The 1,105,282-nt window shown below is 46.2% G+C and overlaps 2 protein-coding genes and 7 pseudogenes across 3 annotated transcripts; 4 read left to right on the forward strand and 5 right to left on the reverse strand.

The window, feature by feature from the left end:
• Window positions 1–96,542: 96,542 nt before the first annotated feature.
• XYLB (xylulokinase) lies at window positions 96,543–605,692 on the reverse strand. 2 transcript variants are annotated; one of them, XM_063921841.1, is made up of 19 exons: window positions 605,459–605,692; window positions 537,862–537,944; window positions 509,293–509,362; window positions 504,777–504,857; window positions 501,243–501,329; window positions 501,032–501,160; window positions 498,697–498,762; window positions 448,443–448,515; window positions 447,507–447,625; window positions 426,092–426,173; window positions 423,626–423,666; window positions 363,026–363,141; window positions 319,545–319,660; window positions 312,642–312,715; window positions 295,918–296,014; window positions 170,752–170,810; window positions 143,053–143,140; window positions 103,798–103,892; window positions 96,543–96,708 (listed from the first exon to the last, which is right to left on the reverse strand). In XM_063921841.1, the coding sequence occupies exons 3-19, from the start codon at window positions 509,302–509,304 to the stop codon at window positions 96,637–96,639; spliced, it is 1,407 nt and encodes a 468-aa protein (XP_063777911.1). In that variant the 5' UTR covers window positions 509,305–509,362; window positions 537,862–537,944; window positions 605,459–605,692; the 3' UTR covers window positions 96,543–96,636. The 2 variants fall into 2 exon arrangements, with proteins under 2 accessions (XP_063777911.1, XP_063777910.1); XM_063921840.1 differs by lacking the exon at window positions 605,459–605,692 and adding an exon at window positions 575,263–575,528.
• Window positions 266,483–266,601, reverse strand: LOC134930724 (5S ribosomal RNA; annotated as a pseudogene).
• Window positions 268,118–268,236, forward strand: LOC134930725 (5S ribosomal RNA; annotated as a pseudogene).
• On the forward strand, window positions 291,999–292,118 carry LOC134929783 (5S ribosomal RNA; annotated as a pseudogene).
• On the reverse strand, window positions 478,178–478,296 carry LOC134930333 (5S ribosomal RNA; annotated as a pseudogene).
• Window positions 485,132–485,250, reverse strand: LOC134930334 (5S ribosomal RNA; annotated as a pseudogene).
• LOC134930335 (5S ribosomal RNA) lies at window positions 492,109–492,227 on the forward strand (annotated as a pseudogene).
• On the reverse strand, window positions 532,234–534,663 carry LOC134928702 (NEDD4-like E3 ubiquitin-protein ligase WWP1; annotated as a pseudogene).
• A 31,002-nt stretch (window positions 605,693–636,694) lies between the features above and the next one.
• C5H9orf152 (chromosome 5 C9orf152 homolog) lies at window positions 636,695–711,037 on the forward strand. The gene is made up of 2 exons (XM_063921842.1): window positions 636,695–637,035; window positions 710,051–711,037. The coding sequence occupies exons 1-2, from the start codon at window positions 636,813–636,815 to the stop codon at window positions 710,593–710,595; spliced, it is 768 nt and encodes a 255-aa protein (XP_063777912.1). The 5' UTR covers window positions 636,695–636,812; the 3' UTR covers window positions 710,596–711,037.
• Window positions 711,038–1,105,282: the final 394,245 nt, after the last annotated feature.

Here is a 1,105,282-nt window from a genome sequence, read left to right on the forward strand (position 1 = left end):
CAGGGGCAGCGCAGGCCGGAGATGTGTCTCCTCGCGGAAGGAAGCCGCACCTGGGATGCCGGGAGCCAGTTGGACGAAGCTGAACAGACTGGCGGCGGCAACTGCGCCGGGTCTGTACCGCCATCACTCGCTCATGGACATCCCCCGCCGCTGTCATGACCGCCCGCACTCCCAGAAAGAGGATACCGACGGGTGAGTGCACGGCACACTGCCTACCTAATGTGTAAAAAATAAGGACTATGCTACCTGATGTGTAAAAAAGGGGGACTATGCTACCTATGTGTAAAAAAGGGGGACTATGCTGTTAAATGTGTAAAAAAGGGGAACTATGCTGCTTAAGGTGTAAAAAAAGGGGCACTGTGCTGCTTAATGTGTAATAAAAAATGGGACTACGCTACTGTATTTGTAAAAAAGGGGGACTATGCTGCCTAATGTGTAAAAAAGGGGACTATGCTACCTAATGTGTAAAAAAGGGGACTATGCCTCCTAATGTGTAAAAAAGAGGGACTCTGCCTGCCTAATGTGTAAAAAAGGGGACTCTGCTGCTGTAATGTGTAAAAAGGGGACTCTGCCTGCCTAATGTGTAAAAAAGGGGGACTTAGCCTGCCGTAATGTGTAAAAAGGGGGACTCTGCCTTCCGTAATGTGTAAAAAGGGGGACTCTGCCTGCCGTAATGTATAAAAGGTGTGACTTTGCCTGTCGTAATGTGTAAAAGGGAGCTCTGCCTGCAGTACTGTGTAAAAAGTGGACTCTACCTGCAATAATGTGTAAAAAGGGGACTATGCTAGCGTAATGTGTAAAAAAAAAAAAAGGAGACTCTGCCTGCCGTAATGTGTAAATGGGGAATATACCTGCCATAATGGGGAGCTGTGTGGCCATGCCCCCACCATGAAGCCACGCCCCTATATTTTTTGCACGCATCTACAGCGCGCGCTGGCCTTGTTTTTTATGTGGGGGCGCCAATGCTGATTCTTGCACACAGCGCTAAAATGGCTAATTACGGCACTTGCTGCCACTATTAGTATTAAGCACATATAAGATCTATTGCCTTTTATTTTTCAGGATTTGTGTATTGTTTTTTTTTGCAAGAGGTTCCATATACTGAGAGTGGCCACGAGAAACCTTATTTAAAATGCATGTAGCAATAGGGATCACTGTGCCTTATAACCAATGCAAGGAAATGGTACTGATGATCCCATCTGTGGGGGTCATTCCGAGTTGTTCGCTCGCAAGCGGATTTTAGCAGATTTGCTCACGCTAAGCCGCCGCCTACTGGGAGTGAATCTTAGCATCTTAAAATTGCGAACGATGTATTCGCAATATTGCGATTACACACCTCGTAGCAGTTTCTGAGTAGCTTCAGACTTACTCGGCATCTGCGATCAGTTCAGTGCTTGTCGTTCCTGGTTTGACGTCACAAACACACCCAGCGTTCGCCCAGACACTCCTCCGTTTCTCCGGCCACTCCTGCGTTTTTTCCGGAAACGGTAGCGTTTTTTCCCACACGCCCATAAAACGGCCTGTTTCCTCCCAGTAACACCCATTTCCTGTCAATCACATTACGATCGCCAGAACGATGAAAAAGCCGTGAGTAAAATTCCTAACTGCATAGCAAATTTACTTGGCGCAGTCGCAGTGCGAACATTGCGCATGCGCATTAAGCGAAAAATCGCTGCGATGCGAAGATTTTTACCGAGCGAACAACTCGGAATGACCCCCTGTATGTATATATCTGAGATTTTTTTTACCCCAAACATATAACAGGGGTAAGGTGCAATCAGGGAGATTGCTGGTCTATTTAGGGAGTCGGGAAGATTACTATTTCAGGGAGTCTCCTGGAGAATGCGGGAGGGTAGGCAACTATGGTGGTCATTCCGAGTTGATCGCAGCCAGCAACTTTTTGCTGCTGCTGCGATCAACTAGTCCACGCCTATGGGGGAGTGTATTTTAGCTTAGCAGGGCTGTGATTGCTTGTGCAGCCCTGCTAAGCTAAAAAATGTTCACACAAAACAAGACTAGGCCCACAGTATACATACTTACCCTGTGCGACGATCCCTACAACGCTGGAGCCGGCTTTGACGTCAGACATCCGCCATCCGTTCTTCTAGACACGCCTGCGTTTTACTCACCATTCCCTGAAAACGGCTCCAAACGGTACGGATCCGCCCTGGCACGCCTTCTTCCTGTCAATCTTCTTAGCGGTCGGCTCTGAAACCGCTTCCTTTGTTAGCCGCGACGTAACCCGGCGCCACTGTCGCTGGGCAACGACGCACACTGCGGCCGCCGCACATGCGCATTCCGCACCCGTTCGCACCGCAGCGATAAACCGCTGTTTGCGAATGGGTCGGAATGACCCCTATGTATCCCAAAGTATTATTAACCTCAATAACCAAAATTTCCACTCATTTCCAGTCTATTCTGAACACCTCACACTATTATTTTTAGTCCTAAAATTTGCACCGAGGTCGCTGGATGACTAAGCTAAGCGACCCAAGAGGCCGACACAAACACCTGGCCCATCTAGGAGTGGCACTGCAGTGTCAGACAGGATGGCACTCCAAAAAATAGTCCCCAAGCAGCACATGATGCAAAGAAAAAAGAGGTGCACCAAGGTCGCTGTGTGACTAAGCTAAGCGACCCAAGTGGCCGACACAAACACCTGGCATATCTAGGCACTGCAGTGTCAGACAGGATGGCAGAATTAAAAAATAGTCCCCAAACAGCACATGATGCAAAGAGAAAAAGAGGTGCAATGAGGTAGCTGTGTGACTAAGCTAAGCGACCCAAGTGGCCGACACAAACACCTGGCTCATCTAGGAGTGGCAATGCAGTGTCAGACAGGATGGCACTTCAAAAAATAGTCCCCAAACAGCACATGATGCAAAGAAAAAAAGAGGTGCACCAAGGTCGCTGGATGGCTAAGCTAAGCGACCCAAGTGGCCGACACAAACACCTGGCCCATCTAGGAGTGGCACTGCAGTGTCAGACAGGATGGCACTTCAAAAAATAGTCCCCAAACAGCACATGATGCAAAGAAAAAAAGAGGTGCACCAAGGTCACTGGATGGCTAAGCTAAGCGACCCAAGTGGCCGACACAAACACCTGGCCCATCTTGGAGTGGCACTGCAGTGTCAGACAGGATGGCAGATTTAAAAAATAGTCCCCAAACAGCACATGATACAAAGAAAAAAAGAGGTGCAATGAGGTAGCTGTGTGGCTAAGCTAAGCGACCCAAGTGGCCGACACAAACACCTGGCCCATCTAGGAGTGGCACTGCAGTTTTCTAACGAGAGGATGAGTACTTCCATCCTCATGTGAATCTGAACCACTAGCCATGAACATAGGCCAGGGCCTCAGCCGTTCCTTGCCACTCCGTGTCGTAAATGGCATATTGGCAAGTTTACGCTTCTCATCAGATGCTTTTAATTTTGATTTTTGGGTCATTTTACTGAACTTTTGTTTTTTGGATTTTACATGCTCTCTACTATGACATTGGGCATCGGCCTTGGCAGACAACGTTGATGGCATTTCAATGTCTCGGCCATGACTAGTGGCAGCAGCTTCAGCACGAGGTGGAAGTGGATCTTGATCTTTCCCTATTTTACCCTCCACATTTTCCCCCCCCATTTTTTTAATGTGTGGAATTATATGCCAGTAATATATCAATAGCAATGGCCTACTGAACCGTACTGCTACTGTATATATTATATACTGGTGGTCAGCAAAATTATGCACTGTCCTCCTACTATATATACTGCGCACAACAACTAAAATGCACCACAGGTATGGATGGATAGTATACTTGACGACACAGAGGTAGGTAGAGCAGTGGACTACTGTACCGTACTGCTATATATTATATACTGGTGGTCAGCAAAATTATGCACTGTCCTCCTACTATATATACTGTGCAAAACTGAAATGCACCACAGGTATGGATGGATAGTATACTTGACGACACAGAGGTAGGTAGAGCAGTAGACTACTGTACCGTACTGCTATATATTATATACTGGTGGTCAGCAAAATTATGCACTGTCCTCCTACTATATATACTGCGCAAAACTTAAATGCCCCACAGGTATGGATGGATAGTATACTTGATGACACAGAGGTAGGTAGAGCAGTGGACTACTGTACCGTACTGATATAATACTGGTGGTCACTGGTCAGCAAAGTTCTGCACTGTCCTCCTACTATATACTACAATGCAGCACTGATATGGAGCGTTTTTCAGGCAGAGAACGTAGATATTTTCAGCACACTGAGCACAGATATTTGCAAGCACACTGAGCACAGATATTTGCAGCACACTGAGCACAGATATTTGCAGCACACTGAACACAACTGAGAGAAAGCTGCACACGTCCTCTCCCTATCATCTCCAATGCAAGAGTGAAAGTGGCGGTGACGCGTGGCTCCTTATATAGAATACGAATCTCGCGAGAATCCGACAGCGGGATGATGACGTTCAGGCGCGCTCGGGTTAACCGAGCAAGGCGGGAAGATTCGAGTCCGCCTCGGAACCGTGTAAAATGGGTGAAGTTCGGGGGGGTTCGGATTCCGAGGAACCGAACCCGCTCATCACTAGTTATATCTGCCCCAGTGGACATGGAGGGGGAATATAATAGTGTGCCAAGCACATCAAGGCACCGTCCCCGAAGCATAGCGAGTGCAGCGAGCCATGCGAAGGGACGCGGTACACTTATACGGTGTCCATATCGACCTATGTCGACATACACACCAATTTTTAAAACAAAACTCGTGTCCACTTTTTTGACCTGTCGACATTTCACATGCCGGTATTTTGACTGTGTCAACATTTTAAATGTCTGCATTTTGACCTTGTCTGTATTTTGACCATCTGTCATTGGTTGTCGGTATTTTGATTGTAGGTAAATCATACTGATCCCTCCTGTACTATGGGGGTCATTCCGACCCGATCGCTCGCTGCAGTCTGTCGCAGGGCAGCAATCAGGTCGGAACTGCGCATGCACCGGCACCGCAGTGCGCCGGCGCATGGCAGCTTTCGTTGCCTAGCACTTCCTCTGAGACAGAGGCGGTCACTGGGCGGGTGGTGGCTGAACGGCAGCGTTAAGCCACCATGTAGGGGGAGCGGTCCGGCCAACGCAGGCATGGCCGGACCGTTGGGGGGACGGGAAGCGGCAGCTGCGTGATGTCTCAGGAGCTGCACTGGCCGGGAGTTACTCCTCAAATACAAGAGCATTGCCGCTTTGCGATGCTTTTGTATTTGTGCAGAGGGGGGGGGCGCCACTGACATGCGGGGTGGACTAGCCCTGTGCTGGGCGTCCCCCTGCATGTCAGAGAAGAAGATCGTAGCTGTGCTAAATTTAGCACAGCTACGATCAACTCGGAATGACCCCCTATGTTTTACTGGCATTGTAAATGAAAATGGAAATGGGTGCCTACTTTATACAGTTGTGCTGTACTTATGTTACTGCTAAATACTGAAGATAGGGAGCCTGGTATTCTTTCCCAGTAATGTTCATTTTAATATGTCAGATCACAAACGCATTTCTATATAGCTTATATATCAAATGTATTTCAATTAATATTCACATTTTGAAAATGTTCCATGTTAGTTTTAGACATTACATAATTTATCTGCTGTAAACGTTTTCCAATTATTCTATATGTTTAATATGCATAGATTTACTGAGTAGCAGAGAAAACATGCTGCATGGAACAGATGGCCACCAAAACAAATTTCAAGAGCAAATAAGGTTAAAAATAATTATCTACTGTATGTTGAACTACAGTATTCACTTCAAGGCTCAATGATGAAGGATGCATTACAGTAAGAGAGGGTAGCATGGGAGGGCGACACGATATAAGGGAAAGGCGAGGCACTGGGCATTTATTATGTGTTTAGTCCAGAGATGTATGCAATGGCGATTTAGTATTCAGTGGAGCAATTTTTTGCTACTGCCCATGCACCTACGGGGCTGGTTCAGAGATGGACACAGATCACACAGGAGCTGCGTCATTGAACTCAGACTGTGCGTCAATATGTCCATGTTGCAGGTGGCGTATTGTGTAACTAGATGCCTTCTGACGGCTTCTCTGATCCGCTGCTGCAACTGAGGATACCTCATCGGGTAATCTGTATGAATATCGGTTCCCTGGCCAAATCTCAGTCCTGGGGCCAGAGAAGCTGTGTCCAAGTACAAAGTCACTGGCCTCAGCAGCCCCCCCCCCCCCCCCCGTTTCCTGTAACGCTGCAAGTCATCACCCGCAAACGTTAACAACATGTCAATCATGCTGCAGCATTTGGGGTACTGTGAGGGACTTCTGAGTGTGTGCGGGTATAAAAACATCAGAGGTGTACTGTCTGTAAGCATCGGGTTTTGTATATCTCTGAATTAGGCCCTAAGTCAAACTGCGCATGTGCCACTACGGTCTTCCAATGGCAGTCACACAGAGAGGATTTATTTGCAAAGTGATTGACAGTTTGGGGCCTTTTGTGGTTGTGGCAAAAATGCAGGCATGCCATGAATATTGTGGGGGGGGGGGGTGCCTGTGCATTAACAGTGGCTCCAGTGTCTTACTTCCTGCGGATGCGCTGCACGACCATATGGCTACACAGAACTTTGATAATCCATTGATCTGCAAGCAATGTTACGTCTCTAGTCTCTACGCAGCTGCTGGGATTTGCACAGTCGCTAGTGAGCACCTCAATACAGATCCTGGTGCTTGCGACATTTGCATAATTTCACACAGTCGCTACATACAATGTGGCAGTCATAATTGGATTAGTGTGTGTGGAGGGTATTAACAAAAATGCAGGACAATTTGCTGACAAAGTGTCAGCAGTAAGAAGTTGGACTGCACATAGTAGCGAGGCAAACATACTGTAGCTAGTAGTAGCAAGGCTAAGAGAGAGCTAGTAGTAGCGAGCCAAAAATAACTGTAGTAGTGAGGCAAAGATAACTAGTAGTTGTGAGGCAAAGATTACTAGTTAGTAGTGAAGCAAATATACCTAGTAGTAGCGAGCTAAGACAGCTAGTAGTAGCAGCGAGGCAACGATAACTAGTTAGTAGTGAGTCAAAGATAACTAGTATGAGTGAGGCAAAAATAGCTAATATTAGCAAGGTTAACAGGTCTATTTATTAACATTATTTTTACTAAAATAATGTGAAAAAGGGTGTTTTCACACCCTTTTCACGTTATTTTAGTATCACCTAAATGTATTAAAGAACATTTGGAGCAGTTTTCATGAAAAACTGCTCCAAACTCCTTAATTTACTTTTTTTTAGTAACCCACATCACATTCCCCATACTTATAATGGGAAATGCGATCTGACCTGATATACTAAAAAAAAATGTGAAAAAAATACAGCAGTATGTCCTGTGATAAACTCGCCAGCTCAGGCTGGCGAGATCACGGGGCAGCACTGTGATAGGGAGGCATCTGCCCAGCTTTCTCTGCCCTTGGCAGAGAAAGCTGAGTGGGTCCCAGCTCCAGTGATCAGCTACAGATGTAGCCACCTTTATCTTGACTGGCTGAGGCGTTTGTCCCGATCGAGCATACACAGCGTTCCGGGGCCTAGGGAGGCGCGCCTAGTCACAGAGAGGCGTATCTAATCGCACGGAGGCAGACAGAGCGTTTCGCGTTACCTTTACGTGTAACACCTGCGATCATCCACCAGATGTCGCTTTTTACAATCACCACTGTGCATGCGTATGGCCTCCCGTAAAATACAATACTGAAATATATAGTAAGGACTACTTTACTAGTGCGTCTCATTATGCTGCATACAGTATGTACAGCGTCTCATTACGCTGCATTTATTTAATACAGTATAAACAGTACAGACGCAAATAGTACAGCATATATGGTCCATTTACAGTACTTTAGGAATATGTAAGCGTCCAAGTCCCGCAGACAAAGCAACATAAAACCAGTAGTGTACACTGACGCAAATGGACGTGTTAAAAGTTCATTATTGCCTAATGATATTAGGAATATTGTACAGTATGTTAGCATCCTAATCCCATAGCCATTATGGCATAATCAAAACCAATGGATTTATTCATCTGTCTGTGGTGAAGTGGTGAAGTGTTCCGCTTCCTATACTCAGAGTCCCGGGTTCGATTCCTAAAGTACGAATGCATGTTAGATTTTTCCAGACACTTTATTTTTTTTTTTTATTCACATAAACCAGGGCAAAGCTGCAGGAGCGGATGTACTGTTAAGGTTCTATGCACCATACGGTACACATACAATTCTGTAGCAGGGCAGACTCAATTGAAATGGCTACCGCCTGTGACTCCTTGCCCCATGGAGGCCCTCAGCTATGGAGCGAGTGACGGCATATGTTTTGCAGGCAACGGGGCAGTGCTGAAGGAGCGTCACAATCCCCTAGCTATAAAAAATACACAGGGGCGATAGGGATAAGCGAGGTCTATGCACATTACGGTACACAGGACTCGATCGCATAGCACACTGACAAAATGGCCGCCGCCCCTGAACCCCCACCACGTGGCAGGCAGCGCTCGGATATGGAGTGAGAGATGGCATAAGTTTTGCAGGCTACGGGGCAATGCTGAAGGAGCGTCACAATCCCCTAGCTAAAATACACAGGGGCGATCGGGATAAGCGAGATCTATGCACATTGCGGTACACCGGACTCGATTGCACAGCACACTGGCAAAATGGCCGCCGCCCCTGAACCCCTACCACGTGGCAGGCAGCGCTCGGATATGGAGTGAGGGATGGTGCAAGTTTTGCAGGCTACGGGGCAATGCTGAAGGAGCGTCACAATCCCCAAGCTAAAATACACAGGGGCGATAGGGATAAGCGAGATCTATGCACATTACGGTACACCGGACTCGATCGCACAGCACACTGGCAAAATGGCCGCCGCCCCTGAACCCCTACCATGTGGCAGGCAGCGCTCGGATATGGAGTGAGAGATGGCATAAGTTTTGCAGGCTACGGGGCAATGCTGAAGGAGCGTCACAATCCCCTAGCTAAAATAACAGTACACAGAAGCAATAAGGCCCCGTAGAATGATCAAATAATAAATGCTGTATAATGTACAGTATACAGACCCAATGCAAGGAGTTTAAGCAACAGTGTGGTTTATTAAAGTCAGGGACGTGGTACAGTACAGTAAGTCAGCGGCCAAGTCCCCTAGCCATTAAGGCTTACTATAAAGCCAATGGCAAGGGATCACTGCTTACTGTACATTTAGACATGAGCTTGTGTACAGTATCTGTCATGAGGTGTTTTTTTCACTGACACTATTATTTTTTTCTATTGTAATATACAGAGGCGGCAAACTAGCCAAATGGGGCACAATCAGCTTCTGCTGAATAAAATGAGATGCTACATGCCTATATTCTGTGTGTGACTGCAGCTCTATGAAATGAAATATGAAAATTGAAATATGAAATGCATTACTAATGTGCAGCATTATGTGTATAAGGTGTACTACAATATTTTCTGGCGTAACATAAAGAAAGGGCACTACTGCATGGTCTAATGTAAATAAAGATCAATGTGGTGGGGTGTAATGTGAATAAGGGGCAATACTGTGAGGGGTAATGTGGTACTATCATATGATGTAACGAGAATAAGAGACACTATTGCATGATATAATGTGAATAAAGTTGCAGTATTGTGTTGTGTCATTTCAACTGGGGGAATTATTGTGTGGCCATGCCCCTTCCCAGCAAGAACATGCACTGTTTTGGGCTGGCATTAAATGTGCACACTGTTCCTATTTAAAATATAGGGGGTAGGAGCGCCAAAATGGGTGATGGTGCTGGGAAAGGGGTGCAGGGTTAGAGGCGGAACTAGCATCTGTGCAAGGGGCATCAGCCAAAATCTAGCCTAGGGCATCATGATGGTCAGGTACGGCTCTGGTAATACTGTATACTGTACTGTTACTAGTGATGTGCACCGGGACATTTTTCGGGTTTTGTGTTTTGGTTTTGGATTCGGTTCCGCGTCCGTGTTTTGGATTCGGACGCGTTTTGGCAAAACCTCACCGAAATTTTTTTGGCGGATTCGGGTGTGTTTTAGATTCGGGTGTTTTTTACAAAAAACCCTAAAAAAACAGCTTAAGTCATAGAATTTGGGGGTCATTTTGATCCCATAGTTTTATTAACCTCAATAACCATAATTTCCACTCATTTCCAGTCTATTCTGAACACCTCACACCTCACAATATTATTTTTAGTCCTAAAATTTGCACCGAGGTCGCTGGATGGCTAAGCTAAGCGACACAAGTGGCCGACACAAACACCTGGCCCATCTAGGAGTGGCACTGCAGTGTCAGGCAGGATGGCACTTGAAAAAAATTGTCCCCAAACAGCACATGATGCAAAGAAAAAAAGAGGCGCGGCGCACCAAGGTCGCTGTGTGACTAAGCTAAGCGACACAAGTGGCCGACACAAACACCTGGCCCATCTAGGAGTGGCACTGCAGTGTCAGACAGGATGGCACTTCAAAAAAATAGTCCCCAAACAGCACATGATGCAAAGAAAAAAAGAGGCGCACCAAGGTCGCTGTGTGACTAAGCTAAGCGACACAAGTGGCCGACACAAACACCTGGCCCATCTAGGAGTGGCACTGCAGTGTCAGGCAGGATGGCACTTCAAAAAAATTGTCCCCAAACAGCACATGATGCAAATAAAAAAAAGAGGCGCACCAAGGTCGCTGTGTGACTAAGCTAAGCGACACAAGTGGCCGAAACAAACACCTGGCCCATCTAGGAGTGGCACTGCAGTGTCAGGCAGGATGGCACTTCAAAAAAATTGTCCCTAAACAGCACATGATGCAAAGAAAAAAAGAGGCGCACCAAGGTCGCTGTGTGACTAAGGTAAGCGACCCAAGTGGCCGACACAAACATCTGGCCCATCTAGGAGTGGCACTGCAGTGTCAGGCAGGATGGCACTTCAAAAAAATAGTCCCCAAACAGCACATGATGCAAAGAAAAAAAGAGGCGCACCAAGGTCGCTGTGTGACTAAGCTAAGCGACACAAGTTGCCGACACAAACACCTGGCCCATCTAGGAGTGGCACTGCAGTGTCAGGCAGGATGGCACTTCAAAAAAATAGTCCCCAAACAGCACATGATGAAAAGAAAAAAAGAGGCGCACCAAGGTCGCTGTGTGACTAAGCTCTGCGACACAAATGGCCGACACAAACACCTGGCCCATCTAGGAGTGGCACTGCAGTGTCAGGCAGGATGGCACTTCAAAAAAATAGTCCCCAAACAGCACATGATGCACAGAAAAAAAGAGGCGCACCAAGGTCGCTGTGTGACTAAGCTAAGCGACACAAGTGGCCGACACAAACACCTGGCCCATCTAGGAGTGGCACTGCAGTGTCAGGCAGGATGGCACTTCAAAAAAATTGTCCCCAAACAGCTCATGATGCAAAGAAAAAAAGAGGCGCACCAAGGTCGCTGTGTGACTAAGCTAAGCGACACAAGTGGCCGACACAAACACCTGGCCCATCTAAGAGTGGCACTGCAGTGTCAGGCAGGATGGCACTTCAAAAAAATTGTCCCCAAACAGCACATGATGCAAAGAAAAAAAGAGGTGCACCAAGGTCGCTGTGTGACTAAGCTAAGCGACACAAGTGGCCGACACAAACACCTGGCCCATCTAGGAGTGGCACTGCAGTGTCAGGCAGGATGGCACTTCAAAAAAATAGTCCCCAAACAGCACATGATGCAAAGAAAAAAAGAGGCACACCAAGGTCGCTGTGTGACTAAGCTAAGCGACACAAGTGGCCGACACAAACACCTGGCCCATCTAGGAGTGGCACTGCAGTGTCAGGCAGGATGGCACTTCAAAAAAATAGTCCCCAAACAGCACATGATGCAAAGAAAAAAAGAGGCACACCAAGGTCGCTGTGTGACTAAGCTAAGCGACACAAGTGGCCGACACAAACACCTGGCCCATCTAGGAGTGGCACTGCAGTGTCAGGCAGGATGGCACTTCAAAAAAATAGTCCCCAAACAGCACATGATGCAAAGAAAAAAAGAGGCGCACCACAGGTATAGAATGTAGATGGATAGTATACTTAATGACGACACAGAGGTAAGCACAGCAGTGGCCTTCCGTACTGCTATTATATATAGTATACTGGTGGTCACTGTGTCAGCAAACTGCAAAACTAAAATGCACCACAGGTATAGAATGTAGAAGGATAGTATACTTAATGACGACACAGAGGTAGGTACAGCAGTGGCCTTCCGTACCGTACTGCTATTATATATAGTATACTGGTGGTCACTGTGTCAGCAAACTGCAAAACTAAAATGCACCACAGGTATAGAATGTAGATGGATAGTATACTTAATGACGACACAGAGGTAGGTACAGCAGTGGCCTTCCGTACTGCTATTATATATAGTATACTGGTGGTCACTGTGTCAGCAAACTGCAAAACTAAAATGCACCACAGGTATAGAATGTAGATGGATAGTATACTTAATGTCAACACGGAGGTAGGTACAGCAGTGGCCTTCCGTACTGCTATTATATAGTATACTGGTGGTCACTGTGTCAGCAAACTGCAAAACTAAAATGCACCACAGGTATAGAATGTAGATGGATAGTATACTTAATGACGACACAGAGGTAGGTACAGCAGTGGCCTTCCGTACCGTACTGCTATATATAGTATACTGGTGGTCACTGTGTCAGCAAACTGCAAAACTAAAATGCACCACAGGTATAGAATGTAGATGGATAGTATACTTAATGAATGACGACACAGAGGTAGGTACAGCAGTGGCCTTCCGTACTGCTATATATAGTATACTGGTGGTCACTGTGTCAGCAAACTGCAAAACTAAAATGCACCACAGGTATAGAATGTAGATGGATAGTATACTTAATGAATGACGACACAGAGGTAGGTACAGCAGTGGCCTTCCGTACCGTACTGCTATATATAGTATACTGGTGGTCACTGTGTCAGCAAACTGCAAAACTAAAATGCACCACAGGTATAGAATGTAGATGGATAGTATACTTAATGAATGACGACACAGAGGAAGGTACAGCAGTGGCCTTCCGTACTGCTATATATAGTATACTGGTGGTCACTGTGTCAGCAAACTGCAAAACTAAAATGCACCACAGGTATAGAATGTAGATGGATAGTATACTTAATGGTTCCGGTATGAATGGTCGACCATGTTATGGTCGACGGTCATTAGGTCGACCACTATTGGTCGACGCTGACATGGTCGACATGGACACATGGTCGACACATGAAAATGGTCGACACGTGAAAGGTCGACATATGAAAATGTCGACATGAGTTTTTAACTTTTTTTTGTGTCGTTTTTTGCGTAAAGTGACTGGGAACCCCAATTAGTGCACCGCGTCCCCTCGCATGGCTCGCTTCGCTCGCCATGCTTCGGGCATGGTGCCTTCGCTCCGCTACCGCTTCGCTCTGCACACTTTACCGTTCCAATCGTAGTCCATGTGGATCGTAAAGTATGGAAAAGTTCCCCAAAAGAAAAAAAAGTTAAAAAACTCATGTCGACCTTTTCATGTGTTGACATTTCATGTGTCGACCATTTTCATGTGTCGACCATGTGTCCATGTCGACCATGTCAATGTCGACCAATAGTGGTCGACCTAATGACTGTCGACCATAACATGGTCGACCATGTGAACGGATACCATACTTAATGACGACACAGAGGTAGGTACAGCAGTGGCCTACTGTACCGTAATGCTATATATGATATACTGGTTGTCACTGGTCAGCAAAACTCTGCACTGTACTCCTCCTATATAATATTATACTGGTGGTCCCCAGTCCCCACAATAAAGCAGCACACTGAGCACAGATATGGAGTGTTTTTCAGGCAGACAACGTATACTGGTGGTCACTGTCAGCAAAACTCTGCAATGTACTCCTGCTATATAATACAGCTGCTCCCCAGTCCCCACAATTAAGCAGTGTGAGCACAGATATATGCAGCATACTGTGAGCACAGATATGGAGCGTTTTTTTCAGGCAGAGAACGGATAACTGGTGGTCACTGATCAGCAAAACTCTGCACTGTACTCCTCCTATATACAGCTGCTCCCCAGCCCTCCCCACAATTAAGCAATAGTGCACAGCACAATCAAGTTCAACAATAACGGAGAGGACGCCAGCCACGTCCTCTCCCTAACATTTCCAATGCACGAGTGAAAATGGCGGCGACGCGCGGCTGCTTATATAGAATCCGAATCTCGCGAGAATCCGACAGCGGGATGATGACGTTCGGGCGCGCTCGGGTTACCCGAGCCATACGGGAGAATCCGAGTATGGCTCGGACCCGTATAAAAAGGGTGAAGTTCGGGGGGGTTCGGTTTCCGAGAAACCGAACCCGCTCATCACTAACTGTTACTGTACTTTGCATTCAATAGAGATACTGTTTGCACACAGGTTTGACATGAATCATTGGCAATGCTGCAGGAGTGTCTCATTAGGCAATCTAAAATATACCACGACCATGGGTGGGGATACAGTAGGTAAGTTCTGTCACCATAAGCTATCTTCTGTGTATAGCAGATTTCCGTCTGGGATGCATTTGTGTGTTTGTAATAAGAAAATTTTTTTTTACTATACATTTAGTGTATACAGTATTTCTCCCCCATAATGGCACATCATACTGTACAGTTACCCCCATGTACTGTACCATACCATACTGTATAATGGAATATTTATTGGAAAAGCATCAATATTAATGTAAAAAAAAGTATTTATTACAACATCCGATTCCATGTACTGTACTGATCAAAAATGTACAGTACTCTTATTCAGGACTTGGCCCATGTGCCATTTTTCTGGAGCCCTGTGCATGCGCTGTAGACTCTGGCACTGTGCCAGAGTCTCTAGCGCTCAGTGCGCTAGCAGCGGCGGTGACGGCTACAGGAGAGGAGGGGGCCCACACACAGTCACTGATGGATGCCGGAAAGGTAAGTATAGAAGAAATGGGTGCGGTGTGGGCCCCCTCCAGACCCAGGGGCCCGTGTGCACCGCACACACTGCACCCATTATAGATACGCCAGTGGGTAGTAGTAGCAAGGCACAGATAGGTAGTATTAGCAAGGCACAGATAGCTAGTAGTAGCAAGGCACAGATAAGTAGTAGTAGCAAGGCACAGATAGCTAGTAGTAGCAAGGCACAGATAGGTAGTATTAGCAAGGCACAGATAGGTAGTAGTAGCAAGGCACAGATAGGTAGTAGTAGCAAGGCACAGATAGGTAGTAGTAGCAAGGCACAGATAGGTAGTAGTAGCAAGGCACAGATAGGTAGTATTAGCAAGGCACAGATAGGTAGTAGTAGCAAGGCACAGATAGGTAGTAGTAGCAAGGCACAGATAGGTAGTAGTAGCAAGGCACAGATAGCTAGTAGTAGCAAGGCACAGATAGGTAGTATTAGCAAGGCACAGATAGGTAGTATTAGCAAGGCACAGATAGGTAGTAGTAGCAAGGCACAGATAGGTAGTAGTAGCAAGGCACAGATAGGTAGTATTAGCAAGGCACAGATAGGTAGTATTAGCAAGGCACAGATAGGTAGTATTAGCAAGGCACAGATAGGTAGTAGTAGCAAGGCACAGATAGCTAGTAGTAGCAAGGCACAGATAGGTAGTATTAGCAAGGCACAGATAGGTAGTATTAGCAAGGCACAGATAGGTAGTAGTAGCAAGGCACAGATAGGTAGTAGTAGCAAGGCTGCTCCTCACATGGTCATTCTGTAAAAACTCTGCATAATCAAATTTTTGAACTGTTGCCAAAGAGATGCCCCCCATCAGACAAAATATGTGTTAGTTTGGTGTGTAAGACGGCTGCAAAGCATTGTCCTTCCCAGTATAGGGGGTCATTCCAACCTGATCGCTACTCGATGCGCACGCAAGCAGCGTTCGCACAGCAGAGATCACTGCACACGAGTGCAAACAAACGCCCTCCACTTACACTGCACACGAAATAGGCATGTATTAATATGCTTCGCATGGTAGCGATGCGTTCCCATAACTGCCAAACGCATCGCTAGCAGCACGGAGACTATCGTACATGTGCTGTTCCTTTTGTTAGATTGCAAATATTCGCACAGTCATTGGTTTGTGGGTTTTTCGATGGTTTTTTTTTTCATCCCATTCCTTGGTAAATTAAGACATCAATTAGCCAAAGGATTTTTAATGTGATTGAACAACTAAGTGATCAAAGTCTGCAAAATTAAGAGTTTGTCAACCTAATTGCACAATAACATTCAGCAATTAAGGCAACAAATATCAGATTTTAAGCTTTTAACATATTTTTTGGCCTATTTGCACAATACCCCAAAATGTCATAATTTGAACTGTACATTACACAGTTTAGCATATATTTTTCATTGTTTTTAATGTGTTAAAATGGGTAGTGGTAAAGTATCAAACAATCAACTCCTGTCATGTCAGTGGCTTTGATTTTTAAATGTCAGTTAGCAGTTGATTATCTATTAATTTTACCCTCTTCATTTTAACCCTTTACAAGTGATGACACATCTCTAGATATATGTAAATGACCTTTGACACAACATAACACTCAAAATGTTAATTTTAAGGTTTTTATTCTTTTGTTTCAAACAAGTAACAAATAAAGGTTTATATTTTCAAAATTAAATTAATCAAAAATGTTGCGCAAAATAATAACGCCATCCAGGAGCCCCCGGCAATTCTGCTACATGGTGGCAAGTGCTCGCCGAATTTCCTCATTTGGGTCTCCAACCGCAGCATCTGTAAGGAATGTTTGTAAATAATTCAAAATTAATATCACATATTACGCAATATATAAGTAAGGCACAAAGCACACTTAAAAAGCTCACTAGTTAGGTCAGAGATGTTGAACGTTTGGCCCTCCAGCTGTTGCTGAACTATACATACCAGTATGGGCTGCAATTGTTTGAAAAAATGTCCAGGAAAAAACTGTAGCAGGGCATGCTGAGATGTGCAGTTCTGCAACATCAGGAGTGGATACAGTTCACCATTTCTTGTCTAGGTCCAGGTTCAGAAACCTGCGGCTCTACATCTGCTGTGGAACTACACATCCAGTGACTCAGTGACAGTCTGCCTTAATAGTCCAACTATGGCAGGGAATGGTTGGATGTGGTTTCACACAGCAGCTGCAGGGACACAGGTTGAAGACACATGTAGTTGGATATTTTTAAACATGAAATGATTGGTCTTACTAGGCTCCAGATCTGGCCGCTCAACTACATCTTCTTCGAGGGCCAGAGTGGCCCACTCGCCATCATCCACTTTCTGGTCCCAAAGAGGGGGTGGGAGGTTGGATGGGGGAAGGGGCTTGAGAAGGGGAGGGAGGTTGGATGGATGAGGGAAGGGGCTTGAGAGGTGGTTGGAGGTTGGATGCAGGAAGGGGCTTGAAAGGGGGTGGGATGTAGGATTAAGGAGCCAGATTGCGGGGGTACGGGTGGTTGAGAGGGGGAGGAGAATGAGGAGGAGCCAGATTGAGGGGGTGCTGGGGCTTGAGAGGGGGAGGAGGAGAAGACAGATTGAGGGGGTGCGGGTCTTGAGAGGGGGAGGAGGAGGAGACAGATTGAGGGGGTACGGATGGTTAAGAGGGTGAGGAGGCTGATGAGGTGGAGGATTCAGATAGTTGGGGGGAGGGTAGTTGAGAGGGGGAGGAGGATGAAGAGGCGGAGGATTCAGATAGTTGAGGAGAGGGTGGTTGAGAAGGGGCGGATGGAGGAAGAGGGAGGGTGACTGAGAGGGGGAGGAAGCTGGGTCTTGAAATTGTGCCGGGACTCTGTGTTGCCTTCGTGCTCAGCCTAAGGAGAGGGAAACACAGATATATGTATTTTATTTATATTTATTTTTTGGTAAAAAGGGTCAAGAAGCAAAACTTTGTCAGTATAATTTGCCCAATGTTACTCAAATGTTAATATTCCATCATTTTTTCTTTTTACATTTTTTTACATTTATTATTATTTAGTAAATGATCTACATTCGTAACATGTTCTTATTTGTTCTTCACTTTTTGGTAACATTACAAAAGCAAAGGGTAAATGTTATCGTAAAAAAGGGTCATACAGACAGGGTTGTACTGGTCCACAGGGGGACACGAGATTTTCCTGGTGGCCCACTCTGGCTGGTTTACAACCTCCACCATAAGGGATCATGTTATAGGCTGGCCACTTGACTAAAACATAATACATTTGTAAACGTAGCCTACGCAGGATTTTGTAAATTTTTCTGCAGTGCATTGTTATTCTCACGCTTGCACTCGCAGTGTTTACTCTATGTATTAAGGTGGCCAGTCCATGCACTATTCAAACTTTTACCAAACAAATGTGTTGTTTTGCTACACCCTCTCTATAGAGTGGCCACACCCCTACACATGGGCCCCGACCACTGCATTCCCCGGTTTGACCTTCATGGGCTAGTCCTACACTGCCTACATACATACACTACAGCAGTCCTTTTAATTATTAATTTTCTGTCTAATATTGGCAAGTATTAAAATGCTAAAAAACCCACAAATGCATACACAAATGGTAGTGTGGAACAGTCACTTGCACTTATTTGCTGGCGCAGGTGCACCAGCAGATGCGGCTGGCGGTGCCGGAGGTCCAACCACCGACGCTCCAACTGGACAATGGTCCTCAGAAGCTTGGAAGCACACCTTTGTTACAAACATATGAACACACATATCTTACCTTGAATACTAGACAACTCTCTTTATACCTTGCATAACTCTCAAACTCCGACCAAACTCCTGCATACACCCACAAACACAGGCTGCATAGAACATGCTTAAATAGTGTAAGCAATCAAACCACGTGCACAATTCGGTATGCATCACCTGTGCTGATTCCCGCATAACCATGCATACGCAGGTATAAAAATGCACCACAGAGCCATACACACATGCTATCAGCATCATGGAGCATGAATCAGTGGAAGAGGAGATGGCCATGCTGAATGTAACGATGAGGGTCATCCTGCAAAGGAGCAGACAGCTGGCGCAACAAAGATGCCAGCAACAAACACCTGCCAGTGTAGAGGAGGAACAAGCAGAACCCAGTAGTGACCAACCCCCATCTACTGGCCCACAAACACAAGAAGAGGCTGGTGTGAGGTCACTGGCTGAGGAACATGTGGCACAAACTGAAGAATGTGGCCAAAATAACTAAACCCAGCAAACCCAGCCACAAAGTGAAGAGGAAGGTGGAAATACTTCTCAGGTTGATGCTTCGCAGGCAACAGGCAAAAAGAGAATACGACAACCCCCATTTACAAAGAGGGAGTTGGGAATTTTGGTACCACAGGCCATTAATAAAATCCATTTTGGTCTGAAAAACATGGGTGGTGGGACAAAGGACCGGATCTGGAGAGAAATCACAGAGAAATCTGAGAGAAATCTGTGAATACTGTTGGCCCAATTGTCCACACACCACAGGAAGTCAGAAAGACGGTAAGTACATAGTGAGCCACAATGACAAACACTATATTATGCATTAACTAATATTTAAGAAGCATTTTTGATGTTCTGATTCCTCTAGCAACCAATACTATGACATGTGCTCAAAAAGTATGCATCACTTTTACCTATGTTTAACTTCTTCTCCTTTCACCCAAACCACAAAACATATGTAGTTGTGTGACTTCAAGTCCTGCCTGAAGCAAAAAAAGGCTGCGCACTGGAACACTTCAAGGGCAAAAGGAGGAGGCCCACTCCCTGAGACTGTGGAGTTTACAGACCTGGGGGAGCTTGCTATGGTCTGTGTGTCCTATGAGGAGGTGGCAGGTGTGTCCGAAATGGACACCGACACACCTGCCATGGAAGGTCCACATGCCTTGGCAGGTAAGTTTACAAACATATATTTTCTATTTTTTTCTGTATACTTGAAGTAATTTTTAATAATTTGTTTTATTTTTACTAATTTTGTTTTTAAACACAGCAAAGGAGGGGCATCTCACTGAGGCTGAGGAGGGGGGAGCTAGTGACACCTCCAGTGTGGGGCAGGAAATACCACCAGCCCAGCCACACACTGGCACCCCCACCCAACCCTCTTGCACAGGGATTCTGGCTGAGCTAGCCAGTCATGGAGTTCGAAACACCCAATTCCATGACCAGATAATCCATGAGGTATGTGAGATGTCCTTTCAGCTCACTGACCTGACCACCTGTGTTCACCAAGGCATGTGCAAACTCAACTCCTCAGTCCAACAACTAAACACCACAACTGGCCGAGGAATACAGACCATCGCTGGCCTCCTTGCCCACAGTGTCAGGGAGGCACCAAAACCTGGACCATCCCCTACCCTTGCCCAGGAACAAGTTCCCACTGGGCAGGGCCATGCTCATAATAAACATGTGTGGTGCTTGTCAGTTTACCCTAATTTTGAAACATATAACATTATTACAGTTCCAGGTAGTGTAAATGTACGTACCATCTGTGAGAGTGCTAGAACTACAATGGCGTGTTGATGCATTTGCATGTCAAACACCTGCGTTCTATTGCCAATGATTAGCTAGCTACGCCCTGTCAGGTTCCTGTGGCGGCCGTTCGCTAGCTGTGCGCAGCCCTAGACCTACTCTTCTGCTGCGAATGCCTGGTGTGTACCGACAATGGGCAGCTTTGCAGCGGGGCGAAAACAACGCCTGCAGACAGTGCCGTAAGGACGTGTGTGCCGAGTGTGCGCTGCCCACAGCGCATGGGCACTGCAGGCGCAACCGGCACACTCGCTCTCCGCTCTCCCCCACCGCCGCCGCCCGCGCTGCCGCCTCCCGCATCCAGTGCACGCAATCGCGCCGCAGCCCGCCCTCTCACCCGCAGGTGGCCTGTGTCCCTGTTTAGCAGCTAAGCCATTGCCTGGGTGATGTGTAGAGCTCCGGTCTCCGGAGCTCTGCCTTGAACTCGGCGGCGGCACACGTGATTGCAGGAGCCGGAAGAAGTGCAGGAGCGGACCGTGGCAGTGTGGGGTGAGTAACAGAGACGGAGGTGGAGGGGGGAGGTTACAAGTGGCAGCCACAGCATTAACGCACACTTGGCTCGGCACTGGCAGCTCCACACTGACTGATGTCACCACGCACTGTTCCCCACACCCCAGTCTCTCTGCTCACCTCAGTGTCACCCACTTGCTCTTTTCCCATCACTCACTGATCCCTACACTCACCCTCACTGCTCCCTACACCCACTCTCTGCTCCCTACATACACTTGCTTTGTTCCCCTCACTCACTGATCCCTACACACACCCTCTCTGCTCCCTACACCCGCTCTCTGCTCCCTACACCCACTTGCTCTGTTCCCCTCACTCACTGCTTCCTACACCCACTCTCTGCTCCCTACACCCACCCTTTCTGCTCCCTACACCCACCCTCTCTTCTCCCTTTACCCACTTGCTCTGTTCCCCTCACTCACTGCTCCCTGCACTCACCCTCACTGTTCCCTACACCCACTCTCTCTGCTCCTCACTCTCACTGCTTCCTACACACACTCTCTACTCCCCTCACTCACTGCTCCCTACACCCACTCTCTCTGCTCCTCACACTCACTGCTTCCTACACCCACTTTCTGCTCCCCTCACTCACTGCTTCCTACACCCACTCTCTTTGCTCCTCACACTCACTGCTTCCTACAACCACTCTCTGCTCCCCTCACTAACTGCTTCCTACACCCACTCTCTGCTCTCCTCACTCACTGCTCCCTACACCCACTCTCTCTGCTCCTCACACTCACTGCTTCCTACACCCACTCTCTGCTCCCCTCACTCACTGCTCCCTGCACCCACTCTCTGCTCCCCTCACTCACTGCTTCCTACACCCACTCTCTCTGCTCCTCACACTCACTGCTTCCTACACCCACTCTCTGCTCCCCTCACTCACTGCTCCCTACACCCACTCTCTCTGCTCCTCACACTCACTGCTTCCTACACCCACTCTCTGCTCCCCTCACTCACTGCTTCCTACACCCACTCTCTCTGCTCCTCACACTCACTGCTTCCTACACCCACTCTCTGTTCCCCTCACTCACTGCTCCCTGCACTCACCCTCACTGTTCACTACACCCACTCTCTCTGCTCCTCACTCTCACTGCTTCCTACACCCACTCTCTGCTCCCCTCACTCACTGCTCCCTACACCCACTCTCTCTGCTCCTCACAATCATTGCTTCCTACACCCACTCTCTGCTCCCCTCACTCACTGCTTCCTACACCCACTCTCTCTGCTCCTCACACTCACTGCTTCCTACAACCACTCTCTGCTCCCCTCACTCACTGCTTCCTACACCCAATCTCTGCTCCCCTCATTCACTGCTCCCTACACCCACTCTCTCTGCTCCTCACACTCACTGCTTCCTACACCCACTCTCTGCTCCCCTCACTCACTGCTCCCTACACCCACTCTCTGCTCCCCTCACTCACTGCTCCCTACACCCACTCTCTCTGCTCCTCACACTCACTGCTTCCTACACCCACTCTCTGCTCCCCTCACTCACTGCTTCCTGTACCCACTCTCTCTGCTCCTCACACTCACTGCTTCCTACACCCACTCTCTGCTTCCCTCACTCACTGCTTCCTGCACTCACCCTCACTGTTTACTACACCCACTCTCTCTGCTCCTCACTCTCACTGCTTCCTACACCCACTCTCTGCTCCCCTCACTCACTGCTTCCTGTACCCACTCTCTCTGCTCCTCACACTCACTGCTTCCTACACCCACTCTCTGCTTCCCTCACTCACTGCTTCCTGCACTCACCCTCACTGTTTACTACACCCACTCTCTCTGCTCCTCACTCTCACTGCTTCCTACACCCACTCTCTGCTCCCCTCACTCACTGCTTCCTACACCACTCTCTCTGCTCCTCACACTCACTGCTTCCTACAACCACCCTCTGCTCCCCTCACTCACTGCTTCCTACACCCACTCTCTGCTCCCCTCACTCACTGCTCCCTACACCCACTCTCTCTGCTCCTCACACTCACTGCTTCCTACACCCACTCTCTGCTCCCCTCACTCACTGCTTCCTACACCCACTCTCTCTGCTCCTCACACTCACTGCTTCCTACACCCACTCTCTGCTCCCCTCACTCACTGCTCCCTACACCCACTCTCTCTGCTCCTCACACTCACTGCTTCCTACACCCACTCTCTGCTCCCCTCACTCACTGCTCCCTACACCCACTCTCTGCTCCCCTCACTCACTGCTTCCTACACCCACTCTCTCTGCTCCTCACACTCACTGCTTCCTACAACCACTCTCTGCTCCCCTCACTCACTGCTTCCTACACCCACTCTCTGCTCCCCTCACTCACTGCTCCCTACACCCACTCTCTCTGCTCCTCACACTCACTGCTTCCTACACCCACTCTCTGCTCCCCACACTCACTGCTTCCTACACCCACTCTCTCTGCTCCTCACACTCACTGCTTCCTACACCCACTCTCTGCTCCCCTCACTCACTGCTTTCTACACCCACTCTCTGCTCCCCTCACTCACTGCTCCCTACATCCACTCTCTCTGCTCCTCACACTCACTGCTTCCTACACCCACTCTCTGCTCCCCTCACTCACTGCTTCCTACACCCACTCTCTGCTCCCCTCACTCACTGCTCCCTGCACCCACTCTCTGCTCCCCTCACTCACTGCTTCCTACACCCACTCTCTGCTCCCCTCACTCACTGCTCCCTGCACCCACTCTCTGCTCCCCTCACTCGCTGCTTCCTACACCCACTCTCTCTGCTCCTCACACTCATTGCTTCCTACACCCACTCTCTGCTCCCCTCACTCACTGCTTCCTACACCCACTCTCTCTGCTCCTCACACTCACTGCTTCCTACACCCACTCTCTGTTCCCCTCACTCACTGCTCCCTGCACTCACCCTCACTGTACACTACACCCACTCTCTCTGCTCCTCACTCTCACTGCTTCCTACACCCACTCTCTGCTCCCCTCACTCACTGCTCCCTACACCCACTCTCTCTGCTCCTCACACTCATTGCTTCCTACACCCACTCTCTGCTCCCCTCACTCACTGCTTCCTACACCCACTCTCTATGCTACCCTTTCTGATCCCTACCAGGGCCGTAACTAGATTTGTGCCAATGGTGCCTTGCCCACAGGGCAAATGCACTGAGGGCGCACCATCTGGCAGCACACCCCTCACCCACATGGCTGCTATCCCCAGCCCGACTCACTCCTGCTGGCGCCTGTCTCCTGTCTCCTGTCTCCTGCTTCCTTTGCTGCAGGGGACTCAGTAGCGCTGGCTCAGTATGCGGGCAAGCAAGGTGATCGTCCGTGGCACTGCTGCTGCCTGCTGCAATCATCCTGCTAGCGCAGTCTAATCTGATGGCGCCCACTCACCACTATCAACTCCTCAGTGTCCAGGCTTCGCTGACCCAGCCCTCTGTTCTCCGCGGCTTCATTCAGCAGCGTCCCAGCCTCTGCACTGATCATCAGCACCAGCAGCGGGTGCTGGTGTTCTCAGACATAGTTGCGGCGATGGCTCCTTTACCTTCTCCCTGCAAGTTCCATATTTGTCGGTGCCGGGAGCAACTGCATCACGCCAGGGGAGCGGCCGCGGGGGGGAGAGGATAGAGGAGCAGCAGCTATGGCTCCCGAGTCCCGGGACATAAATGTTTGCTTCTGGATGCCAGATCGCCACCCCCTGCAACTCGGGAGAGACTGCACTGCGAGGAGCTGAGAGCTGGGGGAGGAGGGGAGGAGGAGGAGGCCTGCCACTCTGCCAGCTGGTCACAGTTATGTATAATACTTACACACACAAACACTATCACTCTCTCTCACACACACACACACACACACACACACACTCTCTCTCTCTCTCTCTCTCTCTCTCTCTCTTTCATGTAAAAAGGGGGACTGTGCTTCCTAATGTGTAAAATGAGACTCTTCCTGCTTAATGTGTAAAAAGAGGAATCTGCTGCCTAATGTGTAAAAAGGGGAACCTGCATGCTTAATGTGTAAAAAGGAGGCCTCTGCTGCCATAATGTGTAAAAAGGGGAACCTGCATGCTTAATGTGTAAAAAGGAGGCCTCTGCTGCCGTAATGTGTAAAAAAGGGGACTCTCTGCTGCCGTAATGTGTAAAAAATGGGACACTGCTGCCGTAATGTGTAAAAAGGGGACTCTGCATGCTTATTGTGTAAAAAGGGGGACTCTGCCATTGTACTACTTTCCCTTGCAGTCCCCCCTACCTGCTGCCTGCAGTTGCTTCTCGGGCCTCTTATACAGTATTTCTCTTTTCTCCACTATTTTCTGTATCTTAAAAATTTATATATTTACTCCATGTTGAAAAAAATACAATCACTTAGTACTAATATACATAGATAAAAACTGATATAATGTAATTTACATGTCACTCTCAATGGTCTACAATAAGTCTCCATTACCGTGCAGCCTCTAATTTTCTCTGCTTTACAGGAGTTTGTGGAGCAGTCCCAGATCAGATTGCAATAACATACAGTACTGTGCAAAAGTTTTAGGCAGGTGTGGAAAAAATGCTGCAAAGTAAGAATGCTTTCAAAAATAGAAGTGTTAGGTTTTTGTTTTTTTTAACAAGTTTTTAATGAACAGATGAGAAAACTAAATCAGTATTTGATGTGACCACCCTTTGCCTTCAAAACAGCATCATCTCTTCTAGGTACACTTGCACACAATTATTGAAGGAACTCGTCAGGTTTCCGAACATCTTGGAGAACTAACTACAGATATTCTGTGGATGTAGGTTTGTTCAAATCCTTCTGTCTCTTCATGTAATCCCAGACAGACTCGATGATGTTAAGATAAGGGCTCTGTGGGGGCCATATCATCACTTCCCGGACTCCTTGTTCTATTTTGCGATGAGACAGTTCTTAATGACATTGGCTATATGTTTAGGGTTGTTGTCCTGCTGCAGAATAAAATTGATGGTTTTGCATGATGGATAAGTAACTGTCTGTATTTCTTAATCATTTGTGAATGATTAAACTTGTTGCGTGTGATAAATGATGCTCTGGCCAAACAGCCTCTGTCATCTGTACGGCTCCTAACTGTCATGTGTTCAGTTCCTAGAGGTGGGTACACACTGGAAGATATATCTGCAGATCAATTGATCTGCAGATATATCTATAGTCGTATCGGGCAGTGTGTTGAGCATACACACTGCCCGATCCATTGGGGACTGACGTCATGAACTGGGCGGGCGTGTACACACGCTAGTCCAGTTCAGCTGTCAATCACCGCCGGCCGCTGCAGCATGTGTACGGGCGGTCGGCCGACCACCGTGCACACACAGCGACACGCCAATATATCAGTAGATATATTGGCCGTCGGCTGTGCTGCGGGGCCGACGCAATACGTCTGTGAACGATAGAGTTCACAGAAGTATCTGCCGTACACACTGGCCGACGGACCCGTGATATATCGGCCGTTCACAAGAACGGCCGATATATCGGCCAGTGTGTACGGGCATTAACTGTCATGTGTTCAGTAGTGATGAGCGGGTTCGGTTTCCGAGAAACCGAACCCCCCCGAACTTCACCCTTTTTACACGGGTCCGAGCCATACTCGGATTCTCCCGTATGGCTCGGTTAACCCGAGCGCGCCCGAACGTTGTCATCCCGCTGTCGGATTCTCGCGAGATTCGGATTCTATATAAGCAGCCGCGCGTCGCTGCCATTTTCACACGTGCATTGAGATTGATAGGGAGAGGACGTGGCTGGCGTCCTCTCCGTTTATATACGAGACAGTTGATCTGATTGCTTTGCTTGTTTATTTTACTATTGTGGGGAGGATTGGGGAGCAGCTGTTAGGAGGAGTACAGTGCAGAGTTTTGCTGATAGTGACCACCAGTTTTTTATCCGTTCTCTTCTCTGCCTGAAAAAAACGCTCCATACCATATCTGTGCTCAGTGTGCTGCATGATATATCTGTGCTGAGTGCTCACACTGCTTAATTGTGGGGACTGGGGAGCAGCTATAGCAGGAGTACAGTGCAGAGTTTTGCTGACAGTGACCACCAGTATACGTTTGTCTGCCTGAAAAACACTCCTGTGGCTTTTTTTTTTATACTAGTAGTTTAGCAGTTTGCTGACAGTGTCCACCAGGTCCATTATACTGTATATAGCAGTACGGTAGGCCACTACTGTACCTACCTCTGTGTCGTCACTCGTCATCCATAAAGTATACTATCCATCCATCTACATTGTATACCTGTGGTGGCTTTTTTTTTTATACTAGTAGTTTAGCAGTCTGCTGACAGTGTCCACCAGGTCCATTATACTGTATATAGCAGTACGGTAGGCCACTGCTGTACCTACCTCTGTGTCGTCACTCGTCATCCATAAAGTATACTATCCATCCATCTACATTGTATACCTGTGGTGGCTTTTTTTTTCATACTAGTAGTTTAGCAGTCTGCTGACAGTGTCCACCAGGTCCATTATACTGTATATAGCAGTACGGTAGGCCACTGCTGTACCTACCTCTGTGTCGTCACTCGTCATCCATAAAGTATACTATCCATCCATCTACATTGTATACCTGTGGTAGCTTTTTTTTTTCATACTAGTAGTTTAGCAGTCTGCTGACAGTGTCCACCAGGTCCATTATACTGTATATAGCAGTACGGTAGGCCACTGCTGTACCTACCTCTGTGTCGTCACTCGTCATCCATAAAGTATACTATCCATCCATCTACATTGTATACCTGTGGTGGCTTTTTTTTTCATACTAGTAGTTTAGCAGTCTGCTGAGTGTCCACCAGGTCCATTATACTGTATATAGCAGTACGGTAGGCCACTGCTGTACCTACCTCTGTGTCGTCACTCGTCATCCATAAAGTATACTATCTATCCATCCACATTGTATACCTGTGGTGGCTTTTTTTTTCATACTAGTAGTTTAGCAGTCTACTGAGTGTCCACCAGGTCCATTATACTGTATATAGCAGTACGGTAGGCCACTGCTGTACCTACCTCTGTGTCGTCACTCGTCATCCATAAAGTATACTATCCATCCATCTACATTGTATACCTGTGGTGGCTTTTTTTTCATACTAGTAGTTTAGCAGTCTACTGAGTGTCCACCAGGTCCATTATACTGTATATAGCAGTACGGTAGGCCACTGCTGTACCTACCTCTGTGTCGTCACTCGTCATCCATAAAGTATACTATCCATCCATCTACATTGTATACCTGTGGTGCCTTTTAGTTGTGCGCATTAAAATATGGAGAACAAAAATGTGGAGGTTAAAAAAATAGGGAAAGATCAAGATCCACTTCCACCTCGTGCTGAAGCTACTGCCACTAGTCATGGCCGAGACGATGAAATGCCATCAACGTCGTCTGCCAAGGCCGATGCCCAATGTCATAGTACAGAGCATGTAAAATCCAAAACACAAAAGATCAGTAAAATGCCTCAAAAATCTAAATTAATAGCTTCTGAGGAGAAGCGTAAACTTGCCAATATGCCATTTACGACACGGAGTGGCAAGGAACGGCTGAGGCCCTGGCCTATGTTCATGGCTAGTGGTTCAGCTTCACATGAGGATGGAAGCACTCATCCTCTCGCTAGAAAAAAGAAAAGACTTAAGCTGGCAAAAGCACAGCAAAGAACTGTGCGTTCTTCGAAATCACAAATCCCCAAGGAGAGTCCAATTGTGTCGGTTGCAATGCCTGACCTTCCCAACACTGGACGGGAAGAGCTTGCGCCTTCCACCATTTGCACGCCCCCTGCAAGTGCTGGAAGGAGCACCCGCAGTCCAGTTCCTGATAGTCAAATTGAAGATGTCAGTGTTGAAGTACACCAGGATGAGGATATGGGTGTTGCTGGCGCTGGGGAGGAAATTGACAAGGAGGATTCTGATGGTGAGGTGGTTTGTTTAAGTCAGGCACCCGGGAAGACACCTGTTGTCCGTGGGAGGAATATGGCCATTGACATGCCTGGTCAAAATACAAAAAAAATCAGCTCTTCGGTGTGGAATTATTTCAACACAAATGCGGACAACAGGTGTCAAGCCGTGTGTTGCCTTTGTCAAGCTGTAATAAGTAGGGGTAAGGACGTAAACCACCTCGGAACATCCTCCCTTATACGTCACCTGCAGCGCATTCATCATAAGTCAGTGACAAGTTCAAAAACTTTGGGCGACAGCGGAAGCAGTCCACTGACCAGTAAATCCCTTCCTCTTGTAACCAAGCTCCTGCAAACCACACCACCAACTCCCTCAGTGTCAATTTCCTCCTTACCCAGGAAAGCCAATAGTCCTGCAGGCCATGTCACTGGCAAGTCTGACGAGTCCTCTCCTGCCTGGGATTCCTCCGATGCATCCTTGAGTGTAACGCCTACTGCTGCTGGCGCTGCTGTTGTTGCTGCTGGGAGTCGATCGTCATCCCAGAGGGGAAGTCGGAAGACCACTTGTACTACTTCCAGTAAGCAATTGACTGTCCAACAGTCCTTTGCGAGGAAGATGAAATATCACAGCAGTCATCCTGCTGCAAAGCGGATAACTGAGGCCTTGGCAGCCTGGGCGGTGAGAAACGTGGTTCCGGTAGCCATCGTTAATTCAGAGCCAACTAGAGACTTGATTGAGGTACTGTGTCCCCGGTACCAAATACCATCTAGGTTCCATTTCTCTAGGCAGGCGATACCGAAAATGTACACAAACCTCAGAAAAAGACTCACCAGTGTCCTAAAAAATGCAGTTGTACCCAATGTCCACTTAACCACGGACATGTGGACAAGTGGAGCAGGGCAGACTCAGGACTATATGACTGTGACAGCCCACTGGGTAGATGTATTGCCTCCCGCTGCAAGAACAGCAGCGGCGGCACCAGTAGCAGCATCTCGCAAACGCCAACTCGTTCCTAGGCAGGCTACGCTTTGTATCACCGCTTTCCAGAATACGCACACAGCAGAAAACCTCTTATGGCAACTGAGGAAGATCATCGCAGAATGGCTTACCCCAATTGGACTCTCCTGGGGATTTGTGACATCGGACAACGTCAGCAATATTGTGCGTGCATTACATCTGGGCAAATTACAGCACGTCCCATGTTTTGCACATACCTTGAATTTGGTGGTGCAGAATTATTTAAAAAACGACAGGGGCCTGCAAGAGATGCTGTCGGTGGCCCGAAGAATTGCGGGCCACTTTTGGCGTTCAGGCACCGCGTACAGAAGACTGGAGCACCACCAAAAATACCTGAACCTGCCCTGCCATCATCTGAAGCAAGAGGTGGTAACGAGGTGGAATTCAACCCTCTATATGCTTCAGAGGATGGAGGAGCAGCAAAAGGCCATTCAAGCCTATACATCTGGCCACGATATAGGCAAAGGAGGTGGAATGCACCTGTCTCAAGCGCAGTGGAGAATTATTTCAACGTTGTGCAAGGTTCTGCAACCCTTTGAACTTGCCACACGTGAAGTCAGTTCAGACACTGCCAGCCTGAGTCAGGTCATTCCCCTCATCAGGCTTTTGCAGAAGAAGCTGGAGACATTGAAGGAGGAGCTAAAACAGAGCGATTCCGCTAGGCATGTGGGACTTGTGGATGGAGCCCTTCATTCGCTTAACCAGGATTCACGGGTGGTCAATCTGTTGAAATCAGAGCACTACATTTTGGCCACCGTGCTCGATCCTAGATTTAAAACCTATATTGTATCTCTCTTTCCGGCAGACACAAGTCTGCAGGGGTTCAAAGACCTGCTGGTGAGAAAATTGTCAAGTCAAGCGGAACGTGACCCGTCAACAGCTCCTCCTTCGCAACTGGGGGTGCGAGGAAAAGGCTAAGAATTCCGAGCCCACCCGCTGGCGGTGATGCAGGGCAGTCTTGAGCGAGTGCTGACATCTGGTCCGGACTGAAGGACCTGACAACGATTACTGACATGTCGTCTACTGTCACTGCATATGATTCTCTCACCATTGAAAGAATGGTGGAGGATTATATGAGTGACCGCATCTAAGTAGGCACGTCAGACAGTCCGTACGTATACTGGCAGGAAAAAGAGGCAATTTGGAGGCCCTTGCACAAACTGGCTTTATTCTACCTAAGTTGCCCTCCCTCCAGTGTGTACTCCGAAAGAGTGTTTAGTGCAGCCGCTCACCTTGTCAGCAATCGGCGTACGAGGTTACTTCCAGAAAATGTGGAAAAGATGATGTTCATTAAAATGAATTATAATCAATTACTCCGTGGAGACATTCACCAGCAGCAATTGCCTCCAGAAAGTACACGGGGACCTGAGATGGTGGATTCCAGTGGGGACGAATTAATAATCTGTGAGGAGGGGGATGTACACAGTGAAAGGGGTGATGAATCGGACGATGATGAAGAGGTGGACATCTTGCCTCTGTAGAGCCAGTTTGTGCAAGGAGAGATTGATTGCTTCTATTTTGGTGGGGGCCCAAACCAACCAGTCATTTCAGTCACTGTCGTGTGGCAGACCCTGTCGCTGAAATGATGGGTTCGTTAAAGTCTGCATGTCCTGTTTATACAACATAACGGTGGGTGGGAGGGCCCAAGGACAATTCCATCTTGCACCTCTTTTTTCTTTAATTTTTCTTTGCATCATGTGCTGTTTGGGGAGTATTTTTTTGAAGGGCCATCCTGCCTGACACTGCAGTGTCACTCCTAGATGGGCCAGGTGTTTGTGTCAGCCACTAGGGTCGCTTAGCTTAGTCACACAGCTACCTCATTGCGCCTCTTTTTTTCTTTGCATCATGTGCTGTTTGGGGACTATTTTTTTCAAGTGCCATCCTGTCTGACACTGCAGTGCCACTCCTAGATGGGCCAGGTGTTTGTGTCGGCCACTAGGGTCACTTAGCTTAGTCACACATCTACCTCATTGCGCCTCTTTTTTTCTTTGCATCATGTGCTGTTTGGGGACTATTTTTTTCAAGTGCCATCCTGTCTGACACTGCAGTGCCACTCCTAGATGGGCCAGGTGTTTGTGTCGTCCACTTGGGTCGCTGAGCTTAGTCACACAGCTACCTCATTGCGCCTCTTTTTTTCTTTGCATCATGTGCTGTTTGGGGACTATTTTTTTCAAGTGCCATCCTGTCTGATACTGCAGTGCCACTCCTATATGGGCCAGGTGTTTGTGTCGGCCACTAGGGTCGCTTAGCTTAGTCACACAGCTACCTCATTGCGCCTCTTTTTTTCTTTGCATCATGTGAGGTTTGGGGACTATTTTTTTCAAGTGCCATCCTGTCTGACACTGCAGTGCCACTCTTAGATGGGCCAGGTGTTTGTGTCGGCCACTAGGGTCGCTTAGCTTAGTCACACAGCTACCTCATTGCGCCTCTTTTTTTCTTTGCATCATGTGCTGTTTGGGGACTATTTTTTTCAAGTGCCATCCTGTCTGACACTGCAGTGCCACTCCTAGATGGGCCAGGTGTTTGTGTCGGCCACTTGGGTCGCTGAGCTTAGTCACACAGCTACCTCATTGCGCCTCTTTTTTTCTTTGCATCATGTGCTGTTTGGGGACTATTTTTTTTGAAGTGCCATTCTGTCTGACACTGCAGTGCCACTCCTAGATGGGCCAGGTGTTTGTGTCGGCCACTAGGGTCGCTTAGCTTAGTCACACAGCTACCTCATTGCGCCTCTTTTTTTCTTTGCATCATGTGCTGTTTGGGGACTATTTTTTTCAAGTGCCATCCTGTCTGACACTGCAGTGCCACTCCTAGATGGGCCAGGTGTTTGTGTCGGCCACTGGGGTCGCTTAGCTTAGTCACACAGCTACCTCATTGCGCCTCTTTTTTTCTTTGCATCATGTGCTGTTTGGGGACTATTTTTTTCAAGTGCCATCCTATCTGACACTGCAGTGCCACTCCTAGATGGGCCAGGTGTTTGTGTCGGCCACTAGGGTCGCTTAGCTTAGTCACACAGCTACCTCATTGCGCCTCTTTTTTTCTTTGCATCATGTGCTGTTTGGGGACTATTTTTTTCAAGTGCCATCCTGTCTGACACTGCAGTGCCACTCCTAGATGGGCCAGGTGTTTGTGTCGGCCACTTGGGTCGCTGAGCTTAGTCACACAGCTACCTCATTGCGCCTCTTTTTTTCTTTGCATCATGTGCTGTTTGGGGACTATTTTTTTCAAGTGCCATCCTGTCTGACACTGCAGTGCCACTCTTAGATGGGCCAGGTGTTTGTGTCGGCCACTAGGGTCGCTTAGCTTAGTCACACAGCTACCTCATTGCGCCTCTTTTTTTCTTTGCATCATGTGCTGTTTGGGGACTATTTTTTTCAAGTGCCATCCTGTTTGACACTGCAGTGCCACTCCTAGATGGGCCAGGTGTTTGTGTCGGCCACTAGGGTCGCTTAGCTTAGTCACACAGCTACCTCATTGCGCCTCTTTTTTTCTTTGCATCATGTGCTGCTTGGGGACTATTTTTTTCAAGTGCCATCCTGTCTGACACTGCAGTGCCACTCCTAGATGGGCCAGGTGTTTGTGTCGGCCACTTGGGTCGCTGAGCTTAGTCACACAGCTACCTCATTGCGCCTCTTTTTTTCTTTGCATCATGTGCTGTTTGGGGACTATTTTTTTCAAGTGCCATCCTGTCTGACACTGCAGTGCCACTCCTAGATGGGCCAGGTGTTTGTGTCGGCCACTAGGGTCGCTTAGCTTAGTCACACAGCTACCTCATTGCGCCTCTTTTTTTCTTTGCATCATGTGCTGTTTGGGGACTATTTTTTTCAAGTGCCATCCTGTCTGACACTGCAGTGCCACTCCTAGATGGGCCAGGTGTTTGTGTCGGCCACTTGTGTCGCTTAGCTTAGCCATCCAGCGACCTTGGTACAAATTTTAGGACTAAAAATAATATTGTGAGGTGTGAGGTGTTCAGAATAGACTGAAAATGAGTGGAAATTATGGTTATTGAGGTTAATAATACTATGGCATCAAAATGACCCCCAAATTCTATGATTTAAGCTGTTTTTTAGTGTTTTTTGAAAAAAACACCCGAATCCAAAACACACCAGAATCCGACAAAAAATTTCCGGTGAGGTTTTGCCAAAACGCGTCCGAACCCAAAACACGGCCGCAGAACCGAACCCAAAACCAAAACACAAAACCCGAAAAATTTCCGGTGCACATCACTAGTGTTCAGTTCCTAACTGTGATGTGTTCTGCTCCTAACTGTCTTGTGTTTGAAAAATGACAGTTGGGAGCTGTTTGGCTGGATCACCGTTTATTATACACAACGGGTTTTATCATCCACAAGAGTTTTATCACTCGTTGCTAAAAGGGCCCCTGGATGATTGCTCTAGAACTAAAATAATGATTTTAAATCTGGAGATTACTATTAAAATGCCATATTTATCAAACCCATTTTAAAGATAGTAATGTAAAATCATATTTAGATCTTTCAAGTTGTCACCAGTTGAGATGCACAGTAAAAAGTTCCTTTTGCCAATGTTTGTGCCTTAAGAAGAATAGAGATGGCACAATTTTATCCCAGCAGAGCAATTCCTATAGAGATGATTCTTAGAAAAGGGATATCCCCAAAAGATTATTTTTGTAAACAGTAGATACGGTAAGTAGACAAAGATATAAGAGATAAAGTGGAGAGATTTAAATACCACTCAATCAGCTCCTAACTGTCATTTTACAGGCTGTGTTTGAAACATGACAGTTGGAAGCTGATTGGTTTGTATTGTATCTCTCCTTTGATATATCTCCCCTTTGTTGGATTGTTCCAAAGTACTTTACATAAGAGCTCCAACCTTGAAGCAAATGTTATGCTGTGCTGTGCATCAATAGCAAATACTGAGCTCTACTCATCTGATATTATCAAAGAGGAATATAAAATAAAGTATTTCATTGAATATAAAACGGATCATGTCATATATCTATTGATGTGTTCTTGTGGCAAGCATTATATATGGAAACAAAAATTAAATTGCATTCAATAGAATATATAAATAATATTGAATAAAAGGTTACAAAATCAGCCCATTGCTTTCTCGTATCAATGTTCCATAACAATGACTTGTCCCACTTGATGAGAGAAGTTCTGAATGTAAAACATTGGCAGTAAATTACCTCAAATGAACCTGTTAATCTTATTCCTTTTTTCAGTAAATAGAACTGGATGTGAATACTGGATTCCATGGTTTGACGTGATGGAATCTCATCACCTTAGTACACATCAGAATTATAGCTGTTACAATGCATTGTAATGTCTTAGAATTTATAGTTGATTTTATATTCTGCAGTGTATTGTCTTCATAAATGTGTTTACTAAGATTTTTTCAATTATATAGTTGCATAATATTTTAGCAAAAAAGGTTTATTACAGCCCTTATATTATTGCCAATTTCCAGACACAAATTGGATGCGAGTCTAATATATGCACAAACAGATATGGGCGCATTTAAGGGCACATGCGCAATAGAGAATTCCACAGATATATATATGTGTGACCAACTCAATGAGACCCCATGCGTGTATAAATCAGATGCCTTGAACCATAAATATAACTCAATCCAATGCTGAAATTAAATAAAAGTAATATTTATCTTAACTTTACTGGAGTTGAAAAATCCATTAGTCCAACACAGCAATCCTATTTCTAAGGGTGGGTACACACTTATACGACAGGCGATCAAGCTAATGGTCGAGGTAATTCCCTTCACAACACACAATGCCAGATACACACTAGCCCGATCTAATGAATGAAGGAACGAATCTCATTCCGTCCTTCATTACACTGCACTGGGTCATATGCAATATCTCTTTCGGTTGGCCGTACAGCACGGCTGACCAGGAGATATCTCACTCGACCCACGAAAATGTGCAATCGGGCATACACACTGCCCGATATGTCTCTCCAATTTGGTAAGAACCGACATATCGTACTGATTTTGCATAGTTGTATACTGACACTTAATTGGTGTCTGAATTACCCCTTTTATCTGAGTATACTGAGTTACTGTAGAATCTCTGCAGAAAATCTGAGTCCCAGACCCTGGGCATGCTCTGTCCGTGTGTGGAAGTAAGGATGGCTGTCGTCCATCGATGTTTCAGAATCATTGATGGTCTATGACCGATGTTGAATACTTTTATAATTGATGGGGGTCCAGATGGTTTCCCAACATCGATGGTTCAGTGCTTCCGAATTGTTATTTTTTTCCTGAGTCAGGGCATGGAGCTTAGCCCCAACCCTGATACCCATGAAGCCACACACCCTGGCTCTGATAGGCCCGCAGTTAATTTTGCAGTAATGTAGGGGTGACCATCGATGGGAAAAACCATCGATGGTTCCCTTACAGAGGGTTGTACACCACTGATGTTATCCATCAATGGTACCATCCCTACATTGTCACTTTGGGTAACATATCAGCCACAGTTAGGTGCAGGTTACACTGACTCTATCACCACTGAATTGTTGTAACATGGGATTCCCTACATTGGGGAAAAATCTCTGATGACTTCACCTTTATCCATTAATACTCATTATAAGAACATGTATCCAAAATGATTTTATAAAATATAGTTTTTTTTAAAAAAACATCGGAACATCGTATAATCACCATCAGGCGCATCAGAAACCATTGCGTTTTGATTTCCCGAGAAGTTGCTCATCTGAGTAGCTAACAGGTACACAATGGGAGGGCTTGTGGAGGGGGGGAGTAATTTAAATTTCCCGTGTAGCTGTTCCTTTGTGCGGCCGCGGGGTGGGGGGTACTGTTGTGCTGACTGATTAGCAGTGATCAGCAGCACGGCAGGAACTGGGGGGAGGATGCAGGGAGGCAGAGGGGCCAGGAGGTCCCTCTGTTATTGGCGGCTGGTGAAAGATTATCTGTATGTGTATCTGACTGGTCACATCGTTTGCGACCAGATCATATAGCGCACCACTTGGTGTAATCGCAAATTATGTGACCATGCCAGGCAAGTGGTTAAATGGTGCGAACTAGCATCTGTGCAAATCCCAGCAGCTACATACAAGTAGCCCTAAGGTCACGCAGTATGGCCACAGGAAGTAAGACGCTGGAGCCATTGTAACTGCGTACGGATCGCAGTTGCAGCCACAAACGCACCCAAAGTGGTCACGACACTCCCAGTTACCTCCCCCAAATGATCCCTGACTGTCAACCACTTTGGAAATAAAACCTTTCTGCAACCATGTCAGGCAAGTGGTTAATACAGAACCAGCAAAATAAACTTTGTTAACAATGTTTTAATGGGTGTAAAGGAAAGATGTCAGTTGGAGGACCAGACTTGTGATTGGTCTTCTAACTCACTCCTTCCTTCTTGCCCTTGCTGGAGCTTTGAGAGAAACAGAGTTTTCCTATGTGGAAATGCAGCTTTAAAAACCTGCAATATTTAAAATTGTGCCTATTGTCATTTGTTTTGCGCAAATACACCTATTTGCTTAGTGCTTAACAAATTAACTTTGCCATCACCAAGAATGCACAGCCCTGGGGGCACACCATTGCTGCCCCAAAGCATTTGGCTTGCAGAGTGCCTTGAATCGCAGCCTACTGTACAGGCTGTATCGCTGCTGCAAAGCTGCTAAGAGTGTCCTTTGGACATTTCGGGAATGCACCATACATCATGTAGAGATGCCTGAAGTGTACTAAGGATGCTCCTAGCAGTGCTGTACTTTCTGGTGCCATCAGCCCCGCCACCTCCTCCTGACATCATGATGCCCTCTGTTCGGGGGCGAGGCCAGTAAAGAGCACAAAACTGACCTGCTCCGGCACTGCACAGATCCATATTCAACTTTTGGAACATTCCCCTTAAAATATGATGTGCTGTATTCTGGAGGCTTGTGGGTGTAAACAAAAATGCACATAGTGAAAAATGTTAAAAAGTCACTTGAAAGTCCATCGCACCTCCCCTTTAGGATGAACATATCATTAATATCAATGCATGTTTTTCTTGGGTGTGGTATAATAGATCTACAATGTCTGGGTAGACAGTCAATAGGTCGACCACAAATCTTCAATATGCATTAGGTCGACAGGTGCAAAAGGTTGATGGGTTCAAAAGGTCAACACATTTTTAAGGGTTCCACATACCCCCTCCCCCCAAATCTTGTATTTCTCATACGTCCTAGAGGATGCTGGGGTCACCATTAGAACCATGGGGTATAGACGGGATCCGCAGGAGACATGGGCACTTTAAGACTTTGAAAGGGTATGAACTGGCTCCTCCCTCTATGCCCCTCCTACAGACTTCAGTTTTAGAATTGTGCCCAGTGAGACTGGATGCACTGCAGGGAGCTCTACTGAGTTTCTCTGGAAAAATACTTTTTGTTAGGTTTTTTATGTTCAGGAAGGCTGCTGGCAACAGTCTCCCTGCTTCGTGGGATTTAGGGGAGATGAGTATGACCAACTTCCAGTGAGTTCAAGGGCTCTGCTTCTGGTTACAGGACACCATTAGCTCCTGAGGGTTTGATCGCTGGGTACGCTCAGATGTTCACTCCCGCAGCCTGCCATCACCCCCTTACAGAGCCAGAAGACAGGTGAGTAGATGAAGAAAAGAAGACTTCAGTGACGGCATTTATCTGAGGTACCGCAGCGCGCAGACGCTGCGCGCCAAGCTCCCACATACATGCAGCACTACAGGGTGCAGGGCGCGGAGAAAGGGGGCCCTGGGCAGCTAATAAATCCTCAGTGGACATCTAGCAAGAGGGGACATTAGTGCCGAGGCACTGTCCCGAAACTCCCGCCAGTATAATCATACAAGAAGCGGGACGGAAGCGCGCCATTAAGGGGGCAGAACTTCCTCCTCACAGCTCACTCTGTGCCATTTTCTCTCCATCAGGCTGCAGAGACGCTGGTCCTTCCTTCACACTGACAAGTATCAGGGTGCAAAACGGGGGGTGGGGGGGGGGGGGGCACTGGCTAAATTTGGTGCAATAAACTTTATATAAAAAAGCGCTATAGGCCTGGGGCATTTACTGGGCGCTTCAGAACCGCTGAGTGGGAGCTGGGGTGTGAGCTGGCAAATCCCCTCTGTGTCTCTCTGACAGGCTTTACTGTGGGTCTGTCCCCTATATGCCCGGTGTGTCTGTGGGTGTCGGGTGCACGTGTGTCGACATGTCTGAGGCTGAAGGCTCTTCCCAGGAGGAGGCTATATTAGGGCCACAAACGGCTGCGGGGGTGACCATGTCGGCACTGCCGACGCCTGATTGGGTAAATGTGTTGAACGCCTTGAATGCTAATGTGGCTCTTATTAGTAAGAGGCTAGATAAGTCTGAGTCTCAGACCCAGGCATGGAAGAAATCTGTAAAAGTCAGGGCCAATCAGGGTCACAGAAACGTACGCAGGCCCAATTGGCAGACACTGATACCGACACGGATCCTGATTCCAGTGTCGACTATAGCGATTCCAGATTAGATCCAAAATTGGCAAAAAACATTCAGTACATGATTGTGGCAGTTAAAGAGGTACTACATATCACTGAGGACCCGGCTGTCCCTGATAAAAGGGTCTGTATGTATAAGGAAAGGAAACCTGAGGTAACGTTTCCTCCCTCTCATGAACTGAACACGCTATTTGAAAAAGTTTCAGATTCCCAAAAGAATTATGCTATCTTATCCGTTTCCCTCGGCGGATAGGGAAAAGTGGGAGTCACCCCCCCACCGTGGACAAGGCCCTGTCACGTTTGTCTAAAAAGGTAGCTCTCCCGTCACCTGACACGGTGGCCCTTAAGGATCCTGCGGATCATAAACAGGAAACTACGTTAAAGTACATTTATGCGACCACAGGTACGCTACTCAGACCTGTCATTGCGTCTGCGTGGGTAAGTAGTGCTATCGAAAAGTGGGCAGACAACCTGTCTTCAGAAATAGATACCCTAGATAGGGATAGCGTCCTCTTGACGCTGGGTTATATCAAGGACGCTGCAGCATACCTTAAGGAAGCTGCGAGAGATATTGGTCTTTTGGGATCTAAGGCCAATGCCATGGTAGTCTCAGCTAGACGAGCGTTGTGGATGCACCAATGGAATGCTGATGCTGATTCCAAGAAAAGTATGGAATCTCTATAATACAAAGGAAAGGCCTTATTTGGTGACGGCCTTGATGATTTGGTGTCTACAGCTACTGCGGGTAAGTCATCCTTTTTACCTTATGTTCCTCCACAACAAAAGAAAACGCATCACTATCAGATGCAGTCCTTTCGGCCCAATAAATACAGAAAGGGCCGAGGTTCTTCCTTCCTTGCTACTAGAGGAAGGGGAAGAGCTAAACGATCGCCAGCCTTGTCAGGCTCCCAGGAGCAGAAGTCCTCCCAGGCTTCTGCCAATTCCACCGCATGACGTTGGGGCTCCTATGCGGGAGTCCGCACCGGTGGGGGCACGTCTCAAACTCTTCAGTCAGTTTTGGGTTCGTTCGGACCTAGTCCCATGGGTTTTACAAATAATATCCCAAGGGTACAAGCTGGAGTTTCAAGACGTTCCCCCTCGCGGGTTTTTCAAATCGGCCTTACCAGCGTCTCTTCCGGAGAGGAAGGTAGTTTGCGATACAAAACAAAAATTGTGTCAAAATCAAGTTATCGTCAGGGTTCCCCAGTCACAAGACGGAGAAGGCTTTTATTCGAGCTTGTTTGTGGTCCCGAAGCCGGATGGCTCGGTCAGATCAATCCTAAACCTGAAATCCCTAAATTTCTACCTATAGAAATTCAAATTCAAGATGGATTTTATGGTGTCGGTGGACATAAAGGATGCCTACTTACATGATCCTCAGCATCAGGCTTACCTGAGGTTTCCAATTAAGGATTGTCATTACCAATTTCAAACATTGCCGTTTGGTCTATCCACGGCTCAGAGGATTTTCTCCAAAGTGAAGGCGGAGATGATGGTTCTCCTTCGCAAGCAAGGAGTCACAATTATCCCATACTTGGACGATCTCCTGATAAAGGCGAGATCCAGGGACCAGTTGGTGTGAAACGTTGCACTTTCCCTGACAGTTCTTCAACAACATAGTTGGCTCCTAAACTTGCCAAAGTCACAGTTGATTCCGACGACGCGGTTGTCGTTTTTGGGAATGATATTGGACACAGAACTACAGAGAGTCTTTCTTCCAGTGGAAAAGGCTCTGGAACTTCAGAGTCTGGTCAAACTAATTCTGAAACCAGGAAGAGTGTCAATCCATCAATACATTCGGTGGCTGGGGAAGATGGTTGCAGCCTATGAGGCCATTCAGTTTTGCAGGTTCCATGCCAGAGTGTTCCAGTGGGAACTGTTGGACAAGTGGTCCGGGTCCCACCTACACATGCACCGGAGGATAATCCTGTCTTTCAAGACCAGGATATCACTCCTGTGGTGGCTGCACAGCTCTCACCTCCTAGAGGGGCGCAGGTTCGGGATACAGGACTGGATCCTAGTGACCACGGATGCATGGTATCCAGATCTTCAGGAATTACTCATAGGAGATCCCTGGCCTCTTCCTCTGCGCGAAGACCTGTTACAACAGGTGCTGTGCGTGTATCAGGACTTACCGCGGCTACGTTTGATGGTGTGGCAGTTGAGCGCAATATCCTAGCCCGTAAGGGTATTCCCAGTGAAGTCATTCCCACACTTATTCAGGCCAGAAAGGGGGTAACGTCTAAACATTACCACCGTATTTGGAGAAAATATGTTTCTTGGTGTGAATCCAAGATGGCTCCTGCAGAAGAGTTTCAGCTAGGACGTTTTCTCCATTTTCTACAAGCAGATGTGGATGCGGGCCTAAAATTGGGCTCAATTAAGGTACAGATTTCAGCCTTATCAGTTTTCTTTCAGAAACAATTGGCCTCCCTTCCAGAAGTTCAGACTTTCGTGAAAGACGTGTTGCACGTCCAACTTCCATTTGTGCCTTCAGTGGCACCATGGGACCTTAATGTGGTGTTGCAGTTCCTTCAATCACATTGGTTAGAACCTTTACGGAAGGTGGAGTTAAAATTCCTCACTTGGAAAGTGGTCATCTTGTTGGCCTTGGCATCTGCAAGGCGGGTGTCTGAGTTAGCGGCCTTGTCTCACAAGAGCCCTTATTTGATCTTCCATGAATATAGAGCTGAATTGAGGACACGTCAACAATTTCTGAGTCAAAATCTCTGGATGTGGTCAGAGCTTTGAAGATTTATGTCGCCAGAACGGCTCAGATTAGGAAAACAGAGGCTCTGTTTATCCTGTATGCTCCCAACAAGGTTGGGTGTCCTGCTTCCAAGCAGACCATTGCACGCTGGATCTGTAACATGATTCAGCATGCTCATTCCACGGCTGGATTGCCGTTACCGGAATCGGTGAAGGCCCATTCCACTAGAAAGGTGGGCTCATCCTGGGCGGCTGCCTGGGGAGTTTCGGCATTGCAACTTTGCCAAGCAGCTACTTGGTCGGGGTCAAACACATTTGCAAAGTTCTACAAGTTTGACACCTTGGCCGATGAGGACCTTAAGTTCGATCAATCGGTGCTGCAGAGTCATCCGCACTCTCCCGCCCGTTTTAGAGCATTGGTATAACCCCATGGTTCTAATGGTGACCCCAGCATCCTCTAGGACGTATGAGAAAATAGGATTTTAATACCTACCGGTAAATCCTTTTCTCTTAGACCGTAGAGGATGCTGGGCGCCCGTCCCAGTGCGTACTGTATCTGCAGTTATTAGTTGTGGCTACACACATGTTGTGTTACGTTTATTGTCAGCATGTTGCTGCAATTGTTCTTGCTGTTGGCTTGTGTTCTGTTGAATGCCACGTTGTGCGGCATGCTTGAGGTGTGAGCTGGTATGAATTAGAGATGTGCACTTGAAATTTTTCGGGTTTTGTGTTTTTGTTTTGGGTTCGGTTCCGCGGCCGTGTTTTGGGTTCGACCGCGTTTTGGCAAAACCTCACCGAATTTTTTTTGTCGGATTCGGGTGTGTTTTGGATTCGGGTGTTTTTTTCAAAAAACACTAAAAAACAGCTTAAATCATAGAATTTGGGGGTCATTTTGATCCCAAAGTATTATTAACCTCAAAAACCATAATTTCCACTCATTTTCAGTCTATTCTGAACACCTCACACCTCACAATATTGGCCCTCATTCCGAGTCGTTCGCTCGGTATTTTTCATCGCATCGCAGTGAAATTCCGCATAGTGCGCATGCGCAATATTCGCACTGCGACTGCGCCAAGTATCTTTGCTATGAAGATAGTATTTTTACTCACGGCTTTTTCCTCGCTCCGGCGATCGTAATGTGATTGACAGGAAATGGGTGTTACTGGGCGGAAACACGGCGTTTTATGGGCGTGTGGCTGAAAACGCTACCGTTTCTGGAAAAAACGCAGGAGTGGCCGGAGAAACGGGGGAGTGGTTGGGCGAACGCTGGGTGTGTTTGTGACGTCAAACCAGGAACGACAAGCACTGAACTGATCGCACTGGCAGAGTAAGTGTGGAGCTACTCTAAAACTGCTAAGTAGTTTGTGATCGCAATATTGCGAATACATCGGTCGCAATTTTAAGATGCTAAGATACACTTCCAGTAGGCGTAGGCTTAGCATGTGTAACTCTGCTAAAATCGCCTTGCGAGCGATCAACTCGGAATGAGGGCCATTATTTTTAGTCCTAAAATTTGCACCGAGGTCGCTGGATGACTAAGCTAAGCGACCCTAGTGGCCGACACAAACACCTGGCCCATCTAGGAGTGGCACTACAGTGTCACGCAGGATGGCCCTTCCAAAAAACACTCCCCAAACAGCACATGACGCAAAGAAAAAAAGAGGCGCAATGAGGTAGCTGTGTGAGTAAGCTAAGCGACCCTAGTGGCCGACACAAACACCTGGCCCATCTAGGAGTGGCACTGCAGTGTCACGCAGGATGGCCCTTCCAAAAAACACTCCCCAAACAGCACATGACGCAAAGAAAAAAAAGAGGCGCAATGAGGTAGCTGTGTGAGTAAGATAAGCGACCCTAGTGGCCGACACAAACACCTGGCCCATCTAGGAGTGGCACTGCAGTGTCACGCAGGATGGCCCTTCCAAAAAACACTCCCCAAACAGCACATGACGCAAAGAAAAAAAGAGGCGCAATGAGGTAGCTGTGTGAGTAAGCTAAGCGACCCTAGTGGCCGAGACAAACACCTGGCCCATCTAGTAGTGGCACTGCAGTGTCACGCAGGATGGCCCTTCCAAAAAACACTCCCCAAACAGCACATGACGCAAAGAAAAAAAGAGGCGCAATGAGGTAGCTGTGTGAGTAAGATAAGCGACCCTAGTGGCCGACACAAACACCTGGCCCATCTAGGAGTGGCACTGCAGTGTCACGCAGGATGGCCCTTCCAAAAAACACTCCCCAAACAGCACATGATGCAAAGAAAAAAAGAGGCGCAATGAGGTAGCTGTGTGAGTAAGATAAGCGACCCTAGTGGCCGACACAAACACCTGGCCCATCTAGGAGTGTCACTGCAGTGTCACGCAGGATGGCCCTTCCAAAAAACACTCCCCAAACAGCACATGACGCAAAGAAAAAAAGAGGCGCAATGAGGTAGCTGTGTGAGTAAGCTAAGCGACCCTAGTGGCCGACACAAACACCTGGCCCATCTAGGAGTGGCACTGCAGTGTCACGCAGGATGGCCCTTCCAAAAAACACTCCCCAAACAGCACATGACGCAAAGAAAAAAAGAGGCGCAATGAGGTAGCTGTGTGAGTAAGATAAGCGACCCTAGTGGCCGACACAAACACCTGGCCCATCTAGGAGTGGCACTGCAGTGTCACGCAGGATGGCCCTTCCAAAAAACACTCCCCAAACAGCACATGACGCAAAGAAAAAAAGAGGCGCAATGAGGTAGCTGTGTGAGTAAGCTAAGCGACCCTAGTGGCCGACACAAACACCTGGCCCATCTAGGAGTGGCACTGCAGTGTCACGCAGGATGGCCCTTCCAAAAAACACTCCCCAAACAGCACATGACGCAAAGAAAAAAAGAGGCGCAATGAGGTAGCTGTGTGAGTAAGATAAGCGACCCTAGTGGCCGACACAAACACCTGGCCCATCTAGGAGTGGCACTGCAGTGTCACGCAGGATGGCCCTTCAAAAAAATACTCCCCAAACAGCACATGACGCAAAGAAAAATTAAAGAAAAAAGAGGTGCAAGATGGAATTGTCCTTGGGCCCTCACACCCACCCTTATGCTGTATAAACAGGACATGCACACTTTAACCAACCCATCATTTCAGTGACAGGGTCTGCCACACGACTGTGACTGAAATGACGGGTTGGTTTGGACCCCCACCAAAAAAGAAGCAATTAATCTCTCCTTGCACAAACTGGCTCTACAGAGGCAAGATGTCCACCTCATCATCATCCTCCGATATATCACCGTGTACATCCCCCTCCTCACAGATTATCAATTCGTCCCCACTGGAATCCACCATCTCAGCTCCCTGTGTACTTTGTGGAGGCAATTGCTGCTGGTCAATGTCTCCACAGAGGAATTGATTATAATTCATTTTAATGAACATCATCTTCTCCACATTTTCTGGAAGTAACCTCGTACGCCGATTGCTGACAAGGTGAGCGGCGGCACTAAACACTCTTTCGGAGTACACACTTGTGGGAGGGCAACTTAGGTAGAATAAAGCCAGTTTGGGCAAGGGCCTCCAAATTGCCTCTTTTTCCTGCCAGTATAAGTACGGACTGTCTGACGTGCCTACTTGGATGCGGTCACTCATATAATCCTCCACCATTCTTTCAATGGGGAGAGAATCATATGCAGTGACAGTAGACGACATGTCCGTAATCGTTGTCAGGTCCTTCAGTCCGGACCAGATGTCAGCATCAGCAGTCGCTCCAGACTGCCCTGCATCACCGCCAGCGGGTGGGCTCGGAATTCTGAGCCTTTTCCTCGCACCCCCAGTTGCGGGAGAATGTGAAGGAGGAGATGTTGACAGGTCGCGTTCCGCTTGACTTGACAATTTTGTCACCAGCAGTTCTTTGAACCCCAGCAGACTTGTGTCTGCCGGAAAGAGAGATCCAAGGTAGGTTTTAAATCTAGGATCGAGCACGGTGGCCAAAATGTAGTGCTCTGATTTCAACAGATTGACCACCCGTGAATCCTTGTTAAGCGAATTAAGGACTCCATCCACAAGTCCCACATGCCTATCGGAATCGCTCCGTGTTAGCTCCTCCTTCAATGTCTCCAGCTTCTTCTGCAAAAGCCTGATGAGGGGAATGACCTGACTCAGGCTGGCAGTGTCTGAACTGACTTCACGTGTGGCAAGTTCAAAGGGCAGCAGAACCTTGCACAACGTTGAAATCATTCTCCACTGCGCTTGAGACAGGTGCATTCCACCTCCTATATCGTGCTGAATTGTATAGGCTTGAATGGCCTTTTGCTGCTCCTCCAACCTCTGAAGCATATATAGGGTTGAATTCCACCTCGTTACCACTTCTTGCTTCAGATGATGGCAGGGCAGGTTCAGGCGTTTTTGGTGTTGCTCCAGTCTTCTGTACGTGGTGCCTGTACGCCGAAAGTGTCCCGCAATTCTTCTGGCCACCGACAGCATCTCTTGCACGCCCCTGTCGTTTTTAAAAAAATTCTGCACCACCAAATTCAAGGTATGTGCAAAACATGGGACGTGCTGGAATTTGCCCATATTTAATGCACACACAATATTGCTGGCGTTGTCCGATGCCACAAATCCACAGGAGAGTCCAATTGGGGTAAGCCATTCCGCGATGTTCTTCCTCAGTTGCCGTAAGAGGTTTTCAGCTGTGTGCGTATTCTGGAAACCGGTGATACAAAGCGTAGCCTGCCTAGGAAAGAGTTGGCGTTTGCGAGATGCTGCTACTGGTGCCGCCGCTGCTGTTCTTGCGGCGGGAGTCCATACATCTACCCAGTGGGCTGTCACAGTCATATAGTCCTGACCCTGCCCTGCTCCACTTGTCCACATGTCCGTGGTTAAGTGGACATTGGGTACAACTGCATTTTTTAGGACACTGGTGAGTCTTTTTCTGACGTCCGTGTACATTCTCGGTATCGCCTGCCTAGAGAAGTGGAACCTAGATGGTATTTGGTAACGGGGGCACACTACCTCAAGAAATTGTCTAGTTCCCTGTGAACTAACGGCGGATACCGGACGCACGTCTAACACCAACATAGTTGTCAAGGCCTCAGTTATTCGCTTTGCAACAGGATGACTGCTGTGATATTTCATCTTCCTCGCAAAGGACTGTTGGACAGTCAATTGCTTGGTGGAAGTAGTAAAAGTGGGCTTACGACTTCCCCTCTGGGATGACCATCGACTCCCAGCAGCAACAACAGCAGCGCCAGCAGCAGTAGGCGTTACACGCAAGGATGCATCGGAGGAATCCCAGGCAGGAGAGGACTCGTCAGAATTGCCAGTGACATGGCCTGCAGGACTATTGGCATTCCTGGGGAAGGAGGAAATTGACACTGAGGGAGTTGGTGGGGTGGTTTGCGTGAGCTTGGTTACAAGAGGAAGGGATTTACTGGTCAGTGGACTGCTTCCGCTGTCGCCCAAAGTTTTTGAACTTGTCACTGACTTATGATGAATGCGCTGCAGGTGACGTATAAGGGAGGATGTTCCGAGGTGGTTAACGTCCTTACCCCTACTTATTACAGCTTGACAAAGGCAACACACGGCTTGACAAATGTTGTCCGCATTTCTGTTGAAATACTTCCACACCGAAGAGCTGATTTTTTTTGGTATTTTCACCAGGCATGTCAACGGCCATATTCCTCCCACGGACAACAGGTGTCTCCCCGGGTGCCTGACTTAAACAAACCACCTCACCATCAGAATCCTCCTTGTCAATTTCCTCCCCAGCGCCAGCAACACCCATATCCTCCTCATCCTGGTGTACTTCAACACTGACATCTTCAATCTGACTATCAGGAACTGGACTGCGGGTGCTCCTTCCAGCACTTGCAGGGGGCGTGCAAATGGTGGAAGGCGCATGCTCTTCACGTCCAGTGTTGGGAAGGTCAGGCATCGCAACCGACACAATTGGACTCTCCTTGTGGATTTGGGATTTCGAAGAACGCACAGTTCTTTGCGATGCTTTTGCCAGCTTGAGTCTTTTCATTTTTCTAGCGAGAGGCTGAGTGCTTCCATCCTCATGTGAAGCTGAACCACTAGCCATGAACATAGGCCAGGGCCTCAGCCGTTCCTTGCCACTCCGTGTGGTAAATGGCATATTGGCAAGTTTACGCTTCTCCTCCGACAATTTTATTTTAGATTTTTGAGTCCTTTTTTTACTGATATTTGGTGTTTTGGATTTTACATGCTCTGTACTATGACATTGGGCATCGGCCTTGGCAGACGACGTTGCTGGCATTTCATCGTCTCGGCCATGACTAGTGGCAGCAGCTTCAGCACGAGGTGGAAGTCGATCTTGATCTTTCCCTAATTTTGGAACCTCAACATTTTTGTTCTCCATATTTTAATAGGCACAACTAAAAGGCACCTCAGGTAAACAATGGAGATGGATGGATACTAGTATACTTATGGATGGACGAGCGACTGCCGACACAGAGGTAGCTACAGCCGTGGACTACCGTACTGTGTCTGCTGCTAATATAGACTGGATGATAATGAGATAAAATTAAAATATATATATATATCACACTAGTACTGCAGCCGGACAGGTAAATATTATGTAATGACGGACCTGCTGGACACTGTCTGTCAGCACTGCAGACTCCTAAAGTAAGCTACTAGTATCAAGAAGATAGAAAAAAAAAAACACGGGTAGGTGGTATACAATTATGGATGGACGAGCGACTGCCGACACAGAGGTAGCTACAGCCGTGGACTACCGTACTGTGTCTGCTGCTAATATAGACTGGATGATAATGAGATAAAATTAAAATATATATATATATATATATATATATATATATATCACACTAGTACTGCAGCCGGACAGGTATATATTAGTAATGACGGACCTGCTGGACACTGTCTGCAGAATGCGTTTATAAAAACACCACACGACGAGTGTTTAACTTTTTCAGGCAGACAATCACAATATACTGGTGGTCAGCAGACAATCACAATACTGGTGGTCAGTGGTCACTGGTCAGTCACACTGGCAGTGGCACTCTGGCAGCAAAAGTGTGCACTGTACTTAAAATATGTACTCCTGCTATAACTGCTCCCCAGTCTCCCCCACAATTAAGCTGTGTGAGCAGTGAGCACTCAGCAGTCAGATAATGATATACAGTATATGATGCAGCACACTGGGCTGAGCACAGATATGGTATGTGTGACTGTGTCACACTGTGTATCGTTTTTTTTCAGGCAGAGAACGGATTAATTAAACTGGTGGCACTGGTCACTGGTCACACTATCAGCAGCAAGTAGTACTCCTCCTATATGCTCCCCAAAATTTGTGTCTCTCTCTAGTACTAGTCACTCTAAACGGAGAGGACGCCAGCCACGTCCTCTCCCTATCAATCTCAATGCACGTGTGAAAATGGCGGCGACGCGCGGCTCCTTATATAGAATCCGAGTCTCGCGATAGAATCCGAGCCTCGCGAGAATCCGACAGCGGGATGATGACGTTCGGGCGCGCTCGGGTTATCCGAGCAAGGCGGGAAGATCCAAGTCGCTCGGCCCCGTGTAAAAAAAACTGAAGTTCGGGCGGGTTCGGATTCCGAGGAACCGAACCCGCTCATCTCTAGTATGAATCTCACCTTAGTTTAACAATAAATCCTTTCCTCGAAATGTCCGTCTCCCTGGGCACAGTTCCTATAACTGGAGTCTAGAGGAGGGGCATAGAGGGAGGAGCCAGTTCACACCCTTTCAAAGTCTTAAAGTGCCCATGTCTCCTACGGATCCTGTCTATACCCCATGGTTCTAATGGTGACCCCAGCATCCTCTACGGACTAAGAGAAAAGGATTTATCGGTAGGTATTAAAATCCTATTATTTCATATTCTGTGACCACCATCAGTAGAAATGTATACCCTCACTTCAGGCAAAGTTACTATTCCCAATTGTAGTCCATGTGGATAGTAAATCAAGTGAATATTAGGAAAACCTATACCTCCTGTAATGGAATAACAACTCCCCCAAGGCGTCGCTGGTATTTTCTGTCCTGCACGGCATTTAGCCACAACCGGAAGTGACGTTGCGGCCAAAAGCAGGAGCAGATGGCTGTTTTGTGTTCCACATTGCATTCCATTGATTAAAAGACCAGAAATCAGAAGTTTTCATAGCCATAATTGCGTTCCATCACGGATTTGTACTTCCATCTTAATTTATTAGATTCATCCTGGGGGCTATGTTCCAATAACAAAACCGGATTCCCAATCCACAGAGTCCACAAATAAAGTCCAATACATAAAACATAAAAACAAATATATAAAATATATTAGTAAAAACATGAAAAGCAGCAGGCACATACCTGTAGAAAAAGAAAAAAGTACGATCTCACTTTTGCGCTCAATGTCCAGAAAATTCAGTTTTGCCACAGTGGACCGATGTAGTTCATTCAATATGAAAAAGAAAAAAATGCAACATAGTATAATACTGCATTGAGACCAGATCTTTCACCACTGTGTAATACAGGGAATGGAAATGTGGATATAGTCCCAAAACTGGAAAGTTCAAGCTTCCACCTCTTTTTCAAGGCACCCAACGTGATATGCAGGATTTATGGTGATGGACGCTTACATGTAAGCTTACTTCTGTAAGATGTGATGAAAACTCATAAAGGTTTCTTTTGTTGGCCTTACGATCACTTCATATAGGTAGATGGACCCCAATATCCCTCGTAACAAATCAAAGCCAGAGATACAATCCAATTAGGACAAGGACACTCTTTATTAGAGTACAAACAAAAGATTAGGTAGGTTCTCTACCTGAACAGACAGGACACGCTGCACTCCAGGGTGATTACACACTGTGAATCTTGAAAAAGACGCTGCATAGCGTCGAAACGCGTCGACAGTGTGTTGTTGTGGGTGACAGATTTGACTATCCATAGTGGGGGATAAATAGCTATTGGTATCCGGACCCATTGCTATTGGCTATCAACATCATCCTGCCTTTTCCCACATGGTATGGTTTTTTTCTGTTCACTCTTTTGTTTATTTATTATTTATTTATGAGTTTTCATCACGTCTTACAGAAGTAAGCTTACATGTAAGCGTCCATCACCATAAATCCTGCATATCACGTTGGGTGCCTTGAAAAAGAGGTGGAAGCTTGAACTTTCTAGTTTTGGGACTATATCCACATTTCCATTCCCTGTATTACACAGTGGTGAAAGATCTGGTCTCAATGCAGTATTATACTATGTTGCATTTTTTTCTTTTTCATATTGAATGAACTACATCGGTCCACTGTGGCAAAACTGAATTTTCTGGACATTGAGCGCAAAAGTGAGATCGTACTTTTTTCTTTTTCTACAAGGTTGTATAGATTGGTGTTCTATTTAGTACTTTCCAGTGCAGCTCATTTGCGGCGCCCAGAGAGGAATTATTTTCTTATTGCTACATACCTGTAGAACAATATTATAAATAAGGGATACTAACATGAAATATTAAAACCGTTAAGGATTTCATCAATAACTTATCATATATTTTTATAAAGGAAGAGAAGACTATATTAGAGGAACCATTTGATTTTAAATTCACTCGTCTTTCCAATATAGACTAAACCACAGTTACATTCTAGGCCATAAATTACATATTTCAAATTACAAGTGATGAAGTCTTTTATATTGTAATTAAATCCATTTACTATGAATTCTTTTATTTTGCTGGATCCTTTTACCGCCCGATACACTGTACACATTCCACATCTGTGGAAACCCCCAACTCCTATTGCTCATTCTTTTTGGTGGATCTACAGCACTGCCTACTAATTTATCCTTCAATGATGGGGTCCTTCTGTAAATAAAAGAGGAATTCTCCGGTAATTGTTCTCCATTAATAGGGACATTTTTTAAAATACTGCAGTGTTTTTTCAAAACTACCTTAATATCTTTATGTTGTGAATTAAAATTACATATGAATGACCATTCAGAGTTTTTTCATTTTCATTTCCACCTTTTTAGTACAGAAGTTTCTTTCTTTCTATTATAGTGGCTTTTTCTTTTGCTACTTCAACTATCTCCCTATCATAGCCCTTTTCTAAAAATCTCCATCTGTTCATAACATAAATTTTCCTTAGTGCAGTTACGCTTTACCCCTAAAAATTGGCCAAATGGTATACCGTCCAGCCAATTTCTGTAATGCTGGCTGTTTTTTTCTATATAGCTATTCAAGTCTGTCATTTTCCTATAAATCTTTGTGCATAAAATACTATTCTTCACATATATACACAGGTCTAAAAAGGTTATTTTAGTTTGTTTGCGAAAGTGAAATTAATATTAAAATCATTCTGATTTAAAGAATCACAAGAAAGCTTAAGATCATCAACTGACTCACTCCATAAAAAAGGACGTCATCTATAAACGTTGCCACGACACCAGATTTGCCCCCCATCTGGCGCTCCTTCCATATTTCTTGCTCCTCCCAGAAAGTCAAGACATCCCTGGTATCTTTCAAGTAAGCTCTTGTACAGTTTTACTATGAGTTGCAGGTATGAATCTACTAGCTTTGATAAATTTGAGGTTATGCTATTTGTCCCCGAAACTATTGGTCTCTTACTTTATAAAAATAAATGATAAGATATTGATAAAATCCTTAATGGTTCTAATATTTCATGTTAGTATCCCTTATTTATAATATTGTTCTCTGTGCTCTCCTTTTTTTTATGTTTTTACTAATATATTTTTTATATATTGTTTTTATGTTTTATGTATTGGACTTTATTTGTGAATTCTATGGATTAGGAATCCAGTTTTGTTATCGGAAACATAGCCCCCAGTATTGATAAATTAAGGTGAAACGCACAAATCCGTGCTGGAAAGCAATCGCGGCTATGAAAACTTTCGTTTTCTGGTCCTTAAGTCGATGGAACGCGAAACGGCCATCTACTTCCACTTTTGGCCTTGACGTCACTGATGGTCACTGCTAAATGCCGTATAAGGCTGGAAACACAAGCGCCGCCCTGGGGGAATTGTTATTCCATTACAGGAGGTATAAATATGGAGTCTGAATGATAAATCACTATGCTTCTGATGAAGGATATTTGATCTGAAACACATTAAGCATCTGGTGGCTGTTTTATCTATTGGGGGTATCCACTGTTGAAGGATGCGCTCTGGAGGATGGGGGAACTGGTTCCTGGGACTATCCAGAATGGCGGTTTGAGGTTAAAAGAAAGAGGAACCCCCTTAACAACTTATGTGGTGATTTGCTTGTTCATTTATTTTTCTTGTGAGTGTGATGTATAAATAAATCTTCATTTATGTTTAAGGCAATATTGCACTATTTGTCTGTTCTCTTTTTTTGCATTTGAGATGAGGAGCACACCCTTGGGGGATTTATCCGAAAGAGCAATAGGAGGAAAGAGCCTAAAGCATTGGAAATATAAAACAAAATTAGGATTTCCGTTTAAAGTGTAAGCATCACATTCACTATCCATTAAAACTTTAGGAGTGACTGTTTTCTGCGCCATTTCTGGGCCAAATATCTGCAAAGTGCTGTGGAATATGTGTGAGCTATATAAATAACTGGTAATAAATAATATGTACACAAAACAGCTGTATTTTTGCGATGCACAATTACAAGTTGACTCATCAGATTTGTATACTCTCAAACCCTGTAATATCTTTTGACAAAACATATTTGAATTTTATTAGCAGAAATTATAATTCTATAAAATATATAAGAAACTGTTGTTAATAATAATAATAATAGACAGTAAAACTACAGTGCAGCAGACAGAAATACATATTCAAAAATAATACAACATATAGGATACCACTGGGTAAGCGCTGTCAGGAGGTCAAGGCCAAACGTATTCTTAAAGTCTTTTTCTCTTAGTTCGTCGAACCGGAAAAAGAAACAGAATTGTGGACTATAGTGCAGTACCTTAGGTTAAGGATTTTAATACACATCACACACAATAAAAAACAACATTAAGAACATCCCAAGTTAAAATGACACTTAAAATAAACAGCATCTGCTGTTAGGCATTCTTGAGTGGACTTAATCCGACATAGATATGGCAGTGGGTAATTACCAGATGTAAGTGGATAACAGGCAAAAAGCAGTTCCACAGGCGTAAAACACCAGACTTTTCCGGCTGCAGCAGGAGAGTTCTCTGATGTGAATAGGCCTTTCTACTCTGGCATAGATGTTTCCACGTTCTTCTCCAGTCAGATGAGTCCACTGGGGCACCCACGCGTTCCGACCCTGCCTGGGTCTTTCTCAAGGTCAGCTCCCTTTGTGAATGCCAAATACTCCTTTTCGTCCGGTTTAAAAGTCCCTCTCTCCCTTCTGATTGGTCCCGGCACAGCTGGTCTCTATACATTGATTAATCTATCAGTCTCTGACACTTGTGCGCCGGGATCCACCTCCCTATACTCCCCTTTCTGAACATATCCAATCAGGACGCTATAACGTCCTGTCATTCAGTTCACGTGGTTCGTAGAGGGGGCGTTGTTGTCTTTACTGATCCTCCCTCCTTCTCCCTTGATGTGCTGAAAATCTCCACCTCCGATCACATGGGAGGCGTGCGCGGATACGTCATCACGTTATCGCGTCATGTTGTTACTCGTTGTCACGGTAACTATCCACTTCCGTGGTTTATACAGCTTCAAGGGTTGTTATGGTAACCACGGACCAGCAGCTGTGACAGCGCACTGATATCTACCAAATTGGTATTTTACATATTCAAAAATGTTGTGATGTAGGGGAAATTACTTTATATTTATTATAAAGCAATAATACTTCTAGCCATACTTAATGAATGATAGACTACAAGCATAATAAAAAAACACATGAATATCTAAGGCTAAAAGTGAGCATGGGCACAATCATCTAACTGGAATCTAAATCCATAAACAAGCAATGATGAAGTATAAGCTGTGACAAATGGGTTAGATCATCAAGAAATCCATGCACAATGCATTCAATGGTGTAAGTCCCTTCTTGTGAGATAATGTGGCTTAAGCAAGAAAATCTCGCAATAAAGGCTGACAACGTACAGTACTGTATATTACCGACTTGAATGGCCTTTTCGGAACCTAAATGGCATCTTACCCAGAGCTTGTGATCCAGCATATTCCGGGTCACTGATGTAAAAGGTGAATCTGTGAAAGCTGGAAACTTGTGATCCAGGCTTAGTGGGCTTATCAGGCTGATTTATTACCATATGAGTTTGACCCCCTGATGAAATTGCTACTGGTGAAGAAATGCACAAGAGACTTTGCTTTAGTTTCTACTTCCTTTCTGCACTTTGGATTCGCTCATAATTCACTGAGACACGCCGTCCTAATTATCATTTGGATGCATTATCTCATCAGCATGACTGTAATGACTGACTAGATTACATCACACTAAAACCTGCCTTGCAAAAGTACAAACATCTCCCCAATGCCCTAATATTACATTTCACTCTCCATCAAACTTTAATATTTTTTTTACCAATATGCTGCTCATTTAACCTTCATTTCATTTAAAAATATAATAGAGAAAATCAGTGACTTATTGCATATTTTAAATGATATTTAAATTGCCTTTGTTAAAGCATCGCTTTACATATTTATATGTATTGTATCTTATAGGCGCCTAGATGGCACAAGGGATGTTTGTGTGAGTGGGAAGTGTATAGCTAGATTTCTCAAGTTGTCAGGGGATCAGCCAAACTGTAGGTTGAGAATGGGGGCTGAATGTAGGACTGCAAATAAATAATAATAATAATAATAATAATAATAATAATAATAATAATGTATTCTAGTATACACTTAACTGAACATCACCCAAAAAAAAAAAAGTATACTTTAATTATATTAGGTATATTACTTAGCTCATTAACACAAAAGTGATGTTCTGTATTAATGTTGATAGATAGATAGATAGATAGATAGATAGATAGATAGATAGATAGATAGATAGATAGATATTTTGTTTTTAAAAATAAAAGTTATTCTATACTGCAAAGGAGACATTCAAGAACATGCTACAGTATGTTATCTGACTTGCAATCCAGATTTCACCCAAACTCTACTGCATTTCAGTGCGGACGTGTCTTTTTCAATCTCATTTATCTAACTTTACAAATTTGAATTCATTTCAGAATTTCAAAGGGAATTGCAAGATGTCAAGTTGATTTTGAATCTAAGTGCACTTTAAAAGAAGATGTTTATTTTTTTCTGTAAGTGGTCATGACAGCATACTGCAACTGAAGAGCTCAGCCAATGCATTCATCCCGTCCAATAATTATCATCCTTCTCTGAATTATTTCTCTCTGGTTTTATAAAGGAACTAGAAATACAACAAAGCTACACCCAATGTGATATGTCAGAGATGCATGACAAGCACTGATTAGAACAATCCCGTAAGACAATGTCACTTTTTTAGGAGAGTTCATGAAGATGATAGTACAACCAGAAATCAGCCGCCACAATCAATAAGTGATCCTGAGCAAAAGGCAGGCGCCCAACATTTAAAAGGAAGAGCAAATGTATTAAATGTCAGACATCTTCAATTTCTATAAAAATAAAACTATATAACAATAAGATATTGAGTTTAACAGAGGGATGTACAAGAATATTTTTACAAAAATATGAGAAGATGACTTCCAGCACAGCTGCAGATAAGAATTAAAAATGATGTGCTCCTGAAGTTACTGTACATCGGGGGAAGGGGGGTTATGGGCAAGATACACACTTTTGCTCTTGTGAGTGCACACCAAATATACTATGCTATAGTTTGTAGTCTTTCCCATATCATTGTCTTGTATTTCCTTATGCTTGTAGAGGCATCAAGAATAGTGCTGTAAGTGTGTTCATTTAACTTCAGTGTAATTAGCAAGGAACACATCCCTATATTATACACAAAAGAGAAAGAAAAATGGTACTTGGTACCTCCTGGCGCCAATTTTAATGCTCAGTAATTTAAATAACAGTCTGTCTGCAGCTCTCTTAAATTAGAGGGACCACCACGCCCTCCACAGGTGAACAAGACAAAAGAAAAAAACTAAAAAAGCGCTGACAAACTGATCAATACTAAAAGTCAATTACCTTTATTAAAATATGTAAAATACATAAAAAGACTGTCCCTAGACCACCTTTATTAGCTATATTAATATAGTGATCCTAATAGGTCCCTATCGTTATATAAACAAACAAATATTCCCCATTCACAACACTAATTAGTGTATTTTGTGGCAGAAAAGAAATATATAATAGACATAAGCAGCAATATTAGTACACTCAATACAGCAGGATGTTTAAATTAGCAACAAAATAGATGGATAATCCTTATAGTAATAACTGTTGCAGTATTTGTTTTCTGCAGCACAAATAGTTACAAATTCACGAAGTTATCTCCAAATAGTGTAACAAAAGTTCCAATGGCTAGTTGTTGATTTGTCAAGCAGATGGAATTAATATGCATGCAAAATTGAGCTGTATTGCAGTTGTAATTAATAATCTCTATTAGGCATGGCCATGCTTTAAATATCAGTTTTGTTTTTACCGCAACCTCCCTCTGATAAACGGGTTCCAGTCCACTCCCGGCTCTGGTGCTCCACGACCTTGTATCAAGCCTTATCCGGAGTTGTTGACGGTCCGAAAAACATTGGAGGGTACAGCAAGGTACAGAGACAGAAGACCAGTGCGGGTCTCGGGTCACAGTCAGTATGAGACGCGTTTCCCCGCCTTAGAGCAATTCAGCATCGGCGGCTTGACTGTTTATATAACGATAGGGACCTATTAGAATCACTATATTAATATAGCTAATAAAGGTGGTCTAGGGACAGACTTTTTATGTATTTTACATATTTTAATAAAGGTAATTGACTTTTAGTATTGATCAGTTTGTCAGCGCTTTTTTAGTTTTTTTCTTTTGTCTATATTATACACATTTTAGGAGACGTATCTCATGCGGGTGCTGGTTAAATGATACGCATTGATGGTAATAGCTAGTGTAGCCCTATTTAGGCTTCCTAGTATGGCTGTTGGCAATGAATACCTCTAGCAGGTTGGGATTAAAATGCCGGCGGTCAGAATACCAACCGTGGCATCCCAATGATCAGAATCCCGACAGGGAACGGTAAGTATACTTACTATCCTCCACTAGTCCCCCCCTAAACCTAATCCCCTGGGGCAGCAGCCCAACCCTAACCTCCCCCCCTCCCTGTGACAGATGCTCATTCAGGATACCAGTGGTCAGGAGTCCAGTGTCGGGCTGGTGACCCTATTCAGGTTGCCTTCCGAGTAGTGTTGGGATTCCGGCTGCAGTATTCTGATTGCTGGGATCCTGACCAGATTCCCTTAAATCATTAGTGTCATAGCTATAATATATCAATTTGCATTTCTTAATTGACATTACAATGTGGACAACTGCATTTTTCCTGTTGATTTTTAACGGGGAAAACAATACATGTTTGATTTTCAATTGTTTTGTATTTATGCTTGTTGCAGTGTTTTTGGAACACTGCAGAAACATTGTCAACCATGTATTGACACATAGGGGTATATTCAATAAGAGTCGGTTCCATTCCGACATGCAGTTGTCGGAATGGACCCAACAACCGCTATTCAAAAGAGCGGCCAAATCCGACTGTCAGATTTGGCCGTTCCCTGTTTCCTGACCTGCTGCTGCTGTCAACGCTGACAGCAGCGGCAGAGGGAGCTGTCAGCGGCACCGGGGGTGAGGAGATGTCTGCGGCGGTGGGGGGAGCAGTGGAGGAGATGGAGTGGACGGGGAGAGGAGGAGCAGCGGCTGCAGCAGCGGAGGCTCACAGTGGCATCCACCGGGCTCCAGCAAGCGGGACCTTGCTTGCTGGAGCCAGGTGGACGTTGCCGCTGGGTTCCTGCTCTCCCCGCTGCAGCGCTGCTCCCCCCTTCCTGTCTCCTGGTCTCAGCTCCCTCATCTCAATCCGACTTTTTTTAAAGTCGGATTGAGATTGTCGGAAACGGGGCTAAAACCTGTCTGCGTGCATTCCGAAAAGCTCAGTGGAGTGGGATGACTTGAGGAGAGCTGTTAGCCAGAGCTGGGATCTGACCACCGCCGCTGAGGGGAGCCACCAGGGCAGCCGGAGCCTCGGACGCTGCACGGCACTAGGAGAGACAAACACCAGGTACCCACTGTTAATGGGCTGGAGACCCGCTAGTCACTGTCGCCGCTAACAGTTACTTGCTCCAGCCGCACTTTCACCCCAGCTAGTACCCTTCAACAAAAAGTGTCACTTCATATCGCTGAGCAGGGTAGAGGGGAGGGAGTAGAGAGAGAGACTGAGTTACTCCATCTAGTGCAGTTGAAACTTGAGAGTGCCTCTATCCATACTTGATATACCCTGCACCAGTGCTTGAAACAGCGTAATAGACAGCACGTTCCAAGGTTAATTGCAATTTACCTCAGGAGAGGCTGGCATCAGAGAAAACCCTGTACTCTTCAGTGTGTGAGTTAGAACAGGACTCTTTATGCACTAACAGGGCACCCTAAGACTTAAGGTGGGTACACACTAATAGATATCTCTGCTTATATCTATGGACGGATTGGGCAGTGTGCTGTGCATACACACTGCCCGATCCGTCGGGGACTGACGTCATGAACTGGGCGGGCGTATACACACGCCCGCCCAGTTCAGCTGTCAATCACCGCCGGCTGCCGCAGCATGTGCACGGGCGGTCGGCCTACCGCCCCGTACACACACAGCGACGCGCCAATATATCGGTAGATATATTAGCCGTCGGCTGTGCTGCACGGCCGACGCGATACGTCTGTGAACGACGGAGTTCACAGACGTATCGGCCGTACACACTGGCCGACGGTACCGCAATATATCGTCCGTTCAAGAGAACGGCCGATATATCGACCAGTGTATACGGGCCTTAACACTTACCAAGTTTACTTTCCACTTGTATAGAACTGTTGCTCTGCTTGTTTCTTATCCGAACATTGATACCTGCATGCCATCTGCTGATAGATTCTGCCAAACCCGCCTGCCTGTCTGTTTTGTCTGCTATAAATCTGCTCACTAATACTTGCCCTGGCTTATGAGAGGGTATCCGCTACAAACTGCTATGATCCCTCATAACCTGCAGTCACCTGCCTAGCCCTAGTACTGCAATATTTATTAATTTATTTATTTTAAAGAATATTTTATTAGGTAATGCAAAATAAGGTTACACCAAATGGAATAAACAACAGAAATAACAGAGAACCTCAAGCAAATCATTGTTGGCAATTGTAAACTGAATTTGAGGTCCAGTAGATATCGTCAAAAATAAGTAGTGGCGTAACATATCAAAGTATTGAAATAAAGTATAACATTTTGTCTATTTGAAGAAGAGTACACTGGTTAACAATTTGAACAGTGTGCAACAGAATACAAGAGAAAATATAACAGAACTTTAAGGAATATGTAAAGAGAGAAACAAGAGAGTAGAAAGAGTAGAAAGAGGGAGAGAAAAAGAAAGAGGGGGAGAAAGGGGGGGGGGGGGACAAGAGTCGGGAATTATGGAGTCAGAGAGATAGAAATAGGACAGAAGTAGGGGAGGGGGGGTAGCCAGTCGAGGCATGTGCGCCGCATTAGAGTAGTTTAGTAGTCCACAAAGTGAGATCAGATGGTCGACAAGGGAGGTTCGGCATCATTGTAAGCGGTCCAAGGTGACCAGACGCGAACAAATTGAGTCGGGGTATCATGGATAACTGAGGAGATTCGCTCCAATCTGTATGTTGACCATATGGCATTAATGGTAGCAGGGAGAGGAGAAGGAGCGGTAGATTTCCAATGTGCTGCAATTTGACATTTAGCGGTGTTAAGTATATGATTAATCAGTTTATGTGTCGGTCGTGAAAGGTTGGGGATCGGTCTAGCTAAAAGCGTAAAAAGGTGAAGAGGGCATTTCAAAGTCAGTGACATTTTTAATTAATTTGTGTATTTCCTTCCAATATTGGTTTATACTAGGGCATGTCCACCAAATGTGTAGTAAAGACCCTTCCTTGCCACATTGTCGCCAACAGAGATCCGAAGCATTAGGGTAAATGACACGGAGGCGGGTCGGGACTAGGTACCAGCGAGTGTAGAGTTTATAAGCATTTTCTTTAATACGCACTGAGATTGAACATTTCTAAATTGCTAACTTAATTTGAGACCATTCGTTAGGAGTCAGAGCCTCCCCAGTGTCATTCTCCCAGGCCAGTTCATGAGTTTCTTTAGAGGGTTGATTGTAGGATAGTAGAATGTTATAAATTGATGAAATGAGGCCTTTAGATAATTGGTGTGAACGACAAAGGGATTCAATAGCTGAAATAGGTGTAAAGGGCGTGCCTGGAGAGGGATGGTTAAGTGAGTGGTAAAAATGTTGGATTTGTAAAAACTGGTAGAAGACTCTGTGGGGAAGATTAAAGCGAGATTGTATGGTAGCAAAGTCTGGAAAGGTATGTAGGGGAGCTATGTCCATAGGGAATAAGATATTATGAGCAGTCCACAGTGGGAATTGACAGTGGTCCATACCAGGAGTGAAAGCAGGATTGTTCCATAATGGGGCCAGAAGGGGGTGAAGCGAGCAAAGCTTATAGGAACGTGTACAGAAATCCCAGGTGGATAGTGTGAACCGTATCGTAGGAAGAAGGGACGAAGTCGGAGGACGATGTGCGCGGGAGCACCATAACAGGGTAGAAGGGGAATAAACCGACAATGCATGGGCTTCGATATGCGTCCAAATTTTCTGGTTTGGAGGGGCATGCCAATGAATACAAGGGGCCAGATGGACAGCTCGATAGTATTTAATAAGATCAGGGATGCCCATCCCCCCTGAAGCCTGATGTTTTTGCAATATTCGCATCTTAACTCTTGGTTTCTTGGTTGCCCATATAAAATTTGAGATGTCCCGCTGTAAGTTCTTAAGAATGGAGGTGGGAATATGAATTGGGAGTGTCTGCCATAGGTATAATAAGCGGGATAAAACGTTCATTTTAACCGCTGCCGTGCGACCGAACCATGATATATATTGTTTGTCCCATGTGGAGAGATCCGATTTGATAGAGGCCAGTAACCTGGGGAAGTTAGCAGCGTATAACCGGGGATATGATTTGGTTAGATACACCCCCAAATATTTGAGTTTTTCGGGTTGCCACCGAAAAGGAAATTCAGTTTGAAGCTGTGTCAGATCTGAGTGTGGAATATTGATATCTAAAAATTCAGTTTTATCTGTGTTGATGTTATAGTTTGAATGGCAGCCGTAAGTGCGAGACTCAGCAAACAGGGTCGGAAGGGAGATAGTAGAATTGGTTAAAGTCAGTATTACATCGTCCACATATAGTGCTATCTTATGGTCCGAGTGTCCCACCTTGATGCCCATAATTATTATTATTACATTTTATTTATAAGGCGCCACATGTGTTTCGCAGCGCCGTACAAAGGACAGTACAGGGAGACAAAACATAGCATTACAGTAAATAAATAACAGAAATAGAGTACAGGTAACATAGAGCACCACACGTTCTCAAGACATAATACAGCTAAGATGTAAGTATTGAGGGAGTGATCATCATACTACTAGATGCTGGTGGTCATAGATGGAGGTGAGCCTTTACTAGCAGGATAAAGATGGTCGTTGAGTAGGGGAGAGCTGCGAGTGAAATGTGTCGAGATGAGGGCTTAGATAGCAAGAGGAAAGAGGGCCCTGCTCTGAAGAGCTAACAATCTAGTGGGGAGGGGCAACAGACAGATGACAAGAGGTGCAGGCAAGTGGGAGGTAGCCTGATGGCAGTATGCAAGCAAAGCTGAGATGTTTACGGCATGAGGCAGGGGGGTGGAGGCGCAGCTTCAGCACTGGGTTATGCATCGGGAGAGTATGCTTTGATGAATAGGTGGGTTTTTAGTGCCCGTTTGAAGCTTTGCAAGGTCGGGGAGAGTCTAATGGAGCGGGGGAGTGCGTTCCACTGAAGGGGTGCAGCACGGGCAAAATCCTGAACTCGTGCATGGGAAGCAGTGACCAGGGCGGTGGAGAGGCGACGGTCATTGGTCAACCGTAGGGGGCGGGAGGGAGTATGAAGGGAAAGGAGGTTGGAGATGTAGGGAGCAGTGGAATTAGAGATGGCCTTGTATGTGAGGGTGAGGAGTTTGAAGAGGATTCTGTAGGGGAATGGGAGCCAGTGTAGATTTTGTCGAAGGGGAGTGGCAGATGTGGTGCGGCGGGAGAGGAAGATAAGCCTAGCTGCGGTGTTCAGGACAGATTGGAGGGGAGCAATATGGGAGCAAGCGAGGCCAGTGAGGAGAACATTGCAGTAGTCGAGTCGTGAGATGACCAGTGAGTGGATGATGAGTTTAGTTGCACTCTGGGAGCGATATGGCCTGATACGATCAATGTTGCGTAGCTGGAAACGGCAGGATTGTGCCAGAGCTTGGATGTGGGGTGCAAAGGAGAGGGAGGAGTCAAGAGTGACGCCCAAGCAGCGGAGTTGGGGAACGGGGAAGATGGTGGTGTTGTCAACAAGGATAAAGATATTGGTCAGGGGTGTTGCTCTGGATGGGGGGAAGATGGACACCAACAGGAAGGATGGAAGGGTGTGAGGTGGTGCTGGAGGCAGACAGAGAAGGAGCGGTTAGTGAGGTAAGAAGAAAACCAGTCAAGGACAGTGCTAGAGAGGCCAGCGTTTTGGAGTGTGCGGAGGAGGAGAGCATGATCTACGGTGTCAAAGGCAGCAGAGAGGTCCAGAAGGATGAGCAGAGAGAAGTGGCCCCTGGATTTGGCCGAAAGCAGGTCATTGGTGACTTTCACCAGGGCAGTCTCAGTTGAGTGAAGTGGGCGAAAGCCAGACTGTAGTGGATTGAAGATGGAGTTGTCAGAGAGGTAGCTTGTGAGACGGCTGTAGACTAGTCGTTCAAGTAATTTGGAGGCGAAGGGAGAAGAGAGATGGGGCGGTAGTTAGTGGGTGATGAGGGGTCGAGGTTGGGTTTTTTGAGAATAGGTGAGACCAGAGCATGTTTGAATGGCGAGGGGAAGATGCCAGTAAAGAGGGACAGGTTAAAGAGGTGAGCAAGGTGGGAGCAGGCAGTGGGAGAGAGGGAGCGGAGAAGACGGGAGGGAAGGGGGTCCAGGGGGCAGGTGGAGGGGGGAGGATAAGATGAGGGAGTGGACTTCCTTTTCTGAAGTGCGACGGAAGGAGGACAGGGTGGGATAGATGGAGGGGAGGGATAAAGGGGGCATGGTGGTAGCAGAGGGGTGACGGCGGGAGATGTCGTGTTGGATGTCCTCAATTTTGGAGATGAAGAAGGAGGCAAAGTCAGTGACAGTGAGGGAGGATGGGAGGAGAGGAGGAGGGGGGCGAAGGAGAGTGTTGAAAGTTTCAAAGAGACGGCGTGGACAGGAGGACTGAGAAGAGATGAGTGCTTGGAAAAAGGATTGCTTGGCGAGGGAAAGAGCAGAGCTGTAGGAGGAGAGAATAAACTTCAAATGGAGGAAGTTCAGCGGAGCGTGAGCATTTTTGTAAGAAACGTGTTAGTTTGGTGTGCCAGGGTTGGGGTTTGGAGCGGCGGAGGGGGACAGAGGAGAGGGGGGCCACAGAGTCGAGAGCAGCGGTTAGGGAAGAGTTATACAAGGAGGCTGCCTGGTTGGGACAAGTTATAGTGGAAAGAGGAGATGAGGAAAGAGGAGATAGGAAAGTCTCGAGGGAGGACATGAAAGTGGGGTTGAGAGACCCGAGATTGCGTCTGGTGGTGGTGGGTCTGGGCGTGGAGAGGAGGATGAGAGGGTGAAAGAAAGCAGATGGTGGTCAGAGAGAGGGAAGGAAGAGTTTGAGAAATCAGAGAGATCACATCGGTGGGTGAAGACAAGGTCGAGGGAGTGGCCGAGATTGTGAGTAGGGGTGGAGGTCCATTGAGAAAGTCCAAAGGAGGTGGAAAGGGCGAGAAGATTAGTGGAAGCAACATTAGTGATGTCAATAGGGATGTTAAAGTCACCGAGGATGACAGAGGAAAGGTCGCAGGAGAGAAAGTGGGGAAGCCAGGCAAGGAAAGGTGAACAGTGGCCAGGGGGGCAGTAGATCACTGCCACAAGGAGGTGACTGGGGAAGAAGAGGCGGATAGTGTGGACCTCGAAGGTGGAGAAGGTGAGGGAGGGCTCAGGTGGGATGACACGAAAGGTGCAGTTAGGGGAGAGAAGGATGCCCACGCCTCCACCCTGGCGACCATCAGGTCTGACCGTGTGGGTGAAGGAGAGGCCTCCGTAGGAGAGGGCAGCAGGGGAGGTGGTGTCAGAGGAGGAGAGCCAGGTTTCAGTGATGGCGAGAAAGTTAAAAGTGTGGGAGATGAAGAGGTCGTGGATAGTTGGCAGCTTGTTGCAGATTGATCTAGCATTCCAGAGTGCACAGGAGAAAGGAAGGGAGGGGACAGGGGCGATAGGGATAAGGTTGGCTGGGTTCTGAGTGTATGTGGGTGATTTGGAATTTGGGGGGTGAGACCTGGCAGTGAGGATTGGTATGTGACCGGATCGAGGAGACATAATTTGGTACAGTAGTGTTCAGAGGAATAGAATGGTGTGGGTGTAATATAGAATGAACAAGGAGAATATGGGGTGTAATGTAAGCAAAAGACCGTGCAAACAGAATTTTAAGAAATAATGGAAGGAACGGAAAGGCTGAGATGGATACACAGTGGTTGTAGATTGTGTAACTGAGTGTGAGCAATGTGTGAGAGCAGTAGGGCTGTTACTTAATAGGACAGGTAGTTTAGTGTCCAGGCTGTGCAGGCTGCAGGCGTTGCTGTTAGTGGTGTAGGTAACTCACTGTAGTATGTTGTTTGCAGTTCTTTTGTGGAGGTGGGGGTGATAGTCTGCTGTCCTTCTGTTTCTCTCCTGTTTATCTCTGTATATCTCCAAAAATTATATCACACTTTGCACTACTTAGCAACAAAGATGCTTGCAGCCTAAGAGGCTTGCAGCCTTGATCTATACTAGTTAAATAAACATGCAGACATGGATACAGGGTTAATTGATAGCAGCACCCACCCCAGTAGCGGATCTTGCCACGGGCAAGCAGGACTTTTGCCCGGGGCGCCGCCTTCCGGAGGGCGCCGCACCATGGCAAGATCCGCTACTGCCCCAGCTGCCCGCCGCTACTGCCCCCAGCTGCCCGCTGCCGCTGCGAAGGGAACTAGATGCATAGCGTCTAGTTTCCCTTCATGGAGAGGACCTTTACTGTGCGGTGCGCGATGACGTCATCGCGCACCGCACAGCAAAAGTCCTCTCCACGAAGGGAACTAGACGCTACGCATCTAGTTCCCCTTCGTGGAGAGGACCTTTTGCGGCGCTACTCTACTGAACAGGGGGCGTAACTGACCACGCCCCCTGCATGAAGCCACGCCCCTATTTCCCGCCCGGGGCGCATAAAGCGCTGGAACCGGCCCTGACCCACCCTCTGAAAACTCCACCCACAACAAAAGGTTGCCTCAAGGTGTGAACAAACCACTATACCCCCACTAATACACAGTGAGAACAGACTATAGTCTGGCCTAGAAATCACTAATTAAAGATAAAATTGTCAATACCTAGCATAGTTCAAAAAGCATGTAATGGATGGATGTAAAAGTTGCAGCAGTGAGAGATTGTCAATACCTAGCATAGTTCAAAAAGCATGTAATAGCATGTAATACTGTCATTAAGTCTAATCCGCGCGGCAAGAAGCTCCATAACGAAAGCAAACAAAAGGGGAGAAAGGGGACAACCTTGTCGGGTGCCGTTCTTAATTTGAAAGTGTTCGGAGGAGAGGCCATTTACCAGTACGGAGGCTGAGGGGTTATGATAGAGAGAGTTAATCCCATTGAGAAAAGCGCCTCGAAATCCCATATGACATAGGGTTTGAGTTAAAAACGGCCAGGCGACCCTGTCGAAGGCTTTTTCAGCATCAAGCGCCACCACCAGGGTCGATAGCGAGCGAATTGTCGTTATATGAATAAGATTGATCAGTCGCCTCGTATTGTCGGAAGCTTGTCTGTTGGGGATGTATAGGGGTTAATCGCATGGCAAGAATCTTAGTGAAGAGTTTTAAATCAACATTTAGGAAAGAGATAGGCCTGTAATTGCCCATCTCAAGAGGGTCTCTCTGTGGTTTAGGGATAATTATAATGTTGGCCCTGGTGGTGGCATCATCAAGTGAACCGCCTTCTAGTAGCGAATTGAAAAGGGGGCGAAGCATAGGCAGCAGCGAATCAGTAAATTTTTTATAGTATAGGGCGGTGAAGCCATCAGGGCCTGGTGCTGCAGAGCAGCGTAACAATTTAATAGCTACTCTAATTTCTTCGTAGGTGATCGCTGCATTAAGGGTTTAAAGTTGAGTCGCGAATAACGTGGGCAAAAAGCAGGAATCTAGGTAGTGGCTAAGAGAGGTGGAATCTGGGAGCGAGGTGTCGGGGCTATGCGAGAGAGATTGTAAAGTGATTCAAAGAACTGACGGAATTGCCTAGTCATTACTTGTGGATCGTGAGTGGTAGTGCCGTCGAGACATTTCAGTGTAAGAATACGGTTACGAGTACGTTTAGCGCGAAGCTTAGGAGCCTTGATGGTGTCGGCTTTGTCAGATATGTCGTAGAAAGTTTATCGAACCCACAATAGAGTCTGCGCTGCCTTTTTAGACAAAATTTGCGACAATTGGCCCTTAGCAGCGAGTATTTTTAAGTAAGTGCATCTGGTAGGGTGCGTATGGTGAAAATCTGTTAGGAAGGCTAGTGATTTTTCAAGCTCTATTATTCGTGCCGTCTCTGCTATTTTAGATGCAGCCGCTAAACAGATAAGGGTACCCCGAAGTGTAGCCTTATGAGCTTCCCATAGGGTGGGTGGGGGGATACCAGGGGTGGCGTTGAGGGAAAAAAAATCTGTGAGGGCTGTGGTAATAACCTCAATATTGGCTTGTTTCAAGAGGAGGGATTTGTTAAGCCGCCAGTGGCGAGTAGGGCGCGGACCTATATGAATAGAGATTTCCAGTTCTACAGCTAAATGATCTGACCATGGGATAGGGAGGACCTGAGCGCCAAGAAGAGTTTGGGAAGTAGCACGATCAATAAAAAAATAATCTATGCGAGTGTGCAGGTCATGGGGAGGAGAGTAATGTGTGAATCCTCTCGCAGTGGGATATTGTATTCTCCATGCATCATATAGATCGTGGAGAGCTAGATGTGAAAGAAGCATCTTGGACGATTTAGCGTGTTGGGGGGTGTATCAGGGGAGCGAGATTTGTTGAGTTTGGAGTCTATGATAGTATTGAAATCCTCTCCTATGATGGTGAGTCCCCAGGGTAGCTGGGCAAGTCGATCGAAAAAGGTAGCGTAGAGAGAGATCCCTGTTGGCCGTTAGGGGCATAAACTGAGGCCAATATGATTGGGGATTGTTTGTACGTTCCCGTGAGGATAAGAAAGCGGCCCTGCGGATCAGAAACTGAATCGTGTATAGTGATAGGCGTGGTATGATGTATCAGTATCGCGGTGCCTTGACGTTTAGCATTCATGGAGGAGTGAAAGACCATGGGATATAGTTTGGATGCGAGGGATGGATGGGGAGTTTTAAGATGGGTCTCTTGCAGCATAACAATATTAGATTTACGTCTATGGAAATATTGAATGGCCATAGCTCTCTTGGTGGGGGAGTTGAGGCCGTTTACATTAAGAGTCAGAACAGTCATCTTCATGGTGGGTAAGAATAAAATGGGCTTAGCAATAAACAGGGCCTACACCTCGACTGGCAGGAAGAGCAGGGGAGGAGACCAAGAAGGGGGTAAAGATAATGAGAAAGGAAGTAAGAATTAGAGAAGAGAGAAGGCGACCTACTCCTATAGCGAAGACAGGTCCAGGGTGGAAAGAAAGAGTGTCGCTAAGACACATCCATCTTCTGGAGACATGGGTGAATAAGAACAACAAAATTCGCAGCAGATGAAGTATAGTGAACATACTAGGTAACAACAAGAACGAGATGACCTAAGGGGGAAAAAGGGCATGCATTGACACAATAACGCATGAAATAAGAACGGGTGAAAACATAAAAAATGTGAATCCAATGTATATATTGACAGCCAAAAAAGACAGGACTGAAAGAATAAACAATATTGAAATAGAGAAGAGCAAGTGTGACAGTTAGGTGCAGTTGAGCAGACACTTCCCCATAACAAATAGTAATTAAAGAGAAAATAAGAGCAGGGAGCTGGCGCAGCTAGAATCAATAGAAGAAAAAGAATTACCATTCAGTGTATTGGTAATAGTGCTCCAGTAGGGGAGCCTAACTTGTATCAAAAAAGCGTCAGAGCTGTCTAAAGATCAAATATGAAAGAAACATTAAACACAACCTTTAGTAACAACTGAAAAAGAAGAGCTAATATTCATTCTATAGAGCAGAAAGGTAAGAGTGCTCCAGTAGGGGAGCCAAACATATGACTAGGGAGCGTCAAAAGTGTCTAGAGAATTAACATTAATAAAATGTAAAGCATTACTTCCATAACAACAGAACAAGTACAATTAAGCCCTGGACCAGTCCGGGACGGCGCCACGGGTCTATGTGGTGAAACAGACTGTTGTCGGCATATTTCTGGAACGTCTTCTAGGAGACCAAGCAACTTCAGCAGGTCATAACCTTGGGCTGGAGTCTTAACAGCGTGAGTCGTACCATTTCTGGTAACCAATAATTGAAAGGGGAAGCCCCACTTATATATGATAGAGTGGGTTCTCAAAGTCTTGGTGACATTCAGTAGATCTCTCCGTTTCTTAAGTGTAGACGGGGCCAAATCCTGAAAAAGTTGGAGTTGAGACCCAGAGTAGGAGACCGTTGAGAGCCCTCTAACAGCGGTCATAATCTGCTCTTTCACTTTAAAGTAGTGAAAGCGGAGGATAACGTTCCGTGGTGGTTGAGTCGAGGGCGGTTTGGGGTGGAGAGCCCTATGGACCCTGTCAAGCTGGAAAAGATCCACAGAAATGTCAGGGACTAGTTGAAGAAAATGGCCCTCTAAGTAGGCAGGGAGTGAATCGGCAGTTTCCGTTTCCGGGATGTTGCGTATGCGGGTATTGTTCCGCCTATTTTGATTTTCAATGTCCTCGAGATGGTCTTTGTACGATTCCAAGTCAGCCCGTAGATCCGTAAATTCTTGGTCCATCACGCTCTGATATTGACAGATTTCATCTACCTTCTGTTCGAGAGTGTCCGTTCTGGAACCAAGATCAGCAAGTTCCGATTTAAAATCTGCAAGGGCTGACCTCATCTCTGATTGTATCGTTTTGGTAACTATAGAGATCACATCATTAGCCGAAAGAGGGGGGTCAGCAGAAGATACGCCGGCCATGGTCAGGGTACCTTCTTCCGCAGGCAGTTGTTTTGGGAGAGAACCGGCTTTTTCCCACGCCCTAATGATACTGGGTTTGAATGGAGCAGGGGGCCTTCCGGCACTTCTGTGGCATACCGTGCAAAAGACCATACACCAGAGCAAAAAGTAAAAAAAATAGCAGGGTGAGACAGATATTATGGGGCTTCCCTTAAAAGAATGGCAGTTACGGTCTCATGAAAACAATTGCAATGGAAGCAGTTGGCATCAGTAACAGAGACGTGCAGTTAGGCCCTTGCTCGGGTCAGGTCATCTCGTGAGTTAAAGGAGAAACAGCATCATGCGAGTTGAAGAGAGCACATGAAATGAGGAACTAACTACTAAAGTATAGGAATGGAGGACACAGGTGAGCAGCACTACACGGAGAAGCACATGACAGTACCCCTAATCAGCTGCGTCAAATACCTATTGGTATGTCGGCCAGGGCCTTGAGAGCTAATCGATCAGGTGAGACGTCTCCTGTGTGTGCTCCTAATAATACACTGTGGATGAAATAGGAGCAGGAGTGAGTCTTCAGCCACACTGAGTGACACAGTATACCTGGCAGACTGTAGTGGTGCCCTATTGTATAGGTCTAGCGCCTCCAGGCAACAAAGCGGCTCTCAGGTAATGGGCCACAAGGGGTATGTGCCAGGCCAGTGTGGGGGAGAGTAGAGAATTGTTGAGGGAGAGAGCGGAGCACAGGGCACAGGAACAGTCAGCAGTGGGAGGATGGGAGCAAGTCATACCTAACACCCACTCACCAGCCCAGTGGAGGCTTGCAGTACCCGGGATACATCTTGCGAGGTCCACTGAAGGGGAGTGCGGCCCTGGGGATGCAGGCAGAGCGGGTCCTGCAGTGTGGAGAGGTGAGCCGGGTCAGCTGTCCCCGCCACGCAGGCAGCGGCGTGTAGCGTACAGTGGGTGCCCGACACTCTCCAAGATGGCCGCCGGACGATCCGTACAGTGGATGGTGCGCCCAGCGCCGGCAGGGCGGGTGAGCCGAGGCAGCAGTGGGGGCCGGTGTGACAAGTCCAGCGGGTCCGGCGGTAGTTGGAGCTCGCGGTGGCTGGCCAGGACGTGTTATCCACTGCGTGCGGGGCGCCAGGGACCTGGATCCGGCTCAAAATTGAGGCCCCGGTCTGGAGGGAGCAGACAGGCCACAGTCCGCAGGAGCTCCAATAAGTTACTCCCCGACTCTGCAGCCGCTGTCCGGGCACCCCACTGGATGGTACAGGAGCAAGGCTGTAAGTAGGGGTATTTTATGGGCTGAGGTAGGGAAAATAAGGGTATTTAGTCCTCTTGGGAAACGGAGCTCAGGACAAACGTGTCCTTTCCTCTTAGCAGCCAGGCCACGCCCCCAGTACTGCATTATTCCTTGTCACTTAGAAGGAGCCGGCGCTGTTCCTCTACTGAGTTACCTGTTTTCTCCAACTACAGATTATACTTATATGTCAGCTTAATGCATGCTTTTACACTGACTGAGGGGTGTAGTATGGTATGCCGGCGGTCGGGCTCCCGGCGACCAGCATACCGGCGCCGGGAGCCCGACCGCCGGCATACCGACACCGTGGCGAGCGCAAATCAGCCCCTTGCGGGCTCGCTGCGCTCACCGCGCTACGGGCACGGTGGTGCGCTACGCGCGCCACGCTATTTTATTCTCCCTCCAGGGGGTCGTGGACCCCCACGAGGGAGAATATGTGCCGGTTTGCCGGGTGTCGGGATTCCAGCGCCGGTATACTGTGCGCCGGGATCCCGACATTCGGCAAACTGAAGACCACCCCTGACTGAGCAGTGTTAGGAACCTGCATGCCATTCTTTACCTGCACTGAGCTGCTTGCTCTGTCTATACTGTGTACCTGCTACTGCTAATCCACACTACGGAATTGTACTTTATATATACTGTGCTATTAATTCTTAACTACCAGCTTTACCTGCTATCCTTACGACTGTGGATTACAACAGGTTCTCTTAAATTGACTTCTCCGCTACTTAGGATAACTATAAACTGAGTACATACTTAAGTTTAGGAGCAGGTTAAATTGACAGTTGATGTAATGCCGCCACTGTGTGCACATGTTAGAATATTACAAGTGATTTGTACATGTACAGTCTAAGGAGGTAGTATACTAATACATTGTGACTTTATATTCTTGTTTTGTCATATGATTGCATATTCTTATTTGCATTGTTTCTTCATTGGTGGAATTGTATTCGCCTGATAACCTATTAATTCCATAGTGGTGACCAATTGTTCCCGAATAATAAATCATATGTCACCGTCCTAATGTATGGTGACTTTTTTATTGGGTCCTCTGGGGTTGGGGTTCCGCGCCTCTCTGCCTCGGGTTCCAGCGGGATGCAGTCAGTTTACCTCCAATCAAAATCCAGACGTTCAAAATCCCGACACCAATTGTCCGATGGTCAAAAACCCGACAAGGTCAAAATCTCGACATGGATAAAATACCGACATTTAAAATACCGCCGAGGTCAAAATACCGACATGTAAAATGCCAACAGGTCAAAATACCGACATGAGTTTTTCATGATTTTTTTCATTGAAACTGACTTGTTCATACTTTACCATCCCAGTGGACCTGGAGGGGGAATATAATAGTGTGCCGAGCGCAGCGAGGCACCGTGCCCGAAGCATGGCGAGCGCAGCGAGCCATGCGAGGGGACACGGTACACTTTATATGGTGCCCATGTTGACTTATGTCGACATTCACACAAAAAACAAAAATGCATGTCGGTATTTTGACCTGTCGGCATTTTACATGTCGGTATTTTGACCTTGTCGGTATTTTAAATGTCGTTATTTTGTCCATGTCGGGATTTTGACCTTGTCGGGATTTTGACCATCGGTCAATTGGTGTCGGGATTTTGATTGGAGGTATTTCATACCGATCCCGTTCCAGCAGTGAGATCCAGCTCAAGAAGTAATCCCGGGCAAAGAATTATTATTATTATTATTATTATTATCCTTTATTTATATGGCGCCACAAGGGTTCCGCAGCGCCCAAATACAGAAATACAGAGTACATATGCACATAATCAAAACAGGAAAACAGTGACTTACAGTTGATGACAATTTAGGACAAGTACATGGTAACTTAGCATAACTACACCAGTAAATGACAGAGAAGTTCCAGGTGGCCAAAAAACTGCTTGATTTGGGCAGTTGAGGATTATTAAAGTAAGAAAAGGATAAGCACATGAGGGAAGAGGTCCCTACTCGTGAGAGCTTACAATCTAAGGGGAGGGGTAGACAGACAGGGGTGACACAGATGGGGTACATAGAGAGCGTAGAACAGAGGGTTAGGATGAGATTTGGCTGGGTTTGGTAAAGAAATGGGTCTTAAGAGCCTGTTTGAAGTTTTGTAGAGAGGTGGAGAGTCTGAGGGGGAGAGGTAAATAATTCCAGAGGAAAGGAGCAGCACGTGAAAAATCTTGGAGATAGGAGTGGGAGGAAGTAATCAGAAGACAGGAGAGCCGGCGTGCATTAGCAGAGCGAAGAGGACGAGTGGGAGAGTAAAGGGAGATAAGGTCAGAGATGTAAATGGGAGAGGAGTGGGTGAGTGCTTTGTAAGTGAGAGTGAGAAGTTTGAATTGGATTCTGAAAGGGAAGGGTAGCCAGTGAAGGGCTTGTAGGAGAGGGGAGGTGGACGTAGTGCGTTTGGTGAGGAAGATAAGCCGGGCAGCAGTATTGAGGATAGATTGGAGTGGAGAGAGGTAATTGTCAGGGAGGCCAGTTAGGAGGAGATTACAGTAGTCCAGTCTGGAAATAATCAGTGAGTGAATAATGATCTTAGTGGCATCCTGGGTGAGAAACGGTCTGATCCTGGAAATGTTTTTGAGATGAAAATGACAGGTTTGTGAGAGGTGCTGAATGTGTGGTTTGAAGGAGAGGGAGGAGTCAAGGATTACACCAAGACAGCGTACTTGGGGGCTAGAGGAGATAGTCGTGCCATCAATGGATAATGAAATTGTGGGAGGTGAGGTTGTGCGGGAGGGTGGGAAGATGATCAGCTCGGTCTTAGACATGTTGAGTTTAAGAAAGCGCTGGGACATCCAGGAAGAGATAGCAGAAAGACAGTAAGAGGCACGAGTGAGGAGAGCCGTGGAGAGAGCAGGGGAGAAGAGGTAGATTTGAGTGTCGTCAGCATAGAGGTGATACTGGAAATTAAAAGAAATAATGAGTTCACCTAAAGAGGACGTATAGAGAGAGAAAAGGAGAGGACCAAGAACAGAACCTTGGGGGACACCAACAGTTAGTGGAAGTGGGGGCGAGGTAGCATCATGAGAGGAGACAGAGAAGGAACGATCAGAGAGGTAGGAGGACAGCCAGGAGAGGGTAGTATCGCGTAGACCAAGAGAGTGAAGGATTTGCAGAAGGAGAGGATGGTCCACAGTGTCAAAAGCAGCAGAGAGGTCAAGAAGAATAAGCAGAGAGTAGTGGCCCTTAGATTTGGCGGCATGGAGGTCATTGCAGACTTTTGTGAGGGCAGTTTCAGTGGAGTGGAGAGAGCGGAAACCAGACTGGAATGGGTCAAGCAGTGAGTGAGAGGAAAGAAAGGCAGTGAGGCGATTATAGACAATATGCTCAAGAAGTTTGGAGGCAAAGGGGAGGAGAGAGATGGGTCGATAGTTGGAGAGAGTGTTAGGATCAAGGGTAGGTTTTTTAAGAATAGGGGAGACAAGAGCATGCTTGAAGGCAGAGGGGAGAGTGCCTGATGAGAGGGAGGGATTGAGAAGGTGGGCAAGATGGGAACAGGCAGAAGGAGAGAGGTAGCGGAGGAGGTGGGATGGGATAGGGTCGAGTGGGGAGGTTGTGGGGGGGGAGTGTATGAGGGCCATGACTTCCTCGCCAGATATATGGGAGAAAGATGTCAGAGTTGGAAAGAGGGTAGGGGAGGGGTGGCAAAGGATGGGTGGTGGCTGGTTGCTGGACTGGTGGGATGTGATGTCCTGACGTATGGAGTCAATCTTGGATGTGAAATAAGTGGCAAAGTCAAGAGCAGACACTGAGGAAGGGAGAGGAGGTGGTGGTGGGCAGAGGAGGGAGTTAACAGTGGCAAAGAGGCGCCGGGGGTTGGAAGAGTGGGTGGAGATGAGGATTCTGAAGTATGATTGTTTAGCGAGGGAAAGGGCAGCACTGAAGGATGAGAGCATGAATTTGAAGTGGAGGAAGTCTGCTTGAGAGCGTGATTTCCTCCACTGTCGCTCGGCAGTACGTGAGCATTTTTGTAGATATCTGGTGCATTTGGTGTGCCAGAGTTGAGGTGTTGATCTGCGAGGGTGAATAGTGGTTGGCGGAGCAACAGAGTCAAGGGCTGAAGTAAGAGATGCACTGTATAGAGATGTGGCTTGTTCAGGGCATGTGAGAGAGAGAAGAGGAGAGAGAAGTGAGTCAAACAGGGAGGATAGGGATGAGGTGTCAATAGCCTCAGTGTTATGCTTAGTGATGGTAGCCTTAGGAGGGAGCGATGGGGGAGCAGAGATAGATAAGTTGAATGAGAGCAAGTGGTGGTCAGAGAGGGGAAAAGGGGAATTGGAGAAATCAGAAATATCACAGCGGTGAGTGAAAACCAGATCCAGTGAGCTCCCGTTCACATGGGAGGGTGAGGTGGTCCATTGGGAGAGACCAAGTGAAGAGGTGAGGTTAAGGAGTTTAGAGGCAGGTGGTTTTGTGGGGTTATCGATAGGGATGTTGAAATCACCTAGGATAATGGAGGGAATGTCAGAAGAGAGGAAGTGAGGTAGCCAGGAAGCAAAGTTGTCGAGAAATTTGGAGGAAATGCCAGGTGGACGGTAAATGACAGCAACTCGAAGATTAGTAGGTTGGTAGAGGCGAATTACATGGACCTCAAATGTAGAGAATGTAAGAGATGGTTCTGGAGGTATAAGTTGGTATTTGTAGCTTGAGGGTAAAAGGATCCCAACACCACCCCCATGACGACCCCCAGGTCGGGGGGTGTGTGAGAATGTGAGGCCCCAAGCAGAGAGAGAAGCAGGAGAAGCAGTGTCATAGGGAGTAATCCAGGTTTCAGTAATGGCCAGGAGGTGCAGGGAGTTGGATATGAAAAGGTCGTGAGTGGGGGCCAGTTTGTTGCAAACAGATCTGGCATTCCAGAGGGCACAGGATAGGGGGTAGGAGTTTGTGGGAGAGATGTGAATGAGATTATCAGGGTTGCTGTAGCGTTGAGGTAAGATTGATGTGGAAGGAAGGGATAAAGAGGGTGTATTGATGGTGCTGGGGCCTTGGCTAGGAATGGAGACTGCAGGAGTGAGGCAGGGAGGGAGTGTAGTATGATACTGGTGGAGGAGAGGTGAGGTGACAGGCAAAGGAGGGAGAGAGCTGGGTTGAGTGGTGGGGTATAAATGGTGTGAAGGGGCAGAAGTGAATTGCAGTGGGGAAACAGAAGAGGAGGGGAAGGGAGGCAGACAGAGGAGAGAGCATGAGATGTAGGAGACTGGGAGAGAGGGATAGAGGTGGTAACAGGGGACAGAAAAAAGGAATAGGAAGACAAGGATTAATGGGTGATGTTGCCAGCCTGGCCATAGTGTGGATGGGGTAAATAGTGGTAGCAAAATGAGAGTAGGAGGAGGAGTGGTGGCTGAATAAGAGAGCAGTGAAGTTTGCAGAAATAAAATTCAATTTTAAACTGTCATTAGTATCTACAGGTTAACAGTAACTCAAATATATGCTGATGTTAAATGGAAAATTACACAGTGTTGGCAAACTGCAAGTCAGTGTTACTTCATTAAATATGCTTCTCAGTGAAACATTTGTTTTCCAGGTATTTGCAGGGTCAGAGTAGAAGTTGCATTGCAGATGTTTGTGCAGAAAGTGAATGTATAGTTTCCCGAATAAGTGAGGTTTGGTGAATATTAGGAGTAAACAATCATTTGTAGCTGCAGTCCAAGTATTGGTGGTTTGTGATGGTATTTTCTTTTTTTTTTGCAATTGATGGTGTTTTCTTTCAGTTTCCGTCCAGTAGAAGTCCAGTAAAAGTCACAGATGACACCCTTAGAAATTTTCTCCCTTTGAAATCTTTCAACCCACACTGATTCAGCTACGCTGATTCAGCTAGACTACACACTAATATAGAGACCAACAAACATGTGTATGTGAGCACATTGATCCAGGTACGTCCACCGACACTTGTACTCACAGCAATACTCCACCATACCTACCTGCTATAGTTGCCTACAAATGGGGGGGGGCATTCATCTTTTGGCCTGAACCAATATTCAAGAAATGTAGTGTATCAATTGGGTTGAAACCAGAGGCATCACTAAAGCACTTGATGACTAATAATAATGAGGCAGGACAAACAGATATTCATGATACACTTGTTCTTAATAATATTCATGAAGAAATTCTTCCTAATAAATGGTTGGACTCATTGACTAATCATCGGTTTAAAGCTGAATAGTCACTAGAGTGACCAGCATTCGGGATGATTTAAGGGACGATTTTTATTGAACCGGATTGCAGCGCTGCCTTCCGGGCAATGTCGCATTGAATCTGGGCGTGCAAAATCCCCCATACACACTAAGCAATGTATGAAATGGCAAATAGTCCCAATATCGCTCCAGTGTGTAATAGGCGGCTTAGGTCCATAAAGGGGTTGTCTCCTCCTGCATTTTCATATCTTCATGCTTGCCTGTCTGAGTGATCTGGAAATGACAGTATTAAAACTGACGCACACAGCATCACCAGTGTATTTCAAAAGGAAGGGGAGGGCTTGCATGGTAGCCTAGAACTGATAGCCACGCCCCCTGCATTTGGTATCACCCACATCAATGGAGCCCCACATTCCTGACTTCAGACTGATTTGATCTGCCTACAGTATCACTTTCACCATATTTTACAAGGTGTCTTCTATAGTAGAGAGGTTTTGGGATTTTAATTGATGCATAAATACCGTAGCGAATGTGCATGTTGCACATAAAATAAATGGTTTACTGTACAGCATGGGGGCAAATGGGAATTCTGTGACAAGTGGCTGGAGTAAACCATATGCTACTGTTGCCAGTCAGAATGGATCTACCTCTCTGCACACAGACGGAAATTCCCTATTTTTGAGTAATTTACGCACATTTTGCGACCAAAACTGTTTCAGTTACTTTAATATCTAGGATTTTAAAATATCTTAAATTATTTAAAACATCTGCCAGTAATACTCATTTATTTCACTTTAGCAAAACAGAACACAGTGCAAACAACTTTGCAAAAATTCAGTATCTTTTCGATCAATACACTTTACACAGTTGTTCGGTTTTCTTGCCGCCTGTTATTAGCAGGATAAACTGCTCATAAAACACTGTTGTGCTAGTCAGTGCTCTGCCATTCTGAATGACCTGCCCTTTTGTCTGATTGATCGCTATGATGATAACATCATAAGGAATCTGCACCCTAAGGCTAGCACAAACTTATTGGAAATCAGATGTTATTTGCTGCACTGCATCTGCAAGCAGTTTGTTTCTTGGAAAATATTCAGGCTCTTACCGGCTTCATGTCCGTGTAAAAAACAGCAATTTCATATGTAATTTTTTTGTATTGCTTTTTCTGTAGTCTATTGTTTTTGTAAACTTTTATTTTTGGATGTTCTAACTAGCTTTTTATCTATAGTTTGAGATGTTTTGGTGATAATGGATGAGCGAAGAAAAAAAATCAGCTATTTCATAGTTATTTTTCTCATTTCCCCCTCCAATGGAATTCCCACAGGGGAGAGGCATTGGATCACAATGGGGGGGGGGGGGGGGGGGGGGGGGAGGGTGGAATGGTGTGTAAAAGTTGACAATATTTAAAAACCAGTGCAATTGTTAATGTAACCAGACGCAACTCTGATGAGAAGTGCGCCACTATACCTTAAATGAACACGTTACAAGTGTATTGGGACTGGAATAGCATATTTTAATGCTAGTAAAAACAAAAATCAAATGCAAACATGTTCAATGCACGTTTGATGTGTTTTTATGTGAATTATTTGTAGATTTTTAAGATGAGCCAATGCCTTCCAAAGTATGGAAATTGTTGAAATAGAAATTAACTAGGAGGTATTGGAAAAATGCTACCACTAAGCTGAAGAGTGCAAATAAAAATACCAGTGGGTACGGTAAGATTAGCTATAATAGTTTCTAGTTTTACTGTAGCTCCATTAAAAAAAAACATAGACAACACATATCACAGACGTCAGTGGCAATGTACCTTTACTGCAAAGTGAGGCGTAAGGACACATTGTTTGTGCGGCTTATTATCTAGGAACAAGCTATCAACAAAGAACTTGTGTCCACGTAGTAGCGGTGGCATTGTCAAGGAGCCTCTGAACTTCAGCGAGATGTATCAAAGCATTAGAGAGTACTAAAGCGGAGTAATTGCCCAACATCAGCGTTTAACGGTCATTCCAAATACTGTGCTAGGTAAATTTCAGGTACTGTAATAGTTCTGGTCAATTTCGCCACTTTATCTCTCTCCAAGGGCGGAATTCAATTGTTTACTCGTGCCAGATCTCTCATCTAAAGTGAGGGGAGATCGTGGGACGATATTCAATTGTTCCCCCTTATCGCACTGATTGCGCCCATAACAGTCGGGTTTAGCCACGTAAAGCGGCAAAACCCAACTAAACGAATGAGCACAATGCAAAAAGTCCATTTGGGCGCCCAAATGGGTCACTTTTCATGCATTTCAGCTCGTCACCCCTGGAGGTAGCGGCTGTAATGAAGTTCTCACGCCTGCCAGCATAAACATTTGAATAGCTGCTGGTAGGCACAGGGACCCACGATAACAACTGAATTATTCCCCAAGACTTGATACATCTCCCCCCATTATGTCATCTGGCTGTGAGCCCATGAACATAAGGCATTTCACCTTCCTTGAAGGCCATTCAGTTTTTAAGTTTTTCCATTCAAAAGGTAAGGGGTTAATGAGATTTTAAAATAGAAGTATAAATAGCCACAGCTATACATGATTACTGGGCACAGTTATTTCTATACAATTACTTGACGCTCTCCATCAAACTGATGTAAAATCACTGGGTCCAATCATATTTGTACAGAATAACAAAGCACAACACATAGTCGTATTTATACATAATCACCGGTTACGATCTGTCATCTTTACCTCTCACTCTGTATTTGACACAAATTGTTAGTTGTATTAATTAGAGATGAGCGCCTGAAATTTTTCGGGTTTTGTGTTTTGGTTTTGGGTTCGGTTCCGCGGCCGTGTTTTGGGTTCGAACGCGTTTTGGCAAAACCTCACCGAATTATTTTTGTCGGATTCGGGTGTGTTTTGGATTCGGGTGTTTTTTTCCAAAAACACTAAAAAACAGCTTAAATCATAGAATTTGGGGGTCATTTTGATCCCAAAGTATTATTAACCTCAAAAACCATAATTTACACTCATTTTCAGTCTATTCTGAATACCTCACACCTCACAATATTATTTTTAGTCCTAAAATTTGCACCGAGGTCGCTGTGTGAGTAAGATAAGCGACCCTAGTGGCCGACACAAACACCGGGCCCATCTAGGAGTGGCACTGCAGTGTCACGCAGGATGTCCCTTCCAAAAAACCCTCCCCAAACAGCACATGACGCAAAGAAAAAAAGAGGCGCAATGAGGTAGCTGTGTGAGTAAGATTAGCGACCCTAGTGGCCGACACAAACACCGGGCCCATCTAGGAGTGGCACTGCAGTGTCACGCAGGATGGCCCTTCCAAAAAACCCTCCCCAAACAGCACATGACGCAAAGAAAAAAAGAGGCGCAATGAGGTAGCTGACTGTGTGAGTAAGATTAGCGACCCTAGTGGCCGACACAAACACCGGGCCCATCTAGGAGTGGCACTGCAGTATGTATGTATAAAGAAAGAAAAAAAAACCACGGTTAGGTGGTATATACAATTATGGACGGGCTGCCGAGTGCCGACACAGAGGTAGCCACAGCCGTGAACTACCGCACTGTACTGTGTCTGCTGCTAATATATAGACTGGTTGATAAAGAGATAGTATACTCGTAACTAGTATGTATGTATAAAGAAAGAAAAAAAAACCACGGTTAGGTCACTGGTATATACAATTATGGACGGGCTGCCGAGTGCCGACACAGAGGTAGCCACAGCCGTGAACTACCGCACTGTACACTGGTTGATAAAGAGATAGTAGTATACTCGTAACAACTAGTATGACGACGGTATAAAGAATGAAAAAAAAACCACGGTTAGGTGGTATATAATACAATTATGGTTGGACGGACTGCCTGCCGAGTGCCGACACAGAGGTAGCCACAGCCGTGAACTACCGCACTGTACACTGGTTGATAAAGAGATAGTAGTATACTCGTAACAACTAGTATGACGACGGTATAAAGAATGAAAAAAAAACCACGGTTAGGTGGTATATAATACAATTATGGTTGGACGGACTGCCTGCCGAGTGCCGACACAGAGGTAGCCACAGCCGTGAACTACCGCACTGTACACTGGTTGATAAAGAGATAGTAGTATACTCGTAACAACTAGTATGACGACGGTATAAAGAACGAAAAAAAAACCACGGTTAGGTGGTATATATTATAATACAATTATGGATGGACGGACTGCCTGCCGAGTTCCGACACAGAGGTAGCCACAGCCGTGAACTACCGCACTGTACACTGGTTGATAAAGAGATAGTAGTATACTCGTAACAACTAGTATGACGACGGTATAAAGAACGAAAAAAAAACCACGGTTAGGTGGTATATATTATAATACAATTATGGATGGACGGACTGCCTGCCGAGTTCCGACACAGAGGTAGCCACAGCCGTGAACTACCGCACTGTACACTGGTTGATAAAGAGATAGTAGTATACTCGTAACAACTAGTATGACTGACTATGACGGTATAAAGAATGAAAAAAAAACCACGGTTAGGTGGTATATATTATAATAATACAATTATGGATGGACGGACTGCCTGCCGAGTTCCGACACAGAGGTAGCCACAGCCGTGAACTACCGCACTGTACACTGGTTGATAAAGAGATAGTAGTATACTCGTAACAACTAGTATGACTGACTATGACGGTATAAAGAATGAAAAAAAAAACACGGTTAGGTGGTATATATTATAATACAATTATGGATGGACGGACTGCCTGCCGACTGCCGACACAGAGGTAGCCACAGCCGTGAACTACCGCACTGTACACTGGTTGATAAAGAGATAGTAGTATACTCGTAACAACTAGTATGACACTATGACGGTATAAAGAATGAAAAAAAAACCACGGTTAGGTGGTATATATTATAATACAATTATGGATGGACGGACTGCCTGCCGACTGCCGACACAGAGGTAGCCACAGCCGTGAACTACCGCACTGTACACTGGTTGATAAAGAGATAGTAGTATACTCGTAACAACTAGTATGACTGACTATGACGGTATAAAGAATGAAAAAAAAACCACGGTTAGGTGGTATATATTATAATAATACAATTATGGATGGACGGACTGCCTGCCGAGTTCCGACACAGAGGTAGCCACAGCCGTGAACTACCGCACTGTACACTGGTTGATAAAGAGATAGTAGTATACTCATAACAACTAGTATGACTATGACGACGGTATAAAGAAAGAAAAAAAAATACCACGGTTAGGTGGTATATAATTATACAATTATGGATGGACGGACTGCCTGCCGAGTGCCGACTGCCGACACAGAGGTAGCCACAGCCGTGAACTACCGCACTGTACTGTGTCTGCTGCTAATATAGACTGGTTGATAAAGAGATAGTATACAACAATATACTACTATACTGGTGGTCAGGCACTGGTCACCACTAGTCACACTGGCAGTGGCACTCCTGCAGCAAAAGTGTGCACTGTTTAATTTTAAATTAATATAATATTATGTACTCCTGGCTCCTGCTATAACAACCTGCAGTGTTCCCCAGTCTCCCCCACAATTATTATAAGCTTTTATACATTGATGTGCAGCACACTGGGCTGAGCTGAGTGCACACAGACTGAGTCACACTGTGTGACTGCTGTGTATCGTTTTTTTCAGGCAGAGAACGGATATAGCAGAGAACGGATATATTAAATAAAAGTTAACTTAACAACAACTGCACTGGTCACTGTGGTAAACTCTGTCTGCACAATCTCTCTCTCTCTCTCTCTCTCTCTTCTAATCTATTCTAATGGAGAGGACGCCAGCCACGTCCTCTCCCTATCAATCTCAATGCACGTGTGAAAATGGCGGCGACGCGCGGCTCCTTATATAGAATCCGAGTCTCGCGAGAATCCGACAGCGTCATGATGACGTTCGGGCGCGCTCGGGTTAACCGAGCAAGGCGGGAAGATCCGAGTCGCTCGGACCCGTGAAAAAAAAAGTGAAGTTCGTGTGGGTTCGGATTCAAAGAAACCGAACCCGCTCATCTCTAGTATTAATTAGAGATGAGCGCCTGAAATTTTTCGGGTTTTGTGTTTTGGTTTTGGGTTCGGTTCCGCGGCCGTGTTTTGGGTTCGAACGCGTTTTGGCAAAACCTCACCGAATTATTTTTGTCGGATTCGGGTGTGTTTTGGATTCGGGTGTTTTTTTCCAAAAACACTAAAAAACAGCTTAAATCATAGAATTTGGGGGTCATTTTGATCCCAAAGTATTATTAACCTCAAAAACCATAATTTACACTCATTTTCAGTCTATTCTGAATACCTCACACCTCACAATATTATTTTTAGTCCTAAAATTTGCACCGAGGTCGCTGTGTGAGTAAGATAAGCGACCCTAGTGGCCGACACAAACACCGGGCCCATCTAGGAGTGGCACTGCAGTGTCACGCAGGATGTCCCTTCCAAAAAACCCTCCCCAAACAGCACATGACGCAAAGAAAAAAAGAGGCGCAATGAGGTAGCTGTGTGAGTAAGATTAGCGACCCTAGTGGCCGACACAAACACCGGGCCCATCTAGGAGTGGCACTGCAGTGTCACGCAGGATGGCCCTTCCAAAAAACCCTCCCCAAACAGCACATGACGCAAAGAAAAAAAGAGGCGCAATGAGGTAGCTGACTGTGTGAGTAAGATTAGCGACCCTAGTGGCCGACACAAACACCGGGCCCATCTAGGAGTGGCACTGCAGTATGTATGTATAAAGAAAGAAAAAAAAACCACGGTTAGGTGGTATATACAATTATGGACGGGCTGCCGAGTGCCGACACAGAGGTAGCCACAGCCGTGAACTACCGCACTGTACTGTGTCTGCTGCTAATATATAGACTGGTTGATAAAGAGATAGTATACTCGTAACTAGTATGTATGTATAAAGAAAGAAAAAAAAACCACGGTTAGGTCACTGGTATATACAATTATGGACGGGCTGCCGAGTGCCGACACAGAGGTAGCCACAGCCGTGAACTACCGCACTGTACACTGGTTGATAAAGAGATAGTAGTATACTCGTAACAACTAGTATGACGACGGTATAAAGAATGAAAAAAAAACCACGGTTAGGTGGTATATAATACAATTATGGTTGGACGGACTGCCTGCCGAGTGCCGACACAGAGGTAGCCACAGCCGTGAACTACCGCACTGTACACTGGTTGATAAAGAGATAGTAGTATACTCGTAACAACTAGTATGACGACGGTATAAAGAATGAAAAAAAAACCACGGTTAGGTGGTATATAATACAATTATGGTTGGACGGACTGCCTGCCGAGTGCCGACACAGAGGTAGCCACAGCCGTGAACTACCGCACTGTACACTGGTTGATAAAGAGATAGTAGTATACTCGTAACAACTAGTATGACGACGGTATAAAGAACGAAAAAAAAACCACGGTTAGGTGGTATATATTATAATACAATTATGGATGGACGGACTGCCTGCCGAGTTCCGACACAGAGGTAGCCACAGCCGTGAACTACCGCACTGTACACTGGTTGATAAAGAGATAGTAGTATACTCGTAACAACTAGTATGACGACGGTATAAAGAACGAAAAAAAAACCACGGTTAGGTGGTATATATTATAATACAATTATGGATGGACGGACTGCCTGCCGAGTTCCGACACAGAGGTAGCCACAGCCGTGAACTACCGCACTGTACACTGGTTGATAAAGAGATAGTAGTATACTCGTAACAACTAGTATGACTGACTATGACGGTATAAAGAATGAAAAAAAAACCACGGTTAGGTGGTATATATTATAATAATACAATTATGGATGGACGGACTGCCTGCCGAGTTCCGACACAGAGGTAGCCACAGCCGTGAACTACCGCACTGTACACTGGTTGATAAAGAGATAGTAGTATACTCGTAACAACTAGTATGACTGACTATGACGGTATAAAGAATGAAAAAAAAACCACGGTTAGGTGGTATATATTATAATACAATTATGGATGGACGGACTGCCTGCCGACTGCCGACACAGAGGTAGCCACAGCCGTGAACTACCGCACTGTACACTGGTTGATAAAGAGATAGTAGTATACTCGTAACAACTAGTATGACACTATGACGGTATAAAGAATGAAAAAAAAACCACGGTTAGGTGGTATATATTATAATACAATTATGGATGGACGGACTGCCTGCCGACTGCCGACACAGAGGTAGCCACAGCCGTGAACTACCGCACTGTACACTGGTTGATAAAGAGATAGTAGTATACTCGTAACAACTAGTATGACTGACTATGACGGTATAAAGAATGAAAAAAAAACCACGGTTAGGTGGTATATATTATAATAATACAATTATGGATGGACGGACTGCCTGCCGAGTTCCGACACAGAGGTAGCCACAGCCGTGAACTACCGCACTGTACACTGGTTGATAAAGAGATAGTAGTATACTCGTAACAACTAGTATGACTATGACGACGGTATAAAGAAAGAAAAAAAAATACCACGGTTAGGTGGTATATAATTATACAATTATGGATGGACGGACTGCCTGCCGAGTGCCGACTGCCGACACAGAGGTAGCCACAGCCGTGAACTACCGCACTGTACTGTGTCTGCTGCTAATATAGACTGGTTGATAAAGAGATAGTATACAACAATATACTACTATACTGGTGGTCAGGCACTGGTCACCACTAGTCACACTGGCAGTGGCACTCCTGCAGCAAAAGTGTGCACTGTTTAATTTTAAATTAATATAATATTATGTACTCCTGGCTCCTGCTATAACAACCTGCAGTGCTCCCCAGTCTCCCCCACAATTATTATAAGCTTTTATACATTGATGTGCAGCACACTGGGCTGAGCTGAGTGCACACAGACTGAGTCACACTGTGTGACTGCTGTGTATCGTTTTTTTCAGGCAGAGAACGGATATAGCAGAGAACGGATATATTAAATAAAAGTTAACTTAACAACAACTGCACTGGTCACTGTGGTAAACTCTGTCTGCACAATCTCTCTCTCTCTCTCTCTCTTCTAATCTATTCTAATGGAGAGGACGCCAGCCACGTCCTCTCCCTATCAATCTCAATGCACGTGTGAAAATGGCGGCGACGCGCGGCTCCTTATATAGAATCCGAGTCTCGCGAGAATCCGACAGCGTCATGATGACGTTCGGGCGCGCTCGGGTTAACCGAGCAAGGCGGGAAGATCCGAGTCGCTCGGACCCGTGAAAAAAAAAGTGAAGTTCGTGCGGGTTCGGATTCAAAGAAACCGAACCCGCTCATCTCTAGTATTAATACATTGTTTTGTGCCCTATACTTAGTGAGAGCTAAATATTACGGAATTAACCTGTGATTGTATATAAACATATATATCAATAAAGGTGTGTACACACTGGAAAGATATATCTGCAGATCAATTGATCTGCAGATATATCTATGGACGGATCGGGCAGTGTGTTGAGCATACACACTGCCTGATCTGTCGGGGACTGACGTCATGAACTGGGCGGGCGTGTACTGTACACACGCCCGCCCAGTTCAGCTGTCAATCACCTTCGGCCACCGCAGCATGTGTACGGGCGGTCAGCCGACCGCCGTACACACACAGCGACGCGCCACTATATTGGTAGATATATTGGCCGTCGGCTGTGCTGCGGGGCCGACGTGATACGTCTGTGAACGACAGAGTTCACAGATGTATCGGCCGTACACACTGGCCGACGGACCCGCGATATATTGGCCGTTCAAGAGAACGGCCGATATATCGGCCAGTGTGTACGGGCCTTTAGAGTGCCACCACTGCTACATACTGTAGGAACCTTGTGCACTTCTTCATTATGGAAGCAATATGTCACCTTGCTGTTTCATCATCGCTGGTGATTGTGTTGGTAACAGGGCACTGGAAAAGAGGGTCCCAGGGATTCCATACACTTCCACAGACTGGGATGCAATATGCTCTGAAACCACTGCATTTAGCGGTATCACAGAACAGTGGGTGTGATCCAGGTCCTGACGGAGCAGCGGGGCATGCTGCTATGTACCGATGTCCAATATAATGAAGTGGTGCTTCAATGACGGAAAAGTGAATCAAATAAGTGTTGGATAGCAGGGGAGATTGAAACATTGCTTTGGTGCAATGCTGGGAGGGAACCCAGAACAATGGGGGTCATTCCGAGTTGATCGCTAGCTGCCGCCGTTCGCAGCGCAGCAATCAGGCTAAAAATGGGCATTTCTGCGCATGCGTATGAGCAGCAATGTGCACGCGCATCGTACGGGTACAAAGTTTGTTGTGGTTGTGCACAGGTTGTAGCGAAGTTTTCAGTCGCACTGACGGCCGCAAGAAGATTGACAGGAAGGGGGCGTTTCTGGGTGTCAACTTACCATTTTCAGGGAGGGTTTGCAAAAGCGCAGGTATGTCTGAAAAAACGCAGGCGTGGCTGGGCGATCGCTGGGCGGGTGTATGACATCAAATCCGGACACTAATAGGCTGAAGTGATCGCAAGCGCTGAGTAGGTTCAGAGCTACTCAGAAACTGCACAAACTTTTTTTTGCAGACCCGGCTGCACAAGCATTCGCACTTCTGCTAAGCTAAAATACACTCCCCAGTGGGTGGCGGCATAGCGTTTGCACGGCTGCTAAAACTATCTAGCGAGCGATCAACTCGGAATGACCCCCAATACCAATCACAATCAGCAACCTAATAAGTCCCCTCCTATCCATTACATTGGAGAATGTGCAAAGTTTATAAAACGCACAAAATATAATTTTATATTAATACATATTGGTGATCTGGGTGGGTCGGTGAATAAAAAATCCCTGATGGGTGTATAACAAGAAAGTCTCCCACAGAACCCTTACACACATGAGTGCACTGTAATGATTCTGCAGAGGAGTCAGCTCCTAAATAGCTGTATACTGGGCTTCCTGCATTTATTTTACTGAAGGCAGGTGTTTCACTTTCCCCGTGATAGTAGTTGTTTCCTGCTATTTTCTGTCTGTTCCGACTATACATGACCCTGACTACTTTCTGTAGCGCCTCCTGCCCTGACCGTTTGCTTTTATATTGACCACGGTTTTCTGCCAGACTTCTGCTTGGACATTGGTTCTAATTTCAGTCTTTGTGATACCTGTATATCCCTTATTATATGATCCTAGGTACAGTTTGATTAGTGTATCAAAATATTCCTAATGCCAGTAGATATATCTGAAAAATCCTCTATTACTGTGTGCATAAGACCTGGGATAACTGAGTACTGGCGAATATGTCTAGCACTATGGGAAAGAGTGCCCCTACAGGCAAATCTGGGAATTAGGCATCTGGCATCGCAATATGATCTTCACATACTGTATATCAAAGGTGGGTAGCAAGTTACGGAATTGATTTTATTTCTTCATAAAGAGTACAGGGTAAAGGGAAATTGCTTCTTGAGTCAGCGTTATTTTTACAGGCGAGGTTCGGCACTGAGAGATAAAGTTATTGCTTTACTATTGTACTTAATGCTCAGTATTCAGCAATCTATATACAAAACTTTGTGTGCAGAATTTATTGGGTATAAATCAAGCTGAGACCTTACCCAAACAGGATTCAGGATAGAAAATATTAATACTAATATGCTATTTAATCGGGTACCAGTCTGAATGTCAACAGGTTCTGAATGGCAACATGGATATTAGATCGACACGTAAAATGTCCACATTTAATATGTTGACACCCGAATGTTGACAGTACATGTTTATGTTATTTTTAGGGTTAGAGTCAGGTTTATGGTTAGAATAAAATAAGCATAAAACTGTATGTCAACATGGTAAATGCCGTCATTATATACATATTGACATTTATGAAAGTTGACCATTTCTCTGTTGACAGTCTGAATGTCAACATTCAGAACCTGTCAACATTTTGGTGTCAGCATTCTGAATGTCAATTTCTGCAGCGGGGTACACTGGGCTCCACAAGGATAGACATAGGGGTGTAGAGTAGGCTCTTGATCCGAGGCACAAACAGGCTGAAAAGCTTTGACCTTCTTCCCAGAATGCACAGCGCCGCCTTCTCTATAACCCCGCCTCCCTGCACAGGAGCTCAGTTTTGTAGTTGGTGCCGCAGATAGCAGGCACATAACAGAGGGGCTGCTCCAAGCAGCCCTAAGAAGAGCTTTTTTGAAGAAAATGTGAAGACTACAAGAGCAGCAGCGGTGTGTAAATGTCAGAGACATTCACTGCTGCAGCTCCAGCTCTCCCCTGTACACTCCCGAGCCCTGGTTGCCGGGTAACTACAGCAGGAGGCTCCGGTTTTCTTCATGGTCAGGCACACACGACGGGGGCTCTCCGGGATCGCGTGGCCGCGCTTCGGGAGGTGGTGAGTGGGTCCCGCTTGTGGGACCCATACTTTATCGCGATCCGGCGTGGTCAGTGGGAGGCGGGCCGCGCGCGCTGGCGGTGGACACTGTGGCAGTACAGGCGATCCCACTAGATCACCAGGGCATGGGCGCAGGTCAGGTTTTCTCTCTAAACCATTTTAATAGTAGCCCACAGTACCCGGTGGTTTTGCCAGCAGGGGGATAAGGCTTAGACCTGGAGCCCCTCCCCCAGCCCCAGGGCGCCATTTCCCGCAAATGTTCCCGCCCTGGAGCGGCTTATCTGTCTCTCCCTCACTCCCTGTCAGTGTCTGGGCGCCATTTTTCTCAACTTCACTGTTCCTGGGACTGCTTGGGCAAATCCTCCTGTGTAAAGCCGCCTGGTTGTCAGTGCTGTGACTTTACATGACACTTAAGTATTCTACCTGCCTTTTTAGACAGTGTTAGTTAAGAAAGAGTGCATTTAGTCAGGGTTTTCTAGTACAATTACCCTGTGATATACATCCAGTTCTTACTGTGCAGTGTTATATCTATTGACTACATAGCTATATATATAAGCTAGTCCAGTGCAGTATTATTGTTAGTAATAACCTCTGCATTGTACAAACTGTGACTATCTGTGTGTGCATAAGCTAGCTGAGTGGTGTCCATTTCGTGTCTCTCACTCAACTTGCTATCCCAATATTCTATAACCTGAGGGGGCTTCGTGCGTCAGGTTTTATATTTAGATAGGATTTTCACAAAGATATACTTTAATACGTATTTTTCTCTGTTATTTTAGTCACCATATCTCTCCTTTATCTCTGCTAGTGCTGACTACACTGCGCAGGGGTAAGAGGTATTGTGCTGTTGCCAATTGTACTGTGTTACCTGATACTGCAAGTTACATCATGTCTGCTTCTGAGGGTAATGGTTCTGGGGCTGAACACACTGCCGGTGTTGCTGAAGCCACAGATCCCTATGAGGAGAATATAGCAGCTGTGGGCTCTGGTTCTGGAGGCTCCTTGCCCCCCAGTGGGACTGTGGCAACAGAGGTACTTAATGACTCACCGTGGGCCGCTTTTTCCACGCTTCTACATACGCTAGTTAATAAACTAACACCCCCTATGGGACCCCATATGCCGGTACAACCGTATGTGGTCCATGCAGCTAACCCGCCGTGGGCGGACAACTTATCTGCTCAATTGAAGAAGTTGAACCAGTCCCTGACTACTAAAAAGTCTGACCCTCGCTCGCCCAAGCCCAAGCGGTCCTCTAAGTGAGCTCTTATCTCCTCGCAATCCACTGCTGTCACTGACACCTCGTCCGATGAAGACGGCACTTACACTGACCCCACAGATTCTGACACAGATACTGCTGATGGGGAGGGTAGTTCACATGTGGATGTTCCTGATCTTTTGGAGGCTATTAAGTTGATTTTACAGATTACGGATGATCCCGAGCCATCCGTCCCTCCTAAGAAACCAGATAGGTTCAAGCGTCAGAAGGTGGTTAAACAAGTTTTACCTCACTCTGACCACCTAGTGGATATACGTCAGGAACCCTGGGAAAACCTGGATAAGAAGTTTGTGCCTCAAAAGAAGATGCTGGCTCTCTATCCCCTCGCGCCAGAGCTGTCTAAAAATTGGGAAACGCCTCCTCCAGTACACTCACATGTGGCAAGGATGGTGGTTTCCTCAGCTCTACCTGTCACTACCATCACGTCTCTAAAAGAGCCTACGTATAATCATGTAGAGGGTTCTTTGAAAGCGATTTACACCCTTACGGGTGCTGCACAAAGGCCCACTATTGCAGCAACATGGGCTGCAGAGGCTATTGAAGCATGGGCCTTGGAGTTAGAAGCTGAAATCTCTTCTGACCATGCTAGACAATGCTTGTCATATATTGTCACAGCTTCTCGCTATATTAAAGAGGCGGCTTCTGATGCTGGTATCCTAGCAGCCAAGGCCTCTACTACGTCAGTACTGGCTCGCCGGATATTGTGGCTGAGATCCTGGTCTGTGGATCTGGACTCTAGAAAAACCCTGGAGGTACTCCCTTTCAAGGGAAATATTCTGTTTGGGGAGGACTTAAATAAGATAGTGGCTGACTTGGCTACTGCCAAAACTGCCTGTCTGCCAAGTACCACTCCTTCTGTGTCAAAGGCTAAAGGTACTGTACTTCCTTTCGCCCCTTTCGTCCTTCAGGTAAAGCAAAAGGTCAGGCGTACAACAAGCAGAACCGCACTTCCAAACCTGGTAAGCCAAAGCCCAAAAGAGCCTGGGCGGACCGTCAGCCAGCTTCCAAGACCGATAAGCCTGCCGCATGACGGGGCGGGCCTCCCCCTGGGGTATCCCAGGGTGGGGGGCCGGCTTCTAGGGTATACCCAGGAATGGTTGAAGACCACTTCAGATGCCTGGGTACGGGAAGTCGTTACTCGAGGTTACACCATAGCCTTCAAAAACCGACCCCCTCATCGATTTTGCCGGACAGACATGCCGTTGGACCAGACAAACACTCTACATTCGGTGGTATAGACCCTCCTGGATACAGGAGTTGTAGTACAGGTGCCTCTTGCGCAGAGAGGCCGGGGTTACTATTCTCCGCTGTTTATAGTCTCGAAACCGAATGGGTCCTCACGGCCCATTCTCAACCTCAAGGCATTGAATAGGTTTGTGAAGGTTTCCAAGTTCCGTATGGAAACCCTTCGCTCTATAGTTCTGGCCTTGGAACCTGGGGACTACATGGTCTCCCTGGATATACAGGATGCTTACCTGCATATTCCTATAGCAACGTCACATCATCAATACTTGAGGTTTGTGATTGGCAACCTCCATTACCAGTTTTGGGCGTTACCTTTTGGTTTAAATACGGCTCCGCGAGTCTTCACCAAGGTCATGGCGGTGATGACGGTGGTACTCCGCCGTCAAGGGGTCAGGATACTGCCGTATCTGGACGACTTAATCCTGGCAAATTCCCCAGAACTTCTCCTACATCATCTGGATATGACGGTCCGGTTTCTACAAGCCCACGGGTGGCTCATCAACTGGAAGAAATCCTCCCTGGTCCCTGCTCAGAGCATGGTGCACCTGGGAGCGCTATTGGACACTCACAACCAGAGGTTGTTCTTGTCTCAGAATAAAGTCCTGAAGCTTCAGGACAGGATTCGTTGCTTCCTTTCTCATCCGCAAGTGTCGATACATTCGGCAATGCAGGTGCTGGGCCTCATGGTATCAGCATTCGACATGGTGGAGTATGCTCATTTCCATTCTCGCCCCCTCCAGAGGCTGATTCTAGCCAAGTGGGACGGCCTGCCTCACCGGATCAGGTCTCACATGATCTCATTGACTCCGGAGGTCCGTCTGTCACTGCACTGGTGGCTCCAGGACCAACGATTGTGCAGGGGCCATCCCTTCTGGATATCCGACTGGGTCCTGTTGACGACAGATGCCAGTCTCAGAGGTTGGGGAGCAGTGCTGGAGCAACACTCCTTGCAGGGTCGGTGGACCAAGGAGGAATCTCTCCTCTCGATCAACATTCTGGAATTGCGGGCGGTCTTCAATGCGTAGAACCTGGCCCAGCATTTAATTCAGAACCGTCCTGTTCAAGTACAGTCGGACAACGCCACCACAGTGGCTTACATAAATCATCAAGGCGGCACTCAAAGCCGTTTGGCAATGAAGGAAGTCTCACGGATTCTACATTGGGCGGAATGCCATCTACCGGCCATATCGGCAATATTCATTCCGGGAGTCCTGAATTGGGAAGCGGACTTTCTCAGTCGTCAGGACGTACACGCCGGAGAGTGGGGCCTCCATCCAGAAGTGTTTCAACTCCTAGTGGAAAAGTGGGGCCTTCCAGACATAGATCTGATGGCGTCTCAACACAATCACAAGGTTCCGGTCTTCGGAGCAAGGACAAGGGATCCTCAAGCAGCATTCGTGGATGCGCTGGCGGTGCCGTGGAGGTTTCGGCTGCCGTACGTGTTCCCTCCGGTGTCACTCCTGCCCAGGGTAATTCGGAAGTTCAAGCAAGAAAGAGGAATTCTGCTTCTCATAGCTCCAGCGTGGCCCAGACGGCACTGGTTCTCAGACCTGCAGGGCCTATCATCAGAGCGTCCAATTCTACTTCCACAACGCCCAGACCTCCTCGTTCAGGGCCCCTGTGTCAACCAGGACCTAGCCCGGCTGTCTTTGACGGCGTGGCTCTTGAAGCTTCCGTCTTAAGGGCTAAAGGGTTTTCTGAGGCGGTCATTCAAACTATGTTGCGGGCCCGGAAACCGGCTTCGGCTCGGATTTACTATAGGGTCTGGCATTCTTACTTTGTTTGGTGCACATCTAACCGTTATGACGCTTCCAAGTTTAATATAGCCAAGCTGATGGCCTTTCTTAAGCAGGGCCTGTACTTAGGCCTGCGTCTGGCCTCCCTCAAGGTTCAAATATCTGCCTTGTCGGTGTGGTTTCAGAGAAAGATTGCGACCTTACCTGATGTGCATACCTTTACTCAGGGCGTGTTGCGTATCCAACCTCCCTATGTCCCGCCTGTGGCTCCTTGGGACTTGCCGGTGGTTTTGGAGGCGTTATAAGAGTCTCTGTTTGAACCTCTTGGTTCAGCTGATCTTACGTGGCTTTCCCTTAAGGTGGTGTTTCTGCTGGCTATTGCTTCAGCTAGAAGAGTGTCGGATTTGGGTGCCTTGTCTTGTAGTTCCCCATATCTGATATTTCACCGTGACCGGGCGGTTCTTAGGACTCGTCCCGGATATTTACCTAAGGTGGTTTCTTCGTTCCACCTTAGCCAGGAGATTGTGGTTCCGGCACTTGTTTCTCCTGATCTGTCTCCCAAAGAGCGGTCTTTGGATGTGGTACGGGCTCTCCGTATCTATATGAAGAGAACTGCTTCTCTTAGAAAATCTGATTCTCTCTTTGTGCTGTTTGGATTTTACAAACGGGGCTGGCCTGCTCACAAGCAAACTTTGGCCAGATGGATTAGAAAGGTGATTGCACATGCTTATGTGAAGGCTGGTCTCTCGGTTCCTGCTCACATTACGGCCCATTCTACTCGGTCTGTTGGACCTTCTTGGGCGGCCCGCCGTGGTGTGACCCTTGAACAATTGTGCAAGGCGGCTACGTGGTCCTCTGTGAACACGTTCATAAGGTTCTATGCCTTCGATACTGCCGCTTCCCAGGATGCTTCCTTTGGACGCAGGGTTCTTGTGCCCGCTACAGTGCTTCCCCTCCCATAAGGAACTGCTTTAGGTCATCCCCTATGTCTATCCTTGTGGAGCCCAGTGTACCCCGCAGCAGAAAACGAGTTTTATGGTAAGAACTTACCTTTGTTAAAACTCTTTCTGCGAGGTACACTGGGCTCCACAAGGCGCCCACCCTGACGCACTTAGCTTCTTTGGGTTGGTATGGCATTAGCCGCTGACACTTCTCCTGTCGTGAGAGTGTGGTGTATGTGGCTACTAACCGCTGTTGTCTCTTTTTCTGCTACTGCATTGGCCTGGTTAACTAAAAACTGAGCTCCTGTGCAGGGAGGCGGGGTTATAGAGGAGGCGGCGCTGTGCATTCTGGGAAGAAGGTCAAAGCTTTTCAGCCTGTTGGTGCCTCGGATCAAGATCCTACTCTACACCCCTATGTCTATCCTTGTGGAGCCCAGTGTACCTCGCAGAAAGAGTTTTAACAAAGGTAAGTTCTTACCATAAAACTCGTTTTTTCCTTCCACACCCAGTTCATTTTAATATTAAAATAGCCATCTACTGGATTATCGCAAGTTGATTGTGTCTATATATTTCCATAATGATATGTTATTATAAAAATGTGGTAGTGGTGGTAATATAATATGATGGGCCATTTACTAGTAAAATGTGGCCAGTTCTACCCTGCCATACACTGGGCTGATTAGCACCTGTCTAATAAAAGCAACCATTCTATAGGCTGCTGTGGATGGTGTGATATTTATTTGTAAGTGTAACAAATAGATGTTTGCAAACCTCCAGGCTTTATCCATTTAAGAAACTATACAGTGTTTATGCATCAACCTTTAGTATTTGATTATCACTGTGCACAGTAGGCTTTCTTTAAATAAAATCATTGTATATAAATTGTTTCTCTCTCTCTCTCTCTCTCTCTCTCTCTCTCTCTCTCTCTCTGTATGTATATATATATATATATATATATACACATATACACACACACACACACACACACACACATTTTTATATACAAATTAAAGCAATTGAAACATTGAAAACCCGTCTGGCTATTGTGAAAACTCCTGTTGAGTGCCGCCTGCAGCATGGTATGTTCATGTTGGGGATCGAATCTCTACACCGGCAGGGCACCCAGGTAATAGCTTTATTATTCAAGGAGTGCCGATCTGCATGTTATTTAGATAGATAGATAGATAGATAGATAGATAGATAAATAGATAGATATTTAATGCCATCCCATCCCACGATTATGATTCCACACATTAACCTTTGCATGTTCTTTATTCATTTCAGCTTTCATTTCACATTTGCTTAGGGGAATGCTTATATTCTTATTTTCATCCATATCCGACATAATTACATGTTCTTGGACTCCTGAATCACTGCACTCTCACATTCTGCATAGCGCTTCATTAAAGGCTGGTAAATCTAGAGGAAAACAAGTGTCAGAGAAGGATAGACATTAACTTTCATTAATATGAACTAATACAGTTTTATTCATATTAGAGCGCTCCGGGCGCTTGATATCGTACAGTTAATAAAAATTGTCTCTGTAAAGTGCTTGAGGTATCGAGGTGAGTTGTATTTTCTATACAACCACTTGTCAGGATTATAACACACCGCTGTCCTATTGTTGGAGGAGGTCACTGTACAGAAGTTCCACTGTGTCCTATGCAGATGTGCAGGCACTAGACCTCAGTCTGTTATCCTAACCTCCAAGACTTCCATGTGATGTACAGTATCAAGGGAATGTCTGTGTGACCTCTTCAATTAATAGATACTGCACAGTCTCTCTGTATTAGTTTGTGCAATGTCTCTTATGAATGATTTATTATGGTAATTATTTTATACAGTCACTGTCCTAAGGCAATATGTACAGCAAAAAATCCACTGTGCCTTGCAGTCTGTACGTATGTCTCATTCTCGCTCCAAATAGGAGACACTGGAATTTTTGTACACTGACCTCAAACAACAGGACATCCTGGAGGTGTGAGCGGAATCATCCTATGGTAACTGGCACATAAATGCATACTGCGACAGTAACTCACATATAATTGAATATGCCCCTCTGAGCCACTGGCTCTTCTTGTTTCACCTGTGCCCTCAACCAACTAAAAAGTACACTCTACCATAAGCAGGGCCCTCCATAACCTTTGGTTTTATGTCTGCGTTCATTTTGTCTACACTGTAGGCCCTTGTTTTATGAATGTCTTATTCTGCCCTCCTCTCTGGCACTGCCGAGCACTGGTGGCACCTTGCAAATCTATGCTAATAATGGTATCCAGTCTTTAGGTCGACATTCATTAGGTCGACCACTATTGGTTGACATGGTCATTAGGTCAACATGGCAAAGGTCGACACATGAAAAGGTCAACATGAGTTTTTCACTACGTTTTCATACTTTACGATCCACGTGGACTACAATTGGGAATAATAACCTGTGCCGAGCGCAGCGGTAGTGGAGCGAGGCACTTTGCCTGAAGCATGGCGAGTGAAGCCAGCCATGCGAGGGTACACGGTGCACTAATTGGGGTTCCCGGTCACATTATGAAGGAAAAAAAAACAAAAATAAAATAAAAAAACTCATGTCGACTGTAAATGCATGCTGTGCATCATGGGAGATGATGTCATGCCGAGGTGACTCACTTCCTGTTTGTCTCCTGTTACTTTCACTTGGTGTTTGGCTCGTGCTGAGTAAAGACCTGTATTATACACTGATGCTGCAAGTGTCGTCCTGATTTTGTTGTTACACATCTACATGGTGTCAGAACTGGGATACCATGGCACAAGGTCTGAGGAGAATAGATCCACTGATATTTGATGAAAACGTGGCTGACAACTGGCTGAGGTGTAAAAGGGAATGGCACATATACTCCATAGCAGGCCTTTCACACAAATAAAAAAAAGTCCAGGCATACACACCACGGTGGATTAACCAGGTTGAAACGGAGCCAGGGTGTTAATCGGTTCGCATGATAGTGTAGACCACTTGAATGAAAAGGGCAAAATATTTATCAAACTGAGAACAAAGCATACGAACAAGGTGGCCATATTCAAACTAGACTCAGGAGCGAAGTGCAATGTCATATCCTACAAACAACTACGTAAAATAGATCCAACTGCACAGATAAACCCACGAGACAAGATCAACTTGATAGCTTATGGTGGCCAGATCATCACCACACTGGGTACCACAAAGCTAAAGTTTACCCGTGCTGATTTGCTATTCCACATTGTGCATCAAAAGGTTAAACCATTGCTAGGCCTCCCTGACAGTATGAAGCTAGGCATTCTCAAATTGGGGCCTGAGGTACACGCAATACAGATGACCGTCCCAGAGACAAAAGACTTTTGGGATTTATTTGATTGCAGTACAGTTGGCAAGCTTCCTGTTGTGTACCATATGAGGCTGGATGACTCCATTGTACCTACTGTCTGTGCCCCCCTGAGGGTCCCTATCGCAATGAAAGACAAAATCATTAAAGAGATCCACAGAATGACTCAATTGAGTGTCATTGCCCCCATAGAGGAAGCAACACAGTGGGTGTCCGCCATGGTGGCCGCATCAAAAAAAGGATGGGACTGTACGTCTTTGTATTGATCCAGTACACTTGAACAAAGCACTGCTGCGTCCATATCACCCTCTCAGCACCATCGAGCAAGTGATTGCTGACATGCCAGGTGCCACAGTTCAGTACCCTGGATGCAAAGTGCGGATTTTGGCAAATCCATTTGGACAGAGCTTCGTCCCTGCTCACCGCTTTCATGACCCTGATAGGGCGGTATGTCTTCCTTCGCATGCCCTATGGAATCACTACGGGCAGTGAGGTCTTCCAGCGTTGCATGGAGCAACTGTTTGCAGGCTAGCCCTGTGAAATCATCATCGATGACATCCTGGTATGGGGCCGCACCAAGGAAGAACACGACCAGCAGCTGCACCAGGTACTTGTAAAAAGGGCCCGTGCTTTGAAATTCAAGCTCAACCCAGACATATGCAAGTTTAGAGTTACAGAAGTGGCATATGTGGGCCACATGCTCACTAGTCTAGGCGTCAAACCGGATCCAAATAAAATCACTGCCATCCATTCCTGGGGATGACCAATTACCTGTCTAAATTTGTTCTGAAATACAGTGAAACCACAGCACCTTTGCGGCAGCTACTCCACCAGGACTGAGAATAGTGCTGGCTGAACGCATACAAGGCTGCTGTTAATCGACTGAAGACCATGCTGACAAATCCACTGGTCCTGCAATACTTCAACGTGCATGATCCGGTAGTCCTCTCTGCCGACGCTTCACACAGTGAAGAGGGGTCGTGTGCCTCCAACACCGCAGACCGGTGGCTTTTGCTTCCAGGGCTCTCACTGACACTGAAACCAGGTATGCACAAACTGAGAAAGAACTGTTGGCACCGGTGTTCGCCTGCAACCGTTTCCATGACTTCATCTATGGCCATCCTGTCACTGTGGAAACCGACCATCAGCCTCTCATCACCATACTGAAGAAGCCCATCCACTCTGCTTCTTCTCGTATTCAGGGCATGATGCTCAAGCTGCAGCGGCACAACCTGGATGTCATATATAAGCGAGGCAAAGAAATGTACGTTGCTGACGCTCTGTCTCGAGCCTTCCTTTCGACTACTGAAATGAACGCTGCTGAGGATGACTATGAGGTCATGGCTGTGGAGGTGCTCCCTACCAAGCAGCTGGAAGAGCTGTGTGCTGCTACACTTGCAGATGATCTTTACCAACGTCTCTCTGCTGTAATTCTCAAAGGCTGGCTTTCCTCTTCCAAGGAACTGCCGCACTGCCTTCGCTCCTTCTACTGTATGAGAGATGAGCTCAACGTGTCTGATGGTGTCATCCTGCGGGGTCATTGCTTCGTGATTCGAGCTGCCCTTCAGATATTCTACACCCAGAAGATGCACCAGGGCCATTGCGAACTGGAGGCTAACAAGCGTAGGGCCCATGAAACCACGTTCTGGCCCTCCATGTACGGTGACATTGACCGTGCTGTCTCATTTTGTGCACCCTGCAATGCCTTGCGTACACACCTGCCACGGGAGCCCATGCTGCTCCATGACATTCCTGATTTTCTGTGGTCCATTCTTGCGGCTGATCTATTCGAATGGAGGGGGAAGGAGTACCTGGTACTAGTTGACTCCTATTCAGGACATTGTCACATTGTTGCATTTGTTTCATCTATGTTCTGCATCCTTCCAGTTTGAAAGGAGGGATGTAAATGCATGCTGTGCATCATGGAAGATGATGTCATGCCGAGGTGACTCACTTCCTGTTTGTCTCCTGTTACTTCCACTTGGTGTCTGGCTTATGCTGAGTAAAGACCTGTATTACACAGATGCTGTAAGTGTCAGCCTGATTTTGTTGTTACACATCTACATCGACCTTTTTCCAAGTCGACCTTTACCAGGTCAACCTAATGACCATGTCGACCTATTTCAGGTGTCAACCTAGTCACTGTTCGACCAATAGTGGTCGACCTAATGACTGTCGACCTCGTTACTGTCGACTCAATGATCCACACCCGCTAACAATAGCATCTCTAGGGTCGATAATCAGACTGATGTAGCGGCACGACAGGATTGGCGGCAGAGCAGCATGGCAACTTGTTGCATTCTCCTGGCAAACAGCGGAAACATTGACAAAACTTAACAGCAAGCAGCAGTTTTAGTTACTATATCCATTAAGTAGTGTCAGAACGGTAAGAGGCTATATTCATAACAACCAGATTTTAGAATCTGATAGTCTGTGTATATGTAAATTACCAAATTGTCTACTCTAAATCATTTCCTCCATGACGCAAGGTGAGGCCCCTGTCTGCAGATGCCATCTGTTCATTGTAAAATGATTCAGGCTTAACTGTTTAAAAAACAATAAATACATTGGTGTACATTTATTTTTGATTACTGAAACCAATAATATTTTTACATTGATCATTTTTACAAATAGCTGCTAAATATCTTTATTTTTCTCTAGAAAGTCTGAAGAATTTATTTTAATGATTGTTTCTGGGAATTTTAGTCTTCAACAACAAACACAGAGAACCATTTCCATGACGTTAGATATAGTTGTAGGTACAGTATCTGCTATTTTGCTACATATTTTATCACACTTTACACATTGAGATGTATTAAAGCTGAACAGCTAAATTCAGTTGAGTAGGGATAGTGTCCTATGTCTGGGACTACGTGTGAAGACACTCATTAGGTTGACCGCTATTGGTCGACATTGACATGGTCGACATGGACAAATGGTCTACACATGAAAATGGTCGACACATTCAATGTCGACACATGAAAAGTTTGACATGAGTTTTTTTTTTTTAGTTTTTTTGGTGTAATTTTCTGCGTAAAGTGACGGGGAACCTCAATTAGTGCACCGCTTCGCACGCCATGCTTCGGGCAAGGTTACCATTCGTAGTCCACGTGGATTGTAAAGTATGAAAATGTTCCAAAAAAGGGATTTTTTTAATAAAAAAAATGCATGTCGACCTTTTCATGTGTCGACCTTTCATGTGCTGACCATTTGTCCATGTCGACCATGTCAATGTCAAACCATTAGTGGTCGACCTAATGAGTGTCGATCTTAACATTGTCGACCATCTGAACGGATACCAGGCAGCCCGCAGGCTGCAATTAAAAGGATTTTTTTGTCCGAAAAAAGGCTTGAAAAGAAATTAGCGTTAAAGATCCTGTTTGTAGGTGCAGCGACCGTGTTAATCCATAGGTCTGGGAACTTATCCCAGATTCTATGTGGTAATTTACCAGGCTAGAAAAAGGGTCTCTAATTGAATAGCTCTAGGCATTAAAGCCACAGGCTGCCACCCTGTATCACCTGGGGTAAATTACCGCTACATCTGAATTCCCCCCTATGAGTCATGAATCACAACTGTGTGACTTCCAAGCTCTATAATACATTACAGTAAGAGGTACATTATCCTTTAAAATATACCCATTTCCTAATGAACGCTACATCAATGATATCAGAACTCACAGATTATAAAACATGACATCCGCACTCACTTTTATTCAGATATTATGTAATACTTATACATTTATTAGCATCATGTGTATATATTACAGCAATGCGTAGAGGAGACATCATATTTAGAACTTAAAAAACTTATTTCAAAAGTTTCTTTGTTAATGAGTAATTTGGACATAATATGATACATTTAGAAAATGCACATTATCCTGTGTGGAATTAGACAATCATTATTAGAAATGTCACACAGGTAAATGTACCTTGCTATAATCTAGGATATCAGTGTCACTTCTCACATTACCATGATCTGTCCCAGCAACTGGTAATAAATGACCCACCCGGCCTGAGGCCAATTACTGTCTCTAGTCAGAGAAATATAATAATAATAATAATAATAATAATAATAATAATAATTTTATTTATATAGCGCTGTCTCCACCAGGACTCAAGGCGCTTTACAGACATCAAAAACAATGCACATGATACAGAGGATTTGAGTAATACAGCAATAGATCAGCAACACAGACATAAAAGAAAACCTTAAGCACACAGAAAGCATAATGCATGATTGGTGTAGGCATTTTGGATAATAACTTCCAAGGGTTGTGTATTCCACCCTCACAAGGTACCAGGTGTGGCAGCCATCTTGGGCGCACAGCGTAGGATTACCCAGGGTGGAATAGTCTACCCCTAGAAGAGATGACACAAAATGGGGGTGATTTCAGAGTCCTACAGTTCAGAGTAGGGTTCCATCAAAACCATTAGGCCTATGTATTTTTTATCCCCCCTTCCCCCTTCCCACCATCTATAAAAGGGGTGTAGTAAGGTATGCCGGCAGCCGGGCTCCCGGTGATCAGCATACCGGCGCTGGAATCCCGACCGCCAGAGCCGGCCCTAACCAATATGATGCCCTAGGCAAGATTCTGTCTGGCGCCCCCTAGCACCGCCGCTAGTCCCTGGCAGGAGTCAGCTGGCAGCTCTGCTAATGTTGGGACGCCTTTTGTTTATGAAAATGCTTTGCATTACTATTGGCTAGGATGCACAAGCAGCTTTTGCTGATTAAAATTATATGCAGCATGCCTATATTCTGTGTGCGTCTGCGGATGTATCTGCATATGAAATGCTACATTACAGTGATTTCCAGGAATACACTGCAACGTTTCATTTCATATGCACACAGACTATAGGCATGCCGGTATCCCGACAGCCGGCCACCTGAAGACCACCCCTATAAAAGTAATGACAGAGTCAATTCCATACTCAGCACAACATGGGTAATTCTGAATGCAATGTACTGGGTCAATTTACAATTTCAAGTAATAATAACATACAACATATTTCCTGAATCTTTTATTGCAAACGTTATGTTTCTAAAGATGCTGACATGTGTGTCAGTGTGCGATACATGATAACTTGTGGTCCCATGAACAAAATGTCACTGTAATCAGTTTCCCTGGCATTTATAAAAACATCCTATTTCAGTGAATGAATGTAGAAAAAAACTATTGGTTACCTTTTCTGCATCTGGTCTTGGGGTTACTACTAATCTGTGTTCAGCCGGTTTGAAGACATCTGTACCGGACAAGGGTGATGAATGCATAGCTAGTCCTGAAATACAGAAACAAATGCTGTCAGGACAGGAAGTTGCATAAGGAGCGACTGTACAAATGTACTGCTTCATTGAATGGTGTAACTCCTGCAGACAACATACCGTAGGTTAAGCCTCATAGTCGCCAGGTGTGTGGGAGGCACCAAGGGGGAAGGGTGGGTACAGAATACTGGAGTCCGCAGCCTAGAGTGTCAGGACATCTTTGTAGTCTGGGCCATGTGCTGCCTGTAGTGTTAGGGAGACTGTGTGTGGTCATCTACACAGGCTACACTGCTTACTGTACATCTAGGTGGCCTGCCATCTCTTGCACTTTATCTCATCCGCGCTGTACCCTACATAGAGAGTACAGAAGCCCTGCAGAGAAGGAAATGCAGGGCCTAATTCAAACCTGATCGCAGCAACAAAATTGTTCTCTAATGAGCAAACCCATGGGGGTCAATCCGACCTGTTCGCACGCTGCCATTTTTCGCAGAGCAGCGATCAGGTCACTACTGCGCATGCATACGCACTGCAATGCGCAGGCGCATCGTACGGGTACAAAGCGGATCGTTGCTGGCTTTAATGAAGAATCCATTCGCACAGGCGATCACAAGGAAATTGACAGGAAGAAGGCGTTTCTGGGTGTCAACTGACCGTTTTCTGGGAGTGTTTGGAAAAACGCAGGCGTGTCCAAGCGTTTGCAGGGCGGGTGTCTGATGTCAATTCCGTGACCAGACAGGCTGAAGTGATCGCAAGGACTGACTGAGTAAGTTAAGACGGGTGTGGATCATTAGAATGACAGTGTCTAGGTCGACATTATTTAGGTCGACCACTATAAGTCGACAGTCACTAGGTAGACAGGGTCAGAAGGTCGACATGTTCTAGGTCGACAGGTCAAAAGGTCGACATGAGGTTTTTTTGGTGTCGTTTTCTTCGTAGAGTGACCGGGAACCCCAACTAGTGCACCGTGTCCGCTTCGGGCAAGGTTTACCGATCCAATCATAGTCCACGTGGATCGTTAAGTATGAAAAAGTTTAAAAAAAAAGTTTTTTTTTTTAAATGTCGACCTTTTGACCTGTTGACCTAGAACATGTCGACCTTCTGACCCTGTCGACCTAGTGACTGTCGACCTATAGTGGTTGACCTAAACATTGTCGACCTAGACACTGTCGATCTTCAGACCGGATCCCGTTCAGACCTACTCAGTAACTGCACAAAATATTTTTGCAGAGCTCGGCTGCACCGGCGTTTGCACACTTGCAAAGCGAAAATACACTCCCCCATAGGCGGCGACTATCTGATCGCAGTGCTGCAAAAAAATAGCTAGCGTACGATCAACTCGGAATGACCCCCCCATGTGCAGTGCAGGTAGGCAGATATAACATGTGCAGAGAGAGTTAGATTTGGGTGGGTTATTTTGTTTCTATGCAGGGTAAATACTGGCTGCTTTATTTTTACACTGCAAATTAGATGTCAGTTTGAACTCACCCCACCCAAATCTAACTCTCTCTGCACATGTTATATCTGCTCCACATGCAGTGCACATGGTTTTGCCCAATACAGAACAATTTTGCTGCTGCGATCAGGTCTGAATTAGGCCCGCAGTCCAGTAGAACTGCTATCAGCAGGCCAATAAGAAACAGGTGATTGGGATGAAGATCTGCCGCTGGTGCCACCATTTCTGTGGGACTGCAGTCAGAGATGGGAATGTGCAAGCCCACTATTAAATATTTAGCCACCCTAATAAATTATCTTTTTTTGTCTTTCTCCTAAAATGCTGCTTATGCAATCCTCAGTAACATATATATATAGGTGGGGGTCCGGACGCACGGTGGGTGGGGGAGGAGCGGTTGCGGGGGTGCCACGGGTGGGGGAGGGGAGGGTGCGGGGGTGCTGCGGGTGGGGGAGGGGGTCCGGAGCCACCGCGGGTGGTGGAGGGGGGTGGTGTGGCTGTGCCACGGATGGGGCCCGGAGGTACTGTGAGGGGGGAAGGGGCGGGTAATGCTTCTCATGCTTCTCCTCCTGGAAGCAGCTAAGCTGCTGTCCTCCCTTTGGCAGTGGCTCTCCCGGAGACTCGCACAGCAGCCAAGCAGCCAGTCACTACTGTTAGCGCTGGTGTCCCAACCAGCCGCATTACAGGGAAGAAGATGCACTCAATAAACTACAGCTCCCAGCAGGTCAGTGCTAAGGGCTGCTGGGAGCTGTAGTTTATTTAGTGCGTCTACTTCCCTGTAATGCAGCGCGTTGGGACACCGGCGCTAACAATAGTAACTGGCTGGCAGAACTGACTGACTCGCTGAATCAATGTAAAAGGTGAGAGTGCTGTGCAGTGTCACTGCACACCCACTGCACTGCACAGTACTGTCACCTTTTACATTGATTCCGTGTCCAGACATTACCCCCCGCGATATCACCCACTCTATCCATTACATTAGCCATCTTGGGGATCCAAGCTGGCAGCCCAGGTGCTGTGTTGCAGAGTCAGTGCCTCTGGGTGCGGCTGTGGCGGGGAGGCACTTCTGTGACATCACGCGCAGCGGAGGCTCGGGGCTCAGAGAGTATGCGGCACAGGGAGGTCTATGAAAGCCTTCCGCTGCGCCGCTTTCATACACATCTATGCCGGTGGCCGCAGCAGCTTTGTTCCACCTGCGCCGCTGCTAGGGAGTGGGGTTTGTTGATGCTGGAGGGGGCAGGCGGACTGGCAGCAGGACATAGGATGCTGCAGTAAAAGGATTTCCCCCCCCCCCTAATCTACAGCGCAAAGACTTGCTGCAGATGCAGTGGCATACCCTCCAACTGTACCTTTTTGGCAGGTACAGTACCTTTTTTTTATGGTCTGTACCGATTTTTGGCTCTCCAAACTTCCATTGAAAGTATAGGAAAAGGGGTGCCCCCTTTTCGAATTTGTACCGATTTTTATGTGTAAATTGTTGGAGGGTATGTTGCTGTAGATGCAGTGGGCCTATTTTGGGGTATGCAAATTCATACCCCAAATTCAGCAATTCAGCCCCATTGTTAATCATGCTCTGGGAACACACAGCAGCCAAAGGGCAGAGCCTCCCATTGGATGTAACCTGTGTGGGAGGGTGTTACTTGCTCAATCAACTGTGGACTGGGTGTGATAGACCTGCTGCTAACCCAATGAGAGCTCTTAGCCAAGCCCAGCGTTATACACACATTCACTCTGGGCTATTATATAGGGTATATATATAAAATCTTATCTAGAGTCTTGGGATGAGATGACAGTGTTGGGGAATGTGGTACTCTGTCACTCACAAGATATATTGGCACCTTCCCCTACACTCTGAGCTCTAACTAACTTTGAATCCCTAACAGGGGAGAGATTGGGTGGGTTACGGCATGGGGGTAGATTGGCGACATATGATGATGAGGGGGATTGATTACATGAAATGACATGGGTGGTGCTAGAAACGCCCCAATGCCAGTGCTAGAAAGACACTTGCAGAGAATATCTCTCTCTTACTTTCCCTGGGTGCAGACTGTAATATGCTATGCATGCATATAAAGTAAACCCACTTTTTCATGCATTATTACTAATAAATTCTATTTTTTTTTCATAATTATATAAAGAATCAACAAACCCCTAAAATTCCTCCACAAAAAGAGATTTACCTGTTGCTAAATGATCACCTTCACCACCTAGCTAATTAACAACGTTTTCCTATTGAATGGCCAAGTACAAATATTTAGACAGATACATTTGTGAATGCTACTACAAAATGCCATTATTCACAAATAAGTTTGAGGCTAACTTCCAACAACTTAAGGGCCCTACACACTATGCGATCCCCCGCTGAGTATACGGCCGACGGGCGACCTGGCGGCAGGGGGGCAGTGACAGGGGGAGTGAAGTTTCTTCACTCCCCCCGTCACCCGGCTCCGTAGCAGTGCAGGCAAATATGGATAAGATCGTCCATATTTGCCTGCATGCACAAGCAACGGGGCCCCAACGATGAACGAGCGCGGGGTCGCGTATCGTTCATCGCTGGTGCCTCCACACTGAAAGATATGAACGGTATCTCGTTCATTAATGAACAAGATCCTTCATATCTTTCAGTAATATGGGCCCTCATTCCGAGTTGTTCGCTCGCTAGCCGCTTTTCGCAGCAGTGCACACGCTAAGCCGCCGCCCTCTGGGAGTGAATCTTAGCTTAGCAGAATTGCGAACGAAAGATTCGCAAAATTGCGAATAGAAATTTCTTTGCAGTTTCTGAGTAGCTCGAGACTTACTCTTCCAGTGCGATCAGTTCAGTGCTTGTCGTTCCTGGTTTGACGTCACAAACACACCCAGCGTTCGCCCAGACACTCCCCCGTTTCTCCAGCCACTCCCGCGTTTTTCCCAGAAACGGCAGCGTTTTTTCACACACTCCCATAAAACGGCCAGTTTCCGCCCTGAAACACCCACTTCCTGTCAATCACACTCCGATTACCAGAACGAAGAAAAAACCTCATAATGCCGTGAGTAAAATACCAAACTTCTTAGCAAATTTATTTGGCGCAGTCGCAGTGCGAACATTGCGCATGCGCAGTGAGCGGAAAATCGCACCGATGCGAAGGAAAATAACGAGCGAACAACTCGGAATGAGGGCCATCGTCCAGTGTGTAGGGCCTATTACAGTGAACAACATCTCTAAGTTTTCAACCTTAATCATTATTCAATACTATAACAATATACTGTACTGGCCGATGCAGTATTGCATTTATGCCCATTTGAGAAGGTGCTTCCTAGCGAAGGCACAAAAGTTGTTCCCCACGGATAGGGCTCGAGATTGGTTTTGCCAAATGGTCTGGTAATTTATGACCCCTGTGACCAGAGGCTATTGGTAATGGAGAGGACAAGAATTACTCTTTGATATGCCTATGGAAATTGAATATCTGGTACGCAGAATACCTATTTATATTATGCAAATACTGTGTTTTAGGAACTACTACACTAGGGTGCTTGTTCCATCTCTATTATCTAGACTGCAGTTAGGGTTAGGGCTTTAATGCTAGGTGTACTATGCGATACGTTGTTCCTTCAGCTGACGAGCGACATCCCGCATACTGCATCGGCAAGGGTGTACAGAAGATATGTCTGTGAACAACGTTGTTCACAGACATATCGCGTCAGCCCTACAGCACAGCCGATGCCGATATATATTGCAAATATACTGATATCTGACGCTCAGGATGTTGGTGGACAGAAGACCAGCACCGGAATCCTGATACCGCTCAGAATCCCAATGCAGATTTCCAACAGCCAACATCCCGAACGGAAGTTTCAGGGGGAGGTTAGGGTTAGGCTGCGAGATGGGAGTGTAGGGTTAGGCTGCGGGGGAGGGTTAGGATGCAGGGAAGGAGGGTTAGGGTTAGGCTATAGGAAGGGAGGGTCAGGGTTTGGCTGTGGTAGAGGAGGTTAAAATTAGGCTGCGGGGAGGGAGGGTTAGGGTTTGGCTGTGAGAGGGGAGGTAGGGTTAGGCTGCGGGGAGGGTTAGGGATAGGCTGCGGGAAGAGAGAGCTAGGGTTAGGCTGTGGGGAGGGAGGGTTAGGTTTGGGCTACAGGTAGGGAGGATTAGGGTTAGGGAGAGGGTAAGCAGTAGGCTTAACTTCCTTACGAAGAACTGTCAGGATGCCTGTGTCAGTTTTCTAACCACCGGCATCCTCAACGCTGGGATCTCGTATCACCCCCCTGTGGCCAGACATATCGGGCAAAGTATTGGTATGTGTGTATGCACAGAATCGTTTGTGCATAGCAATTACCAAATCGTATCGGTTGGCACATTGGTCGGGCAGCAGATCTATCACTCAGGCGAGTATCCAACATTACACTGTAAAAACACTAGGTCGGCATACACAATGTTGACATGTCACATGTCCAGGTCGCCATTCAGATCATGATGAGATTCTGTTGTTGACGTTACATGCCAGACAAGTACATAATATATTTCTTCTCTTTATATAGATATTTTATATTATAACCAGCCTATATTTGTAATGACAGCATACACAACTAAAATATGCAGCTTTGAATCTCATCAATGCTATTCCAGCAAAAAGCATAAAGCCTTGTAACAAATATAATAATAATAATAATAATATATTGTGTGTAACAGCGCAGAATTATAATGAAACAATATACTGTATTGAATTGATTCAATGCTAACTGTTTTAACCTGGATTAAAATATATAATTTTATGCTGATACTCGGCATTGTGTCTTTATGCTGATACTTGGCATTGTGTCTTTATGCTGATACTCGGCATTGCGTCTTTATGCTGATACTTGGCATTGTGTCTTACAGTATTTCCTTGTTTTTTGCCGACTACTGACAAATGTTTATTCACTGACCATATTGACCTGTTCCGCTGCTGACTGTCAAAAGAAGCACCAGGAATCCAAATGATTAAAAGGATCGGCTGTTAGAAGGACACCGATAATGAGGGAATAGTAAACAGGGTTACTTGGAAAATAGGATGCCGTTTATGAAGAAAGATAACTTGGCTTTCTTTAAACAATTTCTCACTCCTGTGATGTCTTCTTATAATCATGCACAATAGTGTCCATACACCTCACAGAATAACTCAACTCTTTATTTCCCTAAATCTTCTCTTTACCACAAATGTATTCATATGTCCCTGTGGGCAATTAGATCAACAATTAAACACACGTTCTAATCATATTTGTTGTCATTTTAATTAGTCTGCAGTTCGGTCACTATACACATATTTTTACCCCGAAACAGAATATTGTGGGAAATATTTAATAAAATTCCAGGTTCAGACCTTCATTGGGAATCGCGATCAGCTCTACCCTCTACCTTTTTGGCAGAGCTGCTCCACTGAGGTAAGCAAGCTAAAGATGACGTTAGCTAGCACCATGGGAAAAGTCAGAAGGATCAATAACCTGATTGGCCGGTCCAGAGGCCTGGATGTCTGAGCAAGCAGCGCCACCTGCTTTTGCACTGCCCATCACTCTCCACAAGCCTCTTCATGCATGGCCAAAGCCTCATTATGCATGGACCTCCTTCTCCCTGTGTGCTCGCTGCACATGAGAGATTCTGGGGCCTATTTTAAGCTGCGGTCCTTAAAAACTAAACATTGTGGAGCTTGTTACATATCCCCTAATGGCATTCCTATAGAAACCTACTAAGTGAATGACTCCTACAGTGATTTACATCAGAAAGCAGGAGATATCTTACTCTTTCTATCTTAGTAAAATTCTAGCAACAATTAATTCTGTTCTTAAACTTGCGGAAATTGTAATTTCTCTTACGTCCTAGAGGATGCTGGGGACTCCGTAAGGACCATGGGGCATAGACGGGCTCCGCAGGAGACATGGGCACTATAAAGAACTTTAGCTGGGTGTGCACTGGCTCCTCCCTCTATGCCCTTCCTACAGACCTCAGTTAGATCCTGTGCCCAGAGGAGACTGGGTGCACTACAGGGGAGCTCTCCTGTTTTTCTCTGAAAAATAATTTTGTTAGGTTTTTTATTTTTAGGGAGCACTGCTGGCAACAGTCTCCCTGCATCGTGGGACTGAGGGGAGAGAAGCAGACCTACTTCAATGATAGGCTCTGCTTCTTAGGCTACTGGACACCATTAGCTCCAGAGGGTCGGAACCAAAGGCGGATTGGCCATAGGGGTCACAGGGAAGATCCCCGGTGGGCCGACGCACCCGTGGGGCCTGTTTTGTTTGAGGACATGTGGTCCTATTTATAGACATAATGAATAAGATGCAAAATAATTTGCTTATATGAAAATTTCTTTGCCACTTAGCCTGTGATTGCAGATGATCTAGTGTATGCTCTGTCTGCCTGCTTGGCTGACATATAAGATTGAGTGAATAGTGATTGGGATAGTCGGTTAGTGTAATAAGCAAGAAAATATATCTTTCTAAAGAATTATATAGTTTCCTAAATTCTAAAGGTGTATCATATAATGTGCTCATAATATGTAATTTTATTTCTTTTTAACTTCCCCCTTGATGCTGGACATCCCCACTATCTTGAAAGTCTTGGGGGGAGGGTGCTGCTGCCAAGGCCCATGGCTAGACCTTACACCTCTGGTGCTGCCCATGTGGGGCCACTAGTACAAATCTTTCCAGGGCCGCTTTTTTTCTCAATCCGCCCCTGGTCGGAACGCAGGTCTCACCCTCGCCGTTCGTCCCGGAGCCGCGCCGCCGTCCTCCTCACAGAGCTGGAAGATAGAAGCCGGGTGAGTATAAGAAGAAAGAAGACTTCAAAGGCGGCAGAAGACTTCAGATCCTCTCTGAGGTAACGTACCATTGCTCCCACACACAACACACACAGCGGGCACTGAAGGGTGCAGGGCGCAGGGGGGGCGCCCTGTGCAGCAATAATAAACCTCTAGGGACTGGCTACCATGTATATAGGCTGCGAAGGCAGTATATTATATAATCCCCCGCCAGTATTGGAATTTTGAGCGGGATCGAATCCCGCCGCTGAGGGGGCGGAGCTTGATCCTCCAGCACTAACCAGCGCCATTTTCTCCACAGCACACTGCAGAGAAGCTGGCTCCCCGGACTTTCCCCTGCTAAACACGGTGACAGAGGGCAAAAAAGAGGGGGGGGGGCACTTTTAATTGGCGCAGTGAGTGTATATATATATATATATATATATTTACATAAAAGCGCTGTTTTATCTGGGAATTTTGTTTCCAGTGTCAGTTGGCGCTGGGTGTGTGCTGGCATACTCTCTCTCTGTCTCTCCAAAGGGCATTATTGGGGAACTGTCTCCATATAGATATATCCCTGAGTGTGTGGGGGGTGTCGGTATGCGTGTGTCGGCATGTCTAAAGCGGAAGGCTCATCTAAGGAGGAGGTGGAGCAGATGATTGTGGTGTCTCCGTCGGCAACGCCGACACCTAAGTGGTTGGATATGTTGAATGTTTTAAATGCAAATGTGTCTTTGTTACATCAGAGATTGCACAAAGCAGAGTCCAGGGATAGAACAGGGAGTCAATCCATGGCTTTGACTGTGTCACAGGGCCCTTCAGGGTCTCAGAAACGTCCCCTGTCCCAAGTATCAGACACTGATACCGACACGGATTCTGACTCCAGTGTCGACTACGATGATGCAAGGTTACACCCAAGGGTGGCCAAAAGTATTAATTATAGGATTATTGCAATAAAGGATGTTTTACATATTACAGATGACCCCTCTGTCCCTGACACGAGGGTGCACATGTTTAAAGAAAAGAAACCTGAGGTAACCTTTCCCCCTTCTCATGAGCTGAACGCGTTATTTAAAAAGGCTTGGGAAACTCCAGACAAGAAACTGCAGATTCCCAAAAGAATTCTTATGGCGTATCCTTTCCCTGCGCAGGACAGGTTACGGTGGGAATCCTCACCCAGGGTGGACAAGGCGTTAACGCGCTTGTCCAAAAAGGAGGCGCTACCGTCTCCAGACACGGGAGCCCTCAAGGATCCTGCTGATCGCAGACAGGAAACTACCTTAAAATCAATTTAAACACATACGGGTGCCTTGCTCAGACCGGCAATAGCGTCGGCTTGGGTTTGTAGCGCTGTTGCGGCTTGGACGGATACTTTGTCAGCTGACATTGATACCCTGGATAGGGATACCATTTTATTGACCTTAGATCACATTAAAGACGCAGTCTTATATATGAGAGACGATCAGAGAGACGTTGGTCTGCTAGGTTCGAGAGCCAACGCCATGGCGATTTCTGCTAGGCGAGCCCGGTGGACCCGCCAATGGACGGGTGATGCCGACTCAAAGAAACATATGGAAGTTTTACCTTACAAAGGTGAGGATTTATTTGGGGAAGGTCTCGCGGACCTGGTTTCCACAACTACTGCGGGTAAATCTACTTTTTTACCTTATGTTTCCCCACAGCAAAAGAAAACGCCGCAATATCAGATGCAGTCCTTTAGGTCGCATAAGTCCAGAAGAGGTCGGGGCTCTTCCTTCCTCGCCAGAGGTAAGGGTAGAGGGAAAAGACTGCCGGCTACGGCTAGTTCCCAGGAGAAGAAGTCCTCCTCGGCTTCTACTAAATCCACCGCATGACGGCGGGGCTCCACTGAGGGAGTCTGCGCCGGTGGGGGCACGTCTTCGACTCTTCAGTCACGTCTGGGTTCAGTCAGATGTGGATCCTTGGGCAATGGAAATTGTAGATACAAGCTGGAATTCGAAGACGTGCCTCCTCGCCGGTTTTTCAAATCGGCTTTACCAGCTTCTTCCCCAGAAAGGGAGATAGTTTAGCTGCAATTCAAAAACTGTGTCAACAACAAGTGGTTGTCGAGGTTCCCCTAGTTCAACAGGGGAAGGGGTACTATTCAACCCTATTTGTGGTCCCGAAACCGGATGGCTCAGTCAGACCCATTCTAAATTTAAAATCCCTAAATCTGTACTTGAAAAAGTTAAAATTCAAGATGGAATTGCTCCGGGCAGTTATCTCCAGCCTGGAAGGGGGGGATTTTATGGTGTCACTGGACATAAAGGACGCATACCTTCATGTTCCCATATATCCCCCTCATCAGGCGTACCTGAGATTCGCTGTACAAGACTGTCATTACCAGTTTCAGACGTTGCCGTTTGGGCTTTCCACGGCCCCGAGGATTTTCACCAAGGTAATGGCGGAAATGATGGTGCTCCTGCGCAGGCAGGGAGTCACAATTATCCCATACTTGGACGATCTCCTGATAAAAGCGAGATCGAGAGATCAATTGCTGTAAAGCGTGTCGCTCTCCGTGAGAGTGCTGCAGCAGCATGGCTGGATTCTGAATCTACCAAAGTCACAGTTGATTCCAACAACTCGGCTATCTTTCTTAGGCATGATTCTGGACATGGAACTGAAGAGGGTTTTTCTCCCAATGGACAAAGCCCAGGAACTCCAGAACATGGTCAGAGACCTGCTAAAACCAAAAAGAGTGTCAGTCCATCAATGCACTCGAGTACTGGGAAAAATGGTGGCGACCTACGAGGCAGGTTCCATGCGAGGACATTTCAGTGGGACCTTCTGGACAAGTGGTCGGGGTCCCATCTACAAATACATCAGAAAATAAGCCTGTCCCCCAGGGCCAGGGTGTCTCTCCTGTGGTGGCTGCAGAGTGCTCACCGTCTCGAGGGTCGCAGGTTCGGCATTCAAGACTGGGTTCTGGTGACCACGGACGCGAGCCTCCGAGGATGGGGAGCAGTCACATAAGGAAGAAATTTTCAGGGACTATGGTCAAGCCAGGAGGCTTGTCTACACATCAACGTACTGGAATTGAGGGCCATATACAACGGCCTACGTCAAGCGGAGAATCTTCTTCGTGACCTACCTGTTCTGATTCAATCAGACAACGTCACAGCCGTGGCTCATGTAAACCGCCAAGGCGGGACAAGGAGCAGAGCGGCAACGGCGGAAGCCACCAGGATTGTTCGCTGGGCGGAAAATCACGTAAGCGCGTTGGCAGCAGTCTTCATTCCGGGAGTGGACAACTGGGAAGCAGACTTCATCAGCAGACACGATCTCCATCCAGGAGAGTGGGGACTTCATCATGAAGTTTTTGCAGAGATAACAAGTCATTGGGGACTTCCTCAAATAGACATGATCGCGTCACGCCTCAACAAGAAGCTTCGGAGGTATTGTGCCAGGTCAAGGGACCCTCAGGCAGTAGCTGTAGACGCCCTGGTGACACCGTGGGTGTTTCAGTCGGTCTATGTGTTCCTTCCTCTTCCACTCATCTCAAAGATATTGAGAATCATACAACGAAAAAACGTGCGGACAATGCTCATTGTTCCAGATTGGCCTCGAAGGGCCTGGTATTCAGATCTTCAGGAAATGCTCACAGAAGATCCGTGGCCTCTTCCTCTCAGAGAGGACCTGTTGCAACAGGTGCCCTGCGTGTTCCAAGACTTACCGCGGTTACGTTTGACGGCATGGCGGTTGAACACCGAATCCTAGCTGGGAAAGGCATTCCGGAAGAAGTCATCCCTACCTGATAAAGGCTAGGAAGGAGGTGACGGCGAAACATTATCACCGTATCTGGAGAAAGTATGTATCTTGGTGTGAAGCCAAGAATGCTCCTACTGAGGAATTCCATCTGGGCCGTTTTCTCCACTTTCTACAGACATGAGTGGATATGGGCCTACAATTAGGCTCCATTAAGGTACAGATTTCGGCCTTATCAATTTTCTTTCAGAAGGAATTTGCTTCTCTCCCAGAAGTCCAGATTTTTCTAAAGGGAGTGCTGCACATACAGCCTCCTTTTGTGCCTCCAGTGGCACCATGGGACGTTAACGTGGTGTTACAGTTCCTGAAATCTCACTGGTTTGAACCTCTTCAAACGGTTGAATTAAAATTTCTCACTTGGAAGGTGGTCATGTTGTTGGCCTTGGCGTCTGCAAGGCGGGTGTCCTAATTGGCGGCTTTGTCTCACAAAAGCCCCTATCTGATTTTCCATGTGGATAGAGCAGAGTTGAGGACGCGTCCTCAATTTTTGCCTAAAGTGGTTTCATCGTTTCATATGAACCAACCTATTGTGGTACCTGTGGCATCGGGGGACTTGGAGGATTCCAAGTCCCTTGATGTGGTCAGGGCCTTAAAAATTTATGTAGCCAGGACAGCTCGGGTTCGGAAAACAGAGGCACTGTTTATCCTGTATGCAGCCAACAAGGTTGGCGCTCCTGCTTCTAAGCAGACTATTGCTCGCTGGATCTGTAACACGATTCAGCAGGCTCATTCTATGGCTGGATTGCCGTTACCAAATTCGGTAAAGGCCCATTCCACTAGGAAGGTGGGCTCTTCTTGGGCGGCTGCCCGAGGCGTCTCTGCATTACAGCTTTGCCGAGCGGCGACTTGGTCGGATTCAAACACTTTTGCAAAGTTCTACAAGTTTGATACCCTGGCTGATGAGGACCTCATGTTTGCTCAATCAGTGCTGCAGAATTATCCGCACTCTCCCGTCCGGTCTGGAGCTTTGATATAATCCCCATGGTCCTTACGGAGTCCCCAGCATCCTCTAGGACGTAAGAGAAAATAAGATTTTAAACCTACCGGTAAATCTTTTTCTCCTAGTCCATAGAGGATGCTCGGCGCCCGTCCCAGTGCGGACGTATTTCTGCAAGGCTTGTATATAGTTATTGCTTACATAAGGGTTATGTTACAGTTGAGATCAGTCTTTGGCTGATGCTGTTTTTGTTCATACTGTTGACTGGTTGTGTATATTCCAGGTTATACGGTGTGAATGGTGTGGGCTGGTATGAATCTTGCCCTTAGATTAACAAAAATCCTTTCCTCGTACTGTCCGTCTCCTCTGGGCACAGTTCTCTAACTGAGGTCTGGAGGAGGGGCATAGAGGGAGGAGCCAGTGCACACCCAGCTAAAGTTCTTTATAGTGCCCATGTCTCCTGCGGAGTCCGTCTATACCCCATGGTCCTTACGGAGTCCCCAGCATCCTCTACGGACTAGGAGAAAAATATTAACCAGTAGGTTTAAAATCTTATTTTCTGCATGCTTTAAAGCGAGAATTAGCTTGATAAATATGATCTTGTAAAAACAAATACACAAAACACCTACACACACACACACACACACACACACACACACACACACCAAGAACATTTATTATTGCAGTATAAGGTTGATAACAAAAGTACTGCAGTAATGTACACTGGTATTCATCATAAATATCACCTACATTTAAAAACAATGACATTTTGATGATATCGCTACAGCTTTTTTGATGGCTATTAAACTGGGTTTTTTACCTTTTTTCTAGCTTGGTTGTTTGAAACATCACTGCAATACAGCACAATTAACTTTAAGATTTTTTTCACACCTTAATACAGAAGGTAGGTTTAAAAACAAAAAGATCTGATAATAATGTGAATGCAGAGGGAAGATATTTAAAATGAATGAAGTAAACTGTGTTACGGAACAAATCTGACTGCCACCTAGATGGTGTTGAATTGCTAGGAGGCAACTCTACTGAAATCTATAGGTACTGTATGCGAGACCACAGGTCATTTGAGAAGAAGTGAAGGACTAAAGAGTTTTGTGATGAAGGTAAAAGAAACAGGTTGCAACAAACCCTCTGACATCACGAAGAAGTGCTGGTTACCAGTCATTTTGGCCAATCAGCTTGTGAGTCTTTTTGCTAATTAATTGAGCATGTAACGAAAAGCATAAGCACAGAATTTTAGAAATAAAGAAAGTTTCCTGGAGCTGGACAAAGCTGCTTGAGTCCAAAATAGGATAACCTTCGGAGGCAGCTACTGTACTTGAACTGGAGGGTCAAAGAAGAAAGATAGTTGCATCCAGTTTACCATTCTAAGTGCCCTGTTGAAAGGTGAAAACATGAGGAAACTAGAGGAGAAAAACGGAGACCAATGGCAGAGAGTCATACACTGGGGATAAAGAATGTTTATAGTACCATCTATCAGGGGCGTATTTAAGGGTCGGTCATACCCCTATCATGTCACTGCACCCTTCACGTTGGGGTTTCCCAACAGACAAAGCAGCACCCTCACCCCGCCCTTCACCTTCACAATTTACTGACCACAGCCCACTCACCCCTCAGCAGTTATAAAATAAAAAAACAAGCCATGATGAGAAAAAAAAGAATCACCTGGCCAGCAGCCTAGCAGGGCTCTCATGCAGGTCAGCATTCAGTACCGCCCCCCTAGCAAGTGTCATCTGTAGGCACGTACCTTCTAGAAGATGTTCCTATCTACAAGAGCAAATGTAATAAATAGTTATATGCAGAGGCATCACTCGCCTCTAAAACACCTGGTGCGGCCGATTGCAAAAGGGGTGTGGTTTCATGAGAAAGGAGTGTGGTATCCCAAGACAGGGGCATGGCTAAACGTACCGAACCCCGATTTGGTCACTGCGCGGGTCCAGGAGATGCAACCTGGCCCCAGAGACTGGCGTTTCTTCAGTGCCAGCTTCTACATGGTGACAGGAGCCGGGTTACTGCATGTAATATTACAGTGCAGCACCCGGCTCCTGTAACTGAGCAGGAACCGACTCTTTGGTGTCACCCACCGCACCCCCCTTGTGACGCCACTGGTTACATGTTATATTTAACCTCCACTGGTTGTAGTGTGCAAGAAAATTACACACAGATGCAATACTTTAGCTGAGAAAATATTGTACCCACTCCAAACGCAAAGGCATCCACCTTAAGTAACAACAGATATGCCACTACTGGTTGTAAATAAGTGACAAAACTTGGCTTTTTTCTGGGGGTTTTTTGCATCAAAACTTTGATAGGGACTACTAGAGAGAAATATTGCTTGACAAACTAAATATAATAATTTGCAAATCTTATGAAATGTTGGATGACCTTGGTCTAGGAAACACTATTTGTACTTGGGTAAGTAACTGGCTGGATAACAGGGAAGAGCGAGTGGTGGTTAATGGGATGTTTTCTGACTGCACCCCAGTACACAGTGGAATACCGCAGGGTTCAGTACTCGGGCCACTGCTATTTAACGTATTCATTAATGACCTAGGAGTGGGCCTGGAAAGCACAGTGTACATTTTTGCAGATGATACTAAACTGTGTAGAGTAATTAATTCAGACAAGGATGTTGAGTCTCTCCGGAACAACTTATCTAAACTGGAGATTTGGGCAGAAAAATGGAGAATGAGGATCAATATACAGTAGAACAAACTTAAAGTTATGCACTTTGGGACTAATACTGTGTACAGTTCTGGGCACCATACTACAAAAAAGTAGAGATGTGCACCGGAAATTTTTCGGGTTTTGTGTTTTGGTTTTGGATTCGGTTCCGCGGCCGTGTTTTGGATTCGGACGCGTTTTGCCAAAACCTCCCTGAAAATTTTTTGTCGGATTCGGGTGTTTTTTTTTACAAAAAACCCTCAAAAACAGCTTAAATCATAGAATTTGGGGGTCATTTTGATCCCATAGTATTATTAACCTCAATAACCATAATTTACACTAATTTTCAGTCTATTCTGAACACCTCACACCTCACAATATTATTTTTAGTCCTAAAATTTGCACCGAGGTCGCTGGATGGCTAAGCTAAGCGACACAAGTGGCCAACACAAACACCTGGCCCATCTAGGAGTGGCACTGCAGTGTCAGACAGGATGGCACTTCAAAAAAATAGTCCCCAAACAGCACATGATGCAAAGAAAAAAAGAGGTGCAACAAGGTCGCTGGATGGCTAAGCTAAGCGACACAAGTGGCCAACACAAACACCTGGCCCATCTAGGAATGGCACTGCAGTGTCAGGCAGGATGGCACTTCAAAAAAATAGTCCCCAAACAGCACATGATGCAAAGAAAAAAAGAGGCGCAATGAGGTAGCTGTGTGACTAAGCTAAGCAACCCAAGTGGCCGACACAAACACCTGGCCCATCTAGGAGTGGCACTGCAGTGTCAGGCAGGATGGCACTTCAAAAAAATAGTCCCCAAACAGCACATGATGCAAAGAAAAAAAGAGGCGCAATGAGGTAGCTGTGTGACTAAGCTAAGCGACCCAAGTGGCCGACACAAACACCTGGCCCATCTAGGAGTGGCACTGCAGTTTTCTAGCGAGAGGATGAGTGCTTCCATCCTCATGTGAAGCTGAACCACTAGCCATGAACATAGGCCAGGGCCTCAGCCGTTCCTTGCCACTCCGTGTCGTAAATGGCATATTGGCAAGTTTACGCTTCTCCTCAGACACTTTTAATTTTGATTTTTGGGTCATTTTACTGAACTTTTGTGTTTTGGATTTTACTTGCTCTCTACTATGACATTGGGCATCGGCCTTGGCAGACGACGTTGATGGCATTTCATCGTCTCGGCCATGACTAGTGGCAGCAGCTTCAGCACGAGGTGGAAGTGGATCTTGATCTTTCCCTATTTTACCCTCCACATTTTTGTTCTCCATTTTTTAATGTGTGGAATTATATGCCAGTATCAATAGCAATGGCCTACTACTATATATACTGCACACAACTGAAATGCACCACACGTATGGATGGATAGTATACTTGACGACACAGAGGTAGGTAGAGCAGTGGCCTTCCGTACCGTACTGCTATATATACTGGTGGTCACTGTCAGCAAACTGCAAAACTAAAATACACCACAGGTATAAAATCTAGATGGATAGTATACTTGACGACACAGAGGTAGGTAGAGCAGTGGCCTTCCGTACCGTACTGCTATATATACTGGTGGTCACTGTCAGCAAACTGCAAAACTAAAATGCACCACAGGTATAGAATCTAGATGGATAGTATACTTGACGACACAGAGGTAGGTAGAGCAGTTGCCTTCCGTACCGTACTGCTATATATACTGGTGGTCACTTTCAGCAAACTGCAAAACTAAAATGCACCACAAGTATAGAATCTAGATGGATAGTATACTTGACGACACAGAGGTAGGTAGAGCAGTGGCCTTCCGTACCGTACTGCTATATATACTGGTGGTCACTGTCAGCAAACTGCAAAACTAAAATGCACCACAGGTATAGAATCTAGATGGATAGTATACTTGACGACACAGAGGTAGGTAGAGCAGTGGCCTTCCGTACCGTACTGCTATATATACTGGTGGTCACTGTCAGAAACTCTGCACTGTACTCCTCCTATATAATACTGCTGGTCCCCAGTCCCCACAATAAAGCAGTGTGAGCACAGATATATGCAGCACACTGAGCACAGATATGGAGCGTTTTTCAGGCAGACAACGTATAATACTGGTGGTCACTGGTCAGCAAAACTCTGCAAAACTCTGCACTGTACTCCTCCTATATAATACTGCTGGTCCCCAGTCCCCACAATAAAGCAGTGTGAGCACAGATATATGCAGCACACTGAGCACAGATATGGAGCGTTTTTCAGGCAGAGAAGGGATAAAACTGGTGGTCACTGATCAGCAAAACTCTGCACTGTACTCCTCCTATATAATACAGCTGCTCCCCAGTCCCCACAATTAAGCAATAAGCACAAATATTTGCAGCAACATTAATAAACGGAGAGGACGCCAGGCACGTCCTCTCCCTCACGTCCTCTCCCTAACATTTCCAATGCACGAGTGAAAATGGCGGCAACGCGCGGCTCCTTATATAGAATCCGAATCTCGCGAGAATCCGACAGCGGGATGATGACGTTCGGGCGCGCTCGGATTAACCGAGCCATACGGGAGAATCCGAGTATGCCTCGGACCCGTGTAAAATGGGTGAAGTTCGGGGGGGTTCGGTTTCCGAGGAACCGAACCCGCTCATCACTACAAAAAAGATATCTTGGAACTTGAAAGGGTTCAAAGGCGACCCACCAAACTGATTAAGGGGTTAGAGGCACTGGATTATGAGGAAAAGCTTACAAGGTTGGATATGTTTACACTGGAAAAGAGGCGGATGAGAGGGGACATTATTAATATTTACAAATACATAAAAGGACAATACAAGGATCTATCAGGCAATGTGTTTATCAAAAAATCGTTACACAGAACACGCGGACACCCTCTGAGGTTAGAAGAGAGAAAATTTCATACACAATGAAGGAAAGGGTTCTTCACAGTAAAAGCAGTAAGGATTTGGAATTCTCTGCCAGGAAAGGTAGTAATGGTGGACTCAGTCAATATGTTTAAAAATGGATTAGATAAATTCCTAGCGGAAATATCCATGGATACAGCGTTTAAAGGAAGAAAATATTAGATCATGAATTTTAGTTGTTTATAATACAGCAGTGATCGCAAAATACGCGATATATCGCGTTTTTATGCGCTACAAGCAGAGGGGGACTCTCTTTTTTTAAATGAGCGGGTCCCGCGGGACGCGCTGTCTCTAACTGACAAGTGCGTCTCTGCCAATACCATTCTTCAGTGCCTCTCTCGCCATCAAATCGTCACCGGCAGCTTCTCCCTGTCCAATCGCACTGCCCGCAGCTTCTCCCTGTCCAATCGCGCTGCCGGCAATGTCTCCCCATTCAAGTGCGGCTGAGACGTGACGTCCCTCCTCCCTGTGCGCCAGCGTGCTGCTCCAAACTACAGTAAGAAGCAGCTGCGAGCAGGCACCGGGGCGGGCTGTGTTATGACACACAGTGGCTGCTCACTAGCCAGCGCAGCGCGATCATTGAAGAAGGCTGTGTCTCCTTGGCTGCATACGGCTACATTCCCTGGGGGATTAAGTTATACTTATAATCAACTAACAGAGGGAGCGTATGTGTGTGGGAGGGAGGAGAGTGTTGGCAGCTAATGATGCAAATATGGGGGATGGGGCAGTGCCCATCATACACTCTGCCCATACCTCCTCAGTGTCTATTATAAACACACCAAATACTCCCACAGTGGGCAACATACACCCCCCACACAGTGACCATCACATGCACACCCACAGTGGCCATTATATACTGCTAAACCTGGCGCAATGTGTATAATGTACTCTGCCTGGCACATAGTGTATAACATACTCTGCCTGGCGCAAAGTGTATAACGTACTCTGCCTGGCGCAATGTGTATAACGTGCTCTGCCTGGTGCAATGTGTATAACGTGCTCTACCTGGTGCAATGTGTATAACGTGTTCTAACTGGCGCAATGTGTATAACGTGTTCTAACTGGCGCAATCTGTGTAACGTGCTGTAACTGGTGGAATGTGTGTAACGTGCTCTACCTGGCGCAATGAGTATGATGTGCTCTACCTGGTGCAATGTGTATAACGTGCTCTACCTGGCGCAATGTGTATAATGTGCTCTAACTGGCGCAATCTGTATAACGTGTTCTAACTGGAGCAATCTGTGTAACGTGCTGTACCTGGTGGAATGTGTGTAACGTGCTCTACCTGGCGCAAAGTGTATAACGTGCGCTAGCTGGTGCAATGGGTATAAATGTGCTCTACCTGGTGCAATGTGTATAACGTGCTCTACCTGGCGCAGTGTGTATAGGTGGTTCTACCTGGTGCAATGTGTATAACGTGCTCTACGAGGCGCAGTGTGTAAAGGTGGTTCTACCTGGTGCAATGTGTATAACGTGCTCTACCTGGCGCAGTGTGTATAGGTGGTTCTACCTGGTGCAATGTGTAGAACGTGCTCTACCTGGCGCAGTGTGTATAGGTGGTTCTACCTGGTGCAATGTGTATAAGCGGCGCTACTCTGTGGTGTAATGTGAATTGGTACTATTATGTGGCCAAGCCCCTTCCCCACAAAGCCAGACCCCTACATTTTTTATGAACGCCTTCGCCGCGCGCTGTCCATACTTTGCGATATGGGAGGGGGACCACCAATTCACTTTCTGTCAAAGGGCACCAAAATGTCTAGGTACAGCTCTGGAGCAGTGTTCTGTATGCTACACAGCCCAGCAGCACTGTCACCCCCTTCTCCCCCTTGCAACACTTTTGTAGTGTCCAAATCAAGTTGTGGGGTTTCATATTTGAATCATTAATAAGATTAATAATAACCTTCATTCCGATGGGACCCAGAATAGGACAGGTAGGACCCCAATTTTTAAAAGTGAGGGGTCCCTGGGACCCACTTTTTTTCCGGCTCAGCGCGATCACTGAATACAGGTTGAAGTCAATGGACATTTTGCCTTTTTTTCAACCTCATTAACTATGTTACTATGTTACCTTTAGTCTGGAGGGTTGAGGACAATTCAGTAATGAATCCATTTTCCCATTAATCATCTGGAGACCAAACCCAGAAACCGTGTATCCCAAAAAAGGTAGTCAATGCTCAAATATGTATTTTTCAAGTTTACAGTAGTGATGATGAGCTCTCAGATGTTTTAACAAATCCACAACATGTTTACTTTGCATATTGGCAACGTGGGAGAAGACTAAGATACCGGGCCGGATGTAATGGCTTGTGAGACGGCCGCAGCTCCGAGACTCTGGCCGAACTCGTATGTTTACACTAAACGTTTACAAGTACCCATAGGGTCTGGCTTGGAGGAGTAGTCTACAGTAGTCATTGAGCCCCTGAGACATGTTAGAAGTGGAGAGCGCTACTGCGCAGTCTTCAATATGACTCCCCCATGAATGATGCTTCATTCCCTTACCAAGATGGCCACCACTATTATTACTGTGCATGCGCAGCACATCTTGTTACTGTTTATGAGTGACATAGTGGGAGACGGACATCTCCTCCTTAGCTCCTGAGATCACGACGCTATCACCCTCATTGACCACTGCTCCAACACACTGCACCACTACCACATCCCAGAGACAGTTACCTGCTGGTGATCTATCTGAATCTTGCTCCGCTGCAATCTCCACTTCATGCTTCTCTACAAGTGTAACAGTGAGTACGTGTGTACTACCAGTTGCTCAATAACCCGCACTGCCTAAGCTACTCACTGGTTACGTTACACTGGACTTTTCCTTGGGTCAAATCACATTCCGCTGGTGTATACATTAACTTTACTAAACTACCACTTGTAAACACATTTCCAAAAAGCCAGACATCCTTGTCATGAGTATCATCACGTTAGGTGATAGAAGTTGGATCACTGAGAATTGGGTAAACTTGAGAGGACCCCTACAGAGCACACTCTACAGGCAGCTGCACTTACTGGACCTATAGTTAGCCAGTGTACCCCTACTAACAACACTGATTTCAGTTGCAATCCACCGATATGTGAGAGGCAACATGAAGGGAAATGTAGAAGACCTATACTGACTGTCCTAGAAAAATCTGCTCCAGGCTTTCATTTAACATAATAATTACATTTTAATCGGGCTACGTTTAACCATGTTTGTAAATGCCACATAACTCTGAAACAGTTAATCTTGTTTGATCACTTTTTAAATATTGTTGAAGTGAAGATTGACTAATGAGGAGAAGCAAATATTGACAAAAGGAAGTTAAGGTCACCTTATAGCTTCAAGGACAATAAATCACATTGTTCTTTGGAACATGACTGAATACAGACATTGTTCTGCACATTCTGATCTTGTATTCACAGTATCAGTTTATTAGTATTTCACAAAGCACATTATAAATCTAGAACTTGAAAGACAAAGCAAACAGGGCAGAGAAACTGCAGGAAATGAATACACTGAAAATCCTAGCTGCTAAATAATTAGTAGAGTAACTTAAAGTACAAATGATTTTAACACAGCACGTTTATATGGCACAACAAATATTCCATCTATTTCTGAATGGAAGACGAAAACAATAAGAGTCAATTTACAAATTACAAAATCTGCCAACATGCTAACTTTTTATCATCCTTGTAAAATTAAATTTGTGAAACAGTATAAATATCACATCAAAGTTCAACGGAAATATATTACACGTGTCACTGCGTTCCCAATAACAATGGTCAAAGCCCACCTAGAAATGCACTTTGCCGCAAAGGTGCAATTGTGAGGTTCAAAATATGTCCCATTATTAGGGACCTGATTCTACTAACTCAGCGGTGGCACTGATTCGCAAGATTGTGTACTGGAAAAGGCTACCTTAAAGCAGGGAATATGCCTGAAAGTGTGTCTGTTATTATCATTTAAATAATTCTGCCTCATCAATTACACCCTTAAGCAACCCCCCCCCCACACACACACACACACACACACACACACACACAAACACACACACACACGCGCACACACACACACACACACACACACACACACACAACCCACATCTCTTTCCATTGGCAAGTGCAGATTATGCTAATTTTAGATCTGCTTTCCAGGCAGTGGCAGAACTTGTGAGTGGTGGTCCTAGGTGCAAAAATATGCCTTGGACCCACCTTCCTCCACCCCACCCCAAGTTTATTATATGCCACATGGCAGGGGATGATGGAGAGGAAGACAAGGAGAGGCAGAGGGTGACAAGCAGCACTGTAGATGACAAGGAGAGGTGGTAGTAGGTGACCCCAGGGACAGAAAGTTGGTGAGAGAGGGTGACAGGGAGAAACAATAGATGATGCCAGGTAGAGGCAGTGGGTGATAGGGAGAAGTTGGACGGCACATTTATGAAACACTGCCGCACAGCAGTGGCAGACAAGAAGATAGCAGTTTAATAAACTATATAACCCCATGAAAAGTAACCAAGAATATTTTCATTAATCAAGAACTACTGTAGCTCAGAGAATTATGGGAAGTACAAGAAATTGGAGATGGAGTAAATAGTGGAAGGCAGGTAAAAGAAAGATAGATAAATCGAACAGATAAAAAAGATTTATTTTGCAGAAAATTAGGAGAGAAAAGGCCAAAATAGAATACAACAATGATTGCTATTCTGCAGCAAACTAGGAAAAAACAGGTCAGAAAATACAAGAATTATTGATTGATTTATTAAAATGTACATGCGTGAGGCACCACATAATTTCTGGTTAAAAATATGTTGCAAATTATTACAGATTTTAGAGCAAAAACCAAACTAATAAAAATGTTTCTCTTTGCACGCATAATTATAAAAAAAGTGGAGCAAGATAGCATTATCCTTATATCCTTATGTCGTATATTAAAAAGGACATGCACAGTTTAACAAACCAAGCACTTCAGTGACAGGGACTGCCACTTTTGTGGCTGAAGTGCTTGGTTTGTTTGAGCCCTTTTGGAAAGTCTTCCTCTGATCACTATTGAGTGATCATGAAGATGTTCTCTCTTGCGCATTTTCAGGGAGAGGTGACATCTCTCCCAGCCCACTCATAGTGCTATGCACCATGAAGAGCTGCAGCGACAGAACAGGAGGGAGAGAAGGGCAGACACTGAGGCACAGCCACTGGCAGGTACTGAATCACTGAGCAGCAGCAGGACTTGAGTGACTCTCTCAGAGGTCCAGCAGCAAGGCAGGTCATGAGCCCAGCCACAGAAGCAACATATCCTACCCTGGCCTCATTCACAGAGAATGGGGTGGGGGTGGCAGATATTCAATGCCATGGTGTACAGTGAATGAATATGATTGACTCGCAACATCCTTGGGGGGGTATGGATTATTAAGGAGGCTTAGGTCATAAAAGAAAATAAAAGAGGGGCATGTGTGGCTGTGATGTGAATGAAACCCAGTGTGCTACAGCACTGCCTGTGGAGAAAGATGCTGTAAATAGACACACAGACACACACTCTCTCTCAATGATGTACCTGGCATAATGTGTATAAGGCACTCTACCTGGCGCAATGTGTTTAAGGGACTCTACCTGACATATATACGTTATGGGAAGTTGGGTTTGTTGTGGGGGAAATGGCGCACTGAGCTACCTTTCTATTGGTATTTTATGTATGGAAACCGGAATAAGAAGATAGTATCGTTCAAGAAATAATGATATCCGTTGCTAATGAGGAAAATTATGTACTAACTCATCAAATCAACAAAAAACCCGGTGGTGCTCCCTATTGTCACTTGTCAAAGACTTGTTAAGCTACGAGTGAGCCGCACAGTACTAATAGCGGCCCCACACATTGCACTTTGCCCTCATACATTTTCACTTGTTAAAGACTTGCTGAGCTACAAGTGAGCCGCACGGTACAAACAGCGGCCCCACACATTACCCAGCTAGGTGGACCGATCGGACTGCATATAAACAGTGATCTGCCGCTATTAGACCCGTTCATGGAGGATCACATCTAATATTTGTTAGTGATGAACAGCTTCCATCTCCTCCTATAGTAAGGAATTGGACGGGAAGAATAACCATCTGATCGAGTCCGTATGAAGTGACATGTATACTGATGACTTAATGAGGAGAGTATACAGCAGATAAGTAACGTTATATACATAAATTTTTTCGTATATATAATTTTCTTTTAATTCAGTATCCATTAGCATTAATTGCTTAATAAATTCTGGTATTTCATTTTCCCTGCTGTATAATAATGATGACAAAATTAACTAGATAATAACAAGGGAAGATGATTTCCTATATATTCTTTGAAAGTATTATTTGGTGATGCACAGATACATGATGCCGTTTTTTGCAAATATGATGCAACTCTGTTATTATTGCAAATATGATGCGAATTTCTTACACTAGACGCAACTATGAAATTAATATTACGCTTGTATTAAATATGTCACATAAAAAAATTGTGTTTCTGAAAACCCATTAACCAATATCCTATTGGTAACACTTTCCCCTGGTTTAATCAATTTAATTACTTTGAAATATAAGTGATATGTGGGAGTTCAAATTGGTTAAACATTAGGATATTTTACAGGTAATTATAACCTTTAGTGAACACACTCTTAGGACTATACTTATATTTATTGCATTATCCCTTCTCCCCTATATATATAATTTTTTTCCCTCTCTCTTTTTTTCTTTATTTCGGTGCTCTCTCATCGGCTTAACTCAATTTTTGAGATAACGACAGCAGAAGCACACTTTTTTCATATTGCACTAACACCGATAAGGACTCTCTCATCCTTGATTCGATATCAATGACATGATCAAGGACAGTAGACATCCTGGTCGTTATTGCATATGAAATCTGTATTTCATAGAGATTATTTCACTCAATAGCTATGCTACATATAATTCTGTAAGCAATTTTGTTTTATTTGTTTTTCCTTGGAGTGTTTTTCAAAGATGTTACACATTTCATTGTGAATCTACATAACAAGGTGAAATTATTATCTATTACGGTTGTGATCTATACTAATTTTAGGGCTTGTTAATAGTCAGTAATCTAGGTAATATATACTGGTTAGGGACTTCTTCCCTGCACTCTCATTAACTTTGCCCCTAATTGGGCAGATCAAGTTAACAGCAGATACAGGTCTTGGGAGTGGTGCATATGCTCCAGGTGGTTCTCTCATTGGGGATTCGATGCTTTTTAAGCAGATCTCCAAAAGCAGAAACCAGGCATTTAGACACCTATTTTCTCCCCATCTTCCTTCTGACTTTTTCTCTCTCTTCTATTTTTTCTCTCCACAACTTATAATCTTCTACAAGCACTAAATTAAGGCTATTCAGCTATAGATTAATACCATCAACTGATCACAAATTTTTGATCATAACATGTAATCATGAATGAAATATTATGGTAGCTGCTTCAAATCCACAGTTACATCAAGGGATTATTAATAGCAGGTTGACAGTTAATTGTCTATGATATATAAGGTGAATATATATACCTAAATCAACAAACCTTGCATTCGACAGTTTCCTTTAGGATACTTTACCTTCATATAACTCATTATAGCAGTAGAATTGATTTTTGTGGATATTTGGATTTAATTGGGACTGTAATATCTATATAGTGGGAAGGACGTTATATGGAGATTTTCTCAGGGACCTAGCCAGTCATACCATAAAATATTTAATAATCTTTTTATTTGATTTAATTCTTCATGTTGTATGTTAATGTGAGTCCGATTTCAATAAAAGTTACGTTTTAGAATTTCATTAAGAGTGCCCCATAAAAAGGAGTTGTCTTTTCTCTTCTATACCTATTTATATATACGTTATGGTAAGAACTTACCATTGATAACGGTATTTCTCCTATGTCCACAGGGTTCCACAGGATAACATTGGGATATGATGGAGCGACAGTGGATTGGCACCAAACGATCACAAGCTTTCTGGACTCTCAGAATGCACCGGGCTCGTCCATATAATCCCGTCCACTGACTCAGTCAAATCAGTTGTTTCCAAAGCATTTAGGCAGGAGCATTATGTAGAACCCTATTCAGGCGAGAAGAACACACATGCACACTCTTGCATGCAAAAGGGAAGAGTTTAGTGAGTATAAAGATTCTCAAATCAGGTGCGTCAGGGTGGGATCCCTGTGGAAACCTGTGGACATAGGAGAAATACCATTATTAACAGTAAGTTCTTACCATAACGTATATTTCTCCGGCAGGGTCCACAGGTTATCCACAGGATAACAGTGGGACTTCCCAAAGCAATTTTTAGTGGTGGGGACGCTCCTGATTAATAGGAGAACCTTACGCCCGAATTGAGCATCATGAGAGGTAAAGATATCCCAGGCATAATGTCTGATTGAATGTGTTTATTGGAAGCCATGTGGCTGCCTTACATATCTGTTCTGCTCAAGCACAATATTGTGCTACCTATGAAAGACCTTCCATGTAGAGTGAGCAGACATTAGCCGGGACAGGAAGATCAGCTTAAGAATATGTTTCTGAAATCGTCATTCGAAGCCATCTTGCTAGCGTCTGTTTAGTAGCAGGCCATCTCCTCTTGTGAAAACCGTACAGGATGAAAAGAGAATTTGTCTTTCTAATGGCACTGGTACGGTCCATGTAGATCCTTAATGCCCGGACTACGTCCAGCGACGCATCTCTCGCAGAAAATCCCGATTCCTGAAAAACCGGGACCATAATATCTTCATTAAGGTGGAATATAGATCACCCCTTAGGAAGATACCCAGACCAAGTTCTGAGAACTACTTTATCTGGATAACATCAGAAAAGGAGATTAACATGACAGTGCTCCTAAATCCGACACTCTTCTAGCTGATGCCATAGTCAGCCGAACGAGAACTTTAGCTGTCAAACATTTAAAATCCACTTCACTTAGTGGTTTAAACAGAGCAACTTGACAGGCTTTGAGGACTAGATTGATTCCCTGACCCTGTAGTAGGAAAAAGGGAAGGGTGAATGCGCAGCATTCCCTGGGAAACAGTGCGCACATCCTGCATTTTGGCATTTTTCTTTCGGAACCATACAGTCAATGCTGACACTTGTTTTTCCAAGGAAACCACCGCTAAACCTTTATCTATTCCTGTGTGAAGGAATGCTAAAACTCTGGAAGCTCTGCAAGATTTCGGGTCCATACCTCTTTCATTGCACCAATGAATATAAGCTTGCCATATTTGGTGATAAATACGAGTCAAGGAAGTTTTCCTTGCTCTGAGCATTTGTGAGAATCCTCTGGACCTCAGTATATAGATTTCAAGAGCCACGCCATCAAAACAGTTGATCCAGATATCTGTGATAATCAAGGACCCTGTCTTAGTCTGGGTGTAGAGGAAACAGAAAAGGTATTCAACATTTTCTGCGGATCCGTGTACCAACGCCTTCTGGGCCAAGCCGGGGCTTATTGGAATCCCGGCATCTTTGTTGTATTTTCCTCACTATCCTGAGTAGTAGGATGGTTTGAGAAACACGTAAGAGAAATAAAATTCCCATTAAAAAGACATCCACAAAGATCACTTCCTTTGTTCCTGACCCGATTATGGCTTTTCTTGTTCAGATGGCACACCATAAGAATTATCTCTGGCCAAGCCCATTTGTCTACCCGAGTCTGACACGACTTTAGGGTGTAAAGCCCATTCATTTACCTGAATGGCGTGTTGACTGAGAAATCAGCTCTTCAGTTTAGGACTCCCCGGAACAAACCCTGAGGACAAGACTGGAAGATGGAGTTCTGCACACTTTAGTATGTGATTTACCTCCTTTCTTGCTACAGATGTAGCCACCTTTATCTTGACTGGCTGAGGCGTTTGTCCCGATCGAGCATACGCAGCGTACCGGGGCGTAGGGAGGTGCACCTAGTCACAGAGAGGCGTACCTAATCGCACGGAGGCAGACAGAGCGCTTGGCGTTACCTTTACGTGTAATACCTGCGATCATCCACCAGATGTCGCCTTTTACAATCACCACTGCGCATGCGTGTGGTCTCCCGTAAAATACAATACTGAAATATATAATAAGGACTACTTTACTAAGCGTCTCATTACGCTGCATACAGTAAATACTCATTACGCTGCATTATTTAAAACAGTAAATACTCATTATGCTGCATTATTTAATACAGTATATACGGTACAGACGCAAATAGTACAGCATACAGTATATGATCCATCTACAGTACTTTATGAATATGTGAGCGTCCAAGTCCCGCAGACAAAACAACATAAAACCAGTAGTGTACACTGTCGCAAATGGACGTGTTAGAAGTTCACTATTGCCTCTTGAGATTAGGAATTTTGTACAGTAAGTTAGCGTTCTAATCCCGTAGCCATTACAGCATAATCAAAACCAATGGATTTATTCATCTGTCTGCGGCGAAGTGGTGAAGTGTTCCGCTTCCTATACTCAGAGTCCTGAGTTCGATTTCTAAAGTACGAATGCATGTTAGTTTTTTCCAGACACTTTATTATTTTTTTATTCACATAAACCAGGGCAAAGCTGCAGGAGCGGTTCTACTGTTAAGGTTCTATGCACCGTACAGTACACATACAATTCTATAGCAGGGCAGACTCAATAGAAATGGCTACCACCTATGACTCCTTGCCACACGGAGGCCCTAGGCTACGGAGCAAGTAACAGTCCAGATTTTGCAGGCTATGGGGCAATGCTGAAGGAGCGTCACAATCCCCTAGCTAAAATACACAGGGGCGATAGGAATAAGCGAGGTCTATGCATATTACGGTACACCGGAATCAATCGCACAGCACACTGGCAAAACGGCCTCCGCCCCTGAACCCCCACCACGTGGCAGGCAGCGCTCGGATATGGAGTGAGAGATGGCAAAAGTTTTGCAGGCTACGGTGCAATGCTGAAGGAGCGTCACAATCTCCTAGCCAAAATACACAGGGGTGATAGAGATAAGCGAGGTCTATGCACATTACGTTACACCGGGCTCGATCGCATAGCAAACTGACAAAACACAAGTTTTACATAAAGCAGGGCAAAGCTGCAGGAGAGTTTCTACTGTCAAGGTTCTATGCACCGTACAGTACACATACAATTCTATAGCAGGGCAGACTCAATTGAAATGGCTACCGCCTGTGACTCCTAGCTCCATGGAGGCACTCGGCTATGGAGCAAGTAACAGCACAGATTTTGTAGGCTACGGGGCAATGCTGAAGGAGCGTTAGAATCCCCTAGCTAAATACACTGGGGCGATAGGGATAAGCGAGGTCTATGCACATAACGATACACCGGACCCCATCGCATCGCAAAGTGACAAAATGTCCGAGGCACGTGAACCACTGCCTTGTGGCAGCACTCAGCTATGGAGCGAGCAACGGCATAGGTTTTGCAGGCTACGGGGTAATGCTGAAGGAGCGTCAGAATCCCCTAGGTAAAATACACAGGGGTGATAGGGATAAGCGAGGTCTATGCACATAAAGATACACCGTAAAGTTCCCCATGGTTTTGATTATGCCTTTTCTTTGAACACGGTATTTTCCACTGCCTCGCCCTACCCCCATCCCACTTTCCCCTTCCCCCCTGGGAGCCTGCAAAGTACATGCAGTAGACAGGGAGGGAGTTCCGATCAGGTTACAAGACATGTGCAACAGTATACCTGTACTACTGTATGTAGGAAAATCCCCCACCCACTCTGATTTATGTGAAACCTGTGTGCACCCTTCCATTGAATGTATAACAAAGACAAAATAATAATAAAGTGAATGTCACGGGAACATATATATTTAAAAAAAAAAGGTTGGCACTTTGGGACTCAAACCTGGGACTCTCAGCGTGGGAGGGGGAAGCCTTCATCGCTAGGTTGGTATGGAAGGGGAGACAATTAGCTGCCGGAGGGTACAACCCCAAGTTTCTGTGACCCCCACAAGGCTCTTGGCAAGCGTCAGAACCCATGGTGGGTCTGAATTAACGGGCCCATTATAGTCTATGGGAAAATGGGTCCACTTTGCGTACTGATATCTCTGGTTCTGGGTGTCCCAGAGACTTGGGACTGGTACCATTTAAAAGAGGAGACTCTTGGCTTTCGGGGCAGACCTACCACTAGTTTATGTGACACTGGAAAGGGAAACGGTAAGCAACCGTGTATTGGGTCCTCTCCAGTTGTCCGCCTAGCTTGCACAGGATGCAGGGTTTCTGGCTAGATAGGAAATACTGTACAGAAATGCTAAGCATGGTAATTTGACATCCAGGAACATAGGGAGGAGTTTTTATCTCTCTCAATTATACTTAGAAAAATTACACTTGCCACTGTAGGTTACAAGCTGTTCGTGCTAATTAGTACACTAGTAGAACATACTGTACAGAGATACTAAGTACAGTGATTTGGCATCCACGAATTTAGGGAGGAGCTTTAATCTCTCTCCATTGTAATCTTTCTAAGTATAATGGAGAGAGATAAAAACTCCTCCCTAAATTCCTGGGTGCCAAATAACCGTCCAGAGTATCGCTGTACTCTATGTTCTACTAGTGTACTAATTAGCACGAACAGCTTGTAACGTACAGTGGCAAGTTTAATCTTTCTATGTATAATGGAGAGATAAAAGCTCCTCCCTAAGTTCCTAGATGCCAAATCACCATCCTTAGTATCTCAGTACAGTATGTTCTACTAGTGTACTAACTAGCACGAACAGCTTTTAACTGGATGCCAAATCACCGTACTTAGTATCTTTGTACAGTATGTTCTATTAGGGTACTAATTAGCACGAACAGCTTGTAACGTACAGTGGCAAGTTTAATCTTTCTATGTATAATGGAGAGAGATAAAAGCTCCTCAGTATGTTCCTGGATGCCAAATCACCGTACTTAGTATCTCTGTACAGTATTTTCTATTAGGGTACTAATTAGCTGTTCGTGCTAATTAGTACCCAAATAGAAAATACTATACAGAGATACTAAGGATGGTGATTTGGCAACCAGGACCTTAGGGAGGAGCTTTTATCTCTCTACATTATACATAGAAAGATCAAACCTGCCACTGTACGTTACAAGCTGCTCGTGCTAATTAGTACACTAGAAGAACATGCTGTACAGAGATACTACAGACAGTGATTTGGCATCCAGGAACTTAGGGAGGAGCTTTTATCTCTCTCCATTATACTTAGAAAGATTACAATGGAGAGAGATAAAAGCTCCTCCCTAAGGTTCCTGGATGCCAAATCACTGTACTTAGTATCTCTGTACAGTATTTTCTACTAGTGTACTTACAGTCGGGGAAAGGGGTCCCATGTGTAAACATGGGGCCCCTTTCAGTGTGTGGTCGGGTTTCCGTTTTTTTATTTGCCAAGTACGTGGATTATACAAAGAACAGAAGGTACAATGGATTATGTGAGTATAATTTTTTCAACAGGTACCCCTAGGATTCTACATGGAGAAAAGGACCGAGCCTCGTGTGAACATAGGTAAGTATGGCTTTTATGAAACAGTAAGCGCAAACCTAGATCAGGGTAAAGACGTGGATGTAATCTTTTTAGACTTTGCCAAAGCGTTCGATACTGTACCACACATGAGACTTATCTACAAGCTACAAGAATCAGGGCTAGGAAGCACAATATGCACTTGGATCAAAAACTGGTTAGATAATAGGGAGCAGCGCGTTGTGGTTAATGGATCTTTTTCAACTTGGACTGAAGTGCTAAGTGGTGTGCCGCAAGGCTCAGTATTAGGACCGCTATTGTTCAATATTTTCATTAACGACCTAACAGAAGGTCTAGAGAGTATGGTGTCAATTTTTGCAGATGATACCAAATTGTGTAAGGCTATAAATACAGAGGAGGATGCCGAGTCTCTTCAGAACGACTTAGTTAAATTAGAAGCATGGGCAGCCAAATGGAGAATGCGCTTCAACACAGACAAGTGTAAGGTAATGCACTGTGGTAACAAGAACAAAAATTACACCTACCTACTAAATGGGGTAAAATTAGGGGATTCTGTACTGGAAAAGGACTTAGGTGTCCTCATAGATAGCAAGCTAAGCAGTAGTACCCAAAGTAGGACTGCAGCAAAGAAGGCTAATAAGATATTAGCATGCATAAAACGGGGTATTGATGCTAGGGACGAGAGTATTATACTCCCGTTATATAAATCACTAGTGAGGCCACACCTTGAATACTGTGTACAATTCTGGGCACCGTACGACAAAAAGGATATCCTGGAGCTTGAAAAGGTACAGAGGAGGGCGACCAAACTAATTAAGGGCATGGACATAGGAATACAAGGAAAGGCTTGAAAGACTAGGCATGTTTACATTGGAAAAGCGGAGACTAAGAGGGGATATAATCAACATCTACAAATATATAAGGGGACAATACACAGAGCTTGCGCGGGACCTGTTTTTGGTTAGATCAACACAGAGGACTCGTGGACACTCGCTCAGGTTAGAGGAGAGGAGATTCCGCACAATACGGCGTAAAGGCTTTTTCGCGGTAAGGACAATACGTGTTTGGAATTCCCTGCCCGAGGGAGTTGTAATGGCGGAATCTGTCAACACCTTTAAGAATGGGTTAGATAAATTCCTAATGGATAAGGATATCCAGGGGTATGGTGCATAGTCATGCATTACAGTTACTATAAATAGGGATAAAATGCAACGGCTGACAGCAGCATCAGTCAGAAATTTTAGTCAAATCATCATGCATAGGAGACCACAAATAGGTTGAACTCGATGGACAATTGTCTTTTTTCAACCTCAGATACTATGTTACTATGTACAGTATGTTTGGAGGTGTGCATGTATGTAATAAACTTATACTGTCACGGTGTGTGTGTCCTGTTTTTTTGGGGGGTATTTTTTTTAGTAGTAGTACTACAGGTACCAGCGGGCCCGGTTTTCCACCGCATGCTGGTACTTGTGGTTCTCCAAGTACCAGCTTGCGGGGGAGGCTTGCTGGGATTTGTAGTACTGCTACTAAAAACAATATTCACATTTTTTACACAAGGCTATCAGCCCCCCATCCGCCACCCTTGGATGGGGGGGACAGCCTCGGGCTTCACCCTGGCCCTTGGGTGGCTGGAGGGGGGGGACCCCTTGATTTAAGGGGTTCCCACTCCTCCAGGGTACCCCGGCCAGGGGTGACTAGTTGGGTATGTAATGCCAGGGCCACCGGGACCAGTATAAAAGTGTCCCCCGGCTGTGGCATTATGTACCTGGCTAGTGGAGCCCGGTGCTGGTTTCAAAAATACGGGGGACCCCTACGCTTTTTGTCCCCCGTATTTTTGGAACCAGGACCAGGCGCAGAGCCCGGTGCTGGTTTATGAAATATGGGGGAACCCCTGTCATTTTTTTCCCCATATTTTGTCAACCAGGACCGGCTCAAAGAGCCCGAGGCTGGTTTTGCTTAGGAGGGGGGACCCCACGCATTTTTTTTTCCTACTTTTACACTATTTTTAATTTTTTTAAAGATGCACAATAAAACCCTGCACGGATCTCACAGATCCGTCCGAGTTTCATTGTTGTAATGTCGGCAGTGTTTTACTATTCACTCCCGTAAAACACTGCCAAAAATTACGAATGACATCGACATCGGTAAACACGAAAATGTAAAATACGGCAGCTTAGTAAATGAGGCGTAATAAATTAAAAAAGTTGCAATTTTACACATTCGATGTCATTCGTGTTTGTACTTTAACCTCATTCTGAAAATTACGAATTTTAGTAAATATACCCCGCTGTTGGGGATATACCACAATCAGTGAGCAGCATGTGTTAATAATGTAAGAATTAACATTTCAGCTAAACTGTACAAGGTCTGTGTAAACATCGCCTCAATGGGTCTATCTATACCTGATGTAAATCAGGAATGTATTATGCTAAACAGCAAATCATTTTTACACATAACCATCCTGTACAACAGTGTTTCCCAACCTCGGTCCTCAAGGCACACTAACAGTCCTGGTTTTAGTGATATCCAGGCTTGAACACAGGTGACTTAATTAGTACCTCAGTTATTTTGATTTAACCATCTGTGCTGAAGCCTGGATATCACTAAAACCTGCACTGTTGGTGTGCCTTGAGGACCGCAGTTGGGAATGCCTGCTGTACAAGATCATAGAGGATATTACAGTTTTTGCCAAACAACAAAATATGAGTGTTTGCCGCCCTTAGACATGATAAATACTCAGCACTTTCACAGTGTACTACACAATTTGTGACTGTAATCACTTTTCTCTAAAGTTATATGTGTGACCCTTCCCATGCACCTGCATTAAGGATCAGAAGTATCAACCGACAATCATTTATTATTAAGTCAGCATCACACTATCAGTCATTCACATATCATACATATATATATATATATATAAGGTAAGGTGATGGGCGGCACTCCAAAGGATTTTCTATGAATAAAACAGCTCACCAGGCCGATTAGCGTGTCAACGTTTCAGGTGTCTTTATTCACACCTTTCGTCAGTATCCTGACGAAAGGTGTGAATAAAGACACCTGAAACGTTGACACGCTAATCGGCCTGGTGAGCTGTTTTATTCATAGAAAATCCTTTGGAGTGCCGCCCATCACCTTACCTTGTCTGCTGGGCCTTGCAGTGCCACGGGAAGGCACCCAGGTATTCAATCCTTGCTGTAGGAGTGCCGGTCACAATTGTTTTTTATATATATATATATATATATATATATATATACATCATATGAGCAGATTATCAACTACGAATACATCTCAAAGCATGTAGGAGTACATATTACTGAATTTTGTGCTATACAGATCTTTAAAGTATTCAGACGCATTGCGAAGAAAACCACAGTAATGTACATAAACCTCATATGCAATAGGCACTAAACTTAACTATTCATACTAACAAAAGTAGATAGAAATTTAGTGCTGTATAGCCCGTACTCAGTAGAGTGGGATACAGGGAGACTTACCCCACTTCCAGGATCGATCAATACGTTAGCGAATGCTGAGTGGATCCAGACGCTACTAGTGTACACTGCCGCTCCGGTAATTTTTAGTGGACACAGACGCTCATGTCTGCGACCCAGTCTCTTAGGGGTAAACTTTAGTGTATACAGACGCAGCGCCTATGCTGCGACCGAGTCCCCTCGTGGTAGCGTCTGAGTCGGAAGTGAGGCAATCAGTTCATGGCGGGAGACGCACGGTAACTGGTCATGAACTGGGGGGAGGGGCGACCAGGAGAGCGTCTGACTCCCCGCTGCTGACATCAACCCTAGGGATCGCAGCCTCAAACTAATCCTGGCGCCTTATGATCCCTAAGGCCTAGCGCTAGAGCACCCGTGGTGGTGGCGCGCCAGCTACTGTTTGGTAGTCTCCTCCCAAAACAGTGCGGCTGTGTCCGTATTCCCCTTCTAAGCGGAACCGATGCCTTATCTACTCCCCGTGCTCCGGCCACAGCCTGGTAACGTCTGCTGGACCTGCTAGTAACATCCGACACAGACGCCCGTCGAGACAGCATTTGTACCGTGGGTAAGTGTTTTTGCGACCCGGCGGAGAGTTTTTGGGGCGACTCTTTCCAATATGCGTGTAAGACGCTGTTAGGAAAGATCATTTGAAAAACATAGTAAGACTATAAAAATAATTCAAATAAAGCTTAGGGCTGCCAAACAAAGCAGCCCTGTGACCATGGTCCGGCTTCTGCCGCACCAAACAAAAAACTGATTTGACTGAGTCAGTGGGCGGGATTATATGGACGAGCCCGGTGCATTCTGGGAGGCCAGAAAGCTTGTGATCGTTTGGTGCCAATCCGCTGTCGCTCCATCATATCCCAACGTTATCCTGTGGATAACCTGTGGACCCTGCCGGAGAAAATGGGTTTAAGGGACTCTACCTAGCATAATATGTATAAGGGGCTCTATCTGGCATAATGTGTATAAGGGGCTCTACCTGTCGTAATTTGTGTAAGGGACTCTACCTACTGTAGCATAACATTTATAAGGGATATTACTGTGTGGTGTAATGAGAATAACGGACACTACTGTGTAGTGTAATGTGCATTGGTATTTTTCTGTGGCCACACACCTTCCCCAGAAGCCACGCCTCTATATTTTTGGCGCAACTGTTCCTATTTTAAATATGGGGTAGAGGGGCACCAACTCTTTCTGGCACAGGGCACCTAAATGCCTAGTTACGGCTCTGTGTATCCTACACTGTGCATTATAAAGCAATTCATCCACTCTACAGGGGATGATCATGGCTTGAAAATGAAAGACTCACCTTCAGAAAATGAACCTTGCTGGTTGTCTTCTTTGAAAAAATCCCAGGGTGTGCTTCATTTTAATGTCGCCAATGTAATTTAATGAGATATTCTTATGCCCACTAGTCCTCAGCTAAAGGGTTACTACTCATACCTTTGTAACAGATTAAAAGATAGAGGTCCCCCTTTTTTAAAATATTAATCTTAAAGAGGAGCTATTGATTTGTGACAGATTTTGCTAACTGGAGTCTATCCAAAGGCTACGGGAGTGTCTACAAATATCTAATGCAATAACATCACAGTGCCCAATTCCCACGAGAGAGGGGACGCTACTGTAGCTGCCACACTCCTTATGTTAACCATTTAACTTAAATTAATCACACCAATCAGTGTCTGTTCAGCCCTCTGCTCAACAACAGTACTAATGTAGAGTACGTATGGTGGCAGTCGCATCTCCTGAAAGGAGGAATTAAAAAAAACAAAAATTTTTAGCCTTTGAGTACCCTGTAGTTACTAAAAAATAATAATTTCTAATTCTTTGGAAAAAAAAAAGTTTTTAAAATATCGTATAAAAAAAATCACTAAGACTATCTAAGGCCCAGTGCTGAGTGCACCATAACATTTCTAAATCTCTCTTTCCCCTAATACTTTAGTTGCAGTTATACTAAAAAGCCCTAGCAGTATATTTACTAAAAGTTGATTTTGGGTATATTTACAATCGACCAGAATAGAACCAACATCCCCACAAAATCTACTACAGTGTTTCTATTCCAAATAGCTCATTTACTAAAAGTCGATTATTCAATCACTGGGTGATGTGAGTTCCATTTGAAGTTCTAAATGTGTTCTATTCACCTTAAATCGACCAAAAAAATCAGTCAAAAATCTACCCAAAACAGACAAAATTCTACAAAAGCATTCCTATTGGCCATGCACTGACACATGCACTGTATTACCCCCAAACACATTAATTCCTGTGCTAATTTGCATATCCACGATTTTTTTAAATCATTGCTGTGCCTTTAAATCCCATGTATTATGCAGCCAGCGTGCCCTACATGCTTCCCTCCCATGGTTTTTCCAACATTTTGAGGCTTCAGACAATTCCACATGATTTAAAGTCAAATAGAACTGTTTCTGATGGTTCTATTGAAAATGGTGAATTGTGGTCCATTTTTAGTAAATTTTCAAATCGACTATTAGTGAATATGGTTTAGGAATTGAACTTTAGGTTAAAGTATTGAAGGTTCTATTATAGTTCTATTTGAGTGTAAAGTTCTATTTCAGTGGATTTTGAGTCAATTTTGAGTTGATTTTGACTTTAGTAAATACCTGTTACACAAAATCAACTGAAAATCATCTGAAACCCAAAATCGATTTTTAGTAAATATACCTCCTTCTGTCACAAATGATAGTTCCACTATAGTTACTGACATAGCCAGATTAAGGGGCGGTGCACGTCATACCTTATCCTGGGCCCCCCCTTGCCAGGGGCCCCCCTGCCAAAGGACACTGGGCCTAATTCAGTTAGGATTGCAATTGCAAAGCTGCTTGCCGCTGTAAGTGGCATAGGGTCTAGAGCGAGACCTCTTGAGTCCTGTCCCAGTGTGTACAGAGGCTGCTGCTATTCTTGTATGTGACAAGACAAATTCTAGATTTTATTTATTTATTTATGTGTACTTTAAGGTTGTTTAAGTTGTCTTGGTTTCACTACAAAGAAATTTTAATTAAAAAAAGTCTATCAATTAGGAGGAGCTATAAACAGCTAGGCATTATCAAACTATTAGATTAAATCTAATACACATTGGTTTAAATTTGATATGCAAGATCCATACATCGCAATTTGACCAATTCCAGGAGGAACAAAATGTTCTAATGTTATGATTGCAATCACCTGTGTTGAAACCCCTTTCTTATCAATAGTTCTACACAGGTGACACCCATCATATATTTAGAGGGAAGTCCAGGTAGAGAGCATTTTGTCCCTCCTGGGATGGGTCATGTTGGGATGTACTGTATGCACAATATAATATACCCCCACCTTCCACCACGGTCCCCCTGTCTTAAGTGCCTTGGGCACCCCCAAGGCTTAATCCGGCCCTGGCTACTTATTTTAGTGATTGTCACTAAACCATTGAAACCATTGTACGTCTACAACCAATCTCTCTCTCTCTCTCTCTGACAATCTATTCCTGCAATAGACTTGCATTACAATGTTCATTTCTCAGTTAACAGCAATTAATTATTATTTCCCTGGATACCGCTATTTTTTCTAGAACCAACAAGGCTTGCTCATTCTGAGCTTTTGTCACTTGCAGATATTTACACGAGGAAAACAAATATGGGATCGCACAAAAGATTGCCTGAAATCTGCCTGTGTGACAGGCTTAACAAGAGGTTTGTGTATTGCAGGAGGATTAGACAGCAATAAAATACACAGTCTTTTTTAATGAGTCTTCTTACCATGAGCCGCTTGATATGCACATCCTAGACAGGCAGAGTTCGAGGTGGCAAGAGTGTGCACTGGAGCATTGAAAATATCTGACAAAACCTAAACATGTAATAGAAATTAGAAAACAAAATCAGTTTTCATCACAAAATAACATCTCTGCAACTAATGGCAAAAACATGTCTGCTCTCTCACTCTCTCATCTTACGTAATTATATAGGATACAGCTAAATTCGCAGACACTATTGTGACTCCAACTAACTGGCATACACTCTTCCATTCACATTTGTGTAATTATATGTATCCATCACTTTGATAGCTTCTGATTACAGAACAAAGTAATCATTTTGTTACTATCTAGGTTATTATTATTAGTAATAGAGGTACATTTAATTATTTGAAATGGAAATGCAGAATTCTGTAGATGTTTTTGAGTGGAATGAAGGCTTCTATTATATTAATATTCCCTCAGATGTCCATACGTAACCACTTTTCAGACAGTGGACAGAAAGCTGCAACTCTCCAGAGCATGGAAACACTTATATCAGTATGATACACATAACAACCTATTGAAATTGATAAGACTCTTATTGAGCATGCTATTAAATAGAAGATGACCAATATCTTGGCCTACTATGGTCATCTTACAACTGTAGTAGTAGGTGGCACTGGAAGCTGTCAAATTGGACAGTGATCCAGTCGCTTAGCTCCGGGACCAGAGAAGCAACACTGCAATGTCTGTGACCATCTTTAATATGAGTGTAGACCCTTTCAATGCATCTCTCAGGTAAGTAGCTCATGCCGTGGGGGCCACTAGTAAGAAAGGATGGCATCTAGAAGTTGAGGAAAAAGTTATGTAGGGTATAGATATTATAGATGTGAAACATGCCTTGTAGATGTAACATTTAACTTTAACACATTCAAACTTACTACAATCCACCACTAAACAGGGAATGCCCCACTAGATGCACCTTCTGTACCGATTAGAACCATTAATAAATAGCACAGGATGTGTAGTGTTCATTCAACGCCTTAGTTTTGCTCAGCTAACCTCAGCTCTCAGGACACGCTTTCATGACACAAACTAGAAGTGTGCCCAGGCTTGTGCAACTGCATTAAAACATTAACCTTCTAATACTTTGTTTAAAACCACAACTTACACAACATCTACGCAGTTGATACTCAAATCTACCTATCCTCCCCAGATTTGTCACCATCTGTATTGGTCAGGGTCACCGAATGCCTTTCTGCTGTTTCATCTTGGATGTCAGGATGTCATCTCGCCACCTCAAACTTAATATTTCCAAACCAGAGCTACTTATAATTCCACCGGCCAATAGTAGTTTCCAACCTGATATCTCTATCACTGTTGAGAACTCAACAATCAACCCTACCCCACAAGCTCGCTGCCTAGGTGTCATAGTTGACTCAGAAATTTCCTTTGCTCCCCACATTCAATCTGTCTCAAAATCACGTTACATGCATCTAAAAAACATATCTAAAATACGACCATACCTTACACAAGAGACTGCAAAAACTCTGATCCATGCTCTCATTATCTCCCGCATTGATTATTGCAATAGTCTTCTTACTGGTCTTACCAAAAAGAGACTCTCACCACTACAATCCATTCTGAATGCAGCTGCGAGGCTAATCTTCCTTGCTAGACGTTCATCGTCTGCTCTGTCAGTCCCTCCAGTATTCTACCGTATTCAATTTAAAATACTTTTACTCACACATAAGGCCATTAACCATACTACACCAATGTACATCTCTTTGCTCATCTCAAAATATTTCCCAACACGACCTCTCCGCTCTTCACAAGATCTACGTCTCTCACTCACACTCATTACTTGCTCTCATGCACGATTGCAGGATTTTCTTTGGGCTGCACCCACTCTGTGGAATGCCCTACCACGCACAATAAGGCTCTCCCCTAGTCTCCAAACCTTCAAAAGTTCCCTGAAAACTCACCTCTTCAGGCTAGCTTATCACATTCCAGAACCGCTCACTCAACCTTCATAAGCTTTCCTATCCGATTATATCCCCACTGTACAGTCCGCACATATACTCCACATTTTTTCTCTCTTCCTTTCCCTTCTTTCTGACTATGGTTTATAATTACCGTGATGTGATATCATGCAACCCACCTAGAACCATTGCAATCCAGTGGACAAATATGCAATAGTGCCTTTCCTTGTGTATCAATGCCTATTTCCCTATAGATTATAAGCTTGCGAGCAGGGCCTTCCTGCCTCTATGACTGTTTGTTTATTACGCAGTTTTGTTTTATCATTGTGTCCAATTGTAAAGCACAACGGAAAAAAAACTGTTAATTTAAAAATAATAAACTTACATTAAAGATAATATTATTCTAACCTACTAATTAAGGCTTAAATGAATGATGTGAGAAAGGGATATTAATAATGCAATTACTACATGTGGCAGTGTGTGTTGGAAAATGTGTTTTGCGTTGGGCAAAAATGTGCCTTTAGATGTGTTTCTCAACTAGAAAGTCAATATTGTAGAGCACTACAGGTTTATAACCAGAACCAGTGGGTTGGGTATGTGTGACCGGCGGTCACAATACCGATGTCAGGATCCCAGCTGTGAGATGGCTGGCGGGAGGGGAGAGCGCAACGAAACCCCTTGCGGGCTTGCTGCACTAACCACGCAGCGTGCTTGATGGCTTGCTGCACTCGTCATGGGTTCTTTTCCCACTCTATGGGTGTCGTGGACACCCACGAGTGGGAATAGTCCCTGTTGGTCAGCATGCCGACAGTCGGAATTGTGATGGTTCAGGATGTACTATATCCTGAACAAGAGACGTCACTAAGGGGTGCAGGCCACACCCAGGTGTCACACTTCGAGAGGTGACACCGAAATGCTGACTCCTCAGTGACAGTGGGCGGGTGCTGCACTATGACATTACGTGCAGCACTTGGCTCCTGACACAATGTAGAAGTCGGCAGTGCGGTCAGTCAAGTCTCCGGGGGCAGCCCACCAGTCCCGGGAATACTTGGCACACCATCGAAATAATGAAAAAAGGGTAAGCCTGCAAAGCCCCTTTCTCACAAGACCAGGCCCCCTTTTGGTCACACTTCGACGCGTGTGGGGGAGGAGAGGCTTGTCGGCACACCAGATGACTGACACAGGTCAATGACCCCAGTGACACCCCAGACGAGAACCACTCTGAGCAGATGCAAAATTCAAGCGGTCTGCATGGAGGAGATTACATCACAAAGAATGCCCTGAAATTATGAATTTGCTATTGCATTGCCCTGTAACAAAAGTGCTCTAAACATCCTAATTCCACCCATCTCCTACACTGGCTGATGCAAAGTTCTGCTCCTACACCGCAGACCCCTGTACTTTTACAGAGAACGAAGTACACATGCGCAGACTGAGGTGCCCTGCACCACCACAGAAGCTTGCAGTGCTCCACAGCCATTCTGCACTTTGGAACTAATACTCATTGTATCTCTTTTAAATGATATTGGGCCTGATTCACAGTTGTACACAATGCTGATGTTTTAGTAGCTGAGCGATTATCGACAAACCGCACATGCGTCACTTCTGCACATGCGCACACGCAGCAATTGATTTGCGATTAAGATCACAGTGAAGATTCATTAGCAAGTGATGAAGCAGGGTTTTGTGGGCGGTAACGGGGAAAGGCGGCAAAAACATGGGCGTGTTGGGACCACTTCCGGGGTGTGTATGAGCCGCCGACTGCAATCCTATACAAAGGAATCACGTCTCCGGCATGTCAGTTGCGGTGGCCATTCTGAGTGACCATAGACTTACTTTAGGAGTCGATGTTTTTCATATCTGCATCGATGCTGCGAAAGTGTGCGCAAGTACGCGCAGTCGCGAAAGCTATGGTGGGTGCCTCTATGCAAATCCCATTGGCTGTTCAATCAGCATACTTTCGCACATCCTCTGAGTCAAAAATTGCATCTGCGGCAGCATTAGCATACAACCTTTTTGAAAGGTACCAACTGTCAAAATTTGTGCATCCGAAGATGCAATCATTTGCACACCCAAGATAAACAGTCAACTTGACCCGCAAATCCTTTCCATAACATAAGGCACACTTGCGCACTTATAGGCAAACAATGTGTTAAAACTCAATTTGCACTGTATGTTCACACGTGTTCGTATTTTTTGCACAGGACCTCCATTGTGTGACTTTGATATGTACAGTATGATATATTAGTATCAGTTGTTCTATCATGAATAGTGAGCAGAATGGGTTACATATAATTATCATGATGGGCAAGTGGGAGTGTGTAAATCATGTATGAAACATATCGTTAATCCCCTCTGGTGCTAGCAGGGAGCGTGTCCCCTACCTCGTGCTGTAAATGCAACAAAGGACAAATGACAAAGTGAAACAGGATAAATGTAACATATCTATGGATCTGTTATGTATTGCTTGACAGTTGTGACACCTCTTTCCCACTGCTCTGGAGACTTGTTTTTTTTTCTGTGAATAAAACCTTTTTACTGTTAACTCTCATGTGTGTCCTTAATTGTATGCCCTTCAAAAGTTCAAAGCATCCCTTGTGAATCAAAAGGCTCTTTTATATAATGAGGTATAATGGCAATTTTACCCCGTAGTGTATGCAAAATTAATTATTGATAGATAAAAGTACATTAAGGGGAATAAAATAATTCAATATAAAAAGGGATATTTTATTAAGAAAGGCTGGCAAAGCATCTTATAAGGAGTAACATGTAATCAAATGTCTTAAATTCAAAATGATCCTTCTTTTAAGAGGTCCTAGAGCCCATAAAATATTGAAATGCTTATACTGTATAATGTACCACATAAAAATGTGAGTCATGGGAGTATATTTACTAAAGCTTCTAAAACAGGAAAGAGGCGGTATTTTCCACAGCAACCAATCAGATCATTACTCTGTTGCATTCTAGAAAATTATAGAATCTGATTGGTTGAATGATACAATATGATTGGTTGTAATGGGCAACACCACCACTTCTTTCTTATAGAAGCTTTAGTATATCTACCACCATTCTTTTATGTAGTCAATGGACTCCATCAAAATCTTGGCATTACATTGGAGGGCCTGGACGTTCAACTTTGCATGCCTACTCTCCGCTACTGGGCTAACTTGCATACCTACTCTACATTTGCTTACTCTCTCAGAATTTTCTGGAGTCCCAAATTCCTGGACTCAATAGAGAGTAGAGCAGGCTATCAGATCTGGGGCTTGATGATGTAATTTGCAGCACATCATAGCATTTTGTGTAGCCAGTTTTGAAAAGTGGTGGTACAGGCCATGATTATACAAATTGCACCTTGTGTCCTCCATCATCCTGCTCTGGCCTCCGCACCGTGGACCTTATTCAGAGATGAACGCAGATTGCTGCATACTCAGCTAGATCTGCGTTCATCTCCGCAAATGCTGGGGGCCACCCAGCACAGGGCAAGGCTGCCTAGCATGTGTGAGGCCACCTCCTGTCCGCAATTACATTGTACGCATTGGAACTAAGGTTGAACCCTGGCAGGGCAGACCCCAAAAATGGTCCCAGCCCGCCCCTATTCGGAGCGCCCCACCTCCCCAACGCCACGACAATGCCCCACCCTTCGATAGCCGGCCCTGTCAATTACACAGCGGCTGCAGTCTTTCTGGATGTGGCCGCAATGTGTAATGTCACGCATGGTTTTGCCCAACTGCTAACAAATTTGCTGCTACGATCAGGTCTGAATTATCCCCAATGGCTGGTGCGCATGTGCAGACCACCTGGATGCGGGGGCTGCGTATGAACGCACGGCTACGTCCAGGTCTGTAAAACCCCTGTATCTTCTGGATGGGAGACAGAAGTACAGTAGGTTAACATGCTATGAGTAGATGGCAGAAAAAGTAGGTAAACTCTTACATTTAATAACTGGTTGGCTCTCCTTTGGTAAAAATAACCACTACCAAACGTTTCCTGTAGCTTCCGATCAGACCTGCACGGGTCAGGAGGGTTATTGCTCCATTCCTCCTTACAAAGCTGTTTCAGTTCAGCAATTCTCATGTCCTTGGGATGTCTGGTGTGAACCGCTTTCCTCAGGTTATGCCACAGCATCTCAGTTAGGTCGGGGTCAGGACATCAAAGGGCAAATTTTCTTCTGATGAAGCCATTCAGTTGTTGATAGAGGTGAACTTTGCAATCCAAGTATGGCTATGGACTTCCCGCCTTTCTCGGATCCCAAATCAAGGCAGAATGTCATCATCCCGCTGTCGAATTCTCGTGGGTTTTGGATTCTATAAAAGTCACTGGTGATCAGCGCCACCTTCACGCCGGCTGTGGAGAGTGCACAGGATGGACGTGTCCGTCTCAGTACTGTATTGTCTGGCATGAGGTGCTCTGTCTGCTGTACCTAAAAGGGTTGCTCTGCTGTATCAGTCCAGGCGGGGTGCTCTGTCTGCTGTATCTGAAAGGGGTGCTCTGCTATAACAGTCCAGGAAGGGTGCTCTGTCTGCTGTATCTAAAAGGGGTGCTCTGTCTGCTGTATCTGAAAAAGGGGTGCTCTGCTGTATCAGTCCAGGCGGGATGCTCTGTCTGCTGCATCTAAAAGGGATGCTCTGTCTGCTGTATCAGAAAGGGGTGCTCTGCTGTATCAGTCCAGGCGGGATGCTCTGTCTGCTGTATCTAAAAGGGATGCTCTGTCTGCTGTATCAGAAAGGGGTGCTCTGCTGTATCAGTCCAGGCGGGATGCTCTGTCTGCTGTATCTGAAACAGGGGTGCTCTGTCTGCTGAACCTGAAAGGGGTGCTCTGTCTGCTGTACCTAAAAGGGTTGCTCTGCTGTATCAGTCCAGGCGGGGTGTTCTGTCTGCTGTATCTGAAAAAGGGGTGCTCTGTCTGCTGTATCTGAAAGGGGTGATCTGTGCATCCATCCAGGGGCTCCGCCCCAGTGTAAAATAAAATAATAAAAGCTAAAGACAAAAAGCCTAAAAACATAATTCTGAAAAAAAAAAATTTGCTTTTTTTGTGCCGTACCCCAGTGTACTTAACAATTTTTATTTTCATAAGTACTGTGACACTGCCGGTCAGACCGTAGTATATTATTTCCTACTCATACACGTATTGCGCGACACTGTTGGTGAAGGTCAACCTCAGTGTTCCATCACTATGGGGGTCATTCAGACCCGATCGCACGCTGCCTTTTTTCGCAGCCGTGCGATCGGTTCTGAACAGCGCGTGCGCTGCGAACGCTTTCTTTGTTAGTTCCGTCGCTCCATGGCGGCCGTTGCCATGAAGCGACGGAACTAACAAAGAAAGCATTCACAGTGCCGAATGCAAGAAGACTGACAGGCACAAGCCGTCCAGGGGTGTCAACTCACCGTTTTCAGGGAGTGTCCAGGAAAACGCAGGCGTGCCCGGCCATTTCCAGGGAGGGTCCCTGATATCAGCTTATTCCAGGATCATCGCACCCAGGCAGAAACTGCACCCCTGCACAGCGATTACCCCCTCCCCTGTAGGCGGCGATTACCTGGTCGCAGCAGTGCAAAAAATAGCCTGCGTGCGACCAGGTCTGAATTAGGCCCTATATCTGATGCACACATGTATTGTGTGATGCTGTGGGTGAAGGTGGTACCATAGTAATATATTTTATTTACTACTCATACACGTTTTGTGCGACACTGTTGGTGAAATTAAACCGCAGTGTTTGATTACTATTTCTGACTCATACTTGTATTGTGCGACACTGAAGGTGGTAAATTTTTTGTAGAAATTGTGGTGTGTGCTGTACCCCACTTCATTTGTGTTTGTGGATAGATATGGAGGATGAACAATTGAGAGGAGAGCAGGAAGCACATACTACTAGTGGTGCAGGTGCTACCACCAGTCATGACAATACAAGTCGGTCAGCATCATCTACTAAGGAAGATGCCCAGGGGCATAGAGGGCTAAAATCAGGGCATGTAAGATAAGGCAGTAAGACAAACTGTGCATTCAGAATTGAACCATCAGACATCAGGAATGTTTAGGAGTGTCCTTGTCAGCTATGTGTGAGTCTGACATTTCTCACACTGTCCTCAAAGAGAAGCCTCTTTTACCTCCTTCCACTAATTCTGCACCATTGGCACATGTGGGGAGCAGTACAAGTAAAGATGGTGATATGAGGAGGACAAAATAGAAATTGAAGATGTGTGTGGAAGTAGAATAGAATGAGCGAGGTATGTGTGTACTACTACTATCTGACACTGAGGATGTTGATGATGTTGTTTGTGTAAGTTAGTCACCGGTTGCTGCAGTTGTTGACCGTGATAAAAAGAACGCCATTGCGATGCCTGGGCATAAGACCCAAAAAGCCACCTCTTGGGTGTGGGATTATTTTTACCCCAGTCCTGACAATGTTTGTGAAAGCATCTGCTCCATTTGTGAGGCTAAAGTTAGTACATTAGCCATCTAGGCACCTCCTCCATGTTACGTTATTTGTGGCGAAGACATGAAATTTATTGTACAAGATTATAATGTAATTAACACCCTCATCATCAACGTCACTACTTATCGAAGGAAGTCCTTCAAAATAATTGTTTTGTGGGGGCCCAAACCAACCAACCAACCAACCAACCAACCAACCAACCAACCAACCAAACATTTCAACCACAATCATTCCTTGTTTCTGAAATAATTGGTTTGTTAAAGTGTGCATGTAATATATACAACATCATTTTCCAAGGACAATTCCATCTTGCCCCTCTTCTCTTTGCATTATGTGCTGTTTGGAGTATTGCTGTGATGACAAACATTTGTATAGTTTATTAAACTGCCACCCTGTCTGCCATTGCAGTGCCATTCTGTTTCCTAGATGTGCCATGTTGGAAGTTTAAGTGCCACATGTTTGTGCCGCCCACTGCTGTCACTTAGCTTAGTCATCCAGCTACCTCAGTGCAACCTTTTGGCCTAAACTGGATAAAAACAATACTGTGAGCTGCGAGGTGGTCAAAATCGACTGAAAATCTGTGGAAATTAATGTTATTGATGTTAATAATTCTGTAGGAACAAAAACAGGCCCAGATTCTGTGATTTTAGCTGTTTTTATGTTTTGGGGGGGAGGGGGGGGGGGGAATACAGATCCAAAACAAATACAGATCCAAAACTCGCAAGGGAGGTTTTGGCAAAACAGCATTGCAGAGTCAGCGCGGGGAAATCGATGGAGGGTTGGCGACATTTTTGGAGCGGCTGAGTGACGTCACATGCAGCCGCTCTGATGAGAAAAATGGCGGCTGAACGCCTGCATATGCAGCCTAGCTGCGGCTGCAGGGGGTCATCCACAGTTGCTGCGTCTGCAATTAAATTATGGTCACAGCCGCTGGGCAGGCCAGGATGGGACCATTTTCAGGGTGGCTGCATGATGTCACCCGTTCCAAATAAAAAATAGGGGCAGACCGCCTAACTGCGCAGTCAGGCTGCGCTGCCAGGGTTCAAACTTAGTTACAATGCATATAATGTAATTGCGGACGCATTGGGAGGCGGCCTCACACATGCTGGGTGGCCTTGCCCTGCGATGGTCGTCTCCCAGCAGGTTAAAGAAAGGATTGCAGATTCGACTTTTTAGCGGAATCTACAATTCATACTGAATAAGCCCCATAAAGCCTTATTCAGAGGTGTGTCCTGACGAAATGTTACTAATTAAAATGGAACATTGACCTAACCTGTTGTGCACTGGAACGCCTGTCTAAGATGCTGTGGACTGGTATGTAATACATTATTGGCTCTAACAAAGAGGCTAATTCAGACCTGATCGCTGCTGTGTGTTTTCGCACAGAGGGCGATCAGGTCTGAACTGCGCTTGCGCAGGGGCCGCAGTGCATCGGTGCATACCAGAGATGCGATTGACATCTCAGCCCAGCGATCGCCTCTGCCTGATTGACAGGTAGAGTCATTCGCTGGGCAGGAGGGGGCGGGGCGGGCCGGCGTTGTTGGGCCGCCGTTTTGGGGGGGGCGCCATCCGGGCAACGCAGGCGCACCCAGACCGTCCGGGGGGTGGCAGCTGCGTGATGTCACAAGCAGCCGCTGTGACCCGGATTGCGACGGGTATCTCCCTGCCAGCGTGCAGGAGCTGCGCTGGTAGGGAGCTACTCTTCAGGTACAAAAGCATCGCCGCCGTGCGATGCTTTTGTACCTGTGGGGGGGGGGGGCAGAGCCAGCCATGCGGGGCGGACTATCCCTGTGCTGGGCGTCCCCCCGCATGTCTGTGAAAGTGATCGTAGATGTGCTGTGTTTGATTGACTGATATATACACACCGTGTGTGTGTGTGTGTATATGTATATGTATATGTGTATATATATATATATATATATATATATACCCACAATATTGCATAGATGCACTCTCCACTCAATTTTCTTCACCGTGCAGGGTGCTCTTTAATTATTCCTCACCGGAAATGTCCATATCCACCAAAGTAAAGCAACTCACTACCGTTTTCATGTTTTAACAATACACAGTTGTTTTTATTCAATCTTCAGGCACAGCTGTATCAATCCGCTGTTTCAGTAAGCATGTTCATTAGCATGGGGTCACAAAGTTCAGCTTATCATATAAGTCACTTTCCATACATTTCAGTGATCATTGGAAAATCCTCCACTTATTGTAAACATATAATACTCCTTTATATGACTCCACATATTATGCCAACATGCTCTTCCTACTTTAAATATATCTTGTTTCTTTAATATGTCTGTTGACTTTGGCCGCTTACGTGCCTTATAAGACTCACATCTGTCAGGGCCGGATTCCCGGCGTGCGTTCCACCCAGCTGCGCATCAATATATATAAACCGTTGTTAAATCTCTTTCTGCAAGGTACACTGGGCTCCACAAGGATTAACATCGGGGTGTAGAGTAGGATCTTGATCCGAGGCACCAACAGGCTCAAAGGTTTGACTGTTCCCAAGATGCGCAGCGCCGCCTCCTCTATAACCCTGCCTCCGTGCACAGGAGCTCAGTTTCGTTAACCAGCCCAATGCAGTAGCAAGTACCAGAGACGACAATCGCTCGTAGCCAATTACACCACACACTCACTACAGGAGAGGGTGTCAGCGGCTAAACGCACAGTTCTTTAAACACAGCAGTAGTACTTTGCACGAATATAATAAATGCAGAAATAACCACAGTTCCTTAGAGGTTGCAGAATGGTGGCTGCCATAGGGCACTGGTAATATCAGGTACAGTTCTTATAGACCAGGAGTTGGTGTGTGTGCCCTTAACCAGAGAACCCGTCTGCAGGACACAGAAGTAGAAATGAGGAACTAGCCAGCAGGTGTTCCTTAGAAGCTGGCAATACTGGGTAATGTGGTAAGCTGCTGGGTGTACCGGACGGAACCGGTCAGATGACAAGGTAACAAGTACTGTGCTGGTATGATGCTAGAGTGCGATGAAGCAGTAGATAAACAGTGGCAGAGCACTGGTAATGTGAGGAGACAAACACCACTGTAAGCTTGGCGCTGGAAGCTGGTGTAACAATAGCCAGGAATGACAAAGGCAGAGCACTGGAGAGTCAGGCGGCACCGCAAGGTGGAAGGCTGGTGCGGGTCTCTAGTGGAGGTTGAGAGCAGGAGCTGGAAACCTGCAACAGCAATGTCCACAGCAAGGAGAGACCTGGTAACACAAGGTTTGACAACCAAAGCACTGACAGATTCTAGGCCCAGACACAGGATATTTATACCTGCAGGATGGCAGGCATTGGCTGAGCAATCATGCAGATTTCAGTGGAGCAGCGGATTCGAGTAAACTGAATTATGTGACTGAAACCAACATGGCTGCGCCCATGCAGCGCTTGGAGGGAAAAGTTCGTTTGAGAAAACTATGTGGAAAGTTCAGCAATAATGGCGGCGTATGCCGCAGAGAGCAAGAGCCGACACACAGACCACTTGTACACTGGAACTCCCAAGCGACATCAGAAGCCGCAGCAGACAATAGACGCTATCCTGAAGACTGTGTGAATTGCAAACATAGGAGCGGCGGTGGAGGCCGCGGCGGGCCGGAGACGCCAATCATGAGGCCGCTGTGACAGCGCTGCGGGATGACAGGAGGGAAATACAGATTATGGATCTCAGCTACACCGCTGAGATCCGGCCCTGGAATGCTGAGCCAGCCTCAGGAGACATTTGGATGGTAAGTAATGGTGCATGTCACGATCCGGGTAACTGGACGCCATGTCCAGTTACCCGGATTGTGACATTCACCATCCTCCTCAGAGGATGTGTCTGGAATAGCAGTGGATTGTGAGGAAGTAGCGTTCCGTTTAGAAGATGTCTTAGTCTTAGGTGGGCGAGAGTGAGATTTAGATTTAGTCAGTGACCGGTTCAAGTGCTGTAACTGAGTTGAGATTTGATCCGCCCATGGTGGATTGACTGCAGGGACCATAAACTGCTGCATTGGCACAGGTGGTCCCACAGGGGGCGTCAGTTTAGTTACTAGCGTATTTAACAGCGTGGAAAAGGTAGCCCAAGGTGGTTCATTTGTTGCCCCCGGTGCTACAGACCCACTGGGGGGGTAAGGAACCCCCTGAACCTGAACTCTCTGCTGCCAAATTTTCCTCAAAAGTGTCTGCAGCATCACCACCACGCAATGTGGGAGAAGCCCCAGCTCCGTTGCCTCGTTTCCCCAGGCATGCCTGCATTTTTACCTGACACGCCTGCATTTTTTAGCACACTCCCGGAAAACGGTCAGTTACCACCCAGAAACACCCACTTCCTGTCAATCACTCACCGATCAGCAGAGCAACTGAAAAGCGTCGCTTGACCTTGTGTAAAACTGGATAGTTTTTTGTGAAAGTACTTCGCGCGTGCGCACTGTGGCCCGTACGCATGCGCAGAAATGCAGATTTTTAGCCTGATCGCTACGCTGCGAACAACGGCACCTAGCGATCAACTCGTAATGACCCCCAATATCAGGCATCCTGGTACAATCGGAGCAGAGATATACAGTACCTAGCAAGTACTCCCAGTGTAGTGTGACTTTCCTGTCAGCACAAACCGGGAATCCAAGAGATATACACTGCTCAAAAAAATAAAGGGAACACTTAAACCACACAATGTAACTCCAAGTCAATCACACTTCTGTGAAATCAAACTGTCCACTTAGAAAGCAACACTGATTGACAATCAATTTCACATGCTGTAGTGCAAATGGAATAGACAACAGGTGGAAATTATAGGCAATTAGAAAGACACCCCCAATAAAGGAGTTGTTCTGCAGGTGGTGACCACAGACCACTTCTCAGCTCCTATGCTTTCTGGCTGATGTTTTGGTCAATTTTGAAAGATGGCGGTGCTTTCACTCTAGTGGTAGCATGAGTCGGAGTCTACAACCCACACAAGTGGCTCAGGATGTGCAGCTCATCCAGAATGGCACATCAATGCGAGCTGTGGCAAGAAGGTTTGCTGTGTCTGTCAGCGTAGTGTCCAGAACATGGAGGCGCTACCAGGAAACAGGCCAGTACATCAGGAGATGTGGAGGAGGCCGTAGGAGGGCAACAATCCAGCAGCAGGACCGCTACCTCCACCTTTGTGCAAGGAGGAACAGGAGGAGCACTGCCAGAGCCCTGCAAAATGACCTCCAGCAAGCCACAAATGTGCATGTGTCTACTCAAACGATCAGAAACAGACTCCATGAGGGTGGTATGAGGGCCCGACGTCCACAGGTGGGGGTTGTGCTTACAGCCCAACACCGTGCAGGACGTTTGGCATTTGCCAGAGAACACCAAGATTGGCAAATTCGCCACTGGAGCCCTGTGCTCTTCACAGATGAAAGCAGGTTCTCACTGAGCACATGTGACAGACGTGACAGAGTCTGGAGACTCCAAGGAGAACGTTCTGCTGCCTGCAACATCCTCCAGCATGACCGGTTTGGCAGTGGGTCAGTAATGGTGTGGGGTGGCATTTCTTTGGCGGGCCGCACAGCCCTCCATGTGCTCGCCAGAGGTAGCCTGACTGCCATTAGGTACCGAGATGAGATCCTCAGACCCCTTGTGAGACCATATGCTGGTGCGGTTGGCCCTGGTTTTCTCCTAATGCAAGACAATGTTAGACCTCATGTGGCTGGAGTGTGTCAGCAGTTCCTGCAAGATGAAGGCATTGATGCTATGGACTGGCCCACCCGTTCCCTAGACCGGAATCCAATTGAGCACATCTGGGACATCATGTCTCGCTCCATCCACCAACGCCACGTTGCACCACAGACTGTCCAGGAGTTGGCGGATGCTTTAGTCCAGGTGTGGGAGGAGATCCTTCAGGAGACCATCTGCCACCTCATCAGGAGCATGCCCAGGCATTGTAGGGAGGTCATACAGGCACGTGGAGGCCACACACACTGCTGAGCCTCATTTTGACTTGTTTTAAGGACATTACATCAAAGTTGGATCAGCCTGTAGTGTGTTTTTCCACTTTAATTTTGAGTGTGACTCCAAATACAGACCTCCACGGGTTAAAAATTTGATTTCCATTGATAATTTTTGTGTGATTTTGTTGTCAGCACATTCAGCTATGTAAAGAACAAAGTATTTAATAAGAATATTTCATTCATTCAGATCTAGGATGTGTTATTTTAGTGTTCCCTTTATTTTTTTGAGCAGTGTGTGTGTGTGTGTATATATATATATATATATATATATAGATAGAAAAATGGTGGCACTCGTCATCCTGATGACGTTATTAAATTAACGAAACGTTGATTCCTGACTTCTGACCGCTGCATCATTTATTACTGGTAACAAGCCCTGCGAGTGCCACCATTTTTCTATCTGTATCCGGTTGTGAGACCAGTTTGGGAGGCACCGAGGCATTGCAAAGTGTGAGGAGAGAGTGCCGGCTATTTCTGCCTATATATATATATATATATATATATATATATATATAAAACCGAAAAAGAATAGCAGCGGCACTCCGTTGAGATAGACAAAAAAACGTGTATTTCAAATATAACAAAACATCACAGTGGTCACATAAAGAACCAACGTTTCGGGGTCCTGGGACCCCTTTGTCAAGGCGTCACGCCTTGACAAAGGGGTCCCAGGACCCCGAAACGTTGGTTCTTTATGTGACCACTGTGATGTTTTGTTATATTTGAAATACACGTTTTTTTTGTCTATCTCAACGGAGTGCCGCTGCTATTCTTTTTCGGTTTTGTGGATCATTTACTGCGGAGGGCACCCGGATTCACCACAATACATTGGGAGTGCCGGGCATCACAATATTCTCTATATATATATATATATATATATATATATACTAGGTGCTTCATCACGCCCTACGGGCGCTCTTCACACCGTTGGAAGGGGCTGTGCCCCTTTAACCCCTGCAGAGACGCGGGGCGCCAGGGAGGGGACACAGAGAGGCGGGGCGCCAGGGAGGGTACGCAGAGAGGCGGGGTGGTGGGAGGGGACACAGAGACGCAGGGCTCCAGGGAGGGGACGCAGAGACGTGGGGCACCAGGGAGGGGAGGGAGGGGACGCAGAGACACGGTGTGACAGGGAGGGGATGCAGACACGGGGTGCCAGGGAGGGGAGACAAAGAGACGCAGGGAGGTGACACAGAGGCAGTTCGGCAGGTAGGGGACACGGCGGCAGGGAGGGGGACACAGAGGCAGGGCGGAGATGCAGAGACGCAGGGAGGGGACACAGAGGCAGGTCGGCAGGGAGGGGACGCAGAGGCAGGTCGGCAGGGAGGTGACGCAGAAACGCGGGGCGGCAGGGAGAAGATGCAGAGACGCAGGGCGGGGACGCAGAGATGCGGGGCGGCAGGGAGGGGACGCAGAGCGGTAGGGAGGGGACGCAGAGATGCGGCGCCAGGGAGAGGAAAGAGGCAGTGAGGGGACACGGTGGCAGGGAGGGAATGCAGAGATGCGGGCGGCAGGGAGGGAACGCAGAGATGCGGAGCGGCAGGGAGGGGACGCAGAGACGTGGGGCCGCAGGGAGGGGACGCGGGCGGCAGGGAGGGGACGCGGGGCGGCAGGGAGGGTACACAGAGACATGGGGCGGCAGAAAAGGGACGCAGAGACGCGGGGCGGCAGGGAGGGGACGCAGAGACGCGGGGCGGCAGGGAGGGGACACGGTGGCAGGGAGGGGATGCAGAGATGCGGCGCGGCAGGGAGGGGGCGCAGGGACGCGGGGCGGCAGGGAGGGGACGCAGATGCGGGCAGCAGGGAGGGGATTGAGACAGGTCAGCAGGGAGGGGACACGGTGGCAGGGAGTGGATGCAGAGATGCGGGGCGGCAGGGTGGGAACGCAGAGACGCGGGGCGGACGGGGAGGGGACGCAGAGATGCGGGCTGCCAGGGAGGGGACAGAGGCAGGTCGGCAGGGAGGGGACATGGTGGCAGGGAGGGGATGCAGAGATGCGGGGCGGCAGGGAGGGGATGCAGAGATGCGGGGCGGCAGGGAGGGGACGCAGAGACGCGGGGCGGCAGGGAGGGAAAGCAGAGTCAGGGAGGGGATGCGGGGCGGCAGGTCAGCAGGGAGGGGACGCGGGGCGGCAGGGAGGGGGCGTAGAGACGCGGGGCGGCAGGGAGGGGACGCAGAGAGGCGGGGCGGCAGTGAGGGGGCGCAGAGAGGTGGGAAGAGGACGCAGAGATACAGGCGGCAGAGAGAGGACAGAGGCAGGTCAGCAGGGAGGGGACACGGCAGCAGGGAGGGGATGCAGAGCGGCGGGGCGGCAGGGAGGGGACACAGAGGGGGGGCGGCAGGGAGGGGGGGCAGAGAGGCGGGCGGCAGGGAGGGGACACAGAGACGCGGGGCGGAAGGGAGGGTACGCAGAGAGGCTGGGCGGCAGGGAGGGGATGCAGAGACACGGGTGGCAGGTAGGGGACGCAGAGACGCCAGACGGCAGGGAGGGGATGCAGAGACGCAGGCGGCAGGGAGGGGACGCAAAGACGCGGGGCGGCAGGGAGGGGGTGCAGAGATGCGGGGCGGCAGGGAGGGAACGCAGAGACGCGGGGCGGCAGGGAGGGAACGCAGAGACGCGGGGCAGCAGGGAGGGGACGCAGAGAGGCGGGGCGGCAGGGAGGGGATGCAGAGACGCAGGGAGGGGACACAGAGGCAGGGAGGTGGCAGGGAGGGGACGCAGAGAGGTGGGCGTCAGGGAGAAGATGCAGAGACGCGGGGCGGCAGGGAGGGGACGCTGAGATATGGAGCGGCAGGGAGGGGACGCAGAGATGCAGGGCGGCAGGGAGGGGATGCAGAGCGGTAGAGAGGGGACGCAGAGATGCGGCGCCAGGGAGGGTAAAGAGGCAGGGAGGGGACACGGTGGCAGGGAGGGGATGCAGAGATGCGGGGCGGCAGGGAGGGAACGCAGAGATGCGGGGCGGCAGGGAGGAAACGTAGAGACGCGGGGCGGCAGGGAGGGGACGCAGAGATGCGGGGCGGCAGGGAGGAGACGTAGAGACGCGGGGCGACAGGGAGGGGACGCGGGGCAGCAGGAAGGGGATGCGGGGTGGCAGGGAGGGGACGCAGAGACGCGGGGCGGCAGGTAGGGGACGCAGAGATGCGGGGCGGCAGGGAGGGGACACGGTGGCAGGGAGGGGACGCAGAGATGCGGGGCGGCAGGGAGGGGGGTGCAGAGACGCGGGGCGGCAGGTAGGGGACGCAGAGATGCCGGCAGCAGGGAGGGGATGCAGAGATGCGAGGCAGCAGGGAGGGGACACGGTGGCAGGGAGGGGACGCAGAGACGCGGGGCGGCAGGGAGAGGACGCAGAGATGCGGGGCGCCAGGGAGGGGATTGAGGCAGGTCGGCAGGGAGGGGACACGGTGGCAGGGAGGGGATGCAGAGATGCGGGGCGGCAGGGAGGGAACGCAGAGATGCAGGGCGGCAGGGAGGGGACGCAGAGACGCGGGCGTCAGGGAGGGGACAGAGGCAGGTCGGCAGGGAGGGGACACGGTGGCAGGGAGGGGATGCAGAGATGCGGGCGACAGGGAGGGAACGTAGAGATGCGGGGCGGCAGGGAGGGGACGCAGAGATGCGGGGCGGCAGGGAGGGGACGCAGAGGCAGGGAGGGGACGTGGGGCGTTAGGTCGGCAGGGAGGGGACGCGGGGCGGCAGGGAGGGGACGCAGAGACGCGGGGTGGCAGGGAGGGGACGCAGAGACGCGGGGCGGCAGGGAGGGGAGGCAGAGACGCGGGGCGACAGGGAGGGGACGCAGAGAGGCGGGGCGGCAGGGAGGGGCACAAAGAGGCAGGGCGGCAGGGAGGGGACGCAGAGAGGCGGGGCGGCAGGGAGGGGACGCAGAGAGGCGGGCGGCAGGTAGGGGATGCAGAGACGCGGGGCGGCATGGAGGGGGCGCAGAGACGCGGGTGGCAGGGAGGGGGCGTAGAGACGTGGGGTGGCAGGGAGGGGACACTGTGGCAGGGAGGGGATGCAGAGATGCGGGCGGCAGAGAGGGGATGCAGAGACGCGGGGCGGCAGGGAGAGGACGCAGAGACGCGGGGCGTCAGGGAGGGGACGCGGGGCGGCAGGGAGGGGACGCAGAGACGCGGAGCGGCAGGGAGGGGACGCAGAGAGGCGGGGAGGGGACGCAGAGATGCGGGCGGCAAGGAGGGAATGCAGAGACACGGGGCGGCAGGGAGGGGATGCGGGGCGGCAAGGAGGGGACGCAGAGACGCGGGGCGGCAGGGAGGGGACACAGAGACACGGCAGGGAGGGGACGCAGAGATGGGGGGCGGCAGGGAGGGGACGCAGAGACGCAGTGCTGCCTGTGCACTCTCTCTTACCTGTGAGGTTGGTGCAGCGTCCACAGTAGCAGGCGCGCTGTCCCCTGTCTCTGGCCTGTGGAGCCGGCAGCCCAGTCCCTGTGGTGTGCAATCCGGGTCTCTGGGGATGGTGTCTTAGGTGTGCGGAGCAGGCGGCAGGTGTCTGTACGTGGCGCAGGGAGGGCTATGAAACCTTCTCCTGCGCCACCCGTCCCTCCTAATGTGTATGGCGGCGGCAGCAGCAGTCAGGCACGGGTGATGCTGAGCTGTAACCTCACTGTGTTCGTCCGTTGTGCGGACGGCGTCTGGCGGGACAGTGGGTCCCAGCCGCGGCTGCAATGCGGGAGCTGGTGCTGGTGGTGTGTGGAGGGCGGGAGGGGTGGTGCGGCCTGCGGCTGTCTGGTCAGCCATGGTGCAGGCGGCGGGGCCTAGCCACCGCGTCCGTGCCGCAGATGGCTGTGGGAGATGCTGGGCTTGTGCGGAGGGTGGGATCGTTATGCGTGGGGTGTGGGGGTGTCTGGGCCGTCAGTGGCTGCATGTAGGAGCTGGTGGAGGGTGGGTTTGGGGGTGTCTGGTGCGGGTGGCATTGGGATGTCCACGGTTACCTGGCACTGTGGTGTCCCCTGGCGGCTTCTGTTCTGTGTGGGTATGGTGGGTGGATTATGTGGCTGCTACTTCGTTCTGCTAGTGGTGTGCTGGGACAGGGCAGGAGGTGCTAACTCCACCTAGCATTAGAGTGCCAGGCACAGACTCACAAGGCAAATATATAGGATATATATATATATATATATATACTATATATATCTATCAAGTGACTGTAAATCACAAAGAAAAATACACAGCAAGTATATCTTGTGAAATACCTATATTATTCAGAAAAAACTGAAACACTTAGACCCCTCAGTTTACAGAATATAGGAGTAGCACGCTGAGCGAAATACCTGAGATGGCAGCCACGCAGCAGCTACATGCACACACACATATACACTGCTCAAATAAATAAAGGGAACACTCAAATAACACATCCTAGATCTGAATGAATGAAATATTCTTATTAAATACTTTGTTCTTTACATAGCTGAATGTGCTGACAACAAAATCACACAAAAATTATCAATGGAAATCAAATTTTTAACCCGTGGAGGTCTGGATTTGGAGTCGCACTCAAAATTAAAGTGGAAAAACACACTACAGGCTGATCCAACTTTGATGTAATGTCCTTAAAACAAGTCAAAATGAGGCACAGCAGTGTGTGTGGCCTCCACGTGCCTGTATGACCTCTCTAAAACGCCTGGGCATGCTCCTGATGAGGTGGCGGATGGTCTCCTGAGGGATCTCCTCCCAGACCTGGACTAAAGCATCCGCCAACTCCTGGAAAGTCTGTGGTGCAACGTGGCGTTGGTGGATGGAGCGAGACATGATGTCCCAGATGTGCTCAATTGGATTCAGGTCTGGGGAACGGGAGGGCCAGTCCATAGCATCAATGCCTTCGTCTTGCAGGAACTGCTGACACACTCCAGCCACATGAGGTCTAGCATTGTCTTGCATTAGGAGAAAACCAGGGCCAACCGCACCAGCATATGGTCTCACAAGGGGTCTGAGAATCTCATCTCGGTACCTAATGGCAGTTAGGCTACCTTTGGCGAGCACATGGAGGGCTGTGCGGCCCCCCAAAGAAATGCCACCCCACACCATTACTGACCCACTGCCAAACCGGTCATGCTGGAGGATGTTGCAGGCAGCAGAACGTTCTCCTTGGCGTCTCCAGACTCTGTCACGTCTGTCACATGTGCTCAGTGAGAACCTGCTTTCATCTGTGAAGAGCACAGGGCGCAGTGGCGAATTTGCCAATCTTGGTGTTCTCTGGCAAATGCCAAACATCCTGCACGGTGTTGGGCTGTAAGCACAACCCCCACCTGTGGACGTCGGGCCCTCATACCACCCTCATGGAGTCTGTTTCTGATCGTTTGAGTAGACACATGCACATTTGTGGCTTGCTGGAGGTCATTTTGCAGGGCTCTGGCAGTGCTCCTCCTGTTCCTCCTTGCACAAAGGCGGAGGTAGCGGTCCTGCTGCTGGGTTGTTGCCCTCCTACGGCCTCCTCCACGTCTTCTAATGTACTGGCCTGTCTCCTGGTAGCGCCTCCATGCTCTGGACACTACGCTGACAGACACAGCAAACCTTCTTGCCACAGCTCGCACTGATGTGCCATCCTGGATGAGCTGCACTACCTGAGCCACTTGTGTGGGTTGTAGACTCCGTCTCATGCTACCACTAGAGTGAAAGCACCGCCAGCTTTCAAAATTGACCAAACCATCAGCCAGAAAGCATAGGAGCTGAGAAGTGGTCTGTGGTCACCACCTGCAGAACATCTCCTTTATTGGGGGTGTCTTGCTAATTGCCTATAATTCCCACCTGTTGTCTATTCCATTTGCACAACGGCATGTGAAATTGATTGTCAATCAGTGTTGCTTCCTAAGTGGACAGTTTGATTTCACAGAAGTGTGATTGACTTGGAGTTACATTGTGTTGTTTAAGTGTTCCCTTTATTTTTTTAAGCAGTATATATAGTCACAAGTGTACCATGCAGGAATTATACAACCATAAACCTGCACTGGACTAGCAATACAAAGTAATACTCACTATAGCTATATATGTAAACAGTAGATATAACAAAGCACAGTAGATACTGGATGTATATCACAAGGTGTTTGTACCACACAGCCCTGAATGTATGCACTCTTTCTTAACTAACACTGTCCCTTGACAGGTAGAATACTTAAGTGTCCTGTAAAATGCACAGTGCTGGCGAGCAGGCAGCTTTACAGTGGAGGATTTGTCCAAGCAGTCCCAGGAACAGCGCAGCTCTGTGTGATGGCGGCTGACAGGGAGTGAGGGAGAGATATGCAGCTCCAGGACGGGAACATTTACCCAAATGGCACCCTGGGGCTGGGGGAGGGGCTACAGGTCAGGCCTTATTTCCCTGCTGGCTTCCCCACCGGGTGCTGCGGGCTGTTAAAAACGGGTTTTTATTTGAGAAAACCCCCCACCTGTGCCCTGCGTCCCGGTGACTAGTGGAGCGGCTGCCCTTTACAGTGTCCATGCCAGCGCGCGCTGGCCCGCCTCCCACGGTCGGGCCGGATCGCGGTAATACCGGGACAAAGAGACCCCTTACCTCCCCTTGTACCTGCGGCCACGCGATCCTAGAGGTCAGCGGCGAGTGTGTGCGACTAACAGAAGGACACCGGAGCCTCCGCTGGAGTATACAGCGCCGCTGGGGGAGTGATGGAGCTGCAGCAAAGAATGTCTAGTCTATCTGACATACATAAAAGCTGCAGCCCTTGAAGTCTTGAAAATGTCTTCTTTTCTTCTGAAATTAAGCTGTAATATGGGCTGCAAGGGCAGCCCCCTGTTGATTGCCTGCATACTGCATGGCACCAACTTACAAACTGAGCTCCTGTGCACGGAGGTGGGGCTATAGAGGAGGCGGCGCTGTGCATCTTGGGAACAGTCAAAGCTTTGAGCCTGTTGGTGCCTTGGATCAAGGTCCTACTCTACACCCCAATGTTAATCCTTGTGGAGCCCAGTGTACCCTGCTGCAGATATACATAATTATTATTTATTTTTTTCTTTTTCTTTTTTCGGACGGCAGTGGCTTCTTCCGTGATGTCACTTCATGAACACCATTCTCAATCAGTGTTTTGCGTATTGTAGACTCATTAATACAAATGTTTACAAGTTAGAGATATTTCTGTAAGTCTTTAGCTGACACTCTAGGATTAGTCTTCAGCTGGGGTACACACTGAGATATATGCCTGATTTGTCATTTTCAGCCGAATCGAAATGACAAAATCGGGCATATCGCTCAGTGTGTATGCCTGATTTGTGTGTACCCTCTGTCGCTAGCAACATTGCCCGTCGGCCCTGCTGCACAGCCAACCAGGCCATTACACTAGCAACTGTGGCATGTGTAGTGAAGAAAGGAGTGATATGTCGCTCCAACCTTTATTACATCACTTAATGTGTACCCAGGATCTGATATGACGGCCCATTGTCCCAGTGTGTACCCAGGTTTAACCTCTTTGAGCATTCTATCCTGTGCTCTTGCAATTACCTTTGCAGGATGGCAACTGTTAGGAAGAGTGGCAACAATGCTGAACTTTGTCCATTTATATAAACATTTGTCTTACTATTGGCGGGATGCAGCAATCATCGCATTTTGCATCTCACCACTCCCCACATGAATATCGGCATTTGCTAACGCCATATGCAAGAAGATAAACACAAAGGTCAGCTCTTGTGGTAAGGGTAAGAGCTGTCCTTTGTGATGATAGGACTTCTGTGTTTAGGACCCTAAACATGAGTCCTATCTACATGCACGTGCCACAGGAGTTGCTGGGACGGATCCCTCTCAGAAGGGGTGGTGCAATAGAAGACCGCAGGCTTCTATAGGACAACACCATCTGAAGATGGCATTGCCCACTGGATCCAAGCCCTTAAAATTTATGCATATGCGGTACGCGGTCAAACCTCCAAAAATGGCCTTTTCGGAGGTTTGGCCTCATTTTTATACTTGCTGCATCTCGCCCTATGACTTATAAATAATAGCAAGAATTACAGAGAAACTTTTGTAACCCATTCCAGCTTTATGCAAGTCAACAATTCTTAATCGTCTTCTGAGATCTCATTTGTTTGAGGCATGATTCAGACAATGCATCATGTGAGTAGAAAACTCCAAAAGTTTTTGATTGGGTAGGGCTGTGACACCCCAACTGCTGTAAAAGTGCACATCCAAGCACTGTTCTGTGTACCTGGTGCTGCTGTCTACTGTAGCGTCATTGTATTGACTCAATTGTTACATAAAAAGCATTAGGAAAACATAATTTCAATTATTTTTGGTAATGTCTAAGCATAGAACGGTGCTAATATATCTATATCACTTTACATGTTCTGTTATTGTCCCCCCCCCAAAAAAATAAAAATAAGTGTGGCTTTTAAATAACAACCTAGAAAATATACCTGGGATTGCAGAGAAAGAACTAACATTGGATCTTCACTTTTAGGTGTAAAATGTTTTAACTTAACCTGTCATCTATACCCCTTTTACACCGCTGCAGTAACCGGGTTGCGGCTCTGTGTAAAAGGAACCCCAGGCTGGATCTAGGAAAGATCCAGGTAATGGGATGATGTCATCTCCAAGCATTGGCAGTGGGAGGCCCTGGCAATAACCAAGGTCCAGCCCGTGGTGTAAACAGGTTTCAAGCTGCTGTGGCACTGCTTGAAACCTGTGTTCAGTAGTCACCTCCCAGCACTTTTCCAAGACATCTTATATATCGCGTGTCTTGATCGCAACATCGCTTTTGTGTAACGCATGTGCTGTAGGATTTTAAGGCACGCGTATGGCAAAAAATTGCTGAACTCTGTCACCATCGGTACTGTGTGCGAATCAGGCCCAGTGAGCGCTGAAATAGATTATATGAATATGTATACAAAAGAAAGCGAACATAAATATAATATACTGAATTACATTTATAATTCTGCTATAGATATTAAATAACATTATACCACCAGGTATCTGTAATATAATACATACGAAATCTGACAGCAGATTCACATTCTGATCAGCTGTATAACTGATAAAACTCCTTAAAGCACACAAATAATAAAACTTATTCCAGATGATGTTATCCTTGTTTCTATAGAAACACAGTGGTCCCATATATCCTATGGAGTGTATTTAATAAGGGTGATAGTACACAGGTCTCGTCGCCATATAAATCTTTGCCTAGGATGAAATACTCTTTCCTTATTAGAGTATATTGAACAGAGCCGGCCCTAGGCATAGGAAAACTAGGCAAATGCCTAGGGTATTTGAAATGCCGTGGGGCACATGCAGATTCTGCTGATTAAAATGATATGCGGCATGCCTATATTCTGTGTGTGACTGTGGCTGTATTTGCATATGAAATGCTACATTACAGTGTATTCCTGGATATCACTATAACATAGCATTTTGTATGCAGATACAGCCACAATGGCACACAGAATATAGGCATGCTACATATCATTTTAATCAGTAGAAGCTGATTGTACGTTCTAGTCACATAACAATGAAAATTAGATGCACTTTCTGTAAAAAAGGCGCCCAACGTTAGCAGAGCTGGACGGGAGCTGCATGGCATATTGAGGCAAGATGTATGAGGACACATCTGTATCCAAGCAGAGGAAGAGGTCACAGTGTTAGCGGCCATGTGAGTGCTGTGTGTGGGTAGGTTCGTTGTGCAATAGTGTTCGGCATATGTGTAAGAGGCATTATGTATGTCATATGTATAAATGCATTAATAATGTGCAACATATGTGTAAGGGGCATTATGTGTGTCATTATGTATATAAGGACATTAATAAAGGTTGGCATAATGTGTGAAGTGTATTACGTTTATAAGGACATTAATAATGTGTGTCATATGTGCAAGAGGCATTACTGTGTGGTATTATGTGTAGAAAGGCATTACTAATGTGTGGCATTATGTGTATAAGGTGCTCTACTGTGTGGCGTAATTTATAGAAAAGGCACTACTATGTGGTCTAATGTGAATAAAGAGCAATATGGTGTGGCGTAATTTGAATTGGGGGCACGATTGTGTGGCCATGGCCCTTACCAAAAGAACATGCCCCTTTTTGGTCTGCGCGCTGAATGTGCGCACTGTTTCTATTTAAAATATAGGGGGTAGGAGCACCAAAATGAGGACTGCAATGACTGAGGGGTGATGGTGATGGGAAAGGGGTGCAGGGTCAGAGGTGGAACTAGCAGCGGTGCTAGGGGGCACCAGCCAAAATCTTGCCTAGGACATCATGTTGATAAAAGGGCCGGCTCTGGGCTCTGCAACCTGAGGGCACAGTTCTTTTATCATGGAGGGTGGAAGAAGGTATGTGAAAGGGATTTACCCATAGCCCAATTTTATGTGGAGGCCTGGAGCTGTAGCTACATTCACCCCATTGTTTGCCTGGCCCTGGGCACTGTCCTGGCCTTTGGTGGCTATTAGGGCTCTTGCTTTCACACATCAGCAGGTATGGTGTCCAGACTGATGAGTGGCAGCTGATGGTGATTGACAGCTGGCTGGGAAGAGGCCTGTTCTGTCTGCAGGTGCTGGTGGAGAGGGGTACAGTTTGAAGGGTGGACAGCTATGGTGACTTACATCCAGCTGTGTAGAGGGCCCAGACTGTGGGGGAGGAGGGGGAGGACTGTGGGGGAGATGTACTAAGCCTTGGAGAGTAATAAAGTGCCAGCCAATCAGCTTTTAACTGACATGTTACCGGCTGTGTTTGAAAAATGACAATTAGGAGCTGATTGGTTGGTAGTTTCTCTCCACCTTGTCCCTCTGCAAGGCTTAGTACATCTGTCTCTTTCTGTGGTAACAAGCGGCGGGTGTGAGTTGCGGGCGTGTCAGTTTGGATTGGCAGGCAATATGGGCTGTCCGTTAGGCAAGCAGCGGGCAGAGCTCAGGTATCAGTGGCTGTCACTGCTGCTCCGCTCTCTGGGTACTCTGGGTAACCAGAGATCTTGTGCTCACAGACACAGCTTCTTTTCCCCCTGGATACTCAGATTCTTCCGGCCAGCAAAAATATTTTGATACGAAACATAAAAGGGTCACAGTTATAACAGACTCTCCTGCCCTGGTGGTGCTGCTGCACAGTGTCTTGAAGCATGATGTCATAGTAACTGTCATAGTAACTAAGCTTCATGGGTCCTAGACCTACTCTCAGCTACTGGCAGGCACTGTGGCGTAGTGTCTGCGTCAGTGTCTGGGAAGCCGGCATTGTGGGTTTGAGACCCACCCCGACCACTTCGCTCGGAATGCTACCCGGGAGTGTGAGAAGACCAGGCACGCCTACCCGGGAGTGTGGTAAGCATTAGGATGCCTCAGACCAGGAAGAGTGGTAAGTCCTAGCACACCTCTGACAGGGTGGTCCCCGAGTTGAGTTGCAGGGCATGGATATCGAACCTGGATCCCAGATAAAAAAAAAATTCCTGACATAAAAAAAACCCTGGACCTTGGAGGGCAGAGCTTATACAAAAGGGGCATCAGATGGATTTTGACAAAATATTAAAACATAAAATGGTAATAACAAAAAATAGTTTTATTGCCCCTGCTCAAGTTATGTCCCTTTGTGGAGTGATGAAGTGAATTCGCCCACTCACCTATCTGCTCTAATTAGGAGTATTGCTCTTTTCCAGGTTATAGAAATTGTTTATCATGGACTTTTGTTTGTTAAATTAATGTTAAATTAGTCCACTTGATAGTCAATTGACTATAAGACCATCCGGGTATAAAGCAATAAATATATTAATTAAAATAAATATGAGAAAAGGAAAATCTAATTTTAAAACCCTAGTGGGGTTCGAACCTGTGACTACATAAACCATAGGGTCACTTTTCGACTGCCAAAAGGGCAGCAGCTGGCATACTGATTTACACATGGGCTCTGCCAGAGCCGGCTCTAGGCATTAGCAAACTAGGCAAATGCCTAGGGCATTTGGAATGCCGTGGTGCACAAGCAGATTCTGCTGATTTAAATGATATGCGGCATGCTTATATTCTGTGTGTGACTGTGGCTGTGTCTGCATATGAAATGCTACATTACTCAATCTGTACCAGAGACACTGGGCTGCAAATGTGACGCACAGGAATTAGTTTTAAATATGTACAAAGTCACAGATGAAGCACCACAGAACTTGGAGTGAAAAAAAGCTGCAGTGGCTGCATCGTAGCACAGTGTGGCATATACCTGTAACATTAATCAGTGCAGTCTTGTTAAGTGGTTTTGTCATGTTCAGTTGTTTAATTTGTGCGACTGACGTAAATTCAAGCGAAAAAGACATTAGTCGCCAGCCAAATCACATAGGACAAGATGCGCCAAGAAGGGCTGTTTGGAGCATCTGCGGCAATAGCGTATGAGGACACATCTGTACTTCATATAATAGACACAGCTTTATAAAATGTACCTGTAAAATATCTTGATTGCATGAAGCTCCTCCTGTGGCCAATATCCTTGTTTGTGGCACTAGATAAAAGAAAAATGTATATTGTTTGTATGCCTACTGTATGTAAATAATTTACGAAGTGCATGCAAATGCAAAAACACCACGGCTTTGCAATAGTTGCACCGTGATGTTCCGCCCACACACATTAATGACATCAGTGTACAGTACATGCCTCAGAAAACAGAAACATCATGCAGGATCTTAGTACAACCACCACTATAAAGGACAAAGGTAAAAAATAAATGTTACTTGAGTATAAGACTTTATTGCTCAAAAATCATACAGTATAACCTATTTCTCGAGGACTCCTGTTCCCTAGTAGACAATCAAAAGCATTTTCATACGCTGGGCATTAGTGAATGGTTGCCAGCGAGCCAGTGTGTGAGGGTCACCTATTATGGTGATGTTATGTGTATTTATCCCATCTGCTCTACTCCCAGTTGATTCATGGGTCAAGGATTATTTCAAACCGTGATAAATTACCTGACGCGCTTGCACTGATGGGTGACAACTTTACAAATAGAGGCTGTGATCCAGTTGAAGTACAACAAGCCATTGACAGATTTCTACAACTTTCTCGGGACGAATTATTGAAGCCTCAAGCCAAATTCGCATTCACAGATGTGATCCCACCGAAAATGTAAATTGCAGTTGCAGCTGCTGTGCAGAGGGTTGCATGCTGGGCGGTTTTGTCCAGCATGCGATAAAACAGTTGCAGATTCTGCTTTTTTTTAGCAGAATCTGCAATCCAACCTGAATGGGGTCCTATATCCCATTAAACCAGGACACTCATGAATTACACAGGTACTGTGTCTGGCTGACTTCAAGCCTGTATTCATTATTAAGCACCTGGGAAATGAACTAACAAAACTTGCCTTACTTATGACAAATAGGAGTGCATGAGAAAACGATTGGTTTCAATCCACAGCACTCATCCTACTGCGGTGCCAGTGGTATGTGACAACTTTTAAAATAAAAAAATCATACATACCTAGCACTCACCTAATTAAATTCCAATATTTCCCAAATGTAAGTAAAGTTTTCTCAGTTAATTTCCCAGGTGCTCAATTAATAATATGCTTGGGTGTCGTTCTGTGTCTTTAAACCAGTGACCCAGTACTTAAACCCATTTGAGCAGCATAAATTGTAGTCAAATCTGTGTAATAAATCAAGCCAAATAATGCAGAACAATACTCACATTTTTTGAGAGTCAGTTTAGGGACTCACCAGAATGGGAAGACCGTGAAGTGGTTGGTGAGCTTTGACAAATTATTGCAATATTTTGGAAACCAATGGGCCCTACACACTGGCAGATAAAACAGAACGATATGAACATTCTCGTTCATAAATGAACAAGAACTCGTTCATATCGTTCTGTGTGTAGGCACCAATGATTAACGATGCGTGGCCCTGCACTCGTTAATCGTTGGTGCCCCATCGCTTATGCATGCAGGCCAATATGGACAAGATTGTCCATATTAGCGTGCAGTGCTATGGAGCCGGGTGACGGGGGGAGTGAAGAAACTTCACTCCCCCCGTCACCGCCGCTGGGTCGCCCGTCGGCCGTATCCGCCGTCGGGCAGCTCGGCGGCAGATCGGTATGTGTGTAGGGCCCATAACATTCCCTGTTTTTAAATGAAATACAGTTTGGATTTTAGGGGTTATTCAGGTTTATTAGCAAACCACGAAAGTTAGCAATTAGGCAAAACCATGTACCCTGCAGGTGGGGCAGATGTAACATGTGCAGAGAAAGTTAAATTAGGTGAGTGCTGCTGAGTATTTTATGATTTTTTAATTTAAATGTTGTGGTCACATGGATGATAGATAGTTTCCTAAAGAAATTAGTGAAACGATCGCCAGGCTGCGAATAGGCGCAGCTTGGCATACCATGCACCATGCCCATTATGCAGCATGCCGCATCGCTGTAAGATGAGCATGTCTAGATAGATAGATAGATAGATAGATAGATAGATAGATAGATAGATAGATAGATAGATAGATAGATAGCAGTTATATCTGGCAATCAATATAATAAAGAGGTACTTGCCCCGTTGCCATACACATACTCATTCTAGACTCAAGCTGAGTAACATAGGCATTAAATCGAGGGCACTGATGAAAATGCTGAGCCATTGAAATGCTGATATAGCGATCCAGAGTGGTGTCCTTCTTATTATTATTCCTCACTCAGCCTGAGTCTAGAATTAGTATTTATGTGGATGGCAATGGTACATCTTTACTATGTATATATATATATATATATATATATATATATGTTACCGATTTTCTACCACACTGAATTTGCATATGTATGCCCGAAAGGAGGATGAGGTAATCAGGATAAACCATAGGATGTATGGGTAGATTATTGAGAATGTCCACACACTATATACTATCGGAACCTTTTGGACGGTAACTTTTGTCAAGGCTAACAGATAATCCAAGCCAAGCGTTTCTGCACATTTTTTGATCAAAAAGCTCATGCCTACACACCACACAATAAAACAGGCCGATCACCCGATCAATGGCAAATCTATAGTATAGCTGTAAAGTATGTAGCTAACTTAACAGATCATAAACAAGAAAGAAAATAAACAAATAATTCAATTAATTACCCCAATACCCACAGCCCAAGAGGATTGTGAAGAGTAACAGCAGTAGTATAATAGGAATCCCCAACAATGCGCCCTCTATACTTCTTTACCCCATTATACCAATCTTGTTTTGCAATATGAAATCTCGTATCTGCATTGCTCCACTAAACGAGGCACCCCAGTGCGTCTACTCCATTTTCTGCTAGGAAAACCTTACCTTTGCCCCTCTCCTACCATCTCCCTGTGGCAATTGCTGCTCCTCTAGAATTGAGGCCATACTTTTAAAAAGAATGTAGGCAGGGCTTAAAGTGGTCCTGGAGAGGTGGGGGAACTCACCTCGCCCGCAACACCGTAGAAGGGGTGTGGCCTCACAAGGAAGGGGTGTGGCCACACAAAGTACCACCAATTCAAAATAATGCTTCACATTTCCCGCCCCACATACTAGTGCCCTTTACACACACAATGTCCACAATAGCAGAGTCCCCCTTTTACACAGTACGGCAGACAGAGCCCCCTTTTACACAGTACGGCAGACAGAGCCCCCTTTTACACAGTACGGCAGACAGAGCCCCATTTTACACAGTACGGCAGACAGAGCCCCATTTTACACAGTACGGCAGACAGAGACCCATTTTACACAGTACGGCAGACAGAGCCCCATTTTACACAGTACGGCAGACAGAGCCCCATTTTACACAGTACGGCAGACAGAGCCCCATTTTACACAGTACGGCAGACAGAGACCCATTTTACACAGTACGGCAGACAGAGCCCCATTTTACACAGTACGGCAGACAGAGCCCCATTTTACACAGTACGGCAGACAGAGACCCATTTTACACAGTACGGCAGACAGAGCCCCATTTTACACAGTACGGCAGACAGAGCCCCATTTTACACAGTACGGCAGACAGAGACCCATTTTACACAGTACGGCAGGTAGAGCCCCCTCCAAGGGCAAACGCAGGATTTATGAGGGGGTTTTCCAGCTAGATATATACATATATACATACTGGGGGGATGGTGAGGGCATGGGGGGACACATACTGGGGGGCCGGTGAGGGACATGGTAGAACATACTGGGGGGCCGGTGAGGGACATTGGGGGACACATACTGGGGGGGTGAGGGACATGGGGGGACACATACTGGGGGGGTGAGGGACATGGGGGGACACATACTGGGGGGCCGGTGAGGGACATGGGGGGACACATACTGGGGGGTGAGGGCCATACATACTGGGGGGATGGTGAGGGACATGGGGACACACATACTGGGGGGGTATATGGGAATGCACATAGTGGGGTCAGGTAAGGGATATGGGGACACATACTGAGAGATGGGTGACTAGTGACACACTGGGGCCTGGGTGGGAGGGGACCTGGTTACATGCACATGTACATTAGAGCCTGGTAGATCAGCATTGCTCCCCTCAGATTGTGAATGAGCTGCACCCAGCAGAGGAGGAGCTCAGGCAGCACACAGGACGCAGTACACAGGACGCTGCAGATCCTGAATAAAGATCCTTCCATCGGCTCCACCATAATTTTTTCTATTGACCTGAGCGTTGAGATGAAAGAGAAGTGACAGGCAGCAGTGTACACTGCTAGAGCCTACCTCACTCTATGTCAGCACTCGCGGCTCCGCGTTCCGCCCCCACATGTAGTTGCAGCCGGTGATCATGATCACTGATCAGTGATACTTTCTCCCCTCACCCTGCACGCAGCGGCGCGCGCCCGATTCCACTTCCTGTATGGCAGAACACTAAACACATTCTGCCGGGGGTGACAGGGAGAGCGGAAGTGAGCAATGGAGGAGGGTAGGTGGGGACAGGCAACGAACATGCAGCTCCAGCCCCAGGCAAATCCAGCAGCGGCCAACGAGTGAGCATGGAGTGGGTGCTTCACATCCCTCATGCTGTTCCACTCTGTTCCGCCCTTTAATTGTTAGCGCTCATAGGCAGCTGCCTAGTGGTGGCGCCGGCCCTGGGAGAGGGCACTTTGAATCTGGCGCCGACTGTGCGCCATTCACGGCTCCTGGACCGCCAGCTAATGAGAAGCTGCCACTTGGCAGCTTCTCATTGGCTGGCGGTCTGCGAGCCGTGATTGGCTCACGGCAGATTTTAAAAAAACCTTCCCTTCTTCTGATTGGTGCTGCAGCCGGTCCGCAAGCCATGATTGGCTGGCGGCCGCTGCCACCTTTACAATGGAACAGGGACATGATGCTGTGGCCGGGCGGAGGCGGAACTGGTTCCGCCTGCAATTAGAGGTGACGGAACGCAGTTCCGCCCCGTTCCGGCCCACTTTAACCACTGAATGTAGGTGAATTTGCAGATAAAATTAATCTGGGTTTGCGCTGCAGAGTGGCTATCTAGCTCTTCATTAATGATCTGCTATGTAACCAAATTGGTATAAATTCTCTGCTAATTAGTTTGAGACAGGGCCATTATTTTAGTATTAGAACTTTATTCCATATTACTAGAGAAACATCATTTTTTTTATCCCTGATGCGCTTCTATAAAATACCTCCTAAATAATTTTTGCATTAGTTCTAGTCTGCAAATTAGCTCCATGTCTGCTAGAACGATAGGTAATCTGCAGTGATTACAGATGAAAGCTTCGTCAAGTGGAAAATCTGTGGAGTGCTGAGAATTCCCACTGTTTGCTGCATAGTAATAGTAATGGAACAACAGTAAAAACAAATGGTTTATTAAATTAATATTTGGAATTCCCCAAAAGTGATATAATAACCTTATTTATGAAATATCTATTAACTTAAATCCATCTAAATATATTATCTAGACAATTCTGATGATCAGTGGTGATTTAGAAAATTAAGTATTTCATGGTAGGTTGATAATGGGATGCTTAGTACTGTTACATCAGGTTAAAGGAGAATCAGCAGGGATGAAATTAAAGCATCTGCTCATTAGTTAATCCATAAAATAAAACATTTAAGCAACGCTGAGCTACACTTATTTCATGTTAAGCCGATGTAAAGCCCTGTTGTCTCATCTAAAGCCAATGATTGTTTCTTTGTGGGTTTACTCAAGATCCCTTGTGCACAGAAGCAGTCAGTTAAGTTACTCAGGATTAAACAAGAGCTACAGTAGTAGGGAAAAAAAAATAACGCAGACTTCCTTTGGCACAACACACTTGAATCCACTATATAAGCTTGTTTATCAAGTTCTGTTCAACTGTCTTATAAGCGTCTACATAGTTGCACTATTTATGATCAGGAGTGTCAAAATGGTGTGTGGGTTCAAGGACCTGGTCCTGGATCTGCATTGAGGGCCTGGCAGTGGCAGGAAGATGGGGTGACATTCTGTAGCCCATCTACTTTAGAAATTTGGAGAATCAGATAAAAGATGACAACTCAGAAGACATCTCCAACAAAGGTCCAACTGTTCAGGCCAGATTCTATGGGGAGTATTCAATAGTTTGGGGGAGAGAAGGGAAAGGGGGGACATGATAGAAACTTTCAAATATATCAAGGGTCTTAACAAAGTTCAGGAGGGAAACATTCTTCAAAGGAAAAGAAGTATTAGAACTCGAGGGCATACATTGAGACTGGATGGGGGGAGGTTCAGGGGAAATTTAAGGAAAAATTACTTCACAGAAAGGGTAGTGGATAAGTGGAATAGCCTCCCATCAGAGGTGGTAGAGGCTAAGACTGTAGGGCAATTTAAACATGCTTGGGACAGGCATATGAATATCCTTACAAATAATTAAGGTTAAAAAAGGGTTGAGATTACCTAAAGGATAAAATAAAAAAGGGGCAGACTAGATGGGCCAAGTGGTTCTTATCTGCCGTCAAATTCTAAATTTCTATAGCTTCTGATTGGTACACAGTGACACACTCCCTTAGGCATGCAGCCTATGGGAATCCTACATTGAACATTTACTGCATGCAATGTGGCCATTGGAATGTGAATGATATCCATTCATGTTAACATTGTGATTCAAAATATTGTAGTGCACACACAGTATCAGTATCCACACTGTATTAGTATCCCTACTGAGATGTGGACATGCCATTGCTGAACACGAGATCAACCAACTTACTAATTCTAATTCTAGATGCCAGATAGACTTGAATCAAATAAGCCATTATTCAGTAAATATCTCTGTATATTACTAATACATGGAGGGAATATGTGTAGCAGCACCATCTGGGGAGTTATTTGTACTCTAATAGCAGAAATTTGGTGCATGAGACTTTCTACCTCAGCCCAAAACGATCCTAATTTTTTGCAAGACCAAAATATCTATATACAGTATCTCCCACTTCTTCAAGACATCTCCAACAAAGGTTCAACTGTTCAGGCCAGATTCTATGGGGAGTATTCAATTACGGTCAGAAGTTCCGACAGGGTCGGAAAGACGGAACTTTCCGCTGATAATCGGAACTTACCGACACTTCAATATTCAATTGAAGTACCGTTCTTCCGCCCTGTCGGAAATTCCTACAAGTTGAAAAACACATGGATGAGCAGAATCTCTGCTCATCCATGTGTTTTCGCCCCGCTGCTGTCGAAAACAGGCCGTTTTCGACCATTCATTTTCGCCCATAAGAGAGGTAGAAAATTAATGGTGGGAATGGGAGGGGAAACGGGCCAAAATGGCCCGCTACTGAATACTGAAGTGTCGGATCCTCGTCATAGAGGATCAGACTGTGATTGAATATGCCCCTAAGCATCTTAACCAGAGTAAGGTATATGCGATAGAATATCTTTAAAATATATTTCGATATGTGTTCTAGATTTACACATTTTGTGTACTGTCTCTGCTCATCCATGTGTTTTCGACCCCGCCGCTGTCGAAAACGGGCCGTTTTCGACCATTCATTTTTTCCCATAAGAGAGGGAGAAAATAAATGGTGGGAATGGGAGGGGAAACGGGTGGAAATGGCCCGCTACTGAATACTGAAGTGTCGGATCCTCCTCGTCATAGAGGATCAGACTGTGATTGAATATGCCCCTAAGCATCTTAACCAGAGTAAGGTATATGCAATAGAATATCTTTAAAATATCTTTCGATATGTGTTTTAGATTTACACATTTTGAGTACTGACAGGAAGAGTTGGGACCATTGTGTCTTATCCATTGAGATATTTAAGTCTTTTTCCCATCCTTTTGGCCATTCAGTCTTATCCTCCAAAATGACTTCAAACAATACTTTATACCAAAATGCAATCCCTCCTCTTCTCATTGGTACAGATAGTTGAGTGAGGAGATTCCTTGTCAATACTTTCACCGCCTTTGAGGCAAGAGGATAAGGTGTGTGTGGATGCTACAGTATATATGATTAAACAATAACTAATAAATATTAACCTGTAGACAGGATATTGCAGCTTTCTATACATCCACACAGGTCTTATGATTTCTTAGTGACACTACTATTTTGTTTTCAGCAATCATTTTAAAAATAAGACTGTCAGAAAATGTGCAATAAAACACCAAAAACTCATATAAAAATAATAATAAAAATAAATGAATATGTTATCTCAGTAATTTACGACAAGCTTAAAAAAATAATGGGTTGAGAATTAGCCATAAAAAATTCAATATTACATTTCGTAAGTAAATTATAACAGGAATGAAATGAAGACAGACAAGAGCATACCAGAATTAATGACCATGAAATTGCACAAATGTTTTAGCCAGTACTGATTATTCACACAGTATAGTAAATCTCTTCAACAATTCCAGATTTTTTACTTTTTACCTATAGGAGATTTAAGAATGACAGAACTGTGACTCTGAATATTGCATTTATTAACTATTCATACCACTTATGTTTTATGTGTCGTGCATATCTTCTGCAGTCAGCAGATGAACAGTAGATTTTTATATAAATATAGATCAGTTTTGTTTATTGGTCTACAAATCTGAATTCTGGTATAAGTCACGGATAATATAACACGTAGTAGGACAAATAATGAAGCGCTGTAGAGTCATAGGTGGGAATTCAATTAGCCACAGTAAATTGTCATGGCTAATTGATCTTCGGGGTGGAGGTGGGGTTTGAATTATCAGGGAGGCAGGAGAGACAAAGGGGGTCATTCCGAGTTGATTGTACTATAGCTGTGCTAAATTTAGCACAGCTACGATCAATGACACTGACATGCGGGGGTACGCCCAGCACAGGGCTAGTCCGCCCCGCATGTCAGTGTCGGCCCTCCCCCCCCCCCCCCCCGCAGAAGTGCAAAGGCATTGTACAGCGGCGATTCCTTTGCACTTCAAGAGTAGCTACTCGTCGCTCCCCCGCCCCCCCTGCATTGGCCGCACCGTGCCCCCTAAACGGCGGCTTAATGCCGCCGTCCAGCCCTCTCCCGCCCAGCGACCGCCTTTGCCTCAGAGGCGATCGCTAGGCAACGACGGCTGGCATGTGCCGGCGCACTGCGGTGCCGGCGCAGTTCCGAACCCGAACGCTGCGAGAAACTGCAGCAAGCGATCGGGTCACAATGACCCCCAAAATCCACAGTCAGCTTTTTCACACATAAATGAGTACGTTTTTATGTGGGGAAAAAGGCCATTAATTGAAATGCCCCCCCAAACAAAACATCGGACAAAAAAAGGTGAAAAAGTTTGTTTTTGTTTTGTTTTTTGTGGAAAAATAGACCACGACTAATTGAATTCCCTCCATAGTAATAATTAAAATAAAACATTTAAACAATACTATACTTTACAATTTGCTATGCCTGTATTTTGTATACAATGCTATGGACAATGGCGAAACTACAGGGAGTGCATCTGGTATTGCCACTACAGACCCAGCAGGGTGGGGGGGCACCAGGAATACTTGATCAGATTACAGTATGATGCCCCCTTTCTCAATATTCAAAAGAGACCCCTACTCGCTTTTTAGAGACCCTACCCAAATTTTTATATAGGGCTTGGAGCTGTACTGATAATCTATAAATACTGTACCTGCCGCTATGGCTGAAGCCTTATCTCCATTTACAATGTATTGTCTGACAAAAAAATATATACCTGTATAAATAATAAGCTATATGTACTTAGTGGCAGGTTTTCAAAGTCATCAATTTTCTGTGGCATTATGTACAGTATAATTATGCATACAGTGCGAAAACCACAAATAATCACTAATAATAATTATAATAATCCTCATCTCTTGGTAAACTAATCAGCTCTTTTGGTTTTCAGTATCATTTGTACACAGATGATACTCAAATCTACCTATCCTCCCCTGACTTGTCCCTATCTGTACTGGACCGTGTCACTGAATGCCTTTCTGCCATTTCATCCTGGATGACATCTCGCCACCTCAAACTGAATATTTCAAAGACAGAGTTAATTATATTTCCACCGGCCAATAGTAGGTACCAACCTGATATCTCTATAACTGTTGAAAACTCGACTATCTACCCTACCCCACAAGCTCGCTGCCTAGGTGTCATCCTTGACTCTGATCTGTCCTTTGTTCCCCACATTCAATCTGTCTCAAGATCATGTTACGTGCATCTAAAAAACATATCCAAAATACGACCATACCTTACACAAGACACTGCTAAAACTCTAATCCACGCTCTTATTATCTCTCGCATTGATTATTGCAATAGTCTCCTAACTGGTCTTCCCAAAACGAGACTCTCACCACTACAATCCATTCTGAATGCAGCAGCGAGGCTTATCTTCCTCGCTAGATGTTCATCGTCTGCAGATCCACTCTGTCAGTCCCTCCATTGGTTACCTGTACGCTACCGCATTCAATATAAAATACTTTTACTCACACACAAGGTAATTAACCAAACTACACCAACGTACATCACTTCGCTTATCACAAAATATCTCCCAACCCGACCTCTTCGCTCTTCACAAGACCTGCGTCTCTCATCCACACTCATTACTCGCTCCCACTCACGGTTGCAGGACTTTTATCGGGCTGCACCCACTCTGTGGAATGCCCTACCATGCACAATAAGACTCTCCTCTAGTCTCCAAACCGTCAAGCGTTCCCTGAAAACTCAGCTCTTTAGGCAAGCATATCAAATTCCAGAACCGCCCACATAACTTTCATAAACCTTCCTATCAAATTGCATCCACTCTGTACAGTCCACACATATCCTCACATGTCTTCTCATTCTATGCAATAGATAGCACCTTTCCTCATGCCTATTTCCCTATAGAGTGTAAGCTTGCGAGCAGGGCCTTCCTACCTCTATGACTGTTTGTTATCACCCAGTTTGTTATTGTTATTTCAAATTGTAAAGCGCATCGGAATTTGCTGCGCTATATAAGAAACTGTTAATAAATAAATAATAAATAAATAATTATAATAATGATAATAAACCTATAAACACATTTCTATTTCGTCCTAGAGCAGTGATCTCCAACCCACAGCTCGCGAGCTACCAGTAGCTCGCCGTAATATTTTCGGTAGCTCACAAAGCGCATGGGCTTGGGCAGTCACTGGCACTCCTCCTCCCTTCATTTTTAATATGGTGCCGGCCGTCAGCCAATCAGAGCTCGTGGACCGGCAGTGGCAGCACCTGATTGGCTGCCGGACCGCGAATTTTGATTGTCTCACTTACCGGCACCATATTTTAAATGCCCGCCGCCGCCGGAGACTCTGTCACCCTCACCGTAGCCGCTCTCTGGACTGCACAGGAGAGGTGTTCGCTGCGCTCTCCTCCCCTTCCGTCCCTAATACAGGAGGAGCAGCACCGGCGGCAGTAGAAGAAGCCAGCAAGGGTTAGCACTGTGTGAGGCACTGTATTGGACCCTGCGGGGGGGGGGGGGGGGGCATTATTTGTGTATCTGGCACTGCTGGGAGGGATTATTTGAATATCTGGCACTGCTGAGGGGCATTATTTGTGTATCTGGCACTGCTGAGTGGCTTAATTTGTGTATCTGGCACTACGCGGGGGGGCATTACTTGTAGTTGTGAGGCCACACCCACTTTTGTGAGACCACACCCACTTTCGCAGGAACGCACGCGCATTGGGGGGAGGGGGTAGCTCCTTCAGAGGTTTTATTTTCCGAAAGTAGCTCACACACCAATTAAGGTTGGAGACCACTGTCCGAGAGTGATTCTTTTATTCAACTTATGAAATATTTTATTTTCAATAAATTAGCATTGGCTCCTTTGTACCATTTCCATTACCTAAAGTACAGCTTTAGACTATAAAAAAAAAATCAGTCTTTTTGGAACATAATTTGCCATTTTTTTAATTGGCCCATTGTTCTTTAGTTAAACCCTGTACCGATCTACAAACATTGGGGCAGATGTATTAAGCCTGGAGAAAGCATAAAGAAGTGATAAAGCGGTGATAAGTGCAAGGTGATAACGCACCAGCCAATCAGCTCCAATATGTAAATTGGCAGTTATGAGTTGATTGGCTGATGCGTTATCACTTTGCACTTATCACCGCTTTATCACTTATTTATGCCTTCTCCAGGCTTAATACATCTGCCCCACAGGCTTTATGTACAGTATGGTGTGGCATATCCAATTCTTTTTGCTAACACTTGGTTTATACAGTATATATACAGTAACATACAGACATCATTATTAGCAAAACTGCATGATTTCATTTAACAGGGTACTATTAGATAGTGTAATAATAACCTAACCCTAGTAAATAACCACACAACAAGAGCTAGTGCTAAATTTGGTCAGCAATTTATTGCTAACAACAACTGTATGTATCATACGGTAGCACGCAGATCAGACTACAACTCTGAGACCTGGTAATTAAGCATCAGCCTCCCATATGCCCAACAGTGACATCATTAGTTTCCTCCTACTCCCTCTTATCATGATAACAGAAGACACCCCACCACCACCACCTTTACAGACAAATTGGTGACTCCAGTTAGAGGTCAGCCAATGACATCTAAGAAGGAGAATATACCACTGTTAGCACGGCATCCCTCCAACCATAGAATACTCCCTTCGTGAGCCACAAAACAGCTTGGTGACTGCAGGGAAAATCCAAGCCACTAAAGGCTGGTTCATGCACAATTTGGTCGCTCACATGCTGGATGCTCGGCTCTTGCCATGTAAGATAGGATCACTATACTGTATGCGTGACACCCTTTATCACCACTGCAGAATATAACCACTCCACCCAGCTGGATATCTTTTCTCTGTACATTTGTCTGTAAGGTTTGCTCTGTAATATTTCCAATGTGTATTTAAAGTTCTTACTTGCATTCTGCACTTTATATTCCACTGTGATTGGGAAATATCTTTACATTCAGCTCATTACTCTACAGGTCAGCTGTGTTTATTGGCTTTTCTATGTGTAAGTTAGAGGTCAAATTTATTTGTGATTCAATCAAGACACTATTCTGTCATCTTGCGAAGACGATGACTTGTGTTGATCTCTATTTATCCCTTTCTATTTTGTATTTAACATGATTTTATGTTATAGTGCACGCAGCATATCTGCAAATTGCAATCAATGTAACTCTCTAAGGGGGAGATTTATTAAAGCTTGGAGAGATAAAGCAAAGAGATAAAGGGGAGATGTACTAAGCCTTAAAAAGTGATACATTTCACGGTGATAAAGCACCAGCCAATCAGCTCCTAACTGACATGTTACAGGCTGGGTTTGAAAAATGACAGGATCTGGTTGATTGGTACTTTATCACCGTGCTCTTTATCACTTTTCAAGGCTTAATACATCTGGCCCAAAGTATTAACCAATCAGGTCCTGTCATTTTACCGGCCTTGTTTAAAATATGGCAGTAAGGAGCTGATTGGTTGGTACATTATCTCTCTCTCCTTTATCTCTCTCCAAGTTTTGCTTTATCTCCCACTGAATATTAAACTGATTAGTAAAAATGGTAACTACTTATTATAATTATTAAATATATAAATTTAGAACACCCCCCCAATTGCATGCACAAAAATTATAAGAAAAAAAAATGATACTAATAAAAATAAAACTTTCTATATGTATAGTACTACACAGTGAGAAGGATAACTAGATAGCTTAAATGTTTTTTTTTCTGACTTTTAAGGCTATGTTTGAGCAAATGCAAACTGTAACCAATAAAATTAAATATGTTTGCAATATAGAAGCCATACACTGGGTATCTGGGAACATGAATTACGGGAGGCAGTCAATTTACCAGCTGTTGGGATCCCGGCTGTCATGATACCAACGCCAGAATTCCGACACCCGGTGAAATACCAGCAGTCGGAATACCGACCGCCAGCTGGAATCCCCACTTGGGTGGTGGTCCATGCAACCACCCGTGGGGGAATAAAACCCTGTGGTGACCAAAGGGCCCGTGAGGTCTCCTGATTCCCGGGATCCCGACAGCCGGGATGTCATACTGATCCTGGAATTACTATAATCAAGTAAATGTCCCCTAAAAGTAGTCCTATTAGTTCTCTTGTAAAATCAATGGTTTATAACACTGATAAAGCCCCTAATCTACTGGTCGCTGACTACTGAATCCCACCTCTATTTCAATACTTTGTGCCATGCTATGCAGTTGTCTGTATCTTGTTTTTAATCCTCCTCTGCCTTTTCTCCACAGTGTTCCACTCTACTACACTTAATTAAACTACAGTAAAGAAACCTCTTTTCATTTCCTTACAAAGCTATAATCATGTCTTATCTGTTTTTCTTCTTACCAGATTTACATATTAGTAATTCTTTCCATTGTTTCTGTAAAGCATCAGGCAATATATTGATATTAGTGCCCAGAGACCCAAATCAGACTTTCAAGTGCAGGTAAATGGGAATGGTTATAGCCGGGTCGATGAATTACCTGAGCAATATGTCCTTGTTACAATTATAGAACGGTTCATTTGTTTAAGGAAACTATGTTGTCTTTGAAAATAGGAATCTAAACTATATTTACAAACTAGGCTATTGCTTATTTCTAAATCGTTTTTTTAAACACGTTTTAGACATATTTTAACTTAACACTTCAGTGCCCTTATCTGGCAGAAATGTAGAGGGGTCTCATGCCAGGGACACATAGCTTGGCAGAAACTGCTGCCACCTGTGCCACAACTTTGCCTTCACATGGGAAAAGATTGAATCCAAAGAGCACAGATTATATTACAGTATATTAAGTACATTAAGGCAATTGTGCAGTGAGCTTAATAGCTCAGGAGGCACGGGCTAGCACAGGGGTGGGCAAACTACGGCCCGCGGGCCACATGCGGCCCGTGAACTGATCCTGACCGGCCCGCATCAGTGTGCAATGACAAGCGCCCCGACTGGCTGAGCTGCTTGTCATTGCGCTGTATTACCTCTGAGCCGTGGGCAGCGCCGCTGCTGGTTATGTTGGGTACAGCCGGCCAGATTACCTGTGATGACAGGCGCTGTTGGGGGTGGAGCCAAAGGCAGAGCGGCAGCGTGGATGCGGGCGGCGTGTGGCGGGCAGTTTGAACATATGCAGCAGCACAGGCACAGCACTATCTGGACTCGGGGAAGGACACCTAAGTAAGGTACATGTTTGGATGGCGGGTGGCAGCGGGACCTGCCTGGCGAGGGGGCAGGGGTGCCAGGGCGGGGGTAGCTGGCAATTCTGTCCAGGGAGGGAAGCTGGTAACTGTCTGGGGAGGGGAGCTGATTATTTTGTCCACGGAGGGAGAGGGAAGATAACTGTAAAAAGTTTTTTTTTTTTTTTAATTATTATTAAATGTGATTGTTAGCAAGTGGTGTTTTGACACCTGACTATTCAATGTCGGTGGCAGTAGGGAATGCACTCAAAGCATAAGCTGCGATAAGTACCCTGCTGGAGCCACACTGTTTTGTGTGCGGCCCTCGATATTCATTGGAAAGTGTTAAGTGGCCCCCCAGCTGAAATAATTGCCCACCCCTGGGCTAGCACCACAGCCAGATTTACACGCAATTTATGAGCCAAAGGGTACATCTGGGCATTATACACAGATGCAGCAGTATAAACTCCTGGAAATTTGGTGAGTTTTGATCAGAGATGTGCAGACAAGATAGGCAGGTGAGGCACTGCCCTACTTAAAATGTACCTGTTTAAAATATATCTCCTTTAGGACTTTTGGGTTTGTAAATGTTCTCCAGATGAAGCTGTCCCATTACCAAAAAAAACTCAAACTATACCAATGAATACTACAAGAGGTACTCCACAGGTGGAACTGTAGCGCAGTCCAAACTTCAAATAGGGAACCACACCAACTGGCAGTGAGTCAGTTTGGGATGACAGTTGGTGGCAGTAGGTGTGGCTCCCCTATTTTAAATTTGGACTGCACTGCAACCTCACCTCTGAAGCCGCCACTGAATAGGACAGTATATTAGGCCCCCCTCGCTCGTATGTATTATTGACATTTAATTCCGGCACACTTAAATGGAAATGAGCTGTTGACTAATAGCACCAGGCCTTCCGTAATAGAAGCTAGGTATCTCCATGACAGCATCTGCACGCAGCCAATCAGTGTTTAGGCAATATATAAAAAATGTTTATAACAAAGGATATAATGATGGCTCTTTATTATATTCAGTAGTGCATGCCTTCTATTTTTGTTTTAAAGGTATAAAAGATTTGTTTTGCTAAGAACAGAGTTTATTTATATTCCATGAGATATAAGTCTTTTACGGGTACAAGTCATTCTGGCAAATAGTGTATTGCACAGGTTCTCAAACTCGGTCCTCAGGACCCCACACAGTGCATGTTTTGCAGGTCTCCTCACAGAATCACAAGTGACATAATTAGCTCCACCTGCAGACCTTTGAAAATGTGTCAGTGAGTAATTAATACACCTGTGCACTTGCTGGGTTACCTGCAAAACATGCGCTGTGTGGGGTCCTGAGGACCGAGTTTGAGAACCACTGGTGTATTGGAATCAGGGCCGGATTAAGGTCCACATGGGCCTGGGGCTGAAAATGATAAGGGCCTATTGTGAGAAGTTGAGGAGGTGTGGCTAATGTTGTGTGGGTGTGACCAGTGATATATGGGTGTGTACACTCCATACACTATAAGCCCCAATGTCTCAAAAATAGAAACACAGCATCACTCTGTGAGGAAATTAAAAATATAATTAAAATTCTTATCATGTATGGCAACCATGTGACCAGCTTGGCCGTTAAACATCATCATGCGGTCATGGTGATGGGTCTATTTTTATCTAGGGCCTGGAGCTGTGGCTCCATCCGCCCCAATGTAATTCTGGCCCTGATTGGAATGGAATACTATTTTTAGGCATGTGGGTTACAAAGGCTTTTTTTAAACAAATCCTGCCTTTCTAGTACACCAGAGATCTGAGAAAAAACTATCGGATCAAGACTCTGTGGTTAGGTAGTTTGATGGTGCCATGTGCTATAAGGCTCATGCCAATAGCCCCTTTTGCCCACTTATTAAATTGCTCTGGGTGAAGAGTTGATACTTTGAAAAGTCATGCCAGAAGAGAGCAGCATTAATATCTTGTGAAAAGAGGTACAGTATAAGAAATCTTATAAATCTCAGAAATGTAAAGTTCCACAGATCTGAGTTGAAATTAAAAATTGTGGCGGATCAGATTTGCTCTTTGGCCTCTTTGCCTCCTTTTCAGCAGATTATTTTGTTGTAGGCAGTGTGTAGTTTTGCTATTCATGATACAGATTTGGGGGGGGGGCACTGTTTAACATTATGTTGGAATAAAGCTACAGTGAAAATGTACATTGAACATTACATTTAAACTCAATGCTGCATATATATTTTTCAGGTTCTTCTCTCTTTTTTTTTTTTTTTAACCAAATTAAAGTTTCAGATCCCTTTCCTACAACTACTGTATGTATAATTTAGCACAGTGCTTTTGCTCTTAGTGTTACTTTGAAGGCATATTCACATTATGTTTATGTTTTTTTGATACATTTATGTGCTGTGTGTTCTGAATCCCAAAAAAACTTCTGAAAAATTTTTCCTGACCATTTTTGGAAAGTTTACGTTTAAAATGTGTCGACACACGAACAGTTAGGGAGCATTACATACGTTTCTTAACAATGCCTTAAAATTACACAAAAAATCAATTTACAGGCATTTTTATGCGCCCCAAATTAATCTAGAACATTACATTTGCTTAAAAAACACATACTTTCTATTTTCATATATTAATACAGGAAGCTTTGCTTAACATTAGATCAAATGTTATTTATTTTCATTTTGCTATAAAACCTAATCACAAAAGCTAATCTCATATGTACATATCTAAGTGACCCATATCTCAGTTTTTACGGAGATGAATTCCTCTGTGCGTTATCCACACGTGAAGAATATGTAGGCAGACTGGTACAGAACTTATCCAGATATGCTGCGGATTTTTAAATATAAATGTAAAGGTTTAAATCTCAGAGATCTGATTGCATTATAAATAGCAGGAAAGATCACTCCTTCACATATAGACATCTGTGCATTACTATTTATAATTCCCATCCAACATCCTTAATTTCTCAGTCCCCAGACCCATTTCTAGGCTTTCATTAGGATCCTAACCTTTAAAATTTATTTCAAGCTCTATGTCTGCCCACTTAAGAACATAATGTTCTTTTATGTGAAGTGTAAATTGAAATCCACATACATAATAAACAAGCTCACAGTTGCAATGGGCGCTGCTCTCACACAGCATGTTGATTCCAAACACAGATTACATCGAACAACAGATTATGCTCTTTACTGCATGAGAACTACTAAATTCCTATTGTGGTTTTGTGCATTTACATTAATTGCATGCGACAGACTCACTTATTATAGAACTTTTCAAACATAATCACTGATTCACATCTAAGATGCCACAAAGCTGCCTGTACAGTTCTCCATTCTTAAAGGATGGTTATGTCTAAATCAGGGGCATTTCAACAGAGCAGGGGGCCCATGTGCACCTCCAGGCGGGCCCCTTCCCCTGCATGGCGCAGTAGTCTCTGGCATTTGCCGGAGTCTACTGAGCATGTGCAGGTCTCGGGAAAAATGGTGCCCGCCATGTTGCACAGACCAATTTAACTACTGCGCATGTGCGGAGACCATTTTGGCTGCGATTTTCACCACTATTGCAGCGCCCAACGGTATTAAATATGGGTACAGTGTGTGTGGTGTGGGCCCCCCTGGACCCAGGGGCCTGCGTGCATTGCACCCATTGCACCCATTATAGAAACGCCAATGGTCTAAATACCTAAAAACCAGAGATGTTTTTAATAAAAACAGTGGACAGTGGTAGTAATGTTACAGGTGACTACATACATGACATCGTACTGTCTTGTCAGTCTGGTTGGTGTATGCGAAAGTAATATCAGTAATGTCTCTTTAATGACACATTGCAAAAGGACTCATCATATGTGTGTATATAGCCCCAGGGTGTGTCATTCATGATTATCTCAAAGATCCGGTTCGGCAATTCATATACTAACATTGAGCCAGATTTAGAGGAGAACGCAATGCACAGTTGAGCAATTTATATTTGTACCACGCAAGAGTCAGAGTCGCACTGCACACGGGAAGTGATTGATTAGTGATGGCGGTTGCAGTGAGGATTTATCAGCAAAAGTGAGCGACAGGTAGTGATCATTTGTGGGAGGTAACGGAGGGTGGCAAAAAATGCAGGAATGTTGCAACCATTTTGTGGTCGAGTCATCAACTGAAAATTTGTATGCAGTTGTAAAGGTTCTAGTGGCTTACTTGCACCAGCCATTCTGAGCAACCATGGTGCGTCTTGTACGCAAGTGGCGAATCAGAGTCACCGTCAATGGGCATCTCCGTACAAAACCCAGTGACGGCATAATTTGCATAATTTCCCACATCCACTGCCTGCGAAAAACTCAGTTGTGGGTGGAACTGCATCCACCTCTGAGTGAGGCCCATTCTTACTAATTATACCCTCTGAAGGTGAGGATGGTCGCTTTGAATACTGCATTTGCCTCATCACACTCCACGTACTACAGCAATATAAGTCATCACCACAATTTACTCATAAAATGTTGATAGACTGATGAGTGATACTCAGCGCACTGGCTGGCAGTGGATAGGCTAAAGCAGCAATAATTTACAGGCAAAACTAGATTTATTTTACCTTTTAAATTATTATCACTTTAAATCTATAGGCTAAATACCCCAAATGTGCTGAGTGCCTGCACCTCGTGGCTATTACATTTACTTATAGGACTCAATCAACTTCACACATCCTGAACTTTGATTTCTACCCCACTTTTCACTGCCATAAAGTTGTGAGGGGATTTCCTTTGCACTGCCCTCTATGTCATTCCAGGGGGTTTTCATTAAGTTTGAGGTCTGAGCTCATTGACTGAGCCATTCCAAGACTTTTTCTTTTCAGAAGCTGTTTCTTGATTGGCCTGATGCTATGGACTTTTATCATGTTGGAAGATGACATTACTCTTCAACTTCTTTTTTGATAAAGGCCAGCAGGTTTTGCGTCAACTTTATGTCCCGTAACCTGGCTAGATTCCATGTCCCAGCTGAGGAGAAGCTGCCCCAAAGGGAATCAATATGATAACCCAGCTGTTGGGATTCTGGCGATTAGTGGACCGACGTTGGAGTACCGCCGGGTGAGTGCAAACTCGCTGCGCTGTCCACGCTTCGGGCATGGTGGTGACCACCGGCATCCCGACAGCAGGCAATGTGATTGCCTTCCCCCCCAAAAGCGTGATTCTGCCACCACAAAGGAATGGTGTTGTTTGGGTAATGAGACGTACTGTCTTTTAGAATAAAGGCTAGAAAGTTGAAGAAACATCTCTGGCTTTACTGAATTATAAATCCTCACATTTTCCCTTATGGTTTGGTGCAATTGAATGTTTTTAGGTTTGGATGGGTTTTTTTTTGCAAAAGGTCTTTTGTCGTCCTTCTGTATCTCAGTCTAGTTGTCATATGCAACTTGTGTATATGACAACTTACTGTATGCAGTTTTTGTAAAAAATGACCACAACTTTTTTTTAGTAGCTGCCATCCTTTCTCCTTGTCCTGTCATCAACTGGAAGGAAGACCTGACCTTGACCACGTCCCTGTTGTGGCACATTTTCTCCACTTATTGATGAGTCTTCAATATTCCATGGTACATGGTTTATCATGTCATGTTTGTAACAACAGAATACCAATACCAATCAGATCTGCAGTGTCAGAGATAATGGGAACATGTTTCTACCATTTCTCCTATGGTCTCTTCTGTTTAATAATTGCACTCATTATTCGTGTTGTGCAGTTTTATGAGAAAGTAATCTCATGAGCGATCATTTTACTGTTACACATCGCAAGGACGAGCAATAGGAAATGAGAATTATCAGGTCTAAAAGTCGATAATTAAAAAATATACCCCATAGACTCACATACATGTATACTGTACATTATTTTATATTAGCAAACTACTCTAATCACAGTAATTGTTCAATCAGTTAAAGTACTTAAACACAGAGCAACTGTATGCCAACAAAGTATGGAGAGCTATGTACTGTACAACAATTTAATATATCCCGGTGTTGGTGGTGCTACCTAGAAAATAGACGTCTTTCTGGGGGCACACTTAAAATCAACAGACAATTAAAAATGTACATTTTAATTAATATACAGTAAAAAAATATAATGTAGTTAATACAAATAAATATATATATAATATATTTTTTGCATATCAATAACAAGTTACATTTTAATCATGTATTAATTTTAAGGGGGTATCCAAATAAAGCAGATCTGTTTTCAGTGGGTAAAAACGGTCGGATATCGCAATTAATTATCTATGGTCAATATTGCGGTATCCTATTACAGGCCGTTTTCATCAGCTGAAAACGGACCTGCGATCAGCCGAAAATACATGAGTCCCATGTATTATTGCGGCTGCGGCAGCCCCTTTTTGTGGCTAATGCTTCGGGTTCCTGGAAATGAGAATCATTGACCGCGGGTAACTGGATACCCCCCTACGTGTGCCCCCTCAAAAAAGTTAGTTCTATTTCTTGCACTCTGGCAAGGAACACACTTTAACATGGATACACTAATGTCAAATATTCTCTATTCCTTTATTCTAATGTAACTGTTTGGCAAAGGAAAATCATTTCCAACAGAGTTATTCCTCTATATGATTAAAACTGCTAGTACTATTAACCTACTGGGAAAATGTTTGAAAAAAATCATGAGGTTGAGGTTTTGTTATAGCGCTGGGCCTTATAATGGGTGAATGATCCTGACAAGCATTGACTGTTCTCTGGCTTTACTGAATTATAAATCCTCACTTTATATGCAATAAAAGTGACGGTATTGGCTTTTTAAACGTGTTACACTCTCTTTAAAGTGCCAGTAGGATTGTTAGTCTTTAGACAATGTCATAAATGTTCCTAGTAATTCACAGCTTGCGCCTATCTCCCGACAACTGTAAATATTGTTTTTATATGGCTAAGTGTTTGAAATAGCTGTAAGGTTAATCTATAGTTCTACATATCCAGCAGTCTTTACTGTACACACAGTAATACGATGTGAGAGGTAAATCAGTCAGAATAATGGTATTTGATGGCAGCTTAGCTACCACAACTTGTTTATTGTTAGCGGATAAGATTTATGACTGCGATAAAAAAACACTATATTCCATTGTACGTTCGCCTTACAAATATGGGGTTATATATTTCCACAGCAGTAACCATGTGAATAGCATGGGTAAGTCCAAGATTTGTAAAGGGGGATTCCAACACTGTTTTCATCAAAATGCTATTTTATATATATATATATATATATATATATATATATAGATACACACACACACATATACATATATATATATGTGTATATATATATATATATATATATAAATATAAAATAGCATTTTGATGAAAACAATATTATTTATATATGTGCATACACACACACACATATATAATCATATTTCTGTATATGCAATTAGATAGATAGATAGATAGATAGATAGATAGATAGATAGATAGATAGATAGATAGATACAGACAGACAGACATTGGAAGCTGTTGTTGTAGTCAAATTGGAAACACTTATAGGTGGAGAGTTATCAGATAAAGTGGAGAGAGGTATAGTACCAACTGAGAACCAACTAATCAGCTCCTAACTGTAATTTCTCATACGTCCTAGAGGATGCTGGGGACGACATCAAGACCATGGGGTATAGACGGGATCCGCAGGAGACATGGGCACTCTAAAGACTTTTCATTGGGTGTGAACTGGCTCCTCCCTCTATGCTCCTCCTCCAGACCTCGGTTTTAGAAATGTGCCCAGGTCAACTGGATGCACTCTGAGGAGCTCTACTGAGTTTCTCTGAAAAGACTTATGTTAGGTTTTTTATTTTCAGGGAGATCTGCTGGCATCAGACTCCCTGCTTCGTGGGACTGAGGGGGCAGAAGCAGAACCAACTTCCTCAGAGTTTCATGGCTCTGCTTCTGGCTGACAGGACACCATTAGCTCCTGAAGGGAACTGAACGCTAGCCGTGTCTAGATGCTCACTCCCACAGCACGCCGTCACCTCCCTCACAGAGCCAGAAGTCAGAAGACAGGTGAGTATGAGAAGAATGATCTTCAATCAAGTAAGTGACGGCTTAGGTTTGGCGCGGCTGGCGGGAGCTCAGCGCGACATTGCTGCCCACACACACAGGCACTGCAAGGTGCAGGGCGCGTGGGGGGGCGCCCTGGGCAGCAAGAAAAATACCTCAAACTGGCTAAAAGGGGGCATAAGATGTCCAGGCACAGCCCTACCCCGCCAGTATAAATATTATGAAAAGTTTCTGAGGTAAAAAGGCGGAGCTTCTTCCTCAGGCTGCCAGCACGCTACTCAGCGCCATTTTCTCTCTCTCCTCAGGCTGCAGAGAACACACTGGTCCTCTCCTCCACTTCTGACAAGTACAGGGTGCTATAAAGGGGGGGGCACAAAGCGATTGTGGTGCATTTGATAGTATATATTACTATTTAAAAGCGCTTTTGGGCTGTGGACATACTGTGTTTACAGGCAATACTGGCGCTGGGTTTGTGAACTGGCTGCTCCTATTCTGTGTCCCTCTGACAGATTTTACTGTGGGTCTGTCCTCAAAAAAAGTCCCAGTGTGTCTGTGAGTATGGTGTACAAGTGTGAGGCATGTCTGAGGCAGGGAGTTCCTCCCCGGAGGAAGCCATTTTAGGGACACAGAGTTGTAATGTGGTGGCGCTACCGGCACACCAAGAGCCTGCATGAGTGAAAGAGCTACGTGACAGTATGCATCTGATTAACCGTAGATTGGATAAGTCTGAATCTAAGGCTGCATGCTGGAGAAAATCTGTGGAAGATGTGATTTTTCAGGATGCTGTTATTCCTTATGCGGGCGGCCCTTCTGGGTCACATAAGAGACCATTTGCAAATGTTGTAAACACTGATACCGACACGGATTCTGATTCTTGTGTCGACAATAGTGAATCCAGAGAGATAGATCATAAATTGGCAAAAAGTATACAATATATGATTGTGGCTATAAGGGACGTGTTGGAGGTTACAGAAAGCACTCCTTTACCTCAGGAGAAAGCTTATTTATGTAATGAAAAGAAATCCAAAGCCACGTTCCCTCCTTCACACGAACTAAATGCTCTGTTTGAAGGGATGTGGGTGAATCCTGATAAAAAAAATTGTATTCCCAAAAGGATTCACATAGCTTATCCTTTCCCGGTTGAAGACAGGAAAAAATGGGAGTCACCCCCTGTGTTATACAGTGCACTTTCCAGGTTGACAAAGAAGGTAATTCTCCCTGCTCCTGGCACAGCTTCTCTTAAAGAGCCGGCAGACTGCAAAATGGAAACAACATTGAAATACATTTATGTTACCAATGGTACACTGCTCAGTCCCACTATTGCCTGTGCATGGGTGAGTCGCGCTATTGAAAAATGGTCAGAAAGCGTGTCATCAGAAATTGACACGATTGGTAAAGATGAGATACTCCTTAAGTTAGGGAATATCAAGGACGCTGCCGCCTACATGCTGGAAGCAATAAAGGATATTGGACTCTTGAGTTCACAAGTTGCTACCATGGCAGTATCGGCTAGGCGGGCGTTATGGATTCGCCAGTGGAACGCGGATGCAGATTCCAAAAGAAACATGGAGGCTCTCCCATATAAAGGTGAGGCCTTATTTGGCGATGGCCTGGATGCGTCAGTCTCTGCGGCTACCGCAGGTAAGTCAACATTTTTGCCCTCTGCGCCTGCCACCGGCAAAAAAGACCTATAACCCGCAAATGCAGTCCTTTCGGCCCAATAAATACAAAAAGACGAAAGGCTCCCCCTTCTTTGCAGGAAGGGGAAGGGGAAAGAAGCCCACAGCGGCTCCAGATTCCCAAGAGCAAAAGTCTACACCTAATTCTGACAAATCCCCAGCATGATGCTGGAACTCCCTTGCGGGAGGCCGCTCGGGTGGGGGCACGTCTCAAACTCTTCAGCCAGGATTGGATACTGTCTGGCCTGGACCCCTGGGTGTTGCAAATAGTATCCCAGGGATACAAACTAGAGTTTCAAGACGGTCCCCCATGTCGATTTTTCAAATCGACCTTGCCAGCTTCTCCGCCAGAGAGAGAAGCAGTAACAGCGGCAATCCAAAAAATGATGTCAAGACCGGGTCATAGTCCTGGTACCATTGTCACAACAAGGGCGGGATTTTTATTCAAGCCTTTTTGTTGTTCCGAAGCCGGACGGCTTGGTCAGACCGATCCTAAATCTAAAAAATCTGAATTTCTTCCTGAAAAGGTTAAAGTTCAAGATGGAATCACTTCAGGCGGTGATTGCCAGTCTGGAGGACGGGGACTACTTAGTGTCGGTGGACATAAAGGATGCTTACCTGCATGTTCCCATTTATCCTCCTCACCAGGCTTATCTGAGATTCGCGATTCAGGATTGCCATTACCAACTCCAGACGTTACCTTTCGGTCTCTCCACAGCGCTGAGGGTATTCACCAAGGTGATGGCGGAGATGATGGTCCTCCTTCGTCAGAAAGGAGTCAATATAAACCCTTATCTGGACGACCTCCTGATAAAGGTGAGATCCAGGGAGCAGTTATTGCAAAACATATCCCTCTCCCTGTCAATACTCCAACAACACGGGTGGATCATAAATTATCCAAAGTCACAGTTGGAACCGATGACAAGGTTGTCTTTCCTCGGGATGATTTTGGACACAGAAGTTCAGAGAGTATTTCTTCCGCTGGAAAAGGCTCTGGAAATCCAGAAAATGGTAAAACAGATATTGAAACCATCAAGTGTGTTGATCCATCAGTGCATTCGGTTGTTGGGGAAGATGGTGGCGGCCTACGAGGCCATACAGTTTGGCAGGTTCCATGCCAGAGTATTCCAGTGGGACCTGTTGGACAAGTGGTCGGAGTCACATCTACACATGCCCAGAAAGATAATCCTGTCATCAAAAACCAGAATTTCGCTCCTGTGGTGGTTGCACAGCTATCACCTGCTAGAGGGACGCAGGTTCGGCATTCAGGACTGGGTCCTTGTAACCACAGATGCAAGTCTCTGAGGCTGGGGAGCAGTCTCTCAGGGAGAAAACTTCAAGGGACGTTGGTCACATCAGGAAGCCTGCCTTCACATAAACGTGCTGGAGCTAAGAGCCATTTACAACGGCCTTCAACAAGCGGTACATCTTCTTCAAGACCGTCCCGTGCAGATCCAGACGGATAATGTAACAGCAGTCGCATACATAAACAGGCAGGGCGGAACAAAAAGCAGAGCGGCAATGGCAGAGGCGACAAAAATCCTCAGCTGGGCAGAAAAACATCTACAGTTCTGTCGGCAATATTCATTCCGGGAGTAGACAACTGGGAAGCAGACTTCCTCAGCAGACACGATCTCCATCCAGGAGAGTGGGGCCTCCACCAAGAAGTCTTCGCAGAGGTGACAAGTCTTTGGGGAGTTCCTCAAATAGACATGATGGCGTCTCGTCTCAACAAGAAGCTTCAGAGATACTATTCCAGGTCAAGAGACCCTCAGGCAGTAGCAGTGGATGCACTGGTGACCCAGTGGGTGTTTCCGTCAGTGCATGTTTTCCCTCCACTTCCGCTGATCCCAAAAGTACTCAGGATCATAAGAAAGACAAGGGTTCGAGCAATCTTCATTGCTCCACACTGGCCAAGAAGGGCTTGGTACCCAGATCTTCAGCAGTTACTCATAGGAGATCCTCGGCCTCTTCCTCCTCGGGAGGACCTGCTGCAGCAGGGGCCGTGTGTGTACCAAGACTTACCGCGGCTACGTTTGACGGCATGGCTGTTGAGCACCGTATCCTAGCCAGGAATGGTATTCCTAAGTAGGTCATCCCCACCCTTATTCAGGCCAGAAAGGGAGTAACGTCAAAACATTACCACCGTATTTGGAGAAAATATGTGTCTTGGTGTGAATCCAAGAAAGCTCCTATGGAAGAGTTTCACTTAGGACGTTTTCTCCATTTTTTGCAGGATGGTGTGGAGACGGGCCTACAATTGGGATCAATCAAGGTCCAAATTTCGGCCTTGTCAGTGTTCTTCCAAAAACAATTGGCCTCTCTTCCAGAGGTTCAGACCTTCGTGAAAGGGGTTCTGCACATCCAGCCTCCATTCGTGCCTCCAGTGGCACCATGGGACCTTAACGTGGTATTGCAGCTCCTTCAAATCGGATTGGTTTGAGCCTCTACAAACGATAGAGTTGAAGTTTCTCACTTGGAAAGTGGTGATGCTTTTGGCATTGGCATCCGCAAGGCGGGTGTCTGAATTGGGGGCCTTGTCTCACAAGAGCCCTTACCTGATTTTCCATAAAGAAAGGGAAGAGTTGCGGACTCGCCAACATTTTCTTCCAAAGGTGGTTTCTGCTTTTCACATAAACCAACCTATTGTGGTGCCAGTAGTTACTGACACATTTACTGATTCAAAGTCTCTAGATGTGGTTAGAGCTTTGAAGATCTATGTTGCTAGAACAGCTCATATACGGAAAACAGAGGCTCTGTTTGTCCTGTATGATCACAACATGATTGTCTGTCCTGCTTCCAAGCAGACTATTACACGTTGGATTAGAAATACAATTCAGCAAGCTCATACTACGGCTGGATTGCCGTTACCGACGTCGGTAAAGGCCCACTCCACTAGGAAGGTGGGCTCATCCTGGGCGGCTGCCCGGGGGGTCTCGGCATTACAACTTTGCCGAGCAGCTACTTGGTCAGGGTCAAACACATTTGCTAAGTTCTACAAGTTTGACACCTAGGCCGATGAGGACCTAAAGGTTGGTCAATCGGTGCTGCAGGGTCATCCGCACTCTCCCGCCCGTACTGTAGCTTTGGTATAGACCCCATGGTCTTGATGTCTTCCCCAGCATCCTCTAGGACGTATGAGAAAATAAGATTTTAAACCTACCGGTAAAACTTTTTCTCCTAGTCCGTAGAGGATGCTGGGGACTCCGTAAGGACCATGGGGTATAGACGGGCTCCGCAGGAGACATGGGCACTCTAAAGACTTTAGATGGGTGTGCACTGGCTCCTCCCTCTATGCCCCTCCTCAGACCTCAGTTAAAGAACTGTGCCCAGAGGAGACGGACAGTACGAGGAAAGGATTTGTGTTAATCTCAGGGCAAGATAGATACCAGCCCACACCATCCACACCGTACAACTTGGAACATACGAACCAGTTAACAGTATGAAACAAAACAGCATCAGCCAGAGACTGATCAAAACTGTAACATAACCCTTATGTAAGCAATAACTATATACAAGTCTTGCAGAATTTAGTCCGCACTGGGACGGGCACCCAGCATCCTCTACGGACTAGGAGAAAAAGATTTACCGGTAGGTTTAAAATCTTATTTTCTCTTACGTCCTAGAGGATGCTGGGGACTCCGTAAGGACCATGGGGATTATACCAAAGCTCCAGACCGGGCGGGAGAGTGCAGATGACTGAGCAAACATGAGGTCCTCCTCAGCCAAGGTATCAAACTTGTAGAATTTAGCAAAAGTGTTTGAACCCGACCAAGTAGCCGCTCGGCAAAGTTGCAATGCCGAGACACCTCGGGCAGCCGCCCAAGAAGAGCCCACCTTCCTAGTGGAATGGGCCTTTACCGAATTTGGTACCGGCAATCCAGCCATAGAATGAGCCTGCTGAATCATATTACAGATCCAGCGGGAAATAGTCTGCATAGAAGAAGGGGCGCCAACCTTGTTGGCTGCACACAGGACAAACAATGCCTCTGTTTTCCTAACCCGAGCCGTCCTGGCTACATAAACCTTTAAGGCCCTGACTACATCAAGAGACCTGGAATCCTCCAAGTCCCCCGTAGCCACAGGCACCACAATAGGCTGGTTCATATGAAACGATGAAACCACCTTAGGCAGAAATTGAGGACGAGTCCTCAACTCCGCTCTATCCACATGGAAAATCAGATAGGGGCTTTTGTGAGACAAAGCCGCCAATTCAAACACCCGCCTCGCAGATGCCAAGGCTAACAACATGACCACTTTTCAAGTGAGAAATTTGAACTCAACTGTTTGAAGAGGTTCAAACCAGTGTGACTTAAGGAACTGTAACACCACGTTAAGGTCCCATGGTGCCACTGGGGGCACAAAAGGATGTGCAGCACTCCCTTTACAAAAGTCAGGACTTCTGGGAGAGAAGCCAATTCCTTCTGAAAGAATATTGACAGGGCCGAAATCTGTACCTTAATAGAGCCTAACTTTAGGCCCATATCCACTCCTGTCTGCAGAAAGTGGAGAAAACGGCCCAGGTGAAAATCTTCCGTAGGAGCATTCTTGGCTTCACACCAAGATACCTATCTCCTCCAGATATGGTGATAATGTTTCGCCGTCACCTCCTTCCTAGCTTTTATCAGAGTAGGGATGACCTCCCACGGAATACCTTTCCTAGCTAAAATTTGGCATTCAACCGCCATGCCGTCAAACGTAACCGCGGTAAGTCTTGGAACACGCAGGGCCCCTGCTGCAACAGGTCCTCTCTGGAAGGAAGAGGCCACGGATCTTCTGTGAGCATTTCCTGAAGATCTGAATACCAGGCCCTCCGAGGCCAATCCGGAACAATGAGTATGGTTTTCACTCTTTGTTGTCTTATGATTCTCAATATTTTTGAGATGAGTGGAAGAGGAGGGAAGACATAGACCGACGGAAACAGCCATGGTGTCACCAGGGCATCTACTGCTACCGTCTGAGGGTCCCTTGACCTGGAACAATACCTCAGAAGTTTCTTGTTGAGGCGTGACCCCATCATGTCTATTTGAGGAAGCCCCCAACGACTTGTTATCTCTGCAAAAACTTCTTGATGAAGACTCCACTCTCCTGGATGGAGGTCGTGTCTGCTGAGGAAGTCTGCTTCCCAGTTGTCCACTCCCGGAATGAAGACTGCTGACAGCGCGCTTACGTGATTTTCTGCCCAGCGAAGAATCCTGGTGGCTTCCGCCATTGCCACTCTGCTCCTTGTCCCGCCTTGGCGGTTTACATGAGCCACTGCTGTGACGTTGTCCGATTGAATCAGAACAGGTAGGTCGCGAAGAAGAGTCTCCGCTTGTCGTAGGCCGTTGTATATGGCCCTTAATTCCAGCACGTTGATGTGTAGACAAGCCTCCTGGCTCGACCACAGTCCCTGAAAATTTCTTCCTTGTGTGACTGCTCCCCATCCTCGGAGGCTCGCGTCCGTGGTCACCAGTACCCAGTCTTGAATGCCGAACCTGCGACCCTCTAGAAGGTGAGCACTCTGCAGCCACCACAGGAGAGACACCCTGGCCCTGGGGGACAGGCTTATTTTCTGATGTATTTGTAGATGGGACCCCGACCATTTGCCCAGAAGGTCCCACTGAAAAGTCCTTGCATGGAACCTGCCGAAGGGTATGGCCTCGTAGGCCGCCACCATTTTTCCCAGTACTCGAGTGCATTGATGAACTGACACTCTTTTTGGCTTTAACAGGTCTCTGACCATGCTCTGGAGTTCCTGGGCTTTTTCCGTTCGGAGAAAAACCCTCTTCTTTTCCGTGTCCAGAATCATGCCTAAAAATGATAGCCGATTCATTGGAATCAACTGCGATTTTGGCAGATTTAGGATCCAGTCATGTTGCTGCAGCACTCTCAGGGAGAGTGACACGTTTTTCAGCAACTGATCTCTCGATCTCGCTTTTATCAGGAGATTGTCCAAGTACGGGATAATTGTGACTCCTTGCCTGCGTAGGAGCACCATAATTTCCGCCATTACCTTGGTGAAAATCCTTGGGGCCGTGGACAGCCCAAACGGCAACGTCTGAAACTGGTAATGACAGTCCTGTACAGCGAATCACATGTACGCCTGATGAGGAGGATAAATGGGGACATGAAGGTATGCATCTTTTATGTCTAGTGACACCATAAAATCCCCCCCTTCCAGGCTGGAGATCACTGCCCGGAGAGATTCCATCTTGAATTTGAACTTTTTTAGATACAGGTTTAGGGATTTTAGATTCAGAATCGGTCTGACCGAGCCATCCGGTTTCGGGACCACAAATAGAGTTGAATAGTACCCCTTCCCCTGTTGCACTAGGGGAACCTTGATAATCACTTGCTGTTGACACAGCTTTTGTATCGCAGCTAAAACTATTTCACTCTCTGGGGGAGAGGCTGGCAAAGCCGACTTGAAAAATCGGCGAGGAGGCACTTCTTCGAATTCCAGTTTGTATCCTTGGCATACAATTTCTATCGCCCAAGGATCCAAATCTGACAGAACACAGATCTGGCTGAAGAGTCGAAGACGTGCCCCCACCGGCGCGGACTCCCGCAGTGGAGCCCCAGCGTCATGCGGTGGATTTTGTAGAAGCCAGGGAGGACTTCTGATCCTGGGAACTAGCCGTAGCAGGCATTCTTTTCCCTCTACCCTTACCTCTGGCGAGGAAGGAAGAGCCCCGGCCCCTTCTGGACTTATGCGACCGAAAGGACTGCATCTGATATTGAGGTGTTTTCTTTTGCTGTGGGGGAACATAAGGAAAAAAAGAAGATTTACCCGCGGTAGCTGTGGAAACCAGGTCCGCATGGCCCTCCCCAAATAAAACCTCACCCTTGTAAGGCAAAGTTTCCATATGTCTCTTTGAATTGGCATTGTCACAACTGAGGGCCTGAGCTGACGGGAGGCAGCCTCAGTTGTAGGGGCTGAGATGTACCGGAACCTGGGAGGTTGTATCAGACCCCTGGACATGTAAGTAACATGAATAATAACTGCCCGAAGGCGTGACCACGACAACTTGGATAAAAGTTAATGATGTTTATTATGACAACTCCGCAACACAGCAGCAGTAAAAGAAAACGTAAAAGTCAGCAAAGAATAAATACAGTTCCTGGGTACTACAGGATGGCAGGAGCCACAGGGCACTGGTAGTGTGAGATAGTTCTTATGATCTTCTAGATGGAAAGTCCTTACCAGGCCCGACTGTAGCAATGGAGATAACCCAGGATTGTGCCAGCTGGTGTTCCAGGAAAAGCTGGGTTGCTGAAGATAAAACAGCTGCTGTGGATACTGGCTGGAACCAGACTGTTGTTAGCACGGAGTGGATACTGGCTGGAACCAGTTAAATAATAAATGAACTTGGGAGCGATGAAATATGAACTGAAATGTAGAACTTGAGAGCGGAGAAATAATAATACCGGTGGAGAGTGGTAAAGTGTAGAAAGGACACCGGCCCTTTAAGGGAAGCTGTACTCTGCTGGAAGCTGAGCTGGAAGCAGGTAATGTTGTAGCTGGAAACAGATGAATCCACAATGGATTGGAGAGTCAGGCTACACAGCAGGTGGAATGCTGGTGCGGGTCTCTATGGTGGAAGTCTTGAGACAGGAGCTGGAACCTGGAAGACAATCACAGGAGAGAGACAAACAGGAACTAGGTTTGACAACCAAAGCACTGACGCCTTCCTTGCTCAGGCACAGTGTATTTATACCTGCAGCAAGGAAGGGATTGGCTAGGCAATTATGCAGATTATCAATACTGAGAACAGATTGGTGGAAATGATCAGCTGACAGAATCCAAGATGGCTGCGCCCATGCAGACACTTGGAGGGAAGTTTGGTTTGTAATCCATGTGGTAATGAAAACAGTAATGGCGGCGCCGGCCACCAGAGACAGGAGGCGCCAGGCTGACAGATGCACATCCAACCACGCGGACACAGCGGAGGCCGCGGCTGACGTAATCGCCACTCAGACACTCTGCATGCAGAAGTTCAGGGACGGCGGCGGAGGCCGCGGGAGACGCCATGCCAGGTGTAATATGGCGTTTACTGTGACAGCGTCCCAGAGTGACAGGAGAGGATACAGGAATGTACACATCAGGATAACAGATGGGATCCGGTCCTGGAGCGCTGAGCCAGCCTTAGGAGGCATCTGATGGGTAAGAAATGGCGTCCAGATACCCGGATCGTGACAGCACCCCCCCCTTTAGGAGTGGCCCCAGGACACTTCTTTGGCTTTTGAGGAAACTTGGAATGGAATCTCCGGACCAAGGCAGGAGCATGGACATCAGAAGCATTGGTCCATGAACGTTCCTCAGGACCATAACCCTTCCAGTCAATAAGATATTGTAGTTGACCGTAACGGTGACGTGAGTCCAGGATCTTGGCCACTTCATACTCAACGCCTCGTTGAGTTTGGACTTTCGGAGTTGGAGGAAGTGAGGAATGAAACCGATTCAAGATCAGCGGTTTCAACAGGGAAACATGGAATGTCCTGGGTATTTTTAAGAAGGGAGGCAACTGGAGTCTGTAAGCAACAGGATTGATGACTTGTTCAATCTTGAAAGGACCGATATAGCGAGGTGCAAACTTCATACTGGGAACTCTTAACCTCAAATTCTTCGTGGATAACCATACCCGATCACCCACCTTGAGAGCAGGAACTGCTCGACGCTTCTTATCCGCAAACTTCTTGTACCTGAACGATGCCTTTAGCAGAGCTGATCGTACGCTCTTCCAGATATTGGCAAATTGATGCAAGGTGATATCCACTGCGGGAACAGAAGTTGCTGGAAGCGGTTGGAACTCAGGGACTTTAGGGTGGAATCCAAAGTTAGTGAAGAATGGTGTTGAAGCAGATGAAGAATGATACTGGTTGTTATGACAGAACTCGGCCCAGGGAAGTAATTGAACCCAGTCATCTTGAGAGGAGGACACATAGATGCGGAGGAAGGCCTCCAAGTCCTGATTCACCCTCTCGGTTTGACCATTGGTCTGAGGATGGTAAGCCGTGGAAAACTTTAGCTTGACTTGGAGGACTTGACATAAACTTCGCCAGAATTTGGCTGTGAATTGAACTCCTCGATCTGAGATAATTTCTTCAGGAAGACCGTGGAGTCGGAAGATCTCTTGTATGAATACTTGAGCCAACTTGGAAGCTGACGGAAGACCGGTGAGAGGAATGAAGTGTGCCATCTTGGTGAACCGGTCAACTACCACCCAGATGGTATTGAACTTGTTGCACATGGGTAAGTCTGTAATGAAATCCATCGACAAGTGGGTCCATGGTCGACGGGGAACGGATAGTGGAACCAGTTGCCCCGCAGGTGACTGGCGGGATACTTTATGTTGGGCACACTTTGGGCAAGATGCAATAAACTCCAAGACGTCCTTTTTCAGAGTTGGCCACCAATAGGACCTAGAGATAAACTCCAGGGTTTTTTGGATACCTGTATGTCCGGCAAAACGGGAAGCATGGGCCCAATGCATGAGCTTCTTCCTTAGCATCGGCTTCACAAAACTTTTCCCTGATGGGGGCGTAGAGTCCATCCCTACCGTGGAGAATGCCAACGGATTTATAATAGGATGCTTGTCTGAAGACTCTGACTCATTTTCTTGCTCCCATGAGCGGGAAAGGGCATCGGCCTTGCGATTCTGAGAGCCCGGACAGAACTGGAGTTTAAAGTCGAACCTGGAAAAGAAAAGTGCCCATCTGGCCTGACGAGGGTTGAGACATTGTGCGCCCTTCAGGTATAAAAGGTTCTTGTGGTCTGTAAGTATGGTGATTGAATGAGAAGCTCCCTCCAACAGATACCTCCACTCTTCTAGAGCGAGCTTGATGGCTAGCAACTCCTGGTCGCCAATGGCATAGTTGCGCTCAGCTGGGGAGAACTTCCGGGAGAAGAAACTGCAAGGGTGTAAATGGCCATCTTTAGCCCTCTGAGATAACACCGCTCCTACTCCAACGGAGGAGGCATCCACCTCTAAGATGAAAGGAGAGTCGATGTCAGGCTGTTTCAGAACAGGCGCAGAGATGAACCTTTGTTTTAAAAGATGAAATGCTTGCATGGCTTCTTCAGACCACTTGGACGGGTTAGCACCCTTCTTAGTGAAAGCAGTAATAGGCGCCACAATGGTGGAAAAGTCTCGTATAAACTTTCGGTAATAGTTGGCGAACCCTAAGAACCTCTGGACCCCTTTGAGGGTTAAGGGTACCGGCCAATTTTGGATTGCTTGTAGTTTCTCAGGATCCATCTCTAGTCCGGAACCGGACACAATGTACCCTAGAAACGGAATGGACTTGACTTCAAAGACGCATATTTCTAATTTGCAATAGAGATAATTGACACGGAGACGGGACAGAACCTCTTTAACCCAAAAACGATGTTCCTCTAAATCGTTGGCAAAAATGAGGATATCGTCTAGATAGACCACGACATGACGGTATAGAATGTCTCTGAAGATCTCATTGACAAAATGCTGGAAGACAGCTGGAGCATTGCTTAATCCGAAGGGCATGACGAGGTACTCATAATGTCCGTCACGGGTGTTAAAGGCGGTCTTCCACTCGTCACCCTCACGGATCCGGATGAGATTGTATGCACCTCGCAAGTCCAGCTTTGTAAAGATGGTAGCTCCGCTAACTCTGTCAAAGAGCTCAGTAATCAGGGGTAAAGGATAACGGTTCTTGATGGTAATGTCGTTCAAACCTCTGTAGTCGATGCACGGCCGCAGACCACCATCTTTCTTTTTTACAAAAAAGAAGCCTGCGCCGGCTGGAGAAGAAGAAGGTCGAATGAACCCCTTTGCTAGGTTCTCTTTAATATATTCCTCCATAGAATGCGTCTCAGGCAGAGACAACGGATAAGTTCGGCCTCGAGGTGGAACCTTCCCTGGAACGAGATCAATCGGACAGTCCCATTCTCTATGAGGAGGAAGGATATCAGCAGAAGCTTTACTGAACACATCCGTGAAATCTTGATATGGAGGAGGTGGAACATCAGACGACCTGGGGGAGGAAGAACAGACAGGCAATACTTTAAACAAACATGTCTCAGCACCGGAGGAACCCCATGCCAGGATTTGCGTAGGTGTCCAATCAATTGTAGGATTGTGAAGACGGAGCCATGGAAGGCCCAGGACCACAGGATGTGTGGCTCTTGGAATCACTAAAAAAGAAATAAGTTCGGAATGAAGAACTCCCACTCTCAGACGAACTGGTAGAGTCCTTAAAGAAATAACTGCATCAAAAATTTTGCTGCCATCCACGGCAGTTAAAGAAATGGACGAAGGAAGTCTCTCGGTGGGTAGGGACCACCGTTTAACATAGGCTTCGGTAATAAAGTTCCCAGCTGCTCCGGAATCAAGGAGGGCAATGACGTTCCGATAACGTTGAGCAACTTGAAGCGAGACTGGGAGATTACAATCTTGAGGAGATGGAGAGGAGATCATTACTCCTAGCCGGCCCTCTCCTTGGCGAGCTAGGATTTGGAGTTTCCCGGACGTTTGGGACAGGCATTAATGGTGTGAGACGGAGCTGCACAATAGAGACAGAGAAACTCGGAGAGACGTCTTCGGCGCTCAGCAGGAGTTAAACGGGAACGGCCAAGTTGCATGGGCTCATCTTTAGATGGTGACAGTTGACGAGGAGGAGGAGCAGAAGATTTTGGAGCAGATGATCTTCCACGCTCAGTTGCTCTCTCTCTGAAACGTAAATCAACTTTCGTGCAGAGTGAGATTAGCTCATCTAACTTAGAAGGTAAGTCTCTGGTAGCTAACTCATCTTTAATACGCTCAGATAAGCCATGCCAGAATGCAGCATACAGGGCCTCGTCGTTCCATGCCAGTTCGGATGCCAGGATCTGGAACTGTATCAGATATTGTCCTACAGTACGTGACCCCTGGCGTAAACTGAGAATCTCGGATGAAGCTGAGGTTACCCGGCCTGGCTCGTCGAAGATGCGCCTGAATGATGACACGAAGGCAGTGTAGGAAGATAGCAGGGTGTCGGACCTCTCCCATAACGGTGATGCCCAATCAAGGGCTGAGCCACTGAGAAGAGAAATAATGTAGGCAATTTTTGTACGGTCACTGGGAAAATTGCCAGGTTGTAGCTCAAACTGAATCTCACACTGGTTGAGAAATCCCCTGCAGAATCTCGGAGATCCGTCAAATTTTGCTGGCGTTGGAAGATGAAGACGTGGAGCAGAAATGGGTAAGGTGGGTGGGGTTATAGCTGGAGTCACTGTGGTTGACGCACCAGACGCGCCTGATCCACGGAGAGTTGTCTGAATCCCATCCAGCCGAGTAGAGAGATCCTGGAGACAGCGGATGATGTGGCCCTGTGCAGCCTCCTGATGTTCTAGTCGGGCTGCCAGTTCTTGCATCGGCCTGGCCGCTTGATCCTGGTCTCCGGCTGGATTCATTAGGTCAGTGCTTACTGTCACAACTGAGGGCCTGAGCTGACGGGAGGCAGCCTCAGTTGTAGGGGCTGAGATGTACCGGAACCTGGGAGGTTGTATCAGACCCCTGGACATGTAAGTAACATGAATAATAACTGCCCGAAGGCGTGACCACGACAACTTGGATAAAAGTTAATGATGTTTATTATGACAACTCCGCAACACAGCAGCAGTAAAAGAAAACGTAAAAGTCAGCAAAGAATAAATACAGTTCCTGGGTACTACAGGATGGCAGGAGCCACAGGGCACTGGTAGTGTGAGATAGTTCTTATGATCTTCTAGATGGAAAGTCCTTACCAGGCCCGACTGTAGCAATGGAGATAACCCAGGATTGTGCCAGCTGGTGTTCCAGGAAAAGCTGGGTTGCTGAAGATAAAACAGCTGCTGTGGATACTGGCTGGAACCAGACTGTTGTTAGCACGGAGTGGATACTGGCTGGAACCAGTTAAATAATAAATGAACTTGGGAGCGATGAAATATGAACTGAAATGTAGAACTTGAGAGCGGAGAAATAATAATACCGGTGGAGAGTGGTAAAGTGTAGAAAGGACACCGGCCCTTTAAGGGAAGCTGTACTCTGCTGGAAGCTGAGCTGGAAGCAGGTAATGTTGTAGCTGGAAACAGATGAATCCACAATGGATTGGAGAGTCAGGCTACACCGCAGGTGGAATGCTGGTGCGGGTCTCTATGGTGGAAGTCTTGAGACAGGAGCTGGAACCTGGAAGACAATCACAGGAGAGAGACAAACAGGAACTAGGTTTGACAACCAAAGCACTGACGCCTTCCTTGCTCAGGCACAGTGTATTTATACCTGCAGCAAGGAAGGGATTGGCTAGGCAATTATGCAGATTATCAATACTGAGAACAGATTGGTGGAAATGATCAGCTGACAGAATCCAAGATGGCTGCGCCCATGCAGACACTTGGAGGGAAGTTTGGTTTGTAATCCATGTGGTAATGAAAACAGTAATGGCGGCGCCGGCCACCAGAGACAGGAGGCGCCAGGCTGACAGATGCACATCCAACCACGCGGACACAGCGGAGGCCGCGGCTGACGTAATCGCCACTCAGACACTCTGCATGCAGAAGTTCATGGACGGCGGCGGAGGCCGCGGGAGACGCCATGCCAGGTGTAATATGGCGTTTACTGTGACAGCGTCCCAGAGTGACAGGAGAGGATACAGGAATGTACACATCAGGATAACAGATGGGATCCGGTCCTGGAGCGCTGAGCCAGCCTTAGGAGGCATCTGATGGGTAAGAAATGGCGTCCAGATACCCGGATCGTGACAGGCATCACCCGTCCATTGGCGGGTCCACAGGGCTCGCCTAGCAGAAATTGCCATGGCATTGGCTCTTGAACCCAATAGCCCAACGTCTCTCGCAGCGTCTCTCATATATAACGCTGCGTCTTTTATATGACCCAAGGTCAATAAAATGCTATCCTTATCTAGGGTGTCAATGTCAGATGACAAGTTATCTGTCCATGCTGCTATTGCGCTACATACCCATGCCGACGCTACTGCCGGTCTGAGCAAGGCCCCCGTATGTGTATAAATTGATTTTAAGGTAGTCTCCTGTCTGCGATCAGCAGGATCCTTGAGGGCTGCCGTGTCTGGAGATGGTAGCGCCACCTTTTTGGACAAGCGCGTCAAAGCCTTGTCCATCCTGGGCGAGGATTCACACCGTAACCTGTCTTGTGTGGGGAAAGGATACGCCATAAGAATTCTCTTGGGAATCTGCAGCCTCTTGTCTGGAGTTTCCCAAGCTTTTTCAAATAAAGCATTCAGCTCATGAGATGGGGGAAAGGTTACCTCAGGTTTCTTCTCCTTAAACATGCATACCCTTGTGTCAGGCACCGAGGGGTCATCTGTGATATGCAAAACATCCTTTATTGCAATAATCATATAATGAATACTTTTGGCCACCCTTGGGTGTAACCTCGCATCATCGTAGTCGACACTGGAGTCAGAATCCGTGTCAGTATTATTGTCTGCTACCTGGGACAGGGGACGTTTATGAGACCCTGAAGGGCCTTGTGACACAGTCAAAGCCATAGATTGACTCCCTGTTTCTTCCCTGGACTCTGCTTTGTCCAATCTTTTATGTAATAAAGACACATTTGCATTTAAAACATTCCACATATCCATCCAATCAGGTGTCGACTGTACCGACGGAGACACCACAATCATCTGCTCCACCTCCTCCTTAGATGAGCCTTCCGATTCAGACATGCCGACACACACGTACCGACACCCCCACACACTCAGGGATATATCTATATGGAGACAGTTCCCCAATAAGGCCCTTTGGAAAGACAGAGAGAGAGTATGCCAGCACACACCCAGCGCCACTGGACATTGAGACAAAATCCCAGTCTGTACAGCGCTTTTATATATCAATAATACACTCACTGCGCCAAATAAATGTGCCCCACCCTCCTTTTTGCCCTCTGTACTTGTGTTCAGCAGGGGTGAGTCCAGGGAGCAGCTTCTCTGCAGCGTGCTGTGAAGAAAATGGCGCTGGTTAGTGCTGGAGGATCAAGCTCCGCCCCCTCAACGGCGGGCTTCGGTAACGCTCAAATTCTTTATACTGGCGGGGGTCTATTTAATATACTGCCTCCGTAGTATATATATGTCAGCCAGTGTCCCTTGAGGTTTATTATTGCTGCCCAGGGCGTCCCCCCTGCGCCCTGCACCCATACAGTGCCGTCAGTGTGTGTGAATGTGGGAGCAATGGCGCGCAGCGTTACCGCTGCGCGGTACCTCAGTGAAGATCTTAAGTCTTCTGCCGCCTTTGAAGTCTTCTTTCTTCTTATACTCACCCGGCTTCTATCTTCCGGCTCTGTGAGGAGGACGGCGGCGTGGCTCCGGGACGAACAGCAAGGATGAGACCTGCGTTCCAACCCTCTGGAGCTAATGGTGTCCAGTAGCCTAAGAAGCAGAGCCTATCATTTAAGTAGGTCTGCTTCTCTCCCCTCAGTCCCACGATGCAGGGAGCCTGTTGCCAGCAGTGCTCCCTGAAAATAAAAAACCTAACTAAAGTTTTTTTCAGAGAAACTCAGTAGAGCTCCCCTGCAGTGCATCCAGTCTCCTCTGGGCACAGGATCCAACTGAGGACTGGAGGAGGGGCATAGAGGGAGGAGCCAGTGCACACCAATCTAAAGTCTTTAGAGTGCCAATGTCTCCTGCGGAGCCCGTCTATACCCCATGGTCCTTACGGAGTCCCCAGCATCCTCTAGGACATAAGAGAAAATAGGATTTTGATAACCTACCGGTAAATCCTTTTCTCCTACTCCGTAGAGGATGCTGGGCGCCCGTCCCAGTGCGTACTTTACCTGCAGTTTAGTTATTACAGTTACACAAGTTGTGTTATCTTGGTTTCACCATGTTGCTGCAATTAGTTCATGCCTGTTGGCGTGTGTTATGTTGAATGCCATGTGTGCGGCATGGTTGAGGGTGTGAGTTGGTAGATATCTCACCACTAGTTAAGTAATTCCTTTCCTTGAAATGTCAGTCTCCCTGGGCACAGTTCCTACAACTGAGGTCTGGAGGTGGGGCATAGAGAGAGGAGCCAGTTCACACCCAATGAAAAGTCTTTAGAGTGCCCATGTCTCCTGCGGATCCCGTCTATACCCCATGGTCTTGATGTCGTCCCCAGCATCCTCTACGGACTAGGATAAAAGGATTTACCGGCAGGTTATCAAAATCCTATTTTTTCAAACACAGGGCCTGATTCAGATTTTTATACAAACCCGATTGTTTACATATAAATCCGCTGGTTTGGGGTCTGCGTATGTACACAACGGGTACTCCATGTTCACTCGCAGTCCCCACTCAGCTGCAGCATAAGTGACATGCTGCAGAGTTTTGGGGGTGGAGCGGGGGCAGTGACCTGGACCGTTCTACAAAACAGGGCATTACGTCCCTCCCATTTTGTAGGCGATGAAGACTTCCTGCATTTGGCAGAGGGGCTTCTCTAATTCCCACAGACGCCTCCTGAAGCATTCAAATTTTTGTGTTACGATTGCTACTCTTAGGGCCACATTAATGTATGGGCAGCTGCCCAGGGCACCACAATTCTATGGGCCTCCAAGCAGGGGTGGGTTGTGGTCACAAAATCAGAGTGGCACGGCTTCATTCTCTACCTGCCTCCGAGCCTGCAGCCAGACAGTGAATGGCTGTTAGCATGCTGATTGCTGGATAGCTGGAGCTACCCTCCGAACAGAGTGCTGACAGCCATTCACAGTATGGAAGCATGTGGGGAGATGGCGCAGGACTGCCGGAGAGGCATGTTATGATTTATTTGTTGTTTCCCATGAATGGGAGGTAGGGACCGGGGCCTGCAATGCTGTTAAGACGGCCCTGGCAGCTATGCAATACCAATAACATGAGACTCAAGAACACAGCCTGTAAAATGACAGTATAGGACATCTATATTGTGTATATCCCAATACCCAGGCATTAACAAATGTGGGGGTTGATGTATCATGAGGTGAAAAGAGTGTGGAGAAGTGGACCAGTGGAGAAGTTGCACACACAGTAGCAACCAATCAGCATCTACCTACCATTTTATAGAGTATAATTGATAAATGCTTGCTCAAATATGATTGGTTGCTATGGGCAACGTCTTCACAGGTCCACTTTTTTCACAGCTTGTTACATCAACTACTTATGACCTAATTAAAAGATGGACACAGAGGTGATGTTGCACGCAAACGCAGGATGCTTTAAATCTGCGCATGTATTCCACTGGTCTGCGCACAGATATGCAGCATAGAAATGGGCACACAGTCAGAAAATTTTAGTGGGCGCTCCTGGGAGGTAACAGGGGGTGGACTACTGAAAGCACTTGTGTTGAAAGAAGTACAGCCGCTCACATAGTAAGCCATACACCGGTGGGGAAACTGCACCTGCGTTGGGCTGATGCATATTTCGATGGTGCATCTAAATATGCACAAGAACGGAAATCCACTTTTCTAAGATGCTACAAGTGGGCATCTCAGTTGTTTACATTAGCATAAGGACACAGACGTCACTGCGGCAAAAAGGCGCAGCCATTTGTGTGTCCACCACAGAATCAAGACCTTAATCAGAGTATTATATTATTATTATTATTAGTAGTATTAGTAGTAGTAGTAGTAGTAAGATTGTTTATTTAAGTATTAGGAGGAAGAGGAGCAACTGTGCAAATTAAAAGTAAGAGTGAGAAGCATAAACTGTATTCAGTAGAGGAAGGGGAGCCAGCACAAAGGCAGGAGGGAAGCAGTCTACCCAGTGTGACTAGAAAGAGTCGGTGAACAGTGCCTTTCAGGATGGATTTTAGAGTGTATAGGTGGGAGAGGGAAAGATCCAGTACCAGATTAAGGTCCACATGGGCCTGGAGCTGAAATTCATGAAGGGCCTATTGTGTGCCTCGGTAGGAGGCGTGACAAGCGCTGCAGTGGGGGTGGTCTAAATAGGGAGTGTAGTCTGTACCATGGGTGTGGCTATAGTGGCGGAACTAGCGAGTGGTGGGCCCATGTGCGACAAAATGCTTTGGGCCCCCCCCCCATCCAAGACCACCCCCTCACCCCTGGAGAGGATCTGGTGAGGGGGACCTGCTCAGGGCCAGGGAAATGGATACCTAGCAACAGTGCCGTAATTAGTCATTTTAGTGCTGTGTGCAAGAAACCGCATCGGAGCCCCACCCCTCTATGTAAAACAGGGGCAGTGTGTGCAGTAGGCGCGCGCAAAAAAAATAGGGGCGTGGCTTCGTGGGGAAGGGGTGTGGCCACAAAATAATACCAATTCATATAACGGTGCACAGTAGTCTCCATTATTCAAATTACGCCGCACGGTAACACCACTACACCAGGTAGAGCCCCTTTTACACCTTACGGCGGACAGATTCCCCTTTTTACACATTACGGCAGACAGCGTCCACCTTTTACACATTACGGCAGACAGCGTCCCCTTTTTACACATTACAGCAGAGCGCGTCCCCTTTTTACACATTACGGCAGACAGCGTCCCCTTTTTACACATTACAGCGGACAGCATCCCCACAGATTACGGCGGACAGCGTCCCCTTTTTTACACATTACGGCACACAGTGTCCCCCTTGTTACACATTACGGTAGACAGCGTCCCCTTTTTACACATTACGGCAGACAGCGGCCCCTTTTTACACATTACGGCAGACAGCGTCCCCATTTTACACATTACGGCAGGCAGGTGTACCCATTTTACACATTACGGCAGGCAGGTGTCCACATTTTACACATTACGGCAGGCAGGTGTCCCCATTTTATACATTACGGCAGGCAGGTGTCCCCATTTTACACATTACGGCAGGCAGGTGTACCCATTTTACACATTACGGCAGGCAAGAGTCCTCATTTTACACATTACGGCAGGCAAGAGTCCCCATTTTACACATTACGGCAGGCAAGTGTCCCCATTTTACACAATACGGCAGGCAAGACTCCCCGTTTTACACATTACGGCAGTCAGGTGTCCCCATTTTACACATTTACGGCAGGCAGGTGTCCCCATTTTACACATTTTGGCAGGCACGTGTCCCCATTTTACACAGTACGGCAGGCACGTGTCCCCATTTTACACATTATGGTAGGCAGGTGTCCCCATTTTACACATTACGGCAGGCAAGAGTCCCCATTTTACACAGTACGGCAGGCACGTGTACCCATTTTACACATTACGGCAGGCACGTGTTCCCATTTTACACATTACGGCATGCAGGTGTCCCCATTTTACACATTACGGCAGGCAGATGTCCCCATTTTACACATTACGGCAGGCAGAGACCCCTTCAACAAAGAGAGAGACAAAGAAAAAAAAAACCTCTATACTCTTTGTTTGTCCCGCGCCGGCCCGCCTCTCCAGTCTCCAATCTCCCGTCATGTCCCGGCTCCCCCTCCTCCCCATCATCTGTACTGCGCTCGGGGGCGGAGTTTCGTGCAATGACACTTTTGCGTTGTGATGTCATGATGCAAACGCATCATTGCACGAAACCCTGCCCCCTAAGCGGAATAGTAATGACGGGGAGGAGGGGGAGCCAAAAAGAGCGACTTAGAGCCGCAGTGGGCGTCCTGTGTGAACGCACGCCTCGCTGCCGCAATAAACGGCTCTGTGGATACCCATTACTGTCAGAGACCAGTTAATATCACAGACACCCCTTACTGACCTAGATTACACTTACTGACACACACACGATTTATTAGCACAAACATGCTTACTGACAGACACCCATTACTGACACACACACACACACACACACACACACACACACACACACACACACACACACACACACACACACATTTACTGACACAGACACCACTAACTTTCATAAACCAATTACTGACTCACAAATACTGTACATACAACACATATAAATTAATAAACTTACTGAAACAGGCACCTCCGGTCTCACCCTTTGGCATCCAGGAATGTAGAATGTAGCACTCTTCACTCTCCATGCAGCCAAGAATAGCTCCTGCGAGTCCCAGGGCTACATTGTGCGGCCATTCTGGTTGCCCATGCGATGCTTGAGTCACAGCAGGAAAGGGGAGGAGCTGAGAGAGCGGCTCCTACTCCTCCCCCTACGGCCAGCCCATCCTCATCTCTTAGCAGCACTGTCTGGGGGGAGGAGCTCGGAGTAGATGGGAGAGCTGCTCCTCCCCCCTCCCTTGCGTCACTCAGCACAGCAGCACAACTAATAGGCTGGGGGCGGAGGCGCTCAGGAGGAGAGACGCGATCGGCTCCTCCTCCCGCTCCAGCCATGAGTCTTCGTATTCAATGAGTGAGTGACTGATACACTGTAGGCAGTGGTGGTGGCGGTGCGGCGGGTGCAGCGCTGGCGACGGCATACAATGAGTCAGTGTGACTCATTGTAATGCCGGAAACTATGAGTCCCTTCACTGTGGCTGTGGGCCTATTTTCAATGGAGGGCCTGGAGCTGCAGCTCCATCCACCCCATTGTTAATCCGGCTCTGGAAAGATCAGAGTGTGAAGTTCACGAGAACCGACAGGCAGCATAATAGAGGAACAGGAAAGAGTGTTAACAAGAGTAATAGAAAGGTGGGAAGGAAAAAGAGACCTGGAGGAGGAGGGACGACAATAAGCTCAGTCTGAGACAATGGGCATGATTCAAAGATGTACACTAATGTTGCTGCAACTGCAACCCCACGCTCAGTTAAAGTGTGAAATTATGCACATGCTATTATAAGCATTTCCCATGTGTGCGAGTGTGAGAAGGACCAAATAACGCGTGAATCACCCATTTTACTTATGTGAGGTGTTTCCTGCCTCTGGGACTGCCAGACCGAGCTGAGATTAGCAGAGAGCTGGATTTCTGTAGGAATCCACTCTCTGTCTTTCAGGCAACCCTAGCCGGCTTCTACAGACTGCAGACGATGCAGTCAATAGAAGCCGGGGGTTTGCACATGTGCAGTATCGTCACCGCTGCTGTGCATGCACCATCCCCGGCATCTGTGAACTAAATTGTATAGATGCAGGGACCCAGTCGGCAGAGGGGACAGGGGACCCGGCGGCAGTGACAAGGGAGGAGGGGCCCAGCAGAATGACCACGGCCGCCCCCCTCCTTCATCGAGGTAGGAGCCGCCACTGGTAGTTTCCATAGGATAATGGGAGCAACAGCCAGATTCAAGCAGGTCAAACAGGAAGTGTGTGGTAAGGAGGGTGGACAGGTGTTGGAAGACAGCATTTCAAAAGGTGGAGGCAAAAGGGAGGAATTAGATTGTGGTAGTTAAAGTCAGAGTCAAGATACAGAGTGGGAGAGATGAGGGCATGTCTAAAAGAGGATGGGACATTTCCAGTGGGGAGCAAGAAGTCAGAGGTTAGCAAGGAGGGAGTAAAAAGGAAAGACCTTTGTCGGCAGTAGCTGGGGAGAAGGAGAGAGGATGGCATGGAGCAGAAGAAGGATTTGGGGAGGGAGGAAGATAAATATTGGCAATTGTGGAGGAAATGTAAGAAGCTAGAAAGCAGGGATCAGAGGAGTGGAAGGGAAGAGGGAAAGGTCGAGGATGGAATTGAAGGTAGCAAAGCAGTGACAGGGGTTGCAGAATTGGGAGGAGATGACAGATCTGAAATAGGACGAGAGAGAGAGAGAGAGAGAGAGAGAGAGAGAGAGCAGCATAGAATAAAAAGAAGAAAAATGTTGTATCTGCACACTCTCAATTTATAATAAAGGTATGGAGAAGCCAAAAACATTTGTTTTGGCATAAGACCCCTATTACATTAATTGGTAATTACCATCAAAATCGGTGGTGCTACCATCTACAGCAATAGCATATACAGACAAAAAGGAAAGAGAGGGCTGTATTATTGGTGCACAGAGAGAAATATGGTAGTATTCTTATTCTTTTAAAATTTTACTTTGAATTATATTTGTGATTAAAATGATGTGAACTTAGGCCCTCATTCCGAGTCGTTCGCTCGGTAATTTTCTTCGCATCGCAGCATTTTTCTGCTTAGTACGCATGCGCAATGTTCGCACTGCGACTGCGCCAAGTAATTTTGCTATGAAGATAGTTTTTTTACTCACGGCTTTTTCTTCGCTCCGGCGATCGTAGTGTGATTGACAGGAAATGGGTGTTACTGGGCGGAAACACGGCGTTTTATGGGCGTGTGGATAAAAACGCTACCGTTTCCGGAAAAAACGTGGGAGTGGCTGGAGAAACGGAGGAGTGTCTGGGCGAACGCTGGGTGTGTTTATGACGTCAAACCAGGAACGACAAGCAGTGAACTGATCGCAGATGCCGAGTAAGTCTGAAGCTACTCTGAAACTGCCAAGTAGTTTGTAATCGCAATATTGCGAATACATCGTTCGCAATTTTAAGAAGCTAAGATTTACTCACAGTAGGCGGCGGCTTAGCGTGTGTAACTCTGCTAAAATCGCCTTGCGAGCGAACAACTCGGAATGAGGGCCTTAATTCACACACACTAATCATAAACCGCAGAGAAACATAGAGGTTAAAATTGACAAAGGAATTACCGTACGTATAATACATGAAAGTGCAATAGAAATTAATAAAGTGTTGTTAAAGATTAAAAACTGTGTCCACGTGTCGTTACTGTCCAAATGATAATAGGATTTTAATTACCTACCAGTAAATCCTTTTCTCGTAGTCCGTAGAGGATATTGGGGTCCACATTAGTACTATGGGGTATAGACGGGTCCACTAGGAGCCATGGGCACTTTAAGAAATCAATAGTGTGGGTTGGCTCCTCCCTCTATGCCTCTCCTACCAGACTCAGTCTAGAAATTGTGCCCGAGGAGTCGGACCTACTTTGAGAGAAGGATTTAACTGAACAGTGGTGAGATTTGAACCAGCACACACAAACAAGAGGAAAGCCATGCTAACCAAACTTGAACAGGAACAGCAACGGCTGAACCAACAATAATACTTAACCAAGTAACAGTGCAGAAAAACGAAGCACTGGGCGGGCGCCCAGTATCCTCTACGGACTATGAGAAAAGGATTTACCGGTAGGTAATTAAAATCCTATTTTCTCTTACATCCTAGAGGATACTGGGGTCCACATTAGTACCATGGGGATGTACCAATGCTCCCAAACCGGGTGGGAGAGTGCTGAGGTTCTTGTAGAACTGATTGACCAAACTGAAGGTCCTCAGCGGCCAAAGTATCGAACTTGTAGAACTTAGCAAACGTGTTCGATCCCGAACAAGTAGCAGCTCGGCAGAGATGTAAAGCCGAGACACCCCAGGAAGCCCTTAGTTCCAGAGTGTTGATAGGAAGAATGGCTTCCTGACTTGACCATCTTCCTTGGAACTGCTCCCCTAGGGTGACTGCTCCCAAATCTCTGAGGCTTGCGTCTGTAGTTAGCAGAATTCAATTTTGAATCCCGAACCGGCGACCCTCGGTCAGGTGAGACGTCTGAAGCCACCACAGAAGGGAGATACTGGCTTTTGGTGACAGACGTATCTTCTGATGCATGTGAAGATGCGATCCAAACCATTTGTCCAACAGATCCAGCTGGAAGGGTCCTGCGTGAAACCTTTCGTACTGTAGAGCCTCGTAAGAGGCTACCATCCTTCCCAAGAGGCGAATGCAAAGATGTACCGAAATCCAGGACGGCTTTAGGATGTCCCGCACCATTGATTGGATCTCCAGTGCCTTGTCCCTTGAAAGGAACACCCTCTGTGTTTCCGTATCCAGAATCATTCTCAAGAACGGAAGCCTCCGTGTTGGTTCCAGATGAGATTTTGGCAGGTTCAGAATCCACCCATGATTCTGGAGTAATCGAGTTGATAGGGCAATGCTGTGCAACAGCTTTTCCCTGGACGGAGCCTTGATCAGCAGGTTGTCCAGGTATGGAATAATGTTTACTCCCTGCATGAGGAGAAACATCATCTGTGCCATTACCTTGGTGAACACCCTCGGTGCCGTGAAGAGCCCAAATGGCAGGGCCTGGAACTGATAATGACAGTGCAGTAGAGCAAACCTTAGATAAGCCTGATTAGGCGGCCAAATCGATACACAAAGGTATGCATCCTTGATGTCCAGAGACACCAGGAATTCCCCTTCCTCCAGACCTGAGATCACCGCTCTCAGAGACTCCATCTTGAATTTGAACACCCGTAAGTATGGGTTCAGTGACTTGAGGTTTAAAATGGGCCTTACCGAACCGTCCGATTTTGGCACCACAAACAGGTTGGAATAATAACCCTTGTGGTGTAGTAGGTGAGGTGGAACTGGAACAATGACTTGAGTCTGTACCAGTTTTTGAATTGCTGCCTGTAAGTTTAAACTTGCTTCTGGAGAAGCTGGTAGGCCAGATTTGAATAATCTGGGAGGTGGGAGTTCCTGAAACTCCAGTCTGTATCCCTGTGCGATAAGATCTTTGACCCAGGGATCCTGGCAAGAAGTTGCCAAAACGTGACTGAAATAATGTAATCGGGCTCCCACTTGCCTGTCTTCCAGGCAGTTCGGTTCACTGCCATGCTGAAGGCTTTGAAGAAACAGCCCCTGAGGTCTGTTCCTGAGAACCTGCAGCAGCGGGTTTTCTGGGTTTACCTATATTACCCCTGAAGGCTGTAGAGGAACCCCTGGATTTGCCTTTAAAAAGGACTGCAGAGTAGGAGCAGAGTACGTTTTCCTACCTGGTGTTGCTGCGGAATGAAGATATGTAGACTTATCCGCCATAGCCTTGGATATCCACTTACCCAGTTCATCACCAAGAAGATCCTCGCCCGTGAACGGTAGGCTTTCCATGCCCTTTCTGGACTCTGCATCCACAGTCCATTGGCGTAGCCACATGCCCCTGCGTGCCGACACTGCCATGGCAGAGGTGCGTGCGTTGAGTAAACAAACTTCTTTTAAGGCTTCCACCATAAAGTTAGTAGACTCTTGGATATGCTGCAAGAATAAAATAATATCGTACCTGGTTAAGGAATCCAAACCATCAATCAGATTACCTGACCATTTAGCAATGGCCCGAGTGATCCATGCACAAGCAATAGTGGGTCTCTGGGCCACCCCAGCGGATGTATATAAAGATTTGAGAGCGGTCTCAATCTTGTGGTCCGCTGTGTCTTTTAAGGATGCTGCCACGGGAACCGGTAAGACTATCTTACGCAATAACCTGGATATATATGCGTCCACAATTGGCGGGTTTTCCCATTTCTTCCTATCATCCGAAGGAAAAGGAAATGAAGAAATCAACCTTTTAGGGATCTGAAATTTTTTGTCAGGGTTTACCCACGCCTCTTCAAAGAAGGTGTTTAATTCCTTTGAAGTGGCGAAAGTAACTGAGGATTTCTTTTTAGTATGAAAATAAGATTCCTACTCTACCTCCTCTGTCCTGTGAGGAATGTGCAGGACAGTTCTGATAGCCTCAATGAGGGCCTATATTCCCTGTGACAGGACAGCATCCCCCTCACCCGCGTCCACTTCACCTTCCTCTGGATCTGACGTATCAGGATCAGTATCACCCTGCATGATTTAACATAGTAATTGAGGTTGAAAAGAGGCAAAATGCCCATCGCGTTCAACCTGTATTTTGTATTAAGTTGAGTTGATTTTACTGTACCTGCTAAAGAATGTTTTATGACTAGTTAACAACTACAAATCATGTTACACCCGGATTAACAACGTCAGTATTTTAAATGTTGTAACCTTGGATATCCTTTTCAATCAGAAATTCATCCAATCCCCTTTTAAATGCATTTACAGAGTCCACCATTACAACCTTCCCTGGCAAGGAATTCCAAATCCTTATTGCCCTGACAGTGAAGAACCCTTTCCTCCGTTGTGCACAGAATTTTCTCTCCTCCAGCCTCAGCGAGTGCCCACGTGTCCTAAACAGAGTTCTTTTAATAAATAATTCCTCTGATAACTCTTTGTAGTGCCCCTTTACATATTTGAAGACATTAATAATGTCTCCTCTTAGACACCTCTTTTCCAGTGAATACATATTCAACCTAGTAAGCCTTACCTCGAAATCCAATCCCTCTAGCCCTTTAATCAATTTAGTAGCTCGCCTTTGAACCCTTTAAAGTTCACCGATATCTTTTTTATACAGTGGTGCCCAAAACTGAACACAATATTCCAGGTGCGGACGTACCAATGATTTGTACAGCGGCAGGATTACATCCTCGTCCCTTGTCTCAATTCACCGTATTATGCACGCTAGCACCTTACTTGCCCTCTCTACTGCGCTTTGTTATTGTATACGGTTATTAAGCTTATTATCAATGAGTACCCCCAAATCTTTTTCCAAAACTATTACCCCTAGACTTTCCCCGTTTAATATGTAGGATGCAAGTTTGTTTTTAGTCCCGAAATGCATAACCTTGCATTTTTGTATATTGAACCTCATTCTCCATTTAGACGCCCAGATTTCAAGTTTAGATAAGTAATTCTGCAGAGACTCCACATCTATTTATGAATTAATTACCCTACACAGTTTAGTATCATCTGCAAACATTGACACTGTGCTTTCCAGGCCTATTTCTAGGTCATTAATAAATATGTTGAACAGTAGTGGCCCGAGTACGGACCCCTGTGGTATTCCGCTGACAACTGGTGTCCAGCTTGAGGACTTCCCATTGACCACTACTCGCTGTACCCTGTTGTCCAGCCAGTTACTTAAACAGTTTTTCCTAGGCCAAGCTTTTTTAAGTTGATGATTAGTCTCCTGTGAGGCACTGTACTGAAGGCTCTTGCAAAATCTAAGTAGACCACATCCACTGCTTTTCCTTGGTCAAGATTGTCGCTCACTACCTCGTAGAAGTTAACTGAGTTAGTTTGACATAATCTGTCCCTCACAAACCCATGCTGGTACTTGCTAAAAATCTTAGTTGTCTGCAGACACTCCTGTATGCTATCCCTTAGAATTCCTTCCAATATTTTCCCCACTATAGATGTCAAACTAACCGGTCTGTAGTTACCTGGATGATTTTTGGATCCTTTTTTAAATAATGGCACTACCTCTGCTATACACCAATCCTTCGGTACCATGCCAGATCTAATTGAACTATTGAAAATCAAGTACAGGGGTCTTGCTAGTTGTGACCATAAGAACCCTCGGATGAAGTCCGTCCGAGCCAGGTGATTTATTAATATTTATTTTGCATAATCTCTCCCTGACTACTTCTTCACTTAAACAAGTATCTAACCACGAATCTTTACTGTCACTATCGCTATGCAATACTCCCACCGTCAGTTCTTCCCTGGTGAACACTGATGAAAAAAATTTGTTCAGTATTTCTGCTTTTGATTCATCATCATTTAACAATACTCCAAATTCATCTTTTATAGGACCTATGGTCTCCTTTTTTTTAACCTTTTACTGTTTATGTTTAAAAAAAAATTAGGATTGGTTTTACTCTCTATAGCAATTTGCTTTTCGTTTTCAATTTTAGCTGCTCTTATTGCATTTTTGCCTCTTTTATTGCATTCCTTGTAGTACTGGAATGAATCCTCCTTTCCATTAGATTTAAATGCTTTGAAAGCACGCTTCTTTTTATCGATTTCGGCCTTGACCTTCTTATTAAGCCACATTGGTTTGAGTTTGGTACTCCTGCGCTTACTGCCCATGGGAATAAATTTGTGAATATTGCTATCTAGCAACCCTTTTAAAGCATCCCACATTTCCGAAGTGTTCTTACCATGAAACAAAACTTCCCACTCAATGTCGTTTAATGCACATCTCAGCATACTGAAGTTAGCCTTCCTAAAGTTAAATGTTTTTGTTAAACCCTTATAGCTATGTTTCCTGAAACTGATGTCGAATTTGATCATACAGTGATCACTGTTACCCAAAGTCTCCCCAACTTTAGTATTTGATATGATGTCCACATTATTAGTAATTACTAGATCTAGAGTAGTTTTACCCCTAGTTGGGTCCTCGACTAATTGAGACAAGTAGTGATCTTTTAACATATTTAAGAACCTGTTGCCCCTAGCTTTAACACATGAATCGTTACTCCAATTAATATCACGATAGTTAAAATCCCCAATCACTAGGATGTCCCCCAATCCCGCAGCCCTTTCGATTTGCTGCAAGAGTTGTTCTTCCTCATGTATGCTAATATCTGGCTGTTTGTAGCACGTGTCTATAACTAGTTTTTTTGTATCAATACCCCCACTTCAGATTTCAACCCTAGTGACTCCACATTATCGCCAGTCCCCTCATAAATAACCTCCTTTAAGTATGGTTTAAGCGATGGTTTAACATAAAGACATACACCTCCTCCTCTTTTGCTTGCCCTGTCCCTCCTGAAAAGAGAATACCCTGCTAGACTTCTTGCATTTGCAAGCATACATTTTAGTTTAGTGGTTCCCTTATCCGCTTGTTTTCTAAAGGTATCCTATCATGGTTTACTAGAGCCTCCCTATAGTTACTCTTACTGACTGTCCTTCTCGCTCCCTTTCCACCCCTTTGATCAACCCAGTGTTTTGGCCTAAATTATCCGCCCTGACATAAGTATTTTCCCTTATGCTATGTACATCCTTTTCTATATGCTGTAATGATGACACATAAATGTTGTTAATTAATGTTTTGGCAATACCTTTGTTAATACCCTTTTTAGAACCCATGCAAATACCCTTGCCCTTGCCAGCTGCTCTTTCCCTCCCCCCATCTCCATCCCCATTTAGCTCACTACCATCATCTTTACTATTCTCGCTGCATGACCCATAGTTTCTAACTAAACCCTCCCCCCAGGCTCCTAGTTTAAAAGCTCCTCCAACCTACTAACCATCCTTCCCCCCAGCACCGCAGCCCCCTCCTCATTCAGGTGCAATCCATCGCGTCAAAAAAGATGGCACCTGACTGAGAAGTCCACCCAGTGTTCCAGAAACACAAACCCCTCCTTCATACACCAGTCTCTAAGCCACACATTTACCTCCCTAATCTCCCTCTGCCTCCCTGGGCTAGCGCGTGGCACTGGTAATATTTCTGAGAATATTACCTTAGATGTCCTTTCTTTTAGTTTCTGGCCTATAATCTTTCTTACGGACATCCCACCTATCGCTAACTTTGTCCGCTGGGTCTTTCCCAGCCCCTCCCAACAATATATCTACCCGGTCCGCGATGTGCCGTACCCGAGCACCCGGGAGACAACAGACCATATGGCAATCACGATCCCGGTAGCAGTTTGCCCTATCTGCCTTCCTGATGATAGAGTCCCCTAACATCACCATCTGCCTGGGTGCCTCTCTAACTTTCATCCCATCTGAGCCAGAGGAACCACTCCTCCGGTTGCTAGAGGGAACAGTCTCCTCCGGCTCCATCATTTCCTCGTGATCATCCACCGAATCTTCGGTGGGCCACAGTTTGCTTTTGCGGGCAAATGGTGAGGGCTTGGGGTGGAGGTATGGAAGCTGAGTCTCTATTCATCAGGTCATCCATAGACTGCCATAAGAAATGTATCTCCTTCTCATTATGAGACAGTTTAGTAGAAATATTAGAAATCATACCTTTAATGGAAGCCAACCACGGGGGTTCAGCCCCACTGGCCTGGGAGTGAGCACTATCCTGAGTACAGGGTAGTGAGTCCCCAGGGGACATTCTGCTATACAAGACACACAGTCCTTGGACATGATTGGAAAAGGACACCCACAAACACACACAAACAGACACTGGGTAAAAGCACAGTATATGTAGGCAGGGTCCTCAGAGAGACACAGAAGCCAGAGCCAGCCACACAGTGCCCCTATAGCAATAGTAAAACTAAGCTCGGTCACAAAAATAAAGCACCTGAGTAGTGCGTACAGTCTTAACACTGCTCCCCCCCTGCTGAGGAGACTTGGAGTCCTTGTGGAGGAGCTGCGCTTCTTTGTGAGTGCTGTCTGACCGAGCTGCAGAGGGAAATGGCGCTGGAGAGCTGTGAAGTCCCGCCCCCTGTACTGGTGCATGGCTTCCCGCATTTTTTATACTGGCTCTGAGGTAAAAAGTGTGCCTAACCAGATGAATAAACCCCTGTTAGGTTGTGCAGCCAGTGTGGGTAACATAGGTGGCTCAGCACGCCCCTCACAGCGTGACCCGCCGCAGCGTGTGTCCTCTGAGCCTCCCCGGAGCACAGCCTGTACTCAGAGCTGCACTCCTATCCTAGTGCTACCATTCCCGACGGCAACCCGCTAACCGGGACGCCGGCGCTGTACTCACCACTCTTCTGTCTTCAGGCTCTGTTAGGGGGTGGCGGCGTGCTGCGGGAGGGTACGCTGCACCATGGTGTGGCTTGCGAATGGCTCTCTCAGGAGCTCAGTGTCCTGTCAGCAGAGAAACGGGACCATTAACTCTTAGGAAGTTGGGCCGTTCTCCCCCCTAAGTCCCACGAAGCAGTCAGGCTGTTGCGTAAACAGCCCTGACTGAAAATAACAAAAACACTGAAAATAAAAGTAGAAAACTCTTCAGGAGCTCTCCAAAGCGTGACCGACTCCTCCAGGCACATTTTCTAAACTGAGTCTGGTAGGAGGGTCATAGAGGGAGGAGCCAGCCCACACTATTGATTTCTTAAAGTGCCCATGGCTCCTAGTGGACTCGTCTATACCCCATGGTACTAATGTGGACCCCAGTATCCTCTAGGACGTAAGAGAAATGTAGTATTGTCTGAGAGTAAAGCCAATCATCAATTAGAAGGGAAATAAATCTAGTTGAAACTGTGTCTAAGTTGTTGTTAATATAGATAGAATTAATGTCCCTAGATGCACTAGGTATGGATCCCCAAAAAAATTGTTTTCAGTTAAGGGGTATTTCTCTCCAGGGGTGTAACTGTGGGAGGCAACGGAGTCAGCTGCCGCTGGGCTACTGCTCTGCAGGCCCGGCGACAGGGGGGGTCAAAGGGGACAGCCGTCCCGGGCCCCGACGTTGTGAGGGGCCCCAAGGTCCAGCGGCGGCAGTGGCCCCCCTGTCCGTTCTCCCTCCGTCGTCCGTCCCCGCGCCGCCGCACAGGAAAATGACGGGCGCCCGCTGAGATTGTGTTACCAGCGGGCGCCCGTCTCCCTGCACAGCGGCAGCCGGAGGCAGGAGCTCAGTACTGAGCTCCGGCCTCCGGCGCCGTCACTGTGTGCTGCGTGCGCTATGGGAGAGACGTCAGTCATGACGTCTCTCTCATAGTGCTGAGGAGAGGACGCCAGGAGGATGTCTGGAAGCGGGAACGGGGATCGTTAAGTATGTCCTTTTTTTATCTTTCTTAGTGCAGCGGGGGCACCTACTGGGGGCAATTTACGGGGGACATTACTACTGACGAGGGGCAGCAGCAAGGGGCATTACTGCTGGGGGGGCATTACTACTGGGGGCATTATTACTGGGGTGCATTACTACTGGGGGGGAGTCATCTATTGGGGCATTACTACTGGGGGCATTATTACTGGGGGGCATTACCACTGGGGGGGAGTCATCTATTGGGGCATTACTACTGGGGGCATTATTACTGGGGGATATTTTTACTGGGGGCATCTACTGGGGGCAAACTGCTGGGGGACATTATTACTGGGGGCAAACTACTGGGGGACATTATTACTGGGGCCAACTACAAGGGGGCAAACCACTGGGGGTAAGCTACAAGGGGGCAAACTACAAAGGGCTAACTACTGGGGGCATACTGCAGGAGGGCATTACTACTGGCGGCGTAACTACAGGGGCATTACTACTGGCGGCGTAACTACAGGGGCATTACTACCGGCGGCGTAACTACAGGGGCATTACTACTGGTGGCGTAACTACAGGGGCATTACTACTTGGGGGCTAAACTACAGGGAGGCCAAACTACTGGGCGATAACTACAGGGGCCAAACTACTGGGGGCATTACTACTGGGGGCTAAACTACTAGGGGGGCATAACTACAATGGTGCAAACTACAGGGGGGCATTTCTATTGGTGGCTAAACTACAAGCAGGCAAACTACTGGGGGCATTACTACTGGGAGGCTAAACTAAAGGGGGGGTAAGCTACTGGGGTCATAACTGCAGGGGCATAACTACTAGGGTGCTAAATGACTGGGGGTATTACTACAGGCAACATTACTACTGGGGGCAATACGGGCATTGCATAAGGGGCACCACTACTATGGGGTCTGTATAAGGGGCACTACCAGTACAATGGACATTGCATAATGAGTGCTACAACTGTGGGTATTGTATAAGAAGCGCTACTGTGGTGGGCATTATGTGTATTACGGGGTGCTACTACTGTGGGCATTATTACGCTGCCCCCTGCCCCTCACACACTGCCCCCTGTACCCAGCACCACACACATTCCCCCCTGCACCTTGACCTTCACACGCTGCCACCTGTCCCTCAAACGCTGCCCCATGCACCGAAGCCGCACGCAAATGTACTTGCCCCTTCCATGGTGCCCCCCCTATCATTTTCTTCTGGATCCGCCCCTGAGCGGCGGCAGCATGTAACAGATCTAAATAATTATATATATTGCGGCATCGCGCCAGCTGCGGGCCGCCCGCTGTGCAGTTAAAAATAAGAATTTACTTACCGATAATTCTATTTCTCGGAGTCCGTAGTGGATGCTGGGGTTCCTGAAAGGACCATGGGGAATAGCGGCTCCGCAGGAGACAGGGCACAAAAAGTAAAGCTTTAGGATCAGGTGGTGTGCACTGGCTCCTCCCCCTATGACCCTCCTCCAAGCCTCAGTTAGGATACTGTGCCCGGACGAGCGTACACAATAAGGAAGGATTTTGAATCCCGGGTAAGACTCATACCAGCCACACCAATCACACCGTACAACTTGTGATCTGAACCCAGTTAACAGTATGATAACAGCGGAGCCTCTGAAAAGATGGCTCACAACAATAATAACCCGATTTTTGTAACTATGTACAAGTAATGCAGATAATCCGCACTTGGGATGGGCGCCCAGCATCCACTACGGACTCCGAGAAATAGAATTATCGGTAAGTAAATTCTTATTTTCTCTATCGTCCTAGTGGATGCTGGGGTTCCTGAAAGGACCATGGGGATTATACCAAAGCTCCCAAACGGGCGGGAGAGTGCGGATGACTCTGCAGCACCGAATGAGAGAACTCCAGGTCCTCCTTAGCCAGGGTATCAAATTTGTAGGATTTTACAAACGTGTTTGCCCCTGACTAAATAGCCGCTCGGCAAAGTTGTAAAGCCGAGACCCCTCGGGCAGCCGCCCAAGATGAGCCCACCTTCCTTGTGGAATGGGCATTTACATATTTTGGCTGTGGCAGGCCTGCCACAGAATGTGCAAGCTGAATTGTATTACACATCCAACTAGCAATAGTCTGCTTAGAAGCAAGAGCACCCAGTTTGTTGGGTGCATACAGGATAACAGCAAGTCAGTTTTCCTGACTCCAGCCGTCCTGGAACCTATACTTTCAGGGCCCTGACAACATCCAGCAACTTGGAGTCCTCCAAGTCCCTAGTAGGCGCAAGGCACCACAATAAGCTGGTTCAGGTGAAACACTGACACCACCTTAGGGAGAGAACTGGGGACGAGTCCGCAGCTCTGCCCTGTCCGAATGGACAAACAGATATGGGCTTTTTTGAGAAAAAAAAAAACCCACCAATTTGACACTCGCCTGGCCCAGGCCAGGGCCAAGAGCATGGTCACTTTTCATGTGAGATGCTTCAAATCCACAGATTTGACTGGTTTTAAACCAATGTGATTTGAGGAATCCCAGAACTACGTTGAGATCCCACAGTGCCACTGGAGGCACAAAAGGGGGTTGTATATGCAATACTCCCTTGACAAACTTCTGGACTTCAGGAACTGAAGCCAATTCTTTCTGGAAGAAAATCGACAGGGCCGAAATTTGAACCTTAATGGGCCCCAATTTGAGGCCCATAGACACTCCTGTTTGCAGGAAATGCAGGAATCGACCGAGTTGAAATTTCTTCGTGGGGCCTTCCTGGCCTCACACCACGCAACATATTTTCGCCACATGTGGTGATAATGTTGTGCGGTCACCTCCTTCCTGGCTTTGACCAGGGTAGGAATGACCTCTTCCGGAATGCCTTTTTCCCCTAGGATCCGGCGTTCCACCGCCATGCCGTCAAACGCAGCTGCGGTAAGTCTTGGAACAGACATGGTACTTGCTGAAGCAAGTCCCTTCTTAGCGGCAGAGGCCATAAGTCCTCTGTGAGCATCTCTTGAAGTTCCGGGTACCAAGTCCTTCTTGGCCAATCCGGAGCCATGAGTATAGTTCTTACTCCTCTACGTCTTATAATTCTCAGTACCTTAGGTATGAGAAGCAGAGGAGGGAACACATACACCGACTGGTACACCCACGGTGTTACCAGAACGTCCACAGCTATTGCCTGAGGGTCTCTTGACCTGGCGCAATACCTGTCCCGTTTTTTGTTCAGACGGGACGCCATCATGTCCACCTTTGGTATTTCCCAACGGTTCACAATCATGTGGAAAAACTTCCCGATGAAGTTTCCACTCTCCCGGGTGGAGGTCGTGCCTGCTAAGGAAGTCTGCTTCCCAGTTTCCACTCCCGGAATGAAACACTGCTGACAGTGCTATCACATGATTTTCCGCCCAGCGAAAAGTCCTTGCAGTTTTTGCCATTGCCCTCCTGCTTCTTGTGCCGCCCTGTCTGTTTACGTGGGCGACTGCCGTGATGTTTTTCCCACTGGATCAATACCGGCTGACCTTGAAGCAGAGGTCTTGCTAAGCTTAGAGCATTATAAATTTACCCTTAGCTCCAGTATATTTATGTGGAGAAAAGTCTCCAGACTTGATCACACTCCCTGGAAATTTTTTCCTTGTGTGACTGCTCCCCAGCCTCTCGGGCTGGCCTCCGTGGTCACCAGCATCCAATCCTGAATGCCGAATCTGCGGCCCTCTAGAAGATGAGCACTCTGTAACCACCACAGGAGAGACACCCTTGTCCTTGGATATAGGGTTATCCGCTGATGCATCTGAAGATGCGATCTGGACCATTTGTCCAGCAGATCCCACTGAAAAGTTCTTGCGTGAAATCTGCCGAATGGAATTGCTCCGTAGGAAGCCACCATTTTTACCAGGACCCTTGTGCAATGATGCACTGACACTTTTCCTGGTTTTAGGAGGTTCTTGACTAGCTCGGATAACTCCCTGGCTTTCTCTTCCGGGAGAAACACCTTTTTCTGGACTGTGTCCAGAATCATCCCTAGGCACAGCAGACGTGTCGTCAGGATCAGCTGCGATTTTGGAATATTTAGAATCCATCCGTGCTGTTGTAGCAGTATCCGAGATAGTGCTGCTCCGACCTCCAACTGTTCCCTGGACTTTGCCCTTATCAGGAGATCGTCCAAGTAAGGGGTAATTAAGACGCCTTTTCTTCGAAGAAGAATCATCATTTCGGCCATTACCTTGGTAAAGACCCGGGGTGCCGTGGACAATCCAAACGGCAGCGTCTGAAACTGACAGTGACAGTTCTATACCACGAACCTGAGGTACCCTTAGTGAGAAGGGCAAATTTGGGACATGGAGGTAAGCATCCCTGATGTCCCGGGACACTATATAGTCCCCTTCTTCCTGGTTCGTTATCACTGCTCTGAGTGACTCCATCTTGATTTGAACCTTTGTAAGTGTTCAAATTTTTTTAGATTTAGAATAGGTCTCACCTAGCCTTCTGGCTTCAGTACCACAATATAGTGTGGAATAATACCCCTTTCCTTGTTGTAGGAGGGGTAATTTGATTATCACCTGCTGGGAATACAGCTTGTGAATTTTTTCCCATACTGCCTCCTTGTCGGAGGGATACCTTGGTAAAGCAGACTTCAGGAGCCTGCGAGGGGGAAACGTTTCGACATTCCAATCTGTACCCCTGGGATACTACTTGTAGGATCCAGGGGTCCTGTACGGTCCCAGCGTCATGCTGAGAGCTTGGCAGAAGCGGTGGAAGGCTTCTGTTCCTGGGAATGGGCTGCCTGCTGCAGTCTTCTTCCCTTTCCTCTATCCCTGGGCAAATATGACTCTTATAGGGACGAAAGGACTGAGGCTGAAAAGACGGTGTCTTTTTCTGCAGAGATGTGACTTAGGGTAAAAACGGTGGATTTTCCAGCAGTTGCCGTGGCCACCAGGTCCGATGGACCGACCCCAAATAACTCCTCTTCCTTTATACGGCAATACACCTTTGTGCCGTTTGGAATCTGCATCACCTGACCACTGTCGTGTCCATAAACATCTTCTGGCAGATATGGACATCGCACTTACTCTTGATGCCAGAGTGCAAATATCCCTCTGTGCATCTCGCATATATAGAAATGCATCCTTTAAATGCTCTATAGTCAATAAAATACTGTCCCTGTCAAGGGTATCAATATTTTTAGTCAGGGAATCCGACCAAGCCACCCCAGCTCTGCACATCCAGGCTGAGGCGATCGCTGGTCGCAGTATAACACCAGTATGTGTGTATATACTTTTATATGATATTTTCCAGCCTCCTGTCAGCTGGCTCCTTGAGGACGGCCCTATCTATAGACGGTACCGCCACTTGTTTTGATAAGCGTGTGAGCGCCTTATCCACCCTAAGGGGTGTTTCCCAACGCGCCCTAACTTCTGGCGGGAAAGGGTATACCGCCAATAATTTTCTATCGGGGGGAACCCACGCATCATCACACACTTCATTTAATTTATCTGATTCAGGAAAAACTACAGGTAGTTTTTTCACATCCCACATAATACCCTCTTTTGTGGTACTTGTAGTATCAGAAATATGTAACACCTCCTTCATTGCCCTTAACGTGTGGCCCTAATAAGGAATACGTTTGTTTATTCACCGTCGACACTGGATTCAGTGTCCGTGTCTGTGTCGACCGACTAAGGTAAACGGGCGTTTTAAAACCCCTGACGGTGTTTTTGAGACGTCTGGACCGGTACTAATTGTTTGTCGGCCGTCTCATGTCGTCAACCGACCTTGCAGCGTGTTGACATTATCACGTAATTCCCTAAATAAGCCATCCATTCCGGTGTCGACTCCCTAGAGAGTGACATCACCATTACAGGCAATTGCTCCGCCTCCTCACCAACATCGTCCTCATACATGTCGACACACACGTACCGACACACAGCACACACACAGGGAATGCTCTGATAGAGGACAGGACCCACTAGCCCTTTGGAGAGACAGAGGGAGAGTTTGCCAGCACACACCAAAAAACGCTATAATTATATAGGGACAACCTTATATAAGTGTTTTCCCTTATAGCATCTTTTTATATATTTCTAATGCCAAATTAGTGCCCCCCCTCTCTGTTTTAACCCTGTTTCTGTAGTGCAGTGCAGGGGAGAGCCTGGGAGCCTTCCCTCCAGCCTTTCTGTGAGGGAAAATGGCGCTGTGTGCTGAGGAGATAGGCCCCGCCCCTTTTTCGGCGGGCTCGTCTCCCGCTCTTCAACGGATTCTGGCAGGGGTTAAATATCTCCATATAGCCCCCGGAGGCTATATGTGAGGTATTTTTTGCCAAAAAATAGGTTTACATTGCCTCCCAGGGCGCCCCCCTCCCAGCGCCCTGCACCCTCAGTGACTGCCGTGTGAAGTGTGCTGAGAGCAATGGCGCACAGCTGCAGTGCTGTGCGCTACCTTAAGAAGACTGAGGAGTCTTCTGCCGCCGATTCTGGACCTTCTTCTCTTTTCAGCATCTGCAAGGGGGCCGGCGGCGAGGCTCCGGTGACCATCCAGGCTGTACCTGTGATCGTCCCTCTGGAGCTAATGTCCAGTAGCCAAAGAAGCCAATCCATCCTGCACGCAGGTGAGTTCACTTCTTCTCCCCTAAGTCCCTCGTTGCAGTGATCCTGTTGCCAGCAGGACTCACTGTAAAATAAAAAACCTAAGCTAAACTTTTCTAAGCAGCTCTTTAGGAGAGCCACCTAGATTGCACCCTTCTCGGCCGGGCACAAAAATCTAACTGAGGCTTGGAGGAGGGTCATAGGGGGAGGAGCCAGTGCACACCACCTGATCCTAAAGCTTTACTTTTTGTGCCCTGTCTCCTGCGGAGCCGCTATTCCCCATGGTCCTTTCAGGAACCCCAGCATCCACTAGGACGATAGAGAAAGTAATCAATAACTGACCTTTTTTTTCAGCTCCTCCACCCCCATGATCTGTGGTCACCACTTAGCATCCCCAAGCCCAACCCCAGGTCAGCTGTCACACAACGCTACCTCCGGACCTCCCCTCCTCTCCCAGTCATCCCCGCCCGCCCTGTCTCTGCTGTGAGGAGCGTGAGCAGGCAGGCAGGAGCAGGATTGCGGGACTGCTGGCAGCTTGTTGCGGCGGGGTGCATCAAGCTGGTCACTCGGAGGCTGAGCCTCGTTGATTCACGGCGCTGGCGGCTGTGTCTGGTAAGTCAAGTGTCTGCATTGCAGGTGCACTCGGCTCTCCAGCAGGAGTTTGGGGCTTTGGGTTTGGGATGGGCTGCGTGCAGGCACATATCATGGATGCATGTGCATGCATTACATCTGCCCTGTTAACCTGGTATTACTGTAGGTAAGAGCGTAGATTGCAGGGCGAGAAAAGGTAGGGATGGCCATTATGGTGGGGCATGCTGGCTCGTTACAGGTGAGTATAACTCTCTCACCCTCCCATAATGTGTAAAAATGGAGACTGCCTGCCATAATGTGTAAAAATGGGGGACTCTGCCTGCCTAATGTGTAAAAAAGGGGATTCTGCTGCCATAATGTGTAAAAAATGGGACTCTGCTGCTGTAATGTGTAAAAAGGGAGACTCTGCCTGACGTAATGTGTAAAAGGAGCTCTGTGGTCACGCCCCTATATTTGTATATCGGGGGGGCCCACAGGGATATCAGTGTACCGGGCCCCAAGATTTCTGTTGCCGGCCCTGCTGCTCTGTAGGGGGGCAACTCTCCTCCTGTACCATGTGTTCATGCAATTAAGTTAATTGATAGCCGCAGCTATATCTTCATCACACCCTCTTTATTACAGAAACACATTTGACAAGTGTCATACCCAGGATTAGCACCCACAACCTATTACACTGGAAGCAGACATCTTACTGATGCAGCTATTTACTACTGTAGAGAAAGTGTGAGAATTCTAACTATATGAAGTTACTTCTCTGACAATCACAAGTTACTTCATATAGTTAGAATACTCACGCTTCCTATACGACACCATTACTAGGTGATGTAGTGGTGGGTTGGTCATAAGGACCTAACTTAATAAGTAGAAGATGTCTCTATAGTTTTACTTACACCGATTCAGTATGAAAATCTCCTATCCTTGTGATCGCAGTATAGGTCCCAATGTGAATGGGGAGGTGAGCCTATATTTCCCTTATATACCTAACCTAATACATGCATATCTTTATCTCTATATGGGGGGGGCACCAATATTTATCTAGCCTCCGGGCTACTGGGACAAACTTACACCACTGTGTCTCCCCCATCAATCCCACTGTCACATCAGGAAGATATTGGTCACCTTGTAGAATTGGTGTTCATAAAATATTCCCTAGAAGGAAAGCACCTTCATTAATGTGGGTTAATGACACCAACACAGGTGACCAAACTATTAACAGTCTATATTTTAATTATGGGGGATGTAGTAAGTTGTTTGTATCAATGCTCACACATTGGTATGCTAGTCAAGGACTACTAGACAAATTTAATATGCAACATAATTAGGGTAATGTCCCTTGATACACTAGGTCTGGATCACAGAGAATGATTCAAAACAAAGGGTATATATCTCCCTTAATCCCCATTATATATCAAATAGTTTTTAGATAAATATTGGTCACCTTTTGGGGTTTGATGTTCATAAAATATTTCTGGAGACCTGTGCATGCCCAGTAGACTTCGGCACAATGCAGAGGAGGGTGCCCACCCGGATTCTGCACAGGGGCCCCCTCCTCTGTGAAAACACCCCTGCTGTACACATCTAATGCTTGGACAAGAACAACAGAACTGGCATAGTGCCTGTAAGCACAAGCTGCCCAGAGACAAGAAAGATTGCTATACAGTACCTGTAGTAATCAGGTGCCTGGATCCAGGAACGAGCACAATTCCTGTGTCCATGAATATGTAACCGATAGCCTGATCCACCAAGTGTTCCCCACCCCTCTCAGACTGTACGCTCGTGTGCCAGGGCCATCTCTGCCTTTGTTTCATGTCCTGTAAGTAATGTATTTGTATCCTGATCCCCTCAACACTACAATTTTCAGTGCCATCCAATAACAATAAAGCCAGGACCTATTCATCCTATCAAGGGTGGACAACAATATAAAAAAAAATCTGCTTCACATACTCTATATTTCTATAGAAATTTGAAAACATTTAATTAAAAAAAAAAAGGCGAGCAAGGTTTTTCATCTTTAATTCTATGCTATAGGTAATTAAGGTACAATGAGGTCACTTTAATATTAAACATACTCCAGGAAATTTGATTCTGTGCAGACTCTACAGCAAAGATGAGACAAAACTTAACAGAATATAATTGCTGGAGAGGGAAGTGAGCGGATGTTCTAGAGGTAATTATACGGAGAATTCTCATGGCAATACATAATAAACACAGGAGTAAAACAAGTTAAACTACTCAACAACAACACTAAACAACAACACTACACAAACAACAATCTCAATACAACCACAACCATTACAACTTTCATCTCCAGGCCAATGAGGTCATCAATATGGTCTAAGTTTCATATCATAATTACAAGGAATAAACTAGATTACCTTGTACTGACATTATATTAGTAATTTGCTCCATATAAGAGGAGCCCAGTATGCAGCCTCCTGTATCAATAAACCATTTACTGTGTGATATGGAAAGCAGGGCCTTCTGGTGCACATATACAGTCATTTTTGCCATATATAGTAATCTATGATATTGTTATATTAGGTTCTAAATGATAAAGTGTTTTACTTATATCCGGCATGCTACAGGGGCCAGAAGAATACTATAAATATAGCGGACTATAGATAATAGATGACCTTTAGGTCATATTTCACAGTTTACTGTGTTTTTATGCTAATACCACGGATGATGGGCGTATTACTGAGACACCCACCGGCCCTGGCACAAAGTCGCACGATCACTCGGACTTCAGCCGCACCTTGGGAAATTACAGCAACCCTATAGTTGCTCAGAATGTCTGTTGGTTCATGGCCGCTGGTGCCAGTGGAACTGCGTCATTCAAAGCAGTCCATCACACCAACACGCTCATTGCGGTTCGCCACCACCCAAGTTACCTCCAATCCAAGTCATGCCTATCGAAATTGCATGGATCTCCATGCACTTCTGATATGCATCCCTCAGTGAAAACAATTGGAACATGTGCAGAATTACAACACTGGGCACTTGCACGGCTGCGCTCAATGTTTTAATACCTTCCACCCGAGAATCAGGCCCTAAGTCATGTAGAAGAGGAAGGAATCAGGGCCAGACAAATAACATTAAAGTCAGGTAACATACTAGCAATTGCTCTACTCCCTGAAACAACACACAGGAGAAGATGCCCATCTGTGTAAGCGAAATATCTATAAAACAATTAACAAGTGGCGCTGGACAACCAGAGTAAATAAAAACATTTATTTTCTAAAATGCATGTAAAAATTACAACAACCTCCCGGGGGTAATAACTCTTAAAACATAACAATGTCTGAATTAACACTGAATGAGCCTAATTAATGGCATATAATTAATATGTAAATAACACCTGGAAGGTAAACAGCCTTTTGTGGGTTATATATATGCACACTAATATTACTAATTGATAGAACAAAAGTCACTGGCAACTGTTTTCTATTAACCAATTGCAAAAATATAAGTTCATGACAGTGGGTAGCTATTGCAGAAAAAAGACACGTGTATATTAATAGCTGTGTGCACACAGTTACCACTGGGCAGGAGCTCCTACGGTCTCTGCTCCCTGGTGCTGTCCCACAGTCCGGATGGAGACACTCACCAGAGCCTCAGTGGACAATCTGGAAGCCGTGCCATGCGGGGTATCTTAATGCGCCGTCCTAGCCCAATTCACATCGTCTCCGGTACCTCCGTGCTTTGCAAACGGGGGCTATTAGCTGGTAGCTAATAGCCCCCGTTTGCAAAGCACGGAGGTACCGGAGACGATGTGAATTGGGCTAGGACGGCGCATTAAGATACCCCGCACGGCACGGCTTCCAGATTGTCCACTGAGGCTCTGGTGAGTGTCTCCATCCGGACTGTGGGACAGCACCAGGGAGCAGAGACCGTAGGAGCTCCTGCCCAGTGGTAACTGTGTGCACACAGCTATTAATATACACGTGTCTTTTTTCTGCAATAGCTACCCACTGTCATGAACTTATATTTTTGCAATTGGTTAATAGAAAACAGTTGCCAGTGACTTTTGTTCTATCAATTAGTAATATTAGTGTGCATATATATAACCCACAAAAGGCTGTTTACCTTCCAGGTGTTATTTACATATTAATTATATGCCATTAATTAGGCTCATTCAGTGTTAATTCAGACATTGTTATGTTTTAAGAGTTATTACCCCCGGGAGGTTGTTGTAATTTTTACATGCATTTTAGAAAATAAATGTTTTTATTTACTCTGGTTGTCCAGCGCCACCTGTTAATTGTTTTATAGGTTTTGTTTTAAGGGATTGGCAATTCCCTTTTTCAAGAGGCTGCTGACAACCAAGTGCAGTGCTACCCACCTGAGCGCATAGTTTTTTCTATTTTACCTAAGCGAAATATCTGTCTGCACTCCTCCAAATTCCTTGTCTGTATTGTGCAGAACATGCAATGCAAGATACGGCACTCTGAAATACAGCATCTAGATGCTTACATCTACATACAGGCAGTCACCATCAACTTGGAAACTGCCCCCATCTTGTGCAGGAGCAGAATACACAGTTATTAAGGAACATATTTTAAACATACGTGCAACTCTAAATAAGACGCTTCTCAACAGGCATGCTTACGTCTGCACTTGCAACTGAAAGCCCCTAATTCAGGTCGTAAGGCGCCAAAAGTGTCAGCTGAGCGTAGCTTCAAATACTGATGCATACAGTATGTGGCAACAAGCTAATGCACTAACCTACAGCTGTAACTTCCCTGCCCCATGCCTATAACCCGGCATTTTCTGATCTGCTAGAAAGCCATTTAAATATATTTTTTTAAAGCTGTGCCAAAGATGAGTCATTCAGTAAGATATATTCTACAATTTAAATCTTAAGAAATCAATACCCACTCAATACTTATATTTGCTATCCCTAAGGTTTTATCTGTTTTGTTTGTTTTTTAAATGACTATTTCTGTGGAATGTATTGTATTAAGGAATGGAAGGTAAAAGAAAATGAAAAGTAAAGGAGGGTACTGACGGAGCAATATTCTAAGCAATCTGACTAGATTGCTTAGAATTTCAGCATTACCGCTCCGTGTGTACCCCTTACAGCGATAGCGATGCGCAGCCCCGCGCATCGCTAACGCTGCTGCTAGATTGGCCTGCATGCAGGCCAATCTAGCGGGTCGCTCACTTCACCCGCTGGGTGAAGTGAGCAGCCCCCCGTCTCCCCCCGCACGCTCAGCACAGATCGCGCTGTGCTGAGCGGCAGGAGAGATGTGTGCTGAGCGGTTCGCTCAGCACACATCTCTCCCGCATCAGCCCGTCTATATGGGCCTTAACAGAAGTGACAGCTCTTAGATAGCTCAATTTTACCAGATGTTTGTAACAGATTATCTATTATTTAATAAGCAAGGCCATTGTTAATTTGGAATCCAGACCGTATGTAATCCCGGCTGACGGGATGCTGGCTGATCCCGACAGTGGCATCCCGTCAGCGAGCGAAGTGAGTCCCCCGTGGACTCGCTGCGCTGGCCACAGGATCTATTCCCACTTGAGTGGTGGCATGGACCCACCACACGAGTGGGGATACTGGGCAGCGGTTGGGATTGTGACTGCCAGCATTTCACTGGCTGTTGGGATTCTGGCGTTGGTCTTCTGAATGCCAGGATCCCGACAGCCAGTATATGACTATGATTAATCACAAAACAACTTTTCACTATTGGGAACATTTAGAAAAATGAATGTTGTGATATGACAGCTAGAACCTGATTTGTTGTCATGGATTCCAGCATATGTTTTGCAAACTCATGCTGGGCACACACCAGAAAGATATATTGTTCATTGGAGCAACAACCGATATATCGGTTGCAGGTCGGCGGGTGTGTACACACTCGATATGTCTGTGGATGACGTCGTTCACAGACTTATCTTGTCAGCCGTGCAGCACAGCCGATGCAGAGATACAGTATCTGAAAGAAATATTGGTGCATCTGCATGTGCGTACGGGCGTCCAACTGACCACCTGTACAATGGCTGCAGGGAACGCCTACACTGACATCACAACTGAACAGCCAAATTTAAATGTCCATGTGATGTCTGGTCCGACATACTGAGTGGACGATTGGTAAGTGTGTATAGCTTACCCAATTGGCCACTCTGCCAGTGGGAGTATTCTTTAAAGAGTGTACCCAGCCTTACAGTACATGGGCGCAGTTTTCATAAATGCCCATGTTCCAGCAAATGTTCAGCGGAAGAACCATAAGCTGCTTGTTCCTGACATGTATAAAAGAGATATAAAATATTAACAAATTACTATACTATTTCAGTACTAAAATCAGTGGTGGTGGGGGGGTATCCTATTTTCAGATTAGGGCTCATTCAGATTAATCATATATAGCTAAATGGAACCACTATCTTGCACTCTCAAAAGTGCTCACATTGTTGTAACAGTTCTGTGTGCCTGAACTGCACCCAGACAAAGGGCATGCTATAGTCACAGCAGCAGATAAAAGCATTCTCCATTTGTCAAAAGTAATGAAACATGTCAGCTACACTCAGCACAATTTGAAATTCAGAAGGGAAAAGAGCAGCCCAGCGACACTTTATTTGAAAGACAAGGTCAGAACATTTCCTTCCTTTCTTTCTTCAATTCTACAGTTAAATGTTCAAGGTGATGTAAATGAATTTGTAAAAATATAGAGACGGGCAATCTGATGTGATTAACTGGAACTATGTGTGCGTGTCAAATCACATACGGAGATACCGGCAACTTAATTGGCGGCTGTTACATGAGAGATATATTACATCTTTTGTGGCTACAGGGCATCCGATTTCGATTTGCTGATCTGAAATTGAAAATTAGCAACTGATCAGTTACAGGTCAGTGACTCTCAGTAGTGAATTAGTTACTTCTATAATTCATAATTTATCTTCTGCTTAATTATATGACAAGTATTGCTGCATTGTTATCATGACAAGGCTGTGATGTAAAAAAAAATAATATAACATATTAATAGTATAAAAAAATACAAAGCCAAAAATATGCTACCAGCAAATGTTCAACTGAGGAAAATGAGACCGATATATTTTCATATAAATTAAGTTATAGTTGGACTTGTCTAATAATAGACTATACTACACTGTAATATATAAAGCAAACCAATCCAAACTGTAATTGGGAAACATCATATTAACGTATTAAACAAAAACAATACAATAAGACAACAGTCCGCAGTCAAATTTGAGATCAATTAAAAAAATTAAAACAATTTTGAGAAAGTTCAAGAGTGTCGACTATGTTCAAGTCAGTTTGCAGTTGCACAAGCGAACAGACTCAAATATGGTTGAGATATCATTTATACAGTTTGGAGTTTCTAATTATAAATGATGAACCTTGAATTTTGAAAACAATAGCGTTTTAAGTGACTAAAAAAATGTTAATACTTTTATATTAATTAAAAAAATTATGGTTTTTGTTTGTTTTTTAATAAACACAAACTATAATGCAATTGGCATACACGAGCCTCAGAAGCAGCAAACAACAGCTAACCTCAAATACAAATGGAGAACCTTGAATATGATCAGTGTAAGCCACAATTAAAAAGGACAGGGATAAAAGAAAGGAAAAAGCAAGACACATTCAGGGGTAAAGGGAATACACATATTGTATATCACATAAGGTATATATGGTTTCTCTGATTGCCAACAAGTCACAGTGAACAGCAAAGAGAATGAGACTGTACTACAACCAGCATAGATAAAAACAGAAAAATGTACTAAAGAAGTTACAGTTCTAGCAACAGTACTGTACATCCAACCTCATAAATAGGCTTTAAATAGGTTAAAGAAGTCCATCTCCAGAATGGTGTACATGCCATAGAAACCATTTTGGTAATGGAGAAGAGGCAGCCATGGAGTATTCACAGCCAACTGTCTCCAACTCAAAATTCCTATGTATCTTTTTTTGTATTGAGGATAAATAAAGGGAATGCCAAAATTGAGCTATAACTGTCTTAGCAGCAACCAACCATGAAAAATGTTTCACTAGAGTAGGTCTCTGATATGACCCCTACAAATGTTTTGCTAGAGTAGGTCTCTTCAGCATAGTGGAGAAAAGTAATGGCATGGGTCAAAGTTACTGTTACCCCAATCACTCGAGAAATCAGAGCTGCTATCGCAAGGCAGAGGAGTTGAACTATAGGGCAACTCTAAAATCATGGAGAATACATAACCACAATTTCTCCAACAGAAATTCGAAACAGAAGGCCAAATGGTATGTTGCATCTCTGGCGTTTTAGTAAAGTCTGTGTATTGACTTAATAGACATCTCAGAGTAGTTGATACACCACAATGGCCCTCATTCCGAGTTGTTCGCTCGCAAGCTGCTTTTAGCAGATTTACTCACGCTAAGCCGCCGCCTACTGGGAGTGAATCTTAGCTTCTTAAAATTGCGAACGACGTATTCGCAATATTGCAATTACACCTCTCTTAGCAGTTTCTGAGTAGCTCCAGACTTACTCGGCATCTGCGATCAGTTCAGTGCTTGTCGTTCCTGGTTTGACGTCACAAACACACCCAGCGTTCGCCCAGACACTCCTCCGTTTCTACAGCCACTCCCGCGTTTTTCCCAGAAACGGTAGCGTTTTTCCGCACACACCCATAAAACGGCCATTTTCCGCCCAGTAACACCCACTTCCGGTCAATCACACTACGATCACCAGAACGAAGAAAAAGCCGTGAGTAAAATTCCTAACTGCATAGCAAATTTACTTGGCGCAGTCGCACTGCGGACATTGCGCATGCGCACTAAGCGGAAAATCGCTGCGATGCGAAAAAAAGTACCGAGCGAACAACTCGGAATGACCCCCAATATTCTGAAGCAATTTCTAAATATCTTCTACAATGCTTCATATGAAAAAATCATATCAATGTCCGCTTCCCACTTCACTTGTCTTGGAAGCTTATTTCTTTAATTTGCCTAGCAAAAGTTTATACCACAATTTCATCCCTCTTTTGTGGCGATAAGCCTAGCATATATATGGGGTACAAATGGGCGTAACCTAAATTCAGCAGAAGAGATACGTACAGCAACACAGCTGAAGATGTATAAGAGTCTCTTCAAATAATTCCAAGTGACTGCAACTGGGAAAAGGGTTTTAAATGCCGTCATCTTGAAGAACAGCAGCGCTCCCCAATTGCCAAGTACGTAAGTAAGTGTAGTTTCCAAATAAGGATCATAACGCTCTGCAAAGTTACATTAAGGGCAGGTAATGGGAAGTCAACTAAAAAGTTAAAAGATGAAGCCCAGGCCTTTAGAGTGGCAATGGAGACCTTAGAAAAGATAACAATCTGGGGCTATCCTTTTAGGGAAGCCAAAATAAGTACTTAAGTAGAAAGAAGCCAGTCATTCTAATTTTTAAAAGGTTTTGAAAGTTCAAAAGAAAACAAATCCCTAATCTTATTTAACAAAACAATGTCACTTGATTATAAATAAATGAATGTCAATCTTCCCTTCAATTTATTTCTCTAGAATAGATGATCCTGTTTTTTTGCCCTTCCAAATAAAGTTTTTATATACAACTTTAGCAGGGTGATAGATCTGGGACACGGAGGGATCCTCTCTCAGTTTGGCTATTACCTAGGTCTCTAACATTTCTTTGGGTAATACACCACCCTCGGAACCTGTATTAAAAACCTTTGGCAGGATCAGGAACAATATCTCCCAGAGCATGATATAAAATTTATTAATATATCCTTCTGGGCCAAGGGCTTTATCTTTGGGGAGAGAGCCAATAGCACAATGGAATTCATCGACTGTCAAGCAGCACTGAGTACGTGATTGGATGCTTGATGTAATCCTGGGAAATGGAGCTCATTTTAAATAAGCAATATTCGTTGCTGAATGCTGTGGGGTGGTATCCGGGTATTCTTCAATAATATTTATCAATGGCGTTGGTTACAGTGTGTCTAAGAGGTCAATAACTCTTGCCATTGCTTTATTATATATAGCTGTATTCCTATCTCAAGCCAATTCCTCCCTTATCTTAAGCTGGTTGGACGCTGCCTTAATATACTCTCCTATTAGAATTATTGTACTCGAGGCAAATGTCGATTCAGTATATCTTATACAAAGCAATGAATTCTAGTTATTATTTATGAAATGCTTAAATCATCAAGTGCTATAAAGCTGATTAATATTCCAAAAATAACATTGATATGATTCCCCCTTTAAAAAATAAGCTGCAATGCACATTCATATAAGCTTTAAGCACAATTCTTCCAATCACTTTTACAGTAATTGACATACTGTATAAACAGTTAAACATTTATATTGATTAAAGTTATTTATTCTCTTCCTTTCCACATCCAAACGGAGCACGGGGCATAGTGCCATTCAATTAGAGCAAGTTGTCAATACTAACACTTTCTGAAATGTCAGCTTGACAACTGGCTTAGTTACATCGGAGGTTTATAGCCAGAACAGTTAGAATTAGACAGGATTTCAACTTTAAATGTAGACAAAACATATATTTCTACAAATGCTCCCATGGCTCAATATTTTCTTTCCGTTCCACTGAGAAGTCTGGTGCCTGATAAATCACTGTAAATACAGTATTTCCGAACAACCAATAGTCCAATTGGGACTAATTTAAAGTAGGGTATATGCAGGTCAAAAGCGACAGTATAAAAAGGGTGTTGTAAAAAAAAAAAATCATCATCAGCTTCATGAAAATTATAATCTGCCTTTCCGATTATGTAATACATATATATACAGAAGTAGTAGCCATGACCGGATTAAAGCAGGGACAACAGGGTCGGTCGTCCCGGGGCCCCCACACACTGCTGTTTGAATCGTAGAAGTCTCCCTTCGGCAGCTTAGCTAGCTGTACATTTACAGCCGCCACCAGGGATGCTCCTACATGTATAATGAGTCCCGCGGGATAGTGCAATGAGATCCTGGAAGACACTGACCCAGCTACGTCTGCTGCTGTGGGCTGCTCAGGCTGGCTGCTTGGGATGGGCTCAAGGGTATAGTAGTGGGGGCCTCACAACTTCGTTGCCCCTGGGCCCCAACACTCTTAATCTGGCCCTGGTAGTAGCCACCAAAGAGTACCTGGGGAATGCCTCAAGGCCAAACAGCAGCTGTTATGAACCATGCAAAGCGTGTTTTTATTGCTGATAGAAATATACAAAAATATGAAGCTTTGAATGACATGAAAGTGCAGCAGAGGCTGTTTGGCATAGAATCTGCTCACTAGAGAAAAGCTGATAAGATCCCCTGCTTTCCATGGCTCCACCACATATTGGCCCTCATTCCGAGTTGATCGCTCGCAAGGCGAATTTAGCAGAGTTGCTCAGGCTAAGCCTACGCCTACTGGGAGTGTATCTTAGCTTCTTAAAATTGCGACCGATGTATTCGCAATATTGCGATTACAAACTACTTAGCAGTTTCAGAGTAGCTTCAGACTTACTCGGCATCTGCGATCAGTTCAGTGCTTGTCGTTCCTGGTTTGACGTCATAAACACACCCAGCGTTCGCCCAGACACTCCCCCGTTTCTCCGGCCACTCCTGCGTTTTTTCCGGAAACGGTAGCGTTTTTATCCACACGCCCCGAAAACGCTGTGTTTCCGCCCAGTAACACCCATTTCCTGTCAATCACACTACGATCGCCGGAGCGATGAAAAAGCCGTGAGTAAAAATACTATCTCCATTGTAAAATTACTTGGCGCAGTCGCAGTGCGAATATTGCGCATGCGTACTAAGCGAAATTTCACTGCGATGCGATGAAAAATACCGAGCGAACGACTCGGAATGAGGGCCATTGTGATTTGGCCCATTGCCACAAACAATACATCACTGCATTAATCAGCAATGTGGCCACATACTTACATAACCAGACTATGATTATCCATTGGATTTTGCTTTACTTTTGTCTGATGCAAAATGCATTTACACAAAGACATGTGATTAAGGACCTAATTCAGATCTGATTGCAGCAGCAAATTGGTTAGCTAATGGGTAAAACCATGTGCACTGCAGGGGGGAGGGGGGGCATATATAACATGTGCAGAGAGAGTTAGATTTGGGGGGTTACATTGTTTCTGCGCAGGGTAAATACTGGCTGCTTTATTTTTACACTGCAATTTAGATTTCAGTTTAAACACACCCCACTCAAATCTAACTCTCTCTGCACATGTTATATCTGCCCCCCCCCCCCCCCCCCCTGCAGTGCACATGGTTTTGGCCATTAGCTAACCAATTTGCTGCTGCAATCAGATCTGAATTAGGCCCTAAGTGTATATGCCAAGTTGCATATAACAGAGAAGAAGCATATATACATAAAGCGATATAGGGGGTAATTCAGACCTGATCGCTAGGCAGCGAAATTTGCACTGCTGCGATCAGATAGTCGCCGCCTACAGGAGGAGTGTATTTTGGCTGTGCAAGTGTGCGAATGCATGTGTAGCAGAGCTGCACAAACTGATTTTGTGCAGTCTCTGCGCAGCCCAGGACTTACTCAGCCGCTGCGATCACATCAGCCTGTCCGGGACTGGAACTGACGTCAGGAACCCGCCCTGCAAATGCTTGGACACGCCTGCGTTTTTCCAAACACTCCCAGAAAACGGTCAATTGCCACCCACAAACGCCCTCTTCCTGTCAATCTCCTTGTGATCGCCCGTTCGTTCGGAAATTTTGCTTCATCCTGTTGCTGACCGGCAATCCCACGTTGCTGCAGTCCGTTGTGCCTGCATATTGCGGTGCATACACATGCGCAGTTCAGATCTGATCGCAGGCTGTGAGAAAACGCAGCCTAGCGATCAGGTCAGAATCGGCCCCATAATACATTATTAGGCATCATCATTACACTGGTTAACAAAATGTTTCTTACTATTTGTCACCAGAGTCAATATAGGTAAATGTAATAGTATTTTCTGTGCTGATTCCAAACGTTGTTTTAGAATGTCTCTATCATGTAATATTACGTTTATTAATAATACATACATGTTGAAGTATAAAATTTTCTGCTGTATTTGGCCTCAGGAGCATCCCTTTTAAGGGTCCAACAACAGTGAGCAAGCATACTTGAACTCCACTTGCCTTGATACCGCTTTTCCATTATGGAAATATCCTGGTGGAACAATTCGCCATGTTCATCGTTGACTGCTACAACATTTGCTGGGAAGAAATCCAGGTGGTATTCCAAGAAATGGATTTTCAAAAACATGTTACATCCCCTGACTTGTAAGATTTTAAATGATTGTCCACTATTTCTTCATAGTTGTCTGGCTTATGTTTCTCTACATAGTTCTGGAAAATGCTCTTGAAAGACACCCATGCAGCTTTTCAGCCTGATTCAACTGATCATCTTGAATCAGTTCTCATATTTCAAGTCCTACAAAGATCTCCTCTTTGGTCTTTGCATCACTGATCCTTGGGAATATTTTTATGAAGTATGTAAATCCAAGTTCACTTCAATACAATTGCTTTATCACTTGCCTGGCATGGTCGCATCAGATGCGACCATACCAGCAAGTGTCTCATCTGACCTGGTCGCACAGGAAGCGACCAGTCAGATAGAGAGTGTTTGCCACGGCAGGGAAGAGAAACTTCCCTCCGCTGCTGCACTCAGAGGGACCGGAAGGTCCCTCTGCCTCCCTGCACCGTCCCCCCAGTGTTTGCCGTGCTGCCGATCACTGTTGATCGGTCATCACGGCAGGACACCCCCACACAGCGACTTTCTCTGGTCTCTGCTGTCCCACTCACAAAGAAAACAACAGTACTTCATGAAACCAAGTTGTAGTCCAAGCAAAAGAGCAATGACTTTTAACCACTTAACGGGCATGGCCAGATCACATGCGACTGCGCCTCCCCACTGTGTCCCCCAGTTTGTGACGAGGAGATCTGTTCTACAGATGTGCATAATATAATATTTAAATATTTTATAAAATACTTTTCCAACTCTATAAAATAAATAAATGAAAATAAAAAAAATAAAAAAATCATCAGTTAAGTGGTTAAGTCGTCATATTATTCTGTACCACTCTTAACATATACTAATCTACCCAGACCAGTATAAACAATGGAATTTTACTGAAGAAAAAAAAACCTCCCTGAACACTATGGACGGGATGTAACGAAGTACGAGTTTGGCAGACGTGCGGAATGCCGCCCGAACTCAGACTTTTCTTAAAGGGGCAATTATTTACAAGGCATGGTTTAGCCTTGTAAATAATGCCCCTTTAAAAAAACCGAGTCCAGCCGGCATCCCGCACTGCCGCTGAACTCAGACTTCATTACATCCCTCCCTATAAATGAGTTATACGTATATCATAATGTATATTCTTAAAGAGGGTGCAACTTTAAAACTATGAGTGATAAAAAGATTCTGTTTTTGAAATCAGGGTAGAAACTACATATATAATACCACCTGAGGTTCCTGTGACAAAATCTTTGTTTACCTTATCATCTGTATGACTGGTGTTACAGCATAGTAAAAATACTACCACTCACAGGGCGGGATGTACTAATTGTACATCGCCGCCCTGCGCCACGATGCTGATCACATATGTACTTACATATGCGATCAGCATTGCGGAGGACAGCTCTTTCGATAAGAGCTGTATTCCGCGATGCACAGCGGCAGCCTGACTTCCGGGATTCGGCCCCAGGAGTCAGTCTGCGCATGCGCAGGGTGACGGGGGTGGCTGCAAGGCATACTTGGAGGGATCCGATCGGATCCCTCACACAGCGCCGCGGAGAGAAGCCTATAGGCTTCTACGGACTATCGCCAGCTAAAGCTGGCGAACCCCGCCGCGGCGCTGACCTTGCGGCCGGGGGATGGTACATCAGGAAAATGTGGTAAACAGGGGGTTTACCGCATTTTCCGCTTAGTACATCCCGCCCATAGTCTGTGCTGGTAGAAGCAATTTAGGGCCACAGACAGCAAGGGGTTTCCCATACAAAGATGTTGCCAAGCAATAACAAGCAAACAGATGAAGGCAGGACTACATCAGACACTAAGCAGCTTCTCCCGAGCACTCTGCTTGCCCTCCACGTAGTGCTGTCATCAATTCAATGGTGTATTTACAAGTACTGTAATTACAGTATCTTCATTTTAATTAACAGGACTACACATAGATACAGGAGAGAGAGAGAGAGCGAGAGAGAGAGAAAGAGAGAGAGAGATAGACAGACACACAGATACACAGACCGACATGGTCTTTTCTGGAACAAGTGACCATTTCAATGCTGTAACATAAAAGAAACCGTCTATGAAATTTAGCGATATTCCAAGAATTTGTTTTGAAAGCTGTTATTAATTATTAATGACATTGTTTAATCTCCGCATTTTGTAGCAATTACTTCTTCACAGAACATTTTACATTTCTTTTGAAATTGGCGATCCAGTGTGTGTGTCCTTCATATTGTCCTTTTATATTGCTTTAATCATGCGTCCTAAATGCAAAGAGTCAATTCAAGTACTGTACAGTACCACACTCACAAACAGGCGATTAAACATGTATAGACAAGGATATTGTGTTTATGGTTGCACTGAGGATTACTGGTGCAATGTTTTATTTCTCCTGCTAAGTCAAGAATCAAAGCAGATGAGATATAATTGCAATTTATTCTGCTTCATTGGCCACTATAAATGACAAGAGGATAATTTACATCAAGGGTTTAGTTCCCACCATTTGCATATCTTTAAGGAGATGAACTGTAACAATTATGGAAGTCAAGAATGTAACTTTAATATAATTGCATTGTTTTGGCTTTTATAGGCTTTATTAAATGCCACTGTAAACATAATAATAATAATAATAATAATAATAATACAATTTTAGAAAATTATTAAGATGTGAAATTTCCAACAACTTTATGTGTGAAAATTCTAATAAAAATGTGCTTTGTAAACAAAGTAAACATGTTGATGTCCCACTCGCGTTACAGCCACCCCTTCATTTATTTAAGTGATTTTATTTTGGCAAATACAATACTTTTTGGTCAAGCCTAGGGAGGCCAATCCCGGGATTCAATCTCGGTATTGGAAGCTCCAATCCCGGTGATTTCGGGATCAGGCGTCCCTTTGATTTTGTAATTCCGGGCAGCGTTGAGCATCCCCAGGAGGCTCAGACGCTGCCCAGCTCCCTGCGCAGCCAGCCGTCACCTGCAGGAAGTGTCCCACCCTCCCTCCAATGTTGGATGGTAAGTTATAGGAGTGGGGCGGGGCAGCCCTCACAGAAAATAATCCAATCCCGGGTATTTCAGGATTTACCATTTTTCAATCCCAGTACCCGAGATTGAAAAAATGGCCCAGGATTGGCCACCCTAGTCATGCCTCATTTATGTGACAGATATTGATATAAATTAAATAAATGGATGTCAGGACTGTAACTCTTGTTCAGACTATTGCTAGAGCTGCTTAGATCAGGGAATAGATAACAGTTTATGATTAGGGTCATAAATGTCTAAGCATACTAACTCATGTTATGAATATGTCCATTGAGATATGACATGTTAATCTGCTCCCCAAGTTCCTTGATGCTCTCTAACTAATATTCAGTTCATACTTGCCTATTATTCTGGAATGTCCAAATGATTCCCAGAATATTGACAGACTACCTGGATTCCTGGTAAATCAGGCTTACCTCCTGGAATCTTGCTGTGCGTCCCAAACTGTCAGCATGTGTATACATGCGTGTGATGTCGGGAAACATGAGGGGCTACTACAGGTGCACAAGCCAGTACATTTATAAATCAGGAGACAGCATGTATTACATACAGGTAGGTCATTTTTGTAATGTAGCTTTGTGGTTTGCACTATATATTCAATCTCACAACAAGCGAGTTGGCCCCCGCCCTTCTGGAGAAATGATAAAGCAGTGATAAAGAAGTGATAAGTGGAAGGTGATAACGCACCAGCCAATCAGCTCCTAACTGTCACCTTCTACTTATCACTGCTTTATCACTTCTCCAGGCTTAATACATCTGCCCCATACAGTAATTATTTATAAAGCAGTACTGCAGTAAATTCACTGTTGACCTGCTCATTTATCTCCACAGTTGCCAAAACGTTTACAGTAAAATACAAATATTTTTTTAATATAATCAAAACAATTAGCGATATGTAAACGGTTTCCTAGACACACCCCATGGGCGGAGTAGGATATGTCCCCTTTTGCTGTGTGCATTGCTAAAGGGGGGTACTCACTAGTGATGAGCACCGGAAATTTTTCGGGTTTTGTGTTTTGGTTTTGGGTTCGGTTCCGCGGCCGTGTTTTGGGTTCGAACGCGTTTTGGCAAAACCTCACCGAATTTTTTTTGTCGGATTCGGGTGTGTTTTGGATTCGGGTGTTTTTTTCAAAAAACCCTAAAAAACAGCTTAAATCATAGAATTTGGGGGTCATTTTGATCCCAAAAGTATTATTAACCTCAATAACCATAATTTCCACTCATTTTCAGTCTATTCTGAACACCTCACACCTCACAATATTATTTTTAGTCCTAAAATTTGCACCGAGGTCGCTGGATGACTAAGCTCAGCGACCCAAGTGGCCGACACAAACACCTGGCCCATCTAGGAGTGGCACTGCAGTGTCAAGCAGGATGGCCCTTCCAAAAAACACCCCCCAAACAGCACATGACGCAAAGAAGAAAAAAAAGAGGCGCAATGAGGTAGCTGTGTGAGTAAGCTAAGCGACCCTAGTGGCCGACACAAACACCTGGCCCATCTAGGAGTGGCACTGCAGTGTCACGCAGGATGGCCCTTCCAAAAAACACCCCCCAAACAGCACATGACGCAAAGAAAAAAAGAGGCGCAATGAGGTAGCTGTGTGACTAAGATAAGCGCCCCAAGTGGCCGACACAAACACCTGGCCCATCTAGGAGTGGCACTGCAGTGTCACGCAGGATGGCCCTTCCAAAAACTACTCCCCAAACAGCACATGACGCAAAGAAAAATGAAAGAAAAAAGAGGTGCAAGATGGAATTGTCCTTGGGCCCTCCCACCCACCCTTATGTTGTATAAACAGGACATGCACACTTTAACCAACCCATCATTTCAGTGACAGGGTCTGCCACACGACTGTGACTGAAATGACGGGTTGGTTTGGACCCCCACCAAAAAAGAAGCAATTAATCTCTCCTTGCACAAACTGGCTCTACAGAGGCAAGATGTCCACCTCATCATCATCCTCCGATATATCACCGTGTACATCCCCCTCCTCACAGATTATCAATTCGTCCCCACTGGAATCCACCATCTCAGATCCCTGTGTACTTTGTGGAGGCAATTGCTGCTGGTGAATGTCTCCACGGAGGAATTGATTATAATTCATTTTAATGAACATCATCTTCTTCACATTTTCTGGATGTAACCTCGTACGCCGATTGCTGACAAGGTGAGCGGCGGCACTAAACACTCTTTCGGAGTACACACTTGTGGGAGGGCAACTTAGGTAGAATAAAGCCAGTTTGTGCAAGGGCCTCCAAATTGCCTCTTTTTCCTGCCAGTATAAGTACGGACTGTCTGACGTGCCTACTTGGATGCGGTCACTCATATAATCCTCCACCATTCTTTCAATGGGGAGAGAATCATATGCAGTGACAGTAGACGACATGTCCGTAATCGTTGTCAGGTCCTTCAGTCCGGACCAGATGTCAGCATCAGCAGTCGCTCCAGACTGCCCTGCATCACCGCCAGCGGGTGGGCTCGGAATTCTGAGCCTTTTCCTCGCACCCCCAGTTGCGGGAGAATGTGAAGGAGGAGATGTTGACAGGTCGCTTTCCGCTTGACTTGACAATTTTCTCACCAGCAGTTCTTTGAACCCCAGCAGACTTGTGTCTGCCGGAAAGAGAGATCCAAGGTAGGTTTTAAATCTAGGATCGAGCACGGTGGCCAAAATGTAGTGCTCTGATTTCAACAGATTGACCACCCGTGAATCCTTGTTAAGCGAATTAAGGGCTCCATCCACAAGTCCCACATGCCTAGCGGAATCGCTCTGTGTTAGCTCCTCCTTCAATGTCTCCAGCTTCTTCTGCAAAAGCCTGATGAGGGGAATGACCTGACTCAGGCTGGCAGTGTCTGAACTGACTTCACGTGTGGCAAGTTCAAAAGGTTGCAGAACCTTGCACAACGTTGAAATCATTCTCCACTGCGCTTGAGACAGGTGCATTCCACCTCCTATATCGTGCTCAGTTGTATAGGCTTGAATGGCCTTTTGCTGCTCCTCCAACCTCTGAAGCATATAGAGGGTTGAATTCCACCTCGTTACCACTTCTTGCTTCAGATGATGGCAGGGCAGGTTCAGGCGTTTTTGGTGGTGCTCCAGTCTTCTGTACGTGGTGCCTGTACGCCGAAAGTGTGCCGCAATTCTTCTGGCCACCGACAGCATCTCTTGCACGCCCCTCTCGTTTTTTAAATAATTCTGCACCACCAAATTCAAGGTATGTGCAAAACATGGGACGTGCTGGAATTTGCCCAGATTTAATGCACACACAATATTGCTGGCGTTGTCCGATGCCACAAATCCACAGGAGAGTCCAATTGGGGTAAGCCATTCTGCGATGATCTTCCTCAGTTGCCGTAAGAGGTTTTCAGCTGTGTGCGTATTCTGGAAAGCGGTGATACAAAGCGTAGCCTGCCTAGGAAAGAGTTGGCGTTTGCGAGATGCTGCTACTGGTGCCGCCGCTGCTGTTCTTGTGGCGGGAGTCAATACATCTACCCAGTGGGCTGTCACAGTTATATAGTCCTGAGTCTGCCCTGCTCCACTTGTCCACATGTCCGTGGTTAAGTGGACATTGGGTACAACTGCATTTTTTAGGACACTGGTGAGTCTTTTTCTGAGGTCTGTGTACATTTTCGGTATCGCCTGCCTAGAGAAATGGAACCTAGATGGTATTTGGTACCGGGGACACAGTACCTCCAACAAGTCTCTAGTTGGCTCTGCAGTAATGATGGATACCGGAACCACGTTTCTCACCGCCCAGGATGCCAAGGCCTCAGTTATCCGCTTTGCAGCAGGATGACTGCTGTGATATTTCATCTTCCTCGCAAAGGACTGTTGGACAGTCAATTGCTTGGTGGAAGTAGTAAAAGTGGTCTTACGACTTCCCCTCTGGGATGACGATCGACTCCCAGCAGCAACAACAGCAGCGCCAGCAGCAGTAGGCGTTACACGCAAGGATGCATCGGAGGAATCCCAGGCAGGAGAGGACTCGTCAGAATTGCCAGTGACATGGCCTGCAGGACTATTGGCATTCCTGGGGAAGGAGGAAATTGACACTGAGGGAGTTGGTGGGGTGGTTTGCGTGAGCTTGGTTACAAGAGGAAGGGATTTACTGGTCAGTGGACTGCTTCCGCTGTCGCCCAAAGTTTTTGAACTTGTCACTGACTTATGATGAATGCGCTGCAGGTGACGTATAAGGGAGGATGTTCCGAGGTGGTTAACGTCCTTACCCCTACTTATTACAGCTTGACAAAGGCAACACACGGCTTGACAAATGTTGTCCGCATTTCTGTTGAAATACTTCCACACTGAAGAGCTGATTTTTTTGGTATTTTCACCAGGCATGTCAATGGCCATATTCCTCCCACGGACAACAGGTGTCTCCCCGGGTGCCTGACTTAAATAAACCACCTCACCATCAGAATCCTCCTGGTCAATTTCCTCCCCAGCGCCAGCAACACCCATATCCTCCTCATCCTGGTGTACTTCAACACTGACATCTTCAATCTGACTATCAGGAACTGGACTGCGGGTGCTCCTTCCAGCACTTGCAGGGGGCGTGCAAATGGTGGAAGGCGCATGCTCTTCACGTCCAGTGTTGAGAAGGTCAGGCATCGCAACCGACACAATTGGACTCTCCTTGTGGATTTGTGATTTCGAAGAACGCACAGTTCTTTGCTGTGCTTTTGCCAGCTTAAGTCTTTTCATTTTTCTAGCGAGAGGCTGAGTGCTTCCATCCTCATGTGAAGCTGAACCACTAGCCATGAACATAGGCAAGGGCCTCAGCCGTTCCTTGCCACTCCGTGTGGTAAATGGCATATTGGCAAGTTTACCCTTCTCCTCCGACGATTTTATTTTAGATTTTTGAGTCCTTTTTTTACTGATATTTGGTGTTTTGGATTTTACATGCTCTGTACTATGACATTGGGCATCGGCCTTGGCAGACGACGTTGATGGCATTTCATCGTCTCGGCCATGACTAGTGGCAGCAGCTTCAGCACGAGGTGGAAGTGGATCTTGATCTTTCCCTATTTTTGGAACCTCAACATTTTTGTTCTCCATATTTTAATAGGCACAACTAAAAGGCACCTCAGGTAAACAATGGAGATGGATGGATACTAGTATACTTATGGATGACGAGCGACTGCCGACACAGAGGTTGCTACAGCCGTGGACTACCGTACTGCGTCTGCTAGTATAGACTGGATGATAATGATATAAAAAATATATATATATATCACTACTGCAGGACAGGTATATATTGTATAATGTCGGACCTGCTGGACACTGTCAGCACTGCAGACTCCTAAACTACTAGTATGAAGAAGATAGAAAAAAAAAAACCACCACAGGTAGGTATACAATTATGGACGAGCGACTGCCAGTGCCGACACAGAGGTAGCTACAGCCGTGGACTACCGTACTGCGTCTGCTAGTATAGACTGGATGATAATGATATAAAATATATATATATATACCACTACTGCAGGACAGGTATATATTGTATAATGACGGACCTGCTGGACACTGTCAGCACTGCAGACTCCTAAACTACTAGTATGAAGAAGATAGAAAAAAAAAAAACCACCACAGGTAGGTATACAATTATGGACGAGCGACTGCCGACACAGAGGTAGCTACAGCCGTGGACTACCGTACTGCGTCTGCTAGTATAGACTGGATGATAATGATATAAAAAATATATATATATATCACTACTGCAGGACAGGTATATATTGTATAATGACGGACCTGCTGGACACTGTCAGCACTGCAGACTCCTAAACTACTAGTATGAAGAAGATAGAAAAAAAAAAACCACCACAGGTAGGTATGCAATTATGTACGAGCGACTGCCGACACAGAGGTAGCTACAGCCGTGGACTACCGTACTGCGTCTGCTAGTATAGACTGGATGATAATGATATAAAAAAAATATATATATCACTACTGCAGGACAGGTATATATTATATAATGACGGACCTGCTGGACACTGTCAGCACTGCAGACTCCTAAACTACTAGTATGAAGAAGATAGAAAAAAAAAAACCCACCACAGGTAGGTATACAATTATGGACGAGCGACTGCCGACACAGAGGTAGCTACAGCCGTGGACTACCGTACTGCGTCTGCTAGTATAGACTGGATGATAATGATATAAAAAATATATATATATCACTACTGCAGGACAGGTATATATTATATAATGACGGACCTGCTGGACACTGTCAGCACTGCAGACTCCTAAACTACTAGTATGAAGAAGATAGAAATATAATGAATGACGGACCTGCTGGACACTGTCAGCAGAATGCGTTTATAGAATAAAAAAAAAAACACCACACGAGTGTTTAACTTTTTCAGGCAGACAATATACTGGTGGTCACTGCTGGTCAGTCACACTGGCACCCTGGCAGCAAAAGTGTGCACTGTACTTAAAATATGTACTCCTGCTATAACTGCTCCCCAGTCTCCCCCACAATTAAGCTGTGTGAGCAGTGAGCACTCAGCACAGTCAGATATACATAGATGATATTATCATGCAGCACACTGAGGCTGAGCACAGATATGGTATGTGACTGTGTATCGGTTTTTTTCAGGCAGAGAACGGATTATATTAAATAATAAATAAAACTGGTGGTCACTAGTATAACTATCAGCAAAACTCTGCACTCTCTGAGTACTCCTAATGCTCCAGTAAATCAAGTGTCTCACTCTCTATCTAAACGGAGAGGACGCCAGCCACGTCCTCTCCCTATCAATCTCAATGCACGTGTGAAAATGGCGGCGACGCGCGGCTCCTTATATAGAATCCGAGTCTCGCGATAGAATACGAGCCTCGCGAGAATCCGACAGCGGGATGATGACGTTCGGGCGCGCTCGGGTTAGCCGAGCAAGGCGGGAAGATCCGAGTCTGCCTCGGACCCGTGTAAAAAGCGTGAAGTTCGGGGGGGTTCGGTTTCCGAGAAACCGAACCCGCTCATCACTAGTACTCACGGAGCGATATTCTAAGCAATCTGACTAGATTGCTTAGAATTTCAGCATTATCGCTCCGTGTGTACCCCCTACAGCGATAGCGATGCGCAGCCCCGCACATCGCTATCGCTGCTGCTAGATTGGCCTGCATGCAGTCCAATCTAGGGGGTCGCTCACTACACCCGCTGGGTGAAGTGAGCGCCCGTCTCCCCGTCTCCCCCCGCACGCTCAGCACAGATCACGCTGTGCTGAGCGGCGGGAGAGATGTGTGCTGAGCGGTTCGCTCAGCACACATCTCTCCCGCATCAGCCCGTCTATATGGGCCTTAAGAGTTACTTACGCAATCTGAAATCAACTTTCAAAATTAGGCAAATCCTCTATGACTTACCCAAGGCTCTCTAAAGGCTCCAGTGAGGCTGCCAAAATGTTTACAGTAAAATACAAATATTTTTTTAATATAATCAAAACAATTAGTGACATGTAAACAGTTTCCTAGTCACACCCCATGGGCGGAGTAGGATATGTCCCCTTTTGCTGTGTGCATTGCTTACGCAATCTGAAATCAACTTTCAAAATTAGGCAAATACTGTATGACTTATCCAAGGCTCTCTAAAGGCTCCAGTGAGGCTGCTTCTTGAACCCCTCCACTGGCTACCTACATAGCCGTAAGAAAAGACTGTGCGGTTTGCAGAGAAGATGCGAGACCACACTGGCTAACAGAAATCTACTTCCCCCCACACTCAATTGGAAGACAAGGAGTGTGGGGCCCCTGACCAAATCCATCCCCACCATTACTACAACCACATTATACAGTATATATTATTAAAAAGTTCTGACATGACATAAACCTAGAATTTAAATATGATTACACATATAGAGGTTTATATACTGTACACAATGCTAAATGAACAAAAGAGCTGTACTTAGTGCCTCTCCATTTGTGCATTTCCTGGAAAAGCTTAAGGTAAGATTAAATACCAACAAGCCATTACATTTCCTCTCTTCATGATAACTAAAGGAAAAAAAAATTGATCTCGAAAAGTACGTTTTTTTCCAACGTAAGCTTAATGCCAGGTTCATACTGTGCGCTTTTTCTAGTTAAAAAAAAAGAAAGATCTATTTAATGTGCAGAATACTTGACATCTCTATTAAGGAAAATAATGCATTTTCTAAATCAACTGCTGCTTTTAAAAACAGTAATCTAAGTTCGGTCATTATTAAGAGTTACTCACAACCTCTATTTTCTAGCTGAGATAATTCCAAGCAAAGTCCATGTGTATATATGAGAGATAACACTGGGTTATTTAGTAGGCAGGAGGGACATTCTTTAGGTAATCTATGGTCTGTTTGGAAGCATTATGCAAGTACATCACGTAGCAGTTCTATTAAGTAGGCCTACAAAAGTGTAAGGGAAAAAAAATCCGCTCTTTCTGATATTATTATATTTAACAAGCTTAGCTTCAACTATTTTACCTGAGGTCACTTGTTCTCGGAAAATTGTGATTTATCCAGAAACAAGTTGTAAATTAATGGTTATAAACCAAGTCTACTAGCGATGGATAGCAATAGACAGTACAATATAATTCCATAAAGAATTATCTTTTGTCTTCTAGCTTTAGCTTATACATTTTCAATTCCTTAATTATTCCTTTGTGTATAGCAAATATAACCTTATTTTTAAATAACAAGATGTAGTTTTGTTTCGACAGTTTTATGAACAAGGAAATTTAAGTAAAAAGTACTCCTCAGCTTTTAATGTCGTACATGCCTTGTATTGTAAAGGGTGATAATGGTCTACTACAGCACAGGTTCTCAAACTCGGTCCTCAGGACCCCACACGGTGCATGTTTTGGAGGTCTCCTCACAGAATCACAAGTGACATAATTAGCTCCACCTGTGGACCTTTTAAAATGTGTCAGTGAGTAATTAATACACCTGTGCACCTGCTGGGTTACCTGCAAAACATGCACTGTGTGGGGTCCTGAGGACCGAGTTTGAGAACCACTGTACTACAGTATGGATCCTGATAGTACAGCAACATCCGCTACTGCATTCTAAAGTTATAATGTGCAAAATGTGTACAGTATATACTGTATATTGTGGCAGTATGAAGGTAGATTGCATTAATGAGCAGGTGATATTGGGGGTAATTCAGACCTGATCGCTCGCTAGCGTTTTTTGCAGCGCTGCGATCAGGTCAGAACTGCGCATGCGTATGCACCGCAATGTGCAGGCGCGTCGCACAGGTACACAGCTGTTTGTTGCTCTGCAATGGTTTTTTGCGAAGAATCCATTCGCATGGGCAAATCGCAAGGTGATTGACAGGAAGAAGGCGTTTATGGGTGTCAACTGACCGTTTTCTGGGAGTGGTTGGAAAAACGCAGGTGTTCCCAAACATTTGCAGGGCGGGTGTCTGACGTCAATTCCGGTACCGGGCAAGCTGAAGCGATTGCAGCAGCTGAGTAAGTCCTGGGCTACTCAGAAACTGCACAAAATGTTTTTGTACCGCTCGGTTGCAGATGCGATCGCACACTTGCACAGCTAAAATACACTCCCCTGTAGTCGGCGACTATGTGAACACAGGACTGCAAAAAACAGCTAGCGTGCAATCAGGTCTGAATTACCCACATTGTGTGTGGCTAGAGGGATCTGCCCACACAGAGAATAAAAAGGGTGTGTGAACACACCTAGGGGTTGCCCTGAGGAGACAGAACCCAGTTGGGGTTCTGGCAGACAGACAGTCCAGGTGGCACTGCAGTCAGAGACTTGGAAGGCACTGGAGGCTAGGAATCCAAGTTCTTACTTGGAGGATTCAGGGAAAACCAGAAAAATCTGACAGTGCATTTGGGAAGCTGTGGCTCCAGCCAAGACAGGCCAGTGTGTCTGAGTGTGAGAAGACCAGCAGGTGCCTTACTGAACCTGTGAGAGACAGGACTGAGACTTCTGTGAGAGACTTTGCAGACCAGCTGCCCAAGTATTTATTTAGTTATTTATACAGCGCACACATATTCTGCAGGGCTTTACAGAGAAAATACTTGCCCATTCACATCAGTCTCTGCCCCAGTGAAGCTTACAATCTATATTTCCTACCACATGTACACGCACACGCATTTATGCTAAGAAAATTTCCCTTATCTTGCACTATAGGGCCCCATACACTACAGCGACATGTCTGAGGCTAAAGTCGGATGCAATTTCCCTTGAACCGCCCGGCAGCTTCCCGGGGCGGCAGGATCACATACGATACATCATATGCGGTCCTAGGGGCTTCGATCCGATGCTCACGGGACCGCGCATCGGATCAGATGTAAAACACATCCGATTTGCTACTTTTGATCCAATTTATCGGCCCGAAAGGTCGACATTGGATGAAATTGGGCATTATCGTTCTAGTGTATGGGGACCTGAACACAAAATAGCCGTACCTCTGGCAAGATCCTCTGTTAGCAGAATCCTAAACAAATAACACTCTAAATAAACCATCTAGAAGGCTTTAAAACAATAAATGATACCTTTTTAATACAGATCAATGTCAATTTAATAGATCTATTAATATGTCCAAACATTTGTGAACCCAAATCTCTTTTACTTGTCTTTGTTCTTTCTTCTTGAGCCACCAGAGTATATTGAGTACAGTATGTTGAGTTGAAGGTCCAGCGTGGTCTGAAATTATACCCACTAACTAAAAGTCACCCAAAAGAAAGGACAATGGTCACTTATTAGTAGAAATCAGAATGTTTTTTATTCTTGATAAAATAGTTGTGGATTGTATAAAAAAACTTTTGAATTGCTTAATAAAAAGGTATCATAGTAACGCCACTTTGGAAGAGAGGGAATTCTATCCTACAAGCACCCTTCCCGGTGTGAGCTTAATGACAGAGACTTCAACCGTGGTAGTTCGATACGGCACCAGAAGCCATGCATTTTGGCCCTTAAAGGGGACTTCTACTGGGGTATTTATCAAAATCTCAAACACATTGTAAATAAGAACAGTTTCCCATGGACTGAATACCAAATCTGCCTTCCAGCTACAATGATCTAGAAAGAACAAACAACACTAAGAGAGATTTGGGTTCACAATTGTTTTATCAATGCACATATTACATACTTGCCTAACCTCCCGGAAGCTGTGGGAGACCCCGATTTTTAGAGTAGTCCCCGTCAGCCCTGGAATATTGGCTTTCCCGCATCACACCTGCATCTTAACGGCTGACCAATGTAGGGCTAACCTTTCCTTAAATTGTCTTGAAGTGCACCACAAATCTGCTAGTGCAGGTTAGTACATATCGGATGAGAAATCATTTCCCGAAATTTGGATGTAAAAAGGATTTCCTTCTGTCTGAGAATATACAGGTGGCACAGTTAATGAAACGGTACACCCTGGTTTCTTTATCCTGGACTCTCTAGGGGTTTTTTTCTGGAAATAGTCTGAGGGGGGCACACCATGCAGAAAGAAATCAGTTGTTCTTTTTCAGCCTCAAAAGCTGAGAGTACAATTGTTCAGCAGAATCCCTTCTCCCAGAAGTTAAGAGATTCTCTTTAAATAATATGCTTTCAGCTTCAATGTCAGAAAATGATAATGTGTCACCTAATGGTAGGTTAACATTTAAAAAGCCATCATTATCTGTTGTAGCAGTAGATACAGACATTTCTGGCAGCTAAGTAGACAAGTGAAAAGAGCATACACCCTGGGCAATAATGAACTTCTTAGAAAAAAAAATAAGAGGTGCCTTGGTTGCAGAAATCATGAAGCAGGAATGATTCCTAAAAAATACAAAAAAATCTGGCACTCTAAATAATTAAGGCATTATGCCCAGGTACCTACCTTAAAGTAAAGCTGATAGAGACACAACAGTAGGTGGTACACAGGGACTGTTCATATAGGATATGGACATATAGGAACAAGCATATAGGATCAAGAAAAATAAGGTATCAATCCAATGTTTCGGTTTTAACAACCTTCTTCAGGAATACAAACGTATAAATGCCCAATTCCAACCGTATATACCATACCCTCCACCATGTCCAAAGTGAACTCAAACAAATTAGCTACATGCTGTGGGGGTTGCGGCTCCCTCAGGGTTATTTCAAGAAAGGAACGGTTCCCCGTATGCAGCTTCCAAGCAGGTCTCCTCCTAGCCTCTTGGCTCACAATTACCCAATTTCTTTGTATACTATCAGTCAGTTTAATTGGCCCAAATTATGGAATGGACACACCCCTCCCTCTGCAAACAATAGATTACCATAGAAAGAAATTCTGTCCCCTGTACGTTAGAGGTTCTTGCTTGGACTCCCATGCTATTATGCCCTACTCATCGCACAATTTCCCTCAAGGCTCCCAGACAATGTCTGCTGGTTGCTTAGTAGTGCAGATACTGTATATGTCTTTTTCCCCTTCTGGAAGAGGAACTACTTCTACTTGATAGACACTTCTGTCTGTATACGCAGTTGTCACATTATCTTTTAAACTCACTAACTAGTAACAACTCACTAACCAGGGTTTTGACATTGTTCGAGTCACTCTGTATTATTGCTCTGCAGACTGCAGTACCTTCCCCATGTTATTTCCTAGATCTATAGGCTTATTATAGAGGATCTATAGCCCACCCCTCCCAATATAAAAATAATGGGAATAGAACTTGCACAAACTCTATCCTTCCCACGCATCCATAAAAAGTACAACTCTCTAGGAGACCGAATACAAGGTTCTGACTCAGTGGTACAGGTGCCCCAATTTCCTCAGCAATATGTTCCCTGGTACTCCTGAGGCCTGCTGCTGGTATTGTGGGTTAGCCCTGGTAACCCCTAGTATATCTGGTGGGACTGCCTGGAAATCCAACTATTTTAGCAGAAAGCTATTGCTGTGTCCAGTCTTGAGGGACAGATATCACTATCACTAGTTACCTAATTTCTATATGTAAGAATTTTGATTTTAATAATGTGGCAAAGGCTGTGATTCCTGTCAAGTGTTAATCCCCATCTCCTCCCTCTCTTAAGGAATGATTTTGTAGACTTGACTTTTATATGTCCATGGAGGACATCACTTGGCCATGCTACAGAATTTACTGCCACCTGGTTCAAATGGCTGGAGATCAAAGAGTCTGCTTGCCACTAGAATAGTATACACTCTTCTGCCTGATCTCCGTGTGTAACCCGTTCCAATTCCTGGGTCAGACCATGTCATCCTGAAAGCACATGGAGCCCCTACCCTCCTTTTTCCCTTACTTTCTCCTCATTTGCCCCACATTATGCTTAGTTGTTTAAGCACGGTTGATCATCTTTGTTTACTGTAAACAATCGGACAGGTTGTTTATGATGTTTGCCTTTCTGAGATATTTATGTTGTCCTGTATTACTTGTCTTTCAATAAAGCAAGTATGCCCCTTATACATGTTACACCACACTATAGTGTCCGTTATTCCCATTACCCCACACAGCAGTATGGTTATTCACATTACACCGCAAGTGCCCCTTATACACATTACACCACACAGTAATGCCCCTTATACACATTACACCACACAGTAGTGCCCCTTACCCACATTACGCCACACATAGTACCCATTTATAAACATTATGTCACACACTACAGTCCCTTATTCACATTACGCTACACATTAGGATCATTGGTAAGTGCAAAAATAGTTCTCCTTCACAACACAGTTGGATAGGGGATCCTTGTGTTCAGTATACAGTTACAAGAATGTGTAAACATATATAGTAAATATCCTTTGAGTCAATTTCTTGTGTATGATAGACATCAGATAAAATTATACAACAAAAAATTCTCCCCCCTCGGTCTCTCCTTTCCCTTTTTACTTATTATGTTCCTCTGCTTCAACAAACTTCCAACTTCTTCCTATATTTATCTTCTTGTTGCTCTTGATCTTCTTCTGTTCTGGGGTGGGCTCATGTCTCCAGGCGTGTTAGGCAGCGTTCTTCTTTTCAGCTCCAAGTCCTTCAGCTCCTGCTCCTCATCCTTTACATCTCATCCCCTGCTGAGTGTCACTAGTAGTGCAGCCGCTGCTGCATACAGGAGAAAGGCCGCCGGGGACAACCAGGCTAGTGGCTATTCCACCTGCTGCAGGCATAACTCGCTGCCCGCTGCAACGTATATTAGTATATACTAATGTGCATGCAGCGGGAGCTAGGCAATTACAGATCGTGGTGGGCGGTTCTACCGCCTGGCTGCAGGTGGCACTGCCATGTGGCGCACCCTCTGCCTGGCAAGTGCCATCCTTGCCAAGGGGTAGATATGCCCCTGACTTTGCTGCAGCTTTTGGTACTACTGTATGCATACAGATAAAGTGTAAAATATTCCAGTCCTACTTCCGTACATCTCCTGGCTTCATGTTTATATTCTGTGTCCTGCAATCTTCTGAAATACTTATGAGAAGCTACTTACAGTACCATGCGATACCTATCAATGTATCGTCTATACAAATATGATAATTGGGTAATTGTGTACCAGTCAATGCTGAACACCAATATATATTTTTTTTTTAGCTCATATCTGTATTTTATTGTATTCATTGTTATAATTCATTGTGCAGATAGTATTATTTATACCTTCAAGCCAGTTCAGCATCCTTTTGCTTACTATTATGAACTGTGTTACTGTATTCAAATGCATTTCTCTTACGTCCTAGAGGATACTGGGGTCCACATTAGTACCATGGGGTATAGACAGGTCCACTAGGAGCCATAGGCACTTTAAAAAATCAATAGTGTGGGCTGGCTCCTCCCTCTATGCCCCTCCTACCAGAGTTAGTTTAGAAAATGTGCCCGAAGTAGCCGGTCATGCTTTGGAGAGCTCCTGAAGAGTTTTCTACATTTATTTTCAAAGTTTGTTATTTTCAGACAGGGCTGTTTAGGCAACACCCTGACTGCTTCGTGGGACATAGGGGAGAGAACGGCCCAACTTCCTTAGAGTTAATGGTCCTGTTTCTCTGCTGACAGGACACTGAGCTTCTGAGGGAGTCATTCGCAAACCACACCATGGTGCAGAGTACCCTCCCGCAGCACGCCGCCACCCCCCAACAGAGCCTGAAGAGTGATGAGTACGGCGCCGGTGTCCCAGTTAGCGGGTCGCCGGCGGACATGGTGGCATTAGGGTAGAAGCGCAGCTCTGATACAGACTGCACTCCGGAGAGGCTCACAGGAGACGCTGCTGCGGGGCACGCTGTGAGGGGCGCGCTGAGCCTCCTATTATACCCACACTGGCGCACATCCTAACAGGGGTTCAGTCTCCTAGTTAGGCACACTTTTTACCTCAGGGCCAGTATAAAAATGCGGGAAGCCGCGAGTCATCACAGGGGGTGGGGCTTCACTCAGAGCGGATCACACAGCTCTCCAGTGCCATTTTCCTCTGCAGCTTGATCAGACAGCACTCACAGGGACTCCAGTCTCCTCAGCGGTACCAGGGGGTCTTAGTGCAGGGGGGGAGCAGCGTTGGTACTGTAAGCACTACTCAGGTGCTTTATTCTTGCGACCTAGCTTAGTTTTACTGTTGCTATAGGGGCACTGTGTGGCTGGCTCTGGCTTCTGTGTCTCTCTGAGGACCCTGCCTACATATATTGTGCTTTCATCCAGTGTGTGTGTGTGTGTGTGTGTGTGTGTGTGTGTGTGTGTGTCCATCCAATCATGTCCAGGGACTGTGTGTCTTGTACAGCAGAATGTCTATCATCCCCTGGGGACTCACTACCCTGTACTCAGGAAAGTGCTCACTCCCAGTCCAGTGGGGCTTCCATTAAAGGTATGATTTATACTATTTCTACAAAACTGTCTCATAATGAGAAGGAGACACAGTTCTTACGGCAATCTATGGATGACCTGATGAATAGGGATGTACAAAAAGAGGTAGCGACTGGGCACTGGGATATAATCAGTTATTGATATTATTGAGATTATTGAAAAAACCAAAGGCGGACAATTGAACTAAGGAAAAGAGAGATACCATCTTCCAGTAATAGTCCTTATTTGGTGGTGCGCCCAGAGCCAGGGAGTACAAGTACTAGCAGTGGGAGAAAAAGAAAGCTCTTGTGTGGGCGCACTCTTAGGAAAAGGAGAAAAAGAAGAAAATTCTTAAATTGTAAAAGATTATGTTAAAACATGAGTTTATTAATTAATTAATTAAGAACAATTATCCTTCTACGATCCTAAAGAAAAATGCACAAAAAGTGCAAAAGAGTTTTTTTTAAAAATTATGTTAAAATGTTCTGGTCTGTAAATCATGAAGGAAAGATTTAGAAAGGTTGCAGACACTAAATAGTCTGACACCCGTTTCTCCTGACCAGTACAGATAATATGTATTAATGGGACCCACGGAGGAGGTCGGTGTACATATTTTGTCATAGAAAGACTGATTACATTGGGTCAATACTATACAATTTGTTAGTTACCCGTGAAATCATATGGCATAAATTCAGATTGGATGTCTAGCTGTGCTCATGAAAATTAGGTCCTCATGAAGAAGGATATAGAGAAGAAAAAGGCTGAAAAGAGTATGAATAGTGGTGATACTGCTGTTGGTGGCCACCCTTCAGAGGAAGGGGAATAGTTCCTGTCCTACAACACCGGGTATTCCCAGGGAGTCTCCTCTCGTGGTACTGACCCAGCCCAGCGCTGTTTAGCTTCCAAGATCGGACGAGATCGGGCACAAGCAGCGTGGTATGATAGTAGGAGGGATATCTACCAATGAGAGTGCACCTATATATGAAAGTATAGAATGATAGAAATATAGAACAAGTAGTACGTGGATCTGCTTTCCACGTTAGGCAGAGTAGAATGACTGTCACACCGTGGCGCCGTGTACCCTGGATCGGGGATGAGAGTCCACTAGACAATAGTCAGTTAGGAAAACGAAAGGAAAAGTATAGAGATAAAGTTAAATGACCATACAATATTTGGGGAACAAATATCCAATCTTTGCATGCAGTCAATTTAAATATGTGACAAAAAAAAGATAACCCATGCATAATTGAAAATAAAGATGGGTGCATCTGTTACTGTGTAAAGCTGATATAAATAAAATTCAGGGAGTAGGTGATCACAGATAGCTGAATAAGCACTTATAATAAGGTATATTGCTTAAAGCCGATATGATCCTGTAGTATCAAGGGATAAGGATCACCCTCTAGTCACCCAGACAAATGAACTGGGTTAAATACAAGGAGCTTGTGTTGAAATAGGAACCTATATACACATCAAGTCAAAATACAATGTTGGCAAAAAAGCCAAAGTACTCAAAAAATCAGATGCAGCAGGTAGATGATAACCAGAGAAGCCTCCATACGCAGGTCCCGCTGTGGAGTCCGTAGAAAACGCGTTTCGCCTGCGGGCTTGTTCACTTTCGAGATCCCGGAAGTGAACAAGCCCGCGGGCGAAACGCGTTTTCTACGGACTCCACAGCGGGACCTGCGTATGGAGGCTTCTCTGGTTATCATCTACCTGCTGCATCTGATTTTTTGAGTACTTTGGCTTTTTTGCCAACATTAATAATCATTGTATTTTGACTTGATGTGTATATAGGTTCCTATTTCAACACAAGCTATCATTGTGGTAAATCTCTATTATAGGCACCCACTGTTGATGCATGATTGATATATTTCTTAGGAGGTATTTATATACACACATAAATAATGACTCCTTGTATTTAACCCAGTTCATTTGTCTGGGTGACTAGAGGGTGATCCTTATCCCTTGATACTACAGGATCATATCGGCTTTAAGCAATATACCTTATTATAAGTGCGTATTCAGCTATCTGTGATCACCTACTCCCTGAATTTTATTTATATCAGCTTTACACAGTATTTCTTATCAGATGCACCCATCTTTATTTTCAATTATGCATGGGTTATCTTTTTTTGTCATATATTTAAATTGACTGCATGCAAAGATTGTATAGTCAGCTTGTCTCTTGTTTTTGAAACTCATTTTGATTTTTTTCCCCGTCATTGGATATTTGTTCCCCAAATATTGTATGGTCATTTAACTTTATCTCTATACTTTTCCTTTCGTTTTCCTAACTGACTATTGTCTAGTGGACTCTCATCCCCGATCCAGGGTACACGGCGCCACGGTGTGACAGTCATTCTACTCTGCCTAACGTGGAAAGCAGATCCACGTACTACTTGTTCTATATTTCTATCATTCTATACTTTCATATATAGGTGCACTCTCATTGGTAGATATCCCTCCTACTATCATACCACGCTGCTTGTGCCCGATCTCGTCCGATCTTGGAAGCTAAACAGCGCTGGGCTGGGTCAGTACCACGAGAGGAGACTCCCTGGGAATACCCGGTGTTGTAGGACAGGAACTATTCCCCTTCCTCTGAAGGGTGGCCACCAACAGCAGTATCACCACTATTCATACTCTTTTCAGCCTTTTTCTTCTCTATATCCTTCTTCATGAGGACCTAATTTTCATGAGCACAGCTAGACATCCAATCTGAATTTATGCCATATGATTTCACGGGTAACTAACAAATTGTATAGTATTGACCCAATGTAATCAGTCTTTCTATGACAAAATATGTACACCGACCTCCTCCGTGGGTCCCATTAATACAGATTATCTGTACTGGTCAGGAGAAACGGGTGTCAGACTATTTAGTGTCTGCAACCTTTCTAAATCTTTCCTTCATGATTTACAGACCAGAACATTTTAACATAATTTTTTTAAAAAACTCTTTTGCACTTTTTGTGCATTTTTCTTTAGGATCGTAGAAGGATAATTGTTCTTAATTAATTAATTAATAAACTCATGTTTTAACATAATCTTTTCCAATTTAAGAATTTTCTTCTTTTTCTCCTTTTCCTAAGAGTGCGCCCACACAAGAGCTTTCTTTTTCTCCCACTGCTAGTACCTGATGAATAGGGACTCAGCTTCCATACCTCCACCTCCAGCCCTAGCCATTTGCCAACAAAAGCGTACTCTAGCCCAAATCATGCAGGGTGATACTGACCCTGATACGTCGGAAGTGGACGCGGGTGAGGGGGATGCTGTCCTGTCACAGGGAATACAGGCCCTCATTGAGGCTATCAGAACTGTCCTGCACATTCCTGACAAGTCAGAGGAGGTGGAAGAGGAATCATATTTTAATACTAAAAAGAAATCCTCGGCTACTTTCCCCACTTCAAAGGAATTAAACACCCTTTTTGAGGGGGTGTGAGTAAACCCTGACAAAAAATTTCAGATCCCTAAACGGTTGATTTCTTCCTTTCCTTTTCCTTCGGAGGATAGGAAGAAATGGGAAAACCCGCCAATTGTGGATACATCTATATCCAGGTTATTGCGTAAGATAGTCTTACCGGTTCCTGAGGAGGCGTCCTTAAAGGACACAGCTGACCGCAAGGTTGAGACCACTCTCAAATCTTTATATACGTCGGCCGGGGTGGCCCAGAGACCCACTATTGCTTGTGCATGGATTACTCGGGCCATTGCAAAATGGTCAGGTAATCTGTTTGATGGTTTAGATTCCTTAACCAGGGACAATATTATTTTACTCTTGCAGCATATTCAAGATTCTGCAAACTTTATGGTGGAAGCCTTAAAGAAAGTTGGCTTACTCAATGCACGCACCTCTGCCATGGCAGTGTCGGCACGCAGGGGCTTGTGGCTGCGACAATGGACTGCGGATGCGGAGTCCAGGAGGGGCGTGGAAAGCCTACCATTCACGGGTGAGGCTCTTTTTGGTGAAGAACTGGATAAGTGGATATTCAAGACTACAGCAGGTAAGTCTACTGATCTTCCTTCTGCAACTACACCAGCTAGGAAAACCTACTGTACTCCTACTCTGCAGTTCTTTCAGACAGCAAAACTTAAAGGCAAATCCAGGGGTTCCTCTACAACCTTCAGGGGTAATAGAGGTAAACCCAGAAAACCCGCAGCTGCAGGTTCTCAGGAACAGTCCTCAGGGGCTGCTTCCTCAAAGCTTTCAGTATGACGGTGGACCGCACTGCCTGGAAGACAGGCAGGTGGGAGCCTGGTTATGTTATTTCAGTCACATTTGGGCAACTTCTTGCCAGGATCCCTGGGTCAAAGATCTTATCGCACAGGGATACAGACTGGAGTTTCAGGAACTCCCACCTCCCAGATTCTTCAAATTCGGCTTACCAGCTTCTCCAGAAGCAAGATTGACCTTACAGGCAGCAATTCAAAAACTGGTACAGACTCAGGTCATTGTTCCAGTTCCACTTCAGCAACAAAACAAGGGTTATTACTCCAACCTGTTTGAGGTACCGAAACCGGACGGTTCGGTGAGGCCTATTCTCAACCTCAAATCCCTAAACCCGAATTTAAGGGAGTTCAAGTTCACGATGGAGTCTCTGAGAGCGGTGATCTCAGGTCTGGAGGAGGGGGAATTCCTGGTGTCTCTGGATATCAAGGATGCGTACCTTCACATTCCGATTTGGCCGCCTCATCAGGCTTATCTACGGTTTGCAATACAGGATTGTCACTACCAGTTCCAGGCACTGCAATATGGCCTTTCCATGGCTCCGCGGGTGTTCACCAAGGTGATGGCAGAGATGATGTTTCTCCTCCATAAAAAGGGAGTGAACATAATTCCGTATCTGGATGACCTGCTGATAAAGGCACCTTCCAGGGAAAGGTTGTTGGAAAACATTGCCCTCTCATCTCGATTACTCTAGCATCATGAGTGGATTCTGAACCTGCCAAAATCTCACCTGGAACCAACACGTAGGCTTCCGTTTCTGGGGACGATACTGGATACGGAGGCAGAGAGGGTGTTCCTTCCATTGGAAAAGGCGTTGGTAATCCAGTCAAAGGTGTGGGATGTCCCGAAGCCCTCCCGGATATCAGTGCATCTATGCATCCGCCTTCTGGGGAAGATGGTAGCCACCTACGAGGCGCTACAGTACGGAAGGTTCAATGCAAGGCCCTTTCAGCTGGATCTCTTGGACAGGTGGTCCAGATCGCATCTTCACATGCACCAGAGGATACGTTTGTCCCCAAAAGCCAGGATCTCCCTTCTGTGGTGGCTTCAGACGTCTCACCTAACCGAAGGCTGCCAGTTCGGGATTCAAAATTGGATTCTGCTAACCACAGATCCAAGCCTCAGAGGCTGGGAAGCAGTCACCCAAGGGGAGCAGTTTCGGGGAAAATGGTCAAGTCAGGAAGACATGCTTCCGATCAACATTCTGGAACTAAAGGCCATATACAACGCCCCTCTTCAGGCATCGCATCTTCTTCAAGGTTCAGTCGGACAACGTGACGGCTGTAACGTACATAAACCGACAGGGAGGAATGAAGAGCAGAGCTGCAATGTCAGAGGTAACAAGAATTCTCTTAATTCCGGGAGTAGACAACTGGGAGGCGGCCTTTCTCAGCAGATACGACCTCCACCCAGGTGAGTGGGGCCTTCACACACAGGTGTTCGAGTCATTGACACGTCGGTGGGGGATTCCACAGATAGACATGATGGCATCTCGTCTCAACAAGAAGCTAGAGCGCTATGGTTCCAGGTCAAGGGACCCACAAGCGGTGGCAGTGGACATTTTGGTGACTCCATGGCTTTACCAGATGGTTTACGTGTTCCCACTTCTTCCGCTGATCTCAGGAATTCTCAAAAGAATTAAAAGGGAAAAGGTTCAGGCAATTTTCATTGCTCCAGATTGTCCGAGAAGGGCCTGGTACGTGGATCTTCTGGGGTTGCTCTTGGAGGACCCGTGGCCTCTACCTCTGCAAGAGGATCTTCTGCAGCAGGGGTAGTTCGTCTATCAAGACTATGACGGCATAGAAGTTGAGCATCAGATTTTAGCCCGGAAAGGTATTCCGAACAAGGTTATTCCAACCCTGATCCAGGCCATGAAAGGGGTAACGTCTAGACATTACCACCGTGTTTGGGAAAAAGTATGTCTCGTGGTGTGAACACAGGAAATTTCCTGCAGTGGAATTTCAACTGGGACGTTTTCTCCTTTTTCTACAGTTGGTTGTGGATGTGGGCCTACATTTGGGCTCCTTGAAGGTCCAGATTTTGGCCTTGTCCATTTTGTTCCAGAAACAATTGGCTTCCCTTCCTGAGGTTGATGTTCTCGAAGGGTGTTCTGCACATTCAACCGCCCTTTGTGCCTCCCACGGCACCTTGGGATCTTAACATGGTGTTGCGTTTTCTGCAATCGGACTGGTTTGAACCTTTACAGGAGGTGGACCTTAAGTTTCTTACGTGGAGGACTGTTACACTGTTGGCCTTGGCTTCCGCAAGGCTTGTGTCTAAACTCGGGGTGTTGTCTCACAAAAACCCCTATTTGATTTTTCATGAGGATAGAGCTGAACTCAGAACTCGTCAGCAATTTTTTCCTAAGGTGGTGTCTGCATTTCCTATCAACCAACCTATTGTGGTTCCAGAGTTTACTGATACCTCTGCTACCTCTAAAGCCCTGGATGTGGTGAGTGCTTTGAGGATCTACGTGAAAAGGACCGCTTGTCACAGAAAATCTAACTCACTGTTTGTTCTCTATGATCCCAAGAAAATTGGGTGTCTTGCGTCAAAGCAGTCTATCGCTCGCTGGATCAGACTTACTATCCAGCAGGCTTATTCTTCGGCAGGATTGCCAGTTCTGAAAGTACAGGCCCACTCTACTAGGTCTGTGGGTTCTTCCAGGGTGGCTGCCCAGGGTGTCTCGGCTTTACAGCTCTGCTGAGAGGTTACTTGGTCGGAATCGAACACGTTTGCTAAGTTCTACAAGTTCGATATTTTGGTCGCTGAGGACCTTCAGTTTGGTCAATCAGTTCTGCAGGAACCTCAGCACTCTTCCACCCGGTCTGGGAGCTTTGGTACATCCCCATGGTACTAATGTGGACCCCAGTGTCCTCTAGGACGCAAGAGAAAATAGGATTTTAATTACCTACCAGTAAATCATTTTCTCGCAGTCCGTAGAGGATACCGGGCGCCCGCCCGGTGCTTCGTTTTTCTGCACTGTTACTTGGTTAAGTATTGTTGATGGTTAAGTATTGTTGCTGTTCCTGTTCAAGTTTGGTTAACATGGCTTCCTCTTGTTTGTGTGTGCTGGTTCGGATCTTACCACTGTTCAGTTAAATCCTTCTCTCAAAGTATGTCCGTCTCCTCGGGCACAGTTTCTAAACTGAGTCTGGTAGGAGGGGCATAGAGGGAGGAGCCAGCCCACACTATTGATTTCTTAAAATGCCCATGGCTCCTAGTGGATCCGAGTAATACCCCATGGTACTAATGTGGACCCCAGTATCCTCTACGGACTACGAGAAAAGGATTTACCGGTAAATGCATAAAATACTATTTTCCTTTGTTTATAGAAAGGACATTTAACTTGGATTACACAGAAACTAGTAACCAAAGATGAGAGATGAAACAATGCACTTGGATCTCTGTCAGGGGCTTTTACAAACCTTCAGGGTCTGACATCCTGCCTGATTACACAAAGTACATTTATATGCAGATTTTAGAAGCTACACAAATTAACAGTGACAAATATGTGTGTAATTCAGAGGTGTTACTAGGGCTGATAGTGATCAGGATAAACAAAAAAAAAATGGATGCCCTTGATACCTGTTCTTTAAAATTGTTCCTTGCTACTAAAATAAACAGACACTGCAAAGGTGACTGCAAGAGCAAGGTAAAACATCAATTCAGCATGGATGAATACCACATGCACATAATGTCGAGGAATAGAAATTGTTAGTGAACGCCTGGGCAGTGCAGGGATTGATACAGTACAACAAAACAAGGACATTATGTATGCGCTTTAAAGGTGCATACACACTGGGCATATTTGCCCAGCGTGTATGCACAGCGATGATCGCTGACATCACTGGGCTGAAAATTGCTCAGTGCCTACACACTGAGAGATTACCCCCCTGCCCAGCGATGTCAACGGGGGTGAACGGCTTTCCATAGCAGAACGCTATGGAAAGCCGTTCACCCCGCCGTTCATCTGCTGGTAATACCAGCAGATGAACGGCGGCTGCTGGCGATGAAGTGTGGGCGCGCATGAGCGCTCATCGTCAGGGCATACACACTGGGCGGTTTTGAGCTGAAAGCAGCTCAAAACACCAAAAGTGAGCTGCTTTCAGCTCAAAATCGCCCAGTGTGTATGGGCCTTTAGCCGTATTAAGGGGATCACCTACCTACTGCATTTAAATATTCGGGGACATACTTTCATACCTGTCCACTACATTCTCTAAATTAAAAGATAAGCTATTAACACCTAACAAATATATACAGGTTGAGTATCCCATATCCAAATATTCCGAAATACGGAATATTCCGAAATACGGACTTTTTTGAGTGAGAGTGAGATAGTGAAACCTTTGTTTTCTGATGGCTCAGTGTACACAAACTTTGTTTAATACACAATGTTATTAAAAATATTGTATTAAATGACCTTCAGGCTGTGTGTATAAGGTGTATATGAAACATAAATGAATTGTGTGAATGTAGACACACTTTGTTTAATGCACAAAGTTATAAAAAATGTTGGCTAAAATTACCTTCAGGCTGTGTGTATAAGGTGTATATGTAACATATATGCATTATGTGCTTAGATTTAGGTCCCATCACCATGATATCTCATTATGGTATGCAATTATTCCAAAATACGTAAAAATCCCATATCCAAAATACCTCTGGTCCCAAGCATTTTGGATAAGGGAGACTCAACCTGTACTACTAATAATAAGCAATAATAATTCTCAGTGGAAATGTGATGATCCATCATCCATGGTGAAAAACAAGATGGGAACACTGTTGGCAGAGTGTACTGGATTCCCTGGTGCAGTGACGTCAGTCCACACACTTAATGACTTAATCAGTAATGCAGGTTTATTCAGTGAACACAGGTGACTCAGATGTGATACTGATATAGGCAATTAGGGGCCCTTATATCATACAAGGTAATAGCAGTGGTAGCGGTACTTATCAGGAGTTGTCTCCGGTGGTGAGGGACGGAGGACTGCACAGCCGTGCAGTCTGACTCCCGCTGCAGAGAAGATGCGGCGCCCGGCTCAGCGTCAGCTCCGGAGCCACGATACATGCAATGGAAACACTGTGAGTCCAACCTCCGGTCTCAGCTCTGCACGCTTGCACACACCAGGACTCTCACTCACTCTAAAGGCCCGTACACACTGGTCGATGTATCGGCCGTTCTCTTGAACGGCCGATACATCGCGGGACCGTCGGCCAGTGTGTACGGGCGATACGTCTGTGAACTCCGTCGTTCACAGACGTATCGCGTCGGCCGCGCAGCACAGCCGACAGCCAATATATCTAACGATATATTGGCCCGTCGCTGTGTGTGTACGGGGCGGTCGTCCGACCGCCCGTACACATGCTGCGGCGGCCAGCGGTGATTGACAGGTGAACTGGGCGGGCGCGAGCGCCCGCCCGCCCAGTTCATGACGTCAGTCCCCCGACGGATCGGGCTGCGTGTATGCACAGCACACTGCCCGATCCGTACATAGATATATCTGCAGATCAATTGATCTGCAGATATATCTAATAGTGTGTACCCACCTTAAAGCTGGGTACACACTGACAGATATATCTGCAGATCAATCGATCTGCAGACGTATCTGCAGATGGTACACACTGGCCAACCACCACTGCCAGCTGCAGATATATCTGTTGTTGAGGACATTGGCCAATTAATCTTTCCTCTGTACACACTGGCAGATCGTCATCATGAAATGTGCCAAATATTCCCACAATTTACATAATGGCCCAGCCTACTAGTGAGTATACAAGAAAAGAAAATAGGCCTTTTTTCCCTCTGTTTTCTCTCCCACTTTCTCTCTCGCACCTACCATCTCCCACTGCCTCTCTCACGCTCCCACTGTCTCGCTCCCTCCATCTCCCACTCGGGTTCTATACTCCCTCTATGGGTGTCGTGGACACCCACAGTGGGAGAATCGCTTACCTCGCCGGTATGGTGCCCCATTCGGGATCCCAGCGGCGGTATTGTGACAGGCAGGATCCAGACGAGCGGTATGCTGACCGCATACCGGCATCTTAACAGCATCTTGTTTTTATTATGTGTTTGTAATAAATTTACTTTTTTAAATAGTGTGCTTTTACAGTTGATTACCACCCATTATTTCTGTCTCTTCTCCTTGCCTATTCTATTTTTACTCTTGGAGCGTTTGTGCTACAACTTTTTATTACTAATAATAATCCTTCTATCGGAGGGAGCAAGTTTGTAGAAGCTGCATCCTACCAATATTCCAGATAGTTATTAACGCTTACTCTAGTGGCCACGCGTTGAGGGTTAGCTCCCGATTGTGGGGGCATGAATTAAAAAAAAAAAACTAAAATAAAATTTTTTACAAAATTATTTTCGTCTCACCAGGAAATCTCCTGGTTAAATTGACTGCAAATTTACACCTATCTGCATCTCTGCCGTATGTATGGGTGCAATGGGGACATATGCAGCATTTATGTGTGCAGTGGGCATGTATGCAGCATTTATGTGTGCAGTCACCATGTATGCAGCATGTATGTGTACAGTGGGCATGTATGCAGCATTTACGTGTGCAGTCACCATGTATGCAGCATTTATGTGTGCAGTGGGCATGTATGCAGCATTTACGTGTGCAGTCACCATGTATGCAGCATTTATGTGTGCAGTGGGCATGTATGCAGCATTTATGTGTGCAGTGGGCATGTATGCAGCATTTACGTGTGCAGTCACCATGTATGCAGCATTTACGTGTGCAGTCACCATGTATGCAGCATTTATGTGTGCAGTCACCATGTATGCAGCATTTACGTGTGCAGTCACCATGTATGCAGCATTTACGTGTGCAGTCACCATGTATGCAGCATTTACGTGTGCAGTCACCATGTATGCAGCATTTATGTGTGCAGTGGGCATGTATGCAGCATGCACGTGTGCAATCACCATGTATGCAGCATTTGTGTGTGCAGTGGGAATGTCTGCCTGATCTATGTGTGCTGTTGACATGTATGCAGCATGTATGTGTTCAGTATGTGGAGAACCTCAGCAAGCTCGGGCAGTGAGGTGGTTACTGCAGCAGAGAGCAGTCACTGCCGTCAGGGTATCATAGGGGGCGCTACTGTATGGCACTGATGCAGTCCAGACTCAAGCACACGGGGTTAGGGTTATTATCCTCACCCAGGGTCACAGGATCACAGCCTCTCAATACAGAGCTGTCTCATGGGTCATCATCAGGGTATGGTCTTCAGAAACCCGTGTAATTATATAAACATTGCAGAGGTCCTGTAGGGTGCTCGCAATGAGAGGGTGTGCATAGGAGCTACCTGTACGCAGTGAAGTAGCATGCACCGCCAATCTAATGAGTAGCTATGCTCTCTCCTGCTCGCCAGGTCTCCGAGATCGAGAACCCAGAAGTGACTGTCCCACTAGCTCAGGCTTCCCCAGACCCCCCAAACTGTGCGCCACTGGCACCCTCGCACATGCTGCAGCCACCCTCCTGCTCCTCTTGCACTGGACTCTCAGCGCTCCCTCTCCTATGCCACCAAAGGTGCTGCCACATTCCTCTCCCCTCTATAGTGCCTTTATCCAATGCTGGCCTGTACTGTCTTTAAAGCTAGCCTCGTCACTGACACTTAAATTGAGACACACACACACACACACTGACAATGAGACATACTGAGACACACACACTGAGGCGCACACACACTGACACTCACACTGAGACACACACACACACACACACACACACACTGACATTCACACTGAGGCACACACACTGACACTCAGACTGAGGCACACACACACACACACACACACACTGACACTGAGACACACACACACTGACATTCACACTGAGGCACACACACATACACACTGACACTCACACTGAGACACACACACTGACATTCACACTGAGACACACACACACTGACATTCACACTGAGGCACACACACTGACTCACACAATGTGACACAAACTGACAATGAGAAACACATACTCACTGAGACTCATGAAGAGAGACACACATGCACTACCACAGCAGATACGCACAGACACAGCTCCACCGCAATTACCTCCAAGTCGAGTGACTGTCACTGCAGGAGCCACTCTCAGAGGGAGGCAAGCAGGGCTGCAGACAGAACGGCCGGGGCCTGGCATAGTTGGGGGCGTGGCCTAATCACAGAGCTGTGTACCTGCCCCCTTTTTAAAAAAAATTAAGCAGCACTCCACATCAAGCACCACTAGCTGGCCCGGCAGAGGACAACACGTGACCGGCCCACAGGGAACACGGACACCTTCCTGGCGGACCAATCCTCTACTGGCCAGTAGGTCCTGTGACACGCCGCGGCTGAGCTGACCCCCGTCCTCCTTCCCATGAGACCTCCAAAACAGGTAGCATTGGCCGACCTATCTGTGACCGGCGGGTCGGCCATACACACACAACGATGCACCAATATATCTGCAGATATATGGGTCATCGTCTGTGCAGCAGGACCGACGTGATATGTCTGTGAACGACGTAGTTCACAGACATATCGTTTGTACACACCCGCCGATCAGTTAACGATATATTGGCCGATTAATTGATCGTTCAATATATCTGCCAGCGTGTACCCAGTTTAAGATGGAGGAGCAGGGATTACATCACATAGCTCCGCCTCTGAGTGACTCTTGGCACTAGGGGATTAACACTAGAGGATGCACCCATAGACTTCTATGTAGAAGGAGACAGGCACAGAGCTCATCATATCCTAACACTCCCCCTCGCTTAAGACTGTCTCTGGTCACAAATGAAAAAAAAAACATGACATTTTATCAAACATCATATCCTAACAAACACATGGGGCCGGATGTACTGCTGTGTGAGACGGCCGAAACTCCAAGATTCTAGCCCGAACTCATACATTTTATTTTTTAAAGCAGCAAACCTGGTTTTGCCTGGTAAATGTTTGCTGCTTTAAAAAACGTATGAGTTCGGCCGGAATCTCAGAGCTCCGGCTGTCTCGCACTGCAGTACATCCGGTCCAAGGATATTAGTTCACTGGCACTCAAAATGCTAAATCATTTCTCTTTAACTAATCCGCATGGTCCATGTGCCTTTGAGAGTGTCAGGATTTTAGGAAAGGTTATTTTCCTGAAATATTGCACCTATGAACAGACTGTGTGTCCTTCATGGGTACGGTTGGATAATTGTCATTGACATGTTTCATAGCCCTCGTTTCGCCCCTAGGCGTGACTAAAATGTATGGGCACAGTAGCTGCACGTACAGTATGTGTATTATACATTACACCATCACTACAATCTATCACTATTGCTTCTGAAATATATTCTCAGTGTCACTTCGAACTTGAGAAATGAAGATCATAATTTTTTCCCAAAATGGCACTTACATTAAAAGAAAGTATGTTAGCACTGAGGCAGGCAATTACCAAACACTATAGCTATGCCCTTGTCTGAATTGCATCATAAGTTTCCTTACGAAAAAAATGAAACAAATCTACATTCCACTATGTAATACTGCTGAAAGTCTATTGCCCTCTTCTGTCACCAGGAGATAAGTGTCCCTGTGAACTGGTGTACAGTAGACGTATAACAGTACAATAAACAGATTGTAGTTATACTGTAGTCTCCTGGGATAGGTCACAGCAGCAGTGCAGTTTCTTGCGGCAGGCGAGGTGTGCGCCCGTCATAGCAGTTTTGGTGGCTCCTGGTGCTCCCCCTCCTCCCCGTCATTACTACTCCGCTCAGGGAGTGGAATTTCGCGTAATGACGCATTTGTGTTGTGACGTGATGACGCAAACATGTCATTATGTGACACTTCACCCCCGAGCAGAGTACTAATGACTGGGAGGATGGGGAGCACCAGGACGACTCAGGAGCAACTGGCGGGCAGGAGCAGGAGGGAGATGCTGGCGGGTGCTGTAAACACCCCTGACAACGAGCACTACACAGCCCGGACAACTGGCATTACACAGCCCTGGCAACTGGCATTACACAGCCCTGGCAACTATCATGACACCCGTCCCACAGCATGAAACCCCTGGCAACCAGCATGGATTCCAGAGCATAAAACCCCTGGCAACCAGCATGGATCCCAGAGCATGAAACCCTGGCAACCAGCATGACACCCAGCGCATGAAACCCTTGGCAATAAGGAGGTAATTTAAAAGTAATTAGATGCTTTACTGTAGGGCATAATGTACCAAGGGTATTGCGGTGTGTGGCATAATATGGTGCAGGTGGCATTGGGGCTTAATATGGTGGATTTCATTTTTTTCCCCTGTGGTGGCCGTGAGCTGTTGGTGCAGGGTCAAAAACTGGTGTGTAAGGTAGTCTTTTTAGGCGAGACCATGCCCTTTTTAGCAAGGCCACACCCCTTGCCGGGAGCGCACGTGCAAATTTGTATTTTTTATATCTGTGGGGGGGTTCATTTTTTTCCATGCTAACCAGGGGGGGGGGGTTTTGCGCATCTTTAAATCACGCACTGGGAGCCAAATTAGCTAGAAACAGCCTGCACAGCAGAATGTGGTTATATTTAATCAGACTCACTGCAGTAAAGCTAATGATGACTTTAACTAGGATCACTGAGGTACATTTTACAAAAGAGGATGCAAAATAGTATTACTAAAAAAATCCCTCCGAGAAACTTTGAGTAAGTCTTATAGGACCTTGTGCTTAATAGAATCACCCCCTTTGGGGAAATCCAATTGCACAAGGGCTGCTGGGTTTTGGTATTCAATTAGAACATTGGACGCGGTGATTTCTATAGAAATCACTGCATATTTTACTCACACCTCCGGAGCAAGTCTGATTTTTCCCAGTGGCACCCCCGAGCCCCCCAAGACTAAATAAGCAATTGGAAGTTTCCAATTAGCTTAGTCGGTAATTACTCACCTTCTGAAGCAGAGTCTTCTGTATACAGCGTCGGAAGCTAGACCTCTGTAGCAGCAATGAGTATGTAGTGTGTGTGGCGGGTAGGTGAGTGTTTGCAAGTGTGCATGAGTGTGTTATGCGTGTGTGTGTGTGTGTGTGTGTGTGTGTGTGTGTGTGTGTGTGTGCAGTATGTATAGTATGTGAGTGTTTCTTACCTCACTAAACCTCGCACCCAATTGGATTACCCCCTTTGAGCATTAAAAATCTTTTATAAACGTTTAGTAATGTGTAACCGTACCAATACCAATATCAGGCTGTTATTTTAATTTTATTTTTTCTTAATTAGAAATTAATTAGTTGATTAAAACACTAGATCAACTGTTTGTTATTACATGTTTTTCAGTTAATTCATTGTTCCTCTATTTTAGCAAAGAGAAAAATATCAGTTATGGTGGCTTGCTTTGAGTTTTCTTAAATATTGAATGTTTTCCAAAGTACACAGGATCATACAGGTTACACATTTTCACCCACAGCTCCCTTTCCAATTTTGGTTTACTTGGATACAAATTATGAACTTTAAAAGTTACAGATAACTTTCCGCCTCGTAAATGAACTGCCTTAAGCTGCTGCTAAACTTTATCTCCCTGTGGCTTACAGAGCATCATAGCATATATTGGTCAGCAGCAGCAAAAGTGCACTGGTGTTTGTACAGAAGATGAAAACTAATTTACTCCTTTTCCTGAGATACAGTGCTGTATACTGACCCAGATAACAGTTCACTCCAGGAAAGCATTGCAGACTTAAATCACAACTAAATAATAATAAATAAAACGACTTCATTCTAATCATATAACTTTTCATTGCAGTACAGTTCTAACAATGGCCCTCATTCCGAGTTGATCGCTCGGTAATTTTCTTCGCATCGCAGTGAAATTCCGCTTAGTACGCATGCGCAATATTCGCACTGCGACTGCGCCAAGTAATTTTACAATGAAGATAGTATTTTTACTCACGGCTTTTTCTTCGCTCTGGCGAACGTAGTGTGATTGACAGGAAATGGGTGTTACTGGGCGGAAACACAGCGTTTTCGGGGCGTGTGGATAAAAACGCTACCGTTTCCGGAAAAAACGCAGGAGTGGCCGGAGAAACGGGGGAGTGTCTGGGCGAACGCTGGGTGTGTTTATGACGTCAAACCAGGAACGACAAGCACTGAACTGAACGCAGATGCCGAGTAAGTCTGAAGCTACTCTGAAACTGCTAAGTAGTTTGTAATCGCAATATTGCGAATACATCGGTCGCAATTTTAAGAAGCTAAGATACACTCCCAGTAGGCGTAGGCTTAGCGTGAGCAACTCTGCTAAATTCGCCTTGCGAGCGATCAACTCGGAATGAGGGCCAATATTTCTTCCTCCAATCTCCTCTGACAGCACTAGACCCTGCCAAACAAGCTCCAAAAATCTACAAATGCTGGAAAAACACAAAGCAATAGTATTTTACCCTTTTCATATTTACAGTACTGAATGAATCTGCAGACGCAGGGGGGGGGCGCCTATGTTAGATTTAGTGGGCGGCAGGAGCAATCGCCTCCCTCCCCACCGCATAGCCCACCGCACATAGGAGAGAAGCTGACTGCTGCTGCTGCCTCTCTCCCTAGATCAACACAGCAGCGTTTGCTGCGCTGGGGTATAGAGGCTGCTGAAGCACAGGCAGCCAGTCCTCTCACCCTGCCTGCCTGCTGTTAGCAATGGGGAAGGGGGGGGGCGAGTGGGGCCCGAGCCCTTGCCAGGCCCCTCCAACAGGCCCTGTCCCAGGTAAAGAATACCAAAGTAGGATTCGCAGGTCGCTGGACCTGGGTTTAGTTTGGGGGGCCCTTTTCCACTGAGCTGCATCTTTGATTATCACAGCAATAACCCGGGTTTTAGCAGCAGTGGAATATATATATTGCTTCCCAGGCCTTTAGCCTACAATACTGTTGCGCAGTGAAAATGCTGCTGATTAGATATGTCGGGGTATATTTACTAAAGATTATTCTAGACAATTTTGTGGGGCTTTTATACAGTCGATTTTGCAAATTTACTAAAGGCAAAACAGACTGAGTAATCAACCGAAAAACGATTCCTGACCAAAGTTGGACATATAAAACACGTACATCTTTTTCTTGGTTCTCCAAGTGCTGGCATACCAAGGCAGGCTTGCTGGTAACTATAGTTCCACTGCCAAAAAGATTATTCATTTTAATTTTATACCATTAAAAAATGCACCCACCACCACCAGGGATGCAGGGAATAGGCACGGGTTTTCAGCCCTTGGGAAGGGGACCCCTTTATCGTGAGGTCACCACTTTCAAATGGATTCCAGGCCTGAGCTGACTGCTCTGGGGGAGGTTTACATGATGGCAGGGGGACAAGGTGATGTGTGTTTCCCTGCTATAGCATAACACCCCCCTCCCCCCAGCTGTTTCTGCCCAGTGCTGGTTCCTCGCAAAACAGACCCCCACACACTTTTTGCCCCCAATTTTCCAGTATCATACCAGGCTCAGAGGTCCAGGGAAGATTATACTTTTGGAGAGTGCCTCACAATGTTAGTTTTTTTTAATTTGTAACTATTTCATTGACTTTTTACCCAAAGAAGCACTGTACAGTGGTTCCTTCTGGATGGGTTTTCCGTTGTGTTTTACAGTAGCATCTAATTGACATTGGTTTGAGGGTGGGCTGTGAGAAAAGCAGCATTATGCTAGAATAGTTTTCAGCCATTTTGTATAACAGTAGCCATATGTTTGAATATAAAGAAACGCTTTTGCTTTAAGGTTATAAGTAATGCAGACATTTTATTAGTTAGAAAAAAGTTTCTCTGAGAACCAAGGTTAAGCTAATCGCTTATCTCCTGGAACATGTTTTGAGAACAGTGATGTTTTGAAGAACAGTAATGTTTTGGGAACAGTGTCTGCAGACTAACTCTCAAGGATTGTATTGTCTCATAATTTCTATTTGTGAGAAATGACACTTATGCTTATGTTTTGTGACATGTAACAAATTCCTGTATATGCCTATAAGAACCCCTAGACAATAAACTTTTTCAGACTCATCTTGTGGAACATACCTCGTGTCATGTCTACTTTGTGAGCTCCCAATCGATTGGTCCAAGGTAATTTAAACAGACAACTGAAGGAACTTGATATAGGAGAAGGTTTTATCTCTGACAGTACTTGGGGGCTCATCCGGGATCACTGGCAGCTGCAGCTGGTGGATGACAACACGACTGATGGCCGTATGCAGACACTGACAAAATCCCTGGGGTGATTAATCTAAAAGCGTGATCTTCATCTTGATTACTCTATCAGTCTGTGTATTACTGCCCGTCAGCCTGTTCATCCATAAGCAGGTAAGCTATACGTGATTTTTTTTTTAACCCGTTTTATCTGTTTAAAAGGTGCACATTTTTGTTATGTTTCTGTTCTGTGTTTTCCCTGATAACGTATGTGCATAAGTTTCAGTTTCACTTTTGCAAGAAAATATTTGGTTTTATTTTTAAATGACATGTCAGAATTGCAAATTCTCAATATGTTTGTGGTATAATCCTGTTATAGAGTCTGATTATTGTAAATTTAAAGGTATATTGCAAAAGAGTGATCTTCAGTTTTGTTGGTACAGTTAAAACAGGTTTCTGCTATAGTTATAGTTTGTCATATTAATCCTGATATATTATCACAGTTTGTTGGTGGGCCTTAGCCCTACTTTCTAAGTTTATTACCTATTAATCATTTGCCACCAGAATTTATTCCTGTCTGTCCAAAGTGTTTAACGTTATTAGAAAGAGACGTTAGAATTATCAATGAAAAAGGGAACCCATGTGAATACAAGAGACGTATGACTCAGTGGTTAAAGAGGTCTTTGTGGACTAGATAGAGTCCAGTCAGCAATATCAAAGTTTTGGTTTGTTGTGTCAGAGATTAAGATCCAAATAGTTTGCTTTATTTTTCGACTCTTATTTTTTAGTTTGGCTTTCTTTCCTATAAATTTAGACTGACTTTTGAAGATACTGCGCAGTACAAGTAACGGTTGCGGCCCCGAAGGATATCGCAAGGTGACCTGATCAATCAAGCAATGGGTTTGCACAACAGTAATCCTAGGGAAAAGAGTCCCCTAGACGTTGTCCGGTCTAATGGAGGGAAAGAAGCACTTCGAGGGGCAAGTGCAATTTTTAAAAGGGGGGTTTCAGATAAAATGACAAACATTGGATTGACAGCAAGGGTTTTTCTGACACTGTTAGAATCTGGCAGACTGTCTCACAAGAGGTTGAGAATGAAATAAGACAGAGAAAAAGTGAACTATGTGGTATTAATGATATTGATTTACCCCCGCCATGTGTAACTGCAACCTTAGTGCAACCCCAGCCTGGGGTACTGCCCACAGCACGTAGTACTAGAAGCGGTAATAAGGAAAAGTTAAGGGTTACTCCCTATAAGCAAGGTTCCTGGAAATGTGAATGTTCTCTGACCAAGTTATGCGTAACAATATGTCATCTAGATTGCGATAGCAAAGAGAAAGGAACCGACAGGCAAAGTAATCATACAGAACCATAGCTACAACCCGTATATGTTGTAAATCCCACAGGGAAGCCACAAAAGCTGGTTCCGTATGGGCAAAGTACCAGTATGTAAATCTAGAATATTACAAAATTGGAAAATTAGATAATTGATATATCAAAGTTTATCGTAATAGTAATATTGTCAATTATGATCTGTTATTCTATGTGCTTTGTAAATATACAAGTTGGGGATGGCAAGTAAGGTAACAATTCACCTGTGAGTTCTATGTGTCTGATGACATACGGATGTAAAATGTTTTTGACTGCAAAATATGAATAATATGATAGTAAGTAAAAGTTGCATGAGGGAAAATAACTCACCTTATTCCTGAATGCCTTATAAGGTTTTAAAGATAATTAAGAAGCAGTAAGTTTAACTACATAGAACATGCTACTGCAAATTATACTAATGGGTGGTCACGCATAATTATGTAGATTTATATATATTTCCATAAGTCATTTTGCATATATGCAGTGTGTACTTTAGCTTTGGTTTAAAAAAGAATTCTCAGCTGTTAGGTAGCTGAATACAGTAGCATAGTGCTCATTATTACAGTACGTTACTATTATTTAAAATACTAAAAGTTTTGGTAATGCAGTTTTGATGCAGGGAAAAAGGAGTCAGACATTGCAACCTCAGACATATTGATCAAGAACATTACATACCATGGTTTCAGTCTAATATGTTAAGAATTGTAAATGAGTTACCAAATATAAGGGAAAAGAATCCTGCTGCATTCCTTAAGCAAATACAACAAGTGTATGATTATATATATATAGACCATGTTAAGTGATTTAGAACAGGTTTTAAGAGCACGGCAACAGGCTTCTGACCAGCCATATGTGAAGCAGCACACACAAGATGACAGCGCATGAATGTGCGCAACCCCTATGTCAGCAGCAGCAACAGTGTACCCAGCCACCACTGACATTTCGACAAAAGGTACAAAAGGTACCATTACAGTAACTTTACCCACAGGAGACACAGGGGCTTCAAGAACTGTTTTTATACACAACCAGATTCCTCCACATTTACTTACAGACCAGGACATCGAAGCAACTGGATTGGGAGGTCAAGCCCTACCCCTACATGAAAGCAAGATGATGCACTCATCAATGATGAAGCCACACCGGTCCCAGTGGCATTCCTGACCTCACCCACCTGTCCAGTCAACCTTTTGGGAGCAGACATCCTAGCCTGATGCAAGTAAAGAAATAAAAAGTATGTAGGGCAAGTGAAGAAAGAAAAAATATGTGAAATAATAAATGGATCATAAAGAAAGAGAGGTGATTGGAAAAAGAAAAGTTGAGAAGCAATATGAAGGTCGCATGAAAGGTTGAAGACTAAAAGAAAGTCTGTTTTAAGAAAGACAAAGAAAGACATCTGACAGTGGTCAGTAGTACATGGCAAGATTACAGAGGTGATGCCATGATCAGAAGATTTGGAACACCAGCAGATCCAAAATTAAAGCAAATACTAAGGAACAAGACAGAAGAAGTACCAGAATACAGATGAATGATGCTTCTTCTGCCAATATGAAGTACAGGCTTCTTCAGGTACCACTCAATGAACATAATGTCTCCAGAAGAAACAGAAGGTATGATTACAGTCACCTTACCCACTGGAGAAGACAGCAGAGGGAGGTACTACAAGAACTAATGACATCAGAAACACTTGAAGGGACAGGAGATGCAAGAACTACAGCCACTAATACTAGTCCAGTTCTTGACCTCAAGTACATGTCCAGTGACTTTGCTGGGACACAATTTACTGAAGCTTATCCAAGCGAGAATACAGTACACCCCAGCAGAAGTTGAATTTTCCAGCAACTTATCAAAGAAGGTACAGAACCATTTAGAAGCAAGTTGGAACAGAAGTTCATTATTGGCTCGTTCCCGCAGTACCAGTTGTGAAAGAAAGTAAGCAATACTGCTAGATTAGATTACCCCAGGGGAGAGGGGGGCTACATCACCAAGTGATTTATCCAGAGGACACACAGCTAATACAGTATGTGGATGACCTGCTGATTGCCACCACCACTGACAAAGGTGCCAAGGAGAGACAGTATCCTTATTAAAGTTTCTTGAAGAACAAGACTGCAGAGCCTCGAAAGAAGAAATTGAAGCTAGCAAAGCAAAAGGTAATCTTCCTAGGATACTCAAGGTACCCAACATCTAACAGAAGAGAGAAAGAAATTCATAATGCAAGCTAAAATGCCAACTAGTGTCAAGCAAGTCAGATGATCATTCCTGGGCCTAGTAGGATACTGCAGAGAATGGATACCTCTAGCATCAGTCTACATGCAAGCATTGTATGACAACACCGAAAGGGAGAGAGGGTCCACATCCTACACACAGCAACAGATGAATAAAGCAATTGAACAATTGAAAGCAGCAATTGCCTCATCTCAAGCCCTAGAACTACCTGACTATTGAAGGAGGAGGCCATACATAGAAGTCCTTACGCAAAAATATGGACTAAGGCAAAGGCCAGTGGCCTACCACTCAAGCAAGCTTGACAACATTACTCAAGGAGCACCTACCGGCATCAGAGAAGTGGCAGCAGCAGCAGCAGTCCTAGAAGAGGACAATAGCACAGACATATTGCTGAATCATGAGCTTATCATCCAGGTACCACATGCAGGTACAGAGAAGCTTCAACAAGCAAGAACCAAACAGCTGTCAGCAGCACGGCTGACCAAGTATGAAGTAGCACTGCTAAGTGCAACAACGTAACCATCAGATGTACTACCCTCAACCCAGCAACCCTTTTTCCAGCATTAATAAATAAAGGTGTTGAATCTCAAGATTCAAAAGGAGGGAGAAAGCAAGAAGATGATGATGAGAACCATGAAGGTGGTCCAGAAGAGAAAGATACAGACAGATCATCATGGACGCAGGACCATAGGGATGGTCCAGAGTAAGATGATAGTTCTAATAAAAAAAAAAATCCCATGATTGTGTGGCTTTACTGGAACAAGAACTACCTTATGCTCAGCATGAGCTATAGGTGGATGGATCAAGGTACTATGAGGATGGAATTCCTTACACAGGATATGTAGTAACCACTGAACATGAAGTTGTGGATTCAGGATCCTTACCATCCCAGCACAGGATTGTGGGACAGATATGGAAAAGCAGAGGCTTCAAGACGGCAAGTGGTGAAGGCATACAACATGCTTCACTGATCAGACACCAGTTCAGAGCTCTGCAAGAGCCACAGAAAAGGTTGCAGTAATGAAGATCCAGGCACACACAAGAAATGACACTCCTGAAACAAGAGGCAACAATCCGGCAGGATGCTGAAGCCAAGAGGGCAGCAAGATGCCCCCAGCAGAAAAGGCAAGCCTATACAGTAACCATTCCAGTGCCAGACCAAATGCCAGATTATGCTACGCTGATTGAACTTCAGAACCATGCAGGACAGAGTGAGAAAGAAGCCTGTAAAAAAAGAAAGCAACCAAACAACCAGTAAAGGTAGCAGTCTACACCACACAGACAGAAGAAACAGAAGAAGTAAAGCCTCAAATGCCTGGTCTACAGGATTTGAAGAAATTTCAGGAACAAGCAGGTCCTGAAGAAAAAGCAACATGGCAGAGAAGAGGAGCCAGACAAGAAGTAGAAACTTGTTTATGGAAATATTTGTTAAGTCAGCCATGGACTCAAACACCTGGGAAAGGAACAAATGGGAAATTCTGTTAATGAAAGATGGATAGCTCCAGAATTTTATCCAGATGCAACCAAGTTTGTACAAGCCTACTGGATATGGACATGGATATGTGGAAATGTCCAATCCAGGACAGAAGGTCAAGACAACCCTTGGCGCAATCCCCCAAAAGTTATTTTCCATTTCAAAGACTGCAAATTGACTATATTTAGCTGCCAAAGATGTATTGGTAGTCAGAAATTTTCAGTTATTGGCCAATGGCAAAAGCTACAGCAAAATCAACAGTTATAAAATTTATTTCAGAAGTTATTTGCAGATATGCAGTACCAGAAGTTGTAGTATCAGATAGCGATATTTATTTAATTGAAGAAATAATGTAGCACACAATGTAGGATTTTGGGATACAACAGGCATTCCATGTGTTGTATCGTCCGCAGATTAGTGAGTGTATCACAGAAACCAGAAAGGGATGCTAAAGTGTTTATTTTTAGTACTGTTTAATAGTAGAACCATATTCAGTAAAACCACAGGTCATTCACCTTATGAAATATTGTTTGATAGCATACCTAAGATAGGATGTTATTATCCACAAGAGTTACAGCATAAATATGGTAATTTGACTGCATATGTAAAAAGTCTTACTGAAGAAACTGACACCGCTGTATTCTCTAGTTTTTGCCTCTCTCCCAGATTCAGGAGCAGATCTATCTGAATCCCTGCAAGCTTTAACCAGGACATTGGGTGTATCTGGAAAGACACGTGGAAAAGTCACTTGAGCCCAGATGTGATGGTCCATATCAAGTGTTGCTGACCACGCCCACTTCTGTGAAAATTAAGGAGAGAGAGACTTGGGTCCCACTGCAAACTTGCCCAAGTTAAGTTTGAACAATGAAATATACATACATGCAGAGACTAACTGGGCCTAAACTAGACAGGACACTATGGGTCATTATATTGAGAACTTCAGTACTCATTATAGTATATCCCTCATAGGAGAGGGCAGGGACTGGCATGTCCGCCAATCCAAAGTCAAATACCAGTTTTTAGTATGTAAGAAGTGTGGTATCAGAACCACTAGATTTTGTGTTAAGCAAGTTAGGAGAAAGATCATGACATCTCTAGGGTTTCAAAGATACCAGTTAGTTAAGAAATGCTGGGCTCACATGGGCCCACATCTGGAAAAGGAGGGGAATGGACATTTGTCCCCATTACATATGAGCGTATGGAGTTTTTAGTTTTCTTTGGAGTAAATACATATTATAAGATAAAGTATGACACTTTTAGATATGTATGAAGAGAACTCCAAGAATGTATTGTACATTTATTACTAATGAAACAGATAATGCGCAAGAAGTGGTTCAGAGATATGTCCAAGAAATAGAAGATGAAAAACAGGCATATGCCAACAAACATAATACCCCTGACTCCCTGGAGGGGACTTGGGGGGAAAGGAGGATGGTTTTCCTCTCCTGGTTAAACCCAGCAAATTGGTTTAACGGGATCAAAGGAGAGATTGTTAAAATTGTGATTTATTTATTTTTATTAAAATTGTTGGCTTAGCAATTTACATATATCTGTGTTTTAAGATATTATTTTGTCTCCTTTCAGCTTGCAAAATGTCTATAAACTCAAGATTTGAAACCTCCAAGTTTAAGAAGTTACAGAAGAGCTTGGCAAGAAAGAGCCGTGAGCAGTCGACCTTGATGAATATGAGTGAACGGCCATCAACCCTCCGTTGGATAAAGTGAAAAGCACCATCTCTCGGGGATATAGCCATTAGCACCATCATAGCTAGGCTGTTTGCTTAGACTCGTTAAGTAGAGATTTTGTGATGCCTTGTAGCTCAACTGTAATGTCAGATTATTATAAATAGGAGGGATGTGTTGAAAGAAAAGGGTAATGGGAACCGCACAAGTTCAATATTTAAGCTGATAGTGACCTCTGAAAAACTGAATTATTCCTGAATTACTTCTCAATATAGCAACCATATGTAAGTGGAAAATCAGTCCTAGTACATATGCTTGTTGCTTTCAGTGGTGCTCCCTAGAGTCAAAAAAGTTATCAACCGAAAAAAACAAACAAAGAAGTATTGGAAAGTAGACTCTTTTTTGGGAGCACTTTAATTCAGAGGTTAAAATTGTAACATATTACAGGTTGAGTATCCCTTATCCAAAATGCTTGGGACCAGAGGTATTTTGGATATGGGATTTTTCCGTATTTTGGAATAATTGCATACCATAATGAGATATCATGGTGATGGGACCTAAATTTAAGCACAGAACGCATTTATGTTACATATATACCTTATACACACAGCCTGAAGGTAATTTTAGCCAATATTTTTTATAACTTTGTGCATTAAACAAAGTGTGTCTACATTCACACAATTCATTTATGTTTCATATACACCTTATACACACAACCTGAAGGTCATTTAATACAATATTTTTAATAACTTTGTGTATTAAACAAAGATTGTGTACATTGAGCCATCAAAAAACAAAGGTTTCACTATCTCACTCTCACTCAAAAAAGTCCGTATTTCGGAATATTCCGTATTTCGGAATATTTGGATATGGGATACTCAACCTGTACTGGTAAAATCATTTTTATTAGGTAAATATTTAAATTGAATTTAAGGAGTATAAATACTTAAGTGAAATAGCCTCACGAACATATGAAAGTAAATTATTAATCATAAGTGATCACAATATCACAATCTGCGAATTGCCGGAAGTTTTCTCTATGAGTAAAAAGGAAGTCCTATAGTGGATGTTGTGTGGTTTTGAATAATTTTCCCGCACAGCAGGTTTTCTACTCATCTGTGTACCTACTCATCTTTGTGCCTGACGTGTCACTTGGTGACTAAGTCAGGTGATTGCATCTATTCTCATACGTTTTTGGCATTTGTGCCATATATGTCTATAAAATTTACCAATGTGGATATACAGTGGTTACACTACAAACACATAGGTGACCAAAAAGGCGAGCTCAATAATTGCGGTCATACCTCACTGGAGATGCCCAATCTCTTCTGACCTTGGAAGCTAAGCAGTGAAAGGCCGGGTTAGTAAAAGGATGGGAGACCACCTCTGAACACCCTGGTACTGCAATAAATTGGCTCCCAAACAGACTGTCACCTATACAGATGCCACGAGGTACTCGGTTTCACATGACCAATGATTTAATTCTCTACGGCCTAAATGATCCATAATGGATACATGCAGAATAAATGATGGTCATATACTACATGAGAAATAATGTGCACTGATGATTCACTCCTGGTACTATAGCTATTAACTTCCGGCAATTCGCAGATTGTGATATTGAGATCACTTATGATTAATAATTTACTTTCATATGTTCGCGAGGCTATTTCACTTAAGTATTTATACTCCTTAAATTCAATTGAAATATTTACCTAATAAAAATGATTTTACCAGTAATATGTTACAATTTTAACCTCTGAATTAGAGTGCTCCCAAAAACGAGTCTACTTTCCAATACTTCTTTGTTTGTTTTTTTCGGTTTATAAATAGGAGGGACTAAGAAAGACAGCATTATGCTAGAATAGTTTTCAGCCATTTTGTATAACAGTAGCCATATGTTTGAATATAAAGAAATGCTTTTGCTTTAAGGTTATAAGTAATGCTGACATTTTATTAGTTAGAAAGAAGTTCCTCTGAGAACCAAGGTTAAGCTACCTGTAATCGCTTATCTCCTGGAACATGTTTTGAGAACAGTGATGTTTTGGGAACAGTGTCTGCAGACTGACTCTCAAGGATTGTAATGTCTCATAATTTCTATGTGTGAGAGATGACACTTATGCTTATGTTTTGTGACGTGTAACAAATTCCTGTATATGCCTATAAGAACCCCTAGACAATAAACTTTTTCAGACTCATCTTGTGGAACATACCTCGTGTCATGTCTACTTTGTGAGCTCCCAATCGATTGGTCCAAGGTAATTTAAACAGACAACCGAAGGAACTTGATATAGGAGAAGGCTTTATCTCTGACAGCTGTACCAAGCAATTGTGGTATATCCCGCCACTTACCGCATTGGTACTAATCGCATATCTACTAACATATGCGATTAGTATCGCAAAGGACAGCTCATCCGATAAGAGCTGTTCTTTTCGAATAGCAGCAAACCCAGGAGCTCATCAGCGCGCGGGGCTGGCTGGGATCCCTTACAGTAAGGGGATGCGGAAAGATGCCCATAGGCCTCTATAGGGTAACGCTAACAAAAGCTAGCGTTACCCTCCGCACCGAACCGCGGTGTTGCCGGGCTTGTGCATATAAAAATGCAGTAAAAGCCCAGTAAACATGTTTTTTACCCATTTTCCCTGTAGTAAATCCCACCCTTGAACTGAAAGATCAAAACCCATGGCATGTACACCTGGAAAATGCAAGTGACATCAACACCTGGTTTCAATTGACATTGAAACCTGACAGATTATAAATATGTGGTTTTTGTTTGTGGAAATGCAGTTGATGTCAGTCAATTTAGATTGATTTTAAAATTAATATAAAAAAATTGACCTTTATATGCATGAACCGTACAGTAGGGCAAGATGGCAGCGTCTATAGTTAATTTACTGGGGCAGTTCCTCTTTTTTTCCTCCTGAAAAAGGTTTCGATTTGTGTTGAGTATCTTCTGTCAATACAAATCTTGAAAAGCACCAAAGTGACACTAGTAGAAAATATATAAATACATAAATAAAGCTCAAAGAAGGAAAACTGAAAAGTTTAAATGAAAAAAATAGGTGGTTCATAAGTATTATTAAGACTTGGTTTCACTGGTATTTTCCGGTAGATACAGAAATCCCTAAATCTAGACACAGAATAAATCTCTGTGGGGTTGGATACAGAATCCCGACAGTCAGGATGCCAGCAGCAGGATCATGACATTGAAAATGCCGGCAATCTTTGGTGAGTATTCTACACCCACAGCCTAACACTAAGCGCCCTCCCCTCCACAGCCTAACCCTAACCGTCCCCTTTAGCAGCCTAACCTTAAGTCATCCCTTCCGCTGCAGCCTGACCCTAACCCTCCCCTCCTGCAGCCTTACCCCAGCCCACATACTTACCACTTCAAGTTGTCGCCATTTTCACCCATCGGGATCCCGTCGCCGGTATTCTGATGGTTGGGATTGAGATGCCGACCATTGAGATGCCGACTACATCCCCTCTGTAGTTAGTTCTAAAGAACAATCACCATGAAATGCTCTAGACCATTGTTTCCCATCTCCACCGTTAGGGAATCCTAATAGTGCATGTTTTTCATACTACAGTACATGCATGAGTACAGATGACCAACTCATTACTGACCAACACATTTTAAACAATTGCCTGGCAAGGCTGCATCTGAAACAACCACAGCAAGCCGAGCTTTCACTAACACAGTCGCATCTGATGCGACCTGACAGAACTGCCCACTAGTGGCTGCCAGAAGATCTTCCTGCATTATGTCAACCACTCTACATTCTAATCAACACTTTTGGTGTCAATAAAAACAATAATAGCCAGTTAAGTGGTTAACAGATGTGCAAGAGGTACTAATTATGGGGTCTATTCATGAAGCAATGAAAAGTGTGGAGACGTGAGCCAGTGGAGACGTTGCCCATGGCAACCAATCAGCTGCTACGTAGAATTTTATGAAATGCACTTTATAAATGTTAACTCAACACTGACTGGTTGCCATGGGCAACTTCTCCACTGGCTCACTTCTCCACTCTTTACACTGCTTCATGAATAGACCTCTATTTCACTTGTACTTCTGTAAGGAGACCTAGAAATCATGCTTTGCTAGGATTCCTTGAAGACTGGAGGTGAGAAAATACTGACAAGTAGGCACACACAGGGGCATATCTAGGGCCAGATGTACTAAGCCTTGAAAAGTGATAAATGTCACGGTGATAAAGTACCAGCCAATCGGCTCCTAACTGTCATTTTTCAAACACAGCCAGTGACATGGTAGTTAGGAGCTGATTGGCTGGCAGTTTATCACTGTGAAATGTATCACTTTTCAGGCTTAGTACATCTCCCCCCTAGAGAGGAAAGGGCCCTTGTGCAGGCGCCGTCTGTACAGCTATGGGCATTGGTGTCCCTAGGGGTCCATAGTGCTGTCCCGGAGCCTAGAGCGCATTTGCAGATCTACGGGAAAATGGCACGACTGCCAGTCTCCCAGTGATTTTTCTACTGTGCATGCACAAGACACCAGGAAAATGGCACCGCACTACTGCACCGCGGGACTCCGGAGGGTAAGTATTAAAAATAATGGGTGCAGGGTATGCAGAGTGGGCCCACCTGGACTCCGGGGACCCATGTGCACCACACACACTGGACCCATTATAAATACACCAGTGGGCACACATTTAGAAAGAACTGCACTTTGCCAAATCTACATCTCTGCTTTCAGCTAATGCCTTAGACATAATAGATCTTTTTGCATATTTACTTATGACATAATAATATAGTCAAACATACAGTAGCTTACCTTTACCTCTGATTAAAACACTACACTATCTTACCCTAACAAAGTGATCAATAGTTAGCTGATCTTTTAAAATACAAATGAATGTATTGAATACTGGACAAAGAGATAAAGGAAGAAGTTTGAAAGCACAATCAAACTGTAATGAACAAGTCGATAACAAGCGGACGTATCAAGCTGTAATAGCGTGGGTAAAACAACAGCAAAAGATTAAATACACCTTCCTATCTGTATAGCTTGAGGAATAAAATACACAAACTGCTGAAAGGCTACATTTTAACCCCATGTTTAGCACAGATTTGCAGTGATGCAAGCATGTATTTTTATACATCAATATCTGCAACACATTAAATACCAGCAACAGGTGGCAGAACAACTGGAACGTTGAAATAAGAAAAATGTGCACAGCAACTTACTTATTTTATACCCAAGGCGCTCAGCGTAAACCCTCTTAGCCATAAACTGCCCCTCAATTACAGCTCGGATTTCCACATCTTTTGGGAATTCAGTCACCTACAGTAAAAAGAAGATCATGTGATTGATTTCACTGTTTCCTGGAGCTCAGAAACTTCTGCGGTAGAAAAGGTCAGGTCATGTGTGGTCAATGTACATGTTTTGGAAAAGCTAGTATCAGATTGAGATGTATACTGCAGACGATTCAGACTAGATCGCAACTTAATATCCTGAACATCAACATAAACCTCCATTTGCAACACTACAACCATATATATATATATATATATATATATATATATATATATATACATACATGAGATATTCGGCACTCACTGCTTTTCCAAGAAGTTCAACTTGCCGAGTGCCCTCCGCAGCAAACAGCATAAGTATACACACAGATGTCGGCGGCACTCACAGGCTTTTCAAAGCCAAAAGACCAGACCAGTCAATTAGCGCTTGTTGACTGGTCTGGTCTTTTGGCTTTGAACAGCCCGTGAGTGCCGCCGACATCTGTGTGTGTGTATATATATATATATATATATATATATATATATTTAAGACGTCACATATCTTAAAATACACCTATTTCAAAATACAGAGAATAGATGAGGCTGCGTTAAGGATCTGCCAGTCATCCTCATGTGGGTGGCTCTGGAATTTGATAAACTTATATGAAGAAGAGGTGAGTTTTCAGGGAACCCTTGATATGTTGGAGACCAGAGGAGAGTCTTATTGTGCTGGGAAGGGCATTCCACAAAGTGGGTGCAGCCCGAAAAGAGCTGTGGGGTAGGGTTGATAGTCAAGTTATCAACAGTGATAGAGATATCAGGTTGGATAGAGGCTAATTTTAAGTTGAGAGCAAAAGACCAAGTAACTTTTCACCTTGGCACCTTAGGAGAAATAAAATGTACATAGATTTATATTTGGGAAGGAGTGTCCAAACTGAAATCTAAATTGCAGTGTACGTAAATGTAAAGCTGTTCAACATATGGGGTACATGAAAAAGCAGCAAGTAATTTATTATAAATTCACACATTCAAAATGTAAAGAAGCTAAATTTGAGTTTGTGGGGGCTGACTATTTTTCAAGCAGTAATATCCTAAATGCCTCAAGAGTGATTGTGTTGTGTTATAAACCAATATATTGGAGGACAAAGACCCCTTATGAGAAGCCTGTTTATCTCAACTATTTGGTATGCTTAATACCTATCGAGACATAAAATATCAATTCACTTTAACAAGTTAATACTGCACTATGAGAAGTGTATCTTGTGCTTGATGATCATATGGTGCATGGCCTACATCACAAAACTTACCCGGAAAGGCTAAAAGATCTTAACATGTATAGTTTGGAGGAGAGAAGGGAAAGGGGGGACATGATAGAAACTTTCAAATATATCAAGGGTCTTAACAAAGTTCAGGAGGGAAACATTCTTCAAAGGAAAAGAAGTATTAGAACTCGAGGGCATACATTGAGACTGGAGGGGGGGAGGTTCAGGGGAAATTTAAGGAAAAATTACTTCACAGAAAGGGTAGTGGATAAGTGGAATAGCCTCCCATCAGAGGTGGTAGAGGCTAAGACTGTAGGGCAATTTAAACATGCTTGGGACAGGCATATGAATATCCTTACAAAGAATTAAGGTTAAAAAAGGATTGAGATTGCCTAAAGGATAAAATAAAAAAGGGGCAGACTAGATGGGCCAAGTGGTTCTTATCTGCCGTCAAATTCTATGTTTCTATGTTTCTATAGATCAGCTGTATTGTGAACAACAGATTGGAGAACTAAACCACAGTGTTTGATGTGCACGATATAAAATCTACTGTCCGGTATGCAGGTACCTATAAAAGTATTGCTGAATTACTGAACTAAGTGAGAAGTTACTGCACCATCAGGCGCTTGTCCTCTCCCCCTTTTCCAGTTTTATATTTATATAAATATATACACATTAATATATATATATATATATATATATACATTCCTTGCTGCCCCGGCACTCCTGATATCCACTGAGGGATATGTCCTGCTCCAGTGCCCTCCTCAAAAGAGGGCTTTGCTATCACCCCCTGGGATATCCAACCAAAGAAAAAGGCGGCACTCGGAGTCTGTGATTCAATCATATATTGGTGCAAAAAGCAATCATCATCAACGTTTCGGGGATCAGTTCCCCTTCTTCAGGATAAGTGTTAACAGTGCACAACAAACATTGAAATACCCCAAGGTAGTACTTACCCCCCAACAAACAGCCATTCACCTGGCGTCTCCAGCTGGTCACGCCGCCAGTCCTTTCGCCCGGTGCCTCCGAGCGCATCAGCCGCATCCGGAAGTGACGTCGCGGGAGTCAGCCGCGTAACCATGGAGACGCTGGCAACTAAAACAAAACCAAGAACAAACCCATAACCCTGAATGTTATTAACGGAATCGGTTTGTTTTCGGTTTTGTTTTAGTTGGCTTCAGAACATCCCGGACCATTGTTTGTATCACCAATGCTTTCTCCTCCGGGAGAAACACCCGCTGCTTTTCCCTGTCGAGGATCATTCCCAGAAGAGACAACCTCCTGGTCGGCTCCAAATGTGATTTTTGGAAGGTTTAGGGTCTAGCCGTGTTCCCTGAGATGAGTCGTGAGAACAATGGACTGCAACAACTTCTCCCTGGACGATGCCTTTATCAGCAGATCGTCCAGATATGGGATTATGTTCGCTCCTTGTCTGCGGAGGAGAAGCATCATCTCCGCCATCACCTTGGTGAACACCCTCGGTGCTGTGGAGAGGCCGAATGGCAGTGCTTGAAATTGATAGTGACTGTCCAACAGTGCAAATCTGAGATAAGCCTGGTGTGTCAGCCAAATCGGAATGTGGAAATACGCATCCTTGATATCCAAGGATACCAGAAATTCTCCCTCATCCATAACTAAAATCACTCTCTGAGAGAGACTCCATTTTGAATTTGAACACTTTTAGGTAAAGGTTCAACGATTTCAAATTCAAATTTGGTCTGACCGAACCATCCGGTTCCAGTACCACTAAAAGGTTTGAATAATAACCCTGAGGTGGAACTGGGACAATGACCTGTGAATTTTCCAATTTTAGGATGGCTTCCTGTAGGATAGCCCTGTCTGTCAGCAAAGCTGGCAAGCCTGATTTGAAGAATCGGTGAGGCGGGAGTTCTTGAAACTTCTGTCTGTACCCCTGGGACACAATATCCTGTACCCAGGAATCCAGGCCGGACGACACCCAGACGTGTCTGAAACGTCTGAGTCTCGCGCCCACCAGCCCGTCCTCCAGGCTTTGAGGTCCACCGTCCTGCGGGTGCAGGCTTTTTGGATTTTGCCGACCACCTCTAAAGAAAGTGGTAGGAGGCTTGGACATTTTTACCATAGCGGTCCGAAAGGACTGCGGCACAGCTGAAGAAAATGGATTCTTCGTAGAAGGTGTAGCAGAGGGAATGAAAGGTGACTTACTTGCGGTTGCCGTGGAAATCCACGCATCCAGCGCTTCCCCAAATAGAGCCTGACCTGTGTAAGGTAGGTTCTCCACACTTCTCTTGGATTCCGCGTTTGCAGACCATTGTTCCCTGTGGGCTGAGATCGACATGGAAGATATCTGTGCAGTCAGCGTCCCCAGGTCCTTCATGGATTCCACCATGAACCCAGCAGAATCCTGTATGTTACGTAAAAACAATTCAATGTCACTTCTATCCATTGTATCCAAATCCTCTAGTAATGTGCCTAACCACTTTACTATGGCTTTAGAAATCCATTCACAGGCAATAGTGGGTCTTAACGCCACTCCTGAAGCAGTGTAAATGGATTTGAGCATAGTGTCTAGAACTAATAACACTACCAGCGCTGTCTGTGTACCTTCATAGGCAACACAGACTTTACACAGCCTCCCCCCCCCCCCCCTTCTACAACCCCCTGGTACCGTACAAGGCAGCTGGAGTTGATCTGGAAAGACAGATCTCCCTGTCAGCGCTTCTGCAGGCAGGAAAATGGCGCTGAACGCTGCTGGGTCCGCTCTGAGGAGAAGCTCTGCCCCCTTTCATGGCGCTGTCTTCCTGCTGTTCTGAAGATTATACTGGCCTGAGAAATTGTGGTGGCAGCGATCCTGGGACCCTGACAGGCTTGCTGGACAGTGTAGGGTGTAGGCGCTGGCTCAGGGCGCCCCTCACAGCACCACACCATGTACCGCTGAGCCCTGGAGCGCAGTTAATACTTCACACCGGCTCCCCGCTTGCCAGGGGTGGCAGTGACTAACTCGCCACCGATCTTCTGGCTCTGTAAGGGGGTGGTGGCATGCTGCTGGGGTGAGCGATCCCTGGTGGCGGCTAACGTTCGATCCCCTCAGGAGCTCAGTGTCCTGTCAGCGGAGATAGTGGCTCAGACCCCGCAGGGCGGACACTACTCCCCCCCTTAGTCCCTCGAAGCAGGGAGACTGTTGCCAGCAGCCTCCCTGTAAAATAACAAACTCTAAAAAAAACTTTTACTAGAGAAACTCAGGAGAGCTCCCCTAGCTGTGACCGGCTACTCCGGGCACATTTTCTAAACAGAGTCTGGTAGGAGAGGCATAGAGGGAGGAGCCAGCCCACACTCTCAAACTCTTAAGCCAGTGACTCCTAGTGGACACGTCTATACCCCATGGTACTAATGTGGACCCCAGCATCCTCTAGGACAGTGATGGCTAACCTTGGCACTCCAGCTGTTGAACTACACATCCTAGCATGCCCTGCATCAGTTTTAGCATGGCCAAATAGCAAAACTGTAGCAGAGCATGCTGGGATATGTAGTTTAACAACAGCTGGAGTGTCAAGGTTAGCCATCACTGCTCTAGAACGTAAGAGAAAAGAAAAAAATTGTGAAAAACTCATGTCGACCTTTTGACCTAGAACATGTCGACCTAGAAACCCTGTTGACCTAGAAGTTACTGTCAACCAATAGTGGTCGACCTAGACAGTGTTGACCTAAGTGTGATCGACCTAGAGACCGGATACCACTGTGTCCTACTGTAACTCTCCTGGCTTTGATACTGTAGCTGCTCTCACTCCTCACCTCTTCTGGCACAGAGATGCTTCCCTCATCTCACCAGGAGCTCCCTACAACCTAGCTCTCATTGCACCTTCTACAGGTAGTGTAGTGGAGGTTCAGAAGTGGGATAACTCCTTCCCTTTTAACAGCAACTACTGTAGTTCTGTTGTTAGGCAGCACTTGCAGTGAGTAGGCTGAAGCTAAAGACAGTTAGTTAGTTAGTTAGTTAGTTAGTTAGTTAGTTAGTTAGTTAGTGGGGCACTCTCGTCACAAGTTAGCGATCATATAGTCAAATGGGGCTCAGTTAATGCGGTTACCACTGGCACACACAAATATAGGCAGGAAATGCTCACCTGAAAGTGCACATGCCCAGTTAGACACAGCTCAAGATGCATCCAGCTCTACCACGCTAGCATATGAGACAGGCTTACATCAGGACTACAAAGCATGTGTCCTCACACACCACTATAGCTTAGAGAAGGGTAGAGATGTGGCTTGAGAGTAGAGATGAGCGGGTTCGGTTCCTCGGAATCCGAACCCGCCCGAACTTCATGTTTTTTTACACGGGTCCGAGCGACTCGGATCTTCCCGCCTTGCTCGGTTAACCCGAGCGCGCCCGAACGTCATCATCCCGCTGTCGGATTCTCGCGAGGCTCGGATTCTATCGCGAGACTCGGATTCTATATAAGGAGCCGTGCGTCGCCGCCATTTTCACACGTGCATTGAGATTGATAGGGAGAGGACGTGGCTGGCGTCCTCTCCGTTTATAGAGAAGAGAGTGAGACTAGAGTAGAGAGAGACACAGTATTTACTTTAGTAATTTTGGGGAGCATTAGGAGGAGTACTACTACTTGCTGAAGTGATAGTGTGACTGTATATCTGACTTGTGGGGGAGACAGTGGGGAGCAGTTAGAGTCTGAGAGCAGGAGTACATATTTTAACGTACAGTGCACACTTTTGCTGCCAGAGTGCCACACTGCCATTGTGACCACACTGACCACCAGTATATATATTGTGATTGTCTGCTTAGGAGTACTACTTGCAAGTTGCTGATAGTGTGACCAGTGACCTGACCACCAGTTTAATTAATCACCACCAGTTTAATATATATATATATATATATATATATAATTGTATATAATATATATATATATAATTGTATACCACCTACCCGTGTTTTTTTTCTTTTCTTTCTTTTTGATACATACTACTATAGTAGCTTACTGTAGCAGTCTGCGGTGCTGCTGAGCTGACAGTGTCCAGCAGGTCCGTCATCAGTCATTACATAATAAATATATATACCTGTCCGGCTGCAGTACTAGTGATATTATATATATATATATATTAATTTCATCTCATTATCATCCAGTCTATATTAGCAGCAGACACAGTACGGTAGTCCACGGCTGTAGCTACCTCTGTGTCGGCAGTCGCTGGTCCATCCATAATTGTATACCACCTACCCGTGTTTTTTTTTTTTTCCTTTCTTCTTGATACATACTACTATAGTAGCTTACTGTAGCAGTCTGCGGTGCTGCTGAGCTGACAGTGTCGAGCAGGTCCGTCATCAGTCATTACATAATAAATATATATACCTGTCCGGCTGCAGTACTAGTGATATTATATATATATATATATATATATATTAATTTCATCTCATTATCATCCAGTCTATATTAGCAGCAGACACAGTACGGTAGTCCACGGCTGTAGCTACCTCTGTGTGGGCAGTCGCTGGTCCATCCATAATTGTATACCACCTACCCGTGTTTTTTTTTTTTCTTTCTTTTTGATACATACTACTATAGTAGCTTACTGTAGCAGTCTGCGGTGCTGCTGAGCTGACAGTGTCTAGCAGGTCCGTCATCAGTCATTACATAATAAATATATATACCTGTCCGGCTGCAGTACTAGTGATATTATATATATATATATTAATTTCATCTCATTATCATCCAGTCTATATTAGCAGCAGACACAGTACGGTAGTCCACGACTGTAGCTACCTCTGTGTCGGCAGTCGCTGGTCCATCCATAATTGTATACCACCTACCCGTGTTTTTTTTTTTTTTCTTTCTTCTTGATACATACTACTATAGTAGCTTACTGTAGCAGTCTGCGGTGCTGCTGAGCTGACAGTGTCCAGCAGGTCCGTCATCAGTCATTACATAATAAATATATATACCTGTCCGGCTGTAGTACTAGTGATATTATATATATATATATATATATATATATTAATTTCATCTCATTATCATCCAGTCTATATTAGCAGCAGACACAGTACGGTAGTCCACGGCTGTAGCTACCTCTGTGTCGGCAGTCGCTGGTCCATCCATAATTGTATACCACCTACCCGTGTTTTTTTTTTCTTTCTTCTTGATACATACTACTATAGTAGCTTACTGTAGCAGTCTGCGGTGCTGCTGAGCTGACAGTGTCCAGCAGGTCCGTCATCAGTCATTACATAATAAATATATATACCTGTCCGGCTGCAGTACTAGTGATATTATATATATATTAATTTCATCTCATTATCATCCAGTCTATATTAGCAGCAGACACAGTACGGTAGTCCACGGCTGTAGCTACCTCTGTGTCGGCAGTCGCTGGTCCATCCATAATTGTATACCACCTACCCGTGTTTTTTTTTTTTCTTTCTTCTTGATACATACTACTATAGTAGCTTACTGTAGCAGTCTGCGGTGCTGCTGAGCTGACAGTGTCCAGCAGGTCCGTCATCAGTCATTACATAATAAATATATATACCTGTCCGGCTGCAGTACTAGTGATATTATATATATATATATATATATATATTAATTTCATCTCATTATCATCCAGTCTATATTAGCAGCAGACACAGTACGGTAGTCCACGGCTGTAGCTACCTCTGTGTCGGCAGTCGCTGGTCCATCCATAATTGTATACCACCTACCCGTGGTTTTTTTTTTCTTTCTTCTTGATACATACTACTATAGTAGCTTACTGTAGCAGTCTGCGGTGCTGCTGAGCTGACAGTGTCCAGCAGGTCCGTCATCAGTCATTACATAATAAATATATATACCTGTCCGGCTGCAGTACTAGTGATATTATATATATATATATATATATATTAATTTCATCTCATTATCATCCAGTCTATATTAGCAGCAGACACAGTACGGTAGTCCACGGCTGTAGCTACCTCTGTGTCGGCAGTCGCTGGTCCATCCATAAGTATACTAGTATCCATCCATCTCCATTGTTTACCTGAGGTGCCTTTTAGTTGTGCCTATTAAAATATGGAGAACAAAAATGTTGAGGTTCCAAAACTAGGGAAAGATCAAGATCCACTTCCACCTCGTGCTGAAGCTGCTGCCACTAGTCATGGCCGAGACGTTGAGATGCCAGCAACGTCGTCTGCCAAGGCCGATGCCCAATGTCATAGTACAGAGCATGTAAAATCCAAAACACCAAATATCAGTAAAAAAAGGACTCCAAAATCTAAAATAAAATTGTCGGAGGAGAAGCGTAAACTTGCCAATATGCCATTTACCACACGGAGTGGCAAGGAACGGCTGAGGCCCTGGCCTATGTTCATGGCTAGTGGTTCAGCTTCACATGAGGATGGAAGCACTCAGCCTCTCGCTAGAAAAATGAAAAGACTCAAGCTGGCAAAAGCACCGCAAAGAATTGTGCGTTCTTCGAAATCCCAAATCCACAAGGAGAGTCCAATTGTGTCGGTTGCGATGCCTGACCTTCCCAACACTGGACGTGAAGAGCATGCGCCTTCCACCATTTGCACGCCCCCTGCAAGTGCTGGAAGGAGCACCCGCAGTCCAGTTCCTGATAGTCAGATTGAAGATGTCAGTGTTGAAGTACACCAGGATGAGGAGGATATGGGTGTTGCTGGCGCTGGGGAGGAAATTGACAAGGAGGATTCTGATGGTGAGGTGGTTTGTTTAAGTCAGGCACCCGGGGAGACACCTGTTGTCCGTGGGAGGAATAGGGCCGATGACATGCCTGGTGAAAATACCAAAAAAATCAGCTCTTCGGTGTGGAAGTATTTCACCAGAAATGCGGACAACATTTGTCAAGCCGTGTGTTGCCTTTGTCAAGCTGTAATAAGTAGGGGTAAGGACGTTAACCACCTTGGAACATCCTCCCTTATACGTCACCTGCAGCGCATTCATAATAAGTCAGTGACAAGTTCAAAAACTTTGGGCGACAGTGGAAGCAGTCCACTGACCAGTAAATCCCTTCCTCTTGTAACCAAGCTCACGCAAACCACCCCACCAACTCCCTCAGTGTCAATTTCCTCCTTCCCCAGGAATGCCAATAGTCCTGCAGGCCATGTTACTGGCAATTCTGACGAGTCCTCTCCTGCCTGGGATTCCTCCGATGCATCCTTGCGTGTAACGCCTACTGCTGCTGGCACTGCTGTTGTTGCTGCTGGGAGTCGATGGTCATCCCAGAGGGGAAGTCGTAAGCCCACTTTTACTACTTCCACCAAGCAATTGACTGTCCAACAGTCCTTTGCGAGGAAGATGAAATATCACAGCAGTCATCCTGTTGCAAAGCGGATAACTGAGGCCTTGACAACTATGTTGGTGTTAGACGTGCGTCCGGTATCCGCCGTTAGTTCACAGGGAACTAGACAATTTCTTGAGGTAGTGTGCCCCCGTTACCAAATACCATCTAGGTTCCACTTCTCTAGGCAGGCGATACCGAGAATGTACACGGACGTCAGAAAAAGACTCACCAGTGTCCTAAAAAATGCAGTTGTACCCAATGTCCACTTAACCACGGACATGTGGACAAGTGGAGCAGGGCAGGGTCAGGACTATATGACTGTGACAGCCCACTGGGTAGATGTATGGACTCCCGCCGCAAGAACAGCAGCGGCGGCACCAGTAGTAGCATCTCGCAAACGCCAACTCTTTCCTAGGCAGGCTACGCTTTGTATCACCGGTTTCCAGAATACGCACACAGCTGAAAACCTCTTACGGCAACTGAGGAAGATCATCGCGGAATGGCTTACCCCAATTGGACTCTCCTGTGGATTTGTGGCATCGGACAACGCCAGCAATATTGTGTGTGCATTAAATATGGGCAAATTCCAGCACGTCCCATGTTTTGCACATACCTTGAATTTGGTGGTGCAGAATTTTTAAAAAAACGACAGAGGCGTGCAAGAGATGCTGTCGGTGGCCAGAAGAATTGCGGGACACTTTCGGCGTACAGGCACCACGTACAGAAGACTGGAGCACCACCAAAAACGCCTGAACCTGCCCTGCCATCATCTGAAGCAAGAAGTGGTAACGAGGTGGAATTCAACCCTATATATGCTTCAGAGGTTGGAGGAGCAGCAAAAGGCCATTCAAGCCTATACAATTGAGCACGATATAGGAGGTGGAATGTACCTGTCTCAAGCGCAGTGGAGAATGATTTCAACGTTGTGCAAGGTTCTGCAACCTTTTGAACTTGCCACACGTGAAGTCAGTTCAGACACTGCCAGCCTGAGTCAGGTCATTCCCCTCATCAGGCTTTTGCAGAAGAAGCTGGAGGCATTGAAGGAGGAGCTAAAAGGGAGCGATTCCGCTAGGCATGTGGGACTTGTGGATGGAGCCCTTAATTCGCTTAACAAGGATTCACGGGTGGTCAATCTGTTGAAATCAGAGCACTACATTTTGGCCACCGTGCTCGATCCTAGATTTAAAACCTACCTTGGATCTCTCTTTCCGGCAGACACAAGTCTGCTGGGGTTCAAAGACCTGCTGGTGACAAAATTGTCAAGTCAAGCGGAACGCGACCTGTCAACATCTCCTCCTTCACATTCTCCCGCAACTGGGGGTGCGAGGAAAAGGTTCAGAATTCCGAGCCCACCCGCTGGCGGTGATGCAGGGCAGTCTGGAGCGACTGCTGATGCTGACATCTGGTCCGGACTGAAGGACCTGACAACGATTACGGACATGTCGTCTACTGTCACTGCATATGATTCTCTCCCCATTGAAAGAATGGTGGAGGATTATATGAGTGACCGCATCCAAGTAGGCACGTCAGACAGTCCGTACGTATACTGGCAGGAAAAAGAGGCAATTTGGAGGCCCTTGCACAAACTGGCTTTATTCTACCTAAGTTGCCCTCCCACAAGTGTGTACTCCGAAAGAGTGTTTAGTGCCTCCGCTCACCTTGTCAGCAATCGGCGTACGAGGTTACTTCCAGAAAATGTGGAGAAGATGATGTTCATTAAAATGAATTATAATCAATTCCTCCGTGGAGACATTGACCAGCAGCAATTGCCTCCACAAAGTACACAGGGAGCTGAGATGGTGGATTCCAGTGGGGACGAATTGATAATCTGTGAGGAGCGGGATGTACACGGTGATATATCGGAGGATGATGATGAGGTGGACATCTAGCCTCTGTAGAGCCAGTTTGTGCAAGGAGAGATTAATTGCTTCTTTTTCGGTGGGGGTCCAAACCAACCCGTCATTTCAGTCACAGTCGTGTGGCAGACCCTGTCACTGAAATGATGGGTTGGTTAAAGTGTGTATGTCCTGTTTATACAACATAAGGGTGGGTGGGAGGGCCCAAGGACAATTCCATCTTGCACCTCTTTTTTCTTTCATTTTTATTTGCGTCATGTGCTGTTTGGGGAGTGTTTTTTGGAAGGGCCATCCTGCGTGACACTGCAGTGCCACTCCTAGATGGGCCAGGTGTTTGTGTCGGCCACTAGGGTCGCTTATCTTACTCACACAGCTACCTCATTGCGCCTCTTTTTTTCTTTGCGTCATGTGCTGTTTGGGGAGTGTTTTTTGGAAGGGCCATCCTGCGTGACACTGCAGTGCCACTCCTAGATGGGCCAGGTGTTTGTGTCGGCCACTAGGGTCGCTTAGCTTACTCACACAGCTACCTCATTGCGCCTCTTTTTTTCTTCTTTGCGTCATGTGCTGTTTGGGGAGTGTTTTTTGGAAGGGCCATCCTGCGTGACACTGCAGTGCCACTCCTAGATGGGCCAGGTGTTTGTGTCGGCCACTAGGGTCGCTTATCTTACTCACACAGCTACCTCATTGCGCCTCTTTTTTTCTTTGCGTCATGTGCTGTTTGGGGAGTGTTTTTTGGAAGGGCCATCCTGCGTGACACTGCAGTGCCACTCCTAGATGGGCCAGGTGTTTGTGTCGGCCACTAGGGTCGCTTATCTTACTCACACAGCTACCTCATTGCGCCTCTTTTTTTCTTTGCGTCATGTGCTGTTTGGGGAGTGTTTTTTGGAAGGGCCATCCTGCGTGACACTGCAGTGCCACTCCTAGATGGGCCAGGTGTTTGTGTCGGCCACTAGGGTCGCTTAGCTTACTCACACAGCTACCTCATTGCGCCTCTTTTTTTCTTCTTTGCGTCATGTGCTGTTTGGGGAGTGTTTTTTGGAAGGGCCATCCTGCGTGACACTGCAGTGCCACTCCTAGATGGGCCAGGTGTTTGTGTCGGCCACTAGGGTCGCTTATCTTACTCACACAGCTACCTCATTGCGCCTCTTTTTTTCTTTGCGTCATGTGCTGTTTGGGGAGTGTTTTTTGGAAGGGCCATCCTGCGTGACACTGCAGTGCCACTCCTAGATGGGCCAGGTGTTTGTGTCGGCCACTAGGGTCGCTTATCTTACTCACACAGCTACCTCATTGCGCCTCTTTTTTTCTTTGCGTCATGTGCTGTTTGGGGAGTGTTTTTTGGAAGGGCCATCCTGCGTGACACTGCAGTGCCACTCCTAGATGGGCCAGGTGTTTGTGTCGGCCACTAGGGTCGCTTATCTTACTCACACAGCTACCTCATTGCGCCTCTTTTTTTCTTTGCGTCATGTGCTGTTTGGGGAGTGTTTTTTGGAAGGGCCATCCTGCGTGACACTGCAGTGCCACTCCTAGATGGGCCAGGTGTTTGTGTCGGCCACTAGGGTCGCTTAGCTTACTCACACAGCTACCTCATTGCGCCTCTTTTTTTCTTCTTTGCGTCATGTGCTGTTTGGGGAGTGTTTTTTGGAAGGGCCATCCTGCGTGACACTGCAGTGCCACTCCTAGATGGGCCAGGTGTTTGTGTCGGCCACTAGGGTCGCTTATCTTACTCACACAGCTACCTCATTGCGCCTCTTTTTTTCTTTGCGTCATGTGCTGTTTGGGGAGTGTTTTTTGGAAGGGCCATCCTGCGTGACACTGCAGTGCCACTCCTAGATGGGCCAGGTGTTTGTGTCGGCCACTAGGGTCGCTTATCTTACTCACACAGCTACCTCATTGCGCCTCTTTTTTTCTTTGCGTCATGTGCTGTTTGGGGAGTGTTTTTTGGAAGGGCCATCCTGCGTGACACTGCAGTGCCACTCCTAGATGGGCCAGGTGTTTGTGTCGGCCACTAGGGTCGCTTATCTTACTCACACAGCTACCTCATTGCGCCTCTTTTTTTCTTTGCGTCATGTGCTGTTTGGGGAGTGTTTTTTGGAAGGGCCATCCTGCGTGACACTGCAGTGACACTCCTAGATGGGCCAGGTGTTTGTGTCGGCCACTAGGGTCGCTTAGCTTACTCACACAGCTACCTCATTGCGCCTCTTTTTTTCTTTGTGTCATGTGCTGTTTGGGGAGTGTTTTTTGGAAGGGCCATCCTGCGTGACACTGCAGTGCCACTCCTAGATGGGCCAGGTGTTTGTGTCGGCCACTAGGGTCGCTTATCTTACTCACACAGCTACCTCATTGCGCCTCTTTTTTTCTTTGCGTCATGTGCTGTTTGGGGAGGGTTTTTTGGAAGGGACATCCTGCGTGACACTGCAGTGCCACTCCTAGATGGGCCAGGTGTTTGTGTCGGCCACTAGGGTCGCTTAGCTTACTCACACAGCTACCTCATTGCACCTCTTTTTTTCTTTGCGTCATGTGCTGTTTGGGGAGTGTTTTTTGGAAGGGCCATCCTGCGTGACACTGCAGTGCCACTCCTAGATGGGCCAGGTGTTTGTGTCGGCCACTAGGGTCGCTTAGCTTACTCACACAGCTACCTCATTGCGCCTCTTTTTTTCTTCTTTGCGTCATGTGCTGTTTGGGGAGTGTTTTTTGGAAGGGCCATCCTGCGTGACACTGCAGTGCCACTCCTAGATGGGCCAGGTGTTTGTGTCGGCCACTAGGGTCGCTTATCTTACTCACACAGCTACCTCATTGCGCCTCTTTTTTTCTTTGCGTCATGTGCTGTTTGGGGAGTGTTTTTTGGAAGGGCCATCCTGCGTGACACTGCAGTGCCACTCCTAGATGGGCCAGGTGTTTGTGTCGGCCACTAGGGTCGCTTATCTTACTCACACAGCTACCTCATTGCGCCTCTTTTTTTCTTTGCGTCATGTGCTGTTTGGGGAGTGTTTTTTGGAAGGGCCATCCTGGGTGACACTGCAGTGCCACTCCTAGATGGGCCAGGTGTTTGTGTCGGCCACTAGGGTCGCTTATCTTACTCACACAGCTACCTCATTGCGCCTCTTTTTTTCTTTGCGTCATGTGCTGTTTGGGGAGTGTTTTTTGGAAGGGCCATCCTGCGTGACACTGCAGTGTCACTCCTAGATGGGCCAGGTGTTTGTGTCGGCCACTAGGGTCGCTTATCTTACTCACACAGCTACCTCATTGCGCCTCTTTTTTTCTTTGCGTCATGTGCTGTTTGGGGAGTGTTTTTTGGAAGGGCCATCCTGCGTGACACTGCACTGCCACTCCTAGATGGGCCAGGTGTTTGTGTCGGCCACTAGGGTCGCTTATCTTACTCACACAGCTACCTCATTGCGCCTCTTTTTTTCTTTGCGTCATGTGCTGTTTGGGGAGTGTTTTTTGGAAGGGCCATCCTGCGTGACACTGCACTGCCACTCCTAGATGGGCCAGGTGTTTGTGTTGGCCACTAGAGTCGCTTATCTTACTCACACAGCTACCTCATTGCGCCTCTTTTTTTCTTTGCGTCATGTGCTGTTTGGGGAGTGTTTTTTGGAAGGGCCATCCTGCGTGACACTGCAGTGCCACTCCTAGATGGGCCAGGTGTTTGTGTCGGCCACTAGGGTCGCTTAGCTTAGTCATCCAGCGACCTCGGTGCAAATTTTAGGACTAAAAATAATATTGTGAGGTGTGAGGTATTCAGAATAGACTGAAAATGAGTGGAAATTATGGTTTTTGAGGTTAATAATACTTTGGGATCAAAATGACCCCCAAATTCTATGATTTAAGCTGTTTTTTAGTGTTTTTTGAAAAAAACACCCGAATCCAAAACACACCCGAATCCGACAAAAAAAATTCGGTGAGGTTTTGCCAAAACGCGGTCGAACCCAAAACACGGCCGCGGAACCGAACACAAAACCCGAAAAATTTCAAGTGCACATCTCTACTTGAGAGTGCTAGCAGTAAATTCTAGCCACATTTGCCACTTTCATAAAATATGATAACGTAAATAAGTGTAACATTTACTAGAGAGAATAGCGTCTTGACAGTATTAGTAATATATAAGACAGTCACATTTACCATATACAATATAATTAATTCTAAACACAAAATACAATTTCAATTAAATCCAAATAAATACAAGAAACTGTTGCCTTCCAGTGTTGAAAATCAAAGTAGTCCAAATAAAAATATGTATTTAGTACGCCAAATAGTTGCTGCTAATTGCCATTATTATCACAGCGTCTGGTTGCACCGGTCCTCCTGCACCAGCAAGAGATCCACCTCAGTTGCAATTACAGTACATGCACCTGCCCTTACCATACTTGGTTTTGCCCACTCCAGAGCGGTGACAGTGCTAACTTTACAGCTGCCCATTACTGAGCATTAAATGCTGTATTCATTTAAGGAAGGCTTCTAATTGCAACTTGTGTATTTCTATATGCTCTTTACGAAGTGTATGTCTGAGGTGTGCTCGGTGTATCTATGTCTTTGGTGTTTGTACAAAGGGCCTGATTCAGACATGCACGCTAATAATACCACAGCTGCTACAACATGTACTGAAGCAGCTGCATAGAAAGAGCAGTATCAGTCATGGAACAATTCATTACAGAAGTTCTGAGTTACCCTATGGTAGTGCAGCACGGCTGAAGGGTGTAAGCTGCCAGATCACAGTCACAGTCTCACCCAAAACGGTAGCAACATGCCTGTATATTTGCCACCCCCCAAATGATCCCTGAAAATCAACCTCTTTGCAAATAAATCCTCTCTGTGACCACTATTGCAGACACATGCAGAAATAAAAAGGGTTCATGTACATCCCAGAATCAGGCCTAAAGTGTAGGGTATTACCACAGTACAATGTGTCTGTGTAAAATGTGTATGTGTACAATTTGCTGACTGGATGTAATGGAGTACAAGATAATCGGAGGTGCGGAATGCCGGTATAACTCGGACATTTTTTTAAATGGGCAAACACAAGGCCAGCCATGCCTAGTAAGTGATTGCTCCTTTAAAAAATATTTGAGATTGGCCGCATCTCGCCCCTCCGGTGATCTCGGACTCCATTACATCCCGTCAGCAAACTTTGCCTTTTAAGAGTTTGGCCCTTTAAAAAAAACATTTGAGATTGGCTGGTATCCCGCACCTCCAGCGTTCTCGGCCACATCCCGCCTGTGTCTTATGTATTTGAGTGCGAGTATCTCTGCAAGATACCTGCGCATGACGTGGGAGTATGGAGTGCAAGTCATTGTACCTTTTGATTTTCGGCATTGAACCTGTAAACGCCAAGAGCCTGCGGAGTGATTTCCATTACATCAAAATAAAATCCTAAAAAAACATTAAAAAAATTAAGAATAGTAATATTAGTATCAAAAGTATCAGTAACATAAATGATAGAAAATAATTTTAGCCATATGCTCCAAAAGTCAATCTGGTAAAAAAAAAAAAAAAAAAAGTATTTTTAGCATTTTATTCTATACAGCTTTCATATTTGCCACCACAGTATAATGAGACAGTGAGCCATCGTAAAAACACTAACTGTAAAGAACATGTGCAACTGTGGCATCTGGAGGCTAAATAATGGTACTGCAGAGCATAAAACCAGAACACGGAGAGACAAAAAAATTGAAAAAATAAGATTTTACTTACCGATAAATCTATTTCTCGTAGTCCGTAGTGGATGCTGGGGACTCCGTCAGGACCATGGGGAATAGCGGCTCCGCAGGAGACAGGGCACAAAAGTAAAAGCTTTAGGATCAGGTGGTGTGCACTGGCTCCTCCCCCTATGACCCTCCTCCAAGCCTCAGTTAGGATACTGTGCCCGGACGAGCGTACACAATAAGGAAGGATTTTGAATCCCGGGTAAGACTCATACCAGCCACACCAATCACACTGTACAACCTGTGATCTGAACCCAGTTAACAGCATGATAACAGCGGAGCCTCTGAAAAGATGGCTCACAACAATAATAACCCGATTTTTGTACCAATAACTATGTACAAGTATTGCAGACAATCCGCACTTGGGATGGGCGCCCAGCATCCACTACGGACTACGAGAAATAGATTTATCGGTAAGTAAAATCTTATTTTCTCTAACGTCCTAGTGGATGCTGGGGACTCCGTCAGGACCATGGGGATTATACCAAAGCTCCCAAACGGGCGGGAGAGTGCGGATGACTCCTGCAGCACCGAATGAGAGAACTCCAGGTCCTCTTTAGCCAGGGTATCAAATTTGTAGAATTTTACAAACGTGTTCTCCCCCCGACCACGTAGCTGCTCGGCAGAGTTGTAATGCCGAGACCCCTCGGCCAGCCGCCCAGGATGAGCCCACCTTCCTTGTGGAATGGGCATTTACATATTTTGGCTGTGGCATGCCTGCCACAGAATGTGCAAGCTGAATTGTACTACACATCCAACTAGCAATCGTCTGCTTAGAAGCAAGAGCACCCAGTTTGTTGGGTGCATACAGGATAACAGCAAGTCAGTTTTCCTGACTCCAGCCGTCCTGGAAACCGATATTTTCAGGGCCCTGACAACATCTAGCAACTTGGAGTCCTCCAAGTCCCTAGTAACCGAAGGTACCACAATAAGCTGGTTCAGGTGAAACGCTGACACCACCTTAGGGAGAAACTGGGGACGAGTCCGCAGCTCTGCCCTGTCCGAATGGACAATCAGATATGGGCTTTTGTGAGACAAAGCCGCCAATTCTGACACTCGCCTGGCCGAGGCCAGGGCCAACATCATGGTCACTTTCCATGTGAGATATTTCAAATCCACAGATTTAAGCGGTTTAAACCAATGTGATTTGAGGAATCCCAGCACTACGTTGAGATCCCACAGTGCCACTGGAGGCACAAAAGGGGGTTGTATATGCAGTACTCCCTTGACAAACTTCTGGACTTCAGGAACTGAAGCCAATTCTTTCTGGAAGAAAATCGACAGGGCCGAAATTTGAACCTTAATGGACCCCAATCTGAGGCCCATAGACACTCCTGTTTGCAGGAAATGCAGGAATCGACCGAGTTGAAATTTCTTCGTGGAGCCTTCCTGGCCTCACACCACGCAACATATTTTCGCCACATGTGGTGATAATGTTGTGCGGTCACGTCCTTCCTGGCTTTGACCAGGGTAGGAATGACCTCTTCCGGAATGCCTTTTTCCCTTAGGATCCGGCGTTCAACCGCTATGCCGTCAAACGCAGCCGCGGTAAGTCTTGGAACAGACATGGTACGTGCTGAAGCAAGTCCCTTCTTAGCGGCAGAGGTCATGAGTCCTCTGTGAGTATCTCTTGAAGTTCCGGGTACCAAGTCCTTCTTGGCCAATTCGGAGCCACGAGTATAGTTCTTACTCCTCTACGTCTTATAATTCTCAATACCTTGGGTATGAGAAGCAGAGGAGGAAACACATACACCGACTGGTACGCCCACGGTGTTACCAGAACGTCCACAGCTATTGCCTGAAAGTCTCTTGACCTGGCGCAATACCTGTCCAGTTTTTTGTTCAGGCGGGACGCCATCATGTACACCTTTGGTCTTTCCCAACGGTTCACAATCATGTGGAAAACTTCCCGATGAAGTCCCCACTCTCCCGGGTGGAGGTCGTGCCTGCTGAGGAAGTCTGCTTCCCAGTTGTCCACTCCCGGAATGAACACTGCTGACAGTGCTATCACATGATTTTTCGCCCAGCGAAAAATCCTTGCAGTTTTTGCCATTGCCCTCCTGCTTCTTGTGCCGCCCTGTCTGTTTACGTGGGCGACTGCCGTGATGTTGTCCCACTGGATCAATACCGGCTGACCTTGAAGCAGAGGTCTTGCTAGGCTTAGAGCATTATAAATTGCCCTTAGCTCCAGTATATTTATGTGGAGAAAAGTCTCCAGACTTGATCACACTCCCTGGAAATTTTTTCCTGTGTGACTGCTCCCCAGCCTCTCAGGCTGGCCTCCGTGGTCACCAGCATCCAATCCTGAATGCCGAATCTGCGGCCCTCTAGAAGATGAGCACTCTGTAACCACCACAGGAGAAACACCCTTGTCCTTGGAGATAGGGTTATCCGCTGATGCATCTGAAGATGCGATCCGGACCATTTGTCCAGCAGATCCCACTGAAAAGTTCTTGCGTGGAATCTGCCGAATGGAATCGCTTCGTAATAAGCCACCATTTTTCCCAGGACTCTTGTGCAATGATGCACTGACACTTTTCCTGGTTTTAGGAGGTTCCTGACTAGCTCGGATAACTCCCTGGCTTTCTCCTCCGGGAGAAACACCTTTTTCTGGACTGTGTCCAGAATCATCCCTAGGAACAGCAGACGTGTCGTCGGAAACAATTGCGGTTTTGGAATATTTAGAATCCACCCGTGCTGTCGTAGAACTACTTGAGATAGTGCTACTCCGACCTCCAACTGTTCTCTGGACCTTGCTCTTATCAGGAGGTCGTCCATTTTCTTCGAAGAAGAATCATCATTTTGGGCATTACCTTGGTAAAGACCCGGAGTGCCGTGGACAATCCAAACGGCAGCATCTGAAACTGATAGTGACAGTTCTGTACCACGAACCTGAGATACCCTTGGTGAGAAGGGCAAATTGGGACATGGAGGTAAGCATCCCTGATGTCCCGGGACACCATATAGTCCCCTTCATCCTGGTTCGCTATCACTGCTCTGAGTGACTCCATCTTGATTTGAACCTTTGTAAGTGTTCAAATATTTCAGATTTAGAATAGGTCTCACCGAGCCTTCTGGTTTCAGTACCACAATATAGTGTGGAATAATACCCCTTTCCTTGTTGTAGGAGGGGTACTTTGATTATCACCTGCTGGGAATACAGCTTGTGAATTGTTTCCAATACTGGCTCCCTGTCGGAGGGAGACGTTGGTAAAGCAGACTTCAGGAACCTGCGAGGGGAAACGTCTCGACTTTCCAATCTGTACCCCTGGGATACTACTTGTAGGATCCAGGGGTCCTGTACGGCTCCAGCGTCATGCTGAGAACTTGGCAGAAGCGGTGGAAGGCTTCTGTTCCTGGGAATGGGCTGCCTGCTGCAGTCTTCTTCCCTTTCCTCTATCCCTGGGCAGATATGCTTATGGGGACGAAAGGACTGAGGCTGAAAAGACGGTGTCTTTTTCTGCATAGATGTGACTTAGGGTAAAAACGGTGGATTTCCCAGCAGTTGCCGTGGCCACCAGGTCCGATGGACCGACCCCAAATAACTCCTCCCCTTTATACGGCAATACATCTTTGTGCCGTTTGGAATCTGCATCACCTGACCACTGTCGTGTCCATAAACATCTTTTGGCAGATATGGACATCGCACTTACTCTTGATGCCAGAGTGCAAATATCCCTCTGTGCATCTCGCATATATAGAAATGCATTCTTTAAATGCTCTATAGTAAATAAAATACTGTCCCTGTCAAGGGTATCAATATTTTCAGCCAGGGAATCCGACCAAGCCACCCCCGCGCTGCACATCCAGGCTGAGGCGATCGCTGGTCGCAGTATAACACCAGTATGTGTGTATATACTTTTTAGGATATTTTCCAGCCTCCTATCAGCTGGCTCCTTGAGGGCGGCCGTATCTGGAGACGGTACCGCCACTTGTTTTGATAAGCGTGTGAGCGCCTTATCCACCCTAAGGGGTGTTTCCCAACGCGCCCTAACTTCTGGCGGGAAAAGGGTATACCGCCAATAATTTTCTATCGGGGGAACCCCGCGCCTCATCACACACTTCATTTAATTTATCTGATTCAGGAAAAACTATAGGTAGTTTTTCCACACCCCACATAATACCCTTTTTTGTGGTACTTGTAGTATCAGAAATATGTAACACCTCCTTCATTGCCCTTAACAAGTAACGTGTGGCCCTAAAGGAAAATACGTTTGTTTCTTCACCGTCGACACTGGAGTCAGTGTCCGTGTCTGTGTCGACCGACTGAGGTAAAATGGGCATTATAACGTCCCTGACGGTGTTTTAGACGCCTGGACAGATACTAATATGTTTGCCGGCCGTCTCATGTCGTCAACCGACTTGCAGCGTGTTGACATTATCACGTAATTCCTTAAATAAGCCATCTATTCCGGTGTCGACTCCCTAGAGAGTGACATCACCATTACAGGCAATTTGCTCCGCCTCCCAACATCGTCCTCATACATGTCGACACACACGTACCGACACACAGCACACACACAGGGAATGCTCTGATAGAGGACAGGACCCACTAGCCCTTTGGGGAGACAGAGGGAGAGTTTGCCAGCACACACCAAAAACGCTATAATTATACAGGGACAACCTTTATATAAGTGCTTTTCCCTTATAGCATTTTAATATATGTAGTCATATCGCCAAATCAGTGCCCCCCCTCTCTGTTTTAACCCTGTTTCTGTAGTGCAGTGCAGGGGAGAGCCTGGGAGCCTTCCCACCAGCATTTCTGTGAGGGAAAATGGCGCTGTGTGCTGAGGAGAATAGGCCCCGCCCCCTTTTCGGCGGGCTTCTTCTCCCGTTTTTCTGAGACCTGGCAGGGTTTAAATACATCCATATAGCCCCCAGGGGCTATATGTGATGTATTTTTAGCCAGAATAAGGTACTATCATTGCTGCCCAGGGTGCCCCCCCCAGCACCCTGCACCCTCAGTGACCGCTGTTATGAAGTGTGCTGACAACAATGGCGCACAGCTGCAGTGCTGTGCGCTACCTTATGAAGACTGAAAAGTCTTCTGCCGCCGGTTGCTGGACCTCTTCATTTTTCGGCATCTGCAAGGGGGTCGGCGGCGCGGCTCCGGGACGAACCCCAGGGTGAGACCTGTGTTCCGACTCCCTCTGGAGCTAATGGTGTCCAGTAGCCTAAGAAGCCAATCCATCCTGCACGCAGGTGAGTTCACTTCTCTCCCCTAAGTCCCTCGATGCAGTGAGCCTGTTGCCAGCAGGACTCACTGAAAATAAAAAACCTAACAAAACTTTTACTCTAAGCAGCTCTTTAGGAGAGCCACCTAGATTGCACCCTTCTCGGCCGGGCACAAAAATCTAACTGAGGCTTGGAGGAGGGTCATAGGGGGAGGAGCCAGTGCACACCACCTGATCCTAAAGCTTTTACTTTTGTGCCCTGTCTCCTGCGGAGCCGCTATTCCCCATGGTCCTGACGGAGTCCCCAGCATCCACTAGGACGTTAGAGAAATATTCTTTCTTTTTTTTAGCAAAAAAAGTGCAACTAAACTTAATTTCATACATACAAATACAAATTTGAATGATAATACTCCTTTGACACACACTTAGGTGAAAATTGACTAAGCATGGAATTGAATACCCAGAAGGCTTGCTGCCATTTACTGGCAGGATTGCATCTCGTAGATTACTAAGTCCAGACCTGCCACTAAACCGCCAACTGATATAGGGCCTAATTCAGAGGCGATTAACAGGCAGAGGTGGTTGCGGGACGGGGCGTGCCAATGGCGTTAAAATTACGTTGGGGGGGGCGCTGTCCGGACAACGCAGTTGCTGGGGCAGGCCGTGGCAGCTGCGTGACGTCACACACAGCCGCTGCGACCCAGTACATGGAGGGCTATATTAACGCATCGCCTGGCTCCTAGAGTTTAAGGTATTTCGGGCCCCCTCCAGCACTTCCATCTTTCACCCTACTACAGCTGACAATTGGGAAACAGAGCTTATGCCATTATTTACACTTACAGTATTCATAAAGACACCTATACCGACTTGAAATAAAGTTTGCTAACCTCTTTTACTAACAGCGCAATTGTTCTTTCTGTCCTTTTCTTTTTTGAAATTGCGATGGTGTGCTTTTAGTCCGCTCCGCTCCCCCCCCCCCCCCAGCGCAGGTAACAAAATAAATTGACGGGTCACTAATCCCTGCGGGGCCACTAGGCTTTAGCCTAGTCAGCCTTATGGATAAAACTGCCCTGCCAGGATGTTTCACAGTATATTTCTTTAGTTAAATGAAACCTCCACGTTCATAAAATATACTATTAAAGACATTTCATGCATTTTGAAGGATGTTAGCTGAAAAAAATTACACTGTACACAGCTTTTTATAAGGTGTATGTGAATGTGTGTCTTCAATAGCTCCGTTATTATCCACATCATGTTATACACTGTTTCAGATTTGCATTAGTCCAGTAGTACTGTGGTGTGAACCTGTATTTATAACCATACCTATCTGGCCATTGTTTCCAATGGGGGTTGATCTTAACATTTTAGAAAACTCTTCCCAGGAGCCAGATGAACAATCGTCTCTGATTTTCTCTCTCATCAGGGAACCATTCTTAAAACTAGGAAGCAAACAAAGACCATTAAAGTGGCAGAAAATAGTTTTACCGCGCAATTCTCATCCGTTCTAATGAAATGCTGACCTCTCTTTGCCTCCAAAAGAAAATAGTTCCAAATATTGCATCTGTCTCTGGAGTCTAATAAACCCAAGAGATGATATTATGATACTAACACACAAATAATTGGACCATGCCAGATGATCTACTGGATGGGTGATCGCTACAGGATTAGACATTCATTACTGGCGGGAATGTACAGTCTTATACAATAGTAGTTGTAAATCTAATTTATTGGTTAGTCACATACAGGTTCTATCCCAACCAAAAGGAATATATATATATATATATATATATATGTATGTATATATATATATATATATATATATATACATACCATACTATCTCTTTAAACCAGGACAATCATGAATTACACAGGTTCTGTGGCTGATTAAAACCAGGTGATATGCAGGCTTGAAGTCAGCAGCCACAGAACCTGTGTAATGCATGAGTGTAATAGTTTAAAGGGAGATTGTAAGCTTGTGAGCAGGGCCTTCCTACCTCTATGTCTGTCTGTTTTTAACCAGTTTTGTTCTATTCTGTTCTAATTGTAAAGTGCAACGGAATATGGTGCGCTATATAAGAAACTGACAATAAATAAAATAAGAGTTTACTCACCGGTAATTCTATTTCTCGTAGTCCATAGTGGATGCTGGGACTCCGTAAGGACCATGGGGAATAGCGGCTCCACAGGAGACTGGGCACAACTAAAAGAAAGCTTTAGTCTAACTGGTGTGCACTGGCTCCTCCCACTATGACCCTCCTCCAGACTTCAGTTAGGATACTGTGCCCGGAAGAGCTGACACAATAAGGAAGGATTTTGAATCCCGGGTAAGACTCATACCAGCCACACCAATCACACCGTATAACTCGTGATACAATACCCAGTTAACAGTATGATAACAATTGAGCCTCTCAACAGATGGCTCAACAATAACCCTTTAGTTAAACAATAACTATATACAAGTAATGCAGACAATCCGCACTTGAGATGGGCCCCCAGCATCCACTACGGACTACGAGAAATAGAATTACCGGTGAGTAAATTCTTATTTTCTCTGACGTCCTAAGTGGATGCTGGGACTCCGTAAGGACCATGGGGATTATACCAAAGCTCCCAAACGGGCGGGAGAGTGCGGATGACTCTGCAGCACCGAATGGGCAAACTCTAGGTCCTCCTCAGCCAGGGTGTCAAACTTGTAGAATTTAGCAAACGTGTTTGACCCCGACCAAGTAGCTGCTCGGCAAAGTTGATGAGCCGAGACCCCTCGGGCAGCCGCCCAAGAAGAGCCCACCTTCCTCGTGGAATGGGCTTTTACCGATTTAGGATGCGGCAGTCCAGCCGCAGAATGTGCAAGCTGAATCGTACTACAGATCCAGCGAGCAATAGTCTGCTTTGAAGCAGGTGCACCCAACTTGTGGGGCGCATACAGGATAAAGAGCGAGTCAGTCTTTCTGACTCCAGCTGTCCTGGAAACATAAATTTTCAGGGCCCTGACTACGTCCAACAACTTGGAAGCCTCCAAGTCTTTAGTAGCCGCAGGCACCACGATAGGTTGTTTCAGATGAAAGGCTGATACCACCTTAGGGAGAAATTGGGGACGAGTCCTCAATTCTGCCCTATCCATATGGAAAATCAGATAAGGGCTTTTACATGACAAAGCCGCCAATTCTGATACACGCCTGGCCGAAGCCAAGGCCAACAACATGACCACTTTCCACGTGAGATACTTCAATTCCACGGTTTTAAGTGGCTCAAACCAATGTGACTTTAGGAAATCCAACACCACGTTGAGATCCCAAGGGCAAAAGGGGGCTGAATATGCAGCACTCCCTTAACAAAAGTCTCAACTTCAGGTAGTGAAGCCAGTTCTCTCTGGAAGAAAATCGATAGAGCCGAAATCTGGACCTTAATGGAACCCAATTTTAGGCCCATAGTCACCCCTGACTGTAGGAAGTGCAGGAAACGGCCCAGCTGAAATTCCTCCGTTGGGGACTTCCTGGCCTCACACCACGCAACATATTTTCGCCATATGCGGTGATAATGGTTTGCGGTTACTTCTTTCCTAGCTTTAATCAGCGTAGGAATGACTTCCTCCGGAATGCCCTTTTCCTTCAGGATCCGGTGTTCAACCGCCATGCCGTCAAACGCAGCCGCGGTAAGTCTTGGAACAGACAGGGCCCCTGCTGCAGCAGGTCCTGTCTGAGCGGCAGAGGCCATGGGTCCTCTGAGCACATTTCTTGAAGTTCCGGGTACCAAGCTCTTCTTGGCCAATCCGGAACAATGAGTATAGTTCTTACTCCTCTTCTCCTTATTATCCCCAGTACCTTTGGTATGAGAGGAAGAGGAGGGAACACATAAACCGACCGGTACACCCACGATGTCACTAGAGCGTCCACAGCTATCGCCTGCGGGTCCCTTGACCTGGCGCAATATCTTTCTAGCTTTTTGTTTAGGCGGGACGCCATCGTGTCCACCTGTGGCCTTTCCCAACGGTTTACAATCAGTTGGAAGACTTCTGGATGAAGTCCCCACTCTCCCGGGTGGAGGTCGTGCCTGCTGAGGAAGTCTGCTTCCCAGTTGTCCACTCCCGGAATGAACACTGCTGACAGTACTAACACGTGATTTTCCGCCCATCGGAGAATCCTTGTGGCTTCTGCCATCGCCGTCCTGCTTCTCGTGCCGCCCTGTCGGTTTACATGGGCGACTGCCGTGATGTTGTCTGACTGGATCAGTACCGGCTGGTTTTGAAGCAGGGGTTTTGCCTGACTTAGGGCATTGTAAATGGCCCTCAGTTCCAGAATATTTATGTGTAGGGAAGTCTCCTGACTTGACCATAGTCTTTGGAAGTTTCTTCCCTGTGTGACTGCCCCCCAGCCTCGAAGGCTGGCATCCGTGGTCACCAGGACCCAGTCCTGTATGCCGAATCTGCGGCCCTCTTGAAGATGAGCACTTTGCAGCCACCACAGCAGAGACACCCTGGTCCTTGGAGACAGGGTTATCAGCCGATGCATCTGAAGATGCGATCCGGACCACTTGTCCAACAGGTCCCACTGAAAGGTTCTTGCATGGAACCTGCCGAATGGAATTGCTTCGTAGGAAGCTACCATCTTTCCCAGGATCCGCGTGCAGTGATGCACCGACACCTGTTTTGGAGGCCTCTGACTAGAGATGACAGCTCCTTGGCCTTCTCCTCCGGGAGAAACACTTTTTTCTGTTCTGTGTCCAGAACCATCCCCAGGAACAGTAGACGTGTCGTAGGGACCAGCTGTGACTTTGGAATATTTAGAATCCAGCCGTGCTGTTGTAGCACCTCCCGAGATAGTGCTACCCCGACTAACAACTGCTCCCTGGACCTCGCCTTTATCAGGAGATCGTCCAAGTACGGGATAATTAAAACTCCCTTCTTTCGAAGGAGTATTATCATTTCGGCCATTACCTTGGTAAAGACCCTCGGAGCCGTGGATAGACCGAACGGCAACGTCTGGAATTGGTAATGACAATCCTGTACCACAAATCTGAGGTACTCCTGGTGAGGATGGTAAATGGGGACATGCAGGTAAGCATCCTTGATGTCCAGTGATACCATGTAATCCCCCTCGTCCAGGCTTGCAATAACCGCCCTGAGCGATTCCATCTTGAACTTGAATTTTTTTATATATGTGTTCAAGGATTTCAAATTTAAAATGGGTCTCACCGAACCGTCCGGTTTCGGTACCACAAACATTGTGGAATAGTAACCCCGTCCTTGTTGAAGTAGGGGCACCTTGACTATCACCTGCTGGGAATACAGCTTGTGAATTGCCTCTAGCACTGCCTCCCTGCCTGAGGGAGTTGTTGGCAAGGCAGATTTGAGGAAACGGCGGGGGGGGAGACGTCTCGAATTCCAGCTTGTACCCCTGAGATACTACTTGAAAGATCCAGGGATCCACCCGTGAGCGAGCCCACTGATTGCTGAAATTTTTTGAGACGGGCCCCCACCGTACCTGGCTCCGCCTGTGGAGCCCCAGCGTCATGCGGTGGACTTAGAGGAAGCGGGGGAGGACTTTTGCTCCTGGGAACTGGCTGTATGCTGCAGCTTTTTCCCTCTACCTCTGCCTCTGGGCAGAAAGGACGCGCCTTTAACCCGCTTGCCCTTATGGGGCCGAAAGGACTGTACCTGATAATACGGTGCTTTCTTTGGCTGTGAGGGAACATGGGGTGAAAATGCAGACTTCCCAGCAGTTGCTGTGGAAACTAGGTCCGAGAGACCATCCCCGAACAACTCCTCACCTTTATAAGGCAAAACTTCCATGTGCCTTTTTGAGTCTGCATCACCTGTCCACTGCCGAGTCCATAACCCTCTCCTGGCAGAAATGGACATTGCACTTATTTTAGATGCCAGCCGACAAATATCCCTCTGTGCATCTCTCATGTATAAGACTGCGTCTTTAATATGCTCTACGGTTAGCAATATAGTGTCCCTGTCTAGGGTATCAATATTTTCCGACAGGGAATCTGACCACGCAGCTGCAGCACTGCACATCCATGCTGAAGCAATAGCTGGTCTCAGTATAATACCTGTGTGTGTATATACAGACTTCAGGATAGCCTCCTGCTTTCTATCAGCAGGTTCCTTTAGGGCGGCCGTATTCGGAGACGGTAGTGCCACCTTCTTTGACAAGCGTGTAAGCGCTTTATCCACCCTAGGGGATGTTTCCCAACGTGACCTATCCTCTGGCGGGAAAGGGTACGTCATTAGTAACCTTTTAGAAATTACTAGTTTCTTATCGGGGGAAGCCCACGCTTCTTCACACACTTCATTTAACTCCTCAGATGGAGGAAAAACTACTGGTAGTTTTTTCTCTCCAAACATAGTACCCTTTTTTGTGGTTCCTGGGGTAACATCAGAAATGTGCAACACATTTTTCATTGCCTCAATCATGTAACGTGTGGCCCTATTGGAAGTTACATTAGTCTCATCGTCGTCGACACTGGAGTCAGTATCCGTGTCGACATCTGTGTCTGCCATCTGAGGTAGCGGGCGTTTTAGAGCCCCTGATGGCTTTTGAGACGCCTGGGCAGGCACAGGCTGAGAAGCCGGCTGTCCCATATTTGGTATGTCGTCAAACCTTTTATGTAAGGAGTCGACACTGTCACGTAGTTCCTTCCACATAACCATCCACTCAGGTGTCGGCCCCGCAGGGGGTGACATCACATTTATAGGCATCTGCTCCGCCTCCACATAAGCCTCCTCATCAAACATGTCGACTCAGCCGTACCGACACACCGCACACACACAGGGAATGCCCTGACAGAGGACAGGACCCCACAAAGCCCTTTGGGGAGACAGAGAGAGAGTATGCCAGCACACACCAGAGCGCTATAATAACACAGGGATTAACTGAATTATTTCCCCTTATTGCTGCTATATAAGTTATACTGCGCCTAAATTTAGTGCCCCCCCTCTCTTTTTTACCCTTTGTAGCTTGATACTGCAGGGGAGAGCCTGGGAGCGATCCTTCCAGCGGAGCTGTGAGGGAGAAATGGCGCCAGTGTGCTGAGGGAGTTAGCCCCGCCCCTTTTCCGGCGGACTTCTCCCACTTTTTTCAGGAATTCTGGCAGGGGTAATTTATCACATATATAGCCTCTGGGACTATATATTGTGATGACTTGCCAGCCAAGGTGTTTTTATTGCTGCTCAGGGCGCCCCCCCCCCAGCGCCCTGCACTCATCAGTGACCGGAGTGTGAGGTGTGCATGAGGAGCAATGGCGCACAGCTGCAGTGCTGTGCGCTACCTTGTTGAAGACCGAGGTCTTCTGCCGCCGATTTTCCGGACCACTTGTTGCTTCTGGCTCTGTAAGGGGGACGGCGGCGCGGCTCCGGGACCGAACGATCGAGGTCGGGTCCTGTGTTCGATCCCTCTGGAGCTAATGGTGTCCAGTAGCCTAAGAAGCCCAAACTATCTCCAGTCAGGTAGGTTCGCTTCTTCTCCCCTCAGTCCCTCGTAGCAGTGAGTCTGTTGCCAGCAGATCTCACTGAAAATAAAAAACCTAAAATATACTTTCTCTTCTAGGAGCTCAGGAGAGCCCCTAGTGTGCATCCAGCTCAGCCGGGCACAAGATTCTAACTGAAGTCTGGAGGAGGGTCATAGTGGGAGGAGCCAGTGCACACCAGTTAGACTAAAGCTTTCTTTTAGTTGTGCCCAGTCTCCTGCGGAGCCGCTATTCCCCATGGTCCTTACGGAGTCCCAGCATCCACTTAGGACGTCAGAGAAATAATAAATAAATAGTATGGTAAGCCTATGGGCCTAATTCAGACCTGATCGCAGCAGCACACTCTTTCTGTAATGGGCAAAACCATGAGGGTAATTCAGATGTGATCACCGCTGTGCGTTTTCACACAGCGTGCGATCAGATCCGAACTGTGCATACGTCTGAGCTGCAATGCGCCGGCGCGTCGCACAACAGCAACAGGCATTAGCGCCTAGCAACGGGATGGTGCGAAAAATCCGAACGCACGGGCGATCGCAAGGTGATTGACAGGAAGTGGCCGTTCGTGGGTGTCAACTGACCGTTTTCCAGGAGTGTCCAAAAACCGTAGGTGGGCTCAGGCGATTTCTGGGAGAGTGTCTGACGTCAGCTCCCGCTCCCATCAGCAGGAATCAATCGCCAGGGCCGTAACTACGTGTGTGCCAAGTGGGCTTGGCACACAGCGCAGTTGCCCTGAGGGCGCACGGCCAGCGGCATGTAATGAGTCAAACTGACTCATTACATGCCGCCTCTGCTGTGTGCGCCGTGCGCCGCGCTGTGGAGGGAGAAGAGACCAGCGCCGGGCAGCGGAGAAGGAGGAGGAGGGAGGGGGAGCAGGGAGCCGCAGCAGCGCTATTTCATTGGTAGTAAGCTGCAGCAACCCCCTCTCCTTCTGTATTGGCTGCCCGGCGCTGCTGTGGATGCTGGGAAGCGGTTCCTCCATCCCAGCATCCACAGCAGCGCCGGGCAGCCAATACGGAAAGAGAGGGGGATGCTGCAGCGGCGCTTACTACCAATGACATAGCGCTGCTGCGGCTCCCTGCTCCCCCTCCCTCCTCCTCCTTCTCACCTCACTGCCTGCATCGAGGGAGCTGCACGAGGAGCCTGACTGCCAGCAGGGAGATGGTAAGTATGTCTCTCTCTCTCTCTCTCTTTCTCTCTCTCAGGGGGACACCGTCTGCCGCAATGTGTAAAAAGGGGGACTGGCTGCCGCAATGTGTAAAAAGGGGGCCTGGCTGCCGCAATGTGTAAAAAGGGGGACTGGCTGCCGCAATGTGTAAAGAGGGGGCCTGGCTGCCGCAATGTGTAAAAAGGGGGACTGGCTGCCGCAATGTGTAAAAAGGGGGCCTGGCTGCCGCAATGTGTAAAAAGGGGGCCTGGCTGCCGCAATGTGTAAAAAGGGGGACTGGCTGCCGCAATGTGTAAAGAGGGGGTCTGGCTGCCGCAATGTGTAAAAAGGGGGACTGGCTGCCGCATGTGTAAAAAGGGGGACTGGCTGCCGCAATGTGTAAAGAGGGGGCCTGGCTGCCGCAATGTGTAAAGAGGGGGCCTGGCTGCCGCAATGTGTAAAAAGGGGGACTGGCTGCCGCAATGTGTAAAAAGGGGGCCTGGCTGCCGCAATGTGTAAAAAGGGGGACTGGCTGCCGCAATGTGTAAAAAGGGGGACTGTCTGCTGTAATGTGTAAAAAGGGGGACGCTGTCTGCTGTAATGTATAAAAGGGGCTCTACCTGGTGTAGTGGCGCTACTGTGCAGCGTAATTTGAATAATGTAGACTACTGTGCACCGTAGTATGAATTGCTATTATTTTGTGGCCGCGCCCTTCCCCGTGAAGCCACGCCCCTATAATTTTTTTGCGTGCCTGCGGCGCGCACTGCCCCTATCTTCCATGGGGCGGGGGGGGGGGGGGGGGTGCGGGCGCCACTGACGTTTCTTGCACACAGCGCTAAAATGCCTAGTTACGGCACTGTCAATCGCACTGGTAGAGTAAGTCCTGGGCTGTGCATTTTTGTGCAGCTCTGCTACAGAAGCGAATGCCCACTTACACAGCGATCTAACCCTCCCCGTGTAGGTGGCGACTATCTGATCGCAGGGCAGCAAAAAATACAGCCCAGCGATCAGATATGAATTACCCCCTATGTGCACTGCATGGGGGCAACTATAACATGTGCAGAGAGAGTTAGATTTGGGTGGGTTATATTGTTTCTGTGCAGGGTAAATACTGGCTGCTTTAGTTTTACACTACAATTTAGATTGCAGATTGAACACACCCCACCTAAATCTAACTCTCTCTGCACATGTTATATCTGCCTCCCCTGCAGTGCACATGGTTTTGCCCATTAGAGAACAATTTTGCTGCTGCGATCAGGTCTGAATTAGGCCATATATCTGTAGAACCCTTAAAAAAAAAATAAGTTTTTAAAAGCATAAATCTGACTGGTAGTTAGGGGTGACAAGTATTGAGGTATTTGGCCTTTTCACATGCAATAGGATTACTTTTTGTGAAACACCTGCCTTTATTTTTATGGTAGATGTACTATCCTGTATCAGGAACAGAAGCTTAAACAGACACCCTGCATGTCAGTAATACCCCTTTCACACCACACAAATAACCCGGTATCGACACGGGTTGGCGTGCGGTGTGAAAGGGGCATTGCCGAAATCCCGAGTCGCTTGACCCGGCAATTCAACCCAGGAATAAACATCTTAGTGATATTTGGTGGACCCCTTTCTTTGAAAGTAAAGCATTCATAACCTAGAACTAGAGATGAGCACCTGAAATTTTTCGGGTTTTGTGTTTTGGTTTTGGGTTCGGTTCCGCGGCCGTGTTTTGGGTTCGACCGCGTTTTGGCAAAACCTCACCGAATTTTTTTTGTCGGATTCGGGTGTGTTTTGGATTCGGGTGTTTTTTTCAAAAAACACTAAAAAACAGCTTAAATCATAGAATTTGGGGGTCATTTTGATCCCAAAGTATTATTAACCTCAAAAACCATAATTTACACTCATTTTCAGTCTATTCTGAATACCTCACACCTCACAATATTATTTTTAGTCCTAAAATTTGCACCGAGGTCGCTGTGTGAGTAAGATAAGCGACCCTAGTGGCCGACACAAACACCGGGCCCATCTAGGAGTGGCACTGCAGTGTCACGCAGGATGTCCCTTCCAAAAAACCCTCCCCAAACAGCACATGACGCAAAGAAAAAAAGAGGCGCAATGAGGTAGCTGTGTGAGTAAGATTAGCGACCCTAGTGGCCGACACAAACACCGGGCCCATCTAGGAGTGGCACTGCAGTGTCACGCAGGATGGCCCTTCCAAAAAACCCTCCCCAAACAGCACATGACGCAAAGAAAAAAAGAGGCGCAATGAGGTAGCTGTGTGAGTAAGATTAGCGACCCTAGTGGCCGACACAAACACCGGGCCCATCTAGGAGTGGCACTGCAGTGTCACGCAGGATGGCCCTTCCAAAAAACCCTCCCCAAACAGCACATGACGCAAAGAAAAAAAGAGGCGCAATGAGGTAGCTGTGTGAGTAAGATTAGCGACCCTAGTGGCCGACACAAACACCGGGCCCATCTAGGAGTGGCACTGCAGTGTCACGCAGGATGTCCCTTCCAAAAAACCCTCCCCAAACAGCACATGACGCAAAGAAAAAAAGAGGCGCAATGAGGTAGCTGTGTGAGTAAGATTAGCGACCCTAGTGGCCGACACAAACACCGGGCCCATCTAGGAGTGGCACTGCAGTGTCACGCAGGATGTCCCTTCCAAAAAATCCTCCCCAAACAGCACATGACGCAAAGAAAAAAAGAGGCGCAATGAGGTAGCTGTGTGAGTAAGATTAGCGACCCTAGTGGCCGACACAAACACCGGGCCCATCTAGGAGTGGCACTGCAGTGTCACGCAGGATGTCCCTTCCAAAAAACCCTCCCCAAACAGCACATGACGCAAAGAAAAAAAGAGGCGCAATGAGGTAGCTGACTGTGTGAGTAAGATTAGCGACCCTAGTGGCCGACACAAACACCGGGCCCATCTAGGAGTGGCACTGCAGTGTCACGCAGGATGTCCCTTCCAAAAAAACCCTCCCCAATCAGCACATGATGCAAAGAAAAAGAAAAGAAAAAAGAGGTGCAAGATGGAATTGTCCTTGGGCCCTCCCACCCACCCTTATGTTGTATAAACAAAACAGGACATGCACACTTTAACCAACCCATCATTTCAGTGACAGGGTCTGCCACACGACTGTGACTGATATGACGGGTTGGTTTGGACCCCCCCCAAAAAAGAAGCAATTAATCTCTCCTTGCACAAACTGGCTCTACAGAGGCAAGATGTCCACCTCATCTTCACCCTCCGATATATCACCGTGTACATCCCCCTCCTCACAGATTATCAATTCGTCCCCACTGGAATCCACCATCTCAGCTCCCTGTGTACTTTGTGGAGGCAATTGCTGCTGGTCAATGTCTCCGCGGAGGAATTGATTATAATTCATTTTAATGAACATCATCTTCTCCACATTTTCTGGATGTAACCTCGTACGCCGATTGCTGACAAGGTGAGCGGCGGCACTAAACACTCTTTCGGAGTACACACTTGTGGGAGGGCAACTTAGGTAGAATAAAGCCAGTTTGTGCAAGGGCCTCCAAATTGCCTCTTTTTCCTGCCAGTATAAGTACGGACTGTGTGACGTGCCTACTTGGATGCGGTCACTCATATAATCCTCCACCATTCTATCAATGTTGAGAGAATCATATGCAGTGACAGTAGACGACATGTCCGTAATCGTTGTCAGGTCCTTCAGTCCGGACCAGATGTCAGCATCAGCAGTCGCTCCAGACTGCCCTGCATCACCGCCAGCGGGTGGGCTCGGAATTCTGAGCCTTTTCCTCGCACCCCCAGTTGCGGGAGAATGTGAAGGAGGAGATGTTGACAGGTCGCGTTCCGCTTGACTTGACAATTTTGTCACCAGCAGGTCTTTCAACCCCAGCAGACCTGTGTCTGCCGGAAAGAGAGATCCAAGGTAGGCTTTAAATCTAGGATCGAGCACGGTGGCCAAAATGTAGTGCTCTGATTTCAACAGATTGACCACCCGTGAATCCTTGTTAAGCGAATTAAGGGCTGCATCCACAAGTCCCACATGCCTAGCGGAATCGCTCCCTTTTAGCTCCTTCTTCAATGCCTCCAGCTTCTTCTGCAAAAGCCTGATGAGGGGAATGACCTGACTCAGGCTGGCAGTGTCTGAACTGACTTCACGTGTGGCAAGTTCAAAGGGCATCAGAACCTTGCACAACGTTGAAATCATTCTCCACTGCACTTGAGACAGGTGCATTCCATCTCCTATATCGTGCTCAATTGTATAGGCTTGAATGGCCTTTTGCTGCTCCTCCAACCTCTGAAGCATATAGAGGGTTGAATTCCACCTCGTTACCACTTCTTGCTTCAGATGATGGCAGGGCAGGTTCAGTAGTTTTTGGTGGTGCTCCAGTCTTCTGTACGTGGTGCCTGTACGCCGAAAGTGTCCCGCAATTTTTCTGGCCACCGACAGTATCTCTTGCACGCCCCTGTCGTTTTTTTAAAAATTCTGCACCACCAAATTCAAGGTATGTGCAAAACATGGGACGTGCTGGAATTTGCCCATATTTAATGCACACACAATATTGCTGGCGTTGTCCGATGCCACAAATCCACAGGAGAGTCCAATTGGGGTAAGCCATTCCGCGATGATCTTCCTCAGTTGCCGTAAGAGGTTTTCAGCTGTGTGCGTATTCTGGAAAGCGGTGATACAAAGCGTAGCCTGCATAGGAAAGAGTTGGCGTTTGCGAGATGCTGCTACTGGTGCCGCCGCTGCTGTTCTTGCGGCGGGAGTCCATACATCTACCCAGTGGGCTGTCACAGTCATATAGTCCTGACCCTGCCCTGCTCCACTTGTCCACATGTCCGTGGTTAAGTGGACATTGGGTACAACTGCATTTTTTAGGATACTGGTGAGTCTTTTTCTGACGTCCGTGTACATTCTCGGTATCGCCTGCCTAGAGAAGTGGAACCTAGATGGTATTTGGTAACGGGGGCACACTGCCTCAATAAATTGTCTAGTTCCCTGTGAACTAACGGCGGATACCGGATGCACGTCTAACACCAACATAGTTGTCAAGGACTCAGTTATCCGCTTTGCAGTAGGATGACTGCTGTGATATTTCATCTTCCTCGCAAAGGACTGTTGAACAGTCAATTGCTTACTGGAAGTAGTACAAGTGGGCTTACGACTTCCCCTCTGGGATGACCATCGACTCCCAGCGGCAACAACAGCAGCGCCAGCAGCAGTAGGCGTTACACGCAAGGATGCATCGGAGGAATCCCAGGCAGGAGAGGACTCGTCAGAATTGCCAGTGACATGGCCTGCAGGACTATTGGCATTCCTGGGGAAGGAGGAAATTGACACTGAGGGAGTTGGTGGGGTGGTTTGCGTGAGCTTGGTTACAAGAGGAAGGGATTTACTGGTCAGTGGACTGCTTCCGCTGTCACCCAAAGTTTTTGAACTTGTCACTGACTTATTATGAATGCGCTGCAGGTGACGTATAAGGGAGGATGTTCCGAGGTGGTTAACGTCCTTACCCCTACTTATTACAGCTTGACAAAGGGAACACACGGCTTGACACCTGTTGTCCGCATTTCTGGTGAAATACCTCCACACCGAAGAGCTGATTTTTTTGGTATTTTCACCTGGCATGTCAACGGCCATATTCCTCCCACGGACAACAGGTGTCTCCCCGGGTGCCTGACTTAAACAAACCACCTCACCATCAGAATCCTCCTGGTCAATTTCCTCCCCAGCGCCAGCAACACCCATATCCTCCTCATCCTGGTGTACTTCAACACTGACATCTTCAATCTGACTATCAGGAACTGGACTGCGGGTGCTCCTTCCAGCACTTGCAGGGGGCGTGCAAATGGTGGAAGGCGCATGCTCTTCACGTCCAGTGTTGGGAAGGTCAGGCATCGCAACCGACACAATTGGACTCTCCTTGTGGATTTGGGATTTCAAAGAACGCACAGTTCTTTTCGGTGCTTTTGCCAGCTTGAGTCTTTTCAGTTTTCTAGCGAGAGGCTGAGTGCTTCCATCCTCATGTGAAGCTGAACCACTAGCCATGAACATAGGCCAGGGCCTCAGCCGTTCCTTGCCACTCCGTGTGGTAAATGGCATATTGGCAAGTTTACGCTTCTCCTCCGACAATTTTATTTTAGGTTTTGGAGTCCTTTTTTTACTGATATTTGGTGTTTTGGTTTTGACATGCTCTGTACTATGCCATTGGGCATCGGCCTTGGCAGACGACGTTGCTGGCATTTCATCGTCTCGGCCATGACTAGTGGCAGCAGCTTCAGCACGAGGTGGAAGTGGATCTTGATCTTTCCCTAATTTTGGAACCTCAACATTTTTGTTCTCCATATTTTAATAGGCACAACTAAAAGGCACCTCAGGTAAACAATGGAGATGGATGGATTGGATACTAGTATACAATTATGGACGGGCTGCCGAGTGCCGACACAGAGGTAGCCACAGCCGTGAACTACCGCACTGTACTGTGTCTGCTGCTAATATATAGACTGGTTGATAAAGAGATAGTATACTCGTAACTAGTATGTATGTATAAAGAAAGAAAAAAAAACCACGGTTAGGTGGTATATACAATTATGGACGGGCTGCCGAGTGCCGACACAGAGGTAGCCACAGCCGTGAACTACCGCACTGTACTGTGTCTGCTGCTAATATATAGACTGGTTGATAAAGAGATAGTATACTCGTAACTAGTATGTATGTATAAAGAAAGAAAAAAAAACCACGGTTAGGTGGTATATACAATTATGGACGGGCTGCCGAGTGCCGACACAGAGGTAGCCACAGCCGTGAACTACCGCACTGTACTGTGTCTGCTGCTAATATATAGACTGGTTGATAAAGAGATAGTATACTCGTAACTAGTATGTATGTATAAAGAAAGAAAAAAAAACCACGGTTAGGTGGTATATACAATTATGGACGGGCTGCCGAGTGCCGACACAGAGGTAGCCACAGCCGTGAACTACCGCACTGTACTGTGTCTGCTGCTAATATATAGACTGGTTGATAAAGAGATAGTATACTCGTAACTAGTATGTATGTATAAAGAAAGAAAAAAAAACCACGGTTAGGTGGTATATACAATTATGGACGGGCTGCCGAGTGCCGACACAGAGGTAGCCACAGCCGTGAACTACCGCACTGTACTGTGTCTGCTGCTAATATATAGACTGGTTGATAAAGAGATAGTATACTCGTAACTAGTATGTATGTATAAAGAAAGAAAAAAAAACCACGGTTAGGTGGTATATACAATTATGGACGGGCTGCCGAGTGCCGACACAGAGGTAGCCACAGCCGTGAACTACCGCACTGTACTGTGTCTGCTGCTAATATAGACTGGTTGATAAAGAGATAGTATACTACTAATATTATATACTGGTGGTCAGGTCACTGGTCACTAGTCACACTGGCAGTGGCACTCCTGAAGCAAAAGTGTGCACTGTTTAATTTTAATATAATATTATGTACTCCTGGCTCCTGCTATAACCTATAACTGGCACTGCAGTAGTGCTCCCCAGTCTCCCCCACAATTATAAGCTGTGTGAGCTGAGCAGTCAGACAGATATATAATATATATATAGATGATGCAGCACACTGGCCTGAGCCTGAGCAGTGCACACAGATATGGTATGTGACTGACTGAGTCACTGTGTGTATCGCTTTTTTCAGGCAGAGAACGGATATATTAAATAAACTGCACTGTGTGTCTGGTGGTCACTCACTATATAATATATTATGTACTCCTGGCTCCTGCTATAACCTATAACTGGCACTGCAGAAGTGCTCCCCAGTCTCCCCCACAATTATAAGCTGTGTGAGCTGAGCAGTCAGACAGATATATATAATATTATATATAGATAATAGATGATGCAGCACACTGGCCTGAGCCTGAGCAGTGCACACAGATATGGTATGTGACTGAGTCACTGTGTGCTGTGTATCGCTTTTTTCAGGCAGAGAACGGATTATAAATAAAAGTGGTGGTCACTGGTCACTATCAGCAAAACTCTGCACTGTACACTACTGAGTACTCCTAATGCTCCCCAAAATTAGTAAATCAAGTGTCTCTCTAATCTATTCTAATTCTAAACGGAGAGGACGCCAGCCACGTCCTCTCCCTATCAATCTCAATGCACGTGTGAAAATGGCGGCGACGCGCGGCTCCTTATATAGAATCCGAGTCTCGCGATAGAATCCGAGCCTCGCGAGAATCCGACAGCGTCATGATGACGTTCGGGCGCGCTCGGGTTAACCGAGCAAGGCGGGAAGATCCGAGTCGCTCGGACCCGTGAAAAAAAACATGAAGTTCTGGCGGGTTCGGATTCAGAGAAACCGAACCCGCTCATCTCTACCTAGAACCAGAAATAACGACACTGAGACTTGAATTTTGGCAGAAAATTGCTAGCTATTTATTTGTCCCTATCCATTAGGAAACCTGTAATAAAGAAATTAATTTAATATGCCGCTCCAGCTGGCATATGGTGGCGGCCCAAAAGAACGGCTCAATTAATCTGAATTAACTTTAAATAACTAACCCTATAAATTTACTAAAACTTACTATAAACCGGTAATAGGTGACAACTCAACCCCCACAGTGACTACCCACCGCTCCTGGGTGCCCTGCCGCTGCCTTCCCGGACGGGTGGTCAAGCGGCCATAAGTCGATGGAGGTGAGTGCACCTAAACCACAACAAACTGTAAAAACACTACAGTTTTCCCTACAATACAAAACTGCCGTTCTTTTCCGCCAATAAATAGCCAACGAAAACAGCCAACAACTTAAAGCCAAAGCCCACGTGCCACAAATTCTTAATACCAGGGCGGGAGGGTGGGAAAGCAAATCACCAAGAGACTTAAGATGGCCTCTCCTTCCCTATATATAACAAACCCTCCCCCTAAAGAAGGCTGTACTTTCCTCACAGCTAGGTCCACCCCTCCCCAGATGTTTAACTCTTTCCTCTCCTATGCAGTCAATACTCTCTCCTAAACATCTTAGTGATATTTGGTGGACCCCTTTCTTTGAAAGTAAAGCATTCATAACCTAGAACCAGAAATAACGACACTGAGACTTGAATTTTGGCAGAAAATTGCTATTTATTTGTCCCTATCCATTAGGAAACCTGTAATAAAGAAATTAATTTAATATGCCGCTCCAGCTGGCATATGGTGGCGGCCCAAAAGAACGGCTCAATTAATCTGAATTAACTTTAAATAACTAACCCTATAAATTTACTAAAACTTACTATAAACCGGTAATAGGTGACAACTCAACCCCCACAGTGACTACCCACCGCTCCTGGGTGCCCTGCCGCTGCCTTCCCGGACGGGTGGTCAAGCGGCCATAAGTTGATGGAGGTGAGTGCACCTAAACCACAACAAACTGTAAAAACACTACAGTTTTCCCTACAATACAAAACTGCCGTTCTTTTCCGCCAACAGCGAAAGACTCATCCCCAAAGTCTTTCGCACCGCCACCATAAACCTACCCTAACTCCTGCAAAGCGAAACCTAGATCCTCCAGAAAAAACATCATCCCCTCATTGGATAGATGTACTCCATCGCGCCGGAAAAGGTGGCTGTCTCTGAACCGTATCCTCGGGTGGCGAACCACCCTCCCACCGTGGGACAGCACCCACTTTGCCACCGCTCCGTTCACCTTTTTCCGGGCCTCATCAATCTGGCGACCATCCGCCACACCCCTCCAACACAATCTTGGCACCATCATGGAAAAAACCAACACACAATTGGTCCATGCCGCGGTCACACTTGCCAGATCCTGTATCATGGCCCACCGCAGATCCAAGGATGTCCTCTTCCCCAGGTCGTTGCCACCTAGATGGACAACCAAAACCCTAGGGACTCCATGCTTGCTGGCCTGACTCACTAACCTACTCCTCAGCTCACCCCACATCATTCCTCGCCAGCCAAGCCATCTGACACCCTGTGTTCCTAGCAATGCCTGAGACCCTTCCGAGGCCACAAACCTGGCTGCCCAGTAAATGTAAGAGTGGCCAACCACCCAAATGGGCAAATAGTCTCCGAACCATCCTGAAGGGAAAAAGAGGGGTAGAATTGATTACTAAGAGGCTTATTAATTGTTTATACTGAAGGATCTGCCAAAAAAGAAAACTTTAGATCTCGCCATTGCAGCAGTCACGGCCTAGCCGACTGCACCATGTTCCGTTGCCAATTTAAAGCGCAATTAAAGACACAAAGGGGAAGGATCAAATAAAACAAACAAAATAAAAAAGGGGGGGGGGTATAAAATGGGAAACACATGTAATAACTCAGCTGGAGGTGAAACGTAAAGACCTGCTGAGGGACTCTGATTAGACCAAATTAGCCGAATTATAGATTAGAATTCAGTCCGTCAAGTCAGGCAAAAAATCGCAAATAACTCCAGACCCCCGCTGCCGACTCATGCCAGCAACGGCGAGTAGCTAATCCCTGAGTAGGATAAAAAAGGGGGAACACCAACAGACGCACAACACCATAAAATCACAGAACTGGAACATCGTAATACATTGCCATTTAAACAAAGCCCCAAGCGCAAACCGACCTCTCATGTGACGGGGCGAATATATCGTCTGTAACTTGACGACTTCCATCGCCCCACCGCTTGGATTTCAGTTCTGGAGCAACCCGCCGCAGCAGCCGACGTCGCTGCGCCTATGCGAAAGGAATGGGTACCGAAAGCAGTGGGTGGGAGGCCCAAGCCCGCCAAACAACGACTCAGCATCCAACGAAACTGGTATTTCGTGACTGGCAGCCCATCATAATGCAACAGCCAAGACCCCTCCTTAACGGGTCGCACCACCACATATTGCCTTGCCAGCCAACTGGGCAAACGCTCTCCTCTAGCGCTGGAACCATTGTAACCCAGCGCCCTCTCCCCACTTGATCCGTCTTGGAGCGTCGCAACCTGCACAGCAAGGGCCTCTCACCCACTACCACGTCCCCGACCAGCATGCGCGAATCTGCTCTCTTGGAAGGCGCTACCAACTCAGAAACTCGAAAGGCCCCGTGGTAAGCCATTGAGAACGCCAAACTAAACAAAAGCGTCTCAAACCTGGACGACGCGACTCGCCCTACCGCCTCGATGACGGCTGGCAACAAAGCCGCATTGATGGGCCGCCTCCTATCCGGTGGCGACGGCGCAACTCGCGCCCACCCTTTCATTGCCTTCCGCAGAACCTCGCTTTTCGTTACGTCAGGGACGCCTCGCAGCTTGCAGAAAAATGAGATGCCTGCCAAATACCGCGATACCACTGCTCGTGACCTACCGGAGACGTAAAGCTGCCACATAAAAGAAAGCATCAGCCGATGCCTACTCTTACCTTGATGCTGACGCCCTTGGACAAACTCCTCCCATTCACTCCAAGCTTGTTCGTAAGCCTTGAGCGTGGCTGGCGCTACTGACCGCAACGCTAGACCCTCCAGTCCGGCCCGATCACCTGCCAAACCTAACCGGGACAATGAAAACCTTGCTCGTTGGCCTCAGGTGCCAACAACCAACACCTCTCCCACTGTCCTCGCGACAAAGCGTCGACAATCCCATTCTCCAAACCGGGCACATGTTGCGCGCGGAACCACAGGTTCCTACGCAAGCATGTCAAAAGCAATTGCCCTAGCACCCGCATAACCACCAACGACTTTACCCTCTGGTTATTAATCGCATGCACCACGCCCAGATTATCGCATCTAAACAAAATGCTGCGATTAGCCAGCCGATCGCCCCAGACCTCCAACGCCACCATAATGGGAAAAACTCCAGAAGCAAAAGGTCCTTCGTGAAACCCCCGCGATGCCATTCTGCCGGCCACGAGGCCGCGCACCAAGATCCCTCCAGATGGCAACCGAATCCAGAGGCGCCCGCTGCGTCGGTGAACAGCTGCAACCTAGCGCTGTCCGCCATTGGGGCCTGCCATATACACACCCCGTTGAAGTCCTCGAGGAACGAGGCCCATATTGCCAAATCCCTCTTAATCTCTGAGGACAAACGCACGAAATGGTGCGTTCTGGCACACCCCGCAGTCGCCCTTCACAGCTTCCGGCAGTACACACCTAAAAGCGAACTCAAATGAGCCGGAAAGCGCCTGGAGCCTTCTTAGGAACCACCCCCACTGGAGAGATGACCAAGTCATCCCCCGAAGGAACACGCCGCGTTGTTAAACGTGAAACATTTTCCTTTTGTGGTGGCACGCCCCCCTGCGCGGACTGCCGACCTACCTGACTTGGCCAATCCACCGTCCGCGCCGAACCACTGGGAGGACGACCCTGCGTGGTGCCCGTCCGCCCCCGGCTTCCGGGGCTCCTCCGCCTGTAGCGAAGCCCGGGTGACCTTGAGCCCAACCTCAACGTCCTTGAACCCGAAGTCCATGACCTGCAAACCTTCCTGTTGTTCCCTGAATTCCTGATCGTACCTGCGCCACTCCGATCCCGAAGACGTGCGCTGCATGTCATGTACGAGATGCAGGTACCTAATTATATTCGTGTGCTCTGCCGGCCTGTCCTCCAGGTAAGATGCCGCGAAGACCCAGAACCCGGCCAGGCAATTATCGAAGGTACGGAATGCCTCAGCCCCGATGCCCTTCTTTGCGCCGCCACCTTATACTCTTTCTTCGCGACCTTCGTCAATACGAACACGTCCACGAAGTCCCCCCTCCAAATCTTCTTGCGGCAGCTATCTCGCAGCACTCGCAGTACAGCAGTATAGACGAATCGCACGACACCGGGCAAATTGCGAGCTTCTTGGCCCTACGCGCTTCCTCGCTAAGCCTCTTGCGCCTGTTCCGCTGCCCTCTTGGCGAATTTATGCCCGCTTCTTTGCCCTAGTTGTGCTACTGACTTCGGACGCCTGTGACGACATTGAAGATGAGGAAGAGGAAGAACTACGCGAACTAGAGCTCGTGGAGGAACCCGAATACCGACTGCACCACCTTACCTGATGCCGCCGACTGCCCCGACATGGAATCTTCCGGCGCGTCCAAATCGTTGCCTTCCTCCTCGAAATCTGCCATCGCCTCATCCCCGAGCTCCCTTGAAAAAGAGGAAGAAGCGGAGGACCCCTCCAGCACTCGCGGCACATGCCGCGGCCTCAGTGCTGGGGGCGCTGCGGCCGTGAGCTCCCCCGCGTCCTGCCCTGGACCCTGTTGTAATTCTGCGGCGACCGTCCCGAGCTCACGGCAGGCGCGTGCCACCCGCTGCGCCGCCATAGCCCGCAGCCCGCCGGAACGAACAGCCGTTCTAGGGGAGGCAGCTGCGGCTAGCGGCCCTAACACCTTCACTGCTGTGGCCAGGGCCGAGCCAGCGCTCCGGAGGGGTCGTGACTGCCCCAAAACGCGGTCCTGGGTCCTTCGCCGGGGCCCGCGTGCGACCACGCACTCGCCGCCCGACATGCGTGTGCCGGGCATCCGACGCACGCTGCCCTTGCGGGAAAGCGGAGGCACCGCTGTCGACGCCCGCACTGCCCTCGCCTCCGAATTTGTCCCCTCTTCCCGTGTATCGGAACTATCCGATGCCGCAGAGGGGGGGGGGGGGGGACCGCCGCAAGCTCCTGCGGCGCGTGCAGCAGCCCCGCGGCCACTAACCCATTCCCTGTCCCCCCTCCTCCCCCGCAGGCCGCTAGATTCCGGCCCTGGGGGAGTGATCTGAAAAGACCGGGAACCCCGCGGCGCAGCAGAGCGCGCGCGCACTGCTCCGTTTTCAATGGACACGGGCTCGCGCACCCGGTGATCTCTTGCTGCCGCACCCCTTCTCCTTGGTATCGCACTGCCCTGCCAGTGATCATAATTGCCCTGTCTCCCCTCTCCCCCCGGCTCCCGCCGGACTCCGGCTGCCTGGGAGATAGCAGGGGAGACAGCAGGGCCGGCGGCGCTGCTGCGCACACACGTGCGCGGCTAGCGGCGCCAGAGGCGAGCGTGGGCGCGCGCGCACCTCGGGCGCGCCCCCCACTGCTCTCTGTCACCACAAGGCCTCTTGTCTGGGCTCCTGCATTAAGAGCTCCATTAGCTTAACCTGGTTGATCACTGCCTCTCCCCCTCCCTCCCCGCTCCACACCGTGTTCCGGCTGCGGGGGAGAGGGCTGAGGAGACAAGGAGGAAAGCGGCGCCGCTGCGCGCACACGTGCGCGAGCGGCGCCGCCGGAGCCGCGCGTGGGCGCGCGCGCGTCCCACCGCTTCCGGTCCGTGCTCTCTCAGCCGAAGCGTTTGGGGATGACGCCGTGCGAGGCCCTGCGACAGGCCTCGCTCGGCTGGTCACCGTCCCCCGCCCAGTGCGCTCCCCCCGTCTGGAACCACTAGCCGGCCCCGGCAAGGGGGAAGAGCTGGGCATCGAACTCAGTCTCCGGTCCCTGGATGAGCGCCTGGCGCGGCGTGCTCCCGCGGGCACCCGGCACTGGGGCTTCCCTGGCCATGCCCGGAGGCAAGGGCTGCTGCCCGCCCACCTCCGGGCGGCCTGACTCCCTCTCTGATCCTCCTCGTCGGCCGCTCCCGCCAGTCACATCCGGCCCGGCTTCCGCCAGATCCCTCGAGGAGGCCCTAGGAGACGGGACGCCGTCCCCAGGGCCAGCCAGCTCGCCCCCGGAACCAGCCCCCACCGCCCGATGAGCGGTAACGGGCTGGGGTCCCGGCGGACCGTCGTGGGCGAGTGGCAGCCAGAGCACTGATGTGTGACCTAAATGCAGGGAGCTGACAATAGAGATGGCTACTGACTCTCTGTCTCAACACAGTGACTCGAATCATCAGGAAGTGTGAATGACTCGAGTCACTCACTGTTTCATGAGTGGAGACAGCAGCAGCAGCAGCTTCTCTCAGACAGAGGGAGGAAACTCTGTGTCCTTCAGTCAGTGTGTTCTGCTGTCTTTAGCTGTGATTGGCCAGAGGCTATACCAGGTGACACCCAGTGGGAGGGGGGAGGGAGCAGTCACGACTCACCAGTCAGTGAGTGCTCTGCTGCTGTGCCTGATCCATGTCATGAATCATGATTCATCCTGAGTCTGCCAGTGAGTTGAGACAGTTGTACACTGTGTAGACTCAGTGACTCAGTGGATGAATCTGATTCATGCAGCAGGAGGTGGAGCCCCTGTGGCACAGGGCTCTCGGCTCAGTGCTCACTGATCCTGCTCAGTGTGATTGTGGGTGGCAAACTCCCTGGAGGCTAGATAGTGGATAATATAATAAATCCAAGGCCACCTAAAATCATCCAATTAGCAAAGTATGCAAAATAAAAAAAAATGTTTTTATTTGGTTTAGTTACAGAATGAATGATGTGTTTCATGGCTGTTAAGCTTTCTCTCCTCAGCCAAAAGTAATGTCATATTCTATAACTAGTATGCAATAAGTGGTTATTAATAATATATCAACATAACAGTAAATCTATGTTAACATATTATTAACAATCAGGGCATAAGCAGCTGCCTCCCCCAGATACACTGTACAATCACTGCAGCTGAATAACTCCATGAGTCCAGCACTGATCCTCCAGCACTGGCAACTCACTGATTCATGTGCAGTCCCTGCAACACATTCCACTACAGATGAGTCATGACTCATGTGCCGAGACACTGACTCCAGACACTTCACTGAACTGAGTCATGTGTCTCAGCTCAGTTCAGTGAATCACTTTGCCCATGACTAGCTGACAAAACACTGAAATGTATAAATCCGAAAAAGAAAATGGGGGGATTCTGCAAAGCAGCAGTCACCCCAAAGCAAATCACCAAGAGACTTAAGATGGCCTCTCCTTCCCTATATATAGCAAACCCTCCCCCTAAAGAAGGCTGTACTTTCCTCACAGCTAGGTCCACCCCTCCCCAGATGTTTAACTCTTTCCTCTCCTATGCAGTCAATACTCTCTCCTAAAGCAGTGTTATACCCGGGTTGAATACCGGGTCAGTGGCTGCGTAAACAGGCTCCCGGGTTGATGCGACCCGGGACCCATTTACTACAGCAGGGAGAGGCGGCGCGGAGATGATCTCATCTCCCAGCGCCACCTCCACCTCCGCCCCCTGCTGCTATGGCAACCCGCCCGGCATATTGCCGAGTCGGGGAAGCCTGCAGCAGAGGACAATGCCGGATCCCACCCGGGAAGGACCAGTTTCCAATTCCTGGGTGGAATCCGGCATTGGCAGTGTAAGAGGGGTATAAAATACACTAATACCCCTTTCAGACAGAAAATGAAATTACCGAGTGAAGCAGTTCCACCCAGTAATTTCATGAAACACGTGGGTCCTTTTTCTATGTGAAAGGGTCAACCCGTATTATAATTCCTAGGACTTCGACCCAGGAATCTACCAGGGTCAGAGACACGGGAATTATGACACGGGTTGACCCTTTCACGCAGACAAAATACTCGCGTTGATCTGCAAATTACTGGCTCGAAATTCTCGACCCGGTAATGTGCATGTCTGTGTGAAAGGGGGGGTCAGGTAGGTCCCGGCAAAACGACCCGGCATTTCAATGCCGTGTAATTGCTGGGACTTTCAAACTTTTCCGTCTGAAAGTGGTATTATAAGTACAAGTGTCACGATCCGGGTATCTGGACGCCATTTCTTACCCATCAGATGCCTCCTAAGGCTGGCTCAGCGCTCCAGGACCGGATCCCATCTGTTATCCTGATGTGTACATTCCTGTATCCTCTCCTGTCACTCTGGGACGCTGTCACAGTAAACGCCATATTACACCTGGCATGGCGTCTCCCGCGGCCTCCGCCGCCGTCCCTGAACTTCTGCATGCAGAGTGTCTGAGTGGCGATTACGTCAGCCGCGGCCTCCGCTGTGTCCGCGTGGTTGGATGTGCATCTGTCAGCCTGGCGCCTCCTGTCTCCGGTGGCCGGCGCCGCCATTACTGTTTTCATTACCACATGGATTACAAACCAAACTTCCCTCCAAGTGTCTGCATGGGCGCAGCCATCTTGGATTCTGTCAGCTGATCATTTCCACCAATCTGTTCTCAGTATTGATAATCTGCATAATTGCCTAGCCAATCCCTTCCTTGCTGCAGGTATAAATACACTGTGCCTGAGCAAGGAAGGCGTCAGTGCTTTGGTTGTCAAACCTAGTTCCTGTTTGTCTCTCTCCTGTGATTGTCTTCCAGGTTCCAGCTCCTGTCTCAAGACTTCCACCATAGAGACCCGCACCAGCATTCCACCTGCGGTGTAGCCTGACTCTCCAATCCATTCTGGATTCATCTGTTTCCAGCTACAACATTACCTGCTTCCAGCTCAGCTTCCAGCAGAGTACAGCTTCCCTTAAAGGGCCGGTGTCCTTTCTACACTTTACCACTCTCCACCGGTATTATTATTTCTCCGCTCTCAAGTTCTACATTTCAGTTCATATTTCATCGCTCCCAAGTTCATTTATTATTTAACTGGTTCCAGCCAGTATCCACTCCGTGCTAACAACAGTCTGGTTCCAGCCAGTATCCACAGCAGCTGTTTTATCTTCAGCAACCCAGCTTTTCCTGGAACACCAGCTGGCACAATCCTGGGTTATCTCCATTGCTACAGTCGGGCCTGGTAAGGACTTTCCATCTAGAAGATCATAAGAACTATCTCACACTACCAGTGCCCTGTGGCTCCAGCCATCCTGTAGTACCCAGGAACTGTATTTATTCTTTGCTGACTTTTACGTTTTCTTTTACTGCTGCTGTGTTGCGGAGTTGTCATAATAAACATCATTGACTTATCCAAGTTGTCGTGGTCACGCCTTCGGGCAGTTATTATTTATGTTACTTACATGTCCAGGGGTCTGATACAACCTCCCAGGTTCCGGTACATCTCAGCCCCTACAACTGAGGCTGCCTCCCGTCAGCTCAGGCCCTCAGTTGTGACAGTAAGCACTGACCTAATGAATCCAGCCGGAGACCAGGATCAAGCGGCCAGGCCGATGCAAGAACTGGCAGCCCGACTAGAACATCAGGAGGCTGCACAGGGCCACATCATCCGCTGTCTCCAGGATCTCTCTACTCGGCTGGATGGGATTCAGACAACTCTCCGTGGATCAGGCGCGCCTGGTGCGTCAACCACAGTGACTCCAGCTATAACCCCACCCACCTTACCCATTTCTGCTCCACGTCTTCATCTTCCAACGCCAGCAAAATTTGACGGATCTCCAAGATTCTGCAGGGGATTTCTCAACCAGTGTGAGATTCAGTTTGAGCTACAACCTGGCAATTTTCCCAGTGACCGTACAAAAATTGCCTACATTATTTCTCTTCTCAGTGGCTCAGCCCTTGATTGGGCATCACCGTTATGGGAGAGGTCCGACACCCTGCTATCTTCCTACACTGCCTTCGTGTCAACATTCAGGCGCATCTTCGACGAGCCAGGCCGGGTAACCTCAGCTTCATCCGAGATTCTCCGTTTACGCCAGGGGTCACGTACTGTAGGACAATATCTGATACAGTTCCAGATCCTGGCGTCCGAACTGGCATGGAACGACGAGGCCCTGTATGCTGCATTCTGGCATGGCTTATCTGAGCGTATTAAAGATGAGTTAGCTACCAGAGACTTACCTTCTAAGTTAGATGAGCTAATCTCACTCTGCACGAAAGTTGATTTACGTTTCAGAGAGAGAGCAACTGAGCGTGGAAGATCATCTGCTCCAAAATCTTCTGCTCCTCCTCCTCGTCAACTGTCACCATCTAAAGATGAGCCCATGCAACTTGGCCGTTCCCGTTTAACTCCTGCTGAGCGCCGAAGACGTCTCTCCGAGTTTCTCTGTCTCTATTGTGCAGCTCCGTCTCACACCATTAATGCCTGTCCCAAACGTCCGGGAAACTCCAAATCCTAGCTCGCCAAGGAGAGGGCCGGCTAGGAGTAATGATCTCCTCTCCATCTTTTCAAGATTGTAATCTCCCAGTCTCGCTTCAAGTTGCTCAACGTTATCGGAACGTCATTGCCCTCCTTGATTCCGGAGCAGCTGGGAACTTTATTACCGAAGCCTATGTAAAACGGTGGTCCCTACCCACCGAGAGACTTCCTTCGTCCATTTCTTTAACTGCCGTGGATGGCAGCAAAATTTTTGATGCAGTTATTTCTTTAAGGACTCTACCAGTTCGTCTGAGAGTGGGAGTTCTTCATTCCGAACTTATTTCTTTTTTAGTGATTCCAAGAGCCACACATCCTGTGGTCCTGGGCCTTCCATGGCTCCGTCTTCACAATCCTACAATTGATTGGACGACTACGCAAATCCTGGCATGGGGTTCCTCCTGTGCTGAGACATGTTTGTTTAAAGTATTGCCTGTCTGTTCTTCCTCCCCCAGGTCGTCTGATGTTCCACCTCCTCCATATCAAGATTTCACGGATGTGTTCAGTAAAGCTTCTGCTGATATCCTTCCTCCTCATAGAGAATGGGACTGTCCGATTGATCTCGTTCCAGGGAAGGTTCCACCTCGAGGCCGAACTTATCCGTTGTCTCTGCCTGAGACGCATTCTATGGAGGAATATATTAAAGAGAACCTAGCAAAGGGGTTCATTCGACCTTCTTCTTCTCCAGCCGGCGCAGGCTTCTTTTTTGTAAAAAAGAAAGATGGTGGTCTGCGGCCGTGCATCGACTACAGAGGTTTGAACGACATTACCATCAAGAACCGTTATCCTTTACCCCTGATTACTGAGCTCTTTGACAGAGTTAGCGGAGCTACCATCTTTACAAAGCTGGACTTGCGAGGTGCATACAATCTCATCCGGATCCGTGAGGGTGACGAGTGGAAGACCGCATTTAACACCCGTGACGGACATTATGAGTACCTCGTCATGCCCTTCGGATTGAGCAATGCTCCAGCTGTCTTCCAGCATTTCGTCAATGAGATCTTCAGAGACATTCTATACCGTCATGTCGTGGTCTATCTAGATGATATCCTCATTTTTGCCAACAATTTAGAGGAACATCGTTTTTGGGTAAAGGAGGTTCTGTCCCGTCTCCGTGTCAATCATCTCTATTGCAAATTAGAGAAATGCGTCTTTGAAGTCAAGTCCATTCCGTTTCTAGGGTACATTGTGTCCGGTTCCGGACTAGAGATGGATCCTGAGAAACTACAAGCAATTCAGAATTGGCCGGTACCCTTAACCCTCAAAGGGGTCCAGAGGTTCTTAGGGTTCGCCAATTATTACCGAAAGTTTATACGAGACTTTTCCACCATTGTGGCGCCTATTACTGCTTTCACCAAGAAGGGTGCTAACCCGTCCAAGTGGTCTGAAGAAGCCATGCAAGCTTTTCATCTTTTAAAACAGAGGTTCATCTCTGCGCCTGTCCTGAAACAGCCTGACATCGACTCTCCTTTCATCCTAGAGGTGGATGCCTCCTCCGTTGGAGTAGGAGCGGTGTTATCTCAGAGGGCTAAAGATGGCCATTTACATCCTTGCAGTTTCTTCTCACGGAAGTTCTCCCCAGCGGAGCGCAACTATGCCATTGGCGACCAGGAGTTGCTAGCCATCAAGCTCGCTCTAGAGGAGTGGAGATATCTGTTGGAGGGAGCTTCTCATTCAATCACCATCCTTACAGACCACAAGAACCTTCTATATTTGAAAGGCGCACAATGTCTCAACCCTCGTCAGGCCAGATGGGCACTTTTCTTTTCCAGGTTCGATTTTAAACTCCAGTTCTGTCCGGGCTCTCAGAATCGCAAGGCCGATGCCCTTTCCCGCTCATGGGAGCAAGAAAATGAGTCAGAGTCTTCAGACAAGCATCCTATTATAAGTCCGTTGGCATTCTCCACGGTAGGGATGGACTCTACGCCCCCATCAGGGAAAAGTTTTGTGAAGCCGATGCTAAGGAAGAAGCTCATGCATTGGGCCCATGCTTCCCGTTTTGCCGGACATACAGGTATCCAAAAAACCCTGGAGTTTATCTCTAGGTCCTATTGGTGGCCAACTCTGAAAAAGGACGTCTTGGAGTTTATTGCATCTTGCCCAAAGTGTGCCCAACATAAAGTATCCCGCCAGTCGCCTGCGGGGCAACTGGTTCCACTATCCGTTCCCCGTCGACCATGGACCCACTTGTCGATGGATTTCATTACAGACTTACCCATGTGCAACAAGTTCAATACCATCTGGGTGGTAGTTGACCGGTTCACCAAGATGGCACACTTCATTCCTCTCACCGGTCTTCCGTCAGCTTCCAAGTTGGCTCAAGTATTCATACAAGAGATCTTCCGACTCCACGGTCTTCCTGAAGAAATTATCTCTGATCGAGGAGTTCAATTCACAGCCAAATTCTGGCGAAGTTTATGTCAAGTCCTCCAAGTCAAGCTAAAGTTTTCCACGGCTTACCATCCTCAGACCAATGGTCAAACCGAGAGGGTGAATCAGGACTTGGAGGCCTTCCTCCGCATCTATGTGTCCTCCTCTCAAGAGGACTGGGTTCAATTACTTCCCTGGGCCGAGTTCTGTCATAACAACCAGTATCATTCTTCATCTGCTTCAACACCATTCTTCACTAACTTTGGATTCCACCCTAAAGTCCCTGAGTTCCAACCGCTTCCAGCAACTTCTGTTCCCGCAGTGGATATCACCTTGCATCAGTTTGCCAATATCTGGAAGAGCGTACGATCAGCTCTGCTCAAGGCATCGTTCAGGTACAAGAAGTTTGCGGATAAGAAGCGTCGAGCAGTTCCTGCTCTCAAGGTGGGTGATCGGGTATGGTTATCCACGAAGAATTTGAGGTTAAGAGTTCCCAGTATGAAGTTTGCACCTCGCTATATCGGTCCTTTCAAGATTGAACAAGTCATCAATCCTGTTGCTTACAGACTCCAGTTGCCTCCCTTCTTAAAAATACCCAGGACATTCCATGTTTCCCTGTTGAAACCGCTGATCTTGAATCGGTTTCATTCCTCACTTCCTCCAACTCCGAAAGTCCAAACTCAACGAGGCGTTGAGTATGAAGTGGCCAAGATCCTGGACTCACGTCACCGTTACGGTCAACTACAATATCTTATTGACTGGAAGGGTTATGGTCCTGAGGAACGTTCATGGACCAATGCTTCTGATGTCCATGCTCCTGCCTTGGTCCGGAGATTCCATTCCAAGTTTCCTCAAAAGCCAAAGAAGTGTCCTGGGGCCACTCCTAAAGGGGGGGGGTGCTGTCACGATCCGGGTATCTGGACGCCACATCAGATGCCTCCTAAGGCTGGCTCAGCGCTCCAGGACCGGATCCCATCTGTTATCCTGATGTGTACATTCCTGTATCCTCTCCTGTCACTCTGGGACGCTGTCACAGTAAACGCCATATTACACCTGGCATGGCGTCTCCCGCGGCCTCCGCCGCCGTCCCTGAACTTCTGCATGCAGAGTGTCTGAGTGGCGATTACGTCAGCCGCGGCCTCCGCTGTGTCCGCGTGGTTGGATGTGCATCTGTCAGCCTGGCGCCTCCTGTCTCCGGTGGCCGGCGCCGCCATTACTGTTTTCATTACCACATGGATTACAAACCAAACTTCCCTCCAAGTGTCTGCATGGGCGCAGCCATCTTGGATTCTGTCAGCTGATCATTTCCACCAATCTGTTCTCAGTATTGATAATCTGCATAATTGCCTAGCCAATCCCTTCCTTGCTGCAGGTATAAATACACTGTGCCTGAGCAAGGAAGGCGTCAGTGCTTTGGTTGTCAAACCTAGTTCCTGTTTGTCTCTCTCCTGTGATTGTCTTCCAGGTTCCAGCTCCTGTCTCAAGACTTCCACCATAGAGACCCGCACCAGCATTCCACCTGCGGTGTAGCCTGACTCTCCAATCCATTGTGGATTCATCTGTTTCCAGCTACAACATTACCTGCTTCCAGCTCAGCTTCCAGCAGAGTACAGCTTCCCTTAAAGGGCCGGTGTCCTTTCTACACTTTATCACTCTCCACCGGTATTATTATTTCTCCGCTCTCAAGTTCTACATTTCAGTTCATATTTCATCGCTCCCAAGTTCATTTATTATTTAACTGGTTCCAGCCAGTATCCACTCCGTGCTAACAACAGTCTGGTTCCAGCCAGTATCCACAGCAGCTGTTTTATCTTCAGCAACCCAGCTTTTCCTGGAACACCAGCTGGCACAATCCTGGGTTATCTCCATTGCTACAGTCGGGCCTGGTAAGGACTTTCCATCTAGAAGATCATAAGAACTATCTCACACTACCAGTGCCCTGTGGCTCCAGCCATCCTGTAGTACCCAGGAACTGTATTTATTCTTTGCTGACTTTTACGTTTTCTTTTACTGCTGCTGTGTTGCGGAGTTGTCATAATAAACATCATTGACTTATCCAAGTTGTCGTGGTCACGCCTTCGGGCAGTTATTATTTATGTTACTTACATGTCCAGGGGTCTGATACAACCTCCCAGGTTCCGGTACATCTCAGCCCCTACAACTGAGGCTGCCTCCCGTCAGCTCAGGCCCTCAGTTGTGACAACAAGCAGGTAAACAATTTAGATGTTTAACATTATGGTAAGAAATTATTACTGATACAACTCAGAAAACTATGCAGTTTATCAGATTCATTAACTTTTATCTCTGTGTTACTTTTTTGATAAAAAACAATCAACATTTTATTATATAGGACTCAGTTAGTGTTATACATCTGCTTATTAGCCAATATACACCACTCTATCCCATTCATTCAGCGAGCCTGCTTCAGTTATTTTGCTATCTGCTTGTACTTTGGGGGTGATTCTGAGTTGATCGTAGTCCTGCAAAATTTTGCAGGGCTACGATCATGACCATACAGAGCTGGATTAAGGCTTTGTGTGGCCTGGGGCACTTAATACTGGGGGGCCCTAAAGATTAACATTTTTGGATCGGGTCTTAGGAGGTCATTTAGATCCGATCGCTGCTGTGTGTTTTCGCAGAGCGGGTGATCAGATCCGAACTGTGCATGCATAACTATGTACCACAATGCGCAGTCGCGTCAGACAGCTACAACGGGCATAGGTGGTCAGCGACGGGATGGTGCGAAGGAACCATTCGCACGGGCGTTCGCAAGGTGATTGACAGGAAGAGGCTGTTTGTGGGTTACAACTGACCGTTTTCAGGGAGTGTCCGGAAAAACGCAGATGGGCTTAAGCGTTTTCAGGGAGGGTGTCTGACGTCAGCTCCAACCCCGACCAGCAGGAATCAATCGCACGGGAAGAGTAAGTCCCAGGTTGCGTAGAGACTGCACACACTGCTTTTTAGCAGCTCAGCTGCACATGTGATCTCACACTTGCACAGCCAAAATACACTCCCCTGTAGGTGGTGACTATCTGAACGCAGGACCGCAAAAAACGCTGCCCAGCGATCAGATCTGAATGACCTCCTTAGTGTGCAAGCCTTCAGTGTGCACATAAACTGGGGTGTGGCCACAAGTCACACGCCCATTTCACTTCATGCTGGGGGCATGGACATTGTTTCCCCAGCAGCCCCAGCCTCATGCGCACAGTAGTTCAGAGAATTATGTCCCTCCCTCTGCTCCTGCCCACTGATGGGACAGAACCCAAAAAACAGTACTGTCCCATCACATTGTGATTGTTGGGGCGATATGCATATGCACATTTAACAGTACACATACATATATACTGTCAGACACATAAATAGTCACATACAGTACTTATACACATACATACTGTCACACACATAAATATACATACAGTATGTACAGTCGCACACACAGTCACATGCATACTGTCACATAAGTAGTCACACACATATACACATACATATGTACAGTTAGACACACATGCATACAATCACACATATATACACTGTCACACACGGTCATAAACATACAGTCACACACATAAACATATCTCTCTTACACATATACATAGTGTCCCCCTCCCCCCTCTCACACATATTTATATACAGTGTCCCCTAGAGATGAGCGGGTTCGGTTTCTCTGAAACCGAACCCGCACGAACTTCATGTTTTTTTTACGGGTCCGAGCAGACTCGGATCCTCCCGCCTTGCTCGGTTAACCCGAGCGCGCCCGAACGTCATCATGACGCTGTCGGATTCTCGCGAGACTCGGATTCTATATAAGGAGCCGCGCGTCGCCGCCATTTTCACACGTGCATTGAGATTGATAGGGAGAGGACGTGGCTGGCGTCCTCTCCATTAGAAATTAGATTAGAAGAGAGAGAGAGATTGTGCAGAGTCAGACAGAGTTTACCACAGTGACCAGTGCAGTTGTTGTTAGTTAACTTTTATTTATTTTAATATAATATATCCGTTCTCTGCTATATCCGTTCTCTGCCTGAAAAAAAACGACACACAGCAGCAGCCAGTCACACAGTGTGACTCAGTCTGTGTGCACTCAGCTCAGCCCAGTGTGCTGCACATCAATGTATAAAAGGCAAAGCTTATAATAATTGTGGGGGAGACTGGGGAGCACTGCAGGTTGTTATAGCAGGAGCCCCCAGGAGTACATAATATTATATTAATTTAAAATTAAACAGTGCACACTTTTGCTGCAGGAGTGCCACTGCCAGTGTGACTAGTGGTGACCAGTGCCTGACCACCAGTATAGTAGTATATTGTTGTATGTATTGTATACTATCTCTTTATCAACCAGTCTATATTAGCAGCAGACACAGTACAGTGCGGTAGTTCACGGCTGTGGCTACCTCTGTGTCGGCAGTCGGAACTCGGCAGGCAGTCCGTCCATCCATAATTGTATTACAATATATACCACCTAACCGTGGTATTTTTTTTTTCTTTCTTTATACCGTCGTCATAGTGTCATACTAGTTGTTACGAGTATACTACTATCTCTTTATCAACCAGTGTACAGTGCGGTAGTTCACGGCTGTGGCTACCTCTGTGTCGGCAGTCGGCAGGCAGTCCGTCCATCCATAATTGTATTATTATTATAATATATACCACCTAACCGTGGTTTTTTTTTCATTCTTTATACCGTCATAGTGTCATACTAGTTGTTACGAGTATACTACTATCTCTTTATCAACCAGTGTACAGTGCGGTAGTTCACGGCTGTGGCTACCTCTGTGTCGGCAGTCGGCAGGCAGTCCGTCCATCCATAATTGTATTATTATTATAATATATACCACCTAACCGTGGTTTTTTTTTCATTCTTTATACCGTCGTCATAGTGTCATACTAGTTGTTACGAGTATACTACTATCTCTTTATCAACCAGTGTACAGTGCGGTAGTTCACGGCTGTGGCTACCTCTGTGTCGGCAGTCGGCAGGCAGTCCGTCCATCCATAATTGTATTATTATTATAATATATACCACCTAACTGTGGTATTTTTTTTTCTTTCTTTATACCGTCGTCATAGTGTCATACTAGTTGTTACGAGTATACTACTATCTCTTTATCAACCAGTGTACAGTGCGGTAGTTCACGGCTGTGGCTACCTCTGTGTCGGCAGTCGGCAGGCAGTCCGTCCATCCATAATTGTATTATTATTATAATATATACCACCTAACTGTGGTATTTTTTTTTCTTTCTTTATACCGTCGTCATAGTGTCATACTAGTTGTTACGAGTATACTACTATCTCTTTATCAACCAGTGTACAGTGCGGTAGTTCACGGCTGTGGCTACCTCTGTGTCGGCAGTCGGCAGGCAGTCCGTCCATCCATAATTGTATTATTATTATAATATATACCACCTAACTGTGGTATTTTTTTTTCTTTCTTTATACCGTCGTCATAGTGTCATACTAGTTGTTACGAGTATACTACTATCTCTTTATCAACCAGTGTACAGTGCGGTAGTTCACGGCTGTGGCTACCTCTGTGTCGGCAGTCGGCAGGCAGTCCGTCCATCCATAATTGTATTATTATTATAATATATACCACCTAACCGTGGTTTTTTTTTCATTCTTTATACCGTCGTCATAGTGTCATACTAGTTGTTACGAGTATACTACTATCTCTTTATCAACCAGTGTACAGTGCGGTAGTTCACGGCTGTGGCTACCTCTGTGTCGGCAGTCGGCAGGCAGTCCGTCCATCCATAATTGTATTATTATTATAATATATACCACCTAACTGTGGTATTTTTTTTTCTTTCTTTATACCGTCGTCATAGTGTCATACTAGTTGTTACGAGTATACTACTATCTCTTTATCAACCAGTGTACAGTGCGGTAGTTCACGGCTGTGGCTACCTCTGTGTCGGCAGTCGGCAGGCAGTCCGTCCATCCATAATTGTATTATTATTATAATATATACCACCTAACCGTGGTTTTTTTTTCATTCTTTATACCGTCATAGTGTCATACTAGTTGTTACGAGTATACTACTATCTCTTTATCAACCAGTGTACAGTGCGGTAGTTCACGGCTGTGGCTACCTCTGTGTCGGCAGTCGGCAGGCAGTCCGTCCATCCATAATTGTATTATTATTATAATATATACCACCTAACCGTGGTTTTTTTTTCATTCTTTATACCGTCGTCATAGTGTCATACTAGTTGTTACGAGTATACTACTATCTCTTTATCAACCAGTGTACAGTGCGGTAGTTCACGGCTGTGGCTACCTCTGTGTCGGCAGTCGGCAGGCAGTCCGTCCATCCATAATTGTATTATTATTATAATATATACCACCTAACTGTGGTATTTTTTTTTCTTTCTTTATACCGTCGTCATAGTGTCATACTAGTTGTTACGAGTATACTACTATCTCTTTATCAACCAGTGTACAGTGCGGTAGTTCACGGCTGTGGCTACCTCTGTGTCGGCAGTCGGCAGGCAGTCCGTCCATCCATAATTGTATTATTATTATAATATATACCACCTAACTGTGGTATTTTTTTTTCTTTCTTTATACCGTCGTCATAGTGTCATACTAGTTGTTACGAGTATACTACTATCTCTTTATCAACCAGTGTACAGTGCGGTAGTTCACGGCTGTGGCTACCTCTGTGTCGGCAGTCGGCAGGCAGTCCGTCCATCCATAATTGTATTATTATTATAATATATACCACCTAACTGTGGTATTTTTTTTTCTTTCTTTATACCGTCGTCATAGTGTCATACTAGTTGTTACGAGTATACTACTATCTCTTTATCAACCAGTGTACAGTGCGGTAGTTCACGGCTGTGGCTACCTCTGTGTCGGCAGTCGGCAGGCAGTCCGTCCATCCATAATTGTATTATTATTATAATATATACCACCTAACCGTGGTTTTTTTATACCACCTAACCGTGGCAGTCCGTCCATAATTGTATACTAGTATCCAATCCATCCATCTCCATTGTTTACCTGAGGTGCCTTTTAGTTCTGCCTATAAAATATGGAGAACAAAAAAGTTGAGGTTCCAAAATTAGGGAAAGATCAAGATCCACTTCCACCTCGTGCTGAAGCTGCTGCCACTAGTCATGGCCGAGACGATGAAATGCCAGCAACGTCGTCTGCCAAGGCCGATGCCCAATGTCATAGTACAGAGCATGTCAAATCCAAAACACCAAATATCAGAAAAAAAAGGACTCCAAAACCTAAAATAAAATTGTCGGAGGAGAAGCGTAAACTTGCCAATATGCCATTTACCACACGGAGTGGCAAGGAACGGCTGAGGCCCTGGCCTATGTTCATGGCTAGTGGTTCAGCTTCACATGAGGATGGAAGCACTCAGCCTCTCGCTAGAAAACTGAAAAGACTCAAGCTGGCAAAAGCACCGCAAAGAACTGTGCGTTCTTTGAAATCCCAAATCCACAAGGAGAGTCCAATTGTGTCGTTTGCGATGCCTGACCTTCCCAACACTGGACGTGAAGAGCATGCGCCTTCCACTATTTGCATGCCCCCTGCAAGTGCTGGAAGGAGCACCCGCAGTCCAGTTCCTGATAGTCAGATTGAAGATGTCAGTGTTGAAGTACACCAGGATGAGGAGGATATGGGTGTTGCTGGCGCTGGGGAGGAAATTGACCAGGAGGATTCTGATGGTGAGGTGGTTTGTTTAAGTCAGGCACCCGGGGAGACACCTGTTGTCCGTGGGAGGAATATGGCCGTTGACATGCCAGGTGAAAATACAAAAAAAATCAGCTCTTCGGTGTGGAGGTATTTCACCAGAAATGCGGACAACAGGTGTCAAGCCGTGTGTTCCCTTTGTCAAGCTGTAATAAGTAGGGGTAAGGACGTTAACCACCTCGGAACATCCTCCCTTATACGTCACCTGCAGCGCATTCATAATAAGTCAGTGACAAGTTCAAAAACTTTGGGTGACAGCGGAAGCAGTCCACTGACCAGTAAATCCCTTCCTCTTGTAACCAAGCTCACGCAAACCACCCCACCAACTCCCTCAGTGTCAATTTCCTCCTTCCCCAGGAATGCCAATAGTCCTGCAGGCCATGTCACTGGCAAGTCTGACGAGTCCTCTCCTGCCTGGGATTCCTCCGATGCATCCTTGCGTGTAACGCCTACTGCTGCTGGCGCTGCTGTTGTTGCCGCTGGGAGTCGATGGTCATCCCAGAGGGGAAGTCGTAAGCCCACTTGTACTACTTCCAGTAAGCAATTGACTGTTCAACAGTCCTTTGCGAGGAAGATGAAATATCACAGCAGTCATCCTACTGCAAAGCGGATAACTGAGTCCTTGACAACTATGTTGGTGTTAGACGTGCGTCCGGTATCCGCCGTTAGTTCACAGGGAACTAGACAATTTATTGAGGCAGTGTGCCCCCGTTACCAAATACCATCTAGGTTCCACTTCTCTAGGCAGGCGATACCGAGAATGTACACGGACGTCAGAAAAAGACTCACCAGTGTCCTAAAAAATGCAGTTGTACCCAATGTCCACTTAACCACGGACATGTGGACAAGTGGAGCAGGGCAGGGTCAGGACTATATGACTGTGACAGCCCACTGGGTAGATGTATGGACTCCCGCCGCAAGAACAGCAGCGGCGGCACCAGTAGCAGCATCTCGCAAACGCCAACTCTTTCCTAGGCAGGCTACGCTTTGTATCACCGCTTTCCAGAATACGCACACAGCTGAAAACCTCTTACGGCAACTGAGGAAGATCATCGCGGAATGGCTTACCCCAATTGGACTCTCCTGTGGATTTGTGGCATCGGACAACGCCAGCAATATTGTGTGTGCATTAAATATGGGCAAATTCCAGCACGTCCCATGTTTTGCACATACCTTGAATTTGGTGGTGCAGAATTTTTTAAAAAACGACAGGGGCGTGCAAGAGATGCTGTCGGTGGCCAGAAAAATTGCGGGACACTTTCGGCGTACAGGCACCACGTACAGAAGACTGGAGCACCACCAAAAACTACTGAACCTGCCCTGCCATCATCTGAAGCAAGAAGTGGTAACGAGGTGGAATTCAACCCTCTATATGCTTCAGAGGTTGGAGGAGCAGCAAAAGGCCATTCAAGCCTATACAATTGAGCACGATATAGGAGATGGAATGCACCTGTCTCAAGTGCAGTGGAGAATGATTTCAACGTTGTGCAAGGTTCTGATGCCCTTTGAACTTGCCACACGTGAAGTCAGTTCAGACACTGCCAGCCTGAGTCAGGTCATTCCCCTCATCAGGCTTTTGCAGAAGAAGCTGGAGGCATTGAAGAAGGAGCTAACACGGAGCGATTCCGCTAGGCATGTGGGACTTGTGGATGCAGCCCTTAATTCGCTTAACAAGGATTCACGGGTGGTCAATCTGTTGAAATCAGAGCACTACATTTTGGCCACCGTGCTCGATCCTAGATTTAAAGCCTACCTTGGATCTCTCTTTCCGGCAGACACAGGTCTGCTGGGGTTGAAAGACCTGCTGGTGACAAAATTGTCAAGTCAAGCGGAACGCGACCTGTCAACATCTCCTCCTTCACATTCTCCCGCAACTGGGGGTGCGAGGAAAAGGCTCAGAATTCCGAGCCCACCCGCTGGCGGTGATGCAGGGCAGTCTGGAGCGACTGCTGATGCTGACATCTGGTCCGGACTGAAGGACCTGACAACGATTACGGACATGTCGTCTACTGTCACTGCATATGATTCTCTCAACATTGATAGAATGGTGGAGGATTATATGAGTGACCGCATCCAAGTAGGCACGTCACACAGTCCGTACTTATACTGGCAGGAAAAAGAGGCAATTTGGAGGCCCTTGCACAAACTGGCTTTATTCTACCTAAGTTGCCCTCCCACAAGTGTGTACTCCGAAAGAGTGTTTAGTGCCGCCGCTCACCTTGTCAGCAATCGGCGTACGAGGTTACATCCAGAAAATGTGGAGAAGATGATGTTCATTAAAATGAATTATAATCAATTCCTCCGCGGAGACATTGACCAGCAGCAATTGCCTCCACAAAGTACACAGGGAGCTGAGATGGTGGATTCCAGTGGGGACGAATTGATAATCTGTGAGGAGGGGGATGTACACGGTGATATATCGGAGGGTGAAGATGAGGTGGACATCTTGCCTCTGTAGAGCCAGTTTGTGCAAGGAGAGATTAATTGCTTCTTTTTTGGGGGGGGTCCAAACCAACCCGTCATATCAGTCACAGTCGTGTGGCAGACCCTGTCACTGAAATGATGGGTTGGTTAAAGTGTGCATGTCCTGTTTTGTTTATACAACATAAGGGTGGGTGGGAGGGCCCAAGGATAATTCCATCTTGCACCTCTTTTTTCTTTTCTTTTTCTTTGCATCATGTGCTGATTGGGGAGGGTTTTTTGGAAGGGACATCCTGCGTGACACTGCAGTGCCACTCCTAGATGGGCCCGGTGTTTGTGTCGGCCACTAGGGTCGCTTATCTTTCTCACACAGTCAGCTACCTCATTGCGCCTCTTTTTTTCTTTGCGTCATGTGCTGTTTGGGGAGGGTTTTTTGGAAGGGACATCCTGCGTGACACTGCAGTGCCACTCCTAGATGTGCCCGGTGTTTGTGTCGGCCACTAGGGTCGCTAATCTTACTCACACAGTCAGCTACCTCATTGCGCCTCTTTTTTTCTTTGCGTCATGTGCTGTTTGGGGAGGGTTTTTTGGAAGGGCCATCCTGCGTGACACTGCAGTGCCACTCCTAGATGGGCCCGGTGTTTGTGTCGGCCACTAGGGTCGCTAATCTTACTCACACAGCTACCTCATTGCGCCTCTTTTTTTCTTTGCGTCATGTGCTGTTTGGGGAGGGTTTTTTGGAAGGGACATCCTGCGTGACACTGCAGTGCCACTCCTAGATGGGCCCGGTGTTTGTGTCGGCCACTAGGGTCGCTTATCTTTCTCACACAGCTACCTCATTGCGCCTCTTTTTTTCTTTGCGTCATGTGCTGTTTGGGGAGGGTTTTTTGGAAGGGACATCCTGCGTGACACTGCAGTGCCACTCCTAGATGGGCCCGGTGTTTGTGTCGGCCACTAGGGTCGCTTATCTTTCTCACACAGTCAGCTACCTCATTGCGCCTCTTTTTTTCTTTGCGTCATGTGCTGTTTGGGGAGGGTTTTTTGGAAGGGACATCCTGCGTGACACTGCAGTGCCACTCCTAGATGGGCCCGGTGTTTGTGTCGGCCACTAGGGTCGCTTATCTTACTCACACAGCGACCTCGGTGCAAATTTTAGGACTAAAAATAATATTGTGAGGTGTGATGTGTTCAGAATAGGCTGAAAATGAGTGTAAATTATGTTTTTTGAGGTTAATAATACTTTGGGATCAAAATTACCCCCAAATTCTATGATTTAAGCTGTTTTTTAGGGTTTTTTGAAAAAAACACCCGAATCCAAAACACACCCGAATCCGACAAAAAAAATTCGGTGAGGTTTTGCCAAAACGCGTTCGAACCCAAAACACGGCCGCGGAACCGAACCCAAAACCAAAACACAAAACCCGAAAAATTTCAGGCGCTCATCTCTAGTGTCCCCCTCCTCCCTCTCACACATATTCATATACAGTGTCCCCCTCCTCCCTCTCACACATATTTATATACACTGTCTCCCTCCCCCCTCTCACACATATTTATATAGTGTCCCTCTCCTCCCTCTCACACATATTCATATACAGTGTCCCCCTCCTCCCTCATACAGTGTCCCCCTCCCCCCTCTCACACAGTTTCCCCCACTCCTCCCTCTTACCTCCCTCTAAAATCACTGGGTGGGCACTGCAGGCACACTGTGCATCTGATCCCGTCCTGCCTCCTCCTCTCCCCCATGCTGCTTGCCAAGCACTGAATGCACAGTGCCGTGAAGCCCCGCCCCCATGCACGAACTCCACCCCTCTTCCTCCTCAGTCTCCTCTCCTGATTACTTTCATTTTCTACAGCTCACAGTGCACTTTTGCATACCTCCCAACTTTTGATATTTTGGAGGAGGGACACGGGGGCGTGACCTGCGAAAAGGGGGCGTGACTTCGCGGGAGGGCCCCGCCCCGCACCGTTTTCGTCACTGAGGGGGGCATGCCCAGTGCTCTGTGAGCTGCTGGCATGCCCCCTCTCCCTCTGTCAGCACTGAATAGACGTTGTGCGCAGTCTATTCACCGCTGCTCTGCTAAGCAGGGCAGCGTGTGACAGAGCCTCCCAACTGCCCCCCCCACCGCGGGACACTGCGGCCCGCGGGTGGGACAGCGGGACAGTCCCCAAAAAACAGGACTGTCCCGTGAAAATCGGGACTGTTGGGAGCAGGGCCGTAACTACGTGTGTGCCAAGTGGGCTTGGCACACAGCGCAGTTGCCCTGAGGGCGCACGGCCAGCGGCATGTCATGAGTCAAATTGACTCATTACATGCCGCCTCTAAGTCTCTGCGCCGTGCGCCGCGCTGTGAAGATAGAAGACATCAGCGCCGGGCAGCGGAGAAGGAGGAGACATCAGCGCCGGGCAGCCAATACGGAAGGAGAGGGGGATGCTGCAGCGGCGCTTACTACCAATAACATAGCGCTGCTGCGGCTCCCTGCTCCCCCTCCTTCCTCCTTCTTCTCACCTCACTGCCTGCACCGAGGGAGCTGCACGAGGAGCCTGTCAGCGGGGAGAAGGTAAGTATATATCCCCCCCCCCCTCTCTCTCTCTCTCTCTCTCTCTCTCTCGGACACCGCCTGCCGCAATGTGTAAAAAATGGGACTGGCTGCCGCAATGTGTAAAATGGGACCTGCTGCCGCAATGTGTAAAAAATGGGACTGGCTGCCGCAATGTGTAAAAAATGGGACTGGCTGCCGCAATGTGTAAAATGGGAGTGGCTGCCGCAAAGTGTAAAAAATGGGACTGGCTGCCGCAATGTGTAAAAAATGGGACTGGCTGCCGCAATGTGTAAAATGGGACTGGCTGCCGCAATGTGTAAAAAATGGGACTGGCTGCCGCAATGTGTAAAAAATGGGACTGGCTGCCGCAATGTGTAAAATGGGACTGGCTGCCGCAATGTGTAAAATGGGACTGGTTGCCGCAATGTGTAAAAAATGGGACTGGCTGCCGCAATGTGTAAAATGGTACTGGCTGCCGCAATGTGTAAAAAATGGAACTGGCTGCTGCAATGTGTAAAAAGGGGGACTGGCTGCTGCAATGTGTAAAAAGGGGGACTGGCTGCTGCAATGTGTAAAAAGAGGGACTGGCTGCCGCAATGTGTAAAATGGGACTGGCTGCCGCAATGTGTAAAAAACGGGACTGGCTGCTGCAATGTGTAAAAAGGGGGACTGGCTGCTGCAATGTGTAAGAAATGGGACTGGCTGCTGCAATGTGTAAAAAGGGGGACTGGCTGCCGCAATGTGTAAAAAGGGGGCCTGGCTGCCGCAATGTGTAAAAAGGGGGCCTGGCTGCCGCAATGTGTAAAAAGGGAGACTGGCTGCCGCAATGTGTAAAAAGGGGGACTGGCTGCCGCAATGTGTAAAAAGGGGGCCTGGCTGCCGCAATGTGTAAAAAGGGGGACTGGCTGCCGCAATGTGTAAAAAGGGTCTATCTGCCGCAATGTGTAAAAAGGGGGACTGGCTGCCGCAATGTGTAAAAAGGGTCTATCTGCCACAATGTGTAAAAAGGGGGCCTGGCTGCCGCAATGTGTAAGAAGGGGTCCTGGCTGCCACAATGTGTAAAAAGGGAGACTGGCTGCCGCAATGTGTAAAAAGGGGGACTGGCTGCCGCAATGTGTAAAAAGGGGGACACTGTCTGCTGTAATGTATAAAAGGGGCTCTACCTGGTGTAGTGGCGCTACTGTGCAGCGTAATTTGAATAATGTAGACTACTGTGCACCGTAGTATGAATTGCTATTACTTTGTGGCCACTCCCCTTCCCCGTGAAGCCACGCCCCTAGAAACTTTTTGCGCGCAGTCTTGCATGGGGGGGGGGGGGGGCGCCACTGTCGTTTCTTGCACACAGCGCTAAAATGCCTAGTTACGGCACTGGTTGGGAGGTATGCTTTTGCACTGCAGCTGTAACCAAAGCTGGGGGGCCCCATTCATAGAGGGGGCCCAGGGTAACGTGCCCCTCGAGCCCCCCCCCCCTTAATCCGGCTCTGTGACCATAGACATGCGGGGGGACGCCCAGCACAGGGCTATCCTGCCCCGCATGTCAGTGCTGGCCCCCCAAGCAGAAGTGCAAAAGCATCACACAGTGGCGATGCTTTTGCACTTTAGGAGTAGCTCCCGGCCAGCGCAGCTTTAGCGTGCTTGCTGGGAGCTACTCGTCGCTCCCCGGCCCGCATCGGCTGCGTGTGATGTCACGCGGCTGCTGCGGCGCCCCCCCCCCCCCCCCTCCCGCACGGTCCGGCCACACCTGCGTTGGCCTGACCGCGCCCACGAAACGGTGGCCAAACGCCGCCTTTCCGCCCCCCGCCCAGCGCAGTGACGGCCTTCGGTCATCTGGCATGGCCGGCACACTGCGTTGGCGCATGCGCAGTTCTGACCCGATCGCACCGCTGCGATAAACTGCAGCGTGCGATCGGGTCAGAATGACCCCCTATATTAGTAAGATTGGACAGTTAAGCCTCACATGTAGTCTGCACTATTAAACTATTGCTGCAGCATGACTTCGCACAGATCAATATTCAAAACGTAGCTAGAAGTACAGTATATCTCTGTCCAGCACAGAACACCGTGCAGCAAACACATTTGACACAGAGTTATATGATTAGAAAATAATACGTCCTTATACAACCAACTGAATTTATGATTTGGTATGAATAATTATTACGGAGTATGGAATGTTATGAATTACTGTTACCAAGCAACACTAAATGCTGAAACTACTGAAGCTAAGTGAGCTACAATGAACGGTTCAACTTAATGTTTACAATGCATAATATAATGAATGATCAGAATGTGTAATACTGTACAGTAGAATGAGTGCCATGTGTATACAGTATATCTCACCATAACAGAGCCATATAGTCTTGAGAATGCACTGGGTTTATGAATATATGACCCTCCAAAGATGGGGTGGGTTGTTGGATCCAAAGGAATAGGGTGTCGCTAGTTCCGAGGCTGACCTGTTCCAGAATAAAATAAAATATGCTAGATCAGAATATGGGACAATTACTGTATACTTATTTCTAATCAGGACTGATGTGTTTCTGTGCAACACACAATAAACAGCTTAGAAGATTTGTTCCGCACTATTGCTAGAATATGTACCATTGTACTCTGTTTAAAGACCTAAACAAGTATAATTTACCAGTATGATATACGACACAATACTCAATATTTGTAACAAATAGCAAAAATAACAAACAGGATAATATATGAATGTGTTCTCTGTAAATAAATGTTGCATATATTGTGTAAAGCATGTAATGCACATACTGTATGCTACATTCCACAAAATGTAATACAAAATATGGGACTAGGACACTAGAGCGTAGGTTCTCAAACTCGGTCCTCGAGCCCCAAGTAGTGCATGTTTTCCAGGTCTCCTCAAAGAATCACAAGTGAAATAATTAGCTCCACATGTGGATATTTTAAAATGTGTCAGTAATGAATACACCAGTGGACCCGCTAGGTGACCTAGAAAATGTGATCTGTTGGGGTCCCGAGGGCCTGATTTAGACATATACGCAATGCCAATATTTCTGGAGTTCAGTGATTATCGGCCGACTGCATGTGTTACGTTCGAATAGTGCATGTGCCAAGGTACTTTAGTGATGCCGCTCGCAGTAAGGATTTCTTTAATAAAGTAATTGACAGTCAGGGACCGTTCAGGGGAGGTATAGGGGAGTGGTAGCAAAAACACAGGCATTTTGCAACCATCTTCAGGGTCATGTCTCACCCTACATCAGCGATCATGTATGCAGAAAACACAGATCCCACACCCATTCTGCGCTACAATAGGTTTACCTGTGTGGTTGATAAATGAAGGATCTGCAACCACTGCTGAGGGTGTGCACGCAGTTGCTGCAATCTGCAAAGCCCAGGGTGAGTGTCTCAATGCATTTCCATGCGGCTAGAGCATTACCATATTTCTGCTCATTCCCTGGTTTGAGAACTGCTGTACAGTAATGATAGCCCTCAACCAGGGGCGTATCTACCCATTGGACAGGTTGGCACTCGCCAGGTGCACCAGGCAAGGAGGGGGCGCCGCCTGGCTGTGCCATCCATGGCCAGGGGGTAGAATCCAGTAGTATTGTCAGACTTGGTGACTGTCTGTTAGTGCCGGCGCCAGTGTCAGGCGGCAGCGCACCGTACCTCACTTGTAATCAGACTCAACATACACTACAGCTCCCAGCAGCTGTAGTTTATTTTGAGTCTGATTGATCACTAGTGCAGTGCTGTACAGCTGGACACCGGCGCTGGCAGTAACACAGTCACAAGGTACAAACCGGATTAAGGGAGGGGAGGGGTGGCACAGGACTGCACTGCATGGCATTGACCTTCGGGAAGTGGACGGAGTGGAAGCAGGGGGGCAGGGCTACATGGCACTCAGTCAGTGCCAGGCAACCCAGCAGCATGGAGGAGAGGGGGAGAGGACAAGGAGCTACTAAAGTACCTGCATTGAGTATACCCTGTCTGTGAAGTGAGGGGGGTAAACACTATATAGTCTGTCTGTATGTGTGTCTGTGACTGCATTTATATATGTGACTATATGTGTATGTATGTTTCTCCGGCAGGGTCCACAGGTATCCACAGGATAACAATGGGATATGATGGAGCGACAGTGGATTGGCACCTAACGATCAAAAGCTTTCAGGCCTCCCAGGATGCAAAGGGCCCGTCCATATATCCCCGCCTACTGGCTCAGGCAAAACAGTTTTTTGTTTGGTGCGGCAGGAGTGGTGGTCGGAGGGCTGCTGTTCCCATTTTAGCAGCCCTAAGCTTTCTTACGTTATTTTTTAGTCTTACTAATTTTCTGAGTGATCTTTTCTAAACAGCATCTTATATGCTTAGAAAGAGTTGCTCCAACAACTCTCCACCGGGCCACGACAACGCTTACCCACAAATACAGTGCTGTTTCGGCGGACGTCTGTGTCGGATTTACTAGCAGTCCAGCAGACGTTACCAGGCTGTGGCCGGAGCATGGAGAGAAGGTGAGGCATCGATTCCGCTTAGTAGATGGAATATGGACACAGCCGCACTGTATTGGGAGGAGACTGCCAAACAGTCGCTGACGCGGCTGCCACCGTGGGTGCACCAGCACTAGGCCTTAAGGTTCTTAAGCACCAGGAATAGTATGAGGCCGCGATCCCTGGGGTTGATGTCAGCAGGGCGAGTTAGACGCTCTCCTGGTCGCCCCTCCTCCCCAGTTCATGACCAGTTTCCGCCGAGTCTCCCGCCATGAACTGTTTCCTCGCTTCCGTCCCAGACGCTACCGCGAGGAGACCCGGTCGCAGAATTGGGCTGTGTGACCGGTGCGTCTGTGTTCACTGAGCGTCAGTGTTCACCATAGGTTCCCGGAGCGACAGTGTACACTAGTAGCGTCGGAATCCACTCATTGATCGCTAACGTATTGATCGATCCTGGAAGTGAGATGAGTCTCCCTGTATCCCACACTACTGAGTACGGGCTATACAGCACTAAATTTCTATCTACTTTGTTCAGAATGAATAGTTAAGTTAAGTGCCTAATGCATACGATTCTGTGTAAATTTACTGTGGTTTTCTTCGCACTGCGTCTGAATATGTTAGAGCTGTGTAAAACAGGATTCAGTAATATGTACTCCTACATACTTTAAAATGTGTTTGTAGTTGATAATGTGCTCATATGACTAATATATAACATGTGACTGACTGCTAGTGTGATTGCTGACTTTAATATACGTTTGTCAGTTGTTTCTTCTGATCCTCAGTGCTGGTGCATGGGTAGGGTCAGATTGATATCACTTTAGAAGGTTAAAGTGATTACAGTCACAAATTGTGTAGTACACTGTGAAAGTGCTGATTATTTATCATGTCTAAGGGGGTCATTCCGAGTTGTTCGCTCGCAAGCTGCTTTTAGCAGCTTTGCACACGCTAAGCCGCCGCCTACTGGGAGTGAATCTTAGCATATCAAAATTGCGAACGAAAGATTAGCAGAATTGCGAATAGACACTTCTTAGCAGTTTCTGAGTAGCTTCAAACTTACTCTGCATCTGCGATCAGTTCAGTGCTTGTCGTTCCTGGTTTGACGTCACAAACACACCCAGCGTTCGCCCAGCCACTCCCCCGTTTCTCCAGCCACTCCCGCGTTTTTCCCGGAAACGGTAGCGTTTTTTCGCACACTCCCATAAAACGGCCAGTTTCCGCCCAGAAACACCCACTTCCTGTCAATCACACTCCGATCACCAGAACGAAGAAAAAACCTCGTAATGCCGTGAGTAAAATTCCTAACTGCATAGCAAATTTACTTGGCGCAATCGCACTGCGGACATTGCGCATGCGCATTAGCGACTAATCGCTCCGTTGCGAGAAAAAAATACCGAGCGAACAACTCGGAATGACCCCCTAAGAGCGGCAAAAGTGACGAAGGTACTCTTACAGTAACACCAACTGTTTTGTTTGTCTTGCAAAACTGTATTATCCTCTCAGGATCTGGTTCAGGATGGTTTATGTGCAAATTGTTTTGCTTTTCAGCAAAATACAAGGCAGATCCCTGTACGTCAGGTACAGATGGATCCACCTTGCGCTATGTTTGCACAGACCTTGTCCAGTATAGCTGAACGGGTAATGCCTACAGCTTCTTTACCAGGAATGGGGTACACTATTAAACCATACATGCAGCTCCCTACCTACAGTATATCATTTCCCCCAGCAGCTTCTCATATGAAACAAGCTGATAAACAGATGGTAAGTAAACCTGCACCTTCACAGGCTACACAAGATGATTCATCAGAAGATGAAAATTCAATTTACTCTACTTCGGCATACGAAGAGGAGGAAGAAAGTCTCAGCTCAGTGGATATAGCTGAATTAGAGCTATGAAGGCCATTCTATCCTTAGAGGATTCAGCAGAGCCTGTGTTAAAAACCAAGGCACCTGTATTTAAACGTCCCAAAACAGTTAAGACTGAGTTTCCAGAGTCAGACCAGCTGACGGAAATCATGGAAGAGGCTTCGGCTACACTCAATAAAAAATATAGAATTCTCAAAAAATGGGATTCCAATTATCCTTTTCCAGCAGGGGACTGTTTAAAAAGGGAGGTGGCTCCTAAAGTAGATACGCATGTAATACGATTAGTGCGAAAATCTATATTGCCGTTACCATCAACATCATTAAATGATGTCACGGATAGGAGAGTGGATGGTTTTCTGAAAACCATATTTTCTCTGTCTAGGGCAGTCGTAAGGCCAGCCATGGCTTCAGCTTGGATGGCAAAAGCAGTGGCTGCCTGGGCTGATGCACCGGAAGAGGATGTTTTCTCAGCTTCTATAGAACAAAAATCCTATATAGCTCATATTAAACAGGCTGCAATATTCTTGGAAGAAGCGGCATTAGATATGGGTACTATTGCTTCTAGGGCATCAGCCTCAACAATAGCTGCTCGCAGAGCACTTTGGTTACGTACTGGAAGATATTCAGGAGGGGACTGTAGACACTGTCGAGATATTATGGGTAGAAATTGCATGCGGGGAAAAAGGAATAAGAAAGTATTGGGTGTATGCTATAGGCCGCCTGGTATCAACGTATCTGATGAGGAATTGTTACTAAAGCAAATTGAAAGAGCATCAGGAGTAGGAGACATAGTAGTGATGGGAGATTTTAACTATCCAGAGATAAACTGGAAAAACGATTCATGTGATACTGCTAGGGGCAAATTGTTTTTAAACACACTTAATGATAACTACTTAGTTCAACTAATTGAGGAACCAACTAGGTACAATGCAATCTTAGACCTGGTATTAACAAACAATGGGTATTTAGTATCAGGTATTATAGTAGGGGAACCCATAGGAAACAGAAACAACAATATGGTCACATTCAATATCAGTTTTCATAAACAGCCCTATACTGGCTCAACTAGGACTCTAAACTTTAGCAAAGCAAATTTTGAAAAGATGAGGGTATTTTTCAGGGATATTGAATGGGAAGGTTTGTTTTTAGGAAAAAATACTACGGAGAAATGGGAGGTACTAAAATTCCTGCTAGCTAAAAATACACTCAAATTTATTCCTACGAGCAGCAAAAAAGGAATAAAAATCATAAACCAATGTGGCTTAACAAAAAGATTAAGGAACTTAAGGGCAAGAAAAGGCGAGCATTTAAAAAATACAAATCTGGCGGGGAAGCACAGTCATTTCAGCACTATAAGGAATGTAACAAAAAATGCAAAAAGGAAATAAAAGCGGCTAAAGTAGAAATTGAAAAACTAGTAGCAAAGGAAAGCAAAGCGAATCCTGAAAAATTCTTTAAATACATTAATAGCAAGAGATTAAAGAAGGAGAGTATAGGCCCTTTAAAAGACAAGTTGGGAGTCTTAAGCAAAAATTATAATGACATAGCGGACACACAGTGAGTTTTTTTCAACAGTATTTACTAGAGAGGACCCAATTCAGGGACTAACACAAAATCTCAATAATGAGAATATCCCACTAATAGGTACTTATTTAAGCAAGGAAGTAGACTGTGACCAATTAAAACATTTAAAGATTAATAAGTCACCAAGTCCCGATGGTATTCACTAGTGATGTGCACCGGACATTTTTCGGGTTTTGGTTTTGGATTCGGTTCCGCGGCCGTGTTTTGGATTCGGACGCCTTTTGGCAAAACCTCCCTGAAATTTTTTTTGTCGGATTCGGGCGTGTTTTGGATTCGTTTTTTTTTTTACAAAAAACCCTCAAAAACAGCTTAAATCATAGAATTTGAGGGTAATTTTGATCCCATAGTATTATTAACCTCAATAACCATAATTTACACTCATTTTCAGTCTATTCTGAACACCTCACACCTCACACCTCACAATATTATTTTTAGTCCTAAAATTTGCACCGAGGTCGCTGGATGGCTAAGCTAAGCGACACAAGTGGCCTACACAAACACCTGGCCCATCTAGGAGTGGCACTGCAGTGTCAGGCAGGATGGCACTTCAAAAAAATAGTCCCCAAACAGCACACGATGCAAAGAAAAAAAGAGGCGCACCAAGGTCGCTGTGTGACTAAGCTAAGCGACCCAAGTGGCCGACACAAACACCTGGCCCATCTAGGAGTGGCACTGCAGTGTCAGACAGGATGGCAGATTAAAAAAATTGTCCCCAAACAGCACATGATGCAAAGAAAAAAAGAGGCGCAATGAGGTAGCTGTGTGACTAAGCTAAGCGACCCAAGTGGCCGACACAAACACCTGGCCCATCTAGGAGTGGCATTGCAGTGTCAGACAGGATGGCACGTCAAAAAAATAGTCCCCAAACAGCACATGATGCAAAGAAAAAAAGAGGCGCAATGAGGTAGCTGTGTCACTAAGTAAAGCGACCCAAGTGGCCGACACAAACACCTGGCCCATCTAGGAGTGGCACTGCAGTGTCAGACAGGATGGCAGATTAAAAAAATTGTCCCCAAACAGCACATGATGCAAAGAAAAAAAGAGGCGCACCAAGGTCGCTGTGTGACTAAGCTAAGCGACCCAAGCGGCCGACACAAACACCTGGCCCATCTAGGAGTGGCACTGCAGTGTCAGGCAGGATGGCACTTCAAAAAAATTGTCCCCAAACTGCACATGATGCAAAGAAAAATGAAAGAAAAAAGAGATGCAAGATGGAATTGTCCTTGGGCCCTCCCACCCACCCTTATGTTGTATAAACAGGACATGCACACTTTAACGAACCCATCATTTCAGCGACAGGGTCTGCCACACGACTGTGACTGAAATGACTGGTTGGTTTGGGCCAACACCAAAAAAAGAAGCAATCAATCTCTCCTTGCACAAATTGGCTCTACAGAGGCCACTTCATCATCATCCTCTGATTCCTCACCCCTTTCACTGTGTACATCCCCCTCCTCACAGATTATTAATTCGTCCCCACTGGAATCCACCATCTCAGGTCCCTGTGTACTTTCTGGAGGCAATTGCTGGTGAATGTCTCCACGAAGGAATTGATTATAATTCATTTTGATGAACATCATCTTCTCCACATTTTCTGGAAGTAACCTCGTACGCCGATTGCTGACAAGGTGAGCGGCTGCACTAAACACTCTTTCGGATTACACACTGGAGGGAGGGCAATTTAGGTAGAATAATGCCAGTTTGTGCAAGGGCCTCCAAATTGCCTCTTTTTCCTGCCAGTATACGTACGGACTGTCTGACGTGCCTACTTGGATGCGGTCACTCATATAATCCTCCACCATTCTTTCAATGGTGAGAGAATCATATGCAGTGACAGTAGACGACATGTCAGTAATCGTTGGCAGGTCCTTCAGTCTGGACCAGATGTCAGCACTCGCTCCAGACTGCCCTGCATCACCGCCTGCGGGTGGGCTCGGAATTCTTAGCCTTTTCCTCGCACCCCCAGTTGCGGGAGAATGTGAAGGAGGAGATGTTGACAGGTCACGTTCCGCTTGACTTGACAATTTTCTCACCAGCAGGTCTTTGAACCTCTGCAGACTTGTGTCTGTCGGAAAGAGAGATACAACGTAGCTTTTAAATCTAGGATCGAGCACGGTGGCCAAAATGTAGTGCTCTGATTTCAACAGATTGACCACCCGTGAATCCTGGTTAAGCGAATTAAGGGCTCCACCCACAAGTCCCACATGCCTAGCGGAATCGCTCTGTTTTAGCTCCTCCTTCAATGTCTCCAGCTTCTTCTGCAAAAGCCTGATGAGGAAAATGACCTGACTCAGACTGGCAGTGTCTGAACTGACTTCACGTGTGGCAAGTTCAAAGGGTTGCAGAACCTTGCACAACGTTGAAATCATTCTCCACTGCGCTTGAGTCAGGTGCATTCCCCCTCCTTTGCCTATATCGTGGGCAGATATATATGCTTGAATGGCCTTTTGCTGCTCCTCCATCCTCTGAAGCATATAGAGGGTTGAATTCCACCTCGTTACCACCTCTTGCTTCAGATGATGGGAGGGCAGGTTCAGGAATGTTTGGTGGTGCTCCAGTCTTCGGCACGCGGTGGCTGAATGCCGAAAGTGGCCCGCAATTCTTCGGGCCACCGATAGCATCTCTTGCACGCCCCTGTCGTTTTTTAAATAATTCTGCACCACCAAATTCAATGTATGTGCAAAACATGGGACGTGCTGGAATTTGCCCACATGTAATGCACGCACAATATTGGTGGCGTTGTCCGATGTCACAAATCCCCAGGAGAGTCCAATTGGGGTAAGCCATTCTGCGATGATGTTCCTCAGTTTTCGTAAGAGGTTGTCAGCTGTGTGCCTCTTCTGGAAAGCAGTGATACAAAGCGTAGCCTGCCTAGGAACGAGTTGGCATTTGCGAGATGCTGCTACTGGTGCCGCCGCTGCTGTTCTTGCTGCGGGAGGCAATACATCTACCCAGTGGGCTGTCACAGTCATATAGTCCTGAGTCTGCCCTGCTCCACTTGTCCACACGTCCGTGGTTAAGTGGACATTGGGTACAACTGCATTTTTTAGGACACTGGTGACTCTTTTTCTGACGTCTGTGTACATTTTCGGTATCGCCTGCCTAAAGAAATGGAACCTAGATGGTATTTGGCACCGGGGACACAGTACCTCAATCAAGTCTCTAGTTGCCTCTGAATTAACGGTGGATACCGGAACCACGTTTCTCACCGCCCAGGCTACCAAGGCCTGAGTTATCCGCTTTGCAGCAGGATGATTGCTGTGATATTTCATCTTCCTCGCAAAGGACTGTTGGACAGTCAATTGCTTACTGGAAGTAGTACAAGTGGTCTTCCGACTTCCCCTCTGGGATGACGATCGACTCCCAGCAGCAACAACAGCAGCACCAGCAGCAGTAGGCGTTACACTCAAGGATGCATCGGAGGAATCCCAGGCAGGAGAGGACTCGTCAGACTTGCCAGTGACATGGCCTGCAGGACTATTGGCTTTCCTGTGTAAGGAGGGAATTGACACTGAGGGAGTTGGTGGTGTGGTTTGCAGGAGCTTGGTTACAAGAGGAAGGGATTTAGTGGTCAGTGGACTCCTTCCACTGTCACCCAAAGTTTTTGAACTTGTCACTTACTTCTGATGAATGCGGTCCAGGTGACGTATAAGGGAGGATGTTCCTAGGTGGTTAACGTCCTTACCCCTACTTATTACAACTTGACAAAGGTAACACAGGGCTTGACACCTGTTGTCCGCATTTGTGTTGAAATAATTCCACACCGAAGAGCTGATTTTTTTTGTATTTTGACCAGGCATGTCAATGGCCATATTCGTCCCACGGACAACAGGTGTCTCCCCGGGTGCCTGACTTAAACAAACCACCTCACCATCAGAATCCTCCTGGTCAATTTCCTCCCCAGCGCCAGCAACACCCATATCCTCATCCTGGTGTACTTCAACAGTGACATCTTCAATTTGACTATCAGGAACTGGACTGCGGGTGCTCCTTCCAGCACTTGCAGGGGGCGTGCAAATGGTGGAAGGCGCAAGCTCTTCCCGTCCAGTGTTGGGAAGGTCAGGCATCGTAACCGACACAATTGGACTCTCCTTGGGGATTTGTGATTTAGAAGAACGCACAGTTCTTTGCTGTGCTTTGCCAGCTTAAGTCTTTTCATTTTTCTAGCGAGAGGATGAGTGCTTCCATCCTCATGTGAATCTGAACCACTAGCCATGAACATAGGCCAGGGCCTCAGCCGTTCCTTGCCACTCCGTGTCGCAAATGGCATATTGGCAAGCTTACGCTTCTCTTCAGACGCTTTCATTTTTGATTTTTGGGTCATTTTACTGAACTTTTGTTTTTTGGATTTTACATGCTCTCTACTATGACATTGGGCATCGGCCTTGGCAGACGACGTTGATGGCATTTCATCGTCTCGGCCATGACTAGTGGCAGCAGCTTCAGCACGAGGTGGAAGTGGATCTTGATCTTTCCCTATTTTAACCTCCACATTTTTGTTCTCCATTTTTTAATGTTTGGAATTATATGCCAGTATCAATAGGAATGGCCTACTACTATATATACTGCGCACAACTGAAATGCACCACAGGTATGGATGGATAGTATACTTGACGACAAAGAGGTAGGTACAGCAGTGGCCTACTGTACCGTACTGCTATATATTATATACTGGTGGTCAGCAAACTGTGCAAAACTGAAATGCACCACAGGTATGGATGGATAGTATACTTGACGACACAGAGGTAGGTACAGCAGTGGCCTACTGTACCGTAATTGTTACGCACACCAGTGCTAACAGGAGTAGACCGGTGTATGAACAGAGAGGGAAGCGAAGCAAACGAACTCACAGACAGTATAACATAACATACACAGGAGGTGATGGAATAACTAATAAACACAAAGTGAATGGAGAAGCCCAAAGGCTCAGGAATTGGGTGTCTCCCTAGTGTCAGGAATGCTCAGATGGAATAGAGCGGACAATGAAGCGAGGTGTAGTGATTTAACATGTGGAGCACCTGAAATGATGTTGCTAAGAGCAACAGAAAAAACCCCAAAGGGTTACCAACGGGTGTGGGAATAAACTCCTTGGTCAGAGATAGAAATATAGACACAAGGAGAGTATCCACAATCCTAACCCCCACTTGCAGGGCACAGGTTCAGCTTACTGCCACTAAACTGACACCTGGACGCCCTGCACAGTGAGGGAGGATTAAGCAAGCAGGTCTAAGAGTACAGCCGCAAACCTGCTGGGTTCACAGAATAGCAAAAGAACCCCAGCAGGTCAAACAACTGACTCCAGTCTTACTGCTAGGTCCGGATTGGCAGAATGAAGTACCGAATCCCAAGGCCTATTCGCAGTAAGCAACAAGTAAATACAAAGTCACACAGTACTAGCTAACTCTCTGGAACTGACTAACAAACAAAGATTCAGCTGCATTTGCCTAGCCTGAGAGGATGGTTTATATAGCAGGTGCTGTCCACGCCCCACTCAGACCTCACAGACTGTGAGCACAAAACCAGCGCCGGATTCCCTGCCGTGCACAGAGCCTGTAACCACTACACAGTAAAAACCCGGACCGGAGTATCAGCTGCGCTCAGGTTACTTCGCTAACACTTGCCTCCCGGTTGCCATGGCGATGTGGTAGCACAGAGCAGGAGATCCTAACAGTACCCCCCCTCTGACGAGGGGTCAAAGAACCCCTACCACCGGGTTTATCGGGGAACTGCGAGAAGAAAGAGCGTATCAGTCTGGGGGCATGAAGATCACAACTGCGCACCCACGACCGCTCCTCCGGGCCATACCCCTTCCAGTGCACCAAAAATGACAGCCGACCCCGAACCATCTTGGAGTCAAGAACCCTTTCAACCACAAACTCCCTCTGACCCCGTATCAGAAGAGGAGAAGGTCTACCACTGGAAGAAGGATTACTAACCGCCAGTTTTAAAAGGGAACAATGAAATGTTTTATTGATACCCAATGAACGGGGCAGATCTAACTGAAATGCCACCGGATTGATAACCCTGGTGATCTTATAAGGGCCGATGAACCGGGGGCCTAACTTATGAGATGGCTGTCTCAACTTCAAATTCTTGGTGGACAACCAGACGTAGTCTCCTAATTTGAAGCTGCAGGGTCTTCTCCGCTTATCAAAAACCCTTTTGGTCACTAATGACAAAGACACAAGGGCTTTCTTCACTTTCCTCCAAATACCCCTAAGGACCGAAACAACAGAGGAACCACCAGACGTGGAATCCAGGGGGTCAAAAGAATTGGCCTTAGGATGATGCCCATACACACAAAGGAAAGGAGAGATCCCTGTAGCAGAGTGAGCCGCGTTGTTATAGGACAACTCCGCCATGGACAGATGAGCAACCCAGTCAGTATGACACTTGGAGACATAACACCTGAGGAACTGCTCCAAGGACTGGTTCACCCTCTCAGTCTGCCCATTAGACTGTAGATGGTAGCCTGACGACAAGCTCACAGAAATCTGGAGATCAGAACAAAATGCCCTCCAGAATTTGGCCACAAACTGGGATCCACGGTCAGAGACCACATCAAGTGGCAACCCGTGGAGGCGCACAACATGCTGCATAAATAACTCAGACAGGCGTCTGGCCGATGGCAACCCAACCAGTGGAACGAAATGCGCCATCTTCGAAAACCTGTCAACGACAACCCAAATGGCTGTCATCCCCGAGGATTTGGGCAAGTCCACCACAAAATCCATGGAAATGTGGGTCCATGGCTTAGACGGAATAGAGAGTGGATGTAATGGGCCGACAGGAACCCCTCTAGGAGTTTTATTTCGGGCACAAACTTCACATGCCCGAACCCACTGATCCACATCCCTAGCCACCGAGGGCCACCACACCGCCCTAGACAGCAACTCCCGAGTTCTGGCAATACCCGGATGCCCTGCCGACCTCTTGGCATGGAATTCCAGGAACACTCGCTGTCTTAACCTAGGAGGCACAAACAAGAGACCTACCGGAAGGTCTGGAGGAGCCTGCTCCTGTGCTCTAAGGACTAATGACAAGAGGTCCTGGGTAATGCCCACTTTAATACATGATGGGGACACAATGGGCAATGGCTCCTCGGTGGTCTCTTGAACTGGAGCAAAACTCTGCAAGAGCGCATCAGCCTTGATGTTTTTTGACCCAGGGCGATATGTTATCAAAAAATTAAAGCGAGCAAAAAACAAAGCCCATCGTGCCTGCCTGGCATTGAGCCGCTTCGCTGACTCTAAATATGCCAGATTCTTATGGTCGGTGAGAATTGAGACCACAAACTTAGCCCCCTCAAGCCAGTGTCTCCACTCCCCGAGTGCATCCTTTATAGCCAACAATTCCCGGTTACCCACATCATAATTCATCTCGACAGACGAAAATTTACGGGAAAAGTAAGCACAGGGATGAAGGCGATTATCAGACACCCCCATCTGAGAGAGCACTGCCCCAATACCTATCTCAGAGGCATCCACTTCTACCACAAAAGGACGCTCTGGATCTGGGTGTCGCAGCACCTTGGCTGAGACAAATGCCCTTTTGAGACGGCCAAAGGCCGCTTTGGCCTCACAAGACCAGTGAGCAACATCCGCCCCTTTCTTAGTGAGTGCCACCAAGGGGGCCACTATAGACGAAAATCCAGCGATAAACCGTCTATAAAAATTCGCAAAGCCCAGAAAACGCTGAAGCGCCTTCAAACTAGTGGGCTGCACCCAATCCAGGACTGCCTGTACCTTAGAACCCTCCATTTGGAAACCTTCTGAGGAGATAATATACCCTAGAAATGTGATTTGCTGGACTTCAAACTCGCACTTCTCCAGCTTCGCCCCAAGCTGGTGGTCTCTGAGTTTCTGGAGGACTAAGCGTACATGCTTCCGATGTTCCTCCAGGGAATGAGAGAAGATTAGGATGTCATCTAGATAAACAACTAAGAATCTATCCAAATATTCCCTGAGCACATCGTTCATGAATTCCTGGAAGACTGCCGGGGCATTAGAGAGCCCAAAAGGCATCACCAAATATTCATAATGCCCTGAGTGGGTATTAAAGGCAGTCTTCCATTCATCCCCCTCTCTTATTCGGATTAGATTGTAAGCACCGCGTAGGTCAATCTTAGAAAAAATGGTGGCAGTACGAAGCTGGTCAAACAAAACCGAAATGAGAGGCAGTGGGTACGAGTTTTTAATCGTGATACGGTTCAATTCCCTGAAGTCGATGCAGGGTCGCAACGAACCGTCCTTTTTACCCACGAAGAAGAACCCCGACCCAACTGGGGACTGTGAGGGTCTAATAAATCCCTTAGCCAAGTTCTCCTGAATGTACTCTGCCATAGCCTGAGTCTCAGGACGTGACAGGGAGTACAACCTGCTCTTGGGAAGCTTAGCATCCGGCAACAAATCAATGGCACAGTCATAGGGGCGATGGGGAGGTAGTACCTCCGCAACTTTTTTGGAGAACACATCCGCAAAATCTGCATAACATCCTGGCAATCCTGGCAAACTTAGCTGCGAGAGCCTGACTGGAAGGCTCAAGCAACTCCTGAAACAATCACTACCCCAACTAAGAATCTCCCCAGAGACCCAGTCAAATTGAGGGTTATGGGCCCTTAACCAGGGTAACCCCAAAACCAATGGGGCAAAAGAACAGACAGTCACACAAAAAGACAATTTTTCAGAGTGTGTGGCTCCAATAAACAAATGAATTTGGCTGGTGCAGGAGGTAAATTTACCCTGGGACAATGGTTCCCCGTTTAACCCACAGATCTCAATCTCTGATGCCAAAGGTACTGAGGGAACAGAGTGTTCCAGGGCGAATTGACGGTCCATGAAAACCCCATCGGCCCCACTGTCAACAAAGGCCTCAGTCTTGACAGTTTGACCGAGGATCTCTAAAGTCACCGGAATGAGAAAAGTCTTTTTGGGAAATTCTGACTTCTGGCCTGACAGGATATTTCCCATCACCCTCAGGCCCTGAAGTTTTCCGGTTTTTCTGGGCATGATACTACAACATGACCTTTATTCCCACAGTACAAACACAAACCCTGCTGTCTCCTCCGCGTCTTCTCACGCGAGGAGAGGCGGGTAGCCCCAATCTGCATAGGCTCCTTGGAATATTCCTCAGAGTCTGAGGTTCCCTTGGGAAAAAAGGAAACTGCGGCCTCCCTTTCAAGCCTACGCTCTCTCAGCCGTCTATCCACCCGGGTGGATAACTGCATGAGCTGATCTAAGCTATCAGGCGAGGGATATTGTACCAGTTGGTCCTTTATCTGGTCAGAAAGGCCCCTTCGGTACTGGTTTCTCAGGGCTGGGTCATTCCACTGGGTATCATGAGCCAACCTCCGAAACTCTGTACTATAAACCTCAGCTGGCCGTCGCCCTTGCTTAAGAACCGTAATCTGAGCCTCGGCTGAAGCCATCTTGTCAGGGTCATCATACAAAATGCCCAGTGCCGTAAAAAAAGCATCAACACTTTTAAGCGACGGACAGTCAGGCTGTAACCCATATGCCCAGACCTGTGGGTCTCCTTGTAGCAAGGAAATCACCATGCCCACCCGCTGAATCTCCGACCCAGAAGACTGGGGCCTATGCCTGAAATATAGCTTACAGCTCTCCTTGAAACAAAAGAACTGCGAGCGATCTCCAGAAAAACGATCCGGGAGATTTACTTTCGGCTCCTTAACACCTGAACTTGCCGCTGCTGCTGCGGGAGCTCCGCTAGCGGCCTGCGGGGTGTTCATTTTAATGGACATCTCATTAAATTGTCGAGTCAGGACCTGCACCTGATCGACCACCTGTTGCAAAGTATTTTGAGGGGTATGCTCCATATTCCCACAAAATTTAAACAGGAGTAGGGTTGCTGAATATGTTACGCACACCAGTGCTAACAGGAGTATACCGGTGTATGAACAGAGAGGGAAGCGAAGCAAACGAACTCACAGACAGTATAACATAACATACACAGGAGGTGATGGAATAACTAATAAACACAAAGTGAACGGAGAAGCCCAAAGGCTCAGGAATTGGGTGTCTCCCTAGCGTCAGGAATGCTCAGATGGAATAGAGCGGACAATGAAGCGAGGTGTAGTGATTTAACATGTGGAGCACCTGAAATGATGTTGCTAAGAGCAACAGAAAAAAACCACAAAGGGTTACCAACGGGTGTGGGAATAAACTCCTTGGTCAGAGATAGAAATATAGACACAAGGAGAGTATCCACAATCCTAACCCCCACTTGCAGGGCACAGGTTCAGCTTACTGCCACTAAACTGACACCTGGACGCCCTGCACAGTGAGGGAGGATTAAGCAAGCAGGTCTGAGAGTACAGCCGCAAACCTGCTGGGTTCACAGAATAGCAAAAGAACCCCAGCAGGTCAAACAACTGACTCCAGTCTTACTGCTAGGTCCGGATTGGCAGAATGAAGTACCGAATCCCAAGGCCTATTCGCAGTAAGCAACAAGTAAATACAAAGTCACACAGTACTAGCTAACTCTCTGGAACTGACTAACAAACAAAGATTCAGCAGCATTTGCCTAGCCTGAGAGGATGGTTTATATAGCAGGTGCTGTCCACGCCCCACTCAGACCTCACAGACTGTGAGCACAAAACCAGCGCTGGATTCCCTGCCGTGCACAGAGCCTGTAACCACTACACAGTAAAAACCCGGACCGGAGTATCAGCTGCGCTCAGGTTACTTCGCTAACACTTGCCTCCCGGTTGCCATGGCGACGTGGCAGCACAGAGCAGGAGATCCTAACAGTAATGCTATATATTATATACTGGTGGTCAGCAAACTGTGCAAAAATGAAATGCACCACAGGTATGGATGGATAGTATACTTGACGACACAGAGGTAGGTACAGCAGTGGCGTACTGTACAGTAATGCTATATATTATATACTGGTGGTCAGCAAACTGTGCAAAAATGAAATGCACCACAGGTATGGATGGATAGTATACTTGACGACACAGAGGTAGGTACAGCAGTGGCCTACTGTACCGTAATGCTATATATTATATACTGGTGGTCAGCAAACTGTGCAAAAATGAAATGCATCACAGGTATGGATGGATAGTATACTTGACGACACAGAGGTAGGTACAGCAGTGGCCTACTGTACCGTAATGCTATATATTATATACTGGTGGTCAGCAAACTGTGCAAAACTGAAATGCACCACAGGTATGGATGGATAGTATACTTGACGACACAGAGGTAGGTACAGCAGTGGCCTACTGTACCGTAATGCTATATATTATATACTGGTGGTCAGCAAACTGTGCAAAACTGAAATGCACCACAGGTATGGATGGATAGTATACTTGACGACACAGAGGTAGGTATAGCAGTGGCCTTCTGTACCGTACTCCTATATATTATATACTGGTGGTCAGCAAAATTATGCACTGTACTCCTACTATATACTGTCTACAATGCAGCACAGATATGGAGTGTTTTTCAGGCAGACAACGTATACTGATGGTCACTGGTCAGCAAAACTCTGCACTGTACTCCTCCTATACAATATTATACTGGTGGTCCCCAGTCCCCACAATAAAGTAGTACACTGAGCACAGATATGGAGTGTTTTTTAGGCAGACAACGTATACTGGTGGTCACTGTCAGCAAAACTCTGCACTGTACTCCTGCTATATAATACAGCTGCTCCCCAGTCCCCACAATTAAGCAGTGTGAGCACAGATATATGCAGCTCACTGAGCACAGATAAGGAGCGTTTGTTTCAGGCAGAGAACGGATAAAACTGGTGGTCACTGATCAGCAAAACTCTGCACTGTACTCCTCCTATATTATACAGCTGCTCCCCAGTCCTCCCCACAATTAAGCAATAAAGCACAATCAAGTTCAACAATAAACGGAGAGGACGACAGCCACGTCCTCTCCCTAACATTTCCAATGCACGAGTGAAAATGGCGGCGACGCGCGGCTGCTTATATAGAATCCGAATCTCGCGAGAATCCGACAGCGGGATGATGGCGTTCGGGCGCGCTCGGGTTAACCGAGTAATACAGGAGAATCCGAGTATGCCTCGGACCCGTGTAAAAAGGGGGGGGTTCGGTTTCCGAGAAACCGAACCCGCTCATCACTAGTATTCACCCAAGGGTTCTAATGGAGCTTCACTCTGAACTTGCAAAACCGCTATTTTTGAGCTTTAAGGATTCAGTAATATCAGGTATGGTTCCCAAAGACTGGCGTATAGCGGAAGTAGTGCCTATATTCAAAAAGGGAAGTAAAGCTGAACCAGGTAATTATAGACCAGTTAGTCTTACATATATAGTGGGGAAAGTATTGGAAGGTATTCTAAGAGATAGTATTCAGAAGTTCCTTGATGTCAATAAGGTCATTAAAAGGAATCAACATGGGTTTATGAAGGACAGATCCTGTCAAACCAACTTACTTGGCTTTTATGAAACAGTAAGCGCAAACCTAGATCAGGGTAAAGAGGTGGATGTAATCTTTTTAGATTTTTCCAAAGCATTCGACACTGTACCACACATGAGACTTATTTACAAGCTACAAGAATCAGGGCTAGGAAGCACAATATGGACTTGGGTCAAAACCTGGTTAGATAATAGGGAGCAGCGCGTTGTGGTTAATGAATCTTTTTCAACTTGGACTGAAGTGCTAAGTGGTGTGCCGCAAGGCTCAGTATTAGGACCGCTATTGTTCAATATTTTCATTAACGATCTAACAGAAGGTCTAGAGAGCATGGTGTAAATTTTTGCAGATGATACCAAATTGTGTAAAGTTATAAATGCGGAGGGGGATGCTGAGTCGCTTCAGAACGACTTAGTTAAATTAGAAGCTTGGGCAGCGAAATGGAGAATGCGCTTCAATACAGACAAGTGTAAGGTAATGCACTGTGGTAACAAGAACAAAAATAACACCTACCTACTAAATGGGGTAAAATTAGGGGATTCTGTACTGGAAAAGGACGTAGGTGTCTTCATAGATAGCAAACTAAGCAGTAGTACCCAAAGTAGGACTGCAGCAAAGAAGGCTAATAAGATATTAGCATGCATAAAACGGGGAATTGATGCTAGGGACGAGAGTATTATACTCCCGTTATATAAATCACTTGTGAGGCCACACCTTGAATACTGTGTATAATTCTGGGCACCTTACTACAAAAAGGATATCCTGGAGCTAGAAAAGGTTCAAAGGCGGGCGACCAAACTAATTAAGGGTATGAAGACGCTGGAATACGAGGAAAGGCTTGCAAGACTAGGCATGTTTACACTGGAAAAGAGGAGATTAAGATGGGACATGATCAACATTTACAAATATATAAGGGGACAATATACAGATCTTGCGCAGGACCTGTTTTTTGTTAGATCAACACAGAGAACTCGTGGACACTCGCTCAGGTTAGAGGAGAGGAGATTCCGCACAATACGGCGTAAAAGCTTTTTTACAGTAAGGACGATACGTGTTTGGAATTCCCTGCCTGAGGGAGTTGTAATGGCCGACTCAGTCAACACCTTTAAGAATGGGTTAGATAAATTCCTAATGGATAAGGATATCCAGGGTTACGGGGCATAGTCACGCACTATGGTTATTATAAAAAAGAGGGGTAAAACATAATGGCAGTCATCAACTTCAGTCAAAATTTTATATAAAATAATCGTGCATAGGAAACCACAAATGGGTTGAACTCGATGGACAATTGTCTTTTTTCAACCTTAGATACTATGTTACTATGTTACGTACGTGGAAAGCTGATTCAGAGTCTAAGAAAGTTTTGGAATCTTTGCCTTTTGCTGGAAATATTCTTTTTGGTAAAGAATTGACAGATATCCTGGAGTCAGAAGCAGACTCCAAGAAGGTCACGTTTCCTTCCACATATAATCCCAAACCTAAGAGTCCAGATTTTCAGCGTTTTCAGTCGCAAGGAAAAGCGAAGGGAAAAAGTGATCGTAAGCAGCCCCAATTCAGTAAGTTGGGTAAGTCAAAGAAGCATTGGGCTACCAGAGGGCCAGCTTCCAAACCAGAAGATAAGCCATCAGTCTGATGGTGCGGGCCTCCTCCTGGGGGACCCCAGGGTAGGGGGCCGGCTTCTTCAGTTTGCACAGATCTGGCAGCAGTCTACAACAGATGCCTGGTTGCAAGAAGTGTTATCTCTAGGTTATGTTTTCCCCTTTAAGAAGCATCCTCCTCGAAGGTTCTTCTGCACGAGCCCGTCTCGGGTGGAGGCGAAGGCAAGGGCCTTGAAAGAAGCAGTTTAGAAATTGCTTCAGTCAGGAGTAATCATTCCAGTACCCCCTGCACAACGGGGACAGGGTTTTTACTCCAACCTGTTTTTGGTTCAGAAGCCAGATGGGTCTTTTCAACCCATTCTCAATCTCAAAATGCTAAACAAATCCATTTGGGTACCACGGTTTCACATGGAGACGTTACGCACCATAGTTTTGGCCTTGGAACCAGAGGATTACTGTATATGGTATCCCTGGATATTCAGGATGCATACCTACATGTTCCTATAGCACTGTCCCATCAGGTTCGCTATCCTCCAGCAGCATTTTCAGTTCCAGTCCTTACCCTTTGGGTTAGCCACAGCCTCCAGAGTATTTACCAAGATCATGGTGGTTATGGCAGCTTATCTCCGCAAGCAGGGGATAAGAATTTTTCCATACCTCGATGACCTTTTAATCCTGGCACAATCACAGGAATTGCTCTTGAACCATCTCCAACAGACAATAACATGCCTGCAGAGGCACGGGTGGCTCATAAATTGGGCAAAGTCATCTCTGGTTCCGTCACAACGTATGACTCACTTGGGGGCTGTACTGGAATCAAGTCTGCAGAAAGTATTTTTACCTCGGAACAAGATATCCAAGGTACAGTCAAGGACTCAGGAGTTGTTACACAGTCAAACAGTATCAATTCACGCAGCAATGTGAGTGATGGGTTTGATGGTGTCAACATTCGACATGTTGGAGTATGCACAATCTGTTATGAGCCACGGCTGTGGCTCATTCCTGTTTTGCATTTTTGTTCTGTATTTTATGTTATACTTCTGTTTATGTTCCCCGTGGGTGTCATGGGGTGCTCGGAGCTCACCCTTAAGGAGGGGATACTGTTATGAACCACAGGTAGTGGCTCATTCCTATTTTATGTTTATAAAGTTGTCTTGCATGCCAGGATTTCCCGTTGCTCTGTTTTAGAATACTCTTGTCTGCTGCCGCTGGTGAGTCTGTGTAATTGCAGCTTGTTCCCATGTGTTCAGCCTCACCTGGCTGCTAATTGCATCTTGTCAGTTTAGAGTCATGCAACAGGGCAGCTGCATGGGATTATTAATTAGGCCTCTCTGTTATATGCTGGCTGACTGCAATTCACAGATGCTGGTGATATTTCTTGGTTTTCAGTCTGCTTGAAGTCTGACCTGGTTCCTGCCAGTCCCTGAGCTCCTGTATAGCAGTGTCTGACTAGCTGCTTCCTGTGTTGATTCCTGTGTCAGTCCCTGTGTCGATTCCTGTGTCTTATCCCGTGTCCTGCGGTGAGGCGTTCCTGCCCTGAGGTCCAGTGGCTTTGCCTATCCCTGGTCAAGTTCCTGGTTTCCTGGTGTCCACCGGTCTGTCGTTTGGGATTCTGCCTGTCCTCCAGTTCTGAGAGTGTGTGTCGGCATCATTGAGGGTTCCTGTCCGTTTGCCAGTATTCGTACCGGTTCCGTGAGTAGCGGCTCTGCCGCGTCCGTTGGCCTAGGTCGCTGTATTCCATTATTGTTTCTGTCCCTGGTGTTTTGCAGAGGGTTCTGCTTATGCTGTCACCGCCGGTACACAAAGGTATTGTGTCGGCGTGTGATCAGCATTTCCTTTGTTGTTATTTTCCTTTGGCGGTTTCTCCGCACATACTTTAGGTTTTTAGTTAGCTTGTAGCCCCTGGCCTGTTTGCTTAGTTAGAGGGCCTCTTGTTATCATCCTGTCTTGGATTTCCCTTTGTCTCTCACTAAGACCGGGGGGCATCGGAGTTGGGCAGACATAATCCGCCCTTCAAACGCGGCTGCCAAGGGCTCAAGAAACCATAGTCTCGCAAGGGATTTCTGACAGCACGGGTGAGACAACAGAGTTAGGGCGCCAGGGGCTATTCCCTTTCCATTCCCCTTTCCCAGCGTTACATCCTGGTGCTCTGGACTCACTTCATGAACATCTCCCTTGTTCTGAGCACCAGGAACCTAACATTATCACCAGCCATACCACAAAAAAGAAATAAAACTTTTTTTCTTTTTTGGCCCAGTCCAGTGTCTAGTCTAGAATCCAGTCCTATCTAGAATTCAGTGTGCAGAATCCAATCCGGTGTTTAGAATCCAGTCTTGTCTAGAATTCAGTGTGCAGAATCCAATCCGGTGTTTAGAATCCAGTCCTGTCTAGAATTCAGTGTGCAGAATCCAGTCCGGTGTTAGAATCCAGTCCGGTGTTTAGAATCCAGTCCGGTGTTTAGAATCCAGTCCGGTGTTTAAAAAAAAAGTCTTGTTTTGTTTAGCAAAAATTTAGTCCTGCCTTGTCTAGTCCTGCCTTGTCTAGTCCTGCCTTGTCTAGTCCTGCCTTGTCTTGTCTTGTCTAGTTTTAAATCCTCCTATGTCTACTATGCAAGCCCTGCAGGCATCTCTCGCAGCCCTGATTTCTGTTTTCAGTGCTTTGAGACCAGAGCGACTAGAAGTTTTGCAGCAATCCCTAAAGCAACTGCAAAACCTTCTGACTAAAATCTTGCTCATCTTGCCAGAAGTCGTTGAGAGTACATCTATCTCTAAAGAGACTCTTGTTCACAGTATGGTGACAAGAGAATCCTCTGGTTTAATTGAAGAGAAAAGGTTTAAAAGTTTTCTGCGGCCCAGGCTCTCAGAAGAGGAGCGTCTGCATCGCAAAAACTTAAACTTATGCCTATATTGTGGGGGTTTAGGCCACTATCTGCAGACCTGTGAGTTGCGCAAGCCAAAGTGTGGTGACGAGTCTTGCCCTCTGGCCAAGTTGAGTCAGGATACAAGACCTACTCCTGTCTCTACTGTGGCAGAGGTACTTGTCACACAACCCACACTAAAAAGCTCTCTGTCCTATAATTGGGGTCCTTGGGCAAGGGAGCCCCATTATAGATTCAGGAATCAAAAGAGAATGTTTCTCTCCTCTCTTGAGGTTCCTGTGGAAGCGGAGTTGCAAGCCCCTGGAGTTGTGCCCGATGCCCAGGTTCCTGGAGTGGTGCCCGATGCCCAGGTTCCTGGAGTGGTGCCCGATGCCCAGGGTCCTGGAGTGGTGCCCGATGCCCAGGGTCCTGGAGTGGTGCCCGATGCCCAGGGTCCTGGAGTGGTGCCCGTAGCCCAGGGTCCTGGAGTGGTGCCCATAGCCCAGGGTCCTGGAGTGGTGCCCGTAGCCCAGGGTCCTGGAGTGGTGCCCGTAGCCCAAGGTCCTGGAGTGGTGCCCGTAGCCCAGGGTCCTGGAGTGGTGCCCGATGCCCAGAGTGCTGGTGCGGTACCCGATGCCCAGAGTGCTGGTGCGGTACCCGATGCCCAGAGTGCTGGTGCGGTACCCGATGCCCAGAGTGCTGGTGCGGTACCCGATGCCCAGAGTGCTGGTGCGGTACCCGATGCCCAGAGTGCTGGTGCGGTACCCGATGCCCAAGCTTATAGATGGACATCAAATATTGTAGTTCAGGTGTCCATACCAGAAGGGGTCTCAGAAGCTGTTACCCCAGGTAGGGACATGAAAAGCGCAACCCCAGAAAGGGTATCTAAAACCATAGTTCTAGAAAGGAACTCGAGAAGCAAAACCCCAGAAGGGATATTTGAAGTAATATCCCCAAGTGGGGTCTCGAGAGACGCAGCCTCTAAGAAGGGTCTAGAGGTCGCTTCCCCAGGAAAGAACTTAAGAGGCGTAGCATTAGTGGAGGTGCTGAACGTTATTGCTTCAGCAAAAGTCCCGGAAGTCATAGTCCCGGGAGAACTTTCGATAATTATCGACTCAGAGAGGGAGGCCAACAGCCCGGTCCCAGTAAAAGAATCCGAGGTGCTGGCCCCAGCGGGGTTCCCGGAGGCCACTGCCCCAGCGGGGTTCCCGGAGGCCACAGCCCCAGCGGGGTTCTCGGAGGCCACTGCCCCAGCGGGGTTCCCGGAGGCCACTGCCCCAGCGGGGTTCCCGGAGGCCACTGCCCCAGCGGGGTTCCCGGAAGTCACTGCCCAGGGTGGGGTTCAGGAAGTCACTGCCCCGGGTGGGGTTCAGAAAGTCACTGCCCCGGGTGGGGTTCAGAAAGTCACTGCCCCGGGTGGGGTTCAGAAAGTCACTGCCCCGGGTGGGGTTCAGAAAGTCACTGCCCCGGGTGGGGTTCAGAAAGTCACTGCCCCGGGTGGGGTTCAGAAAGTCTCAGCCCCAGGTGGGGTTCAGAAAGCAACTGCCCCGGGTGGGGTTCAGAGAGTCTCAGCCTCGAGTAAGGTCAATAGTGACCAGGTCCAAGCAAAGCACTCCAGTCAGTCAGATGAGAAGGAAACAGATCCTGACTCTGATATCTCAACATCCATAACCTTTGATGGGGACTTAGCCCAATTTCTGGCGCTTTTCAAACACTATTACACTATTATGTTATCTAGACCATTTCTGGGCATCACTTCAGAGAACCTTGGGCTCTATCTGATTTATTCTTTTAGAGGAGAGCCTTTTGAGTGGGCGACCAGCCTAATGAAAGCTGAAGATCCCATTCTTCAGGATCCCCTAGCATTCTGTGATGCAATTATTAAAAGATATGGTTCCAAAGAAATTGGTTCAGGTTCCTCTAAGTCACCCGTCTTGTCTGCTGAGAGTCCACCAAATACTGTAAACTCGGCACAAGAGTCCCAGCCCGTTGTTTTGACTGCAGGATGTGCTTTTCTGACTTCTTCTTCTAATAATAGTACTTTACCAGAAAGTTCAGCTCCCAAGGGTAAGAGACCAGTCTCTGATTTGAACGCAGCCTTGCTGGGTGGTACCATCAGTTCAGACAATGTTTGGGGAATTACCTTGGTCAGACCTAAAGAGCTTTGTAAAAAGAAGAAGAAAAAGAAATAATTTTTGACTCTTGCCTTGATAAAAAAAAAAAAAAAAAAAGATTTTTTTTTCCTTGTCTTGTGTCCAGTGGCCACCATCAAGGGGAGGGCACTGTTACAAGTTGTTGCTACAGCTTGTTTTTTTGTTTTCTTGTCTGTTAGACCAGTGTGTCAGGTTTATTTTTTTTTATCCCTTGTTCTGGATAGTCTGAATTTTGGGGTCTTTTGACCCCTCCTCAAGGGGGGGGGTAATGTTATGAGCCACGGCTGTGGCTCATTCCTGTTTTGCATTTTTGTTCTGTATTTTATGTTATACTTCTGTTTATGTTCCCCGTGGGTGTCATGGGGTGCTCGGAGCTCACCCTTAAGGAGGGGATACTGTTATGAACCACAGGTAGTGGCTCATTCCTATTTTATGTTTATAAAGTTGTCTTGCATGCCAGGATTTCCCGTTGCTCTGTTTTAGAATACTCTTGTCTGCTGCCGCTGGTGAGTCTGTGTAATTGCAGCTTGTTCCCATGTGTTCAGCCTCACCTGGCTGCTAATTGCATCTTGTCAGTTTAGAGTCATGCAACAGGGCAGCTGCATGGGATTATTAATTAGGCCTCTCTGTTATATGCTGGCTGACTGCAATTCACAGATGCTGGTGATATTTCTTGGTTTTCAGTCTGCTTGAAGTCTGACCTGGTTCCTGCCAGTCCCTGAGCTCCTGTATAGCAGTGTCTGACTAGCTGCTTCCTGTGTTGATTCCTGTGTCAGTCCCTGTGTCGATTCCTGTGTCTTATCCCGTGTCCTGCGGTGAGGCGTTCCTGCCCTGAGGTCCAGTGGCTTTGCCTATCCCTGGTCAAGTTCCTGGTTTCCTGGTGTCCACCGGTCTGTCGTTTGGGATTCTGCCTGTCCTCCAGTTCTGAGAGTGTGTCGGCATCATTGAGGGTTCCTGTCCGTTTGCCAGTATTCGTACCGGTTCCGTGAGTAGCGGCTCTGCCGCGTCCGTTGGCCTAGGTCGCTGTATTCCATTATTGTTTCTGTCCCTGGTGTTTTGCAGAGGGTTCTGCTTATGCTGTCACCGCCGGTACACAAAGGTATTGTGTCAGCGTGTGATCAGCATTTCCTTTGTTGTTATTTTCCTTTGGCGGTTTCTCCGCACATACTTTAGGTTTTTAGTTAGCTTGTAGCCCCTGGCCTGTTTGCTTAGTTAGAGGGCCTCTTGTTATCATCCTGTCTCGGATTTCCCTTTGTCTCTCACTAAGACCGGGGGGCATCGGAGTTGGGCAGACATAATCCGCCCTTCAAACGCGGCTGCCAAGGGCTCAAGAAACCATAGTCTCGCAAGGGATTTCTGACAGCACGGGTGAGACAACAGAGTTAGGGCGCCAGGGGCTATTCCCTTTCCATTCCCCTTTCCCAGCGTTACGTCCTGGTGCTCTGGACTCACTTTATGAACATCTCCCTTGTTCTGAGCACCAGGAACCTAACACAATCCATTCAAGACCTCTGCAGCATCTGATTCTGGCCAGATGGAATGGAGTACATCAGACAATAAACAGACTATAGTACTTTCAGAAAAGGTAAGAAAGTCATTAGCCTGGTGGCTACAGACATCCCATCAAGGGGAGACCCTTTTGGATATCAGATTGGGAGATCCTGACAACAGATGCCAGTCTTCAGGGCTCAGTGTCTGGAAAATTATGGTTCCAGGGACAATAGACCACAGAAGAAAGTTGCCTGCCAATAAACCTGTTAGAACTTCGGGCCATATACATGGCACTGATTATGGCAAAGGACACTCTTCAAGGAAAACCAGTCCAGATCCTCTCGGACAATGCAATGGCAGTAGCGTACCTCAACCATCAGTGAGGAACCCGCAGCCAAACAGCATTGAAGGAGGTAAGTCACATTCTAAAGTGGGCAGAACTCCATCTCCCAGCCTTGTCCGCAGTATTTGTTCCGGGAGTCCTAAACTGGGAAGCAGACTTTCTCAGTCGACACGCCATTCAGGCAAGCGAATGGGCTCTACAACCAGAGGTCTTTCAGACTCTAGTAGACAAGTGGGGATTGCCAGAGATAGATCTCATGGCGTCCCATCTGAACAACAAAGTGCCCGCATACGGGTCAAGAACAAAGGATCCCAACGCTATCTTTGTGGACACCTTGTCAGTGAAATGGGACTTTCATCTGGCGTATCTATTTCCTCCGATCATCCTGTTACCCAGGGTGGTGAGGAAAATAAAGCAAGCAAAGGGTGCCGTGATTCTAATAGCTCCGGCTTGGCCCAGAAGGCATTGGTACATAGATCTGCAGAGAATGTCGATGGATGCTCCACTTCTGCTCCCTCAACGTCCAGATCTACTAATGCAGGGTCCTTGTTATCACAGACATCTGGATCGACTGTCTTTGACGGCGTGGCTCTTAAAACCTCTATCCTGAAGTCAAGAGGATTCCCACAACAGGTAATTCAAACAATGCTCAGAGCAAGGAAACCCTCCTCAGCTCGTATATATCACCAAATATGGCAGGCCTATATTCATTGGTGCAGTGAAAGAAGTATGGACCTGAAATCTTTCAGAGTTTCCAGGGTCTTAGCTTTCCTTCAGGCAGGAATGGGTAAAGGTTTGAAGGTGGCTTCCTTGAGAGTTCAAGTATCAGCATTGACTGTATTGTTCCAAAAGAAAATTGCAAATTTACAGGATGTGCGTTCTTTTTTCCAGGGAATGCTGCACATTCAACCTCCTTTTGTTTCTCCTACAGCATCTTGGGACTTAAGTCTAGTCCTGAAAGCTCTTCAAGTTGCTCCATTTGAACCACTTAATAAAGTGGATCTTAAATGGTTGACAGCTAAAGTTCTCTTTCTACTGACTATGGCATCAGCTAGAAGAGTGTCAGATTTAGGAGCGCTGTCATGTCGTTCCCCTTTTCTGATTTTTTATCGAGATAAAGCAGTTCTTAGAACTAGGTCTGGGTATCTTCCTAAGGTGGTGTCTAAATTCCACCTTAATGAAGAAATTGTAGTCCCGGTTTTTCAAGTATCGGGACTTATGCGTCCGGGAATTAAGGATCTACGTGGATCATACCAGTGCCATCAGAAAGACAGATTCTCTCTTCGGCCCTCATTCAGAGTTGTTCGCTCGCTAGCTGATTTTAGCAGCATTGCACACGCTAGGCCGCCGCCCTCTGGGAGTGTATCTTAGCTTAGCAGAATAGCGAACGAAAGATTAGCAGAACTGCTACTAAATAATTCTTTGCAGTTTCTGAGTAGCTCCAGACCTACCCACAGATTGCGATCAGCTCAGCACGTTTAGTTCCTGGTTTGACGAAACAAACACGCTCTGCATTCGGCCAGCCACTCCCCCGTTTCTCCAGACACTCCCGCGTTTTTCCCTGACACACCTGCGTTTTTTAGCACACTCCCGGAAAACGCTCAGTTACCACCCAGAAACGCCCCTTTCCTGTCAATCACTCACCGATCAGCAGAGCGACTGAAAAGCGCTGCAGGATCTACAGCAAATCTACTAAGTTTTCAGTTAAAAAACTAAGCGCATGCGCCCTGCGGGCTTTGCGCATGCGCATTTTGCAACAAATCGCAGCATAGCGAAAATCGGCAACGAGCGAACAACTCGGAATGACCCCCTTTATTCTCTACGGATTTCACAAGAGAAGATGGCCTGCTACTAAACAGACGCTGGCAAGATGGCTTCGAATTACGATTTCAGAAGCATACTCTCAAGCTGATCTCCCTGTTCCGGCTAATGTCTCTGCTCACTCATAAGGTAGGTCCTTCATGGGCAGCACAACATGGTGCTTCAGCAGAACAGATATGTAAGGCAGCCACATGGTCTTCCATTAACACATTCATTAGACATTATGCCTTGGATACTTTTGCCTCTCATGATGCTGAATTCGGGCATAAGGTTCTACTGTCCAATTAGGAGCGTCCCCACCCCTAAATTGCTTTGGGAAATACCATTGTTATCCTGTGGATAACCTGTGGACCCTGCCGGAGAAATATACGTTATGGTAGGAACTTACCGTTGATAACAGTATTTCTCCTAAGTCCACAGGTTCCACAGGGATCCCACCCTGACGCACCTGATTTGAGGATCCTTCTACTCACTAACCTCTTCCTTCTTGTACGGAAGGGTGTGCATGTGTGTTCTTCTCGCTTGATTAGGGCTCTACATGATGCTCCTGCCTAGTTCTTTGGAATTTAACAGATTTGCCTGAGCCAGTGGGCGGGGATATATGGACGGGCCCGTTGCATCGTGGGAGGCCTGAAAACTTTTGATCGTTTGGTGCCAATCCGCTGTCGCTCCATCATATCCCATTGTTATCCTGTGGAACCTGTGGACTTAGGAGAAATACCGTTATCAACGGTAAGTTCTTACCATAATGTATATTTGTGTGTGTATAAGTATCTACTGTATTTATGTGTCTATTAGTGTGTAACTATGTATGTATGTGACTGTATATATGTGTGCATGTGTGTAACTATTTGTATATACCGCATTTGTGACTGTACTGTATATCATATGTGCTGTATGTGTTTTGTGTGTGACAGTATGTATGTAAGAGTATATGTGTGCGCTTATGGGCGGGATCAGATATACTAATGGCAGTGGAGGTTATTCGGTAAGGATTGCAGATTCTGCTTTTTCTATTGCATGCTGGGGAATACTCATCAGTCGCAGGACAAGGCCGTCCAGCATGCTGAATGGCCTGCTTAGCGACTGCAACCGCAATTTAATTGTGGTCGCAGCAACTTTGGAAGACCCCCTGCAGCTTCAGCTAGGCTGCGTATGCAGGTGGTTCACCGCCATTTTTCACATAGGGGTAGCTGCGTGTGATGTCACTCAGCCACCCCGAAAATGCAGACGGCCCGACCCCGTTTTCCCCACGCCGTCCCCTCAATGGTCCATCACCACCCCCGCCATTCCCGCGAATGCCTCTGCCTGTCAATCAGGCAGAGGTGTTTACAGCCAATGTGATCCAATTGACGGAGCGCTGAGAACAGGGATATTGCAGTCGCATCCCTGAATGCGGTTTGACAGCATTACACTTACAAAAATAGAAATATATTTATTAGCACTGGTCCAAATTTCTATTTTCTATTTGCATTCCCCATATGCCTTCTATAGACAGTGTTTCCTATAGGGGTACTACTATGTGGCATAACGTGAATAAGAGACACTACTGTGCGGTGTAATGTGATACTGTGTGGCATAACGTGAATAAGAGACACTACTGTGTGGTGTGGTGTAATGTGATACTGTGTGGCATAACATGAATAAGAGTCACTACTGTGCGGTGTAATGTGATACTGTGTGGCATAACGTGAATAAGAGACACTACTGTGCGGTGTAATGTGATACTGTGTGGCATACCGTGAATAAGAGACACTACTGTGTGGTGTAATGTGATACTGTGTGGCATAACGTGAATAAGAGACACTACTGTGCGGTGTAATGTGATACTGTGTGGCATACCGTGAATAAGAGACACTACTGTGTGGTGTAATGTGATACTGTGTGGCATAACGTGAATAAGAGACACTACTGTGTGGTGTAATGTGACACTGTGTGGCATAACTTGAATAAGAGACACTACTGTGCGGTGTAATGTGACACTGTGTGGCCTAATTTGAATTGGAAGTACTATTGTGTGGCCACGACCCTTCCCCACATAGCCATGCCCGTTTTTTATACACCATCCTGATTTCAATTATGTTCGGACCCCTAGATACACCGCTGCCCTCAACCAGCAGATTATTGTTCGCAGCCACACAAAGCAGTATATACTGGGGGCAACTTCATGTTTCCTTGCTGGCGTTTCCGCGTCATTTCAACATCGTGGGTTTAGGATTCATTGAATCGCCCCAATAGAATGTTAGATTAGCTGAAGGCTGCATAAGCCTGAGGCCATATAAGAGCCGAATTTTTTGTGATTGGTTGTCTATAACTAAGCAGTTGCTAGGTAGTTTTTTGGTTTCTGTGGTAATTTTCCTATAGGATTGTTGGGCTGTCCATCAAGGTTTTAGGGGGCGTGGGTTTAGGACAATATATAATCCCAGTCATGTGCCTCAGACTTCCTCTTGCCATTTTGGAATGGCCCAGGAAGGCTGAGTACTGCTGGCATTATGTATTGTCATAGTTTGTGTCCTTACTGCACTGTTTTTATTCACCCGCATCCCCATCCCCCTCTTCATACGTGTTTTCTTTCTTTCCCCATGGTGCTTGTGGCTCCTCCCCCCCCCCCGCTGCTATGCAGCGTCCGTGCGGGTCCTCCCCCCCCCCCTCCTGTCGCTGGTTTGCGGCCACAGGCTTCCGGCGCTCTTGAGCACAGAGCGTGTCCTCCCCTGTCTCCCTCCCGGCGCCTGCTGGGCCGCGGCGGGGTCGGCCCGATGCGGCCCGCGCTTCTCCCCCTGTTGTCCGGTCGGGAGGTGGGACGGGTTCCCCCGCCGTGGCTGCCGCTGTTGGTGCCCTTCTGCGTCTCCGCGCGCGCCTCTCTCCCCTCGCAGACTCGGCCGGCGGCTTCGGCGCCCACGTGGTGCCTGGTGGCCCTGGGCTGGCTGCGGGGGAGATGCTCGGCGGCGGGGGGAGGCCGGGACGGCGCGTGGGCAGCAGCCGTTTCCCGGCCTTCCCTGGCGGCGTGTCCCTGAGTGGGGGTTTCTCAACTTCCCCATGTGGGGGGGCCGGCCACTGGCGTGCTCTAATGACCGCAGGGGGTGCGGTGGCCGGGACGCTCTGGGTTGGGGGCCGGGGGTCCACGGTTTTCCTACGGGGCCATCGCGGTGCCGTCGACTTTTCTTCGGGGTCTCCTGCCGCGGGGTTCACGATGGGGTCTTGTGGGCGTGCTCACACCCCCCTGCAGCTTCCTTTGGCTGCTCAGTTCCTCGTCTCCCTCTTTGTGCAGTTCACTGGTGACCCCGGCTGGCCAGGCTGTGGTATTGCGGATGATGTCGCACAGTCCTCCCTGGCAGCCTCCTGTCCCTTGCTTGGCCCTCCTTCCCTGCTTTCTGCGCCGGTCGGGTGTGCCGGGGGGCAATTCCCACAGGGTTTCCCCAGAATGCGCCTCCCCCCTTTTCCGTTGTACAGTCATTTCCGGTGTCCTCCGGGACGTGGCGACCGGGTCCGTCTGTTGCCTCCCCCCTGCATCCATCCCCCATGGTATTTCAACAGGCCTCGGCCCGCAGCCCCCGGCCTTTCCGGGTTCGTATCCCAGGATTTACCACGCGGCTACGGCCGCGCATGCCCAGTTTTGCCCTTCCGGTCTACTCCGTTGGTCCTGTTTCTGTTGTTGGTGCGTGGGCGCTTCCTGCGCTGGTTGTCCCCTCTGTTTTGTCTGCACAGGTGTCTGCGAGTCCAGGGGAGTCTGTGGCTTCCTCGCGGAGAACCCAGAAGCCGAGGACGGATGCAGCGACAGCGGAAGATGCTCCGCCAGAGTCGATGGCGGTGGGGGCAGTTGATGGTGTTCCAGACCCTCCAGGCACCGGTGAGCATGCTATTTTTTCTCCTATTTTTACAGTACTTTTACCCTTCTTAGTGTTTCCTCTGGTTCTCCTAGGCGCCTGCGTCAGTGGCTAGGCTCTTTGCGCGGCGCGTGGCATAGGATTCTTGGAACGTCGGGGCGCAGACGGCTGCTGTTTCCTCCGCACCCTGCGGTTCGCGGAGAAGGCAGGCGGGGGGCTTTGGGTTCCGGAATTTCCGTCGGTGGTTACAGGTTTTGGTTTTTACGGCCTTTTACACCGTGTCGCGGTCTGACGAATATCCCCACATTGTGCAATGTTGTTTTTGGCGCAAAGGATGCATTGAATCCAAGGGTTATGTTTGGTGACATTGCGACGTGCAGTCCGTCGTGATCAGGGTGGTAACGCCATTTTCACTTGGGGTCACAGCAAGTCGGACCGCCCGGTGTGGTCCCGAGCAGGAGGCCCCTCGCAGTTGGCGCTTCTGTTTCGCGCTCCTTCGTAACCAGGGTGTTTCGCTCTGGCGTGGGCAAGTGCTCCTGAGGCGTCCAGTGCCGTTTTCGTCGCTCATGTGTGGGGCCGGTCACCTGTCCGAGGACCGCACCCCAGCCATGAGCGGGTTACCCTCCACTCCGGCGGGGGCCGCTGGATGTGGAGTATGGCCCATTCCCTGTTTCGGTTTCGTGATTTCGGCGGTTTTTGGTCCGTACCCCAATGGGTCGGTCACGCATTTCCGTAGTTAGTTTCCGTCATGGTTTGCGTCTGCCCGATTCGGATTCCGTGCCCGTGGTGGCGCGCCGGCGTTGGCAGTCAGCACATGCTTTCCCGCATCAGGCCCGGCGAAAGGTGGACGCAGTGATAGGCTTGGGGCGCATGTGTGGGCCCTACGCCGCTTTCACCTCTTCCTGATTTGTGCATCTCCCCTGTAGGGTTGGTGCCCAAGAGCACTCAGGGCGAGTTACACCTTATCCAATATTTGTCTCATCCTCATGGGGGTTTCTGTTGCTGGCTCCATTCCCTAGGCTGTGTGCAGAGTGGGTGTCAGTCTTTTATGGGACTCTGCGTTTGGTTCGCGAATGTGGTCCGGTTTCCCTGTTGGCTAACTTAGACATGGGGTCGGTTTTTTGTCTCTTCACCTGCGCCCTATCCCCTGCGTTTTTTGTGTGTCTCAGATTAGGTGGCTTAGTTTTGTGTTGTTAGGTTCCTGCCCCTGGGTTTTTCCTGTACCATGTGCCTGTTTTGAGAAATTCTGCGCTCTCTTGCGTTTGTACATACTTTCCGCCTCTGGTTCCCCCGGTGCTGCTCACTGCCTGGGCGATTTTCTCTTCATGGGTCAGGGAGACATTTCGGTTTGCAGCTGTATGTTCGTCGGTTTCCGTATCTTTGTTCGGGGTCCTGGGTGGTCCTGTTGCCCCGGTACGCTGCGAGGCCCTCCGGTTTACTGAGTTATCATATCAGGGGATTGCACTGGACACGGTTGCGGGTGCTGTCGCCTCCCCGCTGCCATGGTACCTAAACTTTTGGAATTGATTAACGTCTGTTTGGGGAAGCGCGAGGTTCGGCTTTAGCGGGTGCAGTCGTGGCTTGGCTCCTTCACTTTTGCGGACGGATTTATTCCCATGGGTGGGATTTTTGCAGGTACTTGTACGGTACGCTGCGGGGACTGCCAGAGGTATTTCCCGCTGTTTGGGATGGTGGGCCTGCGGGTTCGGTAAAGGACATTTGTTCCGTTGCGACAGCCTGGGAGTGGTTCACACTATTGACAATCGGCTTTCTTCTTCCCCCCAGGCTTTGCAATAGTTGCGCTTCTGCTTGTCTGCTTGCAGCGCAGTATTGCTTTCGGGGCCCCTCACGCCCCCGGAATCGCGACGGGATTGCGGATGCTTGTCTCGTTTTCAGTTTGAGTTCCGTGAGCTGGTTCCGGGGGCGGCATCAGGGGGTTTCCCATGCCCGCCTTCGGTTTGGCGGATTGTCCAGTCGGGTTGGCTGCTCTGGCTCGGCATGCGTTAGCTCCTTCCTCGCTTAGGGCGTCTGCTGCGGCACAGTGTTTTTCAGTAGGTTTGATACAGTGGGTGCGTCCCTGGTAGACGGTTTGATGGCTTTCGTGTGGGTGCATTATCTGTGTGGTAGGTCCATGGCGGCCATGTCTCCTGCCCTTGCGGGCATTTCCTTCCGTTCTAGGCTGCGCGGGCTGGCGGACTCCGCCAGGTCTTTCGCCCCCTTTCAAGAGCGTTTAAGGGTTGGGTTTGGGTGCGCCCCACGCCTGCGGATACCCGTAGGCCTGTTACGTTGCTACTTTTGGCGGAGTTGGTGGGTGTGCTGCCTCATGCGCCGAGTCGGTGTTGGAGGTGGCCCCCTTTTTAGAATAGACTTTGCATTGGCTTTTTTCTGGGTTTTGAGGGTAAGCGAGTGGTGGCGAGCAGCGAGGCATTTCGGGATTCCGGGGCCTTTTCTGTAACGCGTGTTCAGGATGGTCGGTTGCTCTGCAGGATGGTGTGATCCAAGTCGGATCAAGCAGCTGGGGGTCGCTGGGTGTCCTTGGAGGCCCAGGAGGATGTGGGTGTCTGCCCGCTGTGCATGGCGCATGAGTATATATGGGCCTCCGGGGGGGGCGACCAGTTGCTGATACAGGCGCTCGCTGGTCTTCTCACTAATTTACAGTTTGCCGCTGTGTTTGGGTTCGGTACCCATTCCTTGCGGATTGGGGCGGCTGACCATGCGGCAGCCACAGGGTCCGCCACGGCAGCTTTTCAGGAGCTGGGCCGTTGGAGATGTACTTCTTAGGTCCTATTCCTTGCGGATTGGGGAGGCTGCCATGCGGCAGCCACAGGGTCCTCCACAGCAGCTATTCAGGAGCTGGGCCGTTGGAGATGTACTTCTTAGGTCCTATTCCTTGCGGATTGGGGTGGCTACCATGCGGCAGCCACAGGGTCCTCCACGGCAGCTGTTCAGGAGCTGGGGCGTTGGAGGTATACTTCTTAGGTCCTATTCCTTGCGGTTTGGGGTGGCTGCCATGCGGCAGCCACAGTGTCCTCCATGGCTGCTGATCAGGAGATGGGGCGTTTGAGGTATACTTCTCAGTCCTATTCCTTGCAGATGGGGGTGGCTACCATGTGGCAGCCACAGGGTCCTCCACGGCAGCTATTCAGGAGGTGGTCCGTTGGAGGTATGCTTCTTATAAGTCCTACATGCATTTGGATGATGGTTAGTTGCGCCTGTTGCGCTAATCCAAAAACTTGGTTTACCCGTCAGTTTTTGAACAGGTAGCGTTCAGGAATCGAGGGTGTGAAGTGAATTTTTTTAATTTTCCTCCGAGGGGGCCTGATTACAATTGGCACTTCAAAGGTCCACGGGAGGTTTTTGAGTTTTCTCCTTCACTTGGGTTATTTCTGTTCTCTGTCACTTTGTTTTCCTATGTGATGTATGTCAGTGTGATGATGTTAGGGTGTTTTCTTTTGCAGCCGTCGATGGTTTTGGGAAACGGGCGTGGCTGGTTGGCAACTCTTACATTTTTTGGGCGGCATGGAATCCCTTGGCGCATAGGACAGCTGATGTTTTGGTACCAGGGTGGTTTGTTGGTTGGGTATCCGTGGTTAAGAGGTACTAAGGGGTATTTGTTGCAGCTCCTTTTCCACCGTGAGCATAGTGTGGGTCGTCCTGGCGGTATTGTCCTGCATTTGGGCGGCGCTGATAAGGGTCGCGTTAACGGCATCGATATCAATTAGTTCATTAAGGCTGATTTTGTGGGCCACGTTGTCACTGGCCGGAGATCCGTTTTGTGTGGTCAATTAGTCCAGCGTTTTTTCATTGGAAGGGGGCGGTGCGTTTCTCAGCTATTGAGAAAGCCCGCACGATGGTAATGCTGCTGTTTCGTTGTTTGTTACAGCTTTAGGTAGAGTGGTTGTTAGGCATCCTTTGCTTGTACTGCGTCAGCGGCAGTTCTACAAGGAGGATGGGGTTCGTCTTTCTCTGGCTGGAGTTTCGGGTTTTCTCAGATGGGGTTTTGGTCCTTTCCGTTAGCTATCTTGTTTTCCTTGTTTTCTTTGTTTGGATGGCGGGGCGGTTTGTTAAACCTTTGTGGCGGGAAGTCGCTACCAACCAGCGGTCAGATGGGCATAAGTGGTCATTGTGGGGCACCCTCTTTAGAAGGACGGCAGGTGTGTCCTTACCTTGCGGTTGGACATTTAGACGTTCCCCTGCGGGAACAGAACGTTTGCCAGAGATAAGAGTGGTGAGTCCTGCACAATGCGGGTTATGCAGGGAGGAGGCGGTGTTGTGGTTTAGTCCCCTCCTCAGTTTTTGTGTTTCAATCTAAATGACTGGAGATGGTGTCTGGTAGCGACTTTTCCTTTGCCATACTCCAATATAAAATCAATTCAATTACAATTATAGTTTAAAGAACAGGTCAGCGATCAATAAATATCGTCTGACCTTTAACTACAGCTAACCGTGTCAGTGTCGTTATTTTAGTGTGTCGTTATTTTAGTGGTAAGCTAGCTTAAAGAAGTGTTTGTCAATCGCAATAAAATTATGAGCGCCTTATAATCTTTCCATCATGAACAGTGTTAAAATGATGCACTACAGTAGTAGGTACTTCATATTTCTGTATATAAAATGGAATGCTACTTTTCCCTGATACAGGACAACTTTAACAAAATGATTAAAATTTCACCTTTGATTTTTCCTCAATTATATTTTAATATATATTAGTAACATGTCATTCAGATAGTAATTCCCCCCCCCCTTTTATGCTAGTGCCTGCATTATGTGATAGTACATTATAGGAGTCATTCCGACCCGATCGCTCGCTGCTGTTAGTTGCAGCGCAGTGATCGGGTTGGAACTGCGCATGCGCCGGTGCCGCAGTGCGCCGGCGCATGGCAGCCGTCGGTGCCTAGCGATCACCTCTGAGACAGAGGCGGTCGCTGGGCGGGAGGGGGCTGAACGGCGGCGTTAAGCTGCCGTTTAGGGGGAGCGGTCCGGCCAACAAAGGCGTGGCCGGACCGTTGGGGGGGGGGGCGGTCTGCAGCGGCAGCGTGATGTCACACGCAGCCGCTGCGGGCCGGGGAGCGATGAGTAGCTCCCGGCCAGCACGCTAAAGCTGTGCTGGCCGGGAGCTACTCTTGAAGTGCACAGGCATCACCGCTGTGCGATGCCTTTGCACTTCTGCAGGGGGGGGGGGCGGCACTGACATGCGGGGCGGACTAGCCCTGTGCTGGGTGTCCCCCCGCATGTCAGTGTGAATGATCATGGCTGTGCTAAATTTAGCACAGCTACGATCAACTCGGAATGACCCCCTATGTGCTTAAGGTCCCAATACATCAGCAATCAGATTCTGTTATTTTTTTCCCTTAATTTAAACTACTGTATCCCAATCCACCAATCTGCACCCATACATTACAGATATTTTTTTAGTGACTTGCAGATCATTTTCAGAAAATACAGATCTGTCTATTTTGAAAGGCTCACCACGATTATTACTATACACTAGCATACCTCCTAATATTCATGATTAGGGACTTCTGCATGTTGCGAAGCTGTGCGCACCCAAAAAGGGCACAAAACCTCTGAAAAGGGGGGCGTGGCTTTGTGGGAATGCTGAGATCGTAAGCCATGTCTCTCATCTGATGTCACTGAGGGGGCATGCCCTGCGCACTGTGAGCTGCTGGCATGCCCCCATTCCCTCTGTCTCCTGTGAATAGACGCTGTGCGCATAGGATATATTCACCGCTGCCCCCCTAAACAGAGCAGTGAGTGACAAGTAGCCTCCCAACTGCCCCCTTCAACCACCCCACCAACAACAACACCACCACCACGGGACAATGCGGCCCTTAAATGGGACAGTGCCAAAAAAATGGGACTCTATCGTGAAAATCGGGACAGTTGGGAGGTATGCACTAGTAATCTACAGCCCCAAATAATATGTGAAAGTAAACATGCTGAAAAATCTGATATTAACAATCCCAATCGATTTTTGGTCGGAATCTGTGAACCCCATACATTGCAGATTTATTTACACAATCGTCTGCAAAACACCAAACTGCCCCAACTGATTGCTGATGTATGGGAGCCTTTAGTAAGCCATGGATCTGGGATGGATGATGGCATCAAAACCTGGACCGTTGAGGTGCCTTGAGGACCGCGTTTAAGTATATCCATACTTGGGCACAGGTGATTTAATTAGCACTTCAGTCAATTTGATTTAACCATCTGTGCTGAGCCATGGATATACTTAAACCCTGAACCGTTGGGGTGTCTTGAGGACCGTGTTTGAGAACCTCTGGCATAAATACAGTAATAGAACATTTTTCTAGCATTTTGCATTGTTTGGGGAATTCTTGCACAGAAGGAGTCAGCCTTTGTTACACATCAACCTGCCACGGTACCTAGTTATAACTAGAGATGAGCGGGTTCGGTTCCTCTGAATCCGAACCCGCCCGAACTTCATGTTTTTTTTCACGGGTCCGAGCGACTCGGATCTTCCCGCCTTGCTCGGTTAACCCGAGCGCGCCCGAACGTCATCATCCCGCTGTCGGATTCTCGCGAGGCTCGGATTCTATCGCGAGACTCGGATTCTATATAAGGAGCCGCGCGTCGCCGCCATTTTCACACGTGCATTGAGAGTCATAGGGAGAGGACGTGGCTGGCGTCCTCTCCGTTTAGAGAAGAGAGAGACACAGTAGAGACGAGAGAGACACAGTAGTAGTAATTTTGGGGAGCATTATTAGGAGGAGTACTACTATACTACTTGCTGAAGTGATATAGATTAGATAGTGTGACTGTAAGTGTATTGTATTATCTGACTTGTGGGGGAGACACTGACAGTGGGGAGCAGTTAGAGTCTGAGAGCAGGACTCAGGAGTACATATAACGTACAGTGCACACTTTTGCTGCCAGAGTCAGTGCCACGCTGCCATTGTTGTGACCACACTGACCACCAGTATAATAATATATTTTGTGATTGTCTGCTTAGGACTCGGAGTACTAGTTGCAAGTTGCAACGTGAGTGACCTGACCACCAGTTTAATAATCAATCACCACCAGTTTAATATATATATATATATATATATATATATATATAATTGTATATAATATATATATATATATATATATATATATATAATATTGTATACCACCTACCCATGGTTTTTTTTTTTTTCATTCTTCTTTATACATACTACTATAGTAGCTTACTGTAGCAGTCTGCGGTGCTGCTGACCTGACAGTGTCCAGCAGGTCCGTCATCAGTCATTACATAATAAATATATATAGTACCTGTCCGGCTGCAGTACTAGTGATATTATATTGATTTCATCTCATTATCAATAATTTATCATCCAGTCTAGATTCTATATTAGCAGCAGACACAGTACGTTAGTCCACGGCTGTAGCTACCTCTGTGTCGGCACTCGGCAGTCCATCCATAATTGTATACCACCTACCCGTGTTTTTTTTTTTTCTTTCTTCTTTGTACATACTACTATAGTATAGTAGCTTACTGTAGCAGTCTGCGGTGCTGCTGAGCTGACAGTGTCCAGCAGGTCCGTCATCAGTCATCATTACCTAATAAATATATTATCTACCTGTCCGGCTGCAGTACTAGTGATATTATATATACATACATATATATATTGATTTCATATCATTATCATCCAGTCTATATTAGCAGCAGACACAGTACGTTAGTCCACGGCTGTAGCTACCTCTGTGTCGGCACTCGGCAGTCCATCCATAATTGTATACCACCTACCCGTGTTTTTTTTTTTTTCTTTCTTCTTTGTACATACTACTATAGTATAGTAGCTTACTGTAGCAGTCTGCGGTGCTGCTGAGCTGACAGTGTCCAGCAGGTCCGTCATCAGTCATCATTACCTAATAAATATATTATCTACCTGTCCGGCTGCAGTACTAGTGATATTATATATACATACATATATATATTGATTTCATATCATTATCATCCAGTCTATATTAGCAGCAGACACAGTACGTTAGTCCACGGCTGTAGCTACCTCTGTGTCGGCACTCGGCAGTCCATCCATAATTGTATACCACCTACCCGTGGTTTTTTTTTTTTTCTTTCTTCTTTGTACATACTACTATAGTATAGTAGCTTACTGTAGCAGTCTGCGGTGCTGCTGAGCTGACAGTGTCCAGCAGGTCCGTCATCAGTCATCATTACCTAATAAATATAGTATCTACCTGTCCGGCTGCAGTACTAGTGATATTATATATACATACATATATATATTGATTTCATATCATTATCATCCAGTCTATATTAGCAGCAGACACAGTACGTTAGTCCACGGCTGTAGCTACCTCTGTGTCGGCACTCGGCAGTCCATCCATAATTGTATACCACCTACCCGTGGTTTTTTTTCTTCTTTCTTCTTTGTACATACTACTATAGTATAGTAGCTTACTGTAGCAGTCTGCGGTGCTGCTGAGCTGACAGTGTCCAGCAGGTCCGTCATCAGTCATCATTACCTAATAAATATATTATCTACCTGTCCGGCTGCAGTACTAGTGATATTATATATACATACATATATATATTGATTTCATATCATTATCATCCAGTCTATATTAGCAGCAGACACAGTACGTTAGTCCACGGCTGTAGCTACCTCTGTGTCGGCACTCGGCAGTCCATCCATAATTGTATACCACCTACCCGTGGTTTTTTTTTTCTTTCTTCTTTGTACATACTACTATAGTATAGTAGCTTACTGTAGCAGTCTGCGGTGCTGCTGAGCTGACAGTGTCCAGCAGGTCCGTCATCAGTCATCATTACCTAATAAATATATTATCTACCTGTCCGGCTGCAGTACTAGTGATATTATATATACATACATATATATATTGATTTCATATCATTATCATCCAGTCTATATTAGCAGCAGACACAGTACGTTAGTCCACGGCTGTAGCTACCTCTGTGTCGGCACTCGGCAGTCCATCCATAATTGTATACCACCTACCCGTGGTTTTTTTTTCTTCTTTCTTCTTTGTACATACTACTATAGTATAGTAGCTTACTGTAGCAGTCTGCGGTGCTGCTGAGCTGACAGTGTCCAGCAGGTCCGTCATCAGTCATCATTACCTAATAAATATATTATCTACCTGTCCGGCTGCAGTACTAGTGATATTATATATACATACATATATATATTGATTTCATATCATTATCATCCAGTCTATGTTAGCAGCAGACACAGTACGTTAGTCCACGGCTGTAGCTACCTCTGTGTCGGCACTCGGCAGTCCATCCATAATTGTATACCACCTACCCGTGGTTTTTTTTTTTCTTTCTTCTTTGTACATACTACTATAGTATAGTAGCTTACTGTAGCAGTCTGCGGTGCTGCTGAGCTGACAGTGTCCAGCAGGTCCGTCATCAGTCATCATTACCTAATAAATATATTATCTACCTGTCCGGCTGCAGTACTAGTGATATTATATATACATACATATATATATTGATTTCATATCATTATCATCCAGTCTATATTAGCAGCAGACACAGTACGGTAGTCCACGGCTGTAGCTACCTCTGTGTCGGCACTCGGCAGTCCATCCATAAGTATACTAGTATCCATCCATCTCCATTGTTTACCTGAGGTGCCTTTTAGCTGTGCCTATTAAAATATGGAGAACAAAAATGTTGAGGTTCCAAAATTAGGGAAAGATCAAGATCCACTTCCACCTCGTGCTGAAGCTGCTGCCACTAGTCATGGCCGAGACGATGAAATGCCAGCAACGTCGTCTGCCAAGGCCGATGCCCAATGTCATAGTACAGAGCATGTCAAATCCAAAACACCAAATATCAGTAAAAAAAGGACTCCAAAACCTAAAATAAAATTGTCGGAGGAGAAGCGTAAACTTGCCAATATGCCATTTACCACACGGAGTGGCAAGGAACGGCTGAGGCCCTGGCCTATGTTCATGGCTAGTGGTTCAGCTTCACATGAGGATGGAAGCACTCAGCCTCTCGCTAGAAAAATGAAAAGACTCAAGCTGGCAAAAGCAGTAGCACCGCAAAGAACTGTGCGTTCTTCGAAATCCCAAATCCACAAGGAGAGTCCGACTCCAATTGTGTCGGTTGCTATGCCTGACCTTCCCAACACTGGACACGAAGAGCATGCGCCTTCCACCATTTGCACGCCCCCTGCAAGTGCTGGAAGGAGCACCCGCAGTCCAGTTCCTGATAGTTAGATTGAAGATGTCAGTGTTGAAGTACACCAGGATGAGGAGGATATGGGTGTTGCTGGCGCTGGGGAGGAAATTGACAAGGAGGATTCTGATGGTGAGGTGGTTTGTTTAAGTCAGGCACCCGGGGAGACACCTGTTGTCCGTGGGAGGAATATGGCCACTGACATGCCTGGTGAAAATACCAAAAAAATCAGCTCTTCGGTGTGGAAGTATTTCAACAGAAATGCGGACAACAGGTGTCAAGCCGTGTGTTGCCTTTGTCAAGCTGTAATAAGTAGGGGTAAGGACGTTAACCACCTCGGAACATCCTCCCTTATACGTCACCTGCAGCGCATTCATAATAAGTCAGTGACAAGTTCAAAAACTTTGGGTGACAGCGGAAGCAGTCCACTGACCAGTAAATCCCTTCCTCTTGTAACCAAGCTGTCACGATCCGGGTATCTGGACGCCATTACTTACCCTTCAGATGCCTCCTAAGGCTGGCTCAGCGTTCCAGGACCGGATCCCGCTGTTCCTGAGTTTCCACATGCAGAATGTGAGAGTGGTGATTTCATCAGCCGCGGCCTCCGCTGTGCCCGCGTGGTTAAATGTGCGCTTGTCAGTCTGGCGTCTCCTGTCTCCTGTGGCCGGCGTCGCCATTACTGTTTCAATTCTCACATGGATTACAAACCAAACTTCCCTCCAAGTGTCTGCATGGGCGCAGCCATCTTGGATTTTGTCATCTGATCATTTCCACCAATCTGCTGTCTGTATTGTTGATTTGCATAATTGCCTAGCCAACCCCTTCCTTGCTGCAGGTATAAGTAAGCTGTGCCTGAGCAAGGAAGTCGTCAGTGCTTTGGTTGTCTAACCTAGTTCCAGTTTGTCTCTCTCCTGTGGTTGTCTTCCAGGTTCCAGCTCCTGTCTCCAGACTTCTGCTATAGAGACCCGCACCAGCATTCCATCTGCGGTGTAGCCTGACTCTCCGATCCATTCTGGACTCACCTGTTTCCAGCTACAACAATCACCTGCTTCCAGCCCAGCTTCCAGCAGTGTACAGCTTCTCTTAAAGGGCCGGTGTCCTTTCTGCAGTTTACCACTCTCCACCGGTATTATTATTTCACCGCTCTCAAACAATCACCTGCTTCCAGCCCAGCTTCCAGCAGTGTATAGCTTCTCTTAAAGGGCCGGTGTCCTTTTCTGCAGTTTACCACTCTCCACCGGTATTATTATTTCACCGCTCTCAAACTCCAAACTTCATTATTATTTCACCGCTCTCAAACAATCACCTGCTTCCAGCCCAGCTTCCAGCAGTGTATAGCTTCTCTTAAAGGGCCGGTGTCCTTTTCTGCTGTTTACCACTCTCCACCGGTATTATTATTTCACCGCTCTCAAACTCCAAACTTCATTATTATTTCACCGCTCTCAAACAATCACCTGCTTCCAGCCCAGCTTCCAGCAGTGTATAGCTTCTCTTAAAGGGCCGGTGTCCTTTTCTGCAGTTTACCACTCTCCACCGGTATTATTATTTCACCGCTCTCAAACTCCAAACTTCATTATTATTTCATCGCTCTCAAGTTCGTTTATTAATTAACTGGTTCCAGCCAGTATCCACTCCGTACCAACAACAGTCTGGTTCCAGCCAGTATCCACAGCAGCCGTTTTTACCTTCAGCAGCCCAGCCTTTCCTGGAACATCAGCTGGTACGATCCTGGGTTCTCTCCATTGCTACAGTCAGGCCTGGTAAGGACTTTCCAACTAGAAGATTATAAGAACTGTCTCACACTACCAGTGCCTGTGGCCCTTGCCACCCTGTAGTACCCAGGAATTGTATTTATCCTCTGTTGACTTTTATGTTTCCTTTTACTGCTGCTGTGTTACGGAGTTTGTCATAATAAACATCATTGACTTTTATCCTGGTTGTCGTGGTCACGCCTTCGGGCAGTTATTCTACATGTTACTTACATGTCTAGGGGTCTGATACAACCTCCCAGGTTCCGTTACATCTCAGCCCCTACAACTGAGGCTGCCTCCCGTCAGCTCAGGCCCTCAGTTGTGACAGTAAGCACTGACCTAATGAATCCAGACGGAGACCAGGATCAAGCGGCCAGGCCGATGCAAGAACTGGCAGCCCGACTTGAACATCAGGAGGCTGCACAGGGCCACATCATCCGCTGTCTCCAGGATCTCTCTACACGGCTGGATGGGATTCAAACGACCCTCCGTGGACCTGGCACGTCCGGTGCGTCCACTACAGTGACACCAGCTGTAACCCCACCCTCCTTACCCATTTCCAGTCCACATCTTCATCTTCCAACGCCAGCAAAATTTGATGGATCTCCAAGGTTCTGCAGGGGATTTCTCAATCAATGTGAAATCCACTTTGAGCTTCTACCTGGCAATTTCTTCAGTGACCGTACCAAAATTGCCTATATCATCTCCCTTCTCAGTGGCTCAGCCCTTGACTGGGCATCACCTTTATGGGAGAGGTCTGATCCCCTGCTATCCTCCTATACTGACTTTGTAGCTACATTCAGGCGCATCTTCGACGAGCCAGGCCGGATAACATCTGCTTCATCTGAGATTCTCCGTTTACGCCAGGGAACACGTACTGTGGGACAGTATCTTATACAGTTTAAAATCCTGGCATCCGAACTGGCATGGAACGACGAGGCCCTGTATGCTGCATTCTGGCATGGCTTATCAGCACGCATCAAGGATGAGTTAGCTACCAGAGACTTGCCCTCTAAGTTGGATGAGCTAATTTCTCTTTGCACGAAGGTTGATCTACGTTTCAGAGAGAGAGCAACCGAGCGAGGAAGATCATCTACTCCTAAATCTTCTGCTCCTCCTCCTCGTCAACCATCTCCATCCAAGGATGAGCCTATGCAAATTAGTCGTTCCCGTCTATCTCCCGCTGAGCGCCGAAGACGTCTCTCTGAGTCTCTCTGTCTCTACTGTGCAGCTCCGTCGCACACTATCAATGCCTGTCCCAAACGTCCGGGAAACTCCAGATCCTAGCTCGCCAAGGAGAGAGCCGGCTAGGAGTAATGATCTCCTCTCCATCTCCTCATGACTGTAACCTCCCAGTGTCGCTCCAAATTGCTCAACGTTACAGGAACGTCATTGCCCTCCTTGATTCCGGAGCAGCTGGGAATTTCATAACCGAAGCTTATGTTAAACGGTGGTCCCTACCCACCGAGAGACTGTCCTCGTCCATCTCTTTGACTGCCGTGGATGGCAGCAAGATTTTTGACGCAGTCATTTCCTTAAGGACTCTTCCAGTTCGTCTGAGAGTGGGAGTTCTTCATTCTGAGTATATTTCTTTTTTAGTGATTCCAAGAGCCACACAACCAGTGGTTTTAGGCCTTCCATGGCTCCGTCTCCACAACCCATCAATTGACTGGACGACTACGCAAATACTGGCATGGGGTCCCTCCTGTGCTGAGACTTGTTTAGCCAAAGTTCTTCCTGTTTGTTCTTCCTTCCCCAGGTCATCTGATGTTCCGCCTCCTCCATATCAAGACTTCACGGACGTGTTCAGTAAAGCATCTGCTGATATCCTTCCTCCTCATAGAGAATGGGACTGCCCAATCGACCTCATTCCAGGGAAGGTTCCACCGCGAGGCCGAACTTATCCGTTGTCTCTGCCTGAGACACACTCCATGGAAGAGTACATCAAAGAGAACCTGGCGAAGGGTTTCATCCGACCATCTTCTTCTCCAGCCGGCGCAGGCTTCTTCTTCGTTAAGAAGAAAGACGGTGGTCTGCGTCCGTGCATCGACTACAGAGGTCTGAACGACATTACCGTCAAGAACCGATACCCTTTACCCCTGATTACCGAGCTCTTTGATAGAGTTAGTGGTGCAACTATTTTCACAAAGCTGGACTTGAGGGGTGCCTACAATCTCATCCGAATCCGTGAGGGTGACGAGTGGAAGACCGCCTTTAACACCCGTGACGGACATTATGAGTACCTCGTCATGCCCTTCGGATTGAGCAACGCTCCAGCAGTCTTCCAGCACTTCGTGAATGAGATTTTCAGGGACATCTTGTACCGCCATGTCGTGGTTTATCTAGACGACATCCTCATCTTTGCTAATAATCTCGAAGATCATCGTTTCTGGGTAAAAGAGGTTCTTTCCCGTCTCCGTGTCAATCACCTCTATTGTAAATTGGAGAAGTGTGTGTTTGAAGTTAAAACCATTCCGTTTCTAGGTTACATTGTGTCCGGTTCCGGACTAGAGATGGATCCTGAGAAACTCCAAGCAATCCAGAATTGGCCTATACCCTTAAACCTCAAAGGGGTCCAGAGGTTCTTAGGGTTCGCCAATTATTATAGAAAATTTATACGAGACTTTTCCACCATTGTGGCGCCTATCACTGCATTAACCAAGAAAGGTGCTAATCCGTCCAAGTGGTCCGAGGAAGCTACACAAGCCTTTCACCTTCTGAAGCAACGGTTCATCTCTGCACCAGTTCTGAAACAGCCCGACACCGACTCTCCTTTTATCTTAGAGGTAGATGCCTCCTCCGTTGGAGTAGGAGCAGTGTTATCCCAGAGGGCCAAAGATGGACATCTACATCCTTGCAGTTTCTTCTCCCGGAAGTTCTCCCCAGCTGAGCGCAACTATGCCATTGGCGATCCGGAGTTGCTAGCCATCAAGCTCGCTCTGGAGGAGTGGAGATACCTGTTGGAGGGAGCTTCCCACTCAATCACCATACTTACCGACCACAAAAATCTTTTATATCTCAAAGGCGCACAATGTCTGAATCCTCGTCAGGCCAGATGGGCACTTTTCTTCTCTAGGTTTGACTTTAAACTCCAGTTCTGTCCGGGTTCTCAGAATCGTAAGGCCGATGCCCTTTCCCGCTCATGGGAGCAAGAAAATGAGTCCGAGTCTGCAGACAAGCATCCTATTATTAATACGTTGGCATTCTCCACGGTAGGGATGGACTCTACGCCTCCACCAGGAAAAAGTTTTGTTAAGCCAGTTCTAAGGAAGAAGCTCATGCATTGGGCCCATGCTTCCCGTTTTGCTGGACATACAGGCATTCAGAAAACCCTTGAATTTATTTCTAGGTCCTACTGGTGGCCAACTCTGAAGAAGGACGTTATGGAATTTATTGCCTCCTGCTTAAAGTGTGCCCAACACAAAGTCTCCCGCCAGTCGCCTGCGGGGCAACTGGTTCCATTATCTGTTCCCCGTCGACCTTGGACCCATTTGTCGATGGACTTTGTTTCCGATCTACCTATCTGCAACAAGTTTAATACCATCTGGGTGGTAGTTGACCGGTTCACCAAGATGGCACATTTCATCCCTCTCACCGGTCTTCCGTCAGCTTCCAAGTTGGCTCAAGTGTTTATACAAGAGATCTTCCGACTTCACGGTCTTCCTGAAGAGATCATCTCGGATCGTGGAGTACAATTTGTAGCCAAATTTTGGCGAAGTTTGTGTCAAGCCCTCCAAGTCAAGTTAAAGTTTTCCACGGCTTACCATCCTCAGACCAATGGTCAAACCGAGAGGGTGAATCAGGACTTGGAGGCCTTCCTCCGTATATATGTGTCTTCCTCTCAAGATGACTGGGTTCAACTTCTTCCTTGGGCCGAGTTCAGCCACAACAATCAATACCATTCCTCATCTTCTTCTACACCATTCTTCATTAATTATGGATTCCACCCTAAAGTCCCAGAATTCCAACCGCTTCCCGCAACTTCTGTTCCAGCAGTGGATGTCACCTTGCGTCAGTTTTCAAATAACTGGAGGAACGTCCGCGCAGCCCTGCTTAAAGCCTCATTCAGGTATAAGAAGTTTGCCGATAGGAAGCGTAGAGCGGTTCCTGCTCTCAGGGTGGGTGATCGTGTGTGGCTGTCCACGAAGAATTTGAGGTTGAGAGTTCCCAGCATGAAATTTGCACCTCGCTACATCGGACCCTTCAAGATTGAACAAGTCATCAATCCTGTTGCCTACAGGTTACAGTTACCATCCTTCTTGAAAATACCCAGGACATTTCATGTTTCTTTGTTGAAACCGCTGATCCTGAATCGGTTTCATTCCGCACTTCCTCCAGCTCCCAAAGTTCAGACTCAACGGGGAGTCGAGTACGAGGTGGCCAAGATTTTGGACTCACGTTTCCGTTACGGTCAGTTACAATACCTCATTGACTGGAAGGGCTATGGTCCTGAAGAACGCTCTTGGACCAATGCCTCAGACGTCCATGCTCCTGCCTTGGTCCGAAATTTCCACGCAAAGTTTCCTTTAAAGCCTAAGAAGTGTCATGGGGCCACTCCTAAAGGGGGGGGTGCTGTCACGATCCGGGTATCTGGACGCCATTACTTACCCTTCAGATGCCTCCTAAGGCTGGCTCAGCGTTCCAGGACCGGATCCCGCTGTTCCTGAGTTTCCACATGCAGAATGTCAGAGTGGTGATTTCATCAGCCGCGGCCTCCGCTGTGCCCGCGTGGTTAAATGTGCGCTTGTCAGTCTGGCGTCTCCTGTCTCCTGTGGCCGGCGTCGCCATTACTGTTTCAATTCTCACATGGATTACAAACCAAACTTCCCTCCAAGTGTCTGCATGGGCGCAGCCATCTTGGATTTTGTCATCTGATCATTTCCACCAATCTGCTGTCTGTATTGTTGATTTGCATAATTGCCTAGCCAACCCCTTCCTTGCTGCAGGTATAAGTAAGCTGTGCCTGAGCAAGGAAGTCGTCAGTGCTTTGGTTGTCTAACCTAGTTCCAGTTTGTCTCTCTCCTGTGGTTGTCTTCCAGGTTCCAGCTCCTGTCTCCAGACTTCTGCTATAGAGACCCGCACCAGCATTCCATCTGCGGTGTAGCCTGACTCTCCGATCCATTCTGGACTCACCTGTTTCCAGCTACAACAATCACCTGCTTCCAGCCCAGCTTCCAGCAGTGTACAGCTTCTCTTAAAGGGCCGGTGTCCTTTCTGCAGTTTACCACTCTCCACCGGTATTATTATTTCACCGCTCTCAAACAATCACCTGCTTCCAGCCCAGCTTCCAGCAGTGTATAGCTTCTCTTAAAGGGCCGGTGTCCTTTTCTGCAGTTTACCACTCTCCAACCGGTATTATTATTTCACCGCTCTCAAACTCCAAACTTCATTATTATTTCACCGCTCTCAAACAATCACCTGCTTCCAGCCCAGCTTCCAGCAGTGTATAGCTTCTCTTAAAGGGCCGGTGTCCTTTTCTGCAGTTTACCACTCTCCACCGGTATTATTATTTCACCGCTCTCAAACTCCAAACTTCATTATTATTTCACCGCTCTCAAACAATCACCTGCTTCCAGCCCAGCTTCCAGCAGTGTATAGCTTCTCTTAAAGGGCCGGTGTCCTTTTCTGCAGTTTACCACTCTCCACCGGTATTATTATTTCACCGCTCTCAAACTCCAAACTTCATTATTATTTCATCGCTCTCAAGTTCGTTTATTAATTAACTGGTTCCAGCCAGTATCCACTCCGTACCAACAACAGTCTGGTTCCAGCCAGTATCCACAGCAGCCGTTTTTACCTTCAGCAGCCCAGCCTTTCCTGGAACATCAGCTGGTACGATCCTGGGTTCTCTCCATTGCTAGAGTCAGGCCTGGTAAGGACTTTCCAACTAGAAGATTATAAGTACTGTCTCACACTACCAGTGCCTGTGGCCCTTGCCACCCTGTAGTACCCAGGAATTGTATTTATCCTCTGTTGACTTTTATGTTTCCTTTTACTGCTGCTGTGTTACGGAGTTTGTCATAATAAACATAATTGACTTTTATCCTGGTTGTCGTGGTCACGCCTTCGGGCAGTTATTCTACATGTTACTTACATGTCTAGGGGTCTGATACAACCTCCCAGGTTCCGTTACATCTCAGCCCCTACAACTGAGGCTGCCTCCCGTCAGCTCAGGCCCTCAGTTGTGACACAAGCTCACGCAAACCACCCCACCAACTCCCTCAGTGTCAATTTCCTCCTTCCCCAGGAATGCCAATAGTCCTGCAGGCCATGTCACTGGCAATTCTGACGATTCCTCTCCTGCCTGGGATTCCTCCGATGCATCCTTGCGTGTAACGCCTACTGCTGCTGGCGCTGCTGTTGTTGCTGCTGGGAGTCGATGGTCATCCCAGAGGGGAAGTCGTAAGACCACTTTTACTACTTCCACCAAGCAATTGACTGTCCAACAGTCCTTTGCGAGGAAGATGAAATATCACAGCAGTCATCCTACTGCAAAGCGGATAACTGAGGCCTTGGCATCCTGGGTGGTGAGAAACGTGGTTCCGGTATCCATCATTACTACAGAGCCAACTAGAGACTTGTTGGAGGTACTGTGTCCCCGGTACCAAATACCATCTAGGTTCCATTTCTCTAGGCAGGCGATACCGAAAATGTACACAGACCTCAGAAAAAGAGTCACCAGTGTCCTAAAAAATGCAGCTGTACCCAATGTCCACTTAACCACGGACATGTGGACAAGTGGAGCAGGGCAGGGTCAGGACTATATGACTGTGACAGCCCACTGGGTAGATGTATGGACTCCCGCCGCAAGAACAGCAGCGGCGGTACCAGTAGCAGCATCACGCAAACGCCAACTCTTTCCTAGGCAGGCTACGCTTTGTATCACCGGTTTCCAGAATACGCACACAGCTGAAAACCTCTTACGGCAACTGAGGAAGATCATCGCGGAATGGCTTACCCCAATTGGACTCTCCTGTGGATTTGTGGCATCGGACAACGCCAGCAATATTGTGTGTGCATTAAATATGGGCAAATTCCAGCACGTCCCATGTTTTGCACATACCTTGAATTTGGTGGTGCAGAATTATTTAAAAAACGACAGGGGCGTGCAAGAGATGCTGTCGGTGGCCAGAAGAATTGCGGGACACTTTCGGCGTACAGGCACCACGTACAGAAGACTGGAGCACCACCAAAAACTACTGAACCTGCCCTGCCATCATCTGAAGCAAGAAGTGGTAACGAGGTGGAATTCAACCCTATATATGCTTCAGAGGTTGGAGGAGCAGCAAAAGGCCATTCAAGCCTATACAATTGAGCACGATATAGGAGGTGGAATGCACCTGTCTCAAGCGCAGTGGAGAATGATTTCAACGTTGTGCAAGGTTCTGATGCCCTTTGAACTTGCCACACGTGAAGTCAGTTCAGACACTGCGAGCCTGAGTCAGGTCATTCCCCTCATCAGGCTTTTGCTGAAGAAGCTGGAGACATTGAAGGAGGAGCTAACACGGAGCGATTCCGCTAGGCATGTGGGACTTGTGGATGGAGCCCTTAATTCGCTTAACAAGGATTCACGGGTGGTCAATCTGTTGAAATCAGAGCACTACATTTTGGCCACCGTGCTCGATCCTAGATTTAAAGCCTACCTTGGATCTCTCTTTCCGGCAGACACAAGTCTGCTGGGGTTCAAAGACCTGCTGGTGAGAAAATTGTCAAGTCAAGCGGAACGCGACCTGTCAACATCTCCTCCTTCACATTCTCCCGCAACTGGGGGTGCGAGGAAAAGGCTCAGAATTCCGAGCCCACCCGCTGGCGGTGATGCAGGGCAGTCTGGAGCGACTGCTGATGCTGACATCTGGTCCGGACTGAAGGACCTGACAACGATTACGGACATGTCGTCTACTGTCACTGCATATGATTCTCTCAACATTGAAAGAATGGTGGAGGATTATATGAGTGACCGCATCCAAGTAGGCACGTCACACAGTCCGTACTTATACTGGCAGAAAAAAGAGGCAATTTGGAGGCCCTTGCACAAACTGGCTTTATTCTACCTAAGTTGCCCTCCCACGAGTGTGTACTCCGAAAGAGTGTTTAGTGCCGCCGCTCACCTTGTCAGCAATCGGCGTACGAGGTTACATCCAGAAAATGTGGAGAAGATGATGTTCATTAAAATGAATTATAATCAATTCCTCCGTGGAGACATTGACCAGCAGCAATTGCCTCCACAAAGTACACAGGGAGCTGAGATGGTGGATTCCAGTGGGGACGAATTGATAATCTGTGAGGAGGGGGATGTACACGGTGATATATCGGAGGATGATGATGAGGTGGACATCTTGCCTCTGTAGAGCCAGTTTGTGCAAGGAGAGATTAATTGCTTCTTTTTTGGTGGGGGTCCAAACCAACCCGTCATTTCAGTCACAGTCGTGTGGCAGACCCTGTCACTGAAATGATGGGTTGGTTAAAGTGTGCATGTCCTGTTTATACAACATAAGGGTGGGTGGGAGGGCCCAAGGACAATTCCATCTTGCACCTCTATTTTCTTTAATTTTTCTTTGCGTCATGTGCTGTTTGTGGAATGTTTTTTGGAAGGGCCATCCTGCGTGACACTGCAGTGCCACTCCTAGATGGGCCCGGTGTTTGTGTCGGCCACTAGGGTCGCTTATCTTACTCACACAGCTACCTCATTGCGCCTCTTTTTTTCTTTGCGTCATGTGCTGTTTGTGGAATGTTTTTTGGAAGGGCCATCCTGCGTGACACTGCAGTGCCACTCCTAGATGGGCCCGGTGTTTGTGTCGGCCACTAGGGTCGCTTATCTTACTCACACAGCTACCTCATTGCGCCTCTTTTTTTTCTTTGCGTCATGTGCTGTTTGGGGAGGGTTTTTTGGAAGGGACATCCTGCGTGACACTGCAGTGCCACTCCTAGATGGGCCCGGTGTTTGTGTCGGCCACTAGGGTCGCTTATCTTACTCACACAGCTACCTCATTGCGCCTCTTTTTTTCTTTGCGTCATGTGCTGTTTGGGGAGGGTTTTTTGGAAGGGACATCCTGCGTGACACTGCAGTGCCACTCCTAGATGGGCCCGGTGTTTGTGTCGGCCACTAAGGTCGCTTATCTTACTCACACAGCTACCTCATTGCGCCTCTTTTTTTCTTTGCGTCATGTGCTGTTTGGGGAGGGTTTTTTGGAAGGGACATCCTGCGTGACACTGCAGTGCCACTCCTAGATGGGCCCGGTGTTTGTGTCGGCCACTAGGGTCGCTTATCTTACTCACACAGCTACCTCATTGCGCCTCTTTTTTTCTTTGCGTCATGTGCTGTTTGGGGAGGGTTTTTTGGAAGGGCCATCCTGCGTGACACTGCAGTGCCACTCCTAGATGGGCCCGGTGTTTGTGTCGGCCACTAGGGTCGCTTATCTTACTCACACAGCTACCTCATTGCGCCTCTTTTTTTCTTTGCGTCATGTGCTGTTTGGGGAGGGTTTTTTGGAAGGGCCATCCTGCGTGACACTGCAGTGCCACTCCTAGATGGGCCCGGTGTTTGTGTCGGCCACTAGGGTCGCTTATCTTACTCACACAGCTACCTCATTGCGCCTCTTTTTTTCTTTGCGTCATGTGCTGTTTGGGGAGGGTTTTTTGGAAGGGACATCCTGCGTGACACTGCAGTGCCACTCCTAGATGGGCCCGGTGTTTGTGTCGGCCACTAGGGTCGCTTATCTTACTCACACAGCTACCTCATTGCGCCTCTTTTTTTCTTTGCGTCATGTGCTGTTTGGGGAGGGTTTTTTGGAAGGGACATCCTGCGTGACACTGCAGTGCCACTCCTAGATGGGCCCGGTGTTTGTGTCGGCCACTAGGGTCGCTTATCTTACTCACACAGCTACCTCATTGCGCCTCTTTTTTTCTTTGCGTCATGTGCTGTTTGGGGAGGGTTTTTTGGAAGGGACATCCTGCGTGACACTGCAGTGCCACTCCTAGATGGGCCCGGTGTTTGTGTCGGCCACTAGGGTCGCTTATCTTACTCACACAGCTACCTCATTGCGCCTCTTTTTTTCTTTGCGTCATGTGCTGTTTGGGGAGGGTTTTTTGGAAGGGACATCCTGCGTGACACTGCAGTGCCACTCATAGATGGGCCCGGTGTTTGTGTCGGCCACTAGGGTCGCTTATCTTACTCACACAGCTACCTCATTGCGCCTCTTTTTTTCTTTGCGTCATGTGCTGTTTGGGGAGGGTTTTTTGGAAGGGACATCCTGCGTGGCACTGCAGTGCCACTCCTAGATGGGCCCGGTGTTTGTGTCGGCCACTAGGGTCGCTTATCTTACTCACACAGCTACCTCATTGCGCCTCTTTTTTTCTTTGCGTCATGTGCTGTTTGGGGAGGGTTTTTTGGAAGGGACATCCTGCGTGACACTGCAGTGCCACTCCTAGATGGGCCCGGTGTTTGTGTCGGCCACTAGGGTCGCTTATCTTACTCACACAGCTACCTCATTGCGCCTCTTTTTTTCTTTGCGTCATGTGCTGTTTGGGGAGGGTTTTTTGGAAGGGACATCCTGCGTGACACTGCAGTGCCACTCCTAGATGGGCCCGGTGTTTGTGTCGGCCACTAGGGTCGCTTAGCTTAGTCATCCAGCGACCTCGGTGCAAATTTTAGGACTAAAAATAATATTGTGAGGTGTAAGGTATTCAGAATAGACTGAAAATGAGTGTAAATTATGGTTTTTGAGGTTAATAATACTTTGGGATCAAAATGACCCCCAAATTATATGATTTAAGCTGTTTTTTAGTGTTTTTAAAAAAAAAAACCCGAATCCGACAAAAAAAATTTGGTGAGGTTTTGCCAAAACGCGGTCGAACCCAAAACACGGCCGCGGAACCGAACCCAAAACCAAAACACAAAACCCGAAAAATTTCCGGCGCTCATCTCTAGTTATAACCAAAAGAAAACACATGATGTATCTATATACTGTATTTGTCTTATTCAATGTTCCATAAATGTCAGTATAGCATTTCATAAAACCTTGATAAAGAATCTCATTAAAAAGTAACACATAACCTCTACCCATGGTCTTATTTCCATCTGTCTACAAAGAAAAAAAACCTGTACTCGCCAACAGAGATATATGTTAAACATCTACACAAACAAAATGCATACTTATGTAGAGGTTGGAGGAGAGTGCTAGGGTCAGTGCTATGTCCTATTAAACACTGTATTCATTACAGGGTAAGAAGCCAATTATTTCTCAGGGTATTTCCATTGGTTATTATTAGTCTTATTATTAGACCTGTGACCTCTCTCCATGCTGTTATAATGCAAGAACTCTGAAACATCAATAACCTTTCCAAAGAATATTACCACTCTCTCAGTAAGTTGCTGTAGGAACAGACCTTGAAGATGCTCAGCTAATTCTGACACTGTACAGTATTTGCATGAGGAGGGCTGTGTATACAGTGCCTTGCTAAAGTATTCACCCCCCTTTGCATTTTTCATGTTTTGTTGCCTCACAACCTGGAATCAAAATGGATTGTCTGAAGATTTGCATCATTTCATTCGCAGAACATGGCTACAACTTGGAAGATGTTTTTTTTATTTATTGTGAAGTAAACAACAAATAGGACAAAATAACAGAAAACTTCAGCAAGCATAAATATTCGCCCCCCTAAAGTCAGTACTTTGTAGAGCAACCTTTTGCGGCAATTACAGCTGAAAGGCTCACATCTTGCCACTGGAATTTTTGCCCATTCCTCAAGGCAAAACTGCTCCAGCTCTTTGCTGGTCTGTGAGTTTTGGTGGCCAGTCCTCTCTTGGCAGTTTTGTTGTGGTACCATGTTCTTTCCATTTGAAGATGATGGATTTGATGGTGCTCCAGGGGATCATCAAAGATTTGGATATTTTTTTATAACCCAACCCTAACTGGTACTTTTGAACAACTTTGTCCCTGACTTGTTTGGAGAGCACCTTGGTCTTCATGGTGTGTTGCCTCTTGCTTAGTGGTGTTGTAGCCTCTGGGGCCATTCAGAAAAGGTGTGTTTATACTGATAGATCATGTGACACGTAGAGTCTTCATTTCACTAATTATGTGAATTCTGGAGGTAATTGGTTGCACCAGAACTTTTGAGGGACGTCATAGCAAAGTGGGTGAATACATATGCACATGCCAATTTTCTAATTTTTATTTATAGAAATTATTTTTTATATACATTTTTTGCATTTCACTTCAACTATTGGTGACTATTTTGTGCATATCCATCACATAAAATTCAGATACAAAAATTAAAATTACAGGTTGTAATGTAACAAAATAGGTAAAAAGCCAAGGGGGGTGAATACTTTAGCAAGGCACTGTATGAAAACTAGCTGTTCTACCTATTCTTCGCACGGGAGTTTCTGATTCTCACAGTTGTAAATATAAATTAGTGTAAAAAATGTGGTAAATCTATAGAGCTGTAAATTAGAGACATTTTAATGTAAGTAAATATTAATCCATGGTTCTTGGCGTTACCCGAGGAGCACCCGTAGCAGATATACGGTGAAAAGGTGACAGGACCATTTTTGTGGTTTATTAAATTCTAGAACTGGAGGTGCAATCAAAATTTTTAACCGTTTGTCCGTTTGGGCGTTATAGTTCACGCAACGCAAGCAACGCATCGGTAATTATGTCATAATTTCAATCCCATTTTCATCCCCTTAGGGGAGGGTTATTAAAATTATAATACTACAGTTTTCCTATTTACCACCTGAAGAAAACCTATGTTAAATTTCCTAACCTATTGGTGAGTGAGGGCTTTCGCATTAATGTGTATAGATATGTAGTCATTTGCTGAAAAATATAAATATGCTGTCTACAGAAAAGTCTATTGAGGTTTAGTAGTTTTACAGCAAAGCATTTTCATCAACTGACCCAGGGGTTCAAAGGTCTCCATTTTGTCGGAGTGCCAAAGCTGGGTTCTCCATCTTCCAATGGAGGTTTCCTGTCCTCAGCAATGGAGCCAGCGGTCGGTCTTTCGATAACCTCATGGGTTACTCAACCTGCCAATGGTGACGCCAGAATTCTGACTGGAGACATTATGCCAGCATCAAAATACATATGGGCTCAGGATCCTGGCGTCAAAATACCTACAGCCAGAATCTCGAACGTTCTTCCAGAGGGACTGCCACGGTGGGTGGGGGATAGGTTTAGGCATTAGAAGGGGGGTTAGGGTTAGGGTACAGGGACGGGAAAGGTATGGTTAGGTACCGAGGAGAGAGGGTTAGGTTTAGAAGGTCTGGTTAGGGTTAGGCACCAAGCGGGAGGGGTTAGGTTTAGGCAGCGGGGAAGGGAGGGTTAGGGTTAGACACCCACAAGGGAGGGTTAGGGTACTTTTAAAGGGGCTGTCGGGATTATGATGGTGGGGATGCCACTGTCTGTATTCTGAATGCCGGAATTCCATCCATCAGGATATCATACTGAATCCATATGGATGATGTACACAGTATACATACATATACACATACACACACACACACACACACACACACACATATATACACACAGATGTGTCCATTTACATCTAGCCTCCCTGACCATTAAACAGCTCTTCTAGTCACACCATGCAACTTTTTACATTAAAATGCATCTTAGGGTGTGAATAAAATGCACAAGCATACTCTGCTGATTAAAATGATATGCGGCATGCCTATATTTTGTGTGCAGCCGTGGCTGTATCTGCATATAAAATGCTACGCTACAGTATTTTCCCAGAAAACACTGTAACATACCATTTTATTTTTGAGTGTTTCTTGCATATTGAGGATAAAAAGATATAAATTGTGAGCAAAATAATAATTGAAAAAAACATAAAAATGAGCGCTTATCTGTCCATAGGAGATTCTCAGGTACAGTTTCACAGCTTATAAACCATGCATATAATGTATGTGAAATCTTCTTAATAAGTTTTTTGATGTTTAAACTAGATATCTTCACCGGAAGTGACGTCATAACGCGGGTCACATGTACAATTAGTACTGCTTATCAAGACTGCTAAGACTTTGGCTCCTCTGCTCATCCTAGGGGAGGTACTCCCGGAGACAACGGAGTCATGTGCCGCCGGCCTCCAGATCTGAAGGGGGCACCTCCTCCATTGTCGCCTACTCCCTGTCCTTCCAAACCACACTCTGAGAAGAGGAGAGAGGGAGGTGAATGTGATGACATCAGGGCCGAATTTAGGTGCCAGGCTGCCCCTAGGCACATTATTGGCCACCCTCCATCATCACGTCATTGCCCCCCTTCACTTCAGGTGCCAGTTCGGATGCCTCGAGACCACCAAAGCAACCCCAACCTCACTATCAACTCCTGGACCACAATTTGCTGCCCATTGACTTACTCCCATCATTTGCTAAATGATATAGAATGAATATATATATATATATATATATATATATGCGTATGTTGTAATGACGGGGAAAAAAAGTATCATCTGGCGTTGCTGCACTGGCTGATGTGTCCCTGTTTTAGTATGCAGGCATGAGAGCTGCAGCAGCGATGGACCGACTGCGCAAAGCAGCAGAGCATGGAGTGAGGCAGAGAGCAGCACATACACCCAGAAAGTAGCGCAGTGCAGCAGCTGCCAAGTCCTGATGGAAAGGCACAGGGCAGTTCTGGAGCATTAGGATTCGCATTACTAGTCATGGTACCGCACTTTGTAAAAAGTGTAATCGCTCGTTGCAGGATGTGACAGACGGCCATCAGAGAATTTACAGCCGGGACTCTGGAGAGATAAAAGCGGCAAAAGTGCATGCATTGATCAATAATGTGCTCTATGTGATCGGAGGCTGAAGCAGTGATGGACAGCCTGCATTCCTCCCATTCAGTGATTTATTAGGGTCCCAGGCACTCGAGATTAACCCATTGGATGCAGGAAGTAGCTGTACGCCCCTGCATAGAGAGATGTGTGCTGCTGCTGTGTGTGACATGGGAAGGTAAATTATACAACTGCTTCGTTTTGTTGTTACAGTTTATTAATATGTGCTGTCAGAGATAGCCAATGTCTCCTGGTCAGAGATAGCCAATGTCTGTTTCTGTACTGCAGTTCACTAAAGGGCAGTTTTATCACAATCCACATCTGAGAATGCGGTTGTCATGTGAGAAAATCGCCCCAATCTGCAATGCGTTAATTGAATACATTGCAGGTTTGTAACAATTATCACATGCAGGGACAGAGTTTACAAGAAAGCTGGTTCCTGCAAAACTTTGTGAAACAATACCCTGAGTGTGTCTGCGCATGCGCTACCACCACTGCAGCTGAGTACCCCCCTCCCTCCCCTCCCTGCACTGATTATACTTACCAGACCCAGGGGCCGGTGACCTGGGAGGGCTGACGGTCATCAGATCCAGTGTTCCTGCTGTGACCCCCATGCTGGAACAGGGGTGTATTCACTAACCCTTGGCTGGAGATAAAGTCGCTGGAGACAAAGTACCAGCCAATTGGCTCTTGTCATTTTTCAAACACAACCTGTGGCATGGCAGTTAGGAGCCGATTGGCTGGTACTTTATCTCCATCCAAGGCTTAGTAAATAGACCCCTAGTGACCTGCACTTCTCAGCATCAGAGATCCGATGACCGGCAGCCCTCAATGGGTCGCTGATCACTGGTCCATGGGTGTAGGTAAGTATAATTTTTTTTTTTTAAGTTTTACATTTTTGCTACAGTGATGAGCTTGTGTGTCCATCAGACAGACATAACTGATCACGATCAAACTGTATAGCTTTCTCTGTGAGCCGGCAGAGAAAGCTGTGCAGGAGGCAGGATATCTCAGTGAGCCTGTAATTACACTATCTGAAGATAGTGATATTATCACAGGGTTTACTGCAGTGGGTTGTTTTTTTGTTAAAGAGTTTGCAGTAGTTTTTCACGAAAACTGCTCCAAAATACCTGTAAAACATTTTAGAGGGGGAGTTTGTTTCCTGGTGCTGCAGAAGTTGGGATGTTCGTGGTGGAGGGAATGTGTCTTTGAATGCTACAGGGGCGGGCTGAGGGCATGGCCACTCCTCTTTGGGGGTGTATCTAGCACATCAGAAGCACCCACTCACAGGAGCATGGCATGCCTCCCAGCCAGGGCTGTAGAGAGCCTGGCTGGGCCCAGGTACTTTTCAGGGGGCGTGGCCTAATCAAAGGAGGCATGGACCTGGGTCCTCTATCAGACCTGGGCCCAGGTTATTTGTACCCCCCCCCCCCTCCTCTCGACGCCACTGCTTGCCTCCAGGTGCCGGGTATGAACTTACAGCACTGGCTCATCCTAGACAAAACGCATTGGTACTGTGAAGCTGTACCTGAGAATCCCCTATGGAGAGATACACGTTAATTTGTATGTTTGGTTTTTTTTCTACTCTGCATGTGCTGATCTCCAGTAAAATGGCGTAGGTGCCATTATCCCGGAAATTACTGTAGTGCACATGTGCAGATCTCTGGCAGCCTGGCACCCACTCCAAGTTCTCAATGATATATGAGACACTGCTGGACAAGTAAGAATCACAAATGGGTGCAGGGTTAACCCATTATAGATATGCCGATATATAAGCAGGATAATAACCATCAGAAAGACTCTACACACATTATTTACCACTGCCACACTTACCACTATATCTCCTTCTTTCAGTCTCATTCCAGCCAGAGAAGCTGGGTAAAGAAGAAATCATGGTAAAAACTTGTCAAAACATTGAATCATCAGGTTTTAGTAGACATAAAGGGCCTGCTTCAGAGGTGCACACAGTGCCGAAGATTGCACAGGTCAGCAAGTATTTGCTACTGCATATGCGCAAAAAGTCTGGGATAAGCTTATGAACACACGGAAATCAATGCGTGCGATGGCGTACGCATTTGTGTATAACAGCGCAATGACTTGAGATGGCATCTGTGATTCGTGGGCAGTCAGGGTGAAGACTGTGAGGTGACCTAAAGTGATTGTAAATCGAGGAGGTGGATTGGACGTGTTATGGAAGAGTCATGCACGCATTTCGCCATTCGGCTGGGATCACTGACGCAGCACCGCGGACACTGTGGCCATATTTTGATAAAGTTACAAAGGAGGCTCTGTGTCAGGCAGGCGTCGGTTGATGAGTTGATGGTGTGACCAATGATAGGACAGTACGGATGGTGTAATGGTTAGCATTACTGCCATACAGCACTGAGGTCATGGGTTCGATTCCCACCATGGCTCTAACTGTGTGGAGTTTGTATATTCTCCCCGTACTTGCGTGGGTTTCCTCCGGGTACTCCAGTTTCCTCCCACAATCCAAAAATATACTGGTAAGTTAATTGGATCCCAATAAAATTAATCTTAGAGTGAATGTGTGTGCATGTACAAGTTGTAGGGAACATACTGTATATTGTAAGCTCCACTGGGGCAGGGACTGATGTTGATGGCCAAATATGGTCTCTGTAAAGCTCTGCGGAACATGTGTGCGCTATATAAATAACTGGTAATAAATAAATGGTGGAGAGATTGGATCCGCCAGCGTAGTCGAGCAGAGCTCAGATATACAAAGTGGGCATTGGTGGGTTTGCTGTATCCGTTGCGCTGAAGTACACAAGAGGAATGCCCAAGCTGACATTTGCAGATTGTCACACTTGTGAATCTGTGAGAAATCGCAGCCGCGCATGATTTTCCTGCTCCTCTGACTCAGGCCCAAAGTTTCCACTGTGATCATGTTCATATAAGCTCAATTGTCAGGTTGTCAGCACTTGTTTTATTGGTTAGTCTTCGGTGAGCTATAGCCTCCTAGATACCACAGATTTCTCCACCTTTTCTATTCTCCTGTCTCATTCCTGCAGCCCTCTTAGGTAGCAATGGTAGATGTGCAGGAATTACATTTATATAATGTATAGAAGTGAAGAAGACATGACGCCATTTCTGGCTAGCATTATGTATGCTTGCGCTGGAGAAAAGCCCAGGAAGAGACAGTTCTGTTCATCCCGCTGGCTCTACCGGCACCTGTTCTGCGGATGTGGGCACCTAATAATTGCATCTTTCACATCTGCAGCCTCCTTTTCTTCTCGCCAGGACAGTCCTTTACTACAAGGTCTGTCCCGACACTTCAAAATATATAAAATAATACAGAGGTAAAGTTGAAAATTTTTTTTATGCCACTTTTTGCTTTTCTTTTTAAATAAACCCCAAAATCACATCACAAGAGTTTGTCAGGAGCTTTATTTCTCACCTTAAACAGGTGCCCATGCATTTTTTTATTTACTTTTTTCCACAACTAATATTGGTTTTTACACACTTTTCCAGTTTGCGCTGAGGGATTCTCTCTTTGTCAAATATATATGTGACAAAGATTTTGAGAGCATAATCATTAACATGTATGCTGTTTTTGGTACAAGAGTGTATTTCAAAACTTTCAAATTCAATGCTAGGCAGCATGCAATACTGTAGATTATACATTGGCATTTGCTTGACATTAACTGCTAAATGTCAGTTTCTGAGTTGGTATATAGGGCCCCATTTAACAATAAGTGATAAGTGATTCATCTCTCTTTTCTAAGGCTAATAGGTGCTTAAGCACCTTTCTGGTATCTACTGTATGAAGGCAGATACTGCAGTGTGGCTATTTGGGCAGAGTACAGCTCAGTTGCTTTCTTCCGCCCATCTTACAAAGTGTATGGGCTGTGCATTCAAAAAAAGAGCATTGTCTGAGACTTAATGCTTGTTATGAAGTTTCAAACTCGCTAGGTAATCCTGGTGTCCAGCTGTGTCAGCGAGTGGTAACAATTCACTGCTGCAGCTCCACCTCCTGGCCCCACTTTCCGCCCCCTCCTTCCATCTCTCCACCCACTCTCTCCTGCTCTCTGTTCAAAACCTCCTGCTCTTCACTGATCCATTTCATTCGCCTGTGTGTTAGCCGCACAGAAAAACACAGCTGCTTGGTTAGATAACACTACCACTTGCCAGAGAGCATGGTAGTGTTAAATACCGGCAACAAGAGGGGCCCATAGCATGGCGAGCAGCAACGAGAACAGGCACCCATTTTTTTTTTTCATTGCTGAATGTGGTCCATAGTCGTCCATAAACACACACAGATTTGTATATGTAGCCGCTTACCTGGGTTATCTCCAGTGAACGCAACAACACTGCAATCATGGCTAAACCCATAGCGCTGAACGTAATATGTGGACACAGGCCCCTATCAGAGGAAGGAAATGCACCAACAGCTGTAATGATTATATAATCACATTAACAGTCATTTTTATACACAAATTAGGCAGCTACTAAGCTGGGATGTGGCGTAAAATATGTAGAAAAACATGGATACACCTATGCATAATGCTGTTCAGATCAGTGGTTCCTCATTTTCAATAAAAATGTAACCAGGAGCTTATAACAACATTTTTTAATTTGCATTCAACTATCCATAATAATAATAAACACATATGTGTTTGCAGAGAAATGTGGTTTTCTATTCAAACTGAATTGCGCCCTTGTATTTTACTGAACATTAAAAGTGTGCCTGTCACCTGCACATAATGGAATGACTGATGAGTACTGTTCCTGAACGTTCCAGTGGTAATACTGGTTTTTAGTGAATTTATAGGCCAGTTAGGACACAAAACGGCTGCCTCCAATTTGTACAGTATATACAGTATATGAGGTTCACTTTTAAATTAAATGCTAGAGTGTATTGATAAGGCTATTTATCTTATAACATTCACAATAAATGGGTAAGTGACTCAGTACGCAATTGGCGTATGGGGTACCGTAAGGGTACGCACTTAGCGTAGCATACGCTCGGCCGTGATCGAGACGCACATGCGACATGCTCGCTCACAGCTTAATGCGTGGTGTCGAGCATGCTATAGGCGGCCGACTACCATAATGCTACGCTACCAGCGTAGCGGACGCTCGAGTCCACGAGGAGAACACAAGCGGCGCAGACGCTCACGGGATGACAATCAGTAAACCTTGAATGTAACACACAGAAAGGATACTCTTATACTGTAAACCTTGTACTGAAATATTGTAGCGATGTAACGCTGCTTAACCTGGTTAATGCTAAAGCTGCTTGAGCGTTTGAGACGCTCCTATTACCTTCTGCAATATAATAAACACACGATACCTTGCTAAGGTTCCAACACCTTTACTAACAAGCTTTTAGTTATATTGAAAAAGGGGAAACAGTTTACAAGTCATACACTACAAGCTAACATCATTCTAACAGAATATCTAGACAGAAATATACAATAGCGTCACAATCTTATACTATAACAGAGAGAGAGAGAGAGAGAGAGAGAGAGAGAGAGAGAGAGAGAGAGAGAGAGAGAGAGAGTATGGCCAATACAAACAGAGAACAAGTTGGTTACAGAGAATTACTTACACACACTGGGAACGATCGCTGCGCAGCTTCTGGTACCAGCTCCAAGTTAGTCAAGATGAAAACCGTTTGTGGAGAGTGAGAGAGCTGCCCAGGCTGGCTGATCTTATATACACTGAGTACAGTACACTACAAAGGGACCTATAATCTCATTGTTCATTGGACACAGGAATGTCTCCTCGCATCATAACAAAAGGTCATAGGTTAGTTTGAACAGGTGGGCTGCGACTATATCAAACTGCTCAGGTGGGAGGGAATCTGAAGATTCCCGCCGCATGGGTAATGAATCGCAAATATAGTAAATGTCCAGAAAATACTAATGGCCATAACTATACGCAGGAGCGATTAATCTTTACCTAACCAGCACCGGATTGTTTCTAATAAAATGTTCTTTAGTTAGGTACCAGACACAGCTGCTCAAACCCTGTCTGACCCTTCGTACCATACAAAGAGGAATTCCTCTGTCCAGCGACCATTTACATTAAACAAACTTACAGTCATTATTAAGGGGAACATTATCTATAAAACATACTATTTGGTTTTATTATTTAACGATTGAGTCGCCCGCTAGACGCACACGAACTCTACCGTAAATGCACATACCACGCGCTCGAGCGCATGGCCGTGGGGGCGCCATCACGCGGCTGCGAGTATCCGCACGCACGGGAGAGAATGTGCACGTGCAGCAGGCACGCGCATGGGGTGGATATATGGCAACGTGTAGCATGATATTTTTCCGACTTTGACAGTCCACCCTTTGGCAGTCATCAATAACTGCCACTTCCTAAAACAGTTCAAAAAAGAAAAATATATGTCATAATGTAAATACCATCTTATGATTGGGTAAAGGGAGGAGAGAGGAAGGTGGGAAAAAGGTATGACCTAGTGAGATAGTAGAAGCATGTGTGTATGAATCCATGTTTGAGGGGTCATGTATCATCGTGCCGTACGTGTTTTAAATCAAGCTTCGAGGTATTGCGAAGTTTACATTTGAATTCCTTCTTATCCCGTATCAAGGGTCTGTGGATGGGCTGTCAAACTTTACCGAGCTCTTTTCGGCTTTTAGTTGTAACAAAATGGGGGAGCACATTTTAGTTGATGATACATGAATGGGGGGATATGTGAGTGCTGATATCTGTGCCTATATTCCCTATTGACTATGTGTGTCATTACCTGAAGGTTGTAGAAATGAAGATAAGAAGCAATTATGGTAAATGCAGTCATAAACTATGTGAGTTTAATATACATTTGCCGATTGAGGTCTTGTCTTGTGTCTTGTCTCGATGTACATGTTGACTGTAGTCTCCTGATGCTTTTGCTATAAATGACGGCAAAAGTTTTTCCATTGTCCAGAAAGTTAGTCACTAAAATATTTGGGCTATCGTAAAATTTAAAGTCACTAGGGAAAATGGGGCTTGTAGCATAGTTCATCAATGGTCTGTATAAAAGAGGTTGTCAAATTCTTCTTCCAAGCGGATGTCTTTGTACCTTGGAGGAAAACAAAGGAGAAACGGGTGAAAGAAACGGACCGTGGAATCACATTTTCATCACAACATTGTCTCTATCGTTGGGTCATACATCAAATTAGTTGTTGTTAGTACAGTGTCTTCGCTCCTTAGACTCATCACCCTGGTATTACTTTTACGCTTCGCTAAAACCCGAACGCATCTAAATATCAGGCCAACCAATATGACGACTCCCAGAATACACAAAAGAAATTTCCCTACATCCATAATAATACCTTGGGCCCATTCTCCTAAGCCCGAGAACCAATTTCGTGGGTTCAACCATGACACCCAACTGGTCAGCTCATTACCCACAGCAGCGAGTGTGAGATTGTGTTTCCTTCGAAACTCCCACTTTAATTGTAAAATGTCATCCATCTTTTGGTCTATGACCTCGGCTGGGTCCTCCGTGCTGTTTGTAATGTACGTGCAGCACTTTATTCCATATTGAGTTGCTAGGGTAACACAATACCGCCTGTCACAGCTGTGAGGTAATTGAGAATCATCCTATGCTGAACCAGTTCTGTTTTGTAGGCTTGTAACTCTTTCCCAGTGTACCTGAATGTGTCGTCATACATTTCGGTGATATTGTCTAATAAATTTGCAAGCGCAGATATATATTTGTAATTTATCACTCCTCTGGCGGTACGAGTGATATCTAACGCGAGTAGGAATTGAATCCCGGTGGATTCATGGATCAGATCAGAGGCTGAATGCTCTGTCCTCTCTATCAGGTGCCGTTTAACGACGTGCTCGTAATGAGTGTGAGTATAAGGAGCTTGGGCACTGCGGTGAATATCTTTCATTTTGTTATGGGTTACAGTCATTACTTCAGGCAGTACTTTTCCAATATAGCACAATCCCTCTGAGTTTGGGGCAAGCCACTTATACGCCTTCCACCCGCATATGAAATATGCATCATCGGGGAGAACATATGGGACGGAGTATGACATTATCATGTTACAAATTTTCCATGTGAAATCTCCTAACCCTAATTCTCCCATCTGTTTAGTACACGTATCAGTTTGTACGATCTGTGCACAGTATCCTGGTGATACTTCTCCAACTCGCATGGTCCTACTTCCTAAGGTGTACCTATACCGGAAAAATTTCCTATGGTCGGCTATCTGGCGCATAAGTTCTGTGTCTATGGGCATTCTGGCGGGTCTGTATGAAAAGGTCATGGTTTGATTACTCCATGACACTTACCAATTTCCCGGCTTTCGGGGATTGGAAATATTAAAGCATACTAAGGACCTATCCACATGATATTGGTGGAGCTTCAAACTAGGAGGACTAGAGATATTAAACCTCTTGTCCACCGGCCTCCCACCACTTAGCTCAAGTACCTCTCCTACAGTTAAAGGGAATGGTACTAGTCCTGATTTGCTATGGCCTTGAGGTACTTGAGAGCATACCCAACAGTCTGTCTGATTTAACACTTTACCCACTAAGGAGTGATAGTCACTCAATGGATGCCGGTCCATGTGGACATTAAAACTGGACTGACATTTCTTTATGCACCCATCCTCAACTATATTGTCACAATGCCTACAGATGCAGTTCTCTTCAGCTAACAATCCTTCACAATTCCTTCTATTGTCAATGCTACCAGATCGTTTTCTGATACTCGCCTTTACTCGGTGATTATGTTGTTCTTGGAAATCTACGCCTGCATCCTGGTCATCAGAACCCATTCCCGATCCTTTCTCGACCTCCATGGTACTCTCACCGAAACAGACTGCTCTGGTCAACATCATGGTCAACAGGAAAATCCGGATAACAGTCTCTTGGGGCAAGCCCATCTTAGAGGAGTAAAAGGAGAAAAATAAGAAGGGGGAAAGGAAACAGGAGGGAGGTGGGAACTGGAGAAAATAACAAATGGGAAAAAGAAATCTGGCTCGACAAGCTTCCGGTCTTGTTATTCTCAGCGCTCAGGTGTCGTCTCAATCCTCCCTGAACAGACACTCTAGTGATACAACCTCTACCGTCTGTTCTTTATCACGGGACCTCTCTGGGTCAGTGACCTTTTTACAATGAGACGAATGGACCCAAGTCTCTCTCTCGGCAACCTTCAAAGCAGTTGTGCTGGTCAATAAGACTTGATATGGTCCTTCCCATCTGTCAATAAGGCAACCTGAGCGTAGAAAATTCCGTATCATTACATAATCCCCAGGTTCAATGTCATGACAATTACTGTCTGGCAAATCAGGAATCACCAACTTTAGATTATCATTCTGATTCCTCAATTGCTTACTCATCTTAACCAAGTACTTTACAGTTACTTCATTGTTACATTTCAAATCATCCTGGGGGTTAATCATAACATGGGGTTGTCGACCAAACAGAATTTCAAAAGGAGACAGATTAAGAGGGGACCTGGGAGTGGTTCTGATGCTGTATAATACAATTGGCAAAGCTTCGGGCCATAACAGTCCTGTTTCAGTCATTACCTTGCTCAATTTATTTTTAATAGTGCTGTTAACTCTTTCCACCTTCGCACTCGCCTGGGGGCGGTACGGAGTGTGCAGCTTACTATTAATTCCCATCAACTTACACATTGTTTGAAAGACTTCACCTGTGAAATGGGTACCCCTATCACTTTCAATTATTCTAGGGATACCGTACCTACACACAAATTCCTGCACAATTTTCTTTGCAGTAAACACAGCAGTATTTGTGGCCGCGGGAAATGCTTCAACCCAATTTGAGAATACATCAATACAGACCAATACATACTTTAAATTTCTACAAGGTGGTAATTGTATGAAATCAATCTGTATTACCTGGAAAGGGCCATCTGTCGGAGGGATATGGGATGGCTCTGTCGGTATTGCCTTTCCGATATTCTTCCTCAAGCAGGTGAGACATGTCATTGCTCTTTTACCCGCATGGGAGGAAAATCCTGGGGCGCACCAATAAGGTCTTACTAGCTTACACATTCCTTCTTTGCCTAGATGAGTCAGCCCGTGTGCCGCTTCCGCTAGACTTGGAAGGTATGCTCTGGGTGCCACTGGCTTACCATGTCCATCTGTCCAGAGTCCTGAGGACTCCTGGCCATATCCTTTTGACCTCCAGACTGCCTTTTCCTGTGGGGAACACAAATTTTGCATTTCACACAATTTCTGTGTGTTTACAGTATTAAATACCATCAGTCGTGTACTATCTGTTTGTATGGGGTTACCGGCTGCTGATTTAGCAGCTTCGTCTGCTCGGCTGTTACCAAGTGATACCGGGTCTTGGCTATATGTGTGAGCTTTACACTTGATAACAGCCACTCTGTCGGGTTCCTGTATCGCTGTCAGAAGTCTTTTGATGTGGGCTGCATGCGCTACGGGTGTGCCAGCTGCCGTCATGAAATTTCTGAGGCGCCATAGGGCCCCGAAATCATGGACTACTCCGAAGGCGTACCTAGAATCTGTGTAAATGTTGGCTGATTTGCCCTTAGCCAATTCACATGCTCTGGTTAGGGCAACCAGTTCAGCAACTTGTGCTGAGTGTGGTGGGCCTAGCAGTTCTGCTTCTATGGTACCTTGGTCATCTACGACTGCGTATCCAGTACACAAGTCTCCCGAGTCTGTCTGTCTGTGACAACTACCGTCAGTGTAGAAGGCAAAATCTACATCTTCCAGTGGGTTGTCACTGATGTCAGGCCTTGCCGTGAAATTTTGGGTCAAATATTCCATACAATCATGCGTGTCATCCCCTGTATTAAATCCTCCTTCACCATCACTCTCATCCTCCACCCTTTGTGCCTGTCCAGGCACACCTGGGAGATACGTTGCAGGATTTAATGCGCTGCATCTCCTTATAGTGATGTTTACGGGGGCCATCAATGCCAATTCCCATCTTGTAAACCGCGCTGATGAGACGTGTCTGGTTTGGGCAGAATTCAGTAAGGCTGACACTGCATGTGGTGTATGAATTGTGAGGTTGTGTCCTAGCACTACATCTTCGCTTTTTGTGACTAGCAATGCTATTGCTGCAACGCTTCGCAAGCATGTGGGGAGGGATCGCGCTACCGTATCTAGCTGAGCGCTATAGTAGGCTACCGGCCTGCTGGCATCACCATGCTTCTGGGTTAAGACACCTGCTGCGCACCCAGCACTCTCTGTTCCGTACAGCTCAAAGGGTTTCCCATAGTCAGGCATACCTAATGCTGGTGCCTGCGTTAGGCACTGTTTAAGTCTCTCAAATGCCATCTCAGATTCGTCTGTGTGCGAAATCCGATCAGGTTTGTTTGAGGAGACCATCTCATGCAAAGGTAGGGCTAGTATGGAAAAACCTGGGATCCAGTTACGGCAATACCCACACATTCCTAAAAACGTTCTAATCTGTTGCTGGGTTTGTGGCAGGGTCATGTCGCGAATTGCTTGAATTCTATCAGCGGTAAGGTGTCTCAGTCTTTGTGTTAGACAGTGTCCCAAATACTTCACACGGGTCTGGCATAATTGTTACTTGTCCTTGGAAACCTTGTGTCCTGTGTCTGAAAGATGAAACAGGAGTTGTTTCGTATCTCTCAGGGACGCTTCCAGTGAATCTGAACACAGCAGTAAATCATCCACATACTGTATCAATATTGATCCACTCTCTGGTTGGAAAGACTGTAAACAATCATGCAGGGCCTGTGAGAAAATACTTGGACTGTCTATGAAACCTTGTGGTAATCGAGTCCAAGTGTACTGAACTCCTCTGTATGTGAATGCGAATAAGTATTGACTGTCAGGGTGCAGAGGTACCGAGAAGAAAGCGGAGCAGAGGTCAATCACAATGAAAAATTTGGCAGTGGGAGCGATTTGCATAAGGATGACAGCTGGATTTGGCACTACGGGGAATTGACTCTCAACTATTTTGTTGATCCCTCTTAGATCCTGCACTAATCTGTAACCCCTCCCCCCACTCTTTTTAACAGGGAAGATGGGACTATTGGCAGTGCTGGACGTTCTTACCAGAATGCCCTGTTGTAGCAAACGCTCTATTACAGGGAAAACTCCTAACTCCACCTCTGGCTTCAGAGGATATTGTGGGATTTTTGGAGCTATCCTACCATCTTTTACTTGCACAACTACTGGGGCTACGTTTGCCATCAATCCAGTGTCTTGTCCATCCTTGGTCCAAAGTGATTCCGGTATCTGGGAAATCATTTCCTCTACCTTGGACGGACACCTATTTACAACAACAGTGTGTGACATTAATCTTGTTGGGGAGTCTAGCATATCCTGCGCTTCCTGAGCGTGGTTTTCGGGTATGTCCAAGAACACACCTTCAGGAGTACAGTATATGACGCATCCCATTTTGCACAGTAAATCTCTCCCTAGGAGATTAGTCGGAGCCGATGCAGCCAGCAGAAAAGAATGCTTGGTATGCAAAGGCCCTATCATAATCTCTGCAGGTTTGCTTAAAGGGTAGTGCTGTACTACTCCTGTTACTCCCATGGCTGGAATTGTTTTACCAGTGGTTCTCATGCCCACGGTCGATTTATCACTGACTTGGCCGCCCCCGTATCTACAAGGAAATTTAGAGATTTACCAGCTACATCAATTGTGACCTCGGGTTCACTTCCAAGGCTCGCAATTAGTTTCACTGGCTGCAGATTACAGGTGTGGCCTCGCCCCTATGGTGCGTGGTGGCCTCCCTGCATTGTGCTGGCAGCTATTACCTGTGAAGGAGGTAAATGGGATCTATCAGTGACTTGCCAGTCTCTTTTTGGGGGGATACCTTTTTGTTTCCCCTGCGTGTGGCTCATAACTCTGTCTCTGCGGTCCTTGATCCCAATTTCGTGTGTCATGTCGTTGTCTAGGGGGTTGATATGATTTTTGTGCATTCTTTGATCTACAGTCTCGTGCAAAATGTCCCTCTTTATGACAGCAATAACAAGTTACCACATTTGACTTACCCACAGGGGTCGGAGATTTATACAGAGGTGGCCTTGTGGTCAGGGCCTGTATACTTACGGCCATTAACTTATCACTTTGTGACTCCCTGTGTCTGGTGATATTCCGATCATGATCAATAGCGGCCTCTCTCAAAGTAGCCACCGACAGACCTCGCCAACATGGTTGGGTGGTCTGTACCCTCGTCCTCAATACTTCCTTTAAACCATCCATTAACACAGATACTGCTACTTCTCTATGATTCACATTTGTCTTAATGTCTTCTATGCCTGTATACTTAGCCATTTCCTGTAGTGCCCGATGAAAATAATCAGTAGCTGTTTCTCCCTCTTTCTGTTTGATGGAGAAAATTTTGTTCCATTTGACAACAGCTGGAAAATACTCTTTTAACTGTAAATTTATTCTCTTTACATTATCTTGGTTGTACACATCCGTAAGGGGTACCTCTTCATCTAATTTACAGTCAGCTAAAAATCTCGCTGAGTCGACATTGGAGGGTAAACATGCCCTCAGCAATATCTGCCAGTCTTTGTTATTGGCCTCCACAGTATTTCCTAGCTCTCTAATGTATTCCTGGCTTGCAACTAGATCTTTCCTAGGATCAGGGAATTCAGACACCATTGATCTTAATTCCATTCGGGAAAAGGGGCAGTGCATGGCGATGTGTCTGAGAGGAGTGACTCCTGAAGTGTCAGTTTTCCCATTTGGCACTGCAATTACCCTAACGGGATTAAGTTCAATAACATCATTCTGAGTAGATTCTACAGCATGTGGTGAAATGGTTTCAGCATATTGTATGGTGCCGTACTTACCAGTTGATACGACCTCACCTGTCCCTCCACTAGGGGCCTTTGATACTGCTCTTACTGGTTGGGACGTGCCCACTGTTGTTTCTGCTATGGTGGCTGCTAGAGAGAGTGCCAATATTGTTGTTGGCTCATCCTCTTGGTCACAATCCTGGGGAAAGTTTAAAACAGGGTACAGCTTGCACGGGTTAATATTAGCATCAACAATCTTGGTTACATTAGTCTTAACATTTATACAGTTACTAAGTGCATGTTTATCATTCACCAGTGTGCCAATCTCTGCAACCACCTTCTCTCCCGTTATGTATGGTGGTGGTGGCGCGGTGGCTATCAGTTTTCTGATAGGGTTAGATCCACCCGCTTGAGCCAATCCTCTTTGTATTTCACCTTCCTGTTGCCATAACTGTAAATAATCATAATGTTTGATCCGTCTCTTTGCAGATTTAATGAGACATATCCTTCTCTTTAGATTCTGTAACACCTCGGGACTAAAACTGCCTACCCGTGGGAACTTTTCCCCATCGTGCACAGTCATTCTTTCCCATTCATCGCACAAAACTTCTGTGTGTGAACCGTATTTCTCACACATTACATACCTTGCCGACCCGATTGGTCGGTTTACTAAGTCAACCCGAACCGAGGTTGATCGCCCCCTACCTGAACAACTGGCCCCCATCTTTGCAGGTGTTGCTTTCACTACCTCTGACCTTCAAATCAGGGTCTTCAGCGAACCCTTACAAAAACCAAGATGTCCGGGGTAGGCCGGCGGCGGAAGTTTACCGAGTACTCCACTCACTCGCCCACGTCGACCAATACGCCCACACACTGCCTTAGCGCTGGCGTACTCGACCTAGGGCCCCTGCGACCTGAACCTCTATTTACTGGAACATCTGGGATTGATCCGCAGAGCACTTAACCCTTTCCAGTAACTATTGGTTGTTGGATAGTTTTCAAGTGACCAGCGAACCTCCCTTAAAATAAAAAAAATTACACAAATCACGTTAGAATGTACAAATAGCGTTTATGACCCCTCTAGCGTACGCAAATGGTACTGGGTCAAGTTACTAACTAATGCACACAATTACGTGCGGTACAATCGTTCTGCACATAAGCAACTAATCTTATGTGCGGAGCGACCAGTGGAATCGAAAATTGTGGCTGCGAATTCCTTCAGCCTGAGCTTAATGGCCTATATGGGTACCGCACCAACCCTTTCTGGTGTTGTGCTCTTTTACTCTTTATCTATAGCGGACTTCTTAGTCTGCTGTACCTGGACCTCCTGGTCTGTCTGGACCTCCTGGTGTGTGGTACAGTAGAACTCCTGGTCTGCTATACTCTAATGCTCTTTTTTTAAATGTTTAACAAGGGATGCCTCCCAAGCCACCGTGCAGTCACTTACACGTATGTACCTCACGAGAACTTGATGATTTCCTGTGGTTCAACCCCAAAAATTAGAAACTTATATATATGTATACACACTCTTTCACCTCATATACTCTTTACTTTCGTTTCTGCGCAGAAATCCCTTTCATTCAGTATTGCAGGCTAATCCCGAGGAGTTGCAACTAGAGAAGGATCTATTAGCTTAAAATTTTGGACACTGAGATCGATTTGCGCTATTATCGCGTTGCCTCCTTATCGCCTAACTAAAACAATACTATCGTGTGATTTGTATTATGTGGGCGTACCCAGACGCTCCGTTGCGTAATATACGCTCCGTGCGTCGGCCCTTGCGTCGCGTACGCTAGTCCCGCCCTTTGTTAGAGACACGTGTACGCAAGCCAGGTATATCCACAGAAATACAACTAACACGTTTATATCAATGTAGATGATCTTTAACTGTAATCATCTACCGAACACCACACCGAACTTCCTTGTATCTTAGGCAAGCCGTGCGCATGTTTTACAAATTACTCCTTAACGTATTAATATTACTTTTAACTACCAATAGCAACACATCTTTCTCAGCACGTTATCAATTGTGAAATGGCAAACAGGAAAGTGATATGTGAAAATACACAAATGAAAAGAAATACAGGTGTGTGCGTGCGTGCGTGTGTGCGTACGCAAAACAGAAATAAACAGTTTTAAAAGACAATAGCGTATTGTTCTTACCTCCGGTTCCGGATTCCACCAGCACTCCTTCAACGTAGCGAAACAGACTCTTATCTAGCCAGCACTACTGTATCCCGATACGAAGGGATACTGCCTTCCCGCCCTTGCTGACAGATAAAGTCTGTGTTCGCTAGTGCGGATATGTGGAGGACGGACGAGCGGCCAATTGATAAGGCTATTCATCTTATAACATTCACAATAAATGGGTAAGAGACTCAGTACGCAATTGGCGTATGGGGTACCGTAAGGGTACGCACTTAGCGTAGCATACGCTCGGCCGTGATCGAGACGCACATGCGACACGCTCGCTCACAGCTTAATGCGTGGTGTCGAGCACGCTATAGGCGGCCGACTACCATAATGCTACGCTACCAGCGTAGCGGACGCTCGAGTCCACGAGGAGAACACGAGCGGCGCAGACGCTCACGGGATGACAATCAGTAAACCTTGAATGTAACACACAGAAAGGATACTCTTATACTGTAAACCTTGTACTGAAATACTGTAGCGATGTAACGCTGCTTAACCTGGTTAATGCTAAAGCTGCTTGAGCGTTTGAGACGCTCCTATTACCTTCTGCAATATAATAAACACACGATACCTTGCTAAGGTTCCAACACCTTTACTAACAAGCTTTTAGTTATATTGAAAAAGGGGAAACAGTTTACAAGTCATACACTACAAGCTAACATATCATTCTAACAGAATGTCTAGACAGAAATATACAATAGCGTCACAATCTTATACTATAACAGAGAGAGAGAGAGAGTATGGCCAATACAAACAGAGAACAAGTTGGTTACAGAGAATTACTTACACACACTGGGAACAATCGCTGCGCAGCTTCTGGTAGCAGCTCCAAGTTAGTCAAGATGAAAACCGTTTGTGGAGAGTGAGAGAGCTGCCCAGGCTGGCTGATCTTATATACACTGAGTACAGTACACTACAAAGGGACCTATAATCTCATTGTTCATTGGACACAGGAATGTCTCCTCGCATCATAACAAAAGGTCATAGGTTAGTTTGAACAGGTGGGCTGCGACTATATCAAACTGCTCAGGTGGGAGGGAATCTGAAGATTCCCGCCGCATGGGTAATGAATCGCAAATATTTTAAATGTCCAGAAAATACTAATGGCCATAACTATACGCAGGAGCGATTAATCTTTACCTAACCAGCACCGGATTGTTTCTAATAAAATGTTCTTTAGTTAGGTACCAGACACAGCTGCTCAAAACCTGTCTGACCCTTCGTACCATACAAAGAGGAATTCCTCTGTCCAGCGACCATTTACATTAAACAAACTTACAGTCATTATTAAGGGGAACATTATCTATAAAACATACTATTTGGTTTTATTATTTAACGATTGAGTCGCCCGCTAGACACACACGTACTCTACCGTAAATGCACATACCACCCGCTCGAGCGCATGGCCGAGGGGGCGCCATCACGTGGCTGCGAGTATCCGCACGCACGGGAGAGAATGTGCACGTGCAGCAGGCACGCGCATGGGGTGGATATATGGCAACGTGTAGCATGATATTTTCCGACTTTGACAGTATCATGACTGTAAAGGCCAGTACTCACGGCCCGATGTGGGAGAGATGTGTGCTGAGCGAACCGCTCAGCACACATCTCTCCCAGCGCTCAGCACAGCACGATATGTGCTGAGCGTGCGGGGGGGAGACGGGGGGGCCGCTCACTTCACCTAGCGGGTGAAGTGAGTGACCCGCTAGATTGGCCTGCATGCAAGCCAATCTAGCAGCAGCGATAGCGATGCGCGGGGCTGCGCATCGCTATCGCTGTTAGGGCTACACACGGAGCGATCTTGCTGAAAATCTAAGCAATCTAGTCAGATTGCTTAGATTATCGCTCCGTGTGTACCCCGCTTGAGCTCCAATGGGACAGAAACTGATGTCAATCACAGATAGTCTCTGTACAGCACTTCTTAATTGGTAATGGTGTAAGATAAGATTTTAAACCTACCAGTAAATATTTTTCTCCTAGTCCGTAGAGGATGCTGGGTACTCCGTAAGGACCATGGGGTATAGACGGGCTCCGCAGGAGACATGGGCACTATAAAGAATTTCAGAATGGGTGTGCACTGGCTCCTCCCTCTATGCCCCTCCTCCAGACCTCAGTTAGAGAAACTGTGCCCAGAGGAGATGGACAATACGAGGAAAGGATTTTGTTAATCTAAGGGCAAGATTCATACCAGCCCACACCGTATAACCTGGAATATACGCAACCAGTTAACAGTATGAAACAAAACAGTATCAGCCAACGACTGATCTGAACAGTAACATAACCCTTATGTAAGCAACAACTATATACAAGTCATGCAGAAAACCGTCCGCACTGGGACGGGCGCCCAGCATCCTCTACGGACTAGGAGAAAAATATTTACCGGTAGGTTTAAAATCTTATTTTCTCTTACGTCCTAGAGGATGCTGGGGACTCCGTAAAGACCATGGGGTTTATACCAAAGCTCTAGACTGGGCGGGAGAGTGCCGACGACTCTGCAGCACCGACTGAGCAAACGCAAGGTCCTCATCAGCCAGGGTATCAAATTTATAGAACTTTGCAAACGTGTTTGAACCCGACCAGGTAGCTGCTCGGCAAAGCTGTAAAGCCGAGACGCCTCGGGCAGCCGCCCAAGAAGAGCCCACCTTCCTAGTGGAATGGGCCTTTACCGAATTTGGTAACGGCAATCCTGCCGTACAATGAGCCTGCTGAATCGTGTTACAGATCCAGCGAGCAATAGTCTGCTTCGAATAAGGAGCGCCAACTTTGTTGGCTGCATACAGGATAAACGGGTGGTCTTCAGTATGCCGGCTGTCGGGATCCCGGCGCACTGTATACCGGCGCCGGGATCCCGACAGCCGGCATACCGACACTTATTCTCCCTCGTGGGGGTCCACGACCCCCCTGGACGCGCGCCACCATGCCCGCAAGGGGCTCATTGGCGCTCGCCACACTGTCGGTATGCCGGCGGACGGCCTCCCGGCGCCGGTATGCTTGTCGCCGGGAGCCCGACCGCCGGCATACCATACTATACCCAGGATAAACAGTGCTTCTGTCTTCCTAACCCGAGCCGTCCTGGCTACATAGATTTTTAAGGCCCTGCCTACATCCAGAGACGTGGAGTCCTCCAAGTCATCCGTAGCCACAGGCACCACAAAAGGTTGGTTCATTTGAAATGAAGAAACCACCTTAGGCAAAAATTGAGGACAAGTCCTCAACTCAGCCCTATCCACATGGAAAATCAAATAGGGGCTCTTGTGAGACAAGGCCGCCAATTCAGACACCCACCTTGCAGATGCCAAGGCCAACAACATGACCACCTTCCAAGTGAGAAATTTTAATTCAACCGTCTGAAGCGGTTCAAACCAGTGAGATTTGAGGAACCGTAATACCACGTTAAGGTCCCATGGAGCAACTGGGGGCACAAAAGGAGGCTGGATGTTCAGCACTCCCTTTACAAAAGTCTGGACTTCCGGGAGAGAAGCCAATTCCTTCGGAAAGAATATAGACAGGGCCGAAATCTGTACCTTAGTGGGGCCTAATTTGAGGCCCATATCCACTCCAGTCTGTAGAAAGTGGAGAAAATGGCCCAGATGGAAATCTTCCGTAGGAGCCTTCATGGCTTCACATCAAGATACATACTTCCTCCAGATACGGTGATAATGTTTTGCCGTCACCTCCTTCCTAGCCTTTATCAGAGTAGGGATGATTTCCTCTGGAATACCTTTCCCAGCTAGGATTCGGCGTTCAACCGCCATGCCGTCAAACGTAACTGCGGTAAGTCTTGGAACACACAGGGCCGCTGTTGCAACAGGTCCTCCCTGAGAGGAAGAGGCCACAGATCTTCTGTGAGCATCTCCTGAAGATCTGAATACCAGGCCCTTCGTGGCCAATCTGGAACAATGAGTATGGTTTTCACTCTTTGTTGTCTTATGATTCTCAATATTTTTGAGATGAGAGGAAGAGGGGGGAATACATAGACCGACTGAAACACCCATGGTGTCACCAGGGCGTCCACCGCTACTGCCTATGGGTCCCTTGACCTGGCACAATACCTCCAAAGCTTCTTGTTGAGGCGGGACGCCATCATGTCTATGTGAGGAATTCCCCAAAGACTTGTTATCTCTGCAAAAACTTCTTGATGAAGTCCCCACTCTCCTGGATGGAGATCGTGTCTGCTGAGGAAGTCTGCTTCCCAGTTGTCCACTCCCGGAATGAAGACCGCTGACAGAGCGCTTACGTGATTTTCCGCCCAGCGAAGATTCCTGGCGGCTTCCGCCATTGCCACTCTGCTTCTTTTCCCGCCTTGGCAGTTTACATGAGCCACGGCTGTGACGTTGTCTGATTGAATCAGAACCAGTAGGTCGCGAAGAAGATTATCCGCTTGTCTTAGGCCGTTGTATATGGCCCTCAACTCCAGTACATTGATGTGTAGACAAGCCTCCTGGCTTGCCCATAGCCCTTGAAAATTTCTTCCTTGTGTGACTGCTCCCCATCCTCGGAGGCTCGCGTCCGTGGTCACCAGAACCCAGTCTTGAATGTCGAACCTGCGACCCTCTAGAAGGTGAGCACTTTGCAGCCACCACAGGAGACACCCTGGCCCTGGGGGACAGGTTTATCTTCTGATGTATTTGTAGATGGGACCCGGACCACTTGTCCAGGAGGTCCCACTGAAAAGTCCTTGCATGAAACCTGCCGAAGGGGATGGCCTCGTAGGCTGCCACCATTTTCCCCAGAACACGAGTGCATTGATGAACAGACACTCTTTTTGGTTTTAGCAGGTCTCTGACCATGTTCTGGAGGTCCCGGGCTTTTTCTATCGGGAGAAAAACCCTCTTCTGATCAGTGTCTAGAATCATGCCTAGGAATGATAGTCGAGTCGTTGGAATCAATTGTGACTTTGGCAGATTGAGAATCCAACCGTGTTGTTGCAGCACTCTCAGGGAGAGTGACATGCTTTATGTCGAGTGACACCATAAAATCCCCCCCTTCCAGACTGGAGATCACAGCCCGGAGCGATTCCATCTTGAATTTGAACTTTTTCAAGTACAGGTTTAGGGATTTTAGATTTAAAATGGGCCTGACCGAACCATCCGGCTTCGGGACCACGAACAGGGTTGAATAGTAACCTTTTCCCTGTTGGACTAGGGGAACCCTGAAAACCACTTGCTGTTGACACAGCTTTTGAATTGCAGCTAACACTACTTCCCTCTCTGGGAAAGAAGCTGGCAAGGCCGACATGACAAATCGGCGAGGGGGCACCTCTTCGAATTCCAGTTTGTAACCCTGGGATACAATATCCATCGCCCAAGGATCCACGTCTGACAGAACTCAGACCTGGCTGAAGAGTCGAAGACGTGCCCCCACCGGTGCGGACTCCCTCAGTGGAGCCCCAGCGTCATGCGGTGGATTTAGTAGAAGCCGGGGAGGACTTCTGCTCCTGGGAACTAGCCGGAGAAGGTGCTCTCTTCCCTCTACCCTTACCTCTGGCGAGGAAAGATGAGCCCCGACCTCTTCTGGACTTATGCGACCGAAAAGACTGCATCTGATATTGTGGAGTTTTCTTTTGCTGTGGGGGAACAAAAGGCAAAAAGGTAGATTTACCCGTGGTAGCTGTGACAACCAGGTCCGCGAGACCTTCCCCAAATAAAACTTCACCTTTGTATGGCAAAACCTCCATATGCTTCTTTGAGTTGGCATCACCCGTCCATTGGCGGGTCCACAGGGCTCGCCTAGCAGAAATCGCCATGGCGTTGGCTCTCGAACCTAGCAGCCCAACGTCTCTTTAAGCGTCCCTCATATATAAGACTGCATCTTTAATGTGACCTAAGGTCAATAAAATGGTATCCCTGTCTAGGGTATCAAGGTCAGCTGACAAGGTATCTGTCCAAGCTGCAACTGCACTACATACCCATGCCGATGTAATTGCCGGTCTGAGTAAAGCACCCGTATGCGCATAAATGGATTTTAAAGTAGTTTCCTGTCTGCGATCAGCAGGATCCTTGAAGGCTGCCGTGTCCGGAGACGGTAGCGCCACCTTCTTGGACAGGCGCGTTAAAGCCTTGTCCACCCTGGGTGAGGATTCCCAACATACCCTGTCCTGTGCAGGGAAAGGATATGCCATAAGAATCCTCTTGGGAATCTGCAGTTTTTTGTCTGGAGTTTCCCAAGCTTTTTCAAATAACTCGTTCAGCTCATGAGATGGGGGAAAAGTTACCTCAGGTTTCTTTTCCTTATACATGCGCACCCTCGTGTCGGGGACCGAGGGGTCATCTGTGATATGCAAAACATCTTTTATTGCCATAATCATATAATGAATACTTTTGGCGACCCTTGGGTGTAACCTTGCATCATCGTAGTCGACACTGGAGTCAGAATCCGTGTCGGTATCAGTGTCTGCTATTTGGGATAGGGGACGTTTTTGAGACCCATAAGGGCCCTGTGACCCAGTCGAAGCCGTGGATTGACTCCCTGCTTTTTCCCTGGACTCTGCTTTGTCCAATCTCTTATGTAATAAGGCCACATTTGCATTTAAAACATTCCACATGTCCATCCAATCATGAGTCGGCGTTGCCGACGGAGACACCACAATCATCAGCTCCACCTCCTCCTTAGCTGAGCCTTCCGCATCAGACATGACGACACACTCGTACCGACACCCCCACACACACACAGGGATATAGCTATAAGGAGACAGTTCCCCAATAAGGCCCTTTGGGGAGACAGAGAGAGAGTATGCCAGCACACTCCCAGCGCCAACTGACACTGGAAACAATCTCCCAGATAATAGCGCTTTTATATTAATTTACTGTGTAATACACTCACTGCGCCTTACAAGTGCCCCCCCCTCCTCTTTTCAGCCCTGTGTCACCGTGTTCAGCAGGGGAGAGACCGGGGAGCCAGCTTCTCTGCAGATCTCTGTGGAGAAAATGGCGCTGGTTAGTGCTGAGGGACCAAGCTCCGCCCCCTCCAGCGGCGGGCTTCGGTCCCGCTCAAAGTATCACAAAACTGGCGGGGGATTTATAGAATTACTGCCTCTGCAGCCTCTAATCTTATAAATGCCAGATTTAGAGGTGTTTATTGCTGCCCAGGGCGCCCCCCCTGCGCACTGCACCCATCAGTGCCCGCTAGTGTGTGTAGTGTGTGGGAGCAATGGCGCACAGCGTTACCGCTGCGCGCTTACCTCAAGGAAGATCTGAAGTCTTCTGCCGCCTTTGAAGTCTTTTTTCTTCTATACTCACCCGGCTTCTATCTTCCGGCTCTGCGAGGAGGACGGCGGCGCAGCTCAGGGACGAACAGCGAGGGGAGACCTGCGTTCCGACTCCCTCTGGAGCTAATGGTGTCCAGTAGCCTAAGAAGCAGAGCCTATCACTTAAGTAGGTCTGCTTCTCTCTCCTCAGTCCCACGATGCAGGGAGACTGTTGCCAGCAGTGCTCCCTGAAAATAAAAAACCTAACAAAATTCTTTTTCAGAGAAACTCAGGAGAGCTCCCCTGTAATGCACCCAATCTCCTCTGGGCACAGGATCTAACTGAGGTCTGGAGGAGGGGCATAGAGGGAGGAGCCAGTGCACACCCATTCTGAAATTCTTTATAGTGCCCATGTCTCCTCCGGAGCCCGTCTATACCCCATGGTCCTTACGGAGTCCCCAGCATCCTCTAGGACATAAGAGATAATGAGAATAATAATAAAAGCAAATGTGGCATAATTCAGATAGTAGTAAAGCATCACATCGTGGTTCAGGACTCTAAAATATGGATGCCCTTAATCCAGTATTCAGTTTTAGATTTGAATGGTTCTTAAGGACAGTACACAAGTTCTTTATTTTCACACATCTCTCCCCCCTGCTCAGCACAGCGCGAAGTGTACTGAGCGAGGGCGCTCATTTCACCCAGCGGGTGAAATGAGCGAAGTGCTAGATTGTGCCTGCATGCAGGCCAATCTAGAACACACGATAGCGTCACGCGGGGCCGTGCATAGATATCGCTGTGGGGCATAAACACGAGAGATCCATGCTTAAAATCTAAGCTATCTAATCAAATTGCTAAGATTTTAATGTACCCCCTTTACAGTAGGTTTCAGACAGACATTCAATTAGACTTGTTAATTTAAAGCAGGCATGTCCAAACTGCGGCCCTCCAGCTGTTGAGAAACTACACATCCCAGCATGCCCTGACACAGCTTTAGCATTCTCTGACAGCAAAACTGTGTCAGGGCATGATGGGATATGTAGTTTCACAACAGCTGGAGGGCCGCAGTTTGGACATGCCTGATTTAAAGGGTGTGAAAATGGGTGGTAGCCCCGGGCTTTAACACCCAGGGCCTTTTACAGACCCTTTTTTTGCTTGGTAAATGAAATGTTTTCATGCAGTAACATATAGAATCTGGGATAAATTCCCGGACCTATGAGTTAACAGGTTCGCGGCACGCAAAAACAGGCAATTTATCAGGGATTATTTTTCTGGTCTGCTCAGACACAGGAAAAAAAAATCCCCATTAACTCCAGCCTGCAGGCTGCCTTCAGGTCTATTTGAATAGTATCGGTGGATCAATTAGCCCGTGATAAATTACAGCAGCTTATCGAATTACCCACACAGTGTACACAAGAGATACACAAAGCATTTAGGGATATATTTACTTACAGTATGTTTGATTTTGGTCAATTTTGAGTTTTGTTTTTTTTACTATTTGTATTCGGTTTTCATTCGATTTTGCAATTTGGAGATTTTCTTAAGGCAAAATGGAATGTAAAATCATAAAACGAAATCCCGTTGAAAACTGAAAATGGACAAAACATCAGTACAGTACATTTACCTACATGAATACAGAATGCCTTGGCTCACTAATTTTCGATTTAAAAATCGATCAAAAATCAAACATGTAATCGACACACAAATCCCCCCAAAAAGATGTGTCCTCTTACATCTTTGCTCCATGCGCTACAAGTTGCGTTACACATAACGTGCGAGTACCGCTTGACTCGGTAGCGCTGAGCATATTTTTTTGCTTTTTTCCACAAAAATGTGTCTTAGACGCAAAGCAATTTAATAAGACGCACACACAACTGCTGCTGATTAAAGTGATATGCGGCATGCCTATATTCTGTGTGTGACTGAGACTGTATTAGCATACAAAATGCTCTGCTACAGTGTTTTCCTGGAATACACTGTAACGTGGCATTTTGGATGCAGATAGAGCTGTAATTGCACAAAGAATATAAGCATCGCTCTGACATCTCTGGATTCAATGCGCCCAAGCAGTGACAGGCTGTGGCGTAGGGGGCCCTGTGTGTGTCGATGCAGGGCCCATTCTGCACATGCGCAGATGCCTACCATCGGAGCTGTACACTAACCAGAATTAGAGGCACCACAGCAGTTTTGTGCATGCGAGATGTTTTGTCCAATAGGAATACATAAGGACGTGTATTAGATTTTATAGATGAGTTTATGTTTGATTTTGAAAAGGACATCCAAAATCGAATAATCAACCACTAGTCAAAACATCGACACATATCAAATTTGATTTAGAAATCTATTTTAATATCGAATGTTAGTAAATGAATGATTTGGACAGTGAAAAAGAATGTTGTTTTGATTCAATTACAGATGACTTACTGTAAGTCGACCTTAAAATTAAATACAAAATCATGCATTAGTAAATATACCCCTCAACATCAAACAAATCAGTGCATTGTCACTTTGAATGTGTCAAAGTCATAGAAGGCAATGCCTATACTGTACCATATCAGAAGAATCAATTTAGATAAAATACTGCACTTTCCCGGTATAATGTGTACACTCACCAGTACGGAACAGGATGGAACAACGGCCCCCAGCTTCTCTTTGAGGTGAGGGCCACATGCATTAAGACACTTCTCATTCCAAGTCTTGTCATGAATGTCTAGTAAATTCATTCCAGAACCTGTAAATAAAGTAAATTATGGTCTATATTAAAACAAATATATTTGTGTAGACATGTGATTATCTCAGTGCTGCAAGAAGTAAAAGACCTACAGTAAATACTGGGTCACATGACAGAGAAGGCCACGTCAGGTGGGTTAGACTAATGAGGCATCAGGGAAGCATTAGTTCAGTCAATGGGAATAAATGCTGCATTTCTTTAGGTGATGAAAATATCCTATTACTGACTAATATTTTTATTGACTACATTGTAGCTTAATTTACTGCATAAACCTACTGTTAAATATAGCCTTACAATATCTACTAATTCAACTGCAAAAAAAAAGTGCATATATTCGCATGGGTCAATTCAATTCAGTGTGAAGTGCTACTGGGTATCACTGCAATGCCTGGCTGTGTAAGTATGGGCCATGAATTCCCCCCTTAATGTTATATAGAACAATTTAAGAGGGTGGACTGCATTTAACTTAACTTTGAAAAGTGCCCATGGGCTGCAACAGAGAAGAGTGGCGAGAATAGTTCACATGGTCCCCAAAACACTGCTTTCACGTGATTGCCCTGGTTGACCAATAAACTGGATCACAGGACCTTCAACCAATAAATGTATGTAGTAGTGTACTAAACTGTCTAGCAGCCTGGGTGGAATCACTGAAGAGAGTGAGCCCCTGTCTTCTAGGCAGCTCCGCTTAATTCTTCTGTAAGTTTAGCCAAGAGTATACATACTAATGTGCAATAAAAGTTAAATTGGTCAACGTCTTATATTTTGGACTATTGTGCATTATTTTTGGCAACATATGAAAGAACGGAAAACCATTTACCATCGCTGTAATCAATAGGCGCACAATCTCCAATAAACAGTGATGCTGCAAAACTGCTGACCAAAGAAATTCTCTGAGGACCAAAAAAACAAAACATAAAAGATGTTATATACTCTAAGCACTTTCTAAAAAAAACAACAATAACAACAACAACAACACTACAAGAGTAGTTAAAAGAGAGGCAAATAAACAAAATGTATGGAATTAATAAATGCAAACTCATTTAAAATTCATTGGGCGGTATGTAATTAGCCGCAGTGCTATTTGACACGCCTGGGGCTATACTATTAGCCTTGGTGCCGGGGATTTTGTTTCACCTGCCTCAGGCACGCGGAAAAAAATCCCAGATAATTAAGCATTTTTTACATGATCGCAGTCACGGAAACACATTGGTCTGCAATTTTCCATGGATTATGGGCCTAATTCTGAGTTGATCGCAGCAGCAAATTTGTTAGCAGTTGGGCAAAACCATGTGCACTGCAGGGGGGACAGATATAACATGTGCAGAGAGAGTTAGATTTGGGTGGGGTGTGTTCAAACTGAAATCTAAACTGCAGTGTAAAAATAAAGCAGCCAATATTTACCCTGCACAGAAACAAAATAACACACCCAAATCTAACTCTCTCTGCAAATGTTATATCTGTCACACCTGCAGTGCACAAGGGCCCTCATTCCGAGTTGTTCGCTCGGTAATTTTCTTCGCATCGCATCGATTTTCCGCTAATTGCGCATGCGCAATGTTCGCACTGCGACTGCGCCAAGTAAATTTGCTAAGAAGTTTGGTATTTTACTCACGGCATTACGAGGTTTTTTCTTCGTTCTGGTGATCGGAGTGTGATTGACAGGAAGTGGGTGTTTCTGGGCGGAAACTGGCCGTTTTATGGGAGTGTGTGAAAAAACGCTGCCGTTTCTGGGAAAAACGCGGGAGTGGCTGAAGAAACGGGGGAGTGTCTGGGCGAACGCTGGGTGTGTTTGTGACGTCAAACCAGGAACGACAAGCACTGAACTGATCGCAATGGAAGAGTAAGTCTCGAGCTACTCAGAAACTGCACAGAAAAATCTTTTTGCAATATTGCGAATACTTCGTTCGCAATTCTGCTAAGCTAAGATACACTCCCAGAGGGCGGCGGCTTAGCATGTGTACTGCTGCGAAAAGCGGCTAGCGAGCGAACAACTCGGAATGAGGGCCATGGTTTTGCCCAATTGCTAACAAACTTGCTGCTGCGATCAACTCAGAATTACCCCCTATATGTGTTTTCTTGCGAAAAAGGGTAATTTTTCTTGTGAAAAAAAGGGCTATAATTGGATGGCCCAATAATGGCCATCTAGCAACAACTGAGAAAAAAGCCTGTTTATTTTAGTGAAAAAAATTGCAGCAGCTAATAGGATGCGCCCCCTAGTGTTTCAATTACATTTTCTCTAACGTCCTAAGTGGATGCTGGGGACTCCGTAAGCACCATGGGGATTAGCGGCTCCGCAGGAGACTGGGCACAACTAAAGAAAGCTTTAGGACTACCTGGTGTGCACTGGCTCCTCCCACTAAGACCCTCCTCCAGACCTCAGTTGGATTTCTGTGCCCGGCTGAGCTGGATGCACACTAGGGGCTCTCCTGAGCTCCTAGAAAGAAAGTATATTTAGGTTTTTTATTTTACAGTGAGATCTGCTGGCAACAGACTCACTGCAGCGAGGGACTAAGGGGAGAAGAAGCGAACCTACCTAACAGGTGGTAGTTTGGGCTTCTTAGGCTACTGGACACCATTAGCTCCAGAGGGATCGACCGCAGGACCCGACCTTGGTGTTCGTTCCCGGAGCCGCGCCGCCGTCCCCCTTACAGAGCCAGAAGCATGAAGAGTCCGGAAAATCGGCGGCAGAAGACTTCGGTCTTCACCAAGGTAGCGCACAGCACTGCAGCTGTGCGCCATTGCTCCTCATGTACACCTCACACTCCGGTCACTGATGGGTGCAGGGCGCTGGGGAGGGCGCCCTGAGGGCAATATATGACACCTTGGCTGGCAAATCTACATCATATATAGTCCTAGAGGCTATATATATGTAAAATTACCCCTGCCAGTATTCCAGAAAAAGCGGGAGAAAGTCCGCCGAAAAAGGGGCGGGGCTTCTCCCTCAGCACACTGGCGCCATTTTCTCTTCACAGTGCAGCTGGAAGACAGCTCCCCAGGCTCTCCTCTGTAGTTTTCAGGCTCAAAGGGTTAAAAAGAGAGGGGGGGCACTAAATTTAGGCGCAATATATGTATACAAGCTGCTGTTTGGGGAAAAATCACTCAGTTATAGTGTTAATCCCTGCATTATATAGCGCTCTGGTGTGTGCTGGCATACTCTCTCTCGGTCTCCCCAAAGGACTTTGTGGGGTCCTGTCCTCAGTCAGAGCATTCCCTGTGTGTGTGCGGTGTGTCGGTACGGCTGTGTCGACATGTTGGATGAGGAAGGTTACGTGGAGGCGGAGCAGAGGCCGATAAATGGGATGTCGCCCCCTGTGGGGCCGACACCAGAGTGGATGGATAGGTGGAAGGTATTAACCGACAGTGTCAACTCCTTACATAAAAGGCTGGATGACGTAACAGCTGTGGGACAGCCGGCTTCTCAGCCCGCGCCTGCCCAAGCGTCTCAAAGGCCATCAGGGGCTCAAACAACGCCCGTTACCTCAGATGGCAGACACAGATGTCGACACGGAGTCTGACTCCAGTGTCGACGAGGTTGAGACGTATACACAATCCACTAGGAACATCCGTTACATGATCTCGGCAATGAAAAATGTGTTACGCATTTTCTGACATGAACCCAAGTACCACATAAAAGGGGTTTTATTGTTGGGGAGAAAAAGCAGCCAGTGTTTTGTTCCCCCATCAGATGAATGAATGAAGTGTGTAAAGAAGCGTGGTTTCCCCCGATAAGAAACTGGTAATTTCTAAAAAGTTACTGATGGCGTACCCTTTCCCGCCAGAGGATAGGTCACGTTGGGAGATATCCCTTAGGGTGGATAAGGCGTTCACACGTTTGTCAAAAGGTGGCACTGCCGTCTTAGGATACGGCCACCTTGAAGGAACCTGCTGATAAAAAGCAGGAGGCGATCCTGAAGTCTGTATTTACACACTCAGGTTATATACTGAAACCTGCAATTGCCTCAGCATAAATAGTGCTGCTGCAGCGTGGTCTGATACCCTGTCAGATAATATTAATACACTAAGACAGGGATAATAATAAGATTTTACTTACCGATAAATCTATTTCTCGGAGTCCGTAGTGGATGCTGGGGTTCCTGAAAGGACCATGGGGAATAGCGGCTCCGCAGGAGACAGGGCACAAAAAGTAAAGCTTTTTCAGATCAGGTGGTGTGCACTGGCTCCTCCCCCTATGACCCTCCTCCAGACTCCAGTTAGGTACTGTGCCCGGACGAGCGTACACAATAAGGGAGGATTTTGAATCCCGGGTAAGACTCATACCAGCCACACCAATCACACCGTACAACTTGTGATCTAAACCCAGTTAACAGTATGATAACAGCGGAGCCTCTGAAAGATGGCTTCCTTCAACAATAACCCGAATTAGTTAACAATAACTATGTACAATTTATGCAGATAATCCGCACTTGGGATGGGCGCCCAGCATCCACTACGGACTCCGAGAAATAGATTTATCGGTAAGTAAAATCTTATTTTCTCTATCGTCCTAGTGGATGCTGGGGTTCCTGAAAGGACCATGGGGATTATACCAAAGCTCCCAAACGGGCGGGAGAGTGCGGATGACTCTGCAGCACCGAATGAGAGAACTCCAGGTCCTCCTTAGCCAGAGTATCAAATTTGTAAAATTTTACAAACGTGTTCTCCCCTGACCACGTAGCTGCTCGGCAAAGTTGTAATGCCGAGACCCCTCGGGCAGCCGCCCAAGATGAGCCCACCTTCCTTGTGGAGTGGGCCTTTACAGATTTAGGCTGTGGCAGGCCTGCCACAGAATGTGCAAGTTGGATTGTGCTACAGATCCAACGAGCAATCGTCTGCTTAGACGCAGGAGCACCCATCTTGTTGGGTGCATACAATATAAACAACGAGTCAGATTTTCTGACTCCAGCTGTTCTTGCAATATATATTTTTAATGCTCTGACAACGTCCAGTAACTTGGAGTCCTCCAAGTCACTTGTAGCCGCAGGCACTACAATAGGCTGGTTCAGATGAAATGCTGACACCACCTTAGGGAGAAAATGCGGACGAGTCCGCAGTTCTGCCCTGTCCGAATGGAAAATCAGATATGGGCTTTTGTAAGATAAAGCTGCCAATTCTGACACTCTCCTGGCAGAAGCCAGGGCTAGAAGCATGGTCACTTTCCAAGTGAGATATTTCAAATCCACCTTATTTAGTGGTTCAAACCAATGAGATTTTAGAAAATCCAAAACCACATTGAGATCCCACGGTGCCACTGGAGGCACCACAGGGGGCTGTATATGCAGCACTCCCTTAACAAAGGTCTGGACTTCAGGGACTGAAGCCAATTCTTTCTGAAAGAAAATCGACAGGGCCGAAATTTGAACCTTAATAGATCCCAATTTGAGACCCATAGACAATCCTGATTGCAGGAAATGTAGGAATCGACCCAGTTGAAATTCCTCCGTCGGAGCACTCCGATCTTCGCACCACGCAACATATTTTCGCCAAATTCGGTGATAATGTTGCACGGTTACTTCCTTCCTTGCTTTAATCAAAGTAGGAATGACTTCTTCCGGCATGCCTTTTTCCTTTAGGATCCGGCGTTCAACCGCCATGCCGTCAAACGCAGCCGCGGTAAGTCTTGAAACAGACAGGGACCCTGCTGAAGCAAGTCCCTCCTTAGAGGTAGAGGCCACGGATCTTCCGTGATCATCTCTTGAAGTTCCGGGTAGAGATGAGCGGGTTCGGTTTCTCTGAATCCGAACCCGCCCGAACTTCATGTTTTTTTTCACGGGTCCGAGCGACTCGGATCTTCCCGCCTTGCTCGGTTAACCCGAGCGCGCCCGAACGTCATCATGACGCTGTCGGATTCTCGCGAGACTCGGATTCTATATAAGGAGCCGCGCGTCGCCGCCATTTTCACACGTGCATTGAGATTGATAGGGAGAGGACGTGGCTGGCGTCCTCTCCATTAGAAATTAGATTAGAAGAGAGAGAGAGATTGTGCAGAGTCAGACAGAGTTTACCACAGTGACCAGTGCAGTTGTTGTTAGTTAACTTTTATTTATTTTAATATAATATATCCGTCCGTTCTCTGCTATATCCGTTCTCTGCCTGAAAAAAAACGATACACAGCAGCAGCCAGTCACACAGTGTGACTCAGTCTGTGTGCACTCAGCTCAGCCCAGTGTGCTGCACATCAATGTATAAAAGGCAAAGCTTATAATAATTGTGGGGGAGACTGGGGAGCACTGCAGGTTGTTATAGCAGGAGCCCCCAGGAGTACATAATATTATATTAATTTAAAATTAAACAGTGCACACTTTTGCTGCAGGAGTGCCACTGCCAGTGTGACTAGTGGTGACCAGTGCCTGACCACCAGTATAGTAGTATATTGTTGTATGTATTGTATACTATCTCTTTATCAACCAGTCTATATTAGCAGCAGACACAGTACAGTGCGGTAGTTCACGGCTGTGGCTACCTCTGTGTCGGCAGTCGGAACTCGGCAGGCAGTCCGTCCATCCATAATTGTATTACAATATATACCACCTAACCGTGGTATTTTTTTTTCTTTCTTTATACCGTCGTCATAGTGTCATACTAGTTGTTACGAGTATACTACTATCTCTTTATCAACCAGTGTACAGTGCGGTAGTTCACGGCTGTGGCTACCTCTGTGTCGGCAGTCGGCAGGCAGTCCGTCCATCCATAATTGTATTATTATTATAATATATACCACCTAACCGTGGTTTTTTTTTTCATTCTTTATACCGTCATAGTGTCATACTAGTTGTTACGAGTATACTACTATCTCTTTATCAACCAGTGTACAGTGCGGTAGTTCACGGCTGTGGCTACCTCTGTGTCGGCAGTCGGCAGGCAGTCCGTCCATCCATAATTGTATTATTATTATAATATATACCACCTAACCGTGGTTTTTTTTTCATTCTTTATACCGTCGTCATAGTGTCATACTAGTTGTTACGAGTATACTACTATCTCTTTATCAACCAGTGTACAGTGCGGTAGTTCACGGCTGTGGCTACCTCTGTGTCGGCAGTCGGCAGGCAGTCCGTCCATCCATAATTGTATTATTATTATAATATATACCACCTAACCGTGGTTTTTTTTTCATTCTTTATACCGTCGTCATAGTGTCATACTAGTTGTTACGAGTATACTACTATCTCTTTATCAACCAGTGTACAGTGCGGTAGTTCACGGCTGTGGCTACCTCTGTGTCGGCAGTCGGCAGGCAGTCCGTCCATCCATAATTGTATTATTATTATAATATATACCACCTAACCGTGGTTTTTTTTTCATTCTTTATACCGTCGTCATAGTGTCATACTAGTTGTTACGAGTATACTACTATCTCTTTATCAACCAGTGTACAGTGCGGTAGTTCACGGCTGTGGCTACTTCTGTGTCGGCAGTCGGCAGGCAGTCCGTCCATCCATAATTGTATTATTATTATAATATATACCACCTAACTGTGGTATTTTTTTTTTTCTTTCTTTATACCGTCGTCATAGTGTCATACTAGTTGTTACGAGTATACTACTATCTCTTTATCAAACAGTGTACAGTGCGGTAGTTCACGGCTGTGGCTACCTCTGTGTCGGCAGTCGGCAGGCAGTCCGTCCATCCATAATTGTATTATTATTATAATATATACCACCTAACCGTGGTATTTTTTTTTCTTTCTTTATACCGTCGTCATAGTGTCATACTAGTTGTTACGAGTATACTACTATCTCTTTATCAACCAGTGTACAGTGCGGTAGTTCACGGCTGTGGCTACCTCTGTGTCGGCAGTCGGCAGGCAGTCCGTCCATCCATAATTGTATTATTATTATAATATATACCACCTAACTGTGGTATTTTTTTTTCTTTCTTTATACCGTCGTCATAGTGTCATACTAGTTGTTACGAGTATACTACTATCTCTTTATCAACCAGTGTACAGTGCGGTAGTTCACGGCTGTGGCTACCTCTGTGTCGGCAGTCGGCAGGCAGTCCGTCCATCCATAATTGTATTATTATTATAATATATACCACCTAACTGTGGTATTTTTTTTTCTTTCTTTATACCGTCGTCATAGTGTCATACTAGTTGTTACGAGTATACTACTATCTCTTTATCAACCAGTGTACAGTGCGGTAGTTCACGGCTGTGGCTACCTCTGTGTCGGCAGTCGGCAGGCAGTCCGTCCATCCATAATTGTATTATTATTATAATATATACCACCTAACTGTGGTATTTTTTTTTCTTTCTTTATACCGTCGTCATAGTGTCATACTAGTTGTTACGAGTATACTACTATCTCTTTATCAACCAGTGTACAGTGCGGTAGTTCACGGCTGTGGCTACCTCTGTGTCGGCAGTCGGCAGGCAGTCCGTCCATCCATAATTGTATTATTATTATAATATATACCACCTAACCGTGGTTTTTTTATACCACCTAACCGTGGCAGTCCGTCCATAATTGTATACTAGTATCCAATCCATCCATCTCCATTGTTTACCTGAGGTGCCTTTTAGTTCTGCCTATAAAATATGGAGAACAAAAAAGTTGAGGTTCCAAAATTAGGGAAAGATCAAGATCCACTTCCACCTCGTGCTGAAGCTGCTGCCACTAGTCATGGCCGAGACGATGAAATGCCAGCAACGTCGTCTGCCAAGGCCGATGCCCAATGTCATAGTACAGAGCATGTCAAATCCAAAACACCAAATATCAGAAAAAAAAGGACTCCAAAACCTAAACTAAAATTGTCGGAGGAGAAGCGTAAACTTGCCAATATGCCATTTACCACACGGAGTGGCAAGGAACGGCTGAGGCCCTGGCCTATGTTCATGGCTAGTGGTTCAGCTTCACATGAGGATGGAAGCACTCAGCCTCTCGCTAGAAAAATGAAACGACTCAAGCTGGCAAAAGCACAGCAAAGAACTGTGCGTTCTTCGAAATCCCAAATCCACAAGGAGAGTCCAATTGTGTCGGTTGCGATGCCTGACCTTCCCAACACTGGATGTGAAGAGCATGCGCCTTCCACCATTTGCACGCCCCCTGCAAGTGCTGGAAGGAGCACCCGCAGTCCAGTTCCTGATAGTGAGATTGAAGATGTCAGTGTTGAAGTCCACCAGGATGAGGAGGATATGGGTGTTGCTGGCGCTGGGGAGGAAATTGACAAGGAGGATTCTGATGGTGAGGTGGTTTGTTTAAGTCAGGCACCCGGGGAGACACCTGTTGTCCGTGGGACGAATATGGCCGTTGACATGCCAGGTGAAAATACCAAAAAAATCAGCTCTTCGGTGTGGAGGTATTTCACCAGAAATGCGGACAACAGGTGTCAAGCCGTGTGTTCCCTTTGTCAAGCTGTAATAAGTAGGGGTAAGGACGTTATCCACCTCGGAACATCCTCCCTTATACGTCACCTGCAGCGCATTCATAATAAGTCAGTGACAAGTTCAAAAACTTTGGGTGACAGCGGAAGCACTCCACTGACCAGTAAATCCCTTCCTCTTGTAACCAAGCTCACGCAAACCACCCCACCAACTCCCTCAGTGTCAATTTCCTCCTTCCCCAGGAATGCCAATAGTCCTGCAGGCCATGTCACTGGCAAGTCTGACGAGTCCTCTCCTGCCTGGGATTCCTCCGATGCATCCTTGCGTGTAACGCCTACTGCTGCTGGCGCTGCTGTTGTTGCTGCTGGGAGTCGATGGTCATCCCAGAGAGGAAGTCGTAAGACCACTTTTACTACTTCCACCAAGCAATTGACTGTCCAACAGTCATTTGCGAGGAAGATTAAATATCACAGCAGTCATCCTACTGCAAAGCGGATAACTGAGGCCTTGACATCCTGGGTGGTGAGAAACGTGGTTCCGGTATCCATCATTACTGCAGAGCCAACTAGAGACTTGTTGGAGGTACTGTGTCCCCGGTACCAAATACCATCTAGGTTCCATTTCTCTAGGGTTGCGATACCGAAAATGTACACAGACCTCAGAAAAAGAGTCACCAGTGTCCTAAAAAATGCAGCTGTACCCAATGTCCACTTAACCACGGACATGTGGACAAGTGGAGCAGGGCAGGGTCAGGACTATATGACTGTGACAGCCCACTGGGTAGATGTATGGACTCCCGCCGCAAGAACAGCAGCGGCGGCACCAGTAGCAGCATCTCGCAAACGCCAACTCGTTCCTAGGCAGGCTACGCTTTGTATCACCGGTTTCCAGAATACGCACACAGCTGAAAACCTCTTACGGCAACTGAGGAAGATCATCGCGGAATGGCTTACCCCAATTGGACTCTCCTGTGGATTTGTGGCATCGGACAACGCCAGCAATATTGTGCATGCATTACATCTGGGCAAATTCCAGCACGTCCCATGTTTTGCACATACCTTGAATTTGGTGGTGCAGAATTTTTTAAAAAACGACAGGGGCGTGCAAGAGATGCTGTCGGTGGCCAGAAAAATTGCGGGACACTTTCGGCGTACAGGCAGCACGTACAGAAGACTGGAGCACCACCAAAAACGCCTGAACCTGCCCTGCCATCATCTGAAGCAGGAGGTGGTAACGAGGTGGAATTCAACCCTCTATATGCTTCAGAGGTTGGAGGAGCAGCAAAAGGCCATTCAAGCCTATACAACTGACCACGATATAGGAGGTGGAATGCACCTGTCTCAAGCGCAGTGGAGAATGATTTCAACGTTGTGCAAGGTTCTGCAACCTTTTGAACTTGCCACACGTGAAGTCAGTTCAGACACTGCCAGCCTGAGTCAGGTCATTCCCCTCATCAGGCTTTTGCAGAAGAAGCTGGAGACATTGAAGGAGGAGCTAAGACAGAGCGATTCCGCTAGGCATGTGGGACTTGTGGATGGAGCCCTTAATTCGCTTAACAAGGATTCACGGGTGGTCAATCTGTTGAAATCAGAGCACTACATTTTGGCCACCGTGCTCGATCCTAGATTTAAAACCTACCTTGGATCTCTCTTTCCGGCGCACACAAGTCTGCTGGGTTTCAAAGACCTGCTGGTGAGAAAATTGTCAAGTCAAGCGGAACGCGACCTGTCAACATCTCCTCCTTCACATTCTCCCGCAACTGGGGGTGCGAGGAAAAGGCTCAGAATTCCGAGCCCACCCGCTGGCGGTGATGCAGGGCAGTCTGGAGCGACTGCTGATGCTGACATCTGGTCCGGACTGAAGGACCTGACAACCATTACGGACATGTCGTCTACTGTCACTGCATATGATTCTATCACCATTGATAGAATGGTGGAGGATTATATGAGTGACCGCATCCAAGTAGGCACGTCACACAGTCCGTACTTATACTGGCAGGAAAAAGAGGCAATTTGGAGGCCCTTGCACAAACTGGCTTTATTCTACCTAAGTTGCCCTCCCACAAGTGTGTACTCCGAAAGAGTGTTTAGTGCCGCCGCTCACCTTGTCAGCAATCGGCGTACGAGGTTACATCCAGAAAATGTGGAGAAGATGATGTTCATTAAAATGAATTATAATCAATTCCTCCGCGGAGACATTGACCAGCAGCAATTGCCTCCACAAAGTACACAGGGAGCTGACATGGTGGATTCCAGTGGGGACGAATTGATAATCTGTGAGGAGGGGGATGTACACGGTGATATATCGGAGGATGATGATGAGGTGGACATCTTGCCTCTGTAGAGCCAGTTTGTGCAAGGAGAGATTAATTGCTTCTTTTTTGGTGGGGGTCCAAACCAACCCGTCATTTCAGTCACAGTCGTGTGGCAGACCCTGTCACTGAAATGATGGGTTGGTTAAAGTGTGCATGTCCTGTTTTGTTTATACAACATAAGGGTGGGTGGGAAGGGCCCAAGGACAATTCCATCTTGCACCTCTTTTTTCTTTTATTTTTCTTTGCGTCATGTGCTGTTTGGGGAGGGTTTTTTGGAAGGGACATCCTGCGTGACACTGCAGTGCCACTCCTAGATGGGCCCGGTGTTTGTGTCGGCCACTAGGGTCGCTTATCTTTCTCACACAGCTACCTCATTGCGCCTCTTTTTTTCTTTGCGTCATGTGCTGTTTGGGGAGGGTTTTTTGGAAGGGACATCCTGCGTGACACTGCAGTGCCACTCCTAGATGGGCCCGGTGTTTGTGTCGGCCACTAGGGTCGCTTATCTTTCTCACACAGTCAGCTACCTCATTGCGCCTCTTTTTTTCTTTGCGTCATGTGCTGTTTGGGGAGGGTTTTTTGGAAGGGACATCCTGCGTGACACTGCAGTGCCACTCCTAGATGGGCCCGGTGTTTGTGTCGGCCACTAGGGTCGCTAATCTTACTCACACAGCTACCTCATTGCGCCTCTTTTTTTCTTTGCGTCATGTGCTGTTTGGGGAGGGTTTTTTGGAAGGGACATCCTGCGTGACACTGCAGTGCCACTCCTAGATGGGCCCGGTGTTTGTGTCGGCCACTAGGGTCGCTTATCTTACTCACACAGCGACCTCGGTGCAAATTTTAGGACTAAAAATAATATTGTGAGGTGTGATGTGTTCAGAATAGGCTGAAAATGAGTGTAAATTATGTTTTTTGAGGTTAATACTTTGGGATCAAAATTACCCCCAAATTCTATGATTTAAGCTGTTTTTTAGGGTTTTTTGAAAAAAACACCCGAATCCAAAACACACCCGAATCCGACAAAAAAAATTCGGTGAGGTTTTGCCAAAACGCGGTCGAACCCAAAACACGGCCGCGGAACCGAACCCAAAACCAAAACACAAAACCCGAAAAATTTCCGGCGCTCATCTCTAGTTCCGGGTACCAAGTCCTTCTTGGCCAATCCGGAACCACTAGTATCGTTCTTACGCCTCTTTGCCGTATAATTCTCAATACTTTTGGTATGAGAGGCAGAGGAGGAAACACATACACCGACTGGTACACCCAAGGCGTTACCAGCGCGTCCACAGCTATTGCCTGCGGATCTCTTGACCTGGCGCAATACCTGTCCAGTTTTTTGTTGAGGCGAGACGCCATCATGTCCACCATTGGTCTTTCCCAACGGGTTACCAGCATGTGGAAGACTTCTGGATGAAGTCCCCACTCTCCCGGGTGAAGATCGTGTCTGCTGAGGAAGTCTGCTTCCCAGTTGTCCACTCCCGGGATGAACACTGCTGACAGTGCTATCACATGATTCTCTGCCCAGCGAAGAATCCTTGCAGCTTCTGCCATTGCACTCCTGCTTCTTGTGCCGCCCTGTCTGTTCACATGGGCGACTGCCGTGATGTTGTCCGACTGGATCAACACCGGTTTTCCCTGAAGCAGAGGTTCTGCCTGGCTTAGAGCATTGTATATTGCTCTTAGTTCCAGAATGTTTATGTGAAGAGACGTTTCCAGGCTTGTCCATACTCCCTGGAAGTTTCTTCCTTGTGTGACTGCTCCCCAGCCTCTCAGGCTGGCGTCCGTGGTCACCAGGATCCAATCCTGTATGCCGAATCTGCGGCCCTCCAATAGATGAGGACTCTGCAACCACCACAGAAGAGACACCCTTGTCCTTGGAGACAGGGTTATCCGTAGGTGCATCTGAAGATGCGACCCTGACCATTTGTCCAACAGATCCCTTTGGAAAATTCTTGCGTGGAATCTGCCGAATGGAATTGCTTCGTAAGAAGCCACCATTTTTCCCAGGACTCTTGTGCATTGATGTACAGACACCTTTCCTGGTTTTAGGAGGTTCCTGACAAGCTCGGATAACTCCTTGGCTTTTTCCTCCGGGAGAAAAACCTTTTTCTGAACCGTGTCCAGAATCATCCCTAGGAACAGCAGACGAGTTGTCGGCATTAACTGGGATTTTGGAATATTCAGAATCCACCCGTGCTGTTTTAGCACTTCTTGAGACAGTGCTAATCCCATCTCTAGCTGTTCTCTGGACCTCGCCCTTATTAGGAGATCGTCCAAGTATGGGATAATTAATACGCCTTTTCTTCGAAGAAGAATCATCATCTCGGCCATTACCTTTGTAAAGATCCGAGGTGCCGTGGACAATCCGAACGGCAGCGTCTGAAACTGATAGTGACAGTTTTGTACAACGAACCTGAGGTACCCCTGGTGTGAGGGGTAAATTGGAACGTGGAGATACGCATCCTTGATATCCAAGGATACCATAAAGTCCCCCTCTTCCAGGTTCGCTATCACTGCTCTGAGTGACTCCATCTTGAACTTGAACTTCTTTATGTACAGGTTCAAGGACTTCAGATTTAGAATAGGCCTTACCGAGCCATCCGGCTTCGGTACCACAAAAAGAGTGGAATAATACCCCTTCCCTTGTTGTAGAAGAGGTTCCTTGACTATCACCTGCTGAGAGTACAGCTTGTGAATGGCTTCCAAAACCGTCTCCCTTTCGGAGGGGGACGTTGGTAAAGCAGACTTCAGGAAACGGCGAGGTGGATCTGTCTCTAATTCCAACCTGTACCCTTGAGATATTATCTGCAGGATCCAGGGATCTACCTGCGAGTGAGCCCACTGCGCGCTGTAATTTTTGAGACGACCGCCCACCGTCCCCGAGTCCGCTTGAGAAGCCCCAGCGTCATGCTGAGGCTTTTGTAGAAGCCGGGGAGGGCTTCTGTTCCTGGGAAGGAGCTGCGTGTTGCTGTCTCTTCCCTCGACCTCTGCCTCGTGGCAGATATGAATAGCCCTTTGCTCTCTTATTTTTAAAGGAACGAAAGGGCTGCGGTTGAAAGGTCGGTGCCTTTTTCTGTTGGGGAGTGACTTGAGGTAGAAAGGTGGATTTCCCGGCTGTAGCCGTGGCCACCAAATCTGATAGACCGACTCCAAATAACTCCTCCCCTTTATACGGCAAAACTTCCATATGCCGTTTTGAATCCGCATCGCCTGTCCACTGTCGCGTCCATAAAGCTCTTCTGGCTGAAATGGACATAGCACTCACCCGTGATGCCAGTGTGCAGATATCCCTCTGTGCATCACGCATATAAAGAAATGCATCCTTTATTTGTTCTAATGACAGTAAAATATTGTCCCTGTCCAGGGTATCAATATTTTCAATCAGGGACTCTGACCAAACTACCCCAGCACTGCCCATCCAGGCAGTCGCTACAGCTGGTCGTAGTATAACACCTGCATGTGTGTATATACTTTTTTGGATATTTTCCATCCTCCTATCTGATGGATCTTTAAGTGCGGCCGTCTCAGGAGAGGGTAACGCCACTTGTTTAGATAAGCGTGTTAGCGCCTTGTCCACCCTAGGAGGTGTTTCCCAGCGCTCCCTAACCTCTGGCGGGAAAGGGTATAATGCCAATAATTTCTTTGAAATTATCAGCTTTTTATCAGGGGCAACCCACGCTTCATTACACACGTCATTTAATTCTTCTGATTCAGGAAAAACTATAGGTAGTTTTTTCACACCCCGCATAATACCCTGTTTAGTGGTACCTGTAGTATCAGCTAAATGTAACGCCTCCTTCATTGCCAAAATCATATAACGTGTGGCCCTACTGGAAAATACGGTTGATTCGTCACCGTCACCACTGGAGTCATCGCCTGTGTCTGGGTCTGTGTCGACCGACTGAGGCAAAGGGCGTTTCACAGCCCCTGACGGTGTTTGAGTCGCCTGGACAGGCACTAATTGATTGTCCGGCCGCCTCATGTCGTCAAACGACTGCTTTAGCGTGTTGACACTATCCCGTAGTTCCATAAATAAAGGCATCCATTCTGGTGTCGACTCCCTAGGGGGTGACATCCTCATATTTGGCAATTGCTCCGCCTCCACACCAATATCGTCCTCATACATGTCGACACACACGTACCGACACACAGCAGACACACAGGGAATGCTCCTAACGAAGACAGGACCCACTAGCCCTTTGGGGAGACAGAGGGAGAGTTTGCCAGCACACACCAAAAGCGCTATATATATATCAGGGATAGCCTTATAATAAGTGCTCCCTTATAGCTGCTTTGTTATATCAAAATATCGCCATAAATGTGCCCCCCCCTCTCTGTTTTACCCTGTTTCTGTAGTGCAGTGCAGGGGAGAGACTTGGGAGCCGTCCTGACCAGCGGAGCTGTGAGAGGAAATGGCGCCGTGTGCTGAGGAGATAGGCCCCGCCCCTTTTCTGGCGGGCTCGTCTCCCGCTATTTAGAAAATTTAGGCAGGGGTTAAATATCTCCATATAGCCTCTAGGGCTATATGTGAGGTATTTTTAGCCTTTATAGGTAATCATTTGCCTCCCAGGGCGCCCCCCTCCCAGCGCCCTGCACCCTCAGTGACTGCCGTGTGAAGTGTGCTGAGAGGAAAATGGCGCACAGCTGCAGTGCTGTGCGCTACCTTTTGAAGACTGCAGGAGTCTTCAGCCGCCGATTCTGGACCTCTTCTGACTTCAGCATCTGCAAGGGGGCCGGCGGCGCGGCTCCGGTGACCATCCAGGCTGTACCTGTGATCGTCCCTCTGGAGCTTGATGTCCAGTAGCCAAGAAGCCAATCCATCCTGCACGCAGGTGAGTTGACTCCTTCTCCCTTCAGTCCCTCGCTGCAGTGATCCTGTTGCCAGCAGGAATCACTGTAAAATAAAAAACCTAGCTAAACTTTTTCTAAGCAGCTCTTTAGGAGAGCCACCTAGATTGCACCCTTCTCGGCCGGGCACAAAAATCTAACTGGAGTCTGGAGGAGGGTCATAGGGGGAGGAGCCAGTGCACACCACCTGATCTGAAAAAGCTTTACTTTTTGTGCCCTGTCTCCTGCGGAGCCGCTATTCCCCATGGTCCTTTCAGGAACCCCAGCATCCACTAGGACGATAGAGAAATTTTGCTAACATTGAGCATATTTAAGACGTTGTCTTATAGATAAAGGATGCACAGAGGGATATTGCCGGCTGGCATCCAGAATTAATGCAATGTCCATTCTGCCAGGAGGGTATTAGAAACCCGGCAGTGGACAGGTGATGCTGCCTTTAAAAGGCACATGGAGATTCTGCCTTATAAGGGTGAGGAATTGTTTGGGTATGGTCTCTGGGACCTCGTATCCACAGCAACAGCTGGGAAGAAAAAATTTTTACCTCAGGTTTCCTCACAAAAGCCTAAGAAAGCACCGTATTTTCAGGTACAGTCCTTTCGGCTTCAGAAAAGCAAGCGGGTCATAGGCGCTTCCTTTCTGCTCAGAGACAAGGGAAGAAGGAAAAAGCTGCACCAGTCAGCCAGTTCCCAGGATCAAATATCTTCCCTCGCTTCCTCTGAGTCCACCGCATGACGCTGGGGCTCCACAGGTGGAGACAGGTGCGGTGGGGGCGCGTCTCGGGAACTGCAGGGACCAGTGGGCTTGCCCACAGGTGGATCCCTAGGTTCTGCAAGTAGTATCACAGGGATACAGGCTGGAGTTCGAGACGACTCCCCCTCGCCGTTGCCTCACATCAGCCTTGCCTGCTGCCCTCGGAGAAAGGTAGTACTGGCGGCAATTCACAAGCTGTACTTCCAGCAGGTGAAATCAAGGTACCCCTCCTTCAACAAGGCCGGGGTTACTATTCCAAAATGATTGTGGTACCGAAACCAGACGGTTCGGTGAGACCCATTCTAAAATTGAAATCCTTGAACACTTATATACGAAGGTTCAAGTTCAAAATGGAATCGCTCAGGGCGATTATTGCAAGCCTGGAAAATTTCAGGGTATCACTGGACATCAAGGATACTTACCTGCATGTCCCTATTTACCCTCTTCACCAGGTGTACCTCAAAATTGTGGTACAGGATTGTCATTACCAATTCCAGACGTTGCCGTTGGTCTGTCCCCGGCACCGAGGGTATTTACCAAGGTAATGGCCGAAGTACTTATCCCGTACTTGGACGATCTCCTTATAAAGGCGAGGTCCAGGGAGCAGTTGTTCGTCGGAGTAGCACTATCTCGGGAAGTGCTACAATAGCACGGCTGGATTCTGAATATTCCAAAGTCGCAGCTGGTTCCTACGACGCGTCTACTGTTCCTGGCTATGGTTCTGGACACAGAACAGGATAAAAAGGGTTTCTCCCGGAGGAGAAGTCCAAGGAGTTGGCGTCTCTAGACGGAGACCTCCTAATACAAATACAGGTATCGGTGCATCAATGCACGCGAGCCTTGGGAAAGATGGTAGCTTCTTACGAAGAATTTCCATTCGCCAAGTCCCATGCAAGGATCTTCCAGTGGGATCTGTTGGACAAGTGGTCCGGGTCGCATCCTCAGATGCATCGGCGGATAACCCTGTCTCCAAGGGCCAGGGTGTCGCTGTGGTGGTGACTGCAGAGTGCTCATCTTCTAGGGGGCCGCAGATTCGGCATACAGGACTGGGTTCTGGTGAGCACGGATGCCAGCCTTCAAGGCTGGGGGGCAGTCACACAGGGAAGAAACTTCCAAGGCCTATGGAAAAGTCAGGAAACTTCCGTACACATAAATGTTCTGGAACTATGGGCCATTTACTATGCCCTAAGTCAGGCTAGACCCCTGCTTCAACACCGGCCGGTGCTGATCCAGTCAGAAAACATCACGGCGGTCGCTCATGTAAACCGACAGGGCGGCACAAGAAGCAGGATGGCGATGGCAGAAGCCACAATGATTCTCCGATGGGCGGAAAATCATGTGTTAGCACTGTCAGCAGTGTTCATTCCCGGGGTGGACAACTGAGAAGCAGACTTTCTCAGCAGACACGACCTCCACCCGGGAGAGTGGGGACTTCATCCAGAAGTCTTCCAAATGATTGTTCACCGTGGGGAAAGGCCACAGGTGGACAGGATGGCGTCCCGCCTCAACAAAAAGCTACAAAGATATTGCGCCAGGTCAAGGGACCCTCAGGCGATAGCTGTGGACGCTCTGGTAACACCGTGGGTGTACCAGTCGGTGTATGTGTTCCCTTCTCTGCCTCTCATACCCAGGGTAATGAGAATAATAAGAAGGAGAGGAGTAAGAACTATACTCATTGTTTCGGGTGGCCAAGAAGAGCTTGGTACCCAGAACTCCAAGAAATGATCTCAGAGGACCCATGGCCTCTGCCGCTCAGACAAGACCTGCTGCAGCAGGGGCCCTGTCTGTTCCAAGACTTACCGCGGCTGCGTTTGATGGCATGGCGGTTGAACGCCGGATCCTGAAGGAAAAGGGCATTACGGAGGAAGTTATCCCTATGCTATTTAAAGCTAGGAAAGAAGTGAACGCAAACCATTATCACCGCATATGGCGGAAATATGTTGCGTGCTGTGAGGCCAGGAAGGCCCCAAAGGAGGAATTTCAGCTAGGTCGATTTCTGCACTTCCTACAAGTCAGAGGTGGCTATGGGCCTAAAATTGGGTTCCATTGAGGTCCAGATTTCGGCTCTATCGATTTTCTTCCAAAATAGAACTGGCTTCACTGCCTGAAGTTCAAACTTTTGTTAAGGGAGTGCTGCATAGTCAGCCCCCGTTTGTGCCTCCAGTGGCACCGTGGGATCTCAACGTAGTGTTGGATTTCCTGAAGTCGCATTGAGTTGAGCCACTTAAATCCGTGGAGCTACAATACCTCACGTGGAAAGTGGTCATGCTGTGGGCCTTGGCGTCGGCCAGGCGTGTATCAGAATTGGCGGCTTTGTCAAAAGCCCTTATCTGTATTTTATATGGATAAGGCGGAATTGAGGACTCGTTCCCAATTCCTTCCTAAGGTGGTAGCAGTTTTCCATGTGAACCAACCTATTGTGGTGCCTGCGGCTACTTGGGACTTGGAGGATTCCAAGTTTCTGGACGTAGTCAGGGCCCTGAAAAGTATATGTTTCCAGGACGGCTGGAGTCAGGAAAACTGACTCGCTATTTATCCTGTATGCACCCAACAAGCTGGGTGCTCCTGCTTCTAAGCAGACTATTGCTCGCTGGATCTGTAGCACGATTCAACTTGCACATTCTGCGGCTGGACTGCCGCACCCTAAATCTGTGAAAGCCCATTCCACGAGGAAAGGGGCTCTTCTTGGGCGGCTGCCCGAGGGGTCTCGGCTTTGCAAAATTTGCCGAGCTGTTACTTGGTCGGGTTCAAACACTCTTGCAAGAGTCTACAAGTTTGATACCCTGGCTGAGGAGGACCTAGAGTTTGCTCATTCGGTGCTGCAGAGTCATCCGCACTCTCCCGCCCGTTTGGGAGCTTTGGTATAATCCCCATGGTCCTTACGGAGTCTCCAGCATCCACTTAGGACGTTAGAGAAAATAAGATTTTACTCACCGGTAAATCTATTTCTCGTAGTCCGTAGTGGATGCTGGGCGCCCATCCCAAGTGCGGATTGTCTGCAATACTTGTATATAGTTATTGCCTAACTAAAGGGTTATTGTTGAGCCATCTGTTGAGAGGCTCAGTTGTTATCATATACTGTTAACTGAGTATAGTATCACGAGTTATACGGTGTGATTGGTGTGGCTGGTATGAGTCTTACTCGGGATTCAAAATCCTTCCTTATTGTGTCAGCTCTTCCGGGCACAGTATCCTAACTGAGGTCTGGAGAAGGGTCTTAGTGGGAGGAGCCAGTGCACACCAGGTAGTCCTAAAGCTTTCTTTAGTTGTGCCCAGTCTCCTGCGGAGCCGCTAATCCCCATGGTCCTTACGGAGTCCCCAGCATCCACTACGGACTACGAGAAATAGATTTACCGGTGAGTAAAATCTTATTTTTTAAAGGAGAGCATAATAAATATAGTAGGTGAATGTCTTTAATCATAGTACATAAGAAGAGAATTCACATATCAAAGGGAACTGATACAGCATTGAGTATAACATACATTTATACAGTATTATGAGATCTGTCTCCTAGTGCATATGTTATCTTGCATGTAGGGTTTATGGGGGTCATTCCGAGTTGATCGTAGCTGTGCTAAATTTAGCACAGCTACGATCAGGAACACAGACATGCGGGGGGACACCCAGCACAGGGCAGAAGTACAAAAGCATCGCACAGTGGCGATGCTTTTGTACTTCAGTAGTAGCTCCCGGCCAGCGCAGCTTTTGCCCGCTGTCCGGGAGCTACTCGTCGCTGCCCGGCTCGCAGCGGCTGCGTGTGATGTCATGCAGCTGCTGCGGCCCGCCCCCCCCCTCCCCCCGCACGGTCCGGCCACGCTTGCGTTAGCCAGACAGCGCCCACAAAACGGTGGCCAAGTGCCGCCGTGCCACCCCATCCCGCCCAGCGACCGCCTCTGCCTGTCAATCAGGCAGTGGCGATCGCTAGGCAACGATAGCCGTCGGCTGTCAGCCATGCGCTGGCACACTGCAGCACCGGCGCATGCGCAGTTCTGACTTGATCGCTGCGATGTGATAAACTGTAGCGAGCGATCAGGTCAGAATGACCCCCTTTATCTGCTAAGTTTTCAGACTGTCTAATTAGTCTGAGCCACCCATTATCAACAGGGATCCATCCTTAGGAATGGACTGCTCCCTATGCAATCTGCTTTCAGTTTTGTTATCTCTACATCAGGCTCAGATTAACCATAACAATTATTACTGAATTCTGTGCTAGCATCCATCCTTATCTGGGCTGCTGTAGCATGTTTGAAACATAGCGAAATATGGGAATTCACATTATCAAAAACATATTCTAGAATAAAAGTGCTAAATTATAATGCATTTTACTTACTTCTTTCCCCATTCTGTGTAGATACCTTTAAATTCCTATTATATACAGTAGCTACTTATACCACTTTCAGACAGGAAACCCGGCAATTACCCGGCATTTCAGTGCCGGGTCGTGTTGCCGGGCAATGTCTGACCCCCCTTTCACACAGACAAGCAAATTTCGACCCGGTAATTTGCAGAACAACACAGTATTTTGTCTGTGTGAAAGGGTCAACCCGGGTCAATATTCCGAGGTCTCCAACCCTGGTAAATTCCAAGGTCGAAGTCCCAGGAATTTCAACCCGGGCTGACCCTTTCACACAGAAAAAGGACCCATGTTTTTCATAATATTACCGGGTAGAACTGCTTCACCTGGTAATTTCAGTTTCTGTGTGAAAGGGGTATCATACACCTCCTTTTGGGAAGTAATGATCAGGCTATGGATTCACCAGAGCACACTTATGAAACAGTCTTCAATCTAAGCTCCACTGGGGCAAGTACTTCTCTAATACTACTTTCACGGATACGACCCGGGAATTTACCTGCTCAGACCTGGGTTTTTTACCTCTGAAAAATCCCAAGTTTTTTCTTGAGACCCTACTTCTACACTATACCTGAGACCTGGGAAATTCCCAGGTCTACCACTTTCAGACATAAGCCTGGTCTGCCCTGGCATTCTACAAGCCAGGGCAGACCAGGCTACTCTCATGTCACATGTCATATACACACACATGCCAAACTCAGACACACACACACACACACACACACACACACACACACACACACACACACACACCAGCTACCACACTTCACCACAACAGGCTGCCACTCTGTTGCTTGGCTGCGCCGGCTGCTTCTGCTACTCACTGAAGCACGGACTGCACGCCCCCTCCATGCAACCCGCCCCCTCCAGGCAACCCCACTCCTTCCAGGCAGTCCAAATGCCAATCAGAGGTATCTAAGTGCGATCCAGGAGCAAATTCCAAGGTCGCACAATTCAGACCCAAGCCGGGTTGTCCACCCGGGACGTAAGTCCCAGGAAAAACCCTGGTCAATTGCAGGTTCGGCGACCTGGGAACATGTTCCTGGGTTGGTGCCTTTCAGACATACCAAAATCCCAGGTTGATGCGCATTCATGTGCAAAAACAGGGGTAAAAGTGACTAATTATTATCTGCAAAGTGCAGCACAATATGTAAGATATATAAATAACACTTAAACTGTCATGCATATTTGTTGTACATAGCATACAAGTTATAATGGATTTTGAAAGCTCTTCTGCCTAAGGGGTATATTTAGTAAAAGTCGATTTTGTTCGATGTTTGGTTGATGTTTTGACCCTTTTTGATCATTTTGTGTTTAACCACTTGCCTGGCATAGTCGCATCAGATGCGACCACACCAGCAAGTGTTTTATCTGACCTGGTCGCACAGGATGTGACCAGTCAGATAAAGAGTGTTAGCAGCGGCAGGGAAGAGAAGGTCCCTCTGCCTCCCTGCACCCTCCCCTCAGTGTTGCTGTGCTGCCGATCACTGCTGATCGGTTACCACTGCAGGACCCCCACCCAGCGGCTGAAGACAATGGCAGCCACTGGGAAAGTGTAAGCTCTTTCCCCCCCCCGAACAGCTGTCTTGGGAGTAAAAAGGTAACGTTGCGGTGGTTTTGATGTTACCGATGTTCCGACCGATGTTCCCATTTTTTATAGAAATTATTTTTTTTTTCTATTTTGTAACTACATCATTTTGGATAAGGTTAAATTCATGTTCTTCACATAATTCACTCAGAAAACACCGCTGACAATTTGAGCGTTTTTTTTGGCGGGGGGGGGGGGGGGAATCATCAGTTTAAGTGGTTAAGGTCTAAATTACACATTTACTAACAGACACATTTTGACATTGGGGGTCATTCAGAGTTGTTCGCTCGTTGCTGATTTTCGCAACGGAGCGATTAAGGCAAAAATGCGCATGGTTCGCAGTGCGCATGCGGTAAGTATTTTAACACAAAACTTAGTAGATTTACTCACGCCCGAAGATTTTTCATCGTTGAAGTGATCGGAGTGTGATTGACAGGAAGTGGGTGTTTCTGGGCGGAAACTGGTCGTTTTCTGGGAGTGTGCGGAAAAACGCAGGCGTGCCAGGGAAAAACGTGGGAGTGTCTGGAGAAACGGGGGAGTAGCTGGCCGAACGCTGGGTGTGTTTGTGACGTCAAACCAGGAACGAAACTGACTGAACTGATCGCTATTTGTGTGTAAGTCTCAAGCTACTCAGAAACTGCTAAGAAATTTATTTTCGCAATTCTGCTAAGCGAAGATACACTCCCAGAGGGCGGCGGCTTAGCGTGTGCAATGCTGCTAAAAGCAGCTAGCGAGCGAACAACTCGGAATTTAACCCTGAAATACAAATTGACCAAAAATCTACCAAAATCAATTTTTAGTAAATATGCCCCTAAATACCACATTTACTAACATATTATTTCAAAATCATCTGATAGTAAATGTGTAATTTAGACCTTAAAACACAAAATTGATCAAAAAAAAAAATAGGATTTTAACTACCTACCGGTAAATCCTCTTCTCGTAATCCGTTAAGAATGCTGGGGTCCATATTAGTACCATGGGGTATAGACGGGTCCACCAGGAGCCATTATTATTATTATTATCCTTTATTTATATGGCGCCACAAGGGTTCCGCAGCGCCCAATTACAGAGTACATAAACAAATAATCAAACAAGAAAACAGCAACTTACAGTTGACGACAATATAGGACAAGTACAGGGTAAATAAACATAGCTACATCAGCAGATGATACTGGAATAAGTATCAGGTGGCAGAAGACTGCTGGATTTGGTGCAGTTGAAGACTATTAAAGTAAGAAAAGGGTAAGCACATGAGGGAAGAGGGCCCTGCTCGTGAGAGCTTACATTCTAACGGGGAGGGGTAGACAGACAGGGGTGAGACAGATGGGGTACATAGAGAGCGTGGAACAGAGGTTTAGGATGAGATTTGGCTGGGTTTGGTGTAGAAGTGGGTCTTGAGAGCCCGTTTGAAGTTTTGTAGAGAGGTGGAGAGTCTGAGGGGGAGAGGTAGGGAATTCCAGAGAAGTGGTGCAGCGCGTGAAAAATCTTGGAGGTAGGAGTGGGAGGAAGTAATCCGTAGGCAGGAGAGTCGGCGAGCATTAGCAGAGCGAAGAGGACGGGTGGAAGTGTAAAGCGAGATAAGATCAGAGATGTAGATGGGAGAGGAGTGGGTGAGGGCTTTGTAAGCAAGTGTGAGAAGCTTGAAATGGATTCTGAAAGGGAAGGGGAGCCAGTGAAGGTCTAGTAAGAGAGGAGAGGTGGACGTAGTGCGTTTGGTGAGGAAAATGAGCCGGGCAGCAGCATTGAGGATAGATTGGAGTGGAGAGAGGTATTTGTCAGGAATGCCAGTCAGGAGGAGATTACAGTAGTCCAGTCTGGAGATGACCAGTGAGTGGATAAGAGTCTTAGTAGCATCCAGGGTCAGAAAGGGTCTGATCCTGGAAATATTTTTTAGATGAAAACGGCAGGTTTGTGAGAGGTGCTGAATGTGAGGTTTGAAGGAGAGGGAGAAGTCAAGGATTACTCCAAGACAGCGCACTTGGGGGGTAGAGGAGATAGTAGTGCCATCAATAGATAATGAGATTGTAGGAGGTGAGGTTATGCGGGAGGGAGGGAAGATGATCAGCTCGGTCTTAGACATGTTAAGTTTAAGAAAGCGCTGGGACATCCAGGAAGAGATAGCAGAGAGACAGTTGGAGATACGAGTGAGGAGAGTAGGGGAGAGGTCTGGAGAGGAAAGATAGATTTGAGTGTCATCAGCATAAAGATGATATTGGAAACCAAAAGAACTAATGAGCTTACCTAGTGAGGACGTATAGAGAGAGAAGAGAAGAGGACCAAGGACAGAACCTTGGGGTACCCCTACAGTTAGTGGAAGTGAGGGGGAGGTGGAGTCATGAGAGGAGACAGAGAATGAACGGTTAGAAAGGTAGGACGACAACCAAGAGAGGGCAGTGTCACGCAGACCAATGGAGTGAAGGATTTGCAGTAGGAGAGGATGGTCCACAGTGTCAAAAGCAGCAGAGAGATCAAGTAGAATAAGTAGAGAGTAGTGTCCCTTAGATTTAGCAGCATGGAGGTCATTGCATACTTTGTAAGGGCAGTTTCAGTGTAGTGGAGAGGACGGAAGCCAGATTGGAATGGGTCAAGCAGTGAGTGTGAGGAAAGAAAGGAAGTAAGGCGGTTGTAGACAATACGCTCAAGGAGTTTGGAGGCAAAAGGGAGGAGAGAGATGGGTCGGTAGTTGGAGAGAGTGTTTGGATCAAGGGTAGGTTTTTTAAGAATAGGAGAGATGAGTGCATGCTTGAAGGCAGAGGGGACAGTGCCTGATGATAGGGAGAGATTGAGAAGGTGGGAAAGATGGGAACAAGCAGAAGAAGAGAGGTAGCGGAGGAGGCGGGAGGGGATAGGGTCAAGTGGGGAGGTGGTGAGGGGACAGGAACGAATGAGGGCCATGACTTCCTCTCCAGATACATGGGAGAAAGATGACAGAGTTGGTGCGAGGGATGGGGAGGGTTGGTAAGGGATGGGAGAAGGCTGGTTACTGATGGTCTGGTGTGATGTGATGTCCTGACTTATGGAGTCAATTTTGGATGTGAAGTAAGTGGCAAAGTCAAGAGCAGAGAGTGAGGAAGGGAGACGAGGTGGAGGTGGGCAGAGGAGTGAGTTGAGAGTGGCAAAGAGGCGCCGGGGGTTGGAAGACTGGGAGGAGATGAGGTTCTTGAAGTATGACTGTTTAGCAAGAGAAAGGGCAGCACTGAAGGATGAAAGCATAAGTTTGAAATGGAGGAAGTCTGCCTTAGAGCGTGATTTGCTCCAGTGTCGCTCAGCAGTACGTGAGCATTTTTGCAGATATCTGGTGCATTTGGTGTGCCAGGGTTGAGGTGTTAATTTGCGAGGGTGAATAGTGGTTGGTGGAGCAACAGAGTCAAGAGCAGAAGTAAGGGAAGCATTGTATGTGGAAGTGGCTTGTTCAGGGCATGAAAGAGAGAGAATAGGAGAGAGAAGTGAGTCAAACAGGGAGGAAAGGAATGTGGTGTCAATAGCTTCAATGTTACGCTTAGTGATGGTAGCCTTAGGAGGTAGAGATGGGGAAGTCGAGAGAGATAGGTTAAAGGAGAGCAGGTGGTGGTCAGAGAGGGGAAATGGGGAGTTGGAAAAATCAGAAATATCACAGCGGTGAGTGAAGACCAGATCCAGTGAGCTCCCATTCACATGGAAGGGTGAGGAGGTCCACTGGGAGAGACCAAGTGAAGAGGTGAGGTTAAGGAGTTTAGAGGCAGGGGATTGTGTGGGGATGTCACTAGGGATGTTGAAATCGCCTAGAATAATGGTGGGAATGTCAGAAGAGAGGAAGTGAGGAAGCCAGGAAGCAAAGTTGTCGATTAATTTGGAAGCAGTGCCAGGGGGGCGGTAAATGACAGCTACTCTAAGATGGACTGGTTGGAAGAGGCGTATGGCGTGGACCTCAAATGTAGAGAATATAAGGGATGGTTCTGGTGGTATGAGTTGGTAGGAGTAACTAGAAGGTAAAAGGACCCCAACACCACCCCCATGGCGACCCCCAGGTCGGGGTGTGTGTGTGAATGTGAGGCCCCCAGCAGAGAGAGCAGCAGCAGAAGTAGTGTCAGAGGGTGTAATCCAAGTTTCAGTAATGGCTAGTAGGTGTAGGGAGTTGGAAATGAAAAGGTCATGAGTGGGGACCAGTTTGTTACAAACAGATCTGGCATTCCAGAGTGCACAGGATAGGGGGTATGAGTTTGTGGGAGAGATGTGAATGAGATTTTCAGGGTTGCTGTAGCGATGAGGTGGGATTAACTTTGAGGGCAGGGATGATGAGAGAGTAGTGATGGTACGGGTGCCTGAGCTAGGAGGGGAAACTGCAGGAGGTGGGCAGGGAGGGAGGTCAGTGTGATGTGGATGGGGGTGTGGGCAGGTGACAGGGAAGGGAGAGAGGGAGCAGGGCTGAGTTGTGGGGTAGCAGGACCATGGGGCAGAGGTGAATGAAAGTGGGGTAACAGGAAAGGTGGGGGTAGGAAACAGAGGGATGGAGGGGAGACAGAGGAGGGGAGAGAGGAGGAGGTGTAGGAGACTAGGGGGGAAGGATAAAGATACATTATTAGGTAGACACTGAGTGATGTGGGGAGTATAGGAAAGCCTTGACATAGTGTTAAGTAGGTAAATAGGTTGAGGGAAAGTGGAAGTAGGAGAGGAGACTGCAAGTGAATCCAAGCAGAAGATTTGCTGAAATGCAGGTGAGAAAAGCAGTGTAGGCTCAAGGGGTGTAGATTTAGTATGAAAAGAGTCAAAAGCGTAGATAAAGTGGTTGCAGAAATGTATTTGGAGTGTAAGAAATGAAAGGATTGTGAGAGGTTTAAGAGGGAATGGTAATTATGTTAGATTTTTTTAAGTGTTTGCAGGTTAAATTGCATTGGTGCAGCTGTGCTTAAAAAACAAAATTACAATGCAGATACAAGCATTTGTAGGTGAAATGGACGGTTTTTGAAATGTCCAAGTAAGGTATTTCCGTGCTATTTAATCAGATGCAACAATCAGGAGGTAAGTGATCTGAGGAGTAAGTGACTCACATTAGTTCTTCAGTTTTTTTTTGTTTTGTTTGATTGTTGTGCTTCTGTGTTCCTTCTTTTTCACTTCGATTGAACGCTGATTGAACGCTGCTGTTATGTGTCAATTTTATCACGCTTTGATAAAATGCACGCTTCGATACTAAATGCACAGCCAAACGGCTTTGCACAGCCTACACCAGTGGACTTAAGTAGAAGACTATTACAAGTGAAACCAATAATTGAAATCTGTAACCACACCCCATCCCCTCAAATGCAAGGCAATAAATTACCTTAAAAACAACAACCAGGCATTCCACAAAGATTAAACTGGGTCCATCTCATTCAAAACTTAAAAAAGTACTTCAAAATCACATACTATGCAATAATTTAACAATTGTAATTACCCAGCAGAATTAGCTTTGCATGTATAGATCTAATGCAGCAGAATATGATGGTAGCTGTAGTCAATTGTAATTACCCAGCCATGGGCACTTTAAGACTTTTAGGCACTACACACTGGGCGATATCACTCAAAGACATGAACAATCTCGTTCATTAATGATCGAGATACCATTCATATCTTTGAGTGTGGAGGCACCAGCGATGAGTGATGCGCTACCCCACGCTCGTTCATCGTTGGTGCCCCGTCGCTTGTGCATGCAAGCCAATATGGACGATCTCGTCCATATTTGCCTGCACTTCTATGGAGCCGTGTGACGGGGGAGTGAAGTAACTTCACTCCCCCCATCACTGCCCCCCCGCAGCCGGGTCGCCCGTCGGCCATATCCGCCGTCGGGCAGCTCGGCGGTGGATCTTTAAATGTGTAGGGCCCTTTTGATAGTGTGGGCTGGCTCCTCCCTCTATGCCTCTCCTACCAGAATCAGTCTAGAAACTGTGCCCGAGGAGACGGACAATTTTGAGTGAAGGATTTTACACAGATACTCAACCCAGAACAAAGCAGTATTGAACGAAGTAACCATTGCAGGATCACGAAGTGCTGGGCGGGCGCCCAGCATCCTCTACGGACTACGAGAAAAGGATTTACCGGTAGGTAATTAAAATCCTATTTTCTCTTACGTCCTAGAGGATGCTGGGGTCCATATTAGTACCATAGGGATGTACCAAAGCTCCCAGAACGGGAGGGAGAGCGCGGAGGCTCCTGTACAACTGATTGGCCTCTGAGGACCTAAAGTTTGGTCAAAGTATCAAACTTGTAGAACTTAGCAAACGTGTCCGACCAAGACCAAGTAGCCGCTCGGCAAAGTTGTAAAGCCGAGACACCCCGGGCAGCTGCCCAGTAAAAATCCACCTTATGAGTTTCTTGGGATCATACAGGACAAACAGAGAGTCCGATTTCCTGTGACAAGCAGTCCTCTTCACATAGATCTTCAGAGCCCTTACAACATCCAAGGACTTTGACGGAATTGAGGAGTCAGTAGCAATTGGCACCCCAATAGGTTGGTTGATATGAAATGCCGACACAACCTTCAGAAGGAACTGCGGACTTGTCCGAAGCTCAGCTCTATCTTCATGGAAGATCAAGTAGGGGCTTTTATAAGACAAAGCCCCCAACTCCGACACACATCTCACAAAGTAGAAATGATTCCGCACCAGTTCTAAGAGTTCAAAATTGAGTAATAAATAGTAATGGAGTACCAGAATACCTGTATGATATATACGAATAATTCGTGTTAGGATAAATGGTTCTGGTGGTGCACCCAGAGTCAGAGACAAACTAGCAAGGAAAATGGATTACAGAAGACTCTTGTGTGGGTGCACTCTTGTTTTAAATTTGTTAGTATGAAAAAATTAATACATAACTTTTATTAGTTCATTAATTTAAGAAAAAATCCACACTTAGGTTGTACACCACAAATGGTTGAATATAATAATACACATATATACAGTTCAGCCCACCAGTATCTCTGAGAAATACCATATATGATTATTGTGGCTGAGCAATCTCGAAAAGTTGGAGTGAGTATCATCCACCACCAACCATTAGATTTGGAAACGAGTGTTATTGCAAGGAAATGATCAGCAAAAAGATGATCAGCAAAAAAATATATAGAAATGTTCTGGTTAGTCTATGTTATTAGACTTCAGGAGGGATGTAGACACTCTGGCTCTACACCCTGATCCTATCCCACCAGCACAAGCTCTGCTTGTATTAATTAGACCTCCAGGGTCAATGGACCAAAAGATTTATCAGGAATATAGATCCTTCTGAGTATTGACCATGTCAAATCTTGTGACATGTCAGGGAAAACGGTACTTGGGAAAAGTAACGCAGATTGGTGGAGTAGACGAAAGAAATGATTGGAGGAAAATGTGGTGATCCTGCTGTTGGCTTAGAGTCGAGAAGGTCATGAATTACAACACCGGGTATTCTCTGGGGGTCACCCTCACAGATACTGACCCAGCCCACCACCGTTTTGCTTCCAAGATCGGACGAGATCGGGCTCTGTCGGTGGGGTATGGTAGTAATTAATTTGGCCTAGTATGGCCGACTCACCAATGAGAGTGCACCTAAACAAGACTGAGGAGAGAAATATAGGGAAAAGGGGCGGATCTGCTGTCTATGTTAGGCACAGGATATACCTGTGGATCATGGATGAGAGTCCGCAGAAATGTAGAGAAAATGAAAAGATGAGGGATTGAAGGAAAAGTCCGGAGGAATGAAGAAAAAAGAGAGAAGGCGGGAGAGAAAATGTATGGGGAGGGGAAGGGGAAGAAGGAAGGCAGAATGAAGATTGTGACAAATGTCAGCTTGGTGTCACACCAAAATGTTGTCAAAAAAACAAAAAACAAATATTAATTAATTATACACCCATTTATCCGGCAATGGATATATTAGATAGTGCCTCTATCTCATTAGAGATGATAAGAATTGGTGCATAGATCCTGATAGATGCTAGTTGTCACACTTATTCACACCTATATTGCAAAGCCACAATGTGTAAGTGCTAGGTAAACCTTGCAGCAAGACGGATGAGCATAGTGATATTCCTGCCTGGATCTTTAAATGGGCCAAAATATGACACTTAATACAAGGCTACTGTAACATCAGACAAGGTGCACAGGCATTGGGGTAATCCACATTTTCAGATATATTGGGAGTACCCTTATAGACAGTATAACAGGTAATGGGGGTAGGCGGGCCCCCTGCAACAATGGTTGACTGGATATAAATACACTTGCCTGGGTATTAATACACTTGCCACTGTTCTATTGAGGAGGTAACAGACAGAAGAATATTAAGTATTTTTACTATAGTAATATATTATGTCAATTTACTACGTTGGCAAATGAAGATAAACAGAAAGAGGGGGGGATGGGGGGGGGGGGAAGAAATGGGGGGTGTTGGTACCGGTCCCTGCCCAGGTCCCTGGGTCGGTCACTGAGTATCAAGATGCAAAGTTTTTTCCTCTGGTCCTTAATGGATGTTAGCGTGATTCATGCTGAAATGCTGGAATAGGTCATGCTGAAGTGCTGGAATGCTGATATGCTGGAAAACGCGTTTCACCCGTCCTGCGGGCTTGTTCACTTCCAATACTGCTGGTCTAATGTGATAGTTGGGGTTTAAATACCCCTATGAGCGGTTATCAGCCAATGGCTGTTATGTAATTAATTGACTGAGGGCTTTCTCCGGTCTCCGCTGTGATCAGCGGAAGTGACGTGTTATATCTGGTTGCTAGGCAACCTATGCATCGAACCTTGATACGGGTATCTTAAAAGGCGAGGAAGAGGGTTTCAAGTAGCTCTTCAAGGGTGTATTCGTCAGTCCAGTATACTCGTTGGTACAGTGGAAAATATACTCCGGCCGCAGAGATAGTTGCTAGTATGTTTTCGGCATTCAGCCCTGCTGCGCCACGTCACGTCCGGTAAGGATTTCCGGCGTCTGGTTGCTGGGATACAAAGTATCCTCAGCTGTGTTTAGGTGACATAGTCTTCAATCACAAATCGGGTCGGGCATCTAGATTAAAACGTCCCGTCGCTCGGCAACCGAGTTTTAAGGGACGTTGGATCTGACAGGCAAATGAGACTGTTTTTAAAACTCTCAGTGCAAGTCTGTGCCGTATGTTACTGGCTGCTGTCGAGTTGGTTGCTGGGACAAACTAGGTGTAGGCCTGTTATTATGGTCAGGGTTCACTGCATTAATTAGGTATGGATGAGTAAAGCTGGGTAATGTGCATATAGGGGATGATGGCATTTATTGCTATTATTGGGGGGAGAAAAAAGGGGGGAAAATCATTTGGATGAATGAATCAAATGAAATGAATTAAAATAACAATGTGTTGTGTGTGTTTCATTGTGCGAGGTGTGCCCTATATAGTATAGATTGCACAGTATACCCATATAGTGCACTGTATGTGTGCCATACTGGTGTAACATGAATTTGTGGTCTGTTCTATATGGCATAGGAAGGATAGTGGGATAGAACTGATCGAGGGCTATGTGTGGAAAGGGGCACCACCCACTATACATTTAGATGGTGGTGGGGAATCTTTTATTGTGTCCGGGTGGGAGTGAGTGTGGGAGTATAAGGGTATGGTGGTATGAGTGATATGAGGTATCAGTGTGGGTCAAAAATGGAACTGGATGGACAAATGTTAACCGGTGATACAATCACCGTGAAGGTGAAAAATCGTGTGAGGGGTGTGATGTTGACCCTTGATAGGGAAATGGTAGGATAAGGTGTGTTGTTATACACGCTGATATAGATGAATGTGGGGTTACAAATCTCCCCACTGATTGGGGGTGTGCGCATGGTGAAGGACCCTAAAAGGGGGGGGGGGTTTCTATGATTGGGGAAAGGGGGGGCAAAATAAGATAGGTAAAAACGCTGGTGAATGAAGTGTGTAGGCCGTGGTCTATGTGTGGTAAAAAGTTGATAGTGAGGTAGGTGAAAAGAAAGTGTGATAAATGGTGCGGATAGGGCTGGTGAGGGGGAAGGAGAGGGAGGGGAGGGACAGGGGAATAGGTTTTAAAAAAGGGGGGGGGGGAAATATTGCTGGTGGGTCGTCAGTACCTGATTAAGGGGTATGGTCAGGTATATGCATGTGCTGCCTGCTAATTAAAAAGGAGGAGAAAAATTTGGAGTATCCCAGGCGAGATGGTAAATGCAGAAATTGGGCCAACACCTTTGCCGTTTGTTGGAAAGGTAGATTTTTAAAGAAAAGCGCCATAATTAATGCTTTCATTCAGGCCCATTGGTCTGTAAGTGTTTAGTTTGAATATCCACTCTGTTTCTTTCTTTAGTAGTTCCTTGGTCAGGTCCCCTCCTCTGATGCCTAACTGGACTTTTTCCAGGCCAAAGACTCTAAGGTCTTTTTGATAGTCTGTATGGCAGGAATGAAAATGTCTGGCGACCGATGTCAGTTTTCTCATTCGTGTGAGATCGCTGGCTGCATTCCGACAGGTTCCCACATGTTCCAGGATCCGCTCCTTAAATTTCCGGGTCGTCATTCCAACATACCTCAAATTACAACTACATTCAATGCAGTAGATCAGGCCTTGTGTGCTACAGTTAAAAAATTGTTTGATAGATATCGCTTGACCGTAGCGATCTGTTATTGTGTTTATTTTGGCTATCTGGGGACAGGCTTTGCAATGTCCACATGGGAAAGTGCCCTTCAAGGTATGAGACCCGATTGTACTGGATTGGAAATGACTCCGTACAAGGAGGTCTTTGATGTTCTTTGACCTCCTCCAACTCATTTGAATATTGGTGTCTATCCATGGTGCTAGGGTCTCGTCAAGTTGAAGTATGGGAAGATGTTTTTCAATTGCTTTTTTGATCTCTCTCCATTCTGGGCAAAATGTTCCAATGAACCTGACCTTATCATCTGGTTTATTAGGGGTCTTAGTTGAAAAGATAAGAGTGTTCCTTGATATCTTAGTTGTCTCTTTATAGGCTCTTTTCAGAGATCTTTTGCTGTACCCTCTCTCATGCAAGCGGTGAGATAGTTCCTGGCTCTTATGTTTGAATACTTCATCTTCGGAGCAGTTTCTTCGGAGTCTGAGGAACTCTCCTTTCGGTATATTTTCCACCGTTGGCGGGAAGTGTGCACTGGTTTGGAATAACAAGCTGTTGGTAGATGTCTCTTTTCGAAAGAGTTCTGTGGACAGGCTGCCTGTGGTGGATTTATAGATATTAATGTCCAGAAAGGCTACTTTCTCCTGATTGATGGTGTATGTAAGCCTTATATTAAGGTCGTTGTTATTGAGAAGCCTGATAAAATCCATTAAGAGATTCTGCTCCCCGTCCCAGATGATAAAAATGTCGTCTATATATCTAAGCCATAGCATGACATGTTCCGTATATAGGTCATTAGTATCTGTAAAGACGTACTTCTGCTCCCACCAGCCCAAAAACAAGTTCGCATAGGTGGGTGCACACGCTGCCCCCATAGCTGTGCCCCTGACTTGGAGGTAAAATTGCTCCTGGAATGTAAAATAATTCTTCTCCAAGACGAAGGCAAGTAAGCTGTGCAGGAAGTCCCCAAATTCTCCTCGTTCATTGTTTTCCAAAAAGAACTTGGTCGCATTCAGACCAGCCTTATGTTCAATACTGGTGTAAAGGGCTTCAACGTCCAGGGTCACTAATAGAAAGCTGTCCTCGAATGTGATATCATGGTTCTTCCGGAGTAAATCTGAGGTATCTCGTAGGTATGAGGGTAATTGTAGAACGTATTCTCGGAGATGTAAATCCAAGAAACGGCTCGGTTGTTCCAGGAGGCCTCCATTGCCCGACATGATTGGTCTTCCCGGGGGTTTCTTTAGGTCCTTATGTGTTTTGGGAAGAAGATAGAAAGTTGGTGTTCTCGGGTTTTTCACTGCGAGGTAGGCGTGTTCCTGTTTAGTAATAGTACCTAACGAAAGTGCCTCTCCAATGAGATTGGTGTACTCATTCAGAAATCGAGTGGTTGGATTGCTGAGTAACCTTTTGTAGCAAGTTGTTTGTTTCAATTGTCTCAAAGCTTCTGTCACATACATGTCTGTCGGCCAGAGTACTATATTGCCCCCTTTGTCTGATGGCTTAATTATCACATCCGTCCATTTGCTTATTTCTCTCAGAGCCTCCCTCTCATCATATGGCAAATTCTGGGGGAAGTAGTAATATTTCAGATCCCTCCGATGCTTTATCAGGTCAAATTCTTTAGAAACCATGTCTAGGAAAACCCTGATTTCAGGGCTATTATTGTCTGGTGGAAAAAAAGTCGATTTTGCCCTACATTTTGGGCGATCTCTGGGGCCAGCTGCCAAATTTTGTTCGGATTGCAAATCTTCTAAGATTGCCACCATTTCCATGTCCTCTATATTCAAATTGGGATCTCCCTCTGCCTCTTTCTGTCTGGAATTTCGATCACTAAAAAATTTCTTTAGAAGCAGTTTTCTCCCAAAGAGTCGTAAGTCCTTTTCCCACATAAACCGATCAAATGGTTTAGTGGGAGAGAAAGATAGCCCCTTACTCAGCACTTTCTTTTGTTCCGGGGAGATTGTTCTGTTAGATAGATTTATGATTTGTAAGTGATCAGTGGAGGGTGGATTCAACGTGCCTTCCTCTGTCGTTCCGGATATTTCGAGGTTCTGGGTATGTCCCAATTGCTTTCTCTTCCCCTGTCTCTTCTGCCTCCCCCTCCTTGTCGGTCTGTGTTTCGGTTTCTTCCTCTTGATCTCTGGCCTCGGCCTAAAAAATAGGGTGAGACTTCTTGATCATCTGTGTCATAGGTGGAATGCGTATCTCTTATTGGTTCGTTTACTGAGTCATCACTGGTGGATGACTCAAATTCTGAAAAGGTGGGATCCTCTGGTTGTCGTCTATCTCTGTTCCTAGTGGGTCTCACATTCCATCTGAAAATATTTCCCTGAGTGAAATCTTGTTTGTCCCTCTGGAGTTTATTTCTTTTTCGATCTCTAATTCCACTTTCATATAGTTCCAGGTCTTTTTTCAATTTTTCAAAAGCGGTCTGGAACGGGAGGTCTTTTTCACATTTTTCAAGATTTTTACCCAGTTCTTCTATCTCCTTCTCAACCTGATCAAGAATCAATGTGTCATGTTTGACCAATATGTGAAGGAGGTCACTGGAGCATTTTAGCAGAGCCGCCTCCCATTCAGTTTTGAGGTTGGTGGTTGCTAAGGGGAAAGACGGGAAAATTTTCGGTCTCAGACCTCTGGGTACTATTTTATATTTAATATAGTTCTGCAATGTGGTGGTATCCCAGGTTAGACGAATCCTCCTTTGTAGTGTTTTGTGAAGTCTGGACAGAGGGTTTTTCCAGTCTAATAGAGTCCGGTCAGGATCATCTGTATCGGAAAAGAGGTCCTCGAAACTTTCAGGATTCCCATGTCTTGATAATTCTGATTTGAGTGAGAAGGAGGTCATATCTAGGAGCGTGGTGTCCGGTGGATATTGGGGTGTATGTGTAGTGACCCAGAGAAAAAGGTTCTCTAATTGGTAATGCTGAATTCAAGGTTAATAACTTAACTGTGCTAGAATCGGAAGCTGACCGTATGGTCAGAAACAAAACGTATCTCACAAAGTAGAAATGATTCCGCACCAGTTCTAAGAGTTCAAAATTGAGTAATAAATAGTAATGGAGTACCAGAATACCTGTATGATATATACGAATAATTCGTGTTAGGATAAATGGTTCTGGTGGTGCACCCAGAGTCAGAGACAAACTAGCAAGGAAAATGGATTACAGAAGACTCTTGTGTGGGTGCACTCTTGTTTTAAATTTGTTAGTATGAAAAAATTAATACATAACTTTTATTAGTTCATTAATTTAAGAAAAAATCCACACTTAGGTTGTACACCACAAATGGTTGAATATAATAATACACATATATACAGTTCAGCCCACCAGTATCTCTGAGAAATACCATATATGATTATTGTGGCTGAGCAATCTCGAAAAGTTGGAGTGAGTATCATCCACCACCAACCATTAGATTTGGAAACGAGTGTTATTGCAAGGAAATGATCAGCAAAAAGATGATCAGCAAAAAAATATATAGAAATGTTCTGGTTAGTCTATGTTATTAGACTTCAGGAGGGATGTAGACACTCTGGCTCTACACCCTGATCCTATCCCACCAGCACAAGCTCTGCTTGTATTAATTAGACCTCCAGGGTCAATGGACCAAAAGATTTATCAGGAATATAGATCCTTCTGAGTATTGACCATGTCAAATCTTGTGACATGTCAGGGAAAACGGTACTTGGGAAAAGTAACGCAGATTGGTGGAGTAGACGAAAGAAATGATTGGAGGAAAATGTGGTGATCCTGCTGTTGGCTTAGAGTCGAGAAGGTCATGAATTACAACACCGGGTATTCTCTGGGGGTCACCCTCACAGATACTGACCCAGCCCACCACCGTTTTGCTTCCAAGATCGGACGAGATCGGGCTCTGTCGGTGGGGTATGGTAGTAATTAATTTGGCCTAGTATGGCCGACTCACCAATGAGAGTGCACCTAAACAAGAAATCACCACATTTTCCTCCAATCATTTCTTTCGTCTACTCCACCAATCTGCGTTACTTTTCCCAAGTACCGTTTTCCCTGACATGTCACAAGATTTGACATGGTCAATACTCAGAAGGATCTATATTCCTGATAAATCTTTTGGTCCATTGACCCTGGAGGTCTAATTAATACAAGCAGAGCTTGTGCTGGTGGGATAGGATCAGGGTGTAGAGCCAGAGTGTCTACATCCCTCCTGAAGTCTAATAACATAGACTAACCAGAACATTTCTATATATTTTTTTGCTGATCATCTTTTTGCTGATCATTTCCTTGCAATAACACTCGTTTCCAAATCTAATGGTTGGTGGTGGATGATACTCACTCCAACTTTTCGAGATTGCTCAGCCACAATAATCATATATGGTATTTCTCAGAGATACTGGTGGGCTGAACTGTATATATGTGTATTATTATATTCAACCATTTGTGGTGTACAACCTAAGTGTGGATTTTTTCTTAAATTAATGAACTAATAAAAGTTATGTATTAATTTTTTCATACTAACAAATTTAAAACAAGAGTGCACCCACACAAGAGTCTTCTGTAATCTATTTTCCTTGCTAGTTTGTCTCTGACTCTGGGTGCACCACCAGAACCATTTATCCTAACACGAATTATTCGTATATATCATACAGGTATTCTGGTACTCCATTACTATTTATTACTCAATTTTGAACTCTTAGAACTGGTGCGGAATCATTTCTACTTTGTGAGATACGTTTTGTTTCTGACCATACGGTCAGCTTCCGATTCTAGCACAGTTAAGTTATTAACCTTGAATTCAGCATTACCAATTAGAGAACCTTTTTCTCTGGGTCACTACACATACACCCCAATATCCACCGGACACCACGCTCCTAGATATGACCTCCTTCTCACTCAAATCAGAATTATCAAGACATAGGAATCCTGAAAGTTTCGAGGACCTCTTTTCCGATACAGATGATCCTGACCGGACTCTATTAGACTGGAAAAACCCTCTGTCCAGACTTCACAAAACACTACAAAGGAGGATTCGTCTAACCTGGGATACCACCACATAGCAGAACTATATTAAATATAAAATAGTACCCAGAGGTCTGAGACCGAAAATTTTCCCGTCTTTCCCCTTAGCAACCACCAACCTCAAAACTGAATGGGAGGCGGCTCTGATAAAATGCTCCAGTGACCTCCTTCACATATTGGTCAAACATGACACATTGATTCTTGATCAGGTTGAGAAGGAGATAGAAGAACTGGGTAAAAATCTTGAAAAATGGGAAAAAGACCTCCCGTTCCAGACCGCTTTTGAAAAATTGAAAAAAGACCTGGAACTATATGAAAGTGGAATTAGAGATCGAAAAAGAAATAAACTCCAGAGGGACAAACAAGATTTCACTCAGGGAAATATTTTCAGATGGAATGTGAGACCCACTAGGAACAGAGATAGACGACAACCAGAGGATCCCACCTTTTCAGAATTTGAGTCATCCACCAGTGATGACTCAGTAAACGAACCAATAAGAGATACGCATTCCACCTATGACACAGATGATCAAGAAGTCTCACCCTATTTTTTAGGCCGAGGCCAGAGATCAAGAGGAAGAAACCGAAACACAGACCGACAAGGAGGGGGAGGAAGAAGAGACAGGGGAAGAGAAAGCAATTGGGACATACCCAGAACCTCGAAATATCCGGAACGACAGAGGAAGGCACGTTGAATCCACCCTCCACTGATCACTTACAAATCATAAATCTATCTAACAGAACAATCTCCCCGGAACAAAAGAAAGTGCTGAGTAAGGGGCCATCTTTCTCTCCCACTAAACCATTTGATCGGTTTATGTGGGAAAAGGACTTACGACTCTTTGGGAGAAAACTGCTTCTAAAGAAATTTTTTAGTGATCGAAATTCCAGACAGAAAGAGGCAGAGGGAGATCCCAATTTGAATATAGAGGACATGGAAATGGTGGCAATCTTAGAAGATTTGCAATCCGAACAAAATTTGGCAGCTGGCCCCAGAGATCGCCCAAAATGTAGGGCAAAATCGACTTTTTTTCCACCAGACAATAATAGCCCTGAAATCAGGGTTTTCCTAGACATGGTTTCTAAAGAATTTGACCTGATCAAGCATCGGAGGGATCTGAAATATTACTACTTCCCCCAGAATTTGCCATATGATGAGAGGGAGGCTCTGAGAGAAATAAGCAAATGGACGGATGTGATAATTAAGCCATCAGACAAAGGGGGCAATATAGTACTCTGGCCGACAGACATGTATGTGACAGAAGCTTTGAGACAATTGAAACAAACAACTTGCTACAAAAGGTTACTCAGCAATCCAACCACTCGATTTCTGAATGAGTACACCAATCTCATTGGAGAGGCACTTTCGTTAGGTACTATTACTAAACAGGAACACGCCTACCTCGCAGTGAAAAACCCGAGAACACCAACTTTCTATCTTCTTCCCAAAACACATAAGGACCTAAAGAAACCCCCGGGAAGACCAATCATGTCGGGCAATGGAGGCCTCCTGGAACAACCGAGCCGTTTCTTGGATTTACATCTCCGAGAATACGTTCTACAATTACCCTCATACCTACGAGATACCTCAGATTTACTCCGGAAGATCCATGATATCACATTCGAGGACAGCTTTCTATTAGTGACCCTGGACGTTGAAGCCCTTTACACCAGTATTGAACATAAGGCTGGTCTGAATGCGACCAAGTTCTTTTTGGAAAACAATGAACGAGGAGAATTTGGGGACTTCCTGCACAGCTTACTTGCCTTCGTCTTGGAGAAGAATTATTTTACATTCCAGGAGCAATTTTACCTCCAAGTCAGGGGCACAGCTATGGGGGCAGCGTGTGCACCCACCTATGCGAACTTGTTTTTGGGCTGGTGGGAGCAGAAGTACGTCTTTACAGATACTAATGACCTATATACGGAACATGTCATGCTATGGCTTAGATATATAGACGACATTTTTATCATCTGGGACGGGGAGCAGAATCTCTTAATGGATTTTATCAGGCTTCTCAATAACAACGACCTTAATATAAGGCTTACATACACCATCAATCAGGAGAAAGTAGCCTTTCTGGACATTAATATCTATAAATCCACCACAGGCAGCCTGTCCACAGAACTCTTTCGAAAAGAGACATCTACCAACAGCTTGTTATTCCAAACCAGTGCACACTTCCCGCCAACGGTGGAAAATATACCGAAAGGAGAGTTCCTCAGACTCCGAAGAAACTGCTCCGAAGATGAAGTATTCAAACATAAGAGCCAGGAACTATCTCACCGCTTGCATGAGAGAGGGTACAGCAAAAGATCTCTGAAAAGAGCCTATAAAGAGACAACTAAGATATCAAGGAACACTCTTATCTTTTCAACTAAGACCCCTAATAAACCAGATGATAAGGTCAGGTTCATTGGAACATTTTGCCCAGAATGGAGAGAGATCAAAAAAGCAATTGAAAAACATCTTCCCATACTTCAACTTGACGAGACCCTAGCACCATGGATAGGCACCAATATTCAAATGAGTTGGAGGAGGTCAAAGAACATCAAAGACCTCCTTGTACGGAGTCATTTCCAATCCAGTACAATCGGGTCTCATACCTTGAAGGGCACTTTCCCATGTGGACATTGCAAAGCCTGTCCCCAGATAGCCAAAATAAACACAATAACAGATCGCTACGGTCAAGCGATATCTATCAAACAATTTTTTAACTGTAGCACACAAGGCCTGATCTACTGCATTGAATGTAGTTGTAATTTGAGGTATGTTGGAATGACGACCCGGAAATTTAAGGAGCGGATCCTGGAACATGTGGGAACCTGTCGGAATGCAGCCAGCGATCTCACACGAATGAGAAAACTGACATCGGTCGCCAGACATTTTCATTCCTGCCATACAGACTATCAAAAAGACCTTAGAGTCTTTGGCCTGGAAAAAGTCCAGTTAGGCATCAGAGGAGGGGACCTGACCAAGGAACTACTAAAGAAAGAAACAGAGTGGATATTCAAACTAAACACTTACAGACCAATGGGCCTGAATGAAAGCATTAATTATGGCGCTTTTCTTTAAAAATCTACCTTTCCAACAAACGGCAAAGGTGTTGGCCCAATTTCTGCATTTACCATCTCGCCTGGGATACTCCAAATTTTTCTCCTCCTTTTTAATTAGCAGGCAGCACATGCATATACCTGACCATACCCCTTAATCAGGTACTGACGACCCACCAGCAATATTCCCCCCCCCCTTTTTTAAAACCTATTCCCCTGTCCCTCCCCTCCCTCTCCTTCCCCCTCACCAGCCCTATCCGCACCATTTATCACACTTTCTTTTCACCTACCTCACTATCAACTTTTACCACACATAGACCACGGCCTACACACTTCATTCACCAGCGTTTTTAACCTATCTTATTTTGCCCCCCCTTTCCCCAATCATAGAACCCCCCCCCCCCCCTTTTAGGGTCCTTCACCATGCGCACACCCCCAATCAGTGGGGAGATTTGTAACCCCACATTCATCTATATCAGCGTGTATAACAACACACCTTATCCTACCATTTCCCTATCAAGGGTCAACATCACACCCCTCACACGATTTTTTCACCTTCACGGTGATTGTATCACCGGTTAACATTTGTCCATCCAGTTCCATTTTTGACCCACACTGATACCTCATATCACTCATACCACCATACCCTTATACTCCCACACTCACTCCCACCCGGACACAATAAAAGATTCCCCACCACCATCTAAATGTATAGTGGGTGGTGCCCCTTTCCACACATAGCCCTCGATCAGTTCTATCCCACTATCCTTCCTATGCCATATAGAACAGACCACAAATTCATGTTACACCAGTATGGCACACATACAGTGCACTATATGGGTATACTGTGCAATCTATACTATATAGGGCACACCTCGCACAATGAAACACACACAACACATTGTTATTTTAATTCATTTCATTTGATTCATTCATCCAAATGATTTTTCCCCCTTTTTTCTCCCCCCAATAATAGCAATAAATGCCATCATCCCCTATATGCACATTACCCAGCTTTACTCATCCATACCTAATTAATGCAGTGAACCCTGACCATAATAACAGGCCTACACCTAGTTTGTCCCAGCAACCAACTCGACAGCAGCCAGTAACATACGGCACAGACTTGCACTGAGAGTTTTAAAAACAGTCTCATTTGCCTGTCAGATCCAACGTCCCTTAAAACTCGGTTGCCGAGCGACGGGACGTTTTAATCTAGATGCCCGACCCGATTTGTGATTGAAGACTATGTCACCTAAACACAGCTGAGGATACTTTGTATCCCAGCAACCAGACGCCGGAAATCCTTACCGGACGTGACGTGGCGCAGCAGGGCTGAATGCCGAAAACATACTAGCAACTATCTCTGCGGCCGGAGTATATTTTCCACTGTACCAACGAGTATACTGGACTGACGAATACACCCTTGAAGAGCTACTTGAAAGCCTCTTCCTCGCCTTTTAAGATACCCGTATCAAGGTTCGATGCATAGGTTGCCTAGCAACCAGATATAACACGTCACTTCCGCTGATCACAGCGGAGACCGGAGAAAGCCCTCAGTCAATTAATTACATAACAGCCATTGGCTGATAACCGCTCATAGGGGTATTTAAACCCCAACTATCACATTAGACCAGCAGTATTGGAAGTGAACAAGCCCGCAGGACGGGTGAAACGCGTTTTCCAGCATATCAGCATTCCAGCACTTCAGCATGACCTATTCCAGCATTTCAGCATGAATCACGCTAACATCCATTAAGGACCAGAGGAAAAAACTTTGCATCTTGATACTCAGTGACCGACCCAGGGACCTGAGCAGGGACCTGTACCAACACCCCCCATTTCTTCCCCCCCCCCCCCCATCCCCCCCTCTTTCTGTTTATCTTCATTTGCCAACGTAGTAAATTGACATAATATATTACTATAGTAAAAATACTTAATATTCTTCTGTCTGTTACCTCCTCAATAGAACAGTGGCAAGTGTATTAATACCCAGGCAAGTGTATTTATATCCAGTCAACCATTGTTGCAGGGGGCCCGCCTACCCCCATTACCTGTTATACTGTCTATAAGGGTACTCCCAATATATCTGAAAATGTGGATTACCCCAATGCCTGTGCACCTTGTCTGATGTTACAGTAGCCTTGTATTAAGTGTCATATTTTGGCCCATTTAAAGATCCAGGCAGGAATATCACTATGCTCATCCGTCTTGCTGCAAGGTTTACCTAGCACTTACACATTGTGGCTTTGCAATATAGGTGTGAATAAGTGTGACAACTAGCATCTATCAGGATCTATGCACCAATTCTTATCATCTCTAATGAGATAGAGGCACTATCTAATATATCCATTGCCGGATAAATGGGTGTATAATTAATTAATATTTGTTTTTTGTTTTTTTGACAACATTTTGGTGTGACACCAAGCTGACATTTGTCACAATCTTCATTCTGCCTTCCTTCTTCCCCTTCCCCTCCCCATACATTTTCTCTCCCGCCTACTCTCTTTTTTCTTCATTCCTCCGGACTTTTCCTTCAATCCCTCATCTTTTCATTTTCTCTACATTTCTGCGGACTCTCATCTATGATCCACAGGTATATCCTGTGCCTAACATAGACAGCAGATCCGCCCCTTTTCCCTATATTTCTCTCCTCAGTCTTGTTTAGGTGCACTCTCATTGGTGAGTCGGCCATACTAGGCCAAATTAATTACTACCATACCCCACCGACAGAGCCCGATCTCGTCCGATCTTGGAAGCAAAACGGTGGTGGGCTGGGTCAGTATCTGTGAGGGTGACCCCCAGAGAATACCCGGTGTTGTAATTCATGACCTTCTCGACTCTAAGCCAACAGCAGGATCACCACATTTTCCTCCAATCATTTCTTTCGTCTACTCCACCAATCTGCGTTACTTTTCCCAAGTACCGTTTTCCCTGACATGTCACAAGATTTGACATGGTCAATACTCAGAAGGATCTATATTCCTGATAAATCTTTTGGTCCATTGACCCTGGAGGTCTAATTAATACAAGCAGAGCTTGTGCTGGTGGGATAGGATCAGGGTGTAGAGCCAGAGTGTCTACATCCCTCCTGAAGTCTAATAACATAGACTAACCAGAACATTTCTATATATTTTTTTGCTGATCATCTTTTTGCTGATCATTTCCTTGCAATAACACTCGTTTCCAAATCTAATGGTTGGTGGTGGATGATACTCACTCCAACTTTTCGAGATTGCTCAGCCACAATAATCATATATGGTATTTCTCAGAGATACTGGTGGGCTGAACTGTATATATGTGTATTATTATATTCAACCATTTGTGGTGTACAACCTAAGTGTGGATTTTTTCTTAAATTAATGAACTAATAAAAGTTATGTATTAATTTTTTCATACTAACAAATTTAAAACAAGAGTGCACCCACACAAGAGTCTTCTGTAATCCATTTTCCGACACACATCTAGCAGAAGCTAAGGCCAACAAAGTGATAGCCTTCCACGTGAGAAACTTGACCTCAACCTCCTGGAGAGGCTCGAACCAATCCGATTGAAGGAACTGTAACACCGCGTTAAAATCCCAGGGTGCTGTAGGTGGCACAAAGGGAGGTTGGATGTGCAGAACCCCTTTTAAGAAAGTCTGAACCTCAGGAAGGGAAGCCAGTTGTTTCTGGAAGAAAATGGATAAGGCCGAAATCTGGACCTTCACGGATCCTAAGCGCAGGCCCATATCCACACCTACTTCCAGGAAGAGGAGAAACCGTCCCAGTTGAAATTCCACCGTAGGAAACTTCTTGGATTCACACCAAGATACATACTTTTTCCAAATGCGATGGTAATGCTTAGACGTTACTCCTTTCCTAGTCTGAATCAGGGTAGGAATAACCTTGTTCAGAATGCCCTTCCGAGCTAATATCTCGTGTTAAACCTCCATGCCGTCAAATGTAGCCGCGGTAAGTCTTCATAAGCGAGCGGCCCCTGTTGCAGAAGGTACTCCTGGAGAGGAAGAGGCCTCGGATCTTCCAGTAGTAGATCCAGAAGACCTGCGTACCAAGCCCTTCTTGGCCAGTCCGGAGCAATGAGGATTGCCTGAACTCTTGTTCTCCTTTATGAGCTTTAAAATCCTTGGAATGAGAGGAAGTGGAGGAAACACGTACACTGACTGGAATGACTGGAACACCCACGGAATTACCAGGGCTTGTGGGTCTCTGGACCTGGAACAATACCTCCAAAGCTTTTTGTTGAGACGGGAGGCCATCATGTCTATTTGAGGTACACCCCAAAGAGTTGTCGCTTCCGTGAACACCTCCGGAAGGAGGCCCCACCCTCCCGGATGGAGATCGTGTCTGCTGAGGAAGTCCGCTTCCCAGTTGTTCACTCCCGGAATGGAGATTGCTGACAGCGCCAGCGCGTGCCTTTCTGCCCAGAGGAGGATTCTTTTTACCTCTGACATTGCAACTCTGCTCTTCGTTCCGCCCTGTCGGTTTATGTAAGCCACCGTCGTTACATTGTCCGACTGCACCTGAATGGCCCGATCTTGTAGAAGATGTGCCGCTTGTAGAAGACCGTTGTACATGACCCTTAGTTTCAGAATGTTGATTGGAAGAATGGATTCCAGCCTTGACCATCTTCCTTGGAAGGTTTCCCCTTGGGTGACTGTGCCCCAACCTCTGAGACTTGCATCCTGCGGCCCTCTAGATGGTGCGACAAATGTATCCACCACAATCCTGGCTTGGGGTGATAGACGTATCCTCTGGTGCATGTGCAGATGAGGTCCCGACCACATGTCCAGGAGATCTAGTTGGAAGGACCGTGCATGAAATCTTCCATACTGAAGAGCCTCGTAGGAGGCAACCATCTTCCCCAGAAGGCGAATGCACTGATGAACCGATACCCGGGTAGGCTTCAAGACATCCTGGACCATACTTTGGATCACCAACACTTCTGTGTCGAAAATCAACCCCAGGAAAGACAATCTCCTTGTCAGCTCCAAATGTGATTTTGGAAGATTCAGGATCCATCCATGTTGCCTGAGCAGTCGAGTCGCAAGAGCAATGAACTGCAACAACCTCTCCCTGGAAGATGCCTTTATCAGCAGATCGTCTAGGTAAGGAATTATATTCATCCCCTGCCTGCAGAGGAGAATCATTATCTCTGCCATTACCTTGGTAAATACCCTTGGTGCTGTGGAGAGGCCGAACGGCGGCACCTGGAACTGATAGTGACAGTCCAACAGCGCAAATCTGAGATAAGCCTGGTGTGGTGGCCAAATTGGGATATGGAGGTACGCATCCTTGATGTCCAAGGACACCAGAAACTCTCCCTCCTCCAGCCCTGAGATCACCGCTCTCAGAGACTCCATTTTGAACTTGAATTCCCTTAGATAAGGGTTTAGCGACTTCAGGTTCAAAATCGGCCTGACCGAACCATCCGGTTTCGGTACCACAAACAGGTTTGAATAGTAACCCTGGTTTACCAGATGAGGTGGAACAGGAACAATTATATCTGACCTTTCCAATTTGTGAATGGCGTCCTGAAGGATAGCCCTGTCTGTCAGCAAAGCTGGCAGGCCTGATTTGAAGAACCTGTGGGGTGGGAGCTCCTGAAACTCCAGTCTGTACCCCTGGGACACAATATCCAGTACCCAGGGATCCAGACCGGACGACACCCAGACGTGACTGAAACGTCTTAGCCTCGCTCCCACATGCCCGTTCTCCAGGCAGGGAGGTCCACCATCATGCTGAGGATTTTGAGGACACAGAGGCAGATTTCTGGTCTTGGGAACCTGCAGGTGCCGTTTTTTGGGGATTTTGCTCGCCCACCTCAGAAGAAAGTGGTAGGAATCTTGGACTTTTTAGCTTTGGCAGACCGAGAGAACTGCACAGAGGACGTAGAAAAAGGTTTCTTCGTCGTCTGAGAGGATGAGGGAAGAAAGATTGACTTACCAGCGGTTGCCGTGGAGATCCACACATCCAATGCCTCCCCAAATAGAGCCTGACCCGCGAACGGCAGGTTCTCCACACTTCTCCTGGATTCCGCGTCTGCAGACCATTGGCGTAGCCAGAGACACCTGCGTGCTGAAACAGCCATGGACGATGTCCTTGCAGTCAGATTACCCAGGTCTTTCATGGCCTCCACCATGAAACCCGCAGAATCCTGTATGTTATGTAAAAACAAATCAATGTCACTTCTATCCATAGAATCTAAGTCCTCTAGTAATGTGCCTGACCACTTAACTATGGCTTTAGAAATCCATGTACAGGCAATAGTGGGCCTTAATGCCACTCCTGAAGCAGTGTATATGGATTTGAGTGTAGTTTCAATTTTGTGATCAGCTGGTTCTTTCAAAGTGGTAGACCCAGGGACAGGTAAAACCACCTTTTTAGACAGACAATCTAGATACAGAGGCATCTACTATAGGTGTGGTTTTCCACTTTTTCCTATCATCCTCAGGGAAAGGAAAAGCCACAAGAACCGTCTTTTGGATCTGGATTTTTGTCTCTGGATTTTCCTAGGATTTTGCTAATAAGGCGTTTAATTCCTTAGACGCCGGGAAGGTCAGGGAGACTTTCTTATTGTCTATAAAGTAAGCCTCCTCCACCTGTTCCGGAGGTTTGTCAGTAATGTGTAACACATCCCTAATGGCCTCAATCATGAGTTGCACCCCTCATGCCAGGGAAGGCTCTCCCCCCCCCCCCCCTCCCGCATATCCGCATCACCTTCTGCCGTGTCAGAGTCGGTGTCCGTGTGGATCTGCATAATCTGAGCAAGCGCATGTTTCTTGGATACACCAGGGGATTTTGAGGTAGTGGGGACAGAAACAGACAAAACCTCCACAGATTGTTTTAAAATCTGTGATTCAGTCTCATAATGTGCAATCCTAGTGGAAATCTGGGATATCATGCCCTTAATAGAAGCCACCCACTGGGGCTCGGATTCGGAAGGCTGAGACAAAATATTACATTCCTGAGTACATGGAATGGATTCCTCTGGAGAAGATACATATTCTGCCGCACAAGACACAGAGTCCCAGGACATGGTTATGTGAGAATTTGCATACACACACACACACACACACACACACAGGAAAATGTCAGACACAGTTTCTCCAAAGTACCTTCAGAGAAACATAGACATTGAAGCCAGCACACACAGCGCCCCAGTATGCAGTGACAGAGTAACTGCCTGGTGCTGACTGTGTCCCCTCAATAGATTACACAGTAAATTACAGTCTCCCCACCCCTTCTACAATGCCCTGTTACCACACAGGATAGCTGGAGTCGTGTGGAGGGTCAGCGTTTCCTGTCAGCGTCTCTCAGTGATGAACTGCAGGAAGAAAATGGCACTGGTGAGCTGCTGAGTCCGTCCTGAGGAGAAGCTCAGCCCCCAAATATGGCGCATCTTCCCGCACTTTACTGGATTATACTGGCCAGAGATATTATAAACTAGCAGCAGAACTAACGCCCCTGATAGTAGAAATGACCAGTTTTGAGTATTTGTGCTGGCCCAGGGCGCCCCTCACCGCTGCACCTGATGTACCACTGAGCCTTCCAGAGCGCAGTGTCAGTACTGCGCTCCCACACTGTTGCCACCATTCACACCGGCTCTCCGCTTGTTGGGTCACCGGTGTCACACTCACCACTGCGATCTTCTGGCTCTGTTAGGGGGTGGCAGCAAGCTGCAGGAGTGAGCGGTCGCCTCGGGGGCATCACCCTCAGGAGCTTAATGTCCTGTCAGCGGAGATAGTGGCCATTAACCTCTGAGGGTTGGACACTACTTCCCCCCTAAGTCCCACGAAGCAGGGAGGCTGTTGCCTGCAGCCTCCCTGTGCCTAACATCTTAAAAAAAACATAAAACCAGAAAAGCTCTAGGAGCTCCCCTAGCTGTGGCCCGCTCCATCAGGCACATTTTCTAAACTGAGTCTGGTAGGAGGAACATAGAGGGTCGAGCCAGCCCACACTATCAAAGTCTTAAAGTGCCCATGGCTCCTGGTGGACCCATCTATACCCCATGGTAATAATATGGACCCCAGCATCCTCTAGGACATAAGAGGGGAAAAAAACATCGACAAAATAATAATCAATCAACATCGACCCAAATCGACTTTTAATACATATACCCGTAAATTTTCAATAATTTTGTGTTTATTGTATTAGATTTAACTTGTAGGAGAAAGTGCCAGGAGCAGAAGTTTCATACTCAATGACAGTCAGAAGAGTGAGTGGATGGGTTGGAGAATAAGGTATATGTAGCTGTGACACTGGAAATGCGATTTTCACCACATTGCAAAATGGATGCGCTAAATTGTGCACTTAAAAGTAATGCGCTCTACACACTGGGCGATAACACTGTAAGATATGAACGATCTCGTTCATTATTGAACGAGATAACGTTCATAACCGTCAGTGTGGAGGCACCAGCGATGAACGATGCGCGGCCCCGCGCTCGTTCATCGCTGATGCCGCGTCGGCTGTGCATGCAGGCCAATATGGACGAGATCGTCCATATTTGCCTGCATGTCTACAGAGCCGAGTGATGAAGGGGGAGTGTAGGGCCCATAAGGAACTAGCTTTCACCCTGCTCTATGGTTTTGCAACAATGTAAGTATTTTTTGCACAATGGCAATGCATAATGGTAGCCCATACTCAACCCCATAAAACACAGCAGAGAACATCCATTAACATGTTTTTTTCACACTTCTGCCTGTTCAAAAAACTTCTCCCCAAATGAGGACATCCTGCTCCCTAGTGGTATGCTAGATGCTCTTTTACAAATCGAGACACAAAGCAGGTTGCCTAAATTACAGTATTTATTATCATTAGTTTATTCTTGCACAGGCATTTATCCTGTTGGTAAATGTATTTCTTGTTATCCTAGAGCAGTGTTTCTCAAATCCAGTCCTTCAGGGACAGCTGCAGTAACTGCAAGTTGTCCAGGTGTTTGGGCAGAATCACAAGCACAATAATAAGAACAACCTGCGGATCTTTAAAAATGTGTCAGTGGATAATTAATACACCTGGGATCCAGCTTAGAGATTGGAAAACATGAACTGCTAGTGGACTGCATTTGAGAAAACTGTTCTAGAACATGCCTCATTGGAAAGTGAAAATTAATGCAATTCCTAATACACAAAATATGTTTCCACTCTTATATTTGTATATTCAATGGACCTCCGTTGTAATAGTATTATTATTTGTATTATAATAACATATTTCTATAGAACACTAATATCCAGCAGCTACATATAAAGTTGTAAGATTGGTTTACTTAACAGATTTATGCAAACATGAACTTACCTCGGTTTCTAAGTATTCTCTTGGTTTCTGTTTATATATTTTAGCAATTTGATTACCTGTAAAACGCTGAAAATTATTGCAGAATAAATTGTCAGAAATTGTTCTGGATAACAAAGAGAAAGTAAAATCAAACAAAAATGGTGCAATGAAAGGGCTGGCTAATATTGAAAAGGCCTTCATTTTAACCTGCAGCTTGTTTCACAGAAACAGAGGAGCTTGGAAAAAATAGCTTCAATGCTGCAGGGCACAAATAAAGGGAACATGAACTTTAACATTTATAGCATACCTCCCAACATGACCCTGTCCAGGAGGGACACAATGCTCTGCTTCTGGACTTTTTTCTTAATTTATGATTGCCATCACCTGTGTTGAACAGGTTCATGGATAAGAAAGTTGTTTCAGCACAGGTGATGGCAATCATACAGTGGGCGGGATGTACTAAGCGGAAAATGCGGTAAACCCCCTGTTTACCGCATTTTCCTGATGTACTATCCCCCGGCCGCCAGGTCAGCGCCGCGGCGGGGTTTGCCAGCTTTAGCTGGCGATAGTCCATAGAAGCCTATGGGCTTCTCTCTGCGGCGCTGTGTGAGGGATCCGATCGGATCCCTCCCAGCATGCCCTGCGGCCGCCCCCATCACCCCGCGCATGCGCAGACTGACTTCTGGGGCCGAATCCCGGAAGTCAGGCTGCCGCTGTGCATCGCGGAGGACAGCTCTTATCGGAAGAGCTGTCCTCCGCAATGCTGATCGCATATGTTAGTACATATGCGATCAGCATCGTGGCGATGGGCGGCGATGTACATTAGTACATCCCGCCCAGTAAGAGGGAAGTCCAGGAGCAGAGCATTCTGTCCCTCCTGGAGAGGGTCATGTTGGGAGGTATGTTTAAAGGGGGGTGCTCTTTACAAGATGATTACATACTGTATGCAATCCTGCCACTTTACCTTTAAGGCGAACATCAGCATCTTTATCAGTCACTTTCCTTTGAGACATTTTTGAAACTGATGTAAATAAGCCATACTTGCCTACCTGACCCTCTCCATGAGGGAGAAAATGCTCTGTTCCTGGACTTTCCTGGTAATGTATGATTGCCATCACCTTTGGTGAGCTAGTTAATTGATAAGAATGGTGTTTCACCACAGGTGATGACAATCATACACTACCAGGAAAGTCCAGGAACAGAGCATTTTCTCCCTCATGGAGAGGGTCAGGTAGGCAAGTATGAAATAAGTGTGTCTACTCAAGTAAGAAAACAAAGCAAAAAGTCTGATTTCCGTTTGCGCAATATTTCAACAATGACCCCATTGTTTTGTTCATATATTTCCATTTATTAATACAACCGAAATATCCATGTTACCAAAATTTAGGTAATCCACAGCAAATCCATGTTTTGCCATTTTCATTCTGATGTCAATCACAAGCTCTCACATTTTGAAAGCACTATCTACATGTTACCAGTAGGTGGCAATCTTTGATCTACTCATTTACAAAGAACGTACAAATCTAATATGTGTAATTGCAAGCAACAAACGTTTTACTGTTATATATTAGTGACTGTTAGATAATTCCCTATGGAAGTATTTTTTTTAAGAGAAGAAACAAAGGCTAAGATATCATTAGCTTTTTCTTCGCTATGCACTGAGGTTAGAATACGTAATACAATTGCTAGTGACGCACCATTAACTTCTGCCACCAGTTTCTGAACCAATAAAATCATAGACAAGTATATCACATGATTTGTACGTGTCATTTTGCAGCAACTTTATTTGGCTTGTCTTTTATTCCTAGCACTAGTATTTATACTTGAAACTACTGCATCATCTGTGGGAACACCTAATGTAATCAACTGTGAGATTCAGGTATGAGCGAGAGTTGAGTTAGCTGATATATTTAAAGGGGCAATAATTAAAAATGCCAAACCTTGTTGGTTTTTGACTATTAAATCACTACCATATGGCTGGAACAGTACCCGCGCCTACATCTTTGGGGTCTATTTACGAAGCCTTGAACAGAGATAAAGTACCAGTCAATCAGCCCCTAACTGCCACTTTTCAAACAAAGCCTGTGACATGGCAGTTAAGAGCTGATTGGCTGGCACTTTATCTCCGTCCACTTTATCTCCGTTCAAGGCTTAGTAAATCTCCGTTCACAAAGTAGGATAGATCTGCAACGGTAAGCCTCCTTTTCTCTCCGTAGTAGTAGTATTGTGTCTATATGACACCAAGTTTATTTTTGGAGTTCAAATCTTTGTACTGTATCTCTGGATTTCCAAAACATCACGTCATTTCAACTACACTTAAAATGTTTTGGATATGTAAATTCTGCTAAATCATTACCTCATAAGCCCGGGATCCCGTAATATTAGCCAATACTTGTGGACCACCAACAGATTTTTCAAGATGGTCACATTCAGCCCTTGTACTAGAGTCCATCCAGACAGGGCTGTCACTGACAGAAAAACAAGACTGGAAAAATAAACACTTCCATTAATTAATAAGTTTGAATAAATGAGTAATAATATTGATAACACAGGGTAGGACAACTAACCTGCAACACCACGTGCAGTGGCAGCTCAGGTGGTAAATTAGATAAGACTGCCCTGAAGCCTTCTCTCCAATAAACACTGCCATGTTGCTGTAACATGATATGTAGAAAGGAAGAAAACACAACGTAATATTCCCAGAACGCAATAAACAAGGTTTGATGTATAGTCTATCATATTATACTGACATTGATGCGCTATCTACAGTGCTGTACAAATGGAATCTCTATTAATGGTCCAACCTCAATTACTTTAACATGCAATGAAATACATCTTTGGTGATTACTGTACTGATGCATTTTATTGCCTCAGAAATGTTGAATGTGCTTGAAAACAAATTGAATATCCAGATTAGTGGATATCTGCATATTGCAGGTTTAACTTGTGCTCTTCATGTCTATTCTTTGTTAGTATCTATTTGATTATGACAATTTACAACATAATTACTAAGGGGTCTGTTTACTAAGCCTTGGATGGAGATAAAGTGAATGGAGATAAAGTACCAGCCAATCAGCTCATAACTGTCATTTTTTAAAACACAGCCTGTGACATGGCAGTTAGGAGCCGATTGGTTGGTACTTTATCTCCGTCGACTTTATCTCCATCCAAGGCTTAGTAAATAGACCCCTTAGTTTATAAAGAATTTATTCAGTGTTTAGTCAGACATTATACCAATGTTGTTCCTCTTACGTCCTACATTCTACAGCAGTAATGTCACCAGTGTCCTGGTGACGACTCGTCTTCAGATTGGCTTATATAAAATGGCTGCACTCACATGGGATAATCTAAAGGCCCCCATCCACTAGTCCAATTTGGGCAGTTTTCTTCAGATTTCGACGCATCTGACCGTCAAATCTGAAGAAAAGTGTCACATCGGATGGCTCTTACGATCCGATGCGCACTCCCGTGTCAGATTTGTCTGAACTACAAATCTCTGAGGCTGCCCCAACTATTTATCGGAATCTGAAGAAATCAGGTGCACATCGGAGTGTTTTCTTTACTTCAGATGTATCTGATCAGATTCATCTGAAGCGTCACTTGACTGGCATCTCCCTGGCCACTCCCACCCATCACAGGACATGGCGGCAGCAGCAGCATCAGACCAATCTCATGTAGCATGCGTGCATCAGATATATCTGATGCGATCTGGCACATAACATGATTGCATTAGATATATCTGAAGTGAATGTAGTGAAATTAAAGCCAGGGTCTGATCCGATTCCCGGGAAGCTCCCGGGAGAGTTCAAGAGAAATCTGATGCGATCTGCAGTTCAGACAAGTCTGATGCTGGCCATACACTTTTGCAATGCCCAGCGACGCGACATCACGGGGCATCGCACCGGCAGTTCAGGTGCGATTAAATCGCACCTGAACTGCCAAAGTGATTACCATGCGATCATGCAATAGATCGCATGGTAATCACGTGATGGGCACGTCACCGCCAAGTGGGAGCGGCCTCTGGCCGCTCCCGGTGGGTGCCCATCACACATCGCAGTACGATATATCTCATGTGGGTTTAAAACCACATGCGATCGCTCTGCGATGCGATAAAAATTAAGTGCAGCACATAATATCTTGAGACGCTATATTCGACCGGCGTGCCCGCGCATCACGTCTCAAGGTACCTAAAATGTGCATACAATCCTTCAATTTCTCTCACAGACGTGGTTGAAATCGAAGGATAGCATCGATTATCTCATAAGTGTATGGGCACCATGAGTAGTGGATGGGGGCCTTAAGACCTGACAGGAAGTGGTATTATTTATTACACTAGGCACAGATTTAAAGATATACAGTATACAGATGGAACCTCTGTTATTCAGGTTCTCTCTGTGACTAGGCCCGCCCGCCTGGGCACACCTAGTCACTGTGAGTGTCTCCATCTGGACGGGTGCACTCCCGGACAGAGATGCTCCCCAGTCACTTTAATGGAGAGCGTCTCCGTCTGCGCGCCCTGACAGAGAGACTAGGCGGATGGATCACCTAGTCACGCCGGGAGTGCACGCCTGCGACTAGGCAGGGTTAGATAAAGAAGGCTCCATCTGTATCCAAATGAAGTCAATATCAATGGCTAGTACAGAGTGCTACAATAAACTGTACAGATGTGTCCTTATACATCTAGCCCATGGGTCTTCAACCTCGGCCCTCCAGCTGCTGTGGAACTACACATCCCAGCATGACCTGCCTCAGTTTTAGCATGCCTTAATAGCAAAACTGTGTCAGGGCATGCTGGAAAGTGTTGTTCCACAGCAGCTGGAGGGCCGAGGTTGAAGACCCATGATCTAGCCTCAATACACCATGCACTGCAAGATGCTGGCAGTTCCCGGGCAACTCTGCTAACGTTGGGCATGTTTTTTTTGCCGAAACTGTGTCTTAAGACGCACAAGCACACTCTACTGATTAGAATGATATGCAGCATGCCTATATTCTGTGTGCAACTGCGACTGTATCTACATACGAAATGCTACGTTACAATGTTTTCCAGGAGCTGGTGCTCCTTACCTCTGGAATTCTTTACCTCTCCCTATCAGGTTCTCCATCCACTTCTCTACAAAATTTTAAACAGACTATCAAGACCGACAGTACTTCGTCATCAAACCTAGCCATCTCTCATCCTAACGTTCTGTTCCAAACTTACTTGTTTTCCCCATGTGTGTCACTCTTGTCTGTCTGTCCCCTCCCATTTAGAGTGTAAGCTCTCATGAGCAGGACCCTCTCCCCTCATTTGTTTTTCCTTCTCTTACTTAGACTATCTTGTAATCCATACTCCCTACAACAGAACCTAACCCTCGGTTATGCCACCCTAATGCTTATCTTAGTGTCATGTCCCCTGATGGAGAAATGTTTTTATACCATATACTTGTCCTACATTGTATTGTACTATACTGTAAGTCCTTGTTTTCTTGCTTTGCTCATTTGTTGACATAGGGCCCAATTCAGTAAGGATTGCAAATTCTGCTAAATTGCAGAATTTGCCATCTTTTGGATCGCATGTTCGGATCTCATGCTGGGGCCGCCCATCGCAGTGCAAGGCCGACCAGCATGTTAACAGCTGCCCCCTCTTAACTATGCTGAAATTGCATTGTGACAGCAATTTCAGCGCAATCGCTAAACACGAGGAAGCCTCCTGCCGCAGGAGGCCCGCTGCCATTTTAGCAGCCGCCCTGATCACGCCCTCCGTTTCTCCATCGCTGCTCCCACAACGTACTGTCTCAGCCTTGGACACAGAGCATTGCCCCTCCCCCAGTGAACGCCTCTGCCTGATTGAAGCCCGCATCCTCTTAGCAGATTTTGCGGTTGGATGGCGTATTGCGCTCCAACCTGAATCAGGCCCATACTTTGTTTTACGATGCGGAACCATATAAATAAACGGTAATAATAATGACTGCATAGTAACTTGTTCAAAGTAGTGGAACTGTTGCAATCATCTAAACAGTGACTAATTATTCTGGGACTACAGTAGGATCAGCTGGGCCACACACTGATGTACAATGGCTGCTCTCCCTCCTTTGTGACAAACAGAGAATGGCTGCATTTACCTGGCCAGTCCCCGACAAAGCTTTCACTGTGGAGAAGTTGAACCCAGATGACTTCATTCTATCCAGGATACAGTCTAGTGCCTGCACAGAAATATAGAAAGACAGTAAATACATGGCTGTATTAGCCTGTTAATACCCACTAATAACAGCAGGGGGTGTAATAGGGTATGCCGGCGTCCGGGCTCCCGGCGACCAGCATACTGGCGCCGGAATCCCGACCGCCGGCATACCAACAGCTGGGCGAGTGCAAATGAGCCCCTTGCGTGGACCCCCAAGAGGGAGAAAAAGTGTCGGTATGCCGGGTGTCGGGATTCCGGCGCCGGTATACTGTGCGCCAGGATCCCGACAGCCAGCAAAGTGAAGACCACCCACAGTAGGAATTAACAGACTAAACCAGACAATTTGCTTCATCCCTTATGTAGAACAAACTATTATCAAACTACATTTATGAGGACAATGGGGATTATAAGCAATTTGTGTGCAGTACATACAGTATTGTTCACAAAAGAGAAGGTGTATTTATTTGTTATCTACCAAAATGTAGTTATCTAAAAAAATGTACTGTAATACCTGTATAGTATATCATAATACTGTCCAGGAGTCATTTGTCTTACACAGTACTAGAAAATGACCTAGTTGTTGTCTCCGGCATAACAGGTTAGTGGCTGTGGGTGGTATTAGATGGATGCATAAGTGTGAGGATAACAGATGTTCTGGGAATGTGGCATGGCATACTGTAGTACAGGTGCTGAGAAATGGACACAAAAAATGGGCAGATATAAATCAGGGTAAGTGAATGCCTTTAACTCACTGTGGTTAGGCTACTATGTAGACTAGGGGGCACACATATACAGATGGCGCCTCAATCATCTAGCCTTCTCTGCTGCGCCTAGCTGCACCAAGGTTTATTAGCATAAGCCTTTCATCTATTGTTCTCAGCTGCAATACAATACAGAGAGAACAATACAGCAGGGGATTAAGTCATTACAGCAGGGGTCCGACAGCACTGGCTCAATTAATACTATTAAAAGGGATAGATGAGCAGGGCTCCATCTGTATATGTCTGATAATGTAGGGTTGTGGTGTGGGATGCGCCCATTTTGTTGTGTACTTTGTGCCTATCTTGCCATGTGCATTTTATTATTGGTAATGTAGCGTGTGTGTATCCCTGATCCAGCCATATTGTGCATATGACACTGCAGGCTGCAAAACTGTAAACGGTAATCAAAGGGGTGACGTTCAGTGAAGGCACTGCTGAAAGATAGGCATGCTGGAGGTCCTCTGATATATATCTGGAACAATCTCGACTTCTCAGCATCCGAGCCAGCACAGCTGGTGTTTGAGCACCCCTAATATTTGTGCTGACGCTATTCATTTTTATGCATGGTCTGTTTAAATCGTAACTCCCCCCCCCCCCCCCCCCTAACAAAAAAAAAAAAAACATTTTGGGAAGTGGGCTCCCATGCTACTCAGTTTATATGGCAGTTGATATAGAGAGATTACTGTCCTACTGTAATCTATTACCCCCTCAGACTATATAGAGATCACTGACACATCACTTAATATACAAGCACAGGATTAATGTCTCATTTAAAAGGACTATAACCAGTGCTTAAAGTGGTCCTAGAGAGGTGGTGGAACTCAAACCCCCCCCTCTCAGCGCCTGTTAAATAAAGGGACTGCGCATGCCAGGAAAAGGGCCGTGGTCTCAAAAAGAAAGGGGCATGGTCAAGCAATAGTATCATGACGTAATGACGTCTCTCCCATAGTGCACACTGCGAGAGCCGGAGCTCGAGAGTGAACTGCCTCCGGCAGCCGCTGTAGCGATGGAACCAGGCACCCGTTGGTAACAAAATCTCAGCGGGCGCCCGGCATCTCCCTGCACGACGGACTGACATCCTGGGTTAAGTGGGCCAGAGGAGGCAGAACTGGTTCTGTCTCCAAATGGAATTGATAGAACACAGTTCCGCCCCGTTTTGTCTCACTTTAACCCCTGACTGTGACTAAATTACACTTATAAAAGACTTGGCTTTTACCCATACTGTTCACAGAATTCTCCATATGACAGTGTTTTGCAGTGCTGATAGCAATGTCCTTAGAAAAAAGCATTTTTTGCTATTTACACTTTTACAGCTCAAATCACAGATTGATTATAATGTGGCAATGAGAACATCATCCACATGATTGTACTAGTTTCCCCCCTGCATGCAGGAGTACATTGATTTTTTTAAACCCACCTGTTGCATACAATGCATTTAATGTAAAGTGTATTTAGCCAACCACTGCAAATACCTAAGTCAGGCATGTCCAAACTGCGGCCCTCCAGCTGTTGTGACACTACATATCCCAGCATGCCCTGATACTGTTTTGCTGTCAGAGAATGCTAAAGCTGTGTCAGGGCATGCTGGGATATGTAGTTTCGCAACAGCTGGAGGGCCGCAGTTTGGACATGCCTGACCTAGGTTATACCAAGGTTATTTTACAAAACAGACCATATGGTATTTTACCTTTAAAGGAAAAAAACACAAAAATTATTTTTAAAAAATTGTGTTTGGGGGAAGTCAGGTGATATTAACAGAATAACATATTAGTTTACTTGCTCTCCTCTGATCTAGTGGATCCCACTCGGCGTCTAAGGCTCCTCTATTCTGCTTAAAGTGAGATTTTCTGAAACTGCACTGTAAAGGTTCCTGGCTATCTTGCAGCAGTTTAATAATAAGAGTTTGAGATTTTATTAATCTTACCAAACTCTATTTTATGTAGTAAGATATTGCTATTCTGCTGGCCTCACTGTTTCATTTTCTTTACACTAAGGCAGTGGTTCACAAACTTTTTTGAATGATGGCGCCCTAGAGTATTAGAATATTTTTCACGGCACTTCTAGGTCAAAAGTTTCTTATTGATAAATTTAGAAAACTGTTAATTAAATTGTGTTATATGTCATCTTTAGGTTGAGTTATGTGGTGAAGGACTGCCTGTTTGTCCACATATTTTATGATTGACAGCCACCAGCACTGGTTTTGCCTATTACACTTCCCATAAATAATTTGAATTAAACCTGAACTACCAATCCAAGGCACCCCTGCAAGTGTCCCGAGGCACCCCAGGGTGCCACGGCACACAGTTTGAGAACCACTGCACTAAGGGGTAAATTTACTAAGATTCGTGTTTTTGGCGTGTTTGCCGGAGTTCAAACTTGGGTGGTTACGATTGTACACAGTGTGTCAGGGACTGCATAGTTCCACATGGAGTTAATGTTGAACATCAGGATTTTCTAGGTTTAGCAGAGCAGCAGCAGAAGGACTGAAGGGTCCAGTCCAGAGTTTGCCCCAATCAGCTGTCAGCCGGAAGCTCAGCTAATTAATTAACAGCACCTGTAATTTGCCTTTAAGTATGTGTTCAGTGAACAGAGACATTGCTCCTGACAGCAGTTAGTGCCCAGGCGATAAGTGTGTAGGGTTATGTTAGGAGCCATTTGGAACATGCACTGTTTGTGACTACCAGTATTTGGACTGTTGTCAGCTGTTGTGAGAACTGCCTGTAAACCTGAGCTGCAAATCCTGCATTTGATGTTGTATCCTGCCTGAGGTGGCAATAAAAGTGTGTTGGGCAAACAGGGAGCTTAGTAAATTTACCCCTAAAAATCTCTAGTCACTATCAAACAAGTATTTTTGTGTAATTAACGATTATATATTATCTCTTATTATTAACAGAGCACCAATTTGGTCCCCAGTGCATGCAACCAGATTTGTCACACATATGGTGCTGTGCAATAAGGCGCCACTATTCTCACATGGCTGGGGTAAAATTTACTCCAAACACTGTTCTGACTTCAGTTGTTGTGAGGCTGAACAAAATACTTACAATGTGTCTTCTATTGTGGTCTCAAGTGGATGTTCCGTTTGTGTTTGCATTCAGCAGGATATTTACACTAATTACTTTCACAAACAGTAATACAGGTTTTGCAAAAAGCAATGAGCTGTCATTTATAACAAAAAATCATATATCAACTTTTACTGGAGACAGACTAAGATAAGCTAATAATTGTGGGTATATGGGCCACAGTGAGGGGGGATAATGCATTGAGAAGGAAGTCAAACAAATCCGGGAGCCAGCAGTAACTGGAACACGGTCACTGAGCAATTACTGTATCAGTAGAGAAAATTCTCTACAGTAAGTAGCAATGTCTGGCACACCAGCTACCTAGATCCTGGGATTTATTTGGTTACAGGACGTATTTTCTTCTTAAACCTTTATATTACGTAATTCTTCTTATATGCTACTATGAAATAGTGTATTTAACTAGAGAATAGTGTTGGACTTATTACTTATATATCCCCGTAATATTATTATTGTGATCTTGTACTTTTATACATATTTTGTCATCTCTTCAATTGTAGCCAGAACTTCATTTTACATATATTCCTCACTTGTAATGGTGATTCAGAGACCAGTGAAGGCAACAGAATTCCTACATACAGTATGTAAAAACATGATATCAGTTATACAGTCTTACCTTCACCCACATTAACACTGGTGACGTTACCGTCAGCTTGTCACTATGGACGTGAACCCCTCCGTGCGTTCTGCAAATATCCCAAAAAAATACATTCATTTTAACAACCAGCTGATGCCTTCTTATACACAGTATATCTCTGAGTAACTTTACATTGTAATTAACATGTTTTAAAACGGAGCATACTAAGGGCCGTATTCAATAGCTTTCCGGTCCTTTCCAATGGAAAGAACCCGACAGCCCTCTATTCAATGCCGGTCCCAACAGTGTCAATCCGACTGTTTTAAAAGTCGGATTGACATTGTCGGAAACGAGGCTAAAAGCTGTCAGGTTTGGCTCCGCTTCTGACAATACACGTGTATTCCGACTTGTCGGAAAAACTGTGCCCGGATTGAATAGCTCGGAAGCCCTTACGACCTATTCCAGTCGGAAACTGCTGTCTTTCCGACAAGACAGCAGTTTCCGACTCTAATTGAATACGGCCCTAATTAGAAGAAGCACAATACAAAGGAGTAGTACAGTACATTAAGGAACACTTGCTAGGCTGTGCAATTGCAATAGTTTTATATAGCTCAAAAAATAGAATAAAATCTATAGTGCAACCTGAGAAACTTTAAGAGGACAGACGTTAGACAAGGAAGTAGTTGTACCCATCTATCACGAACCACTTTACCAGGTTCGGCACAGAAGGATACTAGTAAGTGATTGCCAGGCCTGAGAATACCACTCCGAAGTACCATAGACAATGCTCCCAGAGGAAACAGGTATAGCAGGGATACAGGATGCAGCAGGATTTACAAAACGAGGATAGATTCAGCTATACATACTGTAGTACCGAAGTTCAACCTCTATACCACTTGGCCAGTGATTCCCAAACTCGGTGATGTGGCACCCTGGGGGGTGCCCTGGGCTGGTGGTCCAAGAACATTTAAAATTATTTATGGCCAATGTAATATGCAAAACTAGTGTTTGTGGCTTCCAATCAACAGAAGTGAATCCTGTCCCTCCCCTGATAACTGGACCTAAGAATGACATTTAAACACTATGGGGTATATTTAATTGAAGTCGAATCCATTCCTACATTCATTTGTCGGAATGGATCCGACTTGGGTTATTCAATGTAATTTCAATTCGACTTTTAAAAAAGTCGAATTGAGATGCAGGAGCTATACGGGGGAGAGCCGCAGGCAGACTGGGGAGAGCAGCGTAGCGCTGCTCTTCCCAGTCTGCCCGTGGCTCTCCCCCTTTCATCTCTCTGCCTCACAGTCTCCACGTCCCTCCGTTCCCCGTCCCGCATCACAGCCGCCGCTCACGGCAGCGTCCATCCGGCTCCAGCAAGCGAGGTCTCGCTTGCTGGAGCCGGGTGGAAGCTGCTGTGAGCAGCAGCTGTGAAATCCTCCAGCACTACTCTCCACCCGTCTGGCTGCCCGCTGCTTTCCCCGTCTCCCCGCGACTCTCCCCTCTCTCCTCCACAGTCCCTCATTTCAGTCCGACATTTTTTTATGTCGGACTGAGATGGTCGGAAACAGGGCCAAATCCTGTCGAATTTGGCCCCGCAGCTATACCGCCGATTCACGTAGTATTCGACAAGTCGAATTCCCAGCCTTATCGAATAAAAACAGCTGGGATTGAATAGGTCGAATCACGATTCGACCTTAAAAAGTCGAAAACTGCCGTCTTTTCGACAGATGGCAGCTTTCGACCCTAATTGAATAGACCCCTATATATTGAATTTAATATTTTTTTTCTGGATTTCTCAATAAGAAACTTTTGGCCTAGGGGTACCGTGAGAACAATTCTGATACTGTGGGGAGCAGTGATTCAGAAAAGTTTGGGAACCACTGCACTAGGCATTATAGAGTAAAGGATAGCAAAATAATTAATAGTTGAATTGCTACCAAATGGAACGTGTTAACAGCAGAGATGTATGTGCTTTGGTTTTAGATCTGTATCTCCTTCATGTTTTGGCTTTGTTTTGCCAAAACCACCCTTGCATGTTTTGGTTATATATATATATATATATATATATATATATACACACACTGCTCAAAAAAATAAAGGGAACACTTAAACAACACAATGTAACTCCAAGTCAATCACACTTCTGTGAAATCAAACTGTCCACTTAGGAAGCAACACTGATTGACAATCAATTTCACATGCTGTTGTGCAAATGGAATAGACAACAGGTGGGAATTATAGGCAATTAGCAAGCTACCCCCAATAAAGGAGTTGTTCTGCAGGTGGTGACCACAGACCACTTCTCAGCTCCTATGCTTTCTGGCTGATGTTTTGGTCACTTTTGAAAGATGGTGGTGCTTTCTTTCTAGTGGTAGCATGAGACGGAGTCTACAACCCACACAAGTGGCTCAGGTAGTGCAGCTCATCCAGGATGGCACATCAATGCGAGCTGTGGCAAGAAGGTTTGCTGTGTCTGTCAGCGTAGTGTCCAGAGCATGGAGGCGCTACCAGGAGACAGGCCAGTACATCAGGAGACGTGGAGGAGGCCGTAGGAGGGCAACAACCCAGCAGTAGGACCGCTACCTCTGCCTTTGTGCAAGGAGGAACAGGAGGAGCACTGCCAGAGCCCTGCAAAATGACCTCCAGCAAGCCACAAATGTGCATGTGTCTACTCAAACGATCAGAAACAGACTCCATGAGGGTGGTATGAGGGCCTGACGTCCGCAGGTGGGGGTTGTGCTTACAGCCCAACACCGTGCAGGACGTTTGGCATTTGCCAGAGAACACTAAGATTGGCAAATTCGCCACTGCTGCCCTGTGCTCTTCACAGATGAAAGCAGGTTCTCACTGAGCATATGTGACAGACGTGAAAGAGTCTGGAGACGCCAAGGAGAACGTTCTGCTGCCTGCAACATCCTCCAGCATGACCGGTTTGGCAGTGGGTCACTAATGGTGTGGGGTGGCATTTCTTTGGGGGCCGCACAACCCTCCATGTGCTCGCCAGAGGTAGCCTAACTGCCATTAGGTACCGAGATGAGATCCTCAGACCCCTTGAGACCATATGCTGGTGTGGTTGGCCCTGGGTTCCTCCTAATGCAAGACAATGCTAGACCTCATGTGGCTGGAGTGTGTCAGCAGTTCCTGCAAGACGAAGGCATTGATGCTATGGACTGGCCCACCCGTTCCCCAGACCTGAATCCAATTGAGCACATCTGGGACATCATGTCTCGCTCCATCCACCAACGCCACGTTGCACCACAGACTGTCCAGGAGTTGGCGGATGCTTTAGTCCAGCTATGGGAGGAGATCCCTCAGGAGACCATCCGCCACCTCATCAGGAGCATGCCCAGGCATTGTAGGAAGGTCATACAGGCACGTGGAGGCCACACACATTACTGAGCCTCATTTTGACTTGTTTTAAGGACATTACATCAAAGTTGGATCAGCCTGTAGTGTGTTTTTCCACTTTAATTTTGAGTGTGACTCCAAATCCAGACCTCCATGGGTTAATAAATTTGATTTCCATTGATAATTTTTGTGTGCTTTTGTTGTCAGCATATTCAACTATGTAAACAACAAAGTATTTAATAAGAATATTTAATTAATTCAGATCTAGGATGTGTTATTTTAGTGTTCCCTTTATTTTTTTGAGCAGTGTATATATATATATATATATATATATATATATTTATTTTTTTACAAAAAATCATAACAACAGCTAAAATCACATAATTTGGGCCTGTTTTTGATTTGTATGTATTATTAAGCGCCAATTGGGTCCACACTGTTTTTGTTCCTACAGTATTATTAACCTCAATAACATTCATTTCCAGTTACAGCTTACAATATAGTTTTAATCCAGTTTAGGCAGAAAGGTTGCAACGAGGTACCTGAATGACTATGCTAAGCGGAAGCAGTGGGCCGCACAAAATGTGGCAGTTCATCTTCCGACATGGCACATATAGGAAACAGAGTGGTACTGCAGTGGCAGACGGTGGCAGTTTAATAAATGATAAAAATGTTTATCTATGCAAAAAGACTGTCAGCAATGCTCCAAACAGCGCATAATGCAAAGAAAAGAGATTCAAGATGGAATTGTCCTTGGGCCCTCCCATCCACCTCATGCACAGTTTAACAAATCAACCACTTCAGTGACAGGGACTGCCACTTGTGGCTGAAGTGATTGGTTTGTTTGGGCCCCCACAAAATAAGCTACCAATGGGCAGAGGGCATTGCTGGCAATGATCTCTATGTACACAAACTGGCTCTACGGAGGCAAGATGTAATCATCCGATTCCTCACTCGCATCAGTGGGTCCCTCACTTGCATCATTCGTTCCTGCTCGAATCCACCACTGCAGGTGCCTCTATATTTTTCTACAACTAACATTGCTCGGAGTCACAGTGCTTATGTGAAGTTAGTGAATACAGTGGACTACAGCCTGTGGAGTCACTGCTTCACCAGTGTGTGACAGGACAGGGTGTAAATGGACACAGCCACTGGATGGATAACACAGCACACAGTACAACAACAAATAAATATATATATATATATATATATATATATATTTGTTTACTTTTTATTAACTTTTTTTAAACTTTGTTTACAAATGACACTGCGGAGTCACACTGCTTATGTGAACATAGTGGGGTACAACCTGCAGTGTCACAATACTTGCATGGATACACTGGGGTACGACCTGCAGCATCACAGTACTTGTATGGATACACTGGGGTACGGCCTGCAGCATCACAGTACTTGTATGGATACACTGGGATACGACTGGCAGTGTCACAGTACTTGTATGGATACACTGGGGTACAGCCTGCAGCGTCACAGTACTTGTATGTATACAATGGGGTACAGCTTGCAGTGTCACAGTACTTGGGATTTGGGATACACTGGGGAACAGCACAAAAAACTATTTTTAAAACATTTTGTATTTATTTTTTTAACTGTTTTTACTTTTTTCTAACTTTGTATTACTTTTTTAAAATGTTACTTTTTTTTTTTAACCTTGCACTGAAACAAATGGACCCCCGATAGATGCGTCAGCAGCACTGGAGTAGATGGACAATGGACAGCTGCGTCGGCAGTACTGTAGTAGATGGACAATGGACAGGTGCATCGGAAGCACTGGAGCAAATGAACAATGGACAGGTGCATCGGCAGCACTGGAGTGGATGGACACAGCACTGAGCACAGAAGCAGCCATTGGAGTGTATGGAGGAAACACAGCACAGCCCCTGGACTGACACAGCACCATCACACAGCAGAGTACAGCACAGAGTGAAGCACATGGTGTCGATCACCGTGGGAAGGGACTCATATGCAAGCCAAAACCTGCAAGAATCCGACACTGGGATTGATGACCTTTTGCCTTGTTTTGAGAACTGAGTCAGGTGGGAAAGCCTAAGCCAGACTCGGATCCAGTATGTTTGGGTGTTTTGGTTCTCCAAGAACCAAACCATCTCATCTCTAGTTAAGAGTTCCAGCTGTAGTACTTGTGTTTGGCCACCAATGTTGTAGCAGTGTAGAGAAGAGCTGGTGATGGTGGAGCATGAAGATCAGAAGTGCTGGTACAGTAATGTACAGCAAAGCAGGAGGTAGATGTTTGGTAAGATAACACAAGAGTGGAGCAGCTGGCACAGACATTAGTAAATGGCATTTGTTGTAATGGAATGTGGGACAATGAACAACACAATCTGGTATCTGGCACAAATGGCTGTGCCACAGAGTAGAGGTCACAGTCATAAACTGGTTCTGGCTGCAGACGGGATAGTCGTGGTCACAAACCCAAGTTCAGTCTCGGTGGCAGAGAGGATAACAAGGATTACAGGAAAAGGTTCAGTCCAGGCAACACACATGATTGTCACTATCAAAAACAGCAGTCAGCTTTCTGGCAGCAGAATATGGTGCTCAGAGCAGTAGTATGGAAATGCTAGTGTGTGAATGCTTTATCTGGCAAGGCCTGTCTATAACAGATGGTAATTTACGACAGATGGCAGCAACTAGTTTCAGGTAAGAGCCAGCCCCTAGATGACATCTTACATGGGGCATGTTATCACTGGAAGGCAAAGAGAGCAAAAAAACTAAAAAAAAACTGGAAAAGGTATTCCACTAAAGAATAATCAGTTAAAAGTACCAAAATACCTGTTCTGCAAAGCAGTTACCTGCTGTTACTAACACCATCATAACATAGGTAAGCAGCAATTCTGTGGGCAGATCCCAGGGCCGGCATCAGGGGGGTAGACTGCAGGGACTGGATTCACGACCCCTGGACAGATGGGGGGCCCACCCCTGGCTCCTAATGCTAACACCTGCAGCCTCCAGGTAGCAGCTGGGTACTAGTCGCAAGGCAGTGTGTGGCAGTGCGGGATAGGCAGCTACCTTATGGCAATGGGGAGGAGCAGTGCAGTTTCTCAAGTTCTGGAGGAAGCAGCAAGAAAGAGTGCTGGGGCGAGGGTGCTGTGAGTCTCTGGCTATGGGGATCGGCGCTGGAGGAGGCAGGCAGGAAGAGTGCTGGGGAGAGGGGCCGTCTGGCTGTGGGTGATGTGAGGTTCTGGCTATGGGGACTGGCGCTGAAGCGGTAAGCAGGAGTGGTGCTGGGGTGAGGGGGCCGGCTGGCTGCAGGTGCTGTGCGGTGGAACTTTATGCAATTAAATTGTGTGTGTACATGGCTATGGCGGCAGTGTGTGTGCTTGTTTGTATGCGGCTTGTACCTAATGGAATGGGTCATGTATATTAATATATTTATAAAATAGTGTGGTATATCGAGACAGAATTCATCAACATGATTGGACACATAAGATCACATGACCATGCATTATTTCCCAACATCTGCACACCACAGGCCTGATCTACTTCCTGCTATGACCAAAACTTCATCACAAAGTCACAGCTGTATCACTCCACAAGTGTAAACAGTACCAGCTCTCACAGAGACACTGCTCACAGGAAAGCAGCACATCACTGCCTCACTATGACACACATTTGTGACTGAAAAACTTCACAAAATGTCAAAGTTTACACATAACTCAAATGACCACACATAACACCTCATCACACATGACTTGTACAATAATTATCTATTCAAAAAATGTGAACATGACTTCCCTGAGCAGCCACTTCAGAATCAGCAGACAGTGAGGGCGATATTCACTTACGCTGTTATTTTTGATGAATATTTAATTGTAGAAGTCAAACTAAATAGCCAAGTCTGAACTATGTAATTCCTTCTATTCTGTATAATCTCCACATAGAATCTCTCTTATGCAAACTCATGTATGTTTTTTGATGTAATGATTGGCTTGTAATTGGCATTGCATGTATGGGGAAGTTGCTCAGTGAAACATAGTTTATTTTTGCATACTGTCTAATGTATACCTCCCTTGAACATTTGGCCATTTGTGGTCAGGTGTACTACATATTTACATTTAATGAGGTGTAGACTTGGTGTAAAGGACAGAGTGTGATTCCTGATTAGTAAAAAAAAAAAATACCAAACACTGAGCAACATCACCAAATAGGTAATTTCAACTTTAAACTTGTCATTTATTTTGTACAGTCTGGACATGGCTACTAATAACAGATACACAGACAAAATTCTTAAAGCTATGTGTGCAAATGCTAGGAGCTTAGGAGACAAAATTCCAGAGCTAATTGCGATAATGACAAGGGATAACCTGGATTTTGTGGCAATTACAGAGTCATGGTGCAATGAGAATCATGACTGGGACATAGCTATACCAGGATACAATTTATTTAGGAAGGATAGAATGGGAAGAATAGGAGGAAGGGTACCAATGTATGTGAAAAAAGCATAAATGCTACTCTAATACAAAATATTGAAGATAAAACCGAGGCCCTTTGGGTCACCATAGAAACTGGGGAGGACATTATTCTCATTGGGGTGATCTATAGACCACCAGGCCAGGGGCAGGATTTGGACAGGAACCTATTGTTGGACATCACTAAAATGGCTTTAAAGGGACAAGTCATAATCATGGGAGACTTTAATTTACCTGATGTGCATTGGGAGGGGTCTTTTGCAAGTTCACCTACAAGTGGCAAATTTCTACATTCCTTACAGGGAGCATCTCTCAAGCAATTGGTGATGGAGCCCACTTGCAAAGACTCAATATTAGATTTAATTCTTACAAATGGTGACAGGATATCTGGGGGACAGGATATGTGGGTGAGCAACTGGGATCCAGTGATCATCAAGCAGTATGGTTTAGTGTAAGGACAGGATCCAACTCCTGTCACACAAAAATAAAGGTGTCAGATTTTAGAAATGCTGACTTTACAAAAATGGGGAGATGTTTAAGTGATTCATTGGTGGACTGGAGGAACTTGGAAGGAGTGCAGGAGAGGTGGGAAAAACTGAGAAGTGCAATACTAAGGGCAACAGACCATTGTATCAGAAGGGTTAGGAAAAGCACCAGGAAAAGGAAGCCAGTGTGGTTCTCAAAAGAAGTATCAACTAGTGTGAAAGCAAAAAAGATTTTAGGAAGCTTTTAGGAAATACAATCAGACTAAAAATAATAACGACAAAGAAGTGTATCTTGACAGATGGAAGGATGATAAGAAAGTGATCAGATGTGCAAAGGCTGAAGCTGAGGAGAAAATGGCCCAGTCAGTAAATAAAGGAGGCAAAACTTTTTTTTAAAGTATTTAAGTGAAAGGAGAAAATCAAATGGAGGAATAATAAGACTTAAGACAGAGAGTGAGAATTTGGTGGAGGGAGACAAGGCAATAGCAGATCACCTAAATAATTATTTTTGCTCAGTATTTACTACAGAAGGAGAAGGGAAGAGGCCACAATTAAGTTGCAAGGACATTCATAAAACTAAAGGTAGGGAAAGTATATTTACAGAGGAAAAGGTCCTAACAGAACTTTCAATACTAAAAGTGGATAAATCAATGGGGCCAGATGGGATACACCCCAGGATACTCAAAGAGCTAAAAGATGTGCTGGTTACACCTTTAACAGATCTATTTAACCAGTCACTAAATACAGGTGCCATTCCAGGGGACTGGAAAAGAGCAAATGTAGTTCCACTGCACAAAAGTGGAAGAAAGGAAGAAGAAAGTAACTACAGACCAGTAAGCTTTACATCAGTAGTAGGGAAATTAATGGAAAACTATTAAAAGAAAGAGTTGTGGAATATCTTAAATCAAACAACTTACAGGATCCAAAACAGCATGGATTTACTGGTGAGAGATCATGCCAAACAAATATTATTGACTTTTTTGACTCTGTGACGAAAATAATAGTTCAAGGGGGAGCTGTAGATGTAGCATATCTAGACTTTAGTAAGGCATTTGATACTGTCCCACATTGCAGACTGCTAAATAAACTTGAAAGCATGAGGGTGGATTATAAAACAGTTAAATGGATAAGAACCCGGTTGCGCCTGAATCTACTCATTAATTTCAGGTAATTTAGTTTGATTCTGGTTTAAATTCTAGCTGAGAACTGGAATATATATAAGAGACTGAAAAAGACCTTTAGTTTGCCAATTCTTTTGAACACATAAAGATTGATAAGAGACATTCAAGAAACTCTTTATTCAAAAATAAGGTCAAGACATTTATTTGTTGTTACATGGCCGCATTATTTAAACATTTCAATGTTGTATTCATCTTGTACATCTAAACTGTGTTATCAGGAAATAGAAAATATGCTGGATATTGTAAGTAACAGATTCTTGTATTGTTCGATTGATGTAACTTACTGTATCCCTTGCAATAAAAAACACTTTTGAAAAAAAAAAAGAACCTGGTTGCAGGATAGCAAACAGACAGTTGTAGTAAATGGAGTGCAATCTATGGAGGGAAATGTTACCAGTGGAGTACCCCAGGGATCTGTACTTAGTCCAGTTCTCTTTAATATCTTTGTTGGTGATATTGCAAATGGTATTGAAGGGAAAGTATGCCTTTTTGCAGATGATACAAAGTATGCAACAGGGTAGACACTCCGGGAGGGGTAAAACATATGATTGATGACCTAGGTAGGTTTGAGAAACGGTCAAGAACGTGGCAACTACAGTTTAATGCTAAAAAATGCAAAATCATGCACTTTGGTCTCAAAAACCCAAAGGCTAAATATAGTATCAAGGGTACTATAATGGAAACTACTGAGGAGGAAAGGGATCTAGGAGTCACTATTTTAAGTGACTTGAAGGCAGGAAAGCAATGCAACAAAGCAATGAGAAAGGCAAGTCAGATGCTTGGTTGCATAGGGAGAGGAATCAGTAGCAGGAAAAAAGAAGTTATAATGCCACTGTTACGGCCCCATCTGGAATACTGTGTCCAGTTCTGGAGACCATATCTCCAGAAGGATATAAATACATTAGCGAGTGTACAAAGAAGGGCAACTAAAATGGTGCATGGCCTACATCACAAAACTTACCCGGAAAGGAAAAAAGATCTTTATATGTAAAGTTTGGAGGAGAGAAGGGAAAGGGGGGACATGATAGAAACTTTCATATATATCAAGGGTCTTAACAAAGTTCAGGAGGGAAACATTCTTCAAAGGTAGAGAAGTATTAGAACTCAAGGACATACACTGAGACTGGAGGGGGGAGGTTCAGAGGAAATTTAAGGAAAAATTACTTCATAGAAAGGGTAGTGGATGAGTGGAATAGCCTCCCATCAGAGGTGGTAGCGGCTAAGACTGTAGAGCAATTTAAACATGCTTGGGATAGGCATATGAATATCTTTACAAAGAATTAAGGTTCAAAAAGGGTTGAGATTACCTAAAGAATAATAAAGGGGCAGACTAGATCGGCCAAGTGGTTCTTATCTGCCGTCAAATTCTATGTTTCTATGTAGAACTGTTTTGATACAACAAGGACCATTTTATAAGATAGATATACCACTTTTGGGTGTGCGGTTGCGCTCTGATATACGCACGCCTTGTGTGGTTTAACACACTAAGCCTTCAGCCTTGTGCATCACAATGCACACCAAGGTGTACATATATCAGAGCATGACCACACACCTAAAGGCCCCATCCACTAGGGAGTTTTATCTCAGCAATTAGTTGGATCCACTATTCCTGCAATCTAGCTGGGAGCTTCCTGCCCAGCGATTGCGATTTGATACTTGAGTGTATTTTTACATGTGATTTATCTCACGCAATCGAATGCCCTGCTATCCATCTCATGCGATAAATCTCAAAGGACATTTTTTTCCCTGCAATTTCACATATGATTGATCTGATGGGGTAGGCTAAAATTAGCATATGTAAACAGCAACCAGAGGAGAACAACCCTTGCGTATGGATGATGATACATTCCAGGAGTTACTGGCCCTGGTGACACCCTATATTCAGAGGCAGGATACCAAGATGCAGAAGGCCATTCCGCCTGAGAGACTGACGGCTACCTTGAGGTATCTGGCTACCGGCGTTCACTGGAAGATTTAAAGTTTGGGACCCTCACCTCTGCTCAAACTTTGGGGCCTATCATTCCTGACACCTGGAAGGCCATTGATAAGGTGCTGCAGAACCAGTATTTTAAAGGTAAAAGAACCACACGACACACTCGTTTACTTGATTAGTAAAAAAATTTATCGGAGGAAAAAACATTCGATAAAGTGCACTGCAAATGCCAACATGGCATATATTTTCACTGTAGCCAACATGGTTTAAGTGGTAACTTTTTTTGCTAATGTAGCATACAACAAGTAAAAAGTGAATTTTTTTGCCAACGTGACATATATTTGCACTTTAGCCAACATGGCTTTCAACAACTACACAGATGGGTCCTCCGTTATCTTGACTGTTTCTGCGCCTAGATGGAGGTTTAGTCACGCCTAGGCGTTAGCTTAGGTTGCTGAGTTTAATCACGTACAGGCATATTGAGGCACAACTAGATACTCAGCATGCAATACACATCTCCACCACTGGGTGGCTAATGTTCCACTAATCCAGTACTTTAGATCGAATAGCGGCGGATTGATCTACAGTACAAGCTCTAGCAAATGGTCAGTGACAACTGTAATGTTAATATACAGTCCTGTACTGCATACTGTACACACAGATGGTGACCAATGGTCAGACAGAGAGTAAAAAAATAAAAATAAATAGTTTATACAGACGCAAATGAATATGTTAAAACACTTGTGTATGCAGACACAACTAATGTGTGAAAGGAATAATGTAGCTCATTGACTTTAAAGTATGTACAGTGCATTAAATGAGCATCCGAGTCTCCTAACGGCATAAACGAACACCAATGAAAGGGATTGCTGCTTGCATTACTTTTACACATGAACTTGTGTATCTTCCATGCAGCGATGTGGGCTAGTGGTGAAGGCTCCCGCCTCACACGCTGAGAGTCCCGGGTTTTATTCCCAAAGTGCCAATCTATATTTTTTTTTCCCCCTGACATTCACTTTATTATTATTTTTTTTTCTGTGTAGTTCATTGTAATACATTCAATGGAAGGGTGCATACAGGTTTCACATAAATCAGGGTAAATCTGCAGGAGCAACTCATTCCGCTATCTGAAATACACAGCGGTAATGAGGACCCGTAGACATACCAATACATATAAATTAGTGTATTCTGACGCAACTAACTGTTCGAGCAACACAGTACTGTAGATCATCGGCGATAGAGAATCTGTGTTGTACTTTATGAGAAGGGATCATTGCTACTGTACCATTTGCACATCAATCAAAGCGACTGTAGTTCTCTATCTGATTTTCATAAACAGTATGGTATTGTGTTGTACATTTATTCTAACCTGACCTCCCTCCCTGTCTACTGTATGAACTGTGCAGGCTCCCAGGGGGGAAGGGGGAAGTGGGATTGGGGTAGGGGGAGGTGGTGGCTTAATACCGTGTTCTGCAATATGAGCGTCCAAGTCCCTTAACAGCATAAAGGGGAGGGGGGAGGGGGGGATTAACCAGCGGAGTACAGAGACGCTGTCGAAAATATTAATTGTCTGTCGAGACCCATAAAAAGAAACCAATAAATCAATAAATTAAAATTGTGTGTATAGACACAAAAGAATGTGTTAAAGCAATGGTCCATTGACGTTCAGTTTATGTGAGCTATTAAATTAATTTCAATTAAAATGGGCTTAAAGCTTAATATCTCCGGTTCTGAGGGTCCAATCAGCTCAGAATCGGATTGGTATGGAAGAGGAGACAATTAGCTACCAGAAGATACCAACCCCAAGTTTCTTTGACCCCCACAAGGCTCATGGCAAGGGTCGGAACCCATGGTGGGTCTGAATTAACGGGCCCATTATAGTCTATGGGAAAATGGGTCCACTTTGCGTCCTGATATCGCTGGTTCTGGGTGTCCCAGAGACTCGGGACAGGTACCATACAAAAGAGGAGACTCTTGGCTTTCGGCCAGACCAACGACTAGTTTATGTGACACCGCAAAGGGAAATGGCAAGCAACCGTGTGTCGGGTCCCCTCCAGTTGTCCGCACAGCTTGCACGGGATGCAGTGTTTCTGGCTAGATAAAAAATAAGATTTTACTTACCGATAAATCTATTTCTCGGAGTCCGTAGTGGATGCTGGGGTTCCTGAAAGGACCATGGGGAATAGCGGCTCCGCAGGAGACAGGGCACAAAAGTAAAGCTTTTTCCGATCAGGTGGTGTGCACTGGCTCCTCCCCCTATGACCCTCCTCCAGACTCCAGTTAGGTACTGTGCCCGGACGAGCGTACACAATAAGGGAGGATTTTGAATCCCGGGTAAGACTCATACCAGCCACACCAATCACACCGTACAACTTGTGATCTAAACCCAGTTAACAGTATGATAACAGCGGAGCCTCTGAAAGATGGCTTCCTACAACAATAACCCGAATAAGTTAACAATAACTATGTACAATTTATGCAGATAATCCGCACTTGGGATGGGCGCCCAGCATCCACTACGGACTCCGAGAAATAGATTTATCGGTAAGTAAAATCTTATTTTCTCTATCGTCCTAGTGGATGCTGGGGTTCCTGAAAGGACCATGGGGATTATACCAAAGCTCCCAAACGGGCGGGAGAGTGCGGATGACTCTGCAGCACCGAATGAGAGAACTCCAGGTCCTACTTAGCCAGAGTATCAAATTTGTAAAATTTTACAAACGTGTTCTCCCCTGACCACGTAGCTGCTCGGCAAAGTTGTAATGCCGAGACCCCTCGGGCAGCCGCCCAAGATGAGCCCACCTTCCTTGTGGAGTGGGCCTTTACAGATTTAGGCTGTGGCAGGCCTGCCACAGAATGTGCCAGTTGGATTGTGCTACAGATCCAACGAGCAATCGTCTGCTTAGACGCAGGAGCACCCATCTTGTTGGGTGCATACAATATAAACAACGAGTCAGATTTTCTGACTCCAGCTGTTCTTGCAATATATATTTTTAATGCTCTGACAACGTCCAGTAACTTGGAGTCCTCCAAGTCACTTGTAGCCGCAGGCACTACAATAGGCTGGTTCAGATGAAATGCTGACACCACCTTAGGGAGAAAATGCGGACGAGTCCGCAGTTCTGCCCTGTCCGAATGGAAAATCAGATATGGGCTTTTGTAAGATAAAGCTGCCAATTCTGACACTCTCCTGGCTGAAGCCAGGGCTAGAAGCATGGTCACTTTCCAAGTGAGATATTTCAAATCCACCTTATTTAGTGGTTCAAACCAATGAGATTTTAGAAAATCCAAAACTACATTGAGATCCCACGGTGCCACTGGAGGCACCACAGGAGGCTGTATATGCAGCACTCCCTTCACAAAGGTCTGGACTTCAGGGACTGAAGCCAATTCTTTTTGAAAGAAAATCGACAGGGCCGAAATTTGAACCTTAATAGATCCCAATTTGAGACCCATAGACAATCCTGATTGCAGGAAATGTAGGAATCGACCCAGTTGAAATTCCTCCGTCGGAGCACTCCGATCTTCGCACCACGCAACATATTTTCGCCAAATTCGGTGATAATGTTGCACGGTTACTTCTTTCCTTGCTTTAATCAAAGTAGGAATGACTTCTTCCGGCATGCCTTTTTCCATTAGGATCCGGCGTTCAACCGCCATGCCGTCAAACGCAGCCGCGGTAAGTCTTGAAACAGACAGGGACCCTGCTGAAGCAAGTCCCTCCTTAGAGGTAGAGGCCACGGATCTTCCGTGATCATCTCTTGAAGTTCCGGGTACCAAGTCCTTCTTGGCCAATCCGGAACCACTAGTATCGTTCTTACGCCTCTTTGCCGTATAATTCTCAATACTTTTGGTATGAGAGGCAGAGGAGGAAACACATACACCGACTGGTACACCCAAGGCGTTACCAGCGCGTCCACAGCTATTGCCTGCGGATCTCTTGACCTGGCGCAATACCTGTCCAGTTTTTTGTTGAGGCGAGACGCCATCATGTCCACCATTGGTCTTTCCCAACGGGTTACCAGCATGTGGAAGACTTCTGGATGAAGTCCCCACTCTCCCGGGTGAAGATCGTGTCTGCTGAGGAAGTCTGCTTCCCAGTTGTCCACTCCCGGGATGAACACTGCTGATAGCGCTATCACATGATTCTCTGCCCAGCGAAGAATCCTTGCAGCTTCTGCCATTGCACTCCTGCTTCTTGTGCCGCCCTGTCTGTTCACATGGGCGACTGCCGTGATGTTGTCCGACTGGATCAACACCGGTTTTCCCTGAAGCAGAGGTTCTGCCTGGCTTAGAGCATTGTATATTGCTCTTAGTTCCAGAATGTTTATGTGAAGAGACGTTTCCAGGCTCGTCCATACTCCCTGGAAGTTTCTTCCTTGTGTGACTGCTCCCCAGCCTCTCAGGCTGGCGTCCGTGGTCACCAGGATCCAATCCTGTATGCCGAATCTGCGGCCCTCCAATAGATGAGGACTCTGCAACCACCACAGAAGAGACACCCTTGTCCTTGGAGACAGGGTTATCCGTAGGTGCATCTGAAGATGCGACCCTGACCATTTGTCCAACAGATCCCTTTGGAAAATTCTTGCGTGGAATCTGCCGAATGGAATTGCTTCGTAAGAAGCTACCATTTTTCCCAGGACTCTTGTGCATTGATGTACAGACACCTTTCCTGGTTTTAGGAGGTTCCTGACAAGCTCGGATAACTCCTTGGCTTTTTCCTCCGGGAGAAAAACCTTTTTCTGAACCGTGTCCAGAATCATCCCTAGGAACAGCAGACGAGTTGTCGGCATTAACTGGGATTTTGGAATATTCAGAATCCACCCGTGCTGTTTTAGCACTTCTTGAGACAGTGCTAATCCCATCTCTAGCTGTTCTCTGGACCTCGCCCTTATTAGGAGATCGTCCAAGTATGGGATAATTAATACGCCTTTTCTTCGAAGAAGAATCATCATCTCGGCCATTACCTTTGTAAAGATCCGAGGTGCCGTGGACAATCCGAACGGCAGCGTCTGAAACTGATAGTGACAGTTTTGTACAACGAACCTGAGGTACCCCTGGTGTGAGGGGTAAATTGGAACGTGGAGATACGCATCCTTGATGTCCAAGGATACCATAAAGTCCCCCTCTTCCAGGTTCGCTATCACTGCTCTGAGTGACTCCATTTTGAACTTGAACTTCTTTATGTACAGGTTCAAGGACTTCAGATTTAGAATAGGCCTTACCGAGCCATCCGGCTTCGGTACCACAAAAAGAGTGGAATAATACCCCTTCCCTTGTTGTAGAAGAGGTACCTTGACTATCACCTGCTGAGAGTACAGCTTGTGAATGGCTTCCAAAACCGTCTCCCTTTCGGAGGGGGGCGTTGGTAAAGCAGACTTCAGGAAACGGCGAGGTGGATCCGTCTCTAATTCCAACCTGTACCCTTGAGATATTATCTGCAGGATCCAGGGATCTACCTGCGAGTGAGCCCACTGCGCGCTGTAATTTTTGAGACGACCGCCCACCATCCCCGAGTCCGCTTGAGGAGCCCCAGCGTCATGCTGAGGCTTTTGTAGAAGCCGGGGAGGGCTTCTGTTCCTGGGAAGGAGCTGCGTGTTGCTGTCTCTTCCCTCGACCTTTGCCTCGTGGCAGATATGAATAGCCCTTTGCTCTCTTATTTTTAAAGGAACGAAAGGGCTGCGGTTGAAAAGTCGGTGCCTTTTTCTGTGGGGGAGTGACTTGAGGTAGAAAGGTGGATTTCCCGGCTGTAGCCGTGGCCACCAAATCTGATAGACCGACTCCAAATAACTCCTCCCCTTTATACGGCAAAACTTCCATATGCCGTTTTGAATCCGCATCACCTGACCACTGTCGCGTCCATAAAGCTCTTCTGGCCGAAATGGACATAGCACTTACCCGTGATGCCAGTGTGCAGATATCCCTCTGTGCATCACGCATATAAAGAAATGCATCCTTTATTTGTTCTAACGACAGTAAAATATTGTCCCTGTCCAGGGTATCAATATTTTCAATCAGGGACTCTGACCAAACTACCCCAGCACTGCCCATCCAGGCAGTCGCTACAGCTGGTCGTAGTATAACACCTGCATGTGTGTATATACTTTTTTGGATATTTTCCATCCTCCTATCTGATGGATCTTTAAGTGCGGCCGTCTCAGGAGAGGGTAACGCCACTTGTTTAGATAAGCGTGTTAGCGCCTTGTCCACCCTAGGAGGTGTTTCCCAGCGCTCCCTAACCTCTGGCGGGAAAGGGTATAATGCCAATAATTTCTTTGAAATTATCAGTTTTTTATCAGGGGCAACCCACGCTTCATTACACACGTCATTTAATTCTTCTGATTCAGGAAAAACTATAGGTAGTTTTTTCATACCCCACATAATACCCTGTTTAGTGGTACCTGTAGTATCAGCTAAATGTAACGCCTCCTTCATTGCCAAAATCATATAACGTGTGGCCCTACTGGAAAATACGGTTGATTCGTCACCGTCACCACTGGAGTCATCGCCTGTGTCTGGGTCTGTGTCGACCGACTGAGGCAAAGGGCGTTTCACAGCCCCTGACGGTGTTTGAGTCGCCTGGACAGGCACTAATTGATTGTCCGGCCGCCTCATGTCGTCAAACGACTGCTTTAGCGTGTTGACACTATCCCGTAGTTCCATAAATAAAGGCATCCATTCCGGTGTCGACTCCCTAGGGGGTGACATCCTCATATTTGGCAATTGCTCCGCCTCCACACCAATATCGTCCTCATACATGTCGACACACACGTACCGACACACAGCAGACACACAGGGAATGCTCCTAACGAAGACAGGACCCACTAGCCCTTTGGGGAGACAGAGGGAGAGTTTGCCAGCACACACCAAAAGCGCTATATATATATCAGGGATAGCCTTATAATAAGTGCTCCCTTATAGCTGCTTTGTTATATCAAATTATCGCCATAAATGTGCCCCCCCCTCTCTGTTTTACCCTGTTTCTGTAGTGCAGTGCAGGGGAGAGACTTGGGAGCCGTCCTGACCAGCGGAACTGTGAGAGGAAATGGCGCCGTGTGCTGAGGAGATAGGCCCCGCCCCTTTTCTGGCGGGCTCGTCTCCCGCTATTTAGAGAAATCAGGCAGGGGTTAAATATCTCCATATAGCCTCTAGGGCTATATGTGAGGTATTTTTAGCCTTTATAGGTAATCATTTTGCCTCCCAGGGCGCCCCCCTCCCAGCGCCCTGCACCCTCAGTGACTGCCGTGTGAAGTGTGCTGAGAGGAAAATGGCGCACAGCTGCAGTGCTGTGCGCTACCTTTTGAAGACTGCAGGAGTCTTCAGCCGCCGATTCTGGACCTCTTCTGTCTTCAGCATCTGCAAGGGGGCCGGCGGCGTGGCTCCGGTGACCATCCAGGCTGTACCCGTGATCGTCCCTCTGGAGCTTGATGTCCAGTAGCCAAGAAGCCAATCCATCCTGCACGCAGGTGAGTTGACTCCTTCTCCCCTCAGTCCCTCGCTGCAGTGATCCTGTTGCCAGCAGGAATCACTGTAAAATAAAAAACCTAGCTAAACTTTTTCTAAGCAGCTCTTTAGGAGAGCCACCTAGATTGCACCCTTCTCGGCCGGGCACAAAAATCTAACTGGAGTCTGGAGGAGGGTCATAGGGGGAGGAGCCAGTGCACACCACCTGATCGGAAAAAGCTTTACTTTTGTGCCCTGTCTCCTGCGGAGCCGCTATTCCCCATGGTCCTTTCAGGAACCCCAGCATCCACTAGGACGATAGAGAAAATATTGTACAGAAATGCTAAGCACTGTGGTTTGGCATCCAGGAACTTAGAGAGGAGCTTTTATCTCTCCCCATTATACTTATCAAGATAACACTTGCCGCTGTAGCCATTACAGCAGAGTACGTTACAAGCTGTTTGTGCTATTCAGTACTCAAATGCAAAATACTGTACATAGATTCTAAGCACGGTGATTTGGCATCCAGGAACTAAGGGAGGAGCTTTTATCTCCCTCCATTATACTTAGAAAGATAACACTTGTCGCTGTACGTTACAAGCTGTTCGTGCTATTCAGTACTCAAATGCAAAATACTGTACAGAGAATCTAAGCATGGTGATTTGGCATCCAGGAACTTAGGGAGGAGCTTTTAGCACTCTCCATTATACTTAGAATAATAACACTTGTCGCTGTACGTTACAAGCTGTTCGTGCTATTTAGTACTTAAATACAAAATACTGTACAGAGACGGTAAGCACAGTGATATGGAGCATTCAAATAGAACTGCTTTTTGCTGGCGTGTTTGGATAGTCATGCACGGATCAGTGCATGCTTATCTGTGTAAAAGGGTCAGAAACAGTTAAAAATGGAAAAAAAAATTTGTGGGGTCCCCCCTCCTAAGCATAACCAGCCTCGGGCTCTTTGAGCCAGTCCTGGTAGTTTAAATAACGGGGAAAAATTAACTGGGGTCCCCCAGTATTTAGACAACCAGCACCGGGCACTTGGGCCGGTCCTCGTTCCAAAAATACGGGGGACAAAAGATGTAGGGGACCCCCGTATTTTTAAAACCAGCACCGGGCTCCAGTAGCCAGAGAGATAATGCCACAGCCGGGGGACACTTTTATACTGGTCCCTGCAGCCGTGCCATTACCCCCCCCCCCCCCCAACTAGTCACCCATGGCCAGGGTTCCCTGGGGGAGTGGGGACCCCTTGAATTATGGGGGCCCCCTCCAGGCACCCAATGGTCAGTGGTGAACCCCGAGGCTGTCCCCCCATCCCTGGGCTCCCCCGCTTGCTGGTACTTGGAGAACCACAAGTACCAGCATGCGAAGAAATAACGGGCCCGCTGGTGCCTGCAGTTCTACAGCAAAAGAAATACCCAAATAAAAACAAGACACACACATCGTGAAAGTACAAATTTAATAAAACACACTTACACACTCATACATACTTACCTACATCCCACGCCGGCCAATCACGCCCCCTTGTCCAGTAGAATCCAATTGGGGTACCTGTGAATTAAAAACCCAAAATACTCACCTATAATCGTGTGTTGATCTGTCCTCTTCTGTCCTGAAGTAATCCATGGCCTTGTAAAAAATAAAAAAACGGAAACCTGGTCCACGCCACTAAAGGGGTTCCATGTTTACACATGGAACCCCTTTCCCCGAATGCCGGGACCCCCCGTGACTCCTGTCACTGGAGATCCCAGTGGACAATCAGGGAGTGCCACGTCATGGTGCTCTCCTGATTGGCTGTAGCCTACTAGCCTGTCAATCAGGAGTAGCGCACAGGCTAGAATGGAGGATCGCGCAGCTCCATTATAGCCTATGATGGGAACTTTGCGGTCTTCAGCTAACCGCAAAGTTAATTGGGGTCACCCACAAGAGTGACCCCAATTAACCCTGCGGTTAACCGCAGACCTTTTATCTCTCCCCATTATACTTATATAGATAACACTTGCCACTGTAACCATTACAGCAGAGTACGTTACAAGCTGTTTGTGCTATTTAGTACTCAAATACAAAATACTGTACAGAGACGCTAAGCACATTGATTTGGCATCCAGGAACTTAGGGAGGAGCTTTTATCTCTTCTGATTATACTTAATACTACGTGATTTGGACGCTCACATATCCCTAACATCAACAGACCATACTGTACCTGTAACACGTTCATTTGCATCTGTATATGCTGTACTATTTGCGTCTGTACTGTATATACTGTTATATACTGTATGACATACTGTAGCATAATGAGACGCACCAGTAAAGTAGTTCTTACGCTGTAGTTCAATATTGAATTTTAATGGAGACCACACGCATGCGCATTGGTGATTTTAAAAAGCGACATCTGGTGGATGATCGCAGGTATTACACTCAAAGGTAACGCCAAACACTCTGTGCGCCACCCATACGACTAGGCACGCCACGTTGCGCCCAGGCACGCTGCGTATGCCCAATCGCGACTAACGCCTCAGCAAGCCAAGATAACGGAGGACCCATGTGTAAATACACAAAAACAGTCTAAAATTCAAAAACTATCATAGTACAGGGATTGGGTAAAAGCCAGAAACGTCTGAAGCACCCTATGCCACACCGCTCCGGATCCCTGCACCAATCACAACAATTGTAGAGAAAGTACTGCACATCCCCATACACCCAGGACAGAGAAATTACAGCATCTCTGTATGGTCTAGGTTGTTCTGCTTTGTAAAAACATCCCTGGATCATGTAGAACAGCTGTATTCTCTCCCTCCCTTTCTCCACAATGACTGCTGTCACATAAACCCCCCAGGCAAAGACACCCTCCCGGATGGGAACCTGCAGTACTTTATCCAAAAAGTGCCCAAGATTAATGTGGGGGTTCAGTACGTCATTGCGTAAGAGGATCTGGGCCTGTCTGGTTTTTAGGCAATACCTGTAATTCCCAATAAATATGGTGAGGTATATATTCCTAACATGGGAAGGATATATGGTGTTTTGGTTGCAGAACTGATCCAGAGAACATAGTCATGCTGTAAAGTGCAGAGTCAGTGGTCCCGGCCCCACTACTATGCACTTGCAGCATGTGTGTATCCTCCACCCAAACTCTGCAGCCAAAGCACCATATATCCCCATACCGCACAATATTTATTGGGAATATAAATGCTTTCTTTGTCATCTGCCAAAAAGTACAATTTCTCCCCGCACTGTACGCAAAAGCAGAATGTTGTCAATAAAGTGACTTTGCTCCACCCTGGCGGCTTAAGCTGGGACATACTAAATGATTTGCTGTGCGATCATGGTAGCTGCAGCTATTCTGCACGACCATAGTGAAGTGTGTACACACAATGCATTGTTTGATGAATTGTGTGCGTGGTTGTGTGAACACTCTGCACTTTTGACCAATAATTCATTATTTAGCCCTTACTTTTTTAATGTATATTGAGTTCACAAAAGACAGAAATATAATTGATCCAACTCTTGCGAATATAGGGTATTTGGGGGTCTATTTACTAAGCCTTGGATGCAGGTAAAGTGGACGGAGATAAAGTGCCAGCCAACCAGCTCCTGTCATTTTTCAAACCCAGCCTGTGACATGGCAGTTAGGAGCTGATTGCTGGTACTTTATCTCCATCCACTTTATCTCCATCCAAGGCTTAGTAAATAGCCCTCACTTAGCAACAATGTACAGCTATGCACAAATTCAGCACTGCAGAATCCACTAGACTTTGCTATTGGGTGTGATGGAATTGTCGCAGGCACCAGAAAAACAGACATAATTCAGTCTGGGGCGATGTTCTCGCCCCGACCGTAAAGCCGCGTGCACATGGTGCGTTGCTGGCTAGTGGCCGAAATGTACTATATTGTGGCCGGAGGAATGAACCTCTGATATAGTTAATATTGGCATGCCTGCACAGTCTATTTTTCCTTGTGATGCAGGGCCGCGCATCGGCATTGCAAGGTGAATACAGACGGTGCAATATGCACTATGTTTTCTACCAATATGGTAGTTATATCGCACTGTGTATTCAGCTTAAGTGTGGCTATATGCTGCACTTACAGTACCAACAGACTCACCGATTTATGTTCATGGACCCATAGGGAAACAGGTGACGAACTTCTTTAATTTGGAATGTAGCATGAAAGCAAGTCCTCTGGTAAAGTTATCTCCACCAGAATAACACTGTACATATCACAGCTTGTGGAATTGTAAATAGCTTCTGTTATTGTGGCTACATTTATGTTGTATTTCTCAGGTTCATCAGCTAAAAGGTTCATTTTGCCTGCTTGGCAGACAGATTGAAACTTTCAAGTTTGTTTTGGCAACGTTGAGGCTGGTAATCCATTTATCGCCAAGAGCCCAGCTTCCTCTGATGCATCAGTTCTGCCATAAGCGCTAGTTTTTGCTGCTTTTTGAGAGTTGTCCTGCCATTGATTAAGTAGCTGGTCATTATAGTTCCTCCATCACAGACACCACCCCTCCCCATTTATCCGGGCTTGGGACCGGCTATGAGATTCACATAGGCTGGGTTATTGGTATTGCCTGGGGCCTAGGTGTTTCACCTTTTTCAATTATATGCAAAGCCTTCTGTCTCTCTTATAGCGCAAAAGGATCTTTGCCTTGATCTACTCTCAAGTCAGGCATTGAGGCAAGTATGGGTGATTTAAACTGCAGAGAAAGGTTGCCCACATGTAACAGTGGGGGGTGGCTGCCGTGATGTACTCCAGTCTTTGACAATACAGAATTTCTGGTGACCATTTATTCACATCAGTCCTGCAAAGCCGCCATGATGTACTCCTCCAGTCTTTGGCAATACAGTATTTCTGGTGACCATTTATTCACATCAGTCCTGCAAAGACACCTAGAGGTAAACTGCTGGTGCTGTTCACAAACTGCAGTAAATGTGTTCGGTCCTGGTTGCCAATTTCATTGACAAACTGCCAGAGCCAAGTGACCCTTTTGCTTTTCTGTGTGTAGCACTGATAGACTGTGTTCTTCCACCAGTTCTGTACAACTAGGTCTGGGACATCGCACAGCATCATCTCCAACTCTTTCACCACAAAGTCTTGTAGCCATTGCAGGGGGACAACGCTGTTAAAGCCCTCCAGGAAAGGGCTGATTTGATGATCCGCTATAGTCAGCATCCACTCAACCATCAGACCAAAATATTCTTCTTTATTGGTCTCAGTAACACGGATGTTTACTCCGTTCAGCCTCAGGTCATGGGATGTGACGACTCCTAGCATGTCTATGTTGCGGAAAAGAACATTTCTAAGTCACAGTACTCAATGTTATTGTCTCTGATCACATAAGAGACCTGTAGAACTGCAGGTCAGGGACTCCAGGTCTGAAATGGCGAGCTTCTTTCCCAACATCCGCTTATAGAATGGGAGAGAGAAGCCTTTGGCAATGTGTATACTGTGGAACAAAGCCATCGCAATAAAGCGGACCAAAAATTTGAAGATGGGCAGATGGCCAGGGATTATTACTGAGGGGTGTGGTATTAAAAGTCGACAGTAACTAGGTCGACAATGTCTAGGTCGACCACTATTGGTCGACAGGGTGTCTAGGTCGACAGGGTATTTAGGTCGACATGTTCTAGGTCGACAGGTCAAAAGGTTGACATGAGTTTTTAATGTTATTTTGGTGTCGTTTTCTTCGTAGAGTGACCGGGAATCCCAATTAGTGCACCGCTTCGCTCGCATGCTTCGGGCATGGTGCCTTCGCTCCGCTACCGCTTCGCTCGGCACAGATTACCGTTCCAATCGTAGTCCACGTTGATCGTTAAGTATGAAAAGGTTTAAAAAAAGAAAAAAATTGTGAAAAACTCATGTCGAGCTTTTGACCTGGCGACCTAGAACATGTCGACCTAAAGACCCTGTCGACCTAGACACCCTGTCGACCTAGTTACTGTCGACCAATAGTGGTCGACCTAGACATTGTCGACCTAGTTACTGTCGACTTTCAATCCGGATCCCTTACTGAGGAGGGTTGGTGTTGTGTTGTGGTCCTCATACGAAGTCTATCCAGTGTCCGCAAATGTTTTCTCCCAACCAGGTGATAAAGGAGGATCCCGCATTGTGGACTTGGTGTTGTGGTCAATGTAAAAAGATTCTAGTTGTAGAACCTTTCTCTGCTCTCATCCAGGTGGCAAATGCTTTGCAGTGGTGCTGGGCTGTGGACTCACAGTAACAGCTGATTGTCTCCATCTGGTGGATTCAGGAATTGCGCTGGTGCAGTGTCCATCGCCACTGGAAGTTCCAATGCAGCAGATGTGGAAGGTGCTGGTGCATCTGCTGTGTCACATGTAACTTCACTTGCACCATTACTCGCTGCTGGGGATGTAGAATCGGATGATGTCAAGACTCCGGCTCCGCAGTCAATCCATCTAGCTCACCCGTTTGGACTGTGCCACGTTTTCCCTCTCCAATGAGAGCGGTAATTGCTCTACAACTCCTTCCAATTTTCCATGGTGGGCGTACAATGCTTGCTTCAGGACTATGATGGTTTTTCCCAGCAAGATGTTGGCTCTCAAAGCATGGTGGCTCCATACCCTAACTTCCACGGATGTGTGTGGGGTCACATTCACAGTGATCGTGTGCTCCCATATAGGGTTAGTAGAATTTTAGCTGTAGCTGTCTTCTTGATGGTAATTCCCTCCACAGCCAGCTCAGCGTACATGGCTGCTTCAAACCAACTTTTTCTTTTGTTTAATTTGGCTGAAGACACTGTCACGTGCAGCTATAATCCCTCATGGATGGTGGTATCAAGCTGCTGTGGAAAAGGGTGCAGAGGCCAGTGCTATTTTAAATAAAGTTTATTTAAAAAGGAGCAGTTTGATAAGTTATAGTTGGGAGAGGAGAGGGGGAGGACACCATGGAGCAGATGACGGGCAGACATATGAGAGTGGGGGGATAAATACAGTAAGCAGGAGACAGAAAAGCAGCACTGAGAGAGAAGCAGGGCTGTTTTATTATATTTATAATACACTGTAATGCTGAAGTCCTTTCTGTGGGCAGGAAATGGTAGTACGCCTCTCCTAACTGTATGCAATGCCTCTCTGTACCCCACAAGCTAGGTGCACTGTTCCCCTACTGCAAGAGGCACTTTCACTCAGCATAGCTCCTTCAAATGTCTATCACTCGGCAAACTCCACGTCTTGCTCCACAAACCTATGCACGCAGGCAGAATTTAAACCTACTTGCCCAAATCAAGGTTCCACAAGACTAGGCAATGTGATGCATATCCTCTGTACTTTAACAGACGTGCACTAAACCTGTGAAAAGTTCTGCTCTTTAGTAAATACCCTCCCATTGATAATAGTGAGTACATAGGCATCCCTATTCTGTAAATACTGGTCCAGGCCACAATATGTTTACCTCCACGAGGTGTTGGGGATGGGTGAACTAGAATTAGAAACTGTGTGTAAATTGCAGTTGTGCCTCTGTCAGTTATCCAGATACAGTAAACTGAACATGAATGACTCATACATGATAGTGGTGCCAGTGTGAACCCTGACAGGTGGTCGGAATTATTTTATCTGCTGCCATCATTAGGGCAGTGTGTAACTCTCACACAGGGAATTAAATACTTGCCATTACTTGTTATGCCAAAGCTCTGGGACATATTGCAGTTCATTAATCACAGATAAAGGAAGTTTGTTTTAACAGAACTGTTTTAACAATTAGGGCCAGATTCAATTACCCACAGTGTTTACTGTATGGGTAAAGCTCCAGGTTGAGCGGTGGCTCCTACCTATAAGGGGGAGGGGGGTTGCCGCTGCCTAGTCCGCCGAAGGAAGAGAGCCCATGCTGCAGCCGCCGCTGGCCGGATCCCAACACCTGCATAATGAAGCTGACAGGAGCCATGACTGGCACATGCGCTCAAGCGCCTGCTTCACTGCGCTTGTGCAAAACCATGGCTGCTATGGGCTGCATCGGCTGCAGCCCATAGAGGCCCGCTAGGGCAGATGGGGCAGGTAGCTGGCTTCCTACTTGCCTATCACAGCCTGGTCTGCCAGTCCTGGAGGGAGTAAACACCTTCCAATGGGACTGCCTGCAGCATCTGTGACTGGCAAGTAGGTCTTCCAATAGGAAGTCACTGCCAGTCACAGTGAAGCCAGTGCAGTCTCATGGACTGCACCTGGCTTCACTGACAGTGAGCAGGGTGACGGATTTTTCCTGGGGGGAGAGGGGGCAGTCCTTAGTTAGAAACCGCCACTATCCGGGATTACCACAAGAGCTAATGCATTTTCCTTTTCGTGTTAAGCCCCAAAAAGTGCATTTATAGTGGATTTTTTCCCCGCAGCTTCTGAGGGCTCTGTGGCTTAATGTGCGGGCACACTTGTAGATTCTGGCACTTTGGGCCTGATTCTGGTTTGTAAGCAGAGCAGAAAAGCACACAACTGGTCAAAAACATATTGCACTGCAGGTGGGGCAGATGTAACATGGAGAGTGATTTAGATTTGGGTGGGATATAGTTTCTGTGCAGGGTAAATACTGGCTGCTTTTACATGAAGCCCACAAATGTTAGACAGCTTTACTTTTACATAGTATTTTTTCCCCATTCGGTCCATTTCTCTAGGTAGTGGGTAGAATGAGGGAGGGGTGTCCAGTCTTCCGGCGGTGCGGGGAACTACCTGAAAAATTAGGTGCCTCTCACAGGAACCTGGAGAGTAGGCAAGTATGCCTTAAAAGTGATGTCCGACAGGAACTTGCACATCATTTTGACGGTTCCGCGCCAATTCTTAGCTTTGAGGATCTGTGTAAACACAGGGATTCCCGCAGTGGTAGGAATGGGCAAGGAGACGCTCATAGCTCTGAATGGACTTGGCATCTCTATAGAGAGGAGTATGTCTTTGTGGGGAGATTAAGCTGTATTAAATACCGGGCATTGGCAGGCTTGTAGCTGGGTATGTTATGGTCCTGCATCAGGTTTTACATCAGGAGCCAAAATATGACGCTACAAAACCAGGGCCCAGAGTCTTATGCAAAAATGGCTTCAAACATTTATGCGCAATAACACATGGGCAAGCATACTGTACATACTCTCACTTTGGGGTGTATTTACTAAGCCTTGGATGGAGATAAAGTGGCCGTAGATAAAGTACCAGCCAATCAGCTCCTAACTGACATTTTTCAAACACAGCCTGTGACATGGCAGGGGGAGCTGATTGGCTGGTGCTTTATCTCCGTTCACTTTATCTCCATCCAGGGCTTAGTAAATAGACCCCTTTTTTGTAAACTAAAATTAAATGTAAGTAGCACATGAGATGTACCAGCCAATCAGCTTCTAACTGCCATGTTACAGGCTCTGTTTTAAAAATGACAGGAGATGACTGGTTGGTAGTTTATCTCCCTACACTTTATCACTCTCCAAGGCTTAGTAAATCTCCCCCCATACACACACAGCTTTACACATGTACATAAACATACACTGGGAAAAACACAATTGCAAAATGCAACAGAACCAGACAAGCCAGCCACATTTGATGTATTTAGTGTACCTCATGCTGATGCAGCCTGCTTTCATTTTTATCGTTTCTCAACAATTCTAATATTCTTTAGATGTGCAGCAATATATAAAATTACTCTTAAATAGGTCTCAATATCGCATTTCAGGTTTCACCTTGGATTGTGTCATTTGCTGGATGGGATTTTCCTCTACTTATGTCTCCACTCACTTATGCCAAAATAGTGATGAGTTCATGTTTTTCTGAGCCTGCTCTAAACCCGAGATGGATCACTTACCCAAATTCAGGAAGATCTTTATCAAAGTGAACATTGTCCTCGTAGACAACTTGCAGTTGTTCATTAACAGCAATAACCTTTAGCTGTAAAAGGAAAAGTAAAAAGACGTAAGTATGATCGGCCACACAACATTAATATACGTTTAGCAGTGTGTGCAGTTTAGTGCTCCAGAAAGAGCAGTTTTCAACATACAGATCCATTTTCACAAACAGCTTTTTGTGAATCCATGCTAAGTTCACAGTTTAAAGACCTAAATGACATGTTACAATTGATAGGGAGGTATTTAGGCTAATTGCCAGCTATAATTCTGCAGCACAGGGAAAGGCTATTCAATTAAATAGCTTTTTACCTATGCCTAAATAAATTTCGGGAATCAGGTGTGGAAACCCACTGATTCAACGTAACAGTAGAAACAATGGGGTTATCCTGCGTGCAAAACTAATTTTGTCTTTTTTTACGCAGACTTTACCTCGCAGCTTATGAAGTTGCGATGTTCAGTCCAACTGGGGGATTCAAGCGCGAGGTCATCCCAGCTGATTGGATTTTCTCGGCGCAGCAATTAGCCGACTAATTAAATACCCCGCCACACAAGGGAGTTGTGGTGTTACTATCAAGATGTTATGTCATACCTATACTGCACACATGATGGATCAGGGATGTTACTAGCAATAATAATAATAATAATAATTTTATTTATATAGCGCTCTTTCTCCAATAGGACTCAAGGCGCTTACAGATACAAAGCATAATATAGTACAGAAACCATGAAGTACAGAAAAGCTTTTCATAAAATACAGAAGCATGTAGATACTAAAGGGACATTATGGAAATGCTTGAGTAAACAGGAAAGTCTTGAGTCTACTTTTGAAGGATTCTATAGTTGGGGCCTCTCGCACTGTGCGGGGAAGTGAGATCCATAGAGTCGGAGCCGCATGACTAAAAGCTCGACCCCCGCGGCGTGGCCTGGCACAGCATGGAGTAAGCAGCAGGCTGCTGTAGCTCCCTATTCTTCATCCTTGAACCCATCCTTAACCCCGGTGTTTTTGGAATTCACACTCATCTGCTGCTGCGTCCTGCACCCCATGAGACGTCTGGCGCCGCTGTGCGCCTTGTACCTGCAGAGATTTGGACATTGTGGAGGGACCTCCCCGGCCCGCAGCAGCGCCTTCTGCCCTGCTTGTGACCTCTCCCTGCACAAGGTACTCTCCCCTCCCCTCTCTGTGGTGCTGGGACACATGCTCCATTATTAACTGCTGCTGGCAATTACAGAGGCCTGCTGCTTCCCACCCAGTGTGCTGCAGTATATATGTTTATGCCTGGGCCCTGCATTGGGCTGGTGGCCCGAGTCTCTCTCAACATATTTGGATTACAATTCTGATGTGCTGCACTGCCTTCTATGAATACTGACTGTGCCCTGTTTATCTTGGATCCTGTTTGATCACACTCAGGGGTGCATTTTGTGTTTCTTAATTCCCTGAAGCAGCTACTGTACTCCAAGCTTCACTATATAAGACTTTGCCACTCTCTTTGTGCTTATTTACTCTTTTATTCCTGGAGCGATTATTTCTCCTGCAGTAGTATGGGAAAAACCGGCAATGCTGCTGCCACTGCTGCGCGCTTGGAAAGATTTGCTAGAAATCCACACGGCCGACACCCCCGCGTACCCAGGCTACACCGCCTCCCTCACAGCAGCACGCTTCGGAGGAAACCTCTGTTACTGATGTTATGCAATCCACACAGCAAATTCTGCAAGCCATCAATACGTCTGAGACGAGGATGATGGACAAGATCGGCCAGGTTCAGGCTGATATCTCAATTATTCGTCATGACATGCAAAGGCTGCGTGAGCGTGTGGGGGGTGTAGAGCAGCGTGTCTCTGACATTGAAGATGTGACTGCACCACTCAAGGATAGTGTCGCTGACCTTTCGTCCCAGATGGCTGCTATTAAAACCAAGTTGTCGGATATGGAGGGCCGCTTACAAAGAAATAACGTACACTTTGTGGGGCTGCCTGAGCGAGCTGAGGTACACATCCAGAAAAATTCTTGGAGGACTGGCTACTCAGTGTGTTTAAAAAAAATGATTTTAGTGCGCAATTCGCGGTGGAGCGCGCACATCGTTTACCCTTTCAGGCCCCCCCTCCCGGGGCCCCAGCACGCACCTTTATTGCCCGCATGCTCCACTTCAAGGATCGGGATGCCATTCTCCGCCTGGCCAGGTTGCACGGTCCGTTGCAGTTTGCTAACCACTCTGTGTCTGTTTTCCCTGACTTTGCTATGGACGTACAGAAATCCAGGTCCCAATTTCTTCAGGTCAAACGAAAGCTGAGGGACAGGCAGATTCAGTATTCAATGCTGTTCCCTGCCAGACTGCGGGTGATATATGAGGGCTCTACCCATTTCTTCAACTCTCCGAGAGAGGCCGAGGCGTGGCTGGAGCAGAGACCCCGTGCACCTCGCTGAATGGAGCTCCTATTGTACCGCCAGTTTATTCGGTGGTTTTTTCTCTCTCTCTCAGGTTTTTCTTTTTTTTTATTATGTGAGAGTTCATATGGTTGATTATTGTATGTGAAGGTTTATTTGTATGTCTTTTTACCGGGGGCCACTCTCCTTTACAGGGAGCCCTTGTTGTGATATAGTAGTTGGGGGTGTCTACTCCTAACTGTTCCCTTTTTACGACCTTTACTATTTAGTTTTTTTTTTAGTTTAGGTAACGGGAAGTTTGGTTGGGGATATAGGTATATCTAGGTTCCTGATGGATGTACAGGGTGGGGGGTGGTTGGGTTGTTGCTGTTTTATTGTTTTTTTGCTTAAATATCAGTATTTTTTGTTATGGTCAAGTACTGCTGGTGATTTAAGAGTTCAATGTATCTTTATAGTCATGGTGGATGTGTTCTGGTGTCCTTGTTTCTCGATTGCTCCGGACTTTTTCTCTTCCTCTCTTTTGCGTATTTGTACGCCTGTTGCTCTGATCTACATGTGCTCTGATGAGGTATTCTCTGTCATTGTGTCATTTCACCTTTTTCTCCATTTCTCTTCTTTTCTCCTGTTTTCCAGTCTAACGTCTTTCAATGTTGGTAGCATCTGAGGGGCTTCACCTACTCGGCTGGAACGTGAGGGGCCTTAACAATAAAATAAAGAGAGCATTGGTCCTGTCGCAAGCTAAAAAATATAAGGCTGATATTATTTGCTTTTCGGAGACTTATTTGGTTGGTGTTAAGACGATGGCCCTGAAAAAATCGTGGGTGGGATGGCTGTTTCATTCTACCTTTTCACAAAATGCCAGGGGGGTGTCTGTACTTATCAGAAAATCTGTAAATTTTCATTTAGATCATAGTCAGGTGGATCAGTATGGTCGCTTTGTTTTTCTTAGAGCCTTCGTTAACTCCAACCTTCTACATATTCTTCCAGTATATGCCCCCCCCCCTTACAATAATGATGTTTTGCGACAAGCTATGTCGTTTGTTGCATTGTCACCATCTACTCCCACCATCTGTATTGGTGACTATAATAATGTAATGGACTTATCTTTAGATAGGTGGAGAGAGAGCCCCCATACTGATCTATCATCTCCTTCTCCTACCCCCATCTCTAATTTAACTACTGAATTGGGATTAATTGATATTTGGAGGGTCCGGTTTCCCCATGAGAGCCAATACTCCTGCTATTCGGCTACTTTTAATACATTCTCCCGTATTGACCTGGCCCTCATATCACCAGATTTGACCCCTAAGGTAACTCAGATTAAATACTTACCCAGAGGGATTTCCGACCATTCACCTGTCTTATTGGTCTTAGATCCTTTGTCTCCCCAGGGGGTCTTGTTTTGGAAATTTAACCCATTCTGGCTGTCCTTAATGGGTGATAGAGCTGATTTGCTTGCTGACTGGCGAGACTTCCAGGATTTTAACGCCTCCTGCCCTACCCCTACTGTTAAGCATGATGCATTTAAAGCCTCTATCCGTGGCTCCCTTATTAAAAGGGTGGCTGCTATTAAAAGGTCTAGTAGGGAAGAGGAATCCCGCCTTGAAAAAATTTGTTGTCAATTAGAAGTTGACTATATTTTGCACAAATCCCCCTCCTTGCATGCTAGCTGGGAGATGGCCAGACGGGAGTGGACAACGTTTCTTTTAGATAAATCCAAGTGTCGGTTATTGTTCTCCAAGCATTCTCTATACTCACAGGCGGAGATTGGGGGTAGTTATCTCGCCTTCCTATCTAGGGAAGAGAGGGGTAGTATTTCTGTCCAACAGGTGTGTGATCCCCAGGGTGTTATGAAGTACTCGTGCCCTGATATTACTGAAGTATTTTTTGATTACTACTCTTCGCTGTACGGGTCTAAAGTGTCTTATACAATAAATCAACTGAGAGACTATCTCTCCCATATACAATTGCCCCAACTGTCTCCGGAATCTGTTGAATATTTGGATTCCCCATTCACCACTGAGGAATTAGATGCTGCTATAGCATCGTTCCCCAATAATAAGGCTCCTGGGTGTGACGGAATACCCATTGAATTGTACAAACGCTTTAAAGAATTCTATACCCCTTATTTGGTTGAACTATTTAACACTTTGTTTGACTACGGTTCTTTGCCCCCCTCGATGTCTGAGGCTATAATAATAGTAATTCTTAAGCCGGGTAAGGACCCCACCTCCCCGGACTCCTATCGCCCTATCTACTTATTATCTACAGATGTAAAAATTTTGGCTAAAATTTTAGCTGTTCGTTTAAATGAAGTTGTTACATCTATTGTTCACTGTGACCAAACGGGTTTTATGCCGGGGAAGTCTACGGTACAGAACCTCCGAAGACTCTTTTGCCATCTGCAGAGGGGACAGGTCCGAGGCGGGGGCAGTGGTGGTGTCCCTGGATGCTGCCAAGGCCTTTGACTCGGTAGAATAGGGGTACCTGTGGGAAGTGCTTCATAAATTTGCTTTCGGTCCTAAATTTGTTTGGTGGGTCCAGTTGCTCTATTCTTCCCCGGCTGCTCGTGTTTCAGTCAATGGTCATGTGTCACGATCCTTTTCACTGGAGAGGGGTACGAGGCAGGGCTGCCCACTCTCTCCGGCCCTATTTGCCCTTGCCATTGAACCGCTAGCTAGTTGCATACGTATGTCCCCGGACATTGTAGGCATTAAGGTTGGGAGCCATGTTGATACTATCGCAATATATGCTGACGATATGCTTTTATTTCTTAATGATTCTGGGAATTCGTTACTCACTATGTTGCAGTTAGTTAATCATTTTGGAACTTATTCTGGTTTACAGTTAAATTGGAACAAGTCCAATATCTACCCCATATCTGGTGTTCTCCCTGATGTGACGGACTCCTCTTGCCCGCTGCAGTGGACCCTCCAGTTTAAATATTTGGGGATTTGGATCTCTCATTGTCCGCAGGACTATGTTGTGTTAAATGTGGAGCCTGTGACACGTAATTTTAAAAAGAAGGCTCACCTGTGGAAGAAGCTTCCTCTCAGTGATGGGCCGTATTAATTTATTTAAAATGTCTATTCAACCCAGGTATCTGTATGTGCTGCAACATTCTCCTGTGTACATACCTAAAAAAGTTTTTTCCTCTATTGACAGCGTATTGAACTCTTTTGTTTGGGGAGGCGGGGCGCCTAGGGTGGCTATGAAGGCCCTGGTTAAGTCCAAGTTAGATGGAGGTCTTGGCCTCTCTAATTTGAGACTATACTACTTGGCCTCTCAGCTGGTTTACCTTTCTTGTTGGCTCCTGGATGCAGGTGGGGACACATTGTTGGGGTTCTATGCCGAGTGGGTGGAGTCTCCTCTCTACTTCATTTTTTGCTATCTGGCTCTACTCTCTCTGGTCTTCCCCCTATTCTTAGACAGGCTCTTCTGGTCTGGCAATTGGCGCACACCTTTTTTGACTAGCAAGACATTGATACTGATACACCCCTGTGGTTTAATGCCTCTTATAGGGAGCTACTGCCCCTATCCTCGGATACTTTATGGCGGCGGATGGGAGTTACAACATTTGCTCAGCTTTATGATAATGGTATTCTTAAATCATTTGAGCGGCTACGTGGCGACTATGCTGTTGCTAATACTGCTTTTTTTCACTACCTCCAGCTGCGTCATGCACTGCAGGCGCAGCTGGGTACAGCCCCCTTAACGATATCGGTGTCTCCAGTCAAGAAATTGCTCCTTTCGTTGGGGTCCAGGAGATGCATATCTCTGATTTATGTCGCATTGAATGTGCAGGTTAATTCTCATCTGTTTGACCCCTTGAAACTTAAATGGGAAGGTAATATTGGCGATCTCTCCAATGAACAATGGATACAGATTTTGGGATCCATTCGTTATACCACCCCGTGTGTTCGATATCAGCAGGAATATTTTTATACCTTACATAGAACATATCGTACCCCAGTAATGTTGTATAGTGCACATCTTCGCTCTGATACCTGCTGTCCGAAGTGCAATGGGGAGGGTGCTGACTTTTGGCACCTGTTATGGTCATGCCCAAGGTTGGCACCATTTTGGGCTGCAGTTTGGAATGATATTGCCCTTACAGAACCATCATTGCCAGTAATGAACTCTAGATTGTGCCTGTTCGGGTTAGACCTTGAAGAGACGCATTCTCTGGTCATATATCGTTATGAACTATGCTTAACCACTCTGGCAAAAGTCTTGATATTTACACAGGAGGGTTTTGGATCCTGCACCGACCTAGATTCAAAGTACACACGTAATCATATAGGGGCCAGAGATGGACAATAATTATTGGAAATTCCTATCTGTCCGTATGGCGGTGCGCCCAGAGTCACGAAAAGGAAAGCAATTGTATATGTACAAGGAGAAAAGTATGACTCTTGTTTGGGCGCACTCTTATTAAATTATCTAAGTGATAGTCGATAAGTGATGTGCCTAAAAAGTGATAACGTAGTCTTTTAATTCTGCTCTTTAAAATACATGAGAACTCAACAAGACAAATTAAACATAAGTAGCCATTGATATGTCATATGGGAAGTATTTCTCCCAAAAATTGTAAAATGTTCAGATCTTAATTATGCCTGGATAATTGCATATCGGAAGATAGCTACATCTTAAGCTGCTTCCGTCTGCCAAAGATCTGTACAAACTGTGTTTGTATTAATGCGGCCCTAAATAGGGTTAAAACGAAAATGGTTCTCCCCTGAATTACCCAATATATCTCATTGGCGGGCTCTGGTCAACGAGGTTTCTGGCCATGAACGAGCAATGTTTAGATCTAGTGACATGCTGGTTAAATACTCTAATAAATGGGATAGATGGAATACGTCAGCCCTTGGAGTGGGTGGGACGTGATGGAAAGGGGAAGGTATCCTGTGTAATGTATACTGTAGCTAATACGGAATGTGATATTATGCCTGTTTGCTCTGGGGCGATGCGGGAAGCATGGAGGCTTTAGAAATGACTCATTGTTGTATTGACTATATATATGCGATATGTTGCCTGCTACATATCATATCTTGTTTAACAGATATACTGTAAATCCAATGTCATTGATGTTTTTGATATACTATTTTTTGTACTTGACCTGTTTGTTGAGCTAGGTTTAGCTGCTGTATGTTTTTTTTTGTTTGTATATTTAAAACACTATCAATAAAAAATTACTGAATTTAAAAAAAAAAAAAGAAGCTCGACCCCCAGATGAATTACAGAAGATTCTAGGTACTGCTAAAAGTCCTTCATCTACAGATCGCAGTAATCAAGTGGGGCAGTATGGGGTAATAAACTGCTTCAGGTACCTTGGGCCCTGGTCATGTAGTGCTTTGAAACTCCGTAAGCCAATCTTGAAGATGATTCGCCATCTTACAGGCAGCCAGTGAAGGGAGTAGTAGAGTATGGGTGTTATGTGGCTAGAACATGGCTGGTCGGTTAACAGCCTGGCAGCTCTGTTTTGCACCAGCTGTAAGCGGTGCAATTCTTTTGCTGGGAGACCAAGTTAGAGGGCATTACAGTAGTCTAATCGAGATGACACAAATGCATGGATGACTTTTGGCAGATCATCTGAGGGAATTAAGTACTTGATTCTGGCTATGTTCCTCAGGTAAAAGAATGAGGATTTGATTGTGGCTGATATCTGATGTTTAAGTGTCAAGCTACCACCCAGGACAATGCCAATATTCCGCACACGATAAGTGGTTTGTAATTCTGAATCCCCAAGTGTAAGTCCAGTTGGTTGGCTATGCTGCAGTCTTGTCCTTTGATGTTGCGGTCCTATCATAAGGACCTCTGTTTTATCCGGGTTCGGTCACAGCCAACTGGCACTCATCCACTCCTGGAGTTCAGCTAGACAGCCATTTAGGGTTGCTATAGGGTTATCAGTGCCCGGAGCAAAGGACAAGTACAGTTGTGTATCATCTGCATAGCATAGTGGTCATGGCGCCTGATTATTTCACCTAGCGGGAGCATGTATACTAGTTAAAGCATGGGGGGATAGTATAGAACCTTGTGGGACACCACATGGCAATGGCACTGATGGTGATGAGTATACTCCAGATGATACTCTATGTGACCTGCCTGTGAGAAATGATTTGAACAAGCTTAGGACTGTGCCATCCAGTCCACAAAAATGTATCAGTCGCTCAATCAGAAGCCCATGGTCCACGGTATGAAATGCTGCAAAGAGATCCAGCAGGATTAATATTGAACAGTCACCTCTGTCTCTTGCCATCAGAAGATCATTTAACACACACACACACACACACACACACACACACACACACACACACACACACACACCAGGGCTGTTTCAGTGCTATGTCTTCTCCTGAATCCTGATTGGAATGGATCATAAATATCATGGGTTGTCAGGCAAGATGTAACATCACCTGTATACTGTGCACATGAGGGGTATTACTAGCAAGGGTGGTATTCATGTGACCGACGGTCACATGACCTCCCCCAATATCCCGCCCCCTCACTATCCTGACGGTCGGCATGCCGACCAACAGGGACTATTCCCAATCGTGGGTGTCCACGACACCCATAGTGTGGGAACAGAACCCGTGGCGACCGCAGGTAGCCACCGAGTCCGCAAGGGGCTTGCTGCACTCGCCCCTCCCTGCCGGGATCCCGGCGTCTGCATGCTGACCGGCGGTCAGGAGACCATCGGTCAGCCATACCACACCCCTAGCAAGATGTAACATCACCTGTATACTGTGCACATGAGGGAGCAGGGGTATTACTAGCAAGATGTAACATCACCTGTACAGTATACTGTACATGAGGGACCCACAGGAACCCATCATTGCACGATACAGGAACTGCAGAGTTCTATGTAATGCCAATATTTATGGAGTTGCGCGATTTGTCACGGTCACACTGTGTACATGACAAGGTACCTTAGCGATGCTGTGAGTGAGGATTTATTCACATGGTGACGGACAGTCATGGACCATCTATGGGAGGTAATGGAGTGGTGGTGAAAATGCAGGTGTGTGAAATCCGATTTCAGAGCATGCCTCGGCCTACAACTATGCACCCGTACGCAGAAAACACAGAGCAAGCGTCTGAGTTCCCACAGCCATTCTACACAACCGTATTGTTACTCAGGGAGACAATTATCGAAGAATCTGCGACCACCATTGTTTATTTGTACGCAGTTGCATAGATCTGCAAAATTTTCACACATTAACTGCCTACAACTGTGCAGCTGCAATACATTAGCGTACATATCTGAATCAGGCCCTATGTTGCCTGTTTTATTTATGTTCTTTTCTCTCCACTTTCCAGCACTGCAGAACATTGCAGCTCCTTACAAATCAATGTCAGCCAATCAAACGTTTGTTTCCATTAGACTAGGAGAAGGCAGTTACTGACACTGCTGCGTAGGGCGCACAGCTACAGATCTGTCATACAGGACAGTATTTGTCATTCATGAAGCAGCGGAGGTGATGTGTGAGTCTGGGTCTGCCTAATCACAGCACAATGATGCCACTCGCTATAAGCTTGATCCCAGGAACAGAGATTGCATTATATAGTATATGATGAGCTATTTAAATAATCAGACGGGAAGAGATTGCAAAAACATAAGTGTCCCTGATTTTGCAGGGCTCTTTAGTCCGTGCTTTTCCATTAATTCAGATAAGTATATTGCCACATGTAAGCACAAATGAGCTGATACTATTGTACAATCTACGCAGCTATACCCTTGAAAATCCAATGTCTTTAAGAAAAGACAAGCATTTGTCACCTGAAATAAAGGTACTGTAGCTCTGCTATTCCTTTATTTTCAGAACATCATACAGTATAATGTATGAAACATATCAAGAGAAAAACATTAAGGATTACATTAATGTGGGGCAAGGCCAAAAACTATAACTGTAACCTGATTTGGTGTGTGTTTTTTGACAAATAGAGGGAGGATGGGACCAGTTCAAGTATCGTGTCCATGAGGTCGTGATCAGGCCCTGATAGAGCTTAGTGGTAAATGCTTACACTTGTGCATGACATACACCTTCATTACCTTCAAGAATGGTGGAAGTTTACTTGCCTATTTATCTTTTAAAAGCAGGCACGAGTGCTAACGCACAGTATAGATACCCTGTATTGCACAAGAGCCAGCTAATTAAAATCACTGTAATGTCCCAAATGGTTGGTGCATACTTACCTACTCACAACCGGCTTCTCGGGTAGTCCACTGCAGCCTCGGAAGAGTGGGCACCCCTCCCTCATTCTGCCCACTTCCTAATGAAGTTAAATAGGGCGGAATTGGTGGAGGCAGCGGGGCCTAATGGTGCAATTATATGCTAATTGTATTGTTGAAGCTCTGCCCCTATGCAAATATTGCCCAATCATGATATTTTCCCATCCACTGGGCGTGGCCTACTGACATAATTGGCTCGGCCCCGCCCCCGTCACCTGCTTCTCCTCTCCAGTATCTCCCGGAGAGGAGAAAAGAAATGTAGGTAAGTATGGGTTGGTAACATGTCTTTTACAGAAAATATTCTCAGGCTTCTCCAGTCCTGTGACAAAAAAAGAATGCAATGGTTCTATCTCCACCCCTGAAAAACTCATAAACGTTTCTGCCAATGAATGGGGGCATGCTATTGCTCAAGATCAGAGGTTCTCAACTCCAGCCCTCAAGTACATCCAACAGGTTATGCTTTCTAGAGTGAGTTTATCTATTTTGATGGGTCAGTAATTATACCACCTGCTTTCACAAATAAAAATCCTGAAAACATGACCTGGTTGAGGTACTTGAGAACCGAAGTTGAAAAACCCAGCTGTAAAGAAAAGTCCAATAACCAGAAGCAACTTGAATTGGAATTGTAGCAATACGAGATTTTCGAGAATCCCTAGTATATGGCACACCTAAAGCAGCCAACAGAATGATTCACCACAAATTGAACCTCACCAAAAGTCCAAAAAAAACAATTTGACACACACAAGTGGGACTCAACATAGAAGGCGCTCATAAATAGTCTAAATAATGGTTTACAACACAATATACATCCCTGTGATTGCAGATGGAAGTGGTCTCTGTGACATAACTCCAGGAACCTTATTTCCTTACCAACGTGTAGTAGACCCCTTAGATGGTAAATAAGTGTACCCGACTCACACAGCAATAGATTAGAGTGAAGCACATAAAGGTACGCTTATTTACCATCTAAGGGGTCTACTACACGTTGGTGTCCCATAACACTGTGGTGGATGAAAAGATACCTTTATATATGCAACACATCTTTTTGAAGTGTAAGTGAGGGTACGCACCTTGATTGAATCATCTCATCACTATCTGAACATTTATATAAACTTTACGACACGTGTATGTCATTGTTCTTTCTCTAACGTCCTAGTGGATGCTGGGGACTCCGAAAAGGACCATGGGGAATAGCGGCTCCGCAGGAGACTGGGCACAAAAGTAAAAAGCTTTAGGACTACCTGGTGTGCACTGGCTCCTCCCTCCATGACCCTCCTCCAAGCCTCAGTTAGATTTTTGTGCCCGAATGAGACGGGTGCAGGCTAAGGGGCTCTCCTGAGCTGCTTAGTGTAAAAGTTTAAAGTAGGTTTTTTTATTTTCAGTGAGACCTGCTGGCAACAGGCTCACTGCACCGAGGGACTAAGGGGAGAAGAAGCGAACTCACCTGCGTGCAGAGTGGATTGGGCTTCTTAGGCTACTGGACATTAGCTCCAGAGGGACGATCACAGGCCCAGCCATGGATGGGTCCCAGAGCCGCGCCGCCGTCCCCCTTACAGAGCCAGAAGACGGAAGAGGTCCGGAAAATCGGCGGCAGAAGACGTCCTGTCTTCTATAAGGTAGCGCACAGCACTGCAGCTGTGCGCCATTGCTCTCAGCACACTTCACACTCCGGTCACTGAGGGTGCTGGGCGCTGGGGGGGGGCGCCCTGAGATGCAATAAAAACACCTTTTTTGGCAAAAAATACATCACATATAGCTCCTGGGCTATATGGATGTATTTAACCCCTGCCAATTTTTACATAAAAAAGCGGGAGAAAGGCTGACGAAAAAGGGGCGGAGCCTATCTCCTCAGCACACTGGCGCCATTTTTTCCTCACAGCTCCGTTGGAGGAAGGCTCCCTGACTCTCCCCTGCAGTCCTGCACTACAGAAACAGGGTAAAACAAGAGAGGGGGGGGCACTAATTTGGCATATAAATATATACAGCAGCTATATTAGGGAAAAACACTTATATAAGGTTATCCCTGTATATATATAGCGCTCTGGTGTGTGCTGGCAAACTCTCCCTCTGTCTCCCCAAAGGGCTAGTGGGGTCCTGTCCTCTATCAGAGCATTCCCTGTGTGTGTGCTGTGTGTCGGTACGTTGTGTCGACATGTATGAGGAGGAAAATGATGTGGAGGCGGAGCAATTGCCTGTGTTAGTGATGTCACCCCCTAGGGAGTCGACATCTGACTGGATGGTCTTATGGAAAGAATTACGTGATAGTGTCAGCACTTTACAAAAGACTGTTGACGACATGAGACAGCCGGCAAATCAGTTAATACCTGTACAGGCGTCTCAAACACCGTCAGGGGCTCTAAAGCGCCCGTTACCTCAGGTGGTCGACACAGACCCAGACACGGACACTGACTCCAGTGTCGACGGTGAGGAAACAAACGTATTTTCCAGTAGGGCCACACGTTACATGATCACGGCAATGAAGGAGGTTTTGAACATTTCTGATACTACAAGTACCACAAAAAAGGGTATTATGTGGGGTGTGAAAAAACTACCCGTAGTTTTTCACGAATCAGATGAATTAAATGAGGTGTGTGATGAAGCGTGGGTTTCCCCCGATAAAAAACTGCTAATTTCTAAAAAGTTATTGGCATTATACCCTTTCCCGCCAGAGGTTAGGGCGCGTTGGGAAACACCCCCTAGCGTAGATAAGGCGCTCACACGCTTATCAAAACAAGTGGCGTTACCGTCCCCAGATACGGCCGCCCTCAAGGAACCAGCTGATAGAAAGCTGGAAAATATCCTTAAAAGTATATACACACATACTGGTATTATACTGCGACCAGCAATCGCCTCAGCCTGGATGTGCAGTGCTGGGGTGGCTTGGTCGGATTCCCTGACTGAAAATATTGATATTCTAGACAGGGACAATATATTATTGACTATAGAGCATTTAAAGGATGCATTTCTATATATGCGAGATGCACAGAGGGATATTTGCACTCTGGCATCAAGAGTAAGTGCGATGTCCATTTCTGCCAGAAGAGGATTATGGACACGACAGTGGTCAGGTGATGCGGATTCCAAATGGCATATGGAAGTATTGCCGTATAAAGGGGAGGAGTTATTTGGGGTCGGTCTATCGGACCTGGTGGCCACGGCAACGGCTGGAAAATCCACCTTTTTACCCCAAGTCACCTCGCAGCAGAAAAAGATACCGTCTTTTCAGGCTCAGTCCTTTCGTCCCCATAAGGGCAAGCGGGCAAAAGGCCACTCATATCTGCCCCGGGGCAGAGGAAGGGGAAAAAGACTGCAGCAGACAGCCTTTTCCCACGAACAGAAGCCCTCCCCCGCTTCTGCCAAGTCCTCAGCATGACGCTGGGGCCTTACAAGCGGACTCAGGCACGGTGGGGGCCCGTCTCAAGAATTTCAGCGCGCAGTGGGCTCACTCGCAAGTGGACCCCTGGATCCTGCAGGTAGTATCTCAGGGGTACAAATTGGAATTCGAGACGTCTCCCCCTCGCCGGTTCCTGAAGTCTGCTTTACCAACGTCTCCCCCCGACAGGGAGGCGGTATTGGAAGCCATTCACAAGCTGTATTCCCAGCAGGTGATAATCAAGGTACCCCTCCTACAACAGGGAAAGGGGTATTATTCCACGCTGTTTGTGGTACCGAAGCCGGACGGCTCGGCGAGACCCATTTTAAATCTGAAATCCTTGAACACTTACATAAAAAGGTTCAAGTTCAAGATGGAGTCACTCAGAGCAGTGATAGCGAACCTGGAAGAAGGGGACTATATGGTGTCTCTGGACATCAAGGATGCTTACCTCCATGTCCCAATTTGCCCTTCTCACCAAGGGTACCTCAGGTTTGTGGTACAGAACTGTCACTATCAGTTTCAGACGCTGCCGTTTGGATTGTCCACGGCACCCCGGGTCTTTACCAAGGTAATGGCCGAAATGATGATTCTTCTTCGAAGAAAAGGCGTCTTAATTATCCCTTACTTGGACGATCTCCTGATAAGGGCAAGGTCCAGAGAACAGTTAGAGGTCGGAGTAGCACTATCTCAAGTAGTACTACGACAGCACGGATGGATTCTAAATATTCCAAAATCGCAGCTGATTCCGACGACACGTCTGCTGTTCCTAGGGATGATTCTGGACACAGTACAGAAAATAAGATTTTACTTACCGATAAATCTATTTCTCGTAGTCCGTAGTGGATGCTGGGACTCCGTAAGGACCATGGGGAATAGCGGCTCCGCAGGAGACAGGGCACAAAATAAAAGCTTAAGGATCAGGTGGTGTGCACTGGCTCCTCCCCCTATGACCCTCCTCCAAGCCTCAGTTAGGATACTGTGCCCGGACGAGCGTACATAATAAGGAAGGATATAGAATCCCGGGTAAGACTCATACCAGCCACACCAATCACACCGTACAACTTGTGATCTGAACCCAGTTAACAGTATGATAAATGCAAAGGAGCCTCTGAAAAGATGGCTCACAACAATAATAACCCGAATTTTTGTAACAATAACTATATACAAGTATTGCAGACAATCCGCACTAGGGATGGGCGCCCAGCATCCACTACGGACTACGAGAAATAGATTTATCGGTAAGTAAAATCTTATTTTCTCTGACGTCCTAGTGGATGCTGGGACTCCGTAAGGACCATGGGGATTATACCAAAGCTCCCAAACGGGCGGGAGAGTGCGGATGACTCTGCAGCACCGAATGAGAGAACTCCAGGTCCTCCTCAGCCAGGGTATCAAATTTGTAGAATTTAGCAAACGTGTTTGCCCCTGACCAAGTAGCTGCTCGGCAAAGTTGTAAAGCCGAGACCCCTCGGGCAGCCGCCCAAGATGAGCCCACTTTCCTTGTGGAATGGGCTTTTACTGATTTTGGCTGTGGCAATCCTGCCACAGAATGTGCAAGCTGAATTGTACTACAAATCCAACGAGCAATCGTCTGCTTAGAAGCAGGAGCACCCAGCTTGTTGGGTGCATACAGGATAAACAGCGAGTCAGATTTTCTGACTCCAGCCGTCCTGGAAACATATATTTTCAAGGCCCTGACAACGTCAAGCAACTTAGAGTCCTCTAAGTCCCTGGTAGCCGCAGGTACCACAATAGGTTGGTTCATGTGAAATGCAGAAACCACCTTAGGTAGAAATTGAGGACGAGTCCTCAATTCCGCCCTGTCAGAATGAAAAATTAAGTAAGGGCTTTTATATGATAAAGCAGCCAATTCTGACACACGCCTGGCTGAAGCCAAGGCTAACAGCATCGACACCTTCCATGTGAGATATTTTAAGTCCACAGTGGAAAGTGGTTCAAACCAATGTGACTTTAGAAAACTCAACACCACATTGAGATCCCAAGGTGCCACTGGAGGCACAAAAGGAGGCTGTATGTGCAGCACCCCTTTTACAAAAGTCTGAACTTCAGGTACTGAAGCCAGTTCTTTCTGGAAGAAAATCGACAGGGCCGAAATTTGAACCTTAATGGACCCTAATTTTAGGCCCATAGACAGTCCTGTTTGCAGGAAATGAAGGAAACGACCCAGTTGAAATTCCTCTGTAGGGGCCTTCTTGGCCTCACACCACGCAACATATTTACGCCAAATGCGGTGATAATGTTTTGCGGTTACGTCCTTCCTGGCTTTGACCAGAGTAGGGATGACTTCTTCTGGAATGCCTTTTTCCCTCAGGATCCGGCGTTCAACCGCCATGCCGTCAAACGCAGCCGCGGTAAGTCTTGGAACAGACAAGGCCCCTGCAGTAGCAGGTCCTTTCTTAGAGGTAGAGGCCACGGTTCGTCCGTGAGCATCTCTTGAAGTTCCGGGTACCAAGTCCTTCTTGGCCAATCCGGAACCACGAGTATAGTTCTTACTCCTCTCCTTCTTATGATTCTCAGTACTTTTGGTATGAGAGGCAGAGGAGGGAACACATACACTGACTGGTACACCCACGGCGTTACCAGAGCGTCCACTGCTATTGCCTGAGGGTCCCTTGACCTGGCGCAATATCTGTCCAGTTTTTTGTTTAGACGTGACGCCATCATGTCCACCTTTGGTTTTTCCCAACGGTTTACAATCAGGTGGAAGACTTCTGGGTGAAGTCCCCACTCTCCCGGGTGAAGGTCGTGTCTGCTGAGGAAGTCTGCTTCCCAGTTGTCCACTCCCGGAATGAACACTGCTGACAGTGCTATCACATGATTTTCCGCCCAGCGAAGAATCCTTGCAGCTTCTGCCATTGCCCTCCTGCTTCTTGTGCCGCCCTGTCTGTTTACGTGGGCGACTGACGTGATGTTGTCCGATTGGATCAACACCGCCTGACCCTGAAGCAGAGGTTTTGCTTGACTTAGGGCATTGTAAATGGCCCTTAGTTCCAGAATGTTTATATGAAGAGATGTTTCCATGCTTGACCACAAGCCCTGGAAATTCCTTCCCTGTGTGACTGCTCCCCAGCCTCTCAGGCTGGCATCCGTGGTTACCAGGATCCAATCCTGAATGCCAAATCTGCGGCCCTCTAGTAGATGAGCACTCTGCAGCCACCACAGGAGAGACACCCTTGTCCTTGGCGACAGGGTTATCCGCTGATGCATCTGCAGATGCGATCCGGACCATTTGTCCAGTAGATCCCACTGAAACGTTCTTGCATGGAATCTTCCGAATGGAATCGCTTCGTAAGAAGCCACCATTTTTCCCAGGACCCTCGTGCACTGATGCACTGAGACCTGGCCTGGTTTTAGGAGGTTCCTGACTAGCTCGGATAACTCCCTGGCCTTCTCCTCCGGGAGAAACACCTTCTTCTGGACTGTGTCCAGAATCATTCCTAGGAACAGTAGACGTGTCGTTGGAATCAGCTGCGATTTTGGAATATTTAGAATCCACCCGTGCTGACGTAACACTACCTGAGATAGTGCTACTCCGACTTCTAACTGTTCCCTGGATCTTGCCCTTATCAGGAGATCGTCCAAGTAAGGGATAATTAAAATGCCTTTTCTTCGTAGAAGAATCATCATTTCGGCCATTACCTTGGTAAAGACCCGAGGTGCCGTGGACAATCCAAACGGCAGCGTCTGAAACTGATAATGACAGTTTTGTACTACAAACCTGAGGTACCCTTGGTGAGAAGGGTATATTGGGACGTGGAGATAAGCATCTTTGATGTCCAGAGACACCATATAGTCCCCTTCTTCCAGGTTCGCTATCACTACTCTGAGTGACTCCATCTTGAATTTGAACCTTTTTATGTAAGTGTTCAAGGATTTCAGATTTAAAATTGGTCTCACCGAGCCGTCCGGCTTCGGTACCACAAACAGCGTGGAATAATACCCCTTTCCTTGTTGCAGGAGGGGTACCTTGATTATCACCTGCTGGGAATACAGCTTGTGAATGGCTTCCAAAACTGCCTCCCTGTCGGAGGGAGACTTTGGTAAAGCAGACTTCAGGAACCGACGAGGGGGAAACGCCTCGAATTCCAGTTTGTACCCCTGCGATACTACCTGTAGAATCCAGGGATCCACTTGCGAGTGAGCCCACTGCGCGTTGAAATTCTTGAGACGGGCCCCCACCATATCTGAGTCTGCTTGTAAAGCCCCAGCGTCATGCTGAAGACTTGGCAGAAGCAGGGGAGGGCTTCTGCTCCTGGGAAGCGGCTGCATGGTGCAGTCTTTTTCCTCTTCCTCTGCCCCGGGGCAGAAAGGAGTGGCCTTTTGCTCGCTTGTACTTATGGGAACGAAAGGACTGAGTTTGAAAAGACGGTGTCTTTTTCTGCTGATGTGAAGTGACCTGGGGTAAAAAGGTGGATTTTCCAGCCGTTGCCGTGGCCACCAGGTCCGATAGACCAGCCCCAAATAACTCCTCCCCTTTATACGGCAATACTTCCATGTGCCGTTTGGAATCCGCATCCCCTGACCACTGTCGCGTCCATAACGCTCTTCTGGCAGAGATGGACATAGCACTTACTCTTGATGCCAGGGTGCAAATATCCCTCTGTGCATCACGCATATATAGTGATGCATTCTTTAAATGTTCTATAGTTAACAAAATATTGTCCCTATCCAGGGTATCAATATTCTCAGTCAGGGAATCCGACCATGCGACTCCAGCACTGCACATCCAGGCTGAGGCGATTGCTGGTCGCAGTATAACACCAGTATGTGTGTATATACTTTTTAGGATATTTTCCAGTCTTCTATCAGCTGGTTTTTTGAGGGTGGCCGTATCAGGAGACGGTAACGCTACTTGTTTAGATAAACGTGTGAGCGCCTTATCTACCCTAGGGGGTGTTTCCCAACGCGCCCTAACCTCTGGCGGGAAGGGATATAATGCTAATAATTTTTTAGAAATTAGCTGTTTTTTATCGGGGGAAACCCACGCTTTATCACACACCTCATTTATTTCCTCTGACTCAGGAAAAACTATTGGTAGTTTTTTCACACCCCACATAATACCCTTCTTTGTGGTACTTGTAGTGTCAGAAAGGTTCAATGCCTCTTTCATTGCCGTGATCATGTAACGTGTGGCCCTACTGGACATTACGTTTGTCTCGTCACCGTCGACACTAGACTCAGTATCTGTGTCAGGGTCTGTGTCGACCCACTGAGGTAACGGGCGTTTTAGCGCCCCTGACGGTGTCTGAGACGCCTGGACAGGCACTAATTGATTTGCCGGCTGTCTCATGTCGTCAACAGTTTTTTGCAAATTGCTGACATTATCACTTAATTGTTTAAATACAATCATCCAGTCAGGTGTCGACTCCCTAGGGGGTGACATCACCAACACAGGCAACTGCTCCGCCTCCACATCATTTTCCTCCTCATACATGTCGACACACGCGTACCGACACACAGCACACACACCGGGAATGCTCTGATAGAGGACAGGACCCCACTTAGCCCTTTGGAGAGACAGAGGGAGAGTCTGCCAGCACACACCCAGCGCTATATATATATACAGGGATAACCTTATATAAGTGTTATTCCCTTATAGCTGCTGTTATTATCGTTATTTGCTGCCAAAAATGCCCCCCCTTCTCTTTTTTACCCTGATTCTGAAGCAGGACTGCAGGGGAGAGTCAGGGAGCCGTCCTTCCAGCGGAGCTGTGAGGGAAAATGGCGCTTGTGTGCTGAGGAGATAGGCTCCGCCCCTTCACGACGTCCTTATCTCCCGCTTTTTTGTGTAAAAATGGCAGGGGTTAAAATACATCCATATAGCCCAGGAGCTATATGTGATGTATTCTTTTTGCCACCTAAGGTATATACTGTTATATTGCGTCTCAGGGCGCTCCCCCCCAGCGCCCTGCACCCTCAGTGACCGGAGTGTGAAGTGTGCTGAGAGCAATGGCGCACAGCTGCGGTGCTGTGCGCTACCTTAGTCTGAAGACAGGATGTCTTCTGCCGCCGATTTCACCGGACCTCTTCGTCTCTTCTGGCTCTGTAAGGGGGACGGCGGCGCGGCTCCGGTGACCCATCCAGGCTGAACCTGTGATCGTCCCTCTGGAGCTAATGTCCAGTAGCCTAATAAACCCGATCCACTCTGCACTCAGGTGAGTCCGTTTCTTCTCCCCTTAGTCCCACGATGCAGTGAGCCTGTTGCCAGCAGGACTCACTGAAAATAAAAAAACCTAAACTAAACTTTTATTCTAAGCAGCTCAGGAGAGCCACCTAGATTGCACCCTTCTCGGCCGGGCACAAAAATCTAACTGAGGCTTGGAGGAGGGTCATAGGGGGAGGAGCCAGTGCACACCACCTGATCCTTAAGCTTTTATTTTGTGCCCTGTCTCCTGCGGAGCCGCTATTCCCATGGTCCTTACGGAGTCCCAGCATCCACTAGGACGTCAGAGAAAAAGGTGTTTCTCCCGGAGGAGAAAGCCAAGGAGTTATCTGACCTAGTCAGGAACCTCCTAAGACCAGGCCAAGTGTCAGTACACCAATGCACAAGGGTCCTGGGAAAGATGGTGGCTTCTTACGAAGCGATTCCATTCGGCAGATTCCACGCAAGAACTTTTCAGTGGGATCTGCTGGACAAATGGTCCGGATCGCATCTTCAAATGCATCAGCGGATAACCCTGTCTCCAAGGACAAGGGTGTCTCTCCTGTTGTGGTTACAGAGTGCTCATCTCCTAGAGGGCCGCAGATTCGGCATTCAGGATTGGGTCCTGGTGACCACGGATGCCAGCCTGAGAGGCTGGGGAGCAGTCACACAGGGAAGAAATTTCCAGGGCTTGTGGTCAAGCATGGAAACGTCACTTCACATAAATATCCTGGAACTAAGGGCCATTTACAATGCCCTAAGTCAGGCAAGACCTCTGCTTCAGGGTCAGCCGGTGTTGATCCAGTCGGACAACATCACGGCAGTCGCCCACGTAAACAGACAGGGCGGCACAAGAAGCAGGAGGGCAATGATGGAAGTGGCAAGGATTCTTCGCTGGGCGGAGAATCATGTGATAGCACTGTCAGCAGTGTTCATTCCGGGAGTGGACAACTGGGAAGCAGACTTCCTCAGCAGACACGATCTTCACCCGGAGGAGTGGGGACTTCACCCAGAAGTCTTCCACATGATTGTGAACCGTTGGGAAAAACCAAAGGTGGACATGATGGCGTCCCGCCTCAACAAAAAACTGGACAGATATTGCGCCAGGTCAAGGGACCCTCAGGCAATAGCTGTGGACGCTCTGGTAACACCGTGGGTGTACCAGTCAGTGTATGTGTTCCCTCCTCTTCCTCTCATACCAAAAGTACTGAGAATCATAAGAAGGAGAGGAGTAAAGACTATACTCGTGGCTCCGGATTGGCCAAGAAGGACTTGGTACCCGGAAATTCAAGAGATGCTCACGGAAGACCGGTGGCCTCTACCTCTAAGAAAGGACCTGCTCCAGCAGGGACCATGTCTGTTCCAAGACTTACCGCGGCTGCGTTTGACGGCATGGCGGTTGAACGCCGGATCCTGAAGGAAAAAGGCATTCCGGATGAAGTCATCCCTACCCTGATCAAAGCCAGGAAGGATGTAACCGTACAACATTATCACCGTATTTGGCGTAAATATGTTGCGTGGTGCGAGGCCAGGAAGGCCCCTACAGAGGAATTTCAACTGGGTCGTTTCCTGCATTTCCTGCAAACAGGACTGTCTATGGGCCTCAAATTAGGGTCCATTAAGGTTCAAATTTCGGCCCTATCAATATTCTTCCAAAAAGAACTGGCTTCTGTTCCTGAAGTTCAGACGTTTGTCAAGGGAGTACTGCATATACAGCCTCCTTTTGTGCCTCCAGTGGCACCTTGGGATCTCAATGTAGTTTTGGGATTCCTAAAATCACATTGGTTTGAACCACTCACCACTGTGGACTTAAAATATCTCACATGGAAAGTGGTAATGCTGTTAGCCCTGGCTTCAGCCAGGCGTGTCTCAGAATTGGCGGCTTTATCCTATAAAAGCCCTTACCTAATTTTTCATACGGACAGGGCAGAATTGAGGACTCGTCCTCAATTTCTCCCTAAGGTGGTTTCAGCTTTTCACTTGAACTAGCCTATTGTGGTGCCTGCGGCTACTAGGGACTTGGAGGATTCCAAGTTGCTGGACGTAGTCAGGGCCCTGAAAATGTATGTTTCCAGGACGGCTGGAGTCAGAAAATCTGATTCGCTGTTTATCCTGTATGCACTGACAATGCTAAATTCCTTTGTCGTATAAACAACCCTTTATGAAGCTAAGAACACTGTACGCGGTTTACTTAAGAAGTACCGTAATGGTACGCTGTTGGCATAACGATCGCTCGGCCGTAGGCGAGACGCTCAAGCGTCACGTTCGCTCGCGGCCCAGCGATCACAGGACACGTTATTGGTTATGTCTAGGGTAATGATTCGCTATGGCGTAGCTTACGCTCGAGACCACGAGGAGGTCACCAGCGATGCAGACGCTCACAACACTATACCTTTATGTTAAAACCTTATACCAATGAAATACACTGAATACCTTAATGTGAGTACAGGGTGTAAGTGCAACCTTGTGTAACCTGACTAACTACAAAGCTGCTTGAGCGTCACCGACGCTCAAGTGAACACTTAACACTATAGAAAATACACAGATACTGGTTTAGGTTCCAAAGCCTATTAACTGTATTATATCTAATATACTTGTAAAAGGGGATAACAGTACAAATGATACACTACAATATAACAAGGACTTCCTAACCACAGAACTAAACAATAAATACAAAAAGACAATACTACACTGACCTAAATGCAATACAGTACAATACTATAATACTATGAGAGATATAAGAGAAAAGAGGAGAGAGAGAGATAGAGAGAGAGAGAGAAATTGGCTCACAGAAAGACAATGATTACGGAGAGAAACTTACGCACAAAGGGTATGATCGCCTGCGCCTCGATATCCAGCTCCCGGCTATCAGCAGATAACCGTTGATGAGAGTGAGTGCTGGATGTGGTCGGCCTGCCTATTTATGCCCCACACACAATGCAATCTCATAGTCCCTACAATCCCATTGTTCATTGGCCGAAGGAATTCGGCCCTGCATCATAACAAAAGGTCATAAGTTGATTCATATCAGTGGCCCTGGTTATGCAAAATAATGGGTGATGACTAACACATTCCTGTCTTCTGGAGAGCGATTGTTTGGCGAATACAAAACAGAATCCTGTCTGGGTTCTGTTCTATATTCATGATGTCCACTTTCAGTTGAGACAATGACATCTCAGCCCTCATTCTCCTGTATACAAATCCAGCCCCATTTGTAAACACAGGTGTTGGCCCTCCTTATTGAGTCTCAAAAACTCAGTGTAATTAAAGGCTATTGTACTCCGTCTGCGGGAAAGATACTGATTTGGAGTACAATTGATCTTCAATTACTATTCCTGTGTTTACCTTATGCATGTGTAGATATGAGGCCCTCTTAACATGCAAACTATTGTTTGGGGGATCTCTGAGGTCAAAGAGACATTTGAGACCCACTGATGCCTGCCTCCAACTGTTTCAGATGCATGACTAAGTAAGAACAAATAATAATAAATAAATGGACATAACTTCTTATGTCCATAACTATTCGCACGAGCAATTAATACGCTCCAAACCAACACCGGAATATTGCTAATTAAATACTCTTCCGATGGGTACCAAACACTGCTGTATGATTCCTGTTAGACCCTTCGTACGATGCAAAGAGGGACTCCTCAGCTCAGGGACATTCTATTTTAACCAAACTTTCAGAATCTATCAAAGGGACCATGATCTATAAACTACATTAATTGTGAACAGTTGTAACGAATGGGTCGCACGCTACGACTACGTAAACTCTACCGTAAATACGCATACCGCGCCTGCGAGTGCACGCTATTGCGGGTATGCGCCTCCACGGGAGAGCGCACGCATGCGCAGCACGGACCAGTGTGCGGTGCAAATATGGCAACGTGCATAGAGACATTTTTCTGACTTCGACAGTCCACCCTTTGGCAGTCAATAATAACTGCCACAAAACGTTTAAGGAGAAAAATGTAAGTCAGGGGTTAATTGATTTCCATGGTGGGGTAAGGAAGAAGAGAGGAGTAGGTGTGAAAAGGGTATGACCTAGTGAGAAAGCAGAAGCATGTGTGTATGAGTCCATGTTTGGAGGGTCATGTATCATCGTGCCGTACGTGTGGTAAATCAAGCTTCGAGGTATTGCGAAGTATACATTTGAATTCCTTCTTATCCTGTGGTACAGGTCTGTGGATGGGCTGTCAAACTCTACCGAGCTCATTTCGGCTGTGGTTGTAACAAAATGGGGATGCACATTTTAGTTGATGATACATGAATGGGGGAGGTATGTGGTTGCTGCTATCTGTGCCTGTATTCCCTATCGTCTATGTGTGTCGTTACCTGGGGGTTGTAGAGATGAAGATAAAGAACACTTACGAAAAATGCAATGATATTCTATGTCAGGGAAATGTACATCTGTCGTTGAGGTTGTGTTCGGTATCTGTTGAGAGTCGTCTTCTTTGCGCTGTATTGCTCCTTAGGCATGAGCAAATAGCTTTGTCTGAGCCATCAGATTTACAAAAAATGTTGGGCTAGCGTGAGTTTAAAAGTACTAGGGAAACTGGGGATCCATGGCAAAGTTCATCAAGTGTCCATATCATAGGTTGTCAAAACTTCATCTTTGGTGCTTGTCTGTTGTCTTGTCTGTATACCGTCTCGTCAACTGCCTCGTCCAAGGGGTCTTTGTATCTTGGAGAAAAGCAGAAAAACAGGTGAAAGAAACGGACCGTATAATCGCATTTTTCATCACATTCTGGTTTCTATCATTGGGTCATAAATCAAATCCAGGTTAATTACAGTTTCCTCACTCCTCAAGCTCATCACTTTTGTACTTTGTTTGCACCTCATTAAAGCCTGCCCGCATCTAAATATCAATCCAATTGATATAATGACACCCAAGATACATAGGAGAAACTTTCCAACATCCATTATGACTCCTTGAGCCCATTCTCCCAAACCGGAGAACCAATTTCGCGGGTTCAACCATGACACCCAACCAGTCAGCTCATTACCTACAGCAGCAAGGGTGAGATTGTGTTTTCGACGAAATTCCCACTTTAATTGCAGAATATCATCCATCTTTTGGTCTATGACCTCTACCGGGTCCTCGGTGCTATTTGTGATATACGTGCAACACTTTATGCCGTACTGTGTTGCCAATGTAACACAATATCCGCCTGTTACTGCTGTAAGATAATTAAGAACCATCCTATGCTGAACTAGTTCTGTTTTGTAAGCTTGAAGTTCTCTTCCAGTGTATCTAAACGTGTCATCATACATTTCAGTGATATTATCTAACAAATTGGCGAGTGCGGAAATGTACCTATAATTCATCACTCCCCGAGCGGTACGAGTGAAATCTAACGCTACCAGAACCTGAATCCCGGTGGATTCATGGATAAGATCAGAGGCCGGATGCTCTAACCTTTCTGACAGTTGTCTTTTAACTCGGTGCTCGTAATGAGTGTGAGTATAAGGAGCTTGGGCACCACGGTGTATGTCCTTCATTTTGTCATGTGTAACAGTCATCACTTCAGGCAATACTTTTCCAATATAACACAATCCTTCAGAGTTTGGGGCAAGCCATTTGTACGCCTTTCTCCCGCATATGAAATATGCATCATCGGGGAGAACATATGGGACGGAGAAGGACATGACCATGTTACAAACCTTCCAGGTGAAATCTCCTGACCCTAATTCTTCCATCTGCTTAATGCACGTATCAGTTTGTACGATATGTGCACAGTATCCTGGTGATACCTCTCCAACTCTAGTAATCCTATTTCCTAAGGTATATCGATACCGGAAAGATTTTCCTCTACTAGCTATGTGGCGTACGAGCTCTGTATCTGTAGGCATTCTATCTGCTCTGTGTGAAAAGGTCATGGTAAGGTTGCTCCATGACACTTCCCAATTTCCCGGCTTACGGGGATTGGAGATATTAAAACATAAGAGGGACCTATCCACATGGTATTGGTGGAGCTTCAAACTAGGAGGGCTGGAGATGTTAAACCTCCGGTCCACCGGTCTCCCACCACTTAGCTCAAGTACCTCCCCTAACGTTAAAGGAAATGGTACTAGCCCTGATTTGCTATGCCCTTGAGGTACTTGAGAACATACCCAAAAATCTGTCTCATTTAACACGCTACCCACTAAGGAGTGATAGTCACTCAATGGATGCCGGTCCCTATGGTTATTAAAACTGGATTGGCATTATTGTTACCGAGCCTACTGATACAGTTTTCTTTTTTTGAGCTAACAATCCTTCAAAGAAAATGTTTACAGATAACATGGTTGTTAGATCGTGCCCGGTACTCGCCTTTGCTTGGTGATTGGGTTGCTATTGGAAATTTACACCTCCGTCTCAGTCATTAGAGCCTTTCTGGATCCTTTCTCGACCTCACTGGTACTCTCACCGAAACAGACTGCTCTGGTCAACATCATGGTTAACGGGAAAATCCATATCGCAGTCTCTTGGGGCAAGTCCATCTTACAGGAGGAGAAAAGACGAAATTTGTAAAGGGGGTATAAGAAAACAGTTTGAGGGGGGGGGGGAGAACTCGTTACGATAATAAGTTCTCTCGTCTCGTTGTTCTTCTTGTTCTGCTGTCCTCTCAAAGGTGCTGTCTCTCAGTCTTCAAAAACGATCATTCTGGTGATGCAATATTCCTTCCTAACCGACGATCTTTCTGTAAGGAGCAAAAATCTGGCATTACCATTGGTCCAACTGAGGGGTGACATACCATCTTTAAATCATGGAAACATGAGTGAGAAGAGAGAGAAAATAAAAACAAAAGAGATAGAGAACAATTCATGTGCATATATACATTACATAACTCGACAATAACCATCAATAAGAGAAGAGAAACAAAGCATTTTTAAACATTGTCAACATTAAGAAAACATTGTCAGACTATTAGGCTGTCGTATCTACGTGTCTAATGGTTTCCTTGAGCAGTCCCTCCCCACCAGCACTTGCATTATTCCACTGTCTGTATCTGGCCAGAATACATTGTGGTGGATAGGTCATGCTGGGGTTTGGTAGACTTCTGCAAGGACCAAGCGAATATGCAATGTTTGAATTCTTACCAATAATCGTCAGAGATGGGGATAGAGAGAGGGAGAGAAAAACATTTTTCACAAATACATTTACAACTTTTCACCTGGTCATTCCTGTGTCTTTAGTGAATGACCTCCCACTTCATTAACCGTTACCTCAGGCTTACCATCAGTCCTAATGATCACCTTTCCTGACTATATATTATGGGTGTGGCCCAAAATTCTTCCTATATGATCCCCGATTATAATTTGGTGTGTCATAACTTTTGCTCATTTTCATGTCTAGGGGGTCTGATTTTATGTGGGCTGTTGCAGTTACTGGCATAATGCCCTTCTCTTTTGCACAGATCACAAATCCTTAAGTTCCTCCATGTGCCAATGGCCTGGGGTTTTGGTTGATTTGATGCCTCCTCAAACGCTTGGATGCTCATCACCATCAACCGCTTTCCCTGTACCTACCTGATTCCTTGGATACCATGATTATGTCGTTGTCTAGGGAGTTGATATACCTTCTGTGAATCTTTGATCATACAGTTAGATCTTTCCTAGGATCTGGGTAATCAGACATGATTGATCTCAATTCTGTCCGGGACCAGGGATGGCGCATTGCACTGTCCTTGACGGGAATGGTTCCCTGATCATCAGTCTTCCCATTGGGGACTGTGATCACCCTGACAGGACTAAACTCAATTACATCACCTTGTTTTGGTCTTATAATATGGGGTACATTTGTTTGTGCGTGATATAAAACATTGTACGTACCTGTGGACACGACCTCACCTGACCCTCCGTTAGGGGGTTTGATTATTGCCTTTACCAATTTGGTCGCGTCCACCTGGATGTCTTGTAGGATGGCTTCTGGAAGAGGTGCTGACATCGTTCTGGGCTCACTTTCTTGTTTGTATTCCTGAGGGAGGTTTGACATGGGGTGCAGCTTGCACAGGTTAATAGTTGTACATTCAACAGTATTACAATAATCATTGTTACATTTATTACACTTATTCTTATAATCTATATTACAGTTGCTAAGAGCGTTTTTATTGTTCACCCTTGTGTCTTTCTCTCCGCAATCAACCCCTCTCCTGATGCCACTGTCTCTCCTCTCAAGATAAGAGTCAGAAAAGTCAATAGACTCTTTTTGTAATTCACTTTCCTGTTGCCATAACTGTAAATATTCATAATGTTTATTTTGTCTCTTCGTTGGTTCAATGAGACTTATCCTCCTCCTTAAATTTTGTAACACTACTGGACTGAAGCTACCTATTCTTGGGAATTTGTCCCTGTCTTGTACAGTCATTCTCTCCCATTCATCACATAAAACCTCTGTGTGACTACCGTATTTTTCACACATTACATATCGTGCCGACCCAACTGGTCGGTTCTCTGAATCAACCCGAACCGAGGTTGATCGCCCCCTACCTGAACAAATGGCCCCCATAATCTGCAGGCGTTGCTTATTCCTCCTTGGATCTTTATCTCAAGGTTTTCAGCGAACCCTTACAAACAAACCAAGATGTCCTTGGGCAGGCCGGCGGTGGTGGTTTATCAAGTACCCCACTTACTTCTCGCCCACGTTGGCCTGTGCTGCAATCACTGTAACCAGAGCTGCGGTACCCAACCCAGGGCCCCTGTGAACCTTTATTTACTGGGGCGCGTTCCCCAGCAAGTATCGGTTGTTAGATAGTTCCTGAGTGACCAGCGAACTTCCCTTCCAAAAATAAAAAATTACACAAATCACGTCAGAATGTACAAATAGCGTTTGTGACCACTTTACTCTAATGGTATTAGGTCAGATTACTAACTACTGCACACAATTACGTGCGGTCCAATCGTTCAGTACACGAGCACTACTTGTCATGTACTGAAAGATCAATGGAATCGATGTTTCCGGCCGCGATTCCTTCAGCAAGAGCTTATGGCCTATATGGGTTCTGCACCAACACCCCAGGCGTTGTGCCACTGGACTTTTATAGCGGACCTCTTTGTCTATTTTACCTGTTACCTTATGACCTCCTGGTCTGTTACCTTATGACCTCCTGGTCTGTTACCTTATGACCTCCTGGTCTGTTACCTTATGACCTCCTGGTCTTGTTACCTTATGGTCCGCTATACTCTAATGCTCAAATATTATTTAACCAGGGATGCCTCCCTAGCCACCGTATATGTCACTTACACGTATGTCCCTTGACGAGTACTCGGCTTTTCTTGTGGTTCCACCTTTAAAATTGTATAAACACACTCACTCAACACATGTACACTTTGTTTCTATGTCTATTTCTGCGCAGAAATTGTCTTTAGGCCAAAAGTGTTACTAATTAGGAGCAGGATCTGTTAAACTAAATTTCAGATTTTCCAAAAATAGATTTGCGTTATTTACCGCGTCGCGTTATCTACCGCTGTGCGTTAATTATCGCCTTTGCGTTACTTCACTTTATCACAACTTGAGCTACGTGGGCGTAACCGGACGCTACGTTGCGTCTGCCTTTGGATTGCGTACGCTAGTCTTTGTTAGCGACACGTGTACGCAATGCAAAGATCCACCGTAACACAATATATTTTTATCAATGTAAATGATCCCTGATCATCTACCGCAATCCACACTGACTGCCTTGTATCTCAGACAAACCGTGTGTTTGTTCTATACTTTAACTATTACCTCTACTATGAAATAACAGCAAATCTCTTTTTGCACTTTCTATCAACTATAAAATTGGCAAACAGGAATAGTGATATACGAAAATGAAACAGAAATGCAGATATATGCGTGCGTACGCAAGACAAAAGAAAAATAAACAGTTTTAAAAAGACACAAGCGTTTTGTTCTTACTTCCGGTTACCGGGTTCCTTCAGCACTCTTTATCTAAGCGAAGCAGACGCTTATCCCGCCAGCACTATGAGACAATCTCCCACCCTTTGCTGGGGGATAATGTCTGCTGATCTACCTAGTGCAGATGTGAGAAGTATAGGACGAGTTCCCAATTGACAATGCTAAATTCCTTTGTCGTATAAACAACCCTTTATGAAGCTAAGAACACTGTACGCGGTTTACTTAAGAAGTACCGTAATGGTACGCTGTTGGCGTAACGATCGCTCGGCCGTAGGCGAGACGCTCAAGCGTCACGTTCGCTCGCGGCCCAGCGATCACAGGACACGTTATTGGTTATGTCTAGGGTAATGATTCGCTATGGCGTAGCTTACGCTCGAGACCACGAGGAGGTCACCAGCGATGCAGACGCTCACAACACTATACCTTTATGTTAAAACCTTATACCAATGAAATACACTGAATACCTTAATGTGAGTACAGGGTGTAAGTGCAACCTTGTGTAACCTGACTAACTACAAAGCTGCTTGAGCGTCACCGACGCTCAAGTGAACACTTAACACTATAGAAAATACACAGATACTGGTTTAGGTTCCAAAGCCTATTAACTGTATTATATCTAATATACTTGTAAAAGGGGATAACAGTACAAATGATACACTACAATATAACAAGGACTTCCTAACCACAGAACTAAACAATAAATACAAAAAGACAATACTACACTGACCTAAATGCAATACAGTACAATACTATAATACTATGAGAGATATAAGAGAAAAGAGGAGAGAGAGAGATAGAGAGAGAGAGAGAAATTGGCTCACAGAAAGACAATGATTACGGAGAGAAACTTACGCACAAAGGGTATGATCGCCTGCGCCTCGATATCCAGCTCCCGGCTATCAGCAGATAACCGTTGATGAGAGTGAGTGCTGGATGTGGTCGGCCTGCCTATTTATGCCCCACACACAATGCAATCTCATAGTCCCTACAATCCCATTGTTCATTGGCCGAAGGAATTCGGCCCTGCATCATAACAAAAGGTCATAAGTTGATTCATATCAGTGGCCCTGGTTATGCAAAATAATGGGTGATGACTAACACATTCCTGTCTTCTGGAGAGCGATTGTTTGGCGAATACAAAACAGAATCCTGTCTGGGTTCTGTTCTATATTCATGATGTCCACTTTCAGTTGAGACAATGACATCTCAGCCCTCATTCTCCTGTATACAAATCCAGCCCCATTTGTAAACACAGGTGTTGGCCCTCCTTATTGAGTCTCAAAAACTCAGTGTAATTAAAGGCTATTGTACTCCGTCTGCGGGAAAGATACTGATTTGGAGTACAATTGATCTTCAATTACTATTCCTGTGTTTACCTTATGCATGTGTAGATATGAGGCCCTCTTAACATGCAAACTATTGTTTGGGGGATCTCTGAGGTCAAAGAGACATTTGAGACCCACTGATGCCTGTCTCCAACTGTTTCAGATGCATGACTAAGTAAGAACAAATAATAATAAATAAATGGACATAACTTCTTATGTCCATAACTATTCGCACGAGCAATTAATACGCTCCAAACCAACACCGGAATATTGCTAATTAAATACTCTTCCGATGGGTACCAAACACTGCTGTATGATTCCTGTTAGACCCTTCGTACGATGCAAAGAGGGACTCCTCAGCTCAGGGACATTCTATTTTAACCAAACTTTCAGAATCTATCAAAGGGACCATGATCTATAAACTACATTAATTGTGAACAGTTGTAACGAATGGGTCGCACGCTACGACTACGTAAACTCTACCGTAAATACGCATACCGCGCCTGCGAGTGCACGCTATTGCGGGTATGCGCCTCCACGGGAGAGCGCACGCATGCGCAGCACGGACCAGTGTGCGGTGCAAATATGGCAACGTGCATAGAGACATTTTTCTGACTTCGACAGTACCCAATAAGCTGGGTGCTCCTGCTTCTAAGCAGACGATTGCTCGTTGGATTTGTAGTACAATTCAGCTTGCACATTCTGTAACAGGCCTGCCACAGCCAAAATCTGTTAAAGCCCATTCCACACGGAAAGTGGGCTCATCTTGGGCGGCTGCCCGAGGGGTCTCGGCTTTACAACTTTGCCGAGCAGCTACTTGGTCAGGGGCAAACACGTTTGCTAAATTCTACAAATTTGATACCCTGGCTGAGGAGGACCTGGAGTTCTCTCATTCGGTGCTGCAGAGTCATCCGCACTCTCCCGCCCGTTTGGGAGCTTTGGTATAATCCTCATGGTCCTTTCGGAGTCCCCAGCATCCACTAGGACGTTAGAGAAAATAAGAATTTACTTACCGATAATTCTATTTCTCATAGTCCGTAGTGGATGCTGGGCGCCCATCCCAAGTGCGGATTGTCTGCATTACTTGTACATAGTTATTGTTACAAAATCGGGTTATTGTTGTTGTGAGCCATCTTTTCAGAGGCTCCTTCTGTTATCATGCTGTTAACTGGGTTCAGATCACAAGTTGTACGGTGTGATTGGTGTGGCTGGTATGAGTCTTACCCGGGATTCAAAATCCTTCCTTATTGTGTACGCTCGTCCGGGCACAGTATCCTAACTGAGGCTTGGAGGAGGGTCATGGGGGGAGGAGCCAGTGCACACCAGGTAGTCCTAAAGCTTTTTACTTTTGTGCCCAGTCTCCTGCGGAGCCGCTATTCCCCATGGTCCTTTCGGAGTCCCCAGCATCCACTACGGACTATGAGAAATAGAATTATCGGTAAGTAAATTCTTATTTTTTCATGTCTGCATCATCCTGAGAGATAACCCCCGGATAAGGAAATAAGGTTCCTGGAGTTGCGTCACAGAGACCACTTCCACCTGCAATCACATGGATATGTTGTAAACCTTTATTTAGACTTTATTTTGAGTCCCACTTATTTTTGTGTGTGTCAAATTGAATTGGAATTGGTTACAACAATAAAACGTGCATTTCCTGTAGAAAGTGCAAACTAAGAACAGAAATGTGTATCTTTCTTTCTAATACCCCTTTCCCATTGTCACTAAAAACCCGGGTTATTGCTGTGATAACCTGGGAGCAGCTCATAGGAAAAGGGTTAACCCGAGCCCAGTGTGGTTGCAGGGTGATCCTAGGAAGAACCTGGGTCGCGGTGCAGTGTAAATGGGTAATCCAGGTCGCTACGACCCGGCACCTGTTTGCAGCACAGGGAGAGCTGGCATTAGATCATCTCAACTCCAAGCGCCGGTACTGGTCACGTGTGCTATGACATCACCATACCAACTGCCACTCTGAAAGGGATCTCAGCCGATGCACCCAGGTTGGAACCGTATACAAAATCCTGGGTGCGACCTGGCATATTAATGTCAAAGGGGTATTAGGGTGCAAAGAATCAATGCATCTTTACATCCTAATATTCAGAAAACTTTGCCTGTGGGAACTTACGGAAATACTGTTGGTTCCTGGAGCACCGCTCCGAGCACTGGGTTACAAAGAGGGATCCAACTGGATCCCTCCACACAGTGTGCTCTCATGCAAACTAGCCCTGCAGTAAAAATCTCAGCTGCTATTAATCAGTAGCTGTGGAATCAGCAGCTTTAGGGATTGCAGAGGACAGCTACTTTTCAGAGGAACTATTCCTGCAGTGGAGCAATCTTGCATTGCTCTAGTAATATGGTATGAGATGCTGCGCCTCAATGCGATTTTGTTACCAAAGTATCGGGCCACCTTAGGGGCATATTAATGAATATGCCCTTAAATCCGAGTTTCCCAAACTATGCAATTACAGTCCAGGTTTTAAGGATAGCCATGCATGATTCCAGATGGTTAAATCATTCCAATGATACAGGTACAGCAGGTCTGCTCCTAACCATAACACTGGCTATCCAAATTAATTTACGCCACCATGAGACAATTAAATGGTTAAATCCTGGTTAATCCAGTAAAATGATCAGTGCTTGCCAGCAATTAGATACTGTATGTCCCAGACAACGCGATAAGTTGAAAGTGGGGTGTACTAAATGTTATAGCTGTCATTACATGGTACACATCATTCTTAATGCCTTATTCTCTTGGAATATAAGCTTTCATGAGCAGTGCACAGTCTATCACTTATGACAGCTGGTGTCACACAAGCATCTTAGAAAGTTGCCTTTTTCTACACAGAAAAATAGCTTTCATTAGACACAGTAATTACATACTGTATATCAGTAAGTGGGAACTTGGTTTGTCTGCCACATAACGTCTAAAAGCTTCAAACTTCCTCTGAAGTAGGGCTGAATCAGTCTTGTGTGACAGAGAAACTGCATTTCACACTATGGGCATCATAATACAGACATCAGGACACTGTCTCTTCTGCCTGGAAAAACACAGCATTCATAATCACCGCTGGGACGGCAGCTTAAGTCCGTTTTATTGTGTAAATCATTACCTCGAATGTTCATCGGTTAAAAAGTAAGCTGCAAACTTTGTTAAGCAAAAACAAATGACTAGACCTGAATTGGTGATGGATTTTATTAGGAACGACCGCCTTATTTTTTTGTAATTTTAAAATGTAATTCATACAAGTGTTTCCTGGCAGCTGTTCTTTCTGCTGGTAATTGGGTCTTAAATAAATCACCTTCACTATTGTATTTAATACTATTTTAGTGGCTGAAACCGTACTTTTACCTTGTCTATTACAATAAAGAGTAAACAGTGGCACTGTAGTGTAAATGAGAGGATTAGCAATGCTTGCACCTATTTAACAGCTCCTCCTTCCTGGTAACACCCAGCGCAAACAAGAAACCGCTTTCATGCCACCTTGGTTATTACGCATATTTTTTTTGCAACTTAAACACTGCTGTAAAATATTTATATATTAAGATCGGGGGCGGGATGTAATTAAGTCTGAGTTTGGCGGCCATGCGTGATGCTGAACAAAATCAGACGTTTTTTAAAGGGGCAATCATGTCCAAGGCATGGTTTAGCCTTGTACATGATTGCCCCTTTAAATATTGTCCAGCCATTATCCTCCCGCACAGCCCCTGAACTCGGACTTCATTACATCCCGGCCCAGGACTTAAAAAGAAAGCGAGAATTGTATGTTACATACAGAATAAGAGGACTGTACTGTTCATTTGCCGGGGCACTTGCAGTGGTGCCACGGGTTGGTGGTCCAGGACGAAATAAAAATATTTTTGGTCAGTGTGCTAGTGGCTGCCAATTATATAATATTTGAACAAACAGTAGTCCAAATATGTCAACCACCACATAACTGAACCTAATGCTGGGTATACACTGTTCAATTATTGGGCTGAACAGATGAACAGTGTATTGCTGTGACCAAGAAGGAATTATCAGTCTGTCAGACGTGCTGAAATCGTCTAACATGTCCAAAAAAAATCCAATATTTGGTTGGCTGTATCTGGCAGTGTGTGTGCTGCAGCAGCTGACATTACCCGTTTCTTCGCTGGGGAGGAATAGGGAAAAGTTTCCTCCAAGGGGAGGAATGCAAATATTGTGGATATACACTGAGACACATTATCTGCTGGTTTCAGTTTGTCAAACAGAATGTCGGTCTGACAGTGTATGCCCAGCAAGCCAAACCATTACTGGAAGGCTGTGTATTCACACGGAATAAAACCAGGGAAGAGACAGTTCTTTTCCTGCTCTTTCCTAGACTATAGCACTTCATTGGCTCCTCCCCCATCGGACGGACACCCATTTTGCGCGTGCATGCACTGACACGTAAAATAATAACATATACTACAGTTACTCGCATTTATGAAAGATGCTATAATTATGTTCGCGCCAGGACAGCCATTTAACGCATGGTCTATCCTGGCATGAATTTATATTTCATTTTTATTTACATATGATGTTAGAAAAAAAGACAGAATCCAGTTTTATACAGTCCATGGTTCATATTAAGATAACTTACTCCAGCTTTATACAGCATAAACAATAAGGGGTCTATTTACTAAGCCTTGGAGAGAGATAAAGTACCAACCAATCACAGCCTGTAATGGTGCCCATACACTTGTGCAATGCCCCGCGATGCGACATCGCACCGGCAGTTCAGGTTTGATGAAATCGCACCTGAACTGCCAAAGTGATTACTATGCGATCATGCGATAGATCGCATGGTAATCACGTGATGGGCACGTCACCGCCGAGTGGGATCGGCCTCCATCCGCTCCCGGCAGGTGCCCATCGCAGTGCGATATATAGCATGTGTTTTTAAAAACACATGCGATCGCACTGCGATTCGATAAATATTAAGTGCAGCACATACTATCTTGAGACGTGAGATTCGACTGGCGTGCCCGCGCATCGCGTCGAAAGGTACCTAAAATGTGCATACAATCCTTCGATTTCGCTCTCAGATGTGGTCGAAATCGAAGGATAGCACAGATTATCTCACAAGTGTATGGGCCCCATAACATAGCAGTTAGGAGTGATTGGCTGGTACTTTATCTCTCCCCAAAGCTTAGTAAATAGACCCTTAAGTTACAGGGCTTGCGGTTTTTAGGTCGACAAGACTTAGGTCGACCACTATTGGTCGACATGCATTAGTTTGACAAGGTCACAAATTCGACATGAACAAGGTCGCCATGGAAAAAGGTCGACATTGGTTTTTCACATTTTTTTCTTTTAATTTTTTTTTACTTTTTCATACTTTATGATCCACGTGGACTACGATTGGGAACGGTAACCTGTGCCGAGCGCAGCAGTAGCGGAGCGAGGCACCATGCCCGAAGCATGGCGAGCGAAGCGAGCCATCCGAGGGGACACGGTTCACTAATTAGAGTTCCCCATCACTTTACGAAGAAAACGACACCCAAAAAAGTTTTTAAAAAAACTATGTTGACCTTTTGCCATGTCGACATTGTTCATGGCGACCTAATGACCATGTCGACCTCTTGAGCATGTCGATCAATAGTGGTCGACCTAATGACTGTCGACCTAAATCTTGTAGACCTAATGACCCATACCCACTGTGTAGTCAATTCATTATGATGGAATTAAGTTGTGTAAAACTCATCAACAGAGTCAATAAAGAAGCACATTTACTACAGTGTTAAATAAAGCTCAGAATAATGACTCCTAAGATAGATAGATAGATAGATAGATAGATAGATAGATAGATAGATAGATAGATAGATAGATAGATAGATAGATAGATAGATAGATGGTTAGTGTATTTTCTGTGGATGACTCTGGAGTAAACTGTGCTATCCCTTGGCTTTTACATAGAAGCGTTGCTAGGTAAAGAGAGAAGAGTGCGGCAGTTACTATATGCAATGTACCACATGCATGCGTTCCCCCTCTGTCTATTACCTGCTGAGTGCTGAAGTCAAACCCCAGGTAACATGCAGCAGAGGCCATGGTGGGACAGGATCCTGACAGTCACTGCAGCCTGGCTCCTCTGTGTATACACCACCGTCCCTGGCTGCAGTCAATCAGTAACCAGTTCAGCTCCAGTTTGTGTGTAGAGAAAGGATCACACGACCAGGGGACATTTTGTTACATAGTTTATTGGTAAAGCAGCAGCTCCGCAGATTCCAGCCCTGCCCGCCTGACTTCCTGTGTCTGGAGCCTAAGCTTCCTTCCTGATCCTCACACATGATGATAGTACTGTACTGTCCTTGCAGCCAGCAGTGAATAAAAGCAACAATTGTATCGAAGACTGTAGCTGTACTACTACTGTGCAAAACAAAACCTGAGTTTCTATTTACTGCAGCTGCTGCCAAGGCTTGCTGGGATTTATAGTTCTACACCACAGCTGGAGCATTACAGCTACATCTGATAAGACATTAGAAACCCTGTGTTTGTAAAATTTATCAAATAGATTATCTCTTTTAAGAAGGAAATATTTCAATGTCTATGTCTTAGCAAGGGCCAAATATAATAGAGTGAGAGTTTCAGCAGTTTTTTTTAAAGTGGCAATCATTTACACAGCAAGCTCAACCTGGGTTTGCAGTGTAAATGATTGCCACTTTTTAAAAAAAACCTGAAAAACCTTACCAAATCTCTCACTTTCTGAAACTCTCACTCTATTACATTTGGCCCTATATCTTCCCAAAAAAGAACTAAAAAATAGCCTGAAAGGTGACACATTTACTTCATACTTTCCTCCCGGAATGACCAGGAGGTTCCCGAAAATCGAGTGATGCTCCCGGGCCCCCGGAAAGGTAGGCAAGTGTCCCGCATCTGCCGCCAGCTCCTGCTACCCCCCTTGGCCGTCCACAACAGGGCACCAGTGGGCGGTCCGAAGGGGGACCCGATGACGCGATTTGCACTCAATTGCGTCATCATAGCTCCGCCCTCCTCTCTCCAGCGCCTGTTTCCTCGGCACTGGATAGCGGGTGATGGAGCACAATGACGTGTTTCATGCCATCACGCCCCCTCACTACCAGACACGCCCCCCTGTTCGCTGAACAGGCTGCCCCCTCCCAGAATAGGGGGCAGCAATATCGGCAGTTTCAACACCAGTGACTGCAATCAAAAATTACATAGGAAGAAGTGTTGGAACTTGGAAGTTGTGGGCCAAGGTGCAGAAATATGCTTTGGGCCCCCCTCCTCCACCCCACCCCAAGTTAATAAGATGCCACATGTCAAGCAAAGTGAGACGCGTAGAGCAGTGGCGTAAGTTCGTCCCAGTCGCCCGGAGGCATGATAAATGTTGGTGCCCCCCTACATATACACACACATACCATATGTAACTATCCGGCACTCAGGGTGAACAGTAGCAGCGTGCTCAGGTACCTTTCCCAACAGTGATATAGATACACATAAAAAGTAGACGCACTCCAAGTCAGTCATTACAATAAAAACAGAAACCAGCATACCTTTATAGTACACCTACATCACTCCCTCACCCGCCAGTAGGTCTCGATGGAGATGCTTTGGCGCAGCGGTGTGCCGATAAATATAAAAAACACACAAACACCTCATTCACTTAAAAGCACACACACGCCTCTTTCACTTAAACATACACACATGCCTCTTTCGTCGGGCAGCTCGGCGGTGGATCTGCCAGTGTGTAGGGCAAATCAGTTAAAGTGACCGCAGTTCAGTTGGTTCCCAGGATTGTAGCAGGCAGCAGTGAATGAGGCCAGTCCTGCTGTCTGTGTGGTCCTGCTCTCCCCCTAGCTCCAAACCACAATGGGCTGCCAGAGATTGTTACTGGAGAGGGGTGCATGCAGCAGCAAGGAACTTGCCATGAGGAGAGTATTTGTCTGCTACTCTAGGGGAGCTCACACGTATCACTGCTTCTGCGGATTAATTATTGCTGGCTCCGAACCATTGCAGTTGGAGGCACCGCCAGGCAGTGCCCCTCCTTAGCTAGTGCCTCGGGCAGGTTCCATCCTGGTCAATAAAGAGATACGCTCCTGGCACTAAATAACCTTCTCCCCCCTACTACACATTGCCCCCCCACTCAGGGGCAAACGTAGGATATGCAGGAGGGGGTTTCCAGAGGGGGGTGGAGCCAAGCATGGGGGTGGAGACTGTGGTGACCCAGTATATGCCAGGTCCATTAAACTAGCATAGAAAGAAAGGCCTACATGTGATGATAGATAGATAGATAGATAGATAGATAGATAGATAGATAGATAGATAGATAGATAGATAGATAGATAGATCAAATGTATTTTAAAATAGTCATAGAGCTATTCTAAAAATGTATTAGAAAACCATCACTGTATAGAAACATGACAATGCCAGGTGCTAGACCTTGAAGGGGTTAGCCAGATAAGGAAACATATATATATATATATATATATATATATATATATACACACACATACATACATACATACACACTCCCCATCCTCAGGTAGCATATGCCGGTGCCCTCTGGTAATAATGAAACAAAGCCATTACCATCCAAATAATACATGTGTCGGCGGCACTCGTAGCTCAGAAAGACTTTGTCTTCAGTGCTTCAACGCTTCAATGGCGTTTACAAGACATTTTCACATTACACATACACTGTATAATTAATATATATATATATATATATATATATATATATATATAATATTTGTACACATGTAGCCATGCTCATCCATCTCGCAATGCGTACACATAGCGGCATGGATGATGCAAGTAGTGTGACCGCTGCGCATGTGCGTACGCACATACACTGTATTCCAATGTGCAAATGCCACGCTGCGATCAATCGCAGTGTGGCGCATATGCGCTATCCGTGATGCGTATGCCTGTGCGTACACATCGTGAGATAGAGGAGGCTGGCTACATCTGTAATATATATATATATATATATATATATATATATATATATATATATATAATATAAACTTATAAAATATTACTGCATGCTGTATGTATATTTGTGAATTATCTAAGCTTGAAATACAGTACCTTCCTCCAGGAAGGAAGAGTGGGCTGAGTGAATAGAAGCAGAACGGAATGTAAGGGCTGTGGCAGCATCAGAGACAACAGCAGCTGCAGCTGACATACAGCCAGCCCACAACAGGTGTACAACCCGCGATTTGCGGGTCTCTAAAAATAAGAATTTACTCACCGGTAATTCTATTTCTCGTAGTCCGTAGTGGATGCTGGGAACTCCGTAAGGACCATGGGGAATAGCGGGCTCCGAAGGAGGCTGGGCACTCTAGAAAGATCTTAGACTACCTGGTGTGCACTGGCCCCTCCCACTATGACCCTCCTCCAAGCCTCAGTTAGGTACTGTGCCCGGACGAGCGTACACAATAAGGAAGGATTTTGAATCCCGGGTAAGACTCATACCAGCCACACCAATCACACCGTACAACTCGTGATATGAAACACAGTTAACAGTATGAAACAATAGAGCCTCTCAACAGATGGCTCAACAATAACCCGATTTAGTTAACAATAACTATGTACAAGTATTGCAGATAAACCGCATTTGGGATGGGCGCCCAGCATCCACTACGGACTACGAGAAATAGAATTACCGGTGAGTAAATTCTTATTTTCTCTAACGTCCTAGTGGATGCTGGGAACTCCGTAAGGACCATGGGGATTATACCAAAGCTCCCAAACGGGCGGGAGAGTGCGGATGACTCTGCAGCACTGAATGAGAGAACTCCAGGTCCTCCTCAGCCAGGGTATCAAATTTGTAGAATTTTGCAAACGTGTTTGCCCCTGACCAAGTAGCTGCTCGGCAAAGTTGTAAAGCCGAGACCTCTCGGGCAGCCGCCCAAGATGAGCCCACCTTCCTTGTGGAATGGGCATTGACAGATTTTGGCTGTGGCAGGCCTGCCACAGTATGTGCAAGCTGAATTGTACTACAAATCCAACGAGCAATAGTCTGCTTAGAAGCAGGAGCACCCAGCTTGTTAGGTGCATATAGGATAAACAGCGAGTCAGATTTTCTGACTCTAGCCGTTCTGGAAACATATATTTTCAGTGCCCTGACAACGTCTAGCAACTTGGAGTCCTCCAAGTCCCTAGTAGCCTAGGCACCACAATAGGCTGGTTCAGGTGAAACGCTGACACCACCTTTGGGAGAAACTGGGGACGAGTCCTCAATTCTGCCCTATCCATATGGAAAATCAAATAAGGGCTTTTACAAGACAAAGCCGCCAACTTTGATACTCGCCTGGCAGAAGCCAAGGCCAATAACATAACCACCTTCCACTTGAGATATTTCAGATCCACGGTTTTTAGTGGTTCAAACCAATGTGATTATAAGAAACTCAACACCACGTTGAGATCCCAAGGTGCCACAGGAGGCACAAACGGGGCTGACTCTGCAGCACTCCTTTTATAAATGTCTGAACTTCAGGTACTGAAGCTAGTTCTTTTTTAAAGAAAATCGACAGAGCCGAGATCTGTACCTTAATGGAACCCAATTTAAGGCCCATAGTCACTCCTGCTTGCAGGAAATGCAGAAATCGACCTAGTTGAAATTCCTCTGTTGGGGCCCTTTCGGCCTCACACCATGCAACATATTTTCGCCATATGCGGTGATAATGAGTTGCTGTAACCTCTTTCCTGGCTTTAGTAAGCGTAGGAATGACTTCCTCCGGAATGCCCTTTTCCTTTAGGATCCGGCGTTCAACCGCCATGCCGACAAACGCAGCCGCGGTAAGTCTTGGAACAGACAGGGCCCCTGCTGCCGCAGGTCCTGTCTGAGTGGCAGAGGCCATGGGTCCTCTGATATAAATTCTTGAAGTTCTGGGTACCAAGCTCTTCTTGGCCATCCACGAGTATCGTTCTTACTCCTCGCCTTCTTATTATTCTCAGTACCTTTGGTATGAGAGGCAGAGGGGAGAACACATAAACCGACTGGTACACCCACGGTGTTACCAGAGCGTCCATAGCTATCGCCTGAGGGTCCCTTGACCCGGTGCAATATCTTTTATAGCTTTTTGTTGAGGCGGGACGCCATCATGTCCACCTGTGGCCTTTCCCAATGGTGTACAATCCTATTGGAAGACTTCTGGAGGAAGTCCCCATTCTCCCGGGTGGAGGTCGTGTCTGTTGAGAAGATCTGCTTCCCAGTTGTCCACTCCGGGAATGAACACTGCTGACAGTGCTAATACATGATTTTCCGCCTATCGGAGAATCCTTGTGGCTTCTGCCATCGCCATCCTGCTTCTTGTGCCGCCCTGTTGGTTTACATGGGCGACTGCCGTGATGTTGTCTGATTGGATCAGTACCGGCTGGTTTTGAAGCAGAGGCCTTGCCGGCCTCAGGGCATTGTAAATGGCCCTCAGGTCCAGAATATTTATGTGTAGGGAAATAACCTGACTTGACCAAAGTCCCTGGAAATTTCTTCCCTGTGTGACTGCCTCCCAGCCTCAAAGGCTGGAATCCATGGTCACTAGGACCTAGTCCTGTATGCCGAACCTGCGGCCCTCTTGAAGATGGGCACTCTGCAGCCACCACAGTAGAGATACCCTGGTCCTTGGAGACAGGGTTATCAGCCTATGCATCGGAAGATGCGATCCGGACCACTTGTCCAACAGGTCCCTCTGAAAAGTTCTTGTATGGAACCTGCCTAATGGGATTGCTTCGTAGGAAGCTACCATTTTTCCCAGGACTCGCGTGCAATGATGCACCGCTACCTATTTTGGCTTCAGGAGGTCTCTGACTAGAGATGACAACTCCTTGGCTTTCTCCTCGGGAGAAACACTATTTCTGGTTTATGTCCAGAACCATCCCCAGGAACAGTAGACGTGTCATAGGAACCAGCTGTGACTTTGGACTGTTTAGAATCCAACCATGCTGTTGTAGCACTTTCCAAAATAGTGCTACCCCGATTACCAACTGCTCCTTGGACCTCGCCCTTAAAACGAGATTGTCCAAGTACGGGATAATTACAACTCCCTTTTTTTGAAGGAGTATCAACATTTCGGCCATTACCTTGATAAAACACCCTCGGTGCCATGTACAGTCCAAACGGCAGTGTCTGGACTTGGTAATGGTAATCCTGTACCACAAATCTGAGGTACTCCTGGCGAGGATGGTAAATGGGGACATGCAGGTAAGCATCCTTGATGTCCCAGGATACCATGTAATCCCCCTCGTCCAGGCTTGGAATAACCGCCCTGAGCGATTCCATCTTGAACTTGAATTTTTGTGTTCAAGGATTTTAAATATAAAATGGGTCACACCGAACCATGCGGTTTCGGTACCCCAACCCGTGTGGAATAGTAACCCCGTCCTTGTTGAAGTAGGGGCACCTTGAGTATTACCTGCTGGGAATACCGCTTATTAATTGCCTCTAGCACAGCCTCCCTGCCTGAGGGAGTTGTCAGCAAGGCATATTTTAGGAAACGGCTGGGGGGAGACATCTCGAATTCCAGCTTGTACCCCTGAAATACTACTTGAAAGAAACAGGGATCCACCTGTGAGCGAGCCCACTAATTGCTGAAATTTTTGAGACGGCCCCCCACCGTACCTGGCTACACCTGTGGAGCACCCGCGTCATGGTGTGGCCTCACAGGAGGCGGGGGAAGAATCTTGATTCTGGGAACAGGCTGACTGGTGCAGCTTTTTTCCCTCTACCCTTGTCTCTGTACAGAAAGGAAGCGCCATTTGACCCGCTTGCTTTTCTGAAGCCGAAAGGACTGTACCTTTGTCTGTGAGGAAACCTGAGGTAAAATTATTTCTTCCCAGCAGTTGCTGTGGATACGAGGTCCCAGAGACCATCCCCAAATAATTCCTCACCCTTATAAGGCTCTCTATGCGCTTTTTAAGTCAGCATCACCTGTCCAGTGACAGGTCTCTAATACCCTCCTGACAGAATGGACATTACATTTATTTTGGATGCCAGCCGGCAAAATATCCCTCTGTGCATCCCCCATATATAAGACGACGTCTTTAATATGTTTTTATGTTTGCCAACTAGTATCCCTGTTTGACAGGGTCACCGACCACGCTGCAGCAGCACTATCTGCAGGTCTCAGTCTAGTACCTGAGTGTGTAAATACAGACTTCAGGATAGCCTCCTGTTTTTTATCAACAGGTACCTATTAAAGTGGCCGTATCCTAAGACGGCAGTGCCACCTTTTTTGACAAACGTGTGAGCGCCTTATCCACCCTAGGGGATATCTCCCAGCGTAACTTATCCACCTGGCGGGAAAGGGTACGCCATCAGTAACTTTTTATAAATTACCAGTTTCTTAACGGGGGAACCCACGCTTTCACACACTTCATTTATTCATCTGATGGGGGAACAAAACACTGCCTGTTTTTTCTCCCTAAACCTAAAACCCATTTTTAGAGGTGCTTGGGTTAAAGTCAGAAATGTATAACACATTTTTTATTGCCGGGATCACGTCACGGATGTTCCTAGTGGATTGTGTATATGTCTCCACCTTGTCGACACTGGAGTCAGACTCCGTGTCGACATCTGTGTCTGCCATCTGAGAGAGCGGGCGTTTTTGAGCCCCTGATGGCCTTTGAGACGCCTGGGCAGGCGCGGGCTGCGAAGCCGGCTGTCCCACAGCTGTTACGTCATCCACCCTTTTATGTAAGGAGTTGACACTGTCGGTTAATACCTTTCACCTATCCATCCACTCTGGTGTCGGCCCCACAGGGGGCGACATCACATATATCGGCCTCTGTTCTGTCACCATATAAGCCTCCTCATTCAACATGTCGACACAGCCGTACCGACACACCGCAGACACACAGGGAATGCTCTAAACGAGGACAGGACCCACAAAAGCCATTTGGGGGGACAGAGTAAGAGTATGCCAGCACACACCAGAGCGCTATATATATACAGGGACTAACTGAGTTATGTCCCTAATAGCTTTTATATAATATACTGTATACAGTGCCAATTTTAATGCCCCCCCTCTCTTTTCCCTCTTACTGTACTGTAGAATTGCAGGGAAGAGCCAGGGAGCTTCCCTCCAGCCGAGCTGTGAGGGAAAAATGGCGCCAGTGTGCTGAGGAGATAGGCTCCGCCCCTTTTTCGCGGCCTATTCTCCCGTTTTTTATGGAATTCTGGCAGGGGTATTTACCTCATATATAGCCCCTGGGGCCATATATTGAGGTATTTTAGCCAGCCAAGGTGTTTCTATTGCTGCCTCAGGGCGCCCCCCCCCAGCGCCCTGCACCCTCAGTGACCGGAGTGTGAAGTGTGTGAGAGGAGCAATGGCGCACAGCTGCAGTGCTGTGCGCTACCTTGGTGAAGACAGAGTCTTCATGCCGCCGATTTTCCGGACCATCTTCTTGCTTCTGGCTCTGTAAGGGGGACGGCGGCGCGGCTCCGGGACCGAACATCAAGGCTGGGCCTGCGGTCGATCCCTCTGGAGCTAATGGTGTCCAGTAGCCTAAGAAGCCCAATCCGGCTGCAAGCAGGCGAGTTCGCTTCTTCTCCCCTTAGTCCCTCGCTGCAGTGAGCCTGTTGCCAGCAGGTCTCACTGAAAATAACAAATTCTAAGACTATAACTTTCTAAGAGCTCAGGAGAGCCCCTAGTGTGCATCCAACCTCGGCCGGGCACGAAATCTAACTGAGGCTTGGAGGAGGGTCATAGTGGGAGGGGCCAGTGCACACCAGGTAGTCTAAGATCTTTCTAGAGTGCCCAGCCTCCTTCGGAGCCCGCTATTCCCCATGGTCCTTACGGAGTTCCCAGCATCCACTAGGACGTTAGAGAAAGGGGCAGGGCCAAATCCAAAAGGGGCGGGGCTTAAATCGCGGGTCTCCGCGGCGGGTTTTTTACAAAAATAATAATAATTTGGTCTGGCAGTGGGGGTTTCTGGGTACTCAGAAACCCCCCCTGCGTGCGCTAGTGCCCCCACTCCCCCAGACAGATCTCCATGTCCCCCTATCAGCCAGTGCACCTCTGTAGGCAGCCTGTCAGTCTTTAAAGAAAAAAAAAAGTCCTGCAACCTGCATGACATTTTACTTTTTAAAGACTGACTGCAGCATGTGCCAACAGTGCAATCAGACTCATTCAGTGGCACCTGACTTTCCCCACTCTGTCTGCCCTCGTGTACCTGCTCCTGTGCACAGGCTGGCAGGCTACAGCTGATGACTGCCTGGGGGATCGCTGTGCAGGCTGCTGAACTCACCTCTCCTGGATGCGCACCCTCTTCCCTTTCATCCTCCGAGGTGCGTGACAGCCGTGACTTCAGTGGCGCGTGTACCGCCTTTCAGTTAGGTGGGACGAGCCTCTTCTCACTACAGTGGCCTCACTAGTAACAGTCTGTATGGGCTGCCTGTCATGCACAAAACCGCGACCCGGTGATGACCTAAGGGGGCGGAGCCACAGATGACAGGCGGCCTCACGCACCAACCAGCCCACCGGTAATTCCCCTGGTGAAGTTAATGGCCCTGGACTCACAGCTCCTCCGTCTGCAATAGCAGCGAGCAGACAGTGGAGAAGTGCCCCCTTGAGGTCAGGAGCCCGGCGGCAGCCGACTCCACTGCCTCCCACAGTTCCGCCCCTGGCGTAGAGGCAGAGGGTGAAGGAGAGTTGGTGAAAGGAAGAGGCTGTGGGTAATGGAGAAAGAGAGTGACGTGGGCAGCCAGCAGGTGACGGTTAGAGGCAGAGTGTGGCAGGCAATCAGTGACAATTAGATTTAAATTTACTTCCCACCTGCCACAGTAGAACTGAGGCGCGTGGAGGGCAACTCCTCCTTGGGTTTTTATGCCGGGGATGGTCACCAGGTTGTGATTTTAGGAATAGACAGACTTGCTCTGGACGTGCGTGAAAAGAGACGCAGTGATTTCTATAGAGCCATGGCAGCTCATTTTCTTGTACACTTGGATTTGTGATGTGGCAGAATACTGTAACAACTTCCAAATCATATATGGGAGGTATGCTATCATTGCTAAACATCATTTATATGAGTGTGGTATGATATATCAACAGTCATTCACGGATCCTGGATATCCTTACAAATCTTGACTATAATGGCGAAATTTTGGAAACTGATCTATACTGTACATTAGGCCAGTGGTTCCCAAACACGGTCCTCAAGGTAACCCAACAGTCCAGGTTTTAGGGATATTCTTGCTTGTGCACAGATGGTATAATGAAACTAACGGAAATACTAATTAAGTCACCTGTGCCTAAGCATGGTTATCCTTAAAACCTGGACTGTTGGGGTGCTTTGAGGACTGCATTTGGGAACCACTGTATTAGGTACAAAAGTAATAAACATTTGGAATAAAATGGAATATGAGTAATTTGAATTATAAATATTAAGTATATGATCTCCAGCTTTCAACATGTACTCCCTGTTATCCTCTCATGACACTTTTGAGCAAAACTCATAGAAACACTTGGTGGTATCCCGGCTGTCAGGATACCGACGCTGGAATCCTGACACCCAGTGAAATACCGGCGGTCGGAATCCCATCCGCCGGCTGAAATCCCCACTCTGGTGGTGGTCCATGCTACCACCCAAGGGGGAATATAACGTGTGGTGACCAAAGGTCGCCACTGGGCCCAAATCGTGGCAAGGGCAGCAAGCCCGTGAGGGGACACGCTGCACTCGCCATCCTGACCGTCGGGATCCCGACAGCTTGAATATCATACTGATCTCGTGTACTGTAGGCTAGTACCATGCCAGGCCAGCCGCTGCCAGACACTGAATAAATAAAAACTTACTTTATCCTTACTACCCCTGTCAGTCTCTGTATTATGTGACAACTGAGTATGTCCTACATCCATGCACCATGGCATACGTCCCAACATAACCCTCTGCAGGATGGACAGAATGCTCTGCTCCTGGACTTCCCCATTAACGTATGCTTGCCATCACCTGTGCTGAAACACCTTTCTTATCCATTAACCTGTTCAATACAGGAGCCGGCAATCATAAATTAAGAGAAAAGTCCAGAAGCAGAGCATTTTGTCCCTCCCGGAGAGGGTCATGTTGGGAGGGGATGTATTTATGTGACCGTCGGTCACAATACCTCCCCGTACATCCCGCCCCCAGAGAATCCCGACAGTCGGCATGCCAACTTGCAGGGACTATTTCCACTTGTGGGTGTCCACAACACCCATAGAGTGGGAATAGAACCTATGGCGACCACAGCTCGCCCACCGAGCCCTCAAGGGACACAGCAGGGAAGCTGAGGCTGCTGGAGAGACACAGAGCGGTGGATATGAGGTTGCTGGAGAGACATAGGGGGAAGACAGAAGGCTGCTGTAGATACACAGCAGTGAAGCTGACGCTGCTGGAAAGACATGGGGGGGTGAGGTTGCTGGAGTGACAAGAGGGGGGGGGCTGAGGCTGCTGAGGAGACACAGCGGGAAAGCTGAGGCTGCTGGAGAAACACAAGGGAATGAAGCTCCTTATGAGACACAGGGATGAAAAGGGGGGGGGGGGGAGGGGGAGACTATTTGAGAGACACAGGGGGAAGGGGCTGATGATTTTCCTCAACTTTCAAGATTAGAAGGAAAAGGATGATAATTTTCATTAAGACACAAATTTGGGGAAAAAATATTCCCTTTTGTATGGTGATGACATTGATTATATTCCTACACAAACAGGCATCTTCCCGACCATGTGATTTCCTACATGAATAGTGAATTCTGACTGAAGTTACCATCCACCCCGGAAGGATCAATTTCTTCAGAGGATCCACGTTGCAGGGAAACTACCATTTAGGTAAGAAAATATTCAAAACAACCGGCCTGTACCTAGCAGAGTGGTATGGTGGAGGGTAAAAAACATGAGTGTACCAGGCCCCAAGTCTTCTGTTGCCAGCCCATAAAATAACTATGCACAATGGCCCTCATTCCGAGTTGTTTGCTCGCTGCCGATTTTCGCAGCGCAGCGATCAGGTAAAAAAACTGCAAAACTGCGCATGGTACGCAGAGCGCATGCGCTAAGTACTTTCACACAAAACTTTGTAGATTTACACAAGTTCGAGCAACGTTTTTTCATCGCTCGAGTGATCGTAGTGTGATTGACAGGAAGTGGGTGTTTCTGGGCGGAAACTGAGCGTTTTCCGGGAGTGTGCTAAAAAACGCAGGCGTGCCAGATAAAAACGCAGGAGTGGCCGGAGAAACGGGGGAGTGGCTGGCCGAACGCAGGGCGTGTTTGTGATGTCAAACCAGGAACTAAACAGACTGCATTTATCGCAAGCTAGGAGTAAGTCTTGAGCCACTCTGAAACTGCATGAAATTATTTAGTAGCAGAACTGCGATCCTTTCGGTCGCACTTCTGCTAAGCTAAGATACACTCCCAGAGGGCGGTGGCTTAGCGTTTGCACTGCTGCTAAAAGCAGCTAGCGAGCGATCAACTCGGAATGAGGGCCAATATGCATCTATAGTGTAGTATGTCACAAAATGATGGTAGTTATTGTACACTACATATTAACACGAAACAGACCTGGGTAAAAGTTGTCAGAAGTAATGAAAGGATGCATCATTATTATATCCGCTCACTTGGAAGCCTAGAAAAGTGATGTTAAGGTCTCCAGAATGCCTTTGAGCCTTTATGATCATATTTTCTAATCCTGCTTCTGGTGTGAGTAAACAGTAGATGAATGCTTCTCACAGTCCTACATGTTGCTGTACACGGACAGCAAACCTTTTCCTGCTGCATGGTGGGTGCACAGGTCTAACTAGTCCTGACAATAATGGAGATAAGATTTGTACCCAGTTATGCCAACTGGTATTTCATCAGCAACCTGTTAGCACAATCTATTCTCAATGCTCAGAATTCAAACACGCTTTAAATGGCAGGCATATTTCATTGATAACAAACAGTTTTTCTCTATCGTCCTAAGTGGATGCTGGGGTTCCTGAAAGGACCATGGGGAATAGCGGCTCCGCAGGAGACAGGGCACAAAAAAGTAAAGCTTTACTAGGTCAGGTGGTGTGCACTGGCTCCTCCCCCCATGACCCTCCTCCAGACTCCAGTTAGATTTTGTGCCCGAACGAGAAGGGTGCAATCTAGGTGGCTCTCCTAAAGAGCTGCTTAGAGAAAGTTTAGTTTAGGTTTTTTTCTTTACAGTGAGTCCTGCTGGCAACAGGATCACTGCAACGTGGGACTTAGGGGGAAAGTAGTAAACTCACCTGCATGCAGAGTGGATTTGCTGCTTGGCTACTGGACACCATTAGCTCCAGAGGGATCGAACACAGGCCCAGCCGTGGAGTCCGGTCCCGGAGCCGCGCCGCCGACCCCCTTGCAGATGCTGAAGCGTGAAGAGGTCCGGAAACCGGCGGCTGAAGACTCCTCAGTCTTCATAAGGTAGCGCACAGCACTGCAGCTGTGCGCCATTTTCCTCTCAGCACACTTCACTGGGCAGTCACTGAGGGTGCAGAGCGCTGGGGGGGGGCGCTCTGAGAGGCAAATATAAACCTTATACAAGGCTAAAAATACCTCACATATAGCCCATAGGGGCTATATGGAGATATTTAACCCCTGCCTGACTGGAAAAATAGCGGGAGAAGAACCCGCCGAAAAAGGGGCGGGGCCTATCTCCTCAGCACACGGCGCCATTTTCTGTCACAGCTCCGCTGGTCAGAACGGCTCCCAGGTCTCTCCCCTGCACTGCACTACAGAAACAGGGTAAAACAGAGAGGGGGGGCACATTAATGGCTATATATATATATATTAAAGCAGCTATAAGGGAGCACTTAATATAAGGATATCCCTTGTATATATAGCGCTTTGTGGTGTGTGCTGGCAGACTCTCCCTCTGTCTCCCCAAAAGGGCTAGTGGGTCCTGTCTTCATTAGAGCATTCCCTGTGAGTTTGCGGTGTGTGTCGGTACGTGGTGTCGACATGTATGAGGACGATATTGGTGTGGAGGCGGAGCAATTGCCAAATATGCAGATGTCACCCCCCAGGGGGTCGACACCAGAATGGATGCCTTTATTTGTGGAATTACGTGATGGTTTATCTTCCCTTAAACAGTCAGTTGAGGACATGAGGCGGCCGGACAATCAATTAATGCCTGTACAGGCGCCTCAAACACCGTCAGGGGCTGTAAAACGCCCTTTGCCTCAGTCGGTCGACACAGACCCAGACACGGGCACTGATTCCAGTGACGACGGTAGAAATTCAAACGTATTTTCCAGTAGGGCCACACGTTATATGATTTTGGCAATGAAGGAGACGTTACATTTAGCTGATACTACAGATACCGTAAAACAGGGTATTATGTATGGTGTGAAAAAACTACAAACAGTTTTTCCTGAATCAGAAGAATTAAATGACGTGTGTGATGAAGCGTGGGTTGCTCCTGATAAAAAGTTGATAATTTCAAAAAAGTTATTGGCATTATACCCTTTCCCGCCAGAGGTTAGGGCGCGCTGGGAAACACCCCCTAAGGTGGACAAGGCGCTCACACGCTTATCCAAACAAGTGGCGTTACCCTCTCCTGAGACGGCCGCACTTAAGGATCCATCAGATAGAAAGATGGAAGTTATTCAAAAGAATATATACACACATGCAGGTGTTATACTACGACCAGCTATAGCAACTGCCTGGATGTGCAGTGCTGGAGTAGTTTGGTCAGAATCCCTGATTGAAAATATTGATACCCTAGATAGGGACAATGTTTTACTGTCGTTAGAACAAATAAAGGATGCATTTATCTATATGCGTGATGCACAGAGGGATATTTGCACACTGGCATCTCGGATGAGTGCTATGTCCATTTCAGCCAGAAGAGCCTTATGGACACGACAGTGGACAGGCGATGCGGATTCAAAACGTCACATGGAGGTTTTGCCGTATAAAGGGGAGGAGTTATTTGGAGTTGGTCTATCAGACTTGGTGGCCACGGCTACTGCCGGGAAATCCACTTTTTTACCTCAAGTCACTCCCCAACAGAGAAAGGCACCGACCTTTCAACCGCAGCCTTTTCGCTCCTACAAAAATAAGAGAGCAAAGGGCTTGTCGTACCTGCCACGAGGCAGAGGAAGAGGGAAGAGACACCAACAGGCAGCTCCTTCCCAGGAACAGAAGCCCTCCCCGGCTCCTGCAAAAACCTCAGCATGACGCTGGGGCCTCTCAAGCGGACTCGGGGACAGTGGGGGGCCGTCTCAAAAATTACAGCGCGCAGTGGGCTCACTCGCAGGTAGACCCCTGGATCCTGCAGATAATATCTCAGGGGTACAGGTTGGAATTAGAGACGGATCCTCCTCATCGTTTCCTGAAGTCTGCCTTACCAACCGTCTCTTCCGAAAGGGAGAGGGTGTTGGAAGCCATTCACAAGCTGTACGCTCAGCAGGTGATAGTCAAAGTACCCCTATTACAACAAGGAAAGGGGTATTATTCCACTCTATTTGTGGTACCGAAGCCGGATGGCTCGGTAAGGCCTATTCTAAATCTGAAGTCCTTGAACCTCTACATAAAAAAGTTCAAGTTCAAGATGGAGTCACTCAGAGCAGTGATAGCGAACCTGGAAGAAGGGGACTTTATGGTATCCTTGGACATCAAGGATGCGTATCTACACGTTCCGATTTACCCCGCACACCAGGGGTACCTCAGGTTCATTGTTCAAAACTGTCACTATCAGTTTCAGACGCTGCCGTTCGGATTGTCCACGGCGCCTCGGGTCTTTACCAAGGTAATGGCCGAGATGATGATTCTTCTTCGAAGAAAAGGCGTATTAGTTATCCCATACTTGGACGATCTCCTAATAAGGGCAAGGTCCAGAGAACAGCTGGAGACAGCTTTAGCACTATCTCAAGAGGTGCTAAGACAACACGGGTGGATTCTGAATATTCCAAAATCCCATTTAATCCCGACAACTCGTCTGCTGTTCCTAGGAATGATTCTGGACACGGTTCAGAAAAAGGTTTTCCTTCCAGAGGAAAAAGCCAAGGAGTTATCCGATCTGGTCAGGAACCTCCTAAAACCAGGAAAAGTGTCAGTACATCAATGCACAAGAGTCCTGGGAAAAATGGTGGCTTCTTACGAAGCAATTCCATTCGGCAGATTCCATGCAAGAATATTCCAAAGGGATCTGTTGGACAAATGGTCAGGGTCGCATCTGCAGATGCACCTGCGAATAACCCTGTCACCAAAGACAAGGGTGTCACTTCTGTGGTGGTTGCAGAAGGCTCACCTATTAGAAGGCCGCAGATTCGGCATTCAGGATTGGATCCTGGTGACCACGGACGCCAGCCTGAGAGGCTGGGGAGCAGTCACACAAGGAAGAAACTTCCAGGGAGTATGGACGAGTCTGGAAAAGTCTCTTCACATAAACATTCTGGAACTAAGAGCAATCTACAATGCTCTAAGCCAGGCGGAACTTCTCCTGCAAGGAAAGCCGGTGTTGATTCAGTCGGACAACATCACGGCGGTCGCCCATGTAAACAGGCAGGGCGGCACAAGAAGCAGGAGTGCAATGGCAGAAGCTGCCAAGATTCTTCGCTGGGCGGAGAATCACGTGATAGCACTGTCAGCAGTGTTCATCCCGGGCGTGGACAACTGGGAAGCAGACTTCCTCAGCAGACACGATCTTCATCCGGGAGAGTGGGGTCTACATCCAGAAGTCTTCAACATGTTAATAGACCGTTGGGAAAGACCAATTGTAGACATGATGGCGTCTCGCCTCAACAAGAAACTGGACAAATATTGCGCCAGGTCAAGAGATCCACAGGCAATAGCTGTGGACGCACTGGTAACTCCTTGGGTGTACCAGTCAGTGTATGTGTTTCCTCCTCTGCCGCTCATACCAAAGGTATTGAAGATCATACGGCAAAGAAGAGTAAGAACAATACTAGTGGTTCCGGATTGGCCGAGAAGGACTTGGTATCCGGAACTTCAAGAGATGCTCACGGACGAACCGTGGCCTCTACCTCTGAGAAGGGACCTGCTACAGCAGGGTCCCTGTCTTTTTCAAGACTTACCGCGGCTGCGTTTGACGGCATGGCGGTTGAACGCCAGATCCTAAAAGGGAAAGGCATTCCAGAAGAAGTCATTCCTACCTTGATTAAGGCACGGAAGGAAGTCACCGTGAAACATTATCACCGCATTTGGCGAAAATATGTAGCGTGGTGCGAGGATCGGAGGGTTCCGACGGAGGAATTCCAACTGGGTCGTTTCCTACATTTCCTGCAATCAGGATTATCTATGGGTCTCAAATTGGGATCCATTAAGGTTCAAATTTCGGCCCTGTCAATATTCTTCCAAAAAGAATTGGCCTCTGTCCCTGAGGTCCAGACTTTTGTCAAGGGAGTACTGCATATACAGCCTCCTGTGGTGCCTCCGGTGGCACCGTGGGATCTAAATGTAGTTTTAGATTTCCTCAAATCCCATTGGTTTGAACCATTGAAAAAGGTGGATTTGAAATATCTCACATTGAAAGTGACTATGTTACTAGCCCTGGCCTCTGCCAGGAGAGTATCTGAATTGGCGGCTTTATCTTATAAAAGTCCTTATCTAATCTTCCATTCGGATAGGGCAGAACTGCGGACTCGTCCGCATTTTCTCCCTAAAGTGGTATCAGCATTTCATCTGAACCAACCTATTGTGGTGCCTGCGGCCACTAGCGACTTGGAGGACTCCAAGTTGTTGGACGTTGTCAGAGCCTTAAAAATATACATTGCAAGGACGGCTGGAGTCAGAAAATCTGACTCGCTGTTTATATTGTATGCACCCAACAAGTTGGGCGCACCTGCTTCTAAGCAGTCGATTGCTCGTTGGATTTGTAACACAATTCAACTTGCACATTCTGTGGCAGGCCTGCCACAGCCTAAAACTGTAAAAGCCCACTCCACAAGGAAGGTGGGCTCATCTTGGGCGGCTGCCCGAGGGGTCTCGGCATTACAACTCTGCCGAGCAGCTACGTGGTCGGGGGAGAACACGTTTGTAAAATTTTACAAATTTGATACCCTGGCAAAGGAGGACCTGGAGTTCTCTCATTCGGTGCTGCAGAGTCATCCGCACTCTCCCGCCCGTTTGGGAGCTTTGGTATAATCCCCATGGTCCTTTCAGGAACCCCAGCATCCACTTAGGACGATAGAGAAAATAAGAATTTACTTACCGATAATTCTATTTCTCGGAGTCCGTAGTGGATGCTGGGCGCCCATCCCAAGTGCGGATTATCTGCAATACTTGTACATAGTTATTGTTAACTAATTCGGGTTATTGTTAAGGAGCCATCTTTAAGAGGCCCTTTCTGTTGTCATACTGTTAACTGGGTTTAGATCACAAGTTGTACGGTGTGATTGGTGTGGCTGGTATGAGTCTTACCCGGGATTCAAAATGCCTCCCTTATTGTGTATGCTCGTCCGGGCACAGTACCTAACTGGAGTCTGGAGGAGGGTCATGGGGGGAGGAGCCAGTGCACACCACCTGACCTAGTAAAGCTTTACTTTTTTGTGCCCTGTCTCCTGCGGAGCCGCTATTCCCCATGGTCCTTTCAGGAACCCCAGCATCCACTACGGACTCCGAGAAATAGAATTATCGGTAAGTAAATTCTTATTTTTAGCATAGCATCCTACAGGTCGTCTAATATTAATGTTCTCTATAACTTACAGAAAACATGCAAATTGTATTTGGATTATAAGAGTAACTCATATGTATTAACATACCTTAAAGCCAGCATACTGTGGCAGACAGGGCTGCCACCAGAAATTGTGGGTCCCGGGACTGAAAAAATAGTCAGCCCCCCCCCCCCAACACACACGTTATACACTTGCGCCAGGCAAAGCACGTTATACACTTGCGCCAGGCAAAGCACGTTATACACTTTGCGCCAGGCAGAGCACGTTATACACTTTGCGCCAGGCAGATCACGTTATACACTTTGCGCCAGGCAGAGCACGTTATGCACTTTGCACCAGGCAGATCACGTTATACACTTTGCGCCAGGCAGAGCACGTTATACACTTTGCGCCAGGCAGAGCACGTTATACACTTTGCGCCAGGCAGAGCACGTTATACACTTTGCGCCAGGCAGATCACGTTATACACTTTGCTCCAGGCAGAGCACGTTATGCACTTTGCGCCAGGCAGATCACGTTATACACTTTGCGCCAGGCAGAGCACGTTATGCACTTTGCGCCAGGCAGAGCACGTTATGCATTTTGCGCCAGGCAGAGCACGTTATACACTTTGCGCCAGGCAGAGCACGTTATGCACTTTGCGCCAGGCAGAGCACGTTATACACTTTGCGCCAGGCAGAGCACGTTATACACTTTGCGCCAGGCAGAGCACGTTATACACTTTGCGCCAGGCAGATCACGTTATACACTTTGCTCCAGGCAGAGCACGTTATGCACTTTGCGCCAGGCAGATCACGTTATACACTTTGCGCCAGGCAGAGCACGTTATACACTTTGCGCCAGGCAGAGCACGTTATGCACTTTGCGCCAGGCAGATCACGTTATACACTTGCGCCAGGCAGATCACGTTATACACTTTGCGCCAGGCAGAGCACGTTATACACTTTGCGCCAGGCAGAGCACATTATACACTTTGCGCCAGGCAGATCACGTTATACACTTTGCTCCAGGCAGAGCACGTTATGCACTTTGTGCCAGGCAGATCACGTTATACACTTTGCGCCAGGCAGAGCACGTTATGCACATTGCGCCAAGCAGAGCACGTTATACACTTTGCGCCAGGCAGAGCACGTTATGCACTTTGCGCCAGGCAGAGCATGTTATACACTTTGGGCCAGGCAGAGCACGTTATTCACTTTGCGCCAGGCAGAGCACGTTATACACTTTGCACCAGGTAGAGCACTGAGACACATTGCACCAGGTACAGCACTGAGACACATTGCACCAGGTACAGCACTGAGACACATTGCACCAGGTATTGCACTGAGACACATTGCACCAGGTATTGCGCTGAGACACATTGCACCAGGTAGAGCACTGAGACACATTGCACCAGGTACAGCACTGAGACACATTGCTCCAGGTATTGCACTGAGACACATTGCACCAGGTACAGCACTGAGACACATTGCACAATGTATTTCTGAGCCAGCCCCGGACCCACTTCTCAGAGTCACAAACACACAACAAACAGATACTTACCTTTCCAAATCCGTCCTGAGAGTCCTCTCTGCCACGCTGTCTGATCCTGGCCTCCACAACCGTCCCTAGCTCTTCGCGGCTCATCTTCACTGACGCTGCGTGACGTCATGACATCACGCTGCGCCGCATCCGGATAGAAAAAACTTTATTAAACAGCAAGCTGCTGCTTGCTGAGTGATTGTGACCGGCAGCACGCGGCGGCAGGGGTAGCGGCAGCGGGTGGGCGGCGGAGGGGAATGACTGTCTGTAGCAGCCGCGGTCAGTGTCACCGGCGGCAGCCGCCACTGGGAATAGCCACGGCTGTCTAGTTGAGCAGCCCGGGCCCTCCACTCTGTCAGAGTGGCCAGGCCCGGGACAACAGTACACAGGGCACCCCCTTGATGGCGGCCCTGGTGGCAGACTAAGAGGAACTGTATGGAAGTGGCCCTGTAGTACTGAATGTTTGAATTTACCAATTACACTGTAAAAAAGGTCTATCCAACAAACAAGCCAATGGATCCTTTAGCAACATTATCTTTCACAGCAGCGATGGCAGCAATGCAGATCTGCTCACTGCTCGTGAAACCTGTGCTCTGCTACAGTGGCACTGAAAGACCAAATGGAGCGCCATTGCACACGTGCCACCACTTGCACATACGTCACCCCTTGCACAGCCTGTCACAAAAATATGAGTTTGTGTTCCAATGTTAGGATCGGTTAAGATGGGTTTGAAGCTGGAGGCTGGAAGCTGGGTGGCTTGATGAAGTTCCTTCCCATAGCCAAAGTTCGTAGGAACAAAATATGGGACTAAGAATACTTAATAGGAAGACTGAGCTGACATGAGGAATCAATCAGTCACGATAGTTTACTCTGAGCAGAAGAGAATGCAGATGGAAGAGAGCTCAACCAGAAGTGAGGAGTCACTAGTTGATCTACGAAGAACTGGATACTGGAAAATGCAGTCGTAGAGTAGAACTTAAGTAATTCAGAATCAGCCGGAAGTAAAGTGGAAACTTTATAGGCATATCTAAGAACCGGCTGGAATCTGCCTTGCTATGAAATGGGCTAGAATCAGACTTGGTCTAAACAGGGCTGGAACCGGACTTGCTCTGAACCGGGCTGGAACCAGACTTTATCTGAACCAGGCTGCAAGTAATAGATGACTGAGGAGCGGTACTCTCAGCAGCAGATACAGCAGAATTACTCAAAGAAGCGCAGCTACTGTGAACACAGTATGTACTATGGTCAACATTGCACAGGCCGTGGCTGTTCCAGGAAGCAACTTTATAGCAGTGGATAGCCAGTCAGGTGTTTGATTCCTTGTTTGTCATTGATGATGCAGTGGTCACCTGACACAGAGCAACAGAGCTGCACCCAGCAGTCAGAGCCATGGGGAATCAGCGCACGTGGGACGCCAGGACTGCATTGACTGTGGTGAAGAGGAAGTACAGACAAAGGGGCCATGGGATGATAGCACAAAGGACCACAGAACTCTCTGAATACCCGGGACAGGACACAAAGCGGAAGACACCGGAAACCTCTACCAGTAACTCTGGTATGTTTTGTGACATAGCCACTCCCTGCAGATGCCCAGAAAAGCATCATAAGCAACTGAATACCCATTGTCAGTCCTCAAAGTAGCCAAACGGACTGGCATGGAGAGAGTTATACCCCTGAATGTGAGGAATTTAGTCAGTGTCGGATTGGGGCATGAAGGACCCACCGGGAAAATGCTGCTGTAGGGGCCCATGCTTAAAGGTGTAGCCAGGTTCCAGTGGGGCGTGGCCACCAAGGTTTGGCTAACCATTACATGTTCTGTGCCCTTTGGTAAATATATAATAAACCAAATTATTGTAAAGTATAATGTAACAGATGTATAATGCGTAAATCCGGTGCACTAGGATAGTCTGGAACTTGATCCCTAGAGGAGGAGGAGGGCCCACAGGCAGTAGGGCCCACCGGTGGTTTCCCCTGTTCCCCTGTGGTCCGACCCTGAATTTAGTGCAGCTTGGAAACAAAATACACAAAATGGGTTAAGAAGCTTTTTCAATATTATGGGCTATTACAAATGTCATAATCAGTGCAAAGCTTATTACCACACAGTATGCCCATAGGACAGATTCAATTTTACAGAATTAAGATCCAATATATGTATGTAGTTACAATTTCCACAGGTGAGATCATTTGGAATAGTGAATATCCCTGCAGAAACACCAGCAGCACACAGGCAACAAAACAGGCACAGGTAAATTAAATATTTAATAAGCATGGCAAACAAGCAAACAGTGAGACTAAACAATGATGAATAATGAATAAGCAAAACCTAGAACAAGGAACAATACAGGAAACAGATTGTGTAGAGCCAGACTATACAATACGCTGGGGCTGGGGATACAGGGAGCAGAAAAACAAACCAGAGAGGGGTCAGGAATGTCTGGACTAGGCAAACACAGACACTAGAACTATTGAGAAAGAGGAGGAAAAAGGTAGAGAGCGGTGGGGGAGGGGGGGGGATGGGTTGGGGGGGGGGGGGGGGGGGGGGGGGGGGGGGGGGGGGAGAGAGGAATGGAAACCCAGGCAGCGTCAGGACCAAAATCTAGTTTTTAATATATTTGCTCCTTTAAATCCAGCTCACGAAACCAGTGAGATGTGGTGGCATTGAAAAGTCCTAAATTTACATGTAGCCCAGAGAGAAAGAATACTTTGCAGACAGTAATATAAGATTTACATTTTTAAGCCAAAAAGAAAAAAATCTTTGGAGGACCACAAAAAAGCCTGCCTCACATAACTGCATAAATAAACAATACTGCATAAATAATAATAATAATAATAATGACACACCATACTGATAGTCAAGCTCAAGAGTATGTCATGCAGTGCTGAAAGTAGGGTGGTATGGGGTGGTACAGCGACCATTAAGAGATATGGTCCACCAGCCCGCCGGTGCCGCAGTGCGCAGGGTCTCTTTCCGCAATGAGCATGCAACCCCTGGCAATGAGCAAGAAACCCCTGACAATGAGCATGTAACACCTGGCAACGAGCAAGAAACCCCTGGCTACGAGCATGTAGGGCAGTAAGTCCTACTAGAGGCATTATGTGTGTAAGCGACACTAGCGGGTCATTATGCATGTAAGCAGCACAGCTGGGGGCATAGAGTGTGTAAGCGGCACTACAAGGGGGCATTATGCGTGTAAGCAGCACTAAAATGCCATGGGGGGGGTCGCAAAATGTATAATTACGCCACTGTATTTATATAATTACCCAGAAGTGTCGGGAACGCTAGCGCCGCCAGGAGAAGATGCAGAAAGCTGCATCTTTTGCCATGAAACCCCTGGCAGCAAGTAAATAGAAGCCTTACTGTGGGGCATAATTTGTAAGGGGCATTTTTGTGTGTGGGACATAAAATGGTGCCAGTGGCATAACTGTGTGTGGCATAATATGTAATGGGCATTATTTACGGTGTGTGGTATAATATGTAATAGGCATTATGGTGTGTGGCATAATATGTAATGTGCATTACGGTGTCTAGCATAATGTGTAAAGGGCATTACGCTGTGTGACATAATGTGTAATAAGCATTACGATGTGTGGTATAATGTGTAATGGGCATTACGGTGTTTGGCATAGTGTGTAAGGGGCATTATGTGGCCAAGGTGGTCATTCAGAGTTGATCGCTCGCTGCCGATTTTCGCAGTGCAGCGATTAAGTAAAAAAACTGCAAAAATGCGCATGCGCATGGTACGCAGCGCGCATGCGCTAAGTACTTTCACACAAAACTTTGTAGCTTTACACAAGCTCGAGCGACGTTTTTTCATCGCTCGAGTGATTGTAGTGTGATTGACAGGAAGTGGGTGTTTCTGGGCGGAAACTGGCCGTTTTCAGGGAGTGTGCTAAAAAACGCAGGCGTGCCAGGTAAAAACGCAGGAGTGGCTGAAGAAACGGGGGAGTGGCTGGCTGAACGCAGGGCGTGTTTGTGACGTCAAACCAGGAACTAAACGGACTGAGGTGATCGCAGTCTAGGAGTAGGTCTGGCGCTACTCAGAAACTGCATTAATTTTTTTAGTAGCAATTTTGCTAATCTTTCGTTTGCTATTCTGCTAAACTAAGATACACTCCCAGAGGGCGGCGGCCTAACGTGTGCAATGCTGCTAAAAGCAGCTGGCGAGCGATCAACTCAGAATGAGGGCCATGCCCCTATTGTCATGTAGCCACCCCCTAGTTTTGTGTGACCATGCCCCCTCATGACACATGACTACGTCCATTTTTACTATCAGTACCACTAAGAAAATATTTCTACTTGCACCACTGCTATCATGAACATTGTAGCGTGGCAACAAGGTTAATTACAAACAATAACCAAAACAGGAGACATTTTTCCTTCGGGGCTAATTGATAATTACTGTAGTCCATGAAAACTGTGTGAGGTGTGATTAAACAATTCAGAGAAAATATTACAGCATGACAAAATAATTTTCTGGAACACAAAAGACGGCAGTGCAGCATTCATTACGTTGTATGTTTTTATTCTGGTGTTATTAAAATACTGTATTATACTATTGGAAGCTTTCCTCTATTCCATGTATAAGACGGAGTAATCAAAGGAAGGATTGTGATCCAAACCGGGTACTTGAATGCGTGATTGTCTACATTCTAACTGTAGGCCACCCTTTCTGGTAGGAAACTACCGCATTCAGATCGCAAATGCCGGATCCCACCCGGTAAAAGAAACGTGTCCTTACCGGGTGGGATCCGGCATTTGCTCCCCTCTGCTGGCTTTCCGACCCAGCAATATACCGTGTCGGTTGCCATAGCAGCGGGGGGGCGCAGCAGCAGCAGGGGCGGGGGTGGAGGCGGCGCTGGGAGATGAGCTCATCTCCTGCGCCGCCTCTCCCTATGCTGTGAATGGGAACCGTGTCGCATCGACGCGGCTCCCATTCACACTGCACCTGACCCGGTATTCAACCCGGGTATAATCCTTCTGTTATACCGGGTTGAATTACCGGGTCAGGCGACCCGCTATTTCGCCGAAAGTGCTTTCACATCGCACACTGACCCGTGTCGACACGGCAATATGCCGTGTCGATACCGGGTTATTTGTGCGATGTGAAAGGGGTAGCGTGAATTTGTGGTCCAAAAATTGTTAACGTGTGATACACTATGAAGGTTCTTTTGTGTTTTTTTCCGAGTGCATAAAAGTATCAGGATATTCCCACTACTGAAAAACAAAACGTTTATGGTGGACAAAATATAGAAAAAAGCACCAAGAGATACAGTGGTGATACCTATTTGTACCGTATGACGTTTTGGTAGAGTGGGGTGACACTACTACACCTGTGTGTCTGAAAGGATGCTTTTACACGTGCGCACTTACTTGGTTCAACATTTCAGTCTATTATTGGCAGCCCGGCATGCACGCCCCAGGAGTGAGGTAATCAGGGTGGTAACAAAGAGGCCGCGCACAATGTAGTGATGTCAGTGGGGAACTTCAATAAAACCATGCCCCCTATCTGGGAAGCCATGCCTAGCTTTCAGGCGGTGGTCTCTTGGCCGCACCAGGTGTCACTGACCTCGGTGCCACCACTGTAGTGTCGCCACATTATACAGTGTTCTACAGATAATATTTATCATTCACATCTTCTCTTGCCCCAATGGACCTTAAGCTTTAATTGGGATGTGGTCAAAATCCTGGCAGTCAGAATCCCAGCTGTCAGGATTCTGACAGATAACGGAGGTAAGTATTGGGGGTTAGGGTTAGGCACGATTGGGGAGGGTTAGGCTGCGAGGGTGGAGGAGGTTATGGTTAGGCTGCAAGGGGGGCAGACAGTTAGCGCTAGGCTGCTGGAGGGGTGAGTTCTGTATAGGGTTAGAATTATGAGTAAGGGAAGGGTGAAAATACTTACCAGGATCTGTCAGCATTCTGGCCATTGGGATTCCGCTGTCAGACTTCTGACTGTCTGGATTCCGACTGCTGGGATTTGGTACCCAACTCCTTCAGTTCCCTATCACACAAACACACAGTAGGGTCCATGTTTTTAGTCTGCATCCGGCTAAGGTAACAGGTGATTGGGACTTAAACATTAACCGTTATAGAATTTATCCTTAGCATGGTCAGAAGTTAGAACTAGTCTAGTAGCATAAGTACAAAGGGCCTAATTCAGACCTGATCACAGCAGCAAATTTGTTTTCTACTGGGCAAAACCAGGTGCACTGTAGGGGGGGGGGGGGGGTGGCAGATATAACATGTGCAGAGAGAGTTAGATTTGGGTAGGTTGTGCTAAAACTGAAATCTAAATTGCAGTGTAAAAATAAAGCAGTCAGTATTTACCCTGCACAGAAACAAAATAACCCACCCTAATCTAATGCTCTCTGCAAATGTTATATGTGCCCCCCCCCCATCCCTTCCATGCAGTGCACATGGTTTTCCCAATTCGAGAACAAATTTGCCGCTGAGATCAGGTCTCAATTAGGCCCAATGTTTGAGGCACATTTCTAAAAACTCTGTATAAACATGGAACTGTATTGCACATGGGTTTTTACAAAGATAAGAGCTGTGCAACAGTAAGTAAACACTACTTAAAAATGTAATTTAAAGGAATGTACAGTAGGTGCAGTCATGCCAGAGGCATCGGGACTGTGTAGCCACGTACACAGCGAAGTCAATGTGTGTTATTGTCTGCATTATATTTGCAGCTGCAATGACTTCCTCAAGAGGATGCCTGAAGACAGGTAGCTGTTTTTATGATACGCTTTCAGTAAGTATTAGGATAATGGGTGCCAGTAGTCCAGCTAATCTGCCAGAAACAACAAAGATACTGTTAATTGCAGTTTCTTGTGATATTTACTTAAATGCACCACGTGAACATGGGAGTCACTACTTATCATGGATTACTATTGCCATGTAAATACATGTGGTCGAGTCACATTATTACTACCACCTCCTACATCTGATGTTGGCAGTGAGTAGCCCATGAAGTACGTCAGGTGTTGTGCGCTGGCGTGGTGGGTATATAAGGTGTGCTATTTGCCGTCTGTACACATATCACTCATGCTGTCATGGGTAAAAGGGGTGATTTATCCGAGTTACAAAAAGGGATGATTATCGGCTTTTGGGCCAATGGTGGCAGTATTTCTGAAACAGCGCAGTTTGTGAACTGTTCGCGTGCTGCGGTGGTGAAGGTGTATTGTAACTGGACAAATGGCACCATCACGAATAATAGACGTGGAAACTGCAGAGCACCACGTGTCATTGATGTGAGAGGTGAACGTCAGCTATGAAGGTGCGTGAGGGTCCACCAAAACGCTACAGTGGAGCAGCTCACCGTCAAAATGAACCAAGGGGCTACCAGATGTGTGTTTACAATGACAGTTTAGCCCATCAAGCAGGGCTGTTTTAACAGCAGTGTAGGCCCCTGGGCACAGCAATGCACTGGGGCCCCTACCCATCCTCCAGCGGTAGGGGTGGGAGGTGCTGTCAGCAGCAGCTTTAATGTCCCGTGGGCTGTAGGGGGTGTTCTATCTTCCGCTCAGCATGTAGGACATGGAGCAGAAATTTCTGCTAATTATTCCTTTACTGCACAGATGGTGGGAGAGGGGGCAGGAGGGAGAACACTAAACTGAAGAAGGGGTCATGACTTCCAGGGTGGTAGGGGGTGTCTAATACGCAAGGCAGGGGCGGATAGTGGAGTGGGCTTAATATTTATCATTTTCCAATGGAAGGGAAGCTTGCTTGACTGCATATCTCCAGTTCCTGAAAACAGATTTCTTAGCTTTCAATAGGATAAAAATCTAGAGAGTCCCACCGTTCAGGAGGTACTAGGGACTTGGGGGATCAGTGTTCAGGAGCCAGAGCAATTCACCAACAAAAATATAAAACTGCATTTCAAGCATGTGAAGCTGGAGCAGGAACTATCTGCTGGAAGGCTGATATCCCTGAATCTGGGCATAATAGAGACAAGCTGCCAGTGTCCACCGAAAGAAAAGTGTCCCCGCTTTTGGAGTATACCCTCAGAAAAACTGTTAGAGAGTCAGAACCCGAGATATCTGGCTGGGAAGAGCAATTAACAGGCTCAGATGGGGACCACTGCTTTGAAGTCGTATATCTCCAGTTCCCCAGGGCTGATTTTCAAAAATCTGGGACCCCTGGAAAGAGGGGACCCTCAGCTATCAGCCTAAGGCCCTTATACTCCTGGAGCTCTTGGGCAACTGCCCATTGAGCATGTATGAAAAGATGGCCCTGCCATCAAGCTGCTGCCCACAGCGGCTACTCTGGCTATTAGCTGGTGGTCATAGGCATAGGGACAGTAGGTGCAGGAGGTGCAGCTGCTACGGGGCCCAGGTCATCTCCGGGGCCCGGCCCTCTGCCTGCACACACACTGACTTCTCCTGTGCCCCGTGACCTCTCCCCCGGCAGCGGGCCGCCGCATGCACACCCGCCACCGGTGTTAGTGCCGGGTCCGTCTCTCAATTCACGCCGGTGCCAACAGGAGACGTGGCATTGTTCAGCCTGGTCCTCTCGGCATCAGCGGGGACGGAGCGATGGAGCCGGCCGGACGCCGGCAGCAACTGTGCGGCAGCGCACCGCCAGAGGTGAGGACACGGGCAGAGGACGTGAGTGCCGCACACCACTAAGCTGGTGGGGGGGCGGTTTGGGTGGTGCGGGAGTCGGGCGGATGTGATGAGGTGCGGGGGGGAGATAGGGATATACTTGCGGTGCGAGGGTGGCCGTGTGTATGTATATATGTATATATATATATATATATATATATATATATACACACATTATATAAATAGAGAGAGAGAGATGTGGACAAAGGACAAATTTGTTGGTACCCTTCCATCAAAGTAAGTGAAATAAATTGAAAGTAGAAATAGGAATTGGCATACAGCATTATTTATTCAATATGTACACTAGAAATCAGGCCTTGTATTAGATTTTTAATTCAACAGAATATTTTAAATAATTAAACAAATAAAAATGGTTTGGACAAACAACATAGACTACTTTACTCCATTTAAATAAGGTGAATAACTAATTAGAATATTTAAGACATGTGTGATGCTAATTCAAGAAAGCAATTACTTTGCAATATCACTATAATCCAACTGTTTATCTTTTCTAAGGGGTACCAACAAATCTGTCCAGGATGTTTTGGAATATCTTTGGAGAATAAGAAATAATTTATCTCTTTTCGCGGTTTCTGTATGTATGTTTGTTTATTTTTTATAACGGCCCCATTTATATTTCATACATTTATACCATGTTATAAATATTAATCTATGTATGCGGACATTATAATAATAATATACACAAGCATGCGTAAGCCTATGGGGATCATTTCCGAGTACAGCTACATGCAGGGGGACGCAGGGGCAAATGCAGGATTTCCTAGGGAGGGTTTCCTAGTGACCTCTGGTACAAATTACTCTGCGCCCAGGCGACCGTGTTCTACTGAAATATTCACACACACACATATATATATATATATATATATATATATATATATATATAAATATTAGATTCGGTATGATAAACCGATGGATGGGATGCCAGCGGTCATCATACAGACAGCAGCACCCCGACCATCAGAATCCCGACAGCCCCTCCAAAAGTACCCTAACCCTTCCCTGCCCCCTACCCTAACCTAACCCTCCCTTGTGGGTGCCTAACCCTAACCCTCCCATCGCCGCTTCCTAAACCTAACCCTCCCCACATGGTTACTAACCTTAAACCCCCCCCCCCCAGTACCTAACCATCCCCTTCCTGCTCCTGCACCCTAACCTCGTTTCTAATGCCTAAACCTAACCTCCCACCCCCCGCGGCAAGACACGAGTGCGTCACGCTAAAAGAACGGATTCCAGGCATCTGTATTTTTACGCTGGGATTCTAAGCTCTGTCGGGATTTTGTCCTTCTTTTTAATCAAGCCTTATAAAGAGTAAATGGCTGTTATAAAGACTTGAAATGTGGTGGGCTCTGACACATAGGACCCCCAGAATTGTTATTTGGAGGGAACTTTAGTTCGTTTAATTTTAGTATTGTGTGTTTCTCCTATGTGAACTACAGTACAATTAGAATTAGACAATGAAAAAAAAAAACTTCAGTAGCCTCTCTTACTTTTTCTCTGATGAACAGCAGGAGCAAACACTGCACTGTCTGGCTCAGCTACATGTGCACGTTCCTCTCTTCCTCCAAACATAACCTTCGTAGGCTAAGCTCATTGCTGCAGCTTTGATCTCCGTTCCTCCCGGCGCCTCCTCCTTCCCCGCAGCCAGTCACAGATCCGCAGGCTGCACACAGCTTCTCATACCATTGGAGAGCTGAGCCGCCGCTCGGCAGACCAGAACTGCTCTGCGGCGCCGGCAGCTGTGCTGTAGTTTAATGTGTGGTGCGCAGCGCTGCAGATCCAATCTGTAGTTAGTCGCGTGGGTGCACCCTCCTCCCCACTGCCTTCAATCCACCACTGGGAGCGGCTGCGCTTGTGCATCCGCTCTGTGTTCTATAATGTGAAGGGTTTTCTTTTTCTTTTTCCTCAGGTTTTATAGCTTATTTGGTTGTTAGGGGGGGTTTCTGTGCAACTGGAAACCCCCCCCCCCCCTGCGTGCGCCACTGAGACGCCCAACACAGGGCTAGTCCACCCCACATGTCAGTGCCGCCCCCCCCCCCCCCCCTGCAGAAGTGCAAAGGCATCGCACAGCGGCGATGCCTTTGCACTTCAAGAGTAGCTCCCGTCCAGCGCAGCTTTAGTGTGCTGGCCGGGAGCTACTCGTCGCTCACCGGACAGCAGCAGCTGAGTGTGACATCACGCAGCCGCCGCGGCCCGCCCCCCCCCCCCCCCCACGGTCTGGCCACGCCTGCGTTGGCCAGACCGCGCCCCCTAAGCGGTGGCTTAATGCCGCCATCCAGCCCCTTCCCACCCAGCGACCGCCTCTGCCTCAGAGTCGATCGCTAGGCAACGACGGATGGCATGCGCCGGCGCACTTGCGGCGTCGGCGCATGTGCAGTTCCAACCCGATCACTGCGCTGCGAAAAACTGCAGCGAGCAATCGGGTCAGAATGACCCCTTATATCAGAAGAATCACTCAAAGCCACAGTGACATTTTATTAATACATTTCAGCGCTACAAAATGTTGTCTTTAAAACATTTTTGTTATCATTATATCTTCATAAATAGTCTTTATTTTTTTTGATAGTTGAAGTATAATGCCAAATGTCAATGAGATATTATTATGAAACACTGAATGTTATAATAGGAATATAAAGTGGGTAATGTATTATATTTTGCAATTTTTTTATGTTGTTCTTTTAATACACAGCGAGAGTCATTCAGATGTGGATGGAGGGTATCCGGACTATAGATCTACACTCAAAAGATCTACAGTCAATGGGTCTACCACTAATGGTAGACATGCATTAGGTCGACAGGGTCAAAAGGTCGACATGGCAATGGTCAACACACATATGGTAGACGACACAAGGTTTGTTGTTGTTTTTTTTTTTTTTTTTGTGGGTGTTCCATTTTTCCATACTACAACCCAGGTGGACTATGATTGGGAGTAGTAACCTGTGCCGAGCGCAGCGGTAGCAGAGCTATTCACCCTGCCCAAACCAGCCAATCAAGGGTAAGCAGTACAGTAATGGGGCTTGTTTGTGGCAGAAAAGTGAAAAAACACCCAAAAAATTAAGAAATAAAAAAACAGGATTTTAATTACCTACCAGTAAATCCTTTTCTCGTAGTCCGTAGAGGATGCTGGGATCCAATTTAGTACCATGGGGTATAGACGGGTCCTTTGGGAGCCACTGGCACTTTAAGAGTTTAATGGTGTGGGCTGGCTCCTCACTCTATGCCTCTCCTACCAGTCTCAGTCTAGAAACTGTGCCCGAGGAGATGGACATACTTCGAGAGAAGGAAATACACAGATAGTGGTTAGATTCACACTAGCTCACACATAACAAAAAAGGAAAGCCAAGCTAACCAACTTGGAACAATTCAGCAACAGCTGAGCCAACAAACATAACCAAGTAACCACGCAGTAAAACGAAGCACTGTGTGGGCGCCCAGCATCCTCTACGGACTACGAGAAAAGGATTTACCGGTCCTGTTTTCTCTTACGTCCTAGAGGATGCTGGGGTCCAATTTAGTACCATGGGGATGTACCAAAGTTCCCAGTACGGGAGGGAGAGTGCTGAGGCTCCTGCAGAACAGATTGACCAAACTTTAGGTCCTCAGAGGCCAAAGTATCGAACCTGTAAAACTTAGCAAACGTGTTCGACCCTGACCAAGTAGCCGCTCAGCAAAGCTGAAGAGCCGAGACACCCCGGGCAGCCGCCCAGGAAGAACCCACTTTACGTGTAGAGTGGGCCTGAACAGATTTTGGACAGGACAAACCTGCCATTGAATAAGCATGCTGGATAGTAAACCTAATCCAGCGAGAAATTGTCTGCTTAGAAGCAGGACACCCAATCTTGGGATCATAAAGGACAAATAGTGCGTCCGACTTCCTGTGACGAGCAGTCCTCTTCACATATATTTTCAAAGCCTGCACGACATCCAGGGACTTTGAGGTAATCGATGTGTCAGTAGCTACTGGTACCACATAGGTTGGTTGATATAAAAAGCTGACACAACCTTAGGAAGAAATTGCTGATGCGTTCTAAGTTCAGCTCTATCTTCATGGAAAAACAAGTAGGGGCTTTTGTTTGACAATGCACCCAATTCAGACACACGTCTTGCAGATGCCAAAGCCAACAGTGTGACTGCCTTCCAAGTAAGAAACTTTACGTCCAACTCCTGTAAAGGTTCGAACCAATACCGATTGCAGGAACTGCAGCACCACATTAAGATCCCAAGGTGCCGTAGGAGGCACAAAGGGTGGTTAAATGTGCAGAACTCCTTTCAAGAATGTCTGAACCCCTGGGAGAGCAGCCAATTGTTTCCGGAAGAAAATGGACAAGGCCGAAATCTGGACCTTGATGGAGCCAAAGCGTAGGCCCACATCCACACCAGCTTGCAGAAAAAGGAGAAAATTTCCCAGTTGAAACTTCACCGGAGGAAACTTCTTGGATTCACACCAAGACACATACTTTCTCCAAATCCGATGGTAATGCTTAGATGTTACTCCCTTCCTAGCTTGGATCAGAGTAGGAATGACCTTGTTCGGAATGCCCTTCCGAGCTAAGATTTGGCGTTCAACCTCCATGCCGTCAAACGTAGCCGAGGTAAGTCGTGATAGGCGAACAGCCCCTGTAGTAGAAGGTCCTCGTGAAGAGGAAGAGGCCTCAGATCCTCCAGCAGCAATGCCAGAAGATCCGCGTACCAAGCTCTTCTTGGCCAGTCCAGAGCAATAAGGATCGTCGGAACTCTTGTGCTTTTTATTATTTTGAGAATCCTTGGGATGAGGGGAAGAGGAGGGAACACATATACTGACTGGAAGACCCACAGAGTTACCAGGGCGTCCACCACCACTGCATGTGGGTCTTGCGACCTTGAACAGTACCTCCGAAGCTTCTTGTTAAGGCGAGAGGCCATCAAGTCTATCTGAGGTACACCCCAGCGGCTTGTTACCTCTGCGAATACCTCCTGGTGGAGACCCCATTTCACTCCTGGAATGAAGATTGCTGACAGCGCCAGTGCATGCCTTTCTGCCCAGAGGAGGAGTCTTGTTACCTCTGACATTGCAGCCCTGCTCTTCGTTCCGCCCTGCCTGTTTATGTAGGACACCGCTGTGACGTTGTCCGACTGAACTTGAATGGCTCGATCCTGTAGAAGATGTGCCGCTTGTAGAAGGCCATTGTATATGGCCCTTTGTTCAAGAATGTTTATTGGAAGGACAGATTCCTGACCACTATCCTTGGAAGTTTTCCCTCTGGGTGACTGCTCCCCACCTCTGAGGCTTGCATCCGTGGTTAGAAGAATCCAATTCTGAATCCCGAACCTGCGGCCCTCGAGTAGATGAGAAGTTTGCAGCCACCAGAGGAGTGAAATTCTGGCTTTTGGCGACAGGCGTATAGTGGATGTGTGCATGGTGCATGTGAAGATGTGAACCCGACCACTGGTCCAGGTGATCCAGTTGGAAGAACTGTGCATGGAATTTCCTGTACTGTAGAGCCTCGTAGGAGACTACCGTCTTCCCCAGAAGGCGAATGCACTAATGAACCGATACTCGGGCTGGCTTCAAGACATCCCGGACCATTGTTTGGATCACCAATGCTTTCTCCAGCGGTAGAAATACCCACTGCACTTCTGTGTCGAGTATCATCCCCAGGAAGGGCAGTCTCCTTGTCGGTTCCAAATGTGACTTTGGAAGGTTCAGGATCCATCCATGATCCTGGAGTAGTTGAGTTGAGAGAGCAATATCCTGCAACAGCTTCTCCCTGGAAGATGCCTTTATCAGCAGATCATCCAGATATGGAATTATGTTCACTCCCTGCTTGCGGAGGAGCAGCATCATGTCCGCCATGACCTTGGTGAACACCCTTGGTGCTGTGGAGGGCCAAATGGTAACGTCTGGAACTGATAGTGACAGTCCTGTAGTGCAAACCGTAGATAGGCCTGGTGAGGCGGCCAGATCGGAATGTGAAGGTACGCATCCTTGATATCCAGGAATTCCAGGAATTCCCCTTCCTCCAGACCTGAGATAACCGCTCTCAGAGACTCCATCTTGAATTGGAAAACCCTCAAGTAGGGGTTCAATGACTTTAGGTTCAATATAGGCCTTACCTGTGTTTCGGTACCACAAACAGGTTTGAGTAATAACCCATGTTTTTTTTGTGAGGTGGAACTGGAACAATGACATTTGTTCATACTAATTTTTTAATGGCTTCCTGTAGGATAGCACTTTCTGTCAGCGAAACTGGTAAGCCTGATTTGAAGAATCTGTGAGGTGGGAGTTCCTGAAACTCCAGTCTGTACCCCTGGGCAACAATATCTGTCACCCAGGGGTCTAGGGATGATGACGCCCAGACATGACTGAGAGTTTTTAGTCTCGCTCCCACCTGCCCGATCTCCAGGCTGGGAAGTCCACCGTCATGCTGAAGATTTGGAGGAAGCAGAACCTGGTTTCTGTTCCTGGGAACCTGTTGGAGCAGGTTTTCCGGATATTCCCCGCCCTCCTCTAAAGAAGGTGTGGGGGGGTTGGATTTTTAAAATTTTGCGGTCCGAACGGACTGCAGTGTAGGCGTAGGATAAGAATTCCTAGCCTGTGCTGCTGTGGAAGGAAGAAATGTCGACTTACCTGCAGTCACAGTGGAAATCCACGCATCTAATGCTTCCCCAAATAGTGCCTGACCTGTGAAGGGCAGGTTCTCCACACTTTTCTTGGATTCTGCATCCGCAGTCCATTGGCGTAGCCAGAGTGCTCTGCCTCCACCATGAAACGTGCAGAATGTGATATAAAAACAAGTCAATGTCACTCCTATCCATATTATCTAAGTCCTCTAATAATGTGCCTGACCACTTTACTATGGTTTTAGAAATCCACGCACAAGCAATAGTGGGCCGTAAGGCCACACCTATAGCAGTGTATAGGGATTCAAACGTAGTCTCAATCTTGCGGTCAGCTGGCTCCTTTAAGGCGGTTGAACCAGGGACAGGTAAAACCACCTTTTTAGACAACCTAGATACAGAAGCGTCTACAATAGGTGGGTTTTCCCACTTCGTTCTATTCTCTTCAGGGAAAGGGAAAGCAATGAGAAGTCTTTTGGGGATCTGGAATTATTTCTCTGGGTTTTCCCAGGATTTTTTCAAACAAGGAGTTTAACTCCTTAGAAGCAGGGAAGGTAAGCAAGGATTTTTTATTTACTGTAAAACAAGATTCCTCTTCCTGCTCAGGTACCGTCTCAGTAATATGCAAAACATCCCTAATGGCTTCAATCATGACAGGGCCGTAACTAGGGGGGGGCTAAGGGGGCATGCGCCCCGGGTGCAGGAATTGAGGGGGTGCAAAGGAGTTACAGAGGAACAGGGTTGTTGTTTTTTTTACCAGCAGTGCTGTGCTGCTCCAGTGAGACAGCAGACGTCTCCAGGGGCAATGTCTCTGACCCACCTGTCTGCCCACAGTTGGCTCCGACGCTGTGCGGATGAGCTCCAGTACCTGGGATCTCTCCTATGACGGCTACTGTTTTAAACTCTCTTCTTTGCCATGCAGTGCTGTGACTAGCATGCAGTGAACTGTGCAAGCTATAGAGGTGAGCTGTTGGTGCTGTGTTTTTAAGCAGGCTATGATCCCTGTTGCCTGGCCAGCACCGACCGATAACAAGCTGCCGCCTACACACCATTGAGAAGACACGCTGTAGTGTAGTGATGTAGTTTAGCAGTGGATGTTGTACGAGTGATGTAATGCAGTGGATAAGGGAATGTAGTGCAGTGATATAGTGCAATGTATGGGGACACACAGGGGGGCATGTAGTGGAACATGCTGCTGGGGGGGGGGCATGTGACGCTTAGGGCATTTGGGGCACATAGGGGAATATTGTCCAATAGTATCCCCTTTTTTTCCACATTTTTTGATAATATGATTATTTTAGTCTGACAGTGTTTGTTTGTTTGTATGTTTGTTTGTTTTTTTTGGGGGGGGGATGGGCGGCAAATTACCGCCTTGCCCCGGGTGACGAAAATCCTAGTTTCGGCCCTGATCATGAGTTGCAAGGGATGCATCTCCCCCCTGCATATCCCCATCACCGTCCCCTGTATCAGAGTCGGTATCAGTGTCAGCTTGCATTATCTGGGCAAGTGTACGTTTTTGTGGGTATGTAGGTGGACTTTTAGATTAAGTAGTGGGAGCTGAATACTTCAAACCCTCTACAGATTTTCTCAAAAACTGCGTCTCTTTCTCAGTATGCGACATCCTAGATGAAATCTGGGATATCATTCTCCTTAAAGAATCCACCCATGGGGGTTCGGATACAGAAGGCTGAGACAGCACATTGCAGTCCTGAGTACAGTACATGGAATAGACTCCTCAGGAGAAGATAAACAGTCTGCAGCACAGGACACAAAGGGCCTAATTCAGAGTTGATCGCAGCAGCAAATTTGTTAGCAGTTGGGCAAAACCATGGCCCTCATTCCGAGTCGTTCGCTCGTTCTTTTTTTTCGCATCGCAGTGAAAATCAGCTTAGAGCGCATGCGCAATGTTCGCACTGCGACTGCGCTAAGTAATTCTGCTATGAAGAAAGGATTTTTACTCACGGCTTTTTGTTCGCACCGGCGAACGTAGTGTGATTGACAGGAAATGGGTGTTACTGGGCGGAAACACGGCGTTTTATGGGCGTGTGGCTGAAAACGCTACCGTTTCCGGAAAAAACGCAGGAATGGCCGGAGAAACGGGGGAGTGTCTGGGCGAACGCTGGGAGTGTTTGTGACGTCAAACCAGGAACGACAAGCACTGAACTGATCGCACAGGCAGAGTAAGTCTGGAGCTACTCTAAAACTGCTAAGTTTTTTTTGTTTGCAATATTGCGTAAACTTCGTTCGCACTTTTAAGATGCTAAGATACACTCCCAGTAGGCGTAGACTAAGCGTGTGTAACTCTGCTAAATTCGCCTTGCGACCGATCAACTCGGAATGAGGGCCCATGTGCACTGCAGGGGGGAGGGGGACAGATATAATGTGCAGAGAGAGATTTGGGTGGGGTGTGATCAAACTGAAATCTAAATTGCAGTGTAAAAATAAAGCAGCCAGTAGTTAACCTGCACAGAAACAAAATAACCCACCCAAATCTAACTCTCTCTGCAAATGTTATATCTGCGGCAACTGCAGTGCACATGGTTTTTCCCAACTGCTAACAAATTTGCTGCTGCAATCAACTCTGAATTACCCCCAAAGTCCTTAGACATGGTAATGTGGGATACACACACACACACACACACACACACACACACACACACACACGAAAATGTCAGACACAGTTTTCCCCAGAGTACCTTCAGAGAGTCACAAAGTATAAGGAGCCAGCCACACAGCGCCCCTGTAGGACCCGTCTGTACCCCATGGTACTAAATTGGACCCCAGCATCCTCTAGGACGTAAGAGAAAGGGTGTCTACCTTTTCTTGTGTCGACAATTTCCATGTCGACTATTTTGACCCTGTCGACCTATTGCATATCTAACATTAGTGGTAGACCTATTGACTGTGGACCTTCTTAGTGCAGATCACCAAGATGGAGTTGCTATCGCTGCTGCTTTCTTGTGTATGCCAAGTAATGCACAGCCCCATGGGGGCGTTGTCGCTCATAGAGTACATCGCCTAGTATGTAGCCACCATTATAGATTGAGACATGTCAAGAGAACATATTTTTAGCATCCCTGTTTATATAACATTCTCCAATATTGGACTTCTGGTTCCATGGAGTGAGTAGCGCATCTTCACTGCTCCGCTCCGTGCCCAACTGACAAGCCCTTTTACACGGCTTTATTTAGCCTCCAATCTCCCCATACGTTCCCCCCAATAGCTCAGACACAGAGGATGGATGAATTTATCACGTTCTCGCAGCCGCGGCGCTCTCAGCAGCAGACGCTGAGACAGGTGAAGAGGGGAGTGGATCCTGTCATGGCGGCAGACCAGGACACACAATCAGTCTCTCCAGCTACAAAGAAAACTGCCACTGACACAGAGGGGGATGTAGCTGCGTCCTCCCAGCGGCACAGAGACACTCCTCTGACATATGGGGACTTAGTGGATGCCATCACCTCTACAGTGGGTCCGCTGCTTAATAAAGCGGTAAGGGGCATTTCCTCCCAGCTACAACGACTGACTATGAGAGTGACAACTACTGAAAATAGAATAGGCTCCTTGGCTCATAACATGGCTGATACGCAGTGTGAAATAAAACGTTTGGAAAAGGAGAATTACAGTCTTATAAATAGAATGGAAGAAATTGAAAGCCGCTCAAGGCGTAACAATATTCGTGTTGTTGAGATCCCTGAGTCATTAAAAGGCCCCCCCCCCCTTAGAGTAATTTGTTAAGCACACTGTCCCTCAACTCCTGGGAATTCAGGATGCATGCAAAGATTTGATAATTGAAAGAGTTCACAGAGTGGGGCCACCCAGAGGTGTAGCTAGGTGCCATGGTACCCGGAGCAAGGGTATGTTTCAGAGCCCCCTCCCTTGTACTGAATTGGGGGCATGTTACATTTGAAAAGAAAAAGTATTTAAAAAATCTTAAATTGGTAACAGGGCCGGTTCTAGACCTTCTGGAACTCAGGGCAAAAGTTTCCTTTGGGAGCCCCCATGTTTAAAATAGGGACAGTGTCCGCCATAGGCACACAACAAAATTATAGTGGCATGGCTTCACAGGGAAAGGGTGTGGCCACAGAATAGTACCAATTCAGATTACACAGCACAGTATTGTCCATTATTCAGATTACACCAGAGAGTTTTGTCTTTTATTCACATTACACCACACAGTAGTACACCTTATACACGTTACGCCACACAGTAAAGTCCCTTATACATGTTATACCACACAGTAGAGCTGCTTATACCTGTTACTCTGCAGCTTCTAATGCAGAGGTGCTGCAGTAGCAGCTGGGGCAGAGAGAGATGCTGCAGCATCATTGTAGAGAGAGATGCTGTAGCAGCCGGGGCAGAGAGACGCACTGCAGCAGCCAGGGCAGAGAGAGGTGCTGCAGCAGATGGGGCAGAGAGAGAGAGAGAGGTGCAGCGGCAACTAGGACAGAAAGAGGTGCTGCAGCAGCCAGGGTAGAAAGAGGTGCTGCAGCAGCAGGGGCAGATAGTGGTGCTGCAGCAGCCGGGGCAGAGAGTGGTGTAGAAGGACAGAAGTAACCGTGCTGCACAGCTACAAGCAGACAGTGAGATAAACAAAGAGGGTGGGTAGAGCTCCAGCATTTGCCGACTGTCAGTGTCTCCTGCTGTCTCCTCTGGCCTGTCCTTTTCCCTAACTAGTCTCTGAGTACGAGTCACTCTGTGCCCCTCTGCTTCTTCTCTACCTGCTCTGCAGCTGACTGAACAGTGGATCACGGTATAGCGAACGGAGAGAAGGGGGGCTGGCTCCGCGTCAAAATGATTCCCGCCCCAGGGTCACCCTATTTAAGTGCTTAAGTTATACGCATAAATTAGAATTCTGGAAAGCCTCCAGGAAAATACCTATCCTAGACTGGGAAGGCACTAAAATCAGGCTTTTTCAAGACTTCTTGGCGGAACTGACAAAGTCACGAAGAGCTTTCTCTCCTATTTGCTCCCGCCTCATTGCTGATCCGCACAAATTTGCTTTAATCTATCCCACTAAGTTACAGAAATATGTCACTGCTAAAAGCCATTTTAATGAATACCTTCATGAAAGAGGTAATACATATTTCTTTCAAGTAAATTATCGCTACCATAAATTCTGAAACAAATCCGGAAAACTCCTTACTAACATTCTGAAGGGCTCCAGATCTCCGGCTGTGGTTCACCCTCTTAGAACCCCAGATGGTACGTTAACATCCTCTAATAAGCAAATTGCAAATTCCCTGAAGGAAGTTGAAGTTATATTCGGCACAACCCACGAATCCACTGAATTCAGCGGATGATACCTCTAGCCGAAATTCATTGTGGCCTAACATTCCCTTTCCCACCCTTTCTGCTGAAATGAAAGATAAGCTTCTTGGCCCTGTTACACCTGGAGAAGTGTCTAACATTATCAAAACCCTTAAGTCAGGCAAGGCTTCAGGCCCTGATGGGTTTGGAGGAAGTTTTTATAAATTCATGCTTTCTGACATCTTGGACACCTTGGTTCTTGCCATCAACCATATTTTGGAGTCAGGTTTAGCCCCTCTCTATTTTAATGCAGCATATATAAAAATTTTGCCTAAATCGGGCAGAGATTAGTGCTACCCAATATTATACACCTGGATCAAACCGGCTTTATTCTGGGCAGATACTTGGTCCTCAATGTCAGAAAGGTAATCTCAGCTATACAATATTTACAAAACACCTCTGATATCCCTCCTCCAGGTGTGATAATGTCACGATGTGGAAAAGGCCTTCAACCTTGTTTTGTGGCCCCATTTGTATGATACTATGACTCGATGTGATATTCCCTCCCCTTTCATATCTTATATCAAATTATTATATAATAAACCAATGTCTCAGATATTATGTAACGGTCAATCCTCTGATTATTTATAGATTTCTAGAGGTACGTGACAAGGATGTCCCCTATCCCCTCTCCTATTCGCTACAGCTATAGAACCCCTGGCTATCATGCTCCGAACTGCGCTCGACTTTAAAGGTATAAAAATCTCTACTCATGAATTAAAAATCTCCCTATTCGCAGATGACATGTTACTTTATGTAACTTGCCCTTTAAACTCAATTCCGGCCATTATAAAATTGATAGATACATTTGGCATATCGTCTAGTTACAAGATCAATGTTGATAAATCAGAAATATTACCGATAGGCTCCTATACTTTAGACTTGTCTTCTTCACCTGTTTTCTCTAGTTTTAAAATGAATACGTCCCATATAAAATATCTAGGAGTCTTTATTACTAATACAGTGGATAAACTATACAATGTTAACATTTCCCCTCTTATTCGCAAAGTCACCACATTAATGACCACATGGAATTCTCTCCCCTTGTCTTTCCTTGGTAGGGCAACAGCTGTAAAGACTGTTATTTTTCCTAAATTACTTTATACTATGCAGATGTTACCTATTGCACTCACAAATAGAGACCTCTTAACTGTTAATTCTGCTATCTCAACTTTTCTATGGAAAGGGAAACACCCTCGGATCGCTCTCTCCGAATTGATACTCCCTGATTCACAAGGGGGGTCTTGGTATCCCCGATTTCAAAACCTGTACGCTGACGATATTTTTTAGATATGCCAGTTACTGGTTGTTTGACAAATCTACATACACTGATAACTCTTTAGACCTTGCGATTTTTGCATCTTACTCCCCATCCGCTTTGCTACATTTGAAATCCACAGCCATTCCACCGTTGATATATTCAAATGTTATCTTTTGTGATACCTATATTAATTGGATTAGTTTACATAAAAAGTTAAAAAGAGACTTCCGGTACTCTCCTTATCTACTCCTATGGGGGAATCCAGGCTTCTCTCCCTCTATTCATAACCCTGTTTTCCAGACTTGGAAAAATAAAGGGCTTGCTCTTGTGAACACAGTTTTTTGAACCGGGGGGCATCATTTTGTCATTCCAAGATCTTCAAAGACAATAGTCTCTGTCTAACATTCACTTTTATCTCTACCTGCAAGTAAGACACTATGGGGGTCATTCCGAGTTGATTGTAGCTGTGTTAAATTTAGCACAGCTACGATCAACACACTGACATGCGGGGGGGACGCCTAGCACAGGGCTAGTCCGCCCCGCATGTCAGTGCCGGCCCCCCCGCAGAAGTGCAAAGGCATTGCACAGCGGCGATGCCTTTGCACTTCAAGAGTAGCTCCCGACCAGTGCAGCTTTAGCGTGCTGGCTGGGAGCTACTCATCGCTCCCCTGCCCGCAGCGGCTGCGTGTGACATCACGCAGTCGCTGCAGCCCGCCCCCGTTCGGTCACGCCTGTGTTGGACGGAACGCCGACGTTCTTCCCCCTCCCGCCCAATCAGGCAGAGGCGATCGCAGCCCTGCTACAGCCTTCGGCCGCCTGGCATGCGCCGGCGCATGCGCAGTAGGGACCCGTTAGCTCGGCTGCAACAGAAAGCAGTGAGCAAACGGGTCAGAATGACCCCCTATATACAATCTCTTCAAAAGATTTTACCTTTAGCTAATAATTCACATATAATACTCAAAACACTTCAGAATTTATCTCATACATTCTACAAATTAAAGCACATCTACCCCTCATTAATAGAGTCTAAAGTGAAGATTCCTCAATACTCACAACAACTTCTGTCAAGATGGGGCAGTGATATTCCTAATATGACAACCTTACCGGACAATTTACTTATGAATTATTGTAAATGCTCCAAATTTTTTAAATCAGCCTATCTTCTGGAAGTCCATGTACATTTTTTGCATAGAGGAGACATCTCACCAGCTCAAAGAAAATACATGGTTCCTGACGAGAGCGGTAATTATATTAAATGTTCTATGTCTAATGCAAAATTGTTTCATTGTATGTGGGAGTGTTCTAAAATTCGGAGATTCTGGTTCAAAACAGTTGGCTTTCTAAACACCATCCTTGCCACTTCCTTTATACCTATACCTGAAGTATGCTTACTGTTTTGCTTCGACAAATGGAGCACAGGGTTGCTCCCTTTTTGTTATACTTCCTTCATTGTGGCTCTATTCACGATTGCCAAAAAATTTATCCTGATCCATTGGATAAAGAAAATGGCTCCCACGATTCAACTTTTATATTTCGAAGACATATCTGCGAAAACTTTCCACTCCAAATGGGATAAATACATACACTCCCTAGATGAAAACTCTTGTCACTTGATTGCAACTTACCTCGGAGCACAGGATTGGTCGAGAGCCAAATCATATTTGAATGTATGTAAAATAAGTCCAGATATCCTATATTACTTCATTTTCTTCCTCCCAAGCATTAACTTAGTTAATTCCAGCTAAATTCAGATATAAGATACTTAATCTTCTGCTCTTATATATGTTGAAATCTGTTTAGATTACCACTGGTATATTTCCACCACCTTATAAATACTGTATGTTTAGGGGAAATTCTATATATAATATCTTTAATGTTTGTCAAGGTATAATTTCATTATACTATTGTATCTTCTTCCCCTCCTTCATGCTCCCCTCCCCCACCTTGTGTCTTAATTATCTGCTTTTGCTCTTACTTGCTTTTTATTTTTATTTTCTAAACCATGTGAATCTTTACTCTGTTGAATGTTATGTACATCGACACTTATTTCAAATTTTCAATAAAAAGTATAAAAATAAATAAAAAATAAAAACCATTCTCCAATATCACTAGTATCATGTCATTGCTATGCATAAGTAGATGTATAAAAAAAAAGCACTCGCCACCCCAGAAGCTCCTTAGTAATTTATCAGCCAGTGTCAGGTGACTAGTGTACCTTTAAAAGCCATAAGATGCATGGCAGATACACATTAAACCTAGTGGGCATGTGTGAAGTATATTATGTGTGATACAGTTGCCAGGTTTTAATTTTTGAGACTTTGTGATAGTGTAGGACCTGCATGAAGGTGGGGTACCTTGGCGAGCGGTATGCAGGCTTCCGTGCATTGGCCAATTCACTAACTAAACCCCCATCATTTATTTATTGATGTTGTGAGGATAAGTGAGCTTGCTATGGTGAGTGCTGAACTTTCTGTTTGTATATATTTGGGTTGGTGGTCATGGGCTGCATGCACCCCACCCTATGAGTGGTGAGTGTAGATATTGCACCCCGCTTCTGGGGTGGCGAGTGCTGTGGTTTTCTAGATTTGTTTGTATATTACGGGGTTAATCTTTGGTTAACTCTTATTAACCGTGGTCACAGGCCTTTTCATGCACCCCTGTGTAATCTCACTTGTTCTAAACCTGTGTTAGCTGCTCCTTAGTAATTTATCAGCCAGTGTCAGGTGACTAGTGTACCTTTAAAAGCCATAAGATGCATGGCAGATACACATTAAACCTAGTGGGCATGTGTGCAGTATATTATGTGTGATACAGTTGCCAGGATTTAATTTTTGAGACTTTGTGATAGTGTAGGATCTGCATGAAGGTGGGGTACCTTGGCGAGCAGTATGCAGGCTTCCGTGCATTGGCCAATTCACTAACTAAACCCCCATCATTTATTTATTGATGTTGTGAGGATAAGTGAGCTTGCTATGGTGAGTGCTGAACTTTCTGTTTGTATATATTTGGGTTGGTGGTCATGGGCTGCATGCACCCCACCCTATGAGTGGTGAGTGCAGATAATGCACCCCGCTTCTGGGGTGGCGAGTGCTGTGGTTTTCTAGATTTGTTTGTATCTATCTATCTATCTATCTATCTATCTATCTATATATATATTAGAGATGCGCTCCGGACATTTTTCGGGTTTTGTGTTTTTGTTTTGGATTCGGTTCCGCGGCCGTGTTTTGGATTCGGACGCGTTTTGGCAAAACCTCCCTGAAAATTTTTTGTCGGATTCGGGTGTGTCTTGGATTCGGGTGTTTTTTTTCAAAAAACCCTCAAAAACAGCTTAAATCATAGAATTTGGGGGTCATTTTGATCCTATAGTATTATTAACCTCAATAACCACAATTTTCACTCATTTCCAGTCTATTCTGAACACCTCACAATACTATTTTTAGTCCTAAAATTTGCACCGAGGTCGCTGGATGACTAAGCAAAGCGACCCAAGAGGGCAGCACAAACACCTGGCCCATCTAGGAGTGGCACTGCAGTGTCAGAAAGGATGGCACTTAAAAAAATTGGCTCCAAACAGCACATGATGCAAAGAAAAGAGAAAAAGAGGTGCACTGTGGTCGCTGGCCGGCTAAAATAAGCGACACAAACACCTCAATATCACAGGAATTATTCATTCTAATCAATGGTATTATTGGTCCAAATCACTGGAAGAAAATGACAAAATCACAGGAATTATTCATTCTAATCAATGGTATTATTGGTCCAAATCACTGGAAGAAAATGACAAAATCACTGGAATTATTTGTCCTAATCAATGATATTATTGGTCCAAATCACTGGAAGAAAATGACAAAATCACTGGAATTATTTGTTCTAATCAATGGTATTATTGGTCCAAATCACTGGAAGAAAATGACAAAATCACAGGAATTATTCATTCTAATTAGTGATGTGCACCGGACATTTTTCGGGTTTTGTGTTTTGGTTTTGGATTCGGTTCCGCGGCCGTGTTTTGGATTCGGACGCGTTTTGGCAAAACCTCACCGAATTTTTTTTGTCGGATTCAGGTGTTTTGTTTTTTTAAAAACCCTAAAAAACAGCTTAAATCATAGAATTTGGGGGTCATTTTGATCCCATAGTATTATTAACCTCAATTACCATAATTTCCACTCATTTCCAGTCTATTCTGAACACCTCACACCTCACAATATTATTTTTAGTCCTACAATTTGCACCGAGGTCGCTGGATGGCTAAGCTAAGCGACACAAGTGGCCGACACAAACACCTGGCCCATCTAGGAGTGGCACTGCAGTGTCAGACAGGATGGCACTTCAAAAATATAGTCCCCAAACAGCACATGATGCGAAGAAAAAAAGAGGCGCACCAAGGTCGCTGTGTGACTAAGCTAAGCGACACAAGTGGCCGACACGAACACCTGGCCCATCTAGGAGTGGCACTGCAGTGTCAGGCAGGATGGCACTTCAAAAAAATTGTCCCCAAACAGCACATGATGTAAAGAAAAAAAGAGGCGCACCAAGGTCGCTGTGTGACTAAGATAAGCGACACAAGTGGCCGACACAAACACCTGGCCCATCTAGGAGTGGCACTGCAGTGTCAGACAGGATGGCACTTCAACAAAATTGTCCCCATACAGCACATGATGCAAAGAAAAAAAGAGGTGCACCAAGGTCGCTGTGTGACTAAGCTAAGCGACACAAGTGGCCGACACGAACACCTGGCCCATCTAGGAGTGGCACTGCAGTGTCAGACAGGATGGCACTTCAAAAAAATTGTCCCCAAACAGCACATGATGCAAAGGAAAAAAAGAGGCGCACCAAGGTCGCTGTGTGACTAAGATAAGCGACACAAGTGGCCGACACAAACACCTGGCCCATCTAGGAGTGGCACTGCAGTGTCAGACAGGATGGCACTTCAAAAAAATAGTCCCCAAACAGCACATGATGCAAAGAAAAAAAGAGGCGCACCAAGGTCGCTGTGTGACTAAGCTAAGCGACACAGGTGGCCGACACGAACACCTGGCCCATCTAGGAGTGGCACTGCAGTGTCAGACAGGATGGCACTTCAAAAAAATTGTCCCCAAACAGCACATGATTCAAAGAAAAAAAGAGGCGCACCAAGGTCGCTGTGTGACTAAACTAGCATACTTGACGACACAGAGGTAGGTAGAGCAGTGGCCTACTGTACCGTAATGCTATATATTATATACTGGTGGTCAGCAAACTGTGCAAAACTGAAATGCACCACAGGTATGGATGGATAGTATACTTGACGACACAGAGGTAGGTACAGCAGTGGCCTTCCGTACAGTACTGCTATATATACTGGTGGTCACTGTGTCAGCAAACTGAAAAACTAAAATGCACCACAGGTATAGAATGTAGATGGATAGTATACTTAATGATGACACAGAGGTAGGCACAGCAGTGGCCTTCCGTATCGTACTGCTATATATAGTATACTGGTGGTCACTGTGTCAGCAAACTGCAAAACTAAAATGCACCACAGGTATAGAATGTAGATGGATAGTATACTTAATGATGACACAGAGGTAGGCACAGCAGTGGCCTTCCATATCGTACTGCTATATATAGTATACTGGTGGTCACTGTGTCAGCAAACTGCAATACTAAAATGCACCACAGGTATAGAATGTAGATGGATAGTATACTTAATGACGACACAGAGGTAGGCACAGCAGTGGCCTTCCGTATCGTACTGCTATATATAGTATACTGGTGGTCACTGTGTCAGCAAACTGCAAAACTAAAGTGCACCACAGGTATAGAATGTAGATGGATAGTATACTTAATGACGACACAGAGGTAGGCACAGCAGTGGCCTTCCGTATCGTACTGCTATATATAGTATACTGGTGGTCACTGTGTCAGCAAACTGCAAAACTAAAATGCACCACAGGTATAGAATGTAGATGGATAGTATACTTAATGATGACACAGAGGTAGGCACAGCAGTGGCCTTCCGTATCGTACAGCTATATATAGTATACTGGTGGTCACTGTGTCAGCAAACTGCAATACTAAAATGCACCACAGGTATAGAATGTAGATGGATAGTATACTTAATGACGACACAGAGGTAGGCACAGCAGTGGCCTTCCGTATCGTACTGCTATATATAGTATACTGGTGGTCACTGGTCAGCAAAACTCTGCACTGTACTCCTCCTATATAATATTAATTATACTGGTGGTCCCCAGTCCCCACAATAAAGCAGCACACTGAGCACAGATATGGAGTGTTTTTCAGGCAGATAACGTATACTGGTGGTCACTGTCAGCAAAACTCTGCACTGTACTCCTGCTATATAATACAGCTGCTCCCCAGTCCCCACAATTAAGCAGTGTGAGCACAGATATATTATGCAGCACACTGAGCACAGATATGGAGCATTTTTTTCAGGCAGAGAACGGATAAAACTGGTGGTCACTGATCAGCAAAACTCTGCACTGTACTCCTCCTAACAGCTGCTCCCCAGTCCTCCCCACAATTAAGCAATAAAGCAATCAAGTTCAACAATAAACAGAGAGGACGCCAGCCACGTCCTCTCCCTATCATCTCCAATGCACGAGTGAAAATGGCGGCGACGAGCGGCTGCTTATATAGAATCCGAATCTCGCGAGAATCCGACAGCGGGATGATGACGTATAAATGGTCAGAAATGTGATCACAATAGGGTGCGCTTAAACACAGTGTGCAGCCAGACTGTAATACCCTATTTGAAGGGTTCCCCGTCACCTTCACCAAACACCAAACCACAAATACAAAGAAGGGTAAACTTATCTGGCGCTACTGATAGGTTAAAGATCCATACGGATGATTCTTCAGTACATGTCAGCTATGAGAACTTGTATCCACCCAAAAGTAAAGCAAAGTTACATATAGTGAAGTACAGTTTTTAATTCTCGTCTTAGGTTAATAACAGTAAAAACAGGTTACATATAAAAGCTCCACAGAGTCCACACACAACTACATGAATTAAATGAAAGTCTTAATGACTGTGATTGAATGAATTACCAGAGGCAAAGAACTGACAAATCAGTTCAATATCAGCATATGTGTAGTGGGTCCCGGGCTCCCATAGATATTATACCACCGCTGAATCAGCTTGTCTGGATTTCACCTCGTCACTGTCACCTCGACCACCAAGTATCGATGTCCCCGCTTCCAACGCGTTTCCACCTCTCAAACTGAGGTCTTTTTCAAGGAGATTCCGGGCTGTGTGTGTGGAGAGAAGCCCATAGGTATTTAAGAGCGGTCCTATCCAATCCCCATCTTTCAACTCCAGCTGATAGTCATGTAGCAATCTACTACAACTCCCACAATTCATTTTACTAGACTGATGCATATTCCCATAGTGACGTGACGTTACTTCCGGTCCGTCACTAAACCCATGTGTCCACTAATCGTATTTAGTATAACCGGCTGCCAAATGTATTCTATGCATCATAAACATTATTATATGTTCCACATATCGGAAATACATGGCTGTGTCGAGGCGGACGATCCATTTCTCCCTCAAAGTCCTTACGTCATTTACGTTTGTGTATCCATGGTAACGAAAAAAGAGGCGTCAATCGACTCCAAATGGTATCGCGTCACTTCCGGTAATGTCTATCTCTATAGCAACCTGAGAAGCGCGTCCGTTTGTTACCATATGCACTCTTAAACGTTCAACACTTTATCTCATTTTCCGTATGTCAGGAATGTGTAGTTCTGACACGGAGGACAAACCGTCCAACCTTCCAAAACATTACGCCCCCTTAACTTGTGTGTCAATAGCGACAAGGAAAGGGGCATCGACCGGCTTCCAATGATGTTACGTCACTTCCAGTCATTTTCATCTCCATAGTAACCCAGAAGGCGTGTCTATCCGCGCGATCGTACAGCTGTCACACTCCGTAGCCATAGCAACCTATCCTTATCGTCCCCCGGGCCTTCCCGTGATCCCTATACAAAATATCACTACCAGTCCCTTGATCATTATGGGATGGTCCCGGGGACAATACCTATCGGTTCAAATAATCAGTCCAATGTAAAACCGTATGCAATCCAAATTCAAATGGGAGATGATATCCTGTAGTTATTAAATAGGAAATAAAGGAGAAATAAAAATACTAATAAAAACATCTTCCAGGTTCTTAGACAGCTGGACGAAAGAACAACATACCAAAAACTACGTTCAGACCCTACGAATGGCATTCTTACCAACCTGAAGGCTTTATTGGACAAATACAGGGATTTGGAGGTTCTAAATGAGAAAGAATATAAATTCCTTTTCAATAATGAACCTACAACTCCTGTATTATATATACTTCCAAAAATCCACAAGAACCCCACTCATCCTCCGGGCAGACCCATTATGTCAGGCATTGGGTCTGCGACGGCCAATTTATCTGAATTTCTGGATTATTATTTACAGCCTCTGGTTTTAACAAACCCTTCCCTTTTAAAAGACTCAAGGGATGTGCTCAATTTCATTAACACTCTTACATGGGAAGAAGGTTGGATTTTAGTTACCGCCGACGTCCGATCCCTATACACAATAATTGATCATCATAAAGGAGAAACAGCTGTAAAAACATTTCTGGAAAATAGTTCACTGGACAGTAAACTTCAGGATTTTATTTTAGAAGGGGTCCATTTCATACTATCCAATAATTTTTTTCTGTTCAATGACACCTTTTATCTTCAAAAAGTGGGGACTGCCATGGGCACCAGGTTCGCTCCAAGTTATGCGAATATCTTTATGGGTTATTGGGAGAATGAGGTGATTTGGAGTCATAACCCTTTTGGAGCGAGCCTGGTGTCCTGGCGAAGGTACATTGATGATGTCTTTTTTATTTGGAAGGGGGGCTATGATACCCTTAGTGATTTTTACGCTTATCTTAATCACAATGAGCTGAATATTGAGTTTTCTTTTGAGGATAGTACCTCCTCCATAAATTTTTTGGACGTGACCATATTCGTAGAGAACAACAGTCTCCACACAAAATGTTACACGAAACCAACTGATTCGGGCACTTTCCTGAGAGCCGAAAGTTGTCATCATCCCAACTGGCTTGGAGCAATCCCTGGGGGACAGTTACGAAGGATCAAACGAAATTGTTCTAATAATGATCATTATAAGGAACAAGCATCACAGATGAGGGATAAGTTCCTAGCCTCAGGGTACTGCGAAACTTCATTGGACAGAACTATGAACACAATAGACACAATTAATAGGGAGGAACTATTGATCAAAAAAAATACCAATTCCGTCAAGGACAATTGTTATGATTTGGCATTCATAACAACGTTCAACAGCCAATACAAATCTTTAGAGAGGATTCTCAAAAAACATTGGAATATTTTAAGAAATGATCCAATTATAGGAAAATCACTACCCATAAAACCTAAATGCACCTACAGAAGGGCACCAAACATAGGTTCAAAAATTGTAAGGAGTATGTGCCCCCCCAAAGCAGTAAGTGCTGGAGTAAGAACAAAAGGATTCTTTAGGTGTGGGATTTGCATAGGCTGTAAAGGAATAAAGGGTGACAGCAAAAAACTCACAGAAGTAGAGATCAACCGGAAGACCATCAAGATCAATGAATTCATTACGTGTAACGTAAAAAACGTTGTATACGGTATTGAGTGCTCCTGCGGATTGGTATATATAGGCCGGACATCTAGGGCCCTAAAAATCCGCATAGGGGAACATGTTCGTAACATTAAGAATGGGCTGCAGACCCATGCATTGTCGGAACACTTCAGACAGAAGCATGGAAGTAATATATCAGATATTAAAAGATTTTTTGGTCTCAAACAGATATCGGGACACTGGAGACAAAGAGATCTGGCCCGTCAGCTAGCGAAATCTGAAATGCGTACCATTTTTGAGTTAGGAACCCTTAGACCTGGGGGACTTAATAATGATTTTGAGATCAAGTGGTTTTTATGAGCATATTCCGTTTTATACCCCATTTGTAATTATTTCACACTTCCCTCTATTTATATTCTGGGAGTTTATTGTATATTTTACTCTGATTGGTGGGGTTTGTGCTGCTGCTATATTTATGGGGATTGTATACGATATTGGTAGATGTTTTTATTAGTATTTTTATTTCTCCTTTATTTCCTATTTAATAACTACAGGATATCATCTCCCATTTGAATTTGGATTGCATACGGTTTTACATTGGACTGATTAATTGAACCGATAGGTATTGTCCCCGGGACCATCCCATAATGATCAAGGGACTGGTAGTGATATTTTGTATAAGGATCACGGGAAGGCCCGGGGGACGATAAGGATAGGTTGCTATGGCTACGGAGTGTGACAGCTGTACGATCGCGCGGATAGACACGCCTTCTGGGTTACTATGGAGATGAAAACGACTGGAAGTGACGTAACATAATTGGAAGCCGGTCGATGCCCCTTTCCTTGTCGCTATGGACACACAAGTGGAGGGGGCGTAATGTTTTGGAAGGTTGGACGGTTTGTCCTCCGTGTCAGAACTACACATTCCTGACATACGGAATATGAGATAAAGTGTTGAACGTTTAAGAGTGCATATGGTAACAAACGGATGCGCTTCTCAGGTTGCTATAGAGATAGACATTACCGGAAGTGACGCGATACCATTTGGAGTCGATTGACGCCTCTTTTTTCGTTACCATGGATACACAAACGTAAATGACGTAAGGACTTTGAGGGAGAAATGGATCGTCCGCCTCGACACAGCCATGTATTTCCGATATGTGGAACATATAATAATGTTTATGATGCATAGAATACATTTGGCAGCCGGTTATACTAAATACGATTAGTGGACACATGGGTTTAGTGACGGACCGGAAGTAACGTCACGTCACTATGGGAATATGCATCAGTCTAGTAAAATGAATTGTGGGAGTTGTAGTAGATTGCTACATGACTATCAGCTGGAGTTGAAAGATGGGGATTGGATAGGACCGCTCTTAAATACCTAGGGGCTTCTCTCCACACACACAGCCCGGAATCTCCTTGAAAAAGACCTCAGTTTGAGAGGTGGAAACGCGTTGGAAGCGGGGACATCGATACTTGGTGGTCGAGGTGACAGTGACGAGGTGAAATCCAGACAAACTGATTCAGCGGTGGTATAATATCTATGGGAGCCCGGGACCCACTACACATATGCTGATATTGAACTGATTTGTCAGTTCTTTGCCTCTGGTAATTCATTCAATCACAGTCATTAAGACTTTCATTTAATTCATGTAGTTGTGTGTGGAGCTTTTATATGTAACCTGTTTTCTCTAACGTACTAGTGGATGCTGGGGACTCCGAAAGGACCATGGGGAATTGCGGCTCCGCAGGAGACTGGGCACAAAAGTAAAAAGCTTTAGGACTACCTGGTGTGCACTGGCTCCTCCCCCTATGACCCTCCTCCAAGCCTCAGTTAGATTTTTGTGCCCGAACGAGACGGGTGCAGGCTAAGGGCTCTCCTGAGCTGCTTAGTGTAAAAGTTTAAAGTAGGTTTTTTATTTTCAGTGAGACCTGCTGGCAACAGGCTCACTGCACCGAGGGACTAAGGGGAGAAGAAGCGAACTCACCTGCGTGCAGAGTGGATTGGGCCTCTTAGGCTACTGGACATTAGCTCCAGAGGGACGATCACAGGCCCAGCCATGGATGGGTCCCAGAGCCGCGCCGCCGGCCCCCTTACAGAGCCAGAAGACTGAAGAGGTCCGGAAAATCGGCGGCAGAAGACGTCCTGTCTTCTATAAGGTAGCGCACAGCACCGCAGCTGTGCGCCATTGCTCTCAGCACACTTCACACTCCGGTCACTGAGGGTGCAGGGCGCTGGGGGGGGGCGCCCTGAGACGCAATAAAAACACCTTTTTTGGCAAAAAATACATCACATATAGCTCCTGGGCTATATGGATGCATTTAACCCCTGCCAATTTTTCCATAAAAAAGCGGGAGAAAGGCCGCCGAGAAGGGGGCGGAGCCTATCTCCTCAGCACACTGGCGCCATTTTTTCCTCACAGCTCCGTTGGAGGAAGGCTCCCTGACTCTCCCCTGCAGTCCTGCACTACAGAAACAGGGTAAAACAAGAGAGGGGGGGGCACTAAATTGGCATATAAATATATACAGCAGCTATATTAGGGAAAAACACTTATATAAGGTTATCCCTGTATATATATAGCGCTCTGGTGTGTGCTGGCAAACTCTCCCTCTGTCTCCCCAAAGGGCTAGTGCGGTCCTGTCCTCTATCAGAGCATTCCCTGTGTGTGTGCTGTGTGTCGGTACGTTGTGTCGACATGTATGAGGAGGAAAATGGTGTGGAGGCGGAGCAATTGCCTGTGTTAGTGATGTCACCCCCTAGGGAGTCGACACCTGACTGGATGGTCTTATGGAAAGAATTACGTGATAGTGTCAGCACTTTACAAAAGACTGTTGACGACATGAGACAGCCGGCAAATCAGTTAATACCTGTACAGGCGTCTCAAACACCGTCAGGGGCTCTAAAGCGCCCGTTACCTCAGGTCGATACAGACACAGACACGGACACTGACTCCAGTGTCGACGGTGAGGAAACAAACGTATTTTCCAGTAGGGCCACACGTTACATGATCACGGCAATGAAGGAGGTTTTGAACATTTCTGATACTACAAGTACCACAAAAAAGGGTATTATGTGGGGTGTGAAAAAACTACCCGTAGTTTTTCCCGAATCAGATGAATTAAATGAGGTGTGTGATGAAGCGTGGGTTTCTCCCGATAAAAAACTGCTAATTTCTAAAAAATTATTGGCATTATACCCTTTCCCGCCAGAGGTTAGGGCACGTTGGGAAACACCCCCTAGGGTAGATAAGGCGCTCACACGCTTATCAAAACAAGTGGCGTTACCGTCTCCTGATACGGCCGCCCTCAAGGAACCAGCTGATAGGAAGCTGGAAAATATCCTAAAAAGTATATACACACATACTGGTATTTTACTGCGACCAGCAATCGCCTCAGCCTGGATGTGCAGTGCTGGGGTGGCTTGGTCGGATTCCCTGACTGAAAATATTGATACCCTGGACAGGGACAATATATTATTGACTATAGAGCATTTAAGGGATGCATTTCTATATATGCGAGATGCACAGAGGGATATTTGCACTCTGGCATCAAGAGTAAGTGCGATGTCCATTTCTGCCAGAAGAGGATTATGGACGCGACAGTGGTCAGGGGATGCGGATTCCAAACGGCATATGGAAGTATTGCCGTATAAAGGGGAGGAGTTATTTGGGGTCGGTCTATCGGACCTGGTGGCCACGGCAACGGCTGGGAAATCCACCTTTTTACCCCAAGTCACCTCGCAGCAGAAAAAGATACCGTCTTTTCAGGCTCAGTCCTTTCGTCCCCATAAGGGCAAGCGGGCAAAAGGCCACTCATATCTGCCCCGGGGCAGAGGAAGGGGAAAAAGACTGCAGCAGACAGCCTCTTCCCACGAACAGAAGCCCTCCCCCGCTTCTGCCAAGTCCTCAGCATGACGCTGGGGCCTTACAAGCGGACTCAGGCACGGTGGGGGCCCGTCTCAAGAATTTCAGCGCGCAGTGGGCTCACTCGCAAGTGGACCCCTGGATCCTGCAGGTAGTATCTCAGGGGTACAAATTGAGATTCGAGACGTCTCCCCCTCGCCGGTTTCTGAAGTCTGCTTTACCAACGTCGCCCCCCGACAGGGAGGCGGTTTTGGAAGCCATTCACAAGCTGTATTCCCAGCAAGTGATAATCAAGGTACCCCTCCTACAACAGGGAAAGGGGTATTATTCCACGCTGTTTGTGGTACCGAAGCCGGACGGCTCGGTGAGACCCATTTTAAATCTGAAATCCTTGAACACTTACATAAAAAGGTTCAAGTTCAAGATGGAGTCACTCAGAGCAGTGATAGCGAACCTGGAAGAAGGGGACTATATGGTGTCTCTGGACATCAAGGATGCTTACCTCCATGTCCCAATTTGCCCTTCTCACCAAGGGTACCTCAGGTTTGTGGTACAGAACTGTCACTATCAGTTTCAGACGCTGCCGTTTGGATTGTCCACGGCACCCCGGGTCTTTACCAAGGTAATGGCCGAAATGATGATTCTTCTTCGAAGAAAAGGCGTCTTAATTATCCCTTACTTGGACGATCTCCTGATAAGGGCAAGGTCCAGAGAACAGTTAGAGGTCGGAGTAGCACTATCTCAAGTAGTACTACGACATCACGGATGGATTCTAAATATTCCAAAATCGCAGCTGATTCCGACGACACATCTGCTGTTCCTAGGAATGATTCTGGACACTGTACAGAAAAAGGTGTTTCTCCCGGAAGAGAAAGCCAGGGAGTTATCCGACCTAGTCAGGAACCTCCTAAGACCAGGCCAAGTGTCAGTACATCAATGCACAAGGGTCCTGGGAAAGATGGTGGCTTCTTACGAAGCGATTCCATTCGGCAGATTCCACGCAAGAACTTTTCAGTGGGATCTGCTGGACAAATGGTCCGGATCGCATCTTCAAATGCATCAGCGGATAACCCTGTCCCCAAGGACAAGGGTGTCTCTCCTGTGGTGGTTACAGAGTGCTCATCTCCTAGAGGGCCGCAGATTCGGCATTCAGGATTGGGTCCTGGTGACCACGGATGCCAGCCTGAGAGGCTGGGGAGCAGTCACACAGGGAAGAAATTTCCAGGGCTTGTGGTCAAGCATGGAAACGTCACTTCACATAAATATCCTAGAACTAAGGGCCATTTACAATGCCCTAAGTCAGGCAAGGCCTCTGCTTCAGGGTCAGCCGGTGTTGATCCAGTCGGACAACATCACGGCAGTCGCCCACGTAAACAGACAGGGCGGCACAAGAAGCAGGAGGGCAATGACGGAAGTGGCAAGGATTCTTCGCTGGGCGGAAAATCATGTGATAGCACTGTCAGCAGTGTTCATTCCGGGAGTGGACAACTGGGAAGCAGACTTCCTCAGCAGACACGATCTTCACCCGGGGGAGTGGGGACTTCACCCAGAAGTCTTCCACATGATTGTGAACCGTTGGGAAAAACCAAAGGTGGACATGATGGCGTCCCGCCTCAACAAAAAACTGGACAGATATTGCGCCAGGTCAAGGGACCCTCAGGCAATAGCTGTGGACGCTCTGGTAACACCGTGGGTGTACCAGTCAGTGTATGTGTTCCCTCCTCTGCCTCTCATACCCAAGGTACTGAGAATCATAAGAAGGAGAGGAGTAAAGACTATACTCGTGGCTCCGGATTGGCCAAGAAGGACTTGGTACCCGGAAATTCAAGAGATGCTCACGGAAGACCCGTGGCCTCTACCTCTAAGAAAGGACCTGCTCCAGCAGGGACCATGTCTGTTCCAAGACTTACCGCGGCTGCGTTTGACGGCATGGCGGTTGAACGCCGGATCCTGAAGGAAAAAGGCATTCCGGATGAAGTCATCCCTACCCTGATCAAAGCCAGGAAGGATGTAACCGTACAACATTATCACCGTATTTGGCGTAAATATGTTGCGTGGTGCGAGGCCAGGAAGGCCCCTACAGAGGAATTTCAACTGGGTCGATTCCTGCATTTCCTGCAAACAGGACTGTCTATGGGCCTAAAATTAGGGTCCATTAAGGTTCAAATTTCGGCCCTGTCAATATTCTTCCAAAAAGAACTAGCTTCAGTTCCTGAAGTTCAGACGTTTGTCAAGGGAGTACTGCATATACAGCCTCCTTTTGTGCCTCCAGTGGCACCTTGGGATCTCAATGTAGTTTTGGGATTCCTAAAATCACATTGGTTTGAACCACTCACCACTGTGGACTTAAAATATCTCACATGGAAAGTGGTAATGCTGTTAGCCCTGGCTTCAGCCAGGCGTGTCTCAGAATTGGCAGCTTTATCCTATAAAAGCCCTTACCTAATTTTTCATACGGACAGGGCAGAATTGAGGACTCGTCCTCAATTTCTCCCTAAGGTGGTTTCAGCATTTCACTTAAACCAGCCTATTGTGGTGCCTGCGGCTACTAGGGACTTGGAGGATTCCAAGTTGCTGGACGTAGTCAGGGCCCTGAAAATATATGTTTCCAGGACGGCTGGAGTCAGAAAATCTGACTCGCTGTTTATCCTGTATGCACCCAACAAGCTGGGTGCTCCTGCTTCTAAGCAGACGATTGCTCGTTGGATTTGTAGTACAATTCAGCTTGCACATTCTGTGGCAGGCCTGCCACAGCCAAAATCTGTAAAAGCCCATTCCACACGGAAAGTGGGCTCATCTTGGGCGGCTGCCCGAGGGGTCTCGGCTTTACAACTTTGCCGAGCAGCTACTTGGTCAGGGGCAAACACGTTTGCTAAATTCTACAAATTTGATACCCTGGCTGAGGAGGACCTGGAGTTCTCTCATTCGGTGCTGCAGAGTCATCTGCACTCTCCCGCCCGTTTGGGAGCTTTGGTATAATCCCCATGGTCCTTTCGGAGTCCCCAGCATCCACTAGGACGTTAGAGAAAATAAGAATTTACTTACCGATAATTCTATTTCTCATAGTCCGTAGTGGATGCTGGGCGCCCATCCCAAGTGCGGATTGTCTGAATTACTTGTACATAGTTATTGTTACAAAAATCGGGCTATTGTTGTTGTGAGCCATCTTTTCAGAGGCTCCTTCTGTTATCATGCTGTTAACTGGGTTCAGATCACAAGTTGTACGGTGTGATTGGTGTGGCTGGTATGAGTCTTACCCGGGATTCAAAATCCTTCCTTATTGTGTACGCTCGTCCGGGCACAGTATCCTAACTGAGGCTTGGAGGAGGGTCATAGGGGGAGGAGCCAGTGCACACCAGGTAGTCCTAAAGCTTTTTACTTTTGTGCCCAGTCTCCTGCGGAGCCACTATTCCCCATGGTCCTTTCGGAGTCCCCAGCATCCACTACGGACTATGAGAAATAGAATTATCGGTAAGTAAATTCTTATTTTTACTGTTATTAACCTAAGACGAGAATTAAAAACTGTACTTCACTATATGTAACTTTGCTTTACTTTTGGGTGGATACAAGTTCTCATAGCTGACATGTACTGAAGAATCATCCGTATGGATCTTTAACCTATCAGTAGCGCCAGATAAGTTTACCCTTCTTTGTATTTGTGGTAGCGGGATGATGACGTTCGGGCGCGCTCGGGTTAGCCGAGCAAGGCGGGAAGGTTCGAACCTGCCTCGGACCCGTGTAAAATGGGTGAAGTTCGGGGGGGTTCGGTTTCCGAGAAACCGAACCCGCTCATCACTAGTTCTAATCAATAGTATTATTGGTCCAAATCACTGGAAGAAGACTGACGTTTTGGGGATTATGGAGACATAATGTTTTTGAATATAAATCCTAAAGCAGGTGGTGTATTAGAGCAAAAGAGTACAAGAGACCAGCCATGCAGTTTCTGAAATATTATGACAAAATGTTACTGTATTTCATAAGCACTCATTCCTAACTCTGCTAAGTACTGTTTGGTATACTGTATCTGGCTTCCATGAGGAAGTCGTCCATTATTTCAGCTTCCATTGACCTTTTTGAAAGCGGTAGAAGTTATCGATTCTTTTTTTTTTTTTTTTCCTATTTTTAATTTTCTCCTGCATAGTCCAGTAAAATGTTGCAATGTTAAGTATTGACTTGTGCCTTCTGGGGGTCCACTTCTTCACCAAACCCAGCCAAATCTCATCCTGATTCCTAACCCTCTGTTCCACGTTCTCTATGTACCCCATCTGTGTCACCCATGTCTGTCTACCCCTCCCCTTTAGATTGTAAGTTCTCACAAGCAGGGCCCTCTTCCCTCATGTGCTTATATACTGTTGGTCACCAAAATGCTGCACTGTAGTACTATATATACTGCTCACAAAAATGCTGCACAGATATGGAATGGATACTTGCAGTGACACAGAGCTGCAAGATACAGCAATGGCCTACTATACAACTATATACTGTTAGTCACCAAAATGCTGCACTGTAATACTATATATACTGCTCACAAAAATGCCGCACAGATATGGAATGGATACTTGCAGTGACACAGAGCTGCAAGATACAGCAATGGCCTACTGTACAACTATATACTGTTAGTCACCAAAATGCTGCACTGTAATACTATATATACTGCTCACAAAAATGCCGCACAGATATGGATTGGATACTTGCAGTGACACAGAGCTGCAAGATACAGCAATGGCCTACTGTACTGTACTACTATAATTATTATATACTGGTGGTCCCCAGTCCCCACAATGCAGCACACTGATCAGATATTTGCAGCACACTGAGCACAGATATGGAGCGTTTTCAGGCAGGGAACGTAGATATTTTTCAGCACACTGAGCACAGATTATTTGCAGCACACTGAGCACAGATATTTGCAGCACACTGAGCACAGATTATGGAGCTTTTCAGGGAGAGAACGCTGCCACGTCCTCTCCGTTCAATCTTCAATGCACGAGTGAAATGGCGGTGACGCGCGGCTCCTTATATAGAATACGAATCTTGCGAGAATCCGACAGCGGGATGATGACGTTCGGGCACGTTCTGGCTAACCGAGCAAGGCGGGAAGATCCGAGGCTGCCTCGGACCCGTGTAAAATAGGTGAAGTTCGGGGGGGTTCGGATCCCGAAGAACCAAACCCGCTCATCTCTAATATATATATATATATATATATATATATCAAATTTATCTTGCCTCCTTGCCCACATTCTCCAACTTAATACAGGAGTATCTTAAATGTTAACTAATATCACTTCTACACACCCTAGCAGTTTCCTCCATAAACTACCACACTCCCTTAAACACAATCTACAGACCTCGGCTGGATTGATCATTTAAGGATCCTGGCTCCCGTACAACACTACCAGTCAATCAACAGATGGGTGGTATTCAGTATACCGGTTGTTGGGATCCCGGCGCACAGCATACCGGCGCCAGAATCCCGACATCCGGCATACCGACACCTTTTCTCCCCCTTGGGGGTCCACGACCCCCCTGAAGGGAGAATATAGCGTGGCACGCGTAGCGCGCCACTGTGTCCGCAGCATGGCGAGCGCAGCGAGCCCGCAAGGGGCTCATTTGCGCTCGCCTCACTGTTGGCAAGCCGGCGGACAGGATCCCGGCGCCGGTATTCTGGCCGCCAGGGACCCGGCCGTCGGCAACTCATACTACACCCGAACAGATAAGTGTTGTTAATAAAAGGTAAGCATTTGATGTTAAACTCTAGTACTATGGCTGTTTATTTATTGTTCATAGACATTAAAAGTAACAGGGCCACCAAAATGTTTTCAGTGTGATGATACCAGTGTGAGGAGGAACTTATCGTACAGTATATATATTTTACTTAATTCTTCTATATGTAATCTTTCCATAGTGTTCCTTCCTCCTGGCTGCTGTATATCCCATTACTTTCCCTTGGCTATAATTTCTGTTCTACCTTAAGTCAATAATCTCTGTGTGCTGTACTTATCATTTACTTTGAACCAAGACATCCAGGACAACCTGAATTTCATGTCACAAATGAGCAGCCACCAAAAGAACAGACTAGTGTTCCAGGCAGTGAGCACGCAGCATCTATCTGCTATCTACCTGTTTTTGCAAACTTAATTGGCGGCTGGTTTTTGAACCATACTGTGCTTTGTTCAAAAGAGACAGAGATGGCTGGCTGCTGCAGCTGCTTTGTGCAGTTCTCACTGTGGGAACAAATGGTAAAGGCGTATAAATGTATGAGTGAGATATTATCGGTGACTCATACTTACAAGGATCCTGCAGACGGTATCAGGAAACAAAGCATAATGGATATCAGTCGTCTCGAGGAGCAGTATTACTGCACACAGCAAAAGCAAAAGTTACAGACGCACATCATTGTTTTCAAAGCAGGTATGTAAGACTGTGCAAAGTCACGTATTCATTTACAAAAGTGCATATGTTTCTGTAGTGAACTTTACTGCTTGAGTAAGCAGGGAAGGTAGAAGGTAAACAGGAACCAGTAGAGAGATTGAGACCTATCTGCATAGAAATGTATATTGGGATCATGTTTATATTACTCAGATCTTAGACTTAGATTAAGATGATTTTCTCAGATGGGGGCTGATTTAAGTTGGGAGCAAGTTACTTTTCACCTGGTCAAACTATGTTGCAATGCAAAAAGGGCAAATACATTTTTTTTTGCATGCTGGATAAATACTGTCTGCTTTTGCGCGTAGCCCACAATTGCAGGACAGCTTCATTTTTATACTGCAATTTAAATTTGACTTTGGAGGCACATTTTAAATCTGCTCCACCTGCAGTGCAATGTCATTTCTTTCAAGGTGCAATGTTACCAATCTTTATTTGCTTTGCTCCCAACTGAGAATTAGCCCTGTAATGTCACACAAAACAAAGGCACAATTCTTTGGACTGGCATTGGGACAGTAGGGGATTAAAATGCTAACAATACTTGGCTAATCTCCCGGAAGGTGCACTAGACGCCCACATTTGCGGGCAGTCCACCATACCCTTGGAGGAGTAGGCGGTCCTCCCACATTGTGCCCACTTCCTAGTGAAGTGGGCATTATGGGAAGACAAATACAGGAACCGCACGTATATGGGGATGGGGCAGGGCCAATATGATGTATAAAATCACCTTATTGGTCCTGCCCTTTTAGATCGACCAGCGATTCTCAACATTCTCTATAAGGGGGCGGGGCCTAAGGACAAATGGCGCCCCCACCCCAAACACACAAATCCAGTCATCTGCATTTCATCAGTCACATAAGGTATTTCCATAAAGTTTAAGAATCTATAACTGTATCAGGTTTTTCAGATTAGGATCCGGATGTAATGCTGCCCGAGTTCGGCGGCTCTGTGGGATGCCGTCTAAACACGGACATTTTTTTAAAGAGGCAATCACTTACAAGGCATGGTTTTGCCTTGTAAGTGATTACCCCTTTAAAAAAATGGTAGCAACAAAATGAGATCTGCTGAACTAGCAACCTAACTCACTTATCAGTTATCCAAATGTCCCTGGATAAAATCCAAATACTAAGTAATGGAAATAATTACTGGGTATAAATATACTGATTTTGGTTTATGCACATATCAAGATTACAGTAAATAATTGCTGTTACCATTTTTTCCTTGAGTGAAATGCCAACTAACTGATGCAGAGTAGGCGCTAATGACATGTCTCTATTATAAAGCTGGTGCAAAACTGTGCACAGCTGCAGTGGGATCCGGTCTGAAGATCGACAGTGTCTAGGTCGACAATGTTTAGATCGACCACTATAGGTCGACAGTCACTAGGTCGACATGGATGGAAGGTCGACAGGGTTTCTAGGTCGACTTGTGCTAGGTCGACAGGTCTAAAGGTCAACATGAGTTTTTCACATTTTTTTTTTTTTTTTGGATTTTTTCATACTTAACGATCCACGTGGACTACGATTGGAACGGTAAAGTGTGCCGAGCGAAGCGGTAGAGGAGCGAAGGCACCATGCCCGAAGTTCGCTCGCCATGCGAGGGGACGCGGTGCACTAATTTGGGATCCCGGTCACTTTACGAAGAAAACGACACAAAAAAAAAATTGCTCATGTCGACCTTTAGACCTGTCGACCTAGCACATGTCGACCTAGAAACCCTGTCGACCTTCCATCCATGCCGACCTAGTGACTGTCGACCTATAGTGGTCGACCTAAACATTGTCGACCTAGACACTGTCGATAAAACGAACCACACCCGCTGCAGTATGGTGTAGGAGATGTTGGAGTATTTCATAATAAAATCACAACAGTCTTGCAGATTACTAAACACACAGTAAGCCCTGGAAAGGATTTGGATGGGGACAGGGTAGAGTTATATAGTACTTGGAACCTGCAAGTCTATAAATATTGCCCAAAAGATACTGGCACTGAAACTCTGAGTACTACTTATGACCTTCTGAAAAAGTACAGTATGAACTGATAAAGTGTAGAAAAACACTGCACATAACCTGCTATTATATTACGCTACCTCTGAGCAAGATTTATCAGAGGGCGAAAGTAATATTGTCAGTGACAATGGGAGTTGTCGACAGCTTTTTTGTCTTGCTCTATACATCAAATTGTCACTACGATAAATCTGCTGACTGTGTCTTGGGAAACTGATTTCACAAGTGTTGTGGCTGCACTGGTGCCAAAGCAATACCTGTTCAGACTAGAGATGAGCGCCTGAAATTTTTCGGGTTTTGTGTTTTGGTTTTGGGTTCGGTTCCGCGGCCGTGTTTTGGGTTCGAACGCGTTTTGGCAAAACCTCACCGAATTTTTTTTGTCGGATTCGGGTGTGTTTTGGATTCGGGTGTTTTTTTCAAAAACACTAAAAAACAGCTTAAATCATAGAATTTGGGGGTCATTTTGATCCCAAAGTATTATTAACCTCAAAAACCATAATTTACACTCATTTTCAGTCTATTCTGAATACCTCACACCTCACAATATTATTTTTAGTCCTAAAATTTGCACCGAGGTCGCTGTGTGAGTAAGATAAGCGACCCTAGTGGCCGACACAAACACCGGGCCCATCTAGGAGTGGCACTGCAGTGTCACGCAGGATGTCCCTTCCAAAAAACCCTCCCCAAACAGCACATGACGCAAAGAAAAAAAGAGGCGCAATGAGGTAGCTGTGTGAGTAAGATTAGCGACCCTAGTGGCCGACACAAACACCGGGCCCATCTAGGAGTGGCACTGCAGTGTCACGCAGGATGTCCCTTCCAAAAAACCCTCCCCAAACAGCACATGACGCAAAGAAAAAAAGAGGCGCAATGAGGTAGCTGACTGTGTGAGTAAGATTAGCGACCCTAGTGGCCGACACAAACACCGGGCCCATCTAGGAGTGGCACTGCAGTGTCACGCAGGATGTCCCTTCCAAAAAACCCTCCCCAATCAGCACATGATGCAAAGAAAAAGAAAAGAAAAAAGAGGTGCAAGATGGAATTGTCCTTGGGCCCTCCCACCCACCCTTATGTTGTATAAACAAAACAGGACATGCACACTTTAACCAACCCATCATTTCAGTGACAGGGTCTGCCACACGACTGTGACTGATATGACGGGTTGGTTTGGACCCCCCCCAAAAAAGAAGCAATTAATCTCTCCTTGCACAAACTGGCTCTACAGAGGCAAGATGTCCACCTCATCTTCACCCTCCGATATATCACCGTGTACATCCCCCTCCTCACAGATTATCAATTCGTCCCCACTGGAATCCACCATCTCAGCTCCCTGTGTACTTTGTGGAGGCAATTGCTGCTGGTCAATGTCTCCGCGGAGGAATTGATTATAATTAATTTTAATGAACATCATCTTCTCCACATTTTCTGGATGTAACCTCGTACGCCGATTGCTGACAAGGTGAGCGGCGGCACTAAACACTCTTTCGGAGTACACACTTGTGGGAGGGCAACTTAGGTAGAATAAAGCCAGTTTGTGCAAGGGCCTCCAAATTGCCTCTTTTTCCTGCCAGTATAAGTACGGACTGTGTGACGTGCCTACTTGGATGCGGTCACTCATATAATCCTACACCATTCTATCAATGTTGAGAGAATCATATGCAGTGACAGTAGACGACATGTCCGTAATCGTTGTCAGGTCCTTCAGTCCGGACCAGATGTCAGCATCAGCAGTCGCTCCAGACTGCCCTGCATCACCGCCAGCGGGTGGGCTCGGAATTCTGAGCCTTTTCCTCGCACCCCCAGTTGCGGGAGAATGTGAAGGAGGAGATGTTGACAGGTCGCGTTCCGCTTGACTTGACAATTTTGTCACCAGCAGGTCTTTCAACCCCAGCAGACCTGTGTCTGCCGGAAAGAGAGATCCAAGGTAGGCTTTAAATCTAGGATCGAGCACGGTGGCCAAAATGTAGTGCTCTGATTTCAACAGATTGACCACCCGTGAATCCTTGTTAAGCGAATTAAGGGCTGCATCCACAAGTCCCACATGCCTAGCGGAATCGCTCCCTTTTAGCTCCTTCTTCAATGCCTCCAGCTTCTTCTGCAAAAGCCTGATGAGGGGAATGACCTGACTCAGGCTGGCAGTGTCTGAACTGACTTCACGTGTGGCAAGTTCAAAGGGCATCAGAACCTTGCACAACGTTGAAATCATTCTCCACTGCACTTGAGACAGGTGCATTCCACCTACTATATCGTGCTCAATTGTATAGGCTTGAATGGCCTTTTGCTGCTCCTCCAACCTCTGAAGCATATAGAGGGTTGAATTCCACCTCGTTACCACTTCTTGCTTCAGATGATGGCAGGGCAGGTTCAGTAGTTTTTGGTGGTGCTCCAGTCTTCTGTGCGTGGTGCCTGTACGCCGAAAGTGTCCCGCAATTTTTCTGGCCACCGACAGCATCTCTTGCACGCCCCTGTCGTTTTTTAAAAAATTCTGCACCACCAAATTCAAGGTATGTGCAAAACATGGGACGTGCTGGAATTTGCCCATATTTAATGCACACACAATATTGCTGGCGTTGTCCGATGCCACAAATCCACAGGAGAGTCCAATTGGGGTAAGCCATTCCGCGATGATCTTCCTCAGTTGCCGTAAGAGGTTTTCAGCTGTGTGCGTATTCTGGAAAGCGGTGATACAAAGCGTAGCCTGCCTAGGAAAGAGTTGGCGTTTGCGAGATGCTGCTACTGGTGCCGCCGCTGCTGTTCTTGCGGCGGGAGTCCATACATCTACCCAGTGGGCTGTCACAGTCATATAGTCCTGACCCTGCCCTGCTCCACTTGTCCACATGTCCGTGGTTAAGTGGACATTGGGTACAACTGCATTTTTTAGGACACTGGTGAGTCTTTTTCTGACGTCCGTGTACATTCTCGGTATCGCCTGCCTACAGAAGTGGAACCTAGATGGTATTTGGTAACGGGGGCACACTGCCTCAATAAATTGTCTAGTTCCCTGTGAACTAACGGCGGATACCGGACGCACGTCTAACACCAACATAGTTGTCAAGGACTCAGTTATCCGCTTTGCAGTAGGATGACTGCTGTGATATTTCATCTTCCTCGCAAAGGACTGTTGAACAGTCAATTGCTTACTGGAAGTAGTACAAGTGGGCTTACGACTTCCCCTCTGGGATGACCATCGACTCCCAGCGGCAACAACAGCAGCGCCAGCAGCAGTAGGCGTTACACGCAAGGATGCATCGGAGGAATCCCAGGCAGGAGAGGACTCGTCAGAATTGCCAGTGACATGGCCTGCAGGACTATTGGCATTCCTGGGGAAGGAGGAAATTGACACTGAGGGAGTTGGTGGGGTGGTTTGCGTGAGCTTGGTTACAAGAGGAAGGGATTTACTGGTCAGTGGACTGCTTCCGCTGTCACCCAAAGTTTTTGAACTTGTCACTGACTTATTATGAATGCGCTGCAGGTGACGTATAAGGGAGGATGTTCCGAGGTGGTTAACGTCCTTACCCCTACTTATTACAGCTTGACAAAGGCAACACACGGCTTGACACCTGTTGTCCGCATTTCTGGTGAAATACCTCCACACCGAAGAGCTGATTTTTTTGGTATTTTCACCTGGCATGTCAACGGCCATATTCCTCCCACGGACAACAGGTGTCTCCCCGGGTGCCTGACTTAAACAAACCACCTCACCATCAGAATCCTCCTGGTCAATTTCCTCCCCAGCGCCAGCAACACCCATATCCTCCTCATCCTGGTGTACTTCAACACTGACATCTTCAATCTGACTATCAGGAACTGGACTGCGGGTGCTCCTTCCAGCACTTGCAGGGGGCGTGCAAATGGTGGAAGGCGCATGCTCTTCACGTCCAGTGTTGGGAAGGTCAGGCATCGCAACCGACACAATTGGACTCTCCTTGTGGATTTGGGATTTCGAAGAATGCACAGTTCTTTGCTGTGCTGCTTTTGCCAGCTTGAGTCTTTTCATTTTTCTAGCGAGAGGCTGAGTGCTTCCATCCTCATGTGAAGCTGAACCACTAGCCATGAACATAGGCCAGGGCCTCAGCCGTTCCTTGCCACTCCGTGTGGTAAATGGCATATTGGCAAGTTTACGCTTCTCCTCCGACAATTTTATTTTAGGTTTTGGAGTCCTTTTTTTACTGATATTTGGTGTTTTGGATTTGACATGCTCTGTACTATGACATTGGGCATCGGCCTTGGCAGACGACGTTGCTGGCATTTCATCGTCTCGGCCATGACTAGTGGCAGCAGCTTCAGCACGAGGTGGAAGTGGATCTTGATCTTTCCCTAATTTTGGAACCTCAACATTTTTGTTCTCCATATTTTAATAGGCACAACTAAAAGGCACCTCAGGTAAACAATGGAGATGGATGGATTGGATACTAGTATACAATTATGGACGGGCTGCCGAGTGCCGACACAGAGGTAGCCACAGCCGTGAACTACCGCACTGTACTGTGTCTGCTGCTAATATATAGACTGGTTGATAAAGAGATAGTATACTCGTAACTAGTATGTATGTATAAAGAAAGAAAAAAAAACCACGGTTAGGTGGTATATACAATTATGGACGGGCTGCCGAGTGCCGACACAGAGGTAGCCACAGCCGTGAACTACCGCACTGTACTGTGTCTGCTGCTAATATAGACTGGTTGATAAAGAGATAGTATACTCGTAACTAGTATGTATGTATAAAGAAAGAAAAAAAAACCACGGTTAGGTGGTATATACAATTATGGACGGGCTGCCGAGTGCCGACACAGAGGTAGCCACAGCCGTGAACTACCGCACTGTACTGTGTCTGCTGCTAATATAGACTGGTTGATAAAGAGATAGTATACTCGTAACTAGTATGTATGTATAAAGAAAGAAAAAAAAACCACGGTTAGGTGGTATATACAATTATGGACGGGCTGCCGAGTGCCGACACAGAGGTAGCCACAGCCGTGAACTACCGCACTGTACTGTGTCTGCTGCTAATATATAGACTGGTTGATAAAGAGATAGTATACTCGTAACTAGTATGTATGTATAAAGAAAGAAAAAAAAACCACGGTTAGGTGGTATATACAATTATGGACGGGCTGCCGAGTGCCGACACAGAGGTAGCCACAGCCGTGAACTACCGCACTGTACTATGTCTGCTGCTAATATATAGACTGGTTGATAAAGAGATAGTATACTCGTAACTAGTATGTATGTATAAAGAAAGAAAAAAAAACCACGGTTAGGTGGTATATACAATTATGGACGGGCTGCCGAGTGCCGACACAGAGGTAGCCACAGCCGTGAACTACCGCACTGTACTGTGTCTGCTGCTAATATAGACTGGTTGATAAAGAGATAGTATACTCGTAACTAGTATGTATGTATAAAGAAAGAAAAAAAAACCACGGTTAGGTGGTATATACAATTATGGACGGGCTGCCGAGTGCCGACACAGAGGTAGCCACAGCCGTGAACTACCGCACTGTACTGTGTCTGCTGCTAATATAGACTGGTTGATAAAGAGATAGTATACTCGTAACTAGTATGTATGTATAAAGAAAGAAAAAAAAACCACGGTTAGGTGGTATATACAATTATGGACGGGCTGCCGAGTGCCGACACAGAGGTAGCCACAGCCGTGAACTACCGCACTGTACTGTGTCTGCTGCTAATATAGACTGGTTGATAAAGAGATAGTATACTCGTAACTAGTATGTATGTATAAAGAAAGAAAAAAAAACCACGGTTAGGTGGTATATACAATTATGGACGGGCTGCCGAGTGCCGACACAGAGGTAGCCACAGCCGTGAACTACCGCACTGTACTGTGTCTGCTGCTAATATATAGACTGGTTGATAAAGAGATAGTATACTCGTAACTAGTATGTATGTATAAAGAAAGAAAAAAAAACCACGGTTAGGTGGTATATACAATTATGGACGGGCTGCCGAGTGCCGACACAGAGGTAGCCACAGCCGTGAACTACCGCACTGTACTGTGTCTGCTGCTAATATATAGACTGGTTGATAAAGAGATAGTATACTCGTAACTAGTATGTATGTATAAAGAAAGAAAAAAAAACCACGGTTAGGTGGTGTATACAATTATGGACGGGCTGCCGAGTGCCGACACAGAGGTAGCCACAGCCGTGAACTACCGCACTGTACTGTGTCTGCTGCTAATATATAGACTGGTTGATAAAGAGATAGTATACTCGTAACTACTCTAGTATGTATGTATAAAGAAAGAAAAAAAAACCACGGTTAGGTGGTATATACAATTATGGACGGGCTGCCGAGTGCCGACACAGAGGTAGCCACAGCCGTGAACTACCGCACTGTACTGTGTCTGCTGCTAATATAGACTGGTTGATAAAGAGATAGTATACTCGTAACTAGTATGTATGTATAAAGAAAGAAAAAAAAACCACGGTTAGGTGGTATATACAATTATGGACGGGCTGCCGAGTGCCGACACAGAGGTAGCCACAGCCGTGAACTACCGCACTGTACTGTGTCTGCTGCTAATATAGACTGGTTGATAAAGAGATAGTATACTACTAATATTATATATACTGGTGGTCAGGTCACTGGTCACTAGTCACACTGGCAGTGGCACTCCTGCAGCAAAAGTGTGCACTGTTTAATTTTAATATAATATTATGTACTCCTGGCTCCTGCTATAACCTATAACTGGCACTGCAGTAGTGCTCCCCAGTCTCCCCCACAATTATAAGCTGTGTGAGCTGAGCAGTCAGACAGATATATAATATATATAGATGATGCAGCACACTGGCCTGAGCCTGAGCAGTGCACACAGATATGGTATGTGACTGACTGAGTCACTGTGTGTATCGCTTTTTTCAGGCAGAGAACGGATATATTAAATAAACTGCACTGTGTGTCTGGTGGTCACTCACTATATAATATATTATGTACTCCTGGCTCCTGCTATAACCTATAACTGGCACTGCAGTAGTGCTCCCCAGTCTCCCCCACAATTATAAGCTGTGTGAGCTGAGCAGTCAGACAGATATATATAATATATTATATATAGATAATAGATGATGCAGCACACTGGCCTGAGCCTGAGCAGTGCACACAGATATGGTATGTGACTGAGTCACTGTGTGCTGTGTATCGCTTTTTTCAGGCAGAGAACGGATTATAAATAAAACTGGTGGTCACTATCAGCAAAACTCTGCACTGTACTGAGTACTCCTAATGCTCCCCAAAATTAGTAAATCAAGTGTCTCTCTAATCTATTCTAAACGGAGAGGACGCCAGCCACGTCCTCTCCCTATCAATCTCAATGCACGTGTGAAAATGGCGGCGACGCGCGGCTCCTTATATAGAATCCGAGTCTCGCGATAGAATCCGAGCCTCGCGAGAATCCGACAGCGTCATGATGACGTTCGGGCGCGCTCGGGTTAACCGAGCAAGGCGGGAAGATCCGAGTCGCTCGGACCCGTGAAAAAAAACATGAAGTTCTGGCGGGTTCGGATTCAGAGAAACCGAACCCGCTCATCTCTAGTTCAGACTTCTACAATTGCTCTAATCAAAGTAATTTAGCAACAGCACATAGGTTAATAAAAGCTGGTGCACACATGTCTGGTTGCAGCCTCCTGAAGTAGCAAGCAGAAAAGTCTGTGGTTTGGGCACCCTAACCAGGTTTAGCACCTATACTTTTGGGTGTGTCAAGTGCAATATTTAATGGGCGCCCAAAACAATTGAATTGGTCCATCCTGCACCCATTCTCGCCGACCGAATAAATTCATTCCCCCCACAGAGAGAGACAAAGGGGGCGATATTCAGTTGTTATATTGCGCCCAATCTCCTGTCTAGAGTGATGAGAGATCGTGGGGCGATATTCAATTGATCTTTTTTATTGCCCTGATCATGCCCATAGAGGTCGGATTTAGCAGCGTAAAACAGCTAAACACGACCAAAGTGCTTGGCACAATTGCGAAAAGTGCCATTTGGGTATCCAAATGGGTCACCCCCGGGGGTGCGAGCTGAAATGCAGACGCTGGCAGCTACAACTGAATAGCTTTGTTTGGGTGCCATCTACTGGCTACCGGCGGAAAAACAATTAAATGACTCCCAGAGTGCTGGAGGAAAGAAACACATTACAGAGAGACATAAACAGTGCTGGAAGATAGTCGCACAAGATAGATAATTAGATACACCAACAGTGCTGAAAGTCAGGCTCACTAGACAGACATATAGACACTATGTAGGCATACCATACTATCCCTTTAAACTGGGACACTCATGAATTATACAGGTTTTGTGGCTGGCTGACGTCAAGTCTGTATTTCACCTGGTTTTAATCAGCCACAGAACCTGTGTAATTCATTAGTGTTCCAGTTTACTTTAAAGGGATAGCATGATAAGCCTACACTATGACCATGCTAGAAGACAAAGTGCTGGAAGACAGGCTCACAAGAAAGACACAGTGACAGTACTGGGAGACAGGCTCACAGGTTAAGGGCCCTACACACTTAAAGATGTAACTGAACGATATGAACGTTCTTGTTCATTAATGAACGAGAACTCGTTCATATCATTCAGTGTGTAGGCACCAGCGATGAACGATGCGCGGCCCAGTGCTCGTTTATCGTTGGTGCCGGATCGCTTATGCATGCAGGCCAATATGGACAATCTCGTCTATATTAGCATACAATGCTATGGAGCCGGGTGACGGGAGAGTGAAGAAACGTCAGGCACCTTGGCGGCACATCGCTGTGTGTTTAGGGCAGTTTAGTCAGACACACTGACAGTGCTTAGCCTCTTTCCCATGTAGGACAGACAGCCACAGATTCTCCTCATGTGCTGTGTGCTGGAGCCTCCTGATGACATGGAGACATTTTGATTCACACGTCCAAGCAGCTGTTAAGTCCATGATTACAGGACATATTTCACCTATGCTTGTGTCCCAGTGACACATTTTCGGCCTTAGAGTTGGGAGTAAAGCTAAAAAAGGAGTAACTTTACCATACCTCCCAGCTGTCCTGATATTCGTGGGACAGTCCTGTTTTTTTGGTACTGTCCCTCTGTCCCACCGATGGCAGCATTGCCTCGCTGTGGGGATGGGGAGGGGGGGGGGAGGGCAGTTTGGAGGCTCTTCTCACTCGCTGCCCTGCTTAGCAGAGCAGCGGTGAATAGATGCTGTATGCATGCGCACAGCGTTTATTCACATGCAACAGAGGGACAGGGGGCATGCCAGTAGCGCACAGAGTGCTGCCCATGCCCCTATAGTGACAGAAAACGGGGGCATGACTCGTGTCAGTGGCATGCCCGTGAAGCCATGCCCCCTTTCCAACAGGTCACACCCCCTTATGAGTGGGTGTGGCTTTGCCACGCGAAGCAGTCCCGCATTGGCGTTAATAGAAATTGGGAGGTATGCTTTACACCTTGGTAAAACTATACCTCCCAACATTGGACCCATCAGAAGTGGTACAGAAAAAAGGAGTTTGGCCTCAATAAAAGGTGGAGGATCCTTGCTGCACCACTATTTGTATCACTTTGGGAGCGTGCTTAGCATTCTCCGAGATGCTGGGCTGCCCCCAGGCTCTCCTCACACTGTGAATAGATGCTGTGCGCATGTCTGCCTCCACCTTCACCATGGGACACCGTGGCCCTCTGGTGGGACAGCAGGACAGTCCCAGAAAAAACGGAGGTATGGTAAAACCATGTTGCACTGCAAGTCAAGTGTGTACTGTAGATTGAAAATGTGCCGATTTAGATGTGAAAGGAAGGTGTTCAAACACCCAGGCTTTACCCCATTGCCTTGCCCGCCCCCTATGGCTCAGTGGGTGTGGATCATTAGATCGACAGTGTCTAGGTCGACAATGTTTAGGTCGACCACTATAGGTCGAGAGTCACTAGGTTGACAGGGTTGGAAGGTCGACAGGGTTTCTAGGTCGACAGGTCAAAAGGTCGACGTGAGGGTTTTTTTGTGTCGTTTTCTTCGTAGAGTGACCGAGAACCCCAATTAGTGTACCGTGTCTCCTCGCATGGCTCGCGGCTTCGGGTAAGGTGCCTTGCTCCGCTACCGCTTCGCTCGGCACAGATTACCGTTCCAATTGTAGTCCACGATGATTGTTAACTTTGAAAAAGTTAAATTTTTTTTAAAAAACGAATGTCGACCTTTTGACCTGTCGACCTAGCACATGTCGACCTAGCACATGTCGACCTTCCAACCCTGTCGACCTAGTGACTATCGACCTATAGTGGTCAACCTAAACATTGTCGACCTAGACAGTGCCGATCTTCAGACCGGATCCCGACTCAGATTAGAGATACAATTTGTTAATGCTTGAATCTATTACCTGATTCCATTCTGTGACCACCCCTCCCCTCCAGCCCCTTATCTTCCTCCAGACACTTGTTTATCTGATGTCATTGTATGTTCAGAACTATATTACAGTAGGTTTTCTTCCTTCTTTTGGACCTCAAATTATTTGTCATTATATTATTATATATAATTTAATTAGTATCATTTAATTATTATTATTATTTATTATTATATTTATCATTATATACATAAAACAGGTGGAGTCTCCCATATCAGATATGCCATATCTCCCAACTTTGACGTATGAAGACCCGGGACTTCTATGCCCGGTGAAGCCGCGTCTGCCCGAAAAGAGTGTGTGGCTTTTTGGGAATGCCACGCCCGCCTGCCACGCCCCTGTTTTTGTCACAGAAGGGGGCATAACCAGCACTCTGTGAGCTGCTGGCATGTCCCCTCTCCCTCCCATGAATAGACACAGCGTCTATTCACTGCTGCTCTCTAGCAGAGCAGTGTTGACAGAAGCCTCCCAACTGTCCCGTCCCCCCCCACCGCGGGACACTGCGGCCTGCGGGTGGCACAGCAGGACAGTTCCAAAGAAATGGGACTGTCCAGCAAAAATCGGGACAGTTGGGAGGCTTGGGTTTTTCCATATTTTGGAATATTTGTATACCATAATGAGATAGTCTGGGCAGGGCCGGTGGTAGAGTGTTCGGCGCCCCCTGAAAATTATACATTTGCGCCCTCCTATACCGTGGTCTCACAAGGAAGGGGCATGGTCACACAATAGTACCCTCATTTAAAACGCCCCCAGTAGTTGCGCTGCTTACACATAATGCCACAGTTGTAGCACAGCATACACATAACGCCCCAGTAGTAGCGCCGCTTACACATAACGACCCCAGTAGTAGCGCCGCTTACACATAACGACCCCAGTAGTAGCGCCGCTTACACATAATGATCCCAGTAGTAGCGCCGCTTACACATAACGACCCCAGTAGTAGCGCAGCTTACATGTAATGCCCCCAGTAGTGGCGCAGCTTACGCGTAATGCCCCCAGTAGTAGCGCAGCTTACGCGTAATGCCCTCAGTAGTAGCACCACTTACACGTAACACCCCAGTAGTAGCGCAGCTTACACATAACGCCACAGTAGTAGCGCAGCTTACACATAACGCCCACAGAAGTGCAGTTTATTCACATCCCCTCCCCCACACACATACACATACATAAATACATACACACACACATATATATATATACACACACACACACACACACACACACACACTTTCTCACTTGCTCTTCCCGGCTGGCAGGATCTGGAGCAGCATGTCTTCCTCTGTGGCACTGCAGACTGCTGGTCCCGTGCAGCTATGTCTGTTTAGCTCCACCCCCTCCAGTGTGTAGACCCGCCACCTTTTTGGACGATCAGTCACTGCCACTGTCACAGGAGGGGGAGAGGAGGCTTTAAGCTGCTGGCATCACTGCCTGTCATACAGTGACAGGCACAGCAGCCGCCTGTAGTAGGTAGGTCAGGCTCAGCAGCAGGGATGCAGAGCAGGGAGAGCGTCTCTCCAGTCTGGTGCCTACCTGCTCTGCATCCCTTTGCTGAGCGGGTAGCACCAGTACTAATTCTGGGGATGGGACCCAAGTCTAAACACAAAATGCATTTATGTTGCATACACACCTTATACATAGACAGGGTAATTCCAAGTTGATCGCAGCAGGAATTCTGTTAGCAATTGGGCAAAACCATGTGCACTGCAGGGGAGGCAGATATAACATGTGCAGAGAGAGTTAGATTTGGGTGTGTTGTGTTCATTCTGCAATCTAATTTGCAGTGTAAAAATAAAGCAGCCAGTATTTATCCTGCACAGAAACAATATAACCCACCCAAATCTAACTCTCTCTGCAAATGTTATATCTGCCACACCTGCAGTGCACATGGTTTTGCCCAACTGCTAAAAAATGTCCTGCTGCGATCAACTTGGAATTACCCCCATAGTCTGATGGTCATTTTATACAATATTTTTAATGTTTTTGTGCATGAAACAAAGTTTATGTACATACTCGAAATTAAGTTAACTTTCATATACACAGTATACACATAGCCTAAAGGTAGAAAGTGGAAATGATGTAACGATATAGCCACACAATATCATCATATAGCCCTCTAATACTAGCATGCAGTTTCATAATGCCATTAAATGTCACCATATGTTTGTGTCGGCCACTTGGGTCGCTTAGCTTAGCCATCCAGCGACCTCGGTGCACCTCTTTTTTTCTTTGCATCATGTGCTGTTTGGGGACTATTTCTGAAAGTGCCATCCTGTCTGACACTGCAGTGCCACTCCTAGATGGGCCAGGTGTTTGTGTCGGCCACTTGGGTCGCTTAGCTTAGCCATCCAGCGACCTTGGTGCACCTCTTTTTTTCTTTGCATCATGTGCTGTTTGGGGACTATTTTTTAAGTGGCATCCTGTCTGACACTGCAGTGCCACTCCTAGATGGGCCAGGTGTTTGTGTCTGCCACTTGGGTCGCTTAGCTTAGCCATCCAGCGACCTTGGTGCACCTCTTTTTTTCTTTGCATCATGTGCTGTTTGGGGACTATTTTTTAAGTGCCATCCTGTCTGACACTGCAGTGCCACTCCTAGATGGGCCAGGTGTTTGTGTCGGCCACTTGGGTCGCTTAGCTTAGCCATCCAGCGACCTTGGTGCACCTCTTTTTTTCTTTGCATCATGTGCTGTTTGGGGACTATTTTTTTAAGTGGCATCCTGTCTGACACTGCAGTGCCACTACTAGATGGGCCAGGTGTTTGTGGCGGCCACTTGGGTCGCTTAGCTTAACCATCCAGCGACCTTGGTGCGCCTCTTTTTTTCTTTGCATCATGTGCTGTTTGGGGACTATTTTTTTAAGTGGCATCCTGTCTGACACTGCAGTGCCACTCCTAGATGGGCCAGGTGTTTGTGTCGGCCACTTGGGTCGCTTAGCTTAGCCATCCAGCGACCTTGGTGCATCTCTTTTTTTCTTTGCATCATGTGCTGTTTGGGGACTATTTTTTTAAGTGCCATCCTGTCTGACACTGCAGTGCCAATCCTAGATGGGCCAGGTGTTTGTGTCGGCCACTTTGGTCGCTTAGCTTAGCCATCCAGCGACCTCGGTGCAAATTTTAGGACTAAAAATAATATTGTGAGGTGTTCAGAATAGACTGGAAATGAGTGGAAATTATGGTTATTGGGGTTAATAATACTATGGGATCAAAATGACCCCCACATTCTATGATTTAAGCTGTTTTTGAGGGTTTTTTGTAAAAAAACACCCGAATCCAAAACACACCCGAATCCGACAAAAAATTTTCAGGGAGGTTTTGCCAAAAGGCGTCCGAATCCAAAACACGGCCGCGGAACCGAATCCAAAACCAAAACACATAACCCGAAAAAATTCCGGTGCACATCACTAGTATGTAGGTGGACTTTTAGATTAAGTAGTGGGAGCTGAATACTTCAAACCCTCTACAGATTTTCTCAAAAACCGCGTCTCTTTCTCAGTCTGCGACATCCTAGATGAAATCTTGGATATCATTCTCCTTAAAGAATCCACCCATGGGGGTTCGGATACAGAAGGCTGAGACAGCACATTGCAGTCCTGAGTACAGTACATGGAATAGACTCCTCAGGAGAAGATAAACAGTCTGCAGCACAGGACACAAAGGGCCTAATTTAGAGTTGATCGCAGCAGCAAATTTGTTAGCAGTTGGGCAAAACCATGGAGGTCATTCCGAGTTGTTCGCTCGCAAGGCGATTTTAGCAGAGTTGCTCACGCTAAGCCGCCGACTACTGGGAGTGAATCTTAGCATCTTAAAATTGCGAACGAAGTAATCGCAATATTGCGATTACACACCTCGTAGCAGTTTCTGAGTAGCTTCAGACTTACTCGGCATCTGCGATCAGTTCAGTGCTTGTCGTTCCTGGTTTGACGTCACAAACACTCCCAGCGTTCGCCCAGACACTCCTCCGTTTCTCCGGCCACTCCTGCGTTTTTTCCGGAAACGGTAGCGTTTTTTCCCACACGCCCATAAAACGGCCTGTTTCCGCCCAGTAACACCCATTTCCTGTCAATCATATTACGATCGCCAGACCGATGAAAAAGCCGTGAGTAAAATTACTAAGTGCATAGCAAATTTACTTGGCGCAGTCGCAGTGCAAACATTGCGCATGCGCATTAAGCGGAAAATCGCTGCGATGCGAAGATTTTTACCGAGCGAACAACTCGGAATGAGGGCTCATGTGCACTGCAGGGGGGGACAGATATAATGTGCAGAGAGAGATTTGGGTGGGGTGTGATCAAACTGAAATCTAAATTGCAGTATAAAAATAAAGCAGCCAGTAGTTACCCTGCACAGAAACAAAATAACCCACCCAAATCTAACTCTCTCTGCAAATGTTATATCTGCCACACCTGCAGTGCATATGGTTTCCGGTGCACATCACAAATATATATATATATATGGTGATGCTATGCTGTACACATACCTGTTTATATATTATTAGGCAGATCAGGGACATCTTCTGCTCCCATCTCCTGACTGTCACTTTCAGCTGTACGAGGCAGCGATGTGACCAGATACACTGCATTGGGGGGCCTGCTGGATAGAATGAATGTAGCCCGTAGGTAATTAACCTTTTGGCGCTGGATTTTACAGAATTTGAATGTTTTTGTGCTATGAATAATTACTATAATGAGTGCACAGATGCAAGAAGTCATATTTCATTCTGCTTTTGTTTTCTGTACTACTGTTTCATATTTCTTGTGAAGACTGAGGAACTGTCAGTGTGGCAGCACGGTGTCTGTGCGTTTGTTTTGGCAGCGTTGAATACGACTGAGCACCTCTGTCAATCGTGGTTTTATATCTCCCCATATCTTTCAGGTGTGCTCTGGTTTTATCTTCTACAAATAGTTGCAGCGAGAAATATAAACTATCTGTCTAAGCAGCATGCCCTTAATTACAGCCTATTTTCTGAATGCTTTACTTTGTAAAAATTATTTTCAATGAATAATAGTTCATGTTCTATACATTATGCATATTGCTAATGAATATACTGGCGCAATACAAATAAATCTTTATCATAAATAATAACATTAAGTTGATATTTACTCAGTTTGTCCTTTGGTTATAAAAGAATTCATGCCCTTTCAACATCTGATGCAAACTTTTTATAATATACAGTAAAATGACTTTTCACTATAAAAGTAAAAGAAACATGAAAAGTGGATGTTGTATGTTCCAGTTTTTAGATTGCCCCTTTAAAAAAATACCCATCTAAGATCGGCTTACCAGATCTTTAGAGAAAAGATCCAATACATGTATATGTGATTGCAATCAAAAGTCTGTAACATACTGTGTACCAGCAGACATGTGGGCCACAGTGCTATACAATTCTGAAATTTGCTGCTAAAATATTCAGGAATGGTCCAGCCAGTATAGTGCAGGGCTGGCCAAACCAGTCCTCGAGCTTTACCAACAGTTCATGTTTTTCAGACCACCCGTGGATCTGTAGAATGTGTCAGTTAGAAATGGTGCACCACATGTTTGAAAATAGTGATTACTACACCTGTGCACCAGCTAGGTGGTCTGGAAAACATGAACTGTTGGTAGATCTTGAGGACCAGTTTGGCCAGCCCTGGTGTAGTGGATGAACAAAGGACTTGGCAGCAATTCATATCTACTGATCATGTTGAAAACATTGATTTAGCACTGAGAAAGGAAAGACAGTTGGAACAGTCTTAACCTTTGATCTGGCTCATTTTGGGATATTGTTTATTAATATTTAGGCTATTGGCAACTCCTTTGCTTTTCTACTACATTTACCCAACAATTTCCAAATTCCCTGCACTACTTGAGCACATATTAAACATGCATCACATCAGGGCCATAGACTGATGTATACCATCTCAGGATGTATACCTGGGATGCAGTTAATATACCTCAAAGGATGGGATCCCGGTGGTCGATATACTGATGCCAGAATCCTGAAGGGTGCCAGAAGCTCCTACCAGAGGTCAGGATCCCGGCGTCAAAATACCGACAGACGGAATTTCTGATCATTCTTCCAGCGTGATGCGCTCAGGTCCTGCAGCGGATATGGGGGGGGGGGGGGGGGGGGCTGGGTGAGGCTTGGTTTAGGCATCAGGAGGGCGGATTAGGGTTAGGGTGCAGGGACGGGAAAGGTATACTTAGGTACCGGGGAGGGAGGGTTTAGGCAGCGGGGAAGGGAGGGTTAGGGTTAGGCAACACCAGGGAGGGTTAGGGTTAGGCACCACCGGAGAGAGTTAGGGTTAGGCATCACCGGGGAGGGTTAGGTTTAGGCACTCACAATGGAGGGTTAGGGTAGGGTGCAGGGGTGGGTTAGGGTACTTTCCAAGCAGCTGTCAGTATTCTGATTGTCGGGGTGCCACTGTCGGTATTCTGACCGCCGGCATCCCGTCCATCGGCATATCATACTGAACCCGTATACCTTAACAATGGGTGATACAAAAATTAATAGAAAATGCACTTCTCATTTACTTTTTATTAATGCTATGTGTGTACCCTTATCCTGGGATTGTGAAAATGGATGGGGAATAATTTAGCTGAATTCTGATTTGCCTGCTAGATGTAGCAGTAAAAAAAAAAAAAAAAAACAGATGCCCTGAGTCAACGAACAGCCCAGGGGGTGGTTTATTTCATAGCAATATGACTGTACAGCTGTACTCACAGTTATGCTCAGCATACAGGTCATACAGGTCACTAGCCAGTGACTGTATTTGGTATGTAAATGGTACCAGCATCTCTAGCTTCATGGTTAATGGTAACTCGCAGGGTCTCTCTGCCCCTGTGGTGCTCTAACATCGTGACAAGATGGTGCCACTCATGTGCAGATCTAAGGTCGTGGACATCTTGGTTAGAGATTGAAGCCTCCCTGAAGGAGCCAATATGGAGTATATACAGTAGAGCTCTCCGGCTTCAACACTGACTTTACCTTGGATAGATAGATAGATAGATAGATAGATAGATAGATAGATAGATAGATAGATAGATAGATAGATAGATAGATAGACAGACAGACAGACAGACAGACAGACAGACAGACAGACAGACAGACAGACAGACAGATAGATAGATAGATAGATAGATAGATAGATAGATAGATAGATAGATAGATAGATAGACTGACAAATCCTCCAACCATCCAACTCGATTAATGGTTGTAATGAAAATCTGGTAATGTATGTGAGCAAATGACAATCAGCCATTTGCTCCCACAAACCGGAAAACAGACAATAGCTGTGTATCTGACAAATTGTTTATAATAAACAGATTTAATCGACTTGACTGAATGACCATTTTATGGCATTTGGGAGCAAATGGATGATTGGCAGTTGCTCCAAGACATTACCATATTTTCATTCCAACCAGCCAAATTGTCAATGACAACTGTTTGCTGTTGAATTTGTTTTTGTCTTCTGTTATCAGTTATGTGCTTTACAGTGTGTGCATTTAATAAATGCTGTTATCAAAATGATTCCACTTCCAACATCATGTAATGTGTGTGCCTATTTCTCTTAGCCCGATTATAGCAAGTAGCCATGTTGGTACTGTACTGGGCAAGACTTCTGTGACAGAGCCCGATGAAGCTCTATTGAATTGCACTGGAATTTAGTTCTCCCGAGTTGACCACAATGCAATCAGCATCCTGGCTGCAGGTAAAAAGAGGGGTCCTATGGGAGGGAGTCAGACCAAAAAGTGGGGAAGAGTGTTAAAAACTTGACATCCGGTCCAACATATTTTCCCTCCTACCCCAAAGCTCACTAAAAAAGTAATACAATGCAACTACAACACATAGTAATCAGGGCCGGTTCTGGGGCTTTGCGCGCCCCGGGTGGCAATGGGGGGCGTGGCTTTGTACAGGGGCGTGGTCATTTACGCCCCCTGTACAGACTACTGTAGCGCTCTGAAATGTGCCCCCCACTGCCGCTGGCCGCTGTGAAGCCCTTCGTGGAGATGTCCTTTAATGTGCGGTGCGCGATGACGTCATCACGCACCGCACAGTAAAGGACCTCTCCACGAAGGGAAACTCTAGTTTCCCTTCACAGCGGCCAGCGGCAGCGGGGGGCACAGCAGCAGCGGATCTTGCCCTGGTGCGGTGCCCTCTGGATGGCGGCGCCCCGGGCAAAAGTCCTGCTTGCCCGTGGCAAGATCCGCTACTGATAGTAATACCCCTTTCTCTGACGTCCTAAGTGGATGCTGGGACTCCGTAAGGACCATGGGGAATAGCGGCTCCGCAGGAGACTGGGCACAACTAAAGAAAGCTTTAGGACTACCTGGTGTGCACTGGCTCCTCCCACTATGACCCTCCTCCAGACCTCAGTTAGAATCTTGTGCCCGGCTGAGCTGGATGCACACTAGGGGCTCTCCTGAGCTCCTAGAAAAGAAAGTATATTTTAGGTTTTTTATTTTCAGTGAGATCTGCTGGCAACAGACTCACTGCTACGAGGGACTAAGGGGAGAAGAAGCGAACCTACCTGCTTGCAGCTAGCTTGGGCTTCTTAGGCTACTGGACACCATTAGCTCCAGAGGGATCGAACACAGGGCCCGACCTCGATCGTCCAGTCCCGGAGCCGCGCCGCCGTCCCCCTTACAGAGCCAGAAGCAAGAAGATGGTCCTGGACATCGGCGGCAGAAGACTTCGGTCTTCAACAAGGTAGCGCACAGCACTGCAACTGTGCGCCATTGCTCCTCATGCACACCTCACACTCCGGTCACTGATGGGTGCAGGGCGCTGGGGGGGGGGGCGCCCTGAGCAGCAATATTAACACCTTGGCTGGCAAAATAATCACAATATATAGTCCTAGAGGCTATATATGTGAAAAATACCCCTGCCAGGATCCATAAAAAAGCGGGAGAAAGTCCGCTGAAAAAGGGGCGGGGCTATCTCCCTCAGCACACTGGCGCCATTTTTCCCTCACAGCTCCGCTGGAAGGATCGCTCCCAGGCTCTCCCCTGCAGTTTCAAGACTACAAAGGGTAAAAAAGAGAGGGGGGGCACTAAATTTAGGCGCAGCTGTATATATATAAGCAGCTATAAGGGAAAATCACTCAGTTATAGTGTTCATCCCTGTGTTATATAGCGCTCTGGTGTGTGCTGGCATACTCTCTCTCTGTCTCCCCAAAGGGCTTTGTGGGGTCCTGTCCTCTGTCAGAGCATTCCCTGTGTGTGTGCGGTGTGTCGGTACGGCTGTGTCGACATGTTTGAGGAGGAGGCTTATGTGGAGGCGGAGCAGATGCCGATAAATGTGATGTCACCCCCTGCGGGGTCGACACCTGAGTGGATGGTTATGTGGAAGGAATTACGCGACAGTGTCGACTCCTTACATAAAAGGTTTGACGACATACCAAATATGGGACAGCCGGCTTCTCAGCCTGTGCCTGCCCAGGCGTCTCAAAAGCCATCAGGGGCTCTAAAACGCCCGCTACCTCAGATGGCAGACACAGATGTCGACACGGATACTGACTCCAGAGTCGACGACGATGAGACTAATGTAACTTCCAATAGGGCCACACGTTACATGATTGAGGCAATGAAAAATGTGTTGCACATTTCTGATGTTACCCCAGGAACCACAAAAAAGGGTATTATGTTTGGAGAGAAAAAACTACCAGTAGTTTTTCCTCCATCTGAGGAATTAAATGAAGTGTGTGAAGAAGCGTGGGCTTCCCCCGATAAGAAACTGGTAATTTCTAAAAGGTTACTAATGACGTACCCTTTCCCGCCAGAGGATAGGTCACGTTGGGAAACATCCCCTAGGGTGGATAAAGCGCTCACACGCTTGTCAAAAAAGGTGGCACTACCGTCTCCGGATACGGCCGCCCTAAAGGAGCCTGCTGATAGGAAGCAGGAGCCTATCCTGAAGTCTGTATATACACACACAGGTATTATACTGAGACCAGCTATTGCTTCAGCATGGATGTGCAGTGCTGCAGCTGCGTGGTCAGATTCCCTGTTGGAAAATATTGATACCCTAGACAGGGACACTATATTGCTAACCGTAGAGCATATTAAAGACGCAGTCTTATACATGAGTGATGCACAGAGGGATATTTGCCGGCTGGCATCTAAAATAAGTGCAATGTCCATTTCTGCCAGGAGAGGGTTATGGACTCGGCAGTGGACAGGTGATGCAGATTCTAAAAGGCACATGGAAGTTTTGCCTTATAAGGGTGAGGAGTTGTTCGGGGATGGTCTCTCGGACCTCGTTTCCACAGCAACAGCTGGGAAGTCAGCATTTTTACCCCATGTTCCCTCACAGCCAAAGAAAGCACCGTATTATCAGGTACAGTCCTTTCGGCCCCATAAGGGCAAGCGGGTTAAAGGCGCGTCCTTTCTGCCCAGAGGCAGAGGTAGAGGGAAAAAGCTGCAGCATACAGCCAGTTCCCAGGAGCAAAAGTCCTCCCCCGCTTCCTCCAAGTCCACCGCATGACGCTGGGGCTCCACAGGCGGAGCCAGGTACGGTGGGGGCCCGTCTCAAAAACTTCAGCAATCAGTGGGCTCGCTCACGGGTGGATCCCTGGATCCTTCAAGTAGTATCTCAGGGGTACAAGCTGGAATTCGAGACATCTCCCCCCCGCCGTTTCCTCAAATCTGCCTTGCCAACAACTCCCTCAGGCAGGGAGGCAGTGCTAGAGGCAATTCACAAGCTGTATTCCCAGCAGGTGATAGTCAAGGTGCCCCTCCTTCAACAAGGACGGGGTTACTATTCCACAATGTTTGTGGTACCGAAACCGGACGGTTCGGTGAGACCCATTTTAAATTTGAAATCCTTGAACACATATATAAAAAAATTCAAGTTCAAGATGGAATCGCTCAGGGCGGTTATTGCAAGCCTGGACGAGGGGGATTACATGGTATCACTGGACATCAAGGATGCTTACCTGCATGTCCCCATTTACCATCCTCACCAGGAGTACCTCAGATTTGTGGTACAGGATTGTCAGTACCAATTCCAGACGTTGCCGTTTGGTCTGTCCACGGCACCGAGGGTATTTACCAAGGTAATGGCCGAAATTATGAGACTCCTTCGAAAAAAGGGAGTTTTAATTATCCCGTACTTGGACGATCTCCTGATAAAGGCGAGGTCCAGGGAGCAGTTGTTGGTCGGGGTAGCACTATCTCGGGAGGTGCTACAACAGCACGGTTGGATTCTAAATATTCCAAAGTCACAGCTGGTCCCTACGACACGTCTACTGTTCCTGGGGATGGTTCTGGACACAGTACAGAAAAAAGTGTTTCTCCCGGAGGAGAATGCCAAGGAGCTGTCATCTCTAGTCAGAGGCCTCCTAAAACCAAAACAGGTGTCGGTGCATCACTGCACGCGAGTCCTGGGAAAAATGGAAGCTTCCTACGAAGCAATTCCATTCGGCAGGTTCCATGCAAGGACTTTTCAGTGGGACCTGTTGGACAAGTGGTCCGGATCGCATCTTCAGATGCATCGGCTGATAACCCTGTCTCCAAGGACCAGGGTGTCTCTGCTGTGGTGGCTGCAAAGTGCTCATCTGCAAGAGGGCCGCAGATTCGGCATACAGGACTGGGTCCTGGTGACCAGGGATGCCAGCCTTCGAGGCTGGGGGGCAGTCACACAGGGAAGAAACTTCCAAGGACTATGGTCAAGTCAGGAGACTTCCCTACACATAAATATTCTGGAACTGAGGGCCATTTTCAATGCCCTAAATCAGGCAAAACCCCTGCTTCAAAACCAGCCGGTACTGATCCAGTCAGACAACATCACGGCAGTCGCCCATGTAAACCGACAGGGCGGCACAAGAAGCAGGACGGCGATGGCAGAAGCCACAAGGATTCTCCGATGGGCGGAAAATCACGTGTTAGCACTGTCTGCAGTGTTCATTCCGGGAGTGGACAACTGGGAAGCAGACTTCCTCAGCAGGCACGACCTCCATCCGGGAGAGTGGGGACTTCATCCAGAAGTCTTCCAACTGATTGTAAACCGTTGGGAAAGGCCACAGGTGGACATGATGGCGTCCCGCCTAAACAAAAAGCTAGAAAGATATTGCGCCAGGTCAAGAGACCCTCAGGCGATAGCTGTGGACGCTCTAGTGACACCGTGGGTGTTCGGTCGGTTTATGTGTTCCCTCCTCTTCCTCTCATACCCAAGGTACTGAGGATAATAAGGAGAAGAGGAGTAAGAACTATACTCATTGTTCCGGATTGGCCAAGAAGAGCTTGGTACCCGGAACTTCAAGAAATGATCTCAGAGGACCCATGGCCTCTGCCGCTCAGACAGGACCTGCTGCAGCAGGGGCCCTGTCTGTTCCAAGACATACCGCGGCTGCGTTTGACGGCATGGCGGTTGAACACCGGATCCTGAAGGAAAAGGGCATTCCGGTGGAAGTCATTCCTACGCTGATTAAAGCTAGGAAAGAAGTAATCGCAAACCATTATCACCGTATTTGGCGAAAATATGTTGCGTGGTGTGAGGCCAGGAAGGCCCCAACGGAGGAATTTCAGCTGGGCCGTTTTCTGCACTTCCTACAGTCAGGGGTGACTATGGGCCTAAAATTGGGTTCCATTAAGGTCCAGATTTCGGCTCTATCGATTTTCTTCCAGAGAGAACTGGCTTCACTACCTGAAGTTCAGACTTTTGTTAAGGGAGTGCTGCATATTCAGCCCCCTTTTGTGCCTCCAGTGGCTCCTTGGGATCTCAACGTGGTGTTGGATTTCCTAAAGTAACATTGGTTTGAGCCACTTAAAACCGTGGAATTAAAATATCTCACGTGGAAAGTGGTCATGCTGTTGGCCTCGGCCAGGCGTGTGTTAGAATTGGCGGCTTTGTCATGTAAAAGCCCTTATCTAATTTTCCATATGGATAGGGCAGAATTGAGGACTCGTCCCCAGTTTCTCCCTAAGGTGGTATCAGCCTTTCATTTGAACCAACCTATCGTGGTGCCTGCGGCTACTAAAGACTTGGAGGCTTCCAAGTTGTTGGACGTAGTCAGGGCCCTGAAAATTTATGTTTCCAGGACAGCTAGTGTCAGGAAAACTGACTCGTTGTTTATCCTGTATGCACCCAACAAGCTGGGTGCTCCTGCTTCAAAGCAGACTATTGCTCGCTGGATCTGTAGTACGATTCAGCTTGCACATTCTGCGGCTGGACTGCCGCATCCTAAATCAGTGAAAGCCCATTCCACGAGGAAGGTGGGCTTTTCTTGGGCGGCTGCCCGAGGGGTCTCGGCTCTACAAGTTTGCCGAGCAGCTACTTGTTCGGGGTCAAACACATTTGCTAAATTCTACAAGTTTGACACCCTGGCTGAGGAGGACCTAGAGTTTGCCCATTCGGTGCTGCAGAGTCATCCGCACTCTCCCGCCCGTTTGGGAGCTTTGGTATAATCCCCATGGTCCTTACGGAATCCCAGCATCCACTTAGGACGTCAGAGAAAATAAGATTTTACTCACCGGTAAATCTATTTCTCGTAGTCCGTAGTGGATGCTGGGCGCCTATCCCAAGTGCGGATTGTCTGTAATACTTGTATATAGTTATTGTTTAACTAAAGGGTTATTGTTGAGCCATCTGTTGAGAGGCTCAGTTATATTTCATACTGTTAACTGGGTATAGTATCACGAGTTATACGGTGTGATTGGTGTGGCTGGTATGAGTCTTACCCGGGATTCAAAATCCTTCCTTATTGTGTCAGCTCTTCCGGGCACAGTGTCCTTACTGAGGTCTGGAGGAGGGTCATAGTGGGAGGAGCCAGTGCACACCAGGTAGTCCTAAAGCTTTCTTTAGTTGTGCCCAGTCTCCTGCGGAGCCGCTATTCCCCATGGTCCTTACGGAGTCCCAGCATCCACTACGGACTACGAGAAATAGATTTACCGGTGAGTAAAATCTTGTTTTTCCACTAGCTCAAAAAACACGGGTTTTTGTACGGGGGCGCGCATTTACCTATGAATTTTTGCTAGTGAACACGGCTCCCTCTGAAAAAACCCGGGTCAAGTGATCTGGGAATACTACCCGGGGAGCTACCTGGGTAGGACATGGGAATGACCCGGGTAAGGTGTAGTGTAAACGGGTTAACAGTCTCAGCCGACATGGGACCCGTTTACAGCATGTGAAGATCCCATACCTCCCTGACCGCAAGGTCTCGCGGGCTGTTGGGGGGGGACAGCACATGCTGTCAGCGCTGCTGTCTCTCCTGCTAAGCAGACAGCAACGCTGGCCGGGAAAGCGTGTGCCGGAGGCTGGGGGCTGCCCAGCAGAATCCAGAGTGCTGGGCTTGCCCCCAGCATGACGGTGGGCAGCATGGAATTGGGGGCGTGGCCTAATGGGACCGAGGCCATGCCCCGGGGGTCCCGATCTGCCGGTTTTCCCGGCGCTTGGAGATGACGTCATCTCCAAGCGCCGGGCAGAAGACACTGTACCCGGGTGCAGTGTAAACGGCGCCTACACGGGATATTCCCGGTTCGACGCCGTAGTGGAAAAGGGGTTCGTCTCGGGTCTGACCTGGCTTGGAACCGTGTTCCAAATCCCGGGTCAGACCCGAGACTTCTAGTGGAAAAGGGGTATAAGTGTAAAGCTGAGTACACACTAGATGATATGCTTCATAAGCTATATCATCAGTGTTTGCCGTTGAACTCCCGAGCAAACGAGATAGTGCATACTCACTGAACGATAGTGCTAACGAATAACGATATCGTTCAGTGATGTCATCTTGCCACATCACCAAACATACAGTTTCTGACGATATCGTTAGATTTACCTGCATGTTCGGACAATAGGTAATATTGTTAATGACCCGCAGGAGCGCACATCATTAATGATATTGTGCGTACACACTGGACGATTGTCATAATGATATGTCGTTATTGTTGACAACGTTCAAAAAATGGTCTAGTGTGAGCTTAACATATGTTTATACGTGGGTTTTGTATAATGTGCATTTCTGTGTACAGTACATTACAGTTCATTTTACATGGCTAACGTTTTCAGCATGAAATAATGTAGGTTGCAGACTATGAAATGCTTACTGATTGGACACATACAAAGTTTAATGTCATGCGTTTGCTATAACTGGACATAAAAGGTTAAATGGAAGTGTGTTTGGTCATAGTTCAGGCTCTGTCAAATGAAAAGTCTTGTGACCTTTTGCCATACTGCATTGTGATAATTATACCGACCTGGAAAGGCGATCGCAGAATGCTACAGGCTTCATTGATTCCTGCGCCAAAACACAAGCTTTGTTAGCCTATTTCATGCATGCAGACGTACATTGGATTAGTGGTTTATTGATTTATATGTGGAACAGCAAGAGAGAAAAAATAACCTTTTTTTTTTTCATTTTATAATTAGAGTTGCTGTTATTGTCAGTTTGTGACAGTAAGCTAATTACTCATCTGTCTATTTCTATTATTCCAAAGATTTTTTTAAACTTTAAAAACACAAATGGCTGTAATAGTGTATATGTAATAACCTTTACTAGATAACATCATATCTTATTTGGTTTGCTAGCAAAAGTACAATATTATTTACTTGTTCATTAAACTGATTACATAAGCCGACCTACTGTACTGTATAGTAACATAGTACTTGAGGTTGAATAGAGGCAAATTGCCCATCGTGTTCAACTTGTATTAAGTTGTGATTATTCTACATACCCGCTGAATAATGTTTTATGACTAGTTAACTACTATAACTCATGTTACCCCCGAATTAACCACGTTGATATTTGAAATATTATAACCTTGGATATAATTTTCATTCAGAAATGTATCCATTCCTTTTTTAAATCCAATTACAGAGTCCGCCATTACCACCTTCCCTAGCAGGGAATTCCACATCCTAATTGCCCTAACAGTGAAGAACCCTTTCCTCCGTTGCGTTCGGAAGTTTCTCTCCTCCAGCCACAGCGAGTGCCCACGTGTCCTAAACTGTGTTCTTTTTATAAATAATTCCTCTGATAACTCTTTGTGATGTCCCTTTACATATTTGAAGATATTAATAATATCTCCTCTTAGGCGCCTCTTTTCTAGTGTATACATATTCAACCTACTAAACCTTTCCTTATAATCCAGTCCCTCTATGCCTTTAATCCATTTAGTAGCTCACCTTTGAACCCTTTCGATTTCACTGATGTCTTTTTTATACAATGGTGCCCAAAACTGAACACAATATTCCAGGTGCGGACGTACCAATGCTTTATACAGCGGCAGGATTACATCCGAGTCCCTTGTCTCAATTCCCCTTTTTATGCACGCTAGCACCTTACTTGCCTTCTTTACTATGTTTTGACATTGTGTATGGTTATTAAGCCTATTATCAATGAATACCCCCAAGTATTTTTCCAACTCTGATTCCCCTATGCTTTCCTCATTTAATATGTAGGTTGCGAGTTTGTTTTTAGTCCCAAAATGCATAACCTTGCATTTGTCTGTATTGAACCTCATTTTCCATTTAGACGCCCAGAGTTCAAGTTTAGATAGATCATTCTGCAAGGACTCCACATCCAATTCTGAATTAATTACCTTACACAGTTTAGTATCATCTGCGAAGATTGACACTGTGCTTTCCAGGCCTATTTCTAGGTCATTGATAAATATGTTGAACAGTAGTGGTCCGAGTACGGACCCTTGTGGTATTACGCTGACTACTGGGGACCAGGTTGAGGACTTCCCGTTGACCACTACTCGCTGTACCCTGCTATCCAACCAGTTGCTTATCCATGTGCAAATAGTTTTTCCTAGGCCAAGCTGCTTTAATTTGATCATCAGTCTTCTGTGAGGCACTGTATCGAAGGCTTTTGCAAAATCTAGGAAGACCACATCCACTGCTTTTCCTTGATCAAGATTATTGCTCACTTCCTCGTAGAAGCTAATTAAGTTAGTCTGACATGACCTGTCCCTCACAAACCCATGCTGGTTCTTGTTAATAATCCTAGCTGACTGTAGATACTCCTGTATGCTGTCCCTTAGAACTCCTTCAATATTTCCCCCACTATAGATGTCAAACTAACTGGTCTGTAGTCCCGGAAGATTTTTGGATCTCTTTTTAAATAATGGCACTACCTCAGCTATACGCAAATCCCTCGGTACCATGCCTGATCTAATTGAACTATTGAAAATCAAGTATAGGGGTCGTGCTGGTTGTGAACTAAGCTCCATAAGAACCCTCGGGTGAAGTCCATCAGGACCAGGTGATTAATTAATCTTAATTTTGCTTAGTCTCTCCCGGACTACTTCTATGCTTAAACAAGTATCTAACCATGAATCATTACTGTCACAATTGTTATGCTCTACTCCCATCATCAGTTCTTCCCTGGTGAATACTGATGAAAAGAATTTGTTCGGTATTTCTGCTTTTATTTCGTCATCATTTATCAATTCTCCTAATTCATCTTTTAATGGACCATTTAACCTTTTACCATTTATGTATTTAAAAATCTTTTTAGGATTGGTTTTACTCTCTATAGCAATTTGCTTTTCATTTTCCATTTTAGCTGCTCTTATTGCTTTTATGAATTTCTTATTACACTACTTGTAATACTTGAAAGACTCCTTCTTTCCATTTGACTTAATTGCTTTGAAAGCCCGCTTTTTTTTATCCATTACTGCCTTAACCTCCTTGTTAAACCACATCGGTTTGAGTTTAAGACTCCTGCGTTTACTGCCCATGGGAATAAAGTTCTGACTATTGCTATTCAGCAACCCTTTTAAAACATCCCACATTTCCGAAGTGTTCTTGTTATTAAACAGAACCTCCCACTCTATGTCATTAAGTGTACATCTAAGCATACTGATATTGGCCTTCCTAAAGTGAAAAGTTTTGGTGGAACCCCTGTAGCTATGTTTCCTGAAACTGATGTCGAATGTGATCATATAGTGATCACTGTTACCCAACGTCTCCCCCACTTTAGTATTTGATATAATGTCCACATTATTAGTAATTACTAGATCCAGGGTAGTTTTACCCCTAGTTGGGTCCTCGACTAATTGAGACAAGTAGTGATCCTTAAACATATTTAAGAACCTGTTGCCCCTCGCTTTAGCACATGACTCGCTACCCCAGTTTATATCAGGGTAATTAAAATACCCAATCACAAGGATGTATCTAACAGCTGATGTCTTATATGAAAAAGATTTATATCTATGAAAAAAACTGGAGAACGTATCAGATTTTTAATTAAAAGTATAGACAAGGCAGTATTCTCATGCCAATTTAGTGATTGTTAGTGGGCAAAATTATTATTTGTGTCCCCTGCATGTTCATGACCCTGTACAAAACACAATACATCATTAACCACTTAAATGGCATGGTCAGATCACATGCGACCAAGCCGCCCCACTGTGTCCCCCAGTTTTTTATGAGGATATCTGTTATGTAGATGTGCATAATATAATATTTAAATATTTAAAAAAAATACTTTTTAAACTACATTAATTAAAAAAAAATAATAATAAAAAAAAGTTATGAACAGTTAAGTGGTTAATTTTACCAGAAAAAAGGAGTTTGGTAATAGATGAGCGTAATTTTTGAAATTATTCTGTAAATTGTTCATGCCACATTTGGCCTTTAAGATTTGCATGATTTGCATGGTAGCTGCCTAGGGGCGCTGGCCACTAGGGGGCACAGCTGTATTAATCTAGCAATAAAAACCTGAAGGATGTCTCTTTATGCGGGTTAGTAATAAACTTACAGATGGGGGAATGGAACACAATAAGGAGCAATGGTAGGATCCCTATCACTCTCTGCTCTGCTCAGTTCTGAGCAGAGCAGCAGTGTGAGCCAGAGGGACTGGGGGCATGGCCAGCAGCTCACAAAGTGCAGCCCGTGCCCCCACTGTGACGAAAATGGGAGGCGTGGCTTGCAATCGCTTCATTCACGTGAAGTTACGCCCCTTTTCAACAGGCCATGCCCCCTTTTCGGCGTGTGAAGTCCCGACTTGAAGCATCAAGATGTTGGGAGGTATGATACAGTACATTAATGAAAGTGCCAGATAAATAAGACAGTGTGTTTGTATCTGGATATTGTCATTTATAAATACTAAAGTTGCATTTACCATGTGAAATTCAATTAAATGCATGTACGAATACAAAAGCAAAGTACTAATTAATTTCAAATAATTGCAGACATCCATTTTTCCCAGTCTGTTGATGATTGGATAAGAGATATAAAACACTGCCTCTGATTGGCTGCCCAGCTACTAAATAGATTGTCTCACCAAACATAAACTTATTTAGCATCAGGAAGAATTTGTGTGCTGGGTTTTCTTTTTTAATACCCATATGGATTACAGTACATCAGGAAAAGAAAATAAACATTTTTAATTATACATTCTGGTGGACATTTTTTTTAAATGGAGCCAGCAATATAACTTTAATTCTTTATGCAATGGACACTACAAATACAGAGAGCACTACATTGTATTTATTTAGAGAACCGGGGCACAATTTCCTTTAATCTGGGTTGGAAGTAAAGCCAAAAATAGCAAGTAATTATGTACCTGGACAAAGCATGCTGCGATGCAAGGGGAGCAAACACATTTTTTTTTATTTGCATGCTGGGTAAATACTGGCTGCTTTTGCATGTTGCCCACAAATGTTAGACAGCTTTATTTTTACACTGCAATTTAGATTTGAGTTTGGATACACCCCTCCCAAATCTAAATCTTTGTGCACATTTTACATCTGCCCCACCTGCAGTACAACATGGTTTTGCCAAGGTACACAGGGCCTAACATCTCTTATCCACACGCATTACTTGTTCACACTCAAAATTACAGGACTTTATCCGGGCTTCACCCACTCTGTGGAATGTCCTCCCACGCACAATAAGACTCGCCTCTAGTCTCCAAACCTTTAAATGTTCCCTGAAAACTCACCTCTTCAGACAAGCCTATCAAATTCCAGACCCACCCACATAACCTTCAGTGTTCCCCTATCTAATTACATCCTCTCCGTACAGTATACATAACATCACATATCTTGTGATCTCTTTACTCTTTACACATATCTTTACTCTGACACCCTCCTGACACTTGGCCAACTTTGCGGGGTATCATCATACAACCCATTAAGAACCTAGCAATCTGGTGGACCATTATGCAATAGATAGCATCTATCCTTGTGTATCTACTGTATGCCTATTTCCATATAGATTGTAAGCTTGCGAGCAGGGCCTTCCTACCTCTATGTCTGTCTGTTTTTAGCCAGTTTTGTTCTATTACTGTTGTTCTAATTGTAAAGCGCAATGGAATATGCTGCGCTATATAAGAAACTGTTAATAAATAAATAAATAATTCAGATCTGATCGCAGCAGCAAATTTGTTAGCTAATGGGCAAAACCATGTGCACTGCAGGGAGATTTGGGTGGGTTATTTTGTTTCTGTGCAGGGTAAATACTGGCTGCTTTATTTTATACTGCAATTTAGATTTCAGTTTGAACACACCCCACCCAAATCTAACTCGCACTGCACGTTATATCTGCCCCCTCTGCAGTGCACATGGTTTTGGCCATTAGCTAACAAATTTGCTGCCGCAATCAGATCTGAATTAGGCCCACAGTTTCTTGCTCTTTTTTACTTTACTCCCAACTCAGAATCAGATTCAACTGCCTCCCGCACCCCCTCCCGTGTGACACTGCGGGACAGTATTTGAATAGCAGAAATGTCCCGTTGGAATCGGGACAGTTGGGAGGTATGGGCAAACTAGGTAAATGCCTAGGGCATTTGGAATGCTTAGGGGCATGCCTTTCAAGCCTAGGGCCAGCTCAGCTTGGCAGTGAGAAGCTGAGGTTTGTGAGGCATCTGACAGTGCTGGCGGCTTTCGCTGCCTAACACGATCAGAACTCTCATCTCCGATCAGTCGGCAGCAGGAGAACCGGAGTGGGAAGCAGAGACAATGGGGTATATTTACTAAGGTCCCGATTTTGACCGAGATGCCGTTTTTTCATCAAAGTGTCATCTCGGTAATTTACTAAGCAATAATCACGGCAGTGATGAGGGCATTCGTAATTTTTTGGAAGTCCAAGAAAAAAATTACGAATGAATACACCATCGGTCAAAACGCGGCTGTTTAAGTATGAATCTCGGTCATTTACTAAGAAGTGCAAAGCAAAAAAAAAACAAACACTGCCGTGAAAAAATACAACTCGTAAAAAAGTGCTAATAAAAAACAGACCTGCTTTTTTAATCCGTGATTGTATAGGCATACAGGGATCCATGAGATCCGTGCATGTATATCAGTGGGAAGGGGTGGGAAAGTGGTTATTTTGTTAAAAAAAATTGCGTGGGGTCCCCCCTCCTAAGCATAACCAGCCTCGGGCTCTTTGAGCCGATCCTGGTTGCAGAAATATGGGGAAAAAATTGACAGGGGTTCCCCCATATTTAAGCAACCAGCATCGGGCTCTGCGCCTGGTCCTGGTTCCAAAAATACGGGGGACAAAAAGAGTAGGGGTCCCCCGTATTTTTAAAACCAGCACCGGGCTCCACTAGCTGGACAGATAATGCCACAGCCGGGGGTCACTTTTATATAGTGCCCTGCGGCCGTGGCATCAAAAATCCAACTAGTCACCCCTGGCCGGGGTACCCTGGGGGAGTGGGGACCCCTTCAATCAAGGGGTTCCCCCCCCCCAGCCACCCAAGGGCCAGGGGTGAAGCCCGAGGCTGTCCCCCCCATCCAATTGGCTGCGGATGGGGGGCTGATAGCCTTTTGTGAAAATGAAAAGATATTGTTTTTAGTAGCAGTACTACAAGGCCCAGCAAGCCTCCCCCGCATACTGGTACTTGGAGAACCACAAGTACCAGCATGCGGCGGAAAAACGGGCCTGCTGGTACCTGTAGTACTACTACTAAAAAATACCCAAAAAAAGACAAGACACACACACCTTGAAAGTAAAGTTTTATTACATACATCCACACAAACATACATACATACTTACCTTATGTTCACACGAGGGTCTGTCCTCTTCTCCAGTAGAATCCATGGGGTACCTGTTGAATAAATTCTACTCACCAGATCCAGGGTCCCAGGCTCCTCGTAGCATCCATTTGTAATCCACGTACTTGAATAAAATAAAAAAACGGAGAGCCGAGCCACGCACTGAAAGGGGACCCATGTTTGCACATGGGCCCCCTTTCCCCGAATGCCAGAAACCCACTCTGACTGATGTCTAAGTGGGTTTCTTCAGCCAATCAGGGAGCGCCACGTTGTAGCACCCTCCTGATCGGCTGTGTGCTCCTGTACTGTCTGACAGGCGGCACACGGCAGTGTTACAATGTAGCGCCTATGCGCTCCATTGTAACCAATGGTGGGAACTTTCTGCTCAGCGGTGAGGTCACTTTCGGTCAACCGCAGGGCAGAAAGTTCCCACCATTGGTTACAATGGAGCGCATAGGCGCTACATTGTAACACTGCCGTGTGCCGCCTGTCAGACAGTACAGGAGCACATAGCCGATCAGGAGGGTGCTACAACGTGGCGCTCCCTGATTGGCTGAAGAAACCCACTTAGACATCAGTCAGAGTGGGTTTCTGGCATTCGGGGAAAGGGGGCCCATGTGCAAACATGGGTCCCCTTTCAGTGCGTGGCTCGGCTCTCCGTTTTTTTATTTTATTCAAGTACGTGGATTACAAATGGATGCTACGAGGAGCCTGGGACCCTGGATCTGGTGAGTAGAATTTATTCAACAGGTACCCCATGGATTCTACTGGAGAAGAGGACAGACCCTCGTGTGAACATAAGGTAAGTATGTATGTATGTTTGTGTGGATGTATGTAATAAAACTTTACTTTCAAGGTGTGTGTGTATTGTCTTTTTTTGGGTATTTTTTTAGTAGTAGTACTACAGGTACCAGCGGGCCCGTTTTTCCGCCGCATGCTGGTACTTGTGGTTCTCCAAGTACCAGCATGCGGGGGAGGCTTGCTGGGCCTTGTAGTACTGCTACAAAAAACAATATCTTTTCATTTTCACAAAAGGCTATCAGCCCCCCATCCGCAGCCAATTGGATGGGGGGGACAGCCTCGGGCTTCACCCCTGGCCCTTGGGTGGCTGGGGGGGGGACCCCTTGATTGAAGGGGTCCCCACTCCGCCAGGGTACCCCGGCCAGGGGTGACTAGTTGGATTTTTTATGCCACGGCCGCAGGGCACTATATAAAAGTGACCCCCGGCTGTGGCATTATCTGTCCAGCTAGTGGAGCCCGGTGCTGGTTTTAAAAATACGGGGGACCCCTACTCTTTTTGTCCCCCGTATTTTTGGAACCAGGACCAGGCGCAGAGCCTGATGCTGGTTGCTTAAATATGGGGGAACCCCTGTCAATTTTTTCCCCATATTTCTGCAACCAGGATCGGCTCAAAGAGCCCGAGGCTGGTTATGCTTAGGAGGGGGGACCCCACGCAATTTTTTTTAAAGTTTTACAGTGTTTATTTAAAAAAAATAAAAAATGAACCCCAGCACGGATCACACAGATCCGGCCGAGATTCATTGTGATAAAGTCGGCAGTGTTTTGCTAATCACTGCCGTAAAAAACGGGAAAAAACACGAATGACATCGACATCGGAACAAATGAAAAATCCGAATACGACAGCTTAGTAAATTAGGCGTAATAAATTCAAAAAGTTGCAGTTTTACACTTTCGATGTCATTCGTGATTGAACTTTGACCTTTTTCCGAAAATTACGAATGTTAGTAAATTTACCCCAGTGGGAGCAGCGGTGGCCAGTAACAAAAATGGCCACTAGTCCTGGAGGAGGGCTGCTGCGCCTGCGGGGAGACTTGCTTAGAACATACTCACTTCGGAAGCATTAAATAAATTAAATGTGTATTTCATGTTCCTCCAACATTCCAACATTATTTAAAGCAATTCTCACATGATACTAGAGCTTGAACAATGGCAGTAATTGCATTGAGTCTGAACAATGATGGTAATTGAATGTCACATATTTTGTATAGGACAATCCACCCTCCTCTAATATCATCCAGTGTTTTATCACATTTTGAAACTAAAATAATATTAATGCCATTCTTATGTAAAACACTATAATTAACGATTTATTGTACTACCTTTGTGATCTTTTCTTCTTTGTTGCTTAATAGAGGCAAAATATGGTAGGTTTCATTACAGTATATTTGGTCTGAGTGTAATTTCCATTTGTGCTGAATACCATTGACCTTTCTAACGCATTTCACCTACATTCATGCATTAACTGTGCATTTGGTATACAGCCTATAAATCTGACCATAGTACTGTAGCTTGGCATTTCTCTCCATCCTGTTATAGCACACCATGGTTAATTATCATAATCCCTTCATCTGTTGTTTTCAGATGCAATACAATACAGAGAGAACAATGCATCAGGGGATTAAATCATTATAGCAGGGGATTAAGTCGGACTGCCCTGGCTCAGTTAATCCTATTAAAGGTCAAGATAAAGGTGGCTCCATCTGTGCCTCCCAACTCTCCCGATTTTCTCCCTTTTTGGGACTGTCCCGCTGTCCTCCCGCAGCCCCAGTGTCCCGCGGTGGGGTGGGGGAGCAGTTGGGGAGGCTCCTGCCACTCACTGCTCTGCTTAGCAGAGCAGTGGTGAATAGACGCTGTAGAGCGTCTATTCACTGGAGACAGAGGGAGAGGTAGCATGCCAGCAGCTCACAGAGCGCTGGGCATGCCCCATCAGTGACCAAAACAGGGGCATGGTTCGCAATCGCAGCACTCCCGTGAAGTCACATTCCCTTTTCCATAGACCACACCATTTTTCAAAATCGAGCGCAGCTTCGCCGCGCAACAGTCCCGCATACCCTTTTATAAATGTTGGGAGGCATGCTGTTAATACTTACAGATGTGTCCACACACACCTTTTCTATTTTGCTCAATTTGGCATGCCATGCATGGCACGGCTAACCTTTTTCTACGAGTAGCGAGTGGATGAATTTTAACATTTTTGTTTGCCATAACAGAATATGTATAAAGTACAGTAGCATATTAAAGAAGCAAATTACAAAGCATGGCTAGATCTCTGAGTCTATGGCATGCCAACCGTGCAATACATGGCAGGTGTCAAAGTCAGAAAAATATCTGTATGCACACTACCATATTTGCACCTCACACAGGTCCGTGCTGCGCATGCGTACGCTCTCCCGTACGTGCGCATACTCACAGTCGCGGGCACCCGCAGGCGCACGGTATGCGTATTTACGGTAGAGTTTATGTGATCGTAGCGTGCGACTCAATCGTTACATATTTTCACTATATGATGTGCTTTGTAGATCATGGTCCCTTTGATAGATTCTGAAAGTTTGGTTAATATAGAATGTTCGTGAACAGAGAAATCCCTCTTTGTTTGATACGAAGGGTCAGACAGGAGTAATACAGTGGTGTTTAGTACCCATCGGAAGAGTATTTAATTAGCAATATTCCGGTGTTGGTTTGAAGCAGATTAATCGCTCGTGCGAATAGTTATGGACATAAGAAGTTTATGAACATTTACTTTATTTTCACTTACTTATCCATGCGGCGGGAAACCCAGTTTCCCTCCCACCTGAGCTGTTGGAAATAGTCACAGTCCACCTGTATGAATCAACCTATGACCTTTTGTTATAATGCGATGAGGAATTCCTGTGTCCAATGAACAATGAGATTGTAGGGACCATTGAATTGCATTGTGTGTGGGGCATAAATAGAAAGGCCGATCACATCCAGCTCTCACTCTTCAACGGTTATCATTGCTGAAAATCGGGAGCTGGATGTCCAGAGGCGCATGCGATCGTTTCCTTTGTGCGTAAGTTTTTCTCCGCAACTATATTGATCTTCTTGTTATTGTGGGCCAATTTCTCTCTCTCTCTCTCTCTCTTCTCCTCTTTCTCTCTTATTCTCCTTTAAATAGTAATTGTATTGTATTTCCTGTGTAGTTATCTGGTTAGGTAGTCTATGTTATATTGTAGTGTATGATTTGTATTTGTATTTATTCTTTTGCAAGTATATCATTCAAAATATATATATATTAGGCGTTGGACCCTAAGCCCAGGTATCTGTGTATTCCTTATAGTGTTAAGTATTCTCAGAGCGTCGGTGACGCTAGAACAGCTTTAAAGGTAATAAGGTTATACTGTGTTGCATTTACACTCTATCATTACACTAAGGTTTTATTGCACAATACATTGTTTAAGGTTTAGATTCAAAGGTTTAACATTGTGAGCGTCAGCGCCGCTGGTGATCTCCTCGTGGTCCCGAGCGTCCGCTACGCTATAGCGAATCATTAAGTTAGTCGGCAGCCAATAGCGTGCCTGCCTGTGATCTCTTGGCCGTGAGCGAACGTGACGCTTGAGGGTCTCGACTACGGCTAAGCGATTGTTACGCAACGTGCGTACCCTTACGGTACTTCATACGTAGATAGCGTACAGTGTTCTTAGACCTCATAAAGGGTATTATATAAGATAAATATTCTGCTTTAACAATTGCGGGCTCGTCCTGTCCTTCACATATCTGCACTAGGTAATTACAGCAGACATTATCCAGCAGCAAAGGGCGGGAGATCATATTCCTCGTAGTGCTGTTTGGATAAGCGTCTGCTTCTCTTAGTAAAGGGTGCTGAAGGAATCCGGGAACCGGAGGTAAGAACAACACGCTAGTCTCTTTTAAAACTGTTTTTTTCTGTCTTGCGTACACACACACGCATATCTGCATTTCTTTTCATTCGTGTATTTTCGTATATCACTCTCCTGTTTGCTATTGTATAGTTGATAAACGTGCTAAGAGAGATTTGCCGCTATTTCAAAGTGTAAAAGTAAAGGTAATATAGTTAAAGTATAGACAAACACACAGCTCTGCCTGAAAGATAAGGTGAAGTCAGTGTGGTGCGCGGTAGATGATCAAGGATCATCTACATTGATAAACGTATAAATTGTGTTACGGTGGATCTTTGCTTTGCGTACACGTGTCTCTAACAAAGGACTGGGACTTGCGTACGCAATCCAAGGGCCGACGCACGCAGCGTATATTACGCAACGGAGCGTACGGGTACGCCCACGTAACTCAAATCACAAGTGTTAATTTTTTTTTTCAACGTGATAAATAGCGCAACGCGGTAAATAACGCAAGGCGATAAATCGCGCAAATCTATTTTAACATTCGAAATTTAAATTAACAGATCCTTCTCCTAATTTGTAACACATCTGGTCTAAAGAGAAATTTCTGCGCAGAAATAGAAATAGAAACAAAAAGTGTACATGTGGTGAGTGAGTGTTTGTTTTTACAATTTTGAGGTTGAACCACAAGAATAGTCGAGTTCTCGTGAGGTACATGCGTGTAAGTGACGTACATGGTGGCTAGGGAGGCATCCCTGGTTAAAACATACAATTTGAGCATTAGAGTGTAGCAGACCAGGAGGTCATACTGTAACAGACCAGGAGGTCATAGCAGACCAACAGGTTCAGGTACAGCAGACAAGGAAGTCCGCTATACAGTCCACAGGCACAACACCAAGAAATGGTTGGTGCAACACCCATATAGGCCATACAAGCTCTGGCTGAAGGAATTCGCAGCCGCAATTTTCGATTCCACTGGTCGCTCCGTACATAAGATTAGTTGCTTATGTGCTGAACGATTGTACCGCACGTAATTGTGTACATTAGTAAACCTGACCGGTACTATTTGTGTACGAAGGTCATAAACGCTATTTGTACATTCTAACGTGATTTGTGTAATTTTTTTTATTTTAAGGGAGGTTCGCTGCTCACTCAGGAACTATCCAACAACCAATAGTTACTGGAAAGAGTAAGTGTTCTTCGGATCACCCTCACAGGTTCCAGTAAATAGAGGTTCAGGTCGCAGGGGCCCTGGGTCGAGTACGCCAGCACCATATCGGTGTGATCAGGTCGTATTGGTCGGCGTGGGCGAGTGAGTGGGGTACTCGGTAAACCGCCACCGTCAGCCTATTTTGAACATTTTGGTTTGCGTAAGGGTTGGCTGAATAAAGCAACACCTTCGAACTATGGGGGCCACTTGTTCAGGTAGGGGGCGATCAACCTCGGTTCGGGTTGATTCAGTGAACCGACCAGTTGGGTCGGCAAGGTACGTGATGTGTGAAAAATACGGTTCACACACAGAGGTTTTATGTGATGAATGGGAGAGAATGACAATACATGACGGGGAGAAATTCCCAAGAGTAGGTAGCTTCAGCACAGAAGTGTTAACGAATTTAAGGAGAAGGATATGTCTCATTAAATCAGCAAAGAGACGAATCAAGCATTATGATTATTTGCAGTTGTGGCAACAGGAGGGTGACATACAGAGAGGATTGGCTCAGGCGGCGGGATCTGGCTCAATCAGAAAACTGATAGCCACGGCCCCACCGCCACCATATATATCGGGAGAAAAATTGGTTGCGGAGAATGACGCACTAAGGTGCAACACACAAACACTTAGCAACTGTGTAAATGTTAAAGATAATGTTAACCAATTAACCAATGCAAGTATTAACCCGTGCAAGTTGTACCCTGTTTTGAACTTTCCTCAGGAGTGTGATCAAGAGGACGAATCGGCAACAATTTCAGCGCTCTCTCTAGCAGCCACCATAGCAGAGACCACAGTAGGCACAGCTCCACCCCCGAGATTAGTAACAAAGGCCCCTAGCGGAGGGATAGGTGAGGTCGTATCAACGGGTAAGTACGGCACCATACACTATGCTGAAACTATTTCACCACAGCCTGTAGAATCTACACAGAATGAGGTTGTTAGAGTTAATCCTGTTAAGGTAATAGTAGTTCCAAATGGGAAAACAGACACTTCAGGAGTCACTCCTGTTAGGAACATTGCCATGTACAGCCCATTTTCCCGAATGGAATTAAGGACCATAGTGTCTGAATTCCCCGACCCTAGAAAAGACTTAGTTGCTAGCCAAAAATACATCAGAGACCTAGGAAACACTTTAGAGCCCAATAATAAAGATTGGCAAGTATTGCTAAGAGCATGTTTACCCTCCAATGTCGACGCAGCTCAATTTTTAGCTGACTGTGGATTAGATCAAGATGTACCTCTTACAGATGTGTACAACAAAGACAATGTAAAAAGAATAAGTTTACAGTTAAAGGAGTATTTCCCAGCCGTAGTTAAATGGAACAAAATATTCTCCATTAAACAGAAGGAGTCAGAAACAGCTGCAGAGTATTTTCACAGAGCATTATCAGAAATGGCAAAATACACAGGCATAGAGGACATTAAAACAAACATAAACCATCGAGAAGTAGCAGTATCGGTACTGATGGATGGTTTAAAAGAATCATTAAAGACTAGGGTACAGACCACACAACCATGTTGGCGAGGTCTGTCTGTGGCTACTTTGAGAGAGGCTGCTATTGATCACGATAGGAACATCACCAGACACAGGGAACAACAAGGTGATAAGTTAATGGCAGTAAGTATACAGGCCCTGACCACAAGGCAGCCTTTGTTTATATCACCAAACCCTGTGGGTAAGTCAAATGTGGTTACTTGTTATTCTTGTCATAAACAGGGACACATGGCACGAGACTGTAGAGCGAAAAATTCACGAAACTCATACCAACCCCCTAGACAACGAAACGACACACGACATTGGGAGCAGGGTCCGCAGAAACGGAGTTATGAGCCACATGCAGGGGAAACAAAAAGATACCCCCCGAACAGAGACTGGCAAGCCTCTGGTAGCTCCCAATTAACTCCATCACAAGTAGTTGCTGCCAGCGGGATTCAGGGAGGTCACCATACCCAATAGGGGTGTGGCCATACCTGTAATCTACAGCCAGTAAAATTGATTGCAAGCCTTGGAAATGAACCAGAAATTGCAATCAATGTAGCTGGTAAATCATTAAACTTTCTTGTAGACACAGGGGCGGCCAAATCAGTGATAAATTCGACAGTGGGCATGAGAACCACTGGTAAGACAATTCCAGCCATAGGGGTAACAGGAGTAGTCCAGCACTACCCTGTTAGCAAACCAGCCGAGATTACAATAGGGCCTTTACATACCAAGCATTCTTTTTTGCTGGCTGCATCGGCACCGACCAATCTCCTGGGAAGAGACTTACTGTGTAAAATGGGGTGCGTCATTTATTGTACTCCTGAAGGTGTATTCTTGGACATACCTGAGAATCACGCTCAGGAAGTGCGAGACATGTTAGACTCCCCGTCAAAATTAATGTCACATACCATTATGACAAATAGGACTCCCTCCCAAGTAGAAGAAATGACATCTCAGATACCAGAGTCACTTTGGACAAAAGATGGACAGGACACTGGATTAATGGCAAACGTAGCTCCGGTAGTTGTACAAGTAAAAGATGGTAGGATAGCTCCAAAAATCCCACAGTACCCTCTGAAGCCAGAGGTGGAGTTAGGAGTGTATCCCGTAATAGAGCGCTTGCTACAACAGGGCATTCTGGTAAGAACGTCCAGCACAGCCAATAGTCCCATCTTCCCTGTTAAAAAGAGTGGGGGGAGGGGTTACCGGCTAGTGCAGGATCTAAGGGGGATTAACAAAATAGTTGAGAGTCAGTTCCCCGTAGTGCCAAATCCAGCTGTCATCCTAATGCAAATCCCTCCCACTGCGAAATTTTTCACTGTTATTGACCTCTGCTCCGCTTTCTTTTCGGTACCTCTGCACCCTGACAGTCAATATTTGTTTGCATTTACATACAGAGGAGTCCAATACACATGGACTCGATTACCACAAGGATTCATAGATAGTCCAAGTATATTTTCCCAGGCTTTGCATGATTGTTTACAGTCTTTCCAACCAGTGAGTGGATCAGTATTAATACAGTACGTGGATGATCTACTGTGTTCTGATTCATTGGAAGCATCCCTGAAGGATACGAAACAGCTCCTGTTTCATCTTTCAGACACAGGACACAAGGTTTCCAAAGACAAGTTGCAATTATGCCAAACTAAGGTAAAATATTTGGGACACTGTCTAACACAAGGACTGAGACACCTGACCGCTGATAGAATTCAAGCAATTAGAGACATGACTCTGCCACAAACCCAGCAACAGATCAGAACATTTTTAGGAATGTGTGGGTATTGCCGTAACTGGATCCCAGGGTTTTCCATCCTAGCGTTACCCTTGCAGGAAATGGTCTCCTCAAACAAACCTGATCGGATTTCGCATACAGACGAGTCTGAGACAGCATTTGAGAGACTTAAACAGTGCCTAACGCAGGCACCAGCATTGGGTATGCCAGACTATGGGAAACCCTTTGAACTATACGGAACAGAAAGTGCTGGTTGCGCGGCAGGTGTACTAACCCAAAAGCACGGTGATGCCAGCAGGCCAGTAGCATATTACAGCGCTCAGCTAGATACGGTAGCGCGATCCCTCCCCACATGCTTGCGAAGCGTTGCTGCGATAGCATTGCTAGTAACGAAAAGCGAAGACGTCGTGCTAGGTCACAACCTCACAATTCATACACCACATGCAGTGTCAGCCTTGTTAAATTCTGCCCAAACCAGACACGTCTCATCAGCGCGGTTTACAAGATGGGAATTGGCACTAATGGCCCCCATAAACATCACCATAAGGAGATGCAGTGCATTAAATCCGGCAACATATCTCCCAGGTGTGCCTGGACAGGCACAAAGGGTGGAGGATGAGAGTGGTGGGGAAGGAGAATTTAATACAAAGGAAGACACTCATGATTGTATGGAATATTTGACCCAAAATTTTACCGCAAGGCCTGACATCAGTGACAACCCACTGGAAGATGCAGAACTTACGTTCTACACGGACGGTAGTTGTCATAGACAGTCAGACTCGGGAGACTTGTGTACTGGATACGCAGTCGTAGATGACCAAGGCACCATAGAAGCGGAACCGCTAGGCCCACCTCACTCAGCCCAGGTTGCTGAACTGGTCGCCCTAACCAGAGCATGTGAATTGGCTAAGGGCAAATCAGCCAATATCTACACCGATTCTAGATACGCATTCGGGGTAGTCCATGATTTCGGAGCCCTATGGCGCCTCAGAAATTTCATGACGGCAGCTGGTACACCGGTAGCGCATGCAGCTCACATAAAAAGGCTTCTAACAGCGATACAGGAACCCGACAGAGTGGCTGTTATCAAATGTAAAGCACACACATATAGCCAAGACCCAGTATCACTTGGTAACAGCCGAGCAGACGAAGCAGCTAAGTTAGCAGCTGGTACCCCCAGACAGACAGACACCACACAACTGATGGTATTTAATACCATCAACACACAGAAGTTGTGTGAGATGCAAAATTTGTGTTCCACACAGGAAAAGGCAGTCTGGAAGGCAAAGGGATATGGCCAGGAGTCCTCAGGACTCTGGACGGATGGACAAGGTAAACCGGTGGCCCCCAGAGCATACCTTCCATGTTTAGCTGAGGCAGCTCACGGGCTGACTCATCTGGGCAGGGAAGGGATGTGCAAGTTGGTAAGAGCATATTGGTGTGCCCCAGGATTTTCATCTCATGCGAGTAAAAGGGCAATGTCATGCCTTACCTGTCTGAGAAAGAACATCGGAAAGGCAATACCTACAGAACCATCTCATATCCCACCTGCCGGCGGCCCTTTCCAGGTAATACAGATTGACTTTATTCAATTACCCCCTTGTCGAAATTTGAAATATGTACTTGTTTGTATAGATGTTTTTTCAAATTGGGTCGAAGCATTTCCTGCGGCCACAAATACCGCTATGTTTACTGCTAAGAAAATTGTGCAGGAATTTGTATGTAGATATGGTATCCCTAGAATTATCGAAAGTGATAGGGGTACCCATTTTACAGGTGATGTCTTTCAAGGAATGTGTAAATTGATGGGAATTGATAGCAAGCTGCACACTCCATACCGTCCACAGGCGAGTGCGAAAGTGGAAAGAGTGAACAGCACTATTAAAAATAAACTGAGTAAAGTGATGGCAGAGACAGGATTGACATGGCCAGAAGCTTTACCCATTGTACTGTACAGCATCAGAACCACTCCCAGGTCCCCTCTTAATCTGTCTCCCTTTGAAATCTTGTTTGGTCGACAACCGCATGTTATGATTAACCCTCAGGATGATTTGAAGTGTAACAATGAAGTGACTGTAAAATACTTGATTAACATGAGTAAGCAGTTAAGGAATCAAAATGATAATCTGAAGTTAGTGATTCCTGATTTACCAGATAGTAATTGTCATGACATTGAACCTGGGGATTATGTAATGATACGGAATTTTCTACGCTCAGGTTGCCTTATTGACAGATGGGAAGGACCATACCAGGTCTTATTGACTAGCACTACAGCATTGAAGGTTGCTGAGAGAGAGACTTGGGTTCATTCGTCCCACTGTAAGAAGGTTGCTGATCCAGAGAGACCCCGTGATAAGGAACAGACGGTAGAGGTTGTATCACTGGAGTGTCTGTTCCAGGAGGATTGAGGCGGCACCTGAGCATTGAGAATCACAAGACCAAAAGCAGTTGTCGATCCCCTGTTCCCTTTTATTGTTTTTCTCCAACTTCCCATCCCCTCTCCCTCAAATTATTTTTTTCCCCCTTCTCATTCTTCTCCGTTTCCTCCTACAAGATGGACTTGCCCCAAGAGACTGTGATCCGGATTTTCCTGTTGACCATGATGTTGACCAGAGCAGTCTGTTCCGGCGAGAGTACCATGGAGGTCGAGAGAGGTTCTGGAATGGGTTCTGATGACAGAGAAGGAGGCGTAGTTTTCCAAGAACAACTTAACCAACAAGTAAAGGCGAGTATCAGAAAACGATCCGATAGCATTGACCATAGAAGGAATTGTGAAGGATTGTTAGCTGAAGAAAACTGTATCTGTCGGCTTTGTAACAATGTCATTGAGGATGGGTGCATAAAGAAATGCCAATCCAGTTTTAATATCCATATGGACCGGCATCCATTGAGTGACTATCACTCCTTAGTGGGTAGTGTGTTAAATAAAACAGATTATTGGGTATGCTCTCAAGTACCTCAAGGTCATAGCAAATCAGGGCTAGTACCATTTCCTTTAACGTTAGGGGAGGTACTTGAGTTAAGTGGTGGGAGACCGGTGGACAGGAGGTTTAATATCTCCAGCCCTCCTAGTTTGAAGCTCCACCAATACCATGTGGATAGGTCCCTATTATACTTTAACATCTCCAATCCCCGAAAGCCGGGAAATTGGGAAGTGTCATGGAGTAATCAAACCATGACCTTTTCGCATAGAGCAGATAGAATGCCTACAGATACAGAGCTTATACGCCACATAGCCAGTAGAGGAAAATCTTTCCGGTATAGGTATACCTTAGGAAATAGGATTACGAGAGTTGGAGAAGTATCACCAGGATACTGTGCACGTATCGTACAACCTGATACGTGTACTAAGCAGATGGAAGAATTAGGGTTAGGAGATTTCACATGGAAGGTGTGTAATATGGTTATGTCCTACTCCGTCCCATATGTTCTCCCCGATGATGCATATTTCATATGCGGGAGAAAGGCGTATAAGTGGCTTGCCCCAAACTCTGAAGGATTGTGTTATATTGGAAAAGTACTGCCTGAAGTAATGACTGTATCACATGACAAAATGAAAGACATACACCGTGTTGCCCAAACTCCTTATACTCACACCCATTACGAGCACGTAGTTAAACGGCACCTGATAGAAAGAACAGAGCATCCGGCCTCTGACATGATCCATGAATCCACCGGGATTCAGTTTCTAATCTCGTTAGATATCACTCGCACCACTAGAGGAGTGTTGAATTATAAATACATATCTGCGCTCGCCAATTTGTTAGATAATATCACTGAAATGTATGATGACACGTTTAGGTATACTGGAAGAGAACTTCAGGCTTATAAAACAGAACTGGTACAGCATAGAATGGTTCTTAATTACCTCACAGCAGTGACAGGCGGATATTGTGTCACACTGGCAACACAATACGGCGTGAAATGTTGCACATATATTACGAATAGCACCGAGGACCCGGTCGAGGTCATAGACCAAAAGATGGACGATATTCTCCAACTGAAGTGGGAATTTCGCAGGAGACACAATCTCACTCTTGCTGCTGTAGGTAATGAGCTGACTGGTTGGGTGTCATGGTTGAACCCGCGAAATTGGTTCTCTGGTTTAGGAGACTGGGCTCAAGGAGTCATAATGGATGTTGGGAAGTTTCTCCTATGTATCTTAGGTGTTATCATAACGATTGGTTTGATATTTAGATGCGGTCAGGCTTTAATGAGGTGCAATCGTCGTACTAGGGTAATGAGTTTAAGGAGTGAGGAAACTGTAATTCCAATGGACTTGATTTATGACCCAAATGTAGAAACAATGATGTGATGAAAATGCGATTTCTACGGTCCGTTTCTTTCACCTGTTTTTCCGTTTCCTCCAAGGTAAAAAGACCCACTTGGACGAGGAATTTGATGAGCCGATATACAGACAACAGATGGATTAAAGAAGAAGTTTTGACAACCTAATACACAGATTTTTGATGAACTATGCCATGGATCCCCAGTTTCCCTAGAAATTTTAAAATTATGCTAGCCCAACACTTTTGTAAATCTATGGACATTGACAGCTTTTGCTCGCACCTTATGAGCAAAAGCACAAAGAAGACTGCATTCAACAGACACCAAACAAGACCTCAATCGACGAATGTACATTTACCTGACATAGAATACCACCGCATTTACCGTAATTATGTCTTTTCTTCATTTCTACAACCCTCAGGTAATGACACACATAGTCGATAGGGAATACAGGCACAGATATCAGCAATCACATATCTCCCCCATTCATGTATCATCAACTAAAATGTGCTCCCCCATTTTGTTACAACCAAAGCCGAAAAGAGCTCGGTAAAGTTTGACAGCCCATCCACAGACCCGTACCACGGGATAAGAAGGAATTCAAATGTATACTTCGCAATACCTCGAAGCTTGATTTAAAACACGTACGGCACGATGATACATGACCCCCAAGCACGGATTCATACACACATGCTTCTGCTATCTCACTAGGTCATACCCTTTTCCTACCTTCTCCTCTCCTCCCCTACCCAACCATGTAAATGTATTAACCCCTGACATATATTTTTCTCCTTTTGAAATGTTTTAGAAGGTGGCAGTTATGGTTGACTGCCAAAGGGTGGACTGTCAAAGTCAGAAAAATATCTGTATGCACACTACCATATTTGCACCTCACACAGGTCCGTGCTGCGCATGCGTACGCTCTCCCGTACGTGCGCATACTCACAGTCGCGGGCACCCGCAGGCGCACGGTATGCGTATTTACGGTAGAGTTTATGTGATCGTAGCGTGCGACTCAATCGTTACATATTTTCACTATATGATGTGCTTTGTAGATCATGGTCCCTTTGATAGATTCTGAAAGTTTGGTTAATATAGAATGTTCGTGAACAGAGAAATCCCTCTTTGTTTGATACGAAGGGTCAGACAGGAGTAATACAGTGGTGTTTAGTACCCATCGGAAGAGTATTTAATTAGCAATATTCCGGTGTTGGTTTGAAGCAGATTAATCGCTCGTGCGAATAGTTATGGACATAAGAAGTTTATGAACATTTACTTTATTTGCACTTACTTATCCATGCGGCGGGAAACCCAGTTTCCCTCCCACCTGAGCTGTTGGAAATAGTCACAGCCCACCTGTATGAATCAACCTATGACCTTTTGTTATAATGCGAGGAGGAATTCCTGTGTCCAATGAACAATGAGATTGTAGGGACCATTGAATTGCATTGTGTGTGGGGCATAAATAGAAAGGCCGATCACATCCAGCTCTCACTCTTCAACGGTTATCATTGCTGAAAATCGGGAGCTGGATGTCCAGAGGCGCATGCGATCGTTTCCTTTGTGCGTAAGTTTTTCTCCGCAACTATATTGATCTTCTTGTTATTGTGGGCCAATTTCTCTCTCTCTCTCTCTCTCTCTTCTCCTCTTTCTCTCTTATTCTCCTTTAAATAGTAATTGTATTGTATTTCCTGTGTAGTTATCTGGTTAGGTAGTCTATGTTATATTGTAGTGTATGATTTGTATTTGTATTTATTCTTTTGCAAGTATATCATTCAAAATATATATATATTAGGCGTTGGACCCTAAGCCCAGGTATCTGTGTATTCCTTATAGTGTTAAGTATTCTCAGAGCGTCGGTGACGCTAGAACAGCTTTAAAGGTAATAAGGTTATACTGTGTTGCATTTACACTCTATCATTACACTAAGGTTTTATTGCACAATACATTGTTTAAGGTTTAGATTCAAAGGTTTAACATTGTGAGCGTCAGCGCCGCTGGTGATCTCCTCGTGGTCCCGAGCGTCCGCTACGCTATAGCGAATCATTAAGTTAGTCGGCAGCCAATAGCGTGCCTGCCTGTGATCTCTTGGCCGTGAGCGAACGTGACGCTTGAGCGTCTCGACTACGGCTAAGCGATTGTTACGCAACGTGCGTACCCTTACGGTACTTCATACGTAGATAGCGTACAGTGTTCTTAGACCTCATAAAGGGTATTATATAAGATAAATATTCTGCTTTAACACAGGATATAGGAAAGGTGTGTGTGACACATCTGTATATCCTGCCATGTATGGCATGGCTTAGAATGCCATAGACTCAGAGATTTAGCAGTGCTTTGTGATTTTTATTAATTTGCTTCTTTTACATATTCTATTATGGCAAATGGTGGTGACATGTGAGGGGTGATGCTGCCACCATGGTTACACAGTATACCTCTGGTGCTGCCCATGTGAGGTCACTTCTACAAATTTTTCCAGGGCCCTTTCAGTTCCCAATCCTCCCCTGCCTGACTTTGAAAGAAAGTGCAATGGAATATGCTAGTGCTACATAAATGTTAATTAATAAATGAATAAATCGATGTTACAGCCAAGACTCAAAAAAACACCTTGGTGTCAAAGGGCCTTTCAAACTGCAGTGGAAATTTGAAACAGATTGTAATACCAAAATCTATATTATACATTTATTTATTCTTTCTTTCTTTCTCCTGTGCGGGCCAATTTGTTTTATTGTTTTCTGTGAAGGCCAATGTGTGTGTTTTTCCTGTGGTGTCCAATGTGTTTTATTTTTTTCTTGTGCAATGTTTTTCATCTGCGCTTGCGTCTGAGTTGCTCTGTGCATGCATTTACCACAATGGTGTTCGTACAGAGTTGCTGTACAGAATCAGGCACACGCACCAAAAAGTGTATTAGAAATGTGTTGGGCATTCCTTTGTGGTTACAGGGGGTTGGCTAATCAGATGCAGATGTAATGTAGTGTGGGCCACAACTGCGTTCAACTCAATCAGACCCTATGAGGATCAATCCCGTCCCCTCAACAGACCCCACCCCCAAAACAGCCCCAGCCCCAATTAGGGCTGCTTTCATAAATTTCCCGGGCTGGTTTTGCATTCTAATCCGTCCCTGTGACATACTATAGTTGTGTATAGATAATTTTGAAAAATAGAAACATTTTCATCATCACACCTACCTGTTTGTAGGTGGGATGATGTTTCAGTTTGTAGGTGAAATAATATACAGTGCTACTTCATCTGTGAATGTAAGCATTCACAGATGAATGTAAAGCATAAGAAGCATATAGGGACTCATTTGCACCAAACGTGAATGGTTGTATGTCCTAATGCAAAATTTGATGCATCTGAAACTTGTTACTCCTTGGGGATGCTGGCGGTCACATGACCGACCCCGGCATCCTCAAACCGAGAATCCTGACACGTTTGGGGGATAAGTGTGCTAACCCTCTCCCCCTTACCCTAACCTCATTTGAGGGGTGACAGCTAGAACTAAATTTCTGGTGGGTGGCGGCTACGACTAACCATCCCTCTAGAGCCTAACCCTAACCCACCAATTCCTAACCCTACCCCCCGGGCCTTAACCCTAATAACCACAGTGATACCCTCGGGATGTTGGCTGTCGGTGTCCCGGTGTCACATGACCACCGGCATCCCAACCACCAAGATGCCAAGTGCATACCGTATATACACCTGTTATGAGCTGCATCTCTTGTGGGTGCTGGAGGTGTATTGCAATGATACACAATGATAATGATGGTGATCACCAGTGTTATATAGCTGCTTCTAATATGCTGATTGTGGTTTTACACCATAAGCTGTTACCACTGTCCTGTGACATTATCTCTACATTTTCACTATGATGTGTATACACTTGTTATGCATGAGGTAAACCCCTAGATCACATTGTAGTTGAAGAGCTAGTTGCATCGTAGGATGTATCCAAATGCAGGTTTGCTAGTACATGTGGGTTTTCATGCGTGTGTCTGTTGCTGCTTAGGTTCAAGGCACAAATATGTCATACTGAGGCCCATAATGTCAGACTCACTGTCACATACACAACAATTATTTATGTAATGGATTGTCAAATAGAAACATAATATCCTTGCATTTTTATTTTATTTTTGCTCTCTAGCTTGGTTTTCATCTATTTACTTTTCTAATTAATAATAGTATTGTTTAACTAACTGATTGTAAAATAATAAAATGTGTATATGACTGTCACAATACACATGGGATTAGCTTGCATGTCATCAGCTAACTTTCTAAACGTAGAAAGGGCTAGATATTGAAGTTCTACGGAGTACTGGTTTCATTTTGTGCCGGTGTTCAGTGACTGAATAAAATATGGTCACTCATAGCAATTATACTAATTAGTCCCTTATAAAGAGAGAATGTGTCCTAGGCAGTGTCTAGGTCAACATGGTCAAATCGTCAACATGTGACATGTGACGTAGGTCGCCGCAATCAAAAGGTCAGCATGGAAATGGATTCCAGACGAAAAGGTCAACATGAATACTTATTTATTTATTTTTGGGTGTCAAATTGTAGGTTTCAGCACATGAAACCCCAATCATTGTAGTGGTCGGCACAAGTTTTTGGGTGAATTTTTCGCATTTTTTTATACTTTACCATCCATGTGGACTACGAATGGGAATGGTAAACTTGCCCGAAGCATGGAAAGTGAAGCAGTAAACCAATTGGACACCCCACCAAAAAATATAAAATTCTTGTGTCGACCTTTTCATGTGTCGACAATTTCCATGTAAACCTATTATACCTAGACATTGTTGACCTTTTCACTGTCTACCTATTATACCATAACCTTTTTGAGCTATCAGGGTTAAAGCAATAGGCTTTAAGAACACCCATTAATTTTGAAATGTTGTGTATGAGACCAAACTAGCCATCTTGTTACCTTATGTAAAAATGTCTCCTTCATGTAATTGTTGTACTTCATTTCTTTGATATGTTAATAAAATGTATTTTCAGTCGGTTTATATATTGAGCCTTATATTACAGGAACTGTCCCGATGCTTTCCTCCTGCATTCGAACAACTCCCAGTTTCTTTACATCGTGAATGTGATTAATCTGCAAAGGAAACAAGTTAATTTGATTCCTACATACAGTATAAAAGAGTAATCATTGAAAATTGTCTACACAATTATAAAATGTTAAACTGGTACAGACCTTTCTTTATGTCCCAGCCTGAAACCCATGTTGGTATTATTTTTTTTATTTACTATTATATTTTATAATACCAACATGGGTTTAACATCTTATAATTGTGTAGACAATTTTCAATGATTACTCTTTTTTTCTTTGGGATATATATATATATATATATATATATATAGCCCAGATGGTTGTCCGACACTCCAACACCTCTAGCACCTGCTGTGGTGCCCGCTCTGTGTAATTGATATGCACCAGGAAAATGAGCCGCACTCACAGACTTGTAGATAAGATAAATACTCCGGCGTAAGACAAAAAGAGTCACATAGCCTGGATGTAGTTCCGGGCTATGTGACTCTTTTTGTCTTACGCCGGAGTATTTATCCTATCTACAAGTCTGTGAGTGCGGCTCATTTTCCTGGTGCATATATATATATATATATATATATATATAAAAAATTATATATATATATATATATATATATATATCTTTCAAAAAAGGCTGCGGCACTCAAGGTCTTAAGAAAAGTCAAGTGTATTTAAATCATTTAAATACACTTGACTTTTCTTAAGACCTTGAGTGCCGCAGCCTTTTTTGAAAGCTATTGGAACTTATACTGAGGGCACCAGGGCAACGTCTGGATCCAAAACAGAGTGCTGGGCTGATATTATCGTATATATATATATATATATATATATATATATATATATATATACAGTGGGGATTGAAAGTTTGGGCACCCCAGGCAAAAATTCATTTTAATGTGCAAAAAGAAGCCAAGGAAAGATGGAAAAATCTCCAAAAGGCATCAAATTACAGATTAGACATTCTTATAACATGTCAAAAAAAGTTTGATTTTATTTCCATCATTTACACTTTCAAAAGAACGGAAAACAAAAAATGGCGTCTGCAAAAGTTTGGGCACCCTGCAGAGTTAATACCTTGTACTGCCCCCTTTGGACAGCTGAGACCTGGCAGTGTCATAGATTGTTCTCAATCATGGTCTGGAAAGACCAGGTGATGTCAATCTCAAAGGTTTTAAAAGCCCAGACTCATCTGACCTTGCTCCAACAATCAGCACCATGGGTTCCTCTAAGCAGTTGTGTAGAACACTGAAACTGAGAATAGTTGACGCTCACAAAGCAGGAGAAGGCTATAAGAAGATAGCAAAGCGTTATTAAATGCCCATATCCTCTGTTAGGAATGTAATTAAGAAATGGCAGTCATCAAGAACAGTGGAAGTTAAAGCAAGATCTGGAAGATCAAGAAATATATCAGACAGAACAGCTCACAGGATTGTGAGAAAAGCAAGTCAAAATCCACATTTGACTGCACGATCCCTCCAGGAAGATCTGGCAGACACTGGAGTTGTGGTACACTATTCCACTATAAAGAGATACTTGTACAAATATGGTCTTCATGGAAGAGTCATCAGAAGAAAACCTCTTCTATGTCCTCACCACAAAAATCAGCGTTTGAAGTTTGCAAATGAACATATAGACAAGCCTGATGCATTTTGGAATAAAGTTCTGTGGACCGATGAAGTTAAAATAGAACTTTTTGGCCGGAATGAGCAAAGGTACGTTTGGAGAAGGAAGGGCACAGAATTTAATGAAAAGAACCTCTGTCCAACTGTTAAGCATGGGGGTGGATCAATCATGCTTTGGGGTTGTATTGCAGCCAGTGGCACAGGGAACATTTCACGAGTAGAAGGAAAAATGGATTCAATAAGATTCCAGCAAATTTTGGAAGCTAACTTGATGCCATCTGTGAAAAAGCTGAAGTTAAAGAGAGGCTGGCTTCTACAAATGGATAATGATCCTAAACACACCTCAAAATCCACGGTGGATTGCATCAAGAGACGTAAACTGAAGATTTTGCCATGGCCTTCACAATCTCCTGACCTCAACATAATTGAAAATCTATGGATAGACCTTAAAAGAGCTGTGCGTCACAGACAGCCCAGGAATCTCAAAGAACTGGAAGACTTTTGTAAGGAAGAATGGGCGAAGTGTTACGCACACCGGTGCTAACAGGAGTATACCGGTGTATGAACAGAGAGGGAAGCGAAGCAAATGAACTCACAGACAGTATAACATAACATACACAGGAGGTGATGGAATAACTAATAAACACAAAGTGAACGGAGAAGCCCAAAGGCTCAGGAATTGGGGTGTCTCCCTAGTGTCAGGAATGCTCAGATGGAATAGAGCGGACAATGAAGCGATGTGTAGTGATTTAACATGTGGAGCACCTGAAATGATGTTGCTAAGAGCAACAGAAAAAACCCCAAAGGGTTACCAACGGGTGTGGGAATAAACTCCTTGGTCAGAGATAGAAATATAGACACAAGGAGAGTATCCACAATCCTAACCCCCACTTGCAGGGCACAGGTTCAGCTTACTGCCACTAAACTGACACCTGGACGCCCTGCACAGTGAGGGAGGATTAAGCAAGCAGGTCTGAGAGTACAGCCGCAAACCTGCTGGGTTCACAGAATAGCAAAAGAACCCCAGCAGGTCAAACAACTGACTCCAGTCTTACTGCTAGGTCCGGATTGGCAGAATGAAGTACTGAATCCCAAGGCCTATTCGCAGTAAGCAACAAGTAAATAAAAAGTCACACAGTACTAGCTAACTCTCTGGAACTGACTAACAAACAAAGATTCAGCAGCATTTGCCTAGCCTGAGAGGATGGCTTATATAGCAGGTGCTGTCCACGCCCCACTCAGACCTCACAGACTGTGAGCACAAAACCAGCGCCGGATTCCCTGCCGTGCACAGAGCCTGTACCCACTACACAGTAAAAACCCGGACCGGAGTATCAGCTGCGCTCAGGTTACTTCGCTAACACTTGCCTCCCGGTTGCCATGGCGACGTGGCAACACAGAGCAGGAGATCCTAACACGAAGATACCTCAAACAAGAATTGAAAGACTCTTGGCTGGCTACAAAAAGTGTTTACAAGCTGTGATACTTGCCAAAGGGGGCAGTACAAGGTATTAACTCTGCAGGGTGCCCAAACTTTTGCAGACGCCATTTTTTGTTTTCTGTTCTTTTGAAAGTGTAAATGATGGAAATAAAATCAAACTTTTTTTGACATGTTATAAGAATGTCTAATCTGTAATTTGATGCCTTTTGGATATTTTTCCATCTTTCCTTGGCTTCTTTTTGCACATTAAAATGAATTTTTGCCTGGGGTGCCCAAACTTTCAATCCCCACTGTATATATATATATATATATATAGATGGACATACGTAACAGTGATAGTATAGAGGAGATGCAGTAGAAAGAGGAAACACTATACTTTGATAATAAAAATATAGTAAACTTTGAAGGTGATGCTTAGACGATCAGATTAGTAGAGACCTTTGACCCACATGCAATTGATAGACCAGTTGCAACCATTATACATGCATCCAGGGATTAATATAGCTAGAAATGTCAAATGCAATTGCATGACCGTTAAGGGGGGTACTTGCGGAGCGATAATCTAAGCAATCTGACTAGATTGCTTCGATTTTAAGCATGATCTGTCCGTGTGTACCCCCCCACAGCGATAGCGATGCGCGCGTCGCTATCGCTGGTGCTAGATTGGCCTGCATGCAGGCTCGATCTAGCAGGTCACTCATTTCACCCGCTGGGTGAAATGAGCGCCCCTCATCTTCCCCTGCATGCTCAGCACACATCGCGCTGTGCTGAGCGGGGGGAGAGATGTGTGCTGAGCGGTTCAGCACACGTCTCTCCCTACATCTCCCCGTATATATGGCCCTTTACAGTCCTACTATGTGGGACACAGTGATAGCATCAAAAGTTAGCTTTTGTTCTGGAGTATTGTACCTGTATTATCTTTAGTTGTGTAAAACACAGAACTGGCCATTGTGTTTAGTGGTGCACAGCAGATACTGTAGAATAGTGAGATACACAGTATAGCTGGGATTCGCTTAATCTAGATACTGGATTAGCTCCAGAAGACAGAATTCACTGCCACGTGTACAAGGTTACCTCACAGAAGTCTGCATGTGCCAACGCGGCTTGGTAAATAAGATTAAATGAACCCTTAAACACACCCAATGCAGGTAAAGTACAAAGATATTATACACATTGAGGATGATTCTGAGTCGGTTGCAAGTGCATTTGATATTTATTTTGCATGCTATGAACATTTGTCACTGTCTTCAGTGTTTTATTCTGTACAGTATGTATCTAATATTAGCAAGCTAGGCATGACCCCTTGAGCTATGCCTTAAGTAACATGTCTCACCAGTGTAAACTCTACTTCTACTCAAGATAGGTGTATGTCTTGAGTTAGTGATAATATACGGCTTCTGAATACATCTGTACATTAGATTTTATGTTTCAAATTTACGTTTATTGAAGCATGACAATTCCTAACTTTATACAGTTACAAAATAAAACGTATCCATTTGTACATAAATTGCATATAATATACAGTATAAGCAATATTTTGTTACACAATACATGCAGTGACATTATCTATTTGCATTAGGACATACAGAAAAGCATGTTAAGCAAAATATATTTATGTAATGTGATGTGACGAGAACCCAGGTCCACGTCTGCATCCTCCAGGATAATTCCTAAAGGAGAAAAAGAAAAACAATCGGCCCAAGGTTATACGTTAGACAAAGAAATGGGGGGGATCCTGCTCCTGTACGTTAGATTTAAGGTCCGTACACATTAGACGATGTCGCTCTGTGAGCGGCGTCGTCTAATGTTTCCCCTCCCGGACCGGCCAGTCGGCGGCCGACTGTACACACTGAGCGATATGACCGCTCATATCGCTCAGTGACGTCACGCCTCCGCCAGCCCTGCATGCAGTTCGTGTACGACAGTCCAGATCCTGCATGCATGCACTGGCGACATACAGGGCCGCGCATCGGTCGGCACTGGCGGCATACACACTTGCCGATAAAATGAGCGACGTCGCTCAGGGAGGGGGAAAATGAGCGACGTCGTTCAGGGAGGGGGAAAATGAGCGACGTCGCTCATTTCATTGGCAAGTGTGTATGGGCCTTTAGGGTTACATGTATCTCAAGGGGTTCTTGTTAAGAAGAAAGACGGAGGATGTACAAAATACAGATGAGGGCAGCAAGTGTGCTGATTCATATTTCTGTATATACAAGTGGGCATTTGTTTTTTTATTTACATTCAACGCTATATCATCCTCTGTATGCTAGACACTGCTTTCTCTGAAATAAGTTTTACCTCTGTAGTGATTCTGTAGGAAACAAACCTTGAGAGAAGGTTCATGTCCCTCAATGATCCACTGACATCACTGCTAATATTAAAGAAGAAGTGCAGGATGTCATATTGTAGCACGGCCAATCACTATTATACATGCAATAAGAAACACGCAGTAATATCATAAGGTGTACTAATATTAATACTTTGTTGTTATTACAGGGTTTCCCACCTTCAGCTGATATGTATTTCTTATTTTCTTTTTGTGATGCAAATATGTATTCAGAACATGCTGGATCTGCAAGATAATTAGGCTCAAGATAAAAAAAATGATTTTTTTTTTTCAAGTGAATCTTGGCGCAGGAGTCAACAATCACTCATGGCCTATTTCCCCCCTATTTACAATGTGGACCCTGTTCATAACAAGTGAGGCATCATTCAAGAGGCACATACTACCTAAATTCTCCTGGCTCCTTCCCATTCAAACTACTCTCTGATAGGTGAGGGGGAATCCAATCAGATGCCACCATGCTTAAGGCCCATACACATTTTGCCCATTTTGAGCTCAAAGTCGCCTAGTGTGTATGCTCCAGCAACGAAGATGAGCGATGATGTGCGCTCCCGCATCATCGCCAGCGAGGTGGTCCGTCGTCTCATTTTCTAGTATGTGTTGCAAAAATCGCTAATTTTTCATCCATCATTGCTCAATGTGTACAGCGCGAGCGATGATGGATGAAAGACGCATACTTTTCGGCACTGCGGCCCCACCCTGCTCCGTCCCCAAGCCCCATTTCTCTATCGTCCTAAGTGGATGCTGGGGTTCCTGAAAGGACCATGGGGAATAGCGGCTCCGCAGGAGACAGGGCACAAAAAAGTAAAGCTTTACTAGGTCAGGTGGTGTGCACTGGCTCCTCCCCCTATGACCCTCCTCCAGACTCCAGTTAGATTTTGTGCCCGAACGAGAAGGGTGCAATCTAGGTGGCTCTCCTAAAGAGCTGCTTAGAGAAAGTTTAGTTTAGGTTTTTTTCTTTACAGTGAGTCCTGCTGGCAACAGGATCACTGCAACGTGGGACTTAGGGGGAAAGTAGTAAACTCACCTGCATGCAGAGTGGATTTGCTGCTTGGCTACTGGACACCATTAGCTCCAGAGGGATCGAACACAGGCCCAGCCGTGGAGTCCGGAGCCGCGCCGCCGACCCCCTTGCAGATGCTGAAGCGTGAAGAGGTCCGGAAACCGGCGGCTGAAGACTCCTCAGTCTTCATAAGGTAGCGCACAGCACTGCAGCTGTGCGCCATTTTCCTCTCAGCACACTTCACTGGGCAGTCACTGAGGGTGCAGAGCGCTGGGGGGGGGCGCTCTGAGAGGCAAATATAAACCTTATACAAGGCTAAAAATACCTCACATATAGCCCATAGGGGCTATATGGAGATATTTAACCCCTGCCTGACTGGAAAAATAGCGGGAGAAGAACCCGCCGAAAAAGGGGCGGGGCCTATCTCCTCAGCACACGGCGCCATTTTCTGTCACAGCTCCGCTGGTCAGAACGGCTCCCAGGTCTCTCCCCTGCACTGCACTACAGAAACAGGGTAAAACAGAGAGGGGGGGCACATTAATGGCTATATATATATATATTAAAGCAGCTATAAGGGAGCACTTAATATAAGGATATCCCTTGTTTATATAGCGCTTTGTGGTGTGTGCTGGCAGACTCTCCCTCTGTCTCCCCAAAAGGGCTAGTGGGTCCTGTCTTCATTAGAGCATTCCCTGTGAGTTTGCGGTGTGTGTCGGTACGTGGTGTCGACATGTATGAGGACGATATTGGTGTGGAGGCGGAGCAATTGCCAAATATGCAGATGTCACCCCCCAGGGGGTCGACACCAGAATGGATGCCTTTATTTGTGGAATTACGTGATGGTTTATCTTCCCTTAAACAGTCAGTTGAGGACATGAGGCGGCCGGACAATCAATTAATGCCTGTCCAGGCGCCTCAAACACCGTCAGGGGCTGTAAAACGCCCTTTGCCTCAGTCGGTCGACACAGACCCAGACACGGGCACTGATTCCAGTGACGACGGTAGAAATTCAAACGTATTTTCCAGTAGGGCCACACGTTATATGATTTTGGCAATGAAGGAGACGTTACATTTAGCTGATACTACAGATACCGTAAAACAGGGTATTATGTATGGTGTGAAAAAACTACAAACAGTTTTTCCTGAATCAGAAGAATTAAATGACGTGTGTGATGAAGCGTGGGTTGCTCCTGATAAAAAGTTGATAATTTCAAAAAAGTTATTGGCATTATACCCTTTCCCGCCAGAGGTTAGGGCGCGCTGGGAAACACCCCCTAAGGTGGACAAGGCGCTCACACGCTTATCCAAACAAGTGGCGTTACCCTCTCCTGAGACGGCCGCACTTAAGGATCCATCAGATAGAAAGATGGAAGTTATTCAAAAGAATATATACACACATGCAGGTGTTATACTACGACCAGCTATAGCAACTGCCTGGATGTGCAGTGCTGGAGTAGTTTGGTCAGAATCCCTGATTGAAAATATTGATACCCTAGATAGGGACAATGTTTTACTGTCGTTAGAACAAATAAAGGATGCATTTATCTATATGCGTGATGCACAGAGGGATATTTGCACACTGGCATCTCGGGTGAGTGCTATGTCCATTTCAGCCAGAAGAGCCTTATGGACACGACAGTGGACAGGCGATGCGGATTCAAAACGTCACATGGAGGTTTTGCCGTATAAAGGGGAGGAGTTATTTGGAGTTGGTCTATCAGACTTGGTGGCCACGGCTACTGCCGGGAAATCCACTTTTTTACCTCAAGTCACTCCCCAACAGAGAAAGGCACCGACCTTTCAACCGCAGCCTTTTCGCTCCTACAAAAATAAGAGAGCAAAGGGCTTGTCGTACCTGCCACGAGGCAGAGGAAGAGGGAAGAGACACCAACAGGCAGCTCCTTCCCAGGAACAGAAGCCCTCCCCGGCTCCTGCAAAAACCTCAGCATGACGCTGGGGCCTCTCAAGCGGACTCGGGGACAGTGGGGGGCCGTCTCAAAAATTACAGCGCGCAGTGGGCTCACTCGCAGGTAGACCCCTGGATCCTGCAGATAATATCTCAGGGGTACAGGTTGGAATTAGAGACGGATCCTCCTCATCGTTTCCTGAAGTCTGCCTTACCAACCGTCTCTTCCGAAAGGGAGAGGGTGTTGGAAGCCATTCACAAGCTGTACGCTCAGCAGGTGATAGTCAAAGTACCCCTATTACAACAAGGAAAGGGGTATTATTCCACTCTATTTGTGGTACCGAAGCCGGATGGCTCGGTAAGGCCTATTCTAAATCTGAAGTCCTTGAACCTCTACATAAAAAAGTTCAAGTTCAAGATGGAGTCACTCAGAGCAGTGATAGCGAACCTGGAAGAAGGGGACTTTATGGTATCCTTGGACATCAAGGATGCGTATCTACACGTTCCGATTTACCCCGCACACCAGGGGTACCTCAGGTTCATTGTTCAAAACTGTCACTATCAGTTTCAGACGCTGCCGTTCGGATTGTCCACGGCGCCTCGGGTCTTTACCAAGGTAATGGCCGAGATGATGATTCTTCTTCGAAGAAAAGGCGTATTAGTTATCCCATACTTGGACGATCTCCTAATAAGGGCAAGGTCCAGAGAACAGCTGGAGACAGCTTTAGCACTATCTCAAGAGGTGCTAAGATAACACGGGTGGATTCTGAATATTCCAAAATCCCATTTAATCCCGACAACTCGTCTGCTGTTCCTAGGAATGATTCTGGACACGGTTCAGAAAAAGGTTTTCCTTCCAGAGGAAAAAGCCAAGGAGTTATCCGATCTGGTCAGGAACCTCCTAAAACCAGGAAAAGTGTCAGTACATCAATGCACAAGAGTCCTGGGAAAAATGGTGGCTTCTTACGAAGCAATTCCATTCGGCAGATTCCATGCAAGAATATTCCAAAGGGATCTGTTGGACAAATGGTCAGGGTCGCATCTGCAGATGCACCTGCGAATAACCCTGTCACCAAAGACAAGGGTGTCACTTCTGTGGTGGTTGCAGAAGGCTCACCTATTAGAAGGCCGCAGATTCGGCATTCAGGATTGGATCCTGGTGACCACGGACGCCAGCCTGAGAGGCTGGGGAGCAGTCACACAAGGAAGAAACTTCCAGGGAGTATGGACGAGTCTGGAAAAGTCTCTTCACATAAACATTCTGGAACTAAGAGCAATCTACAATGCTCTAAGCCAGGCGGAACTTCTCCTGCAAGGAAAGCCGGTGTTGATTCAGTCGGACAACATCACGGCTGTCGCCCATGTAAACAGGCAGGGCGGCACAAGAAGCAGGAGTGCAATGGCAGAAGCTGCCAAGATTCTTCGCTGGGCGGAGAATCACGTGATAGCACTGTCAGCAGTGTTCATCCCGGGCGTGGACAACTGGGAAGCAGACTTCCTCAGCAGACACGATCTTCATCCGGGAGAGTGGGGTCTACATCCAGAAGTCTTCAACATGTTAATAGACCGTTGGGAAAGACCAATTGTAGACATGATGGCGTCTCGCCTCAACAAGAAACTGGACAAATATTGCGCCAGGTCAAGAGATCCACAGGCAATAGCTGTGGACGCACTGGTAACTCCTTGGGTGTACCAGTCAGTGTATGTGTTTCCTCCTCTGCCGCTCATACCAAAGGTATTGAAGATCATACGGCAAAGAAGAGTAAGGACAATACTAGTGGTTCCGGATTGGCCGAGAAGGACTTGGTATCCGGAACTTCAAGAGATGCTCACGGACGAACCGTGGCCTCTACCTCTGAGAAGGGACCTGCTACAGCAGGGTCCCTGTCTTTTTCAAGACTTACCGCGGCTGCGTTTGACGGCATGGCGGTTGAACGCCAGATCCTAAAAGGGAAAGGCATTCCAGAAGAAGTCATTCCTACCTTGATTAAGGCACGGAAGGAAGTCACCGTGAAACATTATCACCGCATTTGGCGAAAATATGTAGCGTGGTGCGAGGATCGGAGGGTTCCGACGGAGGAATTCCAACTGGGTCGTTTCCTACATTTCCTGCAATCAGGATTATCTATGGGTCTCAAATTGGGATCCATTAAGGTTCAAATTTCGGCCCTGTCAATATTCTTCCAAAAAGAATTGGCCTCTGTCCCTGAGGTCCAGACTTTTGTCAAGGGAGTACTGCATATACAGCCTCCTGTGGTGCCTCCGGTGGCACCGTGGGATCTAAATGTAGTTTTAGATTTCCTCAAATCCCATTGGTTTGAACCATTGAAAAAGGTGGATTTGAAATATCTCACATTGAAAGTGACTATGTTACTAGCCCTGGCCTCTGCCAGGAGAGTATCTGAATTGGCGGCTTTATCTTATAAAAGTCCTTATCTAATCTTCCATTCGGATAGGGCAGAACTGCGGACTCGTCCGCATTTTCTCCCTAAAGTGGTATCAGCATTTCATCTGAACCAACCTATTGTGGTGCCTGCGGCCACTAGCGACTTGGAGGACTCCAAGTTGTTGGACGTTGTCAGAGCCTTAAAAATATACATTGCAAGGACGGCTGGAGTCAGAAAATCTGACTCGCTGTTTATATTGTATGCACCCAACAAGTTGGGCGCACCTGCTTCTAAGCAGTCGATTGCTCGTTGGATTTGTAACACAATTCAACTTGCACATTCTGTGGCAGGCCTGCCACAGCCTAAAACTGTAAAAGCCCACTCCACAAGGAAGGTGGGCTCATCTTGGGCGGCTGCCCGAGGGGTCTCGGCATTACAACTCTGCCGAGCAGCTACGTGGTCGGGGGAGAACACGTTTGTAAAATTTTTACAAATTTGATACCCTGGCAAAGGAGGACCTGGAGTTCTCTCATTCGGTGCTGCAGAGTCATCCGCACTCTCCCGCCCGTTTGGGAGCTTTGGTATAATCCCCATGGTCCTTTCAGGAACCCCAGCATCCACTTAGGACGATAGAGAAAATAAGAATTTACTTACCGATAATTCTATTTCTCGGAGTCCGTAGTGGATGCTGGGCGCCCATCCCAAGTGCGGATTATCTGCAATACTTGTACATAGTTATTGTTAACTAATTCGGGTTATTGTTAAGGAGCCATCTTTAAGAGGCCCTTTCTGTTGTCATACTGTTAACTGGGTTTAGATCACAAGTTGTACGGTGTGATTGGTGTGGCTGGTATGAGTCTTACCCGGGATTCAAAATGCCTCCCTTATTGTGTATGCTCGTCCGGGCACAGTACCTAACTGGAGTCTGGAGGAGGGTCATAGGGGGAGGAGCCAGTGCACACCACCTGACCTAGTAAAGCTTTACTTTTTTGTGCCCTGTCTCCTGCGGAGCCGCTATTCCCCATGGTCCTTTCAGGAACCCCAGCATCCACTACGGACTCCGAGAAATAGAATTATCGGTAAGTAAATTCTTATTTTTGTGTCTCAACCCCACGGAGCACAACGCAGCAGCACAGGGGGAAAAACAAACGTCATGTACAAAGTGAGTAGCCAGCATCCACTGCCACCAATGTTGAATGTGACTGTCCCCCAGTAAAAAGGCCCATACACACTAGCCGATTTTGAGCTCACTTTTGGCGTTTTGAACTACTTTGAGTTCAAACTCGGCCAGTGTTTATGGCCGGATGATGAACGCTGATGTGCGCTCCCGCATCATCGCTGGCTGCCGCCGTCCGCCAGGCTGTTTGAACAGCCAAGCAGTGGCATCATGAGGTGGGTGCGGGGGGTGCGGCCCGTACCCGGGTGTCACCCTTCAATAGGGTGACACCAAAGCGAGCCGCACACTCACACGCACGCACCCCCATCCCCTGACATGGCAAAGTCTGGTCCACGGCTATGGCCACACCCCCTCCTCCCAGGCCCCGCCACCTAAAGCCCGACATTCTCACCTGTCAGTGAGATCAGCAGGCAGCAGCCACAGAGCCGTGCAGGCAGTGGTCTGCCCGCCCCTCCCCTCTCTTCCAGAGTCCACTCGGGTCCTGACTGAGCCTGACAGTGACACACACAAGCTCCGCCTCCCACACTATCCTACAGGAGGAAGGAGCTGCTGCTGCTGATATTGATGCATGATGCCAGTTAACTTCTGTAAATGCTCCACGATGAGCAGAATCGATTTATGAAATGTATGTGTGTGTGTGTGTCTGTATGGGGGTGAATGTGTTAATGGGCATTGGGATGTACAAATTGTTGAGTTGAGTGCTAGGTGGGGGAGCTAATTGGGGTTGTGTGAGTTTAGTATGAGTGCTGTGTGAGCGTAGTGTAGTATGGCTGCTGTGTGAGAGTAGTATTGGTGCTGTGTGAGCATAGTATGGGTGCTGTGTGAGAGTAGTATCGGTGCTGTGTGAGCATAGTATGGGTGCTGTGTGAGAGTAGTATGGGTGCTGTGTGAGCATAGTATGGGTGCTGTGTGAGCATAGTATGGGTGATGTGTGAGCGTAGTATGGGTGCTGTGTGAGCGTAGTATGGGTGATGTGTAGTATGGGTGCTGTGTGAGTGTAGTATGGGTGCTGTGTAGTATGGGTGCTGTGTGAGTGTAGTATGGGTGCTGTGTGAGAGTGGTATGGGTGCCGTGTGAGTGCAGTATGGCTGCTGTGTGAGCATAATATGGGTGCTGTGTGAGCATAGTATGGGTGCTGTGAAAGAGTGGTATGGGTGCTGTGTGAGTGTAGTATGGGTGCTGTGTGAGAGTGGCATGGGTGCCGTGTGAGTGCAGTATGGGTGCTGTGTGAGCGTAATATGGGTGCTGTGTGAGAGTGGTATGGGTGCCGTGTAGTATGGGTGCTGTGTGAGCATAGTATAGCCGCTGTGTGAGCGTAATATGAGTGCTGTGTAGTATGGCTGCTGTGTGAGAGTAGTATGGGTGCTGTGTGAGCTTAGTATGGGCGCTGTGTGAGCGTAGTATGGGTGCTGTGTGAGCGTAGTATGGGTGCAGTTTGAGTGTAGTATGAGTGCTGTGTGAGCATAGTATGGGTGCTGTGTGAGAGTAGTATGGGTGCTGTGTAGTATGGGTGCTGTGTGAGCGTAGTATGGGTGCAGCTGTGTGAGCGTATTATGGGTGCTGCTGTGTGAGCGTAGTATGAGTGCTGTGTGACGTAGTATGGGTGCTGCTGTGTGACGTAGTATGGGTGCTGCTGTGTGAGCGTAGTATGGGTGCAGTTCGAGCATAGTATGGGTGCTGTGTAACATAGTATGGGTGCTGCTGTGTGAGCGTAGTATGGGTGCTGTGTGACGTAGTATGGGTGCTGCTGTGTGAGCGTAGTATGGGTCCTGTTTGAGCGTAGTATGGGTGGTGCTGTGTGAGGGGAGCTTTATGTGAGCTGATAGTGTGGGTGGATTAATGTGCTAATGGGTGTTGGGAGGAGGGATTGATAATGAATTGGGGAGAGATGGGGTAATGAATGCAAGGAAACAAGGGGGGGGGGGGGGCTTCAGTAATGAGTACTTGGACAGGTTCATGTCCCTCAATGATCCACTGACATCACTGCTAATATTAAAGAAGAAGTGCAGGATGTCATATTGTAGCACGGCCAATCACTATTATACATGCAATAAGAAACACGCAGTAATATCATAAGGTGTACTAATATTAATACTTTGTTGTTATTACAGGGTTTCCCACCTTCAGCTGATATGTATTTCTTATTTTCTTTTTGTGATGCAAATATGTATTCAGAACATGCTGGATCTGCAAGATAATTAGGCTTAGAAAGGAAATAAGATAAAAAAAATGATTTTTTTTTTTTTCAAGTGAATCTTGGCGCAGGAGTCAACAATCACTCATGGCCTATTTCCCCCCTATTTACAATGTGGACCCTGTTCATAACAAGTGAGGCATCATTCAAGAGGCACGTACTACCTAAATTCTCCTGGCTCCTTCCCATTCAAACTACTCTCTGATAGGTGAGGGGGAATCCAATCAGATGCCACCATGCTTAAGGCCCATACACATTTTGCCCGTTTTGAGCTCAAAGTCGCCTAGTGTGTATGCTCCAGCAACGAAGATGAGCGATGATGTGCGCTCCCGCATCATCGCCAGCGAGGTGGTCCGTCGTCTCATTTTCTAGTATGTGTTGCAAAAATCGCTAATTTTTCATCCATCGTTGCTCAATGTGTACAGCGCGAGCGATGATGGATGAAAGACGCATACTTTTCGGCACTGCGGCCCCACCCTGCTCCGTCCCCAAGCCCCATTTTGTGTCTCAACCCCACGGAGCACAACGCAGCAGCACAGGGGGAAAAACAAACGTCATGTACAAAGTGAGTAGCCAGCATCCACTGCCACCAATGTTGAATGTGACTGTCCCCCAGTAAAAAGGCCCATACACACTAGCCGATTTTGAGCTCACTTTTGGCGTTTTGAACTACTTTGAGTTCAAACTCGGCCAGTGTTTATGGCCGGATGATGAACGCTGATGTGCGCTCCCGCATCATCGCTGGCTGCCGCCGTCCGCCAGGCTGTTTGAACAGCCAAGCAGTGGCGTCATGAGGTGGGTGCGGCCCGTACCCGGGTGTCACCCTTCAATAGGGTGACACCAAAGCGAGCCGCACACTCACACGCACGCACCCCCTGACATGGCAAAGTCTGGTCCACGGCTATGGCCACACCCCCTCCTCCCAGGCCCCGCCACCTAAAGCCCGACATTCTCACCTGTCAGTGAGATCAGCAGGCAGCAGCCACAGAGCCGTGCAGGCAGTGGTCTGCCCGCCCCTCCCCTCTCTTCCAGAGTCCACTCGGGTCCTGACTGAGCCTGACAGTGACACACACAAGCTCCGCCTCCCACACTATCCTACAGGAGGAAGGAGCTGCTGCTGCTGATATTGATGCATGATGCCAGTTAACTTCTGTAAATGCTCCACGATGAGCAGAGTCGATTTATGAAATGTATGTGTGTGTGTGTCTGTATGGGGGTGAATGTTTTAATGGGCATTGGGATGTACAAATTGTTGAGTTGAGTGCTAGGTGGGGGAGCTAATTGGGGTTGTGTGAGTTTAGTATGAGTGCTGTGTGAGCGTAGTGTAGTATGGCTGCTGTGTGAGAGTAGTATTGGTGCTGTGTGAGCATAGTATGGGTGCTGTGTGAGAGTAGTATCGGTGCTGTGTGAGCATAGTATGGGTGCTGTGTGAGAGTAGTATGGGTGCTGTGTGAGCATAGTATGGGTGCTGTGTGAGCATAGTATGGGTGATGTGTGAGCGTAGTATGGGTGCTGTGTGAGCGTAGTATGGGTGATGTGTAGTATGGGTGCTGTGTAGTATGGGTGCTGTGTGAGTGTAGTATGGGTGCTGTGTGAGAGTGGTATGGGTGCCGTGTGAGTGCAGTATGGCTGCTGTGTGAGCATAATATGGGTGCTGTGTGAGCATAGTATGGGTGCTGTGAAAGAGTGGTATGGGTGCTGTGTGAGCGTAGTATGGGTGCTGTGTGAGAGTGGCATGGGTGCCGTGTGAGTGCAGTATGGGTGCTGTGTGAGCGTAATATGGGTGCTGTGTGAGAGTGGTATGGGTGCCGTGTAGTATGGGTGCTGTGTGAGCATAGTATAGCCGCTGTGTGAGCGTAATATGAGTGCTGTGTAGTATGGCTGCTGTGTGAGAGTAGTATGGGTGCTGTGTGAGCTTAGTATGGGCGCTGTGTGAGCGTAGTATGGGTGCAGTTTGAGTGTAGTATGAGTGCTGTGTGAGCATAGTATGGGTGCTGTGTGAGAGTAGTATGGGTGATATGTAGTATGGGTGCTGTGTGAGCGTAGTATGGGTGCCGCTGTGTGAGCGTATTATGGGTGCTGCTGTGTGAGCGTAGTATGAGTGCTGTGTGACGTAGTATGGGTGCTGCTGTGTGACGTAGTATGGGTGCTGCTGTGTGAGCGTAGTATGGGTGCAGTTCGAGCATAGTATGGGTGCTGTGTAACATAGTATGAGTGCTGCTGTGTGAGCGTAGTATGGGTGCTGTTTGAGTGTAGTATGAGTGCTGTGTGACGTAGTATGGGTGCTGCTGTGTGAGCGTAGTATGGGTCCTGTTTGAGCGTAGTATGGGTGGTGCTGTGTGAGGGGAGCTTTATGTGAGCTGATAGTGTGGGTGGATTAATGTGCTAATGGGTGTTGGGAGGAGGGATTGATAATGAATTGGGGAGAGATGGGGTAATGGATGCAAGGAAACAAGGGGGGGGGGGGCTTCAGTAATGAGTACTTGGACAGGTTCATGTCCCTCAATGATCCACTGACATCACTGCTAATATTAAAGAAGAAGTGCAGGATGTCATACTGTAGCACGGCCAATCACTATTATACATGCAATAAGAAACACGCAGTAATATCATAAGGTGTACTAATATTAATACTTTGTTGTTATTACAGGGTTTCCCACCTTCAGCTGATATGTATTTCTTATTTTCTTTTTGTGATGCAAATATGTATTCAGAACATGCTGGATCTGCAAGATAATTCGGCTTAGGAAGGAAATAAGATAAAAAAATGATTTATTTTTTTCAAGTGAATCTTGGCGCAGGAGTCAACAATCATTCATGGCCTATTTCCCCCCTATTTACAATGTGGACCCTGTTCATAACAAGTGAGGCATCATTCAAGAGGCACGTACTACCTAAATTCTCCTGGCTCCTTCCCATTCAAACTACTCTCTGATAGGTGAGGGGGAATCCAATCAGATGCCACCATGCTTAAGGCCCATACACATTTTGCCCGTTTTGAGCTCAAAGTCGCCTAGTGTGTATGCTCCAGCAACGAAGATGAGCAATGATGTGCGCTCCCGCATCATCGCCAGCGAGGTGGTCCGTCGTCTCATTTTCTAGTATGTGTTGCGAAAATCGCTAATTTTTCATCCATCATTGCTCAATGTGTACAGCGCGAGCGATGATGGATGAAAGACGCATACTTTTCAGCACTGCGGCCCCACCCTGCTCCGTCCCCAAGCCCCATTTTGTGTCTCAACCCCACAGAGCACAACGCAGCAGCACAGGGGGAAAAACAAAAGTCATGTACAAAGTGAGTAGCCAGCATCCACTGCCACCAATGTTGAATGTGACTGTCCCCCAGTAAAAAGGCCCATACACACTAGCCGATTTTGAGCTCACTTTTGGCGTTTTGAACTACTTTGAGTTCAAACTCGGCCAGTGTTTATGGCCGGATGATGAACGCTGATGCGCGCTCCCGCATCATTGCTGGCTGCCGCCGTCCGCTGGGCTGTTTGAACAGCTGAGCAGTGGCGTCATGAGGTGGGTGCGGGGGGTGCGGCCCGCACCCGGGTGTCACCCTTCAATAGGGTGACACCAAAGTGAGCCGCACACTCACACGCACGCACCCCCATCCCCTGACATGACAAAGTCTGGTCCACGGCTATGGCCACACCCCCTCCTCCCAGGCCCGCCTCCTAAAGCCCGACATTCTCACCTGTCAGTGAGATCAGCAGGCAGCAGCCACAGAGCCGTGCAGGCAGTGGTCTGCCCTCCCCTCCCCTCTCTTCCAGAGTCCACTCGGGTCCTGACTGAGCCTGACAGTGACACACACATGGGTGCTGTGTGAGAGTAGTATGGGTGCTGTGTGAGAGTGGTATGGGTGCCGTGTAGTATGGGTGCTGTGTGAGCTTAGTATGGGCGCTGTGTGAGCGTAGTATGGGTGCTGTGTGAGCGTAGTATGGGTGCAGTTTGAGTGTAGTATGAGTGCTTTGTGAGCATAGTATGGGTGCTGTGTGAGAGTAGTATGGGTGCTGTGTAGTATGGGTGTTGTGTGAGCGTAGTATGGGTGCCGCTGTGTGAGCGTAGTATGGGTGCTGCTGTGTGAGCATAGTATGAGTGCTGTGTGACGTAGTATGGGTGCTGCTGTGTGACGTAGTATGGGTGCTGCTGTGTGAACGTAGTATGGGTGCTGCTGTGTGAGCGTAGTATGGGTGCAGTTCGAGCATAGGTTGGGTGCTGTGTGACATAGTATGGGTGCTGCTGTGTGAGCGTAGTATGGGTGCAGTTTGAGTGTAGTACGAGTGCTGTGTGACGTAGTATGGGTGCTGCTGTGTGAGCGTAGTATGGGTCCTGTTTGAGCGTAGTATGGGTGGTGCTGTGTGAGGGGAGCTTTATGTGAGCTGATAGTGTGGGTGGATTAATGTGCTAATGGGTGTTGGGAGGAGGGGTTGATAATGAATTGGGGAGAGATGGGGTAATGGATGCAAGGAAACGGGGGGGGGGGCTTCAGTAATGGGTTCTTGGACAGTGATATGTTTGCGGTTGCTGTTTAGGGGAAATTGGTTTATCAGTGCCACCACCAAGTAAATCCCATGCCACCTCTAAGACACCACATGATACCCCATGTCACCTTTAAGACACCACATGATACCCCATGTCACCTCTAAGACACCACATGATACCCCATGTCAGCTCTAAAACACCACATGATACCCCATGTCACCACCAAGACACCACATGATACCCCATGTCACCACCAAGACACCACATGATACCCCATGTCACCTCTAAGACACCACATGATACCCCATGTCAGCTCTAAAACACCACATGATACCCCATGTCACCACCAAGACACCACATGATACCCCATGTCACCTCTAAGATACCACATGATACCCCATGTCAGCTCTAAAACACCACATGATACCCCATGTCACCACCAAGACACCACATGATACCCCATGTCACCACCAAGACACCACATGATACCCCATGTCACCACCAAGACACCACATGATACCCCATATCCCCACATGATACCCCATTTCACCACATGATACCCCATATCCCCAAATTTCACCAGATGAGCTGCGGTTTAGTATGCTAAGGGGGCTATTCAATTGTTTGAAAAGTCAGTTGGGAGTCTGTTTTTTCCTATCTAATAGACAGGAAAAAACAGACACCCAACTGACTTTTCAAACATTCGAATCTCCCCCTAAAAGTATCAAAACTACAACTGCTTTCTCTAGAATGGGGGGGGGGGCGCCCAGCACAGGGCAAGGCCGCCCCACATGCTGGGTCCGCCCCCCGCTGAGACACGAGTGCATTGCTATACAGAGATGCGCTCGCATTTTAAGGGTAGCCCTCTGCTTCTGCAGCCTAGCTGTGAAGGCAGTCGCCGGGCCACCATCTTTTGGGTCACAGCTGCTGCGTGTGCCGTCATGCAACCGCTGTGGCCTGCCCGACAAATGGTCCAGAAACGCCTGTGTTGTCCGGACCACGCCCCTCAAATGGTGCGTCGCAGCCCCATCACCTCCCCCCGCCAGGATTCCTTATGGTGTGATAAGGGAGGAGGTCCATGGAGGGTGACACCATGAGTTACCACACCGGGTGACACCAACCCTAGTGACGCCTCTGCAGCCGAGTGAAGCACTTTTCAGTCTCCTACTGTGGAAAGTGGTTTACCCGCCGTGAACATCGCTGGGCACAGGGAAAATTGCTCAGTGTGTATGCACTAAGCGGTTTTCCTGCCAGCGATGTTCACATCATTGCTGTGCATACACGCTGGGCAAAAATGCCCAGTGTGTATGCATCTTAATATATACATGGCTTGCACAGGCCTTTATGTAAATAGGCTTTCTAATGAAAGATTTTCAGCGAAGTCTTTTGCCTCCTGAAAAACTCTTGCTCTTTGGGAAAATAGCTCAGTGTGTATGCACTACTTTTGTGGATGATATATCTTTCAGAGACTTTGTCAAAATCTTTTTTAAATGAAAATATGAAAATCTCCTAGTGTGTATGCACCTTACGCAGACATTCTCCATATGTAACGTCTACTGTGAAGTGCCATCTTGAGGTACTGTATTTGGTTGCTTATAACTGTTGTTAGCATTGAGTCGCCTCCCGCGTGTGAATGGAACACATTAAAAATTAAACTTCTTATTCAGAAATAATTTTGTTTACCACAAAAACCTCAAAACAAAATCCAAAACAAGTAATGTATGTTTTATTTACAGGTGAAAATGAATTCATTTCAGGAGAACCATTTGTGAACACAGTTCCAGTCAACAAGAAAGTCAAGAAAATAAAGGCATTTAAAGAGCAGACCCCTGTAAAAGAGGTCACTCTGGAATTGCTGGATAAGAGCTACCTAAAGGAGAGGAATGGCACATGGCACGCACACCTGAACATCCACCGCATGGTGCAGTTGGATTGTCAGCGCGCTCTTAAAAAAGGGACAGGAGAACAGGAGAAGGTAATTGACAAAAGTTTATTGTTTGACCGGCTGCTCAGTTCTGGAAGCCAGCCAACTAAAGAGCCGGAACACAGTACAGGAGACATGGGACCAAGCGAAGGGACTGAGGGTAACAACTCTGTCAGCAGTACATACAGGAAATCTTCTCTGAAGCAATCAGCTCCTGCATTATGGAGCCATTACCAGTTTCCCTCCTCCAAGCCCACTTCCCCCACAGAGAAAGTGTTTTACTATCCATTCCCTCAAAAGAAAAATCCACGGATATCAGAAACAGCCAGAAAACTAGGTTTATATGTAACACATTAACATTATTATCGGGAAATCCTTTCAAACGAAATGTGACCTTCATGTGACCTTGTTTCATATGAGCTTGCACCTTACTTTTCCACTGTGAATAATTCACCTTGGACTGAACAATGATATCTTTGTTGAAGAGAAATAAAAACACTGGCCCTCATTCCGAGTTGTTCGCTCGGTATTTTTCATCGCATCGCAGTGAAAATCCGCTTAGTACGCATGCGCAATGTTCGCACTGCGACTGCGCCAAGTAACTTTACTATGATGAAAGTATTTTTACTCACGGCTTTTTCTTCGCTCCAGCGATCGTAATGTGATTGACAGGAAATGGGTGTTACTGGGCGGAAACACGGCGTTTCAGGGGCGTGTGGCTGAAAACGCTACCGTTTCCGGAAAAAACGCAGGAGTGGCCGGAGAAACGGTGGGAGTGCCTGGGCGAACGCTGGGTGTGTTTGTGACGTCAACCAGGAACGACAAGCACTGAAATGATCGCACAGGCAGAGTAAGTCTGGAGCTACTCTGAAACTGCTAAGTAGTTAGTAATCGCAATATTGCGAATACATCGGTCGCAATTTTAAGAAGCTAAGATTCACTCCCAGTAGGCGGCGGCTTAGCGTGTGTAACTCTGCTAAAATCGCCTTGCGACCGATCAACTCGGAATGAGGGCCACTGTACTTACATTTCAGGAACTATGGCCTTCATTCCGAGTTGTTCGCTCGCAAGCTGCTTTTAGCAGCTTTGCACATGCTGAGTCGCCGCCTACTGGGAGTGATTCTTAGCATAGTAGATTTGCAAACGAAAGATTAGCAGATTTGCGAATAGACAGTTCTTAGCAGTTTCTGAGTAGCTCGAGACTTACTCTGCCACTGCGATCAGTTCAGTCAGTTTCGTTCCTGGTTTGACGTCACAAACACACCCAGCGTTCACCCAGACACTCCCCCGTTTCTTCAGACACTCCCGCGTTTTTCCCAGAAACGGCAGCGTTTTTTCGCACACACCCATAAAACGGCCAGTTTCCGCCCAGAAACACCCACTTCCTGTCAATCACACTACGATCACCAGAACGAAGAAAAAACCTTGTAATGCCGTAAGTAAAATACCCAACTTAATAGCAAATTTACTTGGCGCAGTCGCACTGCGGACATTGCGCATGCGCATTAGCGACTAATCGCTCCGTTGCGAAAAAAAAAAAATAACGAGCGATCAACTCAGAATGACCACCTATGTTACATTGGTAAATACTGTGTCTTAGACTGTAGGCGGCCAGGAGTAGGGCCCTCTCCTCCTGTGTTCCTGCCTGCTCCCACCTGTGCATCTCTACGTCCTTGTACTATGCTTCTTGCATATTTAGGACTATGGGGCTAATTCAGATTTGATTGCAGCAGCAAATTGGTTAGCTAATGGACAAAACCATGTGGACTGCATGTGGGGCAGATATAACATGTGCAGAGAGCGTAAGGTTTGGGTGTGTTATATTGTTTCTGTGCAGGGTAAATAAATACTGGCTGCTTTATTTTTACACTGCAATTTAGATTTCAGTTTGAACACATCCCACCCAATTTTAACTCTCTCTGCACATGTTATAAATGTCCCCCCCCCTGCAGTGCACATGGTTTTGCCCATTAGCTAACAAATTTGCTGCTGCGATCAGATCTGAGGGGGTCATTCCGAGTTGTTCGCTCTGTATTTTTTTCTCGCAACGGAGCGATTAGTCGCTAATGCGCATGTGCAATGTCCGCAGTGCGACTGCGCCAAGTAAATTTGCTATGCAGTTAGGAATTTTACTCACGGCATTACGAGGTTTTTTCTTCGTTCTGGTGATCGGAGTGTGATTGACAGGAAGTGGGTGTTTCTGGGCGGAAACTGGCCGTTTTATGGGAGTGTGTGAAAAAACGCTACCGTTTCTGGGAAAAACGCGGGAGTGGCTGGAGAAACGGAGGAGTGTCTGGGCGAACGCTGGGTGTGTTTGTGACGTGAAACCAGGAACGACAAGCACTGAACTGATCGCAGATGCCGAGTAAGTCTGGAGCTACTCAGAAACTGCTAAGAGGTGTGTGGTCGCAATTTAGAGAATCTTTCGTTCGCAATTTTAAGAAGCTAAGATTCACTCCCAGTAGGCGCGGCTTAGCGTGTGTAAAGCTGCTAAAAGCAGCTTGCGTGCGAACAACTTGGAATGACCCCCTGAATTAGGCCCTTTGCTTCATTACATGTTATGCTTACTTCCTTGGTTTTATTGTATCTAAGCTACTGGAAATGTTCTTTGCTTTTGCTTGTTGTGTACGTTACATTTTGACGTCTACAGTTTATATACTAGCTATGCTATATTCTCCACTGTATTCCATTGCAGAATTCTGTGGTGCCTTATAAATACTCTACGTAATCATACATTCATTATGGCAGAATATATGTCAAGTGTCAACATTTTGTCAATGTTCCAACTGTTGTACAGTGCACCTGTTTTACAGAGCCAAAGTAGGTGACAGGTGCACGCTAAGCAGAATCATAGTTCTCTGCATTGGTAAATAACCAATAAGCAATATAAACCTGAACAGACCTAATATTGTAGCAGCCAGTTTAAGCTCTATTGCATTCAAGAAATGTTGAGCAGAGCGTGAAATTGGGATCACTGAGCTCCATTAAAAAAAACACACTATGCACATCAGTTTTGTTATAAATAGAATGACTGTCCACTAACACAGCTTATCCTATTTGGTTGTGGTCATGATCTCACTTCTTACAAAGCCACTGTGCACAGAATGGGCATTGTTTCAGTATGACCCCGTCAATAAGCTTATCCTCATTCTTGCAAGTTCAAACATATTTACTGGCTTGAGCCATGAAAATGAAAGGCAGCGTCCACTCTTGATGATGTGTTTCTTTGCCCTACCACTTGTCCTGTCTGCAATCCTGCTCCCTCCGTACAGCTAGGATATAGCTAACAAGCTAGGAAAGACTGTACCACTGAAGTTATACAATATAAAACTGTGCATTTAAAATGACATTAATTTATAAGTTAAATAATACATTTGTATTTTTTCCATTTACCATGTGAGCACCATTGTATGTGTGTGTGTATATATATATATATATATATATATATATAGTGGAACAAACGAGGCGGCACTCAGAGGCTGTCACTCCAAAAGTATAATTGGTGGAAACAGTGCAAAAAAGGTCACATCAACGTTTCGGGGACCTAGTCCCCTTCTTCAGGATGAAGAAGGTCCCCGAAACGTTGATGTGACCTTTTTTGCACTGTTTCCACCAATTATATTTTTGGAGTGACAGCCTCTGAGTGCCGCCTCGTTTGTTCCACTACATACCACCGGATCCCGGTTGGGGAGGGCACCTGAGCAATACGAGTCCAGCACAGGACTCTGTGGAGTGCCGGAGCAGCCACACTTTCTATATATATATATATATATATATATATATATATACGGTCAAGTCACATTACTATGACCACCAGCTATTAGCCAGAGTAACATGCAGGGCCGTCAAGAGGAGTGTGTGGGGGAAGGGAGGGGGGGGGGGGGAGGGAGAGATGGCGGGTACAAATTACCCAGGCCCAGGACTACTGGAGGGACCCGAATCAGCCTCCCCTCCCGGGTAGCAACAGTGGCAGCATAAGCTCTCATCTTGCTGCTGCTGACGACCCTCTACAAAGACTTTCTTTTTTCTACTTTTCCCTAAGGGGGCGATTAGGCCATGTCCCCAAAATTTTACCAGGGCCCAGCAGACCTCTCAGCAGCACTGCCATTGTGTGCAGCACGGACAGCAGCTGGGAGTGACTCAATAAGGTGCTGGTGGGTTGGCACAGGTACATTTTGACAGCGAGCTGCTCTACTGTAGCTTGACTGTCGGCCCTCATGCACCTTCATAGCTGACATTCACCTCTCACATCAATGGCACGTGGTGCTCCGTTAATTATTCGTAATGGTGCCATTTGTCCAGTCACAATACACCTTCACCACAGTAGCACGCAAACTGCGCTGAATCACAAATACTGCCGATAATCATCCCTTTTTGCAACTCGGATAAACTGCGCCTTTTACCCATGACAGCAACAAGTGATGTGTGTACAGACGGCCTATTGCACACCTAATATACCCCCAAACCAGTGCATGGCACACAACGTACTTCATGGACTATGCTCTGTCGGCGTCAAATATAGGAGGTGCCCATAATAATGTGACTCAACCATTGTGTGTGTGTGTGTATATATATATATATATGTATATTTATGAATTTGGTAGTAATGAATATAAAGTTAGGGAGAATCTTTAGTATAAACATGATTTCAAGTGCATCCGTCACTTACGCACAGCACAGACTGCCACCTTGGGGGCAGATCAACATTCATGAGAATTTCTGGAAGCAGTAATAACACTGAGACACCGCAGTGGGCATCGAGCCCATAAGAGAGCTGCCGTGTAAGCAACGGGTTCACTTTAATAATTTAGACAGCAGTATACAGTGAATGACTTATGCATATTAGAATTGCAACAGTGTAATCTTACTGTAATGTATAGTAATAAACCTGTTTAATCATCAATAAAATCTAAACAAACACAAATAAAATTATAGTGACAGTTAGTTAAAAAGGAAATTGAAGTAGCCTTGTGTATCTTGTTTTTCTGCTCATTCTACTGTACACAACATGTCTGTAATAAAGATATATTTGTAAATACAAATTAACATTGCTTTTCATGAATGTGAGATAACAGCATATAACCCTATCGGTGCAGGACAGTGCACGTTGTCTGATCACATGGCACTTATAAACAATGCTCTTGATTAAACTTCATCTAGTGTGCACTTATAGGAGATGATCCAGAACTGATCGTTGTGCTGCTAATATTGCTGTCCTGCGATCGCATAGGGAGAATGGAAATTCGCCCGTGCAACTGTGCGATCGCATGCGCGCAGCTTCAAATCTGTTCGCAGCTCACTCAGTGTGTGCAGTCTCTGTGCAGCCCAGGGCTTACTCCTCCAGTGCAATGAGCACTGGCTGATCGGGGCCGGAGCTGACGTCAGACACCCTCCCTGAAAACGCTTTGACACGCCTGCGTTTTTTCCGGACACTCCCAGTAAACGGTCAGTTACCCCCCACAAACGGCCTCTTCCTTTCAATCACCTTGCGAACGCCCGTGCGAACTGAATTTTCCCACCATCCTGTCGCTGACCGATGATGCCCATTGTTGTTGGCCGATGCGCGTGCGCATTACGGTGCATATGCAGTTATTACTTAATCGCCCGCTGTGCGAAAACGCATAGCAGCGATCAAGTGTGAATCACCCCCAGAGTGCAGTACAATTATCTTCTTAAAGGTCTAGTAAATCTGAACAGATTAGCTGCATTTGGCTTTAACTAAATTGTGTGTAACCACAAAAATATTAGCTGGATGGGGATTTTGATGATAATGGTCATCTAAAAGTGACCTTTATCAGCCTATGTATGTGCCCATGTTGTGACTTCACTAACATAGGGGGTCATTCAGAGCTGATCGCTCACTAGCTTTTTTTTGTAGCGCTGCAATCAGATAGTCGCCGCCTATAGGGGAGTATATTTTAGTTTTGCAAGTGTGCGATCACATGTGCAGCCGAGCAGGACAAAAAAGTTTTTTGCAGTTTCTGAGTAGCTCAGAACTTGCTCAGACGCTGTGATCACTTCAGCCTGTTCTTGCCTGGAATTCACGTCAGACACCCGCCCTGCAAACACTTCGACACACCTGTGTTTTTCCAAACACTCCCAGAAAACGGTCAGTTGACACCCACAAACGCCTGCTTCTTGTCAATCCCCTTGCGGTCGGCTGTGCGAATGGATTCTTCATAAAATCCATCGCTCAGCAACGATCTGCTTTGTACAGCAGTTCTGACCTGATCGCAGCGCAGCGAAAAATCCTAGCGTGCAATCAGGTCGGAATGACCCCCATAAACCACTATACATAAGAAAAGGGATGGCAATCGACCATCAGTGGTTAACAAATGATCGATGGTTTTGTTATCCATGGTGGAGTTTTGATGTTGCTCTATGATCGATGGCTTGGAGAATACATTTTTTTTCCCCTTGACATCAGGGACCCACTAAGCCCTGCTCCCTTCACTAATTGATCCACTGCCTGACATTTTCTTCTGCAGGAATGGACATCACTATCAACAGTTTCATGCTATCAATGGTAACCCACAGATGGTCATGACCTGCCCCAGAAGTGGTCTGGCTGACTGGCACATACAACATGCAGATGAATCTTGTCAGGTTTGCTAACCATGGGGCAGATGTATTAAGCCTGGAGACAGCATAAGGAAGTGATAAACCAGTGATATATGCAAGATGATAAACGCACAAGCCAATCAGCTACTAACTGTTAATTTACATATTGGAGCTGATTGGCTGGTGCGTTTATCACCTTGCACTTATCACTTATGCCTTCTCCAGGTTAATACATCTGCCCCCATGTACTGTATGTCACCAAATTGGATGCTGATCTGGCATCTTGATGGCAGGATCAACCTCATTAGAGCAGGTATAGCAAACTCAGAATCCCAACTGGGCCGAATAATCAACGTCTAATAGGCCCTACACACTGGGCGATATCACTCAAAGATATGAACGATCTCGTTCATTAATGAACGAGATACCGTCCATATCTTTGAGTGTGGAGGCACCAGCGATGAGCGATGCGCGGCCCCACGCTCGTTCTTCGCTGGTGCCCCGTCTTCTATGCATGCAGGCCAATATGGACGAGATCGTCCATATTTGCCTGCATTGCTGTGGAGCCGGGTGACGGGGGGAGTGAAGAAACTTCACTCCCTCGTCACTGCTCCCACCCGCCGCCGGGTCGCCCGCCGGCCGTCTCTGCCGTCGAGCAGCTCGGCGGCGGATCACCAATTGTGTAGGGCCCTTAAGTTTGTGTGGGCCGCAAGAAAACAAAAAAAAGGAGATTTATGGTAAGACTTACCATTGTTAAATCTCTTTCTGCGAGGTACACTGGATTCCACAGGGAATAACATCAGGGTGTAAAGTTAAATCTTGATCCGAGGCACTAACAGGCTAAAGCTTTGACTGTTCCGAGGATGCACTGCACCGTCTCCTCTATATCCTCACCTCCAGGCACTGGAGCTCAGTTTCGTTAACCAGTCCAATGCAGTAGCAGGTAAAAGAGACGATCGTAGTTAGTAGCCACAGAGAACCACATTCTCACAACAGGAGAAGATACCAGCGGCTAATGCCATGAAAACCCAACAAAGCTAACTGCGTCAGTGTGGGCGCCCTGTGGAATCCAGTGTACCTCGCAGAAAGAGGTTTAACAATGGTAAGTCTTACCATAAATCTCCTTTTCTGCAGTGGGGTACACTGGTATTCCACAGGGAATAACATCGGGGATGTCCTAAAGCAGTTCCTCAAAGGAGGGGATGCACTGTAGCGGGCACAAGAACCCGGCGTCCAAAGGAAGCATCCTGGGAGGCGGAAGTATCAAAGGCATAGTACCTAATTAACGTGTTCACTAAGGACCACGAAGCCGCCTTGCACAATTGTTCTAGGAACGCGCCATGGCGTGCCGCCCAAGAAAGTCCAACAGACCGAGTAGAATGGGCCTTGATAGTAGCAGGAGCTGGAAGTCTAGCCTGCGCATAAGCTTGTGCAATCACCATTCTAATCCATCTGGCCAAGGTTTGCTTATTCGCAGGCCAGCCACGTTTGTGAAAACCAAAAAGGACAAAGAGAGAATCAGATCTCCTAAGAGAGGCGGTTCTCTTCACATATATACGGAGAGCCCGTACCACATCCAAAGACCATTCTTTGGAGGACAACCCGGGAGAGATAAAGGCCGGAACCTCAATCTTTTGGTTAATGTTGAAAGACATCACCACCTTAGGCAGATAACCAGGGCGAGTTCTAAGAACTGCACGGTCACTGTGAAAAATCAGAAAGGGTGACTGACAGGATAAGGCACCCAAGTCTGAAACCCTTCTAGCAGAGGCAATAGCCAGAAAAAAACAAGACTTTAAGTGTAAGCCATTTAAGGTCCACAGACTCAAGAGGTTTAAATGGAGACTTTTGTAGGGCATCCAGAACAACCGACAGGAGCCACTGGAGGACATAGGGAGGTTGAATCTGTAAAACACCCTGGGGTAAATTTACTAAGATTCGTGTTTTCCCGTTTGAGGTCAAAGTTCAATCACGAATGACATCGAAAGTGTAAATATGCAACTTTTTGAATTGATTACGACTAATTTACTAAGCTGCCGTATTCTGCATTTTCGGGTTTTCCGATGTCGATGTCATTCGTTTTTTTAGGCAGTGTTTTACGTGAGTGACTTGTGAAACACTGCCGACTTTAATACAATGAATCTCGGCCGGATCTGAGAGATCCGTGCTGGGCTTCATTGTGCACTTTGTTAAAAAAATAAATAAAGTTTAAATGTAAAAAAAAAATTGCGTGGGGTCCCCCCTCCAAAGCCAAACCAGCCTCGGGCTCTTTGAGCCGATCCTGGTTGCAGAAATATGGGGAAAAAATGGACAGGGGTTCCCCCATATTCAAGCAACCAGCATCGGGCTCTGCGCCTGGTCCTTGTTCCAAAAATACGGGGGACAAAAAGAGTAGGGGTCCCCCGTATTTTTGAAACCAGCACCGGGCTCCACTAGCTGGACAGATAATGCCACAGCCGGGGGTCACTTTTATACAGTGCCTTGCGGCCGTGGCATCAAATATCCAACTAGTCACCCCTGGCCGGGGTACCCTGGGGGAGTGGGGACCCCTTCAATCAAGGGGTCCCCCCCCAGCCACCCAAGGGCCAGGGGTGAAGCCCGAGGCTGTCCCCCCCATCCAATGGGCTGCGGATGGGGGGCTGATAGCCTTTGTGATAAGTGTTTGATATTGTTTTTAGTAGCAGTACTATAAGGCCCAGCAAGCCTCCCCCGCAAGCTGGTACTTGGAGAACCACAAGTACCAGCATGCGGGGGAAAAATGGGCCCGCTGGTACCTGTAGTACTACTACTAAAAAAATACCACAATAAAGACATTACACACACACCTTGACAGTATAACTTTAATACATCCATCCACACCTCCATATACACATACTTACCTTATGTTCCCACGCAGGTCGGTCCTCTTCTCCAGTAGAATCCATGGTGTACCTGTAGAAAAAATTATACTCACATAATCCATGGTTGAAGGCTCCTCTGTAACTCCTTTTGTAATCCACGTACTTGAAAAAATAAAAAAACGAATACCCGACCACGAACTGAAAGGGGACCCATGTTTTCACATGGGCCCCCTTTCCCCGAATGCCAGAAACCCACTCTGACTGATGTCTAAGTGGGTTTCCTCAGCCAATCAGGGAGCGCCACGTTGTAGCACCCTCCTGATCGGCTGTGTGCTCCTGTACTGTCTGACAGGCGGCACACGGCAGTGTTACAATGTAGCGCCTATGCGCTCCATTGTTACCAATGGTGGGAACTTTCAGGTCAGCGGTGAGGTCACTTTCGGTCAACCGCTGACCTGAAAGTTCCCACCATTGGTTACAATGGAGCGCATAGGCGCTACATTGTAACACTGCCGTGTGCCGCCTGTCATACAGTACAGGAGCACACAGCCGATCAGGAGGGTGCTACAACGTGGCGCTCCCTGATTGGCTGAAGAAACCCACTTAGACATTAGTCAGAGGGGGTTTCTGGCATTCGGGGAAAGGGGGCCCATGTGAAAACATGGGTCCCCTTTCAGTTCGTGGTCGGGTATTCGTTTTTTTATTTTTTCAAGTACGTGGATTACAAAAGGAGTTACAGAGGAGCCGAAAACACTGGATTATGTGAGTATAATTTTTTCTACAGGTACACCATGGATTCTACTGGAGAAGAGGACCGACCTGCGTGGGAACATAAGGTAAGTATGTGTATATGGACGCAAGGCACTGTATAAAAGTGTCCCCCGGCTGTGGCATTATCTGTCCAGCTAGTGGAGCCCGGTGCTGGTTTCAAAAATACGGGGGACCCCTACTCTTTTTGTCCCCCGTATTTTTGGAACCAGGACCAGGCGCAGAGCCCGATGCTGGTTGCTTAAATATGGGGGAACCCCTGTCCATTTTTTCCCCATATTTCTGCAACCAGGATCGGCTCAAAGAGCCCGAGGCTGGTTTGCCTTAGGAGGGGGGGCCCCACGCAATTTTTTTCCAGAAAATTTATAACATTTCCCCCCCCTTCCCACTGAAAAACATGCACGGATCTCATGGATCCGTGCATGCCTATACAAACACGGGATAAAAAAGCAGGTCTGTTTTTTTTTAGCACTTTTTCACGATTTGTATTTTATCACGGCAGTGTTTGGCTATTGTCGGCAGTGTTTGTGTTTTGCACTTTTTAGTAAATTCCCGATTTCTAGCAATTTGCAGGCGTATTTGACCGATGGTGTATTGATTCGTGATTTTTTCCTAGGACTTCCAAAATATTACGAATGCCCTCATCACTGCCGTGATTTTTGCTTAGTAAATTACCGAGATGACACTTTGAAGAAAAAACGGCATCTCGGTCAAAATCGGGACCTTAGTAAATATACCCCCCTGAGTGAAAGTATGAACCAGGCCCGGCGCTACCCGCTCAGCAAAGGGATGCAGTGCACTGCATTCCCGCTGCTGCGCCGTCCTGTCCCCCCTGCTGCTGGCTGCTGTGCCTGTCACTGTATGACAGGCAGCGGCGCCGGCAGATTAAAGCCTCCTCTCCTCTCCCTTTGACATTCTCTACGGTAACAGTTCTCCTCCCCCAGGCGGCGCTGCCATACGCTACCCATTGTTTTCTCCCCGGGCCTCCCCTCGCTGGAATTACACTTGCTCCTCCTCTTTTCCGCCGCGCCCACTCAGACATCCCGAGCTGTGGCATGTGCGCATGCACAAGAAAATAGCAAAGGGGGAGCGCGGCATTAGCGATGCTGAGACCTGAGTTGCCGCGGCGGAGCAAGTGTAATACCAGCGTGGGGAAGCCAGGGGAGAAAATAACAGGGAGCGTATGGCAGCGCCGGCTGGGGGAGGAGAACTGTTACCATGGAGAATGTCAAAGGGAGCGCAGTGAAGGCAGCTGAGTACATCCTGACCTAACTGATCGGATGAAGGGGGGGCGGAGCTTCACAGTCGAAAAGGGGGCGGTGCTTCACGGACGAAAAGGGGGCGGGGCTACACGGAACCAGAAGACTGCAGTACCACAGAGGAGCGGGAAGAGCCTCTTCAAATGTAAGTAGTCTCTCTCTCTCCCCCCCTCCCTCTCCCTTCCTCCCCCCAACTTGACACTTGCCTGCCGTACTGTATAAAATGGGGACACCTGCCTGCCGTACTGTATAAAATGGGGACACTTGCCTGCTGTACTGTGTAAAATGGGGACACTTACCTGCTGTACTGTGCAAAATGGAGACTCTTGCCTGCGTAATGTGTAAAATGGGGACTCTCGCCTGCCGTACTGTGTAAAATGGGGACTCTCGCCTGCGTAATGTGTAAAATGGGGACTCTTGCCTGCCGTACTGTGTAATATGGAGACTCTCGCCTGCGTAATGTGAAAAATGGGGTCACTTGCCTGCCGTACTGAGTAAAATGGGGAGTCTTGCCTGCGTAATGTGTAAAATGGGGACTCTTGCCTGCGTAATGTGTAAAATCGGAACTCTTGCCTGCCGTAATGTGTAAAATGGGGACTCTCGCCTGCGTAATGTGTAAAATGGGGACTCTTGCCTGCCGTACTGTGTAAAATGAGGACTCTCGCCTGCGTAATGTGTAAAATGGGGACTTTGAAATCTCGCACTGGGAGCCAAATTGGCTAGAAACAGCCCTGGACCACATCCTTTTATTTAGCGGCGTTGTCCCTTTGTAAAGTACGGGAGGGCGCATATTTATAGTTTGCAGGGGGGCGCCGAACACCCTAGCACCGGCCCTGGTATGAATGTCAGGTAGCGACACAATTTTTCTCTGAAACCATACCGACAAGGCTGAAATATGAACCTTGAGGGAGGCAAGACGAAGGCCTAAGTCCAGGCCCTGTTGCAGAAAAGCCAAAAGTTTTGCAGTACTGAACTTGTATGCATCATAATTCTTAGCCGCACACCAGGTGAAATAAGATTTCCAGACCCTATAATAAATCCGAGCTGAAGCCGGTTTACGGGCTTTCAACATAGTTTGAATGACCGCCTCAGAAAATCCTTTGGCCCCCCAGGACTGAAGGCTCAAGAGTCACACCGTCAAAGCCAGTCGGGCCAGATCCTGGTAAACACAAGGGCCCTGAATGAGGAATTCTGGGCGTTGCGGATGTAGAAGAGTAAGCTCTATCGAGAGACCCTGCAGGTCTGAGAACCAATGCCGTCTGGGCCACGCTGGAGCGATTAGAAGTAGTATTCCTCCTTCTTGTTTGAACTTCCTTATTACCCTTGGCAGGAGTGACACCAGAGGGAACACATATGGCAGCCGAAAGTTCCATGGAATTGCCAGCGCGTCTACGAACGCTGCTTGAGGATCCCCTTGTCTTGCTCCGAAGACTGGAACCTTGTGATTGTGTCGAGACGCCATCAAGTTTACATCTGGTAGGCCCCACTTATCCACTAGGAGTTGATTAACCGCTGCAGAGGGCGAGAATGAAATTGAGCGTACTCTACCATGTCGAAAGTCGACACCATGAGGCTAGTACTTGCATCGCCGAGTGTATCGATACACGTGGGTGAGAGAGGAAGTTCCAGGACCTTCTCCGGAGACAAGAACAACCGTTGGTTGTGTGTGTCCAGTAACACCACCAGGTGCACCATGCTCTGAGCAGGGACCACTGAGGACTTCTTCCAGTTGATGAGCCACCTGTGGGCTTGCAGGAATTGGACCGTCAGTTCCAGATATTGGAAGAGAACCTCTGGAGAGTTTGCCAGGATCAACAAGTCGTCCAGCAGGATCCTGATACCCTGACGGGCCGTCATGACCGCCATGACCTTGGCGAAGATTCACGGAGCCGTGGTCAGTAGAAAAGGCAAGGACTAGAATTGATAATGTAGGTTGCCAATAGCAAACCGCAGATATTGTTGAGGCGACATGGCAATAGGTATATGCAGGTAAGCATCCTGTATGTCCAGGGATAGCATATAGTCCTTGGGTTCCAAACCCAGAACAATAGAGTGAAGAGTTTCCATACGGAATTTGGATACCTTCACAAATTTGTTCAAAGACTTGAGGTTGAGAATGGGCTAGGAGGATCCATTCGGTTTCGGAACTAGGAAAGCATTGAATAGTGACCCCAGCCAGAGGCACCAGCACTATCACTCCTGTGTACAGGAGGGATTGTACCACCAAATGTAGAGTTCTTGCTTTCAATGGATCCGAAGGGATATTTGTCAAGCAAAACTGGTGAGGGGGACATTTCTTGAAAGAGATGGCATATCCGTGAGTGACGACTACCCTCACCCAGGCGTCTGAAGTGGTCTGTAACCATACCTGGGCGAACCGCAGAAGTCGGCCTCCCACACTGGGGTCCCCCAGGGGAAGGCCCGCCCCGTCATGAAGCAGGCTTGTCTGGTTTGGAAGCAGGCTGATGGGCAGCCCAGGAACGTTTAGGTTTGAGCTTAGACGTTTTGGAAGTGCGAGCCTGTTTAGGGTACGCCTGACTCTTTGCTTTACTTGGAGGTTGAAAGGAACGAAAGGTGGTACTCTTAGCCTTCGGAGCCGAAGGATTAGTACTCGGCAGACATGCAGTTTTAGCAGACGCTAAGTCAGCAACAATCTTGTTCAGATCTTCCCCAAAAAGGATGTTTCCCTTAAAAGGGATCACCTCCAATGTCTTTTTAGAATCCAGATCCACAGACCAGGACCGCAACCACAGAATCTGGCGAGCCAGAATGGACGTAGTAGATGCTTTGGCCACCAGCACACCGGCATCAGAGGCCGCCTCCTGAATGTAATGAGAGGCTGCGGTAATATATGAAAGACACTGTCTGGCATTATCAGAAAAATTCAGAGGTAGTTCCGCTTCAACTTCTTGAACCCAGACTTCATTAGCTTTTGCAGCCCAAGAAGCCGCTATAGTAGGTCTATGTACAGCACCCCATAAGAGTGTAAATCGACTTCAAGCAACCTTCCACATGCTTATCCGTCGGTTCCTTCAGAGAGGTGACGGTAGTGACAGGCAGAATAGAAGACACCACCAGACATGCGACATGTGAGTCCACCGGCGGCGGTGTTTCCCAAATTTTACTTAACTCTGCATCGAGGGGAAAACGAGCTAGCATCTTTTATAGACAGGGAGAATAACTTTCATGGAGACTACCAGGATTCCTGACGTATGTCAACTAAATGGTCAGAATGTGGCAAAACTAATTTAGTAACCTTCTGACGTTTGAACTTATCAGGTTTCTTAGACGTATCTGAAGGTTCAGGTTCATCATCAATCTGAAGAATCAGTTTGATAGCCTCCAAGAGGTCAGGAACATCCACCTGTGTTATAGATTCCCCATCAGAAGCATCTGCATCAGTGTCTGATGGGTCAGTATATGTGCCATTTTCATCGGATGAAGTATCTGAAACATGCGTGGATTGTGAGGAAGAAATGGCCTGCTTAGATGACCCTTTGATCCTAGGAGGGTGTGGGACAGACTTTTGTTTGACCAAAGTCTGATTTAACTGCTGTAACTGAGTTAACAGAGTATCCACCCATGGTGGATGTACAACAGGGACAATATGTGATTGTACAGGTACAGAAGGTCCCACAGGGGGCGCATGTCTCGTTACTAGTAAATTAGAAAAAGCAACCTAAGGTGGGCCTTGGTGTGCCACCGGTGCTTCAGGCTGACGATGGAGTGCAGAACACCAAATACCTGGACCCTCAGCTGGAATATTTTCCTCAGATAAATCTGTGGCATCAGCACTGTATGATGCAGGATCAGTCACGGCTCTCCGCCCTGTGACGCAGACATTATTGGCGAATGTAGCCCTAGGGCGTAACAGTACAATATAGCCAGACACAGTACCTGACAAAAAACCCCTTTGGAGTGTGATTGCAATGCAGATCACAAACAGAGGATTTAAGTGGTACAAGGTGACTGAAATACACAGAGAAAAGTACCAAAAGGTATATCCTGTGAATCACTATATAAATAGGACCCTGATGCAGTTAGCCCCCCACGGGGTACAGAATATAGGGATAGCAATATGTGTGAGATACACGTAATAGGAACCACACAGCAGCTACAGTATAGGCACCCACAGTCACATGTACAATGCAGAAATGATTACAAACAATAAAACTGCACTGGACTAGCAATACTATGTAAAGCTATGTATGTGTACAAATATAACAATGCACAGTAAATACTGGATGTATATCATAAAATATTTGTACTAAATATTCCTCTAGTTATGCACTTGTTCTTAACTAACACTGTCTAAACGACATGTAGAATACTTAAGTGTCCTGTAAATGCACAGTGCTGATGAGGCAGGTGGCTTTACAGAGGAGACAGTGCCCAGCAGTCCCAGAATCAGCTCAGCATGTGTGTAATGGCGCCCAAACGCTGACAGGGAGTGAGGGAGAGGGAAATACAGCTCCAGGGTGGGAACATCCGCTGTAGATGGCGCCTGGGGCTGGGGCTGCAGGTCAGCGCCTTATCCCCTCTGCTGGATTTCACCACCGGGTACTATGGAGTCTGTACTAAACGGATTTTAGTAAATCCGACCTGTGCTCCTTGCCCTGGTGGATATAGTGGGGTCCCTGCACGGCCACAGTGTCCACGCCAGCGGTGCGGTCCGTCACTGGAGACCGCGTTTGGATAGCGATTTTGACGGGTCCCGTCTGGGGGACCCTCTCACCTCCTCCCTATCATGCGGCGACGCGACCCAGGAGAGCAGCGGCGGTATGTGTGCCTGATGAAACTGGAGCACCTCCACTCTAAGTACCCGCCAACCAGGGCACGGGAGTATACAGCGCCGCTGGGGGATATGAGGGAGCTGCAGCACGATATGTCAGCATGACATATAGCGCCAAGTGCCTATGCTGTGGCCCTTGAAGTCTTCTTTTTTTAAACATTTTATTATAGAACTGTATATGCAAAATACAGAGATTAGAGAATAGTGACAACATATGTCAGTAAATATAACGAATCGATATTGGTACAGTTAGGGTGAAAACTTGACGGTTACACACAGTCAGGATAAATAATAGAACAGTACAGCATGTGAATATTGTATTTCGTTTCACGAAAAACGTAAAAGGGAGGGCATCCCAATGTCAGGGTTTCTAAATTATACCAGGAAGTCAGGCTTATTGCCGCATGGAGAATATCCTTCCTATATGAGGGTAATGTATGTATAATAGGCAACCAAACACCAAATAATTTATCGGCATTGCTATTCTTGTTGAGAGATGTTACCAACCAGTCCATATGGAACAAGTGTTCTCTTCTAGGCATAAGTATCGTCAGGGACAGGGTACCAGCAGTGACCCATTGCGACAGAATAATTGCTGCTATTTTTGCTGATGACAGTTTCTCCCCTTTAGACAATCTGGAATGAGGATGTGGAGTATAAATGTTCCACATTGCCCACTCCACGGTGATCTGAAACCTTAGCTGAAGAGTGTCATTGATATAAGATTGAACTGATGCCCAAAATGTCTGAACATCTTTACATGCCCACATACAGTGCATAAGACCTGCGTCCGGTTGCATACATTTAAAGCAGTTGGAGTTTGGGGAGGCACCTGTTAAAAACCGCAATCTAGGTGTGATGTTAGAACGATGTAACAACTTGTAATGCATCTCTGCATATGATGTCAAAATGAGGTGTTTATTTAGTTTTATGAATGAGGACAATATTTCTTGTATAGGTACATCAGGAAACTCCCCTTTCCATTTTACCAGACCTGAATTTAACGTGTCTAAGTTTAACTTACTTTTTACAAGAGAATAAATAAAGGAAGTTGAGCAAATCAATGAGGAGTCTCAAGTAATTATGTTATCGAGTTTACATAGCTTATCTTTGTCCAATAGGGCTGAAACCGCTTTCTTTATAAAACTATGAAGATGAAAATATGCAAATAGAGATATAGGGGTATATTCAATTGGTGTTGAAAACTGCCGTCTGTCGAAAAGACGGCAGTTTTCGACTTTTTAAGGTTGAATCGTGATTCAACCTATTCATTCCTATTCGACATGTTGTGAAATTCGACTTGTCGAAAAGCACGGGGATCAGCGGAATAGCTGCTGAGCCACGTGCTTGTGTCGAAAACGGGGCCAAAACCGACAGGTTTTGGCTCCCTTTTTGACCATCTCAGTTCGACTTTAAAAAAAGTCGACTGAGATGGGGACAGTAGCGCCGGAGATGGGGAGACGAGGCGGGGACGGGGTGAGCAGCACTGAAGGACAGCCAACGCACACACCAGCGTCCACCCAGCTCCAGCAAGTGAGACCTTGCTTGCTGGAGCTGGGTGGACACTGCTGTGAGCGGCGGCTGTGAGAGAAGGGGAGACGGGGAGCGGCGGCTGTGACAGAGGGGACAGAGCGGCGGCTGTGACAGGGGGGATGGAGCAGCGGCTGTGAAACAGGAGGGACGAGGGAGAGCCGTGGGCAAATGGAGAGAGCAGCGCTACAGCAGCGGCTATATAGCTGCTGCTGTAGCACTGCTCTCCCCCGTCTGCCTGCGGCTCTCCCCCTTCTCCCTCCCCGTCCAGCATCTCAATTCAACTTTTGTAAAAGTTGAATTGAGATGTCCATTGAATAGGCCAGGTCAGATCCATTCTGACAAATGAATGTCGGAATGGATCTGACTTCAATTGAATATACCCCATAGAAATTTGTGGAAATTATTGTTGTATTTGTTCATATGTACGTATCTGTAGGGTGTTTACGTCTAAACACTGGTGAATCAAGCGAAGACCTTTCCGATACCAAGAGGCAAATACCTCAGAAGATAGGCCTCTAAGGAATCCAGTATTATGGGTTATGAGGATGAAAATTGTTTGAGAGGCGGGGGCCCCTAACTTTTTCCTGGTCAACCTCCAAGCTGTGCATGTAGTAGTCAATAGTAAGTTCTGGGAAACACTGTGAGGGAAGTCAGTAGGTCGCATATGTGTCAAAGTAAAAAATATTACATACACACCACAAACAAACTCCAAACAGATGGGTCTCTAGCATACGCATTCACACAGACAAGCCACAAAGATATATTCAACACATACTGTATTTCATACAACACATAAATTAAACATGTTAAGCACCAGACATTATAATGTATTTATATAAGAGAGGGTAACATCAGATATATATGTATTATTGGAACGGAACAAGTTAAACATATCATGCTTGCAAAGTGATCAGGAGAATGTGTGTGTTAATTTGATAGCTATGGGTAGATTGTAGCACATTGCAACAATTACTTATGACCAAATGTATGAAAACAAAGGATTTCCTGAAAGACAGCATGTGTGCAGAAAGAAACCAGTGGCTAACCCCTATAATTGCATCATCAAACTAGATGTTGCTTGCATATGAACTGACCAATAACACATCATGAATGAGAGACCTCCCTCCCCTGAACCAATAACAGAAGACTCAGTCCCAGACATGTACCTCCCACAATACAGAGTATTGAGGTATTTCCTCTCACCCAGGAAGTTCTGTTAGTTGCTGTTGGTGAAGATTCAAAGATGGAGAGGACTGTGCATTGAGGGATAGGGTAAAGTACGCTGGCTGTAACTGATCCCTATGTAACTACAACTGCTTCTTGTGTAATTGTAACTCTGTAACCATATATATACATATTATAACTGAATGATATACTGTACGTATGTTATATTGTATGCATACCCTTTTAATATCAAATATATACATCTCTGAGCATTGGACCTCAGCCTACAATGTGTGTGACTACTTGCTATCTCTTAAGGGATGTAGTGTTTGTGACGTGCAGCGCACTTTTATCGTATATGGTAATAAGATGCGCCTTGCATCCACAGCATATATTAAAGCTGGCATTTTAAATATTTATTAAAAATAATTTGAACTTTACAGTTGGGGGCTATGTCCGCGATATCACGTACTTAATGATGCGCAGTACAGACGCTGCTGTGTTCTACCAGCTAAGGATGGACACATCTAGATGCTGCTGAAACGCATGCCGTTTTTTTGTGTTATCAGTAAGGCGCTGATATGAATCAAGGGACAATATATTTCTTTGTTGCTGTGAGTGTGACAAAACACACAATATTAGAAATGCTACAGTGTATTTTTATTGTTGCTAAACGAGGTTCAGTAAGTCATATTGTGTTTGATTCAGATTGGATTGTTTATCTGTTAGGTAAATTTAAGAGCGTTAAAAAGTTGGTGCATAGTACGGATGTAGCTGTGTTAGCATGCTGCGTCCTATTCGCATACTGCTAACGCAGGCCTGAAGTAACAAACTTCCGGTGCTTGTATAACTTGGGATTTATTTGTGACAAAAGAGCTAGTGTTTGTATTCTGGCCGCATGGTGTGATCACCATTTTGTCCATGCACATGGCTTGGGAAGGGAGAGGAGCAGTGGCCATTTTAGGTACGTAAGGTCACTCTCTATCCACCTAGCTAACAGCTGACTTTCAGTTTGTTAAACAATCTGTCTCCTTTGTCACAAATAAACAATATATATGTACAAATCCAACACCATTTAAAAGCTACCAATGAATTTAACTAACCCATGCCATAGTCAATTATAAATAGTGTTTCAATTGGGCATAGAGAGAGAAATAGTTAGATAAATACTTAGCTTCATGTAAGAATTACACACAGATGATAGAGGTCCGTCCCCCCCCCAGGATTTGTTAACCCTCTGCTTGCTACAAGATAGGCAATTAAAAATGTTATTGAACCTGTTCAACCACCCTGGAACTACAAGCATGGGAACATCTGAGATGCAAATTAGAGGCTTGGTAGAAACTACATTCATTCAGTATGTGTGTATGTATGAATACATGTGCTGTGTGGGGGTTTTATGAGAGTCAAATAATATATATATATATATATATATATATATGTATATAATATATAGAATATGTATATTTATATCATTATATGTTCTGCAAGATAGCTATCAAATCTGAATCATAGCATTTAAATTATAGTCAATAGCCATATTATATTGAAGTGTTTTAAAATTGATTGTTAAAGTGTTATTGTTAACGAAAATTAGCAAAATATTTGCATTTCGTAAGTGAAGCTCCGTTCCTGCATAAAAGTTTAGGTAGCATGTAGCAGAAGCTTTCCGGCAGGGTACTTCTGGTGCTCAAAGGGAACATGGAAGCATTTATCTAACTACTACAGTACAATACAAATAGTGTTTTTTAAAATTTTTATTGTATTACTAGAGTTGGGTAACAGAGTGTGGCAAGCTGCGTGCAAAGGTACGCATCGATACACATTTGCGTAAGCAAGTATACACGTGTCATAGTACAATAGTACGTGGATGCGTATATAGCGACGCACGGGTACTCACGTGGACGCACAGAAGGTGGAAAACGTGAGTGCATATTTACACAAGCTGAAGTTAGCCGCATAATAGAAATTGATTGTTAAGGTGGGATAAAACACATTTTAACAGGTAACTATCCGATTTTAAAGCACATTACTATAATACTTTGTTTAAAGTGCAATACCTCTAAGGGGATGTTATCAATCACTGGTAAAAATTATTCTTTTTTTTCTGTACAGAAAATCTAAAAGTATGGGGGTGTTGAAAGTAAGTGTGAGTGGATTGAAGCAGGACAAAGCGGGATCTCGTCGGTGAGGCACTGAGTTAGCAGAGGCTCGGTGACGCGAAGGTTAGCGACCTTACGTATTAATTGGTATTTGAGGCACGTAGTGTGTGTGTGTGTGTTTTTTTAAGGTAAAACGTGCGGAGGAGCGTGATATATATTGACCAAAGGGTTGGTGATACGCTCCAGCTGTGGAGTGCAGCTTGTGAATTCGACTCCCGTGATTGTAGGGCATATAGATAACAAGTATCTATAAGCTGTGCGATTGGACTGCACGTCTGTGTGCATGATACGCAGCGCAACGTGATACCATTTGCATAATTCCACGCAATTGCGTCATCATACGCGCTTTGTAAAGCATATGCAGACGTGATTTGTGTAAAGGAATTTTTCGCCGACTCTCTCTCAGGAAATCTTCCTGGTGGACATTCATTGGAAAGGGTGATCGATAAGTTGTTTATCACCCAACAAAATTCCAGTGGATAGAAACCCAAAAGTAGCAGGCCTGTAACCTCCACTGAAAAAGGTGGTGTATTAATTTTTTGCTGTTAATACTTCAATACTTCCAGTGCTGAGGGGTCTGGTAGGGGCCTAGTCTGGGTACGCAGGGCAATCACTACAGGAGTGGATCGTGGTACTGGCCAGCGGAGGCAGGAGTGGGTGAAAAGCACTCGTAAGGAACTTTTCACCGTCATCTCGAGTGGGCCATTTGGTGTGTTGTGAAAAAAGCTCACAATGGGAGCCAAATGGGCATGCGAGAGGCATTCAGGAGCTAGGGTTCAGGCTGAGGAGCAGAGACCAAGAGGGTACGCTTAGTATATTATCGTAGGAAGTATGGTCCCTACACGGAGGCATTTTGTAATGATTGAGTACGTATGAATGGAGAAATATCATTTCCAGTGATTGGTGGTTTTGATCCTGAGGTATTGCAGGTAGTATGTTTAACCAAAGTTATATAAGACAAGAATGAAAACGTAATAACTGTTTGAACTCGTAGCAACAATAAGTAAGTAAAAAGAGAAAGCAAGTACACCACCATATGTGGATGTGGAAGCAGTTACAGCCAGCATACAAACTATAGAAATAATAAAATTAAAAATATGAATGTAACCTATATATGTACTAATGAATGTCATAGTTTTATTTAGGAGGAGATGGTGACTCGACTCTAGTTTCAGCCATTTCTCATACTCTCAGAGGAGTAATATCCAACGGGTAAAAGAGGAGCTATAACCTGCAGAGGAAGTGGAACTGGTAAGTATGGAGCCATTCAAGTACATATATAGCCAAAAATAAAATAAAATCAAGACAGTAATGTGATAAATGGAGAATATCCTGTCCGCACATTTGTATTTCCCAGTAGGAAAGCGGACAGAGATGGGGTAACCCACAGGGTATTTCTTTTTAATTACCACATAAGAAGTATTCATTTCTAGGAATGCCCTTGTCTAGATAAGCTCGGAAATGTTTGTTGGACTATGTACAGACCCTTAATATGGGTTGAGAAGGACTGAATGAATACTTCGCATGACCTAGAAGCTTGTTTTTTTTTTTTTTTTTTGCAGTACTACAAAATTCTCCGTCAGGTAAGATCACTGGTAAACACTAATTTGGCAAATGGGAGGAACGAGAGAAGTGCAACATTACCCTTTGACAAAACCCGGAGAAGTTACGATTGGGCCTCAATGGTGCTAAACCCTTTTCTATTCTCCTAGCAGCAGTGGCTCCTGACTAACTTAATTAGCAGAGATTTTGTTATGTAAATTGAAATGCAAAATACATATATTGTACTCCCGCTCAGGAAGTACAAGGTATGTTAAATACTCCTCAAAGACTAATGTTGCATTCCACTGTTCTAGATTCATGTCCATCACAGGTAGAGGAAATTATCTCACAGATACCGGGTTCCCTATGAACTTAGGATGGACAGGACACTGGATTGATGGCTGAGGTAGTCCCAGTAGTGACACAGCAAGCACAAGCTTTAAGGGGGGTAGACCAAGTATTTAAGAATCAATTCTCCGTATTGCCATTCTCAGCCTGAGAATGGGTCGGTGCTGATACAATATGATGATGACTTGTTGTTATGCACTGATTCATTTGAGTCGTCCCTGGCAGATACGAAACAGTTTCTGTTTCACCTCTTCCAGGCAGGACACAAGGACTCAAAGGATAAACTGCAATTGTGTAGGACAAGGGTCAAATACCTGGGACGTAGTACTGGTACATGATTTGACAATTCATACACCACATGCCGTATTGGTCCTTCAAAGTTCTGCCCGAACCCGGTATATCTCATCAGCACAAGGAAGCTATCACGATGGCACCAGTATATTACTGCAGTGTGCCTTGTAATGCACAAAGGGTGGAGGATGAGAATACTGGTGAAGGGAAATTTTGTATAGACACTGATATGCATGATGGTATGGAATATCTGAATCAGACCTTTACTACGAGACCAGACATAAGTGACAGCCCTTTGGCGAACGCAGACGTGATTTTTTTTTTCTATTTTTTTTCCCTCTTTTTTTTTGAGTTATGCTCATGGTACTCTACATTTGCAAACACACAATTAAATTGAGATGCAAATTTGTGTTTCCTGCAGGAAAAGGAGGTCTGCAAGGCAAAGGGGTATGGTCAGGAGTCCTAAGGACTCTGGAGAGATGGACAAGGTAAGCCAGTGGCCCCCCAGGGCGTAGCTCCCAGGCCTAGCTGAGGCAGCACATGGTCTGACTCACCTAGGGTAAGGAAGGTATGTGCAAATTGGTAAGAGCTTACTGGAGTGCACCAGGGTTCTCTTCTCAGGCAAGCAAGAAAGCAATGACATGTCCTACTTGCTTGAGGAAGAATATTGGTAAGACAATACTAACAGAGCCATCCCATATCCCTCCTACAGACGGACCTTTTCAGGTAATACAAATCGACATTGTACAATTTACACCCTGTAGGAATTTGAAATATGTATTGGTGTGCACTGATGTTTTCTCAAACTGGGTAGAGGCATTTCCTGCCACCACAAATACTGCTGTGTTTACCGCAAAGAAAATTGTGCAGAAATTTGTGTATAGATATGGTATCCTTAGGAGTAGGAGCAAAGTGATAGCTTGAATCTGGACTATTGTGGTCATAGACACTGTCACTAGTGTTATGTAGCATCGGAACCACTCTCAGATCCCCACTTAACGAATCACCCTCTTTGAATTTTTTTTTTTTTGGTAGACAACCTCATGTCATGATCGATCTGCACCATGATCAGAAATACACCAATGAGGTAACAGTACAGTACCTTATCGAGATGAGCAGCATTTGAGAACTTACCAAAAGAACTTGAAACTGCTGATTCCTGATATGCCAACTACTGTCTTGATTGTGAACCAAGAGACTATGTGATTGTTCTTACGCTCAGGTTGCCTAATAGACGGGTGGGAAGGACTGTACCAAGTTTTGTTGACAGCACGATTTCAGTGAAAGTAGCCGAGAGAGAGACATGGGTCCATGATTCCCATCGCAGGAAAGTCGTTAGTCTGGAATTAACTCGTAAAAGGAGTGAGATCGCAAAAGTATCACCCGGGAGTCTGTTCCGTAAAGACTGAGAGGCGGCACTGTTGAACACTACCTGAGCGTACTAAAGGATTACAGAAAGACCAGTCGTAGTAATGGATTTGCTATAAGCAAGATTTATTTTTTTCTATCTTTCTTTTTCCCCGTTGACAAGGACATTCTATTTTTGTGAGGTTTCATGAGGAGTCGAGTGTGGGACTGGAACTGGTTCTGGAGAAAGGAGTGATGTCTTTATAGAATCCCAGGATCAGCCTATCACTTTGTTTAAAGCCAGAGAAAATCAAAGGTCTAGTAGTTACAGAGTTCGGAGGTAACGTGATAGGCTATTGTCTGAGGAATACTGTATTTTGTAGTTATTGTGACCCTATAATTGAAGATGAGTGCATCCAGAGATGTCAGTCTAGCAGTAAGGCAGCATTTGACAGACATCCCTTGAGTGATTACCACTCACTAGTGGGTAAGGTTTTAAATTAACCGGAATGTTGGATGTGCTCACGGTACCTCTAAGGCAAAATAATGCAGGATTAGTGCCATATTCTTTAGAGTTAGCTGAGGTACTTGAATGACACGAAAGGGGGAAGTGGGAACAGGTGGACAAGGAATATAATATAACTAGACCCCCTAGTCTTAAGATCCACCAGTACCATAGATAAATCCCTGGTATGTTTAAATCTCACTAATTTCAGGAAATCAGGAAATTGGGAGGTAATCAGGAACAATCAGACAATGGCTATTCACACATAGCAGATAAAGAGCTCATTAATATATGTGGAAGAGAAGTGTATGAGTGGCTCTCCCCAAACTCCAAAGGTTTATGTTATCTAGGAAGGACACGACCTGAAATAATAACCCTTGTTCAATGATGAAACAGACCTAGCATACGATCCAAAAATGGAAACAATGTTCAGGTAGTGATAGGAATGTATACCATGAAAATTGTATATGTCTCTTCCACGATTTGTTTGTGTTTACTCCCTCTACCCAGTAAAACCTCTATCGAATCTGAACATCAGTGTGCAAAGACGTAGGTACATGTATGTGTGCAACGTTCATTCGAATCAGACATCATAAGCCATAGCACTGTCCCAGCATACTCTATAGGTTGAATGTCATCCCACACCCAACCAGTGGTCTCGTGACCGCCAAGTGAATATAGAGGATGTCTCGTCCTCCTCCCTGTCTTCCCCAACTATAGTCAATGTCTGATTTGCAAAATGAATACATACGTGTGTCTAGGTCACCGGTTATCTGTTTGAAATATATATTTTTTGTAATTATGTTTAGTGTGTCAGTTATGACAGTTATTGTCTACTGACAAAGGGTGGACTGTCAAAGTCAAAAATATTACATACACACCACATACAAACTCCAAACAGATGGGTGTCTGTGCGTGCGCATACACACAGTGTGCACAGCGATATATGGTAGCATACGCATTCACACAGACAAGCCACAAAGATATATTCAACACATATTTCATACAACACATAAATTAAACATGTTAAGCACCAGATATTATAATGTATTTATATAAGAGAGGGTAACATCAGATATATATGTATTATTGGAACGGAACAAGTTAAATGTATCATGCTTAGCGTCAAAATGATCAGGAGAATGTGTGTGTTAATTTGATAGCTATGGGTAGATTGTAGCACATTGCAATGATTAGTTATGACCAAATGTATGAAAACAAAGAATTTCCTGAAAGACAGCATGTGTGCAGAAAGAAAGCAGTGGCTAACCCCTATAATTGCATCATCAAACTAGATGTTGCTTGCATATGAACTGACCAATAACACATCATGAATGAGAGACCTCCCTCCCCTGAACCAATAACAGAAGACTCAGTCCCAGACATGTACCTCCCACAGTACAGAGTATTGAGGTATTTCCTCTCACCCAGGAAGTTCTGTTAGTTGCTGTTGGTGCAGATTCAAAGATGGAGAGGACTGTGCATTGAGGGACAGGGTGAAGTATGCTGGCTGTAACTGATCCTTATGCAACTACAACTGCTTCTTGTGTAATTGTAACTCTGTAACCATATATATACATATTATAACTGTATGATATACTGTACATATGTTATATTGTATGCATACCCTTTTAATATCAAATATATATCTCTCTGATCATTGGATCTCAGCCTACAATGTGTGCGACTACTTGCGTTCTCTTAAGGGATGTACTGTTTGTGAGATACACCGCACATTTAACGTATATGGTAATAAGATGCGGCTTGCGTCTGCAGCATATATTAACACTGGTATTTTAAATATTAGAAATAATTTTAATTTTACATATGTAATAAGCTATCCAACAGTATCTGAGGGCAGAATGCCTGTTCCAAAGTTGTGTTAGCGTAATATTCCGAATCTCTGAGCCAGTCAAGGGCATAGCTATGATTTGCTGCTAGTGCGTACGTGCGGAAACATGGCAAATTAACCCCACCCAATGTGGGCGATTGATTAAGCTTAAATAAGGAGATGCGTGGGTTTTTTATCCGCCCATACAAATTTACGTACAGAAGTATTTAAAGCTTTTAAATCTACCTCTGAGACCAGCAAGGGTAACATCTGTAAAGGATACAGCAAACGAGGGAAGGAGATCATCTTTATAAGAAAGTGGTAAATGCTTCCATGCTCTCAAATCAGACTGGATACGGTTGATAATAGCGGGGAAATTTGCCCTGTACAGATTGAACGGGTTGGAGGGGATAACCAATCCTATGTACTTCAGAGAAGAGTCAGCCCATCGGAAAGGGAACTTGTCACTCCAATGTGTTTTACAGCTTTATGTAGCACTAAGGCTTCAGACTTAGCTTTATTAATGAGGTATCCCGATATCACATAAAATTCCTCAAACAATCTAATCAAGCTACGCGTAACCTCATGAGGGGTTTCAAAAAAATAACAATAGGTCATCCGCATAAGCAGTCACTTTCAGTTCATGATCACCAATGCGGACCCCACGCCACTCCGTACAGTCATAGAAATGGCGTATAAGTGGATCTAAAGCTAAGTTGAATAGTAATGGTGATAGGGGACATCCCTGTCTGGTACCTCGATATAACTGAAAGGGGTCAGTGTTAAAGTTGTTAATAGTGAGACTTGCCATGGGTGTTCTATATAAAATCCTGAAAAAGGAAACAAACTGTGCTCCAAAATTTCTAGAGTGTAACGTTCTCAATAAATGTAATCAGGACACCCTATCGAAGGCCTTATCAGCATCACAACTCAACATAAGTGTTTTTCCTGAAGATATAGAAAGCGATGCTGTCAGTACTGCTATTACCTGTCTCATGTTATGTACAGATGTTCTGCCCTTAATAAAGCCAGTCTGTGAAGAATGTAGCAAAGTGGGTAAGAGTAGTTGCAGTCTTTGCGCTATAATTGTGGTAAGGATCGTAAGATCTTGGTTAAGAAGGGAAATCGGGTGGTAAGATTTAACCAATTTTGTATCCTTTCCAGGCTTTGGTATTAAGATTATGCGAGCCTAGTTGAAGTCAGATGGGGCGTAATTTCCTTCTAGAATAGAATTAAATAACGACAACAAATGTGGGACCAATAAAGGAGAAATTTGTAGTACTCACCACTAAGGCCATCTGGGCCCAGTGTTTTGCCATTAGGGAGTTCGCTTTATGGTATCTAAGAGTTCAGATTCTGAAATGGGGGCCTTAAGATAATCACGGTCCTCAGTTAATCCGACGCCTCTATCCTTCTCAAGAAATTTGGCACCTAATACTGGATCATCTACGGGGGCGGTGTATAGGTCTTTATAATAATGTAAAAAGGCATCTGCAATAGCAGAAGTGTTATAGATTGTGCCCTTTGCCGATGTAAGAGATTGGCTATTTGTAGACGTTCTGTAACTTCTAACCACATTCGCCAATAATTTTCCAGCCGTATTTCCCCACCTAAAATACCTATGTTTTTGATAGTCTAAATAACATTGCGCTCTTTCTGTACATAAAGTATCATAAAGAGCCTTAACATTTTTGTATTCCCTACGAGTAGTTTCAGTGTCTGAACATTGGAGGGCTTCATATGCCATTATAAGTCTGAGACTTGAGTCTTGAAACCTTTGATTCATCTTTTTTTTCTTGCTGGAGACATAAGCTAGTATGTGCTCTCTCAAGACCGGTTTGGAGGCTGCCCAAAATAAATTGATGTTATCTGTATGTTCTATGTTGTCGTCTACATAATTTGCCATCTGTTGCTCCAGAAATAGCTTAAAATCAGGTGAATTGTAAAGGTACGTAGGAAACCTCCAGTTAAAAGAAATAGTCCTAGGAGCCTTAAGAAACATAGAAAACCAAGTAGGGGCATGATCCGACAATGCAATATTCTCAACTTTAGAGTCACAAATCCTAGAGCGTAGGTAAGTGGGGACCAGCCAGAAATCTATTCTCGACGATGTATGATGTGGGTGCGAATAGAATGTGTATTCCCTGTCTACCGGATGCTTGTACCTCCAAGGATCTACCAAATTCATGGTTTGTGTCATCAGTGCCAACGCAGGAGGCACCGTAACACGGCAATTCTTGGGAAGATCTCATTTGACCAAGGAAGGAGACAACATAGTATTAAAATCGCCTCCTACTACCAACGCCCCTTCCACCCAGTCCTGTCATTTTGTATAAATGTTGGTGAAGAAGGCATTATTGGGACCCATAGGGGCGTACAAAGTCGCTACAGTGAATAGTTCACCTTCAATTTCCAATTTAAGAAATAAGTAACAACCATCCACATCTAGACTTGAATCTATTATTTTGTATCGTAAAGATCTACGGACAATAATCAATACTCCCCTTTTCTTTTTTTATATATGAGGCAGCAGACATATTACCTATCCACACCTCACGTAATATATTAGGATCTTCTGCTCTCCAATGCGTTTCTTGGAGCACCGCAATATCTGGCTGCAGCCTTTTTAGGTGTTGCAAAACTTTTTTTTACGTTTAATTGGAGTGTTTAGCCCTTCAACATTCCAGGTAAGAAACTTTATACAATGCTGTACTGTATTGGGCATTACTTGTGAAGCTATATCGCTATCCAATACCTGCTCTGATAAATCGCAACATAACATATACGTAGTAAACCTCCATCCCTGATGTCCCAGCGAGCACCGGGGATGACAGACAGGCAGAAATGAATAGCATATAAGTGTGTAACTGTACCAAAAACAATCTCTGCAAAAAGGAAATAAATAGGGAGCACTATAACCGTAACACAGTCCTATAAATTTTTGTCATTTTACGAACCAATGAAGGAGACTCAAAGAGCCACCAGTCAACTAAATGATAAAATCAGAATCGTTTGAAGTAAAGGTTGTAGGAGTAGGGAGAGGGAGCATGTACAGCAGTAAGAACGGGTAACACGTCCATATCCCTAGAACATTCACAGCATGTATATATAATTGGAGAGGACATCAGCAATAAGAGCATAAATTGTCCTGACCCAGTATATGTGAGAGGAACAGACATAGTAAACTTAATAACAGTGAGGAGCAGGTATATTCGCATCATTTACACCGCCACATCTGTTGCAGATACTGAAGCCTCAGGAAGAGAGTTCACAAAGACTTTCGCTGGCTGAGGAGAATAAAAAATCTGCTGCTTTCCTGCATAGAACACACGGAGCTTGACCGGGTATAGGAGGGCAAAACGCAGACAAGCATCAAACAACAACTTACAAGCAGCGGAATATTCTCTCCTTTTAATGGTGACTTGATATGAGAAGTCTTGAAAAAGTAATAGTCTGCTCCCTTTGTAGCAAAGATTTCCATGTTTCCGGTATGCGTCAAGGATGCGTACCTTGGCCCTCATTCCGAGTTGTTCTCTCGCAAGCTGCTTTTAGCAGCATTGCACACGCTAAGCCGCCGCCTACTGGGAGTGAATCTTAGCTTAGCAGAATTGTGAACGAAAGATTCGCAATATTGCGAAAAGATTTCTCTGTGCAGTTTCTGAGTAGCTCGAGACTTACTCTTCCAGTGCGATCAGTTCAGTGCTTGTCGTTCCTGGTTTGACGTCACAAACACACCCAGCGTTCGCCCAGACACTCCCCCGTTTCTCCAGCTACTCCCGCGTTTTTCCCAGAAACGGCAGCGTTTTTTCACACACTCCCATAAAACGGCCAGTTTCCGCCCAGAAACACCCACTTCCTGTCAATCACACTCCGATCACCAGAACGAAGAAAAAACCTTGTAATGCCGTGAGTAAAATACCAAACTTCTTAGCAAATTTACTTGGCGCAGTCACAGTGCGAACATTGCGCATGCGCAGTTTGCGGAAAATCGCTGCGATGCGATGAAAAAGAACGAGCAAACAACTCGGGATGAGGGCCCTTATCGGTGTAGTTAAGAAACTTCAGATTAACAGGTCTTGGTCTATGTTGATCAGATGAGCGATCTGGTCCTATCCTGTGGACTCTTTCCACTAGGATAGGTCTCGAGTCAGGAGCGCAGCCCAATTCGTTCGGCAACCATACCGTGACCAGAGCCATGAGGTCAGCAGGATTGAACGACTCCGGCAGACCAATTATGCATAGATTACTTCTGCGATTGCGTTTTTCTAAATCCTCCAATTTTTCTTGCACAGCTGTAAGAATTGATTCCTGGGATCTGATGACCGCTTGAGCCGTTGAAAGCTCGTCTTCTACAATAGAGATACGTTGCTCTGCTTCATCCAAACGGCCGCCGTGTTCTTTGAGTTGTGACATGGCTGAATCAATAGATTCCTTAAGACCTGCTAATTTTTTATCCAGCAAGGGTGATATCAGATCAGAAATTTATTGCGCTCTGGCAATGGCTGCCGAACTGTATTTGCCAGGGTCGGAAATTCCTTCCATAACATCATCTCTCCCGGGTGACGAGGACGGGCTTGTACCTGGAGGTGGGTTAGCCCTGGTCTTAGCCACCGCACCTTCCCTACCAGATTTCTGTTATTTAGCCATATATTTATCCATTTAGATGATGGACCAGGATATATCAGTAGATATTAGTGATGTGCACCGGAAATTTTTCGTGTTTTGTGCCTTGGTTTTGGATTTGGTTCCGCGGCCGTGTTTAGGATTGGGACGCATTTTGGCAAAACTTCCATGAAAATTTTTGGTCGGATTCGGGTGTGTTTTGGATTTGGGTGTTTTTTTTACAAAAAACCCTCAAAAACAGCTTAAAGCATAGAATTTGGGGGTCATTTTGATCCCATAGTATTATTAACCTCAATAACCATAATTTCCACTCATTTCCAGTCTATTCTGAACATCTCACACCTCACAATATTATTTTTAGTCCTAAAAGTTGCACCGAGGTCGCTGGATGACTAAGCTAAGCAACCCAAGTGGCCGACACAAACACCTCGCCCATCTAGGAGTGGCACTGCAGTGTCAGACAGGATGGCAGATTTAAAAAATAGTCCCCAAACAGCACATGATGCAAAAAAAAAAAAAGAGGTGCACCAAGGTCTCTGGATGGCTAAGCTAAGCAACCCAAGTGGCCGACACAAACACCTGGCCCATCTAGGAGTGGCACTGCAGTGTCAGACAGGATGGCAGATTTAAAAAATAGTCCCCAAACAGCACATGATACAAAGAAAAAAAGAGGTGCACCAAGGTCGCTGGATGGCTAAGCTAAGCGACCCAAGTGGTCGACACAAACACCTGGCCCATCTAGGAGTGGCACTGCAGTGTCAGACAGGATGGCAGATTTAAAAAATAGTCCCCAAACAGCACATGATGCAAAGAAAAAAAGAGGTGCAATGAGGTAGCTGTGTGACTAAGCTAAGCGACCCAAGTGGCCGACACAAACACCAGGCCCATCTAGGAGTGGCACTGCAGTGTCAGACAGGATGGCACTTAAAAAAATAGTCCCCAAACAGCACATGATGCAAAGAAAAAAAGAGGTGCACCAAGGTCGCTGGATGGCTAAGCTAAGCGACCCAAGTGGCCGACACAAACACCTGGCCCATCTAGGAGTGGCACTGCAGTGTCAGACAGGATGGCACTTCAAAAAATAGTCCCCAAACAGCACATGATGCAAAGAAAAAAAGGTGCACCAAGGTCGCTGGATGGCTAAGCTAAGCAACCCAAGTGGCTGACACAAACACCTGGCCCATCTAGGAGTGGCACTGCAGTGTCAGACAGGATGCCAGATTTAAAAAATAGTCCCCAAACAGCACATGATGCAAAGAAAAAAAGAGGCGCAATGAGGTAGCTGTGTGACTAAGCTAAGCGACCCAAGTGGCCGACACAAACACCTGGCCCATCTAGTAGTGGCACTGCAGTGTCAGACAGGATGGCACTTCAAAAAATAGTCCCCAAACAGCACATGATGCAAAGAAAAAAAGAGGAGCAATGAGTTAGCTGTGTGACTAAGCTAAGCGACACAAGTGGCCGACACAAACACCTGGCCCATCTAGGAGTGGCACTGCAGTGTCAGACAGGATGGCACTTCAAAAAATAGTCCCCAAACAGCACATGATGCAAAGAAAAAAGAGGTGCAATGAGGTAGCTGTGTGACTAAGCTAAGCGACACAAGTGGCCGACACAAACACCTGGCCCATCTAGGAGTGGCACTGCAGTTTTCTAGTGAGAGGATGAGTGCTTCCATTCTCATGTGAATCTAAACCACTAGCCATGAACATAGGCCAGGGCCTCAGCCGTTCCTTGCCACTCCGTGTCGTAAATGGCATATTGGCAATATTATGCTTCTCATCAGACGCTTTTAATTTTGATTTTTGGGTCATTTTACTGAACTTTTGTGGTATACTTGATGACACAGAGGTAGAGCAGTGGCCTACTGTACCGTACTGCTATATATTATATACTGGTGGTCAGCAAAATTAAGCACTGTCCTCCTACTATATATATACTGCGCATAACTTAAATGCACCACAGGTATGAATGGATAGTATACTTGACGACACAGAGGTAGGTAGAGCAGTGGACTACTGTACCGTACTGCTATATATTATATACTGGTGGTCAGCAAAATTATGCACTGTCCTCCTACTATATATATACTGCACAAAACTTAAATGCACCACAGGTATGGATGGATAGTATACTTGACGACACAGAGGTAGGTAGAGCAGTGGACTACTGTACCGTACTGCTATATATTATATACTGGTGGTCAGCAAAATTATGCACTGTCCTCCTACTATATATATACTGCGCAAAACTTAAATGCACCACAGGTATGGATGGATAGTATACTTGACGACACAGAGGTAGGTAGAGCAGTGGATTACTGTACCGTACTGCTATATATTATATACTGGTGGTCAGAAAAATTATGCACTGTCCTCCTACTATATATATACTGCGCAAAACTTAAATGCACCACAGGTATGGATGGATAGTATACTTGACGACACAGAGGTAGGTAGAGCAGTGGACTACTGTACCATACTGCTATATATTATATACTGGTGGTCAGCAAAATTATGCACTGTCCTCCTACTATATATATACTGTGCAAAACTTAAATGCACCACAGGTATGGATGGATAGTATACTTGACGACACAGAGGTAGGTAGAGCAGTGGACTACTGTACCATACTGCTATATATTATATACTGGTGGTCAGCAAAATTATGCACTGTCCTCCTACTATATATATACTGCGCAAAACTTAAATGCACCACAGGTATGGATGGATAGTATACTTGACGACACAAAGGTAGGTAGAGCAGTGGACTACTGTACCGTACTGCTATATATTATATACTGGTGGTCAGCAAAATTATGCACTGTCCTCCTACTATATATATACTGTGCAAAACTTAAATGCACCACAGGTATGGATGGATAGTATACTTGACGACACAGAGGTAGGTAGAGCAGTGGACTACTGTACCATACTGCTATATATTATATACTGGTGGTCAGCAAAATTATGCACTGTCCTCCTACTATATATATACTGCACAAAACTTAAATGCACCACAGGTATGGATGGATAGTATACTTGACGACACAGAGGTAGGTAGAGCAGTGGACTACTGTACCATACTGCTGTATATTATATACTGGTGGTCAGCAAAATTATGCACTGTCCTCCTACTATATATACTGCGCAAAACTTAAATGCACCACAGGTATGGATGGATAGTATACTTGACGACACAGAGGTAGGTAGAGCAGTGGACTACTGTACCATACTGCTATATATTATATACTGGTGGTCAGCAAAATTATGCACTGTCCTCCTACTATATATATACTGCGCATAACTTAAATGCACCAAAGGTATGGATGGATAGTATACTTGACAACACAGAGGTAGGTAGAGCAGTGGACTACTGTACCGTACTGCTATATATTATATACTGGTGGTCAGCAAAATTATGCACTGTCCTCCTACTATATATATACTGCACAAAACTTAAATGCACCACAGGTATGGATGGATAGTATACTTGACGACACAGAGGTAGGTAGAGCAGTGGACTACTGTACCGTACTGCTATATATTATATACTGGTGGTCAGCAAAATTATGCACTGTCCTCCTACTATATATATACTGCGCAAACCTTAAATGCACCACAGGTATGGATGGATAGTATACTTAACGACACAGAGGTAGGTAGAGCAGTGGATTACTGTACCGTACTGCTATATATTATATACTGGTGGTCAGCAAAATTATGCACTGTCCTCCTACTATATATATACTGCGCAAAACTTAAATGCACCACAGGTATGGATGGATAGTATACTTGACGACACAGAGGTAGGTAGAGCAGTGGACTACTGTACCATACTGCTATGTATTATATACTGGTTGTCAGCAAAATGATGCACTGTCCTCCTACTATATATATACTGCGCAAAACTTAAATGCATCACAGGTATGGATGGATAGTATACTTGACGACACAAAGGTAGGTAGAGCAGTGGACTACTGTACCGTACTGCTATATATTATATACTGGTGGTCAGCAAAATTATGCACTGTCCTCCTACTATATATATACTGCGCAAAACTTAAATGCACCACAGGTATGGATGGATAGTATACTTGATGACACAGAGGTAGGTAGAGCAGTGGACTACTGTACCATACTGCTATATATTATATACTGGTGGTCAGCAAAATTATGCACTGTCCTCCTACTATATATATACTGTGCAAAACTTAAATGCACCACAGGTATGGATGGATAGTATACTTGACGACACAGAGGTAGGTAGAGCAGTGGACTACTGTACCATACTGCTATATATTATATACTGGTGGTCAGCAAAATTATGCACTGTCCTCCTACTATATATACTGCGCAAAACTTAAATGCACCACAGGTATGGATGGATAGTATACTTGACGACACAGAGGTAGGTAGAGCAGTGGACTACTGTACCATACTGCTATATATTATATACTGGTGGTCAGCAAAATTATGCACTGTCCTCCTACTATATATATACTGCGCATAACTTAAATGCACCACAGGTATGGATGGATAGTATACTTGACGACACAGAGGTAGGTAGAGCAGTGGACTACTGTACCGTACTGCTATATATTATATACTGGTGGTCAGCAAAATTATGCACTGTCCTCCTACTATATATATACTGCACAAAACTTAAATGCACCACAGGTATGGATGGATAGTATACTTGACGACACAGAGGTAGGTAGAGCAGTGGACTACTGTACCGTACTGCTCTATATTATATACTGGTGGTCAGCAAAATTATGCACTGTCCTCCTACTATATATATACTGCGCAAAACTTAAATGCACCACAGGTATGGATGGATAGTATAATTGACGACACAGAGGTAGGTAGAGCAGTGGATTACTGTACCGTACTGCTATATATTATATACTGGTGGTCAGAAAAATTATGCACTGTCCTACTACTATATATATACTGCGCAAAACTTAAATGCACCACAGGTATGGATGGATAGTATACTTGACGACACAGAGGTAGGTAGAGCAGTGGACTACTGTACCATACTGCTATATATTATATACTGGTGGTCAGCAAAATTATGCACTGTCCTCCTACTATATATATACTGCGCAATACTTAAATGCACCACAGGTATGGATGGATAGTATACTTGACGACACAAAGGTAGGTAGAGCAGTGGACTACTGTACCGTACTGCTATATATTATATACTGGTGGTCAGCAAAATTATGCACTGTCCTCCTACTATATATATACTGCACAAAACTTAAATGCACCACAGGTATGGATGGATAGTATACTTGACGACACAGAGGTAGGTAGAGCAGTGGACTACTGTACCATAATGCTATGTATTATATACTGGTGGTCAGCAAAATTATGCACTGTCCTCCTACTATATATATACTGTGCAAAACTTAAATGCATCACAGGTATGGATGGATAGTATACTTGACGACACAGAGGTAGGTAGAGCAGTGGACTACTGTACCATACTGCTATATATTATATACTGGTGGTCAGCAAAATTATGCACTGTCCTCCTACTATATATATACTGCGCAAAACTTAAATGCACCACAGGTATGGATGGATAGTATACTTGACGACACAAAGGTAGGTAGAGCAGTGGACTACTGTACCGTACTGCTATATATTATATACTGGTGGTCAGCAAAATTATGCACTGTCCTCCTACTATAAATATACTGCACAATACTTAAATGCACCACAGGTATGGATGGATAGTATACTTGACGACACAGAGGTAGGTAGAGCAGTGGACTACTGTACCATACTGCTATATATTATATACTGGTGGTCAGCAAAATTATGCACTGTCCTCCTACTATATATACTGCGCAAAACTTAAATGCACCACAGGTATGGATGGATAGTATACTTGACGACACAGAGGTAGGTAGAGCAGTAGAGATGTGCACTTGAAATTTTTCGGGTTTTGTGTTTTTGTTTTGGGTTCGGTTCCGCGGCCGTGTTTTGGGTTCGACCGCGTTTTGGCAAAACCTCACCGAATTTTTTTTGTCGGATTCGGGTGTGTTTTGGATTCGGGTGTTTTTTTCAAAAAACACTAAAAAACAGCTTAAATCATAGAATTTGGGGGTCATTTTGATCCCAAAGTATTATTAACCTCAAAAACCATAATTTCCACTCATTTTCAGTCTATTCTGAACACCTCACACCTCACAATATTATTTTTAGTCCTAAAATTTGCACCGAGGTCGCTGGATGACTAAGCTAAGCGACCCTAGTGGCCGACACAAACACCTGGCCCATCTAGGAGTGGCACTGCAGTGTCACGCAGGATGGCCCTTCCAAAAAACACTCCCCAAACAGCACATGACGCAAAGAAAAAAAGAGGCGCAATGAGGTAGCTGTGTGAGTAAGCTAAGCGACCCTAGTGGCCGACACAAACACCTGGCCCATCTAGGAGTGGCACTGCAGTGTCACGCAGGATGGCCCTTCCAAAAAACACTCCCCAAACAGCACATGACGCAAAGAAAAAAAGAGGCGCAATGAGGTAGCTGTGTGAGTAAGATAAGCGACCCTAGTGGCCGACACAAACACCTGGCCCATCTAGGAGTGGCACTGCAGTGTCACGCAGGATGGCCCTTCCAAAAAACACTCCCCAAACAGCACATGACGCAAAGAAAAAAAGAGGCGCAATGAGGTAGCTGTGTGAGTAAGATATGCAACCCTAGTGGCCGACACAAACACCTGGCCCATCTAGGAGTGGCACTGCAGTGTCACGCAGGATGGCCCTTCAAAAAAATACTCCCCAAACAGCACATGACGCAAAGAAAAATGAAAGAAAAAAGAGGTGCAAGATGGAATTGTCCTTGGGCCCTCCCACCCACCCTTATGTTGTATAAACAGGACATGCACACTTTAACCAACCCATCATTTCAGTGACAGGGTCTGCCACACGACTGTGACTGAAATGACGGGTTGGTTTGGACCCCCACCAAAAAAGAAGCAATTAATCTCTCCTTGCACAAACTGGCTCTACAGAGGCAAGATGTCCACCTCATCATCATCCTCCGATATATCACCGTGTACATCCCCCTCCTCACAGATTATCAATTCGTCCCCACTGGAATCCACCATCTCAGCTCCCTGTGTACTTTGTGGAGGCAATTGCTGCTGGTCAATGTCTCCACGGAGGAATTGATTATAATTCATTTTAATGAACATCATCTTCTCCACATTTTCTGGAAGTAACCTCGTACGCCGATTGCTGACAAGGTGAGCGGCGGCACTAAACACTCTTTCGGAGTACACACTTGTGGGAGGGCAACTTAGGTAGAATAAAGCCAGTTTGTGCAAGGGCCTCCAAATTGCCTCTTTTTCCTGCCAGTATAAGTACGGACTGTCTGACGTGCCTACTTGGATGCGGTCACTCATATAATCCTCCACCATTCTTTCAATGGGGAGAGAATCATATGCAGTGCCAGTAGACGACATGTCCGTATCCGTAATCGTTGGCAGGTCCTTCAGTCCGGAACAGATGTCAGCATCAGCAGTCGCTCCAGACTGCCCTGCATCACCGCCAGCGGGTGGGCTCGGAATTCTGAGCCTTTTCCTCGCACCCCCAGTTGCGGGAGAATGTGAAGGAGGAGATGTTGACAGGTCGCGTTCCGCTTGACTTGACAATTTTCTCACCAGCAGGTCTTTGAACCCCAGCAGACTTGTGTGCCGGAAAGAGAGATCCAAGGTAGGTTTTAAATCTAGGATCGAGCACGGTGGCCAAAATGTAGTGCTCTGATTTCAACAGATTGACCACCCGTGAATCCTTGTTAAGCGAATTAAGGGCTCCATCCACAAGTCCCACATGCCTAGCGGAATCGCTCTGTGTTAGCTCCTCCTTCAATCTCTCCAGCTTCTTCTGCAAAAGCCTGATGAGGGGAATGACCTGACTCAGGCTGGCAGTGTCTGAACTGACTTCACGTGTGGCAAGTTCAAAGGGCAGCAGAACCTTGCACAACGTTGAAATCATTCTCCACTGCGCTTGAGACAGGTGCATTCCACCTCCTATATCGTGCTCAATTGTATAGGCTTGAATGGCCTTTTGCTGCTCCTCCAACCTCTGAAGCATATATAGGGTTGAATTCCACCTCGTTACTACTTCTTGCTTCAGATGATGGCAGGGCAGGTTCAGGCGTTTTTGGTGGTGCTCCAGTCTTCTGTACGTGGTGCCTGTACGCCGAAAGTGTCCCACAATTCTTCTGGCCACCGACAGCATCTCTTGCACGCCCCTCTCGTTTTTTAAATAATTCTGCACCACCAAATTCAAGGTATGTGCAAAACATGGGACGTGCTGGAATTTGCCCATATTTAATGCACACACAATATTGCTGGCGTTGTCCGATGCCACAAATCCACAGGAGAGTCCAATTGGGGTAAGCCATTCCGCGATGATCTTCCTCAGTTGCCGTAAGAGGTTTTCAGCTGTGTGCGTATTCTGGAAACCGGTGATACAAAGCGTAGCCTGCCTAGGAAAGAGTTGGCGTTTGCGAGATGCTGCTACTGGTGCCGCCGCTGCTGTTCTTGCGGCGGGAGTCCGTACATCTACCCAGTGGGCTGTCACAGTCATATAGTCCTGACCCTGCCCTGCTCCACTTGTCCACATGTCCGTGGTTAAGTGGACATTGGGTACAACTGCATTTTTTAGGACACTGGTGAGTCTTTTTCTGACGTCCGTGTACATTCTCGGTATCGCCTGCCTAGAGAAGTGGAACCTAGATGGTATTTGGTAACGGGGGCACACTACCTCAAGAAATTGTCTAGTTCCCTGTGAACTAACGGCGGATACCGGACGCACGTCTAACACCAACATAGTTGTCAAGGCCTCAGTTATCCGCTTTGCAACAGGATGACTGCTGTGATATTTCATCTTCCTCGCAAAGGACTGTTGGACAGTCAATTGCTTACTGGAAATAGTACAAGTGGTCTTCCGACTTCCCCTCTGGGATGACCATCGACTCCCAGCAGCAACAACAGCAGCGCCAGCAGCAGTAGGCGTTACACGCAAGGATGCATCGGAGGAATCCCAGGCAGGAGAGGACTCGTCAGAATTGCCAGTGACATGGCCTGCAGGACTATTGGCATTCCTGGGGAAGGAGGAAATTGACACTGAGGGAGTTGGTGGGGTGGTTTGCGTGAGCTTGGTTACAAGAGGAAGGGATTTACTGGTCAGTGGACTGCTTCCGCTGTCGCCCACAGTTTTTGAACTTGTCACTGACTTATTATGAATGCGCTGCAGGTGACGTATAAGGGAGGATGTTCCGAGGTGGTTAACGTCCTTACCCCTACTTATTACAGCTTGACAAAGGCAACACACGGCTTGACAAATGTTGTCCGCATTTCTGTTGAAATACTTCCACACCGAAGAGCTGATTTTTTTGGTATTTTCACCAGGCATGTCAATGGGCATATTCCTCCCACGGACAACAGGTGTCTCCCCGGGTGCCTGACTTAAACAAACCACCTCACCATCAGAATCCTCCTTGTCAATTTCCTCCCCAGCGCCAGCAACACCCATATCCTCCTCATCCTGGTGTACTTCAACACTGACATCTTCAATCTGACTATCAGGAACTGGACTGCGGGTGCTCCTTCCAGCACTTGCAGGGGGCGTGCAAATGGTGGAAGGCGCATGCTCTTCACGTCCAGTGTTGGGAAGGTCAGGCATCGCAACCGACACAATTGGACTCTCCTTGTGGATTTGGGATTTCGAAGAACGCACAGTTCTTTGCTGTGCTTTTGCCAGCTTGAGTCTTTTCATTTTTCTAGCGAGAGGCTGAGTGCTTCCATCCTCATGTGAAGCTGAACCACTAGCCATGAACATAGGCCAGGGCCTCAGCCGTTCCTTGCCACTCCGTGTGGTAAATGGCATATTGGCAAGTTTACGCTTCTACTCCGACAATTTTATTTTAGATTTTTGAGTCCTTTTTTTACTGATATTTGGTGTTTTGGATTTTACATGCTCTGTACTATGACATTGGGCATCGGCCTTGGCAGACGACGTTGCTGGCATTTCATCGTCTCGGCCATGACTAGTGGCAGCAGCTTCAGCACGAGGTGGAAGTCGATCTTGATCTTTCCCTATTTTTGGAACCTCAACATTTTTGTTCTCCATATTTTAATAGGCACAGCTAAAAGGCACCTCAGGTAAACAATGGAGATGGATGGATACTAGTATACTTATGGATGACGAGCGACTGCCGACACAGAGGTAGCTACAGCCGTGGACTACCGTACTGTGTCTGCTGCTAATATAGACTGGATGATAATGAGATAAAATTAAAAAATATATATATATATCACACTAGTACTGCAGCCGGACAGGTATATATTATGTAATGACGGACCTGCTGGACACTGTCTGTCAGCACTGCAGACTCCTAAAGTAAGCTACTAGTATCAAGAAGATAGAAAAAAAAAAAACCACGGGTAGGTGGTATACAATTATGGATGGACGAGCGACTGCCGACACAGAGGTAGCTACAGCCGTGGACTACCGTACTGTGTCTGCTGCTAATATAGACTGGATGATAATGAGATAAAATTAATATATATATATATATCACACTAGTACTGCAGCCGGACAGGTATATATTATGTAATGACGGACCTGCTGGACACTGTCTGTCAGCACTGCAGACTCCTAAAGTAAGCTACTAGTATCAAGAAGATAGAAAAAAAAAAAAACCACGGGTAGGTGGTATACAATTATGGATGGACGAGCGACTGCCGACACAGAGGTAGCTACAGTCGTGGACTACCGTACTGTGTCTGCTGCTAATATAGACTGGATGATAATGAGATAAAATTAAAATATATATATATATCACACTAGTACTGCAGCCGGACAGGTATATATTATGTAATGACGGACCTGCTGGACACTGTCTGTCAGCACTGCAGACTCCTAAAGTAAGCTACTAGTATCAAGAAGATAGAAAAAAAAAAACCACGGGTAGGTGGTATACAATTATGGATGGACGAGCGACTGCCGACACAGAGGTAGCTACAGCCGTGGACTACCGTACTGTGTCTGCTGCTAATATAGACTGGATGATAATGAGATAAAATTAAAATATATATATATCACACTAGTACTGCAGCCGGACAGGTATATATTATGTAATGACGGATCTGCTGGACACTGTCTGCAGAATGCGTTTATAAAAACACCACACGACGAGTGTTTAACTTTTTCAGGCAGACAATCACAATATACTGGTGGTCAGCAGACAATCACAATACTGGTGGTCAGTGGTCACTGGTCAGTCACACTGGCAGTGGCACTCTGGCAGCAAAAGTGTGCACTGTACTTAAAATATGTACTCCTGCTATAACTGCTCCCCAGTCTCCCCCACAATTAAGCTGTGTGAGCAGTGAGCACTCAGCACAGTCAGATAATGATATACAGTATTACATATGATGCAGCACACTGGGCTGAGCACAGATATGGTATGTGACTGTGTCACACTGTGTATCGTTTTTTATCAGGCAGAGAACGGATTAATTAAACTGGTGGTCACTGGTCACACTATCAGCAGCAAGTAGTACTCCTCCTAATAATATGCTCCCCAAAATTTGTGTCTCTCTCTAGTACTCTAGTCTAAACGGAGAGGACGCCAGCCACGTCCTCTCCCTATCAATCTCAATGCACGTGTGAAAATGGCGGCGACGCGCGGCTCCTTATATAGAATCCGAGTCTCGCGATAGAATCCGAGCCTCGCGAGAATCCGACAGCGGGATGATGACGTTCGGGCGCGCTCGGGTTTACCGAGCAAGGCGGGAAGATCCGAGTCTGCCTCGGACCCGTGTAAAAAGGCTGAAGTTCGGGGGGGTTCGGATTCCGAGGAACCGAACCCGCTCATCTCTATAGAGCAGTGGACTACTGTATCATACTGCTATATATTATATACTGGTGGTCAGCAAAATTATGCACTGTCCTCCTACTATATATATACTGCGCATAACTTAAATGCACCACAGGTATGGATGGATAGTATACTTGACAACACAGAGGTAGGTAGAGCAGTGGACTACTGTACCGTACTGCTATATATTATATACTGGTGGTCAGCAAAATTATGCACTGTCGTCCTACTATATATATACTGCGCAAAACTTAAATGCACCACAGGTATGGATGGATAGTATACTTGACGACACAGAGGTAGGTAGAGCAGTGGACTACTGTACCGTACTGCTATATATTATATACTGGTGGTCAGCAAAATTATGCACTGTCCTCCTACTATATATATACTGCGCAAAACTTAAATGCACCACAGGTATGGATGGATAGTATACTTGACGACACAGAGGTAGGTAGAGCAGTGGACTACTGTACCTTACTGCTATATATTATATACTGGTGGTCAGCAAAATTATGCACTGTCCTCCTACTATATATATACTGTGCAAAACTTAAATGCACCACAGGTATGGATGGATAGTATACTTGACGACACAGAGGTAGGTAGAGCAGTAGACTACTGTACCATACTGCTATATATTATATACTGGTGGTCAGCAAAATTATGCACTGTCCTCCTACTATATATATACTGCGCATAACTTAAATGCACCACAGGTATGGATGGATAGTATACTTGACGACACAGAGGTAGGTAGAGCAGTGGACTACTGTACCGTACTGCTATATATTATATACTGGTGGTCAGCAAAATTATGCACTGTCCTCCTACTATATATATACTGCGCAAAACTTAAATGCACCACAGGTATGGATGGATAGTATACTTGACGACACAGAGGTAGGTAGAGCAGTGGATTACTGTACCGTACTGCTATATATTATATACTGGTGGTCAGAAAAATTATGCACTGTCCTCCTACTATATATATACTGCGCAAAACTTAAATGCACCACAGGTATGGATGGATAGTATACTTGACGACACAGAGGTAGGTAGAGCAGTGGACTACTGTACCATACTGCTATGTATTATATACTGGTGGTCAGCAAAATTATGCACTCTCCTCCTACTATATATATACTGTGCAAAACTTAAATGCACCACAGGTATGGATGGATAGTATACTTGACGACACAGAGGTAGGTAGAGCAGTGGACTACTGTACCATACTGCTATATATTATATACTGGTGGTCAGCAAAATTATGCACTGTCCTCCTACTATATATATACTGCGCAAAACTTAAATGCACCACAGGTATGGATGGATAGTATACTTGACGACACAAAGGTAGGTAGAGCAGTGGACTACTGTACCGTACTGCTATATATTATATACTGGTGGTCAGCAAAATTATGCACTGTCCTCCTACTATATATATACTGCACAAAACTTAAATGCACCACAGGTATGGATGGATAGTATACATGACAACACAGAGGTAGGTAGAGCAGTGGACTACAGCACCATACTGCTATATATTATATACTGGTGGTCAGCAAAATTATGCAATGTCCTCCTACTATATATATACTGTGCAAAACTTAAATGCACCACAGGTATGGATGGATAGTATACTTGACGACACAGAGGTAGGTAGAGCAGTGGACTACTGTACCATACTGCTATATATTATATACTGGTGGTCAGCAAAATTATGCACTGTCCTCCTACTATATATACTGCGCAAAACTTAAATGCACCACAGGTATGGATGGATAGTATACTTGACGACACAGAGGTAGGTAGAGCAGTGGACTACTGTACCATACTGCTATATATTATATACTGGTGGTCAGCAAAATTATGCACTGTCCTCCTACTATATATATACTGCGCATAACTTAAATGCACCACAGGTATGGATGGATAGTATACTTGACAACACAGAGGTAGGTAGAGCAGTGGACTACTGTACCGTACTGCTATATATTATATACTGGTGGTCAGCAAAATTATGCACTGTCCTCCTACTATATATATACTGCGCAAAACTTAAATGCACCACAGGTATGGATGGATAGTATACTTGACGACACAGAGGTAGGTAGAGCAGTGGACTACTGTACCGTACTGCTATATATTATATACTGGTGGTCAGCAAAATTATGCACTGTCCTCCTACTATATATATACTGCACAAAACTTAAATGCACCACAGGTATGGATGGATAGTATACTTGACGACACAAAGGTAGGTAGAGCAGTGGACTACTGTACCGTACTGCTATATATTATATACTGGTGGTCAGCAAAATTATGCACTGTCCTCCTACTATAAATATACTGCGCAAAACTTAAATGCACCACAGGTATGGATGGATAGTATACTTGACGACACAGAGGTAGGTAGAGCAGTAGATTACTGTACCGTACTGCTATATATTATATACTGGTGGTCAGAAAAATTATGCACTGTCCTCCTACTATATATATACTGTGCAAAACTTAAATGCACCACAGGTATGGATGGATAGTATACTTGACGACACAGAGGTAGGTAGAGCAGTGGACTACTGTACCATACTGCTATGTATTATATACTGGTGGTCAGCAAAATTATGCACTGTCCTCCTACTATATATATACTGTGCAAAACTTAAATGCATCACAGGTATGGATGGATAGTATACTTGACGACACAGAGGTAGGTAGAGCAGTGGACTACTGTACCATACTGCTATATATTATATACTGGTGGTCAGCAAAATTATGCACTGTCCTCCTACTATATATATACTGCGCAAAACTTAAATGCACCACAGGTATGGATGGATAGTATACTTGACGACACAAAGGTAGGTAGAGCAGTGGACTACTGTACCGTACTGCTATATATTATATACTGGTGGTCAGCAAAATTATGCACTGTCCTCCTACTATATATATACTGCACAAAACTTAAATGCACCACAGGTATGGATGGATAGTATACTTGACGACACAGAGGTAGGTAGAGCAGTGGACTACTGTACCATACTGCTATATATTATATACTGGTGGTCAGCAAAATTATGCACTGTCCTCCTACTATATATACTGCGCAAAACTTAAATGCACCACAGGTATGGATGGATAGTATACTTGACGACACAGAGGTACGTAGAGCAGTAGAGATGTGCACTTGAAATTTTTCGGGTTTTGTGTTTTGGTTTTGGGTTCGGTTCCGCGGCCGTGTTTTGGGTTCGACCGCGTTTTGGCAAAACCTCACCGAATTTTTTTTGTCGGATTCGGGTGTGTTTTGGATTCGGGTGTTTTTTTCAAAAGACACTAAAAAACAGCTTAAATCATAGAATTTGGGGTTCATTTTGATCCCAAAGTATTATTAACCTCAAAAACCATAATTTCCACTCATTTTCAGTCTATTCTGAACACCTCACACCTCACAATATTATTTTTAGTCCTAAAATTTGCACCGAGGTCGCTGGATGACTAAGCTAAGCGACCCTAGTGGCCGACACAAACACCTGGCCCATCTAGGAGTGGCACTGCAGTGTCACGCAGGATGGCCCTTCCAAAAAACACTCCCCAAACAGCACATGACGCAAAGAAAAAAAGAGGCACAATGAGGTAGCTGTGTGAGTAAGCTAAGCGACCCTAGTGGCCGACACAAACACCTGGCCCATCTAGGAGTGGCACTGCAGTGTCACGCAGGATGGCCCTTCCAAAAAACACTCCCCAAACAGCACATGACGCAAAGAAAAAAAGAGGCGCAATGAGGTAGCTGTGTGAGTAAGATAAGCGACCCTAGTGGCCGACACAAACACCTGGCCCATCTAGGAGTGGCACTGCAGTGTCACGCAGGATGGCCCTTCCAAAAAACACTCCCCAAACAGCACATGACGCAAAGAAAAAAAGAGGCGCAATGAGGTAGCTGTGTGAGTAAGCTAAGCGACCCTAGTGGCCGACACAAACACCTGGCCCATCTAGGAGTGGCACTGCAGTGTCACGCAGGATGGCCCTTCCAAAAAACACTCCCCAAACAGCACATGACGCAAAGAAAAAAAGAGGCGCAATGAGGTAGCTGTGTGAGTAAGATAAGCGACCCTAGTGGCCGACACAAACACCTGGCCCATCTAGGAGTGGCACTGCAGTGTCACGCAGGATGGCCCTTCCAAAACACACTCCCCAAACAGCACATGACGCAAAGAAAAAAAGAGGCGCAATGAGGTAGCTGTGTGAGTAAGATAAGCGACCCTAGTGGCCGACACAAACACCTGGCCCATCTAGGAGTGGCACTGCAGTGTCACGCAGGATGGCCCTTCCAAAAAACACTCCCCAAACAGCACATGACGCAAAGAAAAAAAGAGGCGCAATGAGGTAGCTGTGTGAGTAAGATAAGCGACCCTAGTGGCCGACACAAACACCTGGCCCATCTAGGAGTGACACTGCAGTGTCACGCAGGATGGCCCTTCAAAAAATACTCCCCAAACAGCACATGACGCAAAGAAAAATGAAAGAAAAAAGAGGTGCAAGATGGAATTGTCCTTGGGCCCTCCCACCCACCCTTATGTTGTATAAACAGGACATGCACACTTTAACCAACCCATCATTTCAGTGACAGGGTCTGCCACACGACTGTGACTGAAATGACGGGTTGGTTTGGACCCCCACCAAAAAAGAAGCAATTAATCTCTCCTTGCACAAACTGGCTCTACAGAGGCAAGATGTCCACCTCATCATCATCCTCCGATATATCACCGTGTACATCCCCCTCCTCACAGATTATCAATTCGTCCCCACTGGAATCCACCATCTCAGCTCCCTGTGTACTTTGTGGAGGCAATTGCTGCTGGTCAATGTCTCCACGGAGGAATTGATTATAATTCATTTTAATGAACATCATCTTCTCCACATTTTCTGGAAGTAACCTCGTACACCGATTGCTGACAAGGTGAGCGGCGGCACTAAACACTCTTTCGGAGTACACACTTGTGGGAGGGCAACTTAGGTAGAATAAAGCCAGTTTGTGCAAGGGCCTCCAAATTGCCTCTTTTTCCTGCCAGTATAAGTACGGACTGTCTGACGTGCCTACTTGGATGCGGTCACTCATATAATCCTCCACCATTCTTTCAATGGGGAGAGAATCATATGCAGTGCCAGTAGACGACATGTCCGTATCCGTAATCGTTGGCAGGTCCTTCAGTCCGGACCAGATGTCAGCATCAGCAGTCGCTCCAGACTGCCCTGCATCACCGCCAGCGGGTGGGCTCGGAATTCTGAGCCTTTTCCTCGCACCCCCAGTTGCGGGAGAATGTGAAGGAGGAGATGTTGACAGGTCGCGTTCCGCTTGACTTGACAATTTTCTCACCAGCAGGTCTTTGAACCCCAGCAGACTTGTGTGTGCCGGAAAGAGAGATCCAAGGTAGGTTTTAAATCTAGGATCGAGCACGGTGGCCAAAATGTAGTGCTCTGATTTCAACAGATTGACCACCCGTGAATCCTTGTTAAGCGAATTAAGGGCTCCATCCACAAGTCCCACATGCCTAGCGGAATCGCTCTGTGTTAGCTCCTCCTTCAATGTCTCCAGCTTCTTCTGCAAAAGCCTGATGAGGGGAATGACCTGACTCAGGCTGGCAGTGTCTGAACTGATTTCACGTGTGGCAAGTTCAAAGGGCAGCAGAACCTTGCACAACGTTGAAATCATTCTCCACTGCGCTTGAGACAGGTGCATTCCACCTCCTATATCGTGCTCAATTGTATAGGCTTGAATGGCCTTTTGCTGCTCCTCCAACCTCTGAAGCATATATAGGGTTGAATTCCACCTCGTTACTACTTCTTGCTTCAGATGATGGCAGGGCAGGTTCAGGCGTTTTTGGTGGTGCTCCAGTCTTCTGTACGTGGTGCCTGTACGCCGAAAGTGTCCCACAATTCTTCTGGCCACCGACAGCATCTCTTGCATGCCCCTCTCGTTTTTTAAATAATTCTGCACCACCAAATTCAAGGTATGTGCAAAACATGGGACGTGCTGGAATTTGCCCATATTTAATGCACACACAATATTGCTGGCGTTGTCCGATGCCACAAATCCACAGGAGAGTCCAATTGGGGTAAGCCATTCCGCGATGATCTTCCTCAGTTGCCGTAAGAGGTTTTCAGCTGTGTGCGTATTCTGGAAACCGGTGATACAAAGCGTAGCCTGCCTAGGAAAGAGTTGGCGTTTGCGAGATGCTGCTACTGGTGCCGCCGCTGCTGTTCTTGCGGCGGGAGTCCATACATCTACCCAGTGGGCTGTCACAGTCATATAGTCCTGACCCTGCCCTGCTCCACTTGTCCACATGTCCGTGGTTAAGTGGACATTGGGTACAACTGCATTTTTTAGGACACTGGTGAGTCTTTTTCTGACGTCCGTGTACATTCTCGGTATCGCCTGCCTAGAGAAGTGGAACCTAGATGGTATTTGGTAACGGGGGCACACTACCTCAAGAAATTGTCTAGTTCCCTGTGAACTAACGGCGGATACCGGACGCACGTCTAACACCAACATAGTTGTCAAGGCCTCAGTTATCCGCTTTGCAACAGGATGACTGCTGTGATATTTCATCTTCCTCGCAAAGGACTGTTGGACAGTCAATTGCTTACTGGAAGTAGTACAAGTGGTCTTCCGACTTCCCCTCTGGGATGACCATCGACTCCCAGCAGCAACAACAGCAGCGCCAGCAGCAGTAGGCGTTACACGCAAGGATGCATCAGAGGAATCCCAGGCAGGAGAGGACTCGTCAGAATTGCCAGTGACATGGCCTGCAGGACTATTGGCATTCCTGGGGAAGGAGGAAATTGACACTGAGGGAGTTGGTGGGGTGGTTTGCGTGAGCTTGGTTACAAGAGGAAGGGATTTACTGGTCAGTGGACTGCTTCCGCTGTCGCCCAAAGTTTTTGAACTTGTCACTGACTTATTATGAATGCGCTGCAGGTGACGTATAAGGGAGGATGTTCCGAGGTGGTTAACGTCCTTACCCCTACTTATTACAGCTTGACAAAGGCAACACACGGCTTGACAAATGTTGTCCGCATTTCTGTTGAAATACTTCCACACCGAAGAGCTGATTTTTTTGGTATTTTCACCAGGCATGTCAATGGGCATATTCCTCCCACGGACAACAGGTGTCTCCCCGGGTGCCTGACTTAAACAAACCACCTCACCATCAGAATCCTCCTTGTCAATTTCCTCCCCAGCGCCAGCAACACCCATATCCTCCTCATCCTGGTGTACTTCAACACTGAAATCTTCAATCTGACTATCAGGAACTGGACTGCGGGTGCTCCTTCCAGCACTTACAGGGGGCGTGCAAATGGTGGAAGGCGCATGCTCTTCACGTCCAGTGTTGGGAAGGTCAGGCATCGCAACCGACACAATTGGACTCTCCTTGTGGATTTGGGATTTCGAAGAACGCACAGTTCTTTGCTGTGCTTTTGCCAGCTTGAGTCTTTTCATTTTTCTAGCGAGAGGCTGAGTGCTTCCATCCTCATGTGAAGCTGAACCACTAGCCATGAACATAGGCCAGGGCCTCAGCTGTTCCTTGCCACTCCGTGTGGTAAATGGCATATTGGCAAGTTTACGCTTCTCCTCCGACAATTTTATTTTAGATTTTTGAGTCCTTTTTTTACTGATATTTGGTGTTTTGGATTTTACATGCTCTGTACTATGACATTGGGCATCGGCCTTGGCAGACGACGTTGCTGGCATTTCATCGTCTCGGCCATGACTAGTGGCAGCAGCTTCAGCACGAGGTGGAAGTCGATCTTGATCTTTCCCTATTTTTGGAACCTCAACATTTTTGTTCTCCATATTTTAATAGGCACAACTAAAAGGCACCTCAGGTAAACAATGGAGATGGATGGATACTAGTATACTTATGGATGACGAGCGACTGCCGACACAGAGGTAGCTACAGCCGTGGACTACCGTACTGTGTCTGCTGCTAATATAGACTGGATGATAATGAGATAAAATTAAAATATATATATATATATCACACTAGTACTGCAGCCGGACAGGTATATATTATGTAATGACGGACCTGCTGGACACTGTCTGTCAGCACTGCAGACTCCTAAAGTAAGCTACTAGTATCAAGAAGATAGAAAAAAAAAAAAAACCACGGGTAGGTGGTATACAATTATGGATGGACGAGCGACTGCCGACACAGAGGTAGCTACAGCCGTGGACTACCGTACTGTGTCTGCTGCTAATATAGACTGGATGATAATGAGATAAAATTAAAATATATATATATATCACACTAGTACTGCAGCCGGACAGGTATATATTATGTAATGACGGACCTGCTGGACACTGTCTGTCAGCACTGCAGACTCCTAAAGTAAGCTACTAGTATCAAGAAGATAGAAAAAAAAAACCACGGGTAGGTGGTATACAATTATGGATGGACGAGCGACTGCCGACACAGAGGTAGCTACAGCCGTGGACTACCGTACTGTGTCTGCTGCTAATATAGACTGGATGATAATGAGATAAAATTAAAATATATATATACAGGTTGAGTATCCCATATCCAAATATTCCGAAATACGGAATATTCCGAAATACGGACTTTTTTGAGTCAGAGTGAGATAGTGAAACCTTTGTTTTTTGATGGCTCAATGTACACAAACTTTGTTTATTACACAAAGTTATTAAAAATATTGTATTAAATGTACTTTAGGCTGTGTGTATAAGGTGTATATGAAACATAAATGAATTGTGTGAATGTACACACACTTTGTTTAATGCACAAAGTTATTAAAAATATTGGCTAAAATTACTTTCAGGCTGTGTGTATATGGTGTATATGAAACATAAATGCATTCTGTGCTTAGATTTAGGTCTCATCACCATGAAATCTCATTATGGTATGTAATTATTCCAAAATACGGAAAAATCCCATATCCAAAATACCTCTGGTCCCAAGCATTTTGGATAAGGGAGACTCAACCTGTATCACACTAGTACTGCAGCCGGACAGGTATATATTATGTAATGACGGACCTGCTGGACACTGTCTGCAGAATGCGTTTATAAAAACACCACACGACGAGTGTTTAACTTTTTCAGGCAGACAATCACAATATACTGGTGGTCAGCAGACAATCACAATACTGGTGGTCAGTGGTCACTGGTCAGTCACACTGGCAGTGGCACTCTGGCAGCAAAAGTGTGCACTGTACTTAAAATATGTACTCCTGCTATAACTGCTCCCCAGTCTCCCCCACAATTAAGCTGTGTGAGCAGTGAGCAGTCAGCACAGTCAGATAATGATATACAGTATTACATATGATGCAGCACACTGGGCTGAGCACAGATATGGTATGTGACTGTGTCACACTGTGTATCGTTTTTTTATCAGGCAGAGAACGGATTAATTAAACTGGTGGTCACTGGTCACACTATCAGCAGCAAGTAGTACTCCTCCTAATAATATGCTCCCCAAAATTTGTGTCTCTCTCTAGTACTCTAGTCTAAACGGAGAGGACGCCAGCCACGTCCTCTCCCTATCAATCTCAATGCACGTGTGAAAATGGCGGCGACGCGCGGCTCCTTATATAGAATCCGAGTCTCGCGATAGAATCCGAGCCTCGCGAGAATCCGACAGCGGGATGATGACGTTCGGGCGCGCTCGGGTTAACCGAGCAAGGCGGGAAGATCCGAGTCTGCCTCGGACCCGTGTAAAAAGGCTGAAGTTCGGGGGGGTTCGGATTCCGAGGAACCGAACCCGCTCATCTCTATAGAGCAGTGGACTACTGTATCATACTGCTATATATTATATACTGGTGGTCAGCAAAATTATGCACTGTCCTCCTACTATATATATACTACGCATAACTTAAATGCACCACAGGTATGGATGGATAGTATACTTGACAACACAGAGGTAGGTAGAGCAGTGGACTACTGTACCGTACTGCTATATATTATATACTGGTGGTCAGCAAAATTATGCACTGTCCTCCTACTATATATATACTGCGCAAAACTTAAATGCACCACAGGTATGGATGGATAGTATACTTGACGACACAGAGGTAGGTAGAGCAGTGGACTACTGTACCGTACTGCTATATATTATATACTGGTGGTCAGCAAAATTATGCACTGTCCTCCTACTATATATATACTGCGCAAAACTTAAATGCACCACAGGTATGGATGGATAGTATACTTGACGACACAGAGGTAGGTAGAGCAGTGGACTACTGTACCTTACTGCTATATATTATATACTGGTGGTCAGCAAAATTATGCACTGTCCTCCTACTATATATATACTGCGCAAAACTAAAATGCACCACAGGTATGGATGGATAGTATACTTGATGACACAGAGGTAGGTAGAGCAGTGGACTACTGTACCCTACTGCTATATATTATATACTGGTGGTCAGCAAAATTATGCACTATCTTCCTACTATATATATACTGCGCAAAACTTAAATGCACCACAGGTATGGATGGATAGTATACTTGACAACACAGAGGTAGGTAGAGCAGTGGACTACTGTACCGTACTTCTATATATTATATACTGGTGGTCAGCAAAATTATGCACTGTCCTCCTACTATATATATATACTGTGTAAAACTTAAATGTACCACAGGTATGGATGGATAGTATACTTGACGACACAGAGGTAGGTAGAGCAGTGGACTACTGTACTATACTGCTATATATTATATACTGTTGGTCAGCAAAATTATTCACTGTCCTCCTACTATATATATACTGTGCAAAACTTAAATGCACCACAGGTATGGATGGATAGTATACTTGATGACACAGAGGTAGGTAGAGCAGTGGACTACTGTACCATACTGCTATATACTATATACTGGTGGTCAGCAAAATTATGCACTGTCCTCCTACTATATATATACTACGCAAAACTTAAATGCACCACAGGTATGGATGGATAGTATACTTGACGACACAGAGGTAGGTAGAGCAGTGGACTACTGTACCGTACTGCTATATATTATATACTGGTGGTCAGCAAAATTATGCACTGTCCTCCTACTATATATATACTGCGCAAAACTTAAATGCACCACAGGTATGGATGGATAGTATACTTGACGACACAGAGGTAGGTAGAGCAGTGGATTACTGTACCGTACTGCTATATATTATATACTGGTGGTCAGAAAAATTATGCACTGTCCTCCTACTATATATATACTGCGCAAAACTTAAATGCACCACAGGTATGGATGGATAGTATACTTGACGACACAGAGGTAGGTAGAGCAGTGGACTACTGTACCATACTGCTATGTATTATATACTGGTGGTCAGCAAAATTATGCACTCTCCTCCTACTATATATATACTGTGCAAAACTTAAATGCACCACAGGTATGGATGGATAGTATACTTGACGACACAGAGGTAGGTAGAGCAGTGGACTACTGTACCATACTGCTATATATTATATACTGGTGGTCAGCAAAATTATGCACTGTCCTCCTACTATATATATACTGCGCAAAACTTAAATGCACCACAGGTATGGATGGATAGTATACTTGACGACACAAAGGTAGGTAGAGCAGTGGACTACTGTACCGTACTGCTATATATTATATACTGGTGGTCAGCAAAATTATGCACTGTCCTCCTACTATATATATACTGCACAAAACTTAAATGCACCACAGGTATGGATGGATAGTATACATGACAACACAGAGGTAGGTAGAGCAGTGGACTACAGCACCATACTGCTATATATTATATACTGGTGGTCAGCAAAATGATGCAATGTCCTCCTACTATATATATACTGTGCAAAACTTAAATGCACCACAGGTATGGATGGATAGTATACTTGACGACACAGAGGTAGGTAGAGCAGTGGACTACTGTACCATACTGCTATATATTATATACTGGTGGTCAGCAAAATTATGCACTGTCCTCCTACTATATATACTGCGCAAAACTTAAATGCACCACAGGTATGGATGGATAGTATACTTGACGACACAGAGGTAGGTAGAGCAGTGGACTACTGTACCATACTGCTATATATTATATACTGGTGGTCAGCAAAATTATGCACTGTCCTCCTACTATATATATACTGCGCATAACTTAAATGCACCACAGGTATGGATGGATAGTATACTTGACAACACAGAGGTAGGTAGAGCAGTGGACTACTGTACCGTACTGCTATATATTATATACTGGTGGTCAGCAAAATTATGCACTGTCCTCCTACTATATATATACTGCGCAAAACTTAAATGCACCACAGGTATGGATGGATAGTATACTTGACGACACAGAGGTAGGTAGAGCAGTGGACTACTGTACCGTACTGCTATATATTATATACTGGTGGTCAGCAAAATTATGCACTGTCCTCCTACTATATATATACTGCACAAAACTTAAATGCACCACAGGTATGGATGGATAGTATACTTGACGACACAGAGGTAGGTAGAGCAGTGGACTACTGTACCGTACTGCTATATATTATATACTGGTGGTCAGCAAAATTATGCACTGTCCTCCTACTATATATATACTGCGCAAAACTTAAATGCACCACAGGTATGGATGGATAGTATACTTGACGACACAGAGGTAGGTAGAGCAGTAGATTACTGTACCGTACTGCTATATATTATATACTGGTGGTCAGAAAAATTATGCACTGTCCTCCTACTATATATATACTGTGCAAAACTTAAATGCACCACAGGTATGGATGGATAGTATACTTGACGACACAGAGGTAGGTAGAGCAGTGGACTACTGTACCATACTGCTATGTATTATATACTGGTGGTCAGCAAAATTATGCACTGTCCTCCTACTATATATATACTGTGCAAAACTTAAATGCATCACAGGTATGGATGGATAGTATACTTGACGACACAGAGGTAGGTAGAGCAGTGGACTACTGTACCATACTGCTATATATTATATACTGGTGGTCAGCAAAATTATGCACTGTCCTCCTACTATATATATACTGCGCAAAACTTAAATGCACCACAGGTATGGATGGATAGTATACTTGACGACACAAAGGTAGGTAGAGCAGTGGACTACTGTACCGTACTGCTATATATTATATACTGGTGGTCAGCAAAATTATGCACTGTCCTCCTACTATATATACTGCGCAAAACTTAAATGCACCACAGGTATGGATGGATAGTATACTTGACGACACAGAGGTACGTAGAGCAGTAGAGATGTGCACTTGAAATTTTTCGGGTTTTGTGTTTTGGTTTTGGGTTCGGTTCCGCGGCCGTGTTTTGGGTTCGACCGCGTTTTGGCAAAACCTCACCGAATTTTTTTTGTCGGATTCGGGTGTGTTTTGGATTCGGGTGTTTTTTTCAAAAGACACTAAAAAACAGCTTAAATCATAGAATTTGGGGTTCATTTTGATCCCAAAGTATTATTAACCTCAAAAACCATAATTTCCACTCATTTTCAGTCTATTCTGAACACCTCACACCTCACAATATTATTTTTAGTCCTAAAATTTGCACCGAGGTCGCTGGATGACTAAGCTAAGCGACCCTAGTGGCCGACACAAACACCTGGCCCATCTAGGAGTGGCACTGCAGTGTCACGCAGGATGGCCCTTCCAAAAAACACTCCCCAAACAGCACATGACGCAAAGAAAAAAAGAGGCGCAATGAGGTAGCTGTGTGAGTAAGCTAAGCGACCCTAGTGGTCGACACAAACACCTGGCCCATCTAGGAGTGGCACTGCAGTGTCACGCAGGATGGCCCTTCCAAAAAACACTCCCCAAACAGCACATGACGCAAAGAAAAAAAGAGGCGCAATGAGGTAGCTGTGTGAGTAAGATAAGCGACCCTAGTGGCCGACACAAACACCTGGCCCATCTAGGAGTGGCACTGCAGTGTCACGCAGGATGGCCCTTCCAAAAAACACTCCCCAAACAGCACATGACGCAAAGAAAAAAAGAGGCGCAATGAGGTAGCTGTGTGAGTAAGCTAAGCGACCCTAGTGGCCGACACAAACACCTGGCCCATCTAGGAGTGGCACTGCAGTGTCACGCAGGATGGCCCTTCCAAAAAACACTCCCCAAACAGCACATGACGCAAAGAAAAAAAGAGGCGCAATGAGGTAGCTGTGTGAGTAAGATAAGCGACCCTAGTGGCCGACACAAACACCTGGCCCATCTAGGAGTGGCACTGCAGTGTCACGCAGGATGGCCCTTCCAAAACACACTCCCCAAACAGCACATGACGCAAAGAAAAAAAGAGGCGCAATGAGGTAGCTGTGTGAGTAAGATAAGCGACCCTAGTGGCCGACACAAACACCTGGCCCATCTAGGAGTGGCACTGCAGTGTCACGCAGGATGGCCCTTCCAAAAAACACTCCCCAAACAGCACATGACGCAAAGAAAAAAAGAGGCGCAATGAGGTAGCTGTGTGAGTAAGATAAGCGACCCTAGTGGCCGACACAAACACCTGGCCCATCTAGGAGTGACACTGCAGTGTCACGCAGGATGGCCCTTCAAAAAATACTCCCCAAACAGCACATGACGCAAAGAAAAATGAAAGAAAAAAGAGGTGCAAGATGGAATTGTCCTTGGGCCCTCCCACCCACCCTTATGTTGTATAAACAGGACATGAACACTTTAACCAACCCATCATTTCAGTGACAGGGTCTGCCACACGACTGTGACTGAAATGACGGGTTGGTTTGGACCCCCACCAAAAAAGAAGCAATTAATCTCTCCTTGCACAAACTGGCTCTACAGAGGCAAGATGTCCACCTCATCATCATCCTCCGATATATCACCGTGTACATCCCCCTCCTCACAGATTATCAATTCGTCCCCACTGGAATCCACCATCTCAGCTCCCTGTGTACTTTGTGGAGGCAATTGCTGCTGGTCAATGTCTCCACGGAGGAATTGATTATAATTCATTTTAATGAACATCATCTTCTCCACATTTTCTGGAAGTAACCTCGTACACCGATTGCTGACAAGGTGAGCGGCGGCACTAAACACTCTTTCGGAGTACACACTTGTGGGAGGGCAACTTAGGTAGAATAAAGCCAGTTTGTGCAAGGGCCTCCAAATTGCCTCTTTTTCCTGCCAGTATAAGTACGGACTGTCTGACGTGCCTACTTGGATGCGGTCACTCATATAATCCTCCACCATTCTTTCAATGGGGAGAGAATCATATGCAGTGCCAGTAGACGACATGTCCGTATCCGTAATCGTTGGCAGGTCCTTCAGTCCGGACCAGATGTCAGCATCAGCAGTCGCTCCAGACTGCCCTGCATCACCGCCAGCGGGTGGGCTCGGAATTCTGAGCCTTTTCCTCGCACCCCCAGTTGCGGGAGAATGTGAAGGAGGAGATGTTGACAGGTCGCGTTCCGCTTGACTTGACAATTTTCTCACCAGCAGGTCTTTGAACCCCAGCAGACTTGTGTGTGCCGGAAAGAGAGATCCAAGGTAGGTTTTAAATCTAGGATCGAGCACGGTGGCCAAAATGTAGTGCTCTGATTTCAACAGATTGACCACCCGTGAATCCTTGTTAAGCGAATTAAGGGCTCCATCCACAAGTCCCACATGCCTAGCGGAATCGCTCTGTGTTAGCTCCTCCTTCAATGTCTCCAGCTTCTTCTGCAAAAGCCTGATGAGGGGAATGACCTGACTCAGGCTGGCAGTGTCTGAACTGATTTCACGTGTGGCAAGTTCAAAGGGCAGCAGAACCTTGCACAACGTTGAAATCATTCTCCACTGCGCTTGAGACAGGTGCATTCCACCTCCTATATCGTGCTCAATTGTATAGGCTTGAATGGCCTTTTGCTGCTCCTCCAACCTCTGAAGCATATATAGGGTTGAATTCCACCTCGTTACTACTTCTTGCTTCAGATGATGGCAGGGCAGGTTCAGGCGTTTTTGGTGGTGCTCCAGTCTTCTGTACGTGGTGCCTGTACGCCGAAAGTGTCCCACAATTCTTCTGGCCACCGACAGCATCTCTTGCATGCCCCTCTCGTTTTTTAAATAATTCTGCACCACCAAATTCAAGGTATGTGCAAAACATGGGACGTGCTGGAATTTGCCCATATTTAATGCACACACAATATTGCTGGCGTTGTCCGATGCCACAAATCCACAGGAGAGTCCAATTGGGGTAAGCCATTCCGCGATGATCTTCCTCAGTTGCCGTAAGAGGTTTTCAGCTGTGTGCGTATTCTGGAAACCGGTGATACAAAGCGTAGCCTGCCTAGGAAAGAGTTGGCGTTTGCGAGATGCTGCTACTGGTGCCGCCGCTGCTGTTCTTGCGGCGGGAGTCCATACATCTACCCAGTGGGCTGTCACAGTCATATAGTCCTGACCCTCCCCTGCTCCACTTGTCCACATGTCCGTGGTTAAGTGGACATTGGGTACAACTGCATTTTTTAGGACACTGGTGAGTCTTTTTCTGACGTCCGTGTACATTCTCGGTATCGCCTGCCTAGAGAAGTGGAACCTAGATGGTATTTGGTAACGGGGGCACACTACCTCAAGAAATTGTCTAGTTCCCTGTGAACTAACGGCGGATACCGGACGCACGTCTAACACCAACATAGTTGTCAAGGCCTCAGTTATCCGCTTTGCAACAGGATGACTGCTGTGATATTTCATCTTCCTCGCAAAGGACTGTTGGACAGTCAATTGCTTACTGGAAGTAGTACAAGTGGTCTTCCGACTTCCCCTCTGGGATGACCATCGACTCCCAGCAGCAACAACAGCAGCGCCAGCAGCAGTAGGCGTTACACGCAAGGATGCATCAGAGGAATCCCAGGCAGGAGAGGACTCGTCAGAATTGCCAGTGACATGGCCTGCAGGACTATTGGCATTCCTGGGGAAGGAGGAAATTGACACTGAGGGAGTTGGTGGGGTGGTTTGCGTGAGCTTGGTTACAAGAGGAAGGGATTTACTGGTCAGTGGACTGCTTCCGCTGTCGCCCAAAGTTTTTGAACTTGTCACTGACTTATTATGAATGCGCTGCAGGTGACGTATAAGGGAGGATGTTCCGAGGTGGTTAACGTCCTTACCCCTACTTATTACAGCTTGACAAAGGCAACACACGGCTTGACAAATGTTGTCCGCATTTCTGTTGAAATACTTCCACACCGAAGAGCTGATTTTTTTGGTATTTTCACCAGGCATGTCAATGGGCATATTCCTCCCACGGACAACAGGTGTCTCCCCGGGTGCCTGACTTAAACAAACCACCTCACCATCAGAATCCTCCTTGTCAATTTCCTCCCCAGCGCCAGCAACACCCATATCCTCCTCATCCTGGTGTACTTCAACACTGAAATCTTCAATCTGACTATCAGGAACTGGACTGCGGGTGCTCCTTCCAGCACTTACAGGGGGCGTGCAAATGGTGGAAGGCGCATGCTCTTCACGTCCAGTGTTGGGAAGGTCAGGCATCGCAACCGACACAATTGGACTCTCCTTGTGGATTTGGGATTTCGAAGAACGCACAGTTCTTTGCTGTGCTTTTGCCAGCTTGAGTCTTTTCATTTTTCTAGCGAGAGGCTGAGTGCTTCCATCCTCATGTGAAGCTGAACCACTAGCCATGAACATAGGCCAGGGCCTCAGCTGTTCCTTGCCACTCCGTGTGGTAAATGGCATATTGGCAAGTTTACGCTTCTCCTCCGACAATTTTATTTTAGATTTTTGAGTCCTTTTTTTACTGATATTTGGTGTTTTGGATTTTACATGCTCTGTACTATGACATTGGGCATCGGCCTTGGCAGACGACGTTGCTGGCATTTCATCGTCTCGGCCATGACTAGTGGCAGCAGCTTCAGCACGAGGTGGAAGTCGATCTTGATCTTTCCCTATTTTTGGAACCTCAACATTTTTGTTCTCCATATTTTAATAGGCACAACTAAAAGGCACCTCAGGTAAACAATGGAGATGGATGGATACTAGTATACTTATGGATGACGAGCGACTGCCGACACAGAGGTAGCTACAGCCGTGGACTACCGTACTGTGTCTGCTGCTAATATAGACTGGATGATAATGAGATAAAATTAAAATATATATATATATATCACACTAGTACTGCAGCCGGACAGGTATATATTATGTAATGACGGACCTGCTGGACACTGTCTGTCAGCACTGCAGACTCCAAAAGTAAGCTACTAGTATCAAGAAGATAGAAAAAAAAAAAAACCACGGGTAGGTGGTATACAATTATGGATGGACGAGCGACTGCCGACACAGAGGTAGCTACAGCCGTGGACTACCGTACTGTGTCTGCTGCTAATATAGACTGGATGATAATGAGATAAAATTAAAATATATATATATATCACACTAGTACTGCAGCCGGACAGGTATATATTATGTAATGACGGACCTGCTGGACACTGTCTGTCAGCACTGCAGACTCCTAAAGTAAGCTACTAGTATCAAGAAGATAGAAAAAAAAAACCACGGGTAGGTGGTATACAATTATGGATGGACGAGCGACTGCCGACACAGAGGTAGCTACAGCCGTGGACTACCGTACTGTGTCTGCTGCTAATATAGACTGGATGATAATGAGATAAAATTAAAATATATATATACAGGTTGAGTATCCCATATCCAAATATTCCGAAATACGGAATATTCCGAAATACGGACTTTTTTGAGTCAGAGTGAGATAGTGAAACCTTTGTTTTTTGATGGCTCAATGTACACAAACTTTGTTTATTACACAAAGTTATTAAAAATATTGTATTAAATGTACTTTAGGCTGTGTGTATAAGGTGTATATGAAACATAAATGAATTGTGTGAATGTACACACACTTTGTTTAATGCACAAAGTTATTAAAAATATTGGCTAAAATTACTTTCAGGCTGTGTGTATATGGTGTATATGAAACATAAATGCATTCTGTGCTTAGATTTAGGTCTCATCACCATGAAATCTCATTATGGTATGTAATTATTCCAAAATACGGAAAAATCCCATATCCAAAATACCTCTGGTCCCAAGCATTTTGGATAAGGGAGACTCAACCTGTATCACACTAGTACTGCAGCCGGACAGGTATATATTATGTAATGACGGACCTGCTGGACACTGTCTGCAGAATGCGTTTATAAAAACACCACACGACGAGTGTTTAACTTTTTCAGGCAGACAATCACAATATACTGGTGGTCAGCAGACAATCACAATACTGGTGGTCAGTGGTCACTGGTCAGTCACACTGGCAGTGGCACTCTGGCAGCAAAAGTGTGCACTGTACTTAAAATATGTACTCCTGCTATAACTGCTCCCCAGTCGCCCCCACAATTAAGCTGTGTGAGCAGTGAGCAGTCAGCACAGTCAGATAATGATATACAGTATTACATATGATGCAGCACACTGGGCTGAGCACAGATATGGTATGTGACTGTGTCACACTGTGTATCGTTTTTTTATCAGGCAGAGAACGGATTAATTAAACTGGTGGTCACTGGTCACACTATCAGCAGCAAGTAGTACTCCTCCTAATAATATGCTCCCCAAAATTTGTGTCTCTCTCTAGTACTCTAGTCTAAACGGAGAGGACGCCAGCCACGTCCTCTCCCTATCAATCTCAATGCACGTGTGAAAATGGCGGCGACGCGCGGCTCCTTATATAGAATCCGAGTCTCGCGATAGAATCCGAGCCTCGCGAGAATCCGACAGCGGGATGATGACGTTCGGGCGCGCTCGGGTTAACCGAGCAAGGCGGGAAGATCCGAGTCTGCCTCGGACCCGTGTAAAAAGGCTGAAGTTCGGGGGGGTTCGGATTCCGAGGAACCGAACCCGCTCATCTCTATAGAGCAGTGGACTACTGTATCATACTGCTATATATTATATACTGGTGGTCAGCAAAATTATGCACTGTCCTCCTACTATATATATACTGCGCATAACTTAAATGCACCACAGGTATGGATGGATAGTATACTTGACAACACAGAGGTAGGTAGAGCAGTGGACTACTGTACCGTACTGCTATATATTATATACTGGTGGTCAGCAAAATTATGCACTGTCCTCCTACTATATATATACTGCGCAAAACTTAAATGCACCACAGGTATGGATGGATAGTATACTTGACGACACAGAGGTAGGTAGAGCAGTGGACTACTGTACCGTACTGCTATATATTATATACTGGTGGTCAGCAAAATTATGCACTGTCCTCCTACTATATATATACTGCGCAAAACTTAAATGCACCACAGGTATGGATGGATAGTATACTTGACGACACAGAGGTAGGTAGAGCAGTGGACTACTGTACCTTACTGCTATATATTATATACTGGTGGTCAGCAAAATTATGCACTGTCCTCCTACTATATATATACTGTGCAAAACTTAAATGCACCACAGGTATGGATGGATAGTATACTTGACGACACAGAGGTAGGTAGAGCAGTGGACTACTGTACCATACTGCTATATATTATATACTGGTGGTCAGCAAAATTATGCACTGTCCTCCTACTATATATATACTGCGCAAAACTTAAATGCACCACAGGTATGGATGGATAGTATACTTGACGACACAGAGGTAGGTAGAGCAGTGGACTACTGTACCGTACTGCTATATATTATATACTGGTGGTCAGCAAAATTATGCACTGTCCTCCTACTATATATATACTGCGCAAAACTAAAATGCACCACAGGTATGGATGGATAGTATACTTGATGACACAGAGGTAGGTAGAGCAGTGGACTACTGTACCCTACTGCTATATATTATATACTGGTGGTCAGCAAAATTATGCACTATCTTCCTACTATATATATACTGCGCAAAACTTAAATGCACCACAGGTATGGATGGATAGTATACTTGACAACACAGAGGTAGGTAGAGCAGTGGACTACTGTACCGTACTTCTATATATTATATACTGGTGGTCAGCAAAATTATGCACTGTCCTCCTACTATATATATATACTGTGTAAAACTTAAATGTACCACAGGTATGGATGGATAGTATACTTGACGACACAGAGGTAGGTAGAGCAGTGGACTACTGTACTATACTGCTATATATTATATACTGTTGGTCAGCAAAATTATTCACTGTCCTCCTACTATATATATACTGTGCAAAACTTAAATGCACCACAGGTATGGATGGATAGTATACTTGATGACACAGAGGTAGGTAGAGCAGTGGACTACTGTACCATACTGCTATATACTATATACTGGTGGTCAGCAAAATTATGCACTGTCCTCCTACTATATATATACTACGCAAAACTTAAATGCACCACAGGTATGGATGGATAGTATACTTGACGACACAGAGGTAGGTAGAGCAGTGGACTACTGTACCGTACTGCTATATATTATATACTGGTGGTCAGCAAAATTATGCACTGTCCTTCTACTATATATATACTGCGCAAAACTTAAATGCACCACAAGTATGGATGGATAGTATACTTGACGACACAGAGGTAGGTAGAGCAGTGGACTACTGTACCGTACTGCTATATATTATAGACTGGTGGTCAGCAAAATTATGCACTGTCCTCCTACTATATATACTGCGCAAAACTTAAATGCACCACAGGTATGGATGGATAGTATACTTGACGACACAGAGGTAGGTAGAGCAGTGGACTACTGTATCGTACTGATATAATACTGGTGGTCACTGGTCAGCAAAATACTGCACTGTCCTCCTACTATATACTACAATGCAGCACAGATATGGAGCATTTTTCAGGCAGAGAACGTAGATATTTTCAGCACACTGAGCACAGATATTTGCATGCACACTGAGCACAGATATTTGCAGCACACTGAGCACAGATATTTGCAGCACACTGAACACGTCCTCTCCCTATCATCTCCAATGCACAAGTGAAAATGGCGGCGATGCGCGGCTCCTTATATAGAATACGCATCTCGCGAGAATCCGACAGCGGGATGATGACGTTCGGGCGCGCTCGGGTTAACCGAGCAAGGCGGGAGGATCCGAGTCTGCCTCGGAACCGTGTAAAATGGGTGAAGTTCGGGGAGTTCGGATTCCGAGGAACCGAACCCGCTCATCACTAGTAGATATTAGCAGTGAGAATTGGCTCCTTTTTCAAACAAACCAGAACAGCCACTGGAGGGGTAACAATAACTTCATGAGATGCTCACTTGTAGCAGACAGTGAAGGAATGACAACAATCCAATGCTGCTGAACTTGTAAGTAGTAACACACTGTTGCAGCTGGCAGTAACCAAGATGGCCGCCGGGTCCTCAAACACACAGTCCTGTGTGGTCTTGCAGCGTCTGTGACAGGCTCCAGGCAAGGCTGCAGGCACCCCACTCTCCCCTCTATAACCCACAGAGGGAGTAAAGTATTGCTGCTGCTCTTCTTATCCTGCCAGCAGCGTTTATTCAGCAGAGCTGTACATCCAGGTGGGGGATTTCAAGATGAAGTCTTCTTTCTTGTCAGAAAAGCTTTTTTCAGAGCTGCCTAATGCAGCCCTCCCTGTTAGCTGCTTGCACTGCAGGCACCAACTTACAAACTGAGCTCCAGTGCCTGGAGGTGGGGATATAGAGGAGCCGGTGCAGTGCATCCTGGGAACAGTCAAAGCTTTAGCCTGTTTGTGCCTCGGATCAAGATCCAACTCTACACCCTGATGTTATTCCCTGTGAAATACCAGTGTACCCCGCTGCAGAAAGTCTTATATGCAATTTTCAAAGGTTTGAAAGGGCTGTAGCGGTAGGAGGGCGAGCAGGCTCCCGGTCTCAATAGTGGTGTGCAGTGGGGTCAGAATGTATATTACCAAAAGGTAAAGAGTCAGACGCTAGACACTGAGCTGGTTTTCTAAAGCAGCTTCCAAAATAGGGTTAGTTAGCCCTATTAAGATAATTACAGAAAAAAAACATAGAAAAGGCAGCGCTAAACATGAACTTGGTGCACACAATTTAATAAATACATTTCATAATACACATACGCATGTAAACATAAGAATATATAAAATATTACAAATATTAAAAACAATTTGGTGTCACCCAACAATGCTCTTTCTCCACCGTGCCTATTGGATCTGTAAAATAGTTAATAGATGAAAGACAATTCTTCTCTCTTAGAACTGACATACAGGAATGAAATTGTTTCCAAAAAGGTCCTCACCATTCATACGGATGTCCTTTAAGTGTTACAGTCCAGTATAAGGTAGTAGGAGATCGTCTGTGCTGTTAAAAAGAGTGTTGATCCAAATAATGACAAAGGCACTGGTACATCAGCTTGGAGCTTTGGGTGACACTGGGCCCACCGACGCGTTTCGCTGCTAAGCCCTGCAGCTTTTTCAAGGTCAGGCAATCTGATTTATATGTTTTGTGTGCAGTGGGGTGAAAGATCTCTCCCTGGCAGCCTGTGTGATGTTACTGGTGGGATGATCCTGCTTACGGGTGCTTTTGTACTGCGCTCACCTCAGGAAATGAGGGGGTATTAAAGTATGGAGCTGCAAACACAGGTATAGTGACACACTGGGTGGCATCCCACCAAAGTAGCTCACTTACCCATTCCCCGGCTCATGTGTTCCTACTTTTCTCCTAAGAGGCTGTGGGTTGAGGGCAGCGCTGGAACTGCTGGATGTAGGTTGCCGCACTCTACTGTTGCCCTATTTCTTCTCCTTTCTCAGATATGGCTGTAGGATGGTAACTAGTGAACAGCTGCTGGGGTCCCATGCCACCGGAGTGGCCTTTATCCGCAGCTGGGACTTCCTGGCTCCCAGTCACGTGACAGGCCCAGATCTCACGGTATGCAGTATCTCTCTCCTTTCCAGCAAAAGCTATTGGGGGGTGGGAGTGTGTCAGGCTTTAGTAAAGTTTCTCAGCGGGGTGCTTGTCCTAGTAGCAGTGCGTGCATGGGGCATGTTCGGGTCGCATTCCACTTGGTTTCAATTAGTATTGTGGAGTCTCAAAAAATATGCATTTGGGCTGCATGTGACCCACGGGCCTCAAGATCCACACATCTGCATTAGAGAGTATTTTTGACTACGCAAATAGCTTCTAGCAACAGATTTGCACTTGGTTAAATTAAGAAGGAATATTGGGGTCATTCCGAGTTGATCGCTAGCTGCCGTTGTTCGCAGCGCAGCGATCAGGCTAAAAATCGGCACTTCTGCGCATGCGTATGGCGCGCAGTGTGCACGCACTAAGTACTTTCACAAAAGCCAATGTAATGTAAAAGCCAAATGTGCTCAATTGGATTCAGGTCTGGGGAACGGGCGGGCCAGTCCACAGCATCAATGCCTTCGTCTTGCAGGAACTGCTGACACACTCCAGCCACATGAGGTCTAGCATTGTCTTGCATTAGGAGGAACCCAGGGCCAACCGCACCAGCATATGGTCTCACAAGGGGTCTGAGGATCTCATCATGGTACCTAATGACAATCAGACTACCTCTGGCGAGCACATGGAGGGCTGTGCGGCCCCCCAAAGAAATGCCACCCCACACCATTACTGACCCACTGCCAAACCGGTCATGCTGGAGGATGTTGCAGGCAGCAGAACGTTCTCCTTGGCGTCTCCAGACTCTGTCACGTCTGTCACATGTGCTCAGTGAGAATCTGCTTTCATCTGTGAAGAGCACAGGGCGCCAGTGGCGAATTTGCCAATCTTGGTGTTCTCTGGTAAATGCCAAACGTCCTGCACGGTGTTGGGCTGTAAGCACAACCCCCACCTGTGGACGTCGGGCCCTCATACCACCCACATGGAGTCTGTTTCTGATCGTTTGAGTAGACACATGCACATTTGTGGCTTGCTGGAGGTCATTTTGCAGGGCTCTGGCAGTGCTCCTCCTGTTCCTCCTTGCACAAAGGTGGAGGTAGCGGTCCTGCTGCTGGGTTGTTTGCCTCCTCCACATCTCCTGATGTACTGGCCTGTCTCCTGGTAGAGCCTCCATGCTCTGGACACTATGCTGACAGACACAGCAAACCTTCTTGCCACAGCTCGCATTGATGTGCCATCCTGGATGAGCTGCACTACCTGAGCCACTTGTGTGGGTTGTAGACTCCGTCTCATGCTACCACTAGAGTGAAAGCACCGCCAGCTTTCAAAAGTGACCAAAACATCAGCCAAAAAGCATAGGAGCTGAGAAGTGGTCTGTGGTCACCACCTGCAGAACAACTCCTTTATTGGGGGTGTCTTGCTAATTGCCTATAATTTCCACCTGTTGTCTATTCCATTTGCACAACAGCATGTGAAATTGATTGTCAATCAGTGTTGCTTCCTAAGTGGACAGTTTGATTTCACAGAAGTGTGATTGACTTGGAGTTACATTGTGTTGTTTAAGTGTTCCCTTTATTTTTTTGAGCAGTGTATAATTAGCGGCCTTCTGTAGTCTAAAAATCTTTATTGACTCACAAATAAAACAAAGGCTACTGTTTATTAAAGTGTGTATTGCATTTGTAATGCAGTTTGATAGTTTGCTCATCACGCAATGCATCCGATTCAAAACTGCACCTCAAGCCACATAAATGCAGGGCAGTCTTTTCATATGGGCTCAATGGGCACTTGCCCAAGGGTCTCAGGAGTATAAGGGCCCTAGGGTAATAGATAACAGTACCCTCTTTCCATGGGTACCGTATTTTTGAAAATCGGCCTTGGGGAACCAGAGATATCTGACTTCATAGCAGTGGTCCCCATCCCAGCCTGTTAATTGCTCTTCCCAGACAGATATCTTGGATTCTGTCTGGCTTAGAGTTTTTCTGAGGGTTTACTCCAAAAGCTGGGACTCTCCCCTTTCGGTGGACACTGGCAGCTTGTCTCTGCCCAGAACCAGAGATATCAGCCTTCCAGCAGCCGGTCCCTGCTCCAGCTCCACACGCCTGGTATGCAGTTATATATCTTTGTTGGTGTATTGCTCTGGCTCATGAACTCTGACCCCAAGTCCCCAGTACCTCCTGAAAGGTGTCCTCAGCACCTCCTGAAAGGTGGGACTCTCTAGTTTTTATCCCATTGAAAGCTAAGAAATCTATTTCCAGGAACTGGAGATATCTGCAGTCAAGCAAGCTGCCCTCCCACCAGAAATGATGAATATTAAGCCCATTCCACTATCCACCCCTCCCCTGTGTATTAAACACCCCCTACCACCCTGGAAGTCATGTACCGGGGCCCCTTCATTCAGCCCAATGCCCCCTCCTACAGTTTAGTGTTCTCCGTCCTGCCTCATCTGTGCAGTTAAGGAGTAATTCGTAGAAATTACTGCTCCAGTTCCTACATGCTGAGTGAAAGATAGAACATCCCCTACCACCCGCAAAGCTGCTGCTGATAGCACCCCCCACCCCTGCCACTGGAGAATGGGTAGGGCCCCCAGTGCATTGCTTTGCCCAGGGGCCTACACTGCTCTTAAGACGGCCCTGCATAAATGGAATCCGACTAAGGCCTAACTGCAACATTGGTTCTGACACCTCAGATGAATAAGAGACAACAAATGTGTCATCTAGTCGCTTGCAGGACTGGAAGTTGGGTACACACCTACTGACGGTGCGATCCAGCGATCTATACAGTGCACCGTTGTACAGGGCCGGACTGGCCCACAGGGATACCAGGGAATCACCGGTAGGCCCCACTGCCTGAATGTGTACTCCTACCTCTAGGGATCAGGTTCCAGACTGTGCACTTGTATTATACATGGTAGATGTTGCATTATACTGCACTAGACTATTGTGTATTTAAAGCCTCTGTAGAGGCTGGCCACACCCCCTTTGTAGGCTGGCCATACCCTTAAGTATGGGCCCCTATCACTGCATTCCCCCGGTGGGCCCTTCATTCCTCAGTCCGAAACTGCCGTTGTACACGCTGCAACTACACCTTGTCGGCCGTGGAATAATTCCTTTGAATGTGCAGCACATCCAGTGGGACAATTCAATAAATGACTGCTGGAATCAATGGATTGGGGGTACACAATATACATGATACGGGAGTACACACTGTACAAGATATCGGCACCTACATTTAAATATTTCTTAATTGAGAGCTAACTCACCTGGAGGCATCCAAAGATCCTCCAAATGGCACTACAAGGACCAGCATCAGGTCGGGTATCCATTGTACTGATACTCATTAACCAAAATATTCTGAAATCCTGAATGTCATGCGGATAACTGGAGGACTGTGTGAATATTGGTTTGTCTGTGGGCATCAGTGAGATGAAGAGCTAAAGGAAGACTATGGACGATAAAGTAGGTACAAAAAGTAAGAGTTAATGGGGTAACGATAATTCACAGAGGCTGAGGTTACCCCAATGACTGAACTGAAGAATGGAGTTAATAATTGTAAAACGATGCTGTAGCACTCTGTATTAAGAAGAATGACTGTGGCTTTAAGATGAGGCTGAAGAACTGAAGACTGTAGCTGTGTCTTTAAGACAAGACTGAAGAATACTGTGACTGTGCCTTTAAGAAGAATACTGCGGCTGTGTCTAAGATGAAACTGAAGAATACTGCAGCTGTGTCTTTAAGATGAGACTGATACTGGTTATAACTAGTAACACAACTGTAATCTGGACTGGGTAGCAAAAGAGCAGAGTTTTACCGGAACAAAGGTAATAGTGTTACCTCTTAGGGAGCTCAGCTACTTAGCTCACACTGAGCTGTGTGACTCAAGGAACTGGCAGCTTCTGTAACAAGTCCCTTTACTCATACTTCCTGATCCTTGGTGATTGGTGACCAGATTCGGGTGATTCAGAGAGTCTCAGACTGGCACAGAATTGGATAGCTCCAGGTCAGGTGATCAGACCCTGTCATGTCAGTACTCCAGGTTAGGCTATGATGTGGAGTGAGGCCTAGCAGGCCAGAAAAACAATGAAGCCTTAACTCCTAAAATGAACAGAGGATGCTGGCTTTTTTTTAATGCAATATTTTTATTGAAGAGATGTCAAATAAATCAATACAGGTCGAACAGGAGATGATGACACCAAATAAATTCAAAAGAACACACATGATTTCCCATAGGATATGTAGAAATATAAGAATAAGGGGTGCATCAGCAATACAATAGCAATATCAACAACAAATTTTCTGTAGTTTTACAAAAGACGAAAAGAGAAAAGTAAAAAAAAGATCAGGGATGAAAATAGAAGGAAAAGGAGAAGAGGGAGGGTGGGGAAGGAAAGGGAGACCACTAAGGGGGTATCCATGGTTAGATTGCTATACAGGGGGCGGCCATCACTACTAACAGACCTAAACATAGTAAACAATTGCTCGATGAGTTTGGCATCTGAACAATAAGGTTTCAACACAGTATATCACACCCGGGAAATAGAGGTTTTAACATAAGTGAACCAGGGTTCCCAAGTCCTCATATATTTATCCGACCTATCACGCAAAGGAAGCTGTAATTTTCTCCATCGTGGAGATATACCATATTTTGGACAGTAACATGCTCATATTGGGCTTTTTCCAGCATTTAGCTAACACACATCTGGCAGCATGAAGAATTTGGAGTACCAGATTACCCGCATGGCTACTAATGTTAGACAAAGGAAGGCCCAGCAAAGCCATCCAAGGACCCAATGTTACTTGGGTGCCAAGAACAGAACCAATAAGGAACTCCACTTGGACCCAGAAAGGGCGGATTTTGGGGCAGGACCACCAAATGTGTTTGATGTCTCCAATCTGACCAAACTCTCGCCAGCACAATGGGGAGGACCCAGGGAAAATCCTATGCAATGTCGCTGGGACCAGATACCATCTGGTATATACTTTATAGGAGTTTTCCTTTACTAGAGAGGAAATAGAGGACTGGGCGACATTTTGCCTAATGATCTCCCAGGAATCCTCCCCAGGTGGGGGGCCCAAGTCCTGCTCCCAGTGTATCTGCTGATTTCAATGAGGGTAATAGACTATACAATATAGAGATAATACCTTGTCGCATAGGAGAGTAAACACAAAGACGTTCAAAAGGGGTAAGTTGGCGGATAACCTAAGATTTTGGAAGGGAATTTAAGAAAGAGCGGAGTTGTAGAAATTCGTATAGAACAGGTTGGGTGATACCATATTTGTCACTTAAAGTGTTTAAGGAGCACCAGGAAGTACCTTCAATAAAATCAAAGACCAGTTCCAGACGTGGGTTCAGGTGAAACCACGAATGGGAACATACGGTGGAGCCAGGAGGGAAATCCTGATTATCCCAAATAGAGGTGATGGGGGACGGAGACGTTTAGAGACCGTAATGCCGAATGCAGAAAGACCATAGGGAGCAAGTGAGTTTTGTAGTGGGAACGCACGATTGTATCTTCTGATTAGGCTTAACAGGTGTAAGTAAGGAAACCAAAGTGGAAATCTTGGCCGACAAGAGTTCAATTTGTATCCAAGGTAAGTGGGGTGTTTGAGAGAACCATGTAAGTGCCTGGCTCAAGTGAGTGACATGATAGTATTTGCGGATATCCGGTAAACCTCTGCCTCCAGCCACCGGGTCCCTTATCAGGGTGGAGTTCTTAACTCTAGGGGGTTTATTAGACCATATGAATTTTAAGAAGAGTTTCTGCATTCGACACAAAGCCTCCGCGGGGATGCGTACCGGGATTGTTTGGATCAGATAGAAAAGCCTGGGTAAGATGTTCATTTTCACTGAGACTATACGTCCAAACCAGGACATGATCTGTTTGTCCCAAGCTCGTAGATCAGATTCAATACAATTAAAAAGGGTTGGGAAATTCTCGGAATACAGAGACCCATAGGAACTCGTGATAAACACACCTAAATATTTTCTTAGAGCGCCAAGAGAAATTAAAGTTAGCGGCAAGGATAGACCTGGTTTCCTCGCTGAGATGCAAGGGAAGGGCTTCCGACTTGGAATAGTTGATGCGGTACCCTGAATAAAAAGAATATGATGATAGAGTTTGGAATAGGTTAGGGATGGACGTATGGGGGGAGGAGAGAGTTAACAGAACATCATCCGCAAATAATGATAATTTAAACTCCACGTCCTCAACTAATACACCTTTAATATCAGGGTTTGCCCTAACCATACATGCCAGGGGTTCGATAGTCATAGCAAAAATTAATGGTGACAAGGGACACCCCTTACGCGTACCATTGTTAATTTGGAATAAGCAAGAATTGTTGCCTTTTACCTGAACTCTAGCCGAAGGGTTGGAGTAGAGTGCCTGAATGCCCTGGAGTAGGCTTCCTCTCAGGCCGAACCTATGCAAGGTAGCAAACATAAAGGGCCACAGTATTTTATCAAAAGCCTTCTCTGCATCAAGCGAGAGAAGGATAGAAGGCATTTTAGCTTTGTTAATAAGATTAACTAAATTAATAGTTCTTCGGGTACTGTCTCTAGCTTGTCGGCCCGGGATGAAGCCCACCTGGTCAGCATGTATCAGTCGCGGGAAAACTGAGTTCAACCGTAGAGCCAGTATTTTGGCGAACAATTTGATATCGTTATTTAACAGGGAGATAGGGCGGTAACAAGAACACAAGTTGGGGTCTTTCCCTGGTTTGTGAATTAAGACAATCTGAGCCTCCAGTGTACAGGGGGACAGAGGTTCACCCTTGAGGAAACCATTAAAGAGCCTGCAAAGGAGGGGAAGAAGGATCCCCTTGAACTTCTTAAAATACATAATAGACATACCATCAGGCCCAGGGGCCTTGCCTGGCTTCTGAATCTTAAGGGCATTGTCTATTTCTTCAATCGTTATCTCCGAACCGAACTGAGACACCACCGAACCACTCAAAGACGGTAACTTGCATTTATCCAAAAGGGACTCAATCTCCTCGCTGAATCTCAGTGAAGGTGAGGAAGCCGCATCCGCATTGTATAGCGATTTATAGTATTCCTCGAATTCACTAAGAATGTGGTCAGGCTCATGTGGTCAGGCCCTTATTTAGTATAGATAGACAAGATATTCTTGGAGGAAATTTGGGCTCTCAGCTTCCTGGCAAGAAGTTTGTCTGCCTTATCCCCTTTTTCGTAGTAAATCTGATTGAGGCGCCTAAGGCATTGTTCCGTCTTATGAGACAACAACATATTGAGTTCACCCCTAACTTTAAGTAGCCGATCTAAGTCAGCTGGGCGCAGGGAGGACCTATGAATTTCTTCCAGATGATGGAGTTGGTCAGTCAACTCCAGGATCTTCTGAGAGCGTTGTTTAGTGAGCCTAGCTGCGATCTGTATGAAGTGGCCCTGAAGGACCGCCTTGTGAGCCTCCCACAAGGTCATATCGGACATACCAGGAGTCTGATTCAAGCTAAAGTAATCAGTCAGTACCTGAGTGATTTGTGGCAAAACATCAGTATACTGGAGAAGAGCGTCATTGAGGGACCAGGAGGGAGGAGAAAGAGTGCGGGACAAACCGGAGAGAATCAAAGATACCGGGGCATGGTCAGACCAAGTAATTGGGTGAATAAGACATTTTTGGATCTTAGAGGTTAAATCTCTCCCAATCATAATCATATCAATCCTCGTATAAAGGTTATGCACCGGTGAAAAGAAAGTATAGTCTTTGATTAAGGGGTCAAGAACTCTCCAAGAATCGAAGAATAGGTGGTTTTTAAGTAGTGACAACAGGGCTCTAGAATTACGATTGCTTGTATGGGATTGGGAAGGGGGAAGGGAATGGGAGCGGTCGAGGCTGTGGTGGAGTATGGTATTGAAATCCCCTGCCATTAAAATATCACCTTTTCTATATTGGGCAATCTTGGAGTCTAAGGAGGCGAAGAATGAGGCCTGATTAACATTAGGGGCATAGACATTAATCAGAGCAATAGGAACATTATTAAGCTTGCCCACAATAATGAGAAATCTACCCCTTTTGTCTCTAATAATTTTTTCTGACTCTAAATGTAAGTGAGCGGGTATCATTATGGCGACCCCCCATTTCTTCTGGGTATGATTGCATGCATGTATAACTACCGGGTGACGTTTAGATCGCAATTCGGGGTGGGAAGTACTTCTGAAATGCGTCTCCTGGAGGAACACCAGATCTCCCCCAACCTGTTTTAGAAAAAGAAATAATTTAGTCCTCTTTTGGGGGCTATTAAGACCCTTCACATTGTAAGTTATAACGTTTACCGACATAACAGTGTATATAAGAGCAGAGCTATAGCACCCCTAAAAACACAGGGTTGGTCTCCTGAAGAAACAAAGGGAAGAGGAAAAGGAGAAGGTAGGAAAAAGAAAGAAAGAGGAGAAGAGAGACATCGAGAACAATACAAACAGAACAAATACAACAATAAACCGAGCCAAAGACCCATTGTACTCGTCGTACGGGTCCACACATTTGAGCTCCCGTATGGGATATTAAGGGAGAAAATGTCTCCTTTACGCTCAAAACCGGCTATAATGGCTCAGTGGAGGGCGTGGCGTCACACACCTCTGAACCTACGGGGAGGAAGAAAGAAGAAGAAAAAAAAAAGAGAACGAATAGGGCGACCCTGGGGGGTCGGAGCAACATTTGATAACAGTAAATCACATCAGAACCGTATGAACAGTGACAACATGGGCTCAATCAGAGAAGCTCAGTAAAAAGAAAATAGAGAACCTCTAAAATACAAAACACTATAGTATATAGTAATATACAGTAACCCATCAAGGCAGCTCGTGGAAGAAAGTTCACGGAGGGTCACGTCTGGAAGAGGTTTTTGCCGGGACTGTCGACCAAAGACGGCGAGGTGCACGTTGCGGGAGAGGTGAGTTTGGGGTGCGTTGAGGACTCGGTACATCCTGTGGGGGAGAAGGCTTGTCAGGCGTCGGGGGGGGGGGGGGGGGGCAAGTTCAGTTTCAGAAGAAGCCAGTGGGCCTCCTCCTTGGATCGTGCCAGTAGCCGCTTCCCATCAAGCTGCACTATCAGGGCGAAGGGATAACCCCATCTGTATCTGATTTGATTCTCCCTGAGGATCTGGGTGTATTCCTTCAGATCGAAGCACCTCTTAAGAGTAATAGGGGAAAAGTCCTGAAACACCAGCAGCTTATGCGTTTCAAACAGACACAAGTCCTTGTTACGAGCAGCAGTTAGAACTCTGTCCTTAGTTTTGAAATAATGACAGCGTAAAACCACATCTCTCGGAGGGGACGATGATGACGGTTTTTGGCGCAGGGAGCGATGAGCCCTATCTAGAAGGAAAAGCTTAGGCGGAGTGTCCGGCAGGAGATGCTGAAAGAAGCGGGTGAGGAAATCTTCCAGTTGGGCAGGTTCCACCGACTCCGGGATATATTTAATGTGCAGATTGTTACGTCTCGCGCGGTTATCTGCGTCCTCTTGTTGATCTTGGAGGAGGTAAATGTCTTCTTGCTGTTAGGGTCTCCTGCCCTGTGCTGCCACGTCGTCATGGCAACCGGGAGACAAGTGCTAGCGGAGTAACCTGAGCGCAGCTGATACTCCGGTTCGGGTCTTTTGCTGTTCAGTGGTTACAGGCTCTGTGCACGGCAGGGGATCCGGTGCTGGTTTTTGTGCTCACAGTCTGTGAGGTCTGAGTGGGGCGTGGACAGCACCTGCTTTATAAGGCCTCTTCTCAGGTTAAGCAGATGCTGCTGAATCTTTGTTGGTTAGTCAGTTCCTGAAAGTTAGCCAGTACTGTGTAGCTTTGTATTTGTTGTTGCTTACTGCAAATAGGCCTGGGGATTTGGTACTACACTCTGCCAATCCAGACCTAGCAGTAAGACTGGAGTCAGTCGTTTAGCTTGCTGGGGTTCTTTTACTACTCTGTGAACTTAGCAAGTTTGCGGCTGTATTCTAAGACTTGCCTGCCTAAATCCTGTCTCACTGTGCAAGGTGTCAGGTGTCAGTTTAGTGGCAGTAAGCTGAACCTGTGCACTGCAAGTGAGGATTAGGATTGTGGAGACTCTCCTTGTGTCTATCATTCTATCTCTGACCAAGGAGTTTACTGCCACACCCGTTGGTAACCCTTTAGGGTTTTGCTGTTGCCCTTAGCAACAGCATTTCGGGTTCTCTACGTATTAAAACACAACATCTTGCTTTTCCCATCTGAGCATTACTAATACTAGGGAGACACCCAGTTTCTTAGCCTCTGGGATTCTCTGTTCACTTTGTGTTATTTTGTTACCCTATCACCTTCTGTGTACGTAATGTCATATTCCCCAGTCTGTCTGTGAGTTCATTTGTTTTGCATACCTATCCGTTCAGACACCAGTACATTCCTGCAGGCACTGGTGTGCATAACAGTTCAAACACCAGTACATTCCTGCAGGCACTGGTGTGCATAACAATTCAAGCACCAGTACATTCCTGCAGGCACTGGTGTGCATAACATATTCAGCAGCCTAATACTCCTGTTGAAATTTTGTGGGAATATGGAGCATACCCCTCAAAATACGTTGCAACAGGTGGTCGATCAGGTGCAGGTCCTGACTCGACAATTTAATGATTTGTCCATTAAAATGCACACCTCCCAGGCCGTTGGCGGAGCTCCCGCAGCAGCAGCACCTTCAGGGGTTAAGGAGCCGAAAGTAAATCTCCCGGATCGTTTTTCTGGAGATCGCTCGCAGTTCTTTTGTTTCAAGGAGAGCTGCAAGCTATACTTCCGGCTTAGGCCTCAGTCTTCTGGGTCGGAGATTCAACGGGTGGGCATAGTGATTTCCTTGCTACAAGGAGACCCACAGGTCTGGGCATATGGGTTGCAGCCTGACTGTCCGTCGCTTAAAAGTGTTGATGCTTTTTTTACGGCACTGGGCATGTTGTATGATGACCCTGACAAGACGGCCTCAGCCGAGGCTCAGATTTCGATCCTTAAGCAAGGGCGAAGGCTAGTTGAGGTTTACTGTACGGAGTTTCGGAGGTTGGCCCATGATACCCAGTGGAATGACCCAGCCCTGAGACACCAGTACCGAAGAGGTCTTTCTAACCAGATAAAAGACCAACTGGTACAATATCCCTTGCCTGATAGCTTGGATCAGCTCATGCAGTTATCCATCCGGGTGGATAGACGGCTGAGAGAGCGTAGGCTTGAAAGGGAGACTGAGGTTTCCTTCTTTCCCAAGGGAACCTCAGACTCTGAGGAATTTTCCGAGGAGCCTATGCAGATTGGGGCTACCCGCCTCTCCTCGCGTGAGAAGACGCGGAGGAGACAGCAGGGGTTGTGTTTGTACTGTGGGAGTAAAGGTCATGTGGTAGTATCATGCCCAGAAAAGCCGGAAAACTTCAGGGCCTGAGGGTGATGGGAAATACCCTGTCAGGCCAGAAGTCACAATTTCCCAAGAAGAGTTTTATCATTCCGGTGACCTTGAAGATCCTCGGTCAAACTGTCAAGACTGAGGCCTTTGTGGACAGTGGGGCCGACGGGGTTTTTATGGACCGCCAATTCGCCCTGAAACACTCTGTTCCCTTAGTACCCTTGGCATCGGAAATTGAGATTTGTGGGTTAAACGGGGAACCATTATCCCAAGGTAAAATTACCTCTTGCACTAGCCAGATTTCTTTGTTTATTGGAGCCACACACTCTGAAAAATTGTCCTTTTATGTGACTGTCTGTACTTTTGCCCCATTGGTGTTGGGGTTACCCTGGTTAAGGGCCCACAATCCTCAATTTGACTGGGTCTCTGGGGAGATTCTTAGTTGGGGTACTGATTGTTTCAGGAGTTGCTTGAGCCTTCCAGTCAGGCTCTCGCAGCTAAGTTTGCCAGGATTGCCAGGGTGTTATGCAGATTTCGCGGACGTGTTCTCCAAAAAAGTTGCAGAGGTACTACCTCCCCATCGCCCCTATGACTGTGCCATTGATTTGTTGCCAAATGCTAAGCTTCCCAAGAGCAGGTTGTACTCCCTGTCACGTCCTGAGACTCAGGCTATGGCAGAGTACATTCAGGAGAACTTGGCTAAGGGATTTATCAGACCTTCACAGTCTCCAGTTGGGTCGGGGTTCTTCTTCGTGGGTAAAAAGGACGGTTCGTTGCGACCCTGCATCGACTTCAGGGAATTGAACCGTATCACGATTAAAAACTCATACCCACTGCCTCTCATTTCGGTCTTGTTTGACCAGCTTCGTACTGCCACCATTTTTTCTAAGATTGACCTACGCGGTGCGTACAATCTAATCCGAATAAGAGAGGGGGATGAATGGAAGACTGCCTTTAATACCCACTCAGGGCATTATGAATATTTGGTGATGCCTTTTGGGCTCTGTAATGCCCCGGCAGTCTTCCAGGATTTCATGAATGATGTGCTCAGGGAATATTTGGATAGATTCTTAGTTGTATACTTAGATGACATCCTAATCTTCTCCCATTCCCTGGAGGAACATTGGAAGCATGTACGCTTAGTCCTCCAGAAACTCAGAGATCACCGGCTTGGGGCGAAGCTGGAGAAGTGCGAATTTGAAGTTCAGCAAATCGCATTTCTAGGATATATTATCTCCCCAGAAGGTTTCCAAATGGAGGGTTCCAAGGTACAGGCAGTCCTGGATTGGGTGCAGCCCACTAGTTTGAAGGCGCTTCAGCGTTTCCTGGGCTTTGCGAATTTTTATAGACGATTTTTCGCTGGATTTTCATCTATAGTGGCGCCCTTGGTGGCACTCACTAAGAAAGGGGCGGATGTTGCTCACTGGTCTTGTGAGGCTAAAGCGGCTTTTGCCCGTCTCAAAAGGGCATTTGTATCGGCCAAGGTGCTGCGACACCCAGATCCAGAGCGTCCTTTTGTGGTGGAGGTGGATGCCTCTGAGAAGGGTATTGGGGCAGTGCTTTCTCAGATGGGAGTGTCTGATAATCGCCTTCATCCCTGTGCTTACTTTTCCCGTAAATTTTCGCCTGCCGAGATGAATTATGACGTGGGTAACCGGGAATTGTTGGCTATTAAGGATGCACTCGAGGAGTGGAGACACTGGCTTGAGGGGGCTAAGTTTGTGGTCTCAATTCTCACCGACCATAAGAATCTGGCATATTTAGAGTCAGCGAAGCGTCTCAATGCCAGGCAGGCACGATGGGCTTTGTTTTTTGCTCGCTTTAATTTTTTGATAACATATCGCCCTGGGTCAAAAAACATCAAGGCTGATGCGCTCTCGCGGAGTTTTGCTCCAATCCAGGAGACCACCGAGGAGCCGTTGCCCATTGTGTCCCCATCATGTATTAAAGTGGGCATTACCCAGGACCTCTTATCATTAGTCCTTAGAGCACAGGAGCAGGCTCCTCCAGACCTTCCGGTAGGTCTTTTGTTTGTGCCTCCTAGGTTAAGACAGCAAGTGTTCCTGGAATTCCATGCCAAGAAGTCGGCAGGTCACCCGGGTATTGCCAGAACTCGGGAGTTGCTATCTAGGGCGGTGTGGTGGCCCTCGGTGGCTAAGGATGTGGATCAGTGGGTTCGGGCATGTGACATCTGTGCCCGAAATAAGACTCCTAGAGGGGTTCCTGTTGGCCCATTACATCCACTTTCTATCCCATCTAAGCCATGGACCCACATTTCAATGGATTTTGTGGTGGACTTGCCCAAATCCTCGGGGATGACAGCCATCTGGGTTGTCGTTGACAGGTTTTCGAAGATGGCGCACTTCGTTCCACTGGTTGGGCTGCCATCGGCCAGACGCCTGTCTGAATTATTTATGCTGCATGTTGTGCGTCTCCACGGGTTGCCACTTGATGTGGTCTCTGACCGCGGATCCCAGTTTGTGGCCAAATTCTGGAGGGCATTTTGTTCCGATCTCCAGATTTCTGTCAGCTTGTCGTCAGGCTACCATCCGCAGTATAATGGGCAGACTGAAAGGGTGAACCAGTCCTTGGAGCAGTTCCTCAGGTGTTATGTCTCCAAGTGTCAGACTGACTGGGTTGCTCATCTGTCCATGGCGGAGTTTGCCTATAACAATGCGGCTCACTCTGCTACAGGGATCTCTCCCTTCTTTTGTGTGTATGGGCATCATCCTAAGGCCAATTCTTTTGACCCCCTGGACTCCACGCCTGGTGGTTCCTCTGTGGTTTCGGTCCTTAGAGGTATTTGGCGGAAAGTGAAGAAAGCCCTTGTGTCTGTGTCATTAGTGACCAAAAGGGTTTTTGATAAGCGGAAAAGACCCTGCAGCCTCAAATTAGGAGACTTCGTCTGGTTGTCTACCAAGAATTTGAAGTTGAGACAGCCATCTCATAAGTTAGGCCCCCGGTTCATCGGCCCTTATAAGATCACCAGGGTTATCAATCCGGTGGCATTTCAGTTAGATCTGCCCCGTTCTTTGGGTATCAATAAAACATTTCATTGTTCCCTTTTAAAACGGGCGATTAGTAATCCTTCTTCCAGTGGAAGACCTTCCCCTCTTCTGATACGTGGCCAGAGGGAGTTTGTTGTTGAAAGGATTCTTGACTCCAAGATGGTTCGGGGTCGGCTGTCATTTTTGGTGCACTGGAAGGAGTATGGCCCGGAGGAGCGGTCGTGGGTGCGCAGTTGTGATCTTCATGCCCCCAGACTGATACGCTCTTTCTTCTCGCAGTTCCCCGATAAACCCGGTGGTAGGGGTTCTTTGACCCCTCGTCAGAGGGGGGGTACTGTTAGGGTCTCCTGCCCTGTGCTGCCACGTCGTCATGGCAACCGGGAGACAAGTGCTAGCGGAGTAACCTGAGTGCAGCTGATACTCCGGTTTGGGTCTTTTGCTGTGCAGTGGTTACAGGCTCTGTGCACGGCAGGGGATCCGGTGCTGGTTTTTGTGCTCACAGTCTGTGAGGTCTGAGTGGGGCGTGGACAGCACCTGCTTTATAAGGCCTCTTCTCAGGTTAAGCAGATGTTGCTGAATCTTTGTTGGTTAGTCAGTTCCTGAAAGTTAGCCAGTACTGTGTAGCTTTGTATTTGTTGTTGCTTACTGCAAATAGGCCTGGGGATTTGGTACTACACTCTGCCAATCCAGACCTAGCAGTAAGACTGGAGTCAGTCATTTAGCTTGCTGGGGTTCTTTTACTACTCTGTGAACTTAGCAAGTTTGCGGCTGTATTCTAAGACTTGCCTGCCTAAATCCTGTCTCACTGTGCAAGGTGTCAGGTGTCAGTTTAGTGGCAGTAAGCTGAACCTGTGCACTGCAAGTGAGGATTAGGATTGTGGAGACTCTCCTTGTGTCTATCATTCCATCTCTGACCAAGGAGTTTACTGCCACACCCGTTGGTAACCCTTTAGGGTTTTGCTGTTGCCCTTAGCAACAGCATTTCGGGTTCTCTACGTATTAAAACACAACATCTTGCTTTTCCCATCTGAGCATTACTAATACTAGGGAGACACCCAGTTTCTTAGCCTCTGGGCTTCTCTGTTCACTTTGTGTTATTTTGTTACCCTATCACCTTCTGTGTACGTAATGTCATATTCCCCAGTCTGTCTGTGAGTTCATTTGTTTTGCATACCTATCCGTTCAGACACCAGTACATTCCTGCAGGCACTGGTGTGCATAACAGTTCAAACACCAGTACATTCCTGCAGGCACTGGTGTGCATAACAATTCAAACACCAGTACATTCCTGCAGGCACTGGTGTGCATAACACTTGCATGACAAAAACAGAGTGCTCTATCTCTTTCTGAAAATTGATAACTTCGTCAATTATTTGTTCGACGTCATTAGTACGAGCACCGAGGTCCGAAATCTCATCCTTGAGACCAGAGATGGCCTTGTGGATCTCCGAGTGAAAAGCCTGTTTCAACGACTTCATCTCATTAAGGATAGAGGAAATGCAGTCTTTCATAGAAGAGTCTAGCACAGGTGATTCTTCCTCAGATTCCGAAATAGGAGCAGGTTGTGGGGCGGATGGCGGTTTAGATGAGTTAGGCTTCATTTTAGAAACAAAGGAGGTCAAATCCGCGGATGGTGCTGATTTTTTGGACCTAGGCATGGCGTATGACAGTCCCGGAAATAAAGGATGATCAAAATTCAAAACTGAGCAATAGCGTAGATAGTTAGTGTTCCATTATATTATGTGCAATGAAAGTAAACATGAAGCCCCCAGGGCAGCATCCATTGTAATTTAGCAGAACATTCCCCTGCGTATTAGTATCATGCAAGGGCTGGCACAGAGGGACTCCCCACCTAGTGTGAATCAGCAGGGGGGTTTCTCTCACCTCCAGAGTCTGGATCAAGTGTAGGGACGACTAGGTGGTCATTTGCTGCAGAAATATGGTCTCTGGTGCAGTGAGGGGCATCCAGGGCTTCATACAGGTGTGCATAGCCTGCTTCAGCCTGTGTCCCAGGGATCCAAGATGGCCACCGCAGCACACACACAGCTGCCTCCCCTCTCTGTTTATCTCCTGTGGGTCCGAGTGGGGGGTTTCCCCTGTTGCTACAGGGGACAGCAGGCCTCAGCAAAGCAGGTGCAGTATGTGGGGAGGTTCGGAGGGGTCCCGCGCTTCCGTTCGGCGCGATCGCAGGGCACCCGCTCCACGGAGCTCAAACCTCGGATTGGCGCCAGACTCTAGCCCCCGGCTTCCCGGCCCGCCTAGGCCACAACCCGGCTCCGTGACTGTTGGAGGCCGGCTCCAGGGGGTCACAGGCGGGTGGGGAGAGCTCGATGTCCACGATAGGAGGCGTTTTGGAGCCACTGTAGGGGTTTGTAATTAGATGGGCCCTGGAGCATATAGGGGAAACGTCTTTTCTCCACAGACGCTAGGCCACGCCCCCCCAGGATGCTGGATTTTAGGCCCAAACACCAGAGAGCTGAGCACAGTGGAGAATGTATCTGGTGACCAGTGGAGTCAGAGAGGCATATAGTATAATGACAACAATGATTGCTGTGTAGGCACAGCATAGAGCATACCTCCCAACATGACCCTCTCCATGAGGGACAGAATGCTCTGTTCCTGGACTTCCCCCTTAATTAATGATTGCCATCACCTGTGATGAACTATTTATTTGAAAAGAAAGGTGTTTCACCACAGGTGATGGCAATCATTAAGAGGGAGGTCCAGGAGCAGAGCATTCTGTCCCTCCTGGAGAGGATCATGTTGGGAGGTATGATAGAGAGACTTGCTGAATTTAATATTCACACAGAAGGTTAATCAACACTGGTGCAGCTCGTTAACTCTCACCTTCCAGGCAGAGAACTCAGCACTCAGGGAACTCATGGTACTGGCAAGCTGTTCCCAGTAGGCAGAAAAGATGCAGGATCCAGGACAGATGGCAGAGGTAAGTCACCAAATATGAGAAATACAGTCAGGATCATGACAATGAATATTTCCACCCTGTAGTGATGTCTTGATGCGACCAATCACAGACAGGTGGGAGAGTGGCTTTGTAGCAATTCCCTCACCATCACTACTCCCCCCTGCCAACCCGCAAGACACACCCCTCTTCCCCCGCCCACTGATGCTCCAGACCCACCACAGGTTCCCAGGACCCATCCGGATAACTGGTATTTTGTTATTTGGAAAAATCCATTATCCGGAATGCTCCTGGTCCCGAAAATTCCGGATATGGGATACCTGACCTGTAGTAGAAATGCAGAGATCTCAGTTATATATATTTGCAAAAATATGATTAAGCCACCAGCCCCTTCACGGTATCTCTAACATGGTGGTCCTAACACACATGATAATAGCACTCACTTTGGGTCATACATTTGTATATTGCTACATGATAATAGCACACACTTTTATAGATTTCTTAAATGAGAGCTAACTCACATGGAGGCACCCCAAGATGCTGGTCCTTGTAATGGTATTTGGAGGATCTTGGGGTTCCACCAGGTCAGTTAGCTCTCAATTTATAAATATTTAAATGTATGTGCTATTATCATGAATAAAAAAGCAAAGTTCAGGGCAGATGGTGATCCAAAAGGTAATCCAGGTCCGTGAATAACCAGAGTTCAAGTAGTGGTGAGAAACAGAATCAGGGAAAGTTAAACTAGCAGCAAACATCTGCCCCACTAATCATAACACAGTCCCAGCCAAGTATTTCTCTCCTGGGAGCAACCAACATCTTGACATTGTGTCAGGCAGCAGATAGATTGGCTGTACCATTCTATAGGGTGGGAGTGCCTCTTAATGTCTTTTTGTCAAAGATCCTGCAGAAACCACTGTACTCTTTGGGCATCCCTCTCTGGTCCAGTCTTCTTTATTTTGGTAGTAGCACATGTTAGGATACTGGGATAATATTTAGTCTACCAGTACACTGGGATGCATGTATGTCAGCCTTATGCATTGCACCTGACCTTCTCGGTGTAGCTTAAATAATCTCTAGTTAAATAGCAGGTGAAAGACACAATCTTTATAAAAACAAACAAACAGCCAACCAACCATAAAAGCAAAAGTGACAATAATACCATGGGGTTCAGAACACTGCAAGCCACATACTCTTACCAGTGTCTTTGTCTCAATAACTTTGATGCACAATCCCAGCTAGTCACTCCTTTACCCACATAATCGAGACTTAGGGGTCTATTTACTAAGCCTTGGCAAGAGAGATAATGTGGGGAGAGATAAAGTACTAACAAATCACCTCCTGTCATTTTTTTAAATCAACAGCCTGTAACATGGCAGTTAGGAGCTGATTGCTTGGTACTTTATCTCCACTTCTGTCCAAGGGTTAGTAAATAAACCCCCCAAGGTGAATGCATTCCTGCTTTTGGCAGGTTTACAAATAAAGTACAATCTGTAGACAGGATTGTCTTGAGGCACAAATCTGGGGAAGAGTACAGAAAAATATCTGCTGCTTTGAAGGTCCCAATGAGCACAGTGGCCTCCATCAGTCATAAATGGAAGAAGTTCGGAACCACCAGGACTCTTCCTAGAGCTGGTCGGCCGTCTAAACTGAGCAATCGGGGGAGAAGGGCCCTAGCACTCTGTCAGAGCTACAGCATACCTCTGTGGGGAGAGGAGAACCTTCCAGAAGGACAACCATCTGTGCAGCAATCCACCAATCAGGCCTGTATGGTAGAGTGGCCAGACGGAAGCCACTCCTTAGTAAAAAGCACATGGCAGCCCACCTGGAGTTTGCCAAAATGCACCTGAAGGACTCTCAGACCATGAGAAACAAAATTCTCTGGTCTGACAAAGATTGACCATTTTGGCATGAATGCCAGATGTCATGTTTGGATGAAACCAGACACTGCTCATAACCAGGCCAATACCATCCCTACAGTTAAGCATGGTGGTGGCTGCATCATGCTGTGGGGATGTTTTTCAGTGGCAGTAACTGAAAGACTAGTCAGGATAGAGGTAAAGATGAATGCAGCAATGTACACAGACATCCTGGATGAAAACCTGCTCCAGAGCACTTTTGACCTCAGACTGGGGTGACGGTTCATCTTTCAGCAGGACAATGACCCTAAGCACACAGCCAAGAGGAGTGGATTCAGGACAACTCTGTGAATGTCCTTGAGTGGCCCAGCCAGAGCCCAGACTTGAACCCAATTGAACATCTCTGGAGAGATCTGAAAATGGCTGTGCACCGACGCTTCCCATCCAACCTGATAGATAGGTGCTGCAAAGAGGAATGGGTGAAACTGCCCAAAGAAAGGTGTGCCAAACTTGTGTCATTATATTCAAAAAGACTTGAGGCTGTGAATTGCTGCCAAAGGTGCGTCAACAAAGTATTGAGCAAAGGCTGTGAATACTTATGTACATGTGATTTCCTAGTTTTTTTATTTTTAATAAATTAGCAAAAATCTCAAAAAAACTTTTTTCACATTGTCATTATAGGGTATGGGGGGTCATTCCGAGTTGTTAGCTTGTTGCCGATTTTCGCTATATTGCGATTAGTCGCTTAGTGCGCATGCGCAAGGTTCGCAGAGCGCATGCGCTTAGTCATTTTACACAAAAGTTAGGTATTTTACTCACGGCATAACAAGGATTTTTCATCGTTCTGGTGATCGTAGTGTGATTGACAGGAAGTGGGTGTTTCTGGGTGGAAACTGGCCGTTTTCTGGGAGTGTGCGAAAAAACGCTGGCGTTTCTGGGAAAAACGCGGGAGTGTCTGAAGAAATGGGGGAGTGTCTGGGCGAACGCTGGGTGTGTTTGTGACGTCAAACCAGGAACGAAATTGACTGAACTGATCGCAATGGCTGAGTAAGTCTCGAGCTACTCAGAAACTGCTAAGAAATTTCTATTCGCAATTCTGCTAATCTTTCGTTCACAATTCTGCTATGCTAAGATTAGTGATGAGCGGGTTCGGTTTCTCGGAAACCGAACCCCCCCCGAACTTCACCCTTTTTACACGGGTCCGAGCCATACTCGGATTCTCCCGTATGGCTCGGGTAACCCGAGCGCGCCCGAACGTCATCATCCCGCTGTCGGATTCTCACGAGATTCGGATTCTATATAAGCAGCCGCGCGTCGCCGCCATTTTCACTCGTGCATTGGAAATGTTAGGGAGAGGACGTGGCTGGCGTCCTCTCCGTTATTGTTGAACTTGATTGTGCTGTGCACTATTGCTTAATTGTGGGGAGGGCTGGGGAGCAGCTGTATATAGGAGGAGTACAGTGCAGAGTTTTGCTGATCAGTGACCACCAGTTATCCGTTCTCTGCCTGAAAAAAACGCTCCATATCTGTGCTCAGTGTGCTGCATATATCTGTGCTCACACTGCTTAATTGTGGGGACTGGGTAGCAGCTGTATTATATAGCAGGAGTACAGTGCAGAGTTTTGCTGACAGTGACCACCAGTATACGTTGTCTGCCTGAAAAAGACTCCATATCTGTGCTCAGTGTGCTGCTTTATTGTGGGGACTGGGGACCACCAGTATAATATTATATAGGAGGAGTACAGTGCAGAGTTTTGCTGACCAGTGGCCACCAGTATATAATATATAGCATTACGGTACAGTAGGCCACTGCTGTACCTACCTCTGTGTCGTCATTAAGTATACTATCCATCTACATTCTATACCTGTGGTGCATTTTAGTTTTGCAGTTTGCTGACACAGTGACCACCAGTATACTATATATAGCAGTACGGAAGGCCACTGCTGTACCTACCTCTGTGTCGTCATTAAGTATACTATCCATCTACATTCTATACCTGTGGTGCATTTTAGTTTTGCAGTTTGCTGACACAGTGACCACCAGTATACTATATATAGCAGTACGGAAGGCCACTGCTGTACCTACCTCTGTGTCATCATTCATTAAGTATACTATCCATCTATATTCTATACCTGTGGTGCATTTTAGTTTTGCAGTTTGCTGACACAGTGACCACCAGTATACTATATATAGCAGTACGGAAGGCCACTGCTGTACCTACCTCTGTGTCGTCATTCATTAAGTATACTATCCATCTACATTCTATACCTGTGGTGCATTTTAGTTTTCAGTTTGCTGACACAGTGACCACCAGTATACTATATATAGCAGTACGGAAGGCCACTGCTGTACCTACCTCTGTGTCGTCATTAAGTATACTATCCATCTACATTCTATACCTGTGGTGCATTTTAGTTTTGCAGTTTGCTGACACAGTGACCACCAGTATACTATATATAGCCAGAGAATTCAAAGTGAAAGCCGATGTAGTGCCCGTGGTCAAATGAAAAGGGTGGCTCAACGCGTTTCGCTGGTCTATATCACCGCCAGCTTCCTCAAATATATGAGGACATCTTGGAGGACTGAGTTCTAGCCAGATCATCAGTGATTATTGCCCTATTTGAAATCTAAGTGGTCTTTAGTCAATTTGAGAGACTCTCTACTTTTTTCATTATTACCCCTCTATCAATATACGTGTTATTTATACACCTCTTAGACTTATTTTAATAAATGTGTGATTTTTTTTTTTATTGATATAATTGTATCCGTTCTTTGTTCTGAGATCCAGCCGGCGCCAGTATATATCTCTCTTTGCTTTGTTTTTTAACCTCTTGGGACTAACCATCCCTATACAGGCTGCCGCTGACAGCGCACTCACTAATTTTTTCGTTATCTTTCTTGACATTTTAGTTTTGCAGTTTGCTGACACAGTGACCACCAGTATACTATATATAGCAGCACGGAAGGCCACTGCTGTACCTACCTTTGTGTCGTCATTCATTAAGTATACTATCCATCTACATTCTATACCTGTGGTGCATTTTAGTTTTGCAGGTCACTGTGTCAGCAAACTGCAAAACTAAAATGCACGCCCCCTGCAAGTGCTGGAAGGAGCACCCGCAGTCCAGTTCCTGATAGTCAAATTGAAGATGTCACTGTTGAAGTACACCAGGATGATGATATGGGTGTTGCTGGCGCTGGGGAGGAAATTGACAAGGAGGATTCTGATGGTGAGGTGGTTTGTTTAAGTCAGACACCTGGGGAGACACCTGTTGTCCATGGGACGAATATGGCCATTGACATGCCTTGTCAAAATACAAAAAAAATCACCTCTTCGGTGTGGAATTATTTCAACACAAATGCGGACAACAGGTGTCAAGCCGTGTGTTGCCTTTGTCAAGCTGTAATAAGTAGGGGTAAGGACGTTAACCACCTCGGAACATCCTCCCTTATACGTCACCTGCAGCGCATTCATCATAAGTCAGTGACAAGTTCAAAAACTTTGGGTGACAGCGGAAGCAGTCCACTGACCAGTAAATCCCTTCCTCTTGTAACCAAGCTCCTGCAAACCACACCACCAACTCCCTCAGTGTCAATTTCCTCCTTACCCAGGAAAGCCAATAGTCCTGCAGGCCATGTCACTGGCAAGTCTGACGAGTCCTCTCCTGCCTGGGATTCCTCCGATGCATCCTTGAGTGTAACGCCTACTGCTGCTGGCGCTGCTGTTGTAGCTGCTGGGAGTCGATCGTCATCCCAGAGGGGAAGTCGGAAGACCACTTGTACTACTTCCAGTAAGCAATTGACTGTCCAACAGTCCTTTGCGAGGAAGATGAAATATCACAGCCCACTGGGTAGATGTATTGCCTCCCGCAGCAAGAACAGCAGCGGCGGCACCAGTAGCAGCATCTCGCAAACGCCAACTCGTTCCTAGGCAGGCTACGCTTTGTATCACCGCTTTCCAGAATAGGCACACAGCTGACAACCTCTTACGGAAACTGAGGAAGATTATCGCAGAATGGCTTACCCCAATTGGACTCTCCTAGGGATTTGTGACATCGGACAACGCCAGCAATGTTGTGCGTGCATTACATCTGGGCAAATTCCAGCACGTCCCATGTTTTGCACATACATTGAATTTGGTGGTGCAGAATTATTTAAAAAACGACAGGGGCGTGCAAGAGATGCTGTCGGTGGCCCGAAGAATTGCGGGCCACTTTCGGCATTCAGCCACCGCGTACAGAAGACTGGAGCACCACCAAACATTCCTGAACCTGCCCTGCCATCATCTGAAGCAAGAGGTGGTAACGAGGTGGAATTCAACCCTCTATATGCTTCAGAGGATGGAGGAGCAGCAAAAGGCCATTCAAGCCTATACATCTGCCCACGATATAGGCAAAGGAGGGGGAATGCACCTGACTCAAGCGCAGTGGAGAATTATTTCAACGTTGTGCAAGGTTCTGCAACCCTTTGAACTTGCCACACGTGAAGTCAGTTCAGACACTGCCAGCCTGAGTCAGGTCATTCCCCTCATCAGGCTTTTGCAGAAGAAGCTGGAGACATTGAAGGAGGAGCTAAAACAGAGCGATTCCGCTAGGCATGTGGGACTTGTGGATGGAGCCCTTAATTCGCTTAACCAGGATTCACGGGTGGTCAATCTGTTGAAATCAGAGCACTACATTTTGGCCACCGTGCTCGATCCTAGATTTAAAACCTACGTTGTATCTCTCTTTCCGGCAGACACAAGTCTGCAGAGGTTCAAAGACCTGCTAGTGAGAAAATTGTCAAGTCAAGCGGAACGTGACACGTCAACATCTCCTCCTTCACATTCTCCCGCAACTGGGGGTGCTAGGAAAAGGCTAAGAATTCCGAGCCCACCCGCTGGCGGTGATGCAGGGCAGTCTGGAGCGAGTGCTGACATCTGGTCCGGACTGAAGGACCTGCCAACGATTACTGACATGTCGTCTACTGTCACTTCATATGATTCTCTCACCATTGAAAGAATGGTGGAGGATTATATGAGTGACCGCATCCAAGTAGGCACATCAGACAGTCCGTACGTATACTGGCAGGAAAAAGAGGCAATTTGGAGGCCCTTGCACAAACTGGCTTTATTCTACCTAAGTTGCCCTCCCTCCAGTGTGTACTCCGAAAGAGTGTTTAGTGCAGCCGCTCACCTTGTCAGCAATCGGCGTACGAGGTTACTTCCAGAAAATGTGGAGAAGATGATGTTCATCAAAATGAATTATAATCAATTCCTCCGTGGAGACATTCACCAGCAGCAATTGCCTCCACAAAGTACACAGGGACCTGAGATGGTGGATTCCAGTGGGGACGAATTAATAATCTGTGAGAAGGGGGATGTACATAGTGAAAGGGGTGAGGAATCGGAGGATGATGATGAGGTGGACATCTTGCCTCTGTAGAGCCAGTTTGTGCAAGGAGAGATTGATTGCTTCTTTTTTTGGTGGGGGCCCAAACCAACCAGTCATTTCAGTCACAGTCGTGTGGCAGACCCTGTCGCTGAAATGATGGGTTGGTTAAAGTGTGCATGTCCTGTTTATACAACTTAAGGGTGGGTGGGAGGCTCCCAAGGACAATTCCATCTTGCACCTCTTTTTTCTTTAATTTTTCTTTGCATCATGTGCTGTTTGGGGACAATTTTTTTGAAGTGCCATCCTGCCTGATACTGCAGTGTCACTCCTAGATGGGCCAGGTGTTTGTGTCGGCCACTTGTGTCGCTTAGCTTAGTCACACAGCGACCTTGGTGCGCCTCTTTTTTTCTTTGCATTATGTGCTGTTTGGGGACAATTTTTTTGAAGTGCCATCCTGCCTGACACTGCAGTGCCACTCCTAGATGGGCCAGGTATTTGTGTCGGCCACTTGTGTCGCTTAGCTTAGTCACACAGCGACCTTGGTGCGCCTCTTTTTTTCTTTGCATCATGTGCTGTTTGGGGACAATTTTTTTGAAGTGCCATCCTGCCTGACACTGCAGTGCCACTCCTAGATGGGCCAGGTATTTGTGTCGGCCACTTGTGTCGCTTAGCTTAGTCACACAGCGACCTTGGTGCGCCTCTTTTTTTCTTTGCATCATGTGCTGTTTGGGGACAATTTTTTTGAAGTGCCATCCTGCCTGACACTGCAGTGCCACTCCTAGATGGGCCAGGTGTTTGTGTCGGCCACTTGTGTCGCTTAGCTTAGTCACACAGCGACCTTGGTGCGCCTCTTTTTTTCTTTGCATCATGTGCTGTTTGGGGACAATTTTTTTGAAGTGCCATCCTGCCTGACACTGCAGTGCCACTCCTAGATGGGCCAGGTCTTTGTGTCGGCCACTTGTGTCGCTTAGCTTAGTCACACTGCGACCTTGGTGCGCCTCTTTTTTTCTTTGCATCATGTGCTGTTTGGGGACAATTTTTTTGAAGTGTCATCCTGCCTGACACTGCAGTGCCACTCCTAGATGGGCCAGGTGTTTGTGTCGGCCACTTGTGTCGCTTAGCTTAGTCACACAGCGACCTTGGTGCGCCTCTTTTTTTCTTTGCATCATGTGCTGTTTGGGGACAATTTTTTTGAAGTGCCATCCTGCCTGACACTGCAGTGCCACTCCTAGATGGGCCAGGTCTTTGTGTCGGCCACTTGTGTCGCTTAGCTTAGCCATCCAGCGACCTCGGTGCAAATTTTAGGACTAAAAATAATATTGTGAGGTGTGAGGTGTTCAGAATAGACTGGAAATGAGTGGAAATTATGGTTATTGAGGTTAATAAAACTATGGGATCAAAATGACCCCCAAATTCTATGATTTAAGCTGTTTTTTAGGGTTTTTTGTAAAAAACACCCGAATCCGACAAAAAAATTTCGGTAAGGTTTTGCCAAACGCGTCCGAATCCAAAACACGGCCGCGGAACCGAATCTAAAACCAAAACACAAAACCCGAAAAATGTCCGGTGCACATCACTAGCTAAGATACACTCCCAGAGAGCGGCGGCTTAGCGTGTGCAATGCTGCTAAAAGCAGCTAGCGAGCGAACAACTCGGAATGAGGGCCATTGTGTGTAGAAGGGAAAAATTAATTTATTTCATTTTGTAATAAAGCTATAACATAACAATATGTGGAAAAAGTGAACGCTGTGAATACTTTCCGGATGCACTGTACATGGGTAATACACTACAATAAAAGCAATGATAGGCACAGTTTGGACAAACACAGTCCAGCAAACAAAATGCCTGCTTTCAAGGTCTTAACACAAACATCTTTACCACTTTCGCTCATGGTAGGCAAATGGGCTGGAATTAATTGAACCATTCCTGTATCTGTTTAGCATCCCATCTAGTAACTGTATAGTGTGTGTATGACACACACATTAGAACCCAGGTAGCCTCAAGAGTTACCAGTGCTGGCTTTATTAGACATCCATTAGACATCCATTCACAGCTTCTACGGCCATTAGTCTGATCTGTAGCTAAAGGCCCGTACACACTGGTCGATATATCGTCCGTTCTCTTGAACGGCCGATATATCGCGGGACCGTCGGCCAGTGTGTACGGCTGATATGTCTGTGAACTCCGTCGTTCACAGATGTATCGCGTCGGCCGCGCAGCACAGCCGACAGCCAATATATCTACCGATATATTGGCGCGTCGCTGTGTGTGTACGGGGCGGTCGGCCGACCGCCCGTACACATGCTGTGGCGGCCGGCAGTGATTGACAGCTGAACTGGGCGGGCGTGTGTACACGCTTGCCCAGTTCATGACGTCAGTCCCCAACGGATCGGGCAGTGTGTATGCACAGCACACTGCCCAATCCGTCCATAGATATATCTGCAGATCAATTGATCTGCAGATATATCTATTAGTGTGTACCCACCTTAAGACTACAGAAAGGAGTGGGTAGGAAGAATGACCACAATGGACAATCTGGACTTAAGTCCTTTTCCAATGTTTCAAAATGGGTTCAATCTTTCCAATTCTGAGTACCTTTCCTTCAGGTATCCTTGGAAAAGACAATAAAGATACCTACTTCTTGTCTCTGCAGGGAGTTCTCTCTTCCTGCAATCCCTGGGTAATTAATGAAAGTCGGGATTTACCAACTCAATGGTCCTAGTATAATGGGTTTAAGAACAAAAACTGTTTCATTCACACCCTCAAAATGACATTGTCCTCAACTGATGTCAACCAAGTCACAAGAAGCTTTTTAGGGGCTACTGACCTTGCCGATTAATTTTGGAAAATTTTATATTGTGGTAGAACTCCTTAGCACAAGCTGGCAACACTACACCTGAGTACTGGACATGCCAGCTTTCATCACTGCACCAGTGCAAGCAAATGGCAATTACGATGCCAGAATAAATAAGAGGAACTTAAAGGTCATTGTACTGAAGTGACTCAATGACTAGAGTTGGAGGTAGGGTTAACATAGGAGTAATATTACAGCCTATTTTTACACTGGGCCCTCCATTTGGGGACCCAAAAAAACACTGAACACACATCAGCACAGATAAGTGCACAGTGACAGCGATTTTGCTCTCTGAAACTCCAAATATATTATCCAGTGGTTCGAAAAGCTAGAATTCAGATTGCCAGTGATGTGTGTGGTAAATTGCCAGCAGTTTAAGCCACACTGCTTGGAAAAATTTGTGAGTTGCAAGAGTGCTAAAATTGTACCCACTCCTATCACATACTACAGTATTTACAGGTGTGGATCATTATTTCTACATTAAAAAAGTCTACAGTTTTTAGGTCGACCCCAAATGGTCGACATGCAAAAAGTCACATGGTCAAAGGGTCGGCATGCAATATGTAGACAGTGGAAAAGGGTCAAAAGGTCGACATGGGAAGAATTGACAATAAAAGGTTGACACAATTTTTATTCTTTTCTCTTCTGTCACAAAAATCTCCCATTAGGGTACTGTGTCACCTCGTATTTCGGGCAAGGTGCCTTGCACCCCTACCACTGTGCTCGGCACAGGTTACTATTCCCAATGGTAGTCCATGTGGATGGTAAAGTATGAAATAGTTGAAAAAATTATATAAAAAAACAACTTGTTGACTATTGCCACGTCGAACATTTGAAACAGTCTACCTTTTACATGTCAACATTTTGACCATTATACCCCTTTCAGACCGCCTGAGGTGGGTCGCACATGGGAACTTCACACGGGAGCGCCCTGCTACCGCTGACTGCAACCTGGCATATTTCCGGGTTGGTGACGTCAGCGGTGATGCAGCAGGGGCGGCGCTTGGAGATCACATGATCTCCATGCGCCTCCCGTACACAGGGAGTGAACGGGAAACGGGTCGCATCAACTTGGCTACCGTTCACACCGCACAGTGAGCCGGGTTGAACACGTGTTCAACTCTGCTCACGACCAGGGTTGAAATAGCGGATCACTCGACCCGGTTTTTCAACCCTTGCACCTTTCACACCGCACATGAACACTGGTTATGCTCGGTGATGTACAAATAACCAGTGTTCATTGCTGGCGGTCTGAAAGGGGTATTAGTGGTCGACTTATTGACTGTCAACCTGTATTTCGGGTACCAGTATTTACCTAGGTTTGCCTTTGGTAAACCTCATCAGTCTGCTTAATTCTTCTTTGCAACTTTTTACTCCTGTACAACTTGTTTATAGATCTCTGTGAAAAATCTTCATCTGTCCACAGAAATGTAACCGTATATAATAACATGTTTGAATATGGCCAGTACAATGGTGTTCCATAAAAAGTATTCTTCCTTTGATCTTACATAGCTTAGCATAATGTATATATGTTATAATTAATTAGGCTGATTGCTTTTCTCATAAATTGCAATGTGACCTAGCGACTCATACACTGCCAGAGCTCATCATTAATCTTCATAATTAATAATTATAATAAATGACATGTAATTGTACCTCAGCACTTTTGAACCTATTTATCTGCTGCGAAACCATATTAGCTAATAATAGCTGACCACAGCATTATAGACAAAAAGATAGCTGCAAGGTTCATATATACCCATTGAAGGTTAATTACATCTAAATTGACAAATTATCAGTAAAACATTCCTGCTAAATGAAAGGTCATTAAAACGAACAAATATATCTACAACTTTCCAAAAATAAAGGGCCCTACACATTTACCGATCCGCCACCGAGCTGCCCGACGGCGGATACGGCCGACAGGTGACCCGGCGGTGGGGGCGAAGAAACTTCACTCCCCCCATCACCCGGCTCCATAGCACTGCATGCTAATATTGACGATCTCGTCCGTACTGACCTGCATGCATAAGCGACGGGGCACCAACGATTAACAAGCGTGGGGGCGCGCATCGTTAATACTTGGTGTCTACACACTGCACGATATGAACGAGTTCTCGTTCATTAATGAATGAGAACATTCATATCGTGCATTTTATCTGCCAGTGTGTAGTGCCCTTTAGGCGTACATTAACTAAAGGTTCTACAAATGAAGAATGGTGATATTGCCCATAGCAACCAATCAGATTCTATCATGTTCTAAGATGCAATAGAGAAATGATAGACAGAACCTGATTGGTTGCTAGGGGCACCATCATCACACTTCAGTTTTAGAACCTTTAGTAAATTTACCCCTGAAAGTGCTGTTTACTAGTCACATTGAAACAGTCATTTAGATTACTGAAGTGCCAATTTGTTTTTAGAACATTTGGATGCAGTGTAGTAAATACATTTGGTACAGTGATGTAATGAAACCATTGAAAAGTACTATTTAAACCGAGTGCAATTTACTAGATTGACATTCATAATGTCGATATGGCTAAAATGTCGACATTCACATGGAAACTGTGAAATTGTCATGATATTATGTCAACAAACCGTCCCTGCAGTCACTTACCTTGTTCCAACTGCAGTAGTGGCCCCATTGGCGGCTTCCAGGTCCCGGTGGTCACACGACGAGATGCGACGAGGGGTGTTCTGGTGAGTATTCTCCCCTTATTTCTAATCCTCCCCCTAGTGCCTAATCTTAGCCTAGCTGTTTATTTGCTCTCATTTCTGTAATATCTGTTCCTCATCAGTCATTCTGGATGTCAGTCATTTTGTCTCTGCTGAAACAAAAATGTTTAAGAAAAAAAAGTCTCCCTCTCTCTATTTATTTGTGTGTACCTCACATTTATGTCCACTTACAGTATGTCTGGAGCACTGGAACGGGGGGGGGGGGGAATCAATCGCAGGCTGTGTAAACTAAAGGGCCCCATACACTAGAACGATGTATCAGTAGGTGAAATCGTATACGATTTCCCTTGAACACTTTCGGGAGCTTCCTGGGAGTGTTTACATACGATTCCAAATGATTTGGTACAATTTGACTTTTTTGAGCATGCTATACATCGCATACGATATATCAAGCGGCGACATATCACATACGATGTATAGCATGCATTCACAGGTACCATCAGATACATGTGATGGGCTGGATTAGGGTGCTTCAAACTTCCTACTATAGATCGCATGCAATATATCATGAGCATAAAAAGCACACGTTTTTTCCGTAGGATTCCATACGATTCCATTTGATTACGACATATCACGAGTGCAGCACTAACGACCTGGAGGAACCAATCCGATGCTCGCAGAGCCGCGCATTGAATCGGATCGTATACACACCAAAAATGCACGATTTCCCACAATATATGGGCCCGAATGACCGAATTGAGCTGAAATTGGACAAAATCGTTCTTGTGTATGGGGCCCTTAAGGGTGTGATCCACCACTGCAGCATCCACAATGGAAATTGTGTAATACCCTGCTATATGAGGTATTACGTGTGGCACGCTACAGACTATCTACATTTGATTATACAAGCAGATAATTTCCCAGCAGCCTTGGCAGCAGCTCTGGAGTTCAGGGGCAGGTCACATGAACAGTGGCAGTTGGAGGGAGGACAGTTGGTCAGGACACGGTCTGAGGTAGCTGTGAGAGAGGAGGGCATCTCTGGCAGTGGAAAATTCCTGTCAGAAAATGGAGGTGCCACTGAGAGCAGCTGACAGGCAGTGGCTGTGAGAGCCACTCAGTAAAAGTCTATAAACTTCTACTTCTAAATTTGCGACTGCTGCAGCGCTGGAAGCAGAGTGGGTGTCTACAGTGAGTACAGTAGAAAGCCTGCTCCCTGTGTCACCTAGCAATCCCTATTTCTCCAGCAGAGTATTACCTTTCAGTTTGCACTTACATAGAACAGCGTAACAGCAAAGCAGGGATTAGCAGGATATCCAGCTGTGGGTGAGAACTGTCAGAATACATTGCACCCTGAGTATGCCTTCTAAATAGAGACTAGTGACTTCTTACTTGTGATGAGCGGGTTCGGTTCCTCGGAAACCGAACCCCCCCGAACTTCACCCATTTTACACGGGTCCGAGGCATACTCGGATTCTCCCGTATGGCTCGGTTAACCCGAGCGCGCCCGAACGTCATCATCCCGCTGTCGGATTCTCGCGAGATTCGGATTCTATATAAGCAGCCGCGCGTCGCCGCCATTTTCACTCGTGCATTGGAAATGTTAAGGAGAGGACGTGGCTGGCGTCCTCTCCGTTTATTAATAATATTTGTGCTTATTGCTTAATTGTGGGGACTGGGGAGCAGCTGTATTATATAGGAGGAGTACAGTGCAGAGTTTTGCTGACAGTGACCACCAGTATACGTTGTCTGCCTGAAAAACACTCCATATCTGTGCTCAGTGTGCTGCATAAATCTGTGCTCACACTGCTTAATTGTGGGGACTGGAGAGCAGCTGTATTATATAGGAGGAGTACAGTGCAGAGTTTTGCTGACAGTGACCACCAGTATACGTTGTCTGCCTGAAAAACACTCCATATCTGTGCTCAGTGTGCTGCATATATCTGTGCTCACACTGCTTTATTGTGGGCACTGGGGACCACCAGTATATTATATAGGAGGAGTACAGTGCAGAGTTTTGCTGACCAGTGACCACCAGTATACATTGTCTGCCTGAAAAACACTCCATATCTGTGCTCAGTGTGCTGCATATATCTGTGCTCACACTGCTTAATTGTGGGGACTGGGGAGCAGCTGTATTATATAGGAGGAGTACAGTGCAGAGTTTTGCTGACAGTGACCACCAGTATACGTTGTCTGCCTGAAAAACACTCCATATCTGTGCTCAGTGTGCTGCATATATCTGTGCTCACACTGCTTTATTGTGGGCACTGGGGACCACCAGTATATTATATAGGAGGAGTACAGTGCAGAGTATTGCTGACCAGTGACCACCAGTATACGTTGTCTGCCTGAAAAACACTCCATATCTGTGCTCAGTGTGCTGCATATATCTGTGCTCACACTGCTTAATTGTGGGGACTGGGGAGCAGCTGTATTATATAGGAGGAGTACAGTGCAGAGTTTTGCTGACAGTGACCACCAGTATACGTTGTCTGCCTGAAAAACACTCCATATCTGTGCTCAGTGTGCTGCATATATCTGTGCTCACACTGCTTTATTGTGGGCACTGGGGACCACCAGTATATTATATAGGAGGAGTACAGTGCAGAGTTTTGCTGACCAGTGACCACCAGTATACGTTGTCTGCCTGAAAAACACTCCATATCTGTGCTCAGTGTGCTGCATATATCTGTGCTCACACTGCTTAATTGTGGGGACTGGGGAGCAGCTGTATTATATAGGAGGAGCAGTGCCGTAACTAGACATTTTAGCGCTGTGTGCAAGAAACGGCATCGGCGCCTCCCCACCTTAACGTATACAGGCGGAAGTGCGCGGCGTAGGCGCGCGCAAAAAATATAGGGGCGTGGCTTCGCGGGAAAGGGGTGTGGCCACAAAATAATACCAATTCATATAATGATGCACAGTAGTCTCCATTATTCAAATTACACCGCACAGTAGCGCCACTACACCAGGTAGAGCTGCTTTTTCACATTACGGCAGACAGCGTCCCCTTTTTACACATTACGACAGACAGCATCCCCTCTTTACACATTACGGCAGACAGCGTCCTTTTTTTACACATTAAGGCAGCCAGCATCCCCTTTTTACACATTACGGCAGACAGCGTCCCCTTTTACACATTACGGCAGACAGCGTTCCCCTTTTTACACATTACGGCAGACAGCGTCCCCCTTTTTGATGAGGGCAGGGATGCTGAAGGTGCAGATACAGGGAGGGTGAGGGCTGGGATGCTGAGGGAGGAGTAATAGGGAGGGTGAGGAAAGGGGCACTCAGGGGGAGTTACAGGGAGGTTATGGGTGCTGAGGGGGAGATACAGGGACATAACACTTAAAATATGTTTGCAAGTATATACACATGATAAGTTACAATGTAACTTATAATGTGTATATACTTCCAAACATATTTTATCCGGCACTGAGTTACATACGTGGCTCAAAATCAAACTCCCCCCCCACCCCCCTTTCCCCCCCAGTCGCATCACATATAACAATTACCTGGCAGGCATCCTAGGACTGACAGGAGGCGGCTACAGGAGAGAGCGCACATGTGGAGAGCCTTGGAACAGGAGGGGAGAGCGCACCGCAGGTTCGGGAGAGAGCTTCATAAAAAAAAGCTGGAGCAGGGGAGGAGACGTCAAGACGCGGTAAAGGAGGAGGGCGCACACAGCCTGGCATCTTCACATCACGTGCGGGCGGGTTCCTATTAGGCAGGGGTAGGCGGAGCGCAGGACCGGCAGCTGTATTGGCTGTCAGTGGGGAGCACATTGCCGCACCACAGATCGGTAATAGAGATCCGATCTGTGGCGGGTGGCAGGGGGCCCTTTCAGACAGCCTCCTCATGGACGGGTAGTGGGAGCGCAGCTGGGGGGAATATGCGCTCTAACTAGGTGTGCGCTGTGGGCAATGCCCCTTCAGCACACACCTAGTTACGGTGCTGAGGAGGAGCACAGTGCAGAGTTTTGCTGACAGTGACCACCAGTATACGTTGTCTGCCTGAAAAACACTCCATATCTGTGCTCAGTGTGCTGCATATATCTGTGCTCACACTGCTTAATTGTGGGGACTGGGGACCACCAGTATATTATATAGGAGGAGTGCAGTGCAGAGTTTTGCTGACCAGTGACCACCAGTATATATAGCAGTACGGTACGGAAGGCCACTGCTCTACCTACCTCTGTGTCGTCAAGTATACTATCCATCCATACCTGTGGTGCATTTCAGTTGTGCGCAGTATATATAGTAGTAGGCCATTGCTATTGATACTGGCATATAATTCCACACATTAAAAAATGGAGAACAAAAATGTGGAGGTTAAAATAGGGAAAGATCAAGATCCACTTCCACCTCGTGCTGAAGCTGCTGCCACTAGTCATGGCCGAGACGATGAAATGCCATCAACGTTGTCTGCCAAGGCCGATGCCCAATGTCATAGTAGACAGCATGTAAGATCCAAAAAAACAAAAGTTCAGTAAAATGACCCAAAAATCAAAATTGAAAGCGTCTGATGAGAAGCGTAAACTTGCCAATATGCCATTTACGACACCTAGTGGCAAGGAACGGCTGAGGCCCTGGCCTATGTTCATGGCTAGTGGTTCAGATTCACATGAGGATGGAAGCACTCATCCTCTCGCTAGAAAAATGAAAAGACTTAAGCTGGTAAAAGCACAGCAAAGAACTGTGCATTCTTCTAAATCACAAATCCCCAAGGAGAGTCCAATTGTGTCGGTTGCGATGCCTGACCTTCCCAACACTGGACGGGAAGAGCTTGCGCCTTCCACCATTTGCATGCCCCCTGCAAGTGCTGGAAGGAGCACCCGCAGTCCAGTTCCTGATAGTCAAATTGAAGATGTCACTGTTGAAGTACACCAGGATGAAGATATGGGTGTTGCTGGCGCTGGGGAGGAAATTGACAAGGAGGATTCTGATGGTGAGGTGGTTTGTTTAAGTCAGGCACCCGGGGAGACACCTGTTGTCCGTGGGACGAATATGGCCATTGACATGCCTGGTCAAAATACAAAAAAAATCACCTCTTCGGTGTGGAATTATTTCAACACAAATGCGGACAACAGGTGTCAAGCCGTGTGTTGCCTTTGTCAAGCTGTAATAAGTAGGGGTAAGGACGTTAACCACATCGGAACATCCTCCCTTATACGTCACCTGCAGCGCATTCATCATAAGTCAGTGACAAGTTCAAAAACTTTGGGTGACAGCGGAAGCAGTCCACTGACCACTAAATCCCTTCCTCTTGTAACCAAGCTCCTGCAAACCACACCACCAACTCCCTTAGTGTCAATTTCCACCTTACATAGGAAAGCCAATAGTCCTGCAGGCCATGTCACTGGCAAGTCTGACGAGTCCTCTCCTGCCTGGGATTCCTCCAATGCATCCTTGAGTGTAACGCCTACTGCTGCTGGCGCTGCTGTTGTTGCTGCTGGGTGTCGATCGTCATCCCAGAGGGGAAGTCGGAAGACCACTTGTACTACTTCCAGTAAGCAATTGACTGTCCAACAGTCCTTTGCGAGGAAGATGAAATATCACAGCAGTCATCCTGCTGCAAAGCGGATAACTCAGGTCTTGTCAGCCTGGGTGGTGAGAAACGTGGTTCCGGTATCCACCGTTAATTCAGAGGCAACTGGAGACTTGATTGAGGTACTGTGTCCCCGGTACCAAATACCATCTAGGTTCCATTTCTCTAGGCAGGCGATACCGAAAATGTACACAGACCTCAGAAAAAGAGTCACCAGTGTCTTAAAAAATGCAGTTGTACCCAATGTCCACTTAACCATGGACATGTGGACAAGTGGAGCAGGGCAGACTCAGGACTATATGACTGTGACAGCCCACTGGGTAGATGTATTGCCTCCCGCAGCAAGAACAGCAGCGGCGGCACCAGTAGCAGCATCTCGCAAACGCCAACTCGTTCCTAGGCAGGCTACGCTTTGTATCACCGCTTTCCATAAGAGGCACACAGCTGACAACCTCTTACGGAAACTGAGGAACATCATCGCAGAATGGCTTACCCCAATTGGACTCTCCTGGGGATTTGTGACATCGGACAACGCCACCAATATTGTGCGTGCATTACATCTGGGCAAATTCCAGCACGTCCCATGTTTTGCACATACATTGAATTTGGTGGTGCAGAATTATTTAAAAAATGACAGGGGCGTGCAAGAGATGCTGTCGGTGGCCCGAAGAATTGCGGGCCACTTTCGGCATTCAGCCACCGCGTGCCGAAGACTGGAGCACCACCAAACACTCCTGAACCTGCCCTGCCATCATCTGTAGCAAGAGGTGGTAATGAGGTGGAATTCAACCCTCTATATGCTTCAGAGGATGGAGGAGCAGCAAAAGGCCATTCAAGCCTATACATCTGCCCATGATATAGGCAAAGGAGGGGGAATGCACCTGACTCAAGCGCAGTGGAGAATGATTTCAACGTTGTGCAAGGTTCTGCAACCCTTTGAACTTGCCACACGTGAAGTCAGTTCAGACACTGCCAGCCTGAGTCAGGTCATTCCCCTCATCAGGCTTTTGCAGAAGAAGCTGGAGACATTGAAGGAGGAGCTAAAACAGAGCGATTCCGCTAGGCATGTGGGACTTGTGGATGGAGCCCTTAATTTGCTTAACCAGGATTCACGGGTGGTCAATCTGTTGAAATCAGAGCACTACATTTTGGCCACCGTGCTCGATCCTAGATTTAAAACCTACGTTGTATCTCTCTTTCCAGCAGACACAAGTCTGCAGAGGTTCAAAGACCTGCTGGTGAGAAAATTGTCAAGTCAAGCGGAACGTGACCCGTCAACAGCTCCTCCTTCACATTCTCCCGCAACTGGGGGTGCGAGGAAAAGGCTAAGAATTCCGAGCCCACCCGCTGGCGGTGATGCAGGGCAGTCTGGAGCGAGTGCTGACATCTGGTCAGGACTGAAGGACCTGGCAACGATTACTGACATGTCGTCAACTGTCACTGCATATGATTCTGTCACTATTGAAAGAATGGTGGAGGATTATATGAGTGACCGCATCCAAGTAGGCACGTCAGACAGTCCGTACGTATACTGGCAGGAAAAAGAGGCAATTTGGAGGCCCTTGCACAAACTGGCTGTATTTTACCTAAGTTGCCCACCCTCCAGTGTGTACTCCGAAAGAGTGTTTAGTAGAGATGAGCGGGTTCGGTTTCTCTGAATCCGAACCCGCCAGAACTTCATGTTTTTTTTCACGGGTCCGAGCGACTCGGATCTTCCCGCCTTGCTCGGTTAACCCGAGCGCGCCCGAACGTCATCATGACGCTGTCGGATTCTCGCGAGGCTCGGATTCTATCGCGAGACTCGGATTCTATATAAGGAGCCGCGCGTCGCCGCCATTTTCACACGTGCATTGAGATTGATAGGGAGAGGACGTGGCTGGCGTCCTCTCCGTTTAGAATAGATTAGAGAGACACTTGATTTACTAATTTTGGGGAGCATTAGGAGTACTCAGTACAGTGCAGAGTTTTGCTGATAGTGACCACCAGTTTTATTTATAATCCGTTCTCTGCCTGAAAAAAGCGATACACAGCACACAGTGACTCAGTCACATACCATATCTGTGTGCACTGCTCAGGCTCAGGCCAGTGTGCTGCATCATCTATTATCTATATATAATATTATATATATCTGTCTGACTGCTCAGCTCACACAGCTTATAATTGTGGGGGAGACTGGGGAGCACTACTGCAGTGCCAGTTATAGGTTATAGCAGGAGCCAGGAGTACATAATATATTATATAGTGAGTGACCACCAGACACACAGTGCAGTTTATTTAATATATCCGTTCTCTGCCTGAAAAAAGCGATACACACAGTGACTCAGTCAGTCACATACCATATCTGTGTGCACTGCTCAGGCTCAGGCCAGTGTGCTGCATCATCTATATATATTATATACACTGGCGTGCGCAGCACTTTTTATTAGGGGGTGCACCGTCGGAGGGGTGTGTCTAGCACCGCCTTTTGGGCGCGTTTAGGGGGTAATTCCAAGTTGATCGCAGCAGGAATTTTTTAGCAGTTGGGCAAAACCATGTGCACTGCAGGGGAGGCAGGTGTAACATGTGCAGAGAGAGTTAGATTTGGGTGGGGTGTGTTCAATCTGCAATCTAATTTGCAGTGTAAAAATAAAGCAGCCAGTATTTACCCTGCACAGAAACAAAATAACCCACCCAAATCTAACTCTTTCTGCAAATGTTATATCTGCCTCCCCTGCAGTGCACATGGTTTTGCCCAACTGCTAACAAAAATCCTGCTGCGATCTACTTGGAATTACCCCCTAAGTACCATCTATTGATGGTCAACACATATAAAATATCCATCTTTGTACCAATCCTAATAAAGCAGATACATTGTCAGATGTTGTGGTGTGCACCAAACAAACACCCCTGATGGCACACACTGCAATTACACTGCTCCTCCTCAGTCTGGTCTGGCTCCCCCTCTCTTTCCCCTGCAAGCTGCAGCAGCTTACTTACAAGTCAGTCACTCACTGACAGTTGCAGACTAGTACTGCTGCTGCTGGAAAAATGAGTGCCGCCTGCCAGTATTTAATTTGTCTTACTAAGAGGAACGCTGGCTGCATGCTGCTCCTCATCAGTGGCTGGTGTTGGCATAGCATAGAAGGAGAGAGGTGTGTATGTGGCGGGTGTGACGGGTGGGCATGCGAGCAGCATGACGTAATCACGTCACATCACACTGTTTTTGTACATGGAGGTGGATTAACCCAGGCGTCCAGTCAGTAATGCATTCCTGACAGGGTGCAGCGCAGAGGGGACAGTAATCAGCCTGCTCGGCGATCGCTGCATCAGGCATGTGAGATCGGGGTGCCAAACATTAGGGGGTGCCTGTGCGCACCAGGCACCCCCCCTGCGCACACCTATGATTATATATCTGTCTGACTGCTCAGCTCACACAGCTTATAATTGTGGGGGAGACTGGGGAGCACTACTGCAGTGCCAGTTATAGGTTATAGCAGGAGCCAGGAGTACATAATATTATATTAAAATTAAACAGTGCACACTTTTGCTGCAGGAGTGCCACTGCCAGTGTGACTAGTGACCAGTGACCTGACCACCAGTATATATAATATTAGTAGTATACTATCTCTTTATCAACCAGTCTATATATTAGCAGCAGACACAGTACAGTGCGGTAGTTCACGGCTGTGGCTACCTCTGTGTCGGCACTCGGCAGCCCGTCCATAATTGTATATACCACCTAACCGTGGTTTTTTTTTCTTTCTTTATACATACATACTAGTTACGAGTATACTATCTCTTTATCAACCAGTCTATATTAGCAGCAGACACAGTACAGTGCGGTAGTTCACGGCTGTGGCTACCTCTGTGTCGGCACTCGGCAGCCCGTCCATAATTGTATATACCACCTAACCGTGGTTTTTTTTTCTTTCTTTATACATACATACTAGTTACGAGTATACTATCTCTTTATCAACCAGTCTATATATTAGCAGCAGACACAGTACAGTGCGGTAGTTCCCGGCTGTGGCTACCTCTGTGTCGGCACTCGGCAGCCCGTCCATAATTGTATATACCACCTAACCGTGGTTTTTTTTTCTTTCTTTATACATACATACTAGTTACGAGTATACTATCTCTTTATCAACCAGTCTATATTAGCAGCAGACACAGTACAGTGCGGTAGTTCACGGCTGTGGCTACCTCTGTGTCGGCACTCGGCAGCCCGTCCATAATTGTATATACCACCTAACCGTGGTTTTTTTTTCTTTCTTTATACATACATACTAGTTACGAGTATACTATCTCTTTATCAACCAGTCTATATATTAGCAGCAGACACAGTACAGTGCGGTAGTTCACGGCTGTGGCTACCTCTGTGTCGGCACTCGGCAGCCCGTCCATAATTGTATATACCACCTAACCGTGGTTTTTTTTTCTTTCTTTATACATACATACTAGTTACGAGTGTACTATCTCTTTATCAACCAGTCTATATTAGCAGCAGACACAGTACAGTGCGGTAGTTCACGGCTGTGGCTACCTCTGTGTCGGCACTCGGCAGCCCGTCCATAATTGTATATACCACCTAACCGTGGTTTTTTTTTCTTTCTTTATACATACATACTAGTTACGAGTATACTATCTCTTTATCAACCAGTCTATATTAGCAGCAGACACAGTACAGTGCGGTAGTTCACGGCTGTGGCTACCTCTGTGTCGGCACTCGGCAGCCCGTCCATAATTGTATATACCACCTAACCGTGGTTTTTTTTTCTTTCTTTATACATACATACTAGTTACGAGTATACTATCTCTTTATCAACCAGTCTATATATTAGCAGCAGACACAGTACAGTGCGGTAGTTCACGGCTGTGGCTACCTCTGTGTCGGCACTCGGCAGCCCGTCCATAATTGTATACTAGTATCCAATCCATCCATCTCCATTGTTTACCTGAGGTGCCTTTTAGTTGTGCCTATTAAAATATGGAGAACAAAAATGTTGAGGTTCCAAAATTAGGGAAAGATCAAGATCCACTTCCACCTCGTGCTGAAGCTGCTGCCACTAGTCATGGCCGAGACGATGAAATGCCAGCAACGTCGTCTGCCAAGGCCGATGCCCAATGTCATAGTACAGAGCATGTCAAATCCAAAACACCAAATATCAGTAAAAAAAGGACTCCAAAACCTAAAATAAAATTGTCGGAGGAGAAGCGTAAACTTGCCAATATGCCATTTACCACACGGAGTGGCAAGGAACGGCTGAGGCCCTGGCCTATGTTCATGGCTAGTGGTTCAGCTTCACATGAGGATGGAAGCACTCAGCCTCTCGCTAAAAAAATGAAAAGACTCAAGCTGGCAAAAGCAGCACAGCAAAGAACTGTGCATTCTTCGAAATCCCAAATCCACAAGGAGAGTCCAATTGTGTCGGTTGCGATGCCTGACCTTCCCAACACTGGACGTGAAGAGCATGCGCCTTCCACCATTTGCACGCCCCCTGCAAGTGCTGGAAGGAGCACCCGCAGTCCAGTTCCTGATAGTCAGATTGAAGATGTCAGTGTTGAAGTACACCAGGATGAGGAGAATATGGGTGTTGCTGGCGCTGGGGAGGAAATTGACCAGGAGGATTCTGATGGTGAGGTGGTTTGTTTAAGTCAGGCACCCGGGGAGACACCTGTTGTCCGTGGGAGGAATATGGCCGTTGACATGCCAGGTGAAAATACCAAAAAAATCAGCTCTTCGGTGTGGAGGTATTTCACCAGAAATGCGGACAACAGGTGTCAAGCCGTGTGTTCCCTTTGTCAAGCTGTAATAAGTAGGGGTAAGGACGTTAACCACCTCGGAACATCCTCCCTTATACGTCACCTGCAGCGCATTCATAATAAGTCAGTGACAAGTTCAAAAACTTTGGGTGACAGCGGAAGCAGTCCACTGACCAGTAAATCCCTTCCTCTTGTAACCAAGCTCACGCAAACCACCCCACCAACTCCCTCAGTGTCAATTTCCTCCTTCCCCAGGAATGCCAATAGTCCTGCAGGCCATGTCACTGGCAATTCTGACGAGTCCTCTCCTGCCTGGGATTCCTCCGATGCATCCTTGCGTGTAACGCCTACTGCTGCTGGCGCTGCTGTTGTTGCCGCTGGGAGTCGATGGTCATCCCAGAGGGGAAGTCGTAAGCCCACTTGTACTACTTCCAGTAAGCAATTGACTGTTCAACAGTCCTTTGCGAGGAAGATGAAATATCACAGCAGTCATCCTACTGCAAAGCGGATAACTGAGGCCTTGACAACTATGTTGGTGTTAGACGTGCGTCCGGTATCCGCCGTTAGTTCACAGGGAACTAGACAATTTATTGAGGCAGTGTGCCCCCGTTACCAAATACCATCTAGGTTCCACTTCTCTAGGCAGGCGATACCGAGAATGTACACGGACGTCAGAAAAAGACTCACCAGTGTCCTAAAAAATGCAGTTGTACCCAATGTCCACTTAACCACGGACATGTGGACAAGTGGAGCAGGGCAGGGTCAGGACTATATGACTGTTACAGCCCACTGGGTAGATGTATGGACTCCCGCCGCAAGAACAGCAGCGGCGGCACCAGTAGCAGCATCTCGCAAACGCCAACTCTTTCCTAGGCAGGCTACGCTTTGTATCACCGGTTTCCAGAATACGCACACAGCTGAAAACCTCTTACGGCAACTGAGGAAGATCATCGCGGAATGGCTTACCCCAATTGGACTCTCCTGTGGATTTGTGGCATCGGACAACGCCAGCAATATTGTGTGTGCATTAAATATGGGCAAATTCCAGCACGTCCCATGTTTTGCACATACCTTGAATTTGGTGGTGCAGAATTTTTTAAAAAACGACAGGGGCGTGCAAGAGATGCTGTCGGTGGCCAGAAGAATTGCGGGACACTTTCGGCGTACAGGCACCACGTACAGAAGACTGGAGCACCACCAAAAACTACTGAACCTGCCCTGCCATCATCTGAAGCAAGAAGTGGTAACGAGGTGGAATTCAACCCTCTATATGCTTCAGAGGTTGGAGGAGCAGCAAAAGGCCATTCAAGCCTATACAATTGAGCACGATATAGTAGGTGGAATGCACCTGTCTCAGGCGCAGTGGAGAATGATTTCAACGTTGTGCAAGGTTCTGATGCCCTTTGAACTTGCCACACGTGAAGTCAGTTCAGACACTGCCAGCCTGAGTCAGGTCATTCCCCTCATCAGGCTTTTGCAGAAGAAGCTGGAGGCATTGAAGAAGGAGCTAAAAGGGAGCGATTCCGCTAGGCATGTGGGACTTGTGGATGCAGCCCTTAATTCGCTTAACAAGGATTCACGGGTGGTCAATCTGTTGAAATCAGAGCACTACATTTTGGCCACCGTGCTCGATCCTAGATTTAAAGCCTACCTTGGATCTCTCTTTCCGGCAGACACAGGTCTGCTGGGGTTGAAAGACCTGCTGGTGACAAAATTGTCAAGTCAAGCGGAACGCAACCTGTCAACATCTCCTCCTTCACATTCTCCCGCAACTGGGGGTGCGAGGAAAAGGCTCAGAATTCCGAGCCCACCCGATGGCGGTGATGCAGGGCAGTCTGGAGCGACTGCTGATGCTGACATCTGGTCCGGACTGAAGGACCTGATAACGATTACGGACATGTCGTCTACTGTCACTGCATATGATTCTCTCAACATTGATAGAATGGTGGAGGATTATATGAGTGACCGCATCCAAGTAGGCACGTCACACAGTCCGTACTTATACTGGCAGGAAAAAGAGGCAATTTGGAGGCCCTTGCACAAACTGGCTTTATTCTACCTAAGTTGCCCTCCCACAAGTGTGTACTCCGAAAGAGTGTTTAGTGCCGCCGCTCACCTTGTCAGCAATCGGCGTACGAGGTTACATCCAGAAAATGTGGAGAAGATGATGTTCATTAAAATGAATTATAATCAATTCCTCCGCGGAGACATTGACCAGCAGCAATTGCCTCCACAAAGTACACAGGGAGCTGAGATGGTGGATTCCAGTGGGGACGAATTGATAATCTGTGAGGAGGGGGATGTACACGGTGATATATCGGAGGGTGAAGATGAGGTGGACATCTTGCCTCTGTAGAGCCAGTTTGTGCAAGGAGAGATTAATTGCTTCTTTTTTGGGGGGGGTCCAAACCAACCCGTCATATCAGTCACAGTCGTGTGGCAGACCCTGTCACTGAAATGATGGGTTGGTTAAAGTGTGCATGTCCTGTTTTGTTTATACAACATAAGGGTGGGTGGGAGGGCCCAAGGACAATTCCATCTTGCACCTCTTTTTTCTTTTCTTTTTCTTTGCATCATGTGCTGATTGGGGAGGGTTTTTTGGAAGGGACATCCTGCGTGACACTGCAGTGCCACTCCTAGATGGGCCCGGTGTTTGTGTCGGCCACTAGGGTCGCTAATCTTACTCACACAGTCAGCTACCTCATTGCGCCTCTTTTTTTCTTTGCGTCATGTGCTGTTTGGGGAGGGTTTTTTGGAAGGGGCATCCTGCGTGACACTGCAGTGCCACTCCTAGATGGGCCCGGTGTTTGTGTCGGCCACTAGGGTCGCTAATCTTACTCACACAGCTACCTCATTGCGCCTCTTTTTTTCTTTGCGTCATGTGCTGTTTGGGGAGGGTTTTTTGGAAGGGCCATCCTGCGTGACACTGCAGTGCCACTCCTAGATGGGCCCGGTGTTTGTGTCGGCCACTAGGGTCGCTAATCTTACTCACACAGCTACCTCATTGCGCCTCTTTTTTTCTTTGCGTCATGTGCTGTTTGGGGAGGGTTTTTTGGAAGGGACATCCTGCGTGACACTGCAGTGCCACTCCTAGATGGGCCCGGTGTTTGTGTCGGCCACTAGGGTCGCTTATCTTACTCACACAGCGACCTCGGTGCAAATTTTAGGACTAAAAATAATATTGTGAGGTGTGAGGTATTCAGAATAGACTGAAAATGAGTGTAAATTATGGTTTTTGAGGTTAATAATACTTTGGGATCAAAATGACCCCCAAATTCTATGATTTAAGCTGTTTTTTAGTGTTTTTTGAAAAAACACCCGAATCCAAAACACACCCGAATCCGACAAAAAAAATTCGGTGAGGTTTTGCCAAAACGCGTTCGAACCCAAAACACGGCCGCGGAACCGAACCCAAAACCAAAACACAAAACCCGAAAAATTTCAGGCGCTCATCTCTAGTGTTTAGTGCAGCCGCTCACCTTGTCAGCAATCGGCGTACGAGGTTACTTCCAGAAAATGTGGAGAAGATGATGTTCATCAAAATGAATTATAATCAATTCCTCCGTGGAGACATTCACCAGCAATTGCCTCCAGAAAGTACACAGGGACCTGAGATGGTGGATTCCAGTAGGGACGAATTAATAATCTGTGAGGAGAGGAATGTACACAGTGAAAGGGGTGAGGAATCGGAGGATGATGGTGAGGTGGACATCTTGCCTCTGTAGAGCCAGTTTGTGCAAGGAGAGATTGATTGCTTCTTTTTTGGTGGGGGCCCAAACCAACCAGTCATTTCAGTCACAGTCGTGTGGCAGACCCTGTCGCTGAAAGGATGGGTTTGTTAAAGTGTGCATGTCCTGTTTATACAACATAAGGGTGGGTGGGAGGGCCCAAGGACAATTCCATCTTGCACCTCTTTTTTCTTTAATTTTTCTTTGCATCATGTGCTGTTTGGGGACAATTTTTTTGAAGTGCCATCCTGACTGACACTGCAGTGCCACTCCTAGATGGGCCAGGTGTTTGTGTCGGCCACTTGTGTCGCTTAGCTTAGTCACACAGCGACCTTGGTGCGCCTCTTTTTTTCTTTGCATCATGTGCTGTTTGGGGACAATTTTTTTTAAGTGCCATCCTGCCTGACACTGCAGTGCCACTCCTAGATGGGCCAGGTCTTTGTGTCGGCCACTTGTGTCGCTTAGCTTAGTCACACAGCGACCTTGGTGCGCCTCTTTTTTTCTTTGCATCATGTGCTGTTTGGGGACAATTTTTTTGAAGTGCCATCCTGTCTGACACTGCAGTGCCACTCCTAGATGGGCCAGGTGTTTGTGTCGGCCACTTGTGTCGTTTAGCTTAGTCACACTGCGACCTTGGTGCGCCTCTTTTTTTCTTTGCATCATGTGCTGTTTGGGGACAATTTTTTTGAAGTGCCATCCTGCCTGACACTGCAGTGCCACTCCTAGATGGGCCAGGTGTTTGTGTCGGCCACTTGTGTCACTTAGCTTAGTCACACAGCGACCTTGGTGCGCCTCTTTTTTTCTTTGCATCATGTGCTGTTTGGGGACAATTTTTTTGAAGTGCCATCCTGCCTGACACTGCAGTGCCACTCCTAGATGGGCCAGGTGTTTGTGTCGGCCACTTGTGTCGCTTAGCTTAGCCATCCAGCGACCTCGGTGCAAATTTTAGGACTAAAAATAATATTGTGAGGTGTGAGGTGTTCAGAATAGACTGAAAATTAGTGGAAATTATGGTTATTGAGGTTAATAATACCATGGGATCAAAATGACCCCCAAATTCTATGATTTAAGCTGTTTCTGAGGGTTTTTTGTAAAAAAAAACACCCGAATCCAAAACACACCCGAATCTGACAAAAAAATTTCAGGGAGGTTTTGCCAAAACGCGTCCGAATCCAAAACACGGCCGCGGACCCGAATCCAAAACCAAAACACAAAACCTGAAAAATTTCCGGTGCACATCACTACTTCTTACCTACTGTACATTGAGAACTAGTGAGAGCAAGGAGAGACTGCTTATACTGTACTTTAAGCCAGATAAGGAAATACAAGGACTTTGCCAGGGATAATTACAAGGGAAACCTACTAGCACATCGGTAGTTTCCTATTACACATACTACCGCAATGGATAGTTGGAGAAATTGTCCTAAAATGAAAGAAACAACATGATAGCTTTTTATCTCTGATATTAAACCAGGCATTTATCTAAATGGAGCTATGTAATACATTTATCTGCTAACCTATCCAGAAATGTAAATATATATCACAAGGATTCCTTGCTTGTAACAAGAGCTAAAGTGCAGCTGCATTCCTCAGAAAAATTAAACAAAAGTATAGTTGCGATATAGTTTGGAGCTCCTAGTTGCAGATATCTGTTGCAATATTTTGTTGTGATATTTAAAGCGCTATTCAAAATATATTTAGGTAAGGGTAAAAGAGGAATTACCAAATGTCCAGAGTTCCTGTTAAATAAAAACATTTTAATTTATATTGTTTCAATTAACGTGTTTTGGGAGAACCTCTTGCCTCTCTGCCGGAAAGAAGACTAGATTGTCACATTTGGCGTCAACGAACAGGATCGAACATGGAAGTGCAAGAAGGCAACCCCACCGCAGATGACAACAGGATCAGTATCCTTAATGACAAGATTGCGGAACTTACCCAAACTCTCACTGAGATAAAAAGAGATAAGAGACCTGAGACATAAATGGTCTGTAACCAGATACAAGAAGTGGCGTCCAGACCGTGGATTGCGAAACCAACCCCGATGGGATGTTCCCCAAAAGACTGGAAAATGGGTGACTAAGCAATTCAACGCTCGGGGGAGGCCTATTTGTCGGCGATGCAGACAAAGTGGGCATATCAAAAGAAATTGTCAACAACCCTCAGGAAGAGTGGAGAAAGTAAGACCACCCTGTGAAGGACAATCCAGAGATGCAGGTCAAAATACAGTAGTACAGAACCAGGTTATCGTGTCTGGCACACCATCTGATGAGGATATTCAGCAAGTCAGCGCAGGAAGAGTTATGGATTTATAAAGCGAACCGACACGAAAAAAAGAGTATACGTGCATTATACTGCCATTCAGAAGGCCAGCCTGGAACAGTGTTTCTGAAGTCTGGGAAGTGGAGAAATGGTTGAGTTTGAATTGGCAAATGGAAAGAAGGGCATCAAAGCCATTAATGTAACTGGTCCTGGTGGTGTCCAAGTGCAAGGCAACAAACATGCCACAGGTCACAAACAGTACTGGTGCTGTTCGTATTGTAGAGATCCTCTACACAACTGTCAGCAGGATTACCAACACAACAGAAGTGGAGAAGAACAAGGAGAAGCTCAAAGTGCTGAGGAAAGACAACAAGAACCTGTCATCCCACAGCAAAGTCAATCACTGGAACGAACAGATGAACAAGTTGTGGAAGAACAGAGTGAGAAAATGCCACAGAGCCTACCGGATGCAGTCAGGCCGCAACTTCCTACACAGCCACTACATGAGATCAAACCAAGAGTGGAAGATACCGATTCCAGCATAGCCTACCCCAATCAAGTAGATTTAACCGCCACTGACCAGGAAAAACATACAGAGTGAGTGACTTGCATGTCCACGGCAGAGGGATTGGCAACCCTTAGACCCAATTGCCCAGATTCTGTTATGCAAAATTCTGAATCTAATGTTCCAGCAGAATCACCTAGTGTAGCTAAAAAGAGTGAGAGGTATATTCCAGAGTGGTATTACTCAGGCGAGTACACCACGATAACCTCTGAGGAGGTTATATTGATGTTCCAGCAGGCTTTGAGGAGGTTAGGGAAGAGGAACAAAGGTGCTTCACGTATTCAGAATAGATATTAGCCTGTGGTATAGAGAGTCATTTGTTATGTCATGTATGTACTTACCATTTATTCAAATGTTTAACTGTAACACAAAAAATTTAATTTAGACTATGCTATATTGAACTTGGAATATTGCCTGTTGCGTGAGGACACGCAAAATTCTAGTGGAGGGATATGTAATACCCTGCTATATGAGGTATTACGTGTGGCACGCTACAGAGTATCTACATTTGATTATACAAGCAGATCATTTCCCAGCAGCCTTGGCAGCAGCTCTGGAGGTCAGGGGCAGGTCACATGACCAGTGGCAGTTGGAGGGAGGACAGTTGGTCAGGACACGGTCTGAGGTAGCTGTGAGAGAGGAGGGCATCTCTGGCAGTGGAAAATTCCTGTCAGAAAATGGAGGTGCCACTGAGAGCAGCTGACAGGCAGTGGCTGTGAGAGCCACTCAGTAAAAGTCTATAAACTTCTACTTCTAAATTTGCGACTGCTGCAGCGCTGGAAGCAGAGTGGGTGTCTACAGTGAGTACAGTAGAAAGCCTGCTCCCTGTGTCACCTAGCAATCCCTATTTCTCCAGCAGAGTATTACCTTTCAGTTTGCACTTATATAGAACAGCGTAACAGCAAAGCAGGGATTAGCAGGATATCCAGCGGTGGGTGAGAACTGTCATAATACATTGCACCCTGAGTATGCCTTCTAAATAGAGACTAGTGACTTCTTACCTACTGTACATTGAGAACTAGTGAGAGCAAGGAGAGACTGCTTATACTGTACTTTAAGCCAGATAAGGAAATACAAGGACTTTGCCAGGGATAATTACAAGGGAAACCTAGTAGCACATCGGTAGTTTCCTTTCTCTTACGTCCTAGAGGATGCTGTGGACTCCGTAAGGACCATGGGGATAGACGGGCTCCGCAGGAGACATGGGCACTTTAAGAAAGACTTTAGGTATGGGTGTGCACTGGCTCTTCCCTCTATGCCCCTCCTCCAGACCTCAGTTTACTACTGTGCCCAGAGGAGACTGGGTGCATTACAGGGAGCTCTCCTGAGTTTCCTGTAAGAAAGTATTTTGTTAGGTTTTTTTATTTTCAGGGAGCCTGCTGGCAACAGACTCCCTGCATCGAGGGACTGAGGGGAGAGAAGCAGACCTACTTCTGTGAGTTTCAAGGCTCTGCTTCTTAGGCTACTGGACACCATTAGCTCCAGAGGGAGTCAGAACACAGGTCTCACCCTGGAGTTCGTCCCGGAGCCGTGCCGCCGTCCTCTTCACAGAGCCGGAAGATAGAAGCCGGGTGAGTATGAGAAGAAAAGAAGCCGGAAGATAGAAGCCGGGTGAGTATGAGAAGAAAAGAAGACTTTAAAGGCGGCAGAAGACTTTGCTCCCATACACCTTACACACGGCAGTCACTGTAAGGGTGCAGGGCGCAGGGGGGGGGGCGCCCTGGGCAGCATATAAACCTCTTTCTGGCAAAAATAAGTATATATACAGTTGGGCACTGTATATATAATGAGCCCCCGCCAGTTTTCAGCATATTTGAGCGGGACAGAAGCCCGCCGCCGAAGGGGCGGGGCTTCTTCCTCAGCACTCACCAGCGCCATTTTCTCCACAGCACAGCGCTGAGAGTAAGCTCCCCGGACTCTCCCCTGCTTAACCAACGGTGAAAGAGGGTTTTGAAGAAGAGTGGGGGCACATCATTTGGCGCATTTATATATGTAAAAACAGCGCTACTGGGTAAACATATATTTAGGAAAAAACAATTTGTGTTCCCTAATGCACACCGAGTGAAAAATATTACTACATAATAGTCAGATAATACGGAGCTCTTAGTTGCGTATATCTGAAGATACAGGGTTAAGCCCCCAGGCCGATCGACAAGGCTTCTCCGTCACTGGGGGTCCCTAATACTAGGTATGGGTCCGGGGTGCAGGAACCCATAACGTCGGCACAGGTCGGCTACCCCAGGTCAGCACACAGGTGAGAATTAATAAGGGTTAATAAGAAGCACAGAAGTGCTATGTAAGTGGTGTGATTAAAATAATACAAAAATATATACAAAGTGATAGGGAAAATCATAAGTGTTAATAAAGTGTTAGGGTGTGCCGACCTGAAGCCGCCCAGCCATACCGACACAAGGGCCACCGCACCCCACACCCACCCCATAAATAATTACAAATATGTCTGGGTTAAATTCCCAGTGTAAGGCCACATGATAATGGCTCCTACAGCATCTGAGAGCCAGCTTACCTGGAGATACCCCTAGCTTCTCCAGTGGCACTCTGGAGTCAGCAATCCCTCCTAATGCTGACCCATCCATGCCTCTCTAAATACAATGCACAAAATGGTAAGCTGCTCAATCAGATTGTGATGTCACTTAGGTGCTAAAACGGAGGGGTAATTCTGTGTAGGAAAAAACAATTTGTGTTCCCTAATGCACACCGAGTGAAAAATATTACTACATAATAGTCAGATAATACGGAGATCTTAGTTGCGTATATCTGCAGATATAGGGTTAAGCCCCCAGGCCGATCGACAAGGCTTCTCCGTCATTGGGGGTCCCTAATACTAGGTATGGGTCCGGGGTGCAGGACCCCATAACGTCGGCACAGGTCGGCTACCCCAGGTCAGCACATAGGGGAGAATTAATAAGGGTTAATAAGAAGCACAGAAGTGCTATGTAAGTGGTGTAATTAAAAACAAAAATATATACAGTGATAGGGAAAATCATAAGTGTTAATAAAGTGTTAGGGTGTGCCGACCTGAAGCCGCCCAGCCATACCGACACAGGGGCCACTGCACCCCACACCCACCCCATAAATAATTACAAATATGTCTGGGTTAAATTCCCAGTGTAAGGCCACATGATAATGGCTCCTGCAGCATCTGAGAGCCAGCTTACCTGGAGATACCCCTAGCTTCTCCAGTGGCACTCTGGAGTCAGCAATCCCTCCTAATGCTGACCCATCCATGCCTCTCTAAATACAATGCACAAAATGGTAAGCTGCTCAATCAGATTGTGATGTCACTCAGGTGCTAAAAGGGAGGGGTAATTCTGTGTAGGAAAAAACAATTTGTGTTCCCTAATGCACACCGAGTGAAAAATATTACTGCATAATAGTCAGATAATACGGAGATCTTAGTTGCGTATATCTGCAGATATAGGGTTAAGCCCCCAGGCCGATCGACAAGGCTTCTCCGTCACATGGGGGTCCCTAATACTAGGTATGGGTCCAGGGTGCAGGACCCCATAACGTCGGCACAGGTCGGCTACCCCAGGTCAGCACACAGGTGAGAATTAATAAGGGTTAATAAGAAGCACAGAAGTGCTATGTAAGTGGTGTAATTAAAAATAAAAATATACAAAGTGATAGGGAAAATCATAAGTGTTAATAAAGTGTTAGGGTGTGCCGACCTGAAGCCGCCCAGCCATACCGACACAGGGGCCACTGCACCCCACACCCACCCCATAAATAATTACAAATATGTCTGGGTTAAATTCCCAGTGTAAGGCCACATGATAATGGCTCCTGCAGCATCTGAGAGCCAGCTTACCTGGAGATACCCCTAGCTTCTCCAGTGGCACTCTGGAGTCAGCAATCCCTCCTAATGCTGACCCATCCATGCCTCTCTAAATACAATGCACAAAATGGTAAGCTGCTCAATCAGATTGTGATGTCACTCAGGTGCTAAAAGGGAGGGGTAATTCTGTGTAGGAAAAAACAATTTGTGTTCCCTAATGCACACCGAGTGAAAAATATTACTGCATAATAGTCAGATAATACGGAGATCTTAGTTGCGTATATCTGCAGATATAGGGTTAAGCCCCCAGGCCGATCGACAAGGCTTCTCCGTCACATGGGGGTCCCTAATACTAGGTATGGGTCCAGGGTGCAGGACCCCATAACGTCGGCACAGGTCGGCTACCCCAGGTCAGCACACAGGTGAGAATTAATAAGGGTTAATAAGAAGCACAGAAGTGATATGTAAGTGGTATGATTAAAAACAAAAATATATACAGTGATAGGGAAAATCATAAGTGTTAATAAAGTGTTAGGGTGTGCCGACCTGAAGCCGCCCAGCCATACCGACACAGGGGCCACTGCACCCCACACCCACCCCATAAATAATTACAAATATGTCTGGGTTAAATTCCCAGTGTAAGGCCACATGATAATGGCTCCTGCAGCATCTGAGAGCCAGCTTACCTGGAGATACCCCTAGCTTCTCCAGTGGCACTCTGGAGTCAGCAATCCCTCCTAATGCTGACCCATCCATGCCTCTCTAAATACAATGCACAAAATGGTAAGCTGCTCAATCAGATTGTGATGTCACTCAGGTGCTAAAAGGGAGGGGTAATTCTGTGTAGGAAAAAACAATTTGTGTTCCCTAATGCACACCGAGTGAAAAATATTACTGCATAATAGTCAGATAATACGGAGATCTTAGTTGCGTATATCTGCAGATATAGGGTTAAGCCCCCAGGCCGATCGACAAGGCTTCTCCATCACTGGGGGTCCCTAATACTAGGTATGGGTCCGGGGTGCAGGACCCCATAACGTCGGCACAGGTCGGCTACCCCAGGTCAGCACACAGGTGAGAATTAATAAGGGTTAATAAGAAGCACAGAAGTGCTATGTAAGTGGTGTGATTAAAATAATACAAAAATATATACAAAGTGATAGGGAAAATCATGTGTTAATAAAGTGTTAGGGTGTGCCGACCTGAAGCCACCCAGCCATACCGACACAGGGGCCACTGCACCCCACACCCACCCCATAAATAATTACAAATATGTCTGGGTTAAATTCCCAGTGTAAGGCCACATGATAATGGCTCCTACAGCATCTGAGAGCCAGCTTACCTGGAGATACCCCTAGCTTCTCCAGTGGCACTCTGGAGTCAGCAATCCCTCCTAATGCTGACCCATCCATGCCTCTCTAAATACAATGCACAAAATGGTAAGCTGCTCAATCAGATTGTGATGTCACTCAGGTGCTAAAAGGGAGGGGTAATTCTGTGTAGGAAAAAACAATTTGTGTTCCCTAATACACACCGATTGAAAAATATTACTACATAATAGTCAGATAATACAGAGATCTTAGTTGCGTATATCTGCAGATATAGGGTTAAGCCCCCAGGCCGATCGACAAGGCTTCTCCATCACTGGGGGTCCCTAATACTAGGTATTGGTCTGAGGTGCAGGAACCCATAACGTCGGCACAGGTCGGCTACCCCAGGTCAGCACACAGGTGAGAATTAATAAGGGTTAATAAGAAGCACAGAAGTGCTATGTAAGTGGTGTGATTAAAATAATACAAAAATATATACAAAGTGATAGGGAAAATCATGTGTTAATAAAGTGTTAGGGTGTGCCGACCTGAAGCCGCCCAGCCATACCGACACAGGGGCCACCGCACCCCACACCCACCCCATAAATAATTTCAAATGTCTGGGTTAAATTCCCAGTGTAAGGCCACATGATAATGGCTCCTACAGCATCTGAGAGCCAGCTTACCTGGAGATACCCCTAGCTTCTCCAGTGGCACTCTGGAGTCTGCAATCCCTCTTAATGCTGACCCATCCATGCCTCTCTAAATACAATGCACAAAATGGTAAGCTGCTCAATCAGATTGTGATGTCACTCAGGTGCTAAAACGGAGGGGTAATTCTGTGTAGGAAAAAACAATTTGTGTTCCCTAATGCACACCGAGTGAAAAATATTACTACATAATAGTCAGATAATATGGAGATCTTAGTTGCGTATATCTGCAGATATAGGGTTAAGCCCCCAGGCCGATCGACAAGGCTTCTCCGTCACTGGGGGTCCCTAATACTAGGTATGGGTCCGGGGTGCAGGACCCCATAACGTCGGCACAGGTCGGCTACCCCAGGTCAGCACACAGGTGAGAATTAATAAGGGTTAATAAGAAGCACAGAAGTGCTATGTAAGTGGTGTGATTAAAAACAAAAATATATACAGTGATAGGGAAAATCATAAGTGTTAATAAAGTGTTAGGGTGTGCCGACCTGAAGCCACCCAGCCATACCGACACAGGGGCCACTGCACCCCACACCCACCCCATAAATAATTACAAATATGTCTGGGTTAAATTCCCAGTGTAAGGCCACATGATAATGGCTCCTGCAGCATCTGAGAGCCAGCTTACCTGGAGATACCCCTAGCTTCTCCAGTGGCACTCTGGAGTCAGCAATCCCTCCTAATGCTGACCCATCCATGCCTCTCTAAATACAATGCACAAAATGGTAAGCTGCTCAATCAGATTGTGATGTCACTCAGGTGCTAAAAGGGAGGGGTAATTCTGTGTAGGAAAAAACAATTTGTGTTCCCTAATGCACACCGAGTGAAAAATATTACTGCATAATAGTCAGATAATACGGAGATCTTAGTTGCGTATATCTGCAGATATAGGGTTAAGCCCCCAGGCCGATCGACAAGGCTTCTCCGTCACTGGGGGTCCCTAATACTAGGTATGGGTCCGGGGTGCAGGACCCCATAACGTCGGCACAGGTCGGCTACCCCAGGTCAGCACACAGGTGAGAATTAATAAGGGTTAATAAGAAGCACAGAAGTGCTATGTAAGTGGTGTGATTAAAATAATACAAAAATATATACAAAGTGATAGGGAAAATCATAAGTGTTAATAAAGTGTTAGGGTGTGCCGACCTGAAGCCGCCCAGCCATACCGACACAGGGGCCACTGCACCCCACACCCACCCCATAAATAATTACAAATATGTCTGGGTTAAATTCCCAGTGTAAGGCCACATGATAATGGCTCCTACAGCATCTGAGAGCCAGCTTACCTGGAGATACCCCTAGCTTCTCCAGTGGCACTCTGGAGTCAGCAATCCCTCCTAATGCTGACCCATCCATGCCTCTCTAAATACAATGCACAAAATGGTAAGCTGCTCAATCAGATTGTGATGTCACTCAGGTGCTAAAAGGGAGGGGTAATTCTGTGTAGGAAAAAACAATTTGTGTTCCCTAATACACACCGATAGAAAAATATTACTACATAATAGTCAGATAATACAGAGATCTTAGTTGCGTATATCTGCAGATATAGGGTTAAGCACCCAGGCCGATCGACAAGGCTTCTCCATCACTGGGGGTCCCTAATACTAGGTATTGGTCTGAGGTGCAGGAACCCATAACGTCGGCACAGGTCGGCTACCCCAGGTCAGCACAAAGGTGAGAATCAATAAGGGTTAATAAGAAGCACAGAAGTGCTATGTAAGTGGTGTGATTAAAATAATACAAAAATATATACAAAGTGATAGGGAAAATCATAAGTGTTAATAAAGTGTTAGGGTGTGCCGACCTGAAGCCGCCCAGCCATACCGACACAGGGGCCACCGCACCCCACACCCACCCCATAAATAATTACAAATATGTCTGGGTTAAATTCCCAGTGTAAGGCCACATGATAATGGCTCCTACAGCATCTGAGAGCCAGCTTACCTGGAGATACCCCTAGCTTCTCCAGTGGCACTCTGGAGTCAGCAATCCCTCCTAATGCTGACCCATCCATGCCTCTCTAAATACAATGCACAAAATGGTAAGCTGCTCAATCAGATTGTGATGTCACTCAGGTGCTAAAACGGAGGGGTAATTCTGTGTAGGAAAAAACAATTTGTGTTCCCTAATGCACACCGAGTGAAAAATATTACTACATAATAGTCAGATAATACGGAGATCTTAGTTGCGTATATCTGCAGATATAGGGTTAAGCCCCCAGGCCGATCGACAAGGCTTCTCCGTCACTGGGGGTCCCTAATACTAGGTATGGGTCCGGGGTGCAGGACCCCATAACGTCGGCACAGGTCGGCTACCCCAGGTCAGCACACAGGTGAGAATTAATAAGGGTTAATAAGAAGCACAGAAGTGCTATGTAAGTGGTGTGATTAAAAACAAAAATATATACAAAGTGATAGGGAAAATCATAAGTGTTAATAAAGTGTTAGGGTGTGCCGACCTGAAGCCGCCCAGCCATACCGACACAGGGGCCACTGCACCCCACACCCACCCCATAAATAATTACAAATATGTCTGGGTTAAATTCCCAGTGTAAGGCCACATGATAATGGCTCCTGCAGCATCTAAGAGCCAGCTTACATGGAGATACCCCTAGCTTCTCCAGTGGCACTCTGGAGTCAGCAATCCCTCCTAATGCTGACCCATCCATGCCTCTCTAAATACAATGCACAAAATGGTAAGCTGCTCAATCAGATTGTGATGTCACTCAGGTGCTAAAAGGGAGGGGTAATTCTGTGTAGGAAAAAACAATTTGTGTTCCCTAATGCACACCGAGTGAAAAATATTACTGCATAATAGTCAGATAATACGGAGATCTTAGTTGCGTATATCTGCAGATATAGGGTTAAGCCCCCAGGCCGATCGACAAGGCTTCTCCGTCACATGGGGGTCCCTAATACTAGGTATGGGTCCAGGGTGCAGGACCCCATAACGTCGGCACAGGTCGGCTACCCCAGGTCAGCACACAGGTGAGAATTAATAAGGGTTAATAAGAAGCACAGAAGTGCTATGTAAGTGGTGTAATTAAAAATAAAAATATACAAAGTGATAGGGAAAATCATAAGTGTTAATAAAGTGTTAGGGTGTGCCGACCTGAAGCCGCCCAGCCATACCGACACAGGGGCCACTGCACCCCACACCCACCCCATAAATAATTACAAATATGTCTGGGTTAAATTCCCAGTGTAAGGCCACATGATAATGGCTCCTGCAGCATCTGAGAGCCAGCTTACCTGGAGATACCCCTAGCTTCTCCAGTGGCACTCTGGAGTCAGCAATCCCTCCTAATGCTGACCCATCCATGCCTCTCTAAATACAATGCACAAAATGGTAAGCTGCTCAATCAGATTGTGATGTCACTCAGGTGCTAAAAGGGAGGGGTAATTCTGTGTAGGAAAAAAAAATTTGTGTTCCCTAATGCACACCGAGTGAAAAATATTACTGCATAATAGTCAGATAATACGGAGATCTTAGTTGCGTATATCTGCAGATATAGGGTTAAGCCCCCAGGCCGATCGACAAGGCTTCTCCGTCACATGGGGGTCCCTAATACTAGGTATGGGTCCAGGGTGCAGGACCCCATAACGTCGGCACAGGTTGGCTACCCCAGGTCAGCACACAGGTGAGAATTAATAAGGGTTAATAAGAAGCACAGAAGTGATATGTAAGTGGTATGATTAAAAACAAAAATATATACAGTGATAGGGAAAATCATAAGTGTTAATAAAGTGTTAGGGTGTGCCGACCTGAAGCCGCCCAGCCATACCGACACAGGGGCCACTGCACCCCACACCCACCCCATAAATAATTACAAATATGTCTGGGTTAAATTCCCAGTGTAAGGCCACATGATAATGGCTCCTGCAGCATCTGAGAGCCAGCTTACCTGGAGATACCCCTAGCTTCTCCAGTGGCACTCTGGAGTCAGCAATCCCTCCTAATGCTGACCCATCCATGCCTCTCTAAATACAATGCACAAAATGGTAAGCTGCTCAATCAGATTGTGATGTCACTCAGGTGCTAAAAGGGAGGGGTAATTCTGTGTAGGAAAAAACAATTTGTGTTCCCTAATGCACACCGAGTGAAAAATATTACTGCATAATAGTCAGATAATACGGAGATCTTAGTTGCGTATATCTGCAGATATAGGGTTAAGCCCCCAGGCCGATCGACAAGGCTTCTCCGTCACTGGGGGTCCCTAATACTAGGTATGGGTCCGGGGTGCAGGACCCCATAACGTCGGCACAGGTCGGCTACCCCAGGTCAGCACACAGGTGAGAATTAATAAGGGTTAATAAGAAGCACAGAAGTGCTATGTAAGTGGTGTGATTAAAATAATACAAAAATATATACAAAGTGATAGGGAAAATCATAAGTGTTAATAAAGTGTTAGGGTGTGCCGACCTGAAGCCGCCCAGCCATACCGACACAGGGGCCACTGCACCCCACACCCACCCCATAAATAATTACAAATATGTCTGGGTTAAATTCCCAGTGTAAGGCCACATGATAATGGCTCCTACAGCATCTGAGAGCCAGCTTACCTGGAGATACCCCTAGCTTCTCCAGTGGCACTCTGGAGTCAGCAATCCCTCCTAATGCTGACCCATCCATGCCTCTCTAAATACAATGCACAAAATGGTAAGCTGCTCAATCAGATTGTGATGTCACTCAGGTGCTAAAACGGAGGGGTAATTCTGTGTAGGAAAAAACAATTTGTGTTCCCTAATGCACACCGAGTGAAAAATATTACTACATAATAGTCAGATAATACGGAGATCTTAGTTGCGTATATCTGCAGATATAGGGTTAAGCCCCCAGGCCGATCGACAAGGCTTCTCCGTCACTGGGGGTCCCTAATACTAGGTATGGGTCCGGGGTGCAGGACCCCATAACGTCGGCACAGGTCGGCTACCCCAGGTCAGCACACAGGTGAGAATTAATAAGGGTTAATAAGAAGCACAGAAGTGCTATGTAAGTGGTGTGATTAAAAACAAAAATATATACAAAGTGATAGGGAAAATCATAAGTGTTAATAAAGTGTTAGGGTGTGCCGACCTGAAGCCGCCCAGCCATACCGACACAGGGGCCACCGCACCCCACACCCACCCCATAAATAATTACAAATATGTCTGGGTTAAATTCCCAGTGTAAGGCCACATGATAATGGCTCCTACAGCATCTGAGAGCCAGCTTACCTGGAGATACCCCTAGCTTCTCCAGTGGCACTCTGGAGTCAGCAATCCCTCCTAATGCTGACCCATCCATGCCTCTCTAAATACAATGCACAAAATGGTAAGCTGCTCAATCAGATTGTGATGTCACTCAGGTGCTAAAACGGAGGGGTAATTCTGTGTAGGAAAAAACAATTTGTGTTCCCTAATGCACACCGAGTGAAAAATATTACTACATAATAGTCAGATAATACGGAGATCTTAGTTGCGTATATCTGCAGATATAGGGTTAAGCCCCCAGGCCGATCGACAAGGCTTCTCCGTCACTGGGGGTCCCTAATACTAGGTATGGGTCCGGGGTGCAGGACCCCATAACGTCGGCACAGGTCGGCTACCCCAGGTCAGCACACAGGTGAGAATTAATAAGGGTTAATAAGAAGCACAGAAGTGCTATGTAAGTGGTGTGATTAAAAACAAAAATATATACAAAGTGATAGGGAAAATCATAAGTGTTAATAAAGTGTTAGGGTGTGCCGACCTGAAGCCGCCCAGCCATACCGACACAGGGGCCACTGCACCCCACACCCACCCCATAAATAATTACAAATATGTCTGGGTTAAATTCCCAGTGTAAGGCCACATGATAATGGCTCCTGCAGCATCTAAGAGCCAGCTTACATGGAGATACCCCTAGCTTCTCCAGTGGCACTCTGGAGTCAGCAATCCCTCCTAATGCTGACCCATCCATGCCTCTCTAAATACAATGCACAAAATGGTAAGCTGCTCAATCAGATTGTGATGTCACTCAGGTGCTAAAAGGGAGGGGTAATTCTGTGTAGGAAAAAACAATTTGTGTTCCCTAATGCACACCGAGTGAAAAATATTACTGCATAATAGTCAGATAATACGGAGATCTTAGTTGCGTATATCTGCAGATATAGGGTTAAGCCCCCAGGCCGATCGACAAGGCTTCTCCGTCACATGGGGGTCCCTAATACTAGGTATGGGTCCAGGGTGCAGGACCCCATAACGTCGGCACAGGTCGGCTACCCCAGGTCAGCACACAGGTGAGAATTAATAAGGGTTAATAAGAAGCACAGAAGTGCTATGTAAGTGGTGTAATTAAAAATAAAAATATACAAAGTGATAGGGAAAATCATAAGTGTTAATAAAGTGTTAGGGTGTGCCGACCTGAAGCCGCCCAGCCATACCGACACAGGGGCCACTGCACCCCACACCCACCCCATAAATAATTACAAATATGTCTGGGTTAAATTCCCAGTGTAAGGCCACATGATAATGGCTCCTGCAGCATCTGAGAGCCAGCTTACCTGGAGATACCCCTAGCTTCTCCAGTGGCACTCTGGAGTCAGCAATCCCTCCTAATGCTGACCCATCCATGCCTCTCTAAATACAATGCACAAAATGGTAAGCTGCTCAATCAGATTGTGATGTCACTCAGGTGCTAAAAGGGAGGGGTAATTCTGTGTAGGAAAAAAAAATTTGTGTTCCCTAATGCACACCGAGTGAAAAATATTACTGCATAATAGTCAGATAATACGGAGATCTTAGTTGCGTATATCTGCAGATATAGGGTTAAGCCCCCAGGCCGATCGACAAGGCTTCTCCGTCACATGGGGGTCCCTAATACTAGGTATGGGTCCAGGGTGCAGGACCCCATAACGTCGGCACAGGTCGGCTACCCCAGGTCAGCACACAGGTGAGAATTAATAAGGGTTAATAAGAAGCACAGAAGTGATATGTAAGTGGTATGATTAAAAACAAAAATATATACAGTGATAGGGAAAATCATAAGTGTTAATAAAGTGTTAGGGTGTGCCGACCTGAAGCCGCCCAGCCATACCGACACAGGGGCCACTGCACCCCACACCCACCCCATAAATAATTACAAATATGTCTGGGTTAAATTCCCAGTGTAAGGCCACATGATAATGGCTCCTGCAGCATCTGAGAGCCAGCTTACCTGGAGATACCCCTAGCTTCTCCAGTGGCACTCTGGAGTCAGCAATCCCTCCTAATGCTGACCCATCCATGCCTCTCTAAATACAATGCACAAAATGGTAAGCTGCTCAATCAGATTGTGATGTCACTCAGGTGCTAAAAGGGAGGGGTAATTCTGTGTAGGAAAAAACAATTTGTGTTCCCTAATGCACACCGAGTGAAAAATATTACTGCATAATAGTCAGATAATACGGAGATCTTAGTTGCGTATATCTGCAGATATAGGGTTAAGCCCCCAGGCCGATCGACAAGGCTTCTCCATCACTGGGGGTCCCTAATACTAGGTATGGGTCCGGGGTGCAGGACCCCATAACGTCGGCACAGGTCGGCTACCCCAGGTCAGCACACAGGTGAGAATTAATAAGGGTTAATAAGAAGCACAGAAGTGCTATGTAAGTGGTGTGATTAAAATAATACAAAAATATATACAAAGTGATAGGGAAAATCATGTGTTAATAAAGTGTTAGGGTGTGCCGACCTGAAGCCGCCCAGCCATACCGACACAGGGGCCACTGCACCCCACACCCACCCCATAAATAATTACAAATATGTCTGGGTTAAATTCCCAGTGTAAGGCCACATGATAATGGCTCCTACAGCATCTGAGAGCCAGCTTACCTGGAGATACCCCTAGCTTCTCCAGTGGCACTCTGGAGTCAGCAATCCCTCCTAATGCTGACCCATCCATGCCTCTCTAAATACAATGCACAAAATGGTAAGCTGCTCAATCAGATTGTGATGTCACTCAGGTGCTAAAAGGGAGGGGTAATTCTGTGTAGGAAAAAAACAATTTGTGTTCCCTAATACACACCGATTGAAAAATATTACTACATAATAGTCAGATAATACAGAGATCTTAGTTGCGTATATCTGCAGATATAGGGTTAAGCCCCCAGGCCGATCGACAAGGCTTCTCCATCACTGGGGGTCCCTAATACTAGGTATTGGTCTGAGGTGCAGGAACCCATAACGTCGGCACAGGTCGGCTACCCCAGGTCAGCACACAGGTGAGAATTAATAAGGGTTAATAAGAAGCACAGAAGTGCTATGTAAGTGGTGTGATTAAAATAATACAAAAATATATACAAAGTGATAGGGAAAATCATGTGTTAATAAAGTGTTAGGGTGTGCCGACCTGAAGCCGCCCAGCCATACCGACACAGGGGCCACCGCACCCCACACCCACCCCATAAATAATTTCAAATGTCTGGGTTAAATTCCCAGTGTAAGGCCACATGATAATGGCTCCTACAGCATCTGAGAGCCAGCTTACCTGGAGATACCCCTAGCTTCTCCAGTGGCACTCTGGAGTCTGCAATCCCTCTTAATGCTGACCCATCCATGCCTCTCTAAATACAATGCACAAAATGGTAAGCTGCTCAATCAGATTGTGATGTCACTCAGGTGCTAAAACGGAGGGGTAATTCTGTGTAGGAAAAAACAATTTGTGTTCCCTAATGCACACCGAGTGAAAAATATTACTACATAATAGTCAGATAATATGGAGATCTTAGTTGCGTATATCTGCAGATATAGGGTTAAGCCCCCAGGCCGATCGACAAGGCTTCTCCGTCACTGGGGGTCCCTAATACTAGGTATGGGTCCGGGGTGCAGGACCCCATAACGTCGGCACAGGTCGGCTACCCCAGGTCAGCACACAGGTGAGAATTAATAAGGGTTAATAAGAAGCACAGAAGTGCTATGTAAGTGGTGTGATTAAAAACAAAAATATATACAGTGATAGGGAAAATCATAAGTGTTAATAAAGTGTTAGGGTGTGCCGACCTGAAGCCACCCAGCCATACCGACACAGGGGCCACTGCACCCCACACCCACCCCATAAATAATTACAAATATGTCTGGGTTAAATTCCCAGTGTAAGGCCACATGATAATGGCTCCTGCAGCATCTGAGAGCCAGCTTACCTGGAGATACCCCTAGCTTCTCCAGTGGCACTCTGGAGTCAGCAATCCCTCCTAATGCTGACCCATCCATGCCTCTCTAAATACAATGCACAAAATGGTAAGCTGCTCAATCAGATTGTGATGTCACTCAGGTGCTAAAAGGGAGGGGTAATTCTGTGTAGGAAAAAACAATTTGTGTTCCCTAATGCACACCGAGTGAAAAATATTACTGCATAATAGTCAGATAATACGGAGATCTTAGTTGCGTATATCTGCAGATATAGGGTTAAGCCCCCAGGCCGATCGACAAGGCTTCTCCGTCACTGGGGGTCCCTAATACTAGGTATGGGTCCGGGGTGCAGGACCCCATAACGTCGGCACAGGTCGGCTACCCCAGGTCAGCACACAGGTGAGAATTAATAAGGGTTAATAAGAAGCACAGAAGTGCTATGTAAGTGGTGTGATTAAAATAATACAAAAATATATACAAAGTGATAGGGAAAATCATAAGTGTTAATAAAGTGTTAGGGTGTGCCGACCTGAAGCCGCCCAGCCATACCGACACAGGGGCCACTGCACCCCACACCCACCCCATAAATAATTACAAATATGTCTGGGTTAAATTCCCAGTGTAAGGCCACATGATAATGGCTCCTACAGCATCTGAGAGCCAGCTTACCTGGAGATACCCCTAGCTTCTCCAGTGGCACTCTGGAGTCAGCAATCCCTCCTAATGCTGACCCATCCATGCCTCTCTAAATACAATGCACAAAATGGTAAGCTGCTCAATCAGATTGTGATGTCACTCAGGTGCTAAAAGGGAGGGGTAATTCTGTGTAGGAAAAAACAATTTGTGTTCCCTAATACACACCGATAGAAAAATATTACTACATAATAGTCAGATAATACAGAGATCTTAGTTGCGTATATCTGCAGATATAGGGTTAAGCCCCCAGGCCGATCGACAAGGCTTCTCCATCACTGGGGGTCCCTAATACTAGGTATTGGTCTGAGGTGCAGGAACCCATAACGTCGGCACAGGTCGGCTACCCCAGGTCAGCACAAAGGTGAGAATCAATAAGGGTTAATAAGAAGCACAGAAGTGCTATGTAAGTGGTGTGATTAAAATAATACAAAAATATATACAAAGTGATAGGGAAAATCATAAGTGTTAATAAAGTGTTAGGGTGTGCCGACCTGAAGCCGCCCAGCCATACCGACACAGGGGCCACCGCACCCCACACCCACCCCATAAATAATTACAAATATGTCTGGGTTAAATTCCCAGTGTAAGGCCACATGATAATGGCTCCTACAGCATCTGAGAGCCAGCTTACCTGGAGATACCCCTAGCTTCTCCAGTGGCACTCTGGAGTCAGCAATCCCTCCTAATGCTGACCCATCCATGCCTCTCTAAATACAATGCACAAAATGGTAAGCTGCTCAATCAGATTGTGATGTCACTCAGGTGCTAAAACGGAGGGGTAATTCTGTGTAGGAAAAAACAATTTGTGTTCCCTAATGCACACCGAGTGAAAAATATTACTACATAATAGTCAGATAATACGGAGATCTTAGTTGCGTATATCTGCAGATATAGGGTTAAGCCCCCAGGCCGATCGACAAGGCTTCTCCGTCACTGGGGGTCCCTAATACTAGGTATGGGTCCGGGGTGCAGGACCCCATAACGTCGGCACAGGTCGGCTACCCCAGGTCAGCACACAGGTGAGAATTAATAAGGGTTAATAAGAAGCACAGAAGTGCTATGTAAGTGGTGTGATTAAAAACAAAAATATATACAAAGTGATAGGGAAAATCATAAGTGTTAATAAAGTGTTAGGGTGTGCCGACCTGAAGCCGCCCAGCCATACCGACACAGGGGCCACTGCACCCCACACCCACCCCATAAATAATTACAAATATGTCTGGGTTAAATTCCCAGTGTAAGGCCACATGATAATGGCTCCTGCAGCATCTAAGAGCCAGCTTACATGGAGATACCCCTAGCTTCTCCAGTGGCACTCTGGAGTCAGCAATCCCTCCTAATGCTGACCCATCCATGCCTCTCTAAATACAATGCACAAAATGGTAAGCTGCTCAATCAGATTGTGATGTCACTCAGGTGCTAAAAGGGAGGGGTAATTCTGTGTAGGAAAAAACAATTTGTGTTCCCTAATGCACACCGAGTGAAAAATATTACTACATAATAGTCAGATAATACGGAGATCTTAGTTGCGTATATCTGCAGATATAGGGTTAAGCCCCCAGGCCGATCGACAAGGCTTCTCCGTCATTGGGGGTCCCTAATACTAGGTATGGGTCCGGGGTGCAGGACCCCATAATGTCGGCACAGGTCGGCTACCCCAGGTCAGCACACAGGTGAGAATTAATAAGGGTTAATAAGAAGCACAGAAGTGCTATGTAAGTGGTGTGATTGAAATAATACAAAAATATATACAAAGTGATAGGGAAAATCATAAGTGTTAATAAAGTGTTAGGGTGTGCCGACCTCAATCCGCCCAGCCATACCGACACAGGGGCCACCGCACCCCACACCCACCCCATAAATAATTACAAATATGTCTGGGTTAAATTCCCAGTGTAAGGCCACATGATAATGGCTCCTACAGCATCTGAGAGCCAGCTTACCTGGAGATACCCCTAGCTTCTCCAGTGGCACTCTGGAGTCAGCAATCCCTCCTAATGCTGACCCATCCATACCTCTCTAAATACAATGCACAAAATGGTAAGCTGCTCAATCAGATTGTGATGTCACTCAGGTGCTAAAAGGGAGGGATAATTCTGTGTAGAAAAAAACAATTTGTGTTCCCTAATGCACACAGAGTGAAAAATATTACTACATAATAGTCAGATAATACGGAGATCTTAGTTGCGTATATCTGCAGATATAGGGTTAAGCCCCCAGGCCGATCGACAAGGCTTCTCCGTCACTGGAGGTCCCTAATACTAGGTATGGGTCCGGGGTGCAGGACCCCATAACGTCGGCACAGGTCGGCAACCCCAGGTCAGCACACAGGTGAGAATTAATATGGGTTAATAAGAAGCACAGAAGTGCTATGTAAGTGGTGTGATTAAAAACAAAAATATATACAAAGTGATAGGGAAAATCATAAGTGTTAATAAAGTGTTAGGGTGTGCCGACCTGAAGCCGCCCAGCCATACCGACACAGGGGCCACTGCACCCCACACCCACCCCATAAATAATTACAAATATGTCTGGGTTAAATTCCCAGTGTAAGGCCACATGATAATGGCTCCTGCAGCATCTGAGAGCCAGCTTACATGGAGATACCCCTAGCTTCTCCAGTGGCACTCTGGAGTCAGCAATCCCTCCTAATGCTGACCCATCCATGCCTCTCTAAATACAATGCACAAAATGGTAAGCTGCTCAATCAGATTGTGATGTCACTCAGGTGCTAAAAGGGAGGGGTAATTCTGTGTAGGAAAAAACAATTTGTGTTCCCTAATGCACACCGAGTGAAAAATATTACTGCATAATAGTCAGATAATACGGAGATCTTAGTTGCGTATATCTGCAGATATAGGGTTAAGCCCCCAGGCCGATCGACAAGGCTTCTCCGTCACTGGGGGTCCCTAATACTAGGTATGGGTCCAGGGTACAGGACCCCATAACGTCGGCACAGGTCGGCTACCCCAGTTCAGCACACAGGTGAGAATTAATAAGGGTTAATAAGAAGCACAGAAGTGCTATGTAAGTGGTGTGATTAAAATAATACAAAAATATATACAAAGTGATAGGGAAAATCATAAGTGTTAATAAAGTGTTAGGGTGTGCCGACCTGAAGCCGCCCAGCCATACCGACACAGGGGCCACCGCACCCCACACCCACCCCATAAATAATTACAAATATGTCTGGGTTAAATTCCCAGTGTAAGGCCACATGATAATGGCTCCTACAGCATCTGAGAGCCAGCTTACCTGGAGATACCCCTAGCTTCTCCAGTGGCACTCTGGAGTCAGCAATCCCTCCTAATGCTGACCCATCCATGCCTCTCTAAATACAATGCACAAAATGGTAAGCTGCTCAATCAGATTGTGATGTCACTCAGGTTCTAAAAGGGAGGGGTAATTCTGTGTAGGAAAAAACAATTTGTGTTCCCTAATACACACCGATTGAAAAATATTACTACATAATAGTCAGATAATACAGAGATCTTAGTTGCGTATATCTGCAGATATAGGGTTAAGCCCCCAGGCCGATCGACAAGGCTTCTCCATCTCTGGGGGTCCCTAATACTAGGTATTGGTCTGAGGTGCAGGAACCCATAACGTCGGCACAGGTCGGCTACCCCAGGTCAGCACACAGGTGAGAATTAATAAGGGTTAATAAGAAGCACAGAAGTGCTATGTAAGTGGTGTGATTAAAATAATACAAAAATATATACAAAGTGATAGGGAAAATCATGTGTTAATAAAGTGTTAGGGTGTGCCGACCTGAAGCCGCCCAGCCATACCGACACAGGGGCCACCGCACCCCACACCCACCCCATAAATAATTACAAATATGTCTGGGTTAAATTCCCAGTGTAAGGCCACATGATAATGGCTCCTACAGCATCTGAGAGCCAGCTTACCTGGAGATACCCATAGCTTCTCCAGTGGCACTCTGGAGTCAGCAATCCCTCCTAATGCTGACCCATCCATACCTCTCTAAATACAATGCACAAAATGGTAAGCTGCTCAATCAGATTGTGATGTCACTCAGGTGCTAAAAGGGAGGGATAATTCTGTGTAGAAAAAAACAATTTGTGTTCCCTAATGCACACAGAGTGAAAAATATTACTACATAATAGTCAGATAATACGGAGATCTTAGTTGCGTATATCTGCAGATATAGGGTTAAGCCCCCAGGCCGATCGACAAGGCTTCTCCGTCACTGGAGGTCCCTAATACTAGGTATGGGTCCGGGGTGCAGGACCCCATAACGTCGGCACAGGTCGGCAACCCCAGGTCAGCACACAGGTGAGAATTAATATGGGTTAATAAGAAGCACAGAAGTGCTATGTAAGTGGTGTGATTAAAAACAAAAATATATACAAAGTGATAGGGAAAATCATAAGTGTTAATAAAGTGTTAGGGTGTGCCGACCTGAAGCCGCCCAGCCATACCGACACAGGGGCCACTGCACCCCACATCCACCCCATAAATAATTACAAATATGTCTGGGTTAAATTCCCAGTGTAAGGCCACATGATAATGGCTCCTGCAGCATCTGAGAGCCAGCTTACATGGAGATACCCCTAGCTTCTCCAGTGGCACTCTGGAGTCAGCAATCCCTCCTAATGCTGACCCATCCATGCCTCTCTAAATACAATGCACAAAATGGTAAGCTGCTCAATCAGATTGTGATGTCACTCAGGTGCTAAAAGGGAGGGGTAATTCTGTGTAGGAAAAAACAATTTGTGTTCCCTAATGCACACCGAGTGAAAAATATTACTGCATAATAGTCAGATAATACGGAGATCTTAGTTGCGTATATCTGCAGATATAGGGTTAAGCCCCCAGGCCGATCGACAAGGCTTCTCCGTCACTGGGGGTCCCTAATACTAGGTATGGGTCCAGGGTGCAGGACCCCATAACGTCGGCACAGGTCGGCTACCCCAGGTCAGCACACAGGTGAGAATTAATAAGGGTTAATAAGAAGCACAGAAGTGCTATGTAAGTGGTGTGATTAAAATAATACAAAAATATATACAAAGTGATAGGGAAAATCATAAGTGTTAATAAAGTGTTAGGGTGTGCCGACCTGAAGCCGCCCAGCCATACCGACACAGGGGCCACCGCACCCCACACCCACCCCATAAATAATTACAAATATGTCTGGGTTAAATTCCCAGTGTAAGGCCACATGATAATGGCTCCTACAGCATCTGAGAGCCAGCTTACCTGGAGATACCCCTAGCTTCTCCAGTGGCACTCTGGAGTCAGCAATCCCTCCTAATGCTGACCCATCCATGCCTCTCTAAATACAATGCACAAAATGGTAAGCTGCTCAATCAGATTGTGATGTCACTCAGGTTCTAAAAGGGAGGGGTAATTCTGTGTAGGAAAAAACAATTTGTGTTCCCTAATACACACCGATTGAAAAATATTACTACATAATAGTCAGATAATACAGAGATCTTAGTTGCGTATATCTGCAGATATAGGGTTAAGCCCCCAGGCCGATCGACAAGGCTTCTCCATCTCTGGGGGTCCCTAATACTAGGTATTGGTCTGAGGTGCAGGAACCCATAACGTCGGCACAGGTCGGCTACCCCAGGTCAGCACACAGGTGAGAATTAATAAGGGTTAATAAGAAGCACAGAAGTGCTATGTAAGTGGTGTGATTAAAATAATACAAAAATATATACAAAGTGATAGGGAAAATCATGTGTTAATAAAGTGTTAGGGTGTGCCAACCTGAAGCCGCCCAGCCATTCCGACACAGGGGCCACCGCACCCCACACCCACCCCATAAATAATTACAAATATGTCTGGGTTAAATTCCCAGTGTAAGGCCACATGATAATGGCTCCTACAGCATCTGAGAGCCAGCTTACCTGGAGATACCCCTAGCTTCTCCAGTGGCACTCTGGAGTCAGCAATCCCTCCTAATGCTGACCCATCCATGCCTCTCTAAATACAATGCACAAAATGGTAAGCTGCTCAATCAGATTGTGATGTCACTCAGGTGCTAAAAGGGAGGGGTAATTCTGTGTAGGAAAAAACAATTTGTGTTCCCTAATGCACACAGAGTGAAAAATATTACTGCATAATAGTCAGATAATACGGAGATCTTAGTTGCGTATATCTGCAGATATAGGGTTAAGCCCCCAGGCCGATCGACAAGGCTTCTCCGTCATTGGGGGTCCCTAATACTAGGTATGGGCCCGGGGTGCAGGACCCCATAATGTCGGCACAGGTCGGCTACCCCAGGTCAGCACACAGGTGAGAATTAATAAGGGTTAATAAGAAGCACAGAAGTGCTATGTAAGTGGTGTGATTGAAATAATACAAAAATATATACAAAGTGATAGGGAAAATCATAAGTGTTAATAAAGTGCTAGGGTGTGCCGACCTCAATCCGCCCAGCCATACCGACACAGGGGCCACCGCACCCCACACCCACCCCATAAATAATTACAAATATGTCTGGGTTAAATTCCCAGTGTAAGGCCACATGATAATGGCTCCTGCAGCATCTGAGAGCCAGCTTACATGGAGATACCCCTAGCTTCTCCAGTGGCACTCTGGAGTCAGCAATCCCTCCTAATGCTGACCCATCCATGCCTCTCTAAATACAATGCACAAAATGGTAAGCTGCTCAATCAGATTGTGATGTCACTCAGGTGCTAAAAGGGAGGGGTAATTCTGTGTAGGAAAAAACAATTTGTGTTCCCTAATGCACACCGAGTGAAAAATATTACTGCATAATAATCAGATAATACGGAGATCTTAGTTGCGTATATCTGCAGATATAGGGTTAAGCCCCCAGGCCGATCGACAAGGCTTCTCCGTCACTGGGGGTCCCTAATACTAGGTATGGGTCCAGGGTGCAGGACCCCATAACGTCGGCACAGGTCGGCTACCCCAGGTCAGCACACAGGTGAGAATTAATAAGGGTTAATAAGAAGCACAGAAGTGCTATGTAAGTGGTGTGATTAAAATAATACAAAAATATATACAAAGTGATAGGGAAAATCATAAGTGTTAATAAAGTGTTAGGGTGTGCCGACCTGAAGCCACCCAGCCATACCGACACAGGGGCCACCGCACCCCACACCCACCCCATAAATAATTACAAATATGTCTGGGTTAAATTCCCAGTGTAAGGCCACATGATAATGGCTCCTACAGCATCTGAGAGCCAGCTTACCTGGAGATACCCCTAGCTTCTCCAGTGGCACTCTGGAGTCAGCAATCCCTCCTAATGCTGACCCATCCATGCCTCTCTAAATACAATGCACAAAATGGTAAGCTGCTCAATCAGATTGTGATGTCACTCAGGTTCTAAAAGGGAGGGGTAATTCTGTGTAGGAAAAAACAATTTGTGTTCCCTAATACACACCGATTGAAAAATATTACTACATAATAGTCAGATAATACAGAGATCTTAGTTGCGTATATCTGCAGATATAGGGTTAAGCCCCCAGGCCGATCGACAAGGCTTCTCCATCTCTGGGGGTCCCTAATACTAGGTATTGGTCTGAGGTGCAGGAACCCATAACGTCGGCACAGGTCGGCTACCCCAGGTCAGCACACAGGTGAGAATTAATAAGGGTTAATAAGAAGCACAGAAGTGCTATGTAAGTGGTGTGATTAAAATAATACAAAAATATATACAAAGTGATAGGGAAAATCATGTGTTAATAAAGTGTTAGGGTGTGCCAACCTGAAGCCGCCCAGCCATTCCGACACAGGGGCCACCGCACCCCACACCCACCCCATAAATAATTACAAATATGTCTGGGTTAAATTCCCAGTGTAAGGCCACATGATAATGGCTCCTACAGCATCTGAGAGCCAGCTTACCTGGAGATACCCCTAGCTTCTCCAGTGGCACTCTGGAGTCAGCAATCCCTCCTAATGCTGACCCATCCATGCCTCTCTAAATACAATGCACAAAATGGTAAGCTGCTCAATCAGATTGTGATGTCACTCAGGTGCTAAAAGGGAGGGGTAATTCTGTGTAGGAAAAAACAATTTGTGTTCCCTAATGCACACAGAGTGAAAAATATTACTGCATAATAGTCAGATAATACGGAGATCTTAGTTGCGTATATCTGCAGATATAGGGTTAAGCCCCCAGGCCGATCGACAAGGCTTCTCCGTCATTGGGGGTCCCTAATACTAGGTATGGGCCCGGGGTGCAGGACCCCATAATGTCGGCACAGGTCGGCTACCCCAGGTCAGCACACAGGTGAGAATTAATAAGGGTTAATAAGAAGCACAGAAGTGCTATGTAAGTGGTGTGATTGAAATAATACAAAAATATATACAAAGTGATAGGGAAAATCATAAGTGTTAATAAAGTGCTAGGGTGTGCCGACCTCAATCCGCCCAGCCATACCGACACAGGGGCCACCGCACCCCACACCCACCCCATAAATAATTACAAATATGTCTGGGTTAAATTCCCAGTGTAAGGCCACATGATAATGGCTCCTGCAGCATCTGAGAGCCAGCTTACATGGAGATACCCCTAGCTTCTCCAGTGGCACTCTGGAGTCAGCAATCCCTCCTAATGCTGACCCATCCATGCCTCTCTAAATACAATGCACAAAATGGTAAGCTGCTCAATCAGATTGTGATGTCACTCAGGTGCTAAAAGGGAGGGGTAATTCTGTGTAGGAAAAAACAATTTGTGTTCCCTAATGCACACCGAGTGAAAAATATTACTGCATAATAATCAGATAATACGGAGATCTTAGTTGCGTATATCTGCAGACATAGGGTTAAGCCCCCAGGCCGATCGACAAGGCTTCTCCGTCACTGGGGGTCCCTAATACTAGGTATGGGTCCAGGGTGCAGGACCCCATAACGTCGGCACAGGTCGGCTACCCCAGGTCAGCACACAGGTGAGAATTAATAAGGGTTAATAAGAAGCACAGAAGTGCTATGTAAGTGGTGTGATTAAAATAATACAAAAATATATACAAAGTGATAGGGAAAATCATAAGTGTTAATAAAGTGTTAGGGTGTGCCGACCTGAAGCCACCCAGCCATACCGACACAGGGGCCACCGCACCCCACACCCACCCCATAAATAATTACAAATATGTCTGGGTTAAATTCCCAGTGTAAGGCCACATGATAATGGCTCCTACAGCATCTGAGAGCCAGCTTACCTGGAGATACCCCTAGCTTCTCCAGTGGCACTCTGGAGTCAGCAATCCCTCCTAATGCTGACCCATCCATGCCTCTCTAAATACAATGCACAAAATGGTAAGCTGCTCAATCAGATTGTGATGTCACTCAGGTTCTAAAAGGGAGGGGTAATTCTGTGTAGGAAAAAACAATTTGTGTTCCCTAATACACACCGATTGAAAAATATTACTACATAATAGTCAGATAATACAGAGATCTTAGTTGCGTATATCTGCAGATATAGGGTTAAGCCCCCAGGCCGATCGACAAGGCTTCTCCATCTCTGGGGGTCCCTAATACTAGGTATTGGTCTGAGGTGCAGGAACCCATAACGTCGGCACAGGTCGGCTACCCCAGGTCAGCACACAGGTGAGAATTAATAAGGGTTAATAAGAAGCACAGAAGTGCTATGTAAGTGGTGTGATTAAAATAATACAAAAATATATACAAAGTGATAGGTAAAATCATGTGTTAATAAAGTGTTAGGGTGTGCCGACCTGAAGCCGCCCAGCCATACCGACACAGGGGCCACCGCACCCCACACCCACCCCATAAATAATTACAAATATGTCTGGGTTAAATTCCCAGTGTAAGGCCACATGATAATGGCTCCTACAGCATCTGAGAGCCAGCTTACCTGGAGATACCCCTAGCTTCTCCAGTGGCACTCTGGAGTCAGCAATCCCTCCTAATGCTGACCCATCCATGCCTCTCTAAATACAATGCACAAAATGGTAAGCTGCTCAATCAGATTGTGATGTCACTCAGGTGCTAAAAGGGAGGGGTAATTCTGTGTAGGAAAAAACAATTTGTGTTCCCTAATGCACACCGAGTGAAAAATATTACTGCATAATAGTCAGATAATACGGAGATCTTAGTTGCGTATATCTGCAGATATAGGGTTAAGCCCCCAGGCCGATCGACAAGGCTTCTCCGTCATTGGGGGTCCCTAATACTAGGTATGGGTCCGGGGTGCAGGACCCCATAATGTCGGCACAGGTCGGCTACCCCAGGTCAGCACACAGGTGAGAATTAATAAGGGTTAATAAGAAGCACAGAAGTGCTATGTAAGTGGTGTGATTGAAATAATACAAAAATATATACAAAGTGATAGGGAAAATCATAAGTGTTAATTAAGTGTTAGGGTGTGCCGACCTCAATCCGCCCAGCCATACCGACACAGGGGCCACCGCACCCCACACCCACCCCATAAATAATTACAAATATGTCTGGGTTAAATTCCCAGTGTAAGGCCACATGATAATGGCTCCTACAGCATCTGAGAGCCAGCTTACCTGGAGATACCCCTAGCTTCTCCAGTGGCACTCTGGAGTCAGCAATCCCTCCTAATGCTGACCCATCCATACCTCTCTAAATACAATGCACAAAATGGTAAGCTGCTCAATCAGATTGTGATGTCACTCAGGTGCTAAAAGGGAGGGATAATTCTGTGTAGGAAAAAACAATTTGTGTTCCCTAATGCACACAGAGTGAAAAATATTACTACATAATAGTCAGATAATACGGAGATCTTAGTTGCGTATATCTGCAGATATAGGGTTAAGCCCCCAGGCCGATCGACAAGGCTTCTCCGTCACTGGAGGTCCCTAATACTAGGTATGGGTCCGGGGTGCAGGACCCCATAACGTCGGCACAGGTCGGCAACCCCAGGTCAGCACACAGGTGAGAATTAATATGGGTTAATAAGAAGCACAGAAGTGCTATGTAAGTGGTGTGATTAAAAACAAAAATATATACAAAGTGATAGGGAAAATCATAAGAGTTAATAAAGTGTTAGGGTGTGCCGACCTGAAGCCGCCCAGCCATACCGACACAGGGGCCACTGCACCCCACACCCACCCCATAAATAATTACAAATATGTCTGGGTTAAATTCCCAGTGTAAGGCCACATGATAATGGCTCCTGCAGCATCTGAGAGCCAGCTTACATGGAGATACCCCTAGCTTCTCCAGTGGCACTCTGGAGTCAGCAATCCCTCCTAATGCTGACCCATCCATGCCTCTCTAAATACAATGCACAAAATGGTAAGCTGCTCAATCAGATTGTGATGTCACTCAGGTGCTAAAAGGGAGGGGTAATTCTGTGTAGGAAAAAACAATTTGTGTTCCCTAATGCACACCGAGTGAAAAATATTACTGCATAATAGTCAGATAATACTGAGATCTTAGTTGCGTATATCTGCAGATATAGGGTTAAGCCCTCAGGCCGATCGACAAGGCTTCTCCGTCACTGGGGGTCCCTAATACTAGGTATGGGTCCAGGGTGCAGGACCCCATAACGTCGGCACAGGTCGGCTACCCCAGTTCAGCACACAGGTGAGAATTAATAAGGGTTAATAAGAAGCACAGAAGTGCTATGTAAGTGGTGTGATTAAAATAATACAAAAATATATACAAAGTGATAGGGAAAATCATGTGTTAATAAAGTGTTAGGGTGTGCCAACCTGAAGCCGCCCAGCCATTCCGACACAGGGGCCACCGCACCCCACACCCACCCCATAAATAATTACAAATATGTCTGGGTTAAATTCCCAGTGTAAGGCCACATGATAATGGCTCCTACAGCATCTGAGAGCCAGCTTACCTGGAGATACCCCTAGCTTCTCCAGTGGCACTCTGGAGTCAGCAATCCCTCCTAATGCTGACCCATCCATGCCTCTCTAAATACAATGCACAAAATGGTAAGCTGCTCAATCAGATTGTGATGTCACTCAGGTGCTAAAAGGGAGGGGTAATTCTGTGTAGGAAAAAACAATTTGTGTTCCCTAATGCACACAGAGTGAAAAATATTACTGCATAATAGTCAGATAATACGGAGATCTTAGTTGCGTATATCTGCAGATATAGGGTTAAGCCCCCAGGCCGATCGACAAGGCTTCTCCGTCATTGGGGGTCCCTAATACTAGGTATGGGCCCGGGGTGCAGGACCCCATAATGTCGGCACAGGTCGGCTACCCCAGGTCAGCACACAGGTGAGAATTAATAAGGGTTAATAAGAAGCACAGAAGTGCTATGTAAGTGGTGTGATTGAAATAATACAAAAATATATACAAAGTGATAGGGAAAATCATAAGTGTTAATAAAGTGCTAGGGTGTGCCGACCTCAATCCGCCCAGCCATACCGACACAGGGGCCACCGCACCCCACACCCACCCCATAAATAATTACAAATATGTCTGGGTTAAATTCCCAGTGTAAGGCCACATGATAATGGCTCCTGCAGCATCTGAGAGCCAGCTTACATGGAGATACCCCTAGCTTCTCCAGTGGCACTCTGGAGTCAGCAATCCCTCCTAATGCTGACCCATCCATGCCTCTCTAAATACAATGCACAAAATGGTAAGCTGCTCAATCAGATTGTGATGTCACTCAGGTGCTAAAAGGGAGGGGTAATTCTGTGTAGGAAAAAACAATTTGTGTTCCCTAATGCACACCGAGTGAAAAATATTACTGCATAATAATCAGATAATACGGAGATCTTAGTTGCGTATATCTGCAGACATAGGGTTAAGCCCCCAGGCCGATCGACAAGGCTTCTCCGTCACTGGGGGTCCCTAATACTAGGTATGGGTCCAGGGTGCAGGACCCCATAACGTCGGCACAGGTCGGCTACCCCAGGTCAGCACACAGGTGAGAATTAATAAGGGTTAATAAGAAGCACAGAAGTGCTATGTAAGTGGTGTGATTAAAATAATACAAAAATATATACAAAGTGATAGGGAAAATCATAAGTGTTAATAAAGTGTTAGGGTGTGCCGACCTGAAGCCGCCCAGCCATACCGACACAGGGGCCACCGCACCCCACACCCACCCCATAAATAATTACAAATATGTCTGGGTTAAATTCCCAGTGTAAGGCCACATGATAATGGCTCCTACAGCATCTGAGAGCCAGCTTACCTGGAGATACCCCTAGCTTCTCCAGTGGCACTCTGGAGTCAGCAATCCCTCCTAATGCTGACCCATCCATGCCTCTCTAAATACAATGCACAAAATGGTAAGCTGCTCAATCAAATTGTGATGTCACTCAGGTTCTAAAAGGGAGGGGTAATTCTGTGTAGGAAAAAACAATTTGTGTTCCCTAATACACACCGATTGAAAAATATTACTACATAATAGTCAGATAATACAGAGATCTTAGTTGCGTATATCTGCAGATATAGGGTTAAGCCCCCAGGCCGATCGACAAGGCTTCTCCATCTCTGGGGGTCCCTAATACTAGGTATTGGTCTGAGGTGCAGGAACCCATAACGTCGGCACAGGTCGGCTACCCCAGGTCAGCACACAGGTGAGAATTAATAAGGGTTAATAAGAAGCACAGAAGTGCTATGTAAGTGGTGTGATTAAAATAATACAAAAATATATACAAAGTGATAGGTAAAATCATGTGTTAATAAAGTGTTAGGGTGTGCCGACCTGAAGCCGCCCAGCCATACCGACACAGGGGCCACCGCACCCCACACCCACCCCATAAATAATTACAAATATGTCTGGGTTAAATTCCCAGTGTAAGGCCACATGATAATGGCTCCTACAGCATCTGAGAGCCAGCTTACCTGGAGATACCCCTAGCTTCTCCAGTGGCACTCTGGAGTCAGCAATCCCTCCTAATGCTGACCCATCCATGCCTCTCTAAATACAATGCACAAAATGGTAAGCTGCTCAATCAGATTGTGATGTCACTCAGGTGCTAAAAGGGAGGGGTAATTCTGTGTAGGAAAAAACAATTTGTGTTCCCTAATGCACACCGAGTGAAAAATATTACTGCATAATAGTCAGATAATACGGAGATCTTAGTTGCGTATATCTGCAGATATAGGGTTAAGCCCCCAGGCCGATCGACAAGGCTTCTCCGTCATTGGGGGTCCCTAATACTAGGTATGGGTCCGGGGTGCAGGACCCCATAATGTCGGCACAGGTCGGCTACCCCAGGTCAGCACACAGGTGAGAATTAATAAGGGTTAATAAGAAGCACAGAAGTGCTATGTAAGTGGTGTGATTGAAATAATACAAAAATATATACAAAGTGATAGGGAAAATCATAAGTGTTAATTAAGTGTTAGGGTGTGCCGACCTCAATCCGCCCAGCCATACCGACACAGGGGCCACCGCACCCCACACCCACCCCATAAATAATTACAAATATGTCTGGGTTAAATTCCCAGTGTAAGGCCACATGATAATGGCTCCTACAGCATCTGAGAGCCAGCTTACCTGGAGATACCCCTAGCTTCTCCAGTGGCACTCTGGAGTCAGCAATCCCTCCTAATGCTGACCCATCCATACCTCTCTAAATACAATGCACAAAATGGTAAGCTGCTCAATCAGATTGTGATGTCACTCAGGTGCTAAAAGGGAGGGATAATTCTGTGTAGGAAAAAACAATTTGTGTTCCCTAATGCACACAGAGTGAAAAATATTACTACATAATAGTCAGATAATACGGAGATCTTAGTTGCGTATATCTGCAGATATAGGGTTAAGCCCCCAGGCCGATCGACAAGGCTTCTCCGTCACTGGAGGTCCCTAATACTAGGTATGGGTCCGGGGTGCAGGACCCCATAACGTCGGCACAGGTCGGCAACCCCAGGTCAGCACACAGGTGAGAATTAATATGGGTTAATAAGAAGCACAGAAGTGCTATGTAAGTGGTGTGATTAAAAACAAAAATATATACAAAGTGATAGGGAAAATCATAAGAGTTAATAAAGTGTTAGGGTGTGCCGACCTGAAGCCGCCCAGCCATACCGACACAGGGGCCACTGCACCCCACACCCACCCCATAAATAATTACAAATATGTCTGGGTTAAATTCCCAGTGTAAGGCCACATGATAATGGCTCCTGCAGCATCTGAGAGCCAGCTTACATGGAGATACCCCTAGCTTCTCCAGTGGCACTCTGGAGTCAGCAATCCCTCCTAATGCTGACCCATCCATGCCTCTCTAAATACAATGCACAAAATGGTAAGCTGCTCAATCAGATTGTGATGTCACTCAGGTGCTAAAAGGGAGGGGTAATTCTGTGTAGGAAAAAACAATTTGTGTTCCCTAATGCACACCGAGTGAAAAATATTACTGCATAATAGTCAGATAATACTGAGATCTTAGTTGCGTATATCTGCAGATATAGGGTTAAGCCCTCAGGCCGATCGACAAGGCTTCTCCGTCACTGGGGGTCCCTAATACTAGGTATGGGTCCAGGGTGCAGGACCCCATAACGTCGGCACAGGTCGGCTACCCCAGTTCAGCACACAGGTGAGAATTAATAAGGGTTAATAAGAAGCACAGAAGTGCTATGTAAGTGGTGTGATTAAAATAATACAAAAATATATACAAAGTGATAGGGAAAATCATAAGTGTTAATAAAGTGTTAGGGTGTGCCGACCTGAAGCCGCCCAGCCATACCGACACAGGGGCCACCGCACCCCACACCCACCCCATAAATAATTACAAATATGTCTGGGTTAAATTCCCAGTGTAAGGCCACATGATAATGGCTCCTACAGCATCTGAGAGCCAGCTTACCTGGAGATACCCCTAGCTTCTCCAGTGGCACTCTGGAGTCAGCAATCCCTCCTAATGCTGACCCATCCATGCCTCTCTAAATACAATGCACAAAATGGTAAGCTGCTCAATCAGATTGTGATGTCACTCAGGTTCTAAAAGGGAGGGGTAATTCTGTGTAGGAAAAAACAATTTGTGTTCCCTAATACACACCGATTGAAAAATATTACTACATAATAGTCAGATAATACAGAGATCTTAGTTGCGTATATCTGCAGATATAGGGTTAAGCCCCCAGGCCGATCGACAAGGCTTCTCCATCTCTGGGGGTCCCTAATACTAGGTATTGGTCTGAGGTGCAGGAACCCATAACGTCGGCACAGGTCGGCTACCCCAGGTCAGCACACAGGTGAGAATTAATAAGGGTTAATAAGAAGCACAGAAGTGCTATGTAAGTGGTGTGATTAAAATAATACAAAAATATATACAAAGTGATAGGTAAAATCATGTGTTAATAAAGTGTTAGGGTGTGCCGACCTGAAGCCGCCCAGCCATACCGACACAGGGGCCACCGCACCCCACACCCACCCCATAAATAATTACAAATATGTCTGGGTTAAATTCCCAGTGTAAGGCCACATGATAATGGCTCCTACAGCATCTGAGAGCCAGCTTACCTGGAGATACCCCTAGCTTCTCCAGTGGCACTCTGGAGTCAGCAATCCCTCCTAATGCTGACCCATCCATGCCTCTCTAAATACAATGCACAAAATGGTAAGCTGCTCAATCAGATTGTGATGTCACTCAGGTGCTAAAAGGGAGGGGTAATTCTGTGTAGGAAAAAACAATTTGTGTTCCCTAATGCACACCGAGTGAAAAATATTACTGCATAATAGTCAGATAATACGGAGATCTTAGTTGCGTATATCTGCAGATATAGGGTTAAGCCCCCAGGCCGATCGACAAGGCTTCTCCGTCATTGGGGGTCCCTAATACTAGGTATGGGTCCGGGGTGCAGGACCCCATAATGTCGGCACAGGTCGGCTACCCCAGGTCAGCACACAGGTGAGAATTAATAAGGGTTAATAAGAAGCACAGAAGTGCTATGTAAGTGGTGTGATTGAAATAATACAAAAATATATACAAAGTGATAGGGAAAATCATAAGTGTTAATTAAGTGTTAGGGTGTGCCGACCTCAATCCGCCCAGCCATACCGACACAGGGGCCACCGCACCCCACACCCACCCCATAAATAATTACAAATATGTCTGGGTTAAATTCCCAGTGTAAGGCCACATGATAATGGCTCCTACAGCATCTGAGAGCCAGCTTACCTGGAGATACCCCTAGCTTCTCCAGTGGCACTCTGGAGTCAGCAATCCCTCCTAATGCTGACCCATCCATACCTCTCTAAATACAATGCACAAAATGGTAAGCTGCTCAATCAGATTGTGATGTCACTCAGGTGCTAAAAGGGAGGGATAATTCTGTGTAGGAAAAAACAATTTGTGTTCCCTAATGCACACAGAGTGAAAAATATTACTACATAATAGTCAGATAATACGGAGATCTTAGTTGCGTATATCTGCAGATATAGGGTTAAGCCCCCAGGCCGATCGACAAGGCTTCTCCGTCACTGGAGGTCCCTAATACTAGGTATGGGTCCGGGGTGCAGGACCCCATAACGTCGGCACAGGTCGGCAACCCCAGGTCAGCACACAGGTGAGAATTAATATGGGTTAATAAGAAGCACAGAAGTGCTATGTAAGTGGTGTGATTAAAAACAAAAATATATACAAAGTGATAGGGAAAATCATAAGAGTTAATAAAGTGTTAGGGTGTGCCGACCTGAAGCCGCCCAGCCATACCGACACAGGGGCCACTGCACCCCACACCCACCCCATAAATAATTACAAATATGTCTGGGTTAAATTCCCAGTGTAAGGCCACATGATAATGGCTCCTGCAGCATCTGAGAGCCAGCTTACATGGAGATACCCCTAGCTTCTCCAGTGGCACTCTGGAGTCAGCAATCCCTCCTAATGCTGACCCATCCATGCCTCTCTAAATACAATGCACAAAATGGTAAGCTGCTCAATCAGATTGTGATGTCACTCAGGTGCTAAAAGGGAGGGGTAATTCTGTGTAGGAAAAAACAATTTGTGTTCCCTAATGCACACCGAGTGAAAAATATTACTGCATAATAGTCAGATAATACTGAGATCTTAGTTGCGTATATCTGCAGATATAGGGTTAAGCCCTCAGGCCGATCGACAAGGCTTCTCCGTCACTGGGGGTCCCTAATACTAGGTATGGGTCCAGGGTGCAGGACCCCATAACGTCGGCACAGGTCGGCTACCCCAGTTCAGCACACAGGTGAGAATTAATAAGGGTTAATAAGAAGCACAGAAGTGCTATGTAAGTGGTGTGATTAAAATAATACAAAAATATATACAAAGTGATAGGGAAAATCATGTGTTAATAAAGTGTTAGGGTGTGCCAACCTGAAGCCGCCCAGCCATTCCGACACAGGGGCCACCGCACCCCACACCCACCCCATAAATAATTACAAATATGTCTGGGTTAAATTCCCAGTGTAAGGCCACATGATAATGGCTCCTACAGCATCTGAGAGCCAGCTTACCTGGAGATACCCCTAGCTTCTCCAGTGGCACTCTGGAGTCAGCAATCCCTCCTAATGCTGACCCATCCATGCCTCTCTAAATACAATGCACAAAATGGTAAGCTGCTCAATCAGATTGTGATGTCACTCAGGTGCTAAAAGGGAGGGGTAATTCTGTGTAGGAAAAAACAATTTGTGTTCCCTAATGCACACAGAGTGAAAAATATTACTGCATAATAGTCAGATAATACGGAGATCTTAGTTGCGTATATCTGCAGATATAGGGTTAAGCCCCCAGGCCGATCGACAAGGCTTCTCCGTCATTGGGGGTCCCTAATACTAGGTATGGGCCCGGGGTGCAGGACCCCATAATGTCGGCACAGGTCGGCTACCCCAGGTCAGCACACAGGTGAGAATTAATAAGGGTTAATAAGAAGCACAGAAGTGCTATGTAAGTGGTGTGATTGAAATAATACAAAAATATATACAAAGTGATAGGGAAAATCATAAGTGTTAATAAAGTGCTAGGGTGTGCCGACCTCAATCCGCCCAGCCATACCGACACAGGGGCCACCGCACCCCACACCCACCCCATAAATAATTACAAATATGTCTGGGTTAAATTCCCAGTGTAAGGCCACATGATAATGGCTCCTGCAGCATCTGAGAGCCAGCTTACATGGAGATACCCCTAGCTTCTCCAGTGGCACTCTGGAGTCAGCAATCCCTCCTAATGCTGACCCATCCATGCCTCTCTAAATACAATGCACAAAATGGTAAGCTGCTCAATCAGATTGTGATGTCACTCAGGTGCTAAAAGGGAGGGGTAATTCTGTGTAGGAAAAAACAATTTGTGTTCCCTAATGCACACCGAGTGAAAAATATTACTGCATAATAATCAGATAATACGGAGATCTTAGTTGCGTATATCTGCAGACATAGGGTTAAGCCCCCAGGCCGATCGACAAGGCTTCTCCGTCACTGGGGGTCCCTAATACTAGGTATGGGTCCAGGGTGCAGGACCCCATAACGTCGGCACAGGTCGGCTACCCCAGGTCAGCACACAGGTGAGAATTAATAAGGGTTAATAAGAAGCACAGAAGTGCTATGTAAGTGGTGTGATTAAAATAATACAAAAATATATACAAAGTGATAGGGAAAATCATAAGTGTTAATAAAGTGTTAGGGTGTGCCGACCTGAAGCCGCCCAGCCATACCGACACAGGGGCCACCGCACCCCACACCCACCCCATAAATAATTACAAATATGTCTGGGTTAAATTCCCAGTGTAAGGCCACATGATAATGGCTCCTACAGCATCTGAGAGCCAGCTTACCTGGAGATACCCCTAGCTTCTCCAGTGGCACTCTGGAGTCAGCAATCCCTCCTAATGCTGACCCATCCATGCCTCTCTAAATACAATGCACAAAATGGTAAGCTGCTCAATCAGATTGTGATGTCACTCAGGTTCTAAAAGGGAGGGGTAATTCTGTGTAGGAAAAAACAATTTGTGTTCCCTAATACACACCGATTGAAAAATATTACTACATAATAGTCAGATAATACAGAGATCTTAGTTGCGTATATCTGCAGATATAGGGTTAAGCCCCCAGGCCGATCGACAAGGCTTCTCCATCTCTGGGGGTCCCTAATACTAGGTATTGGTCTGAGGTGCAGGAACCCATAACGTCGGCACAGGTCGGCTACCCCAGGTCAGCACACAGGTGAGAATTAATAAGGGTTAATAAGAAGCACAGAAGTGCTATGTAAGTGGTGTGATTAAAATAATACAAAAATATATACAAAGTGATAGGTAAAATCATGTGTTAATAAAGTGTTAGGGTGTGCCGACCTGAAGCCGCCCAGCCATACCGACACAGGGGCCACCGCACCCCACACCCACCCCATAAATAATTACAAATATGTCTGGGTTAAATTCCCAGTGTAAGGCCACATGATAATGGCTCCTACAGCATCTGAGAGCCAGCTTACCTGGAGATACCCCTAGCTTCTCCAGTGGCACTCTGGAGTCAGCAATCCCTCCTAATGCTGACCCATCCATGCCTCTCTAAATACAATGCACAAAATGGTAAGCTGCTCAATCAGATTGTGATGTCACTCAGGTGCTAAAAGGGAGGGGTAATTCTGTGTAGGAAAAAACAATTTGTGTTCCCTAATGCACACCGAGTGAAAAATATTACTGCATAATAGTCAGATAATACGGAGATCTTAGTTGCGTATATCTGCAGATATAGGGTTAAGCCCCCAGGCCGATCGACAAGGCTTCTCCGTCATTGGGGGTCCCTAATACTAGGTATGGGTCCGGGGTGCAGGACCCCATAATGTCGGCACAGGTCGGCTACCCCAGGTCAGCACACAGGTGAGAATTAATAAGGGTTAATAAGAAGCACAGAAGTGCTATGTAAGTGGTGTGATTGAAATAATACAAAAATATATACAAAGTGATAGGGAAAATCATAAGTGTTAATTAAGTGTTAGGGTGTGCCGACCTCAATCCGCCCAGCCATACCGACACAGGGGCCACCGCACCCCACACCCACCCCATAAATAATTACAAATATGTCTGGGTTAAATTCCCAGTGTAAGGCCACATGATAATGGCTCCTACAGCATCTGAGAGCCAGCTTACCTGGAGATACCCCTAGCTTCTCCAGTGGCACTCTGGAGTCAGCAATCCCTCCTAATGCTGACCCATCCATACCTCTCTAAATACAATGCACAAAATGGTAAGCTGCTCAATCAGATTGTGATGTCACTCAGGTGCTAAAAGGGAGGGATAATTCTGTGTAGGAAAAAACAATTTGTGTTCCCTAATGCACACAGAGTGAAAAATATTACTACATAATAGTCAGATAATACGGAGATCTTAGTTGCGTATATCTGCAGATATAGGGTTAAGCCCCCAGGCCGATCGACAAGGCTTCTCCGTCACTGGAGGTCCCTAATACTAGGTATGGGTCCGGGGTGCAGGACCCCATAACGTCGGCACAGGTCGGCAACCCCAGGTCAGCACACAGGTGAGAATTAATATGGGTTAATAAGAAGCACAGAAGTGCTATGTAAGTGGTGTGATTAAAAACAAAAATATATACAAAGTGATAGGGAAAATCATAAGAGTTAATAAAGTGTTAGGGTGTGCCGACCTGAAGCCGCCCAGCCATACCGACACAGGGGCCACTGCACCCCACACCCACCCCATAAATAATTACAAATATGTCTGGGTTAAATTCCCAGTGTAAGGCCACATGATAATGGCTCCTGCAGCATCTGAGAGCCAGCTTACATGGAGATACCCCTAGCTTCTCCAGTGGCACTCTGGAGTCAGCAATCCCTCCTAATGCTGACCCATCCATGCCTCTCTAAATACAATGCACAAAATGGTAAGCTGCTCAATCAGATTGTGATGTCACTCAGGTGCTAAAAGGGAGGGGTAATTCTGTGTAGGAAAAAACAATTTGTGTTCCCTAATGCACACCGAGTGAAAAATATTACTGCATAATAGTCAGATAATACTGAGATCTTAGTTGCGTATATCTGCAGATATAGGGTTAAGCCCTCAGGCCGATCGACAAGGCTTCTCCGTCACTGGGGGTCCCTAATACTAGGTATGGGTCCAGGGTGCAGGACCCCATAACGTCGGCACAGGTCGGCTACCCCAGTTCAGCACACAGGTGAGAATTAATAAGGGTTAATAAGAAGCACAGAAGTGCTATGTAAGTGGTGTGATTAAAATAATACAAAAATATATACAAAGTGATAGGGAAAATCATAAGTGTTAATAAAGTGTTAGGGTGTGCCGACCTGAAGCCGCCCAGCCATACCGACACAGGGGCCACCGCACCCCACACCCACCCCATAAATAATTACAAATATGTCTGGGTTAAATTCCCAGTGTAAGGCCACATGATAATGGCTCCTACAGCATCTGAGAGCCAGCTTACCTGGAGATACCCCTAGCTTCTCCAGTGGCACTCTGGAGTCAGCAATCCCTCCTAATGCTGACCCATCCATGCCTCTCTAAATACAATGCACAAAATGGTAAGCTGCTCAATCAGATTGTGATGTCACTCAGGTTCTAAAAGGGAGGGGTAATTCTGTGTAGGAAAAAACAATTTGTGTTCCCTAATACACACCGATTGAAAAATATTACTACATAATAGTCAGATAATACAGAGATCTTAGTTGCGTATATCTGCAGATATAGGGTTAAGCCCCCAGGCCGATCGACAAGGCTTCTCCATCTCTGGGGGTCCCTAATACTAGGTATTGGTCTGAGGTGCAGGAACCCATAACGTCGGCACAGGTCGGCTACCCCAGGTCAGCACACAGGTGAGAATTAATAAGGGTTAATAAGAAGCACAGAAGTGCTATGTAAGTGGTGTGATTAAAATAATACAAAAATATATACAAAGTGATAGGTAAAATCATGTGTTAATAAAGTGTTAGGGTGTGCCGACCTGAAGCCGCCCAGCCATACCGACACAGGGGCCACCGCACCCCACACCCACCCCATAAATAATTACAAATATGTCTGGGTTAAATTCCCAGTGTAAGGCCACATGATAATGGCTCCTACAGCATCTGAGAGCCAGCTTACCTGGAGATACCCCTAGCTTCTCCAGTGGCACTCTGGAGTCAGCAATCCCTCCTAATGCTGACCCATCCATGCCTCTCTAAATACAATGCACAAAATGGTAAGCTGCTCAATCAGATTGTGATGTCACTCAGGTGCTAAAAGGGAGGGGTAATTCTGTGTAGGAAAAAACAATTTGTGTTCCCTAATGCACACCGAGTGAAAAATATTACTGCATAATAGTCAGATAATACGGAGATCTTAGTTGCGTATATCTGCAGATATAGGGTTAAGCCCCCAGGCCGATCGACAAGGCTTCTCCGTCATTGGGGGTCCCTAATACTAGGTATGGGTCCGGGGTGCAGGACCCCATAATGTCGGCACAGGTCGGCTACCCCAGGTCAGCACACAGGTGAGAATTAATAAGGGTTAATAAGAAGCACAGAAGTGCTATGTAAGTGGTGTGATTGAAATAATACAAAAATATATACAAAGTGATAGGGAAAATCATAAGTGTTAATTAAGTGTTAGGGTGTGCCGACCTCAATCCGCCCAGCCATACCGACACAGGGGCCACCGCACCCCACACCCACCCCATAAATAATTACAAATATGTCTGGGTTAAATTCCCAGTGTAAGGCCACATGATAATGGCTCCTACAGCATCTGAGAGCCAGCTTACCTGGAGATACCCCTAGCTTCTCCAGTGGCACTCTGGAGTCAGCAATCCCTCCTAATGCTGACCCATCCATACCTCTCTAAATACAATGCACAAAATGGTAAGCTGCTCAATCAGATTGTGATGTCACTCAGGTGCTAAAAGGGAGGGATAATTCTGTGTAGGAAAAAACAATTTGTGTTCCCTAATGCACACAGAGTGAAAAATATTACTACATAATAGTCAGATAATACGGAGATCTTAGTTGCGTATATCTGCAGATATAGGGTTAAGCCCCCAGGCCGATCGACAAGGCTTCTCCGTCACTGGAGGTCCCTAATACTAGGTATGGGTCCGGGGTGCAGGACCCCATAACGTCGGCACAGGTCGGCAACCCCAGGTCAGCACACAGGTGAGAATTAATATGGGTTAATAAGAAGCACAGAAGTGCTATGTAAGTGGTGTGATTAAAAACAAAAATATATACAAAGTGATAGGGAAAATCATAAGTGTTAATAAAGTGTTAGGGTGTGCCGACCTGAAGCCGCCCAGCCATACCGACACAGGGGCCACTGCACCCCACACCCACCCCATAAATAATTACAAATATGTCTGGGTTAAATTCCCAGTGTAAGGCCACATGATAATGGCTCCTGCAGCATCTGAGAGCCAGCTTACATGGAGATACCCCTAGCTTCTCCAGTGGCACTCTGGAGTCAGCAATCCCTCCTAATGCTGACCCATCCATACCTCTCTAAATACAATGCACAAAATGGTAAGCTGCTCAATCAGATTGTGATGTCACTCAGGTGCTAAAAGGGAGGGGTAATTCTGTGTAGGAAAAAACAATTTGTGTTCCCTAATGCACACCGAGTGAAAAATATTACTGCATAATAGTCAGATAATACGGAGATCTTAGTTGCGTATATCTGCAGATATAGGGTTAAGCCCCCAGGCCGATCGACAAGGCTTCTCCGTCACTGGGGGTCCCTAATACTAGGTATGGGTCCAGGGTGCAGGACCCCATAACGTCGGCACAGGTCGGCTACCCCAGGTCAGCACACAGGTGAGAATTAATAAGGGTTAATAAGAAGCACAGAAGTGCTATGTAAGTGGTGTGATTAAAATAATACAAAAATATATACAAAGTGATAGGGAAAATCATAAGTGTTAATAAAGTGTTAGGGTGTGCCGACCTGAAGCCGCCCAGCCATACCGACACAGGGGCCACCGCACCCCACACCCACCCCATAAATAATTACAAATATGTCTGGGTTAAATTCCCAGTGTAAGGCCACATGATAATGGCTCCTACAGCATCTGAGAGCCAGCTTACCTGGAGATACCCCTAGCTTCTCCAGTGGCACTCTGGAGTCAGCAATCCCTCCTAATGCTGACCCATCCATGCCTCTCTAAATACAATGCACAAAATGGTAAGCTGCTCAATCAGATTGTGATGTCACTCAGGTTCTAAAAGGGAGGGGTAATTCTGTGTAGGAAAAAACAATTTGTGTTCCCTAATACACACCGATTGAAAAATATTACTACATAATAGTCAGATAATACAGAGATCTTAGTTGCGTATATCTGCAGATATAGGGTTAAGCCCCCAGGCCGATCGACAAGGCTTCTCCATCTCTGGGGTTCCCTAATACTAGGTATTGGTCTGAGGTGCAGGAACCCATAACGTCGGCACAGGTCGGCTACCCCAGGTCAGCACACAGGTGAGAATTAATAAGGGTTAATAAGAAGCACAGAAGTGCTATGTAAGTGGTGTGATTAAAATAATACAAAAATATATACAAAGTGATAGGGAAAATCATGTGTTAATAAAGTGTTAGGGTGTGCCGACCTGAAGCCGCCCAGCCATACCGACACAGGGGCCACCGCACCCCACACCCACCCCATAAATAATTACAAATATGTCTGGGTTAAATTCCCAGTGTAAGGCCACATGATAATGGCTCCTACAGCATCTGAGAGCCAGCTTACCTGGAGATACCCCTAGCTTCTCCAGTGGCACTCTGGAGTCAGCAATCCCTCCTAATGCTGACCCATCCATACCTCTCTAAATACAATGCACAAAATGGTAAGCTGCTCAATCAGATTGTGATGTCACTCAGGTGCTAAAAGGGAGGGATAATTCTGTGTAGGAAAAAACAATTTGTGTTCCCTAATGCACACAGAGTGAAAAATATTACTACATAATAGTCAGATAATACGGAGATCTTAGTTGCGTATATCTGCAGATATAGGGTTAAGCCCCCAGGCCGATCGACAAGGCTTCTCTGTCACTGGAGGTCCCTAATACTAGGTATGGGTCCGGGGTGCAGGACCCCATAACGTCGGCACAGGTCGGCAACCCCAGGTCAGCACACAGGTGAGAATTAATATGGGTTAATAAGAAGCACAGAAGTGCTATGTAAGTGGTGTGATTAAAAACAAAAATATATACAAAGTGATAGGGAAAATCATAAGTGTTAATAAAGTGTTAGGGTGTGCCGACCTGAAGCCGCCCAGCCATACCGACACAGGGGCCACTGCACCCCACACCCACCCCATAAATAATTACAAATATGTCTGGGTTAAATTCCCAGTGTAAGGCCACATGATAATGGCTCCTGCAGCATCTGAGAGCCAGCTTACATGGAGATACCCCTAGCTTCTCCAGTGGCACTCTGGAGTCAGCAATCCCTCCTAATGCTGACCCATCCATGCCTCTCTAAATACAATGCACAAAATGGTAAGCTGCTCAATCAGATTGTGATGTCACTCAGGTGCTAAAAGGGAGGGGTAATTCTGTGTAGGAAAAAACAATTTGTGTTCCCTAATGCACACCGAGTGAAAAATATTACTACATAATAGTCAGATAATACGGAGATCTTAGTTGCGTATATCTGCAGATATAGGGTTAAGCCCCCAGGCCGATCGACAAGGCTTCTCCGTCATTGGGGGTCCCTAATACTAGGTATGGGCCCGGGGTGCAGGACCCCATAATGTCGGCACAGGTCGGCTACCCCAGGTCAGCACACAGGTGAGAATTAATAAGGGTTAATAAGAAGCACAGAAGTGCTATGTAAGTGGTGTGATTGAAATAATACAAAAATATATACAAAGTGATAGGGAAAATCATAAGTGTTAATAAAGTGTTAGGGTGTGCCGACCTCAATCCGCCCAGCCATACCGACACAGGGGCCACCGCACCCCACACCCACCCCATAAATAATTACAAATATGTCTGGGTTAAATTCCCAGTGTAAGGCCACATGATAATGGCTCCTACAGCATCTGAGAGCCAGCTTACCTGGAGATACCCCTAGCTTCTCCAGTGGCACTCTGGAGTCAGCAATCCCTCCTAATGCTGACCCATCCATACCTCTCTAAATACAATGCACAAAATGGTAAGCTGCTCAATCAGATTGTGATGTCACTCAGGTGCTAAAAGGGAGGGATAATTCTGTGTAGGAAAAAACAATTTGTGTTCCCTAATGCACACAGAGTGAAAAATATTACTACATAATAGTCAGATAATACGGAGATCTTAGTTGCGTATATCTGCAGATATAGGGTTAAGCCCCCAGGCCGATCGACAAGGCTTCTCTGTCACTGGAGGTCCCTAATACTAGGTATGGGTCCGGGGTGCAGGACCCCATAACGTCGGCACAGGTCGGCAACCCCAGGTCAGCACACAGGTGAGAATTAATATGGGTTAATAAGAAGCACAGAAGTGCTATGTAAGTGGTGTGATTAAAAACAAAAATATATACAAAGTGATAGGGAAAATCATAAGTGTTAATAAAGTGTTAGGGTGTGCCGACCTGAAGCCGCCCAGCCATACCGACACAGGGGCCACTGCACCCCACACCCACCCCATAAATAATTACAAATATGTCTGGGTTAAATTCCCAGTGTAAGGCCACATGATAATGGCTCCTGCAGCATCTGAGAGCCAGCTTACATGGAGATACCCCTAGCTTCTCCAGTGGCACTCTGGAGTCAGCAATCCCTCCTAATGCTGACCCATCCATGCCTCTCTAAATACAATGCACAAAATGGTAAGCTGCTCAATCAGATTGTGATGTCACTCAGGTGCTAAAAGGGAGGGGTAATTCTGTGTAGGAAAAAACAATTTGTGTTCCCTAATGCACACCGAGTGAAAAATATTACTGCATAATAGTCAGATAATACGGAGATCTTAGTTGCGTATATCTGCAGATATAGAGTTAAGCCCCCAGGCCGATCGACAAGGCTTCTCCGTCATTGGGGTTCCCTAATACTATGTATGGGTCCGGGGTGCAGGACCCCATAATGTCGGCACAGGTCGGCTACCCCAGGTCAGCACACAGGTGAGAATTAATAAGGGTTAATAAGAAGCACAGAAGTGCTATGTAAGTGGTGTGATTGAAATAATACAAAAATATATACAAAGTGATAGGGAAAATCATAAGTGTTAATAAAGTGTTAGGGTGTGCCGACCTCAATCCGCCCAGCCATACCGACACAGGGGCCACCGCACCCCACACCCACCCCATAAATAATTACAAATATGTCTGGGTTAAATTCCCAGTGTAAGGCCACATGATAATGGCTCCTACAGCATCTGAGAGCCAGCTTACCTGGAGATACCCCTAGCTTCTCCAGTGGCACTCTGGAGTCAGCAATCCCTCCTAATGCTGACCCATCCATACCTCTCTAAATACAATGCACAAAATGGTAAGCTGCTCAATCAAATTGTGATGTCACTCAGGTGCTAAAAGGGAGGGATAATTCTGTGTAGGAAAAAACAATTTGTGTTCCCTAATGCACACAGAGTGAAAAATATTACTACATAATAGTCAGATAATACGGAGATCTTAGTTGCGTATATACCTGCAGATATAGGGTTAAGCCCCCAGGCCGATCGACAAGGCTTCTCCGTCACTGGAGGTCCCTAATACTAGGTATGGGTCCGGGGTGCAGGACCCCATAACGTCGGCACAGGTCGCCTACCCCAGGTCAGCACACAGGTGAGAATTAATATGGGTTAATAAGAAGCACAGAAGTGCTATGTAAGTGGTGTGATTAAAAACAAAAATATATACAAAGTGATAGGGAAAATCATAAGTGTTAATAAACTGTTAGGGTGTGCCGACCTGAAGCCGCCCAGCCATACCGACACAGGGGCCACTGCACCCCACACCCACCCCATAAATAATTACAAATATGTCTGGGTTAAATTCCCAGTGTAAGGCCACATGATAATGGCTCCTGCAGCATCTGAGAGCCAGCTTACCTGGAGATACCCCTAGCTTCTCCAGTGGCACTCTGGAGTCAGCAATCCCTCCTAATGCTGACCCATCCATGCCTCTCTAAATACAATGCACAAAATGGTAAGCTGCTCAATCAGATTGTGATGTCACTCAGGTGCTAAAAGGGAGGGGTAATTCTGTGTAGGAAAAAACAATTTCTGTTCCCTAATGCACACCGAGTGAAAAATATTACTGCATAATAGTCAGATAATACGGAGATCTTAGTTGCGTATATCTGCAGATATAGGGTTAAGCCCCCAGGCCGATCGACAAGGCTTCTCCGTCATTGGGGGTCCCTAATACTAGGTATGGGTCCGGGTTGCAGGACCCTATAACGTCGGCACAGGTCGGCTACCCCAGGTCAGCACACAGGTGAGAATTAATAAGGGTTAATAAGAAGCACAGAAGTGCTATGTAAGTGGTGTGATTAAAATAATACAAAAATATATACAAAGTGATAGGGAAAATCATAAGTGTTAATAAAGTGTTAGGGTGTGCCGACCTGAAGCCGCCCAGCCATACCGACACAGGGGCCACCGCACCCCACACCCACCCCATAAATAATTACAAATATGTATGGGTTAAATTCCCAGTGTAAGGCCACATGATAATGGCTCCTACAGCATCTGAGAGCCAGCTTACCTGGAGATACCCCTAGCTTCTCCAGTGGCACTCTGGAGTCAGCAATCCCTCCTAATGCTGACCCATCCATGCCTCTCTAAATACAATGCACAAAATGGTAAGCTGCTCAATCAGATTGTGATGTCACTCAGGTGCTAAAAGGGAGGGGTAATTCTGTGTAGGAAAAAACAATTTGTGTTCCCTAATGCACACCGAGTGAAAAATATTACTACATAATAGTCAGATAATACGGAGATCTTAGTTGCGTATATCTGCAGATATAGGGTTAAGCCCCCAGGCCGATCGACAAGGCTTCTCCGTCACTGGGGGTCCCTAATACTAGGTATGGGTCCGGTGTGCAGGACCCCATAACGTCGGCACAGGTCGGCTACCCCAGGTCAGCACACAGGTGAGAATTAATAAGGGTTAATAAGAAGCACAGAAGTGCTATGTAAGTGGTGTGATTAAAATAATACAAAAATATATACAAAGTGATAGGGAAAATCATAAGTGTTAATAAAGTGTTAGGGTGTGCCGACCTGAAGCCGCCCAACCATACCGACACAGGGGCCACCGCACCCCACACCCACCCCATAAATAATTACAAATATGTCTGGGTTAAATTCCCAGTGTAAGGCCACATGTTAATGGCTCCTACAGCATCTGAGAGCCAGCTTACCTGGAGATACCCCTAGCTTCTCCAGTGGCACTCTGGAGTCAGCAATCCCTCCTAATGCTGACCCATCCATGCCTCTCTAAATACAATGCACAAAATGGTAAGCTGCTCAATCAGATTGTGATGTCACTCAGGTGCTAAAACGGAGGGGTAATTCTGTGTAGGAAAAAACTATTTGTGTTCCCTAATGCACACCGAGTGAAAAATATTACTACATAATAGTCAGATAATACGGAGATCTTAGTTGCGTATATCTGCAGATATAGGGTTAAGCCCCCAGGCCGATCGACAAGGCTTCTCCGTCATTGGGGGTCCCTAATACTAGGTATGGGTCCGGGGTGCAGGACTCTCATGAGCTGAACGAGACACTCCAGACAAGAAACTGCAGATTCCAAAGAGAATGCCTCTCCCCCACTGGAATCCACCATCTCAGCTCCCTGCTGGTCAATGTCTCCACGGAGGAATTGATTATAATTCATTTTAATGAACATCATCTTCTCCACATTTTCTGGATGTAACCTCGTACGCCGATTGCTGACAAGGTGAGCGGCGGCACTAAACACTCTTTCGGAGTACACACTTGTGGGAGGGCAACTTAGGTAGAATAAAGCCAGTTTGTGCAAGGGCCTCCAAATTGCCTCTTTTTCCTACTAGTATAAGTACGGACTGTCTGACGTGCCTACTTGGATGCGGTCACTCATATAATCCTCCACCATTCTTTCAATGGGGAGAGAATCATATGCAGTGACAGTAGACGACATGTCCGTAATCGTTGTCAGGTCCTTCAGTCCGGACCAGATGTCAGCATCAGCAGTCGCTCCAGACTGCCCTGCATCACCGCCAGCGGGTGGGCTCGGAATTCTGAGCCTTTTCCTCGCACCCACAGTTGCGGGAGAATGTGAAGGAGGAGATGTTGACAGGTCGCGTTCCGCTTGACTTGACAATTTTGTCACCAGCAGTTCTTTGAACCCCAGCAGACTTGTGTCTGCCAGAAAGAGAGATCCAAGGTAGGTTTTAAATCTAGGATCGAGCACGGTGGCCAAAATGTAGTGCTCTGATTTCAACAGATTGACCACCCGTGAATCCTTGTTAAGCGAATTAAGGGCTCCATCCACAAGTCCCACATGCCTAGCGGAATCGCTCTGTGTTAGCTCCTCCTTCAATGTCTCCAGCTTCTTCTGCAAAAGCCTGATGAGGGGAATGACCTGACTCAGGCTGGCAGTGTCTGAACTGACTTCACGTGTGGCAAGTTCAAAAGGTTGCAGAACCTTGCACAACGTTGAAATCATTCTCCACTGCGCTTGAGACAGGTGCATTCCACCTCCTATATCGTGCTCAGTTGTAGAGGCTTGAATGGCCTTTTGCTGCTCCTCCAACCTCTGAAGCATATAGAGGGTTGAATTCCACCTCGTTACCACTTCTTGCTTCAGATGATGGCAGGGCAGGTTCAGGCGTTTTTGGTGGTGCTCCAGTCTTCTGTACGTGGTGCCTGTACGCCAAAAGTGTCCCGCAATTCTTCTGGCCACCGACAGCATCTCTTGCACGCCCCTCTCGTTTTTTAAATAATTCTGCACCACCAAATTCAAGGTATGTGCAAAACATGGGACGTGCTGGAATTTGCCCATATTTAATGCACACACAATATTGCTGGCGTTGTCCGATGCCACAAATCCACAGGAGAGTCCAATTGGGGTAAGACATTCTGCGATTATCTTCCTCAGTTGCCGTAAGAGGTTTTTAGCTGTGTGCGTATTCTGGAAAGCGGTGATACAAAGCGTAGCCTGCCTAGGAAAGAGTTGGCGTTTGCGAGATGCTGCTACTGGTGCCGCCGCTGCTGTTCTTGCGGCGGGAGTCCATACATCTACCCAGTGGGCTGTCACAGTCATATAGTCCTGACCCTGCCCTGCTCCACTTGTCCACATGTCCGTGGTTAAGTGGACATTGGGTACAACTGCATTTTTTAGGACACTGGTGAGTCTTTTTCTGAGGTCTGTGTACATTTTCGGTATCGCCTGCCTAGAGAAATGGAACCTAGATGGTATTTGGTACCGGGGACACAGTACCTCCAACAAGTCTCTAGTTGCCTCTGCAGTAATGATGGATACCGGAACCACGTTTCTCACCGCCCAGGATGCCAAGGCCTCAGTTATCCGCTTTGCAGCAGGATGACTGCTGTGATATTTCATCTTCCTCGCAAAGGACTGTTGGACAGTCAATTGCTTGGTGGAAGTAGTAAAAGTGGTCTTACGAGTACGACTTCCCCTCTGGGATGACCATCGACTCCCAGCAGCAACAACAGCAGCGCCAGCAGCAGTAGGCGTTACACGCAAGGATGCATCGGAGGAATCCCAGGCATTAGAGGACTCGTCAGAATTGCCAGTGACATGGCCTGCAGGACTATTGGCATTCCTGGGGAAGGAGGAAATTGACACTGAGGGAGTTGGTGGGGTGGTTTGCGTGAGCTTGGTTACAAGAGGAAGGGATTTACTGGTCAGTGGACTGCTTCCGCTGTCGCCCAAAGTTTTTGAACTTGTCACTGACTTATGATGAATGCGCTGCAGGTGACGTATAAGGGAGGATGTTCCGAGGTGGTTAACGTCCTTACCCCTACTTATTACAGCTTGACAAAGGCAACACACGGCTTGACAAATGTTGTCCGCATTTCTGTTGAAATACTTCCACACCGAAGAGCTGATTTTTTTGGTATTTTCACCAGGCATGTCAATGGCCCTATTCCTCCCACGGACAACAGGTGTCTCCCCGGGTGCCTGACTTAAACAAACCACCTCACCATCAGAATCCTCCTGGTCAATTTCCTCCCCAGCGCCAGCAACACCCATATCCTCCTCATCCTGGTGTACTTCAACACTGACATCTTCAATCTGACTATCAGGAACTGGACTGCGGGTGCTCCTTCCAGCACTTGCAGGGGGCGTGCAAATGGTGGAAGGCGCATGCTCTTCACGTCCAGTGTTGGGAAGGTCAGGCATCGCAAACGACACAATTGGACTCTCCTTGTGGATTTGTGATTTCGAAGAACGCACAGTTCTTTGCTGTGCTTTTGCCAGCTTGAGTCTTTTCATTTTTCTAGCGAGAGGCTGAGTGCTTCCATCCTCATGTGAAGCTGAACCACTAGCCATGAACATAGGCCAGGGCCTCAGCCGTTCCTTGCCACTCCGTGTGGTAAATGGCATATTGGCAAGTTTACGCTTCTCCTCTGACAATTTTATTTTAGATTTTTGAGTCCTTTTTTTACTGATATTTGGTGTTTTGGATTTTACATGCTCTGTACTATGACATTGGGCATCGGCCTTGGCAGACGACGTTGCTGGCATTTCATCGTCTCGGCCATGACTAGTGGCAGCAGCTTCAGCACGAGGTGGAAGTCGATCTTGATCTTTCCCTATTTTTGGAACCTCAACATTTTTGTTCTCCATATTTTAATAGGCACAACTAAAAGGCACCTCAGGTAAACAATGGAGATGGATGGATACTAGTATACTTATGGATGGACGAGCGACTGCCGACACAGAGGTAGCTACAGCCGTGGACTACCGTACTGCGTCTGCTGCTAATATAGACTGGATGATAATGATATAAAAAATATATATATATATCACTACTGCAGCCGGACAGGTATATATTATATAATGACGGACCTGCTGGATACTGTCAGCAGCACTGCAGACTCCTAAAGTAAGCTACTAGTAGTATCAAGAAGATAGAAAAAAAAAAAAACACCACAGGTAGGTGGTATACAATTATGGATGGACGAGCGACTGCCGACACAGAGGTAGCTACAGCCGTGGACTACCGTACTGCGTCTGCAGCTAATATAGACTGGATGATAATGATATAAAAAATATATATATATATCACTACTGCAGCCGGACAGGTATATATTATATAATGACGGACCTGCTGGACACTGTCAGCAGCACTGCAGACTCCTAAAGTAAGCTACTAGTAGTATCAAGAAGATAGAAAAAAAAAAACACCACAGGTAGGTGGTATACACTTATGGATGGACGAGCGACTGCCGACACAGAGGTAGCTACAGCCGTGGACTACCATACTGCGTCTGCTGCTAATATAGACTGGATGATAATGATATAAAAAATATATATATATATCACTACTGCAGCCGGACAGGTATATATTATATAATGACGGACCTGCTGGACACTGTCAGCAGCACTGCAGACTCCTAAAGTAAGCTACTAGTAGTATCAAGAAGATAGAAAAAAAAAACAAACACCACAGGTAGGTGGTATACAAGTATGGATGGACGAGCGACTGCCGACACAGAGGTAGCTACAGCCGTGGACTACCGTACTGCGTCTGCTGCTAATATAGACTGGATGATAATGATATAAAAAATATATATATATATCACTACTGCAGCCGGACAGGTATATATTATATAATGACGGACCTGCTGGACACTGTCAGCAGCACTGCAGACTCCTAAAGTAAGCTACTAGTAGTATCAAGAAGATAGAAAAAAAAAAAAACACCACAGGTAGGTGGTATACAATTATGGATGGACGAGCGACTGCCGACACAGAGGTAGCTACAGCCGTGGACTACCGTACTGCGTCTGCTGCTAATATAGACCGGATGATAATGATATAAAAAATATATATATATCACTACTGCAGCCGGACAGGTATATATTATATAATGACGGACCTGCTGGACACTGTCAGCAGCACTGCAGACTCCTAAAGTAAGCTACTAGTAGTATCAAGAAGATAGAAAAAAAAAAAAACACCACAGGTAGGTGGTATACAATTATGGATGGATTAGCGACTGCCGACACAGAGGTAGCTACAGCCGTGGACTACCGTACTGCGTCTGCTGCTAATATAGACTGGATGATAATGATATAAAAAATATATATATATCACTACTGCAGCCGGACAGGTATATATTATATAATTAATGACGGACCTGCTGGACACTGTCAGCAGAATGCGTTTATAGAATAAAAACCGCATACGACGAGTGTTTAACTTTTTCAGGCAGACAATCACAATATACTGGTGGTCAGACAGTGGTCACTGGTCAGTCACACTGGCAGTGGCACTCTGGCAGCAAAAGTGTGCACTGTTAAATAATATGTACTCCTGCTACTGCTCCCCAGTCTCCCCCACAATTAAGCTGTGTGAGCACTGAGCACTCAGCACAGTCAGATATACATAGATGATGCAGCACACTGAGGCTGAGCACAGATATGGTATACTGTTACTGTGTCACTGTGTATCGTTTTTTTTCAGGCAGAGAACGGATTATATTAAATAATAATATAATAAAAAAACTGCACTGGTGGTCACTGGTCAGTCACTAGTAAACTCTGCACTCTCTGAGTACTCCTAAGCTCCAGTAAATCAAGTGTCTCACTCTCACTCTCTCTCTTCTAATCTAAATGGAGAGGACGCCAGCCACGTCCTCTCCCTATGAATCTCAATGCACGTGTGAAAATGGCGGCGACGCGCGGCTCCTTATATAGAATCCGAGTCTCGCGATAGAATACGAGCCTCGCGAGAATCCGACAGCGGGATGATGACGTTCGGGCGCGCTTGGGTTAGCCGAGCAAGGCGGGAAGATCCGAGTCTGCCTCGGATCCGTGTAAAAAGGCTGAAGTTCGGGGGGGGGGGGGGGGGGGGGCGGATTCCGAGGAACCGAACCCGCTCATCACTAATACCGCCACGGACTCTGACTCCAGTGTCGACTATGATGATGCAAAATTACAGGCAAAAGTGGCTAAATGTATTCGATATATGATCATTGCAATAAAAGATGTTTTGCATATCACGGAGGAACCCCCTGTCCCTGACACGAGGGTACACATGTATAAAGAAAAGAAACCTGAGGTAACCTTTCCCCCCTCACATGAGTTGAACGAATTATGTGAAAAAGCTTGGGAATCTTCAGACAAAAAACTGCAGATTCCCAAAAGGATTCTTATGGCGTATCCTTTCCCGCCAACGGACAGGATACGGTGGGAATCTTCCCCTAGGGTGGACAAGGCATTAACACGCTTATCCAAAAAGGTAGCGCTGCCATCCCAAGATACGGCTACCCTCAGGGACCCTGCTGACCGCAAGCAGGAGGTTATCCTGAAGTCCATTTACACACATTCTGGAACCTTACTCAGACCGGCGATTGTGTCGCCTGGGTTTGTAGCGCGGTAGCAGCATGGACAGATACCTTATCAGTGGATATTGAGACCCTAGATAAGGATACCATTTTATTGACCCTAGGGCATATAAAAGATGCGGTCTTATATATGAGAGATGCTCAAAGAGACATTAGTCTACTGGGTTCTAGAATCAACGCAATGTCTATTTCTGCTAGACGAGTTCTATGGACCCGGCAATGGACAGGTGATGCCGACTCAAAAAGGCATATGGAGGTTTTACCTTACAAGGGTGAGGAATTGTTTGGGGAAGGTCTCTCGGACCTGGTCTCCACAGCTACAGCGGGTAAATCAAATTTTCTACCTTATATTCCCTCACAGCCTAAGAAAGCACCACATTATCAAATGCAGTCCTTTCGATCACAAAGAAACAAGAAAGTACGAGGTGCGTCCTTTCTTGCCAGAGGTAAGGGCAGAGGGAAAAAGCTGCACAACACAGCTAGTTCCCAGGAACAGAAGTCCTCCCTGGCCTCTACAAAATCCACTGCATGACGCTGGGGCTCCGCTAGGGGAGTCCGCCCCAGTGGGGGCACGTCTTTGACTTTTCTGCCACATCTGGGTTCACTCACAGGTGGATCCCTGGGCAACAGAATTTTTTTCCCAGGGTTACAAGCTGGAATTCGAAGAGGTACCTCCTCGCCGGTTTTTCAAATCGGCCCTTCCAGCTTCTCCCCCAGAAAGGGAGATAGTGTTAAATGCAATTCACAAATTGTATCTTCAACAGGTGGTGGTCAAGGTTCCCCTGTTTCAACAAGGGAAGGGATATTACTCAACCCTGTTTGTGGTCCCGAAACCTGACGGTTCGGTCAGACCCATTTTAAATTTAAAATCCATGAACCTATACTTAAAGAGGTTCAAGTTCAAGATGGAATCGCTCAGAGCGGTCATCGCCAGCCTGGAAGGGGGGGATTTTATGGTATCTCTGGACATAAAGGATGCATACCTTCATGTTCCCATTTATCCACCTCATCAGGCGTACCTGAGATTTGCGGTACAGGATTGTCATTACCAATTTCAGGCGTTGCCGTTTGGGCTTTCCACGGCCCCGAGGATTTTCAGCAAGGTAATGGCGGAAATGATGGTGCTCCTGCGCAAGCAAGGTGTCACAATTATCCCGTACTTGGACGATCTCCTCATAAAAGCGAGATCAAGGGAGCAGTTACTGAACAGCGTGTCACTTTCACTGAAGGTGTTACAGCAACACGGCTGGATTCTCAACATCCCGAAGTCGCAGTTAGTTCCTACGACTTGTCTGACTTTCTTGGGCATGATTCTGGATACAGACCAGAAAAAGGTTTATCTTCCGAAAGAATAAGCTCAGGAACTCATGACTTTAGTCAGGAACTTATTGAAGCCAAAACAGGTGTCAGTGCATCACTGCACTCGAGTCCTGGGAAAGATGGTGGCATCATACGAAGCCATTCCCTTCGGCAGGTTCCATGCGAGGACTTTTCAATGGGACCTATTGGACATATGGTCCGGGTCGTATCTACAAATGCATCGGTTGATCACCCTGTCCCCCAGAGCCAGGGTATCTCTCCTGTGGTGGCTGCAGAGTGCTGACCTTCTAGACGGCCGCAGGTTCGGCATTCAGGACTGGATCCTGGTGACCACGGACACGAGCCTCCGATGTTGGGGAGCAGTCACGCAGGGAAGAAACTTCCAAGGTCTTTGGTCAAGTCAAGAGACTTGTCTTCACATCAACATCCTGGAACTGAGGGCCATATACAACGCCCTACGCAGGGGTGTATCTTCCTATTGGCCAGGATGGCACTCGCCAGGGGCGCCAGGCAAGGAGGGGGTGCTGCCTGGCTGTGCCACCCGTGGCCAAAGGATAGAAAAGCAGTACTGTCAGACTGTACCTGGTGAGAGTCTGTTACTACTACAGTAACAGACTCTCACCAGGTACACAGCAATTGTTAGATATTGTTAAGATAATAAAAAAGTGTCAGTGTTTGGGAGAAGGGACTGTAGTACCTGGAAAACTACACGATTTTCATGCATGTTAGATGTAAGTAAGTAGAAAGTAAATGAAAACTTTAACTTGTTGAGTGTAATAAAGAAAATACATATCTTATCTATTTCAAGGCCAGGTTCAAGGAAATGTATATCAGTTAATTGTATAATTGATCATTTTATCTTGGAAGTGATGGTACCCTGATGTTTTTTCTAACAGGAAGCACTTCTACCATCCAACTAATGATGTTTGGTTAATGGCTGGGTCCATTTGAGGCTCATCTCACAGCATCTCATTAGCATTTAATTCAGGATGCAGTCAAGATGACGGTGTTTGGCATCCCGGCGGTCGGAAAGCTGACGCCAGCATCCCGAAACTGCTCGGAATGCTGATGCTTGCATCCCAACATAGATAGCGATGCAGAATGCCAAAATCGGGATCGAGTTGGTGCCAAAGTCTCCACTGGCAACCTACGTGGGAGGGTTAAGGTTAGGCTGCGAGGGCAGGAGGGCTAGGGTTAGGCTGCAGGGAGGGAGATTAGGAAGGGTGGGTTAGGGTTAGGCACCACTGAAGAGGCTTTTGGGGGGGGCGGGTTAAGGTCAGGCTGTGGGAAAGGTAGGTTAGGGGGGAGGGATGGTGTAACGTGAATACGAGACACTACTGTGCGGTGTAATGTGAATGAGGGACCCTACAGTGTGGCATAATTTGAATTGTAAGTACTATTGTGTCCACATCCTTCCCCACAAGACCATGCCCATTTTCCAATACTCACACCTTATTCCAAATGTGTGTAGGGAGGGCGCCAGCTCCCTACTTTGCCAGGGGCGCTCGGACCCCTAGATACACCCCTGGCCCTACGTCAAGCGAAGACCTCACTGCGCGACCGACCAGTTCTGATCCAGTCAGACAACATCACCGCAGTGGCTCATGTAAACCGCCAAGGCGGCACAAGGAGCAGAGTGGCAATGGCGAAAGCCGCCAGGATTCTTCTCTGGGCGGAAAATCATGTAAGCGCTCTGTCAGCAGTGTTCATTCCGGGAGTGGACAACTGGGAAGCAGACTTTCTCAGCAGGCACGACCTGCAACCAGGAGAGTCAGAACTTCATCAGGAAGTCTTCGCACAGATTGCAAGTCAGTGGGGACTGCCCCAGATAGACATGATGGCGTCCCGCCTCAACAAAAAGCTACAGAGGTATTGCGCCAGATCAAAAGCCCCTCAGGCGGTAGCTGTAGACGCTCTGGTGACACCGTGGGTGTTCCAGTCAGTCTATGTGTTTCCTCCTCTTCCTCTCATACCCAAGGTGTTGAGGATAATAAGAAAAAGAGGAGTGAGAACAAATCTCATTGTTCCAGATTGGCCACGAAGGACCTGGTATCCAGATCTGCTGGAAATGCTCACAGAAGATCCGTGTCCTCTTCCTCTACGACAGGACCTGTTGCAACAGGGGCCCTGTCTGTTCCAAGACTTACAGAGGCTGCGTTTGACGGCATGGCGGTTGAACGCCGGATCCTAGCGGAAAAAGGCATTCTGGATGAGGTCATTCCTACGCTGATAAAGGCTAGGAAAGACGTGACAGCTAAACATTATCACCGTATATGGCGAAAATATGTTTCTTGGTGTGAGGCCAGGAATGCTCCTACAGAAGAATTCCATCTGGGCCGTTTCCTTCACTTCCTACAGACGGGAGTGAATTTGGGCCTAAAATTAGGCTCTATTAAGGTTCAGATTTCGGCCTTATCCATTTTCTTTCAAAAAGAATTGGCTTCTCTCCCAGAAGTACTGACTTTTGTGAAGGGAGTGCTGCATATTCAGCCTCCTTTTATACCTCCGGTGGCTCCTTGGGACCTTAACGTGGTGTTGAGTTTCCTTAAGTCGCACTGGTTTGAACCACTTCAAACGGTGGAGTTAAAATATCTCACTTGGAAGGTGGTCATGTTATTAGCCTTGGCTTTGGCTAGGCGAGTGTCGGAATTGGCGGCTTTGTCTCATAAAAGCCCCTATCTGGTTTTCCATATGGACAGAGCGGAATTGCGGACCCGTCCTCAATTCTTACCTAAGGTGCTGTAATCTTTTCATATGAACCAACCTATTGTGGTGCCTGTGGCTACGCGAGACTTGGAGGATTCCGAGTCCCTTGATGTAGTCAGGGCTTTGAAAATTTACGTGGCCAGAACGGCTAGAGTCAGGTAAACAGAAGCACTGTTAGTCCTATATGCAGCCAACAAGGTTGGCGCCCCTGCTTCAACGCAGACTATTGCTCGCTGGATCTGTAACACGATTCAGCAGGCGCATTCTACGGCTGGATTGACGTTACCAAAATCGGTCAAGGCCCATTCCACTAGGAAGGTGGGCTCGTCTTGGGCGGCTGCCCGAGGGGTTTCGGCACTACAACTATGCCGAGCTGCTACTTGGTCGGGTTCAAACACCTTTGCAAATTTCTATAAGTTTGATACCCTGGCTGAGGAGGACCCCCTGTTTGCTCAATCGGTGCTGCAGAGTCATCCGCACTCTCTGGCCCGTTTGGGAGCTTTGGTATAATCCCTATGGTCCTTGCGGAGTCCCCAGCATCCTCTAGGACGTAAGAGAAAATAAGATTTTAAACCTACCGGTAAATCTTTTTCTCGTAGTCCGTAGAGGATGCTGGGCACCCGTCCCAAGTGCGGACTACTTCTGCAAGACTTGTATATAGTTTTGCTTACATAAGGGTTATGTTATAGTTTTCATCGGTCTTGACTGATGCTATGTTGTTTTCATGCTGTTAACTGGTTAGTTTATCACAAGTTATACGGTGTGATTGGTGTGGCTGGTATGAATCTTGCCCTTGGATTAACAAAAATCCTTTCCTCGTACTGTCCATCTCCTCTGGGCACAGTTTCTCTAACTGAGGTCTGGAGGAGGGGCATAGAGAGAGGAGCCAGTGCACACCCATACCTAAAGTCTTTCTTAAAGTGCCCATGTCTCCTGCGGAGCTCGTCTATCCCCATGGTCCTTACGAAGTCCCCAGCATCCTCTACGGACTACGAGAAAAAGATTTACCGGTAGGTTTAAAATCTTATTATTACACATACTACCGCAATGGATAGTTGGAGAAATTGTCCTAAAATGAAAGAAACAACATGATAGCTTTTTATCTCTGATATTAAACCAGGCATTTATCTAAATGGAGCTATGTAATACATTTATCTGCTAACCTATCCAGAAATGTAAATATATATCACAAGGATTCCTTGCTTGTAACAAGAGCTAAAGTGCAGCTGCATTCCTCAGAAAAATTAAACAAAAGTATAGTTGCGATATAGTTTGGAGCTCCTATTCGCAGATATCTGTTGCAACATTTTGTTGTGATATTTAAAGCGCTATTCAAAATATATTTAGGTAAGGGTAAAAGAGGAATTACCAAATGTCCAGAGTTCCTGTTAAATAAAGACATTTTAATTTATATTGTTTCAATTAACGTGTTTGGGGAGAACCTCTTGCCTCTCTGCCGGAAAGAAGACTAGATTTTCACAATTGGACATTTTTTTTTACACTGTAGAGCAGGGATGGGGGACCTATGGCCCTCCAGCTGTTGCTGAACTACACATACCAGCATGCTCTGCTACAGTTTTGCTATTTGGCCATGCTATAACTGTTGCAGGGCATGCTGGGATGTGTACTTCAACAACAGCTGGAGGGCAGCAGGTTCCCCACCCCTGCTGTAGAGGGTATATTTACTAAAGTGCAGGTTTATAGAAAAAGAGATGTTGCTCATAGCAACCAATCAGATTCTAGCTATTATCTTCTAGAAAGTGTTAGATAAATTAGAATCTGATTGGTTGCTATTGGCAACATCTCCACTTTTATAAACCTGCAGTTTAGTAGATATATTCCTCCGTCTCTATCCCATTGGAATTGACAATCTACATTCCCTAGCACACAACCATGGGCTAACTGATACCTCTTTTCCACTGACCTGAGAATTCTAGGTTATTGTGCAGCAACCCGGGATTTAGGTCAGTGGAAAAGGGTCCTTCCGGGTCCAGTCACCCAGGAATCCTTCCCGGGTACCTAGCAGGAAGGTCCCGACTGAGCTGCAGAATAAACGGGTAACCCGGGTAGTCCGACCCGGGACCCGTTTACAGGATGGGCAGGGCTGCTCCCGTGTGCTGTGTGAACGGCACTGATCTGAGAATAACCCGGATCGGCGCCGCTGTGGAAATGGGGCTGTCCCGTGTCTGACCTGATTTGGGACAGTGTTCCAAATCTTGAGTCAGATCCGGGACTGCAGTGGAAAAGAAATATTAATCAGAAGCCAATTATCCTATAAAACCCCTTACAGATATAGCCAAAATCCTGGGAATTTGACGGGGCAGGCCGAGGTCCTGCTAATGTGTGAAAGTATCAGACTTGGTTTGTCAGTCCCGGGACCATGACCCTGCAATTGACCAAGGTTATTACTGGGAATTGCAAACCGGGTCAGTGCCCTGATTTATGTCTGAATAGCGCAACTCAGGATTTTAGACCCAGGTCGCTGTGAGAATTAGCTGTTTGGGGCTGCTCAACATGACCTTATCAGCGGCAGATTGCAGAGGACAGCAAAGAAAACATCACCTTTAAATGACTGCACACTGAATGCCAGGGCGCTCATGGCTTATTATAATAGGGGTCAACACTTGGAAAAACCTGGGTCTGCAGCAGGGACGTGCAGTCAGGGGAGGCAGGGGAGGCAGTGCCTCCCCTGTCATTAATGATTAAAATAATACAAAGAAGATACTTATGACACATATTCTGTCATAAGAATCTTCGTTATATTATTCTAATAATTTTAATACATTTATATCGTTCAGGAGGCACTGATAACAGTGCCTCCCATTGACAACAGGAATGGGGATAAGGCGAGGGGCGGGATCAAGCACAGGGCTGTAAAACAGCCCATTGAAAAAAGCATAGAGAGCGGCACTTGTGTAAGTGCCTCGTTGACAGGGACAGATGTGATTGGACAGCGGATCCAGCGCTAGATCCGCTAGTCCAATCACTTACATGCGGCGGCATCTGTGATCACCTCTCTCTCCAGTCTCCACATTCCCCCCTCTCTCCGCGCTGCTGGTGGTGGGTGCCCGGCGGTGCTGCTGGTGGTGGGGGCCTGACGGTGCTGCTGGTGGTGGGTGCCTGACGGTGCTGCTGGTGGTGGGTGCCTGATGGTGCTGCTGGTGGTGGGTGCCTGACGGTGTTGCTGGTGGTGGGTGCCTGACGGAGGAAATCATCGCGCTGCTCAACTGCTGCTCCAGATCACCGCACGGGAAGTCACCGAGCGGCTGCTACTGGGGTCAGGCACTGACCCCAGCAGCAGCCGCTCGGTGACTTCCTACGTTACCCCGCCGGCCAGAGCCTTGTGCAGCCGTGCGGTGATCTGAAGCAGCAGTTCAGCGGCACTGTGATCTTCTCCATTACCCCGCCGGGGGTCAGAGCCAAGTGATTCGGGTGGCACACTCTCCCTTCCTCCTCTGCCCTCTCCCAAGCAGCAGGCTCCGCAGCAGCACCAGCGCTTCTGCATGGGGAACATGGACCCAGGTGAGGGGGAGGAGGTCGTAGAGTGAATGAAATTAATGTGGGCAAGGGGGCAGCTCACACCCATATCAGAAACCCTCATGGGTGACAGGGTTGCAGGGAGCTGCAATGGTGGATTCAGGGGGGTCGGGGTTGATGGGGGGGGGGGGGGGGGGGGCGACGACACCAAGGCACGTGCCCCCTCTCCCTGTCATTTTCAGGGCATTTTTATTTTAACTGTCATTCTTGTCTTGTTTCTGTAAAAGGTGGCTCTACCTGTCCTACTGTGTAAATGGAAGTTCTGCCTGCCGTAATGTGTAAAAAAGGGGACGCTGTCTGCCGTAATGTGTAAAAAAGTGAAGCTGTCTGCCGTAATGTGTAAAAAAGGGCTCTGTCTGCCATAATGTGTAAAAAGGGGGATGCTGTCTGCCGTAATGTGTAAAAAGGGGACACTGTCTGCCGTAATGTGTAAAAAGGGGGATGCTGTCTGCCCTAATGTGTAAGAAGGGGGACGCTGTCTGCCGTAATGTGTAAAAAGGGGATGCTGTCTGCCATAATGTGTAAGAAGGGGGATGCTGTCTACCGTAATGTGTAAAAAGTGGGATGCTGTCCGCCGTAATGTGTAAAAAGGGGGACGCTGTCTACCGTAATGTGTACAAAGGGGACGCTGTCTGACGTAGTGTGTAAAAAGGGGACACTGTCTGCCGTAATGTGTAAAAAGAGGGACGCTGTTTGCCGTAATGTGTAAAACGGGGATGCTGTCTGCCATAAAGTGTAAAAAGGGAATGCTGTCTGCCGTAATGTGTAAAAAGGGATGCTGTCTGCCGTAATGTGTAAAAAGGGGTACTCTGTCTGCCATAATGTGTAAAAAGAGGATGCCGTCTGCTGTAATGTGTAAAAAGGGGGACGCTGTCTGCCGTAATGTGTAAAAAGGGGATGCTGTCTGCCGTAATGTGTAAAAAGGGACGCTGTCTGCCGTAATGTGTAAAAAGGGGACTCTACCTAGTTTAGTGTCGCTACTGTGCTGCATAATTTGAATAATGGAGACTACTGTGCACCGTAATATGAATTGGTATTAATCTGTTGTCACACCCCTATATTTTAGGCGCGCACTGGCCCTATTTTAAATGAGGGGGGCACCGATGCTGTTTCTTGCACATAGCACTAAAATGTCTAGTTACGGTACTGGGATACATAGCCGTTGCAACGGAGCTCATGTCTTTGTCTCCCCCCACAGTCTCCCTCTCCTATTTGTGTCCTCTGACCCGGGCTGCCGACACCCAATTAAACCGTTGTAAAAAGTAAAAATGGAAGGGGAGAGGGATCACTGATGGGCTGGAGGAAGGATGTCAGCTGCTGCATGTGCGGGGATGTTGGTTCCACATAGTCCCAGAAACATTTTATGACCAGTTGCTTTGAGCTGCAGCTGGTACTCACTCAGCTACTCATGTAACGCAACAGCTCCTCCACCTCCGGTCTCCCACTCAGGCGAGGCAGTATTTTTATCCCATTCATAATGCAGGGGGGGTTGGGCCAGATTGTGGTTTAAGGGGCCCCCCTGCACCCCATCTCCATCAATACCGTTGACAACCAGCGTCCCCAAACCCCACCAATAAAACTTACAATCCCCCCAACCCTACCAATAAGATTATCAAATCCCCTTATTTGCTTCAGTGTGGTGGGACTCCAATATGTGAAGCCTCCTGGGAGCCCACTTTATCCACCCCCTGTCCTATAATCTGGCCCAGAGGACGGGGCTTCACTTGGTGCCTCCCCAGCTATTGACCTCACCACACGTCACTGGTCTGCATTGTAGGGTGAGAGGGGTACTCTGAGCTGGGACCCGGTTTACACCAATGTTGAAAAACCTGGGTCAGAGCCGTGTATTTGCCAGGCCATGTGTCTGAAAGAGGTATAAATAAAGTATGTTTTTAACATACTGAGAAGATATGCCTTGAAAATGGAGGTCTGATGTATCTCAGCACATCACGTGATACTCAGTAGCACCATCACCATAATAAAACGTTTGCTACATTTGATTACACTGTCCATCTACTGTAAATTATGAATGTTTATTGGAAACACGTGGTTGGCAAACATTGATAATACTGAATAGTTAGGGTTTTTCCCCCCCGACATACGTTATGCGATGTTTGCTACCATTGCATACTGGTTTGCAATAATTGCCACCATCGCATGCTGATTTCCGATGGCCATCTGATGGTTCATTTTGTACATTCAGCAGCAGACACCGGAAGCACGGCAGCAGCACATCACCATTGTACATGGGCAAAATCCCGCCTCCTACAACATATATGAATGATTTAACCATTGAGATTAAACTCATTTCCTTGCAATGTTTGCATGCCATCCCAAGGCAAACTGTAATGGCGGCACCACCACCACTATTTGATGGTCATCCTACTTTAAACACTTTTCAATATTCATTTAGAAAGCAGAGAGTATGACTGTATAGTAAGACAGGCATACAACTTGCAAAAAGAGGCATTTTACTGTTCATTATTGAAAAAAATAAATCCAAGCCACAAATCTTTAAATTTGGGACTATCCCTGCAAATTAGGGATGTGTTAGCAGCTGCGCACATAGGGGGTAATTCCAAGTTGATCGCAGCAGGAATTTTGGGGGTCATTCCGAGTTGTTCGCTCTGTATTTTTTTCTCGCAAAGGAGCGATTAGTCGCTAATGCGCATGCACAATGTCCGCAGTGCGACTGCGCCAAGTAAATTTGCTATGCAGTTAGGTATTTTACTCACGGCATTACAAGGTTTTTTCTTCGTTCTGGTGATCGTAATGTGATTGACAGGAAGTGGGTGTTTCTGGGCGGAAACAGGCCGTTTTATGGGTGTGTGCGAAAAAACGCTACCGTTTCTGGGGAAAACACGGGAGTGGCTGGAGAAACGGAGGAGTGTCTGGGCGAACGCTGGGTGTGTTTGTGACGTCAAACCAGGAACGACAAGCACTGAACTGATCGCAGATGCCGAGTAAGTGTGGAGCTACTCAGAAACTGCTAAGAGGTGTCTATTCGCTATTTTGCTAATCTTTCGTTCGCAATTTTGATAAGCTAAGATTCACTCCCAGTAGGCGGCGGCTTAGCGTGTGCAAAGCTGCTAAAAGCAGCTTGCGAGCGAACAACTCGGAATGACCCCCTTTGTTAGCAGTTGGGCAAAACCATGTGCACTGCAGGGGAGGCAGATATAACATGTGCAGAAAGAGTTAGATTTGCACTGCACATGGGGGGTAATTCCATAGTTGATCGCAGCAGGATTTTTGTTAGCAATTGGGCAAAACCATGTTCACTGCAGGGGAGGCAGATATAACATTTGCAGAGAGAATTAGATTTGGTTGGGGTGTGTTCAATCTGCAATCTAATTTGCAGTGTAAAAATAAAGCAGCCAGTATTTACCCTGCACAGAAACAATATAACCCACCCAAATCTAACTCTCTCTGCACATGTTATATCTGCCTCCCCTGCAGTGCACATGGTTTTGCCCAACTGCTAAAAAAATTCCTGCTGCAATCAACTTGGAATTACCCCCATGTGCAGTGCAGGGGGGACAGATATAACATGTGCAGAGAGAGTTAGATTTGGGTGGGGTGTGTTCAATCTGCAATCTAATTTGCAGTGTAAAAATAAAGCAGCCAGTATTTACCCTGCACAGAAATAAAATAACCCACCCAAATCTAACTCTCTCTGCACATGTTATATCTGCCTCCCCTGCAGTGCATATAGTTTTGCCCAACTGCAAAAAAATTTCCTGCTGCGATCAACTTGGAATTACCCCCATAAACGGGTCTATTTACTAAAAAAGACTGCGTAGGGAATTAGTGATGAGCGGGTTCGGTTTCTCGGAATCCGAACCCGCCGAACTTCAGCTTTTTTTACACGGGGCCGAGCAGGCTCGGATCCTCCCGCCTTGCTTGGTTAACCCGAGCGCGCCCGAACGTCATCATCCCGCTGTCGGATTCTCGCGAGGCTCGGATTCTATCGCGAGACTCGGATTCTATATAAGGAGCCGCGCGTCGCCGCCATTTTCACACGTGCATTGAGATTGATAGGGAGAGGACGTGGCTGGCGTCCTCTCCGTTTATAGAGAAGAGAGTAGAGAGTTAGAGACACTATTTACTAATTTTGGGGAGCATATTAGGACTGGAGTACTACTACTTGCTGATAGTGTGACCAGTGACCATTGACCACCAGTTTAATTAATCCGTTCTCTGCCTGAAAAAAACCGATACACAGTGTGACACAGTCACATACCATATCTGTGCTCAGCCTCAGTGTGCTGCATCATCATATGTAATACTGTATATCTGACTGTGCTGAGTGCTCACTGCTCACACAGCTTAATTGTGGGGTAGACTGGGAAGCAGTTAGAGCAGGAGTACATAAATAATATATTTTAAGTACAGTGCACACTTTTGCTGCCAGAGTGCCACACTGCCAGTGTGACTGACCAGTGACCACACTGACCACCAGTATATTGTGATTGTCTGCTTAGGACGGAGTACTACTTGCTGATAGTGTGACCAGTGACCAGTGACCACCACCAGTTTAATTAATCCGTTCTCTGCCTGAAAAAAAACGATACACAGTGTGACACAGTCACATACCATATCTGTGCTCAGCCCAGTGTGCTGCATCATATGTAATACTGTATATCATTATCTGACTGTGCTGAGTGCTCACTGCTCACACAGCTTAATTGTGGGGGAGACTGGGGAGCAGTTATAGCAGGAGTACATATTTTAAGTACAGTGCACACTTTTGCTGCCAGAGTGCCACTGCCAGTGTGACTGACCAGTGACCACTGACCACCAGTATATTGTGATTGTCTGCTGACCACCAGTATATTGTGATTGTCTGCCTGAAAAAGTTAAACACTCGTCAGGTGGTGTTTTTATAAACGCATTCTGCAGACAGTGTCCAGCGGGTCCGTCATTACATAATATATACCTGTCTGGCTGCAGTACTAGTGTGATATATATATATTTAAATTTTATCTCATTATCATCCAGTCTATATTAGCAGCAGACACAGTACGGTAGTCCACGGCTGTAGCTACCTCTGTGTCGGCAGTCGCTCGTCCATCCATAATTGTATACCACCTACCCGTGGTTTTTTTTTTCCTATCTTCTTGATACTAGTAGCTTACTTTAGGAGTCTGCAGTGCTGACAGACAGTGTCCAGCAGGTCCGTCATTACATAATATATACCTGTCCGGCTGCAGTACTAGTGTGATATATATATATATATTTTAATTTTATCTCATTATCATCCAGTCTATATTAGCAGCAGACAGTACGGTAGTCCACGGCTGTAGCTACCTCTGTGTCGGCAGTCGCTCGTCCATCCATAATTGTATACCACCTACCCGTGGTTTTTTTTTCTATCTTCTTGATACTAGTAGCTTACTTTAGGAGTCTGCAGTGCTGACAGACAGTGTCCAGCAGGTCCGTCATTACATAATATATACCTGTCCGGCTGCAGTACTAGTGTGATATATATATATTTTTTAATTTTATCTCATTATCATCCAGTCTATATTAGCAGCAGACACAGTACGGTAGTCCACGGCTGTAGCTACCTCTGTGTCGGCAGTCGCTCGTCCATCCATAATTGTATACCACCTACCCGTGGTTTTTTTTTTTTATCTTCTTGATACTAGTAGCTTACTTTAGGAGTCTGCAGTGCTGACAGACAGTGTCCAGCAGGTCCGTCATTATATAATATATACCTGTCCGGCTGCAGTACTAGTGTGATATATATATATAAATATTTTAATTTTATCTCATTATCATCCAGTCTATATTAGCAGCAGACACAGTACGGTAGTCCACGGCTGTAGCTACCTCTGTGTCGGCAGTCGCTCGTCATCCATAAGTATACTAGTATCCATCCATCTCCATTGTTTACCTGAGGTGCCTTTTAGTTGTGCCTATTAAAATATGGAGAACAAAAATGTTGAGGTTCCAAAAATAGGGAAAGATCAAGATCCACTTCCACCTCGTGCTGAAGCTGCTGCCACTAGTCATGGCCGAGGCAATGAAATTCCATCAACGTCGTCTGCCAAGGCCGATGCCCAATGTCATAGTACAGAGCATGTAAAATCCAAAACACCAAATATCAGTAAAAAAAGGACTCAAAAATCTAAAATAAAATTGTCGGAGGAGAAGCGTAAACTTGCCAATATGCCATTTACCACACGGAGTGGCAAGGAACGGCTGAGGCCCTGGCCTATGTTCATGGCTAGTGGTTCAGCTTCACATGAGGATGGAAGCACTCAGCCTCTCGCTAGAAAAATGAAAAGACTCAAGCTGGCAAAAGCACAGCAAAGAACTGTGCATTCTTCGAAATCCCAAATCCACAAGGAGAGTCCAATTGTGTCGGTTGCGATGCCTGACCTTCCCAACACTGGACGTGAAGAGCATGCGCCTTCCACCATTTGCACGCCCCCTGCAAGTGCTGGAAGGAGCACCCGCAGTCCAGTTCCTGATAGTCAGATTGAAGATGTCAGTGTTGAAGTACACCAGGATGAGGAGGATATGGGTGTTGCTGGCGCTGGGGAGGAAATTGACAAGGAGGATTCTGATGGTGAGGTGGTTTGTTTAAGTCAGGCACCCGGGGAGACACCTGTTGTCCGTGGGAGGAATAGGGCCATTGACATGCCTGGTGAAAATACCAAAAAAATCAGCTCTTCGGTGTGGAAGTATTTCAACAGAAATGCGGACAACATTTGTCAAGCCGTGTGTTGCCTTTGTCAAGCTGTAATAAGTAGGGGTAAGGACGTTAACCACCTCGGAACATCCTCCCTTATACGTCACCTGCAGCGCATTCATAATAAGTCAGTGACAAGTTCAAAAACTTTGGGCGACAGCGGAAGCAGTCCACTGACCAGTAAATCCCTTCCTCTTGTAACCAAGCTCACGCAAACCACCCCACCAACTCCCTCAGTGTCAATTTCCTCCTTCCCCAGGAATGCCAATAGTCCTGCAGGCCATGTCACTGGCAATTCTGACGAGTCCTCTCCTGCCTGGGATTCCTCCGATGCATCCTTGCGTGTAACGCCTACTGCTGCTGGCGCTGCTGTTGTTGCTGCTGGGAGTCGATGGTCATCCCAGAGGGGAAGTCGTAAGACCACTTTTACTACTTCCACCAAGCAATTGACTGTCCAACAGTCCTTTGCGAGGAAGATGAAATATCACAGCAGTCATCCTGCTGCAAAGCGGATAACTGAGGCTTTGGCATCCTGGGTGGTGAGAAACGTGGTTCCGGTATCCATCATTACTGCAGAGCCAACTAGAGACTTGTTGGAGGTACTGTGTCCCCGGTACCAAATACCATCTAGGTTCCATTTCTCTAGGCAGGCGATACCGAAAATGTACACAGACCTCAGAAAAAGAGTCACCAGTGTCCTAAAAAATGCAACTGTACCCAATGTCCACTTAACCACGGACATGTGGACAAGTGGAGCAGGGCAGGGTCAGGACTATATGACTGTGACAGCCCACTGGGTAGATGTATGGACTCCCGCCGCAAGAACAGCAGCGGCGGCACCAGTAGCAGCATCTCGCAAACGCCAACTCTTTCCTAGGCAGGCTACGCTTTGTATCACCGGTTTCCAGAATACGCACACAGCTGAAAACCTCTTACGGCAACTGAGGAAGATCATCGCGGAATGGCTTACCCCAATTGGACTCTCCTGTGGATTTGTGGCATCGGACAACGCCAGCAATATTGTGTGTGCATTAAATCTGGGCAAATTCCAGCACGTCCCATGTTTTGCACATACCTTGAATTTGGTGGTGCAGAATTATTTAAAAAACGAGAGGGGCGTGCAAGAGATGCTGTCGGTGGCCAGAAGAATTGCGGGACACTTTCGGCGTACAGGCACCACGTACAGAAGACTGGAGCAACACCAAAAACACCTGAACCTGCCCTGCCATCATCTGAAGCAAGAAGTGGTAACGAGGTGGAATTCAACCCTCTATATGCTTCAGAGGTTGGAGGAGCAGCAAAAGGCCATTCAAGCCTATACAACTGAGCACGATATAGGAGGTGGAATGCACCTGTCTCAAGCGCAGTGGAGAATGATTTCAACGTTGTGCAAGGTTCTGCAACCTTTTGAACTTGCCACACGTGAAGTCAGTTCAGACACTGCCAGCCTGAGTCAGGTCATTCCCCTCATCAGGCTTTTGCAGAAGAAGCTGGAGACATTGAAGGAGGAGCTAACACAGAGCGATTCCGCTAGGCATGTGGGACTTGTGGATGGAGCCCTTAATTCGCTTAACAAGGATTCACGGGTGGTCAATCTGTTGAAATCAGAGCACTACATTTTGGCCACCGTGCTCGATCCTAGATTTAAAACCTACCTTGGATCTCTCTTTCTGGCAGACACAAGTCTGCTGGGGTTCAAAGACCTGCTGGTGAGAAAATTGTCAAGTCAAGCGGAACGCGACCTGTCAACATCTCCTCCTTCACATTCTCCCGCAACTGGGGGTGCGAGGAAAAGGCTCAGAATTCCGAGCCCACCCGCTGGCGGTGATGCAGGGCAGTCTGGAGCGACTGCTGATGCTGACATCTGGTCCGGACTGAAGGACCTGCCAACGATTACGGACATGTCGTCTACTGGCACTGCATATGATTCTCTCCCCATTGAAAGAATGGTGGAGGATTATATAAGTGACCGCATCCAAGTAGGCACGTCAGACAGTCCGTACTTATACTGGCAGGAAAAAGAGGCAATTTGGAGGCCCTTGCACAAACTGGCTTTATTCTACCTAAGTTGCCCTCCCACAAGTGTGTACTCCGAAAGAGTGTTTAGTGCCGCCGCTCACCTTGTCAGCAATCGGCGTACGAGGTTACTTCCAGAAAATGTGGAGAAGATGATGTTCATTAAAATGAATTATAATCAATTCCTCCGTGGAGACATTGACCAGCAGCAATTGCCTCCACAAAGTACACAGGGAGCTAAGATGGTGGATTCCAGTGGGGACGAATTGATAATCTGTGAGGAGGGGGATGTACACGGTGATATATCGGAGGATGATGATGAGGTGGACATCTTGCCTCTGTAGAGCCAGTTTGTGCAAGGAGAGATTAATTGCTTCTTTTTTGGTGGGGGTCCAAACCAACCCGTCATTTCAGTCACAGTCGTGTGGCAGACCCTGTCACTGAAATGATGGGTTGGTTAAAGTGTGCATGTCCTGTTTATACAACATAAGGGTGGGTGGGAGGGCCCAAGGACAATTCCATCTTGCACCTCTTTTTTCTTTCATTTTTCTTTGCGTCATGTGCTGTTTGGGGAGTATTTTTTTGAAGGGCCATCCTGCGTGACACTGCAGTGCCACTCCTAGATGGGCCAGGTGTTTGTGTCGGCCACTAGGGTCGCTTAGCTTACTCACACAGCTACCTCATTGCGCCTCTTTTTTTTCTTCTTTGCGTCATGTGCTGTTTAGGGAGTGATTTTTGAAGGGCCATCCTGCGTGACACTGCAGTGCCACTCCTAGATGGGCCAGGTGTTTGTGTCGGCCACTAGGGTCACTTAGCTTACTCACACAGCTACCTCATTGCGCCTCTTTTTTTCTTTGCGTCATGTGCTGTTTGGGGAGTAGTTTTTTGAAGGGCCAGCCTGCGTGACACTGCAGTGCCACTCCTAGATGGGCCAGGTGTTTGTGTCGGCCACTAGGGTCGCTTAGCTTACTCACACAGCTACCTCATTGCGCCTCTTTTTTTTCTTCTTTGCGTCATGTGCTGTTTGGGGAGTGTTTTTTGAAGGGCCATCCTGCGTGACACTGCAGTGCCACTCCTAGATGGGCCAGGTGTTTGTGTCGGCCACTAGGGTCGCTTAGCTTACTCACACAGCTACCTCATTGCGCCTCTTTTTTTCTTTGCGTCATGTGCTGTTTGGGGAGTAGTTTTTTGAAGGGCCAGCCTGCGTGACACTGCAGTGCCACTCCTAGATGGGCCAGGTGTTTGTGTCGGCCACTAGGCTCGCTTAGCTTACTCACACAGCTACCTCATTGCGCCTCTTTTTTTCTTTGCGTCATGTGCTGTTTGGGGGGTGTTTTTTGGAAGGGCCATCCTGCGTGACACTGCAGTGCCACTCCTAGATGGGCCAGGTGTTTGTGTCGGCCACTTGGGTCGTTGAGCTTAGTCACACAGCTACCTCATTGCGCCTCTTTTTTTCTTTGCATCATGTGCTGTTTGGGGAGTGTTTTTTGGAAGGGCCATCCTGCGTGACACTGCAGTGCCACTCCTAGATGGGCCAGGTGTTTGTGTCGGCCACTTGGGTCGCTGAGCTTAGTCACACAGCTACCTCATTGCGCCTCTTTTTTTCTTTGCGTCATGTGCTGTTTGGGGAGTGTTTTTGGAAGGGCCATCCTGCGTGACACTGCAGTGCCACTCCTAGATGGGCCAGGTGTTTGTGTCGGCCACTTGGGTCGTTGAGCTTAGTCACACAGCTACCTCATTGCGCCTCTTTTTTTCTTTGCATCATGTGCTGTTTGGGGAGTGTTTTTTGGAAGGGCCATCCTGCGTGACACTGCAGTGCCACTCCTAGATGGGCCAGGTGTTTGTGTCGGCCACTTGGGTCGTTGAGCTTAGTCACACAGCTACCTCATTGCGCCTCTTTTTTTCTTTGCGTCATGTGCTGTTTGGGGAGTGTTTTTTGGAAGGGCCATCCTGCGTGACACTGCAGTGCCACTCCTAGATGGGCCAGGTGTTTGTGTCGGCCACTTGGGTCGCTTAGCTTAGTCATCCAGCGACCTCGGTGCAAATTTTAGGACTAAAAATAATATTGTGAGGTGTGAGGTGTTCAGAATAGACTGAAAATGAGTGGAAATTATGGTTTTTGAGGTTAATAATACTTTGGGATTAAAATGACCCCCAAATTCTATGATTTAAGCTGTTTTTTAGGGTTTTTTGAAAAAAACACCCGAATCCAAAACACACCCGAATCCGACAAAAAAAATTCGGTGAGGTTTTGCCAAAACGCGTTCGAACCCAAAACACGGCCGCGGAACCGAACCCAAAACCAAAACACAAAACCCGAAAAATTTCAAGTGCACATCCCTATAGGGAATATAATGTGACCATAGCAGCATAAACGCACCCTCTGGGCTTGCGGAGCGCCTCTCAAGGCATCACCTTGGCTTGGAAGGGGTTAATGTTTTGTGGTGGGAGGAACGTAGATGGAGGACCGGGATTGTGGATAGGGGGCTGTAATGCCATGCATATAGGTTGCTGACCTAGTACTTCCTGCCTTTTTCAGTTCTTCACGTGAGGCTGCAAGTACTACCCATTTTTACTAGTAATTTCCAGTTTCATTCCTCTTGCTCCTTCTACTACTTCTACTTTCCTATTCCTACTGCTACCTTCACTCTCCTATTCCTTTCTTACCTCTTTACTCTTCCTCCTTACTGTGCCTCCCCTCTCCCCTGTGTCTTATTCTTGGCTATTAACCCCTCAGCCCCCCCCCTTTGTGTGATGGCTACCCGATCCCGTCCTACCCGCAGCGCTGGCCTTCCCGCCCGGCTTTTGGACTTTTCTGATGTCCTACCGGCCCGGGGTAGCCCTGCTGTGGCTGCCGTGCGGGAGACGAGGGGCGTGCACGGCCGGGCTCGGCCGCATGCCCGCGCTTCCCCGCATTCACGCTCTCCGTCTCCGCTGCTGTCAGCGGCGGTGGAAGGAGCGCCGGGGAGCCGGGGGCGTCTTAGGCGGCCTGCCAGGGATGGCGTTCTGCCGTCCCTGACCCCACCGCTTGGTGCGGCGGATGGCCGCACGGGTCACGTGGGGCGGGGATGGAGCTCCCGCCCTGCAGCCTGGCGGCTCTCCCCTTCCTCATGACCTCTGCAGTGGGCGGGTGGGGGTCACACGGCTGCCGGACGCAGCAGTCTGAGCAGCGCGTGCGTGCCGCAGATCAACTACACAGCAGGGGGGCCCAGATGAGGCCTACCCCCTCTGTGCTAATACCCTCTTTACCGTTGCCGGTCCGGTCAGCGCCCTCTCCTGCCGTGGATGGGCCCGGGGCGCCGGTCCCTTCCAGGGCGTCTCGCTTGGCGGGTAGTTCTGCCGCCGCCCGTGGCCGTGCTGCTCCTGCCAGCCACCGCCCGGGGTCTCGGCTGCCGGTCACTCACCCCATAAGGCGGTGGCGTGCGCAGGTGGCTCACGAACCATCTCCCCCTCCCCGCGTCCAGTCGGCTCCTGCTGACGCTTCTGCGGTCAGCTCTCAGTCCGACGTCGCGCTGCCCTCTTCTAGTAGTGACGACTCTCCGATTTCTCCTCCTGTGGCCGACGCTCGGGTTAGGAGATGGTCGCGGTGCCGGCAGTATGGCCGCGGTTTAGCGCAGCAGGACGCCTGTGCCGTGATTCCCGATAGTGAGGGATCCTCCGGGTCCTTGATCCCGACGGGAGGTTTGCGTACCTCTGGTGGGGCACGCGACTCGCGTGGCAGGTCTGATCTTACTTCGCCTGCCACGGCGGCTGCACCCCTGGTGGACGCCACCGTCTTGTCCGCCATTTGTGCCGCTGTTGTGTCGGCGGTGGCTCCCTTGTTATCCTCCGTACCCGGGGGACTGGGGCGGCCCACTGCTTCTTTGGCGTATAGCATTGCGCAATCTCTTATCCCACTTCTGTCTTCTGGTGCGACGGTCCCCCCTCCTGCCCCGCTCCCGGCGGCTGCGGGTCCGGTGGTGGAGCATGGGAACAATGTCTCTTTTGTCTCCCCAGCCGCGGACGTCGGGTCAGCAATGGAGTCAGTTGGTGCATCCACAAGTCGTCCGGTGGCCGATGGGACGGACGGTGTTCCCTCTCGTGCAGGTGAGTCTTCCTCGGACCCCGACTGGTCCAGGAGGTGCGCGGTTACACCCTGTAGCGGCTTAGGTTTGGGTACTCACTCCAGCTCCTCTAGCATAGGCAGCAGTGCGGGTAGGTTTTCCGGCAAGCGCAGGCGCAGGCATCGGGGCACGGATTCTTCCCTTGCCTCCACATCCTCGGAGGGTCTGTCCTCCTCAGACTGTGGCTTGCACAGGGTTAAGCCTCGCAGACGGCGCGAGCGTCGGTATTCCACCTCGTCCGCCTCCCAAGTATCAGTGGAATCGGACACCGTGCACTGCGCTAATACGGCTGTGCAACGTGGACTCAGGCCCCGGGTCCGGGACCGTATTCGTAAGGGCCAATATGTCAATATTTTTGCTCTTACTAGCGACGATCGTAAAGCCTTGCTTTCAGTTAAGAAAAAGGGGCAGGGTAGCGAGGACGCTTTGCGGTCCTACCCGAATTGGGTACGCTGCATGTTGATCTTTGCGGCGTGTTACCTAGAGACGCGCCCGGACGAACACATGAACGTTGTGCGCTATCAATTCCTCATACATGTGCTGTACCATAAGTACAAAGGGTCGGCCTGGCGTCGTTACGACGAGGATTTCCGGTGCAAACAACACGGGCGGCAGATCTATAACTTCGGTAAAAAAGATGTGGAATTGTGCTCTGAACTGACCCAGGGTTCGGCCGGCACTGATGAAGGCGGCACGGCAAGACGATGGGCAAAACTACCTGCCTCTCGTTCTGCCGGCTTTCGCGGCAGTGCAGGACGCGCGGGGCATGGCAAATGCTTCGCTTTTAATAATGCCCAATGCGACTTGGGGGGGCGGTGTCGTTTTCGTCACTCCTGTATCAGATGTGGCGGGGGCCACGGGATTAAGGACTGCCCCAGTCCAGGGACCGGGGGTGCTTCTGGCTCGCAGTCCCGACAGAGTCGCGCTCCCGCGGCCACCGGCGTTGGCCACAGCCCCCACCCCAATTAGACTTCAGGCGCTCATTCCCTGGCTGCGACGGTACCCGAGGCCGGTGGACGCCCAATTTTTACACTCGGGTTTCGCGTCGGGCTTCCCCTTGCCGATACATGGACGGGTGGGTCCCGGGGCGGGTACGAACCTGCGTTCGGCCCGGGAGTTTCCGGACGTGCTCCGGCAGAAGGTTGAGGCAGAGGTGGCATTAGGTAGAATGATAGGCCCTTTCCGGGAACCCCCCTTGCCAGATTTGGTCTTGTCCCCCGTAGGCATAGTGCCCAAAAAGACAGCGGGCAAATTTCGCCTCATCCAACATCTTTCCTGTCCTATGGGGTCATCGGTTAACGATGCTATCCCTTATGACCAGTGTAGGGTTGTTTACCTATCCTTTGATTCGGCCATAGCCACCATCCGGTCTTTTGGGCCGGGGGCAGTGATGTGTAAATTAGACATCCAGTCAGCGTTTCGTCTCCTTCCGCTGCACCCTTCCGCCTTCCGGTTTATGGGTTTTAAGCTGGACGATGGCTATTACATCGATCGGTGCCTCCCTATGGGCTGTTCTATCTCTTGCGCCTACTTTGAGAGATTCAGTTCTTTCCTCCACTGGTGTCTCGAGCAGGCAATGGGCGAACGGGGAATTTCGCACTACTTGGACGATTTTCTTTTTATCGGCCCATCAGACTCAGATCGCTGCGTCAATTTGCTGCAGGGGGCTCTGGCCCTCTTCACACGCTTCAGGGTTCCGGTTGCACCAGAAAAGACGGAGGGTCCCTCCGCCTCATTGGTTTACCTCGGGATTCAGCTTGATACGGTCGGTGGTTTCTGTAGGCTTCCTTTGGACAAGGTGTTGCGTTTACGTGACAGTATCCTATATGCGCTGGCTGCGGGCAAGCTCACTCTCAAGCAGGCTCAATCCTTATTGGGCCTGTTTAACTTTGCTTGCAAGGTGATCCCCATGGGCAGGGTTTTCTGTAGAAAATTGGAATGGGCTACCGTGGAGGTTAGACGCCCGCATCATTTCCTTAGGTTGTCCGTTGAAATCCGACGGGATTTACGTATTTGGGACGACTTTCTTGTTAATTTCAACGGCATCTGTATTTGGCAGGAGACGGTCGTGTCTAGCCCGTCCCTGGAGCTTTTCACGGATGCCTCTGGTGCATTCGGGTTCGGAGCTTATTTCGCAGGCCGTTGGTGTGCGTCTCCTTGGCCGCGTGCCTGGCTTAGCAAGGGCCTCACTACGAACATGCTGTTGCTGGAAATTTTTCCTATTCTGGTCGCTTTGGAATTATGGTGCGATGCCCTGCGTAACAAACATGTTGTATTCTGGTGCGACAATTTGGGCGTGGTTTTTGCCATAAACCGCCCAAAATCCACGTCCTTGCCGGTCCTGCGGGTCATTGCGCAGATAGTCTTGTTATGCTTGGTGAACAACGTTACGTTGCGAGCCAAGCATGTCCCTGGCGTGCGTAACGAAATTGCAGATGCCCTGTCTCGCGGCGATTTGCAGCGGTTTAGGCGCTTGGCTCCTGCAGCTCTAATCCATGGGGAATCATGTCCTGCTTAGGTGTGGCAGGTCATCCACCCGGATTGGAGGAGTTAGCCCACAGGTCATTGGCCCCTGCAACTTTTGCGGCCTATCGGGCCGCCTGGGAGCGGTGGAGTTGTTTCCTCCTGGAGAGAGGCCAGTGCGGTAAGACCTCTCACGATTTACTTTTAGACTACATCTGGGTTTTGTACTCCGACGGGATTTTCGCGGTAGTCTGTTAGCAGGGTTCTGGCGGGTATATCATACTTCCTGCAGCTTCGGGGGGAAGCGGATTTTACAAAGTCCTTTTTCCTCCGGCGGTTGTTGAAAGGTTGGGCTCGGGCGACCCCGCCCCTCCCGGATACTTGCCAGCCGATCACTGGTGCTTTGCTGAGGCGGATTTTGGGATCCCTACGGAGCATTTGCTCTTCGGGATACGAGGTTCGTCTCTTCATGGCGGCCTTTACGATGGCCTTCCACGGTGCGTTCAGGGTGCGTGAGCTGGTGTCCGTCTCTCGGACTTCTACCTCGCCCATGCTGGAGGCCCACGTCGTCGTCCGCCCCGACTGTTTGTGGTGTAGGATTCAGCGCTCCAAGACTGACGTAGTCGGCAGTGGGTTCGAATGGGTCAGGCTCGTGCGCGGGGCATTTGTCCGGTTGCCGCAGCCCAGGCTTATTCGTCCGTACGGCCTCCAACGCCCACCGGGTGGCTCGTCCATAGTGACGGTTCCCCGTTGACCAGATATCAATTCCGGTCGGTTTTGGGGCGTTGTATTTTGTACCTGGGTCTATCTCCGGCCGACTATGGGACTCACTCTTTCCGCTTCGACGCTGCTTCAGCTGCCGCTGCCGCTGCGGCGGGTTGGTCCGAGGTCGAAGTCTGGGCACTGGGTAGGTGGAGGTCTGGTGTAGTTAGACGCTATATCAGGCCTTTTCCTCCCAGTGCGCCCCTTTGAGGACTAGCCGCTCGTCGCAGTTGCATTTTGTGATTGCGGGGGCCTTGAGGAATTTTTGTTTTATCGTTGGTTTTAATTACGGCTTTTGCCGGCTAACGAAGTTTTGTGTTTTTGCCTCAAGTCAAATTGGGCGTCCCACCCCCACCCCTAATCCCCCGTTAGGGACACAGTTAGGTTACCTCATTTACACTTACTTTCTTTGTTTCATTTATTAACCTTCGTCACACCCATCTTTTGCAGGACGGCGGTTAGATCCGCACTTTGTATGGTTTGTCGGCCATTCATACGTCTACTGGCTGTCCGTGTCGGCTCTGGCCTGCGACACTACCCGGTTTCCGGAGCTGCAGGCTGTGCGCTGGTTGGGGCGTAGAGGCCTCCGCTGGGATGGCCTGCGGGACTGGCTTCGGGCGGCAGTTGGCCGATTTGGGTACCCGCTATTTTGGTCTTGCATCTGGGTGGCAATGATCTGGTGCATCGCACTGGGCTCGACATTCGCCTCGAGATCAGACGTCAGCTTCTGGAACTTATGGCTGACTGGCCATTTTGCCTGATCCTCTGGTCAGACATCGTCCCTCGGCGGTCTTGGCGCGGAGCCTTTAACCCCGGGGCGATTGACCTGGTTCGAAGGCGGGTCAATTTGGTTGTTGGTCGTGCTGTCCTCCAGCATGGCGGGCTGGTCGTGCCGCACGGTGGTATCTCCTACCGTGATCCAGCACAATACTGGTCTGACGAAGTGCATTTGTTGCCGGCTGGCATGCTGATCTTCCTGTAGGACATTATTCACGTTCTTAGGTCCCTTTAGATAGTTTTTATTCACGTTCTTAGGTCCCTTTAGATAGTTTCCTCTTTTGATAGTCCATTGGGGGTTTTTCGTGCGTTTGTTTGTGTTCCGCTTTCTTAGGTCTCTTTAGCTAGTTTTCAGTCTTTTCGTTGGGTGGGTTTTGAGTTCGGTGGCGGTGGCAGGTTGGTAACCTGGCAGTTGGCCGGTTTCTGAACGGTTACTTAATTTTAATTATGAGTTCAAGGTTAGTAAGTTTGGGTGTACTTTGAGGTAAATTTCATAGTTTTTATAATTAGTTTACGGGCATCATTTTACCAAGTGGGTCCATATAATTGGTATAAACATATGTGGATGGTGGGGCCGGTGGCCCAATTTTTACCCCGTAGGGGCGGAGCGTACCTCCGTCCCTACAACTGTTGGTGGGCAGGGGTAGTGGCAGAAGGTCGACCCCTGTCCTTGGATTTTTGATTTTTGATGTCTGGCATGGAGGCAGGAGGCCGATCCCGGAACATCTGGGGCAGAAGGCTCCCTCACACATATGTTTTTATTGCTTGTTTTTTCTGTATAATAATGTTGATCACCCATGTTACGTTTATTATGTTTAACCGTTCTTCTCCCCGCCACCTTAGTTAGAGAGGGAAGTCTGCATTTTAGTTTTAGTATTTAGTAGGCCTTCCTCTCAGTCAGAAAATAAAAGCTGACCCCTTTCACGCCAACTACAGTTGTTGTGTCTTTATTTTATAAGATAAGTGTGCTTGAGTGGTGCGTGGATGCATCTGACGTGTGAGGTTTAAGACTGCGTAGGGAATATAATTTGACCATAGCAGCATAAACGCACCATCTGGGCTTGCGGAGCGCCTCTCAAGGCATCAACTTGGCTTGGAAGGGGTTAGTGTTTTGTGGTGGGAGGAACGTAGATGGAGGACCGGGAGGCTATTGGTTGGATTGTGGATAGGGGGCTGTACTGCCATGCATATAGGTTGCTGACCTAGTACTTCCTGCCTCTTTCAGTTCTTCACGTGACCCACCCTCCCGCCCTGGAAAACTTGGTTTTGTTCTACTGTTGGATTCATTGTGTCGGCTTTTGGTGGCCGGTTTCTGAGCGGTTACTTAATTTTAATTATGAGTTCAAGGTTAGTAAGTTTGGGTGTACTTTGAGGTAAATTTCATAGTTTTTATAATTAGTTTACGGGCATCATTTTACCAAGTGGGTCCATATAATTGGTATAAACATATGTGGATGGCGGGGCCGGTGGCCCAATTTTTACCCCGTAGGGGCTGAGCGTACCTCCATCCCTACAACTGTTGGTGGGCAGGGGTAGTGGCAGAAGGTCGACCCCTGTCCTTGGATTTTTGATTTTTGATGTCTGGGATGGAGGCAGGAGGCCGATCCCGGAACATCTGGGGCAGAAGGCTCCCTCACACATATGTTTTTATTGCTTGTTTTTTCTGTATTATAATGTTGATCACCCATGTTACGTTTATTATGTTTAACCGTTCTTCTCCCCACCACCTTAGTTAGAGAGGGAAGTCTGCATTTTAGTTTTAGTATTTAGTAAGCCTTCCTCTCAGTCAGAAAATAAAAGCTGACCCCTTTCACGCCAACTACAGTTGTTGTGTCTTTATTTTATAAGATAAGTGTGCTTGAGTGGTGCGTGGATGCATCTGACGTGTGAGGTTTATGGAGATTTATAAAGTGAAGAGAGAAAGTACCAGCCAAGCATCTCTGAACTGCCATGTAATAGTCTGTGTTTGAAAAATGACAGGAGCTGCTTGGTTGGTACAGTAGGTCCTTTATCTCTCTCCAAGGAACAATAAATAGAGCAAATAGTAGGATTCTATGGCTTAAGTTCAGAACATGGGACCCCTCGGCCTAGCATAGCTAAAGTGCCTCAGAACACTCTCCAAATGGACCGCTACTGCAAACAGGCTTCTGAGGAGAAGCCTGACTCCAGCATACTGTACATACATAGCAGGGACGTGCAGTCAGGGGAGGCAGGGGAGGCAGTGCCTCCCCTGTCATTAATGAGTAAAATAATACAAAGAAGATACTTATGACACATAAGTATCTTCTTTATTATTTTACCTATGTGAAAATCAGTTTGGGAGGCACCGATCGTGGTGCCTCCCGTAGTGATTAGGAAAGGTATGGAAAGCGGGGGGTGGGCGCGGGCGGGGCCTAGCAATGGGCAGGAAAAGACCATTGAAATAACATGGGAAAGCGGCACCATTAGTGGTGCCGCTTTCCTACAGGGACGTGCTTTCATCCTATGAAAGCACGTGCCTGTGAGTGAAGGCACAGTGATTGGCCAGCGGATCCGTCACTGGATCCGCTGTCAATCACTGTGTGGGCGTCGGTACCTGCGGAGGTGCGGGCGGCGGAGATGCGGGATGCGGCGTGCCGGGCGGCGGAGGTGCTGGCGGCAGAGAGGCGAGCGGCGGCGGGACGCGGCATTCAAACCCCTTGTGCAGAGTTTGGCAGCGGAAGCGGTACCCATTTCAAAAATGGCGCCTCAGCGTCATTTTTGAAATTCAAGATGGCCGCCACGAGCCAATCATGGCTCGCCGCGTCATCGCCCTGCCCCCTCCCGCTGACTTATATAGGTCAGCGCGAGGCAGCGGCTGTCAGTCCGACGGCGGAGGAGGAGCGGAGAAGAGCTCCTGAAGACGCCGTGGAAGTCCTGGATGGGCGGCGGCTATGCAAAAGAGCTTAGCAGCCGCTGCCCACCAGGTGAAGATGCTGGAAGTCCTGGGAAGGCGGCGGCCATGCAAAAGAGCTTAAAGGCCGCCGCCTCCCAGGTGAAGACGTCGTGGAAGTCCTGGATGTGCGGCGGCTATGCAAAAGAGCTTAGCAGCTGCCGCACACCAGGTGAAGACGCCGGAGGAAGACCCCAGAAGCCCTGGGGAGGTGGCGCCCCCCCCAGGTGAAGACGCCGGAAGCCCTGGGAAAGCGGCGGCCATGCAAAAGAGCTTAAAGGCCGCCGCCCCCAGGTGAAGACCCAGTTTAATAAAGGATTTTTTAAAGAATGTGTCTTGTTTTTTTTTCAATATTTTCTTTACAGGTGGACTACAGGTGCCAGCGGGCCCTTTATGTCCGGGCATGCTGGCACTTGTGGTTCTCCAAGTGCCAGCATGCTGGGGCAGGCTTGCTGGGATATGTAGGCCACCTGTAAAGAACAGTATTAGCATACAATGAACCCCGCACCCACCGCCACCAGGGGTGCGGGGCATAGCACTGGGCTATCAGCCCAGTGCTGGTTGTTGCTCGGGAGGGGGGACCCCATTTAGATTTTTTGGGGGCCCCACTTTCCGAGGAATTCCAGCCCTGGGCTGACTGGTTTGGGGGGTGTTTAATGGCATGGCAGGGGGACCCCACACTGAGTGTCTCCCTGCTATGGCATTATCCCCCCTGTCTGGTTCTGCCTGGTGCTGGTTTCAGTGGTGTGGGGGGACTGCACTTTTTTTTTTTCCGGGGGGGGGGTGTTTAGCTGCAGTGCCTCCCCAGGCCCGGACCTCACCGCACGTCACTGATACATAGCAAGTATGAAGCAGCAGCCAAGCAACTGCAAATCTGTTTGCACCGTACACAACAGGTATTCCCAATATGTAAATGACAGGCACCGCCCTGGATAAATATACCGCCATTATAACCACCAGCCTTAAGCCATCTGTTGCTAGGGACAACTGCATATTCGCTCCACAGCCACATGTATGAAATAGCACAGCATTATAAATAACATAACCACTGCAACAGCGCCTTTGACCAATTGTGTGTTATCTTCCGGGATGCATCGTTATACCATCACCTAGCTGTGTTATTGCTACGTCACGGCGCTGATCCAGGGTAAATGCTGCCTATCCCCTTGCCTAGCCGTGTTATTGCTACGTCATGGGCCGGAGCGGTGCAGCGTTGTATGTACAGTGTAGTACACTATCATGTGTCAGCTCTGCCATCAGTGAGGCGCAGTATAGGTTGGGGCGCAGTTACCAGATTCAAAGCTGGAAGCATCATATGTTCCTGAATCATGTGACATGAGATCAGGATGGATGATGGGGGTTATGGTTCAACCTGCCCAGGAAAAAGTCTCAGTGGTATTGGCATGTACATGGCTATGTATATTTTCTCCGGCTGGGTCCACAGGTTATCCACAGGATAACATTGGGATATGATGGAGCGACAGCGGATTGACACCAAACGATAACACGCTTTCTGGCCTCCCAGTATGCAACGGGCTCGTCCATATAATCCCGCCCACCGACTCAGTCAAATCAGTTTTTTGTTTGGTGCGGCAGGAGCCGGGCCATGGTCACAGGGCTGCTGGTTTTTGGCAGCCCTAAGCTTTATTTGATTTATTTTTATAGTCTTACTATGGTTTTTGAGTGATTTTTCCTAACAGCGTCTTGCACGCATATTGGAAAGAGTCGCTCCAACAACTCTCCGCCGGGTCGCAACAACGCTTACCCACGGTACAAGTGCTGTCTCGATGGGCGTCTGTGTCGGATGTAACTAGCATGTACAGCAGACGTTAGCAGGCTGTGGCCGGAGCACGGGGAGTAGATAAGGCATCGGTACCGCTTAGAAGGGGAATACGGACACAGCCGCACTGTATTGGGAGGAGACTACCAAACAGTAGCTGACGCGCCGCCACCACAGGTGCTCCAGTGCTAGGCCTTAGGGTTCAGTAGGCGCCAGTATTAGTTTGAGGCTGCGATCCCTAGGGTTGATGTCAGCGGTGGGGAGTCAGACGCTCTCCTGGTCGCCCCTCCCCCCAGTTCATGACCAGTTACCGTGCGTCTTCCGCTATGAACTGATTACCTCACTTCCGTCTCAGACGCTACCACGAGGGGACTCGGTCGCAGCATAGGCCGCTGCGTCTGTATACACTAAAGTTTACCGCTAAGAGACCAGGTCACAGACATGAGCGTCTGCATGCACTAGCGTTCACTGAGTGTCTGTGTCCACTAAAATTTACCGGAGCAGCAGTGTACACTAGTAGCGTCTGGATCCACTCAGCGTTTGCTAATGTATTGATCGATCCTGGAAGTGGGGTAAGTCTCCCTGTATCCCACTCTACAGAGTAAGGGTTATACAGCACTAAATTTCTATCTACTTTTTTTTCAGTACGAATAGTTAAGTTTAGTGCCTATTGCAAATGAGTTTGATGTACAATACTGTGGTTTTCTCCGCAATTGCGTCTGAATACATTAAGATAACTGTATAGAACAGAATACAGTAGATGTACTCCTACATACTTGAAATGTGTTCATAGTTGATAATATGTTCATATGACTAATATATAACATGTGACTGACTGCTAGTGTGATTGCTGACTCTATATATGTTTGTCAGTGTTTTCTTCTGAACCTCAATGCTGGTGCTTGGGTAGCGGTCAGATAGATATCACTTTTATACATAGTAAAGTGTTTTCAGTCACAAATTGTGTAGTATACTGTGAAAAAGCTGATTGTTTATCATGTCTAAGAGCGGCAAAGGTGACGAGGTTACATTAACAGTAACACCAACACTCATAACATGTTTATCCTGCAAGGTGGGGTTATCAACACATGATGGGTTATGTGCAAATTGTTTTGCATTTCAGCAGATGGCAAGGCAGATCCCTGTTCAACGACAAGTAGATCCACCTTGGGCCGTGTTTGCACAAACTTTATCCAGTATAGCTGACAGACTGATCCCTGCAGCTTTAACCTCAGGAATAGGGTACACTATTAACCCATACATGCAGCTCCCATCTTATGGTATAGTCCCTACAGCTTCTACTAATCAACAAGCTGATAAACCAAGGGTAAATATATAATCTAATTCACAGGCTACACAGGATGATACAACATATGATTCCATATACTCTACTTCACCATATGAAGAACAAGTGGAGGGCTTCAGCTCAGAGGACATAGCTGAGTTAATTGGAGCAATGAAGGCTATTCTGTCTCTAGAGGATTCAGCTGAGCCAATAATTAAAACTAAGGCACCTGTGTTTAAATGTCCCAAAACAGTTGGGGTTGAGTTTCCAGGGTCAGAGGAACTGACAGAAATTATGGAGGAACCTTGGGCTACGCCCAATAAGAAATATAGAATTCCAAAAAAATGGAATTCTTACTACCCTTTTCCAACTGGGGACTGTTTAAAAAAAGAAGTGCCTCCTAAAGTAGATACGCACGTCATTCGATTAGTGCGAAAATCTATTTTGCCTCTTCCATCTACGTCATTAAATGATGTCACAGACAGAAGAGTTGATGGTTTTTGAAAAACATATATTTTCTCTGTCAGGGGCAGTCATAAGGCCAGCTATGGCCCCAGCCTGGATGGCAAAAGCGATAGTGGAATGGGCTGAAGAACTCGAAAATGGGCTCTCAGCACCTACTAGGGAGCAGGAGTCACATTTAGCCCATATGAAACAGGCTGCGCTATTCCTAGAGGAAGCAGCAATGGATATGGGTACAATTGCTTCTAAAGCATCAGCCTTAACGGTAGCTGCTCGCAGAGCAATTTGGCTACGTACATGGAAAGCTGATTCAGAATCCAAAAAGGTTCTGGAAGCTTTGCCTTTTGTTGGGAACATTCTTTTTGGTAAGGAACTAACAGATATTCTGGAGTCAGAAGCTGAATCCAAGAAGGTCAGGTTTCCTGCCAGTTATAACCCTAAGCCTAAGGGCTCGGGATTTCGGCCATTTCGGTGGCAAAGTAAAACAAAAAGGTAAAAATGAATCAAAGCAAACCCAGTACAATAAGTCTGGTAAAGCAAAGAAGCAATGGGCCACTAGAGGGCCAGCTTCCAAACCAGAACAGAAACCATCAGCCTGATGGTGTGGGCCTCCACTTGGGGGACTCCAAGGTATGGGGACGTCTACTTCAGTTTGCACACATATGGCAACAGTCGACAACAGACGCGTGGGTGCAAGAAGTGGTATCTCTGGGTTATGTTTTCCTTTCAAGAAGCAGCCTCCTTGAAGGTTTTTTTGCACCAGCCCATCTCATATAGAGAAGAAGGCCAGAGCACTGCAAGAAGCAGTGCAGAAATTGCTTTAGTCAGGGGTAATTATTCCAGTACTCCTGGCACAATGGGGGCAGGAGTTTTACTCCAACCTATTTTTGGTCCAGAAACCAAATGGGTCATTTCGGCCCATCCTCAATCTCAAAATGTTAAACAAATACATTTGGATTCCAAGGTTCCACATGGAAATGTTACGCTCCATAGTTTTGGCCATGGAACCAGGGGATTACATGGTATCTCTGGATTTACAGGATGCTTACCTGCATGTGCCAATAGCATTGTCCCATCAGTGTTACCTCAGGTTCGCTATCCTCCAACAACATTTTCAATTCCAGGCATTACCCTTTGGGTTAGCCACAGCCCCCAGAGTATTTACCAAGATCATGGTGGTTATGGCAGCTTATCTCCGCAAGCAGGGGATAAGGATTTTTCCATACCTCGATGATCTTTTAATCCTGGCACAATCCCAGGAATTGCTCTTGAGCCAACTCCAACAGACAATAACTTGTCTACAGAAACATGGATGGCTCATAAATTGGGCAAAGTCGTCTCTGATTCCGTCACAACAGATGATTCACTTAGGGGCTGTTTTGGATTCAAGTCTGCAGAAAATATTTTTACCTCAGCAAAAGATATCCAAGGTGCAGTTAATGATTCAGGAATTGTTGCACAGTCAAACAATACCAGTTCACATGGCAATGCGAGTGATGGGGTTGATGGTGTCAACATTCGACATGGTGGAATATGCACAGTTCCACTCAAGACCTTTGCAACATCTGATTCTGACCAGATGGAATGGAGTACATCAGACAATAAAGAAACAAATGATGGTACTTCCAGTAAAGATAAAAAGGTCATTAGCCTGGTGGCTACAGACATCCCATCTAGACAAGGGGAGACCCTTTTGGATATCAGATTGGGAGATCCTGACAACGGATGCCAGTCTTCAGGGCTGGGGAGCAGTGTCCGGAAAATTGTGGTTCCAGGGACAATGGACCACAGAAGAAAATTGCCTGCCAATAAATCTGTTGGAATTCCGGGCCGTATATATGGCACTGATTCAGGCAAAGGACATTCTGCAAGGAAAACCAGTCCAGATCCACTTGGACAATACAACGGCAGTAGCGTACTTCAACCATCAGGGAGGAACTCGCAGCCAAAGAGCAATGAAGGAGGTAAAGTGGACAGAACTTCATCTTCCAGCATTGTCCGCAGTGTACGTTCCAGGAGTCCAAAACTGGGAAGCGGATTTTCTCAGTCGACACACCATTCGCGCAACCGAATGGGCTCTACACCCGGAAGTATTTCAGACTCTAGTGGACAAGTGGGGGTTGCCAGAGGTAGATCTCATGGCGTCCAGTCTGAACAACAAAGTTCCGGCATATGGGTCAAGAACAAAAGACCCCAGAGCGATCCTTGTGGACGTTCTGTCAGTGAAATGGGAATTTCATCTGGCGTATCTGTTTCCTACAATCTCCCTGATACCCAGCGTGGTAAGGAAAATAAAGCAAGCGTGGGGTGCCGTGATTCTAATAGCTCCGGCTTGGCCCAGAAGGCATTGGTACATAGATCTGCAGAGGATGTCGATGGATTCTCCAATTCTACTCCCTCAACGTCCAGATCTACTAATGCAGAGTCCTTGTTATCACAGGCATCTGGATCGACTGTCTTTGACGGCGTGGCTGTTGAAACCCCTATCCTAAAGTCAAGAGGTTTTTCACAACAGGTAATTCAAACAATGCTCAGAGTAAGGAAACCCTCCTCGGCTCGCATTTATCAGCAAATATGGCAAGCCTATATTCATTGGTGCAGTGAAAGAAATATGGATCCAAGATCTTTGAGAGTATCCAGAATCTTACATTTCCTTCAGGCAGGAATGGATAAGGGTTTGAAGGTGGCTTCCTTGAGAGTTCAAGTTTCAGCATTGATTGTATGGTTTCAAAAGAAAATTGCCACTTTACAGGATGTGCGTACTTTTTTCCAGGGAGTGCTGCACATTCAACCACCTTTTGTTCCTCCTGCAGTACCTTGGGATTTAAGTCTGGTCCTCAAAGCCCTTCAATGGGCTCCGTTTGAACCACTTAAGAAAGTGGAACTTAAATGGTTGACAGCTAAAGTGCTCTTCCTACTGACTATGACATCAGCTAGAAGAGTATCAGATTTAGGAGCGCTGTCATGTAAATCTCCCTTTCTGATTTTTTTTATCCAGCTAAAGCAGTTCTCAGATCTAGGTCTGGCTATCTTCCTAAGGTGGTATCTAAGTTTCACCTTAACAAAGAAATTGTAGTCCCAGCTTTTCAGGTATCGGGACTTTCTGCGGGAGAAGCGTCGCTGGACGTAGTCCGTGCATTAAGAATCTACGTAGATCGTACCAGTGCCATCAGAAAGACAGATTCTCTCTTCATTCTCTACGGATTTCACAAGAGGGGATGGCCTGCTACTAAACAGACGTTAGCAAGATAGCTTCGAATGACGATTTCAGAAGCATACTCTCGAGCTGATCTCCCTGTTCCGGCTAATGTCTCTGCTCACTCTACACGTAAGGTAGGTCCTTCATGGGCAGCACAACATGGTGCTTCAGCAGAACAGATATGTAAGGCAGCAACATGGTCTTCCATTAACACTTTCATTAGACATTATGCCTTGGATACCTTTGCTTCTCATGACGCTGAATTTGGGCTAAAGGTTCTCCTGTCTAATCAGGAGCGTCCCCACCACTAAAAATTGCTTTGGGAAGTCCCAATGTCATCCTGTGGATAACCTGTGGACCCAGCCGGAGAAATATACGTTATGGTAAGAACTTACCGTTGATAACGGTATTTCTCCTATGTCCACAGGGATCCCACCCTGACGCACCTGATTTGAGAATCTTTATACTCACTAACCTCTTCCCTCTTGAATGGAAGGGTGTGCATGTGTGTTCTTCTCGCCTGAATAGGGTTCTACATAATGCTCCTGCCTAAATGCTTTGGAAACAACTGATTTGATTGAGTCGGTGGCCGGGATTATATGGACGAGACCGCTGCATCCTGGGAGGCCAGAAAGCATGTGATCGTTTGGTGCCAATCCGCTGTCGCTCCATCATATCCCAATGTTATCCTGTGGAAACCTGTGGACATAGGAGAAATACCGTTATCAACGGCAAGTCCTTACCATAACGTATATATTGAGTGGTGCTGGAAAGTACCTGCTACTGGTCACATAAGGGGGAGAGGGCAGTCTACTGCATCCCTGCTAACCATCTCTAATACCCCCGAAATCATACTCGGAGACAGTATATGGGATTGAATCATTGGCAAGTTTTATTCACATTACTTTATTTACAATTGCAGGGTAAGGACAGAACAGTGGGCAAGGCGAAACTGGTCAATGACCCTCATTGATTACAAATGGAACGCTCTCGGCTACGCCCCCTATGTAGCCAGCCCTCACTGATCACGCTCAGCTGGCACACAGCCGACTGGCCTGCCTCCGACAGCTGGAGCCTCGCGTGCAGCCCCTTACCAAAGGTGAATCTGCAAACCTCAGATGGCTCCCCTCACCCTGCCTTGCGCACCGCTTCTTCCCGCCCTGCTACATACAGCACCATATCAACTGTGACAAAATGCATAAACATTAACATAACTTCTTTTGTACCCGATTACCCAACCGCCCGTGTATCCATGTAAACGACATTACATATCCAAATGCCCCTGACCATACCAATGTATTCATACATGATCCCTTTTCTCTTTATTTAATCAGTCATTCTTTAACCACTTGCCTGGCATTGTCCATGCCTGCAAGTGTTTTATCTGACCTGGTCGCACAGGATGCGACCAGTCAGATAAACTGTTAGCAGCGGCAAGGAAGGGAAACTTCCCTCTGCTGCTGCTCTCAGAGGAACCGGGAGGTCCCTCTGCCTCCCTGCACCCTCCTATCAGTGTTGCCAATCACTGCTGATCTGTCAGCATGGCAGGACCCCCCCACTCAGCGGCTGCTGGGAAAGTGTAAACCAACCCCCCCCCCCCCCCCGTGCTCCCCCCAGCTCCCACCTGTGTACCTGGTAGCGTCTGGAGTGTAAAAAGTAACTGATGTGATGTTCACAATATTCCCGATGCCCCGATGTTATTGATCTACCCAACCGATGTTTGAGAAAAAATTATTTAAATATATATATATATTTAACTAAAATCATTTTGTATAAAGGTTAAATTCATGTTCTTCACCTAATTCACTCCTAACACCCCCCCCCCCCCCGCTAATTTAAGTGGTTAATAGTGTTATTCTATTTTTTTTTTTTCAATTAGCATAAGACACTACATATCACACAATTACTGTACAACAGCGCCTGACGTCAGGCACGAAACATAGGGGGGGTGGGAGGGTATGCTGCACGGCTGCACTCCAGGGTGAATGTGGCCTCCCCCCCGCTTCTCCTTTTAACCCCCTCCTGGTCGGACCTTCCCCCTGCTGCCATGACTGGCTGCCTTGCTGCCCAGGTGTAAAAGGAGGGCTCATCCTCCCGCTGTTTGGCCCGCGGGCCGGCCACCGCCTCTCCCTACTATGCCGCTCTGGCGCCATTTTGCCGGCCTGCGCTCCTTTAGGGGAAGAGGGCGGCCTGCTGCGTCCCTGCTAACCATCTCTAATTCCCCTCCGAAATCATACTCGGAGACAGTATATGGGATTGAATCATTGGCCACAGTTTTATTCACATTACTTTATTTACAATTGCAGGGTAAGGAGAGAGAATAGTGGGCAAGGTGAAACCTGTCAATGACCCTCATTGATTACAAATGGGGCGTGTCCCTGCCTATGCTGTAGGTCCTCGGCTACGCCCCCTTTGGAACCAGCCCTCACAGATCACGCTCACCTGTCGCGCAGCTGAGTGGCCCACCGCCGACAGGTGGAGCCTGGCGTGTGGCCCCTTACCAAGGGTGAATCTGCAAACCTTAGCTGGCTCCCCCACCGCACCCTGCCTTGCGCACCGCTTCTTCCAGTCACTCAGGTTCTCCAAAACCTCCCCACCTTGCAACCTGACTTTCTTTGACCTCCAGCGCCTCCTGCAGCGCATTGTTGACTGATATCCTTGTGATGTATGACCCTTCCTCCCACGCACCTACTTACTGCTGCATTGACATTTTTCCTGGTCCCTTCTATGGCCGCCCCCCTCCATGCCCCGCGCCAGGCCAACCTTGGGATTATGCTGGACCATATAGTCTCCGCCACCTGCCATCGCTCTTTCACCCATGCCAAGTCGTCAACCATCATTTTAATTAGATCGAGAGACTTCATGTCTCCCAAATCATTGCCTCCTAAAAGTATCACTATTACGTCAGGGCTGCCTGCCATTCTCTCACCCCGCAACAACGCATCCCTGAACCCGTGCCACCTCATCCCCCTCCGTCCAAACCAAAATACTCATCCATCCTTCCTTGACAGTCCTAGCTGCCTCCCGTAGGGCCTTGTGGCTGCCCTAACTGCCGCCCAGTATATGTAAGAATGGCCGACGTTCCATATGCGCCCTATTTCCATGCGCTCTGCGGAGGAGGAGGCGGGGGGGGGGGAGAGTGATGATTAGTTTGCCGTTGCTCCACTGGTGACAGACCTGATGTAAAGTTTGTTGCGATCTGAACTCCACCTGCACAGAGCCCCGATTTCCCCACCTGCGCAGCGTTTGCTAGCTGCAAACGTTGCTGCCCGTATTCTGAATGAATGGGTGCTAAATTTTTTGGCCTGTCAGCCGCTGGCTGCCACGCATCTTTTAAGGATTGCCACAAACTGGTATTTTGTTAGTGCCGCTACGTCATTGTGAACAAGGAATTCTCTCCGCCTACAGGCCTGGCCTCCAAGAAGGCACTGACTGCTGCTACTGGGCATGCAGAGGAGTCCGCATGCTTGTGCAACTGGACCCATTTTCCTTTCCCGTCCTGATCTGTCTTAGACTTGTGTATTTTGCATAGCACCGCCTGCTCGGTCACTGACATGCTTTTGTGCTGCAACCCACTCCCTGTTGCGTGCTTAGACCTCACCACCAGCTCGCTGATCCTTAAAGCCCCGCTAAAAGCCATTGTGAATGCGGCCCTGAACAGGCCCACCTCACTCTGATCCCTAGAAACCGCCGGTACATGACCAAGCAGCTTCCTCAATCTGTCTATTTATTGTGATGGGTTCCCTAGCTTCCAGCTTCCTTACCTCTGTGCTTGCCCAGGCCCTCATTTTCGTGCATACCATAAACGACTTTGTTTCGTTGTTTCTCCCCGCTAACTTAAAAAAAAAAACACAATGCCCGCCAACGTGGTGCTTAACCTGGCCCTGGATGCCCGCTCGAACCTGAACTTGGCCAAGAAGGCAAGCAGCTGCTCCTGCGCGGTTTTACCCTCAGAGCTTACCTTAGCCAGAAAACTTTTCCAATTTCCATGTCTTTTGTGTCAGTGAACGCTCCACCAGTCTGCTTAAATCGGCTCGACTATCTGCCAGAGACAGGAGGGGCATATTAGTCCTGTCAGGCTTGCCTGCGGTGCCGCTGCCCTGAACGCTTTCCAATTCTGTCTGGACAATGTGTATGCTATCACATTCCTCTCCCCCGGCACGTGCTCTGCCCTGAATGTAATACTGTGGCAAAGGCATGCCACCACTAATCTCCTCAGCAACCTGGCGACAGGTGGTGATGACGCTCGCTGGTTATTCACTGCCTGCACTACTCCCATGTTGTCGCACCAGAACTGAATCTGCCTGTTGGCGAGTCTCTCTCTGAAATTATCATTCCTGGCAATGGTGGGGCTATGAATGGCCCTGCCATCCTGCCTAACTCTAATTCCTTGGCGATTTTCTCGTGCACCACCCACGGGAGCTCCCTGATGGACCTTAAGTATCTGGAGCAACCGTGGGGCATGACCTCTCTGGTTGTTGGTATCCTAAAACCATCCCTGAACCCACCCCCCGCAGCAAATTGGCTTCTTGACTCTTGGAATACCTGGCAGGATCCTGCTTACTTTCACTGGACTAACCGATTTTGCTAGGCCCTGCTGCTGCGGGTACCTTTTGCGGGTGACTACCCCTTTTTCCATTGCACTCCTTTGCGGCATGGTTAGCACCACAGATGGAACATGAGTGCTTGAATTTGCACTGTGGGGGTCATTCCGACCCGTTCGCCGTGTTTTAATGCAGCAAAGTGAACGGGTCCCTGCTGCGTATGCGCCGTAGTGCCCTGCGCATGTGGGACGACCGAAGGCCGTAGCAGGACAGCAATTGCCTCTGCCTGATTGACAGGCAGAGGTGATCGATGGGCGCAAAATATTTGGCCGCCATTTCATATGCGCGGTCCGGCCAACGCAGGCGTGGCCGGACCGAACGGGGCAGGCCGCAGCGGCTGCGTTACGTCATACACAGCCGCTGCGGGCCAGGGTGCAAGGAGTAGCTCCCGGCCAGCACGCTAAAGCTGCGCTGGCCGGGAGTTACTCCTGAAGTGCAAAGGCATTGCCGCTGTGTGATGCCTTTGCACTTTTGCGAGGGGGGCCGGACTGACATGCGGGGCGGACTAGCCCTGTGCTGGGTGTCCCCCCGCATGTCAGGAAAGATGATCGTAGCTGTGCTAAATTTAGCACAGCTACGATCAACTCGGAATGACCCCCTGTGTGCGGGTGCAACACCGCTCGTTAAATACCCAGCATTTAAGCTCCTGCTTCTGCGTGCCAGGCCTCCCCGCACTGAATTTCTGCAGTGCTGTTCCCTTTTCCGCTAACCCAGCGGCCTGCGTTGTGCGCCACACATCCAAATCCCTGGTTCCAAAGTTAATGGGCTTCCCACCCACTGCCTTTGTCCCCGAAACCCTCATCATATTTTCACCATACTGTTCCCCGTGTTCCTTATACACGGAATATATGAAATCAGTGTATTTTAACATGCTCATGGCTACCTCTGGATATGCCACCTTATAACAGCCTGAATAGACGAACATTCCGCTCAGCCAAAGCTTTCTGACTTCGTTCCTCCTTTTGGCTTGGCTTTCTCCTTTTCCCTTAAACCTGCCTCTGTCAATGAACATATGTCTATGAAGGCCCCTTTCTTTATCTCCTTTCTGGTTAGTATAGGCAAATGGCCTGCCACTGAACCGAAAGCGCATCCCACTGAGGTGCCCCCTTGCACTAAGGCTGCTGCCCTATCCTGCTGCACCAACCCCATATTCACCCTGACCACGTCTGCCCCGGGGATGATACCCTAATTATTTTTCCATTTGGCTATCGCTGCTTTCAGCTGCTCCCTTAAGACCCTACATACCTAGTGTTCACTCTAGGCTGTTTTAGCAGGGCGCTGCGCCCTGCCCATTTTTTAGAAGGCAAAACCCGCCCTGCCCCTTTTGCTGCGCCCTGCTAGATCAGCCGCCCGCTTCCTGCCCTCCCAGCGTGTAAAGATGCCGTGCGCATGCGCGCGGCATCCATTCACCCATTGGGAGAGAGCTGGGGGAAGCCCAGCACCAACGGATGTGCTGGGCACGCCCCCAACAGTGACGTCGACGGCCACAGACGCCCTCTATAGCAGCGTCTGTGGGCCGCACCGCCCACTAAAATGACGGGGGAGTGGCCACACCCCTTAATTTGCATGGCCACGCGCCAATGTGCCCCCGAACTACGGCGCCCTGCCCCTTTATCATCCTAGAAGGAACACTAATACCTTGAACTCATAGGACTCCACTGGGCCCTCCCCTAGCTCCAAGCCCAGCTGTATCCCACTGCTACTACTTTGCACCCCTGCAAATTTAACAACAGCATTGCTAACATTCTGTACATTCTGCACACTTGCTGCAATAACAATGAAATTATGCAAATTGCTAATATTGACAATGTTCTCATCATTCCTGCGTGCCACCTCGTCCTCGATCGAGCCGACCCCGGCGATGGTTCTTACGGTTAACACGGTTCATGCGCCGAGCATTGCGAAAGGTGGTGTTCCCAGTGTGTGGGTGTATCTCGCGTGGACCGTTGGAGCATCGCCGACCATAGCGCAGCTCGTATCGTTGTGACTCCCCTCACTGCATGCTCCTGTGCACCATCCACTACTCTGACCTTCCCACAACTGCATACTCCCCTTGCGCCGGGTCCATCTCTCCTGCTAAGGTTTAGCCCATCTCCCTAGCAGTTGGAGCTGTTGGATGGATCTGATTTTTTTTTTTTTCTTAATTTAAATTGGATTTTTATAAAAATGATCAAGTAAATAAATAAACCAAACCAAACAATCTTTAAATATATTAAAGTTACATTATTTTAATTTACATGACTTGACAGTGTCACCATAAATCATGGCATGATATACCTTTGAAAAAGCTGCAAGGTTTATGCAACGAAACGCGTCAGGCATTTACCCTTGGAACAGGACAACCTTGAACCGGACCAGAACCAGCCCATACCACGTACCAGACATCCAGTGGAGTCCTAGAGAGGTACCATCCTATCTCCGCAACGCATGAGGTACCCACCATACATGGGATTTTGCACTAACCCTCTAGCGGCATATGGAATTCTAATTTGGACTCTCTACAATACCATCTAAAAGGGACTCTTTACAGTGGAATCTTACTGGACATAATATCTATGGGCAAAATGTGGAACGGATCCTAGAGAACACAAAACATCAGTCCTGAATCACCTCCAGGGGTAAACTCTATCCATCCTATATAATTGGCTAAATTATTTCCTGCTCATAATTGGCTTATCTTGCACATAATACTGCTTTTTAAAGAGTTATTATTGTTTTAATAAATTGTTTTTAAAAGTTATACACATAGTGAATGGTACTGTTCTTTCCTCTAACAGCGCAGCCTCCTTTTCCTTCTCTATAAATCATGGCATGACACTGCAAACTAGAAACAAATCACACAAACTGCAAAAGGAAAGAAACAACAATGATGGCAAGAATAGGATTTTAATTACCTACCGGTAAATCCTTTTCTCATAGTTCGCAGAGGATACTGGGGTTCCATTTAGTACCATTGGGTATAGATGGATCCACTAGGAGCCATGGGCACTAAGAATTTGATACTGCGGGCTGGCTCCTCCCTCTAAGCCCCTACTAGTGGTGAGATACCGAACCAGCACACACAAACAAGAAGAAAGCTATGCTAACCAAACTTGAAACAGCAACAGCAACAGCTGAACGGACAATACTTAACCAAGTAACAGTGCAGGAAGAATGAAGCACCGGCGGGCGCCCAGCATCCTCTATGAACTACGAGAAAAGGATTTATTGCTAGGTAATTAAATCCTATTTTCTCTTACGTCCTAGAGGATACTGGGATCCCATTTAGTACCATGGGGAAGTATCAAAGCTCCCAAACTGGGTGGGAGAGTGCTGAGGGTCCTGTAGAACTGATTGATCAAAGTGAAGGTCCTCAGAGGCCAAAGTATCGAACTTGTAGAACTTAGCAAACGTGTTCGAACCAGAGCAAATAGCTGCTCGGCAGAGCTGTAAAGCCAAGACACCCCGGGCAGCCGCCCAAGAAGAACCCACCGACCTAGTAGAGTGGGCCTGTACAGATTTTGGAACTGCAATCCTGCCGTGAAATAAGCATACTGGATAGTGAGCCTGATCCAGCGTGCAATTGACTGCTTTGAAGCAGGACACCCAATCTTATTGGGATCATAAAGAACGAACAGAGAGTCCGATTTTCTGTGACTAGCTGTTCTCTTCACATAGCCCTTACGACATCCAAAGACTTTCAAGTAGCCGAGGCATCCGTAACAGCAGGAACCACAATAGGTTGGTTGATGTGAAATGCAGATACCAAGAAATTGCTGATGAGTTCTGAGTTCAGCTCTGTCCTCATGGAAAATTAAATAGGGGCACTTGTGAAACAACACCCCCAGCTCCGACACACATCTTGCTGAAGCCAAGGCCAAAAGTGTGACGGTATTCCACATAAGATTTTTTATGTCTACTTTCTGTAAAGGTTCAAACCAGTCCGATTGGAGGAACAGCAGCACCACATTGAGATCCCAAGGTGCCGTGGGAGGCACAAAGGGAGGTTGGATGTGCAGAACACCTTTCAAGAACGTCTGGACCTCAGGAAGAGAGGCCAATTGTTTTTGAAAGAAAATGGGCAAGGCCGAAATCTGGACTTTTATGGAGCCCAGACGGAAACCCACATCCACACCTAATTGCATAAAAAGCAGGAAACGTCGTAGATGAAATTCAACCGCAGAAAAATTTCTGCTCTCACACCAAGAGACGTATTTCTTCCAAATACGGTGGTAATGTTTAGACGTTACCCCCTTCCTGGCTTGGACCATAGTCGAGATGACCTTGTCAGGGATCCCTCTCCTGGCTAGAATCAACCGTTCAACTTCCATGCCGTTAAATGCAGCCGCAGTAAGTCTTGATAGACGAACGGGCCCTGTTGCAGAAGATCCTCGCGAAGAGGTAGAGGCCATGGATCTTCGAGGAGCATCTCCAGAAGGTCCGTGTACCAGGACCTTCTTGGCCAGTCCGGGGCTTTGAGTATTGCTTGAACCTTTTCCCTTTTTATTCGTTTTAGAATTCTTGGGATCAGAGAAAGTGGAGGAAACACGTACACCATCTGATAGACCCATGGAGTAGTCAGAGCATCTACCGTCAACGCCTGTGGGTCTCTCGACTTGGAACCATACCGCTTGAGCTTCTTGTTGAGACAAGAGGCCATCATGTTGAATAGTGGATATCCCCATCGACGTGTCAAGCACCTTAACACCTCAGGATGAAGGCCCCACTCGCCCGGGTGCAGGTAGTGTCTGCTGAGGAAGTCTGCTTCCCAGTTGTCTACTCCCGCAATGAAGACCACAGCATGTTTTTCTGCCCAGAGGAGAATTCTTGACACCTCTGACATTGCTGCTCTGCTTTTCGTTCCGCCCTGTTGGTTGATGTACGTTATTGCCGTCACATTGTCCGACTGGACCTACATGGCTCGATCTTGAAGAAGATATGAGGTCTGCAGAAGGGTGTTGTATATATACCTGAGTTCAATAATGTTGATTAGAAGGATGACTTCCTGACTTGGTCATCTTCCTTGAACCTGCACCCCCTGCGTGACTGCTCCCCAACCTCTGAGTCTTGCGTCTGTGGTTAGCAGAATACAATTCTGAATTCCGAACCTCCGACCCTCGATGAGGTGAGAAGTCTGTAGCCACCACAGAAGGGAAATCCTGGCTTTTGGTGACAGACGGATCCTCTGGTGCATGTGAAGATGCAATTTGGACAATTTGTCCAACAGATCGAGCTGGAAGGGTCTTGCGTGAAACCTTCCGTATTGAAGCACCTCGTAAGAGGTCACCATTTTCCCCAGAAGGTGAATGCATAGATGCAGATATCCGGGTTGGCTTCAGGACATCCTGAACCATTGACTGGATTACTAATGCCTTTTCCAACGGAAGGAACACCTTCTGAGACTCCGTGTCCAGTATCATTCCCAGGAATGAAAGCCTCCGTGTTGGCTTTAGGTGAGATTTTGGAAGGTTCAGAATTCACCCGTGATCCTGGAGAAGTCTGGTTGAAAGACCACTGCTGTCCAGCAACCTCTCCCTGGATGTTGCCTTTATCAGAAGGTCGTCCAGGTACGGAATTATGTTCACTCCATGTTTGCAGAGTAGAAACATCATCTCTGCCATCACTTTGGTGAACACCCTCAGTGCCATGGAGAGACCAAATGGCAGGGCCTGGAACTGGTAGTGACAGTCCTGCAGTGCAAACCATAGATAAACACAATACAAATCCCTAGCGCTTCTAAAGCCACCAATCCTGCTCGTTTGTATAACAAAAATTATTATTCACTAATTATTGTTAAGCTGCTCCTAAAAGATGCCACTGAAGCATCAAAAGTCTTAAACATATATATATTTATATAGATAATAATATTATAAAAAATAATACTATATCAAAGGAGCGCTGTATGTATCCAAATTTATTATCTAAATTAAAAACATATAAAATTCTCAAAAATTCATCATAACAGAGACAATTGACACATATGACACAAACAATAAAAATAAAAATAAATAAAAAATAATAAATTAAATACTGCCTTTGATGGTGTGACTATTACAAATTACTATTGTAGTCCACCTAAATCGGTGATAACGTGCTTTTATATCCTTTAATATGAGATTAAATCAATGCACTTCAAATATATGCCTCTGTGTGTCTATTTTTCTTAGACAAAATGACAGACCCAGTTATTGTGTGCACGCTGCTGTTAATTTTTGTCATATGAACGTTGCTTGAGGTAATTAGTCTGATAATACAGACAATGTGCTGGTTTCTCCTCCATTCAATCTGTAAAGACAGGGGCAAAGGGAGGGCGCCGGAATCTCCAAGTACCGGAGCCGCGCTGTGCTTCCACCTGTGCCGACAACAGTTATTTCCGTGCTTGTATGCAAATGCGATGTGCAATTCAGGGTCTGTCTTACCGGATCTCTGCATAAATTCCACAGCCTTAAATGATGTCAGTGTCCTTGCATAAGGCTCCGTAATGTATCAAAGTCCCGTACGTGGCTGGAAAAATTATTAGCAATGCAGATACCGGTGAGGCAAATGCCCAGAGAGGTGTGGGCTTTTCCTTACGCGTTTCTCCGCACCTGTACACCTGCGGTTTCGTCAGAGGATAACAGTCATGGTGCCAGAAGCACCTTTTCAAACCCAAAGAGTCCAATCGTTATCCAGAATGGTAATAATCACACCTATTCTATATATACAATCAAGCTTAATATCATCCGTTTTTTGTTTCATATGTGTCCACATTTAAAATTTAAACATTTTATTATTTAATTAATAACCTTCAAAACGAGCAGAATGGTGGCCAATAAAGTAATAATAATAATACTTCAATTATAAATGCACAATTATATAGTATCTCATTCTAATTGTCTAAAAATTTATCCTAACAATGGATCAATGAATACAGATAGAAAAACACAATATATTACAGCCGTTGTTCATAGCGTAATGGTTAGAGCTATGGGCTTTCATCATGATAGACCCAGATTCGAGTCCCCGCTCACCTAAAGTAAATTTAGTTACTTCTTTTTTAAATTTTTTATTTTGTTACAGTATACTAATATAAATAAATAAACAAATCATATTAAGATTCTAAAACAGCTTCCATATGTAGCTCAGAACTATCATTTCCACACTCTGGTTTTAGTATATTGTGATTTGAATCTAACTAAATATTAGAGATGAGCGGGTTCGGTTTCTTTGAATCCGAACCCGCACGAACTTCACTTTTTTTTTCACGGGTCCGAGCGACTCGGATCTTCCCGCCTTGCTCGGTTAACCCGAGCGCGCCCGAACGTCATCATGACGCTGTCGGATTCTCGCGAGACTCGGATTCTATATAAGGAGCCGCGCGTCGCCGCCATTTTCACACGTGCATTGAGATTGATAGGGAGAGGACGTGGCTGGCGTCCTCTCCATTAGAATAGATTAGAAGAGAGAGAGAGAGAGAGAGAGATTGTGCAGACAGAGTTTACCACAGTGACCAGTGCAGTTGTTGTTAAGTTAACTTTTATTTAATATATCCGTTCTCTGCTATATCCGTTCTCTGCCTGAAAAAAACGATACACAGCAGTCACACAGTGTGACTCAGTCTGTGTGCACTCAGCTCAGCCCAGTGTGCTGCACATCAATGTATAAAAGCTTATAATAATTGTGGGGGAGACTGGGGAGCACTGCAGGTTGTTATAGCAGGAGCCAGGAGTACATAATATTATATTAATTTAAAATTAAACAGTGCACACTTTTGCTGCAGGAGTGCCACTGCCAGTGTGACTAGTGGTGACCAGTGCCTGACCACCAGTATAGTAGTATATTGTTGTATACTATCTCTTTATCAACCAGTCTATATTAGCAGCAGACACAGTACAGTGCGGTAGTTCACGGCTGTGGCTACCTCTGTGTCGGCAGTCGGCACTCGGCAGGCAGTCCGTCCATCCATAATTGTATAATTATATACCAATAACCGTGGTATTTTTTTTTCTTTCTTTATACCGTCGTCATAGTCATACTAGTTGTTACGAGTATACTACTATCTCTTTATCAACCAGTGTACAGTGCGGTAGTTCACGGCTGTGGCTACCTCTGTGTCGGCAGTCGGCAGGCAGTCCGTCCATCCATAATTGTATTATAATATATACCACCTAACCGTGGTTTTTTTTTCATTCTTTATACCGTCATAGTGTCATACTAGTTGTTACGAGTATACTACTATCTCTTTATCAACCAGTGTACAGTGCGGTAGTTCACGGCTGTGGCTACCTCTGTGTCGGCAGTCGGCAGGCAGTCCGTCCATCCATAATTGTATTATAATATATACCACCTAACCGTGGTTTTTTTTTCATTCTTTATACCGTCATAGTCAGTCATACTAGTTGTTACGAGTATACTACTATCTCTTTATCAACCAGTGTACAGTGCGGTAGTTCACGGCTGTGGCTACCTCTGTGTCGGCACTCGGCAGGCAGTCCGTCCATCCATAATTGTATTATAATATATACCACCTAACCGTGGTTTTTTTTTCATTCTTTATACCGTCATAGTGTCATACTAGTTGTTACGAGTATACTACTATCTCTTTATCAACCAGTGTACAGTGCGGTAGTTCACGGCTGTGGCTACCTCTGTGTCGGCAGTCGGCAGGCAGTCCGTCCATCCATAATTGTATTATAATATATACCACCTAACCGTGGTTTTTTTTTCATTCTTTGTACCATCATAGTCATGCAAATTGTTGTTACGAGTATACTACTATCTCTTTATCAACCAGTGTACAGTGCGGTAGTTCACGGCTGTGGCTACCTCTGTGTCGGAACTCGGCAGGCAGTCCGTCCATCCATAATTGTATTATTATAATATATACCACCTAACCGTGGTTTTTTTTTCATTCTTTATACCGTCATAGTGTCATACTAGTTGTTACGAGTATACTACTATCTCTTTATCAACCAGTGTACAGTGCGGTAGTTCACGGCTGTGGCTACCTCTGTGTCGGCAGTCGGCAGGCAGTCCGTCCATCCATAATTGTATTATAATATATACCACCTAACCGTGGTTTTTTTTTCATTCTTTATACCGTCATAGTCAGTCATACTAGTTGTTACGAGTATACTACTATCTCTTTATCAACCAGTGTACAGTGCGGTAGTTCACGGCTGTGGCTACCTCTGTGTCGGAACTCGGCAGGCAGTCCGTCCATCCATAATTGTATTATAATATATACCACCTAACCGTGGTTTTTTTTTCATTCTTTATACCGTCATAGTCAGTCATACTAGTTGTTACGAGTATACTACTATCTCTTTATCAACCAGTGTACAGTGCGGTAGTTCACGGCTGTGGCTACCTCTGTGTCGGAACTCGGCAGGCAGTCCGTCCATCCATAATTGTATTACAATATATACCACCTAACCGTGGTTTTTTTTTCATTCTTTATACCGTCATAGTCAGTCATACTAGTTGTTACGAGTATACTACTATCTCTTTATCAACCAGTGTACAGTGCGGTAGTTCACGGCTGTGGCTACCTCTGTGTCGGAACTCGGCAGGCAGTCCGTCCATCCATAATTGTATTATTATAATATATACCACCTAACCGTGGGTTTTTTTTCATTCTTTATACCGTCATAGTGTCATACTAGTTGTTACGAGTATACTTCTATCTCTTTATCAACCAGTGTACAGTGCGGTAGTTCACGGCTGTGGCTACCTCTGTGTCGGCAGTCGGCAGGCAGTCCGTCCATCCATAATTGTATTATATACCACCTAACCGTGGTTTTTTTATACCACCTAACCGTGGCAGTCCATCCATAATTGTATACTAGTATCCAATCCATCCATCTCCATTGTTTACCTGAGGTGCCTTTTAGTTCTGCCTATAAAATATGGAGAACAAAAAAGTTGAGGTTCCAAAATTAGGGAAAGATCAAGATCCACTTCCACCTCGTGCTGAAGCTGCTGCCACTAGTCATGGCCGAGACGATGAAATGCCAGCAACGTCGTCTGCCAAGGCCGATGCCCAATGTCATAGTACAGAGCATGTCAAATCCAAAACACCAAATATCAGAAAAAAAAGGACTCCAAAACCTAAAATAAAATTGTCGGAGGAGAAGCGTAAACTTGCCAATATGCCATTTACCACACGGAGTGGCAAGGAACGGCTGAGGCCCTGGCCTATGTTCATGGCTAGTGGTTCAGCTTCACATGAGGATGGAAGCACTCAGCCTCTCGCTAGAAAACTGAAAAGACTCAAGCTGGCAAAAGCACCGCAAAGAACTGTGCGTTCTTTGAAATCCCAAATCCACAAGGAGAGTCCAATTGTGTCGTTTGCGATGCCTGACCTTCCCAACACTGGACGTGAAGAGCATGCGCCTTCCACTATTTGCATGCCCCCTGCAAGTGCTGGAAGGAGCACCCGCAGTCCAGTTCCTGATAGTCAGATTGAAGATGTCAGTGTTGAAGTACACCAGGATGAGGAGGATATGGGTGTTGCTGGCGCTGGGGAGGAAATTGACCAGGAGGATTCTGATGGTGAGGTGGTTTGTTTAAGTCAGGCACCCGGGGAGACACCTGTTGTCCGTGGGAGGAATATGGCCGTTGACATGCCAGGTGAAAATACCAAAAAAATCAGCTCTTCGGTGTGGAGGTATTTCACCAGAAATGCGGACAACAGGTGTCAAGCCGTGTGTTCCCTTTGTCAAGCTGTAATAAGTAGGGGTAAGGACGTTAACCACCTCGGAACATCCTCCCTTATACGTCACCTGCAGCGCATTCATAATAAGTCAGTGACAAGTTCAAAAACTTTGGGTGACAGCGGAAGCAGTCCACTGACCAGTAAATCCCTTCCTCTTGTAACCAAGCTCACGCAAACCACCCCACCAACTCCCTCAGTGTCAATTTCCTCCTTCCCCAGGAATGCCAATAGTCCTGCAGGCCATGTCACTGGCAAGTCTGACGAGTCCTCTCCTGCCTGGGATTCCTCCGATGCATCCTTGCGTGTAACGCCTACTGCTGCTGGCGCTGCTGTTGTTGCCGCTGGGAGTCGATGGTCATCCCAGAGGGGAAGTCGTAAGCCCACTTGTACTACTTCCAGTAAGCAATTGACTGTTCAACAGTCCTTTGCGAGGAAGATGAAATATCACAGCAGTCATCCTACTGCAAAGCGGATAACTGAGTCCTTGACAACTATGTTGGTGTTAGACGTGCGTCCGGTATCCGCCGTTAGTTCACAGGGAACTAGACAATTTATTGAGGCAGTGTGCCCCCGTTACCAAATACCATCTAGGTTCCACTTCTCTAGGCAGGCGATACCGAGAATGTACACGGACGTCAGAAAAAGACTCACCAGTGTCCTAAAAAATGCAGTTGTACCCAATGTCCACTTAACCACGGACATGTGGACAAGTGGAGCAGGGCAGGGTCAGGACTATATGACTGTGACAGCCCACTGGGTAGATGTATGGACTCCCGCCGCAAGAACAGCAGCGGCGGCACCAGTAGCAGCATCTCGCAAACGCCAACTCTTTCCTAGGCAGGCTACGCTTTGTATCACCGCTTTCCAGAATATGCACACAGCTGAAAACCTCTTACGGCAACTGAGGAAGATCATCGCGGAATGGCTTACCCCAATTGGACTCTCCTGTGGATTTGTGGCATCGGACAACGCCAGCAATATTGTGTGTGCATTAAATATGGGCAAATTCCAGCACGTCCCATGTTTTGCACATACCTTGAATTTGGTGGTGCAGAATTTTTTAAAAAACGGCAGGGGCGTGCAAGAGATGCTGTCGGTGGCCAGAAAAATTGCGGGACACTTTCGGCGTACAGGCACCACGTACAGAAGACTGGAGCACCACCAAAAACTACTGAACCTGCCCTGCCATCATCTGAAGCAAGAAGTGGTAACGAGGTGGAATTCAACCCTCTATATGCTTCAGAGGTTGGAGGAGCAGCAAAAGGCCATTCAAGCCTATACAATTGAGCACGATATAGGAGATGGAATGCACCTGTCTCAAGTGCAGTGGAGAATGATTTCAACGTTGTGCAAGGTTCTGATGCCCTTTGAACTTGCCACACGTGAAGTCAGTTCAGACACTGCCAGCCTGAGTCAGGTCATTCCCCTCATCAGGCTTTTGCAGAAGAAGCTGGAGGCATTGAAGAAGGAGCTAACACGGAGCGATTCCGCTAGGCATGTGGGACTTGTGGATGCAGCCCTTAATTCGCTTAACAAGGATTCACGGGTGGTCAATCTGTTGAAATCAGAGCACTACATTTTGGCCACCGTGCTCGATCCTAGATTTAAAGCCTACCTTGGATCTCTCTTTCCGGCAGACACAGGTCTGCTGGGGTTGAAAGACCTGCTGGTGACAAAATTGTCAAGTCAAGCGGAACGCGACCTGTCAACATCTCCTCCTTCACATTCTCCCGCAACTGGGGGTGCGAGGAAAAGGCTCAGAATTCCGAGCCCACCCGCTGGCGGTGATGCAGGGCAGTCTGGAGCGACTGCTGATGCTGACATCTGGTCCGGACTGAAGGACCTGACAACGATTACGGACATGTCGTCTACTGTCACTGCATATGATTCTCTCAACATTGATAGAATGGTGGAGGATTATATGAGTGACCGCATCCAAGTAGGCACGTCACACAGTCCGTACTTATACTGGCAGGAAAAAGAGGCAATTTGGAGGCCCTTGCACAAACTGGCTTTATTCTACCTAAGTTGCCCTCCCACAAGTGTGTACTCCGAAAGAGTGTTTAGTGCCGCCGCTCACCTTGTCAGCAATCGGCGTACGAGGTTACATCCAGAAAATGTGGAGAAGATGATGTTCATTAAAATGAATTATAATCAATTCCTCCGCGGAGACATTGACCAGCAGCAATTGCCTCCACAAAGTACACAGGGAGCTGAGATGGTGGATTCCAGTGGGGACGAATTGATAATCTGTGAGGAGGGGGATGTACACGGTGATATATCGGAGGGTGAAGATGAGGTGGACATCTTGCCTCTGTAGAGCCAGTTTGTGCAAGGAGAGATTAATTGCTTCTTTTTTGGGGGGGGTCCAAACCAACCCGTCATATCAGTCACAGTCGTGTGGCAGACCCTGTCACTGAAATGATGGGTTGGTTAAAGTGTGCATGTCCTGTTTTGTTTATACAACATAAGGGTGGGTGGGAGGGCCCAAGGATAATTCCATCTTGCACCTCTTTTTTCTTTTCTTTTTCTTTGCATCATGTGCTGATTGGGGAGGGTTTTTTGGAAGGGACATCCTGCGTGACACTGCAGTGCCACTCCTAGATGGGCCCGGTGTTTGTGTCGGCCACTAGGGTCGCTAATCTTACTCACACAGCTACCTCATTGCGCCTCTTTTTTTCTTTGCGTCATGTGCTGTTTGGGGAGGGTTTTTTGGAAGGGACATCCTGCGTGACACTGCAGTGCCACTCCTAGATGTGCCCGGTGTTTGTGTCGGCCACTAGGGTCGCTAATCTTACTCACACAGTCAGCTACCTCATTGCGCCTCTTTTTTTCTTTGCGTCATGTGCTGTTTGGGGAGGGTTTTTTGGAAGGGCCATCCTGCGTGACACTGCAGTGCCACTCCTAGATGGGCCCGGTGTTTGTGTCGGCCACTAGGGTCGCTAATCTTACTCACACAGCTACCTCATTGCGCCTCTTTTTTTCTTTGCGTCATGTGCTGTTTGGGGAGGGTTTTTTGGAAGGGACATCCTGCGTGACACTGCAGTGCCACTCCTAGATGGGCCCGGTGTTTGTGTCGGCCACTAGGGTCGCTTATCTTACTCACACAGCGACCTCGGTGCAAATTTTAGGACTAAAAATAATATTGTGAGGTGTGAGGTATTCAGAATAGACTGAAAATGAGTGTAAATTATGGTTTTTGAGGTTAATAATACTTTGGGATCAAAATGACCCCCAAATTCTATGATTTAAGCTGTTTTTTAGTGTTTTTGGAAAAAAACACCCGAATCCAAAACACACCCGAATCCGACAAAAATAATTCGGTGAGGTTTTGCCAAAACGCGTTCGAACCCAAAACACGGCCGCGGAACCGAACCCAAAACCAAAACACAAAACCCGAAAAATTTCAGGCGCTCATCTCTACTAAATATGCACACTATTCTTACTAATGCTAAATCATCCATATAAAAGAGGATATATAGCATATATGGTATTATACAGAGACCTCATACATTTTTTATTGTTTATATTTTTATTTTTTCCTTTTTTTATTTAAATATATACCCCCTACATCAATAATAAGGTCATCTTATATTGTTGAGTTCAACATTTTCATTGAGGCCTTCTGGAACCAATGTCCCCAAAGTGAAGATCCAGAAGGCCTCCCTTGTACACAGTTTCCCAAATCTATCACCACCCCTTGCAGTGGGGGCAATTATCTCAATCCCCTGTATATTCAAATCACTTATATTACCTTTATGTTCATAAAGCATATGTCTAGATACACTGTGATTATTGTTCTTTCTAAGGATGTTCCTCCTATGTTCAAGAAATCTTGTGTTTAGACTTCTTGTGGTTCTACCCACATACTGTTTACCACATCCGCAAATAAGGAGATAAATTAAATATGTTTTCTGACAATTAATAAATGATTCTATTTTATAAGCTATACCTGTGGAGGAGGAGAGAAACTCTATGCTTCTATGCAGAATAAACCTACATGTAATGCAGCGGGTCTTACCACATCGGTAACAACCATTTGGTATAGAGGACAAAAAACTATTCCCTATTCGAGCATCACCGAAATTAGTTGATTCTTGAAAAAAACTAGGTGAGAGATGATTTTTGAGGTTTTTGGCTTTTTGAAAGACCACCTTAGGTTTATCTTTCAAACAAGGTTTCAAGATCTTATCAAATTTAAGCAATTCGAAATTTTTATATAGAATCTTCTTGATCTCCTCCACACATCCATTATATTTGCTAATGAACGGGAGAATCTCATTACCCATACTAATATCACATTTCTTGGGGTGTTGATTATAATCTGACTGAGAGAGGAGAGACCTCCTATCTCTCTGACATACTTCCGAAAATGATTTTTTCAATAATGTCTCTGGATACTCTTGTACTAAAAATGAAACTGTCATGTCTTTAGCCTGTTCATAGAAAGTCAACTCATCTGAACAATTTATTTTTACCCTGAGGTATTGACCTTAGGGTATGTTATTCTTCCATTTGGAATAATGGCAGCTTCTATAGTTGAGGTAGTTACTACAGTCCACCTCTATTTTGTAAGTTCTGGTTATTAGTAAATTATCTTTGACGGAGAGAGAAATATCCAAAAAATTTACGTGTGTAGAGTGACAAGTGTGACTAAACTTAAGACCAAACATGTTGCAATTAATATAAGAGAGAAAAGAAGATACAAGTCCAGCCCCATCCCAAATAATAAACAGATCATCAATGTATCTGCCATAGAACATCAGGTTCACCATAAATGGTCCCTCCCAGATGTATTTACATTCGAAGAGACCCATATATAAATTAGCGAAGCTAGGGGCGAACCTGGTGCCCATGGCAGTACCGTGCACTTGAAGAAAAAACTGTGAATTAAACAAAAAATAGTTGTGCGCTAAAATAAATTTCATTGATTCCAAAATAAACTTGCATTTATCTGATGTAATTGTTGTATCTGTTTCTAAAAAATGATGGCATGCCTCAACTCCCTGTTGATGGGGAATATTAGTATAAAGTGATTCCACATCACAAGTTAAGAGCACATAGGACTGTTGTCATTCTATAGCACTTATTAAATTCAAAAAATTAGTTGTGTCTCGTATGTGGGACTGTAAGTTTATCACATGCAGCTGTAGAAAGGAATCAATGAAAAAAGAAAGATTAGAAGTGAGGGACCCTACACCTGATATAATGGGACGACCAGGGGGTGCTACCAAGGATTTGTGAATTTTGGGAAGGTGATAATTAGTGGGGACAATAGGATAGGGATCATAAAGAAAAGAAAATTCCTCTTTGGTAATAACTCCCTCCGTCAATGCTGAGGTCAACATCGCTTTATAATCATGCAGAAAGACGGTGGTGGGATTGTTAGGTAACTTTTTATAAAACTTGGAATCACTTAGTTGCCTATTGGCTTATTCCAAGTATACCATTTTATCCTATACCACAAGCCCACCACCCTTGTCTGCACTTTTAATGATAATCGAGTTGTCTTTCTTGAGCGCTTTTAATGCTATATGTTCATTAATATTCAAATTATCTCTTCTAATTTTTTTTTATTTTTATTTTTCTCACATAGTTTCTGAAAATCATCAAGGGTTGAAGTGTAAAATGTTTCTATATAGGCGCTTCTATGTTGAAGAGGATAAAATTCTGACTTTCTTTTAAACGTTTTTTTACTGTTAGGAGTATCTATATTAGAGACATCATATATTTTAGTTAGTCTCTCTTGCATCAAGGGTAACAGCTGGTCATCATCATTCTCATTAAATAAATAAATAAGGGCGTCTAGGCCTTCATTATCATCACTGTTGATAATTACTGGATTACCTTCAATTCCTTGTTTTTTAAGGGACTTGTTCGCAAAATATCTTTTGCGACACAAGTCTCGTGTGAACCTATTCAGTGAAACAAACAGTTCAAAAATATCAGGATTATTTGTAGGTGCAAATTTTAGACCTTTTGATAATACTGCCTTTTCGTGCTCTGTTAATACTTTCTTTGATAAATTAAAAATACCCTTTCCCCTTATTTGAGCTTTACGTTTTTTGGATTGTGTCCTAAGACCTCCTCTACATCCTCTTGCTCCTCTGTTCTTAGTCTTTTGGGTGTGTTTGGACGTAGTACCTCGAATCTGTTCTGTTCCCCTCTGTTGATTCGTGCCCCTAAAAAATGGTGATTATGTGTTTGTTGTTCTGTTCTATTTCCTATCCGATTAGAAGATCTATTATCATAATGTTTATATTGTTTTGGTCTAGCTACCGAGTTTTCATACGAATCTCTCCTTCTATTGTTAAAACCTTTATCTTGGTATCTTGTTTCTGTTTCTCTTTCTATACCTTTGTTACAGGTCTCTCTATAATTGTTACTATCTGATCTCCTTTCTCCTCTAGCATGATATTTCTGGAAATCCCTCCTATATGTAGGGATATCCGAACCATACTTGGATGGGTATCTTTCTTTCTCCAGCTGTTACATAGGTATTCTCATTACCGTTAATTCTCAAACTTCGCTTATATGTCCTTACTTGATCATTACTGTAGTCCTTATTATCCCTTTCAAATTTCTTCTTTTTATTAACTATAAGTGATTGTTCAAATTCATTAATTTTATTATTCGTAGTAAATCCTTCTCTTTAAATTCCTTTTTGTGTTCAAATGGTTTCAGTTGATCTTGTATTTTCTCTATTTCTTTTGATATTTTATTCACTTTATCTTCTCTAAATTCAATGAGGAGTTTAATAAGTGAAAAAGAACAATTATCTAATATGTTATTCCATTTATCTGTTAAGTCTTGGTCATCATAAACCTCTAGGAATCATTTTGCTTTCTAGATATCTACTTAGGGTCACCTGATCCCACCAATGTCTTGTTTCGGCCCTAAGTAGAGAATCTAGTTCATTAAATAATTGATTAATTACCAATGTATCATCATTGCAATCATGATTACAACTCCCAAAGGACTCATGCTCAGTTATAAGTGCTTTCCTCCTAGTTAATCTATCTGTAACACTTCTAAATGATGCCATTGTAAATATTTGATCAATTGGTAACTAGCAGCCTGGGTAATACAGAATCCAAACAATAAACAAACACAAGAAAAATCCCTAGCGCTTCTAAAGCCACCAATCCTGCTCGTTTGTATAACAAAAAATATTATTCACTAATTATTGTTAAGCTGTTCCTAAAAGATGCCACTGAAGCATCAAAAGTCTTAAACACACATATATATATATATATATATATATAGATAATAATATTATAAAAAATAATACTATATCAAAGGAGCGCTGTATGTATCCAAATTTATTATCTAAATTAAAAACATATAAAATTCTCAAAAATTCATCATAACAGAGACAATTGACACATATGACACAAACAATAAAAATAAAAATAAATAAAAAATAATAAATTAAATACTGCCTTTGATGGTGTGACTATTACAAATTACTATTGTAGTCCACCTAAATCGGTGATAACGTGCTTTTATATCCTTTAATATGAGATTAAATCAATGCACTTCAAATATATGCCTCTGTGTGTCTATTTTTCTTAGACAAAATGACAGACCCAGTTATTGTGTGCACGCTGCTGTTAATTTTTGTTATATGAACGTTGCTTGAGGTAATTAGTCTGATAATACAGACAATGTGCTGGTTTCTCCTCCATTCAATCTGTAAAGACAGGGGCAAAGGGAGGGCGCCGGAATCTCCAAGTACCAGAGCCGCGCTGTGCTTCCACCTGTGCCGACAACAGTTATTTCCGTGCTTGTATGCAACTGCGATGTGCAATTCAGGGTCTGTCTTACCGGATCTCTGCGTAAATACCACAGCCTTAAATGATGTCAGCGTCCTTGCATAAGGCTCCGTAATGTATCAAAGTCCCGTACGTGGCTGGAAAAATTATTAGCAATGCAGATACCGGTGAGGCAAATGTCCAGAGAGCTGTGGGCTTTTCCTTACACGTTTCTCCGCACCTGTACACCTGCGGTTTCATCAGAAGATAACAGTCATGGTGCCAGAAGCACCTTTTCAAACACAAAGAGTCCAATCGTTATCCAGAATGGTAATAATCACACCTATTCCATATATACAATCAAGCTTAATATCATCCGTTTTTTGTTTCATATGTGTCCACATTTAAAATGTAAACATTTTATTATTTAATTAATAACCTTCAAAACGAGCAGAATGGTGGCCAATAAATTAATAATAATAATACTTCAATTATAAATGCACAATTATATAGTATCTCATTGTAATTGTCTAAAAATGTATCCTAACAATGGATCAATGAATATAGATAGAAAAACACAGTATATTACAGCCGTTGTTCATAGCGTAATGGTTAGAGCTATGAGCTTTCATCACGATAGACCCAGATTCGAGTCCCTGCTCACCTAAAGTAAATTTAGTTACTTCTTTTTTACATTTTTTATTTTGTTACAGTATACTAATATAAATAAATAAACAAATCATATTAAGATTCTAAAACAGCTTCCATATGTAGTTCAGAACTATCAATTCCACACTCTGGTTTTAGTATATTGTGATTTGAATCTAACTAAATATGCACACTATTCTTACTAATGCTAAATCATCCATATAAAAGAGAATATATAGCAATGATATGGTATTATACAGAGACCTCATAAATTTTTTATTGTTTATATTTTTATTTTTTCCTTTTTTATTTAAATATATACCCCCTACATCAATAATAAGGTCATCTTATATTGTTGAGTTCAACATTTTCATTGAGGCCTTCTGGAACCAATGTTCCCAAAGTGAAGATCCAGAAGGCCTCCCTTGTACACAGTTTCCCAAATCTATCACCACCCCTTGCAGTGGGGGCAATTATCTCAATCCCCTGTATTTTCAAATCACTTATATTACCTTTATGTTCATAAAGCATATGTCTAGATACACTGTGATTATTGTTCTTCCTAAGGATGTTCCTCCTATGTTCAAGAAATCTCGTGTTTAGACTTCTTGTGGTTCTACCCACATACTGTTTACCACATCCGCAAATAAGGAGATAAATTAAATATGTTTTCTGACAATTAATAAATGATTCTATTTTATAAGCTATACCTGTGGAGGAGGAGAGAAACTCTATGCTTCTATGCAGAATAAACCCACATGTAATGCAGCGGGTCTTACCACATCGGTAACAACCATTTGGTATAGAGGACAAAAAACTATTCCCTATTCGAGCATCACCGAAATTAGTTGAGTCTTGAAAAAAAACTAGGTGAGAGATGATTTTTGAGGTTTTTGGCTTTTTGAAAGACCACCTTAGGTTTATCTTTCAAACAAGGTTTCAAGATCTTATCAAATTTAAGCAATTCGAAATTTTTATATAGAATCTTCTTGATCTCCTCCGCACATCCATTATATTTGCTAATGAACGGGAGAATCTCATTACCCATACTAATATCACATTTCTTGGGGTGTTGATTATAATCTGACTGAGAGAGGAGAGACCTCCTATCTCTCTGACATACTTCCGAAAATGATTTTTTCAATAATGTCTCTGGATACCCTTGTTCTAAAAATGAAACCGTCATGTCTTTAGTCTGTTCATAGAAAGTCAACTCATCTGAACAATTTATTTTTACCCTAAGGTATTGACCTTTGGGTATGTTATTCTTCCATTTGGAATAATGGCAGCTTCTATAGTTGAGGTAGTTACTACAGTCCACCTCTTTTTTGTAAGTTCTGGTTATTAGTATATTATCTTTGACGGAGAGAGAAATATCCCAAAAATTAATGTGTGTAGAGTGACAAGTGTGACTAAACTTAAGACCAAACATATTGCAATTAATATAAGAGAGAAAAGAAGATACAAGTTCAGCCCCATCCCAAATAATAAACAGATCATCAATGTATCTGCCATAGAACACCAGGTTTGCCATATATGGTCCCTCCCAGATGTATTTATATTCGAAGAGACCCATATATAAATTATCAAAGCTAGGTGCGAACCTGGTGCCCATGGCAGTACCGTGCACTTGAAGAAAAAACTGTGAATTAAACAAAAAATAGTTAAAATAAATTTCATTGATTCCAAAATAAACTTGCATTTATCTGATGTAATTGTTGTATCTGTTTCTAAAAAATGATGGCATGCCTCAACTCCCTGTTGATGGGGAATATTAGTATAAAGTGATTCCACATCACAAGTTAAGAGCACATAGGACTGTTGTCATTCTATAGCACTTATTAAATTCAAAAAATTAGTTGTGTCTCGTATGTGGGACTGTAAGTTTATCACATGCAGCTGTAGAAAGGAATCAATGAAAAAAGAAAGATTAGAAGTGAGGGACCCTACACCTGATATAATGGGACGACCAGGGGGTGCTACCAAGGATTTGTGAATTTTGGGAAGGTGATAATTAGTGGGGACAATCGGATAGGGATCATAAAGAAAAGAAAATTCCTCTTTGGTAATAACTCCCTCCGTCAATGCTGAGGTCAACATCGCTTTATAATCATGCAGAAAGACGGTGGTGGGATTGTTAGGTAACTTTTTATAAAACTTGGAATCACTTAGTTGCCTATTGGCTTATTCCAAGTATACCATTTTATCCTATACCACAAGCCCACCACCCTTGTCTGCACTTTTAATGATAATCGAGTTGTCTTTCTTGAGCGCTTTTAATGCTATATGTTCATTAATATTCAAATTATCTCTTCTAATTTTTTTTTATTTTTATTTTTCTCACATAGTTTCTGAAAATCATCAAGGGTTGAAGTGTAAAATGTTTCTATATAGGCGCTTCTATGTTGAAGAGGATAAAATTCTGACTTTCTTTTAAACGTTTTCTTACTGTTAGGAGTATCTATATTAGAGACATCATATATTTTAGTTAGTCTCTCTTGCATCAAGGGTAACAGCTGGTCCTCATCATTCTCATTCAATAAAGAAATAAGGGCGTCTAGGCCTTCATTATCATCACTGTTGATAATTACTGGATTACCTTCAATTCCGTGTTTTTTAAGGGACTTGTTCGCAAAATATCTTTTGCGACACAAGTCTCGTGTGAACCTATTCAGTGAAACAAACAGTTCAAAAATATCAGGATTATTTGTAGGTGCAAATTTTAGACCTTTTGATAATACTGCCTTTTCGTGCTCTGTTAATACTTTCTTTGATAAATTAAAAATACCCTTTCCCCTTATTTGAGCTTTACGTTTTTTGGATTGTGTCCTAAGACCTCCTCTACATCCTCTTGCTCCTCTGTTCTTAGTCTTTTGGGTGTGTTTGGACGTAGTACCTCGAATCTGTTCTGTTCCCTCTGTTGATTTGTGCCCCTAAAAAATGCTGATTATGTGTTTGTTGTTCTGTTCTATTTCCTATCCGATTAGAAGATCTATTATCATAATGTTTATATTGTTTTGGTCTAGCTCCCAAGTTTTCATACGAATCTCTCCTTCTATTGTTAAAACCTTTATCTGGGTATCTTGTTTCTGTTTCTCTTTCTATACCTTTGTTACAGGTCTCTCTGTAATTGTTACTATCTAATCTCCTTTCTCCTCTAGCATGATATTTCTGGAAATCCCTCCTATATGTAGGGATATCCGAACCATACTTGGATGGGTATCTCTCTCTTTCTCCAGCTGTTACATAGGTATTCTCATTACCGTTAATACTCAAATTTCGCTTATATGTTCTTACTTGATCATTACTGTAGCCCTTATTATCCCTTTCAAATTTCTTCTTTTTATTAACTATAAGTGATTGTTCAAATTCATTCATTTTATTATTCAGTAGTAAATCCTTCTCTTTAAATTCCTTTTTGTGTTCAAATGGTTTCAGTTGATCTTGTATTTTCTCTATTTCTTTTGATATTTTATTCACTTTATCTTCTCTAAATTCAATGAGGAGTTTAATAAGTGAAAAAGAACAATTATCTAATATGTTATTCCATTTATCTGTTAAGTCTGGGTCATCTTTAAATGAACATGATTTAAACACACATAAACCTCTAGGAATCATTTTGCTCTCTAGATATCTACTTAGGGTCACCTGATCCCACCAATGTCTTGTTTCGGCCCTAAGTAGAGAATCTAGTTCATTAAATAATTGATTAATTACCAATGTATCATCATTGCAATCATGATTACAACTCCCAAAGGACTCATTCTCAGTTATAAGTGCTTTCCTCCTAGTTAATCTATCTGTAACACTTCTAAATGATGCCATTGTAAATATTTGATCAATTGGTAACTAGCAGCCTGGGTAATACAGAATCCAAACAATAAACGAACACAAGAAAAATCCCTAGCGCTTCTAAAGCCACCAATCCTGCTCGTTTGTATAACAAAAAATATTATTCACTAATTATTGTTAAGCTGCTCCTAAAAGATGCCACTGAAGCATCAAAAGTCTTAAACATATATATATATATAGATAATAATATTATAAAAAATAATACTATATCAAAGGAGCGCTGTATGTATCCAAATTTATTATCTAAATTAAAAACATATAAAATTCTCAAAAATTCATCATAACAGAGACAATTGACACATATGACACAAACAATAAAAATAAAAATAAATAAAAAATAATAAATTAAATACTGCCTTTGATGGTGTGACTATTACAAATTACTATTGTAGTCCACCTAAATTGGTGATAACGTGCTTTTATATCCTTTAATATGAGATTAAATCAATGCACTTCAAATATATGCCTCTGTGTGTCTATTTTTCTTAGACAAAATGACAGACCCAGTTATTGTGTGCACGCTGCTGTTAATTTTTGTCATATGAACGTTGCTTGAGTTAATTAGTCTGATAATACAAACAATGTGCTGGTTTCTCCTCCATTCAATCTGTAAAGACAGGGGCAAAGGGAGGGCGCCGGAATCTCCAAGTACCGGAGCCGCGCTGTGCTTCCACCTGTGCCGACAACAGTTATTTCCGTGCTGGTATGCTAATGCGATGTGCAATTCAGGGTCTGTCTTACCGGATCTCTGCGTAAATACCACAGCCTTAAATGATGTCAGTGTCCTTGCATAAGGCTCCGTAATGTATCAAAGTCCCGTACGTGGCTGGAAAAAATATTAGCAATGCAGATACCGGTGAGGCAAATGTCCAGAAAGGTGTGGGCTTTTTCTTACGCGTTTCCCCGCACCTGTACACCTGCGGTTTTGTCAGAGGATAACAGTCATGGTGCCAGAAGCACCTTTTAAACCCAAAGACTCCAATCGTTATCCAGAATGGTAATAATCACACCTATTCCATATATACAATCAAGCTTAATATCATCCATTTTTTGTTTCATATGTGTCCACATTTAAAATTTAAACATTTTATTATTTAATTAATAACCTTCAAAACGAGCCTGGTGAGGCAGCCAAATCGGAATGTGAAGGTTTGCATCCTTGATATCCAGAGACACTAGGAATTCCCCCTCCTCCAAACCTAAGATCACCACTCTCAGAGACTCCATCTTGAATTTGAACACTCGTAAGTACGGGTTCAACGACTTGAGGTTCAGAATCGGTCTTACCGAACAGTCCGGTTTCGGTACTACAAACAAGTTGAAATAGTACCCCTTGTTTTGAAGATGAGGTGGAACTGGAATTCCGAGTCTGCACCAGTTTTTGAATGGCGTCCCGTAAAATTATACTTGCCTCTTGTGAAACTGGTAATCCTGATTTGAAGAATCTGTGAGGTTGGAGCTCCTGGAACTCCAGCCTGTAGCCCTGGGAAATAAGATCTATGACCCAGGGATCCTGGCATGAACTTGTCCAGATGTGACTGAAGAATTTTATACGGGCTCCCACCTGCCAGTCTTCCAGGCATCGCGGTCCACTGTCATACTGAAGGATTTGAGGAAGCAGAGTCTGAGCTCTGTTCCTGAGAACCGGCAGTTGCTGGTTTGCGTGGTTTACCTCTTGCGCCACTGGTGGCTGTAGAAGCACCTCTGGATTTGCCCTTAAACTTGGCCATCCAAAAAGGACTGTAAATTTGAAGACGAGTAAGCTTTCCTGGAATTGATTTGGACCGAGCGCTTGTGTATGCTGTTGTGATGTACTGAATGAATAAATAAGAAATAAATTTAAATAACAAACAGAAGTAAATAAAAATAAAAATAAAAATAAAAATAAAAATAAAAACAAAAATAAAAACAAAATAAAAACAAGGGGAAGGGTGGGATGGAAGGTAGGGGGAAGTGCAATGTTTACAGCTCCTCTTGTGTATTTTTTGGAGCTTATGGACACTTTAGATGAAAAAAGGGGCTCAGTCTGTTCGTTTGTAGCAGAAAAAACTTTCCCTGACTTACCCTACTATCCACTATGGATGTGGTTCTGGTGTTGCTCTGGCAGGGCAGGGGATGGCTTCTCCTGCCTGTGCTGTTCAAACCGGCTCCACTCTTTCTGGCCACACTATAGCCGCTGCGTCGTTCGCAAACCGGAAGTTCGGGTTTTTACTTCCGGTGTTCGGGCGCTTGCGGCGGCGGGCTCCGTGTCCTGTGTTTAAGGCTTCTTCTTGTACTCCAACGCGTTTCGAATCCGCAGCAGGATTCTTTTTCAAGGAGATGATAAAACTGTATATGAAAAATGTCCGTTTTATATAGTATAACTTTATTAGTAAAACCGGATATGCCCGTGACCGGAAGTGGGTTATCCCGGCGGCATCCTCATGGTAAAAAGCTTCCATAGGGAAGTAAGTGAATATTTCGAATAAATGAATCTTTGCACTTCATAAAAGGGGAAAAAAGGGGTAAGGTAGAGGGTAAAAATGACTAAAAATAAAAATAACAATAAAAATAAATAAAAATGAAAATAAAAATAAATATAAATATAAAAATAAAAATACAGATAAAAATAAAATTAAAAAATAAATATAAAAATAAATATGGTTAAGGTAGCATTTGTGTTACAGGAAGACATTTAGTTCTATGTCAATATTCAGACCGTATGGTTCTAGACTCTTCATTTTATATATCCATTCGGTCTCTTTTTTCTTCAGTGTTTTTACAATGTCCTCTCCTCTCCAGTGAGCTTCAATCTTTTGAATTCCAATAAATTTCAGCCCAGTGGGGTCCTGGTTGTGTTTTGTTAGAAAATGTGCTGAGACGCTGTGTGTTTTCAAGCCTCTCTTTATGTTGTACACATGTTCTGCTATCCTGACTTTGAGTTTGCGTTTTGTTTGTCCTACGTATTGTTTTCCACATGTACATTCCAGGATGTACACGACTCCTTCTGTGTGGCAGGTTACATGATTCGGAATTTCGAATTCTTCTTTTGTTATGTTTGACTTAAAGGCGGTTACAGGTTTAGTAGATGTCTTCTGGTTTCTACAACCAATGCAGGTCATGCACTGGTGAAAACCTTTTGTTTTTATTTGATTTTGTACTTGTTGCATTGGTAAAAAGCTATGAGTCAGTTGTTGTTTTAAGTTATTAGCTTTCCTGTAGATTATTTTTGGTTTTCTAGGGATAGATGCTTTTAGATCTTCATCAAGAGAAAGGATATGCCAATGTTTTTCAAGTATTTGTTCAACATCTTTATGATTACTGGTGAATTGTGTTATAAAGGTGACCGGTAGTTCTTTTTTGTCTTTTTGTTTGAAAGTCAATAAATCTTTTCTGTCCATGTTTTTCACTTTTTCTAATTGTTGTGTTAAATGGCTTTCTTTATATCCCTTTTGAAGGAATTTTGTTTTCATTTCATTTGCTTGATGTTCAAATACTGTCTGATCTGTGCAATTTCGTTTTAATCGACGAAATTGTCCGCCTGGGATGTTGTTTATCCATTGTTTGTGATGGTTGCTGTTATGTGAAAGCATATTGTTACCGTTTACTTTTTTGAAATGAGTTCTTGTTAGGATGTGGTTTGTTTCTATGTAAATTTCCAAATCGAGGAAAATTACCATTTCTTCACTATGTATAGTGGTGAATTCGAGATTCATACTGTTACTGTTGATGTGTTCCTTGAATTGTGATAGGTCTTCTTGAGTTCCTTTCCAGATGAAGAACACGTCATCTATGTATCGATGCCAGCTTATGATATTTGACAGAAAAGGGTTGTTATTCCAGATGTTGAGGTCCTCCCAGTATGCAACAAATAAATTAGCATAACTGGGTGCGAATGACGTTCCCATCGCTGTCCCGCACTGTTGTAGGAAGAAATCGCCTTCATACCAGAAATAGTTGTTGTAGAGAATGAATTCAATGCTGTCCATGATGAAATTGATTTGGGAATTGGTGATTGTCGTCTGAGAGCAAAGGAAGTGTCGAGTTGCCTCACATCCTGCATGATGATTAATTGCAGTATACATGGATTTGATGTCGCTTGTACATAATATGTACCCTTCTTGCCATTCTGTATTATTGATTACTTGCAGTATATTTGTGGTGTCTTTAAGGAAACTTCTTTGCTTTCCCACAATGTCCTGAAGATAATGATCGATGTATTTTGATAAATTCGCAGAAACTGAGCAGATTCCAGATACGATGGGTCTCCCCGGTGGATTGTCCAGATTTTTATGGATTTTTGGGAGGTAGTAGAAGGTTGGGATTTTTGGATCTTTTATACAGATGTAGTCGTATTCTTTTTTGTTGATAATTCCCAATTCTAAACCTTCTAACATTTGCTCTCTTAGTTTTGCTGTGATTTCCTGTGTTGGGTCTTTTGTCAATTTTTTGTATGTTGCTTGGTCTGAAAGGAGTCTTTCTGCTTCTTGTTTGTAAGTGTCTAGGTCTAAGATCACCACGCCCCCTCCTTTGTCCGCTGGTTTTATTACCACTGTTTTATCTTCTTTTAAGTTTTTTAATGCATTTCTTTCGTCTTTTGTGAAGTTGAAACCCTGCTTTGGTTTGGTTGTTAGGTTTTCTATTTCCTTTTCCACGAGATTTTGAAAAGTGGTGATATGAGGACCTTTTATATGAGTTGGAAAAAAAGTTGATGTTGGTTTTAAATCTGTGTGTAAAAATTCGTGATCCGTTATTGGTATTCTTTCTTTTGGTCGTTCCTGATTTTGTGAAAAAAATTTTTTGATACATAATTTTCTTACAAACTTATGTGTATCGATGAACAGGTTAAATTTATTCGTGCCTGAATGTGGGGCAAATTTCAAGCCTTTTCGTAGAACATTTTCCTCGTAGGTTGATAATGATCTCTTACTCAAATTGAATATCGTCTCTGATGTTGATGGTGTATCTATCACTTCTTTCCTTGTGGTCTTTTGTCTTTTTCCTCCTCTTGTCCCTCTTTTTCTAAAGTGGTGTTCCTCCTCTTTTTGGTTGCTGATAGCACGTAATCGGGTGGTTTCTCTGGTCCCCAAACGGTGTCTAAAAAATCCTGGTCATCATCGTCTTCTTCTTCACTTATTTGGTCATCTTCCAGATATCTTTTTTTCGTATTCCTCCCCTTTTGATCTTCTTTTTGTTCTATTTTCTTCATTAGGTCATTTAGATCATTAGCTTCTTCTTTTCTTGCTTGTTCTACCCCATTTCGGTATGACTGTTTAATTAGTGTATAGGGATTGTTTGGACGATGATTAACAGTTTGTTGTTTCTCCCGTGTTGAACTCGTCCCTGGTTTTGGATAAGGTGTTTTTTTCGGAGTATACGATCTCTGTGGTTTGGTTCTGGATGCTAGTTGATCCCTCTGTGGTTGTCTTCTTTGTTCCCAGTTCTTAATAGGCTGTTTAAAGGCTTGTCTTCTAGTGTTTTGTTGATACTGGTAGTGCTTTTTTTCTTCCTGATCTCTCTTATACTTTTTCTGTTTTTGTACTATGATGGTATCTTCTAGTTTCTCCATTTTTTGATGGGTCAAATTCATCAGGGTTTTATAGTCTTCCATTGTGTGAAGGGGTTCAAATTTCTTTTCTATTTCAATAATTGCATCTGTGATGTTTTTTAAGGATATTTTTCTTTCTTCTATGATTGCATTAATTAATTGCTTTGAACAGTTGTCTAGAATCATGTTCCATTTGTTGTGGAAGTTTGGATCTGCTGGGTCAAACGTGCATTGTTTTTGCATCCGTAGGCCTTTGGGGATCATTTCCTGTTCCAAATATTTTGTTAGTGTTGTTAATTCCCACCATTGTTTGATTTCTTTTATATAAAGTTTTTCTAATTTTAGAAATTGGCTGCAGAAACGCTCATCTTCTACCTGTATTTCTGCTATTGGCAAGATATTAGTTATAGAGAAGATGTCATCCAAATTTTGACGTTTCTGATTGTATGTTTTGTATGCCATGTGTAGCTGCAGCTGCTATTTAGAAGATATGAAAAATGGATAAGTATAGTGTGCTGCGCTTGTGAATTAAAGCTGCTCAGGTTAGTGTTTAACGTATGTGGAATTGATTTGGACCGAGCGCTTGTGTATGCTGTTGTGATGTACTGAATGAATAAATAAGAAATAAATTTAAATAACAAACAGAAGTAAATAAAAATAAAAATAAAAATAAAAATAAAAATAAAAACAAAAATAAAAACAAAATAAAAACAAGGGGAAGGGTGGGATGGAAGGTAGGGGGAAGTGCAATGTTTACAGCTCCTCTTGTGTATTTTTTGGAGCTTATGGACACTTTAGATGAAAAAAGGGGCTCAGTCTGTTCGTTTGTAGCAGAAAAAACTTTCCCTGACTTACCCTACTATCCACTATGGATGTGGTTCTGGTGTTGCTCTGGCAGGGCAGGGGATGGCTTCTCCTGCCTGTGCTGTTCAAACCGGCTCCACTCTTTCTGGCCACACTATAGCCGCTGCGTCGTTCGCAAACCGGAAGTTCGGGTTTTTACTTCCGGTGTTCGGGCGCTTGCGGCGGCGGGCTCCGTGTCCTGTGTTTAAGGCTTCTTCTTGTACTCCAACGCGTTTCGAATCCGCAGCAGGATTCTTTTTCAAGGAGATGATAAAACTGTATATGAAAAATGTCCGTTTTATATAGTATAACTTTATTAGTAAAACCGGATATGCCCGTGACCGGAAGTGGGTTATCCCGGCGGCATCCTCATGGTAAAAAGCTTCCATAGGGAAGTAAGTGAATATTTCGAATAAATGAATCTTTGCACTTCATAAAAGGGGAAAAAAGGGGTAAGGTAGAGGGTAAAAATGACTAAAAATAAAAATAACAATAAAAATAAATAAAAATGAAAATAAAAATAAATATAAATATAAAAATAAAAATACAGATAAAAATAAAATTAAAAAATAAATATAAAAATAAATATGGTTAAGGTAGCATTTGTGTTACAGGAAGACATTTAGTTCTATGTCAATATTCAGACCGTATGGTTCTAGACTCTTCATTTTATATATCCATTCGGTCTCTTTTTTCTTCAGTGTTTTTACAATGTCCTCTCCTCTCCAGTGAGCTTCAATCTTTTGAATTCCAATAAATTTCAGCCCAGTGGGGTCCTGGTTGTGTTTTGTTAGAAAATGTGCTGAGACGCTGTGTGTTTTCAAGCCTCTCTTTATGTTGTACACATGTTCTGCTATCCTGACTTTGAGTTTGCGTTTTGTTTGTCCTACGTATTGTTTTCCACATGTACATTCCAGGATGTACACGACTCCTTCTGTGTGGCAGGTTACATGATTCGGAATTTCGAATTCTTCTTTTGTTATGTTTGACTTAAAGGCGGTTACAGGTTTAGTAGATGTCTTCTGGTTTCTACAACCAATGCAGGTCATGCACTGGTGAAAACCTTTTGTTTTTATTTGATTTTGTACTTGTTGCATTGGTAAAAAGCTATGAGTCAGTTGTTGTTTTAAGTTATTAGCTTTCCTGTAGATTATTTTTGGTTTTCTAGGGATAGATGCTTTTAGATCTTCATCAAGAGAAAGGATATGCCAATGTTTTTCAAGTATTTGTTCAACATCTTTATGATTACTGGTGAATTGTGTTATAAAGGTGACCGGTAGTTCTTTTTTGTCTTTTTGTTTGAAAGTCAATAAATCTTTTCTGTCCATGTTTTTCACTTTTTCTAATTGTTGTGTTAAATGGCTTTCTTTATATCCCTTTTGAAGGAATTTTGTTTTCATTTCATTTGCTTGATGTTCAAATACTGTCTGATCTGTGCAATTTCGTTTTAATCGACGAAATTGTCCGCCTGGGATGTTGTTTATCCATTGTTTGTGATGGTTGCTGTTATGTGAAAGCATATTGTTACCGTTTACTTTTTTGAAATGAGTTCTTGTTAGGATGTGGTTTGTTTCTATGTAAATTTCCAAATCGAGGAAAATTACCATTTCTTCACTATGTATAGTGGTGAATTCGAGATTCATACTGTTACTGTTGATGTGTTCCTTGAATTGTGATAGGTCTTCTTGAGTTCCTTTCCAGATGAAGAACACGTCATCTATGTATCGATGCCAGCTTATGATATTTGACAGAAAAGGGTTGTTATTCCAGATGTTGAGGTCCTCCCAGTATGCAACAAATAAATTAGCATAACTGGGTGCGAATGACGTTCCCATCGCTGTCCCGCACTGTTGTAGGAAGAAATCGCCTTCATACCAGAAATAGTTGTTGTAGAGAATGAATTCAATGCTGTCCATGATGAAATTGATTTGGGAATTGGTGATTGTCGTCTGAGAGCAAAGGAAGTGTCGAGTTGCCTCACATCCTGCATGATGATTAATTGCAGTATACAGGGATTTGATGTCGCTTGTACATAATATGTACCCTTCTTGCCATTCTGTATTATTGATTACTTGCAGTATATTTGTGGTGTCTTTAAGGAAACTTCTTTGCTTTCCCACAATGTCCTGAAGATAATGATCGATGTATTTTGATAAATTCGCAGAAACTGAGCAGATTCCAGATACGATGGGTCTCCCCGGTGGATTGTCCAGATTTTTATGGATTTTTGGGAGGTAGTAGAAGGTTGGGATTTTTGGATCTTTTATACAGATGTAGTCGTATTCTTTTTTGTTGATAATTCCCAATTCTAAACCTTCTAACATTTGCTCTCTTAGTTTTGCTGTGATTTCCTGTGTTGGGTCTTTTGTCAATTTTTTGTATGTTGCTTGGTCTGAAAGGAGTCTTTCTGCTTCTTGTTTGTAAGTGTCTAGGTCTAAGATCACCACGCCCCCTCCTTTGTCCGCTGGTTTTATTACCACTGTTTTATCTTCTTTTAAGTTTTTTAATGCATTTCTTTCGTCTTTTGTGAAGTTGAAACCCTGCTTTGGTTTGGTTGTTAGGTTTTCTATTTCCTTTTCCACGAGATTTTGAAAAGTGGTGATATGAGGACCTTTTATATGAGTTGGAAAAAAAGTTGATGTTGGTTTTAAATCTGTGTGTAAAAATTCGTGATCCGTTATTGGTATTCTTTCTTTTGGTCGTTCCTGATTTTGTGAAAAAAATTTTTTGATACATAATTTTCTTACAAACTTATGTGTATCGATGAACAGGTTAAATTTATTCGTGCCTGAATGTGGGGCAAATTTCAAGCCTTTTCGTAGAACATTTTCCTCGTAGGTTGATAATGATCTCTTACTCAAATTGAATATCGTCTCTGATGTTGATGGTGTATCTATCACTTCTTTCCTTGTGGTCTTTTGTCTTTTTCCTCCTCTTGTCCCTCTTTTTCTAAAGTGGTGTTCCTCCTCTTTTTGGTTGCTGATAGCACGTAATCGGGTGGTTTCTCTGGTCCCCAAACGGTGTCTAAAAAATCCTGGTCATCATCGTCTTCTTCTTCACTTATTTGGTCATCTTCCAGATATCTTTTTTTCGTATTCCTCCCCTTTTGATCTTCTTTTTGTTCTATTTTCTTCATTAGGTCATTTAGATCATTAGCTTCTTCTTTTCTTGCTTGTTCTACCCCATTTCGGTATGACTGTTTAATTAGTGTATAGGGATTGTTTGGACGATGATTAACAGTTTGTTGTTTCTCCCGTGTTGAACTCGTCCCTGGTTTTGGATAAGGTGTTTTTTTCGGAGTATACGATCTCTGTGGTTTGGTTCTGGATGCTAGTTGATCCCTCTGTGGTTGTCTTCTTTGTTCCCAGTTCTTAATAGGCTGTTTAAAGGCTTGTCTTCTAGTGTTTTGTTGATACTGGTAGTGCTTTTTTTCTTCCTGATCTCTCTTATACTTTTTCTGTTTTTGTACTATGTACTATTTGTTATTTAAATTTATTTCTTATTTATTCATTCAGTACATCAGTACATTCAGTACATCACAACAGCATACACAAGCGCTCGGTCCAAATCAATTCCACATACGTTAAACACTAACCTGAGCAGCTTTAATTCACAAGCGCAGCACACTATACTTATCCATTTTTCATATCTTCTAAATAGCAGCTGCAGCTACACATGGCATACAAAACATACAATCAGAAACGTCAAAATTTGGATGACATCTTCTCTATAACTAATATCTTGCCAATAGCAGAAATACAGGTAGAAGATGAGCGTTTCTGCAGCCAATTTCTAAAATTAGAAAAACTTTATATAAAAGAAATCAAACAATGGTGGGAATTAACAACACTAACAAAATATTTGGAACAGGAAATGATCCCCAAAGGCCTACGGATGCAAAAACAATGCACGTTTGACCCAGCAGATCCAAACTTCCACAACAAATGGAACATGATTCTAGACAACTGTTCAAAGCAATTAATTAATGCAATCATAGAAGAAAGAAAAATATCCTTAAAAAACATCACAGATGCAATTATTGAAATAGAAAAGAAATTTGAACCCCTTCACACAATGGAAGACTATAAAACCCTGATGAATTTGACCCATCAAAAAATGGAGAAACTAGAAGATACCATCATAGTACAAAAACAGAAAAAGTATAAGAGAGATCAGGAAGAAAAAAAGCACTACCAGTATCAACAAAACACTAGAAGACAAGCCTTTAAACAGCCTATTAAGAACTGGGAACAAAGAAGACAACCACAGAGGGATCAACTAGCATCCAGAACCAAACCACAGAGATCGTATACTCCGAAAAAAACACCTTATCCAAAACCAGGGACGAGTTCAACACGGGAGAAACAACAAACTGTTAATCATCGTCCAAACAATCCCTATACACTAATTAAACAGTCATACCGAAATGGGGTAGAACAAGCAAGAAAAGAAGAAGCTAATGATCTAAATGACCTAATGAAGAAAATAGAACAAAAAGAAGATCAAAAGGGGAGGAATACGAAAAAAAGATATCTGGAAGATGACCAAATAAGTGAAGAAGAAGACGATGATGACCAGGATTTTTTAGACACCGTTTGGGGACCAGAGAAACCACCCGATTACGTGCTATCAGCAACCAAAAAGAGGAGGAACACCACTTTAGAAAAAGAGGGACAAGAGGAGGAAAAAGACAAAAGACCACAAGGAAAGAAGTGATAGATACACCATCAACATCAGAGACGATATTCAATTTGAGTAAGAGATCATTATCAACCTACGAGGAAAATGTTCTACGAAAAGGCTTGAAATTTGCCCCACATTCAGGCACGAATAAATTTAACCTGTTCATCGATACACATAAGTTTGTAAGAAAATTATGTATCAAAAAATTTTTTTCACAAAATCAGGAACGACCAAAAGAAAGAATACCAATAACGGATCACGAATTTTTACACACAGATTTAAAACCAACATCAACTTTTTTTCCAACTCATATAAAAGGTCCTCATATCACCACTTTTCAAAATCTCGTGGAAAAGGAAATAGAAAACCTAACAACCAAACCAAAGCAGGGTTTCAACTTCACAAAAGACGAAAGAAATGCATTAAAAAACTTAAAAGAAGATAAAACAGTGGTAATAAAACCAGCGGACAAAGGAGGGGGCGTGGTGATCTTAGACCTAGACACTTACAAACAAGAAGCAGAAAGACTCCTTTCAGACCAAGCAACATACAAAAAATTGACAAAAGACCCAACACAGGAAATCACAGCAAAACTAAGAGAGCAAATGTTAGAAGGTTTAGAATTGGGAATTATCAACAAAAAAGAATACGACTACATCTGTATAAAAGATCCAAAAATCCCAACCTTCTACTACCTCCCAAAAATCCATAAAAATCTGGACAATCCACCGGGGAGACCCATCGTATCTGGAATCTGCTCAGTTTCTGCGAATTTATCAAAATACATCGATCATTATCTTCAGGACATTGTGGGAAAGCAAAGAAGTTTCCTTAAAGACACCACAAATATACTGCAAGTAATCAATAATACAGAATGGCAAGAAGGGTACATATTATGTACAAGCGACATCAAATCCCTGTATACTGCAATTAATCATCATGCAGGATGTGAGGCAACTCGACACTTCCTTTGCTCTCAGACGACAATCACCAATTCCCAAATCAATTTCATCATGGACAGCATTGAATTCATTCTCTACAACAACTATTTCTGGTATGAAGGCGATTTCTTCCTACAACAGTGCGGGACAGCGATGGGAACGTCATTCGCACCCAGTTATGCTAATTTATTTGTTGCATACTGGGAGGACCTCAACATCTGGAATAACAACCCTTTTCTGTCAAATATCATAAGCTGGCATCGATACATAGATGACGTGTTCTTCATCTGGAAAGGAACTCAAGAAGACCTATCACAATTCAAGGAACACATCAACAGTAACAGTATGAATCTCGAATTCACCACTATACATAGTGAAGAAATGGTAATTTTCCTCGATTTGGAAATTTACATAGAAACAAACCACATCCTAACAAGAACTCATTTCAAAAAAGTAAACGGTAACAATATGCTTTCACATAACAGCAACCATCACAAACAATGGATAAACAACATCCCAGGCGGACAATTTCGTCGATTAAAACGAAATTGCACAGATCAGACAGTATTTGAACATCAAGCAAATGAAATGAAAACAAAATTCCTTCAAAAGGGATATAAAGAAAGCCATTTAACACAACAATTAGAAAAAGTGAAAAACATGGACAGAAAAGATTTATTGACTTTCAAACAAAAAGACAAAAAAGAACTACCGGTCACCTTTATAACACAATTCACCAGTAATCATAAAGATGTTGAACAAATACTTGAAAAACATTGGCATATCCTTTCTCTTGATGAAGATCTAAAAGCATCTATCCCTAGAAAACCAAAAATAATCTACAGGAAAGCTAATAACTTAAAACAACAACTGACTCATAGCTTTTTACCAATGCAACAAGTACAAAATCAAATAAAAACAAAAGGTTTTCACCAGTGCATGACCTGCATTGGTTGTAGAAACCAGAAGACATCTACTAAACCTGTAACCGCCTTTAAGTCAAACATAACAAAAGAAGAATTCGAAATTCCGAATCATGTAACCTGCCACACAGAAGGAGTCGTGTACATCCTGGAATGTACATGTGGAAAACAATACGTAGGACAAACAAAACGCAAACTCAAAGTCAGGATAGCAGAACATGTGTACAACATAAAGAGAGGCTTGAAAACACACAGCGTCTCAGCACATTTTCTAACAAAACACAACCAGGACCCCACTGGGCTGAAATTTATTGGAATTCAAAAGATTGAAGCTCACTGGAGAGGAGAGGACATTGTAAAAACACTGAAGAAAAAAGAGACCGAATGGATATATAAAATGAAGAGTCTAGAACCATACGGTCTGAATATTGACATAGAACTAAATGTCTTCCTGTAACACAAATGCTACCTTAACCATATTTATTTTTATATTTATTTTTTAATTTTATTTTTATCTGTATTTTTATTTTTATATTTATATTTATTTTTATTTTCATTTTTATTTATTTTTATTGTTATTTTTATTTTTAGTCATTTTTACCCTCTACCTTACCCCTTTTTTCCCCTTTTATGAAGTGCAAAGATTCATTTATTCGAAATATTCACTTACTTCCCTATGGAAGCTTTTTACCATGAGGATGCCGCCGGGATAACCCACTTCCGGTCACGGGCATATCCGGTTTTACTAATAAAGTTATACTATATAAAACGGACATTTTTCATATACAGTTTTATCATCTCCTTGAAAAAGAATCCTGCTGCGGATTCGAAACGCGTTGGAGTACAAGAAGAAGCCTTAAACACAGGACACGGAGCCCGCCGCCGCAAGCGCCCGAACACCGGAAGTAAAAACCCGAACTTCCGGTTTGCGAACGACGCAGCGGCTATAGTGTGGCCAGAAAGAGTGGAGCCGGTTTGAACAGCACAGGCAGGAGAAGCCATCCCCTGCCCTGCCAGAGCAACACCAGAACCACATCCATAGTGGATAGTAGGGTAAGTCAGGGAAAGTTTTTTCTGCTACAAACGAACAGACTGAGCCCCTTTTTTCATCTAAAGTGTCCATAAGCTCCAAAAAATACACAAGAGGAGCTGTAAACATTGCACTTCCCCCTACCTTCCATCCCACCCTTCCCCTTGTTTTTATTTTGTTTTTATTTTTGTTTTTATTTTTATTTTTATTTTTATTTTTATTTTTATTTACTTCTGTTTGTTATTTAAATTTATTTCTTATTTATTCATTCAGTACATCACAACAGCATACACAAGCGCTCGGTCCAAATCAATTCCACATACGTTAAACACTAACCTGAGCAGCTTTAATTCACAAGCGCAGCACACTATACTTATCCAAGCTTTCCTGGCTGGGGGAGCTGCGGAAGTAAGATATGTAGACTTACCTGCAGTAGCTTTGGAGATCCATTTGTCTAATTTGTCTCCAAATAAGGCCTCTCCTATGAATGGTAGACCTTCCACGCCTTTCCTGGAGTCCGCATCAGCAGTCCACTGGCATAGCCACAAGCCCCTGGGTACTGACACTGCCATAGCAGTGATGCGTGCATTAAGCAAGCCTATCTCTTTTATGGCTTCCATCATAAAGTTCGCAGAGTCTTGTATATATTGCAGGAGTAAAACAATCTCCCCCCCTAGGTAAGGAATCTAACCCCTCAATTAGGTTACCTGACCATTTAGCAATGGCTTTTGTAATCCACGCACATGCAATAGTGGGTCTCTGCGCCACCCCAGCAGCTGTGTAGAAGGATTTGAGTGTAGTCTCAATTTTACGATCAGTCGTGTCTTTCAGGGAGGCTGCACCAGGGACAGGCAATACTATTTTCCGAGACAGCCTGGACACTGATGCATCCACTATCGTGGATGTTCCCATTTTTTCCTATCCTCAGGAGGAAAAGATGAGAGTAACCTTTTAGGGATTTGAAATTTCCTATCGGGATTAACCCACAGTTCTTTAAACAGGGTATTCAATTCCTTTGATGCAGGAAAAGTGACTGAGGACCTCTTTTTTACATTAAAATAAGACTCCTCACACTCCTGTGTCCCCTTATCAGGAATCTGCAGAACGTCGCTGATAGCTTCTATAAGAGCCTCTATTCCCTGTGACAGAGCAGCATGCCTTCTTCTGAATCCACCTCACCCTCCTCCATGTCTGACCCTTCATCGTCAGAATCAGATTGCAGGACATGGGCCAGAGTTCGCTTTTGAGGACAAATGGTAGGGGAATGAGACGCTGGTATGGGGACTGAGTCTCTGTTCATAAACTCATCCACAGACTGTTTTAAGTATTGTGTCTCTTTCTCATTGTGGGACAATTTATTAGAAATATTGGAAATCATTATTTAATGGAATCCATCCATGCTGGTTCAGCAACGCTAGCCTGGGAAGGTGCACTACACTGAGTACATAGTAGTGAGCGCCCTGGGGAAGAGGAACACTCTGCCGTACATGAATCACACTCTTTGCCTGACACAATGTAAATGTAACAGCACACACACACACACACACACACACACACACACACACACACACACACACACACACACACACAGGAAAAGGTTAAAAGCACAATTAACCCACAAAGAGCCCTTTCAGGGAGACACAGAGATATACTGGAGCCAGCACACAGCGCCCTTATCGCTAATGCCAAGCTTAGCCGGGTCACAGACTAAGTATCCAGATTGGGGATTTAGTACACTAGTAATCGCTCCCCCACTGCTATGACCCCCTGGTACCGCTGAGGTAATCTGGCGTCACTCCGGAGGAGCTGCGCGTCTCTGTCAGTCAGAGTCTGTGTCCACTGCAGAGGGAAAATGGCGCTAGTGAGCTGCTGGATCCGCTCATAGTGAAGCCCCACCCCTTCAATGTCTTCCCGCTTTTTTATCCTGGCTGAGGTAATCTGATGCTTAAAATGGAGTGAGATCCATTTTAAGGAAGTGTCCGTCAGTGTGGGTACTGTGTACAGTCACATGGTGGATGTCCACCTCTGGCGATCCTGGCCTCTGTTGGGTGTCCCCGCGAGGTGAGGCACCGGCCTGTCTGGATCACCGATCCACAGGGCAGTGCTCTCAGGTGGCTCTCTCCGCCGGTGAGAGAGCAGCATGGTCCGTGGAGAACTGTCGGGCGGCGCTGAGGCCATGGGGTATTGACAGAGGCATAACTAGAACTTGAGGGGCTTCATAGCAAAATTTTTAAAAGACAACCTTTCTATAGAGAGGGGAGGTAGAGGGCGACACACACGGGGTAGAGTGGGAGTACAGGGTAACTCAAACGGGTAGAGTAAGCATACAAGGTGGCACAAACACACAGGGATAGGGGGTAGAGGGTGTCACACAGGGGTAGGGGGTGTACACTAGAGATGAGCGGGTTCGGTTTCTTTGAATCCGAACCCGCACGAACTTCACTTTTTTTTTCACGGGTCCGAGCGACTCGGATCTTCCCGCCTTGCTCGGTTAACCCGAGCGCGCCCGAACGTCATCATGACGCTGTCGGATTCTCGCGAGACTCGGATTCTATATAAGGAGCCGCGCGTCGCCGCCATTTTCACACGTGCATTGAGATTGATAGGGAGAGGACGTGGCTGGCGTCCTCTCCATTAGAATAGATTAGAAGAGAGAGAGAGAGAGAGAGATTGTGCAGACAGAGTTTACCACAGTGACCAGTGCAGTTGTTGTTAAGTTAACTTTTATTTAATATATCCGTTCTCTGCTATATCCGTTCTCTGCCTGAAAAAAACGATACACTTCAGTCACACAGTGTGACTCAGTCTGTGTGCACTCAGCTCAGCCCAGTGTGCTGCACATCAATGTATAAAAGCTTATAATAATTGTGGGGGAGACTGGGGAGCACTGCAGGTTGTTATAGCAGGAGCCAGGAGTACATAATATTATATTAATTTAAAATTAAACAGTGCACACTTTTGCTGCAGGAGTGCCACTGCCAGTGTGACTAGTGGTGACCAGTGCCTGACCACCAGTATAGTAGTATATTGTTGTATACTATCTCTTTATCAACCAGTCTATATTAGCAGCAGACACAGTACAGTGCGGTAGTTCACGGCTGTGGCTACCTCTGTGTCGGCAGTCGGCACTCGGCAGGCAGTCCGTCCATCCATAATTGTATAATTATATACCAATAACCGTGGTATTTTTTTTTCTTTCTTTATACCGTCGTCATAGTCATACTAGTTGTTACGAGTATACTACTATCTCTTTATCAACCAGTGTACAGTGCGGTAGTTCACGGCTGTGGCTACCTCTGTGTCGGCAGTCGGCAGGCAGTCCGTCCATCCATAATTGTATTATAATATATACCACCTAACCGTGGTTTTTTTTTCATTCTTTATACCGTCATAGTGTCATACTAGTTGTTACGAGTATACTACTATCTCTTTATCAACCAGTGTACAGTGCGGTAGTTCACGGCTGTGGCTACCTCTGTGTCGGCAGTCGGCAGGCAGTCCGTCCATCCATAATTGTATTATAATATATACCACCTAACCGTGGTTTTTTTTTCATTCTTTATACCGTCATAGTCAGTCATACTAGTTGTTACGAGTATACTACTATCTCTTTATCAACCAGTGTACAGTGCGGTAGTTCACGGCTGTGGCTACCTCTGTGTCGGAACTCGGCAGGCAGTCCGTCCATCCATAATTGTATTATAATATATACCACCTAACCGTGGTTTTTTTTTCATTCTTTATACCGTCATAGTCAGTCATACTAGTTGTTACGAGTATACTACTATCTCTTTATCAACCAGTGTACAGTGCGGTAGTTCACGGCTGTGGCTACCTCTGTGTCGGAACTCGGCAGGCAGTCCGTCCATCCATAATTGTATTACAATATATACCACCTAACCGTGGTTTTTTTTTCATTCTTTATACCGTCATAGTCAGTCATACTAGTTGTTACGAGTATACTACTATCTCTTTATCAACCAGTGTACAGTGCGGTAGTTCACGGCTGTGGCTACCTCTGTGTCGGAACTCGGCAGGCAGTCCGTCCATCCATAATTGTATTATTATAATATATACCACCTAACCGTGGTTTTTTTTTCATTCTTTATACCGTCATAGTGTCATACTAGTTGTTACGAGTATACTACTATCTCTTTATCAACCAGTGTACAGTGCGGTAGTTCACGGCTGTGGCTACCTCTGTGTCGGCAGTCGGCAGGCAGTCCGTCCATCCATAATTGTATTATATACCACCTAACCGTGGTTTTTTTATACCACCTAACCGTGGCAGTCCGTCCATAATTGTATACTAGTATCCAATCCATCCATCTCCATTGTTTACCTGAGGTGCCTTTTAGTTCTGCCTATAAAATATGGAGAACAAAAAAGTTGAGGTTCCAAAATTAGGGAAAGATCAAGATCCACTTCCACCTCGTGCTGAAGCTGCTGCCACTAGTCATGGCCGAGACGATGAAATGCCAGCAACGTCGTCTGCCAAGGCCGATGCCCAATGTCATAGTACAGAGCATGTCAAATCCAAAACACCAAATATCAGAAAAAAAAGGACTCCAAAACCTAAAATAAAATTGTCGGAGGAGAAGCGTAAACTTGCCAATATGCCATTTACCACACGGAGTGGCAAGGAACGGCTGAGGCCCTGGCCTATGTTCATGGCTAGTGGTTCAGCTTCACATGAGGATGGAAGCACTCAGCCTCTCGCTAGAAAACTGAAAAGACTCAAGCTGGCAAAAGCACCGCAAAGAACTGTGCGTTCTTTGAAATCCCAAATCCACAAGGAGAGTCCAATTGTGTCGTTTGCGATGCCTGACCTTCCCAACACTGGACGTGAAGAGCATGCGCCTTCCACTATTTGCATGCCCCCTGCAAGTGCTGGAAGGAGCACCCGCAGTCCAGTTCCTGATAGTCAGATTGAAGATGTCAGTGTTGAAGTACACCAGGATGAGGAGGATATGGGTGTTGCTGGCGCTGGGGAGGAAATTGACCAGGAGGATTCTGATGGTGAGGTGGTTTGTTTAAGTCAGGCACCCGGGGAGACACCTGTTGTCCGTGGGAGGAATATGGCCGTTGACATGCCAGGTGAAAATACCAAAAAAATCAGCTCTTCGGTGTGGAGGTATTTCACCAGAAATGCGGACAACAGGTGTCAAGCCGTGTGTTCCCTTTGTCAAGCTGTAATAAGTAGGGGTAAGGACGTTAACCACCTCGGAACATCCTCCCTTATACGTCACCTGCAGCGCATTCATAATAAGTCAGTGACAAGTTCAAAAACTTTGGGTGACAGCGGAAGCAGTCCACTGACCAGTAAATCCCTTCCTCTTGTAACCAAGCTCACGCAAACCACCCCACCAACTCCCTCAGTGTCAATTTCCTCCTTCCCCAGGAATGCCAATAGTCCTGCAGGCCATGTCACTGGCAAGTCTGACGAGTCCTCTCCTGCCTGGGATTCCTCCGATGCATCCTTGCGTGTAACGCCTACTGCTGCTGGCGCTGCTGTTGTTGCCGCTGGGAGTCGATGGTCATCCCAGAGGGGAAGTCGTAAGCCCACTTGTACTACTTCCAGTAAGCAATTGACTGTTCAACAGTCCTTTGCGAGGAAGATGAAATATCACAGCAGTCATCCTACTGCAAAGCGGATAACTGAGTCCTTGACAACTATGTTGGTGTTAGACGTGCATCCGGTATCCGCCGTTAGTTCACAGGGAACTAGACAATTTATTGAGGCAGTGTGCCCCCGTTACCAAATACCATCTAGGTTCCACTTCTCTAGGCAGGCGATACCGAGAATGTACACGGACGTCAGAAAAAGACTCACCAGTGTCCTAAAAAATGCAGTTGTACCCAATGTCCACTTAACCACGGACATGTGGACAAGTGGAGCAGGGCAGGGTCAGGACTATATGACTGTGACAGCCCACTGGGTAGATGTATGGACTCCCGCCGCAAGAACAGCAGCGGCGGCACCAGTAGCAGCATCTCGCAAACGCCAACTCTTTCCTAGGCAGGCTACGCTTTGTATCACCGCTTTCCAGAATATGCACACAGCTGAAAACCTCTTACGGCAACTGAGGAAGATCATCGCGGAATGGCTTACCCCAATTGGACTCTCCTGTGGATTTGTGGCATCGGACAACGCCAGCAATATTGTGTGTGCATTAAATATGGGCAAATTCCAGCACGTCCCATGTTTTGCACATACCTTGAATTTGGTGGTGCAGAATTTTTAAAAAAACGACAGGGGCGTGCAAGAGATGCTGTCGGTGGCCAGAAAAATTGCGGGACACTTTCGGCGTACAGGCACCACGTACAGAAGACTGGAGCACCACCAAAAACTACTGAACCTGCCCTGCCATCATCTGAAGCAAGAAGTGGTAACGAGGTGGAATTCAACCCTCTATATGCTTCAGAGGTTGGAGGAGCAGCAAAAGGCCATTCAAGCCTATACAATTGAGCACGATATAGGAGATGGAATGCACCTGTCTCAAGTGCAGTGGAGAATGATTTCAACGTTGTGCAAGGTTCTGATGCCCTTTGAACTTGCCACACGTGAAGTCAGTTCAGACACTGCCAGCCTGAGTCAGGTCATTCCCCTCATCAGGCTTTTGCAGAAGAAGCTGGAGGCATTGAAGAAGGAGCTAACACGGAGCGATTCCGCTAGGCATGTGGGACTTGTGGATGCAGCCCTTAATTCGCTTAACAAGGATTCACGGGTGGTCAATCTGTTGAAATCAGAGCACTACATTTTGGCCACCGTGCTCGATCCTAGATTTAAAGCCTACCTTGGATCTCTCTTTCCGGCAGACACAGGTCTGCTGGGGTTGAAAGACCTGCTGGTGACAAAATTGTCAAGTCAAGCGGAACGCGACCTGTCAACATCTCCTCCTTCACATTCTCCCGCAACTGGGGGTGCGAGGAAAAGGCTCAGAATTCCGAGCCCACCCGCTGGCGGTGATGCAGGGCAGTCTGGAGCGACTGCTGATGCTGACATCTGGTCCGGACTGAAGGACCTGACAACGATTACGGACATGTCGTCTACTGTCACTGCATATGATTCTCTCAACATTGATAGAATGGTGGAGGATTATATGAGTGACCGCATCCAAGTAGGCACGTCACACAGTCCGTACTTATACTGGCAGGAAAAAGAGGCAATTTGGAGGCCCTTGCACAAACTGGCTTTATTCTACCTAAGTTGCCCTCCCACAAGTGTGTACTCCGAAAGAGTGTTTAGTGCCGCCGCTCACCTTGTCAGCAATCGGCGTACGAGGTTACATCCAGAAAATGTGGAGAAGATGATGTTCATTAAAATGAATTATAATCAATTCCTCCGCGGAGACATTGACCAGCAGCAATTGCCTCCACAAAGTACACAGGGAGCTGAGATGGTGGATTCCAGTGGGGACGAATTGATAATCTGTGAGGAGGGGGATGTACACGGTGATATATCGGAGGGTGAAGATGAGGTGGACATCTTGCCTCTGTAGAGCCAGTTTGTGCAAGGAGAGATTAATTGCTTCTTTTTTGGGGGGGGTCCAAACCAACCCGTCATATCAGTCACAGTCGTGTGGCAGACCCTGTCACTGAAATGATGGGTTGGTTAAAGTGTGCATGTCCTGTTTTGTTTATACAACATAAGGGTGGGTGGGAGGGCCCAAGGATAATTCCATCTTGCACCTCTTTTTTCTTTTCTTTTTCTTTGCATCATGTGCTGATTGGGGAGGGTTTTTTGGAAGGGACATCCTGCGTGACACTGCAGTGCCACTCCTAGATGGGCCCGGTGTTTGTGTCGGCCACTAGGGTCGCTAATCTTACTCACACAGCTACCTCATTGCGCCTCTTTTTTTCTTTGCGTCATGTGCTGTTTGGGGAGGGTTTTTTGGAAGGGACATCCTGCGTGACACTGCAGTGCCACTCCTAGATGTGCCCGGTGTTTGTGTCGGCCACTAGGGTCGCTAATCTTACTCACACAGTCAGCTACCTCATTGCGCCTCTTTTTTTCTTTGCGTCATGTGCTGTTTGGGGAGGGTTTTTTGGAAGGGCCATCCTGCGTGACACTGCAGTGCCACTCCTAGATGGGCCCGGTGTTTGTGTCGGCCACTAGGGTCGCTAATCTTACTCACACAGCTACCTCATTGCGCCTCTTTTTTTCTTTGCGTCATGTGCTGTTTGGGGAGGGTTTTTTGGAAGGGACATCCTGCGTGACACTGCAGTGCCACTCCTAGATGGGCCCGGTGTTTGTGTCGGCCACTAGGGTCGCTTATCTTACTCACACAGCGACCTCGGTGCAAATTTTAGGACTAAAAATAATATTGTGAGGTGTGAGGTATTCAGAATAGACTGAAAATGAGTGTAAATTATGGTTTTTGAGGTTAATAATACTTTGGGATCAAAATGACCCCCAAATTCTATGATTTAAGCTTTTTTTTAGTGTTTTTGGAAAAAAACACCCGAATCCAAAACACACCCGAATCCGACAAAAATAATTCGGTGAGGTTTTGCCAAAACGCGTTCGAACCCAAAACACGGCCGCGGAACCGAACCCAAAACCAAAACACAAAACCCGAAAAATTTCAGGCGCTCATCTCTAGTGTACACTGTGTCATACACACAGGATTAGAGGGTACAGGGTGTCATACACACACATGCGTAGAAGAGTACAGTATCTCACAAACACACACACACACGGGGTAATGGGTGCAGGGTGTCATGCACAGGGGAAGAGGGTGTACACTGTGTCACACATGGGAGTGTAGGAGGGTACAGAGTGTTACACATACACAGGGGTAGGGGGTGTACACTGTCATATACACAGGTAGGGGGTACACACACAGGGTAGGGGGTACAGTGCAGGGTGTCATACACTTGGGGGACGTACAAGGTGTCACACACACACACACACACACACACACACACACACACACACACACACACACCGAGGGGTATAGGGTGTCACACACAAGGGAAGGGGGTGTACACTGTCACACATGGGAGTGTAGGGAGGTGCAGAGTGTCACACATACAGTGCAGAGTGTCATACACTGGGTGGGTACAAGGAGTCACATACACTTACAGTGGTACAGTGTGTCACAAAATGTCTGCGTGGGCAGTAACAGGCAGGGTATGGTCCCCGGGATTTGAGTTACCTGTGTCCAGCACCACTACCCACCGTAGAAGGCCTGTTTGCAGCGTGTCTGGTGCAGGGTATGCGGCCCACAGTAGTTACGCCACTGGTATAGGGATTTGATCAGCTCTGGCGTAGGCTGCAGGTGCTGCCCGCCGCGGGAGGGACTAGTGGGTGGGTGGATAAAGGCGGAACACACGCCTGAGCACGGCTCCCTGCTGACCGCACATGTACTTTTTCAGAATGGCCCGGGGTCAGTGGGGACGCTCTCCTGTGGGATGGGCTATAAGTTTAATGAATGATGTCTGCCTTGCCCGGCTGCTCCTCCTCCACTTGTATAATCCTCTCTGCAGCTGGGCAAGGGAGACATCAGTTATTAAACCGGTAGCCAATCCAGGAGGAGCACGTCCCGGTGGACCCATCCACTTTCAAAAAGTGAGTCCCCTTGCGAACACTGAATTTACTTAATTTCATATTTTTTTCTTAAACTTCTCTTTGGCCTAGGGGTGCCGTGAAAAAAAATCTGAAACTCAAGGGCTCCATGATTCAAAAAAGGTTGGAAATGACTGCACAACACCATCATTTCCATGACTGAATCTGCGCAGACATTTAGCATCTTGATTATGCACATACCACACTGAGTAGCCTGATGGGGAAGTAGTTTCTTGAGCTTAATGGGACAATGAGTAATGTTATGTAGAGCATTTTAACCGTGTCGGCATTAAACTTTAAACAACATCGTAAAGCAGTATGTTTAAAGTTAAAAATAAGATTTTAAACCTACCGGTAAATCTTTTTCTCCTAGTCCGTAGAGGATGCTGGGGACTCCGTAAGGACCATGGGGATAGACGGGCTCCGCAGGAGACATGGGCACTAAAAAGAACTTTAGATATGGGTGTGCACTGGCTCCTCCCTCTATGCCCCTCCTCCAGACCTCAGTTAGAAAACTGTGCCCAGATTAGACGGACAGTACGAGGAAAGGATTTTGTTAATCTAAGGGCAAGATTCATACCAGCCCACACCATCCACACCGTATAACATGGAATATACGAACCAGTTAACAGTATGAACAAAAACAGCATCAGCCCGAGACTGATCCAAACTGTAACATAACCCTTATGTAAGCAATAACTATATACAAGCCTTGCAGAAATCTGTCCGCACTTGGGATGGGTGCCCAGCATCCTCTACGGACTAGGAGAAAAAGATTTACCGGTAGGTTTAAAATATTATTTTCTCTTACGTCCTAGAGGATGCTGGGGACTCCGTAAGGACCATGGGGATTATACCAAAGCTCTAAAACGGGCGGGAGAGTGCGGATGACTCTGCAGCACCGATTGAGCAAACATGAGGTCCTCATCAGCCAGGGTATCAAACTTGTAAAACTTTGCAAAAGTGTTTGAACCCGACCAAGTCGCCGCTCGACAAAGCTGTAATGCCGAGACACCTCGGGCAGCCACCCAAGAAGAGCCCACCTTCCTAGTGGAATGGGCCTTTACCGAATTTGGCAACGGCAATCCAGCCGTAGAATGAGCCTGCTGAATCGTGTTACAGATCCAGCGAGCAATAGTCTGCTTAGAAGCAGGAGCGCCAACCTTGTTGGCTGCATACAGGACAAACAGTGCCTCTGTTTTCCTAACCCGAGCCGTTCTGGCTACATACATTTTCAATGCCCTGACCACATCAAGGGACTCGGAATCCTCCAAGTCCCTCGTAGCCACAGGTACCACAATAGGTTGGTTCATATGAAAAGAGGAAACCACCTTAGGCAAAAATTGAGGACGAGTCCGCAACTCAGCTCTATCCACATGGAAGATCAGATAGGGGCTTTTGTGAGACAAAGCCGCTAACTCAGATACTCTCCTAGCAGATGCCAAGGCCAACAACATGACCACCTTCCAAGTGAGATACTTTAATTCCACCGTTTGAAGCGGCTCAAACCAGTGAGACTTAAGGAACCTTAACACCACGTTAAGGTCCCATGGTGCCACTGGAGGCACAAAAGGAGGTTGGATATGCAGCACTCCCTTCACCAAAGTCTGGACTTCTGGGAGAGAAGCCAATTCCTTCTGAAAGAAATGGATAGGGCCGAAATCTGAACTTTAATGGAGCCTAATTTTAGGCCCAAATTCACTCCAGTCTGGAGGAAATGAAAACGGCCCAGATGGAATTCTTCTGGAGGAGCATTCTTGGACTCACACCAAGACACATACTTCCTCCAAATACGGTGATAATGTTTCGCCATCACCTCCTTCCTAGCCTTTATCAGAGTAGGAATGACCTCATCCGGAATGCCCTTTTCAGCTAGGATCCGGCGTTCAACCGCCAAGCCGTCAAACGCAGCCGTGGTAAGTCTTGGAATAGACATGGCCCCTTTTGCAACAGGTCCTCTCTGAGAGGAAGAGGCCACGGATCTTCTGTGAGCATTTCCTGCAGATCCAGATACCAGGCCCTTCGAGGCCAATCTGGAACAATGAGAATTGTCTGTACTCCTCTTCGTCTTATGATTCTCAATATCTTTGAGATGAGAGGAAGAGGAGGGAACACATAGACCGACTGGAACACCCACGGTGTCACCAGGGCGTCCACTGCTATCGCCTGAGGGTCCCTTGATCTGGCGCAATGCCTCGGAAGTTTCTTGTTGAGGCGTGACGCCATCATATCTATTTGAGGCAGCCCCCACTGACTTGTAATCTCTGCAAAGACTTCCAGATGAAGTCCCCACTCTCCGGGATGTAGATCGTGTCTGCTGAGGAAGTCTGCTTCCCAGTTGTTCACTCCCGGAATGAAGACTGCTGTCAGAGCGCTTACATGATTTTCCGCCCAGCGAAGAATCCTGGTGGCTTCTGTCATTGCCACTCTGCTCTTTGTTCCGCCTTGGCGGTTTACATGAGCAACTGCGGTGATGTTGTCTGACTGAATCAGAACCGGTAGGTCGCGAAGCAAATTCTCCACTTGACGAAGGCCGTTGTATATGGCCCTTAATTCCAGTACGTTGATGCGTAGACAAGCCTCCTGGCTTGACCACAGACCTTGGAAGTTTCTTCCCCGTGTGACTGCTCCCCATCCTCGGAGGCTCGCGTCCGTGGTTACCAGAACCCAGTCCTGAATGCCAAACCTGTGACCCTTTAGTAGGTGAGCACTCTGCAGCCATCACAGGAGAGATACCCTGGCCCTTGGGGACAGGCTGATCATCTGATGTATATGTAGATGTGACCCGGACCACTTGTCCAGAAGGTCCCACTGAAAGGTCCTCGCATGGAACCTGCCGAATGGAATGGCCTCGTAAGACGCCACCATCTTTCCCAGAACTCGAGTGCATTGATGCACCGACACCCTTTTCGGCTTCAACAGGTCCCTGACCAAGTTCTGGAGTTCCTGGGCCTTTTCCATCAGAAGAAAAACCCTTTTCTGTTCTGTATCCAGAATCATGCCTAAGAAAGGCAATCGGTTCATTGGAACCAACTGTGACTTTGGTAGATTGAGAATCCAGCCGTGCTGCTGCAACACCCTCAGGGAGAGTGATACGCTGTTCAGCAACTGCTCTCTTGATCTCGCTTTTATTAGGAGATCGTCCAAGTACGGGTTAATTGTGACTCCCTGCCTGCGCAGGAGCACCATCATTTCCGCCATTACCTTGGTGAAAATTCTCGGGGCCGTGGAAAGCCCAAACGGCAACGTCTGAAATTGGTAATGACAATCCTGTACCGCAAATCTCAGGAACGCCTGATGAGGATATATGGGGACATGAAGGTATGCATCCTTTATGTCCAGAGACACCATATAATCCCCCCCCTCCAGGCTGGCGATGACCGCTCTGAGTGATTCCATCTTGAACTTGAACCTTTTTAAGTATAGGTGTAAGGATTTTAAATTCAGAATGGGTCTGACCGAACCGTCCGGTTTCGGGACCACAAACAGGGTTGAGTAATACCCCATCCCCTGCTGAAGCAGGGGAACTTTGACCCCACTTGTTGAAGACACAATTTTTGAATCGCATTTAAAACTACCTCCCTCTCTGGGGAAGAAGCCGGTAGGGCCGATTTGAAAAACCGGCGAGGAGGCACCTCTTCGAATTCCAGCCTGTAACCCTGGGAAACAATGTCTATTGCCCAGGGATCCACCTGTGATTGAACCCAGATATGGCTGAAAAGTCGAAGACGTGCCCCCACTGGGGCGGACTCCCTCAGCGGAGCCCCAGCATCATGCGGTGGATTCTGTAGAAGCCGGGGAGAACGTCTGCTCCTGGGAACTAGCTGTAGTTGGCAGCTTTTTTGCCCTTGCCCTTACCTCTGGCAAGAAAGGAAGATCCCCGTACTCTCTTGGATTTATGCGACCGAAAGGACTGCATCTGATAATGTGGCGCTTTCTTAGGCTGTGAGGAAACATAAGTCAAAAAAGTTGATTTACCTGCAGTAGCTGTGGAAACCAGGTCCGTGAGACTTTCCCCAAACAATTCCTCACCCTTGTAAGGCAAAACCTCCATATGCCTCTTCGAGTCGGCATCACCCGTCCATTGTCGGGTCTATAGGTCTCGCCTAGCAGAAATCGCCATAGCGTTGGCTCTGGAACCCAGTAGGCCCTCTGAGCATCCCTCATATATAGGACCGCACCCTTAGGTCAACAAAATGGTTTCCTTATCCAGCGTATCAATATCAGCAGATAAGGTATCTGTCCACGCTGCTACAGCACTACAAACCCAAGCCGACGCTATCGCCGGTTTGAGTAATGTACCAGTATGTGTGTAAATTGACTTCAAGGTAGTCCCCTGCCTGCGATCAGCAGGATCCTTGAGGGTTGCGGTATCTTGAGATGGCAGCGCTACCTTTTTGAATAAGCATGTCAACGCTTTGTCCACCCTTGGGGAGGATTCCCACCGTATCCTATCCTTAGCCGGGAAAGGATACGCCATAAGAATACTTTTGGGAATCTGCAGTTTCTTGTCTCGAGTTTCCCAAGCCCTTTCAAACAACTCATTTAGCTCATGTGAAGGGGGAAAAGTAACCTCAGGTTTCTTTTCCTTATACATGCGCACCCTCGTATCCGGGACCGAGGGGTCATCTGTGATATGCAACACATCTTTTATTGCAATGATCATATAATGAATAATTTTAGCCAATTTTGGCTGCAACTTCGCATCATCGTAGTCGACACTGGAGTCAGAATCCGTGACGGTATCAGTGTCTGCTACTTGGGATAGTGGGCGCTTTTGAGACCCAGAAGGTCCCTGCGAGATAGTGAAAGGCAGGGCTTGACTCCCTGTACATTCCCTGGACTCTGCTTTGTCCAACCTTTTGTGTAATAAATTCACATTTGCATTTAAAACATTCCACATTTCCAACCAGTCAGGTGTCGGCGTTGCCGACGGAGACACCACACTCATTTGCTCCACCTCCTCCCTAGAAGAGCCTTCCGCTTCAGACATGCCGACACACACGTACCGACACCCCACACACTCAGGGAAATCTCTAATCTGGAGACAGTTCCCCAACAAGGCCCTTTGGAGAGCCAGAGAGAGAGTATGCCAGCACACACCCGGCGCCAATGACCCTGGAAAAAATTCCCAGATAAATATAGTGCTTTTATTATATATATTCACTGCGCCAAATTATGTGCCCCCCCCCCCTTCTTTAAAACCCTCTGTCACCGTGTTCAGCAGGGGAGAGTCCGGGGAGCCAGCTTCTCAGCGGTGTGCTGTGGAGAAAATGGCGCTGGTGAGTGCTGAGGGATCAAGCTCCGCCCCCTCAGCGGCGGGCTTCGGTCCCGCTCGATTTCTTTAAAAACTGGCGGTGGTTTCCTATATACAGCCAGCAGAGCCTATATATATACTTTGGCCAGTCCTAGAGGTTTACAAATTGCTGCCCAGGGTGTCCCCCCTGCGCCCTGCACCCATCAGTGCCTGCCATGTGTGTTGTGTGTGGGAGTCTTCTGCCGCCTCTGAAGTCTTCTATCTTCTCATACTCACCCGGCTTCTATCTTCCGGCTCTGAAAGGAGGACGGCGGCGCGACTCCGGGACGAACTGCGAGGGGAGACCTGCATTCCGACTCCCTTTGGAGCTAATGTCCATTAGCCTAAGAAGCAGAGCCTAGCATTTAAGTAGGTCTGCTTCTCTCTCCTCAGTTCCACGATGCAGGGAGCCTGTTGCCAGCAGGGCTACCTGAAAATAAAAATCCTAACAAAATTCTTTCTTTCAGAGAAACTCAGGAGAGCTCTCTGTAATGCACCCAGTCTCCTCTTGGCACAGTATCAAACTGAGGTCTGGAGGAGGGGCATAGAGGGAGGAGCCAGTGCACACCCATATCTAAATTTCTTTTTAGTGCCCATGTCTCCTGCGGAGCCCGTCTATCCCCATGGTCCTTACTAGTGATGAGCGGGTTCGGTTTCTCGGAAACCGTACCCCCCCGAACTTCACCCATTTTACACGGGTCCGAGGCAGGTTCGAACCTTCCCGCCTTGCTCGGCTAACCCGAGCGCGCCCGAACGTCATCATCCCGCTGTCGGATTCTCGCGAGATTCGGATTCTATATAAGCAGCCGCGCGTCGCCGCCATTTTCACTCGTGCATTGGAGATGATAGGGAGAGGACGTGGCTGGCGTCCTCTCCGTTTATTGTTGAACTTGATTGCTTTATTGCTTAATTGTGGGGAGGACTGGGGAGCAGCTGTTAGGAGGAGTACAGTGCAGAGTTTTGCTGATAAGTGACCACCAGTTTTATCCGTTCTCTGCCTGAAAAAAACGCTCCATACCATATCTGTGCTCAGTGTGCTGCATAATATATCTGTGCTCACACTGCTTAATTTTGGGGACTGGGGAGCAGCTGTATTATATAGCAGGAGTACAGTGCAGAGTTTTGCTGACAGTGACCACCAGTATACGTTGTCTGCCTGATAAACACTCCATATCTGTGCTCAGTGTGCTGCTGTATTGTGGGGACTGGGGACCACCAGTATAATTAATATTATATAGGAGGAGTACAGTGCAGAGTTTTGCTGACCAGTGACCACCAGTATACTATATATAGCAGTACGGTACGGTAGGCCACTGCTGTACCTACCTCTGTGTCGTCATTCATTAAGTATACTATCCATCTACATTCTATACCTGTGGTGCATTTTAGTTTTGCAGTTTGCTGACACAGTGACCACCAGTATACTATATATAGCAGTACGGTAGGCCACTGCTGTACCTACCTCTGTGTCATCATTCATTAAGTATACTATCCATCTACATTCTATACCTGTGGTGCATTTTAGTTTTGCAGTTTGCTGACACAGTGACCACCAGTATACTATATATAGCAGTACGATAGGCCACTGCTGTACCTACCTCTGTGTCATCATTCATTAAGTATACTATCCATCTACATTCTATACCTGTGGTGCATTTTAGTTTTGCAGTTTGCTGACACAGTGACCACCAGTATACTATATATAGCAGTACGGTAGGCCACTGCTGTACCTACCTCTGTGTCGTCATTCATTAAGTATACTATCCATCTACATTCTATACCTGTGGTGCATTTTAGTTTAGCAGTTTGCTGACACAGTGACCACCAGTATACTATATATAGCAGTACGGTAGGCCACTGCTGTACCTACCTCTGTGTCATCATTCATTAAGTATACTATCCATCTACATTCTATACCTGTGGTGCATTTTAGTTTTGCAGTTTGCTGACACAGTGACCACCAGTATACTATATATAGCAGTACGGAAGGCCACTGCTGTACCTACCTCTGTGTCATCAAGTATACTATCCAACCATACCTGTGGTGCATTTCAGTTGTGCGCAGTAAATATAGTAGTAGGCCATTGCTATTGATACTGGCATATAATTCCACACATTAAAAAATGGAGAACAAAAATGTGGAGGTTTAAATAGGGAAATATCAAGATCCACTTCCACCTCGTGCTGAAGCTGCTGCCACTAGTCATGGCCGAGACGATGAAATGCCATCAACATCATCTGCCAAGGCCGATGCCCAATGTCATAGTAGAGAGCATGTAAAATCCAAAAAACAAAAGTTCAGTAAAATGACCCAAAAATCAAAATTAAAATCGTCTGAGGAGAAGCGTAAACTTGCCAATATGCCATTTACGACACGGAGTGGCAAGGAATGGCTGAGGCCCTGGCCTATGTTCATGGCTAGTGGTTAAGCTTCACATGAGGATGGAAGCACTCATCCTCTCGCTAGAAAAATGAAAAGACTTAAGCTGGCAAAAGCACAGCAAAGAACTGTGCGTTCTTCTAAATCACAAATACCCAAGGAGAGTCCAATTGTGTCGGTTGCGATGCCTGACCTTCCCAACACTGGACGGGAAGAGCTTGCGCCTTCCACCATTTGCACGCCCCCTGCAAGTGCTGGAAGGAGCACCCGCAGTCCAGTTCCTGATAGTCAAATTGAAGATGTCACTGTTGAAGTACACCAGGATGAGGATATGGGTGTTGCTGGCGCTGGGGAGGAAATTGACAAGGAGGATTCTGATGGTGAGGTGGTTTGTTTAAGTCAGGCACCCGGGGAGACACCTGTTGTCCGTGGGACGAATATGGCCATTGACATGCCTGGTCAAAATACAAAAAAAATCACCTCTTCGGTGTGGAATTATTTCAACACAAATGCGGACAACAGGTGTCAAGCCGTGTGTTGCCTTTGTCAAGCTGTAATAAGTAGGGGTAAGGACGTTAACCACCTCGGAACATCCTCCCTTATACGTCACCTGCAGCGCATTCATCATAAGTCAGTGACAAGTTCAAAAACTTTGGGTGACAGCGGAAGCAGTCCACTGACCACTAAATCCCTTCCTTTTGTAACCAAGCTCCTGCAAACCACACCACCAACTCCCTCAGTGTCAATTTCCTCCTTACCCAGGAAAGCCAATAGTCCTGCAGGCCATGTCACTGTCAAGTCTGACGAGTCCTCTCCTGCCTGGGATTCCTCCGATGCATCCTTGAGTGTAACGCCTACTGCTGCTGGCGCTGCTGTTGTTGCTGCTGGGAGTCGATCGTCATCCCAGAGGGGAAGTCGGAAGACCACTTGTACTACTTCCAGTAAGAAATTGACTGTCCAACAGTCCTTTGCGAGGAAGATGAAATATCACAGCAGTCATCCTGATGCAAAGCAGATAACTCAGGCCATGGCAGGCTGGGTGGTGAGAAACGTGGTTCCGGTATCCATCGTTAATTCAGAGGCAACTATAGACTTGATTGAGGTACTGTGTCCCCGGTACCAAATACCATCTAGGTTCCATTTCTCTAGGCAGGCGATACCGAAAATGTACACAGACCTCAGAAAAAGACTCACCAGTGTCCTAAAAAATGCAGTGGTACCCAATGTCCACTTAACCACGGACATGTGGACAAGTGGAGCAGGGCAGACTCAGGACTATATGACTGTGACAGCCCACTGGGTAGATGTATTGCCTCCCGCAGCAAGAACAGCAGCGGCGGCACCAGTAGCAGCATCTCGCAAACGCTAACTCGTTCCTAGGCAGGCTACGCTTTGTATCACCGCTTTCCATAAGAGGCACACAGCTGACAACCTCTTACGGGAACTGAGGAAGATCATCGCAGAATGGCTTACCCCAATTGGACTCTCCTGGGGATTTGTGACATCGGACAACGCCAGCAATATTGTGCGTGCATTACATCTGGGCAAATTCCAGCACGTCCCATGTTTTGCACATACATTGAATTTGGTGGTGCAGAATTATTTAAAAAACGACAGGGGCGTGCAAGAGATGCTTTCGGTGGCCCGAAGAATTGCGGGCCACTTTCGGCATTCAGGCACCGCGTACAGAAGACTGGAGCACCACCAAACATTCCTGAACCTGCCCTGCCATCATCTGAAGCAAGAGGTGGTAACGAGGTGGAATTCAACACTCTATATGCTTCAGAGGATGGAGGAGCAGCAAAAGGCCATTCAAGCCTATACATCTGCCCACGATATAGGCAAAGGAGGGGGAATGCACCTGACTCAAGCGCAGTGGAGAATGATTTCAACGTTGTGCAAGGTTCTGCAACCCTTTGAACTTGCCACACGTGAAGTCAGTTCAGACATTGCCAGCCTGAGTCAGGTCATTCCCCTCATCAGGCCTTTGCAGAAGAAGCTGGAGACATTGAAGGAGGAGCTAAAACAGAGCGATTCCACTAGGCATGTGGGACTTGTGGATGGAGCCCTTAATTCGCTTAACCAGGATTCACGGGTGGTCAATCTGTTGAAATCAGAGCACTACATTTTGGCCACCGTGCTCGATCCTAGATTTAAAACCTACGTTGTATCTCTCTTTCCGGCAGACACAAGTCTGCAGAGGTTCAAAATCCTGCTGGTGAGAAAATTGTCAAGTCTAGCGGAACGTGATCCGTCAACAGCTCCTCCTTCACATTCTCCCGCAACTGGGGGTGCGAGGAAAAGGCTAAGAATTCCGAGCCCACCCGCTGGCGGTGATGCAGGGCAGTCTGGAGCGAGTGCTGACATCTGGTCCGGACTGAAGGACCTGCCAACGATTACTGACATGTCGTCTACTGTCACTGCATATGATTCTCTCACCATTGAAAGAATGGTGGAGGATTATATGAGTGACCGCATCCAAGTAGGCACGTCAGACAGTCCGTACGTATACTGGCAGGAAAAAGAGGCAATTTGGAGGCCCTTGCACAAACTGGCTTTATTCTACCTAAGTTGCCCTCCCTCCAGTGTGTACTCTGAAAGAGTGTTTAGTGCAGCCGCTCACCTTATCAGCAATCAGCGTACGAGGTTACTTCCAGAAAATGTGGAGAAGATGATGTTCATCAAAATGAATTATAATCAATTCCTCCGTGGAGAAATTCACCAGCAGCAATTGCCTCCAGAAAGTACACGGGGACCTAAGATGGTGGATTCCAGTGGGGACGAATTAATAATCTGTGAGGAGGGGGATGTACACAGTGAAAGGGGTGAGGAATCGGAGGATGATGATGAGGTGGACATCTTGCCTCTGTAGAGCCAGTTTGTGCAAGGAGAGATTGATTGCTTCTTTTTTGGTGGGGGCCCAAACCAACCAGTCATTTCAGTCACAGTCGTGTGGCAGACTCTGTCGCTGAAATGATGGGTTCGTTAAAGTGTGCATGTCCTGTTTATACAACATAAGGGTGGGTGGGAGGGCCCAAGGACAATTCCATCTTGCACCTCTTTTTTCTTTCATTTTTCTTTGCATCATGTGCTGTTTGGGGACAATTTTTTTGAAGTGCCATCCTGCCTGACACTGCAGTGCCACTCCTAGATGGGCCAGGTGTTTGTGGTGGCCACTTGTGTCGCTTAGCTTAGTCACACAGCGACCTTGGTGCGCCTCTTTTTTTCTTTGCATCATGTGCTGTTTGGGGACAATTTTTTTTAAGTGCCATCCTGCCTGACACTGCAGTGCCACTCCTAGATGGGCCGGGTGTTTGTGTCGGCCACTTGTGTCACTTAGCTTAGCCATCCAGCGACCTTGGTGCGCCTCTTTTTTTCTTTGCATCATGTGCTGTTTGGGGACAATTTTTTTGAAGTGCCATCCTGCCTGACACTGCAGTGCCACTCCTAGATGGGCCAGGTGTTTGTGTCGGCCACTTGTGTCGCTTAGCTTAGTCACACAGCGACCTTGGTGCGCCTCTTTTTTTCTTTGCATCATGTGCTGTTTGGGGACAATTTTTTTGAAGTGCCATCCTGCCTGACACTGCAGTGCCACTCCTAGATGGGCCAGGTGTTTGTGTCGGCCACTTGTGTCGCTTAGCTTAGCCATCCAGCGATCTCGGTGCAAATTGTAGGACTAAAAATAATATTGTGAGGTGTGAGGTGTTCAGAATAGACTGGAAATGAGTGGAAATTATGGTAATTGAGGTTAATAATACTATGGTAAGCTGTTTTTTAGGGTTTTTTGAAAAAAACACCCGAATCCAAAACACACCCGAATCCGACAAAAATTTTTCGGTGAGGTTTTGCCAAAACGCGTCCGAATCCAAAACACGGCCGCGGAACCGAATCCAAAACCAAAACACAAAACCTGAAAAATGTCCGGTGCACATCACTAGTCCTTACGGAGTCCCCAGCATCCTCTAGGACGTAAGAGAAATGCCAATATGCCTAAATTGCTTTGAATGACATTACAACAGTGTCGGTCGGCACTATCCCATTGATATAATGCTGTTGACAGCATGAAGATTGACCACACATACGTGACCCATCGGATATAGCACGGTCCATGACGGTATGCATTTAAAGAATAATACGATGGCACACGTCACTATCAGACTCATCGTTCAATATGGTTTTCCACCTGACCAGAGCAAGTCTGATTTAATCAGGTTTAGTCGCTACATGAGGTGTCCAGCTGAGCTCACCCCACCGACCACCCACAGAACGCAGGCAACATACCGACAATTTCCCTGGTTAGGACCATGATTTGCAGTTGCTTTCCCCAATATACCCAAAATAATTCTCTATAAAAACAATAATAGCCCTTATATCTGCAAAGTGCATGCTGCATGTACTGATTTATTGGTCTGCTTCCATCTGCAGGACCTACGGCTGCAGCGCAGGCCACCATCACTGACATCCAATGAGCTAGGGGTTTATGCATTATAGGCTGGTCCATTATAATGGGGTATTAGGGAGAGAGCACTGGCAGGATGAGGGTAACACTACACAGAGGCAATGACAGTGGCAAGAGGCTGGAAATCAGCAGCCAGCACAGCAGCACCTGGAACCGGCCACATTACCCTCTATGCACCCAACCAGCCCACGATTCTCTCCCCGGGCGGCGCTCCGAAAGGGTGTCCCCCGCATATAACCCTCTGCCTTATGCATAACTCCCAACATGGGGGGTAATTCCAAGTTGATCGCAGCAGGATTTTTGTTAGCAATTGGGCAAAACCATGGGGGTAATTCCAAGTTGATTGCAGCAGGATTTTTGATAGCATTGGGCAAAACCATGTGCATTGCAGGGGAGGCAGATATAACGTGCAGAAAGAGTTAGATTTGGGTGGGTTATTTTATTTCTGTGCAGGGTAAATACTGGCTGCTTTATTTTTACACTGCAAATTAGATTGCAGATTGAACACACCCCAACCAAATCTAACTCTCTCTGTACATGTTATATCTGCCTCCCCTGCAGTGCACATGGTTTTGACCAATTGCTAACAAAAATCCTGCTGCGATCATCTTGGAATTACCCCCCATGTGCAGTGCAGGGGAGGCAGATATAACATGTGCAGAGAGAGTTAGATTTGGGTGGGGTGTGTTCAGTCTGCAATCTAATTTGCAGTGTAAAAATAAAGCAGCCAGTATTTACCCTGCACAGAAACAAAATAACCTACCCAAATCTAACTCTTTCTGCACATGTTATATCTGCCTCCCCTGCAGTGCACATGGTTTTGCCCAATTGCTATCAGAAATCCTGCTGCGATCAACTTGGAATTACCCCCTGGATCCTCTCCAGGAGGGACAGAATGCTCTGCTCTTGGACTTCTCTCTGAATCTATGCTTGCCATCACCTGTGCTGAAACACCTTTCTTATCCATTAACCTGTTCAAAACAGGTGCCGGCAATCATAAATTAAGAGAAAAGTCCTGGAGCAGAGCATTTTGTCCCTCCTGGAGAGGGTCATGTTGGGAGTTATGCTCATGCCAGGTCAGATGGGACACGCAGCACACACAGCCCCGCCTGCTACCTCTACTCTCATACCTAAACTTTCCTCCGCCCGGCCGTGATCTGCCTATGATGAACGGCCATCTTGCATGTTCACACCCTGATGTTACTTCCTATACGCGAAACCCAAGTCAAATGCATTCCGCCTTTTCTGGTAACCTAACTACCAACCTCGTTACAGAAGTGACAGCAGATAACTTCTGCCCTCATTTCAGCGGTGACAGATATTCAACTTCCGCCCTCACTACAGGCAATAATTCCACAATTTCCGCCCTTACCAGTAGCTAACATCTGTCCTCGTTACAACAGGGACAGCTACGCAACTTCCGCCCTGATTACAGCAGTGGCCGTGACACGGCTTCCGCCCATACTGGTTACTGGAACAGTGCTGGTGCTCGGCCCATCAATACATCGGCTGTGATCAGTGTCTGTCTCCATTGTCATGACATCCGCTTACAGTACGAATATATGTCGGCTGGGTACATTTTATTCGTGATCAGATCAAAAGATGAGCGGTTCGGGCCCAAACTTTCGGTTTCATAGTCGATGCGAGCCGGGCTCGGATTCCAAATCAAGGCAGAAACGTCATTGTCCCGGTGTCTTATTCTCGCGGGTTTTGGATTCTACATAAGGGCGTGTCGGTCGTGTCTCAGCGCCATTTTATGCTGTACTCCGCACGGTTGTGTATGTTGTGCTCAGCTCTGCTATATAAAGGCTCCATAGGCGGTTGTGCTGTGTGTCCAACCAGACTCCATACAATATGAGTGGCTGTGCTGTGTCCAGATAACATTCTGCCAATGAGTAGTGCTGCCCTGGCTCTGCAGGCCATACCCCACACACTGTGTTCGCATATTAGCACTGCAGTGTCTATTGTCTGTTGCAAAATGGCCTAAAATAATAGTTATAAACTTGCTGAATTTGCACTACTCCGTGCTCTACTCTCCAGTACGCTGTACCCCAATGCGCATTGTTTTCTTTTAGTACGTTGAAAAAATAGTTTATAATTAAAATGATTTAAAAAAATGCGTATATGTAATGTTTTGTGCACTGTGCCCCAGTGTGCTCTTGTGCTCTGTTCACTTAATATACAAGTGAAAAATATATAAATATTGTATAATTTGTATTTTTCTCTTACGTCCTAGAGGATGTTGGGGACTCCGTAAAGACCATGGGGTATAGACGGGCCCCGCAGGAGACATGGGCACTTTAAGACCTTTAATGGGCGTGAACTGGCTCCTCCCTCTATGCCCCTCCTCTAGACTCCAGTTAGATCCTGTGCCCAGAGGAGACTGGTCACACACTAGGGGAGCTCTAACGAGTTTCTCTAGAAAATAGACTTTGTTAGGTTTTTTATGTTCAGGGAGACCTGCTGGCAAAAGACTCCCTGCTTCGTGGGACTGAGGATTGAGAAGCAGTCCCACTTTCATAGACTGATGGGCTCTGCTTCTTAGGCTACTGGACACCATTAGCTCCAAAGGGTCTGAACACTGGTGTCATCTAGCTGTTCGTTCCCGGAGCCGCGCCGCCATCCTCCTCACAGAGCCGGAAGATAGAAGCCTGGTGAGTATAGGAAGAAAGAAGACTTCACAGGTGGCAGAAGACATCAGAGCTTCGGAAGGTACCGCGCAGCAGTCGCGCTGCGAGCCTTTGCTCCCGCATACTCACTAGGCACTGCAAGGGTCAAGGTCGCAGGGGGGGCGCCCTGGGCAGCAAGGAGTACCTCATATAAACGACTGGCAAGCTATATACACTGCATTACAGGGTATTTAAAACCCCCGCCAGTATAAATATTAGCGGGACCGAAGCCCGCCATCGAGGGGGCGGGGCTTCGTCCCTCAGCTCTAACCAGCGACATTTTCTCCACAGCTTGGCTGCAGAGACGCTGCTCCCGGACCCTGCCCTGCTATCTACAAGTAACAGGGTACAAAATGAGGGGGGGGGGCACAATATTTGGTGCTGATTTGATATATATATTATATATAAAACGCGCTATACAGGTCTGGGGTATTGTTATATTTCAGACTGTGGTGGCGTTGGGTGTGAGCTGGCAAACTTCCTCTCTGTCTCTCCAAAGGACCTCCTTGTGGGTCTGTCCCCTATAATTCAGTGTGTGTGGGGGTGTCAGTACGTGTGTGTCGAGTTAGAAAGACCAGACGGGGAGGCAGGAAACATCCGAAAAAAAGATGGGAGAGATTGGAAGAGATACCCACAGAGAACGAGACGAGCCTACAGGAGAACATAACAGCTGATGATTTACAAATCATCAATCTCACAAGTAAAACACTAAGTCCAGTCCAATTAAAACTGCTGTCTAAAGGTTTGAGCTTCTCACCAGTACACCAAATTGACCGGTTTGAGGTCCAAAAGGACCTATGCTTATATGCCAGGAAGCTATTATTGAAGAAATTCCATAGCAATAGAGAAAGAGAACAAGATCATATACCAGACACAGATCAAGGAATCTTATCCGTCCTCAGTGAGGAAGAAAGACAAGCTTTATTAATTTTGGAAGAGATGGCAGACAATTTGGAAACAACACAAGAAGATAAATTCTCTACCGCAAGACCTATTCTGAAGAAGAAATCGTCATTTTTTCCCAATCCACAAATCTGTCCTCAAGTACATGTATTCATAGACTTGGTTTCCCAAGAACTCGACAGGATTTTTGCCCAAAGATGGATGAATAAGGAGAATAATGTCAGCAGAGAAGAACAGAAAGCCCTGGCAGAAATCACTAGCTGGGATGACGTTGTAATAAAACCCTCAGACAAAGGGGGGAACATTGTCTTGTGGAGCAAGGAAGCATACCTCAAAGAGGCATATAGGCAACTATCCGATGCCTCCACGTATAAGAAATTAATCTTCAATCCGACTGCCAACTACCAAAAACAATATGATACCCTCATTGCGAATGCCCTGAAAGATGGGATCATTACAAAAACGGAAGCGGAATATCTAGATGTTAAGGATCCTAAGACACCCACTTATTACATGTTACCAAAGGTGCATAAACACAGAGAATCACCACCTAGAAGGCCCATAATATCAGGAATTGAAAGCTTGACAGAAAAAGCTAGTATGTTTGTAGATAAGCATCTCAGACACTTTGTCTTAGAACTACCTTCACATACTAGAGATTCTATGGATGTACTAAATAAATTGGAAAACATGGATCTCCCACCAAACACATGGCTGTGCACCTGTGATGTGGAATCATTATACACGAGCATAAACCACAGTACAGGAATTAAAGCAGTTGAATATTTTCTGAATATGAGGAGATACGATGAGTTCAACAGCTTTATTTTACAACTACTAGAATTTATTCTAACAAAGAACTTCTTCCTTTTTGATGATAAATACTTCCTGCAGGTCCGGGGCACAGCCATGGGGAGTACTTGTGCCCCGACGTATGCCAATTTATATCTTGGTTGGTGGGAGAAGGAGTGGGTGTTTAACCACACCAATGAAAAATATACAGATCATGTCATAGGGTGGCACCGGTTCATAGACGATATTCTCATTGTCTGGGAAGGGGAACGAAAGTTATTTGAAGAGTTCATGTCAGTTCTCAATGACAATGAATTTAACTTGAGACTGACATTTGACATTCATTTTCAAAGTGTCACGTTCTTGGACCTTACCATCACCAAAACAGAGGATGATAAAATTGTAACAGATATCTTCCGTAAGGCTACAGCCACTAACAGCATCCTACATCATAGTAGCTCACATCTCCCAGCTACTTTGAAGGGCATACCAAAGGGTGAATATATTAGATTGAGAAGAAACTGCTCTGAGGATACCACCTTTCACAAAAGAGCAGAAGAACTCAAAAATCGATTGGAAAAAAGAGGATACAAAAGGAAAACTCTGGAACGGGCATATAACAACACCAAAACTATGCCAAGAAGTGACCTGTTGACACCGAAAACGAAGACCAAAGGAGAGAGTCAGACCAGGTTTATAAGCACGTATTGTAAGGAATGGAAAAGTATCAATCAAGCTCTACAGAATCATTGCCATGTCCTGATGACAGATGAGGACCTCAAGAAAGAAATTGGAAGTAGAATCCAAACAAGTTGGAGAAAATCTCCCAATTTACGAAACAAACTAGTGCGCAGTCATTTTGTTGGAATAAAGAAACAAGAACCGCCGGCACAAGGTTGCTATCAATGTGGAAAATGCAAAGCCTGCAGTTTCATACAACCAACCAAAACATACTCCAACAAATACAGTGATGCTGTCAAAATTCGTGGCTTCATCAACTGTGCCACACAAGGAGTCATTTATTGCCTGACTTGCCCTTGTGGGCTAAGATATGTTGGCATGACCAAAAGGCAGTTTAAAAAGCGAATATTTGAACATGCAAGCCATATTAAAAATGCGCAACGAGATCATGCTAATATGAAACAGCTCACAAGTGTTGCTAGACACTTCAGGATAAGACATGATAGTGATCCCACAAAGATGAAATTTTTCGGACTTGAGAAAGTGGAAATGGGGATAAGAGGTAGCAATATCACCAAGGAGCTCCTGAAGAGAGAGTCTAGACAGATCTTTTTACTCGACAGTCTTACACCATCAGGGCTTAATGAGGCAATACAGTATTCAGCTTTCCTGTAAATCCAAAAAAAAGGGGGGCCTCACAAATCCAGCTATAGGGGTCTAACCATTGGATCAATATCCATGTAATTGTGAATATGTTTATTCGGATATGGTGTATGCAACATCATGTTAAAAGTATAAAATAAAAAATCCTGCTCCTCCTCGAAGGAAAAGATAAAGGCATTAGGAAATAGGTTCCATATAACCAATATATACTTACCTGTAAAGAGGGTCTTCATGTGAATAAGTATTTTTGTACACCTAATATATACCTACCTTAAGTGTACCTACTTACCTTAAGCTTATAAGTACTCACCTGAGCCTATACAAGGAGAGGCAAATCAACATAAGCCCTGAAATGAGAATTCAGTTTTTGATTGATGGTTCCTAGCGATAGTGGCCGTAAATATGAAGAATGTGATACATAGAGGCGCCACAAAATGTTTGTCATACAATTAATATATACTTACCGGTAGCCTATAAAACAAAATAGGAAATAATTATCAGACTTGTTATAGAAGGTTGCACAACGATAAAGCATTTAGTGGCATTTAAGTATAAGAGGTCTCTAGAAAACTGAAGTCAGCGAAAATAAAATTAAAATATAAAATTTCTATCCATTGGAGGAAAGACTGATACTTCTTCTTTTCCCTTCTCCCCATTTTTCCCCTTCTTCCCCTATTTTCTCTTTTGAGTAAACAAATTTATCTCTTTGATTTAAAATATGGGAGGAATACAGAAAAAATAGGACATATAGCAACATAGAATGCATGAAAAATAAAAATTATATAAAATACTGTACAATATATTTTTTGTTTATGGAATAATTTAATATTTATATATTTTATTTATTTTATTATTTATTTATTATTTTTTCATACATTCCATATAATATAAACATATAATTAATGTTACTTTCAGAGGTCAATAAATAATATATGGGTATTAGAACCACTAGGTGAGCACCCCAGCTATATACACTAGATGCACTACTGTCATATTTATTATTGGCTTTTCATTAAGCAAATCGTTTAACAATTAGACACATTCACTTTCACATGACCATATAATAATTTTATTTATATGGGCATACATCTAACTGCAATAATGTCATTGCTCTTTTCACGGTCACATCATATTTAATGATTTATGCACTCACTTTATTCAGTCACATTATGCATTCACTTATCAATTTATATAGAGCACAAAAGCATCACACAGTTTGGTTTTTCAAATTTTTATTTGATCACTGTCACTTTATTTCATTCTACTCACTTTTATTTTGTTCCTAATTTTTGTAGCTTATTCAATTACTCACAATGGATCACTCACTTTATTATTTAATATAATACATTTCCTGATATATAAATATAGGTATGTAACAACGTTTACCTCTTTGATTCCCTTATAAATAATCATCTAACACTGAGAGATAATGGATATATAATAGTACACCAATGTAAAATAATTGAAAATGAATTGTTACTAAGAATTAATTAAATCCAAGCTTTAGCAATATAACGTATAATATTATTTTTGATACCTACTAACTGAATTAATAATATCTATGGGACTGTACATCGCTCACAGATATAAGGGGATCCTACACATTATATATTTATCAGATTACAGGGCGTTTCATCTGCCCAGGATCAAGTTGTTGTAGTGAATAATAGATGGGGAGAGGATGAGCGCCGCAGGTGGCTGTAATTAGCGGCTATTGTAGAGCCGCTCAGTGAGTGGTAATTAAGTGAGAAGAGGAGACGCGCTGCAGCTGCCAGCTAATAGCGGCCGCTGACAGCACATTCATTAGGCTTAACGGACAGAGATTTGAATTCCCTGTCTGTATAAGGGATTGGCTCAATATAATTTTGTTCTTCTAGGATTGGCTATTAGCAGCCATAAATAAGTTTCCTGAGGCGGGCGCTCAACACTATAGCCCTGACGAAGCTTAGTAAAGTGAAATGCGCATTGGCATTGCTATGCGCTGTCTATACTGTCTCAATATGTGTACTTAAATCCTGTGAATCTATGATTATACCTAACTAACAAATATTAGAAAAGGGTTACTAGGGGTTACTGAATAATGCTGGCAATACATATGTGTATTAGTATAGAATCATTCCCTAATATCAGTTCCTGCTTAATTTAATTACATGTGGGCAATGTGGATATTTGTGGCCCGTTTTCCCTGCTAGGATAGCTACTTAAGGCAGCAGTGAGACCTATAGCCACTTGTTTAAAATTTAACAGTGGTAACTCATATATAATCCACTGAGTTAAAATAAATGGTCTCAAGCACAACTATTTATATTTATACTGTCAGGAGCAATATCAGCTATATGTATAAATAATAACATTCATTGAATTGCTATTTGTGTAAAGAAAAAATACAAGACAATAGCAACGGAATTTTTGTATAGTCAATCAAAAGGTGCTAGAAGTATAAAGATCCACATTTACTTGGTTCTTGATTAACAAAGCCTGTGGAATTCAGGGGTTCACTACGGCTGGCCGGCGGTCGGGCTCCCGGCGACCAGCATCCCGGCGCCGGGAGCCCGACCGCCGGCTTACCGACAGCTTGGCGAGCGCAAATGAGCCCCTTGCGGGCTCGCTGCGCTCGCCACGCTACGGGCACGGTGGCGCGCTACGCGCGCCACACTATTTTATTCTCCCTCTATGGGGGTCGTGGACCCCCACGAGGGAAAATAATTGTCGGTATTCCGGCTGTCGGGCTCCCGGCGCCGGTATACTGAGCGCCGGGAGCCCGACCGCCGGCAAACAGAAGACCACCCGGAATTCAGCATGAGATAGTAGCAGTCATTGTTCAGTGCTGAACATATATCATCATCCAGGAATTGGAAGCGGGAATATATCTTAAACTGCAGTGTTCATGAGGGGAGATGCACAACATATTAATTTAATTGAGCTTGCCTAAAGTATTCATTGTGGGGGGCCTATATAGTGTCAGGAAGTTGGATCCGCTTCTTAGGCACTATTCCTCAAAAATCTAGCTAGAATAAGCTAACAACAGATACTATCAGTGCATAATTCAGTGTGCATCAGCCTATCAATGAGAAGCAGAAAATCTCACACTATTCAGTAACTTAGAATAAGAATAAAGCTCACATTGCAGTATTATTTCAAACAGCTTTATTCAATAAGCAACAAATGTTGCATTTTGATCACTGAAGTAATAATTGCGCCAACAGCATGTAAACATTGTTGCATTTGTAACCCTCCCTGCACATCACTGGCTATAATAGTCAGTATACATTTAAGGACCTTTAATCAAACATCACAGGTATTAGATTAAGTTACAGAATAAAGACAACGCATTAGCTTTTATTATTTCTTTTAAAATATCTTTATTCACGTTAGTGTATTTATTTATTTTTCTTCACACGTTTTTCTGTCTCTAATTATTTTAAACTTCACTCTACATGACCCCTTAAAAACAAGGGGACATATAATACATCACATGTGATGCCAATAAAAGATATCAACATCACATATGGGTATTGGAACTTTTTCTTTATTTTTACAAGATTATTAATAAAATTATAAACAAGTTATTTCTATTAAAGAAGAATTAAAATAGTTTTCATGTAAGGGAAAGAGTGCTGCTAATAAAAGTTGATTTATTTTCTCCTTGTCGTATAAGTACGTGTGTGTCGACATGTCTGAGGCGGAAGGAGGAAGAGGAGCAAAATGTGATAGTGACTGCATCGGCACCGCCGACTGCTTATTGGGTATACATGTGGAATGTTTTGAATGCAAGTGTGGCTTTATTGCATAAAAGATTGGCCAAAGCTGAGTCTCAGAACCAAGCATGGAGTCAATCCATGGATATTGCTGTGTCTCAGAACCCGTCAGGGTCCCAGAAACGTCCCTTTACCCAGATAGCAGACACTGATACCGACACAGATTCCGACTCCAGTGTCGACTATGATGAGGCGAGGTTACACCCACGGGTGGCCAAGAGTAGTCAGTACATGAGTGTAGCAATAAGGGATGTATTACATATCACAGAGGACCCTTCTGTCCCGGACGCATGGGTCTGTATATTTAAAGAGAAGAAACGTGAGGTAACGTTTCCCCCATCTCATGAACTGAACGCGCTATTTGAAAAGGCTTGGGAAACTCCAGACAAGAGGCTGCAGGTTCCCAAGAGAATTATTATGGCGTATCCTTTCCCCTCACAGGACAGGTTACGGTGCGAATCCTCTCCCTCGGTGGATAAAGCCTTGACGCGGTTATCCAAAAAAGTGGCCCTACCATCCCCGGACACGACGACACTAAAGGATCCTGCGGACCGCAAGCAGGAAACCACTTTAAAATCAATTTATGCGACTACGGGAGCCCTCCTCAGACCGGCAGTTGCGTCGGCATGGGTGAGTAGCGCAATTGCAGCTTGGGCAGATAACTTGTCATCTGACATGGACACCCTCGACAGGGATACTGTTCTGTTAACTTTGGGTCACATCAAAGACGCAGCGTTATACCTAAGGGAGGCTGCGAGGGATATTGGCCTCTTGGGATCAAGGGCCAATGCCATTGCAATTTCAGCTAGGAGGTCGCTATGGACACGTCAATGGACTGGTGATGCTGACTCCAAGAGACTTATGGAGGCTCTGCCTTACAAGGGTATAGGTTTGTTTGGGGATGGCCTCGCGGACCTGGTTTCCACAGCTACCGCGGGTAAGTCTTCTTTTTTGCCTTTTGTTCCCCCACAGCAAAAGAAAACGCCTCAGTACCAGATGCAGTCCTTTTGGTCTCATAAATTCAGAAAGGGGCGTGGATCGTCTTTCCTCGCCAGAGGTAGAGGAAGATGGAAAAGAACACCAGCTACAGCTAGTTCCCAGGAGCAAAAGTACTCTCCGGCTTCTGCCAAATCCACCGCATGACGCTGGGGCTCCCCTGCGGGAGTCCGCACCGGTGGGGGCATGTCTTCGGCTCTTCAGCCAGGTCTGGGTTCAGTCGGACCTGGATCCTTGGGTGCTAGGAATTGTGACGCAAGGGTACAAACTGGAGTTCGAAGACGTGCCTCCACACCGATTTCTTTTTCATCCACTAGGGGTCACTGGAGTACTCTTGGAATATGGACGGCTTTAGCAGAACAAGGCACTGAATATTTAAATTTAGTAACTCTTCTCCCCTCCATATTCCCAGAGTACCTCAGTGTTTTTTCTGTGCTCACAGCAGTGACACACTTGTGTGGACCTCCCACACTTACTTTGAATATTTTATTTTTATTTTTTATTTTTACAACTTCGGCACATCCCTTCCCAGTTTATCAAGAAACTTGGGTCCGGGATAGTGCCTGCTGCACAGAAGCAGCGCCTGGCGTGTCGGTCCTCACAAAGAGCACCCTCACAGCCACACGCAGCTCATACCTGCTGGAAAGGCTGTACGGAGCTTACAGAAGAAGCTCCGTCATAGCCCCTCACTACATACGGCACGATGAGCAAGGTATGCTGGGGGGGTCAGGGCGGTCAGCTCATGCTGCCGCCCCGCTGTGTGGGGAAAGTGCACTTCTGCCGCTGATTACTCCCGCCGCTGATTACACGCCCGCTCCCGCCGCTGATTACCCGGCCGCCGCTGTTACGAGGCCGCCCAATCCAGCCATTCTACACCGCCACTGTCTACAAGGACACCGCTCGGAGCGGCTGCACGTCACTCAGAGGCGCCGTCCGCTCTTCCGGACCGCAGCTCCTCGGTGCTATGCACAGTGCTCCCCGGCTCCCTGCTTCCGCTCCCCAGCTCCCTGCACCCGCTCCCGTCCGCTGGAGGTACACGAGGGGAGCAGTAGGGGGGAGAAGCTACCTCACAATCAGTGCAGCTGCAGGGGGGGTGAGGGGGAGTAAATGCCCATAGCAGCAGCACCATATAGCAAGGCTGCATGGGTTCATAAGTAATAGGCTGTTCAGCTTTTTAAACAGGGAGTTAGTTACAGGCTATCAGTGTAAATAACCTAGACTATGATTCTAACTGTAAGCATGGCATGGGGGCCATTTTTTAACCATGCTTCCTGTTCTTTCTGTTTCTGATTCCAGAACATTCCTGTCCTACAATGCTACTCCACCAGATGGCGTAGGGGTGTTAGTGGGAATTTGGGATCAGGTTTCATACAGTCTGGACACATGCACTGCACTTCGGCCATATATATATAGACACACCTTAGTAACAATTTTACTGAGTCGTGCAAGTTGTCTGTCTTTGTCTGTTGTATTGTCTGTCTGCATAATGAGTAAGGCACCAGCAAAAACAAAAAAGCAGTTTCACTGCAATGTCTGTAAGAGTGTGTTACCGGATGGTTCTACCACATGTACAGTATGTTTTGTGAATTCAGCTACAAATACAATTTACGCTCTGGTCTCGAAGCCGGTTTCATCCCCGGATCCTCCATGGGCTATGCTAGTAGATGTAATGGCTGGATTGCAATCAGAATTAGCCGCCACTCGACACGAGCGGGAAGCGGCAAGATCTGAGTCTCAGGTGAGACCGCCAGAACTACCGGAGGGGTCTCAGCCTTGCCAAAGGTCCAAGTTCACTTTGGGTAGAAAGGATAAATTTAATTTGTCTTATGATTTACCAGTTTCTGCTATGTTGCATTCTGACGATTCTATGCCAGACCTCACTGCGCAAGATGAGTGTGAGGAGGAAGAATTAGACCAGCAGTCAGATAGTGAAGATTTTGACAGCCCAGGCATTGATAATCTCATCAGGGCGGTGCGTCAGTCTCTGAAGTTTACAAGAGACTGAGGAGCCTCTGACAAATGATGAAGTCGTATTTACTAAACGACAGAGATCTCCAATGTGTTTTCCTGTTTCGGAATCTCTTAATAAGATATTAGTAGAAACACGGAAGAATCTGGATAAACGGTTTTCTATACCTTGCCGATTTAAGTCTAGTTACCCGTTTCCAGAGTCTGTGACATCTACATGGGAGAATCCGCCAATGGTGGATTCGTCTGTGTCAAAACTTACAAAAAAATTAACCATACCAGTACCAACTGCTACTACACTTAAAGACCCTTCAGACCGTAAAATAGAAGCTATGCTAAAGTCCATGTATATAGCAGCAGGAGTGTTGCTTAGACCTGGGTTGGTTGGCATTTGGGTAACTAAGGCGCTAATGGTATGGATAACAGAACTCAAGTCGGGCCTACATGACGATCACCTTATACTTCTCGCTGATCAAATTTGTGAAGCTGCTGATTATCTATGTACAGCTTCTACTGACGTCTGTCAGCTCAGTTCTCACCTTTCATTGTCGCTAGTTACGGCACGAGAGGTATAGAGGCGTTACCTTACGGTGGCGAGAAGTTGTTTGGTCCTGAATTGGACAAATGGATTTTTGAGGCCACGGAAGGGTAAACCAACACCAGTCGTCAGGACGCTAAGGTCACCGACAAGCCAGTGGCATGACGGGCTTCCAGCCCATCTCGGATCTCCAGTTGTGGGGGCACGCCTTCAGACATTCCATTTGGCGTGGTTCCAGACATCCACAGATGGGTGGATCCGCAATTTAGTGTTAAAAGGTTACAAGATACAGTTCGACTGTCTCCCGCCACTGCAGTTTTTCAAGACAGGACTGCCTGTGTCGGACGACAAGAGGGCGGTTCTGCAAATTGGCATTCAGTCTCTGCTGGATTCAGCAGTTTTGATTCCGGTCCCTGTACACCAACAAGGTCAGGGTTGTTATTCCAGTCTGTTTGTGGTACCAAAGCCAGATGGCTCGGTCAGGCCAATATTGAACTTAAAGGGCCTCAATCAGTACGTCACTTACTACAGAATCAAGATGGAATCTCTGCGGTCAGTAATTGCAGGTTTAGAGCCACAGGAATTCATGATTGTGCTGGATCTCAAGGATGCGTACTTACACATTACGATTTGGCCACCTCATCAGAGGTTCTTGCATTTTGCGATACGGCAAAACCATTTCCAGTTTCAGGCTCTACCGTTTGGCCTCTTGTCAGCACCTCGGGTATTCACCAAAGTGATGTCTGTGATGATAGCTCATCTCAGATCCCTGGGAGTGATAATAGTTCCGTACTTGGACGATCTGCTCATCAAAGCTCCGTCTCAACATATGCTCCTCCAACATGCGCTGCTGACGTACAATGTACTGGTTCAGCACGGTTGGATTGTCAACTTCATGAAATCACATCTGATTCCGTCTCAACGATTTAAATTCCTAGGAATGATTCTCGATACGGTAGATCAAAGAATTTACCTACCAGAACAGAAAGTACGGAGTATTCTTCATCTGGTACTATTAGTGCTCAAGCCACACATAGTCTCGGTACATTTGTGCATTCGCCTGTTAGGCACCACGGTGGCGGCTTTCGAAGTGCTTTCACTCACGTCCTTTTCAACTGGATGTGCTCGGACAGTGGTCGGGCTCGCAACTGCAGATTCACCAGAGAGTGAGGTTGTCTCCACGGGCCAGAGTATCTCTACTCTGGTGGCTCAAAGTACACAATCTAACCGCAGGGAAACGGTTCGGCGTCTTGAATTGGATAATTCTAACGACGGACGCGAGTCTCAGAGGTTGGGGAGCTGTGGTTCAAAATTGTCAGTTCCAGGGTCTCTGGGCGGATCACGAAAGATTGCTGTCTATAAATGTCCTGGAACTCCGGGCAATTTACAATGCGTTACGACAATCAGTGCACATGCTTCGGTCTCAGACTGTCCAGGTGCAGTCAGACAACGCGACGGCGGTCACGTACATCAACAAACAAGGAGGAACGAGAAGCCGCATGGCCATGCGGGAAGTAGCTCGAATCCTCAATTGGGCCGAGCATCACCAAATGATATTGTCGGCAGTGTTCATTCCGGGAGTGGACAACTGGGAGGCAGATTATCTCAGCCGCCAGGATTTTCATCCAGGAGAATGGGCATTAAATCCAGAGGTGTTTCACATGTTGGTCCAGAGGTGTGGTTACCCACAAGTGGATCCGATGGCATCGCGCCACAATCACCAAACGCCCCAGTATGTGTCCAGAACGCGAGATCCACAGGCAGTGGCGGTGGATGCTCTCACAATCGCGTGGCCGTACAGCCTCGTGTATCTGTTTCCACTGTTTCCGCTGCTCGCTCTGTTGCTAAAATGGATCAAACGAGAGTCCGCCACAGTCATACTAGTGGCGCCTCATTGGCCTCGGAGAGCTTGGTTCTCGGATCTTCGCGGGCTACTCGCAGACGATCCTTGGCTGCTGCCGCTACGTCCGGACCTGTTACAACAGGGTCCATTCCTTTACCCCGATTTAGCGCGGCTGCGTTTGACGGGTTGGCTGTTGAGACCGCCCTCTTAAGAAGAGAGGGCATTCCAGAATCGGTTATACCAACCATGTTACGTGCTAGGAAGCCAGTTACGGCAGCTCATTATTACAGAATTTGGCATGCCTATATAGGTTGGTGTGAAGCTCGGAAGTTTCCGACATCATCTTTCAAGTTATCCCGTCTTTTGTTATTTCTACAGACGGGGTTCGATGGAGGACTGCGTTTACACTAAAGGTGCAGGTCTCTGCTTTGTCAATTTACTTTCAAAGACGTTTGGCTCTATTGCCGTCTGTACACACCTTTCTGCAGGGTGTCCTCAGAGTACAGCCTCCATTCATTCCACCTACAGCACCATGGGACTTGAATCTGGTTTTAGATTTCTTAGTCTTCATATTTTGAACCCTTACAACAAGTGGATATTAAGTTTCTCACTTGAAAAACAATTTTTCTCCTAGCCTTGGCTTCAGCAAGGTGTGTTTCAGATTTGGGTGCCTTGTCATGCAAGCCACCGTATTTGGTGTTTCATGATGACAGAGCGGAACTTCGGACGAATCCCGCTTTCTTACCAAAGGTGGTGTCATCTTTTCACATCAATCAACCAATAGTAGTTCCTGTGTTAACAGGAGATTCTGGAACTTTGGATGTGGTACGCGCACTGCGCATTTATGTATCCCGAACGTCTACAGTTCGTAAGACGGATACGTTGTTTGTTCTCTATGATGCTGCCAAGATGGGTTGGCCAGCTTCTAAGCAGACCTTATCCAGATGGATAAAACTGACCATACGTCAGGCTTACCTTCTTTCTAGGTTACAGCCACCTACATCAGTAACAGCTCATTCCACTCGTTCTGTGGGAACTTCATGGGCAGCTGGTCGTGGGGCTTCTATGACGCAGCTTTGCCGTGCGGCTACATGGTCATCAGTGCACAAGTTTGTGTGCTTTTACAAGTTTGATACGTTTGCGGCATCGGCATCTAGCTTTGGCCGCCTAATGTTACAGGTGTCAAACAGCTCTCCCGCCCACGGGGGAAGCTTTGGTACGTCCCAAGAGTACTCCAGTGACCCCTAGTGGATGAAAAAGAAAATAGGATTTTGGTACTTACCAGGTAAATCCTATTCTTTGAATCCATAGGGGGCACTGGACGCCCACCCAGAGCAGTTTTACCTGGTTTGTGGTAAGTTCAGTGGATCTTATGGTAACACATTCTCACCGATTTGTTCAAATTTTCAAGTTCTAACGGTAATGGTGTCAACTGTTTAGTTGTCAGTAACATTGGGGGTCATTCCGAGTTGTTCGCTCGGTAAAAATCTTCGCATCGCAGCGATTTTCCGCTTAATGCGCATGCGCAATGTCCGCACTGCGACTGCGCCAAGTAAATTTGCTATGCACTTAGGAATTTTACTCACGGCTTTTTCTTCGTTCTGGCGATCGTAATGTGATTGACAGGAAATGGGTGTTACTGGGCGGAAACAGGCCGTTTTATGGGCGTGTGGGAAAAAACGCTACCTTTTCCGGAAAAAACGCAGGAGTGGCCAGAGAAACGGGGGAGTGTCTGGGTGAACGCTGGGTGTGTTTGTGATGTCAAACCAGGAACGACAAGCACTAGTCTGGAGCTACTCAGAAACTGCTACGAGGTGTGTAATCGCAATATTGCGAATACATCGTTCGCAATTTTAAGATGCTAAGATTCACTCCCAGTAGGCGGCGGCTTAGCATGAGCAAATCTGCTAAAATCCGCTTGCGAGCGAACAACTCGGAATGACCCCCATTATGTGTCAACTTTATTGTTGTCCGTTATGTTATAATGTTATATGTAATTCTCCATTGTTCATCCTCTCTATCGCTCCTGTTCGGCTCAGTAAAAAACACTGAGGTACTCTGGGAATATGGAGGGGAGGAGAGTTACTAAATTTAAATATTCAGTGCCTTGTTCTGCTAAAGCCGTCCATATCCCAAGAGTACTCCAGTGCCCCCTATGGATTCAAAGAAAAGGATTTACCTGGTAAGTACCAAAATCCTATTTTTTCAAATCGGCCTTACCAGCTTCTCTCCCAGAGAGAACAATAGTTTCAGCGGCAATACAAAAGCTGTGTCAACAGCAAGTGATTATCATGGTTCCCCGGTAACAACAGGGGAAGAGTTTTTATTAAGCTCTACTCGTGGTCCCCGAAGCCGGACGGCTCGGTCAGACCGATTCTAAACCTAAAATCCCTAAACCTGTATTTGAGACGATTCAAATTCAAGATGGATTCTCTCCGAGCCGTGATCTCCAGTCTGGACGGGGGGGGGGGAGTTTATGGTTTCACTGGACATAAAGGATGCATACCTTCATGTCCCCATATACCCTCCACATCAGGCGTTCCTGAGATTCGCTGTGCACGATTGTCATTACCAATTTCAGACGTTGCCGTTTGGGCTTTCCACGGCCCGAAGATTTTCACCAAGGTAATGGCAGAAATGATGGTGCTCCTGCACAAGCAGGGGGTCACAATTATCCCGTACTTGGACGATCTCCTGATAAAAGCGAGATCAAGAGAACAATTACTGAAAAATGTGGAGCTCTCTCTGAGGGTGCTACAATAACATGGCTGGCTTCTAAATTTGCAGAAGTCTCAGTTGGTTCCGACAACTCGGCTGTCGTTCTTGGGCATGATTCTGGATAAGGAAAGACAGAGGGTTTTTCTTCCAGTGGAAAAAGCTCAGGAAATCCATACCATGGTCAAGGATCTGCTAAAACCAAAAAGAGTATCAATGCGCTCGAGTGTTGGGAAAGATGGTGGCGGCCTACAAGGCCATTCCGTTTGGCAGGTTTCATGCAAGAGCTTTTCAGTGGGACCTACTGAACAAGTGGTCAGGGTCCCATCTCCAAATGCATCGGTTGATATGCCTTTCCCCCAGGGCCAGGATCTCTCTCCTGTGGTGGCTCCAGGGGGCTCACCTTCTAGAGGGTCGCGGGTTCGGAATTCAGGATTGGGTTCTCGTGACCACGGACGCGAGCCTCCGAGGATGGGGAGCGGTCACACAGGGAATAAACTTTCAGGGAATATGGTCAAGCCAGGAAGCTTGTCTGCACATAAATGTGCTGAAATTAAGGGCCATATACAACGGCCTGAGACAGGCGGAGCACCTTCTTCGCAACCTACCCGTTCTGATCCAGTCGGACAACATCACAGCCGTGGCACATGTAAACCGACAAGGCGGAACAAGGAGCAGAGCAGCAATGGCAGAGGCCACCAGAATTCTTCGCTGGGCGGAAAATCACGTGAGCGCTCTGTCAGCAGTATTCATTCCAGGAGTGGACAACTGGGAAGCAGACTTCCTCAGCAGACACGATCGCCATCCAGGAGAGTGGGGACTTCATCAAGAGGTCTTTGCAGAAGTTACAAGTTGCTGGGGACTCCCTCAAATAGACATGATGGCATCACGCCTCAACAAGAAGCTTCGGACGTATTGTTCAAGGTCAAGGGACCCTCAGGCGATAGCGGTGGACGCGCTGGTAACACCATGGGTGTATCAGGCGGTCTATGTGTTCCCTCCACTTCCGCTCATCTCGAAAATATTGAGAATAATAAGAAGAACAAAGGTTCAGACGATACTCATTGTTCCAGATAGTCCTCGAAGGGCCTGGTATCCAGATCTTCAGGAAATGCTCACGGAAGATCCTTGGCCTCTTTCTCTCAGAGAGGACCTGTTACAACAGGGGCCGTGTGTGTTCCAGGACTTACCGCAATTACGTTTGACGGCATGGCGGTTGAACGCCAGATCCTAGCTAGGAAAGGTATTCCAGGGGAAGTCATCCCTACTCTGCTTAAAGCTAGGAAGGAGGTAACGGCGAAGCACTATCACCGTATGTGGAGGAAGTATGTGTCTTGGTGTGAATCCAAGAATGCTCCTACGGAGGATTTCCAGCTGGGTCGTTTTCTCCATTTTCTACAGACAGGAGTGGATATGGGCCTGAAGTTAGGCTCCATTAAGGTGCAGATTTTGACATTATCAATATTCTTTCTGAAGGAATTGGCTTCTCTTCCAGAAGTGCAGACTTTTGTGAAGGGAGTACTGCACATCCAACCTCCTTTTGTGCCCCAGTGGCACCGTGGGACCTTAACGTGGTGTTCCAGTTCCTTAAATCACATTGGTTTGAACCTCTTCAAACTGTTGACTTGAAATTTCTCACTTGGAAGGTGGTCATGTTATTGGCCTTGGCTTCGGCAAGGCGGGTATCAGAATTGGCGGCCTTGTCTCACAAGAGCTCCTATCTGATTTTCCATGTAGATAGAGCGGAATTGAGAACTCATCCTCAATTTCTACCCAAGGTGGTTTCGTCGTTTCACATGAACCAAACTATTGTGGTGACGGTGGCTACGGATGTCTAGGAGGATTCCAAATCCCTTGATGTGGTCAGGGCTTTAAAAACCTATGTAGCCAGAACGTCTCGTATAAGGAAAACAGGCACTGTTTGTCCTGTATGCGGCCAACAAGATTGGCGCGCCTGCTTCCAAGCAGACTATTGCACGCTGGATCTGTAACACGATTCAGCAGGCTCATTCTACGGCTGGATTGCCGTTACCATAATCGGTAAAGGCCCATTCCACTAGGAAGGTGGGCTCATCTTGGGCGGCTGCCCGAGGCGTCTCGGCATTACAGCTTTGCCGAGCAGCTACTTGGTCGGGGTCAAACACTTTTGCAAAGTTCTACAAGTTTGATACCCTGGCTGATGAGGACCTCATGTTTGCTCAATTGGTGCTGCAGAGTCATCCGCACTCTCCCGCCCGGTCTGGAGCTTTGGTATAATCCCCATGGTCCTTACGGAGTCCCCAGCATCCTCTAGGACGTAAGAGAAAATAAGATTTTAAACCTACCGGTAAATATTTTTCTCCTAGTCCGTAGAGGATGCTGGGCGCCCCTCCCAGTGCGGACTGAAATCTGCAATAATTGTACATAGTTATTGATAAGGTACACACAGGTTGTGTTGCTGTTGAAATCAGGTTGTTGCTGTTTTCTGTTGTTGTTCATACTGTTAACTGGTTTACTTATATACCATGTTGTACGGTGTGTTTGTGGTGTGAGCTGGTATGTGTCCCACTCTTGATTAACAAAATCCTTTTCCTCGAAATGTCTGTCTCCTCTGGGCACAGTTCCTATAACTGGAGTCTGGAGGAGGGACATAGAGGGAGGAGCCAGTTCACGCCCATTAAAGGTCTTAAAGTGCCCATGTCTCCTGCGGGCCCGTCTATACCCCATGGTCCTTACGGAGTCCCCAGCATCCTCTACGGACTAGGAGAAAAAGATTTACCGGTAGGTTTAAAATCTTATTTTTGTGCATTCAACCTACCTCAGTATGCTGTGTACCCCAGTGTGCTTTGTTTACATAACAGTAAAGGAGAATTAGTTTAAAAAATAGTATAATTTCTACTGCTCCGTATCCCAGTGCGCTTTGTTCACTTTAAGTAAGCCCAGTGACTGTACACAGTGAGATGAGCTGCAAGTTACTAAGAAAAAACTGAAAATTATATTGTGTAATTTGTACTGTTCTGTGCACTCTACCTACCTCAGTATGGTTTGTACCCCAGTGCGCTTATTCACTTCACGTAAGCCCTGAAACTCCATACAGTGTGAGCCGAACTCCAAGTTAAAAAAATTAAGAATAAGCTTGTATAATAGGTTTGTACTGTTCTGTGCGCTCTGCCTACCCCAGTGCACTCTGTACCCCAGTTTGCACACACTGTGAGCCAAGCTGCGAGTTAAAAAAGAAAACATTTTTTTTAGAATCATATGTATTTGAAGGGATGGTGCATGTGTACGCTGGTCTCTCACTGCACCAGATCCCACATTCTTTTTAGGGGTAAGAGTATGTGTATGTGCAGGTTGAGCTGTAAAATATATAGTAGGAGGGTTTCTGGCAAGTCACTTGTACAGAAAAGATCCTAGTGATAGACAAAGGCCTTCAAGAATTTATTCCCCACTGCTGAGAATAACATTTGCTGAGTACTTTTTAATTATTAACTCTGGGCCTGATTCCAAAGGGTCTGGGACTCCAGGTCGACAACAGAAAGGTCGACACACCTTAGGTCGACACCAATTGGTCGACACACCTTAGGTCGACATGGACAAAAGGTCGCCATGGACAAAAGGTCAACAGGAGCAAGGTCGACATGGAAAAAGGTCGACATGAGTTTTTTGTTTTTTTGGTGTCGTTTTCTTCGTAGAGAACCGGGAACCCCAATTAGTGCACCGGCTCGCTTCGCTCGCCATGCTTCGGGCATGGTGCCTTCGCTCGGCACAGATTACCGTTCCAATCGTAGTCCACGTGAATCGTTTAGTATGAAAAGGTTCCAAAAAAGAAAAAAATTGTGAAAAACTCATGTCGGCCTTGTTCCTGTCGACCTTTTGTCCATTTCGACCTTTTGTCCATGTCGACATAAGGTGTGTCGACCAATTGGTGTCGACATAAGGTGTGTCGACCTTTTTGTTGTCGACCGGGAGTCCGGATACCGATTCCAAATTGTTTGTAAACCTGGTGGTTGTGCAAATCCAATAATGGGGGAAATGCGCATGTGCAGAATGAGTCCTGCGAGATTGTTTTGCAGTCCCTCTTTAGTCCTAGCATGATTGACATGCAGTGGATTTTGGGTTATAGAGCAGGGGTGGCGATCATGACCGTTTTCCAAATTTGGGGGGGGGGGGGGGGGGGATAGTGTTACTTACGTTTTGTAGGCATGCTGAGCCCAGGGTCTGCATCATTGGACACAAGACTTTCTGGACCTGTCTGACCAGTTACAACAGTCAGTCTGAGTAAGCTTCAGTGACAATCACACCCGGTTATCCAATGCTATGTCCTCGGATACAGCAATCGGATCACAGATGATGATAGGAGGCGTCTTTTTCCTACAGACACCTCCTGCTGCAATAGCAGTTTATTTGTACGGCATTGACCTGCGGCTTGCAATACCATAGAAATCGGAATAAGGCCCTCTGTTATTACTATTCTGTGTGATCAGCACATAGCTAGCTGTTCCTATGACAAACAAGTTGTAGGTACCATGGCCCTCATTCCGAGTTGTTCGCTCGCAAGCTGCTTTTAGCAGCATTGCACACGCTAAGCTGCTGCCTACTGGGAGTGAATCTTAGCTTAGCAGAATTGCGAACGAAAGAATCGCAATATTGCGAAAAGATTTTTCTGTGCAGTTTCTGAGTAGCTTGAGACTTACTCTTCCAGTGCGATCAGTTCAGTCAGTTTTGTTCCTGGTTTGACGTCACAAACACACCCAGCGTTCGCCCAGACACTTCCCCGTTTCTCCAGCCACTCCCGCGTTTTTTCCAGAAACGGCAGCGTTTTTTCACACACACCCATAAAACGGCCAGTTTCCGCCCAGAAACACCCACTTCCTGTCAATCACACTCCAATCACCAGAACGAAGAAAAAACCTCGTAATGCCGTGAGTAAAATACCTAACTTCTTAGCAAATTTACTTGGCGCAGCCGCAGTGCGAACATTGCGCATGCGCAGTTTGCGGAAAATCGCTGCGATGCGAAGAAAATTAACGAGCGAACAACTCGGAATGAGGGCCTATGGTAGTTGACCAGTTAACCAACTTAAACTATGTGCTACAGTATGTGTCAATTTTCATGAGAGTAAGGCCCCCACATCTGAAGCAGTATATAGTAAGCCAGTATATGACAGTACCTGGTCCTATCATTAATTGTACTTGTTTTTTTTTACCATAGGGCAGTTGCATTAATTATAAACGTGTTACTGCAGTCTGCAGAACCATGACCGACTTTTTACCACCACCTAATAGAAACAGGTACAGATTTACAAAGTGTAAAAAGCTGCTTCTGTGGAGTCTTAGCTGATACTAGCCAGATTTAATACCTCTTGGATTTGGTTTACCCTCCCTGTATCTCTCTTGTGTGTGTGAGAATTTACTGCATTGGTTAAGATCACTGAAATGGAGATCACAAGCAACAAAATGTGGAATAATACCAAAGGGTTTCCATTTTTTATGGGCTGTTTTTAAGAAGTCACAGTGTCGTACCTGTAGTCACAGCATTATAAAAAAAAAATCAGTGGTTTTTTAAAAAAAAAGATAAGAAACCATTTGGTTTAAACCAGCCAACCCTGATTATTATTATTATTGTTATTTTAAATATTTTTATTGAAGCTGTATATGCGTGCGTGTAAAATAGATCATACAAATGGGTTCTCTTCGCCACAGGGTCCGAAGTCTGAAAAATGGGGTATCTTCGCCACAGTTTCCAAAGCTTGAAAAATGGGGTCTCTTCGCCACAGGGCCCGAAGCCTGAAAAATGGGGTGTCTTCACCACAGGTTCCGAAGCCTGAAAAATGGTGTTTCTTTGCTACAGGATCCCAAGCCTGAAGTAGTGCTGTAAGCTTACCTTGTTAAAGGCTAAAAGATACATTTTCTAACTTACAACATAAAATTAATATTGCATTGGTCCATGGTGGCTGTGCACTCAAAGAACCGGTAATCTCATCGCCTAGAGGCCACGCCCGATAGCCATGCAATAACAGCCACTGGTAAAAAATGGGGTATCTTAGGCACAGGATCCCAAGCCTGACAAATGGGGTTTCTTTGGCACAGGATCCCAAGCCTGAAAAATGGGGTTTCTTTGGCGCAGGATCCCAAGCCTGAAAAATAGGGTCTCTTTGGCACAGGATCCCAAGCCAGAAAAATAAGTTGTCTACGCCACAGGGTCCGAACCCTGAAAAATGGGGTCTCTTCGCTACAGGGTCCGAAGCCTGAAAAATTGTGTCTCTTCGCTACAGGGTCCGAAGCCTGAAAAATGGGGTCTCTTTGCCACAGGGTCCCAAGCCTGAAAAATGGGGTCTCTTTGCCAGAGGGTCCGAAGCCTGAAAAATGGGGTCTCTTTGCGAGAGGGTCCGAAGCCTGAAAAATGTGGTATCTTTGCCACAGGTTCCGAAGCCTGAAAAAGGGGTCTCTTTGCCACAGGGTACCAAGTCTGAAAAATAGGGTCTCTTTGCCTCAGGGTTCGAAGCCTTAAAATGGGGTATCTTTGCCACAGGTTCCGAACCCTGAAAAATGAGGTCTCTTTGCCACAGGGTCCCAAGCCTGAAAAATTGGGTCTCTTTGCCACAGTGTCCGAAGCCTGAAAAATGGGGTATCTTCGCCACAGGTTCCGAAGCCTGAAAAATGGGGTTTCTTTGCTACAGGATCCCAAGCCTGAAGTAGTGCTGTAAGCTTACCTTGTTAAAGGCTAAAAGATACATTTTCTAACTTACAACATAAAATTAATATTGCGCTGGTCCATGGTGGCTGTGCCACTACCAGTTCTCAAAAAAACGGTAACCTCATCGCCTAGATACCACGCCCGATAGCCATGCAATAACAGCCACGGGTAGAAAATGGGGTTTCTTTGGCACAGGATCCCAAGCCTGAAAAATGGGGTTTCTTTGGCACAGGATCCCAAGCCTGAAAAATGGGGTCTCTTTGGCACAGGATCCCAAGCCTGAAAAATGGGTTGTCTACGTCACAGGGTCCGGACCCTGAAAAATAGGGTCTCTTCACTACAGGGTCCGAAGCCTGAAAAATGGGGTCTCTTTGCCACAGGGTCCCAAGCCTGAAAAATGGGGTCTCTTTGCCACAGGTTTCCGAACCCTGAAAAATGAGGTCTCTTTGCCACAGGGTCCCAAGACTGAAAAATGGGGTCTCTTTGGCACAGGATCCCAAGCCTGAAAAATGGGTTTTCTACGCCACAGGGTCCGAACCCTGAAAAATGGGGTCTCTTCGCTACAGGGTCCAAAGCCTGAAAAATGGGTTTTCTTTGCTACAGGATCCCAAGCCTGAAGTAGTGCTGTAAGCTTACCTTGTTAAAGGCTAAAAGATACATTTTCTAACTTACAACATAAAATTAATATTGCGTTGGTCCATGGTGGCTGTGCCACTACCAGTTCCAACATAAAATTAATATTGCGTTGGTCCATGGTGGCTGTGCCACTACCAGTTCTCAAAGAACCGGTAACCTCATCGCCTAGAGGCCACGCCCGATAGCCATGCAATTACAGCCACGGGTAAAAAATGGGGTTTCTTAGGCACAGGATCCCAAGCCTGACAAATGGGGTTTCTTTGGCACAGGATCCCAAGCCTGAAAAATGGGGTTTCTTTGGCACAAGATCCCAAGCCTGAAAAATGGGATCTCTTTGGCACAGGATCCCAAGCCAGAAAAATAAGTTGTCTACGCCACAGGGTCCGGACCCTGAAAAATGGGGTCTCTTCGCTACAGGGTCCGAAGCCTGAAAAATGGGGTCTCTTTGCCACAGGGTCCCAAGCCTGAAAAATGGGGTCTCTTTGCCAGAGGGTTCAAAGCCTGAAAAATGTGGTATCTTTGCCACAGATTCTGAAGCCTGAAAAATGGGGTCTCTTTGCCACAGGGTCCCAAGTCTGAAAAATGGTGTCTCTTTGCCTCAGGGTTCGAAGCCTTAAAATGGGGTATCTTTGCCACAGGTTCCGAACCCTGAAAAATGAGGTCTCTTTGCCACAGGGTCCCAAGCCTGAAAAATGGGTTCTCTTTGCCACAGTGTCCGAAGCCTGAAAAATGGGGTATCTTCGCCACAGGGGTTTCTTTGCTACAGGATCCCAAGCCTGAAGTAGTGCTGTAAGCTTACCTTGTTAAAGGCTAAAAGATACATTTTCTAACTTACAACATAAAATTAATATTGCGTTGGTCCATGGTGGCTGTGCCACTACCAGTTCTCAAAGAACCGGTAACCTCATCGCCTAGATACCACGCCCGATAGCCATGCAATAACAGCCACGGGTAAAAAAATGGGGTTTCTTTGGCACAGGATCCCAAGCCTGACAAATGGGGTTTCTTTGGCACAGGATCCCAAGCCTGAAAAATCGGGTTTCTTTGGCACAGGATCCCAAGCCTGAAAAATGGGGTCTCTTTGGCACAGGATCCCAAGCCTGAAAAATGGGTTGTATACGCCACAGGGTCTGAACCCTGAAAAATTGGGTCTCTTCGCTACAGGGTCCGAAGACTGAAAAATGGGGTCTTTTTGCCACAGGGTCCCAAGCCTGAAAAATGGGGTCTCTTTGCCACAGGGTTCAAAGCCTGAAAAATGGGGTCTCTTTGCCACAGGGTCCGAAGCCTTAAAAAAGGGGTATCTTCGCCACAGGTTCCGAAGCCTGAAAAAATGTTTTTTTTTGCAACAGGATCCCAAGCCTGAAGTAGTGCTTTAAGCTTACCTTGTAAAAGGCTAAAAGATACATTTTCTAACTTACAACATAAAATTAATATTGCGTTGGTCCATGGTGGCTGTGCCACTACCAGTTTTAAAAGAACCGGTAACCTCATCGCCTAGAGGCCACGCCCGATAGCCATGCAATAACAGCCACGAGTAAAAAATGGGGTTTCTTTGGCACCGGATCCCAAGCCTGACAAATGGGGTTTCTTTGGCAAAGGATCCCAAGCCTGAAAAATGGGGTTTCTTTGGCACAGGATCCCAAGCCTGAAAAATGGGTTCTCTTTGGCACAGGATCCCAAGCCTGAAAAATGGCTTGTCTACGCCACAGGGTCCGAACCCTGAAAAATTGGGTCTTTTTGCCACAGGGTCCCAAGCCTGAAAAATGGGGTCTCTTTGCCACAGGGTCTGAAGCCTGAAAAATGACGTATCTTTGCCACAGGTTCCAAACCCTGATAAACGAGTTCTCTTTGCAACTGGGTCCCAAGCCTGAAAAATGTGGTCTCTTTGCCACAGGGTCCGAAGCCTCAAAAACGGGGTATCTTCGCCACAGGTTCCGAGGCCTGAAAAATGGGGTTTCTTTACTACAGGATCCCAAGCCTGAAGTAGTGCTGTAAGCTTACCTTGTAAAAGGCTAAAAGATACATTTTCTAACTTACAACATAAAATTAATATTGCGTTGGTCCATGGTGGCTGTGCCACTACCAGTTCTCAAAGAACAGGTAACCTCATCGCCTAGAGGCCACGCCCGATAGCCATGCAATAACAGCCACGGGTAAAAAATGGGGTTTCTTTGGCACAGGATCCCAAGCCTGACAAATGGGGTTTCTTTGGCACAGAATCCCAAGCCTGAAAAATGGGGTTTCTTTGGCACAGGATCCCAAGCCTGAAAAATGGGGTCTCTTTGGCACAGGAACCCAAGCCTGAAAAATGGGTTGTCTACGCCACAGGGTCCGAACCCTGATAAATGGGGTCTCTTCGCTACTAGGTACGAAGCCTGAAAAATGGGGTCTTCTTGCCAAAGTGTTCCAAGCCTGAAAAATGGGGTCTCTTTGCCACAGTGTCCGAAGCCTGAAAAATGGCGTATCTTCGCCACAGGTTCCGAAACCTGAAAAATGGGGTTTCTTTGCTACAGGATCCCATGCCTGAAGTAGTGCTGTAAGCTTACCTTGTAAAAGGCTAAAAGATACATTTTCTAACTTACAACATAAAATGAAAATTGCGTTGGTCCATGGTGGCTGTGCCACTACCAGTTCTTAAAGAACCGGTAACCTCATTGCCTAGAGGCCACGCCCGATAGCCATGCAATAACAGCCACGGGTAAAAAATGGGGTTTCTTTGGCACAGGATCCCAAGCCTGACAAATGGGGTTTCTTTGGCACAGGATCCCAAGCCTGAAAATTGGGGTCTCTTTGGCACAGGAACCCAAGCCTGAAAAATGGGTTGTCTACGCCACAGGGTCCGGACCCTGATAAATGGGGTCTCTTCACTACAGGGTCCGAAGCCTGAAAAATGGTGTCTCTTTGCCACAGGATCCCAAGCCTGAAAAATGGGTTTTCTTTGGCACAGGATCCCAAGCCTAAAAAACGGGGTCTCTTTGGCACAGGGTCCCAAGCCTGAAAAATGGGTTGTCTACGTCACAGGGTCCGGACCCTGAAAAATGGGGTCTCTTCACTACAGGGTCCGAAGCCTGAAAAATGGGGTCTCTTTGCCACAGGGTCCCAAGCCTGAAAAATGGGGTCTCTTTGCCACAGGTTTCCGAACCCTGAAAAATGAGGTCTCTTTGCCACAGGGTCCCAAGACTGAAAAATGGGGTCTCTTTGGCACAGGATCCCAAGCCTGAAAAATGGGTTTTCTATGCCACAGGGTCCGAACCCTGAAAAATGGGGTCTCTTCGCTACAGGGTCCGAAGCCTGAAAAATGGGTTTTCTTTGCTACAGGATCCCAAGCCTGAAGTAGTGCTGTAAGCTTACCTTGTTAAAGGCTAAAGGATACATTTTCTAACTTACAACATAAAATTAGTATTGCGTTGGTCCATGGTGGCTGTGCCACTACCAGTTCTCAAAGAACCGGTAACCTCATCGCCTAGAGGCCACGCCCGATAGCCATGCAATAACAGCCACGGGTAAAAAATGGGGTTTCTTTGGCACAGGATCCCAAGCCTGACAAATGGGGTTTCTGTGGCACAGGATCCCAAGCCTGAAAAATGGGTTTTCTTTGGCACAGGATCCCAAGCCTGAAAAATGGGGTCTCTTTGGCACAGGAACCCAAGCCTGAAAAATGGGTTGTCTACGCCACAGGGTCCGAACCCTGATAAATGGGGTCTCTTCGCTACTAGGTACGAAGCCTGAAAAATGGGGTCTTCTTGCCAAAGTGTTCCAAGCCTGAAAAATGGGGTCTCTTTGCCACAGTGTCCGAAGCCTGAAAAATGGCGTATCTTCGCCACAGGTTCCGAAACCTGAAAAATGGGGTTTCTTTGCTACAGGATCCCATGCCTGAAGTAGTGCTGTAAGCTTACCTTGTAAAAGGCTAAAAGATACATTTTCTAACTTACAACATAAAATGAAAATTGCGTTGGTCCATGGTGGCTGTGCCACTACCAGTTCTTAAAGAACCGGTAACCTCATTGCCTAGAGGCCACGCCCGATAGCCATGCAATAACAGCCACGGGTAAAAAATGGGGTTTCTTTGGCACAGGATCCCAAGCCTGACAAATGGGGTTTCTTTGGCACAGGATCCCAAGCCTGAAAATTGGGGTCTCTTTGGCACAGGAACCCAAGCCTGAAAAATGGGTTGTCTACGCCACAGGGTCCGGACCCTGAAAAATGGGGTCTCTTCACTACAGGGTCCGAAGCCTGAAAAATGGTGTCTCTTTGCCACAGGATCCCAAGCCTGAAAAATGGGTTTTCTTTGGCACAGGATCCCAAGCCTAAAAAACGGGGTCTCTTTGGCACAGGGTCCCAAGCCTGAAAAATGGGTTGTCTACGTCACAGGGTCCGGACCCTGAAAAATGGGGTCTCTTCACTACAGGGTCCGAAGCCTGAAAAATGGGGTCTCTTTGCCACAGGGTCCCAAGCCTGAAAAATGGGGTCTCTTTGCCACAGGTTTCCGAACCCTGAAAAATGAGGTCTCTTTGCCACAGGGTCCCAAGACTGAAAAATGGGGTCTCTTTGGCACAGGATCCCAAGCCTGAAAAATGGGTTTTCTATGCCACAGGGTCCGAACCCTGAAAAATGGGGTCTCTTCGCTACAGGGTCCGAAGCCTGAAAAATGGGTTTTCTTTGCTACAGGATCCCAAGCCTGAAGTAGTGCTGTAAGCTTACCTTGTTAAAGGCTAAAGGATACATTTTCTAACTTACAACATAAAATTAGTATTGCGTTGGTCCATGGTGGCTGTGCCACTACCAGTTCTCAAAGAACCGGTAACCTCATCGCCTAGAGGCCACGCCCGATAGCCATGCAATAACAGCCACGGGTAAAAAATGGGGTTTCTTTGGCACAGGATCCCAAGCCTGACAAATGGGGTTTCTGTGGCACAGGATCCCAAGCCTGAAAAATGGGTTTTCTTTGGCACAGGATCCCAAGCCTGAAAAATGGGGTCTCTTTGGCACAGGGTCCCAAGCCTGAAAAATGGGTTGTCTACGTCACAGGGTCCGGACCCTGAAAAATGGGGTCTCTTCACTACAGGGTCCGAAGCCTGAAAAATGGGGTCTCTTTGCCACAGGGTCCCAAGCCTGAAAAATGGGGTCTCTTTGCCACAGGTTTCCGAACCCTGAAAAATGAGGTCTCTTTGCCACAGGGTCCCAAGACTGAAAAATGGGGTCTCTTTGGCACAGGATCCCAAGCCTGAAAAATAGGTTTTTTATGCCACAGGGTCCGAACCCTGAAAAATGGGGTCTCTTCGCTACAGGGTCCGAAGCCTGAAAAATGGGTTTTCTTTGCTACAGGATCACAAGCCTGAAGTAGTGCTGTAAGCTTACCTTGTTAAAGGCTAAAGGATACATTTTCTAACTTACAACATAAAATTAATATTGCGTTGGTCCATGGTGGCTGTGCCACTACCAGTTCTCAAAGAACCGGTAACCTCATCGCCTAGAGGCCACGCCCGATAGCCATGCAATAACAGCCACGGGTAAAAAATGGGGTTTCTTTGGCACAGGATCCCAAGCCTGACAAATGGGGTTTCTTTGGCAAAGGATCCCAAGCCTGAAAAATGGGGTTTCTTTGGCACAGGATCCCAAGCCTGAAAAATGGGTTCTCTTTGGCACAGGATCCCAAGCCTGAAAAATGGGTTGTCTACGCCACAGGGTCCGAACCCTGAAAAATGGGGTCTCTTCGCTACAGGGTCCGAAGCCTGAAAAATGGGGTCTCTTCGCTACAGGGTCCGAAGCCTGAAAAATGGGGTCTCTTTGCCACAGGGTCCCAAGCCTGAAAAATTACGTATCTTTGCCACAGGTTCCGAACCCTGAAAAATGAGGTCTCTTTGCCACAGGGTCCCGATCCTGTAAAATGGGGTCACTTTGCCACAGGGTCCGAAGCCTCAAAAATGGAGTATATTCGCCACAGGTTCCGAAGCCTGAAAAATGGGGTTTCTTTGCTACAGGATCCCAAGCCTGAAGTAGTGCTGTAAGCTTACTTATTTAAAGGCTAAAAGATACATTTTCTAACTTACAACATAAAATTAATATTGCGTTGGTCCATGGTGGCTGTGCCACTACCAATTCTCAAAGAACCGGTAACCTCATCGCCTAGAGGCCACGCCCGATAGCCATGCAATAACAGCCACGGGTAAAAAATGGGGTTTCTTTGGCACAGGATCCCAAGCCTGACAAATGGGGTTTCTTTGGCACAGGATCCCAAGCCTGAAAAATGGGGGTTCTTTGGCACAGGATCCCAAGCCTGAAAAATGGTGTCTCTTTGGCACAGGATCCCAAGCCTGAAAAATGGGTTGTCTACGCCACAGGGTTCGAACCCTGAAAAATGGGGTCTCTTCGCTACATGGTACGAAGCCTGAAAAATGGTGTCTCTTTGCCACAGGGTCCCAAGCCTGAAAAATGGGGTCTCTTTGCCACAGGGTCCGAAGCCTGAAAAATGGGGTATCTTTGCCACAGGTTCCGAAACCTAAAAAATTAGGTCTCTTTGCCACAGGGTCCTAAGCCTGAAAAATGGGGTCTCTTTGCCACAGGGTCCAAAGTCTCAAAAATGGGGTATCTTCGCCACAGGTTCCGAAGCCTGAAAAATGGGGTCTCTTTGCCACAGGGTCTGAAGCCTGAAAAATGACGTATCTTTGCCACAGGTTCCAAACCCTGATAAACGAGTTCTCTTTGCAACTGGGTCCCGAACCTGAAAAATGTGGTCTCTTTGACACAGGGTCCGAAGCCTCAAAAACGGGGTATCTTCGCCACAGGTTCCGAGGCCTGAAAAATGGGGTTTCTTTACTACAGGATCCCAAGCCTGAAGTAGTGCTGTAAGCTTACCTTGTAAAAGGCTAAAAGATACATTTTCTAACTTACAACATAAAATTAATATTGCGTTGGTCCATGGTGGCTGTGCCACTACCAGTTCTCAAAGAACAGGTAACCTCATCGCCTAGAGGCCACGCCCGATAGCCATGCAATAACAGCTACGGGTAAAAAATGGGGTTTCTTTGGCACAGGATCCCAAGCCTGACAAATGGGGTTTCTTTGGCACAGAATCCCAAGCCTGAAAAATGGGGTTTCTTTGGCACAGGATCCCAAGCCTGAAAAATGGGGTCTCTTTGGCACAGGAACCCAAGCCTGAAAAATGGGTTGTCTACGCCACAGGGTCCGAACCCTGATAAATGGGGTCTCTTCGCTACTAGGTACGAAGCCTGAAAAATGGGGTCTTCTTGCCAAAGTGTTCCAAGCCTGAAAAATGGGGTCTCTTTGCCACAGTGTCCGAAGCCTGAAAAATGGCGTATCTTCGCCACAGGTTCCGAAACCTGAAAAATGGGGTTTCTTTGCTACAGGATCCCATGCCTGAAGTAGTGCTGTAAGCTTACCTTGTAAAAGGCTAAAAGATACATTTTCTAACTTACAACATAAAATGAAAATTGCGTTGGTCCATGGTGGCTGTGCCACTACCAGTTCTTAAAGAACCGGTAACCTCATTGCCTAGAGGCCACGCCCGATAGCCATGCAATAACAGCCACGGGTAAAAAATGGGGTTTCTTTGGCACAGGATCCCAAGCCTGACAAATGGGGTTTCTTTGGCACAGGATCCCAAGCCTGAAAATTGGGGTCTCTTTGGCACAGGAACCCAAGCCTGAAAAATGGGTTGTCTACGCCACAGGGTCCGGACCCTGAAAAATGGGGTCTCTTCACTACAGGGTCCGAAGCCTGAAAAATGGGGTCTCTTTGCCACAGGATCCCAAGCCTGAAAAATGGGTTTTCTTTGGCACAGGATCCCAAGCCTAAAAAATGGGGTCTCTTTGGCACAGGGTCCCAAGCCTGAAAAATGGGTTGTCTACGTCACAGGGTCCGGACCCTGAAAAATGGGGTCTCTTCACTACAGGGTCCGAAGCCTGAAAAATGGGGTCTCTTTGCCACAGGGTCCCAAGCCTGAAAAATGGGGTCTCTTTGCCACAGGTTTCCGAACCCTGAAAAATGAAGTCTCTTTGCCACAGGGTCCCAAGACTGAAAAATGGGGTCTCTTTGGCACAGGATCCCAAGCCTGAAAAATGGGTTTTCTATGCCACAGGGTCCGAACCCTGAAAAATGGGGTCTCTTCGCTACAGGGTCCGAAGCCTGAAAAATGGGTTTTCTTTGCTACAGGATCCCAAGCCTGAAGTAGTGCTGTAAGCTTACCTTGTTAAAGGCTAAAGGATACATTTTCTAACTTACAACATAAAATTAGTATTGCGTTGGTCCATGGTGGCTGTGCCACTACCAGTTCTCAAAGAACCGGTAACCTCATCGCCTAGAGGCCACGCCCGATAGCCATGCAATAACAGCCACGGGTAAAAAATGGGGTTTCTTTGGCACAGGATCCCAAGCCTGACAAATGGGGTTTCTGTGGCACAGGATCCCAAGCCTGAAAAATGGGTTTTCTTTGGCACAGGATCCCAAGCCTGAAAAATGGGGTCTCTTTGGCACAGGGTCCCAAGCCTGAAAAATGGGTTGTCTACGTCACAGGGTCCGGACCCTGAAAAATGGGGTCTCTTCACTACAGGGTCCGAAGCCTGAAAAATGGGGTCTCTTTGCCACAGGGTCCCAAGCCTGAAAAATGGGGTCTCTTTGCCACAGGTTTCCGAACCCTGAAAAATGAGGTCTCTTTGCCACAGGGTCCCAAGACTGAAAAATGGGGTCTCTTTGGCACAGGATCCCAAGCCTGAAAAATAGGTTTTTTATGCCACAGGGTCCGAACCCTGAAAAATGGGGTCTCTTCGCTACAGGGTCCGAAGCCTGAAAAATGGGTTTTCTTTGCTACAGGATCACAAGCCTGAAGTAGTGCTGTAAGCTTACCTTGTTAAAGGCTAAAGGATACATTTTCTAACTTACAACATAAAATTAATATTGCGTTGGTCCATGGTGGCTGTGCCACTACCAGTTCTCAAAGAACCGGTAACCTCATCGCCTAGAGGCCACGCCCGATAGCCATGCAATAACAGCCACGGGTAAAAAATGGGGTTTCTTTGGCACAGGATCCCAAGCCTGACAAATGGGGTTTCTTTGGCAAAGGATCCCAAGCCTGAAAAATGGGGTTTCTTTGGCACAGGATCCCAAGCCTGAAAAATGGGTTCTCTTTGGCACAGGATCCCAAGCCTGAAAAATGGGTTGTCTACGCCACAGGGTCCGAAGCCTGAAAAATGGGGTCTCTTCGCTACAGGGTCCGAAGCCTGAAAAATGGGGTCTCTTCGCTACAGGGTCCGAAGCCTGAAAAATGGGGTCTCTTTGCCACAGGGTCCCAAGCCTGAAAAATTACGTATCTTTGCCACAGGTTCCGAACCCTGAAAAATGAGGTCTCTTTGCCACAGGGTCCCGATCCTGTAAAATGGGGTCACTTTGCCACAGGGTCCGAAGCCTCAAAAATGGAGTATATTCGCCACAGGTTCCGAAGCCTGAAAAATGGGGTTTCTTTGCTACAGGATCCCAAGCCTGAAGTAGTGCTGTAAGCTTACTTATTTAAAGGCTAAAAGATACATTTTCTAACTTACAACATAAAATTAATATTGCGTTGGTCCATGGTGGCTGTGCCACTACCAATTCTCAAAGAACCGGTAACCTCATCGCCTAGAGGCCACGCCCGATAGCCATGCAATAACAGCCACGGGTAAAAAATGGGGTTTCTTTGGCACAGGATCCCAAGCCTGACAAATGGGGTTTCTTTGGCACAGGATCCCAAGCCTGAAAAATGGGGGTTCTTTGGCACAGGATCCCAAGCCTGAAAAATGGTGTCTCTTTGGCACAGGATCCCAAGCCTGAAAAATGGGTTGTCTACGCCACAGGGTTCGAACCCTGAAAAATGGGGTCTCTTCGCTACATGGTCCGAAGCCTGAAAAATGGTGTCTCTTTGCCACAGGGTCCCAAGCCTGAAAAATGGGGTCTCTTTGCCACAGGGTCCGAAGCCTGAAAAATGGGGTATCTTTGCCACAGGTTCCGAAACCTAAAAAATTAGGTCTCTTTGCCACAGGGTCCTAAGCCTGAAAAATGGGGTCTCTTTGCCACAGGGTCCAAAGTCTCAAAAATGGGGTATCTTCGCCACAGGTTCCGAAGCCTGAAAAATGGGGTCTCTTTGCCACAGGGTCTGAAGCCTGAAAAATGACGTATCTTTGCCACAGGTTCCAAACCCTGATAAACGAGTTCTCTTTGCAACTGGGTCCCGAACCTGAAAAATGTGGTCTCTTTGACACAGGGTCCGAAGCCTCAAAAACGGGGTATCTTCGCCACAGGTTCCGAGGCCTGAAAAATGGGGTTTCTTTACTACAGGATCCCAAGCCTGAAGTAGTGCTGTAAGCTTACCTTGTAAAAGGCTAAAAGATACATTTTCTAACTTACAACATAAAATTAATATTGCGTTGGTCCATGGTGGCTGTGCCACTACCAGTTCTCAAAGAACAGGTAACCTCATCGCCTAGAGGCCACGCCCGATAGCCATGCAATAACAGCTACGGGTAAAAAATGGGGTTTCTTTGGCACAGGATCCCAAGCCTGACAAATGGGGTTTCTTTGGCACAGAATCCCAAGCCTGAAAAATGGGGTTTCTTTGGCACAGGATCCCAAGCCTGAAAAATGGGGTCTCTTTGGCACAGGAACCCAAGCCTGAAAAATGGGTTGTCTACGCCACAGGGTCCGAACCCTGATAAATGGGGTCTCTTCGCTACTAGGTACGAAGCCTGAAAAATGGGGTCTTCTTGCCAAAGTGTTCCAAGCCTGAAAAATGGGGTCTCTTTGCCACAGTGTCCGAAGCCTGAAAAATGGCGTATCTTCGCCACAGGTTCCGAAACCTGAAAAATGGGGTTTCTTTGCTACAGGATCCCATGCCTGAAGTAGTGCTGTAAGCTTACCTTGTAAAAGGCTAAAAGATACATTTTCTAACTTACAACATAAAATGAAAATTGCGTTGGTCCATGGTGGCTGTGCCACTACCAGTTCTTAAAGAACCGGTAACCTCATTGCCTAGAGGCCACGCCCGATAGCCATGCAATAACAGCCACGGGTAAAAAATGGGGTTTCTTTGGCACAGGATCCCAAGCCTGACAAATGGGGTTTCTTTGGCACAGGATCCCAAGCCTGAAAATTGGGGTCTCTTTGGCACAGGAACCCAAGCCTGAAAAATGGGTTGTCTACGCCACAGGGTCCGGACCCTGAAAAATGGGGTCTCTTCACTACAGGGTCCGAAGCCTGAAAAATGGGGTCTCTTTGCCACAGGATCCCAAGCCTGAAAAATGGGTTTTCTTTGGCACAGGATCCCAAGCCTAAAAAATGGGGTCTCTTTGGCACAGGGTCCCAAGCCTGAAAAATGGGTTGTCTACGTCACAGGGTCCGGACCCTGAAAAATGGGGTCTCTTCACTACAGGGTCCGAAGCCTGAAAAATGGGGTCTCTTTGCCACAGGGTCCCAAGCCTGAAAAATGGGGTCTCTTTGCCACAGGTTTCCGAACCCTGAAAAATGAGGTCTCTTTGCCACAGGGGTCCCAAGACTGAAAAATGGGGTCTCTTTGGCACAGGATCCCAAGCCTGAAAAATGGGTTTTCTATGCCACAGGGTCCGAACCATGAAAAATGGGGTCTCTTCGCTACAGGGTCCGAAGCCTGAAAAATGGGTTTTCTTTGCTACAGGATCCCAAGCCTGAAGTAGTGCTGTAAGCTTACCTTGTTAAAGGCTAAAGGATACATTTTCTAACTTACAACATAAAATTAATATTGCGTTGGTCCTTGGTGGCTGTGCCACTACCAGTACTCAAAGAACCGGTAACCTCATCGCCTAGAAGCCACGCCCGATAGCCATGCAATAACAGCCACGGGTAAAAAATGGGGTTTCTTTGGCACAGGATCCCAAGCCTGACAAATGGGGTTTCTGTGGCACAGGATCCCAAGCCTGAAAAATGGGTTTTCTTTGGCACAGGATCACAAGCCTGAAAAATGGGGTCTCTTTGGCACAGGGTCCCAAGCCTGAAAAATGGGTTGTCTACGTCACAGGGTCCGGACCCTGAAAAATGGGGTCTCTTCACTACAGGGTCCGAAGCCTGAAAAATGGGGTCTCTTTGCCACAGGGTCCCAAGCCTGAAAAATGGGGTCTCTTTGCCACAGGTTTCCGAACCCTGAAAAATGAGGTCTCTTTGCCACATGGTCCCAAGACTGAAAAATGGGGTCTCTTTGGCACAGGATCCCAAGCCTGAAAAATGGGTTTTCTATGCCACAGGGTCCTAACCCTGAAAAATGGGGTCTCTTCGCTACAGGGTCCGAAGCCTGAAAAATGGGTTTTCTTTGCTACAGGATCCCAAGCCTGAAGTAGTGCTGTAAGCTTACCTTGTTAAAGGCTAAAGGATACATTTTCTAACTTACAACATAAAATTAGTATTGCGTTGGTCCATGGTGGCTGTGCCACTACCAGTTCTCAAAGAACCGGTAACCTCATCGCCTAGAGGCCACGCCCGATAGCCATGCAATAACAGCCACGGGTAAAAAATGGGGTTTCTTTGGCACAGGATCCCAAGCCTGACAAATGGGGTTTCTGTGGCACAGGTTCCCAAGCCTGAAAAATGGGTTTTCTTTGGCACAGGATCCCAAGCCTGAAAAATGGGGTCTCTTTGGCACAGGGTCCCAAGCCTGAAAAATGGGTTGCCTACGTCACAGGGTCCGGACCCTGAAAAATGGGGCCTCTTCACTACAGGGTCCGAAGCCTGAAAAATGGGGTCTCTTTGCCACAGGGTCCCAAGCCTGAAAAATGGGGTCTCTTTGCCACAGGTTTCCGAACCCTGAAAAATGAGGTCTCTTTGCCACAGGGTCCCAAGACTGAAAAATGGGGTCTCTTTGGCACAGGATCCCAAGCCTGAAAAATAGGTTTTTTATGCCACAGGGTCCGAACCCTGAAAAATGGGGTCTCTTCGCTACAGGGTCCGAAGCCTGAAAAATGGGTTTTCTTTGCTACAGGATCACAAGCCTGAAGTAGTGCTGTAAGCTTACCTTGTTAAAGGCTAAAGGATACATTTTCTAACTTACAACATAAAATTAATATTGCGTTGGTCCATGGTGGCTGTGCCACTACCAGTTCTCAAAGAACCGGTAACCTCATCGCCTAGAGGCCACGCCCGATAGCCATGCAATAACAGCCACGGGTAAAAAATGGGGTTTCTTTGGCACAGGATCCCAAGCCTGACAAATGGGGTTTCTTTGGCAAAGGATCCCAAGCCTGAAAAATGGGGTTTCTTTGGCACAGGATCCCAAGCCTGAAAAATGGGTTCTCTTTGGCACAGGATCCCAAGCCTGAAAAATGGGTTGTCTACGCCACAGGGTCCGAACCCTGAAAAATGGGGTCTCTTCGCTACAGGGTCCGAAGCCTGAAAAATGGGGTCTCTTCGCTACAGGGTCCGAAGCCTGAAAAATGGGGTCTCTTTGCCACAGGGTCCCAAGCCTGAAAAATTACGTATCTTTGCCACAGGTTCCGAACCCTGAAAAATGAGGTCTCTTTGCCACAGGGTCCCGATCCTGTAAAATGGGGTCACTTTGCCACAGGGTCCGAAGCCTCAAAAATGGAGTATATTCGCCACAGGTTCCGAAGCCTGAAAAATGGGGTTTCTTTGCTACAGGATCCCAAGCCTGAAGTAGTGCTGTAAGCTTACTTATTTAAAGGCTAAAAGATACATTTTCTAACTTACAACATAAAATTAATATTGCGTTGGTCCATGGTGGCTGTGCCACTACCAATTCTCAAAGAACCGGTAACCTCATCGCCTAGAGGCCACGCCCGATAGCCATGCAATAACAGCCACGGGTAAAAAATGGGGTTTCTTTGGCACAGGATCCCAAGCCTGACAAATGGGGTTTCTTTGGCACAGGATCCCAAGCCTGAAAAATGGGGGTTCTTTGGCACAGGATCCCAAGCCTGAAAAATGGTGTCTCTTTGGCACAGGATCCCAAGCCTGAAAAATGGGTTGTCTACGCCACAGGGTTCGAACCCTGAAAAATGGGGTCTCTTCGCTACATGGTCCGAAGCCTGAAAAATGGTGTCTCTTTGCCACAGGGTCCCAAGCCTGAAAAATGGGGTCTCTTTGCCACAGGGTCCGAAGCCTGAAAAATGGGGTATCTTTGCCACAGGTTCCGAAACCTAAAAAATTAGGTCTCTTTGCCACAGGGTCCTAAGCCTGAAAAATGGGGTCTCTTTGCCACAGGGTCCAAAGCCTCAAAAATGGGGTATCTTCGCCACAGGTTCCGAAGCCTGAAAAATGGGGTTTCTTTGCTACAGGATCCCAAGCCTGAAGTAGTGCTGTAAGCTTACCTTGTTAAAGGCTAAAAGATACATTTTCTAACTCGCAACATAAAATTAATATTGCGTTGGTCCATGGTGGCTGTGCCACTACCAGTTCTCAAAGAACCAGTAACCTCATCGCCTAGAGGCCACGCCCGATAGCCATGCAATAACAGCCACAGGTAAAAAATGGGGTTTCTTTGGCACAGGATCCCAAGCCTGAAAAATGGGGTTTCTTTGGCACAGGATCCCAAGCCTGAAAAATGGATTTTCTTTGGCACAGGATCCCAAGCCTAAAAAATGGGTTGTCTACGCCACAGGGTCCGAACCCTGAAAAATTGGGTCTCTTCGCTACAGGGTCCAAAGCCTGGAAAATGGGGTCTCTTTGCCACAGGGTCCCAAGCCTGAAAAATGGGGTCTCTTTGCCACAGGGTCCCAAGCCTGAAAAATGGGGTCTCTTTGCCACAGGGTCCGAAGCCTGAAAAATGGGGTATCTTTGCCACAGGTTCCGAACCCTGAAAAATGAGGTATCTTTGCCACAGGGTCCCAAGCCTGAAAAATGGGGTCTCTTTGCCACAGGGTCCGAAGCCTGAAAAATGGTGTTTCTTTGATACAGAATCCCAAGCCTGAAGTAGTGCTGTAAGCTTACTTAGTTAAAGGCTAAAAGATACATTTTCTAACTTACAACATAAAATTAATATTGTGTTGGTCCATGGTGGCTGTGCCACTACCAGTTCTCAAAGAACCGGTAAACTCATCGCCTAGAGGCCACGCCCGATAGCCATGCAATAACAGCCACGGGTAAAAAATGGGGTTTCTTTGGCACAGGATCCCAAGCCTGACAAATGGGGTTTCTTTGGCACAGGATCCCAAGCCTGACAAATGGGGTTTCTTTGGCACAGGATCCCAAGCCTGAAAAATGGGTTGTCTACACCACTGGGTCCGAACCCTGAAAAATGGGGTCTCTTCGCTACATGGTCCGAAGCCTGAAAAATGGGGTCTCTTTGCCACAGGGTCCCAAGCCTGAAAAATGGGGTCTCTTTGCCACAGGGTCCCAAGCCTGAAAAATGGGGTCTCTTTGCCACAGGGTCCGAAGCCTGAAAAATGATGTATCTTTGCCACAGGTTCCGAACCCTAAAAATGAGGTCTCTTTGCCACAGGGTCCTAAGCCTGAAAAATGGGGTCTCTTTGCCACAGGGTCCAAAGCCTCAAAAATGGGGTATCTTCGCCACAGGTTCCGAAGCCTGAAAAATGGGGTTTCTTTGCTACAGGATCCCAAGCCTGAAGTAGTACTGTAAGCTTACCTTGTTAAAGGCTAAAAGATACATTTTCTAACTCACAACATAAAATTAATATTGCGTTGGTCCATGGTGGCTGTGCCACTACCAGTTCTCAAAGAACCAGTAACCTCATCGCCTAGAGGCCACGCCCGATAGCCATGCAATAACAGCCACAGGTAAAAAATGGGGTTTCTTTGGCACAGGATCCCAAGCCTGAAAAATGGGGTTTCTTTGGCACAGGATCCCAAGCCTAAAAAATGGGTTGTCTACGCCACAGGGTCCGAACCCTGAAAAATGGGGTCTCTTCGCTACAGGGTCCAAAGCCTGGAAAATGGGGTCTCTTTGCCACAGGGTCCCAAGCCTGAAAAATGGGGTCTCTTTGCCACAGGGTCCGAAGCCTGAAAAATGGGGTATCTTTGCCACAGGTTCCGAACCCTGAAAAATGAGGTCTCTTTGCCACAGGGTACCGATCCTGAAAAATGGGGACTCTTTGCCACAGGGTCCGAAGCCTGAAAAATGGGGTATCTTCGCCACAGGTTCAGAAGCCTGAAAAATAGGGTTTCTTTGCTACAGGATCCCAAGCCTGAAGTAGTGCTGTAAGCTTACTTAGTTAAAGGCTAAAAGATACATTTTCTAACTTACAACATAAAATTAATATTGCATTGGTCCATGGTGGCTGTGCCACTACCAGTTCTCAAAGAACCGGTAACCTCATCGCCTAGAGGCCACGCCCGATAGCCATGCAATAACAGCCACGGGTAAAAAATGGGGTTTCTTTGGCACAGGATCCCAAGCCTGACAAATTGGGTTTCTTTGGCAAAGGATCCCAAGCCTGAAAAATGGGGTTTCTTTGGCACAGGATCCCAAGCCTGAAAAATGGGTTGTCTACGCCACAGGGTCCGAACCCTGAAAAATGGGGTCTCTTCGCTACAGGGTCCGAAGCCTGAAAAATGGGGTCTCTTCGCTACAGGGTCCGAAGCCTGAAAAATGGGGTCTCTTTGCCACAGGGTCCCAAGCCTGAAAAATGACGTATCTTTGCCACAGGTTCCGAACCCTGAAAAATGAGGTCTCTTTGCCACAGGGTCCCGATCCTGTAAAATGGGGTCTCTTTGCCACAGGGTCCGAAGCCTCAAAAATGGAGTATCTTCGCCACAGGTTCCGAAGCCTGAAAAATGGGGTTTCTTTGCTACAGGATCCCAAGCCTGAAGTAGTGCTGTAAGCTTACTTATTTAAAGGCTAAAAGATACATTTTCTAACTTACAACATAAAATTAATATTGCATTGGTCCATGGTGGCTGTGCCACTACCAGTTCTCAAAGAACCGGTAACCTCATCGCCTAGAGGCCACGCCCGATAGCCATGCAATAACAGCCACGGGTAAAAAAATGGGGTTTCTTTGGCACAGGATCCCAAGCCTGACAAATGGTGTTTCTTTGGCACAGGATCCCAAGCCTGAAAAATGGGGGTTCTTTGGCACAGGATCCCAAGCCTGAAAAATGGTGTCTCTTTGGCACAGGATCCCAAGCCTGAAAAATGGGTTGTCTACGCCACAGGGTTCGAACCCTGAAAAATGGGGTCTCTTCGCTACATGGTCCGAAGCCTGAAAAATGGTGTCTCTTTGCCACAGGGTCCCAAGCCTGAAAAATGGTGTCTCTTTGCCACAGGGTCCCAAGCCTGAAAAATGGGGTCTCTTTGCCACAGGGTCCGAAGCCTGAAAAATGGGGTATCTTTGCCACAGGGTCCGAAGCCTGAAAAATGGGGTATCTTTGCCACAGGTTCCGAAACCTAAAAAATTAGGTCTCTTTGCCACAGGTTCCGAAACCTAAAAAATTAGGTCTCTTTGCCACAGGGTCCTAAGCCTGAAAAATGGGGTCTCTTCGCCACAGGTTCCGAATCCTGAAAAATGGGGTTTCTTTGCTACAGGATCCCAAGCCTGAAGTAGTGCTGTAAGCTTACCTTGTTAAAGGCTAAAAGATACATTTTCTAACTCACAACATAAAATTAATATTGCGTTGGTCCATGGTGGCTGTGCCACTACCAGTTCTCAAAGAACCAGTAACCTCATCGCCTAGAGGCCACGCCCGATAGCCATGCAATAACAGCCACGGGTAAAAAATGGGGTTTCTTAGGCACAGGATCCCAAGCCTGACAAATGGGGTTTCTTTGGCACAGGGTCCCAAGCCTGAAAAATGGGTTTTCTTTGGCACAGGATCCCAAGCCTGAAAAATGGGTTGTCTACGCCACAGGGTCCGAACCCTTAAAAATTGGGTCTCTTCGCTACAGGGTCCGAAGCCTGAAAAATGGGGTCTCTTTGCCACAGGGTCCCAAGCCTGAAAAATGGGGTCTCTTTGCCACAGGGTCCCAAGCCTGAAAAATGGGGTCTCTTTGCCACAGGGTCCCAAGCCTGAAAAATTGGGTCTCTTTGCCACAGGGTCCGAAGCCTGAAAAATGGGGTATCTTTGCCACAGGTTCCGAACCCTGAAAAATGAGGTATCTTTGCCACAGGGTCCCAAGCCTGAAAAATGGGGTCTCTTTGCCACAGGGTCCGAAGCCTGAAAAATGGTGTTTCTTTGATACAGAATCCCAAGCCTGAAGTAGTGCTGTAAGCTTACTTAGTTAAAGGCTAAAAGATACATTTTCTAACTTACAACATAAAATTAATATTGTGTTGGTCCATGGTGGCTGTGCCACTACCAGTTCTCAAAGAACCGGTAAACTCATCGCCTAGAGGCCACGCCCGATAGCCATGCAATAACAGCCACGGGTAAAAAATGGGGTTTCTTTGGCACAGGATCCCAAGCCTGAAAAATGGGGTTTCTTTGGCACAGGATCCCAAGCCTGAAAAATGGGTTGTCTACACCACAGGGTCCGCCCCTGAAAAATGGGGTCTCTTCGCTACATGGTCCGAACCCTGAAAAATGGGGTCTCTTCGCTACATGGTCCGAAGCCTGAAAAATGGGGTCTCTTTGCCACAGGGTACCAAGCCTGAAAAATGGGGTCTCTTTGCCACAGGGTCCGAAGCCTGAAAAATGGGGTATCTTTGCCACAGGTTCCGAACCCTAAAAATGAGGTCTCTTTGCCACAGGGTCCTAAGCCTGAAAAATGGGGTCTCTTTGCCACAGGGTCCAAAGCCTCAAAAATGGGGTATCTTCGCCACAGGTTCCGAAGCCTGAAAAATGGGGTTTCTTTGCTACAGGATCCCAAGCCTGAAGTAGTACTGTAAGCTTACCTTGTTAAAGGCTAAAAGATACATTTTCTAACTCACAACATAAAATTAATATTGCGTTGGTCCATGGTGGCTGTGCCACTACCAGTTCTCAAAGAACCAGTAACCTCATCGCCTAGAGGCCACGCCCGATAGCCATGCAATAACAGCCACAGGTAAAAAATGGGGTTTCTTTGGCACAGGATCCCAAGCCTGAAAAATGGGGTTTCTTTGGCACAGGATCCCAAGCCTAAAAAATGGGTTGTCTACGCCACAGGGTCCGAACCCTGAAAAATGGGGTCTCTTCGCTACAGGGTCCAAAGCCTGGAAAATGGGGTCTCTTTGCCACAGGGTCCCAAGCCTGAAAAATGGGGTCTCTTTGCCACAGGGTCCGAAGCCTGAAAAATGGGGTATCTTTGCCACAGGTTCCGAACCCTGAAAAATGAGGTCTCTTTGCCACAGGGTACCGATCCTGAAAAATGGGGACTCTTTGCCACAGGGTCCGAAGCCTGAAAAATGGGGTATCTTCGCCACAGGTTCAGAAGCCTGAAAAATAGGGTTTCTTTGCTACAGGATCCCAAGCCTGAAGTAGTGCTGTAAGCTTACTTATTTAAAGGCTAAAAGATACATTTTCTAACTTACAACATAAAATTAATATTGCATTGGTCCATGGTGGCTGTGCCACTACCAGTTCTCAAAGAACCGGTAACCTCATCGCCTAGAGGCCACGCCCGATAGCCATGCAATAACAGCCACGGGTAAAAAATTGGGTTTCTTTGGCACAGGATCCCAAGCCTGACAAATGGGGTTTCTTTGGCAAAGGATCCCAAGCCTGAAAAATGGGGTTTCTTTGGCACAGGATCCCAAGCCTGAAAAATGGGTTCTCTTTGGCACAGGATCCCAAGCCTGAAAAATGGGTTGTCTACGCCACAGGGTCCGAACCCTGAAAAATGGGGTCTCTTCGCTACAGGGTCCGAAGCCTGAAAAATGGGGTCTCTTCGCTACAGGGTCCGAAGCCTGAAAAATGGGGTCTCTTTGCCACAGGGTCCCAAGCCTGAAAAATGACGTATCTTTGCCACAGGTTCCGAACCCTGAAAAATGAGGTCTCTTTGCCACAGGGTCCCGATCCTGTAAAATGGGGTCTCTTTGCCACAGGGTCCGAAGCCTGAAAAATGGGGTATCTTTGCCACAGGTTCCGAAACCTAAAAAATTAGGTCTCTTTGCCACAGGGTACTAAGCCTGAAAAATGGGGTCTCTTTGCCACAGGGTCCAAAGCCTCAAAAATGGGGTATCTTCGCCACAGGTTCCGAATCCTGAAAAATGGGGTTTCTTTGCTACAGGATCCCAAGCCTGAAGTAGTGCTGTAAGCTTACCTTGTTAAAGGCTAAAATATACATTTTCTAACTCACAACATAAAATTAATATTGCGTTGGTCCATGGTGGCTGTGCCACTACCAGTTCTCAAAGAACCAGTAACCTCATCGCCTAGAGGCCACGCCCGATAGCCATGCAATAACAGCCACAGGTAAAAAATGGGGTTTCTTTGGCACAGGATCCCAAGCCTGAAAAATGGGGTTTCTTTGGCACAGGATCCCAAGCCTAAAAAATGGGTTGTCTACGCCACAGGGTCCGAACCCTGAAAAATTGGGTCTCTTCGCTACAGGGTCCAAAGCCTGGAAAATGGGGTCTCTTTGCCACAGGGTCCCAAGCCTGAAAAATGGGGTCTCTTTGCCACAGGGTCCGAAGCCTGAAAAATGGGGTATCTTTGCCACAGGTTCCGAACCCTGAAAAATGAGGTCTCTTTGCCACAGGGTACCGATCCTGAAAAATGGGGACTCTTTGCCACAGGGTCCCAAGCCTGAAAAATGGGGTATCTTCGCCACAGGTTCCGAAGCCTGAAAAATAGGGTTTCTTTGCTACAGGATCCCAAGCCTGAAGTAGTGCTGTAAGCTTACTTAGTTAAAGGCTAAAAGATACATTTTCTAACTTACAACATAAAATGAATATTGCGTTGGTCCATGGTGGCTGTGCCACTACCAGTTCTCAAAGAACCGGTAACCTCATCGCCTAGAGGCCACGCCCGATAGCCATGCAATAACAGCCACGGGTAAAAAATGGGGTTTCTTAGGCACAGGATCCCAAGCCTGACAAATGGGGTTTCTTTGGCACAGGGTCCCAAGCCTGAAAAATGGGGTTTCTTTGGCACAGGATCCCAAGCCTGAAAAATGGGTTGTCTACGCCACAGGGTCCGAACCCTTAAAAATGGGGTCTCTTCGCTACAGGGTCCGAAGCCTGAAAAATGGGGTCTCTTTGCCACAGGGTCCCAAGCCTGAAAAATGGGGTCTCTTTGCCACAGGGTCCCAAGCCTGAAAAATGGGGTCTCTTTGCCACTGGGTCCGAAGCCTGAAAAATGGGGTATCTTTGCCACAGGTTCCGAACCCTGAAAAATTAGGTATCTTTGCCACAGGGTCCCAAGCCTGAAAAATGGGGTCTCTTTGCCACAGGGTCCGAAGCCTGAAAAATGGTGTTTCTTTGATACAGAATCCCAAGCCTGAAGTAGTGCTGTAAGCTTACTTAGTTAAAGGCTAAAAGATACATTTTCTAACTTACAACATAAAATTAATATTGTGTTGGTCCATGGTGGCTGTGCCACTACCAGTTCTCAAAGAACCGGTAAACTCATCGCCTAGAGGCCACGCCCGATAGCCATGCAATAACAGCCACGGGTAAAAAATGGGGTTTCTTTGGCACAGGATCCCAAGCCTGACAAATGGGGTTTCTTTGGCACAGGATCCCAAGCCTGAAAAATGGGGTTTCTTTGGCACAGGATCCCAAGCCTGAAAAATGGGTTGTCTACGCCACAGGGTCCGAACCCTGAAAAATGGGGTCTCTTTGCTACATGGTCCGAAGCCTGAAAAATGGGGTCTCTTTGCCACAGGGTCCCAAGCCTGAAAAATGGGGTCTCTTTGCCACAGGGTCCCAAGCCTGAAAAATGGGGTCTCTTTGCCACAGGGTCCGAAGCCTGAAAAATGGGGTATCTTTGCCACAGGTTCTGAACCCTAAAAATGAGGTCTCTTTGCCACAGGGTCCTAAGCCTGAAAAATGGGGTCTCTTTGCCACAGGGTCCAAAGCCTCAAAAATGGGGTATCTTCGCCACAGGTTCCGAAGCCTGAAAAATGGGGTTTCTTTGCTACAGGATCCCAAGCCTGAAGTAGTGCTGTAAACTTACCTTGTTAAAGGCTAAAAGATACATTTTCTAACTCACAACATAAAATTAATATTGCGTTGGTCCATGGTGGCTGTGCCACTACCAGTTCTCAAAGAACCAGTAACCTCATCGCCTAGAGGCCACGCCCGATAGCCATGCAATAACAGCCACAGGTAAAAAATGGGGTTTCTTTGGCACAGGATCCCAAGCCTGAAAAATGGGGTTTCTTTGGCACAGGATCCCAAGCCTAAAAAATGGGTTGTCTACGCTACAGGGTCCGAACCCTGAAAAATGGGGTCTCTTCGCTACAGGGTCCAAAGCCTGGAAAATGGGGTCTCTTTGCCACAGGGTCCCAAGCCTGAAAAATGGGGTCTCTTTGCCACAGGGTCCGAAGCCTGAAAAATGGGGTATCTTTGCCACAGGTTCCGAACCCTGAAAAATGAGGTCTCTTTGCCACAGGGTACCGATCCTGAAAAATTGGGTCTCTTTGCCACAGGGTCCGAAGCCTGAAAAATGGGGTATCTTCGCCACAGGTTCCGAAGCCTGAAAAATGGGGTTTCTTTGCTACAGGATCCCAAGCCTGAAGTAGTGCTGTAAGCTTACTTAGTTAAAGGCTAAAAGATACATTTTCTAACTTACAACATAAAATTAATATTGCATTGGTCCATGGTGGCTGTGCCACTACCAGTTCTCAAAGAACCGGTAACCTCATCGCCCTATCGGCCACGCCCGATAGCCATGCAATAACAGCCACGGGTAAAAAATGGGGTTTCTTTGGCACAGGATCCCAAGCCTGACAAATTGGGTTTCTTTGGCAAAGGATCCCAAGCCTGAAAAATGGGTTCTCTTTGGCACAGGATCCCAAGCCTGAAAAATGGGTTGTCTACGCCACAGGGTCCGAACCCTGAAAAATGGGGTCTCTTCGCTACAGGGTCCGAAGCCTGAAAAATGGGGTCTCTTCGCTACAGGGTCCGAAGCCTGAAAAATGGGGTCTCTTTGCCACAGGGTCCCAAGCCTGAAAAATGACGTATCTTTGCCACAGGTTCCGAACCCTGAAAAATGAGGTCTCTTTGCCACAGGGTCCCGATCCTGTAAAATGGGGTCTCTTTGCCACAGGGTCCGAAGCCTCAAAAATGGAGTATCTTCGCCACAGGTTCCGAAGCCTGAAAAATGGGGTTTCTTTGCTACAGGATCCCAAGCCTGAAGTAGTGCTGTAAGCTTACTTATTTAAAGGCTAAAAGATACATTTTCTAACTTACAACATAAAATTAATATTGCATTGGTCCATGGTGGCTGTGCCACTACCAGTTCTCAAAGAACCGGTAACCTCATCGCCTAGAGGCCACGCCCGATAGCCATGCAATAACAGCCACGGGTAAAAAAATGGGGTTTCTTTGGCACAGGATCCCAAGCCTGACAAATGGTGTTTCTTTGGCACAGGATCCCAAGCCTGAAAAATGGGGGTTCTTTGGCACAGGATCCCAAGCCTGAAAAATGGTGTCTCTTTGGCACAGGATCCCAAGCCTGAAAAATGGGTTGTCTACGCCACAGGGTTCGAACCCTGAAAAATGGGGTCTCTTCGCTACATGGTCCGAAGCCTGAAAAATGGTGTCTCTTTGCCACAGGGTCCCAAGCCTGAAAAATGGTGTCTCTTTGCCACAGGGTCCCAAGCCTGAAAAATGGGGTCTCTTTGCCACAGGGTCCGAAGCCTGAAAAATGGGGTATCTTTGCCACAGGGTCCGAAGCCTGAAAAATGGGGTATCTTTGCCACAGGTTCCGAAACCTAAAAAATTAGGTCTCTTTGCCACAGGTTCCGAAACCTAAAAAATTAGGTCTCTTTGCCACAGGGTCCTAAGCCTGAAAAATGGGGTCTCTTCGCCACAGGTTCCGAATCCTGAAAAATGGGGTTTCTTTGCTACAGGATCCCAAGCCTGAAGTAGTGCTGTAAGCTTACCTTGTTAAAGGCTAAAAGATACATTTTCTAACTCACAACATAAAATTAATATTGCGTTGGTCCATGGTGGCTGTGCCACTACCAGTTCTCAAAGAACCAGTAACCTCATCGCCTAGAGGCCACGCCCGATAGCCATGCAATAACAGCCACGGGTAAAAAATGGGGTTTCTTAGGCACAGGATCCCAAGCCTGACAAATGGGGTTTCTTTGGCACAGGGTCCCAAGCCTGAAAAATGGGTTTTCTTTGGCACAGGATCCCAAGCCTGAAAAATGGGTTGTCTACGCCACAGGGTCCGAACCCTTAAAAATTGGGTCTCTTCGCTACAGGGTCCGAAGCCTGAAAAATGGGGTCTCTTTGCCACAGGGTCCCAAGCCTGAAAAATGGGGTCTCTTTGCCACAGGGTCCCAAGCCTGAAAAATGGGGTCTCTTTGCCACAGGGTCCCAAGCCTGAAAAATTGGGTCTCTTTGCCACAGGGTCCGAAGCCTGAAAAATGGGGTATCTTTGCCACAGGTTCCGAACCCTGAAAAATGAGGTATCTTTGCCACAGGGTCCCAAGCCTGAAAAATGGGGTCTCTTTGCCACAGGGTCCGAAGCCTGAAAAATGGTGTTTCTTTGATACAGAATCCCAAGCCTGAAGTAGTGCTGTAAGCTTACTTAGTTAAAGGCTAAAAGATACATTTTCTAACTTACAACATAAAATTAATATTGTGTTGGTCCATGGTGGCTGTGCCACTACCAGTTCTCAAAGAACCGGTAAACTCATCGCCTAGAGGCCACGCCCGATAGCCATGCAATAACAGCCACGGGTAAAAAATGGGGTTTCTTTGGCACAGGATCCCAAGCCTGAAAAATGGGGTTTCTTTGGCACAGGATCCCAAGCCTGAAAAATGGGTTGTCTACACCACAGGGTCCGAACCCTGAAAAATGGGGTCTCTTCGCTACATGGTCCGAACCCTGAAAAATGGGGTCTCTTCGCTACATGGTCCGAAGCCTGAAAAATGGGGTCTCTTTGCCACAGGGTACCAAGCCTGAAAAATGGGGTCTCTTTGCCACAGGGTCCGAAGCCTGAAAAATGGGGTATCTTTGCCACAGGTTCCGAACCCTAAAAATGAGGTCTCTTTGCCACAGGGTCCTAAGCCTGAAAAATGGGGTCTCTTTGCCACAGGGTCCAAAGCCTCAAAAATGGGGTATCTTCGCCACAGGTTCCGAAGCCTGAAAAATGGGGTTTCTTTGCTACAGGATCCCAAGCCTGAAGTAGTACTGTAAGCTTACCTTGTTAAAGGCTAAAAGATACATTTTCTAACTCACAACATAAAATTAATATTGCGTTGGTCCATGGTGGCTGTGCCACTACCAGTTCTCAAAGAACCAGTAACCTCATCGCCTAGAGGCCACGCCCGATAGCCATGCAATAACAGCCACAGGTAAAAAATGGGGTTTCTTTGGCACAGGATCCCAAGCCTGAAAAATGGGGTTTCTTTGGCACAGGATCCCAAGCCTAAAAAATGGGTTGTCTACGCCACAGGGTCCGAACCCTGAAAAATGGGGTCTCTTCGCTACAGGGTCCAAAGCCTGGAAAATGGGGTCTCTTTGCCACAGGGTCCCAAGCCTGAAAAATGGGGTCTCTTTGCCACAGGGTCCAAAGCCTGAAAAATGGGGTATCTTTGCCACAGGTTCCGAACCCTGAAAAATGAGGTCTCTTTGCCACAGGGTACCGATCCTGAAAAATGGGGACTCTTTGCCACAGGGTCCGAAGCCTGAAAAATGGGGTATCTTCGCCACAGGTTCAGAAGCCTGAAAAATAGGGTTTCTTTGCTACAGGATCCCAAGCCTGAAGTAGTGCTGTAAGCTTACTTAGTTAAACGCTAAAAGATACATTTTCTAACTTACAACATAAAATTAATATTGCATTGGTCCATGGTGGCTGTGCCACTACCAGTTCTCAAAGAACCGGTAACCTCATCGCCTAGAGGCCACGCCCGATAGCCATGCAATAACAGCCACGGGTAAAAAATGGGGTTTCTTTGGCACAGGATCCCAAGCCTGACAAATGGGGTTTCTTTGGCAAAGGATCCCAAGCCTGAAAAATGGGGTTTCTTTGGCACAGGATCCCAAGCCTGAAAAATGGGTTCTCTTTGGCACAGGATCCCAAGCCTGAAAAATGGGTTGTCTACGCCACAGGGTCCGAACCCTGAAAAATGGGGTCTCTTCGCTACAGGGTCCGAAGCCTGAAAAATGGGGTCTCTTCGCTACAGGGTCCGAAGCCTGAAAAATGGGGTCTCTTTGCCACAGGGTCCCAAGCCTGAAAAATGACGTATCTTTGCCACAGGTTCCGAACCCTGAAAAATGAGGTCTCTTTGCCACAGGGTCCCGATCCTGTAAAATGGGGTCTCTTTGCCACAGGGTCCCGATCCTGTAAAATGGGGTCTCTTTGCCACAGGGTCCGAAGCCTCAAAAATGGAGTATCTTCGCCACAGGTTCCGAAGCCTGAAAAATGGGGTTTCTTTGCTACAGGATCCCAAGCCTGAAGTAGTGCTGTAAGCTTACTTATTTAAAGGCTAAAAGATACATTTTCTAACTTACAACATAAAATTAATATTGCATTGGTCCATGGTGGCTGTACCACTACCAGTTCTCAAAGAACCGGTAACCTCATCGCCTAGAGGCCACGCCCGATAGCCATGCAATAACAGCCACGGGTAAAAAATGGGGTTTCTTTGGCACAGGATCCCAAGCCTGACAAATGGGGTTTCTTTGGCACAGGATCCCAAGCCTGAAAAATGGGGGTTCTTTGGCACAGGATCCCAAGCCTGAAAAATGGTGTCTCTTTGGCACAGGATCCCAAGCCTGAAAAATGGGTTGTCTACGCCACAGGGTTCGAACCCTGAAAAATTGGGTCTCTTCGCTACATGGTCCGAAGCCTGAAAAATGGTGTCTCTTTGCCACAGGGTCCCAAGCCTGAAAAATGGGGTCTCTTTGCCACAGGGTCCGAAGCCTGAAAAATGGGGTATCTTTGCCACAGGTTCCGAAACCTAAAAAATTAGGTCTCTTTGCCACAGGGTCCTAAGCCTGAAAAATGGGGTCTCTTTGCCACAGGGTCCAAAGCCTCAAAAATGGGGTATCTTCGCCACAGGTTCCGAATCCTGAAAAATGGGGTTTCTTTGCTACAGGATCCCAAGCCTGAAGTAGTGCTGTAAGCTTACCTTGTTAAAGGCTAAAATATACATTTTCTAACTCACAACATAAAATTAATATTGCGTTGGTCCATGGTGGCTGTGCCACTACCAGTTCTCAAAGAACCAGTAACCTCATCGCCTAGAGGCCACGCCCGATAGCCATGCAATAACAGCCACAGGTAAAAAATGGGGTTTCTTTGGCACAGGATCCCAAGCCTGAAAAATGGGGTTTCTTTGGCACAGGATCCCAAGCCTAAAAAATGGGTTGTCTACGCCACAGGGTCCGAACCCTGAAAAATTGGGTCTCTTCGCTACAGGGTCCAAAGCCTGGAAAATGGGGTCTCTTTGCCACAGGGTCCCAAGCCTGAAAAATGGGGTCTCTTTGCCACAGGGTCCGAAGCCTGAAAAATGGGGTATCTTTGCCACAGGTTCCGAACCCTGAAAAATGAGGTCTCTTTGCCACAGGGTACCGATCCTGAAAAATGGGGACTCTTTGCCACAGGGTCCCAAGCCTGAAAAATGGGGTATCTTCGCCACAGGTTCCGAAGCCTGAAAAATAGGGTTTCTTTGCTACAGGATCCCAAGCCTGAAGTAGTGCTGTAAGCTTACTTAGTTAAAGGCTAAAAGATACATTTTCTAACTTACAACATAAAATGAATATTGCGTTGGTCCATGGTGGCTGTGCCACTACCAGTTCTCAAAGAACCGGTAACCTCATCGCCTAGAGGCCACGCCCGATAGCCATGCAATAACAGCCACGGGTAAAAAATGGGGTTTCTTAGGCACAGGATCCCAAGCCTGACAAATGGGGTTTCTTTGGCACAGGGTCCCAAGCCTGAAAAATGGGGTTTCTTTGGCACAGGATCCCAAGCCTGAAAAATGGGTTGTCTACGCCACAGGCTCCGAACCCTTAAAAATGGGGTCTCTTCGCTACAGGGTCCGAAGCCTGAAAAATGGGGTCTCTTTGCCACAGGGTCCCAAGCCTGAAAAATGGGGTCTCTTTGCCACAGGGTCCCAAGCCTGAAAAATGGGGTCTCTTTGCCACAGGGTCCGAAGCCTGAAAAATGGGGTATCTTTGCCACAGGTTCCGAACCCTGAAAAATTAGGTATCTTTGCCACAGGGTCCCAAGCCTGAAAAATGGGGTCTCTTTGCCACAGGGTCCGAAGCCTGAAAAATGGTGTTTCTTTGATACAGAATCCCAAGCCTGAAGTAGTGCTGTAAGCTTACTTAGTTAAAGGCTAAAAGATACATTTTCTAACTTACAACATAAAATTAATATTGTGTTGGTCCATGGTGGCTGTGCCACTACCAGTTCTCAAAGAACCGGTAAACTCATCGCCTAGAGGCCACGCCCGATAGCCATGCAATAACAGCCACGGGTAAAAAATGGGGTTTCTTTGGCACAGGATCCCAAGCCTGACAAATGGGGTTTCTTTGGCACAGGATCCCAAGCCTGAAAAATGGGGTTTCTTTGGCACAGGATCCCAAGCCTGAAAAATGGGTTGTCTACGCCACAGGGTCCGAACCCTGAAAAATGGGGTCTCTTTGCTACATGGTCCGAAGCCTGAAAAATGGGGTCTCTTTGCCACAGGGTCCCAAGCCTGAAAAATGGGGTCTCTTTGCCACAGGGTCCCAAGCCTGAAAAATGGGGTCTCTTTGCCACAGGGTCCGAAGCCTGAAAAATGGGGTATCTTTGCCACAGGTTCTGAACCCTAAAAATGAGGTCTCTTTGCCACAGGGTCCTAAGCCTGAAAAATGGGGTCTCTTTGCCACAGGGTCCAAAGCCTCAAAAATGGGGTATCTTCGCCACAGGTTCCGAAGCCTGAAAAATGGGGTTTCTTTGCTACAGGATCCCAAGCCTGAAGTAGTGCTGTAAACTTACCTTGTTAAAGGCTAAAAGATACATTTTCTAACTCACAACATAAAATTAATATTGCGTTGGTCCATGGTGGCTGTGCCACTACCAGTTCTCAAAGAACCAGTAACCTCATCGCCTAGAGGCCACGCCCGATAGCCATGCAATAACAGCCACAGGTAAAAAATGGGGTTTCTTTGGCACAGGATCCCAAGCCTGAAAAATGGGGTTTCTTTGGCACAGGATCCCAAGCCTAAAAAATGGGTTGTCTACGCCACAGGGTCCGAACCCTGAAAAATGGGGTCTCTTCGCTACAGGGTCCAAAGCCTGGAAAATGGGGTCTCTTTGCCACAGGGTCCCAAGCCTGAAAAATGGGGTCTCTTTGCCACAGGGTCCGAAGCCTGAAAAATGGGGTATCTTTGCCACAGGTTCCGAACCCTGAAAAATGAGGTCTCTTTGCCACAGGGTACCGATCCTGAAAAATTGGGTCTCTTTGCCACAGGGTCCGAAGCCTGAAAAATGGGGTATCTTCGCCACAGGTTCCGAAGCCTGAAAAATGGGGTTTCTTTGCTACAGGATCCCAAGCCTGAAGTAGTGCTGTAAGCTTACTTAGTTAAAGGCTAAAAGATACATTTTCTAACTTACAACATAAAATTAATATTGCGTTGGTCCATGGTGGCTGTGCCACTACCAGTTCTCAAAGAACCGGTAACCTCATCGCCTAGAGGCCACGCCCGATAGCCATGCAATAACAACCACAGGTAAAAAATGGGGTTTCTTTGGCACAGGATCCCAAGCCTGAAAAATGGGGTTTCTTTGGCACAGGATCCCAAGCCTAAAAAATGGGGTCTCTTTGGCACAGGATCCCAAGCCTGAAAAATGGGTTGTCTACGCCACAGGGTCCGAACCCTGAAAAATGGGGTCTCTTCGCTACAGGGTCCAAAGCCTGGAAAATGGGGTCTCTTTGCCACAGGGTCCCAAGCCTGAAAAATGGGGTCTTTGCCACAGGGTCCGAAGCCTGAAAAATGGGGTATCTTTGCCACAGGTTCCGAACCCTGAAAAATGAGGTCTCTTTGCCACAGGGTACCGATCCTGAAAAATGGGGACTCTTTGCCACAGGGTCCGAAGCCTGAAAAATGGGGTATCTTCGCCACAGGTTCCGAAGCCTGAAAAATAGGGTTTCTTTGCTACAGGATCCCAAGCCTGAAGTAGTGCTGTAGGCTTACTTAGTTAAAGGCTAAAAGATACATTTTCTAACTTACAACATAAAATTAATATTGCGTTGGTCCATGGTGGCTGTGCCACTACCAGTTCTCAAAGAACCGGTAAACTCATCGCCTAGAGGCCATGCCCGATAGCCATGCAATAACAGCCACGGGTAAAAAATGGGGTTTCTTTGGCACAGGATCCCAAGCCTGACAAATGGGGTTTCTTTGGCACAGGATCCTAAGCCTGAAAAATGGGGTTTCTTTGGCACAGGATCCCAAGCCTGAAAAATTGGGTCTCTTTGGCACAGGATCCTAAGCCTGAAAAATTGGGTCTCTTTGGCACAGGATCCTAAGCCTGAAAAATGGGTTGTCTACGCCACAGGGTCCGAACCCTGAAAAATGGGGTCTCTTCGCTACAGGGTCCGAAGCCTGAAAAATGGGGTCTCTTCGCTACAGGGTCCGAAGCCTGAAAAATGGGGTCTCTTTGCCACAGGGTCCTAAGCCTGAAAAATGGGGTCTCTTTGCAACAGGGTCCGAAGCCTGAAAAATGGGGTATCTTTGCCACAGGTTCCGAACCCTGAAAAATGAGGTCTCTTTGCCACAGGGTCCCAAGCCTGAAAAAATGGGTCTCTTTGCCACAGGGTCCCAAGCCTGAAAAATTGGGTCTCTTTGCCACAGGGTCCGAAGCCTGAAAAATGGGGTATCTTCGCCACAGGTTCCGAAGCCTGAAAAATGGGGTTTCTTTGCTACAGGATCCCAAGCCTGAAGTAGTGCTGTAAGCTTACCTAGTTAAAGGCTAACAGATACATTTTCTAACTTACAACATAAAATTAATATTGCGTTGGTCCATGGTGGCTGTGCCACGACCAGTTCTCAGAGAACCGGTAATCTCATCGCCTAGAGGCCACGCCCGATAGCCATGCAATAACAGCCACGGGTAAAAAAATGGGGTTTCTTTGGCACAGGATCCCAAGCCTGAAAAATGGGGTTTCTTTGGCACAGGATCCCAAGCCTACAAAATGGGGTCTCTTTGGCACAGGATCCCAAGCCTGAAAAATGGGTTGTCTACGCCACAGGGTCCGAACCCTGAAAAATGGGGTCTCTTCTCTACAGGGTCCGAAGCCTGGAAAATGGGGTCTCTTTGCCACAGGGTCCCAAGTCTGAAAAATGGTGTCTCTTTGCCTTAGGGTTCGAAGCCTTAAAATGGGGTATTTTTGCCACAGGTCCCGAACCCTGAAAAATGAGGTCTCTTTGCCACAGGGTCCAAAGCCTCAAAAATGGGGTATCTTCGCTACAGGATCCCAAGCCTGAAGTAGTGCTGTAAGCTTACCTTGTTAAAGGCTAAAGGATACATTTTCTAACTTACAACATAAAATTAGTATTGCGTTGGTCCATGGTGGCTGTGCCACTACCAGTTCTCAAAGAACCGGTAACCTCATCGCCTAGAGGCCACGCCCGATAGCCATGCAATAACAGCCACGGGTAAAAAATGGGGTTTCTTTGGCACAGGATCCCAAGCCTGACAAATGGGGTTTCTGTGGCACAGGATCCCAAGCCTGAAAAATGGGTTTTCTTTGGCACAGGATCCCAAGCCTGAAAAATGGGGTCTCTTTGGCACAGGGTCCCAAGCCTGAAAAATGGGTTGTCTACGTCACAGGGTCCGGACCCTGAAAAATGGGGTCTCTTCACTACAGGGTCCGAAGCCTGAAAAATGGGGTCTCTTTGCCACAGGGTCCCAAGCCTGAAAAATGGGGTCTCTTTGCCACAGGTTTCCGAACCCTGAAAAATGAGGTCTCTTTGCCACAGGGTCCCAAGGCTGAAAAATGGGGTCTCTTTGGCACAGGATCCCAAGCCTGAAAAATAGGTTTTTTATGCCACAGGGTCCGAACCCTGAAAAATGGGGTCTCTTCGCTACAGGGTCCGAAGCCTGAAAAATGGGTTTTCTTTGCTACAGGATCACAAGCCTGAAGTAGTGCTGTAAGCTTACCTTGTTAAAGGCTAAAGGATACATTTTCTAACTTACAACATAAAATTAATATTGCGTTGGTCCATGGTGGCTGTGCCACTACCAGTTCTCAAAGAACCGGTAACCTCATCGCCTAGAGGCCACGCCCGATAGCCATGCAATAATAGCCACGGGTAAAAAATGGGGTTTCTTTGGCACAGGATCCCAAGCCTGACAAATGGGGTTTCTTTGGCACAGGATCCCAAGCCTGAAAAATGGGGGTTCTTTGGCACAGGATCCCAAGCCTGAAAAATGGTGTCTCTTTGGCACAGGATCTCAAGCCTGAAAAATGGGTTGTCTACGCCACAGGGTCCGAACCCTGAAAAATGGGGTCTCTTCGCTACAGGGTCCAACGCCTGGAAAATGGGGTCTCTTTGCCACAGGGTCCCAAGCCTGAAAAATGGGGTATCTTTGCCACAGGTTCCGAACCCTGAAAAATGAGGTCTCTTTGCCACAGGGTACCGATCCTGAAAAATGGGGACTCTTTGCCACAGGGTCCCAAGCCTGAAAAATGGGGTATCTTCGCCACAGGTTCCGAAGCCTGAAAAATAGGGTTTCTTTGCTACAGGATCCCAAGCCTGAAGTAGTGCTGTAAGCTTACTTAGTTAAAGGCTAAAAGATACATTTTCTAACTTACAACATAAAATGAATATTGCGTTGGTCCATGGTGGCTGTGCAACTACCAGTTCTCAAAGAACCGGTAACCTCATCGCCTAGAGGCCACGCCCGATAGCCATGCAATAACAGCCACGGGTAAAAAATGGGGTTTCTTAGGCACAGGATCCCAAGCCTGACAAATGGGGTTTCTTTGGCACAGGGTCCCAAGCCTGACAAATGGGGTTTCTTTGGCACAGGGTCCCAAGCCTGACAAATGGGGTTTCTTTGGCACAGGGTCCCAAGCCTGAAAAATGGGGTTTCTTTGGCACAGGATCCCAAGCCTGAAAAATGGGTTGTCTACGCCAAAGGGTCCGAACCCTTAAAAATGGGGTCTCTTCGCTACAGGGTCCGAAGCCTGAAAAATGGGGTCTCTTTGCCACAGGGTCCCAAGCCTGAAAAATGGGGTCTCTTTGCCACAGGGTCCCAAGCCTGAAAAATGGGGTCTCTTTGCCACAGGGTCCGACGCCTGAAAAATGGGGTATCTTTGCCACAGGTTCCGAACCCTGAAAAATGAGGTATCTTTGCCACAGGGTCCCAAGCCTGAAAAATGGGGTCTCTTTGCCACAGGGTCCGCAGCCTGAAAAATGGTGTTTCTTTGATACAGGATCCCAAGCCTGAAGTAGTGCTGTAAGCTTACTTAGTTAAAGGCTAAAAGATACATTTTCTAACTTACAACATAAAATTAATATTATGTTGGTCCATGGTGGCTGTGCCACTACCAGTTCTCAAAGAACCGGTAAACTCATCGCCTAGAGGCCACGCCCGATAGCCATGCAATAACAGCCACGGGTAAAAAATGGGGTTTCTTTGGCACAGGATCCCAAGCCTGACAAATGGGGTTTCTTTGGCACAGGATCCCAAGCCTGAAAAATGGGGTTTCTTTGGCACAGGATCCCAAGCCTGAAAAATGGTGTCTCTTTGGCACAGGATCCCAAGCCTGAAAAATGGGTTGTCTACGCCACAGGGTCCGAACCCTGAAAAATGGGGTCTCTTCGCTACATGGTCCGAAGCCTGAAAAATGGGGTCTCTTTGCCACAGGGTCCCAAGCCTGAAAAATGGGGTCTCTTTGCCACAGGGTCCGAAGCCTGAAAAATGGGGTATCTTTGCCACAGGTTCCGAACCCTAAAAATGAGGTCTCTTTGCCACAGGGTCCTAAGCCTGAAAAATGGGGTCTCTTTGCCACAGGGTCCAAAGCCTCAAAAATGGGGTATCTTCGCCACAGGTTCCGAAGCCTGGAAAATGGGGTCTCTTTGCCACAGGGTCCCAAGTCTGAAAAATGGTGTCTCTTTGCCTTAGGGTTCGAAGCCTTAAAATGGGGTATTTTTGCCACAGGTCCCGAACCCTGAAAAATGAGGTCTCTTTGCCACAGGGTCCAAAGCCTCAAAAATGGGGTATCTTCGCTACAGGATCCCAAGCCTGAAGTAGTGCTGTAAGCTTACCTTGTTAAAGGCTAAAGGATACATTTTCTAACTTACAACATAAAATTAGTATTGCGTTGGTCCATGGTGGCTGTGCCACTACCAGTTCTCAAAGAACCGGTAACCTCATCGCCTAGAGGCCACGCCCGATAGCCATGCAATAACAGCCACGGGTAAAAAATGGGGTTTCTTTGGCACAGGATCCCAAGCCTGACAAATGGGGTTTCTGTGGCACAGGATCCCAAGCCTGAAAAATGGGTTTTCTTTGGCACAGGATCCCAAGCCTGAAAAATGGGGTCTCTTTGGCACAGGGTCCCAAGCCTGAAAAATGGGTTGTCTACGTCACAGGGTCCGGACCCTGAAAAATGGGGTCTCTTCACTACAGGGTCCGAAGCCTGAAAAATGGGGTCTCTTTGCCACAGGGTCCCAAGCCTGAAAAATGGGGTCTCTTTGCCACAGGTTTCCGAACCCTGAAAAATGAGGTCTCTTTGCCACAGGGTCCCAAGACTGAAAAATGGGGTCTCTTTGGCACAGGATCCCAAGCCTGAAAAATAGGTTTTTTATGCCACAGGGTCCGAACCCTGAAAAATGGGGTCTCTTCGCTACAGGGTCCGAAGCCTGAAAAATGGGTTTTCTTTGCTACAGGATCACAAGCCTGAAGTAGTGCTGTAAGCTTACCTTGTTAAAGGCTAAAGGATACATTTTCTAACTTACAACATAAAATTAATATTGCGTTGGTCCATGGTGGCTGTGCCACTACCAGTTCTCAAAGAACCGGTAACCTCATCGCCTAGAGGCCACGCCCGATAGCCATGCAATAATAGCCACGGGTAAAAAATGGGGTTTCTTTGGCACAGGATCCCAAGCCTGACAAATGGGGTTTCTTTGGCACAGGATCCCAAGCCTGAAAAATGGGGGTTCTTTGGCACAGGATCCCAAGCCTGAAAAATGGTGTCTCTTTGGCACAGGATCTCAAGCCTGAAAAATGGGTTGTCTACGCCACAGGGTCCGAACCCTGAAAAATGGGGTCTCTTCGCTACAGGGTCCAACGCCTGGAAAATGGGGTCTCTTTGCCACAGGGTCCCAAGCCTGAAAAATGGGGTATCTTTGCCACAGGTTCCGAACCCTGAAAAATGAGGTCTCTTTGCCACAGGGTACCGATCCTGAAAAATGGGGACTCTTTGCCACAGGGTCCCAAGCCTGAAAAATGGGGTATCTTCGCCACAGGTTCCGAAGCCTGAAAAATAGGGTTTCTTTGCTACAGGATCCCAAGCCTGAAGTAGTGCTGTAAGCTTACTTAGTTAAAGGCTAAAAGATACATTTTCTAACTTACAACATAAAATGAATATTGCGTTGGTCCATGGTGGCTGTGCAACTACCAGTTCTCAAAGAACCGGTAACCTCATCGCCTAGAGGCCACGCCCGATAGCCATGCAATAACAGCCACGGGTAAAAAATGGGGTTTCTTAGGCACAGGATCCCAAGCCTGACAAATGGGGTTTCTTTGGCACAGGGTCCCAAGCCTGACAAATGGGGTTTCTTTGGCACAGGGTCCCAAGCCTGACAAATGGGGTTTCTTTGGCACAGGGTCCCAAGCCTGAAAAATGGGGTTTCTTTGGCACAGGATCCCAAGCCTGAAAAATGGGTTGTCTACGCCAAAGGGTCCGAACCCTTAAAAATGGGGTCTCTTCGCTACAGGGTCCGAAGCCTGAAAAATGGGGTCTCTTTGCCACAGGGTCCCAAGCCTGAAAAATGGGGTCTCTTTGCCACAGGGTCCCAAGCCTGAAAAATGGGGTCTCTTTGCCACAGGGTCCGACGCCTGAAAAATGGGGTATCTTTGCCACAGGTTCCGAACCCTGAAAAATGAGGTATCTTTGCCACAGGGTCCCAAGCCTGAAAAATGGGGTCTCTTTGCCACAGGGTCCGCAGCCTGAAAAATGGTGTTTCTTTGATACAGGATCCCAAGCCTGAAGTAGTGCTGTAAGCTTACTTAGTTAAAGGCTAAAAGATACATTTTCTAACTTACAACATAAAATTAATATTATGTTGGTCCATGGTGGCTGTGCCACTACCAGTTCTCAAAGAACCGGTAAACTCATCGCCTAGAGGCCACGCCCGATAGCCATGCAATAACAGCCACGGGTAAAAAATGGGGTTTCTTTGGCACAGGATCCCAAGCCTGACAAATGGGGTTTCTTTGGCACAGGATCCCAAGCCAGAAAAATGGGGTTTCTTTGGCACAGGATCCCAAGCCTGAAAAATGGTGTCTCTTTGGCACAGGATCCCAAGCCTGAAAAATGGGTTGTCTACGCCACAGGGTCCGAACCCTGAAAAATGGGGTCTCTTCGCTACATGGTCCGAAGCCTGAAAAATGGGGTCTCTTTGCCACAGGGTCCCAAGCCTGAAAAATGGGGTCTCTTTGCCACAGGGTCCGAAGCCTGAAAAATGGGGTATCTTTGCCACAGGTTCCGAACCCTAAAAATGAGGTCTCTTTGCCACATGGTCCTAAGCCTGAAAAATGGGGTCTCTTTGCCACAGGGTCCAAAGCCTCAAAAATGGGGTATCTTCGCCACAGGTTCCGAAGCCTGAAAAATGGGGTTTCTTTGCTACAGGATCCCAAGCCTGAAGTAGTGCTGTAAGCTTACCTTGTTAAAGGCTAAAAGATACATTTTCTAACTCACAACATAAAATTAATATTGCGTTGGTCCATGGTGGCTGTGCCACTACCAGTTCTCAAAGAACCAGTAACCTCATCGCCTAGAGGCCACGCCCGATAGCCATGCAATAACAGCCACAGGTAAAAAATGGGGTTTCTTTGGCACAGGATCCCAAGCCTGAAAAGTGGGGTTTCTTTGGCACAGGATCCCAAGCCTAAAAAATGGGTTGTCTACGCCACAGGGTCCGAACCCTGAAAAATGGGGTCTCTTCGCTACAGGGTCCGAAGCCTGGAAAATGGGGTCTCTTTGCCACAGGGTCCCAAGCCTGAAAAATGAGGACTCTTTGCCACAGGGTCCGAAGCCTGAAAAATGGGGTATCTTCGCCACAGGTTCAGAAGCCTGAAAAATAGGGTTTCTTTGCTACAGGATCCCAAGCCTGAAGTAGTGCTGTAAGCTTACTTAGTTAAAGGCTAAAAGATACATTTTCTAACTTACAACATAAAATTAATATTGCGTTGGTCCATGGTGGCTGTGCCACTACCAGTTCTCAAAGAACCGGTAACCTCATCGCCTAGAGGCCACGCCCGATAGCCATGCAATAACAACCACAGGTAAAAAATGGGGTTTCTTTGGCACAGGATCCCAAGCCTGAAAAATGGGGTTTCTTTGGCACAGGATCCCAAGCCTAAAAAATGGGGTCTCTTTGGCACAGGATCCCAAGCCAGTAAAATGGGTTGTCTACGCCACAGGGTCCGAACCCTGAAAAATGGGGTCTCTTCGCTACAGGGTCCAAAGCCTGGAAAATGGGGTCTCTTTGCCACAGGGTCCCAAGCCTGAAAAATGGGGTCTCTTTGCCACAGGGTCCGAAGCCTGAAAAATGGGGTATCTTTGCCACAGGTTCCGAACCCTGAAAAATTAGGTCTCTTTGCCACAGGGTACCGATCCTGAAAAATGGGGACTCTTTGCCACAGGGTCCGAAGCCTGAAAAATGGGGTATCTTCGCCACAGGTTCCGAAGCCTGAAAAATAGGGTTTCTTTGCTACAGGATCCCAAGCCTGAAGTAGTGCTGTAGGCTTACTTAGTTAAAGGCTAAAAGATACATTTTCTAACTTACAACATAAAATTAATATTGCGTTGGTCCATGGTGGCTGTGCCACTACCAGTTCTCAAAGAACCGGTAAACTCATCGCCTAGAGGCCATGCCCGATAGCCATGCAATAACAGCCACGGGTAAAAAATGGGGTTTCTTTGGCACAGGATCCCAAGCCTGACAAATGGGGTTTCTTTGGCACAGGATCCTAAGCCTGAAAAATGGGGTTTCTTTGGCACAGGATCCCAAGCCTGAAAAATTGGGTCTCTTTGGCACAGGATCCTAAGCCTGAAAAATGGGTTGTCTACGCCACAGGGTCCGAACCCTGAAAAATGGGGTCTCTTCGCTACAGGGTCCGAAGCCTGAAAAATGGGGTCTCTTTGCCACAGGGTCCTAAGCCTGAAAAATGGGGTCTCTTTGCAACAGGGTCCGAAGCCTGAAAAATGGGGTCTCTTTGCAACAGGGTCCGAAGCCTGAAAAATGGGGTATCTTTGCAACAGGGTCCGAAGCCTGAAAAATGGGGTATCTTTGCAACAGGGTCCGAAGCCTGAAAAATGGGGTATCTTTGCCACAGGTTCCGAACCCTGAAAAATGAGGTCTCTTTGCCACAGGGTCCCAAGCCTGAAAAATTGGGTCTCTTTGCCACAGGGTCCGAAGCCTGAAAAATGGGGTATCTTCGCCACAGGTTCCGAAGCCTGAAAAATGGGGTTTCTTTGCTACAGGATCCCAAGCCTGAAGTAGTGCTGTAAGCTTACTTAGTTAAAGGCTAAAAGATACATTTTCTAACTTACAACATAAAATTAATATTGCGTTGGTCCATGGTGGCTGTGCCACGACCAGTTCTCAAAGAACCGGTAATCTCATCGCCTAGAGGCCACGCCCGATAGCCATGCAATAACAGCCACGGGTAAAAAAATGGGGTTTCTTTGGCACAGGATCCCAAGCCTGAAAAATGGGGTTTCTTTGGCACAGGATCCCAAGCCTACAAAATGGGGTCTCTTTGGCACAGGATCCCAAGCCTGAAAAATGGGTTGTCTACGCCACAGGGTCCGAACCCTGAAAAATGGGGTCTCTTCTCTACAGGGTCCGAAGCCTGGAAAATGGGGTCTCTTTGCCACAGGGTCCCAAGTCTGAAAAATGGTGTCTCTTTGCCTTAGGGTTCGAAGCCTTAAAATGGGGTATTTTTGCCACAGGTCCCGAACCCTGAAAAATGAGGTCTCTTTGCCACAGGGTCCAAAGCCTCAAAAATGGGGTATCTTCGCTACAGGATCCCAAGCCTGAAGTAGTGCTGTAAGCTTACCTTGTTAAAGGCTAAAGGATACATTTTCTAACTTACAACATAAAATTAGTATTGCGTTGGTCCATGGTGGCTGTGCCACTACCAGTTCTCAAAGAACCGGTAACCTCATCGCCTAGAGGCCACGCCCGATAGCCAGGCAATAACAGCCACGGGTAAAAAATGGGGTTTCTTTGGCACAGGATCCCAAGCCTGACAAATGGGGTTTCTGTGGCACAGGATCCCAAGCCTGAAAAATGGGTTTTCTTTGGCACAGGATCCCAAGCCTGAAAAATGGGGTCTCTTTGGCACAGGGTCCCAAGCCTGAAAAATGGGTTGTCTACGCCAAAGGGTCCGAACCCTTAAAAATGGGGTCTCTTCGCTACAGGGTCCGAAGCCTGAAAAATGGGGTCTCTTTGCCACAGGGTCCCAAGCCTGAAAAATGGGGTCTCTTTGCCACAGGGTCCCAAGCCTGAAAAATGGGGTCTCTTTGCCACAGGGTCCGACGCCTGAAAAATGGGGTATCTTTGCCACAGGTTCCGAACCCTGAAAAATGAGGTATCTTTGCCACAGGGTCCCAAGCCTGAAAAATGGGGTCTCTTTGCCACAGGGTCCGCAGCCTGAAAAATGGTGTTTCTTTGATACAGGATCCCAAGCCTGAAGTAGTGCTGTAAGCTTACTTAGTTAAAGGCTAAAAGATACATTTTCTAACTTACAACATAAAATTAATATTGCGTTGGTCCATGGTGGCTGTGCCACTACCAGTTCTCAAAGAACCGGTAAACTCATCGCCTAGAGGCCACGCCCGATAGCCATGCAATAACAGCCACGGGTAAAAAATGGGGTTTCTTTGGCACAGGATCCCAAGCCTGACAAATGGGGTTTCTTTGGCACAGGATCCCAAGCCTGAAAAATGGGGTTTCTTTGGCACAGGATCCCAAGCCTGAAAAATGGTGTCTCTTTGGCACAGGATCCCAAGCCTGAAAAATGGGTTGTCTACGCCACAGGGTCCGAACCCTGAAAAATGGGGTCTCTTCGCTACATGGTCCGAAGCCTGAAAAATGGGGTCTCTTTGCCACAGGGTCCCAAGCCTGAAAAATGGGGTCTCTTTGCCACAGGGTCCGAAGCCTGAAAAATGGGGTATCTTTGCCACAGGTTCCGAACCCTAAAAATGAGGTCTCTTTGCCACAGGGTCCTAAGCCTGAAAAATGGGGTCTCTTTGCCACAGGGTCCAAAGCCTCAAAAATGGGGTATCTTCGCCACAGGTTCCGAAGCCTGAAAAATGGGGTTTCTTTGCTACAGGATCCCAAGCCTGAAGTAGTGCTGTAAGCTTACCTTGTTAAAGGCTAAAAGATACATTTTCTAACTCACAACATAAAATTAATATTGCGTTGGTCCATGGTGGCTGTGCCACTACCAGTTCTCAAAGAACCAGTAACCTCATCGCCTAGAGGCCACGCCCGATAGCCATGCAATAACAGCCACAGGTAAAAAATGGGGTTTCTTTGGCACAGGATCCCAAGCCTGAAAAATGGGGTTTCTTTGGCACAGGATCCCAAGCCTAAAAAATGGGTTGTCTACGCCACAGGGTCCGAACCCTGAAAAATGGGGTCTCTTCGCTACAGGGTCCGAAGCCTGGAAAATGGGGTCTCTTTGCCACAGGGTCCCAAGCCTGAAAAATGAGGTCTCTTTGCCACAGGGTCCCAAGCCTGAAAAATGAGGACTCTTTGCCACAGGGTCCGAAGCCTGAAAAATGGGGTATCTTCGCCACAGGTTCAGAAGCCTGAAAAATAGGGTTTCTTTGCTACAGGATCCCAAGCCTGAAGTAGTGCTGTAAGCTTACTTAGTTAAAGGCTAAAAGATACATTTTCTAACTTACAACATAAAATTAATATTGCGTTGGTCCATGGTGGCTGTGCCACTGCCAGTTCTCAAAGAACCGGTAACCTCATCGCCTAGAGGCCACGCCCGATAGCCATGCAATAACAACCACAGGTAAAAAATGGGGTTTCTTTGGCACAGGATCCCAAGCCTGAAAAATGGGGTTTCTTTGGCACAGGATCCCAAGCCTAAAAAATGGGGTCTCTTTGGCACAGGATCCCAAGCCTGAAAAATGGGTTGTCTACGCCACAGGGTCCGAACCCTGAAAAATGAAGTCTCTTTGCTACAGGGTCCAAAGCCTGGAAAATGGGGTCTCTTTGCCACAGGGTCCCAAGCTTGAAAAATGGGGTCTCTTTGCCACAGGGTCCGAAGCCTGAAAAATGGGGTATCTTTGCCACAGGTTCCGAACCCTGAAAAATGAGGTCTCTTTGCCACAGGGTACCGATCCTGAAAAATGGGGACTCTTTGCCACAGGGTCCGAAGCCTGAAAAATGGGGTATCTTCGCCACAGGTTCAGAAGCCTGAAAAATAGGGTTTCTTTGCTACAGGATCCCAAGCCTGAAGTAGTGCTGTAAGCTTACTTAGTTAAAGGCTAAAAGATACATTTTCTAACTTACAACATAAAATTAATATTGCGTTGGTCCATGGTGGCTGTGCCACTACCAGTTCTCAAAGAACCGGTAACCTCATCGCCTAGAGGCCACGCCCGATAGCCATGCAATAACAACCACAGGTAAAAAATGGGGTTTCTTTGGCACAGGATCCCAAGCCTGAAAAATGGGGTTTCTTTGGCACAGGATCCCAAGCCTAAAAAATGGGGTCTCTTTGGCACAGGATCCCAAGCCTGAAAAATGGGTTGTCTACGCCACAGGGTCCGAACCCTGAAAAATGGGGTCCCTTCGCTACAGGGTCCAAAGCCTGAAAAATGGGGTCTCTTTGCCACAGGGTCCGAAGCCTGAAAAATGGGGTATCTTTGCCACAGGTTCCGAACCCTGAAAAATGAGGTCTCTTTGCCACAGGGTACCGATCCTGAAAAATGGGGACTCTTTGCCACAGGGTCCGAAGCCTGAAAAATGGGGTATCTTCGCCACAGGTTCCGAAGCCTGAAAAATAGGGTTTCTTTGCTACAGGATCCCAAGCCTGAAGTAGTGCTGTAGGCTTACTTAGTTAAAGGCTAAAAGATACATTTTCTAACTTACAACATAAAATTAATATTGCGTTGGTCCATGGTGGCTGTGCCACTACCAGTTCTCAAAGAACCGGTAAACTCATCGCCTAGAGGCCATGCCCGATAGCCATGCAATAACAGCCACGGGTAAAAAATGGGGTTTCTTTGGCACAGGATCCCAAGCCTGACAAATGGGGTTTCTTTGGCACAGGATCCTAAGCCTGAAAAATGGGGTTTCTTTGGCACAGGATCCCAAGCCTGAAAAATTGGGTCTCTTTGGCACAGGATCCTAAGCCTGAAAAATGGGTTGTCTACGCCACAGGGTCCGAACCCTGAAAAATGGGGTCTCTTCGCTACAGGGTCCGAAGCCTGAAAAATGGGGTCTCTTTGCCACAGGGTCCTAAGCCTGAAAAATGGGGTCTCTTTGCAACAGGGTCCGAAGCCTGAAAAATGGGGTATCTTTGCAACAGGGTCCGAAGCCTGAAAAATGGGGTATCTTTGCCACAGGTTCCGAACCCTGAAAAATGAGGTCTCTTTGCCACAGGGTCCCAAGCCTGAAAAATTGGGTCTCTTTGCCACAGGGTCCGAAGCCTGAAAAATGGGGTATCTTCGCCACAGGTTCCGAAGCCTGAAAAATGGGGTTTCTTTGCTACAGGATCCCAAGCCTGAAGTAGTGCTGTAAGCTTACTTAGTTAAAGGCTAAAAGATACATTTTCTAACTTACAACATAAAATTAATATTGCGTTGGTCCATGGTGGCTGTGCCACGACCAGTTCTCAAAGAACCGGTAATCTCATCGCCTAGAGGCCACGCCCGATAGCCATGCAATAACAGCCACGGGTAAAAAAATGGGGTTTCTTTGGCACAGGATCCCAAGCCTGAAAAATGGGGTTTCTTTGGCACAGGATCCCAAGCCTACAAAATGGGGTCTCTTTGGCACAGGATCCCAAGCCTGAAAAATGGGTTGTCTACGCCACAGGGTCCGAACCCTGAAAAATGGGGTCTCTTCTCTACAGGGTCCGAAGCCTGGAAAATGGGGTCTCTTTGCCACAGGGTCCCAAGTCTGAAAAATGGTGTCTCTTTGCCTTAGGGTTCGAAGCCTTAAAATGGGGTATTTTTGCCACAGGTCCCGAACCCTGAAAAATGAGGTCTCTTTGCCACAGGGTCCAAAGCCTCAAAAATGGGGTATCTTCGCTACAGGATCCCAAGCCTGAAGTAGTGCTGTAAGCTTACCTTGTTAAAGGCTAAAGGATACATTTTCTAACTTACAACATAAAATTAGTATTGCGTTGGTCCATGGTGGCTGTGCCACTACCAGTTCTCAAAGAACCGGTAACCTCATCGCCTAGAGGCCACGCCCGATAGCCATGCAATAACAGCCACGGGTAAAAAATGGGGTTTCTTTGGCACAGGATCCCAAGCCTGACAAATGGGGTTTCTGTGGCACAGGATCCCAAGCCTGAAAAATGGGTTTTCTTTGGCACAGGATCCCAAGCCTAAAAAATGGGGTCTCTTTGGCACAGGGTCCCAAGCCTGAAAAATGGGTTGTCTACGTCACAGGGTCCGGACCCTGAAAAATGGGGTCTCTTCACTACAGGGTCCGAAGCCTGAAAAATGGGGTCTCTTTGCCACAGGGTCCCAAGCCTGAAAAATGGGGTCTCTTTGCCACAGGTTTCCGAACCCTGAAAAATGAGGTCTCTTTGCCACAGGGTCCCAAGACTGAAAAATGGGGTCTCTTTGGCACAGGATCCCAAGCCTGACAAATGGGGTTTCTTTGGCACAGGATCCCAAGCCTGAAAAATGGGGGTTCTTTGGCACAGGATCCCAAGCCTGAAAAATGGTGTCTCTTTGGCACAGGATCTCAAGCCTGAAAAATGGGTTGTCTACGCCACAGGGTCCGAACCCTGAAAAATGGGGTCTCTTCGCTACAGGGTCCAACGCCTGGAAAATGGGGTCTCTTTGCCACAGGGTCCCAAGCCTGAAAAATGGGGTCTCTTTGCCACAGGGTCCGAAGCCTGAAAAATGGGGTATCTTTGCCACAGGTTCCGAACCCTAAAAATGAGGTCTCTTTGCCACAGGGTCCTAAGCCTGAAAAATGGGGTCTCTTTGCCAAAGGGTCCAAAGCCTCAAAAATGGGGTATCTTCGCCACAGGTTCCGAAGCCTGAAAAATGGGGTTTCTTTGCTACAGGATCCCAAGCCTGAAGTAGTGCTGTAAGCTTACCTTGTTAAAGGCTAAAAGATACATTTTCTAACTCACAACATAAAATTAATATTGCGTTGGTCCATGGTGGCTGTGCCACTACCAGTTCTCAAAGAACCAGTAACCTCATCGCCTAGAGGCCACGCCCGATAGCCATGCAATAACAGCCACAGGTAAAAAATGGGGTTTCTTTGGCACAGGATCCCAAGCCTAAAAAATGGGTTGTCTACGCCACAGGGTCCGAACCGTGAAAAATGGGGTCTCTTCGCTACAGGGTCCGAAGCCTGGAAAATGGGGTCTCTTTGCCACAGGGTCCCAAGCCTGAAAAATGAGGACTCTTTGCCACAGGGTCCGAAGCCTGAAAAATGGGGTATCTTCGCCACAGGTTCAGAAGCCTGAAAAATAGGGTTTCTTTGCTACAGGATCCCAAGCCTGAAGTAGTGCTGTAAGCTTACTTAGTTAAAGGCTAAAAGATACATTTTCTAACTTACAACATAAAATTAATATTGCGTTGGTCCATGGTGGCTGTGCCACTACCAGTTCTCAAAGAACCGGTAACCTCATGGCCTAGAGGCCACGCCCGATAGCCATGCAATAACAACCACAGGTAAAAAATGTGGTTTCTTTGGCACAGGATCCCAAGCCTGAAAAATGGGGTTTCTTTGGCACAGGATCCCAAGCCTAAAAAATGGGGTCTCTTTGGCACAGGATCCCAAGCCTGAAAAATGGGTTGTCTACACCACAGGGTCCGAACCCTGAAAAATGGGGTCTCTTCGCTACAGGGTCCAAAGCCTGGAAAATGGGGTCTCTTTGCCACAGGGTCCCAAGCCTGAAAAATGGGGTCTCTTTGCCACAGGGTCCGAAGCCTGAAAAATGGGGTATCTTTGCCACAGGTTCCGAACCCTGAAAAATGAGGTCTCTTTGCCACAGGGTACCGATCCTGAAAAATGGGGACTCTTTGCCACAGGGTCCGAAGCCTGAAAAATGGGGTATCTTCGCCACAGGTTCCGAAGCCTGAAAAATGGGGTATCTTCGCCACAGGTTCAGAAGCCTGAAAAATAGGGTTTCTTTGCTACAGGATCCCAAGCCTGAAGTAGTGCTGTAAGCTTACTTAGTTAAAGGCTAAAAGATACATTTTCTAACTTACAACATAAAATTAATATTGCGTTGGTCCATGGTGGCTGTGCCACTACCAGTTCTCAAAGAACCGGTAACCTCATCGCCTAGAGGCCACGCCCGATAGCCATGCAATAACAACCACAGGTAAAAAATGGGGTTTCTTTGGCACAGGATCCCAAGCCTGAAAAATGGGGTTTCTTTGGCACAGGATCCCAAGCCTGAAAAATGGGGTTTCTTTGGCACAGGATCCCAAGCCTAAAAAATGGGGTCTCTTTGGCACAGGATCCCAAGCCTGAAAAATGGGTTGTCTACGCCACAGGGTCCGAACCCTGAAAAATGGGGTCTCTTCGCTACAGGGTCCAAAGCCTGGAAAATGGGGTCTCTTTGCCACAGGGTCCCAAGCCTGAAAAATGGGGTCTCTTTGCCACAGGGTCCGAAGCCTGAAAAATGGGGTCTCTTTGCCACAGGTTCCGAACCCTGAAAAATGAGGTCTCTTTGCCACAGGGTACCGATCCTGAAAAATGGGGACTCTTTGCCACAGGGTCCGAAGCCTGAAAATTGGGGTATCTTCGCCACAGGTTCCGAAGCCTGAAAAATAGGGTTTCTTTGCTACAGGATCCCAAGCCTGAAGTAGTGCTGTAGGCTTACTTAGTTAAAGGCTAAAAGATACATTTTCTAACTTACAACATAAAATTAATATTGCGTTGGTCCATGGTGGCTGTGCCACTACCAGTTCTCAAAGAACCGGTAAACTCATCGCCTAGAGGCCATGCCCGATAGCCATGCAATAACAGCCACGGGTAAAAAATGGGGTTTCTTTGGCACAGGATCCCAAGCCTGACAAATGGGGTTTCTTTGGCACAGGATCCTAAGCCTGAAAAATGGGGTTTCTTTGGCACAGGATCCCAAGCCTGAAAAATTGGGTCTCTTTGGCACAGGATCCTAAGCCTGAAAAATGGGTTGTCTACGCCACAGGGTCCGAACCCTGAAAAATGGGGTCTCTTCGCTACAGGGTCCGAAGCCTGAAAAATGGGGTCTCTTTGCCACAGGGTCCTAAGCCTGAAAAATGGGGTCTCTTTGCAACAGGGTCCGAAGCCTGAAAAATGGGGTATCTTTGCCACAGGTTCCGAACCCTGAAAAATGAGGTCTCTTTGCCACAGGGTCCCAAGCCTGAAAAATTGGGTCTCTTTGCCACAGGGTCCGAAGCCTGAAAAATGGGGTATCTTCGCCACAGGTTCCGAAGCCTGAAAAATGGGGTTTCTTTGCTACAGGATCCCAAGCCTGAAGTAGTGCTGTAAGCTTACTTAGTTAAAGGCTAAAAGATACATTTTCTAACTTACAACATAAAATTAATATTGCGTTGGTCCATGGTGGCTGTGCCACGACCAGTTCTCAAAGAACCGGTAACCTCATCGCCTAGAGGCCACGCCCGATAGCCATGCAATAACAGCCACGGGTAAAAAAATGGTGTTTCTTTGGCACAGGATCCCAAGCCTTAAAAATGGGGTTTCTTTGGCACAGGATCCCAAGCCTGAAAAATTGGGTCTCTTTGGCACAGGATCCTAAGCCTGAAAAATGGGTTGTCTACGCCACAGGGTCCGAACCCTGAAAAATGGGGTCTCTTCGCTACAGGGTCCGAAGCCTGAAAAATGGGGTCTCTTTGCCACAGGGTCCTAAGCCTGAAAAATGGGGTCTCTTTGCAACAGGGTCCGAAGCCTGAAAAATGGGGTCTCTTTGCCACAGGTTCCGAACCCTGAAAAATGAGGTCTCTTTGCCACAGGGTCCCAAGCCTGAAAAATTGTGTCTCTTTGCCACAGGGTCCGAAGCCTGAAAAATTGTGTCTCTTTGCCACAGGGTCCGAAGCCTGAAAAATGGGGTATCTTTGCCACAGGTTCCGAAGCCTGAAAAATGGGGTATCTTCGCCACAGGTTCCGAAGCCTGAAAAATGGGGTATCTTCGCCACAGGTTCCGAAGCCTGAAAAATGGGGTTTCTTTGCCACAGGTTCCGAAGCCTGAAAAATGGGGTTTCTTTGGCACAGGATCCCAAGCCTGAAAAATGGGGTTTCTTTGGCACAGGATCCCAAGCCTACAAAATGGGGTCTCTTTGGCACAGGATCCCAAGCCTGAAAAATGGGTTGTCTACGCCACAGGGTCCGAACCCTGAAAAATGGGGTCTCTTCTCTACAGGGTCCGAAGCCTGGAAAATGGGGTCTCTTTGCCACAGGGTCCCAAGTCTGAAAAATGGTGTCTCTTTGCCTTAGGGTTCGAAGCCTTAAAATGGGGTATTTTTGCCACAGGTCCCGAACCCTGAAAAATGAGGTCTCTTTGCCACAGGGTCCAAAGCCTCAAAAATGGGGTATCTTCGCTACAGGATCCCAAGCCTGAAGTAGTGCTGTAAGCTTACCTTGTTAAAGGCTAAAGGATACATTTTCTAACTTACAACATAAAATTAATATTGCGTTGGTCCATGGTGGCTGTGCCACTACCAGTTCTCAAAGAACCGGTAACCTCATCGCCTAGAGGCCACGCCCGATAGCCATGCAATAACAACCATAGGTAAAAAATGGGGTTTCTTTGGCACAGGATCCCAAGCCTGAAAAATGGGGTTTCTTTGGCACAGGATCCCAAGCCTAAAAAATGGGGTCTCTTTGGCACAGGATCCCAAGCCTGAAAAATGGGTTGTCTACGCCACAGGGTCCGAACCCTGAAAAATGGGGTCTCTTCGCTACAGGGTCCAAAGCCTGGAAAATGGGGTCTCTTTGCCACAGGGTCCCAAGCCTGAAAAATGGGGTCTCTTTGCCACAGGGTCCGAAGCCTGAAAAATGGGGTATCTTTGCCACAGGTTCCTAACCCTGAAAAATGAGGTCTCTTTGCCACAGGGTACCGATCCTGAAAAATGGGGACTCTTTGCCACACGGTCCGAAGCCTGAAAAATGGGGTATCTTCGCCACAGGTTCAGAAGCCTGAAAAATGGGGTATCTTCGCCACAGGTTCAGAAGCCTGAAAAATAGGGTTTCTTTGCTACAGGATCCCAAGCCTGAAGTAGTGCTGTAAGCTTACTTAGTTAAAGGCTAAAAGATACATTTTCTAACTTACAACATAAAATTAATATTGCGTTGGTCCATGGTGGCTGTGCCACGACCAGTTCTCAAAGAACCGGTAACCTCATCGCCTAGAGGCCACGCCCGATAGCCATGCAATAACAACCACAGGTAAAAAATGGGGTTTCTTTGGCACAGGATCCCAAGCCTGAAAAATGGGGTTTCTTTGGCACAGGATCCCAAGCCTAAAAAATGGGGTCTCTTTGGCACAGGATCCCAAGCCTGAAAAATGGGTTGTCTACGCCACAGGGTCCGAACCCTGAAAAAAATGGGGTCTCTTCGCTACAGGGTCCAAAGCCTGGAAAATGGGGTCTCTTTGCCACCGGGTCCCAAGCCTGAAAAATGGGGTCTCTTTGCCACAGGGTCCCAAGCCTGAAAAATGGGGTCTCTTTGCCACAGGGTCCCAAGCCTGAAAAATGGGGTCTCTTTGCCACAGGGTCCGAAGCCTGAAAAATGGGGTATCTTTGCCACAGGTTCCGAACCCTGAAAAATGAGGTCTCTTTGCCACAGGGTACCGATCCTGAAAAATGGGGACTCTTTGCCACAGGGTCCGAAGCCTGAAAAATGGGGTATCTTCGCCACAGGTTCCGAAGCCTGAAAAATAGGGTTTCTTTGCTACAGGATCCCAAGCCTGAAGTAGTGCTGTAGGCTTACTTAGTTAAAGGCTAAAAGATACATTTTCTAACTTACAACATAAAATTAATATTGCGTTGGTCCATGGTGGCTGTGCCACTACCAGTTCTCAAAGAACCGGTAAACTCATCGCCTAGAGGCCATGCCCGATAGCCATGCAATAACAGCCACGGGTAAAAAATGGGGTTTCTTTGGCACAGGATCCCAAGCCTGACAAATGGGGTTTCTTTGGCACAGGATCCTAAGCCTGAAAAATGGGGTTTCTTTGGCACAGGATCCCAAGCCTGAAAAATTGGGTCTCTTTGGCACAGGATCCTAAGCCTGAAAAATGGGTTGTCTACGCCACAGGGTCCGAACCCTGAAAAATGGGGTCTCTTCGCTACAGGGTCCGAAGCCTGAAAAATGGGGTCTCTTTGCCACAGGGTCCTAAGCCTGAAAAATGGGGTCTCTTTGCAACAGGGTCCGAAGCCTGAAAAATGGGGTATCTTTGCCACAGGTTCCGAACCCTGAAAAATGAGGTCTCTTTGCCACAGGGTCCAAAGCCTGAAAAATTGGGTCTCTTTGCCACAGGGTCCGAAGCCTGAAAAATGGGGTATCTTCGCCACAGGTTCCAAAGCCTGAAAAAATGGGGTTTCTTTGCTACAGGATCCCAAGCCTGAAGTAGTGCTGTAAGCTTACTTAGTTAAAGGCTAAAAGGTACATTTTCTAACTTACAACATAAAATTAATATTGCGTTGGTCCATGGTGGCTGTGCCACGACCAGTTCTCAAAGAACCGGTAACCTCATCGCCTAGAGGCCACGCCCGATAGCCATGCAATAACAGCCACGGGTAAAAAAATGGGGTTTCTTTGGCACAGGATCCCAAGCCTGAAAAATGGGGTTTCTTTGGCACAGGATCCCAAGCCTGAAAAATTGGGTCTCTTTGGCACAGGATCCTAAGCCTGAAAAATGGGTTGTCTACGCCACAGGGTCCGAACCCTGAAAAATGGGGTCTCTTCGCTACAGGGTCCGAAGCCTGAAAAATGGGGTCTCTTTGCCACAGGGTCCTAAGCCTGAAAAATGGGGTCTCTTTGCAACAGGGTCCGAAGCCTGAAAAATGGGGTATCTTTGCCACAGGTTCCGAACCCTGAAAAATGAGGTCTCTTTGCCACAGGGTCCCAAGCCTGAAAAATTGGGTCTCTTTGCCACAGGGTCCGAAGCCTGAAAAATGGGGTATCTTCGCCACAGGTTCCGAAGCCTGAAAAATGGGGTTTCTTTGGCACAGGATCCCAAGCCTGAAAAATGGGGTTTCTTTGGCACAGGATCCCAAGCCTACAAAATGGGGTCTCTTTGGCACAGGATCCCAAGCCTGAAAAATGGGTTGTCTACGCCACAGGGTCCGAACCCTGAAAAATGGGGTCTCTTCTCTACAGGGTCCGAAGCCTGGAAAATGGGGTCTCTTTGCCACAGGGTCCCAAGTCTGAAAAATGGTGTCTCTTTGCCTTAGGGTTCGAAGCCTTAAAATGGGGTATTTTTGCCACAGGTCCCGAACCCTGAAAAATGAGGTCTCTTTGCCACAGGGTCCAAAGCCTCAAAAATGGGGTATCTTCGCTACAGGATCCCAAGCCTGAAGTAGTGCTGTAAGCTTACCTTGTTAAAGGCTAAAGGATACATTTTCTAACTTACAACATAAAATTAGTATTGCGTTGGTCCATGGTGGCTGTGCCACTACCAGTTCTCAAAGAACCGGTAACCTCATCGCCTAGAGCCCACGCCCGATAGCCATGCAATAACAGCCACGGGTAAAAAATGGGGTTTCTTTGGCACAGGATCCCAAGCCTGACAAATGGGGTTTCTGTGGCACAGGATCCCAAGCCTGAAAAATGGGTTTTCTTTGGCACAGGATCCCAAGCCTGAAAAATGGGGTCTCTTTGGCACAGGGTCCCAAGCCTGAAAAATGGGTTGTCTACGTCACAGGGTCCGGACCCTGAAAAATGGGGTCTCTTCACTACAGGGTCCGAAGCCTGAAAAATGGGGTCTCTTTGCCACAGGGTCCCAAGCCTGAAAAATGGGGTCTCTTTGCCACAAGTTTCCGAACCCTGAAAAATGAGGTCTCTTTGCCACAGGGTCCCAAGACTGAAAAATGGGGTCTCTTTGGCACAGGATCCCAAGCCTGAAAAATAGGTTTTTTATGCCACAGGGTCCGAACCCTGAAAAATGGGGTCTCTTCGCTACAGGGTCCGAAGCCTGAAAAATGGGTTTTCTTTGCTACAGGATCACAAGCCTGAAGTAGTGCTGTAAGCTTACCTTGTTAAAGGCTAAAGGATACATTTTCTAACTTACAACATAAAATTAATATTGCGTTGGTCCATGGTGGCTGTGCCACTACCAGTTCTCAAAGAACCGGTAACCTCATCGCCTAGGAGCCACGCCCGATAGCCATGCAATAACAGCCACGGGTAAAAAATGGGGTTTCTTTGGCACAGGATCCCAAGCCTGACAAATGGGGTTTCTTTGGCACAGGATCCCAAGCCTGAAAAATGGGGTTTCTTTGGCACAGGATCCCAAGCCTGAAAAATGGGGTTTCTTTGGCACAGGATCCCACGCCTGAAAAATGGGTTCTCTTTGGCACAGGATCCCAAGCCTGAAAAATGGGTTGTCTACGCCACAGGGTCCGAACCCTGAAAAATGGGGTCTCTTCGCTACAGGGTCCGAAGCCTGAAAAATGGGGTCTCTTTGCCACAGGGTCCCAAGCCTGAAAAATGACGTATCTTTGCCACAGGTTCCGAACCCTGAAAAATGAGGTCTCTTTGCCACAGGGTCCCGATCCTGTAAAATGGGGTCTCTTTGCCACAGGGTCCGAAGCCTGAAAAATGAAGTATCTTCGCCACAGGTTCTGAAGCCTGAAAAATGGGGTTTCTTTGCTACAGGATCCCAAACCTGAAGTAGTGCTGTAAGCTTACTTAGTTAAAGGCTAAAAGATACATTTTCTAACTTACAACATAAAATTAATATTGCGTTGGTCCATGGTGGCTGTGCCACGACCAATTCTCAAAGAACCGGTAACCTCATCGCCTAGAGGCCACGCCCGATAGCCATGCAATAACAGCCACGGGTAAAAAAATGGGGTTTCTTTGGCACAGGATCCCAAGCCTGAAAAATGGGGTTTCTTTGGCACAGGATCCCAAGCCTACAAAATGGGGTCTCTTTGGCACAGGATCCCAAGCCTGAAAAATGGGTTGTCTACGCCACAGGGTCCGAACCCTGAAAAATGGGGTCTCTTCTCTACAGGGTCCGAAGCCTGGAAAATGGGGTCTCTTTGCCACAGGGTCCCAAGTCTGAAAAATGGTGTCTCTTTGCCTTAGGGTTCGAAGCCTTAAAATGGGGTATTTTTGCCACAGGTCCCGAACCCTGAAAAATGAGGTCTCTTTGCCACAGGGTCCAAAGCCTCAAAAATGGGGTATCTTCGCTACAGGATCCCAAGCCTGAAGTAGTGCTGTAAGCTTACCTTGTTAAAGGCTAAAGGATACATTTTCTAACTTACAACATAAAATTAGTATTGCGTTGGTCCATGGTGGCTGTGCCACTACCAGTTCTCAAAGAACCGGTAACCTCATCGCCTAGAGGCCACGCCCGATAGCCATGCAATAACAGCCACGGGTAAAAAATGGGGTTTCTTTGGCACAGGATCCCAAGCCTGACAAATGGGGTTTCTGTGGCACAGGATCCCAAGCCTGAAAAATGGGTTTTCTTTGGCACAGGATCCCAAGCCTGAAAAATGGGGTCTCTTTGGCACAGGGTCCCAAGCCTGAAAAATGGGTTGTCTACGTCACAGGGTCCGGACCCTGAAAAATGGGGTCTCTTCACTACAGGGTCCGAAGCCTGAAAAATGGGGTCTCTTTGCCACAGGTTTCCAAACCCTGAAAAATGAGGTCTCTTTGCCACAGGGTCCCAAGACTGAAAAATGGGGTCTCTTTGGCACAGGATCCCAAGCCTGAAAAATAGGTTTTTTATGCCACAGGGTCCGAACCCTGAAAAATGGGGTCTCTTCGCTACAGGGTCCGAAGCCTGAAAAATGGGTTTTCTTTGCTACAGGATCACAAGCCTGAAGTAGTGCTGTAAGCTTACCTTGTTAAAGGCTAAAGGATAAATTTTCTAACTTACAACATAAAATTAATATTGCGTTGGTCCATGGTGGCTGTGCCACTACCAGTTCTCAAAGAACCGGTAACCTCATCGCCTAGGAGCCACGCCCGATAGCCATGCAATAACAGCCACGGGTAAAAAATGGGGTTTCTTTGGCACAGGATCCCAAGCCTGACAAATGGGGTTTCTTTGGCAAAGGATCCCAAGCCTGAAAAATGGGGTTTCTTTGGCACAGGATCCCAAGCCTGAAAAATGGGTTGTCTACGCCACAGGGTCCGAACCCTGAAAAATGGGGTCTCTTCGCTACAGGGTCCGAAGCCTGAAAAATGGGGTCTCTTTGCCACAGGGTCCCAAGCCTGAAAAATGACGTATCTTTGCCACAGGTTCCGAACCCTGAAAAATTAGGTCTCTTTGCCACAGGGTCCCGATCCTGTAAAATGGGGTCTCTTTGCCACAGGGTCCGAAGCCTGAAAAATGAAGTATCTTCGCCACAGGTTCCGAAGCCTGAAAAATGGGGTTTCTTTGCTACAGGATCCCAAGCCTGAAGTAGTGCTGTAAGCTTACTTAGTTAAAGGCTAAAAGATACATTTTCTAACTTACAACATAAAATTAATATTGCGTTGGTCCATGGTGGCTGTGCCACTACCAGTTCTCAAAGAACCGGTAACCTCATCGCCTAGAGGCCACGCCCGATAGCCATGCAATAACAGCCACGGGTAAAAAATGGGGTTTCTTTGGCACAGGAACCCAAGCCTGACAAATGGGGTTTCTTTGGCACAGGATCCCAAGCCTGAAAAATGGGGGTTCTTTGGCACAGGATCCCAAGCCTGAAAAATGGTGTCTCTTTGGCACAGGATCCCAAGCCTGAAAAATGGGTTGTCTACGCCACAGGGTCCGAACCCTGAAAAATGGGGTCTCTTCGCTACATGGTCCGAAGCCTGAAAAATGGTGTCTCTTTGCCACAGGGTCCCAAGCCTGAAAAATGGGGTCTCTTTGCCACAGGGTCCGAAGCCTGAAAAATGGGGTCTCTTTGCCACAGGGTCCGAAGCCTGAAAAATGGGGTCTCTTTGCCACAGGGTCCGAAGCCTGAAAAATGGGGTCTCTTTGCCACAGGTTCCGAAACCTAAAAAATTAGGTCTCTTTGCCACAGGGTCCCAAGCCTGAAAAATGGGGTCTCTTTGCCACAGGGTCCAAAGCCTCAAAAATGGGGTATCTTCGCCACAGGTTCCGAAGCCTGAAAAATTGGGTTTTTTTGCTACAGGGTCCCAAGCCTGAAGTAGTGCTGTAAGCTTACCTTGTTAAAGGCTAAAAGATACATTTTCTAACTCACAACATAAAATTAATATTGCGTTGGTCCATGGTGCCTGTGCCACTACCAGTTCTCAAAGAACCAGTAACCTCATCGCCTAGAGGCCACGCCCGATAGCCATGCAATAACAGCCACAGGTAAAAAATGGGGTTTCTTTGGCACAGGATCCCAAGCCTGAAAAATGGGGTTTCTTTGGCACAGGATCCCAAGCCTGAAAAATGGGGTTTCTTTGGCACAGGATCCCAAGCCTAAAAAATGGGTTGTCTACACCACAGGGTCCGAACCCTGAAAAATTGGGTCTCTTCGCTACAGGGTCCAAAGCCTGGAAAATGGGGTCTCTTTGCCACAGGGTCCCAAGCCTGAAAAATGGGGTCTCTTTGCCACAGGGTCCGAAGCCTGAAAAATGGGGTATCTTTGCCACAGGGTACCGATCCTGAAAAATGGGGACTCTTTGCCACAGGGTCCCAAGCCTGAAAAATGGGGTATCTTCGCCACAGGTTCCGAAGCCTGAAAAATAGGGTTTCTTTGCTACAGGATCCCAAGCCTGAAGTAGTGCTGTAAGCTTACTTAGTTAAAGGCTAAAAGATACATTTTCTAACTTACAACATAAAATGAATATTGCGTTGGTCCATGGTGGCTGTGCAACTACCAGTTCTCAAAGAACCGGTAACCTCATCGCCTAGAGGCCACGCCCGATAGCCATGCAATAACAGCCACGGGTAAAAAATTGGGTTTCTTAGGCACAGGATCCCAAGCCTGACAAATGGGGTTTCTTTGGCACAGGGTCCCAAGCCTGAAAAATGGGGTTTCTTTGGCACAGGATCCCAAGCCTGAAAAATGGGGTTTCTTTGGCACAGGATCCCAAGCCTGAAAAATGGGTTGTCTACGCCACAGGGTCCGAACCCTTAAAAATGGGGTCTCTTCGCTACAGGGTCCGAAGCCTGAAAAATGGGGTCTCTTTGCCACAGGGTCCCAAGCCTGAAAAATGGGGTCTCTTTGCCACAGGGTCCCAAGCCTGAAAAATGGGGTCTCTTTGCCACAGGGTCCGAAGCCTGAAAAATGGGGTATCTTTGCCACAGGTTCCGAACCCTGAAAAATGAGGTATCTTTGCCACAGGGTCCCAAGCCTGAAAAATGGGGTCTCTTTGCCACAGGGTCCGCAACCTGAAAAATGGTGTTTCTTTGATACAGGATCCCAAGCCTGAAGTAGTGCTGTAAGCTTACTTAGTTAAAGGCTAAAAGATACATTTTCTAACTTACAACATAAAATTAATATTGTGTTGGTCCATGGTGGCTGTGCCACTACCAGTTCTCAAAGAACCGGTAAACTCATCGCCTAGAGGCCACGCCCGATAGCCATGCAATAACAGCCACGGGTAAAAAATGGGGTTTCTTTGGCACAGGATCCCAAGCCTGACAAATGGGGTTTCTTTGGCACAGGATCCCAAGCCTGAAAAATGGTGTTTCTTTGGCACAGGATCCCAAGCCTGAAAAATGGTGTCTCTTTGGCACAGGATCCCAAGCCTGAAAAATGGGTTGTCTACGCCACAGGGTCCGAACCCTGAAAAATGGGGTCTCTTCGCTACATGGTCCGAAGCCTGAAAAATGGGGTCTCTTTGCCACAGGGTCCCAAGCCTGAAAAATGGGGTCTCTTTGCCACAGGGTCCGAAGCCTGAAAAATGGGGTATCTTTGCCACAGGTTCCGAACCCTAAAAATGAGGTCTCTTTGCCACAGGGTCCTAAGCCTGAAAAAAGGGGTCTCTTTGCCACAGGGTCCAAAGCCTCAAAAATGGGGTATCTTCGCCACAGGTTCCGAAGCCTGAAAAATGGGGTTTCTTTGCTACAGGATCCCAAGCCTGAAGTAGTGCTGTAAGCTTACCTTGTTAAAGGCTAAAAGATACATTTTCTAACTCACAACATAAAATTAATATTGCGTTGGTCCATGGTGGCTGTGCCACTACCAGTTCTCAAAGAACCAGTAACCTCATCGCCTAGAGGCCACGCCCGATAGCCATGCAATAACAGCCACAGGTAAAAAATGGGGTTTCTTTGGCACAGGATCCCAAGCCTGAAAAATGGGGTTTCTTTGGCACAGGATCCCAAGCCTAAAAAATGGGTTGTCTACGCCACAGGGTCCGAACCCTGAAAAATGGGGTCTCTTCGCTACAGGGTCCGAAGCCTGGAAAATGGGGTCTCTTTGCCACAGGGTCCCAAGCCTGAAAAATGGGGTCTCTTTGCCACAGGGTCCGAAGCCTGAAAAATGGGGTATCTTTGCCACAGGTTCCGAACCCTGAAAAATGAGGTCTCTTTGCCACAGGTTCCGAAGCCTGAAAAATAGGGTTTCTTTGCTACAGGATCCCAAGCCTGAAGTAGTGCTGTAAGCTTACTTAGTTAAAGGCTAAAAGATACATTTTCTAACTTACAACATAAAATGAATATTGCGTTGGTCCATGGTGGCTGTGCAACTACCAGTTCTCAAAGAACCGGTAACCTCATCGCCTAGAGGCCACGCCCGATAGCCATGCAATAACAGCCACGGGTAAAAAATTGGGTTTCTTAGGCACAGGATCCCAAGCCTGACAAATGGGGTTTCTTTGGCACAGGGTCCCAAGCCTGAAAAATGGGGTTTCTTTGGCACAGGATCCCAAGCCTGAAAAATGTGGTTTCTTTGGCACAGGATCCCAAGCCTGAAAAATGGGTTGTCTACGCCACAGGGTCCGAACCCTTAAAAATGGGGTCTCTTCGCTACAGGGTCCGAAGCCTGAAAAATGGGGTCTCTTTGCCACATGGTCCCAAGCCTGAAAAATGGGGTCTCTTTGCCACAGGGTCCCAAGCCTGAAAAATGGGGTCTCTTTGCCACAGGGTCCGAAGCCTGAAAAATGGGGTATCTTTGCCACAGGTTCCGAACCCTGAAAAATTAGGTATCTTTGCCACAGGGTCCCAAGCCTGAAAAATGGGGTCTCTTTGCCACAGGGTCCGCAGCCTGAAAAATGGTGTTTCTTTGATACAGGATCCCAAGCCTGAAGTAGTGCTGTAAGCTTACTTAGTTAAAGGCTAAAAGATACATTTTCTAACTTACAACATAAAATTAATATTGTGTTGGTCCATGGTGGCTGTGCCACTACCAGTTCTCAAAGAACCGGTAAACTCATCGCCTAGAGGCCACGCCCGATAGCCATGCAATAACAGCCACGGGTAAAAAATGGGGTTTCTTTGGCACAGGATCCCAAGCCTGACAAATGGGGTTTCTTTGGCACAGGATCCCAAGCCTGAAAAATGGGGTTTCTTTGGCACAGGATCCCAAGCCTGAAAAATGGTGTCTCTTTGGCACAGGATCCCAAGCCTGAAAAATGGGTTGTCTACGCCACAGGGTCCGAACCCTTAAAAATGGGGTCTCTTCGCTACAGGGTCCGAAGCCTGAAAAATGGGGTCTCTTTGCCACAGGGTCCCAAGCCTGAAAAATGGGGTCTCTTTGCCACAGGGTCCCAAGCCTGAAAAATGGGGTCTCTTTGCCACAGGGTCCGAAGCCTGAAAAATGGGGTATCTTTGCCACAGGTTCCGAACCCTGAAAAATGAGGTATCTTTGCCACAGGGTCCCAAGCCTGAAAAATGGGGTCTCTTTGCCACAGGGTCCGCAACCTGAAAAATGGTGTTTCTTTGCTACAGGATCCCAAGCCTGAAGTAGTGCTGTAAGCTTACCTTGTTAAAGGCTAAAAGATACATTTTCTAACTCACAACATAAAATTAATATTGCGTTGGTCCATGGTGGCTGTGCCACTACCAGTTCTCAAAGAACCAGTAACCTCATCGCCTAGAGGCCACGCCCGATAGCCATGCAATAACAGCCACAGGTAAAAAATGGGGTTTCTTTGGCACAGGATCCCAAGCCTGAAAAATGGGGTTTCTTTGGCACAGGATCCCAAGCCTAAAAAATGGGTTGTCTACGCCACAGGGTCCGAACCCTGAAAAATGGGGTCTCTTTGCCACAGGGTCCGAAGCCTGAAAAATGGGGTATCTTTGCCACAGGTTCCGAACCCTGAAAAATGAGGTCTCTTTGCCACAGGTTCCGAAGCCTGAAAAATAGGGTTTCTTTGCTACAGGATCCCAAGCCTGAAGTAGTGCTGTAAGCTTACTTAGTTAAAGGCTAAAAGATACATTTTCTAACTTACAACATAAAATGAATATTGCGTTGGTCCATGGTGGCTGTGCAACTACCAGTTCTCAAAGAACCGGTAAACTCATCGCCTAGAGGCCACGCCCGATAGCCATGCAATAACAGCCACGGGTAAAAAATGGGGTTTCTTTGGCACAGGATCCCAAGCCTGACAAATGGGGTTTCTTTGGCACAGGATCCCAAGCCTGAAAAAAGTGGTTTCTTTGGCACAGGATCCCAAGCCTGAAAAATGGTGTCTCTTTGGCACAGGATCCCAAGCCTGAAAAATGGGTTGTCTACGCCACAGGGTCCGAACCCTGAAAAATGGGGTCTCTTCGCTACATGGTCCGAAGCCTGAAAAATGGGGTCTCTTTGCCACATGGTCCCAAGCCTGAAAAATGGGGTCTCTTTGCCACAGGGTCCGAAGCCTGAAAAATGGGGTATCTTTGCCACAGGTTCCGAACCCTAAAAATGAGGTCTCTTTGCCACAGGGTCCTAAGCCTGAAAAAAGGGGTCTCTATGCCACAGGGTCCAAAGCCTCAAAAATGGGGTATCTTCGCCACAGGTTCCGAAGCCTGAAAAATGGGGTTTCTTTGCTACAGGATCCCAAGCCTGAAGTAGTGCTGTAAGCTTACCTTGTTAAAGGCTAAAAGATACATTTTCTAACTCACAACATAAAATTAATATTGCGTTGGTCCATGGTGGCTGTGCCACTACCAGTTCTCAAAGAACCAGTAACCTCATCGCCTAGAGGCCACGCCCGATAGCCATGCAATAACAGCCACAGGTAAAAAATGGGGTTTCTTTGGCACAGGATCCCAAGCCTGAAAAATGGGGTTTCTTTGGCACAGGATCCCAAGCCTAAAAAATGGGTTGTCTACGCCACAGGGTCCGAACCCTAAAAAATGGGGTCTCTTCGCTACAGGGTCCGAAGCCTGGAAAATGGGGTCTCTTTGCCACAGGGTCCCAAGCCTGAAAAATGGGGTCTCTTTGCCACAGGGTCCGAAGCCTGAAAAATGGGGTATCTTTGCCACAGGTTCCGAACCCTGAAAAATGAGGTCTCTTTGCCACAGGTTCCGAAGCCTGAAAAATAGGGTTTCTTTGCTACAGGATCCCAAGCCTGAAGTAGTGCTGTAAGCTTACTTAGTTAAAGGCTAAAAGATACATTTTCTAACTTACAACATAAAATGAATATTGCGTTGGTCCATGGTGGCTGTGCAACTACCAGTTCTCAAAGAACCGGTAACCTCATCGCCTAGAGGCCACGCCCGATAGCCATGCAATAACAGCCACGGGTAAAAAATTGGGTTTCTTAGGCACAGGATCCCAAGCCTGACAAATGGGGTTTCTTTGGCACAGGGTCCCAAGCCTGAAAAATGGGGTTTCTTTGGCACAGGATCCCAAGCCTGAAAAATGGGTTGTCTACGCCACAGGGTCCGAACCCTTAAAAATGGGGTCTCTTCGCTACAGGGTCCGAAGCCTGAAAAATGGGGTCTCTTTGCCACAGGGTCCCAAGCCTGAAAAATGGGGTCTCTTTGCCACAGGGTCCCAAGCCTGAAAAATGGGGTCTCTTTGCCACAGGGTCCGAAGCCTGAAAAATGGGGTATCTTTGCCACAGGTTCCGAACCCTGAAAAATTAGGTATCTTTGCCACAGGGTCCCAAGCCTGAAAAATGGGGTCTCTTTGCCACAGGGTCCGCAGCCTGAAAAATGGTGTTTCTTTGATACAGGATCCCAAGCCTGAAGTAGTGCTGTAAGCTTACTTAGTTAAAGGCTAAAAGATACATTTTCTAACTTACAACATAAAATTAATATTGTGTTGGTCCATGGTGGCTGTGCCACTACCAGTTCTCAAAGAACCGGTAAACTCATCGCCTAGAGGCCACGCCCGATAGCCATGCAATAACAGCCACGGGTAAAAAATGGGGTTTCTTTGGCACAGGATCCCAAGCCTGACAAATGGGGTTTCTTTGGCACAGGATCCCAAGCCTGAAAAATGGGGTTTCTTTGGCACAGGATCCCAAGCCTGAAAAATGGTGTCTCTTTGGCACAGGATCCCAAGCCTGAAAAATGGGTTGTCTACGCCACAGGGTCTGAACCCTGAAAAATGGGGTCTCTTCGCTACATGGCCCGAAGCCTGAAAAATGGGGTCTCTTTGCCACAGGGTCCCAAGCCTGAAAAATGGGGTCTCTTTGCCACAGGGTCCGAAGCCTGAAAAATGGGGTATCTTTGCCACAGGTTCCGAACCCTAAAAATGAGGTCTCTTTGCCACAGGGTCCTAAGCCTGAAAAAAGGGGTCTCTTTGCCACAGGGTCCAAAGCCTCAAAAATGGGGTATCTTCGCCACAGGTTCCGAAGCCTGAAAAATGGGGTTTCTTTGCTACAGGATCCCAAGCCTGAAGTAGTGCTGTAAGCTTACCTTGTTAAAGGCTAAAAGATACATTTTCTAACTCACAACATAAAATTAATATTGCGTTGGTCCATGGTGGCTGTGCCACTACCAGTTCTCAAAGAACCAGTAACCTCATCGCCTAGAGGCCACGCCCGATAGCCATGCAATAACAGCCACAGGTAAAAAATGGGGTTTCTTTGGCACAGGATCCCAAGCCTGAAAAATGGGGTTTCTTTGGCACAGGATCCCAAGCCTAAAAAATGGGTTGTCTACGCCACAGGGTCCGAACCCTGAAAAATGGGGTCTCTTCGCTACAGGGTCCGAAGCCTGGAAAATGGGGTCTCTTTGCCACAGGGTCCCAAGCCTGAAAAATGGGGTCTCTTTGCCACAGGGTCCGAAGCCTGAAAAATGGGGTATCTTTGCCACAGGTTCCGAACCCTGAAAAATGAGGTCTCTTTGCCACAGGGTACCGATCCTGAAAAATGGGGACTCTTTGCCACAGGGTCCGAAGCCTGAAAAATGGGGTATCTTCGCCACAGGTTCAGAAGCCTGAAAAATAGGGTTTCTTTGCTACAGGATCCCAAGCCTGAAGCAGTGCTGTAAGCTTACTTAGTTAAAGGCTAAAAGATACATTTTCTAACTTACAACATAAAATTAATATTGCGTTGGTCCATGGTGGCTGTGCCACTACCAGTTCTCAAAGAACCGGTAACCTCATCGCCTAGAGGCCACACCCGATAGCCATGCAATAACAGCCACGGGTAAAAAAATGGGGTTTCTTTGGCACAGGATTCCAAGCCTGACAAATGGGGTTTCTTTGGCACAGGATCCCAAGCCTGACAAATGGGGTTTCTTTGGCACAGGATCCCAAGCCTGAAAAATGGGGGTTCTTTGGCACAGGATCCCAAGCCTGAGAAATGGGTTGTCTACGCCACAGGGTCCGAACCCTGAAAAATGGGGTCTCTTCGCTACATGGTCCGAAGCCTGAAAAATGGTGTCTCTTTGCCACAGGGTCCCAAGCCTGAAAAATGGGGTCTCTTTGCCACAGGGTCCGAAGCCTGAAAAATGGGGTATCTTTGCCACAGGTTCCGAAACCTAAAAAATTAGGTCTCTTTGCCACAGGGTCCCAAGCCTGAAAAATGGGGTCTCTTTGCCACAGGGTCCAAAGCCTCAAAAATGGGGTATCTTCGCCACAGGGTCCGAAGCCTGAAAAATGGGGTATCTTTGCCACATGTTCCGAACCCTGAAAAATGAGGTATCTTTGCCACAGGGTCCCAAGCCTGAAAAATGGGGTCTCTTTGCCACAGGGTCCGCAGCCTGAAAAATGGTGTTTCTTTGATACAGGATCCCAAGCCTGAAGTAGTGCTGTAAGCTTACTTAGTTAAAGGCTAAAAGATACATTTTCTAACTTACAACATAAAATTAATATTGTGTTGGTCCATGGTGGCTGTGCCACTACCAGTTCTCAAAGAACCGGTAAACTCATCGCCTAGAGGCCACGCCCGATAGCCATGCAATAACAGCCACGGGTAAAAAATGGGGTTTCTTTGGCACAGGATCCCAAGCCTGACAAATGGGGTTTCTTTGGCACAGGATCCCAAGCCTGAAAAATGGGGTTTCTTTGGCACAGGATCCCAAGCCTGAAAAATGGTGTCTCTTTGGCACAGGATCCCAAGCCTGAAAAATGGGTTGTCTACGCCACAGGGTCCGAACCCTGAAAAATGGGGTCTCTTCGCTACATGGTCCGAAGCCTGAAAAATGGGGTCTCTTTGCCACAGGGTCCCAAGCCTGAAAAATGGGGTCTCTTTGCCACAGGGTCCGAAGCCTGAAAAATGGGGTATCTTTGCCACAGGTTCCGAACCCTAAAAATGAGGTCTCTTTGCCACAGGGTCCTAAGCCTGAAAAATGGGGTCTCTTTGCCACAGTGTCCAAAGCCTCAAAAATGGGGTATCTTCGCCACAGGTTCCGAAGCCTGAAAAATGGGGTTTCTTTGCTACAGGATCCCAAGCCTGAAGTAGTGCTGTAAGCTTACCTTGTTAAAGGCTAAAAGATACATTTTCTAACTCACAACATAAAATTAATATTGCGTTGGTCCATGGTGGCTGTGCCACTACCAGTTCTCAAAGAACCAGTAACCTCATCGCCTAGAGGCCACGCCCGATAGCCATGCAATAACAGCCACAGGTAAAAAATGGGGTTTCTTTGGCACAGGATCCCAAGCCTGAAAAATGGGGTTTCTTTGGCACAGGATCCCAAGCCTAAAAAATGGGTTGTCTACGCCACAGGGTCCGAACCCTGAAAAATGGGGTCTCTTCGCTACAGGGTCCGAAGCCTGGAAAATGGGGTCTCTTTGCCACAGGGTCCCAAGCCTGAAAAATGGGGTCTCTTTGCCACAGGGTCCGAAGCCTGAAAAATGGGGTATCTTTGCCACAGGTTCCGAACCCTGAAAAATGAGGTCTCTTTGCCACAGGGTACCGATCCTGAAAAATGGGGACTCTTTGCCACAGGGTCCGAAGCCTGAAAAATGGGGTATCTTCGCCACAGGTTCAGAAGCCTGAAAAATAGGGTTTCTTTGCTACAGGATCCCAAGCCTGAAGTAGTGCTGTAAGCTTACTTAGTTAAAGGCTAAAAGATACATTTTCTAACTTACAACATAAAATTAATATTGCGTTGGTCCATGGTGGCTGTGCCACTACCAGTTCTCAAAGAACCGGTAACCTCATCGCCTAGAGGCCACACCCGATAGCCATGCAATAACAGCCACGGGTAAAAAATGGGGTTTCTTTGGCACAGGATTCCAAGCCTGACAAATGGGGTTTCTTTGGCACAGGATCCCAAGCCTGACAAATGGGGTTTCTTTGGCACAGGATCCCAAGCCTGAAAAATGGGGGTTCTTTGGCACAGGATCCCAAGCCTGAAAAATGGGTTGTCTACACCACAGGGTCCGAACCCTGAAAAATTGGGTCTCTTCGCTACAGGGTCCAAAGCCTGGAAAATGGGGTCTCTTTGCCACAGGGTCCCAAGCCTGAAAAATGGGGTCTCTTTGCCACAGGGTCCGAAGCCTGAAAAATGGGGTATCTTTGCCACAGGTTCCGAACCCTGAAAAATGAGGTCTCTTTGCCACAGGGTACCGATCCTGAAAAATGGGGACTCTTTGCCACAGGGTCCCAAGCCTGAAAAATGGGGAATCTTCGCCACAGGTTCCGAAGCCTGAAAAATAGGGTTTCTTTGCTACAGGATCCTAAGCCTGAAGTAGTGCTGTAAGCTTACTTAGTTAAAGGCTAAAAGATACATTTTCTAACTTACAACATAAAATGAATATTGCGTTGGTCCATGGTGGCTGTGCAACTACCAGTTCTCAAAGAACCGGTAACCTCATCGCCTAGAGGCCACGCCCGATAGCCATGCAATAACAGCCACGGGTAAAAAATTGGGTTTCTTAGGCACAGGATCCCAAGCCTGACAAATGGGGTTTCTTTGGCACAGGGTCCCAAGCCTGAAAAATGGGGTTTCTTTGGCACAGGATCCCAAGCCTGAAAAATGGGTTGTCTACGCCACAGGGTCCGAACCCTTAAAAATGGGGTCTCTTCGCTACAGGGTCCGAAGCCTGAAAAATGGGGTCTCTTTGCCACAGGGTCCCAAGCCTGAAAAATGGGGTCTCTTTGCCACAGGGTCCCAAGCCTGAAAAATGGGGTCTCTTTGCCACAGGGTCCCAAGCCTGAAAAATGGGGTCTCTTTGCCACAGGGTCCGAAGCCTGAAAAATGGGGTATCTTTGCCACAGGTTCCGAACCCTGAAAAATGAGGTATCTTTGCCACAGGGTCCCAAGCCTGAAAAATGGGGTCTCTTTGCCACAGGGTCCGCAGCCTGAAAAATGGTGTTTCTTTGATACAGGATCCCAAGCCTGAAGTAGTGCTGTAAGCTTACTTAGTTAAAGGCTAAAAGATACATTTTCTAACTTACAACATAAAATTAATATTGTGTTGGTCCATGGTGGCTGTGCCACTACCAGTTCTCAAAGAACCGGTAAACTCATCGCCTAGAGGCCACGCCCGATAGCCATGCAATAACAGCCACGGGTAAAAAATGGGGTTTCTTTGGCACAGGATCCCAAGCCTGACAAATGGGGTTTCTTTGGCACAGGATCCCAAGCCTGAAAAATGGTGTTTCTTTGGCACAGGATCCCAAGCCTGAAAAATGGTGTCTCTTTGGCACAGGATCCCAAGCCTGAAAAATGGGTTGTCTACGCCACAGGGTCCGAACCCTGAAAAATGGGGTCTCTTCGCTACATGGTCCGAAGCCTGAAAAATGGGGTCTCTTTGCCACAGGGTCCCAAGCCTGAAAAATGGGGTCTCTTTGCCACAGGGTCCGAAGCCTGAAAAATGGGGTATCTTTGCCACAGGTTCCGAACCCTAAAAATGAGGTCTCTTTGCCACAGGGTCCTAAGCCTGAAAAATGGGGTCTCTTTGCCACAGGGTCCAAAGCCTCAAAAATGGGGTATCTTCGCCACAGGTTCCGAAGCCTGAAAAATGGGGTTTCTTTGCTACAGGATCCCAAGCCTGAAGTAGTGCTGTAAGCTTACCTTGTTAAAGGCTAAAAGATACATTTTCTAACTCACAACATTAAATTAATATTGCGTTGGTCCATGGTGGCTGTGCCACTACCAGTTCTCAAAGAACCAGTAACCTCATCGCCTAGAGGCCACGCCCGATAGCCATGCAATAACAGCCACAGGTAAAAAATGGGGTTTCTTTGGCACAGGATCCCAAGCCTGAAAAATGGGGTTTCTTTGGCACAGGATCCCAAGCCTGAAAAATGGGGTTTCTTTGGCACAGGATCCCAAGCCTAAAAAATGGGTTGTCTACGCCACAGGGTCCGAACCCTGAAAAATGGGGTCTCTTCGCTACAGGGTCCAAAGCCTGGAAAATGGGGTCTCTTTGCCACAGGGTCCCAAGCCTGAAAAATGGGGTCTCTTTGCCACAGGGTCCCAAGCCTGAAAAATGGGGTCTCTTTGCCACAGGGTCCGAAGCCTGAAAAATGGGGTATCTTTGCCACAGGTTCCGAACCCTGAAAAATGAGGTCTCTTTGCCACAGGGTACCGATCCTGAAAAATGGGGACTCTTTGCCACAGGGTCCGAAGCCTGAAAAATGGGGTATCTTCGCCACAGGTTCAGAAGCCTGAAAAATAGGGTTTCTTTGCTACAGGATCCCAAGCCTGAAGTAGTGCTGTAAGCTTACTTAGTTAAAGGCTAAAAGATACATTTTCTAACTTACAACATAAAATTAATATTGCGTTGGTCCATGGTGGCTGTGCCACTACCAGTTCTCAAAGAACCGGTAACCTCATCGCCTAGAGGCCACACCCGATAGCCATGCAATAACAGCCACGGGTAAAAAATGGGGTTTCTTTGGCACAGGATTCCAAGCCTGACAAATGGGGTTTCTTTGGCACAGGATCCCAAGCCTGAAAAATGGGGTTTCTTTGGCACAGGATCCCAAGCCTGAAAAATGGTGTCTCTTTGGCACAGGATCCCAAGCCTGAAAAATGGGTTGTCTACGCCACAGGGTCCGAACCCTGAAAAATGGGGTCTCTTCGCTACATGGTCCGAAGCCTGAAAAATGGGGTCTCTTTGCCACAGGGTCCCAAGCCTGAAAAATGGGGTCTCTTTGCAACAGGGTCCGAAGCCTGTAAAATGGGGTATCTTTGCCACAGGTTCCGAACCCTGAAAAATGAGGTCTCTTTGCCACAGGGTACCGATCCTGAAAAATGAGGACTCTTTGCCACAGGGTCCGAAGCCTGAAAAATGGGGTATCTTCGCCACAGGTTCAGAAGCCTGAAAAATAGGGTTTCTTTGCTACAGGATCCCAAGCCTGAAGTAGTGCTGTAAGCTTACTTAGTTAAAGGCTAAAAGATACATTTTCTAACTTACAACATAAAATTAATATTGCGTTGGTCCATGGTGGCTGTGCCACTACCAGTTCTCAAAGAACCGGTAACCTCATCGCCTAGAGGCCACGCCCGATAGCCATGCAATAACAACCACAGGTAAAAAATGGGGTTTCTTTGGCACAGAATCCCAAGCCTGAAAAATGGTGTTTCTTTGGCACAGGATCCCAAGCCTAAAAAATGGGGTCTCTTTGGCACAGGATCCCAAGCCTGAAAAATGGGTTGTCTACGCCACAGGGTCCGAACCCTGAAAAATGGGGTCTCTTCGCTACAGGGTCCAAAGCCTGGAAAATGGGGTCTCTTTGCCACAGGGTCCCAAGCCTGAAAAATGGGGTCTCTTTGCCACAGGGTCCCAAGCCTGAAAAATGGGGTCTCTTTGCCACAGGGTCCGAAGCCTGAAAAATGGGGTATCTTTGCCACAGGTTCTAAACCCTGAAAAATGAGGTCTCTTTGCCACAGGGTACCGATCCTGAAAAATGGGGACTCTTTGCCACAGGGTCCGAAGCCTGAAAAATGGGGTATCTTCGCCACAGGGTCCGAAGCCTGAAAAATGGGGTATCTTCGCCACAGGGTCCGAAGCCTGAAAAATGGGGTATCTTCGCCACAGGGTCCGAAGCCTGAAAAATGGGGTATCTTCGCCACAGGTTCCGAAGCCTGAAAAATGGGGTATCTTCGCCACAGGTTCCGAAGCCTGAAAAATAGGGTTTCTTTGCTACAGGATCCCAAGCCTGAAGTAGTGCTGTAGGCTTACTTAGTTAAAGGCTAAAAGATACATTTTCTAACTTACAACATAAAATGAATATTGCGTTGGTCCATGGTGGCTGTGCCACTACCAGTTCTCAAAGAACCGTTAAACTCATCGCCTAGAGGCCATGCCCGATAGCCATGCAATAACAGCCACGGGTAAAAAATGGGGTTTCTTTGGCACAGGATCCCAAGCCTGACATATGGGGTTTCTTTGGCACAGGATCCTAAGCCTGAAAAATGGGGTTTCTTTGGCACAGGATCCCAAGCCTGAAAAATTGGGTCTCTTTGGCACAGGATCCTAAGCCTGAAAAATGGGTTGTCTACGCCACAGGGTCCGAACCCTGAAAAATGGGGTCTCTTCGCTACAGGGTCCGAAGCCTGAAAAATGGGGTCTCTTTGCCACAGGGTCCTAAGCCTGAAAAATGGGGTCTCTTTGCAACAGGTTCCGAACCCTGAAAAATTAGGTCTCTTTGCCACAGGGTCCCAAGCCTGAAAAATTGGGTCTCTTTGCCACAGGGTCCGAAGCCTGAAAAATGGGGTATCTTCGCCACAGGTTCCGAAGCCTGAAAAATGGTGTTTCTTTGCTACAGGATCCCATGCCTGAAGTAGTGCTGTAAGCTTACCTTGTTAAAGGCTAAAAGATACATTTTCTAACTTACAACATAAAATTAATATTGCGTTGGTCCATGGTGGCTGTGCCACTACCAGTTCTCAAAGAACCGGTAACCTCATCGCCTGGAGGCCACGCCCGATAGCCATGCAATAACAGCCACGGGTAAAAAAGGGGTTTCTTTGGCACAGGATCCCAAGCCTGACATATGGGGTTTCTTTGGCAGAGGATCCCAAGCCTGACATATGGGGTTTCTTTGGCACAGGATCCCAAGCCTGACATATGGGGTTTCTTTGGCACAGGATCCCAAGCCTGAAAAATGGGTTGTCTACGCCACTGGGTCCGAACCCTAAAAAATAGTGTCTCTTGGCTACAGGGTCCGAAGCCTGAAAAATGGGGTCTCTTTGCCACAGGGTTCCAAGCCTGAAAAATGGGTTGTCTCTTTGCCACAGGGTCCCAAGCCTGAAAAATGGGTTGTCTCTTTGCCACAGGGTCCGAAGCCTGAAAAATGGGGTATCTTTGCCACAGGTTCCGAACCCTGAAAAATTAGGTCTCTTTGCCACAGGGTCCCAAGCCTAAAAAAATGGGGTATCTTCGCCACAGGTTCCGAACCCTGAAAAATGTGGTCTCTACGCCACAGGTTGCGAACCCTGAAAAATGGGGTCTCTTCGCTACAGGGTCTGAAGCCTGAAAAATGGAGTCTCTTTGTCACATGGTCCCAAGCCTGAAAAATGGGGTATCTTCGCCACAGGTTCCGAACCCTAAAAAATGGGGTTTCTTTGCTACAGGATCCCAAGCCTGAAGTAGTGCTGTAAGCTTACCTTGTTAAAGGCTAAAAGATACATTTTCTAACTTACAACATAAAATTAATATTGCGTTGGTCCATGGTGGCTGTGCCAATACCAGTTCTCAAAGAACCGGTAACCTCATCGCCTGGAGGCCACGCCCGATAACCATGCAATAACAGCCACGGGTAAAAAAGGGGTTTCTTTGGCACAGGATCCCAAGCCTGACATATGGGGTTTCTTTGGCACACGATCCCAAGCCTGAAAAATGGGGTTTCTTTGGCACAGGATCCCAAGCCTGAAAAATGGGGTCTCTTTGGCACAGGATCCCAAGCCTGAAAAATGGGTTGTCTACGCCACAGGGTCCGAACCCTAAAAAATGGTGTCTCTTCGCTACAGGGTCCGAAGCCTGAAAAATGGGGTCTCTTTGCCACAGGGTTCCAAGCCTGAAAAATGGGTTGTCTATTTGCCACAGGGTCCCAAGCCTGAAAAATGGGTTGTCTCTTTGCCACAGGGTCCCAAGCCTGAAAAATGGGTTGTCTCTTTGCCACAGGGTCCGAAGCCTGAAAAATGGGGTATCTTTGCCACAGGTTCCGAACCCTGAAAAATTAGGTCTCTATGCCACAGGGTCCCAAGCCTGAAAAATGGGGTATCTTTGCCACAGATTCTGAACCCTGAAAAATGTGGTCTCTACGCCACAGGGTCCGAACCCTGAAAAATGGGGTCTCTTCGCTACAGGGTCTAAAGCCTGAAAAATGGAGTCTCTTTGTCACAGGGTCCCAAGCCTGAAAAATGGAATATCTTCGCCACAGGTTCCGAACCCTAAAAAATGGGGTTTCTTTGCTACAGGATCCCAAGCCTGAAGTAGTGCTGTAAGCTTACCTTGTTAAAGGCTAAAAGATACATTTTCTAACTTACAACATAAAATTAATATTGCGTTGGTCCATGGTGGCTGTGCCACTACCAGTTCTCAAAGAACCAGTAACCTCATCGCCTAGAGGCCACGCCCGATAGCCATGCAATAACAGCCACAGGTAAAAAATGGGGTTTCTTTGGCACAGGAACCCAAGCCTGACATATGGGGTTTCTTTGGCACAGGATCCCAAGCCTGAAAAATGGGGTCTCTTTGGCACAGGATCCCAAGCCTGAAAAATGGGTTGTCTACGCCACAGGGTCCGAACCCTAAAAAATGGGGTCTCTTCGCTACAGGGTCCGAAGCCTGAAAAACGAGGTCTCTTTGCCACAGGGTTCCAAGCCTGAAAAATGGGTTGTCTCTTTGCCACAGGGTCCCAAGCCTGAAAAATGGGTTGTCTCTTTGCCACAGGGTCCCAAGCCTGAAAAATGGGTTGTCTCTTTGCCACAGGGTCCGAAGCCTGAAAAATAGGGTATCTTTGCCACAGGTTCCGAACCCTGAAAAATTAGGTCTCTTTGCCACAGGGTCCCAAGCCTGAAAAATAGGGTATCTTTGCCACAGGTTCCGAACCCTGAAAAATTAGGTCTCTTTGCCACAGGGTCCCAAGCCTGAAAAATGGGGTATCTTCGCCACAGGTTCCGAACCCTGAAAAATGTGGTCTGTACGCCACAGGGTTCGAACCCTGAAAAATGGGGTCTCTTCGCTACAGGGTCTGAAGCCTGAAAAATGGAGTCTCTTTGTCACAGGGTCCCAAGCCTGAAAAATGGGGTATCTTCGCCACAGGTTCCGAAGCAGAAAAAATGGGGTTTCTGTGCTACAGGATCCCAAGCCTGAAGTAGTGCTGTTAGCTTACCTTGTTAAAGGCTAAAAGATACATTTTCTAACTTACAACAAAATTAATATTGCGTTGGTCCATGGTGGGTGTGCCACTACCAGTTCTCAAAGAACCGGTAACCTCATCGCCTGGAGGCCACGCCCGATAGCCATGCAATAACAGCCACGGGTAAAAAAGGGGTTTCTTTGGCACAGGATCCCAAGCCTGACATATGGGGTTTCTTTGGCACAGGATCCCAAGCCTGAAAAATTGGGTTTCTTTGGCACAGGATCCCAAGCCTGAAAAATGGGGTCTCTTTGGCACAGGATCCCAAGCCTGAAAAATGGGTTGTCTACGCCACAGGGTCCGAACCCTAAAAAATGGGGTCTCTTCGCTACAGGGTCCGAAGCCTGAAAAATGGGGTCTCTTTGCCACAGGGTTCCAAGCCTGAAAAATGGGTTGTCTCTTTGCCACAGGGTCCCAAGCCTGAAAAATGGGTTGTCTCTTTGCCACAGGGTCCCAAGCCTGAAAAATGGGTTGTCTCTTTGCCACAGGGTCCGAAGCCTGAAAAATGGGGTATCTTTGCCACAGGTTCCGAACCCTGAAAAATTAGGTCTCTTTGCCACAGGGTCCCAAGCCTGAAAAATGTGGTCTCTACGCCACAGGGTCCGAACCCTGAAAAATAGGGTCTCTTCGCTACAGGGTCTGAAGCCTGAAAAATGGAGTCTCTTTGTCACAGGGTCCCAAGCCTGAAAAATGGGGTATCTTCGCCACCGGTTCCGAAGCCTAAAAAATTGGGTTTCTTTGCTACAGGATCCCAAGCCTGAAGTAGTGCTGTAAGCTTACCTTGTTAAAGGCTAAAAGATACATTTTCTAACTTACAACATAAAATTAATATTGCGTTGGTCCATGGTGGCTGTGCCACTACCAGTTCTCAAAGAACCGGTAACCTCATCGCCTGGAGGCCACGCCCGATAGCCATGCAATAACAGCCTCGGGTAAAAAAGGGGTTTCTTTGGCACAGGATCCCAAGCCTGACATATGGGGTTTCTTTGGCACAGGATCCCAAGCCTGAAAAATGGGGTCTCTTTGGCACAGGATCCCAAGCCTGAAAAATGGGTTGTCTACGCCACAGGGTCCGAACCCTAAAAAATGGGGTTTCTTTGGCACAGGATCCCAAGCCTGACATATGGGGTTTCTTTGGCACAGGATCCCAAGCCTGACATATGGGGTTTGTTTGGCACAGGATCCCAAACCTGAAAAATGGGGTTTCTTTGGCACAGGATCCCAAGCATGAAAAATAGGGTCTCTTTGGCACAGGATCCCAAGCCTGAAAAATGGGTTGTCTACGCCACAGGGTCCGAACCCTAAAAAATAGTGTCTCTTCGCTACAGGGTCCGAAGCCTGAAAAATGGGGTCTCTTTGCCACAGGGTTCCAAGCCTGAAAAATGGGTTGTCTCTTTGCCACAGGGTCCGAAGCCTGAAAAATGGGGTATCTTTGCCACAGGTTCCGAACCCTGAAAAATGGGGTATCTTTGCCACAGGTTCCGAACCCTGAAAAATTAGGTCTCTTTTCCACAGGGTCCCAAGCCTGAAAATGGGGTATCTTCGCCACAGGTTCCTAACCCTGAAAAATGTGGTCTCTACGCCACAGGGTCCGAACCCTGAAAAATGGGGTCTCTTCGCTACAGGGTCTGAAGCCTGAAAAATGGGGTTTCTTTGCTACAGGATCCCAAGCCTGAAGTAGTGCTGTAAGCTTACCTTGATAAAGGCTAAAAGATACATTTTCTAACTTACAACATAAAATTAATATTGCGTTGGTCCATGGTGGCTATGCCACTACCAGTTCTCAAAGAACCGGTAACCTCATCGCCTGGAGGCCACGCCCGATAGCCATGCAATAACAGCCACGGGTAAAAAAGGGGTTTCTTTGGCACAGGATCCCAAGCCTGACATATGGGGTTTCTTTGGCACAGGATCCCAAGCCAGAAAATGGGGTTTCTTTGGCACAGGATCCCAAGCCTGAAAAATGGGGTCTCTTTGGCACAGGATCCCAAGCCTGAAAAATGGGTTGTCTACGCCACAGGGTCCGAACCCTAAAAAATGGGGTCTCTTCGCTACAGGGTCCGAAGCCTGAAAAATGGGGTCTCTTTGCCACAGGGTTCCAAGCCTGAAAATGGGTTGTCTCTTTGCCACAGGGTCCCAAGCCTGAAAAATGGGTTGTCTCTTTGCCACAGGGTCCGCAGCCTGAAAAATGGGGTATCTTTGCCACAGGTTCCGAACCCTGAAAAATTAGGTCTCTTTGCCACAGGGTCCCAAGCCTCAAAAATGGGGTATCTTTGCCACAGGTTCTGAACCCTGAAAAATGTGGTCTCTACGCCACAGGGTCCGATCCCTGAAAAATGAGGTCTCTTCGCTACAGGGTCTGAAGCCTGAAAAATGGAGTCTCTTTGTCACAGGGTCCCAAGCCTGAAAAATGGGGTATCTTCGCCACAGGTTCCGAACCCTAAAAAATGGGGTTTCTTTGCTACAGGATCCCAAGCCTGAAGTAGTGCTGTAAGCTTACCTTGTTAAAGGCTAAAAGATACATTTTCTAACTTACAACATAAAATTAATATTGCGTTGGTCCATGGTGGCTATGCCACTACCAGTTCTCAAAGAACCGGTAACCTCATCGCCTGGAGGCCATGCCCGATAGCCATGCAATAACAGCCACGGGTAAAAAAGGGGTTTCTTTGGCACAGGATCCCAAGCCTGACATATGGGGTTTCTTTGGCACAGGATCCCAAGCCTGAAAAATTGGTTGTCTACGCCACAGGGTCCGAACCCTAAAAAATGGGGTCTCTTCGCTACAGGGTCCGAAGCCTGAAAAATGGGGTCTCTTTGCCACAGGGTTCCAAGCCTGAAAAATGGGTTGTCTCTTTGCCACAGGGTCCCAAGCCTGAAAAATGGGTTGTCTCTTTGCCACAGGGTCCGAACCCTGAAAAATGGGGTATCTTTGCCACAGGTTCCGAACCCTGAAAAATTAGGTCTCTTTGCCACAGGGTCCCAAGCCTGAAAAATGGGGTATCTTCGCCACAGGTTCCGAACCCTGAAAAATGTGGTCTCTACGCCACAAGGTCCGAACCCTGAAAAATTGGGTCTCTTCGCTACAGGGTATGAAGCCTGAAAAATAGAGTCTCTTTGTCACAGGGTCCCAAGCCTGAAAAATGGGGTATCTTCGCCACAGGTTCCGAAGCCTAAAAAATTGGGTTTCTTTGCTACAGGATCCCAAGCCTGAAGTAGTGCTGTAAGCTTACCTTGTTAAAGGCTAAAAGATACATTTTCTAACTTACAACATAAAATTAATATTGCGTTGGTCCATGGTGGCTGTGCCACTACCAGTTCTCAAAGAACCGGTAACCTCATCGCCTGGAGGCCACACCCGATAGCCATGCAATAACAGCCACGGGTAAAAAAGGGGTTTCTTTGGCACAGGATCCCAAGCCTGACATATGGGGTTTCTTTGGCACAGGATCCCAAGCCTGACATATGGGGTTTCTTTGGCACAGGATCCCAAGCCTGAAAAATGGGGTTTCTTTGGCACAGGATCCCAAGCCTGAAAAATAGGTTCTCTTTGGCACAGGATCCCAAGCCTGAAAAATGGGTTGTCTACGCCACAGGGTCCGAACCCTAAAAAATGGGGTCTCTTCGCTACAGGGTCCGAAGCCTGAAAAATGGGGTCTCTTTGCCACAGGGTTCCAAGCCTGAAAAATGGGTTGTCTCTTTGCCACAGGGTCCGAAGCCTGAAAAATGGGGTATCTTTGCCACAGGTTCCGAACCCTGAAAAATTAGGTCTCTTTGCCACAGGGTCCCAAGCCTGAAAAATGGGGTATCTTCGCCACAGGTTCCGAACCCTGAAAAATGTGGTCTCTACGCCACAGGGTGCGAACCCTGAAAAATGGGGTCTCTTCGCTACAGGGTCTGAAGCCTGAAAAATGGAGTCTCTTTGTCACAGGGTCCCAAGCCTGAAAAATGGGGTATCTTCGCCACAGGTTCCGAACCCTAAAAAATGGGGTTTCTTTGCTACAGGATCCCAAGCCTGAAGTAGTGTTGTAAGCTTACCTTGTTAAAGGCTAAAAGATAAATTTTCTAACTTACAACATAAAATTAATATTGCGTTGGTCCATGGTGGCTGTGCCACTACCAGTTCTCAAAGATCCGGTAACCTCATCGCCTGGAGGCCACGCCCGATAACCATGCAATAACAGCCACGGGTAAAAAAGGGGTTTCTTTGGCACAGGATCCCAAGCCTGACATATGGGGTTTCTTTGGCACGGGATCCCAAGCCTGAAAAATGGGGTTTCTTTGGCACAGGATCCCAAGCCTGACATATGGGGTTTCTTTGGCACAGGATCCCAAGCCTGAAAAATGGGGTCTCTTTGGCACAGGATCCCAAGCCTGAAAAATGGGTTGTCTACGCCACAGGGTCCGAACCCTAAAAAATGGGGTCTCTTCGCTACAGGGTCCGAAGCCTGAAAAATTGGGTCTCTTTGCCACAGGGTTCCAAGCCTGAAAAATGGGTTGTCTATTTGCCACAGGGTCCCAAGCCTGAAAAATGGGTTGTCTCTTTGCCACAGGGTCCCAAGCCTGAAAAATGGGTTGTCTCTTTGCCACAGGGTCCGAAGCCTGAAAAATAGGGTATCTTTGCCACAGGTTCCGAACCCTGAAAAATTAGGTCTCTTTGCCACAGGGTCCCAAGCCTGAAAAATGGGGTATCTTCGCCACAGGTTCCGAACCCTGAAAAATGTGGTCTCTACGCCACAGGGTCCGAATCCTGAAAAATGGGGTCTCTTTCGCACAGGATCCCAAGCCTGACATATGGGGTTTCTTTGGCACAGGATCCCAAGCATGAAAAATTGGGTTTCTTTGGCACAGGATCCCAAGCCTGAAAAATGGGGTCTCTTTGGCACAGGATCCCAAGCCTGAAAAATGGGTAGTCTACGCCACAGGGTCCGAATCCTAAAAAATTGGGTCTCTTCGCTACAGGGGTCGAAGCCTGAAAAATGGGTTGTCTCTTTGCCACAGGGACCCAAGCCTGAAAAATTGGTTGTCTCTTTGCCACAGGGTCCGAAGCCTGAAAAATGGGGTATCTTTGCCTCAGGTTCCGAACCCTGAAAAATTAGGTCTCTTTGCCACAGAGTCCCAAGCCTGAAAAATGGGGTATCTTCGCCACAGGTTCCGAACCCTGAAAAATGTGGTCTCTACACCACATGGTCCGAATCCTGAAAAATTAGGTCTCTTCGCTACAGGGTCTGAAGCCTGAAAAATGGAGTCTCTTTGTCACAGGGTCCCAAGCCTGAAAAATGGGGTATCTTCGCCACAGGTTACGAACCCTAAAAAATGGGGTTTCTTTGCTACTGGATCCCAAGCCTGAAGTAGTGCTGTAAGCTTACCTTGTTAAAGGCTAAAAGATACATTTTCTAACTTACAACATAAAATTAATATTGCGTTGGTCCATGGTGGCTGTGCCACTACCAGTACTCAAAGAACCGGTAACCTCATCGCCTGGAGGCCACGCCCGATAGCCATGCAATAACAGCCACGGGTAAAAAAGGGGTTTCTTTGGCACAGGATCCCAAGCCTGACATATGGGGTTTCTTTGGCACAGGATCCCAAGCCTGAAAAATGGGGTCTCTTTGGCACAGGATCCCAAGCCTGAAAAATGGGTTGTCTACGCCACAGGGTCCGAACCCTAAAAAATGGGGTCTCTTCGCTACAGAGTCCGAAGCCTGAAAAACGGGGTCTCTTTGCCACAGGGTCCCAAGCCTGAAAAATGGGGTTTCTTTGGCACAGGATCCCAAGCCTGAAAAATAGAGTCTCTTTGGCACAGGATCCCAAGCCTGAAAAATGGGTTGTCTACGCCACAGGGTCCCAAGCCTGAAAAATGGGGTTTCTTTGGCACAGGATCCCAAGCCTGAAAAATAGAGTCTCTTTGCCACAGGGTTCCAAGCCTGAAAAATGGGTTGTCTCTTTGCCACAGGGTCCCAAGCCTGAAAAATGGGTTGTCTCTTTGCCACAGGGTCCGAAGCCTGAAAAATGGGGTATCTTTGCCACAGGTTCCGAACCCTGAAAAATTAGGTCTCTTTTCCACAGGGTCCCAAGCCTGAAAAATGGGGTATCTTCGCCACAGGTTCCGAACCCTGAAAAATGTGGTCTGTACGCCACAGGGTCCGAACCCTAAAAAATGGGGTCTCTTCGCTACAGGGTCTGAAGCCTGAAAAATGGAGTCTCTTTGTCACAGGGTCCCAAGCCTGAAAAATGGGGTATCTTCGCCACCGGTTCCGAAGCCTAAAAAATTGGGTTTCTTTGCTACAGGATCCCAAGCCTGAAGTAGTGCTGTAAGCTTACCTTGTTAAAGGCTAAAAGATACATTTTCTAACTTACAACATAAAATTAATATTGCGTTGGTCCATGGTGGCTGTGCCACTACCAGTTCTCAAAGAACCGGTAACCTCATCGCCTGGAGGCCACGCCCGATAGCCATGCAATAACAGCCACGGGTAAAAAAGGGGTTTCTTTGGCACAGGATCCCAAGCCTGACATATGGGGTTTCTTTGGCACAGGATCCCAAGCCTGAAAAATGGGGTTTCTTTGGCACAGGATCCCAAGCCTGAAAAATGGGGTCTCTTTGGCACAGGATCCCAAGCATGAAAAATGGGTTGTCTACGCCACAGGGTCCGAACCCTAAAAAATGGGGTCTCTTCGCTACAGGGTCCGAAGCCTGAAAAATGGGGTCTCTTTGCCACAGGGTTCCAAGCCTGAAAAATGGGTTGTCTCTTTGCCACAGGGTCCCAAGCCTGAAAAATGGGTTGTCTCTTTGCCACAGGGTCCGAAGCCTGAAAAATGGGGTATCTTTGCCACAGGTACCGAACCCTGAAAAATTAGGTCTCTTTGACACAGGGTCCCAAGCCTGAAAAATGGGGTATCTGCGCCACAGGTTCCGAACCCTGAAAAATGTGGTCTCTACACCACAGGGTCCGAATCCTGAAAAATGGGGTCTCTTCGCTACAGGGTCTGAAGCCTGAAAAATGGGGTCTCTTTGTCACAGGGTCCCAAGCCTGAAAAATGGGGTATCTTCGCCACAGGTTCCGAACCCTAATTAATGGGGTTACTTTGCTACAGGATCCCAAGCCTGAAGTAGTGCTGTAAGCTTACCTTGTTAAAGGCTAAAAGATACATTTTCTAACTTACAACATAAAATTAATATTGCGTTGGTCCATGGTGGCTGTGCCACTACCAGTTCTCAAAGAACCAGTAACCTCATCGCCTGGAGGCCACGCCCGATAGCCATGCAATAACAGCCACGGGTAAAAAAAGGGGTCTCTTTGGCAGAGGATCCCAAGCCTGACATATGGCGTTTCTTTGGCAGAGGATCCCAAGCCTGACATATGGGTTTCTTTGGCACAGGATCCCAAGCCTGAAAAATGGGGTTTCTTTGGCACAGGATCCCAAGCCTGAAAAATAGGGTCTCTTTGGCACAGGATCCCAAGCCTGAAAAATGGGTTGTCTACGCCACAGGGTCCGAACCCTAAAAAATAGCGTCTCTTGCCTACAGGGTCCGAAGCCTGAAAAATGGGGTCTCTTTGCCACAGGGTTCCAAGCCTGAAAAATGGGTTGTCTCTTTGCCACAGGGTCCCAAGCCTGAAAAATGGGTTGTCTCTTTGCCACAGGGTCCGAAGCCTGAAAAATGGGTTATCTTTGCCACAGGTTCCGAACCCTGAAAAATTAGGTCTCTTTGCCACAGGGTCCCAAGCCTGAAAAAATGGGGTATCTTCGCCACAGGTTCCGAACCCTGAAAAATGGGGTCTCTACGCCACAGGTTGCGAACCCTGAAAAATGGGGTCTCTTCGCTACAGGGTCTGAAGCCTGAAAAATGGAGTCTCTTTGTCACAGGGTCCCAAGCCTGAAAAATGGGGTATCTTCGCCACAGGTTCCGAACCCTAAAAAATGGGGTTTCTTTGCTACAGGATCCCAAGCCTGAAGTAGTGCTGTAAGCTTACCTTGTTAAAGGCTAAAAGATACATTTTCTAACTTACAACATAAAATTAATATTGCGTTGGTCCATGGTGGCTGTGCCAATACCAGTTCTCAAAGAACCGGTAACCTCATCGCCTGGAGGCCACGCCCGATAACCATGCAATAACAGCCACGGGTAAAAAAGGGGTTTCTTTGGCACAGGATCCCAAGCCTGACATATGGGGTTTCTTTGGCACACGATCCCAAGCCTGAAAAATGGGGTTTCTTTGGCACAGGATCCCAAGCCTGAAAAATGGGGTCTCTTTGGCACAGGATCCCAAGCCTGAAAAATGGGTTGTCTACGCCACAGGGTCCGAACCCTAAAAAATGGTGTCTCTTCGCTACAGGGTCCGAAGCCTGAAAAATGGGGTCTCTTTGCCACAGGGTTCCAAGCCTGAAAAATGGGTTGTCTATTTGCCACAGGGTCCCAAGCCTGAAAAATGGGTTGTCTCTTTGCCACAGGGTCCCAAGCCTGAAAAATGGGTTGTCTCTTTGCCACAGGGTCCGAAGCCTGAAAAATAGGGTATCTTTGCCACAGGTTCTGAACCCTGAAATATTAGGTCTCTTTGCCACAGGGTCCCAAGCATGAAAAATGGGGTATCTTCGCCACAGGTTCCGAACCCTGAAAAATGTGGTCTCTACGCCACAGGGTCCGAATCCTGAAAAATGGGGTCTCTTTGGCACAGGATCCCAAGCCTGACATATGGGGTTTCTTTGGCACAGGATCCCAAGCCTGAAAAATTGGGTTTCTTTGGCACAGGATCCCAAGCCTGAAAATGGGGTCTCTTTGGCACAGGATCCCAAGCCTGAAAAATGGGTAGTCTACGCCACAGGGTCTGAACCCTAAAAAATGGGGTCTCTTCGCTACAGGGGTCGAAGCCTGAAAAATGGGTTGTCTCTTTGCCACAGGGACCCAAGCCTGAAAAATTGGTTGTCTCTTTGCCACAGTGTCCGAAGCCTGTAAAAATGGGGTAACTGTGCCACAGGGTTCCAAGCCTGAAAAATGGGTTGTCTCTTTGCCACAGGGTCCCAAGCCTGAAAAATGGGTTGTCTCTTTGGCACAGGATCTCAAGCCTGAAAAATTGGGTTTCTTTGGCACAGGATCCCAAGCCTGAAAAATGGGGTCTCTTTGGCACAGGATCCCAAGCCTGAAAAATGGGGTCTCTTCGCTACAGGGTCCGAAGCCTGAAAAATGGGGTCTCTTTGCCACAGGGTTCCAAGCCTGAAAAATGGGTTGTCTCTTTGCCACAGGGTCCCAAGCCTGAAAAATGGGGTCTCTTTGCCACAGGTTCCGAACCCTGAAAAATTAGGTCTCTTTGCCACAGGGTCCCAAGTATGAAAAATGTGGTATCTTCGCCACAGGTTCCGAACCCTGAAAAATGTGGTCTCTACGCCACAGGGTCCGAATCCTGAAAAATGGGGTCTCTTCGCTACAGGGTCTGAAGCCTGAAAAATGGGGTCTCTTTGTCACAGGGTCCCAAGCCTGAAAAATGGGGTATCTTCGCCACAGGTTCCGAAGCCTAAAAAATGGGGTTTCTTTGCTACAGGATCCCAAGCCTGAAGTAGTGCTGTAAGCTTACCTTGTTAAAGGCTAAAAGATACATTTTCTAACTTACAACATAAAATTAATATTGCGTTGGTCCATGGTGGCTGTGCCACTACCAGTTCTCAAAGAACCGGTAACCTCATCGCCTGGAGGCCACGCCCGATAGCCATGCAATAACAGCCACGGGTAAAAAAGGGGTTTCTTTGGCACAGGATCCCAAGCCTGACATATGGGGTTTCTTTGGCACAGGATCCCAAGCCTGACATATGGGGTTTCTTTGGCACAGGATCCCAAGCCGGAAAAATAGGGTCTCTTTGGCACAGGATCCCAAGCCTGAAAAATGGGTTGTCTACGCCACAGGGTCCGAACCCTAAAAAATAGTGTCTCTTGGCTACAGGGTCCGAAGCCTGAAAAATGGGGTCTCTTTGCCACAGGGTTCCAAGCCTGAAAAATGGGTTGTCTCTTTGCCACAGGGTACCAAGCCTGAAAAATGGGTTGTCTCTTTGCCACAGGGTCCGAAGCCTGAAAAATGGGGTATCTTTGCCACAGGTTCCGAACCCTGAAAAATTAGGTCACTTTTCCACAGGGTCCCAAGCCTGAAAAATGGTGTATCTTCGCCACAGGTTACGAACCCTGAAAAATGTGGTCTCTACGCCACAGGGTCCGAACCCTGAAAAATGGGGTCTCTTCGCTACAGGGTCTGAAGCCTGAAAAATGGGGTATCTTCGCCACAGGTTCCGAACCCTAAAAAATGGGGTTTCTTTGCTACAGGATACCAAGCCTGAAGTAGTGCTGTAAGCTTACCTTGTTAAAGGCTAAAAGATAAATTTTCTAACTTACAACATAAAATTAATATTGCGTTGGTCCATGGTGGCTGTGCCACTACCAGTTCTCAAAGAACCGGTAACCTCATCGCCTGGAGGCCACGCCCGATAGCCATGCAATAACAGCCACGGGTAAAAAAGGGGTTTCTTTGGCACAGGATCCCAAGCCTGACATATGGGGTTTCTTTGGCACAGGATCCCAAGCCTGAAAAATGGGGTTTCTTTGGCACAGGATCCCAAGCCTGAAAAATGGGGTCTCTTTGGCACAGGATCCCAAGCCTGAAAAATGGGTTGTCTACGCCACAGGGTCCGAACCCTAAAAAATGGGGTCTCTTCGCTACAGGGTCCGAAGCCTGAAAAATGGGGTCTCTTTGCCACAGGGTTCCAAGCCTGAAAAATGGGTTGTCTCTTTGCCACAGGGTCCCAAGCCTGAAAAATGGGTTGTCTCTTTGCCACAGGGTCCCAAGCCTGAAAAATGGGGTATCTTTGCCACAGGTACCGAACCCTGAAAAATTAGGTCTCTTTGCCACAGGGTCCCAAGCCTGAAAAATGGGGTATCTTCGCCACAGGTTCCGAACCCTGAAAAATGTGGTCTCTACGCCACAGGGTCCGAATCCTGAAAAATGGGCTCTCTTCGCTACAGGGTCTGAAGCCTGAAAAATGGGGTCTCTTTGTCACAGGGTCCCAAGCCTGAAAAATGGGGTATCTTCGCCACAGGTTCTGAACCCTAAAAAATGGGGTTTCTTTGCTACAGGATCCCAAGCCTGAAGTAGTGCTGTAAGCTTACCTTGTTAAAGGCTAAAAGATACATTTTCTAACTTACAACATAAAATTAATATTGCGTTGGTCCATGGTGGCTGTGCCACTACCAGTTCTCAAAGAACCAGTAACCTCATCGCCTGGAGGCCACGCCCGATAGCCATGCAATAACAGCCACGGGTAAAAAAGGGGTTTCTTTGGCACAGGATCCCAAGCCTGACATATGGGGTTTCTTTGGCACAGGATCCCAAGCCTGACATATGGGGTTTCTTTGGCACGGGATCCCATGCCTGAAAAATGGGGTTTCTTTGGCACAGGATCCCAAGCCTGAAAAATAGGGTCTCTTTGGCACAGGATCCCAAGCCTGAAAAATGGGTTGTCTACGCCACAGGGTCCGAACCCTAAAAAATAGTGTCTCTTCGCTACAGGGTCCGAAGCCTGAAAAATGGGGTCTCTTTGCCACAGGGTTCCAAGCCTGAAAAATGGGTTGTCTCTTTGCCACAGGGTCCCAAGCCTGAAAAATGGGTTGTCTCTTTGCCACAGGGTCCGAAGCCTGAAAAATGGGGTATCTTTGCCACAGGTTCCGAACCCTGAAAAATTAGGTCTCTTTTCCACAGGGTCCCAAGCCTGAAAAATGGGGTATCTTCGCCACAGGTTCCGAACCCTGAAAAATGTGGTCTCTACGCCACAGGGTCCGAACCCTGAAAAATGGGGTCTCTTCGCTACAGGGTCTGAAGCCTGAAAAATGGAGTCTCTTTGTCACAGGGTCCCAAGCCTGAAAAATGGGGTATCTTCGCCGCAGGTTCCGAACCCTAAAAAATGGGGTTTCTTTGCTACAGGATCCCAAGCCTGAAGTAGTGCTGTAAGCTTACCTTGTTAAAGGCTAAAAGATACATTTTCTAACTTACAACATAAAATTAATATTGCGTTGGTCCATGGTGGCTGTGCCACTACCAGTTCTCAAAGAACCGGTAACTTCATCGCCAGGAGGCCACGCCCGATAGCCATGCAATAACAGCCACGGGTAAAAAAGGGGTTTCTTTGGCACAGGATCCCAAGCCTGACATATGGGGTTTCTTTGGCACACGATCCCAAGCCTGAAAAATGGGGTTTCTTTGGCACAGGATCCCAAGCCTGAAAAATGGGGTCTCTTTGGCACAGGATCCCAAGCCTGAAAAATGGGTTGTCTACGCCACAGGGTCCGAACCCTAAAAAATGGTGTCTCTTCGCTACAGGGTCCGAAGCCTGAAAAATGTGGTCTCTACGCCACAGGGTCCGAACCCTGAAAAATGGGGTCTCTTCGCTACAGGGTCTGAAGCCTGAAAAATGGAGTCTCTTTGTCACAGGGTCCCAAGCCTGAAAAATGGGGTATCTTCGCCGCAGGTTCCGAACCCTAAAAAATGGGGTTTCTTTGCTACAGGATCCCAAGCCTGAAGTAGTGCTGTAAGCTTACCTTGTTAAAGGCTAAAAGATACATTTTCTAACTTACAACATAAAATTAATATTGCGTTGGTCCATGGTGGCTGTGCCACTACCAGTTCTCAAAGAACCGGTAACTTCATCGCCAGGAGGCCACGCCCGATAGCCATGCAATAACAGCCACGGGTAAAAAAGGGGTTTCTTTGGCACAGGATCCCAAGCCTGACATATGGGGTTTCTTTGGCACACGATCCCAAGCCTGAAAAATGGGGTTTCTTTGGCACAGGATCCCAAGCCTGAAAAATGGGGTCTCTTTGGCACAGGATCCCAAGCCTGAAAAATGGGTTGTCTACGCCACAGGGTCCGAACCCTAAAAAATGGTGTCTCTTCGCTACAGGGTCCGAAGCCTGAAAAATGGGGTCTCTTTGCCACAGGGTTCCAAGCCTGAAAAATGGGTTGTCTATTTGCCACAGGGTCCCAAGCCTGAAAAATGGGTTGTCTCTTTGCCACAGGGTCCCAAGCCTGAAAAATGGGTTGTCTCTTTGCCACAGGGTCCGAAGCCTGAAAAATAGGGTATCTTTGCCACAGGTTCTGAACCCTGAAAAATTAGGTCTCTTTGCCACAGGGTCCCAAGCATGAAAAATGGGGTATCTTCGCCACAGGTTCCGAACCCTGAAAAATGTGGTCTCTACGCCACAGGGTCCGAATCCTGAAAAATGGGGTCTCTTTGGCACAGGATCCCAAGCCTGACATATGGGGTTTCTTTGGCACAGGATCCCAAGCCTGAAAAATTGGGTTTCTTTGGCACAGGATCCCAAGCCTGAAAATGGGGTCTCTTTGGCACAGGATCCCAAGCCTGAAAAATGGGTAGTCTACGCCACAGGGTCTGAACCCTAAAAAATGGGGTCTCTTCGCTACAGGGGTCGAAGCCTGAAAAATGGGTTGTCTCTTTGCCACAGGGGTCGAAGCCTGAAAAATGGGTTGTCTCTTTGCCACAGGGACCCAAGCCTGAAAAATTGGTTGTCTCTTTGCCACAGTGTCCGAAGCCTGTAAAAATGGGGTAACTGTGCCACAGGGTTCCAAGCCTGAAAAATGGGTTGTCTCTTTGCCACAGGGTCCCAAGCCTGAAAAATGGGTTGTTTCTTTGGCACAGGATCTCAAGCCTGAAAAATTGGGTTTCTTTGGCACAGGATCCCAAGCCTGAAAAATGGGGTCTCTTTGGCACAGGATCCCAAGCCTGAAAAATGGGGTCTCTTCGCTACAGGGTCCGAAGCCTGAAAAATGGGGTCTCTTTGCCACAGGGTTCCAAGCCTGAAAAATGGGTTGTCTCTTTGCCACAGGGTCCCAAGCCTGAAAAATGGGTTGTCTCTTTTCCACAGGGTCCGAAGCCTGAAAAATAGGGTATCTTTGCCACAGGTTCCGAACCCTGAAAAATTAGGTCTCTTTGCCACAGGGTCCCAAGTATGAAAAATGTGGTATCTTCGCCACAGGTTCCGAACCCTGAAAAATGTGGTCTCTACGCCACAGGGTCCGAATCCTGAAAAATGGGGTCTCTTCGCTACAGGGTCTGAAGCCTGAAAAATGGGGTCTCTTTGTCACAGGGTCCCAAGCCTGAAAAATGGGGTATCTTCGCCACAGGTTCCGAAGCCTAAAAAATGGGGTTTCTTTGCTACAGGATCCCAAGCCTGAAGTAGTGCTGTAAGCTTACCTTGTTAAAGGCTAAAAGATACATTTTCTAACTTACAACATAAAATTAATATTGCGTTGGTCCATGGTGGCTGTGCCACTACCAGTTCTCAAAGAACCGGTAACCTCATCGCCTGGAGGCCACGCCCGATAGCCATGCAATAACAGCCACGGGTAAAAAAGGGGTTTCTTTGGCACAGGATCCCATGCCTGACATATGGGGTTTCTTTGGCACAGGATCCCAAGCCTGACATATGGGGTTTCTTTGGCACAGGATCCCAAGCCTGAAAAATGGGGTTTCTTTGGCACAGGATCCCAAGCCTGAAAAATAGGGTCTCTTTGGCACAGGATCCCAAGCCTGAAAAATGGGTTGTCTACGCCACAGGGTCCGAACCCTAAAAAATAGTGTCTCTTGGCTACAGGGTCCGAAGCCTGAAAAATGGGGTCTCTTTGCCACAGGGTTCCAAGCCTGAAAAATGGGTTGTCTCTTTGCCACAGGGTACCAAGCCTGAAAAATGGGTTGTCTCTTTGCCACAGGGTCCGAAGCCTGAAAAATGGGGTATCTTTGCCACAGGTTCCGAACCCTGAAAAATTAGGTCTCTTTTCCACAGGGTCCCAAGCCTGAAAAATGGGGTATCTTCGCCACAGGTTACGAACCCTGAAAAATGTGGTCTCTACGCCACAGGGTCCGAACCCTAAAAAATAGTGTCTCTTCGCCACAGGGTCCGAATCCTGAAAAATGGGCTCTCTTCGCTACAGGGTCTGAAGCCTGAAAAATGGGGTCTCTTTGTCACAGGGTCCCAAGCCTGAAAAATGGGGTATCTTCGCCACAGGTTCCGAACCCTAAAAAATGGGGTTTCTTTGCTACAGGATCCCAAGCCTGAAGTAGTGCTGTAAGCTTACCTTGTTAAAGGCTAAAAGATACATTTTCTAACTTACAACATAAAATTAATATTGCGTTGGTCCATGGTGGCTGTGCCACTACCAGTTCTCAAAGAACCAGTAACCTCATCGCCTGGAGGCCACGCCCGATAGCCATGCAATAACAGCCACGGGTAAAAAAGGTGTTTCTTTGGCACAGGATCCCAAGCCTGACATATGGGGTTTCTTTGGCACAGGATCCCAAGCCTGACATATGAGGTTTCTTTGGCACGGGATCCCATGCCTGAAAAATGGGGTTTCTTTGGCACGGGATCCCATGCCTGAAAAATGGGGTTTCTTTGGCACAGGATCCCAAGCCTGAAAAATAGGGTCTCTTTGGCACAGGATCCCAAGCCTGAAAAATGGGTTGTCTACGCCACAGGGTCCGAACCCTAAAAAATAGTGTCTCTTCGCTACAGGGTCCGAAGCCTGAAAAATGGGGTCTCTTTGCCACAGGGTTCCAAGCCTGAAAAATGGGTTGTCTCTTTGCCACAGGGTCCCAAGCCTGAAAAATGGGTTGTCTCTTTGCCACAGGGTCCGAAGCCTGAAAAATGGGGTATCTTTGCCACAGGTTCCGAACCCTGAAAAATTAGGTCTCTTTTCCACAGGGTCCCAAGCCTGAAAAATGGGGTATCTTCGCCACAGGTTCCGAACCCTGAAAAATGTGGTCTCTACGCCACAGGGTCCGAACCCTGAAAAATGGGGTCTCTTCGCTACAGGGTCTGAAGCCTGAAAAATGGAGTCTCTTTGTCACAGGGTCCCAAGCCTGAAAAATGGGGTATCTTCGCCGCAGGTTCCGAACCCTAAAAAATGGGGTTTCTTTGCTACAGGATCCCAAGCCTGAAGAAGTGCTGTAAGCTTACCTTGTTAAAGGCTAAAAGATACATTTTCTAACTTACAACATAAAATTAATATTGCGTTGGTCCATGGTGGCTGTGCCACTACCAGTTCTCAAAGAACCGGTAACTTCATCGCCAGGAGGCCACGCCCGATAGCCATGCAATAACAGCCACGGGTAAAAAAGGGGTTTCTTTGGCACAGGGTCCCAAGCCTGACATATGGGGTTTCTTTGGCACAGGATCCCAAGCCTGAAAAATGGGGTTTCTTTGGCACAGGATCCCAAGCCTGAAAAATGGGGTCTCTTTGGCACAGGATCCCAAGCCTGAAAAATGGGTTGTCTACGCCACAGGGTCCGAACCCTAAAAAATGGGGTCTCTTCGCTACAGGGTCCGAAGCCTGCAAAACGGGGTCTCTTTGCCACAGGGTTCCAAGCCTGAAAAATGGGTTGTCTCTTTGCCACAGGGTCCCAAGCCTGAAAAATGGTTTGTCTCTTTGCCACAGGGTCCGAAGCCTGACAAATAGGGTATCTTTGCCACAGGTTCTGAACCCTGAAAAATTAGGTCTCTTTGCCACAGGGTCCCAAGTTTGAAAAATGGGGTATCTTCGCCACAAGTTCCGAACCCTGAAAAATGTGGTCTCTACGCCACAGGGTCCATATCCTGAAAAATGGGGTCTCTTCGCTACAGGGTCTGAAGCCTGAAAAATGGGGTCTCTTTGTCACAGGGTCCCAAGCCTGAAAAATGGGGTATCTTCGCCACAGGTTCCAAAGCCAAAAAAATGGGGTTTCTTTGCTACAGGATCCCAAGCCTGAAGTAGTGCTGTAAGCTTACCTTGTTAAAGGCTAAAAGATACATTATCTAACTTACAACATAAAATTAATATTGCGTTGGTCCATGGTGGCTGTGCCACTACCAGTTCTCAAAGAACCGGTAACCTCATCGCCTGGAGGCCACGCCCGATAGCCATGCAATAACAGCCACGGGTAAAAAAGGGGTTTCTTTGGCACAGGATCCCAAGCCTGACATATGGGGTTTCTTTGGCACAGGATCCCAAGCCTGAAAAATGGGGTTTCTTTGGCACAGGAACCCAAGCCTGAAAAATGGGGTCTCTTTGGCACAGGATCCCAAGCCTGAAAAATGGGTAGTCTACGCCACAGGGTCCGGACCCTAAAAAATGGGGTCTCTTCACTACAGGAGTCGAAGCCTGAAAAATGGGTTGTCTCTTTGCCACAGGGTCCCAAGCCTGAAAAATTGGTTGTCTCTTTGCCACAGGGTCCGAAGCCTGAAAAATGGGTTGTCTCTTTGCCACAGGGTCCGAAGCCTGAAAAATAGGGTATCTTTGCCACAGGTTCCGAACCCTGAAAAATTAGGTCTCTTTGCCACAGGGTCCCAAGCCTGAAAAATGGGGTATCTTCGCCACAGGTTCCGAACCCTGAAAAATGTTGTCTCTACGCCACAGGGTCCATATCCTGAAAAATGGGGTCTCTTAGCTACAGGGTCTGTAGCCTGAAAAATGGGGTCTCTTTGTCACAGGGTCCCAAGCCTGAAAAATGGGTTGTCTCTTTGCCACAGGGTCCCAAGCTTGAAAAATGGGTTGTCTCTTTGCCACAGGGTCCGAAGCCTGAAAAATGGGGTATCTTTGCCACAGGTTCCGAACCCTGAAAAAATAGGTCTCTTTTCCACAGGGTCCCAAGCCTGAAAAATGGGGTATCTTCGCCACAGGTTCCGAACCTTGAAAAATGTGGTCTCCACACCACAGGGTCCGAACCCTGAAAAATGGGGTCTCTTCGCTACAGGGTCTGAAGCCTGAAAAATGGAGTATCTTTGTCACAGGGTCCCAAGCCTGAAAAATGGGGTATCTTCACCACAGGTTCCGAGCCCTAAAAAATGGGGTTTCTTCGCTACAGGAGTCGAAGCCTGAAAAATGGGTTGTCTCTTTGCCACAGGGTCCCAAGCCTGAAAAATTGGTTGTCTCGTTGCCACAGGGTCCCAAGCCTGAAAAATTGGTTGTCTCTTTGCCACAGGGTCCGAAGCCTGAAAAATGGGTTGTCTCTTTGCCACAGGTTACGAACACTGAAAAATTAGGTCTCTTTGCCACAGGGTCCCAAGCCTGAAAAATGGGGTATCTTCGCCACAGGTTCCGAAACCTGAAAAATGTGGTCTCTACGCCACAGGGTCCAAATCCTGAAAAATATGGTCTCTTCGCTACAGGGTCTGAAGCCTGAAAAATGGGGTCTCTTTGTCACAGGTTCCGAAGCCTAAAAAATGTGGTTTCTTTGCTACAGGATCCCAAGCCTGAAGTAGTGCTGTAAGCTTACCTTGTTAAAGGCTAAAAGATACATTTTCTAACTTACAACATAAAATTAATATTGCGTTGGTCCATGGTGGCTGTGCCACTACCAGTTCTCAAAGAACCGGTAACCTCATCGCCTGGAGGCCACGCCCGATAGCCATGCAATAACAGCCACGGGTAAAAAAGGGGTTTCTTTGGCACAGGATCCCAAGCCTGACATATGGGGTTTCTTTGGCACAGGATCCCAAGCCTGAAAAATGGGGTTTCTTTGGCACAGGATCCCAAGCCTGAAAAATGGGGTCTCTTTGGCACAGGATCCCAAGCCTGAAAAATGGGTTGTCTACGCCACAGGGTCCGAACCCTAAAAAATGGGGTCTCTTCGCTACAGGGTCCGAAGCCTGAAAAATGGGGTCTCTTTGCCACAGGGTTCCAAGCCTGAAAAATGGGTTGTCTCTTTGCCACAGGGTCCCAAGCCTGAAAAATGGGGTATCTTTGCCACAGGTTCCGAACCCTGAAAAATTAGGTCTCTTTGCCACAGGGTACCAAGCCAGAAAAATGGGGTATCTTCGCCACAGGTTCCGAACCCTGAAAAATGTGGTCTCTACGCCACAGGTTCCGAACCCTGAAAAATGTGGTCTCTACGCCACAGGGTCCGAATCCTGAAAAATTGGGTCTCTTCGCTACAGGGTCTAAAGCCTGAAAAATGGGGTATCTTCGCCACAGGTTCCAAAGCCTAAAAAATTGGGTTTCTTTGCTACAGGATCCCAAGCCTGAAGTAGTGCTGTAAGCTTACCTTGTTAAAGGCTAAAAGATACATTTTCTATTTTACAACATAAAATTAATATTGCGTTGGTCCATGGTGGCTGTGCATCTACCAGTTCTCAAAGAACCGGTAACCTCATCGCCTGGAGGCCACGCCCGATAGCCATGCAATAACAGCCACGGGTAAAAAAAGGGGTTTCTTTGGCACAGGATCCCAAACCTGACATATGGGGTTTCTTTGGCACAGGATCCCAAGCCTGACATATGGGGTTTCTTTGGCACAGGATCCCAAGCCTGACATATGGGGTTTCTTTGGCACAGGATCCCAAGCCTGAAAAATGGGGTCTCTTTGGCACAGGATCCCAAGCCTGAAAAATAGGGTCTCTTTGGCACAGGATCCCAAGCCTGAAAAATGGGTTGTCTACGCCACAGGGTCCGAACCCTAAAAAATAGTGTCTCTTGGCTACAGGGTCCGAAGCCTGAAAAATGGGGTCTCTTTGCCACAGGGTTCCAAGCCTGAAAAATGGGTTGTCTCTTTGCCACAGGGTCCCAAGCCTGAAAAATGGGTTGTCTCTTTGCCACAGGGTCCGAAGCCTGAAAAATGGGGTATCTTTGCCACAGGTTCCGAACCCTGAAAAATTAGGTCTCTTTTCCACAGTGTCCCAAGCCTGAAAAATGGGGTATCTTCGCCACAGGTTCCGAACCCTGAAAAATGTGGTCTCTACGCCACAGGGTCCATATCCTGAAAAATGGGGTCTCTTCGCTACAGGGTCTGTAGCCTGAAAAATGGGGTCTCTTTGTCACAGGGTCCCAAGCCTGAAAAATGGGGTATCTTCACCACAGGTTCCGAAGCCTAAAAAATGGGATTTCTTTGCTACAGGATCCCAAGCCTGAAGTAGTGCTGTAAGCTTACCTTGTTAAAGGCTAAAAGATACATTTTCTAACTTACAACATAAAATTAATATTGCGTTGGTCCATGGTGGCTGTGCCACTACCAGTTCTCAAAGAACCGGTAACCTCATCGCCTGGAGGCCACGCCCGATAGCCATGTAATAACAGCCACGGGTAAAAAAGGGGTTTCTTTGGCACAGGATCCCAAGCCTGACATATGGGGTTTCTTTGGCACAGGATCCCAAGCCTGAAAAATGGGGTTTCTTTGGCACAGGATCCCAAGCCTGAAAAATGGGGTCTCTTTGGCACAGGATCCCAAGCCTGAAAAATGGGTTGTCTACGCCACAGGGTCCGAACCCTAAAAAATGGGGTCTCTTCGCTACAGGGTCCGAAGCCTGAAAAATGGGGTCTCTTTGCCACAGGGTTCCAAGCCTGAAAAATGGGTTGTCTCTTTGCCACAGGGTCCCAAGCCTGAAAAATGGGTTGTCTCTTTGCCACAGGGTCCCAAGCCTGAAAAATGGGTTGTCTCTTTGCCACAGGGTCCCAAGCCTGAAAAATAGGGTATCTTTGCCACAGGTTCCGAACCCTGAAAAATTAGGTCTCTTTGCCACAGGGTACCAAGCCAGAAAAATGGGGTATCTTCGCCACAGGTTCCGAACCCTGAAAAATGTGGTCTCTACGCCACAGGGTCCGAACCCTGAAAAATGTGGTCTCTACGCCACAGGGTCCGAATCCTGAAAAATTGGGTCTCTTCGCTACAGGGTCTGAAGCCTGAAAAATGGGGTCTCTTTGTCACAGGGTCCCAAGCCTGAAAAATGGGGTATCTTCGCCACAGGTTCCGAAGCCTAAAAAATTGGGTTTCTTTGCTACAGGATCCCAAGCCTGAAGTAGTGCTGTAAGCTTACCTTGTTAAAGGCTAAAAGATACATTTTCTATTTTACAACATAAAATTAATATTGCGTTGGTCCATGGTGGCTGTGCATCTACCAGTTCTCAAAGAACCGGTAACCTCATCGCCTGGAGGCCACGCCCGATAGCCATGCAATAACAGCCACGGGTAAAAAAGGGGTTTCTTTGGCACAGGATCCCAAGCCTGACATATGGGGTTTCTTTGGCACAGGATCCCAAGCCTGACATATGGGGTTTCTTTGGCACAGGATCCCAAGCCTGACATATGGGGTTTCTTTGGCACAGGATCCCAAGCCTGAAAAATGGGGTTTCTTTGGCACAGGATCCCAAGCCTGAAAAATAGGGTCTCTTTGGCACAGGATCCAAAGCCTGAAAAATGGGTTGTCTACGTCACAGGGTCCGAACCCTAAAAAATAGTGTCTCTTGGCTATAGGGTCCGAAGCCTGAAAAATGGGGTCTCTTTGCCACAGGGTTCCAAGCCTGAAAAATGGGTTGTCTCTTTGCCACAGGGTCCCAAGCCTGAAAAATGGGTTGTCTCTTTGCCACAGGGTCCGAAGCCTGAAAAATGGGGTCTCTTTGCCACAGGTTCTGAACCCTGAAAAATTAGGTCTCTTTTCCAGTGTCCCAAGCCTTAAAAATGGGGTATCTTCGCCACAGGTTACGAACCCTAAAAAATGTGGTCTCTACGCCACAGGGTCCGAACCCTAAAAAATAGTGTCTCTTCGCCACAGGGTCCGAATCCTGAAAAATGGGCTCTCTTCGCTACAGGGTCTGAAGCCTGAAAAATGGGGTCTCTTTGTCACAGGGTCCCAAGCCTGAAAAATGGGGTATCTTCGCCACAGGTTCCGAACCCTAAAAAATGGGGTTTCTTTGCTACAGGATCCCAAGCCTGAAGTAGTGCTGTAAGCTTACCTTGTTAAAGGCTAAAAGATACATTTTCTAACTTACAACATAAAATTAATATTGCGTTGGTCCATGGTGGCTGTGCCACTACCAGTTCTCAAAGAACCAGTAACCTCATCGCCTGGAGGCCACGCCCGATAGCCATGCAATAACAGCCACGGGTAAAAAAGGTGTTTCTTTGGCACAGGATCCCAAGCCTGACATATGGGGTTTCTTTGGCACAGGATCCCAAGCCTGACATATGAGGTTTCTTTGGCACGGGATCCCATGCCTGAAAAATGGGGTTTCTTTGGCACGGGATCCCATGCCTGAAAAATGGGGTTTCTTTGGCACAGGATCCCAAGCCTGAAAAATAGGGTCTCTTTGGCACAGGATCCCAAGCCTGAAAAATGGGTTGTCTACGCCACAGGGTCCGAACCCTAAAAAATAGTGTCTCTTCGCTACAGGGTCCGAAGCCTGAAAAATGGGGTCTCTTTGCCACAGGGTTCCAAGCCTGAAAAATGGGTTGTCTCTTTGCCACAGGGTCCCAAGCCTGAAAAATGGGTTGTCTCTTTGCCACAGGGTCCGAAGCCTGAAAAATGGGGTATCTTTGCCACAGGTTCCGAACCCTGAAAAATTAGGTCTCTTTTCCACAGGGTCCCAAGCCTGAAAAATGGGGTATCTTCGCCACAGGTTCCGAACCCTGAAAAATGTGGTCTCTACGCCACAGGGTCCGAACCCTGAAAAATGGGGTCTCTTCGCTACAGGGTCTGAAGCCTGAAAAATGGAGTCTCTTTGTCACAGGGTCCCAAGCCTGAAAAATGGGGTATCTTCGCCGCAGGTTCCGAACCCTAAAAAATGGGGTTTCTTTGCTACAGGATCCCAAGCCTGAAGAAGTGCTGTAAGCTTACCTTGTTAAAGGCTAAAAGATACATTTTCTAACTTACAACATAAAATTAATATTGCGTTGGTCCATGGTGGCTGTGCCACTACCAGTTCTCAAAGAACCGGTAACTTCATCGCCAGGAGGCCACGCCCGATAGCCATGCAATAACAGCCACGGGTAAAAAAGGGGTTTCTTTGGCACAGGGTCCCAAGCCTGACATATGGGGTTTCTTTGGCACAGGATCCCAAGCCTGAAAAATGGGGTTTCTTTGGCACAGGATCCCAAGCCTGAAAAATGGGGTCTCTTTGGCACAGGATCCCAAGCCTGAAAAATGGGTTGTCTACGCCACAGGGTCCGAACCCTAAAAAATGGGGTCTCTTCGCTACAGGGTCCGAAGCCTGCAAAACGGGGTCTCTTTGCCACAGGGTTCCAAGCCTGAAAAATGGGTTGTCTCTTTGCCACAGGGTCCCAAGCCTGAAAAATGGTTTGTCTCTTTGCCACAGGGTCCGAAGCCTGACAAATAGGGTATCTTTGCCACAGGTTCTGAACCCTGAAAAATTAGGTCTCTTTGCCACAGGGTCCCAAGTTTGAAAAATGGGGTATCTTCGCCACAAGTTCCGAACCCTGAAAAATGTGGTCTCTACGCCACAGGGTCCATATCCTGAAAAATGGGGTCTCTTCGCTACAGGGTCTGAAGCCTGAAAAATGGGGTCTCTTTGTCACAGGGTCCCAAGCCTGAAAAATGGGGTATCTTCGCCACAGGTTCCAAAGCCAAAAAAATGGGGTTTCTTTGCTACAGGATCCCAAGCCTGAAGTAGTGCTGTAAGCTTACCTTGTTAAAGGCTAAAAGATACATTATCTAACTTACAACATAAAATTAATATTGCGTTGGTCCATGGTGGCTGTGCCACTACCAGTTCTCAAAGAACCGGTAACCTCATCGCCTGGAGGCCACGCCCGATAGCCATGCAATAACAGCCACGGGTAAAAAAGGGGTTTCTTTGGCACAGGATCCCAAGCCTGACATATGGGGTTTCTTTGGCACAGGATCCCAAGCCTGAAAAATGGGGTTTCTTTGGCACAGGAACCCAAGCCTGAAAAATGGGGTCTCTTTGGCACAGGATCCCAAGCCTGAAAAATGGGTAGTCTACGCCACAGGGTCCGGACCCTAAAAAATGGGGTCTCTTCACTACAGGAGTCGAAGCCTGAAAAATGGGTTGTCTCTTTGCCACAGGGTCCCAAGCCTGAAAAATTGGTTGTCTCTTTGCCACAGGGTCCGAAGCCTGAAAAATGGGTTGTCTCTTTGCCACAGGGTCCGAAGCCTGAAAAATAGGGTATCTTTGCCACAGGTTCCGAACCCTGAAAAATTAGGTCTCTTTGCCACAGGGTCCCAAGCCTGAAAAATGGGGTATCTTCGCCACAGGTTCCGAACCCTGAAAAATGTTGTCTCTACGCCACAGGGTCCATATCCTGAAAAATGGGGTCTCTTAGCTACAGGGTCTGTAGCCTGAAAAATGGGGTCTCTTTGTCACAGGGTCCCAAGCCTGAAAAATGGGTTGTCTCTTTGCCACAGGGTCCCAAGCTTGAAAAATGGGTTGTCTCTTTGCCACAGGGTCCGAAGCCTGAAAAATGGGGTATCTTTGCCACAGGTTCCGAACCCTGAAAAAATAGGTCTCTTTTCCACAGGGTCCCAAGCCTGAAAAATGGGGTATCTTCGCCACAGGTTCCGAACCTTGAAAAATGTGGTCTCCACACCACAGGGTCCGAACCCTGAAAAATGGGGTCTCTTCGCTACAGGGTCTGAAGCCTGAAAAATGGAGTATCTTTGTCACAGGGTCCCAAGCCTGAAAAATGGGGTATCTTCACCACAGGTTCCGAGCCCTAAAAAATGGGGTTTCTTCGCTACAGGAGTCGAAGCCTGAAAAATGGGTTGTCTCTTTGCCACAGGGTCCCAAGCCTGAAAAATTGGTTGTCTCGTTGCCACAGGGTCCCAAGCCTGAAAAATTGGTTGTCTCTTTGCCACAGGGTCCGAAGCCTGAAAAATGGGTTGTCTCTTTGCCACAGGTTACGAACACTGAAAAATTAGGTCTCTTTGCCACAGGGTCCCAAGCCTGAAAAATGGGGTATCTTCGCCACAGGTTCCGAAACCTGAAAAATGTGGTCTCTACGCCACAGGGTCCAAATCCTGAAAAATATGGTCTCTTCGCTACAGGGTCTGAAGCCTGAAAAATGGGGTCTCTTTGTCACAGGTTCCGAAGCCTAAAAAATGTGGTTTCTTTGCTACAGGATCCCAAGCCTGAAGTAGTGCTGTAAGCTTACCTTGTTAAAGGCTAAAAGATACATTTTCTAACTTACAACATAAAATTAATATTGCGTTGGTCCATGGTGGCTGTGCCACTACCAGTTCTCAAAGAACCGGTAACCTCATCGCCTGGAGGCCACGCCCGATAGCCATGCAATAACAGCCACGGGTAAAAAAGGGGTTTCTTTGGCACAGGATCCCAAGCCTGACATATGGGGTTTCTTTGGCACAGGATCCCAAGCCTGAAAAATGGGGTTTCTTTGGCACAGGATCCCAAGCCTGAAAAATGGGGTCTCTTTGGCACAGGATCCCAAGCCTGAAAAATGGGTTGTCTACGCCACAGGGTCCGAACCCTAAAAAATGGGGTCTCTTCGCTACAGGGTCCGAAGCCTGAAAAATGGGGTCTCTTTGCCACAGGGTTCCAAGCCTGAAAAATGGGTTGTCTCTTTGCCACAGGGTCCCAAGCCTGAAAAATGGGGTATCTTTGCCACAGGTTCCGAACCCTGAAAAATTAGGTCTCTTTGCCACAGGGTACCAAGCCAGAAAAATGGGGTATCTTCGCCACAGGTTCCGAACCCTGAAAAATGTGGTCTCTACGCCACAGGTTCCGAACCCTGAAAAATGTGGTCTCTACGCCACAGGGTCCGAATCCTGAAAAATTGGGTCTCTTCGCTACAGGGTCTAAAGCCTGAAAAATGGGGTATCTTCGCCACAGGTTCCAAAGCCTAAAAAATTGGGTTTCTTTGCTACAGGATCCCAAGCCTGAAGTAGTGCTGTAAGCTTACCTTGTTAAAGGCTAAAAGATACATTTTCTATTTTACAACATAAAATTAATATTGCGTTGGTCCATGGTGGCTGTGCATCTACCAGTTCTCAAAGAACCGGTAACCTCATCGCCTGGAGGCCACGCCCGATAGCCATGCAATAACAGCCACGGGTAAAAAAAGGGGTTTCTTTGGCACAGGATCCCAAACCTGACATATGGGGTTTCTTTGGCACAGGATCCCAAGCCTGACATATGGGGTTTCTTTGGCACAGGATCCCAAGCCTGACATATGGGGTTTCTTTGGCACAGGATCCCAAGCCTGAAAAATGGGGTTTCTTTGGCACAGGATCCCAAGCCTGAAAAATAGGGTCTCTTTGGCACAGGATCCCAAGCCTGAAAAATGGGTTGTCTACGCCACAGGGTCCGAACCCTAAAAAATAGTGTCTCTTGGCTACAGGGTCCGAAGCCTGAAAAATGGGGTCTCTTTGCCACAGGGTTCCAAGCCTGAAAAATGGGTTGTCTCTTTGCCACAGGGTCCCAAGCCTGAAAAATGGGTTGTCTCTTTGCCACAGGGTCCGAAGCCTGAAAAATGGGGTATCTTTGCCACAGGTTCCGAACCCTGAAAAATTAGGTCTCTTTTCCACAGTGTCCCAAGCCTGAAAAATGGGGTATCTTCGCCACAGGTTCCGAACCCTGAAAAATGTGGTCTCTACGCCACAGGGTCCATATCCTGAAAAATGGGGTCTCTTCGCTACAGGGTCTGTAGCCTGAAAAATGGGGTCTCTTTGTCACAGGGTCCCAAGCCTGAAAAATGGGGTATCTTCACCACAGGTTCCGAAGCCTAAAAAATGGGATTTCTTTGCTACAGGATCCCAAGCCTGAAGTAGTGCTGTAAGCTTACCTTGTTAAAGGCTAAAAGATACATTTTCTAACTTACAACATAAAATTAATATTGCGTTGGTCCATGGTGGCTGTGCCACTACCAGTTCTCAAAGAACCGGTAACCTCATCGCCTGGAGGCCACGCCCGATAGCCATGTAATAACAGCCACGGGTAAAAAAGGGGTTTCTTTGGCACAGGATCCCAAGCCTGACATATGGGGTTTCTTTGGCACAGGATCCCAAGCCTGAAAAATGGGGTTTCTTTGGCACAGGATCCCAAGCCTGAAAAATGGGGTCTCTTTGGCACAGGATCCCAAGCCTGAAAAATGGGTTGTCTACGCCACAGGGTCCGAACCCTAAAAAATGGGGTCTCTTCGCTACAGGGTCCGAAGCCTGAAAAATGGGGTCTCTTTGCCACAGGGTTCCAAGCCTGAAAAATGGGTTGTCTCTTTGCCACAGGGTCCCAAGCCTGAAAAATGGGTTGTCTCTTTGCCACAGGGTCCCAAGCCTGAAAAATGGGTTGTCTCTTTGCCACAGGGTCCCAAGCCTGAAAAATAGGGTATCTTTGCCACAGGTTCCGAACCCTGAAAAATTAGGTCTCTTTGCCACAGGGTACCAAGCCAGAAAAATGGGGTATCTTCGCCACAGGTTCCGAACCCTGAAAAATGTGGTCTCTACGCCACAGGGTCCGAACCCTGAAAAATGTGGTCTCTACGCCACAGGGTCCGAATCCTGAAAAATTGGGTCTCTTCGCTACAGGGTCTGAAGCCTGAAAAATGGGGTCTCTTTGTCACAGGGTCCCAAGCCTGAAAAATGGGGTATCTTCGCCACAGGTTCCGAAGCCTAAAAAATTGGGTTTCTTTGCTACAGGATCCCAAGCCTGAAGTAGTGCTGTAAGCTTACCTTGTTAAAGGCTAAAAGATACATTTTCTATTTTACAACATAAAATTAATATTGCGTTGGTCCATGGTGGCTGTGCATCTACCAGTTCTCAAAGAACCGGTAACCTCATCGCCTGGAGGCCACGCCCGATAGCCATGCAATAACAGCCACGGGTAAAAAAGGGGTTTCTTTGGCACAGGATCCCAAGCCTGACATATGGGGTTTCTTTGGCACAGGATCCCAAGCCTGACATATGGGGTTTCTTTGGCACAGGATCCCAAGCCTGACATATGGGGTTTCTTTGGCACAGGATCCCAAGCCTGAAAAATGGGGTTTCTTTGGCACAGGATCCCAAGCCTGAAAAATAGGGTCTCTTTGGCACAGGATCCAAAGCCTGAAAAATGGGTTGTCTACGTCACAGGGTCCGAACCCTAAAAAATAGTGTCTCTTGGCTATAGGGTCCGAAGCCTGAAAAATGGGGTCTCTTTGCCACAGGGTTCCAAGCCTGAAAAATGGGTTGTCTCTTTGCCACAGGGTCCCAAGCCTGAAAAATGGGTTGTCTCTTTGCCACAGGGTCCGAAGCCTGAAAAATGGGGTCTCTTTGCCACAGGTTCTGAACCCTGAAAAATTAGGTCTCTTTTCCAGTGTCCCAAGCCTTAAAAATGGGGTATCTTCGCCACAGGTTCCGAACCCTGAAAAATGTGGTCTCTACGCCACAGGGTCCATATCCTGAAAAATGGGGTCTCTTCGCTACAGGGTCTGTAGCCTGAAAAATGGGGTCTCTTTGTCACAGGGTCCCAAGCCTGAAAAATGGGGTATCTTCGCCACAGGTTCCGAACCCTAAAAAATGGGGTTTCTTTGCTACAGGATACCAAGCCTGAAGTAGTGCTGTAAGCTTACCTTGTTAAAGGCTAAAAGATAAATTTTCTAACTTACAACATAAAATTAATATTGCGTTGGTCCATGGTGGCTGTGCCACTACCAGTTCTCAAAGAACCGGTAACCTCATCGCCTGGAGGCCACGCCCGATAGCCATGCAATAACAGCCACGGGTAAAAAAGGGGTTTCTTTGGCACAGGATCCCAAGCCTGACATATGGGGCTTCTTTGGCACAGGATCCCAAGCCTGAAAAATGGGGTTTCTTTGGCACAGGATCCCAAGCCTGAAAAATGGGGTTTCTTTGGCACAGGATCCCAAGCCTGAAAAATGGGGTCTCTTTGGCACAGGATCCCAAGCCTGAAAAATGGGTTGTCTACGCCACAGGGTCCGAACCCTAAAAAATGGGGTCTCTTCGCTACAGGGTCCGAAGCATGAAAAATGGGGTCTCTTTGCCACAGGGTTCCAAGCCTGAAAAATGGGTTGTCTCTTTGCCACAGGGTCCCAAGCCTGAAAAATGGGTTGTCTCTTTGCCACAGGGTCCCAAGCCTGAAAAATGGGGTATCTTTGCCACAGGTACCGAACCCTGAAAAATTAGGTCTCTTTGCCACAGGGTCCCAAGCCTGAAAAATGGGGTATCTTCGCCACAGGTTCCGAACCCTGAAAAATGTGGTCTCTACGCCACAGGGTCCGAATCCTGAAAAATGGGCTCTCTTCGCTACAGGGTCTGAAGCCTGAAAAATGGGGTCTCTTTGTCACAGGGTCCCAAGCCTGAAAAATGGGGTATCTTCGCCACAGGTTCCAAACCCTAAAAAATGGGGTTTCTTTGCTACAGGATCCCAAGCCTGAAGTAGTGCTGTAAGCTTACCTTGTTAAAGGCTAAAAGATACATTTTCTAACTTACAACATAAAATTAATATTGCGTTGGTCCATGGTGGCTGTGCCACTACCAGTTCTCAAAGAACCAGTAACCTCATCGCCTGGAGGCCACGCCCGATAGCCATGCAATAACAGCCACGGGTAAAAAAGGGGTTTCTTTGGCACAGGATCCCAAGCCTGACATATGGGGTTTCTTTGGCACAGGATCCCAAGCCTGACATATGGGGTTTCTTTGGCACGGGATCCCATGCCTGAAAAATGGGGTTTCTTTGGCACAGGATCCCAAGCCTGAAAAATAGGGTCTCTTTGGCACAGGATCCCAAGCCTGAAAAATGGGTTGTCTACGCCACAGGGTCCGAACCCTAAAAAATAGTGTCTCTTCGCCACAGGGTCCGAATCCTGAAAAATGGGCTCTCTTCGCTACAGGGTCTGAAGCCTGAAAAATGGGGTCTCTTTGTCACAGGGTCCCAAGCCTGAAAAATGGGGTATCTTCGCCACAGGTTCCGAACCCTAAAAAATGGGGTTTCTTTGCTACAGGATCCCAAGCCTGAAGTAGTGCTGTAAGCTTACCTTGTTAAAGGCAAAAAGATACATTTTCTAACTTACAACATAAAATTAATATTGCGTTGGTCCATGGTGGCTGTGCCACTACCAGTTCTCAAAGAACCAGTAACCTCATCGCCTGGAGGCCACGCCCGATAGCCATGCAATAACAGCCACGGGTAAAAAAGGGGTTTCTTTGGCACAGGATCCCAAGCCTGACATATGGGGTTTCTTTGGCACAGGATCCCAAGCCTGACATATGGGGTTTCTTTGGCACGGGATCCCATGCCTGAAAAATGGGGTTTCTTTGGCACGGGATCCCATGCCTGAAAAATGGGGTTTCTTTGGCACAGGATCCCAAGCCTGAAAAATAGGGTCTCTTTGGCACAGGATCCCAAGCCTGAAAAATGGGTTGTCTACGCCACAGGGTCCGAACCCTAAAAAATAGTGTCTCTTCGCTACAGGGTCCGAAGCCTGAAAAATGGGGTCTCTTTGCCACAGGGTTCCAAGCCTGAAAAATGGGTTGTCTCTTTGCCACAGGGTCCCAAGCCTGAAAAATGGGTTGTCTCTTTGCCACAGGGTCCGAAGCCTGAAAAATGGGGTATCTTTGCCACAGGTTCCGAACCCTGAAAAATTAGGTCTCTTTTCCACAGGTTCCCAAGCCTGAAAAATGGGGTATCTTCGCCACAGGGTCCGAACCCTGAAAAATGTGGTCTCTACGCCACAGGGTCCGAATCCTGAAAAATTGGGTCTCTTCGCTACAGGGTCTGAAGCCTGAAAAATGGGGTCTCTTTGTCACAGGGTCCCAAGCCTGAAAAATGGGGTATCTTCGCCACAGGTTCCGAAGCCTAAAAAATTGGGTTTCTTTGCTACAGGATCCCAAGCCTGAAGTAGTGCTGTAAGCTTACCTTGTTAAAGGCTAAAAGACATATTTTCTATTTTACAACATAAAATTAATATTGCGTTGGTCCATGGTGGCTGTGCATCTACCAGTTCTCAAAGAACCGGTAACCTCATCGCCTGGAGGCCACGCCCGATAGCCATGCAATAACAGCCACGGGTAAAAAAGGGGTTTCTTTGGCACAGGATCCCAAGCCTGACATATGGGGTTTCTTTGGCACAGGATCCAAAGCCTGACATATGGGGTTTCTTTGGCACAGGATCCCAAGCCTGAAAAATGGGGTTTCTTTGGCACAGGATCCCAAGCCTGAAAAATAGGGTCTCTTTGGCACAGGATCCCAAGCCTGAAAAATGGGTTGTCTACGTCACAGGGTCCGAACCCTAAAAAATAGTGTCTCTTGGCTACAGGGTCCGAAGCCTGAAAAATGGGGTCTCTTTGCCACAGGGTTCCAAGCCTGAAAAATGGGTTGTCTCTTTGCCACAGGGTCCCAAGCCTGAAAAATGGGTTGTCTCTTTGCCACAGGGTCCGAAGCCTGAAAAATGGGGTCTCTTTGCCACAGGTTCTGAACCCTGAAAAATTAGGTCTCTTTTCCACAGTGTCCCAAGCCTGAAAAATGGGGTATCTTCGCCACAGGTTCCGAACCCTGAAAAATGTGGTCTCTATGCCACAGGGTCCATATCCTGAAAAATGGGGTCTCTTCGCTACAGGGTCTGTAGCCTGAAAAATGGGGTCTCTTTGTCACAGGGTCCCAAGCCTGAAAAATGGGGTATCTTCACCACAGGTTCCGAAGCCTAAAAAATGGGATTTCTTTGCTACAGGATCCCAAGCCTGAAGTAGTGCTGTAAGCTTACCTTGTTAAAGGCTAAAAGATACATTTTCTAACTTAAAACATAAAATTAATATTGCGTTGGTCCATGGTGGCTGTGCCACTACCAGTTCTCAAAGAACCGGTAACCTCATCACCTGGAGGCCACGCCCGATAGCCATGCAATAACAGCCACGGGTAAAAAAGGGGTTTCTTTGGCACAGGATCCCAAGCCTGACATATGGGGTTTCTTTGGCACAGGTTCCCAAGCCTGAAAAATGGGGTTTCTTTGGCACAGGATCCCAAGCCTGAAAAATAGGGTCTCTTTGGCACAGGATCCCAAGCCTGAAAAATGGGTTGTCTACGCCACAGGGTCCGAACCCTAAAAAATAGTGTCTCTTCGCAACAGGGTCCGAAGCCTGAAAAATGGGGTCTCTTTGCCACAGGGTTCCAAGCCTGAAAAATGGGTTGTATCTTTGCCACAGGGTCCCAAGCTTGAAAAATGGGTTGTCTCTTTGCCACAGGGTCCGAAGCCTGAAAAATGGGGTATCTTTGCCACAGGTTCCGAACCCTGAAAAATTAGGTCTCTTTTCCACAGGGTCCCAAGCCTGAAAAATGGGGTATCTTCGCCACAGGTTCCGAACCTTGAAAAATGTGGTCTCTACGCCACAGGGTTCGAACCCTGAAAAATGGGGTCTCTTCGCTACAGGGTCTGAAGCCTGAAAAATGGAGTCTCTTTGTCACAGGGTCTGAAGCCTGAAAAATGGAGTCTCTTTGTCACAGGGTCCCAAGCCTGAAAAATGGGGTATCTTCACCACAGGTTCCGAACCCTAAAAAATGGGGTTTCTTCGCTACTGGAGTCGAAGCCTGAAAAATGGGTTGTCTCTTTGCCACAGGGTCCCAAGCCTGAAAAATTGGTTGTCTCTTTGCCACAGGGTCCGAAGCCTGAAAAATGGGTTGTCTCTTTGCCACAGGTTACGAACACTGAAAAATTAGGTCTCTTTGCCACAGGGTCCCAAGCCTGAAAAATGGGGTATCTTCGCCACAGGTTCCGAAACCTGAAAAACGTGGTCTCTACGCCACAGGGTCCGAATCCTGAAAAATGGGGTCTCTTCGCTACAGGGTCTGAAGCCTGAAAAATGGGGTCTCTTTGTCACAGGGTCCCAAGCTTGAAAAATGGGGTATCTTCGCCGCAGGTTCCGAAGCCTAAAAAATGTGGTTTCTTTGCTACAGGATCCCAAGCCTGAAGTAGTGCTGTAAGCTTACCTTGTTAAAGGCTAAAAGATACATTTTCTAACTTACAACATAAAATTAATATTGCGTTGGTCCATGGTGGCTGTGCCACTACCAGTTCTCAAAGAACCGGTAACCTCATCGCCTGGAGGCCACACCCGATAGCCATGCAATAACAGCCACGGGTAAAAAAGGGGTTTCTTTGGCACAGGATCCCAAGCCTGACATATGGGGTTTCTTTGGCACAGGATCCCAAGCCTGAAAAATGGGGTTTCTTTGGCACAGGATCCCAAGCCTGAAAAATGGGGTCTCTTTGGCACAGGATCCCAAGCCTGAAAAATGGGTTGTCTACGCCACAGGGTCCGAACCCTAAAAAATGGGGTCTCTTCGCTACAGGGTCCGAAGCCTGAAAAATGGGGTCTCTTTGCCACAGGGTTCCAAGCCTGAAAAATGGGTTGTCTCTTTGCCACAGGTCCCAAGCCTGAAAAATGGGTTGTCTCTTTGCCACAGGTCCCAAGCCTGAAAAATGGGTTGTCTCTTTGCCACAGGGTCCGAAGCCTGAAAAATAGGGTATCTTTGCCACAGGTTCCGAACCCTGAAAAATTAGGTCTCTTTGCCACAGGTTCCGAACCCTGAAAAATGTGGTCTCTACGCCACAGGGTCCGAATCCTGAAAAATGGGGTCTCTTCGCTACAGGGTCTGAAGCCTGAAAAATGGGGTCTCTTTGTCACAGGGTCCCAAGCCTGAAAAATGGGGTCTCTTTGTCACAGGGTCCCAAGCCTGAAAAATGGGGTATCTTCGCCACAGGTTCCGAAGCCTAAAAAATTGGGTTTCTTTGCTACAGGATCCCAAGCCTGAAGTAGTGCTGTAAGCTTACCTTGTTAAAGGCTAAAAGATACATTTTCTATTTTACAACATAAAATTAATATTGCGTTGGTCCATGGTGGCTGTGCATCTACCAGTTCTCAAAGAACCGGTAACCTCATCGCCTGGAGGCCACGCCCGATAGCCATGCAATAATAGCCACGGGTAAAAAATGGGTTTCTTTGGCACAGGATCCCAAGCCTGACATATGGGGTTTCTTTGGCACAGGATCCCAAGCCTGAAAAATGGGGTTTCTTTGGCACAGGATCCCAAGCCTGAAAAATGGGGTCTCTTTGGCACAGGATCCCAAGCCTGAAAAATGGGTAGCCTACGCCACAGGGTCCGAACCCTAAAAAATGGGGTCTCTTCGCTACAGGAGTCGTAGCCTGAAAAATGGGTTGTCTCTTTGCCACAGGGTCCCAAGCCTGAAAAATGGGTTTTCTCTTTGCCACACGGTCCGGAGCCTGAAAAATGGGTTGTCTCTTTGCCACAGGGTCCGAAGCCTGACAAATAGGGTATCTTTGCCACAGGTTCCGAACCCTGAAAAATTAGGTCTCTTTGCCACAGGGTCCCAAGCCTGAAAAATGGGGTATCTTCGCCACAGGTTCCGAACCCTGAAAAATGTGGTCTCTACGCCACAGGGTCCATATCCTGAAAAATGGGGTCTCTTTGCTACAGGGTCTGTAGCCTGAAAAATGGGGTCTCTTTGTCACAGGGTCCCAAGCCTGAAAAATGGGGTATCTTCACCACAGGTTCCGAAGCCTAAAAAATTGGATTTCTTTGCTACAGGATCCCAAGCCTGAAGTAGTGCTGTAAGCTTACCTTGTTAAAGGCTAAAAGTTACATTTTCTAACTTACAACATAAAATTAATATTGCGTTGGTCCATGGTGGCTGTGCCACTACCAGTTCTCAAAGAACCGGTAACCTCATCACCTGGAGGCCACGCCCGATAGCCATGCAATAACAGCCACGGGTAAAAAAGGGGTTTCTTTGGCACAGGATCCCAAGCCTGACATATGGGGTTTCTTTGGCACAGGTTCCCAAGCCTGAA

This window comes from Pseudophryne corroboree, chromosome 5, assembly GCF_028390025.1.
Source record: "Pseudophryne corroboree isolate aPseCor3 chromosome 5, aPseCor3.hap2, whole genome shotgun sequence".
Taxonomy (NCBI): domain Eukaryota; kingdom Metazoa; phylum Chordata; class Amphibia; order Anura; family Myobatrachidae; genus Pseudophryne; species Pseudophryne corroboree.

Coding starts and splice junctions, on each gene's coding strand:
- XYLB (XM_063921840.1), bottom strand. CDS start 575,310: ATGGCCTCTGCTGCATGTTACCTGGGGTTTGACTTCAGCACTCAGCAG. Junction 498,763..501,031: donor CGGGATCCCGGGCTTATGAG/GTAATGATTTAG, acceptor AATAATTTTCAG/CGTTTTACAGGTAATCAAAT. Junction 447,626..448,442: donor GCCTATTGATTACAGCGATG/GTAAATGGTTTT, acceptor CTTTATTTACAG/GTTCTGGAATGAATTTACTA.
- C5H9orf152 (XM_063921842.1), top strand. CDS start 636,813: ATGGCTGGCTGCTGCAGCTGCTTTGTGCAGTTCTCACTGTGGGAACAA. Junction 637,036..710,050: donor CATCATTGTTTTCAAAGCAG/GTATGTAAGACT, acceptor TTTTATTTACAG/GTGAAAATGAATTCATTTCA.